This window comes from Pelodiscus sinensis, chromosome 14 (assembly GCF_052426305.1).
Source record: "Pelodiscus sinensis isolate ZL-2025 chromosome 14, ASM5242630v1, whole genome shotgun sequence".
NCBI lineage: Eukaryota > Metazoa > Chordata > Testudines > Trionychidae > Pelodiscus > Pelodiscus sinensis.
This window is the reverse complement of record NC_143065.1, coordinates 12,246,181-13,399,613: the sequence shown is the minus strand read 5'-3', so window position 1 is coordinate 13,399,613 and position 1,153,433 is coordinate 12,246,181. Positions and strand designations below refer to the sequence as shown.

General features: G+C 50.9%; 4 protein-coding genes across 13 annotated transcripts in view; 2 read left to right on the top strand and 2 right to left on the bottom strand.

The window, feature by feature from the left end:
- HMG20A (high mobility group 20A) overlaps positions 1 to 9,811 on the top strand; it is a 74,966-nt gene extending 65,155 nt beyond the window's left edge. For all 5 annotated transcript variants that reach the window (XM_006126246.5, XM_075897381.2, XM_075897383.2 and 2 more), the window contains 3 exons: positions 525 to 740; positions 2,101 to 2,245; positions 7,089 to 9,811. In XM_006126246.5, the coding sequence (XP_006126308.1) occupies positions 525 to 740; positions 2,101 to 2,237 (353 nt within the window). In that variant the 3' untranslated portion in view covers positions 2,238 to 2,245; positions 7,089 to 9,811. The remainder of the gene's footprint in view (positions 1 to 524; positions 741 to 2,100; positions 2,246 to 7,088) is intronic.
- A 263,646-nt stretch (positions 9,812 to 273,457) lies between these two features.
- On the bottom strand, positions 273,458 to 788,761 carry LINGO1 (leucine rich repeat and Ig domain containing 1). 6 transcript variants are annotated; one of them, XM_089781970.1, is made up of 7 exons: positions 788,355 to 788,761; positions 738,376 to 738,539; positions 592,310 to 592,353; positions 518,626 to 518,723; positions 490,509 to 490,701; positions 468,968 to 469,053; positions 273,458 to 275,665 (listed from the first exon to the last, which is right to left on the bottom strand). In XM_089781970.1, the coding sequence occupies exon 7, from the start codon at positions 275,651 to 275,653 to the stop codon at positions 273,812 to 273,814; it is 1,842 nt and encodes a 613-aa protein (XP_089638096.1). In that variant the 5' UTR covers positions 275,654 to 275,665; positions 468,968 to 469,053; positions 490,509 to 490,701; positions 518,626 to 518,723; positions 592,310 to 592,353; positions 738,376 to 738,539; positions 788,355 to 788,761; the 3' UTR covers positions 273,458 to 273,811. The 6 variants fall into 6 exon arrangements, with proteins under 6 accessions (XP_089638096.1, XP_089638095.1, XP_006126310.1 ...); XM_089781969.1 differs by lacking the exon at positions 518,626 to 518,723; XM_006126248.5 differs by lacking the exons at positions 518,626 to 518,723; positions 788,355 to 788,761 and adding an exon at positions 746,677 to 746,792.
- A 252,284-nt stretch (positions 788,762 to 1,041,045) lies between these two features.
- CIMAP1C (ciliary microtubule associated protein 1C) lies at positions 1,041,046 to 1,051,853 on the bottom strand. The gene is made up of 4 exons (XM_025186225.3): positions 1,051,454 to 1,051,853; positions 1,050,128 to 1,050,238; positions 1,049,400 to 1,049,510; positions 1,041,046 to 1,041,824 (listed from the first exon to the last, which is right to left on the bottom strand). The coding sequence occupies exons 1-4, from the start codon at positions 1,051,611 to 1,051,613 to the stop codon at positions 1,041,361 to 1,041,363; spliced, it is 846 nt and encodes a 281-aa protein (XP_025042010.3). The 5' UTR covers positions 1,051,614 to 1,051,853; the 3' UTR covers positions 1,041,046 to 1,041,360.
- Positions 1,051,854 to 1,068,282: 16,429 nt separating this feature from the next.
- On the top strand, positions 1,068,283 to 1,149,778 carry CSPG4 (chondroitin sulfate proteoglycan 4). Its single transcript, XM_075897386.2, has 10 exons — positions 1,068,283 to 1,068,480; positions 1,119,975 to 1,120,138; positions 1,123,250 to 1,126,834; positions 1,128,137 to 1,128,616; positions 1,129,148 to 1,129,324; positions 1,139,087 to 1,139,285; positions 1,139,909 to 1,140,040; positions 1,141,172 to 1,141,338; positions 1,145,321 to 1,145,504; positions 1,146,010 to 1,149,778. Exons 1-10 carry the CDS (start codon positions 1,068,393 to 1,068,395, stop codon positions 1,147,959 to 1,147,961), a joined length of 7,128 nt encoding a protein of 2,375 aa, XP_075753501.2. The 5' UTR covers positions 1,068,283 to 1,068,392; the 3' UTR covers positions 1,147,962 to 1,149,778.
- The last annotated feature ends 3,655 nt before the right edge of the window (positions 1,149,779 to 1,153,433 follow it).

Sequence of the window (1,153,433 nt, the reverse complement as noted above, 5' to 3'; positions counted from 1 at the left end):
TTTGAGCCAATTTGTCCATGACTCCAGCCAAAATTGTTCTACAATATCTTCTCCATTGGTGTAGGATTTGATTTTTATATTCATATGTCTCAAGTGATGGGGTTTCTGCCAGTTCCCTTGGGAAGTTATATTATACTCGAACAGATTTCAGCGTCAAGCACCTAAAGTGTACATCCTGCTACTATTTGTAGTCAGTTGCTGGTCTCTATACCTTTGGTCACTATTTTGCTGAGCTAACGTGCTGAATGTATTCACAGTAGTTCCTTCAATCTTCCTTCCTTCCATTTTTGTACCTCTGCTCTGATTTGTCAATGTCTCTGGTATTGCATTGAATTCAGAATTCCAGGCATTATATGTTCTCTGGTGGGAGGCTTCCTGTGATCGGGGGATGGTGAAGCCCAAAATACCACTGTTTTTTTTAATCCTCAGTTCAGCAGACATCCCTAACCATTCTGCTTCACCACCCCTGATCACAGGAATACTTTCTAGAATTACTTTGTACCTTTTTTGGGGTGTGTTCACAGCACGGGAAGCAGAGCTGCGCCAGCTGCGTAAATCCAACATGGAGTTTGAGGAGAGGAATGCTGCGCTGCAGAAACATGTGGAGAGTATGCGCACTGCTGTGGAGAAGCTGGAGGTGGATGTGATTCAGGAGCGCAGCCGGAACACAGTGCTGCAGCAGCATCTGGAGACTTTACGACAAGCACTCACCAGCAGCTTTTCCGGAGTCCCACTACCAGGTAATCCCCCTTTCCTTATAGGGCTTCACTATCATTGCTTACGCCCAACTTCTGTTAGTTGTATGCCACTGTTTCCTGTGAATTTACTATCTGTGACCCGGTTTAGTAATTCTAAGCAACAGCTTTGTTTTTAAGCCTTTTCTGTGCTGGAAGTCATTGATGCAGTATGGGGGCTAGAGTTTTGTAACCTTCCCAATATAGTTACTCTCTGTATTGAAGCTTTTCTCTTTTTTGTGATCCCAGAGGTCATTTATAGGTGCAGACATATTGAACAGTACTGCTGTGTACCCATATTCAAAATGATCTGGACAAACTAGAGAAATGGTCCAAGGTAAATAGGATGAAGTTTAATAAGGACAAATGAAAAGTACTCCATTTAGGAAGGAACAATCAGTTTCACACATACAGAATGGGAAGTAATTGTCTAGGAAGGAGTACTGCAGAAAGAGTTCTAGGGGTCTTAATGGACCACAAGATAAATATGTGCCAACAGTGTAACACTTGCACACAAAAAAAGAAAAGCAGCAAACCTGATTCTGGGATGCATTAACAGGAGCAAGACACAAGAAGTCATTCTTCTGCTCTACCCTGCACTGATTAGGCCTCAGTTGGAGTATTTGTCCAGTTCTGAGCATCACATTTCAAGAAAGATATCCAGAGAAGAGCAACAAAATGATAAAAGGTTTAGAAAACATGAGCTATGAGGGAAGACTGAAAGAACTGGGCTTGTTTAGCTTTGAAAAGAGAAGACTGAAAGGGGACAATGATAGCAGTTTTCAAGTATCTAAAAAGGTGTTATAGAGAGGAGGAAGAAAATTGTTCTCTTTGGCCTAGGATGATAGGACAAGAAGCAATGGGCTTAAATTGCAGCAAGGAAAGTTTAGGTTAGACATTAGGAAAAACTTCCTAACTTTCAGGGTTGTTAAAACACTGGAATAAATTGCCTCGGGAGGTTGTGGAATCTCTGTCACTGGAGATATTTAAGATCAGGCTAGACAGACATTTAACAGGGGCGGTCTAGACGGTGCTTGGTCCTGCCGTGAGGGCAGGGGACTGGACTTGATGACCTCTCGACCTCCCTTCCAGTTCTAATATTCTGTGATTCTATGATATGATCACTTTGGCCTCAATCTTCCTAGGTTCCTAAATTTCACTGAAATCAATGAAAGTTAGGCACCTAAATACCTTTTAGGATCAGGGCTTTTGTTGCTAAATATTTATGCTTTACTTCTGTTCCATTTCTTTTTGATCTCATCATTTTTCACTATGTGTGTTATGTTTTCCTTTGGCACAAACCTTCCATAATGTTTGATACTGCTGTAGTTTAACTAAATATTGTGTGGCTTGTTTTTTTCTGTAGGCAGTGGGGAGACTCCAACAATGGATACCATTGATTCATACATGAACAGACTGCACAGTATTATTCTGGCTAACCCACAGGAGAATGAGAATCTCATAGCCACAGTCCGAGAGGTTGTAAGCCGGCTTGATCGCTAGTGACTTGGGTAAGCATGTTCTTGCTCAGATTGGTTTGCTTACCAGCACCTACACCACAGCCATTGCACCAAGCCTGGAAATAAATGAGAGGAGATATTTAAAGACATAAAAAGTATTGAGATTGTTTACCAGTTTTTGTTGGGCCTTTTTACTCCCATTTATGGCTTTGAAAATCTCCTCCCTGATTTCTAAGGCAGACACAAGAGCTTGGTATGTTTCAGGATTGTTTCACGTTTTGGTTGATGTCAGAGGAATAATAAGACTGCCAAAATCTAGAGTAGAACAGAGAAGGAGGAACATTTCTTAGCATGTGACATGTACTGGTGAAACTGTAGTGGATGCTAATGGTGAAGATGTCTCTGTCAGGCATGATGAATCTGAAGAATTCTGCAGTAAATGTGTGCTAGTTGTGGTAATCATTGAGAAATCCTGTTATCACCAAGAGATTGTTCACCAGCTAAACTGAATTCCTAAAGTTAAAACAGCTTCCAGTTTTGTTATGGACACTTAGCAAGTCTGTAGCACATGGAAACTGTCAAGTTGGTTATGTTAGGTTCTTCAGGACCTGCAAAAATACACAGGTAAATTGTACACAGATATAACTGGGTCAGGCCACATGTAGCATTTGCTGAAGTTTAATGATCTAATACATCTTTGTGATATGCATATAATATATCAGATATCACAAGCCTACAAATTTTACTTTTTTGCTCACCAGCTAGAAAAGCCTAAATAAGAGACTTGATGAATGGCAAGCAAGCAAAACAACCCAATTTTTGCAACATAGTGCACCTTTTCATGCTATACATAGATTAATGTACTTTGTGGAGCAACAAATGGATTATAATGTTGCAATTTGGATCTGAATATGTTAAATGTTTTGCCTGCTTTTGTTGCAGTAAGTACATTGGCCTGGATTTTCTGGAATATATACAGTATATCCCAGTATATTCTGCTCAATGAATGACATGTATAAAAAGCATCTAAAATTCTGACTTTGTGTTATGAGTCTGATTTAACTGCAAAATATGAAGGCAGGAGTTTTCATCCTTCCTGGTTATGACTTTTTGTGATATTGCACAGTGCAATTAATTATATCTCCCCATTATAGCATGGCTGAAGCCAAAAGATCATTGTCCTTCCAGTGAGTAGCCAGATGGAACGGACTATAGTTCTAAGAGATGACTGAGCTCCCAGCAGAATAAAGAAGTGGCATTACTGCTGCTGTTTATGAAAGGGAACAGCTTGTGGATCTAGGTCTGGGATTTTCAAAAGCTCATCAGCCTTCTAATTTTCACACAGTGTTTTTAATTAGCACTTATGTAGACTCAAAAAAAAAAAAAAGAGAGAGAGAGAGAGAGAATTGAGGATTAGAGCGGGCTGGGAGAGCTTGTGCTAAAAAGGAATAACTGGTAACGTGGTTTCCCCTCTGCTAGGTGTTCAAAGGGCACCCTAGTCCTTGAGAGAGGTTTTGGTGCTTTAAAGAGAAAACACCTGTCTCAAAGTTACAAAAATCTAGGCATTTTCTACTGTATGCTTTGGGCCCTAGCTGTCTTGGGAAGCCTCTGGAGACTCTTGTTTCCTAGGAGTTACTGATATTTTTCTGTGGTTTCAAAATGTAAATGTACTGCTTTTAGAAAAATTGGAAACAGCTTTGAGCAGTTTAGGGGGGAAGTTTTTGCTCCAGAAATCCTCCTTCCCAAGTATGGTTAAAAGGTTAACCGATCTCTAGAAAAACAGTATAGAAGACAATTTTTAAATGTAATTAATAATGGCCTGCCTTTTTTATACAAATGTGTACAAACAATTGAGCCTGATGTTCCAGGCACTCATGGTACAATTAATTATCCTGATATGCACTTGGCATCCAGTGACAAGAGCTTGAAAAGGCAATTTGAGGGAGAGCGTTATGGGGTTTTTTGTGTAAGAGGGTTCAACAAATGCAAGAACCTTAAAAATGGAGAGGGTCAGAGAACTTAGAGATGCCATACTGCAAAGACCATTGGCAGGTTATTAGCACCATCTTCCCTTAAATAGTCTGAATATACAGTATAAGTATTCTCCCAAAAAATGTGTATCAGCCAGATAGATTTCTTGACGCTCAGAGGCACATTTAAAAATAAAACCAAAGATCAGAAACCTTTTTGCCTTTACAGTTATGGAATTCTTCAAAAATGTTAGTCTCAGAGCTAACCTGATTTCTAATGGCTAACATACCTATCAAATGACTGAATTATACACCACTGAAGAACAGAAACACCCAACAGAATATTAAAATATAGAGATAACACTTTATGTATACAGAAATATAGGTGTAGGGCCCTCTATCCACCCAGTTACCTCCTTTAATTCCAATTTCCTTATGGCTTCTGATGGGCAGGCCTGGGTTCTTCTGTATCCCACCTCCCACTTGGCAGGATGTAACTTCTTAGTTTTCTTCCCATATGAATTTATTTGGAAGCACTTCAACCATCTTTCCTAGTAAAATCAACAGGGCAGTTGGAGTGGAAATCTAACCACAGGGTAACCTCCTCATAGTTGCCAAATAGTTGGAGACTTCTAAGAAATAATACACATTTGAGGTATATTCAACACAGTAATTATATTAAACAGAAGATAAGTATAATATAACAGGTAAAACACTATTCTCAGTGTCACTGGTGCCCCACACTTATGATACCCTTGAATTCCCTCAGTTACGTGACCTAATATAGCAAACATAAACATTAGCATCCCATCGATAGACATACTTAGTAGGGGCATTTCATAACTTATGACCACAATACCTTCTGTGCAGCAGTTGGCAAGTTGGCTGACTGGGTTCAAAGACTCACAAGTAGGATAAGATAGTATGTCCTTCTACAGGTTTAATAGGTAGCAGGTAATTAAATCCTCAAATCCTTCCCCCCAGCTTGAGCACATAGCTCAGAGAGTAGAAGGATCTCCTAAACACTCTCTGATTAGCTAATGAAAGGATGAAGCTCTCACAACTCCACAAATGGTCATCAGGTTCAGAGATGACTCTGGTCTCCTTAGTCACTGCAAAGGGGCTGATCGCTACTTGCAAGTGCCCTTCTTATGCAGGAGTGAGACTGCTTCTGGACCCAGGATTTCCCATCACTGCAAAGGGGTGCAGGGCTCAAGATGCATGTTTGCACCTATAATAAAATCCCATACTTTTTAGTCTCTTACTCTAGTGCTCAGGTGCATTCACAACCAGTAACAGCCTTGGACTCTCGACCAGAGCAGAGGTACCAGATAGAGACTGATTTTTCCCTAGGCAGCTGAAGGACTTACTCAGCCAAGCTGGGGAAATTTTCCCCAGAAAACTTTACAAACTGAGATCTGCAGTGGCATGAGAAAGGCCTAAGCCAGAGGGAAGTTGCTTCCAAGTTTCCAGAGGCCAGTTCTCAGGTGGAACCTTGCATGCATGGTTGGGACTCACTAGCTCCCCCTCACCAGTCCTGCCCTGTCTATGGCTGTTTCCAGACAACTCCAAAATGGCTTTTCCCACCTCCAGGGCTTACATGGTATGGCAGCTCATTCTCTGTTGGTCAAAGTCTTCCTGGGCTTTCACTTGTCAATCAGTTGACTCTGCCCATTCCTCCAAGAAGGACCCCAAACCAACAGGATCCTTGGTATTCTATATAATTAGGGCCTTACCACATTCGCAATCCATTTTGGTCAATTTTACAGTCATAGCATTTTAAAAACAACACATTTCATGACAGTAGATATTTAAATCTGAAATTTTAATTGTACAGGTCCTGACTCCAAAGGAAGTTGTGGAGGGATTGCAAGGTTATTGTAGAGGAGTTGTGGTATTGCCACCCTTACGTCTGTACTGCTGTTGGTGGCAGTGCTGCCTTCAGAGCTGGGAGGACAGAGAGCGGCAACTGCTGGCTAGAAGCCCAGCTCTGAAGGCAAAGCCACGTCAGCAGCACCACAGAAGTTAGGATGGCACAGTATTATACTGTCACCCTCACTTTGTATTGCTACCTTCAGAGCTGGGCCCTTGGTTAGTTGCTACCAATCTCCAGCCACCGCTCTCCAGCTCTGCATCCGGCGTAGAAATAAGGGTGCCAATACCACAACTCTTCTGCTATAGCCTTCCAAGTTCCCCTCCCCTGATCCCCTTTTGGGTCGGAACCTACAGTTTGAGAAACACTGTCTCCCCCCCCCCCCCCCCCCCCCCCCCCCCCCCCCCCCCCCCGGAAATCTCAGTAGTATAGGGTAAAAATACATAAAAATCAGATTTCATGGGGAGACCAGATTTCACAGCCCATTATATGTTTTACACGCCCATGAATGTGGTAGGCCCCTATATAGAGTGGCTCTCCTCTCTCCTTCTTGCCTAGCCGACTCTGAGTCTGCCTTGGCTCCCCTTTCCTCCCAGGGAGACTGTGCCATGTCCAGAGTTACAGACACACTTTAATACAGGCTCCCGGTAGCCTAGGGAGCTACATTGTATGATGATTATTATTATAGTAGTTTGTTATAGTAGTGCCTAGGGACTAACCAAGAATGTGGGCATTGTACAGACAGTCCCTGCCCCAAAGATACGCACACATACATGGGGAAATGGTTTATCTGAAAATAATTGGTCTGAAACACGGATTATAAGGTGATTTTTCAGAGCTGACTTCCTGATAACTCTTATAAAGGATCATATTCTGGTTTCTCACTGGAAAGTTATCCAAGCATTTTGACAAGCTCCTTTCTCCGTAGGCTTGCCAGCTATCTTGTGTGCTTTTATATGGTCTCCTTAAATTAACCCTTTCTACACGAAGTCTTGTTTCATTTTGACAGACTGTTCTAAACGTCTAATCTTTGTTTTTGTTTCATCTGCAGGGCTCCTGGGCCAGGAGTGTCTTTAAAAAGTGATTCAGTCAGTGAGGAATGAGAAGCCATGGTGGAAACAGAGTGATGGTGAGAGGCAGGACTTCAGGATCAGTCCTGGTCCCTGCCTATGTAGCTTGCCTATGAGACAAACTGTTCAATGAATTGAAAGCCCCTGTGAAGCCACAGGCACCACCAACTATACATTTGAACTGTCCTTCATGTAAAGCTTTCAAAGCATGTGACTACCATGCAGTCATCAGTTTTCCATCATTTCAGTTGGGTGGAGGGAAATCCAACACACTGTGGACTGGACAACACTGGAAGTGAATCTACTTCCAGTCTGTGTAGTAGGGGCAGCCTTTATTTTGTGGTAATGGAGCTTTGAAATGTTATGTTGCTTTCTATCTCTTCATATTCTTTCTGTGGGGGTTCATTAACCCTTTTGTCCTTTTCCTGTTGGCTGATGTTTGCTGCGCTGTATAGCAACATCTGAATTCTTTGCTATGACAGTCATAGGCTTCTTTACTGCACCATCCTGCCCTACCTGTTGTGTCTTCAATTCAAGCTTCTCTTTTTTGTACTCGGCTCATCTCGTACATGAGGATCCTTCCTGCTGGTATAGGCTGTACCTGGTGCTTCAGGACTTAGCTGTACTGAAGGAATTGTTCTCTTTTCCCCCCTCCCACCTACTCTTTCCAAGCATCTCTGCTGCACGTATGCAGTGTTCTGCTTCTCAGCAAGGCACTGCTGTTCCTTTCTATTGAAAAGGTCTGGTGCAGCATTTTACTGCTGAAAAGGTCAGTAGTAATCAAGAGAGAAAGTGAAAGGCTGGCTCCTCTCAGCCAGTAGGAAAAGTGCAAAACTTTATTTTAGATAAAGTAAAACACGTCTCTTTTCTGTCCCTTGATATGTTGCTTTATCTAATATGGTGTATACTGCAGCCTACTTGAACAAATAATATTATGTTCCAAGCCGTTTCTCCAGCACAAAGGGAAGCGGACAGGGGAATTACATTTCCCTTTGTCCATCTGCTAATAAACTGTTTTTATAAAAGGGGCCTGCAATGAAGGGTGATCACAGAGAGCAGCTTTTTAGTAGAGATGATCAAATTGTGGCACAGAAAATTCTGCAGTGCAACCAATGGCTACCCTCCTCTTTATACAATAGATGTGGCCTTTCACTCATGGCTAGTGTGTTTTTGCATGCTGAAATCTGTAGTTTCTCTGAGTTGCACCTTACCTCCTTGTCAAAAATGAAGACATCTACTGTCTGCACCCTCTTCAGCAAATTATTTGCAGCCCTTGGGCTCCTGTCCAATTATTAGTTTAGGCTTCTGCTGAACACTTCTTGAATACCCTTAGGGTTTATTATGATGGTTCAGCCATGCTCTCTGGTCCACATGCCACCTTCCCACTCCTCCTTCAGAAAATCTTGACACTTTTCCCATTATGAACTGGGCATTCTTTTATTACCTTGCTGGTTCAAGAAAGAACAGTTTCATGGATCTGCAGTGTAAGCATCTGCCCAATTTATTACTTGAAGATAAAAAAGTACTTCCTTTTTTTACTCTTTAGTGCACACTGCACAGATTTCACACTTGCTTGAAGCCACTTCCAAGTCAAAGCCCTCTATGACAGGGGCTCACACCTTGCCTTGCAGCTGCTACCTTCACTGCAGCCAAACAGCAAAAATTTGCTTGTAAACTCAAGTCTTCCTTCAGGGAGGGACTAATTTTTGTCTTCTCTCTCAGCATTTTTCAAGACTTCACCCACAAAAGCTGCAACTTGATGCACTGACTTTCTTTCTCCTTAACGTAGGCAAGACCAGCTGATGTTAATGTGAACTAGTTATGAATTCTGAGAATGAACAAGGAGTTGTGAGAGAGGACTTCCCGTAGATAAACAGCATCTCATGCACCTGACACCATTTAGTAATAGTGTCAATTGACTGCTGTATTGATGTGGGACTAGCCTTAGTGCAGTCCTGAGCCAAAACTGGGTTCCACAGAGTTCTAACAAGTCAGTCAATGGTAACTCTTATCTTTAGTACAGAGGTATGCCCCACTGAGACTCACATGTGCGATGTGAGGGCTTGATCCACTTTGGGTCCATATTTAAGGTGTGGATGGTTGCAAGCTGCTATGTCATACACAAATCAGATAGAGCCACCAGCTCCTGACACATTGTCAAAATCTCTATGGTGAGCAAAGCATGCCTGTGCTTGCATGGGAGATTGAAGGGGATATTTAATATTAGCTACATACTGACAAATCTTTTTCTTTTCTCCATTGTAGAAGAAAGATGGGGTTGCATGGCAGCTGGGATGCAGTAGAGGTTGTTTGGGTTATTGCTCTCCAGCATTATTACAGAAGGTGTTTTGTCTCATTAAGAAACTTCAGATCTGCACTGATTTACCCAATGAAAAATGAATTTTGCCTTTTCAGTGTTTTTATGAGTGTCACTTCAGTTTACATTTTTTTGTGTGTTGGCTGACAAAAAAAATTAAGTGGTGATGTGGGGAGAAGTAGGATATAAGACATTTTCTTTGCTGTGAGAAATGTTAACCAAATTATATTAAAGTGAACTCCATTTGCTGGATTAATGTGTATGGAATTGCTGAAATGCCAAGTTTTCTGTATAGGTGTTTTTGTAATTAAACTTTTAGACTTTCTTTGTTTAAGAAGATGATATGCTTGCTTGACATTTGCTTCATTAAAACTGTTCAACATTGAATCCATTCTGATTCAGTTTTAACGGCATGTTAATGAGAGAAATCTTACCACTATTGCCATCTTGTCTGAGAGAGTTTGTCAATTCCACATTAGTCACCAAAACTCTTAGGCAATCTATATTGGCAATACCTTCATTTCCCTGGTTGCTGATTTGAATGGTGGGTTCTCTGTTTGAGGAGTCTGTTTGCATTCTGGAACTACATGCTGGATTGTAATTTGGTTTTATGTGAATGTGACACTTTTTAAGTAGTATGGGGGAAAATACTCAGTTTCAGGCAATCATAGAATGAATGGGAATGACACGTCCTCTGCAGCCCAAATGTATTAGTTCTATGTGAAAGGGCCCTTGTGCTGAGAGAGAGGGGTAGATAAATAGCTGCCCTCTTCCAAGTGTAGCTTGGAACCTGAAGAAAGTAACAACTTTTGAAAATCCCATGAAGACCATTAAAACTGACTGGTCATATAGCATTATTGTTTGGGTAAGCCGTAGGCAAAGAATGGCCCGTGACCCCCTAAATTGAGCAGATTCTTTCTACCTTTCTGCCTTGCTCATCCACCCACCAATTTTTTCCTGTTTTTTTTCTTGGTCATCTTCCATTGTATTATCCACAATCCTTTCCGCTCCTATTCCTTCCCCTTCCAGAACTTTCCAACGGTCTTCCCATTCCTGCTCACTGGGAAGGGAGTACTTGTCTTCTAGCCATCTTTTTATTGCCATGCAGCCCCCCCCCCCCCCCCCCCCCCCCAATGTAAAGGATTATTCTGACTACATGAATTTCTCCTGCACTGCAACTCCTTCCAAAACTTTTGGACTTTAGGCAGCCATCCATCCATGGTCACACCTATCATGATGGCCAGTTCTGATTACTAATTCATACACAGCTAAGTCCTTGGTCTCAGTACTCTTGCAGATATAAGGATATATGCTCATTTGGCTTTGCATCACAGCTTGAATATCTGGCATCACACATGTTATAAGCCTTTAAGGTTCCAAAATGGAGGTGACCCAGGAAAGGGTACCCGCCAGCATTTTCCTGTCTAAACACTGCTAAGCATAGGTCTGGTGCACACCTGCAAAAGTAACAAACAGCCACAAGAAGTGCATCATCAAAGGCAGGAATCCATTTCCCTTTCAGACAGTGCTGCTATCCTTGTGTCTGACGTCAGACAGCAGATGGTGGCCAATCATGCTTTCTTTAAAACAAACCATAATGCGTTGGAATATTTCCACTGGTTGTTTCTTCCTTTTCTTAATCCCTCTTTGCTGTGCAGCTGCTGGATTTGGGTCAGTGATTAATAATCTTTAGGAGAGGTGGGGAGGATGGGTTCTTTTTGAGGAAAAGCTCACAGCTCTTTTCCTGTCCTGTAGGCAGTTTCCTGTCAATAATGTAGATGAGATTTCAAGTGAGGATTTTTTTTATACTTAGCATGAGTACAGCTGTATTCTTTGGAGCCTGGCACACATTCAGTCTAGTTAGAGGTAAAGGTTATCCTTCAGCTCTTCTGTAATGATCTCCCACTGACCAGCGGATCATTTGTCTCTTCCTTCCTCATTGTTGAAGGCACTGAATGTTTGAGAGCACTGACTGGTTTTTTTTTCTTTTCAATTTTTGGGATTTCCTAGTCAAATTCAGGAATTGTCTTGTTAATTGCAAAAGCTGCAGATTTATGGGGTGTGAGTAGAGTTCACAACCTGGTCAGGTGTCTGTCCACTAATTAGTAAGAGAACAGATGTGACCTTGGCTAAGTCAGACCCTGAAACCAGAGTCTATTGACTAGCACCTGGGACTGGCCTCTTCGTTTAATGTAAGCACTGATGAGCTATATGGCTGTGTAAAGATACGAATATTGAACTCTGGATGCTATCAGCAAGTGAAGGACCAAAAGTTTTAAAATGTGATTACTGTCACCAACCTGTCTGATTGTTGTAAACTGGTGTGTGGAGACTAGCACGGTAAGGATATATTTATGTATGTGTGCCAAAGAAGCTGGAAGTTTGGATATTTATGGACAAGTAATAGCAAGCAGATGCAGTTGGAATTTTACTAAAGCACAGCTATAAAGAAGGAAAGCCAAGAGGAAAAGGTGACTGCAATACAGGAGAATGGGATGTTACACAAGCATACAGCCTCCTATCCTAAAGTCTTCAGCCCCACTCATGGAAAATGGTGTTGCTGGTTGATTTCTTTGAATTGATGTTGCTGCAAGTTTGAACTTCCTTTCAAGCCTGCACTGGTGAGAAGACTGGTGAGAAGATGACTGGAATGGGGAAATATTTATTTTTTCCATCTCAAACTTCTGGCTCACTCAGTTGTAGTGCCAAGACAACATAGATTTATCATTATCTGACTTTGCCTGTAGTCAGAAGACAGTAGTCCTCCAATTTTAGGTGTGATGGTCTCATTATTAAATTCTGTAGATTTTTATATGAATCAGTCTCCTAATAAGAAGGTCTCAATAGTGCCAAGGATCCAGTTTAGTTAATGACTGAATAATTAAATGAGGAGATAATTGAAAAAAAATCCTGTTTCCTGTGATACAAGGAAAGGTCCCTCTGTAAGGATGGTGTTTATAGGAAAGGTCTAATGTTTTGTTTTTATTTTGTTAAAAATTTCTCAGGGACTTTATCTGTGTTTATTACAAACATTTAAAAATGGGTGAAAGTTGGTGCAAAAATTTTCTGGTGAAATATTGGGGTAATTATAGGGAGATGGAAGGATGGGGGGGGGAAGGAACAAACAGAAAAGATGGAAGAATGGGGGAGGGAAAGGAACAGATTGTCCTCTCTGACTCCTTTCACCTATCTCCAGCTACCTCTGTTCCACTGCCTCACCATCGCTAAATAGGTAGCAACCATCGCTACTGCATTATGTAGACTCTTTGCTAACCTTTGCACTGCATCTTGGATGAGGAAGTGTGAGAGGGACAGTGAGAGACTGTGTGCATTGTAGTGTCACATGTAAGTGGTTAGTTCAGCTGGGAGTTTAGGCCTCAATCCTACAAGATTTAAGCACAAGATTAACTTTACATACATGTGAGTGATTCCATCAAGGTGAGTGAGCCTTCTTGTGTCTGTAAAGTCACTTGAGTCTCCAAGTACTCATAGGATAAAAATAACTTGGAACATCTGAGCGGCAGCAGTTAAAAAACAAAACTAGCTATTGTTTTTAAAAGAAAAAACCAGAAATCTAGATATAGAGGCTTAAAATGAGAGGCACAATTTAAAATGAAAAGTGGGGATAGGCAGAGGTTTTTAAATGAAGCATGAATATGAAATCCATCCAGTTGTACACACTATTAGTCTGTGTTCAGATGTGGTCTTACTATTCATATCCACTCCCTTCCTGCATCTCCCCACCTCTCCTTGTTACACCCAGGCCTGTTGTGCCTTGTCTCAAATTTACTCTGTACCTTGTAGGCTAATCTACATGAATGAGCATGTCCCCATTGCCATGTTGTGGTGCATGATGTCTACCTTGCAAGATCAAGCTCTTTGAGGTGGTGAGAGTGTATTCCTATGTGTTTGTATGATACCTAAGAGTGAGATCATGAGAGGGATTACTGGGTGCTAGTACAGCAATACAAGTATTAAATTAATCATTGGGAAGGTTCAGTAGGGAAAAAAGTCTGATTATGCAACAAAATGAGGTTCCTGGCTGATCAACAAAACTAGAACAGGGTTTTAAGGTCACATACAAGGAAAAAGCCTTCATCCTTTGGCAAATCGAGACAATATTTTTCATTTAAAAGATATTCATCTCTAGTCTGGTACTTTCTGGTACACAATATTTACGGAAAGAGAAATGTGCAAGGTTTCAAAAATAGAAATATAAAAAGAGATTTGAGATTCCCCCTCTGCTAGCACCACAAATGTTTTGACTGCAAACCTTTAAGCAATTTTCTGAGAGTCAACAGCCCTCTCCCCTGTCCAGGGCAGACTTCAGCTTTCTGGGTCTGATTCTTTATTGCTCTGCCCATTGTGCAGTCATTTACACCTGTGCCATGGGGGTGCAGAACGCTACCCAATGATGTCAATCAACATCAACTTTGCACTAGTGTAAATGACTGTACAGTGACTTATCTCCACAGTTGGGAGATCAATGCTGTGGCAATAGATCCATGGAGGTTGATTTAGAGCAGGGGTGTCCAAACTTTTTTCAAAGAGGGCCAGATTTGATGAAGTGAACATGCATGAGGGCCGACCATTTTGCCTGACATTCTTTGAACCATTAAAATTAAATGCAAATTAACTATTTTATGCGAAGTTTATTGCAAACGGCATACTTTTCATTTTGTCACATGGCTGACGAATCTAAACAGGTGTTAAATCACTCTGCCTTTCATATCTGAAGGCCAGATGAAAAAAAAAATCCAGGAAGCTGAAATATATGTCAGGAACATTGTAAAGTACATTACATATTATTGGTAATAAAGGTTGTCTGTCAACTTTTAAGTTCAAAAAATATGAACAGGAACATAACACCAAGTATACATGTTGTGTCCAAATATATTTATAACTGATTTAGACCAACTGACATTAACTGAGATTTTACAATGTATTCATCTCAATACATATGGATTCGTTGGGGGCCATAAAAGATAGATATTGCCAAATTACCTGTGGGGCCGTATTAAACCGGAACACGGGCCGCAATTGGCCTGCGGGCCGGACTTTGGACATGCCTGATTTAGAGGGTCTAGTGAAGACCGACTGCAGATTTGTGTTCCCTCAACTCTAGTACTCCACCTGGATGAGAATCGTAAGATAAGTTGATGAGAGAGTTTCTCCCATCAACCCAGCAGAGTGCAGACGTTGCATTAAGTCGATCTAAGCAACATAAGAATGGCCATACTGGATCAGACGAAAGGTCCATCTAGCCCAGTATCCTGTCTTCTGACAATGGCCAATGCCAGATGCCCCAGAGGCAGTGAACAGAACAGGTGACTATTGGGTGATCCTTCTCTTATCACCCATTTCTAGTCCCTGACAAACAGAGAGTAGGACACCATTCCTACCCATTCTAGCTAATAATTATTGATGGACCTAACCTCCAGGAATTTATCTAGTTCTTCTTTGAGCCCTGTTAATGTCCTGGTCTTCACAACATGCTTTGGCAAGGAGTTCCAAAGGTAGACCGTACATTGCATAAAGAAGTACTTTCTTTTGTTTGTTTTAAACCTGCTACCTAATAATTTCATTAGGTGACCCCCTAGTTCTTATGGTATGGGAATAAGTAAATAACTTTTCCTTATTCACTTTCTCCATACCCATCATGATTTTATAGACCTCTATCATAACTCCCTTAGTCTTCTCTTTTCTAAGCTGAAAAGTCCCAGTCTTTTTAATCTCTCTTCATGTGGCACCCGTTACAAACCCATAGTCATTTTTGTTGCCCTTTTCTGAACTGACATCCATTCCAATTACATTATTGATGTAGCTGGAGTTGTGGAACTTGGGTCGACTACCCCTGCTACTGTAGATGACACAGCTAACTCCTCACACAAACACCGCTCCCTCTTCTGTTCACAAATTGGTGGTTTCACCATCTCAGACTGAGGCTTTAGCAAGTAAAATGCCTTTTAATTTACTAGAAATGTGTTACTTGGCAGTCTGAAAAGGTCTCCACTTTCTGTCAAGGAGTTTACATTGCAAACATTTCATTTCTGAGCAAAGCATTTCACTTTTCCAATTCTGTGGGCGAGAAGTTGCACTGACATAACCAGGCATTGCTTCATCAAGTTTGATGGAGCTGTGCCAGCTTACACCCGTCAAGCAGCCAGTCCCTCTGCTTTTGGGAATCAAGGGGGGTTGGTTAGTTTCAATATGAGGATGATACTAATGTGGCATTCCCTTGTGCCTGTCTCATGTGAACACCACTCATTTTATTAAATCTACCCGAGTGTCGCACAGGGAGAAAACTCTCTCATTTAATTCATTTGAAATAATTAACACTTCAACCCAAGACACTTGGGAAGCAAATCCCAGCCTGAAGTTTTAGAGCTGTTTCAATAGCCTTTCTCCCCGCAACCTTTCAAAATGAACTTTAACAGTGGCAGTGGCCTTTCCCTCTCTTCTCAGAGGAAGTGATAGAAATGTAGCCGTGTTAGTCTGGTGTAGCTGAGACAAAAAACAGGACTATATAGCACTTTAAAGACTAACAAGATGGTTTATTAGATGATGAGCTTTCGTGGGCCAGACCCACTTCCTCAGATCAAATAGTGGAAGAAAATAGTCTCAACCATATATACCAAAGAAAAAAAAAATACAGGACATTTCACTTAAAAAAAATGAACACATATGAAAAGGACAAATCACATTTCAGAACAGAAGGGGGAAATATGGGGGGGGGGAAGGAAGGTAAATGTCTGTGAGTTAATGATATTAGAGGTGATAATTGGGGAAGCTATCTTTGTAATGGGTAAGGTAGTTGGGGTCTTTGTTCAGCCCCCCGTGGAGAGTGTCGAATTTTAGCATGAATGCCAGTTCAGAGGATTCCCTTTCAAGTGCAGATTTGAAAGTCCCAAGAAAACCAACAATAGAACACCACTTGTCATCACCTACAGCTCCCAACTTAAACCTGTCCAACACATTATCAATAAATTACAGCCTATACTGGAACAGGACACTAAACTCCAAGAAGCTCTGGGAGACAGACCCATAGTCTCCTATAGACAACCACCTAACCTCAAGATGATTCTTACCAACAACCACAGGACATACCACACTAATACCAACCCTGGTACTTTCCCTTGCAACAAACCCCGTTGCTAGCTTTGTCCACATATTCACTCTGCTGACACCATTATTGGGCCTAACCAAGTGAGTTATAAGATCAAGAATACATATTCCTGCGCATCCAGAAATATAATCTATGCTATCATGTGCCGAAAGTGTCCATCTGCTATGTACATTGGACAAACATCTCAGACACTTCGCCAAAGAATCAATGCCCACAAAACAGATATTAGACAGGATCACAAAGAAAAAACAGTTTCTTGCCATTTCAACCAGAAAGGACACTGTCTCAATGATGTAATCACATGCATCCTACTTCAAAAGACTTTCAAATCTGTACTTGAAAGGGAATCCTCTGAACTGGCATTCATGCTAAAATTCGACACTCTCCGCGGGGGAGGGGGGAGGGGGGGCTGAACAAAGACCCCAACTACCTTACCCATTACAAAGATAGCTTCCCCAATTATCACCTCTAATACCATTAACTCACAGACATCTACCCTTCCCCACCTCTAATATCATTAACTCACAGACATTTACCTTCCTTTCCCCCTCTCCCCCATGCATCTCCCTTCTGTTCTGAAATGTGATTTGTCCTTTTCATATGTGTTCATTTTTTTAAATTGTATCCTTTGGTATATATGGTTGTGACTATTTTCTTCCACTATTTGATCTGAGGAAGTGGGTCTGGCCCACGAAAGCTCATCATCTAATAAACCATCTTGTTAGTCTTTAAAGTGCTACATAGTCCTGTATTTTTTTTCTCAGAGGAAGTTTGTTTCCTCTATGACACTTCAAATTCCTGCTGAGGTGTTTTTTGTTTTGTTTCCTCCTTAGTTCCTGAATGAAAAAGGGAGGCAGTTCTGAATAGGTGAGGGACGTGGGAAGTACATCCAAATTAGCAGGATGTCTGAACCTTGGGGAATGGAAAAGCTCTGGAAACCTAACTAGGCTTAATCCTTTTCCAGGAAAGCTGCCTCTTCTGCACAAATGCTGCCCATGCTCTTAGACACAGCAGCAGCATAGATGCTGCTGTCCTTGTATATATTGATTCTGGGTGGTGTTGACACTATGCATAAAAGAATATGGTTTTCCAAGTGTATTCCATTGGTGGGGTTAGCTAAGAAAAGATCTATAGCAAGGGAAAATGCGGATGTTTAAAGATGTACTGTTTTCTGGCAGGTATAAGGCTGACTCACAGAAATGGGGGAGGAATCTTTCTCTCTTACACAGTTGATAACCAGTGTCTCTGGCATTCCAATTTACACATAAATTATACAGTGCAAGTTCTATCGAAAGGCTCCTGCCTGTTTTGTTCTCTTTTGTGGAGGAGAATACAGCCCAGAGGGGGACTTATTGTGCTTTTTAAAGGATGGGTAATTTTCCCAACTTTTTCAAATCTGCTAGTAATAAAAAGGGGATAGGTGAAGGGGTAGGGACAGCAAGAATAAGGGGGGAAGGAATAAATTCTATAGTGTTCCATGAAGTTCACAATCATCCATTGCTGATTTAGAGGCATTTGGGAGGAGGGAGTTCCTGCTCTGTGTGTGTACATCTAAGCTCCAACATCCAAATTCCACACATTCCTGAAGAGCTTTGGAGAGGAAAATGTTACAATGTGAAAGTGGAATTCTTGCTGCATACTAGTTTCAGGATTTCACAATCAAGATAAATACACATATCCAGATGGCTGAAATCTCTACAGAAAGGAACCTAATTCCTACTGGGAGAGGCAGTGCCCTCTAATGGTAATATAGCATAACTGAGATGGAGTGAAAAAGGCCTGTTGTTAGAGCAAGTTGCTTACTAAATCAAGGCTGTGGTGTGAACTTGTGTGCATCCAAAATAAAGCCCCTGCTTTTGTTTTAGATAGACAGTCGTTCTAGTTGATCATACGAGGGTGCGTTTTCCTGTTCATGCTCTGCTTCAAGGTGCTAGGAGAAGGACAGATGTTTCTGTATTACAGGAAAATTCCAGCATTGCTAGTGACCCTGAACACTGCCAAAATGTTCTTGTGAAGTTGTCGTCTTGCCTGCAAGTGGTAGGTGTGTTAATATTTCCAGCTGGCTAAAAAGTAGAAAAAAAAGGTTTCTTGGCTCAGGTGTAATAAATACTGTGCCAACAGCCAGCTGGGTGAAAAGTCACAGGTTTTATCCCTTTAGCTTCTTTACTATCTGGACTGTGATAAAAGAGAACCATTAGGAGCAGAGGCAACTGGTGCCTGTGAGGGGGGAGGTGCAGGGAGGGCCACCCAGAGGAACAGGAAGAGGAGGGTGTGAGAAAGCATCCCAGTTAGCAATCAGAATTTTGGCAGGGGCACAAGAGAGCAGTGCACAAGTCACCTATGATGAGCAGCATGATGGCAATCTCTCCACCAACACCCTGTCCAAGGAGAGGAGCTACTGGAGAGGAGTATGAGCTCTGAGGTAGTCAGAAGTGCTGAAATGAACTTCCAGGAAGTGATAGTACTGGATGTACCAGAAGGCTGTTATGGCTCCCAGAGAAGCTACTGGGTTGGAATAGCGTTCCAGCACAGCTAAAGCCTGGGTGAGGATGTAACCCACACACCTACTGAGTGTGGTTCACTGTCTCATGCAGTGGCACTTAGACCACATACACAGAGAGAGAGAATGAGTTTGCTCTACAGCCTTAGCCAAGGGCATCATTTATGGCAGGTTGTTGTAGGCAATGGAATAGCCAGTCCCAGGAACTCAAAAAGTAAAGGGATATCTACCCTGCAGCGCTGTTTCAGGATACTGCTGGTATCCCGAAATAGCTATTCTGCATCTTGATAGCATACCGGCTATTTCAAAGTATCTTTTGGAATAACGGGCATGCTATTCTAATGTCCCTGTAAACCTCATTCCACAAGGATTAAGGTACGTTTTGGAATAGCGGTTTATTTTTAAAGTAACTTGAAATAAGCTTTGCAATTTGCGTAGCTCAAACTGAGAAGCTTATTTTGAGCTAAGGGTACAGTGTAGACCAGGCATGTCCAAAGTCCGGCCCGCGGGCCAATTGCGGCCCGTGTTCCGGTTTAATACGGCCCCACAGGTAATTTGGCAATATCTATCTTTTAAGGCCCCCAACGAATCCATATGTATTGAGATGAATACATTGTAAAATCTCAGTTAATGTCAGTTGGTCTAAATCAGTTATAAATATATTTGGACACAACATGTATACTTGGTGTTATGTTCCTGTTCATATTTTTTGAACTTAAAAGTTGACAGACAACCTTTATTACCAATAATATGTAACGTACTTTACAATGTTCCTGACATATATTTCAGCTTCCTGGATTTTTTTTTCATCTGGCCTTCAGATATGAAAGGCAGAGTGATTTAACACCTGTTTAAATTTGTCATCCATGTGACGAAATGAAAAGTATGCCGTTTGCAATAAACTTTGCATAAAATAGTTAATTTGCATTTAATTTTAATGGTTCAAAGAATATCAGGCAAAATGGTCGGCCCTCACGCATGTTCACTTCATCAAATCTGGCCCTCTTTGAAAAAAGTTTGGATTCCCCTGGTGTAGACGCACCCTAAGGCTACGTCTACACTGCAGGCTTTTTGCGCAAGAGCAGCTGTTCCTGCGCAAAAACTTGTAGCGTGTCTACACTGCACGCGTGTTCTTGTGCAAGTAAATTTACAGTAAAGCGTCGGAACAGAGGGCTTCTTGCCCAAGAGTTATTCCTCTCCCCACAAGGAATAAGCCCTCTTGCGCAAGAGCTCTTGAGCAAGAAGGCAGTGTGGACAGGGGTTTCTTGTGCAAGAAACTGGGCAACACAGAGGCAGATGGAATTCAGTGTTGAGAAATGCAAATTAGGGCACATGAAAAAATATAATCCCAACTATGCTTACAAAAATGATAGGATCTAAAATAGCTGTTACCGTTCAAGAAAGAGATCTTGGAATCAGGAATAGTTCCCTGAAAACATCTGCTCAACTTACAGTGGCAGTCCAAAAACTAACAGAATATTAGGTATCATTAGGAAAGGAATAGATAATAAGACAGAAAATATTATATTGCCTCTATTTAAAGTCATGGTATGTCCACATTTTGAATACTGTGTACAGATTTCATCACAGTAGCTAAAAAAAGTTCTACTGGATCTGGAAAAGGTACAGAAAGGACAACAGAAATGATTAGGGGTAAGGAACATCTTCCGTATGAGAAGAGATTAACAAGACTGGGACTTGGAAAAAAAATGACTAAGGAGTGTGGGGATTCCTCACAGGTCTAGAAAATCATGAATGGTGTGGAAAAATAGAATAAGGAAATGTTAATTTACTCCTTCACTAACATAACACAAGAATTACATGAAATGTATAGGCAGCTGTTTTAAAACAAATTATTTCTTCACAGTCAACTTGTGAGATGGTGGAAAGGCTCAAACTGTAACAGGGTTCTAATAAGAACAAAATATGTTCAAGGGGGATAGATTCATCAATGGCTCCTAGCCAGGATGGGCAGAGATGGAGTCCCTAGCTCCTGTTTGTCAGAAGCTGGGAATGGGCAACAGGGGATGGCTCATTTGATGATTGTCTCTTCCGTTGATGCCTTCTGAAGCACCTGGCATTGGCCACTGTTGGAAAACAGGATAGTGGGCTAGAAGGACCATTGGTCTGACCCAATATGACCATTCTGATCTTATATAGAGCCCAAATATATCTGTCCTCTAGTGTAACCCACCAGACCCCACTCCACTTCTAGAACTGAGATAGAGCCCAGGAGTCCTGACAGTCTCTCTCTCTCTCTCTCATATTCATTAAGCTCCAGAGGTCCCAAGTGCCATGCCATGGGTTGTTACTGCTTACACAGCAAGGAATGATGCTTTTGAACAGTGTAGGAACAGTAGCTGAGACAAAGCTCATTCTTTACAACAAACCAAACCTTCTATTGAGAAGCTGCTGGAAGGAGAACATCTGAGGGTTGGGTGTGGGGGGGAGCTCACAACTGTGGCAGTCTCGGATGTGTAAAAAATAAGACACAGCATTAGAAATAAGTGTTTTAAATCATCTTCTCCTCTATGAAATGCACCAAAAAAAAGAACAACGCTCCTCTCTCTGGGACCAATTTCCAGGCAAGGCTGAAATATTGACAAGATCAACAAGCTGAAGCTGTAAGCTGAAGATCTTTATCTGTGTGGGGAGATAGGAAAATCATTCTACTGATAACAGGAAATACAATAAATAACATAGAAATTCCTGGCTAAATTCCCTGGGGTGCTTGCCCCACTGTAGAAAGAATGTGCATGGCAAAAATATGTGCTGCTTAAGCACATTTCAAAAGGACACACATCCTTCTTACCGTGTGGAAATCCTTTTGTAAAATTCACTCCCAAGCATCTCAGATCTACATTTAAAACATCAGTCAGTGTAGCTGATATATTTTACCCATGGGCCAATTCCTACATGGGTAGTTGAATCTGGGCATGTCCCTTCCTTGCATTCAAATACCTTTGTATTTAATGGGGTGCTCACTCTGTTTATTCTCTGGGATTTGTGCAATGATTTTACTGCTTGCAAAAGCAGCAACTTGAGGGATGTGGAAATACGGATAGACATCTCTCACACAGCCACAGAGCTTTGCAGTGGTGACTGGACATGCTGGCATCACCTCCAACATTTATATTTTCTCTTCGTGACTATGGCAATTCCCTTTGTGGGGACTTTAGGCCTGTGGCCCACCCCACTCCACGTAAATCTTTCTGAAGACCACCAGTCAACCACCTTGTGGGGACGGTGCGGGGCTGGAGTGCCAGTGTGGGCTCCCCAGAGTGGAGTGGCAGTAGGGAGGGCGAGTTCCAAGCCTACGGCCTGCCTACAAGACAGTCATGGACTACTAGTGATCTTTGGACCACACTTTGAGATCCACTGCTTTAGGCTATGGTTTCATTTGCAAAGGTTTTATGCTGTCAGTTTCAAGTGTCACAGTGAACTGGTGAAAGAAAAGTACTGGTTTGTGTACCTACTCACTTCCACAGGCTTCAGAGTGTTTACTTCCACCACTGAGGTGACCAGCTCTCTCCATTCTGATGACCGGTCTTGTGGGAAGAGGAGGAGTGGTCACAGGACAAGCTGGGTCCCTGCCCAGCCTCTTCTCCTCAAACATTGATCAGCTCCAGGAACTCAGCATTGCTCCAAGCAGGGGCTCATTTTCTCAGTGGAGCAGCCATAATCACCTGGCTAGATAATAAGCGAGCACTTGCTAAGAAAACAGAAAGGGGATTTTCAGAGTTCCTGGGGATTTACAGGGGAAGGAGAGAGAGGAGAGGGTGTGGCCATCTGTTTACCAGAAGACAGAGCAGCAGAGCTGCTGACTGTTAGATATCCCCAAGGCTAAAAACTCTGCAAACAGGAAGAATCTGCTTTCACCTGCACATCACCAGTAAGAGCTATCAGCCTCTAATGGTGGCAGTTTTCTTTTTAAGGTAAAACTTCTGAGATTCTCCATAAAAAATCATTGGCAAGTGTAGATGCTCCCACAGTTCTTGTGCAAAAAAATAAAGGGGGGGGGGGCATTTTATGCTTTAAATGGCAAGTGTAGACATGCCCTTAATTTGAATTCTGGAGACTTCTCCCTTCTTCCAGGAAACAGCCTTACATCACCTACCATCTCCACTGGCTGATCCATCTCCAAACCCAGGTCAGTTCTGCTTTGCTGGATTTCTAGGCGCAAGTCTTACCCTTGGTGGCCTGTAATTCCTGTTTGGTTGCATAGGTATAACTGAGGGCAAGATTCTGTGACCTTGTCCCTGGTCTCAGTCCATCCAAACTCTCCAACTTCCTCTCCACCTTCTCTGATGTCCCTTCTCACCTTCAATATTTGCTTTCTCCATGTGAATCCTCACAGCGGGAGGTTACTCTTGCATGTGTGCAGTGTCATCTCTTCTGATTGAATCACTTGGTCTCTGTATGCTTCCTGTTCTCTTTAGCTTATAAATGTGTCTGTCTCAGCTTCAAGATCCTCTCTGCTATGGGATTGTTATGCACAAGTACAATGTATTCTGGTACAAAAACACTAGGCAAAACAATCACAAATGGTTCATGGGCCATTGCAGTCTGCCTAGCCAAATTCAATCAACTCTGCTGTAAGCACAGTGTGAGACAATGCACAGGTAGCCTCCATAATGGAGGTGGTGCAGGATAAAATAAGGGCTATGGGGTCAAGGTTAGGCAGCTGGAAATGAGCAAGGTAGAGGACAGGACAGTTGCTTTAATTAGAAGAGAGAAGAAGGCTGATTGGTCTGGACTTCGGGATGGCGGCTGGTTTTGGTTTCACAATAACATACGGCCAGATTAAGTCCCATAGGGCAGAGCTGAGATAAGTGGCAGATAGAAGAGACAACGGCATTAGGGTTGAGTGGGAGAGGGAGGAGGATGCTGAGGCGGCAGGGAGATTGGGATTCTCCTCCCTGATTGAGCTGAAGGGCATGGGAGGAAAGCTCCGATTTAGTCAAGTTTCACTGGACAGTGACTAACAGGCCAGAACAACGACAGGACTCTAGATAGGAGGGTTTTTGCTCTGTAGAAATGACACCAGAGCACAGGTGGTCACAATACAAAGGCAGGGTGGGGGCCAAGGACTGAACAAAACCCAAGCTTTAGTAAAAGTGAATTGTGTGCTGGTGTCTGGTTGCCTGGTGACTGGCAACATGTGTCTTTGGAGACAACACATGAGTCATGGTAATGCCAGCCTCCTCCAGGCAGTCCCGACTGTCCCTCCAGGCTCTCCCTTCACTGAGAAAATAGTTGTTTCCAGATCCATTCGTTCCTTAGCTTAAAACTGCCATACGTAGTAGGAATACGTGTCCACCACACAAACCCCACAGCCCAAGAGTAGGATTGGTCCCATGCACTCATCTCATGGAGGCCACTACAGAGCTGGCAGGCAGTAAGAACAATTACAGGGAAATCCTGGCTCCTTCGGAGTCAATGAGAATTGTGCAGGATTTCCCATTCAATTCCTACCAACCCAGACCAGCCACAGATCAGCAACCTGCAGTTCAGTTAAAAACTGGCTCTACAAACCAGTCCCAGCCCTGCAGTCTTTCCAGCCACTGCTCTGTCCTGTCCCAGAGGAATCCACATGCAGACTCCCTTGGGAGCATTTCGAGATGAGTTATAATTAGGACTCTACCACATTCACAGCCATGCAAAACACATCACGGATTATAAAACCTGGCCTTTTGGGTGCTTTTATCCTATACTGTGAAGATTTCATGGGGGTGGCCAGTGTTTCTCAAATGGGGACCCTGACCCAAAAAGGAGCTGCAGGGAGGCTATTTTAGAAGGGTCACAGTATTGCCACCCTTACTTCTGTGCCACTTTGAGAGTTGGGCAACAGGAGAGCAATGGTTATAATGTTGGCCAGGTGCCCAGCTCTGAAGGCAGCAGAAGTAAGGGTGGCACTACCCTACCCATGTCGCCCTTATTGCTGTACTGCTGCTTTCAGTGCTGGGCACCCGGAGATTGCTGCTGCTGGCAATAGCGCAGAAATAAGGGTGGCAAATCCATACCATGCATCCTTACTTCTGTGCTGCTGCTGGTGGTAGCTCTGCCTTCAGAGCTGGGCAGCTGGAGAGCAGTGGCTGCTGGATGAGAGCCCAGCTCTGAAGGCAGTGCGGCTGCCAACAGCAGCACAGAAGTGAGGATGCATGGTATGGATAGCAGTGCCACAACCCCCTTGCAATGACCTTGCAACCCTTACACAACTGCTTTTTGGGTCATCACAATTACAGCACTGCAACTGTTCAGATTTAAATGTCTGAAATCATGAAATTTACCATTTTAAAAATCCTCTGACCATGAAATTGACCAAAATGGACCATGATTTTGGCAGAGCCCTAGTTATAATAGCTAAGATGCTCAATACTGATTAACCTGAAACATAACTTGCTGCTGCTTCATTCTCTCCGCTGAATGGGACTGTTTGTGTCGCATTTGTCATTTGATGCTTCCCAAATGACAGGGACCCAGTTTGATGATGGAAAATATTGGCCCTCCATTGACAACACTGGATACTGGGGGAATTCCACATTAGCTGTAAAATCATCGTTAGAGGGCTTATCCTTTCTTCCTTCCACTTCCCTGTCCCTTCTCCTGTGAACAGAGAACAGCAATACCTGAAGTTGGGAGATGTAAACTATGCGATGTTCATTGGGGTGAGCTTCCAGCCAGTATGAATCCAGTTTCCTTTTCCGCAACTTATTTCCTGTTTGCCCCCAATTTATATAGTAATATTCTCAGCTATACTTTAACCCAGAGCTACTCAATTTGGAAGCCCTGGGGGCCACAATGATATTCACAACATATGGCAAGGGCCACAACTTAAGTGTGATTGCATATACATGCAAATATATGTGCAAATATATACAAATAGCTTCTATCACACTGAAGGGCATGAATACAAATCACTTCCCACAATGCCCCGGCGCTGCTCCCTGGGGGCTCCTTGCATCTCCTTCCTGGGGGCTAGAAATGCCGACACCTTGTAACCGCTTGTTTCAGCCAGCCCGTCCACTTGTATCTTTCAATGCTCACCCCACCTGGAAGACACCTCGCTGTTGTGGAGCGTGTTCCCAGCAAAGGCCATGTTCCAAGGATCCCACCCATGTTGAGCCCCACGTAAACCCAAACCACACCGCAGGCCACAAACGGGCTGTAGGCTGCCTTTGGCCTGTAGGTCGTATGTTGAGTAGCCGTGCCTTAACCAATCATTTTACTGAAATTTAACTAAGCAATCCTAACATACCGCAACCAAATTATCTAACCCATCATACCTGGCCACCTTCATTGATTTACACCTAGCAAAATTGATTATACAATAGATAGAAACAATACAACACCCAGAAATCATACAGATAAATGGGGACCCTAATGTTAAAACAATTTAAAAACGAGGATTTCACAACCCTAACTATTGATGAGTGGGTTCTAACCAGAAAGAAAGCTATCAGCCTAAGATTTCTTTATATCTTCCAGGCTCTTCGCATTATGTGGAGGAGATAAATTGGATCGTCTTTCTAGCAGCCCCACATTTTCTTATTTCATTGTGATTAGTTTAGAGTGTGGGGTGTAACCGTAGGCTTCCCCGCTTATGGCTGCCAAAAGCCATAGCCAAAGACTGAGGCCTCAGACTGTCACAGTGAGAGAAGGCCCATATGCATGCAGACTGTGATTTTGATTCTTTGTTTTTAATACCCCTGTAATTAACTAACCAATAATAATACACCTAAATTCCTAAAGGACAAGCCTTCAGAGGCCTTTAAAGGCAGGCCTGAATATCAGCTTGACCTGCTGCTCACAAACAGGGAGGAATTAGTTGGGGAAGTAGGTGAGGGTGGCACCTGGGCAGCAGTGATCATGAGATGGTCGATTGCAGGATCTTGACCAAAGAAAGAAAAGAGAACAGCAAAATACATGCCCTTGACTTCAGAAAAGCAGACTTGGACTCCCTCAGGGTATGGCTACACTAGCCACCCTAGTTCGAACTAGGGTGGCTAATGTAGTCAATTGCATGTTCCCGGGTGCCGCCATTTTTAAATGCCCTGTAGCTCGAACTACCTGCCTACGGCCACATGCGGCACGGGCTAGGTAGTTCGAATTAAGAGTATTAATTCGAACTACCTAGCCCATGCCGCGTGTAGCAGCGGGCAGGTAGTTTGAGCTACCTAGCTAGTGTAGCCATACCCTTAGGGAACTGATGGGCAGGATCCCCTGGGATGCTAAGGTGAAGGGGAAAGGAATCCAGGAGAGCTGGCAGTATTTTAAAGAAACCTTATTGAAGTGCAGTAAGAAAAGCAAAGGTGGTAGGTGACCAGCTTGGTTAGTAGTGAAGTCCTTGGCAAGCTCAAACACAAAAAGGAAGTTTACAAGAAGTGGAAACTTGGACAGATGACCAGGGAGGAGTATAAATATATTGCTCAAGCATGCAGAGGTATAATCAGGAAGGCAAAAGCACAGTTGGAATTGCAGTTAGCAAGGCATGTGAAGGGTAAAAGAAGGGTTTCCACAGGCATCTTAGCAATAAGAGGGTGGTCAGGGAAGATGTGGAACTCTTATTGAATGGGGGAGGTAACTTAGGGACAGATGATGTGGGAAAAGCTGAAGGACTCAATGCTTTTTTTGCCTGTCTTCACAGACAAGGTCAGCTCCCAGACTGCTTGCACTAGGCAACATAGTATGGAAAGGAGGCAGGCAGCCATTGGTGGAGAAAGAACAGGTTAAGAATTATTTAGAAAAGCTGGACATACACAAATCCATGGGTCCAGATCTAATGCATCTGAGGGTACTGAGGGAGTTGGCTGATGTGATTGCAGAGCCATTGCCCATTATCTTTGAAAACTTGTGGAGATTGGGGGAGGTCAACTGGAAAAAGGCAAATGTAGTGCCCATCTTTAAAAAAGGAAAGAAGGACAATCCAGAGAACTGTAGACCTCTCAGCTTCATTCAGTCCCCAGAAAAATCATGGAGGGGATCCTCAAAGAATCCACTTCGAAGCACTTGGAAGAGAGGAAGGTGATCAGGAACAGTCAACATGGATTCACCAAGGGCAAGTCATGCGTGGCCAACCTGGTTGCCTTCTATGATGAGGTAATTGGCTCTGTGGACATGGGAAAGTCAGTGATAGTCTCTCACAGCATTCTTGCCAGCAAGTTAAGGAAGAAGAGATTAGATAATTGGACTATAAGGTGGATAGAAAGCTGGCTAGATTATCAATTTTAGTGGGTAGTTATCAAAAGGCTCGATGTCTGGTTGGCATCTGGTTTCAAGTGGAACACCCCAAGGATCGGTTCTGGGTCCAGTTTTGTTAAACATCTTTATTAATGACCTGGATGAGGGGATGGATTGCACCCTCAGCAAGTGTATTAGGATGCATTAGTGGGAGCACTGACAGCAGATCTAGAGGAGTGATTATTCTCCTTTATTTGGCTCTGGTGAGGTCACATCTAGAGTATTGTGTCCAGTTCTGGGCTCCCACTACAGAAAGGATGTGGCCACACTGGAGAGAGTCCAGTGGAGGGCAACAAAAATCATTAGGGGGCTGGAGCACATGACTTACAAGGAGAGGCTGAGGGGTTTGGGTTCATTTAGTGTACAGAAGAGAGGCGTGAGGGGGGATTTGATAGCAGCCTTCAACTTCCAGAAGGGAGGTTCCAAAGAGGATGGAGAGAGGCTGTTCTCAGTAGTGACATATAATAGAATGAGGAGCAATGGTCTCAAGTTGCAGTGGGGGAGGTCTAGGTTGAATATTAGGAAAAACTATTTCCCTCGGAAGGTGGGGAAGCACTGAGATGGGTTCCCTAGGGAGGGGGTGGAATCGCCATCCCTAAAGGTTTTTAAGTCCCGGCTTGACAAAGCCCTGGCTGGGTTGATTTAGTTGGGTTGGTCCTGCTTTGGACAGGGGGCTGGACTCGATGACTCCTGAGATTTCTATGCCCTATATCCTAACAATCAGTTCCTCCTTTTAAAAATAACACTTTGGTTAATTTACAGCAATCTTTCACAATTGCTACCTCAGCTGGGTTTTTAAATGATACAATTTGCTTTTAATTTGAACTTTTCTGAATTCTAGCCTTTTGTAATGGCAAAGCCTTTAATGCTTTGCCTTATGCAGGGCTAAATATTTCCCCACCTTCCTCCCCACCCCCACCGCAATGCAAAGCAGGAAGAAGGATGGATGGCCTAGTGCTTAAAGCATTGCGCTGAGCCTCAGGTGATCGCTTCATTCCCATCTGTCTCCCTATTGGTCACATCACTCAATGCACTGGGGGAACACTAAGATGATGCGGGGCTACAGCCCTGTACAGATACACGTTGCTGTCAGGAGATGCGGATATCCATGGATATAAATCAGTATCCACTGAACCGCAGGGCTGTACTTCAGGAATGGCAGCAGCTAAAGCAGAAGACTGGGGGGCTGTTGCTCCCAGAAGCTAGTGCTCCACACTGGCAGCTCCTCCTGGCTCCTCCTGGCTGGGGTTGTATACCCCACAGAGGGTGGGGCTAGGCGGATCTGCTGGTGTGAGGTGCTGACTCCTAGAAGCGGCATCTCCATGTTCTTCATCTTTGGCTGCAGCACTTCCTGGGAGCCTGCAGTTCACCAGACACTGATATTATACCAGTGGATATCCACATCTGTGGATAGAAATGTGGCTCCACCACGGTTCTAAGCATGAGGACCTGTTTTGTAGAGAATGGAATTCTTGTGCGACCTTGGGCCTGTCTTTCTGCACCTCATTTCTCTGTGTGTCACAAGGGGACAACAATCTTTTCTCCCGGCCTCTTAGGGTGTGTGCTCTTTGGGCCGGGGACTGCCTCTTGCCATGTATCTGAACAGAGTCTGAACAATGGCATTCTGAGCTGGGTCCTGTAGCAAATACCGTAGCACATTTATCATTGCCTTCAGTGTGGGGTTTACATGTTTTTGGCAACAAATTACAATTTGCTGATCTCCGGTTGATCTGTTTAGCTCATATCTCAATCATCCCAATGATTTTTTCTTTTTTTCCAGTAAGGTATTTTTTGCAGTTTTCATGTGATATTAAACTGCAGAAGTGCTTTTGTTATGTTTCCCCCAAGGTCTAGGGCAGACCCCAGCACAAGGCCAATCCACTGCCTACAGTAAACTCTTATAGATTCATAGACTTTATGGCCAGAAGGATCATTCAGTCTGACCTGCAAAAGACAGGCCAGAACCCCACCCTGAATTATTCCTGCAGCAAGCTATTAACTTCTGTTTAAGCTTCACAGCGTATTTTAGGAAGACATTCAATCTTGATTGAAAGACTCCCAATGATGGAAAATCCATCTCACTCCTCAATAAGCTGTTCCAATAGTTAATTATCCTTACTGTTAAAAAAAATGAGCTTTATTTCTTTTCTGAATTTGTCTAACTTCAGTTTTCTGCTACTGGATCTTGTTTCGCTTTTGGCTGTTAGATTTAAGGGCTTTCTTTTATCAGAAACCCTCACCCAGACCCAGTGTAGGTACATAAAGGCCGTGATCAAGTTGCCTCTTTCTTTTGTTCAAACAAAATAGATGGAGCTTTTGAAGACTCTTTCAGTAAAGCAGGTTTTGCAGACCTCACAATAGTCTTACAGTCCTGTTCAGAATCCCTTCCACTTTCATTACATTCTTTCTGAAGTGTGGACACCATCACTGCATGCAGCATTTCAGCGACTGTCTCACTTGTGCCATATGCAATGGCGACAATACTTCCCTACCTCCACTTCCTTTTCTCCTGAGTAGACATTTGCTTTCTTAGCCATGGAGTCACACTGGGACCACCATGGTCCTAAATCCTTTTCTGAGCCAGTACTTTCCAAAATCCACCTCTTCTCTCCACTCTACTTCCTTGGAGAATCACTTCTGTACTGTTTCAGCCTCCACCCACCTCCCAGCCATACCAAATGCAGCTTCCAGCTGCCTGAAAGGAAGATGTCCACTCTGATGGACATTTGCTACAAGGGGATACTCTGCCTTAGTGCCTTAAAACAGAAGCTAGATATGTGACCATGTTGGGTGCCACATTTCAGTGGGTGTAGCCCCAAAGAACAGGAAGCCTTCAGGAGGAGACTGTGGCCAAAAAGGCACATCTCCCACCCTGCTTCACAAAGGAGAAAATGGAACAGAGAAAGATGGAGAACTTGTTTTATTGGTTTATTAGGGTGCTGTGGGTAGCAAAAAGCTGGTAATTTGGGCAACCAAAATATACTTTGAGTTGATTCTGTTTCTGTCCATGGAGGAAGGATTCCCATCAGCTGCTAGAACTCGCTCAAAAGACACTTCCCTAAATTTCAGTAGTAAGAGGGTTCCTAGCTAACATCAGTCTGGATTGTAAGGGGAGCCCTGGACTTGACATGTCCCACAGGCTTCTTAACATAACCCGGCAGCCATCTTGCATGTTTAGCCACCATAAGGTGGAAACAAAAACTATAGAATCAGGAGAATTTGGCCTTGGCTTAGATAGTGAAGTATCAGCCACAGCCACGGCATTACTAACAGACACAGTGAAATCATAGATTCATGGGAATGGAAGGGAGGAGGGACATGCTAATCCTGAGTTTCTGCCAGTTTCTTACTGGATGCCTGAGTAAGATTTTTCATTTGTTTGTTTGTTTTTTGTTTTGTTTTGAGGTAGTTTTTGCTGATAAATAGAAATTATGAGGTTTTGCTGTTGCTAGAGAAATCGTTTTAGCCCATTGGAGTTATGAATGGTTAGATTTATTGTCTAGTCATGCTTAAGGCAAAATAATTGGTTAACTCGTAGACAAGAGAGAACCTCATTGTAACTATATAATAAGGGCTAAAAGGCAAGCTTTGTTGGACATTAACCCCAACAGTCTGACAGAGAGAAAACTTTTTAACCCCTGCATGACCAGACTGTGTAGAAGCTGGAGCCCCAGATGACAGGACTCAGGCTGGCCATTGGGAGATGTCAGACTGTTTCCCTGGGAGTAGTTAAGCATGCTTGGTGTGTGGTCTGCTGATTAATTGTTCATTGCTAATAAATACATGCACACATTTAAGAATATTCACCATATGCTAGTCACTAATATCCACCATGTTCTTTCACTGGGAAAAGGTCCCACTAGCCTCTTGAAGATCACTGGAACCACAGGGAGGGTAACAGGCAGGTTGACTAGTTAAAACATCTGTGTTGGGAAGGCATGGTCTTGAGCATAGGGTTCTAAATATAGAATCTTGTGAAGTTTTATCTTATGAATATTCACTTGTTGAATTTACATTTTGTTTTTCATCTGTGAGCTTCCAGAACAGAGCCCTACACATAGGATAGCCTTCCCAGCTGTCTGATTAAACTCCCTGTAGAAAGCTTTTGCAAAAACAGTACCATCATTGTTTCATATTGCTGCTCTTTATCCTTTAGTTATTTTCTTTCAGAACACTTTAAGAAAACCCAGTCGCTGTGTCTCATGCAATCCCTAGTGATCTGAGGACTTAGGGTAAAATTTGGATTCATTAACACAGAGAAGAGCAACAAAAATGATTAAGGATCTAGAAAACATGAGCTATGTGGGAAGACTGAAAGAGCTGGGTTTGTTTAGTTTAGAAAAGAGAAGACTGAGAGGGGACATGATAGTGGTTTTCAAGTATCTAAAAGGGTGTTATAAGGAGGAGGGAGAAAAATTGTTCTCCTTGGCCTCTCAGGATAGAACAAGAAGCAATGGGCTTAAACTGCAGCAAGGGAGGTTTAGGTTGGACATTAGGAAAAACTTCCTAGTCGTCAGAGTGATTAAACACTGCAATAAATCGCCTAGGGAGGTTGTGGAATCTCCATCACTGGAGATATTTAAGAGCGGGTTAGATAGACATCTGTCAAGGATGATCTAGACAGCACTGGGCCCTGCCATGAGTGCAGGGGACTGGACTTGATGACCTTTTGAGGTCCCTTCCTGTTCTAGGATTCTATGATTTTATGAACTCTTATGTAAATTCTAACGTCAGTGGAATTACTCCAGATTAATGCAGGCCTATCATATTACAATTTCATATAACAATTTTGTCATCTACCATCCATACAAGGAATTCTTAACAAATGCTAAATAGAGCAAAGCCGTCTAACAAATATCCATCTACGTTATGGAGCGGGCAACTGGGATCCTGCATGTCAGGATGGCGGTGCCTTGGAAGATCGGATGGATGCTTCTGAGGTACCTACTTCCTTTCTGCCTAGGCATTCACGCACTGCTTCCCAGGCCACACAGCACACTGGAAAATACATGGCTGTGGGATGCTGCACGTCTTAATCTTGCTTATTGTACATGACTCCCCTCTTTTTAGGTTATGTTTAAATGTTTGGTCAGTAAGTACAAAACTTTTGCTAAGACTGCACATCCGCCCCAGCCAGGGGAGAAGCATTCCCAAGTGTCGGCTGCTAGTTCATCACAAGAGGCATTATCTCCTCCCCACCTAAAGGTCTACGCGGACATAAGACACACCACTCTGGACAAAAGACTTGGTCAATTGCTTCCCCCATGCTCCTGAAGAAGGGACATGCCCAAGCCCTTGTCCCATCCCAGCTTGAATGTGGGGGAAGAAAATAAAAATGCCTGATCAGGAGAAATGTGTATCCCTGCCCTTCTCAAACTCCGAGGGACGAGGATTTCTGAGTGTGAGCAAGGGACCGCAAGCTCTTTGGGTTAGCCCTAAGGGACTTAGAGCAGCTATTTTCATCAGCCTGGATCTCAGCTGTGAGTATATCTTTTCCTGCTTTAACTGTGTGAATAACTCTCATGTGTCTTTTTCCTGATTAATAAATCGTTAGTTAATTACAAAATTGGCCACAAGTGTTCTCTTTGGTTTGAGATCTGGAGTACAGTTGACCTGGGTAAGTGAGTGTTTCTTTGGGACAGGAAGTAACCTGAACATCGATCTGATTTTCAGTGAAAGTAGTCATCTATCACAGGTGTCACCAGCATGCCGATCACAATCAATTCAGTCAGTCGCACTCTCCAGGCCACTAAAAGTCCAGCGGTCCAGCAGGCTCAGATAAGCCATGGCTCCATGCCACTCCCAGAAACATCCAACTGCTGGCACATCGCTGCGCACTTCTTTGGGTCCCAATTCTCTGTCCCTGCCTGGAGCCCTGTTCTGCACCCAAACTCCCTCCCAGAGCTTGCACCCCTCATGCCTTCCAGCACCCTTGGCCCCAACCCAGAGCCTGCCCCTTCTCCTGAACCCTAGCCCAGTGAAAGTGAGTGAAGGTGAGGGACAGTGAGTGACCAAACTAGGGGCAAGTGGAATGGGCGGGGCCTAGTGGAAGGGACGGGGCCGATCCTGTGTTGCCCTTAAATCGAAAAAGTGATCTTGGGCATAAAAAGGCTGGTGACCACTGAACAAAGTGGACCACAAAGACCAACTTTCCTGGGTGGGAAGATAGACTGGGATGCTGGAGGGGGGCAAGACTGCTATGGTGCTTTAGGAGTTTGCATTTGTTACTGGGTTGGTGAAATCTAATTACAGAACATACCAAACCAGTCTGGTGTTTTCCTCCAGCATCTTCACAGTCTGCTCTGAGCCTGGCACTCATGGTTTTGAGCCGCTCCTGGCAGTATGACATTTACCATCCTGATCTCTGAGCTCCTCTGTGAGGTCTAGCTGTTGCTAGCAGTTACATGCCTTCATGCACATTAATAATCACCCGAAAAGGATTAGATCCATGTAAATACACATGCTTCCCAAAGAGCCATGGATGTCAGATTGGGATGGGGAAGAACTTTTGGTTTTGAAATTACTGGTTTTGCACTGAGGGCTGGGGGGGAAGGGGTGGTGTGTGCTGGGATCCGAGCAGTGCTGAGGACTGGGTGGGGGGGGCTGGGGCTGGGGATGCCAGATGGGGCTGGGGGTGGGAGAGGGCATGCTGAGATCTGGGTAGCGCTGCAGGACTGGGGGGAAATGCTGTGATCTGGGCAGGGCTGGGGGGGGGGGGACGTGCTGTGATCTGGGCAGTGCTGGGGGCTGGGGGGGGGACGTGCTGTGATCTGGGCAGTGCTGGGGGCTGGGGGGGGGGCAGTGCTGGGGCTGGGGGGGGACGTGCTGTGATCTGGGCAGTGCTGGGGGCTGGGAGGGGGGGACGTGCTGCGATCCGGGTGGTTCTGGGGGCTGGGGGGAAATGCTGTGATCTGGGCAGTGCTGGGGGCTGGGGGGGGACGTGCTGCGATCTGGGCAGTGCTGGGGGCTGGGGGGGGGACGTGCTGCGATCTGGGCAGTGCTGGGGGCTGGGGGGGGACGTGCTGCGATCTGGGCAGTGCTGGGGGCTGGGGGGGGACGTGCTGTGATCTGGGCAGTGCTGGGGCTGGGGGGGGACGTGCTGCGATCTGGGCAGTGCTGGGGGGGGGGGACGTGCTGCGATCTGGGCAGTGCTGGGGGCTGGGGGGGGGACGTGCTGTGATCTGGGCAGTGCTGGGGGTTGGGGGGACGTGCTGCGATCTGGGTAGCTCTGGGGGCTGGGGGGGACGTGCTGCGATCTGGGTAGCTCTGGGGGCTGGGGGGGGACGTGCTGCGATCTGGGTAGCTCTGGGGGCTGGGGGGGGACGTGCTGTGATCTGGGTAGCTCTGGGGGCTGGGGGGGACGTGCTGCGATCTGGGTAGCTCTGGGGGCTGGGGGGGGATGCTGTGATCTGGGTAGCTCTGGGGGCTGGGGGGGACGTGCTGCGATCTGGGTAGCTCTGGGGGCTGGGGGGGGACGTGCTGTGATCTGGGTAGCTCTGGGGGCTGGGGGGGACGTGCTGCGATCTGGGTAGCTCTGGGGGCTGGGGGGGACGTGCTGCGATCTGGGTAGCTCTGGGGGCTGGGGGGGGACGTGCTGTGATCTGGGTAGCTCTGGGAGCTGGGGGGGGACGTGCTGCGATCTGGGTAGCTCTGGGGGCTGGGGGGGGACGTGCTGCGATCTGGGTAGCTCTGGGGGCTGGGGGGGGACGTGCTGCGATCTGGGTAGCTCTGGGGGCTGGGGGGGGACGTGCTGTGATCCAGGCGGTTCTGGGGGCTGGGGGGGGGGACGTGCTGCGATCTGGGTAGCTCTGGGGGCTGGCTGCCCCAGCCTTGCTCTTTCCAAGGCCCTACCCCTTCCAGGAGTGCAAAGCCCGACCCCCTTCCCTACCTTTCCTGGGCCCACGAGGCTGTGGGCTCCCCTGTCTGTTCTGTACCGGTTCCTGTCCCGTGCTGCGTGCTGTACAGCAGTGCCTTCAATGGCACGACTCAGACCTGCCATGTGTGCTTAGGTCAGCGTCCAGGAGGCACATGCCACCGTCAGAGGGGGTGTCTCTGAGCAGGGGAGGGTGCAGAGGAGCTCGGGTCCCCGCTTCTCCCATGTACCCTATGGCTCCTGTGGGCAAGGGGAGGGCGGGGAGCAGTTGCCAGGGCAGCTCTGCCAAGCTGCTCACGAAGGGCTAAAAGCTGCTACTGCCGAAGGCCTAAACGTGCTCTGCGCAAGACCCGGCTTTGTTTTAAGGCTGCAGGACAATGGCTGCTGAAGTGGAATAAACCAATTAAAAAATCTTTTTTAAAAAAGAAAAGTGATTCAATGGAGCTTTTCTTAACCGGATTAGAGAATTAACCAGCGCCGAGAGAACGCTTCCCAGCATGGGGCGCCGCTGCCTCCGCAGGCCCCGCCAAGCGCTATCACGGCCCGGCAGCACTAGCACCAATAGGCGCAGGGCATCCCAGGGAGGCCATGTGAGAAGTGATGGCCTGGCCTCAGGCCAGCGGGCTGGGGTGAGGGGGGCGGGGGCAGTTGACAGTTGCTCCAGGGCCCAGAGATTCAAAGGGCCCAGAGCTCCGCTACTACAGCAGTGGCGGCAGCCGGAGCCCCTGCCCCCTTTGAAGTGCCGCTGGAGTGCCGCTCCGCAGGGCTCTGAGGGCTTGGGTGGTGCTAAGTAGGGATGTGAAGGACTGGTCAACTATCCGATTAGCAAATGTGCTTATCCGATGGTCAGTCAACTAGTCGGCTAGTCAATCCCCCCGCCCCCCACTTGCTGCCTCTATCAGATGGAGGCAGAGAAGGGGGGGGAAGAAGGGGTACTTTCAAGGGGTATCACTGCACAGCTGAGCCTGGCATCAGCTGAGCGGTGCTGGTGCGTGTGGAGCTCTGGCAGTCCCCAGCTGACCCCGGCACCACGTTGCATTTCAACTCGGCAGCGCAGCATGGAGCCCGGGTCAGCCAGGGACTCTTGTGCATTTCAAAGCTGGCGGGACTTCCCGCTGGCTCCAGCTCCACACAGAGCTCCGCATTCCTCCTTTGAAATGTACAAGAGCCCCAGCGGGGGCCCAGTGGGGTCTCTTGTACATTTCAAAGCAGGAATGCGGAAGTGCCTATCGACTAGTCGAGTACTCGATGGAAATTCCATCGACTACTCGACTAGTAAATTAACCACAATTTAACAGCCTTAGTGCAGGGGCACTTGCTGCCACTAACTCCCTTGCAGGATGTCAGAAGCTACCCCCCCCACACACAAGTGCCCTTTTCCTATGCCCCCTGCCTCTTTCCTCTGTCCTGTCTCCTGAGCTAGCTTGAGCTGTGGCTCCCAAACCTGTCACTGCTGCTGTTCTCCCTGGAGTCAGAAAAACTTTTCAATCTGCCTGCAAAATGTGGCTCCTACAGCAGTAAATAGTGTGATCATAGACCCTGCTTTGACACTACCATTTAAATAACCTCCAGGGCTTCACTAATGCCAGGAAAGGTAGGAAAGGAAATAATTCCCTCCTTCCCCTCATCTCTCTCCGAGGCAGGGAAGTAAAAACAAATCCCCAGGCAGGAGCAGGACACTGGTTTTCATGGAGCTGCATGGAAGATGAATGACTTTCACTTACGGCTTAGTTAATGAGTCAGCAGATATTCATTCGCAGACACAATTTATTAACCCATAAATGCTGCAGATGACTCTGTCATCACTGTGATAAAGTTGTTTTCATTAGCCGTATAATTTATAAGGCAGCTGCTGCTGTGGCGAGGACCCAGCATATGTGCTCGCCCCTCCCTGGCCTGCCTCGATATGGGGGAGGCAGGGCGGGTGACGGGAGGGGAAGGAGAAACCCCAGTGGGATCCCCTTGACACAGCTCAGACTGCAGGGGAAGAGGGCTGGGCTGCCTGCTGCTGTCTCCCAGCCCCGCGGGCTGTGGCTATGAACCTGGGGAAAGGAGCAGAGTGAAAGGGAGACGCTTTGTGTCAAGCTCTCCAGCAGAGAAGATAACCAGCTGCTGGCACCAACCCTGAAATCGGAGCGTAAAATCCTTCCAGTACCCAACAGCCTCCCAGGGATGCCCAGCCCTCTTCCCCCGCAGTCTGAGCCCCTTGAGAGGGGCTTGTCCTGCTGCTGCAGTGTGGGTGACAACATTGCACGGTCTGGAGATTACGGCCCAGTGAGTCCTCTGCTGGGTGGACACTGACCGACACCGGCACCGTTTGGGCTCAGAAAGCTCCAGAGCGGTAACAGAGCATTTGTGACGGAATAACCCGCCCAGGGAGGCTGCAGGCACGCGGGGAGAGGGGACCCCAAGGGGACACTAGCATTTGCTGTTAGCGCGGTGTCACAGCGGTGCTGGAGACCCCAGGTGGAATCCGGGCCCCACTGGACTGGGGGTTGTGCAATCACACTCAAAGAGTCAGTCCCTGCCCCAAGAGCTCCCGGGCTTATTGCCCTGCTACGGGTGGGTGGCACCTTCCATCTGAGGCTCTCCAAGCACCTTCCACCATTAACGAACCGCGTCTCCACAGTGGTCACAGCTCCTGACCCCAGGCTGGTTTTCTGCCCCCCAGCCATGCTGCTTTCCTGTGGAAACGCACATAAATCAGTGACACAGCCTGGAGGCAAATAGGGAGCAGGCAGGCGAGCCAACAGACTCCCTGGGTCCCTGGGCAAGGTGGGGGCCCCAGCTCCATGCTCCTGATAGGGCTGAGCCTTCAGGCAGAAAGGGCAGGGCCACAGCAGCCAGTCCTCTGGTCCATGCCCCCCGGACTCCTTGGGGCGTGGCCCCTGGGGCAGTGCAGCATGGCACGCAGGGCGCTGGTGGTGATTAAAGGTGCCTGGGCCTCTGGCTGCTGCCGTAGCCACGGTAACTACAGCAGCCAGGGCTGTCTCGAGAGGGGTGCAAGGCCTGGGCACCCCCTGTCACAGCCCCGCCCTCAAGCCCTGCCTCTACTCTGCCCCCACTCTCTGCCACCCGCCCCACTCACCACGCAGGTGGCGGGAGCTGGAGCAGTCCAGCAGCCTTCTCCACCCAGCTGCCCTCCTGCCCGCTGCACCTCGCTTCTCTGCAGGAGGCGGGGTGCCCTGGGGCAGGGCGCTCTGCTTCCTGCCTCTGCTGAGAAAGCAGGGCTGCCAGGCTGCCCCACTCCTGCTTCCCACATGGGGAGTGCATGTGTGGGAGGAGACGAGCCCTGCTGCCGCTGCGCCAGACCCTGTAATGCCGCACTCCCCCGCCCATAGGAGAGCTGGGGGGCCACTGCAGGACCCCACAAGCGCAGGGCTTGGGGCAGCTGCCCTGATTCGTCTTATGGGTGGGACGGCTCTGGTGGCAGTGGCCAGGAGTCCTGGGCCCCTTTGAATTGCCGGGTCCTCTTGCCTCCCATCTGTGGGCCTGGGAGCAGGAGCTGCAGCCCCTGTTTCAAAGCCCCTTTTCTGCTGCCTTGGGAATGTGATTCCTTTCTCCTCTCCTGACGTGCCCCCAGCCCCCCCACGCGCTCTCCGCCGCCAGCCTAAGGCAGCACCTGCTCTGCCACGTGGTGCCTCTTAGAGCGAGACAAACCCAGGGCCAACTTAGCCCTCAGGCCTGAGCCAGCCCCCCTACCTCTCTGTGCCACCCCCCAGCGAGCTTCCCTCTGGGACCCAGGCGCGTCTCTGCCAGCAGTGGGAGGCAGCAGTTCACCAAGCTGCAAGAGAGCTGCTGCTCCCAGTGAGTGCCCAGCCTGCCAGGCACCCACTGCCTTACAAATCCCAACCCCCTCCTTCCAGGGACCGTCCCATCTCGCTCTCGCTGGTCGCCCCTTCCACATCTTCTCTGCCTTTCTAGCTGGGCCTTTGTGCCCGGTGGGGAGGAGGGATAGTCTGTGAGCTCTTCACAATGGCAAACACAGAGCTGGGCGGCTTTCACCCATGCCTGTTCCATCCAGACGCTGGGACAGCCAGGGATCTGCACAGCCTGAGGTCAATGACAAGGAAACCAAGTGTGGGGTGGTGTTAGCACCTTGTGGGCTCACATCGTTTCTATGTGCAGATGCTAGTGGGCTCCACAGCCAAGGCTCCCTGGTAAGGACAAGACGCTGCCCTGCTGAAACCTCTGGGGCCCCTCAAAGGGAATTGCATCCCCTTCCAGCGTCCTACCGAGCCACCACGATAAACCCAACTAGCACCAGCACCCACCTTTCATCTGCACGGCCAGTGCTGTCGCCTGGCTGTATTCAGTTCTGAGGCTGATCGAGGGCATGTGGGATACAGTGGGATTCAGGTAAGCGTGGAGCACCCCCACTCCTCCCTCCTCTGGGAGTTCTCATGGGAGAGGGAGGCTAGACACAGGTAGACCAGATTGTATTTCACCCAACACATTTCATCGCCTTCTGAGTTCTTTCCCAGCTTTCTTTTGTAAGACCCCCAGTGGCTCCAGGTTCCCTCAACCCTGCACCTAAGCAGCGACAAATCGCACACATTCCCATCAGAAACCGCGCAGAAGGTAGCGAGAGCACCACAATCCCTACCTCAGCATGCAGCACATTAGCTCAAGTTTCTGAGGCTCAAGACTGATGGGTTGGAGTCGTCTGTTTCAATCTGCGCCTTCCGATTAGAAAGCTGTTAAAAGCCTCAGCCTGTCTCCGTACATCTGCTGCTTCATGACCAATGGATCGCTCGTCCAGGATTGGAATCTGCGGAGAAGAGGATGACGGTTGATTATAGCTTTGACGGGGTTTGGTGGTGGGAGATTTCTGTAAAGAGCCTGCCACAGCAAATGAGCAGTCTGGTGTGGAGATGGCTGAACTGGCCTGGTTGCAGAGGAAGAAGCGGAGCCTTAGGGTATGTCTGCACCACACACAAAAGCCCTGATTTGTGGCACCCTGCCTTGGGGACTAAGTGTTTCTAAGCCTGCATGTGAGCGTCCACACTGCCCTGTAAACCTTAGTTGACAACTGTTGGGCCTGGGTCCCACAGCGATTCTCATGGATCTATGGTGCGCTACAGAGACTTTCTGGCTGGGGTTGCAGCTTGAGCTGTGTCCACACTGCGAAATAGCAGAGTGAGGATCCAGGTCACAGGGAGACTCAGGTTCTGAGTTCCCTTCCCTTCCTTGCAGGGTCCCAGGCCCCAGGTCCTGAGAGATTGCTAATCTGAGTCAGACTGATCTGTGTTAGGCTGGATAGAAGGACTTGGGCTCACCTCTGGGTAGGAGTCTAGGGTTAGTGCGCCGTGTAGATACTGCTTAAGTGGCCCCGGGACAGCTGGCTCTGAAAAGCAAGCTTTTGCTTATGCATCTTGATTGCTTTCCCCTCTGCTGCTCTGTAATTGTGTTGTGGATTGGCTTTACCGGTAGAATACCAGTCTCTAAATACATTATATATTAGATCTGGTATTAATTCTGTAACTCTTGTATGCAGTTCTGTAACCATATGATTAAATCTGTAAAGCATTTATACCAAAGAGACCATAAACGTAACATATTGTTGTTCCTCTTTACTTGCACACGTACCAACTTCAGAGCATCAGCGGTTCGATGAGATGAATTGAGGGCCTCAGGAAATCAGCAGGGGTAGATTGGAGTCTTTCTTCTGTGAGAAGGTTGGGCAATTCCTGGTAAACGGGGAGAATGAAATCAGAATGTCCCCAGCCCGTGCCCTGTGCCACTCAAACGCCCTCTTCGCACATTGCCTAAGGCTCTGGAAGGCAGGCTGGCTGGTGGAGGAGTGCAGGCTCTGGGAAGGAGGTTGGATGCAGGGGGGTGCGGATTCTGTGAGGGAGTTTGGGTGCAAGAGGAGGTGAGGGGGGCAGGCTCTGGGATGGATTCTGGGTGCTGGGTGCAGGCTTTGGGTAGGCGCAGGAGGTAGGGGTGCAGGTAGGGATGAGGGGTGCAGGCTTTGGGAGGGGGGTTGGATGAGGAAGGGGAGCAGATCCTGGGTTGCAGTGCAGGGTGCAGGTTCTGGGAGGGAGTTTGGATGCAGGTCCAGGTAAGGGATTGGGTAGTGGGAGAAAATGTGGGTGCAAGAAAGGTGAGGGTGCAGGCTCTGTTAGGGAGTTTGTGGGCTGAAGGGGATGTGGGAGTTTGGGGCCAGAAAAGTGGGTGGGGAGAGGGTGCAGGCTCAGGGAGAGAGCTGGGGGTGGGGTTGTTGAAGGTGCAGTCAGAATAAGCGACAGGGGCTGTGGAAGTCAGGGTAGCCACTCAAGTTACTCTCATGGGTGTGGAGCTGAATCAGCCCCATCAAACCTATTTCAGAGCATTCCTGTCATGGCGGGATTGGGATGTGAAAGGTTAACCGTAATGGGTGATGCTCACTGGTTCCGGTTAACCGTTAATCGGTGGAGGCTGGAGCAGATCCCCATCTGCTGTGGGCAGGAGGCTGCTCAGCCTCGTGGTGGGCCTGGGTGCCCTGCAAGCAACTGGAGCCTGGACGCTCTGAGGTAGGTGCTGCTCTGGCCAGGCTACCAGCCCCTGCCAGCGTGGGAGGGCCATTCCAGCCTGGCCCACGGGGGCTGGAGTGGCCCCCCCAACCTATGCCCCCTTTAATCAGTTAACTGGGTAACCATGGATGTTTAACTCGTTAAACAATTAAACCGGATTTTACATCCCTCTGGTGGGAGCCCAAGTGGGGAACAATGGGGTTGTAATCGCGCTCACCGCAGTCCCTCCCAGTGTGGCTAACGGGGGAGGGGGAAATGCCCCCATGAACCCTCCTACCTACCTCATCTGCTCCTTTCTGAGCCTGCTTGTTTCCACATGGCTCTGTTTCCACTCGCTTGCCTGCTCTGCCCATGTACAAACAGAGCCTTGATGCATCTAGGCCCATCTTCCTGGCCAAAACAACACTGCTCCCTGCTCCCCACCACCCCCTGGCAGCATCTGGGAAGCTTAGAGAAAAAAGATGTCTGGCAAATAGGAATTCAATTGGTTTAATATAGCGCCTATTTTACTGCAGTCTAACTGGAGTCTCTTATTAAGAATCCGATGGAATTTCTAAACAGGGAGCGCCGGTCCCTTGGTGGGGGCAATCTCCAATCATACACCAGCATTGCTCTTGACATATTTATGACTCCAATAAAATCTCCCATCTGGTATATTTTAAAATAAAATTGAAAATTTATCACTTTCCCTTAGTTGGTTTGTCGTTCTCCCTGGGAGAAGATAGCCAGCCTGAGATTATTGCGTCGGCAGCCTGTCAGCTGAGGTTAGGCCGAAGTGTGATTTAAATTTCAATACTTTCCACATTACAGCTGTCTGGGGTGGGAAAATTACAAGGAGAAAAGCGGCAAGTGTGTTTCTGCCGTTATTTCTATTTGTTAGGCTCCCCTGATTTTGTTTTGTTTCACTTTGTTTAGCTCTTCTGCCCAGCTGTGTCTGGGGAAAATCCCTGGCACTTGGTGGGAATCCCAGCAGAGCAACCCAGCAGGCAATAGTGGGGGGTCTGGGAATACTCAGGAGACAACTAGAGGGAACCCAGGTCCAGCAACTCCTGCTTCAAGAGCAACTTGGGACAGAGACTAAGGGCAGCCAGCAGAAATGAACCGAGGCCTTCCAAAACCGACTGCAGAGTCTGAACCACAAGCCTGTGCCTCCCCCCCCCCAAAATTTGCCTTCCCCCAGTGATTGCAGCTTGCCTTGTTATCCTTCATGGGAGAGGAAAGGCTCCCTTGCTCCCCTTTCGGCCCACTTCTGTGCTCGGATCCTGTGGGGCCAGGAGAGAAGGAAACTGCTCAGCTGCCCAACCAAATGAGCTCCAAATGGTTGCAGGGAGCAGAGTCTCTGGGTGCTGGGCCTTTGGAGGCCTTTGCTGAGGGCCTGTGTGATGGAACGCTCCGCATCATGCTCCTGCTACTGCAGGAAGCCTCTTGGCGCTGTACCCACTGGGAGGATAGAGAAGATGCACTGGTTTCGGTGCTGGGGGCTAGAGTGTCCCCAGCCTTGCTTGGCTGTGCCTGAGGGTAGGGTGGCCAGGTGTCCGGTATACTGCTGGACAGTCTGGGTATGTCTACACTACAGCGCTAATTCGAACTAACTTAGTTCAAATTAGTTAATTCGAACTAAGCTAATTCGAACTAACGCGTCTAGAACTAAAAACTAGTTCGAATTAGCGTTTTGCTAATTCGAACTAGCGCGTCCACATTAAGTGGACCCTGAACCGGGATTAAGGATGGCTGGAAGCAGCACCGGCAGGGCATCAGAGGAGGACTTAGAGCGTGGAGATGCTGTCTCAGGCTAGCCGAGGGCTGTGCTTAAAGGGTCCAGACCCCCACCCTGGACAGACAGTTCTCAGGGGTGCCCCGCTTGCAAAGCAGTCCTGGCTTGGAGTGCCCTGAGTGCCCACACTGGGCACATCACAGCACTCGGCCATCAGCCCGGCTGCACTTGCCGCAGGCTGCCAACTGGGGAGAGGGGGCAATTGGGGGGCTGCAGGAGAGCTTCCACCCCCAGAAGCCTGCAGAGCCAGCCCAGTCCTCCCCATCGGGGGCTTGTGCCCCATTCCTCCCTCACCTCCTTCCACTTACCCTTCCCTAGCCCCTCTTCTTGATGTACAAAATAAAGATAACGTGTCTTCCAAAATGGAATCTGTCTTTATTGAACAAAACTGGGGGAGACTGGGAAAAGGAGGTGGGAGAGGGGAAGAGAAAGGCTGGGAGAGGGGAGGGCAACTAAAATGATCAGGGGTTGGGAACAGGTCCCATATGAAGAGAGGCTAAAGAGACTGGGACTTTTCAGCTTAGAAAAGAGGAGACGGAGGGGGGGCAGGATAGAGGTCTCTAAAAGCAGGAGTTGGTAGAGACGGTGCATACAGAAAAGTTCTTCATTAGTTCCCATAAAGAAGGACTAGAGGACACCAAAGTAAAGGAATGGGTAGCAGGCTTCAAACTAGTAACAGAAAGTTCTTCTTCACAAAGCAAAGAGTCAACCTGTGGAACTCCTTGCTGCAGGAGGCTGTGAAGGCTACAACTAGAACAGAGTTTAAAGGGAAGTGAGATCAAGTCATGGAGGTTGGGTCCATGGAGTGGTATTAGCCAGGGGGTAGGAGTGGTGTCCCTGCCCAAGGTTTGTGGAAGGCTGGAGAGGGATGGCATGAGACAAATGGCTTGGTCACTGTCTTCGGTCCATCCCCTCCAGGGTCCCTAGGGTTGGCTGCTGTTGGCAGACAGGCTACTGGGCTAGATGGACCTTTGTTCTGACCCAGGATGGCCATTGTAAGCTCAGGGCTCAGGGTCGGGGGTCTCAGTGGACCCCCTTGATTCTCTTGCACACCTGCTCTTGGGTGGCCAGGCTGGCAGCTATCCTGCCCAAGCCGGCCACTTTCCTGTGCCTAGTGCGGAGATCGTGGACAAGGTCCACAATGTCCGCCCTAGCCCAGGCGGGTGCCCGCCCCTTACGTCCGTTAGTTTGAACTAACTTTGTAGTGTAGACATACCCTTAGAGATTTGCGCTCTTTGTCCGGTAAAAAAAATCAGAGAATACCGGACATGTGCAAAGTCTGGTGTTCTCTGATTTTTCCAGCTGCGAACCAGACGGAAGCCTGGTGTGGGCGGGGGGAGCAGGTGGAAGGAGGAGCCACAATCGCACTAGGAGCCTGTGATTGCACAGAAGCCTGGCGGGGGCGGGGGGAGTGTCTGGAAGGCGGAGCCACGATCGCGCTAGGAGCCTGTGATTGCACAGAAGCCTGGCGGGGGCGGGAGGGAGTGGCTGGAAGGCGGAGCCACGATCGCGCTAGGAGCCTGTGATTGCACAGAAGCCTGGCGGGGGCGGGGGGGGGAGTGGCTGGGAGTCCGCCCCCGTAAGGCTCCTGTGCAATCACAGGCTCTCAGTGCCGAACGTAGCCCCGCCTCCCAGCCTGTGAGTCCCAGCTGCGAGGCGGGGTTGTGATCGCTGCTTATTCCGCGTTCCTAGTCTAAGCCTAGATTCTTACCCAGCAGTACAGGTTATGGGGCAGGTGCTCAACCAGGTGGGGGATTAGGCCTGGCACGTGTGCGCTATACCAGACGAGAGATTCAATCCATCCGCCTAGCGAGTGTGCGTCTGCTGTGCCAGATGGGAGATTAAACCCAGTGCCCTAAGTACTGTGCATGTTCTCTGCCAGCTGGGAAATTAACCCAGGGTCTCCAACTTCTTGGTACAGCCTGTCCAATCCTCCAGACAGACTGTAACATTGTAAGTTTTTTAGGAGTGAGAATGTGCCTTTTGTGAACACACCATGAGTGTGTGTGGATGTTAAGGAGTGATGGTGTACTTGTTTCTTGCCTCCGAGTGTGCAGTTTGTGACCAGGCATAGACGTAGGGATTGTGGGAATGTGTTGTATTGTGTGTTTGTGCCTGCGGTTCTGAATGCACTTCTAGAATGTGACAAATTGAATCTGACAGGAGGAGCATGTATTTGGAGATGACTTCATGTTTTCACCTCACCTCTCAGCATATTTCATATACATAGATGTCAGTTACGTATACAGTTGTGTTATTGTGATTGCGGTTTGAAAAAGTAAGCACGTGCATAATAAATGCATGTCGTTTTTGTACAGCAATTTTGCAAATTTGTTGTTGAAAATAGATGTGCCAGCCTGGTCTTCATTGTCGAGTTCATGTCTGTGTGACTCCTTAGTGTGTAATGTGTGCATATTTTGTATATGTACTTAACATATGCATGGATAATACTGTATTGCACACGTGTTTCTAAGTGCCAGCTTTGTGATGGCCTGCATGCCTTCCACGTGCAGTGTGAGGGAGTTGTGTGCGTGCGTGTGTGTGTGTGTTATTGTCTGCTGGCACAGAGGCAGGACTTTTCAGAGTTTTGATACCTTTCAAATAGCAAGAGAGATGTCCATATATTTTGTAATTTTCTAACACTTCAACCAGCCTTCATGGTTTAAATGCCTAAGTGTCTATCTAAGTGATGCATGTCAAAACGTCAGGAGGAATATTTAACAGATAACGTCAATGAAATGGAACAGTGTCATGAGATAATGCTTTCCTGATGCTACATAAAAACCAACATGATAAGGAAGAGGTGCAAATAAAATACAGAGCAAACAAAGCCAACCAAAGCAAAAGTTAAGATGTTTGGTTTCAGATTGGGAGACATTTACCGGGTGAGACCATTTTATTCCTACTTCTCTATTTCTAGTTTATGCCTTGCAGGGGTCTTCCCAGCCAGCACCCCCAGCTCAGACTCTGGGGGAGCAGCCACAAGTTGCCACATCACACTTAAAAGAAGAAGTGGGGAGAAACATGTGGCAGTCTGGTTCCCCTTGTCTCACGCTCAGGCGCTTTCACAGGCAGGTGAAAGGTTTTTGTTATCCCAACGTTTCTTTCCACTGACACGTAGGAGAGGGGTAGCGCACGGGCCATGATTGAAGCGCCTGCTGTTTTTCTCTGTAATTACCCAGTTCCCTCATTGGGAGCCAGCTGATTGCCATCTCAGAGTGCAGCAGTCCCACTAGCGCATAAGTAAGAGCCAGCCAAGCACCAACCTGCCAGGCTGCAGCTAACACCATTTCAGCTCCACAGAGGTAAAAGTGATTTCCCTCTGCTGCTGGGTCCCCCTGGGGGCCTGCCAGGGCAGGTCTGTCTGAAAGGTAGAGCAGAGTGAGGCTGCAAAGGGCAATGCCCTGCTGAGGGGGCTGGGAAGGGGGAAAGGGACGGGGTGGTGGGGTGAGAGGAACATGTCCCTCCAAGGTGGGGATTAGCATGGCAGCCTGTGCGGAGACAGAGCCCAGCACAGGAAGCGCACAGGAGTCAAGCATGTGGGAGCCCCTCGCAGAAGCCCGTGAGATGTGTGAGCAGAGTTACAAGCGTCTCTCCCTTGGTGGTGCCCGAACTCCAAAGTTTCCATTCATCACCCACATGCTGCTCTGGGCAGGGTTCTTGCTGTTTTGCATGGGGGAGGGGGGGCTTTGCCTCTCTTGTATTTCCGTCTGGCCCTTCATGAGGTGCATTTGCTGTGCAGAGCCTTTCTCTAGCCAGCAGGTGGGGCGAGAAGTAGGCAAGGGGGCTCATATTTTGGACTAGCTCTATTAATGCCAAAGATGCCCTGGTTCCCAGAGTCCTCTCAGCAATACCATCAGCGACCTCTCCTTGCCAGCTTCAGGTCTCAAAGCACTTTACAAAGCGTGTAAGCAATAAGCATCTTCAGCTGCATTTTGCAAAGGGGGAAACAGGCCTGGAGAAGGGACGTGACTTTTCCAAGATCACCCACAGGCTAGTGGCGGAGCTGGGACTAGAGCCCAGGTCTCCTAAGTTACAGGCTGATGTGCTGGTCGGCCACATGGCCTCCCTTTGGGCACTTGCTCCCCTCGTGGACTGTAGCCAGGTGCCAGCAGCATGACAGGAGGAGTGAGAGACCCAGGGTTGCGTTGAGACATTGAGAGTGAGCTGTGTAAGGACTGGTCAAGGACCCGCTTCAGTCAGGCCACAACTGCAAATCTGAAACAGCCAACGAATTGCCAGCCATTGTGCTTTGCTTTGTGCGTCCACAGCCAACTGAGCTCCAGGGCTCCACATCTGGATCCTCCGGTGTGTCTACTCGGCAAAGATCCACACCAGTGAGCGTCTGAGCCGGGTCACTCGAGTTGGGCTTGTTGGGGTCGAGTTGTCGGGCTAAAACCAGCAGTGCAGATCTGGACTTGGGCTGGAGACCAGGTTCTGAAACCTGTGTCTATGCTGCTGTTTTTAGCCCTGCAGTCGGAGACCCAGGATCCCAACTCAATGGGCCCAGGCTCGGAGATTCAGTGGTGTGAGACTTTGCTGTGTAGACACATCCCAGCTCATAGCCCGAGCCAGGAATGGAAGCCTGGCTAAACCCTAGCCCCTCCCACAGGGCTTTCCTTTGACTCCTTAACATCCCAGGCACTTAGCCTGCATTTCCTGTTTCCCTTAGCAACTGATCTCTCCTCCGCCCCCTCCCTTCGCCTGGGACATGAGGCTGGAATGGCATTCCGGCCTGGCTGGAATTGTTTACCGGAGCAGAGCTTTGAACTCTCCTCCAAAGCCTTTGGGGAGCCGGGCGGGGCTATTTTGCATGTAACGCTGCTGGAAAGTGCTATGGGAACAGGTCAGGGAGCAGAGTGGGAACCAGTGGGTCACAGATTCATTGGGTTAGGGCCCAGCAACAACACTGGCTCTGTAGGATCTCAGAGCCCGCTTTGGCTCAGTCAGCATCTCTGGCCAAGCCCCCTGAGAAAGAATGGGGCCTGGCCTCATTCTAAAAGGGTGTTGGCTGCATTCCTGTGGGTTCACTCCATGCCGATGGGCCAGCAGTATAATCGTCTCTGTCCCTCACCCTGCCTGTGAAGAGTCCTAATGTAGCCCATGGCATTTCACCGCCCCCGCCGCCTTTCCTGTACATTTTGATTGTAACACAAGGGGAGATTCTATGTGCAGGGGCTGTGTTCTTACAGCCAGCTTGCGGGCCTGGGAGGAGGGGCTGCAGAGCTGTTCCCTGCCCCCAGAGCTGGGCTGGTTCTGGGACCAGAGGCTGCAGGCGCAGGCTGTGTGGTTCCACGTTGCCCCCTCCAGGACACAGGCCGGGGGCTGGGAGCAAGCGGCTGCAGGGCTCATTACTAAAGGGCCATTTGGTATTTTCTTTCCTCTGTTACTTTGCTTTAACGAAATATCGAAGGAAAATGTTGAGAAGAAACCAGAGATGAAAGAGAGAATCTGCCCGCCTTGTGCCGGGCACACCAGCAAGCACCGGAAGGAGGAGGAGGAGACTGCAAATAATTTACATTGTAAATAGGAGCTGAATGTGCATTTCCCAGCTCCCTCCCCATCAATCACTCCCATTTCCTCCACAGTATGGAATGAAGCTGCACAGTCCCCTCTCCCCGTGGGAGGGAACAGCCCAGCGCCTTTCATCGCCTCGAACTGCTGATCACTCAGAACATTTGTTGTCTGGAGACGCGGGCAGTTTTCAGTCCTAATTTTCAGCTTCCTCTTAGTCAGTCTCACCGAGATGTCCCCAGCCACCCATCCCCCCAGCTGGAGACTTGCATTTTCCCAGTTCAGCTCCAAAGTGGTGGGATGGGGATGGTACCGTGTGGGATAGTCGCTGCCTCTCTGCCTCTGGCTGGGCTCTGCCCCACAACGTACTGTGCTCTTCTCCAGTGTGTGTGTGTGGGGGGGGGGGGGGGCGTTTTTTCTCTTTCTTGCTGTCCCTGCTGCTGAGTCCCTCCTCCCCCTGTCTGCTGCACATGTATCCCATCAGTGAGCATCTGTTACAGAGCCTCTCCCTGTTCATCCACAGAGGATACAAACTGTTACAGCCTCAAGCTGTGCAAGGTTGCCTCTTGAGTGCATGCTGTAGCTGCACATGCGTTTTAGCTCTGGAGTTTCCTGGCTCAGTCTCTGGTGTGCTGGTCAAGGGGTGGACATGTGGGCACAGAGGGGGACTTGTAAGATACACCTGCCAGTGGGTTACAAATGCATTATGGGCCAGAGTTTCAAAGGCAAAAAGGGCAGTTAAGTATCCAGACCCCATTTATCTTTGCCAATCTCATTCTCTGTGAGTGGTTGTGGACATGCTGGGGATATGACAAGTCTACCATAGAGACACAGTGGAAATGGACCAGCAGGGTGCATGTACACATGCTCTGTGTGCCTGCTCTGTGGAGAATGATGGAGCTGTGGCAGAAATAGTGGGAATGGGAAAGGAAAAGGAGCGGGGGACAAGGGGGAGGAGGGATGGCTAGAAAAGGAGAGCCAGAACAGGGAGAGAGAGAGAAGAAACAAGAAAAAAGAAAGCGAGAACGAAGCAACTAGGAAAGTGAGTGAAGAGTTGTATCTTCTGCTTTTTGTACAACAAACTGTGAAGAAGTGACACAGGCACGGTGAGGTTCAAATAACAGGGGTTACTGAATGTGCACAACAGGCAAAGCCAACTACATGTACTCAAGGCTGCTCTGATGGCTTCTAATCCACAGAACATGGTGAGCACCGCTAGAGGGCTCCTGCGCTCTCCGAAGGAATGTACCTTATTCCAATACACGGCAGGAGAAAGCAGAAAGAATCTGCTCTCAGAGGGCTTCTCTTCACTGCAAGGCAAAAATCGGATGAAGCTACACAGCTTCCGCTAAGTCAATTGCGTCGCTGAAGTCGAAATAGCTGACTTCGGTTTTGGCGCTGTCTACACAGCAGGACTTGAAGGAAGAATACTCTTCCTTCGCCTTCCCTTACTCCTGGGCTACGTCTAGACTGGCATCATTTTCCGCAAATGCTTTTAACGGAAAAGTTTTCCGTTAAAAGCATTTGCAGAAAAGAGCGTCTAGATTGGCACGGGTGCTTTTCCGCAAAAGCACTTTTTGTGGAAAAGCGTCTGGGGCCAATCTAGATGCTTTTTTGCGCAAAACAAATCTGAGCATCTACACTGGCCCTTTGGTTCAAAAGCTTTTGCACAAAAGGGGCTTTTGCCTGAACGGGAGCAGCACAGTATTTCCGCAAGAAGCACTGATTTCAGACAGTAGGAAGTCAGTGTTCTTGCGGAAATTCAAGCGGCCAGTGTAGACAGCTGGCAAGTTTTTCCACAAAAGAAGCTGCTTTTGCGGAAAAACTTGCCAGTCTAGACACAAGCCCTGGTGAAATGAGGGTTACAAGAGTTGGAGTAGGAAGTTCTCCAGCTCGAGGTTATTTCGAAATAACGGTTTGCTGTGTAGATGCACTCTGTTATTTCGAAATCACGTCAGTTATTCTGAATTAATGCTGCTGTGTAGACGTGCCCCGACTGAAAAGATGCAAGTCAATTAAAGAGACAAAGCCTTATCAAGAAGGGCCTTGTTCTGCAGCCGTGAGACTCCCAGAATTGGCCCCTTAATGCGATTAAATGAGTAGCTAATCTGCTCCAAGGGGACTTAAGCTGCAAGCAATTCCACTGCTCATGGTGCTGGGGCAATATTCAGCCCTCCCATGTGTCCAGCAGGCTGGGCATGCTGGGGGTCTTGGCAGCTGGGCATTCTCTTTGCAGCATCATTAACACGACTGGAACTCTGCTGTGTAGAGCACAGAGTTGTTTTCATAAAGAGGCCAATTCGGAGTGGTGTCCTAGGAGAGTGACTGGGTTAGCCACAAAAATTCTTCTTGGCTGTAGGGGACTGAGGAAGAGCTGCAGCTCCGCTCCCTGGGGACGTGAGCTCACTGGGTTTTAGGAGCACGGATGCCGTGGGTCTTGGTAGTAGGAGATAGGAGACTTGTAGGGAAACCCATGTGGTAGGAGGAAATGATGCTGCTGATTCCTTTCCTGCTGCCCACCATTCTCCTTTTGTAACCACTGTAACCTTCTTTTGTTGCCCACAGATCATGGAGCTGCAAGGCAGGAATTGGCCCCATTGAATCCCCATTGAATCCAAAAAGTGGGGATGCAGCTGCCTCCGGGGAGAACCGGTGGCTTCATCTCACACTTGCACATACCCCCCACGCCGCTGGCTGGCAATGTGACAAGCATGCAAAGAGTTATGAAGCCTATAAAGGGGCAATATTTATTGCTCCCTGGGGATGCCTGTGGTGCCCCTAAGTTACGCGGGGATGAACACAGAGGGCTGCACGGAGGGAAAGGAGGAGGGGTTTGCTTTGATTAGCAACTGGTGAATCAAGGAGAGGTGAGTGGAGTCTTCCTGGCACCTCTGAAATTCAGCAGCTGGAGTGGATCGGAAAAAGGAGCAAATTATCACCGACTGAGGAAGAAAAATCTTTGTCCTGTCCCATGTTAAGCAAGAGAGACACCTCGTGGTCACCTGGAAGAAAGACACTTCCTTTGCGTCTCGTGATTGCCGTGCAATTAATCCCTTTGATGGCAAGGGCCTGGGGTATTTGCTCAGGTGGAGCTGGCATGCCCACTCTGAAAAGGGGATGTGTTCCAGCACCAGAGGGGACTTTTGCCTGTGTGGGCTGCTCTTTGCCCTTGGTCTCCCATGGCAGCGTGTGCCCAGCATAGTGCAATCACAGTGAAAATGCCACAACATCAAGGAAAAGAATAATTGTCAGAACTCTGCCTATGGGGGTTGGTTCCCTGGGCTGGCTGAGCCCTTTGCATGCCAGGTGGGATCATGAAGATCTACCTCCCATGTGGCCTTGTGGCCTGGAAACCAGAAGAGATTATTTTCAGTGGTTCTGTGTGACAGGGCGCCTGCCCTGCACTGGCCCTTTAAGACCAGGACTCAGGCCCTGAGCCAGGGCGTGAATAGAGGGACCAGCTGAAGCTGTTGGGCTAATGAGAGCCCAGCTGTCAGCTACACAGAAAAGCCGGGTTGGCTTGGAAAAGCCCAGCGGAAGCCATTAGGGCGAGTGAGAGCCCAGCTGCCAGCTATAAATAGGGAAGCACAGTTTGCTTAGGAGAGGGCCAGTGGAGGGCTGACTGCAGAGGAAGCAGGCGCTCCTTGGAGGGAGACAAGCTGGGGATAGCCAGCCAAGACTCCTCCTGGCTGGGGGCTGGAGACAAAGCCCTGGTTTGCGGGCGGATCATGAGGCTGACTAAGTGAGCAGTTGAGACAATATGCCAATGATAAGCAACCCGTACAGACTGTAACTTGCCCTGAGAGGGGCTAGATGAGGACAGTCAGGGGGCACTGAGGCACGGTGGGGGGCTTGCACCCTGACACTCTGCCATTGACTTGTTCGGGCCCTTGGATGAATCACTTTCTCTTCTTGTGCCTCAGATTGCCCACTTGTACACCTGTGCTAATGTTATTTGCCCATCTTACTAAACTGCTTTGAGAGCACCAGTGGAAAGTGCTGTGTAAGAGCTGCGCTTTATTAGTATGACCCCTATCTCTGACAGAGGAAGGCTTCCCAGCAGGGGTCCGGGTAGTTCTCATGCTTTCTCTTGGACAGCACAGAGGCCACTAGATGTGTTACCTGCCTCCATGACTTTCTGTCCTGAGGCCTGGCTGGTGTGTTATGAGGTAGGATGCCTGTAAGGGAGAGTGTCTTTTGACAGTCCAGCCATCATGTTTTAGGTCTTCTGGCATGTGTGTGTGTGTGTGTGTGTGTCGGGGCGGGGACGTCCTTTCCATCCTGCTTCCATTGGGTCTAAGTGGAGGACAGTTCTGGGAGAGACACTAGGTGGCTTTCGGGGCAGATGATCAGGCCACCTTAGAGAGCACTGGGTACCCATTTGACAGAGCAGGGCCCGTTTGGTTAGAAAACCACTTAATGTTTATGATCATTAGGAGGGTTAGTGGGAGTCCCTGATATGTGGTCTTCCTTTCCCCCCCTGCCTGCACTGGTACAGCATGTCCATTTGTGCTGCCACTGGCTCATTGCAGTGACATGGGATCATCTCACATGGCACAGGTATCATCACAGCCCAGTGATGCTGGACTGCCTAAGGTTCTGGATTCAGGAGCTGGAGCTGGCTGATCACAACTGTATTCTGCCCTAACCCAGACAAATGGCAACTCTTCTCTACACACAGCCCCTTTCGTGCAGTTACTAATGACCTTTCACCCGTGTAATTGTTTACATACATCTTGCCATAAGTGGCATGGGCTGCTACAGCACAAAACAGAAATGATCTACAAACATTGAGCTGCATGTGGGCATTGGAGAACCATGTACTTCTGGACCTCTTTTCTGGAGCAGGCATAGGAGGGGAAGCTGGGTCCGAGTTCTGCAAGTCTGATTAACTCTCTGGAGAGCAGCAGAAGTGGAAACCTTCCTGGATTATGAAGCCTGCAGAATGGATCCCAAGACAGTCCAGACCTTGACAGCTCTGCCTCTCCCTATGTTGTCACTTGGTTTTGTTGTCCCTGCTAGGCTTGACCATGGTACGTTCTCTCCCTCCACCGTGGACAATTCATTTTGTCCTAGTGAGCATCTTTTCTTACCCCTTGTGAGTGGAGTCTCCACTGGGGACTGAGAGCAGAGGCTGCTTTATAAGTGAAGGCACCATCATGCACTCTCAACATGAGTTAATTTACCCAGATTCCAAAAGATCGCTGGAGAAAGCATTCATGTCAATGGCCCCTTCGGAGCCAGCAGTGAGCATTTCAGGTCTCTCACCATAGCTTTCTGACATTGCCTTGTTCATTTGCAGAGTGTGGCTTACGTGGTTTACCCCTGCCAATGGAAAACAAGCTGAGTGGGTTTAGTTCAAACTCTCCTGCAGTACGTAAATGATAACAGGTGCAGCAACCAGATTCCAGAAGTGGTTTCAAAGGCCACAAAGAACAATGAATAGGGAAACCTGCCTTAAGCAACCCCCTCGGAACTGGTCACTAAGGAGAGATGCGTCTTTAACTAAAGGTCAAACCAATGGCACTGGAACCTTTGGGAAGGCTTTCAAGAGCTTGCTGAAAACGGGGCTACCTAATGGGCTACCTAAGGTTATCCTTAGAAAGGGTCAGTCTCACTAGTCACATGCACTAACAATTCAGGGGTGCAAATCGTCTTGCTCTCTACTGCTTTCAAAAGGAGTCAAGGGCTTAGCAATGTTTGATTGGGTAGAGTCCTGGTGGAGGTTCAGTTAAGAGAGGCTGGCAAAACATGTGAAAGATATTTTGAAGCTTTAGCTGAATCAACCCAAGTTTCTACCAAGGCAGACAAGTTGGCTGGCAGTCTCCTGAGGGTTGTCGTCTTCCCATGACCTCTGCTATTTACTAGCTCCACAAGTCAGACACGCCACAAGACTAGTGTTTCATGGTATTTTGGTGCTTTTGCTTTTGGCTAAAATTAAGAAATGTGTGTGTAGTCCCCTTACTAAAAGTGCCACTGCTTATTTTCTGGGAAGACCCTGTGTGCTGCAATCTAGCCTCATAGACTACAATTCTCATGAGCCCTGGGGAAAAACAGGAAGGAAGTGACTCTTGTTTGGGAGATCTGAGTCTCTCCGAATGTGCGGTGGAAGACTCAGCAGTCTGTGGACTCTTTCCTCTGTTTTTGGAGCAGAAAGGGGGCCAGGCTGCTGTGGAAGAGTTTGATCCTTTTCAGGAGCTGTTTTGTTGCAGTTACAGACTGGGACAGCGAGCCTTTGGAACTGGGATCTAGCAGGCTGCTTCTGATTGCCCTAGAGGGGAGGCCCTTTGGCTGTACTTGTGGCTAGAAGCTACTCTGCACCCAGCACACAGAAGGAGACTTTGAGTAACTGGGCATCACTGGGAAAATGCTGCCTGGGACAGACCTCAGAGATTCAGACTAACTCTAGGATCAAAGAGAGGCCAACCCAGTGAACCAGAGCTGCTGCATAGCTTGGAACCACATATGCACTACAGAGATTCTACGGAGAATCTCTATTACAGCTGCAGTTCTTCAAGAGCGCCCGAGCAAGCAAGAGTCTGGGACTCTGAGTCCAGGGGTGTGCACACAGGGGTTGGATAAATATTGGCAGCTAGATAAGTTCCCTTTATGTCTCTGTACTTTAATTGATGTTATTCACTGTTAATTTGTTAAATCCTGTTTCTTTAAGTTAAGTAAAGGGTGTTCATTCTACTGCAATCTATTAGATGTGTATATTTATGATTTGTAATTTGTTGTTCTGGAGTTAGATCCAGTTTATTGCTGGAATAAGTTTATTCCTGGAGGCTCCCAAGGCATACCAGAGTGTACCGGGCCAGCCAGGTGGAGGTACTACCATTGTACATTCTTTATAAGCAAGGGACTGCAGCAAGTGGGTGGATAGGTTTTCCCCAACCAAACAACATCACCATTGGGGTACTCAGGATCTCCTTTTATGTCAAGACCATCAGGTGCCCAGGCACACCTGTGAGTGTGACCTGCTCCCGAGTAACCCGGGGAGGAAAAAGGGGCTTACATGTGAAAGGTAGTGGTAGAGATGTAGCCGTGTTAGTCTGGGGTAGCTGAAGCAAAATACAGGACAATGTAGCACTTTAAAGACTTACAAGATGGTTTATTAGATGATGAGCTTTCGTGGGCCAGACCCACTTTTAGAAACCCTTGTTCTAACCAACCTTCCTATCCCACAATGCCCAGCCTTAATTCTAGCACATAATCAAGTAGTTTGCATCCAAACACCATGTGGTTAATGCTTAGCTAGTTACTGTGGCTGCCAGCAGCATCATAGTCCTGTTTGACATGTGTTTTTCTTTCTATACTTGGTTATTTATTTGTACTTTTCAGACATGTAGGAAGAGTGACCCTAGCTCCAAAGAGCTCACAATCTATAGACAAAGAAGTAGACAGAGATCAGGGGAGCTGATACATTATATAGTGTCTTGATTCTCTCTTGACATCATGATAGAGATGGGTCTCTAAGAAGGACTTAAATGTTGGCAAATGAGCCCAGGAAGGTTGAAGCAGGCATGGAAGGGTACTACAGGGAAGGGATTGTGTGAAAATCTGCAAATGGGTTGGCTGAGAAGAGGGGACGGGGTTATATAGCACACTGGACAAGGGAAGCCAGCTGGGAAGCCAGAAGAAGGATTCAAAGAGAAGGGGGGTTAATTAAGCAAATGGATAGGCAAGGAAGATGAGTGTAGATCCAACTCAACATGCTTTTTTTGCAGTGTGACAAGACCCTGGTGCATCATGTTTATGTAATTGGTTTGGCTGGGTCTCCTACCTCCTGCTTTCCTGGGTGGAAGAACACCACACAGTGTGTAGTGTGACACTTCGCTAGCAGTGCTGTCTGTGCACTGTGTCCTCAGCTGGGGGGCTGCCCCAACTGCTGGTACAAAGGAGGTCAGGCAGTTTGTTAATGTGGATATGTAGATGTGGTTACAATGACAGAAAAGGTTCTGTGAGGACACAAATTATGCCATTTTCTTTATAAAGATCTAAAATAACTTTGTGGCGGTTAAACATTTCAATGCCGGGCAGGCTTTAGAGGGTTAATCTGTGTGCACACATCATTAATTTATGGGTCTGAGTGGTTCTGGAGTGGAGCTGTCACACTGGTTTAGATAATGCTAACTGTACGCGCCCTGCCAGCTGCTACAATGTCTTAGTGGTTTGAGTTGCTGCATGCAGAATTATGGTGCCTTTGTGGGAATATTATGTTCCTTGAATAGAGCCCCACAGAGCAATTTGCCTCACCCTTACAAACCAATCCAAATAACTAGCAATGCCTTACAAACACAAAACAATTGAGAAAATAAATGTATTATACTGTACATCTGTGACAAAACAATGCTTTCATATGCATGGAGAGAAACGGGTTTGTTTAACTTACGGGCTCACATTTGGAAATAAATGCATTAATTTAAATCAAAACGGGGCGTTCTTCAATATGGAGGTATTTTACATGCCAGATGTAGGAAATAAGCCATTTGAGCACCAGACTAATACCCAGGGGCAAAGGCGCGCCGTGAGTGTTGCCATAAAGATGCATGTGCTGGTTATCTCAGACACAGCCTTTCTCCCCACGAGACACCCTTGCCCTGGCAGTCAGGAGAAGGACTTAAATTAGAACCCCTTTGGTTTAAATGGGAAGCAGCTGTTGGTAGGACATTTTCTGCAAGGACTTTGGAATTCCTTCCCTTCCTGCTATGCCAGGGGTTGGAGTGGTTACCCTGCTGTGTGCATTGCAAAGCCCTTTTCTCAAGGGTGTGCAGGGAAGAAGAGGGCCAGCAGGTTGACACAAATGGTTTGAATAGGACATTTTATTGCTATGATCATTTGACAGCCTTGTTTCCATGTGGGAGTAGTGGCAATCCACCAAGGATGTGATTTGGTCTTAATTTTTGTATTAAAAAGCATTAGTTGAATTTGTGTGGAGCATATAAAAGGTCAGATTGGAGGCTGTAAAACCCAAATAAATAACGATCAGCAATATACACAGTGTTTCAGTAAGAATGTAGTGCCTTGCATGTAGTGTTTCAGTAAGGGATTTTTAAAAAATGCACCTGCCCTTGTCATTTTCATTCTTTTTAAATGTTTGAGCCATTGTAATGAACTGTGGAAGCATTTGATGTTGCATTTTGCTTTACTTATAAGTAAAACCAAGTTTGTTTTGTGAATTGACATTTACTTATTTGAAACCACCAACATAATCCAGCACAAAAGCAGATGTGAACAAATCACAATTCAATAAAATTTCTGTGCTGGTCACTGTGAGCAACCCCCAAAACATTCTAGAGTTTGGTTTGGGCAATTAATTATCCAAAAGGTTGTCTGCTTAATTTAACTTATCCGAGGGTCTTTGGTCTATAGTTGAGCTGGATTTCTAGCAAGATCAGGAATTCTTGTGAGATTTCCAGAATTCCTGATTTCAGCAAGCTCAGGAAAAATATGCAAAGAAACTTTATTTATGATATCGAAAAAGTCTGTCTTTCTGAAACTAGGAAATGAAGAGACACATAACAAATAGTAGAGGTGTTTGAAAACATGTTGACAGAATAGCTTTCTATGGGAAAAGACATGTGAAAATCAAAATATTTCCTAGGAATGTGTTGATTTTGATGAAATTTTCAATGAGAGAAAGTCAAAACAATTAGTTTTGATTTTCATATTTCTGTTTAGATTTTTGATAAAGTAGAAATGTTTTGTTTTGACTACTGCTTTGATTCCTTTAATTTAGACTGAAATATTACATAAATGTTAATTTAAAAAATCATATTATCTAATTATATTTAATAAACTTGTGACATTATTGCAACGAAACAAAACAATTCCAAAGTTAAACTTTTTAGAAATTTGATTTCATAGGAAATTTGGAATTTTTGGCTTTTTGTTCTGATTTGAAACAAAGAAATCTTCAAATGTCACAATTTCTTATGAAATGAAAATTCTGGTTTCTGAACATCTCTAATAATTATATATGTAACACACTGGCAAAAATGTATTGTGTTCGTCATTACAGTGTAGTTCATCCACGGGATAATAGGCTACTGCTGCTGCCAGAGTAACTCTAATAGCTCGTAATAGTAGTAAAGTGGATCAGCTACTGGGAGAGATGGGGCATATACTTGGACAGTGTCATTAAAACAAATTGGATGCATTTCTTTAGAGTCTTTTTCTAAAAAGAAAATAATGTTCCAGGTTTGTACTTTTATCCAAATGGTACTTGTATTCTTGAGCAATGACTCTACTGGAGTCTACCCAGTTTTGCTTGGAACCTTAACTGAAATAAATTTTGTTTTTCTTCATTTACATCATTGCTCTGGGGTGGGGCTGGGGCCGAGGGGTACAGTATGCAGGCTGCCCAAGGGAGAGAGGACAACCCCAGCCCTCCGTCACCACAGCAACTTGGTGCCAGATGAGAAGTGCCTGTCCATGGCTCCAGGAGGCATAGTCAGGGGAAGGGTGCATGTCCCCCAGACAGACATACAGACAAACTCAAATGTATAGTAGATAGCTGTCCCTTTCTCTATCCCTGCCTCCTCCTGCCCCAATGAGATTATAGCTGTCTCAGTCTCTATCTCTGGCCCCTTACTGCCCTCTTGTGGTCATTCTACAGTATAACTGTCCCTGCTAGCAGATCCCTTCCTTTTCATTTTATGAGAAACAATCGCATTCCGGGCACATCCGGTTGTCCTGGTACAACCAACCCCTGACCTTCCTTTAAGTTATGATAAGAGAAAGCTGCCTACCAAATTTGGTAGTCCTAGCAATTACCATTTAGGAGGAGTTCTTGGAACAAAGAGACTTACAGACAGACAGATGGACAGACACACAAACTCTCTCAAACTAGCCAATTAGCCTGTCATGAGACGGGATTTTCAGGTCTCTCCTCCATATCGGTCTTCTCTCCTGAGCCTCTGGTCTCTCGCTCCGTCTCCCTCTCTCTTTCTCTCTCCTCCTCCTCCTGCCTCCCCCGCTCTTTTTCTCAGCTCTCCTCCCCCTCCTGCCTCTCACTCGGGGGACCGCAGACCCCAAATGGCCTTTTGGGCTCCACGCTCCCCGTGCTGCATGGGGAGTGCGGAGCCCAAACGGTCGCTTGCGCCACTTGCTCCCCCGTGGTGGCCTGGCTGAGCGGTGCAGAAGTCAGCTGAGCACCACGGTGGAAGGCAAAGGGGAGTGGGGTGATGACATTCACAGCCAGGGGGTGGAGCCTGGAGCCGCTATCACGTTGCACATCACCGCCCCGCCCCACCCCCCCGCCGCCACTCAGCCAGGCTGCTGCAGGGGAGCAAACGTTCATTTGGGCTCCCCCGTGGCGGCCCGGCTGAGCGGCGCAGTAGTCAGCCGAACGCCATGGCGGGAGGCGAAGGGGGGCGGGGCGGTGACATACACAGCCAGGCCCCGCCCCCTGGCCATGTACATCACCGCCCCGTCCCTCTTCCCCTCGGCTGACTTCTGTGCTGCTCAGCCGGGCCACCGTGGGGGAGCAAGTGGTGCAAGCAGCCATTTGGGCCCCACACTCCCCATGCAGCACGGGCCACCCAAGGGGAACAGCCAGCATTTCAGGCAACAGCGCCCCCCAGAGGGTACAGCCAGCATGCCAGGCAACAGTGCCCCCCAGAGGGAACAGCCAGCATTTCCACGTTACAGACTCTCAGACACTGGGCTACTAAATATATGATATCTAGTAGATTAGCATACATCCTCTCTAGGTCACTCATGCAGTGATGTGTTAGTTTCTCTGCCCTCTTCAGGATGGATTGTCAGACCAGCACAAATGTGTTGCCATCTAGGGGCTGGAGGTTCACAGGATGTAAGGAACAATACAGTTAGTCCAGTGTTCTTGGAGATTTTTCTTTAGTTTAAACAGTAAAAGCCTATGTGTACAGGATAAAAGTTTGTAGATTTCTATTTGTCACATCTCAGATATGAGACAAATATTGTTTATATGCCTGCAGCCGATGTTAGTCACAATATCCACGAGAGAAAGGCTGCCACATTTCTGAAGACAAATACCCAAGGGGTGGATGATTAGCCAACAAGCCAAGACAGTTTGACATTACTCTATTCCTCCTCCTATTCTCCCCCCGATATATTAATCAAATACTTTAAATAATTGCTGCAGCTGTGATTGATGTCAACTGCATAGCTAATTACACAGGAGATTAAAATGACTCTTTCTGTTTAAAAAAGCTGCAAATGAGTTAATTATTTACTTTGCTTGCCTCTCTAACCTCGCATGCTTGTAAATGAATAGAAATATTGATCTTGGAACTGATTTGGGTGTTACACAGCCTGGCTTGGTTTAATCAGGGGTTTAAAAGTTACCATGCTTGCTCCTTCTGACCAAGCCCATTATTTTTCACTTTACTTACCTTTCACAAAATCCATCCCAGGAAGTTGGGCCAGGACAGACCTTTTAAGCCATCCAGTTTGAGCTATCCCATTTGTAGGGCTCCTTTGTGCACTAGCCCAATAGCTATCTGATTTAGCCTGTATGTGACTCTTTGAAACAATAGCACCTCAATCCACTGCCCAGTTACCTTTGCTGTTCAAACTGCTTTCCTGTTGCCTGACACATAGGTTTACTCCTGTGAGTCTGGGGCCATTTTTCTTTGTTCTTCGTCGTCCGGGGCTGTGACTATTCCCTTTTTACATTTGTTTTGTTATCTTGAATTAGACAGAGCTGGTCAAAAATTGGAACTGTTGTAGGATGACAAATGGCCTTTCTTTCTAAACCAATTTTTTGTGTGGAAAAAATGTGTTTAATTCAAAATCCTGTTTGATTTAATGAAAAACTGAAAATAGAAAAAATATTGTTTCAAAAACTGAAAAATTGAGGTGGTTTGGGTAGAAAAAACAAAAAACCTTCATAAAAAGATTTTAGAAAAAATGGAAGGTTGTATTTCTTTTGAACATATTGATGGAAAATATTTACTAGTTTCCAACTAGCTGTACTTTGAAAGTATAAACAGATTTTTGTCATCGACTTAGTTAATCTCTTTTTCAGACTAGAGCTATTGTATCAAATTGTGCCTTCAGTTGCTGTAGCAGGTCACCACATCCTTGTACCGCTAAAGTAGCGTTCCCCAAAATGGGCTGCGGGCCTGCTTTGGGAAAGCAGCTAGTGGGCCCACACGGCTTTGTTTACCTAAAGGGCCTGTAACCATGGAGCCTCGTGGCTCCCAGTGGCTCCGGTTTGCCGTGTCCAGCCAATGGGAGCTGTGGAAAGCAGCGTGCCCAGGCTACCGTTTCCAGCCACGGGGAGGCACGAGGCTCCGTAACTACAGACCTTTTGGGTAAACCAAGTGACATAGGCCTGCTAGTGGCTTTCCCAAAGCAGGCCCATGGCCCCCTTTGGGAAACACTGCACTAAAGTGAGAGGGCTCCTGCTGTGTTGTTGTTCACCCCATCTATGGTCTTAGGACAATCTTCCCTCCCACCTGCACAACAGTGCCCCCCAGCCTGGGGTTGGTTCTCCTCACCTCCTTGGTCTTCCTTTCCAGAGAATAAAGACTTCTTGATTTCTAGTGACATGTGACAATAACTGCCAGATGGATGGAGCAGGCCAGTTACAGTGGCAGGCCAATGTACCATTTCTTTAAGGTAATACAGCAATACAGAAATCCTTTTACTCTTATAGCTCTGGGAAGCCCTGCTAATATGTGTTGGGAAACAACACAGGGTAAGTTTGGTAGCAGTATTCTCAGTCCGTAGTTTATGTCCTCCTGCCCTGGTTCATGGAATTTGCTTTCTCTCTTCTCTCCCAAAATTTCTCTCTATGCTTCCAGAAGGGATCCAGCTAATATTGTGCAGCCCCACTCTTTGTCCCTTCCCCAGGGCTCCCTCCCTCCCATCTGGACACCTTGCTGGCAGTGCTGCTGGAACATTTTTAATAGTGGGGGTACTGGACAGGGGTATGGAGGCCAAGGCTGGGGCCACAGATGGGGGGGGGGGGAATTGGGGCTAGGTGTGGAGCAGCTGGGACCCTGGGGGTGATCAGCAGCCAGAACCCTGGGCGTGGGACCAGCAGTGGACCCCAGGGTGTGGGGCCAGCAGTGGAGCCCTGGGCACAGGGTGCCAGTTGGTGGGTGACAGCAGTGCCTTGGGTAAAACATGGGATGCTTCAGTAACTCCACCCTCTTTATTCCCACACCTAGGCTTGCGGGAGCTGTCTCTCTCTTACTGCCGCACTTTTATGCTTACAGGTATCTGCTGGCGGCACCTGCCCTTTTGTATTTAGCTGGACTTGATGCACTGCAGACAGTCATTGCTCTCTCTCTTTCTCTCTCTGCCAGGGGGTGTTTGTGTAGCCCACTGATCAGTGTGTGTTGTGTCCCCCTGTGTTCAATCCAGAGAGGATGTGGTTTAGAGTCACCCCCAGCTGTGGAGCCCAGGTGTTTAGCTCAAGATGGAGAGATTTTTTTTTTTCTACTTAAGGACAGAAACTCTGAGGAGATGCTGTGCATGGGACACATGATGCTTCTTCCAGTGACACTTCCTCAGTCAGGCATGGGGCTAGCCCTGGTTCCCTTCCTCTCCGTGTGAGCTGGTGGATTCCTCACACAGACAGTACATGGATTGTCATAAGTGGACACTCAGAAATGCAATACCAGCCCATAAATCCTGAGCCATCTGTCACACACGCCTCCTCCCCCTGCCATTGACAACTGCTGAGTGAGTGGTATGGCAGCCAGGATGCTGCCCAGTAAATATAGCTCTTCACGTGGCTTGTTCACAGATGCTTGTGTCTGTTTGTTTGGCTTCTTCATTTTCTTGAAGGCGGGGTGGGGAGAGGAGCTAGAAGTGCACTCTCAGCTCACCCTCTTTCTGGGGCAGGAATAGTAGAGGGGGGACTCTGAGCTGTAGAGCAGCCTCAGTGTTTTGGGGTCCTGGTCCCGGCATGGTCAGTGCCAGACTGATCCATGGGGATTCAGCGCGGGTGGGGTTTCTGTTGCCCATGCACATGGGGCTGGTACCAGCATGCTCAGCGGGGGACTGGGCTGAGGGCCTGATGCTGTCAAGGCTTATGCTGCTGGGCTACATAGTCAGTGCCAGAAAGAGCTGTGGGAAGGTGGGATGAATGTCTGCTCCTTGGATGTGGATCATGTGCTTTTTGTGCAATTTACAAATGTGGCCACATTTCCTGATAGTCAGAGAAAATGACTGTGAAAAATAATGACGGCTCTTCAGCTGCACTGGTGTCAATGATCATTTCAGGCCACTGGAAGCTAATCAATTCAAGTTCCTGCTTGAGAAGGGCTGGCTGCGATCCCCCTTCCCCTGTCTTTTTAACCCAACTCGCTCCATCGCTCTTCATTTTTCAGCCACTCTCGGCCTTGTTCTTTGCACCAACTTCTCTCTGGTCTAACAGGAGTCAGTCTCTGAGCCTGGGGTTTGTGTGTTTTCACAGGCAAGTCTATTAGTTCTGAGTGGTCAGGCCTCTCTCCTCCTGGACAGGAGGATCACTTTAAGCAGAGCAAGGCCCAGGTCTCATAGGGGTGCAGCTGCAGGGTGCCAGGCGCCCCACTGAGAAGATTCCAGCCAGTGAAGACAGACAGCTGTGGTTCTTAATAAATGATGCCCTGGTTTCAGTGCATGGACAGAGAGGGCAGTAGAACTGGGAGAGAGGATCTATGGCCTTTGCCCTGTAGGACTAAAACCAATATTACAGGAGAACATGAAACTGTAATGCCCAGTGGCTGACGTGGGCTAGGAGCAGTCCAGAGCCATGATCAAGTGGTGCACGTGTGATCTAGTAGCTGGAGGTCACTTGCGTGAGGGGCAGTGCCGGGCAATGGCTGGCGCTCTCACAGGGCTGGAAAAGCCAGACTAAAGGCTGGGCTGGCAGGAGCAGTAGGTCAGGGGCAAGGCAGAGTCAGGCAAGTCAGAATGGTCTAGGCTGCACTAGCAGGCAGGGGAGTGTTGCTCAAACAGACTCCTCTTTCCGTTGGAGTCTATGGGTAGGCCCGGTTTTCACTGGGAAGGCTGCCTGTCCAGCCAGTCAGAAGCTTGGGGCATGGTTGCTGCAATGCTGTGGACCTACATCTGACAGTCAGGGGTTGTGAGGCATGTGTACATCTCGTGTCTGGCACAACAAGGTCCTGGTTTTAGGGCTTACCCTACTGTTGCTAATCCTAAGTAACATGGGGGCCCTACGGAGCGTCCCGGATTGCTGATCCCAGTCCCAGCTCTGTAACACGGGAACCATATCACGAAGCCCATGGTGCAGGCGTCCGGTCCTGTTTTCTGAGCCATCTCTACATGAATGGTTTTGTAAATCTCAGCAGCCGATAGTGTCCAGAATCACGCAAAAGCCAGCCTGCAGAAAAGAGGGTGTGAAATAATGATGCTGGTAAAAGAGAAGGCGCTTAGTGGCCTCTGAGCGAGACTGTGGGCAGGTGAGCAATGGGCCTCGTGAAGCAGAACGAAATGTATTATTATTTTTAATGGAAATTCAAGCAGGGCTTTGCAGATACGTTGGGCAGAGCATGGGCAGAAAAATAGCTAATTCTGGTTCCTGCAGGTGGTGGGAGGGAAGCTGGCTTTGTTCTGGTGCTGGGGTAAAGAATGCAGCAGCACAGCAGGGCCAGCTGAAGAAGGGAGGGAGAAGAGGGCCAACGTTGGGTTGCAGTTTACACTCACCAGCTTTTATTCCTAGCTGAGGCACAGAAACCCATTACTCCAGCACAAAGCTCTAGGATCCTGGGGCTGGCAGCTCTGCAATTACTGCTGTGTGCTGGCGGCCTCCCTCCACCTTCTGTGCTGTCCGGTCTCAACACTGACCCGCCTCATGCTCGCTCAGCTCACTCCATCCAGGATCCCCAACCCTGACCTGGGACGAGCTCTCTAGTCAGGTCTGGAGAGCAACTGAGTCCTTTGGTCCTCAGAACACTACCGCCCATGCCAGCGTTTTTAATGAAACTGCAGGGTGTGTCCCAGGGCTCCTGGAAACCCCAGGTTAAGGAACAAGTAAGTCTCATTCTTAAAGGATACAAGGAGCTTTATAATCACTCCTACAGAGCTGGCTCTGAAAGCAGAGACCACATAGAGATTTTGATTCTGCACGGAACTTTCCAAAGTCAGGTAAATTGTTCCCTTTCCTTTTAAACTGCCCACAGGCCGACTAAGCCCACCATTTTACCAGTCCACTACACCATGCTGTCTGCCAGTTATTGGAATCATCCGTCATAGCCTGTGACCCACCTGAGAAATGCTGTGTGTGTGTGTGTGTGTGTGTGTGTGTGTGTTTAGATCCTGTTCTCCCTTGGGTCAGAAGAGACCACAGCTTGCAGGCATTAAACGAGGGGATTGCTAGGTAGCAGGGCCAGCTGTCATGGATCAATTAATTCCCCAGCATGCTTTGAGCCTGATCCAAAGCCCATTGGAGTTGATGGTTGAGCTCCCCACTGATGTCAATGGTCTTTGGCTAAGGTGGTCCAGGAAGGAGGTGCTCGGGGCTTTGAGCTCATGGCGTTAGGAGCAAATTGCATTTGCCCTCTTAACTACACTCAGTCTTTGGCTGCACGCTGCACTTTTGAGCTTAGTTTAAACCCTGAACACAGGAAGAATGTCAGTGGGCTCTGTAAAGCCAGCTGGCAGCTGCTCCCTTTCCTCTGGACTCTGAGAATTTGGACCGTGGCCTGCCTGACAGTCAAACCCTTGTGGCCCCTCCTAAGTGTCACCTCCCAGCACACCCTGCCTCTAGTGTAAAACCAGGGCTGGATTCCTTCTGGTCATCACTTGTTCCAAAGCCCAGCTCTGAAGCTCAGAAAGGAACTTTACAGAGCATTTACCCAGGTCCTTTGAAAACATGCTTCTTCCACGTGCTTCCTCTCCTTTGCCTGGGGAAGCCGATGTTCACAAATCTGCCTTAGGGAAAAGATTCTTCACAGGCAGGGCTTCATGCTGAAAGCACTTCTGCCTCTGAGGGGTGGGATCGGCTCTTCTCAGGCCAATATATTTCTGCTTTAAAAAAGGTGTTTTATTGCTATGGGGGGACGACTCTGACTTGGGGAGCCTGGCTTCAGTCATGCGCAAAGCTTGATGTAGGGAGGCAGGAGGGAGGACCAATGGTTAGAGTAGGTCCATACTCTCAGGTTCTATTAGGAAGCAGAGAGATTCAGTGGTTAGGCCAGGGAAGCAGGATTTGGGACTCCTGAGTTCTTTTCTTTCCCAGTGCCCCTCTGCCTCACCATGTCCCTCTTTCCTCGGGGCTGGTAGTTAAAGCATGGCTCACCAGGGATGGCAGTAATCATGCTGGATTACTGAATGCCTGTGCCCGAGGGCACAGCCAGACTTCTCCTAATGGGGGGCCTGAGTTGGGAAGAGGGGTGTCTTCCTGCATTGAGTATGAGATTGGGAGGCTCACTGCACAGAAGCCTGGGGGGCTTCCCATTGCAGGGACCATCATCTTCTGGAGAGCCCATCAGTCCTTCCACCTCTCACAGCCGAGGGTCCTCGCCTTGAGGTCAGCGGTTCCTGTGCTGGATTAGCTGCCTGGATTGCCCCAGCAGCTCTGCATTCTAGACTCTGCTGCCCTCACAGCTGTGGAGGAAGCTCAGCCAGCCGTGGTGGGCCCGGCAGCCTGCACCTGGCTGCAGCACAAAGATGCCCTCTGGGGGAGACGTTGTGGGGGAGTGCAGTTGTGTCTTTCTCTGCAAGCCTCTGCAGGGTGCAGCTCTGTGGGGCTTCAATCCAGGACAGTGTTCAAGGGGGTGAAAACCTTGTCATGGCTCCTTCCCCACTCTGGCATGATAAATAAGAACAACCCAGGAAACTACAGACCGGTCAGTTTAACGTCTGTCCCAGGGAAGATAATGGAGCAGGTAATTAAGGAAATCATATGCAAACACTTGGAAGGTAATAAAGTGATAGGGAATAGCCAGCATGGGTTTGTGAAGAACAAGTCATGCCAAACTAATCTGATAGCTTTCTTTGATAGGATAACGAGCCTTGTGGATAAGGGAGAAGCGGTGGATGTCATATACCTAGACTTTAGTAAGGCTTTTGATACGGTCTCGCATGATATTCTTATTGATAAACTAGGCAAATATAACTTAGATAGGTCCACGATAAGGTGGGTGCATAATTGGCTGGATAACCGTAGTCAGAGAGTTGTTGTTAATGGTTCTAAATCCTGCTGGAAAGGGATAACAAGTGGAGTTCCTCAAGGGTCTGTTTTGGGACCCGTACTGTTCAATATCTTCATCAATGATGTAGATATTGGGATAGAGAGTACGTTTATTAAGTTTGCAGATGATACCAAACTGGGTGGGGTTGCGACTTCTTTGGAGGATAGGGACATAATTCAAAATGACCTTAGCAAGTTAGAGAAATGGTCAGAGGTAAACAGGATGAGGTTTAATAAAGAGAAATGCAAAGTGCTCCACTTAGGAAGGAACAATCAGTTCCATACATACAAGATGGGAAGCGACTGTCTAGGAAGGAGCATGGCGGAAAGGGATCTAGGGGTCATAGTGGACCACAAGTTGAATATGAGCCAACAGTGTGATGCTGTTGCAAAAAAAGCAAATATGATTCTAGGTTGTATCAACAGGTGTGTTGTAAGCAAAACTCGTGAAGTCATTCTGCCGCTCTACTCTGCACTAGTTAGGCCTCAGCTGGAGTACTGTGTCCAGTTCTGGGCGCCACATTTCAAGAAAGATGTGGAGAAATTGGAAAGGGTACAGAGAAGAGCGACAAGAATGATTAAAGGTTTAGAGAACATGACCTATGAAGCCAGGCTTCATGAACTGGGCTTGTTTAGTTTGGAAAAAAGAAGATTAAGGGGGGACATGATAGCGGTTTTCAAATATCTAAAAGGGTGTCACAAGGAGGAAGCAGAAAATTTGTTCCTCTTGGTTTCTGAGGACAGGACAAGGAGTAATGGGCTTAAAGTGCAGCAGGGGAGGTTTAGATTGGACATTAGGAAAAAATTCCTAACTGTCAGGGTGGTCAAATATTGGAATAAATTGCCAAGGGAGGTGGTGGAATCTCCCTCTCTGGAGATATTTAAGAACAGGTTAGATAGACATCTGTCAGGGATGGTGTAGACGGAGCTTGATCCTGCCTTGAGGGCGGGGGGCTGGACTCGATGACCTCTCGAGGTCCCTTCCAGTCCTATTATTCTATGATTCTATGATTCTATGAAATGCAGAAGTGGGGGCCAGCAAGTGTACCCCAAAGCCTTATCTACCAGGCTTTGGTATAAAACTTCCCCCCAAGATCTTAAAAACCTAGATCTTGGGAATAAAACTTCCGCTGCCACCACCCAAATGTTGATAAGGAAATCAGAGGAAAGATCATTTGGGAAATCTTACCCCTAAAATAAAATCAAGGCACACAATTAACCACTGCCAGGTTATTAAAAGGAAAAGAAAGAACTTTTATTATCACAACAATATTCCTGTTGCAACCATAATGACTAGATAGGGAGGTAACAAAATATACTCATGGAGAAACTCCATGGGCCTAGAACTTAGTTACAAAGAAAAGCCAAAACATCTTTTACACAGTGCCAGATCTTAGATCCCATACCCAATCCTTAAAACAATAAAAGCTAACGAAACTGCCTAAACTTGACCCTACTTACAGAAAATGAAGAATGGTGTCTTGGAGAGAGAGAGAGACATGCTTGTCCCTCTCTGTAGTTGCAGGGAGCTCTCAGAGAGCCAAAAGGGCGAAAAGAAAAAAAACCCCAAATTCCTTTGTCCCAGTTTGAAAAGTCCCACCTACATTCCTATTGGTCACTCCACCTGGCTAGGTGTAGTTAACCCCTTAATCCCCAGGCTGCTGGCTAACCCTCATAATCATGACAAACCTGTTGTAGCCTCTGGCCTGAACCCTGATTGGCAGAGCTGTGTGTGCCCCTAGCGGTGCTGAGATGTGGTACAGAATGTTACTATGGGCCCTGGGATGGGGCATGCTGGTGCTGTGCTCTCTCTCTCCCAGCCTGGGCCACCTGTTTCAGAGGCAATTAGAAAATGTGGCACAGTTAAAAATAGCCTGTGTCCATGGGGAGAATGCAGAAGAAAAGGTGTTTGCTGAGGAGTGTTCCCCTTCCTGCAGTTGACTGTCAGGAGTAGCTGAACCTGCCCATGAGACCTGTTCCCCCCCTTCTCAGGGGGATGGGGATGGGTGGTGCTGGCAGCAGGGGCTGTCGAGGCAATGCCCTTCCCCCGAGTTGCTGTGGGATTTCACTGGGGAGATGAAAGGCTAGTGCAGAAGGGATGGCTTGGGGAGAAAGAGAAACAGATTCCTGTACCTCTTGTCGGTGCTGGTGGCTTAGCCAGTGGTGCCCAGGGCCTCCGGGCGCTTTGGCTGGCCTGGTGCCTGGTGGAAAGACCTAAGCACAATGGCTCTGGAGGGGAGACACAACTCATCTTCCCCTTTGACTTGAGGAGTGCCTCCCTCCCCTCCAGACATGCCTGGGCTTTGGCAGGGGAGCAATAACAGGCCCTTGCCAACAACACAAGGGAGAGGGCACATTGTAGTTCTTAAAATCTTGTGACAGGCTGGTGCGGCAGGAGAAGAATGTGTGTGAGGATGATTCCTCTTTGAGCGGTGATGTGGCCTGATAGTCTGCAGGCAGCACCACAAGCTGCCACCAGGATGCTGAAAGTTGGGGTGTCGGGCTTGGTGTGCTACAGAAGCAGTGGTCAGCCCTGCAGGTGTGGGGCATCGCTAACAGACAAAGAGGCCTGGTTAGGTGAGTGCTCGGCTCTAGCCACTCCGGGAGAGGGGAAGGCTGCTTTCCGGGGCAGGGTTATTCAGAGAAGGGATTCCAGGTGACCAGCGTGCAAAGAGTGAAGGAGGAGATGCTGTGGCTCCCAAAGGCAATTGGTCAGGGAAAAGCTGGACACCCATCAGAATGGGGGTGTGTGGCTGGTGGCTCCCACCTAGGCCTGGACAGACACCCACAGGTTTTTTGGGAGTGGCAGCTGCTGGCTGAGAAAAGGAGAGTGCACTGAGCAATGCAGGAGAGAGGGGGGCGTTCTGAGCAAGAGAGGGCAAGAAGATCAGGTTCTGGCCCAGTGATGGTAGCAGAGCCTTAGAGCCTGGCAGAGACAGTGGGTTTTACCCTTGGACATTTGGAGGGACTTGGCAGAAGAGACGCAGTGTTTGGAGTAAGTGTTGTGAAGGCCTGTCTCCACTCGGGACCCAGCTGTTTAGGACGCTGCCCTTCATAATGAAGGCATTACTGGTATGGGGTCATGCTCCTTAGACCCTGGCCAGACCCCTCTAGCTTACCGAGGGTATGTCTACACTGCCACCCTAGTTTGAACTAGGGTGGCTAATATAGTCATTCGAAGTTGCAAATGAAGCCCGGGATTTAAATATCCCTGGCTTCATTTGCATCTTGCCGGGTGCCGCCATTTTTAAATCCCCGTTAGTGCGGACTCCATGCCCGCGGCTACACGCGGCACGGAGTAGGTAGTTCGAATTAGGCTCTCTAATTCGAACTACCGGTACACCTCATTCCATGAGGAGTAACGGTAGTTCGAATTAGAAAGCCTAATTCGAACTACCTACTCCGTGCCGCGTGTAGCCGCGGACATAGAGTCCGCACTAACGGGGATTTAAAAATGGCGGTGCCCGGCAAGATGCAAATGAAGCCCGGGATATTTAAATCCCGGGCTTCATTTGCAACTTCGAATGACTACATTAGCCACCCTAGTTTGAACTAGGGTGGCAGTGTAGACATATCCCGAGAGACACAGGGGAATCCATTCATGGTCATGCAGGGAACTCTCTGTTTTCCAGCATTTCCCTGCTTCAAGAAGGGATGGACAATCTAGTATTGCTATTTGGTTTTAGATTCCAGATTCTATGTGCTCAGATAGTTTCCATGTTTTTGTGTAACCACCACCAGGTGGATTTGAACCTGAGACCTCTGAAGCTGAATATAGGAGCCTCTACCCTCTGAGCTAAAAGCCAAATGTCTCCGAGCCAGGGCCAGCCTTAGGCCGATTCCCCCAAATGGGGCCCTGCACCTAAAGGGGCCCCGCGCCCTGAACCCGGAAGTGTGCTGGGCGCCATGTGTGGCGAGATAATATTCAGAGCCAGGGGCCCTGGTCCAGCAATATTTGGAGCTGAGTCTCTGCCTGGCTCTGCCTGGAGCGGTCCCCAGACCTCACCTACCGGCCCCCTCGTGCATTCTCCCACCCCACCCCCAGAACGTCCCCCTCGGCCCCGGACTGTCCCTGCCGTGCATGGCTTTCGGTGCGGCTCCCCCTCGCTGGCGCGCACTTTCATGTGCAGCATTCTCAGGTGGGTGGGGATACACCCTAACGTGACGTGACATCACAGCCCAGGACTTTAAAACTCTTCGGCGCCATGTCGCATCGCGTGGCCTAGCTTTGGGTTCAGAGTCTGGGGCTCGAGCGCAGACTCCAGCCCCGCAAAATGGAAGGCAGAAGGTAGGGGAGGGGTGGGAGAGGAAGGGGCTTGTGCGGGGGGGGGGAGAAGAAAGAGGAAGGCACCAAGAGACAGGGTGGAGGAGAGACAAATGGCAGGGGGCCAAGTGCAGACAATGAGGAAAAGGGCAGGAGGGGAGGTGTCACTGGGAGGGGGGACAGGGTGATGCTGGGAGAGGAGAGGAGAGGGGAAGGGCATTGGGGGCTAGAGGCGGAGGTGCTGGGAGAAGGCTTGAAAGAGGTGGGCATGAGAAAGTTGTGGATGAAGCAAGCAAGTCATGTGAGAGGGCACAGAGGGGCAGGTAGGGAATGGGGTAGAGAGTGGTGAGGGGGTGGGCATCAGGGAAAAAGAGGGTAAAGGAGGCAGGGACAGTAAGGGAAGGGGGAGGCACCAGGAGGGTGCAGGGCTAAGGGAAGGTGCAGATGCCAGGGGATTCTGGGGGTGAAGCAGAAGGGCAGACACCTGCAGGGGAGGGACCAGCACCAGAGGAGAGAGGCAGGGCAGGTGTGTAGAGGGAGGTGTTAGGTGAGGGGATGAGGAGGGGTAGCTCATGATCAGAGTGGGGCTTCTGGAGGAGTGGGCACAGAAGGGAGAGAAGGGCTGGTGGAGGGGGGCAGGTCTCAGGAGGGCTAAGGGCAATGAGGAGGGCAGGAGTCAGGACAGCAGAGGAGGGTGAGGGGTTGGGGGGCAGCAGGCACCAGGGGAGCTGATGGAACAAGGAGAGGAGACATGGCAGCAGAGAGAAAAGGGAGAGGTTTATAAAATATTTATTAATATCTTGGGTGCCACAGTGGCACATCCAAACAAGCCACATGAACTCAATACAGGTGCACAACACAAAATCCATTCTGCTCATGGGAGAAAACTCTTAGGCTGTGTCTACACTGGCGGTTTCTTGCGCAAGGGTTCTTGTGCGAGAAGTCTTGCGCAAGAAAACGTCCACACTGCCATGTGCGAGCTGTGCTTTTGCACAAGAGCATCCATGGAAGTGTGGACGCTTTCTTGAGCAAGAAAGCTCCAATGGCCATTTTAGCCATAGGGGTTTCTTGCACAAGAAATCCCTGCCGAGCATCCATACTGCTGTCTTGCACAAGAGAGCTTACACCTGTTAGAAAAGAGCATGGCTCTTGTGCAAGACGCCCTCTCTTACCACACCATACTGTGAATTTCCTTGCGCAAGAGCAGGAAGGCAGTGTGGCTGTACTTGCCTAAGAAGCCACGAGTGTAGACATAGCCTTAGAAGGAACACTTCCCCCAGCCTCTCTGCCCTGGGGTTAATGGCACACACATTGGGTTAATGCAACTGCAGGATAGTTGCATGAGGGGGGTTTGGTGGGGGCCAAACTAATCCCTGTTGGTAGGAGGATGGTGGGAAAAGTCCTCTGAGAGGGGTGACATGACACCTTTTACTTCTGGTCATGTGTCCATCTTGCCCTGAGGGGTCAGGGGGTGTGGCTAATGGGGGTTAGAGGGTGTGGCTAATGGGGGTGGGGGCGTAGTTAATGGAGGTCAGGGGGTGTGGCTAATGGGGTACCACCAAAAATTATACAAATCTGCCGCCCCTGCCAGCCCCGGAGGAGGAGTGCGTCGGCTGCCTGCACTAGAGGAGGTGTGAGTTTAGCGCAGGGTTTTCCCTGCCGTGGGAGGGTGTGTGTGTGTGTGTGTGTTGCTGGGGGATTTTTTGTGCTGTGTGTTTTTTTTTTGGTCAACCAAAATTGCTGCAGGACCTCACTGAAATTGTTCAAATGGGACCCCGCACTTCCTAAAGCCGGCCCTGCTCCCAACCCATGCTGTAGAGGTCTCTTGGTCTTAACTGTTGCCGTGGTCTAGGTACCACTTGCATTGCTCAGTAACCACACTAGGGCTGTGTCTAGACTGCATCCCTTTTCCGTAAAAGGGATGCAAATTAGACACATCACAATTGCAAATGAAGCGGGGATTTAAATCCCCCCCGTTTCATTTGCATAAACATGGCTGCCGCTTTTTTCCGGCTCGGAGCTTTGCCGGAAAAAAGCGCCAGTCTAGACGGGGATCTTTCGGAAAATAAAGCCTTTTCCGAAAGATCTCTTATTCCTTTTTTAAAGAGGAATAAGGGATCTTTCAGAAAAGGCTTTATTTTCCGAAAGATCCCCGCCTAGACTGGCGCTTTTTTCCGGCAAAGCTCCGAGCCGGAAAAAAGCGGCAGCCATGTTTATGCAAATGAAGCGGGGGGGGATTTAAATCCCCACTTCATTTGCAATTGCGATGTGTCTAATTTGCATCCCTTTTACGGAAAAGGGATGCAGTCTGGACACAGCCTAGGTGTGTGGATTACACTTGCAAGTCTGCACTCTGGGTTTAGCTACTGATCTTGGCTTGGCCTTTCAAAAGGGAGTTTCATAGACATCTACCACACGGGGTAACAAGCTATGAGCACTCCTGCCTGAGAGTTCTGGCTGGAATCTGAGATGACAAGTGCCAGCAATGGTGAGTCCCTCATGCTGAAATACATCCTCCTGGTCTTCATGTCCTTTGAGAGGAAGCTATCTGCCTGTGCCCCGGTATGAACATTTAATGGGTTTCTCAGTGAAGAAAAGTATCTATACTGAGAGCTGTGGGGGAGGAGAGGGAATTTGGAGGGTCTGGCTTCTCAGTGATGTTACACATTTTCTGTCTGAGCATCTGTGTGCGCTCAGGGAAGGAGGCGACACCACTGACTCATCCAGCACTCCAGAAGACTAATGGACCTTGACAACTGCAGCACAACATGGAAACTATTAAAAAGGGAGGATTGATTAAAGTCCCAGCCATCCCAGGAATCCCCTGGGCTGTTAACCCCGGGTTGCAGCAGAGGAGTCTGGCAATGCGTCCTCCCACTCTGTACAATTAGCATCTCTTGTCACTAATTGATTCCTCTGGTGCTCACAGGACAATTAGAATGTAAATTGCCTTTTACAAAGGTCATGAAAACATGATAAAAGACGAATCTATTAGGAAGGATCACTCAGGAGTTTCTCTCTCCCTGTTTTCTCTGGTAACACTGGCTTTCAGTTACCGCGTGTGTATGTGTGTGAGGGGAATTAGGAGCAGGGTCACCCGAAGGCCTTGAGGGTTTAGGGTTCACAATTGTCAATTATGTTTGTGTCATCTACTCCGATATCATGCTCGGAACTACACAACTTTTGAGCATTTCACGCTATATTCTATACTTCTATGTTTCTGCCTCTTGCAGGAGATTTTAGCTGTCCCTTGTGTTTCTCTTTTCCACAAATTTGATGAAATGGCTATTTTCCCACGCCACCCTTGCATTTACCTCAGAAAGGGGACCCTCTTCACTGGAGGCTTAGCACTCAGGCTTGGTATTTCAATGTGAAAGACCCATGGGAACAGCACTGGAACTAAGGAGCTCATAAAATCATGACTGGTGAGGAGAAATAAGGGAAAGCTATTTACTTGTTCCCATAACATAAGAACTAGGGGTCACCAAATGAAATTACTAGGTAACAGGTTTAAAACAAACAAAAGGAAGCTTTTCTTCATGCAGCGCACAGTCAGCTTGTGGAACTCCTTGTCAGAGGATGTTATGAAGACCAGGACTTTAACAGCCTTCCAAAAAGAACTAGATAAATTCATGGGGGATAGGTCCATTAATACTTATCAGCCAGGATGGGTAGGAATGGTGTCCTCTGCCTCTGTTTGTCAGAGACTGGAAATGGATGACAGGGGAAGGATCACCTGCTTTGTTCACTCCCTCTGGGGCATCTGGCATTGGCCACTGTCAGCAGACAGGACAGTGGGCTAGATGGACCTTTGGTCTGACCCAGCCTGGTTGTTCTTATGTTCTTACGCTCTCCTCCAAATGGGTGGATAGGTTTCCCTGTCTGATTCTGGCACAGGACATTTAACCCAGAAACAGTCTCTACTCATCCTCAGTGGAACAAGAGCAATTTGGCAGGTGACAGCTCCCACTAAGAGGGAAAGGCCGGTAAGGCTGATGCAATGGATACCAAGACTTTTATTGACATGAAAGTCATCTGAGTGACATTGGGAGTTAGCTAGTTGGTGTTGGCTACAGCTTCTTTTGTGTGGCTAGCAACACTAACATGGTTGCTTTCCACACAATCCTTGGTGGGGGTGGGGATCAGAAAGCCCAAGCATAGGCTTCATGGTACTCTTGCACTCTTAATTACTGGGTACAAGAACATGGCTAGTGGAATCCTTACCAGCAGCTCCTCACTTCTGAAGATGGTACTGGCAGGAAAGACGTTCTAGAATCTGAAAACTCGTGTTGCTGTCGATGTAGCTACTTCTTAGCCAGAGACGAATCCTGGTGCATGTAATTGCAGTCTGCACTTTAGCACATCACAGCCTGCGACTGTCCTAAACACTGGCAGTTAGGGGTGGAATTGGAAGAAGGATTGGATGTGTAGATGGAGATTATCCAGAGTTACAGTGTTTCATGGCAAAAGAAGAGTTTTGAAAGAGATTAAACACCTCATGCTCAGGGATTATGCCAAATCTCTAATTAGGGATTAGCATAAAACTTTTTGGACAGGCAGGCAATCTCACATCTGCCTGCTGCGGTTTCTTGCACCTTCCTGTAAGTGCTGACCTCTGATATCGGATAGTGATAGAAATGTAGCCGTGTTAGTCTGGGGTAGCTGAAGCAAAATGCAGGACAATGTAGCACTTTAAAGACTAACAAGATGGTTTATTAGATGATGAGCTTTCGTGGGCCAGACCCACTTCCTCAGATCAAATAGTGGAAGAAAATAGTCACAACCATATATACCAAAGGATACAATTTAAAAAAATGAACACATATGAAAAGGACAAATCACATTTCAGAACAGGAGGGGGATACGGGGGGGGGGGGGGGGGAAGAAGGAAGGAAGGTAAGTGTCTGTGAATTGATGATATTAGAGGTGGGGAGAGTGGGACGTCTGTGAGCTAATGGTATTAGAGGTGATAATTGGGGAAGCTATCTTGGTAATGGGTAAGATAGTTTGCGTATTTGTTCATTCCTTCCCGGAGAGTGTCGAATTTTAACATGAATGACAGTTAAGAGGATTCCCTTTCAAGTGCAGATGTAAAAGGTCTTTGTAGCAGAATGCAGGTGGTTAAGTCATTGAGAGAGTGTCCTTTCTGGTTAAAATGGCAAGAAACTGGTTATCGGAGTAGATGAATTCTGGAGCTAATCCAGTCTGCCAATTTCTGTATTTCTATGGAAAGAGCCTACTAGATCATAGTCCATTACCAGCCCCTGCTGGTGTTAGATTATGCCCCTCAGTCTATTTCCCACAAAGTCCCATGTAAGCCAAAACCAACAGATTTCCCCTAGCACAATCCAGTGTCGCTTCATTTCCGAAGGACCAGGCCAGTTGTTACAGAAATTAGTGTCCTTTCTGAGTCCTGCCTTGCAATTTGACTTCTTGCTCTTCTGGTTATTGAAATTGATTTTCCACTCCAGGCACAGGAATTTCCATCACCAAGTTTAATGTTGAAGATAATAGAAATTATGTTTCCACTCAGACATAAATCTCCTGGCTGTTTATGCTCAGATGACTGGACAGTAAGTACAGGTGAAATTGCTCTTGCGATTGTTTCAGTAGAAAGGTAATATTGTTGTAAGGATTCATAAAGTGTGTTTAACGGGTTTACACAGATTCTTAACAGCTAGAGGTTTTTTAAAAAAATACAAACTTTTAAGTACACCTGCTATTTTCCCCTCCTGTCTATTTGGAAACTCAGTTTTTGAAGATTTTCTATGCCCTTTGTTTTAAGATTTCCTGAGACTGCCTGACATATGTTAGCGTGAAAGTAAAGGCAGGTTTGTACTAGGCCTGGAAGGTCAGCTTAAGCTACACAACTCCAGCTACATAAATAATGTAGCTAGAGTCAAAGTACCTTAAGATGAGTTTGGCACCATCTCCACAGCGGGAAGTTGATGGGAACAAATGCTCTGTTTGCAAATTGAGGAATACTGGCATTGACGGGGGAGGAGCGGGGGGAGGGGGGGAGAGAGGAGAGCAGGGGAGTGCCCTCAGTGTTTGATTTAGCAGGTCCTTACTAGACCCACTAAACCAAATACCAGAAGATCAATCTCCAGCACAGTATGTATAGATGTGGCCTAAGATAAAAACAGGGGAGGATCTCCCAGAAGGGGAAACAAAGAGCAAACTCTGGCTTCTCTGTGGCCAGCTCCTTCCTGGTCTTGAACAGAAGGTGGAAGAGGTAAGTAGGGAGAGGGAGCTCTTAAGCCTGAAGGGAAGAAGTTGTGGGAGGGTTGTCTCTTTTCCAAGCTGAAAAGACCCAGTCTTATTAATCTTTCCTCACATGACAGCCGTTCCGTACCCCTAATAATCCTAATAATTTTTGTGTATATATATATATATATATATATATATATATATATATATATATATATATATATATATATGCAGGGCTTGACAAATAATGCTATCTACTCACCTGTGGCAAGTAGATTACAACCCAGAAGAGCCGGGTTTGGGCGATCTGCGCATGCACAGAACGATCTGCACATGAGCAGATCACCGGACAGCGCCGCTGGCGAGCGGGGCTCTCCATGGTTTGGCGAGCCCTGTATATATATATTTTAAGATGAGGCAACCACATCTGTACATAGTATTCAAGATGTGGGCGTACCACTGGGAAAATTTGTCAAGCAAGATAAAAAAAAGAAAGGTTGCGGCCCCTTTAATTGCTGCATGTCCTGAGCCAGCTTCTGTAGGGCTCTGTTCGCAGCCCCTTGAAAAAGGTGGCCCCAGGCAACCACCCAGCTCTCCCCACCTAAGACCAGCTCTTATATAGAGGCAATGAGATATTCTCTGCCTTATTCTTTGTCCCTGTCTTAAGGATTCCCAACATTCTGTTTACTTTATTGACTGCCGCTGCACATTCAAGATCTTGCTCTTGAATGGTAACAGCTCATTTTATACGCATAGTTGGGATTATGTTTTCCAATATGCACTACTTTGCACTTTTAACATGAAAATTAATCTGCAATTTTGTTGCCCAGTCATCTAGTTTGTCTGGACAGCAACTAATCTGGCCAGCCCACCAGCCCTCACCTGGGCTGGAGTCTTATGTCTTTTTCTTGATCTTATGGCCTCCTTGAGCTGCCTCCAAACTGAAACAGCCACGTGACAGCAAAACACCCTTTCTGCCACCAGCTACCCTGCTTCTCTGTGTCAGGGCCCTGGCTACCAAGGAGCTGCCTTTGTCCATCTCGGAGGGGAGATGTAGGCACTGCAGACACGAGCGCTACGTCTACACTGTGCATTGTTGCAGCATGGCTCCTGCACAAAAGCCCTTTCTGCAAAATGGCGGCTCATTAGGTGGCTCATTAGGTATGCAAATGAGTCACGGCGATATTCATCACCGTGCCTCATTTGCATATCTTCTTGCGCAACATTGCGCAGTGTAGATGTAGCCTCAGATAGTTCAGCTATTCTTCATGCAGCAGTCTGCAGACAGTAATCTGCCAGGTTGGTGCCGTGCTGTGATTATGGCTCTTGATTAGTTAAGAATTGACAACCTATGTGTCCCATCCCTAGCCCCAACCCACTGTAAATAATAACAATTGTAAACCCCTTCCCAGCCTGCCATAATGCATTTCCCTAGTGTTGCACTGTGTTAAACAGCTGTGGCACTCCACCCTAGAAGTGACTGCATTTTGGGCTATGTCTAGACTTCGGGGGAAATTGTCTGCTCTTCCCCTTTTTTTTGTGGAAGAGCAGATGCACTCTTTTGGAAGCCCTGTCTTCCTCATTCCATAAGGAAGAAGAGCTTTTCTGAAAGAGGAGGTTTTTCCAAAATTTGGCCCAGTGTAGATGGGCCAAATTTTGGAAAAGCCTCTTCTGACAAAACTATCGGAAAAATGTACGCAAATTGCAGAGCGCAATTTGCGTACCTTTTTCCAATAAAACATTGTAGTCTAGATGTAGCCTCAGAGGTGAATAGATATCCTACGCCTCTTTTACTTACTTTGTGGGGCTGTTGTGATGTTCATTTAGCTAAAATTAGTAAATTGCTTTGAGATTATCAATTGAAAAATAGTGGAGAAGAGCGAAAGATGATGGTGATGATGATGAATGTGGTTGTGTCGTCTGGTGTCAGGATTTTAAATGCTCTGAGATGGAATCTGAGAAATCTCCTGCATTTTTTAAAAATTGTACTGGTAAATCATTTCTTGGGGCAGCCACTGTATAAAAAGGACTCAGGACTGGTTGGTGACAGATGATCAAGCTGTGCCTTGATGCTGCTTTTAACTTTCACTTTGCTGCTCTAACCTCTCATATTGGACTTCTGCACCTTAACTGGGTTCTTAAAATCACCATTTTGCTCCTCATCTCTTCTCATTTAAAACCGTACCTCCGGCTGGTGAGAAGAAGTGGCAGCAGTGTGTAGGGCACCAGATATAATGAATAAAAGTAACAGGGATATAGATCACTGTGGGTGTGTCTAGACTACATGTCTCCGTCGACGGCTTACAGGATCTGACGACAAAGGGTTCTGGGGTCGGTTGATCCCCATCTAGACTACCGCGCTGTGCCGACAATCACGGTGGCCGTTTTGATGTAAATGAAGCGGCGATTATTTAAATCGCTGCTTCGTTTTGCTTTGTCTAGTAAACTCATCTACATGGCTCCATTGATGGAGCCATGTAGTTTAGACACACCCTGTCATTCCACAGGACTTCCAAGCTGCTGGGTAAGCCCTGTACACAGAAATCATTTCAACCTCTACTAAATTGCAGCCACATTTGAGGTGGAACTCGGTGACACAATGTAACACTTCAAGGCTGGAAGGAAGAATCCTGCAGCCAGTTGAAGCAGCAGGTGGCATTTATGTAGTCTGAGAATAACTATCCACTTTGAAATGTGACCATAGATGCACATTCTCTCTGTATTCTTGTGAAAAGGGCCTAACCAAGAGAGGAAAGAGCATCTTCTCAGGAAGGCTTGCAAACTGAGGGTATGTCTACACTACAGCACTAATTCGAACTAAGCTAATTCAAACTAACGGATCCAGACTAAAAAACTAGTTCGAATTAGCGTTTTGCTAATTCAAACTAGCATGTCCACATTAAGTGGACCCTGAACCGGGGTTAAGGATGGCTGGAAGCAGTGCCGGCAGGGCATCAGAGGAGGACTTAGAGCGTGGAGCTGCTGCCTCAGGCTAGCTGAGGGCTGTGCTTAAAGGGACCCGACCCCCACCCCGGACAGACAGTTCTCAGGGGTGCCCCACTTGCAAAGCAGTCCTGGCTTGGAGTGCCCTGAGTGCCCACACTGGGCATATCACAGCACTCGGCCATCAGCCCGGCTGCACTTGCCGCAGGCTGCCATCTGGGGAGAGGGGGCAATTGGGGGGCTGCAGGAGAGCTTCCACCCCCAGAAGCCCGCAGAGCCAGCCCAGTCCTCCCCATTGGGGGCTCGTACCCCATTCCTCCCTCACCTCCTTCCACTTACTCTTCCCTAGCCCCCCTTCCTGATGTACAAAATAAAGAAAACGTGTGGTCAAAAATAGAATAACTCTTTATTGAACAAAACTCGGGGAGACTGGGAAAAGGAAGTGGGAGAGGGGAAGAGAGAGGGTGGGAGAGGGGAGGGCAACTAAAATGATCAGAGGTTTGGCAGAGGTCCCATATGAAGAGAGGCTAAAGAGACTGGGACTTTTCAGTTTAGAAAAGAGGAGACTGAGGAGGGATAGGATAGAGGTCTATAAAAGCATGAGTGGGGTGGAGAGGGTGCATCAAGAAAAGTTCTTCATTAGTTCCCATAATAGAAGGACTAGAGGACACCAAAGGAAAGGAACGGGTAGCAGGCTTCAAACTAGTAACAGAAAGTTGTTCTTCACAAAGCAAAGAGTCAACCTGTGGAACTCCTTGCTGCAGGAGGCTGTGAAGGCTAGAACTAGAACAGAGTTTAAAGAGAAGTGAGATAAAGTCATGGAGGTTGGGTCCATGGAGTGGTATTAGCCAGGGGATAGGAGTGGTGTCTCTGCCCAAAGTTTGTGGAAGGCTGGAGAGGGATGGCACGAGACAAATGGCTTGGTCACTGTCTTCGGTCCATCCCCTCCAGGGTCCCTAGGGTTGGCCGCTGTCGGCAGACAGGCTACTGGGCTAGATGGACCTTTGGTCTGACCCACTACGGCCATTGTAAGATCAGGGCTCGGGGTCGGGGGTCTCAGTGGACAACCTTGATTTTCATGCACACCTGCTCGTGGGTGGCCAGGCTGGCAGCTCTCCTGCCCTAAACGGCCACTTTCCTGTGCCTAGTGCGGAGGTCGTGGACGAGGTCCACGATGTCTGCACTAGACCAGGCGGTTGCCTGCCTCTTGCGGTCCCGGGCAAGCTCCCCGGAGCCGCCAGCCTGGTCCCAGGAAGAGGGGGAGGGCTTGGGGGCATCGGGCGGGTGGCTGGCTCGAGCCGTGCCAGGTTCAGGGTCTGCTAGCTGGGTGCTGGCAGGCTTGCACCTGGCATGGGCATCGTAGCCAGCCCATGCCCCTTTAAAGGGTCTGGGGCTAGGAGGGGGGCAATAGAGTTTCCCTGGTGTTGGCCAGAGTGGCCACCAGGGAAAGCTGGGGAGGGCTAGCCTCCCACTAGTTTGAATTAAGGGGCTACACAGCCCTTAATTTGAACTAGTAAGTTCGAACTAGGCTTAGTCCTCGTGCAATGAGGTTTACCTAGTTCGAACTAAGCGCTCCGCTAGTTCGAATTAAGTTTGAACTAGCAGAGCGCTAGTGTAGCGCCTATCAAAGTTAATTCGAACTAACATCCGTTAGTTCGAATTAACTTTGTAGTGTAGACATACCCCTAGTGAGGAGAGCTTTAAACTCGGTTCGTTGGGGGATGGTGACCAAAGCCCTGAGGTAAGTGATGAAGAATCATAAGGAGGAATGAGCAACAAAGGAGGACCCCTGATTCGGATGAAGAGGGTAGGGCGATCAACTGGTTATCTAAGGTGTTTGTACACCAATGCAAGAAGCCTGGGAAACAAACAGGAAGAATTAGAAGCTCTGGCCCAACTGAAGAACTATGATTTGATTGGAATAACGGAGACTTGGTGGGATGACTCACCTGACTGGAGCACTGTCATGGAAGGGTATAAAGTGTTCAGGAAGAACAGTCTGGGGAGAAAAGGAGGAGGAGTTGCATTGTATGTAAAAGAGCAGTATGATTGATCGGAGCTCCAGAACTTAGAGGAAGAAAACACTGTTGAGAATCTATGGGTTAAGTTTATAGGTGGAAGCAACAAGGGTGATGTTGTGGTTGGTGTCTGCTCTAGACCACTGGATCAGGTGGATGAGTTAGATGAAGCTTTGTTTGGACAACTGAGAGAAGCTTCCAGATCACAGCTCCCTGGTTCTCATGGGCGACTTTAATCACCCTGACATCTGTTGGGAGACCAATACGGCAGTACACAGACAGTCCAGGAAGTTTTTGGAGAATGCTGGGGATAACTTCTTGGTACAAGTGCTGAAGGAACCAACCAGAGGCCATGTGCAGCTTGACCTGCTGCTCACAAACAGGGAGGAACTAGTAGTGGGAGTAGAGGTGGGTGACAACCTGGGAAGCAGTGATCATGAGATCGTCTATTTCAGGAGTCTGACCAAAGGAAGAAAGGAGAGTAGCAAAATACACAACCTGGACTCCGAAGAGCAGACTTTGACTCCCTCAGAGAACTGATGGGCAGGATTCCCTGGGATGCTTACATGAAGGGTGTGTCTAGACTACATGCCTCCATCGATGGAGGCATGTAGATTAGACAGATAGGCAAAGGGAAATGAAGCCGCGATTTAAATAATCGCGGCTTCATTTAAATTACATGGCTGCCGCGCTGAGCCGACAAACAGCTGATCAGCTGTTTGTCGGCTCAGCGCGCTAGTCTGGACGCGCTGCGCCGACCTGAAAACCTTTTATCGACATCCCCCTTATGCCTCGTAGGATGAGGTTTACAGGGGATGTCGATAAAAGGCTTTCATGTCGGAAGGGGAACGTCCAGACTAGCGCGCAGAGCTGACAACAGCTGATCAGCTGTTTGTCGGCTCAGCGCGGCAGCCATGTAAATTTAAATGAAGCCGCGATTATTTAAATCGCGGCTTCATTTCCCTTTGCCAAACAAACAAATCTACATGGCTCCGTTGATGGAGCCATGTAGTTTAGACATACCCGAAAAGGATAGGAATCCAGGAGAGCTGGCAGTATTTTAAAGAAGCCTTATTAAAGGTTCAGGAAGAAACCATCCCGATGCACAGCAAAAAAAGCAAACATGGTAGGCAACCAGATTGGCTTACTGGGGACATCCTTGGTGAGCTTAAACACAAAAAGGAAGCGTACAAGAAATGGAAACTTGGACATATGACTAGGTAGGAGTATAAATATATTGCTCGAGAATGCAGAGGAGTTATCAAGAAGGTGAAAGCGCAATTGGAATTGCAGCTAGAAAGGGATGTGAAGGATAACAAGTAAGGTTTCTACAAGCATGTTAGCAATAAGAGGGTGATCAGAGAGAAAGTGTGGCCCTTACTGGATGAGGGAGGTAACCTAGTGACAGATGATGTGGGAAAAGCTGAAGTACTCAATACTTTCTTTGCCTCTGTATTCACGGACAAGGTCAGCTCCCAGACAAATGCACTAGGCAATGCAGTATGGGAAGAAGGTGGACAGCTGTTGGTGGGGAAAGAACAGGTTAGGAACCATTTAGAAAAGCTAAACATACACAAATCCGTGGGCCCAGATTTAATACATCCAAGGCGACTGAGGGAGTTGGCAAATGTCATTGCGGAGACTTTGGCCATTGGAGAGATCCCGGATGATTGGAAAAAGACAAATGTAGTGCCCATCTTTTTTAAAGGGAAGAAGGATAATCCAGGGAACTACAGACCTGTCAGCCTTACCTCAATCTCCGGAAAAATCATGGAGGGGATCCTCATGGAATCCATTTTGAAGCACTTGGAAGAGGGGAAAGTGATTAGGAATAGTCAACATGGATTCATGAAGGGCAAGTCATGCCTGACCAATCTGATTAGCTTCTATGATAAGGTAACTGACTCTGTGGATATGGGAAAGTCAGTGGATGTGATATATCTTGACTTTAGCAAAGCTTTTGATACAGTCTCCCACAGTATTCTTGCCAGCGAGTTAAGGGAGTATGGATTGGATAAATGGACTGTAAGATGGATTGAAAGCTAGCTAAACTGTTGGGTCCAATGGGTAGTGATGTCGGTTGGTTTCTAGTGGAGTGCCCCAAAGATCTGTTCTTGGACCGATTATGTTCAACATCTTTATTAATGACCTGGATCAGGGGATGGATTGCACCCTCAGCAAGTTTGCAGATGACACTAAGCTAGGGGGAGCAGTAGATATGCTGGAGAGCAGAGATAGGGTCCAGAGCGACCTGGGCCGATTAGAGGATTGGGCCAAAAGGAATCTGATGAGGTTCAACAAGGACAAGTATAGAGGCTGTTCACAGTAGTGATGGATAGCAGAACAAGGAACAATGGTCTCAAGTTACAGTGGGAGAAGTCTAGGTTGGATATTAGGAAAAACTATTTCCCTAGAAGGGTGGTAAACCACTGGAATGGGTTACCTAGGGAGGTGGTGGAATCTCCATTCCTAGAGATTTTTAAGTCTCAGCTTGACAAATCCCTGGCTGAGTTGATTTAATTGGGATTAGTCCTGCCTTGGGCAGGGGGCTGGACTTGATGATCTCCTGAGGTCTCTTCCAGCTCGATGATCTGAGAGCTAGCACTCCAGCAAGAAGTGGGTGCATTGGTTGGGTTCTGACTCAGAAAGGGGACTGCCACCTACCTATTCAGTTGCCAGTAATACCTCCTTGCAGCATCCTGGGTTTTCTTTGCAGGTGTCACATGGACTAGAGCAGTCCTAGCACAGCTTGCAAGAGCTGAGAATGTCATAGGGTATGTTGACACTGCAATTTCACATCCCTTATACAGCAGAAGACACCCCACCTCCCTTCCTTCATGTCATCCCTTATATCCTGTGTTGGTGGCTCTGAGTATGAGCAGAGGTGGCTCTAGAGCTCACCACCCTCCACGCCCATGTCCTATCCCCTAAGTCATGCAGGAACCCACTCTAGTGCCCTTCCTTCATCTCATGGCTGGCTCATGCCACCTGAGGTGGGCTAAGGGATTGTTTAATTCCCACGTGCTCTGGCTGCAGCCTGAGCTCTGTCTAGGATGGTCCCACCTTATAGGGTCCTAGAGCCCAGGCTCCAGTTCATGCTGCAGTTAAACAGCCCCACGAACCCCTCATATTAACAATTAACAGTCCCCCACTCCCTCTGAGTTACTGTAGGCCCCAAGCAATTGCTTAGAATCATAGAATAGAACCATAGAACACTAGGACCGGAAGGGACCTCGAGAGGTCATTGAGTCCAGTCCCCTGCCCTCATGGCAGGACCAAGCACTGTCTAGACCATCCCTGATAGACATTTATCTAACCTACTCTTAAATATCTCCAGAGATGGGGATTCCACAACCTCCCTGGGCAATTTATTCCAGTGTTTGACCACCCTGACAGTTAGGAACTTTTTCCTAATGTCCAAACTAAACCTCCCTGGCTGCAGTTTAAGCCCATTGCTACTTGTTCTATCCTCAGAAGCCAGGAAGAACAATTTTTCTTCCTCCTCCTTGTGACATCCTTGTAGATACCTGAAAACTGCTATCATGTCTCCTCTCAATCTTCTCTTTTCCAAACTAAACAAGCCCAATTCTTTCAGTCTTCCCTCATAGGTCATGTTCTCTAGACCTTTAATCATTCTTGTTGCTCTTCTCTGGACCTTCTCCAATTTCTCCACATCTTTCTTGAAATGCAGTGCCCAGAACTGGACACAATACTCCAACTGAAGCCTAACCAGCGCTGAGTAGAGCGGAAGAATGACTTCTCGTGTCTTGCTCACAACACATTTTAGTCTGCTTATGCCTAGTTCTGGCTCTGGCGGTAACCATAGCAACAAGATTTAACCCAGCCCACAAAAGCTGCAATCTGGGGAAGTTATGGATGGGACAGCCACTATAACTACACCCCTCCAGGGCTGAAAGCGGAAGGGACGTCAGCCAGGCTCCTAGCCTGTTGGTGTAGCACACTCACATGCCTTGTGTGAATCAGGCACAGAGTGGCCTAGAATCCCACACTGAGTAGCAGTGGGTTACCTGGGCTCATAGCTTGAGCCTTCCTACATCATTTTCAACACATCTAGGAATTCCCTTTCCGCTTTTTTTTAATTGCCTCAGAAGTATTACAAGGCTCAGGCTCCCATTGTCCGGAGCGGAAGGGCTGCCAGTTGCTTGTCTATGTGTGTCTGAGCTCTGGGGCAGGCTGCTTGTGGGCCTCTGACATTCCTCGGTTCATACAAAGTTCAGCAGGAGCATCTTCAGCAAGGACTCTTGCTCCTCAGCCAGGGCCGGATTAAGGTTATGCAGGACTCAGGTGAGTGGAAATGAAGGGCCTACGTATGAATTACATATCGCAAAAAATTACAAAGCTGTCAAACATTTTTCTGTATACATATTTATGTATTTTTGAAGTAAAATTACCAAGTTTATTCTACTCGCAATTCTTCAAACAACCTCCCCCCCCCGCTGCCGCCGCCTTTAGCTGTGGCAAAGCCACAAGTGGTGGATGCTGCACTGCCCTTCACTTAGGCCTCCATCCTCCTAGATAGCAGAGTGCTCGTCTGTGAGGATGACCCCTGCAACATTCCTCCTCCTGCTCATCTTTCAACCTTGTGCTTCTACCCTCACTCTCCACCTGGCCTCCAGTGCAAAGCCAAGCTCTGGACTCTACAGCACATACCCTATCTCTCTCTCACTGCAGCCCGGGAGGCAGCTGGCTTTTATTTTGTAAAAGAAAACCATTCAGGGGTAAAATCTACTGAAGCAGAGGCAGTAATAGTGGGGAATTACATTGGGTGACATTGTATTTTAGGCTGCCTTTTCTGAAAGCTGATTCCCAGTGTTGCATTGGCTAAGGACAATGAATTACTGTTTTCACATTGAACCCAACTGTTATTTGTGGGATGATGCCCAGTTAGTGCAGTTACTCTCCAGTGATTCACCACAGCAAGCCATTCTGTCACCACGCTCTTCCACAATTAGAATCATAGAACAGAATCATAGGACTGGTAGGACCCTTGAGAGGTTGTCTAGTCCAGTCCCTTGCACTCAATCTATTCTAGCTAGTGTGATCAGCAACTCTGACATGATATGAGGTTTAAGCATGAGTTCCAGCTACAGTTTCCATTTGTTTTGTGCTTTTTATAATTAAAGGGGGAACAGCTAGAAATGACACAGATCTTTAGATGGTTGCCCAGGTCAACAGATTGCTGCTGGCAGCCAGCTGAGCTAAACAGAGGGCTGCTTTGCTTTTCCTGATCTAAAGTTTGTTCGTTCGTTCCTTCGTTCTTTCATTCGTTCTTTTGTGCTGTTATCTCCTGCTGCCCAGGAGACTCAAGAACATACCAGGCAGCCAACTCATGCATTCCTCGTGGTGTTAAATTGCATCCACATACCAGTTTTAAGGAGGGGGTTCATACTTTAAGCTAACTTGGCTGACAAATACACCTCTCTTGCATTGTGAGAAAGTATACACACCCTGCACCAGTAAGGAAGGGGTTAAGAAACTGCTCTAGGCAGTGGGGAGGGGGTGAATAAATCTACTGGCACCCCAGCTGCATAGCTATAGAGATGGGGGAAGCCCCTCAAGGAAGAGATTGGGGATTCTCAGAAGGTCTGAGATTTTGTCTGTGATTTCCAGTTATTTACTCTCTGTTACCTGGTGGGAAAGAGGAAGTGATCCTGCACAATAGCATTTTGGCCGTGCAGGACTGAGCTGCTTACATTGGGCCCTGGATCCTAATCAGGTGGAGGAGGGTTCCCTGGTCAGCCCAGTAATGTGCTGAAGGCAGATAGCATGAGGCAAAAGAAGCAAAGCAAGTGGACAAAGGCAAGAGTCCTGCACTTGGGACAGAAGAATCCCAAGCATTGTTATAGCCTGGGGACCAACCAGTTAAGTAGCAGTTCTGCAGAAAAGGACCTGAGGGTTACAGTGGATGAGAAGCTGGACATGAGTCAACAGTTTGTCCTTGTAGCCAAGAAGGCTAATGGCATATTGGGCTGCATTAAGAGGAGCATTGCCAGCAGATCCAGAGATGTCATTATTCCCCTTTATTCAGCTCTGGTGAGGCCACATCTGGAGTATTGTGTCCAGTTCTGGGCCCCCCACTACAAAAAGTATGTGGACACATTGGAGAGGGTCCAGCGGAGGGCGACCAAAATGATTAGGGGGCTGGAGCACATGACCTATGAAGAGAGGCTGACGGATTTGGGTTTGTTCAGTCTGCAGAAGAGAAGAGAGAGGGGGGATTTGATAGCAGCCTTCAACTTCCTGAAGGGAGGTGCCGAAGAGGATGGAGAAAGGCTGTTCACAGTAGTGACGGATGGCAGAACAAAGAGCAATGGGCTCAAGTTGTGGTGGGAGAGGTCCAGGTTGGATATTAGGAAAAACTATTTCACTAGGAGGGTGGTGAAGCACTGGAATGGGTTACCTAGGGAAGTAGTGGAGTCTCCATCCCTAGAGGTGTTTAAGTCTCAGCTTGACAAGGCCCTGGCCGGGTTGATTTAGTTGGGATTGGTCCTGCCTAGAGCAGGGGGCTGGACTTGATGACCTTGTAAGGTCTCTTCCAGCTCTATGATTCTATGATAACAGCAAAGCAAAAAGAAGCAAGTTTTAGTTCCGATTCCAGCTAATGGGGCTGTCCCTTTGCCACACGAGATTTTTCAACATGCATAGGAGATCCAACCCCCTGGTCCCAGATGACGGGAAAAACTGGGTTCTGTCACAATCTCAGCTTCTCGCATCATGAATAGGAATGTGGTGTTAATGACTGAGGCATTTTAAATCCTCACTAGGATTTTGTTACTGCAGAAGAAACTCCAGTCACTATTCCTTTGCTAATTGAAAAGAGAGCTCATGTGAGGCATGCCCACCCTGTGCTTTTAGATCTGCCCTCCGTTCCATTGTCTCTTTGCCTGCAAGTTAGAAGTGCTGTGACTGCAAGAGAAGCTACGGTTGTGCTGATGTGAAAGGAAAGGAAAGGAAAGGGGGTTAAGAGGGATGCTGTGTGTGTGAAACTACTCAAGTGGAAGGAAACAGATCAGATCTTCAAACTGCGAAGGTTCGAGAAGTGTCTTGAAACCTGTTGCATTGTAATTCTCTTAAAACCAGGGTTTGTATGTCTGGCTCATAGGGCAGGCCCGGCTATTGCCATGGCAGCACTGTTGTTCCAGCACATCAGAAGGCAGCGTTTCTTGGTGCCATCTTCAGCAGGGGCGGCAGGTTTGTAACATTTTTGGTGGTGCCCAGAATGGGTCTAGTCCCCCCTCTTCCCCCACCCTCCTGCCTGCCCACCCACCCCATAAGCGTAAAATGTAAAAATGGACTGGAAACCGTAAACGTTTATCTGTTTCCCTTTATTGCACAATATCACTATCACTTTTCCCTCTGCTGCCATGTCTCCTCCCCTTGCTCCATCAGCTCCCCTGGTGCCTGCTGCCCCCAACCCCTCACCCTCCTCTGCTGTCCTAACTCCTGCCCTTCTCACTGCCCTCAGCCCTCTAACCTCCTGAGACCTGCCCCCTTCCACCAGCCCTTCTCTCCTCCCTGTGCCCACTCCTCTAGTAGCCCCACTCTGATCATGTGAGCTACCCCTCCTCATCCCAGAAGAACAAGTCATGCCAAACTAATCTGATAGCTTTCTTTGATAGGCTAACGAGCCTTGTGGATAAGGGAGAAGCGGTGGATGTCATATACCTAGACTTTAGTAAGGCATTTGATACGGTCTCGCATGATATTCTTATTGATAAACTAGGCAAATATAACTTAGGGCCACGAGAAGGTGGGTGCATAATTGGCTGGATAACCGTAGTCAGAGAGTTGTTGTTAACGGTGCTAAATCCTGCTGGAAAGGGATAACAAGTGGAGTTCCGCAAGGGTCTGTTTTGGGACCCGTACTGTTCAATATCTTCATCAATGATGTAGATATTGGGATAGAGAGTACGCTTATTAAGTTTGCAGATGATACCAAACTGGGTGGGGTTGCAACTTCTTTGGAGGATAGGGACGTAATTCAAAATGACCTTAGCAAGTTAGAGAAATGGTCAGAGGTAAACAGGATGAGGTTTAATAAAGAGAAATGCAAAGTGCTCCACTTAGGAAGGAACAATCAGTTCCACACATACAAGATGGGAAGCGACTGTCTAGGAAGGAGCATGGAGGAAAGGGATCTCGGGGTCATAGTGGACCACAAGTTGAATATGAGTCAACAGTGTGATGCTGTTGCAAAAAAAGCAAATATGATTCTAGGTTGTATCAACAGGTGTGTTGTAAGCAAAACTCGTGAAGTCATTCTGCCGCTCTACTCTGCACTAGTTAGACCTCAGCTGGAGTACTGTGTCCAGTTCTGGGTGCCACATTTCAAGAAAGATGTGGAGAAATTGGAAAGGGTACAGAGAAGAGCGACAAGAATGATTAAAGGTTTAGAGAACATGACCTATGAAGCCAGGCTTCATGAACTGGGCTTGTTTAGTGTGGAAAAAAGAAGATTAAGGGGGGACATGATAGCGGTTTTCAAATATCTAAAAGGGTGTCACAAGGAGGAAATTTGTTCCTCTTGGTTTCTGAGGACAGGACAAGGAGTAATGGGCTTAAAGTGCAGCAGGGGAGGTTTAGATTGGACATTAGGAAAAAATTCCTAACTGTCAGGGTGGTCAAATATTGGAATAAATTGCCAAGGGAGGTGGTGGAATCTCCCTCTCTGGAGATATTTAAGAACAGGTTAGATAGACATCTGTCAGATGGAGCTTGGTCCTGCCTTGAGGGCAGGGGACTGGACTCGATGACCTCTCGAGGTCCCTTCTAGTCCTATTATTCTATGATTGTATGATCCCCTCTCCTAACACCTCCCTCTACACACCTGCCCTGCCTCTCTCCTCTGGTGCTGGTCCCTTCCCTGCAGGTGTCTGCCCTTCTGCTTCACCCCCCAGAATCCCCTGGCATCTGCACCTTCCCTTAGCCCTGCACCCTCCTGGTGCCCCCCCTTCCCTCACTGCCCCTGCTGCCTTTGCCCTCTTATTCCCTGATGCCCACCCCCTCACCACCCACTGCCCCCCGTTCCCCTCACATCCCTGTGCCCTCTCACATGACTTGCTCTGTCTCCGCCTTCCTCGTGCCCACCCCTTCTTTCAAGCCTTCTCCCAGCACCTCCCTCTCCCTCCTCTAGCCCCCAATGCCCTTACCCTCTCCTCTCCCAGCATCACCCTGTCCCCCCTCCTACTGACACCTCTCCTCCTGCCCTTTTCCTCAGTCTCCACTTGGCCACCTGGCATTTGTCTCTCCTCCACCCTGTCTCTTGGTACCTTCCTCTTTCTTCTCCTGACCTGCCCCCTCCCCTCAGCACAAACCCCTTCCTCTCCCACCTCTTCCCCCTATTTTTCCCTTTCTCCGCACCACCCCTCCCCGTGCCACCTTCTTCCTTCCAGTTTGCAGCGCTGGAGTCTGTGATCGGGCCCCAGCTGCTTCTGAGGCTCCAGAGCACTTGATGGGCCTGGAGCTGGGTCGCGCGGTGCAACTCTGGGCCGTGTGGTTTTAAAGTCCCGGGTCGTGACATCACACCACGCCTGGGCGTCTCCCCTCTCAGCTGTTGCATGGCGTTTCAGATGCTCCAGGCAGGTCCAGGGGAGAGACCCAGTTCCAAATATTGGTGGAGCAGGGCCCCCGGCTCTGAATATTCCTGGAGCATGGGCACCACGAGCCCATATAACTCGCCACCTATGATCTTCTGGTGTTTTCTCAGCAGCTATGTAGTGACCATGTGGTGCCAGGGGTGGATGTCTGGCTGACTGACCTCTCTGGAGGCTTAAGTCCATGGGGCAGGGACAGCACTGGCTGCAGCCGTATGAGCTTCCACTGCACTCTCCCAACAATGTGCCTCAACTGTGACTGACAGGACTCCGCTGTAAGGACAGATACTCCGTGGAGATGACAGTGAAAGGCTCAGCGTCAGTAGACACATCTGTGCTAGCTCTGACTGAGCTAGAGCACTAGCAACAGAAGTGTAATGACAACTGCATGTATGGAAGGGCAGGCCAGCGGCCCGAGAGTGCACCTAGGGCAGGGGTCTCCGACCTTTTTAACCACAAGATCACTTTTTCAATTTAAGTGCAGTGTAAGATCTACCTCAAACCCAGATACCCTTGCCCAGCTTCTACTGGCCACGGTTCCCCATTACTGATCAATGGGAGCTGTAGGAGTGGTGTCTGCAGGCAAGGCCAGCATGTGGAGACCCCCTGCTCTGCCTCTCTCAGGGGCTGCAGGGACATGCCAGCCACCTCCAGGAGCAGCAGTTATCACAGGGATAATGACTCCAGCCAGGACAGGTTAAGCATATTAGAACTCACTACTCAAAGAATTAAATTTAAGCATAAGAGAGAAATGAAAATTATGAAATGCACAGACCAGTCAAAACAAAAAATAACCCACTTTGCTAGCAGTAAAAGGAGCAACAACAACCCCCCACCTGCGTGTTGAGTCGGGAGAAGAGAGGGAAGGACAGTGTGTGTTTATGAGAATGACAGACACACACACACACACACACACACACACACACAGGCTATGTCTAAACTGGCATGGCGTGTTCTCGTGCAAAAACTCTTCCAGAAGAGAGCATCTACACTGGCATGTGCTTTTGCACAAGAGATGTGTTTTTGCAGAAGAGCATCTATGCCAGTGTAGCCTGAGACAGCAGCTCCACACTCAAGTCCTAACCTGATGCCCTACCGGCACTGCTTCCGGCCAGCCTTAACTTCGGTTCAGGGTCCACTCAATGTGGACATGCTAGTTCGAATTAGCAAAACACTAATTCAAATTAGTTTTTAGGTCTAGATGCACTAATTCGAATTAGCTTAGTTCAAATTAACTAATTCGAACTCAGTTAGTTTGAGTTAGTGCTGTAGTGTAGACATACCCTCTCTTGTGCAAGAAAGCTCCGATGGCCATTTTAACCATAGGGCTTTCTTGTGCAAGAAATTCATGTTGCCTGTCTACACTGGCCTTTTCTGGAAGAGCTCTTGCGCAAGAGGGCTTCTTCCTGAGTGGGAGCATCAGAGTTCTGGAACAAGAAGCCCTGATTTTATACATTAGAACATCAGTTTACTTGCTCAAGTACACGCGGCCAGTGTAGACAGGCAGCAAGTTTTTGCGCAAGAGCGGCCACTTTTGTGTGAGATCGTGCCAGTGTAGACACAGCCACAATGTGTGAGAGTGACAGAGATTTTCATTGCCAGCCTCCCTCCATCCTCTTCTCTCTATGTGGAGACAGTGTACAGGAGTGGGGGGAGGAGGGTCACTCTGACATCAGTGCCCCCCTCTTTTCCCTCCCACACCCTGCACAGCAAGCAGGAGGCTCTCAGGGATCAGCACCAAGGCGGGAGACAGGAGCAGCATGACAATGGATGGAGGAGCAACTGAAGTGCCAGCAGTTGATAGCTTTGTGGCCAAACCAGTCAGGATCACCTGTCAGAGGATCCAAGATCTACCGGTAGATCCTGATCTACTGGTTGGTGACCACTGACCTAGGGTTTCAGATGGGATTGTGATCAGGGTGGGTAGTCCATCCCATCACTCATGGTTATGCTTCCATTTTTAGCATGCTACCTCAGTCAGAGAAAGCATGGGCATGTCTGTCTGAGCTGAGAATTACTCCTCCATCTCCAGTGCAGACGTACCCTTAAGAGTAAGAGGGAAGTTCTGTTTTTATGGACTAGTGAGGTTTTTGGAAGCTGATGAGAGAATGGATATTCATGCCATGACAGTTTCAGGAACAACTCATGTCAACTCATGAATTCCGTTTTTGTTTTTTAAATAGCATTTATGGTTGTAACAGCTGTGAATTAGGTTAAAACTTGATAGCAGGAGCCTGGACTGTAGTGAGAAACTGTCTGGAGAGGCATAACAATGCAATGGTAGAACTGACAAGACTGAATAGTTCTACCCAGGTAGAACAGTCAGGTTGCTACCTAGCAGAACCACCAATTTAGAATCCACTCTTTGCCTAGAAGTCCTGCGGGGTGTGTGTGGGGGAGGGGGGGGGGGAGGCAGGAATCTCCGGAAGAGGAGACACAAAAAAAGGTGTCAAAGGCTTCTTTTGAAAGTGACAAGCTGAGAAAGAGCCAGCCCGTGACAGTAAAGTGGACATGGTTAAGAAGTCCCAGCTGAAGGAGTGGAGACAGGGGAGGCTCTGTTTCCCCCAAGGACACTAACCAACATGAAGGATTCTTTGGGGTTGTGGCACTCTGAGGAGGAGATTGCATTCAGGACATTCAGGAATGTTGCCTCAATGCCCATGTTTCATGTCCCGCCACTGAGTTTCACTGTGAACTGGAGGGCCAATCGGGGTGGAACTCTGAGCAGAGCATCGTAAGAAACTGGGGAAGTTTGGCAAGATCCACACTTGTCTTTTGTGAGGATGGAGATGGGCAACTGTAAAGGTCCCATCCACCTAAGAGAAGGTTCCAGGCTCAGAGTCCACACCTGAGAGAATGCCCAGAGCTAGTGCTTGGAATCTGTCCAGATCCAGTTGCTTGGGCGCTTGGGATTCAAAGGCTGTGTCCAGTTGACACAGCCCCTCTGCTAAGGGAGCTCAGCCAGGGCTGTAAAAAGGGCCATTTGTGGTCCTGGTTTATAGCAGAAAGATATCACCAGTGGGACTAGAATGAGGTCTGGTCTATACAAAGGGACACTAACTGGAGAGGTGACCTTCGTTCTACTATTGGTGAAACTCTCTGTGTGGATACTCTTACACTGGTTTTTATTTTTTTAAACCTGGCTTAGGTCAGTTCAGCTTGCCCTTGTAAGGAACTCAGGGTACGTCTACACTGCCACCCTAGTTCGAATGAGGGTGGCTAATGTAGGCATTCGAACATCAAATGAAGCCCGGGATTTAAATATCCCAGGCTTTATTTGCATGTTCCCGAGCACTGCCTTTTTTAAATGCCCCGTAGTTCGAACTACCTGCCCGCGGCTACACGCGGCACGGACTAGGCAGTTTGAATTAAAGCTCATAATTTGAATTAAAGCTCCTAATTCAAACTACTGTTACTCCTCCTGCAATGAGGAGTAACAGTAGTTCGAATTAGGAGCTTTAATTCAAACTACCTAGTCTGTGCCGCATGTAGCCGCGGGCAAGGAGTTCGAACTACAGGGCATTTAAAAACGGCGGCGCCCAGGAACATGCAAATAAAGCCTGGGATATTTAAATCCCGGGCTTCATTTGCAAGTTCGAATGCCTACGTTAGCCACCCTAGTTCGAACTAGGGTGGCAGTGTAGACCTACCCTCAGGGCCCTTTTTAACTGACTGCGAGTACGTCTGGATTTCTCTCACTGGTTCAGAAAGCTGCCAGGCTGCCCATTGTAATCCCACTATCCTGGGAATAGCCTTCAAGCATCTGTGAGGTTATCAACTGTTGATGCAGTTGTTGGCAATAATATATTGTTATTACTTCACTTGAGATCAGGCTTCATTGCCTGAGCTGCTTTACAAACACACAGTGAGAGACTGACAGTCCTTGCCTGGAAGTTCTTTCAGTTCAAACAGGCAGGGCAAATACAGGGGTGTTTTCTATTCTGTATGTGCACTTAGAGTGAGGGGCTAGCTCTGCCCAGTACCCTCAGGAGGCTGGGGGGGGGGGTGTCTTCACTGCAAAAACAAACCAGTGGCACGGAGTCTCAGGGTCTCAGCTAATTAACTTGGGTAGGTGGGCTGTGGGGCTACATGAAGAGGGAGATGTTCCCAGTTGGGTTGGAGCTCAGGCTTAAAGCCCCTTCCCCTCCCAGGTTTCCAGAGCCCAGGGTCCAGCTGGAGCGGGGGTGTCTTCACCATTGTTTATAAGCCCCTCAGCCTGAGCCCTGCAAGCCCAAGTCAATTGTCCTGAGCTCAGAGCCTTGGCACCTTGCAGTGTAGACGTACTGTTACAGGAAATCCTCGAGAGTTGCCTGATAATAGCTCTTGTTGGCATAGTGATGCTCCATTGAACCCTTCCTCTTTCGTTGCCTTCTCTGAACAGATACGCTGAATGAACCCCATTTAACAGTCTCATTCCATCTCAGGGCAGTGAGGTGGACATAGAATCATAAAACCATAGAGCTGGAAGAGACCTTAGAAGGCCATCAAGTCCAGCGCCCTGCCCAAAGCAGGACCAATCCCAATTAATTAGAGCTGCCTTTCACAGAAATGTGATAGTTCCCGAGGAGAGAGATGGGGAAGAGAGCCAGCACTCACGGGGAGCTATCCTCCTCCTTCAACCCATGGGCTACCCTCCATTCAGGCCTCTCTTTGTCAGTGACATTAATGGAGTCACAGGGCTGGGCAGGGTTGAATGGCAGCAGCTCCACATACAGGTCACACATGAGGTGAAACTGGCTCTGGGCCGGGGATAGCAGTGGTGCCCTGTGTTAGGCAGGACTGAGGTGCATTAAACACAAAGGCCTTGCTCATACTGGCATTTTTCTTATCTCCCTCAAGTGCTGTAGCAGCAGTAGTAGGGCTAGATTAAGGCCTTTAGAGGCCCTAAGCACTGTAAAGATTATGGTGCCCCCCACATGTAATTCAAAATAAAAACAATACTGTAAACTTTCTTTTTTTTTATGCCCCTGCTTTGCTGGTGCCCATGGCACGTGCTTAGTCTGCCTATTGGGTAATCCAGCCCTGAGCGGTGGTCACATTGTCGGAACAGCAAGAATAAGCCAGTCCCTGGTGATTTGAGTCATGTAGACCTGCTCTGAGCGGAATTGGACAACCTAGCGCAGCTGGTCTGCATGGGTACAGCTGCTATTCCTATTGCTAGTGGTGGCACAATAGTGGGGCAATGCAAGAAAAATGCCCATGTAGATCTAGGCCCTATCTAAGGCTGTAGGTGTGGTGTAGCAGAGGAACCACAGCCAGGGGAGGACTGTGGTGCATTTCCAAGCAGTCTAAGGACAACTGAGAGGGATGCAGGTAACAGAACAGCAGACCGGCCACGTGGACTAAGCATGGCTCCACTGATCTGCACACGGCTGTGGAAGGCAGCAGTAAAATGGTTAAGATGCATTAGCAGCGCTGCTTTGAGGACCCAATATGGAGGTTCTGGCCAGGGTGCCTAAGACTGAGACAAGCTGTGCTGCCAGACATGTGGAAGAAGCGAGGGGAGACTAAGCTCACAAGCACTCAGGAAAGGGAACAAAATCAAAGCTGGCATCTGAATCTTCTTCTACTTACGATGCACCCGCCTGCCTTTTAAAATCCAATTTATGGGGATGGTGAGTGAGACCCAGACCAGTTCTTAGCTATTAGATACAGGCTGTTACCGACCCTGCCATTTCATTATATCAATGGCTCAGTGCTGAGAAAGTGACAATCCTCACGCAGCATTGGCAGAAATTTATATTAATAAATGGATCTAATATTCTTAAATCTGTATTCTTTCCTGAGACTCGCAGTGACCCCACAGGGCAGGAGAAATAATAAGTAAAGGCCTAATTCATTATTTATAACCAAGCAAGCCCAGGAAGTAACTCAGGGAGATTACCCGGATAATCCAGTATTAGCATCTTGTTTCAGATATCTGCGTTAGGATTCAGCAGACTCCCGGGGGGAATAGAGACAGTGCAGTAAATTTGGATGCTAGCCTTTGACCCTATGTAGGGCCACAGGCTTAACATTTACCTGAGGCTGCATGTGAGTTTAATGGAAAGACAAACAGTGCAGGAAGAGAGGAGAAGACTGAGGGGTGGAGAGATAAGCACAGGAGGAGAGTGGGGGTTGAGGCAGAGGTGGGTAGAAGTCAAAAGGTGAATCAAATCAGTGTATATTTGAGAATTGGATGCAGGGTCCCAAAGCCCAATGCCTTTCTGGGTCACAGATGCTGGTACTGGACTGAGTAATGGGCTACAGATGAGTCCAAAGCCCATCTGCTTTGCTGATCTGCTATGTAGCCTTGGTGAAGATTTTCCAAAGCAACCAGTGATTTGGAGCACTGGATTGGAGCTGATTCAGCACATTCTGAAAACCAGGCCCTGTTAAGGTCTCTCTAGAAAATTCCCCTCCCCAAACCCCAAATCATTAATCATTTTTGAGAATCTCAACCTAAATGCCTCTGTGCCTGGGTTTCCCCATCTGTAAAATTGGGAGACTAACAGCAACTGCTCAGGTGGTCTGTAAGGCTACATCTAGACTGGCATGATTTTCTGCAAATGCTTTTAACAGAAAAGTTTTCCGTTAAAAGCATTTGCGGAAAAGGGCGTCTAGATTGGCACGGACGCTTTTCCGCAAAAGCACTTTTTGCGGAAAACTGCCTGTGGCCAATCTAGAGGCGCTTTTCCACAAAAAAGCCCCAATCACCATTTTCACGATCAGGGCTTTTTTGCGGAAAACAAATCTCAGCTGTCTACACTGGCCCTTTTGCGCAAAAGTTTTGCACGAAAGGGACTTTTGCTCGAATGGGAGCAGCATAGTATTTCTGCAAAAAGCACTGATTTCTTACAGTAAGAAGTCAGTGCTTTTGTGGAAATTCAAGCGGCCAGTGTAGACAGTGGGCAAGTTTTTCCGGAAAAGTGGCTGATTTTCCGGAAAAACTGGCCAGTCTAGACACAGCCAAAGTGTAGTGAAGAGCTCTGAAGATGCTGGTTCTCTTTGTCTTCTCCCTGATTCCTGGCAAGTCCTGAAGAATGTGTGAGCCCTGTACGTTGGTCAGAAGAAACCATTTCACACAGCTCTGACTTTCCTGGTTCTAGCCAGGACTGAAGGTAGCAGAATAGAAGAAAATCTGTTCTCACAGGAACTGGAAGAAAGGACCAGAAGCCAAGTGGGTTTTTCTCCTGTGAGATTTTCAGCTCAGCTTTCCAAAGCTATGAATCCAAATAGACGGGTGCTTGTTCATGCAGGACTGCATTTTCAAATTCCCTGAGTTTTGCCCATCACTCCCGTATAGCCACGTGCTAAATAAAGAATTCACCCTTGTGTAAGCAAAAATATGGAAAGGAAACTGGGTGTCGAGCTCCACAAAGAATTCTCCTCTGTAAATGGGTTTCTGCTCTGTGTTCTTGTTCTTTCTGTCTCTGTGAGTGTGTCCACACTGAACCAGAGGCATGACTGCAACTTGCAAAGACAGATCCATACTACTGGTCGAACCTCTGTTAACTTGGACTTCCTGGCCAGCAGGACTATGGATGTTCCAGGACCAGAGAGTCCCGATGGAAGGCTGGCAGCTGGGCCCAGCACCCTAGAGCTGGACTGCTAGGTACAACCCAGTGGAGCCAGGAGTCTGGCATGCTGCAGAGGGGCTGCCCGGCATGGCCAGGAGCCCGGCCCATAGGCAGCTGGGCTGGAGCTGGGCTGCCTGGCTTAGGAGGGAGAGGGAGGGAACTGGCAGGGCAACAGAGCTGGCAGTGGGGAGGGGTTGGTGGCAGGAGGCGGGGAGGAGAGCTGGTGGCCAGTCTAGAGCTGGGGGGAGCCAGTAGTGGAGGGAGCCTGATATGATTTCTCCTGGTCCAGCATAATCCCTCACCTGGGACTGGTCAGGTCCCGAGGATGCCGGACCAGGGAGGTTCAAACTGTAGCAATGGCTGAACATAGCAGTGAAGCCTGGCCCCCACATGGGCTGAACAAGATGGCCCAGTCTCTCTGTGTTCCTCGCCTGTCCTGAAGCCTGCACAAGCTGCAAACGCACCTTCCAGTGCTGTATGGACCCATCTTGGTTCAGGAACATGGGTAGCTGTATCCTTACTGCCAGAGCAGAGTGGGTGGCCAAGATTTCACAATGCTGCTGCTTTGAATTTGTATGGCACCTTCCCTCTGAGGAACTCATCACACTTAACAAAAACTAAAATCCTCCCAATACCATGTGACCTAGGCACAGCCAATAATAACTCCATTTTAGATAGGGACATGGAGGCAGGGAGCGTTTAAGAGGGCCTATAGTAAATTAGTGGCTGAGGTGGCACTAGAGTCTGGCAGTCCCAAATTCCAGTCTTTCACCTGAACACATTCCTTCTTGCTTCTTATTTCCTCGGAATGGATTTACCCCTCCCTCAGATGGAGCAGCTCTGCTCACCTAACATGTCTGCATACACAGATTTTTTTTTTCTTTAAACACCGGCTGTCAATGGGTCTTTTTGTGAAATTACACACTGGGGGAAAAGAGAATATTACCGTCTGGGATATCATATCAGTGTGTCAGGAGACATTCGGTACAGGATGTTTCCAATTATAAATGAACTAAAAGCCTACAGTCTAACAAAAGCGAGTGGAACCTTATCAACATCAGCGAACAGTTGTGGGAGCAGAGAGCTAGCAGGATTATTAACCCTCTGAAATAGATTCTGCTTTCCAAAAGGGAAAATAATAATGTCCGTAGCTGAAATAATTAACAGAAAAACAACTTGTAACACTTACTTAATTAAATGGAAAAGAATATGCTAATGCAGTGTTAAGACTGCACAAAGGCATTTACTCGTGCGCATGCTAAGTATGCAGTTTTCATACATGTCTAACTTTGTGAGATCAAAACCAATTTGCTTCCAATTTAGGAAAGCAGAGTCTTTCACCCTGTTCAAGTTTCAGGCTCCAGCCGTGCTGCCTGAGTAGTTTTTTTGGTTTTTCTCTGAAAGTGCCTGGCGTTTTCCCTTTCCCTTGTGTTGTAACTCACAAACAGCTGAAGAGATTTTGCTGAGATGATCCAAACAAACTCTGTTTTGGAAAGAAACCAAGTATAGGAAATGTCAGCCCAGAAGGGAGTGTTTCAGAAAGCACATTGAAATGAGGTTAGAAATGGAAAAAGGTTTAACAGTCTTCATTGTAGTGAATGCTACTAAATCCCAGCGTAATGCCAGTGTGGCCTGGTTTCTTACTATTATTATTGTTGCATTATGCTAGTGTCTAGTAGCCCAGACGATGTCCTACTGTGCTAGGCGCTGTAGATGCACATAAGAGATAGTCCTTGCCCTGAAGAGCTTCTACACTAAATGGACAAAACAAATGCGTAGGCTGTCCCTGAGGCACTACAGGCAGTCCCCGGGTTACGTAAAAGATAGGGACTGTAGGTTTGTTCTTAAGTTGAATCTGTATGTAAGTCGGAACTGGCGTCCAGATTCAGCCGCTGCTGAAACTAACCGCCAGTTCTGACTTACATACAGATTCAACTTAAGAAACCCAGGCGTCCCCAAGTCAGCTGCTGCTGAAACTGATCAGCGGCTGATTCCAGGAAGCCTGGGGCAGAGCAACTCTGCCTGGGGCTTCCTGTAGTCAGCGCTGGTCAGTTTCAGCAGCGGCTGACTTGGGGAAGCCTGGGGCAGAGCAGCTGGGGTGCTGCTGGGTTGCTCCAGTAGCACGGCTCCTCGGCGCTACTGGAGCAACCCAGCAGCACCCCAGCTGCTCTGCTCCAGGCGTCCTGATTCAGTCGCTGCTGAAACTGACCAGCAGCGGCTGAATCAGGACGCCTGGGGCAGAGCAGCTGGGGTGCTGCCGGGTTGGTCAGGAGCGGCGCTGCGGGACCAACCCGGAAGCCCCCAGCTGCTCTACCCCAGAGGTAGGCAAGAAAAGCCTGGTCTGCTGGGGGGGATGGGGCACTAGCTGCACCCCCCCCCCCAGCAGACCAGGGAGACGGGGGTGGCGAGACCGCCCAAGTCCTCCACGGCTTTGCTCCGTCTCCCTGGTCTGCTGACCTGGGAGACGTGGAGCAAAGCCGCAGAGCACGCGGGCAGCGGGACAGTCCAGGCGCGCTGCAGCTGTCCCACTGCTGGCATGCTCCGAGGCTTTGCTCCCCATCTCCCTGGTCTGCTGGTCAGACCAGGGAGACGGGGAGCAAAGCCTTGGAGCACGCCCACAGCGGGACAGCCCAGGCGCGCTTGGGCTGTCCCGCTGCGGGCATGCTCCGCAGCTTTGCTCCCCGTTTCCCTGGTCTGCTGGTCGGGAGACAGGGAGCAAAGCCATGGAGCACGCCCGCAGGGGGACAGCTCAAGCGCGCCCGGGCTGTCCCGCTGCGGGCGTGCTCCAAGGCTTTGCTCCCCATCTCCCTGCAGACCAGGGAGACGGGGAGCAGCTTTTTTCGCCCCGGAGGATGGGGGCGGTGGACCGCGGCGCATCTGGGCGTCCCGCCGCTCCCGTCCTCTGGGGCGAGAAAAGCCCCGTTCGTAACTGCGGATCCGACATAAGTCGGATCCGCGTAACTCGGGGACTGCCTGTAGTCGACTATCTGACAAGCATCGACTAGTCAACTAGTTGATTTTTCCCCCCTTGTTGCCTCTATCACATAGAGGCAGAAGGGGGGAGGCGGGGAGAAGGTGTACTTCAAAGCAGCAGCACTGCACAGCTGAGCTAGAGATCATCTGTGCCTACATCTTGAATACTGTATGCAGATTTGGTCACCTCATCTAAAAAAGATCTACTGGATTTGGAAAAGGTACAGAAAGGGCAACAGAAATGATGGTGGAAAGGCCCAAACTGTAACAGGGTTTCAATAAGAACAAAATAAGTTCAAGGAGGTTAGATCCATCAATGGCTACTAGCCAGAATGGGCAGGGATGGAGTCCCTAGCTCCTGTTTCCCAGACGTTGGGAATGGGCAACAGGGGATGGCTCATTTGATGATTGCCTTTTCTGTTCAGGCCTTCTGAAGTACCTGCTCTTGGCCACTGTTGGAAGACTGGGCTGGATGAACCATTGGTCTGACCCAGTATGGCCATTCTGATGCTATATTGAGCACAAATATATCTGCCCCCTGCCGTAACCCACTAGACCCCACTCCAGTTCCAGAGCTGGGATAGAACCTAGAAGTCCTGACAGTCGCCCCCCCGCCCTGCAGTTAGTAAGACTATATATTAAAATGTTAAGACTAACCAGTGTCCCTGAAGTGACTTGCCACAAGATGTCAGAACATGTTTGTATTAGAGCTGACTGGGTCTAATATTTATTCAAATTTTCTTTCTTTCATAGAGGAATTAGATACAATGCTCCCGTCAGCTAATTGCTAAGTTATCTGCCAAAAAAACTAAAGTTTTCCAGTTCTTTAGTATCCCTAAAGAGAGGTGATGTGCGTATAGGGCGAATGGAATATGTCCCCCCCCCAATTTGCTGCTTGTCTTGTACTGAGCATGCTCAATAACGCTGCTGAAGCCACTGTCCTCATCTGCCCCCTATTCTCTCACTCTCTCTCCCCCATAAGGGCATGCACAGGTTGCCCCTCCCCCCAAATCTGCAATGGCACCCCTGATAGGGGCGCAGGTAGTGTTGGAGAGAGGGCTTTGGAGTCTTCGAACATGGGATATTCCAGGAATAAGGAAGAGATAGGATCCATCTAATGAAGAGAGGGAAGAGCATCTTTGAAGGCAGGTTTGCAAACCTAGTGAGGAGGGCTTTAAACTAGGTTTGCTGGGGGATGGTGACCCAAGCCCTGAGGTAAGTGGGGAAGTGGAGTACCAGGAGGAAACACAAGGAGGAGGTGCAAAAGGGGAAGACTCGTGGTCCCTACTGAGAAAGTAGGGCAATTAAGTGCTTGTACACAAACGTAAGACGCCTGAGAAAGAAACAGAAAGAATTGGATGTCCTGACGCAGTCAAGGAACTATGCTGTGATTGGAATAACAGAGACTTGGAGTAACATGCATGACTGGAGCACTGTCATGGAAGGGAAGAACACTGTTCGGGAAGGACAAGCAGGGGAGGAAAGGTGGAGGAGTTGCACTGTATGTACAAGAGCAGTGTGACTGCTCAGAGCTCCTGTATGAAACTGGAGAGAAGCCTGTAGAGAATCTTTGGGTTAAGATTAGAGGTGAGAGCAATAAGGGTGATGTCATGGTGGACATCTGCTATAGACCACCTGTGACAGGGTGAAGCAACCCCGTCACCAGCTGCCGCCCGGAAGCTCGGCCGCAGACGGTGAAGTGGCGGGGTTAGCCCCAGCCACGCCAGGACGGCAGGAGATTGGGGAGGGGAGGGGTCATCACCGCGGGCTGGGAACGTCAGCTGACGTCACCAGCACAACCGGGGTAGGCCGGGCGGGGCACTCAGAAGTGGAGGAGGAAGGGGGCCGGGCCGGGGATAAAGGCACGGCCGACAGAAGTCTCAAGGAGGAGAAAGAGGTCTCAGGAAGCGGCGGAGGTACCGGGAAGGAGAAAGAGGCAGCCGAAAGCGGGGAGGTGAGCGAGTCCCCGGAACAGAGGGAGGGTCGCGGAGCCCGTGAGCAAGCGTGTTTAGGGGCAAGCCCCCACCTGCTTCCATCAGGAGCCGAGCTCCTGTGTTAGGGCCCTGGGCCAGGGTCCGGGAGTGAGGGAGGGCCCGGACCCCCACCCCGCCAGCGGGAGCGGTGGCCATGCAACCCACGACATTAGAGCCCTACCGAGGGAAATACACGGAGCCAATTGGGGCCCCTGGGACACCACCGGAGCAGGAGGATGAGGTACGCAAGGCATTCTTAGGACAACTAACAGAAGTTTGCAGATAACAGACTCTGCTTCTCATGGGGAACTTCAGTCACCCTGACATCCGCGGGGAGAGCACAGACAATCCAGGAATTTTTTTTAGAGTGTTGAGGACAACTTCCTGGTGCAAGTGCTGAAGGAATCAACTAGGAGTCATGCTCCTCTTGACCTGCTGCTCACAAACAGAGAATTAGTAGGGGAAGTAGATGTGGGTGGCAACCTAGACAGCAATGACCATGGGATGGTTGAGTTCAGGATCCCAACAAAAGGAGAGCAGCAGAATACTGATCCCGGATACCAGAAAAGCAGACTTTGACCCCCCCCGGGGAAGTGGTGGGCAGGATCCCCTGGGACACTAATGTGAGGGAAAAAGGAGTCCAGAAGAGCTGGTTGTATTTCCAAGAAGCATTATTGAAGGGGCAGGAACAAACCATCCTGATGTGCAGAAGAAATAGCAAATATGGTAGGTGACCTACTTGGCTTAATAGAGCAATTTTAACTTTAACGGTGAACTTAAACACAAAAGGGAAGCTTACAAGAAGTGGAAGCTTGGACAGATGACTAGGGAGGAGCGTAATTACATGCGAGTGTAATCAGGACAGCCAAAGCACAATTGGAGTTGCAGCTAGCAAGGGATGCTAAGGATAACAAGAAGGGTTTCTACAGGCATGTTAGCAACAAGAAGTAGGTCAAGGAAACTGTGGGACCCTCACTGAATAGTGACTGAAGATGTGGGAAAAGCTGGAGTACTCAATGCTTTTTTTGCCTCAGTCTTCACGGACAAGGTGAGCTCCCAGGTTGCTGCACTGGGCAGCACAATATGGGGAGGAGGTGAGCAGCCCCCAGTAGTGAAAGAACAGGCTAAGGACTATTTAGAAAAGCAGGAGGGGCCCATGTCCCTGGGGCTGGGTGTAATGCATCGAAGGGTGCTGAGAGAATTGGCTGGTGTAATTGCAGAGCCATTGGCCATTATCTTTGAAAACTCGTGTTGCTCAGGGGTAACTGGAAAGGCAAATGTAATGCCCACTGTTAAAAAGGGAAGGAGGAAGCTCTGGGGAACTACAGACCAGTTGGCTTCACCTCAGTCCCTGGGAAAATCATGGAGCAAGTCCATTTTGAAACACTTGGGGAGTAGAATAGTGAAAGAGATGTAGCCGTGTTAGTCTGGGGTAGCTGAAACAAAATACAGGACTATGTAGCACTTTAAAGACTAACAAGATGGTTTATTAGATGATGAGCTTTCGTGGTGATTAGAGTAGTATTAGAGGTGATAATTGGGGAAGCTATCTTTGTAATGTGTAAGGTAGTTGGGGTCTTTGTTAAGTCCCGTGCGGAGAGTGTCGAATTTTAGCATCAATGCCAGTTCAGAGGATTCCCTTTCAAGTGCAGATTTGAATGTCTTCTGAAGTAGGATGCAGGTTAGCAGGTCATTGAGACTGTCCCCTTTCTGGTTGAAATGACAAGCAACTGTTTTTTCTTTGTGATCCTGTCTAATGTCTGTTTTGTGGGCATTGATTCTTTGGCGAAGGGTCTGAGACGTTTGTCCAATGTACATAGCAGACGGACACTTTCGGCACATGATAGCATAGATTATATTTCTGGAGGCGCAGGAATATGTGTTCTTGATCTTGTAACTCACTTGGTTAGGCCCAATAATGGTGTCAGCAGAGTGAATATGTAGACAAAGCTGGCAGCGGGGTTTGTTGCAAGGGGTTTGTTGACCTGCTAACCTGCATCCTACTTCAGAAGACATTCAAATCTGCACTTGAAAGCGAATCCTCTGAACTGGCATTCATGCTAAAATTCGACACTCTCCACACTGGACTTAACAAAGACCCCAACTACCTTACACATTACAAAGATAGCTTCCCCAATTATCACCTCTAATACTATTTACTCACAGACATTCCCCTTCCCCACCTCTAATATCATTAACTCACTGGCATTCACCTTCCTTCCCCTCCCCCCCCCCCACATTCCCCTTCTGTTCTGTAATGTGATTTGTCCTTTTCATGTGTGTTCATTTTTTTTAAATTGTATCCATTGGTATATATGGTTGTGACTATTTTCTTCCATTATTTGATCTGAGGAAGTGGGTCTGGCCCATGAAAGCTCATCACCTAATAAACCATCTTGTTAGTCTTTAAAGTGCTACATAGTCCTGTATTTTGGGGAGTAGAGGAACAGTCAATATGGTTTCTCCAAGGGCAAGTCAAGCCTGACCAACCTGATATAGAAGTATGATGAGAGAACTGGCTCTGTGGATATGGGGAAAGCAGTGGCCATGATATACCTTGATTTTAGTAAAACTTTTGATTATAGACTCCCACAATATTCTTGCCAGCTAATTAAAGAAGTTTGGCTTGGCTGAATAGGCTAATAAGGAGGATAGGATGCTGGCTAGATTGTTGGGCTCAACAGGAAGTAATCAATGGCTGAATGTCTAGTTAGCAGCCAGAATCAAGCAGAGTGCCCCAGGGGCCCGTCCTGAGGCCGGTTTGGTTCAACATCTTCATTAATTATGTGGATGAAGGGTTGGTTTGCATCCTTAGCAAATTTTCAGCTGACTCTAAGATGGAGGCAGGGGGAAAGGTCGATATGCTGGAGGGCAGGGAGAGGGTCCAGAGTGACCTGGACAAATTGGAGGATTGAGCCAAAAGAAACCTGAGTTTCAAGGACAATGCAGAGTCCTGCGCTTAGGATGGAAGAATCCCAAGCACTGCTTCAAGTAAGATACTGATTGGCTAAGCAGCAGTCTGCAGAAAAGGATCTGGAGATTGCAGTAGATGAAAAGCTGGATATGAGCCAACACTCTGCCCTTGTTGCCAAGAAGGCTAACAGAATATTGGGGTGCATTAGTTGCAGCATTGCCAGAAGATCTATGGAAGTGATTATTCCCCTCTATTTGACACTGATGAGGCCACATCTATAATATTGCGTACAGTTTTGGACCCCTACTTTAGAAAACATGTGGACAAACTGGAGAGAGTCCAGTGGAGGGCGACAAAAATGATGAGGGGTTGGGGCGCATGACTTATGAGGAAAAGCTGAGGGATTTGGGCTTATTTAGCCTACAGAAGAGAAGCATGAGGGGGATTTGAGAGCAGCCTTCAACTATTTGAAGCGGGTTCCAAAGAGGATGGAGAGAGGCTGTTCTCAGTAGTGACGGATGGCAGAACAAGGAGCAAAGTTCTCAAGTTACAGTGGGGGAGCTCTAGGTTGGACATTAGGGCTATGTCTACACTGTAGTCTTCTTCTGGAAAAGATTATGCAAATGAAGCGCAAAGTGGAATATCGCTGTGCTTCATTTGCATAATTAATTAGTAGCCGTTTGTGCGCAAGAGGCTTTTGCGCAAAAAGGAGCCGTGTAGATGGCTCCTTGTTGTGCAAAACCCCCCTCTTTCGCAAGAGCCAGTCTTCCTGAAAAAATTAGGAAGACCGGGTCTTGCGCAAGAGGGGGTTTTTGCACCAAAAGGAGCCATCTACACGGCTCCTTTTTGCGCAAAAGCCTCCTGCGCAAAAACGGCTGCTATTAATTATGCAAATGAAGCACAGCGATATTCCACTCCACGCTTCATTTGCATAAGGTTTTCTGGAAGAAGGCTACAATGTGGATGTAGCCTAGGAGAAATCATTTCCCTAGGAGGGTGGGGAAGCACTGGGACGGGTTCCCTAGGGAGGGGGTGGAATCTCCATCTCTGGAGGTTTTTAAGTCCCGGCTTGACAAAGCCCTGGCTGGGTTGATTTAGTTGGGTTGGTCCTGCTTTCAGCAGGGGGCTGGACTAGATGACTCCTGAAGTCTCTTCCAGCCCTAATCTTCGATGAACCTATGTAACAGGATTTCAGTGTAAGGGTCCTCTGTGTTTGTATCCTTCCTGCTGCATGGGCCAAGAGGCTGGGGAAGGGGCTGTTCCCCAGCTCTCTGGCTGGTAATGTCTGTATGTTCTGGCCTTTTAAAAGCCTAAAAGAGCAGACTGCAGAGAGGCCAAAGCACCGCTGGGTCACGCAGCCCATCTCCCCAGCCCAGTCAGGCTCAGGCACCTTTGCTCCCTGTCTGAGGAGGCCTGTGCCATTGGCTTCCCGACTGAGCACACACTGTAGGCTGACCGCAGCGTGTGAATCTCACCGTGCTGTGTGGGGAGCCAAGGGACAGCAAGGCTCTCTCACTGAGCTACCCAGGGCTCACCCTGTGGATTCCCCATAGCAGGGTTAATTAGCTACCGAAGCCAGGCCGGCTGCCTGTCTGGTCCTGGGCTCCTCAAGGGTGTCAGCTGGGTTTCATCGTCTCTTTCTTCACTCCCTTGTTCTCCTGCCTGAGGACAGCCTGCAGCCAGAACGCCCCTTCTCCTTGTACAGGCTATTTTTAACAGAGCCCTGCTCCAAGCCTTGGTGCTGAGACAGCACCTTTCTGCCTCTCCCATGCGTGCGAGGCTGCAATTTTCCAGCAGAGGGAGCTATTGGGTGTCAGAAAAATCCCCCCCTGGATTTGGAGGCGCTGGAAAAAAATACTTTAAGTAGGTTAAAGAGGAAGGAAGAGAGCAATATAGAAAGAGGCTGGGGCTGTAGGAGTCCCCATCTCTGAGCACGCGACACCCTTGTCTCTTCTCTTCCTTCCCTCCCTCCCTCCTGGAAACAGGAAGGAGTCTCTGAGATGAGGAATGGCATTTTAAAATGAATGCTGGGATGTGATTAAAAATCCTGGCACGGCGGCCGAAGTCTCCCCACTCCCAGTGAGAGATTTAGCTCCCAATAAAAAGTACTGCATGAAAGATTAACTCTTCAGTGCTAAGGCCAGAGGTTGCAAAGGGCGCATGCACACGGCAAAGCTGCAGTGCTGCAAGAGGGGGACAGTCTATGGGATCCAGACCCTAGGGCTGCAGCGTGGAGCAGGTGTGTCCCTGGCAGCTGCAAGCAGGGAGTGCCCCAGGCACCCTCAGGCCTGCTGCAGAATGATCATGTGTCCCAGTGTACAAGGAATCTGAATCCTTTCCATGCCATTGGACTTCACTAGGGAATGCACAAGGCTGTGGCATCTCTGTGTCTCTGGGCTGCTCTGCACGTGCCCTCTGTGCTGCTCAGAGTACAGTTTGGGGAAAGGCTTTTTCTCTGCCTTTCTGTAGTGTCCCTCCAGCAGCCCACTGGCAGCCTGCTCTGGCGTCCCTCGTAAGGCAGGTCCCAGATCTTTTCCTTTTCCGGATAACTCTGGAGCGAATGTGTTATGCATTTGTGCCCATTTTAATATCTAGTACTTTCCAGAGGCAGGTGCAGTTGGAAGGCATTTAGACGTCTGTACCTCTGGTGGGTTTCCAGCTTTCGCACCCATATGTTAAGATGGAAATAAGTAACACCAGAGCGAAATCCATAGTTTGATCTTTAAGGTGCAGCTTTTCAACCGACTCCTGTTTCATTTGGTGAATGCAGCTGCCACCTTGCCCAGTCATGACATTATTTCTTTTTGGCTGTTCCCACTGGCTTGTGGAAGGAGACTGTCTTGCAATTAATCCATAGGGCTACTGCAAATAGGGGGTGCCCCAGGCAACACGGGGGGGGGGGGGGAAATGACATCCAGGCAACACGGGGGGGGAAATGACATCCACTGCAAATTGAGAGGCTGTACAGTGTATTGTCTATTGGGCTAAGGCGCAGAGAGCGTGTGCCCTTGCAATCTAAGGGGTTGCTCTAAGAGGGGGGGTGCCTGCAGCAGTCTACTAGAGCCACTGGAGGGAGGGGTCTGCCCAGTGCAGTCTGTTGGGCTGCACTCCACATTGTCTGCATTGGCTTGGGAGTTACAAATTGCACAGCCTGCAGCCTGGCACTGCTAAAGAAAGAAAAGCCCAGAGTGACCGGCTGCTCTTCTCTCCACCATGAGGCTGGCACTGTGTTTCCTGTGCTCACCTGGGGATGGGTGGCTAATTGGGACACGCTCTGATCTGTGCGGATCCAGGAACTGCCTTGCCAAAGGAGAGGAAGAATGGGTGCCTAGCAGCCAGCTGGCTTCATTAGCTGTAGCCAGAAGGACATTATGCTGTGTGTAGGCAGGCTGGAGAGCTGCATCTCTCTCCTCTCTGACTGAAGACAAGCGGCTCTTTCAGGACCTTGAAGCAAGGAGTGGTGGGGTGGAGTGAGATCGTTCGGGGCTTGATTGGGTCCCTAGGAGATGCCTACGCCAGACATAAATCTGCACGCCAGTGTAAAAGGGAAGGGCAAAAATGAGAGCCAGGCAGCGTGCGGTGGGTGGACCACAGCACATGAAAGCCACATGCCCTGCATCCAGTGTGCAAACTGACCCTCCAGAGGCAGACTGACAGCTAAAGGGGAGCCCCCCTGTCCCGCATGGGATGTTCTGAGATGCAGTATGAGATTCTCAGAAACCTTCCTTTCCGCATGGGACACCCTCACGGGAAGGGGAATGTCTCAGGGCACTATTTCTGGGGCTTGTGAACAACGGGAGCCCGGTGACTCCGCCTGAAGGCTGAGAACACCCAGTTCACCTGCATTACAATGGACACTGGGGCAGCCTCTTGCGGAAGAGAGAGGAGCTGGACTGGAAGCCTTGGACCAGTGCCTAGCTGTGGTCAAGCCCCAGTGGTCCCCAAGGCTGGCTTGAGCCTGGGAGCGATTGTGCCAGACCCTCTCTGCCAGGACTCTCTCCCTGCAGCTTGTTCCCTCCATTCCAGGACTGCTCCTCCTGGCCCTGCCCAAGTGACCCTTCATGGCGTAGCGAAGACCCCACGGGCATGAGAAGGGCCCTTCTGTGGAAGCCACCTTTGTCCAAGAAGGGGAAAGAGCTCCCTGTGCATAGGGGCACTGGGCAAAAGCCATGCAGCAGCGCTGGCCCGGGGGAAGAGCTGTGGCTCCCTGCATGTCTGTTCTCGCTCTTTGGCACATGCCTGGGCGGGAGGGGAGAGGTCTGCTGCTGTGTGAACCAGGCACCCGTGCGCACTGTCTCCCTGCTTCTGCTGGAGGGCCCAGGGCCACCTTAAGCAGCGGATGTTGAAACTGTCAGTGGCTGACGGTGCCAGGGCACACAGGCTCAGAGCCCTGGCTGGCCCTGTGGGGCAGATTCAGCACTACAGCCTGGGGATTTCGCAGCCTGCTCCCTGGGGACGGGTCCGGACAGTGGGGTGCCGCATGTGGGCCATGCCCTGCATGCCTGTCTGCTCCTCTCTCAAGCCTTTACACCAGCATCTACCTTTCTTATTGTTTCTCCTTTGTTTCATCCCCTGGGAGAAGAGGCCTCCATGTCTTTGTAGGGCCCATAAGTCACTGCCATCTGCTTGCAGAGAAGACCTGCCAAGGACCATCTCTGAGCAGTAACAATCACACTTAGCATCTAAATAGCACTGTGTATGTTCACAGTCCTGTGCAGATGTTTTCTGACTCACCCGTACAGCCCCCATGGGGAAAGGGAAATATTAGCTCCACTGCATAGATGAGAGACCTGACACCACAACTGCTAGGCCAGCTTGTCAACTGTTTTTAATTTTGCTGATCTATATAATGTTGCATAGATTCAGACCCACTGCTCCCCCGACCCTGGGACAAACAGTATCGCCTGTAGAAGTTGTGACATCCGTGTCTGTCTCATCTGACCCAATGCTGGCTATTGCTGCCATATTGCAGCAGTGCGAAAGCACATGTGATTTGAAAATAGACGCAGGCTAGGAGCCTGGAGGAAAACACTGCAAGGAGAACTCTGGAGGAGGGCAGTCAATAGTTGTATTAGGGTTGTGGGACAGAGGTTACGAGGCTGGGCCACTCTGGGCTTGGCCCATCTGGAAGTGGCAGCAGCAGACTCTGCCTTTTCCATCACATTGTGAAGCCAGAATAAATTCCAGCCTCTTTAATTGTTCTGAGGCGAAGGCTCAGGCCAGAGCCCTGCAAACGGGGCCTTGCTGCTTGAGGGGGGAATGTTTGTTTCGGAGCTCTCCAGGCTGGAGGGCAGAATTGTCCAGGCTTGTGTGGTGAGCAAAATGGGAAGGAAAAGGCCTCTACAAAGGACCCCACAAACTACTGGAAATAGAAAACTCCCTCCCCTGTCAACAGCAAGCCCAGGTGAGCATGACCCATCAGTCTCAGGCCAGTGGGCTCTGGGTTAGCTACTTTGAAGGGGTGGTAGAAAGGGAGGTGCTCACAGCAGAGCTCCCACTGGGGAGGGGATGATGTGTCATTCTCACCTGGGCCCTGCAGCCAAAGGATTGTCTGGCTGTATGTTGTCCCTTCCCCCTTTGGTCTGCTGCAGGGCTGGGAGGCAGAGCCACCCTGTCAGCTCTGGAGGGTCTACAGAACGTGGCCCATCCAAGCAGCCATGCGTTTCATTTGAGTGTAAGTGCCAGGCAGTGCTGGCCAATGGTCACAGCAGTGTTTGCAGGCAGGTATTGTCTCCTCCCCCACAAAGCCATGTGGGGGACGTGATGGGGACAGGGTCTAACCCTGAGCAACCCTCTTGGCTTCAGTAAAGCTACTCACACGAGTCAGGATGGTGCTGCTGCTCTTCCCTGGTGGCATTCTGACACATCTCGGTCTGTGTAGCGAGAAGACACAGAGAGACCTCTGTGCTAGACAGAGACCTCCTTTCCTGGAGTGGATCCCATGGGGCAGATCGTGTGCCCTGCATCTCTGCCCGAGTGGAGGGGATCCCACAGACAGGCAGCAGCAGCTCCAGCCCTGTAGTCCCAGGCTGGAGTAGGCTGCTGGCACTCAGAAGCAGTTGTAAATTCCATTTCACTCATATCTGCAAAAGCTGATGCAGTCAAATAAAGCTGTTCTGACAGCACCGTTTAATAGCCCTGCTGTCTGCAAAACCTCGGGTTCACACGCTCACTGACAATGGATGTGTGTTTTTACAAAGCTGGAATTTACTGTCTTAGCACCGGATTTACAGCCCCACCAGCCACTCAATACCCATGCACACAAAGTACGGAGAGGGAGAGAGAGACAGAGAGACAATGCTTGTTCAAACCAAAAAGCAGTTTTTGTGCATCCCTGCTTGCTGAAATCAGCAGAAAATTAACTCATCAGTCACCAGGGCTGGGGCATAAGGAGGAAGCCAGCCAAGCCCAGGGAATGCAGATGGTGGAAGCAAAGCGTCTCTCCTTCCAAAGTCCTTTGTCTTTTGCTGTGCATGTTTGAGCTGTGATTTCAGACGTGGTGTGGGTTGCAATGCTGGGCGGCAAGCGTAGCAGAAGGCTCTGCAGGCTCCCTGTGCCCCCCAACTAGCCCTTCCTCTTCTGTGTCCTCGGAAAGGTTGAAGACTGAGAGGGGTGGGGGTCTTTCAGAGGAGACATGGAACCAAGGAATCTCCTCTTGCCAGTAAAACTTGGATGGTGCTTTTCACAAGAGCAAGGGCATCCTGTGCGAAATCCAGCTCCAGCATTAATGAGGAGACTGGAACAAATCCAGCTCCGGTTCAACGCCATTGACTTTAATAGAGTTACATCAGGGAAGAATTTGGCTCATTCTGCCTGCTTTAATTCCCTCTGCAGTTTCAGATGGATACAGCATACTTTGTTTCCTGCCTTGTGCTGCTCTGGTGCATCCCGCCCAAGAAGTAGCCACATTTCAGTGATTCATAACCACTCAGGACTCTGCTTTTTGCCTGATGACTGCAGTTTGGTGGAAACTAGCTGCTGCATTTGCTACCTGTGTAATGATGAGGGCTTGCAAGACACACAAAAGTACTTGGAATTACTATTAGAACCAAAGGCTGCATGGTTAGTGCTCTTATTACCACCTGGCTCGTCTTTGGGCTCTGTCTTTTCCAACACTGTTCGAAGTCTGGGCTTTCTCGTTACACTGCACCTCTAGGCCACGTCTACACTAGGAAACTGTTTTGAAACTATCATACTGGAGTACAGATTTTGAAGTAAGCACCCTGTTATTTTGAAATAACGGGCTTGGATTTGTGTGGATGCTCCACTTACAAATTTGACCGAAGGGGGTTGTATTGAGATAAAGCCCTAGAGTAGACCAGGGATTAGAGCCCTTTTTTAACACAGTAAGGTCCTGAGTAGGAATGGTTCAGTTTTGCCAGCTTGGGCTGTGATGGAGGAAAGAGCGAACAAAAGTCGCTGCATTTACTGATTCGTGTCTAAGCTAGATTTCAGTCGGAACTTTTGATGGAAAGTTGGGCTCAGGCACAGTTCACCTCGCTATCTGCAGTGCGGTTTCCGTGGGTCTGAGGTGAAATCTGTACCTGAGAGAAAAAACAATCCAATCACTTAAGGGTGCTAAACACTGAGGGGAACTCCTGGTGGGTCTGGGGACCCTCTGAAATGGTGGCCCTGGGGCAAGGTGCTCCCCGCCACCTGCACGTGGCCTTGGTTAATTATCTACCTAGGCTGGAGATCGGTATGCTGCCTGTCACACAGTACCTCAGCTCTGCCAACTTCATGGACTCCTCAGCTCCTCCCCCGTCCCCAGTTACACGCAGCTCTGTTTGGGCTGGGGTTCCTCTGCAGGGGTGGGGCAGCAGTATACTGTTGTGGTGTCAATGAGGTGAGACTTGTAGCATTTCCAAAAGATGGCCAGACTCTGGGGTGGGATGATCACCTCTAGCGTTTGCTCCCCAGTGCCCTGGCCCAGGGACCCAGAGGAAAGCAACTGCCTTGGCCATTCACTCATGGAAGGAGGCAAATACATCATTAGACACCTCCTATTGAATTGCAGAGCCTGGGTTCAAAGCCCCATAGAAAGATGCCAGTCCCTGATCAACTCCAGAGCTTTGGAGAGTTATTTCAGGAGCACTATACGACTGGCCTACTGTAGAAAATTAGGTTGATCCAGCTACATCTCCCAGGAGTGCAAAAAAGCCACCCCCCCAAGCAACATTCCTTCCAACCTTTTCCATCCATGTGCAGAATACATTTTTATGTGCACCGAGCATGTGCGGATGTGCACCACCAGGAGAAACACAAAACTTAGCCCTGGGTGCTCTGCTAATCAGCTGGGCAGCATTGGAATCTCTCCTGAGTGGCCGCACAAGTGCCCAGCTTACTGGGCCACTGCCCCTGAGCAATGTCGTGAAGCTGACCCAAGTCGCCGTGCAGACCGTGCTAGGTTGATGGAAGGATTCTTTCATCAAACTGGCTGCTGCCTCTAGGGGAGGTGGCTTAGCTACCTCACTGCTGAAGTGCTGCCATAGCGCAGCTGTAGCATTTCAGGGGCAGACAAGCCCCCAGCTTTGATTAGAAATACCCGCTTGGTTCACATAGAACTCCACTTCCACCTCTGCTGTCCTCCTCTTGGCCCCATGCACCATTCCTTTGCCTCAGTTCCCGGCTCCTCCTGGGAGTTCCCACTCTGCTTCCGGCCCTCCACTCTTGCCTGCCTGCCTCTGCTTCACACTCCCCCCTTCTCCAGGGCTGCTTTCATGGAGCTGTTTGTGCTCCTGAGGCACCTGCAGCACTAGACTAGCTGCTGTGCTGAGCCCGGGCGTATTATTCAGAGCCCTTGTGCATGGGTGTGTGAGAAACGACATACGGATTTAGGGAATGAGTGGCAGCGGCAAGGATTTCCCCACGAAGCCCCTCCAATTCACACCCACCCTAGAGCCCACACACAGAGGCCACCATCCCTGCCCTGAGGAGACTGCAGTCTGTGAACAGAGAGTGGGGCAGAAAGGCAGGGCAGGTTAAGGAGGAGTAGGCAGGACCCTAGAGCAAGATAAAAAGCTCTTGTGTGGCATCCCGGTATGAGTGGGGAGCAAACCAAAAGCAGCAGAAGCGAAAGAGGCTGGAGGGGTGGAAGCCAGAGCAGATCGGGCCTGGGCAGAGCACACAAAGCCCTTCCATGTAATGCTGTGGGGGAAGGGAAGGCAGGGCAGGAGGTGCACTGTTATCTCAGTGGCCTCCTCCAGGGAGGGAGGACAGAACAGTCTCCACAGCCCATTCAGCCCTTTGCCTCCGAGCTGGAGAGGGGCCATTTGTGGTGGTGGTTTGTGTGACGTCCATCAGGGCATGGAATGAGACCACCCCAGCCCCCCTCCCAAAAGAGAGCTGTGTCGTGGCAACCAGAGGCAAGCGCTCCATGCAGCCAAGCCCTCACTAATGTACTGTGGAGGAAAACCCCTTCCCAGCTCCATTGCATCCCCTAGCTAGCCAAGCTTCCATCCTCTCCCCTGCATCCACTCAGCTCCCCATGGTAGCCACCAGGTTGCCTCTTCCCTTGGTTACTTCTGTGGGAAAGCACAGGAGCACACTACCCCTTGCCACTCACACTTCTCACTGGGACCCGCACCCTGGACACAGGGCCTGGTGCAGAGGGGGGAGGCGCATTTTTCTCTAGGCTGGGTTTCCTCTGGGGCACTTGGCAGTGTGCGGGCAGAAGCAGAAGTGAAGGAAGTGGATGCAAAGTGGAAGTTTATATAGTTTTGTGTGTGTGTGTGTGTATAGCTGGTTTGGAGATGTGGCATTCCATATGTTTTATGAAAATGTTCACGATAAGAATGACATGACTGAGGTCTGTTTTATTCAAGATAGCTCATGTAAGATATCACAGGACAGGTTATGCTTTACTGACTGATTACCCCATTTGTATGCAGGTATTTTGGTAGACAAAGCTAGTGTGTGTACCTGTGTATCTGTCTTTCATATCTGCTGCTTTGGGTCACTCCCATTGCTGACACTTCAGGAACTACCATGGAAAAGTCAGAGAGGGCTTGATGGCTCTTAAGCGAGAGAGACCGGGTTAAGTACTGTGTCTTATGTAAACCAAATGAGAGGGTTAGTAGATAAGTGGGGAGGGGGAATGTGCGATTGGGTTGTTCAGGAACTGGCCCATATGTTGTAAAACCATGTTTATGGGATAAAAAGGTAGGAAAAGCAGAAGCACTTGCTTTTTATGCTGATAAATTCGATATTCCCAAGCAGCAAGTAGGGATAAACCACAAGAAGGGGTTTAACTTTGGTGGAAAGCCAGGTCCCCATTTTACCCCTGGGAAGAAATCGGGTAGATGGGAGGCTGGGCACTCACATCTCCAAGTTCACTCCTCTGGTCCTTATCCCAAATCCCCTGTAAAGCAGAGGACCCAGAAGGTGCTATCATTGTATGTCTGCTGAGCCCATGAGGAATAAACGCCCTGTGCTGAGTGGGAACAGGCAGCAGGTAACCCAGGGAAATGCTACTGCCCAGAGCACAGAGACACATGGGCAGTTGCCCCTTATCACACAGGATTTGCGGAGATTGCCGCTGCACAGCCAGGCAGCTAACACATGAAGGCTGGGTGCTGCCGTGAGGGCAGGGGACTGGACTTGATGACCTCTCAAGGTCCCTTCCAGTCCTAGGATTCTGTGAATAGCCAGAAACTCCCTGCATGGAGAGATACCGGAGCAGAAGCTGCTCTGGTCAGGAGAGAACAGGTGCTGGAGAAAGACATGCTGCCAGGACAGACTTTTGTTCGTGGGTGGTCACAAAATCCTTGTGCCTTTTGCTAAAATGCACATGGAAATGGAAGGGTTCTAAGTTGAGTTGACTGGCTGCCATCCCACAGAGTCCTACACCTTCTGCCTGGGAATGACTTTCTGAGCTGGCTAGATGTCTCTGGGTCTGACAGCAGCAAGGAGGTTTGTGCTGAAGCCCTAGCGGGAAGAAGCAAAGCTACAGAAACTGCTAAGGAAATGGGAGAGTGTCTTGAATTTCTTTCCAGGAGTGCAAAAGCCTTGTTTGCCACAAGGCGTTAGGGTGGATGGAACCAGCTCGAGTCCCGGGTCATCCCCTTAGGGGAGGGGAATGTTTTGCCTGGTGGTGGGGCATTTGTCCAGGTTGCTGGCTGCCAGGGAGTTGCAGTTAAGCGAGGCACAAATCCTGCCCTAGGATGCACCAAGAAATGTGCCTTGGAGGGAGGCCTTCAGGGGAAAGTTGGGGTAAGATGCTGCTGGAGGGGGATGAGGATTCCATGGGCTTGGTAACTGGAGGCCAGCCCGATTCAAAGAGGGAGAATGGTACAGGGCTGGCCAGTGAAGAGCTGTCATGACTGGGAGCCAACACTGAAGGTTACCCTGAAAGGGGCCCACAGAAAGATGTTAAGGAGGAAGGTGGGAGAGCAGAGAAGTGTCTCCCCACTTCTTACATAGAAGGGTTTGAACAGGGAAAAGTTGCTGGATCTGCATGGGTTACCCCAGTCACCTCCATTGTGGCTCTGGTTTTCAGGGGGAGCTGGGTATCTTAGCTCTTGGAGGGGAGCAGTCCCAAGGCTGACCTCTTGGAGAGAGAGAGGTGACTGGTGACAGAAGGTATCTGCATCCAGGCCCGTGTGTACAAAAAGTCTTGCCTGCTGTAGTTGGCAGGACTAATTCTGTTTCTTTAATACAGGGAGGGGAACCTTTTTCTCCCAAGCAGTCTGACTTCTGTGAACATGCTAATGAGCCACCTGATGACAGGCAGGGACAATCATTTCTGGGCAGGTAAACCCCACCCCACAGCCAAGCATCAGGCTCTGAGCTGGGAGTGATCAGTGCAAAGGAAACGCTGGATGGGGGTATGGATTCTTTGCATGGTCTAACCCAGGGGTGGGGAACCTTTTTTGAGTAAGGGCCACTGACCCACAGAAAAATCAGCTGGGGGCTGCAGACAAGTGAGAAACAAAACCCTCCACCCCTCACCGATGCAAGCACCTGTGACGTAGTGGGGGGTAACTTGCTAACTCACTGGCTACTGTCTGTAGCACCACCGAGCAAGACAGGCGATGAGTCATTATGCAAAGAGGGTGTCTTAACCTGTCTGACCAGCTACCCCCCAGGGAGAGCAACAAAGGAAGGGGGAATGCTGCCCTGGCTGGGGGGCAGGGCTGGAAGAGAGTTAGTTAGTTTCAGTCTGGGAGCATGGAGGAAGCAGCCTCAGCAACAGGCTGGGGGGTTTAGAAGCCGAGACCCCTCCCATATCAAGGGGGGGCTGAGGCATCCTAGGCCTGCCCTGTAACCTGATGACATCTGTGCTGTGCTGTATCCTGCAGAAGCAATAAACCACCTCTATTCTACGGGCTGGTGGAGTCTGTTCGTGCCATTCCGGGGGTGCAGGAGATGGGGGATCCCCAACGCGTCGTCACAGCACCCCAGTACTGGGGGGAACCCTAAGCCTCAGGGGCTGGATCCAGGCAAGCTAGGGGCTGCATTCAGCCGCTGGGCCTTATGTTGCCCACCCCGGTCTAAACCCATGAGTTTACAAGAAATGGAAACTTGGACAGATGACTAGGGAGGAGAGTAAAAGCATTACTTGAACAAGCAGGGGTGTAATCAGGTAGTCCAAAGCACAATTGTAGTTGCTGCTAGCAAGAGATGTGCAGGGTGAGAACAAGGGTTTCTACAGGCATGTTAGGAATAAAAAGGCCAGGGAAGGATCCTTAGGCTAAGTCTACACTAAAAGGTTTTTGTGCAAAACCAACCATTTTTGCACAAAAACCCGTGGAGCGTCCACACCTCAAGAGAGTTTTTGCGCAAGAACATTTACAGTCAATCTGCAGAACAGAGGGCTTTCTGGGATGTAGGTAAACCTCCTTCTATGAGGCATAACTCCTTTTTGTGCTACAGCTCTTGTGCAAAAAGGCAGGTGTGGATGCTCCACAGGGGTTTCTTGCGCAAATAGAGCCTATCTGAAAAAGCACAGAAAAAGAGTGTCCATGTAGTGTGAACGCTCTCTTGCTCAAAAGTGCATCGCAAAGGTGATGTGCTTTGAGGTGTGGACATGCTTTTGTGCAGGAACTCTTGTGCAAAAGTCTTCTTGTGCAAAAACCCTTCAGTGTGGATGTAGCCTTACTGACTGGGAAAGGCAATCTAGTGACAGATAGAAAGTAGCTTCAGAAGTAGCTTCAGAAAAAATATCAGACACACTTCATGGGGGGGTTGGGCCGGGAGGCAGGGCTGGTGGGGGGAGGGGTCGGGGGCAGTGGGGCTGGCCAGGGGAGATACGAGGCGGGGGAAGAGCCAGCGGGAACAGGGCTGGTGGGAGGGGGTTGGGGGGAGCAGGGCTGGCTGGGGGGGGAGCACGGCAGGGAGCGGGACTGACCCAGGCACATGCAGATCCCAGGGCGCTGCCCGTCTCGCACACAGCCCCGGCGAAGCACGAGCGAGTCCAGCTACGGCTCCACGATGCGCTTGACCAGCGCTCAGGAGCACGGACAGGGCTTCTCCTCCTCCCCAAGGCGTCACTCCTACGTCAGACGCAACCAGAGGCTCCCAGCACTGATTGCACCCCAACTCCCAGCCACTCCCCCCGCCCCCGCCAGGCTTCCGTCAGGTGTCCAGCTGGAAAACCAGAAAACACCGGACATTGCACATGTCCGGTATTTTCTGAATTTTTTTTTACCTGACAGAGGGCCCAAAAACCGGACTGAATACCAGACACCGGGCAACCCTAGTGACACATGATGTTGGAAAAACTGAAGGACTCAATGCTTGTTTTGCCTCTGTCTTCACAGACAAGGTCAGCGCCCAGCACGGGGTGCATGGGGGAGGGTCTGAGGGGCCATGTGGCCCCCAAAAGCCACGGGCAGGAGGGCCAATGGGACAGACACTCTGGGTGGCCCAGGGAACTAGCTGGGGGGCTGTGGTGCCCACAGCGGGAGTCGAGCCCCCTGCGCTCACCAGCAGCCGTGAGGGGGAGTGAAGCAATGCGGCTCCGCTCCCCAGCTTCTGGAGAGGGGTGCCCCTCCACACTCACTGGTGGGAAGCAGTGGCATGGCTGGCAGCCGGGGGGCAGAGCCGTGTGGCTCTGCTTCTCCCTCCCAATGAGTGTGGGGGGGGGGCTAGACCCCTGCAGTGAGTGCCCAAACTGTACTAGTTTCCCAGGGCACATTGCCGGGTGAGAGGACATGGGGGGAAGAGGGCATGAGGTGGGGGAGGTAGGTAGAGGTGGTGTCTGGAGTGGAGGGGAGTGTCTACTGCCCCCCAGTTGGCACAGAGAGGAGTTAAGTGTGGGGGTGGTCACGTGGCCAGTGCCCCCTCCTCTGCGTCCCTCTTTGCCAGTGCCCCCAGGCGGCCGCATTGTGAATCGCTGTCTGGGGCGGAGGGGGCAGCCCTGGCAGTGGAAGAACAGGTGGAGGACTAGTAGAGATGCTAGACGTGCCTCCGACAGTGCTGAGAGAATTGGCAGGTGGGACTGCAGTGAGCCCCGGCCTGTCGAAGCGCAGGCATCCCTTAGCCAGAGATCGCTCCCTTCGTGCTCTCCCTGCTGTGGCAGCCCAGCCCGCGTTGGCATCTCCAGGCTCCTCAGCGCAGGTTTCTCCCTGGGGCTCCATCAGCCACAGACACTTACTCCAGCCGTAGGGTCTCCAGCCACCGCCAGCAGGGTTGGGATTTTTCTCAGCTGGAGCTTCTACCACAAGTGCTTCCTCTCCAGAATCCAGCGCCGACTGAGCTGGGCAGCTTCCTTTTATAGCCCCCGCACTTGGCGCATGCCCAGTATGGCCGAGAGGGGCTCTTGGACCACTTACATACGTGCTTTCCTAGTTAATACACTGTCTGGTTTATAGTGTAATTTCCAGCCGGCGGGGGAGGCACAGGCAAGAGAGGCTGTGCCTGCCTTCCTCCACACGGAGGAAGAAGCTGAACTTTATATAATTTGGGGTTTGCAAGGGAGGAGTGAACATGTGAGTAAATGACTCCAGCGCCGTGTGTGCTTTGCTCTAGGAGGCTGGAGAGCTTGGCTCAGCAAGACCAGGTAAAGGGGGCCCAGGCTGACTGAAAAGTTGGGCTCAGTGGTGTCTTACACACCTCAGTTGGATCCCAAATGGCCACAGGCACCCAGGGACAATCCCCCAGGGGACGAGTTTGGAAAGTACCTGTACTAGGGCAACGAGATCCATTCCAAAGGCAAGCTGATGGTCTCAGGGGTGGCTCAGCAGCATCCAGAGGGGGACACCATTTCCCAGGGACAGGGAAAACTCCCAGGATTCCCTGCTTTGGGGAGAGGCAGAAGTTTGTCAAAGGGCTGCTGGGAGCCTGAACCTGCCAGCTCTGTGCACTGCTTTTCATTGCCTCCCGCTTGTGTCTGCAGGCTGCCTGTGCCAGGTGAGCTGGTGTGAGGTAGGGACCTTGTCTTCACTTCAGACATGTCCTGAAGGCACTTAGTGCGCACTCGGAGCCATGTGGATTATTATTTTTGCATCAGTAAATCCAGAGTCTCTGGGGAGAGGAGAATGGGTCCAGGGTCATTACTGTAATGGATTATATTTTAGAAGCACCTGGGAATCCCAATGAACAGGACCTGTGACTGTGCCAGGTATCCGGGACGCAAGTAACAGAGACACCAGACTGGCCCTACCTAGGGAGCTCATAACCTGTGTTTCGGACAGGACCTAATTGGCGGATGAAACAGACAGTCGAGGTGTGGTGTGGCATGAGGACAAGGTATCCACAAGCACACAGACCCTAGCAGGAAAGCAGAAGTCACAACCAGTTCAGAGGTTTCTAGAAATGTAGGGGCCCCTTTGAAGAATGGGGCCCGGATTTGCTCATTCATTCTATTCTCTCTTAATCCACAACTGATTCTGCAAAATTCATCACTCACGGGGGATGTTGTGCAAAGGCAAATTATATGGTCCCTGGGCCAGTTGGCTACAAGGCTCTAATTCAGCCTTCTAGCAAGCAGTACAGGCCTATCTGAGCTTCTCTTTAGTGAGGTGCCAGGGCTGGCCATAAGTACTTGTGTAGTTTAAAAGTGGTTCAAAGTCCGACTTTTCTGACTGTAGGTGTCAGACTGTACCCAATGCACTTGTGTGAAGGACTGCACTAGGTACAGGGCAAGGATGAATTGGGCCCAAACAGTGGCTTGAAGCCCCCTGGCATAAAAACAACTCAAACCCAGGAAGATGAAAGCACAATTACTCCCCAGAGGAGAAATTAAGTGACTTGCCTAAGGATGTGATCTAGTCAGTGGCAGAGCCAAGAATCAAACCCATGAGTCCTGATACCTATCCTCCTTTTCAGGCCACTACAGTCTACTTTTGCAGAACAATCAGCTGTTGCTGATTGGAATGGTTGTAGATGGATCCAGGCAACCAGGCCAACTCAAGCTGGTAGGCAGTGGCAGGGTGAGGCAGCGACATCAGTGACCTTGCTGATTTATTCATTAGACAGTGTTTAGGAAAGGGAGAGGATTGATTTGTCTGTCAAACACAACATCAAACTAGGAGGCCTGCAAGAAGCGGACTAATTGTGCATCTGACACGGAGGCGAGTGTCTGACTCATCCATTCAGGCACCTTTTAATTTTATTTTCCTGCCATTCAGCCCTTCCACTTTTCATTCTTTCCATTGTCTCAGGCAGCTTATTGATGGGAACCTAAATTTAAGGGGTTATTTTGCATCTAAAAGTAGGCTAACCAGAATGCAATAAGATGCTGGAGCAGGCTTGGAATTATTTGTTGTTAGCATTACAGTTGCGGCTAGGGACACCCACCGAGACCAGGGTGCCAGGCATTATGCAAACAGAAAGGGAAAGGCAGTTTCTGCCTTGATGAGGTTGCAATCTACAGAGTCAAGTTGGAATTGTACAGAAGAGAAACTGAACCACAGAGAGACTGACCAATTTGCCCAAGGTCATGCAGGTCATCTGTAGCAGTGCTGAGAATGGAGCCTAGATATCTCGAGTCCTAGCATAAAATTTTCAAGGTGCCTAAGTGATTTAGGAGCCTACACCCCATGGTCAGTGCCTTTTAGGGTACTTAGGGCCAGCTCGGTGAAGCAAAACCAAGGAAGGAGGACCAGAGCAAAATCAAGAGGGGAACAAAGGAATGAGACTTATGTCTCAAAAGAAGTTTATCTTTTGCCTATTCAGGTAGGTACCTATCTAGGTACCCAGCAATGCTGGTCGGTGGGCAGCAGCGCATTCAAAAACTATTGAGTTCTATGGTCAGGCAACTCTTGCATTTTGGCAGCATCATCCACCCAAGGATCGGAGGGCAGCTCCTTGTTCCTGGTTCCCATCCCTTGTGTGCAATGTGTGGTGCTTGCCCACCAGTGTTCCCTTTGCAGTCCTGGCACAGCAGGGATTTGCTTTTTGTGTTCCTGTGAATTCCTGCAGAGTGTGAATAATTTGCCAGGCTTTGTTTTCTCAGCTGCTGTCCCTGGTTTTATTGTTCTGTAAGTGTGCTGCAAAGCCTCCTGTCTTATTCATGACAAAACACCGGGTCTCTCTTTCATCCTCATAACTGGGAACTCGGCATGTTGCTCTTCCCCTCCACTGGGAGGCCAGTGCTGGAGCTGGGTACGGTTTGCCCAGGTTTTCAGACTTTTTCAAACAGTTTCTTATGATCCACCCTAACCTGGGCTGCGAGGAGGATTTCCCTGTCCATGCTAATTTGGTTCTTGGATTTTTCCTCACTGCTCCTGGAAAGCAGAAGTTTCAGAAAAATCCCTCCACCTACGATGCCCATAACCCAATGTAATTATATCATTTGACAAGTCAGGCAGGCCACTGCCCTTCCCTCCCCCAGTTCCTGACCAATGGGTGTGCAGAGCCAGAACCTGGTGGGGGATCAGCATGTGGAGCCTTGTGGCCCACCTGCCTAGGAGCTGGACCAGCTGCTGGCTGCTTCCAGGGCACGGCACAGTACATGGTGCTAGGACAGACAGGAAATCTCCTTTAGCCCTCCCCTGCTGCCCTGCTGGTCACCTGGGCACAGCAACCCAGTGCCTGACATTTCATGACCCACTACTGGGTTGTGACCCAAAGTTTGAAAACCACTGAAGTAAGGAACTTCCCCCCTTTCATGCTGCATTTCTTATATTGGAGCACCCAGTGCCCTTCCTTCATCTTTGGAGCTTCTCTGTTCTTGCTTCTGCACCGAACAACAACCTGTACCAGGAAGGACTAGAGAGATCACCATGCGATGGGGTATGTGAAGGGAATTCAGTCTTTGTTCACTGCTGGGCTCTTTTTCCTGACAATGACACCTATCCATGGCCTGGTTAGGGGGCCATTAAAATCAGTGGAAAGACTTCCATCGACTTTGATGGGTGTGGAGTCAGGTCCTGACTGAGGATGTGAGGGAGAATTCACTGTCCATGGCAATTTTGTTCTTGGATTTTTTCTCACTGCTCCTGGATAGCAGAAACTTCAGAACAATTCTGACACCTACAAGAATAGGTACGCATTTGAAAGTGGAGGGAGCTGGATTTTGCAGGGCTTTTATTTACCTCTAGCATTTTTTTTGTTCTGTAATTTGTGTTCCTCCTCCACGAGATTGGGGCTTTTATTCTCTAGCAGCACAGTTTTGCTACCCTCCCTAGCTCCATCACTTCTTGCAATCAGCCTACTCAAAGTGGTTCCATCTTGTGTTGAGAACAATCAGTCAGTTAATTATGTAAATGAAGGAAGCCCAGCTTCTCTGACTCCTGTTGCAAAGCAGAGGCAGCATGAATTTGCCGGTTTGTTTATGTGTTCCCAGCGAGCTGTTCCTTTAAGCCATGTATTACACTTTTGTGCAGGCTTTAAGACATGAACAAAATACCAGCTGAGAGATTCCTGGGCTGCTGGAAAGCAAAGAAGGATTAATACATAAGAACTGAATGCCCCCCTCTCTACTTCCTTCATCCCTATACTGGTAAATGAAAGGTACCCTCGGCATGAGGGCAGCGCGGTTGGAAAAGCAACTGTTCTCTCACTGGGTAGCAATTTCAGAGAGCCTCCTGGAGCTGTGAGAGAGAGCAGCAATAAAGGTAACGAGCATACTAATGATGGGTGATCCTGTACAGATCTGGCTAATTCTACTTTGCATTTCTGTGTAATGCCTTCTGTCTGCCTAAAGATCTCCAAGCACGATGGACCAAGAAATGCAGTGAGCCCTTCTTAAGCCGGGATGCTGATGGTAACCACTGGTGAGTGGCCTAATGAAACAGGTAGGCAGGTGGCCTGCCAGTGATTTGTTAGTATCTCTTGTTCACTTAGCCCTATGAACCCACCAAATTGGATACATGCTTAACGAGGCCTTTTGAGTTCCTGCCACTGCCCTTATTGTCCTCCCTCTGCTATCTCTCCCAAGTTTGCCCTGAGTTAGACTGACAGCTCTTTGGGGCAAGAACTCCTTTTTGATTGTATGTTTGTACAGTGTATAGAAGCGTGTGTCCTGGTACTGACTGGCCTTGACTTATACACCTGGCAAATAAGAATCCCTGTGAGATAGGAGGACAGAGCTGGTAAGTGACTTGACCATCAACAGAGCCTGGCTCAGATCTCCAGATTCCAGAGCTCATGCTTCAGCTAAATCAGATGTCTCTTTTAGGAGAAGCACCTCCACGTTCAGACGTTTGTCTGAATCCCTTTGGGTGACGGATCAAGTAGGAAAGCCGGAAAGTTTTCTCACTTATTATCATCAGCGGCTGGGTTTCAGTGAAGCTGGAAATGCTACAAGAATAAAGCTTTCCCCCAGCACTTGGTATAGTCACTCCCAGTCCTGTTTGGAAAACATTAAGACAAATTCTTTCCATCACCCGACTGGTTTGAGGTGTAAGGTCAGGCCAACATCCAGGGCAGGAACATCTTTTAATGGTTAGTAATCTCAAGACTTCTATTCCCTGCACCACCACTGTGCAAACCTGGGCAAGTCTTTTCATTCCTCTGTGCCTCAGTTTCCCCATCTGGAAAGTCGTGATGGATCTGTATGGTGCTGCGGGTGAAGAGGGAGGCCTGCGAGACTAAGTAACTAATATCTGCAGAGAGTGATGGTGCTGGAACAGGGAAGGAAAAGCATTATTTCATATTCATTGACTAGTATTGTATCACTTCATTCCATATAAAAATGTCAATGGACCATTTTCTAAAGAGACCCAGGTTGAAACGAGCAGCATCATTTGAGAGCGAATAACCTAGAGGTTAAGAGGCATCTCTTGCTGGTGGAGTTAGTGGCTGCACTCTTGTGCTGGTAAGTCATTTACATAGTACGCAGCCTTTCTAGCGTTCGCGTCAGTCACAGTGGTGGGGAGCTTGGCTGTCGCTCTGAGATTCGAGCCCTTGAGAATTCTCTCCATTCCTTGATGCTGAAAAGATTAAAATAATGACCCTGTTGAAAGGAGGTGCCACTTGTCCTCTCTTCCATTGTGGCATTGTTTGGACTCCAGTTACTGAAGGCAAGAGTCAAAGGAAACTTGTTGAATGACTAAATCAGCTTAGGGAGCTTTGTAGCGATTTATTCTGCTCTTTGGTCTTTTGGGTTTGTGTGCCTCTCGTAAATGAGCTTATTATTCTATCATGATTCATGGCTCTGCAGAGGGTGTCTGCACCACTGGGGACGAGAGAGGAGCTGGCGGTGGAATATTGGAGGAGTAGATCAAACAGAGGTAAAGCTGAAAAGCAGAGGAAGGGAGCGACCAGGAATGGCTGTCCACGGAGAGGGCTGATCGTGACTGCATGGGTGATGCAGACAGCAGGAGATGACCCTCCAGGATCAGTACCATCCCCGTCTCCAGCACCCATTGCAGACTGCTGAGTGGTTTGATGTTTCTCAGTGCACCACAGCACCATTTGCACTCTCTCATATCAAAGGCAGCTTCAACCCCGCCACTTTTCCCGGTGGCTTTCACATTCATCCTTGCTCCCTGCAGGGATCTGCTCCCCCTCCACAGAGAGAAATTCAACCTTCCTCCTCTCTTGACTGGGATTTGGGGATACTCTGCTCCTCTCCACCAATCAAGTTGCCCTGAGAGTCCTTTCTGCCCCAGAGATCAAACTGGCCTGAGATCATATGATATCTTGTCCTACTTCCTGGCACTGCACAGCTGGTGTAGACACAGTAGGGCCCCCCTGTCACTGGAGATTAACGCCACAAATGGAAACCAGCGGGCAGTTTTGAGATGGGCCTTCAAGATGTCCCATCCCGACTGTCACTCGCCAGCTGCGTGTCTGATCCAATCTGTCAGTCAATGTCTCCTTGGTAAGAGAGTGACAGTTTGAGCCAGGCTGCTTAGCCAGATGCCACAGCATGTTTGGTGCCTCTCAGCTGTCAAGACCATCATTTAGTTCCTCTTTCCAGGACACTCCAGGTCAGCTGTGTCTCACCCAGGGCTCACCTGGACATGAACTAGGTGTGCTTTCTCTAAATTATTCAGCCACAGACCAGGTGAGAGGGCCATAGTGCAAGCCAAGCAGGTCCAGTCTCATTTCTGTGTGATTCCTTTTAGCTTTCCCACATACTTGTTCAGCTACGGGTTCTTTGTATACCACCTGACAGCTGCTAGTGCAGCTGCAGCTATGTTCAGTCAGGCCTGACCTTGGGAAGTCCCCTCTGATCCTGTTCTTTAGAGGCATTTAGGAAGTCAGATCTGATTCTCTGCCCCCTTATGCTGGCATCAGGCAGGAACAACTCCACTGAAGTCTATGGAGTCGCACCTGTGTGAACCAGAGGAGATTCATACTCCGTCTTTATGTTTAGTTTGTCCTGATCTTTCCCCATGTGCTTCTCTACTGATCTCCCTTCATTTCTGGACTGGAGCAGCCTTCGTTCTGGGGCAGCAGATGGAGTATTTATTCTCTGGGTTCGGTGCTCACATTGCTGCACCTCACTCTACCTTGTCTCTCTTCTTGTTGTGGAGGTTGGAGACATTCCTGAAACAAAAATGCACTAGGAACAGGCCAACCCAATCAGACAAAATAAAAGGTATCTGGAATGATCTCTTCAGACCTAGTTTGAATCTGGAGAGATCAGGGTTAAGTTTTAAAATCTTTGCTACTGTCTTTGTTCATAACTAGGAGGCAGGAGATTCCACCACCTCCCTAGGGAACCCATCCCAGTGCTTCATCACCCTCCTAGGGAAATAGTTTTTCCTAATATCCAACTTAGACCTCCCCATCTGTAACTTGAGCCCATTGCTCCTTGTTCTGCCATCCGTCACTACTGAGAACAGCCTCTCTCCATCCTCTTTGGAACCTCCCTTCAGGAAGTTGAAGGCTGCTATCAAATCCCCCTTCACTCTTCTCTTCTGCAGACTAAACAAACCCAAATCCCTTAGTCTCTCCTCGTAGGTCATGCGCTCCAGCCCCCTAACCATTTTGGTTACCCACGGCTGGACTCTCTCCACTGCGTCCACGTCCTTTCTATAGTGGGGGGCCATTCCCTGTTCTGTTCATTCCCTCTGAGGCATCTGGTGTTGGCCACTGTCAGCAGACAGGACACTGTGCTAGATGGCCCTTTGGTCTGACCCAGTGTGGCCGTTCTTATGCTGTACAAATGCCTGCTGAGAGACTGGCTCTCCCCCAAAGACTTACAATCTGCATAGACTGAGGAGCTCGAAGGGGGTATTTCCAGTTTACAGTCACGGAACAACAGCTCGGGGAGACTCAGCTTGAGCAGGGCTGGCCCACAACATTTTGGCACCTGAGGCGGGGAGCTCAAATGACGCCCCCATACCCTCTCACTTGGGCCAAAACTTTGAAAGGTCTCAATTCTCTGGGTCCTGGTGGTGCCCCCCCACAGCCTGGCACCTGAGGCGGCTGCCTCAGTTCGCCTCATGATAAGGCCAGCCCTGAGCTTGAGCAAGAACACAGGGGGCTTGTCCCTGAGCTGGGGAGCAAATCCAGAGTGCTGAGTCTCAACCCAGCATGTGACTCACAAAACCCCCCTTCTAGGAATAGAGAGTGGCCGAGGGCTGAGGTGAGAGGCTCAAATCACATTCCAAGCTCGGAGAGACTGATGCTTCTTCACTGGCACTGCAGCCTGTTCCACCAGCTCTGAGTGTGGCTGGGGGCCACTCTGTGTCATGGTGTGACGTAGTGGGGGTACCTTGCTGGTTTCTATGCTGGGGCTGTGGGTGACCCCCACTGGCTGCTGTCTGTAGCGTGGCCCAGCAGGACAGGGGATGAGTCACTAGGCAAGGGTCTCTCAACCTGTCCGACCAGCTACCCCCCAGGGAGACAAACAAAGGAAGGTGGAATGCTGCCCCTGGCTGGGGGGCAGGGCTGGAAGAGAGTTTTAGTTTCTGACTGGGTAGCAGGGGAGAAGGAGCTAGGGAGGGGGCTGGGATTGTAGGGCCCAGCCACCCCCCATCTCAAGGGGGGGCTGAGGCATTCTAGGCCTGCCCTGTAACCAGATTACATCTGTGCTGTGCTGTATCCTGGAGAAGCAATAAACACCCTATATTCTACTGGCTGGTGGAGTCTGTCCATGCCATTACGGGGGTGCAGGAGATGTGAAAACCCCAACGCGCCGTCACACATGGAAACGAGACAGGAGAGTGAGGAAATGCGAGGTTGGCTAAATTGGAGCTCTAAGACCTGGGGAGGAAAGGGAGCTGCACCCACTGCAAACGGAGAGGAAACCTACCTGAAGAAATGCCAGGGTTTTTAAATGATGGTTTTAATGGCAGGAACAGCTCGGAGAAGGCTGCTGGGTCTTGAGGAGATGGGTAGGCAGCAGCACAACCAAAAGTGCCAGAAAGAAACACTGCCCCAGTGCCTCCCCAGAATGAGGCACCTGTGAGCTGCTGTTAGAAGGGCCCTTGAATGGTAAAACCAAGTGGTGACGGATGTCCAGGTGCTGTGTCATGACTTGGGAGGGTGCAGGGTTAGCTCCAGATCCAGCCCTGCAAAGCACTGAATGGTGCCTGTGTGCCCAGCGTGCCCTCAGCCTGGCCCCATGCGTGCGAAGGAGCGCTGTGTCCCCGTGGGAGGCTTGGTGTGGGGGTATGACTCTGCCAGTTTCTCAGTCCCCGCGGGACTTAGCACGGCATGTGGGCAGGGCTTGTCACAGCAGTGTGGCAGGCTCAGGTGCCCCACACACATTGCAATGCAATGGGACTTGGATAGCTCCTTTGAAACCCTCCCCCCTCCCCGCCCGTGTTCCTCGCTGCTGTGCAGAACAGGAGCAAATGGATATAAACTGGCCATCAACAGGTTTAAGCCTGACATTAGAGAAGGGGTTCTAACCTTCAGAGGAGTTGCAGAGATGTCTGTGTTCGTCTGTGTAACAGGGCAGCTGCCCTGTACTGGCCCTTTAAGAGCCAAACCCTGGCCTGGAGCAGGCCCGGGGAGTTCAGCCCAGCTGGGCGGCATTGGCCAATTAAGGCCCAGCTGGGAGCTATAAAGGGGAAGGGCTGCTTCAGCACAGGCAGTGTGAGCCTGGCTGCTGAGGGAGCAGGATGCTCTCTGGAGCTAGGGTAGGGCTAGAGAGCCAGGCTGGGCCAGGGTGCTCGGGCAGACAAGACGGCCAGCCTGCTAGGCCTGCGGCAAGGCCTAGCTGGAGAGACACCAGACCCCCAGAAGGGGGGCTCAGAGCGAGTGACTTGGGCACTGCTGGAGGGCAGTGTGGCGAAGAGACATACGTGACTGGAAGGGGTCCAGAGGGGAAACGCCCGTGAGCGGAGGCCTGGCCAGATGGAAAGGACTGATTCCGGGGACAGACGACGGACCCCCGCTACGGTGGTGAGTGACCCCCTCGCGCCCCCTCACAGTCTGTTTCAGCAAAAGCAACCAGTAGTCCAGAGGAACCTTAAAGACTAACAATTTTATTGTGCCATCATTTTTGTGAGTTGCAACTCATGCCATAACACAATGGTTAGTCTTTAAGGTGCCCTTGGACTCCTGTTGTTTTCATCAGAAGAGTGAAGTTCTAGAACAGCTTTCCAAGGGGAGCCCCCGGGCTCCAAGACTGCGCTTGATAAGGTCTGATGAGACTGCGTTCAGTGGCATGTTGCCGGTCTGTGACTGCTAGCAGAAATATCGCTAACGGTTGGGGAGGGCTCCAAGTTTCTACGCAGAGTTCTGTCGCAGGCACGTTTCTGGAGAAAGGTGGATTTTCTGTAACTTTAAGTCTTAAATCAGGATTTGAGGAGTATCGTGACTCAGCCAGAGGTTAGGGGTCTGTTACAGGAGTGGCTGCATCAACATCACATCACACTCCCCATCAGAACCCGGCCTGTGGAAGCTAATGATGCAACCAGTGGACCAAATTCAGCCATGCATCCCAGTCACGTGCAAGCTGTGCTAAAGAAGACAGGAGTGGGTGGGTGAGGTTCTGTGGCCTGCAGTGGGAAGGTCAGACTAAATGACCAGAATGACAGACTTTAAGGCCAGAAGGGACCAATCTACATCAGTGGTTCTCAACCTGTTTATCATTGTGGGCCACACATTAAGAACACCAGCACCCCTCCCCCCAAAACTGCCCACAGTGCCCCATGCCAAGCGCCTCCCCCAGAGTGGGGCCTGGAGCAGGGTGCATCCGAATAGACAGGACCCTGGGACACCACTGCATGGGGCCAGGCAGACAAACTCATGGGAATGGGCAGGAACTGAGTGCCTGACAGGGACTGGAAACCAGGACCTGAGAATGGGGCCAGGGAGGAGCCGCACATTAAACCTGGAGGTGCTGCAGCACCCCAGCAACCCCCCGGTTCCCAGTGCTCCCAGCCCAGCACTGCCCAGAGGCACTGCCCCATAAAGCTCCCCCCAGACCCACATCCCTGCCTCCTGCTCCCCCTGCGGCACTTACCGGCCCCCGGCTGGCAGGAGAACTGGCGCAGGCTACTGGGTGCTGTCTCCTTGCCCCTGCCTGACCAGAAAGACAAGTTTTGCATTTTTTAGCTCAAAACTGGCCCCCAGCTGTGTGCTCATTGGGTCAAGGGCTGAGAAGCTCTGGGCTACCGAAGACACCTGCCTTCCTTCCCAGATTGTGACAGCTGGATTCAGGTTGCAAGCTCCCTTCCCCTTGAGTAGCTGCTGGTGCAACCTCAGGGAGGTCTTGCTCCAAGTTAACTTGCTATGGGGTATAGATTCTTCAACACTTAGGGTACGTCTAGACTACATGCCTCTGTTGTCAGAGGCATGTAGATTAGGCTACCGGACATAGGAAAATGAAGCGGCGATTTAAATAATTGCCGCTTCATTTAAATTTACATGGCTGCCGCGCTGAGCCGACAAAAAGCTGATCAGCTGTTTGTCGGCTCAGCGCGATAGTCTGGATGTGCGGGTGGCGACATCAAAGGCATTTGTCGACCACCCAGGTATACCTCATCCCAGGTATACCTCATTTTCCTATGTCTGGTAGCCTAATCTACATGCCTCTGTCGCCAGAGGCATGTAGTCTAGACGTACACTTGGTGTTTCTCATTTGCGACTGCACATCTTTCTCACAGCAGGAGGTCCTGGGTTGGAGGCAGAAATCACTGGCTGAGATTCTATGGCCTGTGTTATGCAGAAGATCAGAGCAGATAGTCACACTGGCCCTTCTGGCCTTAGCACCTACGTGCACTGGTACCAGTCCTGTCTTGCACGGTTATAGCACAGCTGCCCTGGGGACTTGCAATGAGGTAGCTGCAGCGGGACAATAGAGACAGGGCCATGCAGTGAGCATGTTGACTGTGCTAAGAACGGCTTTGGTGCTGAATCGTAACCGTATGTGACAATTTCAAAGGGACGTTGTTAAGGGCCCAAAAGCAAACAATTCCGCTGTGTAGGAAAGATAGAAAATATGGCAAGAGACCAGCTTGGCTTAACAAGGAGATCTTGCATGATCTCAAAATAAAAAAGGAGCCATATAAAAAATGGAAACTAGGACAAATAACAAAGGATGAATAGAGGCAAGCAACACGGGAATGCAGGGGCAAGATTAGAAAGGCAAAGGCACAAAATGAGATCGAACTAGCTACAGGCATAAAGGGAAACAAGAAGACCTTTTATAAATACATTAAAAGCAAGAGGAAGACCAAGGACAGGGTAGGCCCACTGCTTAGTGAGGAGGGAGAAGCAGTAACAGGGAACTTGGAAATGGTGGAGATGCTCAATGACTTCTTTGTTTTGGTCTTCACCGAGAAGTCTGGAGGTGTGCCTAACGTAGTGAATACGAGCAGAGAGAGGGTAAGTTTAGAAGATAGGATACACAAAGAACAAGTTAAAAATCACTTAGGAAAGTTAGATGTCAGCAAGTCACCAGGTCCTGATGAAATGCATCCCAGGATACTCAAGGAGCTGATAGAGGAGGTATCTGAGCCTTTAGCTATGATCTTTGAAAAATCATGGCAGACAGGGAAGATTCCAGAAGATTGGAAAAGGGCAAATATTGTGCCCATCTATAAAAAGGGGAATAAGAACAATCCAGGAAACTACAGACCGGTCAGTTTAACATCTGTCCCAGGGAAGATAATGGAGCAGGTAATTAAGGAAATCATATGCAAACACTTGGAAGGTAATAAAGTGATAGGGAATAGCCAGCATGGGTTTGTGAAGAACAAGTCATGCCAAACTAATCTGATAGCTTTCTTTGATAAGATAACGAGCCTTGTCGATAAGGGACTAAGGTGGATGTCATATACCTAGACTTTAGTAAGGCATTTGATACGGTCTCGCATGATATTCTTATTGATAGGTCCACGATAAGATGGGTGCATAATTGACTGGATAACCGTAGTCAGAGAATTGTTGTTAATGGTGCTAAATCGTGCTGGAAAGGGATAACAAGTGGAGTTCCGCAAGGGTCTGTTTTGGGACCCATACTGTTCAATATCTTCATCAATGATGTACATATTGGGATAGAGAGTACGCTTATTAAGTTTGCAGATGATACCAAACTGGGTGGGGTTGCAACTTCTTTGGAGGATAGGGACATAATTCAAAATGACCTTAGCAAGTTAGAGAAATGGTCAGAGGTAAACAGGATGAGGTTTAATAAAGAGAATGCAAAGTGCTCCACTTAGGAAGGAACAATCAGTTCCATACATACAAGATGGGAAGCGACTGTCTAGGAAGGAGCATGGCGGAAAGGGATCTAGGGGTCATAGTGGACCACAAGTTGACTGAGTCAACAGTGTGATGCTGTTGCAAAAAAAGCAAATATGATTCTAGGTTGTATCAACAGGTGTGTTTGTAAGCAAAACTCGTGAAGTCATTCTGCCGCTCTACTCTGCGCTAGTTAGGCCTCAGCTGGAGTACTGTGTCCAGTTCTGGGCACCACATTTTAAGAAAGATGTGGAGAAATTGGAAAGGGTACAGAGAAGAGCGACAAGAATGATTAAAGGTTTAGAGAACATGACCTATGAAGCCAGGCTTCATGAAGTGGGCTTGTTTAGTTTGGAAAAAAGAAGATTAAGGGGGGACATGATAGCGGTTTTCAAATATCTAAAAGGGTGTCACAAGGAGGAAGCAGAAAATTTGTTCCTCTTGGTTTCTGAGGACAGGACAAGGAGTAATGGGCTTAAAGTGCAGCAGGGGAGGTTTAGATTGGACATTAGGAAAAAATTCCTAACTGTCAGGGTGGTCAAATATTGGAATAAATTGCCAAGGGAGGTGGTGGAATCTCCCTCTCTGGAGATATTTAAGAACAGGTTAGATAGACATCTGTCAGGGATGGTGTAGACGGAGCTGGGTCCTGCCTTGAGGGCGGGGGGCTGGACTCGATGACCTCTTGAGGTCCCTTCCAGTCCTATTATTCTATGATTAATGGAAGCAACAACAAAACTGCCAAGATCAGCAGACCCTGAGGACCTAGTCGGTTCACATCTAGCTTGGTTTCTTCTCTTGTGCAAAGAGCCCTTCTGCCTGGCAAGGGAATACGCCAACTGCTGATTTTCTCTGTAGGAAACATGACCTCTGTGAGTAGAAGACTGAACACCAAAGAGAAGCTGGTGCCCTCGAGTAGCTAATGTTTGGCTCAGGAAATGGGCCAGCTGTGGGGGCGTATGGGAGACAGGATACAAGAGACAGATGAAAAGGAAACCGGGGCTGTCTGACTGGCCCAAAGGCAGGGTTGTTTAATGCTCCTGTGACCCACGTGGTGTGCTGTATCTGGGATCCCCTTAGTAGGGACACACAGGGCTTAACGCAATTGGGTTCAGGGCTGGGCAAGGGTTTGTGTGTGCAGAGGAGGGGGAATCACATCTCTGACCTGAACAAACTGCTTAGAGCTTGCCATGATCAAACACCTTAGAAAGTAGGTCAGGGTATGTCTACACTACCACTCTAGAGTGGTTAATGTAGGCAACCGAAGTTGCAAATGAAGCCTGGGATTTAAATATCTCGGGCTTCATTTGCATCTTACCGGGCGCCGCCATTTTTAAAGCCCAGGTAGTTCGGACTCCATGCCCACGGCTACACATGGCACGGAGTAAGTAGTTCGGATTAGGCTCTCTCATGGAATGAGGTGTACCGGTAGTTCGGATTAGAGAGCCTAATCTGAACTACCTACTCCGTGCCGCATGTAGCCACGGGCACGGAGTCCGAACTACTGGGGCTTTAAAAATGGCGGCACCTGGTAAGATGCAAATGAAGCCCGGGATATTTAAATCCCGGGCTTCATTTGCAACTTCGGTTTCCTACATTAACCACCCTACTTCGAACTAGGGTGGTAGTGTAGACATACCCTCAGAGTTTTCCATGTCTCAGCCTGCTGCAGTTAGTGTGGGAAAATCCAAAGCTGCTGGCTAGCTCCCTGTTCAGTAAAGAGCATCCCAAAGGGAGCATATGCAATCATAGAATCATAGAATACTAGGACTGGAAGGGACCTCAAGGGGCCATCGAGTCCAGTCCCTGCCCTCATGGCAGCACCAAATACTGTCTAGACCATCCCTGATAGACATTTATCTAACTTACTCTGCAATATCTGCAGAGATGGAGATTCCACAACCTCCCTGGGCAATTTATTCCAGTGTTTCATCACCCTGATAGTTAGGAACTTTTTCCTAATGTCCAACCTAAACCTCCCTTGCGGCTTCTTGTTCTATCCTCAGAGGCCAGGAAGAACAATTTTTCTCCCTCCTCCTTATGACACCCTTTTAGATGCCTGAAAACTGCTATCATGTCCCCCCTCAATCTTCTCTTTTCCAAACTAAACAAGCCCAATTCTTTCAGTCTTCCCTCATAGGTCTTGTTCTCAAGACCTTTAATTTTTCTTGTTGCTCTTCTTTGAACTTTCTCCAATTTCTCCACATCTTTCTTCAAATGTGGTGCCCAGAAATGGACACAATCCTCCAACTGAGGCCTAACCAGCGCAGAGTAGAGTGGAAGAATGACTCCTCGTGTCTTGCTCCCAACACAATAATTCTCCTCTGCTCCCTGGTCATCCTGGTCCTGATTCAGGACTGCATTCAAGAACATGACTCTCTTTAGATATGCATTTAAGTCCCAGTTAAGTTCACAACGAAAAGCTTCAGTTTTCCATTGACTTCCATGGGACATAAGCATAAGGCTAAAGCAAAGCACATGCTTATGTGCTGTCAGGAATAGGGATGTTTTCCTGAAATGGAATCCCTAGAAGGGGTCCGATTCTTCCCTGGTTGGTTCCTTCCATGGGTGGGTAATTTCTTTGTAGTGCCTAGGAACCGCAGTCATGGACCTGAGTTCCGTTGTGCTGGGTGCTGTACAAATGCAGAACAATAACAGCATCGGAAGGGAACCCAGGAGGGACTGATGCGTCTCCCGCCCCCACTCATGGCCAGGATTGGGGCCTATGGATGGAGTAGAATGGGGAAGAGCAGGGTAGAACAAACATGGAGCCTGAATTGTCTTGCCATCATTTCCCAAAGAAAATCTCACCAATAAAACCGCCCTGCATTGTTTCTGGACCCAACGGGGTCTCAGTATTGCTTACACTTTCTGTGCACTGTAGACTTTTTGTTTTAAAATTGACCGTGCCTGTAACACAAATTTTTATGTAACTTCCTTTCCTCCCGAGCTTTTGTACACCACAGGCATGGGGATAATCTTTCCAGCCAGCAGGGGCAGACAGAAGTAAAACTGAAGCTTAGCAGTTTCAATTGACCCTTCAGAAAGAGTCAGCCTGTGTCTGGTAATTTTCTTCAGTCTCCAGCAGGTTGGTAATGTTCCCCTCATCTCCTCAGACACGGAAGGGGACATCTCGGTAATTACCTGCCATTGCTGCAATGGCCGAATCAAAGCAGCACTGGCAGCTGGGCCTAGCCGACCCAGTCAGTCTTTTCCATGCCTAACTCCTATGAGTCTGTGCTAACAAGCTACTTCTTCATTGTGGGGCAGCCGGGAAAGCGTGGTGGTTGTAGCAGAGTGGAGTGAGAATACTGGGGAATTCAGAGCCCGCCTCTGTGTTTGTGTGTGTGTGCATGTGCGTGTGTGCAGTCACTTACTTGCCTTTATTCGTGTGTCTCTGGGGCTATGTCTGCACTACGGGGTTTTTCTGGGATTCTGGAGGTATCCCGGAAAAACTCCGCCACGTCCTGGGAACCCGTCTGCTCTTCCACTTTTTTGTGTAAAAGCAGATGTGCTCTGTCGGAATCCCTGTCTTCCTCCTCCCATGAGGAAGAAGGGCTTGTCCAAAAGAGGAGGCTTTTCTGAAATTTGGCCCAGTATAGATGGGCTAAAATTTCAGAAAAGCCTCTTCCGAAAAAACTCTCGGAAAAAGGTACGCAAATTGCAGGGTGCAATTTGCGTACCTTTTTCCACTACATTAGTGTAGTGTCAACATAGCCTGAGGTCAGATTTCTTTGCTCCCTTCTTCAGTCTTGAGGATTTTTTTCCTCAAGGGATTGAGTGGATTCTTCATGTCTTTGTTTTACATTAAAAAGTGCATGTTCCAGCATTAGGACTCCAGACTCCTGGCCCCTCTGCTATCCTAAAATGATTAGTTCTCCTTCCATCCACTTCTTCCAGGAAAAACCAGAGAGACGGGACCTGAATCTCTAATTTCAGAAACAAGCAGAGAACAAAACCTTAAAGCTCCCAGGCCGTTCTTCGTACACCAGATCCAGTAGATATAGTATACTTAGATTTTCAGAAAGCCTTTGACAAGGTCCCTCACCAAAGGCTCTTGTATAAATTACATGGCCATGGGATAAGAGGGAAGGTCCTTTCATGGATTGAGAACTGGTTAAAAGACAGGAAACAAAGGGTAGGAATAAATGGTAAATTTTCAGAATGGAGAGGAGTAACTAGTGGTGTCCCCCAAGGGTCAGTCCTGGGACCAATCCTGTTCAACTTATTCACAAATGATCTGGAGAAAGGAGTAAGCAGTGAGGTGGTAAAGTTTGCGGCTGATACCAAACTGTTTAGGGTAGTCAAGACAGAAGCAGACTGTGAGGGACTCCAAAAAGATCTCACCAAACTGAGTGAGTGGGCAAGAAAATGGCAAATGAAATTTAATGTGGATAGGTGTAAAGTAATGCACATCAGGAAAAATAACCCCAACTATACGTACAGTATGATGGGAGCTGATTTGGCTACGACAAATCAGGAAAGAGATCTTGGAGTTATCATGGAAAGTTCCCATAAAACTTCCACACAGAGTGCAGCGGCGGTCAAAAAGGCAAATAGGATGCTAGGAATTATTAAGAAAGGGATAGAAAATAGGACCCAGAATATCTTACTGCCCCTGTATAAAACTATGGTACGCCCACATCTTGAATACTGTGTACAGATGTGGTCTCCTCACCTCAAAAAAGATATTTTGGCCTTGGAAGGGGTTCAGAAAAGGGCAACTAAAATGATTAGGGGGTTGGAACGGGTCCCATATGAAGATAAGTTAAAACGAGTGGAACTTTTCAGTTTAGAAAAGAGGAGACTGAGGGGGGATATGATAGAGGGCTATAAAATCATGAGTGGTGTAGAGAGGGCGAATTAAGAAAAGTTATTTATTAGTTCCCATAATAGAAGAACTAGAGGACACTAAATGAAGTAAATGGGTAGCAGGTTTAAAACTAATAAAAAAAAGTTCTTCTTCACACATCGTGTAGTCAACCTGTGGAACTCCTTGCCAGAGGAAGCTGTGAAGGCTAGGACTATAACAGAGTTTAAAGAGAAGCTGGATAATTTCCTGGAGGTTAGGTCCATAAAAGGGTATTATCCAGGGGATAAAATGGTGTCCCTAGCCTCTATTTGTCAGAAGCTGGAGAGGGATGGCAGGAGACAAATCGCTTGATTATTGTCTTCAGTCCACCCTCTCTGGGGCACCTGGTGCTGGCCACTGTTGGCAGACAGGCTACTGGGCTAGATGGACCTTTGGTCTGATCCAGTACGGCCGTTCTTATGTTCTTGTGTTCAGATGGAAGCGAAAAAAGACACAAGCTCATATTCCTCCCATTGCAGCTCACCCTTGCACACAACATTACTATTGTTTTGAAGGGTTATAGTGGATGAGAATAAGCTGGTATCCCTCTAACTAGTTTGTGAGTCCATTAGTGGCACATGCCACCATGTTCTATGTTTTGCGATGTTGCCAGAAATCAGTGTGCAGAAATCAGTGTCCATGTGGCTACTCTGTGTGTCTTTGTACGCTCCTCCTTCCAAATGCGCATATATCGAAGTGCTCTAAGGACCCGTTCGTGTGCACCACCAGCATCCTCACAGATACTGAGTGTACCACAAGCTAGTGTAGGATCGATTCACACCCTGGTCTGCAGCAAGGTAAGGGTGTGTGGGAACAAGCCTAGCTATAGTTATTTGCAGGGCTCGACAAATCAGTGAATCTACTCGCGTGTGGTGAGTAGATTTCAGCCGGTTGCCCCGTTCACCGGCGGCGTGTGCATGTGCAATGCAGGTCTGGTGCATGCGCAGTGCGGGGCTGATGAGTAGATTTCTCTGTCAAGCCCTGGGTATTTGAGACCCAAAGGGTGGTTCTTTCATAGAATCATAGAATCCCAGGGCTGGAAGAGATCTCAGGAGGTCATCGAATCCAGCCCCCTGCCCAAAGCAGGACCAATCCCAACAAAACCAATCCAGCCAGGGCTTTGTGAAGCCAGTACTTAACCTCTAGGGATGGAGATTCCACCCCTCCCTAGGGAACCCATTCCAGTGCTTCCCTACCCTCCTAGGGAAATAGTTTTTCCTAATATCCAAACTAGACCTCCCCCACTGCAACTTGAGACCATTGTTCCTCATTCTATTATATGTCACTACTGAGAACAGCCTCTCTCCATCCTCTTTGGGACCTCCCTTCAGGAAGTTGAAGGCTGCTATCAAATCCCCCTTCACTCTTCACTTCTGTAGACTAAATAAGCCCAAAATTCCTTAGCTTCTCCTCGTAGATCATGTGTTCCAGCCCCCTAATCTTGTTGGTTGCCCTCCACTGGACAATGCATCCATAACCTTTCTGTAGTGGGGGGCCCAGAACTGGACACTACTCCAGATGTGACCTCACCAGTGCCAAATAAAGGGGAATAATCACTTCTCTAGATCTGCTGGCAATGCTCCTTCGAATGCACCCTAATATGCCATTAGCCTTTTTGGCTACAAGGGTACATGGTTGACTCATATCCAGCTTCTCATCTGCTGGAATCCCCAGGTCCTTTTCTGCTGAACTGCTGCTTAGCCAGTTGGTCCCCAGCCTGTAACAATGCTTGGGATTCTTTTGTCCCAAGTGCAGGACTCTGCACTTGCCCTTGTTGTATAGAAAGCAAAAGACACAACAAAGGAGAATGAAGAGGCTAAGAAGAGAAAGACAAAACTCCAAGATCACTGCAGCATCTTCACTCAAATCATAGTCTTCCCAGCTCGCAAATGGAAGTGACACATTGATATTACATGAATATTCTCGACAGCAAGTGTAAGTCATATTCAAATAACCGTTCCGCCCAGGCGTTATTAATGTGTTCTCTGTAAGATTTTAATTTTAAAACTGAAATAACTCACATCACTCAGCTCTCCTGTCCTACTGGACCAGGAATGTTGATGGCAGATGTGCCAAGAGTCCCACACTTTGCATCCTGTTGGTCATTTGCAATTACATTTGAAAAAGGGGAAAGAAATAAACCAACCACCCCCTCACAGCCTCTGAACATAACTGAAGGAAAGGGCATTATGCATTTTGCATGGGGCTGTATTTCCAGACTGGAAATAATGTGATTTCTTCTGTCATAGAGGCAATCCGGCTCTCCCATTTGGATTGCAGAGCCTGAAAATGTGTATGAGTTTGATAATATTTCTGTCCTGCTCGGTCATAGCCTCTGGTCCCAGAGATGCTAATGCAAAGCACTGCTCCTTGGTATGATTTATCTGGGGGTGGAGTTGGCAGGGCCTGTGTCTGTGCACCTGTATGTGTGTAATAATCTGCATATGCTTGTGTAGTTAGTAGTAATTATCTGTATTACAGTAGTGCTTAGAGGTCTATTGTTGTAGGCTCTATATACTTACAAGTAAGATTCTCTTCCCTGCCAAAAAGCTTAAAGTGTAGGCAAGGACGCATTAGCATCCCCATTTACAGATGTTGTGATTTGCTCAGGGAGTGTGTTGCAGACCCAGGATTTGAATACAGATCTCCTGCATCCCTATCCACAAAACTAGACTTCTTCTCAAAGGAGGCCTGTCTGAGAATGTTGTACATGGACCTATGTGAGTCTGGGCTTGGGTTAGACTTACACATATCTGTCCACCCGTTTTCCAGCCCAGGTGAGTCTGGGAAGCACTTTGAATCTTGTAATAGCTACCTGTTGCAGGCAACGTACGTACACCCACACAAAACACACCCATAGCTGGGGAGTCTGGAGTGGAACCCTGAGGTACCAGAGAGTTCCTCTGGCAGCTGGCAGTAACTCAGAAAGCTTTTATTTATTCAAAAGTTTTCACTACTCCTCTCTGTACTACAGGAAACTAATGCACACGCTCTCCCGGGTATGCATGAGGCATAGTCCCAGGTCCTCATGGCTTTGTGTAGGAAATGTGGGCACTGGGATGAGTTTAGTACAAAGACGGTAGGGCCTTTTTCTAGGATGACCACCTTCAAAAAGAGAATGAATCTGACTGTCTTCAGTGCAGGCCCGGAGCCTCGGGGACTTGTTTTGCTTCATGTTGAATGAGGAGGAACAGGATTCCACGACTTGCAGGTTTTTAGTATTGTTTGAAATCGACAAATGCTTGGAGGATGTAAAAACCATGGAGGGTAAGGAACTGAGTATAGCCAGTGGGTATATCCAGACCTGTGCAAACCCCATCACCATGAACTCATGTTCATGAACTGTTTGCTGTCACAGTTGGTATACACAGCTTTTATGATCCCTGGCATTCAGAAAGATGCTTTGGTACACAGTGTTCTGTTACATCCCACCCCAAGCCTAGATTTCTATCTGTAAATGTTGGTAAATGATGATTTCACTAAACACACAAACGGACAAAAGTAATTTCTGGTGATAACAGCTGAAATTTACAGATAGGTCAAAAAAAAAAAAGCCCCCAAACCAAACAACGCCCCCTCAACAAACAAAACAAAACCTTGAAAATTTCTTAGAGTTAGATTTAAGGATAATTACTTTGTATATTTTGACATAGGATGTTCACGGTTTGTGTGTTCATGATTATCAAGCTTTACATTTAATTCATTGCAGCATCTACTGTCATTACATAATTATTAACTGCACCCCCTATAATTTCCCATAACTCTGAAAATTTAAAATAAAAAAGAAAGGCATAAAATCCATACTTTTGCCCAGCTGTGAAAATTTGAATGGATGAAAATAGAAAAATGCTTAATAATAAATACGTTAGCTGCCAAATGTATTTAAAAAAATTGAATTCTACCAAGCCTAACAGCAGTTCTCATGTGTGTCAAAAGATAAAACAAAGAGACAGTAGACAGGAGCTGGAGGAATTACAGAAGGTAATGTCCCAGCCCACTGCCTTTCTGCTAGAATGAGCCACAAGGGTTTAGAGAAAAGAAATTCTCTCGCCTCCAGATTCTCTCAGCCAAGTCCAAGAACTCGGCTAAAATGTCTTCACTCTCTCCTTTGGAGAAACCAGGTAGAAATAGATTCTGCTGAGCTGATGCTCTTGGTCACAGTGAGTTAGCTGGACCAGTTCAGGAGACAGGAGAAACACTAACATGACTCATCTCATTGATCTATCTAGAGAAGCCTGGTTGAAACCCAAAATGGCCCAGGAACAGCATATCACAATTTGTGGACAGCCAGAGAAGAGAAATATTCTCAGACTGTGACAGTTTGTGGACAGAAAACTTGTCATGTACCTCTGTTGGGTTACACACATGGGCTACGTCTAGATTGCATCCCTTTTTCGTAAAAGGGATGCAAATTAGATGTATCACAATTGCTAATGAAGCGGGGATTTAAATCTCCCCTGCTTCATTAGCATAAAAATGGCTGCCGCTTTTTTTCGGCATGGATCTTTGCTGGAAAAAAGCGCCAGTCTACACGCGGATCTTTCGGAAAATAAAGCCTTTTCCGAAAGATCCCTTATCCCTTATTTTAGACGGGTGCTTTTTTTCCGGCAAAGCTCCATGCCGAAAAAAAGCAGCAGCCATTTTTATGCTAATGAAGCAGGGGAGATTTAAATCCCCGCTTCATTAGCAATTGTGATACATCTAATTTGCATCCCTTTTACGAAAAAGGGATGCAATCTAGACGTAGCCATGGAGCAAACTCTGACCCAGGCTGATTTCAGAGAGTGTTTCAGTCAGAACTGAACATGTGTGTAGAACTATGTGGAATGATTAAAAGCCAAATGTTTAAATCAAACAAAGGACCATTTTCTTAAACTGTGGAAGTCTCCTAAGAGAAATGGCTGTTGCTCTGTTGTTTGAGGGCTCGACTGAACAGGAGCTATGGGATAAAAATCAGAATTTATTATCATTAAATCAATTTGCAGGTTAATTGGCTCCTTTCCAAAATGAGTCAGAAGCATTGTTAAAAGCATAAATCAGTCACTTGAAAACTTGGGCACTAAAGCTAGACTCTGGAAGTCAAATCTAGGTTCCATAATAGAAGATTCTTTGGGGGTGGGGAGTTGACAGTGCTGAACACTTATGGCTTGTATTAATGTCAATGTGTGTGGAATCAGATCTTTGGTTCATGCAATTTGTTTTGCATTTCGTTGTGGCATTGCTTCTGTTACCTTAGTCTAACTCCTGTAGTTAAGAGGAGGGCTTGAAGAAGCTGCTATAGCCTTGTTTGAGGGAACAATAGAAGAAGTATTGAGACTAGGGCAGTTTGGAGAACTAGAAACTTTTTCCCATAATCCTAGAATCATTCCTAAGGGTGTGTCTACATTGAAGGCTTCTTTCGGAATAGACTAATTTTGAGGCTTCCCTGTAGTGTAAAAGCTTGAGGCAGGCTCCCCTAACGTGGGCATGCTATCTTGACTTAGAGCCTCAGGAGGCACTGGGAAGGAATAACTTTAGGATAGCCCTGGTAAGGAGCTATTTTGACATAGCAGCAGTGGAGCATCTACACACACACCCTCTTCAGGAAAAGCTTTTTCAGAAAAGGGCTTATTTTTTGTGGAATGAAGTTTACCACCGTTGGAAAAAGCTTTAATAAAAGTCCTTTATTTCGACTTTCTGTCAAAATAACACAATTGTAGTGCAAATGCTAGTATTGTTTTTCTGACATAATGGCCGTTATTCTGGAAAAACGGTGCAGACGCACCCTAGGAAAACATACGGCTGCTGTAAGATTCCTGGGCTGTGCGCAGTTTAAAATGGTGTTTTCTCTCCTCCCCTTCCCCTCCCCCCCCCCCCCCCCCCCCCGAGGTTGCTACAGGTCAAGTCCCTCATTCTCACAAGTGCTGAAAGCTAACCAAACTCCTTTCACACAGTGAAGGTGATAAATAACCAAATTTTCTTCCTAGTTACATGCCAATCCCAATGAAATGGAGCAGCAAGCTGGCCTCCTAAAGAGCATGTGGTACAAATATCTCACTGAGCCAGGACCTGCCAGCCTGCAAATGTTAGGATGGAACAAGAGGACAGTTTCCCTGCAGATGGAACTGCCTTGCTCAAGGGACACTGTTATTACTATTATTTATTATTTATGTAGAGCGGTAGGTATGCATGGTTCTTTATTGTCCAATAAAAAAATGTCTGGTCCCTTCCCTTAGGATTTCACTACTATGCTGAAGTAACAAGACGGTGAGGTCATAGAACTGAGTTCTCCCAATACCCTAACACTGAGCCTGGCTACCCTTTTGGGGCATCTGCTTTAGTCCCCAAGGAATTTCGTGGCTGTCGGGGTGAGGGTGGTTTTCTCTCCTCTCCTTAGCTGCTGGTGGCATTTGGGAGGCCATGTCTCTGATGTGATATGCATCCAAAACTGTCGGCAATAGACATGAGCTCACAATAAAATCAATTATCAGAGGGGTAGCCATGTTAGTCTGGATCTACAAAAGCGACGAGGAGTCCTGTGGCACCTTATAGACTAACAGATGTATTGGACCATAAGCTTTCGTGGGCAGAGACCCACTTCGTCAGATGCATGTAGTGGAAATTCCAGAGGCAGTATAAATATACAGTAATAAAATCACTGGAGTTTTTGGAGTTTTACAGATTCCCAGCCATCTGTTGCCTCACCAGCTACTCCCAGTGTGACTGGAAATTTATTTCAATGCAATGGCACAACTTTCTGGGGGACTGGAGGATTCAGACTGGCACGACTGCCCCCCATGCCCACAACTGACTCTGGCTCCTGGGAGGCTGAGGGAGTGGAGGTGAAGGTGAGGACAGGAGAAAGAAGAGAAAGGGGGCTTGGAAAATGCAGCCAGGTTGCTATTTCCCACAGCAGGGCCCTGACACGTATGTCATGGAGACACGCAGCCTGGAAAGCAGTGGGAGTGGGAGTGCAGACCTGAGGAGAGCTTATCCTACCTGACGGAGCCCAGGAAGAGTTTCCACTCACCCTTCCTAGCATGCTAGGCTCCCAGATCTCACATCAAAGGGAGCACAGACCCTTTCAGTTCCATACTGGGCTGCCCCAGCACAGGGGGCAGCATTCGGTATCACTCTGTGGAAGGGCAGCTGTGTCAGGAACACAGGGTGGGAGTCCCTTGCTTTGGGAGAAGAGGGAAGAAACCAATACTGTTGGAGGAAGGGAGAGGCCATGGAAGGGCGTCCAGCTGTGAGCTGAGTGCCAAGGAAATCCAAGTGACCAGGCAGTGGTTAAGCATTTTTCTCTGCCTCTGTGGCTTCCTTTTGAGCACTTCCCAGTTTCATTAAACCTCATTATTATAATTCCCTTGGATCTCACTAGCTGCCTAGAATGCTCTGCAGACCTTTCTCCTGCTCACTCCCTGAGGAATAGGGGGGGATGTGAGGCTGGGCTAGGGAAGGCAATCTGGGTTCCTCAGACCAGCTGAGGGTGAGCGGTCAGTTTTCAGAATTCCCTCCTGCAGAAATTCTTCCCCTGGCACGTGTCATTTCAAACCCACACAAGGTCCCCTGCCCCCACCTCGCCCCATCACATTTTTATGCATTTTCCAATTAAATTTCCTCCAAAAGGAGAGAGACACTCTGAATCTATTAGCATTCGTAATTATGCCAACGCTTCGGGGAGCCGACTGTCCGTCATTACATATAATTAGTGCTTCTGGTTACAAGCCCAGGAATTATTCTTTTATTTTTAGGGGGTAGGGGATGGGGTGCAGGGAGGGCAACGTTTCTGTATTTAATTTGCATAAATCAGGAAGTCTGGGTATACCTGAGGCTGGGCAGAGGCACTCCGCTGGGGCACATGCACTGGACTGGAGGGAGGATTAGAATGAAAAGCATGGGCCCCGAGTGGCTTTCATCAACAAGACTCTACTCTAGACTGGGCCTCCTGAACCAGCTGGGAAACGCAGCTGCCTTTGGGCTGCAGGGAGACCTGTCTCTTCCTGTATTTACCCCTTTGCTGAACCTTACACATCTTCTGGAGGCAGCTCTACCCTCGAATGAGATGCGGGTCTGGGATGCAGCTTGTTCTTGGCTCTTCTGGTGCCTCAGATAGGTCCCTCAGGCTGAAATGTCCAACCTTGGGTGCCCAAAGCTAGGAACTGAAATCCTTATTGAAGCACCTATACACCTGGCCTGGTTGTCAGTACTAGCTCTAACCCTAGCTCTGCATTAGCTTTGGTGGGACTTGTAGGGGCTCAGAGCCTCTAAAAACAAGGGGACTCATTCAGGTGCCTGAATCTGGATTTCAGTGCCTGATTCTGGGCACTTGGTTTTGCAAATGTGAGGCTCCGCAGCTCTTTGCTTCATTGTCATCACCCGTGAAAGGGACATAGTGAGCCTGGCCCTCGTGCAGTGTGGGACACGGGGCAAGATGTGCTCTCTCCACTGCAAACCTTTCCTCGTGTTCCCTCTTCCTCTCTGGCTCCTTGTGCTCCAGCTCTCCCTCGATCATTCCCTTCTCCCATCTTCCTTCTTCCTCTCTTCTCTCTCATTCCGCCCTTGCAATCATCCAAGCCCTGCTGTTACACTGGCACCATCTAATCCTAAAGCCAGGGGGCACATGCAGTTCAGGGTGGTCTGATCACGGGTGTGCAGAAGTTTTCAGGATGTCTCATTGCCACCCAGGGACACCCACTGAAGGCATCGTTTCTGTGTCATCAGTGCCGGACCTTGCTGGGTTTTTAACAGCAATCACGCTAGAGCGTTTCCTCTGGACCATTTTGCTGGGGGGAGATAAAGAACATTCACTGTAACAGGGCATTGACGGGGTGGTAAGAGTTGAAGGCACCCGAGTCAGGCACAGGGATGCTCTTCTACGTTCAGGTGATTGAAGACCTATAGAAGCTGGTGCCCAGATTAGTGGCTATTGGGAAGCGAATGGGCACTGGTGGGAATGTGGGACCAAGTCAAGCAGAGGATCACATTGTCCAGCAAGGCAGTGCACAGGGAGAACAGAGAGACCCACAAAGCACAGGGGCCTTGAGCCAAAGATACCAAGCAGATAAAAGCAGAGGTACAAAGCAGAGTCTCTAGAATGGCCAATTGTCCTGCAATGGCCAAGGGTGGAATCTGGTTTGGAGTGGGGCTGAGTAGTCGAGAAGCAGGCTGGTCTGAAGTTCATCTTCTACTTTCTGGATGTTCTCCCCTAGTCTAACAGGGCAGACACCACTAGAAATAGAGTAGAGCTCACCTACTCCCGGAGGTCTGGTCTCGAAAAGGCCTCCTGATGGAAATGGGCACCCAGCAGCATGCAGAAGTCCTTGGCGTGGAGAACAACTTGGACAAGGCTCTTTTAGCCAGGTCTCTGGCACAACTGCAGTTCTGTGCACTGACATGCCAGAAACCAGCCTTGGTCCCCGGGCTCACCATGGGGCTTCTCCTTTGCCTTTACATGGAGCTTTGTCTCTGAGGCACCAGAAACGATGCCCCATGAGGTAGGTTAACGTTATTGTCTGTAGTGAAGATGAGGTCAAGCGAGTGACCCTGATGGTATGAGGATTGATCCAGAACAGGAGGCCAGAGGTGGGGCTAAGAGAGTGGGAGTGGATGAGGCCATGGGGATTGTCCCCCGGGGGGAAGAGAGGTTGTGAGGAATTGAGGGGAGCGGCAGGTGTCACAATGAGAAAAGCAGGATGATGAGTGGAGTGTGCAGACTGATCGTGCTGTGGACACTCCCACGTCTCAGAATCCAGGGGCTGCTCCCCAGAAGGCACCATACCGATGGTCCCTCCCGCTCCTAGCTCCACTGGGGGCAAAGCCGAGGCGCTCCAGAAGAAAGCATAATGTCTCCGCAGTGCACCCAGTAGGGCAGTGCTTCTTAGGGGGCAGGGCTGCAGTCCCCACAAATGCAGCGGCTTAGCATGTATACCAGTGGGCCACAGGGGTGGAATCTTGCTGAATAGATTCCATAAAAGGCTGAGTCCACATCCATTGAAGTTAATGGAAAGACTTTAGGGTACTGATGGAATCAACTTCCAGCTGTCAAGTTATAACTATGCCAGGAAAGGTGAAGAGCAGAATCCCCTTTGAACTCAGTCTCCTGCAAGCCTCTCCATGAGGGGCATGTTGCTGGTTTGTGTATCTGTCTCTTCCCTTCCCCCCTTTTCTTTTTTTGGGCATTGGGAAATTGATGTGCAAGAAGGAAAAACACAGCCACACACACACACGTGCAGGCGTGCGTACACGCTGGAGATTGCTAAAGGCACAAGTTAAATCCCACATCAAAGCAAAGAGCTATCGGAGCAGCACTGTTCAAAGGCTCCAGCTCCCTTTCTGGTAAAGACAGATTGTCACTTTGATTAAGAGATTCTAAAAGGGGAAGGGGGAGAGGGAAGAGTGCGCGAGAGAAGAGAGGAAAGAGAAGAGTTTTCATCTGTATGCTGTCTTCCCTTTGGCCATCCAAATAACATTGGGGTTTGCAGAGGAAAAAAGAAAAAGAGCCAAGTTTAAAATAAGTTTAATGTGACAATAAATTATTTAAGTGGGAAGGAAATACAACCTCCCTCTTAAAAAAATGGAAAAAGCTATTACTGAAATGTCAGAACAAATACCTAGCTTGATCTGTATTAATATGATAAATACTAATATATTCATTTCCCCTGGTGCTTGTGGGCCCAGAGAGGTACATGTGCAATGCGTTGATGACTGTAATCAGGTCATAGCTTCAAAAGGAGACGTGCAAAGTATTCTGGGTCACATTATGCAAATGGTTGCTAGAAACCCCAGCTAACCACCTAGTAATGCTGAGAAAAGCCACCAAAAGACCTTCCAGTAAGCCTGGGATTGAAAGAGTATTTGGTGTAAACAAAAATAATTCTCTACAAGTCATGAGAACATAAGAATGATTTGACCCAACATGGCCAATGGTCCATCTAGCCCAGCATCTTGTCTTCTGACAGTGGCCAGGGGCTTCAGAGGGAATGTACAGCAAAGATCCGTCTCCTATTGTAGCAGCCAGAGCTGTAAGTAATCTCAGAGTATGGGGTTGCATCTCTGACCATCTTGTCTATTAGCCATTCATGGACCATATAAATGTATCTAGTTCTTTTTTGAGTCCAGTTATACTTTTGGGCTTCACGATAACCCCAGCAATGAGTTCCATAGGTTGTCTGTGTATTGTGGAAAGACAAACTTTCTTTTATTTCAACCTGCTGCCTTTTTAATTTAATTGGTTGACCCCTGGTTCTTATATTGGGTGATGAAAGTAAATAACACTTCCTTCTTTACTTTCTCCTTGTCATTCATGATTTTAGACCTCCCCCAAATTGTCTCTTTTTCTAAGCTGAACAGTCTCTGTCTTTTTAATCTCTCCTCACTTGGAAGGTGTTCCATCCCTCTCATCATTTTGGTTGCCCTTCTGTGTACTACTTCTGCTAGGATATCTCTTCTGAGATGGGTTGACTAGAACTGCTCCCGGCATTCAAGGTGTGGGTGTAACACAGATTTATATACTGACATTGTGTGTGATATTTTGTGTCTTATCATCTGTCCCTTTACTAATGCTTCCTAACAGTCTGTTAGCTTTTTATCTGAGGCTTTCAAAGAATCTTTGGCTGCTACTGCACATTCAGTGGATGTTTTCAGAGAACTATCTGCAAGGACTCCAAGATCCCTTGAGCGGCAGCGGCTAGTTTTCACCTCATCATTTTGGATATATAGTTGAGATTATGTTTTCCAGTGTGCATCACTGTGCATTTGTCAACACTGAATTTCATCTGCCATTTTTTTTGCTCAGGTATCCAGTTTAGTGACTTTTTTTTGTAACTCTTCACAGACAGCTTTGGACTTAACTATGTTGAGGAATTTTGTATCAGCTGCAAATGTTGCCACCTCACTGTTTACCCCCTTTCCAGTTCATTTATGAGTACATTGAACAGCATTGGTCCCAGTACCAAGCCGGGGAAACCTACTATTTATTCCATTCCATTGTGAAAACTGGCCATTTATTCCTATCCTGTTAACCAATTAGGCTACGGCTACACTGCTGGTTTTTATCGGAAGAAGATATGCAAATCGCGCTCACATTTCCATATCTTCTTCCTATTCTTTTTGCAGAAGAGGTTTTTCTGATATTTGGCCCCATGTAGATGGGACCAAATGTTGGAAAAAAACCCTTTTGCAAGACCCTGTAAACCTCGATTTATGAGGAATAAGGGGTCTTGCCAAAGAGGTTTTTTCCCCGACATTTAGCCCTGTCTACATGGGCCAAATATTGCAAAAACCTCTTCTGCAACAAGAATCAGAAGAAGATATGGAAATGTGAGCGCGATTTGCATATCTTCTTCCGAAAAAAAATGGCAGTGTAGCCATAGACTTACTGAGCCATAAAAAGGCATTCTCTCTTATCCCATGACTACTTATGTCACTTAAGAGCCTTTGGAGAGGGACTTTGGCAAGTTTACTGCCACCTGGATGACTCTTGTTCACATAGACTCATAGAATCATAGAACACTAGAACTGGAAGGGACCTCGAGAGGTCTTCAAGTCCAGTCCCTGCCCTCTCAGCAGGGACCACCATGGATCATCCCTGACAGACATCTGTCTAACCTGCTCTTAAATATCTCCAATGGTGGAGATTCCACAACTTCCCTAGGCAATTTATTCCAGTGTTTAACCACTCTGAGGGTATGTCTACACTACAATGTTAGTTCGAACTAACGGATGTTAGTTCGAACTAACATTCATAGCTGCTACACTAGCGCTCCGTTAGTTCGAATTTAAATCGAACTAGCGGAGCGCTTAGTTCGAACTAGGAAAACCTCATTTTACGAGGACTAAGCCTAGTTCGAACTTACTAGTTCGAATTAAGGGGTGTGTAGCCCCTTAATTCGAACTAGTGGGAGGCTAGCCCTCCCCAGGTTTCCCTGGTGGCCACTCTGGCCAACACCAGGGAAACTCTATGCCCCCCTCCCGGCCCCGGACCCCTTAAAGGGGCACGGGCTGGCTACGGTGCCCGTGCCAGGTGCAAGCCTGCCAGCACCCAGCCAGCAGACCCTGCACCTGGCACGGCACAGAGCCACCCACCCGATGTCCCCCAGCCCACCCCCTCTTCCCGGGACCAGGCTGGCGGCTCCCAGGAGCTTGCCCTGGACCGCAAGAGGCGGGCACCTTCCTGGGCTAGTGCGGACATCGTGGACCTTGTCCATGATCTCCGCACTAGGCACAGGAAAGTGGCCGTCTAGGGCAGGAGAGCTGCCAGCCTGGCCACCCAGGAGCAGGTGTGCATGAAAATCAAGGGGGTCCACTGAGACCCCCGACCCTGAGCCCTGAGCTTACAATGGCCGTCCTGGGTCAGACCAAAGGTCCATCTAGCCCAGTAGCCTGTCTGCCGACAGCGGCCAACCCTAGGGACCCTGGAGGGGATGGACCGAAGACAGTGACCAAGCCATTTGTCTCGTGCCATCCCTCTCCAGCCTTCCACAAACTTTGGGCAGGGACACCACTCCTACCCCTTGGCTAAGACCACTCCATGGACCCAACCTCCATGACTTGATCTCACTTCCCTTTCAACTCTGTTCTAAGTTGTAGCCTTCACAGCCTCCTGCAGCAAGGAGTTCCGCAGGTTAACTATTTGCTTTGGGAAGAACAACAACTTTCTCTTACTAGTTTCAAGCCTGCTACCCATTCCTTTCCTTTGGTGTCCTCTAGTCCTTCTTTATGGGAACTCAGGAAGAACTTTTCTGAATGCACCCTCTCCACCCAACCCCTGCTTTTAGAGACCTCTATCCTGTCCCCCCTCCGTCTCCTCTTTTCTAAGCTGAACAGTCCCAGTCTCTGTAGCCTTTCTTCATCTGGGACCTGTTCCCACCCCCTGATCATGTTAGTTGCCCTCCCCTCTCCCACCCTCTCTCTTCCCCTCTCCCACCTCCTTTTCCCAGTCTCCCCCCAGTTTTGTTCAATAAAGACAGAGTCAATGTTGGAAGAAACGTTATCTTTATTTTGTACATCAATAAGAAGGGGGGCTAGGGAAGGGTAAGTGGAAGGAGGTGAGCGAGGAATGGGGTACGAGCCCCTGATGGGGAGGACTGGGCTGGCTCTGCGGGCTTCTGGGGGTGGAAGCTCTCCTGCAGCCCCCCAATTGCCCCCTCTCCCCAGATGGCAGCCTGCGGCAAGTGCAGCCGGGCTGATGGCCGAGTGGTGTGATGTGCCCACTGTGGGTACTCCGGGCACTCCAAGCCAGGACTGCTTTGCAAGCGGGGCACCCCTTAGAACTGTGTGTCCGGGGTGGGGGTCGGGACCCTTTAAGCGCAGCCCTCGGCTAGCCTGAGACAGCATCTCCACGCTCTAAGTCCTCCTCTTATGCCCTGCCGGCACTGCTTCCGGCCATCCTTAAGCCCTGTTCAGAGTCCACTCAATGTGGACTTGCTAGTTCGAATTAGCAAAATGCTAATTCGAACTAGTTTTTAGTTCTAGACGCATTAGTTCGAATTAGCTTAGTTCGAATTAACTAATTCGAACTAAGTTAGTTCGAACTAGCGCTGTAGTGTAGACGTACCCTGACAGTTAGGAAATTTTTCCTAATGTCCAATCTAAACCTCCCTTGGTGCAATTTAAGCCCATTGCTTCTTGTCTTATCATTAGGCGGTAAGGAGTTATTTTCTCCCTCCTCCTTGTAATGACCTTTTTAGGTACTTGAAATCTGCTATTGTGTCCCCTCTCAGTCGTCTCCTTTCCAGATTGAAAAAACAAAAACAAAACAAACCAAAAAACCTGCAAACACCCCAGTTCTTTGAAGCTTCCCTCATAACTCATGATTTCTAGAACTTTAGTAATTTTTACAGCTCTTCTATGGCTCTTCTCCAATTTGTCCATATCTTTCCTGAAATGTGGCACCCAGAATTGGACACACTACTCCAGCTGAGTCCTAATCAGCACAGAGTAGAACAGAAGAATTACTTCTTGTGTCTTGCTTATAACGTTCATGTTAATACATCCCAGAATGGTGTTTACTTTTTTTTGCTCATATTTAGCTTGTGGTCCACTATGACCCCTAGATCTCTTTCCACAATTCTCCTTCCTAGCTAGTCACTTCCCATTCTGTGTGTGTACAACTGATTGTCCCATTCTAAGTTCAGTACTTTGTATTTGTCCTTATTAAATTTCATTCTATTTATCACAGACCATTTCTTCAGTTTGTCTAGATCATTCTGAATTATTACCCTATCCTTCAAAGCACTTCCAAGACATCCCAGCTTGGTAACATCTGCACACTTTGTAAGAGTTCTCTCTATGCCATTTACTAAATCATTAATGAAGATATTGAGATGTCACATGCTTGTTGAGACTTTCAGAGAACTCAGACAGATTGGTAAGGCATGATTTCCCATTACAAAGCTGTGTGGGTTCTTCCCTAACAAATCATGTTCCTTTCTGTTTCTGATAATTCTGTTTATTATCATTTCAATCAGTTTTCCTGGTACTGGAGTTGGGCTTTGAGATGTAATTGCTGGGACTGCCTCTGGAGCTTTTTAAGAAATGGGCCTGATATTAGCTCAGTGGTTCTGATTGTGGGTTGGGGACCCAAAGTGGGTCACAACTGCATTTTAATGTGGTCACAAGGGCTGCCTAGATTTCTGACGGCCTGTGGCAAAAGCCAAAGGACATCCACCCCGAGTGGTGGGACTCAGGTTACTGGACCCCAGCCTGAGGTGGAAGCCTTTGGGCGTAAGCTGTGGCTCCCAGCATGGGGTGGTGCGCTCTGATGGGGGAGGGGAGGCTGCAGCTGCAGTCCCTCCTCCTGGGGTTACGTAATAGCTTTTGTTCTCAGGAGGGGGTCGCGGGGCAATGAAAGTTGAGAACTGCAATTGTAGCGATCCGCCAGTCATCTGCACAGAGGCTGACATGGGCGGCAGTATCGCAGGTACGAGAAGGCTCTTCCTTCCCAAACTGCCCGAAGCCCCAATTCCAGGCCCCCTCCTGCCTGCTGATCTCTGCTGGAGGATGGGGCAGGCAGGTTGGGGGCTGTGCCACCCACTGTCCATTGTCCCAATGCTGGGGCTGCTCTCGCTGTGCCACCTGCTCAGAGCTGGGACTGGTGGGGGGAGGGGGACAGCCTTCAGTGGCAGGGGACGGCTGGAGGTCAGGATGGGCAGCGTGGCCCAGGGAGGCGGGGGCTGTGCTGTCTGGCTCTCTGGCCAGGGGAGGCTGGGGCTGTGCTGTCTGGCTCTCTGGCCAGGGGAGGCTGGGGCTGTGTTGTCTGGCTCTCTGGCCAGGGGAGGCTGGGGCTGTGCTGTCTGGCTCTCTGGCCAGGGGAGGCGGGGGCTGTGCTGTCTGGCTCTCTGGCCAGGGGAGGCGGGGGCTGTGGTGTCTGGCTCTCTGGCCAGGGGAGGCTGGGGCTGTGCTGTCTGGCTCTCAAGCCAGGGGAGGCTGGAGCTGTGCTGTCTGGCTCGCTGGCCAGGGGAGGCTGGGGCTGTGCTGTCTGGCTCTCAGGCCAGGGGAGGCTGGGGCTGTGCTGTCTGGCTCTCTGGCCAGGGGAGGCTGGGGCTGTGCTGTCTGGCTCTCAGGCCAGGGGAGGCTGGGGCTGTGCTGTCTGGCTCTCTGGCCAGGGGAGGCTGAGGCTGTGCTGTCTGGCTCTCTGGCCAGGGGAGGCTGAGGCTGTGCTGTCTGGCTCTCTGGCCAGGGGAGGCTGGGGCTGTGCTGTCTGGCTCTCTGGCCAGGGGAGGCTGGGGCTGTGCTGTCTGGCTCTCTGGCCAGGGGAGGCTGGGGCTGTGTTGTCCAGAGCTGTGGGGCCAAGAGGGTGAGGAATTGGGTGCACTAACTTGGGACAGGGGCCAGTGGCCACAGTGGGGGTTGTAGGACTGTTGGTCAAGGCCAGAGCCATAGTGGGGGCTGGGCTTCAATGGGTGAGGAAGGGGCGGAGCTTGGGGGCTAGTCTTCACAAGCCAGGGGTTCACCCACGGCCCAAGGAGACAGATTTCAGCGCTAGGTTGCAGACCACTGTCAGTAGTACTGGAATTTCCTTCAGAACTCTTGGAGATACCATCTGGTTCTAGTCACTTATTACTGTTCAGTTTATCTGTTTGTTCCAAAATGTCCTCTACTGACATCTCAATCTGGGATGGATTTATCACATAAAAAATGGCTCTGGTGAGAGCAGCCACCTAATCGTGGAATCGTAGAATCCCAGGGCTGGAAGAGACCTCAGGAGTCATTGAGTCCAACCCCCTACCCAAAGCAGGATCAACCCAACTCAATCATCCCAGCCAGGGCTTTGTCAAGCCTGGTCTTATAAACCGGTAGGGATGGAGATTCCACCCCCTCCCTAGGTAACCCATTCCAGTGCTTCACCAGCCTCCTAGGGAAATCGTTTTTCTTAATGTCCAACCTAGACCTTCCCCACCGCAACTTGAGACCATTGCTCCTTGTTCTGCCATCTGCCACCTCTGAGAACAGCCTCTCTCCATCCTCTTTGGAACCCCCTTCAGGTGGTTGAAGGCTGCTATCAAATCCCCCTCACTCCTCTCTTCTATAGACTGAACAAGCACAAATCTCTCAGCTTCTCCTCATAAGTCATGTGCTCCAGCCCCCTCATCATTTTTGTTGCTCATTGCTGGATTCTCTTCAATTTGGCCACAACCTTTCTGTAATGGGGGCCCAGAATTGGACACAATACGCCAGATGTGGCCTCACTATAGTGCCAAATAGAAGAGAATAATCACTTCCCTCGATCTGCTGGCAGTACTTCTACTAATGCAGCCCAATATGCCGTTAGCCTTCTTGGCAACAAGGGCACGCTGTTGATTCATATCCAGTATCTCATGTAATGTAATCCCCAGGTTCCTTTCTGCAGACTGCTGCTTAACCAGCCAGTCCTCAGCCTGTAACAGTGCTTGGGATTCTTCTGTTCTAAGTGCAGGACTCTGCACTTGTCCTTGCTGAACCTCATCAGATTTCTTTTGTTCTAAGCCCCACATTGATCTTGGTCACTGTGTTCCCTACCCCCACACTCCAGCACATATACCTCTCCCCTCAGCTTAGTGTAATGTGCAGACTTGGTGAGGGTGCACTCCCCTCCATCGTGAACAAACCGTGGGACTGACCCTGGGGCACTCCACTAGCTGCCAACTGGATATCGAGCCCTCGATCACTACCCATTGAGCCTAACAATTTAGCCCACTTTCTAGTCCTCCTTCTCCTCCTTGATGCTTGTCAGACAAGCAGTGGAACAGGAATTTGGGCTGTTTTCAGGTTGGAACATGGGCTTGAGGCCTGTTTCAGCCCCACCTCGCCCTTCAAAATAAGGAAGATCACTAGAGGATCATATTTCCATGGAAAGCCAATGTTGTTTCTACCTCAGGAGGGATTTGTCACGGAAACACCCCTAAAGGCAATTCAGATGGTGCCAACTTGATGCAGGGTGGCTGAAGATTCCTGGCGTATGATTCCGGAACCTGTGGAGAGCTACAACATTCCCAGTGCCGGGCGCTGGTGGGTGAAGTGGTGTCTTCCTGTGCTCTTCGGCAGTGTGGGAAGCAGGTAACGCATGCAGCAAAAGGATGACCACAGTGGTATCACCTTAAAGATAAGACAATGTTGGTTATGTGTCACCAGGTGCTGGGGTTGGAGGCATCATGGCTGTAGACCAGACTGCCCTGGGATCTTCCTTTGCTGTTTTTCCTGCAATGGTCCAGTTTCCAGACAGCACTGAATCTCCTTTCCAGGACATTTGATTTACCAGGGTAGCGGGTGTTGCCTTCATCTGCTTCCATCTCTCTGACTCTCTTTTCCCTACATTTCAATATTAATGTTGGCTTTTGGGCATTTTGTGTGAACATGTTGTGTCCCAGCTATGGACCAATTCCTCCATTAAACAACATGTGCGCTCAATTATTTATGCCATTATTTTCTCTGGAGGCACTCCAGAAGAGGCGCAGTCCGGCTTCTGATGTACATCCTGGCTGCGGCTTGTGGCTTTGGGCTGGAGAAGGCAGACTCTTCCAATGGCCATTTTCAATTCGTCCACTGTAAACAGTGATTGCTTCTTATTTATTACAGTTAAATGTTCGTGCTTGCAGCCGCCATGGTATTAAAGTAAAATGTTCTATGCTTAACACACCGAATGCAGAGACACGAGGCTAAACGCAACACATAAAATCTTTATGGGGCTGTAAACAGCCTCTTGGAATATTTTCCGCCGTTTTTTGTGCTGTCACTCCTGGGTCCCTCCCATTCCCCCTCAGAGCCCTTGAGAATCAGACAAGACGGATGACATTGTCAAGGGGTTGGTAAGCAAAGGGACCTAAACTGAAACAGGATCTTGCTACCCACCATCATTACTCATAGGCCTGCTTCCTCCAGGATTTGCCCCGGTTACAGCTATTGGCAGCCAGTGGCTGGGGTAGCTCCAGCAATGCAAACCTTTAGTGCAGACAGGCAAAGTCTCTGCACGCTGCAATTTGCTTTGGTGCACTCATTCTAGTTTCACACCTGGCTAGGCTGCACTGGAACAAATTGCAGTGTATAGTGGTTTTCTTCCTGCCTGCAAAAGGGAGCTGCACCTCAGCAGCTAGGCCGGTCCTGGAGTCTGAGGATGGAAATCCACAGTACAGAAAAGACTTCAAGCAGTGAACAAATCACTGTGCCTGTAACTCGTTATTTAAAGTGCAGATCTACTCTGGAAAGTCCCTCCTTCTTACTCCAAAGTCCTGCCCTGTGCTGAGATCTCTGCTGCCTGTGTACATTCATATCTGCTCAATTGACTGACCAAGAAAATAAGCTTGATTCCTTTCCACCTCCTGTTTGCACTGCATAGTCAGTGCAGCTACGGGAGAGGGAGTTGGATCCTTAGTATTACTGCTCACTGTCGGCAGACTTGTTAACTAAGGGCCAAATTTTGGCCTCAATTAGACTAGTGCATTCCCTCCAGAAGCAATGGGGCTGCACTGGTGAAACTGAAGACGAGTTTGTCCTGCAGAATCTTGTTTACTGATGATGACGTGGAAGCAGGACAGGACCCTGGTGGACTCAATCCCAGGTTGAGTTTATAGGGCTGGCTGCTAGAACAAACATTCTTTATTTGTAAACCAAGCATGTTTTACGTAGAACCATGGAGACATTTTAAACATGATATCCCATGATGCCATGATGTATGGATGGCATGTAGAACCAAAACTCAGCACCTGTGGGACATTTTGGCACATGGAAAAAAAAAGTGAAGCTGTTATGACCCAGATGACTGGCGTATTGATAGGTTTACATCAGAATATCGTTTAGCCAGTAGATGTCTCTCAGGGTACGTCTAGACTGCGCTGCTCTTTCGGGATACCGGAAGTATCCCAAAATAGCAACGCCGCGTCTTTAAAAGTGCCTGCTATTTCCCGAATTAGTGGGAGCACTATTCCGGTGTCCCTGTAACCCTCTTTCCATGAGGATTTGTCAGAATAGTGCCTTATTTTGAAATTTGGCGCTGTATAGGCAGCACCAAATTTCAAAATAAGCTCTTTCGAGTTAGACTCGGAATAAGCAACGCAATTTGCCTAACACAAATTGCGTAGCTTATTCCGACAGAAGGTGCTGTCTAGATGCCCCCTCTGTATTGTATAGCATTCCACAAGGAGTGTGGTCTCTGGTAAAGCATGGAGATAAAGTTGGGACTTAAGCTATGTCAGTCTCTAGTTTGTAGTTTTAAGCTTCCTGTTTAAGACCATGATTCCAGCAATTGGGATATGGGGTCAGTAGTGGAAACTTCACTGATCAGGCCCACTCTTTCTTGGGTCTCCACAGAATACTCACTATCTTTCCTAAGTTTTCCTCTGGAAGATACTAGACTCTGTCAACCCTAGGATGGCTTCCCTGGTGGCTGGTCTGATCTGTGGTTGTTTCTGCTCTGGAATCCAGAGGAGGTTTCTGGGAGGTTAGTATTTGCACACCCTTTCCTGCAGTATGGTGACAGGGACAGCCATGCATTCATTCACACCCTTAATTGCTCTGGATGCTTCAATACCACTGAAATTTCCATCCCCTGCAACTCCTCCTCCTCCATTCATTAATGGCCTCTTGCTTCTAACATATGGTCAAACCATCTTCTGTCTAATGCAGACACTTCTGCTTCCTCACTTCAGCAGCCATAATAACTGTGGAGTGGGAAAGCTGTTGTTTAACTCAGCCATTTGCAGCCACCAATGTGAAGTAATTACAGTGGCCCTAATTGGCTGCCTGCCGTACAGCTGCCCATATGATAATAAATAGTGCACATTTCAGAGCCAGATTAGATGTAGCAGTGTTGGGATCATTCCCCTCCACCTAGGCATGGATCCAGCCTGTTCAGGAGACCAGCAATGGGGTCGTGCTGGAGCACTGAAGAATCCCGCCTTTTGGGAAAAAGGACCTTCTTCCGGTATTACACCCTTCTCCCACTGCGGCTAGAGACAGACTTTGGAGCCCCTCTTGTAAGCCTGCCAAGAGGAACCCGGCTAGAACAAGCTGCTGGCAGCTTACCCCATAATGTCCTTTCCCCCCCTTGGCCTGAATTCTCACCCCTCATCACTGCCCTTTGGGGCTATTAAGATTTTTTTTCATTAGCAGTTACACAGTCAACACTGTCCCGATTACTCCCTGCCTGCTGGAATACCCGGGCAGGACTGGTAATCGCTATTAAGTGGGAGGGGGCAACCTTCGCTATGTGCCATTACAGTAAGTTACACGCTGATATATGGCCGGAGCAAATTGAATTCTTGTTGCTGTCCTGTCTGACATTTGTTACATTACAACGCTTGCTCTTCTGTTTTTGAGTCAATAGCTGCTTGCTTTCGAGAAATATGGATTATTAGAATTTATAGCTCGTCCTGCATGTCTTTTCAAACGCGCATATCCTTTTATCATTTCTTTTTGTTGTTGTTCTGCCCAGTGTGGTTTGTATTTCTCCAGGTTTTAGCACCTGGGACTCTTGCTACTTGTGCTAAATCAATACTCCTTGTCCTCATTGCTCTAATATACACGGCCGTTTGTGTGATGCATGAATTGCAGGGGGTTTTTGGTGTATGGTTGCCAGCGACTCCTCCTGCTGGAGTGCCACTTCCCCTCTCTGCCTTCGCAGAACTCTTTGAAGTAATTGCACAGCATCTGCATTTCAATGGGAAATCCTGTTCCAAGTTGCAATGGGGTGGCACTCACCGCCCGCTAGTGCCCCCGTTTGGTCAAGTGTGTTGACCTGCACTGTCTCTTTTTAAAGGCAAGAGCCGTTCTTCCTCATTTTTTCAGGAAGAGCCGCTCTCGTGCAAGAGGGGGTTTTTGCACAAAAAGGAGCCATCTACACAGCTCCTTTTTGTGCAAAAGCCTCTTGCGCAAAAACTCCCCCTAATTAATTACGCAAATTAAGCAATATGCTAATCCACTCTTCATTTGCATAGGCTTTTGTGCAAGAAGGAAGCAGTATAGACGTAGCCACAGAAGACTTATCAATGGCTCTTTCTGGGCTCAAGGCCTTGTCCACCCTGTCACACTTGAGAAGTGGGTTTGCTGGCTCCTTTAATTAAATGCTTCCTGAAAGGCTCTGCGACGAGGGCTTTACGAGGCTTTTTGCACTTCTGGCAACACAGGTTCATTCCTGTGTGCAGCTCTGAGAAAGGCTCCGGACAGCAATCAGTTCAGAATGAGAGTGGAGACGACCCAGGCAAGTGCTAATGGGGTAAAGCACCATTTGCTTCTAGCTCAATGCATTTCAGGTGAGCAGCAACTGATCACTGCCAGTAGCTGGAGGTATCCTTGGAGGCCTGTGGGAAATGGCACCACCTAAAGAAGGGGTGTCCATTTCACAAATCCACCTTTGTTGCAGACAACCAGAGCAGAGAGGCTGAGGGCTGGATGGGCCATGGAGGCTGAACTTCTCAGGCCCGAGCTGACGGACAGTGGTAGCACAGTGTGGGGAAGTTTGTACAATTGCTACATCTGTTCTACCTGCTATGTGAGTGTGCAGACATCTCCAAGGATGTAACTCTAGCACCTGTTATCCGCAGATGGAGGCAGCAATATGCAAAGCTTGCTACAATGTGCACGTGTAAGTGCACGGAGGCATGATCTTCCTGCACCATTTCATTCACATCCTTACATCCTGGCCCTGATCCAGCAGTGTCATGGGTCCATAAACTGGCTAGGAATGCTGCTCGTGTGAGGGGTCTCCCCAGGCATCATAGTGCTGCCAAAATGGTGCTATGCCACTGCCATTGCACCTCCCCTTGTATATACAAAGGGCACGACTGGAATGGGGCTGTGCTCTGGCTAGTCTCAGCTGCAGGAATTGCTCCCAGTTGCCTGTTGCCCCCATGTGCAAGCTAGAGAAGTCCCAAGGTTTCTCTAACTTATTCTAGGGGCTGGCCCCAGAATATGGGGAAGGGGGGCTGCTCTTTCCCACCATTCCTGTGTCGGGTGTAAAGTGCAGCGGTGGAGGCTCAGTCCAGTAGCTCTAATTGTGCCCACTGGATAGAAAAAGAAACTCATCCATTGTGAATTCCATAGCCCTTTGCAAGGTCAAGGTCAAGGTCAAGGTCATGAGCAGTGAGTAAGGGCCAAGAGGGAGAGACATGGCCAGGAAAGGGCAAGCTTCACGTGACCAATCCAAGGACATGTCTGCCTGAACCCTGAGTTCATGGCCAGCTGGGGTATAAATCTACCCTGCCCCAAATGAGTGTTCCATCACATGCTCTGATCTGCTTTGAAACAGATGTGGATCCAAATGCACCAAGGAACGTTGAGTGCATGGCAGCAGGGTCCACCCAGACACTTCTGCATGGCAGGCTGCTGCGGGATAGAGTCACAGCCCAGCTTGCAATAAGCAAAATGAGGAGACTCCGAGCACTTGGCTGGGGTATGACTGCTCTTCATAAATACCTCCTAGGGTAAACGGCAGGGAGGCAGAGGAGTTATTTCAGATACGCTCCCGTGGGGATACGAGAACAAATGAACATAAACTGGCCATCATAAAGTTTAGGCTTGAAAGTAGATGAAGGTTCTTAATTTACAGAGGATGTCCTGGAACAGCCTTTTAAGGGGGGAGTTGGCAGATGTCAGAATGAGGAGCAATGGTCTCAAGTTGCAGTGGGACAGGTCCAGGTTGGACATTAGGAAAAACTATTTCGTAGGAGGGTGGTAAAGCACTGGGATGGGTTCTTTAGGGAGGGGGTGGAATCTCCATCCCTAGAGGTGTTTAAGTCTCAGCTTGACATAGCCCTGGCTGGGTTGATTTCGTTGGGGTTGGTCCTGCCTTGGGCAGGGGGCTGGACCGGATGACTCCTGAGGTCTCTTCTAGGCCTGGGATTCTATGAGTTGGGGCAAAAAAACTATTTGGCTTCATGGCTGAGCTTGGAGGGGATGGGATAATGAGGCTGCCGACAATGGCATGTAGCCGATCTGTGCCTGCTAGCAGCAGATATTTCCAATGGCCGGGGATTGGACACTAGATGGGGAGGCCTTTGAGTTGGTTGGTTGGTGGGTCATGCCCCCATGCTCAGGGACTAACTGACGGCCATATTGGGGGTCAGGAGGGAAGGAAGGGGCATGTTACTTTCGTATGTGGCGCATACATTCTACGGGCAGTGCTTCCGCCCGTGCTGCTGTCAGACCATGCTACACGTAAGTTATACGGACAACTCTGTGCATGCTAAAGCCAACCCGTATCGCCCAGATGTTTTATAGACAGTACGTGTACAAATACAGCATGCAGCACTGGCAGACCACGCTGTGGATGCATTCTACGCATAGCACTTTACACGTACATACTACTGCCCTCCAGACCCCTGTAACGTAGTGCGTATTTCTGAACAGTATGCTTGCTGCACATGTCCATATGGCTCCGTACAGATGCACATCCTTGGCTGTGTCATTGCAGTCCCCTGCTTCTGCCCCCATCTCCAGGCCTTACTCCCCACTGCCAAGCCTGCCTTTGTTCCCCGTGGTGACGGAGCTGCTCACCTGCGGTGTGCCGCCTGCGCACTGCTCTGTAGTAAGAGAGAACATTGATTAGGTGTTGCTTGCTTTGTTTTAAGGCTCCCGTCTCTGTACTGGCTCCTCGCCCCCCACTCTCTCCTCTCCTCTCTTCCACAAAAGGGCAAGAGGGGTTGGGGATGCTGCAGCCGCTGTGCCCTCCAGCAGCGGTACTGGCCTTCTCTTGCTAGCTCCATTACCCACCATTGAAGGTGGGAGAGAGGGAGGGGCTCCTCTTCACAAGACTGTGGGGGAGGGGCAGTTGCTTGCTGTTGGGGCTCTCAATAGAAGCACTTGCCTCATGGCAATGTCCTCTCAGCTAGTGGAGGGGCCATGCCTGCGCCAGGGCCTTCTGTGACAGCCTGGCCCCCTTACCCGTTCCCCTGTCCATTGACGGCAGGTGCCCAAATAAGTGCTGTGGCCTCCCCCGCCTCCTTCCTTCTTTCCTGCTGTCTTGGCCAGGTGTTGAGGGCTAAACCCAGGGCCTGCAGAGCGAGTTGGTGGGAGTGAGGGAGGGGAGGAAGAAGTAAAAGGTGCCCCCTTCCTGCGATGCGGGGTTTTGTGGTGGGGTGTTGTGAGCCACTGAACCGAATTGTAAATCCTGTACATAATGCAATGCACTTCCAGCTACAGCACCTAGCGCCCCTCGTTCCAGCCCCTCTGCCCTCCTTTCCTCTCCTTGGGCAGGGCAAGTGAAGAACATTTGTCTCCTGTCGCCACTTTACTCGTCCCTTCAGCCAGAGCCGCCTACCCACCCCCAGTCCTCCAGCGACATGCACCACCAGCCCCTCCTCCGTTCCCACACACCCATCTCTGACGGCCTTTGCCACGCTCCCCTTGCCTTCCCCTTCCCCACTCAACACAAGGTTCAGTCTCCAAATCTCCTTCCACACCCCACCTGGCACATCCACTCCAGACTGAGAACTGCTTGATCCTATCCAAACGTGCCCTGCTCAGAACCTCTCCGCCCCTCCTGGACACTCCCTCCAGTCCCCTCTCCCTCTGAATGCCTCACTGAGTCGCTGGGCATGGCAGAGGGCTCTGGTGGGGAGAATAGCACCTGTTCCATTTTTGGCGCTTGAGCAATTGAACTCAGCTCTCCAAGAACGATGTGTGTGACTTTGTGTCTCATTGACACACCGGACTAAATCCTTCATCCCGAGAGAGAGGCTGTAAAACGCTGCCTGAGAAGTTATGCAAGAAGAGCCAATGCCCCGCTCCTCACAAGTGTGGGCCGTTGACTTTTTCCACCGTCCCCTCTGCCTTTTTCACTCTGCTGCCAGGCTTCTCTCCTGAGCTGCCCCTGCCTTTGAAAAATGGGAGGGCGGCTCTCTGAAAAGTGGGTGGTTTCAGGTAAAACGTATTCCACAGAGACAGGTTGGAGAGAGACACCAGGTTCACCGACCAGGTTAACTACAGCGGGGATGGGCGGCACAGAAAGAAACAAACTGGCCCGATACTGAGTTGCTGTAAATCAGCGTAGCTACCCCAAAGCAGTGGTCAGTTTGCACCAGCTGAAGATTCCATATTCCTTTTACATGCTGAGGCTACGACTACACCGCGTTGTTTTGCGCAAGAAATATGCAAATGAGGCAAAACATGGACTATCGCGGTGCCCCATTTGCATAATTAATGAGTGGCCGCTTTTTGCGTAAGAGGCATTTGTGCAAAAAGGAGCCGTTTACACAGCTCCTTTTTGTGCAAAACCCCCTCTTGCACAAGAGCCGTTCTTCCTGAAAAAATGCAGAAAAAGCCTCTTGGGCAAAAAGCAGCTGCTCATTAATTATGCTCATTTGAGGCACGGCAATATTCCATGCTTCACCTCATTTGCATATTTCTTGCGCAAAACAGCGCAGTGTAGACGTAGCCTCTGTGTAATCCTGTGTGAGCAAATTCTGCTCCCTTGGGCAGCCTGGTAAACACAAAGTGGCCTGGCTGGATTTCAATGCTGTTATCTCCAGTTTCCTCCAGTGGCCCAGAACAGAATTTGGCCACTGACTTCAGAAGGGGCGTAAGACAGCCCAGAAGCTGGCCTTTATTGCAAGGTTTTTCATCAATATCAAATTTCCTACTTCTGGTGAGGCCTGTTTAACATGGTTTCAAGCCCTCAGTGCTGCCCATGCCCCGGACCACAATGGCAGTGATTTCAGAAGGGCCTGTGGGTGGCATGCATTTCTGCATGCTTCACGAAACACAAACGCTCTGGAATATAAAGATTATTTACATTCCCGAGCAAAGCTGCCAACCACTTTTAAAACGTGTGTTAACAGATCCTCTCTCTCGCTGCCCCCTTCACTTGCTGATAAAGGACCATAAACAAGCTTGACACATTTATAATAACCTTCCCCCTTCCACTTTTCTTTTTTTCTTCCTCTCCCATCTCACTCATCTGCTATGTTGGGTAATTTTTTATTATTCTGCCATTATACGGGAATCTATTGTTTGATGGTGGAATAAAACGTTGAATCTCTTTTTATTTTTATTTTCCCCTTCCTGCAGCAGCTGTTTCAAATGCCACCAGCAGATTTTTGGTTTTAAAACTTTTTTTTTCCTTCTTCCCTTTTTCCATTTCTTCCTTCCGAAAGGTCATCTTAAATGAAGCAAGGATAAATTTTTTTGTAGGTTGTTTTTATTGCTTCTCAGGCATTCCCAAAGGTCATCCAGGCTGCTCAGCTAACGTTGTGTGTTTGCTATCCCTCTTCCTTCCCTTTTGAGAAGAAAATTGATACTATAAACAAAGCAGAACAACCCCACAAAAATCCAACTCACATAAAATAAGATCCAAGTTTTGGTGGTTGGTTTTTTTTTTTTTTTTTTTGGTCAAAGCCAGCTCTTTTTCAGATTCACCTTTTCGGTGTTGTCTGGTTCTCTTTAGAGATATTGACGCAAACACTGTGCCTGATAATTCCTTCTCTGTGCTGTATTGATGGGGGCTCAGAGGGAGGGGAGAATGTCCCTGCCCCCACTGTGCTGCCGATGAATGGGGCACGCGGTAACAAGTGGATTCCTCTTGATGCTGTTGGTCCAGGAGTTGTGAGGTGAGAGGAACGGAAACAGGTCCAGGGCCAACCAGTTCCAAAGGGAGCACCAACCCAGTATCCCAGCCAGCTCCTGGAACTGGTTGTCAGTTGACATATTCCATTTGTCATTAGCAGCCTTGCTGGAGTGGGGAGAGGTTTTTTGAAATGCATTTGTATTGCCCAATAGGCAGAAGTGAACCTGGGACCTCTGGAGTTTGGTTCATGAGCCTCTACCACCTGAGCTAAAACCCAGCTGGAGCTCAGCCAAGGCTGTAGTGCTTACTTATTTTCCTCTCTGTAAGTGGGCTAAGTGCCACTACCTGAGGGTATGTCTACACTACCACCCTACTTCGAACTAGGGTGGTTAATGTAGGCAACCGGAGTTGCAAATGAAGCCCGGGATTTGAATTTCCCGGGCTTCATTTGCATATTGCCGGGTGCCACCATTTTTAAACATCCGCTAGTTCGGACTCCGTGCCCGCGGCTACACGCGGCATGAACTAGGTAGTTCAGATTAGGCTTCCTATTCCAAACTACCGGTACACCTCGTTCCACGAGGAGTAACGGTAGTTCGGAATAGGAAGCCTAATCCGAACTACTTGGTTTGTGCCGCGTGTAGCCGCGGGCACGGAGTCCGAACTAGCGGACATTTAAAAATGGCGGCGCCCGGCAATATGCAAATGAAACCCGGGAAATTCAAATCCCGGGCTTCATTTGCAACTCCAGTTGCCTACATTAACCACCCTAGTTCGAACTAGGGTGGTAGTGTAGACATACCCTGAGAGAGTGCACCACACCCAGTAGGCATGTGGGTTACACATTTTGAAGTGGCTGGGGCCCATGCAACCCCCTCTGTGTCATGTTTTCAGTGTGTTTACACTGCTCAAAAGCCCCAAATGCAGGGCAGTGAATCTCAGAGGCTGGGTCTACACCCTACAATGCTAAAAATGGCCATGTAGATAGAATCTTGTATTCTTGAATGGGCGGGAAAATAGCTTCAGTGTGAAGTTCCTCTACCAACTTCTGTGCACTCTTCAGAACGTTTTGAAGTCCCTCATCTGAATGGTAAGACTGTAGGTATGACTTTTCTTTGTCCAGTTGTTCCATTGCTCCAGATATATCAAGGTCAACACCTTGGAGTCTCTTGCTTGCAACATTTATTTCAAACAGTATGTCATGCCACAACACTAAGCCACACAGAAATGTGAAGTTATGTATGTGTCTGGTGATTCCATTTCCCTCTGCCATTGTTCTCCCACGAACAGTTCCTGTCATTGCATTATCCTCCATAATGGCAACTGTGGCATCACCTATCTTCCCAAATTGGTGTTTGATAGGCTGTATCGCCTCCACTTGACTTTCCCATCATGTGGCACTCAGTAGTTTGTGTCAGAGAAGATGTTCCCAGAAGTTGCTTCAAAATTTGCCATCAATGAATTGATGCAGAGAAAAATACACAGATACTTTGAATTACATTAAAAAATTCAGCAGCCTCACTAGAAGCTGATGCTGCATTACTGACGACCAAGTTCAATGAATGAGAACTGCATGGGACAAAAAAAGCTCGAGGGTTTAACTCTTGGATCCATGTCTGCACTCCTCTGTTCTTTCTTCTCATGTTGGTACCATTATCATAGCCCTGACCTCTCATGTCAGCTATCACAATTCCTGTATCTTCCAGTTTTTTAAGAAGCACGTATGTCATATCAGCTCCAGTAGTATCATCAATGTCAATAAATTCTAGAAAACGCTCTCTGACAGTCGCCATTGCAGGGACATTTTCACTAGATTCTGTTGTTGTTACAAAACACACCATTAAAGTCATTTGTTCCGTATGGCTGATGTCAGGTATGCAGTCCAGAATAACAGAGTATTATCTTGCTGACTTCAGATCTGCCACAATCTTCTGTTTAACTTTTGTTGCCAGTAATTGTATGATCTCATTTTGAATTGTTTTTCCAAGATAGTGGTGTGTGTGCATTTCTTGGGTGGTGACTCTTCTTAGATGCTCCTGGAGTACAGCATCAAACTCAGCCATCAGCTCCACAATTTTAAGGAAGTTTCCATTGTTTGGCACATACAGCTGATCTGAAGTGCCACGCAGTGCTAGGTTTTGGGTAGCAAGCATTCTCACAATGGCAATGAGCCTTTTCAGAACATTTTGCCTGTAAAGAGACTCTGATGCAATCTTCTCTTGATGCTGATCATCTATAGTGGCCTTTAACCTTAGTCTCATCTCAAGCTCTTTCCACCTATACAATGCTCTCTGGTGATTTTCTGCCTTCTCATGACATGACAGATTTCCAGCCAGATTTTTTCCAGTCCTTTATTACTGTAGAACCCAATGTGGCTGGAACATTAGACTGGAAGAGTTTGCAACAAAAACAGTATGCAGCATTCTGGGGTTTTGAGTACATAAGTCATGGCCTCTCCACTTGGTCACCATTGGGGATTTCACGCCAGTAATGTGTTGGATGGAAACTTCTATTTTCATTGTCTTTGGGGAACATGAAGTTTTTTACTTGCTGTGGCCCATGCAGTACAAGGAAGCCCCTCAGGCTACCGCTCAAGTGGGTCCACTGTCCTGGATCATCTAGACTTAAGGAACTAAACTCAACAGCAGCTGTTTCTTGCGCCTCCACCACAGTCTTCTCTGATTTACACTTTTCCTCAGGAATGTGCATGGTTCCATCCATTTGAGATGGAGAGATTGATACTGCGGTCGCTGCCAGGTCACCTGCACTCTGACTAACTGGAAGATCAGGCATCTCCTCACCACTCACATCCTCTCTGGGGCTGGAAGGCTCACCGTGAACATTTGTGTCCATGTATCTCAGGAGAGCTCCTTCCTGCTTAGATAGAAAAGCTTCCTTTGCTTTCTTTCTTTTTCTGAAAGCTGCCCCAGAGGGGCCTTTTCTTCTTTCACTCGTGACTGCTGTTCTGTGCCAGCTAGAGTGGCTCTCAACACTCAATTGAACGGGACAAATAAGCAGGCTGGTAGCAGGGCCTGAGTGAGGGAAGATATCAGCGTCTTAAGGGCCTAACTGGCTCCTACTACTTCAGTTGACTGCCTGTTCTCCTCAAGTGGGTTCAGGGAAGCAGCAGGAAACAGGAAGCTCCCTGAGAAGCTGGTGTTAATCAGACCAGGCTCCTGGGGGTGCTGGACAGGTACGTAAGAGGCTCCTGCTCCTCTCTGTCCCTGCAGCTCCTGCTGTTTTCTGTTATTCCCTCTCACCTTTTCTCCTGCCTGCCTGTTATGTCTCTTGTGCCCTCCTTCCTCCAGCACAGCACTCCACCATCTCTGTGCATTTACAGCTGAGAGAATATGTACGTACCAGCAGCAGACACAATTTTCTACACTCTTGGTCCTAGTGGTACCCCCCACAGTCTGGCACCTGAGGCAGCTGCCTCAGTTTACCTCATGGTAAGGCCAGCCCTGAATGTAGATGTTCCACAGTGTCACCATAGCTGCAGTGCTTGGGGTGAGACAACTGGGTCTGGCTCCACTGGTTGGGGTGACCTAACCCTTTCCCCACCCCAATACACAGCACAACATGAAGGCTATGTCTACACTAGGGTTTTTTTGTGGAAGAGGCAATGCAAATGAAGTGCTCATTAGCTTTTTCTTGTGCTTCATTTGCGCAAAAATTAGCAGTGTAGACGGATCCATTTTGTGCAAAAAAACCCTTTTGCACAAGATCTCTATACCTCCTTTTTTGAGGCGTAAGGATCTTGAGCAAAAGGGGTTTTTGGTGCAAACGGATCCATCTACACTGCTAGTTTTTGCACAAAAACCTATTGTGCAAAAGCATCGGAAGAGATTATGCAAATGAAGCATGCGAAAATGCTAATGAGCACTTCATTTGCATTGCCTCTTCTGCAAAAAAAAACAACCTAGTGTAGACATAGCCGAAGAGTGAGATACCTTGTGGATTAGTTTTGCCTTCCTGCAAAGCATCAGCCACAGACCACTGGGGGAGGAAAGGGAATGGATTTGATGGACCTTTGTTCTCACTCTCTGGGGCCAAAGGAATCCATGATCATTTACACTTGGCTAGAACTTAACCTGAGCTTGCTAATCACCTCCTCTCGAGAGGGACAGAGAGGTCCAGGGACAGGCCACCTTTCTGTAGAACCTTTGGTGATGGACAAGGGGTTTTTAAGATTGACAAAATTAGATCCAAAAGTTTTTCTGCAACCTCTCTAGGTCATTGGATGTGCCCTATACATTTCCAGAGATACAGTTTTGGTTATGGGATGCCTACTATTCTCTAATGAAATGTCCTAATTGTAAAGTACATTATATTGTACATAACGATCATCAGCTATTCTTTTGTATCACATGTAAAGCACTGTAATTAAAGAAGAGCTGACAGAAACCTTTGCCCAACAGTTGAACCCAACCAAATTCAAATTTGATTAGCTGTTTCCATAATTAATTAAATTCTCATGGTGGCCTCTGCTTTCATTAGGGACTGAAGACGGAAGTAGGGGAAATAACATGCACAGGGCCAGGCTGATGGGCTTTCCAGCAGTCAGTCTGGGAAAGCTGAAAAAATGGGTGAAAAAGGCCAGGCTGATTTGTAAAAGTTGGGAGGAGAGGGGACAGATTTCCATCTGGTATAAATTGGCTTAGTCAATGGGGCTACACTGATTTACACCAATGTAGGATCTGCTCCTAGAGGTTCGAATTAAGCTAGAAAAGCTTCAGCATTTGTGTTTGATTCAGATACTGTCCCGGCTAGGGATATAAGCAACTAGTTGACTTGACTAGTCGCTTTCCTCCCCTCCTTGCTGCCTCTATCAGAGAGAGGCAGTAAGGGGATGAGCAGGAGCCGGTGCTGCAGCACCATTTTGCGGGGTGGAGGGATGTAGCAGGGAACGGGCAGCACTTCCTCCTTTGAAATGTAGCAAGCGCGTTTGGCCTCATGCTCTCCGCGGTGCTTCTGCCTTTGAAATGTAGCAAAAGCTGGCAGGGCATCGACTATTTAATTAGTTGATTAATCTAATCCTTAGTCCTGGCCCTTTAAAATCTTTTTTCCACTGAGTGAGACAGAGATCTTGTGAAAGACGGTAAATACTTTTTTCAAACGAGGTGGAACTTTGGATGGACAGATGGACTGTCAGGATCTAACAGTGAGAAGGTTCCATGTGATGAACAGATTAATCATGGTAAAATCCTTGTTTGGACCTCTTGGCTCTGTAAAAAACTAACCTGGAGAATATGCCCTCCCGTAAAAAGTTGCTGGTGCATCTTAAGGTCAGAAGTGAGCATTTTGTAACCTCGGCCACGTTCAGTCAAGTTTGGGCAAAGTGGGGGCTGGGGATGGGAAGAAGATGGGGAGGGCAAATCAGGGCAGGATCGGGGGTTCTCATCTGGTTCTTCCATCTGGGCAATCATCCAAAATTTGGGGTGATAAAGCAACCAAACCAGGCCTAGTCAAATGCTGAGGAATTCATGGCACTTCCTCCTAAGATTAATGCCACCCGTGTTTGTCCCCAACTTGTGTCTGCATTCCTCTTATAACCCTGGGCCTGCGTCCCATCTACTTACACAGATCCTTTGCCCTGGTGCAGACCCCTATTCAGCGGTCCTGAACCAGGATTGGGGCCCTGAGCTGCTTCAAGAATGAAGTGTCCTCTCTAATACAACATGAAACCATCATCACATGAGCTACACTCCAGCGTATTAATATTCATTTAGCGCTAATGCGGGATGAATACATTTAAATGTTTGGCCAGAGCACATTAGTCATTTTTATGTCAGACTCACAGAATGCATCAGTGTGATATATGGTGTATTTTAACATAATATTAGACAATACCATCCCGTATTTCATGTGGACATACACCAAGCAGCAAGACACCGAGATAGTTACAGCGGGACAAGGGATGAGCTCAGGAAAACAGCAATAAATTAAAATAGATTATTCAGCTGTGACTGTCATGCCTCCAATAAATTACAAAGCTCAGCTTTAACTTCTGGCTGAGTTTGTCTTCCTCTGGGTGAGTCTCATTTTGGGGAGCCCAGTTTGAAGACTATCTTGAACATGGTCACAAGTGTGATGAGTTTGGCAGTCTCAGCTTTGCACGTGGCAAGTCCACTGCAAAGGGCAGCACCATAGTCTGACTGCTCAAAAGAGGTGCAAGGCCGGAACAGCAGAGGAGCGGCAGGCCAGGCATAGTGTGTGAGAGAAGCTTTCATCTACAGCCTGTGACTAGCTCTGGCCAAGAAAGGATCCTCAGCAGAGGCTTTAGGCAGAATAGCCTTGGTCAGCATTGGGATGTGTTAGTAAAGCTGAATGGACTCTTAGAACCAAATAAGAAGAGGACGTTTCAAGTCTAGTGAGAGAAGCCCTAGCAGAGCTCTGGGGCATGCCAGACCTGGAATAGCAGGAGGAGCTGGGCGATCGGGATGGGGGAGCTCTGACAGAGAAGGTAACAGCTGGGAGTACAATAGTAGGAGTGCTGGAGGTCACGAATGAAGTGCATGGGGAGCGTGGAGTGATCCCAGGTCTGTAGTAACAGGTCAAGAGGACCAGGATGCACTGGCAGAGGTGCTGCAGGCCAGGCTGGGTGCATTGGCAGAGTGGAGGGAAGGTAGGGGAATTGCCGTGCATGAGGTGAAGGGCAGCAGCAGAGAGCCTGAAAGAAAGGAACTGGGCCAACAGAGGCGAGACTGGGAGGTGTGGGCACCCATGTACATACTGAAGCAGGGTGAGGGGTGGGGCAGGGAACCAAAAGAGGCTGGGAATTTGCACTATTACTCATTAGGCTTTTCTGTTTTGCTTTATTTGTTCCGGTGTTTTGCCCGCAAGGCTGGTGGTTAGTAATTTAGACCAAATGGCTCTGAAGAGTGGTTGTAAAGGGTAGTTTAAAAATCAATGGACGTTAGAGAGGGCCAAGCAATGCCATAAAGAGTTTAATGGCAGCGAGGAGAGAGAATATTCCCCCGACTGTGGATGTGGCTGGAGAGCTGTGTGAGAGGGAAGGGGGGGAGAGGAGCAGCGGCCCAACGCACCGCCCCCTCCCCCACGGGCCCTTCCCCCGTCAGGCTCAGGGTCGATGGGGACAGGCGAGGAGCTGATAAGGCAGGAGAGTGTGTGAGAGAAGCCAGCAGTCGGGGCTGATGAAGTCGTAGTCTGAGCCAGGCTCCGGCAGTGGCGCAGGCCCTGCTAAATCACCAGAGAGAAAATGACTTACTCAGCAGCAGCCGCGGGTTTCCAGCGGGAAGGTCAGACTTTACGAGGGTCCCCTGCGAGTGCGTGGCATGGCGCCGCAGTGCTGCGTGCCACTCTCCAGGCAGCAGCTCAGCCATACGCGAGGCAGGGGGAACAGCCTGGCGTGCAGACAACTGTGGACAGGGGAGGGAGCCGCCCTGCTCATCTCTGCACCGCTGGGCCCCTGGCACAGAGACTAGCTTAAAGGATGAAAGGGGCCAAGTCATTCACCAGCGTTTATAATGTACACGGTGCCACCCACGCCCCCTGGGGCTGTTCAGACACGCACAGGCCTGAGCTGAGCCTCGCTTTCCTTGGCTCCCAGCTGGGCTCTCCAGAGATGCTTTTCAAAAGGAGAGTCCCAGACCACACACTGGGCACCAGGTTGAAAATCCCAGCTGGAGCCTCTGTAAGGACTGCCGGCGGGAATCTGCGGAAGTGACTGGATGGCGGCTTCCATGCGTGGCTGCTGGATTGCCCAGGATAGCCAGGCCAGAATCATGGCAGAGGAGGACATAATGGTCTTTCCCTCTCATGGTTAGTCTCTGGGTTGGTGCCACCCTTCTGAACACTGTTGGGGTGACAATTTACAGGAGGGGGGGTTGAAAAAGGTGAGAGAGGAGAAAGCGAGAGAGACACGAAACGTCAGCCTCACCTGCAGAGAGCGGAAGCGTCGTGGCGAAGCCTCTGGACAATGCAAAGCTTTGTAGCACCCCTGGCTGTGGCAGACCGAACACAATGGACAGCGGGTTTCAGTTGCCCAGTAGCTATGGAACACGTATGACATGGATTGCGTCTACATTGGATTGCATCTGGGGGCATGTCTACACTAGCCCCTAGTTCGAACTAGGGAGGCTAATGAGGGAGACCGAAATTGCAAATGAAGCATGAGATTTAAATATCCCGCGCTTCATTAGCATGTTCCCGGGCGGTCGCCATTTTGGAAATTGACTAGCCCGGAATAACTGCCCACATCTACACGCGGCAGTGAAACGGGAGTTCAAAGTAAAGCCCTTAATTTGTAGGGCTTATCCAAAATGGCGACCGCCCGGGAACATGCTAATGAAGCGTGGGATATTTAAATCCTGCACTTCATTTGCAATTTTGGTTGCCCTCATTAGCCTCCCTAGTTCGAACTAGGGGACTAGTGTAGACATACCCTGGGTTGCATTTACACTGCACCTCGGAGCTCAAAATAAGCAACGCACTTTGAGCTATGCAAGTTATGTCGCTTATTTCGAGTTAATTTCGAAATAGGCACGTTTCGGAACAGCAGGTGGAATCTGGGAAAGGTGGGGTTATCTTTGGCATTGAATAGTGGTTCTCGGGCAGCCGAACCCCCAAAGGGGGATGTATTGAGCAACTTATGATGGCTATGTGCTGTTATTCCACAGCTCAAGAAGGGGAAACTGAGGCAATGGTCCTTCTGGAAGCTCAACTGGGAAAGCAGACACATTTACACTGCCCTTCTGAATTTTAAAAGCTCCTGCCTGTCTGAAGATGCAACTGCCATTTTGCAAGGGAGTGTGGGTGCTGCGTGTTACAGAGGAGTTTCACACACTGTGTTCTGTCACGGATTCCGAATTTTAGTCCTGCCATGTCTGATCGCTTCCCTCAATCTAAAGTAAAAGCCCTTTAGGCTGGAAGAAGGCAGCTGGCTCTCCTTGTGTGGGAAGAACCTACCATAAAGAGCTTACTGAGACCCAAAGGAGCAGCCTCTTTCCTGCTTTCTCAGCCCCTCAAAGCTTTCCCCTCTTCTCTGCTGACCCCAGAGCTGCTAGTCACACCTAGGACTGACTTTGTGTGACTCACTGGACTAGAGAACATCTCCTCTTGGCATGAGTCAGCTCCATCTAGCATCCATGTGGCTACCAGGTTGGCTGCTTTCCCCACATGCCTCATGTGCACGATATCTCCACAGGGGTTTGCTTTCCCCAGACTTCCCTTTACTTCTGCTGTTTGAGCTCTCATTGTCTCTGTGACCACAGCGGCCAGAACAATCCGCCATGGTGCAGTTTATCAGCCTGGAAGGACCCGTGGAATATTAATGAAAAGGAAAGAGGGGGAAGGAGGGGAGAGGTATAAAACCTTGAGACTGCATTCAGAGCGGCAGCGATAACAATAAGCGAGAATAATAGTCTAACAAGTCGGAAATGTCACATGCGATCTGGTGCTATTAACACAACATGGATCTGAAATATCACATAATTAGTTTTGTGCCTGTTGTTCTGATTTGGAGAGAAAAAAATATGAAAGGAAAGAGACTGGTATCGGTGATAGTGGGGGGCATGGAGGAAGCAAAGTCATAAAAGGGTGAAGCTTTACAGCCTCTAATGTTTTTGGAATAATATAATAAAGCTCTGTCTCCTTACCCATGTCTGAGGCAGAGATTTTTATCTGGCGGTCTGGGATAAAAAGAAATGAGACCTTGAAAAGGCTAGATAAAATTGTGATTGATCTCTTTAAGACATCCTTGCCTCTTCTCAGACACAGCTTGTGGGCTTCATAGATTGCTCCAATATGACCCTCCCCCCCATGCCCTTCACCTCATTCCTAAAAGAAGAAAAATCAGTGTTTACCCGGCTTCCCTTAGCCTCGGGCACAAAACATCTGTGTCCTGGGGCATGGTGGACATGTGAGCTGCTAATTCCAGGAGAGCACCCATTGGCATGTCTGAGTTTGAGAAGTAAAAGCGGCCACTTGCCCCTCTCCCAATGGAAGTCCATGTAAATGCAGTCTCTGCAGCCAGTGATTGCGGCGTGCACCAAGGTGGCTGCCTTTGCCTACCCAGTCAGTGTGCCGCTGCTGTTATTTTGTGACTCACTCTGGGATATGTGACCTATAAACAGCCGTAAAGAAGACCAAACTCCTATTCCACCCCCGCATGGTGAATTTTCAATGAGGACAGTGATTTAATAATGACACGGGCTCTGCTTACCTGCTATCAGAGGCGTTCACAGAAGGGAATGTTGCAAGTGTAATTGTGATGGACACTTTCAAAATTGGAACTCTTGAGGCGTGATCCCAAAACTCTTATCTGCCGAATTCTTTGAACTCCGTGGGACTCCATGTAGGGGCAAGGTTTCCTTGCAGGTTGTAGGATCCTGTTTGTCAGTGATCTCTTTGACACAAGATCAGATCCATGGTTTGCTCAAGAGAACCTATAATTACTTGGGGCCAAATTTTCAAGAAACTCTGGTATGTAAAGCCAGCTTCCGCAATCGGTTGTTATGGATTTAGGGCTGGATCCTGGAACTTGCTCCATCTGCTTTGAATGACTTGAGTAACGCAAAGCAGCTGTAAAGCTTCCAGATTCCCTTTCCTTGTGCCTCTTACCCCTCCCCCTGTCTTGGCCTCTGGATACTCCGGGGGAGAGGAAGCCTGGTTCAGATTTACCTGTTCTGCTGAGATGTCTGATTTCTGAAACAGCCTTTGTGGGCTGCCCAGTTTTTGTTGGAGCACCACTGTAATTAGGAACCAGGGCTGAGACACTGCCTGTGTTCATACTATGCCACATGGAAAATGTCTGGCAGCCACTTGGAATAACTGAAGTTCATTCCCATTGATGGCTATTTTCCTGTGATGTTACGTGCCAAGAATCGAGGCCTTTCTCTCACTGTCCCAAAGTGGTTCCCAGTTAGCCAGGCTGGCCTCTCTTCTTTTATTGGGAGGCAGATTTCCACAAAATGTTCATTTTTACTTAGCTCTGACCCGGCTTCTGAGTAGAAACCCTGGAGATCTGTGGGACTCTGGACTTGGAGGGGAGGGGCTTCACCCTGATCTCTGGACATTCTAGATGAAACCATTTTGTATATAGCAATGCATGGATTTCGCTGTCGTTCATTGCCAGTCCCTCCTCCATTCCATCTGCTGGTCTATGCGCAGCCAAAGGAAGGTCTCAGTTCAGCTTCCATGCCTACGTCACAGAAAACACCCCTCTTCCTCGTCACTGATAATTCACTGACACCCTTCCTGGCAGTCACAGCAGAAAAGCATACACCACTGGGAGCAGGCTATTCACTGGCCAGATCCTTCCAAATCAGGATTGGTGGGATAGTTCAGGGTACATCTACAGAGCAGGGTTAAAGTCAGAATAAGCTACTCAACTGCAGCTACATCAATTGCATAGAAGTCGAAATAGCTGAACTCGGCTTTTGGTGCTGTCTACACAGCAGGAAGTCGAAGGAAGAACACTCTTCCTTCAACTTCCCTTACTCTTCATGAAATGAGGGTTACCACGTGTCGGAATAAGAAGTCCTCCAGCTTGCCATTATGTTGAAATAATGGCTTGCTGCATAGACACGCTCTTTATTATTTCGGAATAATGTCAGTTATTCCGAAATAACGCTGCTGTGTTGACATCCTCAGGGATGCTTGCTGTCCTGCCCACTGTGACCTGTTCTGTGACTGCTGATGGGACTTCACTCTTGCACTCTGTCGATCTGGCATCTTTCCCTGGCACTGCCATCTTATGGCGAATGAAATGGCTGCCCATGCCATGCACACTTGCAAAGTGGGGAAACTTGAGAAATGAAGCAGCTCAGATCAGCTACTCTTGGAACCTAAAAAAATGATACTCTTGATTTGTCAGAAGACCTAGAAGTGCACCCATTCATATACTATCAGTCTTTCTGCAGGGGCATGGACAGTTATTCATCAGCGTGGTTTAAATATTTACCTTAATTTTAATTCTTTTTTGTCTACTTCTAATTATTTTCAAGTGTTTTCTGGGCATGAGATACTCTTTACAGAAAGCTACTTGTCTGTGCTAAACACTGATTGTTCTGTCCAGGGGTGATGGATGATAGATGTCACTATGTATACCCTTCATCCAACATTCGAAAAATTGAAGATTTATTTATTTGTTCTTTCACAGTATACTGAAATAGGGGATGGCTGAAATGCAGCTACCTCTGGGGAGAGGGGAATGCAACAGCTGTGAACTGTATGAGAGATTAGCAGAAGAAATTAAAGAGGTGTACTGGAGTAGTTAAAACAGCAGTGGGGATATAAATTGCACAGCTGGATGGCACTGGATTTTCCATTCCATGAAAACTTCTGCAATATCATTTTCTTTCCATTCTGAAACTGAGTGAAAACAAGCTCCCTGAAAATATCCTGAGAAACAAAGTTCTAAAAGTCTTCCCCCATTTGGAGATTCTGATGATGACCTTTTAAAGCCCCTAAAAAGTTTTCTTTGTACAAAACAATGCATTTTGTGCAAAAACTGTGTTTAGAAATGAAATATACAATTATTCTGTTAAAAATGTCAAAGTGGGGCTTTTCATCATTATTGAAATCCTTTGTTTTGTGTGTGTCTAAACAAATTTTGTTCAAATCCACATATTTCTGAAATGTTTAAAGTTCACAAAAATGACATTTTTCATTGAAGAAACACTCTGATGACAAATTTCTCACCAGATGTATTAGATAGGCAAGGTGGCCTCTGGGCAGCACAGTGGGAAGTGATGTGAGAAGTGATGCATAGGATCTTTAATAACACAAGTGGTCAAAAGAACCTTAGGTCTGTGGCTCATTTGTGTCATGTGACAATGGCAAAATAACCACTTTCTTCCAACAGTCAACAAAGCTTTAAGGACATAAAAAAACAGCTGCCTCTGGCTAGAAATTTAAGGGAACGGTATGAGAATTGAATTTGTACCAAATAAAATGCAGCTTGTGGTCGTGGATACTCATCTGGAGGGTTCTGGGTCTCTAGCAAGGGCTGAACTGGACTGTAAAACAAGTGTGACACTGTCAGTGTTTGCATCAGTTTCATTTTCTCTTTACAGCTTCATCACCTGTGTATTGCTTTGAGATTCAGGTTGAGTTAAACGCCCAAACTCACTGCAATTTTCTGCCAAAACAGCATTGACTCTGAAAACTGGGCAAACAAACAAGTGTAAATGAAACCCAGCTTTGGTTTAAACCAGCCTCAGCCTGGCTCTGCTCACAGAAACCCACTTAGTTCAGATTGTCCCTTGTTCTAGGCTTTGTGTCATCAGTTACAAAATGGGCATAGGATGCAACCGAATCAGAAGGGGAATAATTTACATCCAGTTCTCATGTAAATGGTGGAATGACAACATGTCAGGCAGTGGAGACGCCTGCCCCCAGCATTTGGAAATGAAGCACAAAGCTAGGTGAAAACAACAAGGAGTCTTCTGGCACCTTAAAGACTAAGGATACGTCTACACTGCATGGCTATTTTGGGATGCTGGAGGTATCCCAAAATAGCTACCCCATGTCTACACAAGCCACCCGTTATTTTGAAATATTTTTTTAAATAACGGGCACGCTATTCCGCCAGCTCAGTAAACCTTGTTGCATGAGGGTAAAGGGATGGCTTGAAATAGCGCGTTATTTCGAAATTTGGTGCAGTGTAGACACATCAAATTTCAAAATAAGCTATTTTGAAATATATTTAAAATGAGACATGCATAGCGCAAATTGCGTATCTTATTTCAAGTTTAGGGTGCTGTGTAGACACACCCTAATAGATTTATTTGGGCATACGTTTTCGTGGGTAAAAGCCACTTCAGCAGATGCAATGCAAGGAGAGTTATGCCAGCAGCCATGGAAGTTATTTCTAAACTCTTCAGAGCAGCAGACGACTGTGGGGCCTTAAACTAATGGACAAAACTACTGTGCCTGGTGCCAGCTACTACATCATTGCCAAGAATTCAAAAACCCAGAATTCAGCCACCCCCTGCATCATGAGATTGGTTTAAAATAATGGAACAATAAATGTTAGATTCTTTCCAATTGCCTCCTGGCTTTTGAGACTTTAGGCTTCGGATTTACTAACTAGTCTCTGCAGTCACAGTCACCTTTTTTTTATGTGAAAGGCAAGATTCCCATGATTCCAGGAGCTGGGAATTAAAACAAACAAACAAACAAACAAACTGAGCATCAATTCACTTGAGATTTTGGATGAAGTCATTAGAGCTGGCAGTACTGCAGTTACTGCAGACATACTTGCCCACTGCTGGACTTGCAAGAGTTAACCAATTTTTTACTCATAAAACCCCCCTGAATTTATTGCTAAACTAATTAGGCTGAGTGTCTAGTGAGGGCAGTAATAGCGGGTCACCCACTTGGGAACCAGTAATCTGGGTGGTTGAAACAGAGGAGAGGGCTCTAATGATGGAACAGCAGCGTGCTAGCAATGCATAGCTAATGTCCCATGTCTCCACTGGCCAACAGCCAGGCAGAACAAAATCTCTATTTCTGCCAAGTGCTTCCTTCTAGCTCCGTTATACTTGGCTGAGCTGCTCCTTTCAGCAGAGGGAGGAGATAGACTATGGCAGCACAGCTGAGCCATGGCATGGGATGGCTGCTGGGAAATGAGAACTGTCCCTACAACCTCTGCACCAATCAACTTTCCCATCCGGTTGGAGGGGTATTCCGTGTCCCTCTGTGGGCCTCAGAGCTGGGATGTGGATGGGAGTCGATGGGCCATAGAGTGAGGAAACAGGGTGCCCAGTGAGCCACTTGTCTTTAAAGCCATTAAGATAAAAGTTTGTGGTCCCAAATCATTAAGGGAGCGCATGGTGTAGAGACGTACAGTGGGAGGGCCTAGCCCTGCTCCTATGGATGTCAATGGGAATTTTGCAGTTGACAGCTATGTCAGCAGGATCGGAGTTCGGGATCTGGAGCCCCAAGCTAAATTCCTGGCTCTCAGATCACATAAGTGCTTAACTTGACGTTGCACATCTACATAGGTATGTGCGTGCACATGCACAAATGGCTGATCTTTGTACACAGGGAGGGACAGATCTTCAGTCAGGGTAACTGGCATACCTCCACCCAGATCATCCACATTCTTGGGTAGGGTCATATACCTTCTTTGTTTCAGATAGGGCTGCTGCTGCTAAGCTGTCTCTGTTCTCTGAAATGGAAGATGGAAGTCACAACAGTTTACTCGAGGATTAACCAAATGCGTACAATATTTTACCAACCACATAAGGGGTCCATTAAGATAAATTAACTAAGATCTGTGAAAAGACTGAAGCTATTCAGATAGCAAATGCTAAAGAAGAACAAACTATTGCTACTATTGTGACCATTATTTATTAAGAGTACAGTTAAATTAAAAATCGTAAGCAAATATGTTTGCCTATTCTTTAGTAACACCCGAGACTCAGATATTTGTGCAAGCAGTCTGATTTAAGTCTTAAATCTCTGTAGGAATGGAAACAGGCCAGGTCTACACTAAAAGGTTAGGTCAATCCAGTTAAAAAAGGGTGCGAAAAAAACCACACCCTTAAGTGACATAGTTAATCATAAAGTCATAGACCACTAGAGAGGTCATCAAGTACAGTCTCCTGCCCTTATGTCAGAACCAAGCATCATCTAGATCATAATATCTCCAGTGATTGCTTCCCTAGGCAATTTATTCCAGTGTTTAACCACCCTGAGAGTTAGGAAGTTTTTCCTAATGTCCAACCTAAACCTCCCTTGCTGCAGTTTAAGCCCATTGCTTCTTCTTCTATCATCAGAGGTTAAGGAGAATAATTTTTCTCCTTTCTCTTTGTAACAGCCTTTTAGGTACTTGAAAGCCTCATAGCTCCTATTTTCTAGACCTTTTAATCATTTTTGTTGCTCTTCACTGTAACTTCTCCAATTTTTCCACATATTTCTTGAAATGTGATACCCAGAACTGGACACAATACTCCAGCCGAGGCCTAATCAACCCATTGTAGAGAAAGAGAATGATTACTCGTTTCTTACTTACAACACTCCTGTTAATGCATCCTGGAATGGTGTTTCTGATTTTTACAAGTGTCACACTGTTGACTTCTATTTAGCCTGTGGTCAACTATGACCCCTATGTTTCTTTCTGTCGTACTCCTTCCTAGACAATAATTGCTGTGGCTACACAGCTTAGGGCAGGTCCCAGGGGCACCCTGGCCACAGGGCGCCCCCAGAGGCGCCACTACCATGGCAGAGCACCTCTGGGGCTGGCCCCTGGCTGTGGTAGTGGCATCTCCAGGTCGGCACCAGGCTGTCTGGCCCTCTGGGATTGGCCCCAGGCCATGGTAGCGACACCTCTGGGGCTAGCCCAGGGCCACGTGGCTGTGGTAGCGGCTCCTCCGGGACTGACCCTGGGCCATGGTGCCTTTGGAGTGGCCTGAGGCTACCTGGCTGCGGTGTCTCTGGGGCAGGTCCAAAGCTGTGTGGCTGAAGCAGAGGCACCTCTGGGGGCGGCCTGTGGCCATGGTGCTTCTGAGACCTGCTCCAAGCTATGTAGCCAAGGCAGTGTCACCTCCGGGGCCAACCCCGAGCCTCAGTGCCTCTGGGCAGCCAATGTCACTGGCCCTGGAGGCTACCCTGAGGCTGTGGCAGAGGCACCTCCAGCCTTCCAGGTGGCCTGTGGCAGCAGTGCCTTGGGGATGGTCACATGGCTGCAGCAACAGAACCTCTGGCCTCTGGAATCGCCTGTGGCTGTGGTGTCATGGGGCCAGCCCTAGATTGCATGGCTGCAGCAGCGGTGTCACTGGCCTCCGAGACGAAGTGGTCGTGGCAGCAGGATCTCCCTCTGGGGCGGCTGGGACATCGTGGCTGCAGCGGTAGCTACAAGGGAGCACAAAGCCAGATAAGGTTCCCCCTCGTGTTTAACCCTTCCCAACCCAATCACATCACTTCCCTCCCCTCAAGACCTAGCACCCCCAGCTTGCTCCATGCTGAGTATTACTTATCACCTTATTATCTTCCAGATATTTGTACATAGATTCCTTAATTATTTGCTCTATTATCTTTCCCAGCACAGAAGTTAAGGTGACTGGTCTGTAGTTCCCCTGATTGTCCTTATTTCTCTTTTATAGATGGCCACTAGATTTACTCTTTTCCAGTCTTCTGAATCTCTCTCATCTTCCATGACTTTTTAAAGATACCTCCTCAGTCAGCTCCTTGAGTATTTTAGGATGCATTTCATCAGGCCCTGGTGACTTGAAGACATCTAACTTCTCTAAGTAATTTTTAGCTTGTTCTTTTCCCATTTTAACTTCTGAACCTACCTCCTTTTCCCCAGAATTCACTGCTGTAGGCATCCAATCACCACCAATCTTCTCAATTCAAAACCAAAACAAATAAGTCATTAAGCACCTCCGCCATTTTCACATTTTCTGGTTTTGGTTTTCTCTTTTCATTGAGCTATGGACCTACTCTGTCCTTGGTCTTCCTCTTGCTTTTAATATACATGCAGAATGTTTTTTCGTTACCCTTTATGTCTCTTGCTAGATTGAACTTATTTTGGCCTTCACCTTTCTAATTTTGCTCCTACATACTTATGTTATTTGTTTATGTTCATCTTTTTTGATTTTTAGATCATTCAAAATCTCCTGGCTCTGCCAGGGTGAACTCTTGCCATACTTACTGTCTATTCTATACAGTGGAATAGTTTGCTCTAGGGCCCTTAATAATGTCTCTGAAAAACTGCCAACTGTTTTCAACTGTTTTTCCTCTTTATTTTGCTTCCCATGGGACCTTATTGCCCAGCTCCCTGAGTTTGCAAAAGTCTGCCTTCTTGAAATCCATTGTCTTTATTTTGCTGTCCTACCTCTTTCCATTCCTTATAATGATGAACTCTGTTATTTCACAATCACTTTCACACAAGTCATGCTCCACTTTCAAGTTCTCAACCAGTTCCTCCCTACTTGTTAAAATCAAATCTATAACTGCTCCCTGCTAGTAGCTTTCTTCACCTTCTGAAATAAAAAAATGTGTCCAATGCATTCCAAGAACTTGTTGGATAATCTGTGCCCTCCTGTGTTATTTTCCCAACAAATGTCTGGATAGTTGAAGACCCCCATTACCACCAAGTCCAGTGCTTTGAGTGATTTTGTTAGTTTTTAAAAAAGCCTCATCCACCTCTTCTTCCTCGTTAGGTGGTCTATAATAGACACCTACCAGGACATCAACGTTTTTTACTCCTTTGAACCTTACCCAGAGACTCTCAACAAGCTGTCTCACGTCCATCTCAACTGCAGTCAAAGTGTATATTTTTCAATATATAAGGCAACATCGCTTCCTTTTTTTAATGCCTATCCTTCCTGAGCAAGCTGTACCCTTCTATATCAATATTTTAATCACGAGCATTATCCCACCAAGTCTCTGTGATACCAGCTATGTCATAGTTGTGTTTACTTACTAGCATTTCAAGTTCTTGCTTATTTCCCATGTGTTTTGCATTTGTATACAGACAACTAAGATACTGATTTGGTTTTGCTCCCCAGTTCTGCCTTGCTTTTTCCTTTATCCCTACCATTACAAGCTCCCCACTTTTTCTGACCCATCTCCCAAGTCTCCATGTTTTTCATTTACCTGTGGGCTTTGGTCACCTGCCCTTCATCAAACCTAGTTTAAAGCCTTCCACACAAAGGGTGCGTCTAGACTGCACCAAAGCTTGAAATAAGATGCACAATTTGAGCTATGCAAATTGCGTATCTAATTTCGTGCTATTTCGAAATAGCTTATTTGTCATTTGGTGCTGATTACACAGCGCCAAATTTCAAAATAAAGCGCTATTCCAAAACGTCCCTTACTCCTTGTAGAATGAGTTTTACAGGGATTTTGGAATAGTGAGGCCGAAATAACAGGCTTGCTGTGAAGATGCAGGATAGCTATTTTGGGATCCCAAAATAGCGTTGCAGTGTAGATGTACTCTAGGTTAGCCAGTCTGTAACCAAATACTCTCTTCCCCTTCCTCAAAATGTGGACCCCAGCTCTTCCTCCTTGAACAGCATCCCAAGGGCCAGGAATCCAAAGCCCTCTTAGCAACACCATCTTGGCAGCCAGGCATTCACCTCCTGGATGCAGCTGTCTCTCTGAGCCCCTAACTTTGGCCAGACCTGACCCCCCAGTGTAAACAGTGCCAGGTTGATGGGAAAATGTTTCCATTCATTGACCTAGCTACCACTTTTTAGGAGATGGATTGACTGCTGCGAAGGGTGGTGTGAAGCCAGAGTTCCTTGGTTAAGTGTAGATAATAAAAATGAAAGATTTTTAAAAATCATAGGTATGTTTTGGTATTTGTACAGTCAGCTTCCTTTTTGCTTTTTACCTCTTAAGAAAATGAAAATCAATTAGATTTGCTTCACTCTTGTTTACAGTCAGTTTCACTTCCATGTTTTCCGATCTATCTATCTATCTATCTATCTATCTATCTATCTATCTATCTATCTATCTATCTATCTATCTATCTATCTATCTATCTATCTATCTATCTCCTGGAAATATATTTATGAGACTAAGTTTTTTCCGGTGATTTACAAAATCCAACTTCCAGTCATATTTGAGTTGTGTCAGCATTTCTTGAACGTGTCCACATCCTTTCTGTACTTGGGACTCAGAATTGGACGCAATACTTCAGATATTGGAAGCAATACTCCAGCACTTGAGTTAATTTCCAACACCCAGCTATGGTTCCTTGCCCCTTGTGATGGAGTTTGGGGGGGAAGTCTAGTTTGTAGAAGGCAGTGGGCTCCTTCTTCACAATTTTTTTATCTGTAGAATGGAGACTTGTGCCTGGCACTGGACAAACCACAAAAAGACGGCCATGGTTCCAACGAAGATACAGTAATTGGGGCAGTGTCCTTCAAGCACCAGAAATGGAGTTCGATGGAGTTCGGTGCCTGCCTGAAAGGACCGCGTCTGTTTTGCAGATAATCCCTGAATATAGAAAGCAGGTCAAGTTCCCATTAAAGCCCCAGTTCAGCAAAGCTCTTGAGCATGTGCTTAAGTCTCATAGGAGGGAATGAAGCCGCAATGTAAAGGTTAAGTAAAGCACAGGCTTAAGTGGAAATGCTTGAAGTTTGGCATGTGCTTGTGAGTGTTACTGAGGTGGGGTGTATTGGCTGTTACCAGCTCTTCATTAGTGGTCAACTTGTAGTGGATGGCCTGAAGGGAAGCCAGAGGCGTTATTTGCTCAAGCCACCCAGATGTTTGCTGCTACATTTTAAATTTGAGGCCCCAGTGCATGTTTGTGCATGTTACAGTAAAACAAACCAATACAACACCCAGTGGCTGAAAGCGACAATTATACTTATAGGATCCCATCTACATGATCTGTTAGTCTTTAAAGTGCTACTAGACTATTTGTTGTTTTTTCAGTTTTTCCTGTTACAGACTAACTCGACTACCCCTCTGAAGCAATTATACTTGTGAATGTTTTCCCCAGTAAAAGCAGTAAGTGAAACACTTATTGGCTTGAAAATCCATTCCCCAATTTCCTCATTCATTATTTGCTCTTTGTTTTCCTCCTCCTCTTTAAAATGGTTTGGTCATCCAATCAGGTGTCAGAAGCCAGATCACACAACCAAAGACAGAGCAGAGATAAGGATGAGTGAAAGAGAGCAGTTTGCAGACAGCTCCACAGGCTGCAGGTGATTCAGTGTGTCTGGGTAATGAATGCACCTGAAGGAAATGCAGATCAGCTTATGCTAGTTAAGGAGGGCTCTGTAATCAATCAGATTCACAACAAATATTTTACTAGCTCTAATAACTTACTTTGTCAGTGTTTTGTCTGGCTCTTAACCCTTCTGTGTGGAGTGCTGTGCCCTTCCCAGGTGACAAATCTGCCTTCTGTGTCCACCAGAGAATGAGACACAGATTTTGGTGTGTTTGAAAATGAGCACCATACACTACCGGCTGTCCCTTCCTCCTGCGCATGGGAACTGCTTTCTTGCTTTGCATTTTCTATGGACTTATGTGGCATATTTCTAGGCTCCTGGGCAATCTCTTTCCTACAGTGGAAAACCTAGCCACCAGAGATCACAAAGGCATTCAGCCACCATAGAAGTGGATATGGAAAACATATGGAAAACATCTAGGGCTGGTTGAAAAGTTTTCTTTGGAACTGTTTTTTTGGTGAAAAATTGGGTTTTTGACTTAACAACTTGTTTCATGGGGAGAGTCTGCTTCCAGTGGAAAACCTGAGTTTCGCTCAAAAAATGGAATGTCCACCAACCAAACATTTTTTGGCTGAAGAATGAAATTTGAATTTGGATATGACATAGCATAATACCTATCAGAGTTTGGTTTTTGCATGGCTCTGTTCTTTTCTGTGAGCTAGGTGCCCTTGATCATGGGCCTAAATGTCTATTTTTTAATAGAAACAAACCCCAAAGTTTCCAACTAAAAAAATAAGGAAACCTAGATGAACTAGAAATACAACCACTGGGAGAGTTGGAATCTGGAGCATTAGTTCAGAGCCATCTCTAGTTGCAACTCTAAGTCAAACCTTCTATTCTCATTAGGTGGGTTCCTGTGTGGCCTAGAGGATAGGGCAATTGCCTAAGAAGGACAGTGTTGTAGGTTTGAGCCCCACCTCCCCAGTGCCAGGATGTGATGGGATTTGCTTGGGGAACAGACAGATGGTCCTATTCATTTTGGTTAACTCATTTGTCCCCGTATTAGTTCTTTTTGGTCCTCCTGTAGAGACTTTCTATGTCATCTCACTTGAGCTCTCAAGAGCCATGCTTGGCTTCATTGGTACATGTCTGTAGGGCACCTTCTACAATGGGATCCTGAGCTCTGATTGGAGTTCCCAGGAGCACCCTTAATATGCATACTAAGCGACCACACCCCCAGTGTCACAATGGAATAGCTTGGTGCTCAAGTCCCTAATCCCTTTGATTTATTTACAGCCATTTGGCGTGGCTGGTGCCCGCTCTATAGAGAGACAGAGTATGGGGGCACATGAGAATGTTTCATTAAGGTTTGGAGTAATTTATACCAGGGAAAGGAAAGAAGAAAATCCAAGAGCCTAACAAGTAGTATTGTTGAAGTTAGCTGAACCTAACTGGAAAGATCCATTACCCTGTTTACCCAATTACACTGCATATAAAGGAGGCGAAGTGGCATCGTGACTCACTGCCATGGCACCTCCTATTGGTCACACTAGGAATTGGCTCAGTCCTCAGCAGGGCGCCTCCTTCTGGCCAGTATCTCACCCGTTGTTACTCTGCACTCTCTCCACCCTCTGTCTCTGGACCCCACTACATACAGCTATTCCATTAAACCAGAGAATGGCTTCAGGTATGTCTACACAGTGATAAAACCACAGCAGCTAGCCTGAGTTACCAGCCCTGGCCCATCCATGGCTGTGCTGCTGATCTTTTACCCCTGTGTAAATGTACCTTTTCTGGCTAAAGAACCAGACTAGGACTCCAGTAACTTGGAGTCTAATCCCAGCTGAGAAACACTTCAGTCATGGTATCTGGGCAAGTCACTTCATGGAATCATGGGATCCCAGGATTGGAAGAGGCCTCAGAAGGTCATCGAGTCCAGCTCCCTGCCCAAAGCAGGACCAACCCAAATAAATCAACCCAGCCAGGGCTCTGTCAAGCTGGAACATAAAAACCTCTAGGGATGGAGATTCCACCCCCTTCCTAGGAAACCCATCCCAGTGCTTCCCCATCCTACTAGGGAAATAGTTTTTCCTAAGATCCCATCTAGACCTCTCCCCCTGCAACCTAAGACCATTTTCCTTGTTTTGTCATCTGCCACCACATGCTCTTCCCATTTGTGCCTACCTCACCAGGACACTTTGGAGCTTCATGGCATTTGGAAAGTACTTAGAACTCCCTGGATGGGAGATGCGGTAGATACACAAAGATTGTTCTCAATAAAGGATCCGTGAGTTGCAATATCCAGTTCAGACAGCAGTTAGCAATTCAGCATCACTTCCTTGCTTGCTGATCAGGTCTTTTAAAGTTGAAGTGACAAGACACTCCCATTCACCCATCACGATGTTGGTTGCAGCGTCGAACAACCTCTTCCATTTCAAGGACATGAAGAACGACCCCCCTGGACAACATGATTTGTAAAACACACCATTGCCATGATGTTTTATTCATGCTACATTTTCATTGCAATGTCAGATCCTTTGCAAGACTATTGCTTAAAACAGACTTTTCGTCTGAGCCGAAGCCTCTTGCAAGCCTCTTGCTGGCTGCATTTCACTAGTGGATAGAAGTGATCTTTCTGGATAAGGCCACACTCTCAGTTACATCCTTTCAAACTGCTAAAAATCAGGGTTTTGCACAGGTGTTGCCAATGGGAGAATTTGGTTCCTTTATTTGTAAAGCACGTTGGAATCCACCTGCATGAAAAGCACTAAATGGATGTGAGTCATAAGTCGTCTTTCTCATCCTCTCTTGATTTTGATGCTTTGTTTTCTCATCTTACCGAGCACAGGATGTGGCTGGTTTTACTTGGAACATTACAAGTGATCCTGTCTGAGTTAATTGACCAAGACAAATGTTGTGGGGAAAAAAACCCCACCATGACATTAATAATGAGAGCTAGGAGACAAAACGCACACACAGTATAGACATTAGTTACTGGGCACCCCCTTTCCTGGGGCTCCTCCTTATAAGAGCTTGAGAAAATTAAGGCCAATTAACTTAAAATTAACTTCTAGCTTCCAAGTGAACCTGCAGGCACAGTGTCGGAATATAGCCTGTCACTTGTTCATTTAGCCTCTCTGAGTCATGGCTGGACAGAATGGTTTAGTGAGGTGGGACACCCTGCCAACTATGTCGCTGCCAACTGATATTGTTCTACAGTAATACAAACTGTTTTCCTTGGGGAGCTGAGGCCTAGGAAGACGGCTCTTCAGCTCCAGATCTGCAAGCCTCAATGACCTGGGCTGGAGGAGAAGGTCCTCCCTTTTGGGTGAGCTCTTACCCTTTCTGAGGGCCAGCCACAACACTGCACCCACATGCAAAGCTAGTGCATTAGCATACCTCTAAGAAGACAGGCTGTCGGGCTCCATCTTTGCGGTGATAACCCTGTCCCTTTCCTTGCTTTTTGGACAGCATTTAGAATTGTATAGGGCCTTGAGAGTTTCTCTGATGGTCTGGAACAGAAATCATGGATGTTCCTTCTCTTTGCCCATGCATAACCAAGATAATTGATCTTTCCATGTGCAAGGCTTGGGTTTTTTGGGTGGGGGCGGGGGGATGCAGCAGTACTAGTTGTATCTCTCTCTCTCTCTCTCTCTCTGTCCATCAGCTAAACCTAATGACCTTACAGTTATCCTCACTGGGCATCAAAATGAGCTGAACTGGGCACTTCCCACCTCTGAGAGCAGTCCTTGCAGACAGGCAGATATCACGGCATTGGCTACACTCAGTCCGTGCTTTGCAGCCAGGAGAGCTAGAGACCTGCTTTTTTTAAAAGGCTGAGATTCTGGAAAGAAAGATACAGCCTTCCCAAAATGGCTAATGTGTCCCAGGTCCCTGCCCAATCTGAGCCATGTTTATGTGTGACATAAACACCTCCACCCCCATGAGGCCAAGACTTGATCTTGGCAGGTCGCTTCCTTTCTCCATCATGGCTAGTGCCAACTGAAACTCAAAAGTGTATTTGTTGTTGATGTTCAGGATAGCTGTTCCCCCAGAGGATTCTGGGAAACGCACGAGCCACGTTCTGCCATGGCATTTGGGTCCTTCCCATTATGGTTCCAGACAGACTAGAAGTGAAAAGATGCCCCTTGAATTGCTCTACACTTCCGAAAGGTTCTATCCAAGTTTGCTTCTAAAAGTGGGTGGAAGTTTGGAGGTCAGAGGCTGTTTCTTGTACCCCTTTGCCACCCTGCAGGGTTGTGCTCTGAGGAGACCCTGCTGCCTTGGGTTGCTAAGCTGATGTATTCCTCGCTGGCAGTGAGGTCAGAGCTGCATCCGTACATAACTGATGGATACTGCCCAGCCGTGATGCGGAATCAGTCATTCGGAGCTTGCTCATTACTGCTGGCTAACTGTTCGCCTGCCTCATCCCCCATTAATATCCTTCCTTCCCTGCTGCAGAGGCACAATGGGATTCTGTAATAGTCTTATTTACATACATACATGCAGCATTTTAGCAGTCTCCTCTTCCCCTCGCTCACAGTTTTCCATCTGCGTCATCCCACTGCCCTCTGACATCGCTGGGGGACAGAGGGATTGGGGACTCGGGACAGCAGCTCCTGGTCTCTAGAGTGACCTCTGTGGCTATGGAATATGGAATGGCCTGTGGCTAATTGGGAGGCCCATGGAAATGGCACCCTGCAAAGGCAGCGTTTAAAAGTCTGTATTTCAGGAGGCCTTTGGCAGGATGCCTCGCTTTTATTATGTTTTTATGCTGATTTTTAATTGCAGTCATTTTAATCCTCTATGTTATTTAGTCTTCTAATGTGTTTGTGTTTATATTCTTGTAGAAATGCTTAGGATGCTCTTCCCATAGAATTGCTCTAGGAAGACAGTGTATTATTTATCACACGGGTAATCTGGGCATTTTGAATGTGTTAACTCAGAGAACGTTCCTCCTGCTCTGGTAGGAGCTGCAGCTTGAGCCCCAAGGCCCTACAAAGGCAATTCCCTGGGTCAACAATAAAGTCTCGGATTTGACTCATGACCTCTCTGTTCTGCGCGATTAATGATCTCCCGATGGAAAATACACTGGGAAATGCGCATGGGGGGCTGGTTTTGTAATCTGCTGGCACTTCCTTGATTGACTCGAACAGACGCAAACCGTACAACTCATTCCTTGTGGGGGCTGCCCTCGCTGAAGGGAGGCCTGCCTGGTGACTTTGTAGGAGGAGCCAATTACACCTGCACAGACGTCTGGTGCCCACCAGGAGTTATTTTGGCAGGGTGGCTCGGTACCCAGCTACCCAAGTAGGGAGCACAGTCGAGGAGATAAAACTGTGCCTCATAAAAAACTCCTGACTGAAAACTAGAGTGGGGCCAATACAACCCCTAATACCTCCACCCACAATTTTCGTGCGTTAAAAATGCCTTTTAAAACCAAACAGCCTTAGGGAGGAAAGGAGACCTAGCCAAGGCCGCAGTGTCCTTCCCAGAGCCCTGCCCCTTCCAGTGTGTCACGGTGCTGAGAAACTAGCCAGTGGCCAGGAGTAGATGGAGGCTCTTCCAGACTGGAGGGACAGCTCTGCACAGGGGCGCTGGAACAGTTTTTATGGTGAGGGTGCTGTGAGCCATCGAACCAAACTGTAAATCCCCCCCCCCCCCCCCGTTCCAGCTCCTATGGACATGCACGGGTCAGTTGGGAAAGTCCCATTGCTAACTGTGGCACTGAGCCATGTATGTATCCCTGCATCCTGTTCCCCTTCCACCCATATGGGTGGGCAGGGGAGAGCAGCCTCAGAGGGGAGAGGGTGTCAGCCCATGGAGGACTAAGGAATAGCAAGAGAGGAACATGGCCTCAGCAAGGTGAGGTGCTGGGGCTTGCTGCCAGAGGAGAGGCAGGGGTTGCCACTGGGTGGAGGGCAGGGAGGAAGGGGCCCGTGGTATCGGCAGAGGGTCAGCAAGTCCTGCAAGAAGTCCTGGCTGAGCAGCTGGACGGCTTCTGCCATGATCTTTCGGCTGGAGAATACTGAGGGCTGGTGCTGATGTTGCTCCTGAAGTGACCCCCTAACATGGCCCCTGATGAGGGAACATCTCTTGCCTACATGCTACCTCTCTGTCATGTGGACCTAAAGCTTTCTGACAAGCCAGGAAGAGCTGAGGTGCCAGGCCCTGGCAGGGGGCTGATTAGTTTTAGTGTGATGTTTATTAGGACTAGTATTTTGATAATGTTGAAGTCTCTTGGCCACAAAACCCCACTGGGCCAGGCACTGAACAAACACAGAACAAAAAGACTGTCTATATCCAAGGAGCTTAGAATCTTAGAATCATAGAACACTAGAACTGGAAGGGACCTTGAGAGGTCATTGAGTCCAGTCCTCTGCCCTCATCGCAAGACTAAGTACCGTATAGACCATGGGTTTCCCGTGCCCCCCTGGGGGAGTGTGAAGAAATTCCAGGGGGGCCCCAAGGCGACCCAGCCACACACACACCCGTCAATAGTACCCCAAGTTTTGCTGCTATTTTTTGCGGAGGGGGGTGTGAGGGTTTCTCAAAAATCAAAAAGGAGGCATGATGCCGAAAAGTCTGAGAACCACTGGTCTAGATATCCCTGATAGATGTCTATCTAACCTGCTCTTAAATATCTCTAGAGATGGAGATTCCACAACCTCCATGGGCAACTTATTCCAGTGTTTAACCACCCTGACAGTTGGGAAGTTTTTCCTAATGGCCAACCTCAACCTCCCTTGCTGCAATTTAAGCCCATTGCTTCCTGTCCTATCCTCAGAGGCCAAGGAGAACAATTTTTCTCCCTCCTCCTTGTGTCACCCTTATAGGATGTGTATGTATAAAGTTAACAGAATAATAAAACATAATTTTTAAGTTAAAGGGTTTTTTTTTAAATTTAATGTCCATTGTCAGATTGTTATTGTGGAGATAAAATAGTTCATAAAAGGCCCCCTAATGATCATAATTAATATTTCTCCATGAGACCAAGGAAACTTTTCTAATTTAGCTAAATATGTAAATGGCCAAATTGTACTGGTTATGATACTGGTGTAAATCTGGAGTAATGCCACTGAGGTTGGTAGTTATATGCTCTATATACCCCAGTGTAAATGACAGCATGATTTGGTCCAAAGAATTTATGCACAAGGAAAGTTTTTCTCTCTTTAAACCCAGAATCATTTTGCTGGTGAAGACTGTGGGTAATTTTCAGTGGTCAAAAGGGAGCTGCTACATGAATTCCCTCCTTATTTCACAGTTCAAGTAGCACTTGGAGCATTAGCATAAGCATTGCAGTTTCATATCGGTGCAGAAGTGTGTCTTGTTCTCTCAGGTTGGCTTTGCAGGACACTGTATTAAATAGTTAGGGACAGCTGAGTCCTGGAGCTGGTTTGCTTGTTAGCTGGATCTCTGGTCAATTAGAGAGTGAACTTGTGGTCTTGAGGCCAGAATTCTCTAAGGTGACCTCCAGGGAGATGGGTGGGAAGAAGTTCCACAGCTGCACCCAAACAAGCTTTTCCATTTTACCCTTTTAATGGGGCGATCTGGTTCCCCTGTTAGGGATCCTGCTCCTTGTGCACATGCACATGCACACACATGCACCAAACCAAAGTGGAGTGGATTGTTACTGCAGACAGGAGTGACAAGACTGCATATAAACACGTATGCTGTGTGCAGTAAAGCTGCCTAGCATGGCTGCAGAAGATGGGATCCACTGGTACGTCTACACTGCAAGCTACTCATGCTGCATTTGTATCTTAGCCCAGTGGTCACCACCCAGTAGATCGGGCTCTACTGGTAGATCTTGGAGCCTCTGACAGCTGATCCTAACTGGTTTGGCCATGTGGCTATTTTCAGCTGCTCCTCCCTGCGCTGTTGCACATCTCTGGGCCTTTGCCTTGGGGCTGTTCCTCCAGGAGCTTGCTGTGCAGGGCAGGGAAGGGAAAAGAAGTCTGCTGATGTCGATGTGCCCCCTTCTCCCACCCTTATCCTATCTTCACAGAGCACAAAGGGAGCACAACAGGATTAGAGATAGAGCAAATTTGCTGGCTGCTTTTGGAAGTGGTGCAGGGCTAGGGCAGAGGCAAGGTCGCCTTAGCCCCACTCCACCACCACCCAGGAGCCACCTGAGGTAAGCAGGGCCCAGCTGGAGCCCACATCCTGAAACCCTGCTCCAGTCATGAACCCCCTCCTGTACCCAAGCCCCTGCCCTAGCCCTGAATCCCCCTGAACCCAAACACTTTCCCAGGGCCTGCACCTAGAACCCCCCTCTGGCACTGCAACTGCCTGCCCCAAGCTCAGCTCAGAGCCCCTCATACTCTAAATCCCTTAACCCTAGACCAGAACCTGCATCCCAACCCTCTGCCCCAACTTGGTGAAAGTGAGTGAGGATGCGGGAGGGAGGATGGAGTGAGAAGGGGTGAGGCCTCAGAGAGAGGCGGGCCAAGGAGCACAAAGGAGGTGGGGCAAGGATATTTGGGTTTGAGGTAGATCTTGGATTGCACTTACTTTCAAAAAATGTGCTTAAAAAGGTTGGAGACCACTGCCTTAGCCATACTTGTGCTGTCTTCAAGCTAGCTGGCATGGGCAGCAATAGTAGTGAAGACATGATGGCATGGATTTCAGCAAGGGCTAACAACCCGAGTCCTCACCATCTCCAACTGGGGTGTACTGGGTTGGCTAGCCCTGCTACAGACTAGCCCACCACATAGTCACTACTATTGTTAGCTATAGTGTAAAGCTAGTGTAGGACTTCCTACTTGCACTATCGTGATACATTAATTTGCAGTGTAAACACTTGACAATATGGTAGATACAATTTGTTACTAATTTCTGCAATGTTATTGTGACGCTTGAGATTTTTGGTGGTTTTCCTTAGGCCCTAGTTACTAGAGGCAAAGGAATATTTCTCTATCTTTATATTTTTTTAAAAGATTTCAGTTTTAGCCATCATAGTTGAGGAGAAATTCCTATGGAAGTCAGAGGTTTGTTCCTCTTCATGGAAATCAGCCCCTCACATACTGCTCCTTTAAGAATAGAGGCATCTTCTCTCCTCATACAGTGGCCTTGCAACACTTGCCCTCTAAGGCTATGTCTACACTGCAGAGCTTTTTCGCAAAAAAGGCTGGTTTTGTGCAAAAACTTGCACTGTGTCCACACTACAAGTGCATTTTTGTTCAAGGAAAAGTACAGTAGATCGTCAGAAGACAGGGCTTTTTGCTCAAGAGTTATTCCTCTTTCCACAAGGAATAAGCCTTTTTGCGCAAGAGATCTTTGCACAAAAAAGCATGTGTGGAAGGACAACAGGGGTTTCTTGTGCAAGAAACCCCTATCGGAAAAAGCACACGTGCTCTGATGGCCAACCTGTGAAAGGCAATCAGAGCTTTCTTGCGCAAGAGTGTCCATGGCAATATGGACACACTCTTATGTGAGAACTTTTTGTGAAAGATCTCTTTCACAAAAAGTTCTTGTGCAAGAAGCCTGCAGTGTAGACACAGCCCTGGTGTAGACACAGCCTGGGAAGATGCTGACAACAGTACTGCAGAAGGGGCAGCAAATCCCTTTCCAGAAGGCCAGATAATGGACCCTTTGCATCCTCCATACAAGTGCATTTTTTCTGAGCTAGCAAGCATGAATCCACAGGGGCTTTTGTCAAATGTAGCGGAGCTGAGAGAGACCCATGACCTATCAGTCCATCTTTCCCCAGTGCTACAGCTTGAGGGAAACAAGCAGTCCCTGCTACTGTTAAGTACTGAAGTTTGGAATGTTGTTGCCTCAGTAATGCTGTTCTAGATGCTCAGTGCTTCTGTCCTTGGAGCTCCAGTGTTATCGATACAACAGTGGCCTGGTAATTCTCCTAACTTTAATATGACTCATAAAGAAAATCCACAAGCATGGTTCAGTAACAAAGGCAGTCAGCCAGTTTTATTGCCCTTACGGTACAGTTCTACTGCCTTGGCTCTGGGGCTACAGGAACACTAACATAGTGGGAGTTTCTGCTGTCTCTAAGCCATACAAAGAGTTAAAGTGAGGTACCCCAACATTTACAGATGGAGACAAACAACAGGAATATGTAAATTATGTATAAGAACAGAAGAACGGCCATAGTGTCATCTAGCGCAGTGTCCTGTCTGCCGACAGTGGCTAATGCCAGATGCCCCAGAGGGAGTGAACAGAACAGGGAATCATCAAGTGATCTCTCCCCCGTCACCCATTTCCAGCCTCTGACAAACAGAGGCTAGGGACACCATTCCTACCAACCTGGCTAATGGCCATTGATGGACCTAACCTCCATGAATGTATCTAGTTCTAGTATCACTTTGCATGTCTCATAATATCTGTTTGTTACTTTTCCTTGTTTCTGATATCTTGGACACAATATCCCTATTCATTGTTCTATTAAACCACTGTATTTTGCACTAGATTATAATAGACTTGAAATACATTTACATAACTCTCTGATGCCTCCAGAGAGAGATGGTGTGCACCCAAAAAGGTTCCCAAGCACTTTGATTTACCCCTGTTTCAAAGTGAAGTAGATCAAAACATACAAGACAACTTTAGCACACAGACGCCGGCTCCACAGAGCCAGCCAGTGTACAGCAGGTCAGTGCACTGCAGATTTTGCTCTTGACTCGCCATGCTGAAACGCTGCAAGCCCCACATGACTCTGGAGGCTTATTGTACAGCTTCTGAGTGGAAGAAAACCTGAATGGGGTCACTATGCCCTCCAGAATGGAATCAATAGCCTCTAGTTTTAAAACTAGCTCGCCTTGACTGGTGAGGTCTACATCCCATTGTACATGGTACTGTACATCTCCAGTATGCTAATCTCCACCCCCTACAACCTATTTTCATCTCTACCATGCCACAAGCCTCCTATACAGTTGTAGTCCAGCCACAATCAATCCGATGCCTTCAAATATTTACGAGAAATTGATGGATTTTTAAAGTTTGAAGTTGTAGCTTTCATGGAATTTGGTTTTATTAGCTGGAAAGTCAATATTTTTACTGCGCAGTCTTTGAGCTGCATTAATTCCAGTCCAGGAGCAGCACTTCAGCAATGATGGTGCTTTGCCCATGACAATTTGAGTTTCGATGGCTTTCGACATGCACAGAGCAGGTGGGAAATCTCAGGGAAGGAAAATAAAGCACAAAGATTGTGGTGAAAATCGGCAGAGGTGGGTAAGGATCTTGCCTCCAGCAAAAGTCGATAATCCATACGGAGAGATGGGGGATTGTTTTCTGTCCAAATTGCCCTCACAAGTACTCCAATAAATGTAAACAAGGCTTTACTGACACTCCCAAAGCCCTTTCCAGGAGCCTACGGCATCCGTGTCTCAAGAGTTCAGCATTTTTCAGTATCAGACTCTTTAGCCTTTCACCCTTGGCATTGATTAATTTAACTAATAACACTTAGAGCATCAATATGTAGATTTAATATTGCCTTACAGGACTTACATAAATATCAACTCCATATTTTACAGTTGGGGAAACCGAGGCACAGAGGAACTAAATAACTTCTCCGAATTCACTAGAATCATGAATATTACCTAACTTTCCATCTACATTTTTATACCATAGAATCATAGAATCACAGAGCTGGAAGAGACCTCAAGAGACCCCTTGCCATTACTGTCAGATCTGATAGTCGGAGGACACAGGTCTTCTAAAGCCTGAATTCCATGTAGTGCCAGTTAATATTTGTCTTGTCAAGTAGAAGCAGGCTGTTGTGTTAGTTGCATGTGGCTGAAGAACAGAATCTGATAGTAAGGTCTTAAACTCTTCATCCTTCTGGTAACTACAGAAGGATTTTTAGGCTGAGACAAATCTATTGTATGTAGGTTCCGACACTGCTATCACTGTAGAATCTGAGCAGCTTGTGTTATGCACTCAGCAGAGGGTTCGTAGTGTGGTGGCATAGGTGAAAGTAAGATAGCTATAGCTGCGTGTCAGCTCTAAGCTGGACTTAATGGGCCAAATGCATCCCTGGTATAACTCCTTTAACTTCTGTAGACTTGCACTGGAACCGAATGGGATAGAGTTTGCAGAATGAAAGGCATTGATGTGTCCAGCATGAGAGGGGGGAACCCCATCAATGTCACAGTATCCAAAAGACTTTGGGGCTAGGGCGGTTCTGTGGCACACACAACACATACACAGGGCCTAGCTGTGTGAAAGGGATGTGGGTAAGCATCATCTGCAGTGAGGCCCTTCAATTTACAAAGCACTGAAGCAGTGACCGCGCCCCAGGGATAAGAGGTTAATTAGAATTGGAAAGATGCATGGCAAAGTGGCAGTGGATTTGCAGAGATCTTAGAGATACTCGTCATGGGAAGATTGTCCAATAGCCATAGCAAAGGACAGGGTTCCACCATCTCTGTCAGGACCCTGTGGGAGTCAGTTCCCCACGAGTGCTGAGGGAATAATATCAGTTGCCGTGCATACCGAGACCAGCTGGGATGCTGTCTGTACCTCGTCAGAGCTATGGATGAATTTATGAAATGATGGAGTCATATATGACTCTGTCGTAGAAAGCTTCTCTCTGTGTTAGGAGGGTCGTGCCATGCCCCTGCCAGGCCAGAGACCATGGTGAGTGAGGAGCATTAAAGTAGAATACTCCAGGATACACCAGGCTTGCTCTGCCTGGGAGAAGGCACTTCCTCCTCTTGTCTGAAGGGCAGAAGTCTGGGACTAATGGAAATTTGTTAACACTCATCACCTGCTGGGAGACTCTTTGAATGGGAAGCCGCTGTTACAAGATGAAAATATTCTCACAAGGCTGAAGAAAGTCAGCATCAAGAGTGCCCAATGCCAGCAAGCTGCTAACATCTCCTTCGCTTTTCTGAATGGGAATGATGGGTATTGACAAGTCAGATTAGACAAAGCATTGTCTGAACAGGGCGCTTCTACCACCCTGGGGAGCAGAGTCAAATTCCATCCCCTCCCATTTGGAGTGAGGTCACCAAGAGAGAGTTGCAGGAGAAATAACTGAGATTTCTGGAGTAGTCCAATTGGGTCCCAGGAAGTGGGTGGGCATAAGCCCGCTCATGGCTAAAGGACCCTCCCCCAGCCTGTGGGGAAGAGCCACCGAGCCGAATAAACCAAATAAGAACTTGAGACTGTGATGAATGGGAGGGGCATTACCCTTTTTTGGACATCCCAGCCATTCAGTTAACACTGCTTGTAAGGGTTAAACCCAGAAACAGCAGGTCCTAGAGAATCTCCAGGAAGTGTTGTCAGGGGGCTAGGAGAACCAATGAAAACAGAGTGTGGTTTTTTCATTGAAAAGCAGGATCTTCCTTCTTTGTGTGACCAGAGCCAAGTTGGGAGATATATGTTAAGCCAGGAGCAAGGCATGGGATTTCCAATGACATCTGTAATAAGATAAGGGCCTGAAACAAAAGCCCATGTAGCACAGGCCTGGTTTGAGGCCTGAGGCCTAGCTAACAATGAACAACACTTGGCTAATATAAAGCTAAGCTAAGCTGTGAGCAAGAGGCAGGCCACTGCTCACAGAACTTGGCACAAACAGGGCTGAGAGTGTAAAACACTAATTGGTAATAAGCCCAGGTGTAGGACAGTAATTGGTACTAGGTACCAACTGTAAAACAGTCATTGGTACTGGTCATAAGTTGAAAGCACATTCCAAAAGGATTGTAACACCAGCTCATTAAAAAAGACCTTGGTACCCACACTCCCCACAGATACTATCAGGTTCAGGAAAGTGTCTAAAATGACAGCATGTTGGATAGAGATAATCTAATTGAACCACAAGGTTCAGGGTGATGGGTGGTATCTAAGTAGCGTCAGAGGGTGGCAACCTGACACGTCAGGAGTGATGTTTAACTTACTTGTTTGTATCTGTATATAAAGTGGTATCTTGGGGAAGGGTAGTCTTTGTACAGCTGGTGGGGGGGAGGGCAGTAGGGCTTCCCACTGACTGAGCTGAGTCCATTGTTATGGCGAACATATGTGTAGTAGTTCAGTAGAATCTACTGACGACCATTACTGTACTTCGCTTAACAATAAACTTGGCCTGGGCACGGCACCTTCAATATTTATCTGATTTGTGCTCTTTGGGGGACTCTCGGGGTCTGCTGTGTCGACAAATTGTGGAAGTCTACACGGCATATATCATTGAGCACACATGCAGGCAGTCTTCTAGCTATCCTCATTGATGGCGCCTGAGACCTGTCAGGATGCCACGACAGAAATCCTGATCAACTACATCAGTGACCCTAAACCTTGGAAAAATGGATATGTGAGTAGAGCAGGGATTGTTTTGTTAGATGCAATCAGGTTATTTTTGTTATTGTTGAGTTTGTTTGACTCCTCTGTGCTGAGCCCAATCTACCCCTCCTCCCTTTCGTACACTGTAACTTTTTAACTGAATCCAAGGGAAGCAATTTTCTGTGTTTTTAATCTTGCCTTTTTCAGTTGCTCTGTAACACCTAGCAACCAAGTAATGCTTTACCAAATATGTCTTCTTTATTTTGTTAATAACATCACCGTTTTAAGACTATGATCTGATTCTTGTGTCCTAGAAGACAAGAGGTTCTGTGTACCTTTGCCTAAAACTTCAAGGTCAGCTATTAGGAATTATAGTTTGTTTCCAGAGAAAGAGTTAAAGAGCTTGAGGGAACCCCCCATAGGAAGAAATTCCCAAGTGTGTCTTCCAGGGCTACTTAGATGCTACTTAGATACCACCCATCACCCTGTAACTCATGGTTTGATTAGATCATCTCTCTCCATCATGTTGTCATTTTAGACCCTTTCCTGAACCTGAGTCTCTATCTGTGAGGAGTGGGTACCAAGGTCTTTTTTAATGAGCTAGTGATATTATGTGCTTTCCACTTATGACCGGTACCAATTATTATTCTGTACCTGGGCCTATTACCAATTAGTGTTTTGCACTCTCAGCCCTGTTTGTGCCAAGTTCTGGGGCCTGCTTCCTGCTCACAGCTTAGCTTTGCTTTATGTTAGCCATGTTTTGTCCATTGTTAGCTAGGCCTTAGGCCTCAGTCCAGGCCTTTGCTGCATGGGCTTATGTTTTAGGCCTTCATCTTACTACAACAAGGACAAATAAAAAGAAAATAGGGGCAAGCATGAACATCAAAGGGTCAAACAGGAGAACTGGAAGGGGACACCAAGCAGAGACCCCTGGACAGTGCCCACTGCTCCTCAAAAGCACGAAGGGAGCCAGTGGATACCAGACAGAGGAACTCCACCCAGATGTGTGAATGGATAAAAGAACCAAAACAGGCCCCTCAGTTGCAGGCCCCTCTCTCAGCCAACCTCTGCTCCCTGGTGTTATGAACAGCCACCTTGGCCATACATAGGAGAAGGCTGACAGGAGGGCCTGTGACTTTGTGGGGCCACAGATGTGGTGTGGATTAATAAATAGGTGAGAGAGAAGTGCAGCCAGAACCGCAGTAAGTGGTTCTGGTGGAACCGGAAGAGGAACTGCAACCTGGCACAGCCGAGGTAGATGTGCGCCAGGGGCTCCCTCGCACCACAGAAGAGGCAGGCCTCAGCGACAGGAGTAAACTGCCCATGCCCATGCTACATGCCCATGCTCATTGCTCAGGAGATACCCTTGCCATGGTGACTACACAGTAAGAATCTGACCAGTTCCTAAGAATGGTCATGGCAGAGCCCAGACATGGTCGATAAACATGCTAGTAGTGCAGAGGCACGTTCTCGGCTTTCTGGCTTGATCAAACTCCCACTGAAGGCAATCAGGCAAGGCTGTGTGAAAGGAAAGCACAAACCATGGTCAACTCGCTTCCATCCCCACTGGGATTCAGTGGGACAGTGAGGTTTATGTACGGCGTGATCCTGACACAGTGTCTTCCAGGAGATGCAACGCAGACTACAACCAGGCAAAGAATCATTCAGCAATATTGACTCCCAGCCTGGCCATGCATAGACACAACCACAACTAGAGCCAATAGAAGAGGGTAGGGCAAGGCTGCTGCTAGAGGGTCCCTGGTTTGGGGCCCAGAGCAGTGGGCTGGCCTGGGTCCCCACCTTCCTCCTTTTACCACACCTTGCCACCAAGGCATGGCCGACACAGACTGTGGCTCTCCCCTAAGGTAAGGGGCTGGATTTTGAGGCTGCAGTTGGCCACAGTGGTGGGTGAAAGTGACAACTGCTGATACCCTCCTGGGAGGAGGGCATAGCCCCTACAGACTGTGGCTTGCCCTGAGACAGAGGGGCTTGGCTTGGAGGCCACAGTGGCAGCAGAGACACAGGACTGCTGATAAATCCTTCAGAAGGGGGACGAGAGACCACTTTGCAGAGTCCCAAAGAGGACACAGTGGTCCGGGAGTGATGTGGATCCAGAGTCTGAAGCTATGTCTACGCTACACTTCTTTTTTGGAAAAAGGTACGCAAATTGCACTCTTTTTTTTTTTTTTTTTTTCAGAAGAGGCTTTTCTGAAATTTGGCCAGTCTACACTGGGCCAAATTTTGGAAAAACCTCCTTCTTCGGAAGAACTCTTCATCCTCATGAAACGAGGTTTATAGGGCTTCTGATAGAATCATAGAATCATAGAATCACAGAGCTGGAAGAGACCTCAGGAGTCATCAAGTCCAGCCCCCTGCCCAAGGCAGGACCAATCCCAACTATTTCAGAAGAGCAGCAGATTCCCCGGATGCAGCAGAGGTTTTCTATAAAAATTCTATAGCGTAAACGTAGCCTGAATGTGGACAGAGCAGAATGATAGGTGAGACACTGGTCAGAACTCCCTCCAACTCAGCTCCCGTGTAGGATGGGCCCATGAACTGTAAATGCCAATATTGGCTCGGCTTACACAGGCTTCGTTTTCCCTCTCTTTAGCCACCTGAGGGCAGGCAGGAATGCTATAAGTACCAGCCACCCAGGCAGGAAAAGTTTAGAATAATTAAAAAGCAATTAGTATTTGCACTGCAAGCTATGCCATGGCATTGCTATTTCCAGTCACATCCTCTGCCTCCTGGTCTCTCCACACTTACCTCGCTTTGTAGGTTTTCTTTATCAGTTGCTTTTCATTTTTATTCAAGCTGGCTGTGAAAGCTGCACTTGGAGCTTAGATTAAATTGCAGCTGAAATCTGCTTCGCTGGGGGGATTAAGGAGTTTGCTGTGATGTGTTAGCTATCGGGTGGGGAGAGCAAGCCCAGGCTTTTAGCAGGCTGAGATCAGAGGAAAGTCTTTCCTTACAGGCCTGCAAATGCAGATGTTGACCCAATCGGCTAGTCAAAGTCTTGGGCTGCATGTTCCACCAATTTCTGTTTCCAGCTGGTGTTTGGGTGTTTCTCTGATGCAGTTTTGTTTGTTTATCCCGAGTATACAAAGTCCTAGGTCTCTGAATAAAGGACTCAAATAGCAGGAAACAGTTTCTTTTGCTCACAGCACCGGCAGCATCTTTTCAGCCTGATGCCCTGACCCAAAATCTTTCCACAGGTTTCTTCCTGGATTAGCTACTCTGCTTTCAGCAGCTTTCCCCCCACCACTGCGTCTCTGTCTTGTCTCTACCTAGTTTCTTTTTTGTTCTGCCGCTGTACCTCTACTCAAAACAATGCTGAGCAAAAGCTGAACCCATACGCTTCTTTTGTTTTAGGTGGGGCTTCTGCTTACGGTTATGTTAACTGAGGGGTAAGTTTGTGCCTATCACTCTTAAGCCCATTACAAGATTTCTCTCAGTTCCTAACACAGGTGCAGGGCCAAATGTTCCTTTGATTGGAATTGCGCTGGTGCAACCAACATCCTTTGTGTTATACACCAACTTTGACCTAAAGTTGGCAGCAAAGCTCCCGTTTATGCAGCTGAATGGTACTGGATATGATGGCAAACTGGGGGTATGTCTACACTACCCCCCTAGTTCGAACTAGGGGGGTAATGTAGTCATTCGGAGTTGCAAATGAAGCTCGGGATTTGAATTTCCTGGGCTTCATTTGCATGATGCCGGCCGGCGCCATTTTTAAATGCCGGCTAGTTCAGACCCCGTGCCGCGCGGCTACACGCAGCATGGACTAGCTAGTTCGGATTAGGCTTTCTATTCCGAACTAGCTGTACGCCTCGTGGAACCACATCTTGCAGTGTGTACAGCTAGTTCGGAATAGGAAGCCTAATCCGAACTAGCTAGTCCGTGCCGCGTGTAGGCGCGCGGCACGGGGTCTGACCTCGCCGGCATTTAAAAATGGTGCTGGCCGGCATCATGCAAATGAAGCCCGGGAAATTCAAATCCCGGGCTTCATTTGCAACTCCGAATGACTACATTACCCCCCAAGTTCAAACTAGGGGGGTAGTGTAGACATACCCTGGGAATTTTGCAGTAGCCTGTTGTTAAGTAGCCTACATTTGTATAGTCCCTTTCATCAACCCATAGTGCACATCCACCTGTACACATCAAGGGATCACCTCACCTGCCACTGAAATGCAGCCACCTCTGAGAGGAGAGGGAGGTGGCTGGCTCAAGGGATAAAGTGTGATTAGGGAAAAATTACAAGAAAATGAAGAATTTCCAGTACTGGAGCCTTTTTGAGTTTGTCCCTTTGGCAACATTTTCCTATGGAAAACGAGACCATTCCAAATGGAATTATTTTATGCTGCAGAAAACCTCCCCAGTTTCACAGCTGCTCATGTTCTCCCAGCTGAGTGGCTCCTTCTCAAAATGTTCCTGTTTCCAAAATTTCAAGTGGAAATGGGCCAAAGGAAATAGCAAAAACTCCCCCTGACCCTGTGGGGAGAATGCAGACAGGCACCTCTCCCAGCCAACTCTTTTGAGGAGCCCTGTGGAATCTGTAATGCCTACATATCACCAGCAGGGCAGTTACAGACACTCACTGTAAGCTGCCTGGAGCTCAATTTAGCTACCTCAGCAGGGGCCCTGCTGGGATTTAAACTTGTTGGGGAATCAAGGGCCTGATCCTACAAGCAGCTCAGTGAACAGGCCCTCAATGAGCAGACCCCTGTGCCTTTAGGGAACTCCACTGGCTTTGGTGGGGCCCAAAGTTCTGTTCTTTGGTTGCCTTTCCCTCACACAACCTCCCTTGTCTTGGCAAAGCAATACTGGCTGAGGTGCTAGCCCAGCTCAGAGGAATTCATCATCACCCAGGGCTTCTGTCCTTCCCTGCTACTCCCACAGCAAGGAGAGTTGGGATTTTCTGTCTCAGATTGTTGGAAGTTAGAGCTGCTGAGCGTTGAGCAGATGGCTTGGCAGTGTAGGGCCAGAGGCAAACATCCTCTCTGCCCAGAGGGAGACTGTGCCAGTGGGATCTAGTGAGCAGAGCGGGTACAGATGAGGCCAGGAGAGGGGGTGGCAGGTTGATATGCTTTAATCACCATTCCGGAGATGTGTCCCTGCTGATGATGGGTGCTGTTCCATAACAGTCCAAAGCAGAGCATAGCGATGCATGTTCCTTTTTTAATTGTCTGGGTCAGACGCTACCAGCAGAAGGGTGATTTTCTTTTGTGGTGGTTCAGGTTCTGCCCACAGTTTCTGTTTCAGAGTGTTCCTCTTTTAAGACTTCTGAATGCATGTTCCACACGTCGTCCTTCTCAGATTTTGGATGGCACTTCAGAGTCTTAGACCTTAGGGTCAATGCTGAAGCTGTTTTTAGAAATCTCACATTGCGTTCTTTTCATTTTGTCAAAACTGCAGTGAGAGTGTTCTTAAAATGAATGACATATGCTAGGTCATCATCTGAGATTCCTATCACATGACATATATGGAAGAATGTGGGTAAAACGAAACAAGTGGCATAAACTTTTCCCCAGAGTTCAGTTACAATTTTATTAACAAATTATTTTTAACGAGCATCAGCATGAAAGCATGTCCTCTGAAACAGTGGTTGAAGCATGAAGGGGCTTACATATGATCAACATATCTGACACGTAAATAGCTTGCACTACCATGCAAATGCTTATACCCACTTTCAGGTGACATTGTAAACATTTTATTTCCTGCAAATTGTAACCAAACTTGTTTGTTTTAGCGATTGGCTGAACAAGAAATAGGACTGAGTGGACTTGTGGTCTCTGAAATTTTACATTGCTTTGTTTCTGAGTGAAATTATGTAATAAAAAAATCTGCATTTGTAAATTATGCTTTCATGCTGAAGCAATTGCACTACAGTATATATATGAGGTGAACTGTGTTTATCATTTTACAGTGGACATACCTGTAATAATATAAAATGAACACTGCACTTTGCATTCTATGTTGTAATAGAAATCAACATAATTGAAAATGTAGAAGAACATCCAAAATATTTAATATCTTTCAATTGATGTTTTATTGTTTAACAGTGCAATTAACCACAATTAATTTTTAACATCAATTAATTGTGTGAGTTAACAGTGATTCATTGACAGGCCTGTGTTATCTATTTCATTTCTTAATCATCCTTCCCTGCCACTGTCACCACGGTGCTCCAGCTCCTAGTCATGTAATAAAAACACAGTAAGGTACAATAATAAAGATGCTAGTTAAATGTGTTTTCCCCTCCCTTGTGACTTCGCTCAGTTTGCTGGCTAGTCCATTTCCCTAAGTGCTTCTGGAGTCAGTGATTTCAGGTTCCCTTCCCCATCTGCATGCTCCTCTTTCCTTCCCCTGTCCTGCTGGACAATCTCCAAGTCTGACAGCCTTTGCTGGAATGGCTGCTGTTTGCATGGCTGGAATTTTCCCATCTCACCTGCTTGCAGATTTACCTTCTCACAGGTGCCCCACCTTGGACTCTGCGTCTCTGATCCCAGGAAGCACAAGATATGGAGATCTAGCTCAGCAAGGACAGCTGTCTCCCAGCACAGCTTTTGTAAGGCACCAGCTATGACCATGGGGGCCTGTTGCACTTGCCTGGGGTAGCAGGGAGGAAGAGTATTAATCAGATTAGGAAAGGTTTGGGTGTAGTGTCCGGTCTCCTGGAATTGGCTTTTCTTGAACTGGTTAGCTCACTCCCAGTTCGAATTGGGACTGGGGCTTGGGACGGATCTCTGGGTCAGCTACAGAGAATCCACATGGAGGAGCAACCTGCACCTACTGTCTGTGCTTCCATTCTATCGGCTTTGCTGGTGAGCTCTGAGACTAGCTAACCATACCTGCGGTAATACTGGCAGGGGAGATGGCTCCCGGTGCTCTATCCCGGTGCGGTAGTACTGGCAGGGGAGCAGGGTATTTCAGCCAACCCTTGCTGAAGATGGAGACCTGGCATCTAGCTGCATTGACTCCATTGTTCCACACTTGCTAAATATGTGGCCCATGTGTGGAGAAGGCTCTTTGAGCCTTCGAGAGAGAGTATGGATCCGGTTCTGTGCTCTTTCCCCAGTACACATGTTCGTTTGTGGTTCCCCCCACTCCTCTTCTCTGTTGCTAGGAAACTTTTTCTCAGGGTGCAAGTTCTTCTGGGAGTGGCTGGGATTTCTGGAAGTGAGACTAAAGAATGACTGTTTCGGACTTGACTTGCCTGAGAGAGAAGTCAGGTTTGCCGTTGACACTCTCAGCAAGACACTCACAGCATGGCTAACTGGGGTTGGTACATCCAGCATTGAGGTCATGGCTGATTCTGGATGGTTGGCTGGCTATTCAGGCCATGGTGAGGGGTGGATGAGCCAGTTCAGGTTAAATGAGGCCCAAAGCTCCATGTAAAGCTGAGCAGAACTGTGCATGGTAGCTCTGCCCGGGCACAGAAAACATGTTAAAACCTTCAGGGCAGCTGTTATGGGCAAGTCAGGTAAGACTGGCTAAGCAGCTGGACTGAAATAAACCTCCATACTGAAGGGGATTCACCTACCATTGCAAGCGAGTCGCTAGAGAAAGGAAAGGATCTGTGGGTTCGAATTACCAACTCTGACTTGCTGTGTCATGTTCGGGAAGATTGTCAGACGTGCCTGATTTCAGTGGGGCTTATGCTCCTAAATCCCATGGCAGCGTTGAAAAATCTCACCTTTTCCCTCTCTGTGCCTTAGTGAAATGGGGCTAATAAAACTTACCCCCGCTCAGCCTGGTGCCCTGAGCTGTGCCAAGGAAGGAGCTGGGGGTGTACAGGACTCTCATGGAAATTGGAGAGTGTTTTGAGGTCACTCATCCCCTTTGGAAGCAAGCCCAATTGTTAGTCAGGCCTGACCAGTTCTTCTGTCAGTGACCCCATGTCTTTGTACCCACCATTCGATAACCTTGTGGTTTCACTGTTCCGTTCCTCAGCCCTGTAGCCTCCAGGTACCTCTGAGAAAGGCAGTTCCTTCGCATAGAGTATATAAAGAACCTGATATCCGCAAAGGCAAATGTTTCATGAAATCTCTCATGTCAACAGTGTGTTTATCATTGTATAATCCCCCTCTTCTCCTGGGCTTGTCTCCCGCCAAGTCTGGGGACACAGGGTCAGGGATGCTATGAAAGAATAACAACCCTGGTACTTCATGGCCAGGCTGAAATTCCTAAAACAACTGACACTGTGTTTAAAATTCCCCTCCACTTCTAATCTCCACAGATGCAGGGTAGATAGCTACATTTTTACAGGGTTACTCAGCAACGCAACAATATTTGGGTCAAGTTGAGCTGTTTACCTTCAGCATGGCTTATCCATCTCACTGGAAATTAGGCAACTTTCCTACTGGATTTTTTTCCATTTATTTTTATCTCTGCCCTTTGTTTCAAAAAAAGTTCAAAGTGAATCATGGACACTACAGTCATAATCATGATGAGTGTCTCTATAGGGCTTTTCACTGTGGTGGTTTATGTGGCAGGGCAAACTGGTTTGCATAAATAAGAGCAAGCGTGCGTTCTGTCCCAGATTTTAAAGGAATATGTGGGCCTTTTGGTTTAGAACGTAATGTCCCATTCTTGAGACATTGGCAGGCTATGAATCTGGGACAGCCTCATGAATCACTGGCAGAATACAAAGCTGGGACCTTCAGCACTGACGGCTTGAGACAAAGGAGCATTCCCACTGCTGGTAGTAGCAGTAGTAAGCTGTTACCCCCTAATGAGCCACCCACTAGAGCAGGATTTGGCAGAGACTTTCCCAGCATGCTCATAGAAAAGAGCAAATATAGCTATTGAAAAATCAGTTTACATTTTCACTTCCTGGTTCTATGTGGAAGTGCAAGTGCCAAAATGTCATTTAAAATGCTGTTTGTGTTGGTGTTTTGGAGCAGACCAAGTAGGGTAAGACAGAAAGTCCTTGAAAGATTTTCAGGCCAGTTTTACAGTCACAGGTTTTGCAGATTACTTGGACTGGCTTCTGAGCTCTTGGGACATTCCACCCAAACTGAATGTCAGAACTTTTTGACATGACTAGCCAGGATGTGATGACGATAACTGGGAACAATTGACAATAAATTAATAGAGATTGCCTATCTCCTAGAACGGGAAGGGACCTTGAAGGTTATCAAGTCCAGTCCCCTGCCTTCACAGCAGGACCAAGCACCATCCCTGACAAATTTTTGCCTCAAGTTGGCCTCCACAAGGATTGAATTCACAAGCCTGGGTTTAACAGGCCAATGCTCAAACCACTGAGCTATCCTTCCCCCATGTGGGCACTGAAAACAGAGATTTAGGCTGAATAGCAAAAGATGCTATTAGGCTGCAGTCCTGTCTCTGTAGGGAATGGTCCTGCATTGGCTCCAAGGAGGTGGAAGGTGGCCTTCGATTACCTGGAGATAGCTTCCATCTCTACTGTCTATGCTCCTGGGAATGGTGTGGATAGACATTCCGAGCTGAAGGCCCCTTTGTCTGATATCTGAGCACTGTCGTGGGAGACTGAAAATGTGCCATGGGCACATGAATGAAAATGAAGTCAACAGTGAGGACTGTGTCTCTGTGGCTGTCAATGGATTTGTGTGCTTCAGGAAGTGTGAAGTGGTGATATTGCACCCACATATTCTTTATGGAAATATGCTTATGGATAAGAATATGCCTCACTTGAATATGCTTCATGCAAAATATTGCATGTGACCCACCATTGGAAAGCTTGTAATCTACTGAGTATGTCTAGTCCATTTGGGCACATATATCATTTCTGTAGTTGATGTTAGAAATATGAAGTATCAACCTGTTTATTAACCTAGACCTGCTAAGTGAGGGACATTAGTGGTACTTAAAGAACATAGTGGCCTGGTGTTTGGGACAATGATTTGTGAATAGTCTTGCTTTTCCTGTAAGCCTGAACTATGGCTGGTCCTGCCAAGACATGTGACCAGGTCACCTGATGCTGGAACCCATTTAGAGATGTGGTACTTTTCCATGGGACTATGAAAGGATTGAAATTGAACACAAAGGATTCCCACCATAGGCAGGAAACCAAACAATAGGGGCAGTGGCCAGACACCAAGACATACCATCCAGGTCACTGCAGGGAAACATCTAAGACTGAACAGTGGGAAGGAACAGGCTTGAGTTGGAGGCTTCCCAGCTTGTGAGAAAACATTATTAGAACGACTGTTAGGGTAAAAAATTGCCTGCGACCAGTCTCTAAGACTATTTCTACACTTGCCCTCAATTGACAAAACTTAACTTAAAGCTTAACCCCTCTCCCACATGAAAGCCAGTTGTGCACTGGCAAGTCAAAATGTGAATGCAAGATGCCACATAGTGTAGACATATCCTTAGGCTACATCTTCACTGTGAGTTCTTCCGGCAGAAAATATGCTAATGAGGGACTCATTAGCATAAGTTGTGACATCATTAGCATATTTTCTGCCATTTCTTTTTGTGCAAGGGGTTTTTGCACAAAAAGAAGCAGTGTGGATGGGTTTTTTTTTGCACAAAACCCCCGTTTTGCACGAGATCCTTATGCTTGTCCTGGGCAGCGTATTTTCTGCTGGAAGAACTCACAGTGAAGACAAAGCCTTAGAGTATTAAGCTTAGCTATTTGTTTAATTTTGCTTGGTAACTTTGATCTGTCTGCTATCACTTACAACCACTTAACTTTTATACTGAATAAAACCACTTGTGTTTATTACTACACCCAGAATGAATTATTGTTACCGGCAGTGGGAGAGACAATAGCTGTGCACCTCTCTCATTGATAGACAAGAATGATTAAAGGTTTAGAGAACATGACCTATGAAGCCAGGCTTCATGAACTGGGCTTGTTTAGTTTGGAAAAAAGAAGATTAAGGGGGGACATGATAGCGGTTTTCAAATATCTAAAAGGGTGTCACAAGGAGGAAGGCGAAAATTTGTTCCTCTTGGTTTTGAGGACAGGACAAGGAGTAATGGGCTTAAAGTGCAGCAGGGGAGGTTTAGATTGGACATTAGAAAAAATTCCTAACTGTCAGGGTGGTCAAATATTGGAATAAATTGCCAAGGGAGGTGGTGGAATCTCCCTCTCTGGAGATATTTAAGAACAGGTTAGATAGACATGTCAGGGATGGTGTAGACGGAGCTTGATCCTGCCTTGAGGGCGGGGGGCTGGACTCGATGACCTCTCGAGGTCCCTTCCAGTCCTATTATTCTATGATTCTATGATTCTATGATAAAAGAGGTGACCAACTTATGAGCTCACTTTGCATAAACTTTATGCATAGTGAGATGGATTTATTTGGCGTTCTGGTGCTACTGGGGCTGTGCACCTGGGTACTGTGTCGTGTCCCTTTGAGCTGTCCCAGGGCTGAGCTGCCCTCAGTGTCTGTGCTGGTCTGCTGTGGGCTATGACCCCAACTCTGTGCCTTCGCTGTGGGAGACCAAAGGTTCTGACTCAGCAGGACAGGGTGGTGGGGTGGCCCAGAAGGCAGACAGGTGAGATTCTGTGGCCTGCACTGTGCAGGGGGTCAGACTAGATGATCATAATGGTCCCTTCTGACCTTAAAGTCTATGAGTCTATGAGGTGGGCTCAGTGGCATGATTAACCCATCAAGTGTCAGTCTCAAGGGGATCTCTGTGACTGAATCTGATACAGAGGTAGTGTCACTTTTTTCCCTCATAAGGTGCCCCATGGAGGGGAGAGCCGACTGCCAGGGGAAGCCTGTTAGCAGATCGCTGTAGTGCTATGGATTTTAATTGGGAATTCACTGATTTACCCCAGTCATGGGCAAGGCCCCTGGTGTGTTGTAAACTTGCAGATAATTGAAGCCATGTGAAACAGAGGGTGGTGTACAGAAAGAAGCAGGATAACGTCGAGAGACTGAGGTGTTTTGACTTCTTACAGGAAGGATGTGATGTGAGACTGCAAGGGGCTGTGGTCAGAGGATGGACAGGACAACGAGTCATCTAGGTTATGGGAGTCTGCTCACAGCAGATGGGCAGAGCCCAGATGAGTGGCTAACGAAACAGCTGAAAATGGTTGGCATGGTGCACAGTCTATGCCGGAATGGGAGACAGCCAATCAGAGCTGTCTATGCCAGTGTCTACTGGCCTTTTGGGCCTTTTTGATCAGTCTGTTTATCTGTACATACGATAAGTAAGTTGTAGTCTGATGAAAGGGGCTAGATTGGAGAGGAAAGACCTCTGGCAGGCAAGCTGTATTATCAATGGGCCAGATGAAGAATGACCCACCATGGCTCATTAATTCTTGGCCTCGTCGGAGAATGCCAACAGCAATGTCAAGTACCGTCACCTGCGATCAAGGCATTTTATGGTGCACACATCGGAACAGATCCTTTCACACAGGCCGCCAGATCACTGAGAAGTGTGTTTTGGGTCATGGGACGGGTGGAAGTTAGCCTATCCTGAGTTTGGGCTCATCATAGGATGGACCGTGTCTTAACAGAAAGATTGTCTCTGGAATATCCCCCCCCCCTCCTGTTTGCGGTCATGTAACATTCCTGTGGCGGCAACAGCAGTTGCTTACATGGAGCAGTGGCATCTGGAAAGTGTTTGATGTACTTGAATCTGTCTGATCACGTGATTCAAGAACCAGAAGTGAGGCGGAGGAGCCTGCGCCATGTGATCAGACAGCTGTTCTCCAACCCACCCCACATTGATCCTTGAGGCATAGTCCACAGTTCGAGAACTGGGGGGGGGAGGGGGACTTGACACAGGCAATACAACTTTGCCGGTCTGGGTGCTTCTCAAAAGCTTTTTGAAGAGCATTTGCATCGCTTTGGTCTGGCAATGGACCTGGAGCAGCCACAGGAATGCCATGTGATGGCAAACAGGAGGGGAGATACCCCAGAGTCAATCTGTCTGCCTTCTGTTGATGTTCATGTGTGAGATTTTCAACCCACTTATTGGTGGGCAGGCTGGGGCCTGGTGAGAACAGGCTTGATTGCATCATATTTGCTCTCAGTCCCAGGAACAATAGATATGTGCAAATAGCAAAAGAAACTTTTACTTAAAAAAACCCTTTCTTCTTCCAATCCTTGAAAACATCCAGTTGGGTTGGAAACTTGGGCTTGTGCTTTTATCCAGATTTGTTATCTCATTACAGGCTGGAGATGAATTTACCTCATTCTTAGCCCACTTCCTAAAATCATTACTGAGGGCCGAGGTAGCCGTGTAATGGAAAGGAACGGGAGTCATTCTGTCTCCTGTGGACTGTGCCTGCAAGTGTAGATGAATCACTCTGCCTGCTTACAGGGGCAGCTGCCATTTTGCATTTCAGTTCAGAGAATGAAAGTGCCAGACTGGACTGCTGTGCTCTCCTGGAGACTTTATATTTGTTCTTTCTTTCTTTGTTGTTTTCCCTTCATCAGGAATAAAAGTCGCTTGGCCAGAAAACATGCACATTTTGCTTTGTGTCTGGGGCAATATAATAAGCCAACAGAAGTAGCCGGTGATCTGCATCCTGTCAGCTTCACAGTCTGGCATCCCTAGTAGTTTTTATTCAGGGAAGACCCAGACTTCTTTTTAAACTGCTGTTCACAGTTCATGATTCAATATGCATGTGTGTGCTAGAGGGATTTTGTGCTGCTCCTGTATGAACTATGTTTAGCTCTTCACGGCTCAGGAATAGAATAACAGCTGGGACTGAAGCTCAAGAATAAGCTGCATTGGCGGAGGTGTATGAAAGACCTGGTTGAGAATTGCAAGGACATCATCGTGGCTAAGACTGAGATGGATTGGCAGCTCTGTGGCAGGCCCGGAATGGAATGTTAGGGAGATCAGAGGCCAGGCTCACAATGCGTTCATTCATGTTCCAAGTTACAGGAGTGGAATTGCAGGTCAGCGCTGAGAAGCCCTGGCACAACTCCGAGAGGCTCAGGGCTGAAATATGAGGAGATGCTGCCTGTCAGAACCACGGTGAATTAACAAAGCTGGGTGTGTGACTTTTGCACAGCTTGCTCTTTTCCATCCCGAAACCTAGACGTGAGGCACAGCCCTGAAACTGTTACAGGGTAATAAAAAAGAGATAGAGGAAAATACCATGCATAAAATCAATCTATATCTAGCCTGGGGAATGTGGCAGGAACTTAGAGCTTGGGGAACTGAAGGCTCGGTCATGACCACCTTCTCCATTACATGATAGCAGAGGTAAAAATGTGGCTAACTTGGAGTTAGATTGCAAGATATGAGCACTCGTTTCAGGGGAATATCAAACATGGAAATTATAAATGAAGGGTCCACTTGAAATCAATGAGGACAAAACCGCTCCTACACAGCACTCATGGTCACCCAAATAATCTTACCTCTGCTTTACCCATCTACCGCAACACCTCGAAAACAGCCTCAGACATGAGGAAAGTCAGCCGCAAGACGAGCTGCAGACAATGCACCAATATATGTTGTGAGCGGCCTAAAATTGAGAACATCTTACTCTTGTGTTAAACATGCGTTATCTCCTTGAAACCAACTGATGCGCACCTTTGCATCACAAAGGTGCATGCTGGCGGGCGTCTCTAGGACCATGCATAGAGGACAGAAATATTTGTAAAGTGTCCGTCTGGGAATCCCAGTTTGGGTGGGAAGAGGGGAGTAAAAAATCAGGTTGTGTCCCTATCGTTCTTCTTCCTCCTCACCCTCCCTCTGTCGCTCTCCTCTCCTTTTGACTGTTGCAGCTGCTTGCTTGGTCTTCTCTTACATGAGAGCGCAAGCCCTCTGAGGATGGGATCATTTTTGTCCCAGGCCTACAATGGAACTTTCTGGTGCTACCAGCCTAGACAAGATATATCAATGTGTCCTGACTACAGTATGGAAAAGGGTAGCTCAGGGGTGGGCAATAATTTTTGGTGGGGGGCCACTCCAAAATTTTGGTAAGTGGTCAAGGGCCGCACTTTTCTGTGGCGGGGGGTGCAGGGTCTAGGGTGGAGGTTGGGTGCAGAAGGACGCAGGGGGTAAGGGACTGGCGCGAGGTCTCAGAGGGTGTTTGGGTGGAGAAGGGGGTTGCGACCTGGGTCAGGGAATTGGGGTGTAGAGTCAGGGAGAGAGTGAGGATGCAGGAGAGGATTCTGGCCTGGAGGAGGTGTGTAGGAGAGGGTAAAGGGCCTGGGAAGGAATTGTCACCTGGGGCAGGGGGTGCAGAGGGATTGGACGGTGATCTGGGGGAGGGAGTTGGGGTACAGGAAGGGTTGTGAGGCCAGAGGCAGGCACTGGTTGGGAGGAGTTTATCTGAGTGTCTCCTGCCCAGCAGCCCCAGCCCGCTTGAAAATAAAAGCTCTTCCCTCCACATGGCTCTCAACTCCAGCTGACCCAGTCTCTCAGGCCAATCTCTCATCTCTGATTGGCTGGCTGTTTCCTGCCAATAAGAGCTGAGAGATTGGCTGAGGTCAGTTCTTATTGGTTGGTTGTTTCTGGCTAATAGGAGCTGAGGGTTGGGCTGGGGGTGGGGAGGTTGCAGCCTCCCCCTCCCTGCAGAGCAGAGAAATGCAGAGTCTGTGTTAAATGGGGCAGCTGCGTGTGCCTGAGGGTCCCGGCAGATGGTCCGCGGGCCGGATCTGGGCTTGGTGGGGTGGATCCGGCCCCTGGGCCATATTTTGCCCAGCCATGGGCTTGCTGTTCTACTGAACACGAAGAGCGCTGGGCCTCCTTTGGTGCTGTGTGTCCAATTCATCATGGCTCTCTACCTCCTCAACGTCCATCAGTGCAGAGGAGACCAACGGGTGCTTCACTCCGCACACATCACCAAACCTCATTCAACAACCACTTCTCTGGGGGGGGGGGGGGGAGATGTGGGACTGTGTTTGATCCCTAGGGCCAATCACCAGGGGAGATTTAGCACAGCCATGGCCTCTGGTTGCCTCATTTGTGGTGATGGGAGCACCATGGAACCTACAGCTCTTTGAAGGCTACTGCGCATGGACATGGTTGTTTAGGACAAGATTTTCATAGGGGAGCAGATTGCTCAACCTCCCCCTGTTGTGTGTTTTTGTCCATTCCTCTAAAGCAGTGTTTCTCAATCTTTATTTATAAAGTACCCCTTTAAAAAAATTGTAGGTACCCCCAGTAGCTACAGTTTTCAGACACACCATTTTTTTCCTACCATTGCAACACATTTGTTTTATCAACTTAATCATAGCCGGGTGGGCAATGCAATTTTGGGTTGTAAAAAGTACAAAAATAAGAAAACGCTGTAAAACTTAAAACAAAAATTCAATTTTCTCCAAATTTCAGTTGTGTTGACGAGACTTCTCTTGAGTGCCCCTTAGGGTTCTTGTACCACTGGTTGAGAAACACTGCTCTAAAGCATCTGGTGCTGGCCACTGCCAGAGACAGGCCACTGGGCTAGCTGGGCAATGGATCTGATCCAGTCTGGCCATTCCTACATTCCAAGAGCTGGAGGATGAGGGAGACAGCTGTGTTATTTTTATGACCATCATTTGCGTCTCATTTTATTAGCTGGAAATTATCCTGCTTGTAGAGAGTGAAAGCAAAGGAGAGCGTGGAGTGGGGACAAATAAACAAAGCAATGACTGCCAGAGAGAATTCCAAGGGTTTTGGGGAAACAACGGGGAAGCTATCAATTGGGATGTATCCCTACTCCAGCTTGCTAGTGAGGTTTATTCTTCTTAGGCCTGAGTCTAGGACCTAAGGGGGTCCTAAGACATTGCTGCAGGGGTCTGTCACTCCCTGCCCAGGTGTAGGAAGGTTTGGCGTGACTGGAATTTACCCAGCACTGGCAAGGAAAGAATCAAGTGTAGGTAAGATCTAGGCAGATGGGCCTTTTGCTATTTTATCCCTTCTGTCTGCATGCTGTGCACCTGTGGTGAATAAATAATGCCTCATTTTCAAGAAGCTATATTTGAATCACTTTAACTAGGGATGTAAAATCCTAGTTAATCAGTTAACTGGTTAAACACGACATTTAATCTGTTAGCCTCTTAAACAGGATTCTGTGGGTGGGGAGCCTGCCATGGCCCAGGCTTCTTCAGCTAGCCCAGGCCTGCCGTAGGCTGCGGCTGTTCAGGCCAGGCCGGGCTTGTCGCACCGTGGTTGGGTGTGGAGCTGCTCCAGGCCAGCATGACAGGCCTGGCTGGACTGGAGTGACCACAGCCTGGAGTACAGCACGGTGGACCCGACTTGTCCATGTCAGCTGGGAGTTGCTCCAGCCTGTCTGGGCTGCCCATTAACTGGTGACATCCCTAACTTTAACCAGCTTGTTGATCACAGGACCCCAGAGGAAAAGTGATGGCAGGGGCCTGTCGAGTTTGCAAGGTTGGGGAGCAGGATGCTGCCACCCAGCGCTCCAGTCCAAGGGTGGCTGACTTATGGGACGCCACCCTTTGAGAAGGGCAGGAAGCAAAGCCTGTCCCTTGAGGAATATGCGTGGGAAAGACTCAAAAGGGCCGAAAGCACAGTCCGCCCTGGAAGGTGGCGCACAGTGAAAACCTGAAATGCTATGCTTGTGTGAGGACTCTGTTCTGTGTTGCTGGAGTAGTTAGCTGCCTGTCTATTTCACGCCACAGCAAGGCACCATGGTAATGGGCGTCTGCCTAGTTCATGGCTTACTATACACAGGAAAAAGAGTAGCAACTCCTGCAGAAAAAGCAAAGTTATTTCTGAAATGGTCCCAGACACTTAAGTGGTACCTTTTTCATGCATGCACTGTTTCAAGAGCCCTTGTAAGAGCGCTATTTTTTTTTAAAGCATGAGTTCTAATATATTATTCATCCAGCAAAATCATTTCAGAATGAAATAAAATATTTTCCTTCTCTACCTTATTCTTCATATCCGCTCCTCTCCCGCCTTCCACCTCCTCCCTGCATGGCTCCAGGGAATGGTACGCATGAAATTATTTTGTAAAATCCAATAAAAATTTTAATCAGGTCAACATCATTACAGGGAAGGAAAGTGATGGATCTTCCTTGATGCAGAAAAATGTAAAGGAGGAAAGCAACGCAAAGCTCCAGCCCCTCACATACATGCAAACCTGTACACACGCAGCCTTCATGCTCCATCGGTACTGGGCCATAGACACTCAGATGCGCCTCAGTAGAAATATACCGCCACACGCACGTTCACACTCGCACACCAAACCCATGGCCACACTCACACTCGTGCACCACCCATGGCCATGTGCACACACGCACACATTCACCCACCAGCTGAATACACACTTGGACTCCCATGTACACCCTGCCATACATTCATTCACCCCTGCATTTACTAACCTGCACCAACATTGCTACACATCCATACACACCGTCAGTGAAACGCCCATTTGCAGCCTAAAACACATTTCAGCCATACCCACAGAAGCAGTAAAATCTTCAGAAATATGTGATGGGGAGAAAGATTGGGGTGGGTGGGAGGTGAGGTGGGGAGTAACATTGCTGTCAGATATAACAGCAAAACTGAAACCCATTAATAAAAATTACAGGTAACGTGTAATTGATCCAGTGGGTTTACTGTTCCTAGGGCAACTGTGGTTGGTCAGTAGGACTGTTGCCATGCACAGGAGAACTGAGGGAATAAATGACAGGCTGGGATTCCTGCAACACAATGAGGCAGGCTGTAGTGCTTACTCTGCCACTGGTTACTCCCACGAGGAAGTGTGGAAGGGGTATTTGTTATGGGAGAGATCATGGCAGTGTCTGGTGGAGAACCAGTGTAAGGAGATTGGCCCCACAATGTTAATCCCTGCCCCCAGCAGGAGGCAGTGTAACAACAAATAGGAGTAGGAAGACTGGGCTGGGGTGATCACAGCTACTCCACTGCTGCTGTCTCCCACTGAGAGGGGAGGTGACACAGAATGGTGTTGGAAATGTTAACTTGTCCCAGCAGCAGGCCCTGTATCAGGACAGACAGAGGAAGGCTGGCTGTAAGGGTTTTCAGGAGCAGAGACGTTGCCAGGATGGGTCAGAACAGTGCTTTGTCTAGGTCAGTACCCCACTTCTGACCTGCCAGTGTCTGACACGTCCGAGAATGGTATAAGAACCCTGCTGTGGGCAGAAATGGGATAATCTGTCCCCCTCTTCCTGATCGCTGCTGGAGATTGCCATAAACCTTGAGACAGGGGGTTTAATCCCTTTCACAGCTCCGTCTCCTCAGCCTTTCTAGTAACACAGTTTCTAAACCCGGAGGACAGCGGAGAGAAGGGAGTGTCTGACTCCTTTGACAGCAGCCCCAATTTTAATCCTGGTCGCTGTGATTACCGTGGTGGAATAAAAGCCCTGGAAACACATGGCCATGCTCTGTGGATTTGCATAGTTTAATAGAACTCACTAAGATTTCATTCCCAACTTGACATTTACAAAACCCGTGGCAGCGAGCTCCCTTCCGTCTCTCCTCGTCCAGACGAAACGGGAGGGTATAAATCTGCCAGAAGGCGCCAGGGCATGGATGGGAAATGTATCTGTCTCACAGGACATGGCCCATTGCTGCCATCACAAGGGAGGAGCTGGGCCAAATGCTCGGAGTAACAGATCCATCCATGGAGGTCAAAACCCCGGTGGGAAAGGAGCGGCCACATCAAATACAATCTACGGCCAGCTCCAAGGAGCTCACACATGTTCTAGGAACAAGCAGCCAAATGGTCGTCACTTTCCTCACACACCTGTCCAGCAAGGTCACAGCGATGACCTACAGGGAGCTATGCCACACTCTGGAGACAATGTGGGTCCATCCACCCACCCCTGAGGAAGAGAGCATCCAGGCCCAACTCCAGGGGCCAGATAGCTACAGCTGGAATTCCTCATCTCTACAGAGCCGGGAGCCCATCCGGACAGGGGAGTATCTGCCTCTCAGAGCGCAGTGCCCCGAAAGGAAAGCAGGGGGTTGGACCAGTGCTGGATGGAAGGGCCCTGCCCCCAAGGAATTCAGCATGGTCCTGTCAAAGACGGGAAGGAGCAACTATGATACAATCGCACTTCTCTAACTAGAAGGATCAAAAGAGGCTTCATGGCCATGAAGAGACAGGAGGGGTCACGCCCCCTGACTGGAGAGCAGGGTGTCTTGGATCCCCAAGGTCTGGATAACTGAGGTTGAGCTGTCTCTGACTCACAAGGTTGGTGACCTCTGGAGCAGGGACTGGAAGTGCTGGGAGCTGTGAATCTGACATGTCCCGGCGAGGATGATGGGACCCTGCCATTGGCCAGGAAGCTATCCGTATGAGTGGGAGCATGTCCCCAGCCAGTGTAAATTGTTGTAGCTGAGTGGATTTCATTGGAGCTGCTGCGCTTTACCCCAGTTGAGGATCTGAGACAGCTCAGGTCAGATGGAGGCGTTCAGAGAGGGAACAGGCATGTTTCGCTGCAGGTCGTAATCATGCCTAAAATGGATTTCAACTCCCACCCCCCTCTGCTTTTATTGTTGCTAAATATCCCTGGGGTGGCTGGGAATGAAACACGCGGGACATTGCGATTAATAATAAAGGGGACTTTGGAGTTGTCTCGGGTTTGGTTTCCTTCCATGCAGCAGCTCCCCATGCAGCCCGCTGTAACCGTATTAGCATGGTGGGAAGTGCACTGTCAGAAAAAGGGAGAGAAGAGACGTGGTGCCTGGAAGCTGCGGACCCTCTCGCTTCTTCGGGGGAAGAGGGGCCAAGTTAAGAACAGCAACATTCTGAGCCCAGCAAAACCCAACGTCACGCCAGCAGCCCAATCCAGCGACCACCTGTGGGGGAGAGGAGCTTTATGTGCATGCCACACACGCACGCACGTGCACACACACACACAACACACCTGCAGAGCACGTGTGCATACAAACTCACACCCATCCACGCACAAGCCTACCACCCGCACCCTCCCCCTCAACATACCCATGGGCTGGACATTACTTTCCTTAGGCTCTGGAGCCTCTCGGAAGGATTCAAAAAAGTCCATTTGAGGGGTTTTATTTGATTCTATTTTGGAAGCTGACTTAAAAATCTCTGTGTGGCCAGTGACAGGGCAGCGCAAAGGCAACAGACGAACAGCGCTCCCAGGAATTTTGCTCTTTGCTGCCTGTGCTTAAAATCTAAAGTTAGAAAGCGAAGAGGCAAACAAACGAAGCTTTGTGGTTGAATTCCAAGAGGGTGTTGTGATGTGCTTTCCGCAACCCTCTGCCTGGCCTCTCTGGAGTGGATTATCGCCAGCAACCTTCCCCCCAGGTCGGCCCCGGGAGGCCACTCGCTCATGATCACGCTGGGGGCCGAGAGGGGAAATGCAAGCAGACCCAAACAGTCCTGGGGCGGGAAATTGCTGGGGCCTGTCGCAGCCAGCCCGCTCCACTTGGCGGGAGAGGTTCTGAATTGCTGCCGCCTGGGAAGAGACCATGTTCTCAGAGTCCACCCCATACTATGGGCAGAGAGGGCTGTTCGCTTCCCATGCTTCTATTCCAGGTAGCTGCCCTTTTTCACCTGTGAGTGCTTCTCTGTGGAATAACTGTGTGAGTTATTCCACAGCAGGCCCCGAGGAGCCTGTGCTCCAGGAGTCTGCCTCCTGCCGGGACCGGGGGAGAAGGCGGCAGCTGGCCAAAGACACAGCCTCCCATGGGCGCCCTGGGTGCTGGGAACCCCTCCCAGGAGGAGGGGCGAAGGAGCGGAATGAGTATTCCTCCTGGCAGGGCCAGCTCTGGTGTTTGGGAAGGGATCCTGCTGTGCATCCTCTCCAGTTCCACAGAGACGTGCCGGCTAGGAAGAGCCCTGTGCTTTAGGAGCTGAGCGACAGGGGAGGGTTCTGTGGCCTGATGCTCTAGCCACAGCCTGGGCTGACCGGATGGGCTATGAATCAGGATGACATTGTGGTTGCCTTGGTCTCAGGGTCCCAGCCTTTGAGTCCCCCCCGTTTCTCTGCCGGCGGGCCCTGCTTCGTCTGTGGGGAAATAAACAGGCCTGTGACTGCGTCGAGGGGTGCGATCACTCCCTTCCACTTGGAAGGGGGGTTCAGCGGACCCCGTCGTCGAATTCTGGCCTGTTGGTCTCGGAGTCTAATCCGGATTTGTGTCTTTGGGTGTGATCACCCCACTCAGCTGAGTCTGGGGGATCTGTGGACCCAGGGGTCGCCAGCCCCTTTGTGCGGGTTTTTCCCCTGCGGTCTTAGCTGGAGGTTTCCGCTCATGGCGCTGGAGCACCTCTCAACTCCCTACTGTGGCAAGAGGGGAGGGGGACCTGGGCCCACCCTCTCCATGGGGTCGCAGCCCGGGGCCCTAAGCACAGGGGTCTGCTTGCTCCCCGTGCGGTAGACGTGGGGTATCCCCCCGAAACACGTCCAGAGCCAGAGGGGCTCTGCCCTGGGCTGCTTCCTCCCCCCCGCGTATCCCGCTACCTCTCCCGTGAGGTTCCCGCAGCCTACCGTGCCTCGGTCGCTCGGCGTAGGCCACGTCCGCTCTCCGCAGCTGTATCCGGGGCTGTCGGTAGCCCACAGCTGTGGAGGTCCTCGGCCTCCCGTCTCCGGCGGTCTGTGTTGGGGCTCTGGACTTCCTAGGGGTGTCGTTGCCCCGCGTCCGACCCCAAACCCTTCGGGAGTCGGCCTCAGAGACCGCCCCCCTCCGCGCTGCCGGCGGGCCCTTTTCAAATGGCCACCAGAGATGACGCATTGCCGGTGTGCCTCCCCTCCAGCGTCAGCACGCGCGCTCCCACCTCGTCCGGCCTGCCAACCCCCATGCCCGCACTTGGCGGGCGCATGCCGGGAGCCGAGCTGGCTGCGGCTCGACTTCTCAGCCGCCGGGGAAGTTTCCCCAGCTGGTATCTGCTGCGCGCCGGCTTCCAACAGCCGGGTGCCACAGCCGGGGGCGCTGCCTCTCCCAGCCCCCCTTCGCACTCCTCCGTGCAGGCCGTCTCTGGCCCGTCACACCCCCCCCTCCCTTAAAGTGGAATTGGGTACTTCTTCCCTGGGTTCATACACCCTCGAGAAGAAGTCAGCGTTCTGGTTTTGGGCCTCTGCCCGATGCACTACATTGAACTGATAGGGTTGTAACGTCATATTCCACCGCATAAGGCGAGGCTTGGTATTTTTCATAGAATTGAGCCAGACAAGGAGGGCATGGTCAGTGATCAATTTGAATTTATTACCCCACAAATAATACCTCAGTACTTCTATCACCCACTTTATGGCCAGGGCTTCCTTTTCGATCGTCGCATAGTTCTTTTTCCGTGGCAGGAGTTTTCGGCTTAGATACAGCACCGGGTGTTCCTCTCCCCATTGTTCCTGTGCTAACACTGCTCCTAAACTGCACGCGGAGGCATCTGTGTACAAGAGAAATGGTTTTTCAAAATCGGGCTGAGCTAGGATTGGGGCCTGGGTCAGTTTCTGCTTCAGCTCTCGAAAGGCCTGTTCGGCCTGGGAGGTCTACTGCACTTTTGTGGGTTTCGCATTCCTTGTCAATTTGGTTAGAGGTTCCGCGATTGTTGCAAAATTCGGGACAAACCTCCTATAATACCCAGCCAAGCCCAGAAATTGGCGAACCTGTCGCTTCATTGTGGGCCTGGGGTAGTCCCGCAAAGCTCCTACCTTATCTATTAATGGCTTCAGCTTGCCTCCTCCCACCATGTACCCCAAGTACGACACTTCCTTCTGGACAATGTGACATTTTTTGGGGTTGGCCGTCAGGCCGGCCTCCTGCAATGACCGGAGCACTGCCTCCAGTTGGGCGAGGTGTTCTTGCCACGTTAGACTGTAAATGATAATCTCATCAATGTACGCAGCAGCGTACCGGTTGTGGGGGGCCAATACTTTGTCCATTACCCGCTGGAAGGTGGCCGCCGCTCCATGCAGACCAAACGGCATCCTCCGGAATTGGTAGAACCACAGCCGGGGGCGCTGCCTCTCCCAGCCCCCCTTCGCACTCCTCCGTGCAGGCCGTCTCTGGTCTGTCACAAGGCCGCTGTGCTGCAGTGCCTCATAGTGGGCCGGATTGCGCCCGGGTAAATACATCTTGTGGGCTGGGTGATATAATGAAGCTCCTGACCTTTGCCCTGCTGGTTTATTTTGTAATCAGTGCCCCAGGGCTGATTTATGGGATAATCAATCTCAGCCTCTCCTTTCCGCGGGGCTTGGCTCTCTGCACCATGAGCTGAGAGATGGCTCAAGGGTGGCACCCGGCACCCAGGGACTGGGCTGACTGCTCCAGGGCGGACGGAGGCTGGGCAGTGCTATGTGCACCCAATCCATGTTTAATAGCGAGCCCTTATCTCTCTCCCCTGGCCATCCTCTCCTCATCGCCAGTCCACGGCGCTGGGGCCAAAGCCTTTCCCGGCTCCTCTCTCGACGTGTAACACAGGGAGCTGGCCCAGGTGAAAGGGGTTGGATGGAACACGGTGCATTTCCCTCCAATAAATACTGCCTAGAAGCGGCCTTGCTTTGCATGGAGAGGCCCTGCAATGGGAGCCCACTGCCTGCGGAACAAAGGTTGGCTACCAGGGGAAATTCGCAGCCATTGCTCTAATAAACACACGTGGCTCAGATGTGTAAAGCTTGTCCAAGTGTGTCTGCAGAGTCTGGTCAGCTCTTCATCTTCATCTCTGCTGAGTGTGGGGGCCTGTCTCCTGGAGAAGCAGTGTAAGCCGGTGGGGACATTGGGTGGATGGGAATGATATTTTGTCTGGTTGCAGTTTTTAGCTACAAGCACATGCATTAGTGAAGTGTCACAGCCCCACAGCACCATAGGGACACATCACAAATGGGGAAGGATGCTTTAAACAGGGGAAGTAACTTGGCCAAGGGCATCTAGTGTCAGAGGCAGGCAAGGAGTCCAGACTCCTAGTCCCCCTGTGCTAACCACTAGACCATGCTCTCTCCTTTGACAACTCCTCCCACGGCCTCACTGCTCAGCTTCTTGCTGTGTCACCAAGTCTGCTTGAGCAATCAATAGAGACCCGGGCAGGATGTGAAAAGCGAACAAATGTGGGCGTTTAACATTTAGTGGCGCTGTAATGGAGAGCAGGGCCTGCCAGTCAATGACAGTCCCAAGGGGCAGCCCCAGTCACTGCATAGCACTAATTATACCCTGGCCACTGTCTGGCAGAGGGTGGCGTGGCTGGGCAGCAGGTGGAAGGCTCGGAATCCAGCCAGGGTTCAGCAGGGAGGCATAGAAACAGGGCCCGTGAGGATGAGGGCTGCTGTCTCAGGGCCTGATCTAATGCCCGTGGAAGGCAATGGAAAGAAACCCCTTGAATTCAGCGGGCTTCAGATCTGGCCCTCCACCTCTATCTTAGCCTGCCCCTCTTGTGTCAGCTCTTGGGTAGCATGATCCGGGAGGAGCAGGTGCCTTCTAATGGGCATAGAACCAAGCGGTGCATAGTTTAAGGAGTGACTTTGTACCACGCAGGAGCATGGGGTGCAAAGAGCCTCTCCTCCCAGCCCTGCTACACCGAAGCTGGCAGGAGGAGCGAGCAGCATGCCCATGGCACAGCCGTGTGGGCGGTGACGAGGGCAGGTGGGGTGCCATTCGGTAGTGGGTCTCCGGATGGAGAAGCGACAAGACTCTGGGAAAATGAGCCCAAAGGGGATTCTTTAGCCAGGACACAGCTCCCCGGCTAGGAGACAGGGCCTGGCCTGGCCCGGGGGCCAGCTTGCTGATTCTAGTCCCAGCAGTAACGTGTGTGGCGTGCTGCTAAGTGATGACATCATTTGCTGGACTCCGTCATGTGACATAGGCCAGCATCACAACAAATGACCATTCTCTGCTATGGGCAGGGGACTCTGGCTGGAGGAATTTTACTTTTCAGGCAAATTCTGGGTGTCTGGTGTGATGGCCTGGCCTAAAACCCAGGTGTGAACACCCAAAAGTTTGGATTTGGGTCTGAACTTGGCAGCTCAGGCCCCAGTTTGTTCTGACTGTTTCCATGGAAGGCCTTGTAGCTTCCTCCCTCCAGGAGCGGTTCTAGCATCCCCCATTCTCCTCTGTCAGGAGGGTTTCATGTATCTATTCTAATCTTGCTCTGCTCTTGTGTAAGGCCATTTCTCCTTGTAATACATCATCCGTGGTCAGCCTGAAAGGTTGGCAAGCCCTGAGGGAAGAGTGAGAAGAGCTATAATGTCTCTGGGACTAAAAGTTTGATTTGGAAATAGCCACATTTGTTCAGCGGCAAATTGCTTCTTTAATCAAATCAGTGTCGTTCTCGTCACCAGCGTAGCCCCGTTTGCTTGGAGGCGGCGAGCACAGCAGGGCTCAGAACGCCTCCTCTTTCCCTAGTGCATCTGTGCACACACAGCGAGTGTGGTTGCGGGTAGCAGCAATGAAAGCGGAGCAGGAAATGTTCAGGGTTTTTTAAAAAAAGAAGTTCCCTCTGGTTGAAACTGAGACCCTTTGAAATGTTCACAAAAAAATCAAGCTAGAAAAGCTAGTGCGGTGGTGGTGTGAGATGACACCTGGGTTATTGGAGACCAGGGGTGCCCGTGACTATAGGCCTACTCGGCTGTTGCCTAGGGCACCGCCTTCAATGGCGCCTGATGATGACATCCCAGGGTGCCCGATGATGACATCACTCTATTGATGGCCGTGCAGGTGGGGGCGCCAATCGCGCGTTCCACCTGGGGCGCCAGCTGTGGCAGCCCGCCTCAGGCCGCTCCTGTGGAGACCTATATTCAAGTCCTTCCCATGCCTGATTCAGTCCAAGAACACAAAGCTCCCAGCTGGCTGTCCTGGCAGAGGTGTCTCCAGAAATTCAATCCAGGATCCGAGAAACTCCCTGTTGTAGGTTTTGATTAAATCTGGTATTGCTGGTTTCCACAAACTGACATTTTTCCAATGAAAAAAATTGTGTTCCGCTTTTACATCCCTTATTTCACCAGGTATTATACTGTTGGGGCTGAAGATGGGACTTTAGTGGGTTCAATTCTAAATTAGCGCCAGAGGTCTCCTTTTGGAAAGCTCCAAGAAAAATGCCGAATTTTGCCCAATCTGAGGGTGTATAAACCAGCAAACTCCGCTCACAGGCACAGTCTGTGTCTGGCATGGTATAACCACACGTTCCTCTTTCTTGAGGCTCAAGGGAAGCCACAGCTGAGCTCTTACAGAGGTGGGGAACCTTTTTTGGGTCAGAGGCTGTCGCAGGGCGGCTCCTACTTTCCCCCTCTCAGGTCTACTGTCCGCCCCTCGCACTCTACCCCGGGGCCGTAGCCTGGCCCCAGCCCTAGGGTCTGACAGGCTGCACAACTAAAACTGGTCAGATAGACAGGCTCTCTGGCCCTTTAAAGCAGGGCTTGCTGGCCCACCAGCCAGAGTCAATACCCAAAGTCAGTAGCTGGCCCTTACTCCACCGGGTCCCGGCCCAGGGCCCTGTGAATGACAGGAGGACTCACCACTCACTCGGCAGGGAATCCATCCAAAACATGCCTCCCTGGGCCACTTCCTACCTGGTCCAGTGGGATGGAGTCCCAGGTGCTCACGAGGTCCACTACATCCCTGGAACTGCTTCTCTCTTGTCAACAGCTGGGGAGACGTCCCAATGGGCCCTCGGGTCTCTGCCGTCTTCCCTCCAATCAGCTGGCTGGTGCGGCTCCAGAGCTCCCCTCTGAGGTCCTTCCTCTCCAGCCATCAGCCCAGACTGAGCATCCCTCCAGGCTTTTATACCTGGGCTGCAGTCTGAGCATGCGCAGCAGAGTCGTGGGGGCAGGGCTTCTTCGGCCAGGTGGGCCTGATTAGGCTCAGCCTTCACGGTGCAGGGCTGCTACACCCCGTCACAGGGGCCCACAGAAAATCAGCTGACAGCTGCACACAAGTGAGAAGCAAAAAACAAACAACCCCCCTCACTGACATGGCCCCCGACTGAGGGAAGGTCCTCGCCACATTCCTCTCACACACCAGAGCTTAAGCGGACCCAGCCAGTAGATTTTGTGTACTTCAGTCCCACATGGGGACAGTGAGGGGAGGAGAGCCCTGAGCCTCAGGGGACAGATCCAGGCAAGCTGGGGGCCTTAGGTTCCTGCACCTCATAAGGGAGGACAGCGAGTGCAGCTGACTGGGCTTTGATGTAACTGCACCAAGGGATTGCAGCTGGAGTGAATGGGGCCCCGTGCTTCAGCTCAGTCCTGCGGTGGGAGCTGACCCAAGGTCCATTTCACCCCTCTTGTCACCTCGCTCCCCTAGAACTGGTACTCTACTGGAGCCCCCCGCGGATGCCGCCTCTGTCCAGGTGAGGACAGGAGGGCCGGGAAGTTATGGAGTTTGGGGCACTGGGGAGTGGGCTGTTGTTTTCAGTCTCTCCTCAGACAGAGGCTGGCGGAGAGGTGTTTCCCCCCTGTCCTGGCTGTGCTCCCAGCTAGGGAGGGAGGGCACTGTGTGTCCCAGAGGAAGATTGCTGGTTCCCAGAGCCTGGGGCCTAGTGGACGTGTTACAAATATGAATTGAATCTACTTGGAGAGTTCCACTTTTGGCATACAAGTTGCCAATGTATTTAGAAATGTGGCCAAACATGAGGGCAGCCACCTGATTTCCCCCAGGCCGAGAGAGGCTCCTTCCCTGGTAATCACATCGCGTGAGGTTAGGGTTTGGAACAGCCACAGTAGCGTTTGCCGAAAGACGAGCTTGTGTGGTTTTAGGGGTGATCAGCCTGACACTGGCTAAACAGCTGCTCTGCTGGGACCCCCTTTTAACTACACTAACTGTAGTCCGCTCACAGTCGCCCTGGGCTTCCCCACATCTGCTTGCTGCACCCACCCGTTGTTCCCCGTCATGCTGCGAGGCCCTGATTTTGCAGAGACTTAATGCACATGCAAGGCGAGGAACTCCGTTTACATCGATTTCACTAAGACGGCAGAGTGCAGAGCTACAGACCTCTCTGGGGCACCTAGGCTGTAGGTGTTAAGCTCTCCGGGGGCATTGGCTGGTTTTTATTGCCTGTGTTTCCGGCCCATGCAAGGGACTGGGAATCAGTAGATGTTGGGGAAGTCAGAGATGCAGCCTGCTATTTCAATTCCTGATCTTGAATCCAGAGCTGACCTCTTGCTTGCTTCCCCATCACCACAGGGTCACCTGCTGGCAAAAGCAGCTCTGATCCTCTGTGGTCTCCTAGCTCCCGGCTGCAGCAGAGCATGATGTTAAAGTCAAAGCTCATTTGCTCCCAGCCTGGCCTGGGCTACCCTGCTGTTGTAACCCACACACCTAGTATGGGTCACTGTCCCATGGAGTGGCACCTAGACCACTTACAGCAAGCAGTAAGGACAAGGGAGCTCTACAGCCGTGCTTGAGAGCCAGCTGGCTTTATAGTTCAAGAGGTAGAGGTGCCTATTTAGAGGTCCTGGGATCAAATCTGCCTAGTGGCAGTTACACACCAGCTGGCTCTCAGCTTAGGCTGTAGAGCTCCCTAATCTCTCACTGTGAGTGGTCTAAGTGCCACTACATGGGACAGTGAACCACACTAGGGTATGTCTAGACTACATGCCTCTGGCGACAGAGGCATGTAAATTAGATTACCCAACATAGTCAATGAAGCCAGGATTTAAATATCCCTGGCTTCTTTATAATAAAAATGGCCGCCACGCTGTGCCGGCTCAGTTGATCGTTGGCACAGCATGCGAGTCAAGACACGGATCTCTAGACAATGGCAGCCTTTGTCGACCGCTCCCTTATGCCTCGTGAAACAAGGTTTACAGGAGTGGTCGACAAAGGCGTTCCCTGTTGACTGATCTGTGTCTTGACTGCCACGCTGTGCCAACGATCAGCTGAGACGGCACAGCGCGGCGGCCATTTTTATTTTAATGAAGCTGGGGATATTTAAATCCCGGCTTCACTGACTGTGTCGAGTAGTCTAATTTACATGCCTCTAGTGACAGAGGCATGTGGTCTAGACATACCCTAGGTGTGAGGGTTACACTTTCATCACAGCACCTGCTGAGGGGAGGCAGTAGCTGCTATTGTGGGTGAAGGCCAAGCCTCTGGATCAGCCATGGGACTGCCCGCATTTTAGGGCAGAATGTATGTTTGTCCCAGGCAGCCCTGAACTTATTTCATTTTTATTATGGTAAATTATCTGCCCCATAAATATTGGCTCATAAAGCTGAGGTTATAGACAATGTTATTTATGCGAAGGAAATTGATTCCACATCATTTAAAGCCACTCGCATTGTTATTGCCCCGGTTATTTTCTGAAGCCAGTCCCATTGCTGCAGGGCTGTGGTTTCTAAGTTGGCTAGGTTAGGGCTTTGCCTGAGATTACTTCCCACGCTTGGGCCTCAGCAGGGTGGCAGGTGGGCAGAGCTTGCTAGCTGTAGGCACCGTGGTGATGGGCAAAACACAAGTAAACTAGAACAGCTGCAGGCTCCTTCCCAGGAGGGTCTAGTGACTGCTGATCCACCCAGGAACCCAACCCCGAGCGAAGTTCATCCCAGCAGTGGCTTGCTCCTCGTCTTTGCCCCCATGGCTAAAGGCAATCTCTGAGCTCCGTGGACTGGCCCAGGCCAGTGAGCATAGTCACATGGGTCTAGCCCAGGCGTGAGGCTTAACGACCAGACAGCCCCTGTGAACCGAGCGCTGGTTTTGGCACTGGAAGTTCTTAAGCAGGGATTGAAGTGTAATTACATATTGATTAACTAGAACAAAGGTGTGAAGGAGCCGGGTCTGTCCGAGCCTGATGGAATTTCAATTCTCTGCCCCTCCCCGTTTTTCCAGCCCTGACGTTATAAAGTTCGGTGTCGAAATAGGCCCAGCGTGTGGGCAGCTGATCTACCGGATCAAAGGAACGTGATGCGCAGCAGGTGCCCGTACGTATCATCATGGGGAGGGCAGAGCGCTTGGGCTTTCCACACCCACCCGCACATCTACAGGTGACACCAGGCCTGGTTATTCTGGGCTTCTCCTGTACCCAGAGGAGCACATGTTCATCCCATGCCCCCTGCAGGTGAGGGCAGAGCAGGTCAGCTGCACTTCTGGGGGGTGGGGTGGAGCACAGCTGATCCAGCCCTACCACTCTGGCCATGACTACCGGCTCCCTCTTGCCCCCCATCAGACTGGCTGCTGGTCTGGTCCATAGATTCTCTGTGCCCTGGGTCTGTGCTGAGCCTCCTTAGCCCTGCCTCTCACTGCTGCCCCGGGCGCTCGCGAGGCTCGATGGCTGCTGGTGGCACGCCAGCCTGTGTGCCAGGGCAAGGCGGGGGATGCGGTGTTCGCGGGACACGGAGCAGCTGTCTATGATGTAAGCGTAGGGGGAGATTAAAATGCATTGGAGCCTTCATCTGCCAGTGCAGATTTGTCCCCCCTGTCATAGCAGCGTTCATTTTTATGTATATGAGGCGAAAGTCAGTCCAATTTGGAAATCAACTTGTCTAAGAAGCTCCCCTCAGATCCCATTAGGCTCATGTAGCTTTTCTATTCATTTTTGCTAATACTATTCACAAGGTGCACTACAGTAGCAGCTCGCATAGCACTTAACCCATTCTTCCCCGAAATGGTGCTTGTCGTCAAGTGATGCGCATCAGGGCCCGGGCGAGGGAGAGGGGGATTTGCAGCCATTTAACCCTTCCCAGCCAACGCACAAAGGAGGCCGGAAATCTTAGTGGTGGGGCCTACTCATCTGGGAGTGAGGGGTGTGCACGGCTTTGAGGGGCTGCATGTGGGGTGGGGAGCCACTGCACGGCCTGTCAGCGGTGGGCTCTGGAAAGCAGGGTGAGCCAGGTTACGAAGGGGCAGCACCTGCAGCCGCAGTGTTGTGCTTATGTCCATCCCATTGTGGGGGGCAGAGCCAGGTGGCAGATGGGCAGAGGCTGGGGTGTGGGGAGAAAGGGGAATTAGATGAGAAGGGCATGTTGGAGGGGGATGAGGAACGGAGGGAAGAAGAGGAAGAAAAGTCAGGAAGACTGAGGTGAGATTAGCAAAGGAGAACTGCCCCGTCCCCACGCTTTCACTCACGCGGCACCGTCACCCCAATGCACAGCCCTTCCTTGAACAGGCAGTTAGGCTTGCTCATAGTCCCAGTGATTCCCATGGCCGCTCACAGGAGTGCGTTCTCACAGCAGGATCGAGAATGTCACAAACGGAAGAGAGGGAGTTTCCGAACGGGGGTCCCTCGGCGTGCACCCCGTCCTGGCCTCCCAGCTGTGGCAAGCGGTACTGCCACCCCCGGCAGGATCTCTGGGCAGTAGAGTGTGTCCCATGCCAGGTGGTGTTACTCTTCCCACGGCAGAGAACCTGCCAGCTTTGAAAATCAGCAGCTGGGCCAGACGAGGAGCACCATGCAGCTGACTCCTATTCATGAGGTATTATTAAAGGGAGGGGAACAAAAGATAAGGTGCCAGGCAGAAATAATCACGGCGCAGAAGCGAGAGCAATTGCTATTGATAAAAACGTGCTTCCCTTGCCATTGTGTGGCACAAAGCGCTTCCCCTAAACACGCCAGCAACAGATTTGCAGCTGCCCCAGCTCCTTTATTTTTTATTATTTATTCAAATGGGCTGAAACCGTGTGACTGTAATTAAAAGAAGAAAAATACATACAATAAAAGGATGCTTTAAACGGCGAGGCATTGGATGCAATGGAGCAAGAACGTGTTAAATATTTATTATTGCCAGTCTGCTGGGGGAAAACATTAAAATTATTTAGCCTGGGAAAAACATTTTAATTATTCAATCCAAGGGGAAAAATAAGCAAAACACACACACACACACACACACACACACACACACACACCAGTAACACCCGTGCCCTTTACCTAGAAACAAACAATACTATCATGTAATGTTTGGCTAATATTTGAATGGGACAGAGCCCTAAACATTCAGAATTAAGGACACAGCCTGAAACCAGCAGGACTATTTTCACTGATTTCAGTGAGATGTGGCTCAGGCCACATGGTACCAAGAGCAATCTTAACTTTGTCCCCCTGTACTGCAATACTGAGGGATGGCTCAGTGGTTTGAGCATTAGCCTGTTACATTCAGCATTGTGAGTTCAATCCTTAAGGGGGCTATTAGGGATGGTACTTGGTCCTGCTGCAAGGGTAGGGGGCTGGACTCAATGGCTTCTCAAGGTCTCTTCCAGCTCTATGAGATGGTGTATCTCCATATATTATTACATGAGCTCACAGCATAGAGGGTTGCAATTCTTCTGTTGTGCACTCATTTTACGCCGTGTGATTCCGTTCCGTGCAGGCAGCCCTGATTTACAATGAGGGACGTGAAAGGAGAGGCGGGCTCCTCTGTGCCACTGCTCAGACTCAATGCCTCGTGTAGAAGCCAGCCGCTGTGGGATCTGCAGAGGACCAGGGCGATCAGAGCTTCTAGAAAGTAACCAAGTAAAGGGATGACTTGATTGTGCTGACGTAGGGCGAAGATTAGGAATGAGGCAGGCTCCACGTTCTAGCAAAGGCCTAACAAGGGTCAGTGGCTGGAAGCTGAAAGTGGAACTAAGGGGGAAATGTTAACAGTGAGAATAGGCCCCCCTTGTAACAAGTTACCAAGGAGCATCTTTGGCCTCAGCACCCCCACGATAGTGTCCCCCTTGCAGCACAGCTCCATGGTAACACTCCAGTAGAGACCTGTCTTTCAGCCAGGGATTTATTGATTATTATGTGATAAAACAGTGCCTTTGGACCCTGACCTAGTACACACACAGCAAGAGACGGCTCCTGCTTCAGGTACTGCGTGCCGGGGGTAACAGGAGAGGACTCCAGGTTTCTAAAACTAAACTCTTTGTTTTGAGAATGGCTTAAAAAGATGTTGCAACTGCACCTAACACTCCAGCCATGTGCACACAGACTGGCTTCCTTGTGCCTCCTGTAAACACTTCCCTCCTGAAATTCCTCCCTCCAAGTGCCATGCAGGTTGCTGCATCTTTCCATTTTTGTTGTGGGGGTGTTTTTTGTGCAGGCATCTGCGCACATGCTTGGGCCAGAAGTAAGTACCTGGTCCACTGGAGGGACATGCCCTTTTCCACCAGCCCATTGCAACTTGATAGGCCTCAGAATCCTTCAAGTGTGCTGATCTTCCACTTGTATGTGTTAGCACTATGGCTTTCCCCCGTTTCTGCCTTCATTCTGTTAGGTGGCCGCCTGTTGGTCCTCTGTGTTGCTTGTTTCTTCTGAATCTCCCATGTCAGACCAGCCTATGGATGAAGCTCTGTCCTTCTGGCCCCAGCCCCCTCTTCCCAGCTGCAGCACTGGCTCTGGCCGCGTAGCTGCTGCCATTAAAAGTGTGCAGGTCTGTTGTGACCTTTTCCAGGGCCAGGATTTCATGAGTGTACAGTCTTCTCCTTTGTCTGTGTCTGCTCTCCCAGAACACGTTCCATGTACGTTCTCCATTGGCATCCTGGCCTGGCCTTGGGGTATACATCCTTTGCACACAGCACATCCCCCACCTGGCCCTTGCTCCTTCCAATCTGGCTAGCCCTGGAGGATGAACCATCTCTCGCCCCATAGCTGCTTTGGTGAAGCATCCCATCAGAGATGCAAAAGCGCAGCAGCATGTTGCTCAGCCCTCCTGTTTCACAGACCCGTCTTCGGTAGGAATCGGCAAGGCTTGCCCGACTCTGTCTATCTGCCACCTGAAGTGACTGTCCTGGGCAGTGCCTTACCCTTGCATCATGCTGCTGGAGTCTCAATAACAGTTGTCGTCACTTGGGTGCTCTCAGCTCTGGCTTCTTCAGGATACTTTAAGGTTGCCAATTTTGCCTGGTGTATTGCTGGAGATTCAACCACGTGACATAGTTTTAAATGAAAGGTTAATCTTTAATCCCTGGAAACTCCAAGACAATCCAGCAGGGCTGGCAACTGCCATCATGTGTCATGCATCATGTTCTGGGTAATGATAGATAATGTGTCTTTTATTTTATGAAGAGAGCTATTTCCAGAGGTGTAACAGCTACAGGTAGCATTCCAACCATACGAACACAGACTGGCTTCCTTGGGACTTTCCAAACTCTTCTCTCCCGCAACCTGTGGGCCCCGTTTCAAGTTTTCATACTGGCTCCTCTTTCAAAGAGCTTTTTCTTGATAACCACTGAGGGTGCTGTAGGGTAATATAGGGCTAAGTAGATGCTCTCTTTGCACTTCCAATTGAAACTGGAGATGGAAAACTTCCAGCTGCTACAAACATGTTAGAATGTTTAAAGTAATTTGGGATCTGGAACCAGCCAATCATTTTCTGGAGGAGGACGGTCTGTTATTTTCTTTTGTATCTGACTTTAACAATCCCTCATGATTAGCCACTGGAAACAGGAGCTTAGCCTGAAAATGCCATCCCAGCCCTAACATAGCAATCAAAGCAGCTGAGGAATAAGTGTGTCCTGGCAAGACAAATTGCAACGCTTGATGCGAATGGCAGTATCCAAGGGCGTAACCGTCAAATGAAGGATGATCCTTATTTCTGAGAAGCCCATTCTAGCAAGAAATTGAATGAGGGCCATCTGCAAACAAAAGCAGGATGGCTACCTATGGCGTCATGCTTGAGAACCTGCCTTTTCCCATCAGTAATTGTTCTATCTGGAACTTGGATTTAGAATTCAGGCACACACAATGCTACAGGATCGCTGGTCTGGTCTAGCCTCCTACAGGCCCACCCCGGCTTAACGTAGAAGGTTAATGCCATCAGGCATTTTCAGAAGGGTGCAGCCCTGCTTTATCAGGTGCCCACACACAGGGACCCCTGATCTGAGGCTGAGGAATGCTGGACGTTGTTCAGGAAGGGTGAACAAAACTGACTCCAAGTCAACTTTTTGCTCCCCTGGATTTCTACCTGTTCAGAAATTGCTTGAGGCTTTGGAGTAAACCAGAGCAGCCTAAGGGTTGCTCTGATGTCTGACTGCCATGAAGGGCTGTTTCAGCAGCTAGGGGTCAGGTGGGCTTAAAGGCTTCCTGGCTATGCCCCTCGCTGTGACCACATTCCCTGAGATAAGAGTGTCTAGAGAGGCTCTATGCTACCCAACAGTCTTTCTGCACTTGTGGGATCTTCTGGTGGCTTGAAGGCAGTGCTGGGCTGCTGGAGGGGGAGAATCAGGGCAAATGCCTTCTCAGTTGGGAGTAGCTATGATTCCCGCAGTGTCGTCATCCCCTGCCTGCACTGCCCAGGAGTGGTTTCTACCCATTCGGTAGTCACTAGCTTTACAGGTTGGGGAACTGCCCTGCTAGCAACATGCTGAGAAGTCAAGGAAGGTTGTCCTAGTTGAGCTGGGCCCTCTCGTGCAGGGTAAAACTCTGGCCAATTCAAAGGCAAGGTGAGTGTTTTGCCATTGACTGTAAGGAGGCCAGCAGCTCACTCCCAAAGTCTAAGGTCTGTGCTGTCCATTAAAATCTAAATGTTACCCTGCGAAGTGTCCATTCTGAAAGGCAGCCAAGGCCAGTAAGCCCTAAGCACTCTACAGTCCTACAGGGAATAATGACTCCAATATCTGGTGCCATAAGAATGATTTTGACTGTCTCCTCTTCCAGCCTCCGTCTGTTTCCTCCACCTGCCACGTCTTGTCATGACCACGTGCTGCGTAACTGGGACTCTCTGGGAAGGGAATTTCTCTGGGCAGCACCTAGCACAGTGGGGCACAGCCCGACACCACTGCAGCACAACTAAAACCCAGTAATAGGAACAGGTGAGTACCACGTGCTTAGGCGCTTAATTCAGGCCCTGAGGCATGTCCAGTATTGAGCAAGCTGAGTGCTCAGTGTCTACATGTTCACTTAGCAAGTGCTCCCACCCAGCATAGGACGCCCAGGGTGCATGGTCCTCGTTTCCGTCTCTAGCCAGATGGAGTCTGACCTTTGCTATGGCCCAAACCCAGACCAGGTTGGTAGCGAGTGAGCAAAACGCGTTGCCGGTGACAGCTGCTTTGAGGATGGGTGTGAAGGAAGTTGGTGGCCTTAGGACAGTTCTTAGTGGAGAATTGTCTAAATCATTCAACCCCTGCACAACTGGTGCTCATTGGTACCCTACTTGGCAGTTTCAGCCGACAGACCAAAGACAGTAGGAAGTCATAGTCTGTGACTGTTATCCTACGCTAGGAAGAAACAGTCTTGGTTCAACCTAGCATCTTCCCTCAACAACCAGTGTCTCTTTGCAGACTCAGTCTCACCAGTCTCATCAGGCCCTGGCCTCTTCTCTGCACAGCCTTCAGCTGGCAGAGGGAGTGGGCCAGGCGGAGGAAGGAAATCCTGTGCCCAGCAGATGAGAGGTGCCGTCCGGTGGTAAAGGGATGGAACCCTTGTGGGCTGATGCTGGTCTAGGGTTGGCGGCAGGTCCTACTGGGAGGATGGAATTCCTGGGGGGGAGGGGCTGGTTGAAGACCACTGGTGACACACCCCATTGGGAAGCTGGCTGACCTAAGGAAGTGAAAATGCCCCTTCACTCATGACGTGGTGCTGCTGCCACCTTCCTGCTCTCCTCCCCGTTGTTGCAAGGACAGCTACTAACAAAATCAGCCCCCTGCACCGATGCCCAATCAAACTGAGCCCCCACTCAGCACCACCCTCACCGAGGAAGAAAGCCCTTATGCCATAAATCAAATTTGGAGGCACTGAGGTTCCATAAACAAGCTTATTTTCTGAAGCCAGGGCCCATTACGTTATCTGTCACTTTATTGGGGTTTCTGAGCCATTTATTTTTATGTATATACATCTGGGCTGGTGAGCTGGTGTTGGCCGGAGAGTATAAAACTGACAAGACATGGTAGCAGAGTGTGAAAACTGTCAGCAAGGCAGCAGCCTGTGAAATTAACATGATATGGAAAGCGTCAATGTTTATTTACTGGAAATATCTGGATGGAATGCACAGGCAGCAGAGGGCAGCCGTTGCAGCGCGGGGAGGGGAGGTCCTGCTGGAGGATGACAGTGCTTGTATCGCAACAGGCATTGCCAGCCTGGGTCAGACCAGCCCGCCCAGTTGCCTGGCTCTCCGGCAGCGGCCACTCTCGGAGGCTTTGGAGAGAGTGGGAGGAGCCCCTCAGTCGGCAGGTCATGCATGGGAATCGGAATAGTTTGGTGTAGTGATGGAAACCCCAAGGACACGCAATACCTCCAGCCGCCTGTGCGGTTATCAGTGTGACAGCAGGACGCCCACACCCTCACTCTCCCTTTGAAATCGGTGATTGTTTGGTCAGTGCCCACGTTTTTGAGAGTTTCACCCTCACGTGGCTGCTGAATCCCACCTCTGTGGAGGCTGCGTTTCCGCAATGGGAGGTGAAACATGCTGCTTGTGCTCAGCTGGGTGGCTTGGGACCTCTGCTGAAAGGCCCTGTGCAAGTGCCAGTCTGACTCCACTCTCACCAAAAGGGGCCCCGACTGCCTGAGCGATGGGCACAGCTTCTGCACACCAGCCGGCCTGACCTGACAGTCTCACTTGGCGACTGGACGTGGTATTTCCCTGGGTGGCCTGCATACCATGGTGGGCAAGCCCTGCCTCCCCAGCTGAGAGGGGAAGGGACTTGCCTAAGGCACCAGGCAGGTGACAGAGGTGACAGAGTCCCCGTCCAGTGCTGTACCAAGCCACTTCCCTAATCTGGCACTCTGGATACAGGTGTAATGTCTGTGTTATGAGTTGGAAACAGACTCTGGGCCTGAGTCCCTATGCCCTGCACCATGGGAGCCATTGATACTCTGCAGAATGCTGCCGGGGGTATTCAGAGGGTTATAGGTTCACCCCCTGGACGGCTCAGGATTGCAGGTGCAATAGCATGGCATAGAGTCGTCATTCCCCACCCCCCTCCTGGTGAGAAAACCTGCTGTGCGCAGGATGGGCAAGGAAAGCCAACGTGGGGCAGTAGCATAGACCCCTTTGTCCAGCGACTGCTGATGAGAAACAGCACGTCCATGATCCGCGTGAAAGGTGGGTGCGTCTCAACAGAGAGGGACGTTCAGTTCAGTTCTGCTAAGACCTGCCAGAGCCAGCTGCTTAGCCAAAACCCCGTGTCCTCCTTGCCCCAGACATTGTGGGGGGGCTGTGCCTCCCGGCTGGGATTCCCACCGCAGCCTGGTTCTGGTTGGGCTCCAAAGAGTCCTCCCTCTGCCCTGGGTGGAATCAGGATGTGCAGAGGATCATGGGTAGGGGGGAGGGTGGAAGGAATCCAGCACCCTCACATTAAGCAAACCTCACAAGAAAAGAAAAGAAGGGAAGTTGTGGGCTTGGCTCACATTTGGCCCTCACCCTTCACCAACAGCAGTGGGGAGCCACGCCCCAGCCCGTGGCTTGCGAGAGACTGTCCCGTGGCAGCCGCTGCTGCTCACTCGCTGAGGGCGACATGACGCTGGATGACAGGACGGTATTTTTTCATCTGCAGACAGTAAGTCTTGACCCATCAGCAGGAAAATTCCTAGAGAGGCTTTGCTGCATTCTTAAAAGTGAAATGCCCGACTTTCTTCTCTCGCTTGTAGAGGAACCAATTCCCTTCCCTGGCTGAGTCGCAGTCTCTCCTCTCAGCAGGCTGAGGGCTCATGAGCAGCAGCATCCCAGGTGCGGGAAGGCCCTTTGGACCCTTCTCCTGTTTAGCAAGTAAAAATAAGCGCCTCCCGCCTGATTGATCTGCTGCCTTCCAGCTTTTCAAGGAGCCGCTCTTCCTCTGTGACAGTCTCCCACCTGGTTGGGTGCCTGGTAAATCTGCAGCTAAAGGGTGAGGAGTGGCTGTTAATCACTTAGAAATAGGCTAGCCTGATTCTTGTTTCTCCAGGCCCCTAGCCACCCACTGCGCAGCGGGCCTAGCACCTGAGAATGAGGCTCATGAAAGGTTCCTGGAAGGGTCGCTGCTCAGTCTTATCCCGCTGGCTTCTGGCAGATGCAGTGGTGAGCAGCCCCCATTTCCACTGCACCCCAGATACCGAAAGGGTTACAGCACCTCTCGACTGACCCACTGGGGGCTATGGCTGTGGTCTGTGCACGGCAGCCACATGCTCGGCTGTTTCTCTGCACTGAGCCACTTACAGACTCGAAATCTAATCTCACTGCATCATACATCATTGGTTTGCTGCTGTCTCTCTCTGTCTCCCCCTTCCCCCCACCCCGCATGCTGCCCCTCCCGTGTTCACGCCATGCGCACATTTAGCTAGCAGCCTTGCTAACGGCACGGGGGCCACAAGCAGGATTGCTGTAGAAAACACCCAACTTCCCTCTTTCGTCTCCTAAATCCATATGACAAGAAACAGAGGAAAACAATTTTCCAGGCCCATGGCTGAGTGCCAGCTCTGATAAAAGGCCATAATTAATCTCCCCAGCTTTATTAGAATATCATTACAATTAACTTAGCAATTTTCTGTTGATCAAAGCCATTGTTCCCCACGGAGCAGAGGAGGCTGGTGCTGCCGGAATTTGCACGTGCAGGCTTGAGCATGGATTGTGCCCTTTTTAATGTCATCCAGGTCAGTGCTGGTCGCCTACCATTCAGCCCTTCAAGAATCAAGATTGGCGCTTTAGGGATCAGTACATGGGAATGGAGCTGGGTGACATATTTTGGATGCAACTTTTTCACACGTGTTTGTGCCTGCTATGTGCGAATGGCTAACTGGATGCCTACCTATTCACCTGAATGTACAAATATATTGTATGGTTAAGCCGTGCTATTGCAGTGACGGGATAAAGAATTACATGCAAACAAAAGTGAGGGCAAACTTCATGCCTCCCTTCTTTTATCTGCTCTGTGAATGCGGGCAGGAGGATATTTGGGTCAGCTGAACCACTGGGTGCAGTCTTGGGCAAATCGCCAAATTGTTTTGGCTAAAAAGAAAATGCCCCAAAGGCCCAATGTCAAAATGATTTTGTTTTTTATCCAAAATGATTTCTTGTTCTGAATGTGACTTCCATTTTATTTGTTCTGAAAGTTTCAAAACCCTGCAAAACCTTGAAAGCAAAATATTTCATTTCTTTTCCACTCAAAGAAAACAAATAATTTGCGGGGGGGGGGGGGGGGAGTTGTTTTTTCATTTCACTGAAAATTTTTCATTTTGGGTCAACATGAGACTTTTTTTTTTCATTCAGCCACTCAGCTGGAAAAAATGGGTCTTGGTGCACAGCCCTGCATGGGCGGGTATACTGAGCGGCGTATGGCCCCATTGGAGAAGGCCAGGAGACCTTGCTTCACCGTGGTTAAGGACAGATGGGATCGTTGACCCTGGAGCATCCCAGGAAGTCATCGTGACTTGAGGAAGCCAGAGCTTTGCTCTGGGAGGGTGGCAATTTGCTACTGGACTATACCAACAGCCATCCTAAACCACTACTTGCTAGATGCTGGGAAAGAAAGACAAGGTGGAACGTTCCAAACTTGGCCTGTTCTGTACATTCCTCTTGCAGGTGTGGGACTGGCCACTGCTAGAGATAGATTACAAGGCTAGATGGACAATTGGTTTGACCCAGTATGGCCATTCTGAACAGCAAATCACTATGCTGCCCCTGCTAGCTGGGAGATTGGTCAGGGATGAGCCCAGACTACACCTAATGTAAGTACCACAGGGCAGATTTGAACCTGGGACCTCTGAAGCTTAGTACAGGAGCCTCTGCTCTTTGAGCTAAAAGGCAGCTGGCTCTCAGTCCATGCTATGGTCTAGGTGCCACTGCACGAGACACCGACCCACATTAGGTGTGCGGCTTACACCCATGCTTCCAGCATCCTTGCCCACCTGCTCCAAGGGTCAGAGAGTGAAAATGTCGTTCCCAGGATTGTTCAGGCGCAAGGTTTGGGGAACAGAGAATCACAGAAGTGTAGGGCTGGAATGGACCTTCATAGGTCATCTAGTCCCATACCCCGCACTGAGGCTGGACCTAAGTATTGTTTAGACTGGGGTGAGCCATCATTTTTGATGGGAGGCCACTCCAAAAATTTGGTAAATGGTCAAGGCTCTTCTAGGCAATGAATGGAGAAGGTGCGGGGTCTGGGATGGAGGTCGGGTGGAGAAGGGAGCGATGGCCTGAGGCAGGGGGTGCAGGATCCAGGAGGAGTTATGGGCATGGGTGCAGGAGAAGATTATGACCTGGAAGAGGGGTGCAGGAGAGCATGCAGGGTCTGGGAGTGGTTGTGACATGGGGCAGGGCTGCAAGAGGGGGTGCTGAGCATTTGGGTTGTCTCCTAAGGCAGGGGGTTGGGGTGCAGGAGGTGCAGGCTCTTACCAGGAAACACTTACCCATGGCAGCTCCCAGCCAACAGCCTGGTGGGACCCTCGGGCAAGGTCCCTGCCTGCCATGCTCCTGCACGCTGCTCAAAGTGACCAGCTGCGAGGGCCATGTGCATCCCTTTGGGGGAGGGGCAACTTCTGTGCATTGCCTGAGTGACATGCATGGCCCAGGCAACTCCCATGATTGTGTAGCATGGGAGTACATGGCAGGCAGGGAGCCTGCCCGAGGCTCCTGCTGGGCCGGGGATGGTGGCAGGCCAGAGCTGGTGGCTTGGCAGGCTGAATCCCTAATCTAGACTATCCCTGACCGGTATCTTTCTAGCCTGCTCTTAAAAATCTCCAATGATGGAGATTGCACAATCTCCCTAGGCAATTTATTGCAATGTGTAACCGCCCTGACAGTTAGGAAGTTTTTCCTAATGTCCAACCTAAACCTCTCTTGCTGCAACTTAAGCCCCTTGCTTCTTGTCCTGTGGATAAGGAGAACGAGTTATCACTATAATCTTTTAAACAACATTTTACATACTTGAAGCCTTTTATCATGTGTCCCCTTCTCTTCTCCAGACTAAAAAAATCCAAGGTTTTCAATCAGGTTTCTAGATATTTAATGCATTTTGTTGCTTTCTCCTGGACTTTCTCCAGCCTGTCCACATCTTTCTGACATGCAGTGCCCAAAACTGGACCCAGGAGTCCTGCTAAGGCTTTATCAGTGCTATGTAGCATGGAAGCATTGCATCTCATGTTTTGCTTATGGCACTTCAACTAGTACATCTCAGGATGTTCAGGTTTTTTGTTTCTTGGGTGGCGGGGGGGGGGGGGGGGTTGTTTTATTTATTTATTTATTTTTGCAATAGTCACGCTATGGACTCATATTTAGTGTGTGATCCACCTCAGATCTTTTTCTGTAGTCTTTGCCCTTTTTGGGATGTGCAGCCTATTATCTCTTCCTAAGTGGAGAACTTCGCATTTGTCCTCATGAAATTTCATCCTCTGTATTTCAAACCATTTCATCAGTTTGTCCAGATAATGTTGAATTTCATTCTTATCCTCTAAAGCACTTGCAACCCAACTTTCCCCACTTGGTATTGTCTGCAAATGTTGAGAGTACTGCAAATGTTGAGCATAATGATATGCGTGTGGGGGGCAGGCATTATTTCTCATTATGCCCGTGAACAGACATGAAGACCAAGCTTTAGTCTAGCCCCCAGTGACCTAAATTGTACCTGCAGATATTGTGGGTAAATTGCACAAAATGAGAGACCAGAGGTTAAAACCTGGGCCCACATCCTCAGCGCTTTCTTTCTTTCTTCTTGATGTTCTCTGGGGCTGTTTCTAACAAGCAGGCACATACTCTGTTTTCAAACATCTGATACTAAGCAGCAGAGAACACACCTGGGAGGCTGCATTGCATAAGCCCCGTCACATACACGTCTTCAGCGGCTGCTTCGGCAAGCCAGCCAAATTGATTTTTTTCCCTTTAAGCGAAAAGAGCATCAAAGCATTTGTTTTGAAAGCAAAATGCACCAGTTCCCTGGACTTGGCAAGGAGATAAACCAGATCTGATGGGGCTCACTCCTGTGGAGGGCAAGGACCTGATTGGGGTCTCATTTGCATCCGTGTAAATCAGGAGCAAGAGCATCGAGGTTAATAGAGCTGCCCTAGTGTAAAACTGATGTGAGAGCACAACCAGTTCTCAAGCATCAGTTGCTTAGCCGTCACTAGAAGCCATTTTGAAAGCTGTTCCCTCCTGCGATGAAGGATGAGGCATTGGCACATCATACTCTTGCTTATTATTGTTATTAAATCTCACTCATGTAGATTGTCACCACTTGAGAGCCCTGGAAGGAAAAAAAAAGGGGGGGGGACAGTCCAATTTCAGGGCTAATCAGCCTTATTTTTAACCAGTCACCAAGGAAAAAGGAACAGCTGTTCCAATCCATTTGCTCAATCCAGATATCACTGATAACCGCACAGCCAGTCTGCAATACTTCTTTTGCCTCCTTTACCGCATATCCTTGGCCACAAATCCTTAACCCTCGAGAGGTGGGGAAAATGGAAATGGCTTTATTTTTGAGCTGTGACTTGGGTACACACAGAGATGGGATCCACAGGCATTCTTAGATGTTAAACGAAGCAAACCATCACTGACAGGGGAGGGATGGGCGTTGTAGTATCGGTAACACGGTGAAGCCATTTTAATTCTGTGCCTTTCAGAATTAGTTTTTTTAGTTGAACTGTCAGCCACAAGTGATCATCACTTGCAGGCTTAAGTCAGGGCTGGGTGGCTTTCTAAGGGTATGTCTACACTCGCACTTGATCAACAAAACTTTTGTCACTGATGGGTGCTTGACCACTCCCGCTCCATGAACGACACAGTTTTGCCACGGCAAGTGAAAATGCAATCGCTGCTTTGTCGGCAGGAATACAGGGTGGACATATCTTCTCAGCAAAAGAGCTGACATAACCACTGCAGGTCAGATTCAAACCTAGGACATCTGGAACTTAGTGTCGATGCCACTACAGCTTGAGCTATAAAGCCAGACAGCTGTCAGTGTGTGCTTTAGAGGACCCTTGTTCTTTTCTGTTGCTGTAAGTGGCTTAAGTGCCACTGCATGGGATAGTGAACCACACGAGATGTGTGGATTACACCAACACACAGCGTTTTCCCACTCTGGATCGGCCCAGACTTGTAGCTAAAAGCTGCACAGCATAAACAAATCCTGCGAGAGTGAGACTTTCACTCAGCCAGAAGTGATAGGGTTGATGCAGGAAGAACTGGGCTGGGTTCTCCAGCCTGTGCCATGGAGGAGGTCAGACAATGAGTCCTGTTGGCCGTATGAGTCTATGAACAGTCTGTTGGCCAGAAAATTCGGTTGTTGCTCATTGGTTGCTGTGTGAAACCGGGAAAGAATGGGATTGCTTGTCATGACTGTGGTGCAGTTCTCTGTGTACTTGTCTGGGCTGGGTTGCTTGCTGTGGTGTGATATCACAAGGGGTTGTTGAAAGAACCAAGCGGGAATGCGCAGACAATAGTTGCAGAGGAAGCACTGGAGACTCCACTTGTCCGGCTCCCTGGAGGCTGGAAGAGTTTACCCAGGCCCAACCAAAGATGAAAGGGGATAGTAACCACTACAAGGTCCTAGCTTGCCAAAAGGGAGGGACAGAGTGGGCTGTCAGTGGGTTGGCGTTAATGCCCAGACACACAGGCTATGTCTACACTGTGCATTGTTGCGCAAGAAGATATGCAAATGAGGTGTGGCGATAAATATTGCTGCGCTCATTTGCATATGTTATTGCACAAGATAGCGCAATTAGACGTAGCCACAGAGCCAGAGGGAGATTGCTGCAAGCATGCAGGCTGCCTTCCAGGCCAGAGCCAAGAGGGACCCACCTAGCTGAGCAAGGACAAGCTGACAGGTTAGGGGAGAGTTATGTGTCTACCCTTTCTTTTGCTTTACCTTTTGAACCTGATGTGCCAAAAGCTGTGTGCCTGTTGGCTAATGAATAAGAGCTTGTTTGGGGAAGATGGTTCCTGTGTCACTGCAGACAGTTGCTGGTTGCACTGTCCCTAAGAGCCTCCGACAAGGGCCCAAGCTCTTTTACCTGCTGAAGAAACACTGGTGAGAAAGAGGAACTGAAGTCAGAGACCCAGAGTGGAACTTATGGAGCCTCCCTTGAGCAAGGGAGGCCTCGGGCCCGCCTAGTGCTGAGAAATACACCCCAGAAACGCTCCCCAAAAGCCATGGAGGCAGAGCCTGCCTGTAGATCCATGATAGCCACTGAAAAGACCAGACCTATTTGCATTGTAACAAATAATTGATTGCTCTGTAATTAAAAGGAGCAATCAAGGATGATAAAGCCATTGCAGATAAACTAAATGATTTCTTTGCTTCAGTCTTCACGGCTGAAGACGTTAGGGAGATTCCCAAATCTGCAGCGTCCTTTGTGGGTGATGAATCTGAGGAACTGCCCCGGATTGAAGTGTCATTAGAGGAGGTTTTGGAATGAATAGAAAAACTTAATGTTAACAAATCTCCAGGACCAGATGGCATTCATCCAAGGGTTCTAAAAGAACTCAAATGGGAAATTGCTGAGCTATTATCTGTGGTTTGTAACCTATCCTTTAAATCGGCTTCCATACCTAATGACTGGAAGGTAGCCAACGTGACAATAACATTTAAAAAGGGCTCCAGAGGCGATCCTGGCAATTACAGACCGGTAAGTCTAACTTCAGTACCGGGCAAATTAGTCGAAACAATAGTAAAGAATAAAATTGTGAGGCATGTAGAAGAACATAATTTGTTGGACAAAAGTCAACATGGTTTCTGTGAAGGGAAATCCTGTCTTACTAATCTATTAGAGTTCTTTGAAAGGGTTAACAAACATGCGGACAAGGGGGATCCAGTAGATATAGTATACTTAGATTTTCAGAAAGCCTTTAACAAGGTCCCTCATCAAAGACTCTTGTGTAAATTACATGGCCATGGGATAAGAGGGAAGGTCCTTTCTTGGATTGAGAACTGGTTAAAAGACAGGAAACAAAGGGTAGGAATAAATGGTAAATTTTCAGTTTGGAGAGGGGTAACTAGTGGTGTCCCCCAAGAGTCAGTCCTGGGACCAATCCTTTTCAACTTATTCATAAATGATCTGGAGAAAGGGGTAAGCAGTGAGGTAGTAAAGTTTGCAGATGATACCAAACTGTTTAGGATAGTCAGGACAGAAGCAGACTGTGAGGGACTCCAAAAAGATCTCACCAAACTGAGTGAGTGGGCAAGAAAATGGCAAATGAAATTTAATGTGGATAGGTGTAAAGTAATGCACATTGGGAAAAATAACCCCAACTATACGTACAGTATGATGGAGGCTAATCTGGCTACGACAAATCAGGAAAGAGATCTTGGAATTATCGTGGACAGTTCTCTGAAAACTTCCACACAGTGTGCAACGGCGATCAAAAAGGCAAATAGGATGCTAGGAATTATTAAGAAAGAGATAGAAAATAGGACCCAGAATATCTTACTGCCACTGTATAAAACTATGGTACGCCCACGTCTTGAATACTGTGTACAGATGTGGTCTCCTCACCTCAAAAAAGATATTTTGGCCTTGGAAAGGGTTCAGAAAAGGGCAACTAAAATGATTAGGGGTTTGGAACGGGGCCCATATGAGGAGAGGTTAATGCGACTGGGACTTTTCAGTTTAGAAAAGAGGAGACTGAGGGGGGATATGATAGAGGTCTATAAAATCATGAGTGGTGTGGAGAAGGCGGATAAAGAAAAGTTATTTATTAGTTCCCATAATAGAGGAACTGGAGGACACCAAATGAAATTAATGGGTAGCAGGTTTAAAACTAATAAAAGAAAATTCTTCTTCACACAGCGTGTAGTCAACCTGTGGAACTCCTTGCCAGAGGAGGCTGTGAAGGCTAGGACTATAACAGAGTTTAAAGAGAAGCTAGATAATTTCCTGGAGGTTAGGTCCATAAAAGGGTATTAGCCAGGGGATAGAATTGGTGTTCCTGGCCTCTGTTTGTCAGAGGCTGGAGAGGGATGGCAGGAGACAAATTGCTTGATCGTTGTCTTCGGTCCACCCTCTCTGGGGCACCTGGTGCTGGCCACTGTTGGCAGACAGGCTACTGGGCTAGATGGACCTTTGGTCTGACCCAGTACGGCCGTTCTTATGTTCTTAATTACAATTTTAGTTGATGGGAGGAGCTTAGCTCTCTGGTTCTATCTATGGGATGCCTCAAAACATTAGTAGATATATCCTTCCAATGCCCCTGTGAGAGGGGGAAGTTCTACTAATGCCCTTCGATGGGGGAGGAGACAGGCACAGAGAGATTATGTGACTTGCCCAATGTCACACTCGAACCCTCTTTTGTGGAGACACTGAAATCTTCAGTCTCGGAGGCTGCCTTGCTGGCACCATTTACCAGCGTTTTAATTTGTTTCCAGACTTGCTAATAGGCAGTTGCCATGGGCAGTGAGAGAGGCTACAAGTTTATGGCCTCCCAGAGAAGCTTCTTGGCTTTAGGGGAGGACAAGGAAAGCTGGAGTCAGGGAAATGAATGGGCTCATTTCTATGGAATGCCGGAGTGGCTCCTCATTGGACATCCAGCACCCTCTGTGCTCACCACGGTCAGACACGTTCTAGGGGGCTGGGCCGGGGGCACACAGAGCTTCTCTGTGGGGAACGTAAGTTTGGGTCCTGGTCTACAATGGTTGCTTAGAACATGTGTGTCAGCCACAGCAGAAAGCACCTTGTGTGGTGCTCAAATCCCCTTCCTGAAACAAGAAATGCCATTGGTACTCTGTGGAGAGTGGTTTGTCCATTCTCTGCCAGGCAGGGTGCCATAGTGAAAGGGTTAAATAGCAGGCCGGCCTATATTCCCAGTGAAGCCAATGGGCAAACTCCCATTGGCTTCAACAGTCCTAGAAGACCCCAGATCCTGCGTACTTGAGTGGGGGATGGCGTTCCAGCCTAGGTCTTGCTAAGAGGTCTTGGAATGAGAGTCGGAGGCTGACTGCCAGCTTCTTGTTAGATATTAGCAGTTCGTTGCCCTTATTTGAGTAGAACTAAGGGGCAGCCGGGCACTTTAACCACAGACAGCCACTGGAGCAAGGCGGGAAAGCAGGAGTTGAATGAGTAGTGACGGTCAACGGCATGTTGCTATTTTTGCCGTTTCTCTCTCCCTCCATTCATCATCCACTCGGGGAGCAGACCTGGAGGAGGACGTACATTTTAAGGCAATAACGTCCCTTCTCTTCCAGAAAATGCCTTGAAGTTTTCAACAGCCCAAAGCAGTGGAGGCAGGTGACACACACACACCTGTGGAAAAACATGTTTTTAAATGGTGAGGCTGGGGGAGGAGAGATTCATGGAATCATCTGTGAGTGCCACTAGTGGTTCAGCAGCAGTGTGTCGAGTTGCTTCTTTGCCTTTATTTAAGACGAGCTGCCCAAGTTTCCTGCTTTCAGTGGACTCCCTAATTATCCTGCAGTCTCTGTACTGAGCTAATTACTTTAGCAGCATTGAAGCCTGGGGAATGTGGGTAGGCTTGGGAACTAAGGATAGATGGTGAAGGAGGGTGCGGCAGATTAGAGCTTGTAAGGGGAGAAGGATGGACAAGGGCAGGTGTTGGAACATTGACAGACTGTGCTGGAGACAGGTCAGAGTCAAGGTGATGCTCTAGCTGAGCAGAGTGACTTGGGAAAGGATGAAGAAGTGGCAGGTGGTAACACCGAGGCAAAAGGAGATGGCCTGTGAGTAGAGGCAAGTTGGTGAAGGGTAGTGGCCAGCTTGAGAGACAGGCTGTTCTGTTGCTGAGGTTACGGCCAGGGGAGACTCCTCTTCCAATATGCTCAAAGAGTTAATGTAACCACCTACAGGTGGCATTGAAACTTAGCATAGGAACTGCTACAGCCTGAGTGATAAAATGTGCCGGTTTTATAGCTCAAGCTTTCGAGGCTCCTACATTAACCTCCCAAGGTCCCAGGTTCAAATCTGCCTGGTGGCAGCTACAAGTAGGCTAAAAAATGAGGAAGCATAGCTCTTGCGCAAAAGGGGGTTGTGCAAAAAGGAGCCGTCTACACAGCACTTTTTTGCACAAAAACCTCTTGTGCAAAAGGGATCCTAGGAGGAAATGCAAATGAGACCACAACATATGCAAACGAGCACTCTATTTGCATTTCCTCTTGCGGAAGAGGCTTGTAGTATAGACGTAGCCCTAGAGCAGTTTCCCACTTGTAACCACCACCAGGCAGAGTTGAACCTGGAACCTCTGTGTAGGAGCCGCTATAGCTTGAACAATAAAGGCAGCAGGCTCTCAGCTCAGACTGTAGAGTTCCCTTGTTCTTTTCTCTCACTGTAAGGCTGTGTCTACACTGGCACCCTTTTCCGGAAAAGGGATGCTAATGAGACACTTCAGAATTGCAAATGCTGTGGGGGATTTAAATATCCCCCGCGGCATTTGCATGAACATGACTGCCGCTTTTTTCCGGCTCGGGGCTTTGCCGGAGAAAAGCGCCAGTCTAGACGGGATCTTTCGGAAAATAAAGCCTTTTCCGGAAGATCCCTTATTCCTCTTAAAAGTGTTTTCTTCACAGGCTACTACACAGGAGAGTGAACCGCACCCCATAGGTGTGGGGGTTACATTAACAGGCTTTCCCAGCCAGGACCCAAGCACCATTGTAGGGAAGGGCTGAGAATCAGTAATCCAGTCCCCTGGAGAGAAAGCCATCAGTGCGGAGCAGCTGGAGAAACTGCTGAATCCACAGTGAAACTGCATTAGAAAGGGACCTTCCTTTGTACCTGCCAGAGCCCACTTGGCCCTGGACAGCTGGCTTTCTGGACTGGAGAAATACAATGCCAACCCAATTCTGAATCGTTCTCCTATGCAACGTGCTTCCCAGGAGGAGGGCCTGGCAGAGTGCCCTGTAGGAGGCTTCTTGGGCGATGCAGAAGGAAGTCAAACTGAGCACAGACCACGCAGAAAGGCTAGTGTGCTTAGCTGGGACTCAGCGTACTCACCTGTCCCATCTTAGGCTATGTCCACACTGGCGCAATCTTGCGCCAGAGATATGAGGCTAAGCATCGAATATCGCCGAGCCCCATTCGCATATCTACTAAGCCGCCACTTTTGCGGAAGAGGCTCTTGCGCCAGAAGGAGCGGTCTACACAGCCCCTTCTTGCACAAGAAAAACCCTCTTGTGTAATGCCGCTATGCTGATTATTTTCAGGAATAACGGCATTGCGCAAGAGGGTTTTTCTTGCGCAAGAAGGGGCAGTGTAGACAGCACCTTCTGGCACAAGAGCCTCTTCTGCAAAATGGCGGCTCATTAGCTATGCAAATGAGGCTCGGCAATATGCCAGGCTTAGCCTCATTTGCATATCTCTGGTGCAAGATCGCGGCAGTGTAGACATAGCCCTAGAGGGTGAGTTACAGCCAGCTTGTACCTGCAAGTAAAATAACTTGCACTGAACTAATGACCTATTCCGCTATGTTGTTGTGCACGCATTGTATTGTAATGTACTAGCTGAGGTAAGCATGCGTCGGCATGCATCCCACTGCCCCCTCTTGGATGCCTCAGAACTGCCTGTCTGTGTGTCATAAGCCCTATACCGCACAGGTGAGTGTTTGCACGCTGAGAACAGGCACATCCCATTTCTGTTCCAGCAGTCACTGCGCTATTCCCAGTGGCTATGGAATATGGTATAGTGACAAACCATGACGTGCCTACAATGGCTCCAGATTTATTGCAGTATTAGCCTTCTCGTCTCACAAATGGGGCTATCTGTCTTCTAAACTTTGCGCTTTACTTGGAGCAGGGAATTTAGTATATGCAGGGCTGCAGTTTTAGCATATAATAAAGCTCTGCTGGGAAGTGTAGTTGTATTGATTTGAGCTATTAAAGGGCTTCTGGAATAAATCTGGGTAATTTGAGTGATGCGTGTCATTCCTTGGATCAGAACCAGCTCCTAGAGAAATCACAGAAACCTGTGCATGTGCCTGAGCCGTGGTTATAGGGTTAAGTGTCATGACAACGGATGCTGTGACAAAGACCATACCCCCTTGACTTCTACAGGGTTCAACTCAGACTGCAGGCTTCTTTCGGAAGAACCCTTTTTTGGAAGAGATCTTCCAAACAAACTTCTTCCAAAAGAGAGCGTCCACACGGAACGGCCGCTCTCTCGCATGTCAGCTGTAATTACTATGGGCAGAGTGGCCACCAGGGCACCTAGGCTTTTTCCTCTTTCTTCAAAAGAACTCCCTCTTCCCCGTCCTCACACACCTTTTTCCTAAAGAGCTCTTTCGAAAAAGGCTTCTTCCTCGTAGAATGAGGGTTACCAACGCTGGAAAACCCCTCAGTTCTTTTAATTTACTTTCAGAAGAAGGCAATTGCTGTGTGGACATAACTCAGGTTTTGTCAGAAAAGCAGCCGTTTTCCTGACAAAACTCTGTAGTGTAGACATACCCTCAGAGCTGATGTCCAGCCAGCAACAGCAGCGTGAGGGTGGTGCTGAAACTTACCTCAAGTGCGTCTGCAGAATACAAGACTTGACAGGAGCTGGAGGTCCATATTTTAATTGTGTTTTTATTGCGTTGTGCTCAGATAAAGCTTGTTTTAAAGGGACTGTAGGAGAAATGTCTTGCCTGGGCTAATATTTCTTTAGTTTCACAGATAATGATGATGGATTAGGAAATGATCCGTTCCATTGCTACATCACCACCACGTTCCAGTCAAAATGTGACTGCCTCGAATCTGGTGGATTACGGAAAATCAGAAACAGGCCTAGTACAATTTATTGTGTTTAATCATAAAGCTGTAGAAGTTCAGTAAATCTAGCTTGCCCACACAGCAATGGCCATAAACCTACAGGTTCCTCCTTTTCGCTCCTCACACCGTTGACAATAACTAGCCAGAGGGCACTGAGGCTGGGCTTAAAGAACATCACAGACTTCATGACCAGAAAAGATTTTAGCTACTGGCCACCGCTTTAAGTCGCCCACCTGCCCACACACCAGCTTGCTGGTGCAGGGCTGCTCGCAGGGTGCATTGGCTCATGCGCTGGCCCAGTGGGCGAAAGGCCCGACCTGTGAAGACAACGGACTGAGCTTGGCCCATTTAAACATGGCATCCCCAGCCAAAATGCCCTGACCCCCATGTCTGTGCAGCCTGACAGAGGCTGCTTGAATTGTCAGGCTACAAAGTGAGTGCGTGGGAGGGTGCGCTCCAAGCCAGAGCAAGGCCACAGGTGTTGAAAGAAGGAATCTGGCTGGGGCAGGGCTGAGGGGGTTCCTCCCCTGCTGGCAGGGCTGAGAGGAGTGGGTGTGAGCCAGCAGGCATGTCACCCCTCTCTGCTGCTGCAGCCAGGTCTGTGTGTTTTGTACGGGGCTGAATTCTGGCCCCGCTGCAGTCAGTGCCCAAGTGCTGAGCGATGTCAGTGGGGTTGTGCAGGGGACACTGGCGTGACTCCATCGGCAGTGAAGCAGGGACCTGGATGGAAAGTAGCTGAGCCAGGCTCAGTGCAGGTTACATGGTAAGATGGTTCCTGGCAAGGTGAAGCTGGTGAGGACCTGACAGGAGCTGTGACCTCATTGTGATGCTCCCACCTCACGCCTGGCCTCTGACTGGGAAGGAGCTGCATTAGCTGGGTGCTCGCCCATGTCAGTGGAGTTACTCTCCAGTTAAGGTGGCTCTGGGCCGAATGGGAGGGGTGGCAGCAGGGAGACTGCCTGGTCCACATGCCCTCTGCGCTCCACCTGGACTTTAGCACGGCTTTGCCTGGGTCGGGCTTCCTTCTCATCTCCAGGGCGCTGGCGCAGAGACTGGCTTTCAAAGGGCAGGAATGTTGGCAGCCAGAAAACTCTCACTGTCCACGACCAAGCGCCAAGACTCTTTGGGCAAAATGTGACTGAGGAGAGGCCTCTGAGAGAGAGGAAACCAGCTGGCATGGAGGAGGAATGGCAGAGAAAAAAGGAGAGGGAAGGAGAGAGGCAGGCAAAATAACTGAGAAAAAAGGGGGCCCAATCTCACTTCCATCCAAGGAGCTCAGTGGGAGTATTTCCCGTAAGGGTGAGGAGAACAGGCACAGGCCCCAAAGGCAGCAGATGAGGTTATAGCTCATGCATGAGCCTGGCTAGGAACCAGCGCTATGGGGTGGGGAGCTCAAGGGACCAGGGGGAGAGAGATGTAGGAGGAAAATGGGATCTGACACAGAGAAATGGCAGGAGAGAAAGAGAAAAGCAGAGACCGGAGAGAAGAAGAGATAAGGGTGAAAAAAGGGAGAGAGAGAGAGGAAAAAATCGGCCCTGAAGCGGAGATAAGAGCAGGAGGGTAGTTAGAGAGAGAAGTGCTGAAATTAAGTGCGATAAGCGCTGATAGAAAAGGGAAACAGGGAACACACTGAGCGGATGCAGCCGGAGAGGGGAAAAGCAGGAGGGGCATGGCAGGGGACTAGCACCAGCAGAGCCATGGCCTGGTGGGGCATTTTCTGTAGCCTCAGTGGTGCTGAGCATGCTCTGAGCCTGGCTCCCAGATACACCCAGGCAAAGGGAGACTAGACCTGCTGCTGAGAGCCACTGGGCTGGTGAGGTCTGGGCTGCATGGCCTGTGGAGAGCGTCCCATTGGGGTAGCGTAGGTGGCAGGCCGCAGTGCTCAACAGGATACAAGCATGGCAACCAGCCAATACCCCTTCCTGAACTGAGTAGTACGGACATGGCAGTGCCTACCTGCTCCGGCTCCTGGCCCAGCCCCTCAGCCCTGTCTATGCCGTCACCTCCGCCCTCTGCCTGCTCCTTCCCCCACCCTCGTCAGCTGCTGGGGAGGTGCTGCGAAAGGGCGAGCTGGCTGCTGCCTGCAGGCAGGGGGGATTCTGGGAGCTGAGGGGCAGGCAGCAGGAAACCCCAGGTCGTGGACGGAAGTCCGCCCTCACCCCGGCTCCGCTCAGGGGCACTTAGCTGTGAGGCACTGAGGCTTTAAACCTGGCTTGCTGTTTCCACAGCCAAGCCGCGGGGGAGGGGGACGTGCCTTCCCGTGACCAGTTGGCAAAGGTGCCGCAGGGCCTTATCTGCCGTTCCACTAGAGGAGACTGAGCAGCCACGGGGATTTATGAGGGTCAAGACGCCCGCAGTCATAAACGTCCCTCCTGCATGGCGCTCATAACTCCTCAGCGTGCTCTCGCAGACGTAGCCTGCCGGGCCTCCCGCCGAGGCTTGGGGGGAGGGGGGCTCAGGGCCATGCAAAGCCAGTTGGAGGGATTGTGGCCGGGGGGTAAGGAGAGCTGGAAATGCGTAGAGGGGAAGTGTGGCACAGTGGGGGAAGGAGGCGAGAGTCTCTGTGCAGACAGGCCGGTGAACAGGGAGCACTGGACCACGATGCAGCGAAAGGGGGAAATAGGCAGGCAGGAGAATGCAAAGGCTGGGGAGAGAGACGGCTGTGAGGGCCCTTGGTGAGGTAGGTGGGACTGTCTGGGAACGTAGCTCTGCAGAGGCTCGGCAGTGGTGCCTGAGCCAGAGGGGTCCCGTTGGCCGGCACACGCCACCCTGCTAACCCCTGAGGCGGTCCTTGCCCTGGCTTCTGGGCCTGGACATCTGCTGCTGCCCTAAGCTCTGGGACGGTTAGAGCGGGTGGGAATTGTTTCTCTTACACCCCCAGTACCTCCCCACGGGTGCGCCCAGAGCTCCTTGTGGGGGAGCAGGGCAGGGCAGAGGTGTGGGGTGGAGTTGCTGCAGAGGGCGTGAGGCGGCTGCCAGGAAAGCATCGACACCCCCTCACACCCGCACTGAGAGGGGCTCAGGCCTCCTGCTCAGTGGGGACACTGACGAGCACCAGTGCGTTAGCTGGGCACTAGCTCAACTCGCCGTGTGGACAGGCGTAGACCCTGTTTCCCGCATGCAGCGCCTGGGCACTGCACAGCCGCTGGAGCACTCAGGCACGGCCGGGCGGGAGGGTTGCCTGGTCCCTCCTTGACGGTCAGAGCAAGCCCGGGCCCCATTGTCTCAGCCATGCATGTCCATGACCTTGCAGAAAGCTGCTGCTGGGCTCACGTGCCGTATGTGCCAAGGCAGCTGGAGGTGGCAGCAGCAGCATTTATGGCCTGAAATTTATCGTCTTTTCTTTCGTTTTTTTACAAGGCACATAAATGTCTCCAAAGCAGGGAGAGTAACAAGCTACTTGAGACAATAGCGCGGCTGGCCCGGCCTACGCGGAACCTTTGCTTTGGAAGGTGCCTGCCTCAAAACAGCTCTGTGCCCCCTTGCTTGGCTCATGCTGCCCTAGCCAATCCCTGTGGGGGCAGCCCCAGCTTTCTGGCTTTCCCTGAGCCCACGTGCCAGCCCCTGCCATGGTGCTGTCAGTGTCTCCTGGCTTCACACCCACTAGCACCCAGATTCCAGGACCCCTGCACAGCTGGCTGGCGGGCGGGATCAAGCAGAGTGCCCCAAGGGTCGATTCTGAGTTTTGTTCAACAGCTTTATTAAGGGCCTGGATGAAGGGCTGAATTGCACCCTCAGCAAATTTGCGGATGACACTAAGCTGGGGGGGAGATAGATATGTTAGAGGACAGGGATAGGGTCCAGAGTGACCTAGACAAAATGGAGAATTCGGCCAAAATAAATCTGAGGAGATAACAACAAGGAATCCTGCACTTGGGACAGAAGAATCCCAAGCACTGTTATAGCTTGGGGACCTGTAGCAGCAGTTGGGCAGAAAAGGACCTGGGGATTACAGTAGACGAGAAGCTGGATATGAGTCAACAGTGTGCCCTTGTAGCCAAGAAGGCTAATGGCATATTTGGGGTGCATCAGCAGGAGCATTGCCAGGAGATCTAGAGACCTGAGTATTCCCCTTTATTTGGCACTGGTGAGGCTGCATCTGGAGTATTGTGTCCAACTCTGGGTCCCCCAGTAAAGAAAGGATGTGGACACATTGGCGAGAGTCCAGTAGAGGACAACTAAAATGTTTAGGGGGCTGGAGCACATGACTTACAAGCTGAGGCTGAGGGATTTGGTCTTATTTACTTTGCAGAAGAGAAGCGTGACTGACGGGGGATTTGACAGCAGCTTTCAACTTCCTGAAGGGGGTGTCCAAAGAGGATGGAGGGAGGCTGTTCACAGTAGTGACGGATGCAGAACAAGGAGCAAAGTTCTTAAGTTACAGTGGGAGAGGTCCAGATTGGATAGTAGGAAAAACTATTTCCCTAGGAGGGTGGTGAAGCACTGGTACGGGTTCCCTATGGAGGGGTGGAATCTCCATCCCTAGAGGTTTCTAAGTCTCGGCTTGACAAAGCCCTGGCTGGGATGATTTAGTTGGGATTGGTCCTGCTTTAGGCAGGGGGCTGGACTTGATGACTCCTGAGGTCTCCTCCAGCCCTGGGATTGTCTGATCCACTCACACAGCTGGCACTAACAGGAGGGCCGGGACAAATCATACAGTGGAGCCTGAGCCACCAAACCCAACTGTAGCCTCTGGCTAGGATGGAAGCCATTTCCAGGCCAGGAGGGGGTGGGGGCGGTGGTAGCACCCTAGTTGCAGCATCTCTGGGTTTTACTGCAGCTGGAGGATGCAGATGCTGATTGCCTGGCTATGGACAGCCAGAGCTGTCCCATGTACAGGCTGGTTCAGGGTGGCTGCCCTAGACCTGCTGGACAACTTGGGGCCATGGGTCTGGTTTGGGGCAGTAGCAGCCCCCCCACCCTCCACTCACTGCAGTAGTGGGAGCAGCATGCTGTGCCCTGCTGTGCCATCCTGCTGTGCCGCCTGCTCCCAGCCCACTGCGCCCGTTTCTCCATGGCGGGGAAGCACAGCGCCCCAGCCCCAGAGCGCTCCACTTGCTGTAGCTGCGGGCACGCGTGGCACAGCAGGCTGGGGCGGGACAGATCCGAGAGGTTGCCACGTCACTCCGGCTCATGCCACCACAGTGGGGGGGATCCCTGCATCAGGCCCCCCATAATTTCCTGGTCGTGTTGCCCAGGGGCGGGGCAGGGCCTGGAGCAGGGTTTGTGGAAGGGGCAAGGCAGGAGGCGTGGACGTTGCCCTGGCCCAATGCTTGGGGTTATGGGTTGGGGTTGCCCCAGACACCACCCCTACCTCAGGACAGCCCTGTGCACAGTCATGATGCCCTGTCAGAGGCTGGTGCTGCTTTGGGCTGAATACAAAAGTAGCAGCAGCATCCCACCCTGGCCACAGTCGGGCTGCTAAGAGGACGTAGCCCCTCCCCCCCAGACTGTCCCCCTCACTCCTGGCCAGATGTGGGAAATGAGCTTGGAGCTGGGCGTTTGGGGGCTGCAGGAGCGTGGCACGGAGCTCCGCTTAGGCCCAGCTGGGCCCACTCAATGTCCAGCCCTCACCCGTCCTCTGGCTCTGGGGGCCTCTCCCGTTCGCTGCTCGCTCGGATGCCCTGCTGCCCCCGCAGTCACTGGGCTGCAGGTGGCAGGGGTGACACAGGTGATGGTCAAGGGCCTGGGACATACAAGTGGTCGACCTGGGGAGCTAAGGGTTCAGCCCAACCTGCGTGGCAGGACAGCATGTGGCTGAAGGTGAGATGTGCGACCTGTGAGCAAAGCTGATTTCACGCCCCTCCCTCCTCGGCATGTCGGGCCAAGGGTTCAGGTGCCCAGGCTCCGGTTTTGGCACAAAGATGGTTTTTTGGTATCAACCTTAATGTTGAACAAGGTGCCAGAGACAGAGGCAGCCTCCTGGCAAGAAGCCTCTCTCCGTCCCTCAGCAAACCAGCCCGATAACGCCTCTCACTGAGTTTTACCACAGACACAAGGCTGGGAGCCCCCTGCTCACTCTGTGCCCTCATGAATGGGCAGGAAAAGCAACTTGTAGATTTCAGCAACGGCACAAGTTTTATTCTTCACTTCACAGCCAAGAAAATGGCCCAGCCGAGGGAGCCCTGGCCACCCCGACCTGCTTTTCTTCTGCTCCCTCTGCCTGCTGTAATCATGCGGCAGTTGCAAAAAGAAATCCAGGTCACAAAGCGTCGCAATTTGTATGAGAGCAGGGCTGTTACCATGAGCGCTGCGCTCAGCTCCCGCGCCGGCCCTGCGATGCCTGAGAACGTCAGGGCCGCTCCAATGCAGAGCCAGAATCAGCCCCAACCTTCCCCGCCATTCCTCTCAGCGTCCCTGCTGGGGCGGGGCCCGGTGATGGAAAGGCAGGAGTCCAGTGTCGGGGCGAGGAGACGCCATGCTGGCTTGACACCATCTGAGGGCACAGCCCGCCACATGCGAGTAGGGGACATCCCACATTCATCCTTCAGCGGCCAGCCCCTCTCTGGCTGGCAGGCTGAGCGGCGGCTCCACTCCCAGTTGGCAGACCCGCCAGCCTCTCGCTGAGCTGAAGGGCTATTCCCCCACAGCTCTGTCGCAGCAATGTCAGCTTTGCGTCTCATGCTCCCCCTTTGAACCGGGGTGGGGCAGCCGACCCACAGAAAAATTAGTCGGGGGCCGCACACAAGTGAGAAGCAAAAAACCAGCAACAACCCTCACGGCTGTGGTCCCTGACGGAGAAGGAGGAGGACGCTCCCCAACTCCCCCCATTCCCCTCGCACACCAGAGCCTAGGGGAGCCCAGCCTAGTAGATTTAGGGTGCTCTAGCCCCGCAGGGGAGGGACTGGAGCACCAATGCAGGTTCCCTAATGTTGGGGTGGGCCCTGAGCCTCGGGGGCCTGATTCAGGCAAGGCAGGTGCCACATCTGGCCCCCGGGCCTGAGGTGCCCCACCCCTGTTTAAACCCTTTCCAGATCTGGCCTGAGCCCCAGGAGACTGTTGAGGATGGAGGCCCTCTTGGGGAGGGGCCGAGGGCTGATTGGTGGTGGGATTTCTGTGTTGGGCTGAGGCAGGGCGCCTGTCTCGCCCCAGCAGGGTGTTGTGCTGTGGCAGGGCCCCGCACTTGCTACCCACTCGCTACCCTCCGTTCCAGGGCTATTCCCCTGCTGCTGGGGAGGCGAAGGCGCTGCTGGAACGGCTGCTGTGGCCAGCTCCCCGGGACCGGGCTGTTTATCTCCCATCAGGACAATAAATCAGCGCTGGGCTCAATGACTCATCCAGATTTTATTAAGATCTTGTAAACAATTATTGGGCATGAGAGCAGCGGCGGCCAGCTCTGTCAGAGAGAAGAGTCCGGCCAGCCCCAGCCACTGAGCTCTTCCCTGGCCGCTGGGCCTGGCCCCATGGCCCCCACATGGTGCGCGCTTCCCCAGCCTCTGCAGAGCAGGGACCTAGTAATAACCAGCCACCACAGGCACTTACCATGGGACCTGGCCCCTGCAACAAACTGCTGTAATCCAGGGCTTACCACCCAGCCAACGCCCGGCACTGACTCTGGGATGCCCCCCCCACTCAGCCAGCCACCGCCCGGCGCTGACCCCGGGATCCCCCCCCCAACCAGCCACCCACCACCCGGCACTGACCCCGGGATCCCCTCCCACCCAGCCACCCACCGCCTGGCGCTGACCCCGGGATCCCCTCCCACCCAGCCACCCACCGCCCGGCGCTGACCCCGGGATCCCCTCCTACCGAGCCACCCACCGCCCGGCGCTGACCCCGGGATCCCCTCCACCCAGACAGCCACCGCCCGGCGCTGACCCCGGGATCCCCCCCCACCCAGCCACCCTCCGCCCGGTGCTGACCCCGGGATCCCCCCCCCCCAGCCAGCCACCGCCCGGTGCTGACCCCGGGGTCCCCACTCACCCAGCTAACCACCACACTGCACTTACTCTGGGAACCCTACCCAGCCAGCCACTGAACTGCACTTACTCATAGCATCATGGAATCCCAGGGCTGGAAGAGACCTCAGGAGTCATCGAAGCCAACCCCCTGCCCAAAGCAGGGCTTTCCAGCCATCAAACTAACCACAGCTCAGTGCTTACCCTGGGAACCCCACCTAGCCACCACCCTCCACTTTCCCTGGGAACCCCCCCCCCCCGCCACTCCAATGGCCTTACCCTGGGATGCCCACCCACCCATGCCTGGCACTGCCCTTACTCTGAGAAGCCATTAACAAATACAGGTGTCAGTGCCTATGTCCCTGGATGTCTTATCCACATGCCACGGGCCCTGGTTATGCAGCCTCATCTTTTGGTTAAGGTGGCCAGACTTGGCCCTTCTATTCTCTGCCAGGAGCTGGAGAACACCCCCACGTCCTTCCTGAGTGTTTCTCTGGGCAGGCATCCCATGGCACTTTACAAGGCTTGGTCCAGATTAGCCTTAGGGTGCTCCAGCTGGATGAGTGGCTCTGGCCAGAGAACTCATTTCGAGTGCTTACCACGCATCTCCTTAGATGGACCGAGTGATCAGAGAGAGAGAAATGGCTCCAGGCGCTTGGGAGCGACCGGCCCTCTCCAGGGCGCTGGGTTTGGCACCCAATAGGAGACACTGGGCCAGGAAGAGCCAGTGTAGTTCAGCCCTCATGCCATCTGGCATTTGTCTGGAGGAGCAGTGGCCTGCTCTGTAGCTGGATTGGGTTGCGAGGGCGGGGGTTTCATGACAGTCCCTGGAGAGGCCTGTGCAAAGCCACAGGAAAAGCCCACAGCCACCAGCAGAGTCTGTTGTGTGTCACCCGCCCCTGCCAGCATTCTGAGAGCAAAGCCCAGGGCAGGTGGGACCACGCTGGGCCTGCAGACACTGCGCGCAAAACACACCACCATGAAAACAGCCTTTATTTGTGTGTAAGCTTCTTTATAAGAGCAAAAGACTTCTGAATCCACTCTTTGAATGCAGGGACACTGCCATCTGCAGCAAGTGCCTTGCTGGGCTTTGGTGGGGTTTGAAGCTGTGTGTGTTGAATTAGGCCTTTTAATTACAGTATTAAAAAGGATAACTGGAAGTCAATTATACAGCCCTTTGAAGCTGCCTGAGTTAACAGCCAGCCAGGAACACGGTGTCTATGGCACCTGCCTGCGAGAGGCCTAGTCCACTGCTCACTTGAGCTGGTGATTGAGTTGTTCACAGCCTGAGGGGAAGGGGGAAATCTAGGCAGAAGAGGGGTTTGTATTTATCTTTCTGATTTCAGTGGGACACAAGGATTGGCTGCCTATTACCCATGGCCACAACGGGTGGGAGCCCTGCTCTCTTTGGATGTTTAGGCAAAGGCAGTCATGAAGCGGCCTTGATTAATTTAGCATCACAATGTTGCTTCCAGCTAGTATTATCAGTCCTAAGAGAACAATGGGGAAATTGGGGGTGCAGCGAGGCAAAGTGACTTGATGGAGGTCATTCGGTATTTCAGTAGCAGAGTAGTCCATAAATCTCAAGAGTCCTGGTGCGTCATCAGAAGAGCATAAGAAGGGCCATACTGGGTGAGAACAAAGGTCCATCTAGGCCAGTATTTTGTCTTCTAACTCTTGCCACTGCCAGTCGCCCCAGAGGGAATGCAGAGAAATGGGTAATCATCAAGTGATCCATCCATCACTCCTTCTCAGCTTCTGAGAAACTGAGGCTAGGGCCACCTCCTTTGAGCTAACCACCAGGCAACACTGCCTCTCACACTTAGCATCTCTTCCAGCTGTACACAGGGCACCTTTCCTTCCAAAGGATCTCCTAAGCATGCAAACAAGAACCAGTGCATTTGCTACTGAAATGCAGCTATGCCTGGAGTGGGGCATGGAAGTGGCTTACTAGCACGCAGCAACACACCACCACAAACACACACAACACAACAGTGGTGAACGGGCCATGAAGCATGCCAGCACTGACTAAAACCGCAGCAGGGAGCAGACTTCCAGCAAACCCGCGAGGAGGTACGATGAACACAACTAGGCCCTCTAAGTCAGGAGTGGCAAGGAAAATCTTGAGCGCCGCAGGGCTCCCAGGTGACAGTTACATATTTGTCTCTTAAGTCAGGCTGGGCAATAAGGGGCCTGTAGGCTGGAAGTGGTTCGTTAGGGCCCTTTATTTACCGGAGAGCCTGCAGGTGCAACACCCATTGGCTGCAGTTCAGCTTCCAGCCAATGGGAACTGATAAAGCAATGTGGGCCAGGCAACCACTTTCCACAGCTGCCATTGGCCAGGAATGGAGAACCGCAGCCAATGGGACTGTGGGAACCAGTGTGGACGGGGCAACCACTTCCTGGCCAATGGCAGCAGCAGAAACAGCGAACCACAGCCAATGGGAGCTTAAGGGGCGACACCTGTGGACACTCGGGTTAATAAAGCCTCAGGTGGCTAACGCTAGTGAACTGCTCTCAGCCCACAGGCGGCTTTACTGCTGCGCTAAGTCAAGCTGTGAGCTGCTGGTGGCACGGGGAGTGGGCCTATAGCATGTGGGAATGTTTTCTGCTGAGGTTTCCTGAAGGACAATCAACTCGGTACCATTTCCTATGGCGTTACATGGCCTGGGTCTGTTCCAAACACCCCAGACCCTTGGGGACAGTCAGTGCTTGCATCCCGCTCACAAGCTCAGCCAAGCTCCTGTTCCTAGTGCTGCTGAATCCTAGGCCCTTGGCACTCCCAGCTTCACCATTCAATGGTGCAGCTGAGACCAAAGGGTGTAGCATAGACAGGGATAATGGTACAGGCTGAACCTTTGTAGTCCAGCACCCTGGGGACCTGACCAGCACCGAACCAGAGAACTTGCCAGACCCCGGGAGGTCATTTTTGTTTGGCAGCATTCCCAACACTTCCACTGCTTGCTGGGTACTTAGAAGACATTTAGGAGTAAGTTAGAGCTAAATAACAGCACAGAGCACTGAGAGCTAAGACTGGTGGCTGTAAGCAAACTTTATGGGACTGCGTGAAACTTGGCGACACCCGGGATAAGTGGACGTCCAGCTCATTGAAATCAGGCCGGGCCACGATGTTGCCAGACTAGAGAGGTTCAGCCTGTAGAATGATTTCAGGGGGGATTAAAATTCAATGAGGTGTGAAAATGCCCAGGAGTGGGAGAAACCCTGGTGCCCACAGCCCTTCGTGTCGACTGCTGGCTTGCCTGCAGTGTAAGTGCTTGTCGGGGGGTTCTACATTACCACTGACCTCCTGCCAGTTGGCTGCCAGGCATTTCTCCGTCCATGAGGCAAAACTGCTTGATGACACCCTGAAAAAGGGGGGGGGGGGCTCTTTGGCCACAGTGCTGAGCCCACACTGCCTGCGGGAGTAGTTCACCAAGTGTGCAGCATGGTCCCAAGGTCAGGGCTGCGGCATCCTTGCAGCCCCATTTCCCAGGTGCTATGAGCCTGCCTGGCCCTTTCGGCAAATAGCTGCTAGGTATCCAGCAGGTTAGCCTGCAACTAGCCCGTCTGCTGGACGGCTGACCTGCACGGCCCAGGCACTGGACACGGAACGACGGTTCCGTTCACCTTACTGCACGCTCCTCGGAGCTGCTGCTGGGAGTACACAGGGCACACTGGCTCTTCCGGCAGGAAATGGCAGGCAGCTAGGCTGGGGAAATACAAGCTGCAGCCTGTAAATTCGTTTAAGCTATTAGAGCACTAACCACGGATTCATGCAGCACATCGTGGCACCTTTCAGCCACTGACAATTTGCAGAGATGGGCAAGCCTGATCAGCTCCATGTTACTGTGTGGAAACCAAGGCCTGGAGGGAGGAAATGATTTGCCCAAGGTCATCCACTCAGTCAGTGGCAGGGTTGGAACTAGAAGCTAGATCCCTGTTTTGGGCTGCAATCCAGGAACCAATGCCTTCAGCGACTCCTGGTGCGCATAGATGCCAAGTGCACTACGAGGGCCTGGGGAACGCAGGGCAATGGAGTAAATTCTCCATGCTGCGGGTAGATTGGGACACCAGGTTTAACTTCCCAGTTGTGAAACAGGCCATTGATGACGCTACAGGCTTTGCCTTTGGAGAGTCTAGGGAAAAGGCGCTAGACCGGAGCATTCTTAGCACCTGCTCATTTCTCTGGGTGGTGGTGATGGCCCAACAATTAAGGTCAGTGGTGTAAGTGGAGGAGACCCTATGTTATGATAGAAGCATACTGAGCTCACCACAAAGCCGGGGGGGAGGGGAGGGGACGGTCTGGGGGACTCACCTGGCAAGGGCCTCAATTCCACTAGGTAATGACCCTTGGGGCAACAGAAATGAAGGGAAGGGGGCCAAGGCTTGGAGACTAAGGGCCTGGAGAGAGTCAGCCCTGACCTCACCACTGGATTCCCATCAGCTTAGGTCATAGCTGGAGTGACCGTGGCAATCTCCTGGCACATTAAACCAGCCAATACTTCAGGCTGCTTGGCCTGTCTGAGAACTGCAAAAGCAGGGTCGTTGCCTGGCAGGGTTGAGGTGCTTTGGCAGAGCTGGGGTGCATGCGGTGTGTCCACCTGCAGACAAAGCTTTTAGTGCATTGGCAGAGTGGGGCAGGCTCTGTGGCTGGCAGAACTGCCACTCAGATGCTGCTACTGAAGGAGATCCATTGCAAAGGCCCAGCCGCCGGCCCCGTGGACGCTGGAGGAAAATTCCTTAGCCCCCTGATACCACTCTGCCTTGCTGTTGACATGATCAAATGCAAGGCGCAGTCCTTGTGGTCACTCTGCTCAGCCAGCGCTCGCGCTGTTGGATTCTCCACATGTCCATTGGGTTCTCTAGGTACTGCGTTGTTTGGCTGCCCACCCAACTCTGCTTCTCCATCTCACCTGCCCGAGGGCCCAGTTCTCGAGGGGAGGAGAGAGGGAGGCATTTTGTTGGCAGATTGTAGCAGGAGATGGATACTTATTGACAAGTTGGGTCTGAGTTTGCAAGGGCTGGTCTGTTTCATTCGCCAATCATTGTGGCGTGACCTGCACGGACTCTCCATTCACTAAATGGCTCCCACCCAGCAATCAAGCTGCTGTCCTGACAGTATGATTCCACTCTGCCCTGGCAGGGGGTGGCAGACAATTCGGTCTTGATGCTGAGACCACCAGTAAATATGCTAATTAATGCCAGTGGTGGTGGGGGGGGGGCACAGGGTTGCAGACCCCTGTTCAGCCGAGCCCTGGAATGAGACAGATCCACTTCACCTAGTCACCCATTGGACATGAGCCTGGAATAGCTGTTGGCCACCAGCTGGATTCAAATCAGTTACTTCATGACCAAAAGGCTGCATAGCCCAAGAGCTGGCCACTTCCCCTGTGAATTAATGAATTGGTAGTAAAGAAAGGGGCTTTCCAATGCAAAGTCAAAGCCTCAAGCTTCAAAGCTTCCAAATTGTTTTGCATGGAATCATTCAGCCAAGGGCCAGACACGGCCACAGTCTGCAGTCCCATAGCTGACCTAGGGCTCATTCCTGAGGGGATACTGACCCATTTAAAGTGACAGGATGCTATAAATAATTTCTCCCGCTTTGGGAGCCGAGCAAAGCAACCAGTCCCTTCTGAAATGTACAAATGAGAATCATATTTAATTATGTGCCTCCAGAGGCCTATATATTGGAATAAATTGAATGGGGGAAAATCTGAGCTTGTTTGATAAAGCTTTGTCTGTTTTCAAAGCTTATCTTACATCATATCTTTCCCCCTCGCCTCTGTGCCTCTTCGTTTCTCTCTCCCTCTGTGGTTGCCCTTCTGACTCTGTGCTTTAATTTATTCACCATACAATGTCTTTACATCCTGCTTTCTGTAATTCACACCATAGTCTCAACCCACTATTTCACTCTGCTGTGTGCTCTGGGACTTCACTTGTTTGAGAGGCACCAAAATAAAGTTGCTGATATCCTGGACCCAGTCTCGGTGGCGTGCTCTGACTGGAAACTGAGTGTGCACAGAAAAGGGGGCAGGACTTGACTTTACGGGCAATGGAGACGGCTGCAAAAGCCTCTGGCTCTGGTGCAAGGCAAACACACCTTCCGTAGCACAAACCGACCCTTACGCTTCCCTTCTTTAAAGCAATCCAATTATAGCTGATCAAAACCGAGACTCTTTCAAACCCCCGTGGAGTGAACACGATCTCCAGGGAACAGTTCTAGTGTATAAACCGGCTTGGAAGGATTCCATTTTTTATCGGTAAATGTCAATAAACATCGATTTCACTGGACACATACAAAAAAAGGAAACATTTCTAATGATGATGATCTAAATTTACAACGAGGCAAAGTGTAAAAAAAAGGCAGATCGAGAACTTCGTGACTAGGATTGTGAATCAGGCTTGTTACAAATGGACTAGTGAAGAGACGGTAAAAACAGGTGGGATTTGTTAATTTAAGGGTATTTATTTAGTATATTGTGACACGTGAGGGTCATAATTTGAGTTTTAATGCTTATAAGGCTTTAGCTTTTTGAACATCAGTATCGACTGACAATTGTCCAACTGCCACTGAAAATCTAAATCACTGAAAACAGCAGAATATGGGTGAAACCCATATATTTGTGCCTCTGTAAAATTTTAAAAGTCAATAATCTAAAAAAGGATTAAAAACACATCCATGTGATCCTTCAAAATAATACAAGGGTAAAAATTGGTTTCTGCCAAGCCTACCGGAGAAACACGAGGTGCTCAGCTGCTCCTGGCGATAGACTCAGAGAGATAATCACATAGGTTAAATAGCTAGAAAACAGCTTGCCCCACTCTCTACCCCAGCTGCTGCTCCTCACTTCCAAACTACCCTGCTCACATGCCCCTCCCGTGTCTCCAGCATTTGAATCTTCCAGCCAAGATCTCCTGCGTGCTGGGAAGCTCAAGTCCCAGGAGAAGGCCTGAGAGCACTTGAGAGATGTCAGAGAGAAAGATTTCACAGCATTGAGCCAAGAGGCTCCGGGGACCTTCGGGGTGGGCATAGGTGGATGTGGTAGTTAACAGATTCCTTTTGGTGCACAGAGGCAGCCTAGGGGCCACAGATGCCAGGTTAGAAGGCACAGCCTTTCCACCCCAGCTCCAGCACTGACTTCTGCCCTCAGCAGCACCCTGGTTGCACCACTGAAGTCAATGAAAGGTTGGGTGGCTGTGCCAAGGCAGGCTGACTCTAGAAAGCCCAACACCCCTTTCTCAGTCTGTTTGCCACAGCCCCCGCTGGAGAGAGGCTATGCACTGACAGCAGCAGAGGCTAGTAGCCGCAGACTGCTCTCTTCGCCTGACTTCCCATGTACAGCCATGCAAATCAAGAGCCATTCTGTAGAAGGCAGGGGAGTTAGGGGAGGAGAAGGCCAGTAGGAGAGCAACACCAGGCAGCATCTCTAACACCATTATTCATAGCTGTTGAAAAGAGCCCTCTCCCCACAGAACACCCATGGATGAATTAAATAACAGGCCCCCTTCTACCTGTTAACCCCGGAAAACCCTGGAAACCCAGGCTAGCATGCCCGGAAACACTCCTGGGAAAGGCCTGGTTGGGACATTTCAGAGCAGTGGAACTGAACCTTGATAGTTCAAACCAAAGGCTGGAGATTCAGCTGACAAGAGGAAGCCATTTACTGGTACATAGAGACAGCACAGCTGACCTCCAGATTCTGATAAGGACCGAGGAAAAAAAGGCGTAGAACACTTTGACCCTCAAGCAGTGCACAGGGAAAGGCGGTGGCCCAATTGCTGATAATTTGATACTTTTGATCTAAAAAGGACCACCAACACGTCGGGCCGAATTCTACCTGGACTGATCTCCCAGCAACCCGCTTCCCTTCAGAGGTGTGCCCGGGGCTGCAAGTCACAGCAGAACTTGTACTTTCTCCTCTGCTGAGGCAAGAGCCTTTCCCTAGTGCAACAGGGAGCTCTGGCTCACACTAGGAGTCATTTGGATGGAAGCCCCAGCATCCGCCACCACTAGAGAGTTAGAGAAGAGGAAGAAAAATAAAACTCAATCAGATACAGAACTGGACAGATCAAGAAGTCAAGATTTTGCATTCCAACTATCTCTAGGAAATAGGGCGGGTTTTTTTATTTCAATTTTTCATAAAAATCCATAATTATTGAAATCAGTTACAAGGGAAGTTCATAACTTTTTATTGATTTGTTTTCTTTTTTTCTTTTCCCCCTCTTGTCATTAGATCTGACACCGATGTCAGACCATGTCCTTACAAACACCGGAGTCCTGGAGACATCAGCAGAATGTTTTCCTGGTATAAAGAGGAGGAAGGAGTGGTGGTGCAGAGAGGTGGGGATAGAACAAGAGGACCGGGCGGTTCAGATTAGGAGAGAGGTCGGCATGTTTGTAGCAACGTTCTGTTTTGTTTTTAAAAAAACTTTATTATTTGCAAATTGCTTCTGGTTAGATCATTTTCATGTTGAACTTGCGCGGCGCATCGGCAGAGCTGATGCCAGCGTCAGACTTGCGCGGCACATACTCGATCTCAATGTTGTGCTTCGTGTTGCCTTTCCCCCGGCTCCACAGGAAGAGAAGCACCAGACAGAAGAGCACCACACCTAGGAAGGAGATAAAACCCATCGTGGTGGCGATGATGAGAGTCTTGATGTCGAAGGGGAAAGGCACGGTGGCGCGTGTACTGTTGGCGTCGCTCTCATTGGGCTGGTTGGAGATGAAAGCAAAGGTCTTGTTAGGCTGGTGGGGCCAGTCTGGGGAGTAGCTCCGCACGTGAAGGTGGGCCAGCATGGTGTCATTGCCACCCGCATTGCTGGCGATGCATAGGTAAGTGCCATTGTCCTGGATCTGGGCATAGCGCACCTCCAGAGTGCCATCAGGAAAGACCGTGAGTCGCCCATTGGTTTTGGTAGAGATGAGGTGCTTCTTCGGAGAGAGCCATGTGATCGTTGGGGGTGGATCCCCATCTGCCCGGCACACAAAATGCACTGTGTGGCCCTCATCCACGAAGATCTGCTGTGGCTTGCGGTCTCGTATGCGCGCCCGGCGGCAGGTGAAATAGTTGGGCAGGAGCACGTCGGGGAAGTCTTTGAACTCCTTTCCCTGGACAAACTCGGGAGTGGAACAGGTGGGCTGCTGTTTGTTGAAGTTCAACCTCCAGCGGCGTCGGAAAATCCAAAGCAGCCGGCAGTCACAGGCCAAAGGGTTGTTATCCAAAATGAGCGTCTCCAGGTTCCCCACTGAGTGGAAGGCAGATTCCTCCAGTGTGGTCAGCAGGTTCCCAGACACGTTCAGGATGCGCAAGTAGTTCAGACCTCTGAAGGCATAGGGCTCCACCATGGAGAGCTGCCCTCCCACCAGCTGGATCTCCTGCAGCCGCAGCAAGTCATGCAGCATGGAGCCCTCAACAGTGAGGATGGGGTTGTAGGACAGGTTCAGGAACCTGAGATAAACTAAGTGCCTGACAGACACATAGGGGATGGAAGTCAGATTGCAGTGGGTGATGGACAAGGACGTCAGGTTCAGTCCATAGAGGCAGTTAGACGTCATGGTATCCAGATAGGGCCAGTGGGAGATCTCAAGGACCTTAAGCCTGTAGAGCCTCCTAAAGGAGTAATCCCTGATGGCGTTGATGTTCAGGTGGCGCAGCCTCAGCACAATCAAGCCGTGCAAGTGAGACAGCGCCTCCGTAGGGATGGAGGTCAAGTTGCATTTTTCCAGCGTCAGCTGCTCCAAGCTGTTGAGGCCGCTAAAGGCCCGGTGGGAGATGTAGACCAGGTCATTGTCCCCAACCTCCAAAGACTTCAGGTTATACAAGTCCTGGAACATGTAGTCTAGGAGGATCACAATTTTGTTCTCACTAATGTCTAGCTTGGTAAGATTGCTGAGTCCAGTGAACACCCCCAAGGGGATCAGCTTGAGCCGGTTACTCCTGAGTCCCAGAGTCCTGAGGTTATAGAGGTTGTTGAAAGCCCCAGGCTCAATGGCACTGATAGTGTTCTCGTTTAACTCCAGCTCCTCCAGGTGAGGGTAGTTGGCAAACTCATCCTGGTTGAGAGTCTTGATTCGGTTCTTACTCAAGTCCAGGAGCCGAGTCTCCGTGGGAATCCCCTCGGGGACGGCGATGAATCGCTTCCGATGGCACAGCACCGAGCGCTCTTGGGCAGAGCACTCACAGCGGGGCGGGCAGCCCGTGGCAGAGCCGGAGAGGATGGATCCCAGCATCAGGAGGAGGATCGGCTGCCAGCAGGCCAGGATTGGGTTATGCATGCTCACCTCCCCAGCTTTCATCCTCTCTCTCACCTGCAAGCAACACAAAAACAAAGAGGGGGAGGGAAGAAGAGCCATGGTTAGCAAATAAAGCCCAGCAGAAAGGCAAAAGTCCCTTCAGTTCAAGTCAGCTTCCAGGTTCATTGGCCTGCCAGTGCAGGTATTAACTACAGGGGAAATACCTGCTTGGTCCAGGCTGGATACTCTGCGTACACAGGGCCATGGCGATGCTATCATTCTCAGTGCCACACCTCCAGCCAGGCACACCTGTCTGCACAGCACCGAAGGGAGCAGAACACGCACACCTGATGAGCTGCAGGTGAGCAGCACTTCACTAGTACCAGTCCCCGTACTATCCAGCCAGACAGCTGTCCAGTGACTGGTCATCTTTGGGTTTCTCCCTGCCCATCACTTTTCCTGCCCTCCTAGCTCAGTCTTAGAACTCGCCGCAGCAGCAGTGTCCAAGGGGGGAAAGTGGCCATCAGGACTGGCACGTTCTGCCTTCAGGCTGGCACCTCACTGTGCGTTTACCTCTAATTGTGGGGCAAAGGCCCCTATGCTCCTGTCCTCCTCCAGAGGCAGCTCCTGCCCCGCAGCCTGGATTTTTCCTTGTCTTCCCATTACCCCCCTCCGTCCCATGGGGCTGGGACTGTCCCTAGGAGTCCCTTCCCTCTGGACAGATTTCCAAATTGCAGCCACAGAAACGGCCAACTAGGCAAATTTAAATGTGGTTCAGCTGCTTGAGTGGGTTTGAATTTCTGCTCCATGACTCTGAATTCACAGGGTCTCTGGGCAGGGAACTCTACTTCACACTGATCTTTTGGCACCCACATTGACTGGCAAAGGAGGTTAACATTTCTGCCCCCCGGCCTGGCAATAGGTTGGGCTGCTCGTGACTAACCTGGCCTGATGAGCGCAGGGGATACCTGTTATGGAGAGGGCAATGGGTAATGGTCCAGGGCTGTCCTGGGCGGGGTGCTTGCAGTAAGAGCCCATGGCTGTCCCAAAGAACCCAACGTCTAGAGCAGACACACAAAGGGCTGGAGGGGAAACAGAGGGGAAGTGACTTGACCAAGGTCACACTGCCAGTCAGTGATGGAGTCAGGACTCTAACCAGGTCTCCTGCTCAGTGCTCTCCCCAGTGGGCCATGGTGCTGCTCAAACTGGGCTGCAGGCGGTGCGGCTGGGGATGGGGAATGCCACAGTGAAGCGGTTATGCAGTACGACTGCGCACAATGACAAAGCCTGGAAGCTTTAATATAATTTCTCACAGCAAAGTGATCTGACAAAACCACCCATGCTGAAAGAGCATCTATTACTGAGGTGTTAACTGGCTGAAAAGTGTGTCTGTCCCAACTGCCCCACCCTGGACTGAGAGCCCGAATTCGCTAACAAGCTTGCTGTGCAGTCTGCTCAGGACAGCTTCTCCAGGTGAAGTCCGAGTTGGGGGGTGAGGTACATGCAGAAAGGGGGGGCCTGCACCTCGGCCAGCAGTGCCCTAATGAGGTGCCAAGGAAGCAGGAAGCATGATCATGTGGCTGCCATGGGCTTTTGGTAGGAGCTCAGTGACCTTCCCCCTTCCTATCCCGGTTATCTGCTTGGCACCGAGGGGCCTGAGGAAAAAGGGAAGCCATGGTGTGGATGCCCTTGTTTACTTGTCCAAAGCCAGTCCTGGGCAAACTTGAGCCCCCGCTTTTGATCTGATCAAACGAGGAATGCTGCACACACGCACACAAGCTCTTGAAATGAGGCCCCCTGTAGATGGATCCTGAATACAAAACCTGCCTTTTGAATACAGAGGTGCCTGAATGAAGCATTCATAGCAGACTAGAGACCCAGGGAAACCCATCCAGCTGGCCAGACCAACTTATTTAGAGGTCCAGATTGGGGGGGGGGGGGAGGCTCTTTGTAAATTTCCCATCACTATTCATCCAACAGTCTTTGTTTTTCCAGCCTCAAACCCTTCTCAGTAGGGAACGGAATTGCATGGCCCTTGGAATGTTCCTTTTGACTGGCACCAACTCTACTCCACTGAACCACTTCCATCAGGCACAATGTGTAGTAGCTACAAGAGGGGTCTCGGAGCCAGAGCGGCTGGATTCCACTCCTGGCTCTTCTCTGTGTTCTTGGACAAGTTACTTAACCTCTCCTGTGCCTTAGCTTCCCATCAGTAAAAAGGCAATTTACCCAGGATTGCAACATCTTCTCAGATCACTGGGCACTTCCAAACTATCATTCAGCATTTAAAAACCAAGCCTGGGATTTCAGAATCTATAACACTGCTTTGAAGTTTCTTGCCTCTGAGCCAGCCCCAGTAGCTTTTTTTTTGTTTTGGTCACCATCTTTAGACCAGTGGGGGGAAAATAGCACAATATGGCTCCCAGCATCCATGGCTGCCTCTGGAATCCAAAGTAAAAACACTTAATCTCCTTTTTCCTGTTGCTTTGAATTGCATCAGATCACAGAGGCCTGGAAAACAACACACTATGTACATACAAGGACCAGTCCCTGCAATAGAGGGGCTCAGAATTTCCATCCCCAGACTGGCAGCAGAACTGCACTAGCAAAGGAAACAAAATCTACTTTACACAGGAATGGGATCCAGGAATGTCCTGTGAGCACCATTGCTGAGGTCTCTTTGCTAACAAAATCTGTCCTAATCTTATACCTGGTCCCTTACTTGGCTTCATTCATCTGGAGAAAGGATGAGAAAAACTAGTCGGATTTCTGCATCAAAGCAAAACAGGTCCCCAAGAGAAGAATTTCTGGTGGATTTCCTGTCCAGTGTGGGACGGAGCCTGGGAAAAGTCTCTGATGAGAGACAGAAATGCTACTTGATTTCTGCACCTGTGAGGAGCAAAATGGGACAAATCCATAGGAAGAGATTTGTGTGATAACCTGAAGTGGTTTTACCTACAGTCAGGACCGCACTATGACTTTCGTGGGCCCTAGACACTTTTGCCTTCGTGGGCCCCTTCCTCCATAAAAAAATATTAAAAATTATTTTTGATATAACTTTAAATACTTCAACATTTTTTTTTCTGTTTTAGGCAAAATTTAATAGATTTTCGTGGGCCCTAAAAGTTTCATTTTTTTCTGGTATGAGAAAAAAATTAAAACATTTTATTCAACCCTAAAAGTTCATTTTTTTCCTTCTGATTTTAAAAGAAATTAAAACATTTTCATGAGCCCCTAAAAGTATCATGGGCCTTAGGCACTGTGCCTAATGGAGAAGTCGGCCCTGCCTACAGTCCTGGCCATCCTTCTGGAGTCAGATCTGACCTAGCTTTGGCTGGGGGTGCAATGCCAGCACTGGCTACGTACTGAAACATTATCACCATGACAACACAACACCGGGACTACTGATTTACACATTTTAAAAACACTAACCGTGTAACCAATTGAAATTCAGTCGGTTACTTGGTTAAACGCTTTGCGGGTCAGCAGCCACGCTGCTTCCCAGGCTGCCGGCTCCGCACAGTGGGGAGTTTAACTGGCAAGATTAACCTCTTACATTTCTAATCAGAACCACGAAGGATCCTTTAACAGGGTGGGTCAGAGCTTTCCAGGTATGGCCTTTGCGGGTGCTACATACTTTGTCCCTAGGATCTGCTCTCTAGTGGTTTCAGGGAAGTGATGCAGGTGATCCAACCCTGAATGCATGTGTGCACCCTCCCATGCTGTCCTCACCTCTTCCCCCAGTTATTTCCCTGAGGCAAACCCCAGCTTCCTCATCAGTCATTTAAATGGCCCTATTCTTATGTCCTGACACAGATGAGTTGATCACTGATTTACACTCCAGAGAGCTGTTCCTTGTTTGTACCCCACGGCAAGGGGCCAGATCATGCTGGGATTTGGGGAATGGTGAACCTTGATTTTCTTCTGAAAAAAAGAATGCATTAACTCATCCCACCCAGCCTTCACATGGCAGCTAGCAAGAGACACACTGCAAATCCACTATCCCCTGCAAGGGCTCGTGGCTGGACTAAAACAACCAGGAGTCTTGGTGGCACCTTAGAGATTCACAAATGTATTAGGGATTCAGCTTTTGTGAGATCCAGCTCACTTCCTCGGAGGCCTGAAGTGAAAGACAGGCAATCACTCGGGATGCTTCCCTGCTCATGCCCAGCCCTCTCTGCTCCGGAACGGAAGAGGCAATTTGAAAGTGAAATGAATGAAGGGAGATGAGCTAGTGAAAATCTTGGTATGGGAAGACACTGAGCATTATATAAAGTTATTCCGGGGGAGTTATGGCTTTGAATGGCAGCTTATACCTTCAAACCATAAACAATCCCATCCCCTTGTCAGCGGCATGCTAAAGCTGCATGTCACATTGCTTCTAGTGCACTTATGTTTTATGTTGCTCAAGCTATTATGAAGGATCAAATCGCATTAATATTGTACATTATATGTACAGCTACCCCTGGCTCTGTTTATATCCATTGTTACATATACACTCCGCATTGCCTTCACTAATGCTATTTATGGCTATCGCTGAATATACTCCACACATTACCTTCGCTGGTTCAGTTTATCTCCATCATTACATATATCCTGTGCATTACTTTGCCTGGCGCTATTTATGGCTCTTGGATGTACTCTGCGCATTAGTTTCATTGCTTCTGTTTATATCCATCATTTCACGTAGAAAGATGTCCCACGCATAACTCACTTTCCTTCCAAAAAAGATTTGAACATTTTTGCAAATGCAGGAATGAAAAGGGATGTGCAATCCATAAATGTATCAGTTTTCACCATCTCATAAACCAGAAACCCTATGAAACAGTAATGTTTTGGTCCAATCCAAAGTGGAGTATTAATTACAGTGGCTGACACTGAATTCCTCCCACCATTTCAATTTGATACAGCATTCTGCACTGCTTGCCCTAAATTGCTGTGTAGCGTTGCTGGGCGCTGTTGAACAGCTGATGTGTTCTACCCAGAGGTGGCTGCATTTCAGGGGTCTGCAAAACGATTCCTGCATGTACATAATTTGTCAACAGCTTGCCAATCATTACTAACAGGCTGATCTAACACTCACCAAAATCAGTGGAAAGGTCGCCATTGGCTTCATTGAAAACTGGTTAAGGCCACAAAGGGTTAAATAAATGTAGCATACTTCTTATTAATCATCCTTCATGGCATAACCGACTATGCTGACCATTGTAATAAATGCTAATGATGTTAGTTTCACTGGCACAGTATTTACATATCCCAGAGATGAGGCCTGAATCATCCTGCAAGATATAAATGGCTGCTGGTACTGGGACAATACCTAAGAATTGTAGGTCTTGGTCATAACCATAGAGTCCTCAGCTGATGCACTTTGTGTGTGTATGCCCTGCATATTCCTATAATCAAGACAAACTGGGACCCTTGTTGAGTGAGTGGGCAGCAGTGGTATTCAGGGAGCCAAAGGAAGGCAGAACCAAAAGAAGCCACGTGCAGACAAATGAGTGACTGTCTAAACATATCCTCAAGGAAGAGAAGATTTTCCAAGCAGGGCCCATTCCAAGGAGGCTAAACAAGCTGTTTTCACGCTCGTGCAATATCCATCAGACCGAAAGGCACTATTTATTTTGCAACTGTTGGAATAAACTTTGCATCTCTGGAAAAAAACCCAAAAAAACACGTCTTCTCAGAAGATGTAGAAACCCCAGTTAACGTGCTGTAACTCTGATGGAAATGGGGCAGCAAGTACCACTCTAAACCCTTTGTTGCATCACATCACATGCAGTGAAAGGAACAGTTTTGCAGTGCTGTCGCTCAGGCTGCATGCTTTCAGAATGCATGTGTTTTCTCTTTAATAGTCTCTCTTGGATTCCAATTCCCTGTACTCACAGTCTTGCTGAGAGAGACATAAAAAAGCAAAACACCATATGCAAAGCAAAACACAGTCTAAAGGGTCTAATTGCACTGAGATTGGAAAGACTTCACCTCATTGTACTGAAAAATAGCTTGCCTTATTTGGATGTATTAGCTGAAATGTCCACACTCACCCTTATGGGCAACTGCTAATGCCAGCTTCAAACAGGTGCAGGAATGGGTGGGGTTGTTGTGGTATCTAAATCCTAGCTCTGGATATTAACAATCTCAGCTTCCCAAAAAATTCCTCTAACGTATGCCAAGTTCTTCCAGGGGGTTTCTGCTCCAGTGTCAGTGGAATCACACCTGTGGTGAATTTGGCTCTTTATTGCCAGATGGTTTAACCAAACATACCGAACCCTTCCCTCTCCTCCTCCCCCTCTAAAAAAAAAAAAAAAAAAAAAAAAAAACCCCCACCGGGAAAAAAATGCTGTTGAGAAAAAAAAAGAAAAAAAAAAAGCAGTGTGACCCTTTTAAGAAACGCTTTCGAGGCTTTTTAGCCCTAACAGGCTGCTGATGGCCATCTGCCATCTTGTCTCCCTGCTCCAAGCTGAACAGCTTCCCAGCGGAACCCAGTAAGCACCTGGGATTTTCACCTCCTGGCTGGGAGGGGGGGGGGGGGGGGGGGGAAATCAGAAAATACTGGACATTTCAGGTGTCTGGTATTTTCTGAATTTTTTTTTTACCGGGCAGGAGGCGAAAATATCAGACTGTCCGGGTCAATATCGGACACCTGGCAACCCTATTCTTTATTCATTGTGATTTGCAACAGCTCTGACATGACAACAGCTTTGGCAATGCACCTTGATTGCGGTTTGCTACCCTGACTCTTGTTCCAGTCCTAGACCCATGAGAACTTGGTCAGTGCACTTAATTCTGACTTCCAGCCTCCTCCTCTATTCTCTACCCTGAGCCCTCTGCACAGATCTGGCAGGGCACCTCAGTCATGACCTTCCATAAATGCCACCATTCAACGACACTAGGTTCCTCCTGAGCAGAGATCCACTGGGGCGGATTTAGCCCAGCTGAGGATCTGGCCCTACACCCCACACAGCGACAAGGTGATAATTTGCCTGGTTACATGTTCTTTGCCTGAGCCTTTTAGTAACTGCACAGACATGAAAAACAACAACAGCCAAATAAGCTTTCAGTGGGAGAATTTAATGCTTTGGCAGCCCAGTTAAAAAGATGAGCAAACATGATAAATGAACAAAGCAAAATCTGATTATTATTACAGACCAGGCAAACCTACTTGCATAGAATTAAAGTCTAGACTCACCTCATGTAATATTGGTTCTGGGCTAAATTTAAAGCCATGATAAATACAAGCCCTGACAAAAACATCCATGATGCTAATAGCTGAGGCTACATAAAAGATCCGGGATAAAGGCAACGAATGAACTGAAAAATACAGAGTGAAGAGAAGCTTTAAATCACTTCTGGTTCTCGTTTGCCTTTGGACATTTTGGAGCAAAACACATACGTTTCAAGATAGCCTGGGGATAGACACCCACTTCTACAAATCAAGATTTTTGCATGAGCTGATGCGGTCAACCTAGCCCAGATCATGCAGCAATTACTGGAGACCCCCCGGTATCACCCACAGTGCTGGAATTCCTCCGCATTGCTGAATGATCTCAAACTGAGTTGCAGCTGGTGCTCTGCCAATCCCTGTTCTATTGCACAGGCTTCTTATTAGGGGCATTTAAATCTGTGGGTGTCTTTCCACCAACTCCAAGGCTTTGGACGAGGTTCAGACACAGGGAGGTGCCATAGCATGAAGAGAGATCTGTTTCAACATGCCTGCATCTGATCCACAGATGCCCGGGTGAGAAGGAACAGAGCAGAATGCCCCATCTGGGGGCTTGCAGTAGGCGCTCCTCAGTCGAATTATTGACTCTGATGCTTTAATTAAATGTCAGAGTGTTGAAAGAGGAAAAACTGAAATGGGAAGAATGGGAGGGGGGAGATGCTGGAGGCTGCCTTGGGAGGCTTGTGGCAGCTGGCATGTTGGAAGGGGAAGGAGGCTGAGATGAAGGGGTCTGGCAGAGTTTGGAACACACTTGAATTTGCTCAATGAGGGCAAATCCAATAAATGTGCCCTCTGCTCTGGCACTCACTTGATTCCCTGTTGCCCTGTACCTAGAGAGTCACATCAATGCCAAAAGGATGTAAATGCCCCCTGGTAAAGATCCTCACGGGGTGGATGGATGCAGAGCAATGGAAAAATCAGGATCCAGCCACTCTGGCCCCACTTGCACTGATGCAAACCAGAAGTGACTCCACAAAGACACTGGGATTCAACAGGTGTAAAATGAGTGTGAGTGCGAAGAGAAGATAACTGCCCAAGCACACAGCTCTGCCCATAACTTGTCCTGAGAAATAAGATCCATTCCTCCGAAGGGACACTTCCTGGACTAGCAGGGATGAGCAGCTGGCTTTGCTTGGCAGGTGGTAGTTAATCTAGCAGGAGGTGTAGAATATGTGGATCTTTCTTGGGAAGGGGCCAGAGCACTTTCAAGGAAGGAATCTGGTCTAGGTATCTAGATGGGGATTTCTCCATGGTTTCGACTGGTTTCTCTACCCCCCTTTCCCTCCCTCTGGTTTGCTGACTGATGGTTCGCGAGAGGCCTGTGCTGTGTCTTGTGTAGTTTTCTGCTCTCTGAGGGTTTAATCTACATAGCTCCTAGCAGCAGGTCTCAGACCTTAGTGTGATGGGCTTGGGCTCATACTCTGAAGCTAAACACAGCTGTGTCGATGACGTGGTTCAGTTTGGACTTCCTGCTTTGAAACCCACTGCTCTCCCTAGGCCCCCGGGCCTGAGACACTGGGCATAGGAGCCCTAGTCTGAAGCTCACTCCTGCGGCTGCCACATGCTATGTAGCAGTAACCTTTAAAGGTATAAAATATGCTGCCCGGGGAGAGGGAAAGTGGCACCTCCCATCATCACTTACACCAGTGCAAAGTGGGAATAAAGTACCACTCTAATTCCACTCTGGGTGTATCTGCTACAACTTCCCTAGGTGTAACTGATGAGGCACAGCTGCCAGTATGACTGTATGGGAGGAAAACACCTTGGCTTGTTATGCTGTGATCTTGTGCATGGTTTTGTGTCAGCACTATTTTGCATGACAGCCCTTTCTGTGTACATAATACTTCCTTCATCGATGTCTGTGTGACTGTCCCAACCTCCCATGCAGTTTTATAAGCAGGGCTGTTTTCAAGCCCATATGAACATCCTGGGTCCAAAGGTCAAGCTTGAATGCTATTGAGGTCATCTTAAGTCTATTAGAAAGAGAGCAGAGAGAAAATTCCCACCTTTACTTCCCTGTGTCAAGGATGAAAAGCCAGCTACTTGTTTTACCAAGACATCAGCTACACTGATTTACACCAGCTGAAGAGCTGAGCCAAAGGGAAAAATGGGGGAAGAGGCAGAAAGAGAGAAAAACAGGGCAAAAGTGAAAAGCAAAAATGAAGAAATTGGAAAAAAGTTGCAGAGAAGGAAAAAAATAGTAATGAAAAATGAAGTACAATGGGTAGAGCTCTGCACAGATACAAAATTGATATCCATATCGGCATCGGCAAAAATGATCCACGGATTCTGCATCCACATCTGTGGATATAAAGCAGGTATCTGCTAATTTGCAGGGTTCTAGATACAAAATTTGTCTGCGTCCACATCTGTAGGGTTGCCAGGTGTCTGGTATTGTACCAGACAGTCCAGTATTTGCGCACTCTGTCTGGTAAAAAAAAATCAGAAAATACCGGACATGCGCAATGTCTGTGTGACTGGGCACCAGACGGAAGCCTGGCAGGGGCGGGGGGAGCGGATGGGAGTCCCAGCTGGGAGGCGTGGCCGCGATTGCCGCCAGGAGCCCTCAGTTGGTTGTGTGAGGGGGAGGGGAAGCCTCCTCGCTCGTGCGTCGCCGGGAGCCTGCGCGGGACGGGCAGCAGGTGCCCAGGTCAGTCCCGCTTCCCGCCGGCCAATTTACTCACCCTCCCCCCCCCCCTTCCTGGCCGGTTCTTCCCCACTTCCCGTCCTGATCTTCCCTGGCCAGCACCGCTGCACCCCTCCCCTCCCCCGCCAGCTGTGCTTCCCGCCCCCCTTCCTCCCAGCCAGCCTCATTCCGCCCGACCTCTTCCTCCCCAACCCACCAGCCCTGCTTCCCGTTGGCCCCCCTCATCTCCCCCGGCTAGTCCTGTTCCCCTGCCTTGTTAGCTGTTTCCAGGCCCTGCTCCCTTCCTGGCTGGTCTCCCCCCCGATGAAGTGTGTCTGTTTTTTTTTTTTTTTTTGTAAATGACTACTTGGTAACCCCTAGCAGTGATCCAGGTCCATGGAGGATTTTTTTGGGGGGGAGGGGTTCAACAACTTTGGTGTCCCCCCCCCCTTTTTTTCCTTCCACAAAATTTTTTCCTGGTGGTGGTGGGATGTTCGGTATTTTTGTTTCCGCCATCTGGCAACCCTATCTGTATCTGCAAAAATGAGCCACAGATACCTGCAGATATAAAGTGGGTATCCACAGATTTTCAGGGCTCTAGCAACAGGCCTACTCCTCTGATGGCATAAATCTGCATAGTTCCACTTGGGCCATACCAGTAGCATCAATAATTCCCATTAGTGCCAGCCTAGGGGTATTTTGGGGGTTGAGTGAAGTGGTGGCTCTAATTGTGATCTGGCATGTATACAATGATATCAATCAGGATTAACAGCACTTAAATCAGCAAGATCCTCTCCATAATGAAACAAACGAGTTATCCTGTAGCCACAGAAGAAAACACAATGGAGCAAGAATAATACAACTGAAATCATCCTTAGGGAAAAAGAAAACACAAGAGTTTCACGGCCCTGAGAAACACAGTTTGTGCACATGGATTTGTTACACAAAGCCAGTGTGCAAGATTAATTACTCCTCAGACTCCCTGAAGTTTTGCCCAGCCCTGTTTATAAGAATCTCTTTATGTGAGTTGGTTAATTAATTAATTAATTATTAGGGGGGCTGTGCCCTCTGCTTGCTACTCTCATCTACCCACCTCTGGCTGGCTGCTTTCGCTTTGCTGAAAGAGCCTGTTGACACTGATGTCGTCATTCTGTCACCCGGCAGGAACATTCTGTCGCCTGTCAGGAAAAACTTTTTTATATATAGAGAGAGTGATAATTCTTATTATTAGCAGAAGACATCTCCATGTGATTCTCTGTGCTGCCCCAGCCTCCGAATCCAGAATTGTTTTTATTTCTAGCTCTGCTGGTGATCTTGGGTTGGTCATTTCCTCGCCCTGTGTCTCGGTTTCCTCTCATGTTTTGTCTAGCTTGTCTACTAGCCTGTGAGCGTCTCTGAGGCACAGAGGGTCTCCAACTCTGTGTTTGCACAGTGCATAGGACAATGGGGCCCTAGTCTGAGATAATTCAAATGATAGTAAGGGTGGGTAGCTCAGTGGATGGCAGTCAGAATCCTAGAGCTTGGAGGGTGCCGTCTCTAGGCAAGGAGCAATAGGAATGGGGAGTGGGACTTCACTAAACTGACAGAACAAGATTTTTTTTTTAAAGAAACATCAGAAATTTCAGAGTCAGCTGATAAAAAAAACCATAAAAAAATTTATGGTGTAACTATAAATTACAGAAAGCAGGACGCTCACCCTTAAGCCACATGCCCAGGAGAGACTCTCCAAGCATCTCCAGTGACTTTGGGAAACATTTTCTGAGCAAGAAAGTAACACACCAAAGTCAGTGGGATGTGCTGTGGTGCAGCTGGATGAATGCTGCAGGGAGCCCACTGCATGGAGAGGCTGGATGTCTGAAGCCTGGCATGAATGCACCGGTGAGCAGATCCTACCATGTTGGGAGCATGAATCTGGACTCTGGCGTACACAGCCCAGAACGGGGCCCGGATCTTTGGTTTACAAACAAGCCTCACAAACAAGGCTCTCAGATTCAGCCCTCTCGCCTCCTCCCAGCTGCACCAGTCAAATCACATTTATTGAACCTGACTATGTTTCGGAGCTAAAGACTCCAGTTTTAAAAATAAATATTTAACAACCTTTCCTGCTGGTAAGAGAGTTGCTTCTCGAGACCCCAGGCTCAGCGCTAAGTGTTCCTGTAGCTAACTGCAAAGCAGCAAAACAAAGGGAAAAGCTTTAATTTGCCAAACACGTCTCTATCTGTTTCCTTCTCTCTCCATCATTCACTTTGCTTCCATCATTCGTTTGCTCGCTCGCTCTCTCTCCCGCCTCCGCCTCCTTTTCCATCCAATATCTTTATCTATATCCCCAGCTGACCTCCGAGAACAGGCAGCTAGCCCACAAGGTGTGTTTGGAGTCTGTTAACAGAAGCACGTGAAGAGCACACTACACCTGGCTCCAGGCAGGGTAGGTTAAATGTTACGGTTAGGCTGCAGGAAGCCAGCATACTAGAGGGTTAAAACTGGAGTCTTACAGCAAATTCCAGCTCCCACCAGCCTGCTTATCCTCTGCTGACTGCACCCACCTGTTTGTGTGACAAAGTTGATCCTGCAGTTACCCCTTCCTGCTCTCCTAGCCAGAATCCAGCTCTGCCCACAAGAGCCTCTGCTGTTCACCCATCTCCTCTTTATGTAGTTCCACCTTTCTTCCTCCTAGTCTCCCTGCTCTTCGTTTTCACCCCCCCCCCCATTATTATCTTCTATCTAGCAATCTCTCACATGAAAGGAAAATGAAGAAATTTGAACCTAGAACCCCAAACTCCTTAGTGCTGTCTCTCTATTGGCAGAGACAGGCCCATACCAGGAAAAGGGAAAGATGTGGTGACAAGAGGCGAGAAGCTTTGTCTTCTGATTAAGACTTTCTATTTCCAGCTCTGCTGGTGATCTTGGGTCATTTCCCTACCCTATGCCTCAGTTTCCCCTCTTACTTTTTGTCTGACTTGTCTACTAGACTGAGCGCCTCTCTGGGGACAGAGACAGTTTCTGACTGTTTGCACAGTGCCTGGTCTCAGTTGAAGTTTTTAGGTACTACTACAATTTAAATAATAAGCGTGTGAAGCTAAATGGGTGGCAGCAGTCAAACCCCAAACGAAATGTTAAACGAATGGAAGGGGAAATAGAACACACTATAGAAATCAATGGACCCCTCCCCCAATACCTGGACTAGCGTGTGGAGTTCTGATTAGCTCAATCGAAAATGACACAGAAGAGGTTTAGAAAACAGCAATACAAGAAATGTGGAGGTGCAGAACAGTTGTGTACAAAATGCTGAGGAGTATGCACTATAGAAAGGAGATATATAAAAGAACACAACTGAGATACACAAAACAATCAACAGTGCATAAGAGATCGCAGCCACCAACTGTGTGGGTAGGAAGATGCTCCCCCAGAGGGCCTGTTCTTGCATAATTGTCCATTATGGAATTTTTGCACAATCTTCTGAAGCATCTGGTGCTGGCCACTGAACGAACCAGGAGCCAGAGCTGGCTGGAGCAGTGAACTGATCCTGATGGTGACTGCTATTGCGATCGCTGCCCTGCCAAGGGCTGGAGCAGGGTCCTCCAGAGCATGAGCTGCTGTCACTTGTGCAGAAGCTCATCTTCCATTAGTTTGCACATGCACAGAGTGGGTGTTGCCAGAATCCACCAGGGGGCTAAATGGCCTAGATGGCCCAACACCATCCACGTAGCTCTCTGGCTTCTCCCGACCGCCACACTAGTATTGCCTTATCTGTTGTGGAAACACAACGCAGCTCTGGTTTGTCTGGCTCCTTCCACGCAGACGTTCTCTCCAATTTGCTTGCTGGAATTAAACAAACGTGTCCCAGGGATGAATAATCAAGACCAGGAGACGGGAGGAATTACAAGGCACTGGTAAGACAAGATGTAATATGAGGTCAATGAAGCCTAGAGAGATATAGGAAGGCTATTCAAGAGGTTGACAGCTGCAAAGGGGAAGGTCGACCCAGATCCACAGCTGGTGTAACTCAAGGTTGTGCCGTTGAAGCTGATGGAGCTCTGTTGCTTTATTCTGCTGAGCATTTGGCCCAGCGCAGGAAGAGACAGGCAGGGGGGCAGTGCTAGATGAGTGATGCAGGCAGGGAGGGTGGCACAACGGGTCAATTGCTTTGATGGACTGGAGTCAGCCCAACGAGAGGTTTTAAAACCAAGAGGGCAAAGAGCCATTCATTTGTCACGAATGAAGCCATGAAGAAGCCTGCGCCGTGCAGAACTCTCGCTCACAGGCATGACACTGAAGCTGCTTAACCTCAGTGTGATTCTCCAGCCCCGCTCTGCGCAGAACCTGCGTCGGTGTGTTTTTAAATTAATATTCCCATGCAAGAGGTGCTCTCCCTTCCTGGATCCTGTCCCCTCCTCCCCCCAGTGAGATCGTCTCTCACAGCTCACAGCTCACGCTTCAGTGACCCAGCAGCAAAGAAAACAGCCTGACAAGAGATCAATAAGGAACTGGGAAAGGCAGCTGTGGCCACCTCTGGGGTGAGACAGTGAGGGAGCAAGGAAACTTTTATGGCACGTCAGAAAGGTACTGAGCTTCCCATCCCAGCGTCTGGGGGAGCAAGCGCTCGGCTCAGAATCACTGGCTCCCACCAAAGCGAGTGTCATTTGTTGGGTCAATATTTTCTGCATCAGGCAATGGTCTGGAGAAGAGGATTTTTCTTTTTGCACAGGCAAGGAACAGGAGAGCTCCATTAAATTGTGGCATAATCTCCCAAGGGAAGTGGTGGAAGCTCCATCACTTGACATTCAAAATTAAGTTAGACAAAGCACTGGAGAATGATCTAGTTTAGGGGAAAATCCTTGGCCAGGCACATGTTCCAGAGAGCCGACTCGGTCTTTTCCTTCTTTAACTCCTCAGGCTCCCCAGATGCTTCTCAATGGGCAAAGGAGAGCCGCAGACGAGATCGGAGGGATGCAAGACTAGGCTGTAATGTAGCCTGAGGATGTTTCCCTGCCCCATTCCACTTCCAGCTGCCACAGGAGGCAGGAAAACCCTTTTTTGTGCTCATGAAGCTCCCTCAGTGAGAGAAAGGCTTATCCAAGGAGGCACCCCCGGTCTGTGTAACAGGGTAGATACAACCCCAAAATATTGTCAGATAAATGACCGGACAGAGCCAGTCAGAAATCTTTGGATGAAGCCTACTCTGACGCAACCAATGCAAACAAGCCCTCTTGGCAGGGCAGAGTCCCCAGCCATGAAGTAGGTATTTTGCCACAGATTCTCAGGTCAAACTGATTTCCAAAGTGCGTCCCCAAAGGCATCCTACCACCAATCTCACAAACAGCACGTGTCCAGGAGCATCAACACAGAGAGAATAACACACCGAGGACCAAATTTAATGGCAAGACTAAGTTGGTGTCACTTATCTATTGCCAGTTCCTACCGTGCTTATGTTCCATTAGCTCAGCCTGCCACCCACGTACTGAACTGTACCATACACCCCCACCTTATACACACCTGCCCATCACCAGAATTCTGGCGGACTCATTCTGGTGTAACTGCAAACAAATCTGGCCCACTGAACCCTCAGCTGGGCATTGGAGTCAGTGGAGTCACTCCAGTTGCCACCAGCTGAGGATCTTTCATACATCCTGGCTGGGAAGTAGAGTCATATGGAGCTAAAGTCAGTGCAAGGTGTAATTTAGGGTGATCTTAAGAATCACCCTGCTATTTTAACCCTTGCCCTCCCTTCTGTTTTCGCTCTCACCCTCCTTAGCCCCCCCCCCCCACTCTCCAGCTCACTTTCTTCCTGGCTTATTTCCCCTACTGTTAATTCTGGTTGATCAGAGGAATAATGTAACCCATGTGCAGGCAGACTCAGACCAAACTGTCACTGCCCCACTCTCCTGTGTGCGCCTTCCATTTCCTCTCGGCATGGAAGGCCCCAGCAGCCATCGCCTAAGGAGGAGAGCAAGAGGAGTGGAAGTTCCCTGGTGTCTGTGTCTCCCAGCTCTCCATTTGTGCCCAGACTTGTTACCCATCATGGTGCTTGGTGCTCGGGCTTCTCATGTGTCCTGGCACTGACAGGAGGGACCGTAGTTTTCAATCTAGCGCCAGTCCACTACTCTGGTAAGAATGAGAAAGAGCCTCAGACTCAATGGATTCGCTCAGTCTGAGCTGGCCTGGTGCCTGGCCACCACGGCGAGGGAAGAAGGCAAAAGCATGCTGAGTGCACCAGTGGGTGTGAGCTCCATGGTACCTGGAAGGCTGATGCAGCAAACAGCCCCCACTCTGCCCCATCAACATGCCTAAACTTGGGCATGCCAGGGCCGCTGCCAAGGGGACGGTGCCATGTCACACGCCATGCTACTGAGACCTTTGCCTCTCAGCTGAGACATACTAATATCTGCCTCTTATGTGGCACCAACACCCTGGCATCTGGCAGCCCCAAACACTGATGAGCTGATCCTCCCACCGTTCCAGCAGGTAGGGAAATATTATCCCCATGTTACACACGGGCCACTCAGGCCCAGGAAGGTCAAATTCTAAGCAAGCATGGGCCTCTGTGGAACCATGTACCTGGGCAGTGTTAAGCACATGCTGAAGTGAGGCCTACACACTCACTGACAGTCAGAGAGAGAGAGCCCATAGCAATTAAATGAACCCCAATCTCTGGAGGTTCAGTTCCTAACATATACCGGCTAGCACACGTCATATTAACAGCACGTGTGCTCTGCACCATATAGATACTAGCCTGCATTAATCACCATCAACACTAAGCACAAACACTGTGAAAGTGATACAGCCTCAACTGGCCTATATCATAATCTTGTTCACATATGCTAAGCATCCCATAGCGCCTGAAGTCACGGTTTGGCACAAGCAGAGAGGAAACGTGTCAAAATCAAGGCAAATTCGTTCTATGTGCTAATACATGCTAGGAAGTACCTTCCTGAACCAGCATATGGCATGCTCATTCCAAGCCAATGAGAAGGAAGGAACTGAACACCAAGTCAGGGAACCAGGACAAAGAGAGGAGCTGGATTTGAGAGCTGTACAGAAAGATGTATAACCTGTAAAATAATCATTTAAAAATACCAGTGGAAAGGTGAATGTACCAGTTGCTTGGGGCCAGGGTAAGAAAGGGGGTTTAGGGACTGCAGCCCAAAGCCCCGGGCTAAGGGGGCCCTGCAAAAAGATCTCTGGGTTGCCAATAGTGCAGATTGTTTCACGGGACCTTCTTAGCACATGGCCCTGGTCTGCAGCCACTAAAGCCCTTGTGTTCCAGCCCTGCCTGGCGAGGTGGAAGGAGGATGCAAGCTCTGTGTGCTGGTGCTGAAACTGCAGTTGCAAGTGCTAGGAAGCTCCATGCATCCCTGGCCTGCAGACTCCACCCCTGTAGCTCCCATTGGCTGGAATCACAGTCCATGGGAGCTGCAGGAGGCAGAGCCTGCGCGCAAATGCAGGGCAGCGCATTAAGTTACCTGCTCCCTCCCCTCACTGAGGGGCGCACCATGAAAGGGAAGCTGCTCCAGGTAAATGCCTCGCACCTCAACCTTGAGCCCCCTCCCACACCGTAGCTCCTGCCCAGACCCCACATGCACCTCACCCTCCTTGTCTGAGCCCCCCCTCCCACACTCCAAATCCCTGGGTCCCAGCTGGAGTTCCCTCCTGCACCCCAAACCCCTCATCCCTGGCCTTATCTTGGAACCCGCACCCTCAGCCAGAGCTCTCAACCCCCTTTCACACTACAACCTGGTGCCCCAGCCTGGAGCACCCTCCCACAATCTAAATCCCTTATTTTTTTGGGCCCACCCTGGATCTTAGGAGGCCCCACAAAATCTAATTACCCCAGGCCTCCAGAAGAGTTAATCCGGTCCTGCCATCATTGCATGAGACGGGTGTTCAGAGACTATAATAACACTGTACTACAGTACTTTTCTTGCACTATATTAATAAAACTGACTGACACTTATTATTTGGTTTCTTAAGTATATTTCATAAGCCACCAAAGCGTGGTCAAGCTATTGACTATACAACTGATGAACAAATGTATTTATCATAAAGACCATCTTTCCCTCCCTTAGCATATGGACAGATACCCTACTTGGTGGTGGGTTTGCGAAGTAGAGTCCTTCCCCTCAGAACTGCACTAAGACGACCAGCCTTCTCACACAGGCGTGGGACAGTGAGCAGGCAGTAATGAGTTTTCAAGCCCTATCACGCTGGGTTCGATTATTTCCACTGTCTCAACCTGAGACACCAGGCCCCACCACCAATCTACTGTGTATCTCCAACAGAGACAGAGTGCGGAGCCGGAGTCTCCAGCAATCCAAACTGACATCTCTTGCAGTGACATTGCTGCACAGTTCCTATGTTTAATTTAAGGTTCGAATGTTCCTACTGGCAATGTTTTTGTTCCCACTGCACATTCCCCGAAATAACCTGACAATGAATGTGATGTTGTTCTAGTTATATAAAGGTACGCTGTCCTATCCGTAGGAAGGCAACTACATCATTAAACAGGAATGGGCACAATGGATGCTCAGCTAGAACCAATCAGCACAGCTCCATTCACTTCAGAGAAGCTGTGCTGATGTACGCCAGTTAAGGATCCAGCCTGGCATCGTTACATACACAGCCTCATAAGACTTTCTAGAAAGCCAGGGCTCTGATTGCAGCGTATCGCCATGAAGACAGGATGACGTTCCAATAACCCGTCAGCGGGCACCACTGTGCAATGCCACGGCAGCCGCTATGCACACTCGGGTACCCAGTAACAACCCATCTACAGTCAGAATCCTACCCCTGCAATGAGGTCATAAAGACACAGGATGTCACATGGACAGTATTACTGCATCACCACACAGAGCAGGCCATGGCTCACTTGGATCTCTAGCTAGCTACAGCAGTCCACAAAGCCCCGCACAGGACTGTGAGGGTGTGGCTGATGTGGGACAGTGACAGTGGCGAGCACACCATGCCTGCAGCTACGTGGTGTTACGTTGTTCTCAGTGGCGAGAGTGCTGCGGTTGTGCTTCAACCACACGGTGGTGGGGTACTACCATGGTGCCTGGCTCTAGACCTAAATCATGCAGTAGTCTCCCAGTAGCAAAGGCAAGTGCCTGGGTGGTGCTCTCATGGTGGGCAGGGCAGTGAGGTGATCTCACAGCCCACAGGACAGGTGTATGCAGCAGGCTCACAATGGTGAGGGCCCTGGGTCTGGCCTCCTGCTGCTCTCCCCCCAGCTGCAACATTGTAACTTTATGCTGCTCCAGAAACCCTGCACCCCATGCATTCCCCATCTGGACCCTTGTCTTGGTCACTGGGATATTTCCTCTCTTGCTCTGTGTCTGCAGCTGTTCAGGACTCTGGCCAGCCCGGCCATCATTTCTAGTTGGGATTCAATGGGCCGGCGAGCAGGCAGCGATCTGGAACTTTGGTTCTGAAGGTGACACTGGTGCATATCAAGAGACAAAAGCCTCAGCCCTGTCTATCTGCCTGGTCACAGGATTTCTTGCTGCCAGCTTGATCTCTATCTCTCTCCAGGTTATCATCCAGTTTATTTCACATAACAAAAATATTGCCCCAGGAATTTCCAGAGAAAGGCGAGATAAAAATGAATGAAAGAACGAACAAAAAAGGACAAAGGAGAGAAAGAGCTTCCTTCTCGCCTTGTCATCTTCGGGCTGTTTTTACATGTATAATTCTCCTGGCTTTCCCCGCTCGCTTGTTTGATTTTGCATTATTTATGACTTGTCTTCAGGGCGAGTGTTTGTTGTATTGTTTCATTCAACAATAAAAGAGATTAGATAAAACCAAACTGTGCTGAGCCAGGGCTGGATTGGCTTGTCCTCCAGTCCAAAATGTGCTCTGCAGAGCTGTCAGGTTCTCTCAAGGCAGGTAGGTTCTGCACAGACGCCCCACTGTCCTTGCTGACCTAGGAGAGGGAGCCGCATTTCTCCCTAATTATCGCTCCCTACCCAGTTGCGGAAGTGGCTCTCTCTTCTCTCCCCAAAACCTTCTGCTGTGGCACCAAGCTCCAATCCAATCTTTCCGTAGGTGTTGGCTCAGATCTGATGAGCCAGATATTCCAATGAACTCAGTTCTCATCAGACACACAGACAAGTGGCCAGGATTTCAATTGCTCAGCACAAGGGGTGCATGTTGCAGCACTGCTGACTCTCACAAAATGAGGTGCTTTTCTGAAAGCATGAACTCCTGGAGTCCCGGTGATGCACCCAACCTCGGCTTCACTGAAAGAAAAAGTAAGTTTCTAGCTGTCCTGGTCCTAGAGGGAAGCTGGAAAGCCTCAGTGTTAATGGTTAAAAAGCCAGAAGTAAACCTGACTTCCACATGTGGGGTTGGTTGGTTTGTTTTAAAACTCCCATGACTTTTAAGCCCATCTCCAGAATTTCAGGGCATGGCTCATGATGCTCAAATGCATTGATGATGCTGATGCTGAGCACTTGTGAAAACCTGGGTCCAGAGCTCTTGAAAAGGCAACCCCTTGCGTCTGGCCAGCGAAACTGTTTGTGCTGTACTGCACAAGACGCGAGGGACAAAGCTCTGATTCCCTGGAGCAACACTTTAGCATGGTCAGGAAGCAGCTGCATTACAGATGAAATGCATGATCATTTTAATGTCTTCAATAACGGCTTAACACACGTTTGCAGCTTCACTCAGCAGCAGATCCACCATGGGGTGCCCCCTTCCTCACACTCCATCCCTTCCTCCCATGTTTCAGCAGCCATTTGTGCAGTCAGTTTGCAGATGCAGGGAAGCAGCAACAGCAGCCCAGGAGAAGGAGCTAACCTCTGGCCAGCTTGAAATGTTTTTCTTCAGACTGAAAGAAGATGATGATTTCTCCACACCCCAAACAACGATTATAATAATAATGCAGAGAATGCACCTTAGGCTGCATGCAAATACATGTAATCACTGGGAAATAATGCGTGTTTAAATTAAAATGGAAACGGAAGACCAGGGTTTCCATTTCATATCAGTTTCTGTATTATTTTGTCTTGAGAAGGATAAACAGACTGGGTACAAATCAGTTAAGAGGCAACAAATAACAGCAGCTAAATTCAATGGCTTCCCACACCAAGTCATAACACAAAGCCAAAGCGACAGTGGGAGACCCAAGATGTAGCAAAAGTTCTTGGGAAAAGGAGCTAGAGAAGTGTATGAACAGGTATGGGACTTGTCCTCTGCTGGGTAGAGAGGGTTCATAGAATCACAGATTAGGACTGGAAGAGACTTTAGGAGATCATCTAGAAACTCCCAGACTCAGTGCGATGGATGGGAGGTGTACTACCCTTTATAGACATCTCAGCCATTCAGTTAACTAAATTGCCTGTAAAGAGTAGGACAGGAAAGCAGCTCAGAGCAGTGGCCAGTGGGTATCCAGGAAGTATTAGCAGGGAGCCAGGAGAGCCAATGGGATGTAAGAGTAAGAGATTTGAATTGAAAAACAGGTTCTCCCTGTGAGTCTTTTGTGAGAGTTCAGAGCAGGAGCTGGGGGAAAGATGGACTGAGCCAGGAATAAAGCATGGAAATTTTCAGCAGTATCCATGTCTAGACTGAAAAGGACTGAACCTTGGAAGAACAGATATGTAAATGAACAGGGAATGTTTAGACAGACACAATCAGGTAACTTTCTGGTTTGTGAACTCCTCTGTGCTAAATGTGTCCCCCCCCTCATCCCCATATGCTGTAACTTTTAAACTGAATCCCAGGGAAGCCATGCTCTGTACTTTCAATCTGCCTTGTTTAAATTGCTTTGTAACACTTAGCAACCAAGTATACTTTACCAAGTATTTCTTCTTTGTTTTGTTAATAAAAGCCCTTTCTGAAGACTATGATCTAACTCCTGTGTTCTGAAAGGCTTGAGGCTCTGTGTGCACATGCCTGAGACTAAAAGTCAGCAGTTAAGAAGTTTGTTTTTCTAGCTCTCTCCTAAGGAAGGTTAAAGTCCTTGGGGTTACCCCACAGGAAGAAATGCCCAAGGGCATCTTCCTGGGATCTCAAAGGGTTTTTGCATTTGGGTGGTGTCAGGGAATCTGTGACCATGGGGAGCTTTTTAAGCAGAAGCTTTTAGTGACATGTTATTTTAAGGTGACTTGCAGGCTCCCATCTTCTGCACTCAAAGTGCCAAAGTGGGGATTAGTCTTGACCCTGTGGCAGATCTCATGGGATAATTTTGAACCAGGAGCCCCCCCCCCCCCCCCAGCTTTCTTTTTTGTCGGTTTTAAAATTTGGGGATTTTTTGCTTTTGCTTCAGAGGTGGGGGAAAGGCAGAAGGTTCAACTTGCAAAGCCACAGAGTCCAAACCAAACAATTTATTTCTCCCCCTCCCCCAGCTTTCAAGGCAACTGGATAGCTAGGCTAGGGTAGGGCAGGAAAGCAGCCCAGTGGATCCATTTCCACTCAGGCAGAGTAGCCCTGGATCAACCAATCTTCCCAAAGCAGCACACACCAAGGCAAAACCAGCCCCAAATCAGGGCCAGATATTCATCTCCATGGCAGATCTGTATAGCAAGTATGAGGGAGAGAAGGATGCCCATGAGAGGTCGAGGAAAGTAACCTTGTGGAGTCAGGAGTGGTGGCCATGTCCTTTCCACTCTACAGACAGTAAGTTGGGAGGATGTCTTTAAGGGAGGCAAATCTCTAACTAAGGAAAAGATGGAGTTCTTCATGCAGATGAGGAGCTTGGAAGCAGAGAAGGAAAAGCAGAGGCACTCTGAGGCAGAACAGAAGGAAAGACAGTGAGCTTTGAGCTGGAGAAAGCTGAGAAGCGGGGTGCTTCAGCTACACCAACTAACCACCCTGCTCCAACTAATGCTTCCCAACCCAAGAAATACCTGGTGAATAAGGTAGGAGATGATACCAAGGCCTTCTTAAAGTATTTTGAAAGGGCCTGCCTTGGCTACAGCATCTCCACTGGATCTATAGCAGAAGTGGCAGCTGAAATGCCTAGGGAAAGCATGAACAATTATGAACTTTTTAAATGAGAGGCCAGAATTAGGATGGAGCTCACCCCTGAACATGCCTGTTACTATTTCAAGGCCTTAAGGTGGAAACCATACATGGCATTCACCCAACATGCCTACCAGATTGACAAAAACTAGGATGCATGAACATCAGGAGCGAATGCTAAGACTATGGAAGAGCCATCTCTCCCCATGAGAATGAAAGATATATCCTAGATGGGAAACCCCAAACCGTAACGGAGATGAGGAGAATTGGAGTCAGATGGGTGGAGGTGATAGAGATAAACAGAACTAGTAGCAGTTTGTGGGGATACCAGAATGAGCACCCAGAGACAATATACCACCACCAAGGGCAATCCAAGGGCCTACCATGCAAAGAGGAGCAGGGGACTCCTCGGGAATGGGGCCGACAGCCAGTGGGGACTATAGAATAGTCGAATAACTGATAAGAAATCATTAAGTTAATCGACTGTGCAATTAACTGATATTTATCCTCCCTACTAGACACCAAGGGTACGTCTAGACTACATGCCTCTGACGACAGAGGCATGTAGATTAGGCTACCGGACATAGTAAAATGAAGCGGCGATTTAAACAGCTGATCAGCTGTTTGTCGGCTCAGCGCGGCAGCCATGTAAATTTAAATGAAGCAGCGATTATTTAAATCGCCGCTTCATTTTACTATGTCCGGTAGCCTAATCTACATGCCTCTGTCGCCAGAGGCATGTAGTCTAGACGTACCCCAAATCTCAGCTCTTCTAACAAGTCCAGGTTTGTAGTAGAAAGATGACTTTTATACAAAGAGACACTTTCTGACTGGCATCCTCAAAGACCATTGGTAGTTCCAACTAAGTATGGGGTAAAGCTACTGAGCTTTCACTGGGAAGGGATGGACAAGGATGTGTCTATCTATATCTGATCTTGTGAGGTATGCCAGTGGGTGGGAAAGCCCAAAGACTGGGTCAAGGTATCTCTCCAGCCACTTCCTATGGTAGAGGTTCCATTCCAGCATGTGGCTGTGGATATTCTGGGTATTTTCCCTAAAAAACACCCAGAGGAAAACATTCTGTACTGACTTTCATGGATTTTGCCACCTGATGGCCTGAAGCAGTAGCTCTAGGGAGCATCTAGGTCAAGAGCTTGTGCCAGGCACCAACATATTTTTGCCAGAGTAGGTTGACCCTCAGACATCTTACAGATTCATGAGCCAATTTCCGGGCAGGGACCACGAAACTTCTTTGGGGAGGTCACGGGGTAAACCACTTGATTGCCACCCTTTACCACCACCACGTGGCTGGCCTGGTGGAGAGATGTAATGGAACTTTGGGAGGCATGATATACAAAATTTGTGAATGAACACTCTAATGACTGGGACCTACTGCTGCAGCAGTTCCCGTTCACCTACAGAGCTGTACCACATCCCAGTTTGGGATTCTCAGCCTGTGAATCTGTTTATGGTCATTGCAATTAGTGAAGCAGCAATAGGAGGGGATTACACCTTCTCCAGGAACTAACATTTTGAATTTTGTAGACAAACTGCAAAACATCATCAGAACTCTTTAGCCCTTGCAAGAGAAAACCCATGGGATGCTCAGCAAGAACAGAACGCTTGCCAGAGAGCGTTCCTTCAAAGTAGGAGATCAAGTCATGATCTTGAAGGGGCTCCAGACCAATAAGATGGAAGCGTCATGGGGCACTAGCCTGAAGCAGTAGCTCTCGGGAGCATCTAGGCCAAAGCTAGAAAGTGCCAAATAGTTCTAGGTCAGAGAGTGCATAAAAGCAGTTAATTACCTAATAGCATTCCCAGATCCTAACTTTAAGCCTAAGATATATCATGTTAATTCTCTAAAGACCTTTTATTTCCAAGACTTCAAGGTTCTTCAGTTTAGAGCGTAGGAAAGAGATGGCACTGAGTGGCCTAAAGGACACTACTATGAAGGGAAAGGCAAGGTTGGCATCGAAAAGGTAATCCTCTCCATCAGCCTCGGCCATGAGCAGCAACAACAAATCAAAGAACCATGCACCAGTTTCATGCTGATGTTTTCAGCCACTCTAGGATGGACAGAATGCGCATGCCACTCCATTAATACAGGCAAAGCTCATCTAATAAGATCCCAACCCTTCCAGATGGTTCATGCAGACAACATTGATATAGAGAAGGAGATCAAGGACATGTTAGGGATGGGTGTAATCTACCCCTCAGAGTGCATGGGCCTCTTCAGTGATATTGGTTCCCAAACTGGATGGAGAAGTCCGCTTTTGCGTGAACTAAAATGCTGTACCTTGCCCAGAAAATTATCCAATGCCATGCACAGATGAGCTATTGGAGAAACTGGGATGCACCCAGTTAATCTCCACCCTAGACCCACTGGTTAAGTACCTCTGGATGAGTCAGCCAAGGAAAGGTCAGCCTTCATTACACATGGGGCTGTATGAATTTAATTTCTCCCTTTTGAGCTGTGCAATGCACCTGCAACCTTCCAAAGACTTGTAAATTATCTGCTCATGCGATATGGTGAATTTGCAGTAGTCTATCTGGACAATGTTGCTGTAGTCTCTAATTCATGGGCAGAACACAGAGTGTACCTCCAAGTTGTTTTCCGGCACATAAAGGAGGTAGGGCTGACAGTTAAGGCTAGAAAGGATCAAATAGGGCTTAACAGGGTGACTTACTTTGGCACCAGGTGGGACAAAGAACTATCAGCCCCCTATGGGCTAAAGTAGAGGCTATCCAAAGTTGGACCTGTGTTTTATTTAGGGACAGGCCAATCATTCCCAGGGTTAGCAGGATAGCACAGGCGATTTTTACCACTCTACCGTCAGATTGCCACTCCACTGCCAGACTTGACCAGGAAGAAGAAATCAAATGCAGTTAAATGGACTGGAGAGTGTCAGGAAGCTTTTAAGAAGCTTAAGGCTGCCTAATCTCTGTCCCTGCACGAAGGGCCCCAGACTATAACAAACATTTCCTTGCAACAACGGATGTGTCAGAGCGTAGTGTTGCAGCAGTTTTAATGCAAAACAGGCCATATCAACAGTTCCACCCTGTTGTGTTTATCAGTAAGAAGTTCTATAAGAGGAAAAGCCACTGGTCTGTCTCAGAGAAGGAATGCTATGCTACTGTATATGCTCTAGCGAAGCTTTGCCCATACATTTGGGGATGGCACTTTCATCTGCAGACCAAACATTCAACACTGAAGTGGCTTCACATAGTCAAAGAGATTAATAAGAAATTCTGCCAGTGGAGCTTGGCTCTCCAGAACTTTGATTTTGATATACAACACATTTCAGGAGCTTCTAACAAAGTAGCTACTGTACTTTCCTATGAAAGTTTGCCAGAATCAACCAGTTAAAACTGTATCTATAATCTGAATCATTGTATTCCATGAATGTGGGGAATCTTGTTTAGTCTTCATGTATCCAGTAGTGAATTAACCATACTTTCTCCTAGGTCTACTGGAAGGAATCACAGTCAGTGTGGACCAGCCTTCCCAGGATCATTTGTAATTTGGGAGGTACGTGATGGATTGGACAGGTACTACCCTTTAGACATCTCAGCCATTCAAGTTAACTAAATTGCCTGTAAACACAGAGGCAGTGGCCAGTGGATATCCAGGAAGTGTTGGCAGGGAGCCAGGAGAGCCAATTGAATGAGAGTGAGAGATTTGAATTGAAAGATTTGAACTGAAAGACAGGTTCTGCCCACATCAGTCTTTGTGTGAGTCCAGAGCAGGAACTGGGGGAAAGATGGACTGAGCCAGGAATAAAACATTGGAATTTTCAGCAATATCCATGTCTAGAAAGGACTAAACCTTGGAAGAACAGCCATGTAAGTGAATGTTTAGACAGACACAATAAGGTTATTTTCTTTATTTTCTGGTTATGAACTCCTCTGTGCTAAACATCCCCCCTCCCCTGATACACTAACTTTTAAACTGAATCCCAGGGAAGCAATTCCCTGTGCTTTTAATGTGCCTTTTTTCAGTTGCTCTGTAACACTTAGCAACAAAGTATGCTTTACCAAGTATGTCTCCTTTATTTTGTTAATAATATCACCTTTTTAAAATTATGATCTGATTCCTTTGTCCTTAAAGGCAGGAGGTGCTGTGTGCATGTGTCTGAGAAAAAAGGTCAGCTATTAAAAAATTACAGTTTGTATTTCAAGATCTTTCCTAAGTAGGGTTAAAGAGCTTGGGGTTACCTCATAGGAAGAAATTTCCAGGTGCATCTTCCTGGGTTCTCAGAGTATGTTTACACTGCAAGCTTATTTCGAAATAGAGCATCCACACTACAGGGAAGCCTCAAATTAGTCCGAGGCAGGCTCCCCTAATGTGGATGAGCTACCTCAATTTAGAGTCCCAGGAAGTGCTGGGCAGGAATAACTTAGAATGGCCTTGGTGAGAAGCTATTTCAACATAGCATCCACACACACACACACCTCTTCTGAAAGAGATTTTCTGGAAGAGGCATTATTTCTCATGGAATGAGGTTTACCAACATCGGAAAAAGCCCTCTGTTATTTCGATTTTCTTTCAAAATAACTCAATCGCTGTGTTGATGCTAGCATTGTTTTTCCAGACTAACGGAGCCGTGAAGATGCACCCTCAGAGTTTTTGCATTTGTGTGATGGCAACGTATCATCCAAGGAATCTGTGACCATGGGGAGTGTTTTTAGCAGAAGCTTTTAGTGACAGGGTATTTTAAGGTCTCTTGCAGGTCCCCACCTTCTGAACTCAAAGTGCCAGAGTGGGGAACAGCCTTGACAAGCAGAAAAAGCCAACCCGATCCTTACAGGCTGGAGTCTTGGGAACATAAAACTGTTGAGGAAAGGGAAACTCCTGCTGCTGTAGAACCCCATTTCTGTGACAGAGACACTAATTCATAGCATTGCAATGGGCAGAGGTTTGGGTTGGGGCTGCTACTTTAGGTAGCCCAAGGCTAAGCACCTCCTGCCTGATTTGGCTGATTGCTTGCTCCGACCCTCCAGCCTCTTTTCCTAATCCAGAGAATGATGGATCAGTCTAGTCCAACAGCCCACCAGCACTCTAGAACCTTCATTTATGCCCTATCTTACGATCTAATAATAAGTACAAGGCTAATTTTCTTATCCTTGCCATGTGACTAACGAGATCCTTCATCTTCTTGTATTGTCCCTTTGGTCCATTTCCTCCTGTGCACTGCCCACAGAGTGGTAGGTTTCCTCTACATGGCCTTTCACAAAGAGCTGGAATGAGTGTCTGACTTGTTCTGCTCCTCTATTGATACACCCAGCATTCTACTTGCTTTATCATCTACTGCCAGGCACTGACTTGACAACTTTTTAAGTTGCTCTCATCCATAGCCCTGGTTCCTTTACTTCATTGGCCTCTAGCAGCATGTATTCATTTAAGGCATAGTTATAGCTGGCATTTTTTGATGTAATCCTCATTATTTCTTATTTCTCCATGTTCAACTAGGTGGCCCTCTTGTCAGCTGAGACTAGGGAAACAAATAAGCTACTGGCCACATAGAAAGCACGACTCAGTTTCAAAACAGTAACACTGTACATAATTTCAGTGTCTTCCTGAAACACTTAAAGAACCACAGGCCAAATCTTAAGGGCCTTATTTTGAGTACATTTCCATCAGACATCGTAAGAGTTCTCCCAGAGCGAGGCTGAGTAGATATGGAGTAAAGAGCTTAGATTCTGACCCTAAATGGATAGAAAATACCCTTGATTCCCTCTTGAAATGCAGACCCCTGAAATACGGCAGCTCTTAAGCACTCAGCATCACTAAACAACAATTTAGGACAGAAGCGAAGAAACCTCCATGCAATCCAAGAGGCAAAATGGAATTGCCCACGCTGGAATCTGACCTGGGGACCTCCTGTTCTCCCAGAAACAATGTTATGAGGTCAGGACCTCAGCTGTGCAGTTCATCTGGAAGATGCATCTCCAGCAACGAAATGCATCCTGCCACCCCGTGGGGTGTCCGCTCAGGGCTGACTCATGGGGAAGAGTGGTAACTGCTGACCCATGTGTGCCATCCACTGCCTACAGCACCCCGTGGCCACAATTCCCCATAACCCTGCACCTTGCACAATCATTTACACTTGTGCAAAGGGGAGGTAAACCCTGCCATTAGGGGGAAGGATGGAGGATTCTGATTGCGTGCCAGAGGCAGCAATGATGATGCAATGTGCAACGCAGAGGAGAACAGAGCCCCCTTGGGCACCCAATGATTGGACAGCCAGCACTCTGTTCACTTGACAGCTGACTGGATCCCTTCCCACAATGGCATAACTGCCGGCAGCTGGGGGTTCCTCCAGCAGCAGTGAGGGGAAGCAGCCTCTAGGAAGGAAGGCGGCAGTCCACAGAGGAGAAGGCAGCCCTCAGGCAGCTGCCAGGCCCAGGGAATCAAGGGGCACTGTGTACTAGCAAGTAAACACAGGGCGTTCAGGTCACACTGCTGTCTCAGGGAGCTGCCACTGGAAAAGGCCATTCTGGCTCAAAACAGCAAGGGAAACCAGTGCAATTCCTAGTGAGAATAAACCATCACATGCACCAACTAGTGACCTTAGACCGGGGCTACTCGCTCAAGGGCAACCTGGTCTAACATTGGTTTTGCATGAGATCCCCTCTCTTTAGCTCTCCCCGGCCTTCCCCAGCTGTGGGAAATGGATATTCCACACTGCATATTCCTCTTTCACTGGCGAGGAGGAGAGAGAAGACAGGTTCTGTGTCAATGAAGAGGAGAGTTTATCGAAGCATTGCAGAGAGTCTATGCCCTTGGGAGGCAGCCTTTCCCAGGCTCCTCTGGCTTGTCTCCAAGCTGGAATTAGTTGCTTCCGATTTCACACAAGAAATCTTGAATCTACACAATGAGCTGAATGCACAGATCACGTCACAATCTTTCTGCTTTGCCTTCCTGCGAGAATTCCCCATCAGAGACCAAGCCCATTAAGGTGCTGGTTAGGAAATTAACCATAATGACAAGAGAGATTTAATGTTTTGCATTCTGATGAAGAAAAGGATGGAAATAATAACAACAAAAGATTTGGCCCTTCTGAGGTAATACTGAGCGAGGGAGAGGGAGAGAGAGGGAAGTGGATAACAAAAGCCTCAACAGAGAGGAGCAAGGGGAAGAAAGAGAAGCAAAGGGTTTGAGGCATAAAGGGAAACTGAGGAGGAAAACGACAGAGCAGTGGAATGGCAGAGAAAGGAGGGGACCGGTGCACAGATAGAGAGTAAGAGAATGGGATGGGGGACTCAGAAAGAGGTGGGAGGGAAGGTGTCTAGGAATCTCTGTAGTAGAGGCGCCGAGCTTCTTGTTCATTAGAGGAGAAGATTAACAGCATTTCAAGGGGATATTAATAATGATTGAGTCCCTTTTAGATCCCTGCAGGCTAGGAAACCTCAGCAGGGTGGGAAATTGCTGGCTAAAGGGCTGGGAGAGGATCCGAAGAGTAATGGAGAGATGGGAGAGCAGTTAAAGGCGCATCTGAGCTGAAGATGGAACACCAGGGAGTTGGGGTAATTAAGGACACGTAGGGATGAGCCAAGCAGTCATCTAACTAGCCTGACCAACTATCCCTGACAACAGCTTGCCTTACATAATTCAAAGGAAGGGATTTTAGCCTGGTCTTTGTCTCACCTCCCAGGCTGTTGGATGTGAGTGCCACACACACAGGCTATGGCTACACTGCAGCGCTATTTCAGGACATGAAGTATCCCAAAATAGCTATTCCATGTCTCGAGTGCGCCTCTTATTTCGAGATATAACAGGCTTGCTATTCCGATGTCCTGTAAACCTCATTCCACAAGCAGTAAGGGATGTTTCGGAATGGCGATTTATTTTGAAATAAGTGCTGCGTAGACAGCGTCAAGTTTCAAATAAGCTATTTTGGAATTGACTCGAATAAGCTATGCAATTTGCGTAGCTCAAATTGTGTAGCTTATTTCGAGCTACGGATGCAGTGTAGACGCACCCACAGTGAGCTCACCTTCACAGCCCAGGAGGGGAACTCCCTCTACTCATTGTACAGATGGGGAGCTGAGGCAGAGAGATTAAAGGGATTGCCCAAGATTATAAAGGCAGACAATGGTAGAGACAGAAACTGAATCCAGATCTCTTGACATGCAGGCCAAGGCCTTAATGCCTCATTCTTCTTTGCAAGCCCCACCCTACACTTGCCAATCGGGCAACAGGCCTTTTGTGCTGAGTCCACTTTATCAACTGATGCCCTCAAGCATGAGAATTGAGAGCCAAGCTAGCGTGACAGAAGGTATCCTGCCTTGCTCTGATGAAGGCAGGTGCCTTGGTAGCTATGGTTTGCTGCAGTTAAAGTTATATGATAATTTCAGTGATAAGCCCATTTTTAATAGGCACAACACTTTCCAAAACATTCCCATTTGGGGCTGAAATTTACCAGGTCTGCCTTGAGTGAATACTTTCCCAAAATGTGCAAAAATCATGCTAGCTGGTGTTGAGTCTAGCAAAGGAGGCAAACATGCACTTTCCCCCTTTTCTAAAGGACTCTCTCTTATGTATTTTCTCCTACGTGGCCATGGAATACAAGCTGGGGAGGCCAACTGCAGCAGGCCTGAAATGACGTCCCCAGTCCAGAAAAATCCCTCATCCAGGATGAGTCGGGTCCCGAGGGCACTGGACCAGGGAGGTCCAACTTGTATTATTCTCTGCCCTCCAGTCAATTTTCCAAGAGTGCCAGCTGGAGGTGGCTGACCCCAGGGTAGGCAGGAATCCACTACTCAGCCACCACTTTTGTGCGCTGAGCGGACATCTTCCTTAAGCCATCCCTGCAGCTACTCCTCCCACCCCAAGAGGCTCATACAGATCCTTACATGGGTCCCTCCAATGTGCACTACCTGGCACTTGTGTGCAGTGAACTTCCTTGGCCATTGCTTTGCCCATTCTCCTACTCTGAGTAATCCAGCCTATTTCAGGTTTGGGACTAACCCCGATTGCAGCCCCCTTGAACTAGGCGCTATACAAACACAGAATAGTAGAAAGTCTCTGTCCCAAAGATCTTACACTCTAAGGACAGAAACATGCATGCAGAGTGGTATCAATGTAACGGCAGCAAATGACATGTACATTCCCTGCCTATGCCTTCCCCCGAGTTTTGATAGGTCCTTCAGTTGGTTTAGGCAATTTTGTCACCTCATTTTCAAGGACTTGATTAATTCACATATTCATCTCGCCCCAGCATTGACAAGAATTCCCCAGTTATTCATTCAGTCTCGATCTCTGCTTCCTCACTTTTCTTATGGCAGGATTTTCTCTTTCACCCTTTGGTTGCTGAGTTTCCTTAATGCCTTCTCTTGTGGGAATTTAACAATAAAATATTTGAAAGTCTAAAGAAATGACAGTCACCTGCTCTACTTTTGCTAACTCCCTCAAAAAATTCCCATAGGCTAGAGTGGCATGATTTACCCTTACCATACCTGTGCTAGTTGGTCCCAATGACGGTCACAAGTTTCAAAGCAGGCCAGAGAGTTTAGACACACATCTGCCATTAAAATGATGAAAAGACATGTGGCTCAATCCCTTAGATTACTTTGAAAATCTCCCCCTGCGTATTTATTTCCAGTGACATGTTTGTCTTTCTTTTGCAGCCAGTTTTCCTAGTAATGAGAAAGTAGATAAAACACAGAGGCATTAGTGGCCACGGCCCAAGTAGTAGAGAACACAAGGAGGATGATTGGATGTGGTAGCTGCGATATGTACATGATTCTGGAGGGGGTACCTGAAAGGAGTTTTGTTTGCATGAAGTGCCGCCTGATAGAGCTGATGGAAGAAAAGATCCGAGGACTGGAGATGCAGGTGGAAACTCTGGTCGAGTTTAGAAGGGGGTTTGAGCAGATGATGGAGCAAAGGCATGACGTGGCTGAAGGGGAAAGCTTAGATATGCAGATGGAAGCAGGATCAAGGGCCTCAGAGGGGGGACTGCTGGGCGAAGAAAATGGACAGTGGAAGCACGTGACTCAGAGGACCAGGCAGAGGAAAAGATGGGTCAGTGAAGGAAAAATAGAGCTCAAGAACAGGTATGTGGAGCTGGAAAATGAAGAAGGGGTACAGCAGATAGATAATGAAGATGGAAGGGTAAGGAAGAAGAGAAGAGTGGCTAGTCCCGTAGATAAAGGGGAAGACTTAATGGAGACAACACCAATAACGAGCATTAGGATTACAAGGGAAAATAGGAATGGCAAAGACTTGCAGCCAGAGGAAGCTAGAGATAGACCAGAGAATTTCACTATCACTAGGAAAAGGCAGGTCTATGTGATTGGGGACTCCTTATTGAGAAGAATAGATAGGCCTGTTACCAGAGCTGATCCAGAGAATAGAAGGGTGTGCTGCCTGCCAGGTGCTAAGATACGGGATGTAGAACTGAGGTTGAAGAGAATTATTAAGGGAGCAGAAAGGAATCCATTGATCATCCTTCATGTAGGAACAAATGATATGGCTAGATTCTCGCTGGAACAAATTAAGGGAGACTATGCTAGGCTGGGGAGGATGCTCAAGGAAATTGAGGCTCAGGTGATCTTTAGTGGGATTCTGCCTGTTCCTAGAGAAGGGCATCTAAGATGTGACAGGATTATGATGATCAATAGATGGCTTAGGCAGTGGTGCTATAAGGAAGGCTTTGGGATGTATGGTCACTGGGAGACATTTATGGACAGAGGACTGTTCTCTAGAGATGGACTTCACCTAAGTAGGGAGGGAAGTAGACTTCTAGGATGGAGGCTGGCTCAACTTATTAAGAGAGCTTTAAACTAGGAATTTGGGGGAGACGGTTGGGAGATGCCCAGGTAATCTCTACGCCAGATTTTAACACTGAGAGGGAGGAAAACAAAGTAAGAAAGGATATAGCTGGGGGTAGGAGAATGAACATGAGGAAGGGTGGGGTGGATGCTAGTCTAATAGGTCATATTGGAGGTATAACGTCAGTGCCAAATTGGGTAAAGAATGTGAATGAAGCCAAACAGCAAAAATTAAGATGTTTGTACACCAATGCGAGGAGCCTAGGTAACAAAAAGGAGGAACTAGAGCTATTGGTCCAGGAAGTGAAACCAGATATTATAGGAATAACAGAAACATGGTGGAATACTAGGCATGACTGGAGTACAAGTATTGAAGGGTATGTGCTGTTTAGGAAAGACAGAAATAAGGGTAAAGGTGGTGGAGTCGCATTGTATATCAAAGATGAGGTAGATTGTAAAGATATAAAAAGTGATGGAATGGAGAAGACAGAGTCCGTTTGGGCAAAAATCACATTGGGGAAGAAAACTATCAGATCCTCCCCTGGGATAGTGCTTGGGGTGTGTTATAGACCACCAGAATCCAATTTGGATATGGATAGAGACCTCTTTAATGTTTTTAATGAAGTAAATACTCATGGAAACTGTGTAATCATGGGAGATTTCAACTTTCCAGATATAGACTGGAGAACAAGTGCTAGTAATAATAATAGGGCTCAGATTTTCCTAGATGTGATAGCTGATGAATTCCTTCATCAAGTAGTTGCTGAACCAACAAGGGGGGATGCTATTTTAGATTTGGTTTTGGTGAGTAGCGAGGACCTCATAGATGAAATGGTTGTAGGAGACAACCTTGGTTCGAGTGATCATGAGCTAATTCAGTTTAAATTAAATGGAAGGATAAACAAAAATAAATCTGAGACTAGGGTTTTTGATTTCAAAAGGGCTAACTTTAGTAAATTAAGGAAATTAGTTAGGGAAGTTGATTGGACTAAAGAAGTTATGGATCTTAAAGTGGAGGAGGCCTGGAATTATTTTAAGTTAAAGTTGCAGAAGCTGTCAGAAGCCTGTATCCCTAGAAAAGGGAAAAAATTTATAGGCAGCTGTGTTAGACCAAGCTGGATGAGCAAGCATCTCAGAGAGGTGATTAAGAAAAAGCAGAAAGCATATAAGGAGTAGAAAATGGGAGGGATCAGTAAAGAAAGCTACCTTATTGAGGTTAGAGCATGTAGGGACAAAGTGAGAAAGGCTAAAAGGCAGGTAGAGTTGGACCTTGCAAAGGGAATTAAAACCAATAGTAAAAGGTTTTATAGTCATATAAATAGGAAAAAAAAACAAAAAAGAAGAAGTAGGACCGCTAATTACTAAGGATGGAGTGGAGGTTAAGGATAATCTAGGAATGGCCCAATATTTGAACAAATACTTTGATTCAGTCTTTAATGAGGCTAATGAAGAGCTTAGGGATAATGGTAAGTTAACAAATGAGACTAAAGATAAGGAGGTAGATATTACCATATCCGAGGTAAAAGCCAAACTTGAACAGCTTAATGGGAGTAAATCGCGGGGCCCAGATAATCTTCATCCAAGAATATTAAAGGAACTGGCACATGAACTTGCAAGTCCATTAGCAAAATTTTGTAATAAATCTCTAAACTCAGGGGTTGTACCATTTGACTGGAGAATTGCTAATATAGTTCTGATTTTTAAGAAAGGGAAAAAAAGCGACCCGGGTAACTATAGGCCTGTTAGTTTGACATCTGTAGTATTTAAGATCCTGGAAAAAATGTTGAAGGAGAAAGTAGTTAGAGACATTGAGGCTAATGGCAATTGGGACAAATTACAACATGGTTTTACAAAAGGTAGATCATGCCAAACCAACCTGATCTCCTTTTTTGAGAAAGTAACAGATTTTTTAGATAAAGGAAATGCAGTGGATCTAATCAACCTCGACTTTAGTAAGACATTTGATACAGTACCACATGGGGAATTATTGGTTAAATTGGAAAAGATAGGGATTAATATGAAAGTTGAGAGATGGATAAGCAACTGGTTAAAGGGGAGACTACAGCGGGTCATACTGAAAGGTGAACTGTCAGGTTGGAGGAAGGTTACTAGCGGAGTTCCTCAGGGATCAGTTTTGGGGCCAATTTTATTTAATCTTTTTATTGCTGATCTTGGCACCAAAAGTGGAAGTGTCCTAATAATATTTGCGGATGACACAAAGTTGGGAGCTATTGCCAATTCAGAAAAGGATCGGGATATCATACAGGAAGATCTGGATGATCTTGTAAATTGGAGTGATAGCAATAGGATGAAATTTAATAGTGAGAAGTGTAAGGTTATGCATTTAGGGATTAACAACAAGAATTTTAGTTATAAGCTGGGAACACATCAGTTGGAAGTAACGGAGGAGGAGAAGGACCTCGGAGTCCTGGTTGATTATAGAATGACTATGAGCTGCCATTGTGACATGGCCGTGAAAAAGGCTAATACGATCTTGGGATGCATTAGGTGAGGTATTTCCAGTAGGGATAAGGAGGTGTTAGTGCCATTATACAAGGCATTGGTGAGACCCCATTTGGAATACTGTGTGCAGTTCTGGTCTCCCGTGTTTAAGAAGGATGAATTCAAACTGGAACAGGTACAAAGAAGGGCCACTAGGATGATTCGAGGAATGGAAAACCTGTCTTATGAAAGGAGACTCAAGGAGCTTGGCTTGTTTACCTTAACCAAAAGAAGGCTGAGGGGGGACATGATTGCACTTTTTAAATATATTAGAGGGATAAATACCAGGGAGGGAGAGGAATTATTTAAGTTTAATACCAATGTGGACACAAGAACAAATGGATATAAGCTGGCTAGTAGGAAGTTTAGACTTGAGATTAGACAAAGGTTTCTAACCATTAGAGGAGTGAGGTTCTGGAACGGCCTTCCAAGGGAAGTAGTGGGGGCAAAAGATCTATCTGGTTTCAAGATTAAACTAGATGGGTTTATGAAGGGGATGGTTTGATGAGATAACATGATCTTGGTAACTATTTGACCATTCATTATCAGTGGGAAATAGGTCAATGGAGGGATGATAGGAGTTACTATAGAGAACTTTCTGGGTGTCTGGCTGATGAGTCTTGCCCACATGCTCAGGGTTTAGCTGATCGCCATATCTGGGGTCGGGAAGGAATTTTCCTCCAGGGTAGATTGGCAGAGGCCCTGGAGGTTTTTCGCCTTCCTCTGTAGCATGGGGTACAGATCACAGCTAGAGGATTCTCTGCATCTTGGGGTCTTCAAAGTATTTGAAGGCTTCAATATCTGAGATATTGGTGAGAGGATTATTCTAGGAGGGGTGGGTGAGATTCTGTGGCCTGCACTGTGCAGGGGGTCAGACTAGATGATCATAATGGTCCCTTCTGATCTTAAAGTCTATGAGTAATGAAGCAAGACTGAACTGATGGTTCCTGGGGTGACCCTATCACTTCTTCAAAAAACGGCTCCAACACCCATCACCTGCTATCCTCTGCGGGGTAGCTGGTTTTAAATGCCTTATGTCTCTTGACTAGTGGTTCAGCTGCAGGGGTCAGGGCTCTCCACTGGATGCCAGGACTCTGGAGATGAATTCTGGAGTTGGGGGAGAAGGAGGAGGAGGAGGAAGAATTAGCCATGCTGTGGGACAGGGATGTAAGTGACTAGTTGACTATGAGACAAACATATGCTTATCGGCAGGGCCAAGGGGGCTATTGGCCACGGTGGATGGTTCCTTGATGCTAGACGGAAGGTCTCAATCTGGGGCATTCCCGTAGCTCCCAGCGTGGCCACTTCCCCAGCAGAGCCCACAACAACTGGACCTGTGTTGGAGCACAGAGAGGGGCAAGGTCTGGCCCCTTTGCATGAGCTCGACTCCCTTCTGGGCAGCTGATGTGACCCACACTTCATCCTGCTGCTGTCAGTGATAGATGGTGCTTGGCACTTCCCGCCTGTGCTAACGAGGCAGTGGGGCCTTTCATGGCACTTATTAGCATGTATTCGATTACCTGAGTCAAGCAGGAAATTAATGGCAGCTGCCCGGCCACATTCACCACCATGCCAGAGCCATTCCCTGCTTCTAATGCCTCCTGAGCACAGGCCAATGGTCAGCCGGTGACAGGTCAATCCACCATGTCACCTTCCAGGCAAGCTGATCACTGCCCCTCCTTACCAGCATCGGTCAGGAAAGAGGGGCAAAACTCTTGTGATGAGCTAAGGCCCCCGCCCCAGGTGTGTGGTGTCTCCCTGATGATCCATACGCAGTGTGATGGGTTAATAGCGACGCATTTAGCTGAGATAATAACTAGGCACTTTCATCGTCTCTGCTTCCACCTCCGGAGCCTTTAAGGGCAACTCTGTCTCTCACCCTTAGATGCTGCTCCCCCGAGTCTACACTATTCACTAGCACCACCTCCCCTCCTGCAGCCAGCAGCTAGTCAACAGCTCCCTGCTCTGCCCTGTTTAACCCCCGTCAACAGAACACCCAGCCCGGTGCGCAGAACCACACGGACCTGCTGCTGGTGGAAAGCAACAGCTCTGTGGGAGCCAGAGTGAAGGTGCAACTCGCGCTCCTTGCAGCCTCCTTGACAAGTGATAAATGCAGGACAAATGGAGGGGGAGAAGAGACAAAAATAACCAGGACGGGGAGGACCCAGAAAGAGCGAGCGTCGGAGGGGGGAGGAGAGAAAATGAAGCGAGGACCAGTCCTCAGCAGATGTAAATCAACATAGATGCTCCCTGAGCTTCAGCAGGGCCATGCCGATGTACACCAGTTGAGATGCAGGCCTAGCCCGGGGGAGAAGAGAGTGCACACGAGAAAGCGTGAGGGGTAGGGAGAGATAAGGGAGGGAAAGGGAGCAATTGAGCAGGAGAAGATGGTGGAGACAGAGAGAGGGAGAGAGAGGGGAGGGGGGAAGGTGAAACAGAAAAGAACAGTTGGAGAGAAAGAAAAAGGATCCCTAAGCAGGACGTGTGCTTCACAGCCACCTCTCTGGCACTGGGCGCTCCTGGCTCCTTATTCAGGAGTACAGGGCAGTCTCGTCCCCACACCCGACTGGCTACATGTGTGAGCATCATTATTGCCAGTGTCCTTACTCTGACACACACCCACTACTGTCCAAGGGCCCTTAGCCCATCTGCTGTGTACATGCATGTGCGTGACCAAGGAGATAATCTGCCACCGGGAGGTTTGCCTGTTTCAGGCTAGTAATGGTTGATTTTGGTTAGTGTGCATGCTCGGACAGCACCCAAATACATGCAGTACAGTGCAGGGGCATGGCCGTGCAGACACCCCACCCCCATGCCTCCACACATACATGCCCCCTCTCTCACATCTCCCTTTGCTCCAGGCACACCCAAATGGAGGTATTGGGGCACCATCTCCCCTGCTACCTCCCTGCACTCCCAATAGCAATGCAAATCTCCAAGATACGCCCCCGTCCCAGGGCTCAAGTTCAGTGGTAATACAGAGCCACCACAAGTCTGAGAACCCGATCCCTCTGGCCCTCGCATGTGGGCACCAAGCCCTTCCCAGCCCGCACCCCACTCAGAGATACCACCTGTCCCAGCTATTGTACAAAGGCACTACAGTCCAAGAAAACACATAGAATCACCTTACTCCAGGCCCCAAGAAGCTGGCCTGAGAATTGGAGCAACTTGTATCAAGAATTGAACCAAATCTTTGCTCAGGACTCAAACTAACCTTTGGGGTTGGGGAAAGAGTTCCTTTAATTCTCCAACTGCTTCTCCAGTGTCTCACTCTTTACTTGAAGCAAGGGGGTACCGAAAATCTAGTTGCATAGATCTGAAGCTTTCTCTCCATTACACCCCTGGCTGTGGGGTCAGAGTACCTAATGTGTCTGGCCCTGGCTGTGGGCAGGGCTCGAACCAAGAACCCTGCAGTCCCCAGGCCAATGCCCTATCTCCATGTATGTAACAGCATGTGTCACAAGGGGTAGGGAGGGATACATGGGATGGGGGGCCAGGATATGCTGGGGGGTGTACAGGGAATACACAATGGAGGGCGGGATAGAAGAGTACACCCCAGGGGACAGATATATATTACACACAAAACCATATTACAGGAGCATGAATATTGTAAAGGCAATCCACAAAAGCTGGGAAATGTCCAGATGAAGGCTGCCTGTGCATCCTAATTCAGCCCCTTGTGTGAATACATTCTGATACAGTTTTTAATTACATCACAGACTATTATTGCCACAGGACTCCTGCCTCATTCAGCACACAGGATGGGGCCAGTCAATATGCTATTTCCACTTGTTCAGTGTGCATCCCCCTGGCGTTATTTTCTGCATGCAATTCAAACCCTGCCCTGATTAATCTCCTCATGTGCTGTTTTATGGCACTCAGCATTGCAGTGACCACGTGCTCTGCAAACATCATTTTCACAATGCCCTGACAAAGTGAGGGGGCATTAACCCATTTTACAGAAGGAGAACTGAGGCAGAGAGCACATAAACTCAAAAATGTCCACTAATTCTGAGTGCCCCGTTGTGACGGACCGGGCGGGGTCTGGGCACAGCTGAGGGCATCTGCTCAGGGCGAATTGCTCAAATTCCAGGCTCTCTATAGCCCCCAGACTGGAGACCTTCTCAAATAGGCCACAAACCAGTCCCACAGAGCGTTTCAGCAAAACCCCTCTGACACTCCAGCTCTATCCATGCCCCAGATGGCCCTGAGCCTCATACACAGGTGAGGGGTTTTAGAACCCAATCTCACCTTCCCCTAACAAGTTCTGTCTGGTCCCAAGAAACCAGCCACAGATCCCGACCAATTTACCCTCTGGATCTTACCCACAAATCATGCTGAGCCAATCCTTTAGAATCTAACATCTAAAGGTTTATTACCACCAGAAAGAAAAGCATGAGAGTAAGGTTGTTAAAGTATCATACATTACATGCATCAAATCTCCCAGTTCTCGATGCAGGCTTGCAGCAGAGATGTTATAACTGCTGGCTTAAAAGTCTTTGGTGTACATCCTACATCAGGATGGGTCCACAGTTCTTTCCGGCTCCTCGATCCCTGCACTCTTGCCTCTGGGATGAAGAGCTGAGCACCTCATGGAGGATGCCACATGGCCCCTATACACCTCCTTCCTCATCTCTTCTTGGCTGCAGCAGGTCACCTGGCCAGTGGCCTATCCCTGTGTTCCCTGCTGGCAGCCCTTAGGTATCAGTCACCCATTCTTGAGGTGTGCCCTTGGCCTATAGAGGGCTATCGTTCCATGGAGACTTGCTCAGTAGCATGTCCACAGGCTGAGCATTCCTCGTCTATTGCTCAGCCACAAACAGAGAAGTTTCCAGTGTTGACCCAGAGTACATATTTATAACGTCACACCCAGACAGTATACGGGTATATGAAGAGCATATATAGAATCAGTAGAAGGCAAGCTTTCACTTGACACCTTACATGGCCCCCTTTGTACCACTTTTGGGGCAAACACCCCCCGCCCCATGGGTGCAGCAGTAATCTGGCTGCTTCCCTAAAATCCAGTAATGTGACACCCATTTGTGATTTCAAAGGGCTTAGCACTCTGGAGCACTTGAGGTTTGAAGCATCCTCCCATTAACGTCAGTGGCAGCCTGCAGTGCTCAGCACCTCTGCAAATCAGACCCCAGGGTGTAAAATTAGGAACCTTGATAATGAGGGAAACCACAAGTGAAGGCACCATCCTGGCTTCTCATTCCAGCTCTACTCTCCCCATCCGGGCTCCCTGTCCAAGTTCCAGATTTCACCCTGTTCCAATTCCCAGTCACTCTCCAGTCTCTTCGCCAAGTGCCTTGCCCAGACAGTCCCAGCCTCCACCTATCCCTCCTAGAATCCTCTTCCAGCCCCAATGGGATCCCCTTCCTCCACCCCATCTCCCATCCCCAACCAGCTCATTTTCTCCCAGTCCTCTTCCCCTTCCCTGCCTTCATTCCAGTCTCCCCTCTCTCATTCCCTCCCTGCACCATGTTCTATTCTCCAGTCTACTCCCTTAGGGTATGTCTACATGGCACATTTATTTCAGAAGAAGTTATTCTGGAAGAAATACTCTGAAATAGCTTATTTTGAAACAGCACGGTTACACTTCAGGGAAGCCTCGAAATTAGTCTGAGGCAGGTTCCCCTAACGTGGACGCGTTGATTTAGAGCCCCAGGAAGCACTAGGAGTAATTGCGTTGAATGAACCTCGGGAGGAGCTATTTAAAAATAGTAGCAGTAGAGTGTCCACACTACTGCTATTTCAAAACAGCAATTTCGGAAGAGGTGTTATTCCTCGTGGAATGAGGTCTACAGAAGCTGGAATATACTGTCTGTTTTTTCAATTTTATTTTGAAATAACAGAATTGCTGTGTAGACGCTAGCATTGTTATTTTGGAATAACAGCTGTTACTCCAACATTACGCTGCCATGTAGACGCAGCCTGTCATGGCACCTTCCCCACTCTGGAATGATAAATGCAGAAATGGGGGCCAGCAAAAGTCCCCCAAAACCTTATCTACCATGCTTTGGTATAAAACTTCCCCCCAAAAATCTTAACCTAGATTTTGGGGATAAAATCTCCGCTGCCACCACCCAAATATTAATAAAGCAACCAGGAAGACACTACTTGGGAAATTTCACCCCTAAAGTACAAAGCAGGACACAAATATTAACCAATACCAGGTTAATAAAAAGAAAAGAGAAAGAACTTTTATTATCACCACAATATTCCTGTTGCAAGCATAATGACTAGATGGAACAGTAACAAAATAATATCCTCATGGAGGAGAAATTTACCATGGGCCAGGAACTTAGTTACCAAGGAGAGCAAAACCCATTTTTAAATGCACAGACCAGATCCCATTTCCCAAACCATACAACAATAAAACCTAATGGATTTATCTAAACTTTATTCTATTAACAGACTGTGAAGAGTATTTTCTTACAGGGAGACATTGGGTCCCCTTCAATAGCTGGAGAGAAACTACTCAGAGACAAAGGAGGGAAAAACCTAAAAATGTCTTTGTCCCAGTTTGAAATTCCTACCTGCATTTCTATTGGCTGCCTGCCACTTGGTTTAGGTAAGGGACATAGTTAACCCCTTAGTCCCCAGGATGCTGGCTAACCCTCATGATCATGACACACCCTTACAGTCCTATAGGAGGAAGTGTTAGGTGCAGGGGCGGCCCGTGAGCCTAGGCAAACTAGGCAGTTGCCGAGGGCGCCGCTGGCCCGGGCACCCGATGATGACATCACAGCCATTGATGGCTGTGCAGGCGGGGGCGCCGATCGCGCCTCTGCCTAGGGCGCCAGCTGCCGCAGCCAACATCAGGCCACTCCTGGTTAGGTGACCTTAACAACAGGCAAGCTCAACTTATAAACAGTGAGTGGCCGTAAGGAAGGGCATCTGGCGGGTGGGATACACTGGCAGTATGGACAATAACCAGTGGGGGAGAAGTACCCAGTGGCACGGATTGCCAGTGTGTGAGATGCAGACTCAGGTGACTTACAGAAGTGTGACAAAGACCCAAAGCAGTGGGGCTTGATGATTCTCCGAAGAGAGACCAAAGAAGCTCAGTGGCACAAGCTACATGACCCAGCGAGGACCACCGTGTCCAGAGACAAGAACCTCCTATGTACCAAAGGCAGTGCAGTTGCTCTCATTTCTCTCTCCCTGCACTGCCACCCGCCCCTTGCTCCAAATCTCTCTTCCCCGACAGAGAAAAAAAAATCAGCTCAAAAGAAAATTGAAGCTGTGGCCTTTTATTGTATTTATTTTTCTTGCACTGCTTGGTTTGAGTTAAGCATTTAAAGCCTGTCTCTCTCCTCCTCCACCCCTCAGCCTCTGCAGGCCTTGTTGGCATCTTTCCATAAGAATTGCCTCTTCTTGCACTGTATCAGAAAAGCCCTTTGGTTCCCAGGTTTATCAGATCAGAGGCAGGAGCTGCTGAATCAGCAGATTTGGCACTTTCAAGAGGCAGGTAAACTCACTTTGTTCACCCTCTCATTCTTGTGGACAGTTGAACCAAGTATCCTTGCCCCCTCAGACTGACTCTTAAACGTGCTCATCTGTTCAGGGCCTATCTCCAGGTGGGAGCAGCTTAGAACTGGGGGGCAATTCAGAGGGCTTGATAAGGAGGTATAGCTTATTTGGGTTGGCACCAGGTGGAAGTCAGAGTATTGGGGCGGGGGGGCATTATGATGCAGAAGGAATGACATGGGAATTAATGCTGGCAGTATTATATTCCACTAGACAGAGCAATGGTATGCCAGGAAACGTTCCACTGGGATCAGCCCATCTCAGAAATGCTTCTGAAGGGTATCAGAAACAGGGGAGGAGTCTGGAGGAGATTTGGGGAGGGGTAAACTCTCCTAACAAAACAGGCCTGTTAATGCTACACAGAAGGCAAATTAGAGGGGATGGGATAGAGCAGTGTTTCCCAATTTTATTTGGCCACAGAACCCTTTTAAACTCAAAATAATTTTGTGGAACCCCTAATAGCAGTCTTATATATATAGCTGAAAAAGTAGACCACAAATAAGTAAGGATAATAATAAAGCAATGCTAAACAAGGTCATGAGATCAACACAAATGAAAATTGTTTTCAATAAGATTCATAAATGCTTAATATTAATTATTATTTTTTTAACAACATGTTATTGTAATGGAATTTTCTCGTAGAACCCTTATTTTTCACTTCGTGGAACCCTGGGGTTCCCCGGAACACCATTTGGGAAACACTGGGATAGAGAATACAAACAAACTCATTTACCCTCTCTCTCTTCAGTGAAGGAAAAGGATGGTGGAAAAAAATTGGTTGAGCAAAAAAGAGTCACTGCACCTTTAAATCCCCACGCTCCCACCAGATGTGGCAGGGGAAGACTGTCCCAAGCGGCCTTCCATCTGAGAAAAACAGAAAAATTTCTGGGTTTTTTTCCAGACAGAAGCCGGGCCAATACTGGACACCTGGCAACCCTAATTACCCCGTGGAAATTCCTGCCACCAATTCAAAGCCAAGACCAGGGCAAGATTCAAAAAAGGACTGGACATCCATAGAAATAACAAGACTAACCAAAGTTAAATTTAAGGGGTTTGGAAGGAACTTAAAGCGTCATACATCAGGACATGAAACTAGCTTCTCACTAATGGGGGTGAAGAAGAAAGTTGCCTTTGGCCAGATTATCCCATAACTTTCTATTGGGTGCTTCATTACATTTCTATTCTCCCCCCAGCACCAGGAAGGTATGATTAGCCCTATTTCAGAGAAAGGGAAAGCGAGGCCGAGTGAAGTAAAGTGACTTCTCCTAGGTCAACCAGTGGAGCAGTGGCAGAACTCAGGAATCCAGATGTTCAGTCCACCATTTTAACCATCAGACCACACTGCTGATCAAAGAAATGCAATAGCAGCAACAGGCAACCATGTAAATAAACCTCTCAGAGCAGAAATCATTCCCTCTTCCCCCCGGGTGCAGGGTGTTGATGGTACAGTGTCTGAAACATGACGTGTGTGCTCATGGAGGGACAGGCCTGGCTCTGACTCCTCATTCTGCCTGGTGAGGAAGTAGGCCCATGGGTTGGCCTCCATCCATTGCCCATCCTTGCTCAACCAGATAGAGCTGTTATGTTCTTAGCTCACTTCTACCATCCCCACCTCTCTGCTCCTAAGCCCTGGGGCTGCTCAGCCACACTGCCTATGACAGTTAAATTTGGGGGAGCACAGGGCGCTGATCAGTGAGAAATGCATGACTGGTGATGGGGGATGAGACAAAGAGAAGGAAGGGAGAGAGAATAAGGGGGGGGGTAGTTGCTTTAGAATAATACAAACCAGGGCTCTCCCCATGAACCAATCGCACCATGTCATTGAGACAAGCCACAGGAACCTGCCATCATCTCTGCTCTGCTCACACTTAGTGGCTCCCAACCATCTTCTCCTGAAGTTCATTCCCAGAAATGGTCACCCAAGCATCCGATCAGCAAAAGGCTGAATTCTGATCCCCATATCCACAAACCTCCAGGGATTTTCTCCTTGACTGCAAAGGGACTAGGCTTGGAGGAGGGTAATGGTCAATGGGGGGTATCATATTCTACAGAATGGGCAGCCCACACACAGTGTAGAGGGTTGGTTCACGTAAGCATTGACAATTTGGGGACAGGGTATTTAGAAGCACCTCAATGACTTTGGAGGAGAACTGAGGGAAATTTGCATTATCTGTCTGGAGGGAAATTCTGAAAACTTGTTCTCACCTCAAATTGGGAGAAAATTTTGAAACGTCACAGAATGGAAATTCCATTCCAAAGGAATTTTCATTGAAAAATATCAAAAAAGTCCCCAAATCAGAATGTTTCATTTGGGCTTATTGAACGGTGCCAAAACTTTTCATTTCAAGTCAGTTCCACATGACAGTGCATTTCCCACAGAGGCACCTTGACTGATGGGGGTTGTAGCTCAGAACACTGATGTTCCCATTCTCCTCATAGGGCCGTACCCCCGCTGGACCACAGCTCCTGTAAGGCAGGCCGAGTCATGCAACTCCCATAAAGCACCATACAGCTTGGACCTGCATTGCATAATGGGAGGTATAGTCTTCCAGGGAGCCCAGCTCATAGGAGAAAATGGGCTCCTGAATGATAACTCCCATAAGGCATTGAACCACAAAAGAAATGCAGTTTAATGTTTTCTTGAACTGACTCAAAACTAAATGATTTGGGGAAATTTCAGTTTTGCGCATGTAGGCCCCTTTACTATGGGAGCCTCTAACCTTTACTGGGAAGATTCTGTGCCAGTTACACAAGTTTAATTTATTACTGAATCCTGTATTTGTGAATTTATTTTATTTAACTGCACACAGTGGACTCAAATTAGGGGCAATGTTTAATCTTAGTCTGTTGAACCCTGTTTCTTTAAATTGTTAAATCAAGGTGTGTTAAGCCTAATTTAAGTTGGTTAGATACATATTTACAATTGGCACTTTTTAGTATTACTAGAATGGGTTTATTCCTGGAGGTTCCCAAGGCATGCCACTGAACATGTACAAGGGGCCAGCCAGATGGAATTGTGAATTCCTTGAGGAGTAAGGGACTCAGGTAAAGGGGTGGACAGAAGATTCCCACCTACCCAACATCACCTCAGGGATACTTAGAATCTCCTTTAATATCAACAGCATCACGCACCCTAGCACATAGAAGAGTGTTGCCTACTTTCAAGTGACCCATGGAAGAAAGTGACTGCATTTTCCTTCAGAAAACCATTCTGACCAGCTTTTCTTCAGAGCAGACGTTTCAGTGAAAGTCAATGGGGTTTGTGCTCTTAAGTAACTTCAGCACTTGGGAGGCGGGGGGAGGGGGCAGAAGAGGGAGAATCACATCCTAGATCAGGGCTACTCAACTTTGGAAGCCCCGGGGACCACAATGATACTCACAGCACATGCTGAGGGCCGCAACTTAAGGGTGGTTGCATATACATGTAAATATATATATCCAAATAGCTTCTTTCACACTGACGGGCATGAATACAAAGATTAAGGCAAGACTACACAACACAGGCCCCATTTAAGTCAGTTCTGCTGATATTAATAAAATGCAATATTTACCCAATTTCCACCCATACGACAGCACTTTTAATGAGCAATGACAGTCCAGGAATTTAACTACTAAAATGCATCTCAACAGAAGACCATTATACTGTCTCGCCATTGTGGAGCATGTTTCCAGTGGAGGCCTGTTCAAAAAATCCTGCAGGCCAACTGTTGAGATCTGCATAAACCCAAGCAAACGGGCTGTGGGCCGCATGCGGCCCATGGCCGCGTGTTGAGTAGTCCTGGCCTAGATCCTCAGCAGAACCTCATGGGCCAGCAAGACTAGTCAGAGAATCTTGTGAGATTACTAGTACTTCCTAACCAACGCAATCCCAGTATATTTCTGCAGCACCAGACCCAGAGAATGTAGTTAACCAATAAGAGAAAAATAACAAGGAGAGAAAATTAACTATGTGGAACTTTGGGGGAAAGAATGATTTGTGTGCAGAGTCCAGTTTAAGTTCTAAGGAAAAAGGGTCAGGCTGGCTCTTGGTCACTACAGAAACCCAAGCCCTCAAAGCATCACACTCCAAGTAGCCTCAGCAACATCTAAATGGGAATTGAGTTGGGCCAGCTCGTTCTGGCAGCAGAGACAGCTGGGCAAAGGTTGAGGAAGAAAATGCAGCAGAAGCCCCAAACCTTCTCACCCCACCAATATCCATCATGATTGACTTCAAGACTGGCATCTTGTCTCGGAATTCTTAGCATCACCACATGCTGACCATGTTGCCAAAAAAGTGCCAGTCCAGAGGGCATTTGGCCATGTCCCTATGAATTCTACTGCAAAGAGACATCTAGAAAACTCCTGGGGCTAGGGACCTGCAATCTGAACTGTGCTGTCCTGAGCTAAGGCCCTTGGCTCCAGCCCCAAATGGGTTGTGAAGCTCAGATTTTAGCCCCAGCAAGTCTAAGCCAGCCTTGGCAACCCCATTAAAATGGGGTTGTGACCATTGTTGGGGTCCCAACCCACAGTGTGAGAATCACTGATCTAGAAGCAGCATTTTCAACACCTGAGTAGCAGGCAGTGAGCTGACTCACAGATCCAGGGTCCAATTCTTAGTTGCTCCACACATGGAACTCCCATTGATGACAATGGGAGCTCTACGCATGGAGCTGCAAAACCAAGACTTACAATAAATGATGCACCAGCAAAGTAGGTCGGACCCAGATCATGTGATGCCCTATTGCCACTAAAGCTCTAAGCGCCTCCTTTTTTTCTTATATTGGCTCCTCCTCTAAGGTGTGGGAGCTGGGATAAGCCACAGAAATATCAGCAGCTCATCTGAATGACCTAAATCCTGGTTTTTGGAAAACTAGGCCAAAAAAACAAAAAAAACCCACCGAGAGGGTTTTCTTGGCGATGAAAACAAAGGAACTAAGACTTAGGCCTTAACAGCTCCAAGCCTCTAAAGAGAGGGAGGGATAGGAATTGTCATGGGACATTGGGTTGATCGCATTGTAGTCAAAGGCAGGAATACACAGACCAGTATAGCATAGGGGTCACTGCACAAAGATCAAATCCAAACTGGCACATCCACACTTGCCAAACCCCACATGGGCAGACGTAATAACTGTGTCTGTTGTCCACAGCATATAGATTATTACAGCAGCCCTAAGAGCCCAGCAAATAGTGGGAACCATGACACAGGAGCAGCTCCACAAGAGACAGTGACAGGCTTACACACAAGGCACTAACACCTGATGAAGTGTATTAATCCTAATGTAGCCCTCATCAGTTCAGCTGCACTTTGCCATTCAGCGACTGTAATTATAATATTATAACACCACAATTATACTCTAATTATAAAGTGATTTATTGATCCATATGATTAAACCTCACCTTATAGGATTTTATACTCATTACATGTTCCAAAGAGTACAACTTCAGTGATACCACAGTGAAATGGATTAAACATGAAACTAAAGCAGTAATAAGTAATTCAGTCATACAGTTAACCTTCCAGTCATATGAAACACTGGTAATTAGAGGTACCATAAAGTAATTACATTATAGTTGCAGTATAATTACAGCGTAACTACAGTAAATGTATTATAAAAGTCTAGTGATTAGTTCTGTAATTAATTCTTCCTCTTCTTGTGCACAAAAGGCTTTGGAAAACCTCGCTCCTCCCTAAGTTCTCTAAACAACTGCAGCTATATCTGGTCTGATTATAAGTCTAATACCATCCAGGTCGGGCCTGTGTCCTCCAAGCCTGCTATTAAACTAAGGCCACCTTCCAATAGACACTTCCGACACCTCTGCAGAACTAGCAAAATACCTTCCAATCCCTGCTTCCATGCTTTCCTGAAATTCAGAACTGCTTAGACCTAATTAGAATCACAGCAAGGAGAAAAGGAGCCACTATCATGCAGAATATTTGCTAAGTAAGTAATGGGGAAGTTCAAAACTGGATGGAACTGCTGAAATTGTATATTTCAATGAGTTTAGATATAATTCACAGCTTGTTCAGCACAGTCACAACAACTGCAGGGAACAGAATCTTAAAACTGGAATGGACCTTGAGAGTTCAAGTCTAGTCCCTTGCCCTCGTGGCAGGACCAAGCGCATCTGTATCATCCCTGATAGATGTCTATCCAACCTGCTCTTAAATATCTCCAGTGATGGAGATTCCACCACCTCCGTAGGCAATTTATTCCAGTGCCTCACTACCCTGAGAGTTAGGAAGTTTTTTCTAATGTCCAACCTAAACCTCCAATGCTATAAATTAAGCTCATTGCTTCTTGTCCTACCATAACTTAAGAATAATTTTTCTCCCTTCTTCTTGTAACACCACCCTTTTAGGTACTTGAAAGCTATGTTTCCTCTGAGACTTGTTTTTTCCACACTAAACAAACCCAATTCTTTTAGTCTTCCCTCATAGGTCATGTTTTCTAGACCTTTAATCATTTGTGTTGATCTTCTCTGGGTCTTCTCTGACAGACCGGTCAGTTTAACGTCTGTCCCAGGGAAGATAATGGAGCAGGTAATTAAGGAAATCATATGCAAACACTTGGAAGTGATAGGGAATAGCCAGCATGGGTTTGTGAAGAACAAGTCATGCCAAACTAATCTGATAGCTTTCTTTGATAAGATAACGAGCCTTGTGGATAAGGGAGAAGCGGTGGATGTCATATACCTAGACTTTAGTAAGGCATTTGATACGGTCTCGCATGATATTCTTATTGATAAACTAGGCAAATATAACTTAGATAGGGCCACGATAAGGTGGGTGCATAATTGGCTGGATAACCGTAGTCAGAGAGTTGTTGTTAACGGTTCTAAATCCTGCTGGAAAGGGATAACAAGTGGAGTTCCGCAAGGGTCTGTTTTGGGACCCGTACTGTTCAATATCTTCATCAATGATGTAGATATTGGGATAGAGAGTACGCTTATTAAGTTTGCAGATGATACCAAACTGGGTGGGGTTGCAACTTCTTTGGAGGATAGGGACATAATTCAAAATGACCTTAGCAAGTTAGAGAAATGGTCAGAGGTAAACAGGATGAGGTTTAATAAAGAGAAATGCAAAGTGCTCCACTTAGGAAGGAACAATCAGTTCCATACATACAAGATGGGAAGCGACTGTCTAGGAAGGAGCATGGCGGAAAGGAGCATGGCGGAAAGGGACTAGGGGTCATAGTGGACCACAAGTTGAATATGAGTCAACAGTGTGATGCTGTTGCAAAAAAAGCAAATATGATTCTAGGTTGTATCAACAGGTGTGTTGTAAGCAAAACTCGTGAAGTCATTCTGCCACTCTACTCTGCACTAGTTAGGCCTCAGCTGGAGTACTGTGTCCAGTTCTGGGCACCACATTTCAAGAAAGATGTGGAGAAATTGGAAAGGGTACAGAGAAGAGCGACAAGAATGATTAAAGGTTTAGAGAACATGACCTATGAAGCCAGGCTTCATGAACTGGGCTTGTTTAGTTTGGAAAAAAGAAGATTAAGGGGGGACATGATAGCGGTTTTCAAATATCTAAAAGGGTGTCACAAGGAGGAAGGTGAAAATTTGTTCCTCTTGGTTTCTGAGGACAGGACAAGGAGTAATGGGCTTAAAGTGCAGCAGGGGAGGTTTAGATTGGACATTAAGAAAAAATTCCTAACTGTCAGGGTGGTCAAATATTGGAATAAATTGCCAAGGGAGGTGGTGGAATCTCCCTCTCTGGAGATATTTAAGAACAGGTTAGATAGACATCTGTCAGGGATGGTGTAGACGGAGCTTGATCCTGCCTTGAGGGCGGGGGGCTGGACTCGATGACCTCTCGAGGTCCCTTCCAGTCCTATTATTCTATGATTCTCCATTTTTCCACCTCTTTCCTGAAATAGAAAGGGTTGTCTGTAGAACTGGGCTTGGAAAATGAAGGAGAAACTTGTGACAGCTCTTTTATGGCAGAGTTCCTGAAGTTCTTAACCCAATGGGCAAAGACCAGTGACAGAAGGATCTCAAAATATGGTCTAAAATTTAGATTGACATAACTACAGTGCTCAGGGGTGTGAAAAACTGACACCCTTGAGCACCATAATTAAGCTGGTTTAACCCTCAACATATAAGTGGTTAGACTGATCGAAGAGTTGACCCAGCTACCGCCACTTGAGGTTGTGGATTATCTTCATTGACAGAATAACCTTTCTGTTGCTGTAGGAACCATCTAAACCATGATGCCACAGCAGCACAGCTGTAACAGCTGCAGTGCAGACATGGACAAAAAGGACAAGTTTCAAAGCTTCAGAATGAGATAATTTCCTCCCCTCCCCCTTTCTAGACAACCACTGAACTCTCAGCATCACCCATTCCAGACAGGAGCCAGAAGAAGAGAGAGAGAAGGCAAAGAAGAAAGGACTAATGACCATCTTGAGTACAAACCCTTCTAGTTCTTCTCCTCCAGTCCTGCCTCCAGTCCAAACCACCCAATGACAGACAATCCCACTGGACATGTACGCACTCATGCAGGCCTATGACATTCTGGGTGGAGCCTGTCTCCGTTTAGAGCTGGAGGAACACTACGAACACTGATGGTGAGGACACTGAGGGGGAGCCCTGAAGTGAGGGGTGAAACTGGTTCCTACAGCCCTAGAAGTAAAGTCTCATGGGAGGTTCAAGCAGCATTGTGCCGATAGGTACAAGCTGTGGTGGGAGGGAGGGAGGGAGAGCAGAGCATGCTCCTAAGGGCCACTGGTCACATGGCTGGAACTCAGTGTATATCTGCCTTGATGATCAGAATGGCAGGAGAGTGGGGAATGGGACACTGCACGTATTTGGATCATTGGAGTTTCAGACACTCCTGCAATATCTGAAATGCCAATGATCCAAATATGTGCAGTGTCCCTGTAATTAACAGCCATTGTCCAGGGACTTGACCATACAGAGATTTGGATCTTACAGGAAGTATTATAATCCCATTCTTCAAGGAGTGGAGCATGAGGGGGCCCAATCACCCCCTTGAAGTCCAAGGATGTGTCATTCCAGCCCCCCATCTTTGTCCAGTTATTGATAGTGGTTTTGATGGGGGTCATCACTGTAGTTTCTGCTCTATGTGGATGTCAAAGCTGCAGGAGCAACAACTCTGAGCTCTCCAACAGGCTGGAAGGGCGGGGGGGGGGACAGGTTTAATCCTCACTGAAGGTGTGGAGGACATGTACAAACAGCTGTGGACATCCCAGTCTAAGGGTTGGTTTTGAGTGTGAAATAGAAAGAGTGAGAAAGGATGCAGCTGGTGATGGGGGAGTAAAATTGAGAGAAGAAGCCAATCTGCAGAGCTAGGGAGCTCCTGCATTTCATGCTGCTTCCTGACCCACCCCATCTTTAACTGTAATTCTGCTGTTCAAATGCAAGAGCTTCTCTCTTTGGCCAGGCTCTGGGCATATGAATGAATGCCAGAAGGTGAGAGTGACTACAGCACAGGGCCAGTGACTTCCTCTCAGCTCCATGCCCAACATGTCCCACAGAACTGAAATAGAAAGCCAGTTCCTTCTGGAAGGAAGGGGTTGTTACTTTTGAAGGATGTTTAGCTTTTATGGGGATACTGACACTAAGAACGCATAAGTGGCTGGGACCCCCCCCCAAAAAAGAATTAGGTCTTCATGATCCAACAAGCACCTACTGTGAAAGGAATCTGAGTGGTTTCTCTCACCCAACCCACGCAGAAATCCACCCCGCCCACGAGCAAGTTGCTTTCTCCAAAATAGCACACTCTGTTTGTTCTCTGAGCCCACAAGTTCCTGCATCCCGGACATGCTGTGGCCAACACTTTGGGCTCTAGAATATTTTTATTTCCCTGAGATGGAAAGGTGAAAAATCCGATCTGCAGGACAAATGTAAAAAGGCAACAAAGAAAAATTCCATGCAGGGGCAGCCAGGTTGGTCTCCTCTCGCCTCTTTTTCCAATTGGCATTAGAGCCTAGTCCCCCTGTCCATACATGGCAGAACCCAGTTACACCCTTAGGTTACTGACAGCCCCTGTCCCGAAAGGGCTGAATTCCCTGCAATCAGCTCTCCCTGCCCTGAGGCAGCGCTCTCGGGAACTGAGGGCCAAACCCCTCTAACATTAACCCTTTCTCTCCCTGAATACTACCAACACAAATCAGGCTTGAGGGATGGCTACTTTTCCTGCCATAAAACAATTCCAGACCCTTCCTCCAACACTGGCTCATCTTGAATTGAAGGGCAACTCTCCCCACATTAACCCTTTCCACCCTGCTGCCTTGATGGTCTTTTTGTTCCCCAATGGTCCTTCCCAGGTATTAAGCTCTGGGTGACTGAGGTCTATTCTGGACCAAAATTAACCATCCCAGACGCCGTTGCCCTAGGGTTGAGGAAGCTGTGACTGAAAGCTACTCTCATCTGGCATTAACTCTTCATACCTTAGATTGCAGTGCCTGTCTCTGACTGCAGGCTAATCTCCCTGATCGCCTCTGCTGATCCCTGGTTGGTAGCACTGTCCCAGTGACAGCCTACCTGGATGTGCAACCTATTCCAGGCCAGTTAATTCATCTGCTTAGCTGGACCAGGCAGGCTCCTCACATTACCATGCAGCCCAATGCCTCACTCACCCCCCCCCTGCCCGCCACCAGTCAAGCGCCAGTTTATTAGCTGGGCTAGAACAAGAACAGCAGTTAGCAGCTGAACCCCAATGAGCATCCATTCGTCCGTCAGTCCGTCTATCCAGGTTTTTAAAGACTGCCCATCCCCCTGGTATTTGGGGACTGGCTCAGGGAGTTTGCAGGCAACAGTCTCCTTAGCCTGCTGGGTGCATTGCTGAAGGGGGGGTGGGAGAGCTGGGCACAACTAGTGCTATCCCCCTCCCCCTCCGTCCGGAGAGTGACAGTGGGGACAGGGGAAGGGAACAGTACCCAGGCAATGCAGGACAATGGAAACACAGGCGGGAGACCGGAGCAGGGAGGGAGAGGAAGGAAAAATGAGGGCAGAGCCAGCAGGAAAACCAGAGACTTCTGCAGCCAAGTACAAGGGCAGCAGCAGCTGGCAGGGTGCTGGGAATGCAAACCCCTCCTAGCCCCAGAAGCCAGCAGGCACATACAAAACCCGCACACATGCCCCCCCAATGCACCCAACGCTCACCTTACACCCCCCCAGCCCGCACCCTTCCTACCACAGACACAAACCTCACAGCCCTCCAGGGAAGGGGACTGGCGCTCACACCGCCCTGTGGGGACGCAACTGCCCAGCCAGCCCCTGTGCCCCCCACCCTGCACGTACCCATACTCGACACCCCCCCCCACACACACACACCGGCCCTCAATACAAAAGCAACACGCCCCGACCCAAAGCCCAGAGCCCAGCACGGCGCCCCCCGACAGGCACAGCTCACCGCGGCCGGCCAGCCCCATCCCGCAGGCACAAACTTCCCAGTGGAGCCCAGCCTCGGAGCTCGCCTCTTTGCAGCCGGACACGACAGCCCCAGCCAGCCCCGGGGCAGCCGCAGCCCCCGCTCCTACCTGCATCTCATGCTCGCCGCTTGTCTCTCTCGGCGGGAAATGGCATCTCCCCCAGCCCCAAAGCCACCGGCGGCAGCCGCCCAGAGCCGAGTCCCCCTCCCGGGCCGAGGGCCGGGTCCAGGGCGCGGGCGCGGGCGCGGGCGTCCGGGCAGCCCGCGGGCTCTACGGGCGAGCTGCTGCCCGCCCCACCTGCGCGGCTGCCTGGCGGGAGGCAGGTGGGACCGGAGGCTGGCGGCTGGGGCGGGGAGCGGGCGGCATCTCCGCCCTCACTCCCAGACAAAGGGGCCGGGACGCGCCGCTCCTCCTCCAGCGGCCGCGGGGAGCCGGCGGCGGGACGGGCGCTGGGGCGCAGCGAGCCGGGGCCGCGAGGGGTGGGCCCCAGAGCGCTGGGCGTGGCCGGCGGCGAGCCCCGGCTCCCGGCAGGACTGGCTGAGCCCGGCCGCGCGCTCGCGATCGATAGCAGCCTCCCTCCCACTCCGCGGCGGCGGCGAGAGGCGGGCGCGGCGCGGCCCGGCCCAGGCGGATGGGGGGCGATGCTGCCGGGGCCACGCCCTGGCCTGGGGCTTTGCAGCCCACGTGCCCAGATCCGGCTGGGGCAGGGAGGCATCTGCCGCTTGGGGTAGCAGGGGGGGGCCTGGCACGGGAAGGCAGCAGGGTTCATGGGGGGGGGGGTCCTTTGGGAGAGGGGCACTTCCTCGCCTGGGAAGGTGCCGGCTCTGGGATTCTTCCTCCTTCCGCTCCCCAGGAGGTGCCAGCGTTCCTTGGGCGCGCAAGCCGGCCACCATGCCCATGTTCCCTAGGGTTCGAGTCCCTGGATTCCAGCTCCGGCCAGCACTGGGCTGGTATGGCCACGCCGATCACAGAGCTGAGAGCTAAGACGTTTCATAGGCTCGCCGTCCTCCTGGACAGCTGGTGGGCTCTGGCTTATTACAGCTTCACAAGTGATCAGCCTTGTCCCTGGTTTCCAACAGAGGGTGCCAGTGTGGTGTGCACAGCCCGGGGGCGGGGGGAGGGTCGGAAATCAGGGGAGAACAATCAGAGGAATGAAAATGTAGGAATCAACATCTTCCAAACACCCTGATAAGGGCACATGTACTAGAAACTGCCCGTCTGATCCCAGACTCTGACAAGTTCCTCGGGACTAGAGAGGACTGTGCTGACATCAAGGGGCAGGGCTTTGCCCCTCTTAGAGCACCTTAATTCAACCTCTGTGCCTTGAGGAAGTGGGTTGTGCCCACGAAAGCTCATGATGCCATGGATATAATTTGGTTAGTCTGTAAGGCTGTGTCTACACGGTGGAACTATTTCAGGATACCTCTGGTCTCCTGAATAGCTAGTCTGTATTTTAGGAACAAGCCCATTATATTGAAATATAACAGGCTCACTATTCCAATGTCCCTGTAAAGCTCATCGCACGAGGGATAACGGATGTTTCAGAATAGCAATTTTTTTGGAAATTTGGTGCTCTGTAGACAGTGCCAAATTTCGAAATAAACTATTTACAGGTAAGAGTGCTGTGTAGACACACCCTAAGGTGCTACAGGACCACTGTAGTTTTTTACTTTTTTTATTCATAATGGAGGAATGGGTATAACAAAGGGTAGGAAAAGTAATACCTTACACAACCCTTAATAGCCATAGATCTTGAAATGCTTGAGAAAGGAGGTCAGGCTAGCATTAGTTCCATATTACAGATAGAAAAAATGAGACAGAAACTTGCTCAGGGTCAGCCAAACAGAGACTGAGCAAAGCTCAGAGTCCTAGAGCAAAGCTCTACCAGCTGACTGCAAAGGGGAGGAGTATCATTGCTGCTATTCTACAGGTGAGGAAACTGAGGCACAGAGAGGCTAAGTAACTGCTCCAAGGCCACACAATAAGTTCATGTCCAGAATCCACATCTCCTGGGCTCTGTTGGATCATGACATCTCCCAATACATGTAATGGAGAATGGACTGAAACCAGTACAACGCCTTCTGCGTACGATGGATGAGGGGTACAGAGAACACAGAATGCTAACTTTGTCATTGCTAGAAACAGGGCGACAGTTAGGACAAAGTAAGATCCAGGGTGGTCTTTGCTTTTGTATCAAGCCCAGCGCCCACTGATTGACTTTTTGTGCCAATCCCCCTTCAGTCGCCCAGCAGATTCAGACCAGTGTGAAGCTGTCTGAGGGAACCTCCTGCTGCTACCAAAGGAGAGCAGCCCACTGCAGACACATGAACAACTGGCCATGGGGAAGAGGAGTGGGCCTGTTAAGAGCAGAATCACGTCAGAGGTGGGGCTCTGGGCCTGTTGTGGGCTCCAAAGCTCCAGAGGTTCCAATAAGCGTCCAGCTTTTGACTTCTTGACTGGAACCAAGCATTGAAACTTTCTGAGATTTGCCCATTGCTGCATCTACAGCTAATGAGTTTCAGGGGACATAGTGAAGTCCTCTGCTTATATAGCAGATACAGTTCCTTCCGCTTATATTGTCTTCTTGTAATAGTCACGGATTTGCCTAATGATGTCTCTTCCATCCCAGGCAGTTTTCTCCAGCGATAATGGACACAAGCTTTGTTTCTAATGTGCATTTTCACTTCTTCTTTCCCTCCAGAAGGGCTCTGGGGGATCTATTCCATTCCACTCTCCCTCTGCCCAACAGCCCCTGGTCACAGCAACCTTTCTTCAGACAAAGAGGGGCAGAGACAGCTGCATTCAGAATCCATTAACCCTGCCCGATGCACTGGCCAACAAAGTTGCTTGCCAGGCTACCAACTCCCACTTGTGCCTCTCAGTGGGGCCCAGATGGCTATTTCTGCCTGCAGAAGTGTTTGATGTTGATGATCTGGCCTTCATCCACAAGCCATGTAAGTGAGCCACCGATGGATAGAGGACTGGACTAAGGTTCCCAGACAGTGAGTGGCTCCACACAGACAAATGCAAAATGACTGTTATGGGAACTCTGTGACATCGTGCAACAACTCGCTCTCTCACCTGCTGACCCAGACTCCTGTGGCACTGGGACCAGAGGGAAAATGAACCCGTGTCGGTCCCATCCCCAGTGTGACAGGAGGGGAGGCTGACAGCCCCTTCCAGCTGCAGGGTCAGAGGTCACCAGCTCCATCCTCCCTCTATGAGCTTAGGTCCCTGCAAATTGTAAGGCATTCCCTGACTCTGAGGTCTCTTCCAGCTCTATGGTTCTATGATTCTATGACACCCAGGCGCAGATTGACGCAGATTGTGATCCTCCCAAAGCATCCCTGAAAACTGAAATGAAAGGAACACAGGGAAGAAGACAAGACTTGCCAGACTAAGTTTGAATCACCTACAGTAACTGCTCAGAGCTCTGTGCCCTTACACATACACACCCCTCTCCGCCTCCGCATATGCTCCACCCTCTCTGGGTATCACAGATGATACATATACGAATACAGATCAAATGAAGCAAAGTCATGCTCATTTTACCCAAGACCATCAATGCAATGTATACAGCAGGGGTGGGAAACGTTTTTTGGGTCAGGGGCCATTGACCCACAGAAAAATCAGTTGGAGTTCACACACAAGTGAGAAGCAAAAACCAAACAATCGCCTCACTGATGTGGCCCAACTGAGAAGCAGAATGACGCTCCCCACATTCCCCTCCCACACCAGATCCGGAGGGGCTAATAGATTTTGTGAGCACCAACCCTGCGAGGGGACAGCGGGAGGGCTGGACTGTCAGTGCAAACTCCCCAATGTGTGTGGGGAGACTCAGGGGCCAGATCCAGGCAAGCCAGAGTCGCATCCAGCCCCCAGGCCTGCGATTCCCCACCCATGATTACAGTATGTGTGCATACACCCTCACCTTCTCTTTTGGGAACTTCACAGCAGTCTTTTTCAGTGGGTCTCAGCTCTTTATACAAGATCAACATCTATTACTATTATTATTATCATGTATATTTAAACAGCACCACAAATGTAAATGACCCTTTACATAGACAAGACATGCTTCCAGTTCCAAAGAGCTGACAATCTGAATTATGCAAGCCAAGCACACCCAGAGCAAACAACAGGATTGTCATTTAGATTGCCAGCTTTTTGGGAACAGTCTGAAATCTGCATGTAAAACCCCATTGAAATGGATGGCACCATATACAGAGCAGAGTAAAACATAGGTAGGACTTCATTTTGATCCCCCCAACAGATGTAGTGTGTACACCTATATCTATTGCCATGATGATACTGTTGCTAGCAGGTGACTAAGGCAATACTGTATATATTACCACCATCATTTGCTCCTACGGTGCTTCTACGTTGGGGGTGGGGCTGCCTTGTCTCACAGAGCTCAAAACATGCTGTTGGCATCTAACACATCTTTAATAGTAATGACAACACTTCTGAGAGAGAAGGCCTGGGGCTTCATAATGAGAAGCAGGGTTTGGGGGTAAGGTGCTTTGGAGCATTAACAGCAAAAGCATATGTGTGTATTTGTAATTTAGAAATGTGTTTGAGAAGGAGAGATAACAAGAGAGCATGTGTGTGTGTGTGTGTGTGTGTGCATGCATGTGTGAGGGAAATGAGATCAATGGGGATACATGGAACATCCTGCATCAATGCACTTAACCTGCCAATCCTGAAACAAAATGCCCCTCTAAAGCCCCACAATATTAGCAAGGAAGCTGGAAATGATGTGGGATCAATTGCCTTTGCATAAATCACATTTTTCTACAACTTCAGCCTAACGATTTTCCTAATGACTCTGGTGTTGATAAAATAACACAGCAGGAAAGAGAAGGAAACATCAAGTGCATGAAGGATGGGGGTAAATCGAAATCTAAAAGCGACAGTTCTGTCCTGCTTTTGCTTAGACGAGTGGGGTTTTTACTATGACAGGTGTGGTGGCAGGATCAGGCCCCTCATAGGGGAGCAAGGTGCTGGGGCGAGCTGAGAGGGTGCTGTCTGCAATGCAAGATACAAACCAAGGCAGCCTCACACCATGCCTCAATACTGCCCACAAGGTGGCAGCATTAAAGAGTAGAATTAATCATTGTGGATGGAGGCTGAGAGGAGAGACTACCTTTGTCGTTAATCCATGATCAGCGGGGAGGGGTTGATGGAAGTACTGTTATTTAGCAGCTCCCCATTTTCAGGGAACACTCCAGATTCCCACCTAGGCAGGACCCGTAGGGAGCTACCTGGGAGAGCCTGTATTTATTGCAAAGGTCCACCGGGAAGTTCTCCAAACCCGCAATAGGTGCATTGTTGCTGGGAATCCCCTTGTTGTCTGTGTGCTGCCAAAATTGCAGCACCTCATTTCTCCATGGAGTTGGCACAGAGGTGCACATGGCATTCGTTCAGCTGAGGAAACACAAATCATCCACCCCCCAAGAATAACCTGGCTTTGCTGCTATTAGATTTATTCTGGAGCATAGAATCATAGGGTTGGAAAAGACTCCAGGAGGTCACCAAGTCCAACCCCCGGCTAAAATCAGGACTAATCCTGACTAAATCATCCCAGCCAGGAGTGTGTCAAGCATAGATTTAAAAACTTCTAGAGATGGCGATTCCATCATCTCCCTGGGTAACCCATTCCAGTGCTTCACCGCTCTCTCAACTGATGTGACCTTTAAGTTTCCACACATACATAGACAGTGTCCCATATCCTCCCCTCAAGAACCAACCCACTATTGATGGGTGAGGCAAAGCTCCAGAGCTTGGGAAACTGGAGTCAGCTCAGAGACGCAATGGTGAGTCCAGAATCCAGTTATCCAAACTATTTGAACCAACGGAGCTCTGCAGAGCTGGCCTAGGCATTTCTTCTGAGGCTCTCTGAATCATAGAATCCCAGGGCTGGAAAAGACTCAGGAGTCATCAAGTCCAACCCCCTGCCCAAAGCAGGACCAACCCAACTAAATCAACCCAGCAAGGGCTTTGTCAAGCCGGGACTTAAAAACCTGTAGGGATGGAGATACCACCATCTCCCTAGGTAACCCATTCCAGTGCTTCATCAACCTCTTAGGGAAATAGTTTTCCCTAATATCCAACCTAGACCTCTCCCACTGCAACTTGAGACCATTGCTCCTCATTCTGTCATCTGTCACTACTGAGAACAGCTTCTCTCCATCCTCTTTGGAACCTCCCTTCAGGTGGTGGAAGGCTGCTATCAAATCCCCCCTCACTCTTCTGTAGACTAAACAAGTCCAAATCCCTCAGCCTCTCCTCATAAGTCATGTGCTCCAGCCCCCTAATAATTTTTGCTGCCCTCCACTGGACCCTCTCCAATGCGTCCACATCCTTTCTGTAACGGGGGGCCCAGAACTGGACATAATATTCCTGATGTGGCCTCACCATTGCTGAATAAAGGGGAACCTCTAGATCTGCAAGCAGTGCTCCCCCTAAGGCACCCTAATATGCCATTAGCCTTCTTGGCTACAAGGGCACATGGTTGACTCATATCCAGCTTCTCATCCACTAGAATCCCCAGGTCCTTTTCTGCCAAACTGCTGCTTAACCAGTCGGTCCCTAGCCTGTAACAATGCCTGGGATTCTACCATCCCATGTGCAGGATTCTGCACTTGTCCTTGTTGAACCTCATCAGATTTCTTTTGGTCCAATTCTCCAATTAGTCAATATCTTTCTGGACCCTATCCCTGCCCTCCAATGTATCTACCTCTCCCCCTAGCTTAGTGTCATCCACAAAAAGTTGCTGAGGGTGCAATCCATCCCCTTATCCAGGTCATTAATAAAAATTTTGAACCAAACGGACCCTGGAACCAACCCTTGAGGAATTCTGCTTGGTGCCGACCACCACCAGACATTGAGGCATTACCTTGAAATACCTTGAAAATAGTTTCTTTCTCACGGTATTTCAGCACTTCTGGTCCAGATCCAGAGCTGGTCATAGGATCCCATACTTTAAGGGCTGTGTTATCCCAGGCAGCCTCTGCCCTTTCACAACTTGGCTACGTCTACACTGGCCCCTTTTCCGGAAGGGGCATGTAAATTTCAGCAGTCGTCGTAGGGAAATCCGCGGGGGATTTAAATATCCCCCGCGGCATTTAAATAAAAATGTCCGCCGCTTTTTTCCGGCTTTTAAAAAAGCCAGAAAAGAGCGTCTAGACTGGCCCCGATCCTCCGGAAAAAGTGCCCTTTTCCGGAGGCTCTTATTCCTACTTTGAAGTAGGCCAGTCTAGATCGGGGCCAGTCTAGACGCTCTTTTCCGGCTTTTTTAAAAGCCGGAAAAAAGCGGCGGACATTTTTATTTAAATGCCGCGGGGGATATTTAAATCCCCCGTGGATTTCCCTACGACGACTGCTGAAATTTACATGCCCCTTCCGGAAAAGGGGCCAGTGTAGACGTAGCCCTTATGTGTTGTGAAAATCATTCCCTCCTTTAGCAGCAGGCCGTGTCATGGCCTGAGTCTCTTCTTGTGCGGCCTGGGCCTCTCATGTCACAGGTCCGTCCTTGCCCAGAACACGGCTAGAGAGAGCCGAGAGAAAAGGAGACAATGAAAAGCAAAGCCATTTTGGGAACTCTTCTCCCAGGGGGTTAACGACAGCAAGGAAGGATGGGTTGAACATGTCCAAGGGTCTTCTTGATGAGCAACAAATCTTGCTCCAACCCCCACCCAGACTATCAGGAAAAATAAATAAATCCTCCTCCAATTTGCTCTTTGCAGGCAGAACACCCTCCCAGCTGCCCACCCGCATTCTTCTATACTCAAAACAAGGGGCTATTTATTAGGCAATCTGGGAACACTCAGCAACACTGTAACATGCAGATAAGGATAAAAGGAGTCCTCTGTAAATCTGCAGGAGCCCATTCTCCACCAGTCTCTGTCAATAGGCATTAGGCAGGAGTTCTCTGGCTATGCCCATCTGTCATTCAGGCGCTAAGGGCAGGGCTCTCTGAAGATCCAGCTCTAGCCCTGCTAAAGCTGCTTTCCTAGTCTGCCCCCGAGACAATACCCTGGGTACCCAGATTTGTAATCCAGCTCAATGTAAGTGCTGGATAGGGAGGGACCTCACTGAAACAGCCTCTTGGGTCTCTGCTGGGGAACCCTCCCTGTCCTGTCTCCTCTGAGAAGTCCTCCTGGTGTTGCAGGATCCCCAGGGCTACGTTTACACTGCAGGCTTTTTGCCCAAGAACTGTTTTGCACAAGAGTTCTTGCAGAAAAAGTCTTGTGCAAGAGTGCGTCCACACTGCCATGTGCTTTTGGGCAAGGGATGTGCTTTTTCGCAAGCACATCCATGGCAGTGAGAATGCTCTCTTGCGCAAGAAAGCTCTGATGGCCATTATAACCATAGGGGTTTCTTGCACAAGAAAACCCTGTTGCCCGTTCACACTGCCTTCTTGTGGAAGAGCTCCTTCACAAGAGGCCTTATTCCTTGTGGGGAGAGGTATAAGTCTTGCGCAAGAAGCCCTCTGTTCTGACGCCTTACTGTAAATTTACTTGCACAAGAACGCGCGTGCAGTTCTTGCACAAAAAGCCTGCAGTGTAGATGTAGCCCAGGAGGTGGTCACCAAGAGCACCTGGGATCTTTGCTACCTGCAGATGTCCTTCCTACCAGAAGGAGAGAAGCCCCTGCTCCCCTCTGCCAATGAGTTAACACTTCACCTCCCTGTCTGGCTACGTCTACACTGGTGGGTTCTTGCGCAAGAACAGCTGTTCTTGCGCAAGAATCCGTAGAGCGTCCACACAGCCCGCCTGCTCTTGCGCAAGAAGATTTACATTACAGCGTGGTAAGAGGGCTCCTTGTGCAAGAGTTACACTCTTTTTTAACAGGTGTAAGCCCTCTTGCACAGGATGCTGGGCAGGGGTTTCTTGTGCAAGAAAGCCCTATGGCTAATATGGCCATCAGAGCTGTCTTGTGCAAGACAGCATCCACACTGCCATGGGCGCTCTTGCACAAAAGCACGTCTCGCACATGGCAGTGTGGACATTTTCTTGCACAAGAAGCCACCAGTATAGACACAGCCTCTGTGTGCAAGGCCACAGCAATACCAGTGAGCTTATAGCAGCACAGTTTTACCGATGCAGCTGTAAGATCATTCCATGGAGCCACTCAATGCTCACAGGAGAGCGCTCTGTCACCTGTATCATAAACCACCCCCATAAGCCACGGTACCCATGTCATCCGGAGACACTCTCCCACCAACATAGCCCTGTGCACACAGTGGTAGCATAGACATGGCCCTTGTCTAACTCAGGGTATGTCTACACTAGAAAGTTAGTTCGAACTAACGGACGTTAGTTCGAACTAACTTTCCTATGCGCTACACTAGCGCTCCGTTAGTTCGAACTTAATTCGAACTAACGGAGCGCTTAGTTCGAACTAGGTAAACCTCATTTTACGAGGACTAACGCCTAGTTCGAACTAGCTAGTTCGAACTAAGGGCTGTGTAGCCCTTTAGTTCGAACTAGTGGGAGGCTAAGGCTTCCCAGGTTTCCCTGGTGGCCACTCTGGCCAACACCAGGGAAACTCTATTGCCCCCCTCCCGGCCCCGGAGCCCTTAAAGGGCCACGGGCTGGCTACTCACTTTGTGCCAGTTGCAAGGCTGCAAGCACCCGTGCCTGCACAGCCTGCACCTGCCACACAATGAGCCAGCCATCCGAGGGCTCCCAGCCCTCCACTGCTCCCCACGACCAGCCTGGCGGCTCCCAGGAGCCTGCCCGGGGGCGCAAAAGGCGGGCGCCCGCCTGGTCAAGTGCGGAGATCGTGGACCTCATCGAGGTTTGGGGGGAAGCCTCCAATGTCCACGATCTCCGCACTAGCCACCGGAATGCGGCCGTCTATGGACGCATGGCTGCCAGCCTGGCCGCCAGGGGCCACCAGCGCAGCCGGGAGCAGGTGCGCTGCAAGATTAAAGACTTGCGGCAGTCCTACTCCCGGGCCTGCCTGCCAGGGGCTGACCCGGAGGCCTGCCCCCACTTCCATGCCCTGGACCGCCTCCTGGGGGCTCATGCCGTCCCTGCCCCCCGGGACGTGATTGACCCCGGGGCAGAGGGACCGCTCCTGGACACCGAGGAGGAGCAAGAGGGCTCTGAGAGCCAGGAGCCTGCTGCCAGCCTTCCCAGGACCCGGGACCCCCGAGGCACCCCACAGAGCCGCTCGCCTGCATCATCAGAGGCCGGGGAGGCGTCCACCTGTGAGTACCCTCGTGTTCCCCTTATGTGTACGGGGGGCTGGGGCGAGAGGGAGCCCCGGGACCGTGCGCCTGGGCCTTGCCCACCACGGAGCAGCAGCTGGGGATCCTGCAGGGGCCCTGGCCTTGCAGAGGGGAGCTGGGTTTCACACACCTGGGCCCCTGGGGTAATTGACCGCTGGTCTTCTTGCACCACAGCTGCAGCACCGGGGCCTGCAGGGCGCACCACACCGCCTGCAGCAGCCGCCCGCGCCCGGGCAAGCAGGACAGCCAGGAACCAGGAGGACTACCAGAGGCGGCATCTCCGGTTCCTGGACCGACAGCTCCGTCTCCAGGACCACTGGGTCCAGGAGGACCTCAGGCTGCGCCAGAGGAGTCTGGAGGCCCTGGAGGAGCAGGGCCGTGCCCTGCGAGGCCACCTCCAGAGCCTGCTAGACCGCTTTCCATTTCCTCCTCCCCCTGCTCCCCCTCTTGCTCCCCCTCTTGCTCCCCCTGCTCCCCCTCTTGCTCCCCCTCTTGCTCCCCCTGCTCCCCCTCTTGCTCCTCCTGCTCCCCCTCTTGCTCCTCCTGCTCCTCCTGCTTCCGCTCCTGCTTCCTCCACACCCCCTGTCCTCTCTGCCCCCCCCTCCACAACCATTCCCCACCGACGCCCCCGGACCCGCAGTGTGGCGAGACGGGAGAGGCACCCAGACTCCCACCCCTGAGCTTTCCTTTCCCTTCCTCCCTTCCCTCCCCTCCCCTTCCAGCTCCCTCGTCCCAGGTTTCCCCCTCCCTTCTCCCACCTTCATTCCTCCCTCCCCCACCCCAGTTCTGTGAAATAAACAGACGTTTTTGTTGGAAAAACAGGTGTCTTTATTTGACAGTAGGTAGGGAGGGGAAAGGGGAAGGGGGGGGTAGGGTGGAAGAAGGCCCCGGTGGGGTATGCAGGGAGAGGTCAGTCCTCCTCCTCCTCCACCTGGAAGCTCTCCCGCAGGGCTTCCCGGATCCGGATGGCCCCCCGCTGGGCTTCCCGGACGGCGGCGGTGCGGGGCTGACCGTAGTGTCCAGCCATGCGGTCAGCCTCAGCCATCCAGGCTGGCAAGAAAGCCTCCCCCTTCCGCTCACACAAATTGTGGAGCACACAACATGCCGCCACCACGGGAGGGATGTTGTGCTCGGCCAGGTCCAGACGGGTGAGGAGGCATCGAAAGCGGGCTTTCAGTCGCCCGAAGGCCCCCTCCACCACGATGCGGGCCCTGCTCAGCCTGTTATTGAAGGCCTGGCGGGAGGGATTGAGGTGTCCCGTGTAGGGCTTCATGAGCCAGGGCTGCAGTGGGTAGGCGGCATCCCCCACCAGGCAGACGGGCATGTCCACGTCCCCGACCCTGATGTGGCGGTCGGGGAAGAAGGTCCCGTCCTGCAGCCGCTGGCACACGGAGGAGTTCCGGTACACCCGGGCGTCGTGTGCTTTGCCGGACCAGCCCACATTTATGTCCGTCAACTGTCCCCGGTGGTCACATACGGCCTGCAGGATGACGGAGAAGTACCCCTTGCGGTTCACGTACCGGGACGCCTGGTGTTCCGGGGCACGGATGGGGATGTGCGTCCCGTCGATGGCCCCCCCGCAGTTGGGGAAGCCGAGGGCGCCGAATCCCCGGATGACGGCATCCGGGTCGGCGAGGCGGACCACCCTGCGGAGCAGCACCCGGTTGATGGCCTTGACCACCTGCGGAGAGAGACACAGCAAAGCGTCAATCAGTGGGGCGCCCGGGTGGCTGGGAGCGTGCGTGCCCTGGCAGTGCCCCGCGCCCCACTCCCGGAAGCAACCCCCCTGGCGGCGTGTAGTACGGCCGGGACAGCCCGACCCCTCCGGTGCGGGGCGCTTTCGCCTCCTCCCGCCCCCCCCTTTGTCCCTGGGGCGGCCCATCCCCTCCTCGCAGCCCCCCTCCCCCCCGGCTCGGTGGCCGACGAGCGCCGTACCTGCATGAGCACTGCTCCGACAGTGGATCTCCCCACGCCGAACTGGTTCCCGACGGATCGGTAGCTGTCCGGCGTGGAGAGCTTCCAGAGGGCGATGGCCACCCGCTTCTGGAGGGGGATGGCGGGCCTCATGCGAGTGTCCCTTCTTTGCAGGGCAGGGGCGAGCCACTCGCAGAGCTCCAGGAAGGTGTCCCTCCTCATCCTAAAGTTCTGGGTCCACTGTCGGTCGTCCCAGCGCTCCAGGACGATGCGGTCCCACCAGTCGCTGCTGGTGTCCAGACGCCAGATGCGGCGGGGCACACCGGTGCCGGGGCGCCGCCGCGGCTCCTCCACGGCCCCCAGGGCGGCCAGGCGGAGAGGCAGGGGGCTGACGTTCCCCAGGTGGTGCCAGGCAGCCTCGAGCCATTGCTGGCAGGCTTGCAGCAGCAAGTCCAGAACGTGCACCAGAAGGTGCAGGGCGAGCCGTGGCTCCATGTTGCCACCTGCGGCGGTCCCCCCCGAAGGGAAGCACCGACACAGACGGGCACAGAGACCGACGCTTTGCTGTCCCTCGGCGAGGTTGGCAAGCAAGCAGGAAAAGCTGAGAACCGGCTGTCCAGGGGGGGTCCCTTTAAGCACGAGCCTCAGATAGCCTCAGACAGCAGCCACACAAAGCAACTGCTGACCTGATGCCCTGCCAGAACCGGTTTCAGCTGCCCTTAAATGCCCCCCTGCGTCCAATCAGTGTGGACGCGCTAGTTCGAACTAGCAAAACGCTAGTTCGAACTAGTTTTTAGTTCTAGATGCGCTAGTTCGAACTAGCTTAGTTCGAATTAACTAATTCGAACTAAGTTAGTTCGAACTAGCGCTGTAGTGTAGACGTACCCTCAGTTAGGGTGATTTTCAAGTGTGCCAGGTGGCACTGTGGGTATGTAACATATGTAAATGAGGCACTCTATAGACATTCTTTTTCCTTTCCAACAACAAAGGGTGCAGAGAGTTTCTTTCATTATGAAACTTTTGACTACAGGCTTGTAGTTTAGCAAGACAGTTACCCCCATTTTTCCAGCTCTCTGAGTCAGGTCTGGTTGGCGCTATTCATGATAGGGGTCAACTGATTTGCTCGCCTCCATCTGTGCTGAGGCACAAAGTTCAGACCCACATCCCTAACACCAGGGCTACGTCTTCACTGGCATGATTTTCCGAAAATGCTTTTAACGGAAAAGTTTTCCATTAAAAGCATTTTCGGAAAAGCGCGTCTAGATTGGCAGGATGCTTTTCCGCAAAAGCACTTTTTGCGGAAAAGCGTCCGTGGCCAATCTAGACGTGGTTTTCCGCAAAAAGGCCCCGATCGCAATTTTCGCGATCGGGGCTTTTTTGCGGAAAACAGTACTGTGCTGTCTACACTGGCCCTTTTGCGCAAAAGTCTTTCGGAAAAAGACTTTTGCCCGAATGAGAGAAGCATAGTATTTCCGGAAAAGCACTGACGATCTTACATGAGATCGTCAGTGCTTTTGCGGAAATTCAAGCGGCCAGTATAGACAGCTGGCAAGTTTTTCCGCAAAATCATCGCCAGTCTAGACACAGCCCAGGGGTGATGTTCAGCCCTAGGTTTGGTTCATTGTGTTGAATCCTATGTTCCAGGGCCAGCCCTGAAGTTCAATCCCTCTTCCCCCCACATACTAGTGTCATTTGGCTGCAAAGTTCTGGTTTGGGCCCATCTCGGGACACTAATCCTGGCACTGTCTGTCCCCAGAGGTCCTGGCAGGAGCCAACCCTCTCCAGCAAGGAGGAGCAGGAAGTGTGGGTGCTGGGGGAGGGAGGTGAATACTGTCTCTCAGCAGCTTTTCATTAGCATCACCTCCAGCCAGGCTTCCTCTTTTAGATTATGCTGATATGGTGGGTATGGTGTGTTGATTACCGAGCTGTCAGAGTGAGCCGTGGGGGAGAGATGGGGGATCTGACTGGAGAGAGCTGGAGGGGGCTGAGCTGCAGAGTGAACCAGGGCCAGCCCGCATCCTGGAGCAGGGGCGCTTGGAGTGCTTCTCACCTGCTTTTACCATGCTGGGATGGGCAGATGGGCTGCTGCCATGATGGATGGCAGAGAAATCAGAGAAGCAGAGCAGGGAGTAGCTTGGGAGGGGAACACCCTAGGGAAAGGTCAGGCCCTCCGCTCTCATGCTAGCTAGTGACAAGAATACAGTGACCTAGCACCCCAGGTGAGTGTGTCTCCTGACAGCCCCCGAGGGGATATGGAGCACAACCAGCCCAGCCCCGAACATGCTGCAAGGCCAGCAATACAGTGCGTCCCTCTCATAACCTGCTGCAATGTCCAGAACTCAGGTTCCCCCCAGCCTTGCTGGCACTGCTTGCAATCCAAAGCAGCACCTAAGCTGGCCAACGTTCCTGACTAGACGGACCAGTCCATCCAGTCAGGAGAGCTGGCAATCCTCACCACACTGGCCGTACCACAGAGCCCAAACTTTGTGACATGCCTCCCCTCTAAACCACAGGAACTCCAGACACCCGTGACATGCCACGGCTAAAGCCATGGCAATGCCCAACAGACACAGCAAGCTTTAGCTCTCGCCCGTATGCTGGCTAAACACCAGGAAATAAGAAAAAGAAATAAGGGCTAGAGTCATAGACTCATAGACTTTAAGGTCAGAAGGGACCATTATGATCATCTAGTCTGACCCCTGCACAGTGCAGGCCACAGAATCTCACCCACCCACTCCTGGAATAATCCTCTCACCTATATCTCAGATATTGAAGTCCTCAAATGATGGTTTGAAGACCCCAAGATGCAGATAATCCTCCAGTAAGTGATCCATGCTCCATGCTACAGAGGAAGGCGAAAATGGGCTCTATCCTAGCCCTGATGAAAACCTACAGTAACCCTTGACAGCCCTGCCAGTAACCCCTGGTAACGCCTGACTCCTCCAACAAGGCCTGACAATAACTCACGATAACCCTTGACGAGACCTGCCGGTAACCCCTGGTAATGCCTGACTCCTCCAACAAGCCCTGACGATAACCCGCAGTGGCGACCCATCAATACAGGCGACCTAGGTGGTCATCTAGGGCACCAAGATAAACTGCCATTGAGAGCTTTGGAGGCAGAGGCGCCAGTCGCGTGCCGATTGCACGTTTTGCCTAGGGCGCCAGTTTGACGACGCATCGGGGTTCCCCCGACTCCTGTACCCCCGTAGTGGCACGAACAGACTCCGCCAGCCAGTAGGATTGAGGGAGTTTATTGCTTCTCCAAGGATGCATCACAGCACAGATGTAATTTAGTTACAGGGCCAGGCCTGGGATGCCTCAGCCCCCCTTGAGGTGGGGGAGACTGGGCCCCTAAACCCGGGCCCCCTTGCTTAGGCTGCTTCCTCCATGATTCCAGACAGGAAACTTCCCAACTTCCAGCCCTGCCCCCCAGCTAAGGCTGCACTCTGCCTTCCTCCCTTTGTTCCTCTCCCTGGGAGGCGACCGGTTGGACAGGTTGGGAGACCCTTGCCTAGTGACTCATCCGCTATCCTGCTGGGCCGTGCTACAAACAGCCGCCAGTGGAGGTCATCCACAGCCCACTGCCCAAGCCCAGCAACCAGCAAGGGCCCACACTACACAACAGCCAGTTGCCGGCAGCTCATCTAGGGCCGCTTCTGATAACCCACAATAACCCCTGATGAGCCCTGCCGGTAACCCCTGGTAACACCTGACTCCAACAAGGCCTGACGATAACCCACGATAATCCCTGACAAGCCCGGCCGGTAACCCCTGGTAACGCCTGACTCCTCCAGCAAGGCCTGACGATAACTCACGATAACCCGGGATGGAGCTTGCTGGTAACTCCTGATAACACCTGGCTCCAGCAAGTCCTGACGATAAACCACGGTAACCCCTGATGAGCCCTTCCAGTAATCTACGGTGACTCCCAACGAGCCATGTTGGTAACCCATGGTAACGAATGACTAGCCCTGAAGGTAACCCATGGTAACACTTGACTCCTACAACAAGCCCCACCAGTAACCCACGGTCACTGATGATGAGCCCTGCTGGTAACCCAGGATAACCCCCAACTCTTCCAAGAAGCCCTGCTGGTAATCACAGTAATCTCTGCTGGTATCCACTGTAACCCATCATGCCGCCAGGGGCGGATATAGGGCAAGGCGAACGGGGCGGCCGCCCTGGGCCCCGCGCTTCAGAAAGCACCGTGCATGCGCCGTGGCAAAGGGGGGCCCCGCGGTATTATGCTGCCCGGGGCCCCGCAAAACGGTCATCTGCCCCTGCATGCCGCTAACAACCCACAGTCACACAGGACATCCACAAGAAGCCTAACATGTATCCCAGGGAGTGCCCTGGGTCCCTGTCTGTAGCCCATGGCAGCACCAGGTCTCTGTGCAGAGCCCTGCACCATATCTAGGGCAGCAACTGTCATGAACAAGCCACCTGTAACCCATCCCCATGCTTGAAACAAGTCCCACGTAACCATGGCAGGACCCAATAAGCCCCGGCCCATTATCTTCTACAGTGCCTCATGAGCCCTGCTTGTCCCCACAGCAGCACGTCTCGCCCAGCTTGCCACAGCAGGACGAGGGCTCGGCATAGCACTGCCCAGAGGAGGATGAGAACAGATCTCAGGCGGGAAGAAGTCGCCTGTCAGTTCCAATGACTTGCTGGTGACTGTGCTGCTGCTCTTTGGAAGTGACTTCCAGGCAGGACTAGGGAACCCTCAGTGATCTCAGGCTGGGGCCTGGAGACTGACAACTATTGACATGCCCCAATCCATAGATGACGTAAAAGCAGGAAGTTAGGAAAGGGTTAATTATTACAGGGACACATCCCAGTGTCCTGCTCATGATACCTGTAGCATCTGTCCTGGCATGCCGGGTGCCCAGGCCATGCTGACACACCAGGCAAGGCCCTGGGGGGCTGGCTCTAGTTCCCAGCAGGAGAGGAGGAGGAGGCTGTGCCAGAGCTCTCCAGAACAAGTGGGCTTTACGCGCCTGAGAAAGATATATATATAATAAGTAAAGGTCTGTGTTCGACTTAATGAGGAGCAATCTCGCACTGTCCCCACACACATCTGCCCATGCCACAAACCGCAGCCCAGTCTTTCAAGAACAGGGTTTTCTTTTTCCAAATGCAGCAGATTATGGAGAGGGCTGGTTGGAGAATTGGTGTGAGCCAGACTTGTAGCCCATTCTTCATGCTGCTTAGGTTGCCTTTCTCCAGGAGCAGTCCCAGCAGAGTAAGGGTGTCAGAGCTGGGCACTCAGCAAATAAGCACGAGAGATGGGTGGATTCCCACTGGTGGGGCCAGACTGTCCATTCCTTGTGAATGTGGCAGCGAAGGGTGGGAAGGTGCATGAATCCCAAAAGTTTCATGAGCTTTAGAACTTACCGCAGAGCATCCAGACTACCGTGCTGTGCCGCCAAACAGCTGATCGGCACAGCGCGGCGGCCATTTTGATGTAAATGACGCGTCGATTATTTAAATTGCTGCTTCATTTCCCTTTTTCGAGTACACTAATCTACATGGCTCTGTAGATGGAGCCATGTAGTTTAGATGTACCCTATGATTACGTCTAGACTGGCATGATTTTCCAGAAATGCTTTTAATGCAAAAGCACTTTTTGCGGAAAAGCGTCCGTGGCCAATCTAGACGCATTTTTCCACAAAAAAGCCCCGATCGCCATTTTCGCAATCGGGGCTTTTTTGTGGAAAACAAATCTCTGCTGTCTACACTGGCCCTTTTGCACAAAAGTTTTTCGGAAAAAGACTTTTGCCCGAATGGGAGCAGCATAGTATTTCCGCAAAAGCATTGACAATCTTACATGAGATCGTCAGTGCTTTTGCGGAAATTCAAGCGGCCAGTGTAGACAGCTGGAAAGTTTTTCCGGAAAAGCAGCTGCTTTTCCGGAAAAAGTGGCCAGTCTAGACACAGCCTATGAGTCTATGAGTGGTCTCCTCTCTCAAAATGTCTCAGCCATCCAATCTGGTAGCAGAAACAATACCATGCAATTCACCTGGCAAGCCGCACACCACCAAAGACAAACAGTGAATGAGCAAGTCAAATTATGTTGTGATTCCTCCAAGGATATACTTGAGGAGAACGGTGATCAAGCCAACTAAAAAGAGCTAGATTTGTAATGCTTGATGCTGGGAACAAACACACTTCATTCAACTCTTCAGCTATGGCTCCAGAAACAGCATGAGCTGGGTAGACCCATTACAGCTTACCCAGGACATATCCAACTCCTCTACTGTGGTTGGCCAATAGTGGGTGTGCATTACTGGGAAGTGATACATTTTACATGAAGAAGACTAATCTGGGAGCACTCTCCCCTCCAAGGTAAGCCTAGATTCAGGTCTGGCCCGAAAGATGGCCCTAGAAGCCTGGGACAGGAGAGGCTGCACTGCTTTAGCTGAGACACTGAATGGAGGCCTGCATGTGCCTTATGTCACATGGCACTGTCCATGCAAAGAACTCCAAAGGGGCTTTCCAAGTCCTAGCTGACCCACAACACCCCGGCGAGGTAGGTATTAGTGTCTCCTCTGCACAGAATGGGTATTCACTCACCCTTGCCTTTTGACACACTGGCATTTGTTGGGGGAAAGAGGAACTAGCATCCACAGACCCTTACCTGTCTGCTGTGCATCTCCCCCAGGTTTATCAGATTCAAGGGCCATCACATGAGCAGGAGGACATGGAAAGTGCAGGTCCTGAGGCTGAAGGAGGGTAAAGAGGCTGGATCTGGCTTGTCCCCCTCACTGTGGCTAGAAATCACTGGAGTGACAGAGCTTGGCTGGCCATTACACTGTACTTCCAAGCTCCGGCATCCTGTCCCAGTTTTGGTCTAGCCCCATGGTGCAGGTGAAGCCACAGAGCAGGTTTTAAGGTAGGAACCAGGGGCTCTACTCCTCTGTCCCTGTGGGTTACAGCTGTGCCAGGCAGTATCCTTGTGTGGTAGGAAGCTGGAGAAAGGAATTTCCTCACCCTGATGAAATCCAGGCTCTGAAAGAGGGCGGGAGGGGAGGAGATTCCCACATTCATGTGTCTTCCCCCTTTGAGCAGGGGCTGTCCTGGCCTGGGCTGAACACATCTGGGAAATCCTCCTGGCTATTTCCCAAGAAGTCTCTCATGCACACATGCAGGAGGATCCCAGGGCCGATTTGGCAAGAGCTGGATGGATTTTAATTGCTCCCATAATTATTACAATCCCTTTTCTTTTCTATTTTCACACATCGCTCGCAACAAGCTGAGCTGAGAAAACAGCTACAAAGACCAGGCTGAGACAACGTGCACTTGTGCACCGTGCCTAGCAGCCAGGCCAGCCTCCACCCTCAGAGCCTGGGAATCGGCAGCTGGCCTCCTCCCCCTCTTCTGCCTTCCTCACTGGGAAAGGGGGCCTGAAAGTCAGCTGTCCTGCCTGAGACTCAGCGTTGGTGGTGGTATTGCATTCCCTATGTGCTGAGCTTACATGGCTAAGCCAGCAGGCCACTGAGTCCTGACTCCTGCCAGGCATTAACTAGAGGAGCAAGCTATCCACCTCAGAGCGCTGTAACCTGCTCTGCCCTGAGCAGCAGGTAGGCTGTGGGTTGTGATCCTGGATACAGAGCTTGTGGGGACAGAAAAGGTTCCCTCGTGTACTTACTTGAATATCAATAGAGTCCAGACTACACTGAGCTGTTTCTCTGTGGACTATGAAAGGAAAGTGTTTCAGAATAAGGATTCCCTGTTTGTGTATTTTCTGGCCATGCCACATGACAAGTGATGACATAACCACCATGTGTTTGATTCCGAAAACACCCAACACTCTGCCAAGGTGCAGATTTTGTTGTGTCTAAAAGGTTCATCCTCTCTTTTGATCACATGGTTTCCTGCTCACTGGCATTCTTGAAGGAGGAGGCTGAGATGGTAGGAGAAAGAGAGGACACCCTGGGAATTTAGGGTTTTGTCTACACTGCACCGTGACTCGAAATAAGATGCGCAATTTGATCTATGCAAACTGCCTCTCTTATTTCAATGCTATTTCAAAATAACTTATTTCTTTATTTGGTGCTGTCTACACAGCGCCAAATTTTGAAGTAAAGCGCTATTCTGAAACGTCCCTTACTCCTCGTGGAATGAGGTTTACAGGGACATCGGAACAGTGAGCCCGAAACAACAGGCTTGCTTTTAAGACGCGGGATAGCTATTTTGTGATACTGTGGAATCCCGAAATAGCATGGCAGTGTAGACATAGCCCAGGTGTCCAATATCACAGAGGAGAGAATCCAAAATTGGGGCAGGCACAGAACCAGATTGAGACCCACAATGAAAGTATTCACAACTCACACACTGAACAATACAGTGCAACCCTACCAGGCAGAGGCTGTACAGGAAGATATTTACTGGGTCCTTGACATGCCTGTCAGGGCACTGAAGATCCTTCTCATACTTTTGCCTGCTACCTTTTCAATCAGGAGCTGTTGGTGATGTGCCTTCCCCCATGCTCACAGACTCTAGTATGGCACTGTTTTCCATCCCTCCCAGTTCAGAAGCCTGTTTAGATGTGGCCACATCCACCCCTCACTTGATATTTTATTGCTCATGCCTCCTTCCATCATAGGCACCAGGTATTCTAGGGCTCATCACAGCTAGCTGGTCCAGAGACCATCTTATGGTGGCCCAGACAAAGACCAATGCTGTTGTAACTCAACCCTGGTTAAACCCTGCACACTAAAACTCACAACAGAGTCAATCACAAGTTTTCTCCTTCACTCCTGCCCAAAGCTGGTAGGCAGCAAAGAAATGCATTGTTAAACAGCTGTTGTTTTTCACTTTTGAGGCGGGGTGGCATCTCTGAGGCAGGCCGAGTGGGATGAAAATTGCAGTGCAAAATAATCTGATTATCACCACCTCCCCATGTCCATCTGGGCAAATATCAATGCTCCACAGGAGCCTAGTGAGTCAGTCCAATGGCTTCCCAGTGCCAACTGGAGTGAATCCAATATTGAATGGCTCCTCCTTTGGCTTATTCCAATCAAGGGTCATTAACTGATCCCTGCCCTGATGATCCGTTTAATAGGGAAGATCCTGGGATCTTCAGCTAACCACTATGGACTCTTGGATATCACTCCAGGAGGGATATTTGCTTTCATTTATCAGATAATTATATATTGTTATACCAGTGATGCTATGACTCGGAGAGGAAAGAAGAGAAGAGGTGAAAACAAAAGAGGAAAAGCTCTCTCTCATCCTTCCCTCTCATCTCCAATTTGATGTCAGGCTGTCAATCAGAGCCTCTTTAGGGATGTCTGTTAGGGGCTGGAGTGTGACCCAGACTCCGTGCATCCAGGTTACCTAACAGCTGGCCTGGATGCTCAATGTCTTGTGCACAAAATCTGACACACTTCAAAGGGGCATTCAACAGGTGACCAAGTGTCTGGGACAAGGCCTTGATTATGAAAGAATCTGCTGTGGAAGGAAATGGCATATGCTAATGCGAAGTACTCTTGGGTGCTCGATAGATCGACTGGTGCTTGTTCTAACTGGCCAACAACATACTGCATGAGAGTCTGGGGAGGGAAGCTCCATTAAATTCTTAAGCTCGCTGACACACATCCAGGAGGCATTAATAATGTCTCAGTAAGATCTCCGTGTCTGTGGTAGCCCACATGCAGCAGATGAAAGATAATTTCTGGTACATGGAAGTTCTGAGAGTGACAGCTTTTTAACTGCACAGCATAAGAACGGAACCGTGCAGTGGGACAAAGGGAGGAATGATTGAAGTGCTGAGCACAAGGAGAAGAGGGACGGGGATTAAAACAAATGTGCCGCTGAACACCAACATCAAATCAAATGCTAATGCCGAAATGAAAGGATCGTGCTGGACAGGGAGGGACTAAAAGCTGGTAAAGGAAAGGTCTCACTGGGCCAGCTAACAAGTGCCCACTGGCTGAGGGAAAGAGCAAGGAGTCGAGGGTGGCTGCAGAGTTAATGCTGGGATTAAATACCTTCCACCCCGGTCTCTTTAAAAGAGGTGTGTATCCCATGTGTCACAGCTGGGCAAAGACGTGGGCACCACACCCAGGTGATGCAGCAAGAGCTGGCGCTGGGTGAGTGAGGCCTGAGGAGGTCTCAGAGGAGGACGGGTAGGAGCAAAGCAAGGCTGGGAGACTGAGAAGAGGCAGAAGTGAAACGGTGACCAGGACAAGGGGAGGCAAGCTACTGCGGCGGGTTTGATTTAGAAATTAGCTTTCTCTTCAGGGCCAGCATCGCCCCCACTGCCCCGCCACAACAGCTGAGCTGGCATGTGGGAATTCTCCCCCCTAGCTACTGGAGCTGCTTCACAACCGCTTTGCAAATAGCTACTGGCAGAAGTCACCGATAAGGCCATAGGGCAACCTGTTTGCAGTCTGGACAGCCTAGGATGGCTTAGCCTCAGCTCCACCTCTCTCCAGACAATCTGCCATAACAGAGGCAAGTCCCCTGCAGCGGGGCTCCCCGCAGAGATGGGGGCAAACCTTCTGAGGGGCCCCTCCCCCTGCTGCTGGGGGAGCTGTAGGCTTGTGCTGTAGGAGGCTGGATTTGCCCATGCCTGAAGAAGCCAGAGGAGTAGAGGCCCCCAGGCTGTATCTGACTTGGTACAGGCCACTCCCTGGACCCAAGATTGCGCCTGGCCACTCTCCCATCCTGCTTCCTGCCACAACCCACAAGCTTTGCTCGGGCAAAAGGACAGCAGCTGTGGTCTGATCCGTCACGAACTCCCGCAGGGCATAGGATTTTGTTGTGCCCCAGGGCAGCCAGGAACTCCTGCGGAGCACACGGAGAGGCTGACCTGGAGCCCGTCTCATGGAGAATGCTAGGAGCATTTGCTGGGAAGTTTCTATGGCTGCCATCTTGGGAGCAGAGCCAAGGAGAGGCTTTGTGCTGCCCAGAGTGCAGCTACGGGTGTTACAATCAGATCTTGCTCTGGGCAGGTGTGAACCTGTGAATCCAGCTAAGCAGCTGGCTCTCTTCCGGCTGGACTCATCAAAAGCACTGAAGAGACATGTGCGGGGGGCGGGGCGGGGGTGGGGGGTGGAAGATCATTGTAATGGCTAAAAAGCAGGACTTGGCACTGGAAAATGTCAGGTCAGATCTGACTCTGATGCTGACTTGCTAAGTCAGGGCCCCGTTTCTATGTGGTGAATGGGCACATTCCCGCTTCTCTTCCTTCCAGGGAGTACTGGGTGCCACACTCATAAATAGTCGCGAGGCACTTTCAGATCCTGAGACTCTTAGTAATAACTGTAGTTACTGTTACTTCACACACACACATGCTCACTTAATATACCCTGCACATGTAAACAGCTGCTTAGTGACATTTGCATGCCCAATTACACCTGTAGATCATTGATTCACATGCACCGCGGGAGAGCAATTTTAAAAAAGGAGTCTGCTTTGTGCTCTCTTTCCCATGGCCACCTTGGGGAAATCCACAGGGGCAGCATGAAGAGCAGCAGCCCTTCCCTGTAGAGCCAGCCCTCCCCATGCAGCCCCCAATGCTCGCTCTGAAGCCTGCTGCTAAGTGTCCCTGCCTGAACAGCGGCAGGCAGGGAGTTAGCACCTCTCCTAACTTCCCTGCAGGGCTGGCAGCTCCCTGTGAGCGCTGTAGGAAGCCTCAAGTGCCAGGAGCCAGACAGCAGGAAGCGTGGGGCTCAGGGGGCTGCTGCAGCATTGGCTCGTGGTTTCTATTTATGTAAAAACATGGCACTGTACTGCCCTTTTCTGTTGCAGCTAGGGAAGCCTAAAACTCCGGGGGAAGCCCCACTGGGGGAAAGGGTTACTGCTGTGGTTGGACGACACATTATCTCGCTCTGCTGGGCTCTGCTCAAGCACCCCTCCCCACCCCACTGCATCTCCTGCAATCCCAGTGGGCCAACACCCGCCTCTGCCAGTGCACCTTGGCCCTGACTCAAGGCAGCTCCTGCTAGCCTAGTGCAACACTGCCCACAGCCAGGGCCGGCTTTAGGAAGTGTGGGGCCCAATTTGAACAATTATGGTTGAGCAAAAAAAAAAATCCCCAGCTACCTCTCCTGCGAAGCCCCGGAGGTAGCTAACACCCACCCCCACCCCCCGCGGCGCAGGGAGACCCTGTGCTCAACTCATACTTCCTCCAGGGCCAGCGCCCCCTCCCACAGTGCGCCTGGCACACTTTCAGGCAGGGGCAGCAGGTATAATTTTTGGTGGTGCCCTATTATCCACACCCCTGACCCCCATTAAGCAGGCCTCTGGAGGTAACCTGCTCAGGGCAAGATGGACACATGACCAGAAGTAAAAGGTGTCATGTCACCCCTCTTGAAGACTTTTCCCACCATCCTCCTACTGACAGGGATTAGTTTGGCCCCCACCAAACCGCCCTCATGCAACTATCCTGCAATTGCATTAACCCAAGTGTGTGACATTAACTCGGGGACAGAGAGGCTGGAGGAAGCGTTCCCTCTAAAGCTATGTCTACACACGCGGCTTCTTGCACAAGTACAGCCATTCTTGCATAAAAACCCACAGAGTAGCCACACTGCCCACCTGCTCTTGCACAAGAGCATTTACAGTATGGCGTGGTAAGAGAGGGCGTCTTGCACAAGAGCCATGCTCTTTTCTAACAGGTGTAAGCTCTCTTGTGCAAGAGGGCAGGGTGGATGCTCGGCAGGGATTTCTTGTGCAAGAAACCCCTATGGCTAAAATGGCCATTGGAGCTTTCTTGCACAAGAGAGCGTCCACACTGCCATGGATGCTCTTGCGCAAAAGCACAGCTCGCACATGGCAGTGTGGATGTGTTTTTGCACAAGACTTCGAAGCCACCAGTGTAGACACAGCCTAAGAGTTTCCTCCCATCGGCAGAATGAATTGTGTTGTGCACCAGTACTGAGTTCATGTGGCTTGTTTGGATGTGCCACTGTGGCACCCAAGTTATTTATAAATATGTTATAAACCTCGACCTTTTCTCTCTGCTGCCATGTCTCCTCTCCTTGTTGCATCAGCTCCCCTGGTGCCTGCTGCCCCCCAACCCCTCACCCTCCTCTGCTGTCCTGACTCCTGCCCTTCTCACTTCCCTCAGCCCTCCTGAGTCCTGCCCCCCACCAGCCCTTCTCTCCTCCCTGTGCCCACTCCTCCAGTAGCCCCACTCTGGGTATGTCTACACTACAGCGCTAATTCGAACTAACTTAGTGGGTGGCTCCTGGGTGGCCAGGCTAGCAACTCTCCTGCCCTAGCCGGCCACTTTCCTGTGCCTAGTGCGGAGATCGTGGACAAGGTCCACGATGTCTGCACTAGGCCAGGCAGGTGCCCGCCTCTTGCGGTCCCGGGCAAGCTCCCGGGAGCCACCAGCCTGATCCCGGGTAGAGGGGGAAGGCTGGGGGGCATCGGGTGGGTGGCTCGATCCGTGCCAGGTGCAGGGTCTGCTGGCTGGGTGCTGGCAGGCTTGCACCTGTCACGGGCACCGTAGCCAGCCTGTGCCCCTTTAAGGGCTCCGGGGCCGGGAGGGGGGCAGACGAGTTTCCCTGGTGTTGGCCAGAGTGGCCACCAGGGAAACCTGGGGAGGGCTAGCCTCCCACTAGTTCGAATTAAGGGGCTACACACCCCTTAATTCTAACTAGCTAGTTCGAACTAGGCTTAATCCTCGTAAAATGAGGTTTTCCTAGTTCGAACTAAGCGCTCCACTAGTTCAAATTAAGTTCGAACTAATGGAGCGCTAGTGTAGCGCCTATGAAAGTTAGTTCGAACTAACGTCCGTTAGTTCGAACTAACTCTGTAGTGTAGACATACCCTCTGATCATGTGAGCTACCCCTCCTCATCCCCTCTCCTAACACCTCCCTCTACACCTGCCCTGCCTCTCTCCTCTGGTGCTGGTCCCTCCCCTGCAGGTGTCTGCCCTTCTGCTTCACCCCCAGAATCTCCTGGCATCTGCACCTTCCCTTAGCCCTGCACCCTCCTGGTACCTCCCCCTTCCCTCACTGCCCCTGCCTCCTTTGCCCTCTTATTCCCTGATGCCCACTCCCTCACCACCTTCTGCCCCCGTTCCCCTCATGCCCCTCTGTGCCCTCACACATGACTTTCTCCATCCCAACCTTTCTCATGCCCACCCCTCCTTTCAAGCCTTCTCCCAGCACCTCTCCCCTCTAGCCCCCAATGCCCAGCTTGTCGACTGCATGGGTGGTGGGGAGCACAAAGAGAGGATTTGGCCCAGCAGGGCATGGGGCGCGGATCGGGGAGCGGACTGATGGACCCCAGGCGGGGTAGTCTGCCCACCCCCTGACACACATATTCAAAATGGGAAATGACTGCCTGGGAAGGGCTATTATAGACAGGGTCTAGGGGTTCTAGTGAAGCACAAGCCAAACACAAGTCATCAGTGTGACACCTTTGCAAAATAGCAAACCTCCTTCTGGGATGTTAGCAGGAGTGTTGTAAATAAGACATGGGAAGTCATTCTTCTGCTCTACTCTGCACTGATTAGGCTTCAGCTAGAGTCCTGGGTCCAGTTCTGGGAACCACATTTCGGGAAAGATGTGGACAAATTGGAAAAAGTCCAGAGAAGAGCAACACAAATGATGAAAGGACTAGAAAGCCTGACCTATGAGGGAAGATAGAAAAAAATGGGTTTGTTGAGTCTAGAAAAGAGAAGACTGAGAGGGGACATAACAGCTTTCGAATACATGACAGGTTGTTAACAAGGAGGAAGGAAGAACATGTTCCTAACCACTGAGAATAGGACAAGACACAATGGGCTTAAATTGAAGCAAGGGAGGTTTAGGTTGGACATTAGGGGAAACTTCCTGTCAGGGTGGTTAACACTGGAATAAATTGCCAAGGGAGGCTGTGGAATCTCCATTATTGAGATTTTTAAGAGTAGGTTGGACGAACACCTGTCAGGATGGTCTAGATAATTCTTAATCCTGCCAAGAGTGCAGGGGGCAGGACTAGATGACTTCTTGAGGTCCATTCCAGATCTGTGTTTCATGGCCCCCAGAAGTGAAAGTAAGTGGCTTGCTGGTGAGGGGCAGGGGGGATTAGATTAGGGCGTATAATATGGTGAGTTCTAATCCCTGCCCCTTACCTGGTGATGAACTTGATGGTAACAAGGGTGCGATGGATTCCCCATCACTTGAAGACTTCTAATCAAGACTCTTCATCAAGGGTACGTCTAGACTATAGGGTTTTGTCGACAGAAGTTTTGTCAACAGATACTGTTGACAAAGCTTCTGTCGACAAAGAGCGTCTAGACTACATCCAGTTCTGTCGACAAAGCAAGCCGCTTTGTCGACATAACAGTGTGGACGCAAAGGACAGTGTAGATGCAATAATGCCTTCTATCGACAGAACTGTGTCAACAAAAGGTGTTATTCCTCATAGAATGAGGTTTACATATGTCGACAAAACTGCTGAGTTTTGTCGACATTATGTCGACATAACTCAAAGGCAGTGTGGACGCAAGTATAGTTTTGTCAACAAAAGTCCACTTTTGTCGACAAAACCCTGTAGTCTAGACACACCCCAAGACTCCATGTCTATCTCAAAGATCTGCTCTACCTTGGCTGGAAGTGACAGGCTTAATACAGGACTCACTGTGGGAATTCAGTGCTTGGTGTTACCCCGGAGGTCAGACTAGCTGATCAGAGTGGTCCGCCTGGGCGTAAAATCAACTGCATTCTTTGGGCAATCCCACAGCACGATCCTTTGTTCATCCTGGTCTGGGACTCAAAGCCGAGCTCTGCCTGTCGTACTTTGGTCTAGTGGTGCAGCTCACTCTGTTATTACACACCCAGGGACCTCACCTGGCTCAGCCAGGTCTGCCATTAAACCATAACCCCGTCCATACCCAGGCTTCCTTCTCTGGAACAAGGGGTCGATTTTTTTCTTTTTCTTTCTAGGCTCCAGAGCCCATTTTCTGGTGACATTCTGCAAAGGCGTCTTGAACCCAGCCTCTTCCCCTTCCAGGAGCAACCCCTGGCATAGGTGACTGAGGACCCACTCCACTGTCCTGCCCATTGTGCCCTGCCTAGGCAAGACAGGTTCAGCCATGGCTGGCATGCTGCTCTGTAACTATCACTTTCTTTAACGACCCTAAACCCAGCTGTAACACTTGCTGTTTGCTCAGCCCCTGTCATAAGTGACTGGCGCCTTTCCAAAAAGGATTAAAAGCAGGGAGTGAGAAACATAAAAGCTCGTGTAATTATGTGCAAAAAGCCCCTTAATAATTTATAGAGGGAGAGAGTAAATATCTTTGCGTGTTATTCAAGTGTAACTCATTGTCCCGTTTGGCTAATACCCAGAGCGCACGCATCACGGGCTTTATCCAGGAGGCTGTTTTGTCTTTAATACCTTTCATAAATTACTGAATTTATAAAGAGGAAACCAGGTGTCATGTCGCTCCTATAAACAGCTCGTTAGCTAAAACTAACGAAGGTAGAGACCAATAGCTTCCTCCCTCAACCTTATTTTTCTCCTCTCTCTCTATTACTGCCATCATCCATGGCACGAGAGAGTCTGCGAGTGAGAAAGGCAAAACGGTTGCCAAAAAATAAGTCCCAGAGGGTACGTAGGGCCCATGCCAGCTGGCTCGGGCTAAGGGGCTATTTAACTGCAATGTAGATGTTTGGCTTTAGGCTACAGCCCAAGCTCTGGGACCCTCCCACCTCAGCAGGTCCGGAGCCTGGGTCCCATCCGAAGCCTGATTGTACACTGCAGTTCAAGAGCTCCTGGGCCTGAGCTCCGGGAACCCAGGCCAGCGGGCACGGGCCAGCGACCGGTTTGAAGCCAGTGCAGACACCCTAGAAAGCCTACGGTTGTCCCACAAACCCCTTCGGGTGCCTCTATACAGTAACGTTATTTCGGAATAACAGACATTATTCTGAAATAATTTTGCAAGCGGCTACACAGCCATTCCGTTATTTCGAAGAGATATTGAAAGAACAGGCAGCTTGTTCTGGATTCTGCAAACCTCATTCCATGAGGAATAACACCTCACCCGAAATAGCTATTTCGGAATAGCAGTAGTGTGGACGCTCCCGCCCCCAGGCCATTCAAAGTAATTTCTCCCTAGTGCATCCTGGGGCTCTACACTGAGGTAGTGTGTTCACATTAGGGGAGCCTGCCTCGGACTAATTCCGAGGTTTTTATCTAGTATAGATGCGCTATTTTGAAATAAGCTATTTCAGAGTATTTCTTCTGGAACAGCTTCTTCCGAAATAAGTGTGCACTGTAGACGTAGCCTTAAAGAGGGTCCCACTTGAACACAGGATTCCCGAGAGCCCTCTGGAGCTGTCCATAGCGCCTGAGTGTAGGGGCTAGCTAAGTGAGGGTAATGCTGTTTGAAGGCACTTGGCTGCGCTAGGGGCAATGTCTGCCGCCACAGACTTTCTGTGGGACCTTGACCAAGTCACCTATTTTCTTCTGAACCTCCATTCCCCATGGACATGGCACTTCCTGACCTCACAGCTGTGTTGGAAGAAGGAATACACTAGCGATTCTGAACCGGGATGGCAAGCATGTTATTACTGAGCAGGTCGGCTCCCCAGCATTAGCAACTCCGCTGCTGCTGCAGAATAAAGCCATCACCCAGCTGTTTACACTGCTGTCGAGTTATTTAAGAAAACAAGGGAGGACAGGCTGATCACTGGCATTTTGGCCCATCTGGCAAAGTCTCCATAAAAGGCCCTGGCCGGGCCAGAATCTCTTTGAGTCATTTGTCCTCTTCTGTTTGCTTAAATAATTTAACAGCAGAGTAAATATTCTGTGTGGAGCTCTTATTTCTGAGGCTTTCTCGGTGTATTCAGAGTTGAATATACAGTGTATGGAGCAGTGTGGGTGCTAAGCAACTTGCTTATACAGTTACACACAACAAGGCTCCCGAGGGTGGAACAGGTCCCCCCACGGCAGCGGGTGTGAGCATGTTTTCACTTCTATACTGTGACAATGGAGTGTCACACAGACGCCGTGACAAGCCAAACCTGGGGGTTCCAAAACACATGGTTAGCTGGAGAAACTAGAACCCAAGGGAGGCTGCATTAGAAAGTACATGGCTAAGAGGCAATAGTGACTGGTGAACTGGTTTGGATAGAGAAAGCACCAACCTGATGCTTTTATGAAATTCAAAAAAGCTCCATTAATATCCCCCCTCCCTGCATCATTTTCCCTTTCAAGGGCAAGAGCTGGTCAAGAATGTTGTTGTTGAAAAATGCGTTTGTTGAAGTCGAAAATGTTCCCATAAAAGGGTTGGGTTTGATGAATTCCCTGACTCTCAAAATGTTGTATAAAAAAGAGTCTCAAAATCATCAAAATATTTTGTTTTGACATTCCTGAAATGAAAACTTCCAGCTTTTTGGTTCCAGATAACTTTTTGCTCAGAAGTATAAGTGCATTAAATTGAAAAAAAAAAGTTTTAAAAAGAGATGGAGGTTTTCAATGTTTTGAAACATTTTGATTGAGCCAACTGCTTTTATTTATTTGTTGTTTGAGTTTTGAGTTTTGAATTTTTGTCCCAATGCAAGATGGGGAAGTGTCACACGCTCGAAAATGTTGATCTGCTGGGAAAGCTGTTTTTTTGCCAGATCTACACTGAACTTCCTGGCTAGGGATTGGCTCCAACTCGCTGAGACAGGAATTCAGTGAAAGAACAAAGGCCACGTTGGATAGACCGGGGTGCCTCCAGAAACACCCCCCCCCCCACACACACACACTCCACAAGAAAGCTCCTTCTCCAGGATTTCAAGCCGTATTTGCCAAACCCAGGGGCTGTGCCTAAACTGGCCAGTTTTTCCGGAAAATCAGCCGCTTTTCCGGAAAAACTTGCCAGCTGTCTACACTGGCCGTTTGAATTTCCGCAAAAGTACTGACTTCCTATGTAAGAAATCAGTGCTTTTTGCGGAAATACTATGCTGCTCCTGTTCGGGTAAAAGTCCCTTTTGCGCAAAAGGGCTAGTGTAGACAGCTGAGATGTTTTGCGCAAAACCGCGTCTAGATTAGCCACAGATGCTTTTACGCAAAAAGTGCTTTTGCGGAAAAGCGTCCTGCCAATCTAGGCGCTCTTTTCTGAAAATGCTTTTAACGGAAAACTTTTCTGTTAAAAGCATTGCCGGAAAATCATGCCAGTCTAGACGTAGTCAAGAAGTGCAGGTAGTATGGATAAAGTTCCAGTACAAGCAGCACAAACCAAGGTGTCCTGAACTTTCAAATCACTGGCGATTCTCACATCACATTGCTTGTTTGTGAGCTGGGTTCCATCACTTCCAAGCAGGATTCTTCTCCAGCATTAAGGAAGGAGGCTAGAAACTTGTTCCACATGCTGATAGGGTATGTCTACACTACAAAGTTAATTCGAACTAACAGCCGTTAGTTTGAATTAACTTTGATAGGCGCTACACTAGCAAACCGTTAGTTCGAACTTAATTCGAACTAGCGAAGCACTTAATTCGAACTAGGTAAACCTCATTCTACGAGGACTAATGCCTAGTTCGAATTAAGTAGTTCGAATTAAGGGCTGTGTAGCCAGTTAATTCGAACTAGTGGGAGGCTAACCCTTCCCAGCTTGCCTGGTGGCCACACTGGGCACCACCAGGGAAACTCGTCTGCCCCTCTCCCGGCCCCAGAGCCCTTAAAGGGGCACGGGCTGGCTACGGTGCCCGTGCCAGGTGCAAGCCTGCCAGCACCCAGCCAGCAGACCCTGCACCTGGCACGGCATGAGCCAGCCACCCGCTGCCACCCAGCCCTCCGCCTCTTCCCGGGACTAGGTTGGCAGCTCCCAGGAACCTGCCCGGGGCCGCAAGAGGCGGGCGCCCACCTGGTCTAGTGCGGAGATCGTGGACCTCATCCAGGTTTGGGGGGAAGCCTCCAATGTTCACGACCTCCGCACTAGGCACAGGAAAGTGGCCGTCTAGGGCAGGATAGCTTCCAGCCTGGCCACCCAGGAGCAGGTTTGCATGAAAATCAAGATGATCCAGTGAGACCCCGACCCTGAGCCCTGAGCTTAGAACATAAGAACATAAGAATGGCCGTACTGGGTCAGACCAAAGGTCCATCTAGCCCAGTAGCCTGTCTGCCAACAGCAGCCAACACCAGCTACCCTGGAGGGGATGGACCGAAGACAATGACCAAGCCATTTGTCTCGTGCCATCCATCTCCAGCTTTCCACAAACAGAGGCCAGGGACACCATTTCTACCCCCTGGCTAATAGCACTCCATGGACCCAACCTCCATGACTTTATCTCACTTCTCTTTAAACTCTGTTCTAGTTCTAGCCTTCACAGCCTCCTGCAGCAAGGAGTTCCACAGGTTGACTATTTGCTTTGTGAAGAAGAACTTTCTGTTGTTAGTTTGAAGCCTGCTACCCATTCATTTCATTTGGTGTCCTCTAGTCCTTCTATTATGGGAACTAATGAAGAACTTTTCTTTATGCACCCTCTCTGCACCACTCATGCTTTTATAGGCCTCTATCATATCCCCCCTTGGTCTCCTCTTTTCTAAGCTAAAAAGTCCCAGTCTCTTTAGCCTCTCTTCATATGGGACCTGTTCCAAACCCCTGATCATTTTAGGTGCCCTCCCCTCTCCCACCCTCTCTCTTCCCCTCTCCCACCTCCTTCTCCCAGTCTCCCCCAGTTTTGTTCAATAAAGAGAGTTTCTATTTTTGAACACACGTGTCCTTTATTTTGTACATCAGGAAGGGGGGCTAGGGAGGGGTAAGTGGAAGGATGTGAGGGAGGAATGGGGTACGAGCCCCCGATGGGGAGGACTGGGGTGGCTCTGCGGGCTCCTTGGGGTGGAAGCTCTCCTGCAGCCCCCCGATTGACCCCCCTCCCCAGTTGGCAGCCTGCAGCAAGTGCAGCCAGGCTGATGGCCGAGTGCTGTGATGTGCCGAGTGTGGGCATTCAAGGCACTCCAAGCCAGGACTGCTTTGCAAGCGGGGAACCCCTGAGAACTGTCTGTCCGGGGTGGGGGTCGGGTCCCTTTAAGCACAAATTCAATAGCTAGTTGAAACTGCCTGGGGAAGGCAGCAGGAGGCAGAATATAGTTCTCTGTTATCTCTACCTGGATTCCATGGCTGCTGAGCACCTCTTGCCAGAGGTGGAATATGACCAGGACACAAAATCTGCCAGAAAATCTTCAGTGAGCACAAGTGATCAGGACTTCCTCTGAGGGATGACACCTTCCACAGCACAGCACCTGAGTTCCCACCCAGGCAAAAGACTGATGCTTAGATCTACCGACCTTGCAGCAGGCGGTCAGACCTCTTCTTGAGGGGCCTTACAAGTAGCTAATGGATTCCTGCATTGCTTGCAGCCCCCAGCTCTTGAGAAGCGATTTCCCAGGGCGTTTCCAGTCCCAGAAGAGTTTGGCATCGTGAATGTCCATGATGCATAATTAAGGGAGGCCACAGGGCACCACAACACACGACATAGCATCACATGAGCTACAGCAGAGGTGTAAATGTGAGTCAGTGTGTAGATGTTTGTGTGAGAGTGCAAGGGCGTTCCTCTGCACACTCCAAGCTTCACGTGTGAACACACCCCCCTCCACACACACACGTACAATTGGCCTTCCACACGTCGGCATCTGAGGGGGGAAAGCCATAGCCCCTCCTCTGCAGGGGTGCAACACAGGGGGAAAGGCTCAGAAGGCCCAACCCCCACCATGGCCCCTTCCCAGAGTTGGGTGGCATCATGGCAGAGCCCCTTTGCTGCTGGCAAGACAGGCTGGAGTTTGGGCCAAATCTGAGCAGTGGGGTGATCCCATGCACCAAGACACAACACTGCTCACACAAAATATGGCCTCCGTCACGACGGAGAAGCTTACATCGAGGAAGTGGCATTGCACGTGGCCCATGGGGTTGAAACTCCACCCAGATTCCGCTCATTGTGCTTGTTCGTGCTCCCCACTTTGTGCACCCATTCTGGCACTGGTGTTTCCAAAGACAGACATCACGCTGCAGCCTGCACTGACCCACAAACACACTTACACGCATGCACCAGCCCTCCTTTCATTCACAGGCACATGTGCCCACGGGCAGGGAGACATACAGGCATTCTAGATTACACTGGAACTAATGAAGCATCTTGTTCTGAGCCTCGAATTTCACAACCCGTTAAAGAATCAGCCAAGAACGTTAGCGAAAACCCCAGCAAAAAGCACACACACAAAAGCAACAGATGAGAAAATGAGGGACAACCAAAGACCCCTAGTGTGATAGAAAAACAAACCAGCTCAGGACACGGCAGGCTAACTGCAACGTAACCAGCACTGCCTCTGATGCTTAAAACGCCCGAAAGCTACAGCTGATAGGGCAGTGCTTTGGGGACGCTGCTGCTCCTGCAGTCCAGCTTGCAATATCAGGGCACTGCTATATTAGCATGCACAGAAGCACCACAGGTTTTTTTCTGAATCCAAGGCATGCATGGGGCTGCATTGTATCTAGTGTCCCTGGAGTAGCTGTCATCTCACGGGTACGCCTCAATCACTTCTCACTGACCGTCCCCTAGGAGGACCCAGCTGGGCCTTGCGGGTGAGGGAAGAGGGAACTGAAGCTATTGATAATCAGTTACTTCCGTCAATTACACAGGCTCAATGAGGCAGTACAAAGTCGGTTTCATGACCATCGGTTCCTCCGGGCAGTGTTTTGACTCAATCTTTACAGGTTAGGATCTGCTGAGAAAGTATCCAATTAGCACCATACAACAACCCCTCCCCCCTTTTCTAGTCTCCATCAAGCAGACCCACACAGCCAGACTGTTCCTAGTCTCCATTTCACTACAGCATTCTGGGTGATCCCCTCCCTTGCTGTTCTAAGTGGTACAACCAGCAGCAGCCACCCTCCTACTGGCGCCTCCCTGCCACGGGTTGCAAAGCACTGAGTATCCCTCTCCGTGTTTTATAACTGGGGAAACCGAGGCAGGCTTGCATTTCCCAGCTGGAGAGGGTAGGGCCTTCATTTCCCGGGATGGATAGTGTCAGCAACCAAAATGAATGGTCTTGGTGGGAAAGTCAGGCTTAGGTGATGAGCAAGAAAGAACTGGGACTAGAATTATTCGACAAGGTTCCTGGTTTAGCTTGGGGCTACGTGGCTGGAGATGATGCAGGCTGGAAGGAAGCTTTGCTGCAGCTGATTCATTGCCTATGTGGAGTTAATGTGTTCAGTCCAGTGTTCGTGTATTAATATTGCTGGTTGTTCCATGCTGGAGGGATGGTGGAGGAGCCTCGGGGGCTGGATCCAGGCAAACTGGGGGCCAAATCTGGCCCTTAGGCTTTATGTTCCCCACCCCTGATCTAAACAAATAAAATAAGTAAAATTACCCTCCAGACTACATCCCCGCCCCAGGAATCCTTCACACCTCCTCCTCCAGCCTTGGAGGGCTGAGGGATGTTCGTGACTGGGGGATGGGGGTTTTCGTCCCTGGAAGCAAAGGGCTATTCGCCAGGGTCTCGCGTGGCAATGCCATTGCAACATAACACCATGCTCACTGTGCTGTCACATCCCAGCGCAAAGGTGGAAAGCAGGGCTGACTGATGCCCAGTCTGGACAGCTTGTGTCTCCCAGTGTTCCTCCTGTGATGTCACGTCCGCCTGGAAAGATGTTTCCTGAATTTCCCTCACAGGCTCAGAAAGCTACATTCAGCCTCCCACAACCAGGCTGTAGCGGGGGCCCTGCATGTGTTACATCACACAGGGCCCCATAAGCCTTAAGGCTGGCCCTGCGTGAGCCTTGTGTTAGTTTGGTTCCTTCCCCCTCCTTGACAAGATCATCCCGTTCCGTTCCCCTCACTCCTGTTACCATGACGAGCGCTGCTCCTTGCAGGAAACGGCCACGTGCCTTGCTCTGGATTGTACCAGGGAGTCTTATCTCCTCTTTCCAGAGGGCTGCAGCGTCAGCTGCTCTGTAGAGAAGGAGCCGTGTGAACACAATCCTCAAGCAGGGAACCTGGAAGCAGAGGGAAGCAGCCAACTGGGATCCACTGCTTTCTCCCAGTTAAAAGGGCACGTGATCATTGCCAGCGGGAGAGGGAGATGAAGCAGTAGGTGCACGCTAGGATCTGGCTGGTGGGTCCCTCAGGAGGCAGGCCCATGCTTGGCTCCAAAGCGTGTTTTATATCCTGAGGGCAGTGCTGGGGGAGTGAGGTGCTGAGCCCCATGGGGGTCTGCGAGGAAGACCACCCCATTGCAGCTCTGCCTGTGTTAACAGACACCAACCTTCCCCCCTCACCCCCACTCTGTTCTAAAATTTGATTTGTCAATTCCACATGCGTTCATTTGTTTGATTGTATCACTTTGGTATATATGGTCGTGCTGATTTTCTTCCACATATTGATCTGAGGAAGTGGGTCTGGCCCACGAAGTTCATCACCTAATAAACCATCTTGTTAGTCTTTAAAGTGCTACATAGTCCTGTCTTTTGTTTCAGCTAGACCAGACTAACACAGCTGCATCTCTATCACTGTGTTCATCAGAGCACACGATGGCGGCTCTAGCTGCTGGGCTGCTGTAGCTTGTGCTCAGGCCTCTGTCAGTGGGGAAAGGCCAAGTTTCACCGAGCATCAGAGGAGGTGGGTGTCATTCGCCCTCTAGGGCATCCCTTGCCTCTCACAGGCCTTTGAGGGTGCCAGGAGATGGAGCACGTGACACAGGCTGGGTCAGCGTCCTAACTTCCCTCTTTTGTCTCTGCCGGATCCAGGGGCAGCCTTTCTCCTCCCCATCTTTCGGATGCAAACAGGCCAGATACCCAGGGATGCTTAGGCCAGCAAAGGCACCATCCCTTGCGCAGGAGCAAACTGGCTTGCCTGGCCCAGCTCCCATGGGCACTTTCCTCCACTGTAAGGACATTAGCCAGCATGCTCGGTGCCTTCTGGGAAGCCAGGTCCCCACAGTCAGCTGGCCTAATTATCAGGCATCGTCAGCAAGGGAGGGGGTGTGGGAGCAGTGCAGAGAATGGGGACTTCGGCTTGGATGCTTGTGGCTTCCCCTTCCTTATAGGCCCAGTGGAAGCTGAGTGTCTCTGTGGCCTGGGGTATGGTGGTTGGGTGTGTGTTGGGGGGGAGGGTCTGCGGGAGAGGCAGAGATTTCCCACTGTGCTTTCAAAAGTGCCCCCCAATTCTGTCTGCTCTACACCCACTGCCACCCGGGCACCCAGCATGGGGCCTGCTGTTCTAGCCAGCCCCACTGTGGCTTAGTTCCAGGCATGTCAATGCTGCTCCTTAATCAGCCAGGAGGGGGCACTGTGGAGCAAAGCAAGGTGTTGCCCCCTCACCACCACCACCAGGGGGTGAGCCCTTCCTCAGCAGGGCTCCCCACATCCAGCGTCCCTCCAGCTACCCCAGTGTGGGGGCGCCTGGGGCACGGAGCCCAGTGATGCGCAGAGACGGGAGTTGCTCCGGGACGGCAGAGTCACACAAGGCAGCCGAGTGTGGTTTCTGGCCCAGTGCCTGGTAACACATTTTCCTCCATGGTCCCTCCTCACAAACTGAGCCCTAAGGCGTGATGCTTATGTCCTGCCCACCACCTGCCTGCCTCACCTTGAGTGCAGTGGTTGGACAGGAGGGGAGGGAGATCGTGTCATGAGGAAGACTGACGTGTTTTAAAAGGGAGAAAACGCAGGAGCATGGCGTGAGGAAGGAGAGCACTCACCCCCTCCTTAGACAGAAGGAAATGCACGTAGAAAGTTATGAAGGAGGGGAGAGAAGTGCACAGGCAGCCAGAAAGGCAGGGGACAGTGTGATAAAGGTGACCGGTATCTAACTGGAGAATGTTGGGGTTTTATTCATAGAAAAGGAGGCCCCCTGTTTATGAGTAAGGAAATGCAGAGAGGGAGGTCACCGGTACAGAGGAGAGGACTTCTATGATAAGGAAGACAATACAGTTGCTGAGGCCAGGTACCAGGACGGGCCAGGATTGCCCGTAAGATGCTTGCTCCCACCCCCAGGAAAAGTAGTTCCTTCCAAGACTCTCTGATGACACTGGATTTGATTCTGAGGGGATTTACATATTAAAAAGCCACCAGCAGAGCAGAGAAACCCCAGGTCTATTTTGGGTATCGAAGCTGAAGCCTGTATTTCAAACCTGTTAATCAGGGGAGAGGAGAGTGAACTTGTGAAGAGAGATGGCGTGGGCGAGAGAGAGGAATCTTCCTGAATGAAAGCAGTGGTGACCAGTGGATGAGCAATTAGATACAAGGGCAATACATCCACAGGGCAAAGTCCTATGGGGCCTTGGGTGAGTAAATATAAACCATTTTTCATTGCAAAAAGTTGAAGTTCATGCAAATGAGAAACTGAGCGCATTTCTTAGTGCTAGAAATAGCCTGAACAGCGCAAACCTACCCTGCTAACGCTGCCATTGCACCTTGATCCCCATTCACAGCATTTCTGGCTATGCCAATCTGCTTGCCTCCATTTTGGCCCTATATCCCTGGTCAGTGTACCTGAATCCTGCCCCGAGACATCCCTGGGCATGGAGTGCCACACCCCAGTGCTCCTCCATCCTGACCTGCAGCTCCTTCTGCCTTTGCTGAGCAAAGAGTGAATTTGTGAAGGTGCCGTTTCCATGATGAAATTGTCCCGATTCCAGACATTGGTCTGGCTGGTGCAACCCTCCTAATGTAGACAAGTGAAGCTGCTCTCATCCTGAGGGAAGGCAGGTTCCCCTGTGACCAGAGGGGCAGGTGGGAACTAGAGCAGCAATGTGTGTTGAGAAATGGAGAGCAACGTTACAAACCCAGTGGTCTAAATCAAAGTGGGTTTGGTGCTATAAGCCACTGTGGAACAGGTTTATCAAATTGCTCAGCAAATTGGTCACATGTTTGGGTGCTGAGCAAAATCTGGCCCTTATGGAGGGTCCTAACTGGAAGCTGAACTCTGGCAAATCCGGGCCCAGTGGCAGGTGCTAAGCACATGGTTTCTGGTCCCAGGAGGGTCTGATCCTGTGACACCAAGTTGTCCCACTGACTGTCCACAGAGATTGGCACCACTCAGAATCAGGCCTCCCATGCAAATGGCCATTTGGGGTCCATCCTTAACCCAAATCCTGCAATGGTGGGTGGGCTCAAAAGTGTTTAGGGGACTCTGTCACCCATCCTGTCTACCGCCTGTTCAGCTGCCTCCCCGACTCCTTTCCCAGTATAGTTCCAGTATTTAAAAACATCCTGGAGAGGGTGGGCGGGGGCTGTGTTTTTCCCAGGGACATTCAGAGTTAAAACAGAGCACAGCTGCCTTCCCGAGAGCAGGGAAAGGGAGGAGCCCCCCCACCTTGTTATGACTGTTAAGATGAAAAAATATGACAGCTGCAGCATCCAGTCATTTTTTAAAAGTGATGTCTCCGCCTGAAAGAGCACTTTAAACACAGAGAAATTTCCTAGGAAATTGCATGATCCGTCAAAACCCCTGTGCATTCCCCGACCGCTGGCACAGAAACGTAGTCTAAACAGCCTGGCTCCGGCAGCTACAGCCCTCAATCAGGAGGCAGGCAAAGCGGTGGGCTGGGAGACAAGGCCAAGAGCAGCAAGAGCTGGGAGAGAAAGGGACGGGGCCGCAGGAGTGGAGGGGAACAGAGTTACAAAGAAACTGCACAGAAGAGCTGGAAGGCAAGGCCTGGACCAAGCCATAGCTTGGATGGCAAGGGGCACCCTGTGCCTTGCTGCTGACTGCATTAGCATGAGAGAGGCGGAGGGCACGTGGCAGTGTGCGATGGCTGCCGTAGTGTGAGAGAGGCGGAGGGCACGTGGCAGTGTGCGATGGCTGCCGTAGTGTGAGAGAGGCGGAGGGCACGTGGCAGTGTGCGATGGCTGCCGTAGCGTGAGAGAGGCGGAGGGCACGTGGCAGTGTGCGATGGCTGCCATAGCATGAGAGAGGCAGAGGGCACGTGGCAGTGTGCGATGGCTGCCGTAGCGTGAGAGAGGCGGAGGGCACGTGGCAGTGTGCGATGGCTGCCGTAGCATGAGGGAGGCGGAGGTCACGTGGCAGTGTGCGATGGCTGCCGTAGCGTGAGGGAGGCGGAGGTCACGTGGCAGTGTGCGATGGCTGCCGTAGTGTGAGGGAGGCAGAGGTCACGTGGCAGTGTGCGATGGCTGCTGTAGCGTGAGGGAGGCAGAGGTCACGTGGCAGTGTGCGATGGCTGCCGTAGCATGAGGGAGGAGGAGGTCACGTGGCAGTGTGCGATGGCTGCCATTGGGGTTGGTGATGTGGGAGTTCTGTGATGATTTCTATGGCCCTCTGGATTTGGTGTTGTGCCGTAGAAGCAGCCTGGGGAACAGAATTTGGGAAACCTATTCCCGGAGACAGGCAGAGGGGCATTTCCCATGAGCTTGGATCTCCCCATCAGAGCCTCCCAGTCTGAACGCACGAGGGCCCTGTCAACCACTGACTCTTGTGCTGGTGCAGTGATCACTGCACGTTCATGCACGGGGGGTGCATTCACTGGGGCTCCGCCATTACTCAGCCAGGAGCCCAGGCTGGGGCAGATGGGGAAGCAGAGTGTGACTTGGGGAGTTGTAGGCCTGGACGCAGTATTGGGCCTGCACGCAGCACAGCCGACATTGCCTTGCCTATCTGTGTGCTGGGGGAGGGGGGGCAGGGGAGCCAGTCCTGCCCCCCTGCGCTCACCAGAGCAGAACGTAGGGGGCAGGAACTAAATGGAACTGTGGGATCTGCTCCTCCTCTCACAGCACGGCCTGCGGTATGGTGAGTGGGCAAGAAGGAGCCGAGGCACCATGGCCTCCTGACCTCCCTGTACCCCTGCGAGAGCTTGGTCCTCATTCAGCCAGCAGCGTCAAACTCCCCTGCGCTGGCAGCAAATGGCCAGTAAACAGAGCAGCAAACACAGATGGACATACAGACAGCAGCCCGACGTGTCCTGTGACTGGCCTGAGATCCACCCCCCTCCAGACTCCATAAGCAACATCCCAGTGTGTCTGAGAGCCACCTTGCCGCAGCTGTGAACGGCTTCTCCAGGGAAGAGAAGTCGAGGGGAAGGGGACAGTATCTCTGGCGTTACGTCACGGCCAGGCACTGCGCACTCTGAAGAGACGAACGAGGCTTGGGGTGCAGCCCATGTCATATCTGGCTTTTGTGGAAATAGTCTGGTTCCATTCTAATGAGTTGCACCCCCTTTTACATGACATCTCAACAACCATAGCAGCCACTGTGAACCCAGTGAAGGTTTGCCTGCCCCCAGCACTTTTGCTTTGCAACCATTTTGTTAACACCCGTTGGAAGTGCATAAAGCATTGTTATACCCAGTGTAGAGATGGGCAAACTGAGGCACAGAGTGGCTGTGATGTTTTCCAGGTCACTTAGGGTATGTCTACACTACCCCGCTAGTTCGAACTAGCGGGGTAATGTAGGCATACCGCACTTGCAAATGAAGCCCGGGATTTGAATCGTGGAATGAGGAGTAACGGTAGTTCGAACTAGGAAGCCTAGTTCGAACTACCTAGTTCGTGCCGCGTGCAGCCGCGCAGCACAGGGTTCGAACGAGCAGGGATTTAAAAATGGCGGAGCCCCGCTTATGCAAATGAAGCCTGGGAAATTCAAATCCCGGGCTTCATTTGCAAGTGCGGTATACCTACATTACCTCCTAGTTCGAACTAGGAGGGTAGTGTAGACATACCCTTAGCAAGTCAGTACCAGAGACGGGATTTGAACCTGAGTCCCTGGCACTTTGTTTAAAACACTGGATCTCACTGCTCCTAGAAACTAACAGGAATGGCTTCCTCTGTAAATGCGAGCCAGCATGGGCAGTGCTGTAAGTACAGAGACTCACCACAGGGGGGTTGCAATTTGAGATATATGGACTAAGGGAGCTGGGGAGGTTTCCCACGTCTCCTCCTGGTGTGCCTGCTTTTCCTTATCTGCCAGATAACGCCAGGCAAGGCAGGGACCTTTTCTTATTAAATCACCTGAGCCGACCAATGCCGCTTGCAACTGAAGTTTGAAAAAAGCTTCTGTTCCTAGCCCTCCCAGGCTGGCTGCCAGCCAGGTGGCTTCCAGGTGTAACTGTGCTGCTGCTTCTTTTAGCTGGCTTTCCTTTAGGCAGAGAGGTGAAAGGGGCTGCATCTCTCTGCTGTTCTCCAAACCCACCTAATTCTGCCCCAAGAAGGTCAGGAAAAGTACCAGCAGTGGGTGACTGGAGTGCAGAGCTTGCAGGAAAGGTGGGGCAGGAGGCTGCACCGTATGGAGGCGGGCGCTCACAAGGAGCTGGCTTCAGTGAGGCAGGTTACTGAGTCTGAGATTATTCCCCTTCCTTTCTTGTTTGGCCGACTTACTCTAAGACTATTAGCGGATTAACGGAAGTTCTTACAGCGCCAGAATGCCCTCTTTAGCGGGGCTTTAGCAAAGCGCAAGGGAGCTTTCCTCTTACCCTGGAGCATGCCTGCAGCTGGGAGAACTTGTCAGATGAGCAACCAGAGACATGCCTGTGTGGCAACGTCCATCTCTCCGCCCAGGCCAGGGCGCCAGACAAATGGGGCTAGCCAGAGGATGCTGGCCACTCAATTTATTCTTGCCCTCCAGCTCTCTCCAAGACAGGAACCCTGGGAGGACATCCCAAGAGATCACAGCTGCTGCCCCACCTAAGAGCAAGCCCAACCAATCCAGGAGATCTGTGAGCTCACAGCGCCCATCCTGTTTTTGGATATAGCAGCTGAGTATCTGTGCCAACTGGCCCACGGGGCAGAATTTTCCCAACCCTGCTGGCCAGGTCTGGGTGCTTTTCCCCAGAGAGAGGCAGCACAAAATAACTGCAGATGATTCAAGGATTGAAAAGGATACTGGGGCAGAGTAGGAAATCTGCAACATCCATAAAGAGCTCACTTTGCAGGGCTGCGAAACTCCCTGCTCATTCTCTCCTTGAGCGTGAACCCCACAGGGACGGTGCTCATCTTTGCACAGGGCTGGGGAGTTCGTGTGAATATTTTTGAACCATTCCGGATGCTCCTGAGCAGGGTAATTCTTGTCTTTGTTTCCTCTGGAATCTTTTATTTTTAATGCAAAATCAGTCTCCTTCAGCTCCTACACCCCATCCTCTGCTGCTAGCCAGACAGTGGCCCGGAGATCCAGCTGGGAGGGTGGTCCATGAGGTAACAGCTGCAGGAAAAGGTTTGCCTAGCAAGGGCTCTCAGGCACCCCCTGGCAGGCTCTGAAAGCAGCATGGCTGGGATGCAGACTGTGCATGGGGTGAGGAAAGGCCACTGTGGTTCTCACAAGGCCAGGTGGGGGGGCAGTGGGGATGAGTGATCTGCCTCTTGTGGATTGAGAGGAGCAAGTGGGGGAGGGAGCAAGTGGTTTGAGCATTGGCCTGCTAAACCTGGGGTTGTGAGTTCAATACTTGAGGGGGTCATTTAGGGATCTGGGGCAAATCTGTCATAGGGATGATACGTGGTCCTGCTGTGAGGACAGGGGACTGGACTTGATGACCTCTCAAGGTCCCTTCCAGCTCTATGAGATAGGTATATCTCCATATAGAGGATGGCTTGTGGGAAGAGAGCAAAAGGCGTTAGCTCTTACTACAAGGAGAGAACCAGGCAGATGCAATGCTCCAGCGAAGCAAGCACAAGGAGATGGGGGGGTCTAAGCAAACCACTGGCATCCCTTTGGGGGGGGGGTTCTGTGTGAATGACCATGTGGGGCTACATTACTGAGGGCTTTGGGAAGGCCTCTGCAGTGAGGGGACTGGTGCCCTTGTGGTTTCGTGGGAAGGGAAATGTGGGTATGTGGCTCTCACCAGAGGCGTGTGAAGTTGAGTGTCAGCATTCATACCTGGTCTAAGGTCTCTGGGAACTCCAAGAACTGTATCCTCATCTAGCACCCTGCTTATGGGGCAACACTCAGTCCCCCCTTCCTGCTGCGTGTGACTCTGCCTGGGGTACCATCTGCACCCTGGCCAGGTCAGATGAGAATGGAAAGCAGACCCAGCTACTGCACATAAAAGGCAGGTGAAGATATTGCCAGGTTCACCTGATGGGAGGAGAGATTTATAGCCCTTGAACCCATCAGATCTTGTCTATTCTGTGGCATGTGGCAGCTGAGCCCCCCAAAGCATGAGGGCCCAAACCACGGATCATGAGGGCCCAAACCACGGATCACCTCAATCATCTCTGCCTTGGACCAGCCCTGTTTATATAGAATCCCAGGGCTGGAAGAGACCTCAGGAGTCATTGAGTCCAACCCCCTCCCCAAGGCAGAACCAACCCAACTAAATCCACCCAGCCAGGGATCTGTCAATCCAGGACTTAAAAACCTCTAGGGATGGAGATTCCACCCTCTCCCTAGGGAACCCATCCATCCCAGTGCTTTACCACTCTCCTAGGGAAATAGTTTTTCCTATTGGTGGAGGATGATGTTCCAACCTAGACCTCCCCCACTATAACTTGAGACCATTGCTCCTTGTTCTGCCATCCATCACTACTGAGAACAGCCTCTCTCCATCCTCTTTGGAACCTCCCTTCAGGTAGTTAAAGGCTGCTCTCAAATCCCCCTTCACTCTTCTGTAGACTAAAAAAGCCCAAATATTTCAGCCTCTTCTCATAAGTCATGTGCTCCAGCCCCTAATAATTTATGTTGCCCTTTGCTGGACTTTTTCCAATGTGTCCACATCCTTTCTGTAATGGGGGACTCAGAATTGGACACAGCACTCCGGATGTGGCCTCACCAGTTCCGAATAAAGGGGAATAATCACTTCCCTAGATCTGCTGGCAATGTTCCCCTTAATGCACCTCACTATGCCATTAGCCTCTACAAGGGCGCACTGTTGACTCATATACTCAACCAAGGACTGCACCACCTCCATCCCAATGAACACAGGGCAGGAGAGATGTTGCTTTGCTTTGCTCTGGACAACAGGAAGTTTCCAAAGAGACTTTCCCGTATTAATTCCAGCGAGCTCTGCACAGAATCACTGCAGAACACTGTGTGGACCGGCCTTTGCAGGTCTTTGTACAGCCGAACCTTCCCGTCACTGAAAGTAGCTTGGCTGCCTGTGCAAGACCTAGGGCTACCTGGAAGCTAGCTGGCAAATGACATGAATCATTAGCTGATAGGCCCTTGTACCTGAAGCAGCATCCCTGTTAGAGAGAAGAAGCCACTCAAATAGGTACTTTCATAATTGCCCACTAGAGCTTGAAAGACAAGCTTGGTAAACTCTGACGGCAGCCCATCCTTGGTTCCCACACTGCTGGAATCATTCACAATGATCAAATTGTACTGTGTGAGTGGATTTGCCTCAGAGGTCATACTGGGAGCAGGAGGATGGGGAGAGCTGGTCAGAGGCAGTGTGACTTGAAGACAGAGATGCAACAAGATCTCCATGAATACCTGATTGGGCTTTGGCAGGACAGTTTTCTCCCCCCAAAATGCTCCCTCCATTTTCCCCAAGTGTTGCCCTGGCATCGTCCCCAGCAGCAGCACAGAGCTCACAAAACTCAATTAGCACGTCTCATGGGGACCCTGAGCCGAGGGACAGAATGTGCCAGTTCCTTACTACATCAAAGGGCTGAGCGTTCCCTGTGTTTGCAGGTGACTTTGCAAGGAATTACAGAGTTTGCCAGTTCGGGGTAGCTCAGATGCTTCTACTTTGGCTGGCTTCTCTCCACCCATGGGGCTCTAAGGAAGGGGGAGGCATGGCTGAAAAGTGGAGGAGAATGTTCCTACACCACTGGTGCAGTCATGGCCCAGATCTTCAGCTGGTGGAGAAGGCCATAGCTTCTTTCAGGTTAATACACTCATTTGCAGCCACAGAGGAACTGGCCGCAGACTTTCTTCACTGCACGGTGCCTTGATGCAATGAAAAATACATTGGGTCCCATCGGTGGTCACGGGAAGAAAATGGCCCCAATTCCATTCAGGTACAACTCCATGAAAGTCAGACAGCCTCCGTCTGCTCTCACATACACTGGTTTTATGCCAGGCCATTTGAGTTGGCTTCAATGGACATTGTGATGGTTCTCTCCCCTCCATGCGTTAAGAAAATTAGCTGATGAATATAAATATGCATAACTCGGAGAGGCTTTGGAAAAAATACGTCATGTCACCTACCAATTTTAATGTTACAATCTGCTGGATTTGTGTATCCTATTTTGGTACATGTATCACTTTTATATGTGAAGTTAGAAATATGAAGTGTGAGACTGTTTATAGCTTTAAATGAGCTAATGAGAGCCATTACTCGTCTCCCCTCACTCAAGCCTTAACAACTCAGCGATCAACTGAAAATAGCCTTGTTTGTCCTGTAAGTCTAGAAGGTGGTTGGTCCTAAGAAATCATGTGACCATATCACCTGGTACTAGGTGAACTGGGTATTTTTCTTCAGAAAGGGGGATATAAAACAAAATGTTCCTGTCCTGGGGAGAGTCTATAAGCTATGGGCAGTTATCCATTTATAAAAGATAAAGCCAGCCCTTTATCTTTAGCTGGCCTGGCACACTCCAAAAGGATACAAAGAATTTGCCTCTGACATGAAGACTATGTCTGAAATAAGAACTGCTCTTTAGGGTAAGAAATCTGCTCGCCATAAATTTCCTAATGCATTTTCTTTTCATTTTAATTTAGTAACTTACTTTAAGCTGTCTTTTTTCACTTGCAACCACTTAAATCCTACTATTTGTATTTAATAAAAACACTTCTATTTTCTTTCAGGCCCAGTGTAAATAATTGTTACCTGGGAAAACAATCAATGTGCATATCTTTCTTTCATTGATAAAAAAGGTGACCATCCTCATGAGCTTTCCTTGTGTAAAACTTTTAACACAGAGAAAGAGAGATTTATTTGGGATTTTGATCCATTTTGGGAGCTGGTTTCTGAGCTACTGTGCCCTACAACTGCATCTTCCCAGAGCCAAAGCGATTCCGTGTCTGCGATGCCCTTCAGGGTGGCAGTGACCCCAACTCTATGCCTTGTCTGGGGAAGACCAGAGGGTCTAGCCCAGCAGGACAGGGGGGTGGGGAGCATCAGAGAGCAAGAAGACAGGTGTTAGTGGCTTCATCAGCACATTGAGGAACAATCCCAAAGGGACTTCTGTGACCACACCACGTCATAGACGTACTCCTGATTTGCACCAGTGTTAAGTGTAAACTGAAGCAAGCCTGAAAAATGTGGGTGAATGACTCAGATAGGATTGCTATACCTCTGGGGGATTTCATGGTCTGTTATGGGGGGCTGGCTTCCATGCATGGTTATTAGCTTTGTAATTTAAGACAGGGTTGCTAACAAGCTTAACAAAAAGCCTGAGTCAAGGTGAGAGGTAGAGCCAGATGGAGGAAAACAAACCAGATACCATCTGGGAAAGAATTCCTCCCTTAAACAGTGCTCGTATAATTAAACAGAGTGGGTGTTCTGAACGATACCATCTTTGCTTTCAAATCCTTTCTGTTTAACGTAGGGTGTTTTTAAAAAAATCCTCTTTCAATTCCTGATATGAAATCTCTCCAGTCTGAGATACTGGGATACCTCACTGATCACATCCAATTTCATTCGGCAGCAGGGAAGATGTTCTGTGTGCTAACCCCTGTTCCTCTCCCACAAATCATGTTTTTTCCTCCTGGGACCTTTGGGTACGTCTAGACTACAGGGTTTTCTGTCGACAAAAGGCATTATTCCTCGTAAAATGAGGTTTACCAGCGTCGACAAAACTGCTGAGTTCTGTCGACGTTATGTCACAGAACTCAGCGGTAGTGTAGATGCAGGTTTAGTTTTGTCGACAAAAATCCACTTTTGTTGACAAAACCCTGTAGTCTAGACACACCCTTTGACACCCAGTAGGCTGGACTCACTCAGCAAGGGCCAAACACAAAAATGACACCAGTTTGCCCCCTTTCTTCTCTCCTGCAAGAACCTGGGGGAGAGCAGCTGTCGCTGTCCCATGGCCTTTGATAACAAAGGCACAGGGAGTTTTAATGAGGATTGTTGCTGAAACTTATGCACATGGTACCAGATCATTAAAAACCAATAGACTAACAAGGACTATCCAAATCTCACTGACTTCCATAGGTGTCCTTCTATTGATTTTTCTGGGTTATGGATCAGGTGCTAGGAAAGCCGCTCCACATGAAAAGCTTTAGGGAGATTCCCAGATTTGTGCCCCTGTAGAGGCAGCTGAGCAGTCAGGCTGCTTACCTAAGCAAGAGAGGCAGGTTCAATTCCTTTCTCTTCCATACACTTCCCATGTGACTGTCAGTAAGTCACTTAGAGCTTGTTTGAAGCAAGCTGAACTATAAATCTGGCTCACAGTGTGCAAACTGCATGTGGCCCCTGAAGCTGTGTGCGAGAAGCTCCATAATTTTTACTCTCTGCCCGTAGTGCATGATGGAGCTTTCAGCAGGCTAGGTTGACACCTTGGCTGCCCCAAATGAAGTGTTTGTGCAGACAAGCCGCTAGTCTCTGTGCCTCAGGTCCCCCCCTGTAAAATGGGGATAGCAGCTTTGCTTGACCTCCCAGCTTCAGAGGCCAGCTCTGCTAATAACCGTGAGGTGTTACAGCAAAAGGGCTGTCAGCCCCTTGCCCAGGCCACAGGCCAGTCCTGGCTCTCCTCAGGGCAATGCATGCTGTGGGAGGAGGGCTCTATACATTCACACAAGTGTCCACTTGGGGGGCCTGCACACCACAGATTCCATTCTGGGTATTTCTGCTGGGGCAGCATCTCAGTCTGTCCCTCCCATCGCTGGGGGGCCTGAGCACAGTCCAAACATTAACGCTGGGGGGCCCTCACAACAGCAGCAGGCTTAGCCCCACTTTCAGAGGGGACACCAAGGAGATGAAGTGATGGTGCATGAAGCACGCAGCGAGTCTGTGGTGGTGGAGGGAATGGAGCCCCTATCTGCTGATTCACCCTACAGCCGGGCACCTCAGGCCAGCCTTCCACACAACACAAAGGTATGTGCGTCTTTGGGCAGCTGTAAGGCCTGCCTCCCCTCATGTTGCTGCTTTCTTCATGGCAGGAAGGAGCTTCGGGTGCTTGGCACAAAGGATTAGACAGGACTGCTGAAGACCTAAGAGCTTTTGTTCTAGAAATTGAGCTTGATGGAGTGTTTCACCGGAAAATGACAGCAACCTGCTGCATTATTTCCCCCTCACTGGAAGTGACTGGATTTCTCCATCAGTGACACTAGCAATGTCATTGACACCAAGAGCTGCCTTATGGAAAGGACTCCTCCGCTCCTATGAGAATTGCATCTCTCTGTACCCGCCCCTTTAACTGTGCTCCACTTTCCGCTACAGCGCTCTCCTGTCCCTCTCCTGCTCTTTTATGTGACGCGCTTCTCAGACGGGCTGAAACACAGAGGTCAATTTAGCTGAAGAGTTTACCCTCTTTTCCTGGTCATGGAATATCCCAGAGCGGATTGTGATGTGCTCTCATGTTTGCGTCTATCAAATCAGATTTATTCTCTGAACACTCCTGAGTTTTCTAGGAGTGGATCTTCTAACCGTGAGTGCAATTGCTTTGTGTGGCTACTGGCTATACAATCAATTTTTGCATTATGGTGGTGCCTGCAGGCTTCATTCAAATTGGGGCCCCACTGTAAGCACTGTCCATACAAAGACAAACAGGGTGAAAGGAAGGAAGATTTATCCCCATTTTACAGATGGGAAACTGAGGCTACAGTTTTTCAAGCTGCAGAATGCTCATCCATATATTAAAGCACTTTGGTGCACTGGGCTCAGAGTGCTCAGTTCTGATGGGATCCATCCCTGGGCTGTTTGACTGAGATCATCCATGGAGCCTGCAGCTGAGCCAGGAATTGATCCAAGGTCTCCTGATTACAAATGCAAGACCTGACCCTCGGGCCCACCCTTGCTCTCTCAGTACATGGCACATGGCGGTGTTCCCATTTCCTGATCAGATGGGCACAAACCCTGCAATTCACTTCCCCACGTGCCCTCCGTGAGCACTGTCACCAGTGAATCGGAGACGAGAGGGACACGGCTGCACTGGGGCTCTCCGAAGCAGAGAGCCAAGACAGATTCCTGTGGGGAGGGGATAATGGCTTAGATGTGTCTTCCTTTTGGAAAGGTTAATTTAGTCCCTGGGAAAAAAGTCTTAGTGTATATAATTAGCACGTACATAGCACTTTACATTTTCCAGTGCTGAACAAACATTAACTAGCCAGGGCCCTGCAAGGCAGGGAAACACCATTATCCTCCTTCTCCAGAGAAGGTAACTCAGTCCCGAAGAAGTTACTGTTAGTTACACAGCCAGTCAGGGATCCGGGAACAACTACTTCTAGGCTTAGGCTCAGCCCACTAGACCACAGAGTTTCTTGAGTGGTACCAGTAGGCATCAAGTAGTTCAGACCTGTCTGGCTGCTGGAGTGGGTGAGACTCTACCCTCAATTCCCTACCAGAGAACACTCTTCCTGCTCCCCCAGCGCTGCCCTGAGCCAGCCAGGTGAGTGGGGAGAATGTTTATTCTCCACAGACTCACCCTTACCATGCCAGAGGTACTCGCCTGGCAACACAGAAATGTGTAGGGTCCTGGATAGTCCTACTTGGTCCTGGAGATTGGAGCAGAGATGCACCAGGATCATAGTAACATATTTTGCCCACTAGTGGCAGCCCAGTGATTAGAAGATTCTGAGACCCACGGTTCAGTGGAATCACACTGAGTCCCGACAGCCTAGTCACAGTAGATGGAGAAGAGTTTAGGCCAGGGATTCTCAAACGTTATTGCACAGCGACCCCCTTGTGACAACAAAAACTACTGCACAACCCCAGGAGGGGGACAGAAAACTGAGCCTGACTGAGCTCTGCTCTCCCGGGTGGAGGGCCAAAGCCCAGGACTTCAGCCCTGGGTGCAGGGCCTGTAACCTGAGCCCTTCCACACAGGCCAAAGATGGAGCCCCACCACCCAGGGCTTCAGTGTTAGCCCTGGGGCCTAGCAACTCTAACACCAGATCTGGTGACCCACTTTAGGATGCTGACCCGCAGTTTGAGAACCACTGGATTATGCCAAAGCAATTGATTTTGGGTGCCTACATTTGTAGGTGCCAAGCCGGGCCACCTTGAGCCTGATTTTCAGAGGTCTTGCCTATTCTGGATCCTGTTATTGTCTCTCAAGAAGGGCACTCAAAAAGCTTAGCATCCAAAACTAGCAACCTCTTTTTAAAATGTCTGCCCTCCTGTTTGTTAATTAGCTATGTATTATTCCTGGAAGCCATCTTTACCGAGGATCCAACTTACATCCAAGGATATGTCTTCACAGCACGCTTATTTCGAAATAAACTATTTCAGAATTTTTTCCTTGAAATAGCTTATTTCGAAATAGCATATCAGCACTACAGGGAGGTCTCAAAATTAGTCCGAGGCAGGCTTCCCTAATGTGGATGTGCTACCTCAATTTAGAGCCCCAGGAGGCACTGGGGTGTAATTACTTTGAATAGCCCTGGGAGGAGGTATTTTGAAATAGCAGCAGTGGAGTGTCCACACTACTTCTATTCTGAAATAGTTATTTTGGAATAGGAGTTATTCCGCATGGAATGAAGTTTACAGATTTCAAAATAAGCCATCCATTATTTCAAAATTATTTTGAAATAACGGAATTGCTGTGTAGACGCTCGCACTGTTATTTCGAAATAACTGTGCTGTGTACACACATCCCAAGAAATGATAGAAAGCTCGTTCCATCATGAGCTTGTGGTGTATGTTCGACCACTCATGGGTCTGGCAGCTGTTTCTAGACAAGTCGCAACATAAATATGCCACTGCCCATCCCAACAGGAATGACTTTTGTCCCACTTCCTCTGTTGCTTTTCTCTTTTGGTTTCCTCTCTCTGTTTTTTCCCAGTGGAACCACATTGCTGTTGTGACTAGAGAAAAATTCTGGGAGGAGAAAGTGATGTTGATACATGCAAGCAGTGTCATCTTAGATTGTATTATAGTTTCCTATGTATGCCATGGTTTGGGAAATACAGATCTTTATCTCATGATCTGCAGAACTACATATGTAGTGTGTGACGTGTGTATACTGCACACAAGTTAACATACGTGCTGATTAAAGATACACATCTTTATATCTAGTCAATGTAAAGAACTAGCATTAGGGCATCTTTAAGATAAAAAATCAAAGACCAGGAAATACACAGTTTAAGTGAAGTTTAGTTTAACTCCTGGAGCCTGTCTGCTTAAGGATAGTGGCTTACCTCAGTACCAATACCAGAGTACCTCACAATCGGAAGTGTATTTATCCTCATACAACTTTGGGTGGCAAGGCAGTGCTGCTATTCCCATTGCACAGAGACACAGGGAAACGAGATGATTTGCCCAGGATTGCACAGGAAACTGGTGGCAGAGCAGAGAAGTGAAGCAAGGTCTCCAAAGATCCAGGCTAAAGGCCTAATTACTAGACCATACTTCCGTTCTTACATGTATAACATTATAAATAACGAATGGTTGCATAATGTCAACTAGGTGATTTTACCCAATCTTACCTCACCTGGGTGAAGGAATTGGGAGCGCAGGTGGGATTCTCTTTGGGTATGTCTACACTACAGCACTAATTCGAACTAAGGGTATGTCTACACTACCCTCCTAGTTCGAACTAGGAGGGTAATGTAGGCATACCGCACTTGCAAATGAAGCCTGGGAAATTCAATTCCCGGGCTTCATTTGCAAGTGCGGTATGCCTACATTACCCTCCTAGTTCTAACTAGGAGGTTAGTGTAGACATACCCTAATGCATCCAGACTAAAAAACTAGTTCGAATTAGCATTTTGCTAATTCGAACTAGCATGTCCACACAGAGTGGACCCTGAACTGAGGTTAAGGATGGCCGGAAGCAGTGCCAGCAGGGCATCAGATGAGGACTTAGAGCGTGGAGATGCTGTCTCAGGCTAGCCGAGGGCTGTGCTTAAAGGGACCCGACCCTCACCCCGGACAGACAGTTCTCAGGGGTGCCCCACTTGCAAAGCAGTCCTGGCTTGGATTGCCCGGAGTACCCACACTGGGCACATCACAGCACTCGGCCATCAGCCCGGCTGCACTTGCTGCAGGCTGCCATCTGGGGTGAGAGGGCAATTGGGGGGCTGCAGGAGAGGTTCCACCCCCAGAAGCCCACAGAGCCAGCCCAGTCCTCCCCATCGGGGGCTCATACCCCATTCCTCCCTCACCTCCTTCCACTTACCCCTCCCTAGCCCCCCTTCCTGATATACAAAATAAAGGACAATTGTGTTCAAAAATAGAATCTCTCTTTATTGAACAAAACTGGGGGAGACTGGGAAAAGGAGGTGGGAGAAGGGAAGAGAGAGGGTGGGAGAGGGGAGGGCAACTACAATGATGAGGGGTTTGGAACAGGTCCCATATGAAGAGAGGCTAAAGAGACTGGGACTGTTCAGCTTAGAAAAGAGGAGACTGAGGGGGGGATATGATAGAGGTCTATAAAAGCACGAGTGGAGTGGAGAGGGTGCATACAGAAAAGTTCTTCTAGACTAGAGGACACCAAAGGAAAGGAATGGGTAGCAGGCTTCAAACTAGTAACAGAAAGTTCTTCTTCACAAAGCAAATAGTCAACCTGTGGAACTCCTTGCTGCAGGAGGCTGTGAAGGCTAGAACTAGAACAGAATTTAAAGAGAAGTGAGATCAAGTCATGAGGTTGGGTCCATGGAGTGGTATTAGCCAGGGGGTAGGAGTGGTGTCCCTGCCCGAAGTTTGTGGAAGGCTGGAGAGGAATGGCACGAGACAAATGGCTTGGTCACTGTCTTTGGTCCATCCCCTTCAGGGTCCATAGGGTTGGCCGCTATCGGCAGACAGGCTACTGGGCTAGATGGACCTTTGGTCTGACCCAGTACGGCCATTCTAAGCTGAGGGCTCAGGGTCGGGGGTCTCAGTGGACCACCTTGATTTTCATGCAAACCTGCTCCTGGGTGGCCAGGCTGGCAGCTCTCCTGCCCTAGACGGCCACTTTCCTGTGCCTAGTGCGGAGGTTGTGGACGAGGTCCATGATGTCTGCACTGGACCAGGCGGGTGCCTGCCTCTTGCGGTCCTGGGCAAGCTCCCGGGAGCTGCCAGCCTGGTCCCGGGAAGAGGCGGAGGGCTGGGGGGCATCGGGTGGCTGGCTCGAGCCATGCCAGGTGCAGGGTCTGCTGGCTGGGTGCTGGCAGGCTTGCACCTGGCACGGGCACCGTAGCCAGCCCGTGCCCCTTTAAGGGCTCCGGGGCCGGGAGGGGGGCAATAGAGTTTCCTTGGTGTTGGCCAGAGTGGCCACCATGGAAAGCTGGGGAGGGCTAGCCTCCCACTAGTTCGAATTAAGGGGCTACACAGCCCTTAATTCGAACTAGTAGGTCCAAACTAGGCTTAGTCCTCGTAGAATGAGGTTTACCTAGTTCAAACTAAGTGCTCCGCTAGTTCGAATTAAGCTCGAACTAGCGGAGTGCTAGTGTAGCACCTATCAAAGTTAATTCGAACTAACGTCTGTTAGTTCGAATTAACTTTGTAGTGTAGACATACCCTAGGAAAGCCTAACATAGTGAATGGTAGTGGAAAGGGGGTAATTTTAGAAGGTAAAATAAAAAAAGAACAAGTTAAAAATCACCTAGAAAAGTTAGATGCCTGCAAGTCACCAGGGCCTGATGAAATGCATCGTAGAATACTCAAGGAGCTGATAGAGGAGGTATCTGAGCCTCTAGCTATCATCTTTGGAAAATCATGGGAGACAGGAGAGATTCCAGAGGACTGGAAAAGGGCAAATATAGTGCCCATCTATAAAAAGGAAAATAAGAACAACCCAGGAAACTACAGACCAGTTAGTTTAACTTCTGTGCCAGGGAAGATAATGGAGCAAGTAATTAAGGAAACCATCTGTAAACACTTGGAAAGTGGCAAGGTGATAGGGAACAGCCAGCATGGATTTGTAAAGAACAAATCATGTCACACCAATCTGATAGCTTTCTTTAATAGGATAACGAGTCTTGTGGATAAGGGAGAAGCTGTGAATGTGGTATACCTACACTTTAGTAAGGCGTTCGATACGGTCTCGCATGATATTCTTATAAATAAACTAGGTAAATACAACTTACATGGGGCTACTATAAGGTGGGTGCATAACTGGCTGGATAACCATACTCAGGGTATGTCTACACTACCCTGCTAGTTCGAACTAGCGGGGTAATGTATGCATACCGAACTTGCTAATGAAGCCCGGGATTTGAATTTCCCGGGCTTCATTAGCATAAAGCCGGCTCCGCCATTTTTAAAAGTGCGAACCCCGTGCCGCGTGTAGCCACGCGGCACGGGGTTCGCACTAGCCGGCTTTTAAAAATGGCGGAGCCGGCTTTATGCTAATGAAGCCCGGGAAAATCAAATCCCGGGCTTCATTAGCAAGTGCGGTATGCATACATTACCCCGCTAGTTCGAACTAGCGGGGTAGTGTAGACATACCCTCAGAGAGTAGTTATTAATGGTTCAAAATCCTGCTGGAAAGGCATAATAAGTGGGGTTCTGCAGGGGTCTGTTGTGGGACCGGCTCTGTTCAATATCTTCATCAACGATTTAGATATTGGTATAGAAAGTACGCTTATTAAGTTTGCAGATGATGCCAAGCTGGGAGGGATTGCGACTAATCTGGAGGATAGGGTCATAATTCAAAATGACCTGGACAAAGGAGAAATGGTCTGAAGTAAACAGGATGAAGTTTAATAAAGACAAATGCAAAGTGCTCCACTTAGGAAGGAACAATCAGTTTCATACATACAGAATGGGAAGCGATGGTCTGGGAAGGAGTACGGCAGAAAGGGATCTAGGGGTTATAGTGGACCACAAGTTAAATATGAGTCAGCAGTGTGATGCTGTTGCAAAGAAAGCAAACATGATTCTGGGATGTATTAACAGGTATGTTGTGAGCAAGACACGAGAAGTCATTCTTCCGCTCTACTCTGCGCTGGTTAGGACTCAGTTAGAGTATTGTGTCCAGTTCTGGGCACCGCATTTCAAGAAAGATGTGGAAAATTTGGAGAGGGTCCAGAGAAGAGCAACGAAAATGATTAAAGGTCTAGAGAACATGACATATGAGGGAAGGCTGAAGGAATTGGGTTTGTTTAGTTTAGAAAAGAGAAGATTGAGGGGGGACATAGATCATAGATCATAGAACTGGAAGAGACCTCAGAAGCCCCCTGCTCTAGGCAGAACCAATCCCAACTAAATCAGCCCGGCCAGGGCTTTGTCAAGCCGAGACTTAAACACCTCTAGGGATGGAGACTCCACTACTTCCCTAGGTAACCCATTCCAGTGCTTCACCACCCTCCTAGTGAAATAGTTTTTCCTAATATCCAACCTGGACCTCTCCCACCACAACTTGAGAAGACATGATAGTAGTTTTCAGATATCTAAAAGGATGTCATAAGCAGGAGGGAGAAAACTTGTTCATCTTGGCCTCTGAGGATAGAACAAGAAGCAATGGGCTTAAACTGCAGCAAGGGAGGTTTAGATTGGACATTAGGAAAAAGTTCCTAACTGTCAGGGTGGTCAAACACTGGAATAAATTGCCCGGGGAGGTTGTGGAATCCCCATCTCTGGAGATATTGAAGAGTAGGTTAGATAAATGTCTATCAGGGATGGTCTAGACAGTATTTGGTCCTGCCATGAGGGCAGAGGACTGGACTTGATGACCTCTCGAGGTCCCTTCCAGTCCTAGTATTCTATGATTCTGTGTCTTCAGGCATGGCTTATTTTTTACATCTGAGATCTAAAAGCAAGCCAAGTTTGAAGGGCTCTGGTTCAGTAGTTACAAAGTTATGAACAACTGAGCTCAGTAAGTTGAAACTTTTGAATGTATTGTTAGAGAGACACTCTAATCTAGGGCAGTTTCCAGCACTGGGGAGCAGTGAAGCACTTCCGATTTGATTCAGTCTCAGTTTGCAGTCCTGGTTGCTTCAGAGTTCAGACTGTCTCACAGAGGTCATGTAAACCATTACATAAACTCCTCAGTGAGTTATTAAGAAGAGCTGCATAGCTCAGGAAAGGATGAGTGATTATCTCATATCAGTTTTATGGAACAGGGGTTGCAAGCAACTTCAAAGTTAAGGCTGTAACTAGTTTTCCTTTACAAGTCCAATTTTTGTTTTCTTGATTCCAGCTGCATACAAAACAGAAATCTGTCTGCCTGAAGTTTTCTTATGCCAGAAGAGTTTTATTCTCGAAAGGCTTAGATTAATAATGTGATATGGCATTTGGGAAAGAGCGGTATTTGAAAAAAATGGAAGACTCTTCTCTTTTTTTCTTTTTGGAATGACATGTCTCAAAAAAGAGCTTGGTCTATTAACTCCAAATTTATTTTATTCATCTGCACTAGTGCCTTCGAGATTTTGGGGAAAGACTGCATGGTTAATTTGGAAGTTATTTGCTATGGACTTTTGAACCTTTCAAAAGTCCATGAGTTCCCCATGGATATTAGAAAGTTCTCAAAGCTTGTCTTCAAGGACATTAACACATCTGTAGGGGGCTTGCAAAAGCCTGATTATTCTTTTAAAGTCTGGAACTGGCCCAACCGGGTTAAAGGACATTATGAAATGTACAGGGGCAGACAGTGTATCTTATAAGGTCCAGAACTGATCGATTGGTGTAGAATAACTCTAAGATGTCTACGGAAATGGCATGAGCACTTCTGAAAATGTGGACTTACTGCAACCAGACTGAAGGACTTTCAGAAGGCAGGAGGCATAGCTTTGAAGAATCTTTGGTGCTGTTCTTGAAAGCAGGGAACCCAAAATATGCTAATTAGCAAAAATGTCACCTGTGAAGTCATCTACTTCACATGTTTCAGAGAAAAAAACAGTTCCACACAGCAGCTTTTTCCATGACAGCATTTTTCCATGACAGTTTTCTAGCAATAACTAAGGAAATCCCCAGGCAAAACTGTAAGTTAAGATTGTAAATACATACCAGTTACATAAGAAGATGTCTTCAAAATGTTTTAATGTTTGAAACCCAAGATATTACTATGTTATGATTAAAACTTTAATGAGCAAACATCTGAAAATCTGGAACGTCATGGTTCCACAAATAAACCTTAATTCTGACCTCATATCAATACTTAGGTCCTACCTATATACTAACAATGCCTTTATGGCCACCCACCATCCTGCCATACTCCACTAAGAGCTTTTGCATTTCCAGAGGGGATTGCAAAGTCTTATCTACTATACTGTAAACACAGCTCTTCAAACTATCTCTTAAGCAAGGGTAGTTTACTGCTACTTTATGAGACAGCAAAATACCTAATCCACCCTGTGAGGAAAGGGGGGAGGGTCATATTCCACCTCCCAGATTTATCTCCTGAAATAGCTTGGGTCTTATAACTTATTTCAAAATAATAACTCCCTAATTAATCATTTCAAAATAGCATGTCCACACTACAGGGAAGACTCGAAATTAATCCGACGCAGGCTCCCTTAATGTGGACGCACTACTTGACTTAGAGACACAGGATGCATTGAGGAGTAATTACTGTGAATGACTCGGGGGAGTAATTATTTTGAAATAGCAGCAATGGAGCATCCACACTACCATTATTTCAAAGTGAGTGTTATTCCTCATAGAAAGCAGGAGTTATTATTTTGAAATAACGGGCTTGGTACGTGGATGCTCCACTTGTTACTTCGAAATAAGGGGAGTTATTTTGAATTAATTCCCTAGTGTACACCAGGGCTCATCTTCTTACATACAAGATCTGTGTCTCCTTCTGAGAAAAGCCACAATGACCACACTGAAGACAGTTGTTTTATGGAGCTCAAGCCCACAGGCATATTTACATTGAAACAGCATAGGCAAGTTCAGGCAAACCATTGGAATAGATATCGCCTCATTATTTTATTTATAACAACAATGAGGAGTCCTGTGGCAGCTTAACAAATAACAGATTTATTTGGGCATAAGCTTTCATGGGTAAAACCCACTTCGTCAAATGCATATGCATCTGTATGTATGCATCTGGTAAAAGTGGTTTTTACCCATGAAAGATTAAATCTGTTTGTCTTTAAGGTGCAGATAGGTACTAATAATACAGCTACACCTCTGAGACTATTTTATTTCTAGTAGCACCTTAAAGACTAACAAAACATGTAGATGGTATCATGAGCTTTCGTGGGCACAGCCCACTTCTTGAGATGACGAGAGTGTTCTGAAGAAGTGGGTTGTGCCCACGAAAGCTCGTGATACCATCTACATGTTTTGTTAGTCTTTAAAGTGCTACTAGTCTAGGGCCGTGTCCAGACTCAGGGGTTTTTTCGGGAAAAGTAGCCTTTTCCCGAAAAAACTTCCCCTGCGTCCAGACTCAAGCCGCGTTCTTTCGAAATTATCGATGGCGGTAAACCTCATTTCACGAGGAAGAACGCCTTCTTTCGAAAGTTCCTCTTTCGAAAGAAGGCGTTCTTCAATGTAAAGAGGCCGTCTTCGAAAGAGAGCATCCAGACTCGCTGGGTGCTCTCTTTCGAAAAAGCGGATTTCCTCTATCGAAAGATCCGCCTGCAGTGTAGACGCGATCTTTCGAAAGAGGCTCTTTCGAAAGAAGCCCGCAGTCTAGACATAGCCTAGCTGTTGGTTTTTAAGTTTTTCCTGTTGCAGATTAACTTGGCTACCCCTCTGAAGCGATTTTATTTCTGTATGGCATGGTGGAATAGGGTATAGGAAAAGATTAAAACTGGTCTTTTTGATGTATGTTAATAATCCTAACTCCATATTCATGCATGTTATTGTCTGGGGCATGCATATAGCTACAATATAAACATACTGCAGGTATGGCTGTATCTCTGGGCATAGATTGATATTACATACACACATGCACAAGTGCATGTGATGTAAGCACACACTTGATACTGTATAAACTGTAGATCTGTGCAAGAGCCTTGGTCTTAAATACTGTAATTGCACAGATTGCTCACACAAACAGATTGTACAAACTTTCCCTCTTTCTGTGTCATGCACACACCCCGTCCCTTTCTGTCAACAGCCTGCACCCCAGCATGCAATGGAAAGTAAAACATCACTAAGCAACTCGAATTATTTCCTGAACAATTTGAACAGCACGAGCAGCTAGAGGTGTATAATAAAAGATTTAGCTTTATTGTTGCTCTGCCGTCACCCCACTGCTGGGTTATAAATGTAATACATGCCCCGGGCATCTTAACACTCTTTCCAGTTGGCAGAACTGGTGAAGAGCTGGTGTGTAATCACTCTGGTGCCTGAGAAGGGGGCAGTGGCAGGTACAGAGGAGCTGGCAGCCCATACAGTATGAGATGCACATTACTTGTGAACAGAATTCTTCTACCTCCAACCTCAGTGACTCTCTACGGGTATGTCTACACTTGCCCCCTAGTTCGGACTAGGGAGGCAAATGAAGCATACCGAAGTTGCTAATGAAGCCCGGGATTTAAATATCCCGCACTTGATTAGCATATTCGTGGTCGGTCGCCATTGTAAAATGCCGGTAGCCTGAATTAACTCGCCGCATGTAGACGTGGTAGTCCGATCCAAAACCCTTCCCTCGAATTAACTGTTACTCCTCATTGCACGCGGCGAGTTAATTTGGGCTACCAGCATTTTAAAATGGCAACTGGCTGCAAATATGCTAATCAAGCATGGGATATTTAAATCCTGGGCTTCATTAGCAACTTCGGTATGCTTCATTTGCCTCCCTACTCTGAACTAGGGGGCAAGTGTAGACATATCCTACCATAGTGCAGTTTTACACTCTGAATAACAGAGAAGTACTGTTCCCTGTCCCCCATAAACCCAGGGTATGGAGGATAGCGTGAATGAAGTGGAGAGTAAATGGATCCTGAGTTATTCACCGTTAAGCCACTTTTGGTTCACATCCAGCTCGATTTGGCTGTGACAGAATGATTGCCAGGCTGTTTGTTGCCCTGTGTGCTCAGGGCAATTAACCAGCCCAAACTTTGCAAAGAGGCCAAGTGCACAGCTACCCCACTGCTCCCCGGGAGTTACTCCCAGGAGATTGGGGGAAGAGGGGAGGTGTGTTAGCAGGGTGGCATGGTGGAAAGTTCCTGTGGTGTATCTGTTCTGTGCATCCAGAGGACTCCAGGCTCCATGGCTGCTCTGTGGCATTTTCCCTGCCGCTAACACTCACTTAAGAAAAATTACAAAAACCCCAATACAGGATAATTAGATAATGACGTTATTTTGGCCTGATGTGCCATATAATTAAACAACTAATAAACGGCAAGAATCCTATGCTGGTGAGGCCGCGGAGTCAATACCACGCTATTACCATGAAATAATTGAGTTTACAGAGAACCTAAAACAGAGGTCCCAAAGCCCCATGTAAGTGATGGTATTAAAGAAACCAGCAGGGACCTACCTGATGGCTACAGACAGATCTTTTCATCTAGCTTACAGCCTGGAGTTCCATTCGGAGGAGATAAGTTGATGCTTCACGTTGCTTTAAATAATTATGCCAGACTGTGCATGTGAAGCAGAAAATTTTATTCTGAGCAGAGGCCGTTTATCAGCCGTGCTGAAGGGGTTAAGGGAGATGTGACTGCTTGAATTTTGCCTGATAAAAGATGGGGTTTGACAGAATGGGAAATTGTGGGGGGAGCCCACTTACATCTAGAATTTTCAAGTTTTCCAGGGGCCAGGGGAAGGGCTGAAAATCAGCTAGTTCCCCTCACACATGGTGCAGATACTGATGTCCCATTCTTATTTGCTGTGTCTGGGAGGGAGTTCTTTCGGAATTGGTTTGTGTTACCTGGTTACATTCTAAGACCTGTCTAATCAATCCATCCATGTCCATTGGCATATGTGTGCACACAGAGTCCATGGTTAACCAAGCACACCTTTGTGTATACGCACACACTCCACATTCGGTCTATGGACACAGCCGCAAGGTAAGTCTTCACTACGAATGCAAACATGATGTGTCAGGGAAGCCAGCTAGACCACTATGTGGACAGTCCAAAGTTTGCACAGGTTTCAGGACCATGGCTCAGGACACATCTCCAGAAGCTCCTTGGGGCAAGGACTGTTTACCACTCCATTATTGTGCAGTGCCTGGCATAGAGTGGCCCTGACTGTGCTTGGTTCCTAGACACTACCCCAAACAACTTAAGTACAAAATGGCACTGTGTCCCACTTGTTTGGAAGGACAAATGTGAAGCAACCAGCTCCCCTGAGACAGGAATCACAGAATCAATACTCTAGAATACAAACACACCGGTGGTGCATGACGCCATGCACGCACAGGCTGTGGTCACCCCACAACATACTCAAAGAGGTGTTCCAGCATCCACCAGTGCCCATGCATGTCCCTGCATGCTCTTAGACTCCAGCACATACTCATCTACCCCTGCTAGCTTCTCCTTCCTGGCTCTGCAGTAAAATACCTTCTGCTGTTCCTTTCTGCACCCCGGCAGGGCAAGTCTGGAAGCTAAGCAGCAGCATGGAAACATCTGTCATCCCACAGCAGCATTACAAGCCTCTTCCTCTGTATTGCTGTCAGGTCCCTGCAGAGTCAGTGAGGGAGGCCTGGGAACTCAAGGCAGACTGGTCTGCCTGCATCCTGACAGCAGGTTCCCAGCATATAATGCGCAAGGACAAAGGGGATGAGGTGGGGCAATGGAGTTGCAGTATGTTCCATGTAGAGATGATCCAAAACTGGAACCTTAAGATTATCGAATCCTTCATATTTCAGGGGGCAGGGAAGCACATGTATATTTGGATTTGAATTCCTAGATCCAAATTTATCTCGGTGTTTTGGTTCCAGATGAGATGCAAACCTACCAGAGGGCCAAATTTCTGACACGAATGAAGCCAGAATTCTGCAAGAGAGCCCATTCAGATGGAATTTTGGCCCAAGTTCGATGGAGATCTGGGAAGAAGAGTTGTTCTAGTGAGACTTCTGCTCTGTGAGATGGACAGAAAACTTGTGAGGTCAGCAGACCTCACGGGGTCTCTACTTCAGAGGCTGATCCTATAATCCTAGAATCATAGAACACTAGGACTGGAAGGGACCTCGAGAGGTCATTGAGTCCAGTCCCCTGCCCTTACGGCAGGACCAAGCACTGTTCACATCATCCCTGACAGGTGTTTGTCTGACCTACTCTTAAATATCTGCAGAGATGGAGGGTATGTCTAGACTACATGGCTCCATCAATGGAGCCATGTAGATGAGTTTACTAGACATAGGAAAATGAAGCAGCAATTTAAATAATCGCCACTTCATTTACATCAAAATGGCCACCACGCTGTGACGATCAGCTGTTTGGTGGCACAGCGGGGCAGTCTGGACGTGCCATGGTCGACAAGGGAAGCCTTTGTCAACCACTCCGTTATGCCTCGTGAAATGAGGTTTACTGGAGCGGTCGACAAAGGCTTCCCTCGTCAACCACGGCGCGTCCAGACTGCCCCGCTGTGCCGCCAAACAGCTGATCGTCACAGCGCGGTGGCCATTTTGATGTAAATGAAGCGGCGATTATTTAAATCGCTGCTTCATTTTCCTATGTCTAATAAACTCATCTACATGGCTCCGTCGACGAAGCCATGTAAGTCTAGATATACCCGGAGATTCCACAACCCCCCTGGGCAATTTATTCCAGTGTTTCACCACCCTCACAGGTAGGAAGTTTTTCCTAATGTCTAACCTAAACCTCCCTTGCTGCAATGTATTGATATCTCAATAGGATGGCTTGCCAGAGTTCAGTGACATGGAATCTTTCCTTGAATCCCAGAAAACAGATTTGGTCTCAAACCCAGAGTCAAGCAGGTGGAGCCATTCCACAGGCCCAGGAGTGTGGTAAGGAGAGAAGCCATGTTCAGAAACTCACTTTGGATCAGAACTGGCTTCTATCCAGGAAGAAGTGAACCCCTGAATCTCTGCAACTAGCCCCAGAACGTCTGGCCACAGCATCTCTCTTAGGCCATGTCTATACTAGGAAATGATTTTGAAATAACTTGATGGAAATAATAACTCCCGAAATAACTATTTAGAAATAGCATATCCACACAACTGGGAAGCCTTGAAATGAGCCCAAGGCAGGCTCCCTTAATGTGTACGCAATACCTCAACTTGGAGCACTGGGGAGCAATTACTGTGAATGACTCTGGGGAGTAGCTATTTGGAAATAGCAGCAGCGGAGCATCCACACAACGGTTATTCGAAATAAGCAGGATCCCTCATGGAAAGCAGGTGTTATTATTTCAAAATAACCAGCCCTTTATTTCAAAATAACGGGCTTGATAGTGTGGATGCTCTGCTTGTTATTTCAAAATAACTCCCTAGTGTAGACTAGAGCTTAGAGAGGCTCCCAATTTAGACAAGGCTACATGTGATTATCTCTAGCACCACCTCCATCAGAATTCCCTCCCCAGTCGCTGATAGACACCACCACACACCTCCAAGAGACTTGTGTCTCATGCCAGGAGACCCTACCTTGTTTCTCTCTCCCCCAAAGCCAGTGAAGCCGTTAGGAAGGAAGAAGAGGGGGAGCTCTGAGTGAGTAAAGCCTGTAAAGGCAGGTAGAACCTTTCCCCACATATGCGGTTGATGCATTTCGGTTACTGAGCTGGCACAGTGGAGGAGTTTTGCTCTTGTGTTACTGCTTCAGAACCACCCAGTCCTCAGGGTGCAGGTATCTTGGTAGAGAGAGAAACAAACTTGAGGAAGCAGCTCGGAGCAGATGCATGATTCCTCTGAGTTTCCGGCTGGTAATAGCAGGTTGTGTGGTTAGTGGGCACCAAGGTGAGAGCGAGAACATTGAAGCAAGGGCTGTGAAATGATGCTTGGGAGGGAGGGAGGTCAGAGATACCAGAAGCCCTGGAAACAGAGATGTTTTGTCCCAAATCTGTGTGTTGGATACTGTGTGCAACTGTCAGTACAGTGAGCAGAGGGCCAGCAAGAGGTGTCTGCTGCTCGCACTGGGCCAGAGTCTCAGTCCGGCTGGTTGTAAAGAGGGCTGTGACTAGCCTGCCCTTCCTATATTGGCCAAGAAGAGAAGCATCCCAGCTCGATCGTGATGGCATGGGAGGGGACTGCAGGTGTGGAAAAGGGGGCTGCAGTATGGAAAAGGTTGAGAACCTTGGGGGCCAATGGGCAGAGGGCCCCCATTGGTGAGTGTGGAGAACAGAGATGTGTCGTCATGCCAGCAGGAGGCGCTGCTGCCGAGTTGTAGGGGCAGGGGTGTTCGGAGGCTTTGAGGAAGGAGCGGCGCCGCCGACAGCCACAGGCGGATCCCGTCATTAGTATGAGCCAAGCTTTGTGAACCCAAAAATTGAAATCTCTGAAAACAAGATGTGTGATTGTGCTTCTTGCCATCAATCAGCCGCGCACCTAGAGTGCGTCAGTATCGCTACATCTCGTCTCCGACCCATCACAACATCCCCCAGCTGCTCTGCGAAGGAGACGGCCTGACAGACGAACAAAGCAGCAGGGGAGGGGTGCCTCAGCCAGCCCGGATGCTCCCTGTGTCGAACCTGAGCTGAACGCCACTGAGACAAGCCAAAGGTGGAGAGATCGGGGAGGCCCTGGCATGGAAGGGGTACCCAGGAGACCGACGTCCTCCCTCGTTCCCAGGAGAAGCTGGCAGCTTACGTCAACCGAACTCTGTGAGCGTCTGCACAAAAATATCGCTCCCATCCACGTAGCGACAGCAACAAAATCACGACACCACCGCGAGAGGCATCACGGTTCAGTCAGTGTAGTCACCGCGCTGCTTCCATCACATGCTGCTGCCTCCAGTAGCCACCCCACACTGTATCCAGGCACACGCTCCTGCTGAGGACACGCACCACCAACACGCGGCGCATCGTGTGGACGTATAAAACCGATTCCCTTACTGCGCTGGCTTTATGTGGATGTAGCGTCATTCATTTTGTAGTGCAGGGTGGTGCCCTGAGTCCCCTGGTCAGATCAGTGTCACAGGGCTAAGCGAGTATGGAGCAGGGGCGGGTGTTTATATTGCAACGTGACAAATCTCTAAGCCAAATTCTGCCCTCTGGGGATTTGTCCAAAGTCTATCTATGGGTGATCCTGTGAGGCTTTTTTGGCCCAGGCATCAGCTGGAGGGCTAAGGAAGGAGGGCCAGCAGCCAAAGCCGCGGGGTCAGAGCTTCCAGGCGCTCATGGTGACGTGTCTCCAGCTGTGTGCGCGGAGCCGCTCCCCTGCCCCTTCCCCCTCCCCCATAAGGAAGGGGTGGCCTGGAACACAGAGGCTTTACAAACTACCCAGGGCCCTTAACCCGGAGCCCTGGACTGCAGCCTGTAAAGCTTCTTTCTTAATCCGGCCCAGTTGTGGGGACTGGGGGAGAAGTGCCTCTTCGGTCACAGGAGCTCCGGGTGTGGCAGCCCTGAGCCCCTGTGCGGGGCCTGTTAGGCAGCTGTGAGGCCAAGGGAGGCAGGTCCTCAGATCCCTTCCGGCCTGGGGATTGCTGAGTATCCTGAGCTCCACCACCATGCTCTCTCCCCCAAGGAGCCTCAAAGGGCTGTGTTACCTCATTACTTGGACTCTATCAGCAGTTTGATAGCTTCCAAAATGTCTCAGATCTCCCTGATAGGAGGAGCAACAGCTTCTCTCTTTGGGGGGCGGGAGATGTCATAGAATCATAGAGAATCAGAGAATCATACCTCAGGAGTCATCAAGTCCAGCCCCCTCCCAAGGCAGGACCAATCCCAACTAAATCAACCCAGCCAGGGCTTTGTCAAGCTGAGACTTAAAAACCTCTAGGGATGGGGATTCCACCACCTCCCTAGGGAACCCATCCCAGAGCTTTACCACCCTCCTAGGGAAATAGTTTTTCCTAATTTCCAACCTAGACCCTGATGTCTTGATGAGGTGACTGCTTAGGGCTCCTATGGAAGACCTAAGAGCTCACCATGCTCTTAGCTGATTGACCTGTTGTTCTGTGTAAGAAGTGGGGGTGAACATGCTTTATGCGGCAAGTTTCCAAAGCACTGAGAATAGGACTAGCTCTTCATCAACTTCCCGGGGATCAAAGTTAGGGGAACACCGAGTGCTTTTGAAAATCAGACCCTTGATTTTTCCCTGTTCCTAGGATATGATAGCTCCTCCCAGGAGGGCAGTCTGGCAGGACAGCGCTGGAAAGAAGATTGCCAAGCCTCTATGACCTACAGCTGTAGCTTAAAGTCCTCCAAAGAAATTGCGAGTGACTTGCAGTAAGAATGGCCTCTATTCCCGAACGTTTATTAATACAGCTGCTGGTGGCTGGCTTCTCTTTGAGGCAGCCAGCCTGGTTGTGTTTGGAATTCAAAGCCTAAGGCACAGTTATGTCTTCGCTTTATCTCTCCTTTTCTACCCTGACATTTTAAAGAAAATTTTCACTCCCCCTTGAAACAGGAAATTCCATGTCCAGAAAGCACATAGCCCAAAAAAGCTGAGAAGATAAACATATTTGGACGTGTGATTTCACAGTTGCTACACTGATAGCTTTCAGAAGCCGGGTCCTGTCCATCAATTATGCCCAATGTGCATTCTAACGTGATGCGGGAGAACAAAAACGGGCTTATTAAAAGGGAAAAGAGGTGAGTGAACATCAAGACAGGTTAAAGAAAACAGCTCACATCTCAAGGAACATAGAAGGTCTTTTTGCCCCTCCTCTTCCACTCCCCACCCCGTACAAGAGTGCAACATCTAGGAACTAACTGCAATCCCCAGCCACTGTTTTAGAAAAATGACGACTTTCAGTCAAGAATAAATCTGAGATGGGGAAACATTTTTAGAAGTTCCAAAGCATCTCAGACATTAAGGTGCTTTTGAAAATTCTACTCATAAAGAATTTAATATATCACATGTCAGAATATGAAATGAAATCACCAGGGTGAGATTCAGGTACTAGGAAATCACCAAAAATAGATTTTAAGCTATCCCAGGAGGGAAGGGAACATGCAAAGTGTATAGTGAAAGGATCAGCAATGTTCCTACATTTTTGCTTAGTATTTGCCTTTTTCACAAATTAATTTTTGCTGTGACGCTGCAAAAGAGTATTGTTATTTATACGCATGATGGTAGTGCCTACAGCAGCCAGCTGAAATCAGGATCCCGTTGTGTTATGTGTTGTAGAGACACAATAAGAGACAGTCCCTTTGCCACAGAGCTTACAGCCTCGCTAGAAAAGAGAGACAGGCTTTGAGGAGAGAAGTGTTATTCTCTGCATTTGACAAATGGGGGAATACAGCACGGAGAGATAAAGGCCCTGATTCACTCAAAATATGGAAAGCCTGTTGACTTCAATGGGAATTAAGCACATGCTTGAGGGCTGCCTAAGTCCTGCTGTCAGTCAATGGGACACCTAAATCACTTTGGCCTAAGGTTTTGCTGAATCAGAACCAAAGGATAAAAATCTCAGAAGAGCTTTGGCAGAGCAAGGAAATGAACCCAGAGTACTGCCCATCCTACATTCAAGTGTTCAGAGAAACCTGGTCTGGCCTTCCTTGATCTGGGACATCAGGAGGAGACACATAGGAATTTGGGATGTAAGCGAGTAGTCGACTAGCTGACTACTTGCACCCCCCCCTCCTTGCTGCCTCTGTATCAGAGGCAGCAAGAGGGAGGGGAAGCAGGAGCTGATGCTCTATCAAAGGCAGCAGCGCTGGGGAAGGGGTAGGGGAGGCTGCCATTAAAAGGCCCAGGCTTGCCGTGGGCAGGAGCTGCTCCAGCAGCACCCCCTGTCCACAGGAGGAGGGGGAGGGGGAAACCCACCATGGACAGGGGCTGCTGCTGGCTGGGCAGGCAGCCCAGCTCAGTCCTGGCTCATGCCAGGACCAAATTCCATTGTAGCTCTGCAATTTAAAAGGCAGTAAGAGCCGGGCAGCTTGCCCACTCCCCCAGGACTGAACCGGCTGCCTTCCCCTATCAACGAATCAAGTAGTCGATAACAATTCTGTTGACTACTTGATTAGTAAATTAACTTGATTTTAACATCCCTAATAGGAATAGGCTTTCTTGAGATCTTTTGAGACCTTTCTGGCTTTGTCTACCCTAGAGATACCACAAGATAAGCTTTTCTTATGCAGTTAATGTTTTCAGGTGAAATCTAAGGGACTGGTTCATGGTCTCTCAGGGCACCTTTCCGCACAATGCGCTACTGCAAGAAAGCGAGCAAACTCAGCTGGGGCATTCCCTTGACAGGAGGAAGAAAATGGCACAACAGCTTTACATCATCTCCTTGTGGTGTTTGACAGAGGGGGAGTGGCCATGGAGAAGGAGGTGTGGCCAAAGAACCACTGTCATCCAGTTACTGTTAGCTGCTGCTACAGTGCTCAGACACAAATCAGGAAAGCCCACAGGCTGCTCTAATATATTCTAGTGGCCGAAACAGCATGGAGTCTGCTCCCAGGACAGAATAGCACAGGGGTCAACATCCCCTTCTTACAGATAGGGAAATGAGGCATAGACTGAAGGCTTGCCTTAACTCAGGTCAGATGATGAATCAGCAGCACAGATGGGACGGGAATCGAGGAGCTCCTGGCTCTTAGTCTTACACCCAGATTTCCAGACTACTCTCCCTTCGGAGGGTGAGGCAGGACAGTCCAAAAGAGGGATCGTAGCTGGCTGAACTGAGGAGGGGACAAGCCCTGGTCTCTGAGGGTATGTCTACACTACCACCCTAATTCGAACTAGGGTGGTTAATGTAGTCAATCGAAGTTGCAAATGAAGCCCGGGATTTAAATATCCCAGGCTTCATTTGCATCTTGCTGGGCACCGCCATTTTTAAATCCCCGGTAGTTCGGACTCCATGCCCGCGGCTACACATGGCACGGAGTAGGTAGTTCGGATTAGAAAGCCTAATCCGAACTACCTACTCCGTGCCGCGTGTAGCCACGGGCACGGAGTCCGAACTACCGGGGATTTAAAAATGGCGGCACCGGCAAGATGCAAATGAAGCCCGGGATATTTAAATCCCGGGCTTCATTTGCAACTTCAATTGACTACATTAACCACCCTAGTTCGAACTAGGGTGGTAGTGTAGACATGCCCTGAGGGACCAGCCTGCAAAGGGAGGTGAGGAAGAAGCATAATGCTTCCAAGCATACTTGAGAGCAAGCTTAGTGATGACTCTCGTGGAATGATGAAGAATGTGCTCTCCATACCATGGGCCTCAGGCACAGTCCAATGCACATGGGAGTGGGGAAGAGCTTAGGAACTGCCAGAATGGGTCAGACCCAAAATCCATCCAGCCCCATCTCCTGAATGACAATGGCAGCATCAGATGTCCCAGAGGCAGGTGTAAGAAACCAGTGCTGGGCAGATTTGGGATTTGCCCCACACACCTGATTCTAGTCTCTGATCATGAGAAACTAGCTTAAGACCTGAAGCATAAGGTTCAATATCCCTTCCAAAACTCTCCGTTAGCATGTGCTGTGACAACTCTGAATACTCTTGCTATTTACAGAAGTGTCCCATCTCTCAAAGACTTCTTGTGGCAGGGAGTTCCACAGTTTATTTATATTCTGAATATAAAAGTATTTCCTGGCAACAGTTTGGAATTTGCTGTTTCACAGAGCATCCCCTTGTTCTTGTGTAGCGAGACAGTGAAAACAAAGCTTCAAATTCCTCTTCTATATTCTCTTCTTTGTACATACTTTTATCCACTAGCTTCCTCCTTGTCCCCAGGTCCTGCCCCCACTCCACCCCACTAGCCTCTTTCTGAACCTGCTCTGCACCAAGCCCTTCCCCCATACACCCCACCTCTTCTTACTCCCCTGCCCTCTCTTTGCCTCACCTCTTCCTGCCCAGTTCTGCCCCCTTCCTGTCACTGCACCTGTTCCTCTCCCTCCCCTCTCCCCCCAGCACATACTGCCTGCCATGGAGCAGCTGATCATGGCAGGTGGGAGGTGCTGGGAGGAAAGGAGAAGAGGGCGATCGTGAGGCTGCTAGCAGGCAGGAAGCATTAGGAGATGGGAGGACTGGCCACTAATGTTTTCCTCATGCGTGCTCCGGCCTTGGCGTGCCCATGGAGTCAGCACCTATATTTTTATTATATCCCCTCTTATTGGTCTCCTGTCTATGGAAAACACACTGTGACCAAAAGCCTGCCCAGCCCTGATAAACTTTTTCTGGGTCATAGGATGCCACTTATTTTGCCAGGGGTCCAACTACTGAGCATTCAAAGAGTAGCCAGCAAACAACTACTGCCTTCCAGGAGGCGCCTTGATTAGAAGTGATGAGACAAGAGATTTTTCAAGCCAGGGCTGACACAAAGTGTGGACCGGGCTATCTAGTTAAGACTATTCTAAGGTTTCACAATACCAGTGCCACAGCTGATTTTCTAAGTGGGGTCCATAACTTTCATTACAGTCTCCTCCTCCTTGTCTCCCTCTGGCTCTCATCTCTTCTCCCTGCTCCCCTCCCCAAGCATCTGTCATACACTTTTTAGGCTCCTTACTTCATTTTCAGCTTTTTAACAGCTCTCCTGAAAGCCAACAGCTGCAATATTCACAGGCACAGGAGAAAGATTTCCTTTCTGACTACTTTATAGAGCCTCCTCTATATGGAAACTGACACCACAATTAATATGATTTTTTCCACCCTCACGCAGCTCAAGGACACACAGCCTAATGGTAGACCTTTGCTACGGCACAAATGGGAAGGGGGGTCAGGTACAAATAGCGAGGTCCCCTGCAGTGAACATCCATTTAATTCTACCCGCCCTCCCTAGGGACTCTGTTTCTCCCAGCTTGAACTCCATGTTGGTAAAGTGCTCAACATGCCTAAAATAACACAGTTCTCTGCTCATCCACAGAGGAGTCACAACACAGACGGCAGCAGAGCCAAATCACCCTTCTGCTGCTACTCTGACCTGGAGGGACCATTTGAGCGAAGGGGCAAGGCAGAAGAGGGCCATTCTGTTTCCATGGCCTATGAGGTCCTTCACCTGTCTGATGAACCCGCCTGCCCATTCTGATGGTGTTATTTAGGTGGGGGAACAAAACACCTGTCACCTAGCAAGTGAACTGGGACCAATGGCATGGTGGATCCAGTACCCCTCTCAGGAGCCAAAAGTCAAGTGTTCAAGCCCTGCCCCAACCAACATGGACTTGGGATATAAGATAGATAAGGGAGACCCAGTACGTAGGAAGGCTTGGGGGCTCACCCTAATGGATAAGGTATCTTCTCCCAGCATGAGAGGTCAAGGGCTAAAGTTTTTTCCCCTCCCTGCCCCCTCAGGAACAGCCGGAGCTTGGCAACAGATGGACTTGGAACAAAGGATGGATAAGGGGCTGGGGCTAAGACTAGGCTAACAGCAAGGGCTTGTTTATTGTTAGGGTTAACCCAAAATAGCCAGTCTGTGTCTTTTGAGCACACCTGTTATTTTGAAATATTATGGGTTCGCTATTTCAATGTCCCTGTAAACCTCATTCCATGAGCAGTAAGGGAGACTTCAGAATAGCAATTTATTTCAAAATAAGGGCTGTGTAGACAGCACCAAATTTCAAACTAAGCCAGTTTGAAATAACACCAAAATAAGATATGTAATTTAAGTAGCTCAAATTGCATGTCTTATTTCAGCCTACAGTGCAGTGTAGACCCACCCAAAGGAGAGCATTCTTAAGATCCAAGGGGCAAAGCAGAGAGACTCATTCATTAACAATATGGATATTTCTTAGAGTCAATTACTGAAATGCACAATTGACTTTTGGGTATTTCAGTTCAGCTAAGGACCAGGCCAGTAACAAAGACGTCCCATCAGAAGGTAAAAGAGAAGATTAGTTTCAAAGGTGTGAAGAATCACAGAGCCATGCTTCAAGACCAATGGAAAGATAGCAATTCAGCTCAGAGTTAGCCTATGTGTCCGTGTCTCCTTGCCAGAGAAAGGCACCTCCTTTCACTTCCAAAGACAGCTCATAAATGCCTTGCCCGAGACTGAAGGAGGATGGGGCGGCGGGGATGGGAAAATGAAGGGAAAAGCAACAGGATGACGGGGGGAAAGGTAGAATAAAAGAAAGTGAAGCCAACAACATCTCAGATTTATGATGACATCTGCCCCAAAGTGTCCCAGACGTAAAGCATGAATTGAGGGATCAGAAACATGCAGAGAATTTCCATTCCAAACAGAAGTCAGGGCTGTTCGGCACTAGTCGGAGCGCTGTCTCACCCATGAGACTCCTGCTGGATTTCAGTTGGGGGGAGGGGAAGAACACAAATTCAGCTGCAGGTTCCAGGTAACAAACCACACCCTGCAGAATCACCAGCTCTGGGACTGAGTTCACGCAGGCTAAATAACCGCAGCTGTGCATGTGTGGTGGAATCACCCAGATTAAAGTAATCCGAGGCAAATGGATTAAACAGTTAAGCAGTAACCTGAATTAAATAAGCAATGAAGCAGCACTGGGTTTAGTGCTGGATTAGCCAGATCTATCTACTGGGATTAAACCCAACTAGAAATTCGGATTAATTTATTGACTGGATTTTGTTATATCATGTGCTACTGGATTAAATTATTCTGCAGGAAACCAAATTAGCTTGCTCTGCAGGCATCAAAATACTTTACAGTCGAGTGTTTAAATAACTCTACAGGTGGTTGGTTTCAAGTACTAAACTCTGTAGCTAGAGGACTAAATTACTCTGGAGATGGAGGATGAAATTCGTCCCCTGGGAGGGGGTTAAATTACTCTGGAAATAGAGGATTAAATTACTCACCAGAGGAGAGGTTTATATTACTCTGTAGATTGTGGGATTAAACTGTTCCCTCTGTGGCTGGCTCAAAATAAGCCCTCATACAGAAAGCAGGATTAAATTATTCCATGGCTGGGCAGGAAAACAAACACCCTATGCTGGAGGAAGCCACATGAAATTACTGGTGGAGATTAAATTGCTCCATGAGCATATCAGATCCCAGTGCTCTGCAACAGGACTATCTGGTGAAATATGCAGATACTCACGCATCAGCCTCTTCGGGTAATGTGCACATGGTATTTACCAGAGTGTCTGAGTATCTTTATCCTCGTGACATGCTGTGAGGCAGGGCAATGCCTCCCAACCCACATTGTGCAGACGGGGCACTGAACCACAGGGAAGCTAAGTGACTTTCCCACAGTCGTACCAGAGTCTGTGGCAGAACCTGGAAATCCAACGTGGGTCTTGATCTCAGCTCCATGGCAGCTGATTAGGCATGCCTCTTTTCAGAGACTACCTCCAAGTATTGTACTGGACCTATATCACCCATGTACCTGGCTTTCAGTCAATGGGGGATGACTGACAGACTCACATGATGGTCCATCCATCTAATTCCCTCTTTTTATCTCTGTCTATCCATCTCTCTTTCTGCATTTCTACCATGTTCTCCACCATGGCTCCAAGCTTCTGACCCCCTCCCCCCCCCCTCCCCCGGCTCCAGATGTCACCGGGCTTTGGTAGCCCTGTTCAGCCCGCGCTGCGAGTGGTCACTCCAGACAGGTCTCATTGCGTCCCTTTCTGTTTTCCTCATGCCTGCCACTGCATGTTCCCAGAGACAGCAGCAAATTGTTATTTGAAACATGTATCATTATTTTTATGCTTATTTCTCTTTAGGCTCCACTGCTGAGATTTAAAGAGAGAGAAAGGGAACGAGCAGTTTAGGATAATCTTAAAAGCAGAAAAATTATGACATGTCAAACACAGAGTGTGGAGTTTGAAAGGCTCCCAGGTGGGCTGCAGAATTAAATGTTTGGAGGCTTTTTCCCCCCATGTGAGGTAAGAAGTGATAGTGTCACCATAGCAACCAAAGGGCAAGTATACAGACAGCAACACAGCATCCGGCTGGGGCTGCACCCATGAGTGGGGAAAGGACTCCGCCTTAGTCCACTGCCTGGGCCACTAACACAAGAGGGCACCACTGGGCCCGTGCTCTGAGGGATGGGGCCTGTGTCCCTGGGCTGGGGGCAGCTCCCTCTGGAGAGCGACAGGGCCTCCAGTGTGAAGGGCTGCAAGCATTTCTGTGCTCTCCCAATCAGGAAAGAGAAGCCAGATGGTGTGCTCAGCCGCCCAATCGCAGCAGCGCAGCGCAGCTCAAGGGCACTTGCGTATGGTGGGACGGGTTCTCTGCAAGCAGAGAGGTCTCCATGGATTAGATAGATGGAGACACCTTAGATTAGTGACTCCAGCAGACCACTCTCCAGAGCACCAGGGAGCCGAAAGAAGAAATCGGTGAGTGCATCATGGAGAATCAGGAATACATTCGAGGCGGTGGCAACCTGCCTGGGAATGGCCCAAGAGGCGCACTCAATTGCCAGACAAAGTACAGCCAGTGAAATATTCTCTCTGCTCTGCTCAATAAGAGGTAATTCCTTGAAACGAGGGCTGTGTGGATGTAGGCCAATTGAAAGCAAGAAGGGAACAGATGTCCCTGTCTTCTGTGGGGAGCAAAAGAGCCATTTTCCAAAATAGGCTCTACATGACAGCTAGCCAGGTGATGCACAACTGAAGCACGCAAGACAGCACGGCCCATATGGATGGCAGCCCGTGGTGCACTGGGAGATGTCTCTTCCTGGCTCTGCTAGTGCACTGCTGTGGGCCACAGTCAAGTCATTTCCTCTGTCACTCTCCTGCCTTGTCTATTTGGACTGAAAGCTCTTTGGTCCAGGGACCTCTGTTTCAAAGTGATATCAAAGGCCTGGGGTGACCTGACCTTAGCTGTTCCTTCTGGGAACTGCAATACCACAAATAATAATTAGTAAATTGAGAAGCAAAATCTTTCCCAGATGGAGGGAAGCTCTGGGCTCCTCAGAGCAGTGAATAGAATGAACATGCCCTTGCTTGCCAGAACAAACTGTCCAGCTTAATTCACCGCCATCCTCATGACAGGAGGCTGGGAACATGACCCAGGGCGGGATGGGAACAGGGGAGTACCTCAGTCTCCTGCAGGGAGCTTGACACCCTCTTCTGCCCAGGACACTGCAAACTCCACCCAATTGCATGCAAGTGTGGTCTGTTATTAACATGCTTTGCTAGCATATGGGAACTTGCTGCCCTGAGGGGGAGGCTGGTGTAAGGCTGCCAGTGCACCCGGCTGAACAGCGATGTAGCTGCTTTCTTCCCGGCAATAGTTAAGTGTCGACTCTTCCAATGGCAGCAGGAAAGGGGAGAATTGGCATGAGCCCTTGGGGGTTAATTGATCATGAGTTAGCTGCTGGTGCTCCAGCCTCAGCGACCTGGGCTAGGGTAATTAGAACTACCGGAGCTATCTCATTAGAGGACTTGGAGCTGGAAGCTGCAGGTAACAGGGGGTTTTCAAATGGCTCTATTACTTCTCGTCTGCATTAGTGCAGCGGCTGCTGACAAAGGATACAGGAGGAGGAAATGGTCTGTCTGGTACGTCCAGGAACCGCGGGCAATTGACAAGAGTGGGGTATTGGATGGGATGTTTCCGTTAAACCTGTTGCTGGAATGCATGTGTGGTTGTGGCGGGAAGGGGCAGAGCTGGGGAGCTGGCCTACTCTGTGGAGGAAGGGAAGGAGAAGGCTGCAGCTCCCATACCCTGGGGCTGTCACATGTCCACCAGAGCCAGAGACTTGTGATCCCCTCAGCACTGCCAGCAGCAGGAAGAGAGGAGAGCAGCACCTCAATGGAGGATGCCCTGGAGAAGGGTTTCCTGGTAGGAATGATCCCTTTCTATCTCCTCAAATCACTGTGTGTGGACTAAGCCCCCGGCCTCCAGGGAAGCTACAGGACTGTGTAGCCAGTTGGAGACACAAGGGGCTCTGCTGCCTCCCCTAGAGGCAAGGCTGAATGTACCTCCTGTATCCTCCCGTTTCCTTTGCTCTGCTGGCTAAGGCAGCACCCTGGGCCAAAGAGCCTGGCAGAAGGCAGCAGGTCTGACAACACCGGCAGATGTGCCTGTTTCACTCCCAGGCAGTCACACCACCATGGCGCAGCCTGGTGGGTAGGTGGGAAACCCTGCCCCATGGAGAGAGGATGGCCGGCTCCAGCGCTGTCCTCCCAGCCCCTGGGCTGAATTCATTTGCATAGTTATTTGAAGGAGGCGTAGGAGACTCTCACTGCTGGGTCTGAGACCTTTCTGCCCCATGCCCAGGCTGGTGGGCTCTAAGCCCCGCCTGCAGGTACCTGGCTGCACAGGCAGCTGTCAGTGTCCTCATCCGGCACCTTACGCAAGGTGCAGCCGGCCCAGGTGGACGGTAATTCCGGCTGCATGCAAATAAGGCTGCCCGCTTGCATCTGCTGTGCTATGTGGGTCATTGTACTTCCCGCCGCCACCGCCTCTTCACAAGGCCTTTGCGGGAGCCTAGAAACACAAACTAAAGAAGTGGGGGGAGGGGAGCCCCACAGTTCTGTGATCTTTAATTACTGACCCCGCCAAGCTGAAGAATCAAATTAACAGTTCTCCTCACCTTGCCTGCTTGATCCCATGGGAGCTGCACTCCCTCCTCATTACCAGCCTCCCAGCACGCCCACTTCCCTCCTCGCTGCCTCTGCTGCCACCTGGCCTGTGTTGCCAGCCAGCCTCTGCTGCAACTAGGTTCTCCCTCGCTCTGCATCTCAGCAGGCAAGGGCCGGGTACTCTGGCCTCTCACCCAGCTCAACGAGGCTGAGGGCACTCAGAGGGAGCCTACACGGCACCGTGACTAGAAATACGATACGCGATTTGAGCTGCGCAGATTGCGTATCTTATTTTGATATTATTTCGAAGTAGCTTATTTCGTCATTTGGCTCTGTCGACACAGCACCAAATTTCAAAGTAAAGCGTTATTCCAAAACGTCCCTTACTCCTCATAGAATGAGATTTACAGGGACGTTGGAATAGTGAGCCCGAAATACTGGGCTTGCTGTGAAGATGCGGGATAGCTATTTCAGGATATCCCAAAATAGCGTTGCAGTGTAGATGTGCCCTCAGAGGGCAAAGGGAGCATGTGTGTGTGGGGAGGGAAAGGGGGGCGAGAGAACTCACACAAACTTAACAGTGAGACATTTAAATGTTCCCCCCCTTCCATGGTCCCAGACACCAGAACACGACAAAATGTGTCAAATTAACCCGAAAAAACAAATTCCTGCCTGCCGCCCCCCTCATGCGAGGGAATCCCAGCTGCTCTGCGGCATTTCAGAGGAGTAGGCAGGAAGTTCAGTCATTTTCTACCCCCACCTATAGCTGTAAAACTGGAGCTTCACAAGCTGCACAGCCATCGGCGCCCACGGACGGACTCTGCCGTGTGACTCTGCAGGGCGGAGCCCGCAAGGATTCAGTCCCTGAACGTGATAAGATGCGGAGGTCTCAGCTCCCCTCGTGCACCGGGCCCTGCCTGCACCCAGCTATTTTGGAGGCAGGCTACACCCGGAGTTAGACATTGAAGGCTGCAGCTCCACGGAGCCCCCCATTCTCAGCAGCTCAAGGCGTCTGACCCTCTGGCGTGCAGTCCTGTCCTCTTGCTGGGTGGCACCTCCCTCGTTGCCTGAGCTTTGCCATGCAGTCCCTGGCATATGTGCCCGGGGCTCAATGGGTCACCACATTTGGGGTATGAAAGGCATTTTCCCCAGGGCATGCTGGGATTTTGTCAGCTTTCTTCATAGCACTGAGCTGAGCCCATCTTTTGCACTGTGATTTCAGAGGGGAAGGCTGCAGTCCTTCACTGCTTCTACTCACTACCGCTGCCAAGTTAATGGTGGACTTAATATTGCTCTGTTCTTCTGCGACTCTACAGCCACCCATCGCAAACACACCTTAAATCAAGGGGAGACGCCTCCCCCAGGAGCCATCCTCTGCTGTGATCTTAGCAGGAGGGAGCAGGATGGCACACTCGTTTGGGCTTGTTCTGTGTTTCTGGCCCGTGCCTAGGGTCAATTAGAAGTGCCCTGCAAATCTAGGCTGAGGGGACATTGCCAGTCCATTGGACAGGGCTAGGAAACCCTGAATCCTCTTTCTGGCTCTTCCACTTTCTCGTTGGCTGGTCTCTTGTCCTCCCCATGCCTCCCCATCTGACAATGAGGATAGTGGGAGGCGTAACCCATTGGGCTTGGTAAAGCACCATTAGATCCTTGGATGGAAGGCATCTCAGAAGGGCAAAGCATGGCCCTGGAACATCAGGCCTGACACCTGGGGCCGATTCTCTGCCCCTCACAAACCTCGGCAGATGTGCCCCCAAGAGAGGGAAACAGCCGTGGCATGGACCTGGAACGCAGCCAGGCAGCACCAGACCTGGAAGGTGGGTGAGCCATTGGGAGTAAAAGCTCTCCAGAAAAGGATTCTGTCTGGAGGAGTGGGGGGATGGGGTGGCCTGCTTTTCATTTTTCATGCTGCATCTGCACTCGCAGATCCAGGCGGCTGCCAGCAGGCAGCTAACGTGGCCACAGGGCGGTGCTGAGTGACATGGGAGGAGAGGAGGGAGAGATGCAAGAAAAGAAGGCTAGTCACATACCCAAATACAGTCTAGCAGAGGCAGGGAATAATTAAAGTTCCCCCGCCTTTTTCCCTCTCTCTCATCTCAGGCTGTCTCAGAGCCACGCTGGATGGATATTGCTGTCTAAAGCCAGCAGGGGATGCTCTCATTGGTTAGAAGATTTATAATGGAAGCCGTGGATCAATTACCAACAGCCCCTGACCTTGAAAGAAGACAGCCAGGGAAGGGAAGGAGAGAGAGAAAGGATTTTACTCCTTTTTTCCAGCAGGGGGTGCTCTTGCCAGGAGGCTTATTGACAAAACAGTAGGGAGTGAGTGTAAACAAGATTGTTATGTGATCTCTGTGCGCGCGCGCACACACACACACACACACACACGCATTGCCCCTGCCTCTGAGCAAGGACAGCCAGGCAGATGCTGCAGAGCGTGTTGCGAATTGACTAACAAAACAAAAACGCTTGAAATTTTAGAACCAGGGAGGGACCGAAAATATCTGAGGGGCTTAAATCACCTTTCACGTCCCAGGGACTTTACAGCTCTGCCAGTCCAGCACTTCATCCCCACTTTTGGAAAGGGGCGAGTTTCCTAATTAATGGACGGGATTCCTGCCAAACAGGTAGCACACAAAGACCCATACCGAGGCCAGAATTTCATTGTGCTAAGTGCTGTACAAACACCTAATGAAAGACAGCCCTCCACCAGAGAGCTCACAATGTAAACAGACAACAGGTTGGGGGGAACTGAGTCACAGAGAAGGGAAGTGCCTCATCTAATGTCACCCAGCAAGTAAGGGAGCCAAGGCAGGATTAAAGCCCTGCTTTCCTGAGGCCCGATCCACTAGATCACAAAGCCTCAGGCACATACACAAACACACACAGAGGATGATTCAAAACGTGACTTGTTTTTGATCAGCATGGAAATTAAAACATTTGAAATTCCACCCTGTTCAAACACACAGGCTAAGAGGGCCCCAAAACCCAGATCCAGGGTGGAACAGCATCATTTCCTGTCGTCCTTCTGCACACTGTACCTCTCAGACAATCAGCATCCGACCCTGATGTCCATTCCTGCTGCCAATCAAGACAGATTGCTTTAATTCCCCACACCTCTCCCCTCTACACACACTCTGCACCTTTCCTTTCAGAGAGCCTGGCAGCAGTATGCTGAGACTGGGAATTTCAGTGCGCTGATGGCTGGAACCCACGATAGTTCTCCCAGCAGATGGCCTCAGCTTGGCTCAGTTCCCAAGTCCCCTCAGTCTTTGCCCCCTCCTGCCAAGAAGGCCTCAGCTTGGAGGATTTTTCTCCTTTTCTTTTCTTATTGTGGGCAAACAAAGTGGAAAATGAATTCCTTTAGATAGCAAATGAGTTTAATAGAAATGGTGATGGAGTGACACTGTGAGGGGAATGCTAATCCCCCACCTGATGTGGACAGACTCTCAAGCAGGGCAGCACCAGAGGAAAGGTCATGCAGCTAGGCGTCCACTTGCTGAGAACTTTTCCATCCACAGGCCAGGTTCTCTGCTCTATGGAGTCACAGCCGCCGGCTGCTCCGCCCCCAGCACTGCGTCGTGCGGGGCTGTCCCTCTGTCACTGGCACAACACCGAAAGGTGAGTTTGCCACTGGACATGCCATCCATTATGAGCTGCCACCAGTGTCTCCGAGTGGCATTGAGTGGGTACTGTGCTGCCCTTGTTCACAACAAGCGCGGCCCCAGAAGCTACTCAGAGAAGAGCTAAAGAAATGGTCCTGTGGGGCAAGGCAAAAGGAAACTGAAGTCTGCTACCCAGAACAAGCACCCATCTCCAGCCCCACTTCCCTGTGTGCCTCTTCTGCTGTGGCCCAGCCCAGTTCTGGTTCTGCATTGACAGTACCTGCCTCCTGTCCAGACTCTCAGGGCACAGGCCTAAAGTTAAGCCAGGCTGGGTCCTGGGTCCCTCCCAGTTCAGCACAGCACTAAGCCATCCATGGGACTGATGCGTGAGCATCAAGCAAAGCAAGCGCCTAAGTGCATTGTGAGTCTGGGGCTGTAACACCCTGCCAGGTGTCATGGGCCCTAAACGGTTTCCAGCTAGAGATGGGGCCACGCTGCTAAGTCCAACTCTGCGTCTGAACTTACCCAATGTTTGGTCCCAATGTTTCTCCTGGCGATCTCTCTGCTCCCAGCGCTCCCTCTCCAGCCCTCATTTAACTGGGTTTCTGCAGCAGCACTATGAGGGTACGAGAAAGAGCTCTCCAGCTTGCTATCTGCAGGGTCAAGCAGGGCTGATTATTCAGAGACTAGCTTCTGTGTATGCACATGGAGCTGGACAAGGAAAGCAGGCACAGAACCGAGAGCAGGCCCTCAGTCCCAGCGAGCCCAAGGGTCCGGGATTCATATCTCTTCTCCCTGAGCACCCCGGGTTGTGACCCAGCATGTGCTGGGTGTATGGCAGGGCAATGCAGCTCTCTATTGGTTTGGTGCAGGGTCCCTCACTGTGCTGTTAAGGCACCTTGGCTGGGGTCAGTGGCTTTCATGGGCCAATGCTCTGCTCCGATCCGATATGACAACTGCCCCATTCCCCATGGCTGCGCTCTGGGTTCAGCAAAGCTGCCTTGAGGAGCCCACACACAGCTCCTGCATCACTAGAAAGGGGCCCCAGGCACGAAGGAGAGCTTGGAGCTTAAGGGACAGTCAGCTGATGGGTGGGCTGGACCCACTGCAATGGTCTGAGGGCTAGGTGTCAATCTGGACTTGGCTTCACACGCTCCAAACACCCCCCCGCCTTGAATCTGCTCAGGAAACAGGGCCAACCCAGGATTTGAACCCAGGCTCTCTCACACATTAAGCAAGCATCATACCCCAGACCAACAAGCCACCCTTAAGCTTGCCACAGTTAGTCCATCGACTGCCCTGGGGCCCAGGGCTCCCTGCCATCACAGGAATGGCGGTGGCCAGTGCCTCAGGTACTTAAGTGATAGAAATGTAGCCGTGTTAGTCTGGGGTAGTTGAAGCAAAATGCAGGACAATGTAGCACTTTAAAGACTAACAAGATGGTTTATTAGATGATGAGCTTTCGTGGGCCAGACCCACTTCCTCAGATCAAATAGTGGAAGAAAGTAGTCACAACCACTTTGGTCTGGCCCACGAAAGCTCATCATCTAATAAACCATCTTGTTAGTCTTTAAAGTGCTACATTGTCCTGCATTTTGCTTCAGGTACTTAAGGCATCATTGGAGCACTGCAAATTGTGCTCTGGGGGGCTCTGAGGGCTGCCTGGTGGGGGAAGCACAGCACACTCCTGGCGGTGCAGCCCCACTCCTTCTACCCAGGGCCCTACTCCATCCAGGATCGCAGAACCATCCCCCTACCTTGCCCAGGGGCCCAGCAAGTCTGGGGCTGCCTAACAACCCCAAACCCTAGCAGCCAGAGGGAAATTGCAGCCAGGGATGCACATCACTACAGTATCGGCTCTCCAAATACAAGGCCAGGGCATTTCCAATACCCCAGAGTCTCCCCTCCGCCCAGAACAGGGCTGCAGAAGCATGGAGGGGACTCCCAGGAGGAAACGGATATGCCCAGGTATCAACTGGCCGGCAGTTCTTCCCGACCCAGTGGCAGGAGGGCCGTGTGCTTGACATGCACCCTCTTGGAAAGTACTTTTCCCTCCCCATCCCTCTCACCCGGCAGAGGGAGGTTTCTTCCTTAGTCTGGCTGGCGTAACTGAGTTCACTTTTCCTTGCAAAATCCCAGCACTGGGGTTGGGAACAGGCACCATTGTCCTTCCTGGGCTCTCTCTGGAACAGCTGAAGGCATCCCGCTGTGCGCCAACGTGCCTAGCCCCTTTCCCGGGTGCTGTCCGCAAGGCAGGGCTATGCAGGTAAGACGCAGTGGGAAAGCTTCGCTCGTACATGCAGCCTGAGGGAGCAGTTTCCCCGAGCAAGCTGGATCAGCTGGCAGAGTTCATCCCCAGGACTCCTGCGGTGCCACTTGGGTTCTGGCCAAGAACAATTACAACCCAAGTCTCCATTAGCACTGTACGTCTAAGTGTCCTAATCCCCCGCCTCCTGCCAGCACTGGAATCAAAACATCCCCAGCGAGGCAATTACAGATGTTGCATGGCAGAGGAGTGGGCTTCACGATGCCTTGGGATCCTTCTCAGCTCTGCCCTGCATGAGCCACAGCTTCTCTCAAATCAGGAGGGTAGCCGTCTGGGTAAGGCATGGACATCAGAGGTCTGGGTTCAATCCCCACCTTGGCCAGACTCCCTTGGGGAAGTTCCTTTTCAGGCTGAATTTATCAAATGGGGCCATTGTGCTTTCTTTTCCCAGATAGACTGTACGCTCTTCGGTGTGGGGTCTGTCCCTTACCGCATATTTGTACAGTACCATACCTGATCTCAGCTGACTAATAGTGACAACAATGTATCATCTGTGTCCCCAGCATGTCAGCTCCACCAAGAAAGCACAAGCCTGTGGTAGCAGACTCATCCAGTCCTTGTTTTCCTCCACCAGCAACCCTCCAATCTACCGCTCCCACAGGAGTTTCCTGGGGTGAGAGGAGATGCCACTCCCGGTGTTTGTTCAGCCTCTGTGAGGCTGCAACACTGCCTCCTTGAGGGTCAGGAAGGCAATGCAGTCAGGATGAAATGCACCTCTATGCACAAGGCTTATGTCTCACCAGCGGTGTTCCCTGTAAGCTGGACGCTTGTGCGGCCACTCAGGAGAGATTCCAATGCCGCCAAGCTGATTAGTAGAGCACCCACGGCTAGGTTATGTGTTTCTCCTGGTGGTGCACATCCGCACATGCCTTGGTGCATGTAAAAATTTATTCTGCATGTAGATGGAAAAGATTTGAGGGAACGTTGCTCCCCAGCATTGGCTCTCCTGTGCACTCATGCAGAAACGGGCTCCCCTTACATCACTGCACAGATGGCTCACCAGGACCGCTCCACACCGCTGGTAGACTCCCTCATGCCGCAGGACGGTGAGCTCGGCCTCGTACAGAAAGGCAGGCAGACATTTGGAGGCGTTTTCAGCCTGTGCCCTCGGAGAGCAGGCTGAGGGAATCCCAGATGGCAGCAGGGTGGGGACATGCACTGCTCCAGGGTTCGGCTGCTTCCCCTGCTGTTTCCATGTGTAAAGCTATGAGCCGAGCCCACGCTCCCGCTGCCACAGCTGATCGATCCTCTTGCTAACCTGGTCTTATTTTAGTTCATTAGAAGTCCCCAGGACACGGCGCGTGTCATGTAAAAAAACTACCCTCCTCTCTGGCCAATAGCGCAGGCAACTGGAAGAGGGGCCCTTTCTTGAGCAGGTATTGGTTACCGTGACAATGCCCCTCTCTCCCAGTCCTGCCAGGCTTGCTGGCCTCTGCCAAAACACAAAGGCTGGAGGCTGGAGACCAGCCTGGGTATGACGGGGGCAGGCCCTGAAAGCGACAAACGGGATCGGTGACAAAGGAGAGGAGCAGGGATGGGTGTGAGCCCAGCTCCTCTGCCCCTGCTGAAAGCAAAGGGACCCCCTTGTCCTTTCTTTCCCTCTGCGTGGCTGCTGCTCCTGTCCACTCCAGCCACTTTCCTTGGTGGCGCGAAGATGGTGCATTTGGTCTGCAGCATCTTCTCCCCCACCAATGAAAGCCGTTCCAGTGTAATGACTTGCGGGTGGGGTGGGGAGGAGAAAGCCCAGCTCTGTATGGGTATGTCTACACTACAGCGCTAATTCGAACTAACTTAGTTTGAATTAGCTAATTTGAATTAGCGCAGCTAGACTTAAAAACTAGTTCGAATTAGCGTTTTGCTAATTCGAACTAGCATGTCTACACAGAGTGGACCCTGAACCGAGGTTAAGGATGGCTGGAAGCAGTGCCGGCAGGGCATCAGATGAGGACTTAGAGCGTGGAGCTGCTGTCTCAGGCTAGCCGAGGGCTGTGCTTAACGGGACCCGACCCCCACCCAGGACAGACAGTTCTCAGGGTTCCCCGCTTGCAAAGCAGTCCTGGCTTGGAGTGCCCTGAGTGCCCACACTGGGCACATCACAGCACTCGGCCATCACCCGGCTGCACTTGCCACAGGCTGCCATCTGGAGGGGGAGTCAATTGCGGGGCTTCAGGAAAGCTTCCACCCCGAGGAGCCCGCAAAGCCAGCCCAGTCCTCCCCATCAGGGGCTTGTACCCCGTTCCTCCCTCACCTCCTTCCACTTACTCCTCCCTAGCCCCCCTTCCTGATGTACAAAATAAAGGACACGTGTGTTCAAAAATAGAAACTCTCTTTATTGAACAAAACTGGGGGAGACTGGGAAAAAGAGGTGGGAGAGGGGAAGAGAGAGGCTGGGAGAGGGGAGGGCAACTAACATGATGAGGGGTTTGGAACAGGTCCCATATGAAGAGAGGCTAAAGAGACTGGGACTTTTCAGCTTAGAGAAGAGGAGACGGAGGGGGGATATGATAGAGGTCTATAAAAGCAAGAGTGGTGTGGAGAGGGTGCATAAAGAAAAGTTCTCCATTAGTTCCCATAATAGAAGGACTAGAGGACACCAAAGGAAAGGAATGGGTAGCAGGCTTCAAACTAGTAACAGAAAGTTCTTCTTCACAAAGCAAAGAGTCAACCTGTGGAACTCCTTGCTGCAGGAGGCCGTGAAGGCTAGAACTAGAACAGAGTTTAAAGAGAAGTTAGATCAAGTCATGGAGGTTGGGTCCATGGAGTGGTATTAGCCAGGGGGTAGAAATGGTGTCCCTGCCCAAAGTTTGTGGAAGGCTGAAGATGGATGGCACAAGACAAATGGCTTGGTCACTGTTTTTGGTCCATCCCCTCCAGGGTACCTAGGGTTGGCCGCTGTTGACAGACAGGCTACTGGACTTGATGGACCTTTGGTCTGACCCAGTACGACCATTCTAAGCTCGGGGCTCAGGGTCGGGGGTCTCAGTGGACCACCTTGATTTTCATGCAAACCTGCTCCTGGGTGGCCAGGCTGGCAGCTCTCCTGCCCTAGGCGGCCACTTTCCTGTGCCTAGTGCGGAGGTCGTGGATGAGGTCCACGATCTCCGCACTAGACCAGGCAGGCGCCCGCCTCTTGCAGACCTGGGCAGGCTCCCGAGAGCCGCCAGCCTGGTCCCGGGAAGAGGCGGAGGGCTGGGGGGCATCGGGTGGCTGGCTCATGGCGTGCAAGGTGCAGGATCTGCTGGCTGGGTGCTGGCAGGCTTGCACCTGGCACGGGCACCGTAGCCAGCCCGTGCCCCTTTAATGGCTCCGGGGCCGAGAGGGGTGCATACGGGTTTCCCTGGTGGTGCCCAGAGTGGCCACCAGGGCAAGCTGGGGAGGGCTAGCCTCCCACTAGTTCGAATTAAGGGGCTACACACCCCTTAATTCGAACTAGTAAGTTCGAACTAGGCTTAGTCCTCGTAGAATGAGGTTTACCTAGTTCGAACTAAGCGCTCCGCTAGTTCGAATTAAGTTCGAACTAGCAGAGCGCTAGTGTAGCGCCTATCAAAGTTAATTTGAACTAACGTCCGTTAGTTCGAATTAACTTTGTAGTGTAGACATACCCTATGTCTGAGTCAACTGCTAAATCCCTCTAGGTTATAAGGTCTGCCCCCAAAAAGGTCCCTTGGCGCTGGATGTGGTAAAGCTCCCCATATCAGACAGCATCCCTAATTCCTCCCCCAACCCACTTCACACCTTCTCAGGCTGACAGCACAATTGCCCATACGGGCCTGGAAATAGAGAGCTTCAATACAGTCACACAAGAATAAGGCTCAGGCCACGTTTCTACCATTAGCTGCAAATTAACTCAGCGGAAAGTACCGGGAAGATGAGCCAATTTCTGGGAGGATGTTTGCCTGCGCAACGGAATTGGCCCATATATAATGTATATGGGCAGAAGAGCGACCCAAAGAGGCGGGAGAAGTCCAAACAGCCCGCAGGCTGGGCCTGGCCCCTGATTTGCCATTGCAATGGCTTGCGGAGAGAGCGAGACTGGCAGAAAGGAAGCAGGCCGGGGCACGCACAGCCTCCAAGAAAATCAATTACCATACCAAATGAGCATCTAAGAGGCTTTGGGGAGTCTTATCATATGCCTTCGATTCCACTCCATCCGCAGCCTAGCCTGAAATTACCTACCCGATGTTCCTGAGGTACAATGAGAACTGGGGGAGGGTTGGGGGGGGGGGCAGAGAATGGAGAGCTGCTTCTATACGCGCTAATTCCGGCTCAGAATCTCTCTGTCTCCTTGTATGAAAGTTCTTAGTTATAGCCCCATCCCGGGGCATCTGATCTCTGCTGGACCTCCTGAGCAGTCTGCGTCCCATGACCCCATGCCAGCCTTGAGCCTCCTTCACCAGCTAGGGAACGGGAGAGACACAAGGGTGTTTCTGGAACACATCTGGAAGTGACGCCTTGTTCTTTCCAGTAACCCCCTCTCCCCCACCTGGGCTTCTTCTTTTTCAGGGGACCTGGAGATTCCCAGCCACTCAGGGAGGTGATGCTATTTTGTCTTTACTGGGTGTTGACAGCTGGATCGCAAGCACAGTCATTATTTAATCTGCCTTTGAATTGGAAGCAATAGCTCTAATGATAATTACAGAGCATTTGTATTTATAGAAAATCAGCCCCCCCACAGCCCCGGGACAATACCGCAGTGATCTATAAATACCGGAGAGGATGGTGTGGGATGCTCAGAAAGGTCTTAGTGCCATGAAACTCAATATGCATGAGCGGCATGGCTAGAGGAGGGGTTGTTATAGTGCCTGTCATTTAGAAATGCCGCAAATGGAGAGCAAACTGTACACAGGCCCTGTCCTGAGTGGCTCGGAGACAAACCGACAAGGACAAGAAAGGCGCAGGATAAGAGCAGTGACAGAAGAGGGCGTGCCTGTCAGAGTGATTCCTGGAAGAAGTGGGTTTCAAGGAAGGATTCGGAGGCGGGGCTGTCACAGCTCCAGGGCCCCTGAACCTGCATTCGTCCTCTATGCTCCACCAGGGGCACCCACATCAAGGTTTCTAGCCCCCCAGCTCTCATCTCTCTTGGGCAGAGACCCACACCTCACTCCCTCCTGATCAAGATTTTCAGGCAGCCCAGTTCCCTGCCTTCAGTGTGATATTCCACGCAAGCCAGACTGCCTGAAAGGCCAACAACTTCTCCACTTTGCTTTCTCTCCAGATGCTGTCCCCAATGTATCACCCCCAGTTATATAAACTGACACACAGCTCTTTCTAAGCAAGCACATTCATTCCCAGAGTGAAAGCACTACAAAGGGAACCCATTAAAACAATGCAAAGGCTAACCTGCATGCTAAAATGCTTACTAGCGGGCACCCCAACTCCAGCGACAGGCTCTGGCAGTTTGTCAGTCCTTCCTGCCTCACAACTGGGCTTTCCCAACAACAGCTTCAGCATCAGAGCCAAGACATATCCACTTCTATATACAGCTCAGGCCAATGATTTCCTGTATTGAGCCGGGAAAGACTCTCTTCTCAGAGCACTCATCAAAAGAAGGGATTTTGCATAATCAGAGGTGGGGAATTTGCATTAACCTCTCCTCCCCGAGGAGTTCCCCAGGAAACCCACTTCACGCTATTGTCCCAAAAGTTCATGCTTGTCTGGAATAATTTCACTATAGTCCTTTGAACTCCCAGGTCTCACATGAAACATCTGAACAGCCACACTGGGCCAGACCAATGGTCCTTCTGGCCCAATATCCTGTCTTCCAAAAAGGGCCAATGCCAGGTGCTGCAGAGGGAATGACATCCCATTTCCTCCCAAGAGATGCTATACACCATCCCGGCTCACAGTAATACTTACATTTGCATTTAATAGAATGGACCTTGAAGATCCTGGCACTTACTTCAAGAAGGTTTTTCAAGGATATTGCAGGGAATTGCCACATCTGTCACAGGAGCATTTAATTGGAGTGGGAGATTGCTCAAACCATTCCACAAACGGGAATGAAACAGGAATGGGAAGAAGAGAGAGGGAGGGAGGGAAAGCCGGATGCACATAGGGGGCCGGGCAGTCGTTAGCTCTTCCTCTACCAATGACAGCATGTCAGTATGTATGGTATGGGCAGTCCCAGTCCCTGGAGTCAAGTTATTATGAGAGAGTCTTATCTTGCATTGCAAAAGAATAAGTGTCTAGAGCTCCTGGTTGAAGAGAAAACATTGGCCCAAACCCCAGGCCGCAAATAAAAGGAACCGATACTTAGTTTTAATATCTCGTTGTTTCTAAGATAATCTCATGGTTCTGGGGCCTGGCTCATCACTTCTGAATGCTTGGAGTGGCTTGACCTTTGCCCTCTGGCTTCTGAAACGTCTGAGCTCATGTGCTATTCTTTACCTCCGCATGGCATGTGTACATATCACGCACGCGCACACACACACGTATACGACGGGTCCCACCCCGAATCAGAACCCTACTGTGCTAGGTGCTGTACAAACACAGCGAGGCAAGTGGGGAGTGGCTTGTTTATGCTGGTTTAAATCAAACATGCTCCAACAACGACCTCAGACTGAGCCACTCTGGGTTGGCGACATGGCCCGCTCCCTCTGGGGCTCCAAAGCCTCCCCCTGCTGTGTCAGTACCAGAGCAAGAGCCCCAGACAGCTGCATCCATGGGTCTTCAGTTTAAGATGCTAGAGCTGATGTTTCCCATTCCTAATGTACAGGCAGATATTTGGACATCTGGAAGCCCCATCAGCTGGGCAGCAAAGCGAACGGTCCCGGCTTCTTTCTGTTGAAAGGGTGAAGACGACGTTGAATTCTGCTGCCGGATTGCCTGGCGCCCCCTTACAACACAGCCTGGCAGCCACCGTTTGGCTGGCTGCTCCTGCGCCATCTGCTTGGAGAACTCTCTACAGAGCATGGAGGCATCTAAAAATAGCCAGGAAGCTCATCAAACATTTACAGCCAGGCTGAGGAGACCTCTCACAATCTCACACCTTCCTCAGCCTCCCTGCCTTGCCTGTGAATTCCCTGGGACCTGTAATCACCTCAGTGTCTTTCACTCCCTCCTCTTCTTCAGATTCTCTCCATTCCACTCTCCCCCTCTCCACACCCAATGTATCCTTACTGGGGTGGGGTGTCTTATGCCCGAACAGAGTCATTTCCCCTGGCTTCCAATAACTCCTCTTTCCTCCCAGATGCCAATTCCTTTGCACTGGTCGGTGGCATTAATCGTGGTCAGTCCAGACAGCTCACCCCTTATTCTGTCAGTGTCTTTTCCATCCCAGGTGCCCCGCCCATCTCACTGGGGTCTAGCCAGGTGCCAGTAAGGAAAGGATGGGCCGAGAATCAACGATTTAGTAGATCTACCTTCTGTCTGCACTTCCTCTTTGACTGCATCACAGTGGTCTAGCCTGGACGCCACCCACCTCCATCCACACTTTTTCCAGTATGGGAGATGTCCTGGCCCCCTTCCCTCATCCACTGGACACAGCAAGCAACCCCTTCTTCTCATCTCTCAGAGCGATTCCCTGGTTGCATGGGATCATTCGCCTCTTCGTACACTCAGCCACAGCTGAGAATCGGGAGAGTCAGTGTGGGATTTGTCCTATATGCAAAGGAGGGTTTTTCCGGACAGTTTATACCATCATTTTCTGATCCCCGCGGAAACCAGCTGCCACCTGGAAGCGTTTTACCACAGCAAACAAACGAAGCAACGAGGAGAAAAACAAGCACCCAACAACCTGGACATGGACAGGTCTGGCATTAAAACAGCCCTCCCTGCTGTACGGATTTGAATTTGTTAATAATGCAACTCCTGTAGCTGCTTGTCAGAAGAAGACAGAAAGGAAGGAAAAATAAACCCCTTAACAATGAACTCTCCTGTGCAGTGGAACGTAAAGACAGGAGGGGGAGAGGAAGATAGAAGGTAAACAATAGAAAACAGATGACCGTTTCCTTTTCAAATATTTATTTTCAAGTCCACCTCAGCATGCTGCTCACTGAGATATAGAGATTTCCTGTCTGACAGCTCACAAGCCCCCGCTGCAAGTATACATGCTGCAGGCTTGTCTGGGTAGGCCTGGGGTCTGCTGGGAATCTCTGATTTCCTAACAGCAGGTGTCAAGAAGCCAGGAAGGTTTTTTGTTCTTCAATTTGCACACATACCCCACCCCCAGCCTCTCGCCCCCAATATCTTCCTCTTAGCACCTAAACCAGGAACACTTTCCCCTTTTTCAGAGATCATCCTGCCCAATATCTACTGCAGTGGTCACTAACCAGTAGGTTGGGATCTACCAGTAGATCTTGGAGCCTCTGACAGGGGATCCTGACTGGTTTGGCTGGGAAGCTATCAAGTGCCGGCACTTCAGTTGTCCCTCCACCCACTGTCATGCTGCTCCTGCTCTCTGCTTTGGAGCTGCCCCTTGGCCCTGGGAGCCTCCAGCTTGCTGTGCAGGATGTGGGAAAGAGAATGGGGAGGGGCGCTGATGTCAGGGTGTCCCTCCTCCCCCCACTCCTGTATCCTGTCTTGACACAGAGATAAGGCCCGCTCTCTTCTATTGGCCTCAAGGAGCGGCCTCCCTCTGCTAGCAGGCCGCGAGCTGCACCTTGTCTGGATCTGGCTGCACAACCTGTCTCAGGAGCCAGGAGGGAAAGCAGGGCATCGCTGCTGCAACCCACAGGCCTGGTGCTGGGAGCGGTGGAGGAAGAAATATCACAGTCACGTTCCAAATGGGAGCTGAAAACAGCAGTGGGAACAAAAACACCTCCCGCAGAATTCACGCCAGCCAGTTAATTTCTTTGCAAAACTGTATACCCCGTGGAAAGTCCGGCGGACTGATTACGCAATGGAAATGATGTGTGTATGCAGCTCTAGTAAAGCAATGATGGCACCAAGGCCTGCAGGGCCTGTGTGAACTCTCTCCCAGGCAGGCTCAGCCCCGGGGGGAGGGGGGGGGCAAAGGGCTTTTCTAAAGGTGGACAAGTCACCAATGATTCCCCATTCCTCTTTTTTCCAAAGAGGGGGAAGAAAACCCAAATGAATCCAACTGAGCAGACAAAAGAGACCACTCCCTGCTCAGCCTTGTAAAATCCAGCCCATGGGCAGACCAGGAGCCACGCTGAAGTGAATGGAGAGAGGGGGCAAACTGTGTGATGGCTCAAGTTGCTTTTAAAACAGCCCTTAGACTTGAACAGCTCTGCCTTAGTTAGGCAGCGTCCACCAGGTGACCTATTGCATTCAATAAGAATATAAGAAGGATCACACTGGGTCTGAGCAAAGATCCATCTAGCCCAGTGTTCTCCGACAGTAGCCAATGCCAGGTGCTCCCAGAGGGAATAAACAGAACAGGCAATCATCAGGCGATCGCTCCCTGTCACCCATTCCCAGCCCATGACAAACAGAGTTTCGGGACACCATTCCTAACCATCCTGGCTAATAAGTATTAATGGGTCTATCTTCCATGAATTTATCTAGTTCTTTTTTGAACCCTGTTAACATCCTGGTCTTCACAACATCCTCAGGCAAGGAGTTCCACAGGTTGACTGCGTGTTGTGTGAAGAAAAACTTCCTTTTGTTTGTTGTAAACCTGCTGCCTATTAATTTCATTTCAATATCAGATACACTGTTGCCCCCATACTCTTCTGCCCTTATGTCTATTAATTGCAGATTATCAGAAACCTTGATTATCCCCCACTATTCAATGGCCCTTTTTCGGCTCATCAAGATGGCACTGCACGTACAGACGCACACGTACATCTTCTCTACTGACACCTCCATGCCCGACACTTATGCCTGTGCTTAGTGCTGTGTTGCTGTAGTCCTGTGGGTCCCAGGATATGTGGGAGACAAGGCAGGCGAGGTAACGTCTGTTGGACTAGACACAAACTTTCACACCGCGCTCACCTTCAGTTAATGGGCCACTTCACCTTGACCTGCGGGCTAACTACTGATGGCTAAATAGCTGAACGCTTGTCTCTGTCACCCACCGACGTGGGTCCAGTAAGAGACATTGGCTAGAGTTACACCAGAGCGCTTGCAGCCATGCAGTTGGAATCTCTCTAATGTAGCTGCTCTAAGCTGCTGTTTAACCGCTCCAGCTCTCCACATCGGCACTTGTACTGGTATCATTCATGTCGCTCGTGGGGTGGTTTATTCACACCCCTGAGCAACACAAGTGAAGGCGATATATGCCATTATCTCACCAACACGTCTCTGTAATATGCTTAGCACTCCAGATACACACCACATTCGCACCACCACCTAGCTATCAGCTCTCCTGGACTCACTAAAATCTCCCTCCTGCCTCATCCCTTACTCTTATGCAGAGATTCACATGCCCAGGCTGTTAGCCAGAAACCCAGAGCAGCTGAAAGTCTGGTTTAGACAAATGAGACAATTCCTGCCTGCTGCACATACCGGCCTGCATAAACAGCCCTGGATTCACTCATCTGGAACTGACCTCCCACCTCCTTTGTCTTGTAAATGTCCTCTGAACAGAAGACATGACCTGCTCAATCCCTCCTCCTGGTCAGCTCAGTCAGTCACATCTTTCCTGCTCTATGGGCAAAACCAGCTGTGTCCCACCTTTCCCCATGTGGGGCCAGGGGAGTGGCTGCCAGCCAGTGGCGGGAAGTATGGCCCAGGCAAAGGGGGAGGTGGCAAGAGGGCAGTTTTCAGGTTCAGCTACAGTGGGTCTTGCAGGACACTTGATGACACTTGATGTATTTCACCTGGGTCAGATCAGCAGCAGAGAGCAATCAGACAAGCACCCCAAACTGAAGGGTCATTAAAGGCAAACCCCAAACCTAAGGCTGGCAACTAAACTCTATGGGATGATCCATCAAAAGGAGAATTTCACTGCGAGGCAGCTTCATCCGAGATCCAGCCAGATCATCATGGGACATCGTCTCCTGTAGCCTGAGTCAGTGAATGCAGCCCCACCACCCCTCTCTCCCTGCCCCCATTCACACCACACTGAACTCCCTCAGGCACAGGCACTCATTCTTAAGAATTCCCCTCTCCACTCATCTTCCCTCACCCCCACTCCCATCCCTGCCCTCCCTCTCCCGCTCACAGGCTTGTACACAGCCATTCAGAAAGCACCTCGCACACCCCCTCTCTCCCCCACTGGCACCCCGCCCTCACGGGCCCATGCCTGCAGACACACAGACAGCTTCTTCTCTGCTCGGCCTGAGAAATATCGATTGCTTTCCCCCCTGTAATATTTCGCTTGACTGAGCAGATTTAGAATCGAGGAGTCAGACTCTGCCTAGGGACCAAACACATATTTAATTCCACGGTTTAAGGAGCCCTGGAGCCAGTTATTCTTATTTTAAAAAGCCACAGTAGAGAAAGTAAGCTGAAGAGGGGCAGGGCCGGTTGGAGGCATGGGCAAGCCAGGCAGCTGCCCAGGATGCCAACCGATGGGGGGCGCCTGATGACAGCTGTAAGGGGTGGTGCACAGCTGCCATCAGGTGCCGTGCGCCCAACTCCCGCAGCGCTGGCCCGCCCGCATCCCCGCGGCGTTGGCCAGCAACGCCCTTCCCCTCATGGCCGTGGGGCCCTACATGGCCTGGCGTGCACGCCAGCAGTGACAGCCAGACTGGACTGGGCCGCGCATGCGCCGTGCGCCCTGGGGACGGGCCTGGGCTGCGTGCCAGCGGCTGTAGCTGAGCCGCGCATGCACCGTGTGCTCCGGGGCAGGCCTGTGCACCCTAGGGCGGGCGGGTTCACTCCCCACGTGCGGGCCCGTGCATGCACCGTGCGCCTGGGGGCGGCGTCACGCGCCCGTGCCTGGGGTGCCAGAATACTTCAGGCCGGCCCTGACGAGGGGGATGGAGGGGTGGCAAGGGCTGTGGAATCTGCTCTCCTGCTCCATGGTGCTCCTCACCCGGCACTGGAGCGAGTTTGCTGGTCTCATGCCATTGGCAGCAGGGCCAGATTAAGACCTTTAGAGGCCCTAAGCACTGAAAAGATTATGGTGCCCCCCACATGTAATTCAAAATAAAAACAGTACTATACCATACAATCTCTTTTTTTTTTTGTGCCCCCGCTTTGCTGGTGCCCATGGCACATGCTTAGTCTGCTTATTGGGTAATCCAGCCCTGACTGGCAGCCTATCGTCCCACAGCCCCATCAGCTGCACTGCCTTTGCGGTGGGAACAAGCGGGCCGGGGCCTGGTCCCGAACTGAAGACAAGCATTTGTCTTCATGCTTTTCCTGCTGAGGGAAGAAGAGGAGCGGGAAGGTGTGAAATTATCTAATGAGACCTGTCTGCTACACTGAGGACTCCTTATTCCAGGGTGTGTTGCGGAAGGATTTAGGAGCAGTGTTCCCTCTAATCAGCGTGGCAGCACAGCCCCACTGCTGCTTAATGAGCCCCGCTCAGCCAGGGGCACAGGGCTCGCACACGGTGCTGCCTGGCCGGGGGCGGGGCACTTCTCCCTCAGCCACAGCAGCAGCCCCCTGCTGAGGCAGAGCTGGTTTCTCCCATGTGGTAGGGACACGTCCCCTCTGAGGAGTCCCAGCCGTGGAGCAGGATCCCACCGTGCGCGGTGCTGTACAAACTGCTTACAAGCCAATCAGCCTCCTCTAAGTAGTGTGTAGCACTACATGGTAGCAGGGCTGGTGCTAAGATGTGAGGGAGACAAGACAGGTGAGGGAACCTCTTTTATTGCCCCAAATTCTCTTAATGGAAGGAACAAGAGCTCCCCCGGACATGGGGAACCCAAGCAGAGGGTCTGAGGGAAGAAATTCAAGGTGGGGCAGATTGTGAAGGGAGCACAGGAAGGGAGCACAGTTGTTGTAGGAGACCACTTGAAATGAAGTGGGCAATTTCAACCTCTGCATTTGTGGGACAAAGGGGGGTTTGTAGGGTGTGATAAAAATTGCAGTAATGAGCCATAAAACCATCATCTCTGTTAAATCTATGGTTTTTAGTGACGAGCAGAGTTATGAATTTCAGTTCCAGGCTCATCTGGACACTAAAAACTATGGACTTAACAGGGACACTGGTTTTATGGCTCATTACAACAATTTGTAACACTGCTCATTGCTAAGCCTTGCTTGCCCACTTCATTGTAAGTGGCCTTCTACAGCATGTGGAAACTTAATCTGTCTGGCCTTATATTTAGCTCTGATTACCTTCCCCAGGCCTGTGGAAGAGCTCTGTGAAGTTCAAAGCTTGTCCCTGCCACTATTAGAAGCCATACTCAACTTGTCTCTCTCTGCTAAACAGTGCTCCCTCTAATTGTTTATGTCAATGTGCAGAATGAATTTTGTTCTGTGCACCAATATGGAAATAATGTGTTATACGACACTAAATCATCTCCAATTGGTGCACAAAACAAAATCCATTCCACACATGGATGATCTGTGGCAAGGGTGAGGCTGATGGGTTCAGAGTATGGGAGGGGGGGAATGAGGTCTCTGGCTGGGGTGGAGGATCTGGGGTGAGGCTGGGGATGAGGCATTTGGAGTGCAGAGGTGGGCTCAGGCCAGGAAGTTCATAGAATCCCAGGGCTGGAAGAGACCTCAGGAATCATCAAGTCCAGCCCCCTGCCCAAAGCAGGACCAACCCTAACTCAATCATCCCAGCCAGGGCTTTGTCAAGCCGGGACTTAAAAGGTTGCAGTAGGGGTCTGGGAAGGACTTAGGGTGCTGGAAAGAGCTCATGGTTGGAGTGTGGGGTCTATGAGGGTGCTAAGGTGGTGGAGCAGGTTCAGGGTGCAGTTGCTGTGTGGGTGTAAGGACTTCAGGTCTAGGAGGGGGCTCAGGGCTAGGGCTGGGGTGCAGGGTGCTTACCTGGGGCAGCTCTTGTTTGGTGATGGGGGGAATAGGTGGCTCCGTGTGGCCCATGCTGCCCTGCGCTCACCTGCAGCATGGGCCACACGGACCCACCTATTCCCCCCATTTAAATCCCGGGCTTCATTTGCAAGTTTGAATGACTACATTAGCCACCCTAGTTCGAACTAGTGTGGCTAGTGTAGCCATACCCTGAGATCTCAAGGGAATCCTTCAGAAAGACGCCCTGGAAAGTTTCCCGGGGGTACTTCTTGCCGTAGGTTCCATGGCAGGGCAGCTGTGTTCCTTCCCCCTTGTAGGACACCGTCCTGGGCCATTCTGCAACCATTTGTGCAGGACCCAAAGCAGTATATAGGTGAGCAGCATATGAAGCACGGCGAAATCTCTAGGCATGTAGAATCGTAGAATCACAGGGTTGGAAGAGATCTCAGGGGGTCATCGAGTCCAGTCCCCTTCCCAAAGCAGAACCAACCCCAACTAAATCAACCCAGCCAGGGCTCTGTCAAACCAAGATTTACAAACCTCTAGGGATGAAGATTCCACCCCCTCCCCACGGAACCCTTCCCAGTGCTTCCCCACCCTCCTAGGGAAATAGTTTTCCTACTATCCAACCTAGACCTCCTCCACTGCAACTTGAGACCATTGCTCCTCATTCTGCCATCTGTCACCACTGAGAACAGCCTCTCTCCATCCTCTTTGGAACCTCCCTTCAGGTGGTTGAAGGCTGCTATCAAACTTCCCTCACTCTTCTCTTCTGTAGCCTAAATAAGCCCAAATCCCTTAGCCTTTGCTCATACATCATGTGCTCCAGCGGACAGAGAAGCTTAAGTCCCAAATCAAGCTGCAGAAGGAACAGATCCGGGGTTGACCTCCTAGAAATGTAATGTATTGCCCTGCATGCTTGCAGTAGTACAGCCCCAACAACAGACTTCCCCACCCCAAATTAATTTGCAACTGAGCAGTAGCAATCTGGAGCTGCAAGCTTCCACACAGCAGTTGTTCTCCAGGGAGGGCAGCTCTCATTCTGGCATCCTTGTGCTGCAGTGTGGGGGCCAGCTCAGCACACAACTCCGGGAAGGCTGCTTTACGCATCCTAAAGTTCTGTAGCCATGGCTCTTCATCCCACACCTGCACAATGATGTGACCTCACCAACCAGCACTGGGATCCATGGCCCAAAAGCAACTGCCTGTCCTGTACAGCTGCTCTGGGAGTGCCAAAAGCAATGCGTGTTGCTGCTATCCGTATCACACATAACATCATGTGCCTGCAAGTCTTCCTCTGTCAGTAACTTCAAAATTAACTGTGCTGCCATGCGTGATGCCCTCCCAACCCTTACAGAGCACGGGAGAGTAGTGCTGGATTCATCCTCTCTCACTGCAGAGGCTGGAGGGCACAGCAAAGAATGGCAGTTGAAAAAAGGGCGCAAAAGGAAGCCACTGAAGGGCTGGAACACAAAGCAGTGCTGCATAGGACAATTTGCACAGTCCCAAGATGTGTTGTGCTCCGTTCTGTGTCCCCATACCACCTAGCGACCGCTGTTCTTGCCAGGCACTGTGGGATACATACCCACAGTGCATTGCTCACTGTCATAAATAGGAGCTGCTAAGGAGAATCTGACTTACCTGGAGAGTGAGGAAAGGATTAAGCAACTAGAAATGCACCTGAGGGAGGGGGCTTGGGCATTCAGCCAATGAAATGCAGATAGGAATTTCAAACGGGGGGGGGGGGGGGTGTTTCTGTCTCTCTTCTTTGTTTGAGATCAGAGCAGTTTTTTCCAGGTATGGAGGGAGACGGGCTTTCCCAGGAGTGGACTTCTTGAAATGTGTAAGTAAGGAAAAGTTTAGATAGTCTGTCAGATTTTATTGTTTTCCTTGTTTGGGGGTTTGGAAATCATGTCTGAGCTGGTTAATTGTTTTTGGTTGTTTTTTTTTTGTAACTAAGGATAACAGCCCAGGGATTTTCCCTGAGTCTATGTCACTTCATGGCTACTTAACCCCTAGTCATTTACTGTGCTTGCAACAGTAGTTTTGTTTTCATAATAAAAGTGTTTCTTTTTTTGTTTTGATTAACCAGTAGTGGTTGATTGTTGTGTCCTTAAATGTACATGTCTAGTTCCCTGGGCAGAGTTCATTGTTCTCTGCGGATTCCCTCTGTTTGTTTTCCCAGTTCCAAGGAAAATGGAGGTTAGGGTAGGGAGGAGAACTTTGCCTTAGGGAGGGTATTCCCAAGTGATCTCTTCCCTGGAAAAGGGCTTATTTTATATTTTCTTTTATTCACATGGGTGGTGGCAACAAAAAATCAGTCTTTGTCTTTTTGGATCTACAAGGAGAGACTGAAGGAGTTGGGTCTGTTTAGTCTGCAGAAGAGAAGAATGAGGGGGGATTTGATAGCAGCCTCGAACTTCCTGAGGGGAGGTTCCAAAGAGGCTGGAGAAAGGCTGTTCTCAGTAGTGACAGGTGGCAGAACAAGGAACAATGGTCTCAAGTTGTGGTGGCAGAGGTCCAGGTTGGATATTAGGAAAAACTATTTCACTAGGAGAGTGATGAAGCACTGGAATGGGTTACTTAGGGAAGTAGTGGAGTCTTCATCCCTAGAGATTTTTAAGTCTCGGCTTGACAAAGCCCTGGCTGGGTTGATTTAGTTGGGATTGGTCCTGCCTAGGGCAGGGGACTGGACTTGATGGCCTTCTAAGGTCTCTTCCAGCTCTATGGTTCTATGATTCTATGATCTCAGGGGGACTGAGATCGAACAAGTTTGTCTCTGGGAATCACAGAGTTTATTCTATTAGCTGGCTCCCCATTTCTGCACCAGGAGTATCAGGTTGGGGAACTGAGCCGTGACACTCACGTTGTCAGTGATGGAGTTCCCAAAGTGGACATGATATGTCGACTGTGATGTAGTGTTGGTACCTTGCTGGTTGCTAGGCTTGGGCTGTGAGTGACCCCCACTGGCTGCTGTCTGTACCACGGCCCAGCAGAGTAGTTGATGGGTCAGGTAGGTAACCTGATCTACTGGTTGCCTCCCAGGGAGAGGAACAAAGGGAGGAAGGCGGAGGGCAGCCCCTTGCTGGGGGGCAGGGCTGGAAGTTGGGCAGTTTCTGTCTGGTATCATGGAGGAAGCAGCCTAAGCAAGGGGCTGGGATTTAGGGGCCCAGTCTCCCGCATCTCAAGGAGGGCTGAGGCATCCTAGGCCTGGTCCTGTAACCAGATTACATCTTTGCTGTGCTGTATCCTGGAGAAGCAATAAACTCCCTCTCTTCTACTGGCTGGTGGAGTCTGTTTGTGCCACTACGGGGGTGCAGAAGTTGGGGGAACCCCGATGCATCGTCACATCGACAGAGGGAGAAAGTGTGAACATGCTTTGTTGACTTTGCTTTTGTCGATTTCTGCATCTCAGCATTAGCTTAGACAACAAAGCTTTGTAGTGTAGACAAACACTTAGTAGCACAGACATATAGGCAGATCCGGACAGCCCAACCTGAATGTATCTAAACCAGGGGTGGGCAAACTACACCCCGCATGGCACGTCTGGCCTGTCAGACCTTTCACTCCAGCCCTCAAGCGGCCACCGGGGAGCAGGGTCAGGCGCTTGCCCCCAGAGGTTGGCTCTACCATGTTGTGTGATGGACGCTTGACATAGTGACGGACATAGCGGGGGAGATGTCATTCAGCCTTTCCATGTTCTGAAAAATGTCCACACCCCTCAACATTTTTACCATGGACACGTGTGTCTGTGTATGGACACGTTGCTGGCCCACTTGCCCTGCTCTGCCCAGCTCCATGTGTGCCATAGCTCTGAGCGGCTCTTGGAATCAGGGCAGCCAAGGGGTGCCACACACATTCCCCCGGCCCAAGCACTGGCTCTTCAGCTCCCATTGGCCAGGAGCTGTGGGGGTGGTACCTGCAGATGGGTCAGTGAGCAGAGCAGCCTGGCCACACCACCACGTAGGAACTGGAGGGGCCACCTGCTCTGCTTGCCAGAGCTGCCTGAGGTAAGCACTGCCTGGAGTCTGCACCCCTGAGCTGCTCCTGGGCCCCAGAACTAATCCCCTTCTGCCCTCTGAGCCCCTCCATCCCAGCCTGGAGCACCTGCCTACACCCAAACCCTGACCCCACCTCAGAGTCCGCACCCCTCACATCCCTACCCCCTACTACACCCCGAGCTCCTCCTTTCTGGTCTCACATCCCAACCCCCAATTTCATGAGCATTCATGGCCCTCCACACAATTCCATACTGCAGTGAGGCCCTCAGGCCAAAGCATCTGCCCGTTCCTGCTCTAACCCCAAAACATCCTCCAGCCCCCTAGCCTATGTCCTTAAAGAGCAAGTCCCAGCCACATGGGGATTTGTTTAGCCAGGCTGTTATGACGCCCCACGAGAGGGAAAGCTGCACAGCCGTACACAGTGTCCAGTGCCTAGTAAAACGGGGCCTGGGTCTGGGTCATAGGCACTTCTGTCATAAACCCAGTTTTGACCCACCTGCTATCCGCCCCCAGTGCTAAACCTTCACTCACACTGGCCCTGCAGCCTGGGAAGAGCCACCCATGTTCCGCACCAGGTCTTTGGGAGAATTCTAGAAGAGGCCATCCCTTAGCAACCACTCCCAGGTGCTGCCCGGGGCCCAGTGGATGCTGGGACGGCTGTAACTTGACTCAACAGGACGCTGTTCTGTAAGCTCAGAAGCCTGCAGTGCCACTTCTGGAGGCAGCCGTGGGGGGGCCCATTCCTGGAGGTTCCGCAGAGCGCTATTTGCGAGGGTGACACGGTGCTTAGTCCATGCTGTGCAAACATGTTTTGGCAAAGAGCTTCCTCTCAAGTCTCATCTGTTTGAGTCAATGAAACCCCAGCAACTTGGGATCCAGCAGACATGGTGTCAGCTTTAAAGAGGAAGGAAAAACAAGCAGCGGGCCTGCAGCTCGTCTCCGGGGGTGGCTAAAGCGGCTGCGCTGAGATCAAAGGCCCAACCTACTTTACCTCTCAGAGGCGACTCCTTCATGCAGCGAGCAGGCGCATGCCGAGCCTGCTAAGTGCAGCAGGCAGTGCCTGGCATGTGGGAGCCGGCAACCACATGGAGCAAGGCTCTGGCAGGTGAAAACAGATGCCACTGGGCCAGCTGGCAGGAAATTAAAGAGGAGAAGGAAAGGCGGCATGTTTCTGAGCAGTGGGAGTCTAGTAATACATGTGATTCAACACTCCCATGTCCCTTCTCAACGGCAGCTCAAAGGAAAGCAGGGACATCGGCAAAGCCGTCCCATCCCCCACACATACTCCTATCCCTATGCCACGGCAGTAGGGGGACACTTCGATTTGCAGAGGGCAGGGTGGGTGCTACAGGATGGAGATTTCCTATTAAAGAGAAGGAAGCCAAACCCGTCTCCACAAAAATGAGCCATGGGTATCTGCACCCTCAGAGAACGCAGATTTCTATGGACTTGCAGGGCCCTACAAACCTGGGCTGTGTGTCAGCCCGTGCCAAGAGAAAGGAGGGGCAGGGAAGATGTGATTCTCTGTGAGTTCCCACACCTCTGCCGAGCTCTCAGCACCCAGCAGCCTCCCTCTGTCTCTTGTGGGCTAGTTCCCCATGGGTATGTCTACACTACCCTCCTAGTTCGAACTAGGAGGGTAATGTAGACATACCGCACTTGCAAATGAAGCCTGGGATTTGAATTTCCCGGGCTTCATTTGCATAAGCGGGAAGCCGCCATTTTTAAATCCCCGCTGGTTCGAACCCCGTGTAGCGCGGCTACACGGGGCTCGAACTAGGTAGTTCGGACTAGGTTCCTATTCTGAACTACCGGTACACCTAGGGGTTCCACGAGGTGTACCGGTAGTTCAGAATAGGAACCTAGTCCGAACTACCTAGTTCGAGCCCCGTGTAGCCGCGCTACACGGGGTTCGAACCAGCGGGGATTTAAAAATGGCGGCTCCCCGCTTATGCAAATGAAGCCTGGGAAATTCAAATCCCGGGCTTCATTTGCAAGTGCGGTATGCCTACATTATCCCGCTAGTTCGAACTAGCGGGGTAGTGTAGACATACCCCATTTGACTTACAGCCCCTGCAGCTGGGTCACCAAGTCATGGCAGGGAGTAACTGGGGGTCCCCGTCCCGCCTGGTTCCAGTCACACAGCTGTCCCCAGCAGCTCCATCTCATTCCCTTGGAGGAACAAGCAAGCAGAGCCACTCATTACAGCCTCTAAATAATAAAGATGAAGCTATCAGACACCAGGCACTTCAAGGGCACTGGTGCTTCATGCGCCTCAGAGGGGTGTGTGTGTCTCTCCACTAAAGCAGAAAGAGTACAGCAGCAATATAATCTTATGAGACAACCAAGATGATAATTGTAGTGACCTTAGAACAACAGCAGCGGCAGAGGGATGCACAGGATGGAGTGAGGGACATGCCAGGGCCAGGCTGGGCTGTGGGCTCTGGGGCAGCGCCATGCTTAGGAGGATGCAGCTGGGTGTGAGCCAGGCATTGGGAGTGCAGCAAGCTATAGGTTAGGCTTTCATAAGAACAGCCATCCTGGGGCAGTAGCCTGTCTTCCGACAGTAGCCAATGCCAGGGGCCCCAAAGGGAATGAACAGAACAGGGAATCATCAAGTGATCCCTCCCCTGTCACCCATTGCCAGCCTCTGACAAACTGAGGCTAAGAACACCAACCTACCCATCCTGGCTAATAGCTACTGATGGACCTAGCCTCCGTGAATTTGTCTAGTTCTTTTTTGAACCCTGTTGGAAGTCCTGGCCTTTACAACATCCTCTGGCAAGGAGTTCCACAAGCTGACTGCATTGTGTGAAGAAATATTTCCTTTTGTTTGCTTTAGACTTATTAATTTCATTTGGTGACCCTTAGTTCTTGTGATTAGGAACGAATAAATAACTTTGCCATATTCACTTTTTAAACACCAGTCATGATTTTATAGACTTCTGCCATATCCCCCATCAGCCTCCTCTTTTCCAAACTGAAGAGTGCCAGTCTTAATAATCTTTCCTTATAGGTCAGCCGTTACATACCCATCATCATTTTTGTTGTCCTTTTCTGAACTTTTTCCAATGCCAATGTATCTTTTATAAGATGAGATGATCATATCTGCATGCAGTGTTCAAGATGTGGGCATATCATGGATTTATACAGAGGCAATAAGATATTTTCTGTTTATTCTCTATCCCTTTTTAAATGATTCCTAACATTCTATTTACTTTTTTTGACTGTTACTGCACACTGAATGGATATTTTTGGAGAACTATCCACAATGACTCCAAGATCTCTCTCTCGTTTGAGTGGTAACAGCTGATTTTGTCCCCATCATTTTATATGTATAGTTAGGATTATGTTTTCCAAATGCACATTACTTTGCATTTATCATCATTAGAATTCATCTGCCATTTTGTTGCCCAGTTTTGTGAGGTCCTTTTGAAGCTCTTCACAGTCTACTTGGGTATGTCTACACTACAATGTTAGTTCGAACTAACGGAACTCTGTCAACAAAAGGCATTATTCCTTGTAGAATGAGGTTTACAGCCGTTGACAAAACTGCTGAGTTCTGTCGACGTTATGGTGACAGAACTCAGCGGCAGTGTAGAAGCAGGTATAGTTTTGTTGACAAAAGTCCACTTTTGTCGACAAAACCCTATAGTCTAGACACACCCTAAGTGTTCTGTGCTGTTATTTAGCTCCAATTTATCCCTAAATGTCTTCTAAGAGCCTGGTAAGCAGTGGAAGTGTTGGTATTTCTGATGGACAATATTGACCTCCTGTGGTCCAGCAAATTCTCTGGTTGGATATGGGTCATGTCCCGAGGGTGCTGGATTAGAGAGTTTCAACCTGTATGCTTTGAGTTTTTGGCTAGCTGTTCTTCAGATTCCTTTTTGGCCTTCCTAATTATTTTTTTACACTTCATTTGACAGCGTTTCCATTCTATTTTGCTCACTAGGATTTATCTTCCACTTTTTAAATGATGCCTTTTTATCTGTCACTGCTTCTTCTAATTGGTTGTTAAGCCACAGTTGCACTTTTTTGGTTCTCTTACTGTGTTTTTTAAATTGGGGGTATACATTTTAGTTGAACCTCTATTATGGTGTCTTTGAAAAGTTTCCATGCAGCTTGCAGGGATTTTACGTTTGGCACTGGACCTTTTCATTTCTGTATAACTAACCTCCTCGTTTTTGTGCAGTTCCCCTTTCTGAAATTCAATGCCACAGTGTTGGGCTGCTGTGGTGTTTTTCCCACCACAGGGATGTTAAATATAATTCTATTATGGTCACTATTTCCGAGTGGTCCAGCTATTATCACCTCTTGGACCAGATCCTGTGCTCCACTTAGGACTAAGCCAAGAATTGTCTCTTCTCTTGTGGGTTCAGAACCAGCTGCTCCAAGTAGCAGTCATTTAAGGTGTCAAGAAACTTTGTTTTTGAGGTGACGTCAATATGGAGATGGTTGAAATCTCCCATTATTGTTGAGTTTTTTATTTTTATAGCCTCTCTAATCTCCCTTAGCATTTCACAGTCACTGTCACCATCCTAGTCAAATGGTCGGTAATATCTCCCTATTGCTATATTCATATTATTAAAGCATGAAATTACTATCAACAGAGATTCTAAGTCATTTAAGATTTTTACGTCATTTGATTCTATGTTTTCTTTCACATATTGTGATGCTCCCCCAACAGCATGACCTGTTCCATCCTTCTGATATGTTTTGTACCCTGGTATGACAGTGTCCCATTGATTATTCTCAATCTGTGATGCCCATTATTTTCAATATCCTCAGTTAGTACAAGGCACTCTAGTTCACCCATCTTATTATTTAGATAGTGTTTGTATATAAGCATTTAAAAATTGGCACTATTACATGATTTGATTAATGGGGGACTCTTTCATTTGACTCTTTCTCATCAGATCTTACCCATATCTTATCTTTCATCCTCTCCTCTACACTATGACATAGAGAAGCTCTAGTAAAAGATCGTCCCCTAAGGGATGTCTCTGTCCAATCCACGTGCTCCTCCGCACGCATCGGCTTTCCCCCAGCCCTTAGTTTAACAACTTCTCTACAACCTTGTGAAGTGCCAGAAATCTGGTTCCATTTTGGTTAGGAGAAGCCCATCCTTCCTATATAGAATCTCCATTTCCCCTAAGTTTCCCCAGTCCTTAATAAATCAAACCCCCTCCTCCCTACACCAGCATCAGATCCATGCACTGAGACCCTGTGGTTCCGATTGTCTACCTGGCCCTGCGCGAGGACCTGGAAGCATTTCAGGGAATGCTATCATTGAGGTTCTGAATTTCAGTCTCTTTCCTTGCAGCCTAAATCGAGCCTCCAGGATCTGCCTTCTATCCTTCCCTATGTCACTGGTACCCCACAACCTCTGGTTCCTCCCCAGCACTTCACAGAAGTCTATCTAGATGTCTCAAGAGATCTGCAACCTTTGTCCCAGGCAGGCAAGTCACCATATGGTTCTCCCAGTCATCGCAAACCCAACTGTCTATGTTTCTAATGATCAAATTGCCCATTACTAACACCTGCCTTTTCCTAATGACTGGAGTTCCCTCCCCCAGAGAGGTATCTTCAGCATGAGATGATACCACATCATCTGGAAGGAGGGTCCCAGCTATAGGATCCTTTCCCTTTGCTCCAGTTGGATGTTCTCTTCCCTGAGCCTTTCACCCTCCTCAACAGCACAGAGGCCCTGGCAAGCAGCCATCCCATGCAGGTTGAGGCCACAAGCTGGCAGGGTGGCAATGGGTAAGGCAGTCCTAGTGCTTTGGTACAGATAAAATGCAGGGGACCAGGATTCAGGTGAAGGCGATAGAGGAAGCTGCACAGTAGAGATGTTACAAGTAGGGATGTTACATAGCGGGTAACAGAACAGTCAACTAACCACATGAATTCTTAGCAGTCACTCAACTAGTCTACAATCCATGCACTCAGGCTCCTCTCCTGCAGAGCTCCCTGCCACCCCACGCTGCTGCTTCTGATACAGAGGCAGCAAGAGGGGGTGGGGGATTGACAGGAGTCAACGAGATTAACCGATACGCCTAGGCTTATTGGTTCATCATCTAGTCAACTACTTGTTGGCATCCCTAGTTAGGAGGCATAGTCTGTCAAAGCCCACTAACTTCTATAGGCTTTGGTCAGGCCTAGCTAAGTTTGAGCCAAACATGCTCAGGGCCACATTTCCCCTGTCTCTGACATCTCCTCAAGGTTGTTCAGCAGTCATCTTGTCTCTCCTCTGCAAGCAGACCTCTTCTCTCCCCTGGCCTGTCATTCAGGCCTGTCACCTGCACGGCATCTTCATCTCAGACCTCCCTCTGGGCCCTGCAGACTCTTTCTAAATGTTGCCAATTCTTTCCGCATCCCCTCGGTGAGATACGCTCTGCCGTGTCCAGCTCAAAGTCCCATCTGGCTTCTCATCCTCCTCTTCCGGCCACACCTTTCGCTCTGGCCCCGGCCAATGCCACCTCGCCCTGCTCGTCTCCACTCAGAACACTGCTGCAAAGTCCTAACCCCTCTCTTGGATTATGTTACCTCTCTCTTCACAGCCCTCCAATGGCTGCCTCTTCTCTACTGCATCTGAGGCTTTACTTTCCAGCTCTTCCGCCCCGCCCCCACCCCATCTCTCAGTCACTGGCAAGAGGCACCGCTTGCCTCAGGCCAGCCCAGGAGGACAGCCTCCACTGCTCCTTTGTAATGTCTCCATGCTGCCCCTGACATGCGCGCACCCCTCGGAAACATCTGCAAAATGAACACATTCCCCTTCTTCAAGCCCCTCCTCGAACCTCTCCTTTTCTGGGATGCTACTGAACACTCGACAGCCATTCTACTGCTGATGTGCAGAAATCATTCCTTGTCCTGCGGTTCAGCAGTGCCTCACTGGTTCCTTATACTCCCCGTAGAGCTGTCTTTCTGCCTCTTCTCTCACCCATAGACTTAGCTTTTGTATTCTGTGTTGGTTTAGCATGAAGCCCACCGGGTCCCGGTCCATGACTGGCATGTCCGGGCTCTATGGTAATATACAATAACGATACTAAAACCGATCCAAGCATCCTCTCTTATTGCTGGGGGTTCGAGCTGGACTGAAGTGAGAATTAAAAAGTTCTGTTGCTGCCAGTTCAGGACAGAGCTAATTTTGGAGCATTTGTCCAGTGACCTACATTCAGCCTCTGCAGAACAGAGGAGGGGATGGAAAGAAAGGGGTGGGGAACTAGCACAAAGTGAAGGAGGCCAGCGAGCAGCGAGTGGTATTCAGTGAGGTACCGTAACTAGTTCGCCGGTGGGAGTGCCGTTCTGGGCTAGCTATTCATGCACTCTTTGTGTTCTGCTGTGGAAGACGAGGCCTGAACGGAACATTTTCAAAGGCACGTATGGGATCTGAATGCCTCACTGCCCTTTGTGCCTTCGGAAACGTCCCCGTTTGAATAGGCTGCCAACACAACATTCACCGGGAGAGGAAAAGATCAAGGAAACTTGCATCTGAGAAAACCCAAATCCCAGAGGGTTATGAAGTGTCGATTCACGCCACAGATAGCCGGGCATCTGGCTTGTATCTGCAGCATTGGGGTTTCTAAGTGGTGGCATAAGGGCTGGATCTACGGGTGCGGGGTGTGTGTGTGTGTGTGGTGGATGCTGTTGCACTCCCTGGCTTGAAGTGGTTCCCATCCTATGTAGCGTATTCAGTGGCTCTCAGTATCCCCCTTGCACAGAGTGATCCAGCGGTGGCATCCCTACAAGGGTACAGTCACAGGTAGCAGAGACCAAGCGTGAGGTGGATTAGGCTGGGTGCGGGGGAGAGGCCACAGTGAAGGAAGGAGTGTGCAGCTGTGAGATCGAGCATGGTACGGCCTGGATTTGGATGGTCCGGGGCACACCAGAGGGTAGCGGGATGCTGTGTGATATGTTGTGGGTTTGGCTTCAGTCAAATGTGGCCCAGGCCTTGCTAAGCGGCTGTTTAGCACACAGATGTTGTGCAGTCCATGAGAAGATGCGCGGGAGGGGGAAGGCATGAATCATACTGAAGCAAGCTGTGGGTTTGGGGGGCAGCTCCAGCAAGATGTGGTCCTGGCTCCGGACAGCTGTGGTGCAGAGAAATGCAGCACTCACCGCAGCAGCCCGTGCATTAGCTGGATGTGGTCAGATATGACCCGAGCCACTGTGCCTTGCGGCGTTGTATTTTCACCGAAGCAGGCAGGCAGGAGAATTAAAATGGATCCCTCATTTAAGCTCACTTGCAAATTGTAACAGCTCTTGACATCTTTCCTCCCCTCCCCTCCCTCTAGTGTTGGCAGCTGTGTACTGCACACGGCCCAGCATCGGGGTGGCAGGGTAACATGAGTCCGAGGCAAAACATGGGAGCACGACGAAGGTAGCCCCAAGATCAGCTGTAGGACCAGTGTGTAATGTGCAAGGTGGGGACAGTTTGTTTACACTCATAACTGATGGGGCAAGCCCGGAGGGGCCGGGGCTGTGACTGGGCACAAATTTACCGCTGAGTGGGCATCAACTAGCCCTTCAAAGGCGAGTCAGAGAATGCCTGGGCCGGGCCGTGCTAGGTTGTGACGTGACTCACAGCGACTGGGCTGGGACACAGTCCGTGGGGAAGGGCCTTTGGGATGGACCCCCAGATACCTGCATGGTGGGGTTAGCGTGATGGCTGCAGTGAGGAGAAAGCATGGCCGGAGTCTGTGGGAATGAGTGTAAGGGCTCGGGAGGCACAGACTCCGCTATGACACCTCTTTATTGCCTCTGACTGATTCGCTCTTTCTCCCCGGCGCACCCAGTGACTGGAAGCAGCACCCTGTAACAATGCACCAGGCCTCTTTGAATGGCCCCTCTGCCTGCAAGACCCAGGACCGTGGCTAGGCAGCTGGTGCAGTGCAAACGCCGCTTTTGAACAAATCCAGTCCCCTCGCCATGAGCCTGCACTCCCCTGCCTGGTGGTTTCCCATCACACACCTGGGCTGCGAGCTCTCGGGGGCAGCGAGCATACGGCACCTGACACAGTGGGGCCCATGATCGGGGCTCCTGGAATCGCAGAGCGCTGGTACATACCCACGCAGCGTTAGTTCAGCCTGGATGAGCCCCCACGGCACGGTGCAGGCGGAGCCGAGTGGTCAGAAGTGCACCAGGCTGGTGTTCGCCATGTGCAATGCAGCACTGAGATGCGGGTCGGGACGCAGTCAGGCAGAGGCCATGCTGCCCTGAGTGCTAGCTCCGCTCCAGAGCTGCCAATGGGCAGGGCAAAGCCCCAGTCTGAGAGAGCAGTGGCAAGGCGGACGTGAATCTGCTCTGGGCCGGGTCCCTGCTTTGCTACCGTGGGGGTTAGGACGCAGTTCGGTTCGGCGCAGACACCACGGCGAGGTGCTGGCTCCAGAGGATTGCAGTGTGGCGGAGGCCAGGGAAAGACACCAAGTGAAAGAGGAGATTGGTACCGAGCCGGCACAACTACAGAGCGCAGCCAGAGGGGGAAAGCCTGCGGGAGCAGGCGCAAAGAGGTCTCATGCAGCAGGGTCTGTGAGAAGCTGGGGATCCAGCAGGATGCATGTAGACGTGGCAAACGGGAAATCGTGTGTACCTGACATGACAGAGGCAGTGGAGTGGGATGTAGGAAGCTGCAGGTGGGGGGCACTTGGAAGTAGCAGAAGCCACGGAGAAGATGGCCAAGGGAGTGGAGACATTTGCTAGAAGCCAAGGGCATGCCCCAGCCCTGTGTCACTGGCTGAGGAGCACAACCCTCCCTCAGGCAGCTGGTGTATTGTCCTCCCGCCCACCCAGCGAGCTTTAACTCTTTGCTTTCTGGGAAAGAGCCTTCCCAGGCTCCCAGGAGTTAAACCACTCCCCACGGCTGCACTTGGATGGGTGGACTAACTCAGTGCCAGCAGCACAAACGTTCATGGTGCCACAGCTGAGGGGGAGCCGCTGGTCCTCAGGGTGCCGGGGGCAGAGGTTCCTGTATTCAACCTGACGGGGGCACTGCTGGCTCCTACATGAAGAAACGCAGCAGCTACTCTCATTAGTGGAGACAACCAAGATCTCGCAGGCAGCGGAATCCAGGGAAGCGTTATTGGCACAAGACACACTGCAAGTGCTGGCGAAGGCTGAGAAAGAGGCCGGCAGCCCGGGGCTGACTCGCGGCAGACAGGGTACTGTTACACACCACGCGTGTGGGGCCATCCCGTCACGCTTGCCCATTACACACCTGTGCACACCCATCCACATTGTTAGCAGAGTGGGGGGCATCACCGCCTGGCAGCAGGCAGGACGAAAGCCTCCGGCTCCCGCTTAGATCTACACCAAGAGCCAGCGCTAACCCTCCTGCTATTATCTCCGTGCACCTCCCGTTGCTACACCCCACTCCCACAACCGGCCAATCAGGCCTGGCCTTGGCAGGCGCCACCGCTGGGAGACTGGGGTGGCTGGGCCCAGCACACCGTCCAAGGGGAAGAAGAGCTGCTCAGCTCTGTGCAGCGCAGGAAGACTGAACGCAGAACAAAGGCCCCTGTCTTGTTACCACGCCCCAGCCCTGCTCTACCGGTGCCAGGAAGGGGTGAGTGTGAAAAGGAGGATGCAGCACTGAATCTCCAGCCCTCTGAGATGGGGGGACAGTTGTGCTATTAAACCCCATCAAAACCTGCTGCTATGCAGCAGCAGCCAGCTTCCTTGAGTAGCCCAGCTCAGAGGTGGGGACTGACAAGGCTCTCCAGGAGTAAGTCAGCACTGGGGGTTTGTCACCAGAGTTGTCTATCGGTGTCTGACTGACAAATACATTTAAAGATGGTAAAACATTCAAAGCAAAATGATGGCATTTCCACGCATCAGGGAACTGCAGATGTGCCAGTTATTACAAGAGCTCTATGCACAGGGCGCGTGATTGCAGTTACCCACCCTGGGTGTAACCCCACAGCAGACGGTGTGCTGTTAAAGTGTCTCTTATACACGTGTGTGCATATACACCTGCCTACCCCTCACAGAGGAGCATTATAACAACACACCACAGAGTACATAGGTACAGTCACATACACATACAACTAGAGGGTATGTAGATACAGTCTCTCTCACACACACAGTCACATGCATGCACACAGGTTGTGCAGTTACCGTAAGTACAGTCACATGCACACATAGAGTGTTCATTTACAGTAAATACATTATCACACACATACACATGCAGGGTGTGCAGTTACAGTAAGTACAGTCACATGCACACACAGTGTTCATTTACAGTGAATACATTCTCACACACACGCACAGTGTGCAGTTACTGTAAGTACAGTCACACGTACACAGGGTGTTTAGTTACAGTAAGTACAGTCACACACACATCCGCATGGTGCAGTTACAGTTAGTACAGTCATATGCACACACAGGGTAATCAGTAACAGCAAATACAGTCGCACACACAAGGCATGCAGTAGCAGTTAGTACAGTCACATGCACACACAGGGTGTTCAGTTACAGTTTTGGACTCAGCTTTTAACCCAGAAGTGACCATTGTGATCATGCAGTCTCATCGCCAGCTCACTGCAGGTCACAGCACCTCACCCACCAGCTCCTGTAAGAGGCCCCTAATCGCTGATTGAGCTACTGAAGTCCTCAAATCATGATTTCAGAGACTCCACCGTTTACACTAGTTTACACCTGCAAGTGATCCATGATCCCTGCTGCAGAGGAAGTGAAAATCCACCAGGGTCTCTGCCAATCTGATCTAGGGGAAAATTCCTTCCCAACCCCAACTTCAGTGATCACTTAGGGTGTGTCTAGACTACATGCCTCCTTCGACGGAGCATGTAGATTAGCCAGATCGGAAGAGGGAAATGAAGCCGCGATTAAAATAATCGCGGCTTCATTTAAATTTAAATGGCTGCCCCGATCTGCCGATCAGCTGTTTGTCGGCAGATCGGGGGGTCTGGACGCGATGCCCCGACAAAGAAGCCTTTCTTCATCGACACAGGTAAGCCTCGTGAAACCAGGCTTACCTGTGTCGATGAAGAAAGGCTTCTTTGTCGGGGCATCGCGTCCAGACTCCCCCGATCTGCCGACAAACAGCTGATCGGCAGATCGGGGCAGCCATTTAAATTTAAATGAAGCCGCGATTATTTTAATCGCGGCTTCATTTCCCTCTTCCGATCTGGCTAATCTACATGCCTCCGTCGAAGGAGGCATGTAGTCTAGACACACCCCTAGTCCCTGAGCATATGGGTCAGACCCAGCAGCGAGATACCTGGGAAAAAATTGTGTCTCTGGAGACAGTTGCTACTAGAAGTCGCAGATCAGCTACATGCTGCTATAGGCAGTCCCATTACCCCATCCCTTCCCTAGCACATCAAGCTCAGTCTCAAAGCCAGTGGGGTGTTTTGGCCCCCCTCCATACTTCCCCTGGGAAGCCATTCCAGCACTTCACTCTTCTGATGGTGAGAAACCATCTCATTTCACGCCAGTTAAGCTTGTTGCTGGCCAGTTCATGTCCATTTGTCCTTATGTCCACATTGGTGCTTACCTTAAATAACTCCTCTCCTTCCCTGATATTTATCCTTCTGAGGCATTTATACAGCGCAGTCATACCTCCCCTCAGCCTTCGCTTGGTTAGCCAAGTGCTTTGAGCCTCCTCTCATAAAGTACTCCTCAGATCAGCCTAGTGGCCCTTCCCGGAACCTGTTCCAGTTTGAATTCATCTTTCTGAAACACAGGAGACTGGAACAGCATCCTGGATCCCGGACGAGGTCTCGCCAGTGCCGGGTATAATGGTACCAACACTTCCTGTCTCTACTGGAAATAACCTCACCTGCTGCATCAGCCTTTTACTCCTGTTTTCAGGGCTGTCCAGGTCTTGTATAATATTCTGGTCTTCTCCGTATTGGCATTATTTCCCACCTTTTGTCACCTGCACATTTTATTAGTGCACTCCCACTTTCTGGTGCCAAATTCATTCATACGAGTGTTAAATAAGATTGGTCCGCAGACCTCACCAGTAACCTCCCTCCATTTATTTGTTGTTCAGGGGCTATGGTCTTCCACATGCATCTCAGGTGGTAGACTACCACCCTGGGGGCAATAACACATGACAGAGCGTGCGGTTAGACACCCCTACACCTCTTCATGCAATGACAGATCACGGGGGTGTGGATACTAGGGATGTAAGGTGACTACCCGATAAGCCTACTCGACTACTCACATTTTCCACACCCCCCCCCCCCCCGCTGCCTCTATCGGCCTGTTTCCCCCGGCACCGTCTCCATGGTGCCGCCTGCCCCCGCCCCTCCCCCAGCCCACGCTGCTGCCTCCCTGCTGGAACCCCGGCGGACAGGGGCTGCTGGACCAGGTGCGAGCCAGGACTGAGCAAGTCCAGCTCAGTCCCAGCTCGTGCCAGCTCCAGGACCTACCCCTGCGGTGGCTCTGCATTTGAAATGCAGTAAGAGCCGCAGTGGTGTAGCTCCTGGACCTGGTGCGAGCTGGGCCCGAGCGCCTTCCCTTATCAACTCATCGTATAGTCGATAGGAATTGTATCAACTACATCATTAGCCAGTTACCCACCTCTGAACATCCTTAGTGGATACCGGTCCCTTCAACATGGTGAAACAACACACCATAAGCTGTACAGGTGTTGGCAAAACGGGAAGAAAGGCCTGTCCCAGAAGGGGAAAATTCCCCCACGAATGGGGTACACCCACTCACCCTGGGATCACTCCTAGTCCCAAGGCAGGTTCAGAAATTCGGCTGCTGTATGATGCATTTTATTCACCTCCTCCAAGTTGTCACAGTGTCAGATCATGAATTAGCTTTAAACAAGTCTCCCTAGTGTTTGCCTACCACGAGCTTCTGTTTAGCTAGAAATACGTGCCTGTAATTACATTGCCCTTTCCTTACGGGGGTGTGAAATTAGGGTGTGTGAGCGGAGGCAGGAGTGAGTCAGGGGATTGCAGAGATTTGGGTGCAAAACCCCAAACACAAATCTGTACCATGTTCCCAGCCTGGCTCCATCCACCTCTAGCAATTACCGCATCGGCGCAGGACCATGGCGCCAGGGCGAGCCTCCCTCTTCTTCATACAACACAGGGCCTCACACAGTGCATGTCTCTCAGCGCTAGCCTGCCCCTGCTTGGATGGAGACTCGGGCCTGAACTGGTGGATACAGAATTGGTATCTGCATCTGCCCAAATGACCTGCAGATATGTGCATCCACATCTGCAGATGTGGCTATCAAGCGGATAGCTGTGGATCTGCAGGGCTCTGAGCTGGGACTGTGGCGTTACTGCGAGCCTGTGGGCAGGGAGTGGGGGAGAGTGGGGAGCAGTCTGGCTCCGACCCTCCTGCTCCTGCATGCCCCCTAGTAAAATACCCGGTGTGTTCGGTGGCCTGGGGAGCTAGCTAGCAAGTTTGGACATGTCTGCCTACAGAAGAGATGCCCCAGGTCACTCCTCCTGCCCCTCCCACTCTGGTAAAATGCCCCATTGCTGCTATTCTGCCAGCACGCTAGCTTCCCCAACCTGTCCAGTCAATATTCTGCTCCATAAACCCCTGCCTGGCCCATGCATATTGATCCACACTGCCCACACTAGGGCTGTGATACTGCGAGTACTTGAATAATTGAACAGTCGATGCATTTTGCATTGACTATTCGATTAAGCGATAGGGCGCCTCTGCCTTTGAAGTGTAGCAAGAGCCCTAGGGCTGTAGGGCTGTTGCTACACTTCAAAGGAAAAAACACCAAGTGGAGTCCGGAGTCAGCTGGGGAGTCCCCCATTGACCATGGGCTCCGTACGGCGCGGCTGCTTCGAAACGCTGCAGGGAGCCCAGCGTCAGGCTCCATGTGGCGTTTCAAAGCGGCAGCACCGCATGGAGCCTGGGGTCGGCAGGGGAGTCTCAAGCTGATGCTGGGCTTTACGCGGTGCTGCTGCTTTGAAATGCCGTGTGCAGCCTGGGGACACTGGCCCTGGGCTGCACGTGGCGTTTCAAAGTGGCAACGCCCTCTTTCTGATAGAGGGAGCAGGGGGACAGACTAGTCGACTAGTCCTTCACATCCCTAGGCCACACCCTGCCTCGGCCTTGCTAGAGCCAGTGAGCACCATGGACACAGGGCAGGCCCTCTACATAGCTCAGCGCCGGCCCCCACTTTGTTAGGTGACCAACCACAGGTGAGAGGAATGGACTGATCCGATTAAAGGCTAACGGTGAGCAGCCCCATTCCCCTCCCTCCCCGTCTCCTCCATCATCTCGTCAGCCACGACGCCCAGTTCCTGCCCAGCGTCAGGCAGCAAATCCAGTCTGTGGGGAACGAAACAGTGACTGCGCCCTCTGCATCCCCAGGCCCAGCAGCCCTCAGCTAGCTGGGGGCATTGCAGATGGGGGGTGGGGGGGCTCCCCTAGGCACTGGACAGCTTAGTCCTTTGCAACTCTGGCTCCCCCCCAAGTTCCTCCAACTTCATTTAACTGCGTCCCATCTTCCCCCTTCATTTCCTCCGACCCCGCCAGCTCTGCTTTCCCTTCTCCTGGATAGTCTCTACACACCCCCAGCCTTTTCTGTAGCTCCGCCTTTCTCACACCCCATCTCCCAGAGTGCCCCCCTTTTTCCCACCCCCATCTCCTACATGGTTCCCTGGGGCCCTGTCTCCCTGGGTTCTGTTCCTTGACAGTAAGTTTCCCAGCACAACACTTCACCTCTCACAACCTCCCAGTGTGATGTGAAAGCCATTGGGTGTGAAACCCCCAGCACCCAGGAAGTGGTCAGCTCACTGCTGCATTACGTGCTGAGCCATATGGTTCACAGGGGCATTCAATTTCTAGAGACCTGCGTGGGAATCCTGGTATCCTGCAGAAATGAGCCGCAGATACTGCGTGGAGGTGGCTACAAAGTGGGTGTACGCAAATTTGCAGGGTTCTAGATATAAAATGTGCATCCGCATCCGCATCCACATCCACATCCACATCCGCATCTGCAGAAATGAGCCATGGATACGTCATGCAGGGCTCTATCAATTTCCGTCTCCTTCTCGCATACAGCAGCTGGGTGAGCCCTGCCCGCCGGACGAACCCTAAAAGCTAACATCCAGTGCGCATCCCCAAGTGGCTGCAATGTGAAGCCAGCCAGCCTGCTGATAAGAGCTGGATTTACTTAGGGGACTTTGGCCCTAAGTCTGAGGGAAAAGCCCAGGCCAGTGCGTTGCCCCCCTCGGGAAACTCCCCTGGGCAAAGAAGCAGATGCAGAGCCCAAGAACGAGTCTGGATCCAGGCTCTGCTCTCACAAAAACGCTCCAGGAGGCAGATCCTCCGCTGTCCTCAATGGAGCAGTGTCACTTAACATCAGCCGAGAATCTGTTCCTATATGTGAGCTTCCCTCCCATCACCCCAACAACGCCGCAGAGCTCTAAGGGCTCTTCAAAGACACACACTCTAATGAGGGAACCTGTCACTTTCTAAGTCCATAGAACCAACGTCCTTTTCTTGGCCTTACAGCGCGTCCTGAATCAGGCTAGTATTTCCGGAGCTGCAGTGTCCAGTGCACACTCTGCACTCAGACGCCTTCAAAGACCCATATGCAGGCACATGTGCAATTGGACATGCAGAGTCATGCATCCATGTTAATATGAACATGTATCACACTCGGGTGCAGCACATCCATACACAGATATGGACATGTGAACAACCCCATGCGCCCGCATCCACATGCACCCACGCATTCCCACACACACAAGCATGTGCTCACAGCCGGACATACCCTGGGGTGCCAGCCTGCTCCCCAGAGAAACAGAAGAGGAAATAAATGGGCCTAATGAAATCGTTCCCAAAGAGCAAAGCGCATACAAAGAACATCAAAAAGATGTTTAGAGGCAGCCGCAATTCACCACGTTACTACATTAACACAAAGGTGTTAGCGAAAGTTCCCTGAATGTCAGATTGATGCAGTTGGTTATGAAAGGCTCATCCAGAAAGAAAATTATTCCCTTGAGTGCATTTTCCTCTTTCAGGGCTCAGCTTTACAACCTGATTGCTGATGTTGCCTGGTGCGGTCCCTATGATCCAGGTGATCTGTGCATGTGATGTAAATCTCTCTGCTCTGCTGTTCTGCCTGTCCCTGGAGTCTTCTCCATGGGTCCCCTTTGGCAAAGGTGAGAGCTATTGCTGCAGATGTTGTTTAATGGGGGAGCTCACCAAGCTGGCATCTGGATGCACAATGAATGGGAGCTGTGCTCAGCCAGCGCGTCCAACCCCTCTGCTGGGATGTGCTGAAAGTCAGCACCTTCTCCAGGCACATACACTCCCACTGTGCCTGCGGAGTGCAGCATATTGAACGTGGCCCACATCACCAGGGACTGAGCTAACCTCTCACACTGCCACCGTGGGAAGGCGGTCTATATCAGACAGCTGGGCAGGGACATTTTCAACAACGCTCTCCTCAGGTTTATCTACTTTCATTATTTACACGGCCCACGTTATCATGGTGTCAGTGCGTTTTAAACATTCGCAGGCGCCCCTGGAGGCAGGAGAGCACCATCATCCCTATGCTACAGGCAGGAACAGAGCCAGAGATCAAGTGACTCTCCCATGGTCACACACAGGAAGTCTGAGGAAGAACAGGGGGCAGCGCTCCGACGCCAAGCACAATGCCTTATTTACGAGAGCAACCGCCGCTTGCTTCCAGGGGACCTTTCCGCTAGAAGTCAGAAGTGAGAAGAGGTAGGTTTGGCCTTAGCACTGAAATGTTCCAACCAGGGGGCTGTTTTCCCAAACATCCAGGCCATTCTGTGCCCCTCAGATCCCACCTGGCCTGTGCAATTAAACCAAATGGCTGTTCTGTATCAGAAACATGCTGGAAGTTGAATTCCCACCTTCATCTCTAGCTGGGCAGGGGACGCTTTTACGCTGGGAAAGGGGCCTCGTGTGGAAGCACATGAAGTGTGAAAAGTGCCTGATTGGTGAGCTCCTAACGAAAACAGGACAACCTCCCATTCCAGGTGACTTTGCCATTTGCTGCAAACGTTCTACATCTATGTGCGGCTGGGTTGGTCTGGGAAGTTTCCAGTGGATGAGAAAGGGCAGGCCCAACCCTTATGCTCAACATGGTGTAACAGGCAGGGAGCAGGGATCCAGCTGCAGAGGCAAAGCATATTTCCTGGGCCGGGTGTAGGCAGGGGACATGATCTCACGTCTGCAAGGTTGTCACAGGGAAATCACGCTGGGTTTTTTGGTTTTTGGTTGTAAAATGGAGGACAAACCCAGAAAGTTAACCAATGGGATCCCAGCAAGCACAAGAGCAAAGGTAACCTGTGTCCGATGATTGGCCGGATTGCCTCTGACGTAGCTATCTCACCACTGACAAGATGTTCATAACAGTCCTGAAATTGCATTGTAAGCTTCAAAGACATTTCACTCCCACCCTCCCAGGCTTGTCTCCTCTGATTCTTCCAACCAAGCTGACTCTTACACAAACAAACAGGCAGGGGAGCACAAAGGGCTTTTTCTCTAGGATTTCAATACAAACACATTATTCTCATTGCCGTGTTCAGCTGCAACATTCAGAGATCCGAAGCCTAACACGGTAGTGCCATGACAGAGACCACGCAAAACACCTTGAGGAGCTTGTGACCCAAACTTCCCTTTCCTTCTTGTGCTCACTGAGGGCACATCTGCACAGCAGGATTCAAGGCGAGTTAAGCTACACACCTTCAGCTACGTCAGTTGCGTCGCTGAAATCGAAAGAGCTTAATTTGGCTTTTGGCGCTGTCTACACAGCAGGAAGTCGAAGGAAGAATACTCTTCCTTCGCCTTCCCTTACTCCTCGTAAAATAAGGGTTACACGAGTCGGAGTAAGAAGTCCTCCAGCTCACCATTATTCCGAAATAAAGGCTTGCAGTGTAGATGCACTCTTTGTTACTTCGGAATAACGTCAGTTGTGTAGACATGCCCTAATTAAATGGACTCAGGCATTTTTAATTTCTCCATCACTGTTGTATTTGGACGTCACAACTCTTAGGCAACGTGGACAGCCCAGTTATGCCTCTAGCATTTGCTCTCTTTTCCCCCCTTCCTCCATACAGATAAACCCCATTTCCTAGGGATACAAAGGCATTTATTAAAGAGCACCAACAAGATGGCAACCTTATTCCCTTGGGCCGTGCTCTTATCTGTCCTCCTTAGCTAAGCAGCGCTGGGCCTAGTCAGTTCCTGGATGGGAAACCACCAGAGAAAAAGTGGCTGACAGAAGTGATGTGGGAGTTTCAGTAGGTGGCGCCCTTCCTTCCAAACCAAATGTGCTAGAAACCTGATTCTTCTCTCGTGGGTGTAAATTTGGAGCGACTCCCGTGGAGGTCAGTGTCATGAGAAGAGAATTAGGGTACCTCCTTTTGGGAAAGGAGTGAAATCAAGATGGGTGTTAAAGATCCCCATCTCTCTGCAAAATGCAAAGGTATTGTGCCAGCTCCAGTGTCCTCTTGGTTTGCATTGTGCCAAGTGGAGTAGAGTAGCTTTCTGTACTGTTTTGTACTGTTCCTGTTGGTGGTGAAGCAGCCGCTGCTGCTGTGTTTCACCCCAGAGGTGGCTGCATGTCAGTGGCCCATGATGCAATTTGTGAATAGAAGTATCAGGCTGTGGTGGTGGAAAGCACTCAGCGTAGAGGCTGTAAGTGCAGCATTCAGCAATGCCGACTGGAGAGCATGTTCCAAACCCAAGCAGCAATGGCTGACGCTCATCCAAAGACAAGTCAAGAGAATTCCACCCCCTTGCTGTCCTCTGACTACAGCCTCTTGAGGGGCTGCTCTTCCGTCTACCTCTCGGCTGGTGGGGACTTCCCATTGCTGTGCTGCAGCATTCTGTCTCCAGGGGGCGCTGATGCCCCCAGCTTCCTGTCTTCAAAGGAGACAATGTAGCCGCTTGCAGGAAGGCCCCGGGGGGACAGCAAAGTCCACCCCCAGCATGGCACCAACCTTTTGCATTTCCCAAACTTTCCTTCCTTGCGATACCTCTGCGTGCGCATGTGCGAGAGAGACAGGGAGGGTCTGAAAGCAGGGCATGAAAAGCTCGGGAGGCCCTGGGAGCCTTTCCACTGACTTCAGCAGGCTGTGGAGCAAGCTTTTAGCAGCCAAGGAAGGGAAGGCAGAATTGCTTGGCTGGAGCCAGAGATAATACAAGCAGGTGCTATGCAATTTGCCAGCAACGCTGCAGCACCGCCACTGTGCCTTAATCCGGCCTCCAGGCCCTGTGCTGTTCTCCTTCCAGGGCGCTGTGAAGCAGAGACCTTTGTCCCTGCTGAATGGCATGGTGGCTATTGTGTGTCTGTGTGTGCGCCCACGAAAGGGGGTTCCCATTCCACACGTGCTCTGTGCTTCAAACTGGCAGCAGGCAGAGAGGCTGGGCTGCCTAGCCCTCCCTGAGTAGCCACTTCCCCCCACCCCCCACCCGGAGAAGGGCCAAATCCCTGAGCCCAGAAAATCTGGTGGAATCGTGACAGAGGCAAGGTTGATTCCCTGGCTTGCTACCGAAACGCACGCGGGCTGGAGTCATGGGGGTTAGCACGCTTGTTGTATAATATATGAACTTGTACCAGTTTTATAAGCCCCTCCTGACTCAATCCGCATTGTAATTCTAAACAGCCCTAAACTCATTTAAATCCTAATAAAAACACTGCCCTGCATTTGCATGCGCTGCTCGCTGGTCCCTGCGGCTGCCGTGACAGCGGTTCCTGTGGAATTGATAATGCTTGGGACTTTGTGTACCGGAAACCATCTTTCAAACGGGAGGTAGGGATCTGAATTTAATGGAGCGACGCAAAAACAGATGCAGGAAACGGGCCCCCAGACCAATTTGGATGATGCACAGAGCAGTCAGGAGCAAACAGAGCAACCATCAGGACAGCCAACTTCCCCAGCTCCAAGCCCGCCCCGAGACCCTCCTCCCAATCAGGGCCGGATTAAGGAGGGGGCTAGTGAGTTACCCGTCTCCCCTCGATGGCCGTTGGCAGGGGTGCAGGACTTGTTCTCGTGCTCCTGCAGCCGGGATGCTCTGTACTGGTTGCGCCATGTGCAAAGTGAGTTTATTTGATGGAGTTTTTATAGAGGCTAGCGCAGGAGGGAGAAGCACAGCCGACATTTATCACCACGGTGAAATGGAGTGGAAGCTGTGGAGAAACCCGGACTCCTACAGATCCACTACTCCCTTAGAGTAACCCCCACTATCTCCTCTGAAAGACCTGCCCTCCCAAACCTGACAATGGTTGGGCTCGCCCCTGAGCGACAAGTCTTCTCTCTTTCGCACTAGTAGTGACATCATAATGCTGTTGCTTGCATCGCGCTGCTGCGACTCTTGCTGTGCGGTGGCAGGCAGTCACATGGCTTCACAAACTCACCCTCATGCAGGTGCCTGCGGAGACCTACTAGTGCTTTCACCGCTGTGGACATTTTGCTTGCAGTGTCTGATAAACCCTGTCCCTCTCAGCATCAGGAGAAGGGCTAGCTGGAGAAAAGAGGATACTAAGGGGGGATATGAGAGAGGTCTATAAAATCATGTGTGGAAAGAGGGAATAAGAAAAAGTTATTGACTTGCTCCCATAACAGAAGAACTAGGGATCACCAAATAAAATTAATAGGCAGCAGGTTTAAAACCAACAAAAGAAAGTTTTTCTTCACACAGTGCACGGTCAACCTGTGGAACTCCTTGCCAGAGGATGTTGTGAAGGCCAGGACTTTAAAAGCGTTCAAGAAAGAACTAGATAAGTATTGATGGACCTATCCTCCGTGAACTTATTAGCCAGGATGGGTACGGATGGTGTCCCTAGCCTCCGTCAGAAGCTGGGAACGGATTACAGAAGAGGGATCACTTGATGATTCCCTGTCCTGATCACTCCCTCTGGAGCATCTGGTATTGGCCCATGTTGGAAGACAAGATGTTGGGCTAGATGGACCTTTGGTCTGACCCAGTCTGGCCGTTCTTATGAGAGGCAGGCTGGAACAGGGAGAGGCACAGGGCTCTCTGCTCATTGCTAGGGCACCCCTCATGGCTGTATCTAGGGAAAGCAGCTCTTCTCCAGTCTAGCACCCGCTTCCATCATATGCTCGCGCCGTGGCCTGCCTCTCTCTGCAAGTAGGGGTGCTTTCCCTTCATGACTCAACCCTCCATATTGGTCATCATATAGTTCTCCCTTTCTGGGATACCAAAGTCCCGCCAAATCAGCTCTACTTTTGGGGTGTCTGGGACTATGTCTACACAGGCAGATTCTTGTGCAAGATCTGTGCCCATGGCAGTGTGGACGCTCTCTTGCGCAAGAAAACACAGATGGCCATTTTAGCCATAGGGCTTTCTTGCACAAGAAACCCCTTCCGCGTGTCCACACTGCTCTCTTGCACAAGAGCTCTTGCACAAGAGAGCTTACACTTGTTAGAAAAGAGCGTAGCTCTTGCACAAGAAGCCCTGTCTTCCAACACCATACTGTAAATCTTGCACAAGAGCGGACGGGCAGTGTCGCCATAGCCCCAGAGTCCTGTACCACTCCTCAGAGACTGGAAGAAGAACCCGACTCACCTGCTATTCTGGATTTCGGACCAGGGGCCGTACAATCAGCAGCCCCAGTCTGCACAATCTCTAACCTCACTACTCATTCCCTGAACTGCTCCCTACTCCACCTTTCACAGGCATTTTCTCCAGGTTTCTGAGTAAACCCTCTCCTCAGGACCGGAGAGTGATGACCAACAGCTCCTCTCTGCTGCCAGCTTCTGGGCTTTATACCTTAGCCAGCTTCTCCCCCAACTTGGCTTTGTCAGCCACTTGTCATTCACTACCAGGTGCACTCTATGGGGTTAATTGGTGCTAGTTGTGCCATCTTAACCCCTTCAGCACTGGTGTAGGACAAACACATTGCAGGGAGAAAGTGCAGGACTGGGAGCTGGAAATGAATTCTAATCCTGCCTCTGACACTGAAATCCTGTGTGGCCCTGGGCAAATCTCTTAACCTCTCTGTGTCCTCCTTTTTAAATTAGGGATCACAATAATCATTGTGTATTCAGCCCAGAAAAGGGCTGGGAGGGCATTTTTAACAGCATCTTAACTGGTACATTAAATGCCACAATGAAAACAACCCTTGACAGCTGAAGAAAGCTGACAAAAACCTCTCATTTTGACACTTATTTTCAACCGAAAACCCTGAATCCAAACATCCTTGAACTCAAGGAAAATTAGCTTTTGGATCTGTCATCGCAGCTGGGCAGAACTGCCAGAATCACCTGCTTGGCGCTTTCACGACAAACTCCAGAACCACCCAACTTGGTGCTCTGGGCTGAGTTTTGGGGCTGGCTCCAAATTAAACCTCAGAAGCAAAACTCAAGGGAGAGAAAGAGCTGAAATCACTGCTCCAGTGGCTTGGCTATACCACCTGGACTCTGGAGGAGCAACCCCAGGACACTAAGAGCTCATTGCACCCTGATGCTAAATGCAACCCCAGGGCACAGCCATGGCGCCAGAACGAACACAGCCAGGGAGGAATGCCATGAAGGGCTGGGGGCACTCCGGGCCTGACTCCTGAAAGTGCTCAGCTCCCTGCTGCTCCTGCTAAGAACAGTGGGGGCCCATCCCCTTGGCCCCGGAGAGAATGGGGAGCCCTTCCCCACCAGGGAGAACAAAGGAAACTGTTGAGTTCAGAGCCCCTGTGAAACCGAATCGCTTCGCTGAGGTGCCAAAGGGAGCTGAGCTCTTGAGAAACCCGGGCTCCCACTGCACGTGCTGAGCCCCCCCCCCCCCCCCCCCGACTTTCTGGCCTTCAGCCCCTCTATGCCTGTAGCAGCCTTGACTCTGCCGGCTTCAGGGGCTGCATTCTCCCCCACAACAATACAGCACCACTGGGCCAAATCTCCTCCCCAGAGCACCACCCCTTTGGGAGAGTTCCACTTGGCCCAGGGTCACCCCTCACCCATAGCGTCGTGTTCTAGACCCCTCCGCCAGCCTGCGCTGTGCACCGTACATCTGGGGCTTCTCACTGAAAGGCTCATGCTAGCCAGGCTGAGGGACGGCCACAGCCAGCACCAATAGGATAAAGGGGCCGAGGCCCCTTTCCCCAGGTGTCTGATACTCTGGACAGCAGCCCAAGGAGGGAGCAACAGCCTGGGCCTTCCTCTCCCCCCTCCCGGTCGCCAGGCACTGTCAGCACACAGCACTCGGCAAAGAAATCCGGCCCCTCCATCTTCAGCGTCTCTTAACAAGCAGCTGTCAGCTTGGATTTAGTTGTTTGAGGGAAGCAGAGAGCAAGCGAAGTCTCCACAGATCGCTCCAGCCTCTCCACATCCCCGCAGCTACAGCTTCTTAGCAAGCCGGCGCCTCTTACTCCCGCCTGGGCTCTCCCTTCCCTGCCTCGCAAGCTTCTTCCCTCCTCTCCTGACTCTACTTCCCTTTCCCTCAGCCATTGCTCCTCTGCAGGGTGCAGGTGTCTCTTCCCTCCCCCGCCCTTCGCCCTTCGCCCTTCCTTCTCGCACTGGCTCTCTGACGCAGACCCTGCAGTTCAGTCTCCTGCTTCTCATCTTCTCGTCTCCCTCCCCGCCTCTCCCTGCTCCCCCCATGCTCCCCCACAGCTCTGTGTCAGTATTGTCTGCGACGACATTAAAAAGCTCCCATGAAACAATGAGATTAGGAGCTCTGCCTTCGCAGCAATAGAATTACTAATTATTACGGAGATAAATGGGAATATCAATGATGAAAGTCAATATTATTGTCTTCATTGTTCCTGTTTGTTTTATTTGTAGATGAAAAGAACACCCTGCCCGCCTCCCCAGGATGTGGCTGTGAGCTGGAACAGTTCCTATTGGCAGCGCACACAGAGCCAGCCTGGGATAAGAAATCATATTACACACATGCTTGCAAAGGGCTCTTTAAATCAACTGCTCTACCAAACACCATTGTCTTTGATTAATTCATAAAATGCCAGCCACCTCCTTTCCTCCCCTCTGGCACACGGAGGTGGGCATGCTGAATCTTGGGATGGGAAAAGGCTCCATGATTTGAGTGTTAAACTCCTCTGCCTTCCTCAGAGAGGCAACGCTAGGGCTAGGCTGAGAGGCTGGGAGTCAAGGGACTTTGGAGGTGGGGGGGGGGTCTATTCTAGACTCTGCCACTGACTCATTGTGTGACCTTGGGACAGTCCCTTAAAGCAAGGCTGTGGCCTTTCCCTGGGGCATACACAGTGGTCCATCTCAGTGGTGTCCTACCTACCTTTCTTACCCACCTCTGCTGACCAGGGTGCTGTTGCTTGAGGCTGACAATGCCAAACCTGGAGTGAGTTTGCAGCCTTGTACTGTAGAGCAGCGGTCTCTAACCTTTTTAATCATGAGAGCACTTTTTGAATGTAAATGCAATCCAGGATCCACCTCAAACCCAAACACCCTTGCCCCACCTCCTTCCCACCCCTTCTCCAAGGCCCAGCCCCTGCTCACTCCATCCTCCCTCCCTCCCCCATCCTCTCTCACTTTTATCAGTCTAGGGCCAGAGGGTTGGGGTGCGGGGGAGGGGGATGTGGACTTTGATGTTGGGCTAAAGGATTTTGAGCGTGGGAGGGGCTCTGAGCTGAGCCTGGGGCAGGGAGTTGAGGTGCAGGAGGGGGTTCAGGGTGCAGGCTCTGGGAGGGAGTTTGGGTGCAGGGGGACTCAGGGCTAGGGCAGGGGTTGGGGTGCAGGAGGGGTTCCGGACTGGGGCTGGAGTTTGGAATGCTGGCTCCAGCTGAGCACCACTTACCAGAGTTGGTTCTCGGTGATGGTGCAAGGTGCTACGGCAGACTCACCCCTACTCTTGCCTACACCACTCCCAAAAGCAGCCAGAAAACTCTCTCCATCCCTGTCCCCCCCCCCCCCCCCTCTGTGGAGATGGGGTAAAGGGTGGAGGGAGGGGCATCCTGACATCAGCACCCTCTTCTCTTCTTCCTGTGCCCTGCACAGTAAGCAAGAGGCTCCCAGAGGTGGGGGGCAGCTCCAAGGCAGAGGGCAGGCGCAGCACAGCAGTGCTGAGAGGGGCAGCTGAAGTGCTGGCATCTGACAGCCTCCCGGCCAAACCTGTCAGGATCAGCTGTCGAAGTCTCTGAGATCTACCAGTAGATCCCATTCTACTGGTTGGTGACCACTGCTGCAGAGTGAGCAATAAGTGGAGAAGCCGGTACCACTTCTAGCAGCATGTTTCAGAGGAGACAGGACCATCAGCTTTCTAAGGGCACCGATGCTACTCTGGCACAGATCCTTCCCACGTGTCGGCCTCTCTGCGTTATGACGGGCTATGCAGATAGTAACACCAGCCCACCTCTGCAATGTGCTTTGAGATCCTCAGCTCAAATGTGCTCTAGAAATACACAGCACTGACTGGAGGTGACGTCTGGGGGTAAGGTCTGCTATTTTGGGAGATGCCATTCTGTTTGAGGGGGTGGGAATATGCAGCACACACCACAGTAGTGGCCCTTCGGCTATTAACAGGGTCTGGGAACACAGGGGTTCTGCCGGCAGTTGGTCTGCAATTAGATATCACGTGTTTTCTAATAGAAAAATAAGTCCTTAGTGCTCAGTAATGTAAGCTCTGTGTCCTGCAGCTCTCCCACTATGTATCCCTCCAGTAAGAACACAAGCCCATGTATCACAGGAGCGGTGTGAGGCGTCAGGCCTATGCAAAAGTTAAGTCTTTGCTAATATAAAGCACAGGGGAGCAAAAAACATGCCCTGCTCACAGAATCTGGCAGGAACAGGGCTGGTATTGCAGAAACAGAGACCTAAGAGGTACTAGGCACAAGTTGTGAACGTGGTTCCGAAAGGTGATACCAGAACACCTCGTGGTACCGACACGCCCCCATGGATAACAGGAACACACAGACCCGGGTTCAGAACAGGGTCGTGATGTTTTGATCAAACCGCCACATACGAGGTGGTACCTAGGCACGTCAGAGGGTGGCGCCCTGATCTCACAGGAGCGGTGTGTAACTTGTCTGTAGCCTGTGTATGAAGATGTGCCTCAGAGGGGCTGTCTTGGTCCAGCCAAGAGGACAGTGGGAAATCCTGCCACGGACTGAGCGGAGCCCATTGTCAGGGCACTCATGCACAAGCAGAGCTGTAGACATCTGGTCCAGGGAGCTGGAGACTGAGCTAAGTTTGACAAAGAGCCTGGCCTGGTGCCGTCATCCCTTATCTGATTTTGTGGCCTTTGAGGGTTCTCTCACAGTCTGCTGTGCTGGCTACTGCACAGAGTCAGTGCTGCACACAGGGAGCTTGCGCATGCAGCCGAGTGGCCATCATAGGACTGAGCAAGAGACCTGTCAGGACACAACGCTGGTGACTTCTCACCACAGGCCTCACCACACACCGTGGCTACATGGCTGGACACTGTCAGTGCAGACCCTAGTGCACTCAGCTGGTAAGAATCCTTTGCACAGCTAAACTCCCCCTCCAGCCACACTGCAACCCAGACTCCCAGACACCACGGAGAGGAGAGTGCTGGCACCAACTTCTCCCCCATTTAAGTTATGCTAATGTGGTAACTCCTCTCCTAAGCACTAGGACCACTCCCACTGCAGTATCTCTCTGTATTAAGGAGGACAAACCTTTGTGCTGCCTCTCTCAACTGCAAGGAAATCCGGAGACTTGGAAAAAGCCTGGCAGAAGTAATTATGCCCGTTTGTTTTTTTGTTTTTTTTTAAGGAGCAGCATGTCCTGAATATTGCATGGAAGGTAATTTTTTTAAAAGCTTTTTTAAAATCCTTTTTTCCCCTTTGTGCATGTCAGGGTGTAATTAACCATAAAGTATTGGAGCATAAACCAAAAGGAATCAACTGCAGCGCAGCCTCGTCTCGCTCGCTCCCTTTTCCACCCTGGTTTTTCCCCTCGTTTAACTCTAATGTGACGTCCCGAGCTACATGTGCGAGATACCATCTCCCAGTCTGTGTCGGGAAGTCGCTGTCCAAAGGCCGGGGAAACCTCCAGTGGCTTCTTGTCTATGTTTAACCCAAATCTCTGAGTCACGGGGGCCTGAGAGTTATTGTCTCCCCACCTGGACTCCAAACCAGTTGGGGAAAAGCCATGCAGGGGCAGCGTGGTGGGGCACCAAGGGGACACACCCTGGGAGCCTGATAGTCCCTTAGCTGTCTGGGATGGGAGAGGAAATAAGAAGGGTTAAGGCAGGTTTTTGCCCATTCTTTTCCTCCTTTCTTCCGGTCCCATGGAAGGCCCTGAGCCATCCCCCCACTACCAGTGTGAGGAACAGGGAGCACAGACCCTGTCCCACAGCAGTCGGGGGGCACGGGGCCGGGGGGGTGTCGCAGTGGGAGCAGAAAGGAGGCCGGAAGGCAGCGGCTTTGTAGGCAGCTGCCCGTGTGCTGGGCAGTCAGCATGGCTGGATCTGCCCCTAAATCAGCTCCAAAGCAAGATGCCTTGCAAATCGGATGGGGGCATCTGAGACGTTTGCTCCCCTTTTAAATGGCATCAGTCACTCTGCTCTCGGGCAGACTCTGCTGGATCCTGGCTCGAATGCTCTGGGGCGCTCCCTGCAGAGCGGAGTGCAGGGGTCCCGCAGTGAGGGGGCAGGAGATGCAGAGCTCCTATCACCAGAGAGGATCCCGTCTTGGACAGAGGCACCGCCACCCTGGGCTGATCAGAGGGGCGGGCTGCTCAGTGAGCCAGGGAGGAGTGGGGCAGGCTGGGTGAGAGGCTTGGGAGTGGAGGGAGACCGGGGGGGGAAGGGGGGAACAGCCGAGAGTCAGGGCAAGGAGGGCGGCTCAGGATGCTTGGCAATACCCCCGCACTTCAGGGCTATTCCCCAATGGAGAGCAGTGCAAAGCGCCCCCAGAACAGCCATCCCAGTGCCCGGGAGCTGCCCCAAAGTCCATCCTAGTCGCTGGAAAATCACCCACCAATGTCCCCAGGCTCTGGATCAGGTTTCCTATGCTCTCCAGGGGCTTGGGGAGGCCCAGCCGTTGCCCTACACGCCACTCTGGCCCTTGTAGGGAGGCCAGCGCACTAGGGAGAAGAACCCGCTCCATTCGGAGCAGCCCAAGCCCTGGGCATGGGACAGCCCTGGAGGAGACTGTGTGTCCCCTGCCATCTCACCAGGGGCAGCGCTGATCTCATTGCAGAAGCACCTCGGGCGCCCCGTCTGGGAACAGAGCCCCACTGTGTCCGATGCTCTTCACACACATGACGAGTCACTGTCCCGGAGCTCCCAGAGCAGCCTCGCCCTCGCCCTTGCTCCTGCCCTAGGCGACTCAGCGGTGCACCTTGTAAGCCACAAGCTACCCCTCCAAGAGCAGCATGCTCCTCTGCAGTCCCAGCCTCCTACACCGTGGCACCGAGCACAGCATAGTGCTTATGAGCATTCAGCAAGGGGGCTTCCTGAGTGTCAGACGTACACAGCCCTCTAGCCGCTTGCCAGAAGCCCCACAACATCCCATCTGGGCAGGGAATGTAGTGATCTTCATGGCATTGCTGGGGAAACTGAGGCACACAGCAGCGCAGGCTGCTGAGCCAGGTCCTCAGGTAGTGGAAGTCAGCCAAGGTACAAGGATCTGGCCCACCATGTTCAAATGTGGCGTGTGGCTATGGACTGGTATCTTAGGCACCTATTTTAAGCCCCTTTAACCTAAATGGGAAGGGAAGCCAGACATCTGACACCCCACAGGCCATCCCCACGTTGCATGGGGTGGGAGGAGGGCAGAGGCAGCCGGCAATCCTGCTCAGCAGCCATAGCACAGCTGGCATTTTTCAGAGCAGCACGTTTCTCAGTTGTTCTGAAACTGCAGCACCAGGCAGGGTCACGCAGGGCATCTGGCTCAAAAATCTCCCATGGAAGCGAATGCTAATCCCTCCGGATCCGGTCCCTATACACACAGGGTCTTTGAGCAGTGCTCCTAATCCTGTTAGCTCCCAGACACCTGAGCAGCACGGGGCCTCACCTTCATGCTGCGGGACAGGCGCTGCATACACAATGCAATGATCAGACCGTGCGGCCCGTCTCTCTCACCTGCCTATTAGCATTTAGGACTATTAATATTTATTTTTGCTAATGTGATACTAAAAAAGTCTGCTCATGTCCATGTCTGTTGCTGGTTTGACCTAGATGGTGGTGTGGGACAGAGAAAAGTAAGAGGCAAGAAATTCAAGCTAGGGTCTTTCTGGGAGGTTGGGGAGAAGGTGGGGAGCTGGGTCTCGTGGGGTCGGGGATGAAATGGAAGGGGGGAAAGGGAGGCAGGAAGGACTAGTGCACTGGGCACTAGAGCGGGCTCTGGGAACCGGGGCTCCGGCAGAGGGACCACAGCTGAGGGCTTGTTGTCGCTGCAGAGCTAACTCCTCCCAAGGTCGCCTCCGGCCATCACCCTGGTGTGTTGTGCCACCCCGAGCTTTGGCTTCTGTTCCCGCGGGAGCGACAGCACCGTCTGCCCCGAGTGCCGGGGGGGTGCAAGGCCTGACTCACTGCCCCTCCCATCCTTTGTCTTGCGGGCAGGGACTGCCTCTCGCTACACAGGGCATAGCCGAGGGTCGAGGGTCGGCACCACTGTGATAGGAGCAATAATGAAGAGTACAACTGCTTGTATAAAGAAGCTGCCTGCTTCCTTTTAAGCCCCCGCTGTGGAGCTGGGGTGAGCCTATCGCTGCCCCCCTCCAACTATGTCCCCCTCCTTCCTCCTTCCCTCATTCCCCTCCCCTGCTCCAGAACATTCCGGAAGTTTCCTCACGGCCCTCAGTGCTTCTATTAAGGAAGGTCCTTCCCATCCCCCAAGCATATCGTTTTCCAAAGTCCCCGCTCCCGCACTCTGCCCCTTCTCCGGGGGACCCCTCCCCTCTGGGCCAAATCCCCCCGCCTCAGTCGGACGGGGTGCCTGGCACCCGGAGGGGAGGGCTGGGCTCTGGCTGGCGTCTCCTGCCAGGCATGGAGATTGGGTTCGCGCTCATTGATTTTCCTCACCGAGCGAGCAGACTGTTCAGCAAAATGAAGTTATTGGTGGCTGGAATGTTTACTCTGCCTGACAACTTCTATTGTTCTCTCTCAAGTAAAGTGCTGACCTGCGCAGGGGTGTGCGATCCCGGACAGACGTGTTTCTGTAGAAGAGCCGGCGCTCCCCCTCCCTCGCCTTTGATCCTCCTGGCGCGGTGTCGTGCCAAGGTCTCTACCTCATCCCTCGTTCCCACTTCTAGTCCTCTTCCACATCCCGTTTACTCCCCCGGCCTCTCACCCTGGCATGCTATTCGCCCCGCGGCCCTCCCGGGGTTGGGCCTCCCACAGGCACCCTGCCTCAGGCAGACTGAGGCCGAGAGGGCAGAGAGCAGGGAGCAGAGGGCTTAGCTGGAGCAGAAGAGGATGGAAGCAGACAGGGAGCGGATGACCAGGGACACATGGGGATTCTTAGGACTGGTTACAGAGAGTCACCAGGGCTCTGCAGCCTCTTCTCTGATCAACAACCACCCTCCACTCTGGCCATTTCCTGACGCTGGTGATAGCAGCCTGGCAAGGCGCTGGGCCCTCGGCCCCAGCCATGAATCTCCTGATGGGCAGGGAGCGGAGATGGGGAAGCCAGCGCCACCTTCCCCCGTCACGACAGCCAAGTGGAATAAGAGTTGCTGGGAGAGGGAAGAGCAGGGAGGAAGGGGCCCCAGGATGGGAGCAAGGGGGAGACCTAATCATGAGTCCCTGGGCAAGTCACTGCCTGGCTCCTTGCCTCACTTTCCCTGTCTCTCCAGGGAGGATCTCCCCCACCTGCCTGGGCGGAGAGAAGGGCCTAATACATGGATGCTTTGAGAGCCTCGGCCACCTTTGACATTTGAGAGCCAGATACTCAGCTGGTGTGAACCAGCATAGCCCGACTCCATTAGCACGGCTGAGCAAAATCACCCCAGCTGAGGGCTGGGCTCTGAGGCCCCCTGTCCAGACACCTCCCCTCCCGTCCAAGCTGGGCTAGGAGAGGGAGGGGCCATAGCAGGGCACTGCTGCTGTGTCCAGCCTGTAGGCAGCTCTGACAGTGCTGAGGAGTGAAATGCAACATGAGCCTGGGGCATGGAGAGGGGTAATCGTTCAGCTGGGCAGCAGCAGTAGCAGGCTGGGGGCAGTGTGTGATCAAACATACATGCCTCTGGGCAAGAGGATGGCTGGCTGCACGTGTCACTCACCTTCGGACGTCAGTTGGCATGCGGGTAAAAGGAGCGGAGGGCAGCAGTCTGAGCACTGGTGTGGTCTCTGGGGCTGATTTTCAGAAGGGTTTGGTAACAGGAGGGCCAATGGCTGGATATCACCTGCCGCTGGAGCTGTCCAAACAGCATGGCAGAGACCAGCCCACCCCCAGGCAGAGCTCGGACAGATGGGAGACCAGGTTCCAAGTGCCAGCCTCCAAACGCGTGAGCCAGGCACCCCCAAATCATGAGCTTTAGAGAAAGCAAACACTTTGCCTTCTGGGCCCACAGCCTTTCAGGAGAGCCCAGTTCGCGCTGACAGCCTTTCCACCACAGACGCAAGGCTGGGAACTTCTTTTTTTGATTTGTTTTTAAACAACAGAAGCCACAATTCTCGCGTAATCCCATGAATCCAGGAGCTGGGGCCTTATGAAAAACACCAAATATCCTATGGCTTGTGCTATCACTGCTGGATCTGGCAACGCTGTGGAGGGGGAGGAACAGGGGTGATGAAGCACTGGGATGGGTTCCCTATGGAGGGGGTGGAATCTCCATCCCTAGAGGTGTTTAAGTCCCAGCTTGATCAAGCCCTGCCTGAGTTGATTTAGTTGGGATTGGTCCTGCCTTGGGCAGGGGGCTGGACTTGATGACTCCTGAGGTCTCTTCCAGCCCTGGGATTCTATGGATACAAGGTGCCACATGTGCAGAGCAGACTGAGGTGCAGGGGCTGTTTGTGTTGATCTTGTGCAGGGCCTAGAACAACAGGGAGGTTGGCTTTGGGGACTCTACCATACTATTACCACTACTAATAAAGGGAAAGGTCCCTGTAAATCACACCCCAGTTCAAAGAAGCCAAATATGTATTTCTAGCATTGACTTTAGCAAGGCTTTTGATACGGTCTCCCACAATATTCTTGCCAGCAAGTTAAGGGAATGTGGATTGGATAAATGGACGGTAAGATGGATAGAAAGATGGCTAGAAGGCCGGGCCCAGCGGGTAGTGATCAACGGTTCAATGTCAGGATGGCGGTCGGTTTCTAGTGGAGTGCCCCAAGGTTCGGTTCTAGGACCGGTTTTGTTCAATATCTTTATTAATGACCTGGATGAGGGGATAGATTGCACCCTCAGCAAGTTTGCAGATGACACTAAGCTAGGGGGAGAGGTAGCTACGCTTAAGGGCAGAGATAGGGTCCAGAGTGACTTAGACAAATTGGAGGATTGGGCCACTAGAAATCTCATGAGATTCAACAAAGACAAGTGTAGAGTCCTGCACTTGGGACGGAAGAATCCCAAGCATAGTTACAGGCTGGGGACCAACCGGTTAAGTAGTAGTTCTGCAGAAAAGGACCTGGGGATTACAGTGGATGAGAAGCTAGATATGAGTCAACAGTGTGCCCTTGTAGCCAAGAAGGCTAATGGCATATTAGGATGCATTAAGAGGAGCATTGCCAGCAGATCCAGAGATGTCATTATTCCCCTTTATTCGGCTTTGGTGAGGCCACATCTGGAGTACTGTGTCCAGTTCTGGGCCCCCCACTACAAAAAGGATGCGGACACATTGGAGAGGGTCCAGCGGAGGGCAACCAAAATGATTAGGGGTCTGGAGCATATGACCTACGAGGAGAGGCTGAGGGACTTGGGTCTGTTTAGTCTGCAGAAGCGAAGAGTGAGGGGGGACTTGATAGCAGCCTTCAACTTCCTGAAGGGAGGTTCCAAAGAGGATGGAGAGAGGCTGTTCTCAGTAGTGACAGATGGCAGAACAAGGAGCAATGGTCTCAAGTTGTGGTGGGAGAGGTCCAGATTGGATATTAGGAAAAACTATTTTACTAGGAGGGTAGTGAAGCATTGGAATGGGTTCCCTAGGGAAGTAGTGGAGTCTCCATCCCTAGAGGTGTTTAAGTCTCGGCTTGACAAAGCCCTGGCCGGGTTGATTTAGATGGGATTGGTCCTGCCTAGAGCGGAGGGCTGGACTTGACGACCTTCTGAGGTCTCTTCCAGTTCTATGATTCTATGATAAGGGGATGGTTGGATGAAATAACATGATCTTGGTAACTAATTGACCATTCATTACCAGTTGGAAATAGGTCAATGGAGGGATGATAGGAGTTGCTATAGGGAACTTTCTGGGTGTCTGGCTGGTGAGTCTTGCCCACATGCTCAGGGTTTAGCTGATTGCCATATTTGGGGTCAGGAAGGAATTTTCCTCCAGGGTAGATTGACAGAGGCCCTGGAGGTTTTTCGCCTTCCTCTGTAGCATTGGGCACAGATCACAGCTGAAGGACTCTCTGCATGTTGGGGCCTTCAAAGTATTTGAAGGCTTCAATATCTGAGACATAGGTGAGAGGATTATTCTAAGAGGGGTGGGCGAGATTCTGTGGCCTGCACTGTGCAGGGGGTCAGACTAGATGATCATAATGGTCCCTTCTGACCTTAAAGTCTATGAGCATTACTTTTAAAAACCCATTTGGGAGCACAGGGTGAAAGCCAGGAGTTCCAGCAACTGAATCACCCAGCCTGCTTTCTGGTGCCTGCCCCGGCACATCTATGTCCCCACACTGGCTTGGGCAGAGGAGGGAAAGAAAGTAGGTGCGAATGCCCATATCCTATGTCACCAGTATGATAAAATACAACGACTGCCATACGCCAGGCCAACCCTGCTGGCCCATCCTCATGGTTTGCTCCCCCTGCACTGGCGAATGGCTCTTCTCCCTCTCCCTCAACCCCTTCCATTGTGAAGTTCCCCTTAAATGCTGGGCACGATGCCAAGGCCATGGCACGTCTTGTGGTCTGGGAGTGGTAAATGCACGTGCCTGCTGGTAAGTGATCCCAGTAATCAGCTTTCTGTTAACATTCTCATAGGACGAAGCGCGAGGGCGATGGCTGATCATTTCTCTTTGTCCCAGCATCTTGATGTGGAATATAGTTTGCAGCTCGCAGCCACGTGACAGGTTCAACGTAGAAAAGAGCACCCATGGGACTGGTGACTAAGCACGACCAGACTGGTCGGTCCCTGCCCTGTGCCACGAAAATGGTCCCCAAAGAGGCTTTTGTTTCCCCTGTCCAGACAAACAACCATCTCCCTGCCTACCCAGGCAGTTTACACAAGAACATGTATTTGCCAGCTCACTCCCTCTCCACCACACAAAGAGAAGAGCCCCAAGTTTTAGGTCAGTCCAGGCCACAGGCCACATCGTAGTCCAAAGAGAGAGAAAGCAGAGCACATGGCAAGGGCTTATGGGTAAGACTCTCAACTGGAACGTGGGCATGTGAGTTAAATTCCCAACTCTCCCACAGACCTTCAGTAAATCCTTTAATCTGTCCCCATGGTTCTCCCTCTATTCGCCATTATAGGCCTCATATGCAGCTACCTGTATAGCCCTAAGGACATCCCATGGGTCGCAGCGGTGTGCTGAGTGGATCACTAGAGGCCTGTGGGTCCCTGGCTGAGAACCACCGATCCGTATAGCTCAGACATTGGCTCCCCAGCTCCTACTGAATTCAATGGAATGGAGGAATTTTAACCTCTCTGAAACCCCCCTTCATTCCCCTCCCCCCCACGTAGAATATGGCTGATAATATTGCCTATGTTGCCTCTTTTAGCAGGGTATGTCCCTTTCTATGGGCTTATACAGCCCCCGGATTCACAACGCTACCGCAGCATAGATGATGAAGGAGGAAACGTCCAAGGCAGCCCGGAGCCACTCGATGCCCATTGTTGCTATCCACATGATTATACAGTGGAGGTGGAGCAGGAGGACGTGTCTCCATTTTGCCTGCAGTGGGTGGATCCATGAAGACCTCCCTTTGCTCCGAGCAAAGAACATGGTGGGGGGGAGGAATAAAAAACAGACCCAAAGGAATGAGGCTGCCGGCCGGCCAGGTCAGGTTAGCAACACAGGGCCCCTTCCACAGGAGTTCTGAGCAGACTGTTCCCCACGGACTAACTCACGGTACAACTACCGCTCCGCCTTCAAAAGTGGCCCCAGATCAGAGCACATCCACCCCCACCCCCCACTCGCACCAGATTAGTGCAGAACCAACCGGAATTATTTCTTTCCCCAGCTCTGTGAAAGGAGATGCCTGAATCATCCGGTTTTTTTTTTCATTAGGAAACTAAATTCCATTCTGCATTGAAAGATCTCTTTGTTCTCTCCGGAGGACTGTTGTGCTGGGAAATTGCTTCAGACCAGTCAGCTCTGATGTTTGCTGTCTCACGCATTGCCTGTATCAAACTGACAGCTCACAGATTTTAGTCTAGGATTTTGTGTGTATAGTACAAGCCAAAACCTGCTCCTGTCTCTTTCAGCTGTCCTAGAGAGAGAGCTGGGAAGTAGGTTGAGTCGTCATAGAGCGGAGCAAGACGTCGTGTGACTGTAATAGAGACATCTCACAAAGCACAGTCGTTTGTGGGCACTGTTGCTCGCCCTCAGACAGAATTAAGAGCTTGTCTGGCCAACACCCCCTGCATTAGAGAGGAGGGGGATCTACACTTAGTCAGTGATCAGCCATTTCTGTCTGCAATCAACATAATATAAACCTTATAGAAAACCGACTTTTTTTAAGGATGGAGGAATATCCTACAGATGATAGAGAGAATCATGAAAAGACAGAGCTAGAAAGAACCTCAAAAATCAACCAGCCCAGCTCCCTGAGGTAGGACTGATTACACCTTCCTTCTGACAGGTGTTTGTCTAACCTGTTAGAAACTTCTAGCGATGGGGATTCCACAACCTGCCTTGGTAACCTAGTCCAGTGCTTCACTCTCCTTACCATTAGAAAGGCCGCCCCCTTCCCACATGTAATCTAACCAGATTGCGATGACGGCATTTCTCAAGGAGTTGTCCAGATATATCAGACACACTGGAGATCCATCTCAACTAACCATAGCAACATCTTCCCAGAAACCTCCTCCATGTATGGTGAAATGTACGAGGCGTCTCTTCCCACCCTCAGCCACCAGGATGGGACGTCACCCATTCTTCCTGAAGAATTCTACACCTCCTCAGCTCTCGAGTAATTAGGTCCTGATGGCAGAAAGGACTTTCTCCCGGCAACACAGACAAGCCTATGTTTGTATGTAGCAGCAGATCATTGAGCATCATCCATTCTGCCACACAAAAGCATCAAATGCCTTTCTCGGGGGCAACCCCTCACTTACCCAAATCAGATGGCGTCAGGATGCAGGCCGATTGGCTGCCGGAAGCTCAGTGGGCGTCGTCTTCTCCTTTGCGTTCCAGTCATGCACTGAGAAGGAAATGAGATCACAGTCAAGGCTTGCCTCGCATTGACCAGTGGAGAGAGACACTCTGTTTCTGCTGTCCCCGGGACATTAGACTGGGAAGTTAAGCACCAGAAAAGTTAAAAGGGGTTCAGATAACTTTCTCCTCCACTCCCCAAACATGAGTTAAACTGAGCAGAAGCCTCACTCGGGCTGGTATTTGAAAGCTATAAATAGGGCTGCATGGGAAGGAAAACGGAGACACAGAAAGACACGGGATCAGGGAGCTGAGCGAGGAGAAAAATGGCCAATATATTGCAGCTGGGGCTGTCTTAAGTGAGTGCTCCAAAAAGCAGCCAGAAGTCATTTCCTAATCCAGGTGGAGCAGAATAGTACTCAGGTGGGCCAAGTCCCCTTAGTTATATCTGGGACACGTGTAGTCCAGCATATTTTGGGGCAGTTGCTTCAGATAGGCAATTGTCCAATAAGGGCAATTTCTAGTCCAGGTTTCACTGTGTGTAAACAGTGAGAACTGTCCTTCCAGCAGGGACCATGAGCATGCGTGAAGCCTCTTGGAAACATCAAGGCCTCCTTTCCCATAGAAAACACTGGTGCACGGAGGGTACCCTCTCTGCTCAGCTAGCTACGGTGTCAGGGGAGCTTGCAAACAGAGCTAAGGGAGCTTTGTTTTAGTCCTTTGCAAAATCCCCCAAACCATCCAACATTTGCCTGCCTACGAGCACCATCATGGACACGAGGCAGTTCCGCTCCCCGACGCCCCTCTGGCCATCCCAGCAAACAGGCCCACATAGGAGTTTGCACTGAAAGCAGGTTAACCTCAGCCACTGAATGTGGCTTTACACTTTTGAGTTTGCTTGAACCCTAAGTTGGGAGACACGAACCAATGGGACACCGCCAGGTAAAAAGCTGGCCTGGAAGCCCCACGAACTGGAACCGTTGGAGCTCCCTGGACACAAAGCCGGATACTTCACTGTAGCCAGAACACAGATTTCTAAAGAGAGATGTCTGCCATGCTGGTTCTGAGCCAAGCACCCAGGCAGCTCTAGGGGAGAGAGGGTCTTGCTCTCTACCCACTGGGCTCTGCTCCCCCTTGCGCTTCAGGGACAGAGCTGGGCCAGTCTGAAATTCTGTCCAGAACTCAACCCAACCAAAGCAGCCTGGATACGTTTCTTCTAAATGTTCAGTGCAATGAGAATAAGCTTTAGGAAAATGTAATGGGGAGGCCACCTCTATAGTACCCCCTCTTGGCAGGGGCGGCTCCACAGCTGCCCAGCCTCAGTTTCCCCTCCTCAGATTTCCCCATCCAATTGTGAGGCTGCTTTATTTAATCTTTCACACAGGTTCCAGGGGCCTCTGTGCCCTTCCCTCCCTACCAGTGCTTGGACTGACCCCATTCCCTTTGGCTTGCCCTCTGCCAGCTCACCCAGGTGACAACATCGCCTTTCAAGCCCAGAACTTAAAGGTGTCTCCCCCGAATAGCCCCAATTAGGATTAAGACTCTTCACCCAAGTCTCTGACTGGGCCAGAGCCCTTCTCTGAAGGTCTGTCTCCCTGCTATTTATCCAGCCACTGCTCCGGGTACTTCTTGCCTGAACTAGGGTTGTGAAATCCCATGTAATTGGTTAACCAGTTAAACGATTAAGAGCTGGGCCAGAGGGCACTCAGGCCTGCTGCAAACACACACTGCTCCAGCCCTGGAGAAGCCCCTGTCTGCAGCACGCCCTGCAGGGCTGGAGCAGCCCCCTGCCCACAGCTGGGGAGGTGGGGGGGGGGCTGCTCCAGCCTCCACCAGTTAACTGATAAGCATCACCCGTTAAGGTGAGAGCACTTGGAAAACAGCTGCCCATAACCTCAGTGCTTCTTCTCAACTCCAACCGCCCCCAATGCAAATGTCCTTTATTATGTATCTTCCCCAAATTAGTTCTTACAGCAGGAATACACCCCATAGATCAAGACCTATATTTGGCATTAAACAGCACAGTTAATGAGACAGAAAGGGGAGGGGAAAACTCAGTGTCTTCTTTAATGCATTCTCCCTGGCATGATGAAATTCCAGTGCTTGACTTACTAAATCAACATTAGCTGCAGCCTTAAAAATATATAGACACAGAGATATAAATTGAAACACAGCTTGTGTGAACCTCCATGAGTCACAGGGAGTATGCAAACCTGAATTCAAAATCACACACAGATGGCACATCAAGGCCTCAGTGCAGATACTTCAATCACAGTTGATAAACTTTCAGTCCCAGTGGTGCTAAACTGGGCTGGGTTTTTCCCTTTGGAAAGGCAGGCTAGGAGAAAGGGGGAAAGAGGTGGGACAAAAGGAGGAAGGAGAGAGAGTGATGGAAAGAGGAAGCTGCAGGAAGGGAGGTGCAAAACTGAGGAGCAGCTGAGTCCTTAAGCAGGGAGGGGAGAATGCGGGATGGAGGGAAAGGGTATGTCTACACTACCCCGCTAGTTCGAACTAGCGGGGTAATGTATGCATACCGCACTTGCTAATGAAGCCCGGGATTTGAATTTCCCGGGCTTCATTAGCATAAGCGGGGAGCCGCCATTTTTAAATCCCCGCTGCTTCGAACCCCGTGTAGCGCGGCTACACGGGGCTCGAACTAGGTAGTTCGGACTAGGGTCCTATTCCGAACTACCGTTACTCCTCGTGAAACCAGGCTTACCTGTGTCGATGAAGAAAGGCTTCTTTGTCGGGGCATCGCGTCCAGACTCTCCCGATCTGCCGACAAACAGCTGATCGGCAGATCGGGGCAGCCATTTAAATTTAAATGAAGCCGCGATTATTTTAATCGCGGCTTCATTTCCCTCTTCCGATCTGGCTAATCTACATGCCTCCGTCAACGGAGGCATGGAGTCTGGACACAGCCTGTGATGCTATCAGGCTCCAGAAGCAAATGATGGATGGTTGGAAGGACAGAATGTGGAAAGTGAGCCAGTCAGCAGGCTCAGTGCACTAGCAAAGCCAGGAGCAATGGCTCTCTGTGACCTCAGCCTGGGGAAGCCCTGGTCTGGGTCCAACAAAGAGCAAAGATTACAGCAGCGGTGAGGAGCCAGAGGGAGCGGCTGGTGGGGTGGCCAGTGGGAGCAGCACGTAGTTGGCATTGCCACATGCTCTACCAGGGGAGACCTCATGATGATGGACCTATCAGCTCTGGGCCTGCACTGCCTGGACAACTCTGTGAGTGGGGTGTTTGAAGTGGGGGCGGGGGGCACACTACGTGAGTTAGAGGTTGGACTAAAGATCCTTAAGCAAAAGACTCTGCCCTGCTGACTCCAGGGATGGTACCTTGCTTATGGGTTTTCTTTAATTATGTGTGTTTCTGTAGGGTGATGCTATTTCACTGTTATTAAACAAACCGTTTCTGTCTCTGACTCAGTGCTTGCGAGAGGGGAAGAGTTGCCTCTAAAGGTGCCCAGTGGGTAGGTTGGAATTTTCCCAGTTTACTGGGTGGGGGCTCAAGCCAGTTTGGTTACATTATTGAAAGAACCCCCCTAGATACAGACCCTGGCCCTTCTGGCTGCCAGCTGCTACCAGCTCACTCACCCCAATACCCCACTCTTGGCTCTGTCCAGTCAGTGCACAGAGTTCATAGGTACATCATCAGGACATCTACCCTCATTGTGCATGTGGTAATGCCACCTATATGCTGCTTCTGCCGGTTGCCTGCCGCCTCTTCCGCTGGCTGCTGTCACTGGCTGCTTGCTGGCTGCTCCCACCGGCCACTCCTGTTGGCCGCTCGCCACTGCTCCCACTGACCATCCCACCAGCAGCCTGCCTGCTGCCTTCACTGGCTGCCTGCTGGCCTTGTGATGGATTTGGCTCTGGGCCAAAGCTAATGATTTCAGCGTCTCAGTGATTTCAGCTCTCAGTCCACAACACAGTCTGGTCAAAAGATTCCAGCACCTACTGGAATAAAATTTTAAAATAATAAAGCAACTCCTTATGGAGTCTGTTTTAGTTCTATCATTAGAATGGTGGGGGATGGGGGAGAAAGAGAAACAGGTTGAACCAGTCTTACAGCTCACATCTGGAGGGCATGCAGCCTGCTGGTTCAGAGCTCTGCCATTCCCCCAAGTTGACTTCAGAGAGTTTGGAAGAGGAGGCCTTATCCATCCGAGATTCTTTACCCTGACAGTGTCTCTCCTTTGAACTGAGTTAAACCCAGTCTGACTTTTCTGCATTCCCAATAACTGCAAGAATTGGTGGTCATATCTTACAATTCCTGTATTTAGGATTAACCCAGTTTGTGACCCCACAACAGCCAAATTGGTTACAATAGGCAAAACACCATTCTAACAATTGAATATCCAGTAGGCCTAAGCAATCTGAGTGAACTGTATTTACGTAATCACACCCAGAATTTCTTTCCCATTCCAGCGTGAACTATATTTACATAACAACTGTTGAATACCTAACAGATCTAAGCAAACCGAGTGAACATAACCACACTCAGGATTCCTTTCCCATTCCAGCTGGCTGTAATGGCAGCATTGATTCAGACCCTGCTTTCACTGTGCAAAACCAAAGATGTTGTTTCCCTCCCACACTCCCTCACTTCACTCCCATTATAGCTTGTGCTTTAATTGCTCAGAATCAGGCATGCAGACAGGGAGCAGGCTCATTAAAAAGCATCTTTGGAGCAGGCTTGTGGGCATAGCAGCATTTGGAGAACAGAGGAGGAAAGTGCTGGATGGTGGCTCTATAGAACCAGGATGCAACTGGATAAGTCTTGGGAAGGCTCTGAGTGCAAAGGAGCTGTGAAAAAAGCCTCTGGACATCTGTATTGATATGTTTTCCAGCACCAATAGGAGTTGGGGCCAGTGTTCCCTGTAAGCTGAGCACTTGGGCAGCCATCCAGGAGAGATTCAAATACCACCCAGCTGATCAGCAGAGTGCCCACAGCTGGCAGCATGTGTTTCTACTGGTGGTGCACATCTGCACATGCCTTGGTGCACAGAACAAAATTTATCCTGCACATCAATGGAAAAATTAGAGAGAACATTGTTTGGGGGTGCGCTACGCCTCCAGCAACAGGGTCTTGAGATTGTATATGGCCTTTAAGGGCAGTGGTGAGGTGGGAAGGAGTCTGCCCTTTAAGCTAATCAGTAACAGACGGAGGTACCTGGAAAATCCCACAGGGCTTGGACATGGGACCATATGGCTCAGAATTCTGATGAAATGCAGCCAAAGCCACTTGGGAATGGGGTCAGATCCAGCTCAGATCTGTAGAGACTAAATGGCAGGAGCATCGGAGGCTGTTAACACAAGAGCTAGAGGATCGTCTCAGCACGGCTCCTAGAGCACATGCTGCCTGTCTCGGCAGTGAGACCAAGGAGTAGATGGGCCTGGAGCCGGACGACCCCTCTCAGCTCAGAGGCAGGGCTGCAATGTCACTGCCTGTGCCGTACCGGGGGACTCCAGGTCCCAGGACTGTCAATCCAGCTCTGTGCATCGGTGCTGAATTCAAGGACAAGGAATGGAAAGGACAGCAACAGAAATCACCCTGTCAGACCTGCAGCATCACGAACCCTGCACGGAGCCCTCCTAATGGCCGGCTAGCCCTGAGCATGCTTAGCTTGGGAGTGCTAGTGAGCCCCAGCAGAATGAATTGAGAGCCGCCTGCACCTTAGAAGGGAGGCAGCAAGTTCCTTCCCAGATGCACTGGCTCCCTTTCCAGCCTACACTAGCTGAGGCACGTGGGTGAGTGAGGAGAGGGGAGCTGTCACCGTATAGCTCTTCAGACAGGAAGCATCTCACAATAGCACACACAGACCCGCCCCGCTCACACTTCCCTCAATACCAAATGCTCCCCAGGTTTCAATAAATGCCAGGATGCACCAACACAAAATTAGCAACCAAAGCTGCAGCCGAGAAGCTCTCCACAGTCTCCAGGACGGCAGGCCACAAGTGCAAAATGTGGCACGATTCGTATTTTCTCATGACAAAACCAGCAAGAGCCATTGTATCTTCTTCCCCGAGAAAGAGACACAACTTCATCCTCCGCACTGCACAATGGGATGGCACCTCCGGTCGTGCACATATCCCGAGTGCGTTCAACCCACATTTCAAGGCTGGTGGAAGCGTGGCTGGTCCAAGGGTGGGGTGGCAGCATCTCTGGCAGAGACCTGAAGAACCCATAATGTCTGATTGGCCAAAGGGGATGTTGCAGCACTACATGAATGAGCTACACCCATTCTGCTCAGCATGGGGGACTTCCAGTCTGCAGAAGGAGAAAAGATCCATTGGCAGAGGGTGGGCCCAATGCCAGTTTCCATTTCCAGGGTTTCCACTGCCCTGTGCTTTCATAAGCTAGTTTGTATGCATTTGGGTGAGTTTCCTTTGCCTTTTCAGTTACAAGAAAGAAAGAAAGAAAGAAAGAAAGAAAGAAAGAAAGAAAGAAAGAAAGAAAGAAAGAAAGGCCCTCCTTGGCTCTCTGTCTTTGGGTGCTGCTAGACTGTGGGGTTTTTTGGGGATACCAAGGTGAAATGGAAGTAGCCCCTCCTCTCAAAAAAAAGTACTGTCTTTCCAAGGTAGCATCAGAATTGTCCACTTCTTTAGGATATCTCAGGTTTTGGGATGTCTGATCTGAAGACTCAAGTCAAATAACAAAAGTAACAGGATACCAGAGGTATCCTGAAAAAACTCCGCTGTGACCAGGGAATGCATTTGATCTTCCACTTTTTTTGCAGAAGAGAAAATGTGCTCTTTCGGAAGCCCCTGTATTCCTCATTCTACGAGGAAGAAGGGGGCTTTCAAAAGAGGGTTTTTTTTCTGACATTTGGCCCAGTCTAGACGAGCCAAATCTCAGAAAAGCCTCTTCTAACAAAACAATCGGAAAAAGGTACACAAAATACGGTGCACATTTTGCGTACTTTTTTCCGACAAAAACATCTAGTCTAGCTGTCCCCTTCATAATAACCGTGCTTTCCTCTTCTTTAGCACTCTCTACACCAGTATCCAAAAACGAAACACAAATACTGACGAAGGAAACCTTGCGAGATGGCACAGCGCCAGATCTGGAATTCGGGTAAGCCATCTTGGCATGATGAGCCCTGGGAGGTCTACATTTTCAAGAGTGGCATATCATCTTGGATAGCTCAGGGTAGAGATGCACACATCAAATCATGATGAGCCTGATTCTCAGAGGGGCTGAGTATCTGCAGCTCCCATTGACTTCAAATGGCACAGAGGGGGTTCATTACTTTTATTTGACTTGAGTCTTCAGATCAGACATCCCAAAACCTGAGATATCCCAAATGAGTGGGTAATTCTGATGCTGCGTTGGAAAGACAGTACTTTTCTTTGAGAGGAGGGGCTACTTCCATGTCACAGTTGGGGAAACTGAGGCACAGAGACGTGAAGTAACTTGCTCAGTGTCATGTAGGGAATTTCTGACAGTGCTAAATGAATATTTCTCCAAGCTGACAGAATCTATTGTGCACATATGCACTGAATGAGTTTTTTACTGGCATATTATTGACTTGGCTTCTTTATGAACTCATATATATTTAGCAAAGTTTTAAAATATGGATCCAGGGGACATTTTACAGCTCCAATCATTCGCTCAACAGGCCTCTTTAGTGCTTTATTGTGCAAATGGGCACGGAAACTTACGCAGTCTCATTCCAGTACAGAGTACAGAGAGGCTTTCGGATGCATCTCATAATGACTCCAGAAATATCATAATAACCCTATCAAGTAACATCCAGCATAAACCAAAGGGCCCGCTTGATAGCTACACGGCCTGCAAAACTGTATTTAAAAAAGCAAAGCAAGGTTGTCTTCCATCTGGAGGAGCCTGGGGAAGTACTCAGACCTGAGAAACAACTAAATTTATCTGCTTTATTAAGTTTTTTCATTTCTACAATTCTATGACTTTAAAGGGCTAAAAAGTTATATTTCTTTACTCTGTTTAATCCAGGAGGAGGAGGGACTAACTGTGAACCGGTACTCGCATTTCAGTCTTCCACCCACAGCAAATATTTATGGCCAAATTTAAAATCCCTTTTCTGCTAAAAAGCCACTTCCCACAAGGGGTCAGGGTGCGTGCGGGAGCACAGTGAGAATGCCTGGATGTTCTGATCCGGGCGCTCCTACGCCATTTTCCACAATGATGCCTGCTGGGAGAAACTGGGATTGGAGCAGGAACTACAATTGATAATGCGCCTACAATTATCCCTAGATGACTCCTCCTGGGGGCAGGTGGGACTGAAAACATTGGCAGCTCCCACACAACAGCGGGCTCTCCTCCTTCCTGCAGTGATTCCTGCGGCACTGCTCTAGCTGGGAGCTCCCTGATATCCAGCACTTCTACCCCTCCCTACTGGGATGCCTCCCTCAGAGCACAGGGACTCCTGTTTCATCCAAGTGCGCTTATGCAGCAGAAACAGCGGAGAGAAGAAATAAGTTCCAATGGGGAGAAGGAGCCCTAATATAAGTTCTGTCCCCAACAAGAGCCGTTCATTTGCCCTAGCTGGAGGGGGGGGGGGGGGGAATGTTTCTAGGTTTTCTAGATGGTTTCCCCCCAAAATTCCAAACGCACGTGCTAAAAATTTGTTGAGAAAAAAATCCAAACAAACCCACCACACCTATGCTTAACACTGAATCGGAACTTTATTATAAACAATCAACAGTCTACATCATATATTTTAACTACATGAACCTCCCCGTGCCGATCGCGGCCCCGCCTCCCCAGCCACTCCTCCCGCCCCCGCCAGGCTTCCGTTGGGCACCCAGCTGGAAAAGCAGAAAATACCGGACATTGCATATGTCTGGTATTTTCTGAATTTTTTTTACTGGACAGAGGGTGCAAAAAATGGACCGTCCAGTTGAATACCAGACACCTGGGAACCCTAGCATGTTTCCAAACTGTCAGCAAAGTAGAAGACAAATGACAAATTACTCAGCAGTTTACAAGTTAATCTTAATTTTAGATCCGCTGCCTGGGAATTGGGTCTGATCGAACTCCCAGGCTGCCTCCCAAACGGATGGCTTGTGCCACCCCCGGCACAGCTGGCTCGGAATTCGGAGGCTGCGGCCCCTTCTGTCTTGTTCCCACTAGTGACTGGTAAGGGGCGCCATCAAGTGGTCTAAATAAACCCCCAGAACAAAGGCGGATTAGTGAGCTCTTCACAGAACCGCAGCTGATACGCTGCATATGTTTACTCATAGCTACTCAGAGGCTCAGTCCTTTCCCTGGCCCTTGCTTATCTGTCCCAGGGAACTCAGAAATGCTGAGATGTTTAAAGGAACACTTGTGGCACTAGCATAATTCTGCAAGCGCATCCACAATTCTGCCCTCCCTTTTCTTGCCCTCAGCCCCACAGGTCTCACCAACCAGATGCGCTGCTTTAAATTCCCTTTATTAATCCCCTCGCTCTCTGCCCCTCCACCTGCCCTGGTGCTTCGGCGTGGCACGGCGCACTTCTGCTATTGGCAAGCCCGGTGAGCAGAAGGCTCAGCAGGGAAGAGCGGAGTGTGCAGAAGGTGATTGCTGCTTGCTCGGGTGAATGTGCATGCAGATACACCTTGGCTTTGAAGGGAGTTGTTGGGGGCGGGCCAGAAGAGCCCTGAGCAGGATAAAATAATTACCACCAAGGGAGAACAACCTGATACCATATTTTCCAATCACATTCCAAGCCAAGCAACCAAATAATAAAAGTAAAATCCCACTAAGGGTATCCGAACTAGGGTGGCTAATGTAGGCATTCGAACTTGCAAATGAAGCCCGGGATTTAAATATCCCGGGCTTCATTTGCATGTTCCCGGGCGGGCGCCACTTTTAAATGCCCGTAGTTCAAACTACCTGCCCACGGCTACACGCGGCACGGACTAGGTAGTTCGAATTAAAGCTCCTAATTCGAACTACCATTAAACCTCCTTGCAGGAGGAATAACAGTAGTTCGAATTAGGACCTTTAATTCGAACTACCTAGTCCATGTCGCGTGTAGTTCGAACTACGGGCATTTAAAAATGGCGCCCGGCCGGGACCATGCAAATGAAGCCTGGGATATTTAAATCCCGGGCTTCATTTGCAAGTTCGAATGCCTACATTAGCCACCCTCATTCAAACTAGGGTGGCAGTGTAGACATACTCTAACTGCTGTTCCATATTAAAATCCACCACTCCAAATCGCAGCTACTAATGCTCCTGTGTTTTCGGCCGGGGGGGGGGGGGAGGCAGAAGAGGAGGGAGGCTGCTAAGCTCAGTGTAAGTTAGAGCAGCCACAGGGCCGCTCTATGTCCTACTCTGCCTTTTGTGACTCCCTACAGACCCACACAGAGAGGAGCTGTAGTGAAGCATACCCTGGCCATGCCCTCTCTACTCTCTCACTCTCTCTTCTCTCCCTCCTCTTGGGCCTGGTCCCATCCCCTTTTCCTTCCCCAGTCTGGGTTGATATAGAGCCATGAAGCTACTTCTGTACAAACGGGGGAAGGCCCCTACCCAAGGGACTATTCTTAGCAGCGTTTCTCCCTGCCCTACAACTGTCTCTCATCCCTTCAAGGCCTGTTCATCCATCTATTAATGTAATCAAGTCAGGCCCTGAGAGTTCAGGAGAGGGGAACAGATGAAGAACACTGAAGAAAAGGACTGAGGCTGGAGAGAAAAAAAGAAAATGGAGAAATGTGGCAGAATAAGGCTAAGGCGGAGGAAACAGAATAGAAGGAGGGAGAGCAAAGGAGAGGAGAGACTGAAACACAGAGGCTACAACTAGACTGCAAGCCTCTTTTGAAAAAGAGCGTCTAGACTGCAAGCCTCTTTTGAAAAAGAGCGTCTAGACTACAACCAGTATTTTGGTTGTAAAAAGCAAGCCGCTTTTTCGAAAGAGAGCACCCAGGCGGTCTGGATGCTCTCTTTTGAAAAAGCACAGTTTGCATTACGTAGCGCCTTTTTTCAAAAGAGCACTTTCGAAAAAAGACATTCTTCCTCGTAAAACGAGGTTTTCTGCGGTCAAAAAAACTGCCGCATTCTTTCGATTTACTTCCGAAAGAATGCAGCAGCAGTCTAGACGTGGGTAAAGTTTTTTCGAAAAAAGGACACTTTTTTCCAAAAAAGCCGGCCATCTAGACGCACCCAGAGAGAGCAGAGCATCCACCTGCCCAAGAGTGCAGCTCCTCTAATTTGCTAGCAAAGAAGAAAATGAAAGAGGCTGATGGGCTGAGCTGAGTTCCCTCCTCAGGTTGAGGGACAAGTGGCCTCTCAGGTCTAGCAGCATGTACACGCCGGCACTCAGGCAGAAAGGCACTCAACCTGCCAGGGCCCGCCCTGTGCTGAGGTGTGTGAGAAGAGCGTTCATTGCTCGCAGGCCATAAGTCTCATCAGACAAGCCCTTCGGAAAACAATTTTCCACAGCTTCTCAATGCCCTGCGCCGCTGCACGCCTCCGTGCCTTCCCTGCTGTAGCCTCCCCTCTAAGCCTGCCTCTGGAGGCTGCCTGTGGGCAGAGGCCGGGCCCCAGACGTGGCCCAGCGGCCTACAGGGATAGCAGCAGCGGAGGCAGCAGCTGGAGTTACAGAGCTTGGCCGGAGTTTGTTCCAAACTGACCCGAGTCTACGTGAATGGGCTTGGCTCACAGTGTCACCAGACACTCACTTGCGACCCAGAGACAGCAGAAGCCTCCCTGGGCGATAGCAAACCCTGAGGCGCTTCGGCGCCTTATAGCTCACTTCCCAGGGCTTGTTCCCCTCCCTGGTCTGTCAGCTGAACTGTCCCTGGGCCCCCACCAGGCCAAAGTCAAACCCCACCCCACCCACAACCCCATGTCTGTGGTTTAAGCACAACAACCCCGCTGCTGTCCCGGACCTCTGCTGACCTGTGGGGGGCTCGAGTCACACAAACTTCCAACAGAGACGTGTTGGGCAACTGACGGACCGCACAGCCTGGGACAGGCTGAACTCAGCAGTGCCCACGGTTATGACTCCACTGGCCCAGTGTTCACCACAACGTGCTGAAGTCCCCATGAGGCCCTGCTCCCCTGGCCCAGCCTATGCCCAAAGGTCAGTCACACCTTCTTGTGCTAGCCTGGGTGTGAGCACCCAGAGCGACGGGGGGTAGGGCTGGCCTTGCTGGGCCACCCTCAGGTTTCCCCACTGTGCCGGGAGCTCCCTGGAGCCCCACTGGCAGAGGTTGAGATGCTGCATCAGTGCGTCTGGCCGTGCTGCTCCCGGGTGAGCACCAGCCACTTCCTGGGCTTCACCGCTCCCATAGGAGGAGGTTGCAGCTGTTTTCTGGCACCTGAAGCATCCCCCATGGTCTCTCCACGTAGGCAGCCTATCAGGGTCTGCAAAGGCAAGAGCTGGCAAAGCTTTTCAGGCTCCTCTGCCCTGGGTGCTCGCCCAGCAGTGTCCACCACCGCTCCATGTCAGGAAGGCCCCCCCCCCTCCTCCAGAGAGCTCCACAGCCTGCCCATTGCCCCAGAACCCCACACAACCAGTCTCCCCTGTCATACGCCATCCCCTTTCCAGCTGCCAGGGGCTGCTGTCCAACATAGTCCAGGAAACTAGCTGCCCCACACCCTTCGAGAGGCCACCACCCAGGTCATCCCCAGCCCAGAGACCATCACACCCAACATCTGCCCGAGGGACGACTTCCACATGGTGAGGTGCCCTCTGCTCACCAACATGCCTTCCCAGAGACCTCCACTACCACACACGTGCCATCCCACGCCACTCCGGAGTCCCACCCAGCTCCAGGCACCAGGCCTCAGGCCTGGGGCCGGCCTGCCACAGCCTCTGGGGGCAGAGCCCACTGCCTGAGAAAGCTCCAGTGCGCTCTGAAGCTGGAATCCCTGAACCAGCCCAGAGGAGCGCAAGGCTCAGCTCCTGATGGCCTATGTCAGTCCCCAGTCACCTCCAGCCAGGCCATGCAGCTCCAGCCTTGGCCAGGCACATGCACTCGGACGCACACTCACCCTGGTCTGTCCCTGCCTTTGGAGAGGGGCCCAGACAGGCGCAGGACTGAGAGGAGCTGAACAGATCTCCAGAAAGGGACAAGAAAAGAACAACCTCCCTCTCTTCCAGCAGGGTCCCCCGAAGAGGAGAATCAGTCCAGCCCACTGTAATTGTGCTATTGTTCCATTTTTAATTAATGAAAGAAAAAACTAATCATTGAATTAAACTTCTCATTACTCCAGCTGAATATCCTCTAAGTAAATTTAATTACTGTACGGATTGGGTCTCTCCCGGCCTGTTCCATTAGCGGCTGATGCAGATGGGAGAGCAGAATGGGAGAAAGGAAGCCAAAGGTAAATGACTCAGCAGAAGACAGAAGGCTCCTTAGTCCTGCCTAGGAGCCTGCAAGCTGGTGGGTGAAAGAATCTCCCACTGCTGCCAAAAAAGCCTGGGACAGTTCCTTGAAGGATAAATACCCCCGGATCCTCCCCCCAGGCTGCCTCCTGAGTTCAATCCCCACCATCTTTAACTGAAGGGGGGGTCCACTGCATAAAATCTCAACAGCCCTGTTCTCATTCAATGTCTCTGAAGCATGGCTGAGCTCTGTGGCCGGAGGGGACTGGCTGGCAGACTGCTAAGGATTCGGCCGGCTGGCTGGTCCGCAGGGAGCTAACCCCCCTCTTTCTGCAGCCAGGCCTGAACACGTGCTGGGGGGATCTCACTTTCTGTCCAGATGCACATAGTCCCTGTGCCTCTGCGGCACCCTCAGGGGAGGAGCGAGGCGAGGTCCCCTGTAGCGCATCGCTTCTCACCCTGTTTGCAGCCGCAAAATGAATTGCTCACCCCGCCGCTGCCCTCCCCTAGCCATCCCTCATGGGACTGTCCGGGACTAGAGTCTAGATCCGTGATGGACAAGCTGCAGCCCAGGACCACGTGCAGCCCATCGGGGTTCTACGCGTGGCCCATGGGACTGTAGCCCACATGCACGGTTGCCAGACTCCACTGGTGTCCATCCGCATAGTGTTCTTTCTACGGGTGATCTGCACATAAACCACAGGCACGTGTGCCCATTGTAAGAGCCGTGTGTTCCCGCTGCATCCAATCAAAGCGCTGCTACAGTTCAATCGCCCCCCCCCTGCAGGTTCTAGGTATGCAAACGTGGTTAGCAAAACTACCCTAGCCCAGGAGACCGTCTTGGTTACGACAATCTCACAGTCCACTGAGATAGAGGGACACTTGTGGCCCGCTCACTAGCCTAGGTTGCCCACCACTGGTCTAGGTGGGCTGAGACGCAGCCAGTTCCTAGCAGCTCAGAGGACAAAGAGCTGAAACTCATGCTTCAGCTCACATTCCTCCACGCAGCTCTCCTGCTGGGCGACTGACAGGGTAAGATTCTTACACTCAGTCTACACGTGCCCCTTGCTTTGGCCACCCTTTGATACCCCTTTCGAATAAAACAGCTTGATCCAGACTTGATCAGCTCTACAATCAGAGCTGAGGTTCAACAGGTCTCACACACAGAGGCCTGGAGTTTGTGGTCATGAAAGTGCATGGCACATATCAAAGCAGATGTAACAATGCTCATGGTGTCCTCGCGTTGTTGGAACAGTAAGACCACTGGTCAGATTCATCACATGTTCAGCCTGTGCTGGGTGGGAGTGTTGGCAGATTTTTAATACTGTGCATCTGGGGACGAGTGGCACAGCTAGGAGAGCTCTAGGTGGCTCTTCCCATCCAACAGGCAAGGAAATCTGGACAACACATTCCAGTCTATATTTTGTTTGATTCCAATTCTTTTTCTCTGTCGCATTCTCTCTGAACCTCCCTCCCCTTCCACATCTTTTGAATTACATTCGTTAATGTGGAAACAATATTATCATCAAAAGCAGAGGAGAGTAGTGACATCTGCCAAGCACAATCTCACGTCAGTGTAGAAAGTGTATTGGGAAGCACAGGAGTTTGCATGTCAGTTTCCATGACCACTTAGGTGGCAAAAATGTTGACATGGTTACATGTCAGGATGCAGGAAGCTGGGATGAAGTTGGTGGATAAATAATTCATGTTCTTTCTTCTCTTATTAAGCAACCCTGGATATTCAACCAAACAGAGTGGTCAAAGATTTCAGGAGCTAAAAGGGATGCTACTTAACAGACAGTCCTGGACCACACCATTGTCACGGCTGTGGGAGGGGAGGAGAGTGATGTATTTGCATGTCCTCAGTGAGGCATCTTTTAGTATTTGGATATCAGTTCGTTCTCAGTCCAGGTGAGCCGGTCTGACCTGAGAATAGAGGGCTCCCCATGACAACAGTCTAAAAGCAAAGGACATGTTGGGACGGAGGAATTTCTCATCCCCATGTCCTTACTATGCCCTCTGACTCGGACCCAATCTTAGATGGTGTGACGTAGTGGGGGTACCTGGCTGGTTTCTATGCTGCTGGCTCGGGGGTAACCCCCACTAGCTGCCGTGGGTACCACGACCCAGCAAAACAGGATGAGTCACTATGCAACCAGTATGGCCAGACACCCCTCATGGAGAGGAACAAAGGAAGGTGGAATGCTGCCCTGGCTGGGGGGCAGGGCTGGAAGAGTGAGGTTAGTTACTGTCTGAGAGCATGGAGGAGACAGCCTAGGGAAGGGGCTGGAGTTTAGGGGCCCAGTCTCCCCCATCTCAAGGGGGCCTGAGGCATCCTAGCCCAGCTCTGTAACCAGATTACATCTGTGCTGTGCTGTATCCTGGAGAGGCAATAAATTTCCTCTATTCCACCGGCTGGTGCAGTCTGTTTGTGCCATTTCGGGGTGCAGGAGACGGGGGACCCCCAACCCGCCGTCACAGATGGTTATGAATTATTTGGCCTCCTTTCCATGCATGAGCAAAGCTGACCCCAAGGTATTTCCCTTCCCTATTCCCCGAGGCATCCTTCTCTCTTCTTGTCCCGATCTCCGGAGCTCTTCACTTCCACTGCCCCCCACCCAAGCCAGGCTGTGAAACTTGTCTTCTGAATAGCCCGTCTTCCCAGGTGGCCCATGCTGCCAAGGATGGGGCCCTACTGCACAGAACCTTCCTTTGAGTCACTGCGCCCCCCTGATATGGGGCACAATGCCCAGCCCCACTCCCACTCTGCCAGAGTGTTGGCTGCAGGATGGGCCCTGTTGGTTCTAATCCCCACTCAGCAAATGGTGAACCCACGCCCGAAGGATCATGGCAGTTAAACGGGGCAAGCCTTTTTGCCATGGCTTCTTAGAGGACAAGTCTGCTTTGTCTTTGCCTGCAGCAGTCTCACCAGCCCTAATCCCATAAACGCCTTGTTGCAGAGTCAATGCAATGAGACTGTAAGCTGAGCCAACAGTCTCGCTTTCAGCGTTAGCCCAGCTCTTTATCCAGTTAGTGCTGGCCTGCTGTCAGAGAGGGCGAGATTGTGAGGGGGAGTTGGTGTCCCCTACTGACTCCTTGGGTGGAGAAGGGAGGGTCACAGTGGCGGGGGAAGCAGAGAGGTGGGGCACAAGGCAAGGTTCCAGTTCTCACGATTTAGAAGCATTGGAGCTGCTGAAAACGTGGAGATAAGGCAGCCACGGACGTGGTGGGAGGATTTGACTTTCGCAAAGGTTTGGTGGCGAAGCGTGAAGGAGGCACATGGCCTCCCGACTATCTGCACTCCTCAGGGTGGGAACAAGACTGGCCAACTCCTCTCGGGGCCACAGCCCCGCATGAGCAGGTGCCATTTTGACTGGGACAGGCCTGGCAGTCACTTCAGTCAGGGCCGAATGTGATTCCTGGAACAGAGAACTTCTGGCAGCAAGGGCTTGTGGGAAGCCTCGAGCGCTAGAGTCTAGGCAAGGCAGAGTGGTAGCAGCTCTGCGCCTGGCAGTGCATTCAGAGGCCGTGGCTGGTGAGGTGCTGGCGGCCCGGCGTCGCTGCGTTGTCCTGTGGGAATGCTGAGGAACAGGCTCATCTTCACGTCCTGTTTGGTGTTTCTGTCCCCCAGCTCAGATGTAACTTGTGGGCTGCGGAAAGTCTCTAGCTGAAGGCAACCCCTGTGCCGGGCACAAGGCAAATGCCAGATTACATATCCCTTCACTTGAACACACCCCCTGGCATAGCCAGCCTTCGGGGCAGTCAGCCCACCTGGTACGTGGCTGTATCTCCTCCTTACAGCACACCCCCAGAGCATGCTGCCCGCCCGCTGCCCCTCACCCCATCACACACAGGCACACGGTGACACCCTGCCAGTTCCTTTGCTGTCTCCAGCCCTGGAACTCCTCCCCATCACTGAAAGCTGCCATCAAAGACCCAGATTTAAGCTTTTTGCCTTCTCATCTAAATTTAGCTTCCAGGAGCTCTCGCCTGCAATCCCCTATGTCACGGGTACAGCACGTACTGCAACCACAGGCTCTCACGGAGATCTCTCTAAAAACAATCCATAGTATATATCTCAGAAGAGCTGGCACCTTCACACCCACTAGGCAAATAAGCTCACAGTTTTCACTGTCATCACATTCCCAGCCATCCACACTGTATTTCTAATGACAAAACTCCCTCCCACCACTACAACCTGTTCACGGAGCACGCCCAGCTCGCCTGCACCCCGCAGGGAGGCCTTTTAAGGAATTGGCCTTCTTTCCCTTTCTGCTTGGTCTCCTTCCATTGTAACTGCCCCCTTTGCCAGAAGGACAGAAGAACACAAGAACAGCCATCCTGGGTCGAACCACAGGTCCAGAGAGTCAATATTCTGTCTTCTGACAGTGTCCTGCACCAGGTACTTCACAGGGAATTAACACAACAGGGCAGTTATCGAGGGACCCCGACCCCACCTTCTGTCAGTCAGTGGTTATGGGGCACCCAGAGCATAAGACTGTCCCTTAGTATCTTAGCTAACAGCCATTGACAGACGCATCCTCCACAAATTTATCTTTTTGAACCCATTTCTATTTCTGGTCTTCGCCACGTCCCCCAGAAATGAGATCCACAGGTTGACAGTGTGAAGTACTTCCTTCACTTGGATTTAGACCTGCTACCTTCTAATTTCATCGGCTGGTCCTTGCGTTATGTGAAGGGGTAAATGACACTTCCTTAGGGTATGTCTACATTACAAAGTTAATTCGAACTAACAGACGTTAGTTCAAATTAACTTTGATAGGCGCTACACATGCAAACTGCTAGTTCGAACTTAATTCAAACTACTGGAGCGCTTAATTCAAACTAGGTAAACCTCATTCCACGAGGACTAACGCCTAGTTCAAATTAACTAGTTCGAATTAAGGGCTGTGTAGCCACTTAATTCGAACTAGTGGGAGGCTAGCCCTCCCCAGCTTGCCCTGGTGGCCACTCTGGGCACCACCAGGGAAACTCGTCTGCCCCCCTCCCGGCCCCGGAGCCCTTAAAGGGGCATGGGCTGGCTACGGTGCCCGTGCCAGGTGCAAGCCTTCCAGCACCCAGCCAGCAGACCCTGCACCTGGCACGGCTCGAGCCAGCCACCCGCTGCCACCCAGCCCTCCGCCTCTCCCCAGGACCAGGCTAGCGGCTCTCGGGAGCCTGCCCAGGTCTGCAAGAGGCGGGCGCCTGCCTGGTCTAGTGTGGAGATCGTGGACCTCATCCACGACCTCCGCACTAGGCACAGGAAAGTGGCCGTCTAGGGCAGGAGAGCTGCCAGCCTGGCCACCCAGGAGCAGGTGTGCATGAAAATCAGGGTGGTCCAGTGAGATCCCCGATCCTAAGCCCTGAGCTTAGAATGGCCGTACTGGGTCAGACCAAAGGTCCATCTAGCTCAGTAGCCTGTCTGCCAACAGTGGCCAATACTATGGACCCTGGAGGCGATGGTCTGAAGACAATGACCAAACCATTTGTCTCGTGCCATCCATCTCCAGCCTTCCACAAACAGAGGCCACGGACACCATTTCTACCCCCTGGCTAATAGCACTCCATGGACCCAACCTCCATGACTTGATCTCACTTCTCTTTAAACTCTGTTCTAGTTCTAGCCTTCACAGCCTCCTGCAGCAAGGAGTTCCACAGGTTGACTATTTGCTTTGTGAAGAAGAACTTTCTGTTATTAGTTTGAAGCCTGCTACCCATTCATTTCATTTGGTGTCCTCTAGTCCTTCTATTATGGGAACTAATGAAGAACTTTTCTTTATGCACCCTCTCCACACCACTTGTGCTTTTATAGACCTCTATCATATCCCCCCTCAGTCTCCTCTTTTCTAAGCTGAAAAGTCCCAGTCTCTTTAGCCTCTCTTCATATGGCACCTCTTCCAAACCCTGATCATTTTAGTTGCCGTACCCTCTCCCACCTCCTTTTCCCAGTCTCCCCGAGTTTTGTTCAATAAAGAGAGTTTCTATTTTTGAACATATGTGTCCTTTATTTTGTACATCAGGAAGGGGGGCTAGGGAGGAGTAAGTGGAAGGAGATGAGGGAGGAATGGGGTACGAGCCCCCGATGGGGAGGACTGGGGTGGCTCCTCGGGCTGGAAGCTCTCCTGCAGCCCCCTGATTGATCCCCCACCCCCGGATGGCAGCTTGCGGCAAGTGCAGCCGGGCTGATGGCCGAGTGCTGTGATGTGCCAAGTGTGGGCACTCAGGGCACTCCAGGCCAGGACTCCTTGCAAGTGGGGAACCCCTGAGAACTGTCTGTCCAGGGTGGGGGTCAGGTCCCTTTAAGCACAGCCCTCGGCTAGCCTGAGACAGCAGCTCCATGCTCTAAGTTCTAATCTGATGCCCTGCCGGCACTGCTTCCGGCCAGCCTTAACCTCGGTTCAGGGTCCACTCAATGTGGACATGCTAGTTCGAATTAGCAGAATGCTAATTCGAACTAGTTTTTAGGTCTAGATTCACTAGTTCGAATTAGCTTAGTTTGAATTAACTAATTCGAATTAAGTTAGTTCAAATTAGTGCTGTAGTGTAGACATACCCTTATTTACTTCTCCCCACCAGTCTTGATTTTATAGACCTCTATCAACTCCCCCAGCCTGAAGTTCTCTCTTTTCTCAAATATACTGTCCTGATGTTTTTGATCTCTCTTCATACAGAAGCGGTTCGATACCCCTCATCATTTTTGTTGCCTTCACTGTGCCTTTTCCAGTTCTACTAGACCCTTTTGAGATGGGGATACAGCATTCAAGGGCTGGGCAGGTCATGGATTTACATAGCAGTATGAGAAGACTTACCCAGCGTTGGCTGAGTCCTTCAGGGATGGAGGCTGGTGCAGTGGAGGGGTGTGAGTGGGAGGATTGCAGGGGGAGGAGGGGCTTAGGGTGGGGGAGTCCCATCCGGCGGGACTTTCTCTCCCTCCCCATGCCAATGGGGCCTCCTCTCACCTCCCCCGGATCCTCCAGCCACCAGGGCCTTCTGTCTTCCCCCAGCTCTTCCGGCTTCCACCGAAGGGCTGGTGGGGGAGCGGTTTGGGACAGGAGCCTACACGGCAGCGCTATTTCGAGATACAAGAGGCACCCTGAAATAGCTATTCTGCATCTTGTGAGTGCGCCTGTTATTTCGAAATGGAACAGACTTGCTAGTCCGATGTCCCTGTAAACCTTGTTCCAGGAGGAGTAAGGGATGTTTAGGAATAGTGGGTTATTTTGAAATTTGGTGCTGTGTAGACTGCGTCAAATTACGAAATAAGCTACTTTGAGTTACAGGTGCAGTGTAGACGCACCCTTAGAAGCCCACAGGGTAGACCCTTATGCTCTCAAAGGGCATATCTACTAGAGGTAAGTGTAGCAGGGGAGCCCACCTCCAACCCTGTGGTGTAACTTGCTGACAGTCTGGATGTTCCGAGATTAACAGCCTCCAGCCAGAAGAACCAAGCTAATAAGGGGCTAAAGTCTGCTCCCGGCCCAAGCAGTTGAGTATGGCAGCTTGGAGTGTCTGAGCCTCTCTTGCTACATGATCGTCCAAGGCCCCATAAGCCGCCTGAGCTTCCCTAGACAAGAATGGGGCCAGGTGAGCAGGCCGGAGGGAGTTTCCCAAGCAGTGTGGTGGAGGCCCATGCAAAGGGAACTAAGTAGGCCTCTAATCACCATGTGGCTCTAGATTGACCAAAGTCCTGTTATAATTCTCAGGGGGAGGGGAGCTTCATCCCCCACCCTCCGTAAATGGCACCGGGGGAGGGCTCGGGGCTGGGGCTGTCTCAGCCCAGTGGGAAGTTCACCCCAAGCCGGCCCCTTTAACCTGTCTGGCTGCCGGCTGCAGGAGAGCCCAGGAGCTGGGCTGAGTCCCGCCGTGCCTCTGCCTGCAGCAGAGTGCCCCCGCCCGCTGGCTCCTAGCCAGAGCAGCACACCCGCTCACGTTCCCCTCTGCGTACCCACCGCCAGCTCCGTCCCTGGCAGGGCGCCAGGTGAGTGCAGCAGGGCTAGCCCCGCCTGTACTCCCCAAGCCCGGCTGAAGCACCAGGTGGACAGGGGAAACCCCCACGTTCGGGCAGGAGCAGAGCCAGGCTTGGGAGCTTTCATTCCTCATAGGGAAAGCATAGGGATGCCCAGGGGTCTGGCTATTCCTTCCCATTGCAGCACAGGAAACCCTACAGGAAGAGGAGAAAAAATGAGAAACAGTGGGTACCTACCGTCTCGACTGACCGGGCGGCCTTGCCACGCAGCCTCAGGCAACCTCCCAAGCGGAGGAAGAAGACGATGGCTCTGACCTCGAAGCCTCACGCCGGAATGACGGGACTGCCCCGGCTGAGCGAGGGGGTCATGAAATCCTGCTCACGGCGCTGCGGTGTCTGTGGCAACTCATCTGGGTCTGGACATGCTGCCCTGCAAAACAGGACAGCGCCGAAAGAGTGACCCTCTGCCAAAGGGAGGAGTCAAGTCATGCAAAAGAAGATCGAGAGCACTAAAACCAGGAAAATGGTGGTTCTGCTGGACAGTCACTCCAGTTCCACTCCCTCGGTTCAGAGGCTCAGATTTTGGCTAGAATTAGGGAAATCTGGGGTTTAAATCTCTTCAGATGCATGGGGGGAAACATGAGCTAGAAAACTGGAGAAAATGATGCTGAAAAGGGCCCCAAAATCCACCTGCAATCCATTTCCCTTGCCAAGAAATCCTCTTTCCAGTGCATTTTTGCTAATTGGCTTGACGTCCAGCCGTGCCCCACTGACACTAGGAGAGAGCTGGGAGTCCCCTAATGGCTTAGCTCTGGTGTGAAATCCATACCCCTGGAGTTGCAGGCACACGTCTAAAAGGCAGGGCATAATAAACACCTCTGTCTTGGCTGTGTTTGTAACATCACACTCAGTGAGGTGCTAAAACAGGAGCTGTGGCAGCTGGGGTTGCATGGGACCCCCAGCTCCTGCCAGGAACACCTTCAATTCAATCATTAAAAACAATGGTTTGCTGCTTCATTAACTCTTGCCATCCGAGTATTCACGGTAAATACATGCCCAGAGGGCACCGGAAACCATTGCTACTGGCTGTTTCAGATCTAGCCTGGTCTAATCTGGAATAGACCATTTGGAGGTGGGAAGCAGGGAGCCTAGCTCTGTTTGTGTCCTCACCCAGGAACTGGCTCAATCCCTGCACAAAGGAGAATGCTCCCTCCTTGCAATCCTAAGCAGGGGACCCCAGAGGGGCTGAGGACATGCCTGGTCTCTATGCAGACAGGAGAGTGCCCAGCACCTCCCAGAAGGATGGTGCAGCCTGCATATCCACCCCAGGCTTTGTTGGAGGAGTTGGTACGGCCCCTCCTAGAGCTGCCACTGGGATAAGGTGGCTCTGCTCCACATCTCCTCCACCCATGTTCTTAATGGTACAGTCAAGCCCCGGATTTACAGCCGGATCAACAGTTTCCCATGGGCAGTGGTGCCAAACACCACCGAGCAATCTAGCTGGGCCGTGCCATGCTCTGTGAAGGCCCTGAATCCAACCACCCCGAAGGGTCTCCCTTGATGTGGTGGTTGGAAATATGGATCCAACGGCTGCAGTCCGAAGCCCAACTGCAACCAAGTTCGTCTTTACCATTTCTTTTTTACTTTGCCTGCAAAGGGCTCCCTGATTACTGGCCTCTCCTGCTCAGAGGATATTTAAACCATGTTTATATGCAGCACAAGTAGAACAGGCTTCCTCGGGGTGAAAGATGTGAACAGAGGAATCTATTAGGCTGGGGAAGAGCCGCCCATGGGAAGAAGCAGAAGCCCCTCTGCACATCTTTTCTAACTCCACTGGACAAAGCTTCACAGGGAACAGTCTCGAGGAGAACGAAGAGGGTGACCTGATGCCAGGAGGCTGTTTCCATGTTCTGTGTCTCTGTAGCAGGCCCCTAGGGAAGTATTGGAAGGAAGGGCAGTGGGGGAAGCTCCTATTAGGAGACCCATTCACATCGTCGAAAGGTGCCCGGGTGACTCCCGCTCTCCAAGCAGCCGTAGGCGGGCGCAGGGTGCAGGAGCTGCAGAGTGAGACGCTGGGTTCTGATCCTGTCTCTGGGGAGGGCTGGTTGCTCACCCGTCGTGGGTAAGACCTTTGACTGCGGTGCCTTGTGCAAACCTGGGATAATGAGACTCGCCCACTTTGAGGCATTTCAAGACCTGGACGGAAAGGACAATGTCTAACGATGGGGAAGGGAACCTCCAGGCGGGAGGTACATTTCTGAGAGGGGGACAGCATGTTTGGGAGGAAGATGCAAAAAAATAATAATCCACACTAATGCAGCACTTTCCCTCTTCAAAGTCCTGTCCACACATTAACCGAGTAACCCTTGTGACACCCTTGTGAGTGGCTAGGGGTCATAATTGCCTCTAAACTGAAACAGAGAGGCGGATGTGGGATTTGCACAAAGTCACAGAAGGAGCCGGCGTCAGAGCAAGGACTAGCATTTGTGAGTGCCTGGCGCTCTCCCACCTGCTCAGTTCTTTGACCATTCCTCTCTCTCTGCAGTGGCGGGTTTACTATTCCCAACAGTTGCCCTCGTCTCACAGTGCACATCTCCATTGGTCCAGCGTCAGGGTGTGTTTGCCTCTGGTGATGGTGAACATTTACATCCCAAGTAGTGCAAACGTGCTACACATCGCAAAGGGCTCTTGCAGCAGGCCAAGCTCACTACCACACATCCAGTAGGTGGCGCTGTTCAGTACTGAACCAGCAGCCCTGGCTATAGGATTAGTCACTGCGAGCAGTGTGAACCTTTCCTGGAGTAACCGGCCAACCACTCAAAACACCCCTGGCTTCACCACCATCAAAAACTTGACCCTAAAGCCCAGAAGGCAGTGTGGGGTAGTGGATGGGGCACTGGTAGAGAGTCCAGAGATCGGGGTTTCATTTCTTGCTCTGTCACTGCCCAGTGGTGGGACTGTAGGCAAATCGCTCCATCGCCACAGTGCCTGTCACGATGGCTAGTGGAATATATGGGCTAGTCCCATGGCAAACACAATCCTAAAAGTCCTTTTAACCTTTTATTAAAGATTCAGAAAAGAAGGAAAAAACTGTCAAAGTATTTGAAATACAAAGAATTAAGCAAGGCTTTCATTTGGTTCCCTTTCCCTTTTAGCTGGCGAGAATCTTCTGAGGGAAAAGGTCCTGGGTGGTACCCGGGTATTACCCGGGTGGCAATGACCGTGCCTTGGGGAAAAAAGAAGATGTTAGTTAAGATGGGCTGCAATTGTTAAAGTCTGATTCCATGGCACCCCAAGCAGTGTCTGGGATTCAGCTGGAGCTGGTAGAGGCGGTGATGTTTCCTGGTCAGGTTATCATTTCTCTCCAGGTAAAAATGATAAAGGTCCAGACTCCTGGGAGACAGTGGAGATGGTAGCCATGACAGTGAAGCTTCTCCCACAAATCCCTTTCTTTAAGGACCCACAAAGGGAGAGGCGGGTGGAATAACATCCTCTCATTATTTTATTCACCAATGAGGCTTAGTTTCCAACACCCCAGTTTGGTTCACTGGTCTTGTCCAAGTTCTTAAGCTTGAACTTCACACAGTCCTTGAGTTATATCAGGAGACCTTTTTGTTTGGACTACTTCAGACTTCCTTTTGTAGCTTTTCCTCTAATGTGTTCTCATAAGTTCTTTTAACAACGTATGGACTCACACTGGCTTTTTACAGTTGAACTCACAATTGAGGTAAATTTTTAGGCCCATTTATCACAACAGGCTGTTGGGCCTCTAGGTGCTACTGTAATACACACAACAATAAGCGTGTTGAGAGGTTTGCACAAATCTGGAACCAGTTTTGAGCAAACGGGGGCCAACTTATGGTTCAAAACAATAGAAACTAGAAGCTTTGCAAGAATTCAGACATAACCGAGGCGAAGCTTGTCAGCTGTGACTGTGTTCTCTGACTTGGGGGTTTGTTCAAACCTCAGATTCAAAGTAAAACTTGGGAATGAATGAAAAGTCTTCCATTCTATCTAGTTCTAATTCCTGTCCCAGACTGTCATGAGGTGGGGGTAGGGGGGGCTGTGAGATCCCACCTTCCACTTGAGAGGTGCCGATAACCCCATTTCTGGGGTGGCAGCAATCATTCCTATACCCTGTGGTGTCCAACACGCTAGGCACTAGCCACATGTGGCTAGTTGGCCGGTTGAGTGTGGCTAGTTGGCTTGAACAATGTGGCTATTTGGCCGACTGAATGCGGCTAGTCCGCTATAGCAGTAGCCCCCCGCTTCAGAACTGGTTGGACGCTATGGTACAACACTGGGATCCTTTAGGCTGAAAGATTCTATTGGAATACAAGAAGTTATTGCTAGACATCTATTAACGAGGTGGGCACAGTAGACGTTTTATTCCTGGGTCAAACACTTTCAGACAATTTAGGCACAGCAGCATGCAGGTGGAACATGGGTGCTATGGCTGGAGATGAGCAAACCATTTCAAGGAAAATTGGGTGTTTTTTCTAAAGTATGTTCTAGTTCCCACTAGAAGTTGTAGGCTTGCCACAGGGTCCACTGGGTGCAGCTCTCTGGCCTGTGTCATGCAGACAAAGTGATCATTGTGGTCTTTCATTGCTTAACGTCTATGAAAGCAGGAGACACAAACCTTAAACCTAACACTTTGATGAAGTCCAGAAAAGCTGTACATAGCTTCCTGTACATTTCCTTTTCACTCCCCTCCTGCTCCTGGTTCCGTCCAGATGCAGAAATGTTGAAATACTTTATGAACTATAATACTTCCAAGCCAGCCAGATGCCAAGAATACCAGAAATGGTGTGACAAACCCTGGTTTTGTTAGCTCCCCAGCCCTATTTCATGACCAAAGAGGGTGAGAGAAAACTGAGGACAAACGTTGTATCAAGCTGTTCAATAATCAGCCATAGTGACTGCAGGGTGGTGCAGAGACAGAATCATGCATGTGGAGAGAGAATTGTAGAGCTGGAAGAGACCTCAGGAGGACATGATCTGAGAAAACTCTGCTTGGCATCTCTGTTGCAAAGGTGCGGTACAGGTTGGACCTCCCTTGTCTGGCACTCTCAGGACCCGACCAGTCCCAAGCGTTGCCACTGGCCTAGCACCGCTGCCAGATGCCAGCTCCTCTGGGCTCTCTGTCACTGGCCCCCTCTACTGCTAGCCTGGCAGGGCTCCCAATCCCGGCAGAGTTCCCCGCCACTGGACTCCCGGATGCTGGGGCTCTCCGGTCCAGGAACATCCGTGGTCCATCAGACAGTCCTGGTCTAGAGGGCTTCAACCTGTATTTGTTCAGGCCACTGGTGAAACACTGCACTTCCCTAAGGGCAGGAGAGACACTTGACTCTGCAGCAGGGAGTCTATTGGATTTAACCATATACAGAGTTCAGAGGTGTGGGAGCAGAAGTCATACGCTGGCAACCATCAGAGTGAAGAGGAGACAAAAAAGCTAAGCAGCAAGGAAACAAAAGGCACTAGTGGGGCAAAGCCAACTAGCTGCCCATCCTGGAAGGTATAGCATAGGGTCAAATATGGCTCAGACAGCAAATGGGACGAGCACACGGGATCAGGGATATTCTAATGGACATCATGGATTAGAAAGAAATGAGTGACGAGTGTTTGTATTATGCTGGATCCCATGGAAACTGAGGCCCTAGTGGCTGACGCACGCTGTAATGAGAGACAGTCACTGCCCCCAAAACCTTAGAGTGGGTGGGGAAACTGAGGCACCGAAAAGTCTTGTCTAATGTCACTGAGCCAGTCAGTGGCAGAGCTGGGAGCAGAACCTGCTGGACTGTGCTGTGTCCGCGGAAGAGAAGTATAGCAGGGCGCCGACAGTCCAGACATGTGCACTAGCAAGATTGGCTGGCTAGTTATTGGCGGTGGTTACGGGGGCAGGAGTTAGCAATCAGGAACAATGAGCTGATTATCAGGGCATCAGGAGGGCTCAGGTGGATTAACAGTGGTGCGGCTCCAGGTCCAGGCTTACTGGCAGAGCTGCATCTAGTCTTGAGCCTACCTAAGGCCTAGCAGTGGCGTAGCAGGCTCTGCGGTTGGGGCAGCTGTATGGGAGAAACTTGACACCTGGCACTGCCGTAGCTGACTCTAGCCTGTGTGATTGGTACCTCATGTTTGTGAGCAGATTTAATGTGGAGGATTTACTGGTTTTTAAAAAATGCCCTGGGGAATAAGGGCTTTCTTGTGCCTGGCAGCTGAACGGAATAAATCTATCCACAGGGCATAAATTGTTTAAGCAAAAATCCCTCTCACTTGAATATTTTGGAAGAAAAACAGTAAAAAAACCCTCCTCTTTCCTCCCTTCAAGGTCAAAGCTGTTATTCTCGTCCACGGAGGAGAAAAAGACCTTTTACAGGCAAGTTTAGCCAAAAGAAACTAAACATTTGGGAACTGGAGTACATTACTGCCTTGCCTGATCTGTCTACTCCTATTAAGCTAAATAATTCTGTTTAATGGGGAATTATCGTTTTAAAAGGCGAATGATACAAGGATCTCGGCGCTGTGGTAGAGAGGAAATGTCCACCCTGTGAGGAATAGCACGTTTCTCCGGTGACGGGCTGGGGGGCGAGGAAGTGAAGCATGCCCAGATTAACAGCCACCGCCGCACAGTGCCCACGCACGCCAGGTGGGGCTGCATGGAGAGAGGGAGCATGCTGGGCGGACAGACAGCATGCTCAGCAGCACCGAGCCCACCTGGCCAGTGGGGGCGGAGCCAGCATGTAGGTCGGGAGGTAGGGGTGGAGCCAGCATGCTAGTTTGGGCAGTAGGGGTGGAGCTAGCATGCTAGTTTGGGCAGTAGGGGTGGAGCTAGTATGGCAGGCCAGGCAGTAGGGGTGGAGCCAGCATGCTAGTTTGCGCAGTAGGGGTGGAGCTAGGATGGCAGGCTGGGCAGTAGGGGTGGAGCCAGCATGCTAGTTTGGGCAGTAGGGGTGGAGCTAACATGGTAGGCTGGGCAGTAGGGGTGGAGCCAGCATACTAGTTTGGGCAGTAGGGGTGGAGCTAGCATGCTAGGTCGGGCAGTGGAGCATGCTCATTCTGGGTTGTAGTGTGGTTGGAACTGGATTCCAAGAGAAATAGCACCCAGCATGCCCTGGCCTCATTTGGGGCTTTAGAGATACAGAGCAATTGGTCTCCTGGGGGCGGGAGCACTTTAGGTTGTGAAGGACCCATCCGCTATCCCCTCTGGGCTTGTGCTGTGCTGTAGAGAGGGAGAACACTCACTGGGGAATGTCTGCACTGACGAGTGGGGGCTTTGCTCTTGGACATACTGTCCCTCATAACCTGGAGAAGCTTCCTCCCCATGCATCTAGCACAACATCAGGAAGTTACATGCTACTAGAGTCATCAACCCACACACGGGGCAGATGCACCAGAGCCCAGGCCAGAGACGGTGCTCGATGGAGAACCTATTTGGCATGAAACCTTGATCCAGATCCAAGTGAGATGCTCTTCTTAATTTATTTTGCTTTTAGAGAATTCCATCACAGCTTTACAGACCGTCAGCCACAGTCCCAACGATGTCCTAGTCAATACAGACAAGAAGGCATCAAGGCAGAGCTGTGGCAGCTCGTGTGACGCTGCAGCAGGGCACGCTCTCTCTCCAGCACTGCCACATGAGAGTGCCTGTGTTTGTTTAAACCTCAGTCACTGTTCAGCAGAATTTCTAGACGGCAATGGCATAGCCCAAAGGCGACGCTGACAACAGCACGAAAATATTCCTGGACTCAGGATTAGCTGGCACTAGCGCTGAGTGCTGGAAAAAAGATGCAACAAGCCTGGGCACAGGTCCCTCCCCAGCTGAGGAGAGGTGGGGATTAGAGCATGAATGTGGCCATACGTCCGCCCCCCCCCCCCCCACAGAGCTGAGCATCAGCTGTCCTGTACTCCCCTAAGGGGCAATCATAGAATAGAATCCTAGGATCCTTGGGCAGGAAGAGACCTCAGGAGTCATCGAGTCCAGCCCCCTGACCAAAGCAGGACCAACCCCAGCTTAATCAACCCAGCCAGGGCTTTGTCAAGCCGGGACTTAAAAACCTCTAGGGATGGAGATTCCACCCCCTCCCTAGGGAACCCATCCCAGTGCTTCATCAACCTCATAGGGAAGCAGTATTTTCTAATATCCAACCTAGACCTCCCCCACTGCAACTTGAGACATTGCTCCTTGTTCTGCCATCCATCACCACGGAGAACAGACCCTCTCCATCCCCTTTGGAACACCCCTTCAGGAAGTTGAAGGCTGCTATCAAATCCCTCCTCACGCTTCTCTTCTGTAGGCTACATAAGCTCAAATTCCTCAGCCTCTCCTCGTAAGCCATGTGCTCCAGACCCCTCATCATCCTTGTTGCCCTCTGCTGGACCCTCTCCAATGCATTTACAGGCAGTCCCCGGGTTACATGGATCCGACTTACATCGGATCCCTACTTACAAACGGGGTGAGGCAACCCCACACTAGCTGCTCCCCCCCAGCAGACCAGGGAGACGCGGAGCGGCTTTTCTCAGCAGACACCTCAGCTTGAGAATAAAGGACTGAGAGAAGTGAGGTGTGGGAGAATAAACTGAGCTCTGGAGAAATGTTTGGCTAGAGTTTCCCCTACAATATGTACCAGTTCCGACTTACATACAAATTCAACTTAAGAACAAACCTACAGTCCCTATCTTGTACGTAACCCGGGGACTGCCTGTATATCCTTTCTATAATGGGGGCCCAGAATTGGACGCAATACTCCAGATGTGGCCTCACCAGTGCGAAATAAAGGGGCAGAATCATTTAGATCTGCTGGCAGTGCTCTTCCTAATGCACCCTAATATGTTATTAGCCTTCTTGGCTACAAGGATGCCCTGTTGAGTCATATTCAGATTCTCACCCACTGTCATCCCTGGGTCCTTTTCTGCCAAACTGCTACTTAGCCAGTCTGTCCCCAGCCTGTAACAATGCTTGGGATTCTTCCGTCCCAAGTGCAGGACTCTGCACTTGTCCTTATTGAATCTCATCAGATTTCTTTTGGCCCAATCCTCCAATTTGTCCAGGTCACTCTGGACCCTATCCCTGCCCTCCAGAGTATCTATCTCTCCCCCTAGCTTAGTCTTAGTCTGTCCCATCCCCCCCTCCACCACCCAGCCCTCTTGGTGTGGAGCTGGGACCAACTGATGGCTCTGTGTGAGGTCAGGAAGGACTTTGCCCTGGTCAGACTGGCTTTGAGGGATTTCTTTGCCTTCCTCTGCAGCAAGGAGTGTGGATCCTGGCCAGGGCTATCTGGGTCTATCACTCTTGAACACTTTTCTGCTGTTGCAGGGGCCTCTCTCTGCCCCTCCCCTACTCTCTGCCTGTGGCACACAACAGGCTAGTCTCCTGTGGGCTGTCATACCTTGCTGCCATTTCAGCTGTGGGTTTGGCATGGGAGTGCTAGCTGGGTTCCTGCCCTGTGAGACAGGCGCCCAGACCTGATGAACCAGGGGCTCCCTTGCCTTCAGCTGTAGGTTGTTATCCTGTTAGGCAGTGGCTTACATGTCGCCATCCCACCCTGCGTCTTAACACACGGACGTGCTTCAGGACTCAACTACCAGCCTCACTTGGCTTGTGTGGCCTTTTCCCTTAACAGAGATCCGTCACCCCAGGGGAGGCCGTGCACTGCGGCTGGCACCCGGGCACTGCTGCACGCGGGCACCACGGGGCTAGAGAGAGGCTGGGCTCTCGGCAGAGGCACTAGCTGTCAGGGCTTGCTGGGCCTGGGCTGATGCTCAGTCATCCTCACTGGGGTGCTGCGTATGTGGGCCTGCACTTGGGAATGGGCCTTCTGAGCATCCTGCCCCCACTGCCATTCATCTCCCCCAGCTACTGCCCACGCGCCACAAACAGGCAGCCCCGTGAGCAGCCGCGGGACGCCTGCTGAGAACAGAGCAGGGCAGCAAGGAGCAGGCGGGTGTGCTGAGAGGCAGAGGAGGCCGCAGCAGAGGCAGATGGCGGGTGTGGCTGGCTGCAGGACCTCAGGGAAGAGAGCCTCTCCATTATGGGACAGCTTGATTAATTGTAGGGCTGCTGCAGCTGCGCTGGGACACTTGTCGCCACTCCCTGCTGACACAGCAGATGAGAGGGCTAATTAGTGCTGACTGGGATGCTGGCGGCTGCCCTCTAGGAACGGGGCTGGGTGCACCAGCTCCCCATTCCCATCTGGGAGAAAGCTCCATGGGGCGTAATGCCGAAGCAAGGCCGGCCTTGGAGCGGGGCCAGGGGCAACAGAGGCACTGAAGGGGTTAACAGGAGATGTTACCAGTCTATCACAGAGCCCAGGTTCATTGGTTAGTGAGACTTGCCAGCCAGGGACGCGACGGAAGGGCTGGAGGCTGAGACTTCTTTCAAGGCCTCCCGTAGGGTTGGGGCTTTAGTGGGCTGTAGGCACCAAATCACCTGGACGTTTAGAGAAGCAGCCGCTGGAGACAGACACGTGCGGCAGCTTCAGCTCAGGGTGAAGGGCTCCATGGATTCCCTGGTAGGACGAGGGGTCAGTGACAAGGAGGGGAGGCAGAGACACAAGGCGCTTGCTACGCACGGGGCAAGGAAGAGCAAATCAGGGCTCAGAGGGGCCCGGCATTGCAAGGGCGAGTTCCCCTGCAGTGCTCCGAGACCTGGTTCACACTAGTTCATGGCACCTCCCAGGCCACTGCACAGGGCAATGCTGGAGGGGCACATGGTTAAAGCAAATACAAGAGATTTTCTCCCTGCAGCCACAGTCCCATTCGTTGGAACCCAGTCTGGCCCCAGTGCGCTCTGCACCTTCTGCTTCCTTCGCTCTCCCTGCCTATTTCTGCTTCCTACTCTTCCCCACCCCCGCTGCACAGCGGCCGAATGATGATTTGCTTTGCGTTTCCCTTGGACCGTGGCAGTGGTACCTCACCCTGATGCCCATGGGCAGCGAACTGCCCTAGCGCAGAGCTGTCCCTACGTGTGCCTGGCACGCAGTCCAGGAGGTTCCGCATGGCAGGGGCTGGGAGGCAGGTTGACAATCCAAGTGCCTGGCAGGAAGAGGGACCCCCAAGGTTCATTCCTTGGAAATAATGTAAACGAGGCGTCCAGTGTCCAGCGCATTTATCTGGCCACCTGGAGCCCTGGCCTGTTTTGTGAGACATCCAGCAAGTCACTTCACTGCTCAGAGGCTCGGTTTCCTCCCATATCAGTTAAGAGCCCTCTGAGTCAGGACCCTCCCTGGCTAAGAGTGTGGCCACCACCTAGCACAACGGGGCCTCTTGGTGTTACTGTCACTGAAATCATCGTGTTGGTGCCACTCCAGGGGAAGGCGAGAACGGATCCAGGCTCCGGGGCGTACTGTGATTGCTGGTCAGGTCCTGTTGGTTTCCCCAAGCCCCTGCCATTGCTCGGTGTCCTCTCCCCTTGCAGTGCTCATTCCCCAGAAGCCAGTCGCTGAGCCAAAGCAGCGGTGGGGAGAAGATACGGCAAAAGCATGAACAGATGAACTTGGCCCCCACACATTGGAATAGGGTTGCCAGATGGTTTAACCAAAAAAACCAACCCCCCCGCACTGAAAGAAAAGGGGGAGACCAAAGTTGTTGAGAGGAAAAAAAAAAGGACCCCGAGAGTTATTAAGCTAAAAAAGCTTTAAGAAATGCTTTTGAGGCTTTTTGGCCCTAACTAGGGTTGCCAGATGGTCCCCCTAAAAATACCGGACTCGTGGTATTTTGGTCAAGCGAAAAAAAAAAAAAAAAAGGAACGCCTCTCCCAGCCACTCCCCCCGCCCCTTCTGACGGGCCCAGACCGGTGATCGCAGCCCTGCCTCCCAGCTGGGACTCCCAGGCTTTCAGCGCCGATCGCGGCCCCGCCTCCCAGCCTGGGAGTCTCAACTGGGAGGTGGGGCCGCGATCGCCGCGATCGCCGCTCTGGGCGCATCCGAAGCGGGGAGGGGTAGGGGGAGTGGCTGGGACGCCCAACCACTCCCCTTGCCTCTGCCAGGCTTCTGTGCAATCACAGGCTCCTAGCACCGATCGTGGGTCCGCCTTCCACCCGCTCCCCCCGCCCACACCAGGCTTCCGTCCGGTGCGCATGTCCGGTATTCTCAGATTTTTTTTACCGGACAAAGAGCGCAAATACTGTCTGGTAGAATACCAGACACCTGGCAACCCTAGCAGGCTGCCGGCGGCCGTCCACCATCTTGTTTTCCTGCTCTGGGCCAAACAGCTCCCCTGCGGAACCAGGTAAGCATCCGGGATTTTTGCCTCCTGGCTGGGAAAAAATCAGAAAATACCGGACATTTTAGGTGTCTGGTATTTTCTGATTTTTTTTACCGGACAGGAGGTGAAAAAACTGGACACCTGGCAACCCTACATAGGAAAGGAGCAGGGAGAAGGGGGAATGGACCATCTGAAATGAGGGGATGGAATGAGAGGGTGTGTACCCCAAAGCAGCCATATCTGAGCTGTTCAAGAGGATGAGCTGGAAGCTGGTGGGGCTGAAAGGGGAACCATTTCCATCTCCAGATACTCCACATGATGGTCACTCTCCTGGTCCCCCATGTCCCAGAGAGATCTGAGGACCATTCATGGAGGATGGGAACTTCACACCTGCTGCCCGGCCTCTCCGGAGCATTGGTGGCTGCTCCAGTCTCTCAGCAGGGCTGGAGCTTTGTCCGTACCGTCACACTGTTACAAGGGACCCAGTCCCATTTAGCCACAAAGAGAGGGAAGGTGGTTGCCACCCTCTGAATCCCATTTGCAGCCTGAAGGCTGAGAGCCCTTGGTGTAATCTATTGCAGCCTTGCATGGCTTTTCTTTGATAGGCCCTGCTCCACCTACTCATCTGGCAGCCCACTCCAACCCGACTGTGACCCCCAGCAGCCCTTCAACTCCCATCCCACCGCAGGGCCTTCCAGGTCAGACCCACGCAGCAAGAAAAACACCTCCTCTGCTAGGGTCCCCTCGGCCACGACTACACTAGGAAAAATGGGGTGTTGCTAACACGTGTGGAAGAGCAAGTCCAGGGTGGGGGGATGAGGAATGCTGGAGAGGTTTCATGGTATTTATAGTCATTGGGTAGGATTTTCCATTGCCTGGCACCCTGTGCACTTGCCCATGTGCGGCCTTGTGCCTCAGTTTCCTCATCTGTAAAATGGGGATGAAAATATTGACCTCTGTTGTGAAGTGCTGTGAGATCTACTGATGATGAGACACATGCTGCGCGAGCTAGGGATTCTTATTAGGGCATGTACAAAGTGGCCACACATTGGACCGGACATGCTGCTATCCCCCTCTTGTGTGGGTATGAATGATGACAGTCAGTGCAGGGCAATGGGGAATCAGATCCATCCTCTGGTTGATGGACAGAAGTACGGGATAGTATTCAGGTGCACAAATCAATTTTGGTGAGTTAACTCTACAAAAGATAATCGTCACTGCTTTTTTCCTGGTAGGAAACTAGATTCACTCTCTATAAGTATGTTTCCCGCTGTGCTAAATATTTGTTTGGAAGATACATTTGTTAGCTGGAACTTAGAGGTATTTCAAGCTAAATAATTGAGATCAGGCTTGTGTGACGTCTGTGTTTCCAGAATCCAAATGGATGCTTCTAACATCTACATCCTCATCAGCTAGGAAGCAGAGCACACTGGCAGGAGGTGCCGGGTTGGCTGTTTCCCAGGCTGCTGCAGAAGCAATGCCTGACAGATTGTTCCCCATGTTCCGGGTCTGTGCCGATGAGCGCTCTTGTAGTTGAACTGCTGCTCCTTTGCAACTTTGGGCAAATCCACTTTGAAGCACCTGGCCAGATTCTCAGCCCCTGCAGCTCCCATTGACTTTGCATGACTGTCTTTGGAAAACATATGTCCAAGTCCTATCGCAAGCTATTGGGTTCAGTGAAGGGCGTAGTTCTATGGCCTGTGTTGTGCAGGAGGTCAGACTAAATTATCAGAGTGGTCTCATCTGGCCTTAATATCTATATGTCTGAGAACTTTGGATGTTCTGCAAGTCTCTCCGAGAGTGCAGGGCAGCCTGCAGCAGAGGATCCTGCTTTGTCACCCCTCGTCTGGCGTGTGACTGAGCTTCTGATGAGCATGTCGCTGGGTGTGAGTCTGATGAGTCATGTGGAAGCGGGGACACTGTGCCTTAGCATTGTTATAGGAACAGATTTGGCTCGGCACGCGCAAGTGAAACTTTCCATCACTTTGTAACCCACTATCTATTCTCTCAGACAGCTGGCTGCCGTGGCAGGGTCGCATACCATCCGTTTCCAGCTTTCTGATAAAACTCAAGGTCTATAAAACTAGCCTGAGAAGCCAGGGGAGAGCTATTACCCAATTGCAGATGGTTGGACCAGACCCAAACTTTAGGTGAATGACTAAAATGATGGGCACTTTTCTGGAAATGAAATTGATGCTCTGTACCTGCTGTTCATTTTCCATAAGCCTACTAACAGGACACATCAGCAAACCCATTTCGCTCTACCTCACTCCATGTAAAATCTGTGTAAACTGGTCCCACATTCCTCTTCCAGCTCAGAGCCTCTGCACACAGACTGAGTGAAAGAGGCACTATTTCAAATTCGCTCACCATGAGCATAATGCTGCTAGAGTCCATGTTGCTGTTTGAGTTCTCATTAAGGGTACGGGCAAGAAAAATCTCATGGACAGTGATGCCCCATTCCAAACTGCTGGTCCACACACCCATGGTTAGATGACAAGCAATTAGGTCCATGTTATATTTTTGTCTATAGGTCACATCACTAGCAGATTCTTGATGGGACACAGAAATCCAGTTTAGAGTCGTGTCAAGACTCTTTCTAGCTGCATGCTGAACCTGCTCCTAGGGATCCCAAGTGACACTGTGTTTCTAGTGGCCACCAGAATTCAGGTTCTTCTCTTTATTTCAAGAGAGTGAGTAGACTAAGGGAGGAAGTACGGCCCAAGGGCTAGGCCAGGAGACCTGGGTTCTGATCCAGCCACTAATCTACTGAGTTGCATTGAGCAAGTCACTTACTTTCTCTGTGCCTCTAGTTCCTCTCCTGCCTCTTGTCTGCCATGCACACCTGAAAGCTCTTTGGGGCAGGGACAGTCTCTTACTATGTACATGTACAATGGGGACCTGGTCCCTGGTGGGACTGCTACATGTTACCGTCATACAGATCATCAGTATTACAAAGCATCAATGACTCAGGATACTTTTGATAGAGAAGCCAGTGTCCTTGCTTCTGAGGGCGACAGAAATGTAATTCAGGAATTACGATGCATGCCCTAGGAAACCAACTTGTGTCAAACTCTGTGGCTAAGCATTAGAACATCAGCCGAGCAGAGGCTGCCAAGTTTGGAAATTGAGCCCTGCCTGTCTGTGATCCCAAACAGGGTAAAGTCTTCATTTAACACCTATTATCCTAACATCTCCCCATCTGTCCACTTTCCTCCTAGGCCTGTAACTAGAGTGTGCCAGGGCCGCTGATATCAATGGCACTTTAATTTCATCATTCCCAACTTATTTAGCACAATTAGGCAGCAATGAATGTGCTTCATGGGGCCATGCTGCAGTTGTAATCTCATCCAAGGGCTACCACGGCATCACAGGAGACATCGTGATGGAATTATCACCTGCTAAAAAATAAAAATAAAAACAAACAGAAAGAAAATCCCCCAAGGGATTCACTTTGGTTTTATCTCATCAGTTCCCTTTTAATTTGGAATCAGTGGATGGGAATGTACAGGGACGATGTTCCTCATTTCAATAGGAGGAGATAGCTTCTCCCTAGGCCAGACAAAGGTAGCTGCTTTGTCCAGGTGACTGACTACAGCCAGGGCTGGATTAAGTGGGGAGCTAGCCGGGCAGCTGACCGGGGCGCCAACCTATGGGGGGCGCTTGATGGCAGCTGTAAGGTGCGCAGCGTGCCGGAGGGCGGGGTCACGTATGCGCCATGCGCCTGGGGGCACATGCATCACGCGCCCGCTGCCCAGGGCGCAGGAATGGCTCGAGCCAGCCCTGACTACAGCAGAGGAGAGGCGTGGAGGGTAGGAATTCCTGTGAGGTTATTTCTACTATCCCACATAAACCAATGGGAGCTTGGCCATTGACTTCAATTGCAGCAGAGCTGAAAGTCTAGCCCTTCCGAACCCCCCCCCCCCGCCATCCTCCTCTGATTAACTGCTGCAGCTCCTTCTGCCAAAGGATTGCATAAGCGCTTAACAAATACAATGAGCTCAGCTCCCACCACCTCGCGGGTGTTGGTGCTTTCTCCCCTTTTACAGGCAGGCAACTGAGAGAAAAAGGAGGGAAGTAACTCGCCCGTGCCACGCACCAATACGAGGCAGAGCTAGGATAGTGGCCAGTCTCATGCGCATGCCACTCTGCCTTTGCTGAAGTCATCAGGTGGGAAAGCTCCTCTGAACGTGGAATAACATGCTGCCTCCGCTTTGCTGTACTCCCTTCCTAGGCTGGCTATGGAGGAATGCCAATGCTCTGTGTACAGCTCTTCATTAGAGCTGTAGAAACACATGGAAGCCAAAAGCAATAATGTACCCAGCATTTGCCAGCGGGGTTACATAATTACTGGCTCTGGGGTCCCCCTGAAGACAGTTCCTGTGACATCACACAAAATCCGGACTAACCAGCAGCTATAAACAGCACAGACTTTGCAACCACCTCGACTGTGGTGGGCAGACGGTGCTAAGCACTCCCACAAATAAGCCTACCCAGAGATGCTAGAAACCGGAACGGGAGCTGGGGCCTGGTGAGGTGGGACTGATGGGGTAATCAGGCATCGGTATCTTGTGTGGCGGCGCGTCAGGGTTCACCCGATCCTGCACCCCCGTCGCAGCAAGAACATGTTGACTCCACCCGCCAGTCGAATAGAGAGGGGTTATTGCTTCTCCAGGGTACAGCACAGCATAGACGCGATGCGTCTACAGGAGTATGGGCCAGGATGCCTCAGCCCCCTTGAGATGGGGTCCCTGGGCCCCTAGATTCCAGCCCCCTCCTTAGTCTGTTTCCTTCATGGTTCCAGCCCAAGACTCCTCGCTCCCAGACCCTGCTCTAAACCAGGTGTTCATCTCCTCCTCCCTCCCTTTGTCTCTCCCCTGGGGACAGAGCCTTGTTATCAGGTGTCTGGGCTAATACACGTGATGAGTCAGTGGGAATCACACAGCAGAGTGCAGGGGGACACCGGGTTACAGAGCAGACAGCCCCCCCACTATGTCACATCTTGCTTAACCAAAGGAAGAAGAAGACAAAAGTAACACCAACCTAACCACAGTCTGGAAGCCAGAGATTTAGGCCAGCAGTGTGCAGAGTAGTTAGCACCCAGCTCTAACGACAGCTGCCGGGGTGGCTACATTGGTTGCCCTGTTAGTTAACAGTGTTCTGGGTGACTAATGGCTCTTTCCCCACTGGATGAGCCATTCCCCACTCCTGGTACCAATCCCCATTCCTTTTTATTCCTTTGTTTCACTTCTATCACTATAGGGTTACATTGCTGGGAAACTTTCGCCTCCATGCCAAATAAGCTTATTTCAAGCGTATTCTTGCCCGCAGGGTACAAAACCTAGCGATGTATCATTTGTTTTGGGATATTCCCATTAATTATCATCAGAGCAAAGGCCTGATTTGCAGCCTAGCTGGTAAGTTTTCATGACAGTTTTGCCAGGTTGAAATAAACCGTGTTAGCACTTTCCTCTCTGCTATGTCTGTCTGTCCTGCTTTCTTGCCCTTTGCCCCACATGTCCTGCAGATCTTAAAGCCCCATGCCACTGGAATGATGCCTTTGCATTCCTTTGGCATGGCAAAGGGTCCTTTACGTGGGCAAGTGAGGGGTGGAAATCCTCAGCTGGCATGGAACAGGAAGATTTCTTGGGGGAAGGGGCATCCCAGAGGTAGCCTGGGAGGGAAGGGCTGTAGCTGGAGAGTTGGGAATCTGCTGGGATTTGCAAACAGAGGAATGTATGGAGGAAAAGGAATATTAAGTAGGATGATACAAGGGGCTTCAGCTACGATAACCTAAGCCCCTCCCTAAGCACTTCCTGACAGTTTGCTGTAGCAAGCTGGGGAACTATTTGGTGGGACTTTCAAAGCCTGTCTGGGGAAAGTCCTGGAGAACGTACCACAGGGAACAATCCAGTAACGAGTTAACTGGCTGGCCTACCAGGTCTTTATCATTCTAGGAGTCTACAACCCCATGGGCTGAGTTTCGTATGTGGGCAATTCTCCAGGCCAGCCCTCAAGGCCTGTGACTCTCACTCATCACCACGAGGATAAATGACTCTGAAAACTGCTACTGCCATCCCCGGCCTCTGGGCAAGGCGAGCGAGGTGGTCGCCTTGGGCCTCATGCATCAGGGCCGTGTGGTTCCGCACATTCAGGGCCCTGCGCTGCCCAGCTCCCAGCCCTGCACACCTGGCCGGGAGCTGCACGGCTGAGTATGCTGCCTTGGGCCCCGCACACTCTTTGGCCAGACCTGGCTACTTCTGTCCCGAAAGGCACTGCAGGGCCCAGCTGTGAACCACACCGTCCGAGAGCCCTTCATTCAACTCACACTACCCCGCTCCCGGCAAACCTTCACGGTTTGTGCAGTACCACAGCTTGTCTGCTCTTCCTCTGCGGCAAACCTGGCAGGCCAGCTGGTTGTGGCGCAGACTTGGGAAGCGCAGATGCCCTTGGCGTGCGCGTAACCAGGCCAGCAGGGGCTTTGAACCAGCTCATGAGGTTCTTTCTAGCCCGGCTGGAGTGGCGTACAGCGTTTTGTTCCCTCATCCAGGGCAGGAGAATAACCATGTGCAGAAATGTAATGCCTCGGAAGTTTTGTGAATTATGGCGCCACGCTGCATGGATCTGACCTTTTCAATATTCTGTATTATGATTGGCTGCCCATTTCCCCTCATTCCCCACAGGCTAATTAGACTGCAAGCGGGGCTGAAGGCGGCCCGGACGGCCAATCCCATTGTAGAACACTGAAAAGGTCAAAGACATACAAGCTTAATGAAGTTGCTCTCAGGAGGTCAGCCGTAACAAGATGGGGAAAGAGCCGTTAGCCTATCCCGGCTGCAGGAAGAGAGAAGAAATCTCCTGGCACTAATTCAGCACCGCTCTCTATCACAGAGCTCTTGCAATGGGATTCCACCTGGCAACGCAGATGTCTCTGAAGCATCAGTATTCCCCTAGCTTTACAGAAGGCTTATTGCTTTCGTTGGGCTGGCTTGTTCCTATTGACTTCAATGGGACATGCTGTGGAGTCTGGGCTCCCCAGTGTAAGTATTTCATAATTTGGTGCTTCATTTGTGACCTTTCTGGGGCAGGATCTGCCTTCCCCTCTGAGTGGACAGTGTGGCACATGGTGGGTGCCACTGGAACAGGAATACTACCACTGATAATGAGGATGGAGCAGCAAGTCACAAAGCAAGTAACCCGAGTTGGGGAGAGGAGATAGTCCTGTTCCCTAGCACCAGCCATGACAAAGCACATTAAGCAAATGTTAATTGGGCCAGAGAGATTTCTATACGTCTTGTAAGAGGCGGCTGTCTTGGTTTCAGTCTCCCCCTAATGTGTGTGCGTGTAAATGCATCAAGGAGAACATTCGACTCCTGGACACCAAGCCACAGAAATGGACAGATAGGCAGACAGGCAAGTCAGAGAGAACAACACCCCAAGAAGGTTGGATTCTGGATGTCATTGGAGCTGATCAGAGAAACGTTGATGGAACCATATCCTATCAGATTAGGCAGATTGTTGAAACTGTAACACTTCGCACATTTGAAATGTTTCCGGAATTTTAGTTAGGAAGAAAAAATTTCACAAGTTCTAACAATCTCCAAATGGTCAATTGGGACAATGAAACATTCTGGATTTTCATTCTGAAATGACTTTTTTCAATTTTTTAAACTTTGCTTTAAAAGTGCTATTGTAATACAACTTTTTTGAAAAGTGAAATGCAAAAGAGATCATTTCAATCCAGTCTAAACATTTTTGGAAAGGCATTTCATGGAGAATTTGGAAGTTTTGGGGTTTCGGTCTGATTCGGAACAAAGTCACATTTTGAAATCTGGAAATTCTTTGCAAAATGGATCTTCTGTCCACAAGGCAGCCCTAGATGTGGTCAACAAGTTTTGGTGATCCTGAATCTGACCCATCCATCCTTGGGAAACTGTGATGCCAGCCATAAAGATTCTGTGCCCCCTCCGCTGACTCTGCTTGAGGGCAGGGAGAAGAAGACAGTTATCACTAAAATGATTAGGTGTTTGGAACGGGTCCCATATGAAGAGAAGTTAAAACGACTGGGACTTTTCAGTTTAGAAAAGAGGAGACTGAGGGGGGATATGATAGAGGTCTATAAAATCATGTGGAGAGGGCTGACAAAGAAAAGTTATTTATTAGTTCCTATAATAGAAGAACTAGAGGACACCAAATGAAGTTAATGGGTAGCAGGTTTAAAACTAATAAAAGAAAGTTCTTCACACAGCGTGTAGTCAACCTGTGGAACTCCTTGCCAGAGGAGGCTGTGAAGGCTAGGACTATAACAGAGTTTAAAGAGAAGCTAGATAATTTCATAGAGGTTAGGTCCATAAAAGGCTATTAGCCAGGGGATAGAAATGGTGTCCCTGACCTCTGTTTGTCAGAGGCTGGAGAAGGATGGCAGGAGACAAATCGCTTGATCATTGTCTTTGGTCCACCCTCTCTGGGGCACTTGGTGCTGGCCACTGTTGGCAGACAGGATACTGGGCTAGATGGACCTTTGGTCTGACCCAGTACGGCCGTTCTTATGTTTTTATGTTCTTATATCTGCTCCCCTGTGCAGCCAGTGTTCCTGGGAAACCCAGGCTGTAGCCATGTGAAGGGGACCATGAAGCTCATCTTCATCAAATGCCAATATGGATGCTCCAGAAGAACCCAAACGGGCAGTACTTGGGTTTGAGTCTGGCAGGCTCACATGCAGCAGGTTTGTTTCTCTGTCCAGGCCCTTCTTCCCGCTCGGTGCTAGACTCTTCAAAAGCCACTTGTGCAGGGAACAGTAAGTACAAATCCATATATCATGGAATCATAGAATCCCAGGGTTGGAAGAGACCTCAGGAAGTCATCAAGTCCAGCCCCCTGCCCAAAGCAGGACCAACCCCAACTAAATCATCCCAGCCAGGGCTTTGTCAAGCTGAGACTTAGAAATCTCTAGGGATGGAGATTCCACCATCTCCCTAGGGAACCCATCCCAGTGCTTTGCCTGCCTCCTAGAGAAATAGTTTTTCCTAATATCCAACCTAGACCTTCCCCACTGTAACTTGAGACTATTGTTCCTTGAAAATATAGACCTTGAAAAGCCTCAACTAACTGACCAGCAACTAGGCACATGCTTGGAGTCTTCACTTTCCATCCTTTTAGCACTCGGGGGAGTAGAAACTCTGAGCTCGTTGGGTGTGTTACATCACAGACGTGTGAAGGATGTTGTGTGGCTCTACTACCTCCTTCACACGTCTGTGGTGTAACACACCCAACAAGCCACAAGTCCCAGAAGCTGGTTGCCTGGAATCTATGGGCCAGATCTTCAGTTGCTTCACAATGAAAATGAGATATGTGACCCTAGCTACTTGTGGGCCAAATTTTACTGTCTCCAACATATGACCCTGTCCTGGCTGCCTGGGCTGCTGAAGGACAGCTCTGCGTACATCTCGTCAGAGGTCGTAGCCTCAGGTATGGGAAGCCAAAGCTGTGTAGAACCACAGCCTCAAACCCTGGCAGCTGATTCGTCCCTCTCTCCATTTCAACGAGGTCGGCTGCGTTCCGCGTCTGCCTATGCCCCACTTCAGTTCTGTTTTTATGGCTAAAGTGGTGAATTATCCTGGTGCTGACCTCAGGGGGGGATGCTCAGGTGGAGTGAAGCTCCATTCACCTCAGTGGCGTGACACTAATTGACATTAGCTGAGGACAAAGCCCTGCATATGTTAATATGGCCCCAGGCACAGTCTCTGGGAAAACACATGGTCCCACTGTGTGCTATCCCGCTGACGGCTCCTGCTCCAGCACAGCTCCACGATTGCTTCCTTCCTACTCCTCGCCCCCTCAAACTCTCCTCATGTGGCTGCACCTAGTGGGGAGGCCGTGCGTTTCCACATACAGCAGAACCTCAGAGCCCTTGTCTACACTAGGCAGTTATTTTGAAATAACCTGCCCTTATTTTGAAATAATAAGCAGAGTGTCCACACTAGCAAGCCCGTTAGTTTGAAATCATAGGCTGGTTATTTAAAAACCAGGATTCCTGCTTTCCTTGGGGAATAAGCTTATTTTGAATAGTTATTTTGGGAGTTATTATTTCGAATTTAGTTATTTCAAAATAATTTCCTATTGTAGACATGCCCAGAGCCACAAACACCAGCGTTACGAACTGGCCACTCAGCCATACACCTCACTTGGAACTGGAGGTAATGCAATCAGGCGGCAACAGAGATTTTTTTAAAAGAGCAAATTCAGTCCTGTCCTGTGTTAAAGGTAAATTAGTAAAAAAAAATAAAGGGAAAGCTTTACAAAAAGATTTGACAAGGTAAGGAAACAGATTCGGTGCTTGTTCCATTTAAATTAAGATGTTTAAAAGGAGCATTTTTCTTCTGCATAAGAAAGTTTCAAAGCTGTATTGAGTGACTATTCAGTTGCAAACTTTTGAAAGAACAATCACAACGTTTTGATCAGTTAGGAACAACCTCCCTTCCCGAAGGGTTTGGAGTTCTGAGGCTCTACTATACAGTTGTTTTATTCATAAAAATGTTTGTCCTTTTCCCTAAACCTACAACAGCATGCAAAAAATTATCCAGGCACAGAAACTTCACTCAGTAAATAATGGGTGGGAAACTGAGGAGCCGATGAGGAATAAAAGAGAAAAGGAACAGCAAGATGAAGACAAGAAAGGATGCAAGGTATTATATTGCTAGCTAGATCTCGTGTATTGGTCTATAGATATATTTGTCTATAGTTGTCTATGTAGGTGCTGTGGGATCATTTGGGATGAAAAGCAAGGGTTAAAAGTTACTCCTGCTTCTGAAAGATGGAAAATATCACAGCTCTGGCAAATATACTAGGATTTTTTTAAAATAGCGTTTAGTTTTCAAGGTTTTTCGTGAATCTGGGCAAAGAAGCAAGTTCACATTAATGACAGATGGGATAGAAACATTTTGTTTGGGGAAAAAAGATCTGCTTTTTGAGTCACATGTAGGCAGAAATAAAAAGCGACTTAACCTCTTCAGCTCTCCCCGCTCTCCCAGGTTCACATTTCAAAGTGTGACTGACATTCCTTCCTCCTGCATAGAGCAGACGGGGAACTAGCAGAGAAAGGGTTAAAATATTGAGCATCAAATGGTCCCATGTTTTGTCTATAGGAGAGGCTGTGAGCCAGCCACTCAGTTTACCTTTGCGCTCTCTGAAGCAGCTTGAGCTCCTGGTTTGAGTCCTTCTTACAGGATGGCAAATCATGCACTGAGAGAGCCCTTCAAAGCTTTTCTAACACCTCCGACCCCCAGGCAAGACCATCTTCAGAGTCGTCAGGTGGGCTTCCCTCTGAGTCTCTAGGATCCACTCGCGGTGAAACTCAAGCACCCTGAACCCCAAGCAGGCACTCCTGGGAATGCAGCCTGCTGAGAGCTGCACAGCTCTAGTTTTCGTAGAATCATATAATCCTGGGGTTGGAAGAGGCCTCAGGAGCCATCGAGTCCAGCCCCCTGCCCAAAGCAGGACCAATCCCAACTAAATCAACCCAGCCAGGGCTTTGTCAAGCCGGGACTTAAACACCTCTAGGGATGGAGATTCCACGCCCTCCCTAGGGAACCTATTCCATTGCTTCACCACCCTCCTAGGGAAATAGTTTTTCCTAATGTCCAACCTAGACTTTCCCCACTGTAACTTGAGACGATTGCTCCTTGTTCTGCAATGCATCACTACTGAGAACAGCCTCTCTCCATCCTCCTTGGAACCTCCCTTCAGGTGGTTGAAGGCTGCTATCAAATCCCCCCTCACTCTTCTCTTCTGTAGGCTACATAAGCTCAAATTCCTCAGCCTCTCCTCGTAAGCCATATGCTCCAGTCCCCTCATCATCCTTGTTGCCCTCTGCCGGACCTTCCCCAATGCATCCTTTCGATAGTGGGGCCCCCAGAACTGGATGCAATACTCCAGTTGTGGCCTCACCATTGCCAAATAAAGGGGAATAATCACTTGGATCTGCTGGCAGTGCTCCTCCTAATGCACCCTAATATGTCGTTAGCCTCACTGCTGACCCCTTGCTGCATGTGAGAGCGTGGAGCAGGGAATTTGGCTCTTTGACTCTCATCAGTGGGACCGTGTGCCCCCCTCCACCATCCTTGTACTATTGATGCCTTGTGCGGTATCACTGGTAAACTAATTGGTTGATAATGCCATGGTGGCATGTGGGTAGCAGCATTATGTGTAAAGTACAAACGTCCGCTGATATGGGGCCTGACGTGTTTATCAGCCAAGATTCGATCAGGGGAACCCTGCTTCTCAAAGGTGTCAAAGTTAATGGGCACTAACAATGGTGGGGGGACAGGCACAGAGCAATCTGTATTTTAGCAAACAACCACATGGAACATCTTTCACCACAAGACTCTCTGGGCATGTCTACACTGCAAGAGTATTTCAAAATAAGTTATTTTGGAATAGTAACTCCCAAAATTACTATTTTGAAATAGCACATCCACACTACAGGGAAGCCTGGAAATTAGTCCAAAGCAGGCTCCTGTAATGTGGACGCACTCCCTTGATTTAGAGCCCCAGAAGGCAGTGGGGAACAATTACTTTGAATGGCCTTGGGGAGGAGCTATTTCGAAATAGCAGTAGAGGAGTGTCCACACTACAGCTATTTCGAAATAGATGTTATTCCTCATGAAATGAGGGTTTATTATACTGGAATAAGAAGCCTGTTATTTCAAAATAATTTTGAAATAACGGGCTTGCTGCGTGGGTGCTCACCTTGTTCTTTCGAATAATGCCATCACGTAGACGCGCCCTATGTCTCTATCTGCACGGCATGAAGCAACTTTACCTCAGGATAGCCCTCAGGAAGATGCATTTCCAAGTGGGACTGGAGTACACAAGTGTACCGTTCTGACCCGAGGATTTGGCCAGCCCTGTTGCTGGGACCATGTGGTAGGGATTTTACCTTGATCCAAGTCTAGTGTTTTGCTTTAGCTACTAGAAAGTGTTTTATGTTTATTTCTCTGGTAACTATTTCTGGCTTTAATGCCTTATACTTACATAAGACCTCGCTCTGTAGTTAAATAAACTTGTTTTGTTTTTTAATTAAAACGAATCCAATGTTGTGGTTAAATCGAGCTGTTTGGTAACTCCAGTGAAAATAGCAAACTGTAGCATATTGACCTCTTCCCAAGACAAGGGACCTTTTTTATCTGAACTTCCCAGGAGAGGGCTAGGCACCTGTTTTGGGGACAATTCAGGGCAGGGAGTGTGTTGGGGTCACCCTGCAAGTAGTAACCAAGTGGTGGCAGCCAGAGTGTGGTTGGGGTATGGCTGCCGGGGTCAGCGCTGCTGGGCCAGGGTTGCAGCTCTGCAGTCTCAGGGAATGACTTTCGTGTGGCAGGCTGTTTGTGAGTGGCCCACATTGGGTGCCAACTTGTTTCGCATCTAGGGATTCCTACCTGTGGTCCCGCGAGAGCAGAGCACCCCATTGAGCTCTACCCCCCACACACTGTGGAGATCATGGCAGGGGATTGGCATTCTTTATGGGTGGGCAAACGAACCTTGGGCATGGTGGCCCTAGAGCACCCAGGCCACTGACATAACCCGGGGCAAAGCACTGTTCTACCTGCAAGTCTGACATTACCACAGTCTTTCCTTGGGCCTCAGTTGCTACGGCAATAGTGCAGCTCTTCATTAGCTGCTCACTCCTCTCTCCACACTACAGAGGCCTGTTTGAGAGATGCCTCAGAAACTATCATCCATTCCTCCCTTTCCCCAGCCCAGATCTTAACGACTCCGGCACTACTCAGTCACATGCTATTAAGTAATTACAGTGTCTTTCTCACGCATCTTTAAACCAATAGGGCGCACCCACGCTAGCAAAACTGCAGAAGAAAAAACAACCGCCCAACCCAGAGCAGCTACATTCACAAGGGGCAGGGAGGAAGTCTGAGGGGAAAAGACAGAGAGGGGAGAGAATTTACCCTGGTGGTAAAACCTGCTTCAGACAAACTCCCCTTGCTGCTGTTTTGACAGCCCAAACATACTCGCTCATGCAATATCTCGGTCTTGTTAAAGGTAATTACAGCTCTTCCTGTGTAATGAGATGGTTTTTAAAGGCCATTCAAAAGAAATTTTCTATAATGAGGTTAAGGGTTTTATGGTGTTATACATCAAGGGAGCTGGTAATTGGTCGGATCCATGCAGTGTCCTGAAGCAGGGAGATAGGAGGCTTCGTGAATAATAGGCCAGTGCAGAGTCTCCAAAATGTTTAGCCTCTTGAAAAGGGTGCGTATGGGGGTGGGGGGAGGGCAAGAGAAAAATTAATTTTGGAAGGCACCAGCATTTGCAGATGTAATGAGTGGTTTGCATGATGCGGTGGCCGCCTCAAAGCAAAAGCATGGGCAGATCTATGTGCATGTGGACAGGCCCTGGGGTTGAGCACCAACCCACTTTGAAATGCGGCGCTGTCCACCATGGCCAGTGTCTCTTCCTGCACCATTCCCTCTGTGTGGCAGCAATTATTGACAAACCATTCTTCTTGTGGTCTTCATTGCCTGCTCATTCCTCTCCTAACCCTGGAGAGAGGCAAACGCTGGGCAGTCCTGTTCAGATCGGACTTAGAACCAGAAATGGATCAAAACAGGAGCTTCCTGCCTGAGCCAGCCCCTCTGCACTGTCCTAAGTGTTGGGTAAAATGGGAAGCTTCACAAAACAAAACATGTGACAGAGCAGGGCTGGCAAACTCACCCTGGTCTGTCTCTATAGAGATGCAATGAGGCCAGAACGTTACATCTGAATATCTACTCCCTACCCTGAGAGGTTTCTTAACTATGGCTATCTGGATCAAATGGAACCCAAATCCAGACAGTTCCTGCTTTTATGCACCAAATCCTGCATCAGATCCTGGTCCCTCCTCAATTCATTTCTAATAAAACCCGAACTGGATTTCCGCTCAGCACTGGAACTGAACCGTCTACAATGCTCAAAAAGTCAGATCAATCTTTTCTTCAAAAAAAGTGACTTTCCATTTATCCCCTTGCCTTTGTTCATCTAAAATCTGGCCAGGTTTAGAAGTAGACATGATTGTTATTCAAAAACGTGTGCTCACAGCTATCAGATAGGGCTGTCGGAGGTTTCGCCATGTTTCCCCTTATTTAAAATGAGAAATAACTAGCTCAGTCATCTCTGTGTGGGAACTATGGGAAAACGGAAAGCCAACGAATTCTGAGAAAGCATGAAAACAGGTGATCATTATTCAAGAGCATTTCTTAACACCTATCTTACAGGACTGTCTGAGGTTTTTGCAGCATCTCCCCACATTTAGAATAAGGAATAATTAGCTCATGCGCCGCTATGTGGGAACTATGGGTAAATGAGCAATGAATGAATTCTGAGAAAGCACAAAAATAGGCCATCTCCAACCTGAAAATAAGTGATACCGGAAATTTCATCATAAAACCTGTTCTCTCTCCATCTCCAGCCCACTTGTACAGACTGAAGAGGTAGCACGACAGGTTAATAGATAAGTATCTGAACATTTGGGTGCTAAGTGCTTGTTTGATTGAAGTTGAACCTCTAGACGTGTTGAGGTTCGCCCAACACTAATGCTGGCGTCACTGAATCAGACAAGAGGATACGGGCGGATTATAAAGGACTGTGCCCTGCTGCATGCACTCCTTCCCAGCTAAAGGAGTTGGGGCAATAACCCAAGCCTATGCCTCTCTCATAAAAACTGAACTAACCTTTCGCTTACAAAGTGACGTTCCAAAAAGGGTGGAAAAGTTTTTCCTTCTGTTTTAGTCTATAGATGCCTCTAACCCCACAGCTGTTTTACTCTCCCTCCACACTCTTCTCTTTGAAGTAGGTACAATTCCCAAATGTGGCTAACTCGATCTCTCTTGCTAGTTTCACATAGGTGTAGCATCTTCTGTGCCAAGTGCTTTGGGGCTAGATCTGAAATCTTTCAAAGTCTGGACTGTAGAGGTGAGCAATTTTTTTTTCCGCCAAAATTGCAGATTTGGATTGACTGAAACGTTTCACACGTGTGTGTCAAATTCAAAGTCAATTGTTCTGGTCCAAAGAATGTTGAAACACGTCTAAATGGCTGATGGTGACATTTCTGAAGAGAAACATTTCACTTTGGTAGGCTAGGTTCACAAAGCAATTTACACACCATTCACAGAGCAGAGGAAGTGGGCTATCAAGAAGACTCCATATGGTTGCCAGGTGTCTGGTATTGGCCCAGACAGTCCAGTATTTGCAGCCTCTGTCCTGTAAAAAAAAAAAAACCCAGAAAATACCTGTCATGTAAAATGTCCAGTATTTTCTATTTTTCTCAGACAGAAGGCCGCTTGGGACATTCCTCCCCTGCCACATCTGGCGGGGACAGGCAGAGCGGGAAGCATGGGGATTTAAAGGCGCAGTGGCTCTTTTTTTGTGTGCATTTTTTTGACCAACAACTTTGCCCCTCCCCTTTTTTTCCTCAACAATTTTGGTCTTTTTTTTTTTGCTCAACCAATTTTTTTCCTGCCATGTTCGGTATTTTTTGTGAAAGTATCTGCAACCCTAAGACTCCATCTTGCTTAGTTTAAAAGTACTTGAGTCTCAACCTAGCCTGACTTTCCCAATTTCTTTTGCTTTTATTAAGTAAGTGTTCAAATTGCTTGAAAAGTAATCAAATGATTTGCTCAATCCTAATTGTACAGTTTCCCGATTTTTAAATTCACCAAAAGTTCTATACATTTTGGTTTCAGGTTGACCCAAAACAATTCCTCCCCCACCCCCAATTTTTTGGAACTGCCACAGGACTGGTAGGGGGGAATCATTTATTCTCACAGCTCTCCTGGCGTGTTTGGAGCTAGGATTTGGCTTCGGCCTGTTGTGTACATTGAGTCACATCCTCAGATGTTGCACTGACGTCGGTGCAGCTACACTGATTTACACCCCCTGAGGATCTGGCCCAGAAGCACTAGTGTTGCCATGAAGATCTGGAGCTGGATTTAAATCTGAAGTTTTTGTGGTGTTTGGATCCAGGATTTCTGTCTCCTGCTCCCCGCATGTGAAGTTCGCCAAGCCAATAAGCAGCAGCCTCATCATTGATGTGCAGAGCCCTCAGGCCATCATCAAATCTCGTCAGAGGGCAGTCGCCAGTGATGCGTGAGATTGTCTGTCTTTGGCCGCAGCCACATGTCGGAGCCATGTCTCATCTCTACCTATTACTGGGAGGTACAGATACATGACACAACGATTATTATAAACCCTGTTTCCTCAGGATTGTGATGGGGAAGCCGATCCCCGCACTCAAGTCAGCTGGCCGGCTGGTGCCGGCAGCTGTAGGGACGCAGCCGTGGCTGCCGCGAAAAGTGAACAGCCCACTGGCGGCGCAAGCGCTGGGGGGCACGGGACACAGGTGGTAGGTGGGAAAGGGGGGGACAAAGCCCCTGCAATCCCCGGTGGCCTGGTGGCACCCGCCAGCTGTGAGAATGCTGCCACCGCTACGGAAGGCAAGTAGCTGGTCAACAGCACAGGCACGGTAGAGCTGGGAGCCAGGAAGGAGGACCCTAGGATCCAGGAGGGGGCAGCCGGTACGCTGAGCGTACTGGGGTGGGATGCTGGCCGGGACGCTCCAAAGAGAGGCAGTTGGGAGCAAAAGGGGGGAGGAGAGCAGGGTCTGGCTGTGTTCTCATCCCTCGCAGGTGGAGGAGGCGAGTTTGGGGGCACCAGGGGCAACAGACGCCCAGGACGCCAACGCCGATTGCGACGGAATTTCCCCAAGGGGCGAGCGGAGCAACCCAATGGCAAGCGACCAACCTGGCCGAGCCAGGAGCCAAACCGTAACGGCCCGAGCGGCAAGGCGGGGAGCGTCAGTGGGACTGGCTGCTCAGGACTGTAAGAGAGGGCCAGAGACTCAAGGGGAGAGACTCAGAGCTGGGGTGTCGGTAGACAGGACTGAAGGGACCTCGCTACAAGGATTAACAGCCAGACGGTTCTTCAAGGCAGCGCGAAGTGACGTGCTTGAGCCTTTCACGTTGGAGGCCTGAGCATGAGTGAGTGTGAGGGCCTCCTGTGCAGGCAAGACAGTTTCAGAAGCACAGTGGAGGCTGCATGGATTATGTCCAGGTTTTATTTCTGGCAACGGCATGATGCCCACTTTTTGGCAGCTGTGGAGTCAGACATAGATCGGGGGCGGGGGGGATTTTAATTGCTAGAGAGTCCAGGCCTCAAAGTGAGTCTGAGTCAATTGCTTCTAGCACGGAATCGTTAAAGCCTCTAGCCTAGCAGCAGCAGGCTGATCAGCTGTTTGTCGGCTCAGCGTGGCAGCCATGTAAATTTAAATGAAGCCACGATTATTTAAATCGTGGCTTCATTTGCCTTTGCCTATCTGTCTAATCTACATGGCTCCATCGATGGAGCCATGTAGTCTAGACACAGCCTAAGTGTGTCCAGACCTGGGAACCCAGAACAGCTGGATTCTCTGCCTTCATCATGCAAAACTGCCCGGGTCCTTCCCAGCGCCTCCTCCTGGGCACTCCCCTGACAGAGCTCTGCCTCCCCCAAGGTCTGCTCTCCCTGTTTTCCCGTCTCTCTCCAGTCACAGGCTGCTCTGAGTCCCCCGCCCCATTCCCTGCATCTCTTCCCCCAGGAAGGTAAGTAAAGGCTGGCGCAGCTGAGCCCCAACCCCTCCAAGGGCCACCCAGGACAGCCTGCCTATTTAGATTACAAGCTCTCCGGGAGACCTGCTCTTACTAGGTACAGCGCCTTGCGCAGCAGGGGACCAATCTCTGGTAGGCCTTGGAGGCGCCACTTGAAGACTTGCAATAACAACCCTGGATTAGTGGTTTCCATTCAAATGAACAGTCACAATGCTTTGTTTTGCTGGGGTGCCTGGGGGGCCTGTGCTCCACTAGCCGAGATGGGGCAAAGGGTCCAACGGCCCCAGAAAATTGAAGGAACTGTAGCTAGGCAGCAGGAGGGCCCTCCCTCGCCAAGAGGCTTGGGTGAGTAACCCAAGGTCCGTCTGTGCTGCCGAGAAACCCAGGACACGTCTCAGGGCCCAGCCAATTGATTCGGGCTCACAGGGCCTCTCCCCATGCTGGCGTTCAGAGCCCAAACGTCCACACTGGTGTTTTCTGCCCTGGAGCCTGAGTCAATCGCCCAGGCTCGGAGATATGGTGCAGGGGGTTCACTTGCTGAGTTGACACAGCCCAGAGTTGGCACCAGAGGACCCAAGACTTCTGGGTCACCCACTTGTAAAATGTCACCCTGCAGCCGAGGACTCTGGCACAACTGTCAGCCTGTGCCATGGCAGGGCCCAGCACGGGGCACTGCAGTCTGGGGAGGAGCATGGGGGTGCTGCAGACGAAGAGCCAATGGGTGGGGAGAGCTTTGGCAGGGCTCTGGCCCGGGCTGTCCGTTCCCTGCTTTCATGAGCGTAAACGAGCAAACTCCAATCCCTCACGGAGCCGAGATTCCAAGCCACACACCGTGTGTGTGCACAATGCCATTGGTGGTGAGCTAGCATATATTACCCGCCTCCCTCTGCCGGAGAGGCTGCATTTCATATCACAGCTATTTATGTTTTTTAAAGACCAATTAAATATTAAAGGCATTTATCAAGGCTTAACACTGCAGCAAGCAGAGCCACTCGGATGTCAGTGAGGCGAGTGTGTTTGGTTTTGGAAGGGGAGGCAGAGCCCAAAGTGCAGTCCGGAGGGAGCCGCACATTTGTGGGTTGATCTACTGCACACACCGGTACCAGCTACCTCTCTGTGCAGAAGGTGCCAGGGCTGGGGACTGGGAAATGGGATGCAAAGCTTTTGGTCGCGGCTTAGATCCAGCCCAGGTGGACAGTGACTAATTGTCGTTATTGCCTGACAGCTGCTCCGTGGCCTGGTATAAACTGTGCCGGACTCTCAGCCTCATTTCCAGTGGACAGGCCACAGCATCACTAAGGGCCATTGTTGGCCATGTCACCAGGAGGCCCATGGCTAATTAGGCCACCTCAGCTAGAGGCTGCTGAGTGAGGACAGAGGATTGCACAGAGGAAGGTGTGTTTGCCACTGTCTTCTGCCTATTTGGGGTGTAAAGAGAGGCTTTGACAACTTTCAGTAACAACCAGGCCCCTCCCCACGGCTCCCAAACCTTTCCAAACAAACAAGAGAAGGCAGGCTCGCTGGCAGGGAGTGCCAGGGGTGTGAACAGAGCTTGGACCCCCAGCATTCACAGGTGAGATTGCTGGCACTAAAGGTGTCCCCGTGCCCTGCACCAGCAGAGCCACACCACCCACTGCAGCTGAGCAGCCTGGCACGAAAACCGTTTGCAGAAGAACAATCCAAAGAAGCCAACACTTGTGTGAGAGAACAGGGAGGTTCTCTCCGGCCAGCAGGACACCTAACCCCACATGTTAACTGTCCCACGTGCACAGAGGAGTCCTGACACTGGACTCTACCCTGGTGTGTTGCCACCGAGGGCAGGGTCTCCCCCAGTATTGGACACCCCAGTGCCCTCCGTGGCACGCCCAGGGGGATGGGAGCATGTCTGCTGGCATCACAGGTGCTCTGGGGTAGGGCGCTCCTGCACTGTCACTCTATCTGTGCCCCTCATCAATACCCCCTCCCCTATGGACCCATAAGTAGACTGCACGTAGCTTCCCTCAGAGCCCAAGCTGCGACATGGGCCCCAGCAGCCTAGACGGTGCTGCCGGGCCGGTGGCCTGCCCCAGTGCTGACTGCGCTGGGGCCTAGGAAGGCCGATACTCGCCAAGGGGGCTCCGCGTAGTGATAAAGGCACCAGAGAGGGGAAATTTGCGAATAGAAACAAGTGAGGGTGAGATAATGAACCGGCGGCCACCTTTCAGCGATGAGAAACAGGCAGCAGCTCAAACCGGCACCCTTCAAGGGGCTGGGGGCCAACGAGTCCCTTGCCTGCCCCACACCCCGTGTGTCTGTCTCAGGCATAAATCGTTCATCTGGGCCACGGGCTGTCCTCAGACGGAGACGGAATTCAATATTTCACGTGACCACGGTCAATGCAGCAGCCCCTTCCGCTGACCTTTCCGCCATGTATTTGACATTGCTCTCTCAGTGCCGCTCCAAGCCCCTCTGACAGCACGTCACCCTGGGAGAGGGGCCGCTCGGGTGGCCAGCTCAGCCATTGCTGTGAGACACAGAACAGAGAGAGGGGAAACCTCCCTCCCCTCTGGCCCCTGCCTGCCCTGTCCCTCCTCACATTACCTTTCTCCTTCCTGCCACTCCCCTGCCCTCCTGCCTCAACCCTCTCTCCCCTTCCTCCCTCTTTCCTTCCTCCTCCTCTGTATCTCCCTGGCTTCAGTCCCCATCCTCCCTCCTTCCAGCCCCACCCGCCAGCAGGCTCCAGCCCTTCCCAGTTCTCCGTGGCCTGTCAGTCTCTGTGCCTCTTTCCATCTGGTTGCCCCAGCAAAGGTTTCCTTGTGCCCTCGATATGTCCCAGGCAGGACCAAACAGGCCCCTGCTCAGTGACAAGCGCCAGATAAAAAAAGCTTGAGCAGCACAATGGGAGGATGAGTGTTTCTGCAGCCTTCACGACGTCTGGGAGCTCGGGGGCTGCATGGCCTATTCCCATCCCCCCTGTCTCTAGCGCTGCCAGGGAATTTTCCTTTGCTTCTCTTCTCCAGGCCGCATGGCCCCTCACAGGGATTCCCATTGGCCATTCCCGCAAAAGTGGCCCCAGAGAGATGACTGGCGGTCACATTGCACTGGTGTAAACCAGGCTGACAGCAGGAGTTGCACTGGAGCAGCTCCCCCCAGGGCTGAATGCAGGTGTAGACAAGGCCTCCACTCCCAAAGTGGCCAATCCAGCCCCTCAGTCACACGAGCATTCACCTTATGGGCAGGACGCTCAGTCCCTTTGCCAGCAGGCCCTCCCCACAAAGCAGACTGATCAGAGTCACAGCTGAGGGTCACGATGCAGCAAAGAACCGGCAGCATCTCCCCAGGGCTCTCCCCTAAGGACATAACCTCAGCTAGGCCAGAGCCAGCCTATAGATCCAACATGGCCTCCCCGGCCCAGGCATGACCGGCTACTACAGTGCACACGAATGCGCTCAGCTCTCTGGGGCAAGGAAGCCTCGCCGGTAAGGCCTGAGACCGGGCGAGTGCAATCGCTGAGGATGCAGCAGGAGAGCAGGAGATACTGGGCCAGGCAGAATGGGGAGGAGACGTCCCCACCGAGGGAGCCCTGGGGCTCTTCCCTGAGGGAGGCATGGCCAAGCAGGCGGGTTGCAAACCCCACTTGTGAAATGGGGCGGAGAGGGGAGCCGCTGCATGTCTGGGCTGTCTGGTGCCACCGCAGAGCAGTGTTTGGGGGGCCTGTGGAGCGGTCACCTTCCGTTCTCTCTTTCATGGTGCAGCAGGGCAGCCACCTCGGAGGCACAAAGAACTGAGACATCTGGAATGATCCCGAGCTCATAAAACCGGCCGGTTGGCAGTGTGGGCCGATCGCCCTTCCACATCTCCCACGCCAGCTACCTCAGAAAGGGCCGACTCTGCAAAATATGGACAGGAGGCAGCCCTGTGCCACTCCCCACCTCCCTGTGCGGACAGGTGTCTTAGGGCACCGCGGCACCTCTCCCCATTCCCTTCACACCTGCTCTCTTCTCTCTCTCTCCTCGGTGCACTGAACAGGGTGCTCTCCCATCCCTCCTCTGCACAAGTGCTGGCTGATTGGCTGCTCTCTGCCCCTAGGACTCCTCACCTCTCTTCTTCTCCAGCCCTCCACCATGGCAGCGGCTGCTCCTCCTTCACCAAGGGGCTGATCCCCACTTCTCTCATGCCCGCTGCAGCCCACCAGTGCACTCCCTCTCGTCCCAGAGGCTTCCCTACTAGGAGCCTGTGGCTCTCCTCCCCCTCTCATGGCATGTTTGCTTGGGGCTGGGAAGGAATGCATGTGGAAGGAAAGCTCATGGCACTGACTCTGCCCACAGGACATTTCATGAGGACACCCAACCCCCTAGAGTAACAGAGGCATTTAGATTCTTAGACGGAGCATGAAAAAAACAGTATCGCAAATGCTGTTAGGATACAGATATCCAGGCCTGCTTTGTATGGCCTATACTTGAAGAATTTAGGTGCATTCTTACAGGGGAGTATGAACAAAAAATCAAAATCACAGTTTACTCACGTGTGATGGTCCAAGGCCTTGTTCTTAAGCTAAGGCCTTTGGCTCAGCATATTGAAAGAAGCAAAATTCCAAACATGTCATATTGAAATAGAGCACATTCCAAACATGACATATTGAAATAAGGCAATTTGGCGCTGTTAGAAAGGGCATCCAATCTACTGCCTCCTGATAAAGGGACAAGCCTAGAAGATTTAAAGGCAAGGACCCACTTATCAATAGCTGGGGTTGTGAAATCCTTATTTCTTTATTGCTTTGTTGGTATGCTCCCCATCTCTCTATTGTTTGTCTGGTTCTGTCTGGTTCTTTGATTGATTCCGTCTCCTGTATAATGAATTTTGCTGGGTGTAAACCAATTAAGGTGGTAGGATATAATTGGTTAGATAATCATGTTACAATAACTTAGGGGTTGGTTAGCTCAATTTCAGTAGAATGGTTGGAATGATTAAGGTATATCCAACACTATTACTATATCTATTAGAGGTAAACAGGAAGTAAGGAGGAAAAAACAAGGGAAAAAGGAAAGGAAACTGGATTAAAGCTTGCTGGAAGCAAACCCCAATAAACATTGAATTGTTTGCATCTCCGGAGTTCAGGTATCGCTGTTCTCTGGTCGTGTGAGAAGGACCAGGGAAGTGGGAGAGTGAAGGGTAAGAACACTCTTCCTCTTAGGTCGGGAATGGGCAAAATATGGCCCCTGGGCCGGACCTGGCTCACCAAGCCACAGGATCCGGCCCGCGGATGCAGCAGGGAGCCTCGGTCAGTCTTCCTGCTTGCCTCGCCCCACCTGCATACCATGCAGAAAAGCAGCTACGAGGCTGTTTCTCTTTAAAAACTGGGAGGGCGGGGGGACTTCAGGTGGTGCTCCTGCCCCCAGCAAAATCCCATTGGCTGGTTTGTAGCCAGAATCTGTCCCATGGGAGCTGCTGCACCACGCTCCCTCCCCTCCAGCTCATAGTTATTCATACATGCACATAGCCCTGCCGGCCTGCCTGAGAAATGTGCTGGGATGCTGGTGAGGAGTCACTCAGGTAAGTCTCCTGGCCAGAGCCTGCCTCTGCTACCCGAGCCCCTCCCTTCCCCAAGCCTCTGCCCCCCAGTCATGCCACCCTACTCCACATACCCAAACACTCTGCCCCCTCCTGCATATCTATGTAAGAGATCTCAGTGATCAGAAACCCGCAGCCCTTATTTGTTCATTTAGCCACTTCTCTGCATTAAAGTTTCTTTAAATCATCGAGTGAGTAGTTGGCTAGTCCAATGCCCCAGGTCACAACCGCCTCCTTCACCCAAACTCCCTCCCAGACCCCACTCTCCCTGCTGCACCCCAGTTTCTAACCCCAAGCTCCCTTCTGCACCCAACCTCCATCCCAGAACTCCTGCACCTCCTCCATTAAAACCATGGAAGAGTGTGGCCCTCGACTACTTTCCAAATTCTTGGGGTAGCCCCCCCATCAAAAATTATTGCCCAACCCGTTTGTTTTGGTTTTGGTTTTTTGGCAGCATGGGCATACCCGGAGATGCATCTCGCTCTGCCCTGGAGATACAAGAAACTCTTGCTCTGCAGTACAAATACTCCCCAGTAACAGCTCTGCCCATGGGCAGAATGAGGGGAGACAGGACAGAAGCGGCACCAAAGCCATGTTCAATATATTCCTGGGTGATGGGGACTTCAGGCAGCTGCCAAAACCTCCAGCTTCCCCTAACTACTCCCAGGAAACTATTACACAAAAATCTCCATCACATGGACCATTTGGGGGCTACACAGAACAGAACCAACAAAACGGGGAGAAAGGGGTGTCCTGGTTGCAGTACACTAAGGTAGGGGATAAGACGGTGCTGGGTCCTGCCTCGATGACCTCTCGAGGTCCCTTCCAGTTCTAGTGTTCTATGATTCTAATACAGGTTGACAATTGTGGCAGGGCCTCTCCATAAGGACCTGTGAATACAGGATCCCTCCTGCCTAGTTTGGGTCTAATGTACTCTACTGAACATGGGGCTTTGACTATAACCAGCCTGAACGTGCTCCTGCAATCTCCCTCCAGCCAACGCGGAGTAACTGAGCTGCAAAGCGTGGGTGTGTGGGGAGGGGAAGAGCCCTGTTCAGCCTGTTTCTCCATGTCTCCCTGGGGTCTGATCTTGCCAACACTCGACTGCACTGTTGCGACTGATCAGAACAGCCAGGAGGAAAGAGCAACGCACGGGAACTGTCCGAATCTGCTGTGCCTAACATGCCATCTAACGGTGTGACAGCCTATGATTCCAGCATCCTAGTGACATATTTAGCCTCCCTGGTGGACCATCCTTTCAAGATGCAGCATTCCCAAGCAAGGAAAGCTATTAAAGTGAGCACTATACTTGAGCTTCACCATAAAGACTGGTGGCTTTGGAGTTTTCTGATGGGTGGCAGGGGTGGAGGGTTGGTGCTGCATTAGCCAATCTCCTGCAATCCGGCTCTGGTGTGCAATGACAAAGTGCATTAGCCTGACACATGGAAGGGAGCAGCAGACATCTTTCTTGCATGCGTAACAGGCTAAGCCAGGGGATGGGAGAGGGTAGAAGCCCTCCCCCCCCGCTCCCATCATGCACAATGTATGACAGGACCTCGGGGAGGCGGGGGTGGTTCCAGAAAGATGAGTGGGTACATTTCAGGGAGTTTAGCCCTCAGTCATAAAGCAACCACCACTAGGAGACCAGCATCTTGGGGCGGGGGGGGGGAGGAGGGAGGAGAGAGCAGGCAGATTGGAAGGAGATTGTCCCTCACTCACACAGCAAAAGAGTTTCGTTCTCCTAACCTCACCCAGAATGGTTAAAGTCAAAGTCTGTCTGCTGAGGCCAGAGATGCTACCCGGGGTTATAGGCTCCCAGTGTCACAGGCATGATTCGGGACTCTTACTCATTACTTAGGACTCTCGTGTTTCCAGTAGGGATGAAGAGTTTAACCTGTTAACCGATAAGCATGAGCCTTTCTGGTTAAACTGCCAACCATCGCAGGGAGCCAATGCGTCCAGCAGCACCAGCAGCCAGGGCCGGTGGGGCCAGCAGCCTCCGGGAGCCCATAGGTCTGGTGGTACTGGGAGCCTGGAGCCTGTGGGGCTGGCAGCCGCCGGGAGCCAACGGAGCCAGCAGTCCACAAAGCATTTAACCGTGTAACTGATTGTAATTCCATCGGTTACATGGTTCCTGGGTTTTTAAAAAGTTTGTACATCCCTAGTGTCCAGCACGCTGTCACCCCAAGCTAGTTCTCTGTGCGCTGTTGTCCCAAGAGCTAGCCCTGACTTCTTCTCTTCCCCACCTCTGCCCTACATGCATGCTACAATGGCAAACCCTCCTCTTCCTCGGCTCTAGAGAGGGACAAAGGGGATAACAAATTTCTCTCCAAAGAAACAGCAAAAAAGCAAAAAGCACATGAGATGGGTGGCAGTGCCCACTCCAGCAACAGTGATGGGAGTGGGAGGTCTGAGAAGAAGAAAACCTCTTCTCACCCATCCCCATCATAATCCCCACCCACTAGCTAATAAATCTTTTCCTTTCCTTTGCCCACTCAATGTTCTTGGGTCACCAAAGGTTTCCTTAGTGCAAGCTGCTTTAGCAGCAGCTCAGTCACTTGGTAAGGCATTTGCCTGGCTTGATCCTGAGATAAGCTCAGTTACAAATGAGGGAGTCCGATTCTGCAAACCGTCACTTGTGCCTATAGTGCAGGCTCCCTGAAGTTGACGGGACGACTCCTGGCAGTGTGCATCCCAGCCTGGTAGCGTTAGCAGGACTGGATCCAATGTTACCGATCTAGGGAAGAGAAGGCTGTAATGGGAGATAGTTATCTAACAGCTGCAAGGGAAAATGACCCCCAATTAGAACCCAAGGAAGAAAGTTCAAATTCATTAGTATAGAAGGATGGATGAATTCATGGAACCATTTTTTTAAAACACTGAGGTTTTACACATTATTTCCAAGGTGCTATAATTTTGCCAGTGTGTAAATTAAACAAATCTCTGACTTCTAAAGTTCTGTATCTACAGGTACTTAGTCCTAAAGTTAAAACATTTCAAGATTCACCACAAAATTTCAGTATCAGTATTTCTAGCTGGTTCTAATCCACTGATATGAACGCATTTCATGACCTTTGAGTCTTCTTTAGCTCAGTAGAGATTGATGCTGGGACATCAAAAGGAAAGATTTATTATAAGGGCCTTTTACCCAGAAATATCCAGACCCACATGGGCTGGCACAATCAGATCAAGTGGCTAAAAACCGAAGCTAGACAAATTCAAACGAAGTAAGATGCTAATTAACAGCAAGGGTAATTAAGCAATGGAGGGATGTGGTGGAATTTCCATTACTTGAAATCTTTACATCAAGATCGGGTGTCTTTCTAAAAGACATGCTCTAGCTCAACCACAAGTTAATGGGCTTGATGTACAAAATCAGTTTGATGCAGGATGTCACATTAGAATGCCACAGAGGTCCCTTCTGGCTTTAAAATTTATCACTCTATGGTGGGGAAAAAAATCGTATGTTGCACGAAAATATTTATCCTCTCTGAGTTTCTATGTCAGTTCTTTTTCCTGATGAATTTTGCTTCGTCAAGGATACTAAAAAGTATTTCTCATGACTAACAAAGCAGTGATATTACTGAATACACAAATTAAGGAAAAAGAAAGGAATAAATAAGTCTGTTGATGAAAAATGAATAATTCAGTTGAGGATCGGATACTTTAATCGATTCGCCTAGAATTTGAATGAAATCACTTTTACTTATGGTAAGTTTGTCTTTTGGTTTCAAACTCTGTGACCTGGAAAGCAACATATTTGCATTTTACTTTCTAATACATAAACCAAGGCTTCATTCTGTAAGCTTTTCTTGTTGAATAATCTTCTATAATTTAATTGGAATTTGAATCCCATAAAAAGCCATTTCTACTTAGTTTTCTACTGATCTTTTGTATTGAGACTTTGTGATCTGAAAAAGCAATACATCTGATGTTTACTTATTATCATACCAAGAGAGGCCTAATTGTTTTTGACTGTTTAGTGAATAATCTGTTGAATCTAAAAAGCAGGTTTGGCTTAGCTCTTTATTGAGTCTGGTGGGTATTAAAATGCTATAATCCGAAGAATAATCTGTATTTCCTTATTCTGTTTTCAGACTGAATAACCAGGGGCTTGATCCCTGCCAACAGTTTGAAGTCCCTGGGATCACACACACGGCTAATGTTACTCCTGTGTCCCTTGGGGTATGTCTACACAACAGTGTTATTCCGAAATAACTATGCGAGCGTCCACACAGCTAGCTCATTATTTTGAATGGGCTTATTCTGACTTCTGTAAACCTCATTCCATGAGGAATAATGCCTCTTCTAAAATTGCTATTTCAGAATAGCAGTAGTATGGATGCTCCACTGCTGCTATTTCGAAATACCTTCCTCCCCCCCCCCCCAAGGCCATTCAAAGTAATTACACCCCAGTGCTTCCTGGGACTCTAAATCGAGGTCACACTTCCACACTGGGGGAGCCTGTCTGGACTAATTTCCAGGTTTTCCTGTACTGCAGACGTGCTATTTTGAAATAAGCTATTTTGGAGTATTTCTTCCAGAACAATTTATTCCAAAATAATCGTGCCTTGTAGATATAGCCGTGGAGAATTTAGACTCTGAAAGAGGAATATTTAAAAGTATTCAGATGCTTAAAGAAGAAGACAGGCAGAGATGATGGACCCTGAATATCTTTAAAACTCTGTCCCTATGTCTCTACTAGAACTGGAAAGAAAATTGATTACAAATGCAGTTTTGACTTTGTTCTTCAGTGCGTGTGAGATTTTTATGTGCTGGCATAAAGGTTTCTCACATTCCGAGTCTTTCTCAACGACCCACTCTAGATCGACTCTGAGTTAGTGGGCTCAGTACAGGACTGGAAGAAATGCTAAGGCTTGCTCTAGAAGAACTCAGTCTGAATGATCAGAGGTTAAAATCTATATAATTTGTGAACCCTATTATTGCCTTGCCTAATGGGTACATATTTTTCAAAGTGTTTAGAGGAGCTGGCTAGGAACTTGTTTATTTTATTGCCCTGGCAATTTGTGGGATACACGCGCTCAGGAGCTAAACTCTGGAAATTATTATATATTTTTAAAAAATGTAAATCTAAAATAAGCAGTGAACAGGCCATTTTCCCTAAAGCTCCTTCTCGGGACTCTACTTCGTAAGCTGAGCGGGGATCTCTGAAAATGGCTTTGAGAGATGCCTCCCAATGCAGCCTGCAAAGAGACAATGGCTGACCCATCTTGTCTAGTGATTTTGGGAGGGTCACAGTTTGGCCACCCAATCTGAGGCACCATGAAGGTCCTGAGAGACTCCAATCCTTTTTTGCCAGGCGCTGGGAATGGGTGGCAGGGGATGTATTGCTTGATGATTACCTGTTCTCCTCCAGGCCACTGTCAGAAGGCAGGATGGTGGGCTAGACTGCAGTCTGACCCCGCAAGGCATCTCTTAGGGTATGTCTACACTACAGTGCTAATTCGAACTAACTTAGTTCGAATTAGTTAATTCGAACTAAGCTAATTCGAACTAACGCGTCTAGAACTAAAAACTAGTTCGAATTAGCGTTTTGCTAATTCGAACTAGCATGTCCACACAGAGTGGACCCTGAATAGAGGTTAAGGATGGCCGGAAGCAGTGCCGGCAGGGCAGCAGATGAGGACTTTGAGTGTGGAGCTGCTGTCTCAGGCTAGCCAAGGGCTGTGCTTAAAGGGACCCGACCCCCACCCCGGACAGATAGTTCTCAGGGTTCCCCGCTTGCAAAGCAGTCCTGGCTTGGAGTGCCCTGAGTGCCCACACTTGGCACATCACAGCACTCGGCCATCAGTCCAGCTGCACTTGCCACAGGCTGCCATCCGGGGGGAGGGAGCAATCGGGGGGCTGCAGGAGAGCTTCCACCCTGAGAAGCCCGCAGAGCCAGCCCAGTCCTCCCCATCGGGGGCTCGTACCCCATTCCTCCCTCACCTCCTTCCACTTACCCCTCCCTAGCCCACCTTCCTGAGGTACAAAATAAGAAAACGTGTGTTCCAAAATAGAATCTTTCTTTATTGAACAAAACTGGGGGAGACTGGGAAAAAGTGGGAGAGGGGAAGAGAGAGGCTGGGAGAGGGGAGGGAAACTAAAATGATCAGGGGTTTGGAACAGGTCCCATATAAAGAGAGGCTAAAGAGACTGGGACTTTTCAGCTTAGAAAAGAGGAGACAGAAGGGGGACAGGATAGAGGTCTATAAAAGCAAGAGTGGTGTGGAGAGGGTGCATAAAGAAAAGTTCTCCATTAGTTCCCATAATAGAAGGACTAGAGGACACCAAAGGAAAGGAATGGGTAGCAGGCTTCAAGCTAGTAACAGAAAGTTCTTCTTCACAAAGCAAATAGTCAACCTGTGGAACTCCTTGCTGCAGGAGGCTGTGAAGGCTAGAACTAGAATAGAGTTTAAAGAGAAGTTAGGGTATGTCTACACTACCCTCCTAGTTCGAACTAGGAGGGTAATGTATGCATACCGCACTTGCTAATGAAGCCCGGGATTTGAATTTCCCGGGCTTCATTAGCATAAGCGGGGAGCCGCCATTTTTAAATCCCCGCTGCTTCGAACCCCGTGCAGCGTGGCTACACGGGGCTCGAACTAGGTAGTTCGGACTAGGGTGCCTATTCTGAACTACCGGTACACCTCGTTTCACGAGGAGTAACGGTAGTTCAGAATAGGAACCTAGTCCGAACTACCTAGTTCGAGCCCCGTGTAGCCGCGCTGCACGGGGTTCGAAGCAGCGGGGATTTAAAAATGGCGGCTCCCCGCTTATGCTAATGAAGCCCGGGAAATTCAAATCCCGGGCTTCATTAGCAAGTGCGGTATGCATACATTACCCCGCTAGTTCGAACTAGCGGGGTAGTGTAGACATACCCTTAGATCAAGTCATAGAGGTTGGGTCCATGGAGTGCTATTAGCCAGGGGGTAGGAATGGTGTCACTGCCCAAAGTTTGTGGAAGGCTGGAGATGGATGGCACGAGACAAATGGCTTGGTCACTGTCTTTGGTCCATCCCCTCCAGGGTACCTAGGGTTGGCCGCTGTCGGCAGACAGGCTACTGGACTAGGTGGACCTTTGGTCTGACCCAGTACGGCCATTGTAAGCTCAGGGCTCAGGGTCGGGAGTCTCAGTGGACTACCCTGATTTTCATGCAAATCTGCTCCTGGGTGGCCAGGCTGGCAGCTCTCCTGCCCTAGACGGCCACTTTCCTGTGCCTAGTGCGGAGATCGTGGATGAGGTCCACGATGTCCGCACTAGACCAGGCGGGTGCCCGCCTCTTGCGGTCCTGGCCAGGCTCCCGAGAGCCGCCTGCCTGGTCCCGGGAAGAGGCAGAGGGCTGGGGGGCATCGGGTGGCTGGCTCATGGCGTGCCAGGTGCAGGGTCTGCTGGCTGGGTGCTGGCAGGCTTGCACCTGGCACAGGCACCATAGCCAGCCCGTTCCCCTTTAAGGGCTCTGGGGCCGGGAGGGAGGCAGACGAGTTTCCCTGGTGGTGCCCAGTGTGGCCACCAGGGAAAGCTGGGGAGGGCTAGCCTCCCACTAGTTCGAATTAAGGGGCTACGCAGCCCTTAATTCGAACTAGTAAGTTCGAACTAGGCTGAGTCCTCGTAAAATGAGGTTTACCTAGTTCGAACTAAGCACTCCGCTAGTTCGAATTAAGTTCGAACTAGCGGAGCACTAGTGTTGCACCTATGAAAGTTAATTCGAACTAACGTTAGTTAGTTCGAATTAACTTTGTAGTGTAGACATACTCTTACATTCTTATGCACTGTTAAAGTTCACGGGAGCTTTACCATGGCTACCAATGTGTGCAGGACCAAAACCCAAAGTGCTGAGTGACCACTTCCTGAAAATCAGGGACAGTTTAAATCTCTCTCAAAACTCAGGCACCCAGAATCACTAATCCGCTTTTGACAATCGTGGCTACCCAGGTGAATCTTGAAGAGCCACAACCCATCTAATGGTTACTGCATTCAACCAGCCTGAAAAGTCACATGCCATCATACTAAGGGATCTAGGGGTCATAGTGGACCACAAGCTAAACACGAGTCAACAGTGTGAGACTGTTGCAAAAATGGCAAACGTGATTCTGGGATGCATTAACAGGAGTGTTGTGAGCAAGACACAAGAAATCATACTTCCTCTCTGCTCTGCACTGATTAGGCCTCAGTTGGAGTATTGTGTCCAGTCCTGGGTACCACATTTCGAGAAAGATGTGGCAAAATTGGAGAAAGTCCAGAGAAGAGCAACAAAAATGATGAGAGGTCTAGAGAACATGACCTACAAGGCAAGGCTGAAGGAATTGGACTTGTTTAGTTTAGAAAAGAGAAGACTGAGAGGGGACATAAGAGCAGTTTTCAGGTATCCAAAAGGGTGTCACAAGGAGGAGGGAGAAAAATTGTTCTCCTTGGCTTCTGATGATAGGGTAAGAAGCAATGGGCTCAAATTGCAGCCAGGGAGGTTTAGGTTGCACATTAGGAAAAACTTCCTAGCTGTCAGGGTGGTTAAACACTGGAATAAATTGCCTAGGGGGTTTGTGGAATCTCCATCACTGGAGATATTTAAGAGCTGGTTAGATAGACACCTGTCAGGGATGAACTAGACAGTGCTTGGTCCTACCATGAGGGCAGGGGACTCTTGAGGTCTCTTCCGTTTCTAAGATTCTATGATCCTTAGGTGAATGAAAGGTGATGCCCTGGATTCTCTGCTCAAACGGGTCTAAACCTCTGGAGTCCCACAAGTGCGGTCCAAGAGGAACAGAGAGCAGGGGAGGAGACAGCATGCGGAGCGGGTGCAGACAAGCAGCGCGAGTGAGCAGGAGACATGCAGTGTGACTCAAAGACAAAGCCAGACAGGGAGAGATCTCAAAACTGAGGCACTGAGTCAGGCATTTTGTTCTCATGTGTCAGTTCACAGACAGATCCTCCCTTGTTCTTTGCCTCCTTTTCTTCACGCACACTCACATACGACCAGTCTTCTGCATCAGGAACCAAACAGCAGCCTCCCACTGCCACAGCCACCAGCCTGAGTCTTTGCTTGACTTAGAATGAATAAATAACCACACCCCAGGACGTTGTGTTCCAGTCGCATGCTGACAGCTCCACACAACTTCATCAGGCACTCAGACTTGCCATTTCCCTTTTCAGGGAGCATAAAAGGTGCAGCTCCTCTGAAGACAAGTGAGATGCGCCAGAGTGCTGTGCGTGGTTGCAGTATTGATCGCATGCGTAGGCATAGCCTGTATTGTATGTGACAGACACACGGGTGCACGGGGGGTAAGACAGGCAGCCACAGCCTGTTATCTGAACCTGGGCCCAAGTTCTACCCTACTGCTATAGATCCCAGAGCGTAACTCTGTGAGACAGGCACTTACACTCTGTTTATACAGCACCTAGCACAATAGGGCCCCGATCTCAGCTGGGACTTCTAGGTGCTAATAAAATAATGATAAGAATAAGCCACAGCTGCATTTCATAGGAACCATAATATAACATTCAAATTCTATTTATATGCAGAATATTTATATACATAATAATAATCCCCCTTTGGAATATCAATCATGAAATAATAACAGGTCAGCGAGAGCAGATGATTGATTGAAACTGCCCCATCTGACCATTCATATTCTGCAATATCAGGCTATAATTCACAGCAACAGGCAAACAGATTGCTGCCTATGATCAGTGGCGGCATGCCGCTTGGAAACAAAATGGGCAGCCGGGCTAGGGGGAATATACCATTTTACTCAATGCATCAACAGAAATGGGTAAATTCAAGACAGTGATCCTTTTAGCACAGCCTGGGTAAAATATCACCACGAGGACTGAAAAGCCACCTTGACTCTGAAACAATTCCAAAGGGCATTGTTATAATTTTGGCATCATTTCTAACTCCCGGGGGATATTTTGCCACTCCTGTCATCGAAACAAAAGCAGGCTGTATTATGGACAAAATTCGCTGCAGTGGAAATGCACAAATTGATTTCTATGGAGCTGCGTTTACAATATTAATACATATGGGTATATGTACATAGGTCCTGGTTCGCTGCCGTTCTTAGCCCTATTTGACAGCACCAATTTCAATGGCATTAAAGCAATATGAAACAGAGGAGTGCAGTGGCGAATAAAACTCACAGCTAGAGGGAGATGTATGAGTTTCTATGAATAGGTACCCTGAGACTGGCTAGGTTATTCTGGCATTGAGATTATTGGTTAAATCCAAGATTTTGCTGCTAGAGAATATAACCGAGCCAGAGCCACTGGTGTATCCTTCTGCAAGAGATCAGGCCCTGTGGTAAGCAGGCACAAATCCCACTAACCTCAATAAGATTCATGCCCACATACTCCAGGGCAGAAACGGATCTGAAGAGTTTAGGAGTTCAAAGCCAGCTAGTCATACATACATAATCCCCAAATTAACTACAGGAGTGTGCTCTCTGCTGTGTTCTGGGAGTTTTATCTGAAGGCGTTTGGGATGGTTGCACAAGTAGCAAAGCCAGGAATGGGTTATGCAGATCCTCCAAGTGTCGCACTGACAATATCGTTATGCCTCATCCTACCAACAAGATTTCTGCTCAGGCTGCACGTTACTGGAAATCTATATAAAGAATGGTTTAGGATATTTATGTTTTATTGGGTCCATTTCCTGTAAAACCATCAGCCCTTGTACCTGCGTGACTCTGAGGCAGAGAAAAAAATGCAACTGCTTAACCTCATCTACCTCCCATTCCTAGTCCATGTATCTCCAACCAATGTGCAGCCTGAACTCCAGCCATCAAACACAGGTCCACAAGGCACAGCCGTAGGCAGGTACCAATGGCGCTGATTCTAGAATGATGGGTAATGATGCAGACGACCCATCTGGATGCGCTTTCCTAAACATGACAGAAAAACGTCCCTCATCAGCATTTACATCCTCAAACCGCCTCCTGATCACTCCGGTGCATGGTGCACCAACAGACACGTCACAGCAGAGCCATGGCATTCCTCTATGAACAATCAAAAGACAAAAATAAAGAACACACGTGGGCAGGGCCCCAGGGTTCGGGTTAATTAGTCTGGGTGCGAGTGGAAATAGGTGGGACTGAGAAGCAGCCGAGAGTGGGAGGAACTGAGGAGGTTACGCATGAGTGAACAGCTCACTTCATTTGCTTTCTAGTGTTTACATGGGTGTGCTCTGCTGCCCAGCCACCTAACCCCCAGGAGGCGGATTCTGCACCTCCTACTCCCCTGAGTAGTAGTTACGCACATAAGTGACTCGGACACCTTCAGGACTAGCTGCTGAGGACGTGCTCACCACCATGAGTAAGGGTTGCACACACTGGCCTAACAAAGGCTCACAGCAGTGAAAAGCTACTCACAAGAAGAGTCCGATGATGTACCGTCTGGTGCTAAGTTAGATTTTGTAGTGCTTAGTTAAGTAGCAACTTCCTCCACAAACAGTCCCAATGGAGGTACTGCCAATGTATTTACGATTGTCAATCTGCTCACTGTCTCTCTGTCTCTCTCTCTCTCTCACACACACACACACACACACACACACACACACACACACACACACACACCAGTATATATTACAGACACACATGTACATTTGCTTATTGCGTACACACCCATTTCTCTAACCATCAGCTGAGAAGCAGACTATTCCACTATATTATAACGTAATCATTTTTCTCTGTGTTTATTGGATTCTGCAGGGGGAGGGGATGTTCAGGTTTTTTTCTGATTGGTCTGTGTCCTGTAGAATCCAGATTCATTCCTGGAACGCAGTGTGCTTTGCTAGCTTGCCTGTTTCCAGCTTGTTACAGCAGTATTGTTCTTCACAGAGAACCTGGGAGGTAGAAGGCTGTTATGCAGACATGAAGGGGCTGTGATTGCATGCCGCTAGACATGAGAGCAAGATGGATTTTAGACGGGATTAGAAACCACAAGATAGCCACAGAAATAAGTGTTCCTGGAGGCAGTGTGTCTAGTGGGTAAAGTAGCAATTAGACCTCAGTTCCCTTCCCTGCTCTGCCACCATCTTTCTGAAGCAAGTTACAGATATTCAGAGGTTCAGCACCTCTAGTTACTAGTGCAGTCTATGTGAGACCTGGGTGCTTGGCAGCTGTGTCAAAATAAGCCTCCCTGGGACTTCAGTTTCCCCACCGTGTAAATGGGAATAGTATGACGAGGTTCCACCCCACCCTGCCTTCCCCAGATAGTGCACAGCCCCTGGCATGAGCCTTTGTCGTCTGAGAGCGTTCCACACAAGCTCCAGAAAGGGAAGGTGGTGGTTTGACCAACACGACATAGGGCTTCGCTTAACATGCACTGCAATTACTGTCCTGTGTTCTGAAGAAAAATGTCAATAAAGAACAAGCTAGTAAAAGAAAGAAAAAAAACAGAGTGAGAGAGAGAGCGAGAGAGGGTACGTCTACACTGCCACCCTAGTTCAAACTAGGGTGGCTAATGTAGGCATTCGAACTTGCAAATGAAGCCCGGGATTTAAATATCCCAGGCTTCATTTGCATGTTCTCGGGCGCCACCATTTTCAAATGCCCCGTCGTTCGAACTCCCTGCCCATGGCTACATGCGGCATGGACTAGGCAGTTCGAATTAAAGCTCCCAATTCGAAATACCGTTATTCCTCCTGCAAGGACGTTTAATGGTAGTTCGAATTAGGAGCTTTAATTTGAACTACCTAGTCCGTGCTGCGTGTAGCCGCGGGCAGGTAGTTCAAACGACAGGGCATTTAAAAATGGCGGCGCCCGGGAACATGCAAATGAAGCCCAGGATATTTAAATCCCGAGCTTCATTTGCAAGTTCGAATGCCTACATTTGTTCGAACTAGGAGGGCAGTGCAGACGTACCCATAGAGAGCAAGAAAGTACAAATGTCAAGTGCTAACCACACAGGGCTTGGCTTGCAGTAGGGCTGAGCACCCTGAATGCCCACTGCAGTCCATGGGAACTGTGATGCTTATTCCTGCTGCACTGTGCTTACACGGGGCTCACTGGCCCTCTCAGGCTATGTCTACACTGCAGGCTTTTTGCGCAAGAAGCTTTTTGCAGAAGAGATCTTCCGCAAAAACGTCTTGCACAAAAGCGCATCCACACTACAAAAGCACTTCGCAAAAGCAATGCGCTTTTGCGCAAGAGAGTGTCCACACTGCATAGATGCTCTTGCGCAAGAAAGCTCTGATGGCCATTAACAGAATGGCCCGCAGAGCACCTGTGCTTTTTCTGATAGACTCTTTTTGCGCAAGAAACCCCTGTTGAGTGTCCACACATGCCTTTTTGCGCAGGAGCTGTAGCACAAAAAAAGGAGTTTTGCACAGGAACTGTAGCACAAAAAAAGAGGAATAACTGCACTGCAAAAAGCCCTCTGTCCTGTCAATTTACTGTCATTTTTTTGCGTAAAAATGCACTTGAGGTGTGGCTGCTCTGCCAGTTTTTGTGCAAAAATGGCTGTTCTTGTGCAAAACCCTTGTAATGTAGACATAGACTCAGGGTATGTCTACACTACAGAGTTGTATCGGAAAAACGGCCGTTGTTCCGACAAAACTTGAGGAACACCCACACTGCAACTGCGTTCTTCCACAAGCAAATGGAAAGAGCAGAGGGGTTTTTCCGGCACTGGTAATCCTCATTCCACAAGGAAGAAGCCTTTTTGCAAAAGAGCTCTTTCAGAAAAAGGCCTGTGTGGACAGGGAAGAGGGAGTTGTTTCCTGGTAGCCACTCCGTCCATAGCAATCACTGCTTACATGCGAGAAAGCATCCATTCCGCCTGGATGCTCGCTTTTGAAAAAGCAGATCGCTTCTTCGATGTGCTCTGGCAGTGTGGACGCTCTCTTTTGGAAGAAGTTTTTTCAGAAGATCTCATCCAAAAAAAGCTTCTCCCGAAAGAAGCCTGCAGTCTAGACGTAGCCTCTGCAAGGGGGTGAGCCCTGACTGCCCCCTCGGCCTGGCTCCGATTGTGCTTCAGCTGCATTGAGGATCACGGGAACTACTCAGCAACTGCTGCCCACTGCAGGGAAGTGGTAGGAACCCTGGCTCTGGGCAGAGAAGCTGGCCAAGGGTCTGGGCAGGGGTTGGTGGCCCCGTGAATGGGGAGGTAATTTGTTCCTCCCTCCAGAAGGTTCCTCTCAGCAGAACTGCATGGGCAGAACGTGGGCTAATGGGCCATCTGGCCCCTGAGGACTGCTCCAGTGCACGGGAGGGAAGCACCAGAACCCAGCTCTTTGTCTCCAGGGGATAGAGAGGCCCCAGCACCTCCGCTTGCAGCCCCGCTTCCAGGCTGGGATTCCCTCCCCAGGGCCACAAGGGTGCTATCTGAGCAGTGCAACATTTTCCCATGACAGGGACCGCCCTGTCCACACGGGGCCAAGGTGTTGAGCGGAGCCGCCTGCTAAAACCTATTGCTCATGGCCGTGCTCTCCCGAGGCTCCCAGATACAGTCTAGCCGGAGACAGGCGCTGGCTGGAGCTGGAGGCGGTGCCAGGGGACTGATTTGGAGACGTGCACTCGCCTGCCACATTGCGCCTATCTGGACAGGTCAGAGCTGTGATCCCTGTTTGCTCCCGTGTAACCGCTGGCCTGGGGCCCAGGGCACTAACATCTCAGGCCCGCACAAACTGAGGAGAGGGGCTTAGCAGCAGCCGTGCTCTTAATACAATCTCCTTATTAAAAGGCGACCACAGCAGCTGCCCTGGGAGCCCATTGGAAGCGCTAAGATTTCAGGCCAGAAGCTCTTTCAGTCCTTTTTTATAAGGCAGCTGCTGTTAACACTTTACATGCTGCCTGGATTCCACTGGGGCCTGGATTAAAGCCCACAGCTACCACTGCTGAGGAGGTGAAGGGGCACAGCTCTGCCAGTGCCTGTGCTCCTGTGGGGCTGTCTTCTTCCTGCAGAGGGGCAGCACCCAGGGAAGTGGCCAGCTTCAATCTCAAGAGGCTTTGGGGGGTCCTAGAAGGGACGGCCAGTGCCGCAGTGACACCGTGCTCCTTCCCAACGGGCTGCTTCACAGGACAGGTACCCGGGCACTCCATCCTGCTCCCAGGCTGTGAGGGAGTCTTCCCCACTGTCTTCATCATGTTCCTTCATTCACCTTGATTGGAGCTCTGGTTGGACTAATATGGCATATGCTATTTAAATAAGTCATAACTTCATTAACATGCATAGGCTGATCCTGCCAGCGCCTTGCCTCTATGCTCTCTGTACCCTAGGGAGCAGACAGAGAAATGTGCACACACACACACACACACACACGGAGGACAGAGATGCTGCTCTGCTCTGTCCTGTCACATGCAGCTAGACACACACACACACACACACACACACACACACACACGGAGGACAGAGATGCTGCTCTGCTCTGTCCTGTCACATGCAGCTAGACACACACACACACACACACACACACACACGGAGGACAGAGATGCTGCTCTGCTCTGACACATGCAGCTAGAAGAGTTGTAGGACAGAGCTGCAGCTAGTGCACAGTCAGTGGAGTTTTACTGATTTCCACAGCCAAAAATCTGGCTAGCCCAGCTCCGAGTGATTGTAAAGGAAAGCAAACCATAGGAATCAGGACAGAGGCACCGCACTCCACCCCTTGCCATAAGCACACACAACTGGCCCTCTGCAAAATCCTGGATCAGGGCCGGGGAAGTCTCTCCTTTCACACCTCCAGAAAGGTGACAGACAGAGACAAGCAATTAGAAACACTATCCCAGAGGACACTACTGCCAACCTGATAGCAGACCTATGTAACTTTGTTCTCACCCACAATTATTTCCGGTTTGAGAACAACTTATACCTCCAGATCAGCGGCACAGCCATGGGTACACGCATGGCCCCGCAGTATGCTAACATCTTTATGGCTGACCTAGAACAACGTTTCCTCAACTCCCGTCCCCTTTTACCCCTCCTCTACCTACGGTACATCGATGACATCTTTATGATCTGGACACATGGCCAAGAAACACTGGAGATATTCCACAGAGATTTCAACAACCTACACCCCACCATCAACCTCAGCCTGGACCATTCTACACGAGAGATCCACTTCCTGGACACCACCGTACAAATCAACAATGGAAAATTAGACACCACTCTCTACAGAAAACCCACTGACTCATACAGTTACCTACATGCATCCAGCTCCCATCCAGAACACACCACACGATCCATCGTCTATAGCCAAGCCCTTCGATACAACCGCATCTGCTCTAACCCCACTGACAGAGACCAGAAGCTTCAGGATCTCTACCAAGCATTTATAAATCTCAACTACCCACCCAGAGAAACAAAAAAGCAAATTGAAAGAGCCAGACGAATACCTAGAAACCATCTACTTCAAGACAGACCCAAGAAAACCAACAATAGAACACCACTTGTCATCACCTACAACCCCCAACTTAAACCTGTCCAACACATTATCAATAAACTACAGCCTATATTGGAACAGGATACCATACTCAAAGAGGCTCTGGGAGACAGACCCATAGTCTCCTATAGACAACCACCTAACCTCAAGATGATTCTTACCAACCACCACAGGACATACCACACTAATACCAACCCTGGTACCTTCCCTTGCAACAAACCCCGTTGCCAGCTTTGTCCACATATTCATTCTGCTGATACCATTATTGGACCTAACCAAGTGAGTTATAAGATCAAGAACACATATTCCTGCGCATCCAGAAATATAATCTACGCTATCATGTGCCGAAAGTGTCCGTCTGCTATGTACATTGGACAAACATCTCAGACACTTCGCCAAAGGATTAATGCCCACAAAACAGATATCAGACAAGATCACAAAGAGAAAACAGTTTCTTGCCACTTTAACCAGAAAGGACACTCTCTAAATGACTTAGCCACCTGCATTCTGCTACAAAGACCTTTTACATCTGCACTTGAAAGGGAATCCTCTGAACTGTCATTCATGTTAAAATTCGACACTTGCCAACAAGGACTTAACAAGTCTTTGAACTTTCTCACCCATTACCAAGACAGTTTCCCCAATTATCACCTGTAATACCATTAACTCACAAACATCCCACTCTCCCTACCTTTAATATCAGCAATTCACAGACACTTACCTTCCTTCCTCCCCCTTCCCACCCCCCCGCATCCCCCTTCTGTTCTGCAATGTGATTTGTCCTTTTCATATTTGTTCATTTTTTTAAATTGTATCCTTTGGTATATATGGTTGTGACTACTTTCTTCCACTATTTGATCTGAGGAAGTGGGTCTGGCCCACGAAAGCTCATCATCTAATAAACCATCTTGTTAGTCTTTAAAGTGCTACATTGTCCTGCATTTTGCTTCAGACAGAGACAAGAGCGCTGACAACCCCAGCCCTCCACCGAATCCTGGAATTGGTTAAAAAATCATGAGAGTCTTTAAATGTTATACATGTTGGATTCTTTTTATTTGCCATCTAGATTTTGCCCTGTATAATGTGCCCAGGTTTCACTGCCCAGCTTTTCCCTGCAATCGTGACACTGGAAAGTTTTCTTTCTTTCTTTCTTTCTTTCTTTCTTTCTTTCTTTCTTTCTTTCTTTCTTTCTTTCTTTCTTTCTTTCTTTCTTTCTTTCTTTCTTTCTTTCTTTCTTTCTTTCTTTCTTTCTTTCTTTCTTCTGGAAGCAGAAAGTCTCATGGAATATGAAAACTGCACCAAATGGTGCCAAAGCTGGCCTTGCTGAGGACATCTGAGAAGATAGGCTAGGAACACAAAATAGTGCAGGGAGCATTTGGAGAGCATCTGGACAGAGAGAGAAAAGGCTGATGGGAATTACAGCATGGGAACAAGGGCCCTTGGGGAAGGACATGGGAATTGATTCCATTGTTCAGGAGAATCCCTGCCTGGGCATCACAGACACTTGGACGATGCCTCCACTGTTCAGGAGCTGGCCTGCGCTACACCTGTCCTAGGGGGAGCAAGGCTTTTAGCAGCGTGTGCCATCCGTGCCATGAGGCGCTGGGTAGGAACTGCCTGGCTAGCAACATCTGGTTGAGGGTTATTAATTGTGAACTCTTTGGGACAGGGATGGTACTTTGTTGTATATGGATGTACAGCACCTAGCCCAAAATGAGGATTTGCCCTTGATGGTGGCCTCTTGCTCCTCATGGGAGACAGTGTGGCGTAGTGGATAAGCACTGAAGTAGGACACAGGATCTGTAACTGATATACGGGGTGACCTTGGCCAAGTTGTGTGCCCGTGCTGTGCCTCAGTTTCCCCTTCTGTACAACAGGAATAATGATACCGCTCTCCTTGGTAACGTGGATGGAGACTGACAGGTGAAGAGTGTTATTATTAACACGGGGACCCCAGGGAAGAGTAACATCCAGAGCTGGATTCCCATGCCCAAGTGGTGCGGACTCCAGCTACCACCCTTGCGGCAGCACCCGATGCCTCATGACACTTATGCACAGGAAGGCCCTGGCTGCCATGCAAATTGGTCCCGGGGTCATTACGCACTCAAACCTCCATGCTGAAAGCACCTGGAAAAATGCTGCTTGCCACAGTCCCCTCACAAATGAAGGTGAAGTGGCTCCGGAAACCCCTTCCTTTTGCTGCCCCGAGACCACGCTCACTCTTCCCTGCAATTCCCCATTAAAAAAACAGGAAATAATGAAAGATTCATGTCTGAGCTGGGACAAATAGCTCCTTTGGAAAGTTCAAAGTTGGAACAACAGTAGTTTGGCGGGGAGAATGCAAATGACCCACTCCGCAGAATATGACACACTGCGGTGACAGCCTCACTCACAATTAACAGCCTGACATTAACGAGGGACGCTTGCCGGCCTGACACTGGCATGCCAGGGTGACAGGCACGTGGAGAGCGCTGGGAGAAAGACTCTTGCCAGCATGTGGCTCGCTTCTCTTACAGCCACCCGGGGGAATATAATTACACATTAGCTACCTGTGCAGCTGCATTTGTAATTGACGTGATTCACACTGCTGCTGGGAATGGGGGAGAGGGGCCTTTGCTGGCATCCCCCCTTCTAGCTTTGCTGCCTACACACTGCTGTGCATGCTTACTAATGCTGAGCAGCTAGAGGGGCAGTGACAAGGACAGGCTACAACAGACAAACGTGGGAGTGCTGGGACCACACAGCTGTGCCCAGGTGCGTCCGGCTCACTTCGCTGCTGACACGCTCCGACCGCATCCCCTGCTGGTGCCTACCGGCCAGGATCTCAAAGCACTTTGCAGAGATCGTGCGACCCACGCATGCCGATGCCCCGCCTCTCCCGGGCTGCCCTAGTGAGCACTCACACAGCTAGTCACAGAATCAGGAGCAGAACCCAGGAGTCCTGCCTCCTCCTGCACAGCCCCTGGAAAAGGGGGAGGGCACACGGCAGCACACGGCAGCCCTACTGGCTGGAGAGCAGAGCGCCTGGCCTGAGGAGCAGATGGCTACTTCTAGAACTCACTGCCTCAGACAGGAATGCCAGCTGCCCAGGCCCATGTGGACCGGAACCTCTGAGCGCGTCAGGTCTCTCGCTCTTCAGCCAGCAAGACGGCCTGATCCCGTCCCGTTAAAGCAAATGGAAGTTTTGCTTCTAGCTTCTGTGGGAGTGGAATCAGCCTGCTGGGGAGAGCAAGGGGGCCCCCTGGCCCTCTGTGATGGGGGGTGTGGGCCCTGTGGGAAGGCACCAGAAGTGCCCTGCTCTTGTCACTGGCTGGGCTTGCAAAGGGGCAGGGAAGGGAGCAGTCAGAAGGGGTGACCCAGGCTCAGCTGCCTCCACACTGGGCTATGTGCACGGGGCGTGGGCCCAGGCAGCGAGCAGAGGGGTCCTCTTGTGCCCAGGACAATAAGGCTGTGAGGAGAGATTTGCCTAGTTGAGTGAGTGCAGAACGGGCTGACTTCTGCTTATTCTGTCCTGAACGAAGTGTCCGTCCCTTTAACCCAGGGAAGGCTCAGGTGTTAAAGGGAAGGGGGTGGGCACAGCAAGACACAGAGGCAAAGCTCCCCCTTTCTCCCCTTCCCACTGTGACCTCTCCTCCTTGCCTGCCTCAGGAAGAGTTCCCCACCCTCCTGCAAGCTGCTGGAACCACCAGGCCCCAGAGATTTGTAGCCACAGCCTGCTGTAAGCCGGTGCCAGGAGCCAGCACACTCCACTTGTTTCTGAAGCCCCAGCTCCCTGAAACCCCTCCTCCCCGACTCTTCATATTAACCTGCAGAAGGGCCAGTGAAAGCGTGTACCCATGGTACGAGGACAGTGTGGCCTTGATGATCCCCACATCTGAGCAGTACACCGAGACCCACCCTAATCTGAGCACAAGACTCAGCTGCTGGGCTTTTAGGTTACCACGTTTTAAGTTCCCAAACAGAGGGCACTGCTGGGAAGATAGGAAGCTGGAGGGGGGGTGGGCTACTGTTCTCTGGCTACCCAGCTCTGAAGGCAACGCTGTTGCCAGCAGCAGCACACAAGAGAGGATGGGAATATTCTGCCATGCCAGTCTTACTACTGACTACTGCTGGAGGCAGCGCTGCCTCAGAGCTGGGCGCCCAGCCAGCAGCTGCTGCTCTCTAGACGCCCTGCTCAAAATCATGGTCATTTGTCCTTGTTTAAAAAATACCCCCAGACAGAGCTTGGAGGATCAAAAAAGAGGTCATAGCCAGGAAAACCAGAGCCTCTGGTAACCCTGCCTTGGTGACAGAGGCCATTGACAACCTGTGAGGAGGGAGGGCTGCATACTGTACCTCTGGGAGGGTACGTCTACACTACAGCGCTAGTTCGAACTAACGCGTCTAGAACTAAAAACTAGTTCGAATTAGCGTTTTGCTCATTCGAACTAGCAAGTCCACATTGAGTGGACTCTGAACAGGGCTTAAGGATGGCCGGAAGCAGTGCCGGCAGGGCATAAGAGGAGGACTTAGAGCGTGGAGCTGCTGTCTCAGGCTAGCCGAGGGCTGCGCTTAAAGGGTCCCGACCCCCACCCCGGACACACAGTTCTAAGGGGTGCCCCACTTGCAAAGAAGTTCTGGCTTGGAGTGCCCGGAGTACCCACACTGGGCACATCACACCACTCGGCCATCAGCCCGGCTGCACTTGCCGCAGGCTGCCATCTGGGGAGAGGGGACAATTGGGGGGCTGCAGGAGAGCTTCCACCCCCAGAAGCCCGCAGAGCCAGCCCAGTCCTCCCCATCGGGGGCTCGTACCCCATTCCTCCCTCACCTCCTTCCACTTACCCTTCCCTAGCCCCCCTTCTTATTGATGTACAAAATAAAGATAACGTTTCTTCCAACATTGACTCTGTCTTTATTGAACAAAACTGGGGGAGACTGGGAAAAGGAGGTGGGAGAGGGGAAGAGAAAGGCTGGGAGAGGGGAGGGCAACTAACATGATCAGGGGTTGGGAACAGGTCCCAGATGAAGAGAGGCTACAGAGACTGGGACTGTTCAGCTTAGAAAAGAGGAGACAGAGGGGGGACAGGATAGAGGTCTCTAAAAGCAGGGGTTGGGTGGAGAGGGTGCATTCAGAAAAGTTCTTCCTGAGTTCCCATAAAGAAGGACTAGAGGACACCAAAGGAAAAGAATGGGTAGCAGGCTTGAAACTAGTAAGAGAAAGTTGTTGTTCTTCCCAAAGCAAATAGTTAACCTGTGGAACTCCTTGCTGCAGGAGGCTGTGAAGGCTGGAACTAGAACAGAGTTTAAAGGGAAGTGAGATCAAGTCATGGAGGTTGGGTCCATGGAGTAGTCTTAGCCAGGGGGTAGGAGTGGTGTCCCTGCCCAAAGTTTGTGGAAGGCTGGAGAGGGATGGCACGAGACAAATGGCTTGGTCACTGTCTTTGGTCCATCCCCTCCAGGGTCCCTAGGGTTGGCCGCTGTCGGCAGACAGGCTACTGGGCTAGATGGACCTTTGGTCTGACCCAGGACGGCCATTGTAAGCTCAGGGCTCAGGGTCGGGGGTCTCAGTGGACCCCCTTGATTTTCATGCACACCTGCTCCTGGGTGGCCAGGCTGGCAGCTCTCCTGCCCTAGCTGGCCACTTTCCTGTGCCTAGTGCGGAGATCGTGGACGAGGTCCACGATGTCCGCACTAGCCCAGGAAGGTGCCCGCCTCTTGCGGTCCAGGGCAAGCTCCCGGGAGCCACCAGCCTGGTCCCGGGAAGAGGGGGTGGGCTGGGGGACATCGGGTGGGTGGCTCTGTGCCGTGCCAGGTGCAGGGTCTGCTGGCTGGGTGCTGGCAGGCTTGCACCTGGCACGGGCACCGTAGCCAGCCCGTGCCCCTTTAAGGGGTCCGGGGCCGGGAGGGGGGCATAGAGTTTCCCTGGTGTTGGCCAGAGTGGCCACCAGGGAAACCTGGGGAGGGCTAGCCTCCCACTAGTTCGAATTAAGGGGCTACACACGCCTTAATTCGAACTAGCTAGTTCGAACTAGGCTTAATCCTCGTAAAATGAGGTTTACCTAGTTCGAACTAAGCGCTCCGCTAGTTCAATTCAAATTCGAACTAGCGGAGCGCTAGTGTAGTGCCTATTAAAGTTAGTTTGAACTAACGTCTGTTAGTTCGAACTAACTTTGTAGTGTAGACATACCCGGACTGACCACATCATAGCCTGCAGGTTTGAGAAAATATGTAATGTAATTCTTGGAAATTTTTGCTAATTGGGGCTGAAACATACATACGTACAATTAGATGCCTCTTTCCCCACCTGCAAGAGACGGGAGCTGGAAAACACAATGGATTCATACTGTTTGCAATGTATTTATTAGTTTCTTTTACTTTTTGAATCAGGGCGACATATGGGGGAACATGAAGGGTCACATGCCCCCCAAATGCCATGGAGGGATGGGACAAAGGACCGCTGGCAGAGCCATCCTGGACCCCATACTTTGGGGAACTCTGTGGGGCCCACAGGGACCTGGGGAATTAGCAGGGGACCTGGTGCTGGCAGTACGGGTCAGCTCACCCCTGCACTTACCAGTGGCAGTGGAAAGCAAAGCGACCCGGCCCCAGCCACATGCCCCAGGGGAGGGAGTTTGGGGGGAGGGGTGGAACCGCCTCTGCTCTCAATGGTGGCGGGAAGTGGAGCGATGCAGCAGGGAGCGGGGGGCGGGGGGGGGGGCTGGGCTGTGGCTGGTCACTCCGATTGCTACCACTGCTGGTGAGTGCGGAGGTAGCCCCAACTCCTGCGCCCCACTGGTCCCCTGGGCTGGGTCACTCGTGGGAAGGGCTTGGAGGACAGAGTGGAGTTGTGGGGCAGAGCAGGGGAGGGATGAGGAGGAGAGGGAGAGAAGCAGGGGAAGGGCAAAGCAGGACTAGGGGCTTGTGGAAGGGCTGGGGTGGGGGTGAGGTGGAGCCAGGAAAAGGGGGGGCTGGGGTGGGGGGCAGGGTGGGAAGAGGTGGGCTCTCCCTCAGGCTAGGGGTGAAAGAGTCTTGTGGCAGGGGCGGCATGTGGCCAGTGCCCCCCTTGTGTCCCTCTCCAGCAGTCACTACTGCTCTGCGTCCTCCATGCCCCACGCAGAAACGTCCCTCTTCAGACCCTGCCAGATTTTGCTGCAGTCTTGGGATCAGGAATTTGGGGTGTTGGGTGTTTTCCCCAACCACTGGGAAGTACATTTTATTCACACACACAATCAAAAAGCAACTGAAAACAGAGTCTTCTGGTGCAGAGCATTCGGCCAGGGCCATCTTTAAGATTTATGGGGCCCTACACAGTATTATTAAACGGGTGCCCATATGCACGATGGCAGCCCGGGGGCGGGGGGAAGGGCTTATTTTTCAGAGATGTGACTTTATAATCTTCAGCAACATACTTATGAATATTTTAGAGCAGATTTTAAATGAAGGTCCTGTCGACTAACATGTTCTGAGTAAATATTACAGTAATGCACAACTGGCAGTCTATACCTGGGGGTTGGCAAATGCCTGTTAAATGGCTTCATTACCACTCGAGTGGCTCTTTAATAGTTTCAATGTTGCTCTAATAGGTCTGGGAGGCTGGCAGGCTTTTTCTCTTTTACGTTAACTAGCTCCCCTCCAGAGGAAGAATCATCAGGCTGCAGCTATGGGAGCCTGCAGGAAGGGTCAGACCAGGAATCGGAAGAAGTGGGAAAGACCATATTAAGTCCCAGGGGTGCCCCAAATTTTCTATTGCCCCATGCACCATGGATGCTGTGTATGCCTAAGGATGGCCTTGCAATGGGCAACCTGAACTAAAGGCGTCGTCACCGCTAGTTCTGCCAGTAATTTCACTTTCATATTACTCAAAAGAGTTCCAGCGATTTTGCTGACACTCTATCACAGTAATCACCTTTTCATAGTGGAAAATGTCAGTTCCAAATGTGACTGAGAAGCCAAGTTCTGAGGGTGTGCAATTCAAACTGCATTTGAGTCTTTAACTAGAGTGGCTGCTCCAAGAAGATGCTTATGACACCGACCAAGAGCCAGATCCCTGCTCTGAACACCTGGGTGCACTCTGCAGTGCACATCAGCTACTAGGACGTAGCTATGTTGTCCGCATTTTGGTGCTACATCTGCAGTGGAAAGAGAGCAAAGGACACCTCAATGAACCTGGCTAGCTATTCCTCAACGTCCCTCCCTGAAATACTGGGGAGAGGCGCCTCTGTGCTATTCCCAGCCCCAATGGCGGGCATGGGAGTCAATGGAGCGATGCCAATTCACAGCAGCTCAGGATCTGGGGCTGTATATACAACAGCAAAGCAGATTCTTGTGCTGTTCCCAGCTCAGCTAAGCAGACACAAGTGGCTCAGAAGCAGCAGGGGCTCCCTCTGATCTCACCTGGACTAGTGTAAACCGAGAAGAGCTTCCCATAGACACACACAGCATGGAGATGGCTCCTGCATTAGGAAACCAGGATAAGGGACTCGCTGAAAGTAGGGCGGTGGGGTGGGTTCTAGACTGGACTAGGGAATAGGGCATTCTGCTGGGTGGTGGGTTTGAGTCCTGCCCCCATCTGCCCACCCTGGCAGTGGCTGAACAGCCAACATAGGCTGCCTAAGGTGGGGTGGGTTCTGGAGTGGCCTAGGGGATAGACCTCCTGCCTAAGGAGCACAGTGTGGTGAGTTCAAGTCTTGTCCTCACCCATGCAACCCCTGGAGGGACTAATGCTGGTTTTCCTAGGGATGGAGTAGGCAATGGTATTAGTAAGGCAGCATTCAGGGTACCCAGGAGATGGGATGGGTTCTGCAGGATAGCAGTGCCAATGGTGTGAGGGGAGAAGCAGGCCCTGTACTCAGGCTGTTAGAGGAGCCCATTTCTGGCTCACAGCTTGCCCTGTGAGGCTAGAGATCTCTGCTTCCTGCTGGAGGCTCAGACTGAATGGTACCAATGCTAGAATTCCCATCCCCTTGGCCAGAGGATTCTGCTCCACACACTCTCCTTGCCACTCTGGTTTGCACAGGCCTGTGCTGTGGCCGCTGGCAGTGGTACTTTTATTGCTACTGCTCTCATGTAATTTAATGGCTTTCAAGGTTGCTACGGTGCTTGTTGTTTTTATAGGGGGAATGTGACGGCCTATAATTCTCCCAGCTCAGATGCTGAGCTGAGTGGCTGTAGGCAGAAGGGCCGTTCCTTCGAATTGCGTCCCTCTGGAAATAACGGCCTTGCTCTTCAGGTTTATATCACTTCCTTGTATTTGGCTGGAGCGGAGCGATCACACTGCAAGGGGGGTTAGGAGGCTGGTGCAATGAGTCCAAGAACACACTCAACAGCTTGCAAAGGCTGTCGTATTTGGGCCAGCGTAGCTACCCACGGTGAAATCCATCAGCCTCACCTGGTAAGAGGCCCAATGCCACGAACCCCCCTTTGCATTACTGCACCAGGAGGTCCAGACTTATAAGATCATTATCACCCTGGTGAGTATCTATGCACCTAGGACCTGATCCAATGCACACTGATGTCCCATTGGACAGTCTCCCAAGGTACGTCTACACAGCAGCGTTATTTCAGAATAACTCCAGTTATTCCAAAATAACATAGTGCATGTCTACACTACAAACTGTTATTTTGAAATAATGTCAGGCTGGAGGACTTCTTACTCCAACTTACGGTAACCCTCATTTCATGAAGAGAGTTCTTCCTTCAACTTCCTGCTGTGTAGACAGCGCCAAAAGCCTAATTAAGCTCTTCTGACTTCAGCTACGCAATTGACGTAGCTGAAGGTGCATAGCTTAATTCAACTTTAGCCCTGCTGTGTAGATGTATCCTCAGTGACTCCCACTCTGTCGGTGGCCTAGCAGGGGAGGGGCTTGTACCAATTCACAATTATCACAGCTAGCTTTGCTCCACACTGCCTAAGATTATGTCAGACGCCTGGAGATGTTTTCACTGTATGGCTGACATCATTGAGGAGCAAGATCTCCAAAAAGAGCCACTCAAACTGGAATTCCCCTTCCAGGAGAAATCCCGGGGTTCTGAAATTTGCTTTTGTTGTGAATCAGAACAACATTTAAACATTTTTTGGAGAAAAAAATACCAAAAAAAAAATTCAGTTTGGAAGCATTGCAACATTTTACTGAATTATGTCCAATATATGCCTTTCTATAGATCCACGTGACAAAATTAATATTATAGACTCCTAAACAAAATGAACTGAAACCAAAAACCACGAGTCATTTCGACATCATTAGAAGAAAGCTGGGAAAGCTGAAACGATTTGTTCTAACACTTTTCCATCAAAACTTTCACCCACATTTTTCACCCTGCAGCATTTGGATTGTGACAAAGCTGCATGACCCTTCTTCAATCAGCTCCTTTTTGATCTGAAACCAAGTTCCTCTACGGAGATTCTCAAGGAAGAAAGATGCATGCAGGGCAGCTGCTGTCAGGACGGAGCTGGAGAGACCAAAATTATCCTCCTTCTTGGAAGGCGGGAGGAAGGGCAGACTGCCGCAGGCTCTGGGTAGAGTTCTGCCACTTGAAATAACGAGGCAATTAATAGTCTCCCGGGGTAGCTGTGTTCGTCTGTATTGACAGGACTCCTTGTTGTTTTGACAATTAATAGTTAAATCTGTTGTTTGAATGTTGGGGCCGTGTAACAGGCACGGCTGGGTGATCTCTGTGAAAAGCAGTGTCCCTGGAGGTCAAAGGTCTGAGCAGCAACTCAGTCCCCCTGTGAAGCTTAAGGTGCCAATAGATGTTCTCAGATGAACACCATGTGGCACTAGTTCTGCTGCTATCTGGTTTGTCACGGGGCAAAGTGCAGGCAGGGAAGCTCCAGTCCATGTCACTTAATGAGCAGGAAAGCATTACTGTGGGTTATTAAGCATTTGTGTACAGACTCGGCAAGCATAACCAAGTTGGCCCATTATAATTATGGATAAACACAGCGCAGCCCGTTGGAGTGCACTGAAGCAGGAAGAAGGAGGCTGTGTGAAGAAAAGTGGACCCAGCTCACCCTTCCTCCCCCAGTTCTTAATGAAATAGTGGAGACATTTCTGCAAGCAGGCTTCATCCTATTGCCAGTGAGTGCTCCAGAGCCCTGTAACTTGTGGTTAAACCAGAGCCCTCCATTTAGAAAGGCCTCTAGCCTTGATTTAAAGATTACAAGCTGGCCCGGGAGGCTTCTATATCCTGTGCCAGCAATGCAAGGCCACATACCGGACTGCGGGGGCCCAGAACTAGGGACACCCACCATGCCCTGTGGCCCAGCAATTCTGTCAGGACCCCTGCAATCACTAGTATCCTTTCCTCCCGCATATGGATTTCCTTGAAGGCCTCCCAATAATGGCCCCCCTAAGCCTGCTTCACTTGCCAGACCTGTTGGGAGACAAGATCACCACCCAACGTGGCGAGTATTAATGTGCTTTGTTTTATGGAGTGGAGGCTAATAGAGGAAAACTGGTGCTGTCTGCTAACTGAGAAGCAAATGCGATGCAGACTGTAGGCATTACTGGAAGTTCATATACGGGTCACTTGTACAATTCCAGGAGCAATGGATTTCCACGGTACCTGCCGTGTGCCTTGGGGAACCCTTCAGAAGAGAGCAGCAGAATGGGGTGTCGGAGGGCTTCCGTGAGCTATGCCCGGACACTGGATAAAAGTAAGAGGGCAAAGAAAAGAAGCGCTCATGCAATGTGACTCGTCTGTGCGACTCGCTGCCACAAAATGTAGTGGAGGCAGGAGTCTGTGGCTAAAGGATTAGACACATCTGAATAAGAATGGCACACGCTGTCACACAAAATAGGTCAGCTCTGAGGGTTCTTAGTCCTCCTATTTCCCAACAAAAGCAGAACAGGAACGGGTGAGAAATAATCCCTAAGCCTGCCACCTCCAGCCTGGTATGTGGCCCCGCATTGCTGGCACAGGATAGAGAATCCCCCCGGGCCAGCTTGTAATCTTTAAATCAAGGCTAGAGGCCTTTCTAAATGGGGGGCTCTGGTTTAACCACAAGTTACGGGGCTCCGGAGCGTTCATTTGCAATAGGAAGCGGAGTTCCCTTCACTGCAGCCACCACAGGCGAAGTTCTGTGGCCTCTGTTCCGCAGGCCAGACAGCATCAGTGGCTTTCCAATGGTGGTCCCTGTCACACAGCAAGCCTCTGAGCATGACCCCCCTCCCACATTAAAAACAGGGCAATGTAATGTAATGGGGGCTCGGGGCCATCATCCCATGGAGCTTGTGACCCCCACACACCAAGGGGTCGGTCATGTTCCTCAGTTGGAGAACCCCTGGATTGCATGGTCAGAGTGGTCCCTTTGGGTGTTACAGTCTAGGCCCGCCCACTAGACTGGCTGGCCCAGTGGGCTGCTGCAGGATGCCAAAGGGAAATGCCGTGGAGGACTCTCCTGCCCGGTCAACAAAGGCCCCATGTGGCAAGTGAGTATCTGAGGGAGAGTTTAAATGCACTCACACTGTGTTTGTGGTGCTGCCATTTTGGGACAGTTCAGTGTGGCCTGATGTGATGTTCCTACAGGAGGTCTCAGGGACCCAGGTGTGGCACACACAGCCTAAGCCTCTCCATGAGCCTTGCAAAGCCAGCAGAGACCATGTCTCCACCCGGGGACAAACAGCCAGGCAATGTGATCCTGTCTCAGCTGAATGCATGGCAACCCATACACCAAGGGCTCTCAATCTCTGGTGCATGGAGAACTTGCTAGTGATCTAGGAAGAGGTAGCTGATCACATGGGATCCCTTATCCTGCCTTCCTAATAGCAGAGCCTGCTCCATCCCTGGGGAAACTGGTGTTGGCTGTCTGGCTGCTCCAAGGGTGGGCAGGACTCAGCCTCACCACCCTGCATCCCCCAGGTGAATACCCTGTCCCCTAGGCCACTCCAGAACCCACCCAACCTCCTGGGCATCCAGTATGCTGCCTTTCTAATGTAAGAGCCAGATCCATCTCTGGGGCAGCTGGTGTTGGCCTCTGCTACCAGTTGTCTCTGTGAGCATGGACAGGAGTCAAGCCGACCACCCTGTGCTCCACAGGCAATTGCCCTATCCACTAGGCCACTCCAGAACCCACCCCACCTTGGGAAGCTCTCTTATCCTGTGTATGCTCCCAGCTTATACTACTCTCCTACCATGATTTCTCCGTGTCAGCAACTGGTGTAGTTGGAACAGGGCCATTAGTCTGGGAAGGCAGATGGGAGGTGGCATGATGAGGGCAGGCTAGTCCTGCGATTGTCCCAAGAGGGGAGATGACCTTGGAGTTCATTTCTCTATTAAGATGTGGACCTTGCCCCCAGGAAAGAGTCTAGAAAACCCTGCCACGTGCTGTATCCACACGGATTGGGAAGAGATCCTGATCAAACACCTCCCAAGCCCAGCCCCAGAGGCTCCGGGGTTGCTCAAAACCTGAAGGAAAACTGCCAATGTCCCCTGTTTTTAGAGCAGGCAGAATAAAAACCCCGGGGCGCTGACTTCTCCGAGCCTAGCACACACTGGTTAGAATCAGCTCCTCCCAGGTGCCGTCAGTGCTCGGCCTGCATTAGCTGGGACCCGCTCATGCCTGTGGATGTTGGCAAAGCACACGGGAGAAGCCGGGTGGCACGGGGAGGGTTAACTCTCAGGCACGGGAGCAGAAAACGAGGTTCCAGTTATTAGTTGATTTATTGCTCTGCCCTCAATCGGTGCTCAGGACTTGGTGTTCCACTCCAAAGCACTCAGCGTCTTCCAAGAGCAGAAGCATTAAAAATTGAAATCATAAAATAGACATGTAAATATAGTGGCAGCAAATGGGGTAGTGAGGAGAGTAGAAGGAGCCGGCCAATCGCTGCCAGGCCTGCAAGGCACGGGGACGCAGTGCATTACTGGGCTGGAATCTGGCTACAGGGCTGGGGGCGGGGAGTGGCAGCTCCAGGATGCAGGAGGATGGGGAAGTGGGCTTGGGTCTAACTAAGGGGCTGAGGAGAAGCTCTAAGGAGCTTCTCAGAGCAACAGGAGCCTCCTGATGACTCTGATGGGTGGGGAGCAGCTCATGCTCTTGCCAGAGGGGCGTCCAAGGGAAGGAGAGAGACGTTGATTAAACCAGGAGGAAGAGGAATGAAAGAGGAGGGAGAAGTTAGGGAAAGAGAGAAACTAATACCCAAACTTTCCAAGCTACACAAACACACCTGCTGGATGTAGTGCACTGTCCCAGATAGTGGCACCAAAACCACTTACAGAGGGAATAATAAGGCTCCTCTACAGCCTTATCTGAGAGCCAGCTGGCTTTTCACTCATCGGACACATCCATTAAGCTCCAGAGGTTGCAGGTTTGGGTCTGCCTGCAGACAGCTGGGGTCTGTCAGCATTACATCAATGGGCTCTGTGACGGGCCGTCCCCTGCCCAGGAGCGGGGCGAGCGGAGTCCCCACCGGCCGTCACTTTCCCAGGGGTGGGGCGAGCGGAGTCCTCGCCAGCGGGGATCCGCCGGCCAGCCCCGGCCCCTGACCCTCCAGCAACCCCGCAACTCCCGCCGCCGGGGGCAGCAGGCGGGGACGCTCCCCCCGCGCCTGCGTCGGCAGCTGACGGGCGGCTCACCCCCCGCCGGCTCGCTCAGGGAAGGCGGGGCCAGGGCACACGGCCACTTGCCAGGGCCGACGGCCGGGATGTGCCCGGAAGGGGCGGAGCCCCGGGCGGCGGCCGGCATGGCGGGCCAGTTTAAAAGTGCCCGCCGCCGGAGAAGCAGGGCGCAGGCTCCTCACGGCGGCGGAGGAGCAGCCCCCGCCGCAGGACGGAGCGTGAGCGCCACACAGCCCGGCTACCGGCCCGGCGCTGGTCCCGGGGCCTCCGGGACAGCCACTGCCCCTGGCGAGCGCTCAGCCCCTCGCCGGACTGCGGGCGGACCCCGCCACACCGAGCCAGGAGGGACCGGGACGGCCAGGAGCGCGCTGGGGCCGGAGAACTCACCCCCGAGACTCCGCCGGGACGTCGGACGCCACAGACCGCTGAGTCAAGGTAGGCGCCAGGGCGACGGGGACCGGCCGGCAGACCCAATGGGAGGGAGGAAGGAGCCCGGGGCAGGGCGCTTCTGGCGACCGTGGGTGGACGAGCCAAAGGGGGGAGAATCCTCACCCCCCCCGTCCACTGTGCCGGGGTGCTAGTGGCCCCGGCGCTCAGGGCCCCGGGCTGGGACCTGGAGAGAGGGCGGGACCGGGTCCTCCTCCCTCCACACGGGGAGCGTCCAGCACCCGACAGCCATGCTAGACGGAAGGGACCAAACTAGAACCCCAGACTGGGGAGGACTTAAAGCCGGGGGCTTCGGCCCCACCCCGCTCGGTGGGTACTCGCTGCCAGGGTTCGCTGACCCCCCCTTCCAGCCGGGAGGGGGTGATCGCACCCAAGGGGCCCGGGCCCCATATCGGGGATCCGGGAACAACACAGGACAAAAGGAGGACAAAAGGGGTCCGCAGACCCTCCATCTCGGACCGGGAGGGGGTGATCGCACCCCAAAACCCTCACAGGCCCCAACATCACAGTCACTAGATGGCCTCCACTCAGTGCCTGTGATATGTGGAAGCATGCCAGAGATTGAGCCAGCAGGAGCTATGCTGAGCTTTGCTCAGCCATACGTGACCTCAGGCCCACGTCACAGAACAGGCAGCTAGAGTGGGAAACAGACAGAAAGGGCAGTGAGAGATGGAGGCAAGAAGGCTAAAAGAGAAAACAACTAGAGAGTGGAAAACAGAGGTGACTCCAGCTTCTTCCAAACAGCTGAGAATGCAAGGGGATCGGAGCCCAAGTTTGACTGGGCCCATCATAAAGTAGGGGGAAAATTTACAAAAACCGGGACTTGGCATTTACAGAAACCCTTTCTCAGTGGCCAAAGGAGGGAGAAAAGCCTCCAGGTATTCTCAGTAGATGTTTGTGAAATATTCCCAGCCCATGAAAACTGTCTTTTCCTAAGCTGCAGGACACCAGGGATCTGTGTGTTGTCCCTAGCTCTGCTAGAAATGGACCTGAGGGGTAGCACTCCAAGTACAAACCTCCGCTTGTGTGCAGCCTGGATCTGATTTGGCCCTTTTCACAGGAGGGAACAGCTGTCAAGTCTGGACTGGATCCAGCGTTTGAGAGCAGCCAGATTGGGTGGATTAGTTCCTGGCTCAACTCTGATGAAAACAAGTAGCAGGAAAAAACACATCAACCTCCCTCAAAGTATTGGAGATTCCAGCCCCCAGCACTGGAGACTCCACTCTATGACCTGAGAGCTTCTGCCTTAATGAGCAAGCCCCTTTCTTCAGCCAAGAGGCACAGGACGGCTGCTGTGCACTCGCCTGGGCACAGGACGGCTGCTGTGCGCTCGCCCGGGCACAGGACAGCTGCTGAGTGCTCACCTGGGCACAGGACGGCTGCTGAGCGCTCGCCCAGGCACAGGACGGCCGCTGAGCACTCGCCCGGGCACAGGAAGACTGCTGAGCACTCGCCTGGGCACAGGACGGCTGCTGTGCACTCGCCCGGGCACAGGACGGCTGCTGTGCACTCGCCTGGGCACAGGACGGCTGCTGAGCACTCGCCTGGGCACAGGACGGCTGCTGTGCGCTCGCCCGGGCACAGGACGGCCGCTGAGCACTCGCCCGGGCACAGGACGGCTGCTGAGCGCTCACTCGGGCACAGGACGGCTGCTGTGCGCTCACCCGGGCACAGGACGGCTGCTGAGCGCTCACCCGGGCACAGGACGGCTGCTGAGCGCTCACCCGGGCACAGGACGGCTGCTGTGCGCTCACCCGGGCACAGGACGGCTGCTGAGCGCTCGCCCGGGCACAGGAAGGCTGCTGAGCGCTCGGCCGGGCACAGGGCGGCTGCTGTGCACTCACTCGGGCACAGGGCGACTGCTGAGCGCTCACCCGGGCACAGGACGACTGCTGTGCACTCACCCGGGCACAGGACGGCCGCTGAGCGCTCTCCCGGGCACAGGACAGCCGCTGAGCGCTCATCCGGGCACAGGACGGCTGCTGAGCACTCACCCGGGCACAGGACAGCTGCTGAGCGCTCGCTCGGGCACAGGGAGACTGCTGAGCGCTCGCCCGGGCACAGGGAGACTGCTGAGCGCTCACCCGGGCACAGGACGGCTGCTGAGCACTCACCCGGGCACAGGACAGCTGCTGAGCACTCACCCGGGCGGGGAACAGCTGGCTGAAGGAGGCTCACACAGCTGGCTTGGTGGTCTCCAAGCTGGAACTCTGGGTGAAGGGTGGCACTGGGGAACCGAGAGCAAACTGGGAACTCCCACTGCCTTGGCTCCCCCGGGAGCAGGTAACTTCACCCTAAGCCAAGGCAACTTCCAATCTGCTCTAACTTACCGCTCTGTCAGGCCATCGCCCCCGGCGGGTGTGAGTCTGAGTGAGCCCAGGGGAGCCTGAAACTTACTGGTGGTCTCTGCCCACCACCCACCGTCCATCCTATGGCTTCCTGGGCCGTGTCGGGGGCAGGATGGAGAACACGCGAGGGCCTCTGACTGCACCTTTGGGCTCTCCTCCAGGGGAGGCCGGTTCTCTCGGTCGCCATGGATACTGAATCCCGGGGGAGGAGAGAGCCCAGGAGGAGCAGCATGCTGGAGAAGGTGGGACTGCGAGCTGGCCGGAGACCCTGGTTGCTTCCCCGGATGAGGTGGGGAGAGCGGACCAGCTGTATGAAGAGCAGCATTTCTGAGCGTCTTTTCATTACAGCAGGCGGCGGAACGGCGTCTGGGGACAAATCTGTGGCGGTCGCATCTTTATTAGAAGCAGCCAGCCCTGCACAGAGCTCCTGCCTTCGGGCAAGGATGCGGGTGCACAGTTCCACGCAGGGAAGATAAATTACTGGTGTCTTCCTCCCTCTGAAGGGGATCACGTGGTGGGAGGTGGTGGGGAGATGGACAGAAGTACAGGGCAGGGAGCAGGCTGCAGGACCAGAAAGACAGGGCGAATGCGAGAGGTGGAAGCAGCAGGAAGAGAAATGAGGAGGGGGCAATAACGGGCAGATCTCACTGCAGCACTTCTGTGCCCTTGGTGTCTGGCAAAGCACCTGACTCTGCTGGGCAGTGTGACGGGGGCAGGCTTTCTGCATGCTGAGGCGCAGCCGCGCTGAGAGCTCCATGTGCATGGCACAGCCTGGAACCTACCCGTCAGCCCAGGCAGGGAACTGGGCTAACCCTTCCAGTCTGACGTGCCCGGCAGCGGCTTGCACTAGCACCGCTCCCCTCCAGTGGCACAGCGGCCTGCTGACTTGAGCGCGCTCAGCCGAGGTAGCTGGGCTTCGGGGTGCACCACCGTGGTTCTCGCACAGCCCCAACAATTCAATCTAAGCAAAACCCCCCCACCCAAACACTGACAAATGTCACCTCTCCACATGCCTGAGGGGCATTGCTAGGGTTATCCCCCCAGGCCTGCCAACGGTGTGGGGGAGGCTAACGGGGCAATTGTCCCAGGCCCTTTCAAATCACCGCTGGAGCGCTGGGCGGTACGCAGTGAGGAGTGCTAAGGGATGGAGGGTGGCACACTTTGGCTTTGCCCCTTCTGGGAGAGCGGTGCCATCCCCTCACAGATCCTTACCCTCACAGATATCCTTCCTTCCTCTCTCCATGGAACTGATTTGCCCTGTAAGTCAACAGTACAGCCGGGAGGACTGTTTTCACATAAAGCCCTTTTCATTGCACCACAGAGACTCCACAACACTACAGTGTTTCAAATGCAAGCTGATGTCACCCAACTGTTAGAGCTGAAAAAATCCTGAAACAATTCAGGGGGAAAAAATCAAAAAGTTTCACATGCACATTTTCAAACCAAAATGTTTCAATTTTTCAGGCAAAGTGACTTTTCATTTTAAAGTTATTTTTTACATGAAAAAAATGTAAAAGCGTAATCAAATTTTTGGTTTTGTCCGAACTGGTTTGACCAGAAACCGATCCCACCTCCCCCCTGCGCGCGCACGCACACACACACACACACACACACACACACACACACACACACACACACACACACACACACACACATTTTGACATTGTCAGAGAGCTAAAAAGAATCCATTGTTTGCTCAGCCCCAGCATAGAACAACCGTGCCAGTTCCTGCACCGGGTAGATTCCCACTGCGAAGCATCTGACGCAGCAGCTTGGAAGTAGAGAGAGACAGAAGAAGACAGGCAGGAGAGAGCGAGCGAGTGAGCGCAAAATATGCACCGATAATTGCAAACGCAGAGATAGCAGAGGGAGACAGACAGATCGGTTAAAAAGCAAAGCAGATGGAGAGAGAGATAAGGGCAGAAGGGCAGCGGGCAGGCAGATAAGAGCAGTAGAGCAGTGGTTCCCAACCTTTTCTATGCTGTGGCCTGGCAAACCCATTCACAAACTTTTGGCGAACTGGTAAAAGTTTATTGGTATATTTGCATATTCATTATGCAAATAATGAATATGCAAATATTCTAATAAAATGTTACCTATCCACCTAGCCCCAACCCAGATCTTTTGACCCTCAGCCCTACACCCCATGCCCTTTGACCTTTTAACCTCTGATCCCTGCAGCCCATGCAAACACCCTCTGGTCCCATGACTCTACCACACCCTCACTCAATACTGCTTTGCCCCCACCTCACTCCACCCCCACAATCTCTAGAGCGAGGCTGCCACTCTAGGGAGTGTGTCCATTACTGCCATGTAGGCAGGGGGGAATGACCGTTGGTGCTGCACCCCTTCCCTCCCAAAGCGCATCTTGCACCCCCATGAGTAGAGAGGAGGAGTGCGGCACCCTGGCCAGGCCACCAATACCGAGGAGGGACGGAGGCACCTCCTGCTCCGCCTCCTCCCCTCTAGTCATGGGCGTTCAAGACACTCCCAGCTGCAAGGAGCAGCAGCCCACCTTCCCTGCACAGTGAGGAGCTGGGCTCTGGACACAGCGCCCCAGGGAAGGATTTTCCTGTCACACGAAAATTTGCGATTTTGTAGATTTTCCCATCCTGAATCAGGGCAAAAAGTAAAAAATTTCAAAATTTTTCCATCAACCAACCAACCAACCAAACAAAACCAAAATTCAGTTCAGGTTGGTCAGAAAAAATCCCTTTCTTTCTGATCTTGTGCATTTCCTTTTAAAACCTTTTTTAGTGCAGATTAAGTTAAATTTCAACAGGAAGAGTAATTTCAAACAGAAATATTTCACTGAAAGTGTCCACATTTTTACAATTTTCTAACTTTTAATTATTTTAGATGGGACATTCATCTAAACGGATCATTTCCTACCATTTTCAGCCAATACACACACAAGGATGCACACGCGCGCACACCAGCGTGGTGAAATGGGAGATTGATGTCAGAGTTCTGGTTGTACTGGGATCCCTTTGCCTCCACTCAGGGTAGCCTCTGTTCCTTCTCCCATAAAGAGGGCTGCACAGTACTACAAATATCCCATGGCACCTCTGGGACAACTGCTATGGGGTAGATGCCTCCAGGTCAATGTTGCATTAATTTGCATCGAGGCTGCAGGGCCTAATGCTGTTAGGGTGACAGGGCCATTAATAGAGTCAGGATTTTCCCTTGCCCTGCCAAAGAGAGACTCGTGAGAGCGCACAGGTCATCGTGAGCAAGGACTCCCCTGTGGGATGCACGGATACAAGCAGCAAACTAGGGGAGCTGTACAAATCAGATGGATTCCTTGCTTATCCAGCCATGCACTTGGGTGCTCATTGGGAAGTGCTGGACTCCCATCAGGACTCCCATGGCCAGGTTTCAGTAGCTGGAAAATAGGTCAAGAACTTCCTACTCTTCCCAAGGGAGGCTGCACTGTCTAGTGGTTACAGTTGGGCAGAAAGCCTTGTCCGGGTTGATTTAGTTGGGATTGGTCCTGCCTAGAGCAGGGGGCTGGACTTGATGACCTTCTGAGGTCTCTTCCAGCTCTACGGTTCTATGAGTCTATGATTCTAGGGATTGGGATTCCTCATTCTGCCACTGAATCGTGGTGTAGCCAAAGTGGGAAGAGCCAAGTTTCTCCAAGAACAGCCACTGATTTTAGGTGCTACGGGTTTTGCATGCCCACCCTGAGCCTGAGTCACGGAGGTGCTAAGTGCTCCAGTCCTCCCAGGATGGGCAACCGAGAGGTGAGGCCCTCAAAGTCTGAGGTTATTGCTGATAATACTGCCCATAAAACTGAGTTTCCCCATCTCTTTACCAACAATAATAACCCTCATCCACCTTCCTAGACTCCTTTGAGCCCCTGAAGGCTCTGTTTTTCTGGGGACTCTGGCAGTCTAAGAGCGGTGGAGATCTGCAGATATTAACCCTCCACAACCCAGCTTTGGTTCTCCATTCAGCCCTGCTGCCGCTTCCTGCTATCCCTCCTGCAGCATGGGGAGTTCAGGCTCGCTTGGCACAGATACCTGTTTTTTCCCCCATATGTAATTTTTCTTAATTGGGAGCTTGTTAATTATCCCAATACTTTGCAGAGGAAATAAACAGCAATTAGAGAAATAAGTGGTATTTTTATTCCCTGGCAATCTCACAGCACAGCGGCGATGCCTGACTCCCCAACACCTCCCCTCCAGACAACCCACACGCATACATGCTCCCACCTGCTCCCGCTCTGGTAGCTGCGTTGTCCTCCCCCCACATGCACTTGCTTTTCTACGGAGAAGGGCTGTGCTTTCGGTGGCGTAGGCAGCATTGCCTCGTGAAAGCAGCAGGCTGTCCCACGGTAATCTGTTTTAAAAGTCATAAATTGCTGAGAAAAGCCACTTTTCTTGCACAGCAGAAGGTTAGAGTGTTTAAAGAGAGCACGGGAACTGTTTTTATTAATCAGAACCGCTATAAAGAAAGCATTTTAATTAACATAATTATCCCGATCGAGAGAAGCAGCCCTCACCTCATAGATACTTCTCAGGCTAAAGATGCAAGCTGTCACAATCAGTCATAATTAAGTAAAGCGAGCCACTTTCCTCTGCCCCCCCTCTGTGCCTTTCCCCTTTCTTCTCCTAAACTAAGGCGGGAAAGCGAACAAAGCCAGATGTCATAAATTGCAAGGAGGCTTTCCACATGATGGGTCATTAGCGGGTGTGCATTAGCACTGAGCAGTGGGCTTGGTCGGGCAATACTACAGCTCTGCAGGGTATAATTCCCATGCATGTGGCTACCACGTCCTGTCCTCACAGGCCTCACACACACACTCCCTCCTTTCCCTGGAGGGACGTAGGGCCAGGCACTTCCGTGTCCAATTGTCCCTCTGCCACAGAGCTTCCCTGGTATTTGGGGACTGCCGGGGAACGTGATGGGGAGCATCCCAACAACTCCCAAAGGACCCCAGAACTCAGGCATGAAGGTGTGCTCCCCACTGCCCTCTACTGCAAGGCCTCAGACCAGCTCAATGGGTGGGTGTGTCCCGGATTCACCGGCCAGGCTACTGCCAACAGCTAGCAGAGGCCTGACTGAAATAGAGATTTGCTCTCACCCACCACTCACCTTGCAAAGCTGGGACCTCCCTGGTCCAAGACACCACTTCACACATGGCTCTGGGCAAGCGCCTCCGCCACACCCCGTTATCGTACCCATGCCCCCAGTTCTCTATCAGCTGTTTCCCCGCTCTCCGGGGCTGCCTTTTAGCCATGCAAACCCTACACCTCAGAGCTGACTGCTCTCCACCCAGCACCCCCCACAGTCAGCACCAAATTTATGAACAGCTCCCAGAACAACTGAGCTTCCCTGATTCTCTCCCTTTCCCCAGCACTTAGAACAAAAGAGCAGCCAGACTGGGTCAGACCAAAGGTCCATCCAGCCCAGTATCCTGTCTGCCGACAGTGGCCACTGCCAGGTGCTCCAGAGGGAGTGAACCGAACAGGTAACGATCAAGAGATCTCTCCCTCCTGCCACCCATCTCCACCCTCTGACAAACAGAGGATAGGGACCCCATTCCTTACCCAGCCTGGCTAATAGCCATTAGTGGACTTAACCGCCATAAATTTGTCTAGTTCTCTTTTAAACTCTGTTAAAGTCCTAGCCTTCTCCGCATCCTTTGGTAAGGAGCCCCAGAGGCTGACTGTGCGCTAAGTGAAGAAACTCTCCCTTTTGTTTGTTTTAAACCTGCTGCCTATTCATTTCATTTGGTGACCCCTAGTTCTTATATTGTGGGAATAAGTAAATAACTTTTCCTTGTTCACTTTTTCTACACCTGTCATGATTTTATAGACCTTAATCCAACCCCCCCCCCCCCACACACACACACACATTAGTCTCCTCTTTTCTAAGCTGAAAAGTCCAAGTCTTTAGTACAAACTCCCTAGCGCTTCCTTCTCCTGCAGACACTGGGGGCTCTTAGCACTGGTCTTGCAGCTGTGCTTCTGGGTCCACATTCCCTTGGGGGTTAGGATTCCCACCTGGCTGGCCATGCTGGGTCCATGTGGGGCAGAGGCAGGCTGCAGCAAACCATCAGGGAGACAAGAGTGCCCAGAAAAAGCACATGATTTACACGCCTTTGCAGCCGGTGTGATATCGTAATCAACAGATAAAAGATTTATTCCCTCTGAAAAAGATTCCCCCCAAAATCCTTGCTCTGGGTCACCAGCCAGAGGGAGGAAAATATAAGTAGCAACAGGTTCTTGAGAGAGGAGGCAGCTGTGTTTGTGTCTGGGTTTCTCTCAGCGTCACGGGCCTGAGCCAGTTTCTGTAAGGTCAGAGAGCCCGCTGGGGACTCTGCAGTCGGCCGCCGCCACACTCCTACTTCCGATTTGCCTTTGCTACCTACCTTCTGCTGCTTGCAGCGGGAGGCGTTACAGGAGCGCTAAGCGGGCAGGCAGCAGAAGGTGTCGTGGATGGCTGTGACCACTGGGATTCAGCCAACCTGCTGACGTCCCCTCCCCTAGTCACCGTGGCCTGAGGATGCAGATTGGGAGAGGAGAACACTCGGTTTTAAAATGGCAAGCGGCAGAGTCACTTGGTATCCCGGAAGCAAACTGCAGGATGGTCATTTCTAAGTCGAGGGGACTGGGTTATGCTCCCAGGGCCAGATGTAAATCTGCACAGCCGCGTCGATTGCACCGACTTGCACCGTCTGAGGATATAACCTGAAGTGTCTGTGTAAGAGGCCAGAAGAAAATCAACAAGAAGAATGAATTCCCCTCTCCTCCCGAGGGAAACATTGATAGAGCAATGACAAGAAATCCATGACAAAGAACACTGAGCTGCAGCCTCCCACCCTCCAATTTCAGGGGAGGGTAATCTCTCCCTGGGGAAACCACTCCAAATTGGGGTGCTGCTGCACCCCCAGGATCCATAGCTCCAGCACCTGTGATCTCTCCAGACAGGACACAGATGGAAGCTATCCAGGACTGAATCAACATCACTGCCAAATGTCCTTCTCCTCCAGGCAAGACGGGTCCCTCCAGGTTAGGGTTTGTGTCCACCAGTGGAGCAGTGTGGTCGGAAAGCCCACAAAGGAATGAACACAGCCATTTCCTCTTGCGCACCTACCCTGTTAAGAGAGGGCAGACCCTCTACATCCCGATTGGCTTTCACTGCTGGAGAGGTAATAGGAAGCCAACCTGAATCAACACGGATGCTAAATTCTTCCAGGAGAGCTTGGCCCCTTATAAAAGAGTCCTACGGAATTAAGACCAACTGAGTTCTGCAGAAAGTGCTCTGGAACCCTTTCAGGAATCCCCATCAGCCATGGAATTCGACAGCAAGGACTCAGTTCTCTGCTAAGCTCTGTAGGGATTGTCCATAAAGGTGAAAGTCCACATTGGAATTTGTTTGCCCACCTGCCCAGCCATACAAAGCAGACTAGGACATGGCCACTGGAAGATTTAGAATTGCTCGAATGCTCAGGACCCCCTAGGCCGGAGCCAGGGCTGGAGATGGATCTCTCAGGTAGCACAGAGAGAGCAAGCATACGGCTCACAGCAATGCAATCAGCCCTGGCTCAGTGCTGCTGCTGGCAATTACAGCCCACGATGCTCTCCCTGCTGGAGGTCAGGCACTAAGCATCGAGGCGGCACCAGTCCATCGTGCCACCCTTGCCCGATGCAATTTCCATCTTGCTCTGACTCTCTGGAACACTCAAGTCTTTCGATGCTGTGGTCTGGGAAAAGGTCTAGCGTCCAAAACACCCCACCTGGGTAGGCCTGTGTCATCTCCCTGGCTAAGGCCTGGCAGTAATTGAAACAGGAACAGGCCCTGAAGAATCCCATTTACATCCATCCCACACCAGCTCTGGGGAGAAGGAACTGACAATCCAGACCCAAATTTAGCTGCAAATGTCCTGGCCAGCTCCTAGCTCCATACAAGGCTGAACCAAAACACATCCAAGCTTTGCAAAATTTCAGTAGCTGGATCTGGATGCAAACGGAAGCCCATTTCTAGTTTTAGGTCCATCTCCCTCCTATCACTGTGGTAGTGGATGACTAGGGATGTTACATTTAGATTTATCAGTTAATCCAATAGTTGATGCAATTTGCACTGAATATTTAATTAGTCCATAAAGGCGCCTCCACCTTTGAAGTGTAGCAACAGCCCCTGGGCTACACTTCAAAGGTGAAAGCATGTCTAGAAGCACAGGGCCAGTGGGGGACTCAAGCAGTCCTCCACTGGCCCCATGCTCCCAGTGGTGTTTCAAAGCAGCAGCGCTGCATGGATCCCGGGTTCCGCTGGGGAATTTAAGTCCCCAGTTGATCCTGGGCTCCATGCGGTGTTGTCACTTTGAAACACCCCATGCAGCCTGGGCCACTCCCAGGCTCCGTGCAGCGCTGCCCCTTTGAAGCACTCCCTGCTCTTTCCCCTCCCCCTTGCTGCCTCTTTCTGATAGAGACAGCAAGGGGGTGGGGGAGTGACTAGTCGATTATTGTGTCGACTATCCGATAAGCATTTGCAGAGTTAGGAAATGAACCCTCATCACCCAAGGCCCAGACTGATGCTCTGTCTACAAGACCATCCTTGTCCCTGAGCATGTTAGGGCAGGATGCTGGGAACTGAAGTTAGTTTAGGGTGTGTGAGTATCTTAACGTAAAATCTTAATGCGTATTATGTTACACTGTTAATATCACAAATGAATGTGTGATAATGGACTGTTCGTTATCAGTGCTTATAATTAAAAACTCCATTGTTTTGAAAGGATGATTCTGTTCTGATGGGTCCATCTGCAGAACCATTAAAACTGCTCATGAAAGGTCATTAAAGCCAATGCAACGTCACAACACAAATGACACAAACTCATGCTGCAGTGCATTCTGGCATGTTCTGCCACACAGGCTGCTGGGAAGACAGAGGATAAAGAGACATGCTTAAGGAGTGTTGGCCACACAGCAAAACAAGAGTGTTGGCCATTGGGATTAGGCAGTCACACTGGACCATTTACAGGGAATAGTATGGTTAGCTTCCATGGTGAATAACAATGTTGTGCATGGCAGCAAACTGGGCAGATGTCAAAGATCATGATCCTACAGGAGTGATCTGGGAATCATGCTCTACTCCGACCTGCTCTCCCCTACAAATGCAATGTCAAGAAAAAGGCAGCTCCAAGGTTCTGTGTGTAGCACGGATTGGGAATTTTCCAAAAATGAAGTTTATAGGGGAAATTAATATAGATGAATTTATTTGGTTTTTCACTGGGAAAAATCTAAATGAAATATTTTGTGTTGGGTTGAGTCAACCCAAAACATTTTGCTTTGCTGGGCCAGATCTCAACAACATTTGGGTTTGGGTCAACTGGACGTCGAACTGTCCCCGTGCTCTGAGGTGCTGTGTTGCCTCATGTCTGCATTCCCCTCTAAGGTCAGGCTTCCCAGCAAAAGACTACATCTCCCATGATGCATGGCAGTTTCCCCTTGGGTTGAACCAAAGCACTGCATCATGGGAAATCCCCTGCTAAAGTGCAGTGTGGGAGAAGCAGTCTGGCCAGGGAGCCCAGACCATAAAGGACAATGGGCATCTGAGGCACCATGGCGGCTCAGTTGGACAATGTCAAACTAAATGAAACATTGACATTTCTCAATCCAAAATGTTCACAACTTTCCATTCCATGAAAAAAGTGGCTGTTTGGACTTTTTGTCCCAAACTGGAACACAAACAAATGTCAAAACATCAGCTTCCCATTTTTAACCAGCTCTGTTTCAGGGAATCTGGAGGGAAATCTCTGGAGATATCAAGTGGTCTCTATCTCTCACGCAAACACTTACAAGACTGCCTTATACTGGCTTGTCCAAGTGAGTGAGAGACCACTGGGAAAAGGCAGAGATGAAGTGGTAATGGCGGAGAAAGTTTAAATCTGTGACAAGTTCACGCCAGAGAAAACAAAGACATTGCAAATGAATTGCTGCAAACATCACAATGTCTGGATCCAGTCCAAGATGGTGGATATACCATGAGATTGCCTAGCACAGGGGTCGGCAACCTTTTCAAACCAAAGAGTGAAACTACATCAAAATTCAGAACAAGTGTTCAACAAAGAGCCAGTATAAGAATGCCCATTTGTCTGACTGAAAATGTACAACTTAATATTATTGATAAGTGACATACTGATTAATAATAGCATAAATGAAACATTGCACTCAAAGACTTTATTTAATGGGACTTCAGCTGCTGCATTTTTTCACACATTTCTTTGAAGTTTACATCATAACTGGTCAAATTCAGCTTCATGCACACACTCAGGCTATCTTATGTCGATCCTGAGCGCAAATTGCCTTTGATGTGATTCAAATGAGAGAAAGTCTGCTCACACAAATACATGCAGCTAAACATTGAGGCTACGTCTAGACTGGCATGATTTTCCAGAAATGCTTTGAACGGAAAAGTTTTCCGTTAAAAGCATTTTCGGAAAAGAGCATCTAGATTGGCACGGACGCTTTTCCGCAAAAGCATTTTTTGCGGTAAAGCGTCCATGCCAATCTAGACGCACTTTTCCACAAAAAAGCCCCAATCGCCATTTTCACAATCGGGGCTTTTTTGCAGAAAACAAATCTGAGCTGTCTACACTGGCCCTTTGCGCAAAAGTTTTGCACAAAAGGACTTTTGCCTGAATGGGAGCAGCATAGTATTTCCGCAAGAAGTACTGATTTCTTACAGTAGGAAGTCAGTGCTTTTGCGGAAATTCAAGCGGCCAGTGTCGACAGCTGGCAAGTTTTTCCGGAAAAGCGGCTGATTTTCCAGAAAAACTGGCCAGTCTAGACACAGCCTGAAAGTAAGGCCAAACTGACACTCTGCATGGTATTGTATGTGACAGGGAGTTCTTTCCAAGTTTGCAGAATCAGATTATCATCGTGCTCCAATTTCTTCCTGTCAGCCCATTTGTGCAGTTTTACCAATTCTGCACGTTGTCGAGCAAAGCATCCTAAGGGTACGTCTAGACTACAGCGTTTTGTCGACGGAAGTTTTGTTGACAGATACTGTCGACAAAACTTCCGTCGACAAAGAGCGTCCAGACACATTGAGTTCTGTCGACAAAGCAGGCTGCTTTGTCGACAGAAGTCCATAGTCTGGATGCAATGTTACAGGCAATAACACCTTCGGTTGACAGAGTTCTGTCGACAGAAGGCGTTATGCCTCGTAAAATGAGGTATACCAGCGTCGACAAAACTGCTGAGTTCTGTTGACGTTATGTCGACAGAACTCAGCGGTAGTGTAGACGCTGGTATAGTTTTGTCGACAAAAGTCCACTTTTGTCGACAAAACTAGGTAGTCTAGACACACCCTAAATCAGAATTCAGCTGGACACATTTTTCCACCCAGATATCCTGCTTCCTGAAATCTGCTATTTCCATGTCCAAATCACTGGCTGAGATGCTTGGAATGACTGTCAAATCCGGTTATTCAATGGATGCTTTATATGGACGAATCATAAACTTAAACAGAGCACTGTGTTTGCAAAAGACAACAAAACGAGACTTGAATGCCATCAGAAGCTCAGAAACAAACCTGGCAAGCTGCTGAAAATGAAGGCTATTATTTGGATTCTCTCTCTGATACGAATCACAAAACATTCCTAATCTTTCAAAATGTGCCAGTCTGCCTGTCTCGATATCTTTGATGAAGACAGTCAATTTTGACTCAAATCCAAACACTGCCTGCTGCAGAGTCAGGACTATATTTCCTTGCCCTTGTAGCTTACGGTTCAACTCATTCAAATGACGGGTAATGTTGACAACATAGTATAACTTGAGCAACAAGTCACAGTCTGAAAGCTTGGGTTGTTTGCCACCCTTCATATCAACAAATGACTTAATCTCATTAATGTAGGCGGCAAAACGAGACAAAACTTTGCCATGAGATAACCAGTGAACATTGTGCATTAGTAGATTGGGGTATTCAGAATCTACTTCCTCAAGCAGTGACTGAAATTGACTGTGATTAAGGGCTTGGGCAACAATCCAATTGACAATGTGAACAACCAGTCCCATTACATTTCCAAGTTTGATTCCACAGGACTGCACAATGCAACAAAAGTTCAAAAGTTCAGCTCTTCTGACAAGAGTAAGGAATCCCCTGTATTTGTTGACCATGCTAGGTGTACTGTCCATACATACAGACACAAGATTATCCAACTGCATTTCTTTCTTGTTTACAAAGTTCATCACAGTTTTAAGGATGTCTTCACCCCTTGTTTGACTTTTCATTGGCTCAATCATTTCTTCGTGCACAGCATTTCCACAAATATATTGTCCCAGAATACACAACCTATTAACATCACCTATGTCTGTTGTCTTGTCCAAAGCAAATGAAAAAAAAGTAGCTGTAGTCAAATTGTGCATTTGTTCCTTGTCGAGTTGATGGGCCATTTTCACAGCTCTGTCATGAATTGTTTTTGCCAATAATGGCATGTCTTAAAATTTCTGTAAAATTTTGTCCTTGTTGTGAAACTTGTCAAATAGTTCATGACCAATTTTTAGCATGTATCTCTTCACATAATCCCGATCAGTGAAAGGCTTTCCCTCTCAAATCATGCTGCATGAGCCTGCAATACTTGTGGAGTTTAAGTTCCCACCTTTTTTTGACCATGCCAGCAGGCTATTTTGTCCAACATTCATTTTTCGCTACAGCTCCTCACAGGCTTTTGTCATGTGTCACCTTCAGGGTATTTTGTAGCAAATGCTGCAAGTTTTGTCATGAAATTCGTTTTTGTTTGTTTGAGAACAGTCTCTCACGACAAATGAGACCGTGTGGGGATCCAGACCTATCCACAAATGTATCCAAGTCTGTTCACTCCTTTTGAAAATTTCTTTCACTCTTTTACTTCACAATATTTACTGTTAGGGAGTTACAGAATTCACCATCAAGTATGATGATGGAAAGATTTCTTGACCAACCATATAAAAAGAGAATATGCACGACCCTCGAGTGGAGAGGATAGATGGTTGTTAAAATGAAGAGTTAAAGGTGAACTAGACAAAAATATCATCATGACATGAGTAATTATGCAGTTTTAAAGTTTGGAAAGAATTTTTCATTTTAATTTAAAAAGCTGTCTGTATTCTGGGAATGACAAAAGAGCCATATTTGGTTCTGTTCTGAGTCATATTTGGCAGACCCTTAGCCTAGCAAGATTTTGATGCCATTGAAAATAAATTTTAGCCTCTGGACTCATTCAACCTTGAATCCAAATGCTAGGCCCCCACTGAAACCTAATTCAGACCCACATCTGAACATGGTCCTCTTTGCCCCTCTCTAGTTAACACACTTTATTGTTTACACCTTCAACCACCTCACACAGACTCTATAGCACTGAAAAAACCCCATTTTTACTACTCTTCAGCTTCAGCACCAAACATGTGAGAGAGAGATGGGGGGGGGATAACCGAGAGAGGGATGTGCTGGGGTTGGGTGAGTGTGTGAGAAGGGTGTCCATGCAGTATGTGTGAGACATGGGGACTGCTGCGTGGGTGTAAAGTGATGGTGATGGATTCTGTTGGGTTTAGAAGAGTATGTCTACACTACCGCATTATTTTGAAATATCTTATTTCAAAATAGTTATTTCGAAATAGCTTATTTTGAAATAACGCGTCTAGACACAAAATGCGTTTCGAAATAGTGTTTTGCTATTTCAAAATAGCGCATCCACACTGATAGGACGCTGAATCGCATTTAAGGCCATCCGGAACCAGTTCTGGCAGGGCATCAGGTCAGGAGTTAACTTGTGTGGCTGCTGCCTAAGGCTATCTGAGATCTGTGCTTAAAGGGACCCCTCCGGACAGCCGGTTCTAAGGTTTCCCTGCTTGCTTGCCTACCTCACTGAGGGACAGCAGAGCATTTTTTTCTCTGTGTGCTCTGGTTGCCCTCACTCAGGACAACACAGCACTCTGCAGCATCGAGCTGGAGCTGCCCTTGGGCACTCGGGTGCTTCTTCTGGACGTGTTGCTACGAGCTTGGCAGCACGTTCTGCAGGCAGTAACAGTCTCCCTGGTGTGCCCCACTGGGGGCTTGTGCCTCATTCCTCCCTCACGTCCTTCCACTTACCCTGCCCTAACCCCCTTACTGCTGTACAATAAAAGACACGTGTTTGTTACAACAAAGTCTCTTTATTTTACAAAACTGAGGTGAGGGGTAATGAAACTGAGGTGAGACTGGAGAAAGAAGGTAGGAGAGGGGAGGAAGGAGAGGGAAACCTGGGAGGAAGGAGCTGGCAGGGGGAGGAATGGGGAGGAGAAGCTCAGGGCTCAGGGTTGGGGGGGTCTTGCTGGCCCCACTGTCTCCCAGCACCATGGGTGCAGGGTCCTCGGTGTCCCTGGGAGTGTGGGGAGGGTGGGGAGGAAGAAGCGGGAGGGGAGAAGGAATGGGAGGAGGAACGGTAGCTGGGGAGGCAGCAGGGGCTGAAGCAGCAGGAGGCAGCAAGCCCTACCCCAGGGTCGATGACCACCTGGGGAGCACAGACCATCCTGCCCTCCAGAATGCAGTCCACAGCATCAAAACAGGGGCAGGGGTCTGGGTCTGCCCCTGGTTGGGAGCTGCCCCCCATGGCCCTGGCATACGCCTACCGCAGCTCCGTGATTTTCATGCGAACCTGCTCCTGGGTTCGCATGTGTCCTTTGGTGGCCAGGCTGGCAGCCATCTGCCTGTAGACGGTTGTGTTCCTCCATTTAGTGCGGAGATCATGGCTGTTGGAGGTATCCCCCCAAACCTGAATTAGGTCCCTGATCTCCACACTGGACCAGGCAGGCGCCCGCCTTTTCCAGCCTCTGGCATGCTCTTGGGAGCTGGCAGACTGGTCCTGGGGAGCAGTGGAGGGCTGGCTGGCACTGGCTGCCTGGCTCATGCTGGGACCACTGGGTTAGGTGCAGTGACGGCTGGCTCTGGGCTGGCAGGCTTGGAGCTGGCACAGGCACTGTGGCCAGAGTCAACCCCTTTAAGGGCTCTGGGGAGAGAGGGAGGGAGAGGAGTTTTCTTGGTTGTGCCCAGAGTGGCCACCAGGGCACCCTGGGAAGGGCTGGAGGCCCCCTATTTTGAAATAAGCATCTACACAGCACTTATTTTGAAATAGCATTTTCGAAATTGGCGCTATTCCTCATGGAATGAGGTTTACTAATTTTGAAATAAGCCCTCCGCTATTTCAATTTAATTTCGAAATAGCGGTTTGGCTGTGGAGACACTGGTAAAGTAATTTCGAAATAACTTTGCTGTGTAGACATACCCGAACATAGGAGGGTCCTCTGGAGCTGAGAGCAAATGTAGGTAGTGCCCAGCTCTCAGTCAGCAGAGGGAAGCAGGCTGTGTGGTGTGTGAGGGAATGTTACCGGCATGTAAGATAGGGGAAGGGGTCTTTGTAATTAAATAGGACCAAATACCAAGACTGGGTCAGGACGAGGCTTTGGCCTTGGTGAGGGGGCTCCGGAGGCCTGTTTCACCCATTCTGTCTTACCAAGGATGAGGCAAAACCTTGTGAGGGGTGAGGGTGGAGAAGAGGGGAACAGCTATGTAGAAATGGGACCTGGTTTCTGATCCTCCCCACTCAGGAGACATAGGATGAGCTGTGCAGTCTCCTTCGTGTCTGTTCAGTGTCTCCCTTTCATCCAGTTCAATCTCTACCATAAACCCATCTCTTGCCTGGCAAGAGCCAGCCAGCTCGATAACTCTGTATTCCAGACAGTGGCTATTCCTCCAGCCTTTCTTCCTCCCACCACTGTCAAATCCAGCAGCAGCCCTGGGCAAGGTTTGTGGGCTCTCAGTCTCCTTCCCCATTTCCCCACCTGAGCCAGGCAGAAATAAATGGCCATGGGTAGAAAAGCCTTAGACAGGAAGTATTAACGGCCAAAGTGGAGGGTGATAAAAAGCCCTTTACTACATTCCCTGCACTGCAGAGCTGGCAAGCACCCCATGCGCCATATCACAGCCCAGCTGAGTGGCTCCCATGCGGGCAACTTGCTGCTGGACCCCCTCAGCCACCCTCCTCACTGCCTCTTTCTCTGCCTTCTCTTGATTCCAGCTGTCCTTCCCACAGAGCGGAGGGACAAGGCAGCCTGGGAGCCCCTCCCAGCCTGGCCCCCAGAGAATAGCAGGTCTCCAAACCCGTCACTAGAAACACCACAGCTGGGCAGTGTTCCCTGTGCGCTTGGGCGGCCACCCAGGAGATTCAGGCTCCCTGCCTGGCTGCGAAACACTCTCCTCTGCCCGCACAAGAGCAGGGGAAGCCTAGAAACTGGAGCAGCACTGGATACTGGCAATCCTCTGAGGGGGACCCAAGTCTCTAGCTGTCCGAGGGACGAAGCCCTAAGGAGGGAGGGAAGTTGCCTCGGGCAGTGCTGTGCAAGGGAGGGTGGAAATTCAGGGGAAGTTTAGGCTGAATACCCGGAAGCAGCTTCACAACTATGGGACTCGTTAGGCTCCAGGGCAGCTGCTCAAGGAAGGAGCTTGGTACCCCACAGCTTAGGAAAGGAGTTCTCGACCTTTTCTTTCTGAGACCTGCCCCGCAACAGGCCAGGTCCAACTCCCCAGCCTACCAGGTTCAACTCCGCAACTCCCCAGCCTACCTGGGACAAAATAACTGGATTTCTGCTTGTAAAAGGGAAGCCCAGCACTAGGGAGCAGGGCAGTGACCCAAGGACCCATACACAGCAGTCCCTGCAAAGCTAAGGTGCTTAGGCTCGATGTCAGGATGGCGGTCGGTTTCTAGTGGAGTGCCCCAAGGATCTGTTCTTGGACCGGTTTTGTGCAACGTCTTTATTGATGAACTGAATGTGGGGATGGATTGCACCGTCAGCAGGTTTGCAGATATCACTAAACTAGGGGGAGAGGTAGATATGCTGGAGGGCAGGGATAGGGTCCAGAGTGACCTAGACAGATTAGAGGATTGGGCCAAAAGAAATCTGATGAGGTTCAAAAAGGACAAGTGTAGAGTCCTGCCCTTGGGATGGAAGAATCCCAAGCACTGTTACAGGCTGGGGTCTGAATAGCTAAGTAGCAGTTCTGCAGAAAAGGACCTGGGGATTACAGTGGATGAGAAGCTGGATATGAGCACTTGTAGCCAAGAAGGCTAATGGCATATTAGGGTGCCTTAGGAGGAGCATTGCCAGGAGATCCAGAGATGTCATTATTGCCCTTTATTCGGCTCTGGTGAGGCCACATCTAAAATATTGTGTCCAGTTCTGGGCCCCCCACTACAAAAAGGATGTGGACACATTGGAGAGGGTCCAGCGGAGGGAGACCAAAATGATTAGGGGGCTGGAGAACATGACCTATGAGAAGAGGCTGAGGGATTTGGTTTTGTTTAGTCTGCAAAAGAGAAGAGTGAGGGGGGATTTGAGAGCAGCCTTCAACTTCCTGAAGGGAGGCTCCGAAGAGGATGGAGAGAGGCTGTTCACAGTAGTGACGGATGGCAGAACGAGGAGCAATAGTTTCAAGTTACAGTGGGGGAGGTCTAGGTTGGATATTAGGAAAAACTATTTCCCTAGGAGGGTGGGGAAGCACTGGGATGGGTTCCCTAGGGAGGGGCTGGAATCTCCATCCCTAGAGGTTTTTAAGTCTCGGCTTGACAAAGCCCTGGCTGGGTTGATTTAGTTGGGATTGGTCCTGCCTTGGGCAGGGGGCTGGACTTGATGACCTTCTGAGGTCTCTTCCAGCTCTATGATTCTATGATTCTAGGCTTTGGCTTCAGCCCTGGGTAAAAGGGCTCAGAGCCATGGGCTTCAGCACTGAGTGTCTAGGCGTGGGGGTGTTCCGTTCTCTTGCCCCTGGCCCCAATGCCTCTAATGCTGGCTCTGCTTGATGGCCCCCTAAAACCTGCACAAGCTGAGAACGGCTGGCTTGGGACATTTAGGGTTGCCAGGTGTCCAGTTTTGAACTGGACACTCCAGTATTTGAGCTTTCTGTTCGGGAAACAAATTGAGAAAATAGAAATGAGAAAATAGAACTGTCTGGTATTTTCTAAATCAGATGTAATGTAGATTGCGATGTACTGTCAAGTGTGTCCGGTATTTTTGTTGAAACCATCTGGCAACCCTAGGGACATTTACCACTAACTTGGACAAGACTCTGCAGGGAACAGGCTTGTGCCGGCCCCGGGTGATGGGAGAATGACGCCGTAATTCTGATCCATCTCTGGCTTCCATGATAGCTGGGGTTCAGGAAGCAAAGAGGGAGGGCAAGGATCCAGCTGGGGGTAAAGTCAGAACCAGCCCCAATCTGTGCTCCAGACTTCAGCCACACTTCCCTAGGGCCACAGGCCCCTAACGTTACTGGTTCTGCCCTGAACTGCAGGGTCTCCTGAGCTACCTGAGCAGACTAGAAGCAGGGCGTGTTCTGAACAGTCCTTCTTTGCAGCCTTCCTGGCCCAAAGGGCAGAGCCAAGGGGTTCAGGTACCATGACTAAACACCACAGCTGCAAGGGTGTGGGCAGCTAAACACCACAGTGGGCAACTAAACACCACAGCTGCAAGGGCCGGGGAGATGTGGATGTTCTCCTCTCACTGGTGCCCAACTTCCAGGTGTGGGTGCACATCTGAAGCTGACCCTTCAGAGCAGGCTGAGCTCCTCCCCTCTCATGGGGGAGGGGGCGTGATCCAGAGGAAAGCTTTTGGAAGGGGGCGAAGTGGAGGAGCAGGTTCCTAACAACATGAAAGAACAGGAAGGTTGCACCAGGCAGGCGAGATGCGCATCTGGGCTGTGGAGGCCTTCGTCAGGAAGCCAGCTGCCTGCAGCAGGCGGAAGGCCTCTCCCAAATGTCATGCTTCATGATCATAATTACACTTCAAAATGGCTGGAGACAGGAGGGGAGGAGCCGGTTTATTCATTGCAGCTTAAATAAATCATGTACCAGGCTTCTAGGCTGATACCAGGACCTCTGTTCGCAGCCTGGGTACCCATCTGACTTTTATGCCACCGGGAAATGATGACAAATGAAAAGCAGGAATGAAGATTTCCCTCCGATCCACAGCCACGTGAGCTGTGCCGTGTGCTGGCCTGCATTCCAGTCCCAGGGCTAGCAATATATGTAGGTGTTGATACACAGGGACATTTTTTATGATGACAGTCTGCAGTTTCCCCTGGGGGGGATGCAGAGTTTACATTTGAGTATAACCTTAAAAGGAGACTAGTAAGGCAGCTTCCCCATAAATTTTTTAAGTGACAGTTTAACTCACTGTATATTACAGCTCGTGATGGACAAGCCTCGGAGAATTTAGGGTTTGGTTCAGAGAAGCAGCCAGCTTAGAAGCAGCTGCCATGCAGTCCTCTGAGTCAACCCCTCAGCCTCCTCCTACCCCCACCCTGCACTAACCGGGAGACCTCCAGAGGGTGACAATATTTTGATTTCAACAATGTCAAGATTGAAAACGAAAAGGTGCAACTTGGACATTTCCAAAAATCGAATTGTTCTGACATTCCTGTTCCACAAAACAGTTCCATTTGTCATCCTTTTTGGGATGAAACTCTAAATGGCAGTCAACACATTATTGACAAAAAGGGCCTCTGGTTTTGTCAGCCCAGATAATTACATGCAGGACAATGTAGCACTTTAAAGACTAACAAGATGGTTTATTAGATGATGAGCTTTCGTGGACCAGACCCACTTCCTCACATCTGAGGAAGTGGGTCTGGCCCACGAAAGCTCATCATCTAATAAACCATCTTGTTAGTCTTTAAAGTGCTACATTGTCCTGCATTTTGCTTCAGCTACCCCAGACTAACACGGCTACATTTCTATCAGATAATTACAGGTGCTATTGGTGTCAATTAACCCCCCCCCAACCTCGGTGTCAATGTGCAAATAGGTTGTCACAATCATTGGCACCTAGAATAACACACGTGGCAAATTAGGGGATGGCTTCTAGGGGGCAGGCCTGCAGTGTCTGCAGGGTGCCTGCTGCTGCCTGCCCCAGTGGACGTGCATCTACACGCAGCTGCAGAGAGACGATTTAAACAAATGAATTCCTAGAGTGTATGTCCTTACGGAAACTTAATTCTGAATCCTAAAGGCCTGAGAGCCTCGGCAGCAATCACTGGAGATTGCAGCAAAGTGGCTGAAAATAGCTACAATTAGCTGGCTTTTCCCAAGCTCGAGCAGCTGGAGAGGCTCTGACAGACGTTTGAAAACACTCTCTGTGGGGTAAGCAGGCTGCCGGGCCCTCTGAAGAGATCAATCAGCGCTCTCCTAGCGTGCTGCACCTGTGCGCTCACTGCACAGGCCTGCCATCTCCTGGAGCCCCTAGTGCTGGAGGGCACTGACATGGCTTGGGAGAACACCTGGGGACAGAGCCAGGCCCTCGACACCCTCTCTAGAAACCAGCATCGCCAACGTCCTTTCTGGGCACACAGTCCATGCTTCGCTACCCAGAACAGGAAGTGATGGGGAGCTGAAACCAGGGCTGAGGCCTTACTGTCAGCACAGACAGCAAGTCATGCTTAGGGAGAATGTGCACCCTGCCATGCTGCCTTTATTGCCCCAGAGTCTCCTCTCAGCTGCACTGATTTACACCAGAGTGGATGGGTCATTTACAGTGCCCAGACATCACAACTGGCAGTGAAACCTCAGGCCTCCCTTGCTTCACTGTTCAGAAACACTGACCTCAGAGAGAGAGGGGAGGGAGGAGGAGGGGGTTAGCTCTCCACAGTCTTAGAGCTTATATGCTCCAGCCATGAAAAGCGACATAGTGCTATAATGAGCAGGGCTGGTGTTCCTTGCAATCGGAGCAATAGAGATCCGTGCACGCACAAGGTGTCGCAGTCCAGAGGCCGAGAATGGAAGGGAGAACCTGCTGAACGCTTGGATACCAGAATGGGAATCCAGCTTGTCAACCTTTTTAGTAGTAGAAGGCAGAGAGCGTTATAAGGGAAAAACAGCTGAGGAGCGGGACTGCAAGATAGCTCCTGAGTGGGAGTTGCTGGGAGGCACTGCTTTTTATCAGAAAGCTTGATGGAGCAGAGATCTGGTTCTGCCGGTATTTGTGGTGACTTTACATGTTGTATCAGTGCTCAGAGGAACTCAGCACGGACACAAACTCTCCTGCCCTCATGTGCACCCAAATGCCGGTTTTGCAGTCGGCCTCCTACTCTTGAGTTCCCATCTCAGAACTGTCCTCATGTTAAGGCTGGAAAAACTACTTTGGATAGAATAAGAACTGATCTAAAGTGAAACCAAGTTTCAAACACACGTTAGAGTGCCCCCTCCCACAAAAATCCACCTTTCTCTGTCTACAGTCACACAGAGTAGCACCATTCATTAGTTTCTCTGTGTGAGCTGTAGCAATGTGTGTGGTTACTCGGACACAGTTACTCACGTCCCATACAGGCAGGCTACGTCTAGACTGGCATGAATTTCCGAAAATGCTTTTAACGGAAAACTTTTCCAGAAAAGCACGTCTAGATTGGCAGGATGCTTTTCCGCAAAAGCACTTTTTGCGGAAAAGAGTCCGTGGCCAATCTAGACGCGGTTTTCCACAAAAAAGCCCCGATTGCCTTTTTCACGATTGGGGCTTTTTTTCGGAAAACAGAACTATGCTGTCTGCACTGGCCCTTTTGCGCAAAAGTCTTTCAGAAAAAGACTTTTGCCCGAACGGGAGCAGCATAGTTTTTCCAGAAAAGCACTGATGATTTTACATGAGATCGTCAGTGCTTTTCCGGAAATTCAAGCGGCCAGTGTAGAAAGTTGGCAAGTTTTTCTGGAAAAGCAGATGATGTGTTATATGATTCAAACTCACTACTTTAAGCTTCACCACGTAGCTTGGTCCCACTCCACTGTAGTAGAAGGAATACCTCTTCTAAAGTTTTGGCATGAGCGAGTCCACTGTACTTCAGTAGAGATACACCCATAAAGATGTACACCAACAAGTATCAGTCTTGCAACTATAGCTGGCCAAACGTTTTCCAGCTGAACAGTTTTGACAGCATGCTGTATGCTCACCAGAGCAACATGTGTCATAGTATGTGTCTCCAGATAGCTGTCATATCCCAAGATGCACTGCAGCCATGTGCCTGCCACGTTCCCATAATGATGAGATAAGACTGTGATGTGTCTTGGGAGATGTAGTCCAGCCAGGGAACCCTAGCTCACAGAGGAGACTGGGAATACGAGGTACCCAAACTATAACTCCCATGATGAACCTCAATGATATCTCAGAATCAAAATGCTTTAGGTTTCAGGGGCTTTAACCTATTTTTTCTTTCATTTTCACTGAAGTTTTCTGCAGAAAAAATATCAAAATTTTTCACCGACTCTGACCCTAACATACCATTAAACAATTAAATAGAACAAAACAGGAGGGCTTACATGGGACTCCCTTTAGGAGACTATACAGCAGTAAGCACTGGAGCCCATAAATATTCTACCCATGTAGCAGCCATGGCAAGGACCCTCCTCACACACACTTCCTTGGCCTTTAACATTCCATTCCTTTCTTCTCTGGCGGAAAAGACTTCTAAGCCAGGGCACTTCTTGGATTAGTAAATCTCTGAGAAATGCCATGAGCAGGAAGATTATCAGAGGGGGGATATGGTAGAGGTCTATAAAATCATAACAGATACGGAGAAAATGAATAAGGAAAAGTTATTTACTTGTTCCCATTACATAAGAACTAGGGGTCACCAAATTAAATGAATAGGTAGCAAACAAGTTTAAAACAAATGCAAGTTTTTCTTCACACAGCACACAGTCAACCTTTGGAACTCCTTGACATAGGAGGTTGTGAAGACCAGGACTTTAACAGGGTCACTTGGGCTGTGTCTAGACTACACCTCTCTGTCAACAGAGAGATGTAGATTAGGCATGTCGAAATTGCTAATAAAGCAGTGGTCTAAATATCTCGCACTTCATTAGCATAAACATCGCTGCCACTTTTTTCGAAACGGAGCTTTTTCGGGAAAAAAGCTGCAGTCTAGACACAGATCTGTAGAAAATAAACCCTTTTCTGACAGATCCTGTATTCCTTAAAAAATGGCTATTAGCCAGGATGGGTAGGAATGGTGTTCCTAGTCTCTGTCAGAGGCCGGGAAAGGGTGACAGGGAAGGGGTCACGTGTTGATTCCCTATTCTGTTCATTCCTTCTGGGGCATCTGGCATCAGCCACTGTTGGAAGACAGGACACTGGGCAAGATAGACCTTTGGTCTGATGCAGTTTGGCTGTTCTTATTACATTGAAGCTTTCAAGGCAGAAAAAGTTTATATTTTATCTAACTTCTGTTTGTAGGCTATGAGCAGAACAAAAAGGGACTATGTTCATCAAAAATAAAGTATTTGCAGAGCCCTTTGCAAATCTGCAGATATTCACTTTATATCTGCAGGTCGTGTTTGCAGATTGGATGGAGATTCAAATCTTGTAACTGCGCAGGGTTCTAATTATTTGCTGTTTGCACAGCTCTGCTTAGCATTCTGAGACTCAAGCCCTTGCATTGGAAAGAGACTGGACAACAGAGTTCTCTCAAACCCCTTTTTGAAAAATGTGAACGTTGTATGCATTTATGGAGACTGCAATACAGCCCAGATCCACAGAGGTACTTCCCCGGACCACGGTCCATGGCAGCTGGTGCTAACGATGGGCTGCCAGCCCACGGAAGAATCCAAACCTTCGGGAGGATCTGGTTAATGCCAGTTACAGTCTTGTTAGCTAGAGACTCAGACCTCTAGAAGACAGATCAGAGCTTTGGAAATTCCCACTCATCAAAAAGACGTCCGCACTCGCTGACCAAGCCATATGCCGGGCTGAACTGCTTCATCAGCAGATTCTGCACAAATCATTTGGATCTGGCCGAAAAGCTTCTTGATAACAATCCTAGAGCCTCCTTTCACAGGAAGAAATGAACTAAAGCTTTGGTCCCTCGGAGCACATGCTCCCAAGCAGAGAATGTGGCATGAGCAACTTAAAATCACACAGGAAACATACCGTGACCCAGCCAGCTAGATCTGTGTGTTAGAAAGGAGGGAGTCCACTGACATGGAACAAGCTAGACTTTTAGAGCCAATGACTAGGTCCCCAAGCTAACCCTCAGTGCACCGCCAGGAGTGACCGAAGGAACTGAGCACTCAAATGTCTAGTGTCTTAGATCTTTGGCTGGTGTAAATCGGTAAAACTCCCATGAGTCAACGGATCTGCAGCCGTCCTATGCTAGCAGAAGATCTAGTTATAAGGGATTAATATGTAGACTGTGGTGGATAACAAGCACATCTTCAGCTCAATGGCATCCCAGCAGTTAAGAGGCAAAGTTACATCAGGCTAGCTAGACAGGTCCAGGTTACACCATTAGTGGATTTCCACCTTTGTGGAAGTCTTAGAATCCTTGTTGCTACAGTTGTGTTTCCCATTAGCCCATGACAGCCTCTGCAGCAAAATATGCAAGGTGTGATTGATAGATAGCACTGCCCGCGTGATATTCCTTGCAGAGAAAATACTTGGCAGACCCACACCTTAGGTGGCAATTTCCTGCACAGCAGTGAAGTGCAGGGACCAGCAGAATTGATTTCACGGTAAGCATGACTAGATCCGCACACAAACGTCTCAGCTAACCCCGAAAGACTCACCTCTTGGCCCAGGGCAATGGGATGAGTAGTAGAAGCAGCATGGCACTGTTTGGAAAGCATATTTGACAGTTGGGAAGGTTTTATTGTCAGAAGCATCCATCTATATTTTTAAATGCCTGGGATGTGCTAATCCTCTAATAGGAGCAAGCCCTTTGTACCGTTATATATACTCATCCGCCACCTCAAGAGACCACCATGACGGTTTTCAGGCATTCTGTTTCATTGACACACACCCAGGCCCATGAATTCCAATCCTCAGCTTGGAACAAGAAGTTCCCAGCATGCCAAGTTGCTCCCTGTCGCAAAGCATGGCAAGACACAAAAGGTCCTTCCAGGTCCTTGCAAAGGAGAACTCCCATTCCAAGGTGATTAACTCTCCAGGCCCAGCCCTGAGTTAGTTTGTCTGTGTCTTTTGCTGCGGCTTGCTCTTCTGAGCATGCGCAGACCCAGAGGGTAGCTGAAGAAGTGTTAAACCTTGGAGGGGTTCTGCATTCGGCCTTGTGATAAATTAGCCAGAGATTCAGGCATTTCATGCAGCTGCCTCTCCCTCTGCCAGCATGACAATGTGATTAATTTGCAGCGCAGATTAAGCTCATTTATCACAGCCATGTGACTGCCATGTAGCCTGCAGGAAATAGAGAGGGTGAGGGAAAGGGGCAGAGAGAAAGCAAGAGAAGAAAAAAAGGCAGGAGGCACCTAGGGTGAGAAGAGAGCCAAATTCAGGGCATCTCCCAATAAGACTGTTTGCCACAGTAGACGGTGGTTAACTAAGCTAAGGGGAAAAGCCCCGTGTGGAAGGGGAGCTTTATCTCTGCTAACACACAGTGTGGCAGCGAGGGCTGTGAAATGGGAGGATCATAAGAGGATTTGGGAGATGAAAGCAGTGAACCTATTACCTCACTTGGGGAAAGGCCGGAACATGAAGAAATGATGGAGAACCTGTGACTTCCCCACCACTTCCTCCGTTGCCTTTTTTACCCTCTCCATTCCTTGTCCCTCCCACTTGGCTTCTTCTACCCTTCTCTGTGCCCCCTTGAACACAAGCACACACACGTGCTCTTCTCCTCCTGGTGGGAGGCAGCTCTCCAGCACGCGGAGTTTCCAAGCACCCTAACTCCTCGCTGCTGCTGTGCCTGACGTTTCCCTTGGACTGCTTCCAGCACATGAAGGACTTCAAAGTGCTTCCGATTCATCTAGGCAGCAGCTTGCCCACAAGCTAATGCTAGCAAAAGAAGAGGAGCTGGAATTTGCTTTTACACCAGGTGCTACTCTGCTGAAGTCAATGGAGCAACTGAAGGTGCAAACGAGGGCAGGATTTGGCCCTGTGTGTTTAGGGCAGTTATGGACTCAGTGAAACCCTCTGAAAGGCCACAACCAGCTGCTGCAGGTACAATATGAGCCGTCTGTTTTCTTCCAAGCCATTCATGAAAGTGTTGAGAAGCGTAGGGTCAAGCTCTGAACCGTGAAGGACCCCCTAGACATACACCCACCTGTCTAATCCTGATTCCCCATTCACAATCATGCTTTGAGGCCTATCAGTGAGCTACATTTATAGCACGTAATGGGTGCCAGCGTCCCCTTCTCACAGGAGGATGGAAAGTAGAGGCGCCTCAGCCCTCCATTTTATCTGCCTCCCTCTGTGCCTTTGGTGTTTAACTTTGGCACACCCACTTCTGAATTTGTTCTCCATGTTGTGTGGACAGTGGGAAAAACATCAGTGCTTTGTCCAGAGGTGTAAGTAAGGGGGGGGGGAGGTCTTCCCTCCCCAGTCACATTATGAGCATGCCACCATCCCTACTGAACATGAACCAGCCAGTACATGCAAGGCAGCCAGCCTCCTAAATGAATTCGATCAGAGGGAGGTGAGAAAGTTCCCACTGAAACACCAAGTCACGTCGGGGACAGTAAATTGGATTGAAAGTGGCGATGTGCCGAGGCTGCCAATGTCGGGAGCGAGCTGTAAATATGTTTTGAGCCTCTCGACTGTTTCAGTGCAAAGAAAGAACCTCATTTTCTGGGTCTGCTCACACGCACTCTGACAGGGTTGGGACTGTGCGCCATGGGGGCGGATGGGCGTGGGGAAGACTCTCCAAACTAACCTCCCTTGGAGTCCTCAGAACCCTCCGGTCAGCTCCCAGAGGAGACGGAGACAATCGCTGCACTGTCAGCACCTCAGCCAGACACGCTCCGGGACCGTGGCTATTATTAAATCTGGATACAGTCAAAACTAGAATAGACATAACGTGGAACAGCCACGCAGCCAGACAACACAGACTTCTTCACATCACGATTCAAACTAGGGATGTACAAGAGTAACAGGTAAGCTTACCCATCATGGGTAACTTACCCGTCACGGTTAACCGGCGGGAGCTGGAGTAGTCCTCCCACCCCTGCGGGCAGGGGCTTCTCTAGCTCAGTGGGGCCCACCGCAGGCAGGGGGCGCTCTAGCCTGGCTGAAGCAGCCCCTGCCCGCCCCCGTTTAAGCGGTTAATCAGCTAGACATAACGTTTAGCCCTGATGAAATGGGATTTTACGTCTCTAATTTAAGCCTTGGCTACGCAAGAGCAGATCTGGGTAACTAGCGAAGTCAGCGGGTTTATCTGAGAGCTAAATCTGGCCCACCCCCTTATTTGAGGGTTACCATTTCAATGGGGTCTTGGGAGCAAAACATTCTCTCTCCCAGGCCTGCTGACGGTGGGGAGGCAGGGCAGTTGTTCTGAGGTTCCAACCACCACAGCTCCAGCAGTGGCAGCTGGAGCCCCGGGCCCAGTAATCGGTGCCGACGTGGGGCGCTCCAGGCAGCTGTGAGGGTTCCCGGGGTGGGGGAGAGAGGAATGTGTCATGGTACGCTCTGGGCGGCATGGGGGCTGTCTGGCTGTCCTCAGCCCTGCTCCTCCCTCCCAAAGCCTCTCCCCTTTGGGGAGCTGGGAGCCAGGCCTCCCCCCACCTTCCACAGAGCCCAGCGAGGCTGTCGGCCCCCACGCTCTCCACATGACTTCCTTCTCAATACCCTTTCTCCCGCTCCTTGCCACACTTGTGTCTAAACCCTTTGGCCATGCTCTGGGTTAAAGGTGTTGCGTTCCGCACCCCATGAGCACAAAGGAAAAAGGCCTTCTTTGGAAGAGAGAGAAATTCGACGGCACACCCCGCTGAAACCAAGGAAGGAATGCGGACGAAATCTTTGCTCCCCTCCCATCATCCGGTGCCTCTTCCCCACTAGCCAACAGCATCTTATTGAGCAGTTTGCTGGTCTGATGTCACTAGATAAACACTGTTTGCCTTGAAAAAAGTGCTAATAACATCTCAGGAGAAGGCCCAGGAATCGGTCTGTACCAAGTTCCAGGTAGGGGGAAGCGAAGGCAACAGAACTAACCTAGTGAAGCAGGTTCAGCAAGCAGCTTATCAGCCACAGGATTTATCCTAGTCAAGGACACCTCGATTGACGTCACAGGGACTGGGAGTTGCTGGTATTCAGCACCTCCGGAAGAGATGGGGGCTTTGACTTAGAGACACGCCTGTTGAATACGTGATCTGGAGGGAGTTAGCCACAGTCAGTCAGTGGCAAGGCCAGGAAAAGAATCAGGAGTCCTGCCTCACAGCCTGGCCTTACCCACTCCTCCATAAGCAGTGCCTGGCGACCCATATTTTTAAGGGATGATTATCAAAGTGAAACAAGCCGGGCACTTGAGCTAACAAACCTATCATCTGCCGCTAACAGGCTTTCTGAGTAAAGCAGACTCAGAGGCAGATTAAAACTGGATCCTCTTAGCACCGGGATCCGAGGCTCCACCGCAGCGGGGGGGGCTCTCGCATGCAGAGGATGGTGTCAACAGCCTCTAGCTGAGCCAGTTCTGCTGCTGGCTGGCTGCAGAATATCCCTGTAACAAGCTGGAGTCCCTCTCTCTTCAGCCCTGCCGAGGGATGTTACATTTCGATTGACTAATCGAATAGGCGATGCAGCCCTAGGGCTGTTGCTACATGTCAAAGGCGAAAGCACTGCGGGGAGCACAGGGCGGTGGGGCAGTCTCCCACTGGCCCTGTGCACCCCCCGGCGTTTCAAAGCGGCAGCGCTGCATGGAGCCCAGGGTCAGCTGGGGACTCCCCCACTGACCCAGGGCTCCGTGTGGTGCTGCCGCTTTGAAACGGCGTGAGGAGCCCGGCGTCAGACCACACGCAGTGTTTCAAAGCAGCAGCACCGTGAACAGCCAAGCGTCTGACCCCAGGCTCCATGTGGCGCTGCCGCTTCGAAGCACCCCTCCTTCCCCTCTGCTCCCCGCTGCCTCTTTCTGATAGACTATGGACTAGTTGTTCACATCTAGTCACGGTTTAGCCCAGCAGAGTGCCCCTAGCCCTGCCCCTCTCCGACACACCCCCTCACCTCCCTGCCTGCTGTGCAGCACAGCCTCTCCACTGGTGACTGGCATCTATGAGGCACTGACAGCCAGGGCAGGTTTAACCCGTCCTAGGGGCTAAGGAAACACACACTGGGGGGGGAGGGCAGGGAGAAGCCATTGCCCCTCCCCCATTGGAACAGATTTCTGCCCCCAGGGAAAGAGCCGCGCCCGTTTTCGCGGGTGGCATTGTGCCTGGCACGTGCAGGGCGGCAATGCTGCTCAGATCCGGCCAGCTGCCCCACTGGCGTGAGTGGGCAGAGACCAAGCATGGCACAGGGACAGCTGGATTAAATGTGAGTGGCACTGCCGCCCCACACGTCAGGTCGCAGGGCTACGCACGCAGGGAAGTGAAATTCTTTCTGTCTGTGCACCAGTTTGGGGCCCTCCACCATGAATCCGGGTCCCAGGCACGTGCTTGCTGTGCTTGTGCAAATCCAGCCCCTCGGACAGCGGGTGTGCGGCTGCGGAAGACGTGTTTGCCCTGAGATATTTACTGGATGGCTAAACTGGGGGAGGGGAAGAGTCCTGAACTTTGCAGCTTGTGTGGGCTGAGCTCACAGCACATACCAGGGGCTCCTTGCATCCTTCCATCCCCCCACAAGCTCCCTCCCATCCCCCTGCCTGCAACCCCCAGACCTTCTTTATGCCAGGGAGTCTCTTTGTTTCCCCCATTCCCTCCCCTTGCCAGGGTCTCCCCATCCCCCCACAATAGAGGCTCTGTGGTCCCCCTTGCCCATATTATGGCCCCCTCAAGGGGCTCGGTGTGCCCAATTTTCCCCTCCTTCCATACCAGTGTCCCCCCATCTCCCCCCATGTGCATACCACCCCATGCTTCCCCCAACAACAGGCCAGCAGAGCAGGGTAGAGACAACAAGATGCCCTGCAAGGAGGCCACTGAATCCATGCAAAGCAGTAGAACAGCAGAGCACCCCACTTCTCATGGTGAGCGGCGGGGCACAGAACGGAATGGAAGGAGGAGGTGGCTCAAAGTGAGGAATGTGAGATGTTGGAGGTCTGGAATGCTTCTGGGGCACGTGGGCCCCACTTCTGTCTCGGTTTAGCCCAGCAGAGAACACCTTTAGTGGGTGGTTACCATGCACACTGCTGCTGCAGGGTGGTCACGTGGGATGCAGTATGAATACTCACTAAGGCCTCTAGGGTTTGTTTCATTGTTGAATAGGGATTTGGGAGATATTACATATGAACAGGCCCACTGCTCTAGTATTCAGCCAGTGACTGCAGGTAAGAAATTTCCCACAAATATTCCTCTGAATTTCCTACTAACCCTCCATGTTACCCAGAATTCACTTTGCTCATTTGCATCCAAGACAGGGGGCGACTTTGACATGCACCTTCTCACATATGGTCCCCAGAGCAGAAGCACACATCTTCCCTGTTGCTAGTTCCCAAAGCACAGAAACGAGCTTCAATAGAGTTTTCCCTCATCTTTTCCTTTCTCTACAGGGAAGTCATGCCCATATGTAAACATTTCTTTTTTTAACTTTGCTCTATCATTAGGTTTAGTTACTCTGCAAAATAAATAACTCTCCATGTTAGCCAGAATTCCTCATTATAGCCTGTGCTATTAATAAAACGAATGCTGCCACTTAAATATACTATAAAAACTTCTATACATTAAAAATGTACCTATATGTCATTTGCGTGCCTTCCAATAGTTCCTAAATATCAAGTGACTTTGGACATTTAGTATTAGAAACGCCGCCTTTCATTGAAATAGCAGCATTTCTCACACCATTTTTGTATTTTTAAGAACCTCAGATGCTTTTCCTTTTTTTAATAAAGTGATTTTTCATTTTTAAAGTTTAGCCAAGTCCCTCTCTGGCTGAAATCGACAAGTCCAGAATTGATAGGAAAGTGGCCAGGCTTAATACACTTCATGTGTAATTTGCTACTGCACTTTGTATAACAAATGGAAAACAAATACAGGGACGAGGTAGCTGCGGAAGAGCATCTGTAAAGGCAGGTCTGAAATAAGCCCATCTCCGGAAAGGTTACAAATGACAACATCAACTTATCCAATGCAGGTAAAACCAGGTCTCCTGCCTCTTTGACTTTTCACATTTTCTTACAGACCCAAAACTGCTCCATTTGTTCTTTAACTAAACCTTGCTCCGGTGCAAGGCCCTGAGGGGAAATGCTGCTCTACTCCTACATCACACTTTGCCTTCTGATCTTTGAAAAGGTCCTCCCAATCTAGCCCTTAGGGACACTCTGTCTGCTAGGAGGATTTAGAGGCATCCCAGCATTTATTTAAATCACCACGTCAATTACTGAATTGAAGTTTCTAGTTTCCGTCCATCAAAATGTGGCCAAGCAGAATGGAGGGTGCCCACGCCGGTTCCCTTTGAAGATTACACAGACATGCAACACTAGTGGTAACAGACCATTTTATCATGGAACAGACATCGCTGCACTTACACGGTGCACACATTCGTATTTGTTTTAAATGTCACAGGGGAGGAATCGGTGGCCCAGCAGCACACAGGCACATGCTTGTACGCTGATTTTACACACACCGCCATGTAAAGCAGAGCCTGTGAACAGTCAAGGGCCGATTACATCAGTGTGAGTCAGCAACACCACTACCAAAGTCAGGGGCCGTACCAGCACGGAATTCCTGCGTGTAAGGGGAAGAGCAGACCCACAATATTTTTCTTTATTGCCTTAAAAAACCCTAAAATTAACAGATATCAATTTCAGAACCCAACCATCAAGATTCATTTTCTGATTTGCTGTATGTCTCATCAACAGCCCACAATCACCAGGGTTGGGTTGTGCCACGCAGTGTATTTGGTGGGCCTCATTCTATCCTCAGCACACTGATGTGAGTCTGTTCGTTGCACTAGTGTTACTCCGGTGTAGGAGAGTGAACAACCAGCACCATCACACACACAAATGCACAGAGCATAACAAACAGATGCTCTAACACCAGCTAGTAATAGGACCATGGGAAAAGGTACAGCACTTACCGGTGAAGAAATCTTGCAAGGACCTTCTGCTCCAACTAAACGACCTGCAAAAGAACAGAGAGATGTGGTTCTACAGGAAGATCATTCACAGCAAGAAGCATTGGTGGGCGATGGGTCAGAGTGACACTTCTGGGGGACTGGGAATTTATATATGACACTCCTGTTAATACACCCCAGAACGATATTGGCCTTTTTCCCATCTGCATCACATTGATGACTCTTATCCAATTTGGGAAAAAAAGCCAATATCCTCCTGGAGTGTCATATGTAGGATACAGGTAGGTGTTCCATTCGACATAGTACTGCTGGGGCCTCAGCTGCAATACTGCATCCATCTTTGGGCACTACACTAAGAAAAATGGACGATTTGGAGAGACTCAAAGGAGAGCAACTAAAATGATAAAGAAGGTTTAGAAACCCTGACCCATAAGGAAAGGTTGAAAAGATGGGAGAGCTGATAACAGGCTTCCAATATAGGGCTGTTAGAAAGAAAGTGATGATTGATTGGACTCCATGTCTATGCAAGGTAGGACAAGAAGCAATGGGCTCAATTGGCAGCAAGGGAGATTTAGGCTAAATACCAGGGAAAACTTTGGAGCTGGAAGGGTAGTTAAGTTCTGGGCCAGGCTCCCAAGTGAGGTGGTGGTATCCCCGTCATTGGAAAGTTTAAGAACAGGTTGGACAACCACCTGTCAGGGATGGTGGAGGGTTAGTTGGCCTTGCCTCAGTACAGTGAGCTGGATGTGATGACCTCTTGAGGTCCCTTTTGGCCCAACATCTCCAGCCTTCTCTGATTTGGAAATGGGTAGCATAGGTTTGTTTCAGTGATATTCCACCCTTACATGTGGGCACATCCCTCTTCCCCCACAACACCTCTGAACGTGTCATACTGCTAAAGCAGATACCGAACCCGGACGGTGAGTTGCCAGCTTCGCTAAAGCTATCCGCACCACCTCTAACCAAGCTACAGGCTAGGCGTAGAAGAACAGCCATGGCAGCACAATGAGCTAGCTGCCCCGAGTACAGCTATGTTTGAAATCACAAGTCTGCCCCCGGTGGCTAAACTGTCCCATCACTCGTGCCGCTGCAGCTATACTGCTGTTTTTAGCACACTAGTTCAATCAGAGCTATCGCAGATATGGCTACCACTGCCAGACTCTGGGTAACCATAAATTAGATACACACACACACATACACTTCACTCCTCAGACTAATCCTACTCACAAAGGTACGTCTACACAGCACACTTATTTTGAAATAAGCTATTGCAGAAGAAATACTCCAAAATAGCTTATTTCGAAATAGCACATCTACTACAGGGAAGCCTCAAAATTAGTCCAAGGCAGGCTCCCCTAATGTGGATGCGCTACCTTGATTAAGAACCCCAGGAAGCACTGGGGTGTAATTACTTTGAATGGCCTAGGGGAGGAGCTATTCTGAAATAACAGCAGTGCAGCGTCCACACTACAGCTATTCTGAAATAGCTATTTCGGAATAGGAGTTATTCCTCGTGGAAGGAGATTTACAGAAGTCGGAATAAGCTGTCTGTTATTTTGAATTTATTTTGATATACCAGAATTGCTGTGTAGACGCTCGCATTGTTATTTCAGAATAACAGCTGTTATTCCAAAATAATCCCGCTGTGTAGATGCACCCAAAAGCAAATACAGTCATTCAAGATGGCTGGACAGAATGAGCCTGGTCATTTAATTACTAAGTATGTACTCGGAAAAGATGCTAGTGGGTTCTCTTATGATAAGCAACAGATTTGTGCGGAGTTTTACAGAATTTCTATGCATGTCTTACATAATTAAAACTGGTTCAGATCCCAGACACACAGAACGTGCTTAGCTTTAAAAACCAATTGGCGTATTTTTAGCCATGACCTCTCTTTTTGCACACTTTAGCAGACATATCCAAGGAGTTCAGAGAGGGAATTCTTCAGGTAAAGGAGAAGCAGATACAGGACTCTTGAGGGAAGTGTGTGTTCTTATTGGGGCTTTCTTACTGTGTGCTGAGCTTGTGTTTGTGAGTGAGGGTTGCTGTGTATGCTTTTTTGTTTTGTTTTGTTTTTCCCCTGTGTTTGTGAGTGAGAATTTTTTTTTTAAAGATGTAGTGCCCATCTTTAAGAAAGGGAAGAAGGACGATCCAGGGAACTTTAGGCCGGTCAGTCTTTCCTCAGTCCCTCGAAAAATCATGGAGGGAGGGAATCCATTTGAAAGCACTTGGAAGAGAGGAAAGTGATTAGGAATAGTCAGCATGGATTCACAAAGGGCAAGTCGTGCCTGACCAATCTGATTAGCTTCTATGATGAGGTAACTGGCTCTGTGGATATGGGGAAGTCAGTGGATGTGATCTACCTTGACTTTAGCAAGACTTTTGATACGGTCTCCCACAATATTCTTGCCAGCAAGTTAAGGGAATGTGGATTGGATAAATGGACGGTGGATAGATGGATAGAAAGATGGCTAGAAGGCCGGGCCCAGCGGGTAGTGATCAACGGCTTGATGTCAGGATGGTGGTCGGTTTCTAGCGGAGTGCCCCAAGGTTCGGTTCTAGGACCGGTTTTGTTCAATATCTTTATTAATGACCTGGATGAGGGGATGGATTGCACCCTCAGCAAGTTTGTGGATGACACAAAGCTAGGGGGAGAGGTAGATACGCTGGAGGGCAGGGATAGGGTCCAGAGTGACTTAGACAAATTGGAGGATTGGACCACAAGAAATCTGATGAGGTTCAACAAGGGCAAGTGCAGAGTCCTGCACTTGGGATGGAAGAATCCCAAGCATTGGTACAGGCTGGTGACCAACTTGTTAAGTAGCAGGTCTGCAGAAAAGGCCTGGGGGTTACAGTGGATGAGAAGCTGGACATGAGTCAACAGTGTGCCCTTGTAGCCAAAAAGGCTAATGGCATATTAGGTTGCATTAAGAGGAGCACTGCCTGCAGATCCAGAGGTGTCATTATTCCCCTTTATTCGGCATTGGTGAGGCCACTTCTGGAGTATTGTGTCCAGTTCTGGGCCCCACACTATAAAAAGGATGTGGACGCATTGGAGAGGGTCCAGCGGAAGGCAACCAAAATGATTAGGGGGCTGGAGCATATGACTTATGAGGAGAGGCTGAGGGAGTTGAGTCTGTTTGGTCTGCAGAAGCGAAGAGGGAGGGGGGATTTGATAGCAGCCTTCAACTTCCTGAAGGGAGGTTCCAAAGAAGATGGAGAGAGGCTGTTCTCAGTAGTGACAGGTGGCAGAACAAGGAGCAATGGGCTCAAGTTGTGGTAGGAGAGGTCCAGGTTGGATATTAGGAAAAACTATTTCACTAGTAGGGTGGTGAAGCACTGGAATGGGTTACCTAGGGAAGTAGTGGAGTCGCCATCCCTAGAGGTGTTTAAGTCTCGGCTTGACAAAGCCCTGGCCGGGTTGATTTAGTTGGGATTGGTCCTGCCTAGAGCAGGGGGCTGGACTTGATGTCCTTCTGAGGTCTCTTCCAGCTCTATGGTTCTATGATTCTATGAGGACTCTTGGAAAGGGACACCGTCTCCATTTTTTATCCATCGGGATTCTCAGCTGGGGTTTGTAACCTTCCCGGGTCAGAGAGAGGATACAAGCACATTCCATGGACTGTGATCACCTTCCTTTCACTTACGGTTAGGGAACAGGACATCTTTTTCAATTTTACATGCAGTCAAAGGGTGAGCCAATCAGACAGCTGAAACCCTGTCGTTTACCTGCTCTTTTTTGTAGCAGATGGGGTAAAAGGAACTGCTTTATTGTCTACACGTTTACTTCGGACATTCAACACCATGTTGGAATGGCAACAAGTTGGCAGTAGTTAGAATCTATTTTAGTATGTTTTTGTATGTCTATCACTACTTTTCCTAAACTTTATTTAGTAATGTTAACTCCCATAAAATGAATATTAATAAGTAATTACTTAATACAATTATACCCACTCCTAATTACTATTTATATTAATTGAATCAACACTTTTATACTACAAACTAACAAGTTACAGAGATCACAAGGAATTTGACCCTGAAGATATGTTAGGGTATGTCTACACTGTAGAGTTTTTTCAGAAAAATGGCTGTTTTTCTGAAAAAATTTCATTTACGTCTACACTGTAATCACGTTCTTTTGGGAAAAAAATCAAAAGAACAGAGGAGTTTTTCCAACATTGGTAAACCTCTTTCTACAAGGAAGAAGGCTTTTTCTGAAAGAGCTCTTTTGGAAAAAGGTGTGTATGGATGGGGAAGAGGGAATTTTTTCGAAAGAAGAGGAAAGAGGAAAAAGCACAGGTGCCCTGGTGGCCACTCCATCCACAGTAATCACAGCTTAAATGCGAGATAGCGTCCGTTCAGTGTGGACACTATCTTTCGAAAAAGCAGATCGCTTTTTCAATGCGCTTTTTTTGTGTAGATGCTGTCTTTCAGAAGAAGTTTTTTCAGAAGATCTCTTTCAGAAAATCTTCCGAAAGAAGCCTGCAGTCTAGACATAGCCTTATGCAGAGCCAATGAAGATAAGCAAGAGACATAACAAAATAGAGCAACTCCATACTTACCTGGTTTCCTAGGCTACAGAATAGAGAGACAGAGCAGGTTTATATATCAAAAGATAATACTGGTCTTGACCGGACCCTATCTTCCCAAACTACAAAAAACAAAAGGAAAAAGCATGGTTAAGGGTAATGCTGTGGCTAACCCCTGAACCACTAATGCAAAAGGCCATTTTAGACCTATTAATTTTTACACGCCTCAACAGAGTTGGCTAACATCTAATGCAGCACAAGAAAGGCAGCTCAACTTGCTCCTGTGCAGAGTTATGCAGTAGGTGGTGCAGGAGAAATTCTGAACCCTGAAGTCCTGCCACTGCAAGTAAAAAGAGAATGAAAATGATTTGGAAAAGAACCAGTGGGGGAGGGGTGTAGCAGCAACACTGCAGCCTCCAAAGCAGTTCCCTTCTATCCCCCCTGACTTTTTAATATCTCAGAGAAGCATCGCAATGCTCTGAATAAATAAAACAGCATATTTGTCACTTGCAAGCTGGCACTATTTCCAAACGCATCTGTTTTCCGCCGTTAGCAAAAAAATTCAGTCTCTCCAGCGCGGAGAAGTTTAGTTTGTTCTGAAGCTCGGAATAATAATAAAAAAAAAGTGTCACTGTAAGAAAAATCAAACCAGAGGCCCACAGGCTACACTATTGTTTAAGGAACAGCTCCTGCTCCCAGCGTGTGAGACCCACTTCCTGAACAGCCACCCAGTTATGCCATCAGTCCCATGGCAAAACATGGTACCCCCTACCCCCAGGAGTTTCTGGAGCTCACGCCCAGCAGCCCCCACATTCCTCAGAGGGGGATTGTGTCTGTCCTGGCAGGTCCTTCTGGAAAAACATCTCAGGGATGCTGATCAGAGAGCAAACCAGCCCTGCCTTTGGGCACCATGTGGACATACATGTTGTTTGGTCATGTGTGGTGCCACTTAGCTGTGCTGGGAGAAAGAGCCGCCCCATGAGCCGGCTGCCGGCAGGCACAGAGCTGTGTAAGTGGTGACTGCCTTGCTTTTGAGTGATGCACGTTTATGAGTTCAGGGACTTTGCTGCCACTGTTTGAGAAAGTCCTTACAGAGCCAGGTAGACTCCATCGTGGACTCTGCTTTCCTCTGCTCTTCTTCTGGTGCCTTTCCCACATCGGCATTTTCATTCAAGTCTCTTGCTGTTCTTCTAGAACTATGGCTAGCTTGGACAAGGGATGTGATAGTGTAGTCGATTAACTGAGCAACCGATAAACAAAAGCTTATAGGTTAATACTATAGACTACACGCATCCCCCGGCCTCGCCAGTACATTTTTTAGCAAGCTGGCCAACAGCCTTCCCAACCATGAGAAAGGAAAAGCTGCCACCAGCTCACGGCTTTAGACAGCTCTTCTCTTTCCAATCTCCTGAAGGGAGGTTCCGAAGAGGATGGAGAAAGGCTGTTCTCAGTAGTGACGGATGGGAGAACAAGGAGCAATGGGCTCAAGTTGCAGTGGGAGAGGTCTAGGTTGGATATTAGGGAAAACTATTTCACTAGGAGTATGTCTAGACTGTTGGCAGAGGGATGCAGATTATGCAGGTTGACATTGCAAATGAGGCAGGGATTTAAATATCCCATGCCTAATTTGCATAAAAATGGCCACCGTTTTTGCTGATTTAGCACTTTGTTTGCAAAAAGTAGCAGTCTAGAGGGGGATATGTGGAGAAAGAAACCCTTTTTTGACAGATCCTGTAAACCTCTTTGCAGGAGGCATAAGGGATTTGTCGAAAAAGGCTTTATTTCTCGACAGATCCCCCTCTAGACTGCCGTTTTTTGCCGACAAAGTGCTGAGTCGGCAAAACACGGTGGCCATTTTTATGCAAATTAGGCACAGGATATTTAAATCCCTGCCTCATTTGCAATGTCGACCTGCCTAATCTGCATCCTTCTGCCAACAGAGGGATGCAGTCTAGACATACCCTATGAGAGTGGTAAAGTACTGGAATGGGTTACCTAGAGTGGAATCTCCATTCCTGGAGGTTTTTAAGTCTCGGCTTGACAAAGCCCTGACCGGGTTGATTTAGTTGGGATTGTCCTGCCTTGGGCAGGGGGCTGGACTTGATGACCTCCTGAGGTCTCTTCCAGCTCTATGATTCTCTGATTCCCTGTCCCTCAGGACTTTTGCCTGCATCAGTTAACTCTGTCGGGCGTTAAGAGGAATTTAAAGGAGACCGGGAGGAAATGCTCCTTCTCTGGGATCCTGCAAACCTGCCAGGCTTTCCCAAAAGTCCTGCCTGCGGGGCTCGCTGCCAGGGAGAGTGTGCACAGAGGGAGAGCGCCCAGCGCCAGTTCTCCTGCCAGGTGGCAGTGTGATCACATTAGCAAAAGGAAATTGGGTCTCTTCTCACCCCCCCCATCCTTTTGCAAACACTGAGAGCTGTAAGATTTGTTAAGATTGATCTCAGACCAAAACGGAGGAGATAAACTCAATGTAATTAACTCCACTTTCCCTCTCACCAGGCAAGGCGCTTTTAAAAAATTAAAAGAAGAAAAAACAGCTCTTCAGAGCCCTCCTTGTGCTTTCCCCCTAACTGTGAAGGGAAACCGTTCAGACACCAAATGTGGAGCTTCTTCTCCCTTCCTCTCTTCCTCCTGGGCTGCTTTGATTAAACAGACATTACACTTATCGGCTTCCAAAGCAATTTTCAGAATGAGTCTCCAAGAGGCAGGGGATTCATCCGCAGATCTCCCGCTTCCCCCCTTCCCCCGCACTGCCAATCTCCTCCCATATGCTCTCCTGATTTTGAAGATTTGCCCAGCTGATCCAGATGCGTTTCCAGAGAAAGCATTTAGGGGAGCAGCTGCCAATGCTGCTTTTGTTAGCCAGTGATAAGCCCAGATGATTAATAGATTTGGTATTATGGGCAGAGGGAGGTTTTCCCAGAGATATTGCTTCAGGGACAATCTACAAATATGCAGAAAGCCCCAAGGTGTGACCATCTTGAAGGTGCAGCACGAAGATGCCAAGGCAGATGAGAACCTAGGGTCTTGGCCAATGTAGCTCTTCCTCTAGTTCATACAGCACTGCCTAGTTAGGAATGGAAACCCACGCTGTAGGGAAAGTACAGGGTTCGAAGATGCTGCACAATCCACATCCACATGCACGGTGATCTCTACCAAGCGAGTGTGCCGCATGGGGGCCGGACCCTAGAGACCACAAGTACCCGAGAGCTCAGTGGAGTGCTGACGGAAAGCATGGCCTCAGAGAGCCGGGTCCCGGGTCTGACTCCTGAAGTTCTGTGGCTGCTGGAGACCAGGGACTACCGTCACAGCTGGTTTCCTTCCCTGGCTTGCAAACTTGCTGCAGAGGGCACAATGGAGGCTGGATTCCCCCTCATGCTCTGGGAAAGGGTGGCCCATGCCGGTAGGGGGCAGAGCAGAGGACATTTCCACTGCTGATACCTGTTGCAGGGTGGGAGAGGGGCTGTGGGGCTGTCAAGCTGATACCTTCCACCAGCATCAAATTCATTTAATTTTCAGGATGAGCAAATGTTTTAAATCAGGACTCCATAAACACTGGTGGGAGCCATTCCCCTCCTATCAATTTTTCTATCCACACCAAACTCCTTAATTTGATCTCCTTCAGAATGTCAGTAGAAAGCCAGGCCCTTAATTCCAGGGTCAAAACACTGGAAAATATTTCAGCCCTTCTCCCTTTGATGAATCCAGACCAGCATGAGAGGACAGCCACCTGCTAAATCTCACTCGGAGCGAGTTATCAGCCAAATCCAGCCATGGCACCATGGATCTCTGTCGTCTGTCCGCATGCCACAGGCAACATGTACACCTTGTGAGGTAGCTGAGAGAAGTTACGTGCTGTTGAACCTCACTCTCCAGTTGAATGCTGTGTTCCCATTGTATATGAAGTTAGGAGGTTGGGCTCTTTGTGTGTGAGTGTGACTGAAATATGTCGTGAGTCTCTGAAACACCCATAGCTGGTCTTTTGGCGCAACAAAGGAGCAATTCATGCCCACAAGACAAATTCACATTGGACGAGCCAGTCATGGGTTGTGGGCACATCAAAGAGAACTGAGTTACCCAGGTGGTCCCTCTTGAAGAACACAGACAATGGAGAGGGCACAGTTATCCAGATGTGTAGAGTGTTTTGAGATCCTGCCAGAAAGGCTGATCACCTGTCAGCAGGGTGCATAGAACAACTGATCCTCGACTCCATGTTTGAGGCAGTATCTTTCCATGCCAATGGATGGGGGGAGAGGCTATAAACTGGGGGTTATGACATCACATCCTGGCTTCTCTCTTCCCGGTCCTTGAGCTGGGGCGATTGGTCCCAGGCTGAGCAAGGAATTCCATTGTATTAACAACTATGAACCATTTACAGCAGGCATGTCAAACTCAAAGCTACTGAGGGCTGCACAAACGAAAACTGATAGCTTTCAGGGCCACCAAAGAAAAGTCATAATTATTTATTATTACAGATTATGTTTTAGGTATATTTTATAATTTTTCAAGTCTTGTTTTAATATAATACAATAATTTGATGTGTAAAATTGTTATTTGCCCATATAAAATAATTTTTAATTTAAATATAAATTCAAGGTACTTTTTAATTTTTTATATGATACATAACTTGTTTTGTTGAAATAAAAACAAGTATAGACCATGGTCAATCAAATAGAACAGGCTTCTGTGAAAATTTCAGATACTTTCTAAGTTTGAGATTTTGCATAAACATAATATTCATGCAATTGCAAAAAAGGACATATTTATTGATATAAAAGTAATATACATTTTGTGGATAAGGGAGAAGCGATGGATGTCATATACCTAGACTTTAGTAAGGCATTTGATTCGGTCTCGCATGATATTCTTATTGATAAACTAGGCAAATATAACTTAGATAGGGCCACGATAAGGTGGGTGCATAATTGGCTGGATAACCGTAGTCAGAGAGTTGTTGTTAACGGTTCTAAATCCTGCTGGAAAGGGATAACAAGTGGAGTTCCTCAAGGGTCTGTTTTGGGACCCGTACTGTTCAATATCTTCATCAATGATGTAGATATTGGGATAGAGAGTACGCTTATTAAGTTTGCAGATGATACCAAACTGGGTGGGGTTGCGACTTCTTTGGAGGATAGGGACATAATTCAAAATGACCTTAGCAAGTTAGAGAAATGGTCAGAGGTAAACAGGATGAGGTTTAATAAAGAGAAAGGCAAAGTGCTCCACTTAGGAAGGAACAATCAGTTCCATACATACAAGATGGGAAGCGACTGTCTAGGAAGGAGCATGGCGAAAAGGGATCTAGGGGTCATAGTGGACCACAAGTTGAATATGAGTCAACAGTGTGATGCTGTTGCAAAAAAAGCAAATATGATTCTAGGTTGTATCAACAGGTGTGTTGTAAGCAAAACTCGTGAAGTCATTCTGCCGCTTTACTCTGCACTAGTTAGGCCTCAGCTGGAGTACTGTGTCCAGTTCTGGGCGCCACATTTCAAGAAAGATGTGGAGAAATTGGAAAGGGTACAGAGAAGAGCGACAAGAATGATTAAAGGTCTAGAGAACATGACCTATGAAGCCAGGCTTCATGAACTGGGCTTGTTTAGTTTGGAAAAAAGAAGATTAAGGGGGGACATGATAGGGGTTTTCAAATATCTAAAAGGGTGTCACAAGGAGGAAGGAGAAAATTTGTTCCTCTTGGTTTCTGAGGACAGGACAAGGAGTAATGGGCTTAAAGTGCAGCAGGGGAGGTTTAGATTGGACATTAGGAAAAAATTCCTAACTGTCAGGGTGGTCAAATATTGGAATAAATTGCCAAGGGAGGTGGTGGAATCTCCCTCTCTGGAGATATTTAAGAACAGGTTAGATAGACATCTGTCAGGGATGGTGTAGGTGGAGCTTGGTCCTGCCTTGAGGGCGGGGGGTTGGACTCGATGACCTCTTGAGGTCCCTTCCAGTCCTATTATTCTATGATTCTATGATTCTATGATTTTATTTGGGAATAAATAAATAAAAAACAAACAAAATATCTCCTCCTTTCCCCCAGTGCCAGGCACTCCCATACCCCCGCTCTAACCCAATCCCCCTCTGCTCCCCCAGAACCCCCTCTCCCACTCTAACCCAATACCTCATCCCTCCCCCAGAGTCAGGCACACACCCCCTCTAACCCAATGCTGCCCCCCTCCCTCAGACCCAGGCACCCCCAGCCTAATGCCTCCCCCTCCTCCAGAGCCAGGCACTCCCAGCCCCCCCATACCTAATGCCTGGGTCCTGGAGCCGCCACTGCCACACATTTCTTCCTCAGGCTCAGGAGCGGCAAGTACAATGGCCAGCTACGAGCAGGCACTTGATGCCTGTGCAGAGTGGCCGGGCGGCCGCGAGCACATGCTGGAGCGCTCAGTGCAGCCGGCTCTGATCCGCACTCAGCCATGTGCTCCCAGCGCCCAGCAGGCCGCACCTTATTCTTCTATAAAAATGTAGTGGCAGGCCACAAAAAATTTCAATCGGGCCTCATGCAGCCCACTAGAAGCCTGTTTGACATGCCTGATTTACAGTGTCTAGTGGGATGAGGGAAAACTACTTGATTTAAACACGGTTTAGCTTTTGAATTTAGTCTGAGATTTTTGTATTTCTTACGTAACTATCTCTGACTCTCATGCCTGCCACTTAAAATCTGCCTTTCTCTAGTCACTACACTTGTTTTAATGTTTTATCCTCACCAGTGAGTTTGTCTAAAGGGAGTGTGGATTCTGCTCAGATTACAGAGGCTGGGGCATGTCACTATCCTTTGACAAAGTGGCAAACTCAATAACGAGGTCGCATTGTTCAGGAGATGGTCTTGAGCCACGGAAAATGGTGCATTTCCGGGGTGCCAGGCTGGATCTGGGGGAAATTACTGATGTCTCTCTCTGTGCAGTTCACGAGCGACTTAGAGAGTGTTCCTGCGACTTAGCTGGGTGTGTCTCTGCTTCTTGGTGGCTAAGTGATCGCAGGAGCCGTCGGGGTTTGCTGCTTGTCACTAGCACAGCCATGGGAGAGACAGCCCAGGAGAGTGAAAGGTGTCCATGGATACAGGTGGTGTCCAGGTGATCTGTCATCACCCCCCATTGCAACCTGCCAATTCCACGTGAGCATGCTCCATAACACTGACTGCAAAATCCAGTGTCCAGCCCAGCCGTGGGCCAGGCGCCACATCACATCTAACAGTCAAAGGAAGCTTTTCCAGTGTCCAGCCTTGTTTGCTCTGATAGCCCAGCAATCGCTGTGCTTATGTTTGTTAGCATCTCCCCAAACACGCACACTGATGGCTCCCCACCAGAGACATGGGCAAGCCTGGGTGTCCAGCTGAAAGTTGGGAGTTGGTTGAAAAACAGGGTAAGCGATTTGTCATGGGAACCTGTGCTGCAAGAAACACGTGGCTGTCCATTAACACCGCCTCCTCCAACACCTCCTTAACTCATATAACACTCTATGCAAATCCATGCAAAAGAGCCACAACAACGTGTCGCGGAAACTATAAATATCAGTGAAAAATCTTTCAATAAATACAGGGGAAGGAGGAATTTACAGCACTTTCTTTGGCGATTTCTCCAGGTGCTCCCTATTAAGCCATTGTGTTAGTTTGCATAAGTATTCCTTAGACAATAAAGTGCTCTCTATGCCCGGGTATTGGCTCTGTAATAGGAGCAGAAATGGGCACTGTGTATTCAAATGACTGGCTGTAAAGATGATAGACTAGGACCTTACATCACCGTTCTTCGGGGTAGTTACTTTAAATCAATCACAGTGAGCAACAGGTTCTGGTTGCTTGGTCCCATCACAGCTTGGAGTGCAATTCCATGCCGCAGCGGAGGAGGGTGGAGGATGCCTCCCCCAACCAACAGCAGGAGGGAAGTGAAGGGCAGGGGTACAGGAAATGGCCATACCTGGGCTCAAACACACACAGGTTTAAAGAACAGTCCAAGTTACAATGGAATGCAAGGACTGGCCTGGGATGCAGGAAATCTGCCGCAGACCCCGTGTATGAGCTGGGAAAAGCCAGAGAAAGTCTCTGTCTCTTGATCTCTCCATGTGCAAGCTGTGGCTAATACGTGTCTGTTTAGATTTTACTCCCATACTTCAAGTGAGAAGAATGCCTAACACAACGGGGCCCTGTGATCTCATTTGTACTACTGGAATTATCCTCAGAGCTGAGTGGGGAAGGGCAGTTCTGGCCATGGAGGATTTCAAGAGTCCAACCATTTGGAAAGTCTCAGTGAAAGTGAATGAAGGCCCAGCTCCGACACAGTCTGCACGGTGGGCTGCTGAGGGCCAGGTCGAGTGAGCTGGCAGGAAACGAGGCTGGTTTCTGACCAAACCCTGCCTGGGATTCCATCAGCCCCTTCTCAGAGTCTGTCTCCACAAACCATTGCAATTTGAACACTCTCCGCCAGCCAAAGAGGACTGGTTAGTGGCATCCCAGCTGAGCAATACACGGCTCACCTATCCCCGGAGAATGTTGCTTTGGCGGGGTCATTAGCCCATCCATAGAGAGAGCAAGAGACCACAGAGCCAGCAAGTTTTCATTCTCCTCGTCCGTCTCCTTGCTCCCTTTCTCCCTCCACACTGGGGTGGGAGGAGACTCAAACCCAAAGGGGCAGGTCTGTCTTCTGCTCTGCCCTTGATGTGCATAGACTCTCCAATCACAAGGACAGCATCCATCTGCCAACACGGGCGGCTCTGCAGCACCACATCAAAGGCTGTATTTTCTGGAAGCCTTTTAGTGCTCATTAAATTATTTGCTGAACAGCGAGACATTTCCCTGGCTCATGATGGAACTAGTTTTCCTCCTCTTCCATTTCATTAAGAGGGTCAACATGCTGCCAGCCTTCTTCACCCTGCCAGACAAACCATCTCTGGACAGTGAAAATCAGTGCAGCCATACAGAGTCTTGGAGAGCCCACCAGAATTGCTGCTTTCCCAGTGGAAACTACTGGAATCGTTCTGGATCTTGGCCTATCTGCCTATCCAGAGGAACCCAAAAAGCCAAGGGACAACCCTGCTGCTCCTGTCTGTTGCCAGCATTCATAACACTCCGCACATCGTTCCAAGCCAAACTCTCAGTCCTGATAACCAGACAAAATTCACAAAGATGCAACAGATTCCAAGCAGACCCACTGGTGCGGTTATGACACCCGACCACTAGAAATGAAACGCATATTATATCTCACATGCTATTTCTTTGCAGGTTTGATATGTCCCTCACATGGGTGCCATGTGTTCTGTGGCCAGGAGGTAGGGGGAGATAAAAGGAAATAAATCGATAGTTTTTCAGTTCAGTGAAATTCTGAACATGTCCTCCTCTGAGTGCAGGTACACTGAACGTGACGCCTGTAATCTGGCTAAGACAGTTAAGTATATTGGAGATTAAAGGACTGTGAGCTGTGTTTCATCCACCCAAGATTCATTTGAGGTAATAGGAGCACAGAAGCCTCTTTAGAAAGTCCCTGCAACAAAGCAATTTCTGTCCTGCAGATAACAGGCACGTCTCCTCTTGTTTGTTGCCTCACTCGCAAGCCTCCTGGTTCCACACAGACATGGGGCAGTGAGAAAGGCAGGGAAGCCTGAATGCATTCAGTGGCCCTTTTGGAGCCTAACTCTTATCCACAAATGTCACCTTGTTCAACCACTCGTCATTGGTTTCTGTTGCATTCACGTATGTAGCATGGCCACACTTCCCCTCACCGCAAGAATCACCAGCTGCCATACAAGACTAGATTAGTGGCGGGCAACCTGTGACCCAGGGGTTGCATGCAGCCTATCAGGATTCTAGGTGAGGCCCACAAGTTATTTTGTTGACTGTGTCCCACAATTCTGCTGGTTTCCATCTGCAAATTTTTTTTCCTACCAGTGTTACTAAAGTGACATGGACTTAAAGCAAGGACACGCACTCAGCATTGACTGTGAGAGTCACGTGCTCCCTCTGCATTCAAAGCGCCACTACGGTTCAGTCGGTACCTCCTGCAAATTCTAGGTACTCAAACGCCGTGAGCAACACGACTCTGTCCCGGAAATCTGTTCTTTCTTCCGGGAGGAAGACAAACATGGCACACACGGTGCAGGTAAAAACAGCAGACCCATCACCAACCATCGCTGCTGTCCTGGAGAAGGGATTTAAAAAGAAAGGCAAGAGAACCTCACGCCCTTCCCAACTCCCTCTCTAAACTCCCTGTTAGCACTCACCTGTTCTCAAGCTCCTTGGTCGCTTGCCCACTGCCTTATAAAGCCCTGGAGTGCCGGAAAGCCCATCCCCCTACCAAGGCTCAGCCAATCAGCAGAGGCTTCTAGAATTCAAACTTTAATTAGAAGCCAACAGTTTCCACCTGCCAATCACAGCCAATTCTTTGCCTCTGTATTCACGGACAAGGTCGGCTCCTGGACTTCTACGCTAAGTGATGCAAGATAGTATGAGGATGGACAGCCCATGGTGGGTAAAGAACAGGTTAGGAACTGCTTAGAAAAGCTAAACGTACACAAATCCATGGGTCTGGACTTAATGCATCCGAGGGTACTGAGGGAGTTGGCAACTGTCATTGAGGAGCCTTTGGCCATTATCTTTGAAAAGTCGTGGAGATCGGGAGAAATCTCAGATGATTGGGAAAAGGCAAATGTAGTGCCCATCTTCAAAAAAGGGAAGAAGGATGATCCAGGGAACTATAGGCCGCTGAGTCTTACCTCGGTTCCTGGAAAAATCATGGAAGGGATCCTTAAGGAATCTATTTTGAGACACTTGGATGAGAGGAAAGTGATTAGGAATAGTCAGCATGGATTCACAAAGGGCAAGTCGTGCCTGACCAATCTGATTAGCTTCTATGATGAGGTAACTGGCTCGGTGGACATGGGAAAGTCAGTGGATGTGATCTACCTTGACTTTAACAAGGCTTTTGATACGGTCTCCCACAATATTCTTGCCAGCAAGTTAAGGGAATATGGATTGGATAAATGGACTGTAAGATGGATAGAAAGCTGGCTAGAAGGCTAGGCCCAGCGGGTAGTGATCAATGGCTCGATGTCAGGATGGTGGTCGGTTTCTAGCGGAGTGCCCCAAGGTTTGGTTCTAGGACCGGTTTTGTTCAATATCTTTATTAATGATCTGGATGAGGGGATGGATTGCACCCTCAGCAAGTTTGCAGATGACACTAAGCTAGGGGGAGAGGTAGATACGCTGGAGGGCAGAGATAGGGTCCAGAGTGACTTAGACAAATTGGAGGATTGGGCCACAAGAAATCTAATGAGGTTCAACAAGGACAAATGCAGAGTCCTGCACTTGGGACGGAAGAATCCCAAGCAAAGTTACAAGCTGGGGACCAACCAGCTAAGTAGTAGTTCTGCAGCAAAGGACCTGGGGTTACAGTGGATGAGAAGCTGGATATGAGTCAACAGTGGGCCCTTGTAGCCAAAAAGCCTAATGGCATATTAGGTTGCAATAAGAGGAGCATTGCCAGCAGATCCAGAGATGTCATCATTCCCCTTTATTCAGCATTGGTGAGGCCACATCTGGAGTATTGTGTCCAGTTCTGGGCCCCCCACTACAAAAAGGATGTGGATGCATTGGAGAGGGTCCAGCGGAGGGCAACCAAAATGATTAGGGGCCTGGAACATATGACCTATGAGGAGAGGCTGAGGGAGTTGGGTCTGTTTAGTCTGAAGAAGCGAAGAGTGAGGGGGGATATGATAGCCGCCTTCAACTTCCTGAAGGGAGGATTCAAAGAGGATGGAGAGAGGATGTACTCAGTAGTGATGGATGGCAGAACAAGGAGCAATGGTCTCAAGTTATGGTGGGAGAGGTCCAGGTTGGACATTAGGAAAAACTATTTCACTAGGAGGGTAGTGAAGCACTGGAATGGGTTACCTAGGGAAGTAGTGGAGTCTCCATCCCTAGGGGTGTTTAAGTTCCAGCTTGACAAAGCCCTGGCCAGGTTGATTTAGATGGGATTGGTCCTGCCTAGAGCAGGGGGCTGGACTTGATCTTCTGATGTCTCTTCCAGTTCTATGATTCTATGATAAGGGGATGGTTTGATGAGATAACATGATCTTGGTAACTAATTGACCATTCATTATCAGTGGGAAATACGTCAATGGAGGGATGATAGGAATTACTATAGAGAACTTTCTGGGTGTCTCACTGGTGAGTCTTGCCCACATGCTCAGAGTTTAGCTAATCGCCTTATTTGGGGTCGGGAAGGAATTCTCCTCCAGGGTAGATTGGTGGAGACCCTGGAGGTTTTTCGCCTTCCTCTGTAGCATGGGGCACAGATCACAGCTGGAGGATTCTCTGCATCTTGGGGCCTTCAAAGTATTTGAAGGCTTCAATATCTGAGATATAGGTGAGAGGATTATTCTGGGAGGGGTGGGTGAGATTCTGTGGCCTGCACTGTGCAGGGGGTCGGACTAGATGATCATAATGGTCCCTTCTGACCTTAAAGTCTATGAATCTATGAGTGTATGAGGAGAGCGTCGTAGGCAACACGGCCCCGTCCTGGGAGAGCGCCGTAGGCAACACGGCCCCGTCCTGGGAGAGCGCCATGAGCAATAGGATCCCATCCCGGGAGAGCGCCGTAGGCAACACGGCCCCATCCTGGGAGAGCGCCGTGAGCAATAGGATCCCGTCCTGGGAGAGCGCCGTGAGTAACACGACCCCTTCCCGGGAGAGCGCCGTGAGCAAAAGGATCCTGTCCCGGGAGAGCGCCGTGAGCAACACGACCCCGTCCCGGGACAGTGCCGTGAGAAATAGGATCCCGTCCTGGGAGAGTGCCGTGAGCAATAGGATCCCGTCCTGGGAGAGCGCCGTGAGCAACACGACCCCGTCCCGGGAGAGCGCCGTGAGCAATAGGATCCCATCCCGGGAGAGCGCCGTGAGCAACACGACCCCGTCCTGGGAGAGCCATGTCCTAGTTACAACCATCCCGCACCCCGCTGAGACGAAGGGCCACTCTTGCAGCCCAGTCACTAGCCGAGGTTGCCCGCTGCTGAGCTACATGACCATAATGGCCCCTTCTGGCCGTGTGAATCTCCAGGTGACTGTGAAGGCGAACGGGCCCAGCAAGGGAAGGTGACAGAGCATCTGTCTGACTTCCAGGCCGAGGCCCTCGTCAAGCGCTGACAGAGGCTGCAGCGGAGGACACTCCCAAAGGTGAGGTCTGCCCCGGCCCAGGGAGAGCTACTGCGCATGCTCCACAGCAGAGGCCGCAGAGGGCAGACGAGGGAGTAAACACGAGGTTAACAATGTCACCATGTCACCACTAAACCCCGCAGTTTTACGGGTGCGCGCGCTGCGGGCCCTGCAGTATAAAAGCTGAAACAAGCTGCTGACCCCGCTCCCAAGGAGGCCTCATGGTGGGCTCTGCAGCCGGCTCCCGAGGAGCCAGCCTGTAACCCAGAGGTGGGCAAAAGGACCTCCGCAGGCTAGATCCGGCCCGTGGAGGCCCTGCTGCTCCTCTGCCCTCAAGGCCAAGGAGGGGGAAGTGCATGAAGTCTCCTCCGCCCTGCCGGCAGTGCGCTGCTCCTGACGAGGTGGGGGGAGCCTTCACGTGCTCCCCCACCCCCAAGCCCTGATTGGCCTGGAGCAGAAGGGGGAGCACGTGAAGTCTCCTCCCACCACCAGGGGCATGGGCGCCGACGGGGAACCTCTGGCGGGGGGCAAAGGTGCTCCTCCACCCCCAGACCAATCATGGTCTATGGGAGGGGAAGCAGGGAAATATCCTGGCCCCGCCCCTACTGCTTGAGGCCCCGCCCCTTCTGGTGCAGCCTGGGGCTACTTCAAAAACTGCAAAAAATGATTGCCCACCCCTGCTGCCTCCTGTGGTGGGAGGGATCAGCCGGGCCCGCCATGGACAGGGGCAGATCTGATGGGCCCCAGGGGCTGAAGCAGCTCTCTGCCTAGGGGAAGAGAGGAGCTGCTCCAGCCCCTCCCAGTTAACCATTAAGGGAGAGGCTTAACAGTTATCCAGTTAACCTTTCACATCCCTAGTACAGCCTGGATCTGGCTGGGGAATACATCCTGCCTCAATCGTCCATCTTCTTACCACAGCAGAAACCACGAGCCCCTGAAGGGGAAATTCATATAACAGTTGGGATGGGGGAATGGCCACAACAGAATGACGTGTGTTAGGGGGATTTGCAGCACTGGGCCTGTCCAGGCTTTTGCGGAGTTGTTTCCACGAGATCCCCGGGGACAGAGGCCTGGGTTCCCAGCTGCATGGTTTCCCCTGTTATGCTCCAGCAGCAGCTCTGCTGAACCTTCATTTAGGGTTCCACAGCCACATGCACCAAGGAAAACCCATCGTGGTATCATCTGAGAACCTAGAGCAATGCTGAGTCTTTACCAAACCCCCCAACGTGACTGGCTCCTGGAGGACTGTCAGACCTGCCGCCGAAAAACAGGCATCCCAGCCCAGGGCTGGAAAATCTGCCACCACTCCCCAGAGCTTTCCAGACAGCCAAGGAATTCTTAGCTCACAGCAGACCAGACTAGCCAGAGTGAATTTTATCCATGCCCCCTTATTCCATGTGCAGTGGCCCAATATCCAGAGCTGGACACTCTGGGTTAACACTCTGACCGTAGAACGTGCAACGCTGGTTTATTAGAAAATGTTTCCTGCTGGTTCTCTCTCCTCAGCAGGCTTGACAGGAAGGACAGTAAATCGGTGCATCATCTGCATAACAAGGATAACGACAGAGGGCTGAGATTATTAACCAATAAAATCACCGGGCCAGGGAACATCACGCAGACAGGAATTGAGCATCAGATATAAAAGACAGAACATTGGCCCCTGGAAGAACAGTCAATCAGTGCCTGCTCCCAGCCCTGACCCAGACCCAGCTCCGTGACAGAGGATGGGACAAGGACCCCACGGGGCAGCCAGCAGCTCCTGTGACAAATGGGCAGCTGAGCTATGTTTCGGCCACGCTCGCAGTCAGTGGTTGGGTGTGGACAGCTGATGTGCTGATGCACTGAAAACGAGGAAGGATTTGAGTTGTCAGGGTACTGCAGCTGAGAGTGCTCTCAAGGCAGCAGATTTCATCTCCAACTCGGAGAGTTAATGGCAGTACTAGAAAACTTCCCCTTTGGCTCAGGCAAGACACGACACATGCGCGCAGGGAGAAAGCCCATTTCATCACGGTAAGAGAGAGCTCCGTAGGGAAATAACGAATCCAGATGCAAGTCTGAAGCAGAATTCCCACCTTCAACTCCTGTAATGGGCCAAATCTGCTCATCCCAACAAACATCTAAGAATGTTTGCACGTGGGTTACAATCTCCCATGTTGGGGAACATCCAGAGCTGGGACTTGGGGGGCCTGAGCCCCATAACTGGGCCATCCTCCCCACCGTGAGACGAGGGGTCACAGATCCTCTGTCGGAACCTCCCTGCCCCACTCTCAGCTGAGGAAAACAGAGACAAACCAAAGGGTGGCTTTCTTCTAGCTAATCCCAGTGCCCACAAACTACACAGGGCTCCTTCTTTCAGCCAAGGGTCCACATGGAGAAAGCAACCAAAAGCAGCACGTACCAAGGATACGGACTCGGGCCATGAGCAGAGCTCTCTTTGGACTAAGCCAGGCTAAGAGCGCCCGGTGGTTCAGGAGGCTCCAGAATTGGAGAAGAGCAGAGAACAGCTCCTGTCTCTCCTCAAGGATACTTTTCCTCCCAGAAACCTCTGCTTCCTTTTGTGGCCTTTCCCCACTTAGGAGGCACAACTGTAAGCTCTGTTTCCCAGGAGTCTAACAAGCCAGCGCAACTCTCCCCTGGTCAGGCAGCTGAGGCAATGTTTAGGGGGTAGCTTCCTCTTGCCCAACTCAGGGGTTTAAGCCCTTCCTAATTCATAGAGGAACAGGACACATACTCCCATCAAGCTCCCGTCTCTAATTCATAACCAGCCACCCTCTTTGAGCACTCCCATGGCACCAACAGGTTCCAGCTGGGAACCTGAGCCTCCCAGAAACAGCCACGAGGTGTACCGGTTCCACGAGGTGTACCGGTAGTTCGGAATACGAAGCCTAGTTCGAACTACCTAGTTCGAGCCCCGTGTAGTCGCGCTGCACAGGGTTCAAACCAGCGGGGTTTTAAAAATGGCGGCTCCCCGCTTATACAAATGAAGCCCGGGAAATTCAAATCCCGGGCTTCATTTGCAAGTGCGGTATGCCTACATTACCCCGCTAGTTCGAACTAGGAGGGTAGTGTAGACATACCCTCTCATAGCCTGTGCTCTGCACCCCTGCCCACTCCTCATCCCCATCCTGCACCCACACTCTCGCCCCCTTAGTTAACTGGAGTTTTGACTTAAAAGCACTCCTCCCCGCACCCCCCAGGCCCGACAACAGGCAGGATAGCAAAACTTTTACAGTCATCTGTAATGAGCAAAACCCAGAGTTGTTTTGCAAGCCAGAATGTGTGAAGGGGGGAAAGTCTTTTAAAAAAACAATTCAGATGTTTTATGAGCTCGGACACCAAAACTACATGCCCCACAAATCCCCTCTGTGTCTTGATTACAGTTTTAATTTGCGATGTCTCCACCAGAACATACCCTATGTTCAGTAACTGCCGCATTCACTCATGCATCTGACGAAGTGGGTCTTTGCCCACGAAAGCTTATGCTCCTACACTTCAGTTAGTCTATAAGGTGCCACAGGACTCCTCGTCGCTTTTGCCGCATTCACTGTAACAGCAAAGGAGCCCAGCATTCCCTCCAGCACGTCACTCCCTCTACAATCAGAATTTTAGAGGCTCCGGCATGATGCACTGTCGCCGCCTGTACAGTCATGCTACCGTCACAAGTGGGCATCGAACTCAGCGACTGTCACCTCTTCCCGGGCCACTAGTGAGTTTACCAGGTGATGAGGCCTGGCCACTGGCAGGAAACCCAGTCACCCCACCAAGCCAACACATTGCTCCAGCCTGCTCCCTTGTGGCGGAGCTGCAGTGGCTTGCTCAGGCAGGCGCTCCAGGGGAGCCTGCTGCAGAGACACCATGCTTTGCACTCTGCACTGCTGCTGTTCTCAGTGGCCCAGTTTGGGGCCTGCGCATGTTCAGCAGGCCCTGTCCGCGCTACTCCACCGCTGCTGGCGACGCTCCCGCAGGCTGTGAGCAGAGCGGAGGAGTCGCGTAGGGACGTGGAGGGTTCAGCCGAGGCCAGTGTGTTTAGGCAGGAGGTGAAAGGTATTGAGGAAGAGAGGAGACAAATAGTCCTCCAAGGCCCTTGATGGATTGTAACTGTCCACAGAAAAATTCCTACTTGTATGGAAGTCATGCCTTGCAGTAACCATGGCAACCTGCCCCCTGTCAGGCAGAAAACATTGTGTCTCACCACTGCCAGCCTGCAGAGTCCAGGCAGGCGGTACCCCCAGAAAGCTGTGTGCTCCAGCACCCAATGGAACTGAACCCATGTGAACAGTCCGGGCCTGGTAGCCAATGGCGGCACCACAAGTCAGTGAGAAAGGAACTGAGCTTAGAGCCACATTCCAGCAGGATGCAAGCTGTACCTCTGGGACCCAGTGCTTAATGTATCCTGCACCAATGGGGTTACAAGAGCAACAAAGTGCTGTAAGATGGTGTCGGATGAGCTAAGTCCCCTGCATTGTGTATTCTATCCCCCTGCCGGCTGCTTCCCCTACTGCAGTCCTTCCACTTCCTCACTCCAACTGCCTCTCACTGCCACCCACACACCAAGGCAGAGACTCCACTCCTGCCAGTTCTGCGTTGGGTCCTCTGGCACACGTGGCTTGAGCTGGCACGTGAGTTGGCATTGGCTGGGGCCTCCGCAGCACGTGTGCACGTGGGCGGGCGAGAAGATTTCAGATGCTCACACTCCACTTGCTCTGCTTCACCAGGGCATCCTACATCTTTAGCATCTCAAGTGGCACCCAATTAGCCCTGAACTTCCCCCTCCCCCTTTCCCTCCCAGACTGATTTCTGTCCAGGAGTCTGCGCACCAGCATCTTTTTTAGTGCTGTAGATTTCGCAGCAGCGAAAGCCAGCTATTTAAACTTCCCAAAGCAAAATGTACTCCGCGCTGTCCATCTCTGCCCTCTAGCGCTCCCTCCCTCTCTGTTCTGCTCTGTCAATGCACTTCGGCTCCGACCCACAGGCTCTACTGCTCCACTCGTGGGGCCTCCAGAGAGCCCTTCCAAGAAGCCTTGCTCCTTCCCCGCAGCACTCCACTATTTCAAACCAGAGCCAGCAGCCAGCCAGCTGGTAAGAGTGTGATTCGTTTGCTATGTCAGAACTTGGGAGAGTGGCTAGGAGGCACAAGTGCCCCGTGGTATTGCAAGCATCTGGAGCTGCCCTTTAATTAATCTCCAATGACCTTAATTTTCTGGTCCCTGACCTTATCCTGCTCCTGCCACTTACCCCCTCACCTCCTGGGTTAATGAAGACTATGAACATTCAGCGAAAGCTGGATTTACTACTTACATGCCTCTATATTGCACTGACTGAGCTTGGTATCCCCAAGTGCCCATGCTTGGAAAGCACAGCTCTGGCATCTGAAGAGTTAACTAGCAGGTATGGTGGGTGGATACAGGTGCAGTGCCTATTCAGGTGTATGACTTTGTTCTTCTAATGTTGGATTTGGAAAATTCCAATGAATTAAAGACAAAGTGGGGGGACCAAGCTTTACCTGAAGAAGGAGGAATCAAAGGAGGGAAGGAAGAACAGAGTCTTTTCTATTTTCTTTGAACATAGAAAATAAAACCTTCAAACTCCCCCCGTCCATCATCTCCCCACCTGCGAGGCCCTGGGCTGCTTGAGGTTGAGCTGCTTGTGCAGAGAGAGGTGGGCTTTGCAGACGGGTCTCCAGAAATGGAACAAATTGCTTTTGGACGTTTCTATGGCTACAGGAGCAGATCTCGGCCTTCACATAAGGACTCTGGTAGGTGGTGGCTTTTCCTGCGGTGAACATGTTGTATGTGGGGGTTGCTGGGTGGGAGGAGAGGGAAAAGAGCACCAGGGAAGCACTGATGTCCTGTCCTGGTTAACTGGCTGCACTTGAAGGATCTGCCTCTGCACCGTTTCATAGGGGTCAAAGGGAGTTTGGTGAACACTACAAACGGGGCTTGTGGTCACCCACAAGCCACCCTCTTCCACATCAGCCACAGTCAGCAAATGAGCCAGCAAAAGGGACTGCATGGATACCAGACTCTAGGGGCCCAACCCAGCCCTTTTGTCACTCCATGCAGTCCATGGCGTGACAAATTCTAATACCTTAGCTGAATTTGGCTTCTGAAGAAGCTGAATTTCCTTCACTGCCCTCGTGGAGGTACGTCTCCACTGCCAGGGGTGGGTCCGAGTCCCCTGCTTGTGCACACCCCCTTGTGGTAGCATGGCCTGACTAGTCAACAGCAGTGTAGTCATGGTAGCGCTATAGCGTCAGTGGAAACACAGCTGAGCCATGGTGAGTAGATGCCTACCTTGTAGTGTGGACATGGCTGGTCTCCTGCAATGAGGAGTAACAGTAGTTCAAAGTAGGAGCTTTAATTCGAACTACCTAGTCCGTGCCGCATGTAGCCACGGGAAGGAAGTTCGAACTATGGGGCATTTAAAAACGGCGGCACCCGGGAACATGCAAATAAAGCCCGGGATATTTAAATCCCAGGCTTCATTTGCAAGTTTGAATGCCTACATTAGCCTCCCTAGTTCGAACTAGGGTGGCAGTGTAGACATCCCCTGAGCCTTCCTAAAATTTAAGGCCAGGAGGGCAAGATGTAATAAAGATATAACCAACATGCACAAGGTAATTCCACAGGGCAGTAAGTAACGGCATCACAATGGCAGTGCTAACTTGTTTGTATGGGGGTATATAGATGTATTTCGAGGGAGTATTTTTTTTCAGCTAAGAGGGGAATGAAAAGTCCTGCCATTCACTGAGCTGTATCAATTGTCACGGGCATACGTGTCTTAATATGCTTGTAAAGTCTGCCAGATGCTATTACTGTGTTCCGTTGACTATAGACCTGTCCTGGTGGCTTCATCCCTTAACAGAGCTTGTGGTCACTGGGCAGTTCGCTTGAGGTCTGTGGTGCCAGCTGTCTGAGCAGGGATGGGGCAGCACACAGAGGCAACATACTCCCGGCCAAACATCTATCAACATCTCACCACAGGCTCTTGGGCAGCCTGTGTGAAAGGATTTGGCGGGTTTGGGCCAGATCCCTCTCGATATCACACTGGCCACCACCAGGGATGACGCACTGGGCAGAAGCCCAAGAACCCAGTTGTTAGAGAAGGGCTGTGAGGCGCTCAGAGCCACTGAAGGGCCTTGGTACATGCCCGAAAGTTTGGGTCAGACTGTGTCTGATCCTGGTGCACATTTAGGAGGAGCTGTGGGGAAGAGAGAGAGGGTCTTTCTACTGCCCTGGGCCCAGACACAATGGCAGACTCAGTACACAGACTCTCTCACAGCCCCCCTCCACCCGCGCAGGGCATAAACACCTCCAGAAGAGGAGAGGAGGATCCCCTGCCCTCCCCACACAGCCCTGAGGAGTGACACAGAAACCCTGATCACCTTTTATGAGGTATTTCGCCTCCTGGGCATCCAGAGCCTCCCAGTGTTCTCTATGGGTGGTTCAGCTCCTTTCTGACTCCACCCTGAAGAGGGCCCATGGAGCAATAAATCCCTTGCCCTATTACCCAGTCAAGTACATCCATGGACTGGGAAGGGAGAGAGAATGGCATTTATTCCCCCAATGCCACTGGAGGCAGGTGGGCCTCAGGAGAAATCTCTGCAGGGACATATGGCACCACCAGTGAAGTCTAATTTCTCCTTCTTGCCTGGGTTCCCAAGTCCCCAGAGATGTCTGCTCTGGGTGTGTCACTCACTGCTGTTGTCTGAGACTGTGTCCTTACTACTAGCCCTACAGCAATTCAGCTTGGGTGCTGCAGCTACCCCCTCGGTAGGGCTGTGGTGTAGACACTTCCTGCCTTGATGGAAGGGGGTTTTCCCTCAACGCAGCTGATCCACCTCTCTGAGCAGTAACAGAATTCTTCCAACAGCCTAGCCATGTCTACACTGGGGGTTAGAGTTCACCTAATTAGGGCTCTAGGGGTGCGACATTTTCAACAGCCCTGAGCAACATAGATAAATTAATCCAATCTGATTTTTAAGTGTAGACTTGCTATTAGTGGCACATGCTATGTGCATATGTCCTTTCTGGAGCATTTTTCCCATGTGACTACCTACTTACTGGCAGGTAAATGCCTCTCATAGGCTATGTCTACACAGCCACATTATTTTGGAATAACTGACATTATAAAAAAGAGCGTATCTACACTCTTATCGAAATATCTACGTTATTTCAAAATAATGTTGAGCTGGAGGACTTCTTACTCCGACTCCTGTAACTTTCATTTTACAAAGAGTAAGGGAAGGTGAAGGAAGAGTGTTCTTCCTTCAACTTCCTAGACAGCGCCAAAAGCCGCATTAAGCTCTTGCGACTTAGCTCAAGTTGCATAGATTAAGTCAATTTTAGCCCTGCTTTGTAGACGTGCCCATAATGAATGTTTGCAGCTGAATCTTTTTTTTTCACCAGCAAAAAAATGCATATTTGGCAACTGATTAGCTTTTTGCAAGTTTGAGCTGGTTTCACCGTACTGGTTTTTTTTCTTGGGGGGGGGGGGAAGGGACTAAAAAAAAATTCCAAGAAAGATCTAAATGTTTCATTTTGACATTTTTAAACAAAATAGTGTGACTCTTTTGGTTTGAAATGACTTTTCAGTTCAACATTTCCTTTCCTGTTATTTTTAAAACACCAAGCAGCAATGCTTACAAGTGTGCTGAACAAAGAAATCCAGTTTTAGTGAGATCTGAAATGACATTTCCTCCAATTTTTTGCAATTGCCAGCAAGCTGCAAAATCCATTATTCCTTCAGCTCTCCTCTCAGCACAGAAAACAAAACCTGCCCTTCCTGTGTTCCAGCCAGAGAGGCTCCAGTTGTAAGGTTAGGATGCAAGTCCAAAGTCTCCACAGTTCAGGGGTTTGAGATCCACCACCAGGGTTCATACCTATCACCCTATTATAAGCATGCTGGAAAACTGGTTTTCTGAGGATTCCCCCAAACAGTCCTCACTTTCTGGGTTAAGGAGCTATAACAACCAAGAGCACATGAGTAAGGGAGAACAAGCAGAAAAAATATCAACCCTGCAGCAGATGGCACAAGAAACGAGATTCTCTTGTCTGCCCCCAGATACGTGCTCACACTTATTGCTATTCTGGGGATGCTTATTTGCTTCCGATCAGGGCTGCCTCTAGGTTTTTTGCAGCCTCAAGCAAAACATTTTTTGGCTGCCCCCCCCCCTTTTTGTTGGCTTTTACACATGTTTGCACTTTGCAATGGTTTTGTTTTGTTTTCGTTTTTGTCCTGGCATTTTAGCCCTCCCTATAAATAGCAAATATAATTTTAATTATTTTTTTTCCATAAAGGCAAAGGCGCTTCAAGTAAACTCCCCCTCCCCTTTCACTCACTGCTGGGTCACAACAGCCTTTTTCCTGCCCTGTCCAGCCCCTCCCTATGGACAAGCACCCCTCACTCCCGACCCACAGGGGGCGCAGGGACAGTGCAGAGCCAGAGGGGCATGGGAGCAGGAGGAGCAGGGTTCACCGTGGGAAATGTGAGGGGCAGAGCCAAAGGGGCGTGGGGACCGGGGGAAGCAGGAGGACTGAGATGCTGAAGTACGCAGAGCCAGAGTGGTACGGGGAATAGTGTGGGGGCTACAAGGGTAGCGCGGGGAATAGGAGGCACAGAGCCAGAGGGACGCAGAGATTGGGGAGAGCGGGGTGCAGGGGAGACATGGGGAATAGTACGTAGGGAATGGGAGGGGCAGAGTGATTGGAGTCCAGGGGCAGAGCGGAAAATGGGGGGCACAGACCCAGAGGGGGCACAGAGCCAGAAGGGCACGGGGCCCAGGGTGCAGGGGCGGCGCAGGGAACAGGTGGCGCAGAGCCAGAGGAGTGCAGGGACGGAGGAGCAGGGTGCAGAGTGCAAGGGTGGTGCAGAGCCACAGAGCCGCAGGGAACAGGGAGAGCAAGAGGACCGGGGTGCAGAGGAGCAAGGTGCGGGTCGTAGGGGCGGCATGGGAAATAGGCTGCACGGCGCCAGAGGGGCGGGAGGCGGGGTGGGCGCAGCGAGCTGGGCAGCCGGAAGGGAGTGCTATCTCGCCGGCGAAGGGGGCTGGGGCCACGTCAGGACTGGAGCCGGTGGGGCAGGGCAGAGCCTGGCCATGCCACGCTCCACAGCAAGCTCCTGGGGACACGCAGCCAGAGCCGAGCTCCCGTGGCCCTTTAAAATTGGCGGGGAGGGGTCGGGCATTGCCGGGGGCGGCTGCTTACCTAGAAATGCCACCCCTGGAAATGTGCCGCCCCAAGGACGTGCTTGATTTGCTGGTGCCTAGAGCTGGCCCTGCTTCCGATCCTCCCCATTCGGGACCTGTCTGTGCATGGAAGTGCTGTTCTCGTCTCTCCAGCTCTAACGTCCAAGCTGGCAGCAGAGGAATACCTGACAAGGGCTGTGAATGAGGGACCCCTAGTTTTAAGGAGAGAGAAACCACTGGGCACAGCCAGACGTGGCTTAGGAAACTACAACACTCTGCCACAGCACCTTATGCCTAATCTGCAGCCTCTTCTGCTGGTCCAGGCTCGAGAACAACATCACTCTGCCCAGGCACCTCAGTATCCAAAGCGTCCAATGAAATGATAACACCTTCCACGGTGCTGGTTCAGCCTCACAATGCCCCGTGGGGAGAGGGAAACACACAGACTGAGACCCTGTCTGCAGAAGGGTCCTCTAATTTTGGGTGCCTCACCTTGGAATTCCATCTGGGACACGGGGGCCCGGACTTTCAGCAGTGCTTAGCACCCCCAATTCTTCTCGGAGCCAGTGGCTGCAGAAGGGGTCCAGCCCCTCTGAGAAGCCAGGCTGTATGGGATTCAAGCTGGGCCGCAAAAAATGAGGGCATCAAAAAGGAGAAAACTGTTGGAAAATGTGGCTCTAAATGACCTGCCTAAAGTGAGTTCGTGTCTGAGCCTGGACTTGGACCCAGTTCCCAGGTTCTCCTTCTAGCCAGAAATAATAGGTTAAGCCGCTCGCTTCCCCCATCACAGAAAATACACCTCAGTCCTTCCCCGCAGCCACCACCATTATTCCAGTCTCCCAACGAACATTTTCATTTGCACCAGCTGTCTGACCTTAGTCCAGGGCCTCACTGACGCAGGCAGAAGCAGCCCTGGCTAGAGAGTATTTAAACTACAGGCAGTCCCCGGGTTACATGGATCCGACTTACATCGGATCCCTACTTACAAACGGGGTGAGGCAACTCCACACTAGCTGCTTCCCCCCAGCAGACAAGGGAGACGCGAAGCTAGCGCCTGCCCCCTCAGCAGACCAGGGAGACGCGGAGTGGCTTTTCTCAGCAGACACCTCAGCTTGAGAATAAAGGACTGAGGGAAGTGAGGTGTGGGAGAATAAAACTGAGCTCTGGAGAAATGTTTGGCTAGAGTTTCCCCTACAATATGTACCAGTTCCGACTTACATACAAATTCAACTTAAGAACAAACCTACAGTCCCTATCTTGCACGTAACCCGGGGACTGCCTGTACATTACAGCTCTGACTTACATCCCCCAACGCATGGGCATTCAAATCGAAGGCTGAACTGAGCCATGTTCCCAACCATACAAGCTCTGCTTTCATCCCTGACACACAATCCTGACAGCTGAGGGCTGAGCTCTGAAAAATCTTTCACTCTTGTGAATTTAAAGTCAGACTCTGCACATTAACTTTTTATGGTGTAATATATGCGGCACAAAAACAACATTATCAGGAGATACCCCAAAGCCATTAACACATCTGGATGCAAATGACTGTTAGAACACCCCGCACAATCCTCTGCATGCATGATAGATTTACTGTCACATCTTCTACAATGAGGAGCGAGAAAATAAAATAAAAAAAGCAAGCCAAACAATGTTTGATGGAAAAACCAGCGCAATTCAGGAGGTTTGCTTAAAAAGGGAGGTCCCGAATAAATTTCAGAGTAGCTGAATGTGCACTGTCTTTACTTATACCTCCCAGATAGCACATTCGAACTCAGCCTCCTTCTGACCCAAATGAACCCTGCAAAACGGCAGCAATATCTTGAGTCAGCAGTTCCTGCACTTGGCCAGAGACAGAGAGCATTTCTCTTCTTCACCAGAGTGAAGGCCAAGCAAACTAGAAGATGCAGCACTTTTGATGAATAACCAGATCCTCTCCAGATGTAAATCAATGCAGCTTTATTAAAGTCAATAGAGCTTCATCGATTTCTACCAGATAGAGATCAAGTCCACAAAATGTTGATCAAGATTGTTAATTAATGAGTGAGAACCATAATTAGTTAAAATTGTAACAGACTAGAACTCTTACCAGAACTTTGTTTTGCACAGAACAAAAATATTCCAGCCTAATTCAGTCTGAAACAGGAGCCATTTATTGGTGGTGAGGATCTTTACAAGACGTTTTTATTCCCTTTGGGTCTGATAAACACCCTAGAATATAGGCATTTCTCTACAAAATTTGTCCAAACCTCTTGGCTTTCCATAATAATTTCCATATTGTCTCATTTGTAATATTTCAATCATTCTGCATGTAGCCCTGGTCAGAGACAAGAACTGTAGAGATGGCAGCATAAGTGGGAAATGATAGGGGAATATAAAGTTAATCAAAATTTTGAACCTAGGTTAGGATGCAGGTCTTCGGGAGAAAACAGAGGTTGATTTTCATATTGCCTATCCCAAGTTCTTATTCATAAAATCCAAATGCAAATGTAGGGACCTCAGAGTGACAAAAAGCTCAATATTTTTGTCCTAGTTTAGAAACAATTCTAGTACAGATGGGCATGAACTAAAACCCAGGACAAACCAAATCAATGCAGCCCATACTGAATGAATTAAAAAGTAGTCACATGATGGATCTCAAAAAGTAATTGTAAATGTGGACTCCTCGACTGGCTTGCATCCCTCTTGGTACATCACAGTCTCGGTTCTTTCTGGGTTTCCACGGTGTATCAAGGAAGTGTCATGGCTGCATTGCACTATGGGAGGAGTAGTCCACCTGTGGAGCCTGACTCCTGGAAAAGAATGAAGGAATGAGGCACAGGAACTTCAGTTCCCTTGAGACACTGTGCCAGTGTTTCCAAACCAAAATGTTTGGTTTTCAGCCAAAACTTCTTGGTTTGGGAATGGCTTGTTTTTTTTCATGGAATGTCAAAAGGAGACATTCCTGTGGAGAAAGGAGACATTCCTGTGAAAAGCTTTGTTTAGTTTAAACCCCATTTTCCTGTCAAAACATGGGGTAAAATCATGTCTAGCAAAAAATTCAACCAGCCCTATTCACAGGGATCTCTGGGTACCTATGTGTAGGCCCCGGGAGCCTCTGACCTTTACTGGGAAGATCCTGTGGGAGGCAATCTAGCCCTAGAGACTACAACTCCTATGATGCCTTGGGAAAGGGAGTGAGGGGGATCTGCTTCTCTCCCAGGAGTGCTGAGAGCAGGGGGTGGGCTCCACATTGGGGAGAGGAGACACATTGCAGAGGTGGAACTCTGTCCAGCCCAGGAGCTGCTGCTGGAAGCTAGAGCCTCCTGGGGCTTTGATCAAGTAGGGAGCCTCAGAAGCTGTTGGGAGTTTTCCCTGACTAGGGCTGTGCCAGGAGCTGATTGCGATGGGCTGCAGGGCAGGACGTGGGAGTAACTGGACTGTTGTTTGGGAAAGTGCTGAGTGGGAAGGGGCACAGCAGAGAGACTGAGTCAGTCTGAGGAGAGGCCGAGTGAGGCCCAGAGCTGCTGGCAATTGGTGGGGCTTAGTCACAGCTTCAGAGGGGTTGTGCAGCTAGTGGCGTGGGCTGGCCTGACACACACAACCAATAAAGCGCTGTCACCACTCCAGCTGTTAGGGTTGACAGGTGTCTGGTTTTCGCCCAGACAGCCTGTTTTTTCTGGCCCCGTCTGGTAAAAAAAACCCAGAAAATATTGGACATATAAAATGTCCGGTATTTTCTGTTTCTCTCGGATGGAAGGCCCGCAGAGACAATCTTCCCTGTCGCATCTGGCGTGGGGAAGCAAGGAGCATGGGGATTCGGGGATTCTTAAAGGTGCAGCGACCTGTTTTTTTCTTTTTTTTTTTTTCTCACCAACTTTTGTCTCCTTGTTTGCTCCACCAAGTTTGGTCTCCCGTTTTTTTTTTTGTTTGTTTTTTTTTGCCACGTTTGGGATTTTTGGTGAAAGCATCTGGCAAGCCTACTAGCTGTAGCTCTTCAAGCAAGTGTCTGGGACTGTGAAATTCAGAGGGTGTATGCTCTGGGTGGGGTAAATGGTGGCAGTTAGATATGTTACTTTGTTAATTGATTTTATTCAACTGCACACTGTGGATTTTAATTAGGAGTGTTATTTAATCTTAGTCTGTTAAACCCTGTTTAAATTATTAAGTAAAGGTGTGTTAATCCTAATTTAAGTAAGTAGATGTATATTATTTATATTCGATATTTTGGGTCAGATCCATGCCACAGAATGGGTTTATTCCTGGAGGTTCCCAAGGCACGCCACCATGTGTACAGGGGCCGGGCAGATGGAGGCACTGCCAATTGTGAATTCCTTTAGCAGTAAGGGCCTGCAGCAGAGGGGTGGATAGAGGACTCCCACATACCCAACAACACCGCTGGGATACTCATTTAATATCAAGAACATGATGTGCCCAGGCACGCAGGTGAGTGTTGCCTGCTCCCAACTGACCCAGAGAAGAAAGGGAGGGGTTACATATGTACAAAAAATTAGCTATATTGGGAAAAGATTTGAAATAGCAGAGAGCTCTTCAATAAAGCAAAAATGTCCTGAGAGCCAGTGGCCAGAAGCTGAGGCGAAACAAATTCCAATTAGGAATATGGTGCAAATCTTTACCTTGGAAGGCGCTTAATCATAGGAGCAACTTATGTAAGAATGTGATGCCATCTGCACATGAAAACTGAGTGCTTTTCTGAGTGAGATGGTCTAGCTTAAACTGAAGTTATGGGCTTGATGCAGAGGTCACTGGGTGAGACTCTCTGGCTGTGATATACAAGACCAGACAATCACAATAATCCTTCCCAGTCTTAAAATCCATGAGCTCAGCCACCCAAACATAAGAACGGCCATACTGAGTCAGACCATAGGTCCATCCAGCCCAGTATCTTGTCTGCCAACAGTGGCCAATACTAGATGCCCCAGAGGGAGGGATCACAACAGGTAATCCTCATGCGATCCCTCTCCTGTTACCCACCTACAGAGAAACAGAGGCTAGGGACACCATTCCTACCTACCCTGGCTAATAACCATTGATGGACCTAATCTCCATGAATCTGTCTAGCTCTTTTTTGAACCCTGTTAAAGTTCTAGCCTTCACCACATCCTTTGGCAAGGAGTTCCACAGGTTGACTGTGAGCTGAGTGAAGAAAAACTTCCTTTTGTTTGTTTTAAACCTGCTGCCCATTTTTTCATTTGGTGACCCCTACTTCTTATATTGTGGGAATAAGTAAATAACTTTTCTTTATTCATTATTTTCATACCAGTCATGATTTTATAGACCTCTATCATATCCCCCTTTAGTATTCTCTTTTCTAAGCTGAAAAGTCCAATTCTTTTTAATCTCTCTTCTTATGGGACCCTTTCCAAACTCCTAATCAGTTTTGTTGCCCTTTTCTGAACCTTTTGCAATGCCAATATTTCTTTTTTGAGATGAGGCAACCACATCATTACGCAGTCTTAAATATATGGTCGTATCATGGTTTTATATAGAGGAATAAGACATTTTCTGTATTATTCTCTATCCCTTTTTTAATGATTCCTAACATTCTATTCACTTTTTTGACTGCCACTGCACACTGAGTGGATGTTTTCACAGAACTATCAACAATGACTCCAAGATCTCTTTCTCTTGAGTAGTTGCAGCCAAATTAGTCCCCATCATATTGTATATATAATTGGGATTATGTTTTCCAATGTGTATTACTTTACATTTATCAACAGGGCTCGACAAATAATGCAATCTACTCGCCCGTGGCGAGTAGATTGCAACCCGGAAGAGCCGGGTTCGGGCGATCTGCGCATGCTCAGAACGATCTGCACATGCGCAGATTGCCGGACAGTGCAGCTGGCGAGTGGGGCTCGCCGCTGTTCAGCGAGCCCTGTTTATCAACATTAAATTTCATTTGCTATTTTGTTGCCTAATCACTTCGTTTGGTGAGATCTTTTTGAAGCTCTTCACTGTCTGCTTCGGTCTTAACTACCTTGAGCTGTTTGGTATCGTCTGCAAATTTTGCCACCTCACTGTTTACCCCTTTGTCTAGATCATTTATAAATGCATCATCCTGTCGCATCATTTATAAAGAGCTGGTGGCAATTTGACCAGAGTTGCATCTCTCTAATGTGGACGAGCTGAAGCCTAAATTCAGATTCCCTCAAATCCTGGGATTCCTCTCACCCGTGCTCTGACCCCTGTGCATTAGAGCAAGGACCAGAGGGGCATGAAGAGTCCCTAAAAGCCTAGGATCTGCGGGAGGAGACCTCCAGGGCAGAAACTGAGGAAGACAGCCATCAGGCTGCATTTTGAGGACCCCTTTGATGATCCCAGCATAGAAGTCATGCCAGGGCCGGGCCAAGGAAGCGAAGCATTGGGGCAGAGTTGCAGCAAGCAGAATCTTAGAAGTGTCTTGCCTTTTAGAGAGGCAGGATAGAATCTCCTCTAACAGTGAGATTCAAATGTGGCAGCCAGGCCTAGCTCTAATTTTTCAGGGAGTGAGGTGTGTACACATGCCTACAAGGTTGGTGAAGCACTGGGATGGGTTCCCTAGGGAGGTGATGGAATCTCCATTCCTGGAGCTTTTTAAGTCTTGGCTTGACAAAACCCTGGCTGGGATGATTTAGTTGGGATTGGTCCTGATTTGGGCAGGGGGCTGGACTTGATGACTCCTGAGGTCTCTTCCAGCTCTATGATTCTATGATTCTAAGGAAAATGCTTCTGCAATCCTATTAGCTCTGGGCTTTCACAAGCCCGGGCACCAGCAGCACCCATTAACCTAGTCACTTTCACCTGTATGGCAGCAAGCCATTGTCATCCCTAGAATTCAACTTAATTACAGGCTCTGGTTTTCTCTTTGCAGTGCGAACACAACAGCTGGGCCAAAAAGAACAAACAAACGAAGGGGAAGGATAAAAAGAAACAGCCCTTTAAACATCATCTTATGCTTGAAAGGAAGGAAGGGAAGGGGAAAAAAAACAATTATTCCAACTCATGCAAAGCCTCATTACCATTGAAAATCCTCTCCTCTGCTCTCACCTCCCCATTCATTTCAATATCACAAGTGGCACACTCCCTTTCTTCTCACTGAAATTTCCCATCTTAAAGAGACAGGTGTTCCTTACACTCCTACACAGCCAGGGACACAGGATTATCAGCCATCAAGGAATGTGGAACAAAAGCCCAGGGTTCAAGCATAGTATTCCGTCTTTGAAGGCAGGATTTACGCTGTAATGCTTAAAAACCCTTATCATCTTGTCAGAAATATGTTCTTTATTATTCTTATGCGTCCCCTTTTCTTTTCTCTTTTGGGTTGAAGATCCTTTAGACAGTCAAATTATATCAAGACGCAGCAGAGGAAGCAGAAAATAAAGCATTTAAAAAAGGTTAGGGACTTTATTTTCATCTTAACAAATGCGTAAAAAGGGTTGACAAGTCCTTATTTTACTCTTGCCGGATAATCTGTAGGTACCAAGTTGATATGGGATAAAAAAAGAAGAGAAAAATAATCACAAGATGAAATTAAAGAAGAAAATCTCAGGTCTCTGCATAAATATAAATAATTTGCCAGTTGCCTGTGGAATTCATCAGAAAATGAAAGGAAACAGTGCGTAGGAGCCACATGAGTGAAAGGACTGGCATCCCATGGCTAGGTGAGACTGACACTCAATGAGTAGGAGAGTGACCCATTTATAGGAGGTGTTTGGTGTCTACAGAAAGAGATCCTGGCTATGTCTAGACTGCAAAGAAAAGTCAGAAAAAGATACATACATTGCAAACTGCAATGTGCGTATCTTTTTCTGCTTTTCTTTCAGAAGAGGCTTTTCTGAAATGTGGCCCATCTACACAGGACCTAATTTCCAAAAAAACCCTCCTTTTTTGGCACATCCCTTCTTCCTCATACAATGAGGATTACAGGGATGGTGAAAGAACGCGTCCACTTTTTTTGGAAATTGTTCCAAAAAAGCAGATGTGTTCCTTGGACACGGCATAGCTTTTCCGGGATATTGGAGGTATCCCGGAAAAGCTCTGCAGTGTAGACATAGCCCCTGATTGCAACTGGGAAATATGAGAGAGGTCTATAAAATCATGTCTGGGATTGAGAAAATAAATATGAAAGTGTCAGTCACTCCTTGATATAATGTAAGAACAAGAAGTCACCATATGAAATTAACAGGCAGCAAGCTTAACACAAAAAAAAGAAAGTACTTCTTCATGTCATGTACAACTGATCTGTGGAACTCTTTGCCAAAGGATGTTGTGAAGGCTAAGACTAAACAGGGTTTAAAAATAATTAGATAAAGTCCTGGAGAATAGGTCCATCAGTGGCTATTAGCCAGGTTGGGCAGGGATGGTATCCCTAGCTTGTTTGCCAGAATGAGCGATGGGGGATGTATCATTTGATGGTTTTCTTGACACAAAGGAATCCAAGGTATGACAAAGAATTCTCTTTTGAAATTGTCAAAGCCTTTTATTTCAACATTTTTAAATAAAAATGTCCTGTTTTCTGGTTCTAAACAACTTTGTATTTACAAATTTAAGCTAATTTAGACCAAAGAAAGGTAAATAAAAAAAATCAAAATGTCAAAATTAAAATGAAACATTTCAATTTTTTTTCAATGCAATGTTCTGATTGATCCAAAATGAAACAGGTTTTCAGTTTGTGAATATTTTTGAAATTTTGATTTTTTTTGTCCCAAATAGAGATGTAAACAAATGTCAAATTCTCAAAAGTATTTGCAGGATTGGAAAACTATTTGCTGCTGCCCCACGCTAATCACAACTCGCTTTGCTATAGATGCAGCGCCCAAATCAATACTTCAATTCTAGAAGTGTCATTTCTGATCTCAGAATTGAGAATCCTTCCCCCTTCCCTCTCACAAGAGGCCCTACACAGTAGATAATCACATTTCAGTTATTAAAGAAAAACAGGGTCTCTGGAAAAATGCAGAAAACAGAGAGCCAATCACAGACATGAAAGATAGGTCCATTTATCGGCACTTTTAGGAACACGATGAAAAGCTGTAGAAGAGACACAAAGCAAGCATTAAAGTATGGAAATATTACCTACAGCACAGCGTAACGGTGTCTCTCCCCTCGTGGTTGAACAGACTGCCTTTTGCTGTTATCTGCTAGTCTGAAGTTCTAGCTTAGATCACAGAAGAGGGCACCTGAGGGCTTGTCCCTAGCACAACACAGCTATGGAGGGACTTTTTTCATGAACTGGTCCACAGTAGGGATGTAATAGTGTAGTCCAGGGGTGGCCAACCAGGTAGACACTAAGAGCCAAAATAGTTGTGGACAGTAATGCAAAAAGCCATGCACCCCTCCCCTAGAGCCAGACACCCCTAGCCTCTGCTCTAACCCAATGCCCCACCCATCCTGTAGAGCCGGGCACCTCCAGCCCTCCCGCTGTAACCCAATGCACCCACCCCTACCCCGGAGCTAGGCACCTCCACCCCCACTCTAACCCAATGCCTCTCCCTCTCCCCCAGAGCCAGGCAGCCCCAGATTGTTTTATTCTTTTAGTAACACCCTGGGTCCCACTGGAGCCACTGCTGCTGCCGCAGCCACATGCTTCTCCTTCCAGGCGCTGGGGCGCATGCACAGAGCGGCCATGAGCAGTCCAGGCATGTGGCTCTGAACAACAATTGAGCCCCGTCCCCGAATCCCGGACATTTTTTGTTTTAAAAAAGCTAGAAAAATGACACAGACGTATGGTCACTCTGAGCTGCATTTCTATGAGCAAAGAGCCACATGCGGCTCGAGAGCCACAGGTTGGCCACCCCTGCTGTAGTCAATTAACCGATTAATCGATAAGCAAAAGCTTATAGGTTAATGCTATAGACTACGTGCATTTTCTCCCCCCTCCCTTTGCCAGTACATTTTTTAGTAGGCTGGTCAGCAGCCCGACTCACTCCTAGCTCATGCCAGGTCTGGGACCTATCCCTGTCATGGCTTTGCATTTAAAGTGTATTAGGAGCCAGGCAGGGAGGCAGCCAAGCTCAGTTCCGCTCATACGGGGTCTGGGAGTTCAGCTCGCCCCTCCCTCACGGACCAGCTGCCTGTCACCCAGCACTGCTACACAGTGAGGGGTGGCAGCAGCCCCTGTCTGGTGCACCAGTGCAGGGTGGCAAGCAGCCAGTCCGTGAGGGGAGCTGGTTTTTAAACTGGCTCCCCTGGTATACTAGCTCCCACCTAGCACCCCATGCTGCTGCCTCTGATACAGAGGCAGCAGCACAGAGTGGCAGGAGGCTCCTCGGGAGTGGAGATGGAGTGCACTGTGTGCCAGCCTCGTCCCCAGGGACTATAAGATAGTCGACTAACCGATAAAAATTCATGAGGTTAAATCGACTATTCAATTAACCGATATTTAACATCCCCAGTCCACAGTAACAAAATGCATTTTCACGTTCCCCTGCAGGTGTTCCACACATATACGGGTGAATCAAGATTCTTAGCTTCCCCAGTTATCACCTCTAATACCATTAGCTCACAGACATTTACCTTCGCCCCCTCCCCCATACATCCCCCTTCTGTTCTGAAATGTGATTTGTCCTTTTCATATGTGTTCATTTTTTTTTAATTGTATCCTTTGGTATATATGGTCGTGATATTTTCTTCCACTATTTGTTCTGAGGAAGTGCGTCTGGCCCACGAAAGCTCATCACCTAATAAACCATCTTGTTAGTCTTTAAAGTACTACATAGTCCTGTATTTTGTTTCAGGAATCCTGAGGTACACTTAATAAAATGTTGAACTTCCTGCCAATGCCACACTCTGTAAGTGACGACAGAGGCATGTAGATGATCCTCAAAAAGCCTCAGTAGCGTGTTGACTGCTTTGCCAGCCTTGTGGAGGCAGTTTCATTTCTACACAGTGAAAGTCCACTTCACTGGCCAATTAATCCTAACTTAACACTGAATATTCAACTCAACAGAGAAGGAAGAATTGGTATCTTTCCATGAGGCCTATCACCCAGGACGTCTTGGCAAAAATTGCCAGAAGATATCCCCAGCCAGGTCTGAGTGTCTCTTTCCTGCTTCTGGACAGTTTGGAAATGCCACAGTCCACTAATTCCATGTTGCTGCTTCTATTCGGCTCTGGAGATGCATGAAGTGTGGGGGATGGAAAACTTCCTCGGTGTTTCTGACCCTGAGGAGCCTTTGGTTTGTTTCGAGTTTGATTCAGGTTTGAAGTGCACATTCAGGTTGGTTGTTATTTCCACCACATTGTATCAATAGAAAGGGCCACAAAAATGATTGGCGTTGGGAACAGGTCCCATATAAAGAGAGATTAAAAAGACTTGGACTTTTCAGCTTAAAAAAGAGACTAAGGAAGGAATATGATAGAGGTCTATAAAATCACGACTGCTGTGGAAAAAATGAATAAGGAAAAGTTATTATTTATTCCCACAATAGAAGACCTAGGGGTCACCAAATGAAATTAATAGGCAGCAGGTTTAAAACAAACAACAGGAAGTTTTTCTTCACTTAGCACACAGTCAACTTCTGGAACGTCTTGCCAGAGGATGTGGTGAAGGCTAGGACTTTAACAGGGCTCAAAAAAGAGCTAGATAGATTCATGGAGGTTGGGTCCATCAACAGCTGTTAGCCAGGATGGTTAGGAATGGTGTCACTAGCCTCTGTTTATCTGGAGGTGGGTGACAGGGAAGGGATCACGTGATGACTCCCTGTTGTGTTCCCTCTCTCTGGGGCATCTGGGATTGGCCATGTTCGGCAGGCAGGATACTGGGCTGGATGGACCTTTGGTCTGACCCAGTACGGCCGTTCTTATGTTCTTAGATGTTTAAGGACAGCAGAGACCATTAGCTCGTCTACTTTGGCCTCCTGCATAACACAGATGAGAAGAAGCAGGACCTCTCAGCCAGGGTGACTGTGGTGCCAGCAAGCCGGAGAGGGAATTCTGTTTGCAGTGGGAGGCTTCCAGGTCAGTGTTTCACCTACTGACCCAAATCATGCCCCAGGAGAAGACACCCACCGTTCTCCTGGAGCATGAGGGTAACTCACGCTCCCCTTAAGTTCTCTCCTTCCTATGATCCCCTGCTGGATCCCAACCGAGGCATTTGTTTCTACGGTTAGAACAACCTTGACACTAATAGGGGAAAAAGCTGAACAGCTCGGCAATAGCTGCCATAATGTAATTAAATTTAACATCCTTGTAGAGGGAAAGTGCCATAGAAACCCACTATCACAGCATTTAGCTTTGAAAAGAGGAACTACACAAAAATGAGGAGGCTAGTTAAAGGGACATTACAAGGAACAGTCCCAATGGTGAAACGACTGTGAACTGCATGGAGTGTGTTTAAAACATTGTAATATGTTTTCAAGATGTAGTGCCCATCTTTAAGAAGGACGATCCAGGGAACTATAGGCCAGTCAGTCTTACCTCAGTCCCTCAAAAAATCATGGAAGGGATCCTCAAGGAATCCATTTTAAAGCATTTAGGAGAGGGGAAGGTGATTAGAAATAGTCAGCATGGATTCATGAAGAATGAGTCATGCCTGACCAATCTGATTAGCTTCTATGATGAGGTAACTGGCTCGGTGGACATGGGAAAGTCAGTGGATGTGATATACCTTGACTTTAGCAAGACTTTTGATACGGTTTCCCACAACATTCTTGCCATCAGGTTAAGGGAATGTGGATTAGATAAATGGACTGTAAGATGGATAGAAAGCTGGCTGGAAGGTTGGGCCCAGTGGGTAGTGATCAACGGCTTGATGTCAGGATGGTGGTCGGTTTCTAGTGGAATGCTCCAAGGTTCAGTTCCGAGACCTGTTTTGTTCAATATCTTTATTAATGACCTGGATGAGGGGATGGATGACACTAAGCTAGGGGAAGAGGTAGACATGCTGGAGGGCAGAGATAGAGTCCAGAGTGACTTAGACAAATTGGAGGATTGGGCCACAAGAAATCTGATGAGGTTCAACAAAGAGAAGTATAGAGTCCTGCACTTGGGATGGAAGAATTCAAAATATTGTTACAGACTAGGGACCGACTGGCTAAGTAGCAGGTCTAGAAAAGGACCTGGGGATTCCAGTGGATGAGAAGCTGGACATGAGTCAACAGTGTGCCCTTCTAGCCAAGAAGGCTAATGGCATATTAGATTGCATTAAGAGGAACATTGCCAGCAGATCCAGAGATGTGATTTACTTGGTTCTGGTGAGGCCACATCTGGAGTATTGTGTCCAGTTCTGGGCCCCCAATTACAGGAATGATGTGGATGCATTGGAGAGGGTCCAGTGGAGGGTGACCAAAATGATTAGGGAGATGGAGCATGTGACCCACGAGGAGAGGCTGAGGGATTTGGGTCTGTTTAGTCTGCAGAAGAGAAGAGTGAGGGGGGATTTGATAGCAGCCTTCAACTTCCTGAAGGGAGGTTCCAAAGAGGCTGGAGAGAGGCTGTTCTCAGTAGTGACAGATGGCAGAACAAGGAGCAATGGTCTCAAGTTGTGGTTGGAGAGGTCCAGGTTGGATATTAGGAAAAACTATTTCCCTAGACAGGTGGGGAAGCGCTGGGATGGGTTCCCTAGGGAAGTAGTGGAGTCTCCATCCCTAGAGGTGTTTAATTCTTGGCTTGACAAAGCCCTGGCTGGGTTGATTTAGTTGGGATTGGTCCTGCCTAGCGCAGGGGGCTGGACTTGATGACCTTCTAAGGTCTCTTCCAGCTCTATGGTTCTATGATTCTATGATAATAGTGGCTCACATGAAATGTACGCCCCCTGTTAAAAACAAACAAATGACAGGCCCCAAAACCACCACAGCTAAACAGCAGAGCAAAAGAGAAAGTTACTGGTGAAAAGGCACCCTTTAAAAACTGGAAGTCAAATCTTAGTGAGGAAAATAGAAAGGAGCATAAACGCTGGCCAGTAGGGTTGCAGTTCTGGAAGTTTCATTGCATGACATTATCTTTAATTAAAGATTAATCTTTAATTCTTGGGGACTCCAGGGCAATCCTGGGGGGTTGGCAACCCTACCGGCAAGTCAAGTATTTAAAAAAATAATAATAATGCAGGCCAAGAAAGAATTTGAAGAGCAAATAGATACACAAATACTATCTGCAATAGATAGATAGATAGATAGATAGATAGATAGATAGACAGACAGACAGACAGACAGACAGACAGACAGACAGACAGATAGATAGATAGATAGATAGATAGATAGATAGATAGATAGATGCAAAAAACCTGCCAGTCAGTGGAACCACTGGACTATCTAGGTGATAAAGGGCCACTCAAGGAACATAGGGACACTGAGGAGAAGCTAAACAATTTATTTGCATCAATCTTCACTGCAGAAGATGTGAGGGAAGTTCTCATGTCTGAGGCATTCTAATTAGGTGACAAATCTGAGGAACTGTCCTAGATTTTGGAACAAATTGATACATGAAACAATAATAAGTCATGAGGACCAGATGGCATTCTTCCAAGAGCTCTGAAGGAACTCAATTATGATATCACAGAGCTACTAACTGTGGTTTGTAACCTCTCTCTCAAATCAGCTTTTGTGTCAGATGACAGGAGGGTAGCTATTGTCATGCCAATTTTTTAAGAAAGGCCTCAGAGTCAATCCTGGCAATTACAGGCCGATAAGCCTGACTTCGGTACCAAGCAATCTGGTAGAAATGATAGTAAAGAATAGACTTGTTAGACACCAAGATGAACACAGTATGTTGGGGAAGAGATTACATGGCTTTTGGAAAGGGAAATCTTGCCCCACTGAGCTATTAGATTCTATTAGGATGTCAACAAGCCTGAGGACAAGAGTGATCCAGTCAATACATCATATTTGGACTTTCAGAAGCCTTTGACAAGGGCCCTCGGCAAAGGTTCTTAACCAAACCAAGTCGTCATGGGGTAAGAGAGAAGGTCCTCTAATGAATCAGTAACTAGCTAAAAGATGAGAAACATAGCGTCGGAATAAACGGTCAGTTTTCACAGTGGAGAGGGATAAATGGGGAGAACCTGAGGATCTGTTCTGGGACTCAGACTATTCAATATATTCATAAATGATCTGGAAAAAGGGGGCGACCAGTGAGGTGACAAAATTGTAAATGATACAAAATTACTCAAGATAGTTAAACCTTAAGCTGCCTGCAAAGAGTTACAAAGGGATCTCACTTAACTGAGCAACAAAATGGCAGATGAAGTTTCATGTTGATAAGTACAAAACAATGCACATTGGAAAGCATAATCCCAACTATAAATACAAGATGATGGGATCTAAATTAGCTGTTACCACTCAAGAAAGAGAACTTGTAGTCATTGTGGATAGAGCTCTGAAAACATCTGTTCAATGTGCAGCAGCAATCAAAAAAGCTCACACAAGTTAGGCACCATTAGGAAAGGGACAGATAATAAGATAGAAAATACCATAATGCCACTATCTAAATCTATGATACACCCACACTTTGAATCTGTGTGCAGTTCTCATCTCTGCGTCTCAAAAAAAATATATCTTAGAACTGAAAAATATACAGGAAGGGGCAATGAAAAGTATTAGGGGTATGAAACTGCTTCCATCTGAGGAGAGATTAAAAAGCGTGGGCGTTTTCAGTTTGGAAAGGAGACATCTAAGAGGGGATATGATATGGGTCTATAAAATCGTGACTGGTGTGGAAAAAATGAATAAGGAAGCGCTACTAACTGCTTCACCCCACACTAAAGACCCCACAATGAAACTGATAGGCAGCAGGTTTTAAACAAACAAAAGAAAGTTCTTGTCACAATACATAGTCAACCAATGGAATATGTTGCCGGGGATGTAATAAAGGCGAAAAGTATGACTGGGTTCAAGGAAGAACTAAATAGAACTAGATAGGTTGAAGGAGGACAGGTTCATCAATGGCTATTAGCTAAGATAGTCAGGATAGTCTAGCTACACTAGACCTGGAAGGTCGCCTTCAAGTACCTTAGCTGGAGCCAGCTAACCTTAAGCCGAGCTTGGTGCTGTCCACACAGTGGAAGGCTAATGGGAGCAAACATTGCCGTTGGCTTCCCTTACTCCTCGTGACTGCAAGGAGGACCAGTGCCAGCTGGAGCTGCCCTCAGCGTTCCATTTATAGGTCTATATTAGACCTCTGGCGTGGTGAGGGAAGACGCGGCCTGGGTGTGCCTAAGCCTCTGACGTCCAGAAGCTGGGACAGGACAGGAGCTGGATCACTCAAAATTGCCCTGTTCTGTTCAGACCCTGAGAAACACCTAGCCCTGGACCATTGGTTTGACCCAAGATGGTCATTCAGATGGAAGAAAAGCAAAACAGCTCAGGCTTTGGGCAGGTCCATGCTGCAGTCAGGGTGTGATAGCAGCAGGCAGAGACATGCCCAAGCTAGCTTTGATTGAGCTCGTTCGAATAGCAGCGAAGCCATAGGTGCATGGGACATATAAGCCCACACTGCCCTGGGTCATTCAATTAGCGCGGGTCATTCCCCCTCCAGCATGGCTCAAGCTGGTTACAATTTAGTAAAAAGGGAAACCACTGAATAGCTATTCTGGGGTGATTCTCAGGGAACGGGACCTCGACTTGCGATCAGTGCACAGAAAACACACCTAGCCCCCCCTTTCGTCCCCTTCCTCTCCCTTCCCTGAGCTGCTCAAGGTGAATCCTGGCCATCGTCTTATTTCTGCACACTTAGCCAGCTCTGCCTCCGCTGGGATTGGTTAGCGACAGATCAGAGGGACACTGGATCACTGTTGCAATGCAGACATTTCTTCACTTAGCTACTGTAGCTCCAAAAGGAGATTCCACCCAATAAGCACTAGCTGTAGCCCAGGGGGCAGCCCCCAACCCAGCACGGGGCAGAAAGGACCCGGGAGCTATGAAGAACACCCCTTTTCAATATGGGGCAGCGAGAGCTCTGGCCATTTGAGGTATGAAGAGAGCTCTTCTTCCAGGCGTGCAATAGCCGGAGCACTCGTAGTCTAGTCAGAGGAATGGAGAAAACCTCTTTCCAGGAAAGCCTAGGAGAGCTGAGCCAGGCCCCACACGAGTGAGTGACAGAGACCGAAGGGATGATGCCAGCTCCAGCATGGGACAGAGGGAACCACAGAGGTCTGACCAATGCTCCCTCCTGATGGGGAGCCAGGAGCACCCTGGGGTACAAGGGCCCTCCGAGCCAGCCTCATGCCGACTCCATTTGATGAGGGAGTAATTACATTCCCCAGCTGGTCCTGCGTCTCTCCGGCTGCCTGCCTACCGAGCAGGCTCCTGGCTGCACGCAGCTGTGACGGGGCTGTCGGCTGTGATTGATGATGCGGTTCAGCAGGAAATAAATTCCTGGGCTCTTGCATGAGGTGAATTGGGGGTGTATCCATCTTAAAGATACTTAACAAATGTGCCACTGCATGCAGACTGGCAGCAGATAGATCTCCACAGCCAGCGCACCCTTCATTGTGACTCGCACGGCTCAGGCACAATTTAACGGCTTCTGATGGGTTTTATTTACACTTGCCATGCCCTGGCCCTGTCTATTATTGCTCCAAACTTCCCTCCAAAGGAGCCTCTTTCACATTGCCTCTAGAGCTGGCATTGGCTTTTCTTTTCCCTCTCTCCCTCCCTTAGAAATAATGCACCTTGGGAGGAGGCAGTTTGACCTAGTGGGTAGTGCACTGCTCTGGGACTCCTGACAGCTTATTCCTAGTGCTGCCACTGGCCGGCTGGCAAGTCATGCCACTTCCCATGACTCAGTTTCCCCATCTGTACAATGGGAATAATGATACTGCCCTTCTTTGTACAGTACTTTAAGACCTACTGATGAAAAAGCACTACAGAACAGTTAAGTGGTGCTTATCTATTTGCTGCTGCCACTGTCACTCCAGAAGCACGGATGCAATGGGTTCAGAGATTTAGTTCAGATATAATCATATCCATGATCATCTCCTGAGAAGCTCAAAGCATTTCACAAGCATTAAGTCTCATCTCCTTGAGTGAACTGGGGGTCGGGTGTTACCTTCATTTTACAAGGAGGGAAACTGAGGCATAGAAGTTCCCTTCTCAAACATCACAAAGCAATTCAGCGTCAGGCTGGGGACTCGAACTCAGAATGGCTCATTCTCCTGTTAGTGTTTCAACCATTGCTCAGGCTCTCTTGTCACCTAAAGAAAGCCACAAATTCAAATCCTTATCCTAGAACACTGGGGTCTCCAAACTGAGCTAGAGTGTTTCTCTCTAGCCAGAGATTTCTGGTGGGCTGCTTCCACCCCTGCCAGGAATAACACAGGAACAACCTGGCTTGTAGTATTTTAGCATTTTTCTTCTACCTGGGCCAGGAAAACGGGGGAGGGGGAGTTGTACAAAAGGGGTGGCAAACTTTTCTGAAGCCCCAAAACAGTTCTGTTGATACTTTGGGCCGAGGTTCAGAATTCAGCCAGTTTATCCACACACACCTTCACTTTGGCATCCTATCAGTTCCAGACAGAGCCAGAGCCAGACTATGGCGCCCAGAGGAACATTAGGGGATGTATAAACAACAGGACAAAGAGACAGCATCTGCTCAAGGAGCTTACAATCTGAGTACCTACAGTGACTTCACGCTGTGTTCTCCATTCTGCCAAAGTGCTTCTGCTTCTCCCCGGCAGTCCATGGCCTGCCCTCCGTGGACTGCACGAGGAACAGATTATTGTACCATTAATAACCACTACCAGCGCTGCCATTCCACCAACATTTCAGCCAAAAGCCACAATGCAAATCGTTTGGCTGAGAGTTCTCTGAGGAAAAGAAACTCGCCCAGCATGTTACCAGCCATAAGAGGGTCCAGGGACTGTTAATTATTTCCTTCCTAATTCTCTGATCATACACGGGTGGGCGTGGGTTAAATTTTGATTGATAACTTCACAGCACATGCACAAATGGAAGAAAAAATATTTCCATACCTAATGATCAAACGTTAGAGACAGGCAAAGTAGGACACTTGTTGAAAATTCATTGGAGCTTAATTTAAGGATATTAAATGTGTATGTTGTGACATGGGATATTGACAAATTTGATTTAACAGTTATAATAGATTTCACTTTCTGAATCTATTGTCATCTAGGGGTACGTCTAGACAGCAACATTATTTCAAAATAACTAGCGTTATTTCGAAATATCCTAGACTGCATTTACACAGCTGGCAGTTATTTTGAAATAATGTCAAAATACTGTCAAGCTGGAGGACTTCTTACTCCGACTCCTGCAACCCTCATTGTACGAGGAGTAAGGGAAGTCAGAGGAAGAGTGCTCTATTTCTAAATAAGCGCTGTGTAGACACTCCCAATTTAAAAAAAAAAAAAAAAAAAAAAAAAAGCTATTTCAAAATAAGCTAGCTCAATTTGCATAGCTTATGTCGAGTTAAACCCTGCGGTGTAAACAAACCCTAAATGATTACTCTCTGACCCCCCCTTTGCTCATCTTCCCTAGATTCCTACAATTGTGAACATTTACATAAATAAAAATAATATAAAATGCTTAAATCCCTTAATTTTGCACAACTGTGAAAATTTAAATGGTTACAAATAAAAAAGTGCTTAAAATAAACATTGATATTATCCACTGACATGAAAATATTGAATTCCGCTAAACCTACTGATGGAGAATAGGGGGATGAGTCCCAAGAGCTATGTCTAGAGTGCATCGCTCTGCTGACAGAGGGATGCAAATCAAGCATTTTGAAACTGCAAATGCGCGCAGAATTTAAATATCCCGGGCTTCATTTGCATACTCACGTTCGGGTGCTGTGCCGATCACGCGCCCTTTCGAAAGTGAAAGTAAAGTCTAGTTGTGGTTCTGCCGACAGTGGGGAGCTTTTTCGGCAGATCCTGTACTCCTCAAAAAATGAGGAGTACAGGATCTGCCGGAAAAGCTCCCCAATGGTGGCAGAGCCACAAGTAGACTTTACTTTCACTTTCGAAAGGGTGCATGATTGGCACAGCGCCTGAATGTGAGTATGCAGATGAAGCCCAGGATATTTAAATCCCGGTCTCATTTGCACTTTCGAAGTGCCTAATCTACATCCCTCTGTCGGCAGAGGGGTGTAGTTTAGACACACCCAAAGAGTCTCCCCATAGGATCTACAAAGCAAGCACAACGTAAGCATTCTGGACAGGGGCAGGCAAAGGGATACGGTGTCTTTAAAGGCCTGTCTACACACGTACAGTGCTGCAGTGGCACACTTGCACTGCTGCGGCACATCTGGTGAAAGTGGTAGAGCTTTCCTGTGGGCACAATAAGCCCTCCTCTGAACAGGAGAAAATATGCCAGCAGGAGAAGCTGTCCCGCCAACACAGAGCTGTGCACCCAGTGCTTAAGTCAACATAACCTATGCTGAGCGGAGGATGGTTGACTCACACCATTGAGCAACATGTCAGGCCAGCATAAGCTGTGTTGGTGAAGGTTGAGTAAGGGGAGCATCTAACTCTGGGGCAGTGAGACAGTGCCCTAGCAGGGTAATACGGGCCAGCAGGCAGCTCCCGTGCTGCAGCTGCAGAGGGGACTGCATTTGAGCAGTAGGCAAAGTGACTCTTGTAGATTTCCCACTGTTTTCATCGGGTCTGGGATGGAAGAGGCAACTGAACTCTGCAGTATTGTTATTGAAGAAAAGGAGGGGGTGTTAGCGATTCAACACAAAGAATAAGTAGCACAACAATTAGCTAACAACGAGAAGGGGTAATGGGGTATGGCTTGTCACACAGCAATAAAGACATTCATTCACAGCGTAATCAACGTCAAATGATTTGGTACTTGTGTTTGTTTGTTTGTTTGCTTGTTTTCTTTCTATTTTCCCTTTAAAAAAAAGTCCACTGGATCTTTCTGGCTGAGCGACCTTGTCTAAATTACTAGATGGTAACTATGCATGAAATGCCACATGCCCTAGCTTGTAAATACCAGCATCTTTTCGGTGTGAAATGCCAGCTTTCAAATGTATAAATGCCGCGCATGAAATGTCACCCTCCCACAAGTGCAACGTGCCAGTCTTTAGTAAGGGGCTGGGCTTGGACATAGGCAAAATCCTAGAATCCTAGAACTGAAAGGGACCTCGAGAGGTCAGGTCCAGTCCCCTGCCCTCATGGCAGGACCAAGTACCATCTACATCACCCCTATGGGATGGAACATGTACCGGCTAATGCTTAACATGAAGGCCCTTCTTCAAGGTCTGTAATAAAGGGTGCATGGGTGTGAGGGTGGGCTACATGGGCCCAAATCTCCTCTCTCTAGTGCAAGTCCACGCCACGGGAGCTCAGAAACCCAGCTCACAAACTTTTATTCTTAAGTGACTGCGTATGTGGCAGCAGTCCATGGCTCTGCTCCCTGTGTGGATTCAGTCAGATCTGCTGACATAAGCACCAATAATCCATTTTTACTGGGTTTTTTTCCTCCTGCAGAGCCAAGGCAGTTCAGAAGATGTGCATCTCAAACAGAATTCTTCACTCGCTTTCAATAAATTGCCTTTCAAAAGTCACTGAAGGACAGGAGTGCTGCACCTGTACAACTGGCCCTTTATCATCCGTGATGGGAGAAGATCAAAACCGTTTGGTGAAATGAAGTTGCTTTGATGTTGCAGGGTTCAAAATGGACCAGTTTTTCTTTTGCCATTTTTTTCTTAAAATAACTTTCCCAATATTATTCATTTATGGATTTTTCCTTCTTTTCTTGGAAAAAAAATTATGTTTGAAAATGCCTTTGGAGGGAGTAAACCAGGAAAAAAAAGAAGAGAGGGAAGAGGGAAGGGCAAGAAGCAAAAAATGAAAAAGGAGGAAAAAAGAGAAATAAAAACTGAAAAATATATTTTAAAATTTATATTTAAGACAGACAGTTTTTCACAGAAATGATCATTTTGAAGAAAAGGCCATTTTGCAATGAAAAATACGTACCAGCTCTCTTTGTGATGAGATGAGAGATGGAAAAAGCCCAGCTTGACTCTCAGAAACCAGACTCAGTTTGCAGGGCTGGTAGTTAGAAAAATTACTTGACCACTTGAGCCATATTTGATCTTAAATGACTGAAAAACCATGACCACGGAACCTGATAGGGCTGGTTTTACAGTGACTACCAAGAGAAAAGGGAACTTTAACATTTTCATTTTGGTTCCTAGTTCAACAGCAGGTCAGCCAAGTCTTTAGACACTTTGGGTGAGTTTTTCTAAGAGATCAACTTTCTTCCCTCATTCCAGTCCCTGAGCAGCTTCCCGTAGAAGTCTTTTCTTTTGAACAAACTGCCAGCGAAATGTTTCATTCTTCTCTCCTCTTCCCTCCCAGAGGGGCAATACAAGTCCTGGGCCAGTGGAAGCATTTCAAGACACAGCCCTACAGGTCTAGAAATGAGAGTTCTATTTCCTTGGTCTGAGGAGATTCTTAGCTTCCCAAAGAGGCAAGTGCTTGGAATATAAAATCGTGACATTTTTAGGCACGGAAAAGCTATTTTAAGGCTTTGATGGTGCTCTCCGAGTCTGGTACAGTTGGACTCATGGCAAATAAAGCCCTTGGCTGACAAACAGAAGAAAACAAGAAAAAATGGTCCTCAGAAAATACTTTCAGCCTCTATAAAACATTCCTAAAGAAGGTTTCTTTTTTCCTCTCTTCCCCTGTAATGTATGTGGCACGCACAGGATACATGCTAGTGCTGGATAAAAGGCTTTATCGCCACTCAGGTGAGATGACCCGGATAATTCACTAGCAAGATGGCAGATGAAGTTCAATGTTGACAAATGCTCCACAGAGCAGGCTGGCAGGAATAATGTGAGTGGCTCATACACATTGCTGGGTTCTAAATTAACTGTAATAACTCAGGGGGAAGAGGGCATGGGTGTCATTGTGGACAGCTCAGTGAAAACTGCTGCTTAATGTGCGGCAGCAGTCCAAAAAAAAGCAAACAAAATGATGGGTGACAAAAATGATTAGTCGTGTGGAAACATTTCCACACTGGGAGAGAGGACTGTTTAATCTAGGGAGGAGATGAATAAGAAGGAAAGTGATACAGCCATGTAAAATACTGAATAGTATAAAGAGGATAAATAAGGGTCTCGTTTACCTTCTGCTATAATACAAGCACAAGCGGACAGTCAATGAAATTGAAAGGCAACACCTTAAGAATTGATAAAAGGAACATCTCCCCCCAACCCCAGTGCTAGATAGTGCAACTCATATTAATGTCAGGGAACACTTACACAGCTGAGTAAGGAATAACAACACCATCTCGACCTCCTCACTCTTATAAAGAGATTTTTATCAATAGAAAAGGGGGGGGGGAATGGCAGTATTATTATCCCCATTTTACAGATGGACAAACTGAGGCACAGAGCAGAGAAGCATCTTGTCCATGGTCATCCAGCAAGCCAGTGGCTGAACTCAAGTCTAAATTTTAATCTCTCACCACACTGCTTTCCATCCTACTTGTTTTAAAGGGGGCTACTCAAGTAAGTAACTCCCCAGTATGGGAGGGGATTTTCAGTCTGTCCCATGGAGCATTATCCATTTGTTTGAATTTTTACTACTCTGCAAAAAGACAATGCCTGTAACCAAAATGTTAGCAAGAGACAAAGACATTGTCCAATGACAATTACATGAACTAACCTCTCTGTCAGAATCCACATCACCCCATCCAGTACTCCTCTCCTGACGGCCAGATAGGGAATGTGAGTGCTTACAGCCTATTGTGATGGTTAACAAACATGGGGTAGTGTGAATCACAAGGGGAAGCAAGTCACAGAAGCCCATAGAAATTCATCTGGAAATTTGAAATTAGCCAGTGCAACTCACTGTAGCAAGTTACAACCGAAGGCAAGATTTTAGGAGGACAAAAAGGATCAAGTATTTCTATGGATAATGAGGACTAGGGATGCTAAGTATCGATTAATTAACTACTGTAATCGAGTAGTCAATAGAATTTCCATCAACTACTGGAATAGTCGATAAGCTGGGGGTGCTGTCACTGTGGCTGTGCGCTTTAAATGTAGTAAGAGCCCACTGGGGCAGAGCCTCAGTGGGGTTAGCTCCTGGGGGCAGTGTGAGCTGGAACTGAACAGCCTCCCCTGCCCCTCTGCACCACAGAGACGGTGCTTTGGGGAACCAGCTTTTAAACCCCCACCTTTGCTGCCTCTGTATCAGAGGCAGCAAGCTTCCCCCCCAATTCTCCTTCTCCCCCTCCCCCTCCCCCTTGCTGCCAATGCTTATTGGGTAGTCGACTACTCAACTAATTGCTTACAACCCTAATGAGGACATCCCAGTTCCATTAGATGGGATTTGTAAGTGATAAATATAGATAGAGATAGGATTTATAAGCCTCATCAAATCATAGAAGTGGGAGGGATTTCAGTAGGTCCCTTAGTTTCAAGGCAGGACTCTGTAATAACTAGACCATTCCTGGGAGGTGCTTGTCAAACCATTCTTAAAAACCTCCAGTAACAGAGATTCCACGAGGAGTAACGGTAGTTCGGAATAGGACCCTAGTCCGAACTACCTAGTTCGAGCCCCGTGTAGCCGCGCTACACAGGGTTCGAAGCAGCAGGGATTTAAAAATGGCGGCTCCCTGCTTATGCTAATGAAGCCCGGGAAATTCAAATCCCGGGCTTCATTAGCAAGTGCGGTATGCCTACATTACCCCGCTAGTTCGAACTAGCGGGGTAGTGTAGACATACCCTCAGTCTTTTCTTCACCAGACTTCTCCAAGTTTTTCAAACTTCCCCCCAGGGCTGGTTTAAAAAGGGGGCTTAAGGGGCTGCAGCCCACAGCCCTGCGGTCAGGGTCCCTAGGCTGTAGCCCCTAAAGCTCCTCTGTTCAGGTCCAGCCCTTCTTGGTGGGGAGAGGTGGCTCTTCATGCTGTTCCTCTCCCCCGCCACCATGTAGTGGTGCTGCATCACTGTAAGCACCAGGAAGCTCTGTCCCCACACTGTCCTCACCTGGAGGCTCCGCATTGGACAGTTCCCATTGGACGGGAATCATGGCCAATAGGAGCTGCAGGGCATGGTGCCTGCAGGTGAGTGCGGGCCATGAAAAGACACCTGTTCCTTCCCACACCAAATGGGATCTGCCCAGGTAAGAGTCCCACACCCAACCCCTAGCCCCAGCCTTGAGCTCCCTCCTGCACCGTAACTCCTTCCATACTCCACACCCACACCCCAACCTCCTGCCCCGAGTCTGCTCCCACCCTCCAAGCCCCTAGGCTCCAGTCTGGAGCCCCCTGCTGTAATCCCAAACACCCACCCCCATTCCAGAACCCGTCCCCCAGCTGGAGCCCTCAAGTCCCCTGCATTCCAACCCCCTGCCTCAACCACTTGTACACTGCACCCCTCCTTTTTGGCACTACTCCAGAGCATAGGGAACCCCACAAAATCTAATAGCACCTGGATCCGAGAAGAGATAATCCAGCCTGCTTCCCTTGTAGGTCATGTTTTCTAGACCTCTAATAATTTTGGTTTTTGCTCTCCTCTAGACTCTCTCCAATTCGTCCACATTTTTCCTGAAATGCGGTGCCCAGAACTGGACACAATACTCCAGTTGAAGCCTGATTAGCGCAGCGTAGAGGGGAAGAATGATGTCTCGTATCTTGCTCACAACACTCCTGCTACCACATCCCGCGACGTTTGCTTTTTTGTTGTTGTTGCAAAAGTGCCACCCTCTTGACTCCTATTTAGCTTGTGATGCCCTCTGACCCCCAGATGCCTTTCTGCCATTCCCCTTCCTTATGCTTCAGGGCATCAGACAGCCACAGACTGAAGGAGGCTGGTCAGAAACTTCCCTAATGGGCATCTTATTACGTAACTGTGAACTACTGCTGTTCTTGTATACGCCTCAGAAGCAGCTGATACTGCACATGGACAAAGGCAGGAGTCTGGCATAGAAAGACAAATAGCCTGATCGGGTATAGCAATTTCTGTCTTGGTATGTTGTACATACACATACATGTTAACATGAATATAGATAGTAAACCTGGAGCTGGTAGCAACCCCTGTATTACAGTTGCCTAACACGTTCCATTAGAAAAGATTCTTGTGATTTCTTTTTTTATTTCTTGGTTAAACATTATCTCAAAATTCCGTTTTACTATTTTTAAAGACAACAAGCCATGCAGTCTTACACCGGCCCCTCTGCACAGATGCTGTACGAGCCAGTCTTTAATGACATGATCGCAACCTCTTTTTCTCCAGGACCCCAGCCTCACTCAATACACAAGATGTACGCACAAGAAGGTGGGATTAAGATGGAACAAACAACCATAAATCTGGCATTTGCTAAATTCAGAGTGCTTGTTTATGCAAATTAAATAGGGCTCTTTACATATGTAAAAAATACACACAAAGCAAGTTTCTCATTTAGCCCTGTTTGTACCACTCCGGCAGTGTAAAGGAACCTTAAAATGAATATAAATGTAATTTATGCCCACTTTTAAGTCCTCTCTATACTGTCCAAGTAGAAACTAAGAACATTAGTATAAATGAGAATGTACTGCATAGTGTTTATAGATCTACACCACACATACACCCAGGGACACGTACATAGGTACCCGTGCTATATGTATCATCTTCTTCCTCCCCAAATCTTTGCCTTCTTTGCTTTTAATAATGTCAAGTGGGGGAAGTCACAAAAGGGCGGCTTTGGCCATAAATGGGGAGCCGCTTTTCGCCCGATCCCAGGGATCACGCAGAGAAGGATGACGGATGAGCCAGTATAAGAACACTCCCTGAGCTGTACTCCACTCTTGGCCACCTCAGCTTCTTCCTCACCCCGCACCCAACCAGCCTGCATCAGCGCTTCCCAGTCCCTCAGAGGATGCTCTTCCTGACTGGTTAACCAGGTTGTTTCCAGCTCTCTGGCAAATGCAAGTCATTAGTGTTGGAGGCAGCTTAGGGTTGTAGTTTTCACGCCTGACCCCTCTCTCTCCCTTGCTGTGAGGGGGAGTACTCGGTAGGAAGTGGTTGTAATGCATTTTAATTCAGTCGCTAGGTTGGTTTAGTTCTGGGCTTCCCCCAGGACATACACACTGCTCTGTAAATGCATTTAACCCTGGACCTGGAGTGACTGCTCTCTCCTGGGAGCTGGGGGGGGAATCGGACTCCATGTTTAGTCTGCCCTAAGCTTTCTCACACTCTTCCATCCGACGGGAAGTGCTGTCCTGGGACAGACCAAGGGTCCTCTCTAGCCAGACAGCCTGTCTCCTTTCCAGATGCTTTCCAGGGAGGTATAAGAGCCCCATCATTACCATGCCAATTGCAGAAATGTCTTCCTGCCCCTGCTGGTTGGTGATCCAGCTGAGGATTGATAGCCCTTGCTAGTGTACCTTGGGACGCTGTCCTTCTTCCTGAGGCAATAATTGCTACTATGACTCACAGGCAAGATTTAAGGCACTTCAGCTACTGCCCTCCACGTAAAACTGCCAACTGCCTTCAGAGTGCCACACGCCTCCCAGGTCCTCTGCTCTGCCTCCCTCCCCGCCAGCCAACATTTCAGCTGCCGTGGGACTTTCCTCCTCGGCTGACCTGCGAGATCTCATCCCACTCACACAAATGCAGATGAGGAACTGTGACTGGAGCGGGGTGGGATTCAGACCGACCTTCGCTCACACGTGAGTCTCCTGTGACGACTCCACCTCCACGAGCACAGCCGTGCCAGATCACACGGTTCTCCAGCTCGCCCAGGCCAGCGTCAGAGGCTCCAGTGGGAATGGGCAGAGCAGGCCACCAAGGACTGATCCACCCCAGTTGTCCAGTGGCAGCATCCACAAGCGAGGGGACATTCCCAGCACGAACAGTCACCAAGGGTTCTGTCCTCTCTGGCTTTCCCTACTTTTTAAAAAAACCATTTATACTTGTGGCCTTCACAACAGCTCGTGGCAAAGGGCACAACAGGCGGGCAGTGTGGTATGTGAAGTACTCCCTTCTGTGTGTTCCGAACTTGCTGCCTGTCAATTTCACTGGGTAACCCTTGGCAGGTGTCTTATATAAAATCACTTCCCTGTTCACTTTCTCCACACCACTCATGATTGTACAGACCTCTGTCATAGTGCCCCCTTAGTTCTCTTTTTTCAGATAGAAACTCCCAGGCCTTTAATCTCTCCTTATACGGAAGCTGTTCTTGCCCCTTCTCTATTGTTTTCCAATTCTGAATGTATCTTTTTGAGATGGAGCCACAAGAGCTACACACAGTATTTAAAGTGTGGGTGTACCATGGACTGATACAGTGGCATTGTGATATTCTCTGTTTTATTATCTATATTGTAGAGGGCAAGATGCATCCTTGCGCTGGATCTGACCTGCCAAGCAACTGGATCTGGCCTGTCAACCACTGGCTGCTCCCTGTGACTCTGGGGAGGGGGATGTTTCATGCCCTGCCTTGGTCCCCAGTACAAATTCTCAGCTCCTGTTGGCCAGAAATCGACCAATAGTGAGCTGAGAATTTGTGTTGGGGGTGGAGGCAGAGTGCAAAGCCTCCCTCTCTTCTTCCCCTCCTCCAGTGTCTGGAGCAGAGAGCCACAGGGAGCAGTCAGCCATTTTGAACAGCATTGGGTTGCTGGCAGGCAGGGAGCCTGCTTTGGGTTTCTGCAGAACTGCTGGCCGGGAGCCACCTAAGCAAACACCTTCCTGGCCAAAGTCTGCCTCTGGCACCCCACTCACTCCCACACCCCAACTTCCTGCCCCAGGTCATCACCCAAACCATTTGCATGTTCCCTCCTCCAGGTCACAATGTCCACCCAGACTTTGTACCCCTCTTATGCTCCTCCTCTAAACCAGAATCCTCTCCTGCAGCCACAGCCTCTCCCAGACCCTGCACCTCAGTCTCCTGCTCCAGATCACAACCCCTCCTTCACCCAAACTCTCTCGCAGAACTCACACCTTCTCCTACACCCCAGTTCCCTACCCTGAGCTCTCTTCTGCACCCAACCTCCATCTCAGACCCAACAGAAAAGCGTAGCCCTCGACCACTTACCAAAATCTTAGAGCACTCCCCCCTGCTCAAAAATTATTGCCCACCCTTGCTCTATAACTTTCCTAATGATTCCTGACACGCTGATAGATTTTTTTTATTGCTGCGAGATATTGACCAGATGTTTTCAGAGAATGATACATGGTGACTCCAAGATTTCTTCCTTGAATGATAGCAGGTAATTTAGACTCCAACATGTTTATGTATAATTGGAATTATTTTTCCCATGTGGATTACTTTGCAACATTGAAAGTTATTTGACATTTTGTTGCCCAGTCACCCACTTTCATGAGACCCCTTTGTAACTCTTTGCAGTCCATGTTAGACTTAACTATCTTGAGCAAGTCTGCAGAGTCGGCAAATGTTGTCACCTCATTGTTTACTCTTTTTCCAAATCATTTCTGAATACGTTCAACAACACAGGTCTCAATACTCCACTATTTGCCACTCTCTACTGTGGGTACGTCTACACAGCAATGTTATTTCAAAATAACAAAGAGCACATTTACACAGCAAGCCGTTAATTTCGAAATAACGTCAAGCTGGGGGACTTCTTACTCCGACTCCTGTAACCCTCATTTCACAGCGAGTAAGGGAAGTCGAAGGAAGAGTGTTCTTCCTTCAGCTTCCTGCTGTGTAGACAGCACCAAAAACCAAATTAAGCTCTTTCACCTTCAGCCTCGCAATTGACATAGCTGAAGTTACTTATCTTAATTCAACTTTTGCCCTGCAGCGTAGATGTGTCCTGTGAAAACTATTTATTCCTATCCTTTATTTCTTAAGTCACAACCATATGGGAGGACTTACTTATTTACTTAGAAACCAGGCATGTTGCGCTTTGTCAAAGGCTTTTTGAAAGTCCAAATACACTGTACCCACTGGATAACTCTTGTCCATGTGTTTATCGATACCCTCATTGAATTCTAATGGATAGGTGCTGTGTGATTTCCCTTTACAAAGCCATGTGGATTGTTCCCCTCTATCTCATGTTCATTTATGTGCCTGACATAAATGTATCTGTTTTTCTTTACAAACATTTCAACCAATTTGCCTGTCACTGGTCTGCCATTGCCAGGATCACCTCTAGAGCCTTTTTTAAAAATCAGCGTTATGTTAGGTATCCACCAGTCATCTGGCCCAGACGCTGATTTCAGCAGTAGGTTACATACCTCAGTTTGTAGTTCTGCAATTTCGTATTAGAATTCCTTCAGAATTCTTGGTAACTTATTACTGCTTCCTTGTTTCAAAACCTCCTCTCCTGACACCTCACTCAGTGTCAGACCCTCACTCTACCTGGAGACCTTCCCTCCTCCCACATGGGCACCCTGTAGCCTCCTCTAATAAGAGAAATAACATGACCCCAGCCTACTCCTCTGCATCGAGACACACATGTTACTCTGGTGCCAGGGACAGATTTATCACATACAATAAATAGCTCGGGTGTGGAGTTCTCCCCCATGCTCTCTGAAGTGAAGACCGAATTCATTTAGCTTCTCCACCATGGCCTTGTCATCCATGAGTGTTCCTTTGGCTCCTCCACTGTCCAGTGGGTTGTCTGACAAGCTTAAGTTTAAGCTCCTTTCTACTTTCCTCACTAGGGTTTGATTTCCAATTTTTGAAGGATGCCTTTTCCCAGTAACTGTTTTACTCTGCTGTTAAGCCATGATGGCAATTTTTTGGTCTTACTGATTTTTTTATCTGGAGTAGACATTTAGTTTGAGTCCCTCATATGGTGCTATTAAATAGTCTCCATGCAGTTTGCAGGCATTTCACTGTTGGAATGGTTCCTTTCAACAGCCTCTTCATTTTGGTATAGTTCCCCATTTTGAGGGGAAAAACTACTGTGCTGGCTTTCTCCTAACCTTCAATCACTGCCAAAGATGGGAAGAATTCAGGCATCATTTTAGTTCATTCATGGATTGTCCCAGGTCCCTACCTAAGGCAAAGGCATTGCAACTCCATTTCTAGTGCTCCAGCACCTGAAGCTATGAAATTACAACAGAAGCTCCAGTAAAAAGTAAGTTTTTGACCCTCATGATTGCAAAGGACACACACAACTGAGTATCTGCCTGAATCTGCAGAGAGCCTGAAACAAGTATGAACTATCCTCTCATCTCTTGCAACATGCACTCCCAGACTCACTGCTCTGAGCAGCCCCCACACTGGGGCCCCAGATTGAATGGTGAGGGGTCACTGTCACTTCAGGTGAGGACGGGGGGACGTGCAAGGACAGAGACGGGGATCACATTTCATGTGCCACAGATTCTGGAATGCCTTCATCTGGCCAAGACTGCCCCCTACTGATGGAAGAGTGCTCCCTGACGTGCACCCAGCACCACTTACGGGCATGTGCTCTGACACCCTCTGAGCTAGGGTGAGAAAAGTCCATGTCTCCATGCACATGCAGCCCTTGGCGTGAATCCTGTACCCACAGGGTGAAATTCCCCTCTCCGAGGGGGCTTAACACAAGACCCTTGTGCTGATCAATTGCGCAGGACTTAATTGCACCCCCCCAGGGAGGAATGTGGTGGGCAGGAAGAAGAGGAAGAACTGGAGAAGAGGGGAATGAGAAAGAAGCAGGGAGAGGGAGGGGGATCAGGAAATTGTCTAATCGTCTATTATCCTTTGCCTGGTTTTTTCCTCTCTCCAGAAGCACTCATCCCCTCCCTGGGGAATAAACATGCCTTCACGACACCATTAAATGCTGAAATTATTTCTACTCCCCCATCCCCCGACATGCAGTGAGCAACAATATCCGAACGTGCAAGGAGGAGACGAGACAAACACGCTGCTCATTTCAGATCCATAATCATTCCAGGCACTGCCTGTGGGAAGACAAACGAGCCCCCGCCGAGAGCGAAAGAACAAGCACAGGGCTGGAGGAAGAGCTTGGCCTGTAAGGACCTTCCTGGGACAGGCACCAGAGGACACAGCGGCTGTTAGAAAGGATGGATCCGAGACCCAGTGGAGGACCAGCGCTCCAGGAAGAACCAGAGCGGAGAAAGCCGAGAGCCTGTCTGTAATGGGGGAGGGCCTCTCCATGAGGGTCTCTGAGTCAACCGTGGGAATGAGACACCCCAACTGGGGTGACCCAGTCCCGTCACCCAGGGGCATTGCACCGGAAAAGGGCGATTTCTCTCTGGAGTCACGCGAAGCTCAGACGATCACAGACATTTCTCTGTTTCATTCTGTTTATTTTCCACTGCATGACAGCCCTGCAGCCCTGCTTGCGTGCATCCCTGGAGCTCCGGTCCGGAGCCTGTTTATTTTCCATCTCCTGTCCCCTGGAAGCAGTGCGTTACTACTCCTCGCAGACAGAGGGAATGTTCTCGGGGGGACAGTGCTGTTGCATTCAGGCTGGGAGAGGTGAGCGGAACAGGCAGAGGAGTGGGACCCAGAGAGACAAGGGAAGGGCAGGGAGCTATTTGGGAGGAAGGGAAGATGACTGTCTGAATGAGGCAAGACAGGAGCAATGCTGGGGGGGGGGGAAGAGGGCTAGTATATTGGAACTAGAGCAGGGACCATGTTAAGGAGAGACTCAGAGATTCAAAGGGACCGTTGCAATCATCTAGACTAACCTGCTGCATGACGCAGGCCAGAGCGTCTTATCCACCCATCACTGCCTCCAGCCCAGAACCTGTGGCTCAGCTGGAGCTGCTCTCCAAGGACACGCCCAGTCTTGAATTACAGAGCCATAGGCTCCAAGGGTTCATTTCCTCATTTAAACACTCGTGTCTGGCTTCAGTTTCCAGGCCCTGGCTCTGCTGCATTACAGGGAGAGGCGGCCAATGTCCACGCCCCACTGCCCAGATGAAACGGGCCTCCCTGCCTCTCCCACTGTCGGTGGAGTTACTGGAGGGGATCCGGTGGGTTACATACTGGCTGTAATTCCGGGTCTGATGGAGAAGTGGATATTTGCAAAAGGACTAATGACAGGTAGGTGCCTAACTCCTATTGTTCTCCTAAGGGAGTTGGGCACCTTGCTGCCATTTGTACCTTTGTATTGGCCAGACTGAGTTCTACCCTTGTATGTCACCCCCACGCGCTGACAGCCTCGCCTCGCTTGAGAATTGAGTCCCACCAGGCCATGCCCCCTCCTCCATCCCAACACTGCATGTTGTGCTGGGGGAGGAAGGATGCTTTGTGGGCCAGGCCTCTCTAGACTCTCCTTCCGTGTGCTGCACTAATGGAGGACATGCATGGCTGTATGTCAGGGGCGGGCAATCATTTTTTGCCAGGGGCCACTTTGGAAATGTTTGAAGTGGCCCCGGGTCACACAGGAAGGGGCGGGGCATCAAGCAGAAGGGGCGGGGCACCAAGTGGAAGGGGTGGGGCCAATATATTTCCAGGTTCCCCGCCTCCAGACAACGATTCGTCTGGGGGTGAGGGAGTGCCTTTGCCCCCCCCCACACACACACATTCCCCTAAGGTTTCCATGTCCCTGGAATGGGAGGGGACTTCCCTGGCTCCCCTGCCCCTAGGCCAATTAAGGCCTGGGGGCGGGGGAGCACATGAAGCCTTCTCTGCTCTCCCGTCCCGTCCCGTCCCGTCCCGTCCCCTCACGCTGCCCTTCAAAGTGCCGAGTGCTCCTGGCAGGGTGGGAGGAGACCTGGGGGCAGGGGAGCAGCAGAGCCTCTGTCCCGAGTCCAGTTACAGGGAGTCTTTCCCCAGATGGACGTGCATGTGCAGCACCGGGCCTAGAGGAGGCTGCCTGCACTGGGAAAAGGTTTTGCTAGAGAAGTTCTCTAAGGGTATGTCTACACTACAAAGTTAATTCGAACTCACAGCTGTTAGTTGGAATTAACTTTGATAGGCGCTACACATACAAACCGCTAGTTGGAACTTAATTCGAACTAGCGGAGCGCTTAGTTCGAACTAGGTAAACCTCATTCTACGAGGACTAACGCCTAGTTCGAACTTACTAATTCAAATTAAGGGCTGTGTAGCCCCTTAATTCGAACTAGTGGGAGGCTAGCCCTCCCCAGCTTGCCCTGGTGGCCACTCTGGGCACCACCAGGGAAACTCGTCTGCCCCCCTCCCGGCCCCGGAGCCCTTAAAGGGGCACGGGCTGGCTACGGTGCCCATGCCAGGTGCAAGCCTGCCAGCACCCAGCCAGCAGACCCTGCACCTGGCACGGCTCGAGCCAGCCACCCGCTGCCCAGCCCTCCGCCTCTTCCTGGGACCAGCCTGGCGGCACCCGGGAGCCTGCCCAGATCCGCAAGAGGCGGGCGCCCGCCTGATCTAGTGCAGACATGATGGACCTCATCCACGACCTCCGCACTAGGCACAGGAAAGTGGCCGTCTAGGGCAGGAGAGCTGCCAGCCTGGCCACCCAGGAGCAGGTTTGCATGAAAATCAAGGTGGTCCACTAAGACCTCCAACCCTGAGCCCTGAGCTTAGAATGGCCGTACTGGGTCAGACCAAAGGTCCATCTAGCCCAGTAGCCTGTCTGTCGACAGCGGCCAACACTAGGGACCCTGGAGGGGATGGACCAAAGAGAATGACCAAGCCATTTGTCTCGTGCCATCCATCTCCAGCCTTCCTCAAACAGAGGCCAGGGACACCATTTCTACCCCCTGGCTAATAGCACTCCTTGTACCCAACCTCCATGACTTTATCTCACTTCTCTTTAAACTCTGTTCTAGTTGTAGCCTTCACAGCCTCCTGCAGCAAGGAGTTCCACAGGTTGACTATTTGCTTTGTGAAGAAGAACTTTCTGTTGTTAGTTTGAAGCCTGCTACCCATTCCTTTCCTTTGGTGTCCTTTAGTCCTTCTATTATGGGAACTAATGAAGAACTTTTCTCCACACCACTCATGCTTTTATAGACCTCTATCATATCCCCCCTCAGTCTCCTCTTTTCTAAGCTGAAAAGTCCCAGTCTCTTTAGTCTCTCTTCATATGGAACCTGTTCCAAACCCCTGATCATTTTAGTTGATCTCCCCTCTCCCACCCTCTCTCTTCCCCTCTCCCACCTCCTTTACCCAGTTTACCCGAGTTTTGTTCAATAAAGAGAGTTTCTATTTTTGAACATATGTGTCCTTTATTTTGTACATCAGGAAGGGGGGCTAGGGAGGGGTAAGTGGAAGGAGGTGAGGGAGGTATGGGGTACGAACCCCCGATGGGGAGGACTGGGCTGGCTCTGCGGGCTCCTCAGGGTGGAAGCTCTCCTGAAGCCCCTTGATTGACCCCCCCTCCAGATGGCAGCCTGTGGCAAGTGCAGCCGGGCTGACGGCCGAGTGCTGTGATGTGCCAAGTGTGGGCACTCAGGGCACTCCAAGACAGGACTGCTTTGCAAGCGGGGCACCCCTGAGAACTGTCTGTCCGGGATGGGGGTCGGGTCCCTTTAAGCGCAGCCCTCGGCTAGCCTGAGACAGCAGCTCCACGCTCTAAGTCCTAATCTGATGCCCTGCCGGCACTGCTTCCGGCCATCCTTAACCTCGGGTCAGGGTCCACTCAGTGTGAACATGCTAGTTCGAATTAGCAAAACGCTAATTTGAAGTAGTTTTTAGGTCTAGATGCACTAGTTCGAATTAGCTTAGTTCGAATTAACTAATTTGAATTAAGTTAGTTCGAATTAGTGCTGTAGTGTAGACATACCCCGAGGGAACAATGTGACGGGAGGAGGGATCTCTTCATGCAGGGCCTACCAGTGTATTGGTGATGTGTGGATCTAATCAACAGGACAGGTGGACCCCCCCTGGCGAGTGTGAAATAAAATACAAAGTCCACGTTAAATCCAGGCAGGGGCTACCCGCCCTCTCCAAACATACCCGGCCTGGGGAACTGCCGGCCGTGGGGCTTACACACCTGTTGGGAGTATGGAGGGAGGCGGCTGCATGGATGTCAATGGGGCGCTGCCGGCACACAGAGCAAGGCATGCTAATGGGGGTCGGTTCGAGCCCCCGTGTCGCCCCACTCTCCACTGACTCAGGTTACTGCGTAGTTCTTGCTCACAGTCTAACTGAGCCTCAGATGTGGGGCTAGGAAGGACGCTCCCTCCCCCCGTCAGATTGGCGGTGACCTTGGAGTTCCTTCGCCTTGCTCTGCAGCGTGGGGGCAAGTCCATTGTCTGGGTGAATCGCACGTACACCGCTTTCTGCCACTGCGGGGCCCGGGGCCTACGCCAGGTTAGGCGCCCGTGAGCTGTAACCCCCGGGTCTCACTTCAGCTGGTGGGGCTGGTGGCCTGGAGAATGCAGCTCAGACCAGGGGGTCTAGTAGTCCCGTCCACCCTTAGGACCTCTGACTCCACAGGAGCTGAATTAGGCCTTTGGCTCCCACCCTCCTGTGACGTGAAAACCCCACTCGCGATTGGGCTTTTTTCTTTCATATGAGCAAAATGGCACCCAGGCCCTCTGCCGGGGAGCAAAGGGGGGGTCCTGGGGCGCCTCTACAGGGCCGGGGGCTCCCAGGCACTGCCGCTCCTGGCAGGGATGGGAGCCCGGGGCCCTTTAGCATTGCTGCGTGGCGCACTCCAGAGCCCTGTGCTGCATGCTCTGGCCAGCTCAGAGGCCAGTGGGTTGGGTGCGCTGTGTGGGCGGAGGGTGCTGAGGGCTTGCTGCCGCAGCCCCACTCCTTCTGCCTGAGTCCTCCCCCATTCTGGGGGCAGGGGGCACCCCCCTACATTGCCTGGGGCCCGGCAGTCCTGTCAGTGCCCCTGATGGCACCCAGCACCCTGAGTCCATGGGATCTGTTCCTGAGAGGGCTTTTGAGCATGGCCCCAGCCCTGACCAGACTTAGCATTAGAACTCTCATGGGGCCTGGTCGCACACCACAGAGCTCAACACACGTTTTGCTACTGACAGCGGCAGCACAACCAGGCCCCGTGATTTCAGTGGGAAGTGGGTGCTCAGCACTTCTCTGGATGTGACCCAGGATGAGACCTGCCACCTCCGTCACCGCATACCTCTCAGACCACACAAGCATTCCTTCCTTGCCCTCCGCATGAGCCCGCTGAGCCCCACAGCTCCCGCGAAGCACCACTGCAGCACAGAGACATAACCAGAGCAAGGAAGCCATGGCAGGACCCTGCATTTCCACTCAAGCAGCCCCCTCCCTCCCCCACACACACACGCAGCCGCAGCTTCACTGCTGTTGTTGTTCGAGCTCAACCCTACCCACATTGGGTGTGTCTCCACATGCTACAAGCATCCCTCTGGATACAGCCTCGCAGCACACTGAGGCCCTCCCGCTCCCTTGTCCCACACGGGCACCCTGAGCACTCCTCTACTAAGAGAAATAACATGACCTCAGCCTACCCAGCTGATCCCAGACACATTTGCTGCGCTGGTGCCGGAGACATTTGGTGTTTGGCCTCCTATTTCACAGCACACACAGCTGACTCAGCAAAGTCACAATCCGCGGAGATCCCAGAGAGTCACCCTTCCCCAGGCAGGGACACAATCCTGAGAGATGTGTTGTCTGCAGAGACATGGAAGGGCACAGCAGGAGCGTCGCCCTCACCCCCGCGCCCCAGGACTCCCTCTGTAAACGGTTAACCCATTTGTATTACACCTGGTCCTCTGAACCTCTGCTTCTTCTCTCCTGTTTCTCCACCAGAACGGATCAGCCCAGTTCTGCTCTTCACACCAGCGTCAATCAGAGCAACCCAGGAAAAGGCGACGGGGCCACCCCTGAAAGCAGGCTCAGGCCCTACGGCTTTGACCAAACCAGTGGAGCCGTAACACGCTGGTGCAGGGGGCTCGCCTCTGTGCCTGGCCCACAGAGGAACTGGCTCTTACAGTCCATAGCCAAACTCAAGCTGTCGCCCAGATTCCCAGGTCAGTCCCCGTTGTCAGCACTGATGGTGGCATCAGAGACTCACACCAGACCTCAGGACATCACACAACACTGCCCCTTGCTTCACCCCCTGCCTGCGGATCAGCACCCGGAGCAAACCTGTTCTGAAATGCGCAGGAGCCCTTCACAGCATGGACGTCTAGTATAGAAAAAGCCGAACCAGGGGCCATGCAGAAAGCCGCTGCGCAGGCATGTGCCCATAACACACGGCGGCACCCCGCAAGCCCTTCACTCCTCACCGGGCAGCTTTGGTTTCGCAGGAAACACTGAGCATGATAGAGGCACTGATGCAGTTATACCAGAGACGCGGGTGCTTCCCCCTGCCTCTCCCTCCGGGATACCCCTGACTTCAGCCACCCCCCTTCCTCAGGCCCACCCCAAGGCCTAGCTCCTGGTGTCTGCTAGGGGAGGCCCTAGTCTGACCTCTGTCCCAGCTGAGACTGGCTGCCAGCCCTTGTGGTTTTCAGTGGGTACAGGAGGACCGCTTGGTGCTCTCCCCATCATGCTCTGGGGAAGGGGCACCAGGCATCGGGAAGCCTGAGGAGCAGTGTTCCCTGTTAGCCAGGTGCTCGTGCAGCCCTTAGGGGAGATTCCAATGCCGCCCTGCTGATTAGCAGAACGCTCACAGCTAGGTTTTGTGTTTCTCCGGGTGGTGCACATTCACACATGCCTCAGTGCACATTTATTCCTCACATGGCTGGGAAAGATTAGAGGGAACATTGCTGAGGAGTCCAGGAAGAAGCCCCCACCATGGGAGAGACGGACTCTGTTTCCTAATATAGCGCCAGGCTGGGCGCTGCGCCGGTCTGGGAAGGGCAAAGCCCCGGGAGCCTGCTCGTTATGCCATGTATCGGTGCCAGGGCTCATTTTAAAACAGGGGATTTGGCTCTTTGGTATGAGGCTCCATCAAAAGTGTCATCTGTCAATCTGCTTCTCCCTGTCAGCTCTCCGTACAGTGTCCTCTCAGGGACTGCCTGGAAAAGGGAAACAGATGGGCTCACAACCGCGGAACAACTCCCTGGTGAGGCTCAGCAGAGGCCGATGGCCCTTCCCGGTAAGAACATAAACATAGGAATGGCTGTACAGGGTCAGACCAAAGGTCTATCCAGCCCAGTAGCCTGTCTGCCGACAGTGGCCAGCACCAGGTGCCCCGGAGGGTGGACCGAAGACAGTGATCAAGCGATTTATCTCCTGCCATCCCTCTCCAGCCTGTGACAAACAGAGGCCAGGGACACCATTCCTACCCCCTGGCTAATAGCCTTTTATGGACCTAACCTCCATGAAATTATCTAGCTTCTCTTTAAACTCTATTATAGTCCTAGCCTTCACAGCCTCCTCTGGCAAGGAGTTCCACAGGTTGACTACACGCTGTGTGAAGAAGAACTTTCGCTTATTAGTTTTAAACAAAACTAATAAGTGCGAGCCAACAGTTTGCATCCAGGGATGACCCTGGAAAACGCGCTGCTGCTGCCGGCAGCACCCACTCAGTGCAGGCAATATCCAGGCTTTCCAGCCCACATTCGATATGAAAGGAAACGGCGGCTGAAGGTGAGCTGCAAAACACGCCTCTCTCCAGCAGGTGCGAGGCACAAGAGGAGGCTGGCAAAGTGCTCCGAGATGAAAGAAGTGAGATTACCACGCTATTACTGGTTTATAACAATACTTCAGATCATCCTTTCCTTATTTATTTCCCTTTCTTCCGACAAACGGGCTCACCGGCCATACCCTGCATTGCTGTAGATAGCTTCCAGCATTGCAGATCAGCCGGGAGCCATGGCAGGCCAGGCCTGTCACAGATATTTGTCATTGGGCAGCAGGTCTCTCACACCCTTTCCTTGTTCAGCTGCTCCAAGTCCCTGACCAGGACTAAGTTCGGCTACAGGTTCCTTCGAGGAGGCGGGGTGGTTAAAACCAACATGCTCTGGACTAGCAGCTAGAGCAGCCGGCTGGCAATCAAGATACCTGGACTCTGCTCCCTGCTCTACCACTGACCTTTACGTCATGACCTTGCTCAAGTCATTTGTAGGCCTCTTGTCTCCGTTGAAGTGACCTCCCTTGTGAAGGGCTTGGAGGGCGATGGATTGCAAGTGCTTTGCAGGGGCTGACCACAGGGGCCCGGATCTTGGGCTGAGCGACTGTAACCAAATAATTAGCAATCTAAGGGGTCTTGATTGGGGAGCTTCCTCACCTAGTCCTTTCAGTTTGTAGAAAACCCCTGCCTTGGTTCTAGATGTAACCTACTAAATGGGATGCCTGTGCAGCTATTTTGATGGATTTTAGAGGTGAGGCCAAATGACAGAGATGATGCAAACTCAGATACAACCTCAGCCGTGGAGCAGCTGCCATCCCTCTACAATAACCCACATCGTTTATCAGCAGCAAAACCTCACTGCCTGGGAGCGAGCAAGAGAGCCCCCGTAACCACAGCCCACGTCCCTTGTGAGCCCTGCTCTGGAGCAGCAGAGGCATTTCACTGAAAAGAGAAGCTTTGGTCAGCAGCAGAAGAACCTAGTGTGGCACCGGGTCCTGAGTCAGGATCGCAATTACAGATTTCTTTAATATTGTAGGTTCCTGCTGTGCAGCCAGTCTCCTGGGCTTGCCTGCCTCCTGAGGGGCTGTCTTAATATTGCTATTTCTATAGTCCTCCCCCTGGTGCATGTGGCATAGTGGCACTGGCTCCAAAATGGCTGATGTTGATTCAACCCCTTCGTGTGGGTATTTGCACAGGAGAACAGTCTCCCCCTTGCACTGCATTCGGCTCTCCTTCCCTGCGAGGGGAGATCAGCTGCCAGGACAACAAGCCAGTTGCAGCCCAACCTTGCTGGTAGAGCCCCCTAATCCAACAGAAGACAAAGCCATTCAACTTACTGTTTCCAAGGCCTGGTCTACATGACAGCGGAAGGTCGGATGAAGATACCCAACGCCAGCTGCATTAATTATGTAGCATTAATAATGTGGATAAATATAAAGTAACGCACACTGGAAAAAATAACCCCAACTATACATATAATACGATGGGGGGCTAATTTAGCTACAACTAAACAGGAAAGAGAACTTGGAGTCATCATGGATAGTTCTCTGAAGACGTCCACGCAGCGTGCAGTGGCAGTCAAAAAAGCAAACAGGAGGTTAGGAATCATTAAAAAAGGGATAGAGAGTAAGATGGAGAATATCTTATAGCCCTTATATAAATCCATGGTACCGCCCACATCTTGAATACTGTGTACAGATGTGGTCTCCTCATCTCAAAAAAGATATACTGGCATTAGAAAAGATTCACAGAAGGGCAACTAAAATGATGAGGGGTTTGGAACGGGTCCCATATGAGGAGAGAATAAAGAGACAGGGACTTTTCAGCTTGGAAAAGAGGAGACTAAGGGGGGATATGATGGAGGTCTATAAAATCATGAGTGGTGTGGAGAGGGCGGATAAAGAAAAGTTATTTATTAGTTCCCATAATAGAGGAACTAGGGGCCACCAAAAGAAACTAATGGGCAGCAGGTTTAAAACAAATAAAAAGAAGTTCTTCTTCACACAGCTCATAGTCAATCTGTGGAACTCCTTGCTGGAGGACATTGTGAAGGCTAGGACTATAACAGGGTTTAAAAGAGAAATAGATAAATTCACGGAGGTTAAATCTATAAAAGGCTATTAGCCAGTATGGAGTATGGGTAAGGAATGGTGTCCCTGGCCTCTGTTTGTCAGAGGGGAGATGGATGGCAGGAGAGAGATCGCTTGATCATTACCTGTTTGATTCACTCCCTCTGGGAGACCTGGCATTGGCCACTGTTGGCAGACAGGGTACTGGGCTGGGCTGGATGGACCTTTGGTCTGACCCAGTATGGCCATTCTTATGTTCTTATGTTCTTGAGTTTCTGTGCCGTCCACACAGCGGGAGGTTGATGGGAGCCAATGTTCCTATTTGTTTCCCTTTCTCCATGTGAGGAGCAGGAGTACTGGCACTGACGGGGGCACCCTCTGAGCTCGAACGAGCAGGTCTTCACTAGACCTGCTAAATCAAACCCCAGAAGATTGACCGTGACAGCGCTGATCTTCCGTATAGTGAAGCGGCAGCGTAAGTGTTTAGGACCTAATCCATTCCAATGGGAGCCTTTCCAATGACCTGAATAGGAATCAGACCCAGGCCCAAAACAGGAGCGGTGAGCTTTGCCTCCTCCCAAAAAGTCCTAAACACCACATTTGCCATAGGATTTTAGCAGTATGTGGGATACTTACTACACAATACTCTAGGGGTTATAGCCATACAATGTCTATCTTTTTCTGTCCCCCTGCATTACCCAAGAGTGACATATTTCCTTGTCTAATGACATACATTATTCCATATGTGAGATTTAATTAGCAAATAGCTACACAAACAGTTTTGTTTGGAACGAGCGCCATATTGGCAGGCAGGGACAGAAGGCAAAGTTTCTCTTGGGTGAGTTTGGCAGTGGCTTGGCATCTGAATGCCATGAGTGGCAATGGTCACATTTACAGCTTTCCAAATCCCACGTTCTTCAGTGTGCTGGCCATTCCAGACCCCGGGAAAACAGGGTCTGAGGCTTTGGGAATTCTCAGCAAATTGAAAAAGTTTCATTTCCAACAAAACAAAACAAAACAAAATGTTGTGTTTTCCTTTCACTTCATTTTCAAACGTGTTATTTTCTGTAAAAGAAATTTTGAACCCAAAGGTCACTGCAAACAGAAAAAAATCAAAATGTTTTGTTTTAAAATAAGTCAGACTGTAATGTTTTGCAGAGTTATGGTTTTTCCCTCCATATGATCAATCTGGCAGAGCAAACAGGAATTCACTAGGCATTCTGGCTTTGCGGAATCTGTACCTGCCAGCTCTAATCTTGGAACAGTGATGGCCATCTCTTCGCCTAGCTCATTCACTCTCCAGCCACACCGCTCCACCAGGAACCTGCCTCACAGAGGTTCCCGAATCCTTCCCATGCCTTGAATCTCACTTTCGGCATGGCCAAGATTCCACCATTCCTGCCTACCCCGAGCTGCTCTTGGTGAGTCCTCTGTGCTAAGTCCCATAGGTTTTCCCTCGGAGTAGCAGTGATGGTAAGATTCTTTTGCTTCTCTTCTTTGGTGTGTCCCTCCATCTGACCCATGGAATCCTGCCCTGGCAGAAGCTCTGACTTCAGTCTTAACATGCAGTCTGGATGGTATCTTCTTTCCTGGATAACTTTGAAGCTAAGAGGCTGTTGAACTTTTAGATGAATCTCATAATTTGTGACACGTTCTTTCTAGCCAATACCTGGTATTTTCCTGAGGCAGGTGCATTGGAAGACATTTAGACATCTGCTTGTACCTTTGGTGGGATTGCAGCTTTCACACCCATATGGTAGGATGGAAATAAATAACATTTGAGTTGAAGAACCACCGTTTAATCTTTACATTGTAGGTTTCTAGCAGCCAAATCATGCGTAAGCCGGTGAATGCAGCTGCCACCTTGCCAAGTTGTGACATTACTTCCTTCTGGACAGTCCCAGTAGCTGGCATGTTACTGCCAAGATATGGCAACTGATATTCCTTTGCCTTCTAAGCAAGCAAGAGTGGGGAATCTCAGCAAGCCTCGGGGGACAGATCCAGGAAAGTCAGGGGCGCATCTAGCCCCCAGGTCTGAGGCTTCCCACCCCTGCTCTAAAGCAATGCTTGAGTTGGGAGGGGGGAAGGATTGCTACAATTAGGTTTGTTTTCCATAACTGATGATAGATCCTGGTTTTAAGGTGATGCTGGGCAGCTTCTGCAGCTTCGCTTGCCTGCTGCTTGTGCTGCCACTAACCTAGATCTTCTAGTGCACTGTTGTTGAGTCATGGGATGCTCATCCAGACCTGTAATTAATGGCAATGCTAAGCAATAGAGGAGATTTCAGATATACCCAAGTCCTTGCTGTGGTGAATTAAAGAACCAGAGTCTGACATGGCTAGCCAGGCGCACCAGACAAAGAGGTATTTCCCCTCCCTGCTTTTGTTTGACTTGCCTCATTCGACCAGTACAGGGCCATCAATGGGGACGTGGGGAGGCAAAATGGGCACTTCCCCTAACCCCACTCCTTTGTGCAGGCTAGTGCTCCTTCTGGGGGCCTGGAGCCGAGCCCCTCTCCCCTTCCCCCACCCCTCCCACACACACATTGTCCAGGGCTCAGCAAAATCTCTCATCAGCCCTGAACCAATCGGCTTTTTGGAGCAGGGCATCTCTCTCACTACTGGTCTGGACAAAACCCAGCACAACAGGGCCACCATCTCTATATAGGTCTCAAAAGGTGCATCGACACTGCGGCACTAGTTCAAATAAGCTACACAGATTGCATCCCTTATTTTGAGCTTATTTCAAGATAGTCTATTTCAAAGTTTGCCATCATCTATACAGCACCAAATTTTGAAATGGACCACTATTCCGACAAGTCCCTACATCCTCATAGAACGAGCTTTACCAGGATGCTGGAAGTATCCCGAAATAGCACCGCAGTGTAGATGTACCCCAAGTGCAATTCCAATATAAATTAAAATCCTATTCCCAACCAGTGGGAGAAATGAAAAGCACTCTGTGAAAGGAAGGACAATCTTCACCACATTTTATGTGGAAATATTTCTCCTCTTTGCCAATCACTCCCCGTCACTATCGGTGTGTCAGACTACATGGCTCCGTCGACGGAGCCATGTAGATGAGTGTACTCAGCAAAGGGAAATTAAGCGGCGATTTAAATAATTGCCGCTTCATTTACATCAAAATGGCTGCTGCGCTGTGCCGATCAGCTGTTTGTCGGCACAGCGCGGCAGTCTAGACGGGGATCAGCCAACCCCAGAACCCTTTGTCATCAGATCCTTTATGCCTCGTGAAACATACAGGATCTGATGACAAAGGGTCCTGGGGTCGGCTGATCCATGTCTAGACTACCGCGCGGTGCCGACAAGCAGCTGATCGGTACAGCGTGGTGGCCATTTTGATGTAAATGAAGTGGCAATTATTTAAATCGCCGCTTCATTTCCCTTTGCTGAGTATACTCATCTACATGGCTCCATTGACAGAGCCATGTAGTCTAGACACACCCTTAATGCCCAGCACACGAAGTACCAGGCACTTGGCACAGGGCAGAAGAGAACAAAGGTGCAACAGCCCTAAGGAAAGGTAAACTGCGAGTTAAGGCTCCGGGCCTGGCACTCAGGAGAGCCATGTTCAGTTCCTGGCTTGGACACGGGCTCTCAATATGTCCCTGGGTAAATCTCTCCCTATTCTGCCTAATTATTTAGCTAGCCTAACTCGGCAGAGCATGAGAGCACCAGCGGATGGGCCGGCATTTGTGTCTCTGCAGCACCGAGCTCCCGGGGCTCTGTTAAGATCTCTTTGTGGTACTGTGCTACAAATAAGAACAGGGAAGAAAAGACCGTGCCCAAAATACGCCGCATGAACTCCAACGTGAGTGAGCGATAACACCCAGTCAGCATCATGAGCAGCAGGATGAGGAGGTAAAGACAAAATAAATGAACTGGCATTTTAAAAAGAGAGAGAGAAAAAAAGCACACTCAACTTTACAGGCCCAATGGCTGGTGGTAAAGGGAACTGATTTTCCTGTAATGAGAGACGACTACACTTCGTTAACTCAAACTTTCTCATTAATCACCTTTGCGTCACCTCTGTCTGCCTCAACGCTGTCAGGCCGTAATAATATATGAAGAACATTCATTTATTCTCCAACTTCCCACTCAGTAAAGATACACAGCCCCGTCAACATGGATTTATCCTGACACCCAGCTCTCCGCACAATGAGGCTAATTTGAACACACGTTTGAGTCAAATCTTCTTTCTTCTCTCTCCTCCTTTTATTTCATTGTAAAGACTGCGGGTGCCGGGCTGGGCAATTAGAAAGGACAGGCGGTTGTAGCAAGAAAGTCGGTGTTGTTCTTTTAGGTGTGGATTTGGATTAAGCCTGTTCCTTTTCTCTCCAAACACTGCAGCTGCCTGAGCTGCTTCACTGGTGGTGAAGTAAAGCTCAGAGATATAGCTGACTGCCAGCCAGTGCCTTGCGATGGAGCCAGGAAAGTGTTGCAGACATTAGGAAGGGACCTACTGCGCTGGCTAAGTAAGATCTGATCATTTTTTAATCTTTCCCTTGATGCCAGTAAAAAGGTGGACAAACGCTAAGCAGCTGGCATGTTGAAACCCCTGCAGACAAGCCATGAATTATGCTTTCTTTGGGCTCCCCAATCTCTCTGGCTATGCCTACACTACAAGTTTTTTTCTGCAAAAACGGATGGTTTTGCGCAAAAAGCGGTGGAGCGTCCACACCTCAAGTGTGTTTTTGCGCAAGAAAATCGACAGGACAGATGGATTTTGCTGGTAGAGTTATTCCTCTCCCCACGAAGAATAGCTCCTTTTTGCACTACAACTCTTGCGCAAAAAGGCAGGTATGGATGCTCCAGAGGGGTTTTTGCACAAGAAACCCCTATCGGAAAAAGCACAAGTGCTCTGATGGCCATTGTGTGAATGGCCATCAGAGCTTTCTTGTGCAAGAGTGTCCATGCAGTGTGGACACTCTCTTGCGCAAAAGCACATCGCTTTTGCAATGTGCTTTGAGGTCTGGACCTGCTTTTGCACAAGACGTTTTTGCACAAGAACTCTTCCACAGAAGGCTTCTTGTGCAAAAACCCTGCAGTGTAGATGAAGCCTCTCTGTTAGCATGCACCTGCCATCTCTCATGTTAATTTGAAACCCAATCATCTTTCTGTTGAGTGAATGTACAGCGCCTAGCACAATGGGATCCTTCACCATGACTCGCGTTCCCAGGCTCTGCCCCAGGACAGGTAGTTAATAGTGAAGACAGCAACACGTGCCTTTGTCACTAAGTGGCTGGGCTAGAACACACAACATATTTGGGCATGAAACCTTCAGAAAACTGCAACCAGTGGAGAATGCAGCAGGGCAGCCCTCAGCCATGCAGGCTCTTGCAAGTGCATCAGCTTGCTCCTCCCCTTATTTTGCGGCTTTCTCCCAGAACATCACAGCAAGTGCAACATCTCAGCCCTTGGCCTCACAGTGTTTTCCAGTCTGGGCCTGGAACTCAGTGGAAAACTCCTCTCCCTAGGCACCGCTGCAATGCCCAACCCAAGGAGAAACCTCGTCCCTGCAAAAGGGGGCTGAGCCAACAGGGCTTGGAACAAACTTCGCCAGGGCCCAAGAACCACCACAAAGCTCCTCCCCTTTCACTCCGGGTGATTGGCGCATTATTTCAAGCCTCCTTGTGCTGAGAGAAACAGACCATGTTGGGCACAGAGCGTCAGTTTTAAGAAATACATATGCATGGGGAGGACTAAAGGGAGAGAGACCCACACAAAACAGATGATAGTTACATCTCTGGAAGACACCCAGATACCCCGGCAATGGGCATGATCCAAGAACGGACAGGAGTTTTCACCCACAATTTAATCCAGACCTTTTGCGGCTGGGATTTTTAAAAGTATTTGTCAGTTCCCTGCTCTGTGGCTTGCACCCTCCTTCCATCCTGAACATCCAGTGAGGGTCTGAACACACCCCTCTCTGCCAAACACAGCAAGGTACTGAGCACAGCTCAGAGCCTGGCAGGACTGACACCTGACAGAAACGGTAGATGCAAACTTCCCCAAAGAATGAAAGTCCTCGGATGGGGGGAGGGGAGTTCCACCTATATGTCTCCACTGGGGAAAACCAGCATTCTCCCTTTGAGGTATTTTCAGCTTTGATGAAAGCAGGAAGGGCCAGGCATCTCACAAGACTGTTTGCAAGCAAGAGCTGAGGGCAAAGGTATGAGCGGAGCTGTGTAAAGTGGCCAAGCATCACTGACACTTAATCCAACCGAACCATCCGATGTGTTGGGCTAAGTCTACACTGGCACCTTACAGCGCTGTAACTTTCTGGCTCAGGGGTGTGAAAAAACACAGCAAGGTTCTGTAAAGCGCCAGGGTGAACCAGGCCACCAAACTGGGAGTCGTGTTCAAAGCGCTGTTAGCTACCCCCCTCGCGGAGGCGGTTTCCATAGAGTTCTGGGAGAGCTTTCTGTTTAAGCCAGGGCAAAGAGTTGAAAAGTGAGGTGTGCTACCATGAACATAGCCCAGTCCCAGAGGGTATGTCTACACTACCAGCCTAGTTCGAACTAGGGTGGTAATGTAGTCAACCGGAGTTGCAAATGAAGTCCGGGATTTGAATTTCATAAAGATCAGCTTCTAGACGGCCACTTTTCTCCGACGTAGCTCTGTGCCGAAAAAAGTGGCAGCCATTTTTATGCTAATGAAGCACGGGATATTTAAATCCCCACTTCATTAGCAATTTCGATATGCCTAATCTACATCTCTCTATCGGCAGAGAGGTGTAGTCTAGACACACCCTAAGAGCTAGGACTTTCAAATTTGGTAGGCAGCCTCCTCTTATCATAGCTTAAAGCAGGGTCAGGGTTTGGTTGTGCCAGGCTAATGGGATGTGCCTGGAATTCAATTTTGTCATAAAATGGAAGGGGAAGGGTCTCATAGGAGGGACAGTTATATTGCACAAGGGGACAGCAAGGGTCCAGAGATGGGGACCAGGCCAGCTATAATACCATTGGGCCTGCAGGGGTAGGGGTGGAGAAAGGGACAGCTATCTACTATATATTTCAGAGAGTTTTCTGTGGGTATGTCTGTCCCCCAGCTGGCGGACATGCACCTTTCCCCCAGCTGTGTCTGCTAAAGCTGCAGTAGCCATGACAGGCGTTTCTCACTTGGCCTCAGGCTGCTGTGGTGAGTGAGGGCTGAGGCTGTCCTCTCTCCCTGGGCAGCCTGCAAACTGAGCCCCTTGTCCCCAGCCCCACCCCAGCACAATGATTTCAGTGAAGAAAACCAAAACTTATTTGAGCTAAGGACCCGAGCAGCTTTGCCTTCATGAAATGTCAGTGGGACGTGCAAGGCACTGAGCCGCTCCTAAGAATGGGCTCTTAGCTTGGTTCGGAGGCATTTGATCCGCTAGAACGACAGTAGGCAAATGAGCTCAAGTCACCTCTGTGCTGATTGGCTGTTACGTGTCAGATTGTGGCTTGGGCATCAAAAACTGTTCAGCTGTTCATCGGCTTGCTTGAGAAGGGAACGTGAAACCCGATGGGAAATGGTTTCTCTCCTGGTAAGATCAAATCTGTAACCAAAGGGAATGATACCGGGAAAGAAACAGGTGTGTGGGAGGCATGAGGCGCGTTCTGCATCCAATTTCAATACAACACAATGTTTCTGAGAAACATCAGATATATCAAACACAAGAGGGAAGCCGTGGGAAGGGCTATCACACCTCTCAGGGGTGTGCGAAGTAAATATCAATAATTCACGCTTTGGTCTCTTGCAGGAGCTACCCAGATACCATCAGAGGCTCGTGAGCAGTGTACATAGCCTTTGTGGTCTGCCTTTGCCCTCTGTCTCTCACACAATATAGAGAGGGGCCTGCTCGGGTAACTGTGACCACTGAGAGTTACACGCCACATTAAGAGCTTCGATTGGTGCCCTGAGACTGAGGCATTATTCATTTGTGTGCCCTCGACCACCAGACAGGTACAGAGTTTTATCACACTTCTACCAACATTGTGATTGGACAGAGAGCACCTGATATTGGCCAAGAGAATATGATGGCCCCATTTCTGCCCTCCCACCCCAAAGAAACAGGATCCTGATTCGGCAGAATGATTAAGCACATTCTTAACTTTAAGCGTGTATCCAAATCCTTCCTTATTCAACAAAGCACATAAATTATTGAAGTCAAGGGGGCTTACGCCCTTGCTTAAAGTTCAGCCTGGTAAACATCAATGCTTTGGCTGCACTTAAAAGTTTAATGCGTTCCACGAGGAGTAACGGTAGTTCGGACTAGGAAGCCTAGTCCGAACTACCTAGTCCGTGCCGCGTATATCCGCGGGCACGGAGTCCAAACTAGCGGACATTTAAAAATGGTGGCGCCCGGCAACATGCAAATGAAGCCCGGGAAATTCAAATCCCAGGCTTCATTTGCAACTCCGGTTGACTACATTAACCACCCTAGTTCGAACTAGGGGGCTAGTGTAGACATACCCAGACTCTAGCCACCAATTTCTCTGAAATATCATGAAGATCAGAGGTGGGCAAGAATTTGGAAAGTGTTTAAGGGCCACACACACTCTCCCATGATGCAGTGTCTGGGATGGAGTTTGGGTGTAGAAGGGAAACTGGAGTAGTAGATTGGGGTACAGGAAGGGTTGTGGGGTTTGGGAGGGAGCTGAGCAAAGGAGAGGGGTTGTGATCTGGGGTAGGGTATTGGGGTGCAGAGTTCAGAAGGAGATATGGATATGGGCTTAAGAGAGGATTCTGACCTGGAGAAGGAGTGTAGGAGGGGGTGCAGAATCTAGAAGGGGGCTGTGACCTAGGAGAGGGGTGTAGGAGGGAGCACAGGGGTTTGGGCTTTGACCTAGAGAAGAGGGGTTGTGACCTGGGACAGGAGATGGGGGTGCAGAGTCTGGGAGGGAGTATGGGTGCAGGAGCAAAGGGTTTGGATTATGTGGGGTAGGAATGCAGAAGGGGGGCAGGAGGTTGGCTTACATGGGATAGGGGTACAGAAGGAGGATAAGAAGGTTGGGAAGAAGGAGGAGCTGGGGTGCCAGAGGCAGGCTCTGGCCGGGAAGCACTTATCTAGGCAGCTCCCAGCCAGCAGCCCAGCACGTACCTCAGGCAGGCTACCTGCCTTCTGCGCCTCCAAACACCATTCAGTGTGGCTGACTGTGGGGGCCATGTACGGTTCTGAGTGTCACAAGCTGGAGTAGGGGTACTTCGCATGCTCCCCCTGCCCTGCAAACTGGTAGCTCCCCTTGGCTGCTTTCCAGCCAATGGGAGCTGTGAGATTGTGCAGGGGTGGGGCAGTGTGTGAAGTCTCTCCCCCTCTCCCAGCTCACGGCAGCACTCAGAGGCACATGGCCCCCACAGCCAGCCTCTCTGAGTGGTGTGTGGGGTTGGGGCAGGCAGGGTCCCACTGGGATGTGGGCCAGACTTGACCTGTGGGTCGGATTTTGCCCACCCTGAAGTAGCTAGACAATTAAATGAAAATAATTACAGGTCCTAGAACTTTCCCAAAACAATTCCTAGAGCAGATATTTTAGAAAACCCTCCAGTCTTGGCTTAAAAATTGTCAGTGATGGAGACTCTACCATGTACATAGTTTCTGTGGTAAAAAGCCTTCACCGTTAAAAATGTATGCCTTATTTCCAGCCTGAACGTGCTTAGCTTCAACTTCCAACTTACATTGGACTTTTCTTTGTGAGATGGGAGAGCCTGTTATCAAATATTTGTAGGTCCTCATTGATTGCAATCAATTCAAAACAGGTCCATTATTTTTATTTCCTGATTTTTTAAATTAAAAAACACCATCAACATTTTACACTTATCAAAAACTAAGTTTTTAGAAAAGGAAAAATAATAAAAAATTAAAGTGTCACTTAAAATGTGGTGAAATAGAGTGTAAAAACAAAGAAACATGAAAAAAGTCCAGTTTTTTAGCCAAAACTTTTTTTACGGGCCTTTTTGGCCTTTTTGTTCAAAACACTTTAACATTTCCAATAAGTAGCTTTGCTCTCCTATACAAAGTTCCTTTCAAGCAGCTGAAAGCATTAGACATGCATTAATTAAACCTTATAGAGAAACTGAGTCACCGACAGAGGGACATACCCTCAGTCACACAGCCAAACTAGTCATAAACCAGGGAGTGTACCTACTCCCAGACTAAGTCCTAACCACTAGGCCATTTGTAGGGGCAACTTCATCAGTCCTTCCAGGGCCAGATCTTTAGCCTCTGTTGAAAATTGGCCTCACGGTACTGAAGTCAGTTTACAGCAGGTGAGGCTCTGGCCCTACTAAAACCATATTTCAAAATATAATGGGTCAAAAAGTGAGCAACCCCTCAGAAATAGCAAACCCAAAATGGCAACCACACGTTTTCCAGCGCCACAGATGACAGCGGTGGCCTCCTATGAATCACACACCGGCATTTACAGCCTCGTACTTCACGCTATGTTGTCTGTCAGCTAGTGGAACAATAGTGTGTCACCGCAGAGTGTCACGCTTAGAACTCCAAACTTTCAAAGGGACCCAGCGCGCTTCTGCTGCAATGAGATGTCTTCCAAAATCCCCAGGGTTTGCTCGTTTGCTGGGAGAACAAAGTTCCAGAACTGTCTGCAAATCACACAGCCGAGCGAGAGAGAAAAAAACAACGTACAAAGCTTAGCTTAGCCAACATCTTCTGTCTCCAGTAAAGAGAATCACGTCCAAAACCAGAGTGAATAAACCAGTAGGAGGGCGAATGGACATTTCAAAAACAGGGACTGTGTGTCACTCCCCCCCTTGTGAACCCTAAAGCCTTAAAGATCAATACAAATACTTCAACTATGCGATTTTTATTTTTAACAGGGGCACCGTCAACTGTAAAGTTGAATGTTTGCACTGCACAGCTCGGATTGCTTGAACAGAAGTAATCGTACCCAGTGTCCTGTATTCAGCATAAGGAAAGATGGTCACTCTAGGTAGGCGCTGGACATACATCTCTGGATTCCTGCGACTAAACTTCATGTTCCTGGGTACCATGATGGCCTCTGAATCTCCTGATGGGTCTGTGTGCATCCCCCTTTGTTCACTCCTCTATGCCGTATCTCGACACCCCATACACAGTCCATATACATTACACAGTCCCATTTATGGTTACAAGTACTAATCTGCTGAAAGATGACTCGAGGACATGTAATGATTAATTGACAAGATTTCTCTCTGCATATGGAGATGAGCCAGTGAGTCATTCTCCTTTTGCTAGTAAATGTATTCCTTAAGTGCTTCATGCCACAAGCCAGCGGCTTGAAGTGTATTTCAGGAACGACCCTCCTTGCTCCTTGCCCTCAGGTCTTTTCTGATCTTACGGGGAAAGAAAGGGGGGCAGGGAGGAGGCAGCCAGCTGGCAGGAGTGGGCTATAGCAATGCATTCAGTATTTCAGCTCCAATCCCCTCAGTTCCTGGCCCAGAGCTCTCCAGGGGCCAACTTCTAAATAAGGATTAGCGACGTGGATCTCAGCAACGGGAGAGCATTTGCCCCTGACACCAGCTTGTCTGAGCCAGTGGGTGTCTCAGCAGGGGCGGCCCTTCCATATAGGAGAACTAGGCGGTCGCCAAGGGCACCAAGTTCAATGGGGCGCCAAATGGTGGCGCAATATCATTGAGGGGTTTGGAGGTGGGGGCGCCGATTGCATGGTTCGCCAGGGGCGCCAGTTGCTGGCAGCTAGTCTAGGCCACCCCTGTGTCTCACCGAGAGAGCAGGGCACACCTAGTTTTGGCTAGTCTGACCTACAGGTTGGCCAGCCTGGGTCTTACACTTGCACCCCCCGCAGAAAACCTCAGAGTGACCTATCAAAGTGTGATCAACAACGAGCCTTGAGCTGCCTTGGGATATGGGAGAGGGAAGATCTTTCCCAGACCCCTCCTTCCTCAGCTTCAGTCAGGAAATGTCATTGGATAAAACTCGTCCGCCCAGTTTATTTGGCCCCCTGGGCCCTGATTGGCTGCTTTGTGCTCCCAGTTCTTCTAGGCACTGGAGGACTAAGTCTCACTCATCTCACAAGCAGCTGGTCTACAAGACCTTTCTAGGCCAATCCGGAGGTCCAAACCTTGCAGCCTTGCAGCACTTTCTATAAGGGATATTATCTGGGAAAGGGGGGGAGGAGAAGAGACTGCACCAAGCAGCAGAATCTCTGGCAAGGGGCAACCCAATGTCCCTCGCTGCTATACAGGCAGCCCCTGGGTTACATGGATCCGACTTACATCGGATCCCTACTTACAAACGGGGTGAGGCAACCCCGCACTAGCTGCTTCCCCCCAGCAGACCAGGGAGACGCGAAGCTAGCGCCCCTCCCCCCCCCCCCACGGCCCGAGCAGACCAGGGAGACGCCGAGCAGCTTTTCTCAGCAGACACCTTGAGAATAAAGGACTGAGGGAAGTGAGGTGTGGGAGAATAAAACTGAGCTCTGGAGAAATGTTTGGCTAGAGTTTCCCCTACAATATGTACCAGTTCCGACTTACATACAGATTCAACTTAAGAACAAACCTACAGTCCCCATCTTGTACGTAACCCGGGGACTGCCTGTATTCCCTTCTGACGACCTGAGGCCGCTGGGATTGTCACAAGGCAAACTGAGATGGAAAAACAGATCCATGCTTCTCTGACTGGACAGTTGTGGCGGGCAAGCGATCTGCAGAACCAACAGGCAGCCACTGCAGGGACCCGAATATACCTGAGACGGTAGCCGGACAAGGGGCGCTGAGGAGGTGTGTGGCATTGAACTAAATGCCGTAGAGGTCCATGGGCAGAGTCCGCCTGCTTGTCCCACAGCAGGGCTGATAACATGGCTCCTCTCGAGCAGTGGCGGGCCGCACGTGACCCATCAGGGTAATTCACTGGCAGGCCACACACAGTGGCTGTGTCTACACTGGGCCACTTATTCTGGAAAATCAGCCGCTTTTCTGGAATAAGCTGCGAGCTGTCTACACTGGCCCTTGAATTTCCGGAAAAGCAACGACGCTCTACTGTACAAAATCAGCCGCTATTCCGGAAAAACTATTCTGCTCCCGCTCGGGCATAAGTCCTTATTCCGGAACACTGTTCCAGAAAAGGGCCAGTGTAGACAGCCCAGTAGTCTTTTCCGGAAAAGCGCGTCTACATTGGCCACAGACGCTTTTCCGGAAAAAGGGCTTTTCCAGAAAAGCAGCCTGCCAATGTAGATGCTCTTTTTCCGGAAAAACTGAAAACGGAATAGTATTCCGTTTTAAGCATTTCTGGAAATTCATGCCAGTGTAGACACAGCCAGTTTGTTTATGGAGCATCTGCAAGCAGCCTGCTTCTCCCACCCCCACAGCTCCCCATGGCCACGGTTCCTGGTTCCCAGTCAACTGGGCCACCCCCCGCAGCTCCTGCACTGTGGCCATGGGGAGCTGCGGGGCCATGTCTGCCGACGCTCAGTTTAAACAGGCTCTCTCACGGCCCGCCAGTGACGTACCCGGATGGGCTGTGTGCAACCCACCTGGGGCAGGTTGCCCACCACTGTCCTAGGTGCTACAGGCCTGGGGGAGCTGGCTAGGTCCCCTTCCCATCCATCCCCCGAAGTGAGTGGGTGAGTGGGGCTGCTTAGGGGCAGCTGAGGGAAGGCACTTTCCGCACTGCTAGAGGCTACAGACTAGAGCAGCAGAGACCGTTCACTAGTGGCCCACTCCTGCCCTGGGGAAGGAGCATCGTCTCGTTTCCAGAGGTTGTTGGGTCCTGGGACAGCGGTGCTGCCTTTCGCCACAGTGGGCTGCCCTCTCTGCTCCCCAGGCGAATGCAAGGCAGCAGCCTGTGGGCGCGGTCAGTGTGGGAACCTCTGTCCCTTTGCTTCCGCCTTGCCCATAGGGACGGAGACATTCTGCATCTCATTTATTCTTTGGTTGGTGGGGCTACATTGTGGACCCTGCTCCTCCCCGCAGGAGCCCTTCGGAGCATCTCAGGGTCAGCATGGAAATCGCTCTTCTGAGAGTACTAGCACAGCCGCACTGCCTGGGTCTTTCAGCCTCTCTCTCTAGCTCCGCCCTGGTCAGCCGCTGGCTGCGGATTCACTAACGGATGAGCCCCGAGTCCCTGCCCAGCAACCCCCCTAGCCCTGCTGTCCTTCAGATGAGAAGGAAGACCAAGAACTCAACCACTCCTGGCCATAAAGGTCACCCGAGGCTTTGTGCAGGAGAAGGGTCGTTGGCCCCCAGCCGGACTGTGGGTGCAGAACTGCCTTCTGGGCAGCAAAATTTCCACCCGCTCAGGCTGCAGAGGAAGGCACCTGCTGGCCGAGTCAGTCCTTAGGCGCTCTGCTGAGTTGCCACCGGAGAGCCCCTTCCTAGAGGTCGAAAAGACAGGTTCCTGCCCTCGTGTCCAGGCTCCTCAGGGGAAGGACTGATTCTCCCAGCAGGTCCGTCTGCAGCCCTCGGCAGCCAGCCTCCCCGCCCAGGCCAGCAGGCATGAGCCAGCCGGACTCGCACTAGCTGGGAAGGCAGGGCTTTGAAGCTGGACCTTAGGCTGTGAAGTTCATCCCCTTCCCGCCCCTGCCACATGCTGCCTACCCAGCTGGTTAGCCAGTGCTGGCACGGGTGTGCTGACCGGGCAGGGCGGCTCCCTACCCCAGGCTACACATGCCATGGTGCTGGAACAATTTAAGTGGGGGGGGGAGGCTGAGCTGCACTTCCCTCCCCACCTTCCCTCGCCCATGTCCCTCGCCACTCCAGGCTGGGCCACAGCTGGGGGAGACTGTGGAGCCCCAGGTGTGGTCAAGACTCCAAGGCCTGCAGCAGAGCCTCTGGAATCCTGGGCAGCAATGGAGCCTGGGCAGGGCGTGGGGGGGAGCCAGCAGCCAGGATCCCCAGAGGCTGGGACCCCCTGGAGCTGGCGGCTGGGACTCCAGGAGGCAGCAGGGCTCCTAGGTGCAGGCTGGTGGCTGGGCCTCAAGCACAGGGTGCAAATCTGGGTGGGGGGGACGCTAAAACACTCCCCTGACTCCTAAATCCTGCCCCTTTGCCTTGGTATTCGTACAGCGCCTAGCACAGTCAGGCCCTGAGCTCTGTGAGGGCCACTAGAGACGACTGTAATACAAACAACAACACTTCAGCTGTCTTCTCCCCAAGCAGGCGAGGGCAGCAAAGCCTGGCATTTATGCCCACGTCTCCTTTCAGAGGGCCCCATCTCCTCCAGCCCCTGGAACGCTGTCGCTCTGCCGCTTGGCTCGCTGGAACAAGACAAGTCCTAAAAAACTGCACCGTGAACGAGGAAACCCCGCTCCCTGCAGACAGAGCGCCAAAACGAAAACCAGCCCTGACGATGCGGATTTCACGGCCCACTGATATCGCGTCTGAAAACCTCCGCCGATGTAACACTATCCTGAACGGTAACAGCAGCCTAATAATAGGACTATGCAAGTGACAAAAAATCCTGTTCTACTTCCCTGCTCATCTTGCTGATCCAGGAGAGAAACCCACATTCACCCACCACCAACTGTCTGTAGGCGAGACCCTGGAAGACACAGAGCGCTGTGAAAGCGGAAGGGCAGGGAACGCATTTCACACCCTTCACCGGTTACGAACACCGACATACGCACAGGCATGGGAAGGAGGAGCGTGGGGGGCTGCAGCACCCCCAGATTTTGCATCCGGCTTCCCTGTGCCCTAACCCCACTGCTGGCTCCTCCAGAGTTGGTCGCAGTTTCCATACGGCCCCTGTGGAGTCCTGCCTGCCCCCCAGGTACTTTGCCAGCCTCCTGGGGCTCCTGCTCCTGCCAGCCTTTGCCAGCTCCCTGGGGTCCCGTCAGCCCTCAGGGTCCTGTCACCTGCCAGCCCCATGGGCTCTGCCAGCTCTTGGGGTCCCACTGCCTGCTGGCCCTGCCATGGGCTCTGCAGCCCACCGGGCCGCCACTGGTCTAGGGCTCTGCAGCTGCCCCAGCTGGAGCGAGAAGGGTTGCCAACTCTCCTGCACTGGACGGACCATGGAGTTGTTAATGCAATATCAACAGGCCTAAAGGGGGGTACAGCTCAGCACCCCCCCCAAAACAGTTCCACCACCAGTGAGCGTAGGGAAGTAGAAAGCATGGGCTGCAGATCCGATTTTCAGCATGGCTCCATCCCTCCAGCCCATTCCAGACAGGCCCCCAAACTAACAGTGGGCGACTTCTCAGCCACTCAGGGGCCTGTGGTCAGACTGACACCCACACCTGCAGCTGCTCATCCAACTAGCTAGACACTAGGTGCGCCGGGGGGGCTGGAAGTCTCCTGCGAAGGAGATCGTTCACTCAAGGCTCGGGGCCTCGTTCTCATGGCCCTGCTAGGCACAGGCCACAGCCAGCCAGCGTCAGGGAGAATTATCCAGACTCTGGCTGGGCCATGAGGCAAGTTCAAGCTGGCTCACATTGTATCTGAACCGGTGCAGCCCAGGGCAAACCAGGATCATCCTTAGGGTCCATTCCAGGTGCAAACCAGCACGGGCCTTTTGCAGAGGTCACCCCTGGGGGGCGGCAGCACCCAGCACAGCCAACAGCAACAGCCCCCTTAACAGCTGTGGGTGCGGGATCCGCCCCGCGTGTGCAAACTCCCCAAGGGAGCCTGCTCCCTGTCCGACAGGCGGGGCCCCACCTGCTCCCATTGACAGGGAAGTAATTCACAGCCCCGCAGCGGGAAAGAACAGAAGCCTCCCCATCCAGCTCCGGGGTCAGTGCCAGCGCAGATTCCAGCGATAAATCATTTCGCCCCGGAAGGAGGTCGGGAAGTCCTTAGCGAAGCGCCTGTACCCTGCCTCAGTGACTTGTGTGGTGCCTACTTCCTGCCTTTGACATGTTGCTATTTAGCGTTCACAAGAAATCCCGTTAGCGTCACAGGCTCGCCAGGCTGGGTTTGGTTCTCTCAGCCGTTGAGAAGACGGGACCTTCCAAGCACGGCACTATGGCCTGGAGAGATGAATGTGCCTACAGAATCTGAAACAATCACAGAAATGAAGAGCTGGAAGGGCAGGACCAAAAAAACCTCCCTTCCTCTCCCTGGAGCGTGGGGCTGGGTGTAGAGCCAGAACCTAGGGTTGCCAGATTTCTAGTTGCACAAAACCGAACACCTGGCCCCGCCCCCTGCCCCGCCCTTTCCCCAACGTCCTGCCCCTGTTCTGAGGCTCTGCCCCCACTCTCTCCTGCTCCCCTCCCTCCTTTGCTTGCTCTCCCCCACCCTCACTCCCTTTTTCCAGGCTGGGGCAGCAGGCTGGGATGTGGGAGGGGTGCAGGCTCCAGCTGGGGGTACGAGCTCTAGGGTGGGGACAGAAGTAAGGAGTGTGAGAGGGGGCTCCAGTCTGGAGCAGAGGGTTTGGGATGTTGGGGGTTGAAGAGTTTGGGGTGCAGGGTTCCAGGCAAGGGCCGAGCAGTTTGGAGTGCGGAAGGGGGTGTGGACTCTGGGTGGGGGATGGGGTTCCAACTGGGGACAGGGATTTCAGAGTGCAGCTCCGGCTGGGTAGCACATACTGCAGGCTGCTCCCGGTCAGCGGCTCCCTGCCTGCCCTGGAAGCAGCTAGCACGCCCAGCCCTAGTCGGAGACACAACCAGGCAGCCGTGTGTGGTGCACACTGCCTGCACTTGCAGACACTGCCCACACAACTTCTCAGCCAGTGGGATCGGAGGAGGCATCCCTGGGGGCGGAAGCAGTGAGTCCTGGCTGCCCCTCCGCCTAGGAACTGGAGGGAAATGCCAGCTGCTTAGATAACTCACACGCCCGCTGGGTGTGGCGCATTGTTCCATTGTTCCATGGAGTGGTGCTGAGACCACTTACAGAGGGTATGTCTACACTACCACCCTAGTTTGAACTAGGGTGGTAGTGTAGACATACCCAGAGGGAATAATGAGTTTGCTCTACAGCCTTCACTACCAGCCAGCTGGCTTTTCACTTGTGCAGCGGTGGCTCCTACACTAAGCTCCAGAGGTCCCAGGTTCGATTCCACCTGTCGACGTTGCATGTGGAGGCACAGCAGGCAGGGAGCTGGCTGTAGCCCTGTTGTGCTGCCAGCCAGGTTTTTAAAAGCCCAATCAATGGTGCTGGCTGGCACTACCAGGGTCCCCTTCCGACTGGGCATTGCAGTTGAAAACCAGACAGAGGGCAACCCTACTAGAATCCCCCTGCACACACCAACCGGGCCTGATGTACACACGTATCCTGGGCTTGGACTATACAGGCCTGGGCTGCTCCCATCTGCATGCCCTCTTCTGGCAAGGAGCAGGGAAAAGGCTCAGATCCACCTTCCCCAAACCGCACCTGCTACTGGGAACCCTGGCTCCTGGGGAGGGAGGCGACTAGCACCTACCTAACATGCTGGGGGGGGGAGGGGCATGGTCACAGGTGAGCTCCCCATAGCTCCAGCGACAGGGTGGAGCTACCTGGTAGCTGAGGCTATACACAACATGGGGAACCCCATCATGAACAGAGCACAGGAAAAGAGCAAACCAGTCGCTGGTGCCTGGGGGAGGGGGCCGCCTAGGTAAGGAGGGAAGAGCCTGGCCTCTGACCCTGGATTAAAGCCTGCGCTGTCCCACGGCCAGATCTGCAAACCTTGCTTTCACGGCGCACACTCAGCCTGCTGGCGTGGGGCCGCACGCGCCTTGGCTAGAAGGGGCTCCTTGCACACACAGTCGCCATCGAGGGCCCTTGGAAGCCAGCGGTGGGCCGAGCCTACCCGCTCGCATCCTGGGCAAGGAAGCAGAAGTAAGTGCAAGTTATAATTAAGACTGGATGTTTGAAGAGAAACATAATCTCCATTCCGTGGGATTCGCCGGCACAACAGTAATTAACGTCTCATTAACATTCGCCTAATTAAGCAGTTTATGAAAGTGGGTGGATTTGCATACTGCTCCACTTCAGCTTCACTGAATTCAGCTATACAAGCTCTCAAATTAACCCTTCCGTGCAGGTACCAAAGCCCAGTGCCATCCCCTAGGCTGCCTCGGGACTTCCAGCGGCTGTACAATAGCACAGCTGCCAGCTGCCCCACGGCAGGTCCCGTCTCACCTCCACATGCAGGGATTCACACACCCCCCTATGGGAACACATCTGGGTCACCTCTGGGCAGCAACCTCCACTCCATTGCCAGCCAGAGCTAGGGGTGGAACGCCTGTGACAGGCAGAGATGGAAAACTGGCTGCTGGGATAGGAAATTTTTACCCTTGCAAGCTCTCTGCCCATCGTCCTGCCCCATTACTGTCCAAGAGTATCTCTACACTCCCCCCCTAGTTCGAACTAGGGGGGTAATGTATGCATACCACGTTCCACGAGGCGTACAGATAGTTTGGATTAGAAGCCTAATCCGAACTATCTAGTCCGTGCCGCGTGTAGCCGCGCGGCACGGGGTTCGCACTAGCCGGCTTTTAAAAATGGCGGCGCCGGCTTTATGCTAATGAAGCCCGGGAAATTCAAATCCCGGGCTTCATTAGCAAGTTCGGTATGCATACATTACCCCCCTATTCGAACTAGGGGGGAGTGTAGACATACCCCAACAGCCCAGGCTCAATTCACAGTGAAGCCACTGTGAGTAGCCTACCTATGAGCAGTGAGCTTCTGGGCCTTTCGCCCCTGCAGATCCAGGTTCCAAGTTGCCTTTGCCCGGATCAAAGAGAGTTCACCACCATGGGCCCAAACTGCTACTTTCCTCAAACCATGCACTCAGGACAGGCCTTGTACTGAACCACACGGGTGTGTTGAACCAGCGAGGCCTGGGGAGCTACAATGGAGCAAGTAGAGGCTGTTCCTATTCAATTCTCTAAGGGTATGTCTACACTACAAAGTTAGTTCGAACTAACGGACGTTAGTTCGAACTAACTTTCATAGCCGCTACACTAGCGCTCCGTTAGTTCGAATTTAAATCGAACTAGCAGAGCGCTTAGTTCGAACTAGGAAAACCTCATTTTATGAGGATTAAGCCTAGTTCGAACTAGCTAGTTCGAATTAAGGGGTGTGTAGCCCCTTAATTCGAACTAGTGGGAGGCTAGCCCTCCCCAGGTTTCCCTGGTGGCTACTCTGGCCAACACCAGGGAAACTCTTCTGCCCCCCTCCCGGCCCCGGACCCCTTAAAGGGGCACGGGCTGGCTACGGTGCCCGTGCCAGGTGCAAGCCTGCCAGCACCCAGCCAGCAGACCCTGCACCTGGCACGGATTGAGCCAGCCACCCGATGCCCCCCAGCCCTCCCCCTCTTCCCGGGACCAGGCTGGCGGCTCCCAGGAGCTTGCCCGGGACCGCAAGAGGCGGGCACCCGCCTGGGCTAGTGCAGACATCGTGGACCTCATCCACGATCTCCGCACTAGGCACAGGAAAGTGGCCGGCTAGGGCAGGAGAGCTGCCAGCCTGGCCACCCAGGAGCAGGTGTGCATGAAAATCAAGGTGGTCCACTGAGACTCCCGACCCTGAGCCCTGAGCTTACAATGGCCGTCCTGGGTCAGACCAAAGGTCCATCTAGCCCAGTAGCCTGTCTGCTGACAGAAGCCAACCCTAGGGACCCTGGAGGGGATGGACCGAAGACAGTGACCAAGCCATTTGTCTCGTGCCATCCCTCTCCAGCCTTCCACAAACCTTGGGCAGGGACACCACTCCTACCCCCTGGCTAATAGCACTCCATGGATCCAACCTCCATGACTTGATCTCACTTCCCTTTAAACTCTGTTCTAGCCTTCACAGCCTCCTGCAGCAAGGAGTTCCACAGGTTGACTCTTTGCTTAGTGAAGAACAACTTTCTGTTACTAGTTTGAAGCCCCTTGTGCAAAAAACAGCTCGACTAGATTATGCAAATGAAGCATGACAAAATGCTAATCAGTACTTCATTTGCATATACTCTGCCAGCAAAAGCTGGCAGTGAAGACAAAACCTAAATGTGTCCATTGAAGAAGCTGTTTCCTTTCTTTTCATCATCTCGTGTACTCTCAGAGTTTTCTTCTCCGGTACATCACCATGATGCCTTGCCTGGAAAGTCATAGAATCATAGAGCTGGAAGAGACCTCAGGAGTCATCAAGTCCAGCCCTCCACCCAAGGCAGGACCAATCCCAACTAAATCAACCCAGCCAGGGCCCTGTCAAGCCAAGACTTAAAAACCTCCAGGGATGGAGATTCCACCCCCTCCCTAGGGAACCCATCCCAGTGCTTCCCCACCCTGCTAGTGAAATACTTTTTCCTAATATCCAACCTAGACCTCTCCTAGTGTAACTTGAGCCCATTGCTCCTTGTTCTGCCATCCGCCACTACTGAGAACAGCCTTTCTCTGTCCTCTTTGGAACCTCCCTTCAGGAAGTTGAAGGCTGCTATCAAATCCGCCCTCACTCTTCGCTTCTGCAGACTAAACAAACTCAAATCCCTCAGTCTCTCCTCATAGGTCATGTGCTCCAGCCCCCTAATCATTTTGGTCTCCCTCCACTGGACCCTCTCCAATGCATCCACATCCTTTTTGTAGTGGGGGGCCCAGAACTGGACACAATATTCTAGATGTGGCCTCACAAGAGCTGAATAAAGGGCAATAATCACTTCTCTAGAGCTGCTCCTCCTAATGCACCCCAATATGCCATTAGCCTTCTTGGCTACAAGGGCACATTGTTGACTCATGTGCAGCTTCTCATCCATGGTAATCCCCAGGTCCTTTTCTGCCGAACTGCTACCTAGCCAGTCGGTCCCCAGCCTGTACCAATGCTTGGGATTCTTCCATCTCAAGGGCAGAACTCTGCACTTGTCCTTGTTGAACCTCAGCAGATTTCTTTTGGCCCAATCTTTAATCTGTCCAGGTCACTCTGGACCCTATCCCTGCCCTCCAGCGTATCTACCTCTCCCCCCAGCTTAGTGTCATCTGAAAACTTGCTGAGGGTGCAATCCATCCCCCATCCAGGTCATTAATAAAGATGTTGAACAAAACTGATCCAAGAACAGATCCTTGGGACACTCCGCTAGAAACCGACCGCCAACTTGACATCAAGCCGTTGATCACTACCCGTTGGGCTCGACAGTCTAGCCAGCTTTCTATCCATCTTACAGTCCATTTATCTGATCCATATTCCCTTAACTTGCAGGCACAAATATTGTGGGTGACCGTATCAAAAGCTTTGCTAAAGTCAAGGTATATCACATCCGCTGACTTTCCCATATCTACAGAGCCAGTTACCTCATCATAGAAGCTAATCTGAATGGTCAATAGCAAGAGCTGAACTTTTCCATCACGGCGCCCGTGAGGGGGTCAGAACTCTGGCTGGGGTACAGTTCAGGATTATTTGGGGTTGCTAGGGCTATGGGGCAGAAGGGGATGTCAGTGTTGTGAGCGTTACTCTGTCCGTGGAAACGGGGCGATTCTGAAGAAAATCCTAAAGCTGGTCAGACTCTGGATTGGCCTGATCCCCTCCAGGCAACTGTTCCACAGCTCGATCCCCTTGACTCAGAATGCCTCAGCCCTGCTCTCACATATGCTGCCCCCGGCTGTGAGATCTGCATTGTCCTAGAGGGGTGTAGATGCTGCAGTGCCCTAGAGATCAACATTTGGTCCTGATGTAGCTCAGGCTTGATCCACTAATTGCTCTAAAAATTGGGGCCACTTGGGAGTCAGTGGAGAGACGAGTCCCTGCAGAGATGGCTCCGCCATGTGTATTTCCAAGGTTCTTGCAGCACCTGCCCGAGCGCTTCATTTCCACCAGCACTGGGTACTAGGCTGGAGAAGAAAGAAAGGCTGGGAATGGCCAGGTCAGGCAGCCTCACAGCCTGCCTGCACTCCCTGAAGTGAGGAAGAGGAAGGAATGAGGTGAGACAACACACTGCTGGCCCAGGCTGGAAACAGAATCCTAGACTCAGGAAGAGGAGAGAAGGGGCTGTGTGTCAGGCCACCCCTGCAGATATGGTAAACAAGACGCCGACAGGGTTATCGTCTGGAAATTTAAAGAAATGTCTTTGTCTGAGTGACTGGCTGAACAAGAAGTAGGACTCAGTGGACTTACAATGTTTACACGGCTTTATTTCTGAATGCAGTTATTTTTTGTTCATAATTCTATTTTTGTAAGTTCATCTTTCATGGTACAGAGAGTGCACTGCAGTACTTGTATGAGGGGAACTGAAAAAAACCTTTTTCTTTTGTGGTTTTGTGTTTTCAGCACAAATATTTGCTATCAAAAATAAAGTGAACACTATATTCGGAGTTCTCCAGTGTAATTCAAATCAATACATTTAAAAATGTAGAAAACATCCACAAATATTTTAATAAGCAGTATTCTACTGCTGTTTAACATTGCGATTAATCACAATTAACTTTTTAATTGCACAATTAATCGCGATTAATTTTTTAATCTCTTGACAGCCCTAACAGCAAAGTGAATTGACTGTTGCTAGAGGAAGAGAGTCCTTATATTAAGAACTAGACCTCCAGCTTTCCTGGAGGAACTACCCATTGCATGGGACCCTTCCTAGCAAGCATAGAGTGTCCAAAGGGAATACCTCACCTCCCCCACTCTACACAAAGCAGCAAGACATTTGACCTGGAGAAACCATGACTATTGGGCCATATGCAGTAGCCATCAGATTGCCTCTATCTCCAGAGCCAAACTCCTCCATGCTGTGTTTTGTCTGAAGCATAAATCGTAGAAAGCCGGATTCTTTTTTGCAGCCAGCTCACAAATATTCAGCGCTGTCCGACTGTCTCAATTCTCCCCCCTGCTTCGTCGCCTTGCTGGAGCCCTCTCTAGTGCTCCCGAGTGTGCCCAGAATTTGCACATTCCTTTCTTCAGCTACCAAGAGACAAGAGTTGCAGCTGAACCTTGAGAAAATTCCCATCCTAATGCCTTGCCTGCTCCTCTTTCAATGAGCCAAAGTAACGCATCCAGATCTGGACCTCCCCAAAGTATAGAAGAACTGGGATCAGGAGCCAGACTTCGCAGCTGGTCCACAGCCAGTTAGTTTGTATCTCTTAACACAGCTGCCTACAGAATCTGAAAGGTTCTGTTCTGAATAGGAGAAGTTACAAGGTAACTTCCTAGGCCCTCTTCTCTCCCCACAGGCTCTCACAGTCTCTTACAGCTGATGTGATGTCCCCTCCATGGAGGAGCGAAAGCCTCTTTTCTGTGCACTGGCTGGAGTAGCTATGTGAAGGTCAGCACAGCCCATCAAATAGGAAGTATTCCCCATGCGCCCGTTAGCGATAAGTCACTTGACGCGCTGGACATAACGTTTTCCGCTGTTAATATCAGCTTTCTGTTCTCGTGTTGGATTAGCAAAGCCACCGCATCCATCATGCTCTTAAAAACAATGTGCCCAAAACTTGCCTCTTTTTTTTTTAAAGTAGGGGGGTGAAAAAAAATGAATTCTCAAGTTAGCAGCTAACGCGTGGAGCCGAGATGCAACTTTGCAGCAAATACAGTGGAAGAGAAAAATTCATGACACAGCCTTTCATTGAAAATCAATAAAACCCAGACCTGCCGGTGATATACACACTCAATTTATTCCCTGCCTCGCTCGCTGTATCTTCACCACCCGGCCAAGGCTCTCCGATAACGCACTAGCAGGGAATAAAGCAGTTTGGGACTGAAAGCACAGTAAGATTTTATTGCTCATGTTGTTTGCCCCTATCCCTAGGTCCCCTGGGGGTAGGGTCTGCAGGCACAGTTCATGTGACACCTGGGATTGCATAAAGGTCATGCTAATCCCACTTAGTTTCTGAATTCAATACTGGAGGGCAGGAGAGCCAAGGACATTTATGTGCACAGGTACATTGTCAAGGGAGCGCATACATGAGTGTAAGCACATGCGTTTGAATGTGAACTGCATGTCTCTGTGCCCACGTGTTAGGAGTCTGTGCACACATATGTACATGAGGTCAAAGTCTGCCCCCAGATGCACCAGTGCAAACCCAGTAATACTAACGGGCCGGACCAAATGTGCCAAAGAAATTCAGCCTCTGGCGTCTTTGAGTCTGTCCTGCAGCACAGCTGTGTGATGGCGCTGTGTGGCTGTTTACATGCTGGTTGAACAAAGCCTTCCTAATGGCCTCTCCGGTGAATACCCAGGCTCAGAAGAAATCGCTGCATTCTCCGGAGAGGCTGCTATTGGGGTGGAGGTAGGATTCTGATTAAGTTACATATTCAAAAAACCTCCCTACCTAGAATTGTTGTACCATAAAATAAAATCCAGACCCGTCTCTGCTGAGCCCGGCCATTCACTCCCCCTCACTCCTCTTTCACTTACTCTCACTCCATCTCTCGCACTGCAGTGCTCTCCCTGACTTTCGGGAGCCATCACCCCCGCATGGTCTGCCCTGCTCCCGACAGTCGTACTCGTTCCAGGTGGGTCAATCACCCATGCTCACTGGTCACCTCTCACCCTGGAACATGAGCATCTGTCAGCCTAGGCGGGGGGACGTAGCTGGCTGGCAAAGTGACACAAGATGTCAGGAAGCTCTGCCTGAAAGAAATCCCTGTGCTCCAGGTGTGAGCGAGGCAGCTCTGTTTGGTCCACGTCACGCCCTTGAAAACAGGAGTACCCCGGTGTTCCGCCGCACTCCCGATGAAGGTTCCATTTATAAATGGTTTATAAGGGGATTAGGACACCATTAATAGATGTGATAAGCATGCCACAGACATAAGTAGAGATTGTTACGGACAGCCATAAGCACATTAGTGGAAGGTGCTACAGAGGGTTACATGTGACCGATTTGACTGGAGCTGGTCAGGGATTTCCCAGCTAAACGTTTTTGGGACAGAAGAAGCAGCTTCCACAAAATCCAAACCATGTTGTTGGGACACCGCAAATGAAATCGAGCCATTTCTCGTTGTCCAAGCAGATCAAAATGCTGCAGGCAGCTGGACCTCACTCTGTTCTTCTGAGCGGCTGCAGTGCAGGGGCCGCGTTAGCTGGACTCCCAGGTTCAACGGCCCCCACAGAAATCATAACGTCCGGTGCCCAGCCAGGAAGGGAGCGGGGTGCAGGGGGAGCCAGGCATCGCAACCTGGCCCGTTGGGCCATAGCACTGCTCAGATTTGGCTCAGCCACCTCTCTGCCACATGACAAACCTGAGTGGTACTATAACCCTGCCCGTGCCAGGTGGCCATGCTGAGAGGAGGGAGCTGGGCCCAGCTGCCACGCAGGAGCAGTGTGGGGTGGGCTCACTCCTACCTCCCCTGCTTTCCCCACAGCACCTTCCCTCCACACTGAGCTGGGATTAGGGTTGCCGTGCAGGGGCAGAGGATGCACCCATTGAAGTGGGAGTTTACATCCTCCCCTGCCACAGGGCCTCATAGGTGTTGTAACTCAAATGCCTCCTGCCTCTGCCATCCACTAGGGGCCAGACTGACACTCGGGTTGCACTAGATCTCCCATGATGCACTGCTGTCTCCCCTTTGTGTGAAGCCATACAGTGCACGATGGGTGTGGTGTGATCACAGTGCATCAGCCAGCAAGCTATCAGAGAGCATGGGTGAAACGAGACCTCTCAATCACACTTCCCATGAGGCCCGGCAGCAGCCCAGGGTGGCACAGACTAAGTGGTTGTGCCCACAAATGCTGATGACCAGGGCTCGACAAACTATAGAATCTACTTGCCCGTGGCGAGTAGATTTCAGCCGCGCACCCCGTTTACCGGCGGCGTGCGCATGTGCAATGCGGCTCTTGCGCATGCGCAGCGCGGGGCTGGCAAGCGGCTTTCGCCACCATTTGTCAAGCCCTGCTGATGATACTATCTATATTTTTGTTAGTCTCTAAAGTGCTACAGGATTACTTAGGCTTGGAGTTTTTAAAGTTTTTTTTACTCAAAATGAAACATAATTCAGAGAGGTTGAACTAAAATTATTTTGGAACTTTGCAAAAACTTTTCATATTTCAACTTTTCATTCCAAGTTGGGATGAAAAAGAGAAATTCAAAATATTGCGTGTCACAGCAAAAATGACATTTTCCAAAATTTCTGGACAAAGCTGAAAGGGACAGTTTCATTCAGATGTTTGCATACAAGCAAAGGGGAGGGAGAGTAGCTTGCCAAAATGGTAGGAGGAGGGGGCAGCAGCTACTTTATAAGCTTTAGGATGCTCACTTGGAATGTGACAGGTTTGACTCCCCTTCTGCCTGGTGTAGAAAGAGATTGGGTCTCCCCCAGTGCAGGGGAGCCCAAGTGTGTCAGCTGTGGGACATCACTCTAGAACAGCACTAGAAACATTCTACTGTGTGTAAATGATTACACAGACTCCTCTGGGAGGACTTGAATGTGGCTTTCCTACTTCCAAGGCAGGTACCTTAGCCATTAAGCTATAGAGTCAGCTCCATGGGCTGGCCCTAATTAGGGAGGGTTAGGTGGACACTGACCTTGGGGGCAGGTTCTCTCTGAGCTGCCTACATCAGGGTTTCTTGTACTTTCATCTGAGGCATGTGGTGGTGGCCACTGGACAGCTGGTCAGGTGCAATATGGCAATGCCTGTGACACACATCCATCTAGGAAACACAACGCCACGCTCCAAGGTTTGCCTCAGAAGCACGAGGCCCGGCCTGGTGGGGTGAAACGTCTCCTTTCCTGGTGGGATCGCCCCAGCAGATTTCTCACCATGGGGCTCACCTCAGCTACCACATGCTCCTTCTGGCTCCTGCAATCCACCATGCACCACAGTTCAGTGCCTGGGCAGAGCGGCTGAGCACTCCCCAGACACCCACCCGCCTCTGTCCAATTTGTCACGCCTGGCAGGTTCTCCCTTGGCATCATCTGCCTGGAGATGGTAAGAACAGACGCGAGCAGGGGGTCAAGGTGGGAGGAGGCCAACCAGGCCCTGGAAGGAATGGAGCCAATTTCCAAGTTCCCTCCCATTTCACAACAGGTGCCTATAACAAAATGCTGCTCTTGGACGCCACTAGAGAAAGGTTTTTGATTTGCACTTAAAACACCTCTCTCTCGAAAGCGCCTCTTCATTCCCCCCTCGGCTTGTCTGGTGCATGCTGCTTGGCTGGCACTCTTCTCTGCAGCAAGGAATGCTCCCCTGGCCCCTGGCAATAGGTAGTCGTGTTTCACTCCTTTGCTGCCCGTCCGAGGCCGGGTGAATTTCCAGAGCTAGTGCAAGAGGGAGGGAGGGGGTGGTAGAGCAAAGTCCTCAAAGGCACAGGGAAAGAAGTGGCCTGGCCAATTGCCATCACGCCACCCCAACAGCCTGCTTCAAGCCCAAGCTGGAAGCAGGGTAGCTCAATGTCCATGCTCACTCATTACCTCAGCTCTCATCCAACCCACCACACTCCTTACCACCACTTCTGGCCAAGAGCTTTGTCGCGGTCACTGCCCACATGGAGCCAGGCAGGACCTGGATACAGAGTGTAAGTATTGGCCAGCAGGGGGCACTGGAGGGCAACACCTAGAGTTCTAACCAGTGGTCTCTATTTCAATAGCCACGCCCACTGCACGGGGGGAGGTGGAAGGAGACTCGATTCGCCTCTATGAGATGTTAATTCCTCTGAGAAACTTCCCCAAAGGCCCCGCTGCCTGCTGAGCCAGAGAATCTTGCACATGCACCTTAGAGTCCTGGGGCTGGAAGAGACCTCAAGGGGTCATCGAGTCCAGCCCCCTACCCAAGGCAGGACCAATCCCAACTAAATCAACCCAGCCAGGGCCCTGTCAAGCCAAGACTTAAAAACCTCCAGGGATGGAGATTCCACCCCCTCCCTAGGGAACCCATCCCAGCGCTTCACCACCCTCCTAGGGAAATAGTTTTTCCTAATGTCCAACCAAGACCTCTCCCACTGTAACTGGAGACCATTGCTCCTTGTTCTGCCATCCGTCACTACTGAGAACAGCCTCTCTCCATCCTCTTTGGAACTCCCTTCAGGAAATTGAAGGCTGCTCTCAAATCCCCCCTCACTTTTCTCTTCTGCAGACTAAACAAACCCAAATCCTTCAGTCTCTCCTCATAGGTCATGTGCTCCAGTCCCCTAATCATTTTGGTCACCCTCTACTGGACCCTCTCCAATGCATCCACATCCTTGCATCCACGTTTCTCTAGATCTGCTGGCAATTCTCCTCCTAATGCACTCTAATATGCCATTAGCCTTGTTGGCTACAGTGGCACACTGTTGACTCATATTCAGCTTCCCATCCACTGCAATCCCCAGGTCCTTTTCTGCCAAACTGCTGTTTAGCTAGTCGGTCCCCAGCCTGTAACTATGCTTGGGATTCTTCCTTCCCAAGGGTGGGACTCTACACTTGTCCTTGCTGAACCTCATCAGATTTCCTTTGGCACAATCCTTCAATTTGTCTAGGTCACTCTGGGCCCTATCCCTACCCTGCAGAGTATTTACTTCTCCTCCTAGCTTAGTGTCATCTGTGAACTTGCTGAAGGTGCAACCCATCCCCTCATCCAGGTCATTAATAAAGATGCTGAACAAAACCTTCATCCATGACATGGCTTCCTTGCACCAAACTCTGTGAAGAGTGCAGAGAGGCCCTGGCACCAAACTGCTGCCTGGACAGTCTGAGAACCAGAGAGCCTGTCCCTCTCCACACTTGTTCCCAGACAGGCCCGTCCCTTCCGTGGTGTCCCTACCCCACCTCTCTTTATTGGACCCCCTCTGGGTTGGGGTGCACCTGGGTATTGCTCCTTCTCTTGTGCCAGCCGACCCTGCACGGACGTCTATGGAACTGCTGGTGGGTCACGGCAGGGCAGTGTCAGATCCCATGCTGATTATCCGAACAATCACATTGGGGCACTGGAGCATTCTAGCTAATAGATCCCTTCTCCCAAAGCCAGCCGCAGGTGCCCTACCGGCGGCATCCCTCGCCCGGGGGGAAGGGGGCTGGGGCAGGTCCACCGGGGAAGGGGTGGAAGAGAGGAGGACGTAATTGGCACCGAGGTCCGGAGGGGGAAGTCCATGAGCTCTGAGAGGAGCATTGGTACTGCACTCTCACTCGGCTCTGCAGAACAGAGTGACCTACTTTCCCCGTGGTAGAACCATTATCAGACACAGCAGTGCACGCAGCAGCAGCGCGGGGTTTCTTGTCTTCTCTAACACGTACAGATGTCTTGTTATAAACCAGCCACTGGATTTCAAGTTTGCCAGCCAGAGCCCCCTCCCAGCCAGCAATCTCTGTATGCAGAGCATTGGGTGGAAGAAGGGAAGAAAAAAATGTATGTGGGGGGGAGGGAGACCGACACATGGGATGGACGCTCATTGTGTTTGCAAGCTCTCCACAGGCGTTACACACACACACACACACACACTTCCCTGAACATTTCATAGCACCTCTCAGCCAAGAGGAGGAAGAGGAGGATTTATCTATCGTCTGAGCTGTGACTAATCCCAGCTGGCGTCTCCCGATAAACGAAGCCGGCTAAATACAATTCCTCCCCGCAAAGTCCCTCTGTCGAAAGCGGTCAGTTATTTCCAGGAAATAAGCCTGAATGCTCCCCAAAAGGCCTCCCCTGATTCCTACTCAGATTCCGACCCACTTGTGAGAGCCTGCCCCAGAATGGAGAATGTATTTGGTGAGGCTTAACGCACCCGGCTAAAGCCTTTGAAAAACACACTTTGCATAATCGATTGTAAGCTGTTTAAACACTGCTCCCCAGCAGTGTGGAAGCCCTAATTCTAGGAATGACCTGAATTTCTTTAAAGGGCAGTGGAGGGACACTGGGGAGGGGAGGAAAACCAGAAATTTGCTGCATGTTGATTTATTCCAGTCGCATCCCAGCGGAACAGTATCTGGGATCAAACACACCTGCCTACAGACATGAAGGCCTAGTGAGCAGAGACCCTAACAACCCCTGCTCCTTAGAAATCTTAATGGTTTCTAGTCCATCCCAGCTAACAATCCAGGCCACTGACAGGTACAGCACCCTTCACAGTGGAGCTGGCAGTGTATTGAACACACTCCCATGAGCAATGAGCAACCTTTCCACAGTGGATGGAAACACCAAACTAGATCTAGCTGTTCTGGATGCAAAGAAGGAGCTTTCTTCCTACCAGGGTGAGGTGGGGGAACAGAGTCTGAGCCCCAAATGCCTCTCTGTTGGATCTAGGTCAACCCACACACCTTGAATGAAACATATGTGCCCTTCAACGTCAACAGTGTACCCTTGCAGCCAAGAAGGCTAATGGCATATTAGGGTGCATTAGGAGGAGCTTTGCCAGCAGATCCAGAGAAGTGATTATTCCCCTTTATTTGGCACTGGTGAGGATACTTCTGGAGTATTGTGTCCAGTTCAGAAAGGATGTGGACATACGGGAGAGGGTCCAGCGGAGGGCGACCAAAATGATTAGGGGGCTGGAGCACATGACCTGTGAGGATAGGATGAGGGATTTGAGCTTATTTAGTCTGCAGAAGAGAAGAGTGAGGGGGGATTTGATAGCAGCCTTCAGCTTCCTGAAAGGAGGTTCCAAAGAGGATGGAGAGACGTTGATCTCAGTAGTGATGGATGGCAGAACAAGGAGCAATGGTCTCAATTTGCAGAATGGGATGTCTAGATTGGATATTAGGAAAAACTATTTCCCTAGTAGGATGGGGAAGCACTGGGATGGGTTCCCTGGGGAGGGGGTGGAATCTCCATCCCTAGAGGTGTTTAAGTCTCGGCTTGACAAAGCCTTGGCGGGATGATTGAGTTGGGATTGGTCCTGCTTTAGGCAGGGGGCTGGACTCGATGACTCCTGAGGTCTCTTCCAGCCCTGGGATTCTACATGCAGCTCAGGAAAAAGCAGTGTGGAAATCCAGCAAGATTTTCCTGATATTAAAAGCTGTGTGAGGAGGCCCGGCTTATGAATAAACCCCCTGCCCCTAAAAGGAAGAAGCCACTTGGGTCACTGCTATCCTGGAGGGGGTTTAAAGCAGGGGTTCTCACAACAAAATTTTTGGTGGCCTCACAAAATTCTTTAGGAGAAAATGGTTGAAGAATATGCACATACCCATATTCCAATCATTGTCATTTTTCTATGTAGGGTTTGGGGGGGGGGGTTGCAGATGCACTAATAAAAATAATGTTTAGTTGTTTCTATTCTTTACTGGACCTAAACCAAAGAGAAACACAAATAAGGGGTTTTGAAAGTTCCTCTCTTATTTTCTTATTGATCCTTTTGCTTTTCCAGTGGAGCTGTTTTCAGGCTTGCTCGCTAGAAGGAAGCTTGCTGTGAAAAGTGGTATTTGTACGCTTGTGAAATCTTGCTTTTATGCTCTAGCAAGCCCAGGGACAAGTGCAGGCCTGGCTGGGGAGGTGGGTACAGAGGCGGTGGAGACAGGGGAATGGGGCACTGCGGGAAGCAGCACAAGCCTGAGGTGATGAGGGGTGAGCTCAGGCCAAAGCCGGCCATCATGCAGCCAGGGAAAAGCCCAGAGACCAAAGCCTGTCCCCTTCCACTCCAGGGCTGAGGCCGAACCCCAACATCCCACTGGCTGCCTGCTCTCCAGAGGGGGTGGTGGGGCCCAACCACTGCTTTGTCCCACTTCTCCCCCCCGCGCGCCGTCCCATCACTGCCCAGGAGGTCCGTAGCCTCAGGAGAAGCCCTGGTGGACACATGGAGCCCGGGCGGCCACATTTGAGAAAGGCTGGTTTAAAGGGGGGACACGTCCTTTGCTGATGGATGACTTTAACCCACCACGAGAAGAGAAGAGAAGAGAAGAGAAGAGAAGAGAAGAGAAGAGAAGAGAAGAGAAGAGAAGAGAAGAGAAGAGAAGAGAAGAGAAGAGAAGAGAAGAGGAAGGGATCTAAAAAGCAGGTTGGTGCCCCCTGCAGTGAGCTTCTGCGGGGACTCTCCGTCAATGCACTGGGCAGTGGCGGCGCCCACAGAGCTAAGGCCACCGCTAGCTTTCCTACCCCGGCCTCATCTCGAGTCAGGCAGCCCCAGGGTTAAAAATCCAGCAGCCACGCAGGCAGCACTCGCCTGGGGAGGCAGCGTGAGCCAGTGGTTCCAGCTCACCCTGGGTCAGCCAGGAGTGACAGTCCTGGTGGCTCAGAGAGCTGTGAGAAGGGGGACAGCCCAGGCACGAGTGAGCGCGCGTTTCTCTCTCGCCCAGCCCCCCAGCGTCCAGGCAGCAAGCTCAGAGGTGGTCCCTCAGGATGGGAGTGGGCAGCTCACAGGGGAGGGGCCCACGCTACTTCTGCTCCATGGGGGAGCCTTCAGGCTGCAGCAGGCCAGGTGGATTCTCAGGGTCTCCAGAAGGCAGAAACGGGGAACGGGGGGCTCTCCCCACCACCTTTACCTCAGCAGGTTCCCTCTGCCATGAGGCAGCTGGGGCTCAGGGCAGATTTCCCTTTCTACCCCTTCTGCCCCGGCACACCCGGCGGGAGGAGCCACACACGTACCAATCCACAGCGTCTGGGCACACAAATCCTCACAGGGTCACACAAAGGAATAGCCCAAGGGGCTACGCACTGGCTGGGGCCAGTCTCTCCCCCCCCTCCACCGGACGCCCTGACTGAAAGGCACCCCACTCCACAGGCAGTGGCAGCAGGAGGCAGAAGCCCCGGAGCCTCCCGCAGAGCCGCTCGTGAAACACGACCCTTCGACGCGATGCACAGCGGCTTCGTCTCGTTTTTATTTTTAAAACAATGCTAAGTGCTTGGAGTGCTGCCTGATTGCCTGCAGTCCAGAGCCCCGCACTGTGCCTCTTTGATTGGCTCGAGAGGCAGATCATCTCCAGGGTAAATGGGAAATAGCCCTCTCTCCACCTGCAAATCTCTCCTAATTGCACCTGAGCCTTCCCCCAGATGCCGTAACAGCAGCCTGCGCACCGGCACTCCAGCACAGGCCCTGGCCCGGTGTGTGTATTCCACCGCCTGCTCCCCTAACACCATCCTCGCCTCCCCGCCAGCACCAGCTCCTTCACAGCCTCGCGCCAGAGCTTCCTCAGACCCATCTCCATGCGGGGCCGCGGGTTCTTTAGAGCTACAGGCCATGGCAACGGGCCCCTCTCTGGCTGAGACTGGCCATGACCCCTACAGACTGGTGCTTGCCGTGACTTTACACACGGGAACAGAGCCAATGGGAGAGACCAAGGGAGCCCCCAAATAGAACAGCTCCAGAGTTAGGCTGAGAGGTGCCAATCCCATCCTACCTCCTCGGGCAGACGGGGCAACTGCCCCCAGATCCCAGGCCAGTGTCCTGACCACAAGGCGTAAACGGGATGCCTGTGACTCCCCCCACAGCTGTTTCATGAATCTAACCCTCTGTTGCTTTGGCCACAATGCCTGAAATGGAAAACGTCCAACTCTCCCAAACCACATTTCCTTCTGCCCGAGCCGAACATCTGGCACTTCCGGTTTGGCCCAAACGATTTGGTGAACTCAGTCGGAATTTGCCAATCATTTCGGGCTGACGGAAAGAGCACACCGATTGGCAAGGAAACTATCAATGGAAAATCTTACCCCCGACACTAGTTTAAACCCCAGCGATGGGAAGGAGATACTGAGATGCCACCAGACGAGAATAAGGCAGTGAGAAGAATGAGGTAATGCTCACACCGGCCCGGGGTAATGACAAACCGGGTGTCTATGGATACAGCCTAGGAAAGCAAAGTACTGGAGATAAAGTAGCTCTATTAGTGAGAGGAGAAGCAGGGTGAAATTAAAGAGGATGCAAACAAAACCGAGATGCTCAGCCCTTTTTACATCTGCCTTTATGGCAGGAAATGCAGGAAAATGTGCAGGGAGGGGTGTGTGAGATGCCAGTGGTTGGGAAGCTGGGGACATCTCTGCTCCCCCTCCCCCAGCTGCAGGTGGGGCTGCTGGGATGGGGGGATGCTGGTAGGGCAGGAGGGTTTGGCTCCTTTGCCTCGAGGAAATCTGTTCTGTATTCTCGCTCCCTTGTCCTTTAAGTCCTTCCCCCCTTCAGAGCACCAAGGGCAGAAAATGGATAGTGACTGAGGTCAGAGAGAGGAGTGAATGCTAAGGGGGTAGTTCTGGGGGTGAGTGGGGAGTAGATTTCAGGACGTGATGCAGAGAGTAGACGACAAGGGCTGTGCAAGGCGGAAGAGACCCTGCCCGGATACCGTGCGGATGGCCACAGTATCAGGGCCTGAGCAGATCAGAACTTTTCTGTCTTTGCTTCTTCTCCCTCTCCCTTCATCTCTGCTTCCCCCTTCTCCCTACCGCACAGATCCCGAAACCCCCTCGCCAAGACAGGCGCTGCTCTTCACAGACCCCGTGCAGAAAGGGAAGCCCCCAGACGGTCCCCATGCCAAGCTGAGGGCACAAAGCGACGGCCTCAGCAAGGCTGGGAATCTGGGTGCCTGGCAGTTATGGGCACCTGACGGCAGAGGGAAGGGGCCATTAAAGGGGATTAAGAGGGTGACAGTAGGAAAGGAAGATGCTGGCTGAATGCCAAGGCAAGCCCCCCCCCCCCAGTGCTGAGATGGACCAGCCCATACAGCAGCATCTCCAGGGGAGGAGAGGAAACCCCATTTGCAAGGAATGGTCCTGCTCAGAGCTGGATGATCTGGAAGGTCCTTTCCACTGCTAGTATCTCAGATTTCCCAACTCAAACCCCAAGGAGGAGGCCTTCTGTTTGGGGCCTGATCCAAAGCCCATAGGAGACAATGGGAAAACATCCACTGCCCTCAAGAGACCCTCTCTGTACAGCTCTCCTCATAACTCATCACTGCTGAGGTCTCTCTGTGGTCTCATCCCATTGAAACTGCCCCCCACCCCCTAGACTCCTGGCAGGAAGTTGGGTGCCACCCATACCAGACAGAGGCAAACTTGGCCAAACTCTCCATCCTTGTGCAGATCGATGCAGGGAAAGGCTAATGGTGAAAGGAATGTAAACATTTCACAGGGGTGGCCGTGTTAGAATGTAACTAAAAAAACAACAGTGGTCACTCAGGGTACGTCTACACTGCACGGCTATTTCGGGACACTGGACGTATCCTGAAATAGCTACCCTGTGTCTACTCAAGCTGCCTGTTATTTCCAAATATTTTTCGAAATAACGGGTGCGCCATTTCACCATCTCGGTAAACGTCGTTGCACAAGGGATAAGGGATGGCTCAAAATAGCACGTTATTTCGAAATTTGCCGCTGTGTAGATGCGCCAAATTTCAAATTTCAAAATAGGTTCAAAATAAGATACCAATTTGCGTAGTGCACATTGCGTATCTTATTTCGAGTTGAGGATGCTGTGTAGACACACCCAAAACTGAGACCAACTTGAGTCCAACCCAAAACTGCAGAGATAGTATCAGAGCTTTCATGGGCACAACCCACTTCTTCAGATGACACATAGGGTATGTCTACACTACAAAGTTAATTCGAACTAACAGACGTTAGTTCGAATTAACTTTAATAGGCGCTACACTAGCGCTCCGCTAGTTCGAATTTAAATAGAACTAGCGGAGCGCTTAGTTCGAACTAGGAAAACCTCATTTTAAGAGGATTAAGCCTAGTTCGAACTAGCTAGTTCGAATTAAGGGGTGTGCAGCCCCTTAATTCGAACTAGTGGGAGGCTAGCCCTCCCCAGGTTTCCCTGGTGGCCACTCTGGCCAACACCAAGGAAACTCTACTGCCCGCCTCCCGGCCCCGGACCCCTTAAAGGGGCACGGGCTGGCTTCGGTGCCCGTGCCAGGTGCAAGCCTGCCAGCACCCAGCCAGCAGACCCTGCACCTGGCACGGATCGAGCCACCCACCCGATGCCCCCCAGCCCTCTCCCTCTTCCCGGGACCAGGCTGGTGGCTCCCGGGAGCTTGCCCGGGACCGCAAGAGGCGGGAACCCGCCTGGGCTAGTGCAGACATCGTGAACCTCGTCCACGATCTCCGCACTAGGCACAGGAAAGTGGCTGGCTAGGGCAGGAGAGCTGCCAGCCTGGCCACCCAGGAGCAGGTGTGCAAGAGAATCAAGGGGGTCCACTGAGACCCCCGACCCTGAGCCCCGAGCTTACAATGGCCGTCCTGGGTCAGACCAAAGGTACATCTAGCCCAGTAGCCTGTCTGCCGACAGCGGCCAACCCTACGGACCCTGGAGGGGATGGACCAAAGACAGTGATCAAGCCATTTGTCTCATGCCATCCCTCTCCAGCCTTCCACAAACCTTGGGCAGGGACACCACTCCTACCCCCTGGCTAATACCACTCCATGGACCCAACCTTCATGACTTGATCTCACTTCCCTTTAAACTCTGTTCTAGTTCTAGCCTTCACAGCCTCCTGCAGCAAGGAGTTCCACAGGTTGACTATTTGCTTTGTGAAGAACAACTTTCGGTTACTAGTTTGAAGCCTGCTACCCATTCCTTTCCTTTGGTGTCCTCTAGTCCTTCTTTATGGGAACTAATGAAGAACTTTTCTGTATGCACCCTCTCCACCCAACTCCTGCTTTTAGAGACCTCTATCCTGTCCCCCCTCCGTCTCCTCTTTTCTAAGCTGAAAAGTCCCAGTCTCTTTAGCCTCTCTTCATATGGGACCTGTTCCCAACCCCTGATCATTTTAGTTGTCCTCCCCTCTCCCAGCCTCTCTCTTCCCCTCTCCCACCTCCTTTTTCCAGTCTCCCCCAGTTTTGTTCAATAAAGACAGATTCCATTTTGGAAGACACATTTTCTTTATTTTGTACATCAAGAAGAGGGGCTAGGGAAGGGTAAGTGGAAGGAGGTGAGGGAGGAATGGGGCACGAGCCCCCGATGGGGAAGACTGGGCTGGCTCTGCGGGCTTCTGGGGGTGGAAGCTCTCCTGCAGCCCCCCGATTGCCCCCTCTCCCCAGATGGCAGCCTGCGGTAAGTGCAGCCGGGCTGATGGCTGAGTGCTGTGATGTGCCCAGTGTGGGTAGTCCGGGCACTCCAAGCCAGGACTGCTTTGCAAGCGGGGCACCCCTGAGAACTGTCTGTCTGGGGTGGGGGTCGGGTCCCTTTAAGCACAGCCCTCGGCTAACCTGAGACAGCATCTCCATGCTCTCAGTCCTCCTCTGATGCCCTGCCGGCACTGCTTCGAATTAGCTTAGTTCGAATTAATGTTGTAGTGTAGACGTATCCATAGGGAGCAAGAGGCACAACGGTTGAATTACAAAGCAGAAAAAGAGGGGAGAGGGGTAGAAGGAAAAAAAAAAACCCTGTCAAAATGTTTCTGCTACTCGAGGTTATTAGCATGTAAGTGCCCGATATTCAGCTGTTGGTGTTGTTTGGGTATTGAGTATGCAAGGAAGGGGGCATGCTGGGCTGCCAGAATGGGGTGATCCGGTTCCTCTCCTTGCTCTGATATGAGCAGGCCGTCGGCTCAGAGAGCCCCGCGCCCCCTAGCCCTGGCATGCTGGCATGAGGAGCTGTCAGCCCCTTCACAACTCACACGGCGGCAACTCCCTTCCAGCGAGAAAGGAGACGAGGGGTTCAAAAATGTGAGATAAACAGGGGTAGGGGATGGAGGCGGCTAACGAGATCCCAGCCACTGGTGTGAGGTGTGAGAAGAGCACAGATGCTGTGCTGACCTACAGCAATTGTTCCTAGAGGGAGGGGAAGAGCGTAGGCAGAGAGGGAGCGTGTAAGAGACCCTTGAGGGCTGAGGCAGCAAGTGGGAGCGTGTAGGCTCAGAGAAGACAGGGCAACAAGTTTGAATGGGGCCTTTGCTAAGAATGGGCCAGGGAGTGGAGAGTCTGGGGTTCACAGGAGGGACCTGAAAGTCAGGAGTCCTGGGTTGTACTGGCCACTCTGCCAATGACTCACCAGCCTGTGCAGGTCCCAAAGTGTCTCTGTCTCAGTTTCCCCATCAGGAAAATGGGGGTGTCTGGAGTCATCCACCTATTGGCCCATTGAGGGCGGTGTCGTACAAGTGAACTGTGGGTAACAAACTGGCCTGTGCCAGGGCAGAAATCGCTCCAGGAGCACCTGCCGCCTTTTCCCAAGTGAGCCGAGAACAGGTAGGCCTGGAAATCCCCACGGACACTTAAACTCTCTCCCACCTCTTCCCAGGAGCCCAGCTCAGTGAGAGCCCGCTCCTGTGGCTAGTGATGGAGTGAATTCGAGGAGAACGCCGGCGCTCGGGCTGTCACAATCCCACCTGACTCCCGGAGTCTTTCCTCCCATCCACTTCCTGTTCCTTCTCCAGATCTCACACGTTTCCTCGGCTTTTAGCAATTAGCGAAGGGAATCCAAGGCAGGTCCTAGACTCATAGACTCCCAGGGCTGGAGGAGACCTCAGGAGTCATTGAGTTCAACCCCCTGCCCAAAGCAGAATCAATCCAACTAAATCACCTCAGCCAGGGCTTTGTCAAGCTGAGACTTAAACACCTTTAGGGACGGAGATTCCACCACCTCCCTAGGGAACCCATCCCAGTGCTTCACCACCCTCCTAGGGGAATACTTTGTGAACTGCCACAGCCCTTCATGCTGAAAGGCCAATTCACCCCCCAAACTCCCTCTTATCCCTCCCTCCCCCACCAATTGCAGCACAATGGTGAGACTTGCCACCAGAATGACATGCTACTGGACTCAGCCACCTTCAAGTGGGAGACAGGGGGATCTGGCCTCCTGTTCCTGGGGGACGTAGGCCATCCTCCGACAGAGCTGTTGTGAGGAAAGGGTGGACGGAAGCACCGCTTGTGTTCCCATCCGCCCTCCCCGAATGCCCCAAGTCAGCCCATCCCATCTGCACAGCCTCCCAGACCAGCTTGGCATCGGTCCTGAAAATCAGCTCTGGGATCAGCTTCCTTCCAGCGTGGACCAGAAGGAGCCCCCGGGCTAGCACAGTGATTCTCAGGCTTTTCTACCCAGCGACGTCTCCCTGTCAGTACCACAGGAAGGACAGGTGTCCTCCAGCTTGAGACCCCGTGGGACATCCCCAGCCCACGAGGGGCTGAGAGGGACAGAACCCCACCACAACCAGTGCAGGAGGCTTTCCAAGGGGAGAGTTCAGGGACGAGCCCCTGAAGGCTAGAAGGAGCTCCGCAGCTCGACAGCAGGAAGAGCCTGGGTCAGGAGGAGCTCTGGTGGACGGACGGGTGATGGGGCGGTCCAGCCCCTCATTGGCCAAGGGAGGTGCCAACTGGGCCTGCTGGGCTGTGCAGGCCCTGCCCCCGCAGCAGTGCTGGGCATGCTCCAACTGTGGGCCAGGTATAAAGGCCAGGGAGACAGCTCAGCTGGGGCTGGCCTCTGGGGAGGGAGGAACTCCTGCCCAACCTCCGGAGCCACAGCCAGACCAGCCGCCGGAGCAAGAGCCGCCGGGCCTGCCGCCTCCGCTGTTACAGTCCATGGGCCGAGCGTGACCACAACGCTGACCATGGAGGGCAGCCTGCCCAGCTGCTGTAGACAACCCCGTCGCTGCTGCCCCAGAAGTTGGGCCAGCCAATGTCATGGCCACCGCCAGCACAGTGTCTGCAGGTGGGGTCTGTCGGCCAGGGGGCTGGGGTAGGAAGCAACCCAGGGCAGGGGGCAGGGAACCCCCTGGTGGGCTTGATGCATTTCGGGGAGAACTCCCCGCCGAGCTGGTGGGGGGAACCACCCACCACTAATAGGGCCCTGGGTTGGGGCCTGGTGGAGAGGGAGGGCCTGGGACCCTCTACCCCATCCTCCCAGAGTCTGGACACGGCTTCAGGGCCTGCGTTTGCAGTAGACTCAGCCTCAGGGCCTGAGACTGTGATGAACGAGGCCTCAGGGCCTGCGATTGTAAGGGACTAGGCCTCAGGGCGGAACTGTGCGGGGTGGGGTACCCTGTGACAGGGGGTCTGGGGTAGATTAAGGGCTACACAGCCGGGATGGAGAGGATGGTGTGGCTGAGAGTTGTGGAGAGTGAGGCAAGTCTCGTGGCTTACTGATGACTTGAAGCTAGGCACATAGCAGCACAGGAGACTCAAGGCTTAAAGGGACTGAATCCCTGGAAGAGACGAGTCTCCATTTCCCACGTCTCCAGTCCTCTTCCCAGTCCTCACCAGCATTTCTCTCCCCCGCCCCTCCTTGGAGGGGAGCTGCTGCCACTCTTGCTGCATTAAAGGGGTGAATTAGAAAAGACACCCTGCTGCCAGGGGCTTGCAGTGCACAAATTGCACGTTGCGTGCAAGGTCATGTTGAGGCCCGCTTTCCTTGACCTCCACAGAGGAAGTCTAAGATGTGCCCTGCACAGCCTGCAGCCCTGGCCCCAGCTAATTTCACAGCATCGCTTTCTTTAGCGGGAAGCCAGCCCTTCCAGGGCCCTGGCGTGCTGACAATAGCGGCTGAATGTGTCAGTGTCCAGGGCAATGCCCGTCTGCAGCCCAAAATGATTGTAATGCAAAGAGAAACCATGCCCCCAGAGACACCCGCTCGAGCCTGCCCAGCCCAGCCACAGTGGCAAAAGCAGTACAATCAGCGGGCATGTACACACACACACACACACACACACACCCGCCAGCAAAGTACACACGTCCGTGCCTGCCTGCCAAAGTGCTGACTTCTCTGCTCTGAACCGGAGGGCCCCAGAGCATTTTGGACGCAGGCCAGGTCTGTGGGCTATTAAAGAAAACAAACTAATTCAGCAATAAGCCACCTGCTTTGCTTGTTGCAGGGCCCGGTGTGTGTCCCGCAGTGGCAAGACTGGCATTCAGAGGAACAGGGAGACAGGATGCCCAGCATGGATTGCTAAGTGTTAGAAGTGGTGTTTATTACTGTCTGGTCCAGAGGAGACATGCATTTGATGGGATGTGCAGGGCTTGATTTTACACTGCACCCCCACCCCTACAATCTTCCACAGCGTAGCCTCCCCTTACTTCCGGCATTTCGACAACAATTCCTTCTTTATGGGTACATGAATAGCAATTCCTTAGCTAGACAGACTGAAGCACTGAGCATCCTTGGGTCTCAATGTACCCAGTGCAGACAAGCTTCCTAATGGCCACTGAGCCATGGAAGTGCACGGCCCACATTTTCCAGATACGGCCTCGGATTTTGGGTGCTTCATTTTCTGATGGTCCAGCCTCGGAAACCTGCTGTCTGATTTTCCCAACAGCTTTGAGTAGAGGCCACAGGAACTGAGGGGTGCTCAGCTCTGAGAAGTCCAAGTTGCCCTAAGTTGGGCATCCAAGATTAGAGCCTCTGGCCTGCAAGAAACATGGCCCTGAGCGACTCATCCAAGGCCCCCGAGTGACTCAAGAGCAGAGCATGGAAGAGAAGACGGGGCTCTTGGCTTCGGCACTGGACCCTATGGATTCCTTGGTACACAGAGACGAGAACATGCACACCGCCACCCATGCGCTGCACCCGAGGTTCCCACACAAATCTACATCTCCCAGAGGTTCTCCCTTCCACCCAGCCAGCTTGCAGCCTGCGGGGGAGCTGTCCCCCCTGCTAGGTGCTGAAATGGATTCCTCCCCCAACCGTTGGCCACCCTTGTCAGACTCACAGCTACAACCACATCCCCTGATTCTGCCCCCTTGGGTTGGCACCTTGAAGGAAATACTGGAGGGGGGTGAAGTTGGCAATGGGGGAGGTGGAGGCCAGGCAGGATCGCTCCTGCTTTCAGACAGACTGGCACATTGCCTAATTTCAGAGAGGAAAACTCCAAGACACCCCTAGAAGCAGCAGCGAGATGAGAATAGGGTTGGTTTCCTACAAGCTACAGAGTGGATGGGAAGCTTGGATGGGCTTCTGCCCCGCCCCCAGTCCCTCTGAGCCTGCACAAAACATCAGAGTCTTTTCATGGGGCTCTACTTCTCAGCCATGATCGACCTCCTTCCATCCTGCAGGCATAGGAACAACACACATGCTCTCTGCACATCGCAGGTCCTGGCTCTGTTTCCCTTTCCAGGCTGTTGGCCAAGCCAGCCTAGCGTAAGAGCAAAGGGGAGGGAAATGGAAGATCATCCCTGCACAGGCTCACTCATTCTCCTGCCCCAATCGGGGCGGCACACACGCGATCCCAGGTGTGTTCCAAACTGCTTGGTGCTGCATGGTTTTGGAAAATGCCCAAGCCATCTGCTCTTTGTGCAGGCAAGGCACAAAGAGGGATCCACCAGAGCCTTCATCCCCAGCACTGCTTGTCGGCTGCATGTTTCCAAAGAGAAGCCAGCTCACACCTTCCAGTGCACCATGTCAACCCGCTCCGGGTGGGGGGATCCGTCTAGACAGGAACCTCTCGCTCCGGCCGGGCTCAGAAAACTTTTCACAGAAGGACACTGCAGATCAGGATGACTTAGCCTGTGATTTGCAGCCACCTCAAATGCTCCGCCATTGTGCTACAGCAGCTTAGAACAGCAAATAAATGTAAATATGGCATCAGGCCCTCTGCGGGCGGAAGACAGCTTCATCCTCCTGCTGTCAATGGAGCAGCCCCAATTATTGCCAGCTAAGGATCTGCCCACCCACCATCCAACCAAATGGCCGCAGAAGAGGCCATGTCCAAGAGGGCAGTGGTCCACGGTAAAAGCTGTGCTCCACTAGTGACGCTTTTCTACGCAATAGGACCTTAAAGTGGTTCACCGATTCATTCAGGGCAATTTGCACCCCTCCAGCCTCACTTTCCTACAAAACTGAATGAAACTGATAGGGTCGATCAAAACCACGAAATTCAAAACACCACAAATGTTGAATTTCAAAGCCAGCTTTGATTTGGAAGGCGCTTGTCATTTTGCTCACAAAAGGACTCATTTTTACTGGAAAAGGGCCCAGATTTTGAGTAAAAAGATTCATAAAATGCAGCAAATTGGGTTCATTTTTCAAGTTTTCAACAAAACAAAAGCCAGCCATTTTGAATAGCTTCTTCTTTTGTCAATGCCAAACCCCATGCTGGGCTTTGGTTTAGTACAGAGTTAGCATCACTCATAACCCTTTAGTACCCTGGGTTTTCCTTTGAGATCACTCCCGTGCAAACTGATCTGGCCTAACCATGCTTAGCGTGAGAGATCTGATAGAATCGCAGAGCACGGCAGTGTGGTTTTACAAACGCAGAATCTGCTGTACTCATAGAATCCTAGGGCTGGAAGGAGGTCATTGAGTCCAGCCCCGTGCCCAAAGTAGGACCAACCCAACTAAATCATCCCAGCCAGGGCTTTGTCAAGTCAGGACTTAAAAACCTCTAGGAATAGAGATTCTACCACCTCCCTGGGGAACCCATCCCAGTGCTTCTCCCCCTTCCTAGGGAAATAGTTTTTCCTACTGTCCAACCTAGACTGCAACTTGAGCCCATTGCTCCTTGTTCTGCCATCTGCCACCACTGAGAACAGCCTCTCTCCAGACTCTCTGGAACCTCCTTCAGGTAGTTGAAGGTTGCTATTAAATCCCCCTTCACTCTTCTCTTCTTCTGTACTCCACTAACTTGCCTCAGCCTTGGATGGATCCTAGGCATGAGCAAATAGTTTAGCTTCCAAACTAACTCAGCCCTTGGCTTTTCCACAAAGGCAGAGCCCTGCAAGTCCATCAGCTGATCTGATCCCTCTGTAGGTGTGTCGCAGGTCTCTTACCACAGTGCAGATGTACCCTAAGAGGCTCAAAGATGACCTTCCATTTGTGCCAACAATAGCAATAGTCTGGAGAAATTGAGTCAAACTTTTCATTTCAATCGCTGCTTGTGAAAGGCAGCGGCACAGCATTTTAAATGCCATGCACCCGCCATCGCATGAGGCACCTGCTCAAATCCATTCAGGGTGCCAAAAATTTACACGTTTGTAAATGTATTAAGACGTGTGAAAGTGACGATATGCCTGAAAATATCTCCACTTGAACGGGCTAATAGTTTGCAGCTTCCCATCTGCTCTAACATTGTTAGGAAATTAAAATCCCAAGAGTGTGGCAGCAATAAAATACTGCAGAATCATTCCCCTTGAAACTTGCACAATCAGGGCATCGCTCGTAGAAACAAACTGCAGGAGAGGAAATTTCCTCCAAAGTCTAATGTGTTAGGAGGTGAAGTGAAAGAACGCAATACGGTCACTTTGTCTGAGAAGTGGAGTAGTTTGAACTCTGACATGCATTTCAATGATATGATACAGAGATGAGAGAGCAAACTGGATCTCTCAAAAGGGCTGGTAATGGAATATGCAGACATTCGCTTCTGAGTCACTGGTACAAATGCATCCCAGATGGCAGTGGTCATAAATCATTTTATTTACTGGTCTGTGTGAATTGTGGCAGGGGTTTCAGCCAGGCTCTCAGTGGATTCGGCCTTCTACTGGGCCGTAGTACTCATCCAGTGTGCTTGCTGTCTTGATGTTAAGCATCTCAACTGTCACATTAAAGAAAAGTCTCTCGCCCTTGGAATCTTCCAGGCGATGGGATGTGACTGGTGAGGCTGAGTTTTGACCATGCAAATGTTGACACTGGTGATTATGTCACAGCAGAACAAAGCCCCCGTGAGACAATCTACTGGGAGAGGCATCTCATGTTGATGTCACAAAAGTAGCCGGAGCCTTGGACGTGGGTTGGGCTCTGCTTGGGGCAGGGCACCAATTGCAAAGTAGTTATTACATGAGTACCTCTGGGTGATATTGTGCTGCTCCAGCCCTGCAGCCATCCAGGGAAGGAAGTGTGGCCAACTCATGCCTGGTTTACAGTAGTAAAACACTATTCCCCTGGGCGCTCTCAGCTGTTCCAGCCAGGAAGTGAAGGGAAGGGGCCAAGGCACCCAATCATGCCTTTCCCAGGCTCCCTGCTCTAGGAAGGACACGGCTGCACACACAGCACCACTCACTCCTGTGTACCCTGATGTAAGGCCTGAGTAGCCCACCCAGGGGGTAAGAGGACAATTCTTAATCTCCAGAAACACACTGGTCACAATCTAGGCCTTTGTTGATGTCTCAAACCAAATCAGCTCCCTTTACATCCCTCCACTATCGTTATTACAGTGCTGCCAGGAGGTCTCAGCTGAACAGACAGAAGTCCTCTATTTTACAGATGGGGAAACTGAGGCACACACCGTCTAGGATTTGCCCAACATCAAACAGGGAGACTGGAGTAAAGACAGGAATAGAATCCAGCTCCCTAGAGTGGCAGCACTAGTGTCTTAGCTACAGCACCCTCCTTAGCTACAGCAAAGCCGGTTACAGAACGGTGCCACTCGGGGCTACTCCATGGCTCCTTTCCCCTCTTCCACCTGAGGAAAAACCCTAAAACCCAGCATCTCTGCTGTGAGGCAGCTTCTCTCCTTTTGACTGGGATGCTCTTCCTGTCTCCCCTTCCTTGGTTTCCATGCCAGGACAAGGCCCATAGATGGGTGAGTACCAAGGGTTTTACGCTGTCTGACGAGCAGCCAAACAGAGGCCTTCGTTCTTCCAACCACAACCAGAAGTTCTCTGAAGAAAACAGCATGCAGTAAAACAGCGCTGGGCTCCCTCGTGCAGCATAATTACCAGTAATTTGCAAAGTGCTCTGTGACACAAAGATGAAAGGGGCTCTCAGAGGCACAAGCATTTGTATTTGAATTCTAAACCACACCCAACCAGTTCAAATCACAATGGAGAGAACTGACTTTTAAGGGACAGGAAATGCAAACATGCCTGTTCTTTCATACTCCCACGCAGCGGCTGGTTCTTCTTACCCCTCTTTGCACCTGTCACACAGCAGCCGCACACCCAGGGTGGCTTTCTGAGATACACACAGGCTCAGTGGTCCTTCCCGCGCCTGTCTTGCCAAGCACTGAGAGAAGACAGGAAGATTACAGCACCATGCCAAGGTGCAGAGTGTGTCTCCTGTATCTGGAGTCTCAGATCTGGCACTGTAGAAGTGCTCCATGCGCCAAATTCCAAAGGCAAGATAGTGCAGAGACATGCCTGGGCACATCTGCAAACCCATCAGCAATAACTACGGCCAACAATCAGTCACCAAGCAGGTCTCAATAAATAACCTCCTGTCTCTTTAAAAAAGACCCAGAGGGAGCCATCCTGTGCTGCATCCTAAACTCTGCCAAGCTCATGCTCTGAGAAACAGCATGAGGGAGCAGGTCCCAACCGCGCAGACTCTGCCTGGATGAAACACCTCAGAGACGCATGAGAGTCCCTTGTATCGTTGTGCCTCTAAGGTGAAGGAACGGTTGGGGGGTCTCCCAGCTTGGATGAAGTCTCTTGGGTCTGTCTCGGTTCTGTGTTGGTGGGGTAGCACGTCCCACGTTGCACTGCAGGCAGCAGGGAGTTCCATAAGTACGTCCAGGAGATGCTTCAACCTGCTGGCTCGCCCCCTTTACGTCTCACCTGGCCGCCGCGTTGCCCGTTCCAAGCGCTGAGTACCACTCACGTCCGCGACAGCACAGTAGCTGTATTTTTTTTCCAGGAACAAAGAACAAACATTTCCTGCAAAGAGTCGCTTCGTAGGTTTGTTTGCCAAGTGGCATCGCCTCCCGCCCGATGTTTGTAAGAGACTGTTTAAACAGAGGAACAGCTTTCCCAGCCCCTCGCCTCTCCGCGCCCCGGGGACACAGCACAGGCGGAGGAGGAACGGTTCGGCAGGAGCATCGGTAGCACTGGCCGCACTGGGGTCTGCTCAAGGAAGGACGATGGCCAGTCAATAGGGACTAGAAAGCCTAAGGGAGGGGCAGCGTCAAAAGTAGGCGGCTGTCGTGATTACAGGGTTAGGTGCACATGCCCCCTCTGTGGTCCCTGAGTGCACCCCCCCACAATACCCCCATGCCAGGCTTCCTGTCGTTCCCTCTCCTGCGATGGGACCCCAAGGCTCCCCTGCGCCCAGACCAGCTTGGGCTGGAGTACACTGAACACTGCCCCCCTGGCTATTGCCGGCCGAGAGCCAGTGCCGACCTCAGCGAGCAGCCTGCCTGCTTAAACCAAAGCCTCGTTAGACTTCACCAGAACACAAGAGAAAGGGGCTTCAGACGGCCCCAGCACGGGGCCCCTCACTTTGTCACACACCCCGCCCTCGGCTTTCTCAGTGATTGTGTCCCTGGGCAGTGACTCAATTCCAGCCAGCCAGAGCCCCCCACCCCACCAGCAGCAGGGCTGTGTGAGGGTGGGATGGCACAACCCACCCCCCCGGGGACGGGGCTCCCCCCCCCACCTCCATTCCCCTGGTCCCCTCCCCCATTTGGGTCCAGCTGTTTGGAGCGTTCCAGGGGCTGTTGTGCCAACCCCACCCCTGGGGTTAACTGCTCTCCCATCGCCCTGTAACAACCCCCGGTCTCCTATCACAAGTCCTGGATTTGCCTCTCTGTGGATTTGGCCCAGCATAGCCAGGCAGCAGGCAGCCCAGTGAGCAGGTCACGGACAGTGCTCAGAAATTCATGCAGGGCAGCCGCATGCCCTTCACGGGCTCCAGGACGGTTACGGCTTTCGCCTGACGAAAGATGGGAACGGAGGGCTGACGCATCCTCACCCGACACCCTCGCCCCAGCCGCCCTTCCCCAAGGGACACTTAGAATAAAACCAGACTGCCGAGCCAGCAGAATGGAAGATGGCCCCAGGGTTAAGGCACCCAACGGAGACTCGGGAGATCTGTATTCAGTTCCTGGCTTTACTTGCTTTGTGCCTCAGTTTCCCCCCCATGAAAAGAGACTCTGTCCCCTTGCCTCTGTAGACTAAGCTGTTCAGAGCTCCTACAGTGCCCAGCACAATGGAAAGCCCCTCGCAACGGGAGCAGCATAGGACGCCCCCAGGCTGACACGCTGCCAAGAGCTCATGCGCACACCCAGTGGCCAGGCCTGAACTGTGAAAATCTCGGTCGCCGCTTGTGAGATGACAAAGCTGCGAGCCCTGGAGTTTTTCCAGCGCCCCACGGCCCCGGAGCAGCTTGGAGCTGGCCTGTCGATTAACAGGCGCGCCTCAGAGAACAGAGAGGGATCCGCGCTCGCTCTGACTCTGACATTTCCTCCTGGAGTCTCTGTGTTGACAAGTTGCCGCCTCGTTCTAACTTGTGTTAAACATGAGTGCGCCTGCTGAGGCAGAGTTTACAGCCTTTATCCGGCAGCCTCTCGCGCCTCGCCACCGCTGCCCCCGCCCTCCCGCAGCCAGGCAGGTGTCTCCTCTCCGCTGAAAGTCACTTGTGCTCCTGGGCTATTTATTTAAGAGTCTCGGGTTTAGGTTTCCTGCCATGAGAGCTTGAAGCTCTGCAGCAGGGGAGTGGATGCCTGCCTCTGTGTGAACCTGGCGCACACAACAAAGCGCCCGTGGACGCAGGAAGAGTAGTGCCCCAAGCAGTCTGCAAGCGCAAACCTTGCCTGCAGCAGCCATGGCATGGCCGCCGACCCTCCTGCATGGGCAGCACATGTAGTTTCATGACGTGCTGCTTCCACGGAGGCAGGGAAACATTGCTGCAGGCAGGCAAGGAAAGGCAGGAGAAGGCGCTGGGGACAGGGCCCAGATGGGGGCCAGGAGGGACAGGACCAGCGCTAGGATTTGGGGTAGTCCCCCTCCCCCATCGCCTGGGACAGGGCTGCTGGAGAGTCATCTGAGTGTCCTGCTGGAGCAGAGTCATGAAGAACTGCACAGGCCTAAGGCTGCCGCAGCACTAAGCAAGCCAAGCGTGGAAAGCAATGCAGACCCGGACTCGGGGGCTGTCCTTTTTGCAGTGCTGAATTGTGGCCCCTACTATCCCCAGCTCTCCAGCCCTGTAAGCAGCCCCGTGTTTGTCGAGCTCCCCTGGAAGCCCATGGGAAGAGATTAACAACCTCCCCTCACCCCACAAAACCCTTCCCCTGCCACTGAAGTTACTTCGTTTCCCCTTCTGCCACCCCAATGAGTGTCAGTATTTTCCACCCTCGCCGAGGAGGGGTCAAGGGTGTGGCCCCCAAAGTTATAAAACTCCTTGGTCCAACGTGAGAATGCTCACGCCCTGGCACCTGCCAGACACACCGCGGCATCTCTGGGGACTAAAAGCAAACTCTCTGGTAAGCGCGGGGACGCCTGCAGCGCAGGAAAGCAGGTTCCTTAATGTCACTGTCTATTGGCATGACAGCAGTGCCATGCCAGCGACCCAGGGGCCTCGCTGCGCCAGTGCTTTACAGACCTTGCCACGAGGCGCAGAGGCACCGTGTGTGCTCTCCAGTAATCAGGGAGTTACGTTGCTCCTCACAGACTGCAAGCGTGACTGGCTGGGACAAAGAGGGGGGAGCCACCTTTGGGAACCGCGCCCCATGCTGAAAGGTGCGGCCAAAGTAAGGAATGCTACACTGGGAGCTAAGCAGCCAGGCCCATGCCTCTCCCCTGGCCTGAGAGCCGTGCAGAGGAGACCCACACACACACTGGGGCACTAGGATCCGGTGGCACCTCTCCTCTGTCATGTGGGCTTGGGGGGGAATTCCTGAGAGATGCCAGGCAAAGAGGGCAGCCAGCAGAGGTGAAGCAGCCAGACTGGGACTTCTGGCTCTGAATTCCTCTGCCCTGCTGGCTGGCTGTTAGCTCCAACCCTCCCACAGACTCTTCCCCTCAGGTTCACGCCTCCCCGGCTCCCTTCTCTTCTTCCCTACCCTGCTCCTCCACCCCCTTCCTTTCCCATTGAGTGGATCCCCTCCTAAGGAAACCCACCCCCAGAGACCATTAACGTGCCATTTGCTCCCATCACACTGGTCACTTTGGTTATGTCTACACTGGCACCTTTTTCCGGAAATGCTTAAAACGGAACAGTTTTCCGTTATACGTATTTCCGGAAAAAGAGCATCTACATTGACAGGATGCTTTTCCGGAAAAGCCCTTTTTCCGGAAAAGCGTCCGTGGCCAATGTAGATGTGCTTTTCCGGAAAAAAGTCCCGATCATCATTTTCGCGATTGGGGCTTTTTTCCGGAAAAGACTACTGTGCTGTCTACACTGGCCCTTTTCCGGAACAGTTTTCCGGAAAAAGGACTTTTGCCTGAGCGGGAGCAGCATAGTGTTTCCGGAAAAGCAGCTGATTTCTTACAGTAGAGCGTCAGTGCTTTTCCGGAAATTCAAGGGCCAGTGTAGACAGCTCGCAGCTTATTCCAGAAAAGCGGCTGCTTTTCCGGAATAAGTGGCCCAGTGTAGACACAGCCTTTGAGGGCATGTTTTAGGCCTTCCCCTCTGCTGCACCTCTCTGTTTTATTGTGAACACTTTGGGGTGGACAGGCTGCTACTCTGAGTCACCACACGCATAATACAATGGGGCCCCATAGGCCTCGGGGGCTGCCAAGACAAACATGACTAACAGCAGCATCCCCACAATGAGGCTAAACCCCAGGCAGGGAGTTTTCCCCATTCACATTCACTCATGTTGCTTTTCTTGAGCTCTCCACTGGGCCAGACCCCGCAGCTCATAAATCGGAGCGGCTCCACGGAGCTGTGCCTATTACCTCAGCTGCGGATCTAGCCCCTCATCCTCTGAGGAACAGACCTTGGGAGCTGCTGCCATCGCGTGCTCTCTGCAGAGCCATGCCAGGACACCAAGAAGATGGGGCACTGCAGGGTAGAGGGAGAGCCCAACTTAAGATGGCAGAGCCAGGCCAGGACAATATCTCAGTTTGCCCACGTGCGCAAGCACACTCACAAGGGAAGAGGCTGCTCAGGTACTGCCAAGGGAAAACAGGCCGAGGCCTCCAGCTGCCAGCCGGAGGGGTGTGGGCTTGGTAATAAAACAGCCAGAGATCACCACAATGGGGCTGCGCTTTTAAGAGGAGAGCGAAGGAAGTGTCGGCCTTACACCACGTCTGAAGAGACCTGGGGGAATGTTGTGCCTGTCGAGTCTGCCTTTGGCAACTGCAGGTGTGATAGCAAGTTGTGGGTCAGTAGCTGTTCTACAATCTGGGCCACCTATGAAAAACAGAGGCACTTGCTATGTCCTACTAAGGGCTTTTGAGTGGCCTAAAGCATTTGTGTCTAGCCCTGTCTCTCATGTGACGTTGGGCCTTATCACAGCAGCACACTGTCAAGGAAATCTAGTTTAGATAAATTTAATAGAAAAAAATAAAAAATATATATTTTAAACCTACTACTCCAAATGTTGCCCCTGGTAACTAGGTAAGCCTGGCTTTTAGAGGCAGAGGGCTATGAGACAAAAGTATGAATACAATCAAGCTTTAAACTGGAGAAGACTTCTCAAAATCTCTCTAAAATGCAACAAAGGAAATACACGGACAGCTCAGAACAGAAACAAAGCACCAACAGCACTCATTTGGTGGTCTGAGTAAACACTAGCACTGAAAACATCTTTGTCTAGACTGGCATAATTTTCCGCAAATGCTTTTAACGGAAAAGTTTTCCATTAAAAGCATTTTCGGAAAGAGCGTCTAGATTGGCACGGACGCTTTTCCGCAAAAGCACTTTTTGCAGAAAAGCATCCGTGGTCAATCTAGATGCGCTTTTGTGCAAAAAGCCCCAATCGCCATTTTCGCGATCGGGGCTTTTTTGTGGAAAAAAAATCTCAGATGTCTACACTGGCCCTTTTGAGCAAAAGTTTTGCACAAAAGGGACTTTTGCCCGAACGGGAGCAGCATAGTATTTCTGCAAAAAGCACTGATTTCTTCAGTAGGAAGTCAGTGCTTTTGCGGAAATTCAAGTGGCCAGTGTAGACAGCTGGCAAGTTTTTCCGGAAAAGCGGCTGATTTTCCGGAAAAACTGGCCAGTCTAGACACAGCCCTTTAGTTCAGGTTAATAGGACCAGTGAACACTCCACACCTCCCGAAAAAACAAAACAAACAAACTCCACCCTGTCTTTCTCTGTTGGGTAGGAAAGTCCAGCAGTCTCACAAGGCTGAGCTGTTATGAAACTTGGCAGCCTAAGCAACAAAGTTGCTGCCCACCTTTTCTCAAGAAAATGAATAGACTGGTCAAACCTCACAGCCAGGCTAACTGTAATTACATAGCAAAAATCTAAGTGTAATTACAATGTAATTACAAGCTGCATTGAGAAGGGTCACTGTGTTAGTGTGCTATATTTTCCATACCTAGATTGCAACTGAATATGTATTAAGAACACCAATAGAATGGTACAAAGTAAATCAAGTGTGTAATTAGCTTCTGATTGCATGAATCAGTGGTAATGACATACTGAAAAGCAAAACTTTATTGCAATTGCTATGTAACTGCAATGTAATATTTCATCTTATCACCAAGACAAAAAATAATTAAGGACATATCTGACATTTAAAAACCTACTCAGTCCTCAAAGAGTAGAATTCTGCAACAGTTCTGTACATACAAACACCTATCTATGTGGAAAATGGAGCAGCAGGTAGTAGGATATGAAAAATATGTTTTTAAGTAGCAGAGCAAAACAGAGAGTTGAGGTCTCTAAGTCAAACTCTCTTCAACCACATTGCTGGTTTATACAGCCCATGTGCTTTCCATTGTGTGACCTCATTTGTGCCAGCTTCTCCTTCAAGATGGTACCTGGTCTTGCGTTTCATCGTTGTTGTTGTTTTCTTTCTTTCTGTTGGAAATATCCCTTCTTGTGTGTTCATTGGGCCTAATTCTAATTCTCAAGATGGTGTGATTACACTGGAGTGACTCCTAATTTACATTGGCATAAATCAGGCCAGGATCTTTTGTTTAGGGCTTAACACCTGTAGAAGGAGTTACGAGTTACTCATGTTGATGAGAAAGCTGCCTAGAAAAATAATCCTGTTGGAAGTAATCCAGTTTAAAGAGGTTTTATTGCATACTTTTAAAATGCAATTTTGTGCTGAGAATTGATGAATGTCTATGGGGATCCATTAAGGGTTTTATTTTATTTCTTGTTTAGGAAAAATAAAATAAATGCAGAGCTCAGGACGAGTAAAACAAGAATGCGAGAATGGGGGAGTGACAGTAGCTGCCTGGCAGAAAGTGAGTGAAAAGGCTCTGACGGGCTGAAATGTTTTCCTTCATGGAAATCACTCCCTTTCAGAGTGACTAATATACATCTAGCACACTATGTATATTTCCAGAATAGCAAGCTGTTTTTAAAATATCTCACATTGCCTTAAAATATCTCACCGGGGCTCCATAGATCAGCCAAAGCACCGCCCACAGAAGCCATAAATAAACAGACGCTACACTGGCATAAAAGAATATAGCCAGGTTAGCAAACCCCTCCAGCAACCAAATACATCCAACTGACCCGGGGATCGATGGGTATTGCTCATGCACTCAGGCTGGAAAGCCCTTAAGGAGTTAGGCATATATTCCAATTGAACTGCAGTAAGCAATGGGCTCCGAACTCTGTTCTGTTCCTTGGAAAATCCCAGGCAGTGTCTGCACACACACATTAGGGACCTCATGTGGCAAACTCAGAGTGCCACCGCCTTCAGTCAATGGTATCCCTGAAATGGTAGGCTAAGGCTACCCTAGCCACATTTGCTCATATAATAATGCCTGTTAGATGTGTGTTTCTTTATGACACTTTTATACCAGCAAAAGCCCTCCTGCAGATAGCTATACTTTCAATGCCCTTTTCCTGCGATAGCTTATTTTGTTTGGAGAACTGGGATAAACTACCCCAGCAAACTCCTTTGTGTATGTAACTTGCACCTCCTCTCCTCTACACAGGTTTGTTGGCATAGCCACGTTGATATAGGCATGCCAGCCCAGCTCTTCAAGCACAGGATGGATCTAATTATGGACCCCTAGATTCACTCTTTCCACCCCACACTCCTAGACCACTTGAAAATCCAGCCTTGAAACAAGGAAGCGTGAAAAGGGACCATCAGTTCATTGCTAACTTGCTAGCGAGTGACTCCTTAATAGATCCCTCACGTAGCTAAAAATGGCAAATGCCCAGTGTGCCTTTAAAAAGTCTTCACAACACTGCAGCGTAAAGTAGCATTCCCTCTAATATTTCCCATCGACATGCAGAATAAATTTTTATGTGCAACGAGGCATGTGTGAATGTGCACCACTAACAGAAACACAAAACCTAGCTATGGGCGCTCTGCTGATCAGCTGGGCAGCGTTTGACTCTCCTGGGTGACCACACAAGTGTATAGCTTACCAGGAACACTGGCATCAAGGCCTTGGCCTTCAAGAGCCGTCACAAAATTAGCAAAAAGAGACACCGCTTAAAGATGTTATTGAACATCCAGTCTATGCATTCGCTAAAACCTTTTCAAGACACCTTTTGTGGTCTGATCTCACCTGCCAATTTGGACACAAAAATGATGTTCTGAAGGGGAGTTTGGTCCAAACCCCCAGATCATTATGGCTAAGTGCTAATAAGGCCATAATTAAGACTGAGAAGAGCTTTTTGTTGTGTTAACCTTGACTACCAAGGGGATTCTTTCTAATCACAGTTCCATCACAGCAATAATAAGAAAAAAAGTTTAAGTGATCCTTCTTTATATCACTCAAACCTGGGGATGTGGGTGGTTATCACTCCTGGTCTCCTGCGTTGGAATTTAGAGGTTTAAAGAATATTGTAATTCTTTAAATAGGAACAGCCAGTCAGCTGTGAAGAACCACATTATTACCCGCTGGGCATTCCTTATAATCCCACCGAGTTTTGTCTTCTGCTTCTCATCCCCTCCATATTAAGCGGTTACCTAGGGTATGTTTAAACTGTGAGTTTACAACAAAATGTAGATTATACAGGAAATGTAAGAATGTGCTAGAAATTAACATTGTGCATGGCACCTGGGTAGCTTTTGAGAATGGCACCTGGGTAGCTTTTGAGAATGGCTCTCACAAGGGATTTTCACATACGCTCTTCAATTTCAAGCCAGGCACAAACTCATCCAGTGACAAGACTGCAACAAGGAAGGTGATTGAGCCGATCAGATTGTGTTCATTTGCATACCACAGTTCTATTGGTTCAAATAGGATGTTCCTCATCCTTTAAAAAACAATTGACTCAACATCCTGGATTCTCAACAACTGCAGCCTCTGGGGTATTTAAAGTCCAAATCCACAGCATGATCTGAAATCCATCAGTTGACCCTCTTATCTAGTGAGCAGCTCCACAACCCTCCATGCAACAACTAAACAATACAGTCTTTGAAAGCGAGATCTGAATTTTGAAATGTGACCCCATTTCTAGGCATCTCTCACAGCCAGGATAGCAGAGCTCAGACAGTCATACCTCCAATTCCTCCTTCCATGGCCTTTAGGAGTCAAAACACCGTTCCTTCCCTATGGGTATGCCTTTACGGCAAGTGAAGGTGGGATTGTAGAAAGGATAGGCAAGCACAAGCTGGTTTTAATCTAGCTAGGATGAGTGAAAATGGTAGTGAAGAGACGGTGATGTGGGCTTCCATACAGGTTGGCAACCAGAGTACAAACCCAGGAGGGACCCCGGGTATGTACTCAAGTTGCTAGCCCATGTCATTATGTCTTTACTATTATTGTTACCCAGGCAAGCTAGATTAAAGGAACCCTACACTTTCTACAACAATGCCTCTGCTCACAGCGTGAACCTACCCTGGGTGGCTTGTGCTGTACTTTGGCATTCCTAACTATGCTAACAGGAGCCATCGCCCTCAGTTCAATATTAACTTTCCTGAGGATTAGCATTCGGGGACCTACACAAACGAAAATCAGCAAAGACCATGCAGTGGGATTCTCTGATGAAGACCAAGTCACAGAACCGTCCTTTAAGCAGATTTCCTTGTGTAACATCCCCTGCATGGCTTTGTTATCCATATTGTCAATTCCCGGCTCTCCAATAGCAACAGTCAGTGCTTTACAGCCCCACGGAGCGGGGAGGGAAGCAGGAAAAGACAAAGCAAATGTGCAGTGTTTCCTATGGAGAGTGGGCTCCGGCAACATCTGTTGCGAGATAAGAATGCATGCGCACACACAGACATGATCATAAGAGGAGGTTCTAAAATATTTACAGCCAAATATCAATCCTCATAAAAAGAGGTAACGGCTTGGCCTCGGAGAGAGGGGGAGGGATGGAGTTGCTGGTAATGTCATAAACATACCGGCAATTTTATGTATCCCTGGAAACGGCCGAGGAATATGCAGCCTGACAGATGTGCACATGGGTAATATGGGCCTCATGGTTATGAGTATGAGGACATTGGGAGAAATAGATGAGCAATAATTCAACACACACTGGACTTGGAGGAGCCTCTGAGCACTGTAATGAATACACAACAGAGACAGCGATGGACAGTGGGCTGATAAGCACACCTAAGCATGGCGTCAAACAAGGGGATACATTGCACTGACATGAAAGGGATGACTCTACAGAGCCAGCTAGTCCTGGTTGTCTACCTGGGCAAGCATAGCGATGGAGTGGTATGAGCTTAGATAAGAAGGTTTCTGCCTGGCTTCTCTTTTGCTGGTCGGGGACTAATCTGATCAGCAATTGCCAGGGAGATCTCTCACACAGGGCAAGATTTGTTTAGCACAGATGGCAGGCATAGGCTAGCACCATGCTACCGACAGAATAGCATTGAAAAGGGCAGGTGCACTTCCAAATGCTAAAGAAACAGGAAAAACACACGATTTTGTGCATTTTGCAGCAGCTCGGTAGAGCAGTGGTTACTGATGGTTTAAAGAAGAAAGACCAAACATGGCACTAAAAAGATCTTTCCTGACCTAAAAAAAAGTTGCATAAAAAGTGGAAACTAGGTCAAATTACAAAGGATGAATATAAGCAAACGACACAGTATGCAGGGGCAAGATTAGAAAGGCCAAGGCACAAAATGAGCTCAATCTAGCTAGAGACATAAAAGGTAACAAGACGACGTTCTAGAAATATATTAGAATCAAGAGGAAGACCAAGGACAGGGTAGGCCCATTGCTCAGTGAGAAGGGAGAAATATAACAGGAAACTTGGAAATGGCAGAGGTGTTTCATGACTTCTTTGTTGCAGTTTTCACCAAGAAGTTTGATGGTGATGGATGCCTAACACAGCGAATGCTAGTGGAAATGGGGCAGGTTTGGAAGTTAAAATTTAAAAAGGCCAAGTTAAAAATTACTTAGAAAAGTTAGATGTCTTCATGTCACCAGGACCTGATGAAATACATCCTAGAACACTCAAGAAGCTGATAGAGGAGGTATCTGAGCCTTTAGCTATCATCTTTGAAAAATCATGCAAGTTGGGAGATATTCCAGAAAACTGGAAAAGGGAACATCTAGTGTTCATCTATGCAAAGGGAAATAAAAACAACCCAGGAAACTATAGACCAGTCAGTTTAATTTCTGTGCCAGGGAAGATAATGGAGCAAGTAATTAAGGAATTCATCTGCAAACATCTGGAAGATAATAGGTAACACCAGTATTGATTTGTAAACAACAAATCATGTCAAACCAATCTGATAGCTTTCTTTGATATGATAACAAGACTTGTGGATAAGGGAGAAGTGGTGGATGTGGTATACCTAAACTTTAGTAAGGCATTTGACATGGTCTCACATGACCTTCTTAACACTAAACTAGGGAAATACAAACTAGATGGGGCTACTTTAAGGTAGGTGCATAACTGGCTGAATAACCATTCTCAGACAGTAGTTATTAAAGGTTCACAGTCATGCTGGAAAGGCATAACAAGTGGGGTTCCACAGAGGTCTGTTTTGGGACCGGTTTTGTTCAATATCTTCACCAATGATTTAGATGATGGCATAAAGAGTACTCTTATTAAGTTTGCAGATCATAGAATCATAGAACTGGAAGAGACCTTAGAAGGCCATCAAGTCCAGCCCCTTGCCCAAGGCAAGACCAATCCCAATTAAATAAACCCAGCCAGAGCTTTGTCAAGCCGGGACTTAAACACCTCTAGGGATGGAGACTCTACTACTTCCGTAGGTAGCCCATTCCAGTGCTTCACTACCCTCCTAGTGAAATACTTTTCCTAATATCCAACCTGGACCTTTCCCACCACAACTTGAGACTATTGCCCCTTGTTCTGCCATCTGTCACTACTGAGAACAGCCTCTCTCCAGCCTCTTTGGAACCTCCCTTCAAGAAGTTGAAGGCTGCTATCAAATCCCCCCTCACTCTTCTCTTCTGCAGACTAAATAGACCCAAATCCCTCAGCCTCTCCTTGTAAGTCATATGCTCCAGCCCCCTAATCATCTTCGTTGCCCTCCACTGGACCCTCTCCAATGCGTCCACATCCTTCCTGTAATTGGGCGCCCAGAACTGGACACAATACTCCAGATCTGGCCTCACCAGAGCCGAGTAAAGAGGAATAATCACATTTCTGGATCGACTGGCAATGTTCCTCTTAATGCAACCGAGTATGCCATTAGCCTTCTTGGCTACAAGGGCACACTGTTGACTCATGTCCAGCTCCACTGTAACCCCCAGGTCCTTTTTTACAGAACTGCTACTTAGACAGTTGGTCCCCAGCCTGTTACAATGCTTGGGATTCTTCCGTCCCAAGTGAAGGACCCAACACTTGTCCTTGTTGAACCTAATCAGATTTCTTGCAGCCCAATCCTCCAATTTGTCTAAGTCACTCTGGACACTATCCTTTCCCTCCAGCGTGTCTACCTCTCTCCCTAGCTTAGTGTCATCTGTGAACTTGCTGAAGGTGCAATCCATCCCCTCATCCAGGTCATTAATAATGATGTTGAACAAAACAGGTCCCAGAACTGAACCTTGGGGCACTCCGCTAGAAACCAACCGCCATCCTGACATCGAGCCGTTGATCACTACCCGCTGGGCCCGATCTTCCAGCCAGCTTTCTATCCATCTTACTATCCATTTATCTAATCCACATTCCCTTAACTTGCTGGCAAGAATGTTGTGGGAGACCGTATCAAAAGCCTTGCTAAAGTCAAGGTATATCACATCCACTGACTTTCCCATGTCCACAGAGCCAGTTACCTCATCATAGAAGCTAATCAGATTGGTCAGGCACAACTTGCCCTTCATGAATTCATGCTGACTATTCCTGATCACCTTCCCCTCTTCCAAGTGCTTCAAAATGGATTCCTTGAGGATCCCCTCCATGATTTTTCCAGGAACTGAAGTAAGACTGACCGGCCTATAGTTCCCTGGACAAACTGGAGAAATGGTCTGAGGTAAACAGGATGAAGCTTAATAAGGGCAAATGCAAAGTACTCCACTTTGGAAAGAACAATCAGTTGCACACTTAGGCTACGTCTAGACTGCAAGCCTCTTTCGAAAAAGAGCATCTAGACTGCAAGCAGTACTTTCGAAAAAGCAAGCCGCTTTTTCGAAAGAGAGCACCCAGGCAGTCTAGACGCTCTCTTTCGAAAAAGCCCTGTTTGCATTCAAGAACGCCTTTTTTCGAAAGAGCACTTTCAAAAAAAGGCGTTCTTCCTCGTGAAATTAGGTTTTCTGCCGTCGAAAGAAAAGTCGCATTCTTTCGATTTAATTTCGAAAGAACACGGCTGTAGCCTAGACGCAGGAGAAGTTTTTTTAAAAAAAGTTTTTTCAAAAAAACCCTCGAGTCTGGACACAGCCTTAGGCTTCGTCTACACTGCAGGGTTTTTGCGCAAGAAGCTTTTTGCGGAACAAATTTTAAAACAACTTTCTTACCAAATCAGACATCAAAATACAAACGTGTAAGTTCAGCACACTATTACTGAATATGTGCTCTCTCATTTTTACCATATAATTATAAAATAAATCAATTGGAATATAAATATGGCACTTACATTTCAGTGTACTGTATATGGAGCAGTATAAACAAGCCATTGTCTTCTGACATTTTAGTTTGCATGGTCTTTGCTGGTGCTTTTTATGTATCTTATTGTGAAACTAGGCAAATGTCTAAATGAGTGGACGTAGCCCCTGGAAGACCTCCACATACCTCCAGAGAACCACTGTTCTAAAGCACATTGGATGAACTGGGCTACCCAGATACGTTTTTGGATTACTGCAGAAGGGGTTAATGGCAATATTAGAAGCATAGATCTGACCCACGGCCCTGCATGGAGATTGTTAGAAACTGTTCACGACTTAGATGACCCTTGGTACTCTCGCCCTCTGTTCAGAATGGCTCTGTATCCCTAAGCCCAATTTCCTTCGATAACATCTTTGCTGCCACATGGAAGAAGCGGGAAGAAAATGTGTGTGTGTGTAGATATATATACATGGATTCCTGCTGTGCTGTTAATTGGTAAGAATGAAAATGCATCTGATTGGAAATAGGATAATTCCTTCCATTATCCAAGCTCAAGAGGGAAAAAAGGATATGAACGGGCACGATTATTCTCAGGAAAAATCCATGTATTGTCGTAAAGGTAAATCTAACTTGAATTAAGATACATGGGGCTCCGCTATCGATTAGCTTATTATACAAACAATCCGTACGGTTTCGTTTCTGTTGTTCTTAGGGGTTATGAATTATTCTCACTATTAACTAATAATTTATCATGACACCCAACTGAGGCTTTTCCCGCTCATGTTCCGTGAGCTTTCCTCATTTATCATGGATTATTACAGGACTTCATTAGGTTAAATTAATATAGAGCTTAGCAGGCTCTTGTTTATTAGTTAAACATTTCATGTTTCTTATAAATTAATCTCAGTGTCTTCAGGTTCTCACTCCGATCAGACGTAGATTTAATTAACGGGATTTTATTCTTAGCAACAAATTGTGATTCCGTTGCTCTGAGGGAGCTACAGCCGACTCTGCGAGCAATTCCATTGAAATCCAGGGGACTAATTGCGGGCAAAGGTGCTATTCTGTATCTGACCCTTAATGATCAAGCTGGACTGATCAGAGGAAAGTGAGTTGCCATGGAGTCACAGGAGGGTTTGACAGTGAAATCAAAACATTGGGAGATTTGTGCCTCTAGGAATAAAAATGGAAGCATGGCCAGAGCATATCCCAAGGGGAATTTAACCTGTATTTCCACTGCTTCAAAGCACGGAGTCAGCGTGCCCATGTAGCCAAGAAGGCTCAGGACATTTTGGGGTGCATTAGTGGGAGCACTGCCAGCAGATCTCGAGAAGTGATTATTCCCCTTTCTTTGGCACTGCTGAGGCAACATCTGGAGTATTGTGTCCGGTTCTGGGTTCCCCACCATAGAAAGGATGTGGACGCATTGGAGAGGGTCCAGGGGAGGGCAACCAAAATGATTAGGGGGCTGGAGCACATGGCTTGCAACCAGAGGCTTTGGGATTTGGGCTTATTTAGTCTGCAGATGAGTGAAGGGGGAATTGATAGCAGCCTCCATTTACCTGAAGGGAGGTTCCAAAGAGGATGGAGAGGGGCTGTTCTCAGTAGTGACAGATGGCAGAACAAGGAGCAATGGTCTCAAGTTGCAGTGGGGGAGGTCTAGGTTGAATATTAGGGAAAACGATTTCCTAGGAGGGTGGTGAAGCACTGGGATGGGTTACCTAGGGAGGTGATGGAATCTCCATACTTAGAGGTTTTTAAATCCCAGTGTGACAAAGCCGGGGTTGGGATGATTTAGTTGGGATTGGTCCTGCTTTGGGCAGGGGGTTGGACTTGATGACTCCTGAGGTCTCTTCCAGCCCTGGGATTCTCTGAGGAGATGGGTAGATAAGGGAGCTAAGTTGGAAAGGAGAAGTAGAAAACCCTGGAGAGCATGAAGGGCAAGAAGAGAGACTGGAAAGCAATGGGAAGAGGGTGGCAGATGGAGAAGTAGTAGCGATACAAGAGTAGAGGAAACCATTTCAGGTATCCCTTGCAAATGGGGTCATGTTACTCACAGCCCATGGGAGTGGGAGGTGGAAGGATATAGCATGCTACAAGAGCTGGAATTTGGACAGAGCACTGGTAGAAAGAATCCTATTTCTTCTGGAGAGTGCTGTGCAAACGTTAGTGCCCCTCAGTGTCAGACAGAGCTTGGGGAGGAAGGGTGGGCTGAGCTGGGACTCTTGAAACATGGGTTTGTCTCTGTCCTTCTACAGACTTCCTGAGTGCCCCTGGGCCAGGCGCTGCTCAGCCCCTCCCCCTGCCGCCTGAAGAGCACAAGGCAGTAGCGAGTGTACATCACCTCTTCAGTTCAGACTAGCTCCCCAGGAACCACTGCATGCCCCATAGGACGAAGGAGGGAGGCAGGGTACTGGCGGCAGCAGCAGAATACCAGCCTTCTGAAGGGGTACAAAGAGCCTGTACAAGACCTATGGGGGCTATTCACAATCACCAGCGTTTCTTTGATGCTTACTGGAAGGATTTCTTTGTAACATCAGTACAATGGTCACAAAGCCAACATGCTCATTACAACCCCAGGGGGGGTCATAGATTCATCTTGGATGGTACGAATGATTATTCCCTAAAGAATGGTCAGAACCCCTTTATTATAATGGAGGAAGGAAAAGTGACCATGTTTGGGGGATTGAAACAGTCAGACATGCACTCCATTGCCAGTCTCCTCCTTTCTTTTGGTTGAAGAATACACAGTGCAAGAACAAGTGACCATCATTAGGAATGGATTACTTCCTGGTGTGGAGAAAGCGAATAAGGAAAAGTTATTTACTTGTTCCCATAACACAAGAACTAGGGGTCACCGAATGAAATTAATAGGTAGCAGGTTTAAAACAAACAAAAGGAAGTATTTCTTCACATAGTGCACAGTTAACCTGTGGCACTCCTTGGCAGAGGATATTGTGAAGACCAGGACTTTAACAGGTCCCCAAAAAACTAGATAAATTCCTTGAGGATAGGTCCATCAATGGTTATTAGCCAAGATGAATAGGAATGGTGTTGCTAGCCTGTTTGTCAAAAGCTGAGAATGAGTGACAGGGGGGCAGTTCACTTGATGATTCCCTGTAGTGCTCATTACCTCTGGGGCATCTGGCATTGACCACTGTCAGAGGACAAGAAACTGGGCTAGATGGACCTTTGGTCTGACTCAGCATGGCCATTCTTATGTTCTTAAATAGAGAGACTGGTCTATTCAAGGACAGTCCCATTGTACACAGAGCATGACAAAGGCTTACTACAACTTACAAAAATCCCTGATGTTCCAAGATAACGAAGCAGAGAAACTGATAACGAGGTGTCTCTTTCCAAAAATGCTGAGTTTCCAGTAGAAGTCTTAAATTACACTCCTTATATTACATGTAAAAACCCTGGAATAATGCCATGTAATGGCAACAAATGTAAATGCCCAAAAGTCACAATAATGAGTTACTTCTCACAGCAACTTTAACTTACCCCTCTTTCCCAGAGAAAGCTTTTCTCACTAATTAGGCTCATCGTGGTAACCTACATACAAAACAGTGGGCCCATTTCTGAGCCTGCTCATATTGAATTGACACTGATAGAAAAAGTATTGACTCCGGTTGGCTTACAGGGCTAAGAGGGCCACACTGGGCCCCGGGCATACAATTTGGGAGAGTTACCGGGTGACCCTAAGTCATCCCTTCTCTTCCTGACTTCTTTGCGCTCAGTTCGGCAGCATTAATGTTACCTCAGAGCAGCTTTTTTGCATGTCGTTTCCATTGGAAAAGAAGGGAGAGGCTTCCTGTTTCAGTCATAGAATCATAGAGCTGGAAGAGACCTCAGGAGGAAATCAAGTCCAGCCGCCTACCCAAGGCAGGACCAATCCCAACTAAATCAACCCAGCCAGGGCTTTGTCAAGCCGAGACTTAAACACCTCTAGGGATGGAGATTCTACCCCTCCCTAGGGAACCCATTCCAGTGCTTCACCACCCTCCTAGGGAAATAGTTTTTCCTAATATCCAACCTAGACCTCCCCCATCTCACCATCTTCTCTTTCTTGGCTCTGTCCCTGCTAATCCCATGGATTCCCCCACAGAATTATACCTAGTCTTAGTGCTTGGTCCCTGGCTGTTTGCAGTGATGCATCTGTTACGGGATGCCCCACAACTCCAGCTGCCATGAACTTCCCTCACCCTCAAAACACACCCACTAACTCCAGGCCTCTGCACCTCTACAGGAGAGGGGGAAAGACCAAGCATCTGATCTGGATGTAGAGTTGTCTCTCCAGCTCTAGGAGCCTGCCAGGGGCTAGCAGCCGGGAGTAGAGGCTTTTACTGTATGTAGGAATGATATTTCCACACAACAGGGGCTGGATGGGTAGGGTTGCCAGGTCTCCGGTTATCGCCCAGACTGTCTGTTATTTGGGTCCCTCATCCAGTAAAAAAAAAACAGAAAATACCGGACATGTGAAATGTTTGGTATTTCCTGTTTCCCTTGGATGGAAGCCTGGTGGGATTTTCCCCTCCGCGTCTGGCGGGGGTGGGGCAGTGAGGAGTGTGGGGCCATTTAAAGGCGCAGTGCCTGTTGGTGGGGTTTTGGGATTAACTTTGGTCTCCCCTTTTTTTTCCCCCTCAACAGAATTTTTTCCCGGTGGGTTATTTTGGGGAAGGAGAGGTTAGGCATTTTTTCTTAAGTGATCTGGCCAAGCCTATTGGGACTCCAGCAGCAGAGAGTAGGAAAAAAACAGCATTCGCCAGCCACCCAGGAATTTCCCCGCCAGGAAGGCATAGGCTCTTTGCCTTCCCACCTCCCAATCTCCCCTTGGACAGAGGGTGCAACTGAAATACCTCTGTGCTCTGGCTGTTCTCTGCTGCTCAAACATCCCCTTCAGGTAGTAAGTGGCTGAGCAAAGGTTGGAGCAGCCCGGAGACATCTGCACTGAGACCCGCTCCCAGGAGCCAAGGTGCTGCCACGGTGGCACAGAGTCACGTTGCTTCCCTCCCCTCCTGAGCTGCATGGCACTGCGCTGGGCTGAGCATGGCTCCTGGACGTTCATGTCCACGCCAGATCTCTGCCACGGATCCTTACCACATTGTCCAAGTCTTCTCCCTCCGTCCATGGCCAGCCCTCCCAGGCACAGGCTCACCATGCGACTCCCTCTCATTAGCGTTCCACACACACCCCCCGCCCCGCTCCAGGAGAGCTGCTCGAGAAGTCAGTTGACCTTTAGAAGAGGCCAGTCTCTCAGAATTCAATTTATTTACTGGAGCCCTGGCAGAAGTCGGATTTGAAAAGTAGGACAAGAAAATAAAAGGACGGGGGCGGGGGAGACACACAGGTGCAGTCTATACAAAACACACACAAAGCACACTAGCAGAGGACAGCAAACCTATTAATCGCACCAGTCACCTTGAATGACCTTGGGATTCTAGGGCATGTTGCAGTTGTATTAAAAGGAAGGAAGGAGGGCAAGGGGAAAAAAACCAAGAAAGAAAGAAAACACAAGGGTGCGGGAGCATGTCTGGACTCTGTCACTCCAGAATCAGGCTGGACAGGTCACACCAGAGCAGTGGCAGGGCAGGTGTCATCATCTGGGGGACAAAGATGTGGGAACACAGCTAGCAAGGCCAGGCAGTATAGCCTAGTGGCTACAGTGCTGACCTGGGCTCTCTTCCTGATTCCACTAGGTGACCTAAATCCCTGCTTCAATTCTTTAACCCGTGTCTGACTAGATGATCATAACAATCCCACCTAGCCTTAAAGCCAATGAATCTACTGTCAGACCATAGCCAGGAGATGCCATATGCCTCCCTCGGCATCTCTCTCTCTCTGGGCCAAATGCTCTGCTGGGCAGAGCTCCTTTCATTCCAGGGCAGTTTCTTCTTTTTGTACCATGAAGAGTTTTGCCCTAAGGGTCATTCCCTCTCTTGTCTCTGCCCCATGGGGGTTTATTTGAGGTTTTCCTCCCTCTCCTCCCTTTTCATGCCACCCTGGGATCAACACGTACTGCTTACTCTGGCGAGGCACCATGATGGCCCACCCTATGTCCCAGAATTCAGCGCTGGCAGAGGGGCAGGCTGTTTTCTGGAGGCAATGAACTTTGTAGGAGACGAAATGCTCTTCCAGATGCAGGGCTATGAGAAAAGCCACCGGCTGGTGTATCAAGCGCTGGGCTGAGTGCTTGGTGGTCCAGATTTCACACATGGTTTGAATCCCTGCTATAAGTCAACTGAGGGCCTCTTTACCAGCAGGGAAACAGAGGCTCAGAGGGGGGAAATATACGGTCCAAAAGAGAGAACCTGCATTAGAACACAGACCTTATTTCCCACCCCTTTACCCCCAGACAAGTTACGTAAGCGTCTCGGTGCCTCAATTTACCCATTTGTAAAGTGGCCTTGTATAGAAAGCGAACAACAGGTATCTACCGTCCGGTTGTATTCCCCTTGGAATTCTGAAGGCTGCCATGGAGGGCGCCATCTGTTGGCCACATGGGAACCGAAGCAACAACGCTCTTGGGGCCACGCCTGTCAGACAGGCAGTGTTCGGAGGCTGAGCAGAACAAAGCAAGAGGCACGGAGAACTTCACAGACTCAAGCCTCTGGAGAATCTGCCAACTTCACAGGACCGAGGCTGAACACCCCTGCCGGATGCGTGCAACACAAACCCCTGTTTCTCCCTTCTTTCACCAGCAGGGAACCAGGGGTCTTTGATGGCCTGGATCTTCATTTGCTGGAGCCTGCTCATGAACAGCATTGCTAGGATCTGGCTAATCAGAGCACTTCATCAGCCACACCATGCTTTTCTGTGGCAGGGGCTTGCTGTGACAGTCTTTGCGGGGGCAAAGGCTTTGTCCGCAGCACTCCACCTGGCCAGAGCCACTTTGATCCGGAGGGAGATATCCTGCGAGTCTCCTCTGGCAGGAGCTAAAATGTCAGCTGAGCTGTGAGCCTGGCCCCACTCCCCCTCGCCCAGGATCAGCATTTACCAGACAGAAAACATCTCCCAGCGAATGCAGCCCTGGCAATGAAATCCCACCCCGGACACGCACACTGCAGCAGCCAGAACAAAGACGGGCCGAGGCTGTCCAATGAGACATTTCGAGAAGCCGGGAAGAGACACGCGCTGAGGAATAGACTCTCACACCATTCCTCCCAGCACAACTCTGCCCCTCGTCTTCTGCGCCTACCCCCCTATGCCACTCCTGGCCTGAGCCCCTCCCGTCCCTTGCAGGTTGATTTCTATTGTCCAGAAGAACCCAAAAGGCCACCCGAGGCAGGTTACAAATAAAGATCCTTTAAATGGGGTGTTTTCTTTTTAGCTCCAACTTAAAAATGTCTGGGGAGAACTGAAGCTCATATTCTGCTGGGGGGGGGTGTCCATTTTTTTCTTAAAATTCCCTCCCCCCCACACACACAGCTCCTCCCTCCCCATACTTTGAACTACTGCCAAAAAAAGCTGCCACATTATTTATATTTAAACAGCTCTTTGGCATTAGCTACAAAACATCCAGGATTTCCTCCCAGGGGGCAAGCACAACACAGCCCTATACAGAGCCAGGGTTAGCTAGGAGCGCCTGGGGATGCAGCCCCAGTCCAGCCCTCTATCCATTAGGCTAGACTGCCTCCCCCTACACCAAAAAGCTGGGGGCTGCCAGAGCCAGGAATCCCCTCATACCGAGCTCTGCTGTACCCTTCCCTGCTAGGAGAAGTTGGGGCTGCTGCCAGCTGGAGGCTCCTTTACAGCCACTGTGTCACCTTTCCCTAATATGAAAGGGGTTTCACACTGTCCTGTACCACCATTTCCTACTGGCCAGGTCACTACAGTGTCTTTGGGACGCAGATGCTCCAGACATGCTCCCGCTGCGGTCTGTGCACGCTAGCTGGCTTTTGTGCTGCAATCCTGCGCACGTTAGTGTTTGCATATGGATTTATTATCAGCCTCTGAAATAGAGAAAAAAAAACCTTTGCAAGCAAGTTTCTATGCTCTGCTTTGGGTTTTGAGCAAAAGAGACTGAAGATAAAAGACCTCAGCAAATCAGGGGTACATCAGAACCAATGGCTGAGAGATGCCGGCTTTGCTAGTAGAGAAATTCTCTTTCAGTTGCACGTAGGGCAACAGTGACAGCCACAGTTTAATTTGAGAGCTCTAGTCCCTAAGGACAATGCCAGGGTCTAATATGTGCAGGCTGGGTTTCCAATGTAAAGCTTCATCCCCACTGGGGAATTCAAAGGTGGTTGTGACAGCCACTGTGTTACCAAAATCACCTTCAAAGCCAGGGGCAGCAGATGCCTCCTGCCCCTGAGGAACTGGGGGGAGTATGGATTTCAGATCCACCAGGATTCTGCCTTGATGACCGGGATAGCCCCAAATCTTGTGAGTTCCAGATGCACTGGAACCTCTCTTAACACCCGCCTAAGTAACAACAGCTGTTACCATTGCAACAGGCCAAATTGTGTCTAGACGGGCATGGAGGGGTGCTCCGATTAGCTCAAGTGACCGAACCCACCCCAATCCCAGGAGAGCAAAGAGCATCTGCTGCCCTCTACTGGTGGTTCATACCGCAAGCTGGTGAGTTTGCTACTGTCCTTTAGCTCCACTTTCAAAGGCCCCAGGTTCAAACCCCAAGGCTGCGTCTACACTGGCACCCTTTTCCGGAAAAGGGATGCTAATGAGACAAGTCGGAATTGCAAATGCCGCAGAGGATTTAAATATCCCCCGCGGCATTTGCATGAACATGGCTGCCGCTTTTTTCCGGCTCAGGACTTTGCCGGAGAAAAGCGCCAGTCTAGACGGGATCTTTCGGAAAATAAAGCCTTTTCCGGAAGATCCCTTATTCCTGATTTTAAGAGGAGTTGGACTACTTCAGCCTTCGTTTGAGAATGCATTGCTAATCGGTGCCCCTTGACCTCCAGACTCACCACTCCACATGGCCCAGCCCCCCTCAGACACTCACCCCAGCCAGGATGGGCATGCGTAGGAGATCAGACACATGGGCCAAGTCAGGGAATACCCATGGGACAGCTGACCCCACCCACCACCTGTGTACGCACCACATAACGACTCCTCTAGCCACGGGGATGAAACGCTGCTTTGATTTGCAGCCGGCTCTAGGTAGCCCCTCCCCAGGCGACAGAGGGCCTCTCTGACACCCCAGCAGGCGGAGCAGCAGGGGCGTTACACCATTCTGGATAGAGTCTGTGTCAGAGTCCGGTGGCAGCTGCTTCTGCATGGCCTGCAATGCTGCCGAGCCGGGCTCTGATCGCAGCCTCCTGCACGGGTGAGTGGAGGCGAGACAGAGATCGCTGAGGAGGAGGCAGCGCCAGCGATCGGGAGCTGTTTATTTTGCACTGTGAAGCTATGTTTAAGAGGCAATTTATTTCCTGGGAGTGCTCATTAGCCCTGATTGTGCAGCGAAAACTGCAACCGAGTCCTAGCGAATGAAAGTGCCAAGTGCGTGCACACAAAAAAGGACAAAAGCCAGAAATAAATCAAAGTTGCTCCTAATTCTGGGGTCTCACATACCAGCTTTTTGCCTCTAATTAGGATTACTTCCCCACCCCTCAGCAGCCTGAAGGCTCTTCCACTTGCCCAAACTCCCATCCATTTATCTGAGGCATTTATCTGGTCCCCGTTACTCAGAGCGACACACAGTCTCTAGTGTATTCACACACACACACACAGTAAGGCAGCGCTAGTCTCACACACACACACACACACACACATACGGTAAGGCAGCGCTAGTCTCGCACACACACACACACATACGGTAAGGCAGCGTTAGTCACAGTCACACACACACACACACACGGTAAGGCAGCGTTAGTCACACACACACACACACACACGGTAAGGCAGTGCTAGTCTCTCACACACACACAGTAAGGCAGCGTCACACACACACACGGTAAGGCAGTGCTAGTCTCTCACACATACACAGTAAGGCAGCGTCACACACACACACACGGTAAGGCAGTGCTAGTCTCATACATACACACACAGAGTAAGGCGGCGTCATACACACACACACACACAGTGAGGCAGCGTTAGTCACACACACACACACACACACGGTAAGGCAGCGTTAGTCACACACACACACACACACGGTAAGGCAGCGTTAGTCACACACACACACACACACTTGGTAAGGCAGCGTTAGTCACACACACACACACACACACACGGTAAGGCAGTGCTAGTCTCACACACACCCACACACACACACACACAGAGTAAGGCAGCGTTAGTCACACACACACGGTAAGGCAGCGTTAGTCACACACACACACACGGTAAGGCAGTGCTAGTCTCACACGCACACACACACACACACACACAGAGTAAGGCAGCGTTAGTTACACACACACACGGTAAGGCAGCGTTAGTCACACACACACACGGTAAGGCAGTGCTAGTCTCACTCACACACACACACACACACACACACACACACACACACAGAGTAAGGCAGCGTTAGTTACACACACGCGCACGGTAAGGCAGCGTTAGTCACACACACACACACGGTAAGGCAGTGCTAGTCACACACACACACACACACACACACACACACACAGAGTAAGGCAGCGTTAGTTACACACACGCGCACGGTAAGGCAGCGTTAGTCACACACACACACACACACACACACACAGTAAGGCAGTGCTAGTCTCACACACACACACACACACACACAGAGTAAGGCAGCGTTAGTTACACACACACACACACACACACACACACACACACACACACACGGTAAGGCAGCGCTGGTCTGGCCATTGTAGGCTCCCAGTCACAGGGACGCTGATGGAGCTGAACCCTGCTTTGCCCTCAGGCTCGGGGACATCTCGTCCCCACTCCTGTATGTGTAGAGATGGGCTCGCACCAAAAGCCCAGATGCAGACACCCCTTTGGGGGACATTTTGACCCAGCCCCAAACTCTGGGGCTCGGTCCCTCACCTGCAGTCCCTGAGGAAGGCACAATACCTCACCGACAGGACAATGATCAAGGTGCATGATAAGCCACCTCCCCAGATGGGTCCTTTTCCCTTCCTGGCTCTCTCCAGTCCCTTTGTCAGATCTTGCCTCATTAAATCTTTTCCTTTCTCTGTCATTTATCTGAAGTTTTCTTCCCTCCCCCCACATCCTTATCCCGCCTTTTTACCTTCCCCTCCCTCAGCCCAGTCCACCTCAGAGCAACCGGCGCCCGGCTGGACAGACACCCCCTGAGGAAGAGGCCACCTTGAACTCCGGGAGGAGGCTGGCATCCAGCTGCCATTCAGGGCAGCTAATGGGAAGGATTCCAGTTGAGCGGGCACTGTGATTTAGCAGTTAATAAATGTTAAAAGCAGGTCTATAAATCACACGCCCAGGAAGTGACCTGCACGGGGCTCAGTGAGTTAGCGGAGGGTTTAATTTAGAAGTCAGTTGGCCGGAAGGTGCAATGCAGAAGAGCCAGACGATAGTTGGAAAAGCAGTGCTGCTGCAGAGACGGGGGAAGAGGAGGTGGTGGTGGTGGTGGCTGGGGAGGGCCAAGCCTGGAAAAGTGGAGATCCTCCCGGCCGTCTGCAGACAGACAACGCTGGGAAACGCCAGGCTCAGGGGGATGCTTAGATCACCCCCACTCTCGACAGCTGCCAATCTCCCTCAGGCAGACCAGGCCTGGGGTGGTGTCATCTCCCCCGTCTGGGCATGCAAGCTGGGTTTGCTGGGGAAAGCACTGACGAGCCCCTACCATCTACCCCCTGACAGCCACCACCAGCCCAGAACAGCTGATGGCAAGTCATGCTGGGAGAGAGGAGCAGCAGCAGAGCCAAGACCCCGTCCCTCCCAAAACTTCACATGCCTGGGCAGCTTCACAATCCCCATCAGTCTTCAGCATCTTCTGTGCCCTGGAGCCTGGCCCCCCCACGTCAGCCCCCGCCCTCTGTTTTCCCGTCATCCTGGGGAGCGTCCAATTCCTTTCCATCTCTGCTCCTCTCCCCAGCAGAGAGCCCCTGGGAGCCGCCTGACCTCTCATGCTCTGAGTTCACCAAAGCGGCTCCCTTTAAGCAGGGAACTGGCTTGGAGGCCCGGGATACCCCCCAGCAGGGCAGCTGGAGCAAGGATCCCTTTTAATCTGCTTACTCGCACCGGGCAGCCCATGCTAGCAGCACTGTTAGGCTTAATGTTTTCCTTTGGAGGGAGATTTCGGAAGAGACCAAGCCTGGTCAAAAAGAGACAGTTCTCAGCTCCTCTGGATAAAGCTTCCTGCTACTTGGATTTCCAGAACAACCCCGGCCCCCTTCCCCTGGCAGGAGCCCTATTGCCTCGGTACCTTTGGTGGCAAGGCAGCAGGCTGCTTCCAGCCTTGCCTTTTGCCTAGTGCTGGCAGGGGCTGCGGCGGGGAAATGCCATCTCATTAGTCTCTCCCCATCTTTGCAGGAGAGGGGGGCTGCTTGCTGGCCGGCTTGCGGGTGACTCTCATGAGTTGGGCACAGGCAGGAGAGGAAGGCTAGCTGAGGGCTGGTCCCAGCTCTGCGCCTGGCCTGCTGAGTGAGGTGGGCAAGTCATTTCACCTCACAGGGCCTCTGCTTCCCAGCCTGTCCAGGACGGTCTCTCACTCCGTGCTGGGACAGCACCGTGCATGGCACCACAAGCCACACAGCAAATAGCAACCCTGCCTCTGCACCGTCTCCTAAAGCGAGCTGTCTTCCTCCCCCCCGGCTGCGCATACAAAGGTACCATGCACCTCCACTGAAACTAGCCAGCCTGTGAGCTTCCTCCCTGGCTTGCCTGGTGCCAAGGAGTGCCCCTTCTCTCGGGGCTCGGAGCACATGCGTCCACAAAGGCGCCTCCGAGCTCTGTGCCAGGGTAGAACAACCCCACGTCTTGTCCTTTTCCTGTAGGGCACCACAGTGCGGGCCTGCGAGAAAACCTCCCATCGCTACCGTAAGCCTTAAGCCAAAGCTTACTTCAGCTAACGCGAGGGAGCGTGGGCTACTGGACCTGGCGAAGGGGCTCGTGGGCAGAGTATTACTGCATTCGGTTAGCGACCCTCCCCAACACGGACAGCAATCCTGTGCCTAGTGTGTACGCGCTGGCTAGCAGGAAGGGAGAAGCTTTGTACCTTGCAGAGATTTTAGTCCCCGGCCCCCATTTTCCCACTGCCCAGATCACAAAGCACCTTTCCCCAAGCCGCACTCTCTGCCTGGCAGTCACTCGGTATTTGCCTTCACACAGAAAATCAAAGGTGCAGTTTGTGTACACAAACGCGTTCGGATCCCTCTGTGCAGGGCTGGGCATGGAGATGTGTAACGAGAATACCCAGACTCAGGGTTGGCCTTGCGACCGGAGGCTTTGGAAGGCCTGTAATACCCCCTGCTTCACCCCCACCCGGACTACGAGGGGGCAGGTGCATCCTTCCCGGGGCAGATCCTCCCACGCGTGGCACCACAGGAAGGCACACAAGGCCCGGCTGGGACACGTGGGGCAGGCCATTGCTGGAGACGGAGCGAGGGTGTGCGCCAAGCTAGCGATCCCCTGGGCACACACGCAGGCACTGCTGCCTGCAGCTTTCCTCCCCCTCAGCCTCGCGGGGCCTGTTTCTCCACTGCCTTGCCGCTGGTGTCATCACTTCCTCCGGGGCAGAGCTTCTGCGCAGCCCGTCTGGTGGATTCTCTGCTGCTTTGTACTGTTGCACGCGATGGCGCACCGGAGGACTGTGCCCTCAGCCAGAAGGCAGCCACCTCAGACTCCTGAGGACACCGGACCCAGAGTAGCTCCCCTTCCGGCGCCCCCTGCATGAGTACACACAGCCCAACATCACACCAAGCCTGCTCAGCAGCACCCAGCAACTGGGTGCATCTGCACCGCCTGCCCTCCAACCGAGCAGCGGCTATCAATGCACTGGGCACCTCTTCGCTCAGGATAAACCCTAGGGAAGGAGGCAGCACGCACATGAGTTAGCAAGCTGAGTTAGAAGGCTCCAATGTGCTATAGCGGGAGGGGAACCTAAGGCCCAAGGGCCGGATGCAGCCTTTGGCTTGCCTGAATCCAGGCCCCGAAGCTCAGGGCTCCCCCCCAACAGTAGGGAGCCCATGGTGGTGCTCCAGCCCCCCTGCCACCCTACTTCAGGAATGGAGCACACAAAATTTACTAGCCTGGACCCCCTAGGCTCTGATGTGTAGGGGACATGTGGAGTCATGTCAGGGAGGGCTTGTTTTTCTTTTTGTCCTTCTCACATGTGTGTGGCTCCCGATTTTCCTGTGGGTCAGCCCTTTAGGTTGACATCCTGCTACGGGTTAGGGTGGCGGGGGAGGAATAGTCTTCAACGCAGCCTGCTAAGCAATGTAAACTGTCCGGTCTTCTGCAGGATTTCGCCCTGAGTTAAGAGCACCCCTTTTTCCTAGTGATGATAAGGCATCAGCACCCCAAAAGTGTGTCCGTGCACCCCCTCTAAAATCTACGCAGTGCAGAGGGCAGATGGGAGAAGTGTGCATGTGTGTGTCTGTCTGTCTGTCACTCCCAGACAGATAGGGTTGCCAGGTGTCTGATTTTCACCCAGACTGTCTGTTATTTCAGTACCCCGTTCACTATTTCTTGTTTCCCTCAGATGGAAGCCCAGCAGGGATAATTTTCCCATACCACGTGTGGCGGGGGCTGGGGAGTGAGGAGCATAGGGCCATTTAAAAGCGCAGCACTTTTTTTTTTTTTTTTTGCTTAATAACTTTGGTCTTCCCACTTTTTTTTTTCCCCCCTCAACGGAATTTTTTCCCTCTTGGGGGTGGGGAGGGGGGTGTTCAGTAGTTTTTGTTAAACCATCTGGCAACCCTACAGACACAGGAGCTCACAGGAGCACCCTGGGCTCTCGTGATGGGGCATACATATAACCCTGTGCTCGGAGAAGAACCCTGCTAACCTCCGGACAATGCCATAGTGATACTCTGCAGCTACTCCCCTGCACTGACCCCCTGGCTGCCTCCGGCTGAACAGCTCTTCCTCGCCCCTCAAGGCCTCTGCTGGGGAAAAGAAGGCTGGGCCCATTCTGGGAACTCTCAGGGGCTTTATTGAGACAAATTACAGAAAATTATATGGAAAGCATATCAGTGGAGCTGAACCAATCACAACAATTCAGCTCCCCCAGCCTCATTAGGATCTAATGAGGAGGGAGATTGCCCTGCTGGAAGCACAAAGAGGGAGGCAGGAACATTTGAGTCCAAGTGGCTTATACTTCATTTTGTCCCAACCCAGCTGTCGCTTATTGCAAACCCTTTCTGTGCCGCCACGGCCGCTTGCAGGAGACCGGGGGAGGGGGCAGGCCTTCCTCCTTTAAGATCCTGACCGAATCCGAGGCCCATCAAAGACACACAATGTGTGCAGTATTACCTGCTCTAGAGATTTATCCATAGGGACAGGAGGGCACAGTCAGACGGTGACCTTCACATGCCTGGTTTTAGAGCTATTCGAGGGGGCTGGCCTGGTTCATCGTCACAAGGCTGCTCAACCCCATTTCTTATGGGGAGGCAGCGTGGCCTAGCAGACACGGCACTGGTGCAGGAGTCAGAAGAGCTGCGTTTCTGCCTTTGCCACTCCACCGCTGGGCGATCATGGGCAAGTAACCTCCCCTACCGGTGTCGGTTTGAAAGGTGCCACCACTAATGTTAGGGAAGGGCTAATCCTGGGGTTTTCGTTTGTGCCTGTTTTCTGGAGCTGTATCAATGTCAACTTATTGCATTATGCACAATAGCCCAAGGCTATGACACTGTGTTAAAAAGCTTCACACTTCAGCACTTCTCCCCCTGTACCCATTTGCCCCTCCACCTTTCATCTGTCTAGCTTGTTTTGAGGCAGGAACTCTCTCTTACTAGGTGCATGTGTAACCACCCCCAGGCAGATTTGAACCTGGGACCTCAGTGTAGGAACCTCTACAGCTCAAGCTATACAGCCAGCTGGCTCTCCCCTTAGGCTGTAGAGCTCACTTGTTCTTATTTCTTGCTGTAAGTGGTCTAAGTGCCACTCCATGGGACAGTGAACCACACCCACTAGGTTACCTATGTGTGGGCTACCTATGTACAGCACCTAGCACGAGACACACCAATCTCAGTGCCCCCAGAACAAAAAATCCTCCTCGGGTTTCTCACAGGAGGGAACCTAAGCATTCTAGTTTGGGTTCACCACACTGGTCTGTCAGCACAGCCAGGCTGTTCCCTTGCCCCCTCCCCATGATTCTGCACCATTTTATGACCACCAAAGGGTACTCTAAAAGGTGCACACACATAAGCAGTATCTTGGACTTTACAGATGGAGCAGGTGAGTTAAAATGTGGCCTCAGCTCTGACTCTATCCCTTCAAAAAGCAGTGCAGAGAGGGAATTCCTGTACTGCTGGTAGAAGATTTCAACTACATATACACATCACCCATGTATACACATCCTACTCCCATCCACAACCCCCTGCAAGTCTTGGACAGTGCAGACGCCAACCAACATGTCATGCAGCAACAGGCACACATGCCAGACCTTGCCACCATCTGTCACTGAAGTGCAAGGAATCACACCCTTGCCTGCACAAGCCAAGGGACGGGACATGATACAATGCAACCAAGAAGCAAAGGGCCTTCAGATGAGGAACAACAAGGAGGCTGCTTGCTAAGGAAAGAGAATGAATATTAGTCTTACCTTGGGGGAGCCCCAAGACCCTGGGAGGGGCTACAGGAGGCCTTTTCCCAGTAGTGAGCTCCTCTCAGCAAGGTCCTCTACAAGGGCTGAGGTCCTGAAGAAGAGAGAAAGCTTCTGGGCTCTCCAGATGCTGAGAACAGCTCATGGCCCTCAGGCGCAGCAGGCTGAAGTAGAAAAGGAGACAGAAATTAGAAGCATGATGCTGGACAAATGTGACTGTCTCCCCAGCTCAGGTCTCACTGACACTCACTCTCCTGCTTTCCAGAAGAACGCCTTCCCCTCTAGGCACCCTGGCATGCATCTGTGCTCTTCCCAGCCTGCAAGCTCCCATAAACAGATTGTGACAGGGCATCTGCCCCACACTGGCCTAAGAAGGGGACAGGGCTGAGGCTGTGGAGCCAGGGCTGGGGCTGAGGCCAGTTATGGCCCAGCTGAGGGCTGTATAAAAAGGCTCCTGGAAGGGAAGAAAATCTAAGTCTCAGAGCTGGGGAGCAGGAGGGATCTAGCTGCTAGGGAAGCTGGGGGCTTCCTGACACAGAGCAGGGCTGGGGAGCTCTGGCCAGAGAAACTCCCGGGCTGAGGCCTGGTTCTCAAGGCCTGAGGATAGTAGGGCTGTACGAGCAGGGTTGCCAGATGGTTGAAACAAAAATGCTGAACACCTGCCCTCCATCCTCCAAAAAAAAAAAAAAAAAACCCACACTGGGAAAAAATTCTATTGAAGGAAAAAAAAAGGGGGGAAGACAAAAAAAAGGACTCAAAGACTTATTAAACAAAAAAAAAAATAATAATAAAACAGCATGTCCCCTTTAAGAGTGAGTGCAGGGATAGGAACAGGGGAGCAGTTGAGCACTAAGACCCAGGGGAGTCATTGCTTCCCCTTGGTCTTTTTGCTGGCAGCCATTTTGTGGGGGGCTAGGGGTGTTGGGGACTGGGGGGCTGGGCACTGAGTGTTTGTAGGGTTGCCAAGTGCCCAGCCTTTTCGCCTCCTGGCCGGGGAAAAAAATCAGAAAATACCAGAAATCTTAGGTGTCTGGTATTTTCTGAATTTTTTTTACCGGACAGGAGGTGAAAATACCGGACACCTGGTAACCCTATGTAGGAGGGGCAGCAGCTCCACACCACTGGCTGATGCTGAGTGGCCATTTCAGATGGCAGTGTGCCCCTGAGGCAGGGGCTACATGACGACTGGCAGTGGGTCGCTGAGGCAAGGTGGGCAGAGGGAGTTGGGGATTCACTGAAGTCCTGCTAAGAAACTTGTCTGTGAGGGGAGTCAAGACGGATGTTCTTACTAGAGCAGATGGTCTCTTAGCTTCAATTCCCCACAGACATTGTGGTCTGACTCTAGAGGCTGGGGGTGGGGAGCTGCCAAAACAGCCAGCCAATCAGAACAAGCAAAAAATAGATCCTTGTGGCACAGCAATACGTCAGGATGTTGGCACCCAGAGTGACCATCCTGCTTGTCTGCCCTAGGAGGGGCCGGGAGAGCAGCCAGGCTGGATTTGTGAAGAACACTAACCCATTAACACTGCCAGACGTGTTCTGGGAAAGGCAGCCTGAGGTACCTCTTTGGGTTTAATGGCCCAGGCATTAAAAACAAACACAGTCCAACCCCTGGGCAGGGAGATTAACTACCTCCTCCTTCAAAGATGCTGTCGACAAGCTCTGGCAGGCAGGGACGATAAGGACATTACACAGTGGCTGTTTGATGGCCTATCTGCACTCAACTGGAGGTCCCAGCCGGTTCCTTGTGGACACGCAGTTGCATCACAGAAACTGCACTGTAGCCGCAAGCTCCTTCCATCATTTCATCCAAATCATTTACAGAGAATTTGGCTGGTGACATTAAGTAGCCCAAGTTTTGTTTGTTTGCTCTGGCAGCTGCAGAGCAAGAGAGGAACTGCCCTTATCCGGCACTCGAAAGGAGCAACCTTCAGTGCTGAGCCGTTTTGTTAATTTGCTTTTTTTAAAGCACCCAACTCCCGCACTCGTGCGATGAGAAGACAGTTTAGCTTGTGTTTAAAAAGACAAGTTTCTAACCCTCATGCTGAGCAGAAAAGCCAGAGAACACGAACCAATGCACCTCGGAGGCTCAGAAATTAGAAAGCAAAGAAGAACCACCCAGATTATTTTTTAAATCTCATGATTTTTAAGCCAATCTTATAGTTTTGGTGGGCGGGGTTTAACGCACGGTTTTTGAATGCCTGGAGCTGACACTACCGAATCCTCTTCAGATTTGTTACTATCAAGTCCCATCTCTGCTGTCAGGGACTCCAGAGAAACCGTCACAAATGGAGCCCTGGCAGGACCAAGAAAGAGGCCAAATTCAAGGTCTTGTCTAGGCAGTAGAATAATGTGCTTCATTATGTGTGAGAGGCGGAGGGGTATTTCTAAAGCATGCTAACGTGTTACATAGGAGTTGGCCTGTATGGACCTTGCTAGTATGCTCTAAAGGTTCTGTAGTGTCTTTTAACATAATACTGTTTGAAATAGCACTACATTAAAGCACACCAGCAGGATCTACACCAATCAATTAATATGCAATGTGCAACATATTTGTGCATATCGGAAATACCCCACCCAAATGCCCCGTAGGTCATGATACTCCACTGTATGGACAAACCCCAAGAAGACATGAATTCTAAGCAGAATCCTCACCTCTCAGCAGAGCCCTTCCACCTGCAAGATGGTTGGAGGAACTGCCCTTGTCTTGGTGGCACAGTTAGAAGCTTATCTTGGCATCAACCCAGCACCTTTCATTGTCACAAACTGCATCCATTTCGTTTTAAAAAATTACCAGTGCAGGCAGTCTTAAACAGATGCAAAGATTAGCAGCCTAGGAGCTAAAGAGCCGTGACTACGACAATGCATTAGCCAGGAGCTGGCTAACCCCAACAAGCAGCAGAGAGATGAAAATGGCAGTTTCGCACTTAGTTACCAAGGGATCAGCATAGCGACCTTGCTCGTTTATAGCACTAGGCTCCTGAGATCTCACATTCTACCAAAAAAGCTCAGCTCTGGAAAAGCAACAAATAACAAGGCTCAACATGACCACATTCACAAGGTCTCAGACCTCCTGACTGACCTGATTTGCAAATGAAGAACACAGTGTAATGGCAACAAAGTCTAGAATTATGAGGTATCAGGGCAACACAGAATGATCATGCTTCAGAGCCAGGGGTTTATTGCCTGCCTGGGAAGGAGAATGGCCACCCAATAATGAGGCCTAAGTTTTCTGAAGCCACCAGAATTGTCTATAGAGGCATCCAAGGCTGGGAAAATCGGGGGAAGGGGAAATTCCAAAGTGCTAGAGTCATCATAGGGAGATGCTTGCTTGTGGACTTTTAGCTAAAACTCCAAGGACCGAGGGCCTGGAGATCCAGAAAGCATCAGCCTGCAACCATCTGTCCTGTAAGAGTAAGGGGCAGGCAGAGCAAATTCACTGACCGTTCCAAAGTTGGGGTAAACTCATGCAGCCAGCCATCTCCAGCCCTCTACTAAGGTAGATACAAACCCATATGGGAGGGTGTTGTCTCTCAGTGGGTGAGGTAACACTCTTCCAATTAGGTGCTTCCTCCTACGCCATGTGCATCCGCTGCCCCCAAGTCACCAACCCAGCCTGGCTAGACACTGCAGAAGCTCCCATCCAGTGAGGTGCTCTGCAGAGGCGCATTACATGCATGTATAGGTCCCTCTCACACCCAAAATGAGAGCAGAGGACTGTGGGGACCTACAGCCCCACTTTGTAAAACAGACCCTCCCACCCAAGACGCGGAATTTCGCCAGAGAACAAACCTGTCTTTTGTTGCCTACTCAAGATGAAGGATTTCCTGGGATACCTGGAAAAAGAGGGTATGTCTACACTACCACCCTAGTTCGAACTAGGGTGGTAGTGTAGACATACCCTGAGGGTATGTCTACACTACAAAGTTAGTTCGAACTATCGGACGTAAGTTCGAACTAACTTTCATAGGCGCTACACTAGCACTCCGTTAGTTCGAATTTAATTCGAACTAGGGGAGCGCTTAGTTCGAACTAGGAAAACCTCATTTTACGAGGATTAAGCCTAGTTCGAACTAGCTAGTTCGAATTAAGGGGTGTGTAGTCCCTTAATTCGAACTAGTGGGAGGCTAGCCCTCCCCAGGTTTCCCTGGTGGCCACTCTGGCCAACACCAGGGAAACTCGTCTGCCCCCCTCCCAGCCCCGGACCCCTTAAAGGGGCACGGGCTGGCTATGGTGCCCGTGCCAGGTGCAAGCCTGCCAGCACCCAGCCAGCAGACCCTGCACCTGGCACGGATCGAGCCACCCACCCGATGCCCCCCAGTCCTCCCCTTCTTCCCGGGACCAGGCTGGCAGCTCCTGGGAGCTTGCCCAGGACCGCAAGAGGTGGGCACCCGCCTGGGCTAGTGCAGACATTGTGGACCTCGTCGACGATCTCCGCACTAGGCACAGGAAAGTGGCCGGCTAGGGCAGGAGAGCTGCCAGCCTGGCCACCCAGGAGCAGGTGTGCAAGAGAATCAAGGGGGTCCACTGAGACCCCCGACCCTGAGCTTACAATGGCCGTACTGGGTCAGACCAAAGGTCCATCTAGCCCAGTAGCCTGTCTGCCGACAGCGGCCAACACTAGGGACCCTGGAGGGGATGGACCGAAGACAGTGACCAAGCCATTTGTCTCGTGCCATCCCTCTCCAGCCTTCCACAAACCTTGGGCAGGGACACCACTCCTACCCCCTGGCTAATACCACTCCATGGACCCAACCTCCATCATTTGATCTCACTTTCCTGTAAACTCTGTTCTAGTTCTAGCCTTCACAGCCTCCTGAAACAAGGAGTTCCACAGGTTGACTCTTTGCTTTGTGAAGAACAACTTTCTGTTACTAGTTTGAAGCCCGCTACCCATTCCTTTCCTTTGGTGTCCTGTAGTCCTTCTTTATGGGAACTAATGAAGAACTTTTCTGTATGCACCCTCTCCACCCAACTCCTGCTTTTAGAGACCTCTATCCTGTCCCCCCTCTGTCTCCTCTTTTCTAAGCTGAAAAGTCCCAGTCTCTTTAGCCTCTCTTCATATGGGACCTGTTCCCAACCCCTGATCATTTTAGTTGCCCTCCCCTCTCCCAGCCTCTCTCTTCCCCTCTCCCACCTCCTTTTCCCAGTCTCCCCCAGTTTTGTCCAATAAAGACAGATTGCATTTTGGAAGACACATTATCTTTATTTTGTACATCAAGAAGAGGGGCTTGGGAGGGGTAAGTGGAAGGAGGTGAGGGAGGAATGGGGTACGAGCCCCCGATGGGGAGGACTGGGCTGGCTCTGCGGGCTTCTGGGGGTGGAAGCTCTCCTGCAGCCCCCCAATTGCCCCCTCTCCCCAGACGGCAGCCTGCGGCAAGTGCAGCCGGGCTGATGGCCGAGTGCTGTGATGTGCCCCGTGTGGGTACTCCGGGCACTTCAAGCCAGGACTGCTTTGCAAGCGGGGCACCCCTGAGAACTGTCGGTCCGGGGTGGAGGTCGGGTCCCTTTAAGCACAGCCCTCGGCTAGCCTGAGACAGCATCTCCACGCTCTAAGTCCTCCTCTGATGCCCTGCCAGCACTGCTTCCGGCCATCCTTAAGCCCAGTTCAGGGTCCACTTAATGTGGACATGCTAGTTCGAATTAGCAAAACGCTAATTCAAACTAGTTTTTTAGTCTGGATCCGTTAGTTCGAATTAGCTTAGTTCGAATTAACGTTGTAGTGTAGACATACCCAGAGCTACTAAAGAGCCCACAGATCTCAGACTCTCCCTCCCGTACGTCCTCCCTAGAGCCGTAACAAGGGCAGGGCAGGTGGGGCGCTCACCCCAGGCGCATCATAATCAGGGGCACAAAGATACAATAAGCTGCAAAAGTAAAGGGTCCGACGTGCTAACCCAAGGAGAGGGGGTGCATAATTAATATTTTGCCCCAGGCACGAAAATACCTAGTTACAGCGCTGGTCCTCCCTCCAGATGTGAAAGCAGATGGGGGCTGGGCTGCCCTTTGAACTCCAGCCAGCCCTGGAGCGTTACCCCTTTTGGGGTACAGCCACAGCTTCTCACAGGAACGGCTGTTTTCTAGTCCACAGTGACGTGTGCAAGCTCCTCCGTTAGTCACATTCACCCCCACCGGACCACCTCAGAACTGTTTCACTGTCGGTCGGTGGCCCTCAGCCAGGAGATGGCGATCTACTGCTAGGTCCTGGAGCCTCTGACAGACGTTCCTGACTGGTGGCTGAGAGGCCACCCCTCCCACCCATAGGGCTGCTCCATGCACAGGGTGGGGAGCAGAATGTCCCCCTCTTGCTCCCTCTCTGCCCCATCTCCACAGGGGTGGGAGGGCATGACCAAGCTTTTTAAAGGGGCAAAGCGATTCTCTGTCACCCACACACTGGGCGTGTCTCTGTCCTTCACGCTCCCCTCCCGAGTCCTGAGCCAACGCGTTCCCGTGGAGTTCTTGTTGCTACTTTTACTTCTTTCAAAGTGTGTAGTTTTAGACTTCTGACTGGTCTGTGTATTTCATAATTTTGATTTCTCTGTTATGCTTAAATGTAATTCTTTGAGCAGTGAGTTCTAAACCGCCTAACTTGTTGTGGCTGGAGTTATTATCCCTATGATGATTTTTTTAAATGTATCACTGGTTTTGTTTTTAATGGTGCCCATTCCCTCCATTTTGGCACATATGATAAAATTCATTCTCTCTCATTTTTTTTCCTCCATGTGCGGCGTCTTCTGGAATCTCCTAGAGACTCCTGCAGCCAAAATGGGGACAGCAGCTGCTAACAGTCCAGCAGTGCAGTGGGACTAAGGCAGATTGCCCCCAACCCTGGTTCTGCGCTGCCACTGGAAACAGCTGGCACATCCCTGTGGCCCCTGGGAGAGGCGGGGCAGGGAGTCACCACACTCTGCTCTTGCCTGCAGGCCCTGGCTCCACAGCTCCGGGATCCCTGTGGCCCCAGCCGAGAAGGGGAGGTGTGGGGCGGTGCCTGTGGGTGGAGGGCAGCATGCAGAGCCACCTGCCCCTCCCTCCCAGGAGCTGCTGCTGGACATGCTGGCCACTTTGGGGAGAGGCACAGGGTCAGGGCAAGGGGAACCTGCCTTAGCCCCACTGCATCACCACCTGGGAACCACCTGGGGTAAGTGGTGCACAGCCAGAGCCTGTATTCTGAACCTCTGAACCCCCTCCTGCACCTCAACCCACTGCCCCAGCCCTGAGGCCCGCCTGAACCCCTACCAGCACCTCAACTCCCGGCCCAGACTCAGCTCAGAGCCCCCCACACACTCCGAACCCCTTGGCCCAGAGCCTGCACCCCAAGCCCCTGCCTGATGGAAACGAGCGAGGATGGGGGAGGGAAGGGGCATGAGGTGAGCAGGATGGGGCTTCGGGGGAGGGGCAGGTCAAAGGTGCTCGGGTTTGTAGTAAACCCTGGAGTGCATTTCAATTCAAAAAGTGGTCTTGTGCTTAAAAAGGCTGGAGACCAGTGCCGTGGGCTCACGTCACAGATCTACTGAGGCGGCAAACTCCCCGGAGGCTGCAGCCATCTCCTTTCTCAGGGCTTGAACAGCTCTGAGCAGTTGGTGTTTAACAAATTAATAATAAATAGCTTGCCCTTAGAAAAATACAATCTCTCCCTCAGACACAGGGCAGCCTCTCCCAATTACGACAAAGGGCACTGCTGAGACCTGGCCACGTGAACAGTGTTTAGTTGTGGTCACCTTTTAATGGGAAGGATGTGATCCTAGAAAGGAGTCAGCCAAGCGTCTCATAGCTTAGGCTGCGTCTATGGCAGAGGGGAGAGATTGATCCAGGCATGTGAAAGCGGTGTCTATTTATGTAGGTATTTTGTAGCAGGTGTGCACAACCTCTCACAACGTATGTCCCAGGCCTGGAATCCTCGCACAAATTGCCAATTACGCTCAGCCTCTTGGTTTCACAAAATATTCAGTGCAGAGACTTGCAAATATTTGCAAAGGATTCTCCCAAATCTCTAGACCTGTGATCCAGTTGCTGCAATTATATTTGCTGAACATGGGCCTTGCACAAAGCTGCAAATGAAGAGCAAAGAATACGAATCCGTTCTACACAAGAACAGGGACCTGCCGCCAGGAGAATTATTGTGCGAAGAAGAGGCGAATCCGGCTGACTTGAGGGAGGGAGGGAGGAATAGTTAACTCTTGAATTCCTGGGGTTCTGGATCAGTTTCTAATTCATGTTAATGCCTGACTTAATGTCACTAGATAATGGGGGGCAGGGCTCAATGCAGCCAGAGCCGGGAGGGAGGGGGGGGGAGAAGATCACCTTGAGACTATTGGTAGCTGCATGTCATCTCAGCACCTGTGTTCAGTCGGTTATTGGCCTCTGCCGCCTCTCTCCCCCTCAGCCTCATCCAAAGACACAATCTTCCCTTTGTCACCTTACAGCTGGTTGCTATGAAAACAATTATGATGTCACGGGGAGAAGAGAATGATGATTTCAAGAGGAGAACAGCAGATAAGCGCTTAAGAAACAGACCCTGATTTCATCAAATGCTCTTGAGAAACAAGAGCCACGCGGGCCTAGGACGGAGTGAGGCTGGAGATGGAGAATCTCTTTGTGCTTATTGCCACAGAACGTATCCTTGCCCTTGGGCCTTATTTGGACTGTAAGTTATTGCAGGGGCAAGAACCAGGGACCAAACTGAGAGGTGATTCTAACTTGCTTACGCTTTTTCTCCCCCTCAGTATTGTAAATCTCACAACCAGGGACTCAGCAACTAGTTTCATACCCACTCACCAACCCATAACCCATCAGTTCTGCATTTGGCCCCTGGACCTGACACGCTGAGAGGCTGGAAGAGAAGGGGGAAAGGCAAAGCAGCTAAGGAAAGTTACAGAATAAGTGTATGGGTGGGACACTCATCTGGTCCATGGCACGCACACGTCACCCAATTCAGTTCCCTTAGGCTGTGCCTAGACTGGCATGATTTCGCAGAAATACTTTTAACAGAAAAGTTTTTCCGTTAAAAGTATTTGCACAAGAGAGTGTCTACACTGGCACGGATGCTTTTGCGCAAAAGAAATCTTTTGTGCAAAAGCATCCGTGCCAGTGTAGACGCTCTCTTGTGCAAGAAAGTTCCGATGGCCATTTTAGCCATTGGGCATTCTTGCGCAAGAAATTAACTTGCCTGTCTATCCTGGCCCTCTTGCGCAAGAATACTTGCGCAAAAGGGCTTATCCCTGAGCAGGAGCGCCAAAGTATTTGCGCAAGAACCACTGATTTTGTACATTACAAAGTCAGTGTTCTTGCGCAAATACTCGTGGCCAGTCTAGACAGGCAGCAAGATTTTGCGCAAAAGCGCTTGCTTTTGCGCAAAATCTTGCCAGTCTAGACACAGCCTTAGTGTCTTCCCTAAGCCTAGCTCCTTGTCTCCATCCTTGGCTGCGCCTAGCCTGTGGTGGAAGCTAATTAACGATTGCTTCCATTGTTTTTGCAAGCCCCATTCGCAATAAGCCGTGGGTGAGCCTGCCCACCAATGAAAGCCACCTGAGAGTCAGTGAGCCAGCCGCAACGCTACATGCATCATTTCAGCTCCAAAATTAAACTGTTAAATAGAATAAATGGCCCTGGAAGAGCTTGTTCTTTGCCAGGCGGAAGCTGCAGCCCTGGGAGCCGAGTCACTGACCTGTGAGGGGGGTGGAGGAGCGTGTGTTATTGCACCCACGCTGCAGAGAGGCATTTGCTGCCACAGAGCAAAGCAGTCTGGGTGGCGCAGGCTTCGGGGGTCATGCGCCTTTGAGGTTAATTCTTTGTGGACACAAAGGGGTCACAGTGCAGCTAGGCACCTGCCTCCCTAGTGCAGGGAGCCCCTGCCCCGACCCCTCTCCAGGACAGAGCCATGCTGGGACTGGCAGGGGTCCCTGGCTATTCCCATGGGAGCCAAGGCTACATGGGCCCGAGTCTGATCCATAGGCTGTGGATCAGACGGGCCTACGGCAGCTCCAGGAGGCATAAGCTGCCTTCCCACAGTCCTGGAAGTGCCGGGGGCAGAGCAGGGTGGCACAGCTTTGTGCCTCCGCTGGGTGGGTCCATCCCACCCCTGTCAGTGGTCGCTACCGCCCAGCAGCCGGGTAATCAACCATGGCCTGAGCAGCGTCCTGCACGAGGGCTCCTGACCACCTGGTCAGAGACAGAACCGTGTGCCCTAAAAGCTGGTTTGAGCCTGGGCCAGCGGGGGTCCCCAGTGCTGCTGCTGCCCGCAATGCGCCAGCAAATGGACAAAGGAGCCCAGCCGGCAGCTGGAACCTCAGTGACTCTAAACGTGTTACAGCAGCAGATCCCTCTGGCTGTGCAGAAAGGCCCAGCTTGCTGGGTTATGCGATCTTTAAGCCAGAAGAGCTGCCACCCCAGGGAGAGATTTCAAGCATAACGGCCTCCAGCAAAAACAAAATTAACCGTCTCTCCCACTGGCTGCATTGTCCGGGCCCTGCCAGGCTCTTTACAGCACATTGCGGCAGGCAACAGCGCACGCCGCCTGAATTCATTCCCCCAGCTGGCTGGCAGGCCATAATATTTATTTAACACCTGACTCCGGCTCCGTAGGAGCAATTAGCAGCATCCTGCAGCATCTTGTGCCCCCCACCCATGACAACTGCTGCTGCCTTTTTGCCTCCCTAATTATTTCTGCCTGACTCCCACATAAAGAGCAGCCAACTCCACTACTCATCCACCCTGGAGGGGTCTGACCATTCACTGGGGATTCTGCCGGAGGCAACGAAATAGCCAGAAAGCAAATACCCAGCGTGCAGAGCAGGCGGCAAGCTTCAGGACACAACAGCAACCCCTCTGTTGCTGCTTTCCTTTGTCACTCCACAACTAACCCCTACACACGCAGAAGCTGCCCCCCATGCCGTAGGTGCTCAGAGACGGAGGGGTAATCTCCCAGAAAGCCATGACTGGCTTCTTCACGCTCCCTCTCTGGTCTCTCACCATCTCATGTTTGTTTCTTGGTCGCCTTCTTCTGACTCTCCTCATCTCTCTAGGCTCCGGGGATTACAATTACTGCAATCCAATCTTCGACTCAGGCAAACCACCCTTTTGATGGCTTCTTTCTCCCTGGAGCACAAAGGAGCTTGTCTTTGGATGACAGGGATTTGGTCTGTCATTGCAACAGGTGTAAGGCTGGGGGTGTATTAATGCATCTCATCAGCCTCCTCCAGATGCAGTAAAACCAGTTCTGAGCTCTTCTGACATGGCCGGGAGTTAGACCATTTATATTAGTTTTGCAAGCTGCTACTTCTTGCCTTTTCTAAAATCTTCCCGGCTCTTCCCCCGCACATGGGGAAGGCAAATCTCACGTCCCCACTCCCTAATCAGACCAAGTTCTGGAGGACATCGCAGAGCTAAAGAAATCCAACAGCAAGCACGGGGGAAAAACAGCCAGGAAGAATTTTGCCAACATTTTTCTCCTCTGTCTGAGGGCTGCCGTGATTGATCCACCGGGAGTCGATTTAGGGTCGTGTGAGGATTAAGTCAGCTCTGCTGGCATTACAGCCTGTGCCGCAGGGAGTCTATGGTGTCTAAACCTCCCGTTTGGAGCACTAGACGAGCACCTGTTTTCAATCCACTTCTGGGAGAATGTCCCACACACATCTACCGAATTCTGCTTGCTTCCCCTTCGGTGGGATTTCTGCAGCTTTCCTGCCAACATGAATGTGTCACTAAGCATGAGGACAGTTGAGTCAACGCTTGGGCGCAGTGTCCAGGCTTTGACAGAGCTGACAAGCTGAGGCACGATGACGGAACACCGCATAAAAATAACCAGGTTGGATAAAGGTCTTACAGTAGCTTCTTCTCCAACACTAGAAAAGAAAGGCTCACCGTTCCATCTCAGGACTGTAGAAAGCCAGCTGAGGAGGTAGACTATCAGACGAGTGGGATTAGTGGAAGGTAATAAAATGGCAAATCCTGCTTCCCCCGTGGAGACCTGGCTCCCCCAAGCACTGAACCAGGCGATGGTCCTATCCAGACAAAGAGAGAGCTCCGTGCTTCCCAGAAAAGCAAGCGATGCACCCAGGGAGGCAGAACCTTCAGACTTCAAGACTCCAGTCAGAGTCAAGAGAGCAACTCACCACGAGTCATTTTATCGGACCAACGTCGCCTCTTCATTCCTGCCCATCACCATCCAATGGAATGAGGGCAAAATGAGTGATGTATACGCCAGAGTTGGCTATTCAGCAAGAGAGATTCCCCATTGGAGTTACGCTGCTGAGCTTGTTCTTACATGGCCAAACCGAAACTCCTCCTTTCTGCCAACACCTGATCCACTCCCCCCTCTAGGCTCTATCACTGCTGACAAAGCCCCCAGCTTCCCGAGTTCCTCCCCATTCCTTGCCCGGCACATCCAGGCTGTGTGAAATCCTGTTGTTTCTTCTTCCATCATCTTTCTAGGAGTCATAGTTGTCTTTGTGTCCAGACAGCCCCAAAGTCTCACCCCCAGTCCTCATGGCTACCTGTGTCGGTCACTGCAGATTCCTTCTTCAATACCCATATGGCCCCTCTCTGATGTGCTCAAAACCTAGGTGCCATGGTCATCTTCCCTGCACAGGATCCAACTCCATCACCTCCTGGGACATTCCCCAGGGGCACCCCTGCTCCCATCTGTATTTAGCATGAAGCCATACCTGTGCCTGCTATAGGTTAGCTGCCTGACCCCCTCCAACTTCTAGCAACACAGGAAGCGTCTTCCAGGCCTCCATATCTCTCCCCATCGCAGGCCTGTGCACACTCCAGGCCCCAAGCCCTCCAAGATTTCCCTGCAGAGCCTGACTCCTGCCCCACTGGCCATGAACACAATCACCCAGCCTGCTGTTCCCAATGCATCAATATACACCAGCTTCAGGAGACAGCTTAACACCACCATCATACTTCAATCCATTTGTACTGAAAACAAGGATCAATTCATTATCAAAGTCTCAGCGGGGAAGCTGTGTTAGTCTGTGCTATTAAAAACAGTGAGTAGTCCTGTGGCACCTTAGGGTATGTCTACACTACCCTCCTACTTCGAACTAGGAGGGTAATGTAGGCATACCGCACTTGCAAATGAAGCCCGGGATTTGAATTTCCCAGGCTTCATTTGCATAAGCGGGGAGCCGCCATTTTTAAAACCCCGCTGGTTCGAACTCCGTGCAGCACGGCTACATGGGGCTCGAACTAGGTAGTTCGAACTAGGATTCCAAGAGGTGTACCGGTAGTTCGAGCTGCACGGGGTTCGAACCAGCGGGGTTTTAAAAATGGCGGCTCCCCGCTTATGCAAATGAAGCCCGGGAAATTCAAATCCCGGGCTTCATTTGCAAGTGCGGTATGCTTACATTACCCCGCTAGTTCGAACTAGCGGGGTAGTGTAGACATACCCAAAGAGACTAACATCTGTACAGTATCATGTGCTTTCGTAGGCAAAACCCACTTCTTCAGATGAAATGATTTTGAGACTCAAGATCATCTTATCTGAAGAAGTGGGTTTTGCCCATGAAAGCTCATGATACTATATAGGTGTTTTTGTTAGACTCTAAGGCTGTGTCTAGACTACATGGCTCCATCGATGGAGCCATGTAGATTAGGGTTGTAGGCAAAGGCAAATGAAGCCGCGATTTAAATGATTGCGGCTTCATTTAAATTTACATGGCTGCCGCGCTGAGTCGACAAACAGCTGATCAGCTGTTTGTCGGCTCAGCGCGCTAGTCTGGACGCTCTTCTGCCGACATCAAAGCCCTTTGTTGGCAGCCCCATTATTCCTCGTGGGATGAGGTTTACCAGGGCTGCCAACAAAAGGCTTTGATGTCGGCAGGGGAGCGTCCAGACTAGCACGCTGAGCGGACAAACAGCTGATCAGCTGTTTGTCGGCTCAGCGCGGCAGCCATGTAAATTTAAATGAAGCCGCGATCATTTAAATCACGGCTTCATTTGCCTTTGCCAAAAAACAAATCTACGTGGCTCCATCGACGGAGCCATGTAGTCTAGACATACCGTCTACACAGCTGGACTTAACTCAGACTAAGCTGTGCAGCTTCAGCTACATCAATAGCGTAGCTGAAATCGAAAGAGCTTAATTCGGCTTTTGGCGCTGTCTACACAGCAAGAAGTCGAAGGAAGAACACTCTTCCTTCGCCTTCCCTTACTCCTTGTAAAATGAGGGTTACCAGGAGTCAGAGTAAGCATTCCTCCAGCTCGACATTATTTCGAAATAATGGCTTGCCGCGTAGACGCATTCTTTGTTATTTTGGAATAATGTCAGTTTTTCCGAAATAATGCTGCACTGTAGGCGTATCCTAAGATGCCACAGTACTGCTCGTTTTTATTATCAAAGGCAGAGATTCAAGTAACAGCGAATGAGAGTATGGGTACCAAATGGTTACCAAGTGAAAGAAAATCATAACATACTTTCTAGAGACTAAACTTAACTAACAGCTTCCCTTCACGTCTAAAGAAGCACAACTTGTCTGGGTTCTCTCTAGCATTTTCAGCAAAACGTGGGTCAAGATGGATCCCTTTTTCATGAAGCAAACTTGCTGTTTATTTTCTTCCTCAAGGAAGGATGCCTGGGTGTCTTTTTATCAAATATACTACAGCAAACTCTGTGCCTTAAGATAGGGCTCCCCTCCCCACCCTCCTGCTGCTTCATTTTTTCCTGTTACTTTTCTCTCTCTGATGTTTTCACAATCCTTCATTAGCATTCCACTCAGGCTGGGGAGAGGAGACCACTGTGCCTAGACAATACTGACCTGACATGTAAACAGCCAGCCAGATAACATTTCTCCTCTGACACAGAACCTGTTTTTCACCTTTACTGGTCAGCAGTCCCTAGACACAGACTGCAAGAACCCAATTTTCAGTTTGTACACATCACTCGGTACACATCATCCATGCATGTGTTATACAATGATATGCACGACCAGTGTGACACCAGCTTTTACCCGAGACCTCGCATGACACTCTGTGGTGAACTCGAATGTAAATACCAGACTCTGGAGAATGCTGTGACCCCTGTGCAGCCCCCTCTGTGCCCCTTTCCAGCTGTTGGTAAAAGGTTATGGGACTCTTCCCAGCTCATGCTCTGACTTCATCACCCCCTTTTGACTCAGTTAAGCAGCTTTCACAGCCTTTATCTGGGAGCTCTGTGCTGCTGCCCAGCACTAGGCTATCTGAGCATCTTTCCTATCAAATGGCTTTATGGCCATTACATCAAAGCAAAAGAAGTGCAAAATGCTGTTGTTGGGGATGTTATGATGGCGGAAACTAGAACAGCATTCCCAAAAGAATTAGATCAATTCAAGGAGGATAGGTCCATCAATGACTATTAGCAGGGATAGGCAGGGACACAACCACAGGCGGCAAACGATATGGGACTGTGATGTCCTGGCACCAGGAATATTCCTGGCCCCAGGGCTGGGCTCCACCAGAGCTGGCCTGGGAGGGGGCATGGGTGCAGGAGAGGATTCTGACCTGGGGGAAGGAGGATGCAGAGAGTTTGGATGGTGATCTGGTGCAGGAAGGGGTTGTGACCTAGGGCAGGGAGTTACAGTGTGCGAGGGGATGGGGTGCCAGAGGCAGGCTCTAGCCAAGAAGTATTTCCCTAGGCAGCTCCCCGCTGACAGCCCAGTGGGATCCTCAGGCTGGCTCCCTGCCTGCCACGGCGGCGCCAGGCCACTGAAGTGTCTCTCCACACCACACAGAGGGCTTGGGAGGGAAGAAGTGGGATCAGGGCTGGGGCAGGACTCAGCGGTGCAGGCTACCTCAAACAGCTCCCACAATCGGTGGCATGTCCCCCTGCAGCTCCAAGGCAGGGGTGCAGCCAGGTGGTTCTGTCCACTGCCCCATCCCTGCAGCTTCCAACCAATGGGAGCTGCAAAGCTGGTGCTGGGGGCAGGGGCAGCATTTGCCGCCCCCTCTAGTTGCCCCGGTGACAGGAACATACTGCTGCTTCCAGGAGCCATGCGCAGCCAAGGTGGGCAGGCAGCCTGCCCTCACCCCACTGCACCACTGACAGGACTTTCAATGGCCCAGTCAGCAGTGCTGGCCGGAGCCACCAGGTTCCTTTTCGAGCCGGCATTCCCGTTCAAAACCTGACACCTGGCAACACTCATTACAGGCCCAAGTGCTCATGAGCCAATTAACTGCAGAGCTGGCTAATTGCTTCCAGGTGGGCCAAGCTGGGTTTGAAGAAGTCTGTGGTGGGTAGACTGAGCCTCAACTCCCTTTAAAGTGCCCAGTTACCTCATGACATAGGCCTTCTGGGAACGAAAAGCATCATCAGCCAGGTAGAGGTGTTTACTTTTTCCAAGGCATTAAATCAAATTTTTTGACAGATTGAAACTTAAGAGCTAAAATAAACCCCTCGTGCCAAGCTCTGTCACTCCTCTGGAGCCACCCAGCTCAGGGCTGAGATGCTATTTCTTCCACAGCCCCTCACTGTTGCAACGGCCTGCGAGAGCTGCTGCCAGACAAAAGTCTGCTGCTGAGCCTGTTTCCTCCCCAGCCTGGACTCCCTTCCGTAAGGACGGCCCGAAATGTATTTGTGGAATAATTTAGGTTAGACGGGAGCATCCTACTGGGTCATTAAATCCATTCCCTCCTCGGATCACAGCAGCTGAAATTTCATTGTGCCTAAAGCATCCCTGATGGATAATTGTCAAGTCTAGCCTTGAATATATCCCACGATGTTGACTCCTTGGCAGCTTCTGCCACTGTTTAATCGCACTGATAGCTATGCACAGTAGTTTCTCTTTGTAGAGAGCTGCTGACTTCCCACTGGAAACAAATAATCGGGAAAACATTCTCTCTGGCACGATCCTTATATTATTCAGCCCCGTCCCTCTTCAGTAGGTACATTTGATGCGAAAACAAGATTGTGGCTTCGTTCAAAGGGAATCTCAAAATATTATATAAAAAATGTGCAGCATTTAGTGTTTATGAAGCACGGTGTTAAGTGATTCCGTCAGGTGATTAGGCTACAGATACGCTGGGGGAGGGCTGATCCTGAGAGACTCTTAGCGCCTCCCACTGGCGAAGGGCACCCTCAGCTCTCACTGATATCACCAGGAGCTGAACAAGCTCAGGTCTCAGGTTGAGAGGGCAAAGGGTCATTTCAGCCCACCTCTCATTGGTACTTAGCATCTCCCTCTGCCCCAGGCCTGGGAACTGCAGGTTTTCACCTACCCTGCATGGAACACCTGTTCCCACAAAATGCACTCTCCAGGCATCCGCCACAGAATGCTCACCTGGCTCAGCACTGCATTAAGGCAAATCCTGCTTTTCCCCCACAGCCCTCATCTAAAGCCCATTACAGCAATGGGAGTCTTTCCGCTAACTTTGATGGCCTTTGAACCAAGCCTAGCAGGCCCTGGGCCGTTGTTTTCTTCTCAGTGCTCTGACTGAGAATTACAGAACCAAAAGCACATACAGGAATTCGGGGGAAGTTCAAAGCGTAGGTTCATTCTAATCCTCGCAGTAGATCTGGGAGTCTGTCCATATAAGCACACAGGGGCCAAAACAGACAACAGGCTCCAGTCTTCATCTGAGTCCATGTGGAAAACACAAAAACTTAACAAAACCAGCTACCAACAGGGTCTCACAACAAACCATCACTAACTTCACCCCTTGCCACTGCAAGAGCAAGATTCACTCCTCTAACCTGCCTTTGCAAACACAGATGTGCATTACAGTGACGATAATGGGAGAAAATCCACGTGCGTTTCTTTCCCCAGGCAAGAGAAAAGAGGAAAAAGAGGCAAGCGAATCTGAAAAGTCCAGAGCAGTAGAGCTGCTCGAAAATGTTGTCATCAGAATGTTGTGTGGATGGAAAATGGCGTTTTAGACGAAAAGAAGATTCTGAAATAGAAGTCCATGTGTGTGGAATATTTTCAGATTTTCATCAAACAACTGAAAAGCAATTTTGGTTTGGTTTTCCTCTCAATTTTCATGGGAGGGAAAATAATTCCTTGACCAGCTCTCCCAGTTACAATGCTTAATGCATTCCTGGCAGGTGCTCGGGGACGAGGGTGAGGAGTGGGGCGTACGACCCTGAATTGAATAGGTAAGTACACGGAGACTCATTTGCAGTATCTGCGGCATCCTTGTGTGTCTCTCCAGTCCAGCACAGCAGTGGAATGCAGAAACAAGGCCAGTCAAAGTGCTCTGGTGCACTCAATGTGTTTGTGTACAGCTGAATTGCATTTGGCGCCTGTTATACATAGGGTCTCTATAGAGGACCATTCCTTTAACTGGATTTCTTTTAAGTACTCTAGGCTCCACAGCAACAGGACTTTCCACACATTAAATTGATGCTCGGAAAATAACAGAAATAAAAAGAGATTTCATTATGAGGCTGGTCTGTATCCAAAAGGAACCCAGGGGCCAGGCCAGGATATGAAACATGCTGTAACAGGCTCTCGGCTGAGGCCTGCATGAGGTATGGCTCTCGGCGGATTCCAGAACCACTCACAGCTACGTGCTCCATTTCCACCACGGCGGAAGAGAAAACCATCTGATTTTTCAGGCCCTGTTTTGTGCCCTACTCACTGCCCCCAGCCAAGTCCATGTGGACAGGAGCCAGGGGAGGCCTGAGGAGGAGACGCAGATGAGACCCTAGATCACACCCAGTAGCCTTTCACAGACTCTGGCATGGAGAGCTCCAGCTGCCCAGGATGGGACTGGGAACCAAGGAGGTCCTAAGGCTGACACCTGCCCCCTCTGTGGCCATGGGAGATCACTTCCCTGCGCTGCCTCCTCGCCCCGAGAAATGGAGACAACCCCCCTCCCTGGAGAGATGTGAGGACCAGTGTGTGAGGCTGACGAGGTTACACGGCATTACGATGGTGTCAGCACCGGTCAAACTCCCTGGTCGGCGCTCTCAGGGCTTGACCCGTCCTGAACGAAGGAGTTTGCCAGGCCAGGGGAGGTCAGCTGCCCCCTGCCTCCCAGCCCACCGCCCCTCCCTGCTGCCAGTTTTGGGGTTTCCTCGCTGCCACCAGGCTTGGGATAGGGCTCTGATCCTGGTCCCGCTGCTACCAGGTTTGGGCTCTGGCCTCATTCCTGATGCTGCTGCCACTGGGCTCGGGCTCCGGCCCTGGCCGTCCTGCCACCGGCCCAGTCAGGGCTCACAGCTGCTTGCCCAACTTCGGCTGCCTGGCCCCGGCTGGGCCTCCCAGCCCTTGGACTCCTGGCCGGCTCCCACTCCCAGCTGCCAGGGCTCTTAGGTCCAGCAACTTCCGAGGACATCCTGCCGGACCAGAGAGTCCCAGATTTCAAAGGTGCCACCTGTACCTGCAGCTGAGATCAGGGCCCCATTGGGCAAGTCGCTGTGCACACACATAATCGGGTGACCAGACATTGTCCTTAATAGATTCGCCCTTATCTCGTAGTGTAGGCGCGGCCAGAGTCAGAGACAGTCCTGCTTACAGTATACCCAAGTTACCAAGCCCATGTCCCTACTTCCAATCCGGTGCTCTATCCACTCAATCACACAGCCTCCCAACAGCAAAACCTTTGATCTCCCCAAAGCTGCTTCACCTGATCTCAGTTCTGCGTTCAGCCCAGGTTTCTAATAGGGTGTGAAGGCGCGTCGTGGTCCCCCGCCTCCTGCACTCCCGTAGTGGCCCGAACAGACTCCACCAGCCAGTAGACTAGAGGGAGTTTATTGCTTCTCCAGGATACAGCACAGCACAGATGTCATCTGGTCACAGGAACTGGGGCTAAAAGGCCTCAGTGCCCCCCCTTGAGATGGGGGGTGGCTGGGCCCTACAATCCCAGCCCCCCTCCCTAGCTCCTTCTTCCCTGCTTCCCACACAGAAACTAAAAACCCGACCCTTCCAGCCCTGCCCCGAGCCAGGGGCGGCATTTCACCTTCCTTTGTTCCTCTCCCTGGGGGGTAACTGGTAGAACAGGTTACCTCCCTGCCCCATCTGCTACTCGGCTGGGCCGTGGTACAGACAGCAGCCAGTGGAGGTCACCCACAGCCCAAGCCTAGCAACCAGCAAGGTACCCCCACTACGTCACAGTGGGTGACAGCAGAGAGGGGAATCTCGAAAAAGTGCCGGGGCCAGGATCTGCTGCTGTAACAGGTTTAGAGTCACCGGCTAGGAAATGCAGCGAGCAAACCACACCGCCTCAGAGGTGAGACGCTAGTTTGATTTTTTTTAATGGTTCCCATTTGAATAACCTGCAGTGTTATTAATAATTCAACTAAGGAACGTTACTGCCACACATGGGCACATGGTCTGCGATGAGATTTCACTTGACAGTCTCCCTTTAATGCAACCCCGGATGTTTTCTCTTGTTCTTCTTACAAGTGCTCCTTGGGGCCAGAATCTGCTCATGTTTAGGCCACTGGCATTAATAGTTACTGTGGGCTGATGTGGGTGAAATCTTCAACTCGATCTGCCCCCTTTACAAATGCATGCTGGGTTTGCAAGACCTTCCTTGGCCTTTCTGATTGGCTGGCTTTTTCACAGGCATCTTTCTTCTCCGCTATCAGGATAAGATAACTGTCAGGATAACTGTCTGGTCCCCTTCACAAATCCTACAGCCAGACACCCTCACTTTCCAGAATATCTACATTTAAAACTTAGGATCTTTCTCCTACTCAGATGACAGCAAGGGAGCCCATGATAACTCTGCACTCCCTCTTCAAGCCATGGCTCCCTGTGTCTCTGAGCACATGCAAGTCTTTGTGGATCAGTTTCTGGTTCCATCTGATAGCACTGCATTAACAAAGGGGATTGGTGTATCACAGGCCAGGGGCTGTTATCAGGGGACGCATGTGGCATAAACAGAAGAAAACACAACCAGCTCTGCGCCCGCCACCTTCTCATGAACACAAAGGGGGAAACAAAGAGACGAGATGCCTATCTCCGATTGGATATCCCTCTGCTGGCGGAGAAGGTGGGATCTCCTGCCAAGGCAGAGTTGCAAATCACCGACAAAGCAGGGCAAGTCAGCACTGAACAGATCTGACAGTCAAATTCTCTTCCCACTCAGCCTGATCCCAATGCTACCGCAGGCACTGGAAGGACTCCCCAAAGAGTGGCCAAGATCTCCCGAAGTCACTCATGATTTTGGGAGCCCAACTCAGGGACACAGAATCATAGAACCATAGAGCTGGAAGAGACTTCAGGAGTCATCAAGTCCAGCCTCCTGCCCCAGGCAGGACCAATCCCAACTAAATCAATACAGCCAGGGCTTTGTCAAGCTGAGATTTAAAAACCTCCAGGGATGGGGATTCCACCACCTACCTAGGGAACCCATCCCAGTGCTTCAACACCCTCCTAGGGAAATAGTTTCTCCTAAACTATTTCATCTTAAAAGGGACCTAATTTTCAGAGGGTTGGGGCACAGCCGCTTGTGAAAATCACACAGCAATGAGCAGCCCAGCGGGAGAGTGGGTTGCTTGACTGGTGCTCTTTCATCTGAGTGGGCCGCAAGACTGTCGTAACCTAGACGGTCTCCCGGGATAGGGTAGTTTTGTTCACTGCGCTTGCACACCTAGAATCTGTGGAGGGTGCCGACTGAACTGTAGCAGCGCTGTGACTGGATGCAGAGGGAGCACATGGTTCTCACAGTCAGTGCTGTGTGCGATCAGCACACTCCTCACTGCACGTGCCCTTGCTTTTCATGTATGTCACTTTAGTCATACAGGTAGGAAAAAACCCTAGGGGGACAGAAACTGGCAATGCTGGGTGTGGGCAACAGTCAACAAAGTCTCACGGGCCACACATGGATGGGCTGCAGGCTGCCCACCATTGCTATAAGGTGTAACCCCTGCCTCCTCCCTCCAAAAAACACAAGACACCCAAAGTCAGCAGCCACCTCAGAAAATCCTGGCCAAGAGGGTGATGGCTAAGACTCAGAAGCCATGGAGAGTGAGATCCCCTTTCACCACAGCGCACCATGGCTAGCGCTAGTAGGTCAGCAATGGGAGACACTAGGGCTGTGTCTAAACTACATCCCTTTTTCGGTAAAGGGATGTAAATTAGGCATGGCAATATTGCAAATGAAGCCGGGATTTAAATATCCCACACTTCATTTGCATAATGGCAGCTGCCACTTTTTCCCCGAAATGCGGCTTTTTCGAAAAAAAAAAAAACTCAGCAGTTTAGATGGGAATATTTCAAAAATAAAACCCTTTTTCGAAAGATACTGTAAACCTCATTTTTTGAGGATGGGAGAGAGACAGCTGTAGTTTAGACACAGCCGAGGAGGGCAGCAAACCCTCTGCTCCCAAGAAAGGATGATCCGGTGTTTGCGGTGCTAACCTGGATTCAAGAGGCCTTGCTGCCCCCCAGACTGCCTGAGCCTAGGTAGGTCACTGAGGGCCAGAATTTGGCAGTAATGCTACGCCCAGGGGGGGTTTCAAAAGCACCCTGGCACCTACCTCCCATTGAAATCAGTGAGTTGTGGGCACTTGGCCCTTAAATACCCTTACAACTCTGGCCCTGCCCAGCTCTGTGCCTCAGCTCCCCACTGGCAATCCGGGGGTCCTAGAGCTGCCCTATGCGGAAGATTGCGAAACGCTTCAGGACTGCAGGAACGGGGCCGTAAGAGTGCGATGGGGAGAACCCCAAAGGTGCTAGCGCCCGAGCGGGATCCCATTGCCAGGGGTCTGCAGGCTGAATTCTCCCCTCCCTGGCTGGGGGCTGGCCGTCAGGCTAACCCACAGTGGAGTGTGTGGCCGCACTAACGGTCACACTGGCTGCCTGCTGAGCCGGATGGAGGCTGGCCCCTCAATACACAGCACTTATTGGGGCTGGCTGGCAGTTCTCAGCCTCTTCCACACTTGGGTCCTCCTCCCATCTGTGACCCCCTCCCATTGAGCAATAAGAGGAGGACAAAAGGGCAGTCAGACTGGGTCAGACCAAAGACCCACCCAGCCCAGGATCCTGTTTTCCGACAATGGCCAATGCCAGGTGCCCCAGAGGGAGTGAACAGAACAGGGAATCTTCGAGTGATCCCTCCCGTCACCATTGCCAGCCCCTGACAAACAGAGGCCAGGGACACCCTTCCTAGCAGCACGGCCGTGACCCATCACACCTGTCCACGCCCTCCAGATTGAGAATCCTGGGAAGAGATCCATCAGGCAGCCTGGTGCTCTCCCTTGCTCTGTCTTTCCTGCCTCGCGTGTACTCTGACTCCATCCCAAACACATTCTTCAGGTTTTATTGCTCCTAGTCACTGCGGCCGTCTCATCTAAAAGAGCTTTTCCTTTGGTGCGAGTCATCCGGCAAGAAGAAGGCATCGCTGTAGATTAAGAGGGATGCAGGGCTCCTTCTCATTAGTATTCCAGGCCAGCGGCAGCCTTCAATATGGCTGAGAAGTGCAAGGAAAGGAAAGGCCCACAGAGAATGCCTAAAGATTATTTCTCACAGATTCCAATTTATTTTCTATCATTAATGCTCTGGAAAACCCACCACATCCTGGGAACGGAAAGAGCATTTTAACACATTGATCAGGTGGTTACGTTGCAAAGCAAAGGTGCCGGGGCTGTACTTGACCCTCATCAAATTAGCCAGAAAGGCAGGTAGGTTTGGAGCCTTAAGCGTGGCCAGTCTAGCGAGACGGCGTGGGGAGAAGAGGCTTGAGTTCGCAGCTGCTCTGCCATCCCCTCTCCCAGGAGTCTCAGCAGAGAACAGCACTGGCCAGGTAGCGGGCCAGGGCCAGCTATGGTATTTCTGTTGCTAGGGGACGTGTTGAAGGACCAGCACAGGTTCTTCAGTCCCATCCCTCCCTCCGGGTAGTCCCGATAGGAACTGCTACTTAGGAGCACTGGCAAAGGGGATGGGTGACCACAGCTACTTGAGATGACAGCAGGGACACTCCAGTAGTTAGAATTGTGGCAGCCTGGGACTGGAAGAGACCTCAGGAGTCAAGGAGTCCAACCCCCTGCCCAAAGCAGGACCAACCCCAACTAGTTTCATGTTAGTCAAAGGAAGAGATGTGGGGAAAAGCACAACTACAGGTCAGAATCGAGAATAAGACGAGAGATGAGTTTTCCATAATGGGAAGAAAATTGCTTTTACCAGCCGTCTGCAGTTTTTAAGGCATTCAAATTGGAGGAAGCGGCGAGAGACATGAGCGTGGCCGAGTGCCTGCTGTGGGCTCTTTGTTCTGTTTTGTATTGTTGGAGCCCAGTAAAAGCAGAGCAGGCAATCTACACGGTGCACAGAACGTATTTCCACTCGCAGGCAGGGTGGACCTGGGAGCAACTTTAACAGGATTCAGGAAAGAGCTGGATAGATTCATGGAGGTTAGGTCCGTCAATGGCTGTTAGCCAGGGTGGGTGGGAATGGTGTCCCTAGCCTCTGTTTGTTTGGAAATAGATGATGGTAGGGATCACGTGAGGACTGCCTGTTGTGTTCCCTCCCTCGAGGCATCTGGCATTGGCCACCATCGGCTGACAGTTTACTGGGCTGGATAGATCGTTGGTCTTACCTAGGCTGGCCATTCTTATGTTCAACCAGGGAATTTGGGCAAATGTAGGAAGGCGAAGAGGGCTGCAGGGTGGGTCCTTAAAGGAAGACAGAGACAATCCCGTGCCTGTGAAGCATGTCCATAGGTTAGTGAGTAATTAGTCAGTGTGCTGTGAATTCCCATCTGCCCTCTGTGCTCCTCCTGTTCTCACCCTCAAAAACCTGCTAAGCCTCACGGATGAGCGTGATGAGTCAGGAAGGTGTGAACAAGGAGTAGGCAGGGTTGGGTACCGCCTGGTTCCACATGCTGAAGGGGAGAGATGATGCCCAAGAAAAGTGACACTGCCCCAGCCGTACAGCTGAGTACGTCACTTTACTGCTGTTTGCCACATCCTGCCAATAAACCCTCCCCCCTCGGCCACCACTTGTCATGGTCCCTGGGCCAGCTGCACTGCTGTCCCTTCTTGGGGTCCCTCTGAGTGCAGCCCCACTGGTGACAACCTTTGGGCCTTTCCCTCTTTCTCAGTGCAGCTCCCCAATTCATCCGCTCACCAGCCAGCACGTGTGTTGACAGGACCATTCAGAACTGGGGCAGGCCCCTGGAAAGATCAGAAGGGCAGAGGTGGCCAAACATATCCCTAGGTCGGACCACCCCTCCACAAAGCAACCCTCCCCCCTTTGGAATCACCAAGTAACCCCGTGGCAGCCGACACAGTCACTTGCATGGAAAAGTGCCGTTCGGTAACTACTTTCAACTTCTTTTAGTGCAATGAATCAGCTGGAAAGGAGGAGGAGGAGTCAGCGCCACATGGCCAGCCAGCTCCTGGCCAATCACCATCACAGAAATAAGTTTGGGAATGGGGAACACTCTCTCAGCCACAAACTAGCTAAGCAGAGACGATGCCCTGTAGGAATGAGGCCTGCGATGCATCTCCCAGGCTTGCCCCCTCCTGCAGCCCTTTGAGCATAAGCCCCGATCACAGCTGTGAGATAATTAAAAAACTCGGGGAGTTTGTTACCTCCTGCCTTTCCCAGAGGCCCCGAACTCCAGGTGGGCACGGAGCAGTGAAAATGAAATCCAGTGCAATGCCGCACATTCACCACCATAGGGAACGCAACATGGGATGTAAGCTAATGATTTCCTGTCACGACGCTGCCTTTAAATAGCAGCTGAGGCCTGGGCTAGCCCCTTAGGATTGCCACGGGGACACGAGCCTGCACTCACTTGCCCAGAATACACTTACGAACGGGCAAGAAATTCCCTGCTCCCGAGCCAGACGTGCAGTCACCCAGGTCTGGTAGAATGGCAGAGCAAGCAAGGCTGGCCAGAGGGGTATGTTCATGGCATGGTTGTGATGAAATCCAGCTCCCTTTCTGGAAAGCAATGGAGACAGCAATAGGCAAGCTGGGCCCTTCTGTTGTTCACCTGCTAAACACATGATAATTGCAGGCACAAGTGCTTGCTTGATTGATTCCAACAATGGTGGTTCTCAGGTCGTGTCTCCACCATGCGTTTGTGTCAGGGGAACGCTGCCCAGCCAGCTGGGGACCAATCTCCCAGGTCCATTCATGGGCCCCTTTTGTCACGTGGGCTCCGCGAACCCAGCTCAGAAGGCTCTGACAATCCAGCAGCTCAGCCGTGCTGGGTCGCGGTTGCTTTAATTAACCCCCCATTCATCCTAGGCGCTCACACTCCAGCGGCTCACTCTGCAGACACACTAATGAGCCAGCAAGAATCAGGGCCCCGTCTCATTGTGCGTACGCACCTTTGATCAGTCTTGCCTGGGGAGGAAATCTTTCAACTGGAGCTGCCTCACTCTCTTAAAAACCCTGCGCTGACCAAGGGATCTGTCCCCTCCCCCCCCCCCCCCCCGCCTCCGCCTACCAATTATAGCATGTACAGTATGTACACAGGGAGGCAATAGCTTTATTTAGTTCTGGACTAGACCTTTCCTGGAAGCCACAAGGAGCAGTTTTGAGATCCTGCTTTCCCCCTCCCTTTCCCTCCTGACTATTTTTTTCATCATAATCTGCTGGAATTCTATCCAAAAAGCAAGGTCTTCTCTAATCTCCAACATGGCACCTCAGATCCACTATCCCTAGAGTTCCTCCATCAACTGCGGCTTTGACTCCGAGCTCTCAGCTGGGCGCCCTTCCCATCTGCACTTCAGGGCCACCATGCTTCCTTATCTTTATCTGTCTCAGGAAAGAGCACGGGAGAGCCCGGGACAAATGGCAACCAGAGCAGTCGGTGAAAGATCTCCCTTTAAAAGGATCATTGTTCTGCTATTATTACCCACTCGCACCAAGTGGAATTGAGGCATGAAGTAGATTTGTGCCCAAGATAATAGCCTTTATTAGACAAGCTATTGAGGACAAAACAAAAGGTAACAGCAGCGTGCCCGTAAGAGCAATGCTAAAAAAATCTATCAAGGATACAAGGAGAAATGACATTAATAGTTTGTGTTTCCTGTCGATGGTTAGAAACCAACAGCCATCCCCTAACAATGCTCAGATAAATGGGATTAATGGCATTGATCAGCAGGAGCTAATTGAGTACGTAAACAAGGACACAAATATACCAGATTCATCCTGCTGCATATGCCCCTCCACCCTCTGGCTAGGTTACCTACAGGGGTAGGCAAACTGGCTGAGAGGCTATAGGATCTGAGCAAACCCTTTACCCACAGGTCCCATATCTTGGCTGTCTTACATACAAGATGACATTGATTTTTCTCTTCCTCCCACTGTCTAGTTCCAGCCAAACCTAGCAACGCCGTCATGCCTGGACACAGCCTCACCTGGAGACATCTTGGCCCTCCTCACTAATTGCAGTTCCCCAGTGGCCCTGGGACACAGCCCCATACAGGGCCTCGCAGGGGAGTCGGAGCTAACCAAAGCATGGATGACTCTGGCCCTTTTCTCCTCAGCCACAGCTAGAAAACAGCTGTGGTGGGGAGGGGGCACACAGGGGCAAACTGGTCTGTGTGACACAGTGCCCCTGCTCAATGCACAACAGCCATGGTCAGCTTCACCTCCATGTGCCCACCGAAGGGGGACCAGATGTCCCAGTTTCAGAGGGGCAGTCCTCATATTCAAGGCTCTCATATATGTGCCTGTTACCCCCCACTCCTGTACTGCTGGGTCACCCTTGCTAACTGGTCACTCTTGCCCCCTGCACCTCACCCACATTACACAGGCCCTTGCTCAGGCGGCACGCCCTCCTCTGCAGATACTGGGCTGCAGCCTCAGGCCTGTCAGAGGAGACAGAGCAGGACACTGGCCAGCCACTCCTCATGGCACAACCTGGGTTTCCTCCTCCCCCCCGCCCACCTCGGCCGCAGTGATGAGGATGGGTGATCAGACAGAGCCTAGCTGCACCCTATAGGAGAAAGTCTGGGGGACTGCCAGGGCCTCTCTTCTTCAAGGAAGGAACTAGCCAGAACATCGTGCCTCAGTTAGCAGAGAGCCATGAGACTCCTTAATACCTGTGTGTTACTCCTTCAGGGTTGTGCCCCCAGGCTGAGAACCCACATCTACTGTATCCAACCCTGAACTCAGCAACAGACACAACTGCTTGTGCCCACAAAAGCTCATGATACCATCTACATATTGTGTTAGTCTCTAAGGTGCTGCTAGACCAGTGGTCCCCAACCTTTCGTGGCTGCCGGGCGCCCAGGGGCGGGGCCGCTCACACGTCATGCTTCTGGGAGTGGGGCCACGCATGTGCCATGCGCCCGAGGTGGGGGCTGCCCACACGCCCTGAGCCCAGGGCTGGCACCGCGCATGTGCCATGTGCCCGGGGCAGGGGCCGCCCATGCGCCCTGAGCCCAGGACTGGCACCACGCATGTGCCATGCGCCCGAGGTGGGGGCTGCCCACACGCCCTGAGCCCAGGGCTGGCACCGCGCATGTGCCAAGCACCCGGGGCGGGACCAGCCCAGATGTTTCAGCGGACGCACATAAATGCCCCGGCGGGCGCCATGGCACCCGCGGGCACCGCATTGGGGACCACTGTGCTAGACTAACACAGCTACCCCTCTGAAACAGCTAGAATTACTCATGCAACTGATGAGGGCAGGCTAGAATGCTGGCTCTTTGGCTCCTAAACCAGTTCGGCTATAGAAGAGCTCTCTCGGGTTGTAGACGCGGCAGGTCCCTCACTCTAGGCGGCCAGCCACTAGAAGGCAGCATGCCTGACCCACACAAAGCCAGTATATTACATCCTCTCCCATCCTCCTGAGTTAAATGGATTCATTACCTTAAGAGGGAAAAGGTCCCCATTGGACAAGCTCTTAGGTAGCTAGGTCACATTAAAAAAATCTGGAGCCAGGCTCCCTAGTCACTTGGGCACTTCTGAAATTGTTACCCATCTTTGTCATCTCTCTGTTCCTCTGTAGCTAACAGAGGGTGTCCTGTTCACTGCCCCTTCGCTGCATAAACCGGGGAATACATCCAAAGTAGCTACACAGCCCCCTGGGTCCAACCTGCCTAACCAAACTCTCTAGAGCAGCAGCAGTAGGATCAGGAAAGAGAAACAAGGAGGAGGCTGTACACTCAGAAGAAGAAATGTAGCTATTATATTACAGTATAGCTAAAACTCTCCTGCGAGAGCTCTGAAGGGAGATTGTCCCTTTTAAAATCAGGCGAACAGAAAAAGGGAAATTTTGCCTTTCCTTCAACAAAGAGGTCTCCTCTCTTAGTGGACTCCTCTCGTCCTCAGAAGATGTATGGGAAATGTTTCACAAAGCTGTGGTCTGAAAGAACATGTATTTTTGTTTGAAAGGGGGAGGGAAATACGAGGAGAACGTGCCTATTCTGCTGGTAGAGGCGGGAGTGTGGTGCCTCTCCTCTATTCTTGGTTTCAAGGAGAATGAGCAGGCAGGACACCTTGGGAGACATCTGGGGGAGGACAGAGCCCCCTTTGAAGTTGGCAAGAGATGCCGAGCGTGCAGACAGATAATGCTGTCTCGTTAATAAGATTCTCCCTTCTGTGGCATCCAATATCTCCCAAACCAGCTTCCAATCCAGTTCAGGCGGATGGGCCAGGTCTCATCAAGATGGAGAGGTCTGCTCTCTTCTCGTGAAATCATTCCTTTCTTTCAGACAGAAGGATTTTGCCTCTCAAAGAGACCCGCTGCTGAGCCCATCTGTTTTCTCCGAGTAACAAACACATCCCGCTGTGGACCATCCTCACCCGTTTCATCCTCCCTTGGTGAACAGTCCGCTTCTCTCCGCAGCCCCCGGGAAAGCTTTTCTGCTCCAATTCCGCAGCGGCTCGCAACGGGACCTGCAGTCACGGTGCGATTTTCATCAGTGTTCCAGCAGCAGAGAGTCTGATGTCATTTGGAGGGACGCAATGGCACCCAGCAGGATCTTTGAGTGACCAACCTGGTATCTCAGGAACAAAGAAAGGAATTCGGACTCCCACAATCAGCCTAGCAAGCCAAACCCGCCCTTCCTGTGCTGGGGAGGGACCAGCCTCACCCGAGCTGATGGAAGACATCTTTGCCCATTTCTGGGCTTCCTCCACATGGATCCCTTGATGAACCCACTTCCTGACCTGCAAGGGACATCCAGTTAAGAACATAAGTACGGTCATACAGGGTCAGACCAACGGTCCATCCAGCCCAGTATCCTGTCTGCCGACAGTAGCCAACACCAGATGCCTCAGAGGGAGGGAACACAACAGGTAATCCTCATGTGATCCCTCCCCTGTCACCCACCCCCAGAGAAAAAGAGGCTAGGGACACCATTTCTAGGGACAACAGAGGCTAGACAAACAGAGACTAGGGAAAACAGAGGCTAGAGATAGAGGCTAGGGACACCAGAGGTTAAACACCAGAGGCTAGAAACAGAGGCTAGGGACACCAGAGGCTAGACACCATTCCTAGGGACAACAGAGGCTACGCAAACAGAGGCTAGGGACAGCAGAGGCTAGACACCATTCCTAGGGACAACAGAGGCTATGCAAACAGAGGCTAGGGACACCAGGAGCTAGGGACACCTGGCTAATAGCCATTAATGGACCTAACCTCCATGAATCTATCTAGCTCTTTTTTGAACCCTGTTAAAGTCCTGGTTTTCACAATATCCTCTGGCAAGGAGTTCCACAGGTTGACTGTGCGCTGAGTGAAGAAAAACTTCCTTTTGTTTGTTTTAAACCTGCTGCCTATTAACCTGTTGCTCCACTAAAGAAAAGGTGTCCATAATGTGCTGAGAGTTCATCCCAGCTTCCATTCAGGTGGAAGTAAAGTCAAGGTGATTTTCGCGAAGTGCCCTATAATCTTTGTCATCTTGCAGATAGCGGGCTTTGTACCTGGCCCGACTGGGTAACTCTCGTCAAATCATTTCCCCGCTCTGGACCTCAGTTTCCCCTCCTTTCTTTGGCCTGTCTATTTAGATACCAGCAATTTGGGGCAAGAACTGTCTGAGCACTGGCCAGATTTTTAAAATGGCTCATCTACCAGCAACTCCTGGGAAGAGCAGTGAGAATTGCTAGGCTGAGCAGTTTTTCAAATCCATGTGTGTGTGTGTGTTAGGCTGAGCTCTTTTTCAAATCCTTGTGTGTGTGTGTGGGTACGTCTAAACTACATGGCTCCGTCGACGGAGCCATGTAGATTTGTTTGTTCGGCAAAGGGAAAGGAAGCCGCGATTTAAATAATCGCGGCTTCATTTAAATTTAAATGGCTGCCACGCTGAGCCGACAAACAGCTGATCAGCTGTTTGTCGGCTCAGCGCGCTAGTCTGGATGCTCCCCTTCCGACATGAAAGCCCTTTATCGACCGCCCCGGTAAACCTCATCCTACGAGGCATAACTGGGAGGTTGATAAAGGACTTTCAGGTCGGCGCGGGAGCGTCCAGACCAGCACGCTGAGCCAACAAACAGCTGATCAGCTGTTTGTCGGCTCAGCGTGGCAGCCATTTAAATTTAAATGAAGCGGCGATTATTTAAATCGCGGCTTCCTTTCCCTTTGCCGATTAGCCTAATCTACATGGCTCCATCGATGGAGTTTAGACACACCCGGGGTGTGTGTGTGTTTACAGCACGGATCTCTAGACACAATATTGTAACCAAAATAACACCACCAGCCAGCACTCCAGGGGGTGGAACATGAACCTCACATTATGGAACAAAGATTGTGTCTTATTCAATTCAGCCTACACGTGACTTTCTGCCACCCCATCTGCCTCAGTGGCAGCCCTGTGCTAGAGGTGGGAGCAAATCTGCTCTGCTTCTCAGCTGCACCTCTTCCCCTGGCAAAGACCAAAGGTGAGACTAAGACCCAAACGAGAACCCGAGAGAGCAGCAGGGAGCTTAGAATGCTCTCGGAGGCGCCAGACTTCTCCCGGCCGTGGCCCAGTGCTAACTCCCCACCCTACTACATACAGAGACGTGGCAAAGCTGGAGCAGAAGGAAGCCCCTGATATCAGAGGAGAGATTCACCCCTCAGCAGAGCAGCTTCAGTTCTTGCAGCGATTTCTCCCCCAGCCCCTGCTCTAAGCAGTGACTTCTTGCTCTTTGGCAGATGCCTCTATCAAGAGAGTACTGGTGCTTACCACTGCTACAGTGTAAATGCTCCAGGCGGCCATCGTGCTGCAGGGTGGGAGCAGGGAACAGCAGGCAGGACTGCAGTGGTACAGTCCAACAAGCCTTGGCTGCCTGGTACCCACAGGAGGCGCCATATGGAGGCTTCTGCACTACGGATGGTCGGAAATATTCTGTCAAGCCGACTCGTTGACCAAAAATGGAGCCTGACGGCGTGTGCACTGCCATTTGGGGGAGGGAGAATGCCATCAAAATGCAAAAGCCTGGCAATTTTCCATCTCTGGCACCTGAAAACCAAAGCAGGATTTGGCTTCAGTTCTTCGATGCAAAACCAGAAACAATCTGCAAAAATATTCCAACAAAAGCAAAAATGTTCAATAGCTGCCATTTGTACAGGGACAATTACACGCGTTTGATTGATTTAACGGGCCCTGCGGTTCCTTCTAGGCCTCCAGCTCCCAGGCTGAGCCACATACGATTCCTTATGCCCAGGCCTGGACCCGACACACCAGGCTGAGACTGCTGACCCCCTATAGTTTGATCTTAGGGTAGTAGCCTATGGGATGTGGGGATCCCTCACTTCCAGGGATACCGCTCCCTTTAGTCCTACAGTCCACACCTTGGGTGCCCCTCCCCACTCCACTTTTACTTTCAAATGATGGGTAACAGTAATAAAAAGATTCACTAAGCTGGGTTTAGAGAGAGTCATGGGCAAGGAAGGAATCCCAGAGCATTTTAACTTGCCTGCAGGAAAAAAATGTGTGCCTCCCTCGTTTTGGGTCTTTGACACACATTGCCTCACTTATATGATTTTCCTGGTTTTCAAGGGGGACTTCCATGACCCAGACATCGGCTGAGAGAGCCATACAGCTGTGTGCAGACAATCCAGGAACAACTTCCTGGTGAGAGTGGCGGAGGAACCATCTGGGAGTCATGCTGCTCTTGGCCTGCTGCTCACAAACAGGGAAGAATGGGTAACAGAAGTAGACGTTGAGGCCAACTTGGGCAGCAATGACCAAGAGATGGTTGCGTTTAAGATCCTGGCAAAAGGAAGACAGGAGAGCAACCCTATACAGACCCTGGACATCAGAAACAGACTTTCCCTCCTTCAGGGACCTGGTGGGGAGGATCCCCGGGGAGGTTAACGTGAAGGGGAAAGGAGTCCAAGAGAGCCGGCTGTATTTCAAAGAAGCCTTATTCAAGGGGTAGGAACAAACCGTCCCGATGTGCAGAAGAAATAGCAAATATAGCAGGCAACTTGCTTGGCTCACCAGAGAAATTTTCGGTGAGCTTAAACACAAAAGGAAAGCCCACAGGAGATGGAAATGTGGACAGATAACTGGGGAGGAGCATGACAACATTGCTCAAGCACGCAGGGGTGTAATCAGGAAGGCCAAAGCACAACAAGCTGCAGCTAGCAAGGGACGTGAGGGATAACCAGAAGAGTTTCTTCAGGTCTATTAGCATTAAGAAGAAGGTCAGGGATGGTGTGGGACCCTGACTGGCTGGGGAAGGCAACCTAGTGACAGATGATGTGGGGAAAACTGAAGGACTCAATGTTTTCTTTGCCTCTGTCTTCACAGACAAAATAATCTCCCAGGCTGCTGCACTGGGCAGCACAGTATGGGGAGGAGGTGAGCAGCCCTCAGTATTGGAAGGACAGGATAAGAAAAGTTGGACATGCACAGCTCCATGGGGCCAGGTCTAATGCATCCAGAGGAGCTGAGAGCTTTTAAGAACAGGTTGGAGAAGCCCCCAACAGGGATGATGTCAATTTATTTGGTCCTGCCTCAAGGTCAGGAACTGGACATGATGACCTCTCAAGGTCCCTTCCAGCCCCACATTTCTACCATCCTGAGCCCTCTAGAAGTGCTGGCCCATGTTTATAGTCTCGCCTCAGCCCCCTAATCTCAAAGCCAGCCCAGTCCGGGAAAGGCAGCTTTCCCACGGGCCTGCCATCCCTGGCCTCTCCCCACTGTAAGGAACTGAAAAGGGTCAACATGTGAGAGCGCCAGGCGGGCACGACGCAGTGGGACAGGTTCACCGCTGGAACACAAGCTGCCCCCAGCAGCAGGATGCACTGGGGAGATGTATTGCTTGTGGCACATTGTCAGAGAGATCCGTGGTTCATTAATCAGAACTGAAACAACAAGAAAACAACATTTGAATGCATTAAAAAGGGGTGGGGGAATCCAGGCAACCCTGTGAACAGCCCTCCCTGGAAAGAGAAGGCAGGGGCTCCAGCAGGTTTGACACCACAGAGTGCCCGCGTCACGGCTGCATTTGTGCTGGCCCCTTTGTCGGGCCACCGCTGGGAAGAAGATAATCGGAAACACCCACTGTGCAACCCAGGGTCTCAGCGAGAAGAGTGAAATGTCTCCGCACCTGCGGGGCTCGCAGACCTGTGCTTTCCTGCCCCAGGAAAATGTAAAAACTTTAAACGCAGCTTCCCCTGGGCTGCAGTCATTTTGTGTGAATTATGCAGCAGGCCACCTTCATTAGCATATATTACTGAGGGGAAGCCTGTTGTTTCCCTGCTCTGGAGGACTTTGTTTTAAATAGAAATTGGATAACAGGCGGGGGGAGCTACATTTGTGGTGTGTGCTCGGCCTTTGTTTGGCATGCCCTTGGCTTGGCAATAGGGAGGCAAGAGAACAATGAGCAAGGAATGCTGCCTCCTACCTGCAATGGGATATTTAACTTTAATTTTGTACATCTTCCACCCGCTCCTGCATCTGCCTCCTCCTCGGGCCTTGTCTTTGCTGCTCCAAAACATGCAGTTTTGCATGAGGTATCCTGAGGTAAAACACAGCAAAGATAAACCACTTTTGCTTCACTGCGATATAAACTAGGTGAGGTCAACACATTGCCCCCACCTGGGGTTCACGTCACTCAGTTTACAGCACAGTGAAACCAAAATGTCTTCTCTTTGCTGTGTTTTCACTTCAGGAGACCTTATGTTCATCGGCACCCTGTAAAGCCAAGGCCTTAGTCTGTCTTCTGCTCTGCCCCATGTTTCCCTTGCTTCGACCTGTCTCCTCTACCTATCCTTCCTCCCTCACTTGTCTCTCCATAACAGCAGGTAGCTTCTGGAAGCAGGTAGGCAAATGGACACATACATGAGCACCAAGCCAATTTACGGCACTGGTTGGGATGATATCGTATTGGATTCAAACCAGCAAGGCCATGAGGTATGGGTACTAGCCGCCTTGGCCTTTGTCTTCCTCCTTTTGGGTATGTCAACACTAGCTCATTAATTCAAGTTAGGTAGGCAAATCAGGCAACCAGCGTTGCAAATGAAGGCTGGGATTTAAATATCCCGGGCTTTATTTGCATGTTCCCGTCCGGCTGCCATTTTAAAATCCCCCTTAGTTCGAACAAACTGCCCGCGGCTACACACGGCAGTTTAAAGTTAATCCGAACTAAGTCCTTTAAGCTGCCGCGTGTAGCCGCGGGCAGTTCATTCGAACTAAGGGGGATTTTAAAATGGCAGCCGGACGGGAACATGCAAATAAAGCCCGGGATATTGAAATCCCGGGCTTCATTTGCAACTCCAGTTGCCTGATTTGCCTACCTAGCTCGAATTAACGAGCTAGCGTGGACATACCCTTTCAGCCCTTCTCAAGCACAGCTGGGAGGATCAGTTAGGGTGTATCTAGACTACAGGGTTTTGTCGACAAAAGTGGACTTTTGTCAACAAAACTAACCTGCATCTACACTACCGCCGAGTTCTGTCGACATAACATTGACAGAACTTGGCAGTTTTGTCGACGGCTGTAAACCTCATTCTACAAGGAATAACGTGTTTTGTCGACAGAGTTCTGTTGACAGAAGGCGTTATTGCATCTACACTGTCCTTTGCATCTACAGTGTCATGTCGACAAAGTGGCTTACTTTGTCGACAGAACTGGATGTAGTCTAGATGCTCTTTGTCAACAGAAACTTTGTGGACAGTATCTGTCAACAAAACTTCTGTGGACAAAAGCCTGTAGTTTAGACGTACCCTCAGTTTACTCGGCCAAATTCATGCATTGTTCTCTCTGATGACCAATTGGAAAATTCTCCAATCAGGCAAAGTTACTCGTGTATTTCACTGGTGACCAGTTTTTGGCCTGCCGCAGGCTGGGAAATAGTTCATTGTTCATGTTCACCATTTGTGGTGGGCTGTTTAGAACCATCAGTTACGTGGCATTGTTTCTTTCCCAAGTGGGTGAGTTACACACCTAGCCTACTATATTTACCTTCTGCAGACCAAGGAAGAACTCCATGCAGCAGAAAAGTTTGTTCCTTCCACCTGCAGAAGCTGGTCTGGTGAAATATATTTCTCATCCCCCTTGCCTCTCACCACTAACCAATCCCAGCCTGGATTGACTCATCAAGTGGACCGTTTGCTGCCTGTGGTTTGAAACGTGCACTGTTGTCAGTTTTGCATTTAGAAAACTCACTTTCCGTGACTAGTCACGCTGGGCATTTGGTTTTCCACCCACGGTCGCACTGGTGGCTCATGGATACTTGTGGAATCTCGACCCAAAATGGGCGGAAGAGGAACAGGATCAAAGTCGGCATCCCACAAACGTTCTCACCGGGCTGGCGCGGGTGCGAATCACAAGCCATGTGGCACACTTGCAAACCTATTTTCGCCAAAGAACCACTCTTGTGATCACAGACGCACAAAGCGCTCCATTACTGGGGGCGGTGAGGAACTCACTGTTTATCATCACCACCAGTCTGGACTGAGAACTGGAGATGCTGGTAAAATACCAGTGTCAGGCCAGAGCACTGAGGGGCCTTGTCCACAGCAGGGAGTCAGAGACGCTGCAGTGAATAAAGCACGTTTCACAAGTGGCACCTGTGTGAGGTATGGAAAGTAAGAGCAGGACAAGCAACAGGAACACTAGGCCCCCATCATCACCTGAGCAACAGCCAGCCAAGAGGGGATGGTTCTTCCAGACAGACTTTGCCGGGCAGTGGTGGCGGCTTGGCTCTGGGCCTCCGGAAGAGGTGTGGGGCCAGGGGCAAAAGGAGCAGGACTAGGGTCTAGCTTCCCTCAGCAACCCCTCAGTGCTGCCTGCACCATGTCATGCAGGGCTCTGGCATTTAGTTAAATCACCGGGTCCCAAGGCAACTGCCCCCCGCCCCCTCCCCCCCGCCACCCCATCGGCAGCCCTGGTAATTGGCCAGATACATACAGATGAAAAGGGGACAATTGGGAAGGGGGAGAAGAAACAGGTTTTGTGCGGCACCAAAGTCTCTCTTCCTCTCATTCCCACAACAACTCGCCATGCTTTGCTGCTACAAGACAACTCACACCACAGGGACGTTGCCCGTGTAAAACCAGACTATACCCCCAAACCAAAGCTCACGTGAGCACACAGCAGATCCCACTGCCTTAGAGAGGTGTTAACGTACAGCCTGGACCATGCGCCTGATTCTCCGAAGCACATTCCAGCTGAAGTCAATGGGAGCCAAAGGTGCTCAGCACCCCTGGAAATTTAGGACTTCGACCTTCCCGGGGAACTCAGTTTGCCAGTGAAACCTGGATATTTTCCTAGTAAGTCTGGGGAGAACCTTCTCTCAGGCCAAGGGTAAAGCTAGAGAAGTACAGAAAGCTTAATGGGTTGACTGAAACCAGTTTGCATTTCAGAGACAACAGAAAACTGCTTGGTAAGCATAGCCCCAGTAGCAGGAGGCGAGCTGCCTCTGGAACCTTGCTCCTTTTAGTCATTTCCATCCATGTGCAGAATAAATATTTATGTGCACCAAGGCATGTGCGGATGTGCACCACCAATAGAAACACAAAACCTAGCCGAGGGTGCTCTGCTAAACAGCTGGGCAGCAATGAAATCTCTCCTGAGTGGCCGCACAAGCACCCAGCTTACAGGAAACACTGCTCTGGACCTTTCCTGCCCCCGCTACTACACAAGTGTGGGTTTCGTGTTCCCTGAACTCATACTTGCCTCCTTATTCCAGGGACTGTGTCTATGCCAGCTGCCCCAGCCCAGCACTGAGCAGAACACAAGGTCATGTAAAAAGACATCAGGCTATCTTAAATCCTTATCAGAGCCTTGCAATACGTAGTTAGGGGCTCTGCTGATCAGGTCTGCACTGCACACAGCGGTGGCTAAAGTCCCAAAGTCCCAGCCCAGCATATAGTAGGCTCAGAGTGAAATCTGGGATGCATTCAAAGTGACCTCTTCCAAAGAGCAGGTGTGCCCAGGGTATTGCACTTAGCAGAGTCATGGACATAGGGGCTGGGCATGAACCTTTGGAACCCCCATTCAGGAAGTTGAAGGCTTCTATCAAATCCCCCTCATGCTTCTCTTCTGCAGACTAAATAAGCCCAAATCCCTCAGTCTCTCCTCGTAGGTCATGTACTCCAGCCCCCTCATCATTTTTGTTGGCCTCCACTGGACTCTCTCCAATTTGGCCACATCCTTTCTGTAGTGGAGTCCAGCCACTTTGCAGCTCAGGTTATGAGAGTCACCTCTTTCCCTCTCGTTCCTCTGCTCCCTGCTCCCATGTGTCTCTGGGGAACTAAGATGTGACACCTTCAGAGCATGGCTCTTGCTCAGCCTTTGATGCTTCAGCAGAGGATCAGGCAGCCGAGCTAGGAGGCAGCTGCCAATAAGGTTACTCTTCTTCCCCTTCTTTAAAACTTCCCAGGCATGAGGGCATCGGCTTCTCCTCCCCTCTCTGATACTGTGGGAGATCAGGGTCCCAAAGGGCTGGCCACACTCCATTTCTTGGCCTTCATTTAGAGAGTCAGGTTAGGTTTCAATCAGTGCTTGGCCAACACAGCTATGAACCCCACCCCTTGCCACATCTCTGTAGCACGGCAAAATTTCACTAGCAGTGCAGCCTTTAATTGAGTCACAATGAAAATTAATCCCCTTGCTGATTCTGTTATTTACTCCCATCTTTAGTTTAACAGGCATCTCCATTTGGGATTGTACCTGAACCTGCCACCAAATTGCCAGCCTGCTGCAACAGGTAAGGCCGGGCCATGAACTTGAGAGTGAGGCTTTGGCTAGACAGTGATCCCGGGCTGCTGTCAGTGAAGCTCTACTATCATGGAGCAGCAAAGAGACCACTTGCTCTTCCCCATTTCACTCAAAAGAGCTGGCACTGTTGGAGAGCTCACAGCTGAATCAGATCTGGGTTCTTCTAGCAGGAGATACCCAAAGGAGATCCAGAAGAACACCGAGCGCGTGGGCAGAACTAACTGACAGCACTGTTCACTGGGAGTCACACATAGCATAGACAGTGCGAGAGCACCCATTGTCAGTGTGTTCATAATGGCACCAGGCTAGCATCATCTAGCAGGAGTCACTGTGACGGCTGGGGTAGAAGCAGTGCCTGTAGGGGGCGCTAAAACCTCCCCGGTCCTCTCCCACTGACAGTCGTTCTAGCAGCACAGAACTAACTGCATTTGGGTGGCATTATTCTAAATGAACCAATAAACAAGAAGCTGTTTCACATTTTCCTTACGCTGCAGTTTCTCATTAATCCCCACAGTAAACACAAAGAGAAAAACAATTAACCTAAAAGAGATGCTTTCCGCTTAAAGACACAAATAGATACTAAGGCGCGAGTCCGAAAAATTCCAGGCAAATGTTTCTCAGACACAATAAGGATCAGACCACAGGCCTGGCAAGGAAAAGAACAGCGTCTAGACCTGACTAGGCTTCCTGCCAAGAATATCCAGGAATCTCTAAAGCTCTTGGGCCACCACCCATCCACTAGCCAAGTGGCTAATAGAATAAAACAGGCCACTGCGTGAACTCATTTCTTCTCCATGCTGGGAGCAGGGGAGTCTCCCAAGGGAGAACAGCTCACCGGCAAGTCCCCAGGTCTCGGATTGAACCCTCGGATTCTAGCCAAGGAACCAGATTTAAGCTGAAGGCAGTCGAGCGCTCCTTGGGGCTTTCCCTCCGCTCTCAGGCCCTGCAGTGATGGGCACCCTGTCTAGCTTCTTTCTCTCCCTCGGCACAAGGAGAAGATAAGGGACAAGAAGTGGCCACTCTCAGAAGTGCTGTATGGAGGCAGTGGGGGCCATTGGGGTTCAGGCCGGAGCACTGTTCTCTCTTCCTGGGGTAGCTGGGAACAACTTGTGCTGGAGGGTCTGGGTCATGGGGTGCTGGCTCACACCACTGGCAGGCCCCAAGCCAGTGTGACAATGTTCCCAGTGACTGGTTTCAGAAGGGAGGCACTGGGCTGTTCTGTCTGACACTGGAGCAGCGTTCATGGTGGGAGCATGGCTGAAGCTGTCAGGAGACCCACAGCCCTTCCACAGAAAAGCTGGGGAATAAGTATCAGCACGGGACCCCAAAGGGTAGCAAGGCCCCATAGAGGAAGGGCCCATATTACCAGAGGGAAGGAGAACAGCTAGGCTTACTCTGAGAGGGGGCCACGGTGCTTGGCCCTGTCAGAGCTTGGGGGCCTCCATTTTCAGGCCTGTCACTAAGCGCTTGTTTGAAGAGCTAATGTAACTGAAAAGCATCAGGGCATAAACCATAGGGGCACTAGGGAGAGGAACATGGGCACAAGGAAGTGTCCCTCAAACTTTCTACCCTTCTGTTGATGTCCCCTCCTGCTCCGCTCCCCGACACTGGCTGCAGAACACATACACCAGCCCCTGTCCCCCCCTTTTTTTTAATCAGTCAAAGGAATCCTTCCCCTCCCCCACAAATACAGTATTCTAGGGGTGCCATTGCTGAAGGAGGGGCGCTCACACTGCCTCTGGCCACACAGGATCCCCACGGCAGGACCATAACACTCACCCCCACATGGCCTGAATCGCAGGTGCCTCTGCAGGACAGCGTCCCCTTAGCAGAGGGTCCAGTCACCGCTCACATGCATCCTCTGATTCCAGTCGAAGTCAATGGGAGCGTTGTCACTGACTACAGACCCGACCTCCCGCACACATGGCGCGCCTGGGCCAAGGAAGGAATGCTGATTACACACCAGGTGGGGCTTCTGGAAGGCAGAAAGCAACTACTCGGGCTGGGATTTTGGCAGGAAACAGGACTAACCCTCCTGTGCCTGCGGAAAGCACCATGGGAGGGTGTTTTCATGAGAAATGCGCATCTGAGGGCTTTCCATCTCAGCTGGCAAGCAGGGCCAGATTAAGAAAGGGGCTTGAGGGATGGCAGCCACTAAAGCCTCTGAGCTCCTGGTCAGCCCTCCCTGGGAGGAAGAAGAAGGGTGGTGCACTGCCACTCCTCCCTCCCTCTCTCCCACTGGAGCCATCTCGCTGTGAGTTCTGGGAGAGAGATTCTGTCCCCACCCTGCCCTTGCCTGGATGCTCCACCCCCACGGCTCCCATTGGTTGGGAATCATGGCCAATGGGAGCTATGGGGCGGTGCCTGTAGGCAAGCCTGGGACACACTGAGCCACCTGTTCCTTCCCACCACCAACGGGAGCTTCCCAGGTAAGTGCCCCACATAGCAACCCCTTGCCCTAGCCCTGAGTCCCCTCCTGCACCCTAACTTCCTCCCAGATCCTGCCCCTCAACCTTGACCCCCCCTCCTGCACCCTAACTCCGCTCAGACCCTACCCCAATCTTCTGTCCTGAGCCCACTCCTGCACTTCACATCCCTTGGCACCAGCCTGGAAATGACTCCAGCCCCCCAAACACCTCATCCTCAGCCCCATCCCACAGGGCATACCCCCAGCTGGATCCCTCACCCCCTCCCACACCTACCCTTCTGCCTCAACCTACAGCCCCCTCCTGCACCCTGAACCCCTTCATTTTTGGCACAAAATCTAATAGCCCTGGCCCCCCAGAAGGGTTAATCTGCCCCTGCTCCCGTTCCCTTCATCCCAACTACTTCCCATATGCAGTACTGAGCTAATCAATTACAGGGGCACCATTCAGGCAGTCACACAGACCATCCCATTTCCATTAACTGTTCAGAGATACCCGCTTGACACTAAGGGCAGGTTGAACCAAACCCACATCCAAACAAAAGGAAGCATTGCTTCCCACAACCCACAATCAACCCATGGAACTCTTTGCCGGAGGATTTTGTGAAGCCAAAACTATACTAGGACTCAAAGAAAATGAGGTTAAGTTCATGGAGGATAGGTCAAGCAGTGGATGGTCAGGAATGTAAAAGCATGCTTTGAAAGGTCCTTAGCCTCTGACTGCCACAAGCCGAGAGTGGGCACCAGGGGACGGATCACTTGATGACCGATTGTGTTCATCCCCTCTGAAGTACCTGGCATTGGCTACTGTCAGAAGGCAGAATACTGAGATAGATGAGCCATTGGTCTGACCTAGGATGAGTTCTTCACCATGAATGCACAGATCCATGAATTTGGGGGAGTTCAAAATTCAAACTCAGATCCAGTTGTGACTTTCAAGCAGTGTCTGGCTTTTTACTGGGATCCAACCCAAAGTGCCAGGTCCAAAGACACCATGGAGACTTTAGGGCAGAGGTGGACAACAATTTTTGATGGGAGGGTCAGTCCAAGATTTTGGTCAGTAGTCAAGCACATTTCTATGGGAGGGGGGAGGGCAGATCCAGGATCTAGCTGGGAGGCACTTACATAGGTCGCTCCCGGCCAGAGGCCAGCAGAACCCTCAGGCAGGATCCCTGCCTACCAGCGGCCTCACACTGCTCAAAGATGGCGGCTGTTCCATGTGCCTCTCTGTGCCTCGTGCCGGGATGGGAGGCTTCATGTGCTGTCCCTGTCCCAGCACAATCTCTCAGCTCCCATTGGCTGGTCCCGTGGTGCAGAGAGGCACATGGAGCATTGACTGGTTCTCCCAGCACAATCGCTCCGCTCCCATTCTGCAGCGTGAGGTGCAGAGAGGTGCCTGGAAGAGGCATCTGGCTTGAGTGGCCTGGGGCTGAGGGTCCCGGTGGACTCATAGGACTGGCAGGCCAGATCCGGACCATGGGCCATAGGTTGCCCGCCCCTGCTTTAGTGGGTCTGAGAACCAGATCCCAAGTCTTGTAGCTTAGGCCCCTGCCCACTTGAAATGAGAGTTTTACTCTCTGCTTAGGTTCAGTACAACCCTGTGTGTGACCAGCAGCCTCCTGTGACCCTGCGCGGAAGGAGAGTCAGACAAGAGCGGAGCTTAAACCAGTTGGCCCGGTGCTGACGCCACAGAGCACACCTCAGCAGTGGCTCTGCAGGCCTGGCCCACAGGGACTAACGCCGTCCTCTGAGCCTGGCTCTTTCTTCTCAGGGCTGCTTGCTCTTCAGTCACAAAACCCACCAAGCGATGCCTCTAGCCCAAGGCTTTCCCTTTTCACCTCTCCCCGGCTCCACTTGTTCCCTGCAGCTGTCACCCTGAACGGGCTCAGCTTCCCAACTGAGTCAGACTCAAACCAGGCAGCCTGGCCCCAGGTCCCTTGGCCCGTGAAGGAGCAGAGCACCCAGGTACTGATGTCACTGCGGTCACAGGAGGTGGGCCCAGTCCTCAAAGGCATTTAGACCCCTTCACTCCAATTGATTTCAGTGAGACGTGCGCACCTGTGAGGATTGGGGCCTGACCACACAATCAAGTGCCACCGGCGTTCTCCTGGTATCAGGATGCAGATTGAATTCTCCCAGCGTCCAGCCCCTTAGCAACACCTGCTTGGTAACCGGACTGAGAGAGACAGGCCTTCTGCAGGGGGCTCTCCCTTCCATGCCCCGACCCTGTGTGAAAGGCCCCGTTTGCTGCCTGGTTCCAGACGAGTAGGATTAGGCACGAGAGCAGCAGATGCCTGCCCGTCTCCAAGAGCAGGCTTAGAGCACAGAGGCATCTCCACCACTCCGCCCCCTCTCACAAACATATGGGCTGCGTATGGCCAGCTGCAGCTGTGGAGGCTGGCAGTGACTTTCTGAAGGTGTCCTTTGCTACTGATGGAAATATGCCAGCTTGGTCTGCTCCCTTCCTGCCATCTGGGAAATCTCCTCCCTTCCCCCAGAGCACCGGCTAGCACTGGCCACTGCATGGCCACGGGCTATCCAACACGGTGATCTGACACAACAAGCCCTAGTCCTTCTCTCACCTTGTCAACGCTCCTCCAGTCCATCCGCAGAGAGCCCCAAGGCCTCCTTCGCGCTCCGAACATCCCTGCCGCCTTCCCCTCTTCCATTCTTCCCACGCTGCAAACAACTCGCTTCTCGTTTTTACTGGGGAAGGACTCAGGCCTCAGAACTGGGGCCTGGGCTCCAACCAGGTAAGACCCTTTTGGGAAGTCGGGTCTGGATCAGGGATTGGGTTCAGAACAGCCCCAATGTCCTGAGGTGCTTGGATCAAGGGGCCTGCTTCAGGTCCGACTCTCACGAGTAACACTTTGCCTTGCCATTCTTCAGCCACATGGAAACTCAGCTCCCTCCTCTGTCCCATCTGGAGCAGAATCAACCGCCTCCCTGAGGCGACATCTTGCAAGGGTATGAAAAATAAAGAGGGCTTTGAAGTTTGCACGTTTTAAATGCGCCCTATGATAGGGAATGCAAAATCAAAGGGCAAGCTCCACAGAGCACTGACTAGCATTTCTGAGCCCTTGGATGTCACATTTCTTTCCTTCTGGCCACCTGGGAGCCCAAAGTCAATACTGCTTTAGCAGGCAGAAGAACGCTGTGAGTAATATTTAAGCACATGTTTAATGCACAGAGAACGCAGGTGGCCTTTCTGATTATCGTACCAATGTCAAAGCAGGCTGCAGACTCCTTTTCGATCTCTGAAATTAGTGGCTTCCCCTCCAAACCCCAGAGTCAGACAAGATAACAATTCCCAGAAATCCTGCCCTGCCAGTGCCCACATCAGAAATCAGCTGACCTCTGTGGAGCCATGCCAATTTGCTCCAGCTGAGGATCTGTCCCTCACATCTTAGGTCCAGTAGCTCAGAAATGTTCTTTTGTGATTTATTAAGCCCACAGTTGATTAACTGAGCCTGCAAGGGTTGAGGATTTGCAAATATCTTAAGGTCTGTAGCTGTAATTCTTGTCAGAAGCCCTTATGGCCTGAAACAAAGCCCATTGGCAGGTGCTTGTATATTTAGAATATAAATCTAATAAAAATAAATTCACATCACAAGCTATTTAACTCAGCAGTAGCCTCCATCCTTTCTCTGTCCAGTGCAAGTCACAGCAGCGTGACATTTACATTCCAGCCTCATCATCTGATGCCAGCAGGTCAGGGGGTAACATTGCCAGGTCGGGAGAGTTCTCATCAGTGTGTTGTGACACAATGTCACATATTCCAACAAGTCACTCTGGGGCGCTCTGCCCTCCTGAAAGGGTATTCACTCATCCCCCCTGTGCAAGGACAATCCTGGAGGTGATGGGCCAGCTGGCCGGGCTATCTGGGATGTTGCTCTTTTATTCCCAAATATCCTCATTGGAACCCCCTTGAGAGAGCAGCCTCAAGAGCACCCCTTTCTCCTGCTCAAATCTCACCCCTTGTCTTGCTGCATGTGCACCGAGGGTCCCCTTCGATGCCAGCATTTGGCCTTAGCCTCCACGGCCGGCAGATTATGCCAGATTGCTAATATCTGTTGCCTCCCAAGTTGCTAAGATCTTGATTCTTTTACTCAATGAGGTACATCATGAGGCTCCACTCTCACATGGATAAAACCAGCCCCATATTGCTAGTAGTTAATATTTCGGGCAAGGAAAATGTAGTAAGATGGAGGGGAGGGATGGTTTGCACCAGGCTCCCATGCATAGGAATTTCACCACTCTTCTTCAGCGTGCTGTTCCGGGGGAGGGGGTGGTTCGAGCCCCACTCCCCCCTCATCCAATATGGGTTCATCCAACACAAGCTTGGCAATGGATGGACCTGGCACCCTTGGAACAAAGGATAGATAAGGGGGGCCCAGAATGTAGGGTGGCTGGGGGGCTCCTCCAGTGGCCCAGTGGATAAGGTCCTTCCCTCCCAGCTGCTCCCTCAAAAGCCAAAGCACATCAGGTATCCATTCCTGAAGGGATTCCCATGGGGAAACTCTGCTGCACCTTCCCTCTTAAGCATATTAGACACTCAAGTCGTACAAGTCAACCTTTGCCCAACCAGCACACATGGATCACTAAGTGCTAATGGGCAGCACCCAGACCACCTGCAGGGTTCCATGGACTTATGCGGTCAGATCTGCCCATGGCAGCTGCCTTCTGTTGGTCAGGATGACTTTGCACCTTAGCGCCAGGAGAGCCGGCTCTAAAACCCACCTTGCCCCAGCCTACCCTCAGCAATGCTGCATTAGAAACAAAGCCATTGGTACAAATTAGACAAAGACCAGTCCACAGAGCCAGGCAAGAGAAACAGCCTGTGGATGTTATAGTCCTGGGGTGTGCCCAGATACCATGTTGATGACTTCGTCCTATTAAAACAGAGAGCTCTCTTTCATATTTTATTAGCTCAGATCAAGATCAATGTCACAGCAATTCAATGTCAGTTTTACTCCATATGTGTAGAAAGCTTGTCACGGAAGAGTATCTGGGACCAAGGGGGGGGGGGGGGGGGCTGTGAGATACTTTTGAAAGCAGAAGTCTCAGAAAAGTTTATCCAAGTTTTAGATGATAATCTCAACTTTCTAGAGCAAAGCATTTGGCCTAACGTCCATTGGAGTCCAGAAAGTCTTTCCACTGTCATCAGTGGAGCGGGCCACCAACCTTTAGAAATTCTCCAACCACGGAAACAGGTGCGCACACATTCCACAAAGTGACAGCACTGTTTTATGGGGACACTGCCTCAAATTCTGAGGGACTGCAAGAGGAGCACAGTCATTTCTCTGACCCTTGGGCTGTGCTCCGAGAGAAACGTGCCAGGGGAAAACATGGATGAAGGAAGAGATCCTCACTCAACACGTGTTTCTGGGCTGTAGCTGGACCACATAGCAGGGCAGGGGAGGACAAAAGGAGTCCGGTCACTGCTCCCACCTAAGGAGGAGGAGGGCAGTCCTGGTGGAACTATGCTCTGCGCTCTTCCACTAGCCATGCCTCCAGGACAGCCACCACTCCCCGACATAGCACTGTACACGTCGCTCCTGCGAAGCCTTTCCCACAGTTTGCAGGGGATCCTTTGTGCAGGGTCTCCATGTGCTCATCTACTAGCCCAACAGGAACCCAGCCTCAGGGGTGCACTCATTGGTCCGCTGTGGCTAGGAGCTGCATTTGTGTATTTTTTAAATAAATACACCCATTCGGGTTACCCTTGGGCGGGACCCACACAAGGGCTTGTCAGGCAGGTACCAGCCACCAGGAAACTTACGATGGTAGAAAAGCGCTAGCCTGTTACTTTAGGGCCCTTCTCAGATGCTTTGATCTCCCAGTTCCTAAAGCAGAGATCAGAACAAAATCCTCCTCCGCCCCCAGTTACAGTTTCTATCCATTGTGATACCAGACCCTGCTTGTTTGCTCTCCTCTCCTAAAAGCCAGCAGGAATAGAATTGGATACTGTCTCTTTAAATCATCTGTTTCCTTCGCTGCCTGGGAAAGCATGTAAATGAAAGTACAAAGCAACTTACGGCGCATCTGGATAAGCCATAAAAAACCCAAAGTTTTCTCCTTTTCATTATCTCGCCCCAGACAGACTCACGCTGGGCTCCGGATACCGAGAGACCTAATTTTGCTATAACTGGATGGCGCCCTTGGGATCCCACAGTCGGAGAGTAGCTCACGGGGGATGTTTTCAATATCTGATCAGCATCAGACCCTGGAGCTCAATGAATGTGTTGCACCAGGGACACGGATGAGAAGAGACAGCTGCTATGTGTGTTCCAACCCTACAATCTTAGCTGAGCTGAAGGGCCCTTTATGAGCCCAGAGTTCCTCCTCTTGCTCTTGGAACACAGAGGATCTCTCACTAGTCAGGGTGTGAGCTTAAACTCATGCAGCCTCTCCGCAGGGAGTGATAAAACCAGGAAAAGAGAGTCCCTGGACAAGCCACAGAGTCCCTGGAAAATATCTCTAGACTGCCCTCTTCCTGCATGTAACTATCTGACCAGTATGCCCAGCAAAATGCAGCTTCTCTGAAAACAGCATGGCCAAAACTCTCTCAGGATTCAGCTTCATTCCCCACAAAGATCCAGCAAAAGGGAGTGTCTAGGAAGCTATCAACGTACCAGGAAATGCCAGGCCAACTGGAGGGAATATGGACGTGGGCTCTGCTCCCGCATCCCTACCCAGATCAGAGTTCCTGCACATAGATCCCTGTTGAAAGGTGCCCCCCTCTGATCCCAAAGCCTTCAGCCTGGGAATTACACCTGATCACCTTAACAGCAGAGTCTCCATCCACGACTGAAGGGATTCCCATGGGGAGCAGATGGAGACTCCGCTGTGCATTCTCTCTTAAGCATATTAGACGAGCATGTGGCTCTTTAACATGCAGTTCCATAGTAGGGACGAGGACTTCCCTCCATAACAAAGCAAATGAGCTATATGCAGTAGGCAACTCCCTCCAACCCTCTTCCCCCGGCACAAGACTACTGGCGAATTCTGGATTTGTCTGAGCTATAGATTTTCTGTAATCTAGTTTGAATCCTTCATACACACCAGACATGGAGTCAGTTTACTGTTTTCAACTCAGTCTCCGGTGCATGGAAATTATCTGTCATTTTGCACCTGCCAAAACCTTTGTCCTGGTGGATTTATCTTGAGCAAGCACCTGAGGGTAACGTGTCCCCCACAGCACAGCTGATAAGAGAGAAAGAGCCGTTGTATCACTGCACTGGTACCCTACTCACATACAGACTCCGTGACTCTTGTGCACAAGGAGGAAAGAGCACAGTTCCTCCAGAGTGTAACTGGAAAGGCTCCTTTGCAATTTGGTCCCATGGGGCAAAGACAAGAGATACTGTGTTGATCAAAACAAGAGCCGTGTGGATGGCCTCTTTTGGCTGGGTTTCATAGCAGGAAGGATTGACTCCCAGGTAAACTCCCAGGAGTTCTGGATTTAGGTCCTGCCTCCTCCACAGACACCCTCGGTAGCCCTGAGTAAATGACTTGGACACTCAGATCTCCAGCTGTAGAATAGGGAGGATCATATCCGCACACTGTGAGCTACCTGGGGCAGGGCCCTCTCTTCCTCAGCGAGTGTCCGGTACCAGCAGGAGCAGTCCCAAGATCTCTAGGAGTTACCATCATGACACAAATGTTGCCTTTGGGTTCAGTCCCTGTGTGCACACACCCATTTCGTCCTTGAGTGTCAAAGCCAAACTCTCGCAAACCCACCGTGTTTCACCTGATCCTGCAGCAACTCAGCACTGTCACCTGGCCCAGGTCACCTTGAAACTGCACCCACACCACAGTGGGTTTGTGGGGCAGGGGGAAAGCGGCTTTTGCAGGGGCTTGGCCTGTTTCCCAGCCACAGGAGAGCTCCCCAGATAGCTTCCCGGGGCTTTTGTGAGCAGGAGCTGAGGACAGGGAATGCATAGGACCTCAGATGCCGGACTCCACTGGAGTGACTCCGAGCACCCCCCTCCCAGCACTGCAGAGAGGGCTCTTGCAGCAGGCGGTCGGGTGGCCACGCAGCGCTTTTGGATCCAGATCCGGATGCCAAGCTGCCACAGGACAAATGCCTCAAGTGTGGATTTGCTTGGGGTCTCAGCTGTCTTACGGGACATGCCCAGGAGGCTGGGCGCTCTGCTATCCCCTCCCCTCCCTGCCCATCCCGAGCTGCTGCCCCTGCAGGCCTGGCCTTTGGAGCCCTGCCGCCTAAGCAGAATCCCACAGGTGCCCTGCCCTGAGACGGGAGAGGGTCTCTGGGGAGATGAGAGGGGACCAGGGTGGCTTCCAGGAGGGCCACTCTCCCCCTGGAGCCAGCCTCCGCTTCTGCTGCGCTGCCTCTGGTGCTGCTGTCAGGAGCCAATTCTCCCCCGGGCTGGTGTTTACGCGCCCCCTCCTTCCCCCGGCCCACCCCCGCGAGCAGCCCGAGCCGGGCTCCCGCTGCCCAGCGCTGTCCCCACCTCCCCGCGAGCTGCACCCCAGCCCGGCCCCGCGGAGAGTCCGCGCCCAGGGACCCGCACGCGGCCTGCCGGCCCCGCTGCCCACACTCACCCGCGGTGCCCGGCTGCCCCGCCAGGGTGCCCGGCTGGCGCTGGGGCCCGGCCCCGGGAGCGGGGGCGCCCCGCGTGTGGCTCTCCGGCTCCAGGCGCTCCGGGAGGGGCCGGCTGCCCGGCAGTGCGCGGATCCCAGCGGCCGGGCGAGCTCGCAGCGCCGCGCTCTGGCTCTGTGCTCCCGGGCCGGGGGACGCGCCTACTGCTCCCTCCCGGCGCTCGGGCTGGAGCGCTCCCGCGGTCGGCTCATGCCCGCCCGCCTGCCCGCCGCCCGGCGCCGCTGCCCGGCCAGGGGCTCCGCCGCGCCCCGCCGACCCGCTCCGCGCGCGTCCCTCGGCGCGCCTGGCTCCAGCTCCGGCTCCGCGCCGCGCTCCCCGCGTGACATCAGCGGCGGCCGCCTCGGAGCTGCGCCCTAGCCCGGGCTCGGGAGGGGGGGACGCGCGGGGCTGGCTGCTGCGCCCAGACCCTGTCACAGGCGCTCGGCTGGCTCCGAGCCGCGCCCGCCCCGCCTCTCCCGGCTCCTCCGTGACCCGCCCACGGGCTGCCAGCCCCACCTGCGCGCGGGGGAGCCGCTCAGGGCCTGGCCCCGAATGGACGCGAGGCATCAGGGCCACGAGTTGGACGGTCTCAGCCAAGGCCTTGGGCACAAATTGTGCCCAGCCCAGAACCAGCCGGCACCTGTCTGCTGCTCGTGGGGAGCCCGGGCGGGGCGCTGGGCAGCCAGCAGGACGCCTGGAGAGAGATTGGAGGGGGGGTAGGGTCACGAGTGAGGGATAATGTAGGGGGTTAAAAGAAAGACAGAAGGGGGGGAGGGAGAGAAGGGCCAGGGGGGGATGAGGCTTATGCCTGCCTGCCCATGTCATGCTCGGTCTGCTACAACCTGTCCCTCACTGCCATGGGCTAGATCCAGCACTACACGGTTTTAAACCGACTCTCCCCTCACAGATCCAAGTCCTCTCAGGTGTGTAAGCTGGGTCTGAATCCCCGCTTCCAAAGCAGCCAGCTGGAATGGAAAGGAATCCGGGGCGTGGTTATGCTCACTCGGTTGTTTAGCCCTGCAAGGTTTTCAACTGTTATGTAAATACAGTTCATGCTGGAATGGGGAATGCTGGGTGTGCTTATGCAAATTCAGTTCAGCCAGTGCTATAGGCCTGATAGTCAGTTGTTAGAATGGTGTTTTGCCTGTAGTTACTAATTTGGCTGTTGTGGGGTCACAAACTATGTTAATCCTAAATGCAGGAATTGAAAAAGATGACCACCAGTACTTGCAGGAGAGACCCTGCCATTGTAAAGAATCGCGGAAGGACAAGCTTTTTCCTTCCAGACTCAAGTGAATTGAATGGGGGAAGGAGAGGGGAGGAGAGTTCTGAACCAGCAGGCTATATGCCGTCCAGGTATGAACTGTAAGACTGGTTCAACCTGTTTCTCTCTCTCTCTTCCCCTCCCCGCCATGGTAGAATCAGAGCCGGACTGAGGCATGGGTGAGCTGGGCAGCTGCCTGGAGCACCAATCGACAGGGGCGCCTGATGGCAGCCCTAAGGGGCGCGCGGCGTCCTTTACAGCTGCCATCAGGCGTCGCACACCCAGCTCCCGCAGCGTCAGCCCCGCGGTGCTGCCCAGCAGCGCCCTACCCCCAATGGCTGCGGGGCCCTGCACGGCCCAGCGCGCGTGCCAGCAGCGGTGGCCAGGCCAGGCTGGGCAGCGCATGTGCCGTGTGCCCTGGGGACGGGCCTGTGCATGCACCGTGCACGTGGGGGCTGTGCCGTGCGACTGGGCCTGGGGCGCCAAAAGGGCTCAGGCTGGCCCTGAGTAGAATTAAAACAGATTTCATAAGAAGTCTCTTTAGTTTCTGTTGGACTGCGCTGTGGGTCAAGAGCTGAAATCACCAAGAAGCTGGAATCACAGGCTACAGGCTTCTTGCGCAAGAAACTTTTTGGGCAAGAGCACGTCCAGACTGCACGGATGCTGTCTCGCGAGAAAGCTCTTATTGCCATTCACAGAATGGCCACCAGGGCACCTGTGCTTCTGCTGATAGGCAGTTTTTGCACAAAAAAAACCCCTGTGTCCCATCTACACACACCTTTTTGCACAAGAGCTCTTGTGAGTAGGGAAGCATTACCTCTGGGAGGTACCCGGGGGGGGGTGAATTTCCCAGGTTTTTGGGTGGGGGCTTGAACCAGTTCTGTGTGGGATGGATGAAAAGGAACCCCTAGATCAGGGATTCTCAAAATTGTGATACCGCGACCCCCCTCTAAGTTGCTTCCCTCTAAGTGACCCCTTAGGGGGTCAGGACCCACAGTTTGAGAAACGCCGCCCTAGATATTGAACCCAGTCCTGGCTGCTGCCGGCACTACCTGGCAGAAGGGTTACAGGTGAACTCCTGGCCTTGCTGATCCCAATGACAAAACTCCCCTGACTTCATAGAGCCAAGATGGCGCCCCTAGCGATCTGGAGTTCTGGTGTCTGACGGGCTGTGGAACAGGCCAGCCCCACGAAGGAGCAAGCCACGCACAGGAGCAGGGCAGGGAAGGTTGACGGGGTAGAGCCATTCTTCATGGGAATGTGGCCTCCTCAGCTTTGTGTGGCACCTTTCCCCTGAAGGACCCCACAGCATCTTCTGAACCAGCCTTATGTCTCATTGGCTAGGCAACAATCCCAGCTGCATAGAGACCCGCACAGCCCGGCAGGCACAGGTCTGAGACTGGTACCGAAGGAGAAGAGCTTTTCAGCAGCCCCAGTTCCAGGCTCCTGGACTTTTAAAGAAGGTTTTGTACTTGTACATTTTGGGCTCATGTAGGGGGCAGGCAGTAGCATCCCTCAAGGCTACCAGTGTGTCTGCAGCCCAGGGGGAGAGAGCTGGGGAACAGGACACAGTCCAACCCCAGGAATATTGGGTCCAGCAAGCCCAGGTCCTGAGCTCAGTCCTAAACTTCTCAGCACCAGGGAGGCTGGGGGGGGGGGGGTAAGTTCGTCATGCCACTCACTGCCTCCCCCTCTCCCCGACTGATCTCTGCAGACAGGTCTCTGTGCCAGGCCCAGTCCACCTGGATTCACTGCCACAGAGAGCCTGCTCTTCTATGTCCTATTCTCCGACAAACTCATGCCATGTCGTGAGCACACTGGAGAACCACCACTGGGTCTGATGGGTCCGTGCGCTGTGGCCAGCAGACACAATCCCGAGGTAACTCGCTGGGACTGGCATTCTAGCCTCCCTACTGCAAAGGCGCAGGCCTCTCCCTGCAGCTAGGAGAGCTCCCTTAGCTGCCACTCAGCACAGGTCCCTTATGCATTCCACAGACCCGACCACAAGAGGGCAACACGAGAGCCCTCTTACAAATGGATATAAGGACGTACAACCACACCCACACAGGCTACACTGCTGCAGCACAACCTAGCTGCCATGTGACAAGATGCCCAAATCGTGCACTGCTCTGTTCCAAGATCTGTTATTACACCCGGTCTTGGCCTGTGCAAAAGAGGGGAGAAATGGGAGGGGTGGCAACCCCAGGACCTCATGTTGATGCCAGCATTTTGAAGCAAGAGGACTGGGATAAACAGGCAACAGGCAACCTCTCCTTCCTGAACCCTCCCCCGCCCCCCCCCCAAACATGCAGAATTCCTCTCTTAAGACCCTTGTTCATCTCAAAATGATCCTCATGCTTATTCTAGATTCTAGAATGAGTCGGGGGCTTCATTGTGGAGACAGAACTTGAGATCTGTTCACACACCTACACTCTCTCTCTATGCTTTTCCAAATGAAATAGTGTTTTTCTCCAGCTTGATATGACTGTCTTGGTGTCCGGAACGGAGACAGACAATGGCAATACGATCGTGGCCCCGCAGAACACGTCATCGCTAGTTCCCATTTGCATTGCAGTAGCACCTGGAGGCTTCAGCTGAGATGGAGTCTTGTTGTGTTCAGCATTGTACCAATGCTTTTGTAAGAGGAAGTCCCCGCGCCCAGGCATGTGTAGGCTACATAGCAAAGGCAGCCACAGGTGGGAGAGGAAGCAGGTGCTGGCACTGGCCCAGTGTCACATAAGTTCGAGGCCCCTGAGTCTCCATCTTTTCTCCCATCTACTGAATGGTCCTTCTTTCTCACTCTTCCCTCCAGTCATCCACGTCTCGACTACGTTTTTCTTTCGAAAGAAGAGATGCAAATTCGGCATGAATTTGCATATCTTCTTCCGATTGCTTTTCCAAAAGAGGTATTTTCAAAAAAGCAAGCAGTCTAGATGCAGTTCTTTAAAAAAAAAACCTCTTTTTTGAAAGAACACTATAAACCTCATTTTTTGAGGAAGAAGGGTTCTTTCGAAAAAGGGTTTTTTTTCTGAAAGAAACGCATACATCTAGACTGCAAGCCTCTTTGGAAAGAGCCTCTTTCAAAAATGAGCATCTAGACTACAACCAGTACTTTCAAAACAGCGAGCCACATTTTCGAAAGAGAGCACCCAGGCTGTCTGGATGCTCTCTTTTGAAAAAGCACAGTTTGCATTACATAGCGCCTTTTTTCAAAAGAGCACTTTCGGAAAAAGGCGTTTTTCCTTTTAAAACAAGGTTTTCCGTGGTCAAAAAAAATGCCGCATTCTTTCAATTCACTTTCAAAAAAATGCACTAGCAGTCTAGATCGTCCTTTGAGGGTCAGTGGCCTGGGAACACCCATCTGGGGAAATAACCCCGTAACCACTCAGGGTATGTCTACACTACAGCGCTAATTCAAACTAACTTAGTTCGAATTAGTTAATTCGAACTAAGCTAATTCGAACTAACGCAGCTAGAACTAAAAACTAGTTTGAATTAGAGTTTTGCTAATTCGAACTAGCATGTCCACATTAAGTGGACCCTGAAGCGGGGTTAAGGATGGCCGGAAGCAGTGCCGGCAGGGCATCAGAGGAGGACTTAGAGCGTGGAGCTGCTGTCTCATGCTAGCCAAGGGCTGTGCTTAAAGGGTCCCGACCCCCACCCCGGACAGACAGTTCTCAGGGGTGCCCCACTTGCAAAGCAGTCCTGGCTTGGAGTGCCCTGAGTGCCCATACTGGGCACATCACAGCACTCGGCCATCAGCCCGGCTGCACTTGCCGCAGGCTGCCATCTGGGGAGAGGAGGCAATTGGGGGGCTGCAGGAGAGCTTCCACCCCCAGAAGCCCGCAGAGCCAGCCCAGTTCTCCCCATCGGGGGCTCGTGCCCCATTCCTCCATCATCTCCTTCCACTTACCCTTCCCTAGCCCCTCTTCGTCATGTACAAAATAAAGATAACGTGTCTTCCAAAATGGAATGTCTTTATTGAACAAAACTGGGGGAGACTGGGAAAAGGAGGTGGGAAAGGGGAAGAGGGAGGCTGGTAGAGGGGAGGGCAACTAAAATGATTAGGGGTTGGGAACAGGTCCCATATGAAGAGAGGCTAAAGAGACTGGGACTTTTCAGCTTAGAAAAGAGGAGACGGAGGGGGGACAGGATAGAGTTCTCTAAAAGCAGGAGTTGGGTGGAGACGATGCATATAGAAAAGTTCTTCATTAGTTCCCATAAAGAAGGACTAGAGGACACCAAAGGAAAGGAATGGGTAGCAGGCTTCAAACTAGTAACCGAAAGTTGTTCTTCACAAAGCAAAGAGTCAACCTGTGGAACTCCTTGCTGCAGGATGCTGTGAAGGCTAGAACTGGAACAGAGTTTAAAGGGAAGTGAGATCAAGTCATGGAGGTTGGGTCCATGGAGTGGTATTAGCCAGGGGGTAGGAGTGGTGTCCCTGCCCAAGGTTTGTGGAAGGCTGGAGAGGGATGGCACGAGACAAATGGCTTGGTCACTGTCTTCGGTCCATCCCCTCCAGGGTCCCTAGGGTTGGCCGCTGTCGGCAGACAGGATACTGGGCTAGATGGATCTTTGGTCTGACCCAGGATGGCCATTGTAAGCTCAGGGCTCAGGGTCAGGGGTCTCAGTGGACTACCTTGATTTTCATGCACACCTGGTCCTGGGTGGCCAGGCTGGCAGCTATCCTGCCCAAGCTGGCCACTTTCCTGTGCCTAGTGCGGAGATCGTGGACTAGGTCCACGATGTCCGCACTAGCCCAGGCAGGTGCCCGCCTCTTGCGGTCCCGGGCAAGCTCCCGGGAGCCGCCAGCCTGGTCCCGGGAAGAGGGGGACACTGGGGGGCATTGGGTGGGTGGCTCGATCCGTGCCAGGTGCAGGGTCTGCTGGCTGGGTGCTGGCAGGCTTGCACCTGGCATGGGCACCGTAGCCACCCCGTGCCCCTTTAAGAGGTCTGGGGCCGGGAGGGGGGCAGACGAGTTTCCCTGGTGTTGGCCAGAGTGGCCACCAGGGAAACCTGGGGAGGGCTAGCCTCCCACTAGTTCGAATTAAGGGGCTACACACCCCTTAATTCGAACTAGCTAGTTCGAACTAGGCTTAATCCTCGTGGAATGAGGATTACCTAGTTCGAACTAAGCGCTCCGTTAGTTCGAATTAAATTCGAACTAACGGAGCGCTAGTGTAGCGCCTATTAAAGTTAGTTCGAACTAACGTCTGTTAGTTCGAACTAACTTTGTAGTGTAGACATACCCTCAGAGGGCAGATCATCTTTTGCTTCCAACTCGGCTGAGTTTTCCAACAGCCTTCCCCAAGTCCGCTCCGGAGTGATGCCAAGCTCAGCCCTCTCCTGAATCTAATTTATTGTTTGGGGATAATCCAGGGCTGAGAAATGACCCGGCCCTGGCAGCTGATTAAAGCGCTGGTGGGTCCTTTGCAGCACTTCTGGGCCGGTGCTGTAAAATATAGGGGAATCGAGCTAATTAAATACCCTTTTATGGCTGAGTGAGGGGTGCCAGGAAGACAGCGGGAGCGAAGGGCTATTCTGCAATGGCTGAGAGGCTCGACGCCCAGCTCAGGAGCAGGGAGACTGACAGCCCCAGTGGGTTGTTCGGGATCTGCTTATCCCCAGGCATGCCCTCTGGATGGGCCCCATCACTGCAGCGGAGGCGGGGGAACATCCATGCCCGCTCCATGCCAAGGGGCCCCAGAGATCCTCCAAAGGCGACTCAGTGCCCTGAGCCCATTTTGCACCCGCAAAGCTGAAAGGACCCTGGTGTCTATGGAGCAAAGGGCTGGTGCTTGGGGTGCCTCCCCGTGCAGACAATGCAGGCTGCCCGCTGAATGGTGCAGCTGCCGGGGTTGGGTAAGGATGCGGCCAGGGGGAGGGAGGGGTCAGCGCTGCAGGGCTGGGGGCAGGGCAGATCTGCGGCAGGCGGCAGCTGGGATCGGGATCTCACTTCTGCGGTGCTCCGATGATGTCATGATTGAACCAAAGCCATTGCGTTGCCAAACTGCCTTCCAGCCACACAGATACCTGCTAATTCCAGGTATCTCGGCTTGCCCCTCTCCCCATCAATAGGCACTAGATGACATGCTGTTGCACTGTCTCCTATGAGGGCACCTGCATTTGACTTGCCTGGGTTCCAGCTTTCACGCAGCTCTTTCCCAACCCCTCCGGCCTGTGCGCTCTCTACCCAGCATGCTCACCCGCTGCCCAGTCCCCACCAGGCTCCACGGTGCCCATGCTTAGGCCTCTGCCCGGTGCCTGTTCCTGGCGAGCTCACGCCACCTGCCTCGCCCTGGCACACGGCTGATGCTGCTTCTCTTCTGACGCGCTGTCTGCGCTGCGGTGTGCCCAGCTAGCTCTTACCTCCCCGTCGGCCCTGTGTTTTCAGAGCCACTCTGCAGCTTTGTTTCAAACCCGGGTTCTCCCCCAGCTCAGGAAAACGGCTGAGAGCTTTTGGGCAGCACGTTTGCCTCCCTTCTCCCCCCTCCCCCCACACTGCTGTGCATGAAGTGCTGTCCCCGGAGAGTCGCTCGGAGGGCAGGGCAGGACAACACCCCCCTGATGAATTCTGCCTCTGCCTCTGCACGGCTGCAGCGGGGTGGATAGGGACACTGGGAGCCCTTCCCTCCTGCAGGATTGATGCAGAAGGCCTGTTCCTGGCAAGGAAACGACCCACCTCTACTTTGCAGGGGTGGCTGATCTGTTCTGTGTCTGGCCAGCTCCTGGTTGGGAGGGCTTGTATGTCATTGGGCGTGTGGGTGTGGCCCATCTGCTGGCATGACTAGCAGTCCAAAAATGACACTAGACGCATGCAGTGCAGAGAAGAGGGATGACCCTGTGGCTAGGACTTAAAATCCAAGTTCAAACCCCTGCTCTGTCACAGACTTGGGGAAGTCTCTGAGCTTCCCTTTGCCTCAGTTTCCCACCTATCGAATGAGGGTGATAGCTCTGCCCTGAGCCTACGGTGCTGTGAGATCAGATCCATTATTGATTGCCAGGTGCTCAAAGAGATCACAGCAATATGGACCAGACACTTACCTACAGCTGCAGGAAATGGACCCACATGTCCTTTCCAGGATTGGTCGCTTTTGTTTCCCTTCCTCCCGATTCTCTCAGTGGTCTCTCTCCAACCCCCAACTACCTGGCTTTTAACTCGCTCTGGAGCTTGGCAAATAATTCATGGCAAGTAATTCATTCCCGGTGTCTCACTGCTCTCTCTACCCACCCATTCCTGACTTGGTTTGGGCTGCTCGTTACGCCTGACTAGTTACTGCAGAGTTTCTGATTTCTGTCTGCTCAAGCCATCCCAATGAAGGGCGGCGGGACATCCAGTTTTTAAAAGGACAGTGCTGGATTTAAGCCCTCCTCCAGGTGCCCCAACTTTTTTTTTTTTTTAAAGGCAAATTGTCTTGCATTTTCCAATACTGGTGGGTCCTGCTGCAGGATGGATCCCTGCTCAGCAACCGGTGAGCGGGGGGTTCAGGTGGCTGATGATGGGGATGGGTGTGCAAGGCTGGTGGTGAGGCAAATTCAGTGGATGGGGGGCTGGCTGCTCCCCCCGGCGGTCCAACAGTACAGTCCCTGTTGTGCACTGGCTCCCCTACCCCCCGGCCTGTTTCTGGCTAGCACTGGCTGTGAGCTGCAGTGGCTGGTGAGTGTGAGCAGGTGCCAAGTGGTGCCAGTTACACGTTGTCTCTGCTGCCCACCCATCCGCCCCTGACATGCTCCCCTCTTGCTGTCCTCCTCCCTGCTCTGCCCCTTCACCTCCCCCCACCCTGCTGCTCCTCCAAACCCCTCCCCCCGCTGGGGAGCTTCCCACTCCCAGCATTGTGCAGAGAACCAGCCCTGGTTGGCCAGCTGGCTCCTGCCTTCCCCCACTGCCGCTGGCTGGGCGGTCGCCCCCCAGACAGCCCAAGACGAGGGTGGGGCACGGGCCAGGAGAAGTCCAGCCCTGCATGTGTCCAAGCCCTGCACCACGCTAGCCTGTGGCAGCCTCTCCACCCCCAGCTAAGTGCCGGAGTAGCAGGGAGGAGAGAGGGGAAGCAGCCCCAAGGTGGGAGCTTAGCCCCCCTCTTCACCTATGCCTGTCCCCCACCCCCACCTTGCCAGGGGGTGCAGGGCTGCTCCCTTCCCTAGGCTCCCTCCTCTGCTGAGCCTCCTCTCTGGCCGTGTGGCTGACGCCCCTGCAGCCAGGTTCACTGGGCTCTGGTGCACAACGCAGCCTGCCCGGGCTGTAGCTGGGAGACAGAAGGTAGCTGGGTTAGGTCAGTGGCCAGCAGCAGCTGGGAGCTGCTCAACCCTGTGGGGGCAGGAAAGGACAAGCTGCTTTCAGCCACATGCAGGGGGGGAAAAGTGAGGGGGGGAGATCTTTGCAAAGACATGGGCCAGCTCATCCTATCCCCCCTCCTTCTCCCCTGCAGCTGGAAGCAGCTCCCATCGCTTCCCCCCAGCTGCCGGCAGAAATTGGAGGGCTCACGTCCCGTGCACTTGTTGCCTCAGGAAGATACAGCACCAGGTACCAGGAGGGGCAGGTCCATCCTGAGGGCCCAGCCAGGCATGGAGGGTGGAGAATGCTGGGCAGGGAGGTTTGTAGGCTGGGACCAGGCCAGGGTGGGGGGAGAGCCAGTGCACAACAGGGGCTGCATTGTCGGACCACTGGGGGGAGCAGCCAGCCCCCCACTTGTGGCCTTGCACCTCCTCCCCCACACCCATGTGACAGAAGTGTGTAGGGGTGAGTGTGTGACCTCTCCCTGTGTGAACCCTAAAGCCTTACAGATAAGGCAAATAGGGTCTGTCTACACTAGCCCCCCAGTTTGAACTAGGGATGCTAATGTCGGCATTCGAAGTTGCAAATGAAGCCCGGGATTTAAATATCCTGTGCTTGATTTGCATCTTCCCGGCCGCTCGCCATTTTTGAAATTTCCAAGTCCGGACTAACTGCCCGCGTCTACACGTGGCAGGGACCCAGTAGTTCGAATTAAAGCCCCTAAATCGAACTACCTGTTAAACCTCATTCCAGGAGGAATAACAGGGAGTTCGAACTAGGGCTTTAATTCGAACTACCAGGTCCCTGCCGCGTGTAGACGCGGGCAGTTAGTCCGGACTTGGAAATTTCAAAAATGGCGAGCGGCCGGGAAGATGCAAATCAAGCGCGGGATATTTAAATCTCGGGCTTGATTTGCAACTTCGAATGCCGACATTAGCATCCCTAGTTCGAACTGGGGGGCTAGTGTAGACAGACTCATACAAAAATCCAGCTGCACGGTATATCTTTTTAACAGAGGCTCCGTCCACTTGATATTAATTTGAATGTTTGTAGGACTGATTACTTGTATTCCAGAGAGACAACAGCAATGATAGCAGCTGTCCAGTATTCAATATAGGGAAATATGGTCACTCTAGTCCAACACAAGATACAACCCTTGACTGTCTCATATTGGGGGACCCACCTCTGGCCAGAGCACCAGTCAGTTCTCCCCCTCCCTCCAGGAGTCCTTCTTCATGTAGCCCCCAACTGGGCCCCCATTAGCAAGAGCTGCCTCAGTTGGGGCTTCCCTCTCAGCCCTCACTCAGGGCTGGGTTTGGGGGGGGGGGGGTTGCCCTTAAAGGGCCAGTGCAGGGCAAACGCCCTGTCACAGGGCATCAAAGGCCTTTCTGGCCGGGGTAGCAGCCTGTCTGTAATGCAGTACAGTGGGCTGCCTTTGGGCGTGTGCACTGCAGGGTGGTAGCGCGTTGGCCGCGGGATATGGAAGAGACAAGATGGGTGAGGTGACCTCTTTACTGGCCCAGCTTGTGTTGGGGGAGAAGTCGCTCCAGTCAGAGCTATCACTTCCCCAAGCTTGTCGCTCTTTGGGCTGACGAACTCAGGAGCCGGTGTCCCCTCTCTCTCTTCCTTCACTCCAGTGTCCCCTCCCTGAACGGTCACCTCAGCCATGGTGGGAAGGGAGGAGCTAAGTAACCCAGAACGACTCCCAAGGTTTCTCAGGCTCTGCCCTCACTAACTCCTGAACTCACCAAATCCTGATGGGACTCCCATGGCTTCCTGCCTTGGGCCTGGCCGTGAGCACTCAAAGCATTGAATCCTGGGGCTTCTTCTCATCCTTCCAGCAATGGAGGCCAAGCAGCGCCGGAGGGTGGGGAGAGCCAGGAGCAGCTGGCCTGCACCATCGTTCCATGTCCAAGAGCAGGGGACCGGGCGGTTGGGACAGGTGGCTGAGCTTGCTTCCCTGCCACTCCCTGCGAGCACACCCGCCAATAGCAGCTTCTCAGCGCCACCTTCCTGACAGCAGACAGTGGCGCGCACAACTGGCCGCTCCATCACCGCTTCCTTCAGCTCAGCTCCTCGGCGCGTCACGTCTGATCACAGAGCGCATGCAGAGGTTGACTAGGTGACAGACAGAAGATCATCCTGGCCTAGCTCATCACGCTCCCCCCGCTGCACCTTTCAGCTCATCCCTCCGGACTGAGATGTCAGCCCCATCTGTCTTGCCCCGGGGCAGGGTGAAGGCCTCTACCTCCCCTGGGTTCCAGCAGCGCAGTTAAAACTCTGCTGCCACATCTCGGAGTGATGCAGGCCAAGGCCAGACAGCCCTGGACAGAACGGGAAGGGGCAGGGTGAGAAGCCAGGGTCCCCCTGGCTCCCTCACCAGGGATCGCAGTGAGTTTAGGGGAGTTTTCCTCTTGCCCTTGTGCTAACAAACAAGGCCCCCCTTTGGGCACACTCCGGTCCAGGTCCTCAGCTAGTGCAAACAGGATTCAGCAAAGCTCTGGCCATTTAAGCCAGCTGACCAGCTGGTCTAGTCAAGGGCTGGTGGCCTGAAGCTATGCAGGCCGGGGGTCTTTGGATCCTCAGTCTGGAGGAGGGTGACAAAGACTCAACTTGCTGCAGGCTAAATAGGTCTGTTTCCACTGTTCTCTGCTGCCCTGACGAGGGGAGGTTGATATCCCGTGGGGTGGGGGTTTATTAACTCCCGTTGCCTTACCTGAGCCTCCCAGAGGATGCACAGACTCATCCCATTGAACACAAGAGGGAGATGGCCTCCGCATGCTTGGATGGCCCCTAATAACTTCCCCTCTCCTGCGCTATTCTCAGCAGCGATAATGCTCCAGTGTCTGATGAGCCAGAACAGAAATACCCAACGGTTCCTCTTTCCTTTCTATTTGTGCTGCAAGTTGGTTAACCCTGAAATCCAATTATGGCTCATTATTCACTGGAACTTCCCTCTTATCGAATGGACACGTTGCAGGGCTGCTGCGCGGATTGCGAGGGCTGATGGAGCTACAAATTAGCCTGCTGACGTGAGGCGCTAATAGGTGTGAACCCTGGCTCCAGTGTTCCCATGCGCCCTCCGGCACACGGGGGCCCGGGGCATGGCCCTTGGGTTTGGGCATTAGCAGGTGGAGATGCCGGGCCTGCTCACTGGCTGGGAATGTGGCTGCATACAGTATGCAGCAAGGTGAACCATATTGCACTCAGGGGCTAGACCCATACGTCCAGACACAAGCCCGTTCATTTCTGGAGCGAACGAAGAGCCAGCCCGGCTGTTAGCGCCCTCCTGTGAGCATGGGTCGACCGGAGTGTGAGTCCTAGAGCCAGTGCACAGCTACTTGGGAACTGCTAGTCCCAGTCAGAGCCGTATTCCACCGAGTCTAGCATCCGGACTCTGCCAGTGACCAGTGCCAGCTCTTTCAGGGCAAGGGACAAGCATGCCGGTCTCTCTAGTCCGACACTCACGGGACCTAGCTGGTTCCGAATGAGAGAATTTGCCAGACCATGGGAGTTCAATATTGTCTAGAAGCATTACCGACACTTCCACTCCTTCCTGGGCACTTAGAAGATAGTTAGGGGTAAATTAGAGCTAAATAACAGCACAGAACACTGAGCGCCAGGACTGGGGGCTGTAAACAAACTTCACGGGACTGCGGGAAACTCAACTCCCTCCATGGCACCCGGCTAATTCAAATCATGCTGGACAACAGATGTTTCCAGACTAGAGAGTTTTGGATTAGGGAGGTTCAACCTATGGCCTAGCCTACATGTATAGGAAGCTTCTGCCTGACTCCAATTGGTGGCTGGCTGCCCTGAAGCAGGCGGGTTTTTGTGGGCATATGCAAGGTGCACTGTGCCAGTTACTGCCAGAGGTCTGAGCTGCTCCTGTGCCACTCATGGGGGGGGGGTGTCCCCAACGTTGGCACATTGGCCGTGAAGCTTCCTGTGAACATAGGCTAGTCCATACTAATCCACCACGGGGTCACCTATTGAGCATGGTGGATCTACTGCAGCCACAGGAAGTGGAGAAAACCCTTTAGCTCAGGCAGCTGAAGCCCATTGTTTTAGGTCCCAGGTTCAGTCCCCACTACAACCTTTTTTTGAGCCCGGTGGCTGGCCACAGACTTCAGGTGAACTCAGCAGCAGCCTAGTGGAAGGACACGGTAACCCCTCCTTGTTTCTTTCTAGCCCCTCCCTCACTCCACGAGCCCTGAAATTAGCAGTTTCCTTTTTTTTTAAAGTGACTGTAAAAAGCAAAAGAAGCTTTCGCAAGTGAAAGAGGAAATGCAACAGCGCGTCAACTAATGCGCAAGAGAAGGCGGCACTTTTAACATTCACTTACTGCACTGCTAAGCTTCCAAAAATGTTTATTTGCTCAATGCAGCATCATGTAGAAAACAGCTGCTGCTTGACTGCACCTAAACCACAAATCTAGCCACATTTGGTTGGGTAGGAAACACCAAAGGCTGGATTCCCCACCCCTAGCACACGAGCTGGGCCCACAATGCATGCACGGCACAAGCAGAAATGGGTAATTGCACACGGAGAATGCTCATCTTGTGACAGCACAAGAGGTAATTGAACGCACAGATGGGAACACATTTGCATGCACAATGAGCTGTGGAGGTAAGGAAGAAGAGGGACTGAGACAGGACTAGGAGTCAGCCGATGAGGGGTCTGTTCCCAGCGCTAGCATGGCCCCAGGTGTGATTCTTGGGGAAGTCACTTCCCGTCTGTGCGCCGGTGCGTTTTCCTGACACATCTGTACCTTGTATGGCTGGAGTTTCTGAGCAGTGCTGGAAGAACCTCCCATGTAACATGCCGGGGTTCAGAGCCTGGTTTTCTAGCTTGGATTGGTTATTCAGAATGAATTGCCAAATCATTCCTGCATCAAAATCATGATCTGGAGTTTGTTCATAGCAGGGGAAAAAAACCCAGTCACCATTTTTTCCCTTCCACTCTGTCGCCTTGGTTCACGGGGAAAAAATCAGAGTTTTGAGACATATTGTCCAGTCTCTGAAGAAGGGGAAAGAGATTTTTCTCCTGGGGAATTCTGTTCTCCTGGGAGGAGGTTTCACTGGCACTTGATCGCTGTAGGGCCTTTCATGTGGCCAAGTGCACATCATGGGTCAGGTCAAGAGGCTGCAAATGTGTTTCCATTATCAACTGACGTGCGTACTGCACTACAATTCCCAGCAGCCCACGGCAGGGCCCTCGCCTGGGGAAAGCGAATGCAGCCACGCTGATCGATCCAGCTCTTCGAGGTCAGAGCATCCTGGCAACCCGTCAGCGATCCTGGCATAGTGAGCGCACCAGTCAGTTAATGGAGATGGATGTGGGCAGGCTGCTGGCCCCACACTCAGGCACTAAGAGCAGAACACGATGCCAGAGGCTGTTCAGGGATCAGAAAGGGGCCTTCTCCCCACTGTCCTCTTTTGCTTTATTTCTTTGGGCCAAAGGGACTCAGAGAGGCCTGAACCTCGGTGCCTGCAGCGCAACATTTTGGTTTTGTGTTTGTACAGCACCTAGTGCAGGGAGCTTATGGGCAAGGAATGATGTTCCTAGTGCTTTGACCATAGTGCTTCCACCATTGGCCTGGACTCATCCCATCTACAACCAACAGACATTATATCTCCTGGCACCCATCTCCGTAACCTTAATGGCTGGGATTTCCCTGCGCCCAGTGAAGCGGATGGGAAAATTTCTATTGACTTCAGCAGGAGCAGATGGAAAGTCCCATCTTCTGTGTCACAGGGATGTCATCCAGTGGGGAGAATAGGTAACTAGGAGCCAGGTGCTGGAACTAGGGATGGGGGGAGGGGGAGAGCGGGTGCTGCAGCACCCCCTGGCTTGAAGTGATTTCCGTTATATCCAAGTTTTATGGTTTGGGACAATGGCTCTCTGCAAACTGATTCGTTGATTTTAGGCAAGTCACTTTCCCTTTCTGAGCCTCAGTTTCTCCCTGGCTGTGTCTAGACTGGCAAGTTTTTCCGCAAAATCAGCTGCTTTTGTGGAAAAACTTGCCAGCTGTCTACACTGGCCGCTTGAATTTCCGCAAGAACACTGACTTCCTACTGTAAGAAATCAGTGCTTCTTGCAGAAATACTGTGCTGCTCCCGTTCAGGCAAAAGCCCTCTTGTGTATATCATTTGCACAAGAGGGCCAGTGTAGACAGCTGAGAACTGTTTTGTGCAAAAAAGCCCCAATGGCTAAAATGGCGATCGGGGCTTTTTTGCGCAAAAGCGCGTCTAGATTGGCCACGGACGCTTTTCCGCAAAAAGTGCTTTTGTGCAAAGGCGTCCTGCCAATCTAGACGCTCTTTTCCGCAAATGCTTTTAACGGAAAACTTTTCCATTAAAAGCATTTGCGGAAAATCCTGCCAGTCTAGATGTAGCCTCTCTGTATATCCCCTGTTCCAGGCCCACTTAGGCTGCTGTGGCCCTTTCACCCAGCACAGAAGGGCCACAGGCGGCCTGAGGAGTTCCCCCTTGCAGGATCAAGCTGTGACTAGGAGCCTTGGAAGCATTTACTGTTCTCCGTGCTTTCAAACACAAGGGCAAACCTGGGAAGAGTCCTGTGGCACCTTGCAGTTATGTTTCAGGCTGGCTGCAGTTTCTAATCATAGAATCGTAAGGTTGGAAGAAACCTCAGGAGGTCACTGGGTCACCAAAGCAGGACCAACCCCAACTCAATCATCCCAGCCAGGACTTAGAAATTCCTAGAGCTGAAGATTCCACCCCCTCGCTAGGGAACCCATCCCAGTACTTCCCTCCTAGGGAAATAGTTTTTCCTAATATCCAACCTAGAGCTCCCCCACTGCATCTTGAGACCATTGTGCCTCATTCTGTCATCTGTCACCACTGAGAACAGCCTCTCTCCATCCTCTTTGGAACCCCCTTTCAGGTGGTTGAAGGCTGCTATCAAATCCCCCTCACTCTTCTCTTCTGTATATTAAACAAGCCCAAATCCCGCAGCCTCGCCTTGAAAGTCATGTGCTCCAGCCCCCTAATAATGTTTGTTGCCCTCCAGTGACTCTTTCCAATGTGTCCACATCTTTTCTGTAGTGGGGAGTCCCAGAACTGAACTCCAGTACCAAATAGAGGTGAATAATCACTTCCCGCGATCTGCTAAGTGACTTACCCAAGGATAAAGAAGGAGTCAGTGTCAGGGCCAGGATCGGAGCTCAGAAGAAGTGCTTGCTGCCTAGGCCAGTGCTCAGATCATAGACTATACCCTTCCCATGGGGCCAGTCTGCTGTTGTTGCAAAATCTTGATTCTGAGCATTTTTCCAGTCACTAGTCCTTTGGTCAGGACTCCAAGTGGTGCCCAGATCCATAATTGGGCTCATTCACTTTCCCTCAGCTGGATTCTCCCTTACGTGGGCACCAGATTCCCCCACTCCCAATGGCTCTGAGTGTCCACCGGCAGGAAAATCTGTCCCCAGGAGACCCGGGAGCAAGAGGCATAGCAATCCTCCCTGCCCCAGGGAGCAGGGATAAGAAGAGAGGCCCTGGCTAGGGGGAAGCATTCCCAGTATGCCACTTTCTCTTCTGGTCCCCTGCAGTGCCATAGTGCGGACATGTCACCCACCGAGCACTGTGGCTACCTGAGTCTAACTGTAGCCTCCACACCTGACATGCCAGTGCTGCCGGCTGTTCTTCCTTGGCTGTGATTGCACCTGCAGATCTGACCTGCTGAAATCCTGCCCCTGGAAATCTGAGCCTGCATTTCTCTGCCTCTGGGTATGTACAATGGCCTTCCCCGGTCCAGCCAGAGCGCAGTTATATCCATGCTCTGCCCCCACTGTACACACGCCAACACGAGTCTGTTTCTCATCGATCCTTCTCCTTCCTCTCTAAGACGCCAGCATTCTCTGTCAGTCCTTGTTAACTTCCTGCCCTGCCCCTCGCCTGCAGCTAAGTGATCAAAGCCAAAGCCGTTTTCATTGCAAACACCTGGAGTTTTCAGTCAGCAGCAAGTGCAAGAGATGGGGGGGGGTCCACATATCTAACGGGGAAAGGGTCAGAATGGCATGAACTCGGAGGCCTAACTCCAGGCTCAGTTCTACCGATGGAACTGTGAGGGAAAGCCTTCGGTGGGGAAGTCGAGGCACCGATCACGTATGTGGCTTCCCTAAGGACACCGAGCAAAAAGGCATGACAGGCCTCTGGGTGCCGAATGGTCATTCCCGACCCCATTGGGTAGACCTCTTTGCCCTTTTTAAAATTATTTCAGTAGGGCTGATCCGACCCAGCCAGGCACACTCCCCTGTCTCTAATTTTGACATCATCACCTCTGGGAGATCCAGCCCTGCTTTCCCCCATTCATAATGTAGCCTGACACAGCACAGCAAAAATCAATTCACACTTATAAGAAAGTGCCAAGGCAAATTACTTCCTAAAGCCTCCGATGGTGCTTTCTTCTCTCCCAATGACTCTATCTTTGGTGCGAAGGCCTCAATTGCAAATTAACCCCTGGAGCTCTGCCACTTCATAGAAGAGCCCTTTGGAGCCACAGCTGCATTCAGATTGGGGCTGGCTGATGAAAATGCACAGACCTCGGTTTGTTCCATCATTAGAAAATCTGGGGGTATGTCTACACTACAAAGTTAGTTCGAACTAACGGATGTTAGTTCGAACTAACTTTCATAGGCGCTACACTAGCGCTCCGCTAGTTCGAATTTAATTCGAACTAGCGGAGCGCTTCGTTCGAACTAGGTAAACCTCATTTTACGAGGATTAAGCCTAGTTCGAACTAGCTAGTTCGAATTAAGGGCTGTGTAGCCCCTTAATTCGAACTAGTGGGAGGCTAGCCCTCCCCAGGTTTCCCTGGTGGCCACTCTGGCCAACACCAGGGAAACTCTATGCCCCCCTCCCGGCCCTGGACCCCTTAAAGGGGCACGGGCTGGTTACGGTGCCCGTGCCAGGTGCAAGCCTGCCAGCACCCAGCCAGCAGACCCTGCACCTGGCACGGATCGAGCCAGCCACCCGATGCCCCCCCAGCCCTCTCCGTCTTCCCGGGACCAGGCTGGCGGCTCCCGGGAGCTTGCCCGGGACCGCAAGAGGCAGGCACCCGCCTGGGCTAGTGCGGAGATTGTGGACCTTGTCCACAATCTCCGCACTAGGCACAGGAAAGTGGCCGGATTGGGCAGGAGAGCTGCCAGCCTGGCCACCCAGGACCAGGTGTGCATGAAAATCAAGGGGGTCCACTGAGACCCCCGACACTGAGCCCTGAGCTTACAATGGCCGTCCTGGGTCAGACCAAAGGTCCATCTAGCCCAGTAGCCTGTCTGCCGATAGCGGCCAACCCTACGGACCCTGGAGGGGATGGACCAAAGACAGTGACCAAGCCATTTGTCTTGTGCCATCCCTCTCCAGCCTTCCACAAACCTTGGGCAGGGACACCACTCCTACCCCCTGGCTAATACCACTCCATGGACCCAGCCTCCATGACTTGATCTCACTTCTCTTTAAACTCTGTTCTAGTTGTAGCCTTCACAGCCTCCTGCAGCAAGGAGTTCCACAGGTTGACTCTGCTTTGTGAAGAACAACTTTCTCTTACTAGTTTGAAGCCTGCTACCCATTCCTTTCCTTTGGTGTCCTCTAGTCCTTCTTTATGGGAGCTAATGAAGAACTTTTCTGTATGCACCCTCTCCACCCAACCCCTGCTTTTAGAGACCTCTATCCTGTCCCCGCTCCATCGCCTCTTTTCTAAGCTGAACAGTCCCAGTCTCCGTAGCCTCTCTTCATATGGGACCTGTTCCCAACCCCTGATCATGTTAGTTGCCCTCCCCTCTCCCAGCCTTTCTCTTCCCCTCTCCCACCTCCTTTTCCCAGTCTCCCCCAGTTTTGTTCAATAAAGACAGATTCCATTTTGGAAGACACGTTATCTTTATTTTGTACATGAAGAAGAGGGGCTAGGGAAGGGTAAGTGGAAGGAGGTGAGGGAGGAATGGGGTACGAGCCCCCGATGGGGAGGACTGGGCTAGCTCTGCAGGCTTCTGGGGGTGGAAACTCTCCTGCAGCCCCCCGATTGCCCCCTCTCCCCAGATGGCAGCCTGCGGCAAGTGCAGCCGGGCTGATGGCCGAGTGCTGTGATGTGCCCAGTGTGGGTACTCAGGGCACTCCAAGCCAGGACTGGTTTGCAAGCAGGGCACCCCTGAAAACTGTCTGTCCGGGGTGGGGGTCGGGTCCCTTTAAGCGCAGCCCTCGGCTAGCCTGAGACAGCATCTCCATGCTCTAAGTCCTCCTCTGATGCACTGCCGGCACTGCTTCCGGCCATCCTTAAGCCCTGTTCAGGGTCCACTCAATGTGGACTTGCTAGTTCGAATTAGCAAAACGCTAATTCGAACTAGTTTTTAGTTCTAGACGCGTTAGTTCGAATTAACGTTGTAGTGTAGATGTACCCTGGGTGTCTAGCTGCCAATAGGTAAACCCATTCATTTGTCAGTCGATGAATCATTCATCTGTGGCACTCATTTGCTACACGACTGCAGTTTGGGATTTCATCGTCCTTTAGGAGTCCCGTGAAGTCTGGCTCTACTTGGAGTAGGTGGTTTGCCTGTGGGTGCTGCAAGAATGGGGTTGCTTGCTCAGCAGGGGGCGCTCTTCCTTCTGTGACAGGGCAAAGCCCTAGGCAGAATTTACAGATGGAGCCTTCTTTCAGCTGCAAAAAGTGGCAAAACATGGTCACTCCTAAAAGACTTCACAAGGCTCTTTTTGCTATAGAGCCCGGGTGTCCTGGGTATGTTATGGCAGGGAAAATGTTATTCTCCCTCGCCCTTTCAATGGGTCTAGTATCATTACTGTTCAGTGTTGTTATCCGGCTGCTGGCTCCACCCCAGCAGTGGTAGCATATCAGTGATAGGAGAAGTAATCCTTGCATACCTCTTACCTACAGGAGCTCCCAGGGGTGTTAGGAGACTCAGGGTGGGACAGCTACAGTACTACAGCTGTTGCACCACAATGTAGATTCTTCCTACATTGACGGAAGGGATAGTTAATCCAGCTGTCTCTCCAACAAATTTATATCAGCCTAACTATGACACCCCAGGACAGTGTTCCTTGTAAACTGAATACGGATGCCCAGGAGAGATTCAAATTCCACCCACAGAGCCCCCACAGCCAGTAGCATGTGTTTTTCTTGGTGGTGCACATCTGCATATGCCTTAGTGCACATAGCAAAATTTATTCTGCACATGGGTGGACAAAAAATTAGAGGGAATACTGAAATTTTTCACAGCCTTGAGTGATGTAGCAAAGTAGATCTAGTTCTTAGATGTAGAGCAGGCCTTAATCAGCATTAGTAAAGTAGAGCAGGTGACAGGATGGATCACAGAAATCCCTTGGGTTGTCCCCTGGTGTGCTGATCAAGCCACTGAGACTGCCCTCTGGGGCTCTCCACCAGCTCGTCCTGCTGGGCCAGAAGCCCGGTCTCCCCCTGCCAAGGCACAAAGTTGGGATTACGGCCACACAGACGCTGAACCAGCTCAGCTCCAGGAGGGCTCAGCACCCAGGAAACCAATCCCCAAGATAAAGCTGTCTTGCTCTGTGTGAAAGTTGTACACAGAGAACGCTCCTAGGGGCTGCCCTCTTTATCAGTGAAAGAGAGAGATGCCTGGTGCTTGCTCGCCCCTCCCCCAGCCTACAATTATTTATATTAGGCTTGATAATAAACAAAAGTGTTTTATTAAGTATAAAACATAGGATTGAAGTGGTTGCAAGTGAAAACAGACAGATCCAAGTATGTTACTAAGTTAAAATAAAGAGAAGATGCCAGCTAATTCTAATATACTAAGAGAGTTGGTACATGCACATTTTTTCCCTAAACAGTTTCTTATCTCCAGTAAAACGTTTCAGGTCAGAGCTGATCTTTACTGGCCCCGGGAGCTAACCCTGCTACAGCTCTGCCTTTTATATGTTTTAAGAGCCACCAGGCTCTTAGTACATTTAAAAGACTGAAGGACAGTGGGGTGGTGGGGGGGTCACGTTGCTGGATCTTGAGGGGAGCAGCCAGATCACTGATGCACCCATAGGTGGGGGTGTTGGCCCCAAAAATGGTATAGAAGAGGGCCATGTGAGGTATTAAATAGAAGCGTATTATCTGATAATCCTATGTACGCTGTTCCTGTGTTTGTATATTGTCTGTGTGTGCAATTATTAGCATGTACTTGTATGGACACTGAAGATTTCCCTGCATGTGATTAAGCATTGGGCAGGGCCGAGCCTGTGGAGCCTGTGGACATGCTAATTACCTGTGGAACAATGGCTCTCAATGGGCCAAGGACACACCCAAAGAATGGGGGCTGTCACCTGAGAGCAGCCGGCAGGGAACACAGAGAGGCTGAGGACCAGGTGACCTGCTGCATACTAGAAGAGGCCGGGAAGGAGGTATAAAGAGGCCATGTGGTCGATGCCATTTTGTTCTCAGCTCAGCACTTCATCCCAGAGGCAGCATTGCAGGGATCGAAGAGCCCGGAAGACCTGTGAACCCATCCTGATGATAGGATGTGCAACAAGAACTTTTAAACCAGCAGCTGTACATCTCTGCTAGAGCCTGCATCGAGGACTGGGAGATTCGGTGCATGTAACGTACTAATCTTTAACAACTTTACTCTCATGCTTTTCTTTCTTGTAATAATAAACCTTTAGATATAGATTCTAAAGGATTGGCCCAGCGTGATTTGTGGGTAAGGTCCAGAGGGTAAATTGACCAGGGATCTGTGGCTGGTTTCTTGGAACCGGACAGAACTTGTTCGGGGTAGGTGGGATTGGGTGCTAGGACCCCCCCACCTGTGTATGAGGTCTGGGGCCATCTGGGGCACGGATATTGCCGGGGTGTCGGAGGGGTTTTGCTCGTGAGGCTTCAGGCAGGCTGCTGAAGCGCTCTGTGGGACTGGTTTGTGGCTTGTTCAGAGAGGTCACCAGTCTGGGGGCTGTAAGGAGCCCCGGATTTGAGCAATTCACCCTGAGCGGACACCCTCAGCTGTGCCCAGACACGGCCCGCTCCGTCACAGGGGGTACCAGGTGTGAGCTGGGAATCACCTGATTCCTGGCTCACGCCTGGTCCCCCTGCTATGCCTCTGCCTCCCCTTCCCCCCCCCCCCCATGGAGATGATGCTGGGGGGAGGAACTGGCTTTTAAGATAGCTCCCCCCAGCTCCTGCTCCCCCCCTTGCTGCCTCTCTGTTGGAGGCAGCAAGCAGGGGATGGGGAGTGACTATTCGAGCCATTAGTGGTGCATCTACATTGAAGCGCTAGCTTGAAAGCTATTGCATAGCTTATTTTGAGAGAGTCTGTTTCAAAATAGACCTCTATTCCGACAAATCCCTTAATCCTCATGGAACAAGGTTTACCGGGGCATCGGAATAGCACTCCTGTTATTGGGATTGCATTTCGAAATAACGGGTGTGCTCTAAAGACACAGAAAATGCTATTTCGGGATACCGGACGTATCGCAAAATAGCACCGCAGTTTAGATGTCGACTAGTCACTGATGTCCCTAGTATAAAGCACCTTTGAGTTATGCATATTCATAGACATAAGCCAATTTCCATAAAGCACGGGGGGGAGGGGCATGGCTGAGATCCTCTGATAAATGGTGCCATTGGAGCACAGAGGGTTACTGCACTAGAAAAGCTGCTGAATCCACAGGCAGAGAGAAAAGAGGGGATTTGAAAGCTACATAAAAGAAATCTCTGACGCCTGCTTAACAAAGCCAGGTGAACAATACAAGCCACTGCCCTCTGCCCCTGGCAGGATGCTTTGCCTTGATGAGAAGAGTGAGGAAAAATGTGCCACGAGCAAAATATCCAAGGGAACAAATGGAGGAAAGAACAGGCACCCCAGCTGAGCAAGCTGAAGGGAAAATGAATGGAGCCACGTGGAGAGCATGGATGTCACCCCCCAATCCCAGCCCGCTACCAGCACAGCCAGTGCCTTCAGCCTTTGCTGGCGCACAGAGGCGACACGGGAAAGGCCCGCTGCATGTGACTGTCCAGCCCCCTCCCTGCAAACCCAGGATTACGTCCCGGCTCTGGAGTCTTCAAGGCGTCAGTTGGAAAGAGCCACGTGATGGGGCTCTGCTGTGTCCCATGCGGGGCTCCAGAACTGACTCGGTGCTTTCTGGCCGGGTCCTCGCTCCTCCCTCTCTTCCCTACCTGTTGAATCCCAGACAATTCCTACCGATTGATGGCTGGTAGTAATGACAGCAGGGGCGGTGGGTAAAGGAAGGGTTGTGGGGAGGCAAGTCCCCAGCCCTCCTCTTCTGCCCAGGGCCTGCCCCCCCAGGAGACAAGCCCCCCTCCGAACCACTGGGAGGTGGAGTGTTGCATGGCCCCAACCCCATGGGGAGGGTGGGCACTGGGGGCTGCAGCACTCCCCCTCAGAACACCTACAATAGGTCTTCTGGGAGTGGAGTGTGGGCGGGGCCAGGCTGGCAGTTTGGGAAGGCAAAGCCTTCCCCTGCCTAGCGTACCCGCCGCCCGTGAATGATAGGTTGGAGCCTAGTTCAGATCCAAGCTCCCTCACAGTTGCCTCAGGTTTTGACCCAGCCCGGTACGGAGATGCGTTTGCCACAAAGGCTGGGTCCAAATCCAACGGTTACTGCAGTTCTGGATTCTTTGGCACTTGGGACCCGTCTCTAATTGCGAGGGTGAGTATTTTCTATTCCTTCCCTTGGGTCTCTTGGGATAGTGGGTCGGGCTCTCCCCTCCAGAACATCTCCCCTTTTCCTGGCACTTCACCTCTGCCTTTGCAGTCGCCGTCCTTGTGACCAAATATAGCTGGACATAGCCTGCTCGCAGCAGCCGGGGTGCCAGTCCTGCCCAGAGGCCTGGCAGCTGGGCGCTCGCCTCCCAAATTCTGAATGCGTTGCCTCCCTGCCGGCACAGGAGCTGGAATGGGATCTCCGCCTGTTGTTCACCAAGCTGCCCTTTGTGCAAGTGAAAAAGACAACGCTCTCTCTTCCCCCACGCCTGACCACTTGCAGTGGCTGCTGCTGGCAATTTCTATCCCGTTGTCTGCCCGGTTAACTGGCTATTCCTGTTGATATGATTTCTAATTGTCGTCACTGCTCCCACTGAGAAGCAGCACTTTGGAAGATAATGAACCTGTTCTTCCCTACAAGGTCAGTGCCTGCAGTGCAGCCGTGTTTGATTATTATGTGACTTTTTAAACTAATTAACACAATTGTTTTCCAGCTGCAGGAGGAGAGGAAAAAAGGCCCAACACTTCCTGTAGGGTCCCACCTGGCTGGTACATTGCTGGCGGGCTACTCCCATCAGGAACAGTTAGGCAGGAAAAGGGGCAGATTTAATCCGCAACCATCAGCTAGTGCACAGAACCGTGTTGAGATCTCCCCATCCTGAACAACTCAGGACAACTGGTTGTAGTCTGGCAATATCACTCCTAGATCAGTCAGAGGATGCAAAACAAAGCGTACCCCCTTCTCCCAGGGCTGAGTGCTTCTCGTGTCAGATCCAGGGCTGAGTGTCTCCTAGTGTCAAGCAGCTGAAGGGATCTGGTTGAAATACTTGCAGGGTAAAACCTATCCCGCTGCTTAGGGACATGGAGAAAGTTGTGTGTTCCATCTGAGTCTCATTGAAGACCTCCAATTAGGGCTGACGTGGTGCACGGGAACTTTGGGCTAGCCCCTCAGTGAATGTCACTTCTCAGAGAATAACATACTCAAGCCAGGTCTACACTACACCTGGAAGGTCGGCTGAAGGTGCACAACTCCAGCTACATGTAAATAACGTCGCTGGAGTCGAAGCACCTTAAATCGAGTCTCCAAAGCAGGAGATTGATGGGAGAAACTCTCCCATTGACTTCTCTTACCCCTCACAACAGCAAGGGGTGCTGGTACAGATGGGAGTGCCCTCAGCATTCAATTTAGCAGGCTTCCTAATGCCTCGTTACCTAGCATAGGCCCTTCACAGCCAACTATTTAGACTGGTGAAATACAGACACATTGCCAATATCTATGACTTCAGATACAAAAATGACACATGCCCACAAAGATCATCTTATTCGCAACTTCTAACTTTTCCAATGACACCTTGCACAACCCACCTTGTACAAAATGTATTGTAATTATGCCATAATCATCTCATAATGTCATTGTGAAGAATAGGGGGTGCAATGTCACAACAGTATCTACTTAACTCCAGTGCTGAGCATGCCCTGCGGGGACCTGAGCATCATGGAGTGCTCAGGCCCCAGTCCAGCAAAGATCGAGGCATGTGCTTCGTCCTACCACTGTGAGTCGATCCACTGAAATTGATGTGAGTGCAAAATATTAAGCAAATGCACCAGGTGTTGCAGGATCAGGGCCTTGGAAAGATAAAACGCCCCCCTACTGGCCATTCTGGGAATTAGCTCTACATGGCTGACTCCCCTTCCTGTGGCTGCAATCTTCCACATTTCTCTGTCATCATCTGTGGCCCCTGTCCTGCTCCAGGGGTCGCTGCCTTCACTGTATGACTCAGCCCTTCAGCCGGGTCACTCAGCACCCTCCCCAGGTCTCACATGACTAACCTTGAACACTCTTCTCCAGCACATCCCCAGTGGCTAGCAGGGGTCTGTCTGCTACTGCAGGTTCCAGCCCAGGGACCCTGCAGCCTGCCAGCAATGTCCTGCCTTCCCTCAGACCCATCCCTGGACTCCTTCCTGCAGCTACTGGTTCCCCCTCCTCTGGGTGCACAGCTCAGACCCCCTCCTGCCAGGCAACTGCAGGCTACTGATTCCCGGGAAGGACTGAGGACTATTTCCCCACAGCCCCCTCTGCTGCCAGCTCCTCCCCCAGCTGGACTGCATCAGCAATTTGGCCTCAGCATGGCCCCAGTGTGTGTCCCTTTGGGCCTTGTACAGGACAGACAGCCCATCGCATCCCCAGCACCCTGCCAGGTTAGACTCTTAACCCCGGCCAGCCCAAGGGCCAGTTTCTGCCTCTTGCTTCCCACTGCAAGGAAGGGAGTAAAACGCAGCCCCATGTGCAAAGTCGGGGCGGGGGGGGGGGGTAGGTGCCTCCGCAGAGCCACTCCCCTACTCTTCTGCCATGCAGGTGGTCATGAGTGGGCAGGCCTGTGCCTACCCCCCCCCCCCACCCCACATGTGCTGGACACTGCAGCAGGCATCGGGAAAGCACGAGTCATGCTCCCTCCACCCCAAAGCCAGGGAAGTGGCAGCCAGGCTGTGATTCTTGGAGCCACATTCGGCTTGTGAGCCTGCTCAAGGGGCACTGTCCCCTCTGCCTGGCATGGCCCCAGTGTGTGCCCCTGGGCACAGGCACACTGAGTCTCCTGCTGCTGCTTGTGTAATTGGCAGAAGCACAGAATCACCCCTTGGTGCTGCGCACCAGACCACCATCCCCCCCCCCCCTCACTAACACATCCTTGGGACCAGGCTCAAAATCAACCCGTAGCAAGCTGATGCCTGAGCAGCATGCCCTGCCTAGCTGCACACGCCCCTCCCTGCCCGCTGGGAGTTGAGTCGCAGATGTCTGATTAGGCTCTGCCCTGTCTCACGCTGGATTTCCTGATGTGGCGATTATTTCTCCTGCCTGCGAATCATCATCGGGCCAGAGCCCCTTCCCCGCCCTGCCACCGTGCCCTCTGTGCAGGCACTTGGGCCCCAGTCCAGGGACGCACGCAGGACGTGAGCGCTCGTTTAAAGTTAAGCCCATGCTCAAGCGGTCTCCTGAATCAGGACCTATGGGACTCATCCAGATCCCTGTTTCCATTGACTTTTTTCATTGGCTTTCAACACCAGCCTCCATTCCAGCCCTGTCCACCCTTCGCTGGGTCTGACCTAGGAGACGAATTGAGCAGGACTTCCACTGGAGAAGTCTAGATTTCAATGAGAATTTAGCTCAATTAACCCCCTCCAAATCAGAGCCCCCAGGCTGGTAATGAGAAGAAGCGATTTGCGGTTCTGGGAAAGGTCACATTATAATGAAATTAAAAATGTTAATAAACAAAAAAGCCTTAAATCCCCAGTTAAACAAAACCATCTCCCTGGCATGAGGTCATAATAGGAAGGCAATGAAAAAGCCAATTTAATAAATGCACTTTTGATCAGAATGGCAAACGAGAGGGGGAAAGTGTCAGCCTCTAAACTGGCTACAGATCAGGCCCGCCGCTATCACAGACGCATGCTCAGAGCTTCCGAGGATTTTGACATTTCATTAATTGAACCCGGCTTCTTGGGGAAAGAGCGAGCGAGCGCGTTATTAATTTGAAAGCTCTGCCCTGGTAAAGTGAAAGGAAGGGCCCCAGAGCACAGGCTGGGAAAGAAAAGACAAACATAAAAGGAATTCTCTTTCCTCCTTCATCCCCCTGCCTAGACAGAGCACTTAGTGAAAGCCCCGCCCAGCGCAGTGCAGAGCCGTCCCGTCCATAGGAAGCTGCCTTAGGCCCTTAGTGGCTGCCTCAAACATCCTCTGAATGGGAGGGACCTGGGGGATTACAGGGGCTTGGTGTGGGGCGGCAGCAGGGGTCTCTTCTCCCCTCCTGCACTCCCCACGACTGTAGCTGCTCTGCTCCATCCCCTTCTCCGCAGGAGTGGGAGGCAGAGTCCCTCCTCCCCCTGCACTACAGCACTTGGCTTCCTGCTCCAGCTCCCACAGCCACGGCGAGTGGGGGACAGGCACGCCAAGCCTGTGGAATCCCCCGGCTCGCTTTGTTCAGGGGAGAGAGAAAGGGGCGGAGCCGGGGCCGTGTGTGGGCGGAGCAGGGGCGGGGCTTGGGGGAAGAGTGGAGCAGGGGCGTGGTGGAGCTGAGGCAGGGCCTGCAGGGGGAGAGGGGCTGCCCAAAGCCCCGTGCCCCCCTAGGGACAGCCCTGGCACAGGGATCAGTCTCCATTCCCATCTGCATGGAACCAAGGCAATGAAAACTGGCCAGGTCTCAGTATTACAGTTCCAGGGGAACTGATCCTGTATTTCCCCTCTGCCTGGCCCAGGCCTTGCTCCGCCCCTGAGGCTGTGCGGCTGCAAGCGCCCTAACGTACCACCGCAACACCCTAACTAAGCACCTGTGTTTGGCTGCCTCTCTGAGGGCTGTGAACAGCGGGCAGCCGGCCGCCATGCCTTCTCACATAGCTACACACGCACAGGCATTCCTAAGATAACAGCCTTGCAGAGAAAACAGCACAACTCAGATTTCAACCCACACTGAGCATCCCAGGCGTCTTACGGGACCCTAGAAGGGCAAAGTCTTCCCAACTCTTTCACAAGGATTTGCCCACCCTGCCCTATGCCCCCGGACAGAAGGGCCTGTCCATTTGCTGGATCCAAAAGAAGGCCACGAGTTAATAAACCCAACCTTTACATAGCAGAAGCCGTTTGGTCTCTGGAAAATGCAGATGGAGCTAGTGCATGCAGCCTCCCCCAGGGCGGTGCCCTCTGCAGGTGTTACAACGTGAAGGGTGCACCTTACTTGCCCCTCCACATACACATTGTTTTAGTCCCTGGAGGAGCTGGAGAAAACCCATCCCCTTGGAGTTGCACATAATCCCCAGCCCACGAACCAATCAGACACTGAACGCAATTTGGCCCATGGGACTAGTGCACTGGAGAGCTACTGTGCTCCGGCTCTTCTCAACGGGTGGGCAGCTGCACGGGGCCAGATCTTCAATTGTTCAGCTGTGAATGTGCTCCCCACGAGCTGAGCGGCTTTGAAAATCTGCCCATTTATTTTGGACCGAGCTGGGCTCTCCGAGGGGTACCGACGGACCCACCATCGGCAGCTGTTCGCCACTGCAAGCATCTGGGCCTACTATGGTCTTCTATAGTGAACTGACTCATTGTCCATTACAGCTGAACCCCCGCAACACTCAGTCTGCTTACGGTTACCCTCTCCTCCAGCGGCAGATCAGAGACTGCAAAAATAGTTCCCTGAGCTGACATTTGCATAAGTTTAATAGCGAGAATTCAACTCCTTAATCCTAACACATCAAACGTCTCCAGCTACCAGCGCAAGCGGGTGTGGAGATGTCAGCGGACAGCATTATTATTTTCTCACCATTGATTCATCAATTGCAAAAGTGCCAAAAATAAAAGACTAAGGGGAGCTCTATTGTGTGGCCATGTGGATGTCACAAGAAGAAAGCTTCTCAGAAGCTGACCCAGAAGAGTAGAATTAGCGTGACTTTGGAGAAAGAGAAGCTTTGTGTGCAAGCCCCGGATGCTGCTTTGCAGGTTACGTGCTTCTACAGGGGCAGGTTCCTTTCTAAATCTAATTGGTTAAAAAAACGTGTCTGGATGTCGTTTCAACAGCAGGGGAAGGCTGCTTCACTGAATCCTCAAACTTCCATCACAAACTTTTTAAAAAGTACTTTCTGGATCATCCCCTGAAACTTGGACATTCATAGAGGGTTATTTCAAAGGATTTTTTGAAATTGTCATTTTTTTCCCAGTGGAGTCGAGTATTATCACATACCAGAGTCTGAACTGATACCTGCAGGGCAGCCAATTTAGCTCCATGTATTTCCACTGCTCTAGCAAGTTCCGCTCTTGATTTTTCTGCAGGGTCCAGCTGAGATGCCATATTATTAAAAACGGAGCTGGGATGGGGCTGCATGGTCTGTTCCACTTTTCGGATGTGGCTCCCGACTTCCCCAGAATTCCGTCGTCTAGAGGAGCACCCAGAGGTCTAACCCCCGGATCAGGGACCCCTTGTGCGAGGTGCCATAAACCCATACTCAGTGCTCTCCAGGTTTTCATCGCTCTGCGATGGGTCAGAACATAAGAACAGAACATAAGAATATAAGAACGGCCGTACTGGGTCAGACCAAAGGTCCATCTAGCCCAGTATCCTGTCTACCGACAGTGGCCAGCACCAGGTGCCCCAGAGAGGGTGGACCGAAGACAATGATGAAGCGATTTGTCTCCTGCCATCCCTCTCCAGCCTCTGACAAACAGAGGCCAAGGACACCATTTTATCCCCTGGCTAATAGCCTTTTATGGACCTAACCTCCATGAATTTATCCAGCTTCTCTTTAAACTCTATTATAGTCCTAGCCTTCACAGCCTCCTCTGGCAAGGAGTTCCACAGGTTGACTACACGCTGTGTGAAGAAGAACTTCCTTTTATTAGTTTTAAACCTGCTCCCCATTAATTTCATTTGGTGTCCTCTAGTTCTTCTATTTAGGGAACTAATAAATAACTTTTCTTTATCAGCCCTCTCCACACCACTCATGATTTTATAGACCTCTATCATATCCCCCCTCGGTCTCCTCTTTTCTAAACTGAAAAGTCCCAGTCCCAGGTGACCCCTGGGATGTCACCTGAGGCGCTTATATAGCCTTGAGCACCCCATTCCCTGCCAGCCTGGGCCCCCTTTACCTGGTCTTGCTGAGCCAATTTCTCCAGCCTCCTCCAGCAAAGCACTTAGGGAGGGCCACACTCAGCTGCACATACAGACACTGAGATCAGCTCGGGGAGCACTCAGCTTAAGGATTTTACTCCAGTACCAAACATTCATACCCCCCTTTGGGGTACAAACCCAAAATTAGGTGAAGTTCACCTACTTCGATGATGTGAAGGAAGGTAGAATCGTAGACTGCTAGGGCTGGAAGAGGCCTCAGCCGGTCACTGAGTCCCAACCTCTGCCCAAAGCAGGACCAACCCCAACTCAATCATTTTTCAAGCCAGGACTTAAAAATCTTTAGGGTATGTCGAACTAGGGAGGCTAATGTCGGCATTCGAAGTTGCAAATGAAGCCCGGGATTTAAATATCCCGGGATTTATTTGCATCTTCCCGTCCAGGCGCCATTTTTAAATCCTCCTCATCCGAACTAACTGCCCGCAGCTACACGCGACAGTCAAACGTTAACTCGATCTAAGTCCTTAGTTTGAGGACTAAGGAGCAACGGTCTCAAGTTGCAGTTCATTCCACGAGGTGTAACAGTCAACTCGAACTAAGGACTTTAGTTTGGACTAAGGGGATTTAAAAATGGTGCCCAGATGGAAAGATGCAAATAAATCCCAGGATATTTAAATCCCGGGCTTCATTTGCAACTTCAAATGCCTACATTAGCCTCTCTAGTTCGAACTAGGGGGTTAGTGTAGACATACACTTAGGGACAGAGATTCTACCCCTTCCCTAGGGAACCCATCTCAGTGCTTCACCACCCTTCTAGGGAAATTCTTTCTCCTAATATCCAATCTAGACCTTCCCCACCGCAACTTGAGACCATTGCTCCTTGTTCTGCCATCTGTCACCACTGAGAACAGCCTCTCTCCATCCTCTTTGGAGCCCCCCTTCAGGTAAAGGCTGCTATCAAATCCCCCCTCACTCTTCTCTTCTGTAGACTAAAATAAATCCAAATCCCTCAGCCTCTTGCCCCCCAGAAAATTCCATCAACTGGGCTCTATTATAAACCAGAAATAAGTTGATAAATAATGAATAACTATGAAAAGGTGTATTGTATATGGCCAAAGAGGTAGCAAACAGAACAAAACAAATTGCTAACAAAATATAAGCTATTAGGCATACAAGCTAAGTTAGATTCACTAAGAACTGGTTACAAATAATCATTTCTCATCCGTTTTATTGCTTCAGGAAAAGTCCTTCATAGGCCAGGTGTCTCCTGGCCTGACTCAAGCAGTTCTCCTCTTCCACACTTCAATTACAATCCTTTCATTTCCAGGTTTTTCCAAGTATCTCCTCACCAGCAGAGATAGGGGGGAGCTGAAGACAATTGTTTTCTTCCCTGCCTTTAGAATTTCCATGAGGCAGGAAACCTTTGTTTGACTACAGCCCTCCATGGAAAAGTACCGAATTCAAGATGGGTTCCAATGTCAGGTGACATGGTCACATGTCTCTGTACGGCCCCTGTAGCCATTCTTCCCAACTGACCCACAAGTCCACAGGCAGAGTAGGCTCTTTCACAGTCCATTGTCCCTTGCTCATTGGCCATCGGCACCATGAGGCTTTTCCATGGGACCTGAAGGGCAGGTGATAGGCGTCACTCTGCCTGAACGCACCGGTAATACACATCTGCAGTCCATCTTCCTAACTCCAGGAACAGAAATGGTACCTGCATAGGAATGGGATCGTCATAGTAACTCCAAACCTCCCCAATGACACAGCCTGCGCACCATCTGACATAGTGCGTATCTCAGTTCTGACATTTGTGTCACACCCATATATTCAGAGAGCCTTGGCAATGCCACATCACACACTCCCAGTAGCTTGGGCTGACTCTTCCCAGCGGGTTGGGCCCATTACCTGGGGAGCAGCCTGAGAAACTCTTATTACAAGTCCCTACCAATTTGCCCCTCCCCCCAAGTCATTTGCCAGCTGGATGTTTATCTTTAAATCCCCACCCACAGATTGGCCTGAATCTGCAGAGACGTGTCGGTATTACTCTGTGATGGGTTGGGGCCCCGGAATGCCACAGGGTATGTCTACACTACCCTCCTAGTTCGAACTAGGAGGGTAATGTAGGCATACCGCACTTGCAAATGAAGCCCAGGATTTGAATTTCCCGGGCTTCATTTGCATAAGCAGGGAGCCGCCATTTTTAAAACCCCGCTGGTTCGAACCCCATTTCACGAGGAGTAACGGTAGTTTGAACTAGGACGCCTAGTTCAAACTACCTAGTCCATACCCCGTGTAGCCGTGCTGCACGGGGTTCGAACCAGTGGGGTTTTAAAAATGGCAGCTCCCCGCTTATGCAAATGAAGCCCGGGAAATTCAAATCCCGGGCTTCATTTGCAAGTGCGGTATGCCTACATTACCCCGCTAGTTCGAACTAGTGGGGTAGTGTAGACATACCCACAGAGAGTCCGAATGTTCCAGCTGTGCTGTACTCAGGTAGAATCAGTGTCCTGAGGTCACACCTCTCACCCCGCCTATGCCAGTCACATCAGCTAAGGGGAGTGTAGGGTTGAAGTCAGGGAAACCCAGAGCACTAGAACTGGAAGGGACCTCGAGAGTCATCGAGTCCAGTCCCCTGCCCTCACGACAGGACCACGCACCATGCCTGACAGATGTTTGTCTAACCTGCTCTTAAATATCTGCAATGATGGAGATTCCACCATTTCCTAAGCAATTTATTCCAGTGTTTAACCACCCTGACAGTTAGGAAGCTTTTCCTAATGTCCTACCTAAATCTCCCTTGCTGCAGTTTAAGCCCATTGCTTCTTGTCCTATCCTCAGAGGCCAAGGAGAACAATTTTTCTCCCTCCTCCTTGTGACACCCTTTTAGGTACCTGAAAACTGCTCTCATGTCACACCTCAGTCTTCTCTTTTCTAAACTAAACAAGCCCAATTCTTTCAATCTTCCCTCATAGCTCATGTTTTCCAGACCTTTAATCATTTTTGTTGCTCTTCTCTGGACCTTCTCCAATTTCTCCACCTCTTTCTTGAAATGTGGTGCCCAGAACCGGACACAGTACTCCAACTGAGGCCTAACCAGCGCTGAGTAGAGCGGAAAAGTTACTTCTCATGCCTTGCTCACAACACTCCTGTTAATGAATCCCAGAATCTTATTCGTGTTTTTTTGCAAGTGTCACATTGACTCATATTTAGCTAGTGGTCCACTATGACCCCTAGATCCCTTTCTGCAGGACTCCTTCCTAGACAGTCGCTTCCCATTCTATAGGTGTGAAACTGATTGTTCCCTCCTAACTGGAGTACTTTGCATTTGTTCTTATTAAACTTCATCCTACTTACCTCAGACCATTTCTCCAGCTTGTCCAGATCATTTTGAATTATGACCCTATCCCCCAAAGCAGTTGCAGCCCCTCCCAGCTTGGTATCAACTGCGAAGTTTATAAGCATGCTCTCTATGCCAATATCTAATTAGTTGATGAAGATATTGAACAGAAGTCTTTCCCTGAGGCAGGAACTATCCAGGCCTGTGTATTTCATTGCAGGAGATGAGTTTTGCTGGGTCTGCCCCATGCCTGGTGTGGAAGTGGCACCTGGCCTTTTGCTTAAGAAAATCTGAAATGCTAAATGTCCTCCAGCTATCCCAGCTGTGGTAGAACAAAAGGCCAAGAAGGCTCAGATTCCGATGAGAGGAGGCCGCATATAAAAGAGACAGCAAACATCCCTTCTGTTCACAAGCACAGCATCGCATCTCCTTCCTCCCACCCCACTCTTTATAATTACCCTATTCTGTTCATGCCTTCTGGAGCATCTGGCACCATCCACTGTCAGAAGACAAGACCACTGGTCCCACCCCCTGTTGCCATGCTCATGTTTGGCCATTCACCTAGGAGGTGGGAGACCCAGGTCTAGCTAATGGAGAGTAGGGACTAGAACCTGGGTTTCCAACATAACCATCCTAACCATTAGGACAGTGGTTCTCCAAGCGTGGTCCACAGGCCACCAGTGGTCCACAACTGTCTTGCAGGTGTGTGCAGGCTCAGGCCTCCACCCAGCCCCCTGAGGTGGGGAGCCTGCACTAGTGCTCCAGCCCCACACCTTCCAACAGGTCAGAGTGCCAGTGTCAGTTTCCTGTGGCAGGAGGAGCCGCACGGGCTGGATTCGGCTTGTGGGGAAAGGAAGAAATCTGCATGCTGTCACTTTCCCTCCTTCACCCCCTCCCTCCGCACCTGGGGGAATGGCAGGGCAGGAAACTGCTCACCTGGAGGCTTTTCCCACTGCTCCCATTGGCCAGAGTCACAGCCAATGGGAAAAGCAGGGGGCGGTGCCTAGGAGGGGTGGGAGGCATGAAGCCAGGCAAGTGCCTTCCCAAACCCCCATCCTCCTCATGCCGAGACCCTGCATACCCACTCCTACACACTCCCCCCCCAAGGCTTCCCATCCAGTCCACTCCCTCACCCAATCTCCTGGCCAGCCCCCCAGCCCCAGCCTCCTCCTGCTGCACCCTACCCTTCCTCCCAGACCCCGCACACCTACCTGCACCCATTTTGTCATCATGGGTGGTTGGCTTGTGGTCTGCAGAAAGGTCTGTGTTGAATGGGGTGGGCCATGGCCCAAAAAGTTTGAGAACCCCTGCACTAGACTCTTGGCTAGTGTAGGGTCCCTCTCACCCTCTCCAGAAATTCCACCATGGCCCTGAGAAACCTTCCTGGTGCAGCTTTCGCAGAACATTTTAGTTCCAATGAAACAGCAATTTTCCAGCTCTGAGAGAGATCAATCTACTCCTACCCACAGAACCCAAATGGGAGGTCCTCAGTGAAGGGAATTCCTAGCAAGGATAGAAGTGCAGCAAGATATTAGCAACTTGAATGGAGTCTGGAAGTGGCCGGCACCTTCCTGAAAGTCTGCAGTGAAAAAGGTTCACATCTCCTGCCTCCCTTAAATCTCTAAGGGCCAAATCCTTAGCCTGAAAGGCAAAGGCACGATGCTAGATCCTTCTGATTTGGTGTTATCCTCCGCAGTTCATCCCTTTCCTTCTGCTCTCTGCTCTCTCTCTGCCATTCCCACCTCTTCCATTGCTAGATCTTTCTGGTGGGAAATGCAACTTCTGCAAATTGAAATGTGCCTTGAAGAAAATCATAATTTTGCCCAAAAAAATTCCAATGGAAAAATCCAAATGAAATATTTCACTTTGGGATGGGTCAACCTGATTTCGAAGACTTTGTTTTGTTGAACTGACCCAGAATTTTTGGTTTCAAATCAGTCGGTAAAAAGTGAAACTGCATGTCCTTTTGAGCACAGTGCCTTATGGGAGACAGTGTTTAGGTCCCCATTCTCGCCTACAGGCTGAGCTCCTTCAAGGTCTATATCACCCATACCAGATCACAGATTTCTGTCTGCCCAAGCACTGTGCATTATGGGCGTCACGTGACAGGTTGCATCATGGGAGATGTAGTCCACCAGGGAGCTTAACTCATGGGGATTTTCAGGCTCGTAAAGTACAAATCCCATAAGTCAATGTGCCAAAATGGGAAAATATAATTTAATGTTAAAATGACTCAAAACGAAGCCTTCGGGGGCATTTCAAGAAACAAACGTTTCAATTTCAAGAATATCCAAATGATTTGATCTAAGCAAAATATTTCAGTGTCCCCAACTCAGATGTTTGGGGAATTTCCAGTCTATGAAATATTTCAGCCTTTCATTTTGTGTGTCCTGATCGGGGACCAAAGCAGATGTTGCACTGTCAGAATTTCACAGGGGACAGAGATTCTGAATTTCATGCAGCCTTACGGATTCCTAGTGTATCAATTTCACCCCCCCCCCCCATTTAACTCCATTCCGCTCCGTGTCATTACAGGGGGGATGGGTTTAGCCCCTTGCCACATATCACCCCAGGATCCAACTAAGACTAGCGCTTCCCTTCAACGAAGTCAGTGCCAAGCTATTTATGTCAGTAGATGCGGGATCAGGTCCTTAGATCTGGGGCATAGTTTCGTATGGCTGTAAAGGACTCTCCAACCCAGCGGTAATACGCAAATACTAGGTTAAAAGCAATGCTTTGGGGCCTGATCCCGGCAGGTGCCTCCTTGACATAGCTGAGAGCTGCGGACGTATCTAATTCCATTAGACCAGGCTTCCCTTTCACATAAGAACCACCGCACTGGGTCAGACCAATGGTCCATCTACCCCAGTAGCCTGACCCGGGCCAGGTGCTTCAGAGAGAACACACACCACAGGGTGATTTATCAAGGGGTCCATTCCCTGGCATCCAGTCTCAGCTTCTGGCAGACCAGGCCTAGGGACAGTCCCTGACCGCCTAGACTACTAGACATTGGTGGCAGGGGCGATGCATGGGAGCCCGGAAGGGTCACATCCCCCACCCTCCAACGCTGTGGTGGGAAGAACAAGGGGCCCGCAGCAGGTGGACAAAACTGTCGCGTCCATAGAATGGTTCACTCAGCTGCCTTGGGCCCCATGTTTTGGGTAGGCCTGCAGGGCCCAGAGCAGCCTGGGGGACCAGTGGGGGGCCTGGTGCCAGCATCCCCCTCACTCACAGAGACCTGGCCCCAGCCCACTCCATTCCCCTGGTTCCTAGCTGCCCCCCTCCGCTTCCCGCGGCTGGTGGGGGCAGAGAGCAGTTCCATCCCTTCCCCAGCCCCGCTCCCCCAGCTACCACTCACATTGCTCAGGGGCTGGGGTAAAACTGCCCCCGATCTCACCAGAGCGACTGGCTGGGGGCCGAGGGAGCTCAGCCGGCTGGGGCCCGGCAGCTCCACTTCCCCTTGTCACCAGTGAGTGAGGGGGGGCCCGACCCCTGATAGCAGCACCGGGCCGTGTCGCTCGGGGGGAAAGGGGCTTTGCAGACGGCGTGGAGTGGGGGGAGGGGAAGCTGGGGTGGAGTGGGGGTGGGGCAGTGGAAGGAAGAAGTGGGTCCTCCCGCAAGCTAGGGGTGGCATGGGGAGGAGTCTTATGGGAGGCAATCACGTGGCCAGTGCCCCCCTTGTGAAAGAGTTCTTTCACAAAAAGGCATGTGTGGATGGGGAAAAGGGGGGGGTTGTGCAAAAAGAGGAAAGAGGAAAAAGCACAGGTGCCCTGGTGGCCATTCTGTATGTACCAATCAGTGCTTACTTTCGAGAAAGCGTCCATGCAGTCTGGTCGCTCTCTTTCCCAGAAGCCCGTCACTTTTTCAATGCACTTTTGCAGAGTGGATGCACTCTTACGCAAGACGTTTTTGGGGAAGATCTCTTCCGATAAAAACTTCTTGCGCAAGAAGCTTGCAGTCGAGACGTAGCCCCAGATATGGATGCACCATCGCTTTATAAAGCAGCTTTCTGAGGCTACGTCTAGACTGCAGGCTTCTTGTGCATCCACACTGCAAAAGCGCATGGAAAAAGCGATGCACTTTTGCGCAAGAGAGCGTCCAGACTGTATGGACGCTCTCTCGCAAGAAAGCTCTGATTGTCATTCACAGAATGGCCACCAGGGCACCTGTGCTTCTTCCAATAGGCTGGTTTTGTGCAAAAAAACCCTGTTTCCCATCCACACACACCTTTTTGAGCTCAGGAGTTATTTCTCGTAGAAAGAGAAATACCTACACCGCAAAAACCCCTCTGTTCTGTCAATTCGCTGTACATTTTCTTGCGCAAAAATGCACTTGAGGTGTGGACACTCCATGGGTTTTTGCACAAAAACCCTGTAGCGTAGACATAGCCTGATATCTTCAGTCTTATTTTCTATCCCCTTCTAAATGGTTCCAACACCCTGTTAGCTATTTTGACTGCCGCTGAGCGCTGAGTAGATGTTTCCAAGGGACTAGCCACAATGACTCCGAGATCTCTTTCTCAAGTGGCCAAATGTTCAAACCTTAGGAATCAAGTTCAGACTAGAACAGAAACGGCTGCTGTGTTTTTATTTGCCTTCTTAAGTTGGAGCCATGGTTTTACGCTTTCTTCTACAAACTGGAGGGCTAGAAATGTGTTTTGTTTGTCAAGTGGAAGCTGAAATTTTCCCATAACCACAAGATGCCAAGAGTTGGAGCGTTATAAGAACTATCACAAGACTCCTGCTAAACTTGAGCGATTTGGACACATGGTGGGGAGCATGGGCCAGGCAACAGAAGGGGTATGGCGTAGGATTAGAATCTCACTAAATGTATTACCCCTCAGCATCTGATCTGGATTTGGTGGTGGTGTTTAAGGCTCTGAAAGGAAACAATGCAGAAATAACGCTACGTTTACATTCAAACATTACCCACACTGACTGGCAATGGGTTTGGCTTTTGTCCTTTTTTATTACTGCCGTTTGACAGAACAGAAATACAAAAGAGATATTTATGAGTTCTGCAATAGGTTGGTTTGGCTCTTGCCCTGTGTTTAAAAGAGCTCAGTTGTTTCCAAACATTAGCTGTCTCCAAGATATTTACAGCATTGGGCAGACAAAGGCAGATACAGGTTAAGGTTGCTCGGCTGCTCGCATTGTAAATGTGGACCTACAGCAAAGATTGCTGGGCCACAGAGAGGTGGGCGGAGCATTATCTCCCAGTCAGACTCGCTCACGCTTCCCAAACACGAGTGAAATTTCAGCCTGTCAGGGAGGAATGCTCCTGAGGCACTAAATCGAATCGGGAAAGGAGACTCTAGGCCCGTACTGTCCAACACACCAGCCACTAGCCAGGTGTGGCTATTTGGCCGGTTGCGTGTGGCTACTTTGCTCACAAAATTATTTGCATTTTCAGAATCATGCGGCTAGTTCGCTATAGCCGTAGCCTCTATTATGGCTACTGCTTCTGAAGTGCTTGGACGCCGAGGCTCTAGGCCCGTGGTCCCCAACACGGTGCCTGCGGGCGCCATGGCATTTGTGTGCGCCCGCCAAGTGCTCGGGGCTGGCCTGGCCCCGGGCACGTGGTGCATGTGCAGTGCCGGAGCCAGCCCTGGGCACATGGTGAGCGCCGGCCCCAGGAGCGCCGCCAATTGGCCACCCGCACTCTGGGTGCGCGGCGCTTGGGGGGGGGGAGTGCCAGCCCCAGGCGCATGGCACTTGAGGGGGGAGAGCGCCAGCCCCGGGCGTGCGGCATTTGCAGGAGGCGCCGGCTGCGGGCGCGCGGCGCTTGGCAGGGGGAGAGCGCAGGCCCGGGCGCGTGGTGCTTGGAGGGGGTCCCGGCCCCGGGCGCGTGGCTATGGGGGGGCCCCGCCCCCGGGCATGCGGCTATGGGGGGGGCTGCCCCCAGGCACGCAAGTGTCCCCGCCCCCTGGCGCCTGGCAGGCGAACGGCCACGCCCCCTGGCGCCCAGCAACCTCTAATGGTTGGGGACCACTGCTCTAGGCTGTGTTTGGACACATCCTGGGAGTTGCTGCCTGCTGTCTGCTGGGTTGGGTAAAGCTTTTCCTAATCTCAAAGCCTTGTTTCCTTTTCCGTTTATCAGAGTCTCACCTCTCTGGTGCGCAGGAGGTTGCAGGGGAACAGGGTCGGAAACGTGGGAGGGGGACGTGGATGTCACAGGAGGGGAGACGAAATGATCAGGTTTGCAGGCCAGCAGTGATGGTTTCTGATGCGACATACACAGCGCTAGCAAACATTTCTCTGTCCTCCTTCCAGTAGCGTCGCGGTCTCCTCCCCATCCCAGCCTGCCCCGCTTCCATTCTAGCTTTACTTTGCTCTACTCTTCTCTTACTCTTCTCTCTTTTACTGTCCTCCATCTCTGCTTCCGCGCTCTCTTTATCTGGGGGGCGTTTGGGTTTGGTCTGTTTTTCCTTTCTGCTTCTGCATTCCATTCATCCCTCCCCTTCCATCCCCCTGCTCCTGAAAGGCTTGTCAGCAGAAAAACCACCAGCTCAGATTCTTCCAGCTCTATTTACCAAATAAGGCCTGGAGTCAGATTTTATCTAAGAGGAGGAAAATGAATTGGATGCAAGTAGGTGGTGGGGGAGCTCCTAAGTGAAGAAAAATGAGAAAAGCACCAGGGGAGTGGTGGGGGGGGGGGAGATAGAGAAGAAAATGCAGAGCACGACCTCCCCCCTTCGGAAAGGAAATTTTACAAAATATCAAAGCAAAAAATGTCCTGTTTTGGGAGTAGGGTCATTTAAGCCTTGCTGTCTGGGCAGGGTACTCAGAGGGGTTCGTCCTCTACTGGCCATAGGCACAAGGGCCAGATTCTGATCTCAGCTTCCCTGATCTAAATCTGGAGCAACCCTGGTTGTCACCAGTTCACACTGCAGTAGGAAGATGAAAATCTGGATTCTGTAGCTCTCAGTCACTGCGCTGTAAACCCAGAGGCACTCCATCCGCTTCAAGGGGGTTCCTCTGGTTTTACACCCGTGTCTAGCTGCGGAATCCTTTCCCCCCGTCCAGCCACAGAGCGCGATCTCACTGAATCCTCAAAATCAGAGCTGGGAATAAGCTATTCCGAGCACTCCCCATGCCCACCAGAGGTTTTGCAGAGCTGTGTGCAAGCCGGGTTTGCAAGCTTAGCTCTGACACATGCCCGGCCCCTCTCCTTCCACCTCCCTCTGCCCTCCCCAATTTATATGCAAACTCAATGAGTCAGAGCAGTGAAGCGTTGAGGCAGAATGATTGTGTGGACTTCAAAGAAAGCAACAAGCAGCGACCAGAGTGAAACCTGGGGCGTAGCATATTTGGGGAGGAAGGTCGGGGGAGGGGGGTGAATTTCTGAAGGGCGGGGCTATGGGTGTGTTTGATTTTCCTTCTCCTAGCACTGGAGACCCTGTGCTGAGTTTTCATTCGGGCATCTATCTGCTTAGGGAGTTCTCTGTCCCATTCATATTTGAGCCCCTCACAAACATGAATCTTCAGTGCCTAAGGCAGGTCAGTCTTATTATCCCCACATTTGATATATGGGTAAACTGAGGCACAAACAGATTTACTGGGTGATTTGTTCAAAGCCACACAAAGGCAGCATCAGAGCTGGATTAAAATGCAGGACTTGCTGGCCCCGGGTCCTAGCAATGGGCATCTCTCTCTGTGTCTTTTTGGATCCATATCCTGCTACCTAGCCAAGGCCAAGAGAATGAACCACAAGTCTGGAAGCTGGAGCCATTGGGGTTTTCCCCTCTTCTTCCTTGGGAGACAACCCCTCAGATTCCTTTGTGACAACAGTCCAAGGCTGCACGTAGATTTCACTTTTGTAAATGGCACTTTCTCCCTACGGCCTCCAGGCCCGATCCCATCCTGCCCACCACCAACTGTAGAGGAGAGGCGAGAATTCAGAGCCCTGCTGTCCCTTTGCTGGTGTGACCCAGGAGCTCTTCAAAGGCCCCGCGATGCTCAGTTCATCCTGCTACTTCAGCGCAGTGTCCAACCCTGCCGTGCTTTCACCCCATCAAGTATGGACCATTGTTCCTCTCCTCCAGCTGCCCCTCCCTGCCCTGGAGTGGTCTCCACTTGACTGCAGAGCCTCGAGCTCTCAGATGCTGGGTGCGGGGGTGGAGCCTTCCAGGCTGCGGGGTTAGCCCTCAAACCACATGCTGCATCCAGACGTGTAAATGGAGCACAAGCTCTGATCCCTCTCTGAGACTATGTCTACACTGCATGTTTTTTTCCGCAGACGATATGCAAATAGGCACTCATTTGCATATCTCATGTCTCATTTACATATCCTCTTCTGATCCTTTTTCCGGAAGTCCTGTGTAGACCTCATGTTTTGAGGAATAAGGGCTCTTGTGCAAAAGGATTTTTTTCTAACAAATGGCCCCATCTACACGGGGCTTTTTATCAGAAAAACCTCTTCCGCAAAAAGGATCGGGCGAGGATATGCAAATGAGAGTGTGGGATATGCAAATGGAGCACTCATTTGCATATCATCTGCCAAAAAAAACATGCAGTGTAGACATCACCTGAGTCCCTGGGGCCTCTCAGGCTCTCGCCAGGGGAATCTAGCCCAACACCAGCTTACCCCTCTCAGAGCACCTTCGGGCCCCACTAGACCTCCTGGGTAGTCAGACACCTTCTCCCTATCGCTCACCTTATGCTCCTGCTCCTCTCCCCGGAGAACACAGCTGGCACTGCCAATGGGGACGACAGACACTGGGCACCCAGCTTCCATTGACCTCCCTGACTTCCCCAGCCCCCTGTGAAAATCCATTTGTGCTGTCTGGGGCCCCCTCGTCTGAATCCAGCTGACTGTGTTCGCGAAACCCCTTGGGCCTGGCTCCCCGTGTGCCTCGGACCTTGCACCATTATTCACGCCCGTGCAAAGCAAGTGTGACATGCTGCCATGGCCTGGTGGAGTCTTACCCTGTGGGAGGTATGGACGGATCTGGCCCCACACATCCTGCTGCCCGAGCGCTGCTCCAGTTCAGTCTCTCGAGGCCTCTTTGGCCCTCCTCCTGTAGGGGCTGCCCTGAGCTGGCCCCGTTGAAGCCACCGAATGGTTTATGAGTGCACAGTGGTGGTCCCTCGCACCCACCCGTGTTTGTCTTTCTGATTTACAGAGCCAGTGCTTTGTCGGCGTCCTCCCCTTAATTCAGGGGCGTCTGTTGGTGCCACTCCTAGACACTCTCGCTTTCCCAGTCCGGAAAGGCAGGGTAGGGGGGCCCAGACCCGCCCTCTCTCACATGCCCCATCCCAGGGCCCTAAGGACAGGCTCTGCGTGCTTTGTCCGGCCTGTGGGGTCTTAGCCCGAAACTCAGCAGCCTGCCGGCCTTATTTCCAGGCCCTGCCCTGGGCTACTTCCTACCACGCTAGTCCCTCCCACCCTGCTCACCTTCTGACCTCCTTCTACTCCGAGTGTCCCCTCCGCTCCTGTTCCCCCCCTTGTTTCCTGCTCCGCTCCATCCTTTTGGCTTCCCCACCTCCCCCTGCGTCGCCTGACATCACCAGTGTACATGCTGAGCGTCCTCCCCCCGCACGTACTCCGGCGTTTGGCCCACGTCCTTGGCCGGCCCCAGCCCCGCCCGTCAGCTGGGTTGCGGCTGCCAAGCAGCAGGCACAAACCTCTCGCGGTTCTCGGCCGCTTCCCAGGAGCGCGAGCGCTACCGCTGGGTCAGTGCGGGGCAGCTCGGCTCCCGCTGGGCGGAGTCAGTCTGCTCCGTCACAGTGAGAAACACGACGTTTGCAAAGCCCCGGAGAAGGCAAGACAGACAGCAACAGTGGGCAGGGCAGGGAACAAGGCGTCAGAGCAGTTTGTTCCCTGTAAGACCCAAATCTTACTTGCCAGTAACTAGGCTGTGGCCAAAACACAGCCAAGCGAAGAGAAGGCTTTTCTTGCCGGGGTGAGGCAGCAATAGCACTTGGCCACAAAGAGAAGGACGAGGGTGGAGGAGATGGCTGAGAATTTATCATCATAGGACTCACTTATGTGCCAGGTCCCTGCCCCAAGGAGCTTACAACTGACGAGACACCTGTCGGGTGCAGGGGCCGGAGAGAGGGCCTGGTGCGCTAGGGAGCCCAGCCACAAGACTTCAATCCTTTTGCTCCATACTCAGTGGCTTTGTGGCTGGATGCAGGCGCTGCTCTGGAGCCGGCCACGCGCCAGGCTTGCTGGAAGGCCACCGTGGTGCTTCTGGAGCTGTGGGGTGGGAGGAGGAGACAGAGCCGGCCTTAGCGCTCACCAGCCCAGCACTCGCCATTTGAGGCCCACGCGTCTGGGATTTCAGTGCCCAGTAAATGGCTCTGGGAGGCTACGCTCAGGAGCCCGGGGTGCAGTTTGGCAGGACACGTCAGACCCCATCTCATCGGGGTGTTGCTGATCCCCCTCGCCTCTCCTCTCAGACCCTGCTGAGACTCCAGGGAAGCCCTTCGCCTCCCAGCAGGCATCGCTGTGCCCTTGGAAAAGAGGGGACGGGGGTGCTCAGTGTTGCCCTGCCAGGAGGTGTCATGGGACTCAGAGGAAGGTGCTTCAGAGGAGCCTAGCCTGGGGCTCAAAGGTCCGGAGATGCTGGGCAGAGGGCAGGCAAGGGAGCAAGGCGCGGAGCGCTGCATAGTCTAATGAGCGCTCGCTGGGACTCACCTCCCCTCCTCTGCCCGTCATTAAGATGTCCTAATGCTGCCACCTGGGAGCCCATCCACAGACGATGGCTGGGGCACCACAGAGAGGAGAGGACGCGCAGAGCAAGGGGGGGCGGCAGAGGCCCAGCTTGGGATGCAGGAATGATCTCCTCTCCTCATGCAGGTGAGCAGCAGCCATCGCTCCCCGGTCTGCGTCTGGCGCAGCAGGCCCCTCTTCCCCGCCACACGCCGGCTCTAGTCGGAGGTTCGACCGAGGAGGAATATTTTCATCCTGGCAGCGCGTTCATCAGCAAGCGCACATCCCTCCCTTCTCATGCCCGGGGAGAGGGGGGTGTCGGGCAGAGGACAGGCCTATCCCCACCACAGGCCTCCTCGAGTTCGAACCTCACAACTGGCCTGTCTCCTCTCCTGCGCCTGGAGGCCAGATTTCCAGGCTCGGCCCCTGCATTTTCTGCCTTCAAAAGAGGCGCCCAGGGAAGGCTGGGCTGAAAACCGGCCCCTAACTGGGATGGAGAAGGAAGTACCATTGCAAGGGATGGCTCTGCTGTTTGGAGGCCACTGTGCCCCCCCAAAGCGGCAGGAGGGTGTTCCGGTGGGGAAGCCAGGCATGGGTTGCAGATGGCTAGGATGGGGCTGAGGTTTGTTTCACTGGGAGTTTCCAGTGCTGGGTCTGACCTCTGTTAGAGCCAGCTCAGCTGACACCATGACCATTGACCGTGCTCCATAGCCAGAGCGAAGGAGAAAAGAGCCTACTCCTGGGATTTCATTTCTGTCAGAACAGCTGAGCCCCCAAGACAACCTCCCCCCTCTCAAAAAACAGGACTATGTAGCACTTTAAAGACTAACAAGAAGGTGTATTAGTTTTGTTAGTCTTTAAAGCGCTACATAGTCCTGTTTTTTGTTTCAGCTACACCAGACTAACATGGCTACATTTCTATCACTATTCCCCCTCCCAGGCTTGGGACAAAACAGGAGGTTTACACTGGACACCTGCCTGTTGAAATCAGCACTTTTTAGCTACCCAAAGCAGCAGGTGCATGGAGTATCCCTGCACCTAAGTCCTGGAGTCTTTCCACTGACTTCAGTGAGCTTGGGATTGGGCCCCTCGTGCCCGTCGGGTGAGCTGATACCCTGGTTAGTCTGGAAGTGGGCTAAGAGACGGACAATGCACCAAGGAAAACAGATGGAAGGTTTGATAGGCCGGGGCTCCTCTAGGGGGTTCAGAAGCAGGACAGCCCAGAAGCAGCCCAAGAATAAACCTTCTCTCCCCTCCCCTGCGAGGGAGGGTGTCTCTGGGGCTCTGGAGGCCCCTCGCCAGCAGCAGCCTGGAGAACACGCATCAGAGAACGGACAAGAAGAGACTAACTGAATCAATCCGCGATCAGTCGGGCAGAAGCCCCATTAGCTCATTACTCGCGATGTGTTTGATGTTCCTGTAGCAGCAACGCCAGCGGCTTCAAGGGCCATCCCCTCCGAGCTAGCCACGGAAGCTGGGCATCCCTTAACAACTACATGGGAGTTGCCTTTGTGACTCTCCTAATCAGCCGTGTGGAAAGTGTGTGACATGTACAAGACTGTCACACAAGGTTAGGGAACAAGTCAAGTGGCTAATTAGTTGGTTTATAGCTTCTTTGCTTTAAAAGGGAAATGGTCTTTTTTTCCCATAGCACATAATGTAATTAAATAGAGGCGACTCTCTGCAATAATAGAATTAGACCGGAGTGGGCGAGGGAATAAGAACCACTTAGCGCGCTTCTCCCCTGCTAGGCAGCACCCGAGGAGACGGGTTAGGTGGTAGGGGAAATAAACTCAAACACCACAGAGGGGGACAATATCACAGCGCTAAGGGCCACGTTTCCCTTCCAGGATAACAGTCCTGCCACTGTGAGCGTGGTGCCTGGCTGGGGGAAGAGGGTTAAAGAGGGTGTAAAAGGATTGGGACCTAGCTGACAGCACCCTCAGCTTTGTGGAGGGTCTTTCAGTCACTTCTCCCTTTCCCATTTACTGCTGCCCTCTTTCATGTGGGTCAGCTAATTAAGTTCCAGCTCTTTCCTCTGGTGCAGCAGGCAGGGTTGATCAGCCGGCAGGCAGCCGCACTCCTCTGACCCCAGAGGAATGGTGTCCGTTTCCCTGCCATCATCCCAGCGGGGTTCTGAGGATCCTAGAGAGGACCCTCCCTCGGAGATGTCAGGGCCAACAGGCGGTTGATGAGGGGTTGGGATCTTGTACGAGTGGCGCCAAGTAGCGTTTTTGTTTCGCACATCAAATTAGCCGAATACCTTTTCTACTCATCCGATCGACCCGTTTGTATCACCTGAGCCCCCTAAACTCAGTGCCGGGTTCCTTCGGATCTTGGCCAGTGGGACCCAACTCCTGAGTGCCTGATATTCAGTGGGGCTGAGAGAAGTGTTTGGCTCCGGCTCCAAAACAAAATCCGGTGTGCTTCTTTCATTTTGGAAAACCAACCCCAACCAGGACTGTCTCAGGCCCAGGGCCTATTTTATCCCAACCAAATCTTGCTTGCATGGGGGTGACCCGTTCCACGTTGGATCCTCTCTGAGCCCGATGGACACAGCTTTGGATGGAAGGTGCACTTGGAGTTCATGGGCCACTATCCGCAGGGGTTTATATTTCCATTTGGAGCCTTATGCCCACAAGTGGAGGTGGGGCCCAGGTCCCATGGATGCGCCGATACACAGGGGCTGTGTCTAAACTGGCAAGTTTTTCCGCAAAATCAGCTGCTTTTGCGGAAAAACTTGCCAGCTGTCTACACTGGCCGCTTGAATTTCCGCAAAAGCACTGATGATCTCATATAAGATTGTCAGTGCTTTTGCGGAACTACTATGCTGCTCCCATTCGGGCAAAAGCCTTTTTCCAAAAAACTTTTGTGCAAAAGGGCCAGTGTAGACAGCTGAGATTTGTTTTCCGCAAAAAAGCCCCGATCGCGAAAATGGCGATCGGGGCTTTTTTGCGAAAAAGCGCGTCTAGATTGGCCACAGACGCTTTTCCGCAAAAAGTGCTTTTGCAGAAAAGCGTCCTGCCAATCTAGACGCGCTTTTCCGAAAATGCTTTTAACGGAAAACTTTTCCGTTAAAAGCATTTCTGGAAAATCATGCCAGTGTAGACGTAGCCAGGGAGTGCAACTGTGCTTTGAAACCCAGTTCTAATCAAGCTGTGCTATTTAGCTGCATGCTCCTATTGCTAAGAAGCATTGTCTATCACAACAATGGGCAGCAGCTGTCAAAAAAAATCTAATAGACTGTTAGGAGCCATTAGCAAAGGGATAGATAATCAGACAGAAAATATCCAATTGCCTCTATATAAAACCATGCTACACGCACATGCTGAATACTGTACCATTTAGTCACTCCCTCTATAAAAAAAGACATCTTGGATATGGAAAAGGTCCAGAGAAGAGGGACAAAACTGGTTAGGATTTTGAACAGTTTGCGAACGAGGAGAGAGCAAAGAGACTGCTTGGAAAAGCGACGATTAAGAGGTCTATGAAATCTCGACTAGTGTGGAGAAAGTGAATAAGGATTCATGCCTTCACATAACACAAGAACCAGGGTCACCCCCAAAGAGATGAATGGGCCGCAGGTTTAAAACAAACAAAAGGAAGCATTTCTTCACACAACGCACAGTCAGGAGTGACTCTCGTTGCCAGTGGATATTGTCAAGGCCAAAAGTACAACTGAGTTAAAAAACAAATTAGATCAGTTCGCGGAGGATAGATCCGCCACTGTGTAATGCCCAGAGACAGAACCGAACCCATGACCTCTGGAACTTCATGCATGAGCCTCTACAGCAGGGGTGGGGAATCTTTTATGGATTGGTGGCTGCGGACCCACAGAAAAATCAGTTGGGGGCCACACACAAGTGAGAAGCAAAAAAACACTAAACAACAACAAAAACCCTCACAGATTGAGAGGGAGACAGATGGGGGACAAAAATGATTGTCACATTCCCCTCTCACACCAGAGCTTAGCGGGGGCCTAGCCTAGTAGATTTTGTGTGCTCCAGCCGCATGGGGGGGATGTCTGGGGAGTTGGACACCAGCAGCAGGGAGCCCTGAGCTTCAGGGGCCAGATCTAGAAAAGACAGGCCGCATCCGGCCCCCAGGCCTGAGGTCCCGCCTCCCCCCGCTTTACAACTTGAGCTGAAAGCCAGCCGACTTTCAGCTAAGGCTGTAGAGCAGACTCATTCTACACTCTCTGTGTGTGGTCTTGGTGCCACTAGCTGGGACAGTGCGCCACACCCAGTAGCTGTGTGGGCTGTATACGCAACCCCATGCTCTGGGTCCCCTCTGACAGCCAGAAGCTGGGAATGCGTGACAGGGAACGGATGGTCACTCAATAACTTGCCCTGTTCTGTTCATTCTCTCTGAAGCACCTGGCATTGGCCACTGTCAGAAGACAAGCTACGGGGCTAAATGGACTACTGGTCCCACCAGCATCGCTGTTCTTATGCACCTTACCCAGTGCACTAAAATGCCATAACTTTATTAGGGTATGTCTATACTACAGCGCTAATTCGAACTAACTTAGTTCGAATTAGTTAATTCGAACTAAGCTAATTCGAACTAAGGCATCTAGAATTAAAAACTAGTTTGAATTAGCGTTTTGCTAATTCGAACTAGCGTGTCCACATTAAGTGGACCCTGAAGCGGGGTTAAGGAGGGCCAGAAGCAGTGCCGGCAGGGCATCAGAGGACTGAGAGCATGGAGCTGCTGCCTCAGGCTAGCCGAGGGCTGTGCTTAAAGGGTCCTGACCTCCACCCCGGACAGACAGTTCTCAGGGGTGCCCCGCTTGCAAACGAGTCCTGGCTTGGAGTGCCCTGAGTGCCCACACTGGGCACATCACAGCACTTGGCCATCAGCCCAGCTACACTTGCCGCAGGCTGCCATCTGGGGAGAGGGGGCAATTGGGGGGCTGCAGGAGAGATTCCACCCCCAGAAGCCCACAGAGGCAGTCTAGTCCTCCCCATCGGGGGCTCGTGCCCCATTCCTCCCTCACTTCCTTCCACTTACCCTTTCCTAGCCCCTCTTCTTGATGTACAAAATAAAGATAACGTGTCTTCCAAAATGGAATCTGTCTTTATTGAACAAAACTGGGGGAGACTGGGAAAAGGAGGTGGGAGAGGGGAAGAGAGAGGCTGGGAGAGGGGAGGGCAACTAAAATGATCAGGGGTTGGGAACAGGTCCCATATGAAGAGAGGCTAAAGAGACTGGGACTTTTCAGCTTAGAAAAGAGGAGACGGAGGGGGGACAGGATAGAGGTCTCTAAAAGCAGGAGTTGGGTGGAGAGGGTGCATACAGAAAAGTTCTTCATTAGTTCCCATAAAGAAGGACTAGAGGACACCAAAGGAAAGGAATGGGTAGCAGGCTTCAAACTAGTAACAGAAAGTTCTTCTTCACAAAGCAGAGTCAACCTGTGGAACTCCTTGCTTCAGGAGGCTGTGAAGGCTAGAACTGGAACAGAGTTTAAAGGGAAGTGAGATCAAGTCATGGAGGTTGGGTCCATAGAGTGGTATTAGACAGGGGGTAGGAGTGGTGTCCCTGCCCAAGGTTTGTGGAAGGCTGGAGAGGGATGGCACGAGACAAATAGCTAGGTCACTGTCTTTGGTCCATCCCCTCCAGGGTCCCTAGGGTTGGCCACTGTCGGCAGACAGGCTACTGGGCTAGATGGACCTTTGGTCTGACCCAGGACGGCCATTGTAAGCTCAGGGCTCAGGGTCGGGGGTCTCAGTGGACCCCCTTCATTTTCATGCACACCTGCTCCTGGGTGGCCAGACTGTCAGCTCTCCTGCTCTAGCTGGCCACTTTCCTGTGCCTAGTGCGGAGACCGTGGACGAGGTCCACGATGTCCGCACTAGCCCAGGCAGGTGCCCGCCTCTTGCGGTCCCGGGCAAGCTCCCGGGAGCCGCCAGCCTGGTCCCGGGAAGAGGGGGACGGCTGGGGGGCATCGGGTGGGTGGCTCGATCCGTGCCAGGTGCAGGGTCTGCTGGCTGGGTGCTGGCAGGCTTGCACCTGGCATGGGCACCGTAGCCAGCCCGTGCCGCTTTAAGGGCTCCGGGGCCGGGAGGGAGGCAGTAGAGTTTCCCTGGTGTTGGCCAGAGTGGCCACCAGGGAAACCTGGGGAGGGCTAGCCTCCCACTAGTTCGAATTAAGGGGCTACACACCCCTTAATTCGAACTAGCTAGTTCGAACTAGGCTTAATCCTCGTGGAATTAAATTCGAACTAGCGGAGTGCTAGTGTAGCGCCTATGAAAGTTAGTTCAAACTAACGTCCGTTAGTTCAAACTAACTTTGTAGTATAGACATACCCTTAGATACTAAAAGTCATGGACTAATAGAGACGCTGGGTTTATGACTTATTACAACAATCTGTAACCTACTAACCCTCCTTTTCATCCTAGAGGTGCTAACTGACCACTTCCCCCGAAATGTGTGCTAACTACTTATGCAAAACTCTCTGTGACCCTCTGGGTATGTCTACACTGCACTCGTATTTCAAAATAGCACGTCTACACTGACTCCCTAATGTAGTGCTGGGGAGAGGGAGGGATGGGACAGGAGGAACTGGGTCTCCAGTTGTTCTGTGGGGCCCGGACCAAGGAGGACTTACCGGGAGCAGGGGGCACTCAATGTTTGGGGTTCCATCTCCAGGGTGCCGGTGCCACCTCCTGCCCTCCCTGGTCTAGGCTCTACATTTGAATACTGGTGGAGCTGGGGCTGGTTCAGAGGGCAGGGTCCCTCTACTAGCGCTGGCCCTGGTCCAGCAGGGACCCCAGAGAGCAGGGAGGAGGTGGGCCCCATGGCATGGGGAAGCTTAGCTGTCCGCAGCAGCCGGAACGCCCCACCTGTTACCAAGCTTCCCCTGTCCTCTTCTCCCCCCTTGTGTCACCAAGCAGTACAAGCCTCCCTGGGGGGAGGAGATGGGGCCAGAGCAGCCACTGAGGCTGAGCAGGGCTCCTCTCCACTCCAGCCTGACCTAGAGGGGCGGGGGGGGGGGGGAAAGGGAGGACTGTGCCGTCAGCTGAGAGCAGTCCGAGGCACACATAGCAACACCCAATCATTTGGAGCCCCATTTCCGGGTGCCCCACAGAGCCGTGCATTTCACGTGGGCCTGGGGATGGCCCTGCAAACAGCCCTTTCAAAGCAAAGTATCCTTCAATCATAACAGCAGGGGCACTGGACACCAAGAGAAAGGACACAAACCAGTCTCCCTGCACATCTGTCTTGTCTGCAGCTTAGGCAGGGCTAGCTTCTGCAGACACATTCCCAGGGCCGGGGATTCCCTCCCCACTGGGCTCCAGAGGCTCTCTACTTACCAGTCCCCCTGTTCTTTGTTCCAGCTCCCCATCGGAAGCCCCCCCTTCAGGGTTACACACTAGGACGTTCCACCGGAGTTACACACCACACAGCTGGTCTGAGAACGTCGGCAGGTAAATTTCAAAGGTCATGACGCCTGTATTGGTCCAATCAGTGCCAGTGAATGGGGCTGGGCAAGTACCTCCTGCTGGAATTCGCCCCCAGGTGACCATGCAGCACAATAACAGATGGATTTAGTCTTTGACTATCACGAGCACTTCCCCTCACCCTTCACCCCTCCATGAGAGAGCAGACCCATCCCGGATGATAATCCTAGAATCCTAGAACACTAGAACAGGAAGGGACCTCGAGAGGCCATCAAGTCCAGCCCCCTGCCCTCATGGCAGGGCCAAGCACTGTCCACATCATCCCTGACAGGTGTCTGTCTTACCTGCTCATAAATATCTCCAGAGATGGAGATTCCACAACCTTCCTAGGCAATTTATTCCAGTGTTTGACTACCCTGACAGTTAGGAAGTTTTTCCTAATGTCCAACCTAAACCTCCCTTGCTGCAGTTTAAGCCCATTGCTTCTTGTCCTATTCTCAGATGCCAAGGAGAACAATTTTTTTCCCTCCTTATAACACCCTTTTAGATACTTGAAAACCGCTCTCATGTCTCCTCTCAGGCTGTCTACACTACAAGGTTTTGCGCAGCTGCTTTTGCGGAAAAACTTGCCAGCTGTCTACACTGGCCGCTTAAATTTCCGCAAGAACACTGACGATCTCATGTAAGAAATCAGTGCTTCTTGTGGAAATACTATTCTGCTCCCGTTTGGGCAAAAGTCCTTTTGCGCAAAGCTTTTGCACAAAAGGGCCAGTGTGGACAGCTCAGATTTGTATTGCGCAAAAAAGCCCCGGTCGCGAAAATGGCGATCGGGGCTTTTTTGCGCAAAAGCGCGTCTAAATTGGCACGGACGCTTTTCCGCATAAAGTGCTTTTGCGGAAAAGCATCCGTGCCAATCTAGACGCTCTGTTCCGAAAGTGCTTTTAACAGAAAACTTTTCCGTTAAAAGCATTTGCGGAAAATCATGCCAGTCTAGATGTAGCCAAGGAGTTTTTGCGCAAGAACTCTTCCGCAAAAGACTTCTTGTACAAAAACCCTGCAGTGTAGACGAAGCCTCTGTCTTCTCTTTTCCCAACTAAACAAGCCCATTTCTTTCAGTCTTCCCTCATAGGTCATGTTTTTTAGATCTTTCATCATTTTTGTTGCTCTTCTCTGGACCTTCTCCAGTTTCTCTACATCTTTCTTGAAATGTGGTGCCCAGAACGGGACACAGTACTCCAGCTGAGAAGGACCCAAGCTGTCAGTTCTGGAGAATTCTCTTTCTCCCACAGCACAGACAGTTCATTGCAACCTTCCCCCACCATGTGCTTCATCCTTGACTCGGAAAGGCCTTTTGGTTCATTTAGACCCCATGTTGCAGCTAAGGCTTGGAGCAAAGAAATTCAGCGATCCCAGCTGCGATGGAGGCTTCGTCACATGGGTACTTGTCCAGAAGGAAGCCGAATGAGACCCCCAAACTCATTCTGACCAAACAGCAAGCCAAAGGCAAGTCACTGCTGACCTGGGCTCAATCCACATTTCAAGTCACAAGTGCTGAGAACCATCTGCTCAGCCGCTGTGATTGCTTCCTTCCTGCTCTAGTTCCTGATGTCTGCCACATGCACTGTCACTTTGCATTGCTGCCCGCTGCCGCAGCAGGATCTGACGGCCAGCAGGGTCCATGTGGCGGCAGCAGGCAGGAAAATGCAAGCAAAGGGGAAGCAACAAGTGTAGCAGGGATGGGGAAGCATCCCCTAACAAGCATGCTAACATATGGTCCCCTTTGCAAAGGCCTGGGCACATTCATTTGCACCGGATATAATGAGAGCTGAGGGCCCCACAGCTTTGCCAGAACCTGTGCCTGACTAACTATGGGAGAGATGCCGGGCTCCGGACTCACATTCTGGTGGTGAGCAAAGTTCTGACGAAGAATTTCCCGGTTTTGTTGTTGTTAAATACAGCTGGCATTGCCGACTGCAGCCCTCGCTCAGCTTCCCTGACCCTTCTCTGCAGCAGGCAGATTTCCCCTGGTGCTAAGCATCAGACCATCCCCGTGGTTCTGATCAGAACAAGTGGGGCCCAGCACCTTTGAAGATCAGGTGTAAATTAGGGCTGGTCTGTCATCTGGAGTTTGGAGGGGCTGGTCCTGGCTGGGAGAGGAAACAGGCTGAGAGAGAGACAATGTTTCTCTACAAATCAGGGCACTGATGATGCCAGTTGGCAGCTAATGTTCCCAGAGTCCAACCCCCAGAACTGCTGACCAGCTCTCTCACCTAACTGAGTGTAAGGGGACTGTTACCCCTTACTAAAACTCTGTGGGAGTTTTTTGGTTTACCAGCTTCAGAAGGGGAAGGGTTCACGAGACTGACAGACCCCAGAGACAATGGAAAGCAGTCAACACTCCAGCTCAGCCTGACTGACAGGTTGTAAGTGGGGATTGTTCTGGCTCTGTCTCTGAACAAACAAGCTGTGTGCAGAAGAGGTCCTGCAAAGACAGAGAGCTGAAGGAGGAGTACAAGAAGAAGTCCTGCAGCGACAGAACCAGACACAGACAGGCCAAGCAGTGCAGACCCTGTGTTGAGCAGCAGACTGGCAGTGCTCAGAAAGCTAAAAGAAACAGAGAAACAACACAAGGAGCTGGAACTGGCCAAGCAGCACAGCCTGCAGCTGGATGTGGTGAGCTACTGGGACCTGCAAAGTGTGGGGAAAGGCTCTGGACTGGGAGAGGGGTCTGGCCACTTAGAGACTGAGGCTGTGTGGTCACTGCCAGTGCAAGCGTGTCCAGCCTGCAGCCCCTTGCAGCACATCCAGGGCTTCTAAGGAAGAGACTGTGAACTGTCCTTACACTCTGCAGACTGCTGTGTTGATGTTCCTGTGCTACAGAGCAGGGCTGTGTGTTCTCATTTAACCATTCTCATTGTTTCTTATTCTATTCTCTTTAATCAGTTGATGTTTAATAAATTGTATTTGCTTTGAACCTTATGAAGTGATCACTGGGCCAAGAAGGCCTGCAGTGTAAAGAGAGCACCTCGGAGTGGGGACACCCTAACTCCTGCCCCTAGTGACTACAAGGTCAGGGATTAAGCCCCAGGAAACCTGGGCCCAGCCTTGTTGGGGTTTCAAGGGCTCTGCTACTCAGGAGAGTGGAGGGGGAGCCCTCAGGATCAGGGAGCCGTGGGGTAAAGGAAGTGGGAGCGGGGACTCAGATCCTTTCGCTGCTTCATTTCACCGGGGTGTATAGAAGCCAGGAAAGTTCCCCACAAGAGCGGGACCATTCCCCCGCTTACATGAGTCACAAGCTTCTGGGATTTTAGAATCATAGAACCCTAGAGCTGGAAGAGACCTCAGGAGTCATCGAGTCCAGCCCCCTGCCCAAGGCAGGACCAACCCAACTAAATCAACCCGGCCAGGACTTTGTCAAACCAAGACTTAAAAACCTCCAGGGATGGAGATTCCACCCCCTCCCTAGGGAACCCATCCCAGTGCTTCACCACCCTCCTAGGGAAATAGTTTTTCCTAATATCCAACCTAGACCTCCCCCACTATAACTTGAGACCATTGCTCCTTGTTCTGCCATCCATCACTACTGAGAACAGCCTCTCTCCATGCTCTTTGGAACCTCCCCTCAGGAAGTTGAAGGCTGCTCTCAAATCCCCCTTCACTCTTCTCTTCTGCAGACTAAAGGTCACAGGAGAACAGATGTTTCACTTAAGGCCCCAGCTCCTGGGATCATGTGATTCTTTGAGAGTCCCAGCTGCCATGGACGGACAAGGTTTCTATCCCGCTTAGGGGAGGAGAAAAGCTTGAAACGGGGTGAACAAGGAAAGGCTCCAGTAGCAAGAGCGCCCCCGAGGATTATTTCTTTCAATCCCCTGATTGCTGAGGCCTGAGTGGTGAGTTCTGAAGGCTCGGGGTCACCGATACTGCCAGAGCTGTGAAAAGGGGAGCGCGATGGGTGGGACAATTCTGATGCAAACAAGGAATGCAGCCTCATGTGGAGGGGGCTGCTGAGGCCACGCTGGCTTTTGGGCGGGGGGCTCTGTCTGTCCCTACTGCGGAGCAAGCTCTGTTAAAACAGCCACAGCTGGCAGGACAGGATTCCTAGCTCAGCTGCAGCGCTCTGAGCTGGATCAGGCCAGGCTGGTTTCCACCCGCCCCCAGGGGACCTGGCCCGGGCACAGGGAGTGGAGCCAGACAGAGGCCCAAGGAGTACACGGCTGTGACAGCACCCGCCATCCCTTTGCCAGGCAAATGCGCCTTATTCCACGAGAGCAGGCAACAGGGGACTCCAGCCTGTGGAAGCAAGGCAGCCTCGGCAGGGGCCCCTGGCCGCCTCCAGGAACAAACCCCCCTCTCCAGAAGTGAATGAAGAAACCCGGCCTGCTCCTGTTGCCTCAGCAACTGGGGCCGTCTGCCCGGCTCACGTCCCCTGCCCACTGACAGGCAGGACTAAGCAGCCCTCCTTCCCCCGCCAGGGCTCTGGCACAAGGCCCTGCAGGCTCTGGCTGTGCAGGAGTGGGGGGGAAGGTTGGAGCCACCGGCCTTTCACCTCTGGGATTGATGGAGATGTCAGGGGAAAGTGCCTTGTCTGAGGCTTGGCATAAAGCCACCGGGGGGGCAGTGGGTCAGGCCTGGGGTGCACGGAGGGAGCTGGGGCCAAGGAGGGAGGCCAAGAGGCAGCCCAGGACTGGAATGCCTGGGGCTGAGGTCACTGGTGGGACAGAGCCAGGGGGCTCTGATAGCCATGACCTGCCAGAGGGGATGGGACCGCCTCTGGTGCATGCTGGCATGTGGCTGCCCTTGGGCCATAACCATCCTCACTTGTGCCCTCTGCCACAGCTGCCTGCCAGGGGCCAGTTCCTGCTTCCTGGCACCCCTCATGCATTTCCTAGCTGCCGGGCTAAGGTCCAGCAGAGTGGGGAGGATCGCAAGCTCAGTGTAAATGGCTCGCGAGCTGCCTTCCCCTGCAGCCTGATTGGCTTCCCAGGCCTCCGATGCAGCATATTGACTGCAGCCAGCAGCTCAGCAAATGGCCTTCTTTGGGGGGGCCTGTGAGCAGCTGCTTCTGGTCTGTGTCCTTGGAGGCAGGACGGGCTGGCCAAGGAGCCTGCCGGGATTCCGGAGGCAGGCCAGAGAGGCTGATTCCACGTGGGTGTAAGGTCACCAGGTGTCCAGTATTGAACCGGACAGTCCCGTATTTTCACCTCCTGTCCGGTAAAAAAAATTCAGAAAATACTGGACACTTAAAATGTCCTAAAATGTCCAGTATTTTCTGATTTTTTCCTGCGAGGAGGCGAAAATCCCGGGTGCTTACCGGATTCCGCAGGGGAGCTGTCCGGCCCGGCGCAGGAAGGCAAGATGGCGGGCAGCCACTGACAGCCTGTTAGGGCCAAAAAGCCTCAAAAAAAAAAAAAGCGTTTCTTAAAGGGGCCATGCTTCTTTTTTTTTCTTTTTTTTTTTGTTCAGTATTTTTTCAGAAACCATCTGGCAACCCTACGTGAATGCAGCCCACGTGTAGAGGCATGGGCTGGGCTGGGCTCTGGTGCAGGAAATGAACCGAGCCCAGCAGGCAGTAACTGGGGGACACACCTCTTGGGTTTTCACCTCAGACGTGTGCCAGGGACCCTGCACAGCCACCAGGCAGCTCTCTGCCTGTCACAAGCCTTATGTCTGCTCGTGGGACTGGATACTCATAGACTGAACCTTCTTGCACTGTGCATCCTCCAGGTTGTATCTGCTTCGGATCTGTAACCTGTAACGAGCCCAAGAAGCACCGAGGCATGAGGGGACGGGGCCTGAACTCCGGATGGGGCCCCTGAAGAATAAGGGAGAGCATCCAGCTGGGGGAGACATTGCACTCTTGCCCAGGGCTGAGTTCAACTCCTCTCCACCTCAGCACATTTCCATTGCCCTGCAGCAAGGGTGGGGAACCGCAGGCCCAGGAGCTGGATGTGTCCCCCTGGCTTGCCTGGATCCAGCCCCTGAGGCTCAGGGCCCTCCCTGCACTGGCACCCAACCCACCTCCTCCCCCGAGGCTGGAGCCCACAAAGTCTGCTAGGCTGGGCCCCTCTAGGCTGTGGTGTGTAAGGGGAATGTGGGGAGAGTCTTTCTCCTTCTCTGTCAGGGGCCACGTCCGGGAGGGTTTTGTGTTTTCAGGGTTGGGTTTTTTTGCTTCTCACTTGTGTGAGAACTGAATCCCAGCTGAATTTTCTGTGGCTCAGCGGCCCCGACCCAAAAAAGGTTCCTTGCCCCTGCCCTGCAGGATGCAATAGGCCGCTGTATTTCGGGGGACCCAACTGCCCGGTGCATTCCTGGTGAACAATTCAGCCGCTGAAGTTAGCACCATCATTCTCCCTGCTTCGCCTGTGGATGGGCCAGTCAGGTGGCTCACCCGCTGGGCCCTTGCCAGCGAGTTTTTTCTGCTGCTCCCCATCCCACTGCAAGCCAGGGCGGCTCCCTGCCAGCCCGCAGAAACCTGCACTGACCTCACCAGCTCTCTGGCCCAGCAATAGTTTTACAAGCGTTTGCTACATTTTCTCCGGGCAGCAGCCAGCACTTAGCTTGGCGCGTGTCTAAAGAGCGGAATAAAATGGGGTTGAAATCACTTTGAGGCAAATACAGTGCCCAGGAAATTGACAAGAGGCTTTCCATTGGCTTCATAGGGCTGTGGCCAAGGCTGTGCCTTCTAAGGCTGTCTTAGAGCCCCTGGTGACAGTGGTGGTGAAGTGGGGATCAGGTCACTGAAATAGATCCATACCCAGTGTCACACACCAGGAGCTCTCTCATGGATGCTCCGCGCAGGAAGTGGGTGCAAGGACTAGCACCCCCAAGCCAGCCTGAAGGTACGTCATGTGGGCAACAACAGAAGTGAAGACATCGTCGTCAGGCTAGTGAGCCAGCTACATGCCAAGGGTCCAGGCTGGGCTTGCACGGTCTGCATGGACGCAGGACGAGGGGGAGAGCGGAATCTCCCTGCGAATGGGGGACAGAGGCATAGGCGGACGAGAGAGGGCAGGAGGCAGCTTGCCCCAAGCTGGGAAAGGGAATCCTGGCAGATTCTGGGCAGCAGATGCCCAGCGTTCTATGCGCCACAGGGCAGCAGATGCCCCGTGCACCAATGTCCCCTTCACTTCCTACCCTGGTGCCAGTGCCCTGTCCTGTGCTCTGTCCCAGCAGCTGCTGCACCTGCTTCTGCTGCTGCCCAGAATGGGTGTGGCTGGAAGGCAGGACCAAGCAGAGAGCTGATCTCCTGTGCTACGGGGCTGGAAGCTGCCCTAGCACCGTCTCTGCTCCGTTCCCGCTTGAGAGTGGAATCACAGCCTTGGCCCTGAGTCTTTTCATTGCAGGGGAGCTAGCTAGTCCTGCTGAAGTCTGCGCTGCGCCAGTTTCCCTGCTGTTGATCCCTACACTGGCTGGGTTCAAGCTAGCTCAGGCCGACCAGCCCTTGTGCAGGTTTGCATAGCCAAACTTACAGCCTTTTCTGGGTCATATCTCCATAATGGCTCCTGCTTGTTCTCTTTCCCCGGTCCTAGGAGTTCTCCTGGGATTGTCCGCTTCTTTGTTATATACAAATGCTTCTTTTTGTAGCCAGCAGCACCACAGAGTCAGAAAGAATCCAGACCAGCAATGGCCCTGAAACCAGCCTGTCCATCATGTATTTCAGTCTCTCCCTTTGCCCATAACACTCAGTCTCAAGCAAACTCTTGTCAGTGTGATGGAACCGGTTTCTTTTCACTTCCCTTAAATTCAAATTTAATTATCCCGAGATGCCAGGAATGGTGGGAAAGACAGAAAATTCCCTGTGGTTCGTATTCTAGCTCGATTTCATTTGCCTTTTACTGGCCATCACCAGCTAATTAAACCGTGTCAGTTTCATTTACCCAGGAAAGAGTAGAAACCATGTGTGCTCATTTATGGAAGGCGAAAACAAGATTTCCTCTCCCCAACAAGCAGGAAGGATGAATCTGAGAGGGCTGATCCCTCACAGCCAGGCACTGGGGCTCAGGGGGCAGAAACAGGTCTGAAAACCCCACATGGTCCCCTTTTGTTTGTTTTAAGCTTGCTGCCTATTCATTTCATTTGGTGACCCCTAGTTCTTATATTGTGGGACTAAGTAAACAACTTTTCCTTATTCACTTTTTCCACACCCGTCATGATTGTATAGACCTCTAGCTAAAGGAGACAGCCACAGATCTGCAGGGCTCTGTCTGCCACAAACAGCGGACAATTCTGTTCCTCTAAAAGTTGATTAGTTTTGTCTTAAGAAAACAAGGACGAGCAAAGTGTCTGCATGAGCAAGCCCAGCATGAAGCAGCTTCTTGGACAGTCTGCACTACGCTCTGGCTGACGGGTTCCACACGCAGAGAAAAGTGCTCTGGAAACGGAAAGGCATCAACCTTTCCTAGCAGCAGCGTCTCATTCTCAGGAAGAAGGAACAGGCCATAAAGGGCCCCATCCGTCAGGTGTTTTATTTACAACTATTTTGACCAGCTCTACCAATCATGTTGCTTTAGAGAGGACGAACCAACACCAGCCCGGGTTGTTAGTCCATGTCTGAGACCGCCAGCCCAGCTGATCCACCTGGATGTTCGGATGCAGAATTCATCATTCCCAGGCTTCTCTCCCTGTTCCCGCTGAGCTGGAGCAGCGATTTGTGCTGGGGAGAGACTCAGCGGAGAGATGCGCAGGGGGATCTTTACAAAGCAGAGGACAGTTTGGAAGACAGTGAAGAGTGAACATGGAAACGCTTTTCTGGAGCGCGGCAGCAGGGCAGGGGCACTGGGGAGCCAGGAAGGGGAGACATGAGGGAAATCAGCGCAGAGACAATGGAGTCTTTGTCTGGGAGGCGATTCAAGACTTTTTCCTGGAGGGAAGAGGCACAGCTGCTCTCCGTGCAGACGCGAATTGATCTCAGAGTCCCACTGGGTCCCGAGCTAACAGAGCCTTGTCAAAGCGAGGGAGGGAGGCTGCGTTGGTTTGAACTTGGGCAGTGGCAGTGCACACGTGGGCAGTGCTGAGCCGGCATTTGAGGCCTATGGGCACAGGCAGTGGGCAGGCCTGGCCAAAGAGTTTGGGGGCCCCAAGGCAGCATGGCTGAGTCAGGGTAGCGAGTGAGCAGCCGGGTGGGCAGGGCCGGGAGCCGGGCAGCGCAGGGCCCTGAATGAGCAGCGCCCAAGGCAACCACTTCCCTCACCTTTCCCAAAGGCCGGGCCTGGCAGTGGGTCAACCTGCTCCTTGTTCCCAAGCCCCTGCCCCCAAACTCCTGCCCCACAGCCAGAGCCCTGAGCAGCTCCACTGCCCCATAGCCAGTCCAAACCTGGGTCTGGCCCCAGCCACCCCAGCTGGCTCAAAGCTTGGGTGGGCACCAGCCACCACATGGGAAACGTGCTGCTACTTAGCTTCCTGGCTGCATCAGTCATTTCTCTGGAGTCCAGGGAGACTGGCGAGCCCAGGATGTGAGCAGCAGATACTGTCCCCTCAGCCGCCCGGAGCCTGCACTGCGCATAACAATTAACACAAACTTCCTCCTGCGGAAGCCCAGTCCATGCAAACCACCAAACCCCACAAACGGGTGGCTGGCGGGGGTGGCTGCACTGGGGACTTAGTGTCTCCTGGCCTATTATCCCTACCGCCTATGTACATGGTCTCTGTCCTCATCCAGTACAGTTAGCGCTGGCTCATGCCAAGGGCCACCCAGAGCCACCAGGGGCGGATGAGCCTGTATGAAACCAGTTCTGGTTCCCAGGAAAGAGAGAGCAAAGAGGGAATTGGACTAAATCAAATCAACCACGAACCATAGCCCTGAGCGCCGGAGGGGAAGCAGGGGAGTCTAGACTTGGGGACGATTGAGAGTTTGGCTGCTCTCTGATGGAGGGTGCTCAAATGCTATTGTGAGAAGGAAGGAAAGAAGAAAGAAAAAAGGGGTGGCTAGGTAGTCTCCTTGACTACTACTAAAATGCAGCCCTCTCTGGGGTGGAACTCAGTGGCTGTTCCCAGCCCACAGACAGACTTCATAACAGCTGAGAGCAGGAAGGGAAAAAACCAAATGGCTCCAATTCCAAGTGCGGGAGGAGCTGAGGTTGGCAAGACACGCTGGCCTCTCATGTGTGCATTTGTCTGGGATACTGGGCTGAGCACTGCTGGGGTGGAGAGAGCAGGGGAAGTAGACAGAGGAAGCGTGCGGCACGATGTACCCTCCCTTTCCAGTGCCTCTGGGTGTGAGGGCATGACACAGACTCCAGCCTGGCGGAGTCCGATCCTCTCAACAGGGTTTTATCTTTTGCTCATGACACAACACAAATTGTCTGAAGAAGCCACTGTCAAACGTGGGCCCCAAAGGAGGGTTCCCTGGCTAGTCACAAGCACACAGGGATCACTACGCACACGGGGCTGGTTCCTGTAGAAAGCACAGAGCTCTTCCACAAGAAGGCAGTGTAGACAGGCAACATGATTTTCTTGCACAAGAAATCCCTATGGCTAAAATGGCCATCAAAGCGTTCTTGCGCAAGAGAGCGTTCACACTGCCATGGACGCCCTTGAGCAAAAGCACATGACAGCGTGGACGCACTCTTGTGGAAGACCTTTTGCACAAGAAGTCTTGTGCAAAACAGTTCTTGCACAAGAAGTCTGCAGAGTTGACGTAACCATTGTGTTTGTGAAACAAAGTTGCTTTGTCCTTAAATCTTCCTCTCTCCCGACCGCCAACAAATTTGGTCTCAGGATCTAACACGTATCTAAACAAAACCACGTACAAGAAAAGCACATTAGCTGCTATCAGGAAAGTTAATTATTTACGTCAGAGGGAAGCTGTGAAGAATCGGTTACCCAGACCCGCCAGAGTGTGCTATAAACTGCCAGTGAATTATTCAGGGGCTGATTTTAAGTGATTCTTGAAATAAAGACAGTGCAGCCGGGGGAGAGGGGGAGAATTCCAAAGGGCCGTTTAATGACAAGTCAAATACCAGCTTCATTCTCGCCACCCGTCTCCTAAGCCATAGCTGCAAAGGATTCTGGGAGCTGCAAAGGCTTCTGGGAGCCATAGCTGCAAAAGATAACTGGGACAGCATTCAGGACACATTGCCCCCAGTGATAAGGAAGGATGTTTCACAGCAGTGCCCCATCAGTGCTAAGTAGGCCTCTGGAAGGAGTTTCTTCTACTGGTGCCCTGTGCAATGCTGCACCGGGCCACACCCCAGGCCTAATGCGCGGCAACAGCAGTCACAGTGTGCTCTGGGGCGTTGAGGATTGTGAGTGGGGAGGGTTTTTTAAGCATTTGCTCAAGTGCTGGGAGCTGGGTCGAAGCCGACAGAGTACCCGCAATGTGAACTTCCTCACAGGAGTGCCCTGTCAGCTCCCAGGCTGCATCATGTTCCTCTCAATCCCACCTCACCTGCGGCGTGAGCGTGCCCACCGTGGTGTCCTGTCCGCACCAGCCGGGGCTCCAGCAGTGGATGAGTTTCCTCAGCGCTTGTTTGCTCAGTGCTAGGCAGGCCTCCAGGGTTACTTTCCTCACAGCAGTGTCCTGTCAGAGGCAGGAATTCAGCTTTCTTATTGCTGTGCGCTGTTGATACTGGTTGGGACTCCCAGACTCTGAACTTGCTTGAGACAGACTTTGCTGCACTAGGATTAACACCCCCCTCCCCCCTCTACCCTCCCCCCCTCTGCAGCCTCCTCACGGCATCCACTGTCCTAGCAGTGCCACCTGGCGGGAATGCCAGCCAGGCTGGGGTCTGCTACATCAGTTTTGCCCTCAGAAACGCCCTTCATTTGTGCATCCGCAGCACCACATCTGAGCTGTCCACGTGGCATGGTCCTGTCAACCCCAGCTGATCCAAGGGTAGCCTCTGTTTCTGGACAAAGATCTGCTGAGGCTGTAGCCGATGCCTGGCGGACGTTGTTCAATGAGCCACATGGTTTCAGCAGTCTACTTACAAGAGAGAATGAAGAGAATCTTCTCTAAACGGGCCAACAAAACTAATCCACCAGCCTCGTTACTTACAGCTGTCCTATCTTGGGAGCTACTGTCCAAGGCTGCCAATGATGGCAGTAAGCCAGCAGATTTTTCCAGGTTGGACTAAATTAAACTGCAGTCCCAGTGTATCTCTATTTGTTTCCAAGACATTCAGTCCCTTTGGACTCTTGCTTTTAAAAAGGGTCTAACAAAGCCATTACATGTAGGGCTTTTGAAAGTCTTTTGAAGATTCTACAGCTCGTACTAGTACTAACTGGAGTAGATGGTCTCTGCAGTGTGCATAGGAGAGATTAGGGAGACAGTGTTCTCTAAGCAAAGCATGTACTTCACTGTGTCTTCCAGAGACGTTTGTAGCTCCAATAAACACACAAGCAGCTATCTGACTGGGTTCAATTCACAAGCATTTCACTCATCTAGGCTACCACAGATGCAGCTGATATGTCTTCTTTAACCTGAACAGCTAGAATGTATTTAGCCCTGGTCTACACTAAGGAGCTATTTCGAAATAACCCCCCTCAGGTTGAAATAATAAGTAGAGCGTTCACACTATCAAGCCCGTTATTTTGAAATAACAGGCTGGTTACAGTATTTTGAAATCTGGACTCCTGCTTTCCTTGGGGAATAACACTTAGTTTAAAATTGTTATTTCGAAATATCAGTTGTGTGGATGCTCTGCTACTGCTATTTCGAAATAACTACTCCCCAGAGTCATCTAAAGTAATTACTCCCCACTGCCTTCTGGAGCTCTAGGTTGTGGTAGTGCATCTACAATAATGGAGCCGGTCTTGGATTAATTTTGAGGATCCCCTGTAGCAGAGACATGCTATTTCAATGTTGTTATTTCAGGAGTTATTATTTTGAATTTAGTTATTTCAAAATAATTTCCTAGTGTAAACATGCCCTTGCTGGCCTACCACAGACATCAAGGTACAATGACTTAATGCTTGATATTCATTTGCATTGGTGAATTCATCTGCCATGTATGCACATTTTTTTTAATAGTGAGAGTTCTTTACTTTTTCAACTGCTGGGTCTTTCATTGTTGCACTACATGCTTCCAGACAGTCAGCTGAGTATTTTTTGTAGAAAGTATTTGCCCATCTTCTTTGCAGTGTTCAACTCCAGGATTAACAAATGATAATGCATTTAATTGTAGCCTCCAATTTATAGCGTGTGGTATCTCTTGCTTAAATAGAAAATACGATGCACCAACCATGTTAATTCACATAAACTGAGTTGTGTTTCCCTAATTCTTACCAGCCTTAAAAGCTCCTCCACTTTTACTACATAAATCCATGATATGTCCACATCTTGAATATCGAGTGCAGTTCTGGTCACCTCGTCTCAAAAAAGATATAGTGGAACTGGAAAAGATACAGAGAAGGGCAACAAAAATGATTAAGGGTATTTTATGTATATGAGAGACTAAAAAGACTGGGAGTATTTTGCTTGGAAAAGACACAACTAAGGGGATATGATAATGGTCTATAAAATCAGGACTGGTGTGGAGAAAATTAATAAGAAACAGGGGTCACCCAATGAAATCAGGCTACATCTACACTGCAACACTATTTTGGGATACTGGAGTTGCTATCCTGTGTCTTCACAGTAAACTCATTATTTCAAAATATAATGGGCTCGCTATTTCAATGTCCCTGTAAACCTCATTGCACAAGGAGCAAGAGACATTTCAGAATAGTGGGTTATTTCAAAATTTGGTGCTGTGTAGAGAGCACCAAAGTATGAAATAAACTATTAAGATCGAAATAAGATGCGCAATTTGAAGTGTAGACGCACCCAGAGTGGGCAACGAGTTTAAAAGAAAAAGAAGTATTTCTTCATAGAGTTCACGGTCGCCCATGGAACTTTTTGCCATGAATGTTGTGACGGCCAGTTTCTTCATGGAGAAACAAAATACAGGACTATGTAGCACTTTAAAGACTAACAAGATGGTTTATTAGATGATGAGCTATCGTGGGCCAGACCCACTTCCTCAGATCAAATAGTGGAAGAAAATTGTCACAACCATAGATACCAAAGGATACAATTAAAAAAATGAACACATATGAAAAGGACAAATCAAATTTCAGAACAGAAGGGGGATGGGGGGGGAAGGTAAATGATAGCTTCCCCAATTATCACCTCTAATACCATTAGCTCACAGACATTTACCTTCCCCCCCCCCATCCCCCATCTGTTCTGAAATGTGATTTGTCCTTTTCATATTTGTTCATTTTTTTTAATTGTATCCTTTGGTATATATGGTTGTGACTATTTTCTTCCACTATTTGATCTGAGGAAGTGGGTCTGGCCCACAAAAGTTCATCACCTAATAAATCATCTTGTTAGTCTTTAAAGTGCTACATAGTCCTGTATTTTGTTTCAGCTACACCAGACTAACACGGCTACATTTCTATCACTATTCTTCATGGAGAAACTATGTGGTACTGAAACCCGCCTTCCTCCCCCTCCTCCCCCCTTCCCGTCACTGGCTTATCAACAGCTGTGAGGGGAGAGCTCATGTAGACCTTGCTTGCAAATAATAATTGGAAATTATTAGGTAGGCCAATACAGCCGAAACAAAAGTGCTGACATTGTCATAAACATAGCCAGCCCAAGGTATGGGCCAACCAGGCTACCGCCCAGGGTGCCCCATTGTAGGGGGCGCCGCATGGGGCTGCCGGGCCGGGCGGGGGCGGCACCCTGCATGCTCCACACACCCCCCAGGGTGGACCATGCATGCTCCCGGGGGCAAGGCCACACATGCACTGTGCACCCGGGGTGGGGCTGCGCATGCGCCGGGCCGGCTCTGGTCATAAATAACAAGCTGTGTGTGGAAGTGAGTCTTTGTTCAGACATTTCAACCCCATTGTTGCTTTTTCAAGTACAAGTATTTTCTCATATACAGTATCTGCTTTTAGAGTGGGTATTAATGCTTATATTGCCATTCAAGTTTCCAACCAGCAATTGAACTGGCAACACCACATGTAACTTGGGAGGGATGTTGGGGAAACTCGGTGGGAGTGTAAACCCTCCATGGGGAGGGTGTGTAGGGAAATCCCTGCTTTCCCCATTGCCAGACTCCTTCCCTGCAGCAGGGAAAGGCTCTGTCAGCAGGATATCACATTGCTAAAAATAGTGTAGAGGTGTGAGGCCCTCCTTGCGTGTGTGGAGAGCCACATAAGGTTTATACCATAGTGGTTCAGATGTATAGGGCACTATTCACCTCAACATGCCTCACCGTCAGCACGTCTATTTATACCCATGCTAGTGTAGATGTATCTTTAGTGATGTGCCCAAGGTCTCATAGGAAATCTGTGGCAGAGTAGAGAATTGAGCTTGGTACACCCTAACTAATGAACCAACACCCCCCTGCCGCTGCTGCAAAACTCTTGTGATTTCTAGCAGGTGTCCTGATTTTCATAGCTCTGCTCAATTAGAATCACAGAATTCAGTCCAGGCTTTGCCTGGCTAAGGAACAATTTGATGACGTTGCACCTTCCGTCACCTTCTGTTCAGAGACGGTCAAGGAATGAAAATCTAGTTTTGCAACAAATGTTGATACTTTAAAGCTGTTTTTTTTTTAAAGGATTCCAAATGGACCCCTATTTTAATTGTGTTCTTCAACATTGTCCCCAAAGTTGAAATGCTTAAGGACATTACTGAAAACCTGGGTTTTGATAGCAAAGTGTCTGGTTAACTACATCTGAAGAAGTGGGCTGTGCCCATGAAAGCTCACGATCCCATCTACATGGTTTGTTAGTCTTTAAAGTGCTACTAGACTATTTGTTGTTTTTTAAGTTTATACTTTAATAATGTTTTTGATAAAATGTTGATTAAGAATGTTACTAATATCAGTAAGTTTTTAAAAGAGGCCACTTTTCAACAACAACAACAGCAACAAAACTGACCTGTTCTAATTCCATCAGCACACCCCAAGATATGCTATATCACAATGCAGAAGCTTTCACTGCCCTATGTTAGTTTTTTCAACAACGAGGGTAACTAACTCATGGAACAATGTATTAAGGGTCATGCTTTAAAAAGGGAGGGATAGCTCAGTGGTTTGAGCATTGACCTGCTACACCCAGGATTATGAGTTCAATCCTTGTGGAGGCTATTAGGGATTTGGGCAAAAATTTGTCAGGGATGGTACTTGGTCCTGCTGTGAAGACAGGGGACTGGACTCAATGACCTTTCAAGGTCCCTTCCAGTTCTAGGAGATAGGCAATCTCCATTATATCTATGATGGATTGTCCATGGCTGAATATTTCTGAATGAAGGCTGGGTTTTTAAAAGATCTGCCTTAGTGCAAAAGTAATTCTTGGGAGGCAGGGGGGGCGCGGGGGAGGTGATGGTGGATCTATGGCCTGTGTATATCAGAGCTCAGATTAGATGTTAATAGCCATCTCTTCTGGCCTTGGTATCCACATATCACAATGCAGGGGCATTGTGAAAGCAACCCGCTCGCTGTAGCACTTGGACAATATTGATAAAAGGAAGGTAGTACACATTGGAACACACATTCCCAACTACACACACAAATCAATGGGCTCTACATGAGTTGTTGAAACTCAGGAACAAGATCTTTAGAGTCATTGTGGCTATTTCCTCTGAAAATGTCCATTGAGTGTGCAGTGGCAGGCAGTAAATCTAATCGAATGTCAGGAGCCATTAGGAAAGGGATAGATAATAAGACAGAAAATATCCAAATGTCTCCACATTAAGTCATAGTGAACCCACAGCTTAAATACCATGTGCAATTCTGGTCACTCCATGTCCAAAATATATTGGAATTGGAAAAGATTCAGGGAAGAGACATGCAAACGATAAAGGGTATGGGATAACTTCTGTATGAGGAGAGATTCAAAAGAATGGGACTTTTTCGCTTGGAAAAGAGACAACTCAGGGAGGGATATGCTGGAGAGTTATAAAATCTTAACCTGCATGGAGAACGTGACTACAGACATGTTATTCATTCCTTTACATAACACAAGAAGCAGGGGTCACTCCCTGAAACGAATGGTCAGCAGGTTCAAAATGAACAAAAGGAAGTACTTCTTCACCCAATGCACAGCTGACCTTTGGAACTCATTGCCAGGGGACGTCGAGGAGGCCAAAAGTACAAGTGGTTCAAAAAGGAGCTAGGTAAGTTGTTGGAGGACAGGTCTGTCAATAACTATTAGCCAACATGATCAGAGATGCGACTCCATCCTCCAGGTGTCCCTCAACTCTGGCTGCCAGAAGCTGGGAGTGAATGAAAGGGGGTGGATCACTCAGTAAATTACCCTGTTCTGTTCATTCCCTCAGAATCACACGGCACTGGCCATCGTCAGAAAACAGACTACTGAGTTAGATAGCCCCGTAGGCTGACCCAGTGCAGCTAGTCTCATTATGAGGGTCTTATCTGGTTGCATAGGACTTGTTCATAGCAGGCGGCTGCCCTACAAATGTCATGTATTGTTGAGCGAGGAGACAAAAAGTCTGAAACATGTTGGCCCCTCCAAATGCCACAAAGATCAAAAGAAAAATAGGAGGAAATATTTTAGTGCCTCAGTTTGGAGTGAGGAAGATACAGCAATGAGCAAACACAAAGTTGCTTAGCTTCCGTTCACAAATAAATACAGTGGCAAGCCTAATGGGATTTTAAATTAAACAATTAACACAAAACAAAAAAACCCATCTCCACAAACAAAGTTTTTTAAGGTCAGTTAACAGATGCATGGTAGCAAAGAAGTCACTAATGTTTTGTTGTCCCACCTCAGGGAATCTTTTTCAAGTCTATACTGCTGCCTTTTCTAATCCCTTGCTTTAACCTTCAGGATCATGCTTCCCAGGGAGGAAGCATGGGTAATAATCCTTTGAGATCCCATAACAGAATCCCTTATGGCCAGAGTCTCCCAAACAGCTTGGCACTCATGATCAGGGCCAGATTTTCCGAGTGTGCAGCTGTCTTTAAAATGGAGATCCCAGAAGGTGAAGGAATTTCAGCAAGGTCTTTCCAAGCTGCCGGGCCATGAACAAGTCAGTTTTGCAGCCTTCTAAGCCTCTTCTTGCTCCATGCAATCACGATTGGAAGAGTTTCCTCCATAGCGACGCATGAAGGGTGCGAGAGCATGGGAGGCGAAATGCAGTGGGAACGTCGCAGCTCAGAATTGTCAGTGTACGCTGGCCAGAGAGCACTGGAGATGCAGCGGTGTGTGTGTTTCACGCTGTGCAAAGGAATGGCCAATCACCCCTCACTGTTTAAACTAGGGATGTTAAATATCGGTTAATCGAATAGTCGAGTAACCTCATGAATTCTTATTGGTTACTCGACTATTTTATAGTCCCCAGGGACGGGGCTGGCAGCAGGGCAGGGTGCAGGGCAGGAGCTGGCCCGTGAGGGGAACCAGTTTAAAAACCAGCTCCTTTTGTGGTCCAGCTGCCTGTCACCCTGTGCGGCAGCCCCTGTTTCGGGGAGGGAGGATGGCGGGTCTGAGCTCTCAGACTCGAGCTGGGCTGCCTGCCCGCCTGGCTCCTAATACACTTTAAATGCAGAGCCACAGCAGGGGTAGGTCCCAGACTAGTTGAAGCCAGGACTGAGCCAGGCTGCTGGCCAGCCTGCTAAAAAAATTACTGGTTGGGGAGGGGAGGGAAATGCACGTAGTCTATAGCATTAACATATAAGCTTCTGCTTATCGGTCCATCGACTACACTATCACATCCCTAGTTGAAACCCCAACCGTTAGAGGTGTCAAGAGAAGGTGCTGGAGGATCCTTACTTGGCTGGTAACGGGCGCTTGTTAATCTGTAACAATGACAGTGGCCCTTGGAGAGTGGAGGGTGGAGCCTGGGCTTGTGGTTCAGCCAGAGAGGTGTACATAGGTGACTGCTGAAGCCACAGCTCAGAAAGGGAGCTGCGTATGTGCTTGTTCTAGGGCAGAGATTCAAGGAGGGCTCAGAGGAGGCCAACCGGCAGCATCCCAAGTTCCGATTTCACCCTGTAAGCTGAAATTTTCACACCCAGGCTAAGCACCTCAGATCCCTATGCAGGCCCCTTAGTGCGTGGTCTGATCTGCAGGGGGCACAGCGCCTTCTCAGTGTTCAGCACATGTGACAATCAGGCCACGTCCGTGTTGGCAGGAGTTCAATTCTGGAAGGAGACCTACCATGACAAGCTGTAACTTTGTGTCATGCTGGATCCTTAGCGCTCATGCAGGGCTTCCTGTTGCTGAGTGCTGCTGCAAACAGACACGGATTCGCTCTCGCTGCGCTGCCGTCGGGGCTGTGTTCTTTCCCTGGGAGACAGCAAGTAACGCCCCCCAGGTCACAGCAATGCAGCAGCCAGCCAACGCAAAATGATGCCAATTTTATCTCTTGGCAATCCCAGGCAAAGAACCCAGAAGGAACTTGGGTCCAAGGTCACTGAGCTTTCATCCCACTGTTTAATGAAGGCACCTCCAGAAGCGATCGTCCCCCGGACGGATGCACTCTCTACACTGGCTGTAGGTCAGCGCTGGGAGGCAGCGCAGCCTCGGGGCTATGGCAGCACGCTATGAACATGTTTACACTGCAAGCACAAGGGTGAGACTGCAGTCTGAGCAGCTGCACGTGAGCTAGCTTTGAACCGGCTGCTGGGGGAGCCGAGCAGGGAAGTTGCAGTAGCACAGGGCCAGCGTGCCCAAGTAATCACCCAGGGAGCAGGGCAGGCTCAGGGATGGCTGTACAAAATGCGAGAGCACCCCCTGAGTCAGCGTGAGTGTTCCATGGGTGGGGCCGTCCCGAGGCATACTCAGAGGACGCAGCTGCACCAGGCATCACTAAATATGGGACACCACTGTGCCCCGAATGCTGCCTATGCCTAGCACCAGCTGACTCAAGCAGCCCCAGTCTTCCATCCTTCAGACCTTGCTCCACCTCTTGGCCCAGGCAGCCAAATCCCCTGGCCCCTTGCCCCACAGCCCCAAGTCCCCTGGGCCTCTGCTCTGCCACCCAACACCAGTGGCTCAAATCCCCCAGCCCCCCACTCCACTGCCTGCCCCTCTAATTCCCCAGTCTTCTGCCCTGCTGCCCAGCACTGGTGACCTAAATGCCCCGGCCCTGGCAGTCCCAATCGCCTGACCTCCCATTAGGCCACCTGACCCCAGTAGCCCTGTTGCCCGGCCTGCAGCTCTGGTAGGCTGTGCTACTGCCCCTTCCACCTATTTCCCACCCAGCCTCCCTGCCCCCACAGCCCTGAGCACAGCCCTGCCCCCCGCAGAGTTGCTGCTCCGCTCCCCGGTGGGGCCGGGGGTACAGGTGCTCAGGCTGCATAGGAGCCAGGAGGAGGCCTGGATGCTGCTTCCAGCTCTGACATGATACTGGCCAATCTACATTCACTTCCACATGCTCTGGCTTCTCCCTGTGAAAAGCCAGGAAAATCATTCAGAGCCCCTGTGCCAACCTGTGATGGGGTGGACTAAGCTCCGACGCCCCCTACAGGAGGCTGGAGGCCTTGCCACACCCCAACCCAGCAAGAGGAGCACAAGAGAGGTCCTCCAGGCAGGATAGAGCGGCTGCCTTGGCAGTGGCCAATCAGGGCCCATCAGACCAGTATAAAAGAAGCAGCTGGGCCAGAGCCTGATAGTTCCTCACAGGAACTTGACCAAGACAGACCTGTGCATTGACTGGAAGAACAGCAGCACCACTGTAGCCAGACATCCCCCGCCGTCACATCAATCTTGCTTGCCCTCTGAGATGTCTGTACACAGGGCAGAGAAGGAACAATGAGAAAAATCAGCATAGCCATTAAGCTTTGATCTGCTTTGATGTGAGATCAGGATATGCGAGTTTCTCTGACTCTGAGTAAGCTGAAAACATGGATATGAGGAGAGAACGATTAAGGCAATAAGCTGAGCTCGAGGCTGCAAGAAGTGCCCGGCTGGCACCCATGTTGATACGAACACACACAGCCGTCCCTGGGAGAGGAATCCCCCACTGAAAAAAGAACGCTCAGTACTTCCAATTTAATCCTCTCAACTCTCTCTTACAAGTGTAAATTAAGTTCACAACTCCCTTGTAAGAACTGGTGTCACAAAAGACAGACCAGCACCATTTGGCATCACAGATAAGAAAGAGAAATACGTGACCCCATGGGTATAAAGATGGGTACAGCAGCACACTCACTTTGAGTGTCAATCTACCCTCTACCTGCTGGTCGGGTTAGCTGTTTTGACCTCCCGAGGTTCCACGGGGATGCCCACCTCGTATTTTCGTCTTTCCGAGGAATTGAGGGACCGATCCTGGCCTGACACACTGGGACCGAGCGATGCAGAAGGGGGTAAAAATTGTACCTGTATGTGTCCTTTTGTTTTAGTGCTTGCATAGAATAGAGCTCTTTAAAGATTAAGCTGTCTTGGTACCATTATTCTCTATTTTCTATCTTTATTTTCTTTGCAACCATTTTTTTAAGATAGATAGATTAGATTAGATTAGATTAGATTTGCCAGCAGTTAAGAAATAGAACAATAGCCATTGCAACCATATGATTTATAAGCTTCCTCAATAAACCTGTAACTGTTTAAGCTTTAACCTGACTCCTTCAGTTGCTGTAACAGAACCAGGCACAATTTAAAAGAACTTCAGCCAGTCTTAAGGGACAGATATAGGGAGAGCTTGGGCGTTTGGATTTGTGTCACTCCCAGGTGACAGGTCCGTTGGGGCACTTCTCAGCCGCCCCCAGGCTGCCCGCTGCGAAGGAATCACGGATTCTAGCAGCTAAAATCTGAGGTGTAATAAGCTCTCCCTGTAAACTTATTGGGGTGCCTGTCAACCTCCTCCAGGTTGCCCACTTCAAGGAACCCCGGTCTCAGCAGTTGAAGTCTCGGGTGTATAGCACACACACACACCACTCACTGCCCTGACCTTCGGCTGACAACCACGGACAGCTCCGAGTGCAAGCTGCAATTTAAACCTGGCTGAGGTCCAGGTCCGGTGGCTGAAGACTAGCCACAAGCTGAGAGACTGGACAGGGTGTATCGAGAACCTAGCCTCAGAACCCTGAGAAGACCAGCCAGCACAGCAGCCAGGGGAAGTGGCCGAGGGAACAACCAAGTAGCAGACAGTGAAGACTCGTAGCAGGCACCTGCTACTTACAGGGTCCCTGAGCCGGGACCCAGAGGAGAGGGCGGGCCTCCGTCCCTCCCAGCAGCCACAGCAAGTGGGCAAGAAGAAACCTGATTGCAGGCCACATACTGACATTTCCTCTGGCGCAGACAGCCAGGCGGCGAGCTTACCCCTCGGCCATAGGGGTGACAGAGAGAACAGTTACAGCCATTGAACCCTGCAACGACCCAGTGAACAGTTAGGAGACTTTAGGGTCCACTGGGGAAGGCGGTGGCAGGCTCACCTACCTACCCAGCATATCCCTGCTTTCCTGTCTCAGAGCTGTTGCAAGCCATGCCAGGCCCAGGGATTCCAGACCAGTCTAGCTCTGCTTCCAGCCTGGATGGCTTCTTTGATTTCTTCTCCTGCCCATTCTTCCACACTGCCTTCCTCCTCCTTCTCCATACACCCAGCTACCACTCTCCTCTCTCCACTCCAAAAGGACCAAGTGTCTCATTCAAGAACAAAGACACCAGTGGTCGTTCTTTTCATTGCAGTAGCAATAAAAGCCCCAACCTAAATCAGGGCTCCATTGTACAAGGTGCTGTACGTCTCCAGAGTAAGCGACAGTCTTTCAAATAGACACAGCAGGCAACGGGGGAGACATACATTTATTCTCTTCTCAGATTGACAAAGGGGGACTGAGGGACAGGGAATTTAAGTGACTTGCCCGAGGTCGCTCAGGGCTGTCTGAGGCAGCACTGGGAAGTCAATGTCATGGCGGATTTCCCACCTCTTGAAACCTGTCAATCCAGACTGGGTGTCTTTCTAAAAGAGAGGCTCTAGCTCAGTGAGAAGTGTAGTAAGATGAGGCCCTAATACATAAGCCCATGTAGCACAGGCCTGGTTTGAGGCCTAGCTAACAATGGACAAAACATGGCTAACACAAAGCAAAGCTAAACTGTGAGCAAGAGGCAGGCCCCTTATCACAGAACTTAGCATGCACAGGGCTGATTGGTAATAGGCCCAGGTGTAGGTGTAGAACAGTAATTGGTACTAGGTACCAACTGTACAACAGTCATTGGTACTGGTCATAAGTTGAAAGCACATTCGAAAAGGATGGTACCACCAGCTCATTGAAAAAGACCTGGGTCCCCACACTCCGCACAGGTACAGACCCAGGTTCAGGAAAGGGTCTAAAATGACAGCATAATGGAGAGAGATGATCGAATCGAATCACGAGGTGCAGGGTGGTATCTCAGTAGCATCAGACAGTGGCAACCCAACACTTTAGCAGGGATGTGGTCATGCAGAGGCCACTGTTGTAAGTACGGCTGTGTCTACACTGGGCCACTTATTCCGGAAAATCAGCCGCTTTTCCAGAATAAGCTGCGAGCTGTCTACACTGGCCCTTGAATTTCCGGAAAAGCAACGATGCTCTACTGTACAAAATCAGTCGCTATTCCAGAAAAACTATTCTGCTCCCACTCGGGCATAAGTCCTTATTCCGGAACACTGTTCCGGAAAAGGGGCAGTGTAGACAGCCCAGTAGTCTTTTCCGGAAAAAAACCCTAATCGCGAAAATGGCGATCGGGGCTCTTTTCCGGAAAAGCGCGTCTACATTGGCCACAGACGCTTTTCTGGAAAAAGGGCTTTTCCGGAAAAGCAGCCTGCCAATGTAGATGCTCCTTTTCCGGAAAAACTGAAAACGGAATAGTATTCCGTTTTAAGCATTTCCGGAAATTCATGCCAGTGTAGACACAGCCCATATGTGGGTAGTGGTTCAGTAGAGTCTACTGACAGCTACGACTGTACTTCGCTTAACAGTGAACCTGTCCGGGCTCCTTCGATCCCTATCTGATTTCTGGTCTTTGGGGGGCTCCCTCGGGGGCTGCTGAATAAATCGATGCAGCACACACCATTGAGCACACATGCAAGCAGCCTTCTGGTTATCAACATCAGCAGAGCCAGAGACCTGTCCAGACACCACGACGGGAAATCCTGACCCTACTCTACCAGTGAACTGACGACAGGAAGTTACCGGCTTGGTGCAGAGATTGTGAGGTGTGGCTCTCTGGCCTGTGTCATACAGATGGTCAGACTTGATAGAGTCTTAGAAGGGTCTTTAAAAACCCTCTGACTCTATGATCTACTGAGTTCCAGCCCAGTGCCTTATCCACAGGCCCATCCCTTAGACCAGCAATACCTCCCTTCTCCACATTCCCAGTGCCTTCTCCAGCTGTCTTCCAGTCTGTCAGTTCTCAGGGTAGAGAACCTGGCTCTGGGACCAGCACTGAGCTCTGCGCAGCTCTGAGCAAATCAATCATCATTCTTTCCCCTTCCCTCTCTCCATGATAGTAGCAACTAGGTGCCCTCCTAGAGACTCTGATCTCCTCTGTGGGTTCCTGACCTCAGGGGGAGATTATTACCCATTAATGATGATCAAAACCCTAAAAGGAGAGGAATAGAAAGATGGATCAGAATAAATATATGCGAGCATAAGCGCTAGCTGGGCAAAATATGCAAATCCTGAGCTGCTGTGGGCTGCTACCACTTCAACTGCACAGCCACTTAACATTCTGCAAGACACAGGACTTGTCGCAAAGGTGCCACGGCTTTGTTTCCGGGCCCTTTTGAAGTGTCTCCGCTTTGTTTCCTCTCGATCTGCTCCCTTTGATGCAGTGATCACAGACAGCTGCGGTTGCCACCGTTTGCAGATGGCACACAGCTTCCTTCCCCAGTTCATCAGGTCTGTGGCTTGGGGGCTGGGGCTGGGTGCAGCTGAGCAAAGCCAGTCCCATCTGCAGAATGGCGCCCGGCATGACACCCCTCTCCTCGTGTGAACTCAGATTCCAGAGCAGACATTGTGTACGCGCTTTCCAGGTGTGTCCAAGCCTCTGCACGCACATCCCTTCACCCTGTTCTCCAGCTGCCAGCCGCTCCGGTTATTCCATCTTTGCTCAGCAAAGCTGTTCCCTGAAACATCCAAGGAGGCTGATTAAAGGCATCTGTAGAGCTGAAGGATGAAATCACCTTTTTAATGAATTATATCTGCCAATAGGACGTTAGGCAATCTTGGGAACTGTGGACCATTTTTTTATTAATGGAATTTCATAAATGAAACAGGGCTAACCACTTTAGGATGAATTTGTTAGTAACTTGTTAAGAATTGCCTTTGAAGAAGCTGTTGTTGTAACTTTTTGATACATTGTAACTGGAACCTCATTTTAAGCTGTTAACACATTATACTCCATGTTGTAACTGAAACCCCTTTTTAAACTTTCCACTGTCTTGACTCTGTTTAAAGTTAGGTGTGAGTGTGTCTAATCTCGTTTAAAAATGTAAATGTGAGTGTGTGCGCAATGGAATCAGACACCAGCCTGTCTGAGGTCAGGTCTACACTAAAAGGGAAGGTCAAGTTAAGATATGCAATTCCAGCTCCACACTACGGAGCTGGAGTCAATGTACCTTAATTTGAGTTATCTATGCAGTCTCTGCAGTGGGCGGCCAATGTGAGTAAATGCTCCCATTGGTTTCTCTTACTCCTTGTGAAGAGCAGGAGTGCAGGTGCTGACAAGGGTGCCCTCTGAGTTTGATTTAGCAGGTCTTTACTAGACCTGCTAAATCAAACGCCAGAAGCTTAATCGTGGCAGTGTTGATCTTAATGGTAGTGAAGACATGGCCTCTGACCGGCTGCCAGCACCACCTCGCTGGCCAAGGAACAATGTGAGCGAGCCCTGCAAAAGAATTCACTCTAGAAAGAGAGACAAAAGCTCCATCAAAAAAAATCAAAGTTGCATCTGCTGTGAACTGATAACTCATGGTCATATAGTGTCCCAGGACAGGCTCTGTGGACTAAAACATATAAAAAGACGGATGTAAATGATTATCCTCCAGGAGCATCGGTGTGCACCAAAATAATCCAGCTCCCCTTCTCGTGTCTAGCCCACCTAGCCAGTGGACTAGCTGAGCAACTGAGGCTAGTAATTGTAGCCCACCCATAGAACTGAGTGTGTGAGTTTGTGGTGAGTAATTTTAGTAGCTAGGGCTGTGAATTCTGCCTTCACAATGAATATGGCATATTGCCTTAAACCCCTGACCAAGAATCTGCTCGGTCTATTTCACTCTGCTGTTGCTTCAGGCACCATCCAGAAGGGTCCCAGCATGCCTCACTGACCGCAGAGCCGGAGAGGGTCCTGCCAAAGTAAGGGGCTGCTGGCCATTTAATGAAACTTAGAGGGGTCTTCCATTGGCCCTCCCAATACCAGGAGAAAGGGGAATGGCAGAAATCAGTATCCTGAGACTGACAGTCCCCTGGGCCCATGTTCCAGATCAGCCTGATTGACAGGAATGGGAGGCCAGTGGGACTGAGAGTCAAGGATGCAGGTGTGTCCTTTGTGTGAGCTGCAGGTGCCAGAGCCAGAGCTGGGCAGCCCGTGCTGAGCTGGGGGCAAAGCGAGCGTCGGAGCCAAAGGAGGCAGATCTGGAGCGGCACAGACCAGCCGTGCCAGTGCGGAGCTGTGAGGCCGGCGCTGGGTCAGCAGGCACTGGCTGTGCCGCAAGCAGCCCTGAGCTGAGCATGGTGAACGGCTGGAGAGAGGCAGGCGGGGACCCTGGGGGTGCCCTGCGCCGGGCGGTGCCATCATACAAGAGGCTTTGAAGGCCAGACTCGGGGGGAGGTGACCCAGTTGGGGGGGCCAGTATGAGGGAGAAGAGTCCTGCCCCTAGAGCCTGAGGGCACGTGGCCACTGCAGGCCTGGAGGCAGGGTGTGGGTGGGCCCAGCACTGCGCTCCCAGAAGGGGTGGAGCCGAGAGTAGAAGGGGCGGGTCTGAGGTCAATCAGGCTTTAGCGCTGCCCACAGCATGGCACTGGGCCTGCCGTGCCCCTTGGAGTGCTGCTCCCGCGGCATTTGAGACGGGCCCGTGGCTCCCAGCCATGGCTGCTGCTATAACGCCAGGCCCCTGTGCAATTGCCCACTGTGCCATCTCCCCCCCCCCCCCCAGCAGCCCTCTCTCTGCTGGAGCAGTGTCGCTGCAGCACAGCCAGGGCCTGGAAGGGAGGCCGGCGGGTGTGAGGAACCAGCTGTGAACCCGAGACAGCTGGCTGTGGTGTTCCGTGCCCGCAGAGCGGGTCCCTTGTTCCTCGGCAGGGAGAGCAGGGGAGCTGGGCACAGAGACTGGGTGCCTTTCTCACCCCAGAGCAGGCATTGATGGGCAACTGCTGCAGCCTTTGGTCTCTGGACCATTCGGGCTGGTGTGACTGTAGCGGAGCAGGGGCCAGGGTTCTGCTCTGCAGGCAAGTTGTTCCAGGTTCACAGGCTGTTGGTGCCACTGCGGCTGGGCGTTCTGTCCTGCAGGCCAAGTGAAACAGCCTAGCTGTGATGCCAGCAGGCTAAGGCTGCTTCCTATTACTATTAGCCACATTTTGGCACCTGAGGCGGGGAGCTCAAATGATGCCCCCATGCCCTCTTGCTTGGGCCAAAACTTTGAAAGGTCTCAAATCTCTGGGTCCTGGTGACGCCCCCCCCAGTCTGGCACCTGAGGCAGCCGCCTCATTTCGCCTCATGGTGAGGCCAGCCCTGTTAGCCACCCACCCTGTTAAACCAAATCCGCTTTCCATGCACTAGGGTGGGTTGGGCTCCTTGTCTCCTGAGCCAGCGTTTACTCTGTCCTCCAGGTCACAGCTGCCCTGGGACTGAGCTGCAAAGCAGAGGGCAAATCTCCATTCTTCCCTCCCCCGCTGCTTTGGAAAGCCACTTCCAAACAGAGCTGATTGGGAGGAAATTCTCCCGGCAGCTGATGAAATTCAGTCAGTCAAGGGAAAAGACACAGGAATTCTACACTGTTCCCTCTCCCCTCCCGGTGCTGCATGACGCTGGGACCCAGCCCACGGAGGGGCTATCTGCGAGAACGTCCCCAGGACCAACCGGGGCAGCGTTGTGCCTGGAAAGAACCAGCAATGAGGTTTCATTCTTGGGAAGTCGGTTCACTTGCAACGTGACTGGCTTAGTAACAGGATGCGCTTTCTTCGCATTTATCCTTTTAAGCTCCTACTTTCTGGGCAGGCTGAGTCCCCCACCTGTGTGCTGTGGCATCCTTCTCCAGAGCAGCTCCTGCTGGAAGGGGATGAAAGGCCTAGGAGTGGGTCTCACTTTCCCACCCCAGCCTCTTCAGTGCCTCCTGCTGGATAGGGTGGGGCCTGCAACTGCCGTGAGCACCTCCACACTCAGTGTGCCTACCCCTCTGCCTCCTGTGGGGGCTGCGATCCTTCCCTGTTTATGGCCAGAACATCCATATACATGGCTGGCCAGATTGTCAGACCCCTGCCTCCATCTCTGCAGGTCCAGATAACTTTGGGGGCCATTACTTGTGCCTCTGCTTTAAGCTGCCCACGTCCCTGGCTATGACTTGTTCAAATTCACAGGCTGCTGGGCCGTGTCTGGGCACACGGGGTAAATGTCTGTATGTGCTCCACTGCTTGGATGAGTCACCGTGAGTGCGGAATTGCCCCCTGTGATATTTGCCCCTGACACTTTACACGCACACGATCTCAGGCTGCAGGTCTGGCCCCTAGTGCGTCACTGCCTTGTCCCTCGTGTGTACACGCTCACTCATACTCAGAGAAAGTCATACGGTTCTATGCTAGCTTCCGGCCCCTTTCCTCCAGCCCTCCCTCCCCAGGCTAATCCCCCGGGGGCCATGCAATCCATCACCATGTCCTGACATTGCTCTGGGGGTATCCCAGCACCTTGTGCCTTGCTGGACCCCTGCAAGGGGGGCTGTGGGAGTTTCTGCAGAGCTCAGTCTGGTCCCTCTACCCCCTCCTTCCCCTGCCCCGTCCCCACCCAGCCATACAACGGAACTGTGGCAGCTACCAGGCACCCAACTTGCTGTTTACTCAGCTTACCCGTGCTGCCGCCTCGCTCCCTTCCCCTGCAGCCAGCGATGAGCGGAGAGGCCTGTGAGTTAATTAAAAAGACATCTTTGCTTGTAGAGGGGGATAGAAAACATTACGCATGAGAACACGGGAACGTCTGGGCCTGAGAAAAGGTATTTTGTCTCATTAAAATTCATCCGAGGTGCGTCCTCATTCCACTTCAATGTTCTGCACACTGAGAATAGCAGCCGCAGCCAAGTGGCCAGCCCTGCCAAGTGGCACTGTCCAGTGGGTGCGTGCAGCAGGCTTGGAGTCCCGCCCACATGTGCTGCACCCACACACACGCAGCCACCTTTGTGCTTGCAATCGGGGCAGAGGCAGCGTGAGAGAGTGCAGGTAGCCGCCTCGCCCCACTGCTCATCCAGGCACTGGCGGATGAGGGGAGCGAGAATGCACACACCCGTCACCGCCCGTGTCCTGGTGTTCCTTGGCAGCATGAGACAGTGGAACATGCAGCAGCTTTGAGCTGGGAGAGCCAGTCACATACGCGCTGCATCCCACCGCTCTTCCAAGCTAATCCAATAATGACATGTGTGTGCCATCCACCTAGGGAGGTGCCCACCAGTTTTCTGGGGAAGGCAGGGGAGTGTTATTATTGCTGTGCCACAAATGTGGAAACGGAAGCACCTAGGGGCTAAGTGACTTGCCCAAGGTCACACAGTGAGTCACTGAAAGAACCAGGAAAAGCCCCTTGAACTCCTGATGCTCAGGGCAGTATTGGAATCACAAAACCACCTCCTCACACACCTGCTCTAACCCAATCACTTGTACTCTGTTCTGAGCGATGGAGTGATGGGCCAAAATCACAGCTGGGAGGATCAAACTCCCCGGTACCTCCCTTCCAGCACCTCGCGGCTGTTTGGCAGGTGAGCATGGGGGGAACGTGGCCCCCACCCTCACCCCAGTCTGTAGAGTGACTTGCATCTCTGGGGGTATGTCTACACTACAGAGGTAATTCGAATTAACTTAGTTCGAATTAGTTAATTCGAACTAAGCTAATTCGAACTAGTGCATCTAGACCTAAAAACTAGCTTGAATTAGCGTTTTGCTAATTCGAACTAGCATGTCCACACAGAGTGGACCCTGAACCGAGGTTAAGGCTGGCCGGAAGCAGTGCCGGCAGGGCATCAGATTAGGACTTAGAGCGTGGAGCTGCTGCCTCAGGCTAGCCGAGGGCTGTGCTTAAAGGGACCCGACCCCCACCCCGGACAGACAGTTCTCAGTGGTTCCCTGCTTGCAAAGCAGTCCTGGCTTGGAGTGCCCGGAGTGCCCACACTCGGCACATCACAGCACTCGGCCATCAGCCCGGCTGCACTAGCTGCAGGCTGCCACCCGGGGGGGGGGGATCAATCGGGGGGCTGCAGGAGAGTTTCCACCCCGAGGAGACCGCAAATCCACCCCAGTCCTCCTCATCGGGGGCTCGTACCCCATTCCTCCCTCACCCCATTCCTCCCTCACCTCCTTACCCCTCCCTAGCCCCCCTTCCTGATGTACAAAATAAAGGACATATGTGTTCAAAAATAGAAACTCTCTTTATTGAACAAAACTGGGGGAGACTGAGAAAAGGAGGTGGGAGAAAGAGTGGAAGAGGGGAGGAAACTAAAATGATCAGGGGTTTGGAACAGGTCCCATATGAAGAGAGGCTAAAGAGACTGGGACTTCTCAGCTTAGAAAAGAGGAGACTGAGGGGGGATATGATAGAGGTCTATAAAAGCATGAGTGGTGTGGAGAGGGTGTATAAAGAAAAGTTCTTCATTAGTTCCCATAATATAAGGACTAGAGGACACCAAATGAAATGAATGGGTAGCAGGCTTCAAACTAATAACAGAACGTTCTTCTTCACAAAGCAAATAGTCAACCTGTGGAACTCCTTGCTGCAGGATGCTGTGAAGGCTACAACTAGAACAGAGTTTAAAGAGAAGTTAGATCAAGTCATGGAGGTTTGGTCAATGGGGTGCTATTAGCCAGGGGGTAGGAATGGTGTCCCTGGCCTCTGTTTGTGGAAGGCTGGAGAGGGATGGCACTAGACAAATGGCTTGGTCATTGTCTTCGGTCCATCCCCTCCAGGGTATCTAGTGTTGGCTGCTGTCGGCAGACAGGCTACTGGGCTAGATGGACCTTTGGTCTGACCCAGTACGGCCATTGTAAGCTCAGGGATCAGGGTCGGGGGTCTCAGTGGACCCCCTTGATTCTCTTGCACACCTGCTCCTGGGTGGCCAAGCTGGCAGCTATCCTGCCCTAGACAGCCACCTTCCTGTGCCTAGTGCGGAGATCGTGGATGAGGTCCACGATGTCTGCACTAGACCAGGCGGGCGCCCGCCTCTTGAGGACCCAGGCAGGCTCCCGGGAGCCGCCAGCCTGGTCCTGGGAAGAGGCGGAGGGCTGGGTAGCAGCGGGTGGCTGGCTCAAGCCGTGCCAGGTGCAGGGTCTGCTGGCTGGGTGCTGGCAGGCTTGCACCTGGCACGGGCACCGTAGCCAGCCCGTGCCCCTTTAAGGGCTCCGGGGCCAGGAGGGGGGCAGAAGAGTTTCCCTGGTGGTGCCCAGAGTGGCCACCAGGGAAAGCTGGGGAGGGCTAGCCTCCCACTAGTTCGAATTAAGTGGCTACACCGCCCTTAATTCGAACTAGTTAATTCGAACTAGGTGTTAGTCCTTGTGGAATGAGATTTACCTAATTCGAATTAAGCGCTCCGCTAGTTCGAATTAAGTTTGAACTGGCGGTTTGCATGTGTAGCGCTTATGAAAGTTAATTCGAACTAACGTTTTTTAGTTTGAATTAACTTTGTAGTGTAGACATACCCTCAGGGCTGGTCTCCTGGTCTCCCTGAGGGCTGGTCTCCAGTGGGAGGAGTGGAGCGGGAGGGATCTTTCCCTGCCCCCACAGGCATGTGCAGGTCTTAGTCTGGCGCCGAGCATGCAGGTGCAGAGGGGAAATAATAGGAAGCATGTAAAGGGCAGCCCTCCATTCAGGGGACAGGGACACGCCATGTGTGTACAGGGCAGGGCTCCAGTCGGGGGACAGGGACACGCCATGTGTGTACAGGGCAGGGCTCCAGTCGGGGGACAGGGACATGCCATGTGTGTACAGGGCAGGGCTCCAGTCAGGGGACAGGGACACGCCATGTGTGTACAGGGCAGGGCTCCAGTCGGGGGACAGGGACACGCCATGTGTGTACAGGACAGGGCTCCGGTAAGGGGACAGGGACACGCCATGTGTGTACAGGGCAGGGCTCCAGTCGGGGACAGGGACACACCATGTGTGTACAGGGCAGGGCTCCGGTCAGGGGACAGGGACACGCCATGTGTGTACAGGGCAGGGCTCCGGTCAGGGGACAGGGACACGCCATGTGTGTACAGGGCAGGGCTCCGGTCGGGGACAGGGACACGCCATGTGTGTACAGGGCAGGGCTCCAGTCGGGGACAGGGACACGCCATGTGTGTACAGGGCAGGGCTACAGTCGGGGACAGGGACACGCCATGTGTGTACAGGGCAGGGCTCCGGTCGGGGACAGGGACACGCCATGTGTCTGAGGTGCTCCACTAGCCTCTGAATCCTTCGTTCTTTCTGGCGGGTCGCAGGTAGCTGTGTGCCCAGATGACGGGCAGCGCTGCCATCCCACAGCCTCCGGTTATAACCAGGCCTCTCCCTGATGTCTCTGGACCAACTTCCCATTCCTGGCCAGGGGGTTTCAATAACCCGCCACATCTGCGGGCCCTGGCAGGAAGACCCTTCCCCCCTCCAACCTCCTGAGCCTGCTTCCGACGCCTCCCTCGTGCTCGGAAGCCGAGCGCACTCTCCAGCAGCCTCTGCCGCGCCGCCGTGCTGATTGGGGAGCTGCCACTGCCTCTCCAGCTCTCCGCCACGTCTCCCTGCTGATTGCAATCAACACCTCATTCACAAGCTTCTGTTTACCAATTTTCCGGGAGATATAATACTAATGAGCTGGCGCTGCAATCCAGGGAGGGGGGAGCAAGCTGCAGAGGCCTGGGATTGTGGGGGATGGAAGGGGCCCCTTGCAACAGAGGAGAGAGCACGGCTCCAGCAGGGCCTAGGCCTGCCCCTCTCCCCACTGCCCCTGCCACCCCACAAGGCCACAGGGCTGCTCTCCCCCCTATGCATTGTCATTACATGTCACTGGCTCAGAACCAATTCCCAGCATGGCAGGACGAGCATCACAATGCATTTGACCTCTGGCCCCCCGCTTGGGAAATGAGAGCTGGCGCAGACGGCTCTGCTCACCCGGGACATGGCCTTTGGGACAGAGCTGGCAGTTCCCCGCCATGTCACTGGGAGATCGGACTCTACTGAGTGGTGTCCATGGTGGACCAGGGCCGTGCATGATTCCATGGGGCAGGGCGACCACGGCATGGCCAGAACTGTGGGGTTGATTTGGCAAATTCGCTCAGGCTGTACCATCTCCAGGGAGCGCCCGACTGGGCAGGCTGGCTTCTCCATGGGCCAACAGGCAAAGAAACACGTCGTCTGTGCGCTTTCACCCCAAGGAGAAATGCGTTTGTTTGTTGTGAGCGTGTGGCACCTGGAAACCGCAGGCGATTCGCCTTCCAAGGGAAAGCAAAGGGCAGACTCTGGCCTTTTAGGCAGCTTGGTCACTGGAGATCACAGTGTAGGCAGGGAATGGCAGCCTGGAAATCCCTCCATCAGAACTGGGAGAGACATAGGTCTGTCCACCCAAGGGAAGCGGCGGCTGGACAGACAGAAGCCAGAGAGTGGGTGTCCTTGGGAGGGGAAATCCAGGTGCAGTTGCTTTGAACAGCAAAAACATTGTCACACAGATCTGTAGTAGATCATAGCTGGGTTCCTGCCCGCCAGGAAATGCCTATGGAGCAGACCTGGCAGCATGAGCTGATGCATTTTGCCCCCAAGCCACCCCAGCGCAGCTCCCCTGAATAGAAATCAGCCCAGCAACTCGCCACCATGTCAATGGGCAAGTGTGAATCTCGAAGCGGGAATTCAGGGCAATTTAATCAAGTGGAGAGGAGCCAGCCTACTGCGAGATGTGCCCAAGTCCCGGAGCCTGCACCAGCTGTGTCCACCAGTCCCCTGCCACCGTCCTGCCTGCACCAAGCCAGCAGTGTCCGGCAGCTGCCAAATGCAAACTGTAACTCAGCAAAGCAAAGCATTGTGGGGAGATGCAGAGGGCAGGGGGCTCTGCCTTTGGGTCTGACTTGCAGGCTTTGGTGACACCCAAACCACCCCTCGCCATCTGTCGGGGAGCCTGGTCTGCCAGGGCCGCCGCAGAGACCAGATACCCGGGCCTGTCAGTGTCTGTACGGCCATATTGCTCTCCGTGCCCGAGAGAGGCAGCAGACCCGGTACTCGCTCACTGAAATGCAGCAGCATATAACATGGGGCTGTGCGGTACAGTTACAGCTCCTGGGCCAGACACACCCTGGCTCTCCCCGGGAGTTCTCCACCCTCTGCTGTGGGTAGGGTTGCCAGGTGTCCAGCTTTCTACTGGATGGTCCGCTATTTGCACCCCCTGTCTGGTAGAAACATTTAGAAAATACCAGACATGTGAATTTCCGACTGGGCGCCAGACAGAAGCCTGGTGGGGGTGAGGGAGTAACTGGGAGGCGGAGCCACGATTGGCATTGGGAGCCCTGTGCTCGTGTGCAAAAGCCGGGCGGGGGCCGGGGCTCCCAGCCACTCCCCCCGCCCCCGCCCGGCTTCTACTAGCAACTAGAGGGAGTGCCTGCCGGGGGCACGGCCTGTTGGACTCCGGCTGCAGCCAGTGGCTGCACCCCCCCCCGCCAGCTCTGCTTCCTGCCCCCCTTCCTCCAGCACCCCTCCTCCCGTCCAGTCCCCCCACTCCCGGCCCCCGATCCTCTCCCCAGCTCTGCATCCCGCCCCCCCCTTCCTCCTGGCCAGCCCCAGGGCTAAATCCCCTGCATCAAGTCTCTTGCACTGCTTCTGGCCCAGTAGGGTTCCCCTGTACACTGCTCCTGCAGGGACCTCAACAGTTTACCTCTGGGGCTCGTCAGCCTCTCCAGAAGCCCTAGCTCGGTGCTTCATCCTGCCCGTACAAGATGCATACGAAAGCCTTGCTCACTCTCCCAGCTTCCCAGCTGTATTTAAGTGGCCGGCCCCATGGGCAGCGGGTGAAGGCCCATCTGGGAAAGGCCAGCCCCAGCCCCGCCCTTTCCACTCAAGGCCTGCCCCTGGAGCCAAGTCCCACCACCCTAGCCGGATCCTTCCTGGCCACCTGGAGGGCCGGGGCTGCTGTGCTGCAGCCTTGGCTTTGGCCCCAGCCCTCCCCGGCGGCCAGGGAGCAGGGCTGCCGCACTGTGGTCGCACCCCTCCCTGGTGGCTTGGGAAGCCGGGCTGCCACACCGTGGCCCTGGGCTTCCCAGGGCCTGGCACGTGAGCCATTTTGGGAAGGCTGCCTTCCCTTGCCTACATTACCAGACAGCCCGCCCTGCTTCACCACCACAGCTGGGGCCAGACTTTCAAAGTGAGCCTCATTGCACCCGCGGGTGGGGTGTCACTACTTACCTTTGGGGATGTATCTGCACTGCACTGGAAATCCAGGCCTGGGGGATCCTGGCTTGCCCACGCTTGAGCATCCACACTGCCTTGTCAGCCTGGGTTTGGCCTTGCTGCTGGACCTGGGTCTCACAGCCATCTCACTGTGCACTCCAGGCCGAATTTCCAGTCGGATGGCAGAACAAGGAGCAATGGTCTCAAGTTGTGGTGGGAGAGGTCCAGGTTGGATATTAGGAAAAACTATTTCACTAGGGGGGTGGGGAAGCGCTGGGATGGGTTCCCTAGGGAAGTAGTGGAGTCTCCATCCCTAGAGGTGTTTAAGTCTCGGCTTGACAAAGCCCTGGCTGGGTTGATTTAGTTGGGATTGGTCCTGCCTAGAGCAGGGGGCTGGACTTGATGACGTTCTGAGGGCTCTTCCAGCTCTATGGTTCTATCCACACTGCAAAACCACAACACTGGGCCTGAGTCACCATGGGACTGGCTCAGACCCACCCCCTTAGCAGTGCCCCATCCTCTGAGTGCTTGCTGCCCCCCGCCAGACTGATCTTGGTGTGGGCTATGGCTCAGACCTGAGTGTGAGCCTAGGTTTGGGGTGCAGTGTAGACACACTCAGTGCTGCTTGGGAAGGCTGAAGCACAGCTGCTAAGTCCTGAGCCCGGCTGAGCCCAGCTTGCTAGAGAGGACCGGCCAGCCCATGGCAGGGGGTGAGGAAGCAAACAACAGCCGATGGCTAGTGTGAAGCAGGGCAAGGGAGCCCAGCGCATCATTGTGTGGGACCCTAGAAGGGCCAGCTCCATCTCCATACCAGGGGAGTGACAGTGCTGCAGACAAGAGCTAAGTGGATGAGGGGCAAACCTCTGGGAACAGAGCTGGGCAAAGGATGCTTTAGTAGTTCATTAACGTGGGCCTGGTTTCAGGAGCTTTTCAGGCAAGTGACTGAAGCAACAAGGCAGTAGGGCCTCGGGGCTGAGCAGAGGGCTAGCCGCCAGATGCGCCAAGGTGTCACTCCTGTGTGACCTACTGATTGGTCTGACCTGTCTTTGGCATGGAAATAGCCCTTTCTAACGCTTACATGGCCACACGGTACCCCCAGACGCAGGCGTGATCTCAGGCCTCCACCTGCCCTGCAGGAAAGTAGCAGTGTGTATGTTACTCAGTGTTAGAGAAGAAACAGGCAACCCAGGAGCAGATGGGATAAATGGAACTGCTTTATCGCCCACGCATGTTTCCCTCAGACATACAACACTACGTCCGAGTGGCAACAATTTGGCACCAATTACACCCTTTTATCTATTTTAGTATATTAATTCACACGTCTATCACTACTTTCCCTAAAACCTTATTAGTAATGTTAACTCCTGCACAATGAATATTAATAAGCAGGTGATGAATATTATTATACCCACCCCTAATTACTATTTACAGAATTTTTAATTAAGTTAACACTTTCCTACGCTACACATTTTCCAAATCAATAGGTTACAGAGATTACAAGAGATGTAGCTCTGAAAATAACTTATACAGAGCCAGTGAGGGTAAGGAAAAGACACAACAAAGAAGAAGAACTGCATACTTATCTATGGGTGTGTCTAGACTGCATCCCTCTTTCAATAGAGGGATGTAAATTAGACACTTCAAAATTGCAAACGAAGCTGGGATTTGAATTTCCCGCACTTCATTTGCATGATCGCGTCACAGCGCTCTTTTGAAAAAGCGCTCTTTCGAAAGTGAAACTGCAGTCTAGACTTTTTTGAAAGATTCTGTAAACCTCATTTTTTGGATGGCTAATTTTTTACAGGATCTTTCAAAAAAGGCTTCTATTTTTGAAAGAACAGCGCCTAGTCTGCAGTTTCACTTTCGAAAGAGCGCTTTTTCAAAAGAGCGCCGTGATGCCATTATGCAAATGAAGCACGGGAAATTCAAATCCCAGCTTCATTTGCAATTTTGAAGTGTCTAATTTACATCCCTCTGTCAAAAGAGGGATGTAGCCTAGACGTACCCTATTTTTCTAGGCTACAAAAATGAAGGGAAAGAGCACGCTTGTACACAAGGAAGGATAATATCTATTGTAGCCGGACACTTAATCTAGCTTTCCAGACTGTAGAGACAAAGGGAAAAAACATGTTCAAGGGTAATGCTGTGGCTGAACCCCCTCTAGAAATCAGGAGCCCTGGGTCTGTAGCTGGGCACCTGAACAACACGCCACTTCTGAAAATCCATTCCTGGGGCTCTCTGGGGCTCAGTTTGTCCCATCTGTGTAATGGGAATAATGCTGCTTGTGTACTTGTCTCCAAGCAGTAACCTCCCTGTAGGCTGGCTGAACCCAAGGACTGACCTCCATCTGCAGGCGGGCTCACTGACTGAGTGCGACAGCTTCCGGGAAAGCCATTTCCATGCTAGAGGCCGACCCGTGGATCCCCAGAGCTAGGGGCCTGAGCCAGGCTCTCACACTGAGAGTGGCAGCAGCCCCACAGCCTCGGTGCAGCAGACACAGTGGGTGACACGTGAAGTGACAGGTGGTTCCATTCCCACAACAGACACAAGGGCCATGCAAGTGGCAAATCCGGGGCACAATGTAGGAAAATCCACCACTCAGGGCGGTTCCCAAATTATTCGATCCTGCCCAGAATCCACTGCAGAAACCAATGGAAGTGCTAGATGAGCAGATGGCCAGTTCCTCTCCCTGACTCGGTGACCTGACCAGCGTGCTGTGGGCACTACAGGATCTCTACCCTGTCCAAAGGAAATGCTCCCCAACCAGTGTGCCAGAGAGTTTCCCACATCTCCCAGTGAGAAGAGGCAGTGTGAGCCAGTTGTTAGGGCACTAGGCTGAATCAGGAGACAGGGGGACTATTCCCGGCTCTGCTACTGACTTGATGACATCAGCATCCTGTGACTCTGTTTCCCCTCCCTCCCTGTACCTGCGTTGCCCGTTTAGCTTGTAAAGGCATCAGGGCAGGGGCTGGCTGTGACAACGCGTGTGTACAGTGCCTGCCTAATGGGGCTTTGATCTCAGATGGGGCTAGAGGTGCTTCTCTACTACAAACTGTAATAAATGATGAAGGGAGGTGGAAAGTTATATAAGTGATCGATTTTGCTAAGAAATATCTCGCTGCATTCCTTCTAAATGTGTGTCCCTTTGTTCTTGCCTGAGAGTGGGTTAAATGCAGCGGCCTCGTCTATCCCAGTCATTACTGGATAAATCTCTTTTATGATGCCTCCTACACATCTCCTCTTTAAACTGAATAGCTCGCGTCCTCTAAATCTCTTCCGCTACGGGGGCCTCCCTCTTCACTCCCCACACGCTCCGAGCAGATACTGTAGCACCTTCCAGCACAAATTGCTTCGCAGGCTCGAGCTGCAGATGGATGTGCCGCCTCCCGAGTGACATGAGTCCACGGTCTCCCTTGGGTGGGCAGATGCATAGCAGCCATAACCCTGCAGTCAAGGATGCTGGAGCAAACTCCTACCCTTTGGGAAGGTGACATGGCATCATTAGGGCCAAATGGTGCCATTAAGACACAAGGGGCAGCATCTCAGGGCACAGAGGGAGCCTGCCAGCTGCTACATGCCTTAGAGGTGCTACAGGATATGCTCCTCCTTGTTCTTCCTCCCTGCCTCTTTTTGGGGTGGTTTGCTATGACATGCTCCTGCATACATGACAGCACACATGGGGCATACAAGGGAGGGCCTGCTGCAATGTCGTCTACAATGTGAGACGACAATGTAATGCAGTTACCAAAAAGGCTAATAGCATGTTGGGGTGTACCAGCAGAATGTAATATGTAAGACATGGGAGGTAATTGTCCTCTTCTATGCAGCACAGATAAGACCTCAGCTGGAATACCATGTCCAGTTCTGGGCACCACACCTTAGGACAGCTGTGGACAAATTGGAGAGTCCAGAGGAGAGCAACAAAAATGAACAAAGGTTTTGAAACCCTGACCTGTGAGGAAAATTTCAAAAACCTGAGCACCCTTAGCCTTGAGAAAAGGCAACAGTCTTCAAGTATGGTAAGGGCTGTTATGAAGAGGACAGCAATCTATTGTTTTCCGTGCCTACTGAGCGTAGGATAAGAAGTAGCGGACTTAATGTACAGCAAGGGAGATGTAGGTTAGATATTAGGAAAGACTTTCTAACAGTATGTGGAATGTGTTTCCAAGGGAGGTTGTGGAATCCCATGGAGGATTTTAAGGTTTTGAATCCCCACTAGATTGGACAAGCACCTGTCAGGGATTCACTTGGTTTACTTGACCCTGCCTCGGCGCACAGGGTGGGACTAGATGGCCTCTTGAGGCCCCGTCCAGCCTGACACTTCTATGATGCCTATAGAAAGGTGAAGGAATCATAGAATACTAGGACTGAAAGGGACCTTGAGAGGTCATCGAGTCCAGTCCCCTGCCCTCATGCCAGAACCAAGTCTGCTCCATGGTGCTGTTCACCCCAGAGGGAGAGCAGCAGGTGAGGGCTCAGTTACTAGGTTCCCTGGCCATGGGTGGTGGGCTCCTGCCACTTCTGCCAGAGCCCCTGCCCTCCACTGGAGCCAAGCTCCCCTCTAGCTCCCCATGGGTCCATCCTCGGCTCCAGAACATGGGAGGGCGAGCGGCAGGTGGGCCCAGCCTCCACCGCTGCAGAGCATGGGAGGGTACACTGCCCCAGTGTCTCCAGCTTCCCCGATCCCCACGGAGAGGGCGCACGGCCCCAGCATCCTCAGCTGGAACCATTCTGTCGACTGGGCCATGCCCAGCACTTTGGGAAGACATCACCTTCCCCCGCTTCTTATACCCGCTACCCCTGACTGCCAATAGACAGTCACATGCCACCCGCTGCGCTGGGTCTGCTGAGCCTCATTTCCCTGTCGTGCTGCATGGGCCAGGGGCACCGGAAGAGGGGTCAGAAACCGGCACCTGAGGGTTGCCCAGGCCCTGCAAGGCTGCGGAGAGCAGGGCCGCTGTGTGTCCCTCTGACCCTCCCCCCCAAGTCACTGCTCAGACAGCAGGGCTGGGAACCTGTCATTTACCGCCCCATCTTCCGGGTGCCATGGCAGCAGGGCACCTGGCTCCCCCTTTAAGAATGGCCCCCAGCCCTGAGGGAGGGGACGTGTACTGAAGGCACAAAGGCCGGCCTGGTTCTGGACACTGTGCAGAGTGCGCGCGCTGCTCTTTGCCCCCAGAGCAGCAGGGTCCTAAGCAATGTCAAGGCCCCGCCGTGTCTGCTAGCAGTGCTCTTTGTCTGTGGGAGATCCAACACACTGACAGGGAGTCTTCAGAAAAGCCTCTATAATGTTTACAATGAGACAGCCCTGGCTGACAGGCTACTACACCAGCCCCTGCATCCAGGAAAGTTACAGTCACCTAGAGCCCCAAGACAGGGCTTGGAGCCTCCTGGTCGGCTGTCCCAGGTCCACGTCTGTGGAACGGCTCCTCTTCGTGAGCTGGAAATGGGGCTGATCCAGCTGGTGTCTCCTCCTCCCCTTAGCATGGGCCCCTTTCCCTTCTGCCTCTATGGACAGCTCCCAGGAATCAGTGAGGGGACTTCTTGGTCATGGCTGTCCATTGACTAGGGCTAAGCCAGTATCTTTGTGATTAGCCACTCGTATTACTGAGAGCAGTGTGGTTTGTTTTGCAGGCATGCTGCCCCTCCGTCCCTGTTCCCTGTGTATGGCAGGGTGCCCAAAGGGACCTATGTGATTGTTTGGCCATTTGTGGTACAGCCAACGTCCCGTGTCAGAGCTGGGAGAAAACCACCGGGCTTCTCAGTCCGCATTTTGTGGTGGGCATAGCCAAGCTCAGGGACTCCAATATGTAGCCCTTATTGGAAATCTAAACCCAGTGAAGTCACTGAAAAGACTCCCCTTGACTACAGGAGACTTTGGATCAGGTCCCTAGGGAACAGATGTCTTTGAACTGTGCAGAACTATCTATGAGCTAACATATGGCTTTTGATTTACAGTAGAGTACCTATCATAGCCCCATGCACATAGCACATTACTCTTGACACCCGCCCCAACATACAATAAGGCTACGTCTACACTGGCATGATTTTCCAAAAATCCTTTTAACGGAAAAGTGTTCCGTTAAAAGCATTTTCGGAAAAGCATGTCTAGATTGGCAGGATGCTTTTCCGCGAAAGCACTTTTTGCGGAAAAGCGTCCGTGGCCAATCTAGACGCGGTTTTCCGCAAAAAAGCCCCAATCGCCATTTTCGCGATCCTGGCCCTTTTGCGCAAAAGTCTTTCGGAAAAAGACTTTTACCCGAACGGGAGCAGCATAGGATTTCTGGAAAAGCACTGACGATCTTACATGAGATCGTCAGTGCTTTTCCGGAAATTCAAGCGGCCAGTGTAGACAGCTGGCAAGTTTTTCCGCAAAAGCAGATGATTTTGCAGAAAAACTTGCCAGTCTAGACACAGCCTAAGTCTCCTTGACCTGAAATTGTACTAAATCTTGCCTCACCCCACTCAGCCCTCCCCTGCAGTTCTAACCCCAGTGCAGAGGTTGCCCAGCATACCAAGAGGGGTGGTGGGTTTCTAACATCCCCCCATAGGTGGTATAGGGAGACAATCAAACCACTTTCCCTCAGGTCCAAAGCTGAAACCCTCCTGCCATCTAATCCCACCACAGAATTTAAGCCACTAACCTGGTTTTGTAATGCTTGAATTGCTGTCCACCTTCCTCGCCTGAGCCTGGATAACCACACACAGCTCCCTTCAGACCCAGCGGTGTCAGAGACAAATTACCTCAATCACGTCATCGCTGGCAATGGCCCCCACCGGCATCTCGTGGTCCCGCCCCTCGCGGGGTGGCTGCAGACTGCAGCTCTATGATGGATGATGCAATTCACACCCCTTGGAACTACGATCCAGCTTTCTGCACACTCAGAATTTTGACATTTTCTTTCCTTCACAGTCAGGAGTTGCTAGAGGTGTTTTTTAACATGAAACTGAGTTCTGATCTCATCACGTGACTCCAGCAGCAGAGTAATGGATATGAGTGTGGACTGTCCAGGCCTTAATCTGGCCCTAATGGAGACGGGGCAGTGCACTGGTGCTGCTGTGGCCAGGGCTGCCCTGCTTTGTGCATAAACTGAGATCACACTTTCCAGAATTGTCAGTCCTGCTCCTTTCCCCCCCTCTTGCCTTAGGTACCCAGACAGAGTTCCTCTGTGCGTCATCCTCTGACTCCTTAAGGCAGCGATGGGCAATCATTTTTGACAGGGGGGGGTGCACTCTAAGATTTTGATGAGTGGTCAAGGGCCACACCTTTCTATGGAGGGGGTGCAGGGTCTGGGACAGAGGTTGGGTGCAGAACGGAGCTTGGGGTAGGGAACCAGGGTGCAAGAAAGAACATGTGGTATGTGAGGGAGTTTGGGTGAAGGAGGGGGTTGTAATCTGGGGCAGGGATTTGGGGTGCAGGGTCTGAGAGCAGGTATGGGTGCAGGAGAGGATTCTGGATTAGGGGTGCAGGGTCTTGAGGGAGTTGTGACCTGGGGAAAGAGGGTGCAGAGGTGGTGACCTATGGCAGGAGGGGGTGGTGACCTGGGACAGGGAGTTGAGGGGAAGAGAGGGGCTCGGGTGACAGAGGCAGGCTCTGGCCAAGAGGTGCTTATCTATGCGGCTCCTGGCCAGCAGCCCAGCAGGACCCCAAGGCAGGGTCACTGCTTGTCACAGTCCCAGGCTGCTGAAAATGGCTGGCTGCTCCCTGTAGCTCTCTGCTCTGGGTGGATTTGTGCACTGGCCCCACCCCCAGTAAAATCTCTCAGCTCCCATTGGCTGGCTTCTGCAAAGCTTGCCCCTCCCCCAATGCCTGGCGGAGCATCCGGTGGGCCATATCTTGCCTGCCACTGCCGTAAAGGTATGTCTCCAATACACAGCTTTTAGCGACACAGACATGATGCTCAGGGCTTGTCTTCACTACACCATGAATTGATGCTGCAGTGGTCGATCCACTGGCCATCGATTTATCGCATCTGCTTAGACGTGATAAATCGATCGCTGAGCCCTCTCCCCTCGACTCCAGTACGCCACCAGAATGAGAAGAGCAGGCAGAGTCGCCGGGAGAGCAGCCCCCGCTGATCTTACCGCATGGAAGACACTGAAGTTGTGCAGCTTAGATTGATGGCAGGAGAGGGAAGGAGGCATAGTGCAGACTAGGCCTAAAACATGGTTGGCAAAAGACTTCCACCTGCTATGAACCGGCAGCATTTGCTATGAACTGCTGCCCACAAAGCGCTGTTTACACTGGTACTTGCTGCCCAAAAGCTTTTTTTGGGGGTGGGGGGGGGGGGGAGAAGGGAAGGGAGTTAAGCACCTGTGAATAATAAAACTTTGTTATTCAACTGCCATTGTCGATAAAGCCTTAGATTACTTCAAGGAGCAGAGGGTATTGTCTGGAGTTCTATGCTGGGAGTCCAGGTTCAGCTCCTTCATTTCATACCTCCCCCTATCCTCCACCTTCCTAGCGCCTCGTTTTTTCTTTTGTTAGCCCGAACAATTAGTTTCATTGTTTCCTGGGGGGAAGGAGGGGAATTTTGTTCCTGGTGTGCTGCGCACCATTCCCCAAGAATGCAGTCAGCTCCTCCCCTCCATTCACACCTCTGATGAAATATTTCTCAGCCATGCAAGAAAAATCATTTTGGCACAAACCAAACACCCCACAAAAACCTGCCTTTCAATTGCACATATATCAAAAGCACAGCCGAGGAGGCCCTGCTGCTTTCCACGCGGCAGAAAAGAATCACCGCAGACTCCACTCCATGACAAATGAGGGTAATAGCTGCTTGTTAGAAGTGTGAGGATGAAAGGAGCTACTCAGGAAATGCACCGGCATTTTTAATATTTCATTAAAAAATACATGCCATTTTTTGTTCTCATTTTGCTCCCCCAGCACCCTGCCTCAGCAGCCAAGAAATAACAGCACACTGACCAGGAGAGGGAGAGCAAATGGTCTCTATTGTAAAGGCGTCCTTTAGAGCTGCAGTCCATTTTCCGCTGCTTGGCTTTATATATACCACGGGTATGTCTACACTACCACCCTAGTTCGAACTAGGGTGGTTAATGTAGGCAACCGGAGTTGCAAATGAAGCCCGGGATTTGAATTTCCCGGGCTTCATTGCATATTGCCAGGAGCCGCCATTTTTAAATGTCCGCTAGTGTGGACTCTGTGCCCGCGGCCACATGCAGCACGAACTAGGTAGTTCAGATTAGGCTTCCTATTCCGAACTACCGTTACTCCTCGTGGAACGAGGTGTACCGGTAGTTCGGAATAGGAAGCCTAATCCAAACTACCTAGTTCGTGCCGCGTATATCCGCGGGCACGGAGTCCGAACTAGCGGACATTTAAAAATGGCGGCGCCCAGCAATATGCAAATGAAGCTCGGGAAATTCAAATCCCGGGCTTCATTTGCAACTCCGGTTGCCTACATTAACCACCCTAGTTCGAACTAGGGTGGTAGTGTAGACATACCCTAAGGGAGTGAGGGATGATCACTTGTTGCCGAGTATGATCAACTTCCACGGGAGCTGTGGACCCTCAGGTGACTGATGATGCAGCTCCTTGAACCACAAGTTCTATTACAGTGAGGACAGAAGTTTCCAGATTCCAGGTACAGCAGGAGGCTGCTAACATGACTAGAAGCATCTCTCCTTCCCCCTGCGCCTTTCTTCTCCTCAGCATGTCAGTGGGTAAATTCAAAATGCAGGGGGTCATTGTGTAGGACTTCTCTCCATTTTGAGCGATCCGGTGCGAGTGACTTTCAACTGCCAATCATAGACTCAGAGAGCTGGAAGAGGCCTCAGGAGGTCATCAAGTCCAGCCCCCTGCCCAAGGCTGGACCAATCCCATAAATCAACCCAGACAGGGCTTTGTCAAGCCAAGACTTAAAAACCTGTAGGGATGGAGATTCCACCCCCTGCCTAGGAAACACATCCCAGTGCTTCACCACCCTTCTAGAGAAATAGTTTTTCCTAATATCCAACTGTGATGGGGTACCCTGCACCCCCCCCCCATTAGAGGTAGGGTTGCCAGATGGGTGAAAGAAAAATACCAACCCCCCTCCAAAAAAAACACCGGGAAAAAATGTTGTTGAAGGAAAAAAAAAGTGGGGGGGGGGGACCAAAGTTGTTGAGCAAAAAAAACTTCTGAGAACTTGGATCACTGCTAGCAGTTACCAGGTAATCATTAAAAAAAAAAAAACCCGAACGGGGCTGGCCGGGGGAGATGGGAGGGAGGCCAACGGGAAGCAGGGCTGGTCGGGGGGGGGTCGGGTGGAACGGGGCTGGCCGCGTGATATCAGGGGAGGGGAGACCATCCAGAAGGGGGCGGGGCTGGCCAGGAGTAAGGGGGGGTGGGAAGCACAGCTGGGGAGGATCGGGGCCGCGAGGGTGGCTGGGAGAAAGGGGGAGCGGGAAGCAGAGCTGGTGGGGGCAGAGAAAGGTGCAGTGGCACTCTCCGGGGGAGACAAGGAAGAGGAATGGGCCGGCGAGAAGCAGAGCTGGGGGCCAGTGCGTGGGGGTGGCTGGGGAAGATCAGGAGGGGAAGTGAGGGAGAACTAGTCGGCCGGGAAGGGGGAGGGGGAGCAAATTGGCCGGCGGGGAGCGGGACTGACCTAGGCACTTACTGCCCATCACGTGCAGGCTCCCGGCAACGCACGAGCGAGGAGGCTTCCCCTCCTCCTCACACTCAACCAATTGAGGGCTCCCGGCGGCAGTTGCAGCCCCGCCTCCCAGCTGGGACTCCCAGCCGCTCCCCCACCCATGCCAGGCTTCTGCCCGGTGCGCACCCAGAAAATCAGAAAATACCGGACATTGCACATTGCACATTGCACATGTCCAGTATTTTCTGATTTTTTTACCGGACAGAGCACGCAAATACCGGACTGTCCGGTACAATACCAGACACCTGGCAACCCTAGTTAGAGGTCCCTGTCTCGGGGCCTGGTGTAGCCCAGACGGCTGAATAGGCTATGCTTGTGAGGCTTTCCCGCACGGAAGGAAAGGGGGACCCGGACCCATCCTCTCTCTGGGCCTGGCCCAGGGCCATAAGGTCAGGGGGGCGCTTTCTCCTCCCTCTTGACCTGACTGGCGGGGTGTTACCCTTAACTCACCATTCCGCGGGCTTACTTCCCTAGCCCCGCCCTGGGCCACTTCCTTCCCCTCTGGCAGAGCCCACTCGCTGGCGGAGCTCCTGTCCGGGTCGCCCCTGCTTCCCGGCTTCTTCCACCGGGCTCCTCCATCAGGGTCTCTTTCCCTTTCTTCCTCTGCGTCTCCTCATCCTTCCTTTGCGTCTCCTTGCCCGTCCTCTGTGTCTCCTCGCCCCTCAAATCCCGGCATGACCCCTTTCGGGCCAGTGCCTGTCTTCGGCAGCCAATCCCGAGTCTCTCTCCCAGCCGGCATGCCCCTCACCCTTCGGTGCGGTGTCCGGTATCCAAGCAACAGAGTCCCGGCTGGCCCCGAGCGGCCTGGGCCCTGTGCCTGCCCCGGTATCTGTCCTTCGCAGTCCGGTTCCCGCGGCTGTGCCGGGCGTGCAGAGATTGTCTGCCTTGGCCGAGCCGGGACGCCGGCCAGCAGTATTCTCCGGGCGCTCCTGCTCCTCTCCCCCTCTGGGGGGGCTCCACAAGTGAGGGGCACTACCTCCCCGTCACACCAACCTAGACCTCCCCCACATCAATCTTGCACTTCTTTAAGTGATCCTTTAGCAAGTCGTTATTCCGTTGTCCTCCCCTGTTACGGTGTCCTTCTCTCAGCTGAGAAAACAGGGTCTGTTGTGGGAGGAGATTGTCTGGCATCCAAACAACGAGACCAGTCCAGCGAAGTTGCTGAGGGATGATCATTGCTTCGATACTGGTGGTCTTTGCCTCTTCCAGAATGCTGATGTTAGTGCGCCTGTCTTCCCATTTGATCTTCAAGATCTTGCGGAGGCAGCCCTGGGGGCACCTATCAGGGACGTTCAAGTGACGGCTGTAGGTTTCCCAGGTTGATCTGCTCCGTGTGTAGTAAGGGGGTAATTCCCCCCGGCGTGGACCTCTCGCTGGAGTGTTGGTCTGTCTGTTGGGGACAGGCGTGCAGCAGGAGCTCAGTGCCTTCAAGAGTGGCCACGCTGTGAGGAATGCGGGGCTGAGACTGCAATTGCTCAGTTCACAACCAAACCCGAGGCCCCCTTAAACTCGCCATCAACTCCAGCGAGAGCCCAGAGCAGCATTGAGCACTTCACAACGGGCAGCTGGGAGCAAGGACATGTCCATGCTGCAGATTCCTGAGATGGTCCGGTCTGTGCTAAACCTCCATTGCCTGGGGAACTCAGTGGAACATGCTGGCTGGCTGGGCCATATAACCTAGATGGCCTCCACCAGGGTATTCGGGTGTGTCCGTTGGTCTGAGGACAGTGAAGGTTGAGGTTGCCAGAGACTCTATGGTAGGCGGGAGGTATGTGGGCCAATTGAATTAGACAGTTGGGGAGTGTTTGATGAGAACTGGAAGCAATGCCTTGCAGGCTACACACTGCCTGCTCTCAGACAGATATTGGTGAGCTTCCTGACAGGCCCAAGACTCTATGTGCGGGCTGTGTTTGTGTGTGCAGCCCATGCTGAGGAACCCTGGGTCTCGGTCTCCCTCTCATGGCTGGTCCACGGAAGATGATAGAAGCCTGCCCTAGCTGCCTGCACTCCAAACCTGCAGCCTGCTTCAGCAGGACTTGTGCGTGACTACATTAGACGGAGCCCCCTCTGCCACCGCTGGGGATCACAGTCTGAGCTGCGCCTCGCAGATGCACCTGGAGTGATGATGTCACTTGTCACATGGCCCAGGTTACAAGGGCAACAAGCGAACAACCTGCGCAAAGAAGGGAGAGTGCAGATTATAGATACAGGAAGTGGCTCTTGGTGGGGAAGAAGTACACCTGTACTGGGTATTTGAAACTGTATTTCAGTTTCACCCTGAAATTTGAAAATGAAGTGTCCAAACCAAGCCTAATGCTAGCGTGGTAGGGGGCTGGTCATGGATACGCACTTAGCCAGCTGGCTGCCCAGGGGCCGCAGGAGAGACAGGCTGCCTGCTTTGGGGAGTGGCTCAGGGTCAGGGAGAACTGGCCTTACCCCTGCTGCACCAATGACCTGGACTCAGAGCCACCTCAGGTGAGCACCACCCAGCCAAAGCCCACATCCTTCCCCTGCCCCACCCCTGAGTCCCCTTCTGGCGCCCACCCCCTGCACTCCCTCCTGTATCCTAGACCCCTCCTGCTCCCTAGCCCCATGCACCAGCCCTGAGCCCTCTGCTGCACCCAAATTCCCTCCCAGAGCCAGTGCCTCTCCCAAACCCCAGCCCTGCCCCATCCGGGTGAAAGTGAGCGAGAGGAGGGGAGAGTGAGCAATGGAGGGAAGGGGATGAAGTGAGCGGGGGTGGGGCCTTGGAGAAAGGGTGGGGAGGGGATGGACCCTCAGGGAAAGGGACAGGGCAAGGGTCTCTGGGTTTGTAGCAACCCTACTCCAAGCACATCCCCTGCCTGCAGGCGCACCCCCACAGCCCCCATTTGACACGGTTCCTGGCCAAGGGAAGGTGCGGAGTCCCCTCTCAGGTGGGGGCAGTGCATGGAGACCTCTTGCCCAGCTCCTAGGGCCTGCAGAGAGGGATGTGCCAGCCACTTCCAGGAGCTGCACAGGGCCAGGGAAAGTAGGGAATCTGCCTTAGCTCCACAGCCCTTCTGGACTTTTAGCATCTGATCCCCCGGTTTGGCTTTAGGATCCTACCAGAGATGGAGTCCAATTCCAGCAAACCCAAAAGGATTTGGATTTGGATTCCAGCAAACCCAATGTCTTGCATTCAGCCGTATGGAGTGGAAATCCACCAAAAGGACTGGTACCTCTGGTCTAAGGTGCTACTGCATTGCCAGTAATTATCGTTTGTATTTTAAGTGTCTCGTGGTTTTACATTACAGCTGATTGAAATGTGCCAAGTTCAAATTTTCTGATGATGTTTTTCACACAGATTTAGTCAAGGGAAAACAGAACAAAAAGGCAGTTAATTTTTCTATGACTCTGCCTGTCATTTTTGACCAGCTCAAGAGCTGGGCAAATGTTTAAAAATTCTAAATACATTTTTCATCAAAAGAAGTTTGAAATTTGTTTAAAAATAGTTTTAAAAGACAGAATTTTCTCAGAAACATCACCTAACTTTTTGACAGCTGGCATTGTAGACTGTGATTTCTCCAATGCAACAACAAATTATTTAATACATATTCGCTGATTTACATGCCTCAGCCCCTTCCACTAATGTGAGTATAACCCATAGCAGCTTCCCCTGCTTCATGAAACAGCCCCTGAGCCTTTCAAGTGTGTCAGGTGGCCCTGTCCAGAAACACCACCAACCCAGCAGCCCCTTCGGTTAAAGGCCCCTGCGGGCTTCCTGCAGCAGGGAAGTGCTGTGGGAAATGTGGGTTTGGAGCAGAGACAGTCTGTGTCTGAATCAAAGGGAGGATAAGGAATTACAGGCAGCGCCGGCTTCACTCCCACATATCCTGCTCTCTCCAACCCCGGAGTGTCTTCAGATGGCTAATTTATGCAGATAATGAGTGACAGGCACTGCCAAGGGAAGCAGCTGAAGCTCCGGCAGCACCTGGGGCCTCTTCCCGGCTCTCAATCTGTTTGCCTGTCACTTAGCAGAGAGAAAAACACAGGCTGGAGATGGGCGGGGGAGAGGCTGCCGATGCCCCACATGGTCCTCCACTTGCCCAGAGCCACCTGCACGGTGAGCCCTGAGGAAGAGGGGCCTCATCTCCTCCATCTTTTGGGGTTGTCGTCTCCACAAGCTGACTTACAGCCTCCCCTGCCCCGCTCTGCTTCTCAGAGCAGACACAGCTAGTGGGTATGCCGACCAATGTCCAGACGCAGCAGGCCTGGCAGTGCTGTGCTACATCCAGAGCAGCCCTGGCATGTGGAGTTGTCACCCTCTCAGCCTCAATGTGTGGGTATGTCTAGACTGCATCCCTCTGCCGGTAGAGGGATGCAGATTAGGCAGGTCGACATTGCAAATGAGGCAGGGATTTAAATATCCCATGCCTAATTTGCATAAAAATGGCTGCCACGTTTTGCCGACTCAGCACTTTGTTGGCAAAAAGCGGCAGTCTAGAGGGGGATCTGTCGAGAAAGAAAGCCTTTTTTGACAGATCCTGTAAACCTCCTTGCAGGAGGCATAAGGGATCTGTCAAAAAAGGCTTTCTTTCTCCACAGATCCCCCTCTAGACTGCTGCTTTTTGTGGACAAAGTGCTGAGTCGGCAAAACGCGACGGCCATTTTTATGCAAATTAGGCGTGGGATATTTAAATCCCTGCCTCATTTGCAATGCCGACCTGCCTAATCTGCATCCCTCTGCCGAAAGAAGGATGCAGTCTAGACATACCCTGTGAGAGGGACAAGGTGTGGGGGCCCACTTCAGCTGGAGAGAGAGACCAGCTGGACTGAAAAGTCCCTGCCTGGCTCCATCTCTCTCCATTGGCAGCGGCTGTGCTTTGACTTGGCCAAAGGGTTTGCGAGACCCAAGGCAGGACGCTGGGAGCGGGACCCAGGGCACGGCCGGTGGATGGTGAATACTCAGCAGCATGAGGCCCAAAGCATTTGCCTTGCTCACGTTGGGAACCGGTGAGTGGAGAATGTCCCCCAAGGGGAGAGGTAACATCCAGGGATTGTCCGGGTTGCCTTGTGGTGATCAGGACTGCCAGAATCAGTGGCCCCCCTCACGATATGAGATAGGGGGTTGCAACTAAATACCCCAACTGTGCCCAGAATGCCCTGCTGCAGCTGCCAACTTTATCCCCCTCTAAGCCCAGGCTCTTAATAAGCAGCAACAGGGTCTCTCTAAATCGATGTCCCAATCCCAGACCTGCCCGTGTGGATGGGATGCTTTCCATGCATTTCCATGTGCACGAAAGCAGGCCCCTCCCAAGCTCAGGGAATTCTCGCCTCAACTGCTCCTAATGTTTGCTGATTTGCTGCCGCCTTGCATGCTTCAGAGAGATACTACCTGTCCTTATCTCCTTCACAACTCACCTTGAGCTAAGCTCCTGTCAGCTTTCCTGAGCGAGCTGATGGCTGGCAAATCAGAGGGGCCCTCATTACACAGCCTGTGAGGTGCGAAGTGGAACAAGAGGCAGATTTGCCAGGAGCAGAAGTCATAGGCACCATCTCCGTGGGGGGAAATTAGTGGGTGCTCAGCGCCGCCCAGCAGCCAACCTCTCCCCTCTACTTCCTTCCCCCCAGCACTTCTCACCCACCCGCGGCCATTTCAGTATTGCCAAACAGGAATTTTTCACTAAAAAAAAAAGTTTTGATTCATTTTTTCCCCAACTCTAGGATCAACCTGTAACAGAGAAGACCTCCACAGGAAAGGGATGAGGAGACTGTTGTGAGACTCAAGCAGGCTGTTGCAATAAGCTTTGGGGAGTAGAAATAGTGTAGTTTGAAAAGCCTTCATTGACAGGCCCACTGGCTGTGAAAATGGGAGGGTCTCACAGGCCTTCTGACAAACAGAGACAGCTCAGGCCACATACTGGTAATAATAACACAGGAAGGAATAGGAGAGTAGTCCTGGAAGCCACATTTACATATTATGAAGGAAGATTAAATCCAAGGCCTCTAATCAAAGCTTTCTCTGAAATGTTTCGGTTTCCCCACACAGAACCAACTAGACAGGGAGAACTTCAAGGTCTGAATTCAGTGAGAAGACTATGTAGAGAGGGAGCGTTTATGAGGCACTAGGATCCTTTGGCTGGAAGAGATAATCAATATAGAAAAGATGGGGCACATTTATACAGCATTAGTGAGGTCTAAGAGCATCCAGGGAAGCAGGAATTTCTCTGGCTGGCTTCACTAGCACATGTTGGGTTATAAATCAAGACACCCTAAGGAAAGCCATGGTGAGAAGCAAGAAAACTTTGCTGTGGAAATGAGAAAGGAGCTTAGCAACCTGTCTCCTTCCTTGCTCCCTGGTGTCAGCTTTGTTCTTTCAAAAAAGAACAGCATGAGAATTGAAATGAGCAAAAGCCCAGAACACAGTCAGAAGGGGGACAGGGGCCAAGATTCTGAGCCAACAGCTAGTAATAAGCCCCTCTTCCTCGCTGCAGGCTTAGAGCAGCCAGTCTGAGACAGGAAACTGAATCTATTCACAGACTAATAGCCTTTTAAAAAGAGCTAAGACTGAAAGCATCACTCAGTGGTGTCCAACTGACACCCAAAGTCCAGATCATTAGCAATACTCAGCTCTCATTCAGCACTTTTAACCAGCACATCTTAAAGGACTTTACAAGGAGGTCCCCTTTTTACAGATGGGGAACAGAGGCCAAGAAAGACAAAGCAACTTGCTTGAGGGGACCCGGCAAGTTACCGGCAGACCTGGGAACGGACCTCAGGTCTGCCAAGTGCAGTAACCACTGAGCCACACTGCTCCTTTGTGCATAAAGATTTAACAACTTCAAAACAAGCTAATATTTCCGTTTCTGGGAGTAAACAGATCTAAGATTCAGCAAGTGCTCCACGTAGAACTTACTCCAGAGCCCATGTAAATCAGTGTAAGTCTTTCCATTGACTTTGATGAGTGAGTTTTGTTTAGACCCATAGAGTCTTTCATCACACACCATCAGTAGCTTGTCCTGTAATGGAAAAAAGTCGTGTTGGGTACATTATGGCTTTGTTTATTAAGGAGTCTGAGCATCGTACCTTGAGTAGCAGCTTAATCCATGAGTAGGCCTATAGAAATCAATTACAGCACAGTTTAGGTAGAGGGTAGGGCACTATATTGGGAGACAGGGCACCTGGATTCTCTCCTTAGCTCTTTACACACCCCATGTCTATTTCAACTGTAAACTGAGGACAAGCACAGTTTCCCTTTAAGTGTTTGTTCAGCCTATGGCCCAAATTGGGGCTGTCCTTGGTTGGGACCTTCAGATGTGGTTACTGGACACCTAAGAATAATAGTCACAGTGGTACTACACAGTGGCTACATCTAGACTACAAGCCTCTTTCGAAAAAGAGCATCTAGACTACAAGTAGATTTTTCAAAAAAGCGAGCTGCTTTTTCGAAAGAGAGTCTAAATGCTCTCTTTTGAAAATGCACCGTTTGCATTCAATAGCGCCTTTTTTCAAAAGAGTACGTTTGAAAAAAGGCGCTATTCCTCGTAAAATGAGGTTTACCGCAATCGAAAAAACTGCCGCGTTCTTTCGATTTACTTTTGAAAGAACATGGCTGCAGTCTAGACGCAGGTGAAGTTTTTTCGAAAAAAGTAGCCTTTTTTCGAAAAAAAACGTGTAGTCTAGACACACCCAAGTGTGAGTGATGCTGGTAGATTCTTCTCCGACAGGCTCAGCAGAGGTTTTCTGAGAAATGTTGTCCTAGGGAACATTAAAGCGTTGTTAGAGTTCCCTACATTTGTTCATAGCATGGTGTGTTGGTGTAGCAGCTGATTGTTTTTATGATTAGACTTGGAATGATTGCTCTCTGTGCTGTTATGAAATGGGATGATTATATGGCGGTGTAAGTTTGTGTACACATACAATAATGGAGACCTAGGAAATTTGTATTGTTATCTACATTAACTATGTTGTGTAGCAAGTAACGTATGCAAGGGATTGTTTGGGGCTTTTATTAAATGGGTAATGTTGACAATCATGTTGGCATTACCGTGTATTGGAAATGCCTCCTTTGAATAGGAAATTGGGCTTTTATAGTCTCCTAGTGTTTTGTTATTTGGATTTTTGTATGTATTGCTTTGTATGTATTTCTTTCAAGTTTTAGGGAGCAAAGTTAGGACTGGAGTGGTGATGTAGGTTATGTTGGTAGCACACAATGGGTTGGCGTGAGGGGTGTTAATTCACATTTAAAATGTTAACTGGTTCAACGCTTTGGCCTCAGCCCCACTGCAGGCAGTGGGGGCTGCTCTGGCCCTTTCACATCCCTGTTGCACCTGCAGGTGGAAGGAGGGGAGGCTGTTCCAGGAGGACCCACTATGGCTGCAGGTGGGGTCCAGTCAGACAGGCTGGTTAACTGGTTATCTTGTAAGCAGGTCAATAAGCCAGCTGCTTACCAGGTAACCAGTTAGGCTATGTCTAGACTACAACTTTTTTTTGGAAAAAGGTACGCAAAATGCGCTCCGCAATTTGTGTGCCTTCTTCCGCTTTTTTTCCTTCGGAAGAGGCTTTTCCAAAATTTGGCCCATCTACAGTGGGCCGAATTTCAGAAAAAAAACCTCTTTCAGAAGAACCCTTGTTCCTCATGGAATAAGGAAGACAGGACTCCCGAAAGAGCGCCTCTGCTCTCCCGCCAAAAAAAAACAAAAAAACAGAAGAGCAAACGCATTCCCTGGACTTGGCAGAGTTTTTTTGGGATACCAGAGGTATCCTGAAGCCCCCCTCCCCTCGCCCTGCAGTCTATACATACCCTTATTCTCTTCTATCCCTAATTGGTAGTGTTGGTGCGACTGGCAGCCTAGATTGGATTGGTGATGTAGGTTAGCAGTGTAGGTTACCTAGGATGTGATATAGTTTGATAGTGACAGACAAAACATTATACAGCATCATGGAAGTGCCAGGATCCCTTTACTATTCATTTTCAGCCTTTTTAATATTGGAATGTTTGTTTGTATGAGGTATAAAATCCTTGTAAAGAAAGTGGAATATTGTCCAGGACACTTTCAACCTTGGCTCTTTTTTCCCCACATTTTTGTTTGAGAGTTTCCCTGGTTTTGTGGATGAGTATTAATTAGTTCGTCAATATGGTGTCCCCAGTTGGGCTCTGTTGCCATGGGACTAATTGCTCCATATGGCTTGATGCATGGGGGCCTCGACTCAATTCCTAGCTCTTATTTCTTACTGTGATCTAACCCCAGTGCTGGAATGCTCCGGCCAAGGAGCTCCAGCGTGGGCAGGGGGAGGGTAGATAGGGAGCGCACATAACACGGCTAGTGAGCAGTCCTGTCAGCCACCACAGACTCCCCAGGCGTTTTCAGCAGGAAGGCCGTGGGTGTGCTGTGCGGTGGTGAGAGGCTACGGAAGGCTCCTTCCCACTCCAGATAGAACGTACAGGAGAGGACCCCAGAAGGAAGATACTAACAAACGCCTCCCTGCCCCAGCGTGAGGAGGAAGGAGTCGAAAGGCTGGTGCCTAGTGCTGGAGTTCTGAGGGTTTCATCGCTATCAAGAATCGACGGGAACTATTTGGGGGCAACTGTTCTCCTTTCGATGTGCAAACCGTGGGTGCGGAAAACGCTCCCGTAATTGTCTGCTAATAGCTCTCTGAAACAAATTAGCCCCACTTTCTCTCACCTCTTGCAGTAGTTCACTTCACGCTGAAAGGAGCCATGAAAGGGCTAGCAGTCCCACAGGGACAGGCTGTGTCACAGGTGAAGGGAAGGCCCTAGAAGGGACTGGTTGCCGGCGGCTGCGTGGCTGAAAGGGAACATGGCTGGGCTTCGTAAGGAAGAAAGAGAGGGCAGGAAGGGTGTGACTGCTTCCTAGGAAGAGACAGTCACAGGAGGGCAGCTGGGGACAGAGAAAGCAGGGTGGCGGCTTAAGCTAGAGGGAGGAGGCTGAAGGAAGGAGCTGGGGGAGCTTCCAGAAAGGAGTGTGGCTCCGACATACAGGGGGCACAAGTCTGTGAAGAGCAACCTGGGCACAGTAACCCCCTGGCTCCAAGTGGAGACAGCAAGGAGCAGGCAGCGAGGGCTGAAATCCCGTGTTTAGCTGGGGACAGCTGATGCCAGACCAGACTGTGTTTGAAGCTGCCCGACAGAGAGCGCTCAGGCGGGAAGGGCTGTGCCTGGTAGGAGACTGGAGAGACAGATACAGCTGTATGTTAATACATTAGTCCCCAAGAAGCAGAACCGTTTTATGGCTCAGGCCTCAGTGGACTTATCAAGGAGCTCTGGGGCAAAGGGAAACTGAGGCTGGGTGCTGCAGAACCCCCCCCCCCCCTAAAGCCAGGAGAGCAGCTCAACAGGTCCTTTTCCTCTCATCCGTTTGCTGGTTTGATTTAGGCGACGTAACAATAAAACTTGCTGCTTCGTTTTCAGGGGAAAAGAAAATGTTGATCCAAATGAATAGTTCACATCCCATTTTTATTTTGATTTGAAAAAAATGGTAAGTCAAGTGCTCTGGTGAAAAAGCGTCCGCCTGCGGCCGTGCCCAGCACTGTGTTGTCCTGTCTGTAGCATGTGGCGCTAGTCCTTGGCTCAGCACTGAGCTGGAGGGAGGGAGGTGTAGAGTAAAGCCATTTAAGGCTAGAAGGAACCATCTAGTCTGACCTGTATATCACAGGCCAATAAACCCCACACTCAGCCCAGGTGTCTCAGTTAGACTAAAGCATGACAGCCCTCCGGAGACTGAACTAGTGTGTGTCCCAGGCAAAGGAGTCAGGTGAATCAATGCCAGAGGCCTCTGCAGTGGCAGAGTAAGTTTTATTATTACTTCTCCTAAATGAAACACAGATGATCCCAGCAAGCAAATAATCACACCCCACGCTGCAGAAAACCCATTAAGGTCCCTACTAATCTAAGCTGGGGGAAAATTCCTTCCGGGCTCCAAGAAGTTCTAGTATGTGTATATGTGTGGCATGTGTATGAGCAAAGTGCTTTATGCCAAATATATGGAGATAGAATCGCAGAAGATTAGGATAAGAAGAAACCTCAGAAGGTCACCTAGTCCAACCTCCTGCCCAAAGCAGGACCAACCCCTTAAGTCATCCCAGCCAGGGCTTTGTCAAGTGGGATTTAAAAATCTCTAGGGATGGATATTCCACCCCCTCCATAGATAACCCATCCCAGTGCTTCCACGCCCATGTCGTGAAATAGTTTTTCCTAATGTCCAACCTAGACCTCCCCCACTGCAGTTTCAGACCATTTCTCCTTGTTCTGCCATCTGAGAATAGCCTGGCTTCAACCTATTTGGAACCCCCCTCACTCATCTCTTCTGAAGACTAAATAAGCCCAAATCCCTCAGCCTCTCCTCGTAAGTCAAGTGCCCTAGAGCCCTAATCTATTTTGTGGCCCTCTGCTGGATTCTCTCCAATTTGTGCACATCCTTACTGTAGTCAAGAGACCAAACAGAACGCACTACTCCAGATTAGGATGTTAAAATGTGGTTAATTGACTAGTCAAGTAGTCAATGAAATTTCCATCAACTACTTGACTAGTCGATAGGGAAGTCCCGCTGACTCCAGGCTGCACGCGGGTGCCTGCTTTGAAATGTACAAGAGTCCCCAGTGGGGGCTTTTGTGCACTTCAAAGCCATGAAGCCCGGGGTCAGCATTTCAAAGCCATGGAGCTTGGGGTCGGGTAGGACTGCATGCCGTGTGGAGACTGGGGTCAGCTGGGGACTCCCCAGCTGGCCCCAGTTCTGTGCAGCATTTCAGCAGAACCCAGGATCAGCTGGGCCATCCCCAGCTGATCCCGGGTTCCCCGCAGCATTTCCCCAAAACCTGGAGTCAGCTGGGACCCCGGGTTCTGGGGAAATTCTGCTCGGAACCTGGGGTTAGCTGAGGAGTCCCCAGCTGACCCCGGGCTCCATGGTCCTTCAGCATTTTAAAGGGGTAGCGCCACTGAACAGCTGAGACATGGATCAGCTGTGCAGCGGCTGCGGATGTTCCTTTGAAATGCTGCCTTGGGGTTTCGAAGTGGCAGTGCCGCACAGCTGATCCCCAGCTCAGCTGTGTGGCACTGCCGCTTTAAAGTACCCCTCCTCCCCCCCTTTTTCTGCCTCTATCTCATAGAGGCAGCCAGGGGAAGGGAAAATTGACTGGTTGACTAGTCAACAGACTATCCAATAAGCAAATGCTTATAGGATAGCCGACTAGTCTTTTACATCCATACTCCAGATGTGGCCTCATCCATGCTGAATAGAGGGGAATAATCACTTCCTGAGCTCTGCTGGCAAAGCTCCTACTAATGCAGCCCAATATGCCATTAGCCTTCTTGGCTAATGTTGATGCCTGGCCAACTTCTCACCACTGCAATCCCCAGGTCCTTTTCTGCTGAACTGCTGCTTAGCCAGTCAGTCCCCTGCCTGTAACAATTCTTCAGTCCTAAGTGCAGGACTCCGCATTTCTCCTTGTTGAGCCTCGTCAGATTTCTTTTGGCCCAATCCTCCAATTCATTTAGGTCATGCTGGACCTTATCCCCACCCTACAATGATCTACCTCTGCCTCCAGCTTAGAGTTAGCTACAAACTTACTGAGGGTGCAAACAAAACCCATCATCCAGATCATTAATGAAGATGTTGAACAAAATCAGTGCCAGGCCCAACCCCTGGGGCACTCCGCTTGAGACCAGCTGCCAACTGGATATCAAATCATTGATCACTACCAATTGAGACTGACAATCTAGCCAGCTTTCTATCCACTTTATAGTTCATTCATCCATCCCGTTCTTCTTTAACTGGCTGACAAATACTGTGGGAGACCATATAAAAAGCTTAGCTAAAGTCAAGGTAGTTTGGCTTTATGATCTCCCAGCAGGCTCAAGTATCTAGAGCTCTCTCTGGGAAGAGATCAAGATCAGAGCATGATGCAAAATCCAGGAGATTATGATGAGAGCTTGAGAGTATGATGTGAAATCCATTTTAACCCAACCTCCCCACAGTAATGCCACATTAAAGCACAGAAGTACAAGACCAAGTCTGCTCCCAGCTGTGCAGAGGGAAGAAAACAAATTATGCCATTACATGTTCACTTTGTACTCTTGGATGGTTCTCATACAAGATGGTGATGGCAGCCACATGATTCTCTGTATCAAGATGAGTTTGAAATGGAAGCCAATGGAAATATGCATGTACTAAAGAATGCCCTAAGGAAAACAGCCCATAATTTTCTCCTTTGAAAGGGATAGTCGGACCCAATCAGAATCTTGCCAAGGGGAAATGGCACTGTAATCAATGTTCCCTCTAATCATTTGCATCCATGTGTGGAATACATTTTATGTGCAATGAGGCATGTGCAAATGTGCACCTCCAACAAACTCAAAACCTACCTGTGGGCACTTTGCTAATCAGCTGGGCAGCATTTGAATTTCTCCCAAGTGACTGCACAAGCTCCCAGCTTATAAGGAATACTGATTGTAACCCTCACTTTATAGTGGAGCATAATTCTGGGAACGGCTTATTAAACAGACCAAAAGCTAAGAAGAGGCATTAGGGGTGAGAGGAATTCAGCACTATAAAGAAACCAGGAAGAAACAGTCTAAAAATGTAGACAAATATGAAAATAGTGATGGTCCCTTTACGGGCCCATTACTCATCTGGCAGAATTCAGCACAACTCCCCTGCAGTCAATGGGGCTCCATGAATTTACTGCCTGACCCAACATGAATAAATACAATGCAATAGGAGTTTTGCAAATGCTGGAATTTTGAATGTGGGCTTTTTTTTGAGGGGGGGGAGTATTATTCTGCAACTTAAAAGCAGCTTATACCAATTTGGAAACAGGTGAAGAATTAATTGCCTCTTTAAAGAATCCAGCTGTTCATAATATTGCCCATAGCAGCAGGTTGTAAATGTCCCAGTCGGGGTAGAACATGGTGGGTGCGTCTAGACTGGCCGCTTGAATTTGCGCAAGAGCACTGATGTTCTAATGTAAGAATTCAGTGCTTCTTGCACAAATACTTTGACACTCCCGCTCAGGGATAAGCCCTCTTGCGCAAGAATACTTGCGTAAGAGGGCCAGTGTAGACTGGCACCTTCATTTTTTGCACAAGAAAGCCCGATGCCTAAAATGGCCATTGGCACTTTCTTGCGCAAAAGTGCGTCTAGATTGGCACGAATGCTTTTGTGCAAAAGCACTTTTTGCGCAAAAGCATCCGTGCCAATCTAGACGCTCTTTTGCGGAAATACTTTTAACAGAAACATTTTTCCGTTAAAAGTATTTCCGCAAAATCATGCCAGTCTAGACGCAGCCCGTATGTGGAGGGGGGCAGAGAGGGATGGAAAGGTCCCTCCTCTACCTGCAAATATGAAACACAATTGCATTTTTTTCTGCCATACAAGTGTTCCTAGCACCTGGATGCCAAATCAATAGTATAATGACAGCACCACGGAACAATGTCCTATTACTGCATGGAAAATATTTATATTACCTCCCACTCTCCAAGGTATAGGCTGTTAATTGAGCACAAAGGGTAGGATTTGCCTGGAGCCTGCAGAACACATTAAGGAAGCAACAGATAATGTTAGGATTAAATTGGTTAAATCCAGAGCTGCAGGGTTAGTAGGCACCCTCGTACAGGAAGCAGAGAGAGGCGAGAACAAGGTTTTCTTTGTGTTTTTAGTACCATCACTGAGAGAATCATATTGCAGAGCCATTGAAATTAGAGATGGAAAAAGACCTTTGAGTTAATCCATGGACTAGATCCGCAGCTATCACAGACTGCTGTCACTTGGGTAACTTCAGTGCAAACGTGAAAGTAGCAATCATACAAGAATACAACATGCACTAATGAATCCAGATGTGCCTATCTACAAAGACCCCCAGCCTTCCCTCCCTGCCTCGCCTCCCTTTCCACCAGAAGAATCTGCTTTAAGACTGGGAACCCCTTCTGATTAGTGGCCAAAGACGTGAGAGGGACTGTCACCAAAAAATAAGTGGCAGAGGCCGTGGGAAAATAGCAGGATCAAGAACCAAGACCTGGTTATGGATCCTAGGACTCAGCTGGACAAAAGTCGAATTAAGCTACGCAACTTCAGCTACGTCAATTGCATAGCTTAAGTCGAAATAGCTGAACTCGGCTTTTGGTGCTGTCTACACAGCAGGAAGTTGAAGGAAGAACACTCTTCCTTCGCCTTCTCTTACTCCTTGTAAAATGAGGGTTACAAGAGTTGGAGTAAGAAGTCCTCCAGTGCAACATTATTCCGAAATCACAGCTCGTAGTGTAGACGCCCACAATATTATTTTGGAATACAGGATGAAACTCTCTTAACTGGGACTCTCTGGTCTGGCAACATCCATGGTCCAGCACAGATGCTGCAGGACCGGAATCCCAGTAGAGGACCAGCAGTAAGGATCCCTGCGGGTCTGGCAGGCCAGTGGGCTGCCCGTGGGGAGCTGGTGGTGGGGCTGTCCAGCACATGGCATCTGGGCTGCCCAGCGGGATTGGGAGACCCAGCGCACAGCACACACAGCTGCTCAGGAAGCAACTGCCCAGGGAGCCCTGGTCCGCAGCCCTGGAATGCATTGTGTGCAGCCACCTGGAGCCCCAGCCCCGGGCTACCACGCGGAGCCACGGCAGCAATGGCTGCCCAGCAGGTCTACAGGGCAGTGAGGCCAGCAGGAGGTGGGGAGCCAGCTGGGAGGCCAGCGGCCAGGTCTGAGGGGCTGGTGACAGGGGTCCAAAAATGACCTTCCCTGGTCCAGCAAAGTCCGTCATCAAGGACCACTCAGGTCCCCAGGGTGCCGGACAAAGGAGGGCCAACCTGTAACGTTGGTTATTCCAAAATAATGCTGCTATGTAGACATACCCTTAGAAATCACCCACCTGGCTTCACTCTGCCACATACAGGCATGGGTCACAGAGAACTGCGCCAGGAGCTCCCATGGCCATTGTGATGACCTCCTGCACTCATGGAACATGACGGCTTCCCAGCATGTCAATGTGGGGAACACACGCAAACCATGAAACACCTAGGCTGTGTCTAGACTGGCCACTTTTTCCGGAAAAGCAACTGCTTTTCCGGAAAAACTTGCCAGCTGTCTACACTGGCCGCTTGAATTTCTGCAAAAGCACTGACTTCCTACTGTCTGAAATCAGTGCTTTTTGTGGAAATACTATGCTGCTCCCGTTCGGGCAAAAGTCCCTTTTGCGCAAAAGGGCCAGTGTAGACAGCTCAGATTTGTTTTGCGCAAAAGCGCATCTAGATTGGCCCCGGACGCTTTTCCGCAAAACGTGCTTTTGTGGAAAAGCATCCTGCCAATCTAGATGCGCTTTTCCGAAAATGCTTTTAACGGAAAACTTTTCCATTAAAAGCATTTCCGGAAAATCATGCCAGTGTAGACGTAGCCCTAGTGAGCTGCTGTCCTCTAAGATCCTCCTGAGGACAGACTGGAGAGGCCCCAGGGTGGATGACAAACTTGGACGTCCACCACTGATGTTGCTTTTCACATTGCCACACAAAAAAAGAAGAACGGAGCAACTCCAATGTACAGCAGCTGATGGTCTGATTCGTCTTACCCATCCCCTCCACCACACTCTTAAGCCTTCAGACATAACTATCCCAAGGGATGGAGCGTCTGTCATTTTTCTTGGAAGTCCGTTCCGCTGTTAGGACATTGCTCCTGCCCCGAAATTGTGATTTCTCCTTTGTTTAGTTATGCGCCATGCCAACAAAGCTTTGAACCACATAAACAATTCTTTTCTCCCTTGCAGTTTAAGTCCTTCTTCTATTGGGCAGGGGGGTGTCTGGTGGGGGAATGCCTGGACAGAACAGTGAAATATGAAGTGATGGTCTCTTGCGGGTTCTCGCGCACCCGCCATCCATTCGCCCCCTACATCTCCATCCATCCATCCATTTGTCCATCTTATTTATTGTCATCAATCCCCATCTACTGCTGCACAAGCCCATCTATGCAGCTATTGCCATATATACCCATCTTGCTATCTGTCATCCGTTGTTTTTTAAACAGCACCTATTCATCTTATAAGCATGCAGGCACTTATCTCTCTCCCACTCATGCACAAGGCAGCGGAGGGGGAGGCCCGGCGCACTCAGCGCTAATGGTGCCTGTGTTGTGCTTGGTGTTGAAGCTGTCGGTGGGGAAGAGTGATGCTCCAGTTCAGCTGGAAGTGCATCTGAAGCAGCCTCCAGGCACCTGAAGGGAAAAAAACTCCATGAGGGAGACGTTAGCGTGACACATGTTAAGGGGAGGTGCATGGATGCACTGCAGTCCATGCCGGCCTAGTCAGTAGCAGGGCAAAACAAATTGGTGGTCCAATGAGAGAGCCCTTCGAATGATCTTGCTGTGGAGAGAAAAGGCTGCCGTTGCTGGGGTGGCTGCTAACTCCATGTCCGCATTCCATGGGGTGCTGCAGATCAGACCGCTGGCAGGTCAGACACGAGGGATGGCACACGGTACCACAGATGGGTGTGTTGTTTCAGGGCGCCTTGCCAGCCAGGGGCTGTTTGACCTCATCCTCCACCCCAGGCCTCACCCCTACTCCATCCCTTCTCCAAGCCCATGCCTCCCCCATCCCGATCCACTCCTGCCCTGCTGCCATCCCACCCCTTCTTCCAAGCCCCCACCCCCTGCTCTACCTCCTCCCCTGAGCATGCCCCATCCCTGCTCCTCTTCCTCACTCGTGGACCTCCTGAACATTGCAGATCAGCTGTTTGTGATGCTCTGGAAGCATTGGGAGGCATGAATGGGGCCACTGGGGGGTGTGAGGCATGGAAGGACCCTGACTGCCAGTAGGTGCTCTGCACCCACTACATTTTTTCCCATAAGTGCATCAGCCCTGGAGCACCCATGGAGTCGGCACCTGCGTTCGGATGAGTGATTTATGTAGAGTTCCTGCATGAACAAACAAGTGGCAACCCACTAGTGTTTCTATTTATTGCCAATAGACAGTTTATTCTTCCAGTCATTTAAATACCTCCTAGGCTCATGACAGCCTAAAGACAGATCCCCAAGAACAGCTGGAGTTACAGTGCTAAGGATTAACCAAAAATTAGCAACAACCTCCCCCATTTTTTGAAGGAATCTAAACCCTCATGCTTCAGGGCATAACTAGCTTCTAATGAGTGGAGGGCAGGAGAAAGGACCAGGTTATCTCCTGTCCACCTGCTGCAGGGTTTCTTGCATCTTCCCTTGAAGCAACTGGTTTGTCATCCCTCATACTACTGTACTAGAAGGACCATGGGTCTCGTCTAGTCTGGAAATGCCCATATTCCCAAATCAGTGCCATATACATGACCGCATGACTAAAGGGCTGTGTCTAGACTGGCCAGTTTTTCCGGAAAATCAGCCACTTTTCCGGAAAAACTTGCCAGCAGTCTACACTGGCCACTTGAATTTCCGCAAAAGCACTGACTTCCTACTGTAAAAAATCAGTGCTTCTTACGGAAATACTATGCTGTTCACGTTCGGGCAAAAGTCCCTTTTGCGCAAAACTTTTGCGCAAAAGGGCCAGTGTAGACATCTGAGATTTGTTTTCCGCAAAAAAGCCCCAATCGCGAAAATGGCTATCGGGGCTTTTTTGCGCAAAAGCATGTCTAGATTGGCCCCAGACGCTTTTCCGCAAAAAGTTCCTTTGCGGAAAAGCGTCCGTGCCAATCTAGACGCTCAGTTCCGTTAAAAGCATTTCCAGAAAATCATGCCAGTCTAGACATAGCCAAGGAGTGCAAGTAATGACTTCTGGGTAGGCTTGGACAAGTCACGGCCTCCCTTTGCCTCAGTTTCCCCCGCTACAAAGCCAGAATCATACCAGCTCACAAGGGTTCCTGGAAGGTTCGGTCCATCAGTATGGTGCAAACCCTGGATGGAAGAATGAATGGCCATATAGAAAGGTGACACACACCATGCCCTCCTCTCTACCCACTCTTTCCTTTTCCTTCTGTCAAAGTTTCATCTTCAGTTTGGTGCTGCCAATGACATCCAGACTCTGAATCCGATCCTCTGTCAGCCATGGCCACCAGTGTATTTAATTCAACCAAATTAAAGAGGGAGGAGGGGAAATTAACAACATCTCCAGGCAGGCCTGCTCTCCAGGGCCCCCTGCTCCACTCCAAAGAATGTAGTACATCACAGGCAGCTGCCGGCCTGGTCTGGGTGGAAGCCTTTCTTCTCTCCCTGAGAAAGCACCGAGCTGGCAACCTAGCAGGTCAGCAAGAAGCAGAAGCCGAGCTGGGCGCATCCTGAAAGGAATAGAAAGAGGCCACTTTTCCGCACTTCATCAGAAACATCTGCTCCAGCACTGCCCACGTTACATGGGCCAAACGGCTGTCCCCCGGCTCCTCCACAGTGACAGAATGAGCACACGGTGTCGGCGTCTCAACAGGCCCTGAGAGCAGAGGTTCCATTTTGAAGTCCCCCAACGCCATTTGATATCCCTGGCTTCCATTTTGAATAAGCAAGAGTGACCAGCAGGTCACGTAGTGCTAAATATAGAATTGGTGAGGTCGGGGGGAAGTGATAAACAACAATGTCTCAGCAGATCAAACAATGGTTGTGAGTCTAAAAATAGAACTGGCAGTTAGCAAAAGAAGGTAAATATGTAGGATGAGGCCATGTGTCTAAAAATGGAATTGAAAAACCATGTAACCGTCAGCGTGTTAGCTGAGGAGAGAGGAGAGACCACCAGGGGGAGATGAGACCTGGTCTAACGAACACTTAAAGCCGGTTAGGAGCTGCTGTCAGCGATGTGGGAAGACTGACTATGTGAAGCAGGGTGCAGCCATCTCAACTCAATGTTATTACACTTTAACTTGTCAAGGAATTGGGGTTCCATTGTCACTGTGTTGCGGTTAGCACCAACAGCAAGGTGCCATGTTTCAGGAAAGCACATAGCTGGTGTCAGGCATTTATCCAGGTGCTCTGGGGGTGACAGATCGGAGCTGTCCCATAGAGTTTCTGAAACAGAGAACCCTAGACAAGCCGAAGATATTTCTTGCCACCCTGGTGACCCATCTCTAACGAGAATAGCCTGATTAATAGGTATCAGGTTTAGAACAAACAAAAGGAAGTTGTTCTTCCCACAGCACACAACCTGTGGAACTCCTTGCCAGAGGATGTTGCGAACACCAGGACTTTAACAGGGTTCAAAAAAGAACTAGATAAATTCAGGGAGGATAAGTCCATCAATACTTATTAGCCAGGATGGGTAGGGATGGTGTCCCTAATTTCTGTTTATCAGAGGCTGGAAATGGATGACAGGAAAGGGATCACTTGATGATTACCTGTTTGGTTCACTCCCTATGAGGCATCTGGCATTGGCAACTGTCAGAAGAGAGGATACTGGGCTAGATGGACCTTTGGTCTGACCCAGTATGGCCATTCTTATTGTAAGAGATGAACAGGTGCACTGCTTTAGGGGAACCCTTGGTGAACCCGGAAGGGGGCAATAGGTTAGATGTAATAGCTCCACTAGGGAAAAATCCTCTAGGGTAAAATCCTGGCCACAGCATCTGCAAAACTCCCCCCATTGAATTCAATGGGGCCAAGATTTCACTCCTGGATGTGGGCACATCTTCTAGGTCCCATCGCCCAGGGGTGTGCAGAATGAGCTCTGTCTCATCACTTCCAAACCCTCTGGCCAAACCCTGTTCTCCGTCAGACCGTGAGTCTGTGTCGTTGTTGCATCCCTGCCTCTTCCCACCCTTCACACCCAGATCTTGCCTTTGCTGGGTCCCCAACTCCTGCACACTGCCTGCCACCCCCACCCCTCCCCATTTGGGGAAGGCCCTCCCCATCAAGGGTAATCTCAGTTTCCTGTCACTCCAAACACAGTTTCGTCATCCTCCTCTCATGAGCACAGGCCTTTAACTGCCCCCGCTGCCTTTTGGGGGTCTCTGATGGGATCCTGCCCATGTATATGGGATCCCCCAACTGAGTCATGGCTTTGTGGCCAGGTAGTGTGCCCCAGGTGATCCCTGCTGATGCTAGGGCCCCTGCTAACTCCTTCCCAGTCAGCTGTCTGCCATTGTACCAGTTCCTCGGTTCAGCACCCAATGGGACCCCGCAGCACAAAGGCCACAGGGACAGCTCCATGGCATGAAAGGCATGAATAACCCCTCTCCTCTAGCTGGGCAGGGCTGGGGAGAGCACGGAGCTGCCCAGGAGCAGCAGTAGGCGTTCCAGTGTCTAAGGCCTTGTCTATCCTTACCCAGAGATCAACGCGCCAGAGATTGAGCTTCCAGGGTTCAATTTAGCAGGTCTAGTAAGGACCTGCTAACTCGACTGCTTGATACTCCACAAGGCCACAAGAAGTAAGGGAAGTTGATGGGAGAGTTTCTCCTCTCTACCTTCCGCAATGGGGATGCTACAGAAATTCAACTTAAGGAACGTTGACGCGAGATATGTTAGTCCCGTAGCTGGAGTGGACTTTCTCCCTAAGTGCAGACTGGCCCAGGTGCAGATGGGAGGAGATGCAATGACCATGCAGAATTTCTTGGGTGCAGAGGGACAGGTAAAGAGAGGATGGAGTTCCACCTCTGGAATCCTCTGCCCTCTCCTCAGGCTGGCTCCTACCTGCCCAGCAACGGCCAAGAAGATCAATGCATCTGTCTCTTCCCGTGATCCTTCCTGCTTCTTTAACCCATTGCGATGCCAGGCTGGTGACAAGAACCCAAGTCTCTCGGGGTATGTCTACACTACCCTCCTAGTTCGAACTAGGAGGGTAATGTATGCATACCGCACTTGCTAATGAAGCCCGGGATTTGAATTTCCCGGGCTTCATTAGCATAAGCGGGGAGCCGCCATTTTTAAATCCCCGCTGCTTCGAACCCCGTGTAGCGCGGCTACACGGGGCTCGAACTAGGTAGTTCGGACTAGGGTGCCTATTCCGAACTACCGGTACACCTCGTTTCACGAGGAGTACCGGTAGTTCGGAATAGGACCCTAGTCCGAACTACCTAGTTCGAGCCCCGTGTAGCCGCGCTACACGGGGTTCGAAGCAGCGGGGATTTAAAAATGGCGGCTCCCCGCTTATGCTAATGAAGCCCGGGAAATTCAAATCCCGGGCTTCATTAGCAAGTGCGGTATGCATACATTACCCCGCTAGTTCGAACTAGCGGGGTAGTGTAGACATACCCTCACTCCACGCGCCATGACCTGAAATTCAAAATGGCAGATGGGGCCATCACATTGCAGGACCGGGCTTGCTGGCAGATGTGCCAGACTCTTCTCCCATGCTGTCAGCATCTATTCAGCCCTGCCAGATTTCCATAATGAAGCAAGTGAAGGAGCCCCCCCACCCCCAGGAAACCTTGGCTGAAAGCTGAAGTTAATCAGATAAATTCTTTTGCAGTGCCCCAACAGTGTTCTCAAAGCACAGTCTCCCTGGAGCAACTAATAATTACTCCAGGCCCAGACACAAAAGCAAAAAAAAATTTTTTTTTTTAATTAAATTGTTATTTTTTCAAATAGGCCCACTGAGCTAAGCTGGCACAGGGCTACATCGTTCAGAGGGGCGATCCAGAAGCTTTGCTCCGGCCCTCACGGATCCCCCGGCTGACAGCGATGGCAGAATCGCCCCCATTACAGATGCGGGAGAGGGAGTGGAGTCACATCTTTCAGGGGAGGTTTAGATTGGACATTAGGAAAAAATTCCTAACTGTCAGGGTGGTCAAATATTGGAATAAATTGCCAAGGGAGGTGGTGGAATCTCCCTCTCTGGAGATATTTAAGAACAGGTTAGATAGACATCTGTCAGGGATGGTGTAGACGGAGCTTGGTCCTGCCTTGAGGGCGGGGGGCTGGACTCGATGACCTCTCGAGGTCCCTTCCAGTCCTATTATTCTATGATTCTATGATTCCTTCCTGAGTCTGCCGTTTGTTTCCTGCACGCTAGTGAAAGCACTTTGGGTCTCCATGCCATATCTCCAGCTCCACTGTTGCTGCTCATTCGTGTTGTATGTGGCAGCTGAGAAAGCAGAGGTACTACAATAACACACGCTGGTCCAATTCTACCACTTCTCCTATCTCCTTTTCACTCCAGTCGGACCCGCAGTTACTCTGCCCCTTGGGACACCTAGCTGCTTTTTGTGTAGGTGCCAAACTATGGATTTAGGAGCCTAACTAGAGGCACTGGGAGGTGAAAGGGAGGGCCTAGTGGGTTCTCAAACATTTTCGTGTTGGATGTGGACCATGTCTGATCAAGAAAACAAAATGGCCGCCGGCAAAAAGCCTAAAGACCAAGGGGAAGGAATGCCTTCCCTGGGTCTTAGTGCTCAACCTCTCCCTGTTTCTATCCCTATTCTAACTCTGCACTCACTCTCAAAGGGGCCATGGTGTTTTAATGGTCTCCCCCCTTTTGTTCTCCCCCTCAACAGAATTTTTTCCCCGGTGTTTTTTTTGGGGGGGAGAGGGGTTTGGTATTTTTGGTTAAACCATCTGGCAACCCTAGTGACCAGTCTCCTTTCACTGCGGACAGCTACATTAAAGCATGCAGTATTTGCAATTCGCTAAGCGAGCTTTGTGATTGGTCAGTTAAATCGCATGGTGTGACTGGAAGCCGTAGGTTAGCATTTCTGGCACAAGCACTGAGGGAGAGGGGAAGATGGACTTGGAGACCGTAAGGGGCAGATATGACAGCAAGGGGGATATTTCACTGTTCTCCCCGATACCATTTTAAACCATATAATAGAAATGGAAGAGAGCTCTTAGGTCATACTTGTCCCAACCTTGCAACCTCAGACCATGTGGGCAGACCTCTGTGCCTACTGGGGTTCTAAGGAGGCATAGGGGACTGCAGACTTATGGCTTAAGTCCAGGGCAGGCTAGCTCTGCAGTAGCGGTACTTGGGTAACATAATAGCACCAAGAAGCTCCCATAGTTCAGGGTGGGAGACAGTGTTTCCTACTGGATAGAGCACTTGTTTGAGATGGTAGAATGCTGAGTTCTATTCCCAGCACTGCTATCTCAACCTGTTGAGTGACTTGAGCCAGTCACTGCCCTGTTCTGTGTCTCAGTTTCCCCATCTGTAAAATGGGAATTGTGAATGATAGTGTGAGCCTTTGGAAATTGCGTTGAGTGATCTAGTAAAGCTGTGATGTTGGCCCAGAACTGCCATGGCAGGAACTGGAAGTGCAGGTTTGAGGTGCATTGGCAGAGACGTGTGGGGTTCCCAGGTTTGAGGTGCATTGGCAGAGATATGTGGGGTTCCCAGGTTTGAGGTGCATTGGCAGAGACATGCGGGGATGCCTGGACTGGAGTAGTGGACTAGGAGGGGGTTTGACAGCACAAGACTCAAAGGCCAACAGCAGGACACTAGATGAGGTCCCAGAACAGAAGTGAGGGATGCTGCAGGTTAGGACTCAAGTCTTTAGAGCTACTTAGAGACCCTGAGCTACTAGGAATAGGGAGTCCCTAGGGGTCCCCTTTCCTCAGCCCATCTCCTCCTCTTCACCTTACTGCAGAAGTAAAAGCCTGTAGATGTCTGGAGCCAAAGAAGAAAACCTGCTTGGAAATTCCATCCGCCGTGCTCTGCGCACTAAAGAAATGGAGTGTTTTATTTGGTATGATAATTTTACGGCTCTGAAGTGGCGAGGTAACGGTGCAAGCAGCCTTGCATCATACTGGATTAATGAGAGCCTCAGGTAAGCACTTCTCGGGGTGCAGGCCTAGCCAGGGAGGCTAAGCAGCAGAAGGTACATTAATTAGCACTGTCCCCAGAGGCAGAGGGGTTGCTGATGCTGCACAGTGCGTCTTTGGCAGCATTCACTTTGGTGCCATGTCAAGCGCCGGGGCTGCACAGAAGAGAGGCAAGAAATTGACAACGAATCCTCCAGAGCCACCTTCTGGGCAGGCTTGGCTGGGGGTGGGAAGGGGGGCTCCTTACCGTAGTACCCTGTGTATACGGCTGCTCCGGTTTGTGAACAGCATGCTTCTGGGTCTCACCCCTCCAAACATCCACTGCTGCGAGGACTCTGGCAGAAGTGCCAACGGGGCTCCCCCTGGGAGAAGGCAGGGACCCCCCCAGTGCCAGAATGCCTGACAATGTCATGGCAACTCCTTGTTAATTCCAGTAGAATCCAGCAACAGGTAGGGGGCAGCTTCATGGCATGGCCGCATGGGGCCAGCTACGCTCCTAGCCCTGGGCTCTCTCAGCAGGGCCTAGCCGTGCCTGGCATGGCGCCAGTGCTGGGATCCTCTTCGAAGCAGGTTTCCTGGAGCACATGAAGCGATGTGGTAATGACGCGGCCAAGGCTAAAGAAATGCAGCGAGGCTCTGGGGGGCCACTGAACGCGTGTTGGGGCCCTAAGAGGGGTAGGCACAAAGCTGGGCTGGGGAGTCTCAGGAAAAGAGCAACCAACACGTTCCCACTCAAGAGACTGGCCTCGCTTTCTGCCCCCGCAGGCCGGTTGGGCAGGTCGTTGCTGAAGGGGGGCTGCATGTGGGTTATCTGGCTGCTCACTGCTACTGTTCAACTGAAGAAAAATGCGCGATTGCTAGTTATAGCTTAGGCTTTGAGATGGCACCTGTGGCTACGTAGCAGCTTGTGAAGGGCGGCAGCGGGCTAGTGGCTGGAGTCCAGGGCTGATAATCAGGAGACCTGGTATAGTCCCGGTTTTGCCACTGGCTCGTCATGGGACTTTGGGTAAATTGTGTCTCCATTTCCCCATATAATGATCCTTTCCAGTGTGCTTTGAGATCCATGGATAAGAAGTCCATAGTTAAGGTTGCAATTGAATTTCAATGGTGAACTTAGTTTTCTCCTTTCTTCACCAAAATACTTGAGTGTGTGTGTGCAAGCGCACACGCACACACACACAGAAACACACACACACACACAGAATCATAGATTCAAAATTGGTAGGTTAGATCTAGGACCCAGATAGATTTTTTTAAAAGGTTCCAAGGTGAACAGATCTTTGTGGTCATCTTTGTGGCAGAGGGGGCATCTTCTCTCTGAGAATCCTAGGGTCTGCTGAACTGGGCCTTCCCACCGTAGAGCTGTTAATGTTTGCAAGAACCAGGCTCTTCTTCAACCCACCATAGGACGATTTCATTTAAAACGAAGGAAATTCCCACCCACAAAATCTTCAGTAAGGGGCAGTCAAGATTGAAGGTGTAAATCAGTATCTTGAATGCATATGACCTTGCAGAACTATTACAATATGTTTTTAATTAGATGCCTATCAGATTGTACTTCTCAAAAAAGCTCCAAATCACCTTAACTCTGCCCCACAATAATGCACATGGGAAGAAGTAATCAGAGAAACATACTGTCTTATCCATCCATAACACAGTTTAGTTTTATCTTTGATCATAAACACTCACACTCAGCTCTGTAGAGGTTGTGCTGTTTGATGGCTTCTTTTATGGTCCTACACAGATACAAGAATTATTCATGTATACACAAATAATACACTGAAGGCACCTGTTCCATAAGGTTCAGGCCCTGTAAGCTGCAGATGTTCTCAGAGCAGGAGCACAGTACCTCATAGGATTGGGTTCTCTGATGCCATCTAAGCAACCGTTCTCCAGGTAGGTCGTTAGATACAGAGCTAGTGTGTCTCCACATCCAACCCCCATATGCTCAGATTGGTAGGAAAAAAGCAAAAGCTAGTGTGGTGTCAAATCACTATGTGTCAGAGCTGTGTAGATATGCAACAAACCATGAAGCCAAGCTTTTGTGGTGCACATCTCCGTGCAAAGGAGGGCAGGGGCATGGGCACAGCATTAACAAGGCTGGGGTAGGGGGAGTCTCTACAATCTCTCTGGCATTTGGGGGGCATGTGTAATGAGGCTGGGAGAAGGCAGAATGACCCAGGCAGAAGGGGAGAACGATCGCGCCTCTATCTTATGCAGTGGAGCAATTTCAAGCCCTGGCGCCCGCCTGAGGTCTCTATGAGGCACAGCCCTGAACCAGGTGAATTACTGCTGTGGACGAGGTAAGCAAGAGGTGCTGGCTTTTCCCTTTGGGAGAGGAGAGGGGTGAGACTTTTTTCTTCCTTTTCTCTGTGGGTCTGGGACCTGAAGCAGACAATGGGCACAGAGTTGCCCTGAGGGGCAGTGGAGTTGACTCTGGGTAAGTCATGAGCCCGAGCAGCCCAAAAGATTGCTGAGTTCTCCTGCTTTAAGGAGCCTTGCAGAGATTCACAACCGACAGGCCAGTCAAATCCGATGACCGGAGCCCCTACTGACACAGTCCAACCTGTAGTAGGAAGGAACTAGATGTAGCATGCAGCATAATTCCCTCCCCCAAAAGAGCTCTAACTAGCCAGCTGGGCTGAATTTATTATTGCTGGGTGGAAGAGAAGAGGGGAGGAGGGGAGAAGCCGAAATAAAACGCCTCGTCAGTGAAAAAATTTCCATTACCTAGAAGAGTTTGCAATGAAAAAGTGCAAATTCACTCATCCCCGGTTGTAGCCTGATCAGTTGCAGGGGGGATGAGCGCGGCGGCGCTGAGAGATATGGCTTAAACCACCGTTCCCCTGAGCCCCATCACTCAGCGATATGGTAATAAAGCGGCCAAGGCTAAAAAAATGCTACGAGGCTCTGGAGGGTTCAGTCTCATCTCGCTGTATTATATCCCTGTTACCGGCACTCCAGGGCCTTGTTAGAGCTCACGCAGGGCAGCTGAGGAGAAAGGGGCCGGCAGCTGGGGAGGGGGAGTGGACCCCTCTGTCACACCAGCAGCCACAGAGGGGAGTAAGTCACGCTCCTGGGCCCGTTCATCCCAAGCAAGGCTCTTCCCATGTAGGTCTTGGAGAGTAGCTGCCTTGGCAGTGAAAAGCACCAGCAAGAAGATACTTTCTGTTGAAGGTGCCTGGCATGCCTGCTCCTATGGCGCCTGAGCCAAAGCCCACTGAAGTCCAGGGAAAAGACTCACAGACTGGCTTTCCCTCCTCCCTGTCCAGTCACCAACCACCAGGAGTGGAGCCTCCCATCCGAAATCTGTGGACCCCACTCCCCACCCCCACCCATCCTCTGACGCGGCTGGTGATGGGCCCGTGCCAAACCGTCCCCTCCAGACAACCTGGGATTTTGTGGCCTTGGCCTGTGTCTTGCTGTCACACCCAATATAATGACGAGGGCCCCAGTCCAGCAAAGTACTCCAGCAGATGCTTACCTGTAAGAACATGAGTCAACCCAGTGACATCAATGGGATTACTCCTATGCTTCCAGTGAAGTGTGAGCGTCCGTCCTTCATCGAAGTTGGGCCCAAGGGTCTGCATCGAGGGAGAATCTTTTGCCTAGACTTCAGAGCGGGTCCTAATGTCAAGGGGACGGTTGAACCTCATGGGCATGAAAGACGGGGTTTCCCACTGTCAACTGGGAGGTTAAAATTGCAGCCAGGGTGAGCACAGAATGTGTCCATCTTGCATTGCCCAGCGCCTCTGAGGTGCCCTTTCAGGGGTTTTCAGGTCCAGGAAGGCCATCTGGTAAAACAGGAATCTCCAGCCCTGGACCATCGCCCTGCTGTGCCCACCCAGAACAGCAAGGCAGTCCCTTCTCCTAAGCGCTTCCAATCTAAGAGCTGACACCACCAGTCCCAACCCAATACAGCCCAGGGGGTGCCCTTCCGGAGCCATCTTTTGCGTGTAAAACCCCATCAGCCTCTGATGTCACATTTGCTCTAGCTCAGGAAACATTCCTTTCCCCCTGTGGCTCATTAGCGATACTCGTTTGACACCCGGTTGATCTCTAGGTTCAAAGGCAGCTTTCCCTGCCATCTTTAGACTTCATTACAGCACGCAACACTGAGACAAAGCAGTGGTGGGCAGTCTATGCATGTGCAGATTAGGCAACCACTAAGCCTGTATCAGACCACCAGCTACGAATGCTGCCTTTCCAAAGAACGGATACAAATGTCACATTGCGGCTTTGTCTTTACAGTCACCTAGGAAGGAGTTTCCCCTCCAAACAACACATCAGCTCAAGGGAGCTTCAGAAAAATTGACCTTCTTGCCACGAAAATTCCCAGTGGAAATTTCACGAACATTTTCTGCTAGTACTTTATTATTTCTAGTAAACAATTTCTAACCGGTGCTAGCAGCACTTGGGCCCCCTTGTTCATTCTCCTTTTCTTGCTCTTTAGTGAAGATGTCCCATGCTCAGGCTACCTACCAGGAACATAATAAATCTCTTCACATTCACTTGCGATGAGATTCGTAGAGGAGGATAATGAACGTTTTTGTATAATAGATTCTGTGAATGTTTTACATGAGCCTTGTTAAAAAAACCCAGTCTGACAGTTACTCTAACAAAAGATGTCTTTATTGCAGTCATAAAAGCCATGATATATAGAGCAGGGTGATACTTCAGTTGTATTTGTCGCATTAATTGTAAGGGGGGAAAATACTTAAATATGTAAGTGGAAAAGAAATAAAGCAACAAATGTCCGGGACTGATTTAGGATGAGCCCAGCAATGGCAGTAGCTGGAAGAAAGGTGCGGGGGGAGGGCAGTGGCGTTGATTTCAGTGGAGTAATGCCACCAGAGAAAATGGCATTGTGTGTTGATCTGTACAAGACAGCTCTAATGGACTGGAAAGCTCCTCTGCATGCTTCTTGCCAGGACTTTGGTTTGGACAAAGTCGAGACAGCCTTCCAAAGTGTCTAGCCAGTTAGCATGCCAGGCTCAGCGCCTGCTGGTCAAGGACTCCAGGAGTGTTTGAAACCAAGGGCTGGGCAAATTGCCAACCCTCCTAGTGTCATTCCATACAGCTGCTGTGTTCGCTAAAGGCTCCCTGCAACCCAGACCAGGAGAAGAGCTGTGTGGAGAGGCAACGTCAAGGGCGCAGCCCACCCAATTGGTCAGGGAAATACACAGTGGGGTAAGTTACACGTTGGCAAAGAACTCTGTGCAAGCTACAGGACGAGCATAACTTGTACTGACTGGACATTGTGTGAGTGACCAGAATGAGGGTAACTGCCATGCAGCAGGAGGGGAATGGAGCAATTAAGCTTCCGCCGGGAAGCATAAAGGGAGAGCAAGCCAGACATGAGAAGGCTTGGGGTAGGTCTACAGCCTAATCCGTCTGGGAGATGTTGTCAAGTCAAGGCAGTCCCTGACCCCACTAAGCCACTCTGAATAACCCCGCAATCATAGTGTATCCTCCACAGGGAGCATCGATATAGGTCTTCCATGGCCCGTGTGTGCCACAGCCTTTTGCTTCACTGTAGGTCCAGTTTCACCAGGTGATCTTTATGGCCTGCCCCATGAGACAGCTTAGATACACACACACACACACACACACACACACACACACAACCCTCTGGCTGACACTGCTCAGACCAGTGTTGTCTTCAATAAACTCCTTGTCACCACACAACTCCAATTAGGAATACACCCCATTGCTAATGAGTGACAATCTACCACCACCAGCAACATGGCAGAACAACTGCATTAGGCAATGGAGCTCCCTGCCCAAAGGAGAGAGCTGGGTTATTTTCTGTTGTAGGGAGTGGCCAGCTGCCTCGGGCCTGCTTCCTTCAGACGTCTTGCCGGATTGCCACTGGAATTCTGAGCCAACCTCCAAGGGAGCGAGGTGCCGCAGCTAACACCAGAGTCGCTCCACTTGGATCCAACTTGTGGATCTGTCTCCTAGGAGCGAAAGCAGCTGATCCTTTTCGGAACACAGGCAGAAAATGCACGAGAACTCGGCAGGGGGAGAGGGGTCAGGTTGTCTGACCACCTTGGGCCACAGGCTAGTGCTCCGCTCACTAGCCCAAGCTTGCTACACTTAGTGCATGCCACTTTTCAACCCTGGGTTTGCAGGAGTAATTTGGAATCCACGGGCCTTTCCCAGGGTGATTCTGTTTCCTTTGGTAAATCACAGAATCATAGAATACTAGGACTGGAAGGGACCTCGAGAGGTCATCGAGTCCAGTCCCTGCCCTCATGGCAGAACCAAATACTGAGACCATCCCTGCTAGACATTTATCTAACCTACTCTTCAATATCTCCAGAGATGGGGATTCCACAACCTCCCTGGGCAATTTATTCCAGTGTTTAACCACCCTGACAGTTAGGAACTTTTTCCTAATGTCCAACCTAAACCTCCCTTGCTGCAGTTTAAGCCCATTGCTTCTTGTTCTATCCTCAGAGACCAAGATGAACAAGTTTTCTTCCTCCTCCTTATGACACCCTTTTAGATACCTGAAAACTGCTCTCATGTCCCCCCTCAATCTTCTCTTTTCTAAACTAAACAAACCCAATTCCTTCAGCCTTCCTTCATAGGTCATGTTCTCTAGCCCTTTAATCATTCTTGTTGCTCTTCTCTGGACCCTCTCCAATTTCTCCACATCTTTCTTGAAATGCGGTGCCCAGCACTGGACACAATACTCCAACTGAGGCCTAACTAGCGCAGAGTAGAGCGGAAGAATGACTTCTCGTGTCTTGTTCACAACACACCTGTTAATGCATCCCAGAATCATGTTTGCTTTCTTTGCAACAGCATCACACTGCTGACTCATATTCAGCTTGTGGTCCACCATAACCCCTAGATCCCTTTCTGCCGTACTCCTTCCTAGACAGTCGCTTCCCATTCTGTATGTGTGAAACTGATTGTTCCTTCCTAAGTGGAGCACTTTGCATTTGTCTTTATTAAACTTCATCCTGTTTACCTCAGACCATTTCTCCAATTTGTCCAGATCATTTTGAATTATGACCCTATCCTTCAGAGCAGTTGCAATCCCTCCCAGCTTGATATCATCTGCAAGCATACTTTCTATGCCAATATCTAAATCGTTGATGAAGATATTGAACAGAGCCGATCCCAAAACAGACCCCTGCGGAACCCCACTAGTTATACCTTTCCAGCAGGATTGTGAACCATTAATAACTACTCTCTGAGGGTACGTCTACACTACAGCGCTAGTTCGAACTAACTTAGTTCGAATTAGTTAATTCGAACTAAGCTAGTTCGAACTAACGCATCTAGAACTAAAAACTAGTTCGAATTAGCGTTTTGCTAGTTCGAACTAGTAAGTCCACATTGAGTGGACTCTGAACAGGGCTTAATGATGGCCGGAAGCAGTGCCGGCAGGGCATAAAAGGAGGACTTAGAGCATGGAGATACTGTCTCAGGCTAGCCGAGGGCTGCGCTTAAAGGGTCCCGACCCCCACCCCGGACACACAGTTCTAAGGGGTGCCCCGCTTGCAAAGAAGTTCTGGCTTGGAGTGCCCTGAGTGCCCACACTGGGCACATCACACCACTCGGCCATCAGCCCGGCTGCACTTGCCGCAGGCTGCCATCTGGGGAGAGGGAGTAATTGGGGGGCTGCAGGAGAGCTTCCACCCCCAGAAGCCCGCAGAGCCAGCCCAGTCCTCCCCATCGGGGGCTCGTACCCCATTCCTCCCTCACCTCCTTCCACTTGCCCTTCCCTAGCCCCCCTTCTTATTGATGTACAAAATAAAGATAACGTTTCTTCCAACATTGACTCTGTCTTTATTGAAAAAAACTGGGGGAGACTGGGAAAAGGAGGTGGGAGAGGGGAAGAGAAAGGCTGGGAGAGGGGAGGGCAACTAACATGATCAGGGGTTGGGAACAGGTCCCAGATGAAGAGAGGCTACAGAGACTGGGACTGTTCAGCTTAGAAAAGAGGAGACGGAGGGGGGACAGGATAGAGGTCTCTAAAAGCAGGGGTTGGGTGGAGAGGGTGCATTCAGAAAAGTTCTTCCTGAGTTCCCATAAAGAAGGACTAGAGGACACCAAAGGAAAGGAATGGGTAGCAGGCTTGAAACTAGTCAGAGAAAGTTGTTCTTCTTGACAAAGCAAATAGTTAACCTGTGGAACTCCTTGCTGCAGGAGGCTGTGAAGGCTACAACTAGAACAGAGTTTAAAGGGAAGTGAGATCAAGTCATGGAGGTTGGGTCCATGGAGTCCTATTAGCCAGAGGGTAGGAGTGGTGTCCCTGCCCAAAGTTTGTGGAAGGCTGGAGAGGGATGGCACGAGACAAATGGCTTGGTCATTGTCTTCGGTCCATCCCCTCCAGGGTCCCTAGGGTTGGTCGCTGTTGGCAGACAGGCTACTGGGCTAGATGGACCTTTGGTCTGACCCAGGACGGCCATTGTAAGCTCAGGGCTCAGTGTCGGGGGTCTCAGTGGACCCCCTTGATTTTCATGCACACCTGGTCCTGGGTGGCCAGGCTGGCAGCTCTCCTGCCCTAGACGGCCACTTTCCTGTGCCTAGTGCGGAGATCGTGGACGAGGTCCACGATGTCCGCACTAGCCCAGGAAGGTGCCCGCCTCTTGCGGTCCAGGGCAAGCTCCCGGGAGCCGCCAGCCTGGTCCCGGCAAGAGGGGGTGGGCTGGGGGGCATCGGGTGGGTGGCTCTGTGCCGTGCCAGGTGCAGGGTCTGCTAGCTGGGTGCTGGCAGGCTTGCACCTGGCACGGGCACCGTAGCCAGCCCGTGCCCCTTTAAGGGGTCCGGGGCCGGGAGGGGGGCATAGAGTTTCCCTGGTGTTGGCCAGAGTGGCCACCAGGGAAACCTGGGGAGGGCTAGCCTCCCACTAGTTCGAACTAAAGGGCTACACAGCCCTTAGTTCGAACTAGCTAGTTCGAACTAGGCGTTAGTCCTCGTAAAATGAGGTTTACCTAGTTCGAACTAAGCGCTCCGCTAGTTCGATTCAAATTCGAACTAGCGGAGCGCTAGTGTAGCGCATAGGAAAGTTAGTTCGAACTAACGTCCGTTAGTTCGAACTAACTTTCTAGTGTAGACATACCCTGAGAATGGTTATCTAGACAGTTATGCACCCACCTTATAGTAGCCCCATCTAAGTTGTATTTGCCTAGTTTATTGATAAGAATATCATACGAGACCGTATCAAACGCCTTACTAAAGTCTAGGTATACCACATCCACCGCTTCTCCCTTATCCACAAGACTCGTTATCCTAGCAAAGAAAGCTATCAGATTGGTTTGACATGATTTGTTCTTTACAAATCCATGCTGGCTATTCCCTATCACCTTGCCACTTTCCAAGTGTTTACAGATGATTTCCTTAATTACTTGCTCCATTATCTTCCCTGGCACAGAAGTTAAACTAACTCATCTGTAGTTTCCTGGGTTGTTCTTATTTCCCATATCATAATCCCCTACCCCCCCCCCCGCACTGAGGCTAGGGACCCCCCCACCATCCTCTCCAACACAGTGAGGCAGCACAACTGGGGGTCAGAACCCTACAATGTGGCTGTGCCACCCTTTCCATTTTCAGGAAGATTTCCCCCCGCCCCCTTCCATTGCGGCACTCTGCTCCCCGTCTCTCACTCTCCTACACTGACCGATGTAACCGTTGACCTTTCAAGCCCCCGGATTCGTGCATGGGCTCTGACACCCCAGCTTTGTTGTCACACCTGGGTCCTAGCTCCAACCACACCTGCCCCCTGTAGTCCCATCAGTGTCCATACAGCTGTCAGAAATGGCATGCTTAGCAGATTTGCAGCCCCATCTGGAGGTCACAGGGAGCAGCGCAGAATATACCAGGGTGCATGTTAAGATTCACGGGAAGAATAATGATTCCTAAACACTCCAGAAAGACAGATCTTTAGCAAATTCACTCTCCAGTGCCTGAGCCGAGGACTGTGGAATGCAGCCTAGAGAGCAAGACAAGCCATGCCAGGCATGCAGCTGAGACCAGGGAGCCAAGCTGCTGGAAGGCAGCTGAGGATGCACCTGTGGCCGGGGAGCTGGGCCATGGCGGAGTCCAGGGAATCAAGACACTGGAATGCAGGCGATGCAGCGAGCCAGGAGCTGTGTCACTAGAACGCAGCTGAGACTGAGCGGCTGGCACACACGGCAGCAGGAGCCAAGTTGCCGGGATGGCGTGGGCACAGGAGGCCAGGCGCTGGAGCCAGGGACATTCCCCTACATCCTCACTTTCGGGAAGCTTCCATTTGAAAACCAGCCCTTTGGCCTGGCTCTGAGAGGCGAGTCAATAGTTTACAGAGAATCAATGGCCTGATGAATTTTATCTCTTTCCCTGCTCGTGTGCAGTCTGCGAGCAGCTTCCCATCTTCTCCAAGGGATTTGTTACTTGCTGAATAATTTCCATGACTCATTTTTGGGCCACAGCCTGTTCCCCAGGCTGCTCTTTGCAGACAGTCAGCATTCAAGTTGTGCTGCCTCGTTTTGATTGGACACAAGGGACAGGTCACGTGATGCGGTTTTCTGCCCCCTGGGAGGCAAGCTGCTTAGAATGAAGTTAACGGTGCTAGTGCACGTGTTTATGTATTTAACAGCTACATCCAGCTTGTGGTTTCCATCCGGCCTTTCCTGAAGCCAGGTAGGATTTTAGCCTCCATGGCCACAAGATCCAAACTCATTGAATCATAGATTTCGGTAGGAAGAGACTTCAGGCATTTGTCTAGTCTTACCCCCTGCTCAAAGCAGAACCAATCCCAACTAAATCGTTTCAGCCAGGGATTTGTCAAGCTGGGACTTAAAAACCTGTAGGGATAGAGATTCCACCACCTCCCTAAAGAACCCATCCCAGTGCTTCACCACCCTCCTAGGGAAATAGTTTTTCCTACTATCCATCCTAGACCTCCCCCACTGCAACCTGACACTATTGGTCCTTGTTCTGTCATCTGCCAACACTGAAAATAACCTGGTTCCATCCTCTTTGGAACCCCCCTTCAGATCGTTGAAGCCTGCTATCAAATCCGCACCCCACCACACACACACACACACACATCCCACCCCACACACTCTTCTCTTCTACATACTAAATAAGCCCAGTTCCCTCAGCCTCTCCTTAAAAGTCATGTGTCTCAGCCCTCTAGCCATTTTCATTGCCCTCTGCTGGACTCCAATTTGTCCACATCCTTTCTGTTGTGGGAGGCCCAAAACTGGATGCAAGACTCTAAGGCTACATCTAGACTGGCATGATTTTCCAGAAATGCTTTTAACGGAAAAGTTTTCTGTTAAAAGCATTTTCGGAAAAGAGTGTCTAGATTGGCACGGACGCTTTTCCGCAAAAGCACTTTTTGCGGAAAAGCACCCATGGCCAATCTAGACGCGCTTTTGCGCAAAAAAGCCCCAATCGCCATTTTCGCGATCGGGGCTTTTTTGCGCAAAACAAATCTGAGCTGTCTACACTGGCCCTTTTGTGCAAAAGTTTTGCACAAAAGGGACTTTTGCCTAAACGGGAGCAGCATAGTATTTCCGCAAGAAGCACTGATTTCTTACAGTAGGAAGTCAGTGCTTTTGCGGAAATTCAAGCAGCCAGTGTAGACAGCTGGCAAGTTTTTCTGGAAAAGCGGCTGATTTTCCGGAAAAACTGGCCAGTCTAGACACAGCCTAAAGGTGGTCTCACCCATCTTCTGGGAGGTAGGGAAGTACCCTAGTTCTCTTGGTAGATATGGGGAACTGAGGCACGGAGAGGTTATGTGATGTGCCCACGGTCACACAGGACACTCGTGACAGTGCTGAGAAGAGCCTAGCTCTGCCAAGTCTCAGCCCAGTCCAAAGCAAACATGAAATAGGGGTTCAAGCCGAGCCAAGAGAATCATGAAAACACCGGAATGAAGGACTGCGGGGTCATATTTCCTGCATTGGCCTCGCTCTGCTTTCTCCAGAATAAGAGGCACGAGAAAGAGTTGAGCTTCTCCAACCACACAGAGCGCACCAGCTCTCTGGATGCTAAATGGAAGATTTCCAAAAACTAATTGCCTCTGACATGAACAAATATCCAGAGGCCGTGGCTTTCCTTGACTCTTTTGGTACCACACATAGATTAGACTGTGATTTCACAGGGCAGTTGCCTTGAGTCATACTGTGGTCTGCTCCAGCGAAGAGATTAGTCAATTAATCACAGATGTTATCCTCTTTGAGTAAGCGATCGAGTAAGATTTAGAGGTGAGAGTGGACAGCAGGCTGGATACGTGCTTGCAACATGGCCTGGTGGCAAACAATAACAAAGTCATTGACATTTGGGGGTGGGGGAGCATGTGGAGAAACATCATGTCACAGACCAGGAATAATCCGTTCCGTATTCAGCACCTGCGCCTGCAGAAGTGCATTTGGCTTTGGGAATGCACCCGAAAGACAGCAACAGGTTGGAAGGGGTACAGAGATGAACAGGAGCAATGGTGGCAGGGTTAGCATATGCCTAGAGAAAAGTTTCATAGAACCAAACACTTACATCTTGGTTAAGAGATCAGCAAGAGGATGTGGAAACCCCTGTATGTCTATTGAGAGTAGGGGAGAGGCACTTAGACCCTACAATGATGGCTGCCTGTAGAGATCACAGTAACATGTTTCTCCCCTCTCTCCATTGGCTAAAGCACCTAGAGAGGTTTATGAATCTAACATTACCATTTCAGTTAATGAATTTCATTGTTTAGCTTAAGCAGCAAAGGGTTTATGATGGGGTGGACCAGGCCCTGAGACCCCCCCCTTCAAGGGAACTATGCTGGGGGGGAAGAAGGTCATTACCAGTTATCCAAACAAAGGGTTAACCTATTCAGGTGCCCCCTCCCTCTTGTGCAGATGCTCAGGAGAAGGGCTCTGCTTGGGCAGCAAGGTGGGAGAATGTCCCTATGGAAACAGGGCTCCACCAGTGGTCACAGGGATTGGGTCTAGCCCCTACCAGAGGAGGGCCCTGGTCTCATCACTGGGGCGTTGTAGAAATGGAGGCTGTGCCGGGCCTGGGTGGCCCGTGGCTTTAAATTGAGTATTGCCACTAGTACAAGCGAGAGGCTCAGTGCGGACAATTAACAGGAGGGAGGTCAGGAGAGAGAAGGATGGTGTGTTCAGCTTATAGTGACCCTTAACCTGCCAGTGTGATCTTAGTGGAGATTTGAGCAGGGGAGGGTAATGGAAATGAAGAAATTATGCTTAATTGGATCTCAGGAGCTGTAAATAATTGGTTTGTGTAGTTTATTGTAAAGAAATGCTTAGTCTCCTAGGCAGGGGGTAATATGGCAAAAAAAAAATAAGGAAAAAAACCCTGACGAGAGAGAGACCCAGCCATTAATCTTGTCTTGGCCAGGCCAGAGGACAAACTTTAGCCCTAAACTCTGTCTGGCCGGCAGTCTGATAAGCAGCAATGTCATCACCGGTTGGTTACCATGTCAAAACGGCAGCGTTTCGGGGGGTTTCGTTGTCAGAAGCCTTTCCTCCCCTCTCTGCAGTCGTACCGTGATGGGAAAGCATCTCCCGAGCCTGATCCTGTTGCATTTGGCCAAGGCCTATGACTGTATTTTGCTAGGTTATAGCCTATAAGGGAGTTTATCTTTACATTGATCTAACCAAACCCAGCTGCCTTTGGGCTTTTAAAGGAATGGAGAGGGGGAAACTGAGTCACGGGAAGCTTTCATTAACTCATCAGGACAATCATTTCTAAGAGGCGTGATTTTCAGAGGTACTGAGCACCCGCTGACCATGCTGCAGGCACCCACCTCTATGAGAGCCAGGGCCCTTGCTCCTTCAGCAAAAGGCCTGCCAATGATAAGGACAGTTTCTTCTGCTGAGCCCGTCCTACCAGCTTACATGGGCATCTCTAGGCACTGCAGTACGATCCTGCTGCCCTTCTCCACGCTGCAGTGCCGGGGCCTAGGGCACAACTCTCACGCCTCGTCTCCTGCCAACAAAGGTCCCAGACCCGTTGCTCCCCACAGTAGTTCTAGCTCAGTTGTGGCTCTGGTGCCCGTTACCGCTGTGCCCAAGTGCTTTACGGTCTTGAGTGCGTTCCTCGTCAGAGCATGGCTGTGAGGTAGGGCAAGGCCATTACCCTTGTGCAGACAGAAAACCAGGGCCTGCAGAGGCAGAGACCTGTCCCAGGTCTGCGATGGAGCAGAGAGATGAACCAGGATCTTCCCAGTCCAAGAGTTGTTCCCACTCCAACCACTGGGTCACCTGCACTGCTCACTCTTCCACCTCTCACAGAGACATTCGTCCTCGTGCTACACAGCCCATCCGCCCTGCCACTCTGGGAACACGCCGTGTCCCACTCAGGCGGTGCAAGAGGGCCCAGGCTGCGGAGACCTTTTCCCAGCCTCATGCACAAGGTGGCTCGTCCCCTCACAGAGGAGCAGGCTGCCTCTGGAGAACCCTCCACCTTTTCCCAGGCTGCCCTGGGGAGCAGGTTTAAAACGAATAAAAGAAAGTTCTTCTTCACACAGCGTGTAGTCAATCTGTGGAACTCCTTGCCAGAGGAGGCTGTGAAGGCTAGGACTATAATAGCGTTTAAAGAGAAGCTAGATAATTTCATGGAGGTTAGGTCCATAAAAAGCTATTAGCCAGGGGATAAAATGGTGTCCTTGGCCTCTGTTTGTCAGAGGCTGGAGATGGATGGCAGGAGACAAATCGCTTGATCGCTGTCTTCGGTCCACCCTCTCTGGGGCACCTGGTGCTGGCCACTGTCGGTAGACAGGATACTGGGCTATATGGACCTTTGGTCTGACCCAGTACGGCCGTTCTTATGTTCTTATGTTCTTATGCCCCTCTGCTGTGGCTGGAACGCCAAGCCGCAGCAGAAGAGAAAGGCAAGTGAAAACAACACAGCCTGAGGTGGGGCAGGCCCAGGCAGTCAGAGAGGCCCAGATGCTGTGTCCACCCAACCCCCGGTGGTATTTCAACAGGGTGTTGCTCCCCTCGGCATCCCTGGCTTGAAGCTGCCTGTCTTTGTATGCAAACTGACGGCTGTCAGACACATTATCTCATTTTCTGTCAGTGAGAGGAGGCCTCGGTCTCCTGCAATCACATTAATTTGTTTGTGCCACCGCCTCCCAGTCTCCTTCCTAGCAGGTTTGTTTGGTTTCACAGGCTTTGCTAGCGAAACAGCAGAGTGTGATTAAAAAGCCCTTCGGAGGATGAAGCGTGCGTGACATTGGGTGGTGGGAGACATGATGGGGAACGAACCCTGCCTGCAGGTGGGTGTGGGTGTGTTGTGTTAGGATAAACCAGCAGCTACTGGAAGGGAAAATATCTTGCTAGTGCCAGCAGGAAGCACTTTACCCGGTGTGGACTGCGAACTGGGGGGGGCGAGAGGGCCCCGGGGCATGGAAACTGGAAATGGCTCATTGGGCCCCAGTGGGGTTGTGCCCACGTGTGTGTTGCGGGGACGCTGTCTGATATATATTACTAGAAGATTTCCCCGGAGCTGCTCAGGCCCTTAACGTAATTCATGTTGGGTTTTGGGGAAGTAAAATGAAAATGTCCAGGCTTCATTTAAATCATTGCTCTGGGGTGCAGCTGAGGGGTCCAGGATGCAGGCTGCCCCGGGGAGAGAGGACAACCTCAGCCCTCTCTCACCGCAGCAGCATGGGGCCAGGTGAGAAGCGCCTCTCCATGCCTGCTGTAGTTCCAGTGGGCACAGCCAGGGGAGAGGTGCATGCCCTTCGGCTGCTGCAGATACAGGCTCCTCTACCGCCTGCACTCCAAGGTAAGGCGAGGAATGCAGCAAACCATGCACTCTCCCTTTGCTCCCTGACAAAGGGGGACAGCCAGCAATGTGCCTTTGCAAATGGGGGGGGGGGATTTAGCCCCCCACCTTCCCTAAAGGGTGCCTAGGGGGGTAAGAGGCCCAGGGCTGGGACAGTCCTGGATGGGAAGGGAAGCACCCCCAGCCAGCCCCTTTCAGCTCCCTGGTGATTATCTCTTTGCTGTATGGTTTTCTGAGAAGCACTCCCATTCTATGCACATCACAGCTTCCTGGCACAATAAACCCTGACCTTTCTTCAAGTTCTGATAAGAGGAAGCTGAATACCAAAGGCAGCAGTCCTAGCTCTTACAATTTCGGAGGAGTTCTTGAACAGACAGGCTGTGTCTAGACAGGCAAGTTTTTCTGCAAAATCATCTGCTTTTGCGGAAAAACTTGCCAGCTGTTTACACTGGCCGCTTGAATTTCCGCAAGAACACTAATGATCTCACGTAAGATCGTCAGTGTTCTTGCGGAAATACTATGCTGCTCCCGTTTGGGCAAAAGCCCTCTTGCGCAAGAGGGCCAATGTGGACAGCACAGTACTGTTTTGTGCAAAAAAGCCCCGATGGCTAAAATGGCGATCGGGGCTTTTTTGCGCAAAAGCGCGTCTAGATTGGCACAGACGCTTTTCTGCAAAAAGTGCTTTTGCGGAAAAGCGTCCGTGCCAATCTAGATGCTCTTTTCCGAAAATGCTTTTAACGGAAAACTTTTCCGTTAAAAGCATTTCCAGAAAATCATGCCAGTGTAGACGTAGCCACAGACAGACAGACAGACAGACAGACAGACAGACAAACTCTCTCAAATATAGAGCAGATATGTTCCCCTCTGTGGATGGCCCACAGAGAATATGCAGCTGCTACAACTTTTTAGTTAAGGGAGTTAATCTGGTGGCTGAAAGATGGCAGCTAATGTTCCTGCTTCTAGAAGCTCCAGCAGGGGTCACAATGATCTTTGTAGCATTAAAAGACGGGAAAAGGCGTCCCTAGACCAGCAATGAGTCAATAGCCAACTATGTATCTTTCACCTGATGAAACTTGTTCCCTTTCTTGCTTACAGAAAATTCATGAGCTGATCTGAAGCCCTTCAGTGTCCCAGGTTAATCCCATCCATTCAGTGAATTTTTTTTTTTTAGAATTTTCTTACTCTGAGTGATTGCGACTATTCTAAATCAGCTGCAATTGGCCAGATAAATCACATGGCATTGTCTGGGTACTCAAGCACTCCTCACATGAATAGTTATGAATTCAAAATTCACTCGCTCTGTCCTCTGGCCCTTTGATTAGTTGGCTTGTCAAGGACATGTTGGCCAGAGAAACGCCATCACAGAGAGCTGTGTGGAGGACAAGCTCAAGAGGAATGGAACTAGAGGTTGAAATCTGGACCAGAGATTCCCAGGAAATGGGATGCTACCAGCAGCAAAGTAATATATTATTGCTGATTTGTCCAGCTGCACCCGGGTCCAAGCTGGGAGCACTCGCAATGCCCGCCAGGTGCCAGCAGGGTGGACTTCCAGAGGCAGATAAGGGCAGAGATGCAGTGCCAAGGGCACTGCTCCTTTCGGTTAGGGGGCTGCCCTTGCCATAGCCAAGGATGCCTGAGATTTGGTCTGCAGGCAGGGAATAAAGGTGGGATTTTCCAAGGATTTGGACACAGTTACCATTCATTGTTCAAGGCACTTGGGTGTCCAGGCACCTTGAAAAAAAAATCTCACGCTTATCTCCCCTGATGTACAGTCCTTCGCTTTTGTGGCCAGATGGAAACCCGGTCAGTGTGTGGATATGACATGGCCAGTGCTGGGATGCAAAGCCAAGAAAAGCAGCGCTCGGAGGGTTAAAGCAGCCCTACTGCTCAGCATCTCTGGGCCTGCCTGCCCTTCCCCCCATGGCCATCACTTCTCCTTAGGAGTGAGTGACAGACAGGCGCCGGGAGGGAGTGCCATATGGGCTGCGTCTTGGGAAGCGGCAGAGAAATGTGAGAGTTCAGGGATAAGGCATCTTGCCACCTGTTGGAAAACAAACCAAATGCATATACATGCACTCGGATCTAGCCCCACTGGTATCTCACATCCAGGCTTTTCCCCCAGAGTAATTCCCCTGACCTGTGTGGAGCTGAACCCGATTGACACCAGAGCATGTGAGAACAAAATCAAAACGGGGGCAGTGTCAAGTCCATGTCCTCATTGGATTCATTAACCTACCATTGCACACTAGGTGCACACAACACAATGGTGAAAACAGACATGCAGCACGCTGCTCCAAGTACAACCCAATGAAAACGGAGATAGAAAACCCAAAGCCCTCCCACACTGGCTGTGTCTATACTGGCGCGATCTTGCGCCAGAGCTATGCAAATGAGGCTCAGCGTGGAATATCGCCGAGCCTCATTTGCATAACTAATGAGCCACCATTTTTGTGGAAGAGGCTCTTGCGCAAGACGGAGCTGTCTACACTGCCCCTTCTTGCGCAAGAAAAACCCTCTTGTGCAAAGCCGTTATGCCTGAAAATAATCAGCATAGCGGCATTACACAAGAGGGTTTTTCTTGCGCACGAAGGGGCAGTGTAGACAGCTCCATCTTGCGCAAGAGCCTCTTCCGCAAAAATGGCGGCTCATTAGTTATGCAAATGAGGCTCGGTGATATTCCACGCTGAGCCTCATTTGCATAGCTCTGGCGCAAGATCGCACCAGTATAGACACAGCCACTCAGTACACTGCCCCATTGAAAGCTTTACAGAAACAGACAGGTCTTACAACCCGATTGGAAATTCACGTTCCAGAGTCCAAGGCCCTCCCCGGAGAACAGATCCTAGACATGTTAATGTGCAGCTCAGGCATTCCAGCTGTTCTCGGGGATGGAACACCCTACGGAGCTTTGCACTGCCAGCTTTGCAATAGGAAAGTCCCAAAATGAAGGTCCATGTAGCTTAGAACCGACCATTTGCATTACACTGGGGTACTGTTTGGAAGCCAGACCAGTTTGGGGAGCATCGGTGCCATTTACCCCATGCACACTGCTAAAGTGAGTAGGCAGCTGCATTTGGCAGCTAAAGCCGGTGCGTGGGCCCTGGTGCAACCCACATCAGAGTGTAAAGCAGTCGTACAATCTGGAGGGGCTAACTCTGGGGAAGGCCCCATCTGAAAGGCACAGTCACAACAGTCTAGCTAAGCACAGATGGGAGAAGTGATAGGGTCATCTAAACTCAGATGGGAAACCAGCCCCTTGGGAAGCGTAGTAATAAAAGCGGTATATTTCTGCAGTGGCAAGGCTGAGCTGCCTTCTACCTTTCCTCCAAGCCCAAATGTCTGCTAAGAAACTCAGACAGCATCGCAGGGCAGGGCAGATGAAAGACCCAGATCGATGTGCATCTTCTTCAGAAGGATAGCCATGTGACCCAGGATTGTCCTAGGGTTTCCAGGAATCGAAGATTCATCTTTAATTAAATATTACATCATGTGATGAAATCTCCAGGGACGCATCCAACCAGAAGTGACAACCTTACTGATGGGTGAGCAGCCCAGAGCTCGCAAAGGGTATGTCTACACAGCAGCATTATTTCGGAATAACTGACTTTGTTTTGAAATAACAAAGTGAGCGTCCACACAGCAAGCCATTACAGCTGGTCCCTGAGTTGTGAACAGTTGACTTACGACCGTTCACAGTTATGACCAAAGCTGTTGTAAATGGTGGACCCCGCGTTACGAACGCGATCCGTGCTTATGAGCAGTGAGGTCGCGTGTAACACTATGGGATCCGATTTACAAACGAACCGAGTTACAACCAATTGCTTGGTCCATACCCGGTTCGTAAGTCGGAAAGAGGCCGTATTTCAAAATAATTTCGATATGGTGGACTTCTTACTCCGACTCCTGCCACCCTCATTTCATGAGGGCTACGTCTACACTGGCATGATTTTCCGGAAATGCTTTTAACAGAAAAGTTTTCCATTAAAAGCATTTTCAGAAAAGCGCATCTAGATTGGCAGGACGCTTTTCCGCAAAAGCACTTTTTGCGGAAAAGCATCCATGGCCAATCTAGAAGCGTTTTTCCACAAAAAAGCCCTGATCGCCATTATCGCAACCGGGGCTTTTTTGCGGAAAACAAATCTCTGCTGTCTACACTGGCCCTTTTGCGCAAAAGTTTTTCGGAAAAAGACTTTTGCCCGAATGGGAGCAGCATAGTATTTCCGCAAAAGCACTGACAATCTTACATGAGATCATCAGTGCTTTTGCGGAAATTCAAGCGGCCAGTGTAGAGAGCTGGCAAGTTTTTCTGCAAAAGCAGATGATTTTGCGGAAAAACTTGCCAGTCTAGACACAGCCCATGAGTAGGGGAAGTTGAAGGAAGAGTGCTCTTCTTTCAGCTTCCTGCTGCATAGGCAATGCCAAAAGCCAAATTAAGCTATTTCGACTTCAGCCACACAATTGCCACTACTGACGTTGCGTAGCTTAATTTGACTTTCGCCCTGAAGTGTAGACATGCCCAAAGAGACCAGCCTGAGTGCAGTTGAGGAGACTCCCTGCTCCACCTCATGCCTGGTCTTAACAAGAGGAAGCTGAACATCTCGCCAGAGTGCTCCACGTCCCCCTGGAAGGTCAGACATGGCCGTTCTTTGGCAAACACAGCATGGGGCCTGAATTGTTGTTCTTGGATGCTCCTTCCCGAGGGCTTCATTAAGGGCGACATTGTGGACTTCCTTAGTTGGCTTCTCATTGCTCTGCTGATGCGCACAAGCAGATTGGCTGGTGCCAGGTTGGGAAAAGGTAAGTGTAGCTCACCTTCAGTGCCACACCTGAGCAAAGGGAGGGCTTAGGGTAGCCTGCCCAGACTTCCTTGGCTCACTACAGCAGGGGTGACCAAGCAGAGCCCTTTGCTACTCTGCACAGGAAAGCCCTTGAGCAATCCTCCAGCACTGACATGGGAGTCTAGAGCCCTCTGGCTCAGAGCTTTCTAGCCCTGCCAGCCGCTACAATGGTAAGGAAGATTTCTGGTTAAGGCAGTGGGTGTCTGAAAGGATCAACGTGGACACCTCGTCTTCATCCATCACCAGAGATCACCACCCAGCTGATCTAGGGAGGATGGTGTAGCACAGGGCTATTCAACACGCAGCCCACGTGTCCGTTTGTTTGCAGCCCGCAGGGTGGTTTGGGTTTACACGGGTCTCAACACGCGGCCCATGGGTGGGATCCTTTGAACACGGCCTCTGCTGGGAACATGCTCCACAACAGCGAGGCGTCTCCCAGGTGGGGAGAGCATTGACAGACACACGCGGATGGGTTGGCTGGAACAGACGGGTACAGGGTGTTGGCATTTCTGGCCCCCAGGGAGTAGGTGCCTGAAGCACTGGCACATTGTGGGTAGTGCGGGCTGCTTAACTTTGTTGGCAGAGCCTGAGAGGTGCTGACTGGCCCTCACGGGCCACGTTTGGGTCTGGATTAAGGCTTAATCTTTGTATTCATGCCCGTCAGTGTGAAAGTAGCTATTTGCATCTATATTTGCATGTGTATTCAACCACTCTTAATTTGCGGCCCTTGGCATGTGCTGTGAGTATCATTGTGGCCCCCGGAGCTTACAAAGTTGAATAGCCCTGGTTTAGCAGATCGATCACTGTAGGGGGACTCAGAAAGCCTGTGCTCAAATCTTGGCTCTGCCACAAACCTCCCAGATGACCTTGATACGAAAGGAGTCGTGTAAGTATCTAGATAGACAGAAACTAGTTTCAGCTTGAAGCTGCCCCCCCACGCGCGCACGCACACACACACACAGACACACACACACACACACACACACAGAGGTTCTGACCACATGCAGACAGCCTTCCCTCTGGAGTATGTCTACACTACAGAGTTTTGTTGGAAAAACAGCCGTTTTTCTGACAAAACTTGAGGAATGTTCACACTGCAAGTGCGTTCCTCAGCAAGAAAATTGAAAGAACAGAGGGGTTTTTTCCAGCATTGGTAATCCTCATTCCATGAGGAAGAAGCCTTTTTGCAAAAGAGCTCTTTTGGGAAAAGGCAAGTGTGTGGACGGAGAAGAGGGAGTTCTTTCAGAAGAAGAGGAAAGAGGAAAAAGCAGAGGTGCCCTGGTGGTCACTCCATCCCTCGCAATCACAGCTTACATGCGAGGGAGCATTCATTCTGTCTGGATGCTCTTTCGCAAAAGCAGATCGCTTTTTTGATGCACTTTGACAGTGTGGACACTCTCTTTCAGAAGAAGCTTTTGTGGAAGATCTCTTCCGAAAAAAGCTTCTTGTGCAAGAAGCCTGTAGCCTAGACGTAGCCAGGGACTGCTAACACCAGGCCACAGTGCAGGCGGCAGCGTGTGGCACACAGATTATGTCAGCCTGGAAGCAGAAGAACCCTCAGGCCTGTCTGGGCCCTACCTCTTCGAGAAGCAGGAGATAGCACCCGTCTGGGGAAGACCAAGCCCCTCAGCACTGAGGCGCAAGTGTCTCCTGCTGCGGCATGTGGATCCCACAGTCACCAACAGAGAACACACCTCACGTCACCCTCACTGTCAGGAAAAAGCAGGCCACAGGTGTGGTCTCTCAGGGCCCATCGCTCCTTCCTTTTACCCAGAAAGACCCTGCTGGCTTTCCAGCTCTGTTGACAAGCCAGCCCAGCCCATATGCCCTCCCACAGCCCAGTGAAGTGACAGCCTGGCCTCCCACTGTCTGCGCTGCCGTAGTTCTCCTCAGAGCAGGCTGCCGCCACCTCAGCCTGGCGTTCAGTGGAGAGCGCCATTAGTGATTCCGAGCCACAGACTCCCTAATACTGTGACTAATAAGCCTGCGCCCAGCTCGGCGTATGGCAGCGGCGGCTGCGACAGCGTTAGCAGCTGCTCCAGGATGCCCTTGGAAATGAGCTGCTGCGACCCCAAGGGCTCTCCTTGCATTCTAACCAGGAGGCGGGAGGCCATCAGCATTCTCCCCGTACCTGGGGCGCCAGGGAGCCCTGCCCCCGGCCCTGCGCACCGCGGCCACTTCGCCAAGCAGCTGCCCTTGACTGCAAAATTCGGGTCGCACATGACGTCTCCCCTTTCATCTCCTTATCTTGCTGCCTTCCCAGCTCTGCCTCCTTACGGGTGGGCATGCTAGCTCATTGGCAGCAAACGGGGATGGGCCGGGAGACTGAAGGGTAGAGCCCGCCCTGCCAGAATAGAGCTGCAGTGACTGGGCGACAGAGGCCTGGGGCCAATTCCTCCGAGTCTGGGGAGGTGACAGAGTTAGAGGTATGGGGCAGAATTACAGGGGGGAGATGTATGGGGCCAGCCCCTCTAACCGGGGGCAATGGGAGAGTCCCCTCCCTGGTGGTGGCTCCTCTGCTCTTATTACCCATGGGTGGACCCCAATAACGGACCATCCTGCAGAAGGAAGAGCCTGGGGAGCAGAAGTGAAAGTAACTTAAATTTGGTAAGGTTCTCTTGTATCCTCTCCCCACCCCGGCTCAGGGCAGGCAGGAGGGTGTGGACTGCAGTGCTGGGGGCTCAGGGCAGGGGGCTGGGTGTGTGGAGAGGCTGCAGGAAGCAGAGTTAGGGATGTGAGGAGGCTCAGGGCAGGGGGCTGGGTGTGTGGGGAGGCTGCAGGAGGCAGGGATGGGATGCGAGGAGGCTCAGGGCAGGGGGCTGGGTGTGTGGGGAGGCTGCAGGAGGCAGGGATGGGGTGTGAGGAGGCTCAGGGCAGGGGGCTGGGTGCGTGGGGAGGCTGCAGGAGGCAGGGATGGGGTGCGAGGAGGCTCAGGGCAGGGGGCTGGGTGCATGGGGAGGCTGCAGGAGGAAGGGATGGGGTGTGAGGGGGCTCAGGGCAGGGGGCTGGGTGTGTGAGGAGGCTGCAGGAGGCAGGGATGGGGTGTGAGGAGACTCAGGGCAGGGGGCTGGGTGTGTGGGGAGGCTGCAGGGATAGGGGTGTGAGGGGGCTCAGGGCAGAGGTTTGGGGTGTGTAATGCAGGGAGGACAAGGGCTCCCTTTGGGGAAGACAGGGGGCTGAAGCCCCCATTCCTCCCAGTGCTGCTTGTGCTTGCTGGTCCCTTTCCGCCAGTGTCAGGGAGCAAGGGGGAAGCGCTCAGTGTGGGTCCTTCACTCTTTTCTGCCCCCCGCCCTCAGCAGCCAGGAGAGAGGCAGGCAGGCGAGCTGGGGACTGTTCTCTTGCTCCCTGACAGGGACAGAAGGGAACAGCAAGCAACAAGCCGTGTTGGTAGGAATGGGGGGCTTCAGCTCCCCCCCCCGGCACCCTGAGGGCCTCAGAGCTGGGGCAGTCCTGGACCAGTGCGGGGTGAGCCCCCGGCCAGCCCTTTTCACCTACCTGCGTCTTCTGTAGTATCCTGCAAGAGAGCTCCAGGAGCCCAGATGGGAGCGCGCCCCCTTTCTCCTGCCAGGGCCATCCCTGGGAGGGGGGGTGCAGGGCCTGGGGCAATGCCCCCGCTGCAGGCCCCACCCCCATTGCACAGTGAAGCAGAGCACAGCGGGCCTGGAGAGGGCGGCTGAGCACAGTGGAGCAGGCTGCCGGGTCGCTCTGACTCCTGCTGCCGTGGTGAGTGGGGTGGGTGACTCCTGCCGCTGCCCCACACCAGGTCTCCATGTAATCCCCCAGGCTGCCCTCGGCCGCATTCGTAGGACGGTTAGGCAGCCGCCGCGGGGGCCCCAAAGCGTGGGGCCCGAAGGGACTACCCCGAGCCATCGTATGGACAGGACAGCTCTGCTTTCTGCAGTCAAGCGGCCGGCCGGCCCTTCCCGGAGCGGAGCAGCGGGGCCCACCAGCTTACGTTCACTTCTGCTGGGGAGACTGGCGGCTGAATCCCACCAGCTGCCACGGCAACTTCCAGCTGAGCATCACCGAAGTCACAATTTGGGGGTCTGTGCCAGACGCCTGCACTCCATCTCCCACCAGTGGGCACTACCCTTCCTAACATACAGCACTCCCAGACATGGCCAACAGAAGTCCTCTCATTCTTGCCTGTCTGCAATTTGTCCTTCCACAGATGGCCCAGTGGCTATGGTGCTGCTAGCCAGCGATGCAGGCCTCCTGGCTTTAATTCCCAGCCCTGCCACAGTCTTCCTGGACGACCTTGGACAAGTGAACTTAGCTGCTGTGTGCCTCAGTTTCCCCTCTGTACAAAGGAGATATTAGCACTGACCTACCTGACAGGGGTGCTGTGGGGATAAATACGTAAAAGATTGAGTTGCTATGGTGATGGGGCCACATTCATGCCATGGACAGGCATTCATCTGGCCACAGGGAGAGCCCTGCACTGCAAGTCTTTGCCTTTCATTTTCCCTCCTTGCGTCATTTCCCAGAGCAAAGGGAAGGGCAGAAAGGAAGGGGGAGGGCTGGGGAAAGGGAAAGGGAAAGCTGCTGCAGAGAGCTCACCTCACACAGATGAAAAGCCAAACTTTTTCAAACAGAACAGCTCAAAGCAGATTAGAGGGAGGAAAAGGCTGAGATGAAAGGGGAGCTCACACAGGCTCTTCCTTTTCCCTCCCCGTTTCTGAAGGGCAGCAAACTACAAGCTGCTTCAGAGGACTAACTGAATGCTCCTCAGCCTCAGGGCACTGCTGGTGTTTTTAGGCCATTAGCAACATCCCTGGGTAACAAGCAATGCTCCTCCTCCTCTCTTCCCCCCCCCCCCCCTGCCAAGGAACCAAAGAGCAGTCTATGCAATCTGCCCCGCAGTGGAGGAGCATCTCTGTGCTGGGTGGAGGAGGGGGGCACCAGCCACCGTACACCTCACAAGAATAGTTCCTGTGACATCCTTCCCCTCTCAGAATTGAAGGAATCCAAAAGCAGGGGCTCCTGAGCCTCACACCCTCCTGGTCCTGGGCATACACTTGTCCTCTGGCTCCCACTGGGTTCTCCAGGAACCAACAAGCTTCCTGGAGAGAAGTGGTTTGTTCTTCTCCTGGCCCTGGGTTTTGGAGTCTTCCCACCAACCTGGCCTGGGTTTGGGGCTTCCAAAACTCACTCGGTCCCACTGGGGACGTTTTTCCAGATCTGTGCCGTGTGCCAGCCCAGCCTTCCACCGGCATGGAGGAATCATAGGGCAAAAGTCAGCTGTTGTTTCCCTGGGAGCAACCCCTTGGGGAGTTGATACCCAAAGGAAGGACTGTCCATGAAGGCAACTCTACCTATCGACGTGGAAGGTGGGTCTGCTGCAGAGGTGGCATCATCATCATCTCCTTCCCTGCTAAGGCCCCAGCACAGAAGGGACTTTTCAGAGTGTGGGATGAGGCCACCCCTTGTGTGGCATTTGGGAGACAGTCGTGTAGAGCTGTGTTAGCTCTGCCTGGTTCCTTCCTCAGCTGCTAGTGACCTTGGGGAGACTAACAAGATGGTTTATTAGGTGATGAGCTTTCGTGGGCCAGACCCACTTCCTCAGATCAAATTTCCTCCACTATTTGATCTTGTTAGCCTTTAAAGTGCTACATAGTCCTGTTTTTTGTTTCAGCTACCCCAGACTAACATGGCTGCATCTCTATCACAGAGAGGTGACACACTCCTGTAACGCTTCTTTCACACTGGGGGATGGGTGACCAACTGACCTGACCCTTTTACTTGGCACCCTCTGCGCCAGGCTGAGCCCCAGGAGGGATCCGCTTTTCTTGGTACCTGGTGCTCCTTCTTCCTGAGGCAACACATGTCGGGGGGGGGAGGGTGCAGGATCACAGGTTTCTGCCACTGATCACACCAGAATGTGACCAGCAGCAGCCTTTCGGCTCTGTGTGGGAGGGAAGGGAAGGGACAAGAGCTACTTCCAGCTGCAGGGGGCAGAATGGTGGCCCAGCCTGTGTCTTTTCAGAGCTCATACCTGCCTGCCCACACAGCACTGAAAGGCAGCTCACACCTCCAGGCTGCTAATGGCCACGGACATAACCCAGCTGCCTCCTGTTCCCTAGCTACAGGGTGGGCAGGAAGGGCTAAGTCCTAAGGCTGCTTTATATCTGCATAGCAGGGGCCCAGAATGTAGGGAGGTAGGGGGCTCCCCCAGTGGATAAGGTCTCTGCCACCAGAGGTCAAGGGTTCAAGCCCAACCCTCAGCCAACATGGACCTGGCACCCTTGGAACCAAGGAAGGAGAAGGGGGACCCAGATGGCTGAGAGACTCCTCCAGCAGCACAGTGGACAAGGTACCTGTCTGCAGGGGCCTCAGTGAGCCCAGCCAGAAAAGTGGGTCAGCAGGATGGGGGAAAGGCCAAAGCAGGGAGAGGACAGTGAAAGGGGGAGCAGGCAAAGGGCCAATGGGTGAGTGTCAAGGGGTGCAACCCCTCAATCAGGATCTCCCTCATTTGGGGCCCAGTGGCTCAGTCTTTAGAGCCCTCCTGTTGGGGTAAATACAGCCTTGCAGACTAGTCCTTAGGCCTTCCGGTGCTCCTGGGCTCTGGGGCGCCGCAGGGAGTGAGGATAGGGGGGACCCGGGCCCTCCCGCTCCACCGGGTCCCCACCCAGGGCCCTATTGGCAGTGACACGGTCCAGTGCCTGCGCAGCGAGGGGTTCCTCCCCTCAACCTGCTGAGCACTCGGGGTGCTGTTACTCCCTGCCCCGGGCTGCTTAGTTCCTACCTCTGTGCTGTTCCCCTGCGGTTGTGCCTCTCCATGGTCGCCGGGGTTGGCATGGCAGCTGGGGCTGTAGCGTTGGTTCTGGCTGCGTGGACTCCTCTAGGTCAGGGGCTGGCCTTGCCGGTCCTTCCCCCTCGGCTATCAGCCCCAAGTGAGCCGGCTCAGGGCCTTTTATAGTGCGGTTCACCAGTGAGCATGCCCTGCAAGGCCATGAGAGAGGGGCCCTCTCTGCCAGCTGGGCCCTACTCACAGGTTCATTTATAGTGAGGAGCGGGGCTGCCCCCTCACAGTGGGCAACAGAGGTGACCCATAATTGGCCACTGCCTGGCATCTGCCTGCATTCAGCAGCCACCACAGCCTACAGTGCCAGCCGGAAATGGGATGTGGGGCAGGAACATTCGGGGGCTGTGCTGACAGACCAGCAGAAAGGGTGGCTGGACCTACACACTGCATACCTGTCCTGCACACCCATCTCCATCATCAGCCACTGGACCCCTCACTCACCTATGATTGGTGAGCAGGGATCTGGCCAGCAGCAGAAACAAAGGACCCAGCAGTTCAGATGAGGGGAGACAGAAAATACAGGACAATATGCCCATTTTTATCCTCCCTCACTGACACTGTCTTTCCACCTTCACAACAACCAACCCACTCTTTGAAAATACCCTCTAATTTGATTGAATTCTCGCTCTGCTTTCTGAAAAGCAGCCCCGCAGTTCTTCGGCCTCGGGGAGTTTTGTCTTGCTGATCCTAGACCGCCTCTCCGAAATGACATCTGTGGCTCCCCTCCCCGAAGGTGTCAGTCATCTGTCCCAGACTTCACTCACCCAAACGCAGGCTGGCAGCCCGCAGCCGGCACACAGAGTGCGGGAATCAGGGAGCGACAAGGAGAAGGAATATTACTTTATTTCCTGTCAGCTCATCAAACGAGCGAGTGAACAACCTGCAGATCTATTATATCTATTATGTCAAGCTGCAGAGATTAAAAATGATGCATCCCAGACACTGTCTCCAATAACTTCCACCAGTTGTTGGTGGGACGCTTCCAACATCATGAAGCAGTGAAGCTCTCAGCCAATAGCCCTTTGATGACATCAAAACATTGAGCAATACCCAAGACAAGTTTCAGAATATGAGAGTGTATGTCTAGTGGTTAGAGCAGTGGCGATGGAATCAGAGCCTCTAGGTTGTTGCTCTAGCTCAGAAAGAGGAGTGATACCTAATGATTGCAGTAGTTGGACTGGGAGTCAGGGCAACTGGATTTTAGCCCTAGCACCAGGAGGGAAGTGATGTCTAGCAATTACAGCAGGGAACTGGGAGAGTGAGGATTCCTAAATTCCTTTTTCAGCTCTAAGAGAAGAGTGGGTTCTAGTGGCTTGAGCAGAGGGATTGGGAAGCAAGGCTTCTAGATTCTAGCCCTAGCTCTGGGGAATAATATGGTCTAGTGGTTAGAGCGGCGGGAGCATCAGGACTAAGACTTCTAGTTGGGATTCATACTGTAACATAGGATAAATGATTTCACCTCATTGGGTCTCTTTTTCCCATCTGTAGAATGAAAATAATGATACTTATCGTAGATCTATGGATGAGAAACACTTTATAGACATCATCAGAATTTGGTAATATCTTAGCCTATGCCTGGAAAAAAACACTGAATTTCTCCTCTTTGCCACATCTTGTGTCTGGAATAAAAATACATTTCAATAGGAACCAAACAATTGCTCCTCTGTGATCTAGAGGACTGGTAATAGGCTACGGAGACTTTCACCTATAAATCACTGCTTCAAATCCAGTTCTTATCAGTCGCTCATGATCCATGTCTCCTTGCCAGTGGGGGCTCTGTAGCCCACATAAATCAATTGGCACCATCAGCCAGTTCCTAAAGGACAGATGTTTCTACCACAACTGGCCCTCTTGTTGGTAGCCTCATCAGAGAAGACAAAAAGGAGGAGAACTAAATGGGCCATGGTCCCACATCTAGAGGTGGTTCTCCTGGTTTAGGCAGGGGCTTACTGATGGGCTAGTATGGGAGTAGTTTGCCCTGGGCTGTAGATAAGACTTCAGGTCTCCTGGATTTTTCAGCCTGGTACCTTTTACCCGTATTAAATTTATTCTGAAGAATATGTTTCACCTCTGGGAAGAGCAAACTATTTTTGTGCATCTTCTTGGCTTCAGAACCTCAGCTGCTTATTTGACAAGGGAGGATATTTCTGCTTATTTGAAATCCTTTGAAATTAATATAGTCATAGAAATGTAAGACTGGAAGCTAACTCAATAGGTCGTTTAGTCCAGTCCCCTGCACCGAGGCAGGATTAAGTATTATCTAGACCGTTCCTGACAGGTGTTTGTCTACCTGCTCTAATCTGTTCTTAATAATCTCACACTTTCCTATCACATCTCTCTGGGGAGACAGTAATTTAGAATCTCTTCCTTTAGGCATTAGTGTTGGTGTGTGCATTTGTCTCTGGCCAACTGGAAAGTTTGCAGCATGGGAAAATGTTTTTCATATCATGTGGAACTTGAGAAGCAGGTTTGAGAAAAAGCTGCCAAATTAAATCGGGCATTTATCCATCTCCTTCTGGTATAGCCATCTTGCAGAAAAGTTCTTCTCCTGCACTAAGACTGTACCATTAGTGACAGCAAAACTAGCCTCCCTTTATAAACCTTATCATCAGAAGAACCATTCCAATATGAAACCTGGCTTCCTACACATCATAGTCAGCATTAAGGTGATCAATAATCATATCAATAGTATTGCCAGCTCCAAACATTCACAAGCCAGGAGTCAAGTCCTCCAAAAATCATGCGACTAGTTTAATAATGGATTTGTCTTTATCTTCAAGTTTCTGAGACTTCAGGAGGCACCTGCTTCATGTTTTCAAGTTTTTCTTGGCAACTGCAGGCAAGGAACATTCATTTCGGGAAAAAAACAAGACAAAAAAGCAAGCTGAAACTTTCATGCCGTTTCATGCTTCCTGCAGCAGAGACATTAAAAGAAACTCCAAATATTGTTCATCTCATAATAAATCATGACATTTGGCAACATGGTACAAGACACAAGTATATATGTTTATTTGTTGACATTTGCTGGGATCAGTTCTGATGTAACAGCAAGGCAAGTCTATTTCTTGGAATGGTGGATTTTTCCAGTAATGTGTTGTTCAGAACAAGTCCATCATGAAATCCTGGCCGTGCATCTTTAACCTTCACTTTAAGCGAAAGAACAGCTTTGATTGCATTTATGCTCATTTAGCATATCTCTATGCTCCAGCTCTGCTCTCCATGCTGAATTCTCAAGCCTGGGAAACTGGGAGGAAACCCTGCTTCATACAGCAGTGCTTTCTGAGCAACCATTTTGACCGATGAAGTGAAAAAAAGGCATATTTCGGATGTCTTGAAAGACTTTCCCGGGACATCATCTGAAAAACTTGGGCTGTACCATTAGAAATAGGACATATAGCCACACCATATAAAGTTGTGTTCTGTGTGAAACAGGGCATAAAGCAGGGTGCATTACAATCTCGTACACAGGGCTCCTATACTGATGGTCAAGAAGGATTAAGCAAGATGGCTGCCACTGCACACACTCGGGAAAGATTAGCAAGACGGCTGCCACCACAAGCTCTCAGGAAGGATTAGCAAACAACCACAACTAGTTATAAGTTGTGGTTGATTGAAGGCCTGGTTCTCAGTTAGAAATGCCATTGTGGCCTTGATCCTGTGAGACGATGAGTGCCCTCAATTGTCATTGAAGTTAGTGGGGGGCACGGATACTCAGCACCTTGCAGCACTAAGTCTGATGTGAATGTTCAGAACACTGAACAGAGCGATGTACGGGCCATGTCCCCCACTGTTTCCAGAGAGAGGAGAGGTGGTAGAACTGAGAGCTTTGGGGCATGGGGAAGGCACAGGATCACAGCTGTGCAAAATGCACTGAAAAAACAATCCTAGAGAGCTGATGCTGAATTCCCCTGCATCCACGGGGTGTTGCCTCTCAGACAGGCCTGCCCACAGGGGGAAAAAAGGACAATTGCCTCAGAGCCTGGCTATTCAAAGGGGCCTGGGACTCCCAGCCACTACTGCTACTGCAACAGTGGCTGGAGCCCTGGGCCTTTTAAATCTCCACCGGAGCATGTGCAAAGCACTCCAGGAGGCTCTTGGGGCTGCCTTAGGAGGTGGTGCAGACAGTGAGACAGAGTGTGAGGGGTGGCTGCCCCCAGCCCCACCCATTCCAGGGACACGAAGCAAGGGCCCTCCCAACACCTTGCTGGCAGGAGGGCCCATGGAGGTTGCCAGCTCCCCTGCTCTCAGATGCCTTTTCTACATGTAGGCTACGTCTTACACTGGCATGATTTTCCAAAAATGCTTTTAACGGAAAAGTTTTCCGTTAAAAGCATTTTCGGAAAAGCATGTCTAGATTGGCAGGATGCTTTTCCTCAAAAGCACTTTTTGCGGAAAAGCGTCCGTGGCCAATCTAAGCCCCGATGGCCATTTTCGCGATCGGGGCTTTTTTGCGGAAAACACTACTGTGCTGTCTACACTGGCCCTTTTGCATAAAAGTCTTTCGGAAAAAGACTTTTGCCTGAACGGGAGCAGCATAGTATTTCCGCAAGAACTCTGACAATCTTACATGAGATCGTCAGTGCTTTTGCGGAAATTCAAGCGGCCAGTGTAGACAGCTGGCAAGTTTTTCCGCAAAATCAGATGATTTTGTGGAAAAACTTGTCCGTCTAGACACAGCCGTAGAGTATAGGCACTACACATGTAGTCACACACCACATCTTGCGTGACTCTGCTGGAGTCAAGGAGACTGCTCACATACCCAGTGCAAGGCCCATTTTTCAGCATGTGCCTAACTGGCGACTAAAGTCAGAATAGAAAAGTTTTCTCACCCCACTTCCCTCAGCCCAACGGACCAAAACTGACGATGTTCATGCTGCCACTTACTGTCAGTCTGTGGGCTGACCCTCCCATAGGCTAACACAGAGCAGCCTATTCACATGTGCACAATGTACACTCCAAAAACAGTTTCCCTGAAAGATACTCAGAGTAATCTGGCATAACGACCTACTGGGAAACTCACCGAAAATCAATTGCCTCGTATTTGTAATGACATTGCTGATTCCTTTGGATGCTCACAAGTGAGACTAATACAGCAGCAAGAAAAACCATATTAAAGACAACACACTAACACCTCATGGGCCAGGAATTCTGCTGATGCTGCAGGTTTTCAGTATTACTTCACCTGTATTTATGCATGTATATATGTATGTATTTACTTAATACCAGAGACATTTTCATTACAATAGGACTGCTGATCCTTAGGATCGCATCTGTTCATGGTGCTTTTTCTTCACCTAAAGGCAGAGGGCCAAATTCATACTGGAGTAGCTATGGTTAGCATCATTGCTATTTATTATTTGTGAAGCATTGACAACATGCAGTCAGTCCCAGTTTCTTCCATTGACCCATGGGCTGCCAGGGAAAGAGGAGCCCTATGGAGAGTTTGATTTTAATAGCATTCGGAGGGCAGATTAGCACATTGGGATTTTGGGGGGGGTTATGCTTAGCAAAGGCTTGGAAGAAAGCTGGGTGGTGTAATGGAAGCAATGGACAAATGACTCATTAAGGCTGGCATTGTTCACAGAATGAAAGGAAGTTAACTGCATTGACTCCAGTGGCACTCCACTTAGATGATAGGATACTGAGCTAGATGGACCTTTGGTCTCACCCAGAATAGCTGTTCTTAGAATCATAGACTCCTAGGGGTGAAAGAGATCTCGGGAGGTCATCGAGTCCAACCCCCTGCCTAAAGCAGGACCAATCCCAACTAAATCAACCCAGCCAGGGCTGTGTCAAGCCAAGACTTGAAATCCTCCAGAGATGCAGATTCCAGCCCTTCCTTAGGGAACCCATCCCAGTGCTTCACCACCCTTCCAGGGAAATAGTTTTTCCTAATATCCAACCTACACCTCCCCCACTGCAACTTGAGACCATTACTCCTTGTTCTGTCATCTATCCTCACTGAGAACAGCCTCTCTCCATCCTCTTTGGAACCTTGTTTTAGGTGGTTAAAGGCTGCTATCAAATATTATGTTCTTATAGGGATGGAGTTAGCTCTGGGTTTCTGATGTCCCACATAGGATTGTGCTCTATTTGGAAAGAAGATGCAGGTGAGCACCTGAGATGTAACATTTGTGAACCAGACCCCAGCTGCTGGAAATCGTCACTGACTTTAATAGAGCTTCAGTTACTTACATGAGGTGAAGATCTACCCCTGTGTTTGTATGTAAATATCCCTAATGGTCAATAATCAAGGGAGCTAACCTCACAGCCAATAGCTGATGCATGATCACTTGTTCCCAAACAAAATGTGTTTCATATTTCTCCATATGGTGCCAGTGAGATGTGACAGAAGAAAAACCTTGGATCTGAAGTTTAGCTTTCTTTTGGTTTCCCCTATCCCTGTCAGAAACCATGCAAACATCCTCAGGTATGACGAATTTCATATCTGGCTTTGGCTTTCAGCTTTGTATCAGAGACCAATTTCCAGGCCTCCATGACGTTTAGTTAATTCTTGGGTGCCATTTAAATTAAATTCAGTTATTTTACTTTACAGACAAGTCTACACTGTTCTCGCATTTCCATGCCAGCTGTATCCTCATCCCACAGTGACTGTGTTTGGGAGCAAATTAATAGAACTGGTCAATTAATTCATTGTGAGTCAATTACCCAGCCAATTGAGCCCATCTTTCATGTTCACAAATCATTTGTGGACTACTCTGGATTTCTGTTCTGACTGTACTTATTCTTTGTAAGTTTCTGCTGAGTAGGTTGGATGAACAGTTTTTAGCACACAGGTTGTGAACAGTTCCCATTCATATTCTTCACTGTGCGGCTGGCTATTGTTTCTGTGGCCTGAGTGGATGGATGAAACTTTTAAAACAGGAGAATAATAAGTAACAATTAAATAAAAAGGTATGTGAACATAGGTGTTAGTTCAAAACCAGCTACACACAAAAAAAATAAATAAATAAAAGACTAATAAAATGTTATCCCTTCTCTAGCACTTGAAATGCATAGATTTCAAGATCTTTACCATGGAAGTTAGTACCGTTATTCACAATTTACATACAGAGAAACTGATGCACAGAGGGGAAGTGACATGCCTAAATATTCATCAAGCATGCCAATGGCAAAGCCGGGAACAGAATCTATTCTCTTTCCTTCTGATCCAGTGTCCTACCCACTGGCTACGTCTAGACTGGCATGATTTTCCACAAATGCTTTTAACGGAAAAGTTTTTCCGTTAAAAGCATTTGTGGAAAAGAGCATCTAGATTGGCACGGATGCTTTTGCGCAGAAGCACTTTTTGCAGAAAAGCGTCTGTGCCAATCTAGATGCAGTTTTGCGCTAGAAAGCCCCGATCACCATTTTCGCCATCGGGGCTTTTTGCTCAAAACAGTTTTTAGCTGTCTACACTGGCCCTCTTGCGCAAAAGCATTTGCACAAGAGGGCTTTTTCCCGAGTGGGAGCAACATAGTATTTGCGCAAGAACACTAACAATCTTACATTAGATGGTCAGTGTTCTTGCGCAAATTCAAGCGGCCAGTGTAGACAGCTGGCAAGTTTTTCCTCAAAAGCATTGCGGAAAAACTTGCTAGTCTAAACGCAGCCACTGGGTAGTGTTGCCAATTCTTTGCGAATGTTGAAGGGTCTGAACCACAGGTGGTCATGTGATGTGAGAATGCTTCTTTTTGTGTGAGCAAGATAGAGCATGAAGGTGACTGAGGACAATATCCATGAATGTGCATAAGATGTACCGAATCATATGCATGGTGACACATGTGGATGGATGTGTGAGTCAGCCCATGAACATTCATGGTAGTGAAAATGTGTGTGTGATACCATGTGCTGGAAAAACACTCACACATTCACCTCTAACATGAACAAGCTCATTTAAAGAACTGGACTTTGCCCACAAAAGCTCATGATACTATCCATGTTTTTGTAAGTCTCTAAGGTGCCACAAGTTGAAAAGCTATTCAGTATAGGAACGAGTATTCTCCAGCATTGTTCTCCAGCCATCAGCCAGCTAACTCTTGCGATTAGCAATCATATTAATTTCCCTTAGATTAGCACCAATGTGTCCAAAATATATGTGGGGGGGGGGTGGAAATCTCCTCTTTTCTGCTCATACTGCAAAAGGGATTTATGAAAGGGATGTAGCAACAAGCCACAGCAGTAGCTAGGAAATTGTTACTCTAATCTTGCAAGTCTCTTTCTGTACTAACCGTAACCTTCTGTCAAATTGGATTACAGACTTTGCTCCACTGGACAAGTTACTTTCAGAGAGACACACAATACAGATGGCTTCACAGAAACCTGATCCCGCTTTGTGCACACCTCTGACTAAAGTTTTCTATCATCTAAATACTTTGAAGTGTATTTAGTCAAGGATAACACGCTGTAGTGTTGCAGAGACATGTTTATAGAGAGACATCAGCCCAGGCCAAAGCTCAGCAAAGTCTCTAAATAACGTGTGGTATATTTTGTTTTTATTCATTGGGCATAATATAGAAATCTTAGTTGCTGAAGGTTTCTTTTTCTGTGGGAGAACTTAATCAGTCTTTTAAATGCTCTAAAAGAAATATAGCTTCAATGCTTACAAAGCACATGGATGCTCTTTTCTGGAGGCGTAAATGAAGGCTGTAAAATTCAGTGTTTCCATCCTATAATGCAGAAGAAAAGTTAGAGCACAAGAGGAAAATAGAGATGAAACAGCATTGTTGAGCATTCCACTGCTGATCTCTATATGTAGCAGGCTGAGAGATCCCAATGTTGAATGATTGTAAAATAAATTTTCACATTTGGTGAGTGGTTTTGGGGTGCCTCCATTCTGGGGGGTACAAAACTAGATATTTTAGAGACCTGATTTTCAGAAAGTGCTGATCCTCCTCCCTCTGCAAATGAGGCCTCTCAAAACAGGACATCCATAAATGGAGGCACCCACAAAATCACCCAGGAGCATGAACTGAACCTCAGAAATTGGCTTTGGAGTGTATTATCCTCTTCCTCCAATAGAAGATGTGTCAGTCTGTTGGAGGCCAAGAGATGAAGCTAGAAATCAAGAACCTTTTCTGCAAAGATGCCTTTCTTTCCTCCTCCTCCTCCTCCTCCTCCTCTTCCTCTCCCCTGATGAGGATTGAAATTTCAACTTTCCTCATTAATAATTATTATCAATGTCTCCAGGTGACCTAAACGAGATGGTCACTGACTTGATGAAATACACCTGCGATGTGGCACACCAAGGAGCCAGAGGCACCAAGAACTTCAATAAAGGACCAGCAGAGACAGATTAAATAACCCAGGAGGTGTCAATCTTGCTCTCTTGCTTTTTTTTTAATAATGTTTTATTGACTGTTTGAAGAGACAGGGAGGATAGAAGATGTGGCCCTAGTGGACCCACGGAGAGACCCAAATTGAGTCTTAAGCTCTTCCCTGAGGGAAAAGGCTGGTGTCACTCTAAGTTACTGGAGGACCAGGGATAGCAGCACCGGGGTTTCCATAGCAACAGCAGGGACGGCAATGCAATAAAACTTGGGAGCAAGAGCAAAAGGAGAAAGAGGTCAAACTAACTTTCTTCACAGACTAGCTGGCGCCTGCCCTTGGAGCAGACTCAGGGGCACTGCCCTCTCCCTGCCCTGCCAGCCCCATCACCGTGGAAACCACAGACTGGCTACAGCTTGACCCAGGACAACGACATAAACCCTGAGAAACGATAGTCTCTGAGACTCAAGATTGCTGAACTCAGCTAGTTCCAGTGTTTAATTCTTAATGCTCATGACAGGAAGGGGCCAATTACAATGGCAAGTGTCAGCCAATGCTCCCAGAGACCCGCAGTCTCTGCCATTGCTGCACTGGGCTCTTTCCACAGGCCTTACTCCTGACCTGCCGCATCTCCTCATCTTTCAGGGCTCACTTTCTACCCCACAGTTTAGGCACTGGGCCTTATTTCCAGCTTGCAACATCTCCTTTTACTCCAGTCCAGTTCCTAGGACCCCACAATGCTCTGCTATGTCCCCCATTCCTGCACTTCAGTACCCCCTGTTACTTCAATACTGGGTCCTCTATCGCTCTGCCGCTGAGCCTTGATCCAAACCTGAACCACCATCTGTTACTCTATGCCTGGCCTTTTTAACTTCATCCTGAGGCTGAGATGCTGCAGAATGCACTGTGGTAGTAGGAAAGACCGTCATCCAGCCAAAAGCAGGGTACCGACAACAGCCAGCTAAGGGATGTGCAGCCAAGTACCTGAATAAGCACAACAGCAGACCAGAAATATGGCAGAACATCTGCTTGGGCCAGTATGGCTGATGCCTCTAGGCTTTTGCAAAGCCAGAATCCACATTGCCCATCCCTGCCTGGCGCATATTAACATCTTACTGTGCTGTCTCTTCCCCTCCCTGTCCTGATTATGCAGCAGAACCTGGCTGAACAGGCAGCCCCCAGGGAAGCAGATTGGACAGTGTAGGGAACTTTCCCAGTAATTAAGCCAACAAGATGCCAGGGGAGGTGACCCTCTGTTTCAGATGCCGGGCAGTTCTGGGTAATTGAGATGCAGCTCATTGAGGCTGTGCAGCAGCCTTGATTTATTTTCTTAAGCCTCCTGCTTTTTAAATCTTGTTTCATGAGTATTACCTCACAGCAGAGCAAAATTAGCAATATATTAACAATAAAAAGGCAGCCAGAGCCAGAAATATTGCCGTTATTATCTTTAATAGCACATATGCTGGCTGGCCCGATGACACATGCCTTAACCATAACCCCTCGCTCGCCCTTTGACCGTCCCCCCAAGCACCATGCCCTCTTGGGAGAGGAGCTCTTGTGAGCCGTCTGACCTTCCCTGCCACACTGCAGCCAGCAGCAGCCCTCCTGTAAGTAGCAGCTAATCCTCCGTCTCAATAGCTTTTATCCAGTGCCGCAGCAGAGCTGACACTAATCCCGGCCACGTTTAACCATTTATATCGATTACCCTGTCATAGCATTTGAATAATTAAAACCAGATGGAGTCCTTTTATGTGTTTAAGGAAGAGCCCCGGGAGCATTCTCGGAGCTGCATGCTTTGCGTAGTTCACTAGGCAGGGACTGGATTAGTCAAATAGGCAGCCCTGTATTTTCTTTTGAAAAGTGGCTAGAGATAGCACTCTGGGGAGCTGCTCTAGATACACCCCTTTATGCCCTTGCCATCAGGGAGCAAAATCGACCTGGACCGGTGCCAAGAGGTGCGATCCCATGCACCGAGACACATGAGCATCAGGAACCTTAAGGCTGCATCTACACAGCACCTTTAAACTGGAAATAAGATACGTAATTTGCGCTATGCAAATTGCGTATCTTATTTTGATGGAATTTTGAAATGTGAGCATCTACACGGTGCCACATTTTGAAATAACACACCATTTTGAGACATCCCTTAACCCTTGTAGAATACGGGTTACCGGGATGCCGAAATAGCACGCCCCATTCTTTCAAAAAATATTTTGAAATAATGGGCGGCTTGTGAAGATGCAGAGGTATCCCGAAATAGCCATGCAGTATAGACGTACCCTAAGAATGGTTGAGGTTCAATTTGAAATTCAGGCTCAATCTTATCTGAGTCAATTTGCCCCATCTAATTACAGCTGCCCTTTAAAATCACTTAGGCCTGATTTACACCAGTGTGAATGGGGGAAATCAGGAATCACTCAGAGGTGAGAATTTCACCAGCAGAGGAGACTCCTGCTACTTGCATTAGTCCATCCCCTCGAGGTACCAATGATCTCCGTAGCAGGCAGACCAATCTTTTCGTCCTACGGGCTATTGCAACCAGTGTGGCACCTTGTCACAATTCCAGGTGCTGCCTTTTGCGTGAGAGCTGAGACAGGGCTTCCGCACCCTTCCCAATGCTCAGGTCAGAACCACAGAAACCATCATGACGGAAGCGCATGTGTGCATGTGAGCAGGGTAGAATGCCTAACGTTTGGGGTTAGTTTGCTTGTCCAGGTTTCTGCGGTAGCCACTGACTCCCATGCTGGCATGGCAGCACATACACTGGCCCATGCCCAGGGGGTAGAACTGGGCTGGGGAACCTTTTTTGGGTCGGGGGCCGCTGACCCACAGAAAAATCAGTTGGGGGCCAACACACGAGTGAAAAGCAACAAACAAACAAAACCCAGAAACCAACCCTCACGGACAAGGCCCCAGACTGAGAGGGAGAAAGGCACCCCCCCATAATCCCCTCACACCAGAGCCTACAAAGCCTGGGGGTGCCAGGCTAGGAGATTTGTGCGCTCCGCTCCTGAGAGTCGGGGGCCAGATCCAGACAAGCCGGGGGCTGCACTCGGCTCCCGGGCCTGAGGATCCCCACCCCTAGGTAGAGTGTCCCCACCGAAAGTGCAGCTGCAGGATGTTAGCAATGCCACCCAGGGCTGTGATTTTTAGTCATATCTCGGAAGCTAAGCAGCCTACAGCCTGGCTGGACTTGGAAGGGGGAGCCTCAAGGAAAAGCCCAGTGCCGAAGGAAACGATACTTCTCTCGTTGACTCTCTACCGAACCCCTCTGCCAGCTGCTGCTAGAGGTGCCGTTTTGTGCTGAGACATGACAGCGAGATCCTGGCTGCATAAAGCCATGAAATACCCCCACAGAGGTTAGCCTGGTTAAATGCCAGTTTGGGTGCCTAATCTGACCTAGATTGGCTGCTCTAGGCTGGGAAGTGAGGGGCAGAAAGTTCACCAGCCCCTGCTTCATGCCCCCAGACCGCCTGCTACAGGCAAAGGCACCTTTTGGTTCCAAAACGTTTGGCATTTTTCTTATTATTTGTATAATAATAGTAGCACCTAGAGGTCGCAACCACAATCAAGGCCCCATTGTGCTACTTCAGACACATAATGAAAGCTAGTCCCTGTGCCCAGAAAGCAGGCAGACTAAGAGGGGAAACAGAGGCACAGTTTGAATAAGTGACTTGCCGAAGGTCACACCCCTGGTCAGTGGCAAAGCCGGGAATAGAAGGTAGGTTTGCTGAGTGCCAACGCTTTGCAGCACTCGGTTCCAGCTACCAAATGTGCCAAAGCCCCTTCCCCCAGCCCTAGCTCTCTTCTAGTTCAGCTCAAGAAGCATGCACAGAAGCAGCAGTTTGGTAGGAGTCCTTTGGAGAATTCCACCTCCTTTGCAAGCTTAGTCTAATGAGTGACTTGTTAAGCACACTAGGAAGGCATGAAAATCACCGGCAGTAAACAAGCTTCATCCCCAGCACGTCCCCATGCAAGCGCCACAGCAGGCAGAGCAGCGAATCCTCCAGCGGCCCCGAGCACAAGCAGCTCAGTGGCTGGGTTTATTATCATTACTGCTCCTTCGTTAGGTTCTGGTGCTGCTCCAGGAAGATTAAAGGAGGCGGGAAGCCAAGGCCCAGGGCTTATGTCCAGGGCATAGCAGCTGAGAGCACAAGAGGGGAAAGCTGCTCCTAGGGAATCCCAGCCAGGGGCCAAATTCAGGGTCCTTTCCCATCTCTGTGCTAGGAAGTGCCCCATGGGAGAGAAAATATAGCAACGGGGGCTGAATCCGACACTACTTATTCAGCCTTGTCTCAGGCACTACTCCCACTTGCTTTGAAGGCTTTACCTGGGGATCCTGATCCCCTTCCCCCTGAGATATGAATGACTCCCACAGGCTTCCACCAAGCCTGCAGTGGGCAAACAGGGTCTCAAAACTCGGCTTCTCATGAGGGTTGGGGTTTTTTTCTGCAAGAAAGATCAACAAAAGTGAGTGAAAACCAGAATGGGCCTGATCCCTCCTCTCTCACTTACACTGGTGTAAATCTAGGGGACTGAATTACAACAGCATCAAGTGGTGGGAAATGGTGATCTCGAGTGGCTACAGAGAGAGACACACATGTAGAAGGGGGCCACGTTATGGGCTATCGCCGGGGCCTCTAACAGCATTAATGTTCTTATTTATACAGAAATAATTGCTGCCTCACATGGATGGCATTGCTTGTATCAACAGCACTCAACCTGCCAGCTGGCCGCCAAACTGATAAACGACCCTACATAAATTAATCCGGTGCCAATAAGAACATAAGAACATAAGAATGGCCGTACTGGGTCAGACCAAAGGTCCATCTAGCCCAGTATCCTGTCTACCGACAGTGGCCAGCACCAGGTGCCCCAGATAGGGTGGACCGAAGACAATGATCAAGCGATTTGTCTCCTGCCATCCCTCTCCAGCCTCTGACAAACAGAGGCCAAGGACACCATTTTATCCCCTGGCTAATAGCCTTTTATGGACCTAACCTCCATGAATTTATCCAGCTTCTCTTTAAACTCTATTATAGTCCTAGCCTTCACAGCCACCTCTGGCAAGGAGTTCCACAGGTTGACTACACGCTGTGTGAAGAAGAACTTTCTTTTATTAGTTTTAAACCTGCTACCCAATGACAAGGGGACCAAAGGCAGCTGGAGGAGGGCGGGGAAGAGGTGCAGAGCATGGAGCCAGAAGGAAACAGTGCAACGAGAGGGGAGGAAGGAATAACTGAAGTTCTAGGCTGTGTCTAGACTGGCCAGTTTTTCCGGAAAATCAGCTGCTTTTCCGGAAAAACTGGCCAGCTGTCTACACTGGCTGCTTGAATTTCCGCAAACGCACTGACGATCTCATGTAAGATTGTCAGTGTTCTTGTGGAAATACTATGCTGCTCCCATTCGGGCAAAAGTCATTTTGCGCAAAGCTTTTGTGCAAAAGGGCCAGTGTAGACAGCTCAGATTTGTTTTCCGCAAAAAAGCCCCGATGGCGAAAATGGCGATCGGGGCTTTTTTGCGGAAAAGCGCGTCTAGATTGGCCACGGATGCTTTTCTGCAAAAAGTGCTTTTGCGGAAAAGCGTCCGTGCCAGTCTAGACGCTCTGTTCCGAAAATGCTTTTAACGGAAAACTTTTCCCTTAAAAGCATTTCCGGAAAATCATGCCAATCTAGACACAGCCCTAGGGTATCATACAAAGGTGATGGGAGGCATTGGACACAAATACCTGGGACTCAGTAGCCTCTCCATTAGTGTGTCTGGCAAAGAGGCCACTTCACCCTACTCAGGGCCTGCTCCACAGCCATGAGTGTGTCAGAGGCCCTGGGGTTTAGGCTCAGACAGATCCTAGATTTGCACAGAATCGGAAGGTGCAGCAGCGATGCTGGAATCCATGCTGGGCTGAGGGCAGCACTCTTCTGACAATGCACTGGGACGATCCAGCATTCCAGGCTGCCAGGGCACTACTGAGGCAGGACTCCCTCCCTGAAGCTACCTCCTCTGGCCAGCGTAGGAGCAGCATCCCAACCCTCCTGTCTGCAGCACCAGCAAGAGAGTCAGGGTGCTGGTCCCCCTAGCTCTTGGGCAGGAGAGAGGGGGACTGATTAACATTGGTATGGCGTAGCCGGAGGGGGAGCGACTGGGGAACGGAAGCACAGAGAACAGAAGCCACTTGCCCAGGTTACAGAGTCTGGGCAGAAGCTGAACCTGCGTGTCGAGAGTCCCGGGCCAGCATCCCAACCACAAGCCCACTTGGCCTCCCATGTGCCAACTTGGATGCAGCAAATCAACCAGAGCAGAATGTGAGAGGAGACAAGGTTTGCTCAGAGCCGGTTTGTCTAGGTCAGGGCTGGGCAAAACATGGCTCACAGGCTGGATTTGGCCTACGAATGCAGCAGGTTCCCTGACTACCCTGTGCCCCCCACCACTCAGAAAAGCAGCTGCAGGGCCCTGCTTGTCTTTGAACAGCTGCAAGCCCAGAGGAGGGGGAGAGACTTCACATGCTGTCCCCGCCCCCAGCACAATCCCATTGGCCAGTTTGAAGAACAGGCAGCACACAGAGCCCCTCCCCTCAGGCTCACACTATTCCCAGACCCAAATGGCCCCTGCAGCCTGTGTAGGGACATGGAAGGCAGGGAACCTGCCTGAGAAATCTGCTGGGCTGCCCAGGTAAATCTCCTGGCCAGAGTCTGTCTGTAGCACCACAGCTCCTCCCAACCCTCTGCTCCCCCCACTCTACCCTCCCTACCTCAGATACTCCAAACCCTCTACCCCCCTGCACCCAGGCCCCCTCCCAGATCCCACACCCCATCACCCTAAGGTCACAACCCCAACCCCTGCACCCCAATACCCTGCCTCAGCTCACAACCACCCCCTTCACCCAGACCCCCTCCCAGACCTCACACTCCCTCCTGCACCCCAGTCTCTTACTGCAAGCTCCCTTCTGCACCCAACCTCCATCACAGACCCCTCACCTCCTCCATTCAAAATCTTGGAGTGGCCCCCTGGCAAAAAACAATTGCCCACTTCTGGTTGAGGTGGTGCTGGGCCGGATCCCTCTGAGGCTCATTCACCTCATGCCTGACTCTAGGAGGAAGGTTAGTCCGCAAGCCGGGATGTCTAGGTGCTGGATTTCCTCACACTGCTCCACCAGCAGGATCCCAGCCCCAGAGTAACCTCTCCCCTGCAGGCAGGTGGGAAACCTGGGCTTAAGTGGCTTGTTGCTCCCAGGGAATCCTTTCTCTCTACATGAGCCATTCCCTCTCCCCTTCACTCCAGGGCTGCGGACTCTAGTGTGTACAGTAGTGTACAGTGCCTGACGAACGGTAGGCAGCGGCCTATGATACTGATCCAGCCAGCTCTGCACCTTCTTCCGGCTGCAAGGAAGCTAAGAACTTCTCCATTCCAGTTTAACACAGTAGCACCAAACTCCAAAACACCCTGGCTGTGTCTAGACTGGCCTGTTTTTCCGGAAAATCAGCCGCTTTTCCAGGAAAAACTTGCCAGCTGTCTACACTGGCCGCTTGAATTTTCGCAAAAGCACTGACTTCCTACTGTAAGAAATCAGTGCTTTTTGCAGAAATACTATGCTGCTCCCGTTCGGACAAAAGTCCCTTTTGCGCAAAAGGGCCAGTGCAGACAGCTGAGATTTCTTTTCCGCAAAAAAGCCCCAATCGCAAAAATGGCAATCGGGGCTTTTTTGCGGAAAAGCGCGTCTAGATTGGCCGTGGACGCTTTTCCGCAAAAAGTGCTTTTGCGGAAAAGCATCCGTGCCAATCTAGACGCTCTGTTCCGAAAATGCTTTTAACGGAAAACTTTTCCATTAAAAGCATTTGCGGAAAATCATACCAGTCTAGACGTAGCCCCAGGGCCTTTAATTAAAAGCAAAATCCTTTCCGGGTTTCCTGCCCTCTTCCGAAGAGTGTTTGTAATAAAAGAGCTGTCGCACGGAAGGCCCGGAGTGGGGGCATGGGAATCAGGATACACAAGATACTTACCGAACACAGAGATAATTGCACCCTAAAAACAAATGACTTGGTGCTGGGTCATGAATTAAAATAAGAGGAATAGGCCAGACTCCCAAACAAACAGCGTGAGGCAACTGCAAGCCAGGCCAGCCAATGGGAACAGAAAGCCGCAGCTCCCAGAACCTGCATCCATGTGTCAGTCTGTGGCTGAGGCCCATATTCAGGAGGGATGTGTGAGGGGGTGTCTGCCCCACACTGGGCCTTCAAGGGTTAAACCCCAGCCCTGGGCGAGGACTGGAGCTGTGGAGCCAGCAGCTGAGGCAGAGACAGCCAATTAGGACCCAGCTGGGGCTGTATAAATAAGGGTTCCTGGTGGGGCAGAGACAAATATATGCTCTTCCTGGGGAGAGGGAGGGAGTACTGGGCTGTCAGGGAAGCTGGTGGCTTCCTGAGACAGAGCAGGGCTGGGAGGAGGCAGGTAGAGCTGGGGGACCTCTGCCCTGACCTCACTCCCAGGCTGTAGGGCCTGAGGTAAGGCCTCAGAGTACAAGGGATGAAGACAGAGCAGTGCTGGGGAGCTCTGGGGAGCTCTGACCTGACCTTGCTTCCAGGCTGCAGGGCCTGTGGGTACGAAGGCTGCAGGGCACAGCCAGGACAGCAAAAGGCAGCAGGTCCGCACCCCTGGTCAATGCTGAGTGGCTGTGGCAGACGGCAGTGTGCCCCCGAGGCAGGGCCTAGATGACGACTGGCAGTGGGTCGCTGGGGCAGGGTGGGCAGAGGGGGCTGGGGGTTCCCTGGCAGGACCCAGGAGTGCAGGGGCGCTGACCTAGGACAGTACTAGGAGGAAAGGGCACCAGGGGCAGGAAGGGGGCGCTCCAGGGCTGGAGAGCTAATTCCCTGAGGGTATGTCTACACTACCTCGCTAGTTCGAAGTAGGAGGGTAATGTAGGCATACCGCACTTGCAAATGAAGCCCGGGATTTGAATTTCCCGGGCTTCATTTGCATAAGCCGGGCGCCGCCATTTTTAAATCCCGGCTGGTTCGAACCCCGTGCCGCGCGGCTACACGCGGCACGAACTAGGTAGTTCGAACTAGGTTTCCTAGTTCGAACTACCGTTACTCCTTGTGGAATGAGGAGTAACGGTAGTTCGAACTAGGAAACCTAGTTCGAACTACCTAGTTCGTGCCGCGTGTAGCCGCGCGGCACGGGGTTCGAACCAGCCGGGATTTAAAAATGGCGGCGCCCGGCTTATGCAAATGAAGCCCGGGAAATTCAAATCCCGGGCTTCATTTGCAAGTGCGGTATGCCTACATTACCCTCCTACTTCGAAATAGGAGGGTAGTGTAGACATACCCTGAGGGGGGATATGATAGAGGTCTATAAAATCATGAGTGGTGTGGAGAGGGCTGATAAAGAAAAGTTATTTATTAGTTCCCATAATAGAAGAACTAGAGGACACCAAATGAAATTAATGGGTAGCAGGTTTAAAACTATTAAAAGGAAGTTCTTCTTCACATAGCACATAGTCAACCTGTGGAACTCCTTGCCAGAGGAGGCTGTATTATAACATGATTATAAGAACATAAGAACATCCTATTCCTATTACAGCCCCCATCCCACCCCAAACCTTCCCTCTCTGGGCCCTCCTTCCAGCCTTGAAGGGGACGCCCAGATGCTGCTCGCCTGGCTGGGACCAGGAGCCGCTACCAGTGACTGCAGCACTGTGACTTACAGGCAGGGAGCCTGGGGGAGGCTGTTACACCTGGCCCACTGTACCCCTCCCAGCTCTTCGCAGCCAGGAGGAGCCCACCAAGGGCGTGTGCTGCATGCATGCTCACCAGACGTCCCTGCTTGTGACACTGAAGTGTTCTGGAGACGAGCAGCCCCTGCCAGCAGCTGGTCGGAGGGAGCCCCCACCAGGAGAATTCCTTTCTCCATCCCAGCCCTGGGAATTGTATGCTCCCTGGAGCTGCCCCACAGCATGGAGCTCACCCTGGGGCCAAGCAGGAGGGTCTCCTCAGCCCCAGTGCAACACTCAGTGGTTTTTTTACTGGTACCTACATGTTTTTACAGATTTTACAGACAGGCCCAATTTTAGCTCCTTTGTATGGACTGTCCGTGACTGATGGTTGGCAGCCTGGACAAGATTTCCTGCCTACACATCTGTGGAGTGACCTGCCACTGTCATCCTTCTGGCTGTTTGCTGAAATAGGCCGGCCGCTGAGGAAATTTCCCTGCGTTCCCAATTCGGAGTGCAACCAAAGCACTCCCATTTGAACCTCACCTTTCCCCGCACTCACAAGGCAGTGGCCTAAGGGCTGGTACAGTCAGCTAGAGGCTGTGCTTGGCACAGGCTGCTCTTGGCGAGCTGTGCTGAAAGGCAGAGGAGAGGAGGGAGAAGGCCAGGCTAGCCAGTGTGCAGGGCACAGGAGCTGGGGGATTAGCTTGCTGACTGTCTCACGGACCAGACTGACTGTCTCACGGACACAGCTCCTGCCCCCCAACTCACTACCCCTCTGTTAGATTTGGAGAGTGAGGTGCCTCCTAGCTACAGGCAGCTGTACTAAGACCCACATAACCAACTACAGCCCCTTCCTGCATCTATAAACACCCTCCCAACAGCTTTTCCAGAGAGGGATTATTAACCTCATTTTACAGATGGGTTTAGGAGTGGCTAGCTCCCGGGTTACAGTCTCCGCTCATTTCTCAGGAGAACGAGCCCGCGTTCCCGCTGCCCAAGACACACACAACTTCAACAACAACCCATGAAAGTTTCCTGCTGCACAGCCGCGTGTTTTCCATCTGTGCTGGGTGCCCCAGAATCACTGCACACAACACTGATGTCAACCGACCACAAAGCAGTCAATCTGGCCACGCAGAGCAGCATCTTTGCCTCATTGATTCAGTGACGGGAGGGCTTCCCGAATCCATTGTTGCTCCTAGGCCCCCAGGCACCTTGAGGTGTCCTCATCCAACCAGGATGGGCAAATCATAGACTGTAGGTTTGGAATGGACCTCGAGAGGTCACCTAGGCCCATCTCTGGGCAGAGGCAAGGCCTGGTGATCCTAGATCATCCCTGACAGGAGATTGTCCAACCAGTTCTTCAAAACCTCCAATCAAGGGGATTCCACAACCTCCATAGAAAACATAAAGCTGCCTTTAAAAGCCAGCTTAGCAGCTCCAGGCAAAGCCAAATGTGGCGACTCCCCTATTAAGGCAGGACAGATACACACCTGAGTCCCACATTCTGCTTCTGGGTGCAACGTGAACATTAGCAGAACAGGGCACTGGACTGGGCATGGAGCAACCTGGTTGGCCACCATCCTAGTGGGTGACCTTTGGCAGGTCGCGCCCTCACTCCATTCCTCAGTTTCCCCTCCCACCCTTGGTTTATTTAGATTGCAAACTCTTTGGAGAAGAGACTGTCTCGTATTGCGTGTGTGTATCCAGCACTGAGCACAGTGGGGCTTTGATTTCAGTCAAGCTGACTGGTTATCCCTGGAATACAAACGATCCTCACAACACTGTGAAAAGTAACGAGGTCTAACTGAGCACAGAAGCAGCCTTGATGCTCGAGTCATGTGAAACTGGAGAAAATACCTGCTTTGTCAGGGGATGGCCTGAAATCCCACCAGGTCATTTTCATCACTGGTGCCTGTCTCCTTCCAACATGTCTCACCTCAGGTAATGAACGAATGGCTTATCATTCATCTCAGGTGAGGGTGTTTTACTCCCTGCACAGCTAGCGACTGACTCCTGTCAGTCCATACCAGCTCACTAGAACAACTCTAAACAGTCACCAGCATGGTGACAGAAAGAGCCCAGCCTACAGGACAATGAGTGTTTACAGTCTGCTCACTCTGTTGTGCATAAACCCCACGTTTACAAGGGGGACAAAGTGCCCATTGCAGGCAAGGGAGGAGGGTCGAACTGTGCCTGTTTGCTGTTCTGCATGAATTTCTTACCCAGCTGTGATCTTCTCCTCGGCCATCTGTGGATCTCTGTCAAACAGGGCAGACGAGTACATTCGGGACAGGGAGAGGTTGCCTCCGAAATGGGTACATTTTCATTAGGGGCTACTAATGAATCTCACCTGCACACGTGGCGATAAATCTCATCTCTACAGCACATTAACGGAGGAGCCCTCTAGGGAGTCATCAAGTCATTCATGGCCTTTTGTCCTCTGCTGTCTGTACCTATCCTATATATCTGAGAAGGGTTTCACAGACACCATACATGGCCGGCATTAGGAACCTGCACCAGCACTCCCAGAGATGCCAGTGTTGCTCCTTTCGCTATCCTGCTCCACCTGGGTTAGCCCTTCGGTGACAGTGCCAAGGAATCGCTGTTGGGCAGCTCCTTTATTTTTATTAGCAATGAGCTGAGGATGAGCCCAAAAAGGAACTCGAGTGACATTTTGGAGCTTCTAGAATTGTATATAATTATTCACAGCATGAGCCTCGGCAACAAACCACCCATTCTAACGTTGTTCCAATTCTCCAATGAAACCTGGCTGGGACTGGTACCAGACGCACCAGAAATCTCACCAGGAATCTTCTTTCCGATCGCTCGCCCAATTCTGCAGCCTCAGAGTGGGTCAGCTCATTCCCAGGGGTGCATCTGAATTTGAGATTTTGAGGCTTCCCGGCCAGCGTGCCTTATCAATGGGCGCCATGCCGGCCCACACACAGCTCTCCAGAGGGAGGCGCCCACATTCACAGGCCACACACGTGCATGCAGAGGCGCTGGTGGTTATGCGCACGTGAAGAGGCGCTCCTTGATGTCAGCCGTCGGATTGACGTGAGTGCCTCTTCAAGCGGTTTTATGAGAACAACTGTTCCACCTATAAAACTCACAGCCTGCAGCGTGAGCTGTGAGAAAGGATCTTCATCGGCAAGGCCCCTCTCTCGGCTCTCCCTGCCCGTCAGCACCAGACACCGCTCCTCCACCCTGTTCAGGGAGGGCTGTCAGGGGAGCAGCGGGGACTCAAACAACAGCCGTTTTGAGGATCAATTCAAAATTGCTGAGGGGAAAAGCACGTGGCCAGGCTAGCACAAGGGGGAAGGGACTTTGAGCTGTCCCAGAAACAAGTGAGCCTCCGTCCCTGTCAGTGAAGTTCAGCCCACCCGTAAGTAGATGTGAAAGCCAACCCCCTCCTCTGAGATGGGTTCACTCCTAACAAGGCCACACCAAGCCAGCCTCTGTTTTGGTCCTGTCTGGTTTGCACATAGAAGCAGGCCCATCTCCTGGGGGATGGTGGAGCAACCGGGGAACTGCCCTGGGGCCTCAGGCTCCCAACTGTGGCTGCAGCAGTGTCGGTGGCTAGCGCCCTTGGCCCTTTAAATCACCGCTGGAGCCCTGCACAGTGCACTGCAGAGCCCCAGCAGCACGCGCTCGACGGTTCTGGGGGGACGTGTGTTCGGGGCAGCGCTAAGGGCCGGCTGCCTCGGTCCCACCCTTCCACCCAAGGGACCGCCCCTTCCGGGAGCATGAAGCTAGGCCCGCCCTTCCACCCGAGGGACCGCCCCTTCCGGGAGCATGAAGCTAGGCCCGCCCTTCCACCCGAGGGACCGCCCCTTCCGGGAGCATGAAGCTAGGCCCGCCCTTCCACCCGAGGTCCCACCCCTTCCGGGAGCATGAAGCTAGGCCCGCCCTTCCACCCGAGGGACCGCCCCTTCCGGGAGCATGAAGCTAGGCCCGCCCTTCCACCCGAGGGACCGCCCCTTCCGGGAGCATGAAGCTAGGCCCGCCCTTCCACCCGAGGTCCCACCCCTTCCGGGAGCATGAAGCTGGGCCCATCCCACCTTGCCTGTCGGCTCCCCTGCGTAGAAGTGGTCGTGTTTGGGAAAGTGGATGTACCCCTGCTTGTGAATCCAAAGCTGAGACTGACCTGACCTCTGCCCAGTGGGCTCATCAGTCCAGCCTCCCATAAGTTCATTACCTTTGTGGCCCCCAAATTCTCCATCCACGTGGAGACCTGTCCAGTCCAGCATCAGGCATAGCAGCTCCAACTTGGGCCAGGCTGCCCTGGTCCCAGCAGTCCACTCTGGAAGCTGGGAATGGCCAGAGTCACCATGGTCTGGTCACACCCCTGCTCTCAAGGCCTGAGTGCATTGGACCAGCTGCTCTAGCAACTCCATCACCCCAGGGCTGCCCTTACAGAGGAGGAATTCCCTGGGAGCCTGAGAAGCCAGGGTGTCTGGGCCACGGGAGTCATGCAAGACAGCCCAAGCAGGGCCCTGGATCTGGCTCACAAATGACTGAGAGCATGTGCAAAATAAGCCACCATCCGTGGCCGGCACTGCAGGGTTGTCCCAAACATCTGTGTATCAATGGGGAGAGGAGGCTGCCTCGGGTGTCTCCCCTGGGGCATGGTGGGAGGTTTGTCTAGAGTCTCTCTGCAAGGGATGTGCGGTGTGACTGGCGGAGAGAGGAGCGCCTGGTGCCTGGAGAACAAGGCAGACAAGATGGCGGTGCTTCACCCTGTAGTGTTTTACTGCCACAAGGAGAGATCCTTCTTCCCCAGCCTCCCTCTCTCCTTCCCGCAGACACCTGGAGAAATGCCAATTCGGTGGAAGCGCCGCGCTGGGCCGGGCGAATAACCCAGGCTGATAGACAGGCCGGGGGTGTGGCTGTAGGGCAGCCTCCTTGAAAAGTTTGCTCTTCCAAGCGGTGTCAGCACGCGGCATCTCCCCGGTGTGACTTAACTCCACTGGGCAAGATTGGCGATGGTTGTAAGTCAGCGGCCGCTGAGGCTCTAGCCCCGGGATGGCCTGCCGCCGCCCTGGGTCTAAAGCCCGTTTCAGGGCACGCTCAAGCGTCTGGACCTTGGAGGAGGCAGAAATTCGGGGACGATGCTCACACAGGCTGCATCACAAGGCTCCCTGCGGTTATTTCCATCTCCAAATGGGCCCCCCGCCTGTTTGTCTCGCTGGCCCCATCACTGAGTGATAACCCAGCATGGCTTTTTTGCTGCATTGCTGCTCAGAACAAGCATTGAGATAAACTCCACCAAATGACCTTGGACATATTTCTGGAAAGGCTCATGTAACAGCGCACTGCATGGGCAGCTGAGACAGCCTGATAAATGTCAGGTCTTTATAGCCTTGGACTAGGCAGCAGAGTCTAGTTTATGGTATTTCTATTTACTCCAGATACCTACCGATGGCTAGTTATATCTTTTCGCTGTTTTGACTCACTTGCTGCCTGGATTGTGATGGATCAAAACCTCTACGCAGGAAACTAAACGGTGATGGTTTGTCTTTTGCTGAGCTCTGGGGCCAACTCGTAACTTTCTGTGCCCATCACGTAGCATTTGAATACTGAAATCGCTGGTGTTTTCAGGCCAGAATGGGCACGTCTGGCTGCTTCTCCAGCCATTGCTCGGTGCCCAGTGGTAAGCAGATGGAGCCCTGACGCCAGGCAAAGCAAGGGTCACCTGGTGGGAAACCCCTGAGCTAAAGGGCTGGGATGCTCAGCTAGAAAGGACACCACTGACCCCCACGGCAAGGCCCTGAGCCAGAGGGAGTAGCAAATGGTCTGTCATCAGAATTACTGTCAGCTGGCCCCCTTCCCCACCATGCCTGTGACTGGGCAGGAGAGGCCCAGAGAGATGAAAGACAAAGGGAGTGATGGATGCAGAGGGAGAGGAGAGAGGAACAGAGGACATAAGATCGGGGAGAAAGAGTAGGGACAAGCTGTCTCCAGGGTGGGGGATGCAGGGCTGAGGCTAGCTTGGATTTATTCACCTCCCTGGCAGGGTGGGAGAAGGCAGGAGCGCTCAGAACCTGAGTGCAAGCCTTATCTTTGCACAAGCAGATGGGCATGACACCTGCTCTGCTCTCACTCCGTGCATTTGGAGTGCTGGGGCTGCAAGTGCACTGATGTTCCTCTGCCCCCCTGCCCGAATACCAGGGCGGCATGCACATCGGCAGTGCTCCTTTGTGTGCCCCAGCGCGGGGCCGTCCGTCCAAGTGAAGCCACCAGTTTTAACAATACATAGATCTCCCTAGCCACCAAAAGAAGATGCTGCACCATATGGTGAGACCGATTGCTGAGGTGTTGTGGTGCTTCTGGGGAGTTGGGGGCCCAGTGGGGATGGAGAGGTTGCTAGAGGTCACTAGTGGTCTCTCTAAAGCAGCGGAGATAGAACTTTGGGACCACTATGGATGGGGCACCAGGCTGGCTTAGCTGTCAGTGGAGGATTTACCCAACAAGGGGGAACGCTTGGCTGGCAAAGAGACATCATGGCACAGGGTCTCCAGTGCCCCACCATGCCTGACATTGCCTGACAGAGAAAAGGGTGTTCCTCCACGCCAATGATCCCAGCTCCTGGAACAGCCTGTTGGGGCTATGAACTGCTGAACAGAAATCAGAGCTGCCTTGAGGGAGCTCTCACTTATGGCAGGGGCCAGCTTGATCCCTGGCCAGCCCCAGGATCAACCCCATAAGGCCATCTTCACCCAGAGCTCAGAACATAGGCCTGGGCCTCTTGAAAACACTTTCTAGCCTCGCCCTCGCCAGGTGCTGTATGCGCACAAATGAACCCAGCCCCTGCGCTGAGGCAGAGAAAAGGCAACAGCTCTGTTTTATGGGGAGGGATCTTGGCACAGAGCTGATTTTCAGGGACACTCGGCAGCCATAGCTCCCTTAATGCTGGCAGCCTGTAACAGCATCTCTACCGATGGCCCGTAGCCACCCCAGCAGGGGAGCTCCAGAACCAGCTCCTCCGAATCCCAGCCCTGGGCTCCAGCCACGGGACTAGCCTCCGACCCCCAACTGGTGAGCTCTGCCACCTAGTTAATTTCACACCTTCGTAGGGGGCAGAGACTCTGAAGCCTTCACCTCTTTGATCAAGCGGTTTCCTTCCCTGCTCTGAGGGCAGTAATGGAGACAGGTTTGCCGGCTATCCCGAGGAGATCCCTCTCCTGCCCCAGAAACGATAAGAATTAATTAAATTGCCCCACCTCTCCTCCTGTCTCACTGCTGCCTGCGGGATTTATCAGCCTCTTCCACTACGGGCTCTATCTGATTTGGGGGGGATTATATATCTATGTGTACTCCATTACACATGTCTTAATAGTCCAGATATGCACTCCAGGGTGATAGCCTAACAAATTATGATTAAATGAACTGCACAGAGAGGTCTGGGGACAGGGGGTGCCTGTCTGGCTAGCAGAGTTAACTAGGGCATTTTATTTCAAACCTGGCCATTTCTTAACTTGCCGTTAAGAACCAACTAAACTTATTAGAGATGCGGATCCTGCCGCCATTTCACCTGGCAGGGCCACGGGCTTTTTAGAAGAATGTCATCCTTTGAACGCCACTCCGCAGAACACATCTCTGCCAAGAATGCCCAGCCACACCCTGGTCTGGCCACTGACCGCTGCACCATCCGTGAGACAGACCCTCAGAGCCCAACATGGACATGAACACCCCGTGTCCGGTGTCACAAGGTTGCATGGTTGAACTGAGCAGTTTGCTTGCTTGCTAGGCCACTTAGAAAGGACCTCTGTGATCTTCTGGTCTGACCTCCTAGAGCATGGGTAGTAGAAAGAGGAATACAAGGACAGGCGCACTGTGAACCAGAGTCAGGCAGGTTTAAAACAGATTCTCAAAAGTTCACTCCACAATATGTGAAGTTGGCAGAGTTGTTTCTAGCATACTGGGCACTAGATCTTTCTGTCAGTGTATTCCGGCTCGTGCAGCTACACCTCAGTCTAGGGCAAGATCAGATGGTTTGATAAAACAATGAATAGGGATGTTTTGTTCAATATCTCAGGAAGAAGGGGAGGTAGTGAATCGATGTCACGAGATACGTGTGATAGTGTGGATAATGTGTATGTTAGTTGTTAGTTCTAAACTATACCTGTTTGGCTAAGGGATTCCCGCCACTGACTGAGCCATTCCCCTGCCACAAGGCGCTTGCACTAGTGTACCTGTAACCATGGAGCCAGGGGTCTAGGACTGTGTCTTGACAGCTGTCATGTCTCCTTCCCCACCCTGGCACAATATATGCAGAAATGGGGGCCAGCAAAAGTACCCCAGAACCTCATCTACCAGACTTTGATATAAAACTTTCCCCCGAAATCTTAACAACTTAGATTTTGGGAATAAAACGCCGCTGCCACCACCCAAATATTAATAAAGCAACCAGGGAGAGACTACTTGGGAAATCTCACCCCTAATGTACAAACCAGGACACAAAAATGAACCAATACCAGGTTAATAAAAAGAAAAGAGAAAGAACTTGCAATATTCCTGTTGCAAGCATAAGGACTAGATGGAAGAGTAACAAAATAATATCCTTATGGAGGAGAAATTTACCATGGGCCAGGAACTTAGTTACCAAGAAGAGCAAAACACATTTTTAAATGCACAGACCAGATCCCATTTCCAAAACCATCATATATATAGTAGCCCAGTGGTCCCCAACACGGTGCCCGCGGGCACCATGGCGCCCACGGGGGCATTCGTGTGTGCCTGCCAAGTGCTCGGGGCTGGCCTGGCCCTGGGCACATGGCGCACGCATGGTGCCGGAGCCAGCCCCAGGCGCATGGCGCACGGTGAGCGCCGGCCCCGGGAGCGCCGCGAATTGGCCGCTTGTGCTCTGGGCGCGTGGTGCTTGAAGGAGGCGCCGGCCCCGGGCGCGCGGCACTTGGGGGGGAGCTCTGGCCCTGGGCGTGTGGCACTTGGGAAGGAGCTCTGGCCCGGGCGCGCAGCGCTTGGAGGGGGGGCGCCGGCCCCTGGGTGCGTGACACTTGGGGGGGGGGCGCCGGCCCCGGGCACGCGGCGCTTGGGGGGGGGCGCCGGCCCCGGGCACGCAGTGCTTGGGGGGGGGACACCGGCCCCGGGCACGTGGCTCTTGGAGGTGGCCCCGCCCCTGGGCGTGCTGATATGGGGGGCCCCGCCCTCTGGCGCCCGGCGGGTGAACGGCCACGCCCCCTGGCGCCCGGCAACCTCCAAAGGTTGGGGACCACTGTAGTAGCCCATTGTCTGTGCGTCTGTAATGCCGAAATGCTGGCTGTTCCCTCTGGGCGGCGCTGTTGCTGAAATGCTGGCTGTTCCCTCTGGGCGGTGCTGTTGCCTGAAATGCTGGCTGTTCCCTCTGGGCGGCGCTGTTGCTGAAATGCTGGCTGTTCCCTCTGGGCGGTGCTGTTGCCTGAAATGCTGGCTGTTCCCTCTGGGCGGCGCTGTTGCTGAAATGCTGGCTGTTCCCTCTGGGCGGTGCTGTTGCCTGAAATGCTGGCTGTTCCCTCTGGGCGGCGCTGTTGCTGAAATGCTGGCTGTTCCCTCTGGGCGGTGCTGTTGCCTGAAATGCTGGCTGTTCCCTCTGGGCGGCGCTGTTGCTGAAATGCTGGCTGTTCCCTCTGGGCGGTGCTGTTGCCTGAAATGCTGGCTGTTCCCTCTGGGCGGCGCTGTTGCTGAAATGCTGGCTGTTCCCTCTAGGCCAGGGGTGCCAAAACTTTTTTCAAAGAGGGCCAGATTTGATGAAGTGAACAAGCGTGAGGGCCGACCATTTTGCCTGACATTCTTTGAACCATTAAAATTAAATGCAAATTAACTATTTTATGCAAAGTTTATTGCAAACGGCATACTTTTCATTTCGTCACATGGATGACAAATCTAAACAGGTGTTAAATCACTCTGCCTTTCATATCTGAAGGCCAGATGAAAAAAAAATCCAGGAAGCTGAAATATATGTCAGGAACATTGTAAAGTACATTACATATTATTGGTAATAAAGGTTGTCTGTCAACTTTTAAGTTCAAAAAATATGAACAGGAACATAACACCAAGTATACATGTTGTGTCCAAATATATTTATAACTGATTTAGACCAACTGACATTAACTGAGATTTTACAATGTATTCATCTCAATACATATGGATTCGCTGGGGGCCATAAAAGATAGATATTGCCAAATTACCTGTGGGGCCGTATTAAACCGGAACACGGGCCGCAATTGGCCCGCGGGCCGGACTTTGGACATGCCTGCTCTAGGCAGTGCTGTTGCTGAAATGCTGGCTGTTCCCTCTGGGTGGCGCTGTTGCCTGAAATGCTGGCTGTTCCCTCTAGGCAGTGCTGTTGCCTGAAATGCTGGCTGTTCCCTCTGGGCGGTGCTGTTGCTGAAATGCTGGCTGTTCCCTCTAGGCAGTGCTGTTGCCTGAAATGCTGGCTGTTCCCTCTGGGCGGTGCTGTTGCCTGAAATGCTGGCTGTTCCCTCTGGGCGGTGCTGTTGCCTGAAATGCTGGCTGTTCCCTCTGGGCGGTGCTGTTGCTGAAATGCTGGCTGTTCCCTCTGGGCGGCACTGTTGCCTCCCTGGCTGTTCCCTCTGGGCAGTGCTGTTGCCTGAGTCACGTTCTTCGCCTCCCACCTTAGTGCGCGGCTGACTTCTGCGCCGCTCAGCTGGGCCTTCGCGGGGGAGCAAGCAGCACAAACAGCCATTTGGGCCCTGCGCTCCCCATGCAGCACCCCCATGCTGCATGGGGAGCGCAGGGCCCAAACGGCCGCTTGCGCTGCTTGCTCCCCCGCGCGGCTCAGCTGAGTGGCGCAGAAGTCAGCCGAGCACCATAGTGGGAGGGGAAGGAGATGGGGCAGTGACGTACACGGCCGGGGGCAGGGCCTGGCCAAGTATGTCACCACCTCACCACCCTTCACATCTCCCTTCACCTCCTGCCATGGCGCTCGGCTGACTTCTGCGCTGCCCAGCCGAGCCCCCTCAGGGGAGCCCAAACAGCTGCTTGCTCTGCTTGCTCCCCTGCAAAAGCCTGGCTGAGCGGCGCAGAAGTCAACCGAGCGCCATGGCGGGAGGCGAAGGGGGATGGGGCGGTGACATACACGGCCAGGGGGTGGGGCCTGGATGAGCGTGCATCCCCAACGGAGACAGAGGAGAGCGGAGAGAGAGTGAGAGGCAGGAGGGGGAGAAGAGAAAGAGAGAGATGGAGAGAGAGGCAGAAGGCGGAAGACAGCTGAGAGAGAGAGGGGGAGGTAGTAGGAGGAGGAGAGAGAGAGAGAGAGAGACCAGAGGCTCTGGAGAGAAGACCAACGTGGAGGAGAGACCTGAAAATCCCATCTTATAACGGGCTAATTGGCTAGTAAAACAATAAAACCTAATGGATTTATCTAAACTTTATTCTACTTACAGACTGTGAAGAGTATTTTCTTAGAGGGAGACATTGGGTCCCCTTCAATAGCTGGAGAGAAACTACTCAGGGACAAAGGAGGGAAAAACCTAAAAATTCCTTTGTCCCAGTTTGAAATTCCTACCTGCATTTCTATTGGCTGCCTGCAACCTGGTTTAGGTAAGGGACATAGTTAACCCCTTAGTCCCCAGGATGCTGGCTAACCCTCATGATCATGACCACAGCAATGAACCTGGCCGAGTTCCTTAATCTTGGAGCCAGCCTGTGGTCTTCTTTTCGGTAACATCGATGACTGTTGAACTCCCACGCTGCAGTAGCTACGAATAATGTTGAAGCTCTGAGGTCAGAGGCATGGGGAAGCTTAAGCGGTGCTACCAAAGCCACAATAGTCGGGCCACACTGGCTAAGACTCTCAAGGTCTGCGAACCAGCTGTCTGTGCAGAGCAGGGAAAGCACCGTGACGGGACACACAAGCCAATGGCCGACACAACACGGGCCAAAGAACAGTTCCCCCAACACATCCCTGCCGCGCATCTTTTAGAAAATCATCCCATCTGGATTTAAAATTCACCAGTGATGGAGAATCCCCGGTGACCCTGAGTACGTTGCTCCAGATGGAATGAAGCTGTGGGGTAGGTGGGAGGAGAGAGGCAGGATTCTTGCCTTGCCAGAAGCCTTCCTGAACCACCAGGTGATTCTCGGGGGCCATACGAAGCAGAGAACACACCTGGGCTTGCTTAGAAGCCTCCACTATTGACCGTGCACTGGCAAGGCCAGGAGAGTCCAGAGAGCCTTCTGGACTCCACAGGAAGAGCCTGGGCACTGGTAAGGGGGAGACGCTCTGCTGCCTTTATGGACCCCAGGGTCCGAGTGCAAACCTGGCGTCACTTGCATGGACTGAGCCTAGCGTGAGGTGACAGGAGGCAGGATGCTCTCAGAACACAGAGCACTGGACTGGGATGGACACCAGCTCCGCCGCAGCCTTCCCATGTGACCTTGTGGAATGCTTCCCAAGGTAGCCAGGGAGGTGAGGCACTTTGCTCCCAGCTCTGAACACGGGGTCATCTTGTCCATGGCTGCCAAGGGCCACCAGCCTGACTCCACCGTCCTCTGGCAATACCAGTCCTCTCCTCTCATCCATGCTGGTTACCGTAGGACACAGCTCCGCCGAACCGCCTCCCGCAAGCTAGCACTAAGCCCGCTCCAACCACCTTCTCCTCGAAGCGGCCTCCTAGGGTGTCCAGCCCCCATTCCACTGGAAACACAGAGACCTATCAGCCTGCTGCTCCCAAAGCAATGGCACATCCCAGCTAACCCGTTCTGCTGCACTTCCATGGGGTGACAGAGAAAGCAAGGGTCTGGTTTTTAACAAAGAACAGATTCCTAGGCTGCCAACCGGGCTATTGGAAGCAAAGGGGCCCAGGTAAAATCAAACCATACTCATTCTAGTGCCTTCACTTAGCTCACTAGACACCCTCTAGTCTAATAGGGTCCCCCAGACTCCTTCTCACAGCATTTTCCCACCAGTGTGGCTGAGGCCCTGTTTTTATGAACCTAAGCCTGCTACCCACTGGCCTCCCCTTGAGGAAAGGTAGCTGGGGCTTCATCTGCCCCCGAGAAAGCGCTTCAAGCATTCACTGCCTTTACTCTGAAGCAGAATCAATATGGCTGCTTTGGGGTTTTCCTGCATCCCCCGCAGTCTATTGATTTGCATTTTGCACAGACTGTAAGCGGGCGTCTGTTGTGAACCACACAATGCTCAGCATGCACCTGAGCTGGCAGTGTGCCATTAGCCCGCCCGACAGGGGAATGTGGACCATCTTTCAGTGATCTGCCTTAACTCACAGACCTAGAGAGCATATTTTCTGTGCATACCTCTCACAATGGTTACCGCAATCCCTGTGACCCAGGCTTGCATTAGAGACTTGCCATTACGTTATATGATCCACAATCCCTGATGCCCCCCCCCCCCCGCTTACTGTCAGCTGGCACAAACGTCTCGGGCTCACACACTTGGGGCAAATCTCAATGTACACAGGGCCTCAGTCCCCCATCTCTAAACTGGGGATACCTCTTCCTTATCAGCAAATAATCAGGATGGGGTTTGGTTCACTGGCAATTCAGAAAAATGCCATTAAAAATTCAATTCCGGTCAACCCTCAAAATTACTGATAAATGGAAAAGTCGTTTCAGGTCAAACCAACCATAGGCGCTGATTCCATGGGAGCTCCGGGGCTGGTAAAGTTACTAGTTTCCCCCTCAGACCCTCCCCCTCAGCCCCTGTCCCACTGACCACCTCCTCCTCCACCCTCCTAGCACTTGCACAGCACCACGAACAGCAATGCACCCATGCCCACTCCTCCCGCACCGTCCCAGAGCTCCCTGAAATGCAATGATTCATTCCAGGGAGCTGTGGGAGGGTGAGGAGGAATGGGTATGAGGTGCACTCCACACCACCACGATGCCTCCTTGTCTTCTCCTCACTCAGCAATGGTTGTCGTCTTCTTCCCTGCAGCCCCTTCTTCCTGTCTTTTCCTGCACAGCAGCCCCACAAGTGAAGCTATGGCTGCTGCCTACTACAGTTTTTGCTGGAGCAAAGCTGTAGGTCCTCCCACCTAGTTCCATAGCCGTCAAAAAGCAAAGTCATTATTTGTAATGCTCCCTCCCCTTTGGGGACCAGCCCTCTCAAGCTATAGTCTTTCACCTTGTCTTTCTCCCTGCATTGCCACAGCAGATGCTCAACTGTTTCTTGGACTTCGCATGTGTGGTAACGAACCGTCTTTGTGCTTGTTGCTGTTAGGTGAGTGGCTGGCGCTCAGAATATAGTTACGTCCATAGGGGCTGACTCTGTGGATGCTCCAGACCTGGAGCACCCATGGGGGAAAATCAGTGAGGCAGATGAACTCCCCCTATCTTCCCTCCCCACTGCCCCTCTCATCCACTCATGGCTTTTCTGACCAACTCCCACCCTCCTGTGCCCTTCCATCATTTCTAGAACACTGCAAACAGCTGATCCACGTCATTCCGGGATTCTCCGAGAGGGAGGGGCAGGAGCAGGGACAAGGCATGCTTGTTGGAGGAGGTGGGGAAGGGCAGGGTGAGAAGAGGAGGAGGAAGGGAAGGGATGGAGTAGGAGTGGGGCCTGGGCTACAGGGAGATCAAGTGCTCCCCAGCTGGTGGGGAAGTCAATACCAATGGTTATGTCAGTTGCTCTCTCATAGCTATGAAGTATCCCATTATACTCACCTTTAGCATATAGCTCATAGAACCTTTTTTTCTCTTTGGTCCATAGTTCTTCCCAGTCCTTATGTTCTCTCAGTTGAACTTTTGAGACTCTGAATTTTTAAGGTATTTTCCATTGCTTTGTCTGACACATCATTGCCCAGTATCCTGACACAGGCCAAAGTCCACACTAATATGATACCTAGACCCCATTATACTATCTCGGTAGATACAGAATAATATGCATTGACTAAGCCACACCTGATTTCTGAGTTGCCCTTTCCGATTGCCGTGATACCTGATAGCCAGGAGAGTAGTCATCGCTGGGCATACAGCCCTCATCCAGGCCAGCGCCAACCGTGTGCCCATCAATTCAGCCATCCTAAGAGCTACACAATTGGATCGTCTCAAGAGATCTCTTAATTCCACATTTGGGGATTTAAAAGGCTGCTCCCCTTTACCTGTGCCGTTGCCCCTGGAGCTATCACCTTAGATTTGGCCCCATTTATGATGGATAAACTCATAAAGCAATCATCATGTTTGATGGCTCTGCTCTTCCCTTTTGTTTTATCAGAGATTTCCAAATTCACAATAAGAGAGACAAGTGTCCAGCTGCAGTTTGATTTCCCGGGACTAAAGACTTTAATTTCTTTCAAACCTTCCTTTTCATCCCAGCCTTTTACCTACCTTTTGACCCTGTTAGCATGTGGGAGTTTGTGGTGCCCCGTTACTTCTTGTTACTTAATTCCCAGCAGGCCTCGTCTATTCGTTTAGCGCTCTTATCTCCACTGTTTCCATTAACCTTAGCCCAGAAGGTTAAACCTAACAATTTCATCCTTAAATGTATGGGCATTTCTCCAGTCGCTACCTGCAACGCACACAACAGAGTCATCAGACTTGCACCACAAGCAATTTGCAGAGGTTGGGCTTGGATCACCCCTAATGTTTTCAGTGTTGATTTAGAAGCTGAATGAAAGAATTGGGGTCCATACTCTACGACTGGTCTTATTCATGCCCTAACCAGTGTCTGCCATGTGTTCTAACACCCTTCCCGCCCCCGCCCAGTTGTTCCCAGCAGTTCCTTTAGGCAGATCCATCCTCTTTACATCTCTTCTTGATATTTACAATATGACTCTTCCAAGTTAGTTATTGAACATAACTCCTAAGGATGTATTATTTTGAGCTATCTGTATTTTTTCAGTAGAGAGATAGAGGGAAGGGTGGGACCTCTATCTCCCCACTGATGTGAAGAGCAAAGGAGACCTTAAATCCCCATGTATCTCCCCATCCTGAAATCCCCAACAGAGCCTCGTTGGTTCTCTCCACAGCCGCCTGAAGTCTCCCGTGTTTGGCCCATATAGCAACGTCATCTGCCAACAGAGCTGGACCTGCTCCCACCCGTACACTTTCTGAGAGAGCACTAAGCACAACAGAGGTGCTGATTCCATGCAAGCTTTGAGACTGGAAAAAAATCGTGGGTGCTCAGCTGTTTGGTGGCTGGGGAGATGTGTGGGGGAGGGCGCAGAGCAGCGATGGATGGGTGGGAACTTGGGGGAAGGGTTGAAGCAGAGCGGGAAGAGCGAGGGAGGGGCCTTGGAGTGGAGTGGGGTGGAGAAGCCCTGAGTTAAAACATACTGCAGTGTCTATGAATCAGTGTTAAACAGGGTTAGGCTCATAAACACTCCCGTGTGGAGCGCCATTAGTAAGTGAATAAATATTTGACAAAGCCACCGTGACCCTGACTTGTATGGTTCTATCAGCTAGTTTATACAGGAGCATCCTCTCCATAGCAGGTCAATGTCCAAAAAAGATTCACCATAAACTCTGTTCCTCTTGCTTTTTTGTCTTATTGTTTCGAAACTCACAATAGGATCCGCTGTGCATCTTCCTTTCCTTATCCCACTTTGTACATGGTTTATCATTTCATTTTTTCCCAGCATGCTCTTGATCTTTCATTGATCAGGCTTTCCATAATTTTGCCCACACACGATGTGAGGGCAATAGGTTTATATGCATCAAGCTGTGAGTAATTCGCCATTTTTCCTATCGGTCTAATCATAGCTTGCTTCCATTCTGCCAGCAGTATTTCTTTTTCCCATATATTATGATATTATTTCAGTGAAACTCCTATTCCCCTTTGGTAGGTTCTGAAGCACTGTTTTACATATGCTGTCTTTAACTGGGGTTGTCTTTTCACTTTTTCTGTAGCTTTTTTGAGCTCCTGTATGTGGACATACGTCATCGTTAAATTCTACCCAACCAAGTAAGAGCCCACAATTTTCTTCAGCAAAAATTCTTTTGTGTTCACAAAACTCTTTACTTTGATTTGTATTTCTATTAAATTTTTGGAATTCTTGCTAACATGTCCACTTTTCCTAAATTGCAACTTTCAACTTTATCATTTATAAATTCGTTTTCACTCCATAGCCCAGTCTGTTCCTTTAATTTGCTAAAGTATCTCTGAAATTTTGGACTCTTTATTCATTTTCCCACAATACTTTCTGCAACTCTTTCTTTGCCTTTTTAATAATTTTTATGGCATTGATTTACCTCTTTTCTACTTCATTAATTCCTTGCTATTCATTGTACTTTTTGCTTCTTTGTGTGCCTTCTTTCTTTCTTTTTTAATTGCTGCTTTTGCTGTATAATCTTCGTTCTTGTAGGGAACTGGATTTTCTGAGTTTGGGCAATTTGATTTTTTAAATATAGCTGCTTCAAATCCCTTTCTGATGTTATGAAATTCTGTTAAATTATCACTTATACGATTGGACGTAGTTACTCAGCACATCTACTCTTCAAAAAGACCCCAATTGGCTTTTTTAAGGCATCAGATAGGAATTCCTTCCACATTTTCAACATTACCTTGGTCTCGATTTGTAACTACCATATGGAAGTGATCACTTCCCATTCTAAATTCTTTATAGATTTCACAGCTGCATTTACTTTCTATCGTTCTTGTTGCAATTCCCAAATTTAAATTTTAAAAGGTTCCATCCACCAAATTAAGCCCAGTATGTGCTCCAGTATCGAGCATACCAGTTGGTGTGCGTGTCAACGAACTGTTCTAGATATTTGCCATTATAATCAGTTTTCCTGCTTCCCTGTAATTTATTATGGCTATTAAGTTCTCCATAATAAAAGCCTTTGACACCCTTAACTAACTTTTCCAATTCTAGATTGCCTAGCTTATATATAGATTGTAAATATCATAGATTTGTATAAAGCTGTTGTTATTCTGCAGAAGAATCGCCACAGTAGTGCATCAAAACTTACTTCTGCACATCGACTTCACTGTAATGAAGATCATCCCTTCATTACAGACACAGACTTCTCTTTCTCTGTCATCTCTGATTACATCATGCCCTGGAAGTCTAGACATATGTTTTCTCACTAACCCGGTTTTTGTACACATCTCTCATATCAGGTTTGTTTTCCATTTCAAAAGCCGTTTTTATTTCCTGACCATGTATTATTAAGTCACATGTGTTCCAGCAAAAAATAATAGAACCACATTGTTTAAACTCTATTATTGCATTCATTTAAAATTGCATAAATGAGGCAATTACCTCCATATACCTTTTTCTGCCACTTGTTATAATTTTTATTCCTTAAATTTTCTTCCCTATCTGTAAAGTGCAATTACTCATCTCTGTCAGAAATGCTAGACCTTTCTCTTTGTCTAGAAGCAGTACATCTTCATTAGTTCCCCTCTGTGATCCGTCCTATCCTGAACTAGGGTGTTGTACTAAGAGGCACTTTCCTCCTTCTCCACGTTGTGCTGTGAACATTTTTTCGTAGCTTGTCCAGCGGATTTGTTATAGATAGTTTTAGTGTTCTGTCTCTCTCTAGCCCCTTCCAGTGCCACACACGTGTTGTATGCTGCATTTGGCTTATCTCCAGAGTTGCTGCATTTTAGTTCCATACAGTTGTTCTCTCCCGCATATATTGTGTCTCATTTTCCCCTTCCATATGCCCAAACCTTGGACATTTAACCAAACAAGGATATATGGTGTAAAGGACTCACATTACTCCCGGCAGAAGTGAGTTCTCAGAATATGTATTTATTCTGCCCCCACCAGTTATTCCGCCTCCTCTCCCCACTGTAAATCTGGGCCTCAGCCCCTTGATCACAAATCGCTATAGTTCCGATTATACTCTAGACTGCCACCACCACGAAAGCGCCTCGCCCTGCCGGGCGGAGTAGGGGGGTTCGGGCCCACCCTCCCTCCGAACCCCGGCCCAGGGCCCTGAAGGCAGGGACGGCCTGTCCCCACCTAGAGGATGGGGGAAGTGCCCCTAAACACTCCCGCTCACGGGCTCCACAACCCCGCCCTGGGCCACTTCCTACTCAGTCCCTTCCCCACTGCCAGTCCCCGCCGAGGGTCCTTTGCTCACTCTCGGCCTTTGGGCCCAGCGTCGCCCAATCCGCCACTCCTCCTCCCCCCTCCCAGGCTGGATCAGGCGCGGTTTTAAACTCTGCGCCGGTTTGGTTTCCCGACGTCATTGCGCCCGTGACGCCGGAACGCCCCTCTCCCCCCATGACGTCATCCGGCCGCGCTGCCCAAGTCCCGCCCCCCGGGACATTCCTCTTTGTTTGCATCTACACCCCCATTTTCTGACATAGCTTATCCAGTCTCTCCCTCTCAGCCTGTCTTTTCTGCTCTGGCCAGCCAGCCAGCCACCAGGCCAAGCAGCCTCTGAACTCCTGGCCAGCACTCACCCCAAATCCCGCTCAGCCAGCAGCCCAGATCTGTTTGCTCATACAGGTGCCACCTCAGCCCCAGCCAGCCTCTTCTGGTTCCACTTTCTGGTTTTATACAAGCTCAGCCTGCCCCTGCCCACCAGTTACAGCTGGTCAACCCTGACTCTCCTCTAGGTGCAGCCAAAGATTTGGGACAGAGGCAAAATGTGCTGAGGGGCAGGCACAGTCCCTTTCCCTCCCTTATAACCTGACAGGAAAGCAGAAATCTTGAGGGGGGCACTGGACCCATATGTCCTCACTGCACAGTGCTGCTGAGGTAACCTATGGTTACGCCCTGAGAGGAGGGAGTTGGAAGGTGAACCCAGAGAGGAGGGAAGCGAGAAGTTATGAAAAGACTCCAGGGGAAAGCAGCAAGATACGGGGTAGGTCAAAGCTTGGCTGCTAATGAGAAGGTCCCTGAGCCAGGACCCAGAGTAGAGGGTGGGCCCGGCTGATGAAATGGCACCAGTGTGAGGTTGCAGGAAGACTGCCCAAGCCCATTTGTCAGGAGGGACTTGGATGCCCCAGAAGCTGGAAACGTACAGTGACCTGGCTGGAAGGCTTAGTCGTGAAGAGGAAGCTGCAGGTCCAGGAGCAAGAGGGTGCAGGGTGAGCCAAGACAGGTGAAGACACTGGCTGAGGAGGGGGTGATGCCCAGCAGAGCTAATCCCCACGAGGGCCGTGGGGAGGCACCGCCAGCGATGAGAGCTCCCGTCACATCCACGTAAATATTTGCAACAGAAAATGGAGTTTGTTTTTAGAAAGCAAAAGCCTGAAACATTTCCCTTTTTGACTCCTGAAAACTGAATTTGGCTTTGTCTTGGGCCAAAAGGCTGAATCTTTTCAGAGAAACAAATAATAGAAAAATGTTGCATTTGGGTAGAAAGTTAGAAAGAAAAACCACATCTGGACCAGCATTATTCTCCCACTTCTGAGCTGCATTGCTTCAGCTGCGCCGGGGTCCGGTGTACGCCGCCTGTCCGTGAGTAGGTGCTGATGTCTTGTCAACATCTTAACGTCTCTGTTACAGCACCGCTTGTCTCTGGGGAGAGCAGGATGCACAACTGGATGCCATCACTCAGCACATGGGTGGCAGCAGAGCCCATGGTATCTTACCGTCTCTCTGGGAAGAGCTGAGGAGCAGAGAGATTTTGAAGAGATCCTTCCCTGGCGGAGTCTCTCTGGCTGTATCACACTGCCTCCAGATACACTCAGGCAGCAAAAAGAACCCCTGGGATCCAACACGTATGGAGTACAGACTGGGCTTTGGGCCATTTTGTACTCTGATCCCATCTGACTGGGCTCCTCTCACCATTGAGCATGCTTGCTGTTCACATCGGAGTCCTCCAAAGAGAACGAGGGCCCAGAGGAAGTTCTGTTTGTGGAGCTGGGCCCATCCTTGACTAGTTACCGGCACAAATGGCCAAGCGCATTCATGTAGCTAGGGAGCAGGAGGAGGTTAATGGGCTGTCCTCTCTCCAGGACTCTGTGGTATCTCTGCCTGCCTAACTCACTCCTGATCGCCTCAAGTACCAACCACACCACACCCTGCTGTGAGTCCCTTGAAGGGAATCCAAGCTTCTCCAGAACAAGAAAGGAACAGAACAGATGTGGTCTCCTCACCTCAAAAAAGATATTTTGGCCTTGGAAAGGGTTCAGAAAAGGGCAACTAAAATGATTAGGGGTTTGGAACGGGTCCCATATGAAGAGAGGCTAAAGCAACTTGGACTTTTCAGCTTAGAAAAGAGAGTGAGGGGGGATATGATAGAGGTCTATAAAATCATGAGTGGTGTGAAGACGGCGGATAAAGAAAAGTTATTTATTAGTTCCCATAATAGAGGAACTAGAGGACACCAAATGAAATTAATGGGTAGCGGGTTTAAAACTAATAAAAGAAAGTTCTTCTTCACACAGCGTGTTGTCAACCTGTGGAACTCCTTGCCAGAGGAGGCTGTGAAGGCTAGGACTATAACAGAGTTTAAAGAGAAGCTAGATAATTTCATGGAGGTTAGGTCCATAAAAGGCTATTAGCCAGGGGATAAAATGGTGTCCTTGGCCTCTGTTTGTCAGAGGCTGGAGAGGGATGGCAGGAGATAAATCGCTTGATCATTGTCTTCAGTCCACCTTCTCTGGGGCACCTGGTGCTGGCCACTGTCGGCAGACAGGATACTGGGCTAGATGGACCTTTGGTCTGACCCAGTACGGCCGTTCTTATGTTCTTATGAAATACTGGTTCCTTATGCTGCACAGCCAAACCGAGGAACTTCCTGCTTGATTCAAGCTTTACATGGAGACCAAGAGAATCCAGAATTCCAAGGGTTAATGCTAATGAAAGCCTGGGAAGGGAATTAAAACCTCCTGGTTCAGGGCATTAGCCAATCTCTAGTTGTTAGCAATTAAGAGACGTGAGGCAAATTGTCTCACATCTGGGAGGCATCCTGCATGTTTCAGGCTTCCTCTGAAACATCTGGTGCTGCCATTGCCTGAGAGTGACCTGCAGTAGTAGAGGGACCTCAGGGCTGATCCCGTCCGACAGTGCCCTACGTGCAAAACGATTATGAGGTTTATCGGCAGTCCCAACTCTGTCTTTTTAGTGGACAGCCCACACTAGCACAATGTCTTTGTCCCACCCGCTAGTGGCTGGTCCTATTAAATGATGCCTACTGTGGTGTCTATATTACGGGCGCATGAGTGGCCTAGCTATAGCACCCTAGCATAGAGACAGAAGGGCTTTCCCCATCTCTGTAGGGACTCCACTTCCTGAACTAGGTTGCAGTAGCGTTCTTCCCTCAGCCTAGCAGTGTCCACACCGAGAGGTTGGGCCGGCGTCGCTTCGGCTCCCAGGGAAGGGGGCTTTTCATGCCCCCAAGCACTGTAACTATGTTGACCTAAATTTGAAGTGTAGACCGGGCCTTCCACAGCTGTCAGTTAGGGGATTTCCTTCATTCGCGCAGCAGAGACTCCTGTTTCTGGGTGGAAGGTTCAAGCCCTGCTGAACGTCTCAGGCCTACGTCTCAGAGGGGGAGCTGCATTAGTCTGTATCTGCCAGAACCATGAGGAGTCCTGGGGCTCTTTAAAGACAAGCAGATTTGTGTTGGGCAGCAGGTTTTGTGGGGAACAACTGGCTACTAAGCTTCCACCCAAACAAATCGATTGGTCTTTAAGGTGCCGCAGGACACCTCCTTGCTGTCTCATGCATAGACAGGTGTGGAGGGGCAAGAGGCTGGCTAGGACATGTGCCTGGAGCCAGGTAGCCATGGGGATGAAGAAGAGCTGGAGTCTCTGGCCAATTTTGTTTGCACCGAGCTGCCCCAGAGGTGTAAGAACAGACAACGCCCACATGTGGTGAACATGAATCCCTCTAGTGCAGGGGGAAAGCGCTTCTATGCCAGCTGCTCCACCCCACCCCCACCCCCCCACCGTAGGGGGCATATATGGTACAGGAGGGCAGGGATGTGGCTGAGAAGAGCTCCACTGAGCCAATTGTCCGCCAGCGCAAGATCCCAGACAGCTTGTACACCAATGGGCACGTCAGGAACCCAATGGCTTCTCCCTTCCCTTGGCGCCTGTTGGATCTCGGCACAGACTAGAATTAGCCACAAAGAGGGTTGGGAGCTGAAGTGCTGCTGGTGAAGCCCAGCCGCGGTGGGGGAAGGGACATATTATCACACATGCACCTGCGTGCACAGGCCTTGGCCTAGGTGGGTAACTCACTCCTGTGGCTGCTTCTTGGCAGGGACAGCACTATGGCACATGTGACCGTCTGTCACATCCAAAGTGCCTATAAAAGCTGCCCCTCTGGGCATAGCTCCCTTGGGGATGCCGCTGGACCTGCCCCCTGTGAGAGGGTCCCCAGCTGCCCAGCTGTCACAAACAGGATCACCCTTGGGGGGGGGGGCTTTCCTAATCTTAATGGGCTTTACCCTGCCCTGCCCTGCCTCTTTTGCTGCCCCCGTGCATGCAGGAGGCCTGATCCTGAGCAGCTGTGAATCGGCACAGCTGACAGCTCCATCCACTCCACCACTCGGAGGGCTGAGCCGTTGGCCTGTGACAGTGCCTGGCCGCTTAGCCACACAAACCCCAACAAATGGAAGCAGGCGGCCCCATTCAGAGCAGCCATAGCCAGTACCCCTTCCTATGCCTGTCCTGCTGCTCGCCAGAACCCACCCCTGGCTGCCACCCCCGCAGGGCCCAGCCCTTCCCCTGTGGGCCGAGGGGCCCGCTGTGAATCACTCTGGATTTACAGCCGAGCCGTGGGAAAGGGAATTATAGATCTCTCTCAGGAGACAAGCTGGCGGGCAGCGAACATCCATCAAGTGCTAATTCCGGGTTATTTACCGAGCCCAGATCTTGCCAAGAGAAACACCCCCTGCACTGGGCAGCTGACGAATGGATTCCACCACGGGGACCCATTCTGAAAATGACAGATTTCTGCCTGGCTCATCAGAACACACAGAATGAGCAGGGCTGTTTATTTCTCGCCAGAGCCCCCTCCAACTGCAGGGGGCCTGGAAGCCGGCTCCTCCATGCCTCAGGAGTGCTGCAGCCATGCTCCTCCTCCCTGCCTTGACTGCTCCCCAGCCCCCTTCGCTGAGGCCCACAGAAGTTTTGATTGTCTCTTTCAGGAGCCTGTTTCCTAAATCGCTCTTGGCCCTGGGATGGAGTTTGGGAACCGTTTCTTTCCTCTCGTGTGGGCAGCACACAAGGCCAGGCCAACACCTGCTGGTAGGGCGGGGGAGGCGGGACGGGGGCAGGAATTCAGCCGTGCTGGGAAATTCTCCCGGCTTTATCTCCCACCATGGTATGCCCCTGGGGCGTGATGACTTGGCAAGATTCGGGGGGCAGGGAGCTTCTCTAGCTTCGAAGCAGCAAAACCCACATTTTGCTCCAAATATGCTGGCCCTGGGAGTGGAAACCTACAGCGATTATCCCTGACATGTCTCTCGTGAGGGGGAACAAAGCCGCACGCTGCAAACAGGCCCTGGAATTACCCACCCCGGGGGAACCAGAACAAGAACCCTTCCTGATCGCTGGTACAGCCACAGCATCATGGGCCCCAGTCCTGCACTGGGACCCCACTGGATTACAGTCATGCCTGCAGACCCCGACTGAGACTGGGCCCCATTGGGCAGGAGAGACAGCCCGTGCCCTGAACAGTGTAGAGCCTATAGAGACAAGAGGGATGGGAGACAGGCACAGAAGGGAGGTGTCCCATCCACGGTCACACAGAAGGTCAGTGGCAGAGCCAAGAACAGAACACAGGTATCCAGAATCTCAGCATAGCCCCCTACCCACTAGGCCTCACTGCCCCATGATGCTTCAGCTCCAAAATACTCAGGCCTCTTCCCCTGGAGCTAAGAAAGATCTCCTACGGCTGTTCCCAGAAGTCAGTCCCCTACTCTTTGGGGGGCTGTCACTAGAGGCTACACCGCTCTTTCATTCAGACGTGCAAAGCAGTTTCCCATGGGGTGAAGGCACCAAGGAGTGGAGGAGAGACACAGATGCTACAGCAGGGGGCACTCACACACAGACGGCATTCTGACCAATGAGCCACCGCCCCAGTGCACGCTGAACAGCGTATCACACAGCTCCCAAGCTGGGAAAAGAGGGGCAGCACACAGGCAGTTGCCAGGGTTGGGGGCTTGGTTTGCATTAAGCACAAGGGCTGGGGGATTTGCATGGCAGGCAGCAGCCAGGCCAAAAGGAGAGGGAGGTTTTAGAATAGACAGAGCGAAGCAGCGGCAGCGGAGAAGCTGGCCTGCTCTGGAGCAGTATCCTGAGTGCTCCAAACTCCGCTGATCTCAGGGAGCTGCCCACACATGGGCACTCAAAGGAGGGAAGATAATGGAGATTCTTCAGGACATGACTCTTGGACTCAGTAGCATGGGCAGCAGCAAGGACAGGCCCATGTATCGACCTTTTGCAGCGCTGGCCTGCGACTCCATGTGGCTCGCAATGGTGGGTGAGTGGGGCTGGGTTTCTGCAGCAGCTGGGCCATCCTGTTGGAGGTGGACGTTGTGTGACGTGCATGGATTTATATTTTGGGGTATGCCCTAAACAGGAGCCGACAGACATGTTTGTATGGGCTGCAAATCACCAAGGCAAACCCGGCAGGGGATGAAGCTGGCAAGGAACTCCCTAGCCAGGAAGGAAATGGGCTGTTGTAAGAATGGGGCTGACACATTTACCTTCGTTGTGAGCCCAGCTATAAAAAGTGAGAATAAGTTTGTGTCCCATAGGAAGAGAGATTAAAAAGTCTTGGACTTTACATCTTAGAAAAGAGGAGACTGAGGACGGACACGATAGAGGTCTATAAAATCATGACTGGCGTGGAAAAAGTGAACAAGGAAAAGTTATTTACTTATTCCCACAATATAAGAACTAGGGGGTCACCAAATGAAATTAATAGGCAGCAGGTTTAAGACAAACAAAAGGAAGTTTTTCTTCACTCAGTGCACAGTCAACCTATGGAACTCCTTGCCAGAGGATGTGGTGAAGGCTAGGACTTTAACAGGACTCAAAAAAGAGCTAGATAGATTCACTGAGGTTAGGTCCATCAATGACTTTTAGCCAGGATGGGCGGGAACAGTGTCCCTAGCCTCTGTTTGTCTGGAAATGGGTGACGGGGGAGGGATCACGTGATGATTAACTGTTGTGTTCCCTCCCTCTGCGGCATCTGGATCGGCCACTGTCAGCAGACAGGACTGGGCTGGATGGACTGTTGGTCTGACCCAGTCTGGCCGTTCTGATGTTCTTAATGAGCTACAGCAACATATAGAGATGCAGAAAGGTCTGAAAAGGAGACAGAATTAGTCCAAAGGCAAAGACCTACTGGTGACTAAAGCACTGTGTTAGCAAGAACAGAGGACTGAACATTAATAAACCAAAATCAACGTGTTGGATGCCAGGCTTCACCGGTGGACAAAGGAATGAGGTGATGGGCTATTCCACCTACTGCTCCCTTGGAGGGGCCCAGAAAGAGACTAGGGGTGGGGGATTGAGCTTTGTCATCCTGGCTCCCTTTGCCTAATAAAAGTCTGGCTCACCCATCCGGGACAGTATATTTCACAGACTCCATGTTAACCTATGACCAGAAAGAGGCAGCTAAAAGCCGTGACCTAACCAGCCCGATGCTGGTACAAGTTTGCCAGGCTTGGAGAGATTGCTCAGACCATGTGCTGAGTTTTTATTTTCCCAGCCAGGAAGTTGCAAGTCAGCCACAACGCCGGAGCCAAGAAGATGCCTCTTGGATCTCGGCTGTTCTTTTCTCTCCCGCTTTTGTGTGTGTTTGTCTTGTTTTGTCTTCTAGAAAAGCAGATTGGACTTCAACCACAACAGCACCGCTGACAGCTCCAGTCCATCTCAACTGACTTCCTCTCTGTTCTCCAAAAGGACAGTTATTGCCAGCTTTGATACCATCTAAGAGCCTGACAGACAGGAGGGTTTTACCTGCTAAAAGCTCCCCCCAGCTAAAGGGAAAGAGAACGAGGCATGCTGTTAAAATGAAAGCCTCACTCAATACCTGACATTTCAAACGCTTTCACTGTTTATCCTTCTTTGCTGTATCTTTAATGAAAGGATTTTTAGTGGTGTGCTTGCCGCAGCGCTAAGCTGGCAGAGATCTCTGGATACACAACTCCAAATCTTATGATGTTGGACAGTGACTGGGTTATGTTAAAACCTTTGGCCCACATATTCCATCTAAATTGTTGGGAGGCCGAGGTTCCAGAAGAGCTGGATACATTCGTGGCAGATGGGTCTCTCAATGGCTACAATCCAGGCTGGGAAGGGGTGGTGTCCCTCGCCTGTTTGCCAGAATCTGGGAATGGGTGACAAGAGACGGATCACTTGATGGTCACCTGTTCTGTTCATTCCCTCTGAGGTGCCGGACATTGGCCACTGTCAGAAGACAGGACACTGAGCTAGCTGGACCCAGTCTGGGTATTCTTACGTTTTCATATAAAGTAAAACATCAAAGTCCTCTTTGGGCTGGCTTGCTGTCTCTGCTCTCCCTTTCCTACCACGCCGGTTGTCTGTCTTCCTCTCTACAGCTTTATTCACGCACTAGGGCTCAGAACAACACTAATCTCCCCATTTACACTGGACTAGCAGCAACACCTAAAGATTTAAACAAGTGAAACACATCAGTCTTGCACATCCATAATGTGTTAAGGAGCCAGTGATTACACCATTGCCGGCCAGGCTCTGGTTGGGCTGAACATTGGCTCCCCCTGATTTAGATTGATCGATGACCCTGTGCTCACTGAATCCATTTCTAGACCTTTGCAGACAGCCCCATCCCCGCTGACAGACTGTCTAGTTGCCGCTTACAAGTGGAATCACAGAGAGTCAGGCATTCCTTCAATCAAGCCCCAGAGGTCAGGCCAGGCCTGTGAGCACGCTGATTAAGCAGGGGACAGTTCTGGCCTCCGGAGACGCAAGTGGCTTTGTAAACTGTTTCTTGGCTCCGCATTTTACAGCATCCCCGTGTCAGGGAGCAACGGTACAAAGTGGAGAGACAAGAGCATCAGTCAGGAGCATCCTAGCCAGCCAATTAGCTCGGAAGAAGATTCTCGGAGTAAATTCACTAAGTTCTACCCCAGCGTGCCAAGGACTTTGTGGATCCTCCGGAGACAGAGACCTTGTCTGGTTGTTCCAGAGTCCTGGTCAGGCATGTTGCCAAGTTATTACAAGGAAATCGCTGGGCCTCTGTGAAGAAGATTCTTAAATGAGCCCGTTTCTCATCCCGGCACCGTAGGTTCCCTGATTTGAGAGCCAAATACTGAAGCACACAATGTACTTAGTACATGTGTAAGCCCTGTGGGTGTGATATTGTCCTGGGATATGTGTTCAAGTGCAGGGCACATCACTACAACTCCCACTTCCCCTGAACAGTGACAGACTTAAGCATGTGGCTGAAGTGAGCAGAGTTTGCTGAAACACTGCATTCTGGGCTCTTTAACTGCAAGTCCCCAGAATTTTGGCCCGGCTGGCAACATGGCATCTTATCCTTGGGTGATGCGCATAGCTAGCTTACCAACTGCATGCCCATTGAAATGAGACGCTTTCTCACACAGAGGAAAGCGAAGAGATCAGCCCCAATTCTAAAACACTAGTACTGGCAGATACTCAGCAGGCCCTTTGTCTAACCTTTGGGACGCCCTTTATTCAAGTAGAGCCTTGTGAATAAATTAACAACTCCACATTTTCTTAGTCTCCACGTTAAGTCGCCTTCTCCCGGGCGGAGTGGAACAGTTGTGTTAGCAATTTCACACCCAGCATTCAGGGTAAGTCTTTGGTTCTGCAACTTTCTGGATTGCCCACGCCATGAGAACCGTGCTATTCCACCCTAAAGCCTGCGAGGCCCGCTAGAAAGTCAGCTATTTAAGCGAGCAAGTGAAAAAACACAATCAAGTCAAATCTTCACTACTGGAGGATCGGCAACGCTTCTTCGAGGGCTTGTTTGTTCACCCATCACTGCCCACACGGCAGGGGTGCTTGTCCCTTCTTCTGAAGCATCTAGCTGGAGACTACAATAGATGGATCATCTCGCTGAGGCAGTCTGGCAGTGTCTTCATTCTAATAGCACACCCTTCCAGAGGGCGTTGCTCTGGTTTATTGTCCATGCACTGCCCCTTTAAATATAGGTCACAGTCTCTCTGTCTGCAATGATGGTGGGGATTTTATTGCATGGAAGATTAGTGAGAGGCCCTTGCTGCTCCCTCCTGGAGACTTGATATTAGTTCTTTCTTTGTTGCTTTTCTTAAACCCCAACGCAATCTCAGTTGACAGAAAGGGTGCGGTTTGCTCTTTGCACATGGGAAATGGAATGGTCTTTTGTTCATTTGCTGTGACGGGATTAATTATTTGTGCTAATGCGCCTTAATAGATCAGGGACTGCTCTGTAGTCTAGCTTGTAAATCCAAAGCTGCTCTGTGCTCGGTGGCAGCTAGCAACACGGAGCTATTGCACAGCCCAGGCCTTGTGTGCGGGATGTGGTTTAGGCCTGCTGAGGCTACACAAATGATACAAATAATTTTTTTCCGCTATGGGTAAAATCCTAAGCTCAGCTCTGCATGTTCTTCTCTCTCCAGTGTGAATTAGGCGAGTGCTGCTGGGGGCTGACATGCTTTGCTGATATTTCTTAATGCACCTCCTGGGCTAAAATCCAAAGCTGCCTGAGTCTCATGTCCCAATCGATCAGTCCCACACCAGCTGCAGGGACCCCTGCTTGTCACCTGAAGGCTCCAGTATTCTTCAGAGAGTCTGATCAGTCCACAAGAGTAAGAGCTGCCCAGGCTGTTGCAATGGGCTGATGAGGGTGTTGTGTGTCACTGCCCTCTGTTGGAAGGAATTGGAACTGCTTAACCGTGTCAGAAGCCCTGTACAGCAAACCATTAAAGGAGATTATTCTTTAGGTTAATTAGCAAGTTCTTGTGCTTTGGGAATTTTAGAACCAGATTTCATTCTCTAGCTCGGTCCTTCACAGTGCTTCTGACAGCACGAACTCAGACTTGGGCTGTTAGGCCCTTTTTGGAAGCTGGTCTCCTAGCTATTCCCCACCCCCTGCACATCAGACTCATACTGCCTGCAATCTACGTCCCACCTCACTCCTTCCTAGTCCTCCTTCACCCATGCCCATTGGGTAGGGAGGTTCTGGCTCCCAGATCCTTAGGCTTGAAGAACAACCAACAGCCAGGGGCCTTGCTGGGGCTATGGAAGCAGCATGCTCAATGTGTCAAGAGACAGGGAGGAACAATGCTGAGAGAGAACCATCCCCAGGGCATATTCAGCAGCACGGTCTCGCCTCAGCACTGTGTCTGGGGAGGCCATTTTCTTTCCATCCATTACCCCCTGTTTCCATTCACTTTCCCTCTTGTCTGTGTGACTAGCTGCTTTCAAACCAGCCAGTGGCAAAGGTCAGATCTGGGACTTGGCAGGAACCAGGTTTCTGACCATGTAGGGCCTGGAGGGTTTTGGGGTCCTACTCTCAGCCCTAGCTCAACCCCCCAGGAACCTCTCCCCTCAGCTCCAGTTTTGGCTCCAGGGGCAGGTACCTTATCCACTGCGCCACCGGAGAAACCCCAAACCTCTCTACATTCTGGGCCTGCCTTATCCATCCTATGTCCCAAGGATGCCAGGTCCATGCAGGTCCATTCATCCCCATGCTTGTATTGGGTGACCCCAGGTTGGGTGGGGCTCAAACTCTGGCTCAGGAGGCGGGTACCGTATCCACTGTGCCACTGGAGTAGCCCCCCACAGTGCCCTTCTCAGGAGTGGCAGCCTAGGCTTTGCCAGCCATCTCTCCCTTTGCTGGGAGAAGGGGCTGGAAAAGCCTTGGGCTTCACTCTGAAAAGGCTGGAAGAGACACATGTGGACTCAGGGAAACCAAAGAGGCATGGCCGAGACCCCCAGAATAAAACCAATGGGGAAAAAAGCATAAAAGAGACCGAGAGACATGGGGCGGAAAGGTGATGTGCAGGAGAGACAGGGCAAGGTATGCCAGGCAATGAGACACTGCTAAGCTGGGACTGTTCTCCGGGACCTCAGCCACAAGGAGAGCTTCCTTCCACTGCCACCCGCACAGCCAGGCCTGGCTGGAACCAGGAAATACTGGTCTACTGGGAAGGGCTTACCGTGCAGCCGATCCCCTGGGACTCGGTGGCTGAGTCTTTATTACAACGTCCCAGCAAGCAAGAAAGCTTTGCCCAGGGAGCCCATTCACAGCCCTCCCAGAAAATGAGCATGCTCGCCATACCTGACAGCTCTCTGCAGCAGGGACAGCCCACGCTCGCCCCACCTGCCTCTGGACGGCTCTGCTGACACAATTGTGGCAGGGAAGAGAGCAAGTAGGGCCTGGCCAGTGGCCTAATGGCGCCGTCCCATCTCGGCCAGGGCTGAGCAGAGAGCCCCGGGGGACAGAGTACACAGTGGGGTAGGAATGCGCAGGGCTCTTAATGGAGCTGAGTTCACTGCCCCCGCCCTTGACTCTGGCACTAGGACGCACATGGACTGGGATGCTGGCTTGGGTTCTGACCTTTGAACCTAGGCTCTGTCTCCGCTTTAGCCCCGGCCTCTGGCATTTGGACTCCAACCACTAGGCCTGACTCCTGCTCTAACCATTGGGCATGACTGCCTAAGACCTGGTCTCCTGACAGCGGTGCACCTACAGAAGCTGAGTGTACAAAGGGCCCCTCAAGGTGGCTGTGAGATGAGGTGCAAAGCCCCAGAGATGGGGAGTATCACAGCATGCCACAGGCAAGTTCTCAGCTGGTTACCTGGGCCAGCCCAACAGCTGCCTGTCAGCACCATGGGAGTGCAACAGTCGAGTCCGGAGTCTCTGACTGGCCTTTGCAGTGGCTCCTTTCCAGCACCAAGGACAGCAGCCTGCAGGAGCCAGGTCAAGCGGGGGACCCCAGGCAGTGGGGTGGAGGAAGAAGAGGGCAGGTGTAGGGGCTCTCACAGGATACTGCAGTAATGCCATCACACCCCCTGTGGAGTCCCAGGCCAGTCCTGCAGAATCCCACAATGCTCTGCGGCACAAAAGTTATGCTTCATGTTCCCACGGCCACTGAAGCCGACTGAGGCTGGTTGCGTTTTCCTCTCTAACTGATTTAGAGCGTCGGTCTGTCAGCAGCAAAGGGGAAATTTCACACCCTGGTTTTACTTTTCCTTGGCTTCTTAACAAGTACCCTTCCAGCTGGTGCAGACAGCTGAGGCGAGGAAAGGCAGCATTTGAATGACAGCCTGCCAGTCGCTCCTGAGAGAGGGGCAATGGGGTGGGGCTGGTGGCGGGGGAAAGGGGGAATGGATAGAAAATGCAGCAGTGGCAGATAATTGATTGCCACGGTCGGCACAGCTACTATTTATTTTAGTACCTGGACAACTATAACACTCTGGGTTCATCTTTGTGGCCTATAAAATCCTACAAAAGTAATGGGAAGAAGTAAATCGCTGCATACTCTTTTTGTATTGAGACAGTCAAGAAGCTGCAGAAAAAAAGCAGGTGATGCCAGAGCAAAATGAGAGAGAAGTAGCCGGAGGGGACTGCCAGTAATGGGGGAAGGAATCACAGCTGAGGGATGCTTGACAGGCGGAGGTTCAGAGACTGGCAGAATCAGAGGGGCAGGTGTGTTATGCAGGGGGTGACAGAGTCTGCATGGGGAAAAAACCCCTTGACTGATGATTTGTGAGACTCCTGGGACCCATAGAAGAGGGGGTTTTCAGGGGAGAGGGGAGGAACCCAACGCACAGTATCCTACAGAGAGGTGATGCTGCAAGGCAAGTAGCAGTGACCCAAGTAAAGAATTGATCCATTATCACTTGCTGGTATGAATTCTGATATGGAAAAATCCTGTCTCTAAAACCTTTTGCCTGCAGCCTCTGTGCATCCCCGGATTCTGCCTAGCATCTAGACACGGTGCTTATAGCCAAGGAGGATAGAGCCTCATCCCCTATACAAACATCCCCTTTGCAAAAGCTGCTAGAGATTCCCCTTCTCTAGAGCCCCACTGACCTGCGGAGACCCATTGGTACCCCATTAGCTCCAAACCATATTGGCCAGCTCCTCCCGGCATAACTGTCACACCGTGGTCCAAACGTACTGCAAGCAAATATGAAAAGGACATCCATCCGTCACGTGTGGCGCTAATTAATCAGCCTCCTGCAGCAGCGCGCTGTACCGACACCTCGCTCAGGCTGCCAACTTGTGCTCCAGAATCTCAGCTTTCAAGCCTGCAGCTCTTACGGCTGGGATGGAAATTTCAGAAACGTGAAGGGTGTGTCACAGAAGCAGAGAGCCCGCAACAATAGTTCAGAGGTGTGAACTGCCCTGTTTGGCTGGGGGAGGTGTGAACTCAGCCCCCTAGCAATAGCCATGTGCTGTTGTCTATTTCCTTCTCTGTGTAGGAAGGGAAGGGGGAGGGGTCCCAGCGCTGCACAGTTTGCTTTGAGTGCCTCTCTTTTGGGTGCCACAGGTATCTAGGAGCTATCAGCACTCAGGAGGAGCTAAACCAAAGCTTTGCAGAGCCCTTGGCCATATGCAAGCCCCACAGAAGACTCCAAGCTGAAGGACGCCAGTGGCGCTAAGAGAGCTGCATAATCTGATCTCAAGCATCTGCACAATCTACTGTGACTGGCCTGTCATTGTGGGGGTGGAGCTTATTTAGTGGGTGGAGCTTCAAAGCACCTATGGCAAAGTTCCAGCCATGCCCCACAGCTCCTGCGCTTCTAGGTGGTTATTGTTTGCCTCAGAGGCTCACTGTGACGCTCCACCCTGCCTCTTATCTTTTCTAGCGGCCAGGATCACAGCTTGCTGGCCAGTCTCATCACTGAGAAAGTCAAAGGAGTGGAGGGGGGAAACCCTCTCTAATTCTGGCCTCTCTTTCCAGGAGCAGATCTTTTAGTGGTGTGGGGAGGGTTGGGGGGAACTTGGGCCCTCCCACTACTCCTGGTTCTGGCCCAGAGACCCTAGGTAGTGGCAACTGACAGGGTGGTTCCTCTAGCCCCAAAACAGCAACCTTTTCCCTGGGCCACTTCCCAAATGCTCCCCTCATACCTTCTCCATGGTACCTGAGCAAATCTTGCCTGCTTCAGCACAAATACTCTTTCCTTTCTCAGTTCTCAGCAACACACTTCCTCCTCTCAGTCCTTCACTCTTCTCCTCCCCCTCCCTGACCTGAGGGGGGGGGGACCTTTTAAAGTAACCCAGTGGGCCTTAATTGGCTGCAGGTGCCTGATTAGCCTGTTGCTTCAGGCAAGCTCTTAATTAGCCTCAGGTTCCTGCTTGCCTTGATTATGTGGCAGAAGTTTCTGACTGTTTGATCAGGAAACAGAAAAGCATTCACCCAGCCCCTGGTATGTCTTCCCTCCCCCAAACTATTGTAGCCAGCTGCCCAGGGTCTGTCACCTGTCCCATCACCTCTGAGACCCTTGGCTTTGCACCCTCCACATCTCCACTCTTTAAAAAAAGTAGTAGACAGCAGCTCAACTAAGGACTGACATGGATGCAGCTAAGGTGTCCTCTCACACATCATTGGTAAAAAAAACAAGACAGGGCCATATTGCAGCAGGGCAAACTTCACATAAGCCCGCTGCAGCACCAGCATCATTACACTGGTGTAGCTAAACCGACACAGATATTCTCAGTGTAAATAGGTATCTCCATTCTCAGTCAGTAAAAAGTGGACATTTTATATGAGAGCTGTCCAGTCGCATTCACACGGCGATCTCTAATATTAATTCCAATTCCAAACAGCAGCTTGGATCAGTCAACAGTTTCAACACCTAGTGGGTGGGGGGAAGTTGTCGACGTGATATCTCTGGATTTTGGTAAGACTTTTGACAGAGTCCCACATGACATCCTCATAAGCAAAACAGGGCAGAAGTACTAGAGGAAATTACGACAAGGTGCATGCAGAACCAGCTGGGAGGCCATACATAAAGTTATCAGTGCTAACTGGGAGGATGTATCTATGGGGGCCTCACAGGGGTCCATACTGGTGCTAGTCAATGTTTTTAGTAATGACTGAAGAGAGGACTGGAGAGGGTGCTTGTAGAATTTGCAGAGGACACAAAACCAGGAGAGGCTGCAAACCCTTTGGAAGACAGGATTAGATTTCAAAATAAAACTCTGACAAATTGGTCTGAAATCAGCAAGATGAAATTCAATAAAAACAATCTCGGCATGTCTTTCATGCACTCCAGTCTGCACCTGGAGGTGGTGAGGCTCCGGCTGTCAGCCCTGGAGCGGCGGCGGCAGCAGCAGCCACTCAGAAAGCCGGGTAGCAATGGGGTGCTAAGCCTGCTGTGAAAAGTGATATTGATGAATGTCACTCTTAACATCACCACCCTTGCTCCTGTGCTACTCTTGGCATGGCACTGCCTTGAGAGCTGGGCACCCGGCCAGCAGTTGCTGCTCTGTGCTCTACCTCCAGGGCTGATGGGTACTGGGCAGGGGCACACAAAAGTTGGGGGGGGGGAGGGTGCTGATCAAATAAGTCTGAGACCCACTGGTGTCTTATGTTGTTTGTGGCCAACTTGTTTTAATTTTACTCCTGCCTACATCTGTTCTCAGCTGTAAATAGTGCCAAGAGACAGGTGTTAGTCCTCCAACCCCTCCTGGCCTCGAATGGTGTTATACCAGTTGCTAAGTGCGGCTTTCTTCTGTAAGACTTCATTCCAAGGCTTGGACTCAGTGTTGACTGCTTCCTCGATCAATGCCGCCACGCAGTCTAGTCATCGTCTGCTTTTGCATAGCAAAGGGAAGTTCCTTTGTGGCTGGTTGTTGTCATTTTAAGTTTTGGGAGGGGTCCAGTAGGCAGTGTAAAAACATTAATAGGTGGGTGCTTCTTTTAAGTATATTGAAGTTTATGGTAAGACGCTCATTGATTTCCAATGGGCTTTGGATTCATTCCACAGTTCCTAGAACTGAGCAAACTGTTTGAAGGGAACAGTTTGCCTGTGGACGACATCCCTTTGCAAACCATCCATGAAGAGATTGTGATTTCCATGAATGTATTCAGTGTTTCGAAATTATTCAGCAAATATTTTGTTCCAATTTATTTCAACCACGGAATCACTCACCAACTGCGTGCTGCATTGAGAATGTAATTCACAGCTTGAGCTGTTTTGATTGGTAGGTGTTAGTGCCTGGATGGGATGAATGTGACTCTTAGCTAATCAGATTTGGGGTGCAATTCTTGGTGTTATGGATTTTGAAATTGATTTCTATAAATAGTGTAGAATATTCACTTAAAACTTCATGGGTTTGGCAAGTGTTCCCACCAGGGAGCTTGTCTGCTAAAGGAGCATGAATGTAGTCAGATCAAATTCATTTGAAAATTTGCCCTGGTTCTTTTTTGCCCTTTCTGTTTATTCTTCAGATTTTCTATAGTGGAGTTAAGGTTAAAACCGGCTTTTGTGGCCATCTCAGCCTTTCAAAATGGGAGCGTTCAACAGTCCGAACTCAAATGTAAGCTAAGGAAGTGAAGATGACACTTTGCACACTAGACACCAACTCAGCCCTGCCCCGGTAGTGATGCCAAGAGGAAATGGGAGTGTCACAGCACCTTACGAAAACTGCCATTGCCTCTGCGCCAACTACACTTCCACATCAGGACTGGCGTTCCCAGACCAGACGGACTTCCTATGAGCAGAAAGTCACTGCACCTGCTCTTCAGACCACCTCCTGCTGCTCCTCCTCCTTACTTCCAGCTGCATGGTCACCCCCTCCCCCGTGGAGCAGCTCACCATTTCCATGGAGATCTTTGTAGCCTAGTAACTATTCCAAACCCTCTGGAAAAAACATTTGTGAAGAAGCTTGCGGCCCATTGGGTGCTCTCTCTTCCATCCCATTCAAAGGGGTTGCAGGAAAAAATTGGATCCTGTGATTGCACCTGGTGAGGACACGGGCTTGGCTGGTCCTGAATAATAATCAACCCCAGCCTGACCACAGTTCCGGGATGCTGAGTGTTCGGCAACTGGTCCCATTCTGTCAATAGTTCACCGGCGGTCAGAGGCCAGGGAATTGCACAGCAAGGTCGGTCAGTCCATTACAACAGGGGTCCTCCTCCGTTCACAGGAGAGAGATGTTGTGCTGAGTCCACGGGAGTTACTCAGGTGTCTGTTGAAGCTCCAAATTTTACAGCAGGCAAGATTTCTTTCTCCCTCTCATCATACCCTGACACCTGCCCACTGCACAGCCCAGTGCCTGGGGATGAGTCTGAACTCCCAAAGGGAAGCAATTTCACTCTTCTCTTTGTTAGCTCTTGCTGCCCACTGGCAAGGAATCCAATGATGGACAAAAACTGACTACCCTGCAAGTAGCCCTTATGTCTTGCCCTACCTGTGACTTGGCCACCAGAATCGCCATGTGATGCCCTGCTTTGAGACATAAGAAGTCCTTGATAGGCAGAGAATATAAGGCACTTCCAGGGATTCTGGTCTAACTACACACTGCCCAGGTATTGGCTGCTCTCCAAGTACCGCAAGTTTATCGGACACATCGTGGAAAAGTGGCATTTCACCAGGCAGCCATTTCTTTTGTGGCCAGTGGGAGACTAGAGAGCAGTGGTGGGCAACCTGTGGCCCGTGGGCTGCACTGGGGGGGGTCTATGTGTGGCTCTGCAAGACATTTTTGTTTACTGTTGCCCATGGGTTGGCAGGTTTCCTAGATTCTGCTGGTTTCTGTCCATGTCGTTTTTTCCTACCGGTATTACTGAAGTGATACACCCATCAAAGAAGGGCATGTGAAGCGAGGTGCGTGCTGATTGCACACATTGACTGTGAGAGCCGTGCACTCCCCCTGCAGCCACTCAAAGCACTGCTACGGTCCAGCAAAACTACCCTGTCCCAGGAGACCATCTTGGTTGCAACAATCTTATGGGCTACTGAGATGAAGGAGGCCACTCATACGTCCCACTCACTAGCCTAGGTTGCCCATTGCTGCCTGTAATAGGGTGGCACTCACCTCACATGAGCGCCCTGTCTGGCCAAGTTCTTTTTTTTTTTTTTTTTCTTTTTTTGCTTCTCAGCCTTGTGTGAGTCACTCAAAACATTTACCAGGGCCCATCTCGGTGCACTCTGTATGGTCTCTCAGTCTATTCCCCATCTGGATGGAGAATGGTGCCTCCAGGGCTTCCCCTCCTGGAGACAATGTCCTTGCCCTTACCTCAGGGCTCTATCACAGTTTGTCACAGAGTCCCCAAGTTTCCCACATGGAGCTCTCCATGGTACTGCTGCTCCCTCAGCTAGCCAGTCGCCCATGGTCTTCTCTCCTTGAGATCTCCAGCAGCGCTGAGCTGACTCCAGTCCTGCAGCAACTTTTATAGGGCCTTCCTGGCCCCTGATTTACAACTTCCTCCTGCAGACACTCAAGCCTCTTTGGAGGACTTCTCTATGGTTTGCTGGGACAAGGTGTGGCAAGGCCTCAAGCAGGGGGTTTCAGGTCCTGGTCCACCCACCATTTTCCCGTAGGGGCCTTTCTCTGCAGTAAAGGTGGATTCCATTTTAGATGACTCCTCAAATTACATCAGAGTGCTAACTCACTTTGTATTTCTTCTGACCAGTGGGAGCATCAAATGGGTCACTAGTGTACTGTGTCATCTCCTGGTGAAATGGGAATGATGGTCATGAAAGATGGTTTTCTAAAGCCAGGTATCTCCCCTCTCTGGAAATTCAATTCAATTTGCTTAGGTGACCACTGTGCAGATCCAAGCCCGGGCATCTGCAGAGCCGCATAGCAAGGAACAAAGTGGCAACTGACCTCAAGAACCTTTAGCACCAGCCACGGCACTTTCTATTTTGAGATCACCTCTGCCTGTTTCATTCATACAAGATCTTCATTCTGCAACACAATGTCCTAATTTGATTATTACACTGTTTGCACTTTGCATTTCTTTTCAGGACACATTGGAGAGTCATTTACATGTCTATAATCTGTAATGTAGCTTGTATTATTGTCCACTTGTAAATGCAGGCTTCTTGCTCATCCACACACCTTCATCATTTCTATTTACGCCATTGACATTAATGCCCTGGCAAGTGCCACCAGACTGCTGTGGAGATAATGATTTTTCATCTTTACTGACTGCTTCAGTGTTTGTAACTCACTCAGCAGTCTTAGCCAGAGTTAAACCTCTCACATCTCGGGCAGTCTCTAATTTTGGAACGATCTGTCATTTCAGCCATTTGCTCACAAATCATGTTGTCAGCTAGACTCTCACAATTGCATCTGGAGACCAATTCACTTAGGTGCACACCTCGGGCAGCTGTGCAGAGTCCAAGCCCTGGCCCATGTGCTGTGCTGGACTGAGAGGAAGTGGAAAGATAAGACCATCCCCGCAGGCTGTAGAACCATTCCGCAGCTGCTTCAGCCAATTGTTGGAGTCCCAGCAAGAGGGAGCACAGCAGAATTCAGAGTTCCACCTAATGCACAGAAGCTTTGTTACCACCAGCCAATGTGCCAACTTACAATACGAAGCTGAGCTTTGGAGACGTCTCCTGGGCACTTTGCCGATTTTATATTTAAATTAAGAAGAGTTGCAATCTGCTTCACCTTTAAACGGGTCCAGGAATCTCCCCCCATTATGCCTGGCTTGGCATTGCCTTGCTTTGTGATCCCTGGCAGCTCATGTAGGATATGGCTACACCATGTGGAAAACCAGAGTCTGTGGGACCCACACTTGTGGAGTCGCACTTGAGGGTCATTGTGACAACTGGGCCCATAGGCACTGACGCCATGCGTGAAGATTGGTAGGAGAGCACCCATCTGCTGCCCCTAGCAGCTCTCCCTCTTCCCCCAGTGCTTTAACTAGTTTTCGTTCTTTTCTGTACTGTCAATAAGACACAAAAAGAATTGGCGTGCTGTTTGCACCATGGCGCTGGGATAGCTGAGGTGTCTGTATACCAAGTCCCAGGACACCTTGTTTAGGAAATGAATGGGTTACGTTAACTCCTTATCCCATCTAGAACAGGGGCGGGCAATTTTGGTACATGGTCATGGGCCGGCTCCACCCCAGAAGGGGCAGGGCCTGGAACACAAGGGGCAGGTCTGGCTACGAGCCTCCCAGAGTTGTCTGCGGCTGGAGGCTGCATTAAAAACACAGCAAACAGCTTGTGGCTTCCAGCGCTGCCGCTGCTGTGTTGCCTGGCAGCCACTTGGGACTGCTGCAGCTATTTAAAGGGCTGACGGCTCTGGCCCCTGCCAAGGTAGTGCCAGCCATGAGCCATTTCAATAGGATCCTGCTGCCTGCACCACTGCCTGGAAATTAAGTTATTGAAATAGAAAGCAACCAGATGCAGGCTGAGGGCCAGATCCACGTGTTAGGAGGGCCGGTTCCAGCCCCCGGGCCACATCTTGCCCAGCCCTGATCTAGAATAACACAACAGCATCCACACAGCATCATAAACCTGGGCTTACAATCGCTGGCCGTGGGTTTCACAGCTGTGTGAACGCCTCCATATTGCACCACGAAGACCTGACGGGGAGCAGCATCCACACCAGACAGCGACAGGGCTTAGACTCAAGTCTCAACAGGGCTCCTGCTCTGAGCCACTTCCCTAGCAGGGTCCTAAGTGTTTGCTGACCTGAGTCCGATTGATTTGTACGTGAACTGAAGTGGGTCTTGGGTCTTCTGTTCAATGAATCAAATTCTGGGCTTACTGTGCAGTTTAGACCTCCCTGGCTACAACTTCCTGTATCTCAGCTTCCCTCCTCTGTCAAAGTGGGATAATACACACTCCTAAGTGTGAGTTAATTAGTTCCTGTTTGTACAGTAATTTGAAAGCGCAAAGTCTTACACAGTAAGTGATAATATCGTTACCACCATCCAGAGGGAACTCGCCTGTCTAGTGAGGTGATCAGTGTAGGCTGAACCCCTCCAGTCCGACACCCTCGGGACCTGACCAATGCTGAACCAGAGAATTTGCCAGACCACAAGAGGTCAATATTGTCTAGCAGCATGACCAACACTTCCACTGCTTACTGGGCTCTTAGAAGATATTTAGGAGTAAATTAGAGGTAAATAACAGCACAGAACACTAAGAGCCAGGACTGGTGGCCATAAATACACTTTATGGGACCATGGGAAACTTGGCCACACCCACGGTAAGTGGACATCCGGCTAATTAACATCATGCCGGACCACGGATGTTGTCGGACCAGACAGTGCCGGACTAGAGAGGTTCAGTCTGTACTCACAGATTAAAAACTAAAACAGCCACCTGGAAATTGATTGGCCTGGGATATTAGACCCCTGACGCTTAAAAGAAATGGGAAGTGTCTAGCACATGAAAAGGAGTGTAGGGTGGATGCAAAATGCTACCTAATACAATCAGCACTTCACGCACACACGTATTGTTCTTCATAATTTTATATGAGAATCTGGCAAGGGAGGAAGGTGAGGCATGATTACAGACGAGGCTGTGGGTTCCTTTTTCTCTGCAGAGTACCTACAGCCCCAAGCTACTCCTGAAGGGGACCAAGCTTGGGGCAGACCATGGAAAGGCCTATTGTTTTGCTAAGAAGAAAGAAACACAGCTACATACCTTTAAACACAAAGTGCAGAGATGAATTTTTGGGCCAGCGAGGAAAAATGTGATGGGACAAAGAAGATCTAACAGGGAACTGCTGGACTTCCATGGAGAACCAAGTGCAGAGAAATCCAGTGACTCCGGTTGGCAAAGCATGTCTCTGGGAGGATGGAAGACAGATCAGCTAAGCCTCTTGTGGAAGGGAGTCCAACCATGGGAATGCTGGAGAAACACACCTGAGCTCCTGGGACATGCTGTGATTAAGAACCTCGACAGGCTGCTCCTCGCCCTCAGGTAGAGAAGAAGCTTTGTCACAGTATGTATAAAATGACGGGGACTAAAGTAGCTGTTACCACTCAAGAGAGAGATCTTGGCACCATTGTGGATCATTCTCTGAAAACTTTCACTCCGTGTGCAGCGACAGTCAAAAAAGCAACCAGAATGTTGGGAACCATTAAAAAAGGGATAGAAGATAAGACAGAGGATATCTTATTGCCTCTGTATAAATCCATGGTAGGCCCACATCTTGAATACTGCATGCAGACATTCTCACTTCATCTCAAAACAGATATCTTGGCACTGGAAAAAAATTCAGAAAAGGACAACAAAAATGATTAGGGGTATGGAATGGCTTCCATATGAGGAGAAATTAATAAGACTGGGACTTTTCAGCTTGAAAAAGAAACGACTGGTGTAGAGAAAGTGAATAAAGAAGAGTTATTTACTCCTTCCCATAATACAAGAACTAGGGGTCACCAAATGAAATTAGTAGGTAGCAGATTTAAAACAAACAAAAGGAAGTATTTCTTCACGCAAGGCACAACCTGTGGAACTCCTTGCCAGAGAATGTTGTGAAGGCCAAGACTATAACAGGATTCAAAAAAGAACTAGATAAATCCATGGAAGTTAGGTCCACCAATGGCTTTTAGCCAACATGGGCAGGAATGGTATCCCTAGCCTCTGTCTGTCAGAATCTGAGAATGGGTGACAGGGGATGGATCACATGATGATTAGCTGTCCCGTTCATTCCCTCTGGAGCACCTGGCATTAGTTACTGTCAGAAGACAGAATACTGGGCTTAATAGACCGTTGTCTGATCCTGTATGGCCGTTCTTATCAATTGTTTGCTGTCTAACTGGAAGTAGGTCCCACCAGAGGGATCAGTCCTGGTCCAGATATTAGTCAATATGTTCATGAAGGATTTGGATAATGGAGCGGAGAGTATGCTTATAAACTTGGAAGATGGCATCAAACTGGGTGTGGTTATGAGCACTTTGGAGGACAGGCTTAGAATTCAAAATGACCTTGATAAATTGGAGATCTGGTCTGAAATGAACAAAATGAAATCCAGTAAGGACAAGTGCAAAGCATGGCAATTAGGCAGGAAAACCAAGTGTAGAACTACTTCATGAGGGAGAACTGGCTAGGTGGTTGTGCTGCTGCAAAGGGGTTATAGAAGATCACAAATGGAAGATGAGTCAACAGTGTGATGTGGTTGCAAACAAGGCGAATGCCATGCAGTGGGTGTACTAGCAGGGTTGCTGCATCTAAGACACAGGAGGTGACTTTCCCACCTTGGCTCAGGTGAGGCCTCAGCGGGACCACTGCCTCCAGTTCCGGATGCTGCACTTCCAGAAAGAGGGGACCAAGTTGGAGAGAATCCAGAGAAGAGCAACAAAAATGAACAAAGGTTTGGAAAACTTAACCTATGGTTAAAAAACCTGGGCATGTTGAGTCTGTCTAGACTGCATCCCTCTGTCGGCAGAGGGATGCAGATTAGGCAGGTCGACATTGCAAATGAGGCAGGGATTTAAATATCCCGCGCCTAATTTGCATACAAATGGCCACCGCGTTTTGCCGACTCAGCACTTTGTCGGCAAAAAGCGGCAGTCTAGCAGGGGATCTGTCAACAAAGAAAGCCTTTTTCAACAGATCCTGTAAACCTCCTTGCAGGAGGCATAATGGATCTGTCAAAAAAGGGATGGAGACGGATGCAGTGTAGACATACCCGTTCAGTCCTGAGAAAAGACAAGTGAAGGGGGACCGTCTTCAGATACGTTCAGGGCTGCTCTAAATAAGACAGTGATCAAATGCTCTCCATGTGCACTGAGGGTAGCATACGAGGTAATCTGCAGCAAAGCGGATTTAGATCGGCTATGAAGCTGTAAGGGCAGTTTAGCACTGGAATAGGCTCCCTAGGGACCTGTGGAAGCCCCATTTCTGCCTCTCCCTTGTATTCAGACAATTCTGACTGGCTTAAAAAATCAGCCCCTTTCAGACTCACTTTGGGACTGTCCCACACTTGGGCTCTCAACGTCACCAGGCTAAACCGCCCGGAGCGGCCCCACTCCTGGATTAAGACACCACTCTGTGAGTGACAGGTCTGAGCAGGCGTTGATGTAGAACTGATCGGTTCCTCCCAGCGGGCCGCCTGTGTACCAAGGGCTCTGGTGGAGCCCACGTTCAGGTGGCTGAGGCTAACGAGGGGACAATAATGCTGCCAATTAGCCTTGACATTTCCATGGCAGACACAGGGCAAGGCGAAAGAGAGTGAAACAAGGCAAAGACTACATCCTAGTGCCACCCAAATCCACCTGAGCATGGACAAGTTCCTTTCTTTAAAACAGAGGTGGGGAACATCAGGCCCAGGGACTGGATGAAGCCCCCGGCTTGCCTGGATCTACCCCTGGAGGTTCAGGGTCTGCCCCCCAGCATTGGGGAGCCTGCGCTAGCACTCCAGCCCCCTTGCTGTCCCACCTTGGGTTGGAGCGCACAAAACCTACTAGGCTGGGCCCTGGTGTGCGAGAGGAATGTGGGGAGGGTCGTTCTCCTCAGTTGGGAGCCACATCAATGAGGATAGTGAGGCTTTTTTGCTGCTTCTCACTTGTCTGTGGCCCCCAACTGATTTTTCTGTGGGGCAGGAGCCCCTGACCCAAAACCGGTTCCCCACCCCTGCTTTAAAATCTAGCATTAATGTTGCATGAGAGAGTGATTCCTTTTTAAGATTTTCATAGGGATGACATTCACTTAAAGAGACAGTGGAACACATGTTCCCTCATCAGACGCTGCTCCCAAGGGGCATCCTGGGACAGGAAGCAGCAGAAGGTATTACACAGCAAGCAGGAGGGGGCTGGAAGGAAGGGGTATGTTGTGTGTCAGAAGGCTTGCCTTTGTATTTCTGGGGCAGGGTAAACTCATGCTGAGAGCTCATTACCCCATCAGCATTGCCACCAAATTCCATTCACAGCTCAGATGCTAACTGTTAAATTCCACAGATACTGGGACTTGAGCCCACAACCCTGGGGTCCCTAGGCCAACATCCTAACCCCCTACATCACCTCACCTCCCTACCTTCAGACCATCCCTTATCCCACCTTCCTAATAGGGCAGCTGGTGCTGGCTGTGGTGACAGTCCCCGGGTGATGCTCCCCAAGCGTCTGCCAACAATGCTCCCAATGTTTGTGTCGGTGGGTTGGGTCCGTCTCCATCTTATGGTGCATGTTCCTTTACATCCCTGAGAATCTCCACACCACCGAAGTCCCTTCCAAGTGAGCAATGGAATCCAATCTACAATCCCATTGTCTGGCTGTGTGACCAGAGTCCATTCCTGCAGGCCCAAAAATCCAATTTACCATCTTCTCCACTCAACGAGCCCACACCCAAGAGACAGTCTCCAGTGGGCAAAGAAACCCAGCTTCTGAAAATGGGCTAGCCAGCGTTATTGTCCAAGCTTGGATGCCAGTCTCTAGATCACTAGGTGGCACTGCAGGGAAGTTTTGCAAAGAGCTAATTCCAGGTAAGGCCAAGTGGAATTCACAATGAATAATTTATTGCATTTGTTTCACCTTTTCATTTAATTTGTGAACAGGACCATTTGTTTGTTAGTTTCTTCAGTGGGTAATTCTTGGCCTGCAGATCATTCCGGCCTGGTTGAAATTTACGACAAGTCAGGAACTGGGTATCTGTAATGGAAGTAATTTTAGTAAAAGCTGTGTTTTCAATGGGAACTAACACCTGATTCCCTTAGACTCCCTTGAAATTCCCAGCTGAACAGACTATGAGCGCTGATACAACTAGAGCAGAGGGTATGCAAATGCCTGGGCTTGAGACAGAACCAAGCTCCCTTAACGCCAGTGACCAGTCGCTAGAGTGACCAGAGTCGCCAGATGTCAGAGTGACCAGAGTCACTCAGAGGACACCGGCGAGCAAACTGGGTGGCATGGGCAGAACAGCTCAAATCAGCTGCTAAATCAAATCAATTGAGTGAAGATGCTTTCCGTCTCCTAATGTGGTTTTAGGGAGGACAGCATAGCGCTTTGCCCCCTGAGAAGGGGAGTTAAAAGATGTATTAAAGCAACAACGAAAACCTACCACTCATGCACACTGCAAGCAGCTTATCTTGATTTCTTCAGATGCCCAGTTGGTGGCTGAAGGTGTTAAATAAATTCCCAGAATCCTATGGTTGGAAGAGCCCTCAGGAGTCATCTAGTCCAACCCCCTGCCCAAAGCAGGACCAATCCCAACTAAATCATCCCAGCCAGGGTTTTGTCAAGCCGCAGGGCTTTTTCTTTCATGTCCTTGATAAGTACCATCCCAATTGCCAGATCTGGCTAACCTCAGATTTTTCCAGGTAGCCCATTGCCTGCTCTTTAGCAAGCAGGATCTGTCTGGGGCCTACCTTCCTCACTAGTTAGTCAAACATTTTTTCTATGAAAAAAATTAAAAAACAACAAATAGTCTGGTAGCACTTTAAAAACTAACAAAATATGCAGATGGCATCATGAGCTTTCATGGGTGCAACCCACTTCTTCAGATGACTTTTCTATGCTCCTTGGGGAGAAGTTTGGGATCTCAGTCATTGTAACACACAGACAAGAAGCATCCGGCTCCTGGGAAGGACTGATTTGGCGCCGTTCTTAATGTGCCTAAGACAGCATTCACAACTGCTCAGTTACATGCTGCTGCAACTCATGCGCCATCCACAGGGTAACCTAGAGGCACATTTGACCTATGACAAAAGACTGAAAGAATTGAGCTTGTTTAGTTTAGAAAAGAGAAGACTCAGAGGGGACATGAGAGCAGTTTTCAGGTATCTAAAAGGGTGTCACAAGGAGGAGGGAGAAAAATTGTTCTTCCTGGCCTCTGTGGATAGGACAAGAAGCAATCAGCTTAAACTGCAGCCAGGGAGATTTAGATTGGACATTAGGAAAAAGTTCCTAACTGTCAGGGTTAAAACACTGGAATAAATTGCCTAGGGGGGTTGTGGAATCTCCATCTCTGGAGATATTTAAGAGCAGGTTAGATAAATGTCTATCAGGGATGATCTAGACAGTATTTGGTCCTGCCATGAGGGCAGGGGACTGGACTCGATGACCTCTCAAGGTCCCTTCCAGTCTTAGTATTCTATGATTCTATGACTTGGCCCTTGATCTCCCTGACGCACAGGGGCACGGCCAGAGTGTGATAACACCAGTTCTGGCTCATTCTTCTCACGCAGAAATGCTCATTGTGGATTCTAGCATGTAACTGGCTGAGCATTTACATGCTAGGGTGGGAAATCGCTCTAGGGTGCCCGTTACACCGCACTGCCACTCAGCTGACAGAGCCCCGTGCTCTGATTAGCAGTGCGAGGGAGTGGAAGTCCTAATGGTTAGAGCTCTGTGCTCTGTGTGGCAGTGTGATCTAGTGGGTATGGTATCTCCGGAGCCAGTCCCTGAGTAAAAAAGCAAAAAAACACCTTTTATCGTGCCCTTCCCTTATGTGCCCTCGCTGTCCTTGCGCTCGGTTCCTCGCCCCCAGCTCGTAGGCTCCACTGCTGCCTTGGTCCGGAGGGGAGGGTGCTCTTGTGGAATTGCCATGGTCTGCCATGTCCTGTCTCCCACAAGGGAACCAAGTGCTCTTGCCTCGCTGCTCTCGGGGTCAGCCCCATGAATACTGGTGCCGTGTGAGAGGAGTTCTTTTGCCAACCCACTCCCGTTGTTGTTTCCATTGCTTTAGCCTGGGAAGATGGGGTGTTGTTTTACTGAAACATAAGTGGGGTTTAGCAGCTGCCCCTGAAGGGATAGGGGAGAAATGCCCTTAGCACCTCCTGGGCACCTCCTGGGCAGGAGGTTCTGTTGGGGTCACACTCCCCTGCAGCGTAATCTCAGCATGGAGCTGGGATCCCCCTCAATAGCCCTGGCCCAGCTCCCGACGCTCCCGCTCAGAGATAAGCCCTCTTACGCAAGTATTCTTGCGCAAGAGGGACAGTGTAGACAGCCATGTTAATTTCTTGCGCAAGAAAGCCCGAGGGCTAAAATGGCCATCGGAGCTTTCTTGCGCAAGAGAACGTCTACACTGGCACGGATGCGTTTGCGCAAAAGATTTCTTTTGTGCAAAAGCATCCGTACCAGTGTAGATGCTCTTTTGCGCAAATACTTTTGATGGAAAAACTTTTCCATTAAAAGTATTTGCGCAAAATCATGCCAGTGTAGACGCAGCCCCAAAGTCAGACAAAAAGACAAAGTCTGGAAAATTTTCACAAATGTAAATCCTGGGAAAAAAAACCCCGACCCAATCAGTCAAGATGTTTTGTTCCGGTCTGAACATTTGCTTTGACTGTCAGTCAGCAGGCCTTTCAGAATCAAAAGCCATTGGCACCGCAAAGCAGAACTTTTTGGTTGGAAAATGGTGACGCAGGGCAGATGGACAAGGTCACAACTTCTCTGGCATTCAGATTTTTTTCCCCAATGGAGATTTTTTTCAAAACTGACCTTTGCCCTGGAATAGCTTCAAAAAACAAAAAAACCCATCCCCAGCTCTATGCCTCGGTCTCTCATCCACCTCACCTAACCCCACTTCCCTCCTTGTCTTCTTTCTGGCTTCTCTCTTCCATTGCCTCCTCTCCTCCTTCTTTCCCTCACTGTCTCATGCCACACACATACACGCTCCTCCATTCCTCCTCCTCTCTTTCTGCCTCCATGGCTAGTTGCTCTACACCCTTCCCCCCCGCCCCCCCGCCCCATACATTCTCCCCACTCCCTCCTTTACCTCTCCTATCCATCTGTGTCTCTCACTGGATTCCTTCCCTTCCTTCCCTGCATTCTCCCTCTCATGCTTTGCTCCTTCCCCTCCCTCCATCTCGCATTTATGGGTCTTTGCTTGAAGCAGCACACTGTGTATATAAGGAAACAGTGGTTCTTTCCCTTTTATGTCTCTCCTTTGTCTCTCTCCTTCCCCTGGAGGGGAGTGCTTGCAATTTCCCAAGAAGAAATAAAACCTCTGAAGGAAAGGAAAGAAAAAAAAAACCTGAAACCAAACGCACCAACAAAGAGGTTGCAGAAATATGGATTCCCCCCCAGCCACCTCCGCACACACACGGGTGTGCACCTTCCCCCCCCACACACACACACCCGGCCTCCACTCACCCCAGCCTCAGAGACACCCTGAGCTTTGTCTCTTTAGTCATTTAGTTTGTAATTGAAAGTGTCCATCTTTATTCCCAGGAATAAACAGAATCAAGTGGGGTGGGGGCAGAGGCTGGAGCTGGTTGTTATCCTCGGGTGGGGGGGGCAGGGACAATCAGAAAACTGTAACCCACATGCTGCAACCGCTCCCCACCCCCAGGCCTTACACAGCCCACCCATTATTGCCCAGCCCGTTGTGTGATCCGCCCTGGGCTGTCTGCTCTGACCGCTGACATGTCCTCCCTTTGTAGCCACCAGCAGAAAGGTTGCTGCTTCCACCGCTTTGTATTCCAGTTCTGGGAGTATGTGTGACTCGAACCTTGGGGCACCGTGTTCTCCATGGCTCTCTTGGGGCGCCTGCCCCGGGCACCCAGAACAGCCCCCACGTCTCCCACTGGGTTTCCAGTGGATTTCCCTGTTGGCAGCAGGGCCCAGAATGTAAGCTCTGGAGACAGGTGTCTGTGGAGACTCAGCAGGGCTAGCCCCTCTCACACACCCCTTTGCAAGGGGTCTCAGCTCTGTCTGGAAGGGAGGGAGGGACGGTCTCCCAGCCTGTTCAGTCTCTGCTGGGCCCGCCATCGGCTTAGCACAGGGTCGGACAGCTGCCCACTAGGCCCAGGACAAGAATCCGAGCACCAAGGGCTCGTCCTAGGGGCCTATTTTTGGAAAGCAAAGGGTCGGGGGGGGGGGTGTCTCTGAATGTTGCTATTTAAAGAAACAAAAACCTTTTCCGAGTCCAGGGCCTAGTCAGACCCGCCTTAGAAAGCTGTGAATGTTAAGAGTTTACACACGTAAAATGTGGCTGCTGTAACAGCATTTTGTTGTGATTTCTAATTTTGGCCTTTCTGACAATGATTTGGGGCCCGACAGATTGGGGGGGAGCCGGCACTGTCTCCTCCCACCCGCAGTAGCGCCAGGCCTCTGATGTGACCCAGGCTGTAGAGCCTCCGACCGCAATGGCTGGGCCTAGTGTCCTAGAGAGAAAACATCTCGTCTGTGTCTACATTGGCACCCCTTTCCGGAAAAGGGATGCTAATGTAGACTTCGGAATTGCAAATTCCACGGGGGATTTAAATATCCCCCGCGGCATTTGCATTTACATGGCTGCCGCTTTTTTCCGGCTTGGGGATAAGCCGGAGAAAAGAGCCAGTCTAGACATGATTCTCCAGAAAATAAGCCCTTTTCCAGAGGATCTCTTATTCCTACTTGAATAGGAATCGCTACTGCTCCCTCCCTTGGGACTGAGTAATAAGCAAAGGGGTGTGTGGGAGGGGCTAGCCCTGCTGAGTCTCCACAGACACCTGTCTCCAGAGCTTACATTCTGGGCCCTGCTGCCAACAGGGAAATCCACCAGAAAACCCAGTGGGAGACGTGGGGGCTGTTCTGGGTGCCCGGGGCAGGCGCCCCAAGATGGGACTGGTGCGAGAGCCATGGAGAACACGGTCCAGGGCGTAATGACGACATGACCCCGGGGGAAGGGAGTCACTGCCACTTGGGGCCCAGTAGGATTAGCAGGAGTCACAGAGATGCATGAAGAAGCCACGTGATCCATTCAGTCCCCATTCCCCTGGTTTCCCAGGGTGTCTTTGAGCTGTGGGAAAGCTGCTGATTTAAGGAGAAGCAGAGACGTGTTTGTCTGGGTGAAAACCCAGCCGTTCTCCGCTGGCTCCCTGGCAGGCTGAGTCATGGGTCATACGCTCAGGGCACAGGCCGTCCGGGGGCCTACCATGGCGCTCACCACCAAGGAGATGGAGACACAGTCCCTGTCGTGGTGACATGGGCCAAGTGGCAGTCCAGCTGGTGAAGACAGGGCTCATGGCCTGTAATGGTGACAGCACGCCGGGAGTGAGGACAGGCGTACGATCCACCGTCGGTAACACCGACCCGTGCTCTGCCACTCTCTGCCTTAGGTGCTTCCCTGGTCTCCAGAACAAGGCCTCTTTAACCTGTTTCTCCGTGCCACGGCCCTGAGAGGAGGGACTGAGAGGCCACAGGACCTACCTGAGCCATGCTAGCAGCCTGCCCACGGGGCCGTCTTTCCTTCCGCTCACACCCTGGAAGAGGGTGACCCAGCGTGGCGGCACAGCCACAGCTGCCCTGGGGAGAGACCCTACTGTCAGCGGCAGTGACGGGCGGTTCTTGCTGAAGCCGGGGGAGTCAGGGCTGAATAAATCTCTCTGCCAGTGGCATGGGCAGCTAGCACAGGTGGTATTTGCAGCGAGGAGAGGGGAGGGAGTATGGATGCTAAAATTAACTCTGCCTGGAAGGTGGCTGTCTGGGCCCCCTGCAGTGACGGGGGAAGATGAATCATTCCTGTATCCGTGCGGAGCCAAGCATGGCGGCGAGCACAGCCAGGGCGGAGCAGGTGGGCTCCGAGGCTTTGTGCTGCTTCTCAGAGGGGCCGTGTCCTGACCCAATTGGTGCGCACCCGCAGAGCTGTGGGAGCGGCTCTGTTGACACCCCCATCCCTTCGGCTCTCCCCTGAAAGCTGCCAGCTCTGCTCCAGCGCTGCTGCCTTCTCCTGCCGGCAGCGAGGGCTGAAAGCCTTTCCCCGCCCAGCGGGACGCGCGGCGTGTTCCCAGGCCGGTGGGGCTGTGGCCCCCAGCAGCGGCTTCCGAGGCTGCAGACCCTCGCAGGGAGGGAAGGGGAGGGATGTGCTGGGCCCAGAGCCTCTCCGATGTGCTTGAGTGACCCCTGCAGGGAGGCTGCCGGTTCCAGTTGAGCTGCAGCCCTGATTGATCCATTAAAATCACTGGCCATGTCGCTCCCGGGCCTGGCTGTCAGCTGCATTAAAGGAATCAGTTAAGTGAGTTTTGCTCACAGCCTCTCGTTTCTGTCTCTCTGATCAGGTAATTCCACCTCTCCAGAGTGCACCTGCCTTCCCCCTCTCCTCTCCTGGGGAAACCCCGTCCCCTCTGCCTGCAGCCCCCCAACAGACAGGCCCAAGTGCTCTCCTCAGCTCTGGGCAAGCCAGCCAGCGCAGAGAAAGGAAAATTGCCCCTTTCCTCACGGTGCCCCTGCGCCAACTCCCCAGTGTAAGTGAGAGCAGCGCCGAGGTTGCTCTAACTCACACCATCCGCCAGTGGCCGCTCCAGCTGTGGATCGGCAGGAGGGAGGGAGGTGCTGTCCTGCCACACCCAGCCATGAGGCGCAGTTGCTGTAAGAACAGGCTGCATCTCTCTCTCCGCCACTCCCTTATGCGAGGAGGAGTCCCAGCTGACCAGTTAGAGCTGCCTTGCCTTGTGTGAGCTGCAAAGAGGAGAGATGTCAGGCTGCTCTCTGCAGCTCCGACTCCCTTCGCCGCCTGCCCTTGGACTAGCCAGAGATGCCAGTGGGGCTTTGCACAGCATACAACCACCTTGCAGCCCCTCCACAGCCCTTGCTGTAGGGCAGAGGATCCCAGCCATGACAGGACAGAGGGGTCCAGCTGCACCGGGCTCCGCTGCTTCCTTCCTTTTCTATTAGGGTATGTCTACACTGCAAAGTTAGTTCAAACTAACGGACGTTAGTTCGAACTAACTTTCATAGGCGCTACACTAGCGCTCCGTTAGTTCGAATTTAATTCGAACTAACGGAGCGCTTAGTTCGAACTAGGTACAAAGCCTCGGAGCCCACCTGCTCCACCCTGGCTGTGCTCGCCGCCTGGCTGTGCACAGCTCCATGAGGATTAAGCCTAGTTCGAACTTATTAGGTTGAATTAAGGGCTGTGTAGCCCCTTAATTCGAACTAGTGGGAGGCTAGCCCTCCCCAGCTTTCCCTGGTGGCCACTCTGGCCAACATCAGGCAAACTTGTCTGCCCCCCTCCCAGCCTCGGACCCCTTAAAGGGGCACGGGCTGGCTACGGTGCCCGTGCCAGGTGCAAGCCTGCCAGCACCCAGCCAGCAGACCCTGCACCTGGCACGGATCAAGCCACCCACCCGATGCCCCCCAGCCCTCCCCCTCTTCCCGGGACCAGGCTGGTGGCTCCCGGGAGCTTGCCCTGGACCGCAAGAGGCGGGCACCTGCCTGGGCTAGTGCGGACATCATGGACCTCGTCCACGATCTCCGCACTAGGCACAGGAACGTGGCCGGCTAGGGCAGGAGAGCTGCCAGCCTGGCCACCCAGGAGCAGGTGTGCAAGAGAATCAAGGGGGTCCACTGAGACCCCCGACCCTGAGCCCTGAGCTTACAATGGCCGTCCTGGGTCAGACCAAAGGTCCATCTAGCCCAGTAGCCTGTCTGCCGACAGCGGCCAACACTAGGGAGCCTGGAGGGGATGCACCGAAGACAGTGACCAAGCCATTTGTCTTGTGCCATCCCTCTCCAGCCTTCCACAAACCTTGGCCAGCGACACCACTCCTACCCCCTGGCTAATACCACTCCATGGACCCAACCTCCATGACTTGATCTCACTTCCCTTTAAACTCTGTTCTAGTTCTAGCCTTCACAGCCTCCTGCAGCAAGGAGTTCCACAGGTTGACTCTGTGCTTTGTGAAGAAGAACTTTCTGTTGTTAGTTTGAAGCCTGTTACCCATTCCATTCTTTTGGTGTCCTCTAGTCCTTCTATTATGGGAACTAATACAGAACTTTTCTGTATGCACCCTCTCCACACCACTCATGCTTTTATAGACCTCTATCCTATTCCCCCTCAGTCTCCTCTTTTCTAAACTGATAAGTCCCAGTCTCTTTAGCCTCTCTTCATATGGGACCTGTTCCAAACCCCTGATCATTGTAGTTGCCCTCCCCTCTCCCAGCCTCTCTCTTCCCCTCTCCCACCTCCTTTTCCCAGTCTCCCCCAGTTTCGTTCAATAAAGAGAGATTCTATTTTTGAACACAATTGTCCTTTATTTTGTACATCAGGAAGGGGGGCTAGGGAGGGGTAAGTGGAAGGAGGTGAGGAAGGAATGGGGTACGAGCCCCTGATGGGAAGGACTGGGCTGGCTCTGTGGGCTTCTGGGGGTGGAAGCTCTCCTGCAGCCCCCCAATTACCCCCTCTCCCCAGATGGCAGCCTGCGGCAAGTGCAGCCGGTCTGATGGCCGAGTGCTGTGATGTGCCCAGTGTGGGTACTCCGGGCAATCCAAGCCAGGACTGCTTTGCAAGCGGGGCACCCCTGAGAACTGTCTGTCCGGGGTGGGGGTCGGGTCCCTTTAAGCACAGCCCTCAGCTAGCCTGAGACAGCAGCTCCACGCTCTAAGTCCTCATCTGATGCCCTGCCGGCACTGCTTCCAGCCATTCTTAACTCCGGTTCAGGGTCCACTCTGTGTGGACATGCTAGTTCGAATTAGCAAAACGCTAATTCGAACTAGTTTTTTAGTCTGGATGCGTTAGTTCGAATTAGCTTAGTTTGAATTAACTTAATTCGAACTAAGGGTATGTCTACATGAAACGAGGTGTACCGGTAGTTCGGAATAGGCACCCTAGTCCGAACTACCTAGTTCGAGCCCCGTGTAGCCGCGCTGCACGGGGTTCGAAGCAGCGGGGATTTAAAAATGGCGGCTCCCTGCTTATGCTAATGAAGCCCGGGAAATTCAAATCCCGGGCTTCATTAGCAAGTGCGGTATGCATACATTACCCTCCTAGTTCGAACTAGGAGGGTAGTGTAGACATACCCTAAGTTAGTTCGAATTAGCGCTGTAGTGTAGACATACCCTTACTTCCCCCCCGGGGGGCAGACCGGCTGTTTGTGCAGCACCAAGAACAGCTGACTGAGCTCTGGAGAAGATAGCATTTTCTAAGCCCTAGGACAGGTCAAGTTTATGACATGTAGTAAGATGAGGGCTGAAACATTAGCCCAGGTACCACAGGTCTCGTGTAAAGCCGAGGCCTAGACAGCAATGGTCAAGACTTTGCTAATATCAAGCAAAGTGAAGCAAGAAGTTGGCAAGAACAGGGCTGATATTACAGAAACACTCAGACCTAAGAGGTACTGGCCACAGGCCGTAAACACAATCCAGGGGGGTCATAACAGAACAGCTTGTTAAGAAACACCTTGGTACAGACACATGCCCCACAAATAACAGACATACCAACCCAGGTTCAGGACAGGGTCTAAACTGACAGCATGATAGGTAGTGAGTGAATGAGATGGTGGGTGGTAGCTAAGCAACAGGAAGTGGCAACCTGGTATGTCCAGAATGATGTGTAACTCTTCTGTGCTTGTGTATAAAATGTACCCCAAAGAATTGTCTTGGTGCAACCGAGGGGCCAGTGTTTCATTCCTGGCACTGAGAGAGCTGTGTCCATCGTCAGGGAAAGCACACATGTAGTGATTCGGTAGAATCTACTGACAGCTATGACTCTAGTTCGCTTGACAATAAACCTGGCAAGGCGCCTTTGACCCTTATCCGATTTTATGGTCTTTGTGGGCTCTCTTGGAGTTCGCTGTGTTGGCTATTTGTACAAGACAGCATGGCACACAGAGGAGCACACGCACGCAGCTGAATGGTTATCATCACTGAAGGAGCAGGAAACCTGTCAGGACACCACATGGGTGACACCTGACTACGACGTTTTAGGTGGGGCAAGGTGTAGGAAGTTTCTACTGCTGCTGTACCTGTTCTGTGACTAAACAGACGACCTTAGTGGAGAGGGAGGGTGATTGTACACTTCAGACAGTGGCTTGAGGATCTGGGGTTGGTTCCTAGTTCTACCACAAGCTTCTTGTGTGACATTGAAAAGTCAACTGGGGCTTTTCCAAAAGAGCCCAGGGTCAGATTTTCAAAAGCTCTCAGTGCCCATTGGATCCCTTGTGACACCTGCAGGTGTCCAAATAGCTCCAGTACCTGACATAAGAACGGCCACACTGGGGGTATGTCTACACTACCCCGCTAGTTCTAACTGAGGAGTTCGTGAAATGAGGAGTAACGGTAGTTTGAACTAGGAAGCCTAGTTCGAACTACCTAGTTCGTGCCCCGTGTAGCCGCGCTACACGGGGTTCGAACCAGCGGGGTTTTAAAAATGGCGGCTCCCCGCTTATGCAAATGAAGCCCGGGAAATTCAAATCCCGGGCTTCATTTGCAAGTGCAGTATGCCTACATTACCCCGCTAGTTCGAACTAACGGGGTAATGTAGACATACCCTGGGTCAAAACAAAGGTCCATCTAGCCCATCATCCTGTCTGCCGACAGTGGCCAGTGCCAGTACTTCACACAGAATGAACAGAACAGGTAATAATCAAGTGATCCCTCCCCTGCCGCCCATTCCCAGCTTCTGGCAAACAGAGGCCAGGGACACCATCCCTGCCTATCCTGGCTAAGAGCCATTGATGGACCCATCCTCCAGGACTTTATCTAGCTCTTTTTTAAAACCTCGTTAGTGTCTTCTCTTTTACAACATCCTCTGGCAAGGAGTTCCACTGGTTGACTGTGTATTGTGTGAAAAAATACTGCTTTTTGTTTGGCCCCGATTCTGCAATCTAAACTCTTGGGAAAATACTGCCCTTCGTCTCTCTGGGCCTCAAGCTCCCCACCTGTAAAATGGAGCTAATGGTACTTCCTTTCTCCACCCTTTAGCCTGTCTTGGCTATTTAGAGTTAAGCTTTTCGGGGCATCATAGACTTGTAAAGCCTATGTAAAAGCCTATGTAAAACCCACACAATGAGGCACCAGGCTGTATCATCTAACTGTATAACAGCGATCTTCAATTCAGCATGAAGTTCACTGAAAATGTTTGTAAACTAGAAGAGCTCGGACAAAACACCACTCTCCCCTGCCACAGGGCCTGTCTGTGGTCAGCCTGCATGGACTTTTTGCCAGTACATTTGTGCCTCTGGCCAGGGTGTGTGTTCACAGGGTTGGTACTGATGCAGCCCATCTATTTCTGCATCGCATTAGTGATTAGCCTGCCTCTCTCTTGATGCATCCCCATTTATTAATGATGTGAGGTGGTGAAAAATTCCCCGGTTATTAACCTGGGCACGTTAGCATGTTTGACAGTCAGCTCAGATCTGCAAAACAGAAACAATTATTTTATCTGCATCATAATTAAACGTGATGTGTCTCTGTAATGACACATGGAATTAGCAGACTCATTAAGGCTCATGAATTTTCCTCTGTGTAAAGCAATGGACACTACAGGTGGGGGAGGGAGGAGACTTCCCTCTTCATGGCAACACACCAACGGTTAGGTGCTAGATTCCACCAGTCAGATCCCCGCATCCTCCATGGTCAGAGGATCTAACCAGACCCAGCCCTAAGGCCAAGCAGATGAGAAGCTGCCGCCTGCTCGGGGCCTTGTGCTAGTGGGGCATCCATGGGAGCTTCTGATTCTTGCCTGCCCCACCCTGGAGTGGCAACTGGCAAGCTGATTTCCCCTTGTCCTCGTGAGGTAGACACCGCGTCTTTGTGTGTGATTTTAGCCTGCAGGGGTCCTCAGCCTCCAGCTGGTGCAGGGCCGGAAGAAGGATTCCTGCAAGCTCCTCTCACAGCTTCTATGCATCTCTGCCTCATAGAACCATAGAGCTGGAAGAGCCCTCAGAAGGACATGAAGTCCAGCCCCCTGCTCTAGGCAGGACCAATCCCAACTAAATCAACCTGGCCAGGGCTTTGTCAAGCTGAGACTTAAACACCTCTAGGGATGGAGACTCCCCTACTTCCCTAGGGAACCCATTCCAGTGCTTCACTACCCTTCTAGTGAAATAGTTTTTCCTAATATCCAACCTGGACCTCTCCCACCACAACTTGAGACCATTGCTCCTTGTTCTACATCTGTCACTACTGAGAACAGCCTCTCACCATCCTCTTTGGAACCTCCCTTCAGGAAGTTGAAGGCTGCTATCAAATCCCTCCTCACTCTTCGCTTCTGCATACTAAACAGACCCAACTCCCTCAGCCTCTCCTTGTAGGTCATATACTCCAGCCCCCTAATCATTTTGGTTGTCCTCCGCTGGACCCTCTTCAATGCATCCACATCCTTTTTGAAGTGGGGGGCCCAGAAATGGACACAGTACTCCAGATGTGGCCTCACCAGAGCCGAATAAAGAGGAACAATCATTTCTCTGGATCCGCTGGCAATGCTCCTCCTAATGCAACCTAATATGTCATTAGCCTTCTTGGCTACAAGGGCACACTGTTGACTCATCTCCAGCTTCTCATCCACTGTAATCTCCAGGTCCTTTTCTGTAGAACTGCTCCTTAGCTGGTTGGTCCCCGGCCTGTAACAATGCTTGGGAATCTTCTGTCCCAATGAGCAAGGTCAGAGAGTCCAGCCGAGGTTGGTGGCCAGGATCCTTCCCAAACCAAATGACCCATCTTTGCATTCCTGCACCAGCGGGGCCCTGCCCCACAGAGCATGCCGGGGTCAGTCACACAGGGGGCTGGCAGCCTGAAATAGATCTGGGCAAGGAGGCTGGTACCTTCTGAAGTGTGGCTGCCCATCACATGTGGCTCCTCTTCGCGCCAGCCTATAGTGCTGCTATTTTAAACCCACTTCTGGAGAGCCAGAGGGGCTGGGCAGCACTGAATGGCTATCAGAGAACTAGGGGCATGGCCTCATGGCCTGTGGGGGGTGACTATACAGGAATGTTCACACCATAGTGTCATCTCCTTCCTTTCTCCCTTGCCCAGCCCTGCCAGTGGGCTGCCCCTGGATATGGTCACATCTGCTTTGTTCACTGCGGTAGTTTTTCTCTTCACAGAAGCCTTCCAAAGAAAACCCTCCACAGGAGTCAGACACAATACTAGGTTTTTACTGCTACCTATGGGCCAAGCTGAGAGTATTTCATGGACTTGTAGAATCACGGAACTGGAAGTAACCATCATTAAATCCAGTTCCCAGCCCTCATGGCAGGACCAAGCACCATCTAGATCATCCCTGACAGATGTTTGTCTACCCTGCTCTTAAAAACCTCCATTGATGGAGATTCCACAACCTCCCTAGGCAACTTATTGCAGTGATTAACCACCCTGACAGTTAGAAAGCTTTTCCACTAATGTTTAACCTAACCTCCCAAGCTGCAATTTAGTCTCATTGCTTCTTGTCCAGTTCTCAGCAGTTAAGAAGAACAATTTTTCTACCTCCTCGTAACAACCTTTTAGGTACTTGAAAGCTATTATCATGTCCCCTCTCAGTCTTCTCTTCTCCACACTAAACAAACCCAATTCTTTCAATCTTTCCTCATCGGTCCCGTTTTCTAGAACTTTAATAATTTCTATTGCTCTACTCTGCACCTTCTCCAATTTCTCCACGTCTTTCCTGAAATGTGGCACCCAGAACTGAACACAGTACTCCCACAGAGGCCTAATCAGCGCAGGGTACAGCAGAAGAATGACGTCTTGTGTCTTGCTCACAACACTCCTGCTAAAACATCCTAGAATGATGTTTGCTTTTTTTTGCAACAATGTCACCCTGTTGACTCATATTTAACTTGTGGTCTAGTATGACCACTAGCTCCCTTTCTGCAGTACTCCTTCCTAGACAGTCGCTTCCCATTCTGTATGTATGCAACAGATTGTTCCTTCCTGAGTACTTTGCATTTGCCCTTATTGAATTTCATCCTATTTACCACAGATCATTTCTCCAGCTTGTCCAGGTTATTTTGAATTATAACCCTATCCTCCAAAACACTCTTCCAGTTTCATATTATCTGCAAACTTTATCAGTGCACTCTTTATGCCATTGTCTAAATCACTGATGAAGTTTTTGAACAGAACCAATCCCCAAATTGATCTCTGCAGAACTCCACTTGTTATACCCATCCAGCCTGACTGTGAATCATTGATAACTACTCCCTCTATCCAACCAATTATGGACATACCTTATAGTAGCTTCATCTAGGTTGTATTTCCTTAGGTCATGCAAGACTGTCACAAATGCTTTCCTAATGTCTAGATATACCACATCTACCTCTTCCCCCTTATCCACAAGGCTTGTTATCCTGTCAGCAGAAGCTATCAGGTTGGTTTGACATGATCTGTTCTTTTTAAATCCATACTGACTGTTACTTATTACTTATTATCATCTAGCTATTTGCAAATGGATTCCTTAATTATTTGCTCCATTATATTTTCTGGTACAGGAAGCTAAGCTGCTCAGTCTGTAATTCCCTGGGTTGTCCTTATCCCCCTTCTTATAGAAGGGCACCATATTTGCCCTTTTCTAGACTTCTGAAATCTCTCTCATAATCCATGACTTTTCAAAGATAATAGCTAATTCTCAGCTCTCTCCTCTGTCAGCTCTTGAGTGTTTTAGGATGCATTCCATCAGGCCCTGGTGACTCGAAGACGTCGAAGTAATTTTTAACTTGTTCTTTTCCTACTTTAGCTTAAGAACCTACACCATTTTCACTGGCATTCACTATATTAGACATCCAATCACTACTGATCGTAGTGAAAACTGAAACAAGCACCCCTGCCATTTCCACATTTTCTGTTATTGGTTTTTCCTCTTCAATGAGTAACGTGCTTACCCTGTCTTTGGTCTTCCTCTTGCTTCTAATATATTTGTAGAATGCTTTCTTGTTACCCTTTATATCTCCAGCTAGTTTGAGTTCATTTAGAGCCTTGGCCTTTCAAATTTTGCCCCTTTATATTTGTATTATTTGCTTGTATACATGCTTTGTACTAGGACTTAGTTTCCATTTTTTGTTGGACTGCTTTTTATTTTTAGATTGTTCAAGATCTCCTGATTAAGCCATGGCTGTCTCTTTCCATATTTCCTATCTTTCCTGCACAGTGGGATAGTTTGCTCTTGAGCTGATAATAATGTATCTTTGAAAAAATGACAACTGTCTTGAATTGTTTTTTCTTTTTGACTTGCTTCCCCTGGGATCTTACCTATCAACTCCCTAAGTTTGCTAAAGTCTGACTTCTTGAAATCCATTGTCTTTATGTTGCTATTCTCCCTCCTACTGTTCCTTAAATCATGAGCTCTATCGTTTCATGGTCATTTTTACCCCAGCAATCTTCCATTTCCAAATTCTCAATCAGCTCCTCCTGTAGCAGAGATTGGGCTGTGCCCCCAGGGTGCTTCCTGGTGGATTTTAAGATGCCTCAGAGGCTCACAGTGTCCCTCCCACTGCCTCTCGGTTCTTTGAGAGGTGAGGGTTCCCCTCTTAATGAGCCCTTTTCATCAACAGCCAGGCTCTAACTTGGAGAGAAAACCCCTTCCATGGTCCAAAAGTCCCCTGTTCCCTGGAGGCAGCAGGGAGAGTTGGGGGAACCCAGCCTCACCCACTTATTCCAGGTTGCAGCTGAGTAGCAGCTACTAGTAGCAGCTACTAGTGCGGCTCTTGACTGTATCCCCACCGTATAGCAGCCTTTTCCCACCACATACCTGAGGTATTTGGCTTCAGTAAACCCCACAACACACTTGGCCAGGTTCACAGTAAGGCCAGCTCGAGTAAAGGTGTCCAGGAGTGCCTGTACCCTCTTGAGATGGGTCTCCCAGTCTGGAGTATTGATGATTACGTTGTCTAGGTAAGCGGCTGTATACCTAGCATGGGGCGCAGCAACTTATCCATTAGGTGCTGGAACGTTGCTAGGGCCCCATGGAAACCAAACGGGAGGACTGTATATTGGAACAGGGCATCTGCGGTGGAAGACGCCGTCTTCTCCTTGGCCTCTTCAGCTAAGGGGATCTGCCAATCACCTTTTGTTAGGCCCAGCGTGGTTAGGTACTGGCCACTGTCTAGGCAGTCTTCTATTTTGTCAATGGGCAGAATGGGATACGCATCGAACCTGGGACATTTTGTTCAGTTGCGGGAAGTCGCTACAGAAGCACGTGGTGCTGTCAGGTTTTGGCACCAACACTATTGGGCTGGACCAGCAGCTGTGGGATTCCTCTACAACCCCCATTTTCAGCATCTTTTCCACCTTGGCCCTGAACTCCTTTCTTTTGGTGGCTGGCACCCAGGAGGGCCTCATGGTCACTCGGGCTCCAGGGTTGGGGATGATGTGGTGGATGGCTTCTGATGTTTGACCGGGTTTTGTCAAAAACACGCCCTGGTTCTGGAGGATCATCTTGGGGCATCTTTCTTCTGGGTGGTGTCAGGTCAGAATCTACCTTTACATGTACTGAGGGTTTGGTGGAAGGGGTTGGATCCCCCTGGACAGACACACACACAAAAAAGGCTCTTGCTCCTGCCAGGGCTTCAAAAGGTTTACAAGGTATATTTGCTCTGGCTTGCAGCACCCCAGTTGCTTTATTGTATAATCTACCTCTCTTATAGGTTCAGTTACCTCGTACGGGCCCTGCCACTGGGACAACATGTTACTCTCCCTGGTGGGTATGAGGACCATGACTCTATCCCCTGGCTGGACAAACTTTGGCCTGTCAATTGTAGCATGTACATTGGACCTCCTGAGCTTCCTCCATATGCTTCCTCACGACTGGGATGACTTGCGCTATCTGGTCCCCCATTCACAGTACGTACTCTACTCTGTTTCTCCCTTCCATCGATTCCTCTATCTAGCCTTCCTTATCAATATCCAAGATGCCTCGAGGGTAGTGCCTGTACAATAGTTCAAATGGGGAGAAACCTGTGCGTGCTTGGGGTACCTCCCGGATGGCAAACATGAGATAAGGTAGCAGTATGTCCCAGTCTTTTCCATCCTGACTTACCACTTTTCTAATCATGTCCTTGAGAGTTCTGTTAAATTTCTTCATCAGGCCATTGGTTTGGGGATGGTAGACTGAGGTCCATAAAGTCTTAACATAAAACAGGAAACACACGTCCTTCATCAACTTGGACATAAGAATGTCCTCTGATCCATAAGGATCTCTTCTGGGAGTCCCACTGGGGAGAAGATCTCCACCAGCTCTTTGACGATGCTCCGGAAGGCAGTGTTTCAGAGTGGAATGACTTCCGGATTTTGGGTGGCATAGTCAAGGACAACGAGCACATATTGGTACTGATGAGTCCCAGGGGCCTGCCTGGGCAGCAGTCTCCGGCAGCCTATTGAGGGAACATAATCTTGTTCACCCAACTGGCCATATACCTGCCCTCTACCAAACTCCTGCAGCCTGCTGTCTCTGGTCTGCCACACACCCTATTTGTGAAAATCAAATCTAAAACAGCTTCCACCATAGTGACTTTCTCCACCTTCTGAAATATTGGAGTGCTGGTTATTTTGATTTTCTTGGCTGGGTTATCTGGGTGGGTTTCATTTTAACATTTTTATTTGCTATAGGAAGTTCAGTCAGATGTGAAATCTTTCATCTGTTTATCGCACCTTTCGTTTCTCCTCTTCTTTCTCGAGCCATTTCTTCAGTCTTTTCCCTTTTTGTCTGTCTATTCTTTTTTTCCCTCTGTCTATCCATCTGTCCATCTCTAGGACCCCTTGCTTTCTCTCTCATGAGCCAGGCCGAGCCAGGCCAGTGTGTGTGCCCTGCTTGGCAAGGGGTTCAGCCAAACAACAGAGACAAGCTGAGAAGAAATCCACCATGGAGGACATTTTTTTAAAGAACCAGCTCTACCGCTGCCCTGTCACGAGCTGACAACTCCCCCAGCGGCTTGGCGAGCGCTGGCACAGCCATGAATGGCGAGGTGCACATGTGAGAATGAGGCTGGCAGGAGTGGAGACCGTGACCCTGACGCCTCTGAATGAGGGGAACTGCCACTCTGAGTGACGTTTTTAATATTACACTTATTATGATCGGTGCTGCAGCACGCCTGCCCGGCCCGGCTGCTTCCTGACCCATGGCACTCTGTATGTTACAGACCGTCCCTCAGGGCTTCGGGGCTTATTCTGACCATTCTTCTCACAAGGGCTTTTTCTGGGGAAGGAGCACTGCGTACTTCCCTCAGACGGTGCCCGCCTGGGCCCTCGGAAGGTTGTCTGGCCTTGATACTAGAGCTGAAATTACCCACATTTTCATCTTTCAACAACATTTCGCCTTTCAATGACAAGCCTCTCTCCATCATTTTCTGACAGGATTTTTTTTGAACTGTTTACAAAGATGGTCTAAATTTCTTGACAATCGGACATTTTTCCTGAACTCTCCACTTTTGGAAACATGGTTAGAAACACTGGGTTTTCAGCCCTGTAACCCTACCCCCCACTATTATCACTGGTTATATTTCCATAGGGCCTGCCAGCCCCAGCCATGGCTCGGGGCCCTGTTACACCAGGCACTGTGCAAACACTGTCTCTGCCCCAAAGAGAAAGCAGTTTTGGTTGTGGACCTGGAAGTGCTCTGAAAACAATGGACTCCCTTCACTGTTGTCCAAGTTTTATTCCCCCTCAGAGGCCCAGGGGGCTACAGGGCAGGGATCAGGATGTTATCGAAGCAGAAGAGAGCGGAGGAGTGGGGTTTAGATGTCTCTCACACACACCATGCAGGTTCTCTGCACAAGGACAAATTTCACACTCCGTGGTAAAGCCGGATTCAGTGCTCCCCTGGCAGGTATCAACAGCAATAATTCCCTCCGCTTTCACAGCTCCCAGCTCAGGACACAAGGGCCGCCCGTCTAGAGCCACTGCAGTAGGACCCTTGCTGCAGCAGATTACAGTGACTGCGAAGGGCGGGAGCAGGACATCCTGTGTGTGCAACTCAGCAGCTGCTGGGCAATTGTGATGCCAAAGTGCAAGATGGATGGTGGTGGAGGGAGACACAAGGTGGAGAACGGCGGAGCAATGAGGATGAAGATTAGCACAGAGACATTACGGGGTGAAGAGAAGAAAGTGTCAGGCGGGGCTGCTGGAGAGGAAGCGGCTGCCTGAGAATGGTGAGAGGAGAGGAAGGTGACTGGTGAGGAGGCTGGAAAGACACAAGTTGGTGCTCAGGAGATTCTCCAGCAGAGGGGGCTGCTGCCGTCCCCACTCACTACTCTGGGGGGCAGGGAATTCTGCCCCCTTGCCTCAGCTGCTCAGACCACGTAGTTCCATTTCATTTGGACTGGTAGGGTCTCAGCCAGGAATACGGGTCTCGATACTAAGGGGACTGTGAATGGATGGATGGATGGATGGATGGATGGATTCACTACAATAGATGCTCAGTGGCCAGACTTTTTTAATGGCCGCCCTAGTAGAAGGATGCTGAAATCCCCTCCCCATTACTTGGGATCATATATATAGTAGCCCAGTGTCTGTGCATCTGTAACACTGATGTATATGGCCATGCCCCCCGGCCATGTACGTCAGCACCACGCCTCCCTTCCCCTTCCGCTGTGATGCTCTGCGCTCTCCCGCCGGGGCCCGGCTTAGGGGCGCAGTACTCAGTGCCACAGTGGGAGGGGAAGGGGGTGTGGTGATGTACACGGCCCTGCCCCCTGGCCGTGTACGTCACCGCCCTGCCCCCCCTTCCGCTCCCCCACCAGGGCCCGGCTGAGGGGCACAGCACTCAGCCCAGCCGCAGGAGAGGAAGGGGGCGGGGCGGTGATGTACATGGCCCCGACCCCTGGCCGTGTATGGCAACGTCCCGCCCCCCTCCCTCGCGGCAGCCCAGCTGAGCAGGCAGCACTCAGCCGAGCACCACAGTGGAAGGGAAGGGAAAGGAGAAGGGGGGCGGGGAGAGACGGAGGGGAGAGAGAGGCAGGAGGGGGAGAAGAGAAAGAAAGAGATGGAGAGAGAGGCAGGAGGCGGAGGAGAGCTAAGAGAGGGGGGAGGCAGTAGGAGGAGAGAGAGAGAGAGAGACGGAGTGAGAGAACTCAGGAGAGAAGACCTGAAAATTCCATCTTATGATGTGCTAATTGGCTAGTTATTAAATAATGACCACAAGGGAGTGTTACTTTGTGCTTGTAGGCTGCCATTTTCAAAAGTAGCCTTTGGGTGCCCCCTTTTCTGAGTGCCCAGCTCTGGACTCTTACGTGCCCAATTCCCATGGAAGCCAATGGGAGATGGAGGCGTTCATCACCTCTGAGAATCCGGCCCAAAGGGTGTCAAAATTAGAGACATAGAACTTTATGAAACTTTGTCCATAGTTAGCACTGGGTTACATAACATCCCAGGCCCCCTGCGGACGGGTTACATTGCAGATGGCCAGCAGGATGGGACCCCCCCCCCCCCCCCCAGGTCTCAGAAGCCTCTAGACTCCAAGCTAACGAGAAGATTCTAATTTATTTTGTGAAACAGACCACGCTGCCCTTCATTACCCTGGTGCTGGTGTGCCACATGTACCAGGTGCTTGGTTATAGCGCTGGCTCTTAGAGGGCCATCTGGCCGGCTGTCTCCTCCTCTCTCACCAGGAGAGAGTGCTGTGTTGAAACTGGAGCGAATAAAACCCTGGGCTACAAAGCTTGGGACAGGGATCGGAGCCTCCAGCAGCTAGGGTTGCCAGCTGTCTGGTTTGGAGTCGGACAGTCCGGTATTTGAGCTTTCTGTCTGGGAAAGAAATTGAGAAAATACCGGACTTAGAAATGTCCCGTATTTTCTAATTAAGTTAGTTTTAGTATTATGAGTATCAGTACGTAGTTGCAGACTGCCAGGGTGGTAGATGCGCTCACACTGCGTGAGTCACACTGCGGAAGCGTGTCTACCAGCCAGGCAGTATGCAGCTGCACAGTAGAGAGCAGGGGGACCGGGGCGGGATGGAATCCCTGGGGCTTGACTTGCTCGTGCGCCCCGCCAGGACTGTGTGCGGGATGGGCAGCGCCGCGGGATCTGCATGTGTCCGGGTCAGCCCCGCTTCCCGCCAGCAGGTTCCTCCCTCTCCGATCTCCCGCAGCCAGCCTCGCTTCCCCCGACCTCCTCCTGGCTAGCCCTGCTTCCCGCCGGCAGGTTCCCCTGCCTCCGATCTTCCCCAGCCAGCCCCGTTTCCCCTGACCCCCTCCCGGCAAGCCTTGCTTCCTCCCAGACGGTTCTCCCCCCCCCCTCACCAGTCTCCCCTGGCCAGCCCCACTGCCCCTGACCCTCTCCCGGCAAGCCCTGATTCCCACCAGCCAGTTCTCTCCACCCCTCCCCGCCCCCGCCCCTGCTCTGAGATCAAGTGTGTCCAGTTTTTTTTTTAAGCCATCTGGTAACCCTACCAGCAGCTGGGCAGGTTTCACAGAAGGCATCTCTCTTTGGATTTTTCTTTCCAGAAAATAACCCCCAGTAAATTAAAATGCAAGGTGCCTAGAGGGGACTCTGTCAAGTACATTTTATTGGTTTCATTTGTGGTTTGTGTGCAACCCTCACTCTCCAAGCCTGGGAAACGACAATTCTCCCCTGCCTGGGTTTTATCAAATGCTGATCCCTCCTGCTCCTTCCCCCTCTCTTTCACACGCAGCACAGAACAGCGTCTGGCTGGTTGTCATGCTCACAGGCCCAGCAAGGCTCGAGGTAGGCCTTGAACTCTGCAGCTCACTGCATGGTATTGGGGAGCCCCTGGAAATCTGTGGACCCACTGCAGAACTTTTACACCTCAAATCGGGAAGCCCAAAGCATTTGACGCTTTAAGGGAAGGGTGGGGGGGCCAACTCGCCCCATTTCACGGCAGCTCCTGGCGAGGGTTCTGAAAGCCCCAGCTGCTGGAATGAACAGCTGGTCAGAGAATCCCAGCTTGGATCAGATGCCCATTTCTAGCCATACAAACCTGTGTGACGGTTGCCAGGGGCTATTTGAGAAGGGTAAACTGAGGCAGGGAATGCAGAGCCACTTGTGGCCAGCAGGGGTTGCTACAGGGCAGGCACACCCTTCTAAATAGATATTTTTGTTTGTTGGTTTTAAATCTCACCACCAGTCTCACCACCTCAAGGCCCGTAGTGAGCTAGGCCTGGCTATCCCGGAGACCCCCCTCTCCAGCCACGACCCACTGAGACAACTGTGCTCCCAAAGATGCCAAGAGGGACCAAGGGTCTCTTGGGGCCAGGAGAAAAGGCCTCTTGGCAGAGGGCTTCTGGCCATGAAACCTCCTGGGGAGGGGTGTAACTCCACCCACCCAGCATCCAATCCAGGGAAGCCAAGGAGAGTTTTCACACCAGTTTTAATGGCAACAGGGTTGGGCGTCAAGTCCCTGCTCCCACTCACGCCAACCTTCTGTTCCCGAGAACGCCCCGCTGGCAAAAGGATTCCTTTGCCGTTGCCTTTTCATGAGGGTTGATGTTTTTTCTTCTCAGGACACAGGAATGCACAGAACGTAAATGACCTTTCGCTCTCTCAGGCTTTTCCAGAGGGTGGTTTTGGAGGGGGTGGGGGAGAGAAATCTCCAGAACCCTTTAGCAAACCATTGGGTCATGCCCAATTTCTCCCGCTTGGCCGCTCTGCCTGGACTTCGCTAATTTCGCCAACCTCCATGATAAATGACTCTGTCGGCAAAGTGACATCTTTCTAATCTGCTAGAAGACAGATGGGTCCCGCTGCGGAGAGAGAAATTTGCCAGTGAAGCCTGAGTGGGGGAAAAACAATGACACCAGGAGTCTGGGAAAACAAGGGGGAAGTTTGTGTTTCAGTTCAGGTATTTATTTATTTTTCTTCTCCTCCAATTAAACTTGGGTGTATTTTGTAAGGAAGAAAGAGGGTCTGCATTCAGCCTGAGCTCAGATCTGCTATCAAATGTTCCTTTTGTCTTGCTGAATAGCTGAAAGCCACCTGCTAACTGAAATGTACCTGGGCTCAGAGGAGAGGAGAGTCTGTCACAGCATTTAACATGATCAGTTTTTGGAGGGGGTGTTATCCATTGTTCTGCCTTTTCTTGTCCCAGCCCAAAATAGCTTACACATGTCTGAAAACTACTGATAATGCTTTGCACTTCTCCCGTTCTTCCCATACAAGGAGCTCAAACAGCTCTGCATTCAGTAATTAAGCCTTGCAACATTCCAGAGTCATAAGAGAGTTTGTTGTTATTTCCATCTTACTACTGGGGAAACTGAGGCTATGTCTAGACTGCAGGTTTCTTTTGGAAGAAGCTTTTCCAAAAGAGATCTGAAAAAACTTCTTCTGAAAGAGAGCGTCCACACTGCAAAAGCGCATCGAAAAAGCGATCTGCTTTTTCAAAAGAGAGCAACCACACTGAACGGACGCTCTCTGGCATTTAAGCTGTGATTACCAGGGCTCGCCAAGCAGCGGCTCGCCAGCCACGCAGTTCTGCGCTCTGCGCATGCGCACATCGCACCATGCTGGTTCTTCCGGGGTGTAATCTACTCGCCACAGGAGAGTAGATTACACTATTTGTCGAGCCCTGGTGATTACTATGGGCGGAGTGGCCACCAGGTCACCTGGGCTTTTTCCTCTTTCCTCTTCTTTTGAAAGAACTCCCTCTTCCCCGTCCACACATGTCTTTTTCCAAAGAAGCTCTTTCGAAAAAAGGCTTCTTCCTCATAGAATGGGGATTGCCAATGTCAGAAAAACCCCTCTGTTCTTTCAATTTTCTTTCAGAAGAACATGATTGCAGTGTGGACATGACTGAAAGACAGAAATTAAACCCAAACTCACTCACTCCCAGTTCTGTTTTCATCTGCCACAATAAACAAAGACCTTTACGTTAATCAGTCACTCCGTTCACCAGCTAAGATATAAGCAGAATCAAATCTGATGCTTCAAGGGCTGCTGGGATCAGGAAGGAATTTTGCCTCTATGTTCAATATTGCACGTTAGATTGGGGAGGTGCATTATGGGATGAAGTGCCACGTTCCTCTTAAGTATTTGCTATTGGACATTGCAGAGTCTGAGTTCTGGACTAGGTGGATGGTTCCATCCATGCGGTGATTCTTGCGTAGACTGAAGAGGTCACCAAACCACAGCTGAGTGAGTCTGGATGAGTCCCAAAGGAAGCAAGGTGGAAGTAAGCGGAATGAAAGGCCTGGGATGTGAAATTCACACAGGATCACTAGCTAGTGGACACATGAGCCTCTTCCCCTTTCTAGGGAGTTCTCCTCTTCTGTAATGGGGAGCCCCCATCTCTTCCCAGACCCCATCCCAGCCACTGTCTTTCCAAGCAAGAGCAAGGACCTTCTTTCTGAGCCCACCAGTGCTGTGATGGTTATGTCTGGTGTAAACGGGTGCAGATCTAGAGTCACACTACAGTAACTAGTTTGCAACACGGCAGCATGGCTCAGTAACCACTAGCTCTCAAAGCCCCTGGGGAAGTGTTGAGTTTGCCTTAGATCCTTGCAGACCTCGTCACATGAATGCGTATGAAGGCCCCAGTCCAGCTAAGTACTAATGCACTCTGGTCCTGACTCAGCTGAGCCGCAAGGGGCTCTGCAGACTCTCCAGCTGGGGCTGTCTGGGAGAATGGAGAGAAGAGGCAGAAGCAGAGAGACAAGAGCTCTCGGGGGCTGAGAGCAGCCAGAACCCGGGATGGGGAGGTAACAAGCCAAGAGCGGGCAACCTGGAGGCTGCTTTGAGCCAGCTCCTGACTGGCTGCTGTTCCTGCCCATCCCTAAGGCGTGTCCTTTCTGTGGCACAGCTGCTGGGCTTGCCAAGTGGCACTGCCTCCAGGAATGAGGCCTCCTCCAGACCCACAGTGAACAGCAGTGGGGCAGAGATACTGGAACCCCCCTCCCCACCTCCACCACCACCCCACTTCTCCTCTGCCCGGGACCGCTGTTCTTCTGGGAAGTCCTGAGGGAAGTGGGCATGTGGATAATGATACTGGTGGGGGTGGGAATCAGCTCACAATTCCACGTGTGCATGCACCTGGGAGGGAGAGGGGCATATGTGTAGGTGTCTGCACATATTGGAGTGCATGACCGTGTGTGCATGTGTGCAGGCATGTGCATGCATGAGTGTAGGGGGGGAGGGATCTGCATGTGCACACGTGCTCCGAACGGCAGCAGGCTGCGTCTGTCTGGCGGGAGTGACAAGTGTGACTTGGAGTCCTGCCGGAATGGGCTTTCCAAATTGCTCAGGTGCACAGAATTCACAGAGCTGCAGAACAAAAGGCGGGAAATCAGGGAGCGCCGTTTATGTGTGTGTGTTTATTTAGCTGTGCATTTTAAGCAGCCACTGTCGGGGAGCAATCAGAGGAGTAACTACTCGCCAAGGAGGCCAGGAGCCGCTAGGTGCTTGCTCCAAGTGAACACAGCCCGGAAACCAGCCGGAGTAGCTGCACTATGTAGGGGCCCCACGGTGAATGCAGTGGCTTGGGATGGACAGATTAGGGGGAGAGGGAGACCCAGCCTGGCTAAGGCAACTCCAGGCTGTAGGAGTGAGACTCTTCAGCTCCCAGAAGACATGATGGTGATGTGCGTGCTGGTCTGGTAACGCGCTCACAGGGGGACTGGTCACTAGGGACTGACAGAGCAGTAATGTCACTTTGAGACAATGTGGCTTGACTCCCTGCATGGGACATTAGCCCCTACCATGGCTGGAGACTCCTGGCGCGGCTAGGGCTGCTCCAAGCTAAGGACCAAGGGACTTCAAGTCCTGCAGCTCCTGGGCTGTAGGCCCCAGAAGGAGCAGAGGATCATGTTGGTGAGAGCTGTCCACGACTGGGCACTAGTGATGTTCAGGGAGGGTCTTGCTGGGTTCTGGAAGCAGCCACAGACCTCAGAGTGGAGCAGGTCTCTGAGACCAGCTCCCGACCCATCTCCCTGGGGGCAGGGCAGGCTGGCTCCTGTGCTTTGTCTACACCGGTTTTCATGTTCCACAGCTGCGGCTTCCCCACCGCATCAGGCTGTGCTGCTGCTTCCTACATAGAATCATAGAATCCCAGGATTGGAAGAGGCCTCAGGAGTCATCGAGTCCAGCCCCCTGCCCAAAGCAGGACCAACCCCAATGAAATCCTCCCAGCCAGGGCTTTGTCAAGCTGGGACTTAAAAAACTTTAGGGATGGAGATTCCCCCCCCCCCCCCCCCTCCCCAGGGAACCCATCCCAGTGCTTCAATAAGGAGTAACGGTAGTTCGGAATAGGAAGCCTAGTCCGAACTACCTAGTCCGTGCCACGTGTAGCCGCGCGGCACGGAGTCCGCACTAGCAGACATTTAAAAATGGTGGCGCCCGGCTTTATGCAAATGAAGCCCAGGAAATTCAAATCCCGGGCTTCATTTGCAACTCCGGTTGCCTACATTAACCACCCTAGTTCGAACTAGGGTGGTAGTGTAGACATACCCTTGGCTACAAGGGCGCACCGCTGACTCATCATAGAGCTAAAGGTTTATCCTGAAGTGTCCCTGCTAACCTGTCCCTTCCATAGTTTCATCCCAATGATACCCCAGCCCCGATGCTCAGTGATTTCTCTCCTTCGTCATTCTTACCATATTCTGAAGAATACCAACCAACCCAACTTGGTAACCTTTCACCAAGCTATAGGCATTAAACAGAGCTGGCCCAAAAGCTATGCTATTGGCTGCAAATCAACCATTTTAAAGCCCAATTTTTCTTTCATTTTCATCAAAGCATTTCTGCTGCTTTTTCTCTGAGGGTATGTCTACACTACAAAGTTAGTTCGAACTAATGGACGCTAGTTCGAACTAACTTTCATAGGCGCTACACTAGCGCTCCGTTAGTTCGAACTTAATTCAAACTAACGGAGCTCTTAGTTCGAACTAGGAAAACCTCATTTTACGAGGATTAAGCCTAGTTCGAACTAGGTAGTTCGAATTAAGGGCTGTGTAGACCCTTAATTCGAACTAGTGGGAGGCTAGCCCTTCCCAGCTTGCCCTGGTGGCCAGTCTGGCCAACACCAGGAAAACTTGTCTGCCCCCCTCCTGGCCCCGGACCTCTTAAAGGGCCACGGGCTGGCTACACAGTTTGTGCCAGTTGCAAGGCTGCCAGCACCCGTCAGCACACCCTGCACCTGACACCCATGAGCCAGCCACCCAAGGACACCCAGCCCTCCCCCTCTTCCCGGGACCAGCCTGGCGGCTCCCAGGAGCCTGCCCGGGGCCGCAAGAGGCGGGCGTCCGCGTGATCTAGTGTGGAGATCATGGACCTCATCGAGGTTTGGGGGGAAACCTCCAATGTCCACGATCTCCGCACTAGCCACAGGAACGCAGCAGTCTACGGCCGCATGGCTACCAGCCTGGCCGCCAGGGGCCACCAGCGCAGCCGGGAGCAGGTGCGCTGCAAAATCAAGGACCTGCGGCAGTCCTACTCCCGGGCCTGCCTGCCAGGGGCCGACCCGGAGGCCTGCCCCCACTTTCACGCCCTGGACCGCCTCCTGGGGGCTCATGCCGTCCCTGCCCCCCGGGACGTGATAGACCCCGGGGCAGAGGGACCGCTGCAAGAGACCGAGGAGGAGGAGGAGGAGGAGGAGGGCTCCGAGAGCCAGGAGCCTGCCGGCAGCCTGCCCAGGACCCGGGACCCCTGAGGCACCCCACAGAGCCGCACGCTTGTGTCATCCGAGGCCGGGGAGGCGTCCACCTGTGAGTACCATCGTGCTCCCCTTATGTGTACGGAGGGGTGGGGCGAGAGGGAGCCCCGGGACCATGCGCCTGGGCCTTGCCCACCACGGAGCAGCAGCTGGGGATCCTGCAGGGGCCCTGGCCTTGCAGAGGGGAGCTGGGTTTCACACACCTGGGCCCCTGGGGTAATTGACCGCTGGTCTTGTTGCACCACAGCCGCAGCACCAGGGCCTGCAGGGCGCACCACCCCGCCTGCAGCAGCCGCCCGCGCCCGGGCCAGCAGAAGAGCCAGGAACCAAGAGGACTACCAGAGGCGGCACCTCCAGTTCCTGGAGCAACAGCTCCGTCTCCAGGACCACTGGGTCCAGGAGGACCTGAGGCTGTGCCGGAGGAGTTTGGAGGCCCTGGAGGAGCAGGGCCGTGCCCTGCGAGGCCACCTCCAGAGCCTGCTGGACCGCTTCCCAATTCCTCCTGCTCCTGCTCCCCCTGCTCCCCCTCCTGCTCCCCCTGCTCCCCCTGCTCCTCCTTCTCCCCCTGCTCCCCCTGCTCCCCCAGCTCCCCCTCCTGCTCCCGCTCCTGCTTCCTCCACACCCCCCATCCCTCCTGCCCCCCCCTCCACAACCATTCCCCACCAACGCCCCCGGACCCGCAGTGTGGCGAGACGGGAGAGGCAGCCGAACTCCCACCCCTGAGCTTTCCTTTCCCTTCCTCCCTTCCCTCCCCTTCCTGCTCCCCCGTCCCAGATTTCCCCCTCCCCTCTCCCACCCTTCTTCTTCCCACCCCCCACCCCAGTTATGTTAAATAAAAAGACATTTTTGTTTGAAAAACAGGTGTCTTTATTTGACAGTAGGTAGGGAGGGGAAAGGGAAAGGGGGGTTGGGTGGAAAAAGGCCCCAGTGGGGCATGCAAGGGAGAGGTCAGTCCTCCTCCTCCACCAGGAAGCTCTTCCTCAGGGCTTCCCGGATCCAGACGGCCCCCCGCTGGGCTTCCCGGACAGCGGCGGTGCGGGGCTGACTGTAGTGTCCAGCCATGCGGTCATCCTCAGCCATCCAGGCTGGCAGGAAAGCCTCCGCCTTTCGCTCACATAAATTGTGGAGCACACAACATGCTGCCACCACGGGAGGGATGTTGTGCTCGGCCAGGTCCAGACGGGTGAGGAGGCATCGAAAGCGGGCTTTCAGTCGCCCGAAGGCCCCCTCCACCACGATGCGGGCCCTGGTCAGCCTGGCATTGAAGGCCTGGCGGGAGGGATTGAGGTGCCCCGTGTAGGGCTTCATCAGCCACGGCTGCAGTGGGTAGGCGACATCCCCCACCAGGCAGACGGGCATGCCCACGTCCCCGACCCTGATGTGGCGGTCGGGGAAGAAGGTCCCGCGCTGGCACACGGATGAGTTGCGTTACACCCAGGCGTCGTGTGCTTTGCCGGACCAGCCCACATTAATGTCCGTGAACTGTCCCCGGTGGTCACACACGGCCTGCAGGAGGATGGAGAAGTACCCCTTGCGGTTCATGTAACAGGACACCTGGTGTTCTGGGGCACGGATGGGGATGTGCGTCCCGTCGATGGCCCCCCCGCAGTTGGGGAAGCCGAGGGCGCCGAATCCCCAGATGACGGCGTCCGGGTCGGCGAGGCTGACCACCCTGCGGAGCAGCACCCAGTTGATGGCCTTGACCACCTGCGGAGAGACACAGCACAGCGCCAATCAGTGGGGCGCCCGGGTGGCTGGGAGCATTCGTGCCCTGGAAGTGCCCCGCGCCCCACTCCCGGAAGCAACCCCACTGGCGGCGTGTAGTACAGCCGGGAAAGACCGACCCCTCCGGTGCGGGACGCCTCCTCCCCCCCCCCCTTTGTCCCTGGGGCGGCCCATCCCCTCCTTGCAGCCCCCCTCCCCCCCGGCGCAGTGGCTGATGAGTGCCGTACCTGCATGAGCACCGCCCCGATGGTGGATCTCCCCACGCTGAACTGGTTCCCGACGGATCGGTAGCTGTCCGGCGTGGAGAGCTTCCAGAGGGCGATGGCCACCCGCTTCTGGAGGGGGATGACGGGCCTCATGTGAGTGTCCCTTCTGCGCAGGGCAGGGGCGAGCCACTCGCAGAGCTCCAGGAAGGTGTCCCTCCTCATCCTGAAGTTCTGGGTCCACTGTCGGTCTTCCCAGCGCTCCAGGACGATGCGGTCCCACCAGTCGCTGCTGGTGTCCAGACGCCAGATGCGGCGGGGCACGCCGGTGCCGGGGCACTGCCGTGGCTCCTCCACGGCCCCCAGGGCGGCCAGGCGGAGAGGCAGGGGGCTGACGTGCACCAGGTGGTGCCAGGCAGCCTCGAGCCATTGGTGGCAGGCTTGCAGCAGCAAGTCCAGAAAGTGCACCAGAATGTGCAGGGCGAGCTCTGGCTCCATGTTGCCACCTGCGGCGGTGTCCCCGAAGGGAAGCACTGACACAGATGGGCACAGATACCAATGCTTTACTGTCCCTCGGCGAGGTTGGCAAGCAAGCAGGAAAAGCTGAGAACTGGCTGTCTGGGGGGTCCCTTTAAGCACGAGCCTCAGATAGCCTCAGACAGCAGCCACACAAAGCAACTACTGACCTGATGCCCTGCCAGAACCGGTTTCAGCCGCCCTTAAATGCCCCCCTGCGTCCAATCAGTGGGAACTAGTTTTTAGTTCTAGATGCGTTAGTTCGAATTAGCTTAGTTCGAATTAACTAATTCGAACTAAGTTAGTTCGAATTAGCGCTGTAGTGTAGACGTACCCTGATTTTGACAAAATGGCAATTTTTGCTATGAAATTTCCATTTTCACTGACGTGTTTAGGGCAGTTGTTGGAAAACCAAAGTGGTCTGATTTGCAAAACTTATTGGGGTCGGGTGTCAAAAAAACAAACAAAAATCGAGTTTTGCTCACCTTCCTTCCCATAGGGGACAACAAAAATGTCCATGCAAATATTTCCATTTGGGCCCAAACATTTCATTTAAAAGAAATTCTTCTGACAAAATGTTTTGATTCACGTCAGTAACTGGCTCTTTTAATCTTTCCCCAGAAGTCAATTCCTGCACCCCAGGTTCATCTTTGTTGTTGTTTTCCAATCTGTCAATATCTTTCAAGAGATGAAGTCTCCAGAAGTGAACGTACCTTTCCAGATCAGGTCAGATCACAGCTGCACAAACCTAGAACCTCCCTGATCTGTGACTTGAAGCCTTGGGCTTTTTATCACACTCCTGTGTAATTGATTGTCCAGATCTAGCCTTAGATCCTTTTCAGCATTTCACTTTTCATCCAGGTGAGGGGCTGAGTATAAGACCTCAGAGACGGACAGAGTCCTCTGACTGTCATCTCTGGTCTCTCTCTCTTCTACTGTGCCATACTATGTGTCCTGGCTGGAATCCTGGTAGATAAGGTAGGAGCACTGGAATCACTGACACTCCATTCCCGGCCTCTCCCAGCAGGGGTCGCTACAGGGCTGGGACAGGAGCCTTGCCTGAGAAGCACCAGCCTCCCACTGGTGTAAATCTGCTGTAAAGTTTGCGTTCACTCCCATAGCAAGTCTGGCCCGGTGCAGGCAGCGGCACAGAAGCCCGGGCTGTGGGGAGCCCCCAAGGATGCCAGCCCAAACGGAAGCTATCCTAGCACAAGCCACACTGGGGCAGGCAGGAGGCCTGCTCATGGAATGGACCCCAACCTCATGCACTGGGGCAGATGAAATGGTTTATTTCTGGTGCAGTGTTTAAGTCTTCGCTGCATCAATGGAGCAAAAGCCCGTCCGGCATCTGCACCCCACTGGCCCGCTCTCAAGCAGTCAGGGTAGCAGCTGGGGTGGCTGAAAGGGACCAGGACTTCTCGCCCCTCACCTCAGGGTAGGAGAGTGAGCAGCATAGGATGCAGCACTCCGGTTCCCATGTTTGTCCAGCCAGAGGTAGCTAAAGGGAAACTTTCCGTTCCCAGCAGGAGAGAGGATGTTTGGGAAGGGACAGCCAGCCGGACATTGGCCCCTGCCTCCATCCAGTGCTCTGCTGTCTATGGGTACGTTGACACTTATTTCGGAATAAGCTTACTTTGAAATAGTGCGTCTACACTACAGGGAAGCCTCGAAATCAGTCCAAGGCCGGCTCCCCTAATGTGGACGCCCTGCCTCGATTTAGAGTGGCAGGAAGCATTGGGGAGTAATTACTTTGAAAGGCCCTGGGGAGGAGCTATTTCGAAGTAGCAATTTTGGAAGAGGCGTTATTCCCCGTGGAATGCGGTTACAGAAGTTGGAATAAGCCGCCTGTTATTTCAAATGTATTTCAAAATAACGGAATTGCTGTGTAGACGCTCCCATTGTTTTTTCGGACCACTGGGAGGGTACATGCCCTGCAGTCCTTGGGCTGGCCCAGTGCAGAGGACCGTGGTGGGTCCTGTCTCGGTGGAACCACGAGGGAAAATGTAACCCCTGATATTACTGGTGGGGACTATAGACGCCTTAGCATGCAGCGGCACACTGCAAACATCCCTAAGCACTGAGCCACGGAGGGCCGCCCCCTCTAGGCTGGGGAGGCAGCACTCACCAGCACATGGCACAGCAGGGCAGGGAGGAAGAGGAAAGTTTGGCCAAGAGTGCTGGGAGATCGTTAATGCCCCCGCCAGCACTGTCAGTGCACATGCTTCTCCACAAGGCTCCGGCGCTGTAAATTGCATGGAGCTGGCGTACTAAGCTCAGCGACGTGAGAGGATGAGTCATCCCTTTTTTCTCCCTGCCTGCCTCTCCTTCTTCCCTCTCAGCCTTGTTACTTCGCTGCATCTCCCTGGGCTCTCTTCTCCTTGTGAGCTTTTCCAGCCTTTCCTCTCTTTGCGCCTCTCTCCACATCTCGCAGGCCCAGTGCATTGCAGGGAAAGGTCACTTGTCCATCGGCATCTGCCTTGATTTCTCCTTCATCCCCAATTGACAATCCCGGACCCCGCCCATCGATCTGCAATTGGTCCCCCTTGTGCTGTGCCATGGGGCCAGCTTGTAGCAAAATCATGTCTGCCTGGGCACTAGCCAAACAAGGGAAGATGGCTTCTAGCCCGGAGTCCTGCCATCACTTGGCAATGGAACTGGCATCTTCGTGGTGCCAGGCATGGCTCGAGATGGCGTGTGTCACCCCTACACTGCTAACACACCCCAGTGGTGCAGAGCTCTCAGACCATGGCTCTGGCTTTGATCTGTGTTAATGATCTGCTGCTGATGGTTCTCTGAGATCTCTCAGCTGCCTTCACACCACTGCTGGTGGGGTTGGCTTGTGGTCTCTTCCAGGGCAGTGAGTCCTTCCAGCATAACTCTGAGTGACCCGAGAGGGCCCTGCTGGGTGAGTCCCCCCAGAGGTACCACAGAACAGGGTACCACGGGGCTCTGTTTGTCTCCCGGGGATTCCATCCTGCCCCGCCCCCCACCCCCCTCCTCTTTACTGCGTTCTTGCATACTTCCTGGCTGGTAGACACACTCACACAGTGTGAACGTGTCTACCAGCCAGGCAGTACGCAACTACATACTGATACACATGATAATAATAAAATGTACTTGACAAAGCCCTGGCCGGGTTGATTTAGTTGGGATTGGTCCTGCCTTGGGCAGGGGGCTGGACTTGATGACCTTCTGAGGTCTCTTCCAGCTCTATGGTTCTATGATTCTACTTAATTAGAAAATACTGGACATTTCTATGTCCAGTATTTTCTCAATTTGTTTCCTGGACAGAAAGTTCAAATACCGGACTGTCCGGTTCAAAACTGGACACGTGGCAACCCTAGCTCGGAAGCAGGCTGTGCTGTGAGCTGGCTTGGTGGCATTTCTGAGGGATATTTAGCTCTTAGCTTTGGTTTTAATGCCCGCACCGGTGTCTTGAGCATAGAGAGAGACTTCAAGTAGCATCAAATGCTATGGAATCCAGCCCCCGCGATGTGTTATGTTTATCATCCTAGCCCCTGCTGAGTACAGGCTGTGCACCTCGTGAGTACAGACCCTGCTCCAAAGCTCCTACACTCTCGGGACACGTCTACACTAGGACATTTTGAAATAACTAAATTGGAAATAATAATTCGCAAAATAACAACATCGAAAGAGCATGTTGCCACTACAGGGGAGCCTCAAAGTTAGCCCAAGGCAGGCTCCGTTATTGTGGGCATGCTACCTCAACTTAGAGCCCCAGGAGGCACTGGGGAGTAATTACTGTCAATGACTCTGGGGAGTCGTTATTTCAAAATAGCAGCAGTGGCACATCCACATTAGTGCTATTTTGAAATAACTATTTTGAAATAAGTGTTATTCCCTGAGGAAAGCAGGAGTACAGATTTTGAAAGAATGGGATTGGTACTGTGGATGGTTTGCTTATTATTTTGAAATAAGGGGGGGTTATTTTGAAATAACTCCCCAGTGTAGACCAGGGATAAATAGGCAAGAGATGGTGGGGAAACTGAGGCACAGAGCAGACACATGCTGGCTAGTGAGGGAACTGGGACTAGAACCTAAATCTCCTGAGCGCCACTGTGTTGCCCCAAACTACTGGACCATGCAAAATTTACTCACCACCTGCCATATGGGCCATAAAAGCAGCAGCCCACAATCAGCCTTGTCCTTCATTTCTGCTTTAATCTGCTAGCCCTTCAGCACATCCCCAGCTCATCCTGGTACCCTCAATGCCATCTCCTTGGGAGGGAGTGGCTGCAGCTTGCTCAGTCAGAGAGCCCGGGAGCACTGTCTCTGCCTCCGGGGCTGAGGGATACTGTTCTCCGGAGCCTTGTTGGCTTCTCTCCGGCCTCCCGAACCGAACCGTCCGTCACCCCCACTAGTCAATAGAGGCTGGCTCTGTAGCACAGTGATCTTTTCAATGGGCGCCTCCTGGCAGGGGTCGCAGAGGATGCTGAGGCCCAAGGAAAGTCCCCTGGCTGAGTCCTAGCGGGGGCAGTGTGCCAGGGCCCGCACTGCTGCTGGCCAGGAGGAGATAAGTGAGGGAGGGGGAAGGAAGATGCTTAGCTCTCGATGGGAAGCAGAGGCAAAGCCCGGCTCTCTCTGACCTCACTGCCAAAGGAAACGTAGGCCCTGCCCTCCCGTGGTTCCACTCAATCACCATGGCTTGGCCCAGCGCCGGCTCCTGCAGGCTCTTTTCACACCCCTGTGCAGGCAGAGTGGCATCGGCATGAGCAGCGAGGCCAGAACCGTGGGGTGATGCCGCCATCTCCTGGTGGGCAGCTCCACTCCGTCACTATGCAGGCATTCGGTGCCAGGTGCTGCCACTCTCCAGGCCCCCTGTGCCCTGGTGCAAATGCCTGGGCAAAGGGGGCAGTAGGTCAAGGAGGTGGGGCCCAATCTTGCCAGGGGCTGAGTGCCAGCAGCTCCCAGAATTTGGCCAGAGGCGCTCAGCCCCACTCAGGATCTGGCCCTTCCTCAGTTGCTGTCTTGGGTTTTAGGCCCTGGTTCACTAGTTGGGGAAACCGCCTTGCCTCGGAGAGCTCTGGCCCAGCCCCAGAGGGCTGCTCACGGCTCCTGTGGCCAGGGGTCGCTGTGGCTGTGCTCTGCCAATGTAGAGGGTGCAGAGTCGCAAGCTGAGCCTCCTGTCCACGTGTGAGCCCCCTGGTCGCAGCCCGCCCATGCGGGAGGAGGCCATGAGCCCACGCAGCTGAGGGAGCTGCTCCTTTAGCTCACCTTGGCGAGGCGAGTTTCTAGCACGGCCAGTTGAGGTTCAAAGCCAGGCTGGAGGGATCATTATAGGCCCCAAAGACACAGCTGCTCACACCTCAGCTCAGACATGGCCATGGCGCCCCAGCAACCTGCTTTCCTTCTACCCCTCTGCCACCCCTTCGGCCCTCAACACTGACTCCCCTCTGTCCTGGGCATCAGCTCGTGTTGCTCTCAGTTCCCAATGCTGCCCTGTGGCAGCGAATCGGGGTTCCTCCGATCCTGCAGCCCCGTAGCAGCAAGAACAGACTCCACCCGCCAGTCGAATAGAGAGGGGTTATTGCTTCTCCAGGGTACAGCACAGCATAGACGCGATGCGTCTACAGGAATATGGGCCAGGATGCCTCAGCCCCCTTGAGATGGGGTTCCTGGGCCCCTAGATTCCAGCCCCCTCCTTAGTCTGTTTCCTTCATGGTTTCAGCCCAAGACTCCTCGCTCCCAGACCCTGCCCTAAACCAGGTGTTCATCTCCTCCTCCCTCCCTTTGTCTCTCCCCTGGGGACAGAGCCTTGTTATCAGGTGTCTGGGCTAATACACGTAATGAGTCAGTGGGAATCACACATCACAGCGCAGGGGGACACCGGGTTACAGAGCAGACAGCCCCCCCACTACGTCACATGCCCGCAGGGCTCCGCGGAATGTGCTCCCTGAGCCCAAACGGCCCTCGCCCAACTCCCACGCCCCCAAACAAACCCACAGGCAAGTTCTTGACACTGACATTTTCCATTTTTTGTCAGATGTTCTGCAACATCCAGTCAATGGTTTTATTGTTTTTTCTGAAGCATGTTACTGAGATAGTTTTGGTGGCCAAACACAGTGTCCAGAAAAACCACTCCGCTTTCATGACGTGAAAAATGTTGAAAAGGCTGCCGAGAAAACGGTTTGCAGTGTGGGTGTAGCTGTGTTGGTCCCAGGGTGTTAGAGAGACAAGGTGTGCGATGGTTCCAACAGTCAGTAACTCGTTGGTGGGGGGAGGCCGGTCCAAGGCAAAGGGCAGGAGATGTGCAGCAGTGGGGGGAGGGGAGGGCAGCCGAAGTGCCAGCACTTGATGGCCTCCTGGCTAAACCAGTCAGAATCCCCTGTCAGAGGCTCCAGGATCCCGATCTACTGGCTGGTGAGCACTGCCCCAGTGGGAAGGAGAGAGTTGGCACTACATCAGATTGGCTGGATAAGTGAGCTCGGCTGCCTCTCCCAGGAGGTGGGTTGGTGTCCCTCTCAGAGGGGCTCTCAAATGCCCCCTCCCCACAGATCCCTCCATTGATGCCCCATGTTCACTCAGCACCGCCCACCAATCCCCACCCCAAAACACACACCCCCGATCCACCCGGCCGGTTCACCCTGTCGATAGCAGGCACGACACGATCCCCTTCCAGCAATGGGCACGATGTGCTGTTGGTTCTGGTGTGTCACCTGCCCCAGCCTTTCCCCAGTAATTTCCTTGGCTGCCTGGCTTGTGGATTATCACTCCCCGCTCCACCAAAATTAGACCATTGAGCAAAGAGCTGTGTGCAAGCAAAGGCCCGGGAGAGGTGTCCGGTGTGGTTAGTCGATCCCATGGTGGCCTGGCGCAGTGCTGCAGCCCGGCAGCTGGCAGTACAAGCTCTCCTCAGAGCGCTCCCTCCCTCCCCACCTGAGGGCCCCTACCCTGACATGGAGGGACTCCCCTTCAGAGGGAACCTATGGCCTGGCTGCTCAGTCTCTGGCCTCTCCACAGGTGTCAGAGGCCTCCAAAAACCAGCAAGAGGCTCCAGGACGGGAGTGACTCAGGGCGGACTCTGTGCTGTGTTTGGGGGAGGCAAAGAGGGACTCCAGGCAGACATGGCCAGCAGAGGATTCTCCCTGGGGCAGCAGAGGGGTGACTCCCGGCGGGCCTAGAACCAGGAGAGCTGGCCCTCTGTCCCACCATAGGCCACACGCCAGGGAGGGAGAGAGATTGGGGACAGGCAGAGTGGGGTGGAGGCGAGCTCTGCTATGCCAATCCTGCACAGGCCTACGGTCCCTGTGGGGCATAAGTAGGGCTGTGTCCAGACTCAGGGTTTTTTTCCAAAAAAGTAGCCAGAAATTAAATCGAAAGAACGCGGCTTTTCTTTCGACGGTGGTAAACCTCATTTTACGAGGAAGAACGACTTTTTTCAAAAGTGCTCTTTCGAAAAAAAGGCGTTCTTGAATGCAAACAGGGTTTTTTCAAAAGAGAGCATCCAGACTGCCTTTCGAAAAAGTGGCTTGCTTTTTCGAAAGTTCCGCTTGCAGTCTAGACGCTCTTTTTCGAAAGAAGCTTTTTCAAAAGTATCTTTCGAAAAAGCCTCTTTCGAAAGAGGCTTGTAGTCTAGACATAGCCTAGGTGGCCCCACAGCTGCCGAATCAGGGAGCTGTAAATATCTCCCCGGCGGGGCAGCTCTGAGCACTGCTGGAGTGCAGGGAAGGAGTAAGAACTCAGTCGCCGGCGGCCCACCTCATCCCCCAGAGAGCATGGGCATGTCTCGCCCTGAGGGGCGTCACGCAGCAGCCTCCACTAGGGGCCAGCCTCTTGAAGAACGCAGGGAGCCATGTTTCTCTGGCTTGGCTCAGCGTTCCCTTATTTGGCCGACTCTGCCTGCCTGCGGAGGGCTGGCAAGCTCAATGTGACAGCGCGACTCCTCACCCCATCCCCCTAAAACTGGGCTAAAAATAAACAGGCTTTATTGAGTTCTTTGGCAAAGAAAACACAAGAGCGAAGCGTTCAGTGACAGGGTGGGGTAGGGGTGGGGTTGGCCCTGGCACAGCGCAGCCCATATCACACGGCGAGCCACTCACGCCGAGCAGCAGATCCAGAGCCCATGGCAATCACCAGGAGTCTTGCCATTGACTGGGTGGGCTTTGGCTCCGGCCCCCAGTGCGCCGTGGCTGCTAGAGCTAATACACAGTGATATGCTGTGGTCACATGGTCACGGCCCAGCCTCGGGGTCAGAACAGGCCTGGAGTAGTGGCCTGGCTCACTCCATAACATCAATAACCAAGGGGGAGAGGTACTCAGAGTGCCGGATCCCCAGGCTGAAGTCTGGAGCCCTCGGCTTGGTGACGGTGATACGGCTGGTCTCGTAGTCAGCTGGCCCCGGCGTAGAGTCCCTTACGGACGTGTGCTTTCTCCACATGCTGTAGGCAGGTTGCCGGTGCAAGTAGACATTCGGTTCAGGCACAGTAAAAGCTGCTGGGCCAGGGCCTCTCGCCAGTAGCGCTGAGTCCGCTTTGGAGGCCATGCTGTAGCAGGGAGCAGATGGCTTGATGGGAAGTCCGGGGCCCAGCATCCCGGGGAGGGTATAAGCATTGGCAGCTGGGTTGGGATCGTTCTCCCGGAAACGAGTGCGGTCCGCCAAGGAATAAGCTGGCGCGTTGGGTTCCCCTTGCGGATGCACCATCTCTGGGTGGTATGCATTTGGGGCAGGCATGATCATCAAACCTGGGAACCAAGAGGCGGTTTGGGATGGTTACTGCAGTCGGATTGGATTCTACATACGTCTGATGCTGCCTGTGTGAGGTGTAAGCTGGTGCCCGTTGTGGGGCTATGCCACGGGCTTCTGGCCATGGCAGACCTCACCTCAAACGTGGCTCACATTGCAAAAGAGTTCCTGTCTTACCACAGTGTCTCGGGCCTGGGGAAATGGCGAGGACAGATTGGCACAGCTGCGCACAGGGGACCAGCAGGTAGAAAGGAGGGTGTATTCATAGAGCTGCAGGGTGGGATACTAATAGGGAAGAATATTGTACTTCAGCACTGAGACTCAGCTGGTGTACATCGGTACAGCTCCATCTATTTCAGTGGCATTAAAGCCATTTACACCAAGAATCATCTAGCTCCAAGGGTTATAAAATCATGAGTGGTGTGGAGAGGGCAGATAAAGAAAAGTTATTTATTAGTTCCCTAAATAGAAGAACTAGAGGACAACAAATGAAGTTAATGGGTAACAGGTTTAAAACTAATAAAAGAAAGTTCTTCTTCACACAGCGTGTAGTCAACCTGTGGAACTCCTTGCCAGAGGAGACTGTGAAGGCTAGGACTATAATAGAGTTTAAAGAGAAGCCAGATAATTTCATGGAGGTTAGGTCCTTAAAAGGCTATTAGCCAGGGGATAGAAATGGTGTCCCTGGCCTCTGTTTGTCAGAGGCTGGAGAGGGATGGCAGGAGATAAATCGCTTGAACATTGTCTTCGGTCCACCTTCTCTGGGGCACCTGGTGCTGGCCACTGTCAGCAGACAGGCTACTGGGCTAGATGGACCTTTGGTCTGACCCAGTACGGCCGTTCTTATGTTCTTATGTAAGGGTTTAGCATCACTTGCCTTCACTCTACCAGGCACTGGGCAAAACTCCCACATTTCAATGGCTGAATGACATTGTCAACCAGTTGGTGGCCACGGGGCTTTGTCACATGTGGTCCTACCTGCAGCAGCTCCTGGCCCAGTCTGGACACTGTCTCTCTTTCATCCTGCCATTCCTGACGTAGCCCATCCCCCGCTCCCCATTCCCTCACCCGCACGCTGCCTTGCCAGCTGTCTCCTGCTACCTGATATTACGAACACCTGGGCATGCCACCGGAATGCCGTGCTGCCTGCGGCGTGTCCAGGGGATTCTGCGCAGGGCACATTCCCCGTGGGACTCACACATCCAAAAGCAAGTGTAAGCACCCGGAAGATGATATGCTACAATGCCTCAGCCCACTTCCTGTGTTCCCTGGGGCCCACAAAGGGCTCAGCCCAGCTCCCATTGCTCAGTGGGCGCTCCATCCGTGATACACGTCAAGTATCTCCTCCGATGCTGGCTCACCAAGAAGACACCAGCCTCCCCTTTGTCAATGGAGAGTCATGGCCAAGTGAGTTCCCTCACTACATATCATGGGCAGCCGCCCAGAGAGGTGCTGATCTGGCTGAGGTAGAAGGGAAGGGGCCCATGCTAAGGAGAGGAGGAGGCAGCACCTGAGCCAGCCCTGCTTCCAGCTCACGAAGAGGAGCTGTTCCACAGACACGGATCTGGGCCAGCCATGAGGGTCCAGGCCTTGTCTGGGGGCTCTAGGTAACTGCAGCCTTCCCCAGTAGAGCAGCTGCAGGGCCAGACCCTCGTCTCATTGATGACAATGGGATCCTTGCCCTTGATGGCAATGGGTTTGGTCAGTACAATCCCCACCCGATGCCATTGCAGCCTGAGCCTTGGGGAGACCCCCTGCCCAGGGGGCTTGACAAGGGTCAGCTGGGAGAGACTCTCCAAGCACCTGCAGAGCCAAGAAGCCATCAGGAAGCCAAACGCTCACCCTCCTCATCCATCTCTGCCTTTTCCATGGGCCCCGTCCCCACATGACGCTCCATTGCCTCCTCTCCTCTCACTGGCCTGTCTGCACCACAACAGCTTCATGCCCAGCTGCCTGGCCACAGCCTCAGTGGTTAGAGTGGGGGGGTGGAATTTGAACATGCCACCTTGTGCTCCTGAGGCTGGTGCCCGATGCCCTATCCCCTAGCCCACTGGAGGACCCACTCCACCTCCCTGGCTTTAGCAGGTGCCAAGAACAGCTCCAAACGTGGGGCAGCTGGTGTTGCCTACCTGGCTGCAACCCCAGTAGTTCAGGGGGGTAGGGTCTCCGGGTTGTTTTGTGATCACCGTTTGGGGTCTGAGACTGTTCTATGGCTTCCCCGTTGTCTCTTTGACTGGGATTCCAAGAAGCCTTGGCCATGGGCAAGCAACGTAGAGCAATCAAGGGTCACCAGCCTGGAGGGCCTTCTACTGAAAGGCAAGCACCTTGGACAGGGAGCCAGCTACCGCCCAGAGAAACCCAGCCAGAGTGAGGATGGTCACCAGACACAGGACACTGCACATTTCTAGACGGAAGCTGTTCACGGGAGAGAGACGTGCAGTGATGGCTGAGCAGGAGGAGTGGGGTGCACAACTGCAGGAAGTTCTTGGGACCTCTGAAAGTGTGGCCCAAGACCCACCGTGCTCTCAGAGCGGTGAGGATGTCGGGAAGAGAGATTTGCATGCAGGTATGTGTTCGTTTTGCACGGATCTGTGTAACTCGTGTTTTTTCTATGAGGAAAGTGTGTGTGTGGGAGGGGAACAATTGGCCAGCACATGCCTGGCTCTGGTGGGAGCACGCAGCCGCTACTGGGGAGCTAATTTCAATACTCAGGTAATTGGCCCATGGAGTGTGCACTGGGGGTGTTTGCCTGCAGGCCCACAAACTGCCTAAATTCTGCCCAGTCCCAACACGCCCAGGGCCTGTGCCCTCCCCGGGTGGGGTCCAGTACCGCAGACTGGGGAGCCTCCAGCAGGGGAAATCACCAGGGTTGCATCGCTCCCTGGGAGCTCCCAAGGAAAGCACTTCCCACAGGCCACCACCTGGCTGGCCTCTGACCAGTCTGCCCCTCTGGGACAGCTGTGGTGAGAGAGTCCACTGGCTCCCGGCTGCGGGGCTCTGTCTGCTCTCTTCTCCCACACAACAGCGTGCCGGGAACAGAAGGGCTCCCAGGCCTGGACCTGCACAAACCATCCGGGGCTGTTTGTTTCCTCACCCCCTCGCGGGCCCTGGGTCGCAGAGCTCTTTAGCGAAGAAGCTAAACTAGCAGCCTGCGTAGCTCATGCCCCAGGCCCTCCTGCTGCAGAGAAATCAGGTCAATAGCTGTGCTGGCCGCTGCAGCTTTTCTGCTCAGCATCCTCCCTGGCTGCTTCTTGGCTAAGGACCAGAGCAGGTATGGCCGGGGTCCTGCTGGGACGCTCTCACTAAGGGTATCAGCATCTCCCCTCGCCCCTCGGGCCATTCTCCTCGGGAACCTTTTGCTTTCATCTTCATCCTTCAAAGCCCTTCTGCACACAGCCACTACTTCTGTTCAATGACCACAGGCACCCCAGGGGACTGGTTTCCTCTCTTTCTCCCTGATTGCCCTGCTTCCCATAGGAGCTCACCGGGTCTTCATGCCTCATTGCCTCTTCCAGCAAGAGCCGTGTTTTCTCCTGAGGAACAGTTCCACTCGCCCGGGGCCCCTTTGGCTCGCAGCTCGCGTGCCCGGCTTGCTCCCGATCACCTCAGCTCAAGCCGTGGAAGGAGCGGGTCTAAGCAAGGCCCATAGTTGGCTCTGAGGGCTGGATTCTGCACCGGAGAGACTCGACTCTGTCTGCCGGCCGGCGGTGCCAAGTGAACGGCTCAGACACATTTGTGCACCCTGCCTAAACCAGGCATCCCAGCCCTGCAGTGCTAACCTTTCAGAGGCTCACCGCATGAAAGGCACAGGCCAGATGAGTCAGACCATCAACCCCCAAACAGGCAGGCTGGATGGACACAGCAGGTCACGTCACGGGTCACACAACAGAGCTGCAAGCACATCACCAAGTGCAATGACAGCACAACCGTCACGCCTTTGAAGAACCTTCAGCGCTGGCATCCGCTCCTCCCGCGCAGCTGGGCAGGGGCAGAAGATGGCCCATGGGACACCAGACTGAACGGGAAGGAGGATTATGTGCCCAGCAGAAGGAGTGGTCAGAGCCCCACAGAAGCTCCCCGAGAAAGCTACCAGTTCTTTACTAGGTCCAAGCTGTTCCCTGCTTGGTTTGCATGTTGTTATTAGCCACGTATACAGCTTTGTAGGCATGGGAGGATCTCACGGAAATGTGGCAATCAAATGGCAGCTCCTGCCCAAACAATGTATAGTCTAGAAAGGCAGGGACTGGGGGGATGAGGTGGAGACGGATTCTGAGGTGAAGGACCAGACGAGGTCTGTTCAGGCCAAGCCCAGGAGGTAACCAGAGGGCTGTCCAGAAGGGTAATGCAGAGGCCAGCAGAGTACAGTGATGGAGCTGAGAATGCAGGTGGATGGAGCCAAGAAAGAAGCAGCGTCTGAGCAATTGCCTCCCCTATACTTCTGTTCAGTGCCCACCAGCTGCCACCTCCCAACCCGCCCTCCTCAGATGGATGCCTAGAATGCCACATGGGGCAAATCTGCCTGCAGCCCCGGGCATGTTTGTGTCTGGCAAGGCCAGCATGTATGTCCGCTCAGGACTTGCTGTGCCCAGCAGGAGCCTGCTGTTCCCCTGGAGGGAATGCCAATCAAGCCATGAGGTAATCTGGCTTCCTCTTCGCAGGGCTACGCCCAGGGAACTAGCTATGCCCTCATGGACTGTGTGGTTTCTGTGAGGAGCTGGAAATGAGATCATCTGGAACAGCAGGCTGTATTCAGACAGGAGCCTTGGCTTGGACTCATACTCACAGGCATCCTTCAACTGCCCAGTCGTAAGCTGTGGTGGTCTTTTCCCTGTGCCTCTGGGCCCCTGAGTTAGAGGCCTCTTGGCTGTCGCTCTTGGGATATCTTCCCCCAGATTTGGGCTTTGGCCCAATGGATAGTGGACTCTGTCAGTGCTGGTACAGAGGCGGTCACAAACTGCATGCAGGCAAGCTCGTCTGCCAGAAAAGCAACCCCACACCAATGCCCAGTTCCCAGACAATAACTGCCACAGGAATTGACTAATCAGGGTGCAATTTCTCCTGCTGCTCACTTGGCTCCCTCCCCAGAAGCTTCCCCCCCACACACACACACACCCCTGTCTCACCCCAAACTAACACCACACAGCGTGGCTGCACAAGACCAAATGTTTGCTTACACGCTAAAAAATAAAGAACTTGGAAGCCAGATACCGCAACATTATCATGCCTATTTAAGCGAGGAAACTGAGCGACCAAGGTGATGTGTGACTGGGCCACATGCACTCAGAAGGTCTCTGATAGAGTCAGGAATTTAACCCATCTCCCAGCGCCTAATCTTGTGCCTCTTCGTAGAATCATAGAATCCTAGGGCCGGAAGAGACCTCAGAAGTCTTGTTTCCTTCAGATCAGCCTGTCTCCTTCATGTGGGCGCAAATATTTGAAGACGTAGGCATCGTCGGCCATGCTTTGGGTTGCGGGACAGCCAGTTCTCGTGCTCAGGGATCTCATGTCCCTCTCCCCATAGCTATTATAACAGACAATCCACTATGGCGATGTAAGACAGCACCACTAAACTGCTCGATGGCTTTGTAATTCCTGGTTGCTTATCTTTAATTCCAGAGCTAATCTCCAAAGTTCTGAATGATTAAACTAAAGCCTCTTGGATTCCCTGCCATTATTCCACGTGGTTTGCACTGTATATTCATTCAGGCAGACACATACGTGGCCTCTCCAAGTCCCCCAGCTTTAAGAAGATGCGGTGTTCTGGGTCTTTCGAGCTACCCAAAATGGCCTTGATGCTCTCCCTTCCCATTCTTCTGCTTAAAGCAAACCCTAGAGATATTTGCACATCTGTCCAGCTGGCTTCTAATGGCTAGACAGAGCCACAGTGCTTCCCATCACCTGCTCCAAGGCAGGGAACACAGCTGGATACAGCCAATAAAATTCCAGATGTGGCTTCTGTCAATAAGCCACATGTCTTTGCGGGGGTGGGAGTAGGAGCAGACTCCATCTCTCTGCCTCCAACGTGAGTTGAAATAACATATGTGCAGCCTGTAAGCTCCTTTGGCAGGGACCCCCTGATGGTTCTGTGTATGTTCAGCACCTAGCATAATGGGGCGCTGGTCTATGACTGGGGCTTTGCCAGTTTACCTTTTTGATGGCAAATTCCTGTGATGGGGAATCTGCTGCTGTAGAGCTCCTGGTGCTAGTTGTCTGCCAGGGTGAGTCTGGTATGCCTGGACAGTGGTTGGAGGACGTGCATCTGTAGGAACTTTCCCAGTGTCCTTTTTTACCTCCCATTAAATACATTTTTCACCGTACCTCTTGATTCCCAGAGAGGACGTGGCGGTCACATGGGGGAAGCGGAATTTGCCCTCTCTGAACCACATTAAAAAAACATGCGCAGGGTCTGATCCGAAGCCAACTGAAGTCCATGGGGCTCTTTGCACTGGCCAGAAAGGGCTGCACATCAGCCCTGGTTTCTCCAAGAGGAGAGGGTCAAGGTCTCTCCCACTCAGCCCGGGCATGATGGCACAAGGTGAATTAGGGGCATGGAGGTCAGCCGCTGGCAGCTCTGCTTAGAACAGGGGGATGGACCAACAGCTTTGGCAACACCTGTGGCACCTGCCCTCCGGTGGCCCAGCCGTCAGCTGCTGTCCTCCCCAATATCTTCGCTACCGTACCTCAGTGCTAAGATAACACTGTTGCGCTTCCAGTCTGGTGTTGCCTGCCACTCTACCAAGGTACCTCCCTCCGATCTGGACATTGGGCCGTCCCTGAGCAGCCCTGCAGGGAGGCAAGTCAGCTCCTGGATGCACTGACAGGTTGTGGTGGGATCGTGCTGGAACACATGCCCTCTAAGGACTAGACTGAGACATCGACTCCCTGCAGGTGCAGCCAAGGTAGAGTTGAACCCGTGTCTGCAGAGAAGACAGGCTACTGCATTCACACATTGCAACAGCAGGGCCCCTGAAGGACTAATTACCTTCTGCCTCCTTCCTCCCTGTGTGTAGCAAGGCCTGGCAGAAGCCATCGAAATTCCAGCTAGGCTAGGAGATGCAGGCTCAGCTTCTCTGCTGGTGTAATCCAGTGGAGCTCCAGTGTGGAGCTGGGCCAATGCACACCCTCAAAGGAGTGCGCCCGGAGAGAATCCGAATTGGTATAACACCAGTGAGGTCACCAGGGCTGGCTATGAATCAGGCCTGCTTGGATTCAGTATGTTAGTTATTTTTTGCAAAGGCACCGAGAGGGCTTGTGCTATGGATGTGCCCAGAAGTTAGGAAGAAGTGGCTCCTCCGGGTGTGAGTGTTTGGGATAGTAGGTCTGTGCATGCTGCCTTCCAGGGCTGGGACGGGGTGGGGCACAGCCATGGCTTTGTAGGGCCAGGCAGGGTATCTGTGTCCTCACCTGCTTTAAGAAGGAAGCAGCCCCTGCCTGTTATCAGCTGCTAGGTGGAGCAGCGGCTGGTTCTGGGTCGAGCCACGTCCCACTGAACGGAGCCCTTCTTAGGACAAGGGTGTGTGCCTGATTCATGAAACATGCGGCAAGAGCCGACCAGCCATGCTCCAGCTACTCACCTAGACTCTTCTCCCGGTTCTGCATGCGGAAGGACGGTGGCGTCCACCACCCAAAGCGGGAGAGGTGAGGGTCTACGAAGTAGGCATCGGGACTGACAGTGTCAGCCAACACTGCAAGAGAAAAGAGAAGACTCCAGTTCAGGGAGCCTCAGCTCACAAGCTGCAGCTGAGAGACCTGACCGGCCGTTCGCCATCTTTCACTGGCTCAGCTTCCGTGGTCCCTCTCACTTCCCCGAGAGCCCTTGGAACTGGGGTTCATGCTAAGACAGGGGCTGGCTACATGACTTCACACGGCTGATTTCACCCCTGACCGGGACAGTGGGCCAGCAATGGGCTGATGCAGGGCCCATAGGCTGGTAGCACCACATGACCACTCCTGCACTTGGCCACCATTTGCCTGGGAGGCCTCCAAGACAATGCGCTACTTCCATAGCGACAGTAGCACATGCCATTTACCTGTAACTGGGTGTAGGTTAGGTACCCCATCCAAGGACACCTGGGATGAAGCCCTTCCACATACTGGTGAGGTGCTCAGTCCTCAGGCCTGCGAGGCTAAGTCAGGTTGCCTTTTCCTCCCACTATAGGGAGGCAGCGTTCCAGACTCCCTGGGGATTTTGTATTGTAGGGCACTATGGGCCAGGTGTTCAGCAGGCGTGAATCACCGATGTCAGTGGAATGACACCAGTTCACGCCAGCTGAGGGTGTCTCCCCCGTTCGGGAGTGCTCACTTTTCTCCGAGTGTTTGATTCGCATCGTGTAGGTGGGTTCAGCAAACATGGTGAAGTCGTGGTTCCTGATGCCAGTGCAAGGCTGCCGGCCGTATTTCCCAGACCCTGGCCCTGGAACGCAAACAGCGAGGTCAATGCAGAGTGTTAATGTAAGGAGAGGAATGAGCCAGCCACCCTTTAGCTTATTGAGTTAAGCTCCAACCAGAAGAGAGTCGGTCCCTAAGCTTCCTGGGATGCTCCTTTCTGCTCCTGCCCATGTATCGTCGCAGTCCAAGATAAGGAAGTGATCTCGGGACTAGTGTCCCTTAACAAGGTCTCTAGCCCCCTGCTCCAAACCCCATTCTTCAGGGCTTAACAGAGAGTGACCATCCTCTAATGAGAAAGTCTTTAGTCGCCCACCTGCCTGGTAGCAACCTATTCCCTGGCATGGGATATAATTATGGAGTTACCAGACGTGAAGGTTTGCCCTGAATGAGATTTCTAGCCCCCGCTCTCCAGGACACCATGATGTGGGTGTTTCCATCCCTAGTGGAGGGACCTACCTCACCCCCATCATCACTCCAGCGTGCAGAGGTGTTCATGTGACCGCAAAGGTGACTGTGCTGGAAGGTCATGGCTTTCTAACCGCTCCATCCTGGAAAGCAGCTCTTTGTAAAAGAAAGATTCCAGGATAGACCCCCCCCCCGAACCGCAACACTCCAAGCTCAGTTGCTTGGCTGTCCACTATGGGCTACCAGCAGGTTCCTAGCAGTTCTAAGGTCCATCCTTTGAGATTAACAAGAAGGTCTCCAGCCCTTCTATTTCCTACCCTTCCTGGCTGGTTCGAATGTGATTTCTGCAGATTTTGCACAAGCCATAGTGATAACCCAATGTAACAAATGCTTTGTCAGCCCGACGAGCCAGTGGCATCCCACTAAAGACAGGCACGCCCTCGCAATGCTGGTTCCCTGTGGACTCTGACCAGGGGTAACCCATCTCTACACATATGTGCTTCTCCACTAGTCCCGCTTCCACCCTCAGATCTGGCTGTATTTCTATTTACAGCAAACCCATCTCTAAAATGCTCCCCTGCCTGCCGTAGCCTGGGAAGTGCTAACTATTATTTAATTACTATTAGCATCAACAGCAGCATCTCTCCATCCATCTGCCATCTTGAGATACTAGGAAATCCCCATTGATTCTAGGTACATGTCTGTCTATTTCTCTGCCCATCCCCATAGCATCAGGGGATGCTTTCACTCCAGCTGGAGCAAAGCAGGGCCAGGCAGGCTGTATCTTCCTGGGCCTGGTTTGGGATGTGGTTCCCCAGGTAAGACGTTCACTCACCCTTGATTTTGGCAGTGATTGGTGGGTACTGCTTGGCTCCCCCCGGTGCCGGGGCTGAGGTTCTGTAGCTGCTAGGGCCATAATTGCCAGCTTGGCTAGGGCCTCTAGACTTAGACATCTCCCTTGGGGGGCCACCGCGAGCTGCCTTTATAGCTTCCATCGACAGCTGTCGCCCTGGAAACACGCACCAAGAAAACACTAAGTAAATAAATAGCACTCTGAGCGTGGCGTCTGGATCACGGGACCGGGGCCGGGATGGACCACAGGGCCGCGGGGACAAAGTCAAAGCAGCTGTTGGCAAAACGTGCGTGGGGGAAAGACGTGCTCTTTGTGAACGGCCAGCGGTGCCTCGCGCTGCTGCTGCTGCAGCTGAGTCAGGGCTAAAAGTGCAATTTAAAAAAATAAACCCCAAAAGCGCCCGGATCCTCCTCAGACTTGCCTCCAACTTCTTTTTTTGGTGTGTAAATAGCAGCCCCTGCTCCGAGGAGCCCTGTGGTTGCCAAGGGGATGATGTAAGTGCGGAATCTGAAAGGTCTGTTTATTTCCACATTGCCATGGTGCTGGTAGAATGTTATGGAGGGATGACAGAGGGGCCTGGCTAGCCCCCGATGTGGTGGGCATTAGCTCTGCATAGTGACCACTAAGGAGGAGAAAGCCACAGGCAATTGCTGAGGCCCGGTCCAGGCAGGCGCCAAAGGATGCTCCTGTTACCTACCGTTGCTGCTTTTGTACAAGGGAGATTCAGTAAAAACCAAAAAAACTTTTATGAGCGCCGCAGCCCAGGATGTTATCACGGAATAATGCCCAGTCTGTGAAAACCACACGAGCGCTCATCGAAAGGAACTGGCTGCTGATGTGGCCAGGCTGCTCTCAAAAGAGTTTGCTATGGCCCTCGACCGGCTCTGCCACTGATCGGCTGTGGCGTTGGGCACGTCATTTCTCCATTCTCAGCCTGTTTCCCTCACTCCCCTTCCCTGTGCTTCCTGTTTCGATGGACTGTCTCTCAGTGCATACGCACAGTGCCTGCCGCAATGGGCTCTCGGTCTCGGCTGGGCCTTCTAGGCGCAATTAGTGTGAACAATTAATAATCCTGGCCTGGCCTTGTGCTTTGAATGAAACAGGGAGGGGGTTCTTCACAGTGCCACTGTGTGGATCTGACCCTGGGCAAATCAGTTCATTGCCCCGTGCCTCAGTTTACCCATCTGTAAGAGAGGGCTTATAACACTTCCCTGCCTTTGTAAAGGGCTTTGAGGGTCTCCACTAACACAAGGACACAAATGACACTAAAACCACACATTATGTCAACCTCTGGGCCAACCCTTCTCCCTTTTCAAGAGTAAGTCTTGTAAAAGCAAAGAGATTACAGGGGAATTTTGATATACCCCCCCAAGGACGTAACTATGTCTTATCCAGCTGGGAAGTGGCAGAACTGCTTGCTCTCCCTGTGCTGAGCAAACCCTTTGAGAGCACCACCTGTGTATCTGCTGCAGTCCCCGTGCTGCTTCTGTCGTGTTGGCATGGTTATCAATTCGTAGAGTACTCTGCAAGGGTAGGCCAGCAAGTCTGGAATTTCTTCTGTGAGAGAAGAATGTGCATTCCCTAAAACCAAGGGTGCCATTTATGGAAGGCTGGGGGGAAGAGGGGCAGTAGCCACCCCCTTCTCCCCAGAGATTGGAATGTATAGGCAGCAGATTTAAAACAAACATAATACATTATTTTTTCAAAGTCAGCCTGTGAGATTGTTTGCCAGGAGCTGGTGGAAAGGCCCAAACTGTAATAGGGTTCCAATAAGAACAAAATGGCTGCATCTAGACTGGCATGATTTTGCGCAAAAGTGGCTGCTTTTGCACAAGATCTTGCCGCCTGTCTACACTGGCCGCGAGTATTTGCGCAAGAACACTGACGTTGTAATGTACAAAATCAGTGATTCTTGCGCAAATACTCTGATGCTCCCGCTCAGGGATAAGCCCTCTTGCACAAGTATTCTTGCACAAGAGGGCCGGTGTAGACAGCAACGTTAATTTCTTGCGCAAGAAAACCCTATGGCTAAAATGGCCATCGGCGCTTTCTTGCGCAAGAGAGCGTCTACACTGGCACGGATGCTTTTGCACAAAAGCACATCTCTTGCGCAAAGGCACATGCCAGTATAGACGCTCTCGTGCGCAAATACTTTTAATGGAAAAACTTTTCCGTTAAAAGTATTTGCACAAAATCATGCCAGTTTAGACGCAGCCAATAAGTTCAAGGAAGATACGTCCATCAATGGCCACCTGCCAGAGTGGGCAGGGATTGTGTCCCTAGCTTCTATTTGCCACAAGCTGGGAATGGGCAACGGGATGGATCATGATGATTGCCTCTTCTGTTTATTCCTTCGGAAGCACCTGGCATTGCCCACTGCTGGCAGACAGGCTACAGGGCTAGAAGGACCACTGGTCTGACCCAGCATGGCCATTCTGATGTACTTATACAGAGCCCAAATGTATCTGCCCCCTGTTGTAACCCACCAGACCCTACTCCCCCTCCAGAGCTCAGAGCGAGGCCGGGAGTCCTGATGGGGTCTCTCTCTCACTCTACAGAGTTAGTAACAAAGGAGAAATACACATTAAGGCTAACTGCTAAGTTGTCTGCCAAAAAAAGCAGAGTTTTCCAGTGCCTTAGTAGCCCCTGGATAGAGGCAATGTGTATGGGGGAAGGGCGGAGGCGGTTGGTTTCTCTCCCCCGATTTGGTGCTTGCCTTGTATTGAGCATGCGCAGTAATACTGCTGATGCCTCTGTCCTCAGTCCGCCCCCTCCCGTGCTCTCACTCTCTTCTCCCTCCCCCCCCCACCATCACGGCATACACAGGTCCCTACCTCCCCCCCTCAACATCTGAAATGGTGCCCCTGCCTAAAACCTGCCAAGGAGGTTTTGTTGCGGAGAGATTCAGTCCCGCCCTCAAAGGGTGACTGGCAGAGCTGCGAGGCCCCAAATTGGTAGTTCTCAGTTGACAGGGAAGCGCTGCTTCTCGCAGGCTTGGCGCACTGCGGTTAGCTCTCCGCCACATCAGTCCAGATGTTGTCTATGAAGAAAAACAAACCCACAGCCATCCTCCTAGCCTCCCAAGAGAACCCAACCCTCTGGCCATTCCCAGCCCTTCTCCTGAGTTTACATTACAGCAGGCTGCAAGACTGTAATAAATACACCGGGGAGGGGGAGTGCGGGACTTGAACACGGGCTGAAAGAGAGGGGTTGGGATGGAGGCGGCATTGGCACATTGCCACAAAAGCTGCGTCTCTCTGTGGAAGAGCCCATCAAAAGGCAGCAATTTGGCCCATGCCTCAAAATCCTTCCTTTCCTTTATTTCGTGTGCTACAAAGACGGGCCAGTGCAGAATAATGCAAAGGGGTGTGTGGCGGGAGAGAGAGCCACCTTTTAACTTTTGTCTGCTTTGCATCCACCTGTTGTTTCCCATCTTATTCTCTGAAGCAGGAATCCCTTTTGGTTGCTGTGTGCACAGCACTGCCCCACTGAACCACTGCTATGCAAATGATCAGTGATCATCATAATGACCCAACATCTAACCGGGGTGGGGAACCTAAGGCCTGGAGGCTGGATGTGGCCCCTGGCTTGCCTAGCTCTGGCCCCCAAAGCTCAAGGCTCCCACGCCAGCTTTGGGCAGCCCTCCACCCCCTCCACCATGGGGCTGGAGCACACAAAATCTACCAGCCTGGGCCCCCTTATGCTCTGGTGTCCAAGGGTAATGTGGGAAAAGTCTTTCGTCTCCTCAGTCGGAGGCTTACTCGGTGAGAGGGGTTTGTTGCTGTTGTTTTGTTTTTTGCTTCTCCCGACTGGGTTTTCTATGGGTCAGCGGCCCCTGACACGAAAAAGGTTCCTCGCCCCTTCTAAGCTGTTAGTGAAAAAGGCTCTCAAAGGCTCTCCCCATCCTCCTGGACATTTAAGACATGCCAGGGAGTGGGATCAGGAAGGGAACCCTGGATGAGGCTCCAGCAGTAATATTCAACTCTTGGGAGATGCCGAATGCCTCCCTTCTTCACAGTCATTTAGGGGAAAACGTGACACAGAAATTCAGTGAAGGTTGCTAACCAACGTGCAGCATCGCCAACACAAGCACGAGGAAACAAGGAACCGAAAATGTAAGACATCAGCAATCCCCGGGGCCTCTGGAAACCCACTAATAATGGGGCTTAGCAACATAGCTCTGAAAAGCAAAGACTGAGTCCCTCTCCGTTCACAGTCCCACCCCTCCGCATTTTGTGCCAGGCGAGTGTCTAGCACTTCGTACTTCTGTGCACTTTCCCCGCGCTCTGGCTGGTGGGTCTTGCCCACATCCTCATGGTCTAACTAATCATCATATTTGACATCCAGAAGGAATTTTCTCTTGGTCAGACTGTCAGGGACCCTGGGGGGGGGGGGGATCACCTTTCTTTGCAGTATGGGGCATGGGTCATTTGCAGATTTAAATCAGTGTAAATGGTGGAGTCTCTGTGAAGTCTCACTGGGGTGGGGAACCTAAGGCCTGGGGGCTGGATGTGGCCTCCGGCTTGCCTAGCTCTGGCTCCCAAAGCTCTGGCTCTGGCCCCAAAGACTTTAAATCATGATTCAAAGCTAAAGGTTAGGGGGTCTATTAAGAAGGGAGTAGGTGGGTGAGGTTCTGGGGCCTACAAGGTCAGACTAGAAATATGATCACAATGGGCCCTTCTGGCTTTACAGCTTATGAGTCTATGCAAGGAGCAGCACAACAAATCATCCCAGATTATAGGTAAATTGTAACCTTAACTCTGACCATTGGAGGCTGTCTGCAGCTGTAACTGAGATGTGTTCACATCCACTTATCCAGCCTTTGTTTAGTTAGCTTTTAGCTTTCAGCACTCACTGGCTGTGTCTAGACTGGCCAGTTTTTCCGGAAAATCATCCGCTTTTCCGGAAAAACTTGCCAGCTGTCTATACTAGCCGCTTGAATTTCCTCAAAAGCACTGACTTCCTACTGTAAGAAATCAGTGCTTCTCGCAGAAATACTATTCTGCTCCCATTCAGGCAAAAGTCCCTTTTGTTCAAAGTTTTTGCGCAAAAGGGCCAGTGTAGACAGCTCAGATTTGTTTTCCGCAAAAAAGCCCCAATCGCGAAAATGGCGATCGGGGCTTTTTTGCGGAAAAGCGCGTCTAGATAGGCACGGACGCTTTTCTGCAAAAAGTGCTTTTGCGGAAAAGCATCTGTGCCAATCTAGACGCTCTGTTCCGGAAATGCTTTTAACGGAAAACTTTTCTGTTAAAAGCATTTCCGGAAAATCATGCCAATCTAGACGCAGCCACTTAGTGTAAGTCATTGCATTGATCTACTACTCTAGAATCTGCTGTTTGAATTGCAGCCACTATCTGCCATGAGACAACCCAAGCAAGTTCCATCCCGTGAACATGGTGAGTTCATTTAGCTAGCAAACAACAAAAGTTCCAGTGTGCAAGTTTCTCTTTATTACAAACACTCACATGCTACATAGCCCGGCAAATAAACACACACACACACACCCCAAAAAGACCATTGTTCCTCATTTGAGCCCATAAACGAGGTTCGACATTTTTTAGAAACCACATGACACTAAAAACAACATGCCCGTAATTGCCAAACAAGGTGATTAGGTTTTATGAATGGCATGCGATGAAAGTACTTATGTGCGCTAACATACAGGCTTCCAGAACTTTCTTTCAGTTCCAAGTGCCAGTCGAAAGCCAACCTGAACTCTGGAGTTTCTGATGTGCTTTGCTGTTATGCAGGAGCAGCCCTAGATGAGCTGCCAGCAACTGGCACCCTAGGCAAAATGCGCTATCGGCGTCCCCACCTCCAAACCCTCAATGCCATTTAACTTTAGTGCCCTAGACGATCGCCTAGTTCACCTCTATGGATGGGCCGCCACTGCCGTTATGCAACCGAAGCAGATCGCTGCCCCTCCTGCAGCTGTTGGTCTGAGAGGGTGTGTCTAGACTACATGGCTCCGTCGACGGAGCCATGTAAAGTAGTTTACCTGACATAGTCAATGAAGCGGGGATTTAAATAATCCCCAGCTTCATTAAAATAAAAATGGACGCTGCACTGTGCCGACAATCAGCTGATCCAGCACAGCGTGGCAGTCTAGACGGGGCAGACATTGCCACACCAGGGGAGGCTCAGGTTAGCCATTGGCGAAAGTAGATGGCAGGGTTAGGGTTAGCCCCATGGGGGTCTGACAAATCCACAGGTGATTGCTTTCACATTTGAATGACACGACATTTGATTTTATTAATAACTTGGGAAGTGCGTATTTTTGACTTGTCATGATGTCACTGTCCTTGTTGCTCTTTAAGTTATATACTAGGGTGCAACTAAAACGACGCCGACGTATTGAATTGCTCTTTAATGCACGGGGGGAAATAATTCACGTTAGCTGAGCAGTGATGCTCGAGAGGGGAGCCATGAGAGGAGAGGGGGCCCAAAGTCATATCTTGCAAGCCCCCCTCCCACCGCCTGAACAGCTGATTGTGCCACTGTCAAGCCCACCCTACCCCATTGCCCTGGGTCTAAACTCAGGCAGCTCGCCCCTCCTAGGTGCTGCAATGAGACATACCCAGTGAGGACACTGACATCAGAGCACAACCAGTTCTGATCAATGGTCCTCCTTGTGCAGTGCAGCTCAGGGGAAAGGAGCCGCTCCGACGGGCGGGACAGAGGCCCATGACAGCCCACAGCCGGGCTCAGATAGTTGTTCTCCCTGGTTATCACAGACGCGCAGACTTCACAAGTCAGCCTCCCTCTATCATATGACAGAGACCACCTGACGAGGCTCGTGTCAAACCCAGCGGACAGTGGGGCTTTTTCTTCCTTACGGCTCCTCGCTGGGATGATTCACTGACCACCCAGAGTCTTCGCATTGGAATGATTCAGAGGTTCGGGCTGTTTGTCTGTTTCAAACGGGATGAGAAGTGAGGGACACATCCAGGCACAAACAGCTCGGTCCTGATTCTCCTGCTGGCCCAGCCTGGGGCTCTCCACACACTTCCCTTCCTCCCCGGCAGCGCCCCTCGCCACTTGCGTCCCATTCTGCCAGGGCACCCCAGCCCCTCCCGCTCCAACTCCCTGGCAGCCCAGTCTTCTGCCTCCAGGCCGCTGCGGCATAATACCTCAGTCCTGCCCTTCCAGGCAGCCGCCCCCACCCTGCTCTGGCCATGAACCGCCTGCCTGCCCGGGTCTGTGCCTTTCCTAGACACCAGCTCTAGCCAGGTCAGACAGCCCTTGTTGTGTGGTTAAATCATCACTAGAGATTAGACCCACCTCCTCTCATTTCACTCGTCGCCTCAACCCTCTCCTGTCACCCATTTACGGACAAAAATGGGTAATAGGGAGGGTCCACATGAGGATTCCCTGTTGCCTCCCTCTGAAGCATCTGGTATTGGCCACTGTCGACAGACGGGATACTGGGCTGGATGGATCCTTGGTCTGACCCGGTCTGGCCGCTCTTATGTTCTCACCCTGATTTGGCCCATTTGGTGCCAAGCTGTGGAAAGCCAGTGCATTACCCCTCATGCCATGTAGGTCTCTCTCCCAGTCATGGCATCTCCCCCAGCGGCAGCATCACAGAGAGGTTAGGCGCCAGGTGGAAAATATTTTAGTGTTAAATAATGAAGACATTGGCTGCGTCTAGACTGGCATGATTTTGCACAAATACTTTTAAAGTGTTTGCGCAAGAGAGCGTCTAGACTGGCATGTGCCTTTGCGCAAAAGATTTGCTTTTGTGCAAAAGCATCCGTGCCAGTGTAGATGCTCTTTTGTGCAAGAACGCTCCGATGGCCATTTTAGCCATAGGGCTTTCTTGCGCAAGAAATTAACGTTCCTGTCTACACTGGCCCTCTTGCGCAAGAATTTTTGCGCAAGAGGGCTTATCCCTGAGTGGAAGTGTCAGAGTATTTGCCCAAGAAGCACTGATTTTGTACATTACAACGTCAGTGTTCTTGAGCAAATACTCGTGGCCAGTGTAGACAGGCGGCAAGATTTTGCGCAAAAGCAGTTGCTTTTGCACAATATCTTCCCAATGTAGACACAGCCATTATGTACTTCAGCCCAGGAAACCCCAATGGGGATATTCCCAACAACATCCCAGCCCTTGCTTGATTTTAAACAGAACTGGGGTAGTTGTGTTTTTTTAAAGTGCTTCAGTTTTTTCAGTGCAGCAGGTTGTGGGTTTGAGGGCTTGTTTGATGTGGCGGTGACCTATGTGGGCTTTTTTGGAATAGGTGACTTCAACACAAAGTTATGGTTTAAAAACGGCCATAGGAGGGGTTTCAGTGACTGACTGGTGTCAACGTGTATGCGCAGCCTGAGAATTTTAGGATCCTCCAATCTCCACGCCCATTTACGTAAGAAAATAACCCAAACTGGTGAGCTTTCCGGCCACCCACTTGACACATCCCGTGTCACAATTTTTTGTCCCACGCCAGACGGTTTCAGCAGTTCCACACGGGATTGTCCCACATTGTGGCAATGGAGACCCCTAAGCATGGACAAAGTGAAGGTGGACTTTTTAAATAATATTTTAATGTGTGACAATGCCACAAAGAAAAACGACGGAAAATAAAAATGGAATCTGTATAAATACCACCAGGACCCTTATTCTGTGAGGGGTCGGGCTTATTTGGACAGGCAGGGCCACTTTTCTTCCTCGTGAGAGTGGGCAATATGGGTCACTACCCTCTCCAGATACACAACCTGCTCTGCACCTGCTCAGCTCCCCGCCCCCCCCCCGCCCCTCTGCCCCCTGAGGCAAATCTCCCTTCTCCCACTCCCAGTGGACTGGCCTTGCATGGTGCCAACACTCCCCAGGGAGACTGGGCCTGGTGCCTGTGTTAGGTGGGGATGAAGTCTCCTTACTCTGTCCTTCCCCCTGCTTTTGCACCCACACTGGGTCAAGCAGGATCCGGCCCAACCTGTTGCACAATGCACTTGTGTGCTAGTCACTTGGCTGCCAAGTGGACAGGCCAATCCGGCTGCGCTGCCCTGGCCATGCTATCAGGACTCAGCGTTCGCACAAACACGCAGCGCAGAAGACAGCTGGCAGCCGATACTCTGCATGTCAATGCTGTGCACATGCGAACTGGCCCTGTCCCCCTGCGCGTCTCCCCCTCGCTCCCCAACAGTCAGAGCGTGACTACCACTAGCCAGCCCACCTCTTGCTGAGTCGGGTTGTGGCGTAGGGCTGGCCAATCTGTTCTGGCCACAAACCCCAGACAGCCCCCAGCTGAAGTGGCTCTGAGCGCACGTGTCTGTTACATCTCGCCTTGGAAACCTCGCGGGGCATAAGGGGAATTGTGTTAGCTCCCGAGCTGGGGGCGAGTTACAAATAAACTGTTTGGCGGAGGCTGTTTGATCCTGCCAGGAATGGATGTTGGCCCTCTCGGGTCGGAGTTCTGTTTAGAATTTCAGACTCTTGCACAGGGGTGAATACAAGAGATGGTATAAACAGAGCAGCCCTCGGCCACACTGGGATGGCAGGTCTGTACAACCTTCCCCTAACCAGCCACACACCCACCCATCGTGACTAGGTGCGTGTGAGGGAGAAGTGTGCCTGGCAGGGTGTGAGGAGAGGGGGAGGGTTAGAGGAGCTTGGGGTTGTGGAATTGTGTGAGGAGAATGTGTGTTTCTAGCAGTGTGAGGGAAGGGAGGGGTAGATTAGTGTGAACAGGGGTGCCAGGGTGTGTGTTTGTGTGAGATGAGGAGCCATCCAACCTAGACGCCAGCAGGGGGTCATCCTCCTAGGGCAGGTGAGCGGGTGGCCAGATTCAGGGGGGCAAAAGCTGTGGGTGTGGGGGTGGGTGTGGGTGGGTGTCTGAGGGACTATTGGTCGATGTGTTGAGTGTACATGAGGGGTGAGTCAATTCAGAAGGAAGGAGAGAGTGGGGGGGAGAGTGTGTTGTATGTAAAAGGTGTGTAATCGTTTGTGTACAGGTGCCCATGAAGAGATGAGAGGGGCTCGGAGGCCGGTGGGGGAAGTGTTGCTATGGAGATGCTTGGTCCTGCTGTGAGGGCAGGGGCCTAGACTCGATGGCCTCTCGAGGTCCCTTCCAGTCCCAGTGCTCTGGATTCTATAAGGCGTGCTGTGCGAGCATGTGCGTTTTGTTGTGCAGCGATGCTGGTGTGAGGAAATCAGCTCACATAGCCTATGAATGAAATGTAACCCTTGGGGGGGGGGGGCCGCTGCCACACCCTGTAACTCAACCTCTCTGCTGCCAGGGACCCTCACTCGCACCTTTACCCGCAACACGGTCTGTCATGGCTCTTTATATTGCCGGCTCTCCAGGCAGGGATGCTCTCCTCTGAGCGTGTGCAGCACCTGACACCATGGAGCCCTGACCTTGCTTGGGGACTCTGAGAGCTCCCTCCATGCAATCACTAATAAATATGTTTCTCAGCATGTACCTCCATTGGCACTGAGCCGGTGAGATCATGGAGCCAGGTAGTTTCCCTCCTGGAAGGGCTGAACCCACCGCTGACCTAGAGGAAAGAATCCAGGCTGGCCAGGAAGGCAGGCGTACTCAAGAGACATGCTAAGGTGTGGCCGATGCCCTGCAAGGAAGCATCTGAGGAGCCATCCAACCTAGACGCCTGCAAGAGGCCATCCTCTTAGGGCAGGTGAGCGGGTGGCCACATTCAGGGGGGCAAAAGCTGACCTGGACAGCCAGAGCAGCGATTGAAAGGAAAAAGCTGGAAGGAGGGAGGTCAGGCGAGTAGACAGGACAGGATTGGCTACCCAGGAGGGAAAACACATCCAGGCTATCTGTGACCTCCTGAAAGTGAACAGAATGGGATAAGATGTGATAAGAAGGGCAAAGAAGGAGAAAGACCCTGTGGGATTCCTGTTTATTGTGCCCCAGAAGGGGAGCAGGAGAAAACAGCCAAAAAGCCCTACGGAGAGCTGAGCTTTCTGATGACAAGAGCAAACCAGGGAGAGGTGCCCTTGGCTGGGGTTTCCAGGGTACCAGAACACCTCACCTTCTGCGGCGGGGAGAAGCAGACATTTGGATTAGGGTCTCCAGTGGAGCCAATGGACCCTTGGTTGAGAAGTTCCAGGGCTTCTTCAACATACTTGAGCTTTCTCTTAGCTCAGATCTGCCCTGAGCTTCCTCTCTGAACAATGCTAAAGAAGCCATGGATGTTCTGTAATGAAGGATCCATAATAGGGATGTTAAAGGGGTAGTAAATGCACTTCTTCCCTGCACAGATGTCAGGAATGGAGCTCCAAATACCAAGAGCACGGCTGAGCAGGTGTTCCTGATACTGGGAGAGATGGGCATCCCAGGTGGACTGCTAGCCCCATTGAGTGCAAACCCTTCCCAGAAGAGACAGAAAGGGAAGGTTTATCAGGAGAAATCAGCAGAAGACAGTGGGCCTGGGATCTCCTGCTCTGAAGCCCAGACCTCTCCTACTTGAGAGAAAAGTGTAACTCTGTGATCCGCTAGTGGTAATAGGCTCTTGTCCTCTCTGCGAAGAGGAGACCAGGACGTATTTACCCAGCCTGTTACACAAACATAAAGACAAAGCGAGATGGACTCAAGATGGATTTTTTTTAAATTACTCTTTGACAAAGAGAATAAAAGGAAAAGGCTGGGGACAAGTAGGAGGCAAGGTAATGCAGACCTCATCAATAGAGCGCCAGATGAAAAGCAAGAAAGGGAACAGTTGATAACATTGACTCTGAACAAACCAGCAAGTCTGAATAATATGTATCCCAGGGATTTAATAGAATTAGCTAATGAATTTACTGAACCACTGGGACTTACTCATAAAAGTCATGAAGAATGAAGCATACACCAGATTTATGTAATGTCTTGATTAATGATCTGGAAGCAAGAGTAAACAACGCCTTGATTAAATTCTCAGATGATGCTAAATTGGAAGGTGTTGCAAGCACTCCCAAAGACCGAAATTGCACAAAGGGTCCTAAAGAGGTTAGAAATGTGGGCAGGGAAAAAAACGAATGAGAGTCAACGGTGGAAAACATCTGTCTGAAAGCAATCTGACAGATAGTTGTTGAATGGTACGGAGGCGCTTGAAAGGCAACGACGCAGTGGAGGATCTGGGAGCAGTAACGGGAAGCCAGGGGGACAGGAGCGTCCCATGAGATACAGCAGCAAAGAATGCCAGTGCAGTTTGGAGCATCACATCACTGGCCAAGGGAGCAATACCCTTAGGATACCAGTGGGCTCCAGCTACCATGATCATTGGGGTTAGTTTAGTCCATCATCTGCTCCCTCCATGTTGTCTCTTTTGCTGCTGGCAGTACAATCTGCCACTGCTCTGACCGAGCAGACCTCGGACTGCAGTGACTCCAAAACCCCGGTGACATCAGAGTTCAGGCGTGGTCCTTACACATCTCTTCCCCCTATCTGTCTTTGCCCATCTCCTCCCGCATCCCTACCTAGTCCCTGTGCTGCACCCAAGATGAGCAAAGGGAAATTAACCATGAATCCAAAAGTCTGAGGTCTGAGGAGCAGTCTCCCAAGGGAAAAAGTTCCATTGTTTGATCCGTTTGAAAACAAGAGATGAGATGAGCCACTTGCCTGGATCCAAACTTTCCTTTGGGTTCAGGGCCCCTGTTTGAGTCCCCCTCTGGTTAAAATGTGACTGGCTAAAGTTCCAGAGTGTAATCATGATACAGAAAATATGGGGCCTATTAATAACAATAACTTTAGAGACATCCAAACATAGTCCAGAACCTTGGCTGGACTTGGGCCGACACCTTAACCACGTCAAAGAGCAAGTGCAGTTCCTGTGTGTCACACAGAGGGACGGAGACTGAACGGTTGCCAGGCTTCACCACAAGCTTTTGCTAAATTGGGAAGTAACATTGTTAGCTTTTTCTTCTGTTTTATACGTTTGTAATGGAAATGCGGGCGGTCCGGCCAGACTCTTTGATAGCATATCACCAGCTATAGCGCTATTACTAAATAAAGGAAATGAAAAGGTGCCAATTAAGATTTCAGAAACTAAATCAGACATTTTAAAATGGTTCAAAGTATTCAATAACAGACTCCTTCAGTTTGAGGAAGTTGCATTGCTTTGGCAATCGACCACAAAATACTACAAATAGCTCAGACTCTGTTCTCTCTGTTAAATAGGAATGTGATCAATAAGAGAGACATAGCTAATCTTAAGCAAAGATATGTGTGCGAAATATTCATTTTGTATTAAAGAGCCTCGTATCACCAAATAGTATGGTGAGAAGCCAATTTGCAGGCAGATTAAATATTTGGGGAAACTTTCCAATTCTATTGATAATTCAGCTCTCGAATAAGACTTCCAACCGTGTTTGTGGAATCCCATCATTGGAAGTTTGTAACTGGACAGGCACCTGTCAGAGATGGTCGAGGTTTACTTGGTCCTGCCTTGGCTCTGGGGGAGAGAATGTTATGACCTCTCCAGGTTTCTTCCAACTCTGCATTTCTATAATTCCATTATATGACTCAACCAACATCTGATAAGATCTAAAGGCCTGATCATCTGTTCAACTGACAGTTGCACAGAGAGAAATTTGCATATTAATTGATCCCACTAACCTTGTCACTGAGATGCTGGGAATAATCAAGTACTGGTACAACTGCATGTGCTGTTGGTTCGTATTACAGTATTTCAGTCATTGTTATGGTCCATTGGAGATGGGTTAGGTAAATGAGTCAAATGACTATATTGCTGCATGATGAACTACTGAACAAGGGCAGAACCACTCAGGAGTGTGAAGAAATTGTATGTAAACACTTTGTCTTAACTTCAAAATGGATATTCATGCAGGCAGATCCGAAAAAAAGGGCTGGTTTAAAGAGCTGGAGTCATGCAAAGTTGACCAAAGGAACATACAACCAGTGTTCCCTGTGAGCAGTTGATTCGTGCAGCCACTCAGGACAGATTCAAATGCCACCCAGCTGATTAGCAGAGCCCCCACAGCTAGAGTTTTTTTATTTTTACATATGGTGCACATTCGCACGTACCTCGGTGCACATAAATTTATTCCCCACATGGATGGAAAAAAATCTGCACATGGATGCAAACAGTTAGAGGGAATATTGCACACAACAGAAAGGCTGAAGAAGACTCACTTGTTGACCATAACTCCACCAGCAGGCGTTCAATGTATGGCCCCACATTTCTTATACAAACTGCTACGGCATAAGACATTGTGCACAAAAGATACTGGCATTTTCCCAGATCAAGTTTCAAGAGGTGATAGACTCGTATCAGCTTTGCCAAGAAGAGGAGCTGCCCATCAGCTCCTTGAAGCCAAAACATCTGGATGAGAAAGATGGTGAGTGGGATTGTCATTGCCAGGCCAGCAAAAGCGCCCCCTGGCTGACAACAACTCAAGTCTTGTTGCTGACAAGGACTCTATTAACCCTGTCTTATCTAAGGATGTGGCTGTGAAATCCAGAAAGAGAATAGGAAGACAGATGTCATAACACTTGGAGCAAATCACCTCAAGGAACTCAAGAGATAAAGAAACCAGCCATTGTGACTCTGGATCTGAGCTGGTGAACCCACCCAGCCGATCAGCAACAAGATGACTTTTATCTATGCATTTTTTTGCCCAAAAGACAACTTGGTTACGTTAAGTTATGTGCCGTTCTCAGAAAGCACACACATGTGCTAAAGCCCTCAGATGGATGTTGTGTGCTTATATTTCACTAACAAGCTTCATCTTAGTTGTCTAGAAGTTGCGCTAAATCAATAGGTAATTGAAAGCATTGAGGTGGGAGAAACTCATTACCTACTCGTATTATTGGGAGAGGAAACTGCTTCCCTGCAGCAGACGTTACTGCGACAAACTCTGAGTATTGCAAATGATTCAGACTAAAAATCACATTCTGTAGCAAGAGAACTGATGACAGCTTCTTAGACCAAAAGAGAAAGAAGCTTTGAACTGCCTTGTAAGCTACTGATTTTACCGCTACTTGAAGCTTTGCTTGCAGTGGCAGGAGAGTTTACAGCACCGGTAAAATTCAAGAGAAATAGGACAGCTTCAAAATGATCATCTATTAATTGTATTTTGGATTTAACGAGCAGTAGTCTGGCATGTGTAAGTGGCAGTATTTGTGAGTATCTCCTGGGCAAGGTCATACTGAAGGTCATTTCTGTTGAATTGACATCCTTTGTTAATTAACTTCTCTGAGTTTCTAAAAACTACTTTAGAGCTGTCTCAGCTAAAATGACATAGTGATCCCTTAAGTTCAGCCACAGATATGTTTGACCAGAGATAAGGATCTATATTTAAGGATACCACGTTGATACCAAAATCCCCTGTCCAGGTGAACATAGAACTAGGATAAAAAATTGCTTTTATAACAATATTGTGATTAGACTTTAATTGAACTGATTTATTATCTCCTAAAATCATAGCATGTTGAGTTCAATTATTTTTTTAATATTGTGAACACTGGCATCTAACTGACTTTATTTTGACTAATAACACTGGCCAATGCGTAATAATTCTCCATGCTGCCCTTCACGTGAGGAACACAGATCCAGAGGACAGGGAGAAACACACAACTGGTTGCATTGTGGTTTATCACCTCTCTTTCTCAGAGGGGTTATAGTGTAGGGAACAATCCTGCCCAAGAAACCAAAGGATAGACTGGATGATCTAATAGGTCCTGTCCACAGCCAGTTTCTATTGCTGGCTATCCAAGCCTGAAGCAAAGCCGAGTGACTGTGAGCCGCTCTCTGAGCTCCGAAGAAGGCACACTCTGCTCCCACAGAGGAGAAACAATAATACTTCTTCATCCTTTCATCTCTCCCATCCCCACACATGCCATTGGCAAGGAGCATGGGGTCCCAGGTCTCCATGTGGGGGGCCGTCTCTTCTGAATTAGAGGGGAAGGAGATGCGGGGCTTTATCTATCATCATATGCATAAATAAAGCCTTCCTCCCCCAAGGGCTGACTGGCCACAGCCCCGCCTCCATCATCCAAAGTTCCCTGCTAGCCTCGTGGAGCTTCACTGGAAGAAGCCATGTTGTTTGCAATCCCATGGTTCCTTGCAACCCCACTCTGACTAGAAACTTTGCCCACATTGGCAGGGATTGAAGCCTGCCTTGATGGCTGCTGGGAATGGCGGCAAACTCCTCTCTAAACAGCAGCTAAGCCAGTCAGCCGAGATGCCTCCGAACTGGGCAGACGTGGGCCAAGGGACAGAACACTCTGTGAGGCCTCTGATTAATTTGGTCAGGAGCCTCTGAGAGCAGTGTGAACTGGGCAGTGTCGAAACCCACCACACAAGGTTTTGCTTTCAGGACCCACCAGGCCTCAAACGGCTTTTCTGTCCAAGCTGGGAGATGGCACAGGGGCCTCTTCTTATCATCCCTGTCTGAAATGGGGATGCATACTCCAGCTCCCAGCACCAGCCTTCACCCATGGCGAGGCTCCTGGGAGATCCTGACACTCAGTGCCAGGGCTGTCCGACGAGGATGCTCCCATGAGCAAGAAGAAAGCCTGCAAAGACCCTGCCGCTGAACCACGCCACTGCTCTGGGAACACCCTGCTCCTCTCTCAGCTGACACCAGCCACAGCTGCAGTGAGACTTCATCCTCCCCAGCCTCAGGCCTGGGCAGCCCAAAAGGGCATGGAGAAAAACAGAGCCCCTCCGGTGCATGGAACAAGGAACCATTCAGAGCATGGGGATGCAGCCATGAGGCACTAGCCCTTTAAGAAGGGGAACCTACTTGTAATCCGAGAGGGGCCTGTTTTAACCCAGTCTCCTCTGTGACTGGAGGGCAAAATCCAAAGGTCCCTCCCTCAGCAGAAGTTTATTAAATATAGTAGTAGCGGAGCCCTCAATTGAAAACAGATAGGCTCTGTCTGTGGCTGTGCCTCCGGCTCCTTCCCCTCTCCGGCTGCACGAGGAATGCCAGCGGCTGGTCCACGCTAGCTACACCATGGGCTCCTGTGCGCTTCCCACAGCTCTGCTGCTGCTCCAGCTCGCCCTGCAGATGCGGCCCCTCCAGGCCGGACCAGAGGCTGGAGGTAAGCTCCCCCCAGGCAAAGCCACTCTGTGCGGCACCGATCCCGGCTTTTGGGAGGATGATGGGGACACCATGGCCAGTGCCAAGGAGAGGCGTGGGAAACAGGGCAGAGGCAAATCAATGGGGAGAAGGGAGAGAGGGGCCTGGAGAAAGACGAGCCCTCAGAGCCTGATGGTTCAACGCTGGGCCTGCAGCTGCAGGAGGAATAGAGGCAATGACCTGGGAGGGATTCATCTCAAAACCCGACAGTCCAAATACTGGGAGAGCCGCTGCAGGGAGCGAGTAAGGGGACCAGTTCCAGGGCCAGTTCTCTGCTTCCCAGCCCAGGAGCATTAGGGGATGGAAATGCAGAATTCAAGGCAATTAACTGTCAACCTCAGACAGCCCCAGGGTCAGGGACTCAGTGAGATCCGTTAGTGCTGGGATCTCCTCCCTCCCACGCTGCCAAGGATCAAGGAGACAAGTGGCTTGTTCTCAAGCCGGGTTTTCCTAGGCGGCAGGTCGTACTGAAAGCCCCCGTCAACTGCAAAATGTGATTCCATCATGTCAGTAGGGCAGTGGCTCTCCATGAGGGGTACACTTACCCCTGGGGGTATGTTGCAGCCTTCCAGGGGTACATCAGCCCATCTAGCTGTTTGCCTGGTTTTACAGCAAGCTGCATAAGAAGCACTAGCAAGTCAGTATACACTATATAGACCGGGTTGGGAACCTTTTTTGGGTGGGGGGCCGCTGACCCACAGAAAAATCAGTCAGGGGCCTCGCATAAGTGGGAAGCAAAGTGAGAAGCCCCTGACTGAGAAGGAAAAAGACACTCCCCACATTCCTGGCACACACTAGAGCATGAGGGTAGTAGGTTTTGTGTGCTCCAGTCCTGTGGGTGGATGGGTGGGGGGCCGGATTGCCAGCATGGGTTCTCCAATGCGGGGGGAATCTCTAAGCCTTGGGGATCAGGTCCAGGCAAGCCAGGGGCTGCATTCAGTCCCCGGGCCTGAAGTTCCCCACCCCTGGTATAGACCAGGACTTGCTGATACTGCTCTGTGTGCTGTATGCAAGCACGTTGCTGTTACATGGTGAAATGAGAAAGTCGGCAGTTTTTCAGTAAGAACTTGCAGTGAGATGTCTGGTTTTCTGCCTGATGTTGCAAGCCAGCAGCTGTAAAGTGAAGTGAAATGTGGGGGTGCACAAGACTGAAAGGGGTTGAGAGCCACGGCAATAGGGGCCAGGAGGTTTTCGCTGTACTGGTCCCGGAAGGAGCCAGCTGTTCCTAAGTGAGTTGTGTCGTCTGAGCTGGTACCAGTCCCAGGTGACTCTGACCATCTCCGCTGGAATCGATAGGTCTGGGCTCTATCCGGGGGAGCAGAGCAGGGCTTGCTTTGCTTCTCCTGTTGCTGATTGCAGGGCACTGCTGGGACTGGGGAGGGAGGGGGACCCAAGCGAATGCTGTCTCTGCTCGGTGACTTCTGGTGTTGGCACTGTGCTGCAGGCTTGGAGCGGCTGTGCATCCTACAGAGCTCCCTACAGTCGGCAGAACCTGGAAGCAACAGACCCAGCCCTCTGCCCACGTGTGGGCTTTGCCTTAGGACTGTAATGCTGCACAGTCAGGTTTTCTGCCCTCTCTCATCCAGAGTAGAGTGGGTGGCTTATTGTTGTCAGTAACAGGCGGGGAGGTCCTGCTACTTGTGTTTCACTTCCCGCACACACCCTCCTCTGGCCGGCGGTCTTCATCTTTCTCCCTAATTGGTACCCAGATACCATGGTGATGGGCATCAGTCCACAACCCCGGCCACAGCGATGGTTTATAGCTATGCCACAGGGATGTAGAGATACGCTGTGTGGTTTTCTCCGTCCGTCTGTTCAGGTGGGAACACCAGCCTCAAGAGACATCCGCAACCCGGCTGTCCCGGGTGACTCAGCATCTGCTCTCTTCTAGAGGGAGGTGCCCCTGGGTTGAGGGCGAGGAGGCCTCTCAAGTAACAGCGCAGAGGGAGGGTTTGAGCTCTGTCCCAGTGAGGAGGGGACGCGGCAGGGCCTGGCACACAGATACACACATGGAATGAACCAGTCTCTGTTCAGCCAGCGAGGGTTACTGCCGGGCACAGGAAAGGCGGGAACGCTGAGCGCTGATTTATACTTCATTCCTGGCCAGGTTTTACCACCACACAGCACTTGGCAGAGCTGAGCACTGTGGGTGCTCTCTGCTCCAGCATCCCACTACTGAAATTCCACTGTCCTCCCCTTTGTCTTTTCTCCTTCAGCCGTATCCCCACATCGGCCAGACCAGTCATAAATCTGAGAACTTGCCACCTCCCCCAGTGATGACTGATATGACACTGGCAGGCTGGACTCGTCCTTGGCCCCTGGTGCCATGCAGTTGCTCCCCCTCCTGCCAGACAGCCCTTGTCAAACATCTCCAGCCCTTTCTCTGCTGGCTCCACTACAGCCCTGCCCCGCCTTCCCGCTGCCCACTCCGTGCCAAAGGGGGCCATGCTGAAGGTGCCTTCATTGCCTCCTGATGTCTTTGGTGCTAGCCATGCTAGTCACAAGGCTTGTTTCTATCCCTAACTGGACAATGGGCCTTTCACCGAGGAGGAACAATAAACAGGACTATGTAGCACTTTAAAGACTAACAAGATGGTTTATTAGGTGATGAGTTTTCGTGGGCCAGACCCAATTCATCAGATCATCCGTACGCCACTAAGGGTATGTCTAGACTGCATCCCTCTGTCGGCAGAGGGATGCAGATTAGGCAGGTTGACATTGCAAATGAGGCAGGGATTTAAATGTCCCGCGCCTAATTTGCATAAAAATGGCCACCGCGTTTTGCTGACTCAACACTTTGTCGGCAAAAAGCAGCAGTCTAGAGGGGGATCTGTGGAGAAAGAAAGCCTTTTTTGACAGATCCCTTATGCCTCCTGCAAGGAGGTTTACAGGATCTGTCAAAAAAGGCTTTCTTTCTCCACAGATCCCCCTCTAGACTGCCGCTTTTTGCCGACAAAATGCTGAGTCCGCAAAACACAGCGGCCATTTTTATGCAAATTAGGCATGGGATATTTAAATCCCTGCCGCATTTGCAATCTTGACCTGCCTAATCTGCATCCCTCTGCCAACAGAGGGATGCAGTCTAGATATACCCTAAGTGGATACACATAAGGGCCATGGATGCCTGCCTCTGAGGACAATTCCCATAGACCCTCTGTTGCACTCTGGGCAGGAGACAAGCAATGAGAAGTCTTCGCACAAGGCAGTGAGGGTGGGGGAGGATGCACAAAATGGAAAGGGATATACAGGCCAGTATTTTATAAAGCAAATGAAAAATTAACTCTTTCTCTGACTAGCAACTCCCCAGTGCCTCGCTGGCTGGATTCTCGTTGGTGACCCGAACAGGTTTGTTCTGCAAGCCCTGCTCTGGGCCCGGCGCAGGCAGACGGGTGTGGGAGAAAGGTGCAGGCCATGGACAAGGAACAGCCTTTGGACAGATGCTGGGCCCTAGCAAGTGGAGTGCCGCTTACAAACCTCTGGCCCAGCTCAGTGGTGTGAGACCTGCACAAGCCAATCCACCCACAGGCTGCCCTGACCCCGGGGAGTTTCTGGACCCACTGCTGACTGCAGGAGCATGCCCTGGGGAACCCGCCCAGGCAGCCCCCTCTCAGCCAGGCTGCTCAGCCGAGGTTCTCAGGAACAGGCTCCATTGGCAGCAGAGTCCACTGAAGCAGCCTAGCAGTGACTCTTCCTGTCTCCCAGGGGGAGGGAAGGGGTCAGGTTCAAATCCCTGCAGGCCAGGGTGCTGGGGAGCCCACTGCAGACTTTGCCTTCCCTTCTCTCCCCTCCCAGGGCACTGAAGGCAGCACGTGGAGCTGCTGAGAGGCAGCAAGGTGAGGGGACGGAGGTGCAGAGGGCTCCCCCTCCCTCTTCCTGTCCCATTTCCCACCAAAACCCATTAACTCTCCTCCTCACCCCTCCTCTGGGCAGATTTGCCTCAGGGAGCGGGGGAGCCACAGGCTGCAAGAGCAGCTCTTTCCACTTTGAGGGAACACTTTGTCCGACTGCGGAGAGCTCCTCAGACAAGCCCTGCCTGTGCGGCCGCTCTCCCAGGACCAGGATGCTCTCCGGCGCGAATGCTCACACTCCGTTTTCCGGATGCTCAGGGGCTGTTTGAACACTCAGTCAGGAAATGCATGAGCTCATGGGTCGTGGCAAACCAAACTCAGAATCACAGAGCACTAGAGCTGGAAGGGACCTCGAGAGGCCAGTCCCCTGCCCTCACGGCAGCACCAACCGCTGTCCACATCATCCCTGAGAGATGGCACTTTCCTTCTTAAAGCCTCCCCGTGGCTCAGGTATTTTATTCAACCAGGCTTCTTTTTACATGGTTTTCCAAAGACTGCCAGCTCTCCCAGCTGGCCCAGTCACTCATCCGTCAGCCTTTCTTTAAACTTGATCCACACCCTCCGTGGCCTCCTCTGCCACTGAACCCAGTCAATTCCTCCTCTTCCTCAAAAAACCCACAACTTCCTGAAGGGAGGTTCCAAAGAGGCTGGAGAGAGGCTGTTCTCAGTAGTGACAGATGGCAGAACAAGGAGCAATGATCTCAAGTTGTGGTGGGAGAGGTCCAGGTTGGATATTAGGAAAAACTATTTCACTAGGGGGGTGGTGAAGCACTGGAATGGGTTCCCTAGGGAAGTAGTGGAGTCTCCATCCCTAGAGGTGTTTAAGTCTCGGCTTGACAAAGCCCTGGCCAGGTTGATTTAGTTGGGATTGGTCCTGCCTAGAGCAGGGGGCTGGACTTGATGACCTTCTGAGCTCTATGATTCTATGATTCCTCATTTGACAGAGTGTCAGCTCCAGAGTTTGACTTGTACTCCCCCATCAGTTGGTCCACAAACCTTTGACCACTTTGTCTTCTCTCAGGCTGGTTACAAAAAGGTAAGTATTCTCCTGGGGGAAACTACATTGAAAGAAACCAACTTTTTTTCTTTTTCTCCTTTTTTTGATTTTGTTTTGTTTGTTTGTTGTTTGGGGGGGGGTTGTGTCATTGATAAAAAAAATACTTTTCTGTTGTTCTGTTTTCAAAAAACCCAGAAGTTTTACTTTTTGGTTGAAAAACTGAGAACGTATTTTTCCTCAAAATCTTTTTTTTTAAAGAAAACAGACAATTTTTGGTCTAAAAACTTCTTGGAATGAAAAATTTCTGCCACCTCCAGCCTTCTGCTCCCAGCCACTGTCTTTGCCTGAACCCTACTGAATCAGAGGCAAAGGCAACCACAGCCCTGACTCGTCGTGGCTTGGTGTCCCGCTCATTGCAAAATCCCTTGGCACCCAGGGTATCCAAGATGCCATAGGCCGATCAGCTTCCAAGAGGTGCGAGGATCCATGACTGCTTACTGCATGCCATCTTCTTCACTTGCCAAATTAGCACAGTGGCTGGCAAGCAACGTGCAAAAATTCTTCTGCTGCTGCTTCGTTCTTGGGCAAAGTGATCATCTTCCATCTAATTCTGATTTGTATCCACTGAACAAAAAACTAACCAGGCTAAGCCACTGCTTATGTCTGTGTCCAAGATGGCTCCTGCATGCTCCTGGCATGCGCTTTAGGGGTTCCATGATGCAACACTGGTATTGTTTCCAAAGTATACAGGATCAGCAGGCCCTTCCTCCAGCCCTGTACATACCGGGCAAGTTAGTCAGTGGTTTCTCACTTCTTCTGCCGAGAAGTGCCAGCTTCTAACTTCCAAAGACCCTGCCTTATACACTCACCCTAGCTTGTCCCTTCAGCAGGAGAGAATGACTCAGGAGCAACTGACTAAGATGGGAAGGTCTGAGGGTGCCGGGGTTGGGGGAATGCAGTTTCTGAGTCACTTGGCTGTTGGGAATTTTCCAGCAGCCAATGGGAGGTTGTAGCATTGGGGTGAAGAAAGGCGCTGACTGGACTCCTCAACAGCAGATCCCCAACTGGGCTTATGTGCATCAGTGGAACTGAACAGATGCCATTCCTGTCCCAGGCCAGCCCTTGGGACCAGCCCAGCTCCATCTGGGGCAGGTCCAAAGGGCAGTGGACCTTTACACCGCCTTTGTGGGGACAGCTGGGGGCCAGTTTGGCTCCCAGCCAAATCACATCAGCCTCATAGCAAATTGCCAGCAGCCAAAGGGAGCGCTCCAACCTTTGGTACCTGTCATAGTGCAAGGGCATTCTGGCCACATCCCATCCCCGGCCACGTCCCTTACAGACCCCCGACACTGGAGGTGGCACAGAGCCAGCTCTACGCTGCTGGGGGTTTCCAGCCCACTGGGGAATCCTCAGGCAACTGCATAAGTCAATCTCACAGCAGGGCTGCCACAGGCATGGGATGTAGGAGTGCAGGGGTACCACAGTACCACAGCATTGGACTCCATGCCAGGGTCCCAGTCACCAACTCACACATGGGAGCCCTACTGCTGTGCAGGTTCCTGGATGCCAGCTCCAAGGGGTCCCAGCCGCCAGCCTCCCTGCTTCTGGGGGTCCCATCCTCCAGCCCTGTGGGCTCCACTATCAGCCCCAGAGTCCCAACCATCTGTTCTGTTCATTCCCTCTGGGGCACCTGGTATTGGCCAGGATGGACCTTTGGTCTGACCCAGTCTGGCTGCTCTTATGTTCTTATGGTGTTAGAGGCAAACAAGCCTCTGAATCAAATACTGGTTGGTTGATCCCCCCCATAACCCAGCCCTCCCCATCTCTGCACAGGTAGAGTTACATATCCAGAGCATGCCTGCTTTGGGACAGAGCCAGGGGGGTTAAGAAGGGCCTATGCTGAGATGGGAAAGACGTGGTCCATGTTTAGACTAGCCTGGAGGGCGTCTCAGGAGTTAAAGGGAGGACGGGTAGAGATAAAATGTTACGGTTTGGGGATTCTTTTGTGCTACACTGAGAAATCTAAATGATTTATTCATATACTTTTTTTTCCAATTGCACCACATATGTTGAGGTCAAAGTTGCAAGCGGCTGGAAAAGTTTCCAGCTGATGGGAAAGAGCAGGGAAAAAACTGTGTAAGAGAAGGAAGGAACAGAATGCAATCGGTATCGTGGGAATCACGGAGGAATATGTTCTTCTCACTCTTATATTTAGCCGTGGCAGGCTTCAGGCAAATTCACAATAAGCACATTCCTAAACCAGGGCAGCACAGGGCTAGCTGTGGATTACAGTCACTGACATCAGGTTTAAAATGGATGGTGATACAATTTCATAGGCACAGACAATCTTAGCCTAGACTAGAGTCTAAATTATGTCTGATGTATTGACTGGCTGAAAACAGAAACCATTCACAACAGGCAGAGAGAAATGCAGCCTAGGTTTTCTGCTCCCAAAGCTGTTCCCAGAGTCCATTCCAGGTCACCACAGAAGTCCAGTTCGGACTCTTCTTAGAATTTAGATTCCCTAAACTGAGTCTAGTCTTAGTGCAGCCTCTGGCTTCATTAGCCTGCATTTCCCTCCATTACACTCATAGGAAAACCATTGATTTGTATTTTCATACCTACAGGACCTGGATTCTGCATTTGTTCCAACATGCCAGTTTCAGAGGCTTAATTAACTGCAGAATCAAGAGGGTTTTGGAGTCTCTGTGCTGCACATAGCACTTAGGAGGATTCCACATAAATGATGCTGATTTTGGTGATAGCCTATTCCTATCTGTATCATCAGATTAGCTTCTGGGCCATGGCGGGGGGGGGGGGAAGGGCAGCAGCAAAGTTACTGTTAGTAAGGGATTCCTCAGTGCCAAATTAGTCCTTTTGAGGACAGCTGCAGCCTCACCACATGACTCTGAAGTAACATGATTATGTTGGATCTTCACACCATGAAGAAACAGCATTATGGATTGATGCAACGGCATATTGCAGCATCGTAAAGCAATGCTGCAGCTGGACAATGGGCAGGACACATTGTGCTTAAAATAAACCTGGGACTGTAGTCAGTCTGCAAGCCAGGGTGCATCTTAGGCCCATGAAAATGGAGACAGCAACACACTGAGGTTAAGGGATAGTTCACTGGCAAACAGCCGCCCACCCCGCCCCAATCCCGCAAGCACTGTAGGTATTTAAAGCTGCCCCGCTCTCTATAAAAGGGTTTAGCTGCTGTTACAGGTCAGTTGTGGTAACAAAATGCTCCTCAAGTGATATTTTAGGGTTTGGTCATAGTTTTTTGTCAGGTTGAATTTGGCTTTAAAAACGAGGTTTTATAATCAAATGTAACAGAAAAACTAAGTCCAAAAGAAATGTTTCTAGAGGTTTTTTTAACTGAAATAAAAAGCTGGAAACAGTTCCCATTCCGGCACCAGATTTCCCTTCCGTGTTGGCAAATAGGACTTTTTGCTAATGCATACTAACTGGGACATGAACTGGACTAGAAACTGATTTTAAATCCGAGTGAAATTGACTAGGTTATTTGGAAGCCCACACATTTCAGCAGCTAGGTGTGGCATTGCCCACATTTGCACCAGTGGTGGGCCCAAAAAACATGCAAGTACAATATTTGCAGGGGCAGATGCTTTTTTCGGAAAGTTTGTGTGTCTGGGAGGGTTGGGTGAGTATTTCTGTGCCTCCATGCGTTTTAGCGTGCTTGTCCGGGGCACATAATTTTGTCCTGGGTTAGGATGACATGTGAGTCTGCAACATGGGCTGCAGGTTCCATACAGACTTTCTCATTGTGTTCCAGCAATTCTGCTTCTGGTCCCAGCTTTTCCAAACCTAACAGAAGGGAGGATTCAAGGTTGCTTCAAGTTTGGGAGGAAAGTTTGGGTCAGTTCTATTTTTATCTGAATCAGCGCACATGGCACACATTCAAATTGTACCTAATGGCCAGGTTTGGGTTCTGGGAAGTGAAGAACCACTGAGTATTAGAATCATGGAATCTGAGGGTTGGAAGAGACCTCAGGAAGTCATCGAGTCCAACCCCCTGCTAAAAGCAGGACCAGTCCCATCAGAATGAAACAGCCCTGGGGCAGGCCCTAAGCAAGGACAGTGGATAAAAAGGCAAATGCTGAGACTGAACAGAGGATGTAGCTAAGATAGAGACAGGGGAGAAGGTGCTGGATGGTAGAGTCATAGATGACTGATGGAAAATTTGGCTGCGCAGGTCAACAGAGGCCATGCTAAGATACCTTTTGGAGAAGGGGGTTTAACTAATCTCCCTGCTCCTAGCTGCAAGTCTCTGCATTATTCTCAGAAAGAAAGTGGATTCCCCCACACTCGCTGTACTTCTTTGGGAAAACAACACTTTTCACCTGCCCCAGCCAGAAATAAACCCTACCCCCCACCTCTTTCTCCAGTTGATGGAGGGACACAAGTGAAAAAAAATCCGATTTTCCATCCCTCTCTCCAGATCTGTGCATGCCTTGTGTTGCAACGCTGCTAGACTCCTGCACTCCCTCTTGGCATTGCACCGTCCTGAACAGCAGCCTTGGCTGTTCCCCCGATAGACAGTAGCAGACAGACAGACAGACAGCCTCTTGAGATTTGCCAGAAATATCAGCTGGCAGGAAAATCAGGGGGTTGCATAGCCTCTGAGCAGGCACCTGACTGGCCTGGGGAGGGGTCCCATCACATCCCTCCAGCTGAACAAGGAAGAAAGTAACATTCAAATGCATGTGTCATGTAACTCAAAAGCCACAGCACGATACCATGACTCACCCTGCTAAAAAGGGAGCTTTTATGGGTAATGAGTCAGTTATAACTTCGAGTGGAGTTTTTTTAAAATTTTGCTCAAATGTTTTTTATTTGCGGACGGGGGCGGAGGGCCCCGGGAGGGATAAAGCCCTTTTCAGGGCAGGGATGGGCGGTGGCTCATCCGCACACACAAACACCTCGCAGCTCCTCTCTCCCGCTCTTAGGTCTGTGACTAGCTATGGAAGAAATGTGCTTTTAATGGCTAATTCCACTCTGCCTAAATCACAGCCTCCCAGATGCTTGAGGTCATGGGGCTGGCCTGGCTACCTGGGGCTTCTGATGTTTCCTTTAAGAAGGATGATCTTGTAGTTAGGACCCTGGATTGGCTCTGAGATGTACTGATCCCCAGGTGACTCAGGGCAAGTAACTTCGCCATGGGGAATGAGGTGCCCAAATATACACAGAGAGCTGGGCCTTCCAGCCTGCTCTCTGCTGCCACGTGCTTTATCTGCACCGGGACGCTGGGTTGGTAACTGACAGCAGGAACCAGTTATACAGGGCTCGGTGCCTGCATAGATCCTCCAAGTCCAGTTACAAAAGGGCCTTTCTCAGTGTCACTCGGGAAGGGTACCCATGAGCAAGCCCCCTCGTACCAGAACAAGGCTGCTTGGTACCATTTGGTTGAGGTTTGCGGAGGGATTTTTTGCCACTCGTGACACCAGTGCAAGTACTAAAATGGATGCAGATGTACTGGTGTAACCGCCAGCAGGCAGATTTGCACCTGGGGCCTCTGGAGCTAAGTGTAGGAGCTATAAAGCCAGGGGCAGTCACAACTGTGGGCTCATACGGGATCTCAGCTGGGTCTCTGGAGCTTGAGCCGTGCTGCCTCAGCTAGGGGAAGTATGTAACCCACACACCTAGGCTACATCTATACTACACCTCTCGTCTGCAAAAGCTTATGCAAATGAAGTACTGATTAGCATATAGCTGTGCTTCATTTGCACAATTAGCAGCCGTTTTTGCACAAGAGGCTTCCTCATTTTTTCAGGAAGAACGGCTCTTGAACAAGAGAGGTTTTTCTGCACAAAAAGGAGCCGTCTACACGGCTCCCTTTTGCGCAAAAGCCGCTTGCGCAAAAACAGCTGCTAATTAAATATGCAAATGAAGCAGGCTTTTGCGGAAGAGAGGTGCAGAATAGACGTAGCCCTAGTGGGGTTCGCTGTCTCATGGAGCGGCACTTAGCCCACTTACAGTGAGAGTTGAGAATAAGGGAGCTCTACAGTCTAAACTAAGAGCCAGCTGGCTTTATAGCTCAAGGATAGAGGCTCCTACACCAAGGTCCAACCTGCCTAGTGCTAGATACACTGGTCTAATAACCCATCTCCTGTGACAGCTTGTTCTCATCCCCTGCTGGGAAAAGCCCCATTTTCAAACTCCAGTCCCTCTGCCCCCCTTTACTGCCTGAACCCCACCGACCTGGGGGGGAGCCCAGGGGTTCGACCCCAAGCAGCGGGCCTATAACCCAGCCCGCTGGGCTGGGCTGTGAGGCTCAGGCTTTAGCTTTGATGCTGGGCCCCAGCAACTATAAGCCAGGCCTGGCACCCGGTTAAAACGGGGCCATGAGAACCACTGAGCTTACTCGTATCTCCCGTTGTCAATGCCCTGCCTTGCAAAGCTCTGGGACATGGAGAGCTGATGCCTCAGTGGCTCTTGCTCTCTGCCTGTGGCACTTCATAGAACCATAGAGCTGGAAGAGACCTCAGGAGGTCATCAAGTCCAGCCCCCTGCTCTAGGCAGGACCAATCCCAACTAAATCAACCTGGCCAGGGCTTTGTCAAGCCAAGACTTAAACACCTCTAGGGATGGAGACTCCACTACTTCCCTAGGTAACCCATTCCAGTGCTTCCCCACCCTCCTAGTGAAAAAGTTTTTCCTAATATCCAACCTGGACCTCTCCCACCACAACTTGAGCCCATTGCTCCTTGTTCTGCCATCTGTCACTGAGAACAGCCTCTCTCCATCCTCTTTGGAACCTCCCTTCAGGAAGTTGAAGGCTGCTATCAAATCCCTCCTCACTCTTCTCTTCTGCAGACTAAACAGACCCAACTCCCTCAGCATCTCCTCATAGGACATATGCTCCAGCCCCCTAATCATTTTGGTTGCCCTCCACTGGACCCTCTCCAATGCGTCCACATCCTTCCTGTAATTGGGGGCCCAGAACTGGACACAATACTCCAGATGTGGCCTCACCAGAGCTGAGTAAACAGGAATAATCACATCTCTGGATCCGCTGGCAATGCTCCTCTTAATGCAACCTAATATGCCATTAGCCTTCTTGGCTACAAGGGCACATTTAGGCTGTGTCCAGACTCCATGCCTCCGTCGACGGAGGCATGTAGATTAGCCAGCTCGGAAGAGGGAAATGAAGCCGCGATTAAAATAATCGCGGCTTCATTTAAATTTAAATGGCTGCCCCGATCTGCCGATCAGCTGTTTGTCGGCAGATCGGGAGAGTCTGGACGCGATGCCCCGACAAAGAAGCCTTTCTTCATCGACACAGGTAAGCCTCGTGAAACCAGGTTTACCTGTGTCGATGAAGAAAGGCTTCTTTGTCGGGGCATCGCGTCCAGACTCTCCCGATCTGCCGACAAACAGCTGATCGGCAGATCGGGGCAGCCATTTAAATTTAAATGAAGCCGCGATTATTTTAATCGCGGCTTCATTTCCCTCTTCCGAGCTGGCTAATCTACATGCCTCCGTCGACGGAGGCATGGAGTCTGGACACAGCCTTAGATCCTAAGCATTTGGGGGCAGAGGCTGACTCAGGCTATGGGTGTGTGGAAAGGCCGTAGCACAAGGCGGCCCTTGGTTGTGGTGTGTAGGACTACAAAGCATTAGGAAAAGATTTCCACTGTTCTGCTCACATGGCTCCTCTTTGCCTGGTCAGCATCTGCCCTCCCTGAAAAGAAAGTGAGGGTATGTCTACACTACCCCGCTAGTTCGAACTAGCGGGGGTAATGTAGTCATCCGCAGTTGCAAATGAAGCCCGGGATTTGAATTTCCCGGGCTTCATTTGCATGAAGCCGGCCGGCGCCATTTTTACTCCAGAGGCGTACAGCTAGTTCGGATTAGAAGCCTAATCCGAACTAGCTACTCCGTGCCGTGTGTAGCCGCGCAGCACGGGGTTCGAACTAGCTGGCATTTAAAAATGGCGCCAGCCGGCTTCATGCAAATGAAGCCCGGGAAATTCAAATCCCGGGCTTCATTTGCAACTGCGGATGACTACATTACCCCCGCTAGTTTGAACTAGCGGGGTAGTGTAGACATACCCTGACATAGCAGCTAGTGACACCAGGTCAAACCCCACTCAGGCACAAGATCCCTAACCTCAGGGGTAGAATCAGACCAGTCTAGATGAACTGATACCAGAAGTTCCCAGGATCTTCACATCCCACTCCCCCGCAGAAAAAAAGAATGGTGTGCTGCACAGTGTGTCGGCAACTCAGGTCGGTATGGGGTTGCTAACTAGCCCTGAAAAAAGAAATCCCTCCCTACCACCCCTGAAAAAAAGAAGAAGAACCGAAAAGCTCTTGATGCACGTGAGAACCAAGCGGATGGATCCATGCTCAGCCCTCAGGGACTCCGAGGGAATTTTCCGTTTCCCCTCCCCGCCTGCCCTCAGAGATAGAGTGATCCTCCTGGCTTGGCTTCAGCAGAGTTTTGAGGTTTTATATATCCTGTCCCACACAATCTTTGGGTTCACATTGTCATTTCCTTTGGGAACTGGGGCGGGGGAGGCTAAGAGAGGAAACTTCTGGCCGAGGTGGAGGTGGCTGAGAAAAGTTTTGTGGCCTGCTAGGCAGTGCTGGGAGGGGATGTGCACACCCCACACGTACAGGCCTGTCTATATATACATTCATCGTCCACTATAAATAGTGGCGGGCAGGCATTTCTTGTCTCTATAAACACACGCTCGGGGCTTGTTTCTCAGAAGAAGAAAAGTTGGAGGGGGAACAGATCCTGGCTGCTTCAGTTACAAAACCCACAGCAAAAAAAAAAAAAAGGGAAAGTTCTGGGTATTCCTGTCTGTGCAAAAATAACGCATCAGTTCTTCTTTCTCCCCTCCGCGAATGTCCGTCTTTCCTTCCCACACTGTGAACGTTTGCTCCAACTCCTAGTGGAGGGCTATTTTCCCCACATGGCACAAGCAAACACAGCAACAGCTTAAAGAGACATGCCTTGCACTGTTCGCCAAGATTATGCCCTCTCCGCCTGCTGTGCCCAGGCCCACACAGGCTCCATATGCTCCATGTACTGCAGTTGTCAGAGACTGATGAAAATGTTTGTGATGAGCGGTGAGGATGTAACGTGCCGGGAAGATGAAAGGCGCCTTCCCTCTCGCTTTAATGGCAGCGCTAGATCCTGAAATTAAGCACAGCAGGGATCGTCTCTGTATGAGCTTCAAAAGGCGCCTCACACGCCCGCGTGTTTTTTAACCTCTCATTTCCTGCCCTCGTTAGAGCTGATCAATTCTCCCTGCAGTTCAGTGCAGTGAAGAGAGTCGCAGGTGAGGTTCAGAAATCTTGGGCCAGCAGAAGATCTAGCTGCTAGTTTAGAAATCCCTTGATCCTCTCTGTCTCCTGTGCTGTTCCCGCATTTGCTGTTGTACTGTCCTGAAAAGAAACCCTCGCTCCTATGCCAGGCGGGCAGCCACTAACGGAGCTCGAGACAGGTCTTGATGAACCCCAGGATTTCTACTGCAGCCAGCGAACGCGGGGAGAGTATACGCAGAGAGGGCTAGTCAGTTCTGCGTGGGTCTCCCTGCAGGTGGATGTGATCAGTAAAGCTGTTGGTTTCATCCCGCCCTCCCTACCTCCCTCCGCACGCTGCCGCGAGGAGAGGTGCACTAAAGTCTGGGCAGCAGGAAAAAGAAAGTGTGAAGCAGAGAGGCAGTGTTGTGTAGTGGCCAGAGCACTAGATAGGGAGTCTGGAGCTCCGATGTGACCACAGAGCGGCTGGCCTGTCTGCCCAGCCTCTTTCCCCAGCTCTGCCAGCTCACAGCTTTACCCTTTGACATAATACTGAGGCTACTGCACCCCGAGGCTTTCCCTTTGCCCCGCTCTGTGCTGAGATGGGGGGTGTACACACTCCCCAGCCCCTCCCTCTGCTGCAACAGCCCATCTCCCTCCAGCTGAGCCCTCTCGGCCCTTCATAGGAAACACTCGTCCCCTTCCCAGCTGGGTCTGATATTCAAACGGAGCTGGGCAGGCCTCGCCCTTAGCCTGCACCTCGTTACAGTGGCCAGGAACAGTCGCTTCCTCTCTCTCCCCTCCCATGATTGGTCGGTCTTGTGTCACGTCCACTTGGCTGGTTGGCGCTGGAAGCAGGGCCTGTGTTTTGCTGTGGGCGTGTGCAGCGCCTAGCACGGGGGGTCTGGTCTGCGGCGCGTCTTCGTGTGACCCTCTACCATTCATAGAACTGGCCTAACACACCCTGGGGCTGCTTGCAGAGCTGCCCCTCCTGCTTCCCCAGCGTTGAGCTGCTCACGGCTAGCAAACCTCAGTCCCATCTTCACACCACGAATCCTGGAGATGCAGGGTCACCTCTCCTGCCAGCGTCCTCGGCCAGGGAAAGCAACCTGGCCAGGGCCGGGACTGGGGAGGGCTGACCCCGGCCAGATTTCAGCTTGGTCTCTGTGTTCCCTCGGTGGGTGGGCAGAGGGATGGGAGTGAGCGCACACGGGGGTCCCCAAAGTAGAATTTCACCCCTTTCGCACGGAGGGATCCCAGGGAGCAGCATCTTCCCCCACCAGGTTGTAGCCACGCTGGGCCCAGGCTGTTAGAGGGAAAGCGGATGAGGTGATGTCTCTTATTAGAGCAGCTTCGGGGTAGCTCCAAAGCGTCTCTCTTCTACCCACAGAAGCTGGGCCACTGAAAGATGAGTTCCCACGCCTTGGCCCCCACCTTCTCACCTGACCCCCAGCATATCCCTCCGCCCTTCCCAAACTGGTTCCAGAGGCACTACTGCCCAGGGCGGTCCCTACCAGGGCTGGGGCCCTACACAGCCCAGCACCCGCATACACACACCCCCATGGCAGGAGGGGAGCAGCCACTCGGGAGCTGGGGAGGGGCAGAATCTGAGGGGCAGGGAGCTGCCAACTCTCCGGCCTGGATGCCATTTGCTGCCATGGTGTCCGGTCCGTGCAGTCTGGAGGAGTCAGCAACCCTGGGGCGGGGTGGGGAGGGAGCCGCATCTGCAGCCGCAGGGCCGGTCAGAGGGCCAGCGGGCAGCCATGCTGCCGGCCGGAGAGAAGCGGCGCTTTGAAGGGGAAACCGCCTGTGTGGCCGGCCCCTTCTCCTCCAGCGTCCCCCGGCCTGTGCTTGCACCCTAGGCAGGTGCACCACAGGGCACCGCTAAAATCGGAGCTCCCGGCGTCATGGTGCCCTGCGCCGCTGCGTCTGTCTAAGGGCGGCCCTGGCTGCTTGTTTCCCAGCAGGGGGTCAGAGGAGAGGCTGTGTTTGATGGGGATTGCATTTCCTCCCCTGCGCCTGCCTCCTGGCCGGACAGAGCTGTGTTCATTCCTTACGCACAGGGAGCTCTTTTCCCCAGATACTTATAAGACCTTTCCTCACATCCAGATCCACGCACAAAGGATGAGCAGAAGCCAGCCGGCCAGCCAGGGAGCCTGAGAACTGTGCCACTCGGGACACAGCGCTCCCTTAGCTCTATCCTGTTTCACATCCAGGCGGCACGTGGCCGCGCATGCCAGGGCCCTGCTGCTGCCCCCCACACGGCACAGACTGGCAGGCACATGCTGAGCCGCTCACCCAGCTCTGACAGAGACAGGGCACCCTACCTCCCCCAGCGCTGATCAAGCAGGCAGCGCTCTGTTCCCAGTGCTTCCCCACATCTGCTTTTAATAAATAAATAATCCCTCCCACCCTAGAACAATAGAGGGCATCCGATTTATACCACAAGCCACAAACGTCGCCTATTCCCTCCTTCTGGCACACCCCGTGGAGAAACCCATTCATGTACACGTTCAGACAGCCCCATGCAAGCATCCAACTCCCTGCACAAAGGTACACACATCAATATGAGCCCCTCTGTACATGTGGCTAATAGTCCTCCGTGTGCATGCAAATCTGTCACCTCCCCATGATCAAACCCGCCCCAACATGCATGCACACAGATAGTTCCCCGAGTCCCTGAGAGCTTCTCCACTGAAAGTGGTGTGACTCTGCATCAAAGTGGCCGCTTTATTGCACGTTTACACACCCCTCACAAACTCAGGGGCCAAGCTAAGTGCTGTGGAAAGCAATGGGAGCTGTCAACATCCTATCCCAGCACGCAGTGAGCTCTGCCTCAAACCTGAGAGAGACCAGTTGGGAGCTGGTCTTGCCTCCGGAGTCCTGGCCAGGAATCTGGGCAACAGTCTGTGAAGACTGTTACCTCAGTCACATTCAAACTGCCCTCCGCCCAGCTCCATGCAGAGACACACACCCATGTGTGTGCAGAGATCTACATGGACACACCTACCCAGGACAGACACGCAGCAATCGGTACACACACAGACACAGAGACACACACCCACGTGTGTGCAGAGATCTACATGGACACACCTACCCAGGACAGACACGCAGAAATCGGTACACACACAGACACAGAGACGCACACCCACGTGTGTGCAGAGATCTACATGGACGCACCTACCCAGGACAGACACGCAGAAATCGGTACACACACAGACACAGACACAGACACACACCCACACACCGTATTCCCAGAGAGAAGTGGCAGCGCTTTTCCTTGGGGTTCTTGAGCACTAAGAGGGGGTCTGCAGATCCCATGGCATGGCCACAGTTGGCCTGGCTCAGCAAACGTGGCTTTGTGGGGCTCAGGCTGTGGGGCTAAAAATGGCCCTGGAGCTGTCTAGGCTGGGGCTGGAACCCAGCTGTGAGACCCTGTGAAGGAGCCGGGTCCAAGCTGCAGCCCAAACTCAAACGTCCACACTATTTGCATCCCATCCACTTGTGTCCACAGAGTGGGGCTCTGAGATTTAGCGCTGCAGGTTTTTTATTGCAGTGTAGACGCACCCTTTAGTGTGCGCCTGGGTCCAGTTTTTAGCCTTGACCCTGCAAGCACCACTCGGGTAGAAGTGGCCTCTTTTTTCAATGAAAGCAGAGAGTCTCGTGGAATCCCGGGACTCCTGAAGCTAGGGATTTACAAAAAACATCAACTCTCGCAAGAGGTGAGCTCTCATCCTAAGCACTGGTGGCTTTGTGCGCACTTGTATCCACGCCCACGCTAACCCCCGAGGCCAAGCTGCGCAAACCGATATATCACACAGCACACGCGCTGACACGGCAACCAAAAGGCACCCTGCAGAGCTCACGTGTCCGTTCCAACACACATGCCGACACACGTGTCGTGACATGTGCTTAGTGGGCCAAAGTCTCTCCTGTGCCCCTCAGATTGCAGCAGGGCTGCGGGGGAAGGGGGCATAAAGTGGTGCAGAGGATCCCCTGCCTCGTTTTACACGGGGGGGGGCACTTCCCCCCGCGGCTCCCTGTGCTGAGCCTCTTCTGGCAGCTGCAAGGGACTCGGCGTGTTGCTGTCCAGGGAAAGCTGTGGGTGTGAGGGACAGTGAATGCAGAGTCCAGAAACCCTTCCAGCGGGAGAGAGAGAAAGCCCGACTTGGAACAGGCCGGGAACCACGTCCTCCAAGGCTGAAACAATCTTTCCAACGGCTCTTGGCAGCCCGGAGCCAAGGAGCGAGGCTGAGTCACACTTCAGCAGACGTCACAAAGGCCCTTTCAACCTCCCTGCTCCCCAAAACCTCCCTCTTTCCCCCTCAGCTCTCAGCTCACCAGCCCCCTCGGCCGCCCACTCCAGTGCTTCCCCTCCCTCGCTCCCAGGGAAAGAGTATTTCCTCATATCCCGCCTAGACCTCCCCCACCACAACTTGAGACCATTGGTCCTTGTTCTGGCTCCATCTTCTGTGGTAGATGAACTTCCTCAGGTGGTTGAAGGCTGCTATCAAATCCCCCTCTCCCCCCGGTCTCTTCTTCAGACTAAAAGAGCCCAAATCCCTCAGCCTGTCCTCGTAGGTCAAGTGCTCCAGCCCCCTCATCGTTTCTGTTAATTCACATCAGTCGTCCAGTCAGACACAGCTGTGAGCTCAGCCGTCCGGTGCGGTGCGCAGGCCCCAATGCCCCCTCATGCCTGGGCACAGCAAGCTCCCCCCCCAAAAGAAACCGTGTTTTGTTCGTGCAGAATGCCTCACGCAGCCATGGGCAAACTCAGGCTTTCAAAGGCCGAGCGCAGTTACTGCCAAATGTAAACCTCTCCCCTCCAAGCCTCACCCCCACAAGCGTGAAATCCCGCAGCACACCCTAATCCGCCCAGCGCCGAGTGCGACCACGGCGTGCTCACTAACAGCATACCCTGTGCACTGCACGTGTGCACACGTGTTATGTGCACACACCATCACTCCCGAGCCACACACGCCCGGCCCAAAGAGATCTGGGATCACGCACCTACATCCACGCCTCTTCTCACCCCCTCGCAGCCACGGAGGGCAACTCTGCAATTTCACTGCAAAGATTTGGCTTCCGACGCCAGATTCTTTCCCCGGGCTCCTTCCCCAAAAGAACAAGCTGTTTTTGTTTAACTTCCCTGCAGTGGCAACAGTCAGTCAAGGACAGGGGCTGAGGGATGCCAACGGAGCCAGAGTCACGCTGGGCAGCGGCACAAGCATGCTCCTCCAAGCGCAGGCCATCCCACATGCAAAGAAATCAGAAAGCAGCACCAGGGTCCCCTCGGACAGGAGCGCTGAGCCTCGTCCCCCCGACGAGGGTCAAGCCGGGTTACACCTGCTGTTGGGCTCACTCGTGCTTTTAAAAAACAACGTGACGTTTTTAAGGTAGACTCAGTCGTCTGTGCTCGCCCCAGCTGTGGCCTGTTTTGCCGCGATCGGTTGCCTTTCTCCTTAATGGTTTTGCATCTGGCAGAGCCAGACAGTGCAGGAAATGCCATCGGCATTAGAACCACTAGTATCGTTGTAAAACCTCGCTGGATAAGCAAGGGTCCTGCACACATGGCTGAGCCGGCCACGCCTCCTCCATCCAGCTCTCCAGAGTCTCCTTCACTCTACTTGGGAATGAGGGGGTGACAGGGAGCCAAAGAACAGGCGAGAACAACCACAGACGCATCAGAGCCAGAGCTGGGTTCAACTATGCAAAAAATACGAAGCAGCTAGGCCCTTGCTGCAAGTCCCTTTCTCCGACGGAACCCAGCCAGCTGGGGCGGCTGCTGAGCCGCATCCTGATTAGATTTTGGGACAAGCAAACTTGATTTGCGCATTTTCAGTCTTCTTCAAGGGCCCAGGCGCCCCAGTGCGGTCTGAATTGGCGCGCCTGCCGTCCCACGAGAGAGAACAGCAGATGGACCGGAAGCGGCAGAGAGAAAGCAAAGAGAGAGTAGCGTGAGGAAAGGGAAGGGGGGAACATCAGCGTAATGAATATACGCCACGGTTTTCAAAAGTGACATGGGGAGGGGTCTGAGGGTTGGGATTATGCTTTAAATTGGGGGGTCTCAAACTCCCGGCCCACGGGCCAGTCCTGGCTGGAGCAACTGCACAATCCAGCCCGGGATGCCTAGCAGGCCGGGTGGGGGAGGGGCTGTCCATTACCAGCTGCCAAGCCCCGCCCCTTCCCACCATTGCCCCGCCCTTTCCCCCATGGCACCCCATTCCCCAAGCATGCGGCTTTAGGGATCACGGGGGGGGCTAGCGCTGTGTGGCGGCAGTGGTGGTGCACCCCACGCTTCCCACAGCAGCAGGAGTCATTGTGAAGCAGAGTGCACTGGCCAGGCACACTCGCTCCTGCCGCTGGGGGGTGACCACTGCCATACATGGCCCCAGCCCCCTCTCCCAGTTATTCCTAAAGCCAGGTGCTCGGGGGACAGGGTGCCATGGGGGGAGAGGAGCGAGTGAGGGCAGGAAGAGGCAGGGCTTGGGGACCGGTAACGGACAGGCACCCTCAGTCTGCCGGGAGTCTTGGGCTGGACTGCACAATCCCTCCAGCCAGAACTGACCCGCGGGCCGGGAGTTTGAGACCCCTGCCTTGAATGGACCTGAGCACCTGCCAAACCTGCGCCCGCTGGGTAAAACGCCAGCGCCCTGCCTTGCAACGCGCTTTGAGATCAGGGGATGCAGCGCGCGCAGAGCGGGGGCTCCCTGTGACTGACAGTAGCAGAAGCACAGGGGAGCCATGGCTCCAGCAGGCCTGGCACCCTGCCACTCGGGCCTCGGCATGGCAGGGGGGTCTCACTCAGCCTGGGTGTGTCAGACATGCTGGACAGTCTGTGCTCGCTCTGTAACCGGAGGCGCAATGGGCAGGCAGAAATCAGCGCTGTCTCTCTGGATGCAGCTCAGCCCTTTCATCTGCCTGCGTCCAGCTGGGTGTGTTAAGATAATTGACTGTGTCTGGTGGAGGGGAGCTAGTGGAGAATTGACACGGTAACCACAACAGTTCCCCCTAATTGGAGCTGAAAACCAATACGCCCCATGGCGCATGCACAGTAAATCCAGACATTGCCGGCCAACTTTCCATCCCACCTTCAGACATCCTCTGCGCCTTGCATGCACGCTGGATTTTGCCTGCAAAAGTGGGCGTGTGTCGACACAGGGCACGAAGGGGCTGTGCTAGTGCACGCAGATGCCTTGAGCGGCTCCTTGAGTTGCAAGCTAGGGGGCCCAGAGCCTCAAAAGGCTTTCAGGCCCCTAATTCCCATTCTAACCCACAGGTCTTAGGCCCCTAAATACCTAAGAATCTGGACCTTGCTGTCCTCAGTAACATTCTCGCCAGTTTTGGTTAAGCACAATGGCTGTGTCTAGACTGACCAGTTTTTCCGGAAAAACTTGCCAGCTGTCTACACTGGCCGCTTGAATTTCTGCAAAAGCACTGACTTCCTACGGTAAGAAATCAGTGCTTCTTGCGGAAATACTATGCTGCTCCCGTTCAGGCAAAAGTCCCTTTTGCCCAAAGCTTTTGCACAAAAGGGCCAGTGTAGACAGCTCAGATTTGTTTTCCGCAAAAAAGCCCCAATTGCAAAAATGGCGATCGGGGCTTTTTTGCGGAAAAGCACGTCTAGATTGGCACAGACACTTTTCCACAAAACGTGCTTTTGCGCAAAAGCGTCCGTGCCAAACTAGACGCGCTTTTCCTAAAATGCTTTTAACGGAAAACTTTTCCATTAAAAGCATTTCCGGAAAATCATACCAGTCTAGACACAGCCAATTAGTGGGGCAGAGGAAAACAAGAGGCAACGTGCAAATGAAGAGCCTTGTGAAAAGGTGCTAAGCCGTGTCCATTGGCTGCCGTTTATTCTGCTCTTTCATGGGTTTACCAGCTTAGGAGAGTGTGCACCATAACGCAGGTGCACCTTGGAGTTACTCACCAGAGAGTTGGTGGCCCAATGGGGTTCTCCGTGCGGCCCGCAAGACAGTTTGCTCACCATTGCTCACACACAGGGCTGCCAGATTCCACTGGTTTGTGTCCATGTTGGGGTTTTCCCGCCGGTATTACTAAAGTGACACATACGTAAAGCAAGGGGAGGTCCAGGTTGGATATTAGGACAAACTATTTCCCTAGGAGGGTGGTGAAGCACTGGGATGGGTTCCCTAGGGAGGTGATGGAATCTCCATACTTAGAGGTTTTTAAGTCCCGGCTTGACAAAGCCCTGGCTGGGTGGATTTAGTTGGGGTTGGTCCTGCTTTGGGCAGGGGGCTGGACTCGATGACCTCTTGAGGTCTCTTCCAACCTTACGATCCTATGAAGTGAGGTGCATGCCAGGGGCAATGGATGTGCTAGGAAGGGGAAGGCTTTGCCTTCCCAAACCGCCAACCATGATCCCGCCCATACTCCACCCCCAGAAAGCCTACGGTAGGTGTTCTGGGGTGGGGTGTTGCTGCCCCCCAGCACCCGCCCTCCCTGTTCTCTAGGACAGGGGAGGCTCAGGCTGTGAGCTGGCCTCCCTCCCCAGCGATCCCGGCCTGGGGACGCTGGGGCCACACGACACCCACCCTCCCCATGGAGCTGGAGGCGGGGCGGGGGCTGCACACCGCGCCTCCTCATGGTGCATGAGGGCGGGGCCTGAGCAGAAGGGGCGGGGTCGGGGCTTGCTTCCCCCAGCCCTGCCCTCATTCACCGCCCATGGTGCATGCTGACTGCACGCAGCATTGACTGTAAGAGCCATGCTCCCTCTGCCTCCACGGTCCAGCCAGCACCCCGCAAATTCTAGGTACGCCAGCGCAGTTAGCAAAGCTCCCCTAGCCCGGGAGAGCGGCCTGGTCGCAACAGTCTTGCATCCCACTGGGATGAAGGAGACGGCTCACACAGCCCACTCACTAGCCTAGGTGGCCCATTGCTGCGTTAGGAGCCAGGCCATGGCATCTGTGACAAAAACCCCGGCCCTCAAACAGGGGCAAGCAAAGGCCTTCACCTGGTCACTGCCACCGTGGGGAGTGCAGTCCAGACACAGAGCCCGGCAGCCACCTTTGGTGCTTCTGTTGCCACTTGTACAGAACATATTCAGGCTGTGGGACAGGGCGGTCGGGCGAGGTGCCCCTGGGGGCCTGATCCTAGCTGCTCTGCACCCAGAGAGCTAGCACAGAATAGGGAGCCCCCTCGGACACAGAGGTTCAGGAGATTTCAAACAGCGAGAGGCCGGTCTGGGGGGGCTTCCATCAGAACAGGAGGTCCGATCTCCGCAGGGGAGGCCCCAGATGTCATGACTGATTTACACCTGCTGAGGATCTGGCCCCGGGTGCGTTTTGACAGGCAGCCGGCAGACAAGAATTGCATTAGAAAGATGCATTTCTATCCCTCCCATTTCCCCGCTCCTCCCACCAGCCTGCATCTTACACTGCAAACGTGCCTGACACACCAGCTTTCCAGGGCAGAGTCGAGAGCCCCGTACCACTCCCCGCTTTGCCAGCCGAGGCTGAGAAACAGCTGAGTGGAACCACATGGGGCTAGTCTGGGCTGGGAGCACAGTGGCGGGAGATAATGCTCACGTTTGTCTCACGCCGTCTTAACTGGCTGGCCCTTGTAGTGAGCCCTTCCCGTCCCACACCTCCCGAGGGAGGGACCAGCGGGGGGGGATTGAACCCACGCCACCAATGTCAAGCACATGTGCTTTGAAAACCAAGAATGAATGGTCCCGGGCGGAGTCTTGCGAGCTGAGTTTCAGGATGAAACAGCTTAGGCCAATGCCCTGGGAATCGGGCTAACTTGGCCAACCTACCTGGCAAACCCCCTTAGCCACCTGCCAAGGGCAATCACACCAGCCCAAGCTCCAGGGCAACAAGGGCACTTCCACAGACCCTTTCCTCCAAAGGCCTCACAGCATCTGTGGCCAGTGGGTGAGGATCATGAGCTCCATGTTAGAGACAGGGAAACTGAGGCACGGGGTAGGGAAGCAACTCATCCAAGGACCCATGGTGGCAGAGCTAGCTGGGTATAGCACCCAGGATCCCTGCCTCCCAGCCCTCCAGGTCTAACTCCCTTAACATGGGGCCCAATTAAGGATCGACAGGATAACACCCCAGATCTGGAGCCCCGCCCCGCTCCGCCCCGCCCTGCCCCACATGTGTTTTTCTGGGGGCAAGGGGAGTGGATTCTAAGCATCTACTCAAGTATGATCATAGGCACTTCGATCTAGCAGGTACAACACCATCTAGGGCTAGAAGCTGACGCAAGCCAGATTCAGACTGGAAATAAAGTGTTATTACCAGGGAGGGTCGTTACCCATTGGAACAGGGGCCCCAGGTTCCTGGGGGTACCCCATCGCTGGCAGTGTTTAGCCATTGAAGAGCCACTGCAGGAATTGTCTGGGGCAGATCTAGGGCTGTGCTCACAGGTCAGACTAGCTCAGCACTGGGCAAGCTGGGCTAGTGAGTGGGCTGCGTGAACGGCCTCCTTCATCTCACTGGGCCGCAGGATTGTCGTGACCAAGACCCCCTCCCGGGATGAGGTGTTTTGCTCACTGCGCTGGCGTGCCTAGAATGTGCGTGGGGTGCCGACTGAACTGGAGCAGCACTGTGGATTGGCTGCAGAGGGCGCGCCTGGCTCTCCCCGGCGGTGTGTGTGATCAGCACGCCCCGCCCGTCACGCGCCCTGGCTTTGCGTGCGCGTCCCTTTAGTAAAAACGAGGGGGCTGAAAACCAGCAGAATCCGCCCACCCTGTGCATGGGCCACGGTAAATGAAATGTCTCGTGGGCCACATACGGAACCCCGATGGCCGCAGCTTGCCTGCTGCTGGACTAGACGTCACAGCAGGGTTTGGCCTGGGGAGCTCGGAGTCCATTTAGTTTCCAGGGCAGGGCCTGAGTGTCTCATTTCCAGGGACGCTCTTTCTGAATGTATTTATTTAGGGTTAGAACAACTCCACAAGAGAGCCCCAGTGTCAAACTCTAGGGCTGTGTCTACACTGGCAAGTTATTCCAGAAAATCAGTCGCTTTTCCGGAAAAACTTGCCAGCTGTCTACACTGGCCGCTTGAATTTCCGGAAGAGCACTGACGATCTCATGTAAAATCATCAGTGCTTTTCCGGAAAAACTATGCTGCTCCTGTTCGGGCAAAAGTCTTTTTCCGGAAAACTGTTCCGGAAAAGGGCCAGTATAGACAGCACAGTAGTGTTTTCCGCAAAAAAGTCCCGATCGCGAAAATGACGATCGGGGCTTTTTTGCGGAAAAGCGCGTCTAGATTGGCCACGGATGCTTTTCCGGAAAAAGTGCTTTTCCGGAAAAGCGTCCTGCCAATCTAGACGCGCTTTTCCGAAAATCCTTTTAACAGAAAACTTTTCCGTTAAAAGCATTTCCGGAAAATCATGCCAGTGTAGACGTAGCCTAGGTGCCTTGGCCAGCCTCTTACAGCTGTATAACCAGGAGGTATGAAACCCTACCACCCCCAGTCCCCATTCTTACCCTAACCCAACACCTGGCAGCTGGCCGGTGTCTTGGAGGTTAGCCAGTGTGACCCTAGAGAATACCCAGCCGGCAGCCCCCTCTCTTCTGTACCACCAGGATCGTGTCGTGGCCTGTTCCCGCTGTAGCTCTGTCCTTTGGGGAGCAAGGAGATTTCCTGCCTAGGTAGATCCAGGCCGTCTGGGGCGTTTGGGTCAAAGCTAACACACTAAAACAAACCCGAGGCCAAGAGGCAGCCGGTGCAAACTGCGGGTTTAACACACTCTGGGAGGGACACGCTGCTCTCCTCTGGGCTTGTGGCACTGGGCATGGAGGAGCCTGGAGAACCATCGCAGCTGGCCCGGGCCACGGGTTTCATCACTGCACAGACCTTTGCTGGGAGTGTCTTTGAGTCCCTCCAGCTGTCCCGCCCAGGCTACATAAAGCGTGCATTGAGCCCAGGCGAGGAGGTGCGCACTGCAGGCCGGTGCGGAAACAGACCCAGAGGCCACCAGCTGCGCTATGGACAAGTCTTCAAACCTCCTTTGGTTCCCCCGACTCCTCAGCCTCCTCCCCATTGACTTTCCTGCGCAGAAAACACCCCCCAGCCAACCCTGAAGCGTACTCAGTGTTTTCCTTAGCCTGCTCTGCGAGTTGTTAATTTCCTCCCCGGCCATAAATAAACCTGCTATATAAAATTAAGGGATCATGCAGCACAATGAAGCCTTTCTAATCAAGCCAATCAGAGCCCAGAGTGCAGGAGGGGGGCTCTTCCTGTCCCACCCCGTCGTGCACACCCGGGGCGCGGGGAGAAGAGACAGGCCAGCACTGTGTCTGTCTCCTGGAAGCTCCTGTCCCCAGCCATGCCATGCCATGCCCCGTAGTTCAGACTGTGAGGCCTAATCCTCTTGTAGCTCCCTCGCCAGCACAGGCCGGGGTGGAGGGGCCGGTGAGCAGCCAGCTGCCCCTGGAACCGGGCAACTGGCCGACCGCCCCATGTGCTGGGCGGGCTGTTATCTTGGGAGAGCGGCTACTGGCTCCCCATCCCCTCCCGCCCACAGAGATTAGGGTTGGCCCTGCTTGCCTGGCCAGCTGGGGGGACTCCCCTTGTCTAGAGGCTGAGCTGGGCCATCACAATCCAGCTAGGAGAGGGCCGGGAAGGGCTGCAGTCGGGGGGTCCACAGACCACAGCGGGGCCGTTGGGCAAGGTGGAGACGGCTCTGCACTCCCAGAAGGGGCGGGGCTGAAGCAGCCAGCCCTTAACGCCACCAGGACCGAGCTGCCGGCCCCCCATCTGCCCTTAGTGCTGCCCAGAGCGCGCTGCACGGAGCTCCAGCAGCGAGTGAAAGGGGCCCGCGATGCTGGTTGCTGCCACCGCCAATAGGCAAGCGCCCTGTCGGTGGGCCTGGCTGGAGTCCTGGAAGGGGAAGACAAATCCTTCCTGGGGCTGGGCCATGGGAAGGTGGGAGAGAGGAAAATACAAACCCCTCGAAATTCGGGAGCAGCCTCAGGGCCCCCACCTTGTGGCAAGACCTCCCCCGTCCTGCCCCAGCTCCGGGAGAGCGCCTGCCAGAGGGAACGTTGTGGCCAGGAGAGCGCCGCTCGGTGCATGCACTCCGCTTGCCTGGCAGACGCCCCAGATCTGCATGGGCCTCTCCAGGGGAGTTTTCCACACAGCCAGGTACAGGGCAGTTCTGTGTCTGCCCAGCCACCAGCCCTGCTGAGACCCTGCAGGAAAGCGACACATTCCAGAGGCTGCCTGGACCACCCCGCTCAGCTCGGATCCAGACGGGGATCGGACCCTTCCCGGCAGACAGGGAGTTTCCATCGCGGGTTCTAGTTCTGCCCCGGGAGATAGATCAGTCCCAGTGGATTCGATTCAGTCCCATCTCTAGAGCCAGGGCAGGATTCTCAGCGGGCATAAAGCAGCATTGCCCAGGCGGTCCGGAGGTCTCTGTCCCTCTCCCAAGCAGCTGGGGATTGTTTGCACAGAACTCCCAAACAGAAGGACTTGGCCCGGAGAAGCGCTTGCTCAGGGCTGAGGGAGCTTTTCACCTTATAAAGTAAAAAAACGCCGAGGGCCCAGAATGCTGCTCCAGCTGACGCTGCCTCCGGCCGCCCGGCTGCAAAGCAGGAACACAGTGTCCCCGTCAGGGCCGGCCAGCCAGTGGTCACACAGGGATCCCTGTGTGGGATCTGAGCGGCACGCTCCTGGGGGTGCCCACAACCAACAGTCAGACACAAGCCAGGCCTGTCCCTCCTGACTCTATTCCTCCCCTGGGGCTTTTCCCTCCATCTCCTTATCACAAGGTCTCTCCCTCTCTTTCCCCTCCACTCTGCCCCTCCGACATTCCCCTGCCTCTCTGCCAGTGCTTGGTACCTGTCCCTAAGCCTCACCCCCAGACCTCCCCTTGCCGCGGCTCTGGGACCCACCCCTCTGACAGCCTTTCCAAAAGATGGATGAAACCGTCGCCTCCGTCTCATGTATTTCCAGCGACGTGCCCCCTTCTAACCCTGCTGGGACCTCCCGGGAGGTCGTGCTGAGCCTAACTGGGCTGCGCCAGCGGCACTGGGAGGGGACAGGGTGTGATGGACCAGGCTGGGTCTGGGCACAGCTGAGGGCATCTGCTCAGGGCAAATTGCTCGAATTCGGGGCTCCTTACAGCCCCCAGACTGGAGACCTTCCCAAACAGGCCACAAACCAGTCCCACAGAGCGCTTCAGCTGCCTGCCTGAAGCCTCACGAGCAAAACCCCTCCGACACCCCAGCAATATCCATGCCCCAGATGGCCCCGGGCCTCATACACAGGTGGGGGGTCCTAGCACCCAATCCCACCTACCCCGAACAAGTTCTGTCCGGTTCCAAGAAAACAGCCACAGATCCCTGGTCAATTTACCCTCTGGATCTGACCCACAAATCACGCTGGGCCAATCCTTTAAAATCTAACATCTAAAGGCTTATTACTAAAAGAAGGAAAAGCATGAGAGTAAGGTTGTTAAAGTATCATACATTACATGCATCGACTCTCCCAGTTCTCGATGCAGGCTCTAGCAGAGATGTTATAACTGCTGGCTTAAAAGTCCTTGGTGTACATCCTATATCCGGATATATCTTCCCAGCTCGTGATTCCCTGCAAGGCCGCATCTGGGGTCAGGAGCAGAACTGCAGACAAAATGGAGGCTGCCACATGGCATCTTTATCCCTCCTTCCCGGTCTCTTTTTGGCTGCAGCAGGTCACCTGGCCCATGGTCTATCCCTGTGTCCCCTGCTGGTAGCCCTTAGGTATCAGTCACCATTCTTGAGGTGTGTCCTTGGCCTATAGAGAGCTATTGTTCCATGCTCATTAGCATGTCCACAGGCTGAGCATTCCTTGTCTATTGCTCAATCCCATACAGAGAAACTTCCAGTATTAACACAGAGTACATATTCATAACTCCACACACAGACATTATACAGATACATGAAGAGCAGATACAGAATCCGTAGACAATAAGCTTTTGTTTGACACCTCACGTGGCCCCTTTTGTACCAACTTTTGGGGCAACCCTTCCCCCCCCATGGGCGCAGCAGTAACCTGGCTGTTCCCTTAAGCTCTGGTAACGTGACACAGGGCCTTGGCTCTCACAGCGCCACTGACATTGTCAAGGCTTTGGGCTGCACGTGCCTCGTTCCGCTGTGACAACCTCCCTTCGGGGCATGGGTGTTCTCCTTGAAATCGCCACGTCCCCAAGTGCGGCCACACGGTGCAAAGCTGCCTCATATGCTACAGCTCATTCCCCCCAACTTCACAGGAGTAAATCACACTGGCACCAGAAGCTTTATATCCCCCAGACTGATAGAGGTTGTGCCACGTTACGTGTACCAGCAAGCCAACCCGGTCCACGTTCACTGTGAGGTCCCAGCCTCTGTTGCAGCGAGCCAGTCTCCCGTGGCTCCCCTGGCTGGACACGGCGAACCGGAACCGAGGGGAGCCATGAGGCTCCGTGGCTATGGATCCTTTAGGTAAAAAAGCGGCGCGGTTCTGCTAGCGGCTTTCCCAAAGTGGGCAACCCATGGGCTCTAGCCGCGGCCCACAAGACTGTTTGTTTAGCATGGCCCATGCCCAGGGTGGACAGATTGCGCTGGTTTCGCCTGCGTAGGATTTCCCCTCCGGTGTGACTAGAGTGACAGCCCAGAAAGCCAGGGTGCGTGAGGTGAGGTGAGGTGAGGTGAGGTGAGGTGAGGTGAGGTGAGGTGAGGTGAGGTGAGGTGCGTGCGAACTGAACACACCATTGCCCGGGCGAGCCGGGCGCTCCCTCTCAGTCAATCACAGTGCTGCTTATCCCAGTTCAAACAGCACAATCTGCAAACTCCAGCCCCGCCGGCGCAGTGAGCAAACCTCCCCCCCGGGAGAGCGTCTGGGTTGCGACAATGTGTGACTCTCTGAGAGGAGGGAGGGTCACTCACGCGGCCCGCTCATTAGCCTCGTTTGCCCAGCATTGCCCTGAAGGCTGGTGAACAGACAGTCGCCCAAGTCCCGGGGTTTTGCTGGAGCCTTCCCATTCCCCCTGGAATTAGGGATGGAAAGTTGAGAGGTGAGAAAATACTCCAGGAGCCTAGAGAAGAGCTGTGTGACGGGCGTCTGCCCCACACTGGCCCTTTAAGGGTTACAACCCAGCCCTGGGAAAAGGCTGAGAGGAGGGGCCTGCAGCTGAGTCAGAGACAGCCAATTAGGGCCCAGCTGGGGCTGTATAAATAAGGGCTCCTGGCGGGGCAGCGATATAGATGTGCTCTAGCTGGGGAGCAGGAGGGACCTAGATGCCAGGGAAGCTGGGGGCTTCCTGAGACAGAGACAGAGCAGGGCTAGGGGGGAGCTCTGCCCTGACCTCACTCCCAGGCTGCAGGGCCTGAGGCAAGGCCTGAGTGTACTAGGGCTGCGCGGAACAGCCAGGGTAGGCAAAGGCAGCAGGTCTGCACCCCTGGTCAATACTGAGTGGCCGTGGCAGACGGCAGTGTGCCCCCGAGGCAGGGCCTAGATGACGACTGGCAGTGGGTGGCTGGGGCAGGGTGGGCAGAGGGGGCTGGGGGTTCCCTGGCAGGACCCAGGAATGCAGGGGCGCTGACCTACGACAGTACTAGGAGGAAAGGGCACTGTGGGCAGGAAGGGGGCACTCCAGGGCTGGAGAGCTAATTCCCTGAGGGTATGTCTACACTACCCTGCTAGTTCGAACTAGCGGGGTAATGTAGGCATACCGAACTTGCAAATGAAGCCCGGGATTTGAATTTCCCGGGCTTCATTTGCATAAGCGGGGCTCCGCCATTTTTAAATCCGTTACTCCTCGTGGAATGAGGAGTAACAGTAGTTCGAACTAGGAAGCCTAGTTCGAACTACCTAGTTCATGCCGCGTGTAGCCGCGCGGCACGGGGTTCGAACGAGCGGGGATTTAAAATTGGCGGAGCCCCGCTTATGCAAATGAAGCCCAGGAAATTCAAATCCCGGGCTTCATTTGCAAGTGCGGTATGCCTACATTACCCCGCTAGTTTGAACTAGGAGGGTAGTGTAGACATACCCTGAGTGACCAGCTGAGGGTACCTGGGGGGGGGGGCCACCCCTGGCCTGTGACAAGGAGTTGGAAGTAGCTGGACAATGAGGGAGAGAAGGAGCTGGGGGAAGGGGGGGGGAGAAAGAAAGAAATGGCAGGAGAGAAGGGGAAGGGCGGCAGAGCCTGGTGGGGGAATGACAGGGAGCCTGTGCCGTGTCTCCAGGAGTTCTGAGGGGAGTTGAATGACAGAGGCGAGAACAGAGACTATACTGGACTGGCTGGTCCAGGGAAAGGGCTGGGACGCGCCTGTCTACCCCCCTCGGAGTACAAGGGCAGGGGGATGCCCAGTAGCATCCAAAAGCAGCACGTTTCAAACCCGCCCGAGGAAGCACAATGGTTTCATGAGGGATAAAGGCCCACCTGCCTCAGGGAACAGGCCACTTGCGGACAGCCGCTTCCCCCGGGCCGGTCATGCCATGTTGGCCCACCACGGGGCTCCATACCTTCCTCTGGCCCCGCTGGTACTAGGCCCCAGTGGAGACCGGATACTGGGGCTGGGTCCGGTCGGACAATCCCTGTGTCCCCAGGAGCAAGCGAGATGGAGTTAGCTGCGACTCAGGCCCGGAGGAAGCCTCATGTAGGGCCTGATCCTGCGAGGTGCTGCCAAGAGCCACGGAAGTGGTGGGAGGAGCCGAGCACCTGGCAGGTCTGGCCCCGCGAGCGGCTCTTGTCAGGTGAAGGCTGTTGGAGCCATGGTGGAAACCCAGGAGGAGCCGTGTGAGACACTGGCTCTGGTGCTGCAGGTGGATGGGACAGGTGGGATTACGGACGTGAAAGGCACCCTCATGGCTGGGGTTTGTGTATGTCCTCCTGGGCCCTCCAGACAAGGCCAGCCCCCCACGGGACGTCTGCCAGGGCTCCCTGCATCGGGCGGCGGCTCCGTCCCATCCCTGCCTCGGGGGGCCCAGCTGCGGAGGAACCGTGCTGTGCTTGGGGGCCAGACCTGACGCTCTTTAGAAGGTGAACACAGGGAGCCCCATACACATGGGCACTCGCTCTCCCTCGGGTGCGGCCTCCCTGTATCTGCCTGGAAAGGATGAATGTCACCTTGAGATCATGAGGAAACTGGGTGGGTCTCCCGCCTCAATGGCCGCTTCGGGGGAACAGGGGGCTCCTTGTGCACAGCCACCTCCCCCCTCCGGAAGGCAGCTCCAGTTTCTCCTTCCTCGCAGGAAATAATGAGCAGCGTTGCTCCCTGCCGGGTTCCACAAACACCGCCCCAGACAAGCCAGGAGCTGTTCCAGCAACAAGGAACCTTAAGGCCTGGCTTGTTTTTCCACCTTAAGAAAACTGTGCGGTGAGGGCAGGAAATGGCTGGGAACACACAGCGCCTTTCAGGGAGGGCGCTCGTGTGTGGTTTTCTTGGAACAAGCTCTCATGTTCTGTGTATAATTGAAGAGCTGTTCTCCCTCCCAGCACACAAACGCACATACACCGCGCTCTCCCCCTCACACCTGCCCTCCCTCCCTCTCTGTCTCTCTCACACCTCCTTGCCTCACTGACGCGCTCCCCAAGACTTCCTTCGCACCACCCATCTTCTCAGTGCTTTGCTCTGTTGGCAAGTTAAGTAGAGTTATCCCCATTTTGCAAAGGGGAAACTGAGGCATTGAATGGTTCTAAATAGGGCCCGACCAAATTCACAGCCATAAAAAATGCCTCACAGGTTGTGAACTCTGGCCTTCTCCCATGAAATATTTGGTGAGATTTGTACCCTATTCCAGGGGAGGGGAACCTAAAGTCTGGGGGCTAGATGCAGCCCCTGGTTTGCCTAAACCCAGCCCCCTCCAGCACTGGGAAGCCAATGCTGGCACTCCAGCCCTTCTGCCACTGTGGGGCTGGAGCACACAAAATCTCTAGCCTGGGCCCCCCAGCTTCTGGTGTGCGAGGGGAATGTGGGAGCGTCTTTCTTCTTCCCAGTCAGGGGCCATACCATTGAAGGTTTGGTTTTTCTTTTTTGCTTCTCACTTGCATGGAGCCCCTGACTGATTTTTCTGTGGGTCAGTGGCCCCCAACCCCAAAAAAGGTTCCCCACCCCTGCCCTCTACTATACAGATATCACAGGGGAGATCAGTGTTTCTCAAACAGGGGGTCCTTATCCAAAAGACAGTTGCAGGGGGTTGCAAGGTTATTTTAGGGGGGCTGTGGTATTGCCACTCATAGACGCTGACTTTTATTTCTACCGGTGAGTGTTTTAGAAGAGGTGTGTGTGTTTGGGGGGAGGCTATTTTCAGCATATTTATACACTTCTTTCATATTCTTATTTAATGTGTCTATCATTGGTATCTTTACTATTTTAATAATGATTCAATTGTAATGAACTACATGCCAGTAATTACATTACCATGAATTACAGTATATTAAAATCTTTGCAGTCACCTAAAGCTGTCTTCACTAATGTCCCAGCTTACAGGTATTATGTCTCACCGTAGCTTTCTGGATGAAACTGTCAGCAATCTTATTTACATCTAGGCTCCCTGGTATTATTTTGATGCACATTAAGGACAGCTACATTATTTGGTTGCATCTGCCCCATTGATGACGGGAGATAATTTAGTCTTCCGAAGCAGGAGAATAAGAATTTCACAAGTCAGGATGATGCAGGCGTAGTGAGAAGGATTCTTATGAAATTGCAGTGTTCTGGAAACATAGCGCTTCCACTGCTCTGCAAATAACTCCACCCGCTCTTTCCTGACGGGTAACAGCTAATTTAGGCCCCATCATTTTGTACCTAGAGTTGGGATGATATTTTGCCATGAGCATTACTTGGCATTTATCGTTTCATTTCGTCTGCCATTTGCTTGCCATGTTGCCTAGGTTTTGTGAGACCCTTTGGTAACTCTTTGCAGTCTGTTTTAGATGCTTGAGTCATTTTGTATCGTCCGCGTATTTGCCACCTTTGTGCAGACCATTTATGAATGTGTTGTACAGCACTGGTCCCAGACCGGCGCAATCCCCTACAACAGGGGTGGCCCCCGGCTTGTCTGGATTTGGCCCTTGAAACTCAGGGTATTTGGGGAGCCCATGCTGGTGCTCCAGCCTCCCTGTTGCCCCATAGGGCTGGAGCACACAAAATCTACTAGCTAGGGCCCCCCAGGCTCTGCCATGCAAGGGGATTTGGGGAGGGTCTTTCTCCTTCTCAGTAAGGCTACGTCTACACTGCAATGCAATTTCGGGGTACCGGAGTATCCCAAAATAGCTATCCTGCGTCTTCACAGCAAGCCCATTCCTTTGAGCTCACTATTCTGACGTCCCTGTAAACTTCATGCCACGAGGAGTAAGGAGCGTTTTGGAATAGGGGCTTATTTTGAAATTTGGTGCTGTGCAAACGTAACCTACAGAGCCATGTCTGATTTTTCTGTGGGTCAGCGGCCCTTGACCCAAAAACGATTCCCCATCCCTGCCCTACAGACACAGATACCTCTATTTACTTCTCTCCAGTCTGAAAAGGGACTGCTTCTTCCTACCCTTTGTTCCCTTATAACTGGTGTGCCTGAGAATGCTCTCAGGATCATCTAACAGCCCTTAATTTAATGCAATGACAAGCCTTTTCTTATCTTAATCCCCCTGCCCCGTTGATAAACAAACTCCCTGCCCCAGGGCAGTGTCCCAGCATAGTGTGCGTCACATTACACTCAAGCTCTGACTCTTGAGCCCCATCTGTTTTTTTCCATGGGTGCTTGAGCCCCAGAGCACACACTGAGTCAGACATTATGTTGCCACCCGTACCTCTGTGCTGCCTTCAGAGCTGGGCAGCCAGAGAGTGGCAGCTGCTGGTTGAACGCCCAGCTCTGAAGGCAGCACCGCTACCAGCAACAGCCCAGAAGTAAGGGTGGCAATACCACAAGCGCCTCCTACAATAACTTTACGATAACCTCCCCCCTCCCCCCCACACACACACAAACTCCTTCTTGAGTCAGGACCCTTGCAATTGCAACACAGTGACCTTTCAGATTTAAATAGCTGAACTCATATGGCTGCGTCTAGACTGGCAAGTTTTTCCGCAAAAGCACCTGCTTTTGCGGAAAAACTTGCCAGCTGTCTATACTGGCCGCTTGAATTTCCGCAAGAACACTGACGATCTAATGTAAGATTGTCAGTGTTCTTGCGGAAATGCTATGCTGCTCCCGTTCGGGCAAAAGCCCTTTTCCGGAAATGCTTTTGAGCAAAAGGGCCAGTGTAGACAGCTGAAAACTGTTTTGTGCAAAAAAGCTCCGATGGCGAAAATGGCCATCGGGGCTTTCTTGCGCAAAACCGCGTCTAGATTGGCACTGACGCTTTTCCACAAAAAGTGCTTTTGCAGAAAAGCATCCGTGCCAATCTAGACGCGCTTTTCCGCAAATGCTTTTAACGGAAAAACTTTTCCGTTAAAAGCATTTGCGGAAAATCATGCCAGTCTAGACGTAGCCATGGAATGTATGATTTGTAAAATCCTATGATTGTGAAATTTACGAAAACGGACACTGAATTTGGCAGGGCCCTAATTATAAATTACTTGCCCACAGCCCGTGTCAGTGTCAGAGATGGGATTGGAACTCGGGACTTCCAGGCCTAATTTTCTGGAGCACATGTGCATGCAGGCTCCTGCACCCCTTTCCTGAAAACACATACAAATCCTTTCTTTTGAGACACATGCTGTCTTACCCACCTGCTCCAACTCACTTTCACATGGAACATCTGGTTTCACAAGCACCCCATGTCTACACCCCTCCCCCACGCATGCCGCCCTGGTTGCCCATAACCCTATTGTTCTTATCGCTTGTTTTGCAGTGGTGCAAACAGGATCGGGGCCTGCGTGCACTCAGTGCTGTACACATGTGTACGGTCTCTCTCAGGCTTTTCGTAGCAAAAGGGATCAATGGGCTTTTTCCATCCTGGAAGCCAACCTGAGTTTTAACTATAATCCACGATACTAAACAATGATGAGTGAATTGAGGGGTGGAATTTCAGATGCCTAAAAGTACCCTGATCTTCCAGGCCCCTTCCCACCCCAGGAATGACACTCACCACACTGGCACCCCTTTACCTAAAATTCCAACAAACCAACCCGGAAACAAACTGTCCTTAAAAAAAGGAAATGAATTACTCACAAAAACAAGACCCCTATGCCAAGCAGAGGTTTCACCCAGAAAAGTAGAAGGTGCCAGAGACCCCTTGCATCCACCAGACACTTAGCTGTGGCTATTGATTGCATGTGGACACTGCCCAGATGCCATGGTGATGGGCAGCAGCCTAAAATAGCCAGAGCAGTGCTGAGATTTTGGGGGAGCCGCACTTTCTGATGAAGCCCCTTTAAATGTGTCTTAGGTTGGGCACAGTAAGACACCCAAAATCCCTGGCCACTTTTGCCAACCTTGATTTGTGCCAGGCTGTGTCCAAAGAAAGTGTTTTCCTTTGGCACCTGACTCCTTAGTGGGCAGGAGGGATTCCCTGCCGATGCACCCTTACACTGCCAGCGCTTGGCCTTCTGGAGACACACCTGCCCCACCATTCAAATGTCACAGTGGCGTCTTCCCCTCCCTTCGCTGAGCAGGGGAGGCTGCTGACATCTCAGTGCGGATGGGTCACGCTGACATGCGGAGCTGCGCTCGGAGGCAATTCACAGCAGCGGGTAAAGATCACGGCGGATCTGGCTCAAACCGAGGGAGAGGCAAAGTCTTCCTGCCCTCGGGAGCTTTTTCATCACATCCAAGGAGGCCTCCTCCTGACAGCAGGAATCCCATTGCCTGATGGTAGCAATATGCCCTCTAGTGGGAAAGACAGTGCCAAGCTGTCACATCAGCCGTAATTGAAAGAGGCAACCCCTTCTGCACTCCCTTCCATTGCACAGGGAGACTGGAGCGGCTGATGGGCGCGACACCAAGCTCAGGGTGTGAGGATCCCCCCGCAAAGACCCTCCATGCACGTTGGGCACTTTGTGATGGGAGGTCGAGCAGCCCCCATGCCTCTGGACAGTGACATTACATGCTCTGCTACCCCCCACCCAGTACACCCGAGTGCAGAGCCCCCAGCAACTAAGGTCCTGCTATGGAGGCTGATAACTGCTGGCCCTTTCAGCGTTAGCATTAAGCCCAGCGATACTCAGACTGGGGCTCATGAACCACAAGTGGCTTCACGGTGTCCCCTGTGGGCGTGGCTCTTCACCGCACAGGACATGAAAACACTGGGATTGAATTACTAACCAGACTCGGTTATTAACCTATCGGGATGCTTTTGCTATGGTTATTAAGCAAGTGTAGAATACTTGGTAGGTGATTTCACTGTGAGAATTGTGTCTGTGAATATATAAGAACATCAGAAGGGCCAGCCTGGGTCAGACCAAAGGCCCATCTAGCCCAGTGTGCTGTCTGCCGACAGTGGCCAATGCCAGGAGTGAACAGAACAGCGAATCAAGTGATCCCTCCCCTGTCACCCATTGCCAGCCCCTGACTAACAGAGGACTAACATTCCTACCCATCCTGGCTAATAGCTATCAATGGACCTAACCTCCATGAATTTAGCTAGCTCTTTTCTGAAGCCTGTTAAAGTCCTGGTCTTCACAACATCCTTTGGCAAGGAGTTCCACATATATATGGGAGTATCCCTGGCCTAGCCTGTCACTTACCCAGACAGTTCTTAGTCTGAACCTACCTGCGCATTCCTTAGCCATTCCGTATAGAATGAGCCCCAGACCACTGAGACATCCACACCTATGAGAGCCAGGCAAACCGATCCACAACCCATCATCGATTGGCAGAATTCTGTCTCTTTGGTCTGGGATTTGCTCAGATTCAGTCATTACCTGAAAATATTCCTTGCACCCTTCCTTGCTGTCTTGCTGGCTCACAAGCAGCTCATTAGGAGCGCTGGATCCTTCGAGTTCAGGTTGGCTCCATTGGACACCCAGGTTTGGATAAATCTTTGAATCAGCTGTGGATACTAAACGGTCGGCTGGGAATATGCCACAGTACCCGCTTGCCTCTCCCTGTTGCAGCACAACACTCCTGCCCAGGCCTTTGCTAGAGGAGCTGCAAAGTGCGCACTCAAAGGTGGTGCGGAGACAGTCGAAATGCAAGCCAACGTGAATGACGGCTCTTTTGCAGTGTTCACCTTTCTCAGACACAGGCTGCAGTCCCCTAACTGTGCCATCCAGTGCTGTCACCCCCGGCTCGAACAGAACCGAGTTTGGAAATCCCCTGCCATCCAACCCCGAGAAAAGAGACGGTGGTCGTAACCTCCAGAATCATGTTCGCAGCCTCTCCCCGCCTGTGAGTCACGTGCTAATACACCCATAGAGTCTTATGGTCATCGCCCCATTCACAAGCCTTCCCCTGAATATACACAGGGCTCATCTGAACAGCGCACACACAGCTTCACATACAAATAACCGCGCACATGGTGAAATGCCCAGACACCTCCTGTGTGTCCATGCAAACCTCCTTCCCCTGCATCCTGCAATCCCTGAAAGCAACTTGGTGGGTTTTCTGATGGGATGTGAATGGTTCATATGCTCCACCACACACACTCACGCCCAGTCACATTCTCCTACACACCAGCAGACACTTTCTTGTGCACACACACACACACAGCCCTTCCCAAAGACACACCCCGCACGTGCACTGCTACACAACAGTGCACATGTGAACACACTCCCTGGGTTAGGTGCAGCCCTGGGGGAAACAAGTACAACTCCATAGCAGAACCTGAGCTGCATCTGTGTATGGCAGCAAGGAACTTGGCCCATGCTAGCACCGCCTGGGGTGCCGTCCCCTTCCCAGCCATGTGGTACAAAGGCCATTTGGGCTGAAAGCCCAGGGAGGCTGGATTCCGGTTGGTCACCCCCACCAGCTGCAAGTGACTCAGCGTGGTCTAAACCTGCATTGGCAGCCACAGGGTGAGCCGAGGACAGATCTCTCTTTAACCTCAGCACCCCGGGTCGGGGCCCCCCGACACTGACTGGCCAAGGAAGGAGTCGGGGAGCAGACAACCCATCTCCCTAGAACACGGCACTGACATGATAAGGGCTCCTACACTGAGGATTTCCTGGAGAAACCTCACAGCTCAGTGAGCGCTCAGCTTCCTTCACAGAGTCCATGGCTGGCCTTCACGGACCATCGCCAAGGGTCAGACCCAGGACGTAGTGCTCCCCCTCTGGATAGTCGCCCTGCACTTCCCAGGCCAGACCTGGTGCCTCCCTCTCCCCCCGTAAGCACTTGAGAAGAGAGACGACTGCGCACCCTCAGGAGGCAGCTTCCACCCGCATCCTGCGACGTTCTGCCTCGTCCTCGGAGGGTGAATGCAGACCCGCACCAGTGCTCCCTGTCTTCTGAGAGCTGAAGGGTCGCAGACACTGTCAGCCTTACCCCTGCTGCTCGGTGGGGGCTGTGATCACTGCAGAACGGATCTGTTCCCCGCTGTCTCTAGCTACCGAAGCATCAGCGCCGCATTCTGCTTCAGTCTCCATCTCCTGTCAGTCCGGAGTCCCTCCCGCAGCTCCCAGCACTTGGAAGGATCAGCCTCCCCAGCAGAAGGTCCTGATTTCCCCTTTCATGTTCCTTCCTCCCAGGGCCTGACCGGTATCACAGGACGCCTCAAGTTGCTGAAGGCCCCGAGAGAGAAGCCATCAAAGCTCCCGCAAAAGGGGAGTTTCTTTTAGCTTGAACCAGGACCTTGGTGCCTTGGAACCCACTGATCCCAGGTCCCAGCACGGACCAAGTCATGAACCTTCCGGGCTGCTGACAAATGTCCTGGTTGCGGAAGCGAATAAAGTGGAGGGGCCAAGAGGTGCGAGGAGAAGGAAAAGCAGGACAAGAGAAGGCGTGAATGTGAGTCTCAGGCAGCAGAGAGACCAGGACACAGGAGGGAGATGAGGCTTTGATGGGAGGCAATCAGAGATGGATGAGGTATCACTTGCCACCATTAATAAAGAGCCTTTTGGGGCTTCCCCTTGGATGGCGGCTGCAGAGCCAGCTGTAAGCCATTACAGCTGTCCTGATGTTCCAAGCTGACTTCTTCCATCTCCTTCTAATCGCAGGCAGCCGGGCCCGCACGCCTCCTCCCTTTGACCTCCCCCCACCCCCACCACTTCCATCCGTGCTCTCCAGGCAGGCACATAGGAAGGGGCTGTCTGACGGTGCCCCGGGATTTCTGGCTGGCGGCTCGCCCAGTACAGCAGGCCCCGCTGCGGAGCACACCGTGGGATCCAGCCCAGAGAGCGGGGGAGTTCAGCTTGCTGGCAGGGCCACAGCCTGTGTCGGTCTCTGTTCAGAGGAATCCCTAATAAGGCTGCTCACGACTGAGTGCGGGAGAGCAAAGTGCCTGATGGGCGTGCCCAAGAGTAGCCGTGTTTCTGGCAAGCTCCCAGTGGCAGGGCAGGGCACGGCAGGCTCTCCTCTTCTCGCGCCCCTGCCGGCAGCCATGCCAGTATGACAGGGTCTGCTTCTTCCTACGACGTAGCCTCCGGCCAGATCCTGTAGAGACCCTCGTCCGGGGTAACCCAGAGCCCAACCACCACGCCAAGGCTTCCATCCAAGTCCAGACTCCCTGGCCTGACCCTGTTCTCCAGGGTCACTGCTCTTTTCTGGGTGGACTTGGAGGGGGAGCCAGGCCTACCCCCTGCTCTGGCAAGGTCTGTCTCATCAGAGCAGCCCCCGCTTCCTCCCTGGGCTCCCTCCTCCTGCAGCCTGTCGGCAGAGCTTTCCCACAGCCCGCCCCGCGCTCAGTGTGCGCCAGGACTCTCACAGGCTCCACGGCCTCCCTAGGCTCACCCTACCCCCCAAAAAAAATCCCAAACGAAAATAAAAACTGAAACCGCTGCTGCTCTCCACAGGCAGGGCCTGTCTTCCCGCCTCAGAGCCCCCTGCGCTCTATCCCACGGCTGGTCACCTCCCAGGGTTTTCTCCCCAGAGGGCCGGATCCAACCCGCCACCGCAGCCTGCTCTGCCCTGGTGGCTTCCCCGTCCCTCTTGGCCTCTTGCCACAGGTCTGTACTGGGGAGTCCCCCACAGCCTAGGCCCTTCCTTTGGGCTTCCTGTCTCCTTTGCTCTGAAGGCAACCCCCGCGCCTGTTCTCCCCCCCTTGCCTGTTCTTCCCCCCCACCTGTTCTCTCCCCCCTCACCTGTTCTCTCCCCCCCCCCCGCCTGTTCTCTCCCCCCTCACCTGTTCTCTCCCCCCTCGCCTGTTCTCTCCCCCCCCGCCTGTTTTCCCCCACCCCTCACCTGTTCTCCCCCCCCACCTGTTCTCTCCCCCCTCTCCTGTTCTCTCCCCCCCTCACCTGTTCTCCCCCACCCCTCGCCTGTTCTCCCCCTCTCGCCCACACTGGCTCTGATCCGTACTTGAGCTGATCACGCCCTCTGGTGGCCGCCAGTTGCTCTACCTGAGCTCTCCGGCTCCCCTTTCAGTGTGTGGGGGGGGGGGCACAGTCGCCTGATACGCTTGCTGGGGGAGAGGGCTGTCTGGGTTTGTTTTCCTCAGCAGACAAGGAGCCCAGGGTCCAGGCTAAGCGAGGGTAGCACGAGCTCCCCTCTCCCAAAGCAGGGCCTTCCTGGCTCACCCTCCCTGCCCGGACACAGGCCCCAGGCCTGGGCTGTTGTGTGCCCGCTCCCGCCAGGGAATGGATAATGGTGCACGCTGCAGAAGCAGCCCCAGGGCCGGGCGTTCTCTGCCAGCCAGCTCCACCATTGGGAATTCCTTGAGGCCTCTTGCGGGGTGGCTCATCTCGCAGAGGGAGGGAAGGAGCCCGGCCTGTTTGCTGGCCCGTGCTAGGCGAGGTGGACACCTCAGTGTCAGAGGCGGAGGGACCGGCCACATGCAAGACAAGGCTGAGACGCCAGCTGGTCCCTGCACAAAGCCACTAAGGCAGCATCACTCCTTGAGAGACTGAGGGTGGGCGCGCCCCTCGACCGCCCGAGGGCTCCCCAGACCGGCTGCACCCAGACCGGCATGTTTTGAAGTAACGGAAGAAGAAACAGGGCGTGGCAGCCCACGCTCTCCAGACCCGTCTAGGGCGGACCTGGCCTACTGACAGCTCTTCCGCTGGGCACGCTCCCAGCCTACTTCCGCGGGGGGGCAGCCCCGGACGGAGCACTCAGCCTCCGTTTGCTTGCAGCAGTCACACAGGGCGGGAGATCCTGGAGAAACTGGTCTCAAAGAAAGAAAGACAGAGCAGCACACTATGATGTACTGGCTGCTGGCCCAGCGCGTGGAAACTGTGACTGCAGCCTCTCAGGGCTCCCCGCTCTCAGTCGGGCTCCGTGTCTGGCAAGGCCGAGGAAAGTCACTTCCTGAGAGACATTTGGAGCTGGGAACAGGAGGTATTTTTAGCTCCGGAGCTGAGCACTAGGGAGACACCCCACCCAGAGACGGACAACGTGACCATCGGGCCCTCCGCCCGGCAGGATGGCTCCCAGCACTGAACACTGCAGCTATTATCTGCTCTGAAAGGAAGAGCGATGTGCTGTGTTCAGTCCCAGGGACAAGCCGTCCCCCTGGGAGCTGGCGTGAGTGGGGCTGGTTCTGCAGGGGGAGAAGGGGCAGCAGGGCTGGAGCACAGGGCTGGAAAGGAGCATGGGGATCCCAGGAAACTGAGGGAATAGAGACAAGGAAGAGAGGAAGGACGGCCTAGTGGTTAGGGTGCTACCAGAGACCTGAGTTTGGTTCTCTGCTCTGTCATGGACTTCCTCTGTCACCTAGGGCAGGTCCCTTAGACCCTTTGTGCCTCGGTTGCTTTCTGTCGCAGAGGTACCAGCCGGTGTCATCCACATTAACATCTGAGAGGAGGAACTCATCTCCTCCAGCGATGGGGCCAGAGATGTGCCTGAGACAGGAAAGCAGCTTTGCTGGTCACATGCAGGCAGAAATGCCCACTTCTTCCCCTGGGGTAAGTCCTCAGCTGAGGAGAGCGACACCACGACTGGATTAGCTGTGGGCTCAGGGCTGCTGACCTCATCCCAGAGGGGTTGATCCGAGCACTGTAGTTGGGTTCCCTCAGCCGCCTCAGCGCCTGCGCTGTTGCCACAGAGTCTGAGGCACTGACACGCAGGCAAGATGAGGAGGGCCCCACGCCAAGTGCTGTCCAGAGGGCATAAGAAGAGACAGCCCCTGCCCCTGTATCAGTCGCAGCAAGCTGAACTAGGCGCTCCCTAAGAACAGCCGTGACTGGGCACTTCACGTCTCCACACCCAGGTCAGCACCCTCCCAGTTATGCTGGCCCTGTGACCACACACAGGGGCGGCCCTAGACTAGCTGCCAGCAACTGGCGCCGTAGGCGAACCATGCAATTGGCGCCCCCACCTCCAAACCCTCAACGATATTGCTCCACCATTTGGCACCCCATTGAACTTGGCGCCCTCGGCAACAGCCTAGTTCTCCTATATGGACGGGCTGCCCCGACCGCATGACAAAGCCCCCAATGAGGAAAGCGCAATAGGAGAAAGCCAGTGACCCAAATCCCAGACGCTCAATGTAATGATCTCAGCCCCATGCCCCCTAGACAGTGCCCCACACCGGGAAGCTGCCAGACGTTATCCCAGGCGGCAGAGCCCAGGGTCTGAACTACAGACGTTGTGAGCATCAGGAGCAGGGTGCTTGGGCGGAGTTGGATGGAGGCCGACACTGGAGTGGCAGGCGTGTGCAGCCAGTCAGGGGGTCTGAAATGCTCAGACAGAGCTGTGGGCAGGCGCCAGGACTGGCGTGGTCAGTGGGCTGCATTCCAGAACGGGTGGCCAAGCCGGGGAGGGCACAGGGGCCGGGAGGTCAGGACTGACGCGTTCGGCACAGTTCGGCCAAGCCCCCAGGGGGAGAGCGAGGCAGGATTGTGCGGGGACCAAGGCTGGACTAGCTGTTGTGCAGGTCAGAGTGGAGGCCCTTGGCTGGCCACGGCCTGGAGTAGCAGGGCATGCTGCACATCAAGCGGGAAGCCAAGTGGCCAGGAGGGCTTGCGGGGAGTTGAATACAAAGGCCACGCAGCACTAGGTGCCCATGTTTTCACATGCTCCAAGACAGCTATCCCTGGACTCTTTCCCCTGCCGACTTTCAACCCCAGCCACTGCACATTCATGAGCCAGGCTGCCCTGGAAACAGCCACGAGATTGCCTCAGAAGCCATGCAATTTTAAAACCAAGAGCTGCAAGGGTTCATGTTTTCTACTTCTCTGCACCCCCAAGGGCTGGACCCATGGTGTCCACCATGCTAGCCACGAGCCACAAGTGGCTATTTGGCCAGTTGAGTGTGTCTAGTTGGCTCACAAAATTATTTACATTTTCAGAATAACGTGGCTAGTTCGCTATAGCAGTAGCCACTATCGTTGGACACCGCAGGGCTAGACACTGGAGCAAGTTTTAAAGGAAAGCTGAGATTTTTATGGGACAACAGGACTCCTGCAGGTGGGGCTGTAAGAAAAACACCAGATATCACAAGAGCTAGTAACACCAGCTAACCTTTGTGCCTAAATAACCTCTCTCCCCCAAACTCTCCACCCCGTACGCTGAAATCCAACGTCACACTCGGTGCAATTATTTTCCTTTTCCCCTGCGTCTTCACCCCCAACGCCATCAGCCTTGTTAGAGCACTAAGCTCAAGATACATCCGGAGCAGGAAGCTAAGAAAGCTGAAACAGAGCAGGGATGCAGGGAGACAAGCAACAATAACTCACAGTTATAGAGCCCTTTCCTCGGGAAGAATCCCAACTTATTTTGCCGGCTGGATGTGGGGCCACTGGCTCGCCAAGGAAATGCAGCTCACCGTGGAGGCAGACCATATACAGCCTTCTTTGGCAGACAGACGGAAGGACAGCCTCTCTCTGGCAATTCCCAGGGTGGCAGGTGGGACAGACCATGCTGGATGCAGGGGTTACTGAGTCTCTGGCCTGTCCTATGCAGGAGGCCAAGCTAGAGGATGAGAAGGTCCCTTCTGGCCTCAGGAGCTATGAATCGGATTACCCAGGTGTCAAACTCTCCCCGCTATTTTACTATTTGGATTACAGTGGGAGCTAAAGGCTTGGCCAGGAGGAGAGCTCCGTGGCACTAGGCACCGTACAAACACATGGTGCGTCTTCACAGCAGTTAGCTCAGGCCCTTCACTGGCTTTAGCCCTGCTACGTCCTACCCCATCCATCCACACCCCTCAGCTGTTCAGCTGGGATCATCTGTGTTTGGAACCTGGGCTTGCTTAGCTTATAGCTGGGTTTGGATTCAATGAGGTTTTATCAACCCACCTCCTTTGCAGTCGTGATCCAGGCTATTAACTGGGTTATTCCTCCAGTGCCCCCAGGCCATGTTTTCCTACCTTTCTGCCTCAGGCAGCATCAAGAACCAAGGGATGTGCCCCGGAAATCCCAGCACCTAACTGGACTGGCTGTAGTCCCAGCGCTGCTATACAGGTCTGCCTTGAGTGGTCCCGCAGCAACAGGGATGTTCACACCAGGGCAGGGTGAAGCCAGGCTCCAGCTCAGGGTGTCTGCAGTGCAGACCCCCTTGGGGACAGCCAGCCAAAGAGCTTGCCATGTGCAGAGACTAGACAAAGGGTGGCAAGGGCCGCAGAAGTATAGAGGAGGAGGGGTCAGTATTGGAACCAGGAACAACTGGTGCCTGCAAGAGAGCAGGTGCAGAGAGGGCCACCCAAAGGGGTGGGGGTATGTGGGGCACCCTATTTAGCAATTAAAATTTTGTCAGGGGCATAGGGGGGTGATGAGCCTCCCAAGTGTTACCACAAGTCAGCTATAATCAGAACCAAGAAGAGAAGCCGGGCGGGGTCACTCACTTGTGTGTGGCCCTCGACTGATTTTTCTGTGGGTCAGAGGCCCCCAACCCAAAAAAGGTTCCCCACCCCTGCTGTAAGATGACAGAGAGAACACAAAGTCCTGCCCAATTAAGTGCCTCTGTCAGTGCTCACCAGCCAGTCGATCGGGATCTACCGGTAGATCTTGGAGCCTCTGACAGGGGATCCTGACTGGTTTGCTCAGGAAGCTATCAAGCGGAGCACTCCAGTTGCCCCTCCACCCACTGTCCTGCTGCTCCTGCCCTCTGCTTTGGAGCTGCCCCTTGGGAGCCTCCTGCCTGCTGTGCAGAGTGTGGGAGGGAGAACAGGGGGTGCTGATGTCAGGGTGTCCCTCCTCCCCCCACTCCTATACCCTGTCTCCACACAGGGAGAAGGGGATGGAGGGAGCTTGGCAATGCAAATCTGTCACTCTCACAAACACACACTGTCCTTTACTCTCATGCATGGGGGGTTATTTTACTGCTTGCAAAGTGAGTTATTTGGGGGGGTTGACTGGTCTGTGCATTTCATCATGTTCATTTCTCTCTTACGCTTACATTTTGCTGAGTAGAGAGTTCCAAAATGCCTAACCTGTTGTGGCTGCAGACATTATCCCCATGGTAATTGCTGTGCCTGAACATGGCTGGCATGTCCCTGAGAAAGGCAGACCAGGGAGTTGCCACATGCTGGCCTTGCCTGCAGACACCGCTCCTGCAGCTCCCATTGATCAGTAATGGGGAACCGGGGCCAGTAGAAGCTGTGGGCTCAGTGCCTGTAGATGAGGGGCAGCACATGGCGCCATGGAGCCATTGCTGTACGTGCCAGCTGCTTTCAGGAGCAGTGCAGGGCCAGGGCAGGAGTAAGCCTGTTTTAACCCCACTGCTCCACCACCATCTCCGTTAAACAGAGCCCAGCCAAAGCCTGCCTCCTGAACCCCTGTCCCAGCCCTGAACCTCCTCCTGCACTCAACCTCCTGCCCCAAATGTGAGACCCCCTGCACCCAATCTCCTTCCTAGAGCTTCTACCCTGGATCCCAATCCCCCACCTTGAGCTAAGCTCTGAACCCCTCCCACACTGCAAACTCTTTGGCCCAAGACCAGAGCCTGCACCTCAATCCCTACCCCAGCCTGGTGTGAGTGAGGATGGGGGGAAAGAGGGATGGAGCGAGCAGGGTGAAGCCTCGGAGAAGGGGTGGAGGAGGGGCAGGGCCTCAAAGAAGGGGCAGGAAGGATGCAGGGCGAGGGTATTTGGGTTTGAGGTAGATCTTACATTGCACTTAAATTCAAAGAGTGATCTTGTGATTTAAAAGGTTGGAGACCACGGGCCTATGTACACACCAGGTTGTGCCTCGGCCAGGCACTGATTCGGTGCCCGTTCAGAGAGAAGGGCGCCCCCTAGTGACACTGCCAACACAGCGAAGAAAGGAAAATCTGGTTTTGAAGGAAGGCTGGAGGAGCCCTGTGCAGGAAGGGACAGTGACTTCCACCGCCCTCGTGGAAAACAAGACGCCTCTTGTGTTTGCTCTGGGCCAGCTTGCAAAAGGGCACGTACCCAGGGCATGTGTAACAAACCGGAAATGAGCAAGCCCCTCATAGGCAGGCAGGTTTCAAACACGCACAAGCCTGTATGTGTAGCATCTTCTGCCTGGCCAAAAGTGGGCGGAGCTGGGCTTGTGCCGCACGTGTAAGGGTGTGTCTGCACTCACACCTGAGCCAGAGTGACAGTGTGCACTCTGGTGTGTCAGCACTGCAGGAGCACTGTATGTCGTCTGCAAAAGTGCCGGCAAACATCAGGCACACAAACTGACAGCAGCAAGGCCGGGTTGACACAGCCTTGTCGCTAAAAGCTGCGTAGTGTAGACATACCCTAATTTTCACTAGGGATGTAAAATCCCACTTTTATTTAGTTACCTGGTTAAATGTTAAGTTTAACCAGCTAACCAATTAAATGCAGAAGGCGGGAGGAGGGAGGGCAATGCAATTGGGCTGGACTGTCCCCCTCCCCCGCCATGATCGAGGGCTGATCTGACCAGGCTGGAGCTCCCCCCGCTCTTGGTGAGTAGGGGGCTGCTCCGTTCCCCACTGGTTAACCATAACCGGTAAGCCTCACCCATTAAGGGAGAGGCTTACTGGTTAACCAGTTAACTATTAACACCCCTAATTCTCAAAGGCACATCATCCTCTATGCGGGTGAATGAAAACACTGTTTACGTGGCTGAATAATAGCAGGGATGTCTCTAAATTATTGAAGCCGTGCGACTGTCCCTAAAGGCTGGGATTCAGCAGAGCCTCTGGAAGCTGTGAAGGCAAACGCCTACACATGATGGGTAGGCACAGAGCGGCCCCTGCCCTCAGTGCAAGAGCAAGGGTTAGCTCACAAGCCAACAGAGGAGGGGGCATCGATAAGAAAATGGGGCAAAGAGACAGGCCCCCTGGATTTCCCGCTTCCAGTGTAATTAACCTTTCCAATGATGGGCTTACTTCAAACCGTCCCTTCCGGACGCTGATCCACAATCAGCAAGTGTTATGTCGGCTTCCCATTTGCTCTGCAGCCTGTATTCACAAACTTCCCCTACAGGGAAGAAGCCTGGTTAATTTCCTGTCCCTGCTAGAAGCTGTCAGCTTCAGTGACGGAGATAACTGGACTCAATCTCAAGTCATGCAGGAAAGCTCCTGAGGCCCCTAAGAACTGCAACTGGATCGCATTGAATGTGGTCGTTGGGACACAACTATGAAATCCCTAAAATCAGACACCGAAAGGCAGCTGATATTTAAGGACTGAGCTGGATTTTCCTCTCAGTTGCTACCAGCGTAAATCAGGAGTAATTCCACTGAGTCCTGGTCCTGAGCACCATGGTATGGATGCCAGAAACCCAGCAACCCCCTCCCCAGCCTCCAGACAATCTCCCCTGCATCTGCAAGTCAGACCTGGGGTATTGGGGATCTGTAACGGTGGCTCCTTTGTCACCCAGCCTCATGGCCGCCAAGAGCAGGAGCATGTCCAGGGAGGAGGGCACGGATAGGTCAGCAGCACCTATGAAAATAAGACTACCTAAGTACCTAAGAATGCGGTTAGATGCTTAGCTGTAGGTTGTGCACATTTGAAAATCCTGCCTGTAACATTCAAAGAAGGCAAACCTTAAACCCTCTTATCCTCAAAGATTGTCCCCCAAGGTCACATTGTAGTTTGACCCTACACAGCTGTTGGGATTGGGCAGAGTTAAGTCTATGTCATGTATATGAAGAATAAAAGGCAAGATGTTGATGTGTTTGGACACCAATGTGTGGGTGAGCAAGCAGGGGTCTGTGGTAGACATGTTTTGTGACAATATCGGACGGACGATTGGAAGATGTAAGAGAATCTTTAGTCTATTAGTTGAAACTGGGCAGGGGCACTGGGCAGAGTTAAGGTTGTTCCTGGAATATGCAACGTTTTGTTTCAAATAAGTACACTAATTTAAGAGACTGCATGGAGTGGTGCTATCTCTGTTTATTTATCTGCCTTCCCTTAACTTTCTGTCCATATTTTTAAATGCTTGGGGGAATTCTAACTCTAATGTTTGTTTGGAGACATACATAGCAATAATCTTAAGTTAAAGTTAGCAGCATTTTTGAGTACACACACACACAATATTATAGCCTTTTATTTAAAGTAAATTTAGTAAGGTATTACCCGGGTCTGGTGTATGTGCGTTTACGGTACACACACAGACTTACTGTACACACACAAACATTATAAATATAAATACTGCATACATGTGTACATATTCTATACATATATATCCTGTGCATATGTATAAACAGTCTTTAATTACAGGAGCACATACTATTTTTCTGATTGCTTCTAATTCTAGCATTTACAGAGTTTTCAGTGCTTGATTTTGCAATCTTAAAGTCTTGGAATGTTTTTTGGTATGGAAAATAGCAGTATAGGCATACATTGTGCACACACAGACGTACAAACGAATACATTTCCTTATCACTAAAAAGCAGCCTCTTTGGGGGTGGAATTCAGCAACTACTCCACAATGCGAAGCAACAGCACATGGGAGCAAACCCCAAGAATAAAGAGAAATGCAGTGTCCAAATGCATTGGCAAATGGGATTTTGGTAGGCTGAATAGATACGCCCTTTGTCTAAAATGAAGGGCGTGGACCAGATCCTGAGCTAGTGTGATTCACTGGGTCTACACTGATTTACAACTGTTCAGGTTCTGGCCCAGTAACTGATACAGCCACTACGGAAGCCTATGTCCTTTCCTTGCAGTGGGGTGAACTTGATGGCCAGATGAGTCTTTTCCACCTCTACCAGCCACATTCCAAAACCAGAATGTGGCCAGCACACCGGAGCTCAGAAACCTGCTCTTGTGAAAAGACAGCAGGAAAGATCTCACTCCAGCCCAGTCACAGCCTGGCTGTGCTCAGCCTTCCACACCTTTTCGACCCAGCTCTCTGGCACCCCATGGCAAAGGGATACCCAGAAAGGGGAAAGGGTTTGTGTGAAGCACTTTCCTTCCCTTTTCCTGATCTGCCAACTCCCAAATGACACTAAGTTGGCAACTGGCAACACATTTCTGCAGAGCGAAACTTGCTGCCATCAGAGCTGGGCAGCTCCTGAAGGTGGCACCAACTGGAAGTGATAGAAGTGGCTTCAATTTGCCCAGCCGGGGGTATATGCACTGCTGGGCCCCGGCAGCGAGAGAGGTTTTATAACACTCTTCAGGAGGGCGGTGGGTAGCAAAGAGGAAGGATGCAATGCTAGTCTGCTTTCCCCACCTAGTGGCAGTGCTAGGACACGCCGCTTCCTCCGGTTGTATTGGCGCTTGATTTTTGTACTGCTGCAGAGCAATGAAATAGCCCAGGCCAGCGAGGTGGGAGCATTTCAGTCCCCAGCTGATGGAAATGCAGCGAGGAGATTAGATCTCTTGTGGGTTGGGCCCCCAGCGTGGTTCCTTGAGGTTACAAACAATAGATTGTGCGGAAAAAAATAAATGAACCTGAATAGATAAAAGAAAAACCAGCCTATATAGCTAAGACACTTGGGTTCCTGAGAAAAGCGGCTGCTCTGTGCAGCCAGGGGACAGAGCTGGCTTTCGTCCGTAAGGCCCCGTCTCGCACCCTGGCCTGGCTCCAGCTGGCGCTACGGAGACGAGTCGCTCAGCCCCCAGTCAGTTGTTATTTGTAATGCAGTCGCACTAGGCTAGGCGATTGTGGGCAGGCCGAGCCCCAGATCTGCCAGCAAAGACAGGTGAAGAGTGGGAAGGGATGCAAAGGCAGAAAGAGGTGAAGCCAGTGACTTGCCAACACCCAGCAGGGCAGCGGCAGAGCAGGGAGAATCCAGAACTCCCAAGTCTCCGTCCAATAGACCACACGTCCACCCTTTTGCCTGGAGAGTGCACCACATGTCGCTCATCAGAAGCCTCTGATGGACAACCTAGGAACTCCACAGCCGGAGACCCTGGCTAGGTCACAGGGCAGAGGCCTTTCTGCAGGTGAATGGAGGGGAGGTGTCTTGGCTCCATGTGGTGGTCAAGTCCCCTCACAGGAGGCCAAGCCCTGAACTTCTTCTCTTTCCCTCTCAGCTTCCTTCTTTGGAGACAGCTACGTGGAGATGCCCTTGGTGGATGCCTACGGCACAGTCCAACTCCACCTGCAGTTTCTGACGAGCCAGCAGAGCGGCCTCCTCTTCCTGGCTGCGGGGCAGACTGACTATCTCCTGGTGGAGCTCCGCTCCGGCATCCTGCAGGTCAGCCATGTTCTCTCCCCCGGCAGCAGGCCCACACTGGCCTCAGCACAGGCAGGCTCGTCCCCGCTGAGCTCAGTGGGCTATGCCGGCTCGCTCTGGGACCAGGCCCAGTGTGAGAGGCGCGGGGGGGGTGGGGGGGGGCTGGCGTGTGGGGAGGGGCATGTTGTGTGGCTGGCGGGGTGAGTTGGGCAGTAATGCCCACCCATGCAGCACAGTTGTCAGGACAACGTCCTCTCCTTGGACACTAACCAAGGCCACAAAACAGCCCGTGGGGTCAGAGTCAGGCTAAGCGGGGGCCATGTCGTGGGACCCTGCAGCACCTGCTGCCCCCCCTGCCAGTCAGACCAAGCAGGCGTGCCTCAGGCGAAGGACTCCCAGCGGGAGGGACAGGCCGTCCTGCTGGGGGAGCCCTGGGAACAGCCACCTCAGGGGGCAGCCAGTGGGAAACCCCAGGAAGGAGAGCAGGTCTTGGCCTATTGCCCAGTGTGTCAGTGCTGGTGGGGCAGGTTGCCCCATTGGCCTCCTGCCACGGCCCCACTGGTGGTGGAGCTGAAGCCTCTGCCCAGCCCTGAAATCCCTTCAGCCAAGCCACCTGCCGAACACGGCCCCAGAGCCTGTGGCTCATGCTGCGCCAGCTGCCAGCTCAGGAGCAAAGGGTGGGGCGGGGCAGGCCAGCTCCCGAAAAGCGACCTGGGAGCACATCCAGGGTGCCAGCGGGGAGAAGGCCAGGCTGCCACAGGGCGGGATGAACTGCCCATCTGTGGGGCTGCACAAAGAAAGAACAGGGAGGAGCAGCCCCCACACACGTTCCCTTCCCCCCACACCTCTCCAGGCCCAAGAGAGCCGCCCGGGCTGCCCCCCCACCCCCCACAGGCGACAGAGCCTAGCTGGCTGCAGCTCCAGCAAGACCATGGGTGAGGTTTCTCTAATGGAGGCCATCTGTCAGGAGAGATCCCGCCAGCCTCGTCCCACAGGGGCCATCCTCCAAACCCTCCACTTAGCCCGGCTCCGGGGCGGCTCTTTGTGGGCGTAGCGTCCCGGCGGCTGAGGAGGCCAAGGCTGCTATTTCCCTGGCCGGCAGGGAGACTGATGGCTACGGAGCAGAGCCAAGCCAGCCCCAGGAATGAAGCGTCAGCACCAGGCTGGCCTCCCCAGCATGGAGGGGGAGGTAGAGCTTGTGGCCAGCAAGGATCTCCGCGCCCCCCCCTCCCGCCCACACTCGCAAATGCGTTGCCCCCATCTGGCCTGTTCAAGACACGAGCCCCAAATGGGAGCTGCTGATCCAGGCCCAGAGACAGGGCGGGAGCTGAAAGGAGTGAGTGGGCCCCTAGCAAACGGGTCTGGCGCTCACATAGGGGCTGGGGAGTATCTTCGCATGCTAGAGAGGGAGGGAAGGACAGACAAACAGACCGATCCATCGAGCCACAACTCCACAGCCCTATCATCCTATTGATAAATTATTAACCCCTCATCCCAGCATCCTGGCAAGAGACTGAGCCAAACCCCACCCAGCTCCTGCCCCACCCCGGGCCCCCAGGAACCTACTCACCTGGCACATTTGTCTAGACAGCCTGGGCAGGGGCATAAAGGGCTTTCTGATTTTGCCTTATGCTCCTGGACAGATGCGCAGGCTGAGGGACCACCCCCCCAGCCCTAACAGGTAAGCATCATGCACATGCTTCAGTACAAGCCAGGTGAGAGGCACCGTCGCTGCAAGCAGCAGAGAAAGACCTCTAGCTAAATTACCTAGCCCCTCGACATGTGTGTGCACGGCCACAGCGAGCACCATGCAGAAGCCAGCACTTGCCACTAGCTCCCCAACACCTGGCATTGCCCATTCTACACGGGTGAGATGAGGCCTCGTTAGCGCACGGGGAGCTTGACGTGGCAATGGATCGCCCTGTGTGCGCAGGCCACAAACTGCAGCAATGCAACATTAAAGCGGCAACATTAAGCTGCCTTGTACTCCCTGCTCCAGAGAGCTCTGCCTAGGCCCTAGGGGAATGTGCCCAGTGCGTGCACTGCAGCCAGGCCAGCGTAGCTTGGGAAGGCTTGAGACACGCCAGAGTTGGCACAAACGGGCGCAGCTCCTTGGAGTTCGGTGCAGCGCTGCACGTTGACCCTGGAGGAGCATTGGGGCCCGTGGGTTTGCATTCCGGGAGTGCTTTTTTCCTGTATTCAGTCACGCAGCCCGACAACTGCCCTGGCGTGGGCTTTGCAGTTCCTTCCCGTCTTCCTTTTTAACATTAAAGCGACGGGACGGTCTTTGGGGCAGGGACCGGCTTTTTCTGAGGTGTGAGTACGAGATGTCTGGTGGGAGACCCGTAGCATGTTCTGCGAGGCGAGGCGCCCAGGAGAAGAGAGTATCAACCAGTCCTGGAATAGCTCTGTCTCCCCTCCAGAAACAGGAAGGGTGCGTCTACGCTGCACCGTAGGGCAAAATAAGATGCAATTTGAGCTATGCGAATTGCGGATCTTATTTCAATGTTATTTTGATTCAGCTTATTTCAAAATCGATCCTGACCTACTTATTTCGAAATTGATCCTGACCTACTTATTTCGAAATCGAGCGCTACTCCCAAACATCCCTTACTCCATGTGGAATGAGGCTTCCAGGGATGTCGGAATAGCATGCCCATTTTATTTTGAAATAGTGGGTGGACTCAAAAGATGTGGAATATCACAGGAGAGGGCACGGCCAGAGCAATTTTAAGCCATCTTTAAGCTGTCCTTATCCTAGGACTAGGCTGGTCCCGGCATAATCTGAGCAGACTTAGGACTGCTGGGACTTGTATCTGGTGGCTCATTGAACATAAGGCGGCCAGACTGGGTCAGACTAAAGGTCTATCCAGGCGACTCTGCCAATGCCAGCTGCCCCAGAGGGAGTGAACAGAATAGGAGAACATCAAGCGATCCCTCCCATGTTGCCCACTCCCAGCCTCTGACAAGCAGAGGCCCGGGACACCATTCCTGCCCATGGGGCTGTCTTGGCAGCTGGGGACCATCGGGGTACAAGGACCCCCCAGCTGCGCCCTGTGTCCTTGTCCATCCTAGAGAACTTTCTGCCTGTCCCCAGGTTCTAACTCCACTTTTCCCCCGCTCTCATTGCAGGTGCGACTGCAGCTGGGCTCAGAAGAAGTGACGCTCCAGTCCCCAGCGGGGCCACGCCTCAGTAACCTCGTCACTCACGATGCGGCGCTCTCGCTGGGAGACGGTAGGGTGACTCTGACCGTGGATGGCCTCTTTAACACCTCCATGGAGATCCCGGGTCCCCTGCGGCGGTTGGACATTCAGTACGGCCTTTATGTGGGCGGGACAGGGAGTCTGCAGCTGCCATACCTCACCGGCTCCAGCTCACCGTTCAGAGGCTGCCTCCTTGCAGCAAAGTTCAATGGCATCGATGTCCTGTCTCCATGGGCATCCGGCGCCAGCTCTACAGTGTCCCATGAGGTTCGAGAAGGGTGCAGCGAGGAGTTCTCTGCTGGGCCAGATGATCCCTTCGGCTTCCTGGGCCCACGCTCGTATATCGCTTTCCCAGGGTGGAGCGCGAGGGAAGACGGGACTATCGAGTTTGTGATCGTGACCAGCATCAAGCACGCCCCCCTGATCTACCAGGCGGGGCTGCAGAATGACTTTCTGTACCTGGAGATCTATGACGGGCGCCTGAGGGGGGTGGTGGAGAAAGGGAACGGGCCCGTCATCCTGCACAATAATGTATTCATCAGCGACGAGCAGCAGCACTATGTAAAGCTCCACGTGGACATCTACAAGTTTGAGATCCTTGTCGACTACTACGCCTCTAGGACTTCCAACAGGGGCATCCACAGCTATCTCGATCTCCAGGGCAGCCTCTTCCTGGGCGGCATGAACGAAGACGCCTCCCGCAGGCTCAAGGAACGCCGGCTTGCCTTCCTGTCAGAGGGCAGCGCTGCCAATAGCTCCTTCATTGGCTGCCTGGAGGACCTGAGGGTCAATCTGGAGAAGAAGAGCCTGCAAGATGCTCTAGTCACAAAGGACATAACGCCCGGCTGCAGGAGGCAGGACAAGTACTCCGATTACGAGGACACATATGAGCAGGACGAGGCACCCAGCACCGCTCCTCCAGATGCCTGGCCAGAAGCATTAGGCCCAGAGGTAGAACCATGCCACCTTGACCCCAGCCTCTCTCCTGCCTTTGCTAACTTCACCAGATTGCTGCACGTCAGCCCCCTGGTTGTAGCTGAAGGAAGCACGGCCTTCCTGGAATGGCAACACACCCAACCTACAATAGACCTAAGCAAGGCAAACATCAGACAGTCTCAAGTCCTCTTTAGTGTCACAAACGAACCCAGGCATGGCCAGCTGGAGCTAGATACCCACGGCTCTAGGAGCAGAAGGAAGTTCACATTGCTAGATATAGTGAATCGGAAAGTCAAGTATGTCCATGATGGCTCTGAAGGTCCCATGGACCAGCTGTTGCTGGAGGTAACCATCACGACCCGAAGGGGGGTTCCTGAGTGTTTATGGCAAGGCCAGACATACCTGCTGCCCATAAAGATCAATCCCATCAATGATGCCCCGCAGGTGATCTTCCCCCAGGGAGACCTCATGGTGATTCTGGACCATACGCGAAAGCATCTAAGCACTGACATCATCCAGGCCTTGGATGACGATACCCCCTGTGACAGCCTCAAATTCCAGCTACTTGGTGGCAAGAGGATGGAAGAAGGTTACGTGGAATATGACTTTAACCCTGGGGTGCCCACCGAGGAGTTTTCCTGCAGGGACCTGGAAGCAGGCAATGTGGTCTACGTCCACCAGAGTGGGCCAGCGTTACAGCTCATCTTCCAAGTTAGCGACGGCTTGGTAAGAAGCCCGGTGGCCACTTTAAGAGTCATCGCCATAGAGCCCGACATCCAAGTGCGCAACAACACCGGCCTGTTTGTCTCCCAAGGAAGTGCCGTTCCAATTACCACAGCCAACCTCTCCGTGGAGACCAATGCTGTGAAACAAAGAGTGACCATCCTGTATCGCCTCACAGAGCCACTCTGGTATGGGGAAGTCCAGAAACAAAGGAGCATGGGAGGGGAGTGGAAGAAAGTGGAGTCCTTCCACCAGCAGGACATTGAGCAAGGGCGCGTACAGTACTTCAGCATGGACACTGAGCACCATCTGGAAGATGTAATGGAGAAGCTGAGGTTTGAGGTCCAAGTTGGCCAGAAGACCTTACCAAACAACACTTTCCTCATCAGGATCAAGAAGAGCACCATCAAGATGAGGACCCTGGTCCCTCTTGAGATGAAGGGCAAGCGGCACCAAAACATCACTACTAGGGAAATGGAAGCAGCCTTGGAGGATCCAACCTCTGGCCCAGTCTCCTTCTACTACATGATAATCCAAGCACCCAAAAAGGGGAACCTTGAACTTCTTGGCAGCAGGCTGACAGAGGGCTTCGGATTTACCCAAGAGGACTTGCAGAGAAATCACCTAAGCTACAGCGCAACAGTCAGGATCTCTAAAGAGACTGAGGACTCCTTCCAGTTCCAGGTCACTGCTGGTGCCCAGTATTCCCCTGTGTACACCTATATGATAAGTATTGGGGGGGACCCAGATGCACCTGTCCTGACCAATGTCCTTCTATCCGTCCTGGAAGGGGGGAAGGCTGTCATCTCCAAGGACCACCTGTTTGTAAGGAGTTTGAACAACATGGACTACCTGTACGAGGTGATTGAGGGGCCAACGCACGGGAAGCTGGCCTGGAGGACACCATCCAAGTGGCTTTCCCAAGACGAGGTCATAACAGAGTTCACCAATGAGGACATCCTCCAGGGCAGGCTTCTGTATCAGCACGACGACTCTGAGACTACAGAGGATGATATCCCATTTGTGGCCATCAAGCAGGGTGAGGGTAGTGCTGACTCTGAGGCAGAGGAGGTGAGAGGTGTCTTCAGAGTCTCCATTCAGCCCGTCAATGACCATGCACCAGTCCAGGTAGTGAGCAAGGTCTTCAACGTAGTGCGGCATGGGCAGCGCCTGCTGACCACCAATGACATTGCCTTCACAGACCAGGACTCTGGGTTCTCTGACGCGCAGCTGGTGCTGGTGAGGAAGGACATTCTCTTTGGTAGCATCACCTCCACTGATGACAGGAGCCGCCAGGTGTATCGCTTTACGCAGGATGACCTGAGGAAGAAGAAGATTCTCTTTGTCCATTCCGGAGCAGACCGAGGCTGGATCCAGCTGCAGGCCTCTGACGGCCTACACCAAACTGCAGCCCTCCTGGAAGTACAGGCCTCAGACCCCTACCTCAACATTGTCAACAAACCTGGCTTAGTCATCCACCAAGGGAGCCAAGGAACCATCGACTCCTCCATCCTCCTCCTAGAGACCAACATGGACATAAGGAACAATGAGGAAATCTTGTTCCAGATCATTACCCCACCCAGGAGAGGTGTGGTGCTGAAGAGGGGCCGGCCAGTGACTTCCTTCTCTCAGAAGGACCTGCTGGCAGGAGACGTGAGCTATCAGCACAACGGCAGCAGGAATGCCAAGGACACATTCCAGTTCTCCGTGGTAGCTAACCAGGTGGCTGTGAATGACACACTAGAGATCACGGTGCTCCTGGACACCCCTCCTAGTCCCCTGACCATCATCCACCATGAGAAGATACACATCTTCCCGGGAGAAGTGGTGGAGATTAGGAAAGATGATTTACTGGTAAGTAACGCCATCTGTCGGCTTCTTTCCGGTCCTTTATTCACCTCCCCGCCATGTATCTTCCTGGCTAGAGATGTAGTATAGCAAAATTCTGCTAGCAAGTAAACCCTACAGGACATTTTTGGAATTTAATATGGGAAAATACTTAAATCAGGCATGGGTTTTCCCAGCACATCCTTCCTATGGACAGGCTAATAATCGGTCAATGCAGTTGGCTCCCACAGGAAGGATGATGCACAGTGATAATTGCCGTGCACAAGCCTCACCACTAGTGAAAACCACAGAGGGCTGGAATTGCCATGCTCTGAAGGGCTCCCCAGGAGAGAGGGTGGAACACATACCCCTTAAAGTGCAGATCTACCATGCAGAAGGACCCGGGATCTTTGCATTGTGAGATTCCAGGGCTAGCCTTGCTCACCGATTTCTCATTCTGCACGTGCAAAGACGGGATGGCGGAGGCTGAGTGTGGCTAAGGTCTCGTTGCCAGCCCTGGGATCTGTGTGTCGCACTGAGTCCCTGCCACCTTGTGCAGCAGCACTGCTCGTGAAGATCTTACAGTCCAAATTATGCTACACCTGCATGAGCCTGTTGCTGAGGTTCTGTGCTTGGGAACAGCCCTGTGCAATCCCAACAGGCCTCAGTGGATTTGTGCAGGTGTCACGCAGATAATGGTGCTGCACAGGAGTACCTGGGGGCACAACTGGCCCTGGAGGACCTGGGTTACTGATGAAGGGCCCACTTGACTCTCAGATGTCCAGGGAGCTTCCAGGACCGGTTACTACCTGTCTTTGTAGCTGCAGTCTGCCTAGATCTGGTCTTGGAGTCAGGGGACACAGTAAGCCTGGAGCCCCACCAGGTCATGCTGCTTCTCCTCTGAGAGCCGCACTTCAAACAAGGAGCCTGAAGAGCCAGACCCACTGAACACAACAGTCACTGGCCCCGAATCTCCATTTCCTGCCCCTGGCATGGCCATTTCCACCAGTGCCCGGGGGTGTGCGATGGCACATACTCAGAAGGGCAGCGGTCGACCCCTGGCACCGGTGGCAGTAAACCCCACCAGGCAGTGGAATCCAGACCTGTGGTGCTCAGCAGAAGGGAGTAGGCCTCACGGCTCCGTAAGTCATGCCCAACTTAGCCCCTCTGAGCACTGACAGGGGCCTTTGTGTAGCTGAGAGTCGGGCTCTGTGTGCGCGGGGGAGGAGTCGCACCCTGCTCACACCAGGAGGAGCGAAGTGCCTCTCCCATTGCCGGTTGGAATCGCCCAGGCATTGCCACTCCTCTCTCTCTCCCTCCCGTACACAGGTAGCCCATGAGGACATCTCCCCTCAGGACATTGTCTACTCCGTGACCAGCTCCCCGCTCTCAGGGCTCCTGGTGATGATTGAGCTCAGCGGCCCTGCCGATGAGCCTCCCATCTTCAACCCCGTCCAGACCTTCACCCAGGAGGACATCAACGAAGGCCAACTGCTCTACCTGCACTCCAGGCCCAAGGGACAGAGTGACCACTTCACCGTGGATGTCACGGCCAGTGGGGCTGATGCCTTGGAGGGGATTGTGGTGGACGTGGAAGTCCTTCCCATTTCGGTCCCGCTGGACGTCCATAACATCACAGTGGCTGAAGGGAGCTCCATAGCCCTCTCCACGGACATCCTGACCATCCCCAGCACCTATTTCACAGCAATGAATGTTGAGTTCATGGTTCTCGAGCCACCAAGACACGGCATCATCCAGAACATGGACCACCCTGGCGAGGGCAGCCTGCACCTCTTCACCTGGACCCAGGTATGAAGCCGACCGTAGATGGGTCAGTCCCTCCGGAGGTGGATTGACACCACCCCAGGAAGGCTTTGTGCCAGGTTAAACCCAGGGGCCTGATCCGGATCCCCTTGTGGTAGAACTCCACCAATCCCAATAGAGTTACTCCTGGTTTACACCCAGGCAAAGTGAGATCAGAGAAGCGGGAAGCAGCGGAGGGGATCCAGGTTTGTTTCACGTTCAGATACCAAGGTCACCTCCTGCCTTCGGTCCCTGCACGGCTCTTCCCTCAGTGGCAGGGCGCCGGGGGCAGTGAGGACCCCGGATGGATCATTCAGGAGAGGAGGCCTATGTGAGGCCTATCACCTCCTCCCACCCCACCCCCATGGCAGCACAGATGACCTGCTCCCTGTACACCAGAGCTGTGAGGAGCCCAGGCCTTGTGCGGCCCCTGAGTAGCTCCACTGGCCCCAGCAGCCCCGTACTCAGGCCCACCTGCACAGTGGCTTCCCAGAGGCGCAAGCCCCATGCAGGTGCCTCAGATCCGCATCCCCACAGGTGGAGCAGCAGCTCGTCTGGTACGTGCACGACGGCAGCGAATCCCTGGCCGACAGCTTCACCATCGTGGCCAACGCCTCCGAGGTCAACCGGCAGAGCCAGCCCAAGACCGTCTCCATCACTGTCCTCCCACGCAACGATGCGGGGCCCACGATGAGCATCAACACCGGGCTGCAGGTAATCTCCCCAGCTCAGGGACCTCTGCTTCCTCCAGGCCCCCGCAGACCCAGTGGGACAGGCCCTGTCGCCTCTCCCCCATTTCAGTGTCTGCCCTTCCTGTTACCATCCAGGACACGAGAATCAAATCATCGCTTTACAAATGATGATTTTATTAACAAAACAAAAAGATGAACTTGATCAAGCATACTAGGTTGCTAGGTGTTACAGAGCAAAACAAATTAAAACAGAGAACATCTCTGGGGACGCTCTTAGATAGTGAAAGGGGACGGGAGGCATAAATTCACACAAAGAAGTTCAACGGCCCAAAGCAAAGAAAAATACTCTGATCCTGACTGAATTGTGACCTTTTCCTTCTGCTCACGATCGGAGCTGATCCATATTCCAAGGCCCGGCAGGCAGGGTAGTTCTGAGACCTGCATCTGCTCCCTCCAGCCCTTAAATTAGGACTCACGCAAAGAGAAAGGCAGCAGGATTTTAAATGTCAGCACTTGTATCCCATTGGTTCTTCTGGCCCCCTGCCGACACCCTTGCTAGCAACCTGAGTTTAACCCCTTAGTCATCAGGGCTGGCCAGCATTCCTCCTATCCATCACAAGAGCACACAGCTGATTGCTGCTCTCGTGGGACCCAGCACTTATGCTGATTGCTGCTCTCGTGGCACCCTGCTCTCGTGGCACCCTGCACTTATGCTGATTGCTGCTCTCGTGGCACCCTGCTCTCGTGGCACCCTGCACTTATGCTGATTGCTGCTCTCGTGGCACCCTGCTCTCGTGGCACCCTGCACTTATGCTGATTGCTGCTCTCGTGGCACCCTGCTCTCGTGGCACCCTGCACTTATGCTGATTGCTGCTCTCGTGGCACCCTGCACTTATGCTGACTCCCTAACCCCTTGGGCATGTCAGCCTAACCAGGGGAGAGAGGGGTGAGCTGCTGCTGGGACCTTGTAACACCACTGGAGCAGACTGAGCGCACAGCTGCTGGCTGACCATGGGGCAGGGGTGGGGACAAGACCGGGAGATATGATGGAACTGCTTGGCCCTCGTGGGTTTGAGCAGGGAAAGCAGGAGCCCCTCTGGTCTCCATACAGTGGGTGTGCCCGGGTGCTTCGCTTCATACGGACGCGGGGTGACCAGCAATCACTCCAATCGGACTAAGGGACACCGGCCGAGCTGGGTTCGGGGTGCCAGGACTGCACAGCAGGGAAGCCGGCCGGTCCGGACTGGGGGGCACTGGCTGAGCTGGGAGGAGTCTAGGGCTGGAATCGCCAGGGTGCTGCAGGTCAGGATTGGAGTGCAGGGGCAGAGCTGTGGGGGAGAGCCCAGGGCGGGATTCCCAGCAGCCTGCAGGTCCGGATCAAGCTGTTAGGCAGAGCGGGGCTAGGGGAGCTTGCCCAGCGCCTGTTCTCCTGGCTGTCGGCCACTCGCACGCACATGCCCGATCCCAGCCCCGGCGTCAGGAGAGACGGGAAACTGCAGAACCCGAAGAGTCGCTGGCGGTTAAGGGAAACTGGCGGCTCTTGGCTCCTGCCGCTGAGGAGTCGGGTGCCAGCAGCGCCAGGGCACAGCAAAGGGTGGGGAAGCACAATGCGGTTGAATGGAGGCGGTTTGCTCCGTGTGCAGTGTTTCCACTCCCCCGTTTGTGAGAGGGACCCGCTCCTGGGAGGGCCCGTCTCCCCTCTGTGGCTCCAGCTTCCCCCTCGCAATGCCGCGGATGGCCACCAGAGGGGAGCATTGCCCCACGCTGCCGCCTCTAATTCTGGCTAGTGGGACATGCAAATTGGCATGGACCCTGGACTCAGGGCAGAGAGGAGGCGCCTGGGCCGGCCTGGCCGTGGGCCGGGACTCAGCACCACTGCAGCCATCCTGCCGGGAAAGCCCCGGCCCCCACCCCGCAGTATTTCTGGCACCTGCAGGGTTGACACAAGCCTGTCTGAGCCAGCCCCAGATAGACCCTGCCCTCGCAGGTCAGTCCAGCCAGGGCAAGGAAGAGACCCTGCAGCAAGGCGACGTAATGGGGCAGGATGTGCTTTGGGCAGCAGGGCTGTGTCCAGGGACTGGCGTGGAGGGGGAGCCCCCAGGCCTCCTGAGTTGTGTGTGTGCTCTGCCACGGACTCCCTCTTCGCCCTGGGCTAGTGCGGGCCCCAGTCTCACAGCAGGGTCATGATGCCGGCCTAGCCTGCTCAGCTCTATCCTACCCAGCACAGCACCTGCCGCAAGAGCCCAGCACGGCCCCAGTGTCACTGGGCCCATGTCAGGGAGACCACGGCCTCCAGGAAGCGTCTGCGTCAGTGCCAAGCCAGGAGCCCTGCCCGTGGTGGGTGAGCTCGGTGAGCCCCTCGCCCCACCCAGCCAGCGTGGCTCTCACGAAGCCTGGCCCGACAGAGGAGAGTGCACCCGTGCGAGGAATTGGCAGTGCAAGGGTTAACATAACCTGTGTTTCTGTTCTGGTCAGTGCCTGGGGCTGGATCCACAGGGGTTCTGAGCACCCTGGACTCCAGCTGCAGTCTCAGGAGCTGCAGAGAGAAGCGAGTGTGCATGCACGGCCGGAGAAGGGGTGGGAGACAGCACTCCTGAGCTCCCAAGGCCAACTCCGCATGCCTGGCTGTGTGACTGGAAGCACATTGCTTCACCGCTCTGCCTCCCCTGGCTTACAGGAATAACCTCGCTGTGGTCTAGCACATTTCTTCAGCAGACCTGGAAGCACTTTACAACGGAGGGTGGTAGCATGAGCTCCACGGGACAGGTGGGGAAACTGAGGCATGGGGCAGGCCCAGGTCTTGCTCAAGGTCACCCAGCAGGCCTTGAGCAGAGCAGGGACTAGGATCCAGTCTCCTTCGTCCCTGTCGAGTGCTCTGCATGCTCAGCCACGCCCAAAGGGTGGCGTGGCTGGTGAGGGTCTGGAGAGCTGGCCGTCAGGGGTGTGTTCTGCACCCCAGCTAGGGTCCCTCCGAACTGCGAGGCCGTGCGTTGCAATATGCTGCCATCCTTTCGGATGTCTGATTTTTTTTTAACCAACGTCTGCAGCTCCATGTCACAGAGCAGATTTATTTGTTGAAGCCCTTCTGGAAACAAGCCCGCCCCAGCTGTGCTAGTCAGTCCATGAACCCAGCCTCCTAAGGGGAAGGGTGGCTACCCTAGTGGAAATGCTGAAGGGCCTGGCTCTGACAACGCCGGGTTTCTTTCTGGGCTGTGGTTGTAGCTGCAGGCCCTGGAGGGAAGCTGAGTACGTGTGACGGCAGCTTGGCATTGCAGGAATGCACTGGGTGAGAATAACACGCCGACAGCTGAGGCTGCCCCCGCGCTTCGGCCTCCCACTCTTGCAGACACAATGGCCCTGCTGTCCCGGCTGCGGTGCCCAGCTGGCTCTTGGCTCTCGGCTCAGGCTTTCTCCCCGGGCAGCAGGCGCAGGGCGTTTGCCTGCAGGCGAGTCTCAGCCGAGCGGTGTTCCCATGGTGCCATGTCGGGAGGGCTGAATGGGAGCCAGAGGTTAACCAGGCCCTGGCAGCGATAATACTCCTGGGCCATGGTACTGGGGGGCAGGGGGGCCCTCTGCTGGGAGCGTGGCAGCAAAAGGAGTAAAATGCTCTGACCAGAGGAAGAGCCTCCAAGTGCAGGTGCAGGAAGGTGGAGCCACACATACAGGGTCACTGCTGCTCTTCCCTGTCCCCTGACTGTCAGGGAGTGAGGGGAAAGTGCACACTTGCTGCATTCCTCTCACTCCCACCTGCCCAGGGGAGGGCAGAGGAGGAAGGCAGCAAGCTGTGCACTTTCCCTTCACTCCCTGAGTCAGGGGAAGGGGAAGAGCAGCAGTGACCCTGTATGTGCAGCAGTAGCCCCCCTGCCATCCCAAAATAGCACCCAGGGGAGAGGATTCAGGGCTGGGGCAGTCCCAGGTGGGGGGCATCCAAAGCCAGCCCCTTTAACCCGCCTGGCTGCCTGCTGCTTAGCGTGGCTGTCTGCAGGATGCCCTGGGAGCCAGCTGGGAGCACGCTGTCCCTCCCACTGCAGCCAAGGGCCCCAGCCAGCTGGCTTCTTGCCAGAGAGCACCCCGGGGTACCCCGGCTTGCTTTCACCTTGGAGGGCCAGGGACAACTCCATGATCTGATGTCCCTAAATCTGTCATCAGTTGGGACTAGAGGACAGGAGTCACCCCAATCTGTTAACTTCCTGTGAAACACCTGGCACAGGCCACTGTTGGCAGACAGGACACTGGGCTAGATGGACCATTGGTTCAGTTGTTCTTATGAAAGTCATAAGCCCTCACTGCTCCAGCCTCTCCCAGGGCCCAAAGCAGCTCCCAGCAAAGGGGATACACAAAGCCATTCCATATCATTGTCTGCTCTGAGCCCAGCTCATCTGCTGTTTTAACCACCCCGTTTGCAGCCTTGCAGCCCTTGTAGGTAGAGGCCTGTGTGGATACAACATTGGTATCCTCCTCCACATCTGTTTCTGCAAAAATGAGCTGCGGAGATCCACACCGACCTGCGCAGATTTGCAGGGTTCTGCTTGTGGGCCCAAAAGTGAAACTGACCAGCAGCCCAAGTGAAACAGACTCAAGTGAAACTGACCACCAGCCCAAGGTGAACTCAAAAAGATCATTTGGGGTTTATTCAGATGCTTGGCCCCTTTCAAAGAAGCAGTTTCATGGACAAATCTCAAAGAAGGATCAGTAGATGGGCTGACCCTCTGTAAGAGCAACACCCTCCCATAGCATTCCTGGAGCTAGTCTCTAAGCTACGCGCAGCGCTTACGGAGAACAAAGGCGACGCAAAGTCTGACCAGATAGAATCAGACATGTAAGTAAGAATAGAAACCCAGGGCAAAGCTTTAATAATTGAGAGGGGATGTGGGATATAATTAAGCATGTCAGTACCGGTGGAGCAGGCTTTCTGCGATGAACCCTGAAGAGTAAAGGCCCAAGACATTCCATTAGTTGTTCCTGCTGTCCAGGAAGCATTGTCTAGCAAGCTGCAGTTTTTTCCATTAGTCTACAATGGAGAGTAATGCTTTTCAATGGGGCAGAAATAAATTACAAGTTACTGGCTTGGGCAATGTGCCGCTGCTGCACATGCTCAGAGCTGCACCATTTAGCCCCAGCCAGTGAATTCTGGATGGTGCTAAGCCCACCATAACATTTATCTGCCATTAAACATCCTCCCAACACCCCTTATTTCCTCCTGAGGCTGCAGCTCCCTGGCAGAGGGAACACAAACTTGAATGCAACACAGATGTGTGCTGAGCCCTCTGCTATCTATTCCCCCTCAGGCGCGGGTCCATTCCAGACATACATTTCACAGCATTTTCTACAGCGCAGGCTGAATGGGGATGCTCTGAAACAGGGATGTAGTGACTCTCCACAACACTGCCTGGGATTTCGACAGCACCCTACATGCATGCAGCGCTGCCTTTGACTTCAATGACTGCTTCACAATGATGAGCTTGTATGATCAAGCCCTTTCATGCCATATAGCTCACCTGTGCTTAGGAGAGGCCCTCAAATACTAACGACCCTTAGGAGCGGGATTAAGCCCTTAGGCTCCATCTGCACTGCACAGTTATTTCAGAATAAGCTCTGCCGGAATAGTTATTCTGAAATAGCTTATTTCGAAATAGCCCATCTATACTGCAGGGAAGCATCAAAATGAGTCGGAGGCAGGTTTCCCTAATGTAGACGTGCTAACTCGATTTAGAGCCCCAGGAAGAATAACTTAGAATGGCCCTAGTGAGGGGCTCTTTCAAAATAGCAGCAGTGGAGAGTATACACACGCCTTATTTCGAAATAGCATTATTCTTCGTAGAATGAGATTTACATACGAACATAAGAATGGCCATAGTGGGTCAGACCAAAGGTCCATCTAGCCCAGTTGCCTGTCTGCCGACAGTGGCCAGCACCAAGTGCCCCAGAGGGGGTGGACCAAAGACAATGATCAAGCGATTTGTCTCATGCCATCCATCTCCAGCCTCTGACAAACAGAGGCCAGGGACACCATTCCTACCCCCTGGCTAATAGCCTTTTATGGACCTAACCTCCATGAATTTATCCAGCTTCTCTTTAAACTCTATTATAGTCACAGCCTCCTCTGGCAAGGAGTTCCACAGGTTGACTATGCGCTATGTGAAGAAGAACTTTCGCTTATTAGTTTTAAATCTGCTCCCCATTAATTTCATTTGGTGTCCTCTAGTCCTTATATTATGGGAACTAATGAATAACTTTTCTTTATTCACCCTTTCCACACCACTCACGATTTTATAGACCTCTATCATATCCCCCCTCAGTCTCCTCTTTTCCAAACTGAAAAGTCCCAGTCGCTTTAGCGTCTCTTCATATGGGACCTGTTCCAAACCCCTAATCATTTTAGGTGCCCTTTTCTGAACCCTTTCCAAGCCCCCCCAAAAAATTATTATTTACAGAAGCCAGAATAAGCCATCTGTTATTTCAAAATTATTTCGAAATAACGGAATTGCTGTGTAGACACTCGCATAGTAATTCCAAAATAATTTTGCTGTGTAGACACACCCTTTGTGACTGCAGTTTTGCAGTGAAGTTTTTGGTAACTGCCAGGATTTAGGGCCTGATCCAGAACTTCTTTGGAGAGTTTGCAAGATTGGGCCTTCAGGCCCAGATTCTCAACAGGTTCCAGTGCTTGAAAGGGGAATTAGGCACCGAAATCCTGATGAACGTCTGGGCCTTATCTCCATCATGCAAACTGCAGGGAGCGGTAGGGTTGCCAGGTGTCCAGTTTTGAACCAGACAGTCTGGTATTTGAGCTTTCTGTCCGGGAAACAAATTAAGAAAATATCCGACATAGAAATGTCCAGTATTTTCTAATTAAGTTTTTATTATTATTGTGAGTATCAGTACGTCGTTGCGTACTGCCTAGCTGGTAGACATGCTCACACTGTGTGAGTGTGTCTACCAGCCAGGCAGTACACAACTACGCAATAGAGAGGAGAGGGCTGGATGGAATCTCCGGGTGCACCCCGCTGGGACCGTACACGGGACAGGCAGCACCCCGGGATCTGTGTGAACCTGGGTCAGCCCCTCTCCCCGCTGGCTGATTCCCCCCTTTCCGTTCCTCCCCCCCTGTCAGTCCCACTCCCCGCCAGCCAGTTCCCCCCCAGCTAGCCCTGCTCCCCCCGACTCCCTCCCGGCCGGCCTCTCCCTCCCCCCCAATCTGAGATCAAGTGTGTCTGGTATTTTTTTAAACCATCTGGTAACCCTAGGGAGAGACAGCATGTTTAAAAGAAGCTGCTGCAGCTTCTCAACAGAGACATATTGCATAGGAATCCCTGCAGCCACGAAATGCGGCCAGCTCTGGGGTGCCATGCAGCCTATGGCCCACACTGCATAAGATTTTACAGCCAGAATCCAATCAGTGAAACACGAGGCGTCCTGCCTGCTCCTTTGCCAGACGGCCACAGGTCCTCAGGCGCTTGCTTTTATGACTTGAACAAGCTTGTCCCTGGGGAGAGGGGGCTGGGAGAGTTTTGTGCTCAGGGCACCAGAGCAGAATGGAGGGGGCTCCACGAACGCTCTGCACTGAGACCCATGGAGACAGGGCAACATCCTCGCACTGCCCGAGAAAGAGACCCAGCTGCCCCCAGTCGGGATGGAATCCATTGAGGGCTGCAGAAGGCTGCCTGGAGCTGGAGGGGGGTTTCATGGCAGTGTCTGCAGGGAGCAACCATTCCGGCTGCAGTGGCAGGGTGGACGGATTGGGTGTGCCCCGTTCTAACCCGCGGAGCTGCTCAGAGGCCGCCTGGGCCTGACTTCCTGCTTCTGCTGTGTGAGCAGCCCAGCCCAGCAGCGCAGGCCATGAAAACATCCTCCTACAGAGAACAGCCCTGCACTTTCGCCTGGCCTCCTGTGCCGGCTGGTTTGCAGAGACAGGGATGAGCCACCATACCCAGAATGGGAACCTCCAGCTTGGGGCAGTCGGGTCTCTGGGGCTGGTTCTGAGCCAGTGTTCCCCGGAAGCTGAGCACGTGGCAGCCACCCAGGAGAGATTCCAGTGCCACCCAGCTGATTAGCAAAGCACCTGCTGCCGGCAGCAGTAGGGCCAACAGGCCGCAGGGCAAGGTGTGGGGGGAGCTCTGTGCCCCCAGAAGAGCGGGGCCTTGTGCAGAAGGGGTGGGACTGGGGCAGCCAATCCTCACTGCTGCCTGGGCTACAGCACTGGGTCCCGCCCCTCCCAGCCCCGCAGAGCACCCAACATGGTGCTCCAGCGCTCTGGCAGCAGTTCAAAGGGGTTTGAGGCTCCGGTCACCACCACTACCTCAGTAGCATCAGTGGCAGTCCAGAACCCTGGGCTCCTTAGACTCACTGGGCCCCAGGGCATTTTCACCCTTTGCTGCCACCCCCTCCATTGGCGGGCCTAGCTGGTGGTACACATTCCTAGGTGCACGTAGCAAAATTTATTCTGCACATGGCTGGAAAATATGTGAGGGAACATTGTTCTGGACCCTTTCTAAAGTGGCATTGGCCCAAATGGCACAGTCCTCAGGGAATCAAGCGCTTGTTGATTTTTATGGGCATTTGGCCTCATTAAAGACCATTGTCTGCTCATGGCAGACAATAAATATCTGGCTGTAAAGCCTAATGTACCCGTTACATTTAAGGCAGTAGAAAGACTCTGCCAAATCCATCCTGCCATGCTATTCTGTCCCAGCAGGGGCAAATGATGCCTGCAGGGCCACACCCGGCTGTTATCTAACCAGGGGCGGCGGGAGGAAGGGTTCCAAATGCTGCATGCACTTTGCTCGGCCCGCCCCCGCCCCCTCCAGTGTGACCGTGGGCAAGTTGCTTCTTTCCCCTTTCCCCCTTGGTCTGTCTTGGGTATGAGGCTGAGAGCTCTCTGGGGCAGATCCTGTCTGAATAGCCCCCAGCACAACAGGGCCTGCAGCGCAGATAAGGCTTCTGGCTGCTCCTGTCATCTACACAGTCATCACAGCAGCACATCTCCCTCGGGGAGGCTGCTCCCAGACTGTTCCAACTTGCCGCCGTGGCTCCAAGGCATGGCTAGTTCACATACTTTCCATCCCAAGAGGGCCTGCGGGCCCCTACATGGCCTCGTTCGATGGGGGTGGTAGGACTGGGCCCTTTCCAGTCAGTCTGCAGCACAAGCTAAATGAGGCAGCAACATGGACTGGCAGAGTGAGTTTACATGGAGAGATCTTAAAGCACTGGCAGCCACTTCCCTTGAAAGCCCCCCACCGAAATCTCATTCACCAGCCTCCAAGGCAGCTGAGGATGTCCATGAGGTGAGGCGAGTCCGGATCATTAGCCCCACTTCACAAAGGGGGAAACTGAGGCTCGGTAATATGACTTGAGCAAGGAGCCTGGTGACTTAGCGGCAGAGTGGGCAGAACAATCCCCAGTTCCTGTCCTTGATTCTCCTGTTCTCACCTAGACGCAATGCTGCCCTGAGAGTCCCACTGGCTGGATGCCCACGGACACCTGGCTTCCCCGCTCGGGCTGTGAAACATCAGTTCCAAACAGCTGGGCTCCCAGATTATCTGCCTACCCCCCCTCGCCACCACCAGATTATCTGCCTACCCCCCTCCCCCCACCTACACTCATGTGCCAGCTGCTGTCAGTGAGGCTGTGTGTGAGAGAGAGAGAGCGCGAGGGAGGGGTCACAGGATCAGGCCCCCAGCTGGCTAAGAAATTAGCTCTCTAAAGGCACTGGTGGACTCTCTCCACCCCTTTGGGAAACTGGGTCAAGTTCATATTTGGCTTATTGCTCAGCTTTTTCCCTCAGATGCAGGAAGGTACCACTGCAGAGATCACGCCCCAGATCCTGAGAAGTGAGGATGAAGACTCCCCTCCGGAGGAAGTGGTTTATTCCATCAGGCCCCCGGCCAATGGGAAGGTTGTGCTGAGGTCATCTCCTAGCAACGGGATCCTGCAGTTCACTCAGGCTCAGATAAATAGTGGGCTGGTTCTGTTTGTGCATGAAGGTGGGTAAGGGGCAGGTGGAAGCCGGGAGGTGAGGGGGATGGGGTCAAGGTGGGGAGAGCTGTGTGTTAAGGAAAACTGACACTCACCTGTCTAATGCCCCAACTCAGCATTGCCTGAGACCCAGCCCGTATCGGCTAGGGTACAGCCCCAAACCCTGTCTTGGGACCAGAGAGGTCTGCAGCCTTCCGGGCAGATCCTGCTCTCATTAGCCCCAGTATAAACACAGAGTAACCCCCTGCCAACGTCAAGCCGCTCCCCACCTGATCCCCCTCCCCCATGTACTTCTTGGCTGGTCTCATGTTTCATTCTCCCGATCACCAGGAAGGGCACCATGTGTGGACCATAATGTGGCAGTCACAGACCGAGGAGTGACACATGGAGACTCTACGGGGGGCCCAGCCCTGACCTGGCGTGAGCTGAGGGAATTCAGCTTCCATGCCTACTCATTCCTGAGCGGGGCTGATCACACACACACAACACACACACCCTATACACAACTCCACTGGTGGACCCAGCCCAGTGCTGAGCCGGGGGAATTCAGTTTCCCTGCTCCTGCGGGGAGCAAGCCGTGGCCGTCATGCCTGCCGGCTGATCCCCATCCCCGCTAACACATTTTCCGCAGGGCACCTTGATGGGGGCTTCTCCTTCAATCTCTCTGATGGACAGAATGTCTCCCCCGGGCATTTCTTCGCCGTGAGCGCCCAGAAGCTGGTCGTCACCTTGGAAAACAACCAAGATCTCACGGTATGCCCAGGTGAGTCACCCACTGAGGAAAGAAGCCAGCCCTGGCTGCTGGAGGGAGGGGACCTCGGCCAGCAAGAGCCTGGAGAAGTCTTCAGATCAGCAGCATCCCACGGCTCCTGCGGCTCTCGGGCTGGGTTGCTTTAAGGAAGGAGAAAAGAAAACTCAGCGGAAGAGCGTCAGGAGGACGAGTGAGAGCAGGGCATGTCAGGCTGAATGGAGTATGGATATATCTCCATATATTAATGAATTCAATGCCAGAAAAAGTAGATGCTCTGAAATCTATGTGTCGGGCCCTTTGTCCTGGCCAACTTCTACTATGTCAGTCCTGCCAGCTGCCCTCCTGCAGATCTAGTGTGCTGCTGTCCATCTAGGCAGAAGATTAGGCAGCTTCAATGTAACCCTCAGTGGGTGGGTGATCTGGCATGGGGAAGAACCCTTGGCCTGACTCCCTTTCTGCAAGCACAGATGGCATTTTGCCTCCTATTGTTCTGACTGCATTTACCTACCACACATATGACACACGTGACGCTTTCCGGTCAGGCTGCTCACTGCTGCCCAGGGGGAGGGAGACATCGCAGGAGTTATTTCTCTTGCCCACTGAGACATGAGAAAGGCCGATAGGCTCCCATGTTAGGAAAACGTACAGGGTCGCCGAAGCTGCCCATCTGCACGCCCGGTGTCCCGGTTTGCACAAGTTAGGATCAGTCTTTGCACCGACAGAGCACTTAACAGTCCTTGACCTCATGGGGGCTTTGCAACTGTGGAGGCAGAAAAGCCAGCACCAGAAGGCCACTGTTGGTGAGCTTCAATAGAAATATTTACAGCTAGCACTGAAACCCACTGCAGAACACCCCCTGAAGTCACGGATACAGGGACCAGAATCTGAGACTACCCAAAGCAATGCCCCATCTGCCCTTTTTGTGCCCAGGGGATTAGTCCAAATTCTGGGAGGGGACTTGAATCTGTGGGCGTATGGATACGAAGGAAAGGGAGGGGAAAGGGGCTAATGCGCCCTGCCCTGTGTGGTTATGCAGCCGGAGATGGGTTGGCCTGTCCCATAAACCCTTCTCTACGGGATGGGGAGGAGGGCGTGCTGACTGGCGCCTGTGAATAAATGCCCTGTCTGCTATTTGTGTTAAAGGGACCCTTCAGCCAATCACAAGCCAGAATCTGAAAGCCGTGACCAACAGCAAAGCAGACGCCGGCCCCTTGTTGTACAGGATAGAGCAGCCCCCACGTCTGGGCCGGCTGGTGACTTACCGCCTGGGCCAAGCCAGCGGGCCACTGGAGAACTTCACCCAGGCAGAGGTAAGTGCTCCTGCCTCCCCATTGGCATGTTCCACGGGCTACAGAAGAGGCAAGATTCGGGCGCCTGGGTCAGGATTGAGGCTGCTGGGTGGGCCTGGGTGACGTCTGAACACAGCTGAGTATATTTCATCACATGGCTTTCTCCAGCCTCTGGCCTGCTGGCTGCCTGTCCACCAGACACCTTAGGGTGGCCAGGTGTCTAGTATTCTACTGGACAGTCTGCTTTTTGGGCCCTCTGTCCCATGGCTGGACTCGCTTCGCCGGGACCGTGCACGGGACGGGCAACGCCTTGGAATCGGCACATGCCCGGGTCAGTCCCGCTCCCCGCCAGCCAATTGCCCCCCCCTACCCCAGCCAGCCCTGCTCCGTCCACCCCCCCTCCCCCATCGGGTCTGCTTCCCGCCAGATGCCCCTCCCCCGATCTCCCCCAGCCAGCCCCGCTGCCCCCGATCCCCCCCCTCCCCAGCCAGCCTCACTGCCCCCGACCCTCCCCACCAGCTCTGCTTCCCGCCGGCTGCCCCTCCCCCGATCTCCCCCAGCCAGCCCCTCCCCCGCTCTGCTCCTGCCCCTCCCCCCCCACCAGCTCTGCTTCCCGTCCCCCCACTTCCTCCTGGCCAGCCCCGCTCCCCTCCCAGCCAGTCCCTCCCCACACCCCCGCCCCCCCGCTCCCGATCAAGTGTGTCCGGTATTTTTTTTTAGACTACCTGGTAACCCTAGACACATTCCCATTCCTAGCTGTGCCGCTGTGCTACCCCTGTGGCGTTCCTATGGTTCTCCCACTCCCTCTAGCTCCCAGGCTGACTAATGCAACCGGATTCTACTGCACAGGGCTGTCTGATTTTTCACAGCTCAAATATACACAAGGAGACATTTACCTCCTTGTCACCGGGGTGGATGAGAGTTTTGTGGGGCCCAGGGCAGCACAATTTCGCGCATGCGCCATGGCCACAGCCACAGCCATGTCAAATGGGCAGCTCGCACCGGTTGTGAATTCACTGCACTTTCCTGGATCAAACACGAGGGACCGATCCGCAGCAGCGGTAGAACAGCGCAAAGTCAATGGAACAGCATCCGCTGAGGCCTTGTTCCAAAAGCGAAGCCTCGCGTGCAGAATCCTTCCTCCCAACTCACCACCCAAGAAAAGGCACCAGTGCCTCTCTCCCCCGACACCACTGCAGCCCCCACTGTGGCCCTGGCAGATTCCTACAAACCTTGAGGCCTGAAACACCCTCAGCTCTGTGTGCCATGGCGGTCTCAGAACTCTGGCACCCTGCCTCTCATGGCAAGCAGCCAATTCCGAATTCGGCTCGCCCTCCTCCTCCTGGCAGCTAAGTCACGGATGCAGGGACAAGCATCTCAGGATAGTCGCCAGATGTGTCTTAATGCCCCATCTGACCAGAGGTTAGCCCACAGTCTGGTATGGGACTCTGGGGATCTATGTTATGCACACTCACCGGCTGCCTTTCCTTCCCTGAGGGTCTCTCTCTTTTTCTCCTGTCACCATTCAAACGGCACACGCGCGCACACACACACACACATTTAACCCCGATTACACAATTCAAAAGGCTGATCTCAACAGTCTAGCCAAAGGGGGCCTCATTCTTCTCTTTAGAAATGTTCCCTAAAGGATCCCACATTCCTGGGTAGCTTCTAAACTGGGGAAGCCGTGAGTTGATTTCAGTTTGCCCCAAGACAGCGTGGGCTAGTGAATAAAGCAGGAGGTTGGGAGAGCAGGGATCTATTCTCAGCACTGAGTTGTTGGGCAGGACACATTGCCCCTCTGTGCCTTTAGTAACATGGGGACAATGGTACTTGCCCCACCTGGTGCCTCTTTGAGATTCTTGGATGAAAAGTGCTATCCAAGCACAGCTACTCTGTCCTGTTTGCGGAGGGACAGAAACACCCAACCACATCTGTAACCGGCTGTCAGAACAGAAGAAAGAGCAAATATGCAGGAAAATGTTGCTCCTCTCCAGTGCTGCTCTGAATCAGACCTCCCCCGGGACCTGCAGCAGAGAACTCAAACCACATTTTGTTTTTCATTTTTTGATCCCCACCCCTTTGGACTGTCCCAGCAAGCAGCAGGGCCACAAACCCTATCCCATCAGACAGGCGCGGGACTCTTCTGCCATCACCAGCCAATGAAATCATCCCCGGGTTGCCACAGCAACGTATGCGGTTGCCATGGCTCCGTTGACATCACACTCCCGAAAGGCGGGGGCAGATGCTGGTCGGAGTGTCCCCAGCAACATGTGAACAGGCGGATAGACTGCTCAAACTGGGTCACCTTTGATAGGGTTTCCAATTAGGCGTTTCTCCCCCTCCAGACACCTACTGCTGCCTTCAACAGAGTGAGGGAGGTGCCGACGTGGAAACGTCCAGATTAAAGAGCAGGCGGAGGGTACTTTACATCATTTTCACTGGGCAAAACAACAGGCACACAGAGCTATGCACACAGAAGTCAATTGTGCACACATTGATCCTGGCTGCACATGCAAATTAGACTTGCACAATTGACCATTTGTGCCCAGAATTTGCTGATTTAGGGGGGGAAATCCAGGTAACTGCACATGCAAACTAGGTGTGTTCTTTTTGCATGTGCAGTTCTGCCTGGCTGATTCTGGAGAATTACTTTTAAGGGAGGCTTCTCCCATTAATTTAACCTTGATTAAATAACTACAGCTTTCAAGTGACTGTTTCTTTTGCTAGTAAAGCTATGGATGGGTTGCCTCTATTTCCCCACATGAGCTATTCTCAGCCCACGTCAGCGTGAAAATCACTCCAGAAGTTCTGTGCTTCTCAGATCCTTCCATAGTAGCCGCTCAGCCCAGCAAGCAAAGGGTGGGGAGAAGTATTCCTGGTAAGCAGAGTTCTTAGGCAGCCTCCCACAGCCAGCAGCATGTCCTTCTAGTTGGTGGTGCACATGCCTCAGTGCACATCACAAAATTTATTCCACACACATGGGCAGAAAAATTCGAGGGAACTTCGGTGGGAAGAAGAACTAGTCTTGACTTTCAGCATTTCCCAACAACTGCCCAGTTTCAGTGCCAGGCAGACTGAGGAGGCCCGTCAGCACCACTAGCGCCCATCACACAAAGAGAAGTGGCCTGAACCGGTAGCCACAATTCAGGGCCTTGCAGAGTTGTTGCCATTAGGATGAGAGATCAGTGATACGAGTCAGTATAATCTTGCATATTTATTATGTACACACAAGTGTGTGTCCCTGAACACACAGCACACAGGGCGGGCAGTTTCCTTACTTCGAAATCCCCACGGCTGCTCTTGCAGCAAGCTCTGTGCCCAAGAAGCCCTGTTTCTCTGCTTCCTCTGGTTACACACCCAGTTCCTTCCCTAGGCTCTCTGCCTCCAACACCCATGGCGCGCACTCTGAACTTGCACCAGGGAAAGCCATCAGTTCACTCAGCTTTACTCAGTCCTGCTTTGAGGCAGTCCTTGAGCAGTCGTCCCTCACTCCAGCATCTGTAACTGGTTTTACTAAATAAAGAGGATTGACAGCTCCTTCTGCGGAGCCCGAAAGAGGCACCCCATTGGCTTTTGGATCCCAAACAGGCCACCAGTGGCAGCCGCTAGCACCTTTCAGCATAACTAAGGGCTTGATTCTCCCATTCTTCTGTGTTGAGTGCCAAGAGGAACACCAGGAGGCAGCACGGCTCAGTGGTTAGAGCAGGGAGCTAGGACTCAGGCATGCTGGGTCCTACTCCCTAATCTCCCATTGTATGACCCAGGGCACTTCACTGTACCTCACTTTCCCCACTTGTACAAGACTGATAATGATATTGTGGTGGCTGGAGATCTGCAAAGAAGACAGATGGGGGGCTCTCTAGCTGAATTCAGTGGCAGTTCTGCGTGTGGGCTGGCGGCGAGAGCCTGCCCAGGACATACAGTTAGTGGGATTATTTCTTCCATGTGAATTTGTTGCAATTACAAGCTTGTTTGCACATTTGCTTTTGTTTCCCCCCAGGTGGACAATGGACTCGTTTTTTACCAGCATGACATGCCCCAGCAGCCATTCTGGCTAACCCAGGACGGTTTCCATTTCCGGGTTGCCTCCCCGCCCGCAGTATCCGAGTCATACAACCTCAGCGTGCTGGTCTCATTCGAGGCAAGCTGTCCCCAGCCAGCCACGAAGCTGTGGAGAAACCAAGGTAAAAGAGCAATGGGCCTTTGGGAGCTAGGCCACGGGGCTTCCCACGAAGGATCGGGGGGAAGGGTGCAGACTAGGGGTGTGACATCCCGTTTAGTTGGCTGACCAGTTAGACAAACTTTCCACGGTTGTCCAATTAAAGGGGGGAGAACAGGGCTGGGGGCCGCAGGCTTTCTGAATCAGGGCCCACCTCCCCCTTTTCTTCTCTCGGTCCTTCCTTTCCTGTGGCTTCCTGCTTCTCTGCCTCTCGGCCTTCCTTGATTTTTTCCTGTCCGCCTGTTCTTCTGCAGAACCCTGGTGATACAATGTGTTTGTTCTCTTTCCCCTGCCTCCAGCTTTCCTTGGTACCCCTCCTCCTCTTTCCCGGGAGCTCTCCTCCTCTCTCCGATGCAGCACGCTCTGGTTTTGCTCCGCCCCCTGTCTCTCTGCCCCATCGCCCTTCCTGGGGCCTCCCGGCTGGTGGTCTCATCAAGGCAGTCACGGGGCTCTGTTCTCTCTTCCTCCAGGCCTCAGGATTCTGGAAGCTCAACAGGCCCCAATTGAACCCTCAGTGCTGGATGCTTCCAACCTGCTGGCCAATGTTCCGGAGTCCAAACGGGCCTCTTATGACGTACTGTTCCTAGTTACGGAGCTGCCTGCCCATGGGTACCTTTCTGTGGCTGACGTACCCATCAGTGCTGTGCATCCCTACTTCCTGCAGTCGGATGTGGCTGGGGGTAACCTGCAATACACTCACCAGGGGCCTGGGAGCCAGGAAGATCATTTCAGATTTAAGGCTTGGCTGCGGCTGAGAGCTATGGAGTCAACTCGGCCCCCACAGGAAGGAGGAGGCTTGGTCATTTCGGAAGCATTCAACATAACAGTGAGCGAAAGGAAGGAGAAAGCACCTCGCCTAGTGACGCACAGCCGTGCTCTGCGGGTTCGCCAAGGCTCCTCGGTGGTTCTCTCCCAGGACCACTTGGATGTAGTAGATCCTGACAGTTCCCCCGAAGAGGTTGAGTTCAGAGTCCTCACGGGGTTGTCCAATGGCTTCCTGGCCAACACCCACAACAAACAGAGACCTATCAGCAAGTTCACACAAGCAGACATCAATGCCGGGCACCTAATATTCATCGCCAATGGGAGTGGTTCTCCTGGGTCCTTAAAACTGCACATATCCGATGGGCATAATCCACCCATCCACACTTCCCTAGAGATTGAGGTTCTGCCTGATGTAACTGCAGTGATGAGCCAGATACCGCTGGTGATACCCCAGGACCTAAACTCTGCACCACTGTCACGAGAGCACCTCCTGGGGGCATCAAACCCAGGGGAGCAAGAGGTCCTGTACACAATCAGCAGGAATCCAAAATTTGGCCAGCTGAAGGTCAACCAAAGCCCAGCGAGAAGCTTTTCCCTGAAGCAAGTAGACAAAGGCGAAGTGACTTTTACTTTCACGGATTTCACCTCCCCCAAGGACGAATTCCAGTTCCTTTCGGTGTCCAGAGGAACAAACACCTCAGGGGGCGTAAATGTGACAGTCAAGGCCTTGGTCAGGACACAGCAGGGAATTCGGTGGCCAAGGGGAACCACCTCCCTTTTGGATACGAGTGTCCTTGATGCCAGTGAGCTGGCCAACAAGACAAAGAGCATCCCAGCTTTTACGGTCCTCAGGGCACCGCAGGGCAGCCATTTTGTGAAAGTCTCAGGAGACAACAAGAGCCAGCACGTTCCCATTGATGCCTTCACCCAGCACGACCTCGAGCAAGGGCTGGTCGGGCTGGAAGTGCTGGAAACGGAAGAGGCGGGCAGCCACTTGCTGAACGACAGCTTTCTCTTTGAGCTGGCCGCTGAGGGGGTGCCTCCCGCCCTGGAATTGCTGAGGTATAGCACAGAGCCATACAACTCCTCCGTGCCATACCGAACCCCGCTTCTCAGAGCCCCCCTCCTCCCGGAGACGAGCGACCAGCAAACGCCCCCCGGGGTGAGTCCCTCCTCACAAACACCACCCCCTCAGCCCCAGGGCTCAGACCAGGTGAGCCACCACACCCACGAGCACGACACGCTCCCCACAGCCTGGCAGGGCCACGAGGCCACCACCACCCCTCCTGTGGAGGGGGGCACATTCCTCAGTTTCATCGAAGCCAACATGTTCAGCGTGATCATCCCAATCTGCCTCATCCTCCTCCTCCTGGCGTTAATCCTTCCCCTGCTCTTTTATCTCCACAAACGCAACAAGACCGGGAAGCACAACGTCCAGGGGACAGCTTCCAAGCCCAAGAATGGGGTGGTGGTCGACCAGGAAACCTTCCGTAAGACTGACCCAAACCAAGCCATTCCTTTAACCACCGTCAACGCTCTGGAGACCAAAGGATCGGGACCCACGGCCAAAGGGCCAGGAGGGCAGCAGGACCCCGAGCTACTTCAGTACTGCCGGACATCCAACCCCACCTTGAAAAATAACCAGTACTGGGTCTGAACGCTGGGCCGAGAGGCTGAAAGACAAGACTGTCTCCATGCAGAGCTCCTCAGCCTCTTGGACTGTTATGGAGCCATCCTGCCTCTTCCTCCTCCTCCTCCCTGACAACCAGGAGGCACAACGACTCCTGGGGATGCTTGGTCCCCAGCAGGTTCCATCGCCTCTTTGGGATGACAGCAGGGAAGCTCCCTCAAGCTGCTGTCCCAGGTTGTTTGGGTGGGATGGGAGGGGGGAAGGAAAGAACGGCTGAAAGCCCAATAACTCCTGAGAGTGAATTCCCTGTGCAGTGTAGCGGGCCGGAAGGGCAGGGGAAGGTCGTAAGAATACAGGGTGCCCCCAGGGAATCCTCTCTGGGCAAATAGCTGGCCAGATCTGAGAAGGAGCCAGACAACAGTATGTCATAGGACAGGTAGATCCCAGCTGGCCCATCTCACTCACTCCACACACAGAAGTGTCTGCACTTAACGATGTCAGTGAGGGTGGGGGAGGGGAGCTTTCCAAGCTCTGGTGCACGGGGCGAGAGTAAGAGCAAATTGCACTGAGTGAGGACTGACACAGAGCCCTCCGACGTCCCCAAGGCGAGGTGGGCTGAGGCTCTGCTGCGCAGGGTTGGAATATCTCCGCTGCCGAGGCCAAGGGAATTGAAACGGCCACCACCCGTTTGGAAAAGCACTCCTTTTTCCTTTGGATAATTGTCCTGTGTTGCATCAGATGGACTGAACACTCATTTGCCATATTGCACAACAGGTAGAGGGAATTTCACAGATTACAAAACTGGAGCATATTTGCAATGATTAAGGTCTCTCCGGGTGACACTCTACCCAGGACATCCGCCAGTGTGTGGAATAACGTTTATGAAACAGAGAAGACACGTTTGGGACCCGATCCTCAAACAACGTAAGGTGGCAAAGCGCCCCTGATTTTCACCAGCTGAGGACTTGGTCCTGCACTTGGACCTGGTTCTGCCCTCCCTTACCTCGGTATAAATCTGAAGTAACCCCCAATGTCAGAGAAGAATTAGCTCCATTGTAAGGTCACTGTGTGCTCCACTACAGCCAAAGTACCAGAACAAGGTGCCTTTTCCAGGCGGATCATATTGTTATCAACAAACATGCTGATGCTCTCCAGAGAGGATGCCCTCCAAGCCTGGTTTCAGCCCTGCTAGCTCTAGAACAACCTTTGGAAAGCATAGATCAAATAAGAACATAACACATAAGAACAGCCATACTGGGTCAGACCAAAGGTCCCAGTATCCTGTCTGCCAACAGTGGCCAACACCAGATGCCCCAGAGGGAGGGAACACAACAGGGAATCCTCACGTGATCCCTCCCCTGTCATCCATTTTCAGACACCATCCTGGGTCTTGCTCAGTTTCTACGCAGGTAGAATTCCCATTGACATCGATGGAAGTGAAGTAGCAGCAGAACTGAGCTCGGACGCTGACCCAATCATAGCCCTCCGTACTGCTACAGCTGAGACGCTCATCTCTCATTGGGAGTGGTGTGAATCTGGTGTCACTCCACTGAAGCCAATGTACACCGGTCTAACTCACAATAGAACTAGGCCTTAATTTAAATGTACCGTGACTGTTCCTTCCGAAACCAACTGTTTGGTCCTGGGACTCCTGGGATGTTCCTATTATATTACATCTAGCGTCAACACAAAGACAAGACATGTTTATTTTGCTGGTGCTGAAGTTTACTGTGTATGTACAGGGCTGAATATTTTAGAACGGCAGGTGCTACATTGCACATCAGACTCATGAGGTCCTACACTCCAGAGTGTGTGTGTGTGTGTGTGTGTGTGTGTGTGTGTGTGTGTGTGTGTGTGTGTACACATGCAAAGTCTGCTTTGTGTGCACAGTTACCCATGCACAGAGGCGAATTAGAACATGCATGCATTGGTATTTGCGTGCTTAGAAATGCGTGGGCAGTGTAGCATGCTCCCTTTTGGAAATCTGGCCGTGGGGTTTGCATAATAACCACCACTTTGTCTCTGAGATGCTCTTGTGCCGTGCAACTCTGGTGCAGCAAGAGTCACACGAAGGGCTGTAACAAACGGCAGTGGTGTTGTGAGCCAGGTTCCCATCCAGTGGGAGGAAGAGGGAAGCAAAGACTCCTTTCAAGCATGACCCCAGAAACTTAGCACTCCAGAAAGACTGACAGCGCTGATCAGAGCAAGGTAGTGCATCTCACACACACTTCTGCCAGTCTATATAGCTTTGGGGCTGTTTCTAGACTGGCCAGTTTTTCCGGAAAATCATCCGCTTTTCTGGAAAAACTTGCCAGCTGTCTACACTGGCAGCTTGAATTTCCGCAAAAGCACTGACTTCCTACTGTAAGAAATCAGTGCTTCTTGCGGAAATACTATTCTGCTCCCGTTCAGGCAAAAGTCCCTTTTGCGCAAAAGGGCCAGTGTAAACAGCTCAGATTTGTTTTCCGCAAAAAAGTCCCGATCGCGAAAATGGCGATTGGGGCTTTTTTGCGGAAAAGTGCGTCTAGATTGGCCACGGACGCTTTTCCACAAAATGTGCTTTTGCGGAAAAGCGTCCGTGCCAATCTAGACGCTCTGTTCCGAAAATGCTTTTAATGGAAAACTTTTCCGTTAAAAGCATTTCCGGAAAATCATGCCAGTCTAGACGCAACCTTGCTGTTCCCCTGGCTAGGTCCGCATGCAGCCTTGCCAACACATCTCATTTCCATCCTGCAGCAACCTGCCGATGCCATGCCGGGCTGATTGCAGGGGCATCTCTGTTAATACACCCCAGTCCCAAAGGGTGACACTCCTAGGTCGCCACACTGCTCTGCCTGCACTCCCCCCATTTACATTTGTATCCGCTCGTTAGTCCATTAGTGGGACCCCCCAGAACTCTGCCAATGCACCTCAGCTCTGACTTGCAAAGGCCTTCTGCTGCAGTGTGGCCTAGCAGACAGCATACTAGCCTGGGACTTGGGAGACCTAGCCTCTACTTCTGGCATTTTCCTGTAGGGTGAGCTTGGGCAATTCACTTCCCCAATCTGTGCATCGGTTTCCCCACGTGTAAAAATGACAAAAGTGGTGCGCTTACCAATTCTGTAAAGCGCTCTGAAATCGGCTGACGAAAAATGCTCGGTATTACTATTCCAGAAACGTCACCGCTAGCATCAGAAGGCTCTGTCATTCTGCTCACATTCACACACGAAAAGCAAAGCCAATTCTCCTCTTCCCTTGTTAACCCCAGTTTGGAATTTTGTACCTCTGCTGTCCAGCAACTCAGGATGCCGGTGGCATTACAATGAATCTCTGAGTCATTGGGTCAGACCAGACCACACGTGAATAGTCCAAATAGCAGCAATGTTGTTTAAAGCTATCTTAAAGTGTTCGGGTTTGTCTAGTCCTTCCTATAGATCTTGCTTCACATCAGTGGATCGAATTATTTATAATAAAAAAAATTTTGTAATGAACATTGAAACAAACAAACAAATTATTTTTAAAAGACATGGTCATTTGGAGACTTCCTTATAGAAGTAAATCTCAAGCCAAGGGACACCTCAAATCTACTATAACCTGAGCCCAAACTTACCCAGCCAGTTTCTGTTGACAGTGAATTGTAACTCCAGTGCACGTCCATTATCTTCACTCAGGTTACTCTGGATTTACATCAGGGCAGAGTTTAGCTCAGCGTATGTCCCTGCACTGCCAAATCTGCCGTTCTAGAGGCATTTCAGGGTGAGGCTTCCAGTGTTTTTCCAACTTGGCTGATCTTTTCCTAGAGGTCATTTACAACAGGCAGCCAAGTGCTCAGCTGGTGTCAAACATCGGGAGCCGGAGCACCGTTGGAAGGAAGATCAGAATTTTGCCTGGGCTGTGTTTACACTTGGAAGGTTTGGCGACAAAAGTGCAGTGCCATGCAAAAGTCGCCAAACATGAAAAACAATCAAAATGATTTTTCTGCCTCCTATTGCCAACACTTCATGGCCACATGACTAGCGCCCTGATGATAGACAGAGCAAAGCATTGTGGGGAAGCATCCCAGAGTGCAGTGTGGTGGGAAGGCAGAGCTGATCCCAGTGCTTCTTGGGATTCCTTTGTAGCTCCAGGAGCTCTCCGTGCTGAGGAATGTCAAAGCAGCACAGCAATCTCTCCAGACCTCCCCCTGCAGCTGTCATCTGCCTATCGCTGTGTTCCTAGCAAGGCAGAACAGAAGCAGTCCAATGATTTGCTCTTTGTTTGTTCCCCAAATGAACCAGCTCACTCAGCTGTCAGATACTTCCCAGAACTTTGAAAGGGCAGGGGCACAGGTCTATAGGGCAGCAGAGATCACAAAACACTGAGCACAGCCAGCAGGGGCGGCATTGTGGGATATTGGTGGAAGCTCGTTCTCCCGACAAAACAAACTGCAAAGAGCTCACTGACTCTTTATCAACAATAAAGGGAGGGGGAAAACACAAAAGTCTCTCGCAGGACTGGAAGTTTTTTGTCACCAAAACTGGTTGTTTTTCCTGACAGAAGTCGCCTTGCAGTGAAACGCTCTCATTGTTTTGTTGCCAAAAGGCAGGTTTTGGTGACATAACATGGCAATGTAGACAAGCCCTTAGCCTGGAAATCATCTTTTTACATGCACCATTCTTGTGCTCTGCTTGTAAAAGGAACATACATTCATACAGCCAAAGGAGAAAGACTCACTAGACAGTAGGGATGTAGACGGGTAACGGTTAACCAGTTCCCCAGGAGCAGCATGTGGCCCACAGCTTGCCATGGGCAGAAGGCTGGTCCAGCCCTGCTGAGCCTCTGCGCAGGGCTGCCAGCCGACAACATGCCATGCACAGCTGGCAACTGAGGCCAGCAGCCAGCCACACACAGCCGGCTGCTGGGGGCAGGATCCCTGCAGACTGGGGGCTGCTTCAGCTGGGCTAGAGCAGTCCCCCGCCCAGGATCCCACTTGGTCAGTTAACCATGAAGTTAACCTAACTTTTAACCAGTTAACTGATTAATCAGGATTTTACATGCCTACTAGACAGGACTGTGAACAGTCTCTAGTTCCTCCAGCATGCTCTCAGCTGGCCACACATGCTACGTAATTGGCATGCATCTCATACACTCTGCCAGTGCAGGGCTTGGGAACAGATCTGTAGGCCAGCTAGAGTGAAATCCTGAATCGAGCAGCAGATGGTGGGTTCTAGTTCATCACTTAAAAGAAGCAAGAGGGACTCTTAGCCGGGCTCTCCCAGCACTTACTCCACTCAGACTCTGGACGAACTCTCTAACTCAATCCAGATTGACACCAGTAAAAGGGAAAGGAGAATTATGCCTTCAGTCAGGCAATTTGGACCCAAAATCTCAACCTCCTCCAAGTTCTGTTTAATTCTAGTCTGTCCCTGACTGCTTAAAGCAACAGGAAGTGGGTTGGACCATCTCCTGTGCCAAAAGCTGCTTGGAATGGGGAAGGGTGGGGGGGAGCCAGTCTGCCCCGCCTCTGGTATAACTCAGAGC

Bases quoted from the DNA above. Each gene is read 5' to 3' on its own strand.
- CSPG4 (XM_075897386.2), top strand. From the start codon at position 1,068,393: ATGGGCTCCTGTGCGCTTCCCACAGCTCTGCTGCTGCTCCAGCTCGCC. The intron at 1,129,325-1,139,086 runs GTAATCTCCCCA...TTTTTCCCTCAG, and splicing joins GCATCAACACCGGGCTGCAG to ATGCAGGAAGGTACCACTGC. The intron at 1,141,339-1,145,320 runs GTAAGTGCTCCT...GTTTCCCCCCAG, and splicing joins AGAACTTCACCCAGGCAGAG to GTGGACAATGGACTCGTTTT.
- CIMAP1C (XM_025186225.3), bottom strand. From the start codon at position 1,051,613: ATGGAAGCTATAAAGGCAGCTCGCGGTGGCCCCCCAAGGGAGATGTCT. The intron at 1,050,239-1,051,453 runs GTGAGTGAACGT...TTTGCGTTCCAG, and splicing joins AATCACTGCCAAAATCAAGG to GGCCAGGGTCTGGGAAATAC. The intron at 1,049,511-1,050,127 runs GTGAGCACTCCC...TTTCTCTTGCAG, and splicing joins AATCAAACACTCGGAGAAAA to TGTTGGCTGACACTGTCAGT.